Source organism: Rhipicephalus microplus, unplaced genomic scaffold (genome assembly GCF_043290135.1).
Source record: "Rhipicephalus microplus isolate Deutch F79 unplaced genomic scaffold, USDA_Rmic scaffold_12, whole genome shotgun sequence".
Taxonomy (NCBI): domain Eukaryota; kingdom Metazoa; phylum Arthropoda; class Arachnida; order Ixodida; family Ixodidae; genus Rhipicephalus; species Rhipicephalus microplus.
The window spans coordinates 36,739,850-37,893,282 of record NW_027464585.1 but is presented as its reverse complement, the minus strand read 5'-3'; the positions used below and the strand labels follow the sequence as shown (position 1 = coordinate 37,893,282).

Here is a 1,153,433-nt window from a genome sequence, read left to right as displayed (position 1 = left end):
TAAGAAATACGTTTGGATTGTGCCGTATTCCTTATTCAACGTTTGAAAACTACTGCCAATAAATTTTGATAGTGAGCAATAATAGTTAAACATTTTTCAACACGTTACAAGCGCTTTTCACTTTGCTATACGGTCCCCAAGCCGACGTCAAAATGATGACGCAAGCCTCCATTTTCCTCATTGGCTGTTCGATTTTCCTCGTCCTCGCGACTGGTGCGGACCGCCCACTTTTTGACGTCACCGAGAGAACGCCTCCGTCCGGATTCGAAACTTGTATCTATTTGCACCACTGCCACCGCAACTGTTGACCACTGTATATTTTGAAATGATAATAATGTCTGTAGGCTGCTGCTTACTACAAGTCAGCTGGAGCTAAGACTATTACAAAAATTGATAACGCAGCACATGTTTAAGAAAAACTGCTTGCTATAAGAACAAGTTGTTTTTATGTATAGTGGTACGCAAAGATGTATATGTTGATCATTATAGAATTGAAACTTGGCCTTGACGAGGATGCCCCTACAAGAAAGTGCAATAGCGCGAGTGGTGAGAGAGGTAATTGGATTCACTCTGGGTGTTGGAAGCAGAAACGCGCCGTCGTAGATTTTTTAACCCCCTACAGGTGATCACTTGAACTTGAGAGTTTCCGGGGCCTGCTATCGTCTTTAAAACCAAGGAGAGGGTATGACGTCATGCTCGTGAAGCCGCCACATCAAAAAACTCCTAGCGGAGAAGCCGATAAACACTTCGCGACTTCTGGTACTGTGTACTAGAAGGGAAAGTGTGCCGTGCGTGGCATGTTCCAATAGAGGCGAGGGAACCCCCACAACGACGAAGCAGGTTGAGTACAGCCTGGGGCGCTAAGGGACGCTGGGAGACAACACAAACGATTGGAGCATAGAAGGGTCCTGGTGGTGGGGGACTCTAATGTGGCCAGGGTTAGGGATGGCGTCTTCAAGACAGTGAAGGAAGTGGAAGAGTGAGGGTGGAGGCCCAGTCAGAGAAGAGCATGGTGGATGCACTGGCCAAAGCTCAGGAGGTTGTAGAGGACAGCAAGGAGGGTGAAAATCTCGTCATTATTCATGCTGGGGTCAATGATGTGTTGAAGGGCAAGGATCAGAACCTTCAAACACAGTTAAAAGATGGGATGCGTAAGCTCCGAGAAGCCTCTGGGAATGTGCATGTGACCATATGCACAGTGCCAGAGGTCTGGAGGCAGGCTAGTGGGTTTGAAAGGACTGTAGTGAAGACCAACTGTGTGATCAAGGGTATGAGCCGGCAACTCGGGTACAGCGTAATGGAGGTGAACCAAGACGTGTACGAGCCCGGCGCTCGCCTCTTTGCGCAGGATGGCATTCTATGCAGTGGTGCGATGGCCAGGAGGGTTGGTAATTATGGGTCGTCAAGCCACAGTTTTTTAGGGGGGGGGGGGGCAGAGCTCTGAGGCCAACAGTGTAGTCGAAGATGGCTCTAAAGGGGCAGAAATATTCGAGCCGCACGGAGTCCGTGGGAGAAGAAATTGACGTAAGCACGAGGGCCGAACTAAGTCAGACATAGGCTACATTAAATGCAGGGTGGCAGGAATGGGTTAAAGTGGGAAGAAATAGAAGAGCAGTTGAGGCAGGAGGAACTGATGGTATATGGGGTTGTGGAGACACATCTTTGGTACATGGAGCAACCACCTTGCAATCCGGACTATGTATGGGAATATTGTAATAGAACAGAAGGCAGCAGAAAGAGGGGTGGTATTGGGGCATTCATTCATAAAAGTACAGACTGGCAAAGGGTCAAGGAGGAGCGCAAGGAACATTTATGGCTAAAAGGGAAAGTGGCAGGGCAAATGAGATCCTTGGTTTGGTGTACTTGTGGACGGGAGCAAAGGCCAAAGAGGAAAACCAGGCAATGGTTGAGCGTATATCAAAGGACGTTGAGGAATTAAGAGAGTGCGAGATAAGTATACTAGGAGATATGAATGCGCACATAGAAGATATAGATAGGTATACTGACTTAACAGGCGAAATGATCATAGATATGTGTGAAAGGCATGATCCGATCATTTGCAACAGTACTGAGAAGTGTGAAGGGCAAATAGCATGGGAGGTAAGAAGGCTGCAGTCGACGATAGATTACGCACTGATATCACATAGGATGCATGATAAGCTCAGGGCAATGCACTTAGATGAAGGTGGCAACAGAAGTCCGGGTAGGGATCGCAAACGTATCAGGCTGAGTTTTGGGAGAGCAATGAACATGGGAAGGAGACAAGATGAGAAACTACAGGAAATTTTTCATTCAGAAAGGCAAATAGCAATTGCTACATTAAAAAAGGATTACTTTCTCAACAAATTGAGAAAGTAATCACTGAGGATTATAAAACAGTGTGGAAATACACAAAGCTAATTAGACTGTTTGAGCTAAAGTATGCTATGGCACGTGAAAAGTCACACCGAAAAAGAAGACACAAGCCCAAGAGCTGGTGGGATGAGGAAGTGGAGAGAGCCATAGCAAAACTTCAGGAAGCCTCTCGGGAAATCAGACATGTTAAGCAGCGGGGTGAACCGACAGACGATGTTGAAAGAATATGGGACATCTTTTTAAGCTCTAGAACGGACGCACCCCTTCTGATCAATGAAAAGATTAGAAGAAAGGGTCCTGAGTGGCTGGTACAAGTATATAAAAAGGACAGAAAGCCAGCTGCGAAATTTTCGAACCATCTAAATTCTCTAAGAAATAAAACAAGCCAACAGCAGAGGTTTATAACTACAGCTCAAGGTGCTAGTCTCGAAGGAGACGAAGATATTGAATATATAAGAACAAATTGGCAGAAAAATTACAACAAAGAAGTGCCTTACGCATGAGAATAGACAAGGATGGATCAAGTGGCGCAATGACTCCATTTTCAGAACGAGAGTGGGAAAGGCCTGAGAAGAGGGTTCTAAGTAGTAAATCAACAGGCCCACATGGCATTTCAATTATTCTGATAAAGGCATTGGGTCCGAAGTCTTAATAGACTCTGAGAGAGGCAGTAAGCAGAACAATAATTGATGCTGAAGTTCCCGATGAATGGAAGCTTAGAAGGATGAGCATGATCTGTAAAGGAAAGGGGGACAAAGCTGACATGACCATTTACCGTCCTATAACAGTGACATCAGTGGTCTACAGTTTGGCGATGTAGATTATAAAGGAAAGACTGCAGGCATGAATAGAGGAGGATGGGGTGCTGGGAGAACTGCAGAATGGGTTTCGAAAACACAGGGGGTTGGAAGACCATCTGTTCTCACTGACGCGGTGCATCGAAATAGCAGAAAAGGAACTAAGACCACTGTGGGTAGCATTATTGGAAATCAAGGGAGCGTATGATAGCGTGGTTCAAGAGGACTTAGGCGGAATACGGGACACATTAGGTGTGAAAGAAGGAGTCACTAATGTTTTAAAAGAAATCTATAAAAGTAACAAGGTAGTTGTAAAGTGGAAAAAACAAATATATAAGCCCACAGAGGTAAAACGGGGGCTTAGGCAAGGGTGTCCGTCACCCTAGTTATTCATGACTTACATACAAGGAGTAGAGGCCAAGATAGAGGCTAGTGGACTGGGCTTCAACCTCTCTTTCGTCACAAAATGAAAACTCATAGATCAGGCACTACCAGCATTAATGTACGCAGATGATATAGTGCTAATGGCCGACAACAAGGAAGATTTGCAGAGATTGGTGGACATTTGTGGTAATGAGGAAGATAGGTTTGATTTCAGGTTCAGTAAGGAAAAATCAGCAGTCATGATTTTTAATGACAATGAAGGTAGTGCTTAGGATACAGGAAGTCACGCTAGAGATAACAGATGAATACAAATATCTGGGCGTATGGATAAGCAATGGGAGCGAGTACTTAAGGGAACACAAAATATACGTGAACACTAAAGGTAACAGAAATGCAGCAGTGATGAAACATAGGGCACTGTGGAATTACAATAGGTATGATGTTGCGAAAGGAATATGGAAAGAGGTCATGGTTCCTGGTATAACGTTTGGCAATGGGGTCTTGTGCATGAGATCAGAAGTTCAAGCAAGAGGAGAAATGAAGGAACGTGGAATATGTAGGCTAGCTTTAGGAGCTCACGGGAATACACCAAATCAGGGAGTACAAGGTGATATGGGATGGACATCGTTTGAGGGCAGAGAAGATAGCAGCAAGATAAAATTTGAGAAGCGATTGAGACAAATGGGGGAGGAGCGTTGGGCTAGGAAGGTTTTCAGCTACTTGTAAATGAAAAATGTCGATACAAAATGGAGGAAGCGAACCAGAAAATTGATGGGTAAATACTATACTTAGAAAACAGGAGGGCACCAAACCAAAAAGACCTATCGGTTAAGAAGAAAGTGAGGGAAACGAAAACTGACATGTGGAGATAGGGCATAATTAAGAAGTCTGCACTATATCGAAACTTTAAGCAGGAAATTGCCAAGGAAAGAATCTACGATAATGATCGGGGTAGTTCTCTACTGTTTGAGGCCAGGACGGGAGTATTGCGAACCGAGACATATCGGGCCAAATACGAAGGTGTAGACACGGTATGCAGTGCATGTGGAGAGGAGGAGGAAACTGCCGAACACTTAATAATGTTATGTAAAGGGCTTCCTCCAATAGTTTAGGATGATGGCACAAAGCACTGGGGTGTAGGAACAGGGAGGGCAAAGTAGACTTTAAGCGGGTAGAATTAAGTAGAAGAAGGTTGTCTAATTTGTGGCTAAAGTCAATGCACGAGTGAAAATAAATCCTTACTTTCAAGTACCACTCCTCAGCTTCACTTTTTGAAGAAAAAAAAGGTAAATCTAGCGGTTAGTTAACTAAGTATTACGGCTAGGTGGCGTTAGCCGCCGCCTGATCTAAAGGGTGTAGCCACATCCATTCATCCATCCATTCATCTTGCGAGCCAACGCATCTTGTCAACACATCTTGCGCTGTCAGTTTGGCTGTTAACGCGTGACAAGTTCCTCGTCGCCGGTATTTCTTGCATTGAATAACTCTTCTCCTTACCAGATTGTGCTGTGCGTGAGCGAAGAAATAACGGTGGTGTTTGCGCTTGTCGACTGGAATGAGAAAAATGGCTGGAAGACGGGGGGAGAAAAGAGACGGCTTTTGCTTTGTGCCAGATTGTAACAGCGGCTACTGCTCAGGTAAGGAAATGCCCTCCTTATTTCGGGTGCCGTTAAAGCTGACCGCCGGGAAAAATGGTCGTGGTCGCGGAATATCAAGAGAGGTTATCAAGCCCTCGACAAGAGCAGCGCTGTTTTTGAGCGACACTTCGAAGCAAGGTTCATACAGCGAACTTTCAAGACGACTATCGATGCTAAGGTTATTGAGGTCCCCCAGCGACCTACCACTCTTATCAGAAAACGCCATTCCTACAATTTTTCCTGATGCTCCCACGTACTTTTCAAAATCGCTTCCGAAAAAAATGGAATGATCACAACCTTAATCAGATTCTCCCCAAACTGAAGCGAAGATGTGAAAGCAACACGTCGGCAGAAGTTCAGTCGAATGACGTTGATTGAGGCAGTTCAGTGGGTGATGTTTCTGAAATGCCGAAAATGTCGAATGATGTTGGCCAAGACGGTGCTGCTGATAAAGCTCGCGACCAAGAATTTCAAGGGCTGTCATTTTCATAGCTCCCCATTTCAAATGCGTGGTCCAAAATTTTTCTGCTATGTGTTGGGGACTGACCTCCAAACAATTGCACTATGCAACCTCGTGTAAAAAGGTGAGAAAACAGAAAACTTGCGGAGTCACGGTCCACTCGTTACCATGTATCGGCTTCCAACAACCCAGCCTTCTATCTATAAATGTTTACAAGAAAGTATGTGACCAGTGGACTGGTTGAACTTTGCACACTTATTGCCACCATATACTGAGAACGCTATTTGCATAGATGGCAAAGCTTTCACGTCCTTTGTTAATATTTGTTGTGCAAAGTCAGAGTACACAATCTACAGTTAAGCCACAAATCCAGAGTGTATGTGGGTGTAGTTGGCGTAAATTCACTGTGCTGCGTTGTCTTGCAGATGTGTGAGTCATACCTGCTGCTGCATGCCAAATTAACAATGAAATTCTCTACTACACACTTCTTTGAACACAACGTTCGCAGATGTATTCAGAAATTTAATTATCAGAAGTGCTGTAAGCCCACTCATGAAACGGTGTGCATGGCCCATGAACAGTTCTACTTGGCTCCTTCCTGCATGTCTGAAAAGGAAGTAAAAAAAAAGAACTATTGTAGCAGCCGCGATGCTCAGTGTTGAAACCACTGTGTTGCCTACTACGCACATCGCCTCGGTTCACACCACTATTTTATGAATAAAAAAAGCTGACAGTATTTCTGGACATGAACTGATAGCATGCAGAAAAAGCAGCAGGATGCTGCGAAGACCTATTGCTATAGTAGACATTAACTCAATGCTAAACACACTATATTCTAACTGCAAAATAATTTTGAGACTAGCATAACAAATTCTGTTTTTTTTATTTTCTAAGTGTGGCAGTTACACTTTCTGTAACTACTAACACCATGGAGAGTTATATAGAATGAACAAAGTAATTTGCGTTATAATATGAAATCTTACACAAGACAAGGCATAATGTAGATCACTGCAAAGGCCTACGTGCGGCAGGGAACATAGTGTAACGGCACCTTTGGAACGAGAAACAGTAGCTGTGAGATGAGAGGATCAGGACTTCGTTGTCGTTTCCCGAGCCTCATCTCATCCAGCACTCTGCCACTGCGCGTGACAGAGTGCTGGTTGGGTAAAGCCTGCCTTATTCATAACATCATGGTAGAGGCATTAGCCTGATGAAGACAATGAATAATGCGTCAACACAAAGGGTGAGCATTAAATTAAGAAGCAAGGCTTGATTCCATAGTTTTTGAAATTTAATAAGCACTACATGACAGTTATACATCTTATTATGGCAGGAGCCAACATGAAGATGGGGACTTGAATGAGTGTCATATCGCTAAATTAAGTGTATTGTTCTAACCAATGTTTGTATAAGACAATTTGTCTAGGTTGTGGCAGCAACCTTAATGCATTTGCTGCCTCGGTAAGGAAAAGTTCTGCTGCCAAAAAATAAGCTTTAAATTCATTCAATGATTTTTCATCAGGTATACATCTCAAGACATTCATTACAAATCCTCAACTTTAAAAAATGCTTCTATAGCAATGATACTCGGTGCTAAACTTAAGCTACAGAGGACTAGGCCTTTAGCAGGGGTTTGTGTACTCAACAGTTTTTAACACTGGGTCCATGATGCTAAAAATGAGTGATTCTACAAGAGGACATTCATTTACCCGAGCAGCAAACCGTATCAAGGTTACTGCCACAACTGAGACAAACTGTTTTTGTTCAAACATTCAAAACATCCTAATCTTAAAAAATCTTGATTGACTGCAGCAACAAACTTTCTTTAATGATTTAACCCTCCTTCAAGCTCCCCCCCCCCCTATCATCATCTTAACTTCTTTAATATAAAGACAACTGCCATGTAGTGTTTGATAGAATTTTAGGAAATGGACAGTAAGCCTTTCTTCTCAACTTAATGCTCACCCTTTACATTTATGCTTTAAAGGCTGTCTTATCAGCCAAAGAACCGAGGGTAAAATCTGTGAAGGTGTCTTCAATTTTAGAATCAGAAGTATTTTTATTTCTTAGTAAATGCACTTAAAACAAACAATGTAATTTTATTCTACATGAACAAATTACTCTTGTAAAAATATACTAAGAACACTGCAGTTTGCCATGTTTGATTTGATTGATATGTGGGGTTTAACGTCCGCAAACCACAATATGATCTTGAGAGACACCGTAGTGGAGGGTTCCGGAAATTTCGACCACCTGGGGTTCTTTAAAATGCACCCAAATTTGAGAAAATGGGCCTACAACACTTCCGCCTTCATCGGAAACGCAGCCGCCGCAGCCGGAATTGAATCCCGTGACCTGCGGGTCAGCTGCCGAGTACCATTTTGCCATGTTTTCTTGCGCCAAAAATTGGCATAAATTGAGAAAAAAACTTATTTCTATACCATAGCCTAAATTTTGCTGACAAAGAAACAAAGACTGGGGTAAAAGCATGAAGCAACAATTATGGGTCAGTTATTTTTCTCTCATAGGTCAATTTATGAGCACATGGTTTCAAAGGCCTTTGCTGCTATTAGAAAGTTTTCCCCCCCAAATAGCGCTCAAACAACTTCCTCCCACGTTGAGGCTTCAAAGCATCAGTTTTGGAAAATATTGCAAATGGTCAAAAAACCACTTCACCGACTAACATGAAAAAACCTCGAACTCGCAAATACTTATGGGTTAATGCTCAGTCACAATTTCTGAGGCAGCCCGATGGCTTCTGTGTGTTCATCTCTACTGCCTTCTAATCGCCTTTGGACCAGTTTTTGTAGAATGTCTGCTGATTAAACAAAGACATTACAAACAATTTCACTTTTTCTAGCATGGTCCGTGTAACACAACCTAACTTTCTCGGCCTCATGAGGTAGAAGACTCGCAAGCACGCTAACAGCTGCTGCTTTTTGTATGTATATCTGATACTCCATTAGCAGGCTCCAAAATAATGCCCAGTCATTGTTAAGCAAGAAGTCTGCAGAAGAAAACAGAAAGAAAATTTTACACCAGACATAAGTTTAACTTCTTAATACTCACTCAGTGATCTGTTTTTCTTACGCATTATACGCATACATGTTGAAAAACTGGGCATGCAAACATGGCTGCAGGTGAGTCAGGACACTTCAAATGCCAACTAACAATGAGAAGGCCGACTAACAGAACATATAAGACAGCTAACCAGAAGCCCATTATTAAACCTATCTTTATATCATGACGTAAATTCATGCCAAAATTTGAATAATGCAGTTTCATACAAGCACAGAAATGAAGAAATGCATCTAATGAGTGAGGCTTGGCATAGTGACATGTGGCAGTGCATGTTTGAGCCAATTATCAAATAGCTCAACAAAGAAATCAAATGCTGAGCAGTTACCTCTAACGTAGACCAACAGGCATGCCATCTTGATCGACATTTCCATTTGCCTTGCTTCGTTTCTTGCTTAATGTCAACTTTTCCAGCTGGTGTTTACGGTGTCTTGGCTACTCTCTCGAGTCCATGTTTGCATGCCCCACCTTTTAACAATGAATACCAACCTACTAAGCAGCTCACCTCTCCTATTGGAAATATGCGTACAATCTAGAATTAGCACAATGTTCCCTTGATGTAACAATAATAATGGGGTTCTGAATGTGAACGCCAACTCAAAAGCACTTAAGGCTCTAGCATTTGTGCCTCCTTCAAAAGTGCAACTGTTGCCCTAAAGATCAAATCCACTCAGTGCGGGGGTTGTTCACATTGTAGCATGGCTGTAAGCAACGTAAGGTAAATTTTACGACTATGAAAAGAGCTCTAAGTAAAAGCAAGACACGCAACTAGCTCTAAGTAAAAGCAAGACACGCAACTAGTAAGGAGCCACATATTATCCAGACTAGAGTCTATTTCTGGTTACCTAGAATGTTGTGGCGCAGTACCTGTTGTGGCGCAGCGCCATGCACCTCGAGAACTGTTCAGATTGTCTTTCCGAACCAAAGCTTAGTAGAGTCAATATTGATATCGACAGATTGCTCTGAAAACAGCAGTTAAGTTGCCAAAAAGTAAAAGCCAAAAGGCCGAAAAAATATCCCCGACTAATACAACAACAAACACTTAATGATACAAGTACACCCAAAACACTGTTTTAGATGCGCTGGTTGAATAGGTATTGAGTAAACAAAGCAGAAAAGCAATGAACTGCCAGCTATGTAGCTCAAAAAGGGGAAAAAAGGTGGCTCTAGTGCCATGAAAAATCCATGAAAGTACTATCAACAGGAAATGCTTCATAGATGTTGAATCCACAACAAATGCGAATATCTGCTACGTTGGTACCTAATGCTTGTGATTAGGCTGGTGACTGCATAGGTCGGAATGCCATAAAAATCCATGAAAGTACTTTCAACAGGGAATGCTTGGTAGATGTTGAATCCACAACAAATGCGAATATCTGCTACGTTGGTACCTAATGCTTGGGATTAGGCTGGTGACTGCATAGGTCGGAATGTGAAGTGCAGTATGGAATATTTAATTCAAAATTACATTCCCGGACAAAGTGAGAGTGTAGCTTCACCGAACGTTTCGTGTCCCGCAAACGTTTGCTGTTGGTGGTACATATTGAACATACTGAATGTTTCGTATAATAAACATATAAATATTGACAGAAGCTGCATGCTATTTCACAGATGAGCATTGCGAAATATAAATCAACAAAGCCATGCAGTGCATAAAGTGGCCATTCATAATTTAAATGTGGAAAGCTACTAAACAATCCCACCGTCCGAAATTTCCCGATAGCTGCAAAATTGTGAAATGTGAGCACGTTGCCACAAAATTTGTGTTCACATGATGAAATGATGAAGTCATAGCCAATAAAACACACACTGTAGCTGTTTTCAGTTTCTCACTCGGCTTCTCCATTGTTCTCATCGTGAACAGAGGTACGCATACGTTACCATCATGACTACAGTCACATGTAAACAAAGCATGACGTCAGTAAGTGTGCAATGAACATGCAGCCATCAACTAAGCAGGGCCTCATTGATGTACCGCTGTGCTAAATTGGCCTGGTGAGGAAGTACTTTGCAAGGCATAGGTGAGATAAACAAATATGCAGCACGCCTCACTACGACACAATCTATACGACGTAATTTTAGGGCCAAGACACTATTTAATATGGTAGAGAGACACAACCCGCAGTCAGAGCAACATTACATCACTTCGCTAGTAAAGAGTATACAGTGGTGAGGCAGTGAAGGGGGTCACCATAATTGTTTTTCGAAATGAAATTTCTGTGACACATGTGCACAATGCGATTGCTGGAACACTCTGTATGAATTAACAAGATGGTCTGGAAAGTGATAAAAAAGAAATAGCCAACGCTGCGTAATAACACTTTGAGAAAATGTAAAACACACTGTGCAGGGAATTACTTTTGCAGAAATATCCCTATAAGCTTTAAAACTGACAAAATTAGCATGCTCACTCCATGCAACATAGGAATGTCTCACACCTTTGCAAGAAATTTACTTTGGTGGCTGCATTCTGTGTAGGCCAGAAGCCGCCGACCCGTGGCTCTCGGGCATCTGATTCGTTTGTTGAAGAGAAATTGTGGCGAACATCCTTGTAGCACTGCTTTTGAGAGGTGCTTCCTGAGATAGCAAAAGTAGCACAACATAATTATGCTCTGTAAACATTCACATGACATCCTCATTGGTGCCTTTTAAAAAAGTTTTTAAGCTATAGACTGAACCCCAGCAATACTCTCTTCTGTTATAACGTTGCACCTTATTGCTTTCCCTGGCCTGGTTTTCTTGTTTTCACCCCTGAGACAATCCAGCAAAAGTTAAGCTTTGGTTGGAGAGGAAGCAGTTGAAAGCATGAATTTAATATACAATATAACGAATAATAGAATAACTTTGCATGATATAAGAAGTTATGATTAGCTTAATGTCCCACCACCAAAAATGAGTGAGGAAGATGGAACATTAAGCTGTCACAAAATAATGAAGTTTCCTGAAAATGCAATATACAGGTAGTTCTGCTATTGAAATGTGCGTTAACTACTGAATCTGTAGCTGCAAGTGCCTGCTGAAGCTACTCGAGTTCACTTAGCGAACCTGTGTGATGATACAGACAGACAAACAAAACCCAGTTCTCATTTAGCTGCCCCCATCACAGCATTTTGTTGCTTCACATAAGGGTTCCTGGTATGTAGGATGCAGATGCATGAACTTTGTGGCTATGTCATACCCCAGTGAACGAGATCGGCATCTGCTCGAATTACGTGAGCAGCTGAAAAATGTGACGACAGAAAATAGCGCAAAGAAACGGGGACACAAGACGAGGACACACGGCACATCGTCTTGTGTCCCCGTTTCTTTGCGCTATTTTCTGTCGTCACAATGCACCAACAAACCCTAATTTCGACAGTGTTGAGCTGAAAAATGCTCCATTGTGCAATTAGCTGCAACAATGCAGTACCACTAGCTACCATTCTCTTCACCGTACACCCACAACCAATTTTGGCACCAGCAAGATTTCGCAGTGTATGCAAGCTTTTGAACACAGTATTCATCGCTACCAGCTGCACTCTCTATTTTTATATCTAGATGCATAGAACGTGCACACAGAATCCAAAAATTCTGCCAAATAGAAGAGTCCATTTTAGGTAATATATAAAATTCATAGACAAGAATCAGGAACATCCTTCAAGCCTATTGTTTAACATCAGAGCTGAAAGGGGGCTTGCAAATGTACACCAAAAATTAGCAATTGACCTTGAAAAATGGTAAAAACTAGGTTCCTGTTTGGCAGAAATAAATTGCATACAGTAAAGACAGTTCAAGACACTGGGATGGTAAGGTTGTAAATACCAAAGTGGGTCACTATTCTTCACATGCATTTACAAAAAAGCTAACAATGCTTGCTGCAAGAAACATAAGAGTTTTACAGTTCTTGCGAAATTTCACGCGCCAGCACCCCATTCTACAGAAAGGCAACACTTTGGGAAACCAAGTCACGTTTCCAGACGAAGTGCACTCACCATAACAACAAATGGGTGAAACACTCTTCAACAACATGATTCACTGAACTAAAGACTATGATAGCAGTAATTTCTTCATAGAGCTAGCAAGAGTCTTTGTACTGTTGTTTATGTGAAGCAATTTTATCTCAGTGCCAGGTCACAAGAATAAGGGCCACATAATAATGAGTGCAAAACACAGTGACTGGTTGTGCAATCATTTTCAACTATGCTCATATATGGAAACCATCGCACTTTTCCCTCAAATAAAGGTTGGACGTAATTAACACTGTGGCGTGAATAATGTTAAGTTGGTAGGTAGCATACATCTCCATGTTACTCTGTATACCCTAACGTATTTTGCAGTAGTGTCACTTCGGCATGACTAGCTCAAAACAACACTCTTCTTCATTGAATGAAACTTTGTGCATTACCTTTAAGTTAGCCTCAGATGCTGAATAAGCACCTCTTATAGGATGCTTGGCTCACCGTGTAGTCTGCACTGCACAAATCGTCAGGGCACTTCTGTTCGCTACCTACAGTTTGCAGCAAAAAACTCAGGCATTGAAACAAAAACAAAGCAAGTGTGGCAGTGGCATTTCGTCCTTTATAGATAGAGAGGGGGAGGGGTAGTGCAGGGTTGTTCTTCATAAGCTGCACACACATGAATTACTGTTATATTTGGCGCATAAACAGTATAAAAGAGTGAAAATGGTTAGAGCAAACAAGCAGTCGCATATTTGAAATCCTCCAATCAAGGCACAAACAATCACTTGGGATTTTGCAGTATATAGTCTGAGCCATCTATAAAAGGTATGCAAAGTGCTGAATTTCCCTAACCCCCGTATTCTAGAACCTCCCTTCACTCAACGCTCCGCCTTCACTTGAGAAAACCGATGGGAGCGCCATCTCTAGGTATGGCAAGTCACTGAATATTAGTGATAGTCTGCTGCAATTTTTGAGTACCGCAGCGTTATTTTCCGCCGAGCGGTGGCGCAGTGCTCAACTCTGTCAAGTGAAGGGTGAAAGTCGAGTCGAGGAGCGTTAGTGAATACGGGGGTAAGACTTGCACACTATTAAGCCAATGCGAAACGACAACGTATTGCACTCGCTTGCGCTGTTCAGCTGGTGCTTTCGAAATTTTTTGAAGTTGCACAGACATAAAAGTGGCCTGGCCAAACTTAAGTATACCCATTCTAACAAGCATCACTGGCTTCAACTCCAAGTGACAGCACCAAATGAAGTAATTTATAGTGGCATGTGACTAATGATAAGTACCTAAGCGTTTCAATAAAAATGCAAGGATATATCAGTTTCATGCTCAATCTGTATTGTTAATTCTTCCGCGTGTCACCTTTTCTCTGATGCTGGGTAATGAGATAAAGGCAAAATGTTTTTAAAATATAGTATTACAATATGTTTACCAGCAACAGTCATACTACATTATACCAAGTAATGCTTGCGACATCACTGCAAATATTACGGGCAATGACAACGGCATATTTCACAGACCTTCACAGTCTTTCATTGAGCTGCAGTGAAAGGCCGCAGCCGCTAAATGAACTTTGAACCCCTTCATTCAGAAACCGTGTGAACTACTATTCTTAAAAAACTTGCGGGCGCCAGGGGCAGACATTGACGGAAGCGGATATAGCCCCGGCAACGGGAACTATACCGCTCGGAGTTGATGTGCCGGCACTCTTGCCAAACCGTAACAGCGAAGGCAGCTTCTTTGTCCCTTTTCGCCCTATGAGCTTGGGAAGCGCCCGTGCTAACGCGCTGCGCATTCCTTGGGGTTGCTCGAATCAGGCGATCTCTTCCGTATGGTGTTTCCGCTTTGTTCTTCTTTTAATACATTTTTTATGATAGCCAAATAGCGAGAGCCGCGATGCGCCACAGCATAGGTCTCTGGCGCTCAATTGAGACGAGAAAATCGCTAACGGACACTGCGAAAATAGCGAGAGCCAAAAGGACAACAAGCTGGACGCAACTTAAGCAACTACGGCCAGCACAAGACCTGAAAACGGTGAAATAAACGCTGCCGGCAGAACATGCCGCGCTAATATCCATAAGTGCGTTATTGCAATCAGATACAGCCTGCACAGTTCGTCAGGTTAGCACTGCATAGTGCTGTCACACCTCTGCTAATGAAAGTGGCTTGTTTACCTACACGGAACACGCCAACTGAACTTCGGTCATGTCGCCTGATAACGCAACTGCAACGAAAAGGATGGGATGCGCAGTTTTGTCGGTCACTCACCCGGGATGTAGAGGAATTTTTGTCAACTATAACGCAATGCCTACTCCAACACGAAACATGACAGCAGCTACCAAGCTCACACCATTAAACCCCTTGTAACCAACTTCAGGAGCGGCGATGGCGTAGTGGTTAGAGCATCCGCCTCGCATGCAAGAGGTCCGTGGTTCAAATCCCGGTACCGCGCAGTTCCCAACCGGATTAAAAAAAAATCCGCGTGTTGGTGGAACTGCAATAAGAGGCCTGGGGTGCGGCCTCACCGGCAAACACCGCCGAGAACGCATTCCCTCACCAGAGAAGGATTGACCACCCTGGTGCAGTATCTGGCCACTACTTCCCACATGCTTACGTCAAATAACTCACGGCCCTCAGTCCCCAGCAGCTGCGAAGAAACTGACCACGGCGGCGGTCAGATCTGCAACGCAGCAGAGGGTGCTAAGAATCTCTGGATCCGGACAGGCCACCATTGAACCTGAACTTGGCAACGTTTAACGCTAGAACCTTATCTAATGAGGCAAGTCTAGCTGTACTATTCGAGGAGCTAGAGGGTGTTAAATGGGATATAATAGGGCTCAGTGAGGTTAGGAGGACAGATGAGGCCTATACGGTGCTACAGAATGGGCACGTCCTTTGCTACAGGGGCTTGGCAGACAGAAGAGAACTGGGAGTGGGGTTCCTAATTCACAGAAACATAGCTGGCAACATAGAGGAATACTATAGCATTAATGAAAGGGTGGTAGGTATCGTAATTAAACTGAATAAGAGATACAAGATGAAGGTAGTACAGGCTTACGCGCCTACATCCAGCCATGATGACGCTTCAGTTGAAAGCTTCTATGAAGATGTGGAATCGGCAATGAGTAAGGTAAAAACACAGTATACTATAGTGATGGGCGACTTTAATGCAAAAGTAGGGAAGAAGCAGGCTGGAGACCAGGCAGTAGGAGATTATGGCATCGGTACTAGAAACGCCAGAGGAGAGCTACTAGTAGAATTCGCAGAACGCAATAATTTACGGATTCTGAATACCTTCTACCGAAAACGAGAAAACCGCAAGTGGACATGGAGGAGCCCTAATGGCGAAAATAAGAACGAAACAGACTTTATAATGAGTGCACACCCTGGAATCGTGCAGGATGTGGAAGTGATTGGCAAGGTACAATGCAGTGACCATAGACTGGTACGGTCTCGAATTCGCCTAGACTTGAAGAAGGAACGACAGAAACTGATACGCAACAAGCCAATCAATCAGCTAGCACTGAGAGGGAAAGTACAGGAATTCAGAGTGTCGCTGCAGAACAGGTACTCTGCTCTTAGTGAGGAAACCAACCTTAGCGTAGATACAATGAATGATAATCTGACGAGTATCATTACGGAGTGTGCAGTGGAAGTTGGAGGCAGGGTAGTTAGACAGGACGCTGGCAAACTTTCCCAGGAAACGAAGAACCTAATTAAGAAGCGTCAAATTATGAAAGTGTCAAGTACAACAGACAAAATAGAACTGGCAGAGCATTCGAAGTTGATTAATAGACGTAAGGTATGCGATGTAAGAAGGTATAACATGGAGAGAATTGAACACGCTCTGAAAAACGGAGGAAAAGTGAAAGCATTGAAGAGGAAACTTGGGATAGGCAAAAGTCGGATGTATGCACTAAGGAACAAAGAAGGCAAAATAACTACCAATATAGATAGGGTAGTTAAAATAGCAGAGGAGTTCTACAGAGATCTGTACAGTAGCCGAGACAACCACGACCTTAATACTATAAGAACTAGCAGTAACCCAGATTACACCCCACCAGTAATGATAGAAGAAGTCAGAAAAGCTTTAGAGAGCATGCAAAGGGGCAAAGTTGCTGGTGAGGATCAGGTAACATCAGATCTGCTGAAAGATGGAGGGCAGATTGTGTTAGAAAAACTAGCCACCCTGTTTACGAGGTGTCTCCTGACGGGAAGAGTACCAGAGTCTTGGAAGAACGCTAACATCATCTTAATACATAAGAAAGGAGATGACAAGGACTTGAAGAATTACAGGCCGATCAGCTTGCTCTCTGTAGTATACAAGCTATTTACAAAGGTAATTGCTAACAGAGTAAAGAAAACATTAGAATTCAATCAACCAAAGGAACAAGCAGGATTTCGAACAGGCTACTCAACAATTGACCACATTCATACTATCAATCAGGTAATAGAGAAATGCTCAGAGTATAACCAACCACTATACATAGCCTTCATAGATTACGAGAAGGCGTTTGATTCAGTATAAATATCAGCCGTCATGCAAACACTGCGGAATCAGGGCGTAGATGAAGTATATATAAACATTCTGGAAGAAATCTACAGGGGATCAACTGCTACCATAGTGCTTCATAAAGAAAGCAACAGAATACCAATCAAGAAGGGTGTAAGGCAGGGGGACACAATTTCCCCAATGCTATTTACCGCGTGCTTACAGGAGGTATTCAGGAGCCTAGAATGGGAACAGTTAGGGATAAGAGTCAATGGAGAATACCTTAGTAACCTGCGCTTCGCCGATGACATTGCATTGCTGAGTAACTCGGGGGACGAATTGCAACTCATGATTACGGAGTTAGACAAGGAGAGCAGAAAGGTGGGTCTTAAAATTAATCTGCAGAAAACGAAAGTAATGTACAACAACTTCGGCAAGAAGCAGCGCTTCGAGATAGGTAACAGTGCACTTGAAGTTGTAAAAGACTATGTCTACTTAGGGCAGGTAATAACCGCAGAGCCGAACCACGAGATTGACGTAACTAGAAGAATAAGAATGGGGTGGAGCACATTTGGCAAGCACTCTCAAATTATGACAGGTAGATTGCCACTATCCCTCAAGAGCAAGGTATATAACAGCTGTATGTTGCCGGTACTTAGCTACGGAGCAGAAACCTGGAGACTTACAAAGAGGGTTCAGCTTAAATTGAGGACGACGCAGCGAGCAATGGAAAGAAAAATGGTAGGTGTAACCTTAAGAGACAAGAAGAGAGCAGAGTGGATTAGGGAACAAATGGGGGTTAAGGATATCATAGCTGAAATCAAGAAGAAGAAATGGACATGGGCAGGGCATGTAGCGCGTAGACAGGATAACCGCTGGTCATTAAGGGTAACTGACTGGATTCCCAGAGAAGGGAAGCGGGTTAGGGGGAGACAGAAGGTTAGGTGGGCAGATGAGATTAAGAAGTTTGCGGGTATAAATTGGCAGCAGCAAGCACAGGACCGGGTTAACTGGCGGAAAATGGGAGAGGCCTTTGTCCTGCAGTGGACGTAGTCAGGCTGATGATGATGATGAACCAACTTCACGGTCAAGGGCACGCGACACCGTTGCACAGAATTCGCAAGTACGCCGAAACCGCGCGCGCAAAAAAAAAAAAAGCGCTGTCGAGTAAGCCTTTGTGCGACTTCGAAGCAGCGTAAAAATTGAAGGCATGAGCATTTTGTCGGCAGTAGAACAGGTCGATGGCGGGAAAAATTCACAAAAGCCGTATGATAGGACTTACCTGATAGCGAAATCCACAAATCTTGTTCGCTTGTCAGCTTGGAGGGAAAGCTGCGACAATTTGGTGACTCGAAGCAGTGAAATTAACGACACCTTGCGCAAACGTCTGGTGACATATTGTCCGACTTCACGCAACCACAGGTTAGCCGGTCAGAATAAGACAACGAATACACATCTCGGTGTCGCAAATCGCTGTTGAACATGGTCGTTTCCGACGAGTCCTCGACCACGTCGTTCCGCCTTGACAAGCGTGCACGTTGGCTGGTGAGCACCGCGAATGCGCGACGTTGCATGCCCCGCGTACATACATCACGTGACCATGTCGGAGAGATGCATGGATGAAAGAAAAAGCTACGTGGAGAGATGTGATCGCGAGCCAGCCCACCAGCACACGGGCACTCGCTTGCTGGATTCCGTGCCGACCGGTTGTGCCCGCACGATCTCCGGCGTCAGCGTAGCTCTGGCCGGCTGGGCTCGCCCTACGTCATCTCCTGACGCCGACGACCTTCGACGACAGTGTAGCTCTGACCGACTGGACTTGCTCTAAGCCATCTACTGACGCCGACAAGAGCTCTCGCAAGTGGTGCCCCATCCTCGGACTCCTGTGACCGCGTTTCCATCTTTCCTATCTCTCCTATCCCCTCGATATGCCGTCGCTCTCACGCTTACCACCTCAAGCCTCTTTCTCTATACCTTTATTCCTACTCTTTTAATCCCTCCTCACCCCCATCCTTTGTGAGCTACTGTTGAGGTGTCGCTCGCTGAAGTAGACAGTTACGGGGCTCACTTTTCTTTTCTTTTCTCACTTAGAACAACTTGGAGAGAGCCAGCGCACGGCTGCCTTGATCGGCGCGCGCGGCGGTGTTCTGCTGGTGTCGCGAAGGGGCCCACGGTCTGAAGAGTTTCTTGTTGAAACAATAGTGAAACCATGTTTTGCAGTCGCAGTTTAAGCTCGTTGCATTCGCAACACACTCCAATGCAGTACAGTTACAGTAGCCTGTGTACTTGAAAAAAAAGACAGTTCGTAGAAATTGTGAGGCTGTCGTTGTTAAATTTCGCATGCAAAAAACATTGAGTACACCATGATTTTATACGTAAGCACGGTTTGACTGACGATATGAACTCACGCATTCAGTTATGCAAAGCGCGTATACACAAATTTTTTTTGCCTTCAATTCCAACCACTTTTTTTATTGATAAGCGAATAAATTAGAAAAACATTTCTTTCCGAGAACGAAAAATTGTGCGCGAGCTCTGTTAATTTCAACGCACTTGGTTTTTTATTTGTTGTTGTACACACGATCTCACAACCCTGAAATTCTTGCTGAAAGGACATATGAATTTTCACATAAGAGGGATCACAATAATTAAAAAATGTCTGCAAATTTAAAGCAACGTGTAGAACCCATCATTTCATCAATACTGGTTTCAACGACATATCAGTGATGATAGTTAGATGGAACCAACAATCTTTGTATGCTATCTTTGGCGAAACAACCCGCTTACAACAATGCCGCTGTGCCGCATTATCAGTTATATAAAACAAGAGTGGCTGCTGTGTGTTCGTGCCAGAAAAAAAAGGGGGGGGGGGGGCTAATGCGCGTGGCATGTAATCCTCGAAAAAAAAGCGAGAAATGTTTGCGTCCCAAAACCCCCTTTTATTATTAGGGAATCCCTGTGGTAGTGGCCTCTAGAAATTTCGCTATCTGCAATTTAAAGAGATAATAAATAAAAATTATGAAAAATTGACAAAAACACGACAGTTCTGTCAGGCCGTTGTTCTGCCGTTAAACAAAATTCACATATTTTCGAGTAATTTGGTTGTATTTTTGGTAGATTTTCATCGCGCGGCGGCCGCACGTGACCCTTGCCTTCACATTCTCCGAGGCGCACGCAGCGGGCAGTTATTCAGACCCTTCTCTTCCCTTTTCTACTTCTCCTTTCATCCTACTCTTTCCTTACACAAAAGCGCTGATGCTTTAGCTCCAAGCCGAGAGCATTACTCGCTGCCAGGGCCGTTCATAGTCGGGTCATTCCACGCAAACATACCAGCCATTTTGGTGACCACCTTAAATCGATTCGAAGGAATATCCTGGTGATTTACTGCAAAGAAAAGTAGTGAATCAATAGAATATTTCAGGAAGAAAAAAAAATGTGGTCACGTGAGTGCTTTCTGAATTTATCCAAATGTAGTATGGCTGTTGTTTGCGAAAAAAATATTTTTTGAAGTGCCCCTCTCTCTTTCAATATCAAATTTAGTTTATATTATATGTAATGTTGACTGTGCAAGGTGTCGTAAGCTGGTCATTATTCGCGCAATTTTTGGGCCCCATACACCTACAAGAATCTAGCCGACAGAGGTTATGTTTGCTGTTTTTCTATTGTATTATTGCCTTTTATTGAATATCTGAGAAATGAATAATTACTCCATAGAAGGTGTGTTTTGCAAAAGAAATACCTTTGTACCCTTCAAGTCGCGATACTTTACGTAAAACAATCACAAATTTGCCGAAATCATCCACTTTGTGAAATTCGCGCCACGTGGTGGTTCGTTTGAAGATAATCTTCATATTCAAATAAAAAGCAAATAGCAGTTATTTTTATACGCCATGTTTTATGATTACAATTTTTGTTTCATGTAAAAAAATAATTTTTGAAGCTTCCAATTGGCGGCTATCTTCTCATTTGGTCATATGGCAGCTTCTCTCTAGTTCCCCGTGGCCCAACACTCCTCAAGATAGTCAGGGCGTTTTCTTACTCTGCCTGAGTATAAATTGACGACATGCCTCGCATGCGGGTGATGTTATCGCACGCGCCCGTCGTGCGACTGAGATGGGTCGGCTGGCTTCCTCTTTGCTTCAGGCGCGTTTGTAGTGCTCACTCGCTTTCATTTACCCGCGGCTAGAACATACGGTTTACGGGGGGGGGGGGCTGTTATATATTTGAACTCTATATGGCGATGCCGATATCGCAAACACGTCAAGAGTATTCATAGGACAGTAAAACGATTAAAGAGGAACTATGAATAAACGAATGCTAGTTACACACACCCAGGCTCTTCTTCAACACATCGTGTCATCCCAAAAAAGTGGCCTGGTTGTGGCATTTCGGCTAGAAAGTAACTAATCAGAGCAACCAACTTCTTAACTTTTCCATATGGTCCACTGCGGAAGGGCATTGTCTCCGCACCTACAATAACAGTACTACGTCCGTTGGCATCCACGGCGATTTTCTTCGTCTTCCCACAAATTGAGAGGCAGCCGAAAGCTTTACGTAGATCTTTGCCGTGTTTCCGATGGACAGTTTTACAGTGTATATATATTCAGTATAAAAAATTGGCAGATTGCACGCACAATCGGAATCGCCGATATGCGAAGCACGAATGAGGAAGGTTGATATGTCACTTTAAAATCTGCACAACAATACAAGGCGTAGGTAAATTATGACGTACATGACTTTTAAGTCATGATTATCACGTTTGGACGTGTCATTTACCGTCTAAATCTATTCACATCACCTGATACCAAATTTGGTATATGTGCAGCTAGCGAAACGGCCGTGAGAACGCTATCAGCGTAGCATGTAGTCATGTTTTACATGACACGAGTATCATGATTTTGATGTTTGGACTAGGCACATACCTTCGTCGTCCAAGACTTCGTAAATGTGAAGCTAGCGAAACGGCGGCAAGCACACGTAACGTGGACGCGCGCGCACGCCGGACGCATCAACGCTACGCTAGCAAAACGCGAGCACTTTACGTAGCGCTAAGCGCGACCAGCGTTTGTTGGCGAGGCCCGGCAGCGACCGTCGCGAAATGCGACATATTGCGTTTTGCACCAACGACGTTACCTAGACAGCACCGCGTCTGCTGAGCTTCGCGACGGAAGGACGCCGGGCGCACTCAAACGCGCATGCATCAAAGCAATGCAGCGCGGCTTGCGCCTGCAAGTACATGCCAGGCAGATCGTCGCCTGGTGTAGCATCGCTGGCGTGAGGCGACGAAAGGAACCCCTGCGCGCATGCGCGCCTAGTCAAGTCGAAGTGTATTGGCGCCTTGAGTGTGGTGTGTAGTCATATTCTTACATGACATGCATCTCATGATTATCATGTTTGCACCATTCACATACATCACCAGCCATTCACGTGACGTAATACCGAATTTGGCATATGGGAAGCTAGCGAAACGGCCGCGAGCGCATCATGAGTGTTGCATGTAGTCATGTTGTTACATGACACGCATGTGATGATTATCCTGTTTGGACGCGTTATTTACATTTGTCATCAGTTGGCGTCACGTAATATCGAATTTGGTAATGTGAAGCTTGCGAAACGGCCGCGAGCGCATCATGAGTGTGGCATGTAGTCATGTTGTTACATGACACGCGTCTCATGTTTATCATGTTGGCACTAGTCACACATCTTCGTCATCTATTCACGTCACGTAATACACAATGTGGTATGTGTGAAGCTATAGCGAGACGGCTGCGAGCGCATCAAGAGCGTGGCATGTGGTCATGCTATAACATGACACACACCTCATGATTATAATGTTTGCACCAGTCACATACCTTTGTCAACAATTCAGGTCCCGTAACACCAAATTTGGCATATGTGAAGCTAGCGAAACGACTGCGAGCATACCTTGAGCGTGGCGCGTTGTCATGACTCATGAGTCATGACTGACATGATATGCATGTCATGATTTTCACGTCGGGGTCTGTCACTTGTGTTCGTCATGCAGTCTTGTAATACCACGATAATTTTGCAACGCCTTATGTGAACGAAACCACCGCAAGAGCAGCATCACCATTTAATGTGAATGATTACATTCATGACATACATGTCTCTACAATCATGTTATCACTAGTCAGATATGCTTGTCATATACTCATGTTATGCCATACCAAATTCGGTATTGGTACTATTAACGAAATGACCAGGAAAACTAAAAGTCGTGGGCAGCTAGATAGATAGATAGATAAATATATAGATAGATAGTTAGATGGATAGATAAATAGATAGATAGATACAGTGAAAGTAGCCGAAATTTGCTAAAAAATGCTTCGCATTTAAAATACTGGAGATGTTAGAAACACTCGGAATGACCTCACCCAAGGATAGCTCTGTTTTTTAGGCCTCACCCCTAGATCAAGTGTCACAAAGGTGTACTTGTTGCTGACTAACGTGGCAATCCTTATGTCTTTGCGTTTAGCTGTATGTGCTTTGTACCCCGGGAGGGTTGTACTATCAGACAGCGTCTCCTGCAGTAGAATCACTTGCGGCTTCTCGCTGTGAGAGCAGAGAAGTTTCTTCAGGGTGCTCCTTTTGCTAAGGATCCCCCTGCAGTTACATTGCCATATGCGAAATTCCGCGTGCGAGGCCATATTGATCATTGGAGGGGTTCCCTGAGCCGGCCGTTAGGATCTGTACAAAAGCAGCTGTGCTATTTGAACTGGGGATACTCATGGGAATGGGCGCCGATAAAGCTTTCCCTCTGTAAAAAAATCCAGGTGAATTCTAGTTGCTCCCCTGATATTGGGGCTCTGCCCCATAAGGCCAGCGTTCTGTTATTGAGTCTCCACACATTGAATGCTGGCATGTTGAATATCTATTTTCTGATCCATAAGTGTTAGATGTTAATCTACCACCGAGAAACGCTCAATAAGGTTTAGAATTTCAATGCAAATCGAATTTAAAGTATCTGATTTCAGATTTAGCCTTAGCCTGTGCATTCTCGGCTGAAGTTGCAGCCTTACGCTTGGCTGGGTTGCCCGAGGGGCCCGCTTCCACGACAATAGGAACATCTGCGGGTTGACGAGAGGGAGTACCCACCAACTGAGAAGCAGATGCCCGAGTAGCTTGAGATGTACTGCCATGTCTAAGCTCAGCGATCTTGACTCTCAGCGACTCAATAATGCTGTGAAATTCGGCATTCTCTTTCCTAAGCTGATTTAGCTCCGATAGACCATGCTCTGGCGCAGAGCCCCCCGTTACTTTTCCACGTCCTCCGCGGCGCACCCGATCAGCCCAGGTGCCACCCTGCATCTCCGGTTCGGGTGGGCTTTAGAAACAGACTGTTCTATGGACTGGCTCCTCGAGTGCCATGGGCCTCTAGATTGGCACCGACGACGATCTCTCGACCCGGGCTTGTCTCGGCCTTTAGACGAGGTTCCACTTTGCTGGCCTCGGGAGCAACTTCTGGACCGAGATCTGGATCTAGACCGGCTTGCCCATTGTGATGAGTCACGGCTCTTTACCCCAGTTGCAGCAGAACGACTGTTTGAACGGGAGTTGTGGTGCGTAGACTGGCTCCCACTCTCGTCAGCGTCGGCAGGTAGTATTTTCTGACTACGAAGCTCAGATTCCGCGCGGCACTCTCTTTGCCACCTCCGCACAATAAAAAAAAATCCAAATACTTTGCTGGCAACTTTTATTAGTCGTGGCAAGTGGGCTACCACAGAATCCACAGGTCGGGGAACTTTTATGGTTCTAATCAGGGCTGCTGATTCCGCAACTCTTTTACAAGGCTTTGTCCGGTGGCGGACAGACGTCCACCCTGTGCCCCGGTCTGCCACAGGTGTAGCAGCAGTCATGCTGCCGATGTTAAAGCGAGCATCTCACCAGCGCCATGCCTAAATACATGAAGCTGGGAACTTTGTAGCCATGGAAGACAATAACCACCGTTTGAGTGCACTTATTACGTCTCAGTTCCTAAGCCGAGGGGTTTCTTTCAGTAAGGATGCTGCTCTGCAGCTCCGTCTGGCTCTCCGATGCGTCAATCTTATGAATGACCCCGTTGCATGACTCATGTGAAGCAGACTCGTAAGTGTTGATGCCATACTTCTTCATTCCCAATGTAAGGCAGCTCATCCCTAGGTAAGAGTGAGCGTTTGCGCGGGAAATCGTGCTAATAACTATAATATTTTGCGTAGCATTTGGGCAGACGATATCCTGACCGATAAGCATGTGTGCGATGCCGGCCACCTCTGCGATTGCCCGACCAAGTCTAGCTGAGCCCGCCTTCTCAACATCCAAGCCAACCCTTGGACGAACGATAATCTTCCAGTGCTCGCTTGGTAGCCGAAGCATTCTCGATGATTTGATAATTTTATTCTTCAGTTTGAGAGCTTTTCTTGTAGCAGTGAAATGGCCCCTGGCATTTCCGCCGCACGCCGTGGCACGCTCTGCAGCACTGGCGTTCGTGCGCCTCGAGCTTTTCTTCACCGTGGCGGAGCGCCAGCCGTGGTCTTCTCCAAACTGTCCTGGAGGGAGATCATCGCCGCCCATAATAACAGCCGCACTGTCCAGCGCATTGGCTCAGCCGGTGGAACGAAGGGCGCGTCCTGCCCGGCAGACTCCAACTCGGCGTTGTGGTTGTTCGCCCAAGCACGTGAGGCGTAGTCGGGGGAGAAAAAAGTCCAAAAAAATGCTCAAAAATGAATCTTGGCAGCTTATGCGTCGACTCATAGCAAGATACTGAGGCACAGCACATGAAAAACCACAAAATTAATTTGGTGAAGCGGGAGCCCAAAGACCCCCGGCTGCTCGGCTCTACTCCACCTGGCGTCCCAACAGTGTTGGTTTTTTTTTCATTTCAAAATAATGCGTAAGAAAGTATATATGTCATATATGAGGTGTCTTAGATTTAATGACGTCACTTTACATATGTAGCGGCAGAGAGGAAGACGGGACGGCGGCTAAGCATGGTCGTGCCGTTGTCTCGCCACTTTATTATGAAAGGCGATTGCCGAAGCGAAGCGGCGGAGGCACCACAACGTTGGCCGCCGTCTCGTTTTCCTTTTTGCCGCTATACATATGTAAATCATTGACATGCCGGTTGTTGCTTAATGGCTACTTCAGTGATTAAGAGTAGTTGGCCAAAAAGAATTACAGACTTTTCCTACACAACACAGTCAACTTGAAGTGCACGAACGTGTAGCTAGTTTTCAAAACCGTTACTGCTTAGATACGGTGACGTGTCGTTCGGACGCTAAAAGCGAAATTCGCTTTGAAACGAGTCTGGCGTATTGGTGGCGATAACGAAATGTAACGGGAATCTTCATCATGGCTTGTGACTAAATGCATGAGAATCCATCAGCTTCGAACAGCCCTTAACGGAGCATAGCTATGGTGGCTAGGCTCCATCATAGCCTAGCCATCAGAGCCTAGTGGACGGCTAAGGCTGCTGGAGCTTATGACGCACCTAAACAGACCAATCCCGGGAGAGCACAGTGGCGATTTTCACAATCAGTAAAGTTTTGCTGCTGATGTGCTAAACGCGAGCCCATAAAAGTATTAAAAAGGTACACCAGAGAAAGGACCTGTTGCGATTGTACGGAACCGAGCCGAGCGTATTTGCCATTACGAGAGATGCAATCGCGTAGAGCTGCTTGCGGCGCTCCAGCCATGTGGCGGTGAGCCAAGCCACGGGGCAATCGCGATGTAGGCGACCGCAGAGAGTTTGAAAACTGAACATAGTCTGGTAACTTTGCTCCATGGGGACTTGGGAGTGATGATAATGGATGAATGTATCAGGATGTGCCCTTTAGATCGGGTGGTGGCTCGTGCCACCTAGCCTTAAAGTAATACAGCTATGTGTTTAGGGATTGAATTTCATTCGCGCCTTGACTGTAGCCACCAATCAATTAGCCTTTTCCTGGTTATTTCTTTCCGTTTAGAGTCTATTTTGCCTTCACTGTCCCCAAATCCCGATGTTTGAAAAATTCTGCGCCATTATCCAGAGCCCTCTACACAACATTATCAAATGTTCCGGTGTTTTCTCCTCCTCTTCACACGCACTACATACCGTGTCTGTGTTTTCGTATTTGGCTCGGTACGTCTTGGTCCGCAACACTCCCGTTATGGCCTGGAACAGTAGAGAACTACCCCGAAAATTGCCGTAGATTTTTAAGGGCGAAGCTTCTTATAACAACACCCATTCGTCCCTCGTAACCGTTGTAGTGTGTAACAAGTATAACATTTGGACCTCCAAAAGGGTGCTGGTGAGAGATTTCTTCTGTGCGTTGTTGAACAATGAAAGATAGTACTAAATGTACATGCCAATGACTGCTAAGGGGGAAGAATAGACAGGAGCATTCGGCTTTTAGTTATCGCGCACGCTGCATTCCTCATTAGCAGCCATTGGCAGGTACATTGAGCTCTATCTGACACGGAAGGGTTGCTACGTTATACTCGCTGGGTGTAACCTCCTAAGTTTTAAAAAGGTTTAGCGAGCGTTGAGCCGCAGTTTCATGAATACAATGAACTAGTATATACCATGAACTCGAGGTGGTCAAAGGTGGGAAGCAGATACGAAGCGCAAGCCGTTAGAAAGTAAAAGCCGGATTCTAATGTCTCTCATTTCCCATTAGCAGCCATTAGCACGTACATTGAGCAGTATCTGACAGGACAAGGTTGCTACGGTATACTCGCTGAGCGTAACCTCTTTGGCGTTGGTACTAACACAGTGGAACAGCAGAAGTCTCAAGAACCACAAGAAGCGGGCTCATTTCCACCTCTATCTTGAGACCTTTGAGTTCCTCGTTGCCGTGGTTGCCCTTCAGGAGCCCGGCACGGACGTCAAACGGACAAATTACACTACATTTCAACACAACCCGGAGACATGTATACTTGTTCACAAGCAATATACCGCCCAGGAAGTCATACTCCCCACAACACCGCCTTTCCCATACACGATGGTGTCGGTGCTGCCTATAAGGCGATCTGACCCAACTGTTCATATTTTAAACATTTACTGTCCCCCAAAGCTTAAGAACGTCATGTTCAGCGCAACTTTCACACAAGCTATGCATGTGCCAGGACGGGACCCTCTCCTAATCGTCGGCGACTTCAATGCCCCAAGCAGGTTATGGGGTTACCCACGAGAGGACACGCGTGGAAGAAAGCTTGCGGAACTTCTTTCTACACTTTGACTCACCCTCCACACTGATCCCGCCAGCCCAACACGTGTAGGCAACTCTGTTCAACGAGATACTTGCCCGGACCCCACAAATACGCGCAACATACGCCATGCCGACTGGCTGAACACACAGGACACTCTCGGTAGTGATCATTGTGTATTAAACACAACCGTGTACATGCGTCCCTTAAAACGCCCACTTACACAAGCTCATATCCCAGACTGGACAACTTTCCGCACCACTCTATTTATTGTAGACCCTCTCCAGTCGGGATACGACACCTGGTCTAAATCACTGACATCTACACTGAAACAACACGAACAGCTGATACAGCTCACGGAAACTCAAACGGACGTGGACAACCACCTCCTCCATCTTTAGCAGGCCCGCCGCAGCCTCACCAAACGATGGAAAAAACAGAAACATAACAGACGCCTCAAAAAACGCATCCTAGAACTCACGGAGCAAGCTGCGGAATATGCTGCTCAGCTAGCCGACACTAACTGGGTGGACAGGTGCAACACAGCTGCACGCCAGATGTCTGGTCGCAACACGTGGCGCCTGTTTCGTGCTCTCATCGATCCAACACAAACACGCACAAAAACTCAACGTCACTTACATAAGGTCATGCACAACTTTACAGGAACGACAACACAGCTGGCAAACACGCTCAGGGACCGATACCTGTGCACCACCAAGGACCCCCGGACGGCCGCATACTCCTACGCAGGCAAAAAAAACACGCAGTTGGACACCCCGTTCCAGCTCCACGACCTCCAGGCGGCCTTACGCAAGATGAAGCGTGGCACTGCACCAGGGCGTGACCAGGTTACGGTCAAACTGTTGGCCAATCTTCCCGATGGAGCCTACGCCACGCTCCTCAAATACATCAATAGCATTTGGGACGGAGAAACTCCTCTCCCTTTTGAATGGAAATCAGCTCTCGTAACCTTCATCCCGAAGGCAGGTAAACCTATTGACGTGGAGAACCTTCGCCCCATCTCCCTCACGTCTTGTGTCGGCAAGCTGATGGAAAGGATGGTGCGCGACAGACTCTCCGAGTGTCCAGAAACACAGCACACTTTTGCGGACACCATGTTTGGATTCTGCCCTCAGAAGTAAGCCCAGGATATACTTCTACAGCTCCACCATGACATATTAGATCCTGTTGAATGCCCTCACAATGACAAGGTAGTCCTGGCCTTGGATCTTAAAGGGGCATTCGACAACGTGAAGCATGAGGTAATCCTTGACCACCTCAGTCAGACCAACTGTGGTTATAAAACATTCAATTATGTTAGACAGTTTCTTACAGATCGTCAAGTCTACATACCCATACAAGATGAGGAACATGGGCTTTACGTCATCGGCTCGAGGGGAACTCCTCAAGGCGCGGTCCTCTCTCCCCTCCTATTTAATATAGCCATGCTTCATCTTCCCACCAAATTGGCTTCTTTACCAGGGATACATCACGCTCTTTACGCGGATGATATCACGATCTGGGCCACACAAGGTAACCTGGGTCACATGGAGTCATGCCTGCAAGCAGCAGCGACTGTAGTCGGCGACTACGCAACCTACTGCGTACTCCAGTGTGCCCCGGCTAAGTCAGAATTTGTGCACGTACGTCCCTCCCTTCAGGACACAACTCAGCTCCATATCAGTCTTCCCTCGGGACCGATCCGTGAGGCCAAGGAGATCCGCGTCCTTGGCCTCTTCATACACCACCAACACAAGGCCGACACCACAATAGCCAAACTTCGCACGGTGGGAGACCAGCTGGGCCGTATGGTCCGCGGGGTCTCCAACAAGCGGGGCGGATTACGAAGCAGGGATGCAATGTGGCTTGCCCATGCTTTCGTAACGAGTAGAATACTCTACTCGACTCCCTACTTGCACCTACGCAAACACGAGGATGATCAACTCGAGGTCATCCACCGTAAAGTTATCAAGCGGGCTCTCGACCTCCCTATCACCACGTCCAACCAGAGACTTCTGGCCATAGGCGTGGTGAATACCTACCGGGAACTTCGAGAAGCCCACCTCGTTAACCAATACACGCGCCTTGCACAGACCCATTCCGGTCGCCGCCTCTTGTACCGAATACACATGAAACACGATTACTATATTGAGGAAAGGGTGAGAGTGCCAGAACCTTGGAGACACGCCCTCCGGGTCCTACCCCTTCCCCACAACATGTCCAAAGAAAACCACAGTGGTCGCCACCAGGCGCTTGGAAGCGTTGCAGTGACACTTTGGTCAAGAGGAACACGTGGGCTACGTGGACTTTGCCGGCCCGCAACATGGGGGGTGGTATACTCCCGCAGTCATACACAACGCAAACACCATAAACGGGCTCACTTTCAAAGCCTACAGCGCCACACACGCGGAGGAGATTGCCATCGCTCTGGCTCTCACCTATCCCTCTTCTAAACATATCATCACCGACTCACGAGGGGCCTGTCGGAACTATCAGCTAGGGTGGGCTTCACCACTTGCTCTGCGCATACTAGAACCTAGCTGCCGATACGTTAATTCAACTCCGCGAAATCTGGTTTGGGCACCCGGTCACCAAGGACTCAGGGGTAACGAACAGGCCGATCAGGCTGCCCGCACACTCTCTTCCCGGGCTATCTCCCCGTCTTTGGAAGCCTACTCGCAATCAGACAATTCGGCCCTCTCATTCAAAGATATTACCAATTACTACAAGGAGGAGCACCGGAGCTATCCAGACCCTTGTGAGGGACTGCATCGCGCTGACGAGCGCCTCCTTTTAAAACTGTTTACCAATACTGTACTGTGCCCGGCGGTGCTAAAACATTTCAATTCATCCTTTGATGGCACGTGCCAGTTCTGTGGTGAGGTGGCTGACACCTTTCACATCGTCTGGGCGTGCCAGTCTAATCCATCCATCCCCCCCCCCAACCCCAATCCCACGAGAGAGGACTGGGAGGTGGTCCTGCTCGGCTGTCAAGACCTGAAGGCCCAAGAGGCTCTGGTTCATCGGGCGCGGGCAGCGTTGCTTGCCAATGGAGCCCCGGAATAGGGGTTCCACCGAGTACTTTGAGGGTAGGAGGCCAATAAGGCCCCAACCCAATCACCTCTCTGTAACCATTTAATGGTTATTAAATGTTTTCCCCACCACCACCTCCTTGGTTTTAGAAAGGTTTTGCGAGCGTTTGGCCGCAGTGCCATGAATACAGTGAACTTGTATGTACCATGAACTCGAGGTGGTTAAAGGTGGGAAGTAGACCCGAAGTGAAAGCCGTAAGAAAGTGTGCGTGTGCCACCTCTCGTTTAGTCCTTGGAATGTCCGCTGGATGGCGGTGCTTCCATAAGGGGAATATATGATGAAAATATGCGAGATGGTGGTACTTGGCGTGTTGAATAGATGGACAAACGGACACACAGACAGATGCATGGATGGGCGCATAAACGAACGCAGGGACGGTCGCCCGAGCAGATGCACGCACGGGCGGGTGAATGGACGCATGGATGGTCACACAGACGGACGCATGGACGGACGGAAGCAAAAACGAATGGACGGACGAATGCTTCGCCCCACTCTCCATCATTCACTCCGTGGATATGCTGCCATTTTTTCTGTTGCAATTTCTTGCTTGAAAGTTCGGTAGGTCTGCAGTTATGTTTTTGTAAGCATTCTAATATTCCACATGTCCCTTTCAGTTTCCTTCACCTTCTTTTTAACCAATGTTTTCTTTTGGCTTGGAATTCTGCTGTTGTCTAAATACTTGCTTCACAATTTTCCAGGCCAATTCCTCGTTTTAGTATCAACATTCTTTTCGTGCAAGTAGCTGAAAAATTTCCTACCCCACCGCTTCTCTCCCATTATCATCAATCGCTCCACAAATTTTATCTTGCTGCTAGCTTCCCTGCCCTCAAACGATGTTCATACCATGTCACCCTTTACCCCTGAATTGGAGTGCTCCCGTGTGCTCCCAATGCAAGTCTACCTATGCCATGTTGTTTGATTTCCAATCCTGCTTGAGCCTTCGATTTCATACACAAGACCGCGTTGCCGAACGTCAAACTCGGAGCCATGACACCCTTCCGAATCCCTTTCACGACGTGATACCTATTATAGTTCCACAGTGCCTTATTTTTCATTACAGTTGCATTTATGTTATCCTTTGTCATTTTTCGTGCTCCCTTAGGTACTCAGTCAAATAATTTATCTATATAACCAAATTTTTATAGTTACCTACTATTTCTAGCGTGACTTCCCGTATGCTTATGCTCACTGCCTTCGTTATCATTAAAAATCAGGATTTACGATTCTGCCCTACTGAACTTCATATTTAACATATCTTCCTCATTACCGCAGATGTCTATCAATCCCTGCAGATATTCCTTGTTGTCGGCTACTAATAATGTATCATCTGCATCCATCAATGCTGGCAATGGCTGTTCAAGGTGTTTTTTTTTCTTAGCAAGAGAGGCTGAAGCTGAGTTGCTACCATCTAGTTTGGCTTGTAGGCTCTGTACATACAGCATAAAAAACAAAGCCGACAAACGACATCTTTGCCAGAGCCCACGTTGTATTTCTATAGATGCCAATACCTGTTTTTCCCATTAGATAACTGCTTTTTTACTTTTATAAATATCCTTTAGGAGATTGGTTATTACATGTTACACATATGGAGTATCCAGTATTCCCTACAAGTCCTCTGAAATTACACTATGGTAAGCTCCCTTGATATCTAGAAATGCTAGCAAACAGGGCCTGTGTTCTTTTTCCGTTATTTCAATACACTGAATCAATGAAAACAGATTGTCCTCCAACCTTCTTCGTTTACGAAAAACATTTTGTAGCTTTCCCAGCACCCTATCAGTCTCCACTGATGGCTGTAGCCTTTCCTTTCCTATCTGCATCACCAGCCTGCAAACTTCTGAAGTCCCTGTTATAGGACGGTAGTTGTGTACATCGGCTTCATTACTCCTTGTTTCTTTATTATCATGATTGGGATGCCGTCAGGGCCTCTTGATGTGCTATTAGGAGTCCTTTTCTCTGCCGTTTCCCATTCTCGTTGTCCCAGTAGAACCACTGCGCTAATTGGTCCATCATCATCTGGTAGAGTGCATGCAGCGCTTTCTTCGTGTTTAAACTTTTCTGCCATCATTGTCTTTATATTTTCTATCGCCTCAACCCGTTATATATAGTATGACCCCTTAAACTGCTGTTTTAAACTTCTGTTCCATGCTTGTATTATTACTCAGAGAATTCAAATGGTTCCAAAACTTTGCAGCTGACTCTCAATCCTTTTTGCTTACTTTCGCCATCCATTGGGCCCCCTTTCTTCTAGTATTTTCACTGATCAGATCGGACACTTTCCTTCCACAGCTCAAAAAGCTATAACCTTTTCTTTTGACATCATCCGCTTCACCCCTCTGTTTAGCGTACCTGTGTTCCCTGGAGTCTTCCTGACGTCTTATTACGGCTCTCCTCCTCATACCACCAGCTCTTGGGTTTGTGTCTTCTTTTCCCGGTTGATTTGATTCGTACAATAGCAATCTCTAAACCAAACAATCGAGCTACATTTGCGTACGTCCACTCCGTTTTAGTACCCTCGGTGATTACCTTCTCAATTTCTTTTGTTGCTCTTTCTATTTAACTTTTTGAGTAAATATTGCTGTGTGGTTACTCCTAATGCCTTCTTTGCCTTTTCATTTCTATTCGAAAGGTCAGCTTGATACGCCGAAGCTTCTGGAGCCATATTCATCTATGTCGATCACCCGCAGCCGATCGTACATCCTATGTGACATCATTGCCTAATCTATCGTCGACAGCAGCCTTCCCATCTCCCATGTTATCTGCCCTTCGCATTTCTCGGTGCTGTTGCAAATGAATAAATCATGCCTTCAACACATATCAATTAGCCTTCTGCCTGTTGGGTCAGTATATCCATCCGTATATCTTCTATGTGCGTATTCATGTCTCCTAATATAATTACGTCACACTCTTTTCCTAGTTCGTCTATGTAATTTTCTATGCACTGCACCATTTGTAGGTTTTAATTTCTGTTTTTTGCCCCTGTCCACAAGTATACAAAACCCAGGAGCGTCATCTGCCATGCCACTTTCCCTTTTAGCCACAGATGTTCCCTGCAGTCCTGCTTGACCCTTTGCGAGTTTGTACTTTTATGAATGAATGCCCCAATACCACCCCTGTTTCTGTTGCCTTCTGTTCTATTAGAATATTCCCATGCGTAGTCCAGATTGTTAGGTGGTTGTTCCATGTCCCAAAGATGTGTTTCTAGAAACCCATATCTCATCGGCTTCTCCTCCCTTTGCTGTTCTTTTATGTATTTCCACTTCAGCCTATTCGTGCCACCCTGCATGATAATATACCCTACGTCTTATTTGGCTTGGTCCTCAAGGCTACGTTGATTTCTGCCCCGGACTCTACGTGTCTTAGAAATTGGTGCCATTTTAGAATCATATCGGCCTATACCCCCTGTCCAAAAGCCCCTCTGGTTGTTTTCCTCGTTGCTAGCTATATTGGAGCTGGACGGGCCTGCGTTCCCCCCAAAAAAGATACTGCACGTCCAGCAAGTCACCAACCTACCTCATGACCTAGCCTCCCATAGAACTGAATTTTGTCTAGTTGAAAAGCATCTCACTTATGCACCTCTCTGTTTATTTCCACTACCTCAAAGCCTTTCTTTCGACTCATCCGCCATATCTCTTTGTGTTGACAACCGCTCTTTGCAGGCTGCCTTCACGCACCGGTACCTCCTGTATCGTGCCTATCACCTGTACCTGATGGGAGATGGCACGCATGTCATCGAGCCCTTTCACCAGTGTGGTTGCTAGTCCTGCCGAATCTTCATTTAAGGCATCGTTTAAACCACCCGCAATTATCGCGAGGCTTCGTCCATCAGCCTTAGTTGTGAGTTTTTCACTCGCTTGCCTCATGACTGCCTCCAGCTTAGGTCCTAGGAACGTCCCTACTAAAACACTCTTGTCACCTCTTACCCTCTCTGTGATTGCTTCTGCACATCGATTTAAATTCGAGTCCCCAACGATTATCACGTGCTTTGACTTTTCAGCTAGAGTATCGCGCACCAGGAGGTTACTTGCACCTGTGACGCCGGCTGCTTTGTCCCCCCCCCCCCCCCTACTTCGCTGAAGCTGGGCCATGCGACGACTGGACGAGCTGAACCCGTTTTTGCCGACCCTGTTTTCTCTTTCTTTTCCGCCGTCCTAGGTGTGGGTGCCCTACCATGCTCTTCATCGGTCGCTCCTTTCTTTACCTTTACTAGGGCCTCATCAGCTGACCTGAGCTATGGTGGCTAGAAGGGGAGGTCGGATGAACAGGCAGCAAAAGTTGGCCGCCATTGGCGTGAATGCCGTGGGGTGGCGCTGCAGTCAAGAGCGCCGTCAAGAGTGCAGGGGATCAGTTCGGGCTGTCAAGGTGGATGGACGTGTTTTTTGAGCGCTCCGGATCGACTGCGCAGATAAGTGTTTTTTGCATGTTTTGAGCTTGTCTTTATAATTATAAGGCAGCGGTTGAAATCTTCGTAGCACTAATTTTATGGTACGGTTTTTTCGGGGGCCAGTCACCAGGTATTTATTAGTTAGTGCGGGTGTGTGTTTGAAAATTTTTTGTTGTTTTTTTCTTTTGCCACCCCGTGTGGGAGGTGCGCGTACATCGAACACGCAAATTTTTGTAGTAGAGCTTAGACTTTCTTTTATTTTTCGTAGTGCACGGCTCGAGTTTAGTAATTATCGAGTATAGGGACAATTGGTGTCAGAAAGACATAATTAAAAAGACTGTAAAGTGTTCAGGATGTCGAGTGGGTTTGAAAGTGGACCCAAGTGTAGAAGCGGATGGAGGAGAGGCTGGCGTGATGTGTAGGCAATGTGAGGTCGAGGAGAAAATGGAGAAAATGATGGTTGCCCAGAGTGAACTGCTGATGACAATCGCTGAGCTCGAGTCTGCGTTGGCGACAGAGCAAGAGAAAACGAGGGCAATAGGAGAAAGACTGAAGTCCGCCGAGGAAGCGCTAGCGAAGCTGAACAAAGAAGTGACCTACCGAGAGAACAGTAGGGATCCGGCAACCAGAATGGTGGAGAAGGAAAAGCAAGCAAGTTTGGAAAAAACAGGTTTAGCCTGTTCAACTGTCGCAAGGCCAAGCTTCAGCGAGGTAGTGGTGGGGCAGGGAGGGAACAAAGCAGCCGGCCTCACAGGTGCAAGTAGCCCCCAGGTGCAGAACGCTCCAGCTGAAAAGTCACAGCATGTGATAATCGCCGGGAATTCGAATTTAAATCGATGCACAGAAGCCATCAAAGAGAGGGTAAGAGGTGACAAGAGGGTTGCAGTAGGGACGTTCCCAGGACGCAAGCTGGAAGCAGTCATGAGGCAAGCGAGCGCAAAGCTCAAAACAACAGCTGATAGACGAAACCTCGTGATAATTTCAGGCGGTTTAAACGATGTCCTAAATGAAGATGCAGCAGGACTAGCAGCCACACTGGCGAAAGGCGTCGATGACATGCGCGCCACTTCTCCTAAGGTACAGGTAGTGATATGCACGATACCGGAGGTACCGGTGCGTGATAGCAACCTGCAAAGAGCGGTGGTCAACGCAAACCAAGAGATATGGCGGATGAGTCGAGCGAAAGGCTTTGAGGTGGTGGAAATAAACAGAGAGGTGCATAGGTGGGGGGGTTTTCAACGAGACAGAATTCACTTCGATGGGCGGCTAGGTCATGAGGTGGGTTGGCGCCTTGCAGGACGCGCAGTAGCTTTTTTGGGGGGCAAGCGAGCCCTTCGGGGTGCAGGATAGCTAGTAACGGGGAAAATCACCAGGGAGACTCTTTGAGAGGTTGTATGGACATGTACGATTCCAAAGTGGCACCAATATCTAAGATAGGTAGAGTCCGGGGCATAAATAGACATAGCCACGAGCGCCGAGCCAATTCAGACATAGGGTATATTAACATACAGGGTGGTAGGAACAGGCTGAAGTGGGAAGAGATAGAAGAACAGCTAAGGGAAGAGAGGCCGATGGTATACGGGTTTGTATAAACACATCTCAGGGACATGGAACAACCTCCGAACAATCCGGACTACGCGTGGGAATATTGTAATAGAACAGAAGGCAGCGGAAAGGGGGGTGGTATTGGGGCATTCATTCATAAAAGTACTGACTGGCAAAGGGTCAAGCAGGAGTGCAAGGAACATTTATGGCTAAAAGGGAAAGTGGCAGGTCAAATGACACTCCTTGGTTTTGTGTACTTGTGGACGGGAGCAAAGGCCAGAGAGGAAAACCAGGCAATGGTAGAGTGTATATCAAAGGACATTCAGGAGTTAGGAAGAGAGTGCGAGATAATTATACTAGGAGACATGAATGCGCACATAGAAGATATAGATGGGTGACCCGACAGGTAAAATGATCATGGATATGTGTGAAAGGCTTGATTTGATCATTTGCAACAGTTCCAAGAAGGGTGAAGGGCAAATAACATGGGAGGTAGGAAGGCTTCAGTCGACGATAGATTATGCACTGATGTCACATAGGATGTATGATAAGCTCAGGGGAATGCACATAGATGAAGGTGGCTCCAGAAGTCTGGGTAGCGATCACAAACGTCTCAAGCTAAGTTTTGGAAGAGCAGTGAAAGTGGGAAGGAGACAAGATGAGCAACTACAGGAAAATTTTTATCCAGAAAGGCAAATTGAAATAGCCACTAAACAAATTGAGAAAGTAATCACGGAGGATAATAAGACAGTGTGGACATACACGTATCTAATTAGACTCTTTGAGCTAGAGCCTGCTAAGACGCGTTGAATGTCACCCCGGAAAAGAAGACACAAACCCAAAAGTTGGTGGGATGAGGAAGTTAAGAGAGCCATAGCAAAACGTCAGGAAGCCTCTAGGGAACACAGACATGCTAAGCAGCGGGGTGAACCGAGAGATGATGTTGAAAGAAGATGGGCAAACTTTCTAAGCCGTTGAAGGGAGGCATCCCTTCTGATCACTGAAAAGATTAGAAGGAAGAGAGCTCAGTGGCTGGCAGAAGTACATAAAAAAGATAGAAAGGCAGCTGCGAAATTTTGGAACCATCTAAACTCCCTAAGAAATGAGACGAGCCTAGAGCAGAGTTTTATAACTACAGCCCAAGGTGCTAGGCTAGAAGGGGGCGAAGCTATTGAATATATAAGGACAAGGGTGACAGAAAAATTTCAACAAAGAAGTACTTTAAGTACCACAATAGCCAAGGACGAATCAAGTGGTGCAATGACTCCATTTTCACAACAAGAGTGGGAAAGGGCTGAGAAAAGGGTTCCTAGTAGTACATCAACAGGCCCAGATGGCATTCCAATTAGGCTGATAAAGACATTAGGTCCGAAGTCTAAGCAGGCTTTGAGAGAAGCAGTGAGCACAATAATAATTGATGGTGAAGTTCCCGATGGATGGAAACTTAGCAGGATGAGCATGATCTATAAAGGAAAGGGGGACAAAGCTGACATAAACAACTACCGTCCTATAACAGTGACATCAGTGGTCTACAGGCTGGCGATGCAGATTATAAAGGAAATATTGCAGTCGTGGATAGAGGATGAGGGGGTGCTGGGAGAACTGCAGAATGGGTTTCGGAAACACAGGAGGTTGGAAGACAATCTGTTCTCACTGACGCAGTGCGTCGAAATAGCAGAAAAGGAACACAGGCCCCTGTGGCTAGCATTTTCGGATATCAAGGGAGCGTACGATAGCGTGGTTCAAGAGGAATTGCGGTGAATACTGGACACACTAGGCGTGGAACATGTAGTCACTAATCTTTTAAAGGGTATCTATAAAGGTAAGAAGGTAGTTATAAAGTGGGAAAAACAGATATCCAAGCCTGCAGAGGTAAACCGGGGGCTTAGGCAGGGGTGCCCCCTGTCACCCTTATTATTCATGATGTACCTACAAGGATTAGAGGCAAAATTAGAGGGAAGTGGACTGGGCTTCAACCTCTCTTTAGTCAAACATGGAAAACTTATTGATCAGGCACTGCCAGTATTAATGTACGCAGATGATATAGTGCTAATGGCCAACAACAAGGAAGATTTGCAGAGATTGATGGACATCTGTGGTAATGAGGGAGATAAGTTAGATTTCAGATTCAGTAAGAAAAAATCAGCAGTCATGATTTTCAATGACACCGAAGGAAGTGAGCTTAGAATACAGGAGGTCACGCTAGAGATAACAGATAAATACAAATATCTGGGCGTGTTGATAAGCAATGGGACTGAGTATCTGAGGGAACACGAAATATACGTGACGACTAAAGGTAACAGGAATGCAGCAGTCATGAAAAATAGGGCACTGTGGAATTACAATAGGTATGATGTTGTGAGAGGAATATGGAAAAGGGTCATGGTTCCTGGGCTGACGTTCGGCAATGCGGTCTTGTGCATGAGATCAGAAGTTCAAGCAAGATTAGAAATTAAGCAACGTGGAATAGGTAGGCTTGCTTTAGGAGCTCACGGGAATACACCAAATCAGGGAGTACAAGGTGATATGGGATAGACATAATTTGAGGGCAGGGAAGCTAGCAGCAAGATAAAATTTGAGAAGCGATTGAGAGAAATGGGGGAAGAGCGTTGGGCTAGGAAGGTTTTCAGCTACTTGTACATGAAGAATATCGATACAAAATGGAGGAAACAAACCAGGAAGTTGACTGGTAAATACTTAGAAAACAGCAGGTGGCCAAATCAAAAAGAACTATCCGTTAAGAAGAAAGTGAAGGAAACGGAGACTGACATGTGGAGAATGGGCATGATTAAGATGTCCGCACTACAGACCTATCGAACATTTAAGCAGGAAATTGCCAAGGAAAGGATCTATGATAATACTCGGGGTAGTTCTCTATTGTTTGAGGCTAGGACGGGAGTACTGCGAACCAAGACATATCGGGCCAAATACGAAGGGGTAGACACAGTATACTGTGCGTGCGGAGAGGAAGAAGAAACTGCCGAACACTTGATAATGTTCTGTAAAGGGCTTCACCCTATAGTTAAGGATGATGGCGCAGAGTTTTTCAAAGCACTGGGGTTTAGGGACCGGGAGGGCAAAATAGACTTTAAGCAACTAGACTTAACTAGAAGGAGGTTATCTGATTGGTGGCTAAAGTTAAGGCACGAGTGAAAATAAACTCTTCACTGCAAAGTACGAATCCTCAAACTCACATTTTAAGGAAAAAAAATAAATATAGTTTTGAGTTCATTAGGTATTACGGCTTGGTGGCGCTAGCCACCGCCCAATCTAAAGGGTACAGCCATATCCATCCATCCATCCATCCATCCATCCATCCATCCATCCATCCATCCATCCATCCATCCATCCATCCATCCATCCATCCATCCATCCATCCATCCATCCATCCATCCATCCATCCATCCATCCATCCATCCATCCATCCATCCATCCATCCATCCATCCATCCATCCATCCATCCATCCATCCGCGAGTGATCACGGTCATTTTGTGTGCTTGACCGGCGTGACGCTTCTTCAGCGGAAACGCGTTACCGAAATAATAATTTAGCTGATTTTAGCTGATTTCTTTAGCATCGCACATCTTGTAATGCACTACTGAAATCGTGGGATTTTTTAATAGGAGTTAGAAAGTCAAGTTATCTTCCAGCGGAAAGCTAACAGGCCTCTTTAGAAATGCCACGTCGACGCACTACTAGGGTGAAAGTGGAGTTAAAATGTGCGTCTGTGCGCTTTGCTCAATTTTATTCGTAGGCTTCCATACGCGTGGAAGAAGACAACTTGGTTCATATCAACCAAATTAGTATTAAACCATAGCATACGTGGTAATACAATGTTCAACAGTCATTTCATGCTCTATTCATAAACCAAATAAATAAATGCACTTGATTACTAGGTAAAAAACACGTTATGGCGTACAATTTCCACAGGTTCTTCTACATCACGCAAGGATTTACTGTTTTGCAATTCTTGTCGAACATTTCCTGATTCAGACTCTTCAAAAGAAAGTCGATTGTAGAGAAATAGAAAAACCTCGAAACAGAAAAGCTCAAGCAGCGGCAAGTGTCAAAATTTTCGGACACGTACCATTTTGTGAAATACCTTTACGGTGAAGTATATACCTGTATATGAATATATAAAAGTACCTGATGATAACGATGAATTGAGCAGGAGTCAGGTGATCATTTGTGCCGGTTGCCTGCCACACCGTGTGATCAATATACCCAGCACCTCACATACGTATATGAAGCCACATATCTATGATGCAGCAATTTCCTCTAAAATTGGCCTCATGTGGTTCAACCATCAAATCCTTTCAGAAGACATGTAGATTTCAAATAACGTACTGATAGTGATATTGTTCATCGTGTTTGATCCTCTAAATATACCACGCGGCATGAGGAACTCCAGACAGACATCTCCGCCTTTTCACCAGCCTTGAATTCTGTCAGCTTGCCTCAACAACCTACTCAGCGCGAGTTAATCAGACGAGCACAGTTCACACGTGAATTCTGTGATCCAACACCTGAACAAGGCACATTTTTCAGCATAAGCAGATGTGCATTTGATGTCCAAAAGCTCACCTTTCCTATCCCTGTCATCTCAGCATCCAGTATTCAGCCCTACGCAGGCAAATATATAGGGGTTGAGAGCTTCCCATCTCCGTATAAAGGATGCTGATAAGCCCTACAAGCTCCTTCGTCTTATTTTTGTGAAATACTATACTAACATTTTGTACAATGGTACCAGGTCATTATACACATTCCCTCCTCTTCGTGCTATCGATACACAAAATTGCTACTATAATGAGCACTGTTAGACCAAGAACTCCCATACAGATGTTTGGGGATCAAGAGATGCTTGCGCGAAAGTATATGCTACTCCCTGAACATAACATAAGGGTTCCACTATACATCATCGTACGACATCTTGAATGCAATTTGTGCTAGATCACCGACTCGTCAAAGGAGTACATATTGTCACAATGCAGAAACAACAGCAGTTTAATACCGGACAACCCGATTTAATTGTACCAGAACACTGGCAAATTGATTTTTTTGTTTTGTTTTGTTTCCCTGGGAGGTTGGCTCATACCCACTCAGGGGGATTGGCCAAGAATGTGTAGTGCAGTTTTTCTGTGATCATTTTAACTATGTGTAATGAATTGGTATTATAATAATACTAATGTAAAAATAAAAACAACATAAAAAGAGCAAACGAAAAAAAAATCAAGTTGAGCAATTTTGAGATTTGAGGTGTTATGATTACCACTCAGCTGCGTTTACTTCACTCTGCCCTGGGGAGTAATAAATAATTTTTTTGATTGAAGATCACAAAGGTATACGCTTGGTTGCCTGAATATAATCGCAAACGGCATTGAAAGCATCCCTGTGGCAATGTCCCAAAGCTGAGGCGCCAAAGCTTAGCGCCGTTTCCGCCGTCAATCTAAGGCCTATTTTCCGAAATGGCATAACTAGTAACCTTTTTTTAAGTATCTCGTAGTGGCGACAATACAAAAAATAATGATCTAGTGATTCCATTTCTCCGCAGAATGCGCAGAGGGGTGATGTTGTCTGACCAGCTCTGTGTAGATACAGGTTTAGGGGGGGGGGGGGACACGACATCGAAATTTACTAATTAAGACTTCAAGCTTTCTGGACTGACTCCAGTGGGGTTGCCATGGAAACATGAGGTGGTTATAGTCTGTCCATGTAGTTACTTTTTCTATCGTATCAGTGGAGATTGCTGATTTTCGATATCTTATAGCCGTGATATATTCAACATCTGGCAGTATGGACAAAACTGGCCCATCAAGTGCGGCTCGTGCTAAGGAATCGACCAATTCATTTAATCTTAATCTAGTGTCCCGCAAACTGATTTGTTTTGTTTTGTTTCCCTGGGAGGTTGGCTCATACCCACTCAGGGAGATTGGCCAAGAAAGTGTAGTGCAGTTTTTCTGTGATCATTTTAACTATGTGTAATGAATTGGTATTATAATATGACTAATGTAAAAATAAAAACAACATAAAAAGAGCAAACGAAAAAAAATCAAGTTGAGCAATTTTGAGATTTGAGGTGTTATGTTTACCACTCAGCTGCGTTTACTTCGCTCTGCCCTTGGGAGTAATAAATAATTTTTTTTTGACCGAAGATCGCAAAGGTATACGCTTGGTTGCCTGAATATAATCGCAAACGGCATTGAAAGCATCCCTGTGGCAATGTCCCAAAGCTGAGGCGCCAAAGCTTAGCGCCGTTTCCGCCGTCAATGTAAGGCCTATTTTCCGAAATGGCATAACTAGTAACCTTTTTCTAAGTATCTCGTAGTGGCGACAATACAAAAAATAATGATCTAGTGATTCCATTTCTCCGCAGAATGCGCAGAGGGGTGATGTTGTCTGACCAGCTCTGTGTAGATAAAGGTTTAGGGGGGGGGACACGACATCGATATTTAGTAATTAAGACTTCGAGCTTTCTGGACTGACTCCAGTGGGGTTGCCATGGAAACATGAGGTGGTTATAGTCTGTCCATGTAATTACTTTTTCTATCGTATCAGTGGAGATTGCTGATTTTCGATATCTTATAGCCGTGATATATTCTACATCTGGCAGTATGAACAAAACTGGCCCATCAAGTGCGGCTCGTGCTAAGGAATCGGCCAATTCATTTAATCTTAATCCACAGTGACCCAGAACCCATAGTAATCTCAGGAGTCTCAACTGCGGCGGTACTAATGTTTTGAATGTGCTTAGAATTCGAGAGTTCTCTGAAGCTGTCAGAGCTGCACAAACTGAAAGAGAATCCGTCATTATTACTGCATTGTTTTGATTTGATGGAAGTTTTAGAAGAGCTAAAATAATCGCCAAGAGCTCCGCTTCAAAAACTGGAGTAAAATTAGGCAGTCTCACTGAAAAGGACCAGTCAAGCAAATCAGAGGCAATGCCTACACCTGCCTTTTGATTATTTACGGAAGCATCTGTGGCTATTATATTTTTAGTTTTTGCATGCTCCAAGTAATCTAATAATATGTTATTTAAAAATTTGAGGGATTGTAATTTGGCGTTTTGGGGGAATATATCATCATACTCAATAATAACATGACAATTCGAGTCATTAGTCTCAATTACATTTCTAATGTTCACATTTATACTTTGTAGATTTTTTTGTACAAACATTATCTGAGGTGTGTGAAAGCGTGGCCAATGAGCAAGAAGGAAGGCGTCTGGGTTTGCGATAAAAGCATATTGAGATCTTCTTGCCGGTAAGCTATAAAATTTTAAAAATGCTTGTACGGTCAAAATTCGAAATCAACAAAGTAGTGTAGGCAGGCGCGCTTCCTGGTACAGTACGTTGATAGCCACAAATCTAGGGAGTCCCAGACACATTCGCAGTGCTTCTCGCTCCAAGACAACTAGAGGTTTCGTTTTATAAGCAGGGCCACCCGAGAATAATATGCAGCCGAATTCCATGATGGGGCGCATGTACATCTTGTACAACGTTATCAAGGTGTGCCTCCGTAACCCATATTTCCGGTTGCTTAGTTTGTGTAGTAAGCCTGAAGCCCGCTGTGCTTTGGTAGTTATATACTCTATGTGTGGACTCCAGTTAAGTTTGTCATTATAAATGATTCCCAAATATTTTATAGAGTCTACTTGCTGGATGGGTTCCTGTTTATATAGAATTGAAATTGAAATTGGTTCTGCAAGCGGAAACGCCATGAGCGCGCTTTTGTTGACATTTAACGATAACGAAATCGACTGCAACCAAATTTCTAACATGTTAATATATCTTTGTAATTTAAGTTGTAATGAGTAAATACCACAGTCAGCAGCAAAGAGTGCGATGTCATCAGCATAAATGTAGACAGTAACTTCTTGATCTGTTGGAATTGTGCTCATTAAAGCATTAAATAGTATTGGAGATAAGACTGCTCCTTGGGAACTCCACGCGTTTGTTTAAATCTAGATGAGGAACATCCATCCTTGACGTAGTAGAATTCTCTTGATTTTAAGAATTCTGCCACCCACTCAATAAAATAATGTGGGAAGTTCAATCTCTCTAGCGTATTTAACAATATGAAGTGCTCCACACTGTCATACGCCTTGGCTATGTCAAGCGTTACTAAAGCAGCGTATTGCCTTCTTTTACGCGCGAGCTGTATTCGGCTCTCTAAATCAGCATGGGCACACCATATTGAGAAATCACTACGAAAGCCGATTTGGTTCGGTTTTATTACTAAATTGTCTGCCATCCAGATACTTACTCGGCTATGTAGGACCCTCTCTACTAGTTTGACCATGTTAGATGTTAGAGAGATTGGTCTGATATTATCGAGTGTTAATCCTCCACCCGGATTTTTTAGTATAGGAATCACCTTTGCTATCCTCCAATCCTGCGGCACCCATGAGTTTTTAAGGAGTTGTTAATAACATTGGCGACGTCTCGAGGCGATAAATTTAACAGAATTTTAATCATGGGTACTGTGATTCCATCTGGGCCAGGAGATGCACAGGGTAAATGTTTAATCACGTTGGATACTTCCGTCTGTGTCACTTCTTCAAAGTCAGACTTCGTCGTTGACTTGTGCCAGTTGTTTGGCACTACTGAAGTGAACCTGCTTTCCAGACCTTTACCCATTGCCTCTAAGGTAGTGGTCATTTCTTGTGCCGACAGATTATCACAAGCTACATTAACTGGTGATGGCAAGATTTTCCGAGCTCTCATATATCGGAACATTGCTTTCATTTGTTTAGGCTTCGACAGGTATTCATAATGTCTTCTGTCATAATCTTGTTTAGCCTGAGCTACCGTTCTTTTAAAGCCCGCAGCAATGAATTTATAATCGGCCCAGTTTTGTGGGGATTGATTATGTAAGAGCTGCTTCCAAGCTGCCTGACGTCGTCGGTGCTCTCTTGTACATTCATCATTCCACCAACGGCTATATACTCTTTTTGTGGATTCAACAGTAAATTCGGCTCTTTTGTAGGATCGTTTATAGACTGCGTTTATTTTCAGTGCTTTTTTTATTATCGCTCTCTTCCGAGTGAAAAGCCAGCGCTGACTTCAGGTCATTCCTAAATTTAGTGTAATTTACAAATACTCTTACATTTGAACAAGATGGAATTATCGGACAAGAAATTTCAAAACTTATCGGTAAGTGGTCACTGTTGGTGCCACAGTCCAGCGCTTTCCAAGAAGAAGTCGTAATGACTGAACTGACAAAACTTAAATCTAAGGCCGACCTGGAGTGATTACGAATGAATGTGGGGGTTCTGACGTTGAGGCACGTCAGGTCATTGGCCATTGTCTACTACCACAAGCGTTTCCCACTAAGATCAGTTCTAAAACCCCAACTCGTGTGGTGGGAATTAAAGTCTCCAACTAAAACTTTGTCTTTGCACCACGATTTTGTAGCTAGATCCAAACTTCGTGTGTCTTGAACTCCATCCGAAAAATACTTATTAACTAAAGTGAAAGGAGTGCAGTTGGGCAGTGTAATGTCTACTGCCGAAATTTCGCATTCTAGAGACATATGTATGAGCATTTGACTTTCATACTAATTCTATTACTAATAAAGAGAGCTAGACCCCTACCTCTCGATGGACGGTCTATTCGAAAAGATTGGAAGTTATTTAAATGGAACAAATTATGTACAGATAGCCATGTCTCTTGTAATGCTATAATATCAGGAGCGAATTTAGAAGTCAAGTATACCAAATCCGTAGATGCAGAATGGATTGATCGGCAATTCCAATGGAGAATCTTAAGCAACCCTATGGTTTCGAAAGAGCTGCTTCCGCTATAGCTTTCTCTAGAATGCTTTCTTTCAAAAAATCCCTCTTTGAAAGGCTCTCCTTTTCTTTCAGATACTTTTTGTTCTTTGTTTGTTTCGGTGAGTTAGTTTTCCTTGACACAGGGGATCTAGATCTCTTCAGGGACCTAGGGTCCAAATCCATGTCATCGGAATCTATTGTATATGCAGCTTTGTCCTCACTTACACTCTGTATATCTACTGCAGAGGGTGCTGTAGACGGAGAATACGATGGTGCGGTTTCAAATTCCTCATTTTGGCTGTGGACGCCTATTGCAGAGGCTCCTGCGGGCTGATAATACGACGGCGCAGTTTCAGATTCACCGTCAGCTATTGGTCGTGAACTCTCAACATGTTGGGATACTAGGCCTGACTCTCCCGCTGTACCAAATATGCGAGTCATCTGGTTAGCCAAAATTTGAGATAGAGAATCGCAAAGGTTAGAAGTCAGTCGTTCCATGGCTTTTTCTAGAGCCTTTTCTATGGCCTCCGCTATATTCAGGGAAATCGACCCATTTATTTCGGAGAGATGTCGTGCTGCAACATTGGCATACCCCTGAGTTCTAGTCTGTATTTCCGCTAGGGCTTCTCGTCGAGAACAGCGCCTACGCCCTATAATTTCAAGAATTTGCATTTCTCGAGCCTTTGCAGAACAATCAGGATTATCTGCACAGTGTTGTTCGTTGCAGAGACAACATTTCTCTTCTTTAGCTTTGCAGTAATTTGTTTCGTGGTTGTCACCACACACTCGGCATCTGAGTTCTGACCTGCATCCTTTAATAGTGTCACCGTATCGCCAGCACTTCGTACACTGGAGTGGTCGCGGTGATAGCGGTTCCACTCTGTATATTAGTGGCCATGCCTTGATTTCGCTTGGGAGATTCGCTCCAGCAAAGGTTACAATTACCGACTCAGTCGGCGTCTTCTGCTTCTCTACTAGTCGTGCACACCTATAAACGGAAATAGCACCAGTCACGGCAAACATCTCTAATACCTCAGACGGGGTCAAGTTAACATCGACACCGCGAACAATATCTTTCACACATGCCAGATGCGGGGGAATAAAGGCGCTCACCGGATTTGTCGCGAAACTCGAGCACTTCAATAGGTCTTGGACACAGAGCTGATCAGATGAAAAACATAGAATACCACCTCTGCCGAACTGGCGGACCTCTGTGATGCTGAGAAAGTGAGACGTCACAGCTCTAAGCTCCGCCTGGATCACTTTCGGATTCTTCATCCGAATGAAGCCGTCATTGCTAGGGACGAGGGCCACAGGAACTGCGAGAATGCCGTTGCGTAGAAACTGATTGACTGGTATTTCCTGTGGCGGAAGTGAAGCAGACCAGGGGCAAGCCCCTGGTCCAGGTGAAGAAAACTGCATCTAAGTGAACTTTTTAGCGCTAAAAGCGCTTACTTAGCTGTAAAAGCACTATAGGAACACCTAATAAAGACAAAGAAACCACAGCCACTACACAAACTTAGGCCAAATCCCTAGAGCAAGCTCGACCAACTACTTGCGTGTTCGAGCGTTCAGGAGCGCGTTCGAGGTTCAAACTGATCGGATCAGAACCTCGTCTTTCTCTCTCGCTGCGCGTGCTCTTTGTCGTTCTCTTGGTGCTGCATACTCAATGCGGCATTTGCCCCCCCCCCCCCCCCCAAAAGGTAGCGTCCTGATGCTCTTTTTCGAAAGACGGTGCAGTAGATGTAGGGTGCAAATCAGTTCGAAAAATAGGGCTTCATTCGCACAACGTGCACAATTTCTGGTTTTTGCTAGTGATCTTTTGAGGGACTGTCAGAAAAGACCAGGTAAATAACGTCACAACGTCACTCAGGCGTTGTTAAACTATGTAGAGGCCAAAATACCTCTTCAGCAATTTTTCAGACAGTCCCCGGCGGTGGATAGGACTCCATACAAAGACGTTTTCACCGGGACGATAGACGACATGTCGGTGTCGCAGATTATAACGTTGGCCGTCGTAATTTTGCTGCTGGTTGATTCGGACGCGTGCAAGTTGTCTCGCTTCTTTTGCTCGTTTGGTAAAAGATGCAACATCTAAATCGATGTCATTGCAGTCGTGCAGTAACAGGGCGTCAAGCATCGTCGTTACTTCACAGCCAGGAAGGAGACTGAACGGCGTTCTTTGTGTAGTTTTTTACTGCGCTGTATTGTATGTGAACGTGATGTACAGCAGAATGTCATCCCAGTTCTTGTAATCCACGTCAACGTACATACTCAACATGTCGGCAATAGTCTTGTTGAGCCGTTCTGTTTAGCCGTTGGTTTGTGGATGATAGGAAGTGGTTTTCCGAGGGGCTGTTTCACTGAGCTCAAGTACTGTCTTCAGAAGCGCAGCCACGAAAGCGGTACCTCGATCTGTTATTATGACTGTTGAAGCACCCTGCCTCAGGACGATATTTTCTACGAAAAATCCTGCGGTTTCAACGGCGGTGCCACTTGACAAAGTCTTTGTTTCCGCGTGGCGCGTAAGATAATCAGTAGGGACTATTACCTACTTGTTGGGAAGTCGGATATGGTCCAGAAAAGATCCATTCTGATTTGGGCAAAATGTACCGTGGGCACTTGAATTGGTTGAAATTGTCCAGCTGGTTTTACCAGTGGTGATTTTCGTTGTTGGTAATAGAGGCACGTGCGCACGTAGTGTTTCACAATAGGTCGAAGTCTTGGCCAGTAGCATTTTTGTAGGATTCTGGCCAATGTGCTTGTGTATCCGAGATGACCGGACGTTGGCTCATCGTGGCAAGCACGAAGTATCTCCTCACGGATTGACGTCGGAACGACAAGTAGGTGGGTGCTTCCTCTGTGAGAAAAGTTCTTTTTATAGAGAACACCACTACGTAAGCAGAATGACGGCAGGCTCCTTCCTTGCAAATTTTCTAGGAACGGTTGTTGTCCGGCCATTTAAAAATTCAATAAGGGGAAGCAACTTGCTGTCTTCCTTCTGCTTGCATGAAATCGTAGTGGTGTTGACGACTCCTACAAACGCCATGTTGTCATCTTCTGTGTCATTGTCGCACTTTATCGGCGAGCTCGATAAGCAATCGGCGTCGGCGTGCTGCTGTCTGCATTTATACACGACCGTCATATCAAACTCTTGATTCAGAAGCTCCACCGTGCGAGCCGACCAGACGTGTCTTTCAAGTTGGTCAGCCAGCAGAGGGAATGATGGTCGCTGACTACGTGGAAGGAATGACCATAGAGGTACGGATGAAACTTCATAACCACGCCTACGACAGCAAGACACTCTTTTTCCGTTGTGGAGTAGTTGGACTCGGCGCGGGAAAGCGTCCTACTAGCATATGCGACCACATGCTCGGCTGAGTCTTGCCACTGGACTAGTACAGCGCCTAAACCCACGTTGCTGTAATCTGAGTGGACCGTAGGAGCATCCTCATCAAAGTAAGCAAGCACAGGTGGAGCCTGCAGGCGTTGTCGGAGATCGTCAAATGCTGCTTGTTGACCATCGCCCCATGTGAATGAAACATCTTCTCTTATGAGTCGTGTTAACGGCGAGGCAATGTGAGAGAAATTGGCAATAAACCTTTGTTAGTATGCGCATTAGCCACGGAAACGCCTGACTGCTTTGTTATCTGTCGGCACCGGAAATTTTCTGACGTCCGCAATCTTATCGGGATCAGGTCGAACACCTTCATGGCTCACCACATGGCCAAAAAATTGGAGCTCCTCGAAACCGAAATGACACTTCTCGGGTTTCAGTATCTGGCCGGCAGATCTTCTTGTCCTGAATACCGATAGCAGCCTGCTCAGTTGTTCCTCAAATGTTTTTGAAAAAACAATGACGTCGTCCAGATAGACCAGACATGTTCGCCACTTAAGGCCTGAGCGAACGGTATCCATTAGTCTCTGAAATGTTGCGGGGGCTGTGCACAATCTGAAGGACAAGACTTTAAATTCATAAAGCCTGTCAGGCGTTACAAAAGCCGTTTTTTTCTCTATCTCGCTCGTCGACCTCAACTTGCTAGTACCCATTTTTGAGTTCAATTGACGAGAAATAGCGTGCATACCTCAGCCTGTCCAGTGAATCATCGATGCGCGGTAATGGGTACACGTCTTTCTTTGTCACATGGTTCAGCTTGCGGTAGTCGACACAAAATCGCAAGCTTCCGTCTTTCGTTTTAACCAGCGCTACCGGCGATGGCCAAGGCTTTCTTGACGGCTGGATGACGTCAATATCTAGCATATTCTTCACTTGTTCCTGGATCGCTTCACGCTTTTTTGGTGCTACGCGGCATGGGTTCTGTCGTATAGGCCTGGCCGTCTCCTCCGTTATTATCCGGTGCTTCGTCAGTGACGTTTGACTGACCCTCGAGATCGATAAAAAACAGTCTTTGAACTGGTGAAGGAGATCTACTAGACGCTGTCTCTGCGCTGGTGATAAATCCGAGCTTATGTCAATTGGTGGTGGGGTTGATGTAGCTTGCGGCTCGTCCGGTTGCACTACACAGCACTCGCAGATTTCGGTGATCTCGTCGAAGTAGGCAAGTGTAGTGCCTTGTGTAATGTGTCGTCGCACCTCCGCTTCACCGTACACAACATCGACGATACCTCTGGCAATGGCAATACCGCGAAAGAGTAGAAGCGTTTATACTTGTTCGGCGATTCCTTCTCCAGTATGCTGCGCGCTGCACGTGACCGAAACAAGGCGGCACGATAACGGAGGTACGGTCACATCGTGAATGACTCGCAGGGATTTTCGGTGTAGCGCTGCGCTTTGATCCGCTGAAAAGGTCAGTAAACCATCCGGTATATTGATGATGGCACTATATTCACGCAAGAAAGACCATTTCTTTTTGACCTGCAGGCGGTTCAACACATTACGAAAAACCCTATTAGAAATACCTTTACGTGGTATTGGTATGGACTTATCTCTGCCTGTCATTTTGTCTTTTGGAGCTTTCATTTCTGGTTTCTCTAATGCGAGAGTATGCGCGGCCGTCCAGGACTATATTGATGAAACTAATAGGTCAACTAATTAACCAGTTTCATTTTTCTAACAGGTCCACATAATTATATACGTATAAAATCAGATTATTGCTCTATTCTAAGAATAAATTCGTTTATGTAAATATTTGTATGCATTACATTTAGCACTACACTTTCCTAGGCTATCGGCTATCTTTCTGTTAAACCTCCATCATTTCAAATCTGAACAGTAAATGTTGAAACCACTCCATTCTTGGCTAATCCCCCACAATGGGTATGCGCCACTAACAATAGGAGAACAACAACGACAACAACAAATCCATTTCAAGGATTGCCTGTTTGCGACACTCGGAAAGAATAACGAAATTCATAATGGAATAATTGGAAGCGCAAACCAACTGGACACAAGAGAAGAGACAAACAAGCGCAGTGTTTCTTCCATTATGAATTCGTACCAACTAGCCCACCTGTCAACACTACTGCAAGAATAATGAAAGTTGCGATGAAGGATGCATCCCCTAGCTCCATTCGTGGTGCACTTTCCGGTAGGTGTGAGTACCTGCCCTCCAGCTCCTCTAATCTGCAGTCCTGTTCATTCCCTCGTAACCTTCCTGAGCTTGTCTGCCAGACTCTCACTCATTATTAAGAAGTCCGCGCCAGTGTCGACCAATGCCATGACGTCATGTCCGTCAATCGTAATTGCAACATCGGCAGTAACAACCCCATCTTTCATCGATTCATTGAAAATGTGTCTCTCTTCGCTCGGCAGTATTGGGGGACTTTCAGCACTTCGGCGATTCGCAACCTTTCCTCCTTAGGTCGCTGCTTTTAGTTTCCCTGGCGTCGACTAGAAGATCTCCCTCTTGGCATGTCAGTGGTGCTCCGTATAGAGGATGGAAAATAACGCCCAGGAGAGGGTGAGCGTGACCGAAACCCAGGAGGAACATCCCACGGAGTCATGACACTCGTGTCGACTTCAGTTGTTTCGTAGAAATGGCACCGAGGTATAGTGGAAAGAAACCCTTGGTACCCTGCGACGTGATACGGGCAATACCGAGCGACGTGGCCTGCTTCCCCGCAATGAAACACAGGGGCCTGTGGTCAGGGGTACGCCAGATGTCTGTTTTGCGAAGTGGTGGCCACGTCGGCGTCGAAGTATCTCTGTAGTACCAAGGCGCTGTCGTCGGATGTTGCTGGTGGTACTGATGCGGTGTCGGCACGTTCGCTGGCTTTCGGCAGACTATGTCTGCATAGCTTGCCCTAGGAGTGCTCGTGCTCGGCTCGGGAAGCGAGAGCGCTTGCCTGCTTTTCTGGCGCACAACTTCTGTTCCTCAGGCAATCGCGCAGTCATTCGGTTTGGCGACGAGCTTCTTGACCTCTTCTTGTACGATTCCTCGTATCAGTTGGCGCAAAGAACCTTCGTCGGGTGTCGTTGCTGTGGTCGTGGCTGCCGCGCTTATTGTTGCACTGTGGGTTGGGCGGTCATACTGCCGGTAGCGTAGATGCAGTGTGCATTTGATGGATGTCGCCTCCTTGGAGAATTTGTACACACTTGTAGGCGGGTTTCGTACAAGACCAGCGAACAGCTGCTCCTTAACGCCCCGCATGAGGTGGCTAACCTTTTCGGCTTCGGGCATATCGGGGTCTGCTCGACGAAAGAGCCACGCCATGTCCTCAACAGACATCGTGATGGATTTATTTGGTTTCTGAATCCGTGACTCGAGGAGACGCTGTGCGATTTCTCGTCTTTCGGTGCTCGCGAACGTATCGAGGAACTTTTGCCGGAACTCGTCCCAAGATGACCACACGCAATTCGTAAACCATGTTCGGGCTCCGTCTTGAAGCGAAAAATACACGTATCCCAACTTCTGTGTGGTGTTCCACCCGTTAACATTCACTGTGTGCTCGAATTCCTCGATCCAGTCATGTGCGTCCTCATATGTGTTTCCGTGGAAGTCAACCGGAAGTCGAGGGTTCAAAAAAGTCACCAGTGCTTCCAGACGCAGTCATGCTTTTTGGTACGGTCACGCTTCACGCTTTCCGGCAATTGACTGAACTCCGGGCTGACGCCTAATAGCGGTGGCTGCTGCGGTGAACGGGGTGTCGATGCGTAGAAGTCTTTTTGGACTAGATGTGGGACTGTTGTCAGGCGTCCCGAACATGTACCCAGCGCCTCCACCAGTGTCACAATGCAGATACAGCAGCAGCTGAATACCCGACAACTCGCTTTAATTGTACCAGAACAGTGGCAAATTGATGATGATGATGATGGTGATGCCTCCACTATGGCTCTTGGCCTCTTAGGGGGATGGACCGAGAATTGAGGATATTAAGTTTAAAGCCTTTCTAATGATACCTAATCCTAACGAGAGGAGGATAAAGCACACGTATATACAGAAAGAGTGCAATATTTTTTTTGCAATTTCGACCAGACCGAATAATATATATCTCAAATTGCAATTGCAGTATTTTCGAACACATTTAAAACTGTTGTTTATAATTTGCGTAGTAATATTATAATAATAATTATGCAAATTGAAATTTTAGGCACATTCTTTTTGTTTCACGTAGATAGCTGCAAACGGCATTAACAGCATTGCTGTGGCTGTAGCCCAGAACCGAAGCACCAAAGGGGAGTATATTCTCAATGTGTAAAGGCAGGACAAGGTTAGCGAATGGGATGGCGAGGAGACGTTTTCTTAATAGCCTGTAACGGCGACATGACAAAATATAATGGTCTATTGGTTCCAGATCTGTACAAAAGCTGCATAGGGGAGATATTCCGAGACCAGCCCAGTGTGAATATAAATTCAAAGGGGGTACACGACATCGAAGTCTTGTTAGCATGACTTCCAGTTGTCTAGTATGACACCAGCCGGATTTCCATCGATATTTGAAATGTCTTAAATTCAGTGCATGGTGTTACTGACTCTATGGCATCAGCCCTCACTGCAAATTTTCGATATCTTATAGCCGTTATACTGAGCAGCACCGGAAGCACAGAAAGTATTGGGCCATTTAATGCCATTCGAGGTAATGAGTCCGCGATTTCACTTAATCGTATCAGAACCTCGTCTTTCTTTCTCGCTGTGCGTGCTCTTTGTCTTTCTCTTGGTGCTGCATATTCAATGCGGCAATATTGTCACCAGCAAAACAAGACCTACAGCCAGGAGTTCACCTGTACCAGAGCAACGAAAATGTTCTCTTCTTCTTCTCAGCCCAAAACGAGTATGAGCCACAGCGGCTCGTTTATCAATGGTGACATTACCCCCTCTCTTAAGAAGCATCGTCTCCATGCTGTACATGAAGGCAAAAAAAAGACGAAAACTACTATGCAAGCAAAAGGAATAGCGTGAGGCGGAATAACGTAGTCGGTTGTGGAATCAAGAGTCAAATGAGAAATAAGAAAAATAGGAAAGAATGCAAGGAAAAAAAGAAACAAAAAAAGACGCGAAGTTACCGGTAAAGTCAGTCACTCACTAATGATTCACCGCGCGAAAAGTATGGTTTGAGTGGTGAAACGTGAATGACTTCGTTTTGCGGGGTAAACGGGAACGTCTCGAAATGCCTTATGGGAGAACATCGTAAGTAACGTCGCCGAGACATCGTACGACCTTGTAAGAGCCGAAGTAACGATGAAGAAGCTTTTCTGAACAGCCACGCTGTGGGATGGGGGTTCACCCTAGACTTCATCACCAGGCTTGAAAATAACTTCACGGTGACGAAGATTGTGGCGGCGCGCGTCTGCGGTTTGGTGATATTGAATACGGTGACGAGCTAGTTGACGGGCCTCTTCTGCGCACTGCGCGAGTTTGGCGGCATCCATGTGGTATATTCCTAAGTAGTCAGGAAGGAGCATGGTGTCGAGCATCGTCGTGACCTCGCGACCGTAGACTAAGCAAAAAGGTGTGAAACCGATAGTTTCTTGAAGAGCAGTGTCATATGCAAAAGTTCTGTAAGGAAGGATGCCGTCCCAGTTCTTGCGATCGATGTCCACATACGTTGACAGCATGTCTGCAATTGTCTTACTGCGTCGTTCAGTCACCCGGTTTGCTTGTGGGTGGTAAGCCGTTGTTTTACGATGTTCCGTACCACTTAATCGCAAAACTTCCGGCAGCTTCTCTGCGGTGAAAGCTGTCCCACAGTCAGTTATGACGACCGCTGGCGCACCGTGACGTAAGACGATGCTGTTAACGAAAAATTGGGCGACGTTTGCTGCGTTGGCTTTAGGAAGTGCATTTGTTTCCCAGTAGCTTGTTAAGCAGTCAGTAGCGACCACGATCCACTGGTTTTTCGACGAAGACGTGGGGAATGACGCCAGAAAGTCCATGCCAATCTGGTGGAAGGGCGCCTTCGGTGGGCCTATTGGTCGCAGTAGTCTTACGTCGCTAACAGTCGCGACATGTGCGAACGTAGTGCTTCACAGTCTTTGCGAAACGTGGCCAGTAGTAGGAGCGTTGAATTCGTTGCAGCGTGCGCGTATAGCTGAGATGTCTAGACGATGGCTCATCATGACGCGCTCGTAAAATGTCCCTACGAAGATTAGTTGGCGCAACAAGCAGATACATAGCTGGTGTAGGATGAATGTTCTTTTTCAAAAAACTCCATCGCGGAAACAAAAGGAGGATAGCGAGCCGTGCAAAGCTTCGAGGAGGGTGGGAATTGCGCCCTCCCAGGTATTCAATGAGTGGGATGAGCTCCGTGTCATGACGCTGTTGCTCAGTCAAGCTGGTTGCTGATATGGCTGAAAGAAAATTGGCGTCGTCTTCAAGGTCAGTATTGGCATTTTCGACCAACCGAAGCCAAACGATCACTTTGGCGACAATACGTACGAAAATCACGGCCATAGCAGAAGCGGTAGCCATAGCACTAGCCATACGTGCAGCAGAGTGCTAGAGACAGTCTGCGCACGTTCTCACAGATTCCCAAGAGGCTTGCCGACTCAAAGGCGTCCTTACCAAGAGCGCCCTACGCATGCTAGTATCCAACCTCTAAGAAGACCACGGCATCACATGGTGCCCCGCCCACGAAGGTGTAGGAGGAAGCGAATGAGAAAACCGCATGGCTCGAGCATTAACTTTCCGAGCCGCGGACATACCGACCCGGGTGGATTATTTACACCGACGCTCCCGCGAGATGTCCTTGAAAGCCAAATACTGGCCTTGGAGACGGATACAGATCAGCACATATCGCAACATACACACCCTTAGCGAAATCCGGCCATCCCGATTTGCTGACGACTGCCCTTGGTGCGGTGACACACCGACATTCCAGCACATCACTTGGACTTGCCAACAAAGACCAGCAGAGGGTAACTCACCCCTCATTACACGAAACGATCTTAAAAGGTCGTGGGAGGTACGACTCACCCCGGCAGGACCTGGGAAGCCAAAAGGCAACCTTGGACGAGACCGAGCGAGCCGCTCGGGCCAGTGGGGCCCTGGTTTTCGTGGATGGAGTGGGCTTCATCCACGAAAACCTTTTTATGCCATTTCAATAAATGTTTATTCCTCCTCCTCCTTCTCGACCTCTTTTAGCCGAAGGCTCCATCGTGCTAGATGACCTGAGGGATCTTAGAGATTCGCAAGCCAACAAAGGGAATGGTGGTCCCTAACTACCTTGAATGGGCGGCCATACAAGTATTGGCGGAACTTTGTTATGGCCCAGACAACAGCTAGGCATTCCTTTTTGGTTGCAGAATAGTTTTTCTCCACTGGGGATAATGTTCTGCTCGCAGAAGCAATTACGCGTTCTACGCCATTATGCCACTGAACTAATACCGCTCCTAGTTCAACGTTGCTGGCGTCAGTGTGTAATTCTGTGTCGGCGCTTTCGTCAAAGTGACCCAGTACAGGCGGAGCATGGAGGATGTTTCGGAGGTTGTCGAGCGCATGTAACTGATTGGGACCCCAAGCAAACAAGACACCGTCTTTTGTGAGCTATTTCTGGGTTCAGCGATCTTCAAAAAGTTTCTAACAAAGCACCTGTAATACCCACAGAGCTCCAGAAGTCGGCGTAGGTCGCGCTTATTTGTGGGCACGGGAAAGGCGGCAATAGAAAAGTTTTCTCCAGATCTGGAAGGACGCTGGCATAGCTCACACCGTGACCGAATAAATTCAGTTCTTTGTATCTAAAATGACATTTCTCGGCTTTGAGAGAAAGTCCCGCTGTTCTGATTGCCTGAAGAACTGCCTGAAGACGTTGGACGTGTTGTTCAAACGTGTCTGCAAAGACCACGACTTCATCAAGGTAAACAAGACATGATTGCCATTTGAGCCCCTTTGGAACCGTATCCATCATTCTTGGGAAAGCAGCTGGCGCTGAGCATAGATCGAAAAGCAATTTTTTAAACTCGTACAGGCCATCGGAAGTAATAAAAGCCGTTTTTGCGCAGTCACGCGCATCCACTGTGATTTGCCAGTAGCCACTACGCAAATCCATGAAGGAAAAATATTTAGCGTGTCGTATACGGTCCAACGAGTCATCTATTCGGGGTAGAGGATAAACGTCCTTTTTGGTGACCCCTTTCAGTTTACGGTAATCAACGCAAAAACGCAACGTACCGTCCTTCTTCTTTACTAGCACAACTAGCGAAGCCCAGGGACTGGTAGATGGCCTGATGACGTCATCCTGAAGCATCTGCTAGACTTCGTCACGTATAGCGCCTTGCTCCTTTTGCGACACCCTATAGGGATGTGGTCGGATGAGTCTCTCGGTGGTTTCCTTGATGATACGATGCTGAGCAAGTGGTGTCTGTTTAACCTTTGACAAACTAGTCTTAAAATGAGCCGAGTATACGCAAAAGGCTTTCTCGTTGAGCCGAAGGTAATCTCTCGTTTACGTCGACAGTGCTCGCGAAGGCCTCGTCAGGGTGGCCATTCGATGAAAATGAAGCTAACGTGGACGAACCTTCGGCATCGGCAAGTTCTTCACAATATGCAATGGCAGTGTGTCTCGTTAGGTGGCGATATTGGTCGCTGAAGTTCGTGACTAGCAGGTGAACATGCCTGTCGCTAGGCTGAATGATTCCTCGGGCAACACAGATTAGTCGAGAAATAAGGAGAGACAAATTGGACTCTGCAATTACCGCGTCAGACAAGTCTTGTCGCAATTCTACTTTGTCAAAGAGGGTGCTTCAAGGTGGGAGAGTCACAGAATCGTCTGTAACACGGAGCGCTCTTTTCTGGAATTGCGTACTGTCAGTTGCAGCGCAAAAAGGATCCTCGAACGACACAAGTAATTCATGGAGGTCGATGACGGCGCCGTATTCACAAAGGAAGTCCCTTCCTAGAATGACTGGCCGAAAGCACAGGCGCAATACCAGGAAAGAACCCGCAAATGTCGACGTACGTATTGGAATGTGTGCCGTGCACATACGAGTAGGCATCACCAGATAGCCACCTGCCATGCGCAACTGGGTTCCTTACCATGGTGTGGTAACCTTCCTCAGTTCAGATGACGGGATGGCGTTTATTACGGAATAGTTGGCACCGGTGTCGACGAGGGCGTTCAGAGCATGATTGTCGACGAACACGTTGGTTTCGGCAGAAAGGATCTTTCTGCTGTCGGAGAACACTGCAAAACCGGAAGGGCCCTCGTCGGGTCGTTGCGTCGAAGGAAGGTCAGTTACATTTTGCCGGGCCGCGACTTCACCCCCAAAAGTAGCCGTTCCTAGTTTTCTCTGCGGTGACTTGGTAACCGGCTCATGAAAGGAGGGGAAGACGATGAGAGCAAACTGGAAGACATAGACCAGCGAGGCGATGGTGATCTCGACTGGTGGTGCTGAATAGTGAAGGGATATCGCTGGGCCGTGAGATAGGCTTCGATTCCGCGGGGGTGCTCACTGTAGCGCGGGCATCGCACATCAGTGTGGAAGCCGCGGAGACCTAGTTGCTGGTATTGACAGTTCCGGTATACGTGACCCGCTTCGCCACAGTGATAGCAGAGCGGACGGTTATCCAAGGTGTGCCTCGTGCTTGCCTTGCTGCCACTTTGTCTTGAGGCAGACGACAGATAGGAGGGTGTGCTCGAAAACCTTGAGCCAAGAGGTGGGCTCGAAGCACTGTCGTAGAATAGCCGCATAACAAGATCTGTAGCCGGTGGCGCAGGGGGCCGCCACGCCGTTGCGAATGACAGCACTGGGGCCTCGGGAATTGGTGATGCCATTTGGGCCAGGGGTGTGACAGCCTGCCAGACTTCTTGTCTGATTACATCCGTGAGGGCTGACACAGGTGGATGGGATCTCACTGCCTGAAGCTGTCGCAATCATCCCGAACGATACGTTTTAATGAAGTCTGCGAGGGCCTGTCTCGCACTGTCAGAGCCGATAGAGCATGCTGTGGCCGGGATATGGCGTTTGTATTGTGACGACCGCTGCAGCAGAGTACGTTCCATCGTGCTTGGCTCACTGATGAACTCGGTGACTGTCGTCGGTGTATTGCGCACAAGCCCAGCGAAAAGTTGTTCTTTTACTCCGCGCATCAACTGCCGCACATTTTTTTTCCTCCGGCATAGCACGGTTTAAGCGCCTAAAGAGCCGAAGCATGTCCTCGACAAACATAGATACTCGTTCGTTCGGCCGCTGTATTCTGCAGGATATGGCTTGTTCAGCTCTCTCCTTTCTCTCGGTGTTGCGATGGGCGTCACGGAGCAGTCGGCTAAACTCTGGCCAGGTTGCGAAGGAGCCGTGATGGTTCTCGTACCACGTCTTCGCAGAATCCTCCAAGTATAAAGACACTCGGCGCAGCTCATATACATCGTCCCATTCGTTGATACTAACAACCCGATCAAAGTGGTCGAGCCAGTCATCAACATACTCGAAGATGTCTTCATGGAACGGCTTTGGTGTCTGTGACGCATGAAAAAACATGCGCAAGAAGAGAACCATGGGTATCGCTGGTTTGGATCACCTGGCTTGTTATCGGAGTTGCCATCTTTTTGGGTGTCAATACCAAGAGACCGAATTCAGAGGGTAACCCACGCAGGCGGCTGCTGCTTCTCGCTCTGGGAGATGTAGCTGTCTTCAAGAGAACTGACACAGCCGAAGTAGACGTACCCAGCACCTTCACCAGTACTGTCACGAGCAAAACAAGACCGACAGCCAAGAGTTGACTTGCATTTGCTTGTTCCTTTCTTTTGCAGTTCTCACCCACTAAGGGGGATTGGCCAAGAAGCCAGTGATTAATGCAAGTCAATACCTTTAGGCTCTTTAGACTAGGAGAATATGATTACTGTGTTTTCACTGTGAAATTATTTGTCGCAATGTAAAAAAAGAAAAAAAGGGAGGAAGGAGAGAAATAATAGAATTTGTTGAATATCTGAGCTGTAATCGTTATATGAAATTCTTCTGAAAGTTGAATCATTGCAGTGTATCAGCTAAATAATAAATGGTAGTGTGGCTAGTAAAATTCGAGAGCTGATCACTGCCTCAGCAAGGTAATCTTCTTGTGTTATATAGAAATTCGCTGAGAGCCCCGCAGATGTTCCTGTCGCTGTGTCTCAATGAAGCGGCTCCAAAAGACAATATATTGGGAGTATTAAGTGATATTCCTAGTTTTTTAAATAAAATTTTGTAGTAGTTTTTTTTTGATTTTTCAAATGTTGACATGTGATAAGAAAATGGTCAATATGTTCAGGTTCGTTACAACTTGAGCACAGAGGGGATGGCACCAGACCAGACATGTTTACGTAGAAATTAGGAGGTGGTACACGGCAACGTAATTTTGTTATTAGGACTTGCAATTTACGCGTGGGATACCATTCATTGTTCCATGTGAAGTGCAGGTGCGAAAAATCTCAATTCAGTATCATGATTTTTGATGAGTCTTCAAGAAGGGAAAGTTTTGTAAACCTCGCTGCTGTTACATAAGCTGTAGGAGGCATGATTGGCACAATCGGAAAATCAAGAGATGTTCACGCAAGTCTATCAGCCATCTCAATTTTAAATATACTACGATGAGCTGGCACTGATATCATTCGCACTAGACGAATGTGTGCTGGAAATAATGGTGTAAAAGTTTTTAGTACTGCTGATGCAGACGACGATGATAAAAAAGAACACACGGAATACGAGTCAGTCACTATCATAGCTGACGAATGAGTCGCAGGAAGTTCACGATTAGCTAGTGTAACGGCCATATTCCGCTTTAAATATTGGTGTATAATCTGCGAGGCGTAATAAAAATGACCAGAATAATGAGAGAGAAAAATACCCACACCTGCTTTCTCGCCACTCATAGATGCATCCGTTGCAATTACTATATTAGTACCTATTTGAGACAGGTGTTGTTCTAATAAACCAGTCAAATATTTAGAGGGCAAGTGTTTAGCGTTCATGGGGAAGATATCGTCAAATTCTATTTGCACTTGGCCGATTGGTTTGACAAATGGTGTGATCTCGAATATATTAGCATTTAAAGCATCTCGAAGTGTTTGGACAAATAGCTCTTATGTTTTATATACACTGGACCAATGCTCATTGAAAAATACCCCTGGCTCGGCAAAGAATACAAACTGTCACCTTCTTAAAGTGGATTCAGAAAATTTTAAATAGGTATTGACTGCTAAAATACGGAATCTGCAAGCAAGGGTGGGTATCCGAGCTTCGTGATAGAAAACATCGTTGGTAGTGAATTTTGGCACACCTACACAACTACGAAGAGCTTGCTGCTCTAAGAGAATCAGGTGGTTTATTTTGTATGTTGGTCTACCATAGAATAATACACATCCGAATTCAAGGATCGGATGAACGTACATGCGATAAATCATGATCAGCGTATCTCTGCGAAGACCGGAAGGGAGGCGGCCAAGCATACGCATCATCCCAACAGCGCGTGTAGCCTTAATTTTAATATGTTCAATGTGGTCACGCCAGCTCAGTTTTTGATTGCACAGTACACCCAGATATTTAATACAGTGAACCTGGGGAATTATTTCTTGATGGTACTGAAGAAAAATAGTAACTGGTACGTCCAATGGAAAAACTATTATAGCACTTTTAGTTACGTTCAGGTTCATATAAATTTTCTGAAACCAGGTTTTCAATGTTGCCAAATAAAACTGTAAAGTCGAAATTAGTAAATAAATACCGCTGTCAGATGCAAAGAACGCGATATCATCTGCATATACATATACTTGTACCTTATCACTCAGTGGCATTGAAATTAACAAAATGTTAAATAGCACAGGCGATAGAACAGAGGAACACCTCTCATTTGTTTATACTTCGGTGTGGAAACACCTCGTTGGGAGCAATAAAATTTTCTGTCTTTTAAAAATTTGTATATCCAATTTGTTATGTACTGCGGGAACGTAAGCTCTTTTAGGGCATTGATAAGAATAGGATATTCAGTACTGTCATATGTCTTGGCTAAATCAAGGGTTACTAGGGCCGCATATTGTCGATTGTGGCGAGCAAGCTTTATACGAGCCTCTAAATCAACATGCGCCCACCACATAAAGTAACGTGGTGTAAATCCAATTCGGCACGCACTGAGTATCGCATTATCTGTTATGAAATTCGTAACTGTAATGTAAAGTATTCTTTATAATACCTTAACTACATGGGATGTTAAAGCGATTGGCCTAAAGTTATCTATCTGCATTCCTAGTCCCTGTTTTTTGAGAAGCGGTATTATTTTTGCAAGTCTCCAGTCAGGAGGTATTCGACTATTTTCAAGTGAATAGTTGACAACATTGACGAGGTCTTCAGGAGAGATGTCGAATAATATTTTTAACATTTCTGAAGTGACGCAATCTGGTCCAGGACCGGTGTTTGGCTGAATACAAACGACGTGCGCAGGTTCATTCCTACTTACTTCAATAAATTCAATTCCCAATGACGGTTTTGCACACTTCATTTTAATTTGTGATGTGATTTTCTCCAATCCAAATGAAAATTCAGTTAATGTATCTTCCAACTTAGTTGGAGAAAAAATAACTGAGTCAATATTTACGTGTGTTGTAATAGCTTTACGATTACGGAGAAATCTCAATGGAGCTTTCTTGTTGCCGCTCTTAGATAGATAGCTATACCGTTTTTCTTCATAATCGAGTTTAGCTAATGAAACTGTTCTCTTAAAGGTAGTTTTAGCAAAAAAAATTTCTCCAATTAGTCAGATATTGGTTGGTAAGGAGTTTTTTCCATGCAGCGTTGCGGCGTCTATTATCTCTGGCACAATTCACATTCCACCAGACAGATGTGAATTTTCCCTTTGTTGAAGATATAGTGAACTGTGATTTTTTAATTGTACCCTTTAGGATGGAACAAAGGCTCATAGCTTTCATATTTGCTTCCATATTGGGCAAGGAAGACAGCGTTGACTGTAAATTCTTTTTAAATTTAGAGTAGTTTACAAAACTTTGCACATGGCGATCTACCGTGACTAAAGAAATGCTGACTTCAAATGCCAGGGGGAAGTGATCACCACTTGTGGCGGTATCAAGAACAGTCCAAGACGATATTGTCACACTTGAGCTAGCAAATGTTAAATCTAAGACGGACCTCGAATTACATCGAACGAATGTCACAACTCTGAAATTCCAACAAATAAGGTTATTCTGATCAGTCCAGTCGCACAACCGTTTTCCAGATGAATCAGTGCGGGATCCCCACGACACGTGATTGGAATTGAAGTCTCCCGCAAATAGTTTACTGTTTCTGCAAAAACTCACAGTCACATCAAGGGCTCTTTCATCTTGTAATTCAGCCGGAAAGTAGTGGTTGACTATAGATAGTGGCGCGCATCCGGGAGAGTGAATTTCCAGAACCAATACTTCATAATCGTGTGATATTTGTTGGTAAACTAAGTGTGCTTTATGACAAATTTTGGATGAAATGAAAAACATAAATCCTCCACCACGTGAGTCTCTGTCCAGTCGAAAGCACTGATAGTTTTTTAGAAGTTTTGATCATCAGACAGCCAAGTTTCTTGTAACAATATGATGTCTGGAGCTTGTCGAGAAATTAGGTATAATAAGTCTGTATTTGCAGAGAGAATTGAACGGCAGTTCAACTGAAGTACTCCAAGATACCCTATGATGATAAGCAAGCAGTAGCGACTGCTTGATATAAGATACTGTCTTTTAAGAAGTGCGCTTTCGTCCTAGGTTCCTTCACACTCATTTTTGTTTTTGGGTGAGAAGAAATATTAGGTTGCTAGTAGGTGATCTGGTGCGTTTCAAAAGGTGAGCATCCATATCTACATCCTGACTACTTATTGATTCTGAATCAGATATACCTTCCTGCTCAGTTGTGTTAGTCTGGAAGGGATGACCTCATTATCGATAGAGGCATCTATTTATTTATTTATTAGAATACCCTCAGGGCCCGTAGGGCATTACAGAGGGGGTGGGTACAACATATATAACACACAAGAAAAAAAGACAAAATAAAGAAACAAGTAACAGATGCGCAAATCAGGAAGGCAACATAAGTCAACTAAAAATGTATAAGAATTCAAGCACATACAAGACAAAGATAGACAATGGAAACTGCGTATAGTTACAAGCATTGCTGAGAAATTGCAGTCTTGAATAACAAAGGGTCTGTTATTGATACAACGGAAGAGGGAAGGTGGTTCCAATCGGCGGCTGTTTTTGGTAAGAAGGCTGCTGAAAAGAATTTGGTGCGGCAAACGGAATGGCAACCTTATGCTGATAATCAATGCGCGATGAGTGGTATGACGGTTGTGAAATGAGGTCTCGCTTCATTGATGGATTGTGAAAAAATATCTTATGAAAAAAATGCAGTCGCGCCAGTTTCCTCCGGACAGTTAAATTGGGTAGGTCAAGGTTAGATTTCATTTCTGATATGCTAGCAGTACGGGAATAATTAGAACAAATGAACCGAACTGAGCGGTTCTGAACAGATTCTAACGCGTTAATTAAATTTTGCTGCACGGGATCCCATATAGCGGACGCGTACTCAAGCTTTGGGCGAATTAGTGATCGGTATAATAGAATTTTGAGGGACAGCGGAGCGCGAGAAAAGTTGCGGCGTAAGTATCCTAGCGTTCGGTTAGCGTTATTACAGATGTAGGTAACATGCGTGTGCCAAGATAGATTGTTGGTAATGTAAACGCCGAGGTACTTATATGAAGAGACATGCTGGAGGGGAAGGGCGTTAATTCTGTAGGTACAGGGGGGAGAAATAGATCGCCGGGTTATTGACATGCATTTAGATTTGTTAGAGTTGAGAGTCATAAGCCATTTATTGCACCAGGTTGAGACAGTGTCAAGGTCTGACTGTAGAAATTGGTTATCATATTCATTGTTTATTTCGCGGTAAATTACACAATCATCTGCAAATAACCTTATAGAGGAGTTAATGCTGTCTGGGAGATCATTAATATATATAAGAAAAAGTAAAGGGCCTAATACGGAACCTTGGGGTACGCCGGATGTTACTTTAGAAAGAGGTGAGTTATAGCCATTAGTTGTTACAAACTGAGTGCGATTAGTCAGAAAGCATTCAATCCATTTAAGATCTGACTGATGTTCGGCAGGTTTATTGATTTAGGCACTAGAAGGTTGGATACGCATAGTTATTTGATCAGATACGCCCGACATCTGTGGATCCACAATATTATTGACTGAGTCGGACAGATTGAGTAAAAAGTTTCCTAATACTTTTTCTACTGCCTTTTCTACCATTGCTGAAATGGACTGAGAAAGTGATGCATCCATTGAAAGAGGTGGACGAGCTGCTATGCTGGCAAAACCCTGATTCTTGCTTTGAATTTCTGCAATTGCTTCTCTACGAGAGCATCATCTCCTTTCAATGATTTCAATCACCTGAAGTTCCTTTGACCTTGCAGGGCAGTTGGGATCATCTGCAGCGTAATTTGCCTTGCACAAACAACATGTCTTATTGTCTGATTGGCGCCCCGCCGCGGTGGTCTAGTGGCTAAGGTACTCGGCTGCTGACCCGCAGGTCGCGGGTTCGATTCCCGGCTGCGGCGGCTGCATTTCCGATGGAGGCGGAAATGTTGTAGGCCCGTGTGCTCAGATTTGGGCGCACGTTAAAGAACCCCAGGTGGTCTAAATTTCCGGAGCCCTCCACTACGGCGTCTCTCATAATCATATGGTGGTTTTGGGACGTTAAACCCCACAAATCAATCAATCAATTGTCTGACTGGCACTCAGCAGTACTATGAACAGCCCCGTATATGGCCCCGCATATGCGGCATTGAGTCTCCGATCGACATCCTCTAGTAATGTGCCCAAAGCGCCAGAATTTAGCACATTGCAACGGACGGGGAGCTAAAGCTTCGACCTTATAGATAAGCGGCCATGCCTTGATCTCTGAAAGGCGATCTGTTCGAGCGAATATGGCAATCACAGTTTCAGTGGTAACTTTCTGTTTGTTTTCCTGTTTGGTACAGCGGCAAACAGAAATAACACCTGCTGGAGAAAAGATGTCCAAGACTTCTGCTGGGCTTAGACTTGTGTCTTCCCCCCGAACCAATCCCTTGCAGCAAGCTAGATGAGCTGGGATAAAAGAGCTCACCGGATGTGATGCAAAAGTAGAGCACTTCAGAAGGTCTTGGATGCAAGCCTTGTCTGGTGAGCAGCATAGTATCCCCCCGTGTCCAAACTGACGAACCTCTGTTATCAGTAGAGAGTGGGGAGTGATCGCACGAAGTTTTGTTTGAATTGTCTTGGGATGTTTCATGCGGATGAACCCACCGGTGGTCGGTATCAAAGCGACAGGAACGCTACGGGTTCCATTGTGGAGAAACAACTCCAGGGGCAGATCTTGAGGGGCAACAGAGGCTTACCAGAGGGCAGGCCTCATGAAATAGGATGAAGGTATACTTATCAATGCACAAAAACAGTTGCGGAACAAGAATGGACCTGTGAAGCAGAACAGCTTCCGACCGTAGACGCCGAACCAATCGCCTAATCGACCAAGCAGGCCCGAGCAGTGCGTCTGTTGGCTGTTCTCAACAGAACGCGCACGTATTCTTTCTTTCTTTCGCGTATCTTGACTTGCACCAGAAAAACGAGAATGTTCTCTTCTTCTCAGCCCAAAACGAGTATAAGCCACAGCGGCTTGTACATAAACCGTGGCAATATAGTGCCCAATCAGTTTCCTGACCTGTGCTGAAAACTTATGCGCACTATCTGAGCAGCATTACAGCACTTTTGGGTGGAGACTGAAGCAAATAGATTCTCAAAAATGATACTGAATTATGTGGTCGGGCCTGTAAACATATCCAGCAATGTCACAGTGCAACTGAATTTTGAAGTGCCACAAAGCAATCGACTTAGGTGGTACTACACCCACTTGATGCTATACTACACCTTATGTCAATTGCTTGTTAAGTCTTTGGATTTACCCTGTACTCAGGTGTACTAGAAAGACTCTCCAATTGTGATATACCTAATTGTGCTTACAAGTGCGCATAAATGGTTAGTGCTTATGTCAATTCATTATTACGTTGAGAAAATGATGTGATTTCTTTGTCATAGAATATTTGAGTACATCTCTTATCAGTAAATGTTACAATCCCTCAGTTACCATAGTGGCACCTATATGAACTGCAGCAGATGTGAAACATGACAGAAACGTATAATAGGAGCTGTCAACATTGTCATTGATGCCCTGTCACATAGCCCAATTCACATGTTCACCTTTCCCATAGAAATATAGACCTAAATAAATGGCAACTGGTTGACCTGTCAACAAATTTTGCCATCTGTAAGATTTATAAGCTTCGAGGCTGCTAGACTTTCAGTGGTGCAGAGTCGTTTGCCAGTAACAGGAGACATATTTGCTTCAAAATATGCTGTGACCCAAGAACTGATCATTTATGTCCACTTGCAAGCACAAGTAGGCATATTGGCACAACTAGACTGTCTTTTACGGGAAACCCAAAGGTTTCCCCACGCAAAAGGTTTATATTTCTTTCTCTTAGAAAAAATGTTATCGTTTGAAAACATAATGTTGCACGAACCTTGAAAAATGCTTGAACATGGGCGATGGACTTATAACCTGCGATATAGGCGGAACATTGTGTAGTGGAGGGATAGGGGGATAACGTCCTTGGTCTTCAGTGCAGGCAAGTCGAGTATGTGTTATTTGGTGCTCGGTCACCCATTGCTGGAAATTTTAGGGGTGGGCCATTTGCCCAATGTCCATTCCTTAGCTACATTACTGCATTAACTATGAAGCACCCATGTTGCACTTTTGTGCCTTCAGTGGCTCATCAATTAGACGGCCTCTATGGTGGATGTGACCATTTCAGCGATTAGTAATACAGATAGGCTTAATATCTTGATCTGCATGTCAAACTAAAAGTCAAAAAGGCCGTTTCAGTTGGAAAAGTCTTGAGGAAACATGTTTATATACCACATGAATATGAAAACCACTGACAACTTCATGTGTGTAGAGCAGTATAAGTCACAAAGACGATATGAAATACGGGAAGAGTGATATGCACCAGCTACTTTGCCCAACTGAGCCGTTAAAATATGCTTGCTTTTAGTTCTGTTTGACTCTCCCACTGAATCTAAGACGTCCTGAAGACAAATACACCACAAAGTTCTATGCAGAGTATGTGATAATTTAGACAAATTAATTAGTTATTTGCTGATTACAGCAATCCTGTTTGCTCTTCTGCACTGAGTCTGGAGAAAGGAAACCACAAAAAACATGACTAAGGTAAATTTAGAAACACTGTAATAAAAATTTAAAGATCTCACATGCCAAATAAAAAACAATGCACAGCTGCTCACAGCACAGGCAGCAGTCTTCAGTACTACGAATAGTCACTCACTCGTAGCTTAACATAGACATTGCCTTAATATAGACATAGACATTACCTCTCAGTTTTGAATACCAGTCCTGAGACCAGCTGTCAAATTATTCTTCTCATGTTCTGGAAATACCGCGATTTCTGACACATTTCCTGGTTTGTAACGTGTACGGCCAGCTGGTTTTAGCCGCGCCACTAAACGAAAAATTAATAAAGGACAGTGGGTGTGAAATAAAACTCTCTACTTTACATTTGGGTGATGTGCAGAAAATAAACTAGTTGGTACTGTGGTGCCCTATCCCGTCTTCTCTCGGTTTTTCTTCCTGTCTCGATTGCGCCACAAATATTTTGTTAAGCTATGCATCAACCCGCGTAACATTGCATTCTTTTAATGAATATTCGTTGCAGGTGTCAAAGTTAGCCATATGGTGTAGTAGCGCAATTTTCACGGGGACCTATATGGTTAAATGATGTCTCACCAACTAGCCCAGCTCTCAACCCTACTGTCAAAGTTAGGTTAAACCAATTCAAAACTTGGATTTAGCTGAATCTAGTAATCTTCCATCTATTTATTGAAGTCTTTTGGCCAGAATTTTTCATGCTGTGTTTGCAGTAGTTGTATGTCATGTGGCTGTGATGGTGAGGAATGTGGCATTTGGCCTAGTAGAGACGAAGCTCTTTATCAGCTGTGTCTGGACAACCTCAGAGTGCAAGCAATGCATTCTCTACGTTGATAGCAGTGATCACAGTCGTCACCTGTTGGTAATCTGGCTGCAACGCATTGTCTTTTATACACCAGTGGTCAAACCTTCAAGCTGTTGGTGACATTCCGAAACAATGCTGAAGCTTCTCAAACGTTACTATGTGTTCTATGCTTAGTGGAGCTAACAGTTTTAAATGTGAAGCATTTTTTGGTGAACTTCGGTGACTTTGAGCGTATCTATCTATGTAACTGCTTACGTTTGTGTGCTCTCGTGGTCACCCCCCTAACTTGGCGTGAACCAAAATTAGCGTAGGAGGGTAAGATGGTTTGACAAATATTACGTGCTGGTCAAGACATGAATAATGTCACAATCGCATTGTGTACGTCGTTAAACACTTCCCGTCAAACAGTGGCACATACACATGGGCAGGAAAGTGCCGCTAGTATGCGGGTATGTGCCACAGGTGACTGACACTTAGTATCTACCCAGGAACGACGAAAACCCTCATGGGCAATTCTAACGCGTCAGCGTTAAGCAATATCCGACATCGGTAGCGTCGACACAACTAAGGCATGGTATAAATGTCAGTGTAAGAAAAGTCTGACATTGGCAACGCTGACCCCCCAACGAATGCAAATAAAAAGCTTCGTCCCAGCAGAAATCCAACCCAAGACTTCTGCCAGGTAGTCAAACATTCTACCACAGAGCTACGCAAGGTCTTGGAACTACTTTTCAAATAGACGGTAATCTTCGTGAAACGTCAATAGTGGTTGCAGTACTGCTACCAAATTTTTTAAGCACAACATATGTTTGATACAGCCGTCATGTTTGGCTAACGTCAATTGTTGTAAGGTGTCATGCACTGAAGTCGATTTATATAGCAGTGTACAGGGGGCCAGCATCAGCGCTTTATATAAACTTCTGGTTTTGCTGATATGGATGTTCCAGTTGACATCGTTGCACATGTGCAAACAATTCGTATTATAAAGATCTGCAACTCTCCAACATATGTCTGTGCGTGCAATGTATATATATATATATATCTTGTAACGGGGTTTATTTGCAGCGCAGAACGCAGAAAGCGAAGCAGTCAGCAGCGTCCGGCCAAGCGCAGCAAGCACGAGCTTATGCTGATGGCGATGCCCCTGATGCGCCGAGAAATGCCGCTGAAGCTCTTCTTCTTCACTACAATCGCCCTCCGCACAAAAAGACGCCATCCTGGCGGATTAGAGAGAAGAAACGACTAATGGGTCGTAATATGGCTTGAGACGAGAGACGTGGACAGTGTCGCGGCCGCGGTAGCGTAGGTCTGTGGATGGGATGACGGGCTCCACGATATAGTTGACGAGTGACGTTCGCTCTACAACGCGGTATGGCCCGATGTATTTGGGAAGAAGTTTTGCGGAGCGGCCAGGCGCGGTAGCAGGTGCCCGAAGCCATACTAATGAACCAGGTGGAAAGTTTGGAGCCGAACGGTCCCCAGTCCGGCGGGATTGCTGCTGCCACTGGTCCTCGGTAGAAAAAGAGCGGGAAAGCTGGCGGCATTCTTCAGCATGTCGGGCGGCTTCGGACAGAGTTGTACTTTCGGACTCATAAGGTTTATATGGAAGAATAGTGTCTACTGTATTTGAAGGTTCTCGTCCGTACAAAAGAAAGTATGGCGAAAACCCAGTAGTAGCTTGTACGGCAGTATTATACGCGTAGGTGACAAACGGGATAACTTGGTCCCAATTTGAATGATCAGAGGCGACGTACATCGACAGCATACTGCCAAGAGTACGGTTGAAGCGCTCCGTCATGCCATTTGTTTGAGGGTGGTACGCTGTACTTGTGCGGTGCACGATTCGGCATTCGTTGAGTACTGCCTTCAAGGCGTCAGAAAGGAAGGCACGGCCTCTGTCACTTAGGAGCTCGCGAGGGGCACCATGACGCAGAATGAAACGTTGCAACAGAAACGTTCCAACGTCACGGGCTGTGGCAGTCGGCAGCGCGGCTGTTTCGGCATAGCGTGTCAGATGGTCTATCGCAACAATAATCCAGCGATTGCCAGCTAGAGTTGATGGTAGTGGTCCGTAAATGTCAATGCCGACGCGATCAAAAGGTCGACTAGGACAAGGAAGAGGTTGTGACGGGTAGACGTGCCCGGAAGGTAACTTTTGTCGTTGGCACTGAGCACACGAGCGAATGAACTTTCGCACGTAGTTATACATGCCACGCCAATAATATCTGAGTCGAAGCCTAGCGTATGTCTTGAAGAGGCCTGCGTGGGCGCACTGTGGGTCCGCGTGAAAAGCTTCGCAGATGGCAGCTCGAAGATGGCGGGGTATCACAAGGACACACTTGCGACCGTCAGAAAGGTAGTTGCGTCGATAAAGAAGATCATGCCTTAGGCAAAAGTTGCTAGCCTGGCGGCGGAGAGCGCGAGACGGCGAAGGAGTGAGAGGATCAGAAAGAATGCTTATGAGGCCACTGATCCAGGGATCCTTTCGTTGTTCCACCGTCATGTTGCGCAAGGCGGATGACGCAAGTGCAGGCTCGAGGGAAGAAAGGCAAACACCTTCATCCGATATGGGTGAGCGAGAAAGGGCGTCGGCGTCCGTGTGCTTACGACCAGATCTGTAAATAACGCGGATGTCGTATTCCTGAAGTTTGAGCGCCCAGCGAGCAAGTCGTCCGGAAGGGTCTTTAAGTGTGGATAGCCAACAAAGGGCGTGGTGGTCAGTGACGACGTCGAATGCGTGGCCATACAGGTAGGGGCAAAATTTTCCAAGGGCCCAAATAATAGCTAAACACTCTTTCTCGGTCACGGAGTAGTTAGCCTCGGCTTTCGTCAAAGTACGGCATAAGCACGAGCTTATGCTGATGGCGATGCTCCTGATGCGCCGAGAAATGCCGCTGAAGCTCTTCTTCTTCACTACAATATATATATATATATATATATATATATATATATATATATATATATATGTATATATATATATATATATATATATATATACATTCAGCATCATTTCATGACGTCTCGCTAAACAAAAAATTGCAACATGGTCACCTTCCTTCCGCATGCTTCGCATAATTTCGACTTTAAGGTACGTGGAATCGGCCGAATTTTTATGCAGGAAACCTTAATAGGTAAAGTTGAGTAAAGGGTGCGTGACAGTACCCCCCTTCAAAAGAAGAATGTTCACCTGATGCTGAAAGCACCCCATGCTGGTGAAAATGCATCTGAAGAGAATTGATAAAACAAGCTAAAAATGATGTTCCACAGTTTGTCTGCATACACAGTAAGGTTTAAGGTGCACTACATGAACGACTTTAGGTTGCATGCAACACCGCTGTGAATTAGTAATGCTGTCGGAGATAAGCTCGCATTATAGTGTTCCGGGTTGTCCAAATGCCTTGTATGGCATAAAGTATCGTCGGGAGAAGCTTTTCACAGAGCCCACATCACTGGATTGGTATCAACCCACATACACAGTTGCCGCTTTGGAATTTGATTAGGCAACATCAAAAATTACAACGATGCCTGTGAGTCCTCCGCTGGGTTTATGTATACGATGTTACGGAAGCTTGCGGGTTACATCATCATCATCATGGTGGCTGTCACAGATCTCGTAAGCAAGTGTTAGTGGAGATAGACTCCGAGGACGCTGGTCAGCACAGCAAACACAGTGTGTTAACAAACAAGAAGAAAAACTAGAAAAGAAAACTTGGCACTGAATAAACAAACAACAAACCGTGAAAACCTAGAATATTACTAGCAAAATCTCTAAAAGTAAATTCATCAGTTTTAACTACACCTAACTACAGTCTAAATGCTGTCTTGAACTTCAGTCTGGCCACCTAGTGTCTTGAATTTATCTCGGGAGAGCTTGGAAAAGATGGATTTGAGAGAAATGGGAGACAGGCTTGGCAAGACGAACACACTTTAAGCGTGAGACAGACGTGCAATTTTTCATGCGATGCGGCGTGTGGTGTCGCATGGTGTGGCGTGCATTGTGCAGCGGGGGCGAAGAAGCTCTGAGCGACTGGCTCCACCCCCACGGGGCGCCTCGACATGCGTGGTCGGACGACTTTGTATCCTCGTAATGAAGCTCGAAAGAAGCAACATTGCACAGCCGCGCTTCGTTCCATAAAAATAATGAAGAAAATGTCTTCGTGAACGACAAGCGCGTCACAACAGCGGTAACAGCTGATTAATGACGGCTCCGACAGGTAGGCCTAGCATGGCGAGTTCCGGCCGTCGCCTACGCCGTTATTACGCGAGCTCGTCATCGAGCGCTTGTTTTTGACAACGCTATTGAACTTCGCACTCGTACTTAATTCGTTTGCATACGCTATTACTTTCTCGATGCCATCAATGTGAAGAAGCAAAGCAAACCAGCGCAGAAACGCTGGTAGCCGTGTTTACCTGCCAAATGACCTTGCATCGCTGTTCACAATCGCTGATCTCGCTAACAGTTTCAAAACGGGCATTGTCGTGCAGAAATGGCACAATTTTAACATCACTTTATTCAATCAGGAAAGATATCACGTAACCAGGGAAATGTACTCGATGTTTGTCACGCCGCCGCAGTCGGCAATGTCAGCGAATCCACGCTCGCACCGCTCCATCAACTCGCTTGAACTGGCCTAGATCACGGATGATGGGAGCGGATACAGGGAGATGACGCCACTAGCAGCGTGACGTCACTCGGCTGCTCGCGTTCTGATTGGCTGCTGCAATGCGGCGGTGTGATGCGATGACGAAAATATCTGGCCGGTTTGATGCTCGCCGCACCGGCTATGCGGCGGTGCGATGCGGTGATATGTCACGAGACGTCACGAAACGTCACCACTCCGGCTGTCGCATCGTCGCACCGCACACCGCATTGCACGGAAAATTGCACGTCTGTCTCGCGCTTTACACCCTGTACAAAACAAAACCAATTCACAGAATTTGCATTAAAGCGCTCATTAACTCAATAACAATCAGTGACACAATAACAATCTGTATACATGTTGAAACTCTAACTGACTGAAGCGAAATCTAAATTTGTTGCTAGCCCTAAGCGAATATGGCATCAACACTGTTCTTACAGTTCATCGCATTAGCACCTTGCGCCACGCGAGGTGGATGGTTTAACCCCTACGCCATCGCCGCACTTTGTGAGGAAACCAACCTTAGCGTAGATACAATCAATGATAATCTGGCAAGTATCATACGGAGTGTGGAGTGGAAGTTGAAGGCAGGGTAGTTAGACAGGACACGGTGAAGTTTTCCCAGGAAACAAAGAATATCAGTAGGAAGCGTCAAATTATCAAAGTCTCAAGTACAACACACAAAATAGAACTGGCAGAGCTTTCGAAGTTGATTAATAGGCGTAAGGTATCCCATGTAAGAAGGTATGATATGGAGAGAATTGAACACGCTCTGAAAAACGGAGGAAGCGTTAAAGCAGTGAAGAGGAAACTTGGGATAGGCAAAAATCGGATGTATGCTTTAAGGGACAAAGAAGGCAAAATAACTACCAATATGAATAAGATAGTTAAAATAGCGGAGGAGTTCTACAGAGATCTGTACGGTAGCCGGGACAACCACGACTTTAATACTATAAGAACTAGCAGTAACCCAGATGACACCCCACCAGTAATGATAGAAGAAGTCAGAAAGCTTTGGAGAGCATGCAAAGAGGCAAAGCTGCTGGAGAGGATTAGGTAACATTAGATCTGCTGAAAGATGGAGGACAGATTGTGTTAGAAAAACTAGCCACCCTGTTTACGAGGTGTCTTATGACGGGAAGAGTACCAGAGTCTTCGAAGAACGCTAACATCATCTTAATTCATAGGAAAGGAGATGACAAGGACTTGAAGAATTACAGGCCAATTAGCTTGCTCTCTGTAGTATACAAGCTATTTACAAAGGTAATTGCTAACAGAGTAAAGAAAACATTAGAATTCAATCAACCAAAGGAACAAGGAGGATTTCGAACAGGCTACTCAACAACTGACCACATCCATGCTATCAACCAGGTAATAGAGAAATCCTCAGAGTATAACCAACCACTATACATAGCCTTCATAAATTACGGGAAGGCGTTTGATTCAGTAGAAATATCAGCCGTCCTGCAGACACTGCGGCATCAGGGCGTTGATGAAGTATGTATAAACATCCTGGAAGAAACCTACAGGGGATCAACTGCTACCATAGTGCTTCATAAAAAAAGCAACAGAATACCAATCAAGAAGGGTGTAAGGCAGGGGGACACAATCTCCCCAGTGCTATTTACCGCATGCTTACAAGTGGTTTCCAGAAGCCGAGAATGGGAACAGTTAGGGATGAGTTAATGGAGAGTACCTTAGTAACCTGTGCTTCGCCGATGACATTGCATTGCTGAGTAACTCAGGGTACGAATTGCAACTCATGATTACGGATTTAGACAAGGAGAGCAGAAAGGTTGGTCTTAGAATGTATCTGCCAGAAAACAAAAGTAATGTACAACAACCTCAGAAAAGAGCAGCGCGTCGACATAGGTAATAGTGCACTTGAAGTTGTTAAATGCTATGTCGGCTTAGGGCAGGTAATAACCGTGGAGCCCAACGACGAGATTGAAGTAACTAGAAGAATAAAAATGGGGTGGAGCACATTTGGCAAGCACTCTCAAATTAGGACCGGTAGATTGCCACTTTCCCTCAAGAGGAAGGTATATAACAGCTGTATCTTGCCGGTACTTAGCTACGGAGCGGAAATCTGGAGACTTACAAAGAGGGTTCAGCTTAAATTAAGGATGACGCAGCGAGCAATGGAAAGAAAACTGGTAGGTGTAACCTTAAGAGACAAGAAGAGAGCAGAGTGGATTTGGGAACAAACTGGGGTGATGGATATCGTAGCTGAAATAAGGAGGAAGAAAAGACGTGGGCCGGGCATGTAGCGCGTAGACAGGATAACCGCTGGTCGTTAAGGGTAACTAACTGGATTTCCAGAGAAGGCAAGCGGGTTAGGGGGAGACAGAAGGTTAGGTAGGCAGATGAGATTAAGAAGTTTGCGGGTATAAATTGGCAGCAGCAAGCACAGGACTGGGGTAACTGGCGGAACATAGGAGAGGCCTTTGTCCAGCAGTGGACGTAGTCAGGCTGATAATATATATATATATATATATATATATATATATATATATATATATATATAACTAGTTTTGAGACCTCATACTGTCAAAGAGGTGAAATCTGCCATGCGCATTTGTAGAGATACGCTGTAAACGATTGGCGCAGAACTACCCATGGCAGATTTTTTTTTTTGCGAGGGGGTGGGGTGTGCTGCAGAACGCCGAAATTTGGCATTTGGTGGTGGCTGTGAATGCGTGTAAATATTTCAGTGTACTCTGAAAAGTTAAATTACGAATACATTTCGTGGTGTAGGGGGTTCAGATTCCTTCCTCTGCCCTCTCTACTTATGTCTTTCTGGTTATGCGTGCGTGTGACACAGTATTCGCTTTTAATCTGACAGCTTTTTGAGCACAGCTAAATTCCAATCAATCGGCTCAGTTAATCTGAATATTGTAGACGCCCAAGCAATAGAGAAAGAGTTAAGAGAGAAGAAATCAGTATAAGGCACACCCTTTCTGAATTATTTTTGATCTGTTACAAGAGATTTTATGGAGCTCAAATTCAGTAGATTGGCGTGTCATACTTCAAGGCTATGGCATCATGTGCTAGACATGAATGATGGGCAGGTACGAAGAAATCTGCATCAAGGAAGCGCGACGGAGGAGCCGAAGCGCATAGCATTTCTGCACGCGGCACGCGGCTCTTCAGCACTATTCGACTGCAGCGCTGCCACTGCGAGCAACGCGGAAAGGATCGGGCGGCGAGGCGCGGTCTTGCCACTCAACGTTTCTATTGACAATTTACCCGGGGCAAACTGGCGCAATACAACCGTAGTGTTGACGACCGTCCAGTGTTTTCTTTTCCCTGGTGTGTGAGAATGGCTCCAAAAGAGCGACCGCCTCGTGCGCTGGTCAAAGTTGGCAGTTACGCTTCGTCAGTTGAGCGCCACCAACTGACAAGTTTTTGAGAAATAGTGCTCAAACGTTTTGACTTGTTTTTGAAGTTGCTCATAAGTTTTTTGAGTGTTTTATTTGTATGTGTTTTTGTCGGAGATCAGCCTCTATTTAAACCTATTGTCAGGCTTGTAGTTCCAGGAGCTTTTTTAGAAACTTAAGGTGATATACAATTGCAAATGGTAGACTTCTTTGAGAGACCCTTATTATGTTACCTCTATGTTCGAGGTCTATCACGGCATGCCTGCGTGCTGAACATGGCTAGATATTATTTTTTTAATGAAGCGCATTGGGGCGGGACTAGTGCTTGGTATGCGCACAAATTGCAACTAGACTAAGATTTCTTTTAATTTATTCTGTTTTAAGGCGTCTAAATGTTTGAAATTCGTTCACCGCTTATAGCATTTATTTCTGAATATGTGCCATCGAAGAATGCTTACGTGAATTACCTCTGAAGTGTGCAGTATTTTGGTCATTTTCTTATCGCATGTGTGGGGCCATGGCTTAGCGCGCAAAACATGACTTTCGTCATGGTGTGACAGTTGAGTACGGTGCGTCTTGAATTCTGCGCAATGTCGCCCACGGCAGCGAAATGGTGCGCAAAAAAAAAAAAAAAACGCATTGGTGGGTGACCGGAACACTGAAGCTCTTGAACAGCGCGTGTTGATGATTTCCTTGAATATTACGCATCAATATTCTTGAGAATTGGGCTTTGTTAAAAACGACTGCAATTTTCGTCTCGCCCGCGCGCCCCATAGTCCAAAGAAGGGTGCTTTTGTGTTGGGAGGATGACGTTCGGCTAATAACGACGCAGCAGTGGCGCTGCTGCGTCTTCCCTACACCTGTACCGAAGGGGATACACATGTGTTCGGGGAAAAGGAAATGGCCTCCAGGGGGTAAGGGAGCGCGCATATGCCCCGAGAAAGTTTTGACTTCTTCGGGATCGGCAGTTGACGTGGAGCCAGCAAGAAGCGTGGTCGTTGGTGTCGCAAGACTCGCGTAGGCGGGGAGTACGGAGTGACCCGCGCAACGTATTGAGACGGCTGCAATACCGGGCACGCTCGTCGTCTACTAAGCTGGTGAGATCTTCAGCGGCACCTGTCCACTTCCCTACGGGTACGGAGACCTGGTCTGGTCCATAAGAAACTTTTTATTGGACTTTTTTAAACTGTTATTTTATTATAACCAGCTTTTCAATAATTCCAGTTGTGTGCGCTGCATCGCACGTAGAAGCTCAGAGGCGCGAACACGATCTTTGGTCCGTAATTATTTCCTTGTATCCCTCTTTTCTTTCCATCATGTTGTTATTTTATTATCATTCCGCGTATTTGTGTTTTGCCTGTACCTGTTGTAGTGTTCTTTTAAAGCATACGTTTTTATAGCTGTTCTTCTCCATCGCGCAAACTTTTGTTGTTTTCCCCTGTTATTTTTTTTTTGTACTCTCGTTGCCATTGTCCTATTTTGATTAAATGTTCACCTGCGTTTATTCCAATGTCTGTGTTAGCTCTAAAAGTGCATCGGTCGGGCCCATACATCACCACACGTGCAACCCCGCATGTGTCGACCGACCTGCAAATAACTTTGCGATGTGCCACTTCGAGGCCTTTCGGGCGTCGCAGGCCGAAGCGTAAAGTGAAAGACTGCGTGTCTGCCGCACGTTGATGTTAGATCGGCGGGGTCTCCACCGAAGTGCGTGAAAACCTGCAACTGGGACCAGTTGATCTAAGTTAATTCCTGTTGAAATCATTTGTATTCCCAGTTACACATTTAAACCTGGGGTCAAATAGTTCATTTTGCAGGCGTAGTAGTATCGAACTCGTATTAACTGAACTGTTACTATGCGCGGTGCTTTAACCACTACATCGTTCAGAAAAGCTGCCGACCATTTCTGATTTCAAAGTACAATCATCACACGATACAGTTTCGATGGCTATCCAGTCCAAGTTTCTTGATTGCATTAGATGCGGAGATGAGTCAATCACGGTTGATAAATTCACTTCCGATAGAAAGTGCCCATGTGACACTCGCATGCTCAATCAATGCTCGTTATTCGCTTCCATGGCTGCACGAGCAATGAAAAAACATTCGACTCTGAGTGTGCGGCTAGTACCCCACGGTTTCTGCGCATGGAACAACATATGTGGCCGTGGACTAGTTTGTATTCTATACTTGAAACTGCTCAGCGCTAAACACAGCAGCACAAGTGAGATGAAAAGTAGTGCCAACATCAAATTCAAATTTATCAGCACACCCAAATGTGGTGCCTACACACGAGGTAATGCTAATGCAACATGCTAATGCTGAAAAAAAAACAACGACGTGAAGCATGAAATAACAGAGACCACACAAATCAAGGAAAACGAAAAGCGGCGACATAGTACATGTGAATGAATCAAGGTAAGCCAATTTTTTGCAGTCAAAAGTATTGAAGCTTCGGAGCACCATCACGAGGTTGAGTCAAGAGAACTTCTGTTTTCCTAAACAGGCGCTGGCAATCGTATTTCTAATTATGAGAACCCAAAAAAACGTCTCTATCCATGTATTTCACTTTTTCGAATTTTCCTGTAACCATATGCTTAGAAACTTTCCTGTTTGACCGATTCATTGAATAAGCAATTTCAGTTATGTGTTTGCACTGGTGTTGTTGAAAGAACTTTGAACCATAGCTAAGCTATGCACCACAATGCTTTGTTGAGTCTGCAGGAGGCATCAATTACAGCATATCTTGGTGCTGTGGACGCAATTATGTGGGTCAAAGGGACGGGTGTCTGTTGCGTTCTGCCACTCGTATATCAATTGTGCAGCATAGACAGGTGGCACTATACGTTATACAACTACTTTTTCGGCTCTCTTTCCGCGTGGTCTTTTGACGGTGCGCTTATCTATGGAGGGCGAAGGGCTTCACTTGAACGGCTCGGGTTGTTCCAGGGGCATCCAGCTGGCAGCTCTCCGTGGTTTTGGTTACATGACCCTGCCACTGCTTCCCCGAGGCAGGCTCGGGCGGAAGGTCATGGCGCGGTGACGCGCGGCTCGAATGCGAGAGACACGCTAACATCTCTTGCTTCCCGGCTGCAGAAATTAGGTGCATTTCTCCTCTCCTAACCTACCACCACCACAATCCGAGAGGACAATGGCGGCCGGTTCTCAATTATTTGTAACGAGCAGCCCACGGTTTCGTCTCGCTGAGTGCGGGAAGATGGCGCAAAGGCACAGGTCTACAACATCGATATCTAAGCAGTGGTATGTGAACGAGCTCTCGCTTCTGGCGTTCGGTGCAAGTGTGCCCACGGACACGTGGCGCAGAATGTGTCAACAATTTTGAAATAAATCTGCGCAGCGTAGAATCACTGACAGCTTGTAAAGAAGACGGAGAGAGCCATGATAAGAAAGAGAGCCAAGGCCTGCGGAAACTGTGAAAACACTGGTATCAAGATTAGGTCAGTCATAAAAGGAGTGGCCTAAGTTGGCGGTAAACTGATTGGCTAACAAAATGCTGAGGTGGACCAGCAGTGGTCACCTTCAATTTTATTTGTTTACCTCAAGGGTATAAACACTGGATGAAATTGGTTTTCTTTCAGTCTAGGCTGCAATCACTTGACTGATAGGTAAGTAAGACACCGTACGATGCAACTTTTGTCTGGGACGTAACCACTCAGTGGTTTATCAGTGAGACGAGGTGCTTTGTATGTAGTAACAGTGGTCTAGGCTCTAACTTAAAAGAGTGAAGTAGAAGAGTAAGACGCTGTTTACATTTCTGCTGTTGTCAGTGTGCTTCAACAAGCTGTAAATATCTGACTGTCAATATTCTGCTACAATATACCTTCAAATTTTCATTGTCTCACACGCAGCTGCCTCCTGCTTCATCAGCGCCGATAATTATATCATTGACAAGACTTTGATCCTCCTCAAGGAGAACACACAACACGCACAAACTTAACTGTGCATAAATGTACGGTTGCAGGAACACTATCAAAAAGTAAAAACCGTAGTTTTGATTGTTAATTGGTGATGTGGTGTCCAGCCTCTGTTCCAGACAACACAAGATCTTGCAGGTCATCTTGATACCAGCACCAGGCCTTTGACTTATTACTTTTTTCTACCATGAACGCGTAAATATTTTGAGTGGGGCTATATATTTTATGTTGATTAAAATTTCAGTTCGAAGCCTGTGCTTGTCCTCGTGTCACTTGTGTTGCTATATCTGCTGTTGGGCTGACTATTTTCAAATTTTAGGATGATGTATTTTATGCATGTTCAAATCAACACAGCGAAAAAACGAGGACGCAAGAAGAACAAATACACACCCCTGAGCCGCCTCGCTACTAACCTTCTAAGAAAGCTTACCATTAAAAGGAACCCAAAGGTATCAAAATCCCCTGAAGTTTAGTCCTGCAAAGGCTAGCACGGTGTAGAAGTTCGAAGTGGGAGAGGGGATGAAAAATTTGAATTAATGTTACCTACGAGTCTTTTTTACCACATCCTATATATAGGACTTTTCTGAGAAATTTGTCATCAAAATGAGAGAGAGATGACGATACCGACATTGAGAATCACTAAAATATGGATGCTGATTACGAAATAAGAATTTGGGTGCATGGTTAAGAACCCCAGGTGGGCGAAATTTCTGGAGCCCTCCACACGGCGTCTCTCATATTTATTTGGTGGGCTTGGGACGTTAAACACCACATATCATTCTCTTGTCAGAGAATAACGTTTCACTGCTAGCCCAACTGGCTTTATTCACCGAACCTGTCACAGAAGCACAGCATGACAAGGATGAGCAAGACGCCAAATAGAGCATGTGCCTGTTCATGATGATAATTATTTCTGTCCTCCCATGAAAATGAATGCTCTACCCAAACAACCCAACTTTTAAAATATGAAAACGGTTGTCACATGCACAATTTTTTACTATGTATCATAAGATTTTCGAATTTAATCTTGATAAGTGTGTGTACACCATCCGAGCATGAAAGCATTTTCAGCGAAATCAAGGTATTTTGACCGTTTCGATCTATCTATCTATCTAGCTGCCTACTTATGGGTGCTTGCTTGATCACCTCCTCTACTAGTACGTACCAAAACTGGCATATAGGGGTATGAGTGTATCACAAACACGATGAACGCGTCATCACTTGAATGACATGAAATACTTGCCACGTAAATCATAAAACCCTTTTCCATACACATATGGTGCACAACCAGGAACCATGAAATGTAGACATGTTCCGCAGGTTATAAGCCCAGAGTAAGGTTTTGCCTTCTTTAAAACAGACATTGGAAATCTTACCATGATAAGTTTTTATAAAGAAATCGCGTCAAGAAATCTAATGCTCGTTTCAGTCACAATACCAGTGAGTAAAATATTTGTAGACCACAAAGAATAAAAATCACAAAGCCAAAAGTGATCCCAGGCATTTTGTGAAGCAGCCAATTTTCTACCCCAGAGCCACACAACTGCTTTATGTTGCGTTCACTACGGTGGGTCAGGGGCTAAAGTGCTCGCCTGCTGACCCGACATTCAGGAGTTTCATCCCAGCTACACCAGTCTACAACTTTTTAGAATGCAACTAGCGTACGCCAACGAACAGTTGTTATTGTTATTGATGAAGCGTTAGTCACGACAAACTGGTTCCCGCAAAAACCCGGCAACGAGCCACACGATCGTCGTCTTCTTTCACGCTGGCACATTGTACTATTTGCTTTGCAAGAGGGTGCTCAATATATGAAATCAGTGCCTTACAACGTCTCAATTTTGAAAGCTTGATTACCACATGTATTCAGCTTTAAAGGAAACATGTGCCTTATATTTATCGCGCTTCACCTTGCTTCAGGGAGCAGGAAAAGGTGCATTATCATTTACACTGTATTCTATCGCAGATAGATTTACTGTCCTATTCTCCAGGAAGTAGTTTCCAATGCACCCCCCCCCCCCCCAAAAAAAACTGTCATACATTTAAAGCCTCTCATGTTGGGTACCTTGTCTAGAACTGCCTTATTGCTATGGCAGAGGGGCTAAGAAAGCACGTGTTCCTGGCAAACAACCACAAAGTGACTTGTAACGAACCTGTGTTCGGTTTGTCTTATTCCATATGATTACTATGTTGCAGGAATCACATGCTCTTGCCTTCTTGCTGAACGAGTTTGTAACAACGAAGAATTTTGTAATTTCTTCACAGTATGTATGAAGAAAGTTGGTTTCCCCGATCTCTTACCTGTCAGCATCAAAGTAGAGTGTGACAGTCTTGTGTGTCTTAAAATAAACTGATACTCATAACTCTGTTTCCTGTATGGGTTTGTTGATGCCACACATGCAAGCACAGTCCATGTACAGTTCTAGCCATGTTTCATGCAAAGCAGCAAATAAAAACAAACTTACTGCTGTACAGTAAACGTACGACGAAGCAAGCCCTGTGTGAATTACAACTCAGCTGATAAATCGCTAGCGAAGATTTTTCCGCCTTATACACAATTGCCTGAGTGCATCCAAAAAGAAAGAGATAAAAAGCAGTTACAAGGAAATATCCTGCATTGATTCCCAGCTGAGTACGAGCATTTTCTATTGGTATGACTAACTTCACTAGTCATTTTTATTATGTGTCCATGCTGCTGATCTTTTGATACTCAATGAGGCAAAAAATCCTGCGTCTTCAGCTTCAATCAAGCTCTTTTTTTCAGCAGCCTTGCCAGCTCTACACAAACTTAAAAATAGAACTGTGTTGAGGTTGCCCAAGACCGAATTATGTGATGCAGTTTCTTTATGGGAAAGAATTGAAACAGCGCCAAATTCAAAAGATAAGGTGAAAATGGCAGATCCATGTTGTGTCTGTTGCCTACTCTCTAATTTATCTACAGTGCTGCAGGATTCTCCCCTAAAATAGATGTATTCAGTAGTACACCTTCAGTGTGTGTTACTAAGCACATTGCAAAAATGTGTTTCACAAAAAAAAGTGAGGAAGTCATTAATTTGAGACTCTAGTATAGGAGCAGAAGCTTCACTTTGGTATGCATATGTGCTATAACAAAAAACCCATAAATTGAGTATATCACTCTTGCAAGAAGTTAAAGGCATATGCCAGCAACCATAAAGCTGAAGAAGAAAGGACAAAGGATTCCGAAGACCTAGCACTCATATCTAATAGGATATCACAATCTTGTGCATTGGAAATAAAGCGATAATAATACTCTGGTTTCCCCTATGGCTTTGTTAATGCCAGGGGTGTATGCATTGCCCCTGTGCGGCTGTAGCCATGTTTGAAACACAGCAAAGAAAAACACTTTCTTCTCTATGGTATAAGTACGTCCCAGGCACGAGTGACTAACGAGTAAACGAACTGGTGACTAATTGCTTCTGGGTTATTTTGAACAAAGAACAGAGTATATGTGGTTGCTCAAACAAGAAAAGAGATGAGTCCAGAGGCCAAGGTTACAAGCAATGTGGAACCTATGCAGTCCTCAATGTAGCCATTTCCTTTTGTTATCATCTATATGCCTGTCATTCTTTAGCGTGTGTCTATGTTAAGCAATCCTATGACTGATAAAAGAGCCAAAATACGATGCTTCAAGTTAGGGCAATGTTTGCTGAGTCACATTAATCGAGTGTTTCAATTGTGAGGCTGCATTTTCATACACTTGATTTAGCCACTAATTTATGAGGACGATATTGATCAACGATATATAAAGAAAAGGTGGGGTGAAAATTAGAGACAGAGCATGTGTGTCCATTGCCTTCTCTCTGTTTCATGGACAGCGCTAGCTGATACTCCCCCCTAAAAAAAGTTGTATTGAATACCACAGCTGCATGCATTGTACATGTGCCATCAAGTACATTCCAAACAAGTGCTTCATAAAAACCATGGAAGTCATTCCTTTCAATGCAGTTACATCTGGTATGTATAAGTATGCCACTTTTGTCAAAAGTTATAAAAGCATATGCCAGCAATTCTAAAACTGAACAGAAAAGAAACCTCTTTCAAAATCTATGTATTTCATTGGTAAAAAAAACTTTGAATATACCTTTCTGAAACAATCGGATTTGCAGAGAACTGCAGGGTTAGTGCTGTTTAGTTAGTACTGCACATGACTTCAAGTATGGTCCCATATACCTTAACGTGTACTGTGCACATATACATATGCATTGCCACTGCTCATGAAAAGTCATTGCAGTTCATGAATCAGGGAACCAAGTTTGTTGTATTAATTGCAGCTGCGTAAACTGCCTAGTGAATTATTGGGTTCTAAGATGCTTTAAGCACTTTGCACCTGGATATCAGCTGTTGCAAAATGTACTTGTGCTGTAAATGAAACAAGTTGTGCAAGGAATACGTACAGGCGATAATTGACAGCACGATCTTGCGAAACCAACGTGACTATCATAACTGTATATAAAACAACCGAGTTTATTGTATGACTTAAATTTATGGTTAATTTTTCTGGCGGATGTAGAAAAGTTGAAAAGTGAGTGAGTCGTTAAAAGAGGTTTGGTTGTATACAGTAGCAGTTTGCTCATTTCTTTTTTTTATATGATCGTGTTGGACCCATAAAAAATTGATCAGCGCCGGCCATGCCACAATGTTTGAGATACTTCCAGGCTGTTTTAGACTATTTGCGGGTTCGAGACGTACTAGAAGTCAGGTTACTAACAGCAGTTTTTATTACTGTGCTCCCAACGCGAGCCTCTACGATAACTCTCGTTCCACCGACGACCAGATAATTGGTGGCCGTGATGGCTGTAATCAATATTGTACTGCGAGTGTACACGTGTGATCGAGTGAACTTTGTTTTCTGGGCACAAGTTTACTCGATTTGAGTTTCTTCTTTACACAGCTGATATGGCCACCTTTCCCGTAAAACGGCATACCGTGATAAACAAACATGTCAATAGATACTGCATGACTTAGATCGTCAGATAAGAAGTGGTTCTGAAATCTTGACGAATGATGTACTACATTGAACTACGTACTGGACGCAAAGCGTGTGGAGCTAAATTGCGTTGGCGGGGTAGTTTTTTTTTATCATAATTGTATGCGCAATAGCTTGAGATAACCACGTCATGTCATCACGAATCTGTTCTCTACAAATATTGTTACTCTGATCTACTCGTTCGAGTCAAAATTGCACCACTTTGACCAGATTTGAAAATGGTGAAAACGAAAACATGTGCTTTACGTAGCACTGAATTGTCATGTTACAATACGTGAATTTGTGTGCGTATTGACGATTGTAAAGCGTACGGAGACATCAATTTGATGCGCAATAGGTGTATTTCCGATTTTTCTGCTGGCCATGAGCAACCCAAGAGATCCAATACGTTCCGTTATATATATAGTTAGTTTTTTCACAGGCACAATTTCTATCAATGATCGTGGACCAAGAATGTTTATTCTGTGTGGGTGTATGTGCGTGTTCACTTCTGTCCGCATTCAATAGCGCTGTTCAAACTCAGTGGGGCTTTGCGCAAAAAAACTCTTACAAGTTGTATACATGAGGGAGGGCCGCTCTCAGTATGCTCACAGCAACCAAGTTTTACTACGAAGCAAATATGCTTCGGAGTGTGACTTTTTCTCCTGCAATGAAGCCAAACAAATGATACGCTGTTTTTGGGCGCGTAATATACGACCAGCCCTTCCTCTTTTGTGGATATGTATATGTATAATGACCATGGCCATATTCTGTGATTGTGACAATATCTGTAGCTCCAGCCCCGCTTTTTATACCAATAACGAAAGTTTATTTTCAATTTGAAGAGATATTTTGCGTTGCGTGCACCAATTACACATCCAGCGCGCCTAAATGATGACTGCCGCTTTAATTTGTACACCTAAGCGAGCAGGGCTTATTGGTATACCTCAGAGTGAGTGGATAACGTTTTAAAAAATTAATTCGAGCATAACGGGTAACATATGCAGGGAAAAGAAGCGCGCACATATATGTAAAAAAACTTTATACAGTCTATGTGGAAATACGAGAATACTCTGATAAACCAAACTGGTACACGCATATATGCTAACATTATATATAGTTCATATATACCTAAACAATTAAAAATATAAGTACATACCACCACCGTGCTAGTAACAAAAATTATGCACAATTGCGAATAATCATGTCAATATGTGCCAGCACATGTGCATAAAAATGTGAAACATTGCAACACGTGAGTGTCCTAATAAATGCGAGGAAAAATGATTGATTTTCACGCGAATGCTGCACACAAATGACGTGTTGCTTGACAAGGTTACGTACTGATGAAATTGTGAATGAATGAATGAATGAATTAATTAATAAATGAGTGCATGCTAGCACTCAGTATAAAAAAACTAAGGCAAAAATCTTTTATTTGCGATCTTGGAAATTAAGCATGTTGTGGAAGAAAACCTAAAGAATCGCAGGTTAGATTGCGGCTGTGGCTGGCGCGAAATTTTAAACAAACTGCATCCATGAGCATTTGTGGAAAGTGTGCTAATTGTCAAAAGTTAACTATATATCACAATAATATTGTCGGACTTTTTGGATGTGGCTTTTGCCAAGCATGCCAAAAGTAGTTAAGAATTTGTGCGCATCAAAGTGATATTTCCATGCGCTTTTTCAGGTGTGAATCCACATACAGATGGTTGTACAGCACTCCGTCGGATTGAAACAGGACACTTTAGGGCTAGGTTACGCACATACTTTCGTTTTCACTGTTTTAACTTCGGGTCAAATCAGTGTAATTTTGACTCCAGCCCGTAAATCGGAGTCAGCGTTTTCTTTAGAGACCAACTTCGTAGTGGTGTTATGTGGTGGTTACCTCGAGCTATTGCGCACATAAATATTGTGAACGAACTATAGGCCGGTATAACTGTCGTTCAAGCGCACGAATAAGCACAAAAGAAGAGAGGACAAGTGCTTTCTAGCAACCAAATGATTTGTTTGAAAGAGAAGACTATATAAACAGGTAATAAAAAAAAACGCATGCAAGTGCAGGCAAAAAATACAACGCGGCAACTCGAGAACACAGAGCAAAAGCAGAAAGATTATCCAGAAACATAATCAAGAAAAACGCTCTTTATCATGCACCAAAGCCTGGCTAACGCATTGGCTAACGCATTGTCCTCCTCTTTTTCTCATATGAAAAGCTTCCGTCAACTCACTAAATAATTGATTGCTAGATCGAAAAACCACTTCAGTATCCTGAAAGAGAGGATAGCGGCCACACTATCTGCAATGAACCGTGAGATGTGATGCCCCTGGGTATTTCAAAAAAGAATTATGCTCTCTAAGACGAACATTAATGCACCTTCCCGACTGACCAGTGTACACTTTACGGTAGCTAAAAGGAGTCATATAAACAGTGCCCTTGCGCAGTCTACGAGCCTTTTGCTATGTTTCATACGACATTACGGAAACTCTACGCGCATGCGCAACCAAATGGACTGCAGTTTGCTTTTGACTGAGAAAAGCACATCGACTTTTTATCTATTAACGTTGCTTAAGTTCACGTGATGTCTTATGAAGATAAGAAATTACTACCATCCTACTACCTTTTCTACTCTCAACATGACACCCGAGTGGTTCCCATCGAATTTTAGTTTCTTTTTCTTACACGCGGATGGAATGACATCATTAGAATAACCTGCTTGTACTAGTTTTCTTACTTAATTGTCAAAGGTCAGTTTTATGCTGTGTTCGCAGGACATTTGTGTAGTTGATTTATTTATTTTCCAACACAAAAAGTTGGGGGTTCCCCAGGCAAAAATCTGTTGAAAAAGAGCTTGAAGGGACCTGGGGGACCGTACAGGCAGCAGCGAATAAAAAGTATAACTAACACGGCATGATACAACTTATACAACTTGACAAGATATAATAGCATCGGTACATAGCAAAGTAGGTATAAAGAGGTACAAAAAATGCACAGATACAGCGAAATGAATGTAACAGGGAGATGCATCAGAAATTAAAATGCACCCTAATAACTAGGATAAGTGCACATACCGAAAATGCAAACGTTTGAACGTATAAAAAATGCAGTGCAAGAACAGTGGTGCAGTGACAGTTAATGAAGTTATGCTGTAACGGCTGCACAGACATTTAATAGAAAAAGTATTATTTGGTTTTTAAATCTATGGAATGGAATATCAAAATTTATTTGTGAAGATACACGATTTATTAATGCAGGTATCTGATAAGTGAGGGCTGACCTTCCATAGTTCGTACGTGTTCTTGGTATTGGTGTCTGTGTATTACGTAGTGGATAACGTTTTGATGTTGCATGTGCCATGTCTACCAGATCATGTTTCTGCATGTGCAGGAGGAGATTATAATTGTATAATTTGGTTGCTTTAAGCAAAATATACTTAACAAATAAAGGATTTGTGGGTAAGTCTTTTGGCTCCCCAAAATAATTCTCGAAAAGTGTGAGCATTTTCTTTTGCATTGTTTCCAGTTTGTAGTAATTAGTAGTTGTGGTACCCAAAACAAGTGTGCAATAAGATAAGCGGGAGTATATAAGATGCGCGTAATATATCGCCTTTTTTAGATGTAAAGGAATTAAGTGGGATAGTTTAATTTTCATACCGACGGCTCTGCTTAGCTCTGAAGTGAGTTTATTGATGTGTGTATTCCACGACATGCATTCTTCAAACCATACGCCTAAAAATCTCTGACATTTTACGCGCTCTAAGACGGTGCCTTGATACGCTAGCGTAAGCTCTGTGTCACAGGGCTTATTAACGGGCTTAAAGAGGACGTAATTAGATTTATTTTTGTTTAGGGGTAGTTTATTAGCGTGAAGCCAACCATCCAACTGAAAAAGATATTCGTTTATCACTTTCTGAAGCTGAGTAAGTGTGTGCGCTGAAAAAAAGACGTTGGTGTCGTCAGCGTACATACTAACTTGGGAGAGTTAGGAATATCAAATAAGTCATTAACGTACAATATAAATAACAAGGGTCCCAGAATCAACCCCTGGGGCACTCCTTGTTTTATGGTGGTTGTAGGGGAGGTAACATCTCCAATTTTGACACACTGCTTTCTGCAAGAAAGATAATTCTTTAAAAGATCTAGGGCGATGCCGCGAATGGCATAGTCATTAAGTTTGAGTAGCAGAATGTTGTGATTAACAGAATCGAACGCTTTCCTTAGATCAATGAAAAGACCTACAATGTAGAGTTTGTTTTCAATGTCATGTAGTATTTTATCCTTTATATGTAACGAAGCTAGCTCAGTGCTTTTCTTTTTCTGGAAACCGTATTGTGCATCGTTTATGATGTGGTGCTTATTTATGAAACTAACAAGACGCGTGTTGATGACATTTTCAAATACTTTAGATATTACAGGTAGCACCGACATGGGTCTGTTATTACTTATATCACCAAAAGCACCTCCCTCATGTATCGGGCATATGCGAGCAAGCTTCAGATCTGAGGGGAAGATTCCAGTTTCAAGCATTCTGTTAATAATATGTGTTAGTGGTGAAGATATAGGAGCCGCAACGTATTTAATGGGTAAGGCACTTAGCTCGTCAATTCCTGCCGAAACATTGTTTCTAATGTTTCCCACTAATTTTTCTACTTCTTGTGGACTTGTAGGGAATAAATTAATTGAGTGTAGTAACCTTTTGCGTTTATGTGTAATATCATGACAACTTTCAGAAGTGAGATTTTGTTTGAAATTTACCCACAATCGTAAAGTATTCATTTCTGTGAGTGCTTCCAATTCCGTTTTGCCATGGGCAAAAGCTGCAATGTTAATACGACGTTTTACTTTCAAGTTGTTTGATAAATTATTTACTTCGTTCCACAGCTTTCTGGGTTCATTAAGTATAGTAGCAAAAAGCGTTTGATAGTAGCAGGCCTTAGCCTTTTTCAAATAGGCGTTTAACTTATGATGGTATCTTCTAAATTCGCTAAGAAGAGCAGCGTCACGTGTCTGCACAAATGCATGATACATTCTGTTTTTATGTTTTATTCTTTTGTACAAACATCGACTAACCCAAGGCTTGCGAATTTGTTTCTTCCTGCGGAATGGAACAAGTGGGAAGTGTCGGTCATAGATAACGTCAGGTGCCTCATTGAAAAGACTGTATGCTTTATCAGGATCTTTTTCTGCGTAAACGAAGTTCCACTGTGTGGTTTCCAGCGCATGATAAAATTCGTTAAGCTGATCCGAGTTCATTCTACGATAACACGGCTTTTCGCTTGAGTCGCGCCTGTCACTATCAAGCGGCAAAAATGTGAAGATAGGCAGGTGATCGCTTTCATCAAGTGATAATATACCACTGGTGCAAGTTTGACTGGGGGCGTTTGTGATACTTACATCGAGCAAAGTGGCCTTGTGGGTGGTAAGACGTGTAGGTTGTGTGATGACATTGGAACAGGCAAACGAGTCTAGAATACCTTTCAGCTGCTCACATGATGCATCCCCACTGAGCATGTCAACATTTACATCACCCATGATAAGAAATGGACTACGCATCAAATGGAGTTTGCGCAGAAGCTTTTCTATAAAAATAAAAAATTTAGACTTATACCCAGTGGGAGGTCGGTAAACAGCTGCAACTATTACATTTTGCACACACATTGTACGACACTCCATATGAGGCGTGATACAGGTCAAGTCGTCGATGACGTCATGAATGAGGGTATCTTTAACATACATACTGATCCCACCACCCCGATTGGAAGAATGAACAATGCCAATATGAACATAACTCGCGAACTGTGGTGGGCTATCTTTCGGAGTCAGCCAAGATTCCGTAAAACACAAAACATGAAATTTACTCTCAAAACGATTGAGGAACATGCTGATGTCATCCGTTTTGTTTCTAATGCTGCGAGCATTTAGATGAAATGCAGCAAACTGTTCAGACAACACTTTGAAGATGCACAAGGGATTATCTTGGTCATATTATTCACAATCTGAAACATTGGCCATCCTGGGGTATTTAAAAACAGCCCAAGTACTCGGAGTTTATTCACTAATGCATCTTATCTATATCTTCCCGACAACAGATTCCGAGTCTCTCCGATGTCTCCGATTTTCGCGCGAAGATTTTCCCTCCTTGCGTACAGACGAATCGCCAACCAACTTCCTGTTTCTTTGCCACTGCAGCACCAAGCAACTGTTTACCCTGACGGGTTAAGTTTTCATTTACAAAGGTTGGTGCTGAGCTCTTGAGACCATTTTCTCGAGCCGAGGGCCTCACTTTTCTAGCTTTCATGAGAACGGCATTCTGCTTGTCGCGTCGCACAAAACGTACAACAATGCTCCTAGTTCCTTCCTTAGATATGCCCATCCTACGACAGGTGTCAATATCAGATTCCGTGACTGGTTCCTGGACTGTGGCACACAACCTTTTCACAATCTCAAATGGCTTTTCTTCATTTGGCGCACCTTTAATTTCAAGGTTGTTAGCACGGGTATATTGTTCGAGCTCTTCCACTTTTATTTAGAGCTGTCCATCTTCGGTGACTAGTTTCTCGTTAGCTTTCCGTGTTATTACTAGTTCCTCGAGTAAAGCCTCAAGTTCTTGCGAGAGCAAATTGACATTGTCACAAGTCTCACTACAGTGATCAACGCTCTGTTTGAAACCACGGAGCTCGGCCCAAATTTCTCTCTAAAAATCCTCAAGCGCTTTGTTAATTTTCTTTGTCTTTTTAAGAAACACAAAGCATAATAGTTTGGCAGCAGTGCAAAAAGTTAAAACGCTTATAATTCTATCGCAAGTGGAACAACGCTCACCTGCATGGAAATATATACAGTATCAAGCGATGTGAAGTCGATGCGCACTGCTGCCAAACTGAAGATCACCCGGTGGATGTTCGGTTTATATGTGCAGGGTCAAGAAGCCACGTGACATGCGCAGGAGCAGTATGTCTTGCTTCCACCACCAACAGCTGATGTGGCCAGCAACCGACGGATCCGGGGCCGGATTCACAAAACTCACTTACGAAAACATTTTTGCGCAAGAGAAATTTTGTTGCGTAAGTCGATTCACGAAACGAAAAAACGTCGTAAGAGGCCATCGTTGTCACATCGGCCACTGCAAATAAAGCGCGCTGTGACTGCCCGGGAACAGGTCAGCGATGGTGATGAAGTTGCTATATTTGCTCACGTCACAGAAAAGTGCTCGTAAGTGGATTCACGAAGCGAAATTGTGCGTAAAAACAGCATGGCCGAAAGAAGATCCTAAGAGTGGTCCGAACCACTCTTAGGAACAATGTGGCTACTTAGAACCTGCTGCCGCGGCGGTATACTTTGGTGCCCTGGCTGGTTTTGAGTTAATTCACAATTTGAGTCATTTCACAACCGTCATACCACTCATCGCGCATTGATCATCAGCATAAGGTTGCCATTCCGTTTTGCCGCACCAAATTCTTTTCAGCAGCCTTCTTACCGAAAACAGCCGCCGATTGGAACCACCTTCCCTCTTCCGTTGTATCAATAACAGACCCTTTGTTATTCAAGACTGCAATTTCTCAGCAATGCTTGTAACTATACGCAGTTTCCATTATCTATCTTTGTCTTGTATGTGCTTGAATTCTTATACATTTTTAGTTGACTTATGTTGCCTTCCTGATTTGCGCATCTGATACTTGTTTCTTTATTTTGTCTTTTTTTCTTGTGTGTTATATATGTTGTACCCACCCCCTCTGTAATGCCCTACGGGCCCTGAGGGTATTCTAATAAATAAATAAATAAATTCACGCCCATTCAGGGCTGCCTGATGACTGCTAGTGCGTTTTTATTTCTTTCGGCGCTTTGAGCTTCGCGTGTTGTTTCCCTTGTACGCAGTGGATGGTGTTGACAACCACCATTGTCCAATAAGTTCGAAGTCGCAGTAATTGAAGAATTCTATTGGGCTTCAATGGCATAAAACTACACATGTAAAGATTTGTTGTTGGATGAAAACCAATGTGATACGTGAATGGTCGGTGCATTCGAACGCGGCATGGCATAGGATCAACCTTATTTGTTATGTTGTTGTGTTGCGCCCCATCTCATCCAATTAAAAGTGCGACTCGAGATCCTTGCCTCATTGGTGGAAATTACCACCAAAGAGGTTAATGGGAGCACATTCTTTGCACGCTATTGGAAATAAAAATGGGAGGAAGTTTTCAGTGAGTGGTTTCTAAAGCTTGTGCTCTAGTGTACTTTCATTGGCCCTAACTGTCCAATGGTTGCGATCTTTGAAATAAAGCTGTCAATACACTTTGGGACGATCTGGAAGAAAGCGTACTTTGTAAACCAAAGCGTATTAGGGGTGCGCATGATTACGCATGGAACTACAAACAAATCATGCATCTTCACCTTCACTGTTCAGACACCGATATGGACCGTGATAATATGGCAAGCAATCGGAATGAAATGACCCTAGTAACATTGTATGACACCGAAAATATGCAAACCCTCACGATTCTGGAGCAAACCTTGGCTGAATTCATCCCTGCGTCAATCACCAGCCATTTACCTTGGCGCACGAACATCATTCAAAGGTAGAGCGAGCCACTGACATGTGTTTTGTGCGACGCAGTGACCACTTGACCTGAGAATAATAGCGTTGCGAAGGCGAATCCCCTGTCGCATGCTCTGATCGAAGCAGACGACAAACGCGAGCAGACGACGGCTTGGCCGACAGGCACAGCTGGTGATTAGTTGTGAAGCAATACCCTCTACATCAGCTTACTCAGTGACGTTGCCAAAACACTTCTTTCATCTGGCACGCCTGTCCTGTTCGTCATATCACCCCCCTCCCACATAAGAGAAAATTTTATCACGCCGTGAAAATAGTGCGAGTACTTTCTAAGAGCTCTCTTATGTGCTGCGCAGTTGTCGAAAGCAACATGGCGTCGTAAACAGCATATCGGTCAGTGAGACTTTCAGCAAACACTTCTCGCACGAGTTACTTCAGCGTTTGACCGGATGTGTTGTGATTACACCAGCTCTTTCGGTGCGTGTAAGCAGTGCGGAAAGCTGTGGCAGTGAAATGGTGTACGGTGAAGCGCAGCGAAGCCTGTGCGTCGGTGTGGTTATCAAGCGGGGATTGGCGTCGATGTATCGACGGCAACTAGCACTCGAGAAGCCAGCAATGTGTGTTTGTGTGCCGGTAACAGTTCGTTCGCTTGACTTTCCAGTCTCTCAGTTTGGTGCTGTGCGACATTTCGGATTGACATAGTTTTGACACGTTACTTGAGTGACCCCAAGTACGTACGGAAACGTATGAACTACGCGCTCGGTTCTTGCTTCGCCACTAGTTAGCCCGTACGCTTCTATTTACTTGAGAACAATGTACTGTTCGGGAGTGAAACGATGCTCGTTGTGAACAGTGGTGCTGTGTTGACGTTCCAAGACTTGTGAACAAGCTGTGCTCGTGTGACTGAAAATTGAAAGACAGCGTTGATAACTGTTTTGCCCTGCGAAGTTGTGGTGGGGCAGCTTGGCGCTTTTGTTTGTTAAGCCGTCACTTCTGCTTTTTGTGATAACCATAGTCCTAGCGCTGTGATGTGATCAACCAAAACTGCGAGATGCTACATTTTGTTGTGGATCGTGTTACTTTGGAAGTGCGCCTAGACTGTTCTTTGGTAACAACTTGAGAGTTCTATGTGGCAGCGAGAGCCCATGAACGTCAAGCTTCCCTCTGGCCTCCAGACCTCGCGCTGTGATGTGATCAACCAAAGCTGCGAGATGCTACATTCTGTTGTGGATCTTGTTACTTTGGAAGCGCGCCTAGACAGTTCTTCGATAACAACTTGAGAGTTCTATGTGGCAGCGAGAGCCCGTGAACGTCAAGCTTCCCTCCGGCCTCCAGAAAAAGCAAAGATTTCACCGGTGCCTTGCTTTGGATGAAGTTGTAGGCCAATATCACCTAACTACAGGTTCCCGAGTTCGTCTGGCCATCGTTTTGCACGGCACTAGAGCCTTGACAACAGCCGGTCATGGCCAGTTTTTACACTTTAAAATGGACGTGCACGCCTGGCCAGCCCTTCATTGCTGTCATTGGCAGCTTCCAGTCTGCAGATGCCCTTTGCCTGTTGGCCGTGCTTGGTTCCTCATGACACCGATGGCTACTAAATGCTGCCATCGGTGAGTTCACCTTGCAGAACTAAATTTCTCCGGTACTATAACTCACGCAGTTGTATAACGTGTGCAAGTTTTTAAGCCCATCAGATGTAATGTTTCTCTATGGTAAGTTGAAGCATAAAAAATGTACTACTACTGTTATATACATACAAATATTATGGAGAAAATACATAAAAATGTTATGTGATTTGATACAAGCGAGCTCTTGTTTCATTATGTGGTTGGGCCTGTCGATTGACCACGTTTGATAGTATGAAACACAATATGAATTTATTTTTCAGGAGCCAGGTTGCACTTGAAACATTTGTTATTTTGGAAAATTAGTTCTATAGACGATTGCCACTGTGGTAGTACTATACTTCAGTAGGACATATATATTGCGGTACGTAAATTTTACATAAGGCTTCACTTTATTTCAAAGTGATTATAGCGGAGTTTGATCACTTTAACGAAGTGATAGCTTCCTCAAATAAGTATTAGAAGTGAGTGCTTTTAATGATTGTTTTAGGAGCGAAGCTCCTTAAGGCGTGGGCTGTGCGTCCCCTGTATGTAGCCACCTCTCGTTCAGTTCTAAGTATTACGCTAGCCACCGCCCGATCTAAAGGGTACAGCCATATCCATCCGTCCATCCATCCATCCATCCATCCATCCATCCATCCATCCATCCATCCATCCATCCATCCATCCATCCATCCCTCCGTCCATCCGTCCGTCCGTCCGTCCGTCCATCCGTCCATCCATCCATCCGTCCATTCGTCCGTCCGTCCATCCATCCGTCCGTCCGTCCGCCCGTCCGTCCGTCCGTCCGTCCGTCCATTCGTCCATCCGTCCGTCCGTCCGTCCGTCCATCCGTCCGTCCGTCCGTCCGTCCATCCGTCCGTCCGTCCGTCCGTCCGTCCATCCGTCCATCCATCCATCCATCCATCCATCCATCCATCCATCCATCCATCCATCCATCCATCCATCCGTCCGTCCGTCCATCCGTCCGTCCGTCCGTCCGTCCGTCCGTCCGTCCATCCATCCGTCCATCCGTCCGTCCATCCATCCGTCCATCCGTCCGTCCGTCCGTCCATCCGTCCGTCCGTCCATCCATCCGTCCATCCGTCCGTCCGTCCGTCCAAAAGATGCAAGATGTTATAAACTAGACGGTGGTACGTGTAGTTGATTATGAAAGATGCGAGGTGTTATAAAATAGGAATGATGCCACATATGGCGCGTGTCATCGTTCGATATAGTGCGGCGATGTATGCTAGGGGGAGCGTTGCAATAAAATCGAGTGCGCAAAATGTACGGAGGATTCATGGTTTACCAGGTTTACCTCCGGAGCTTCGCCCACTCATCATCATTCACTTCGTGGATATGGCGGCATTTTTAAATATCTCGTTTTTGGCTCTTCACAGATTGCAGAGATTCGTTTGTTAAGGTCCTGGTGATGCATCGGTTGCACATTATGGCCCATCAATCCTCATATTTACTTGGAGCACCTGTACAAAAATAGGAAGGACACGTTCTCCCTAACTGTGCAAGCATATGTCACTGCTGGGACTGTCATCATTCAGCGGATGTGGCGTGGAAGCATGCATGGCAGCCTCATCTGGAAGGACTGCAATCTGCTTGGGAGCTTCGTGGGCACAAAGCTGCCTAGCGGCTGGCTGCAAGGTTAGTTTTTCTTTAATACATACAATTACGTGAACACCACTTACTGTGCACAAATTGAAAACCCAAGCATGGTTGGTTTCAGTGGATACCTGTAATATTCTTACACATAATTCTTATTCAACATCTATAGAACTAAATTGCAAGATAATTGAGAATGTTGAAAGCTGAAAGCCTGCAGCTTATGAATGAAACTCCAATAATCTGAGACTCAAAAGCTTGTGCTTTGAAACGAGCACAAATACTTTGATTGCTTATTGAGCTCTCGAGCTTGTGACTCCCTCTGTGGATCAAGTGCTCTGGAAGAAAATAGCAAGTGGGTGAAAATTGCCTAGCTGTTCACAACTTTCAAGGAGAAAGACCTATTGAAGAAGCCTCAGATGACATAGGGCCAGTAACTGCATATTTTACCTAATGTAGCTTTTTCTCTTTCAGTGCTGTTGCTTGTCTTTCAGCCGAACATGTTCACCACGATTGCATAGTGATATATATTATGTAAGCTTTTTCTCTTTCAGTGCTGTTGCTTGTCTTTCAGCCGAACATGTTCACCACGATTGCATAGTGATATATATTTTTTTACAAATTGTACCTGACCTAAGTATGCATTGTTGATCTCTAAAGGTGAAGTTCAGTGTGTTTCAAAGCCATGGCTTCTCATTTCTCTGTCTGTGGCTAGCCTATTTCAGCTGCAGAGCGATGCAGCTAGCACACATGCAATCCAAGTCATGGAGCGCTCCTTTGCGTTCTGTGCAGGACGCAGCATATCCATCCGGCAAGACACTGGTATCAACAATAATGGTGAGTGTTGGTGGCACCTGTAGGAGCCCGTTGTATTTGTTGCGTATGATTATTTCCCCTGATGAAGTGCATTTTTGAAAGGTTTTCTTCATTTAGAATAATAGATGTCAGCAACAAGCACACTCATAATCCACAAGTTCTTTGTGTCTTCTAGACTGCCCATTTGCTACTATATGCGGTATGGTGAGCTGGCTATGTTAGACAGCCTTAAAGTTATGAACATTGACTGTTGTCTTATAATGCAGTCTAACTTGTGTTTCTTAGTGAACCTATATGTGGTCTACTTCTCGCACCTAGTGTAAAGCCGAAATAGAAGAAACTCTATCGGTTTTTTATGCCTGTCAGAAGTTTCATGCCTTCATCTATAACATTGTAGTTTTGCTCTTGTATCATATTAAATATATTTTCAGTCTTTACTGTTTGTGTGTGTGTGTATTGAGGCTTGTCATTGGCTTCTGAAAATACAATATCTGTAAATATGAGCACATAATTGACAACTATACACTCTTGCATGTAGCATGGTTGTAACAATGATCTGTATTTTTCTATGTTTCAGCAGTAACAAGGGATTCGGTGCTCCACGGTCATGTACAGTGTATCAAGAACAGAGCACAGAAGACCAACAAGTATACAGGGACTGCCAGTGGCTGTTCTCCTGCTCAAAGTTTACAAGAGCAGAAAGAACACATTGGGATGTCAGGAGCAGCTGCTGCTTAACTTCTTAGCAGTGCATTATTCAGCAGTTCCTTTGCTTGCATTCGAAATTATTTAAATTTTGCAAACTATGACACTAATTTAAAGGCTGCTGTAGTGTTAGTGGGCAAATATTTTAGAGCTGAAGTTTTTAACATGTGTGTTAAGTGCTTGCGTGCCTCTACATTTAAATGCCAGAAATCACAGCATCCATGGTCGCCAATGGTAAGTGTGTTTGCATTCTTTGTAGTACAAGAAGTAAAGCCATGGATGCAGTAATCATGCACTTAGTCGATGTAATCCTTCAGTGTACACTCATTTGTATAGCACGAATGATGCCATGAGTGTATAAGCTCTGGAAAGTGAATCTATGTGGATTATTTTATTTGGAAGGAAGAGGATCATCACTACTCCTAGTATATCTTAACAGTAAATTTTAGTGCTTGGGTATTATCCCACTGCCTGTCCGTCCTTCAACAGTCTACTTATCTACTGTGTAAGTGTGACTTTTTAAATATATACTTTGCTCGGATAGGTTTGCTCATAATGTAATGCAAGTGACTTATCATCAGTGCAGCTCTACTCAGACTAGAAATAAAAGTATTTATTTTTATATGTAGCTATAGCATGCATTCACTTGTGTTTTTCTAGGTGCCTGTACAATTATTTAGCCCTACAAAAGTGCTGGTATACTCTAATATTGAATCTGGCATCTTAAAGTAGTTTGTTAGTGGAAGTAAGAATGTGTTTACAAGCAATAATACTATCCTCCGATGAACTGTGAAAACTCTGTGGAAATCTATTTACATTTTTTGAACTTTGTGAAAGCAAATGTTGTTATGTTCTTTTATTGTGGTCCCTGTTTCATGCAAATGACACATAATTACTTTTTAGTGGCATAGTATTAGTTGTCATTTTACACATATGTGCTGAGCAACATCACAGTTGAGGCCAGCAGCAACCCATACATGCAGTGCACTGGAGCATCACCTCACATAGTGTACAGTCTTTGCCCACCAGTAAACTCAATATTTTTCAAGCAGACTAATAAACAGCTGTATGGGAACTGTGTTGATGTGCAAACTTTGAAGTCTTCTTGAGGAGTGTTCTTCATCAATTTGTCCAAGTGAAGTAGCTACCCAAGGCCACAACTGGTGGGAATGTGGTGGTTTCCTCTCTCCAAAAGCAGTCCTACCAGCTGCCTCAATGTTAGCATGGGGTGAATTTACGAACTGGAAAAATAATTGGTCTTTGTTTTCTTGGCCGAAAGAGTCAATTCCACCGTAGAGCCACCACGACGCGCCAGAATAGAAACTTTTAGCTAAATAAAGTTGATTCTACTTTTGAGAAGTGTTTTGGAGAAACGAAATGGCACCTATAGCTGTCAATATAAACACTGTTTGCACCAAGGAGCTTAGTAGCTTATAAATGTATTATTCATGTATCGTCTAGAATTTACTCGTGCTGTGCCAACTTTCAGCCCAAGTGTCCTAACATGCTTTGTTAGTGGGTTGTGAATGAGCCAAGCTATGTAAATAAACAGAGTGATATTGCAGACATGTACACAATAATGATGCACAGCCCTTTTCTTTAGCATGACATTGTTAAGGGCTTTATTCTTGTGTTGTTTATAAAAACTGCTTGTCACTGGGCAGCAGCGAAAAACTATGCATCAAGCTTTTGCGAGATGGTTCGAGAAACACCGTGTTCAGACATAACAGTGCCGGAGGATTTCTCCCGTAAGTTACTTTCTGTAGTATATTCAAAATGAGTGTATTAGAATTGTTGTTTTATAGCCATTCATTTTAATATTTACACCTGAGTGTATGTATGTATGTTGAGTGTATATATGTATATGTGTGCGTATATGTATGTATGTATGTATGTATGTATGTATGTATGTATGTATGTATGTATGTATGTATGTATGTATGTATGTATGTATGTATGTATGTATGTATGTATGTATGTATGTATGTATGTATGTATGTATGTATGTATGTATGTATGTATGTATGTATCTTTTAAATGAAAATTTGTTTATCATTGGTGAGTAAGTTTGGTAATGATTTGGCTGAATTTGTTTCTAGTTATTTCTCTTTTGAGCCATTATACATTTCAATTTGTTTTGTACTGCATAAAAATAAATGTAACCTTACACAGAATATGTGCGTTCGAAGAAGTTGTTTCATTTACCAACCTACAGTGATGGACAAGAAATTGGGTAAAATGGAACGAACCTGCGAAGATTAGTTTAGAGCATAGCTACTCTACATGGCATATCTTGTACACATTGCGTTGGTTGAATATGTTGATTTAAACCTTTCAATTTTAATCAGAATAAGCAAGCTATCACCCGTGGTTGTATATGTGTGTGATATTTATGCATACCTTGATACCGGTTGGCAATTACAATTAAGGACACAAACCTAGTCACGCTGAATACACGAATTTTGTCCATGCACCTTTCATCTGCACTGGAACTGTTGCTAATAAAAAATAAACTTCAGTTTAGAAATTTATTCTAGTAACCAAAAGCAGGGTATCTCTTTACCACACAAATCACATTGCCATTGTTTGGTTCCATTCTGGACAATAGGGGACCCTCTTAGCAGAACTCGATTAACTGCTATAGTTCATTTTAACCATTGACAGCGACATTACACTGAAGCGTGCAGCATGACAAATAGCGGGAGAGAAGACACAAACAAATCACTCTGTTTGCGTCAGCGCTAACTGTCCGTGCTCTTTGGTCTTGCTGCATGTGATGATGCCCACCAAATTAGCACGAAAGCGTGTCCCTACAAAGGCAGTCAACTTGGCTGCAAGCAGTTAGCTCACTGCATGTGTAGATTTTCTTCAAAAGACCGTGAAGACTGATTGCTGGTCGAATATCCAAACACGTGAAAAGTAATATACCAGGTATGATATTGGTATTTCAGCACTGGACACTTTTGCGATAAGAGAGGATGGAGAAGAAAATTATGAACCCTGAATTGTTTAATTTTTAAAGGAGCACAGTACAGCGCTTTTGAGTCAAAAGGGGAGTGAAAGAAGCAAGTGCGAAAGCCTACTTCTCAAAAAATTAGTACCCGCCCCCACGCATAATGTCAGGCCGGGCAACCTCTTGAAAAAAAGTGCTCAGTGATTCTGCGAATCGAACCAAGTACCTCCTAGATTGTAGTTGAGCGCTGTAACCGCTCGTGCACTGCAGCAGTGCTTGCATTGGCCCGATTGCTGATATATTGTCATTCCTTCGAATGAAGCCAAATGCAAAAACGTCCGGTGAAAATTTGTCAAAAATAGAAAAAATAGTTAGAATGCGTTTGCCCAAGGTTACTTGAAGATAGAAACCGCCACGTGTGACTGTATAACCATGCGCTATTTTTTCTTGTACAATACTGTCACGACGTTGGGATAGCCGGCTCTAACGTAGGCTACCTTCTCATAGTTTGCCAAATATAAATAAGAAAATAAAAATATATATCGGCCTGTGACAATGCTAATCAACTATTATGACATCACTGTCACTAGTGTCACTTTCACTAGATGAATGCTCAGTTTACTTTCATTATCGTTATTTAGGAAAGTTCTGGCTCATTAACTGAACTCTCCTATTTAGCATTGATTCTCACATCTAAGGACAGTCAAACTTCATCTCGCTTTCTGAGTGGCTGTAACTCCCATATAACGCGTACTCCACTTTTTTATGCTCTCCGAGCATCTGACGCTGCTTTGCGGAGACTTGCCTTGACGTCTGCAGGCCAGAAAATTGTCTTTATTATCTATCAATTTCAAGCTTTCGCGAAGCCGAAACGAGAGTTTCTCTCTCTTTCTTTTCATCCTTTTCGCACGTGTGATAACGTCTCTCGACCTCAAGACTCGTATACACGTCCCTTGCTTTGTTTGCGCACTCAAAAAACGCTGGACGAAATATTTACACCGTGTTTTGTGAAAAGCATTAGCACTGAGACACCTCCCGACGAGTCTCCCTCATTTTACGTAGACATATACCTAAGCGTAAGCGTATGCACGTTCTCGCGTTCCGGCTTTATAAAAATGCTGCGGTGCATGGAACCTGCGAAATTGCGCTCAAAATTTCACTTGATTACTGCTGTTATCTATTTTCGCACAATTCGTCTGCAGGCACCAAAGTCGCTCATGTGTCTTGTATTAAGAATATTGTAACAAAGGCTACCTTTGACTATAGGTACAAAACACCCTTACATTCACCACCATACCGTGCTAGATTGCACCGAATTAGTTAAGTAGCAGCGCAGCTTCAATGAGATGTAAGGTAACTGGTCACGTTAAATAGGGGAAGACATTAGAGCCTCATTTTCGAACGTTGCATGCATCGATTTATGTGTGGTTTCATTTATGTGGTGCACCTGGAGTGTTGTTTACTTGTACTTGGCGAGATAGTGCATGGATTGCTCGGTGGTTTAAGGCCATCGAGCAATTATTTTTTTTTAGCTACAGTCGTTGATAAAAGGCGAGTGCTTGGCTTTCCACAGCCCACCAAAACGTCTAATACAACGTACGCGGCATCCCGTAAGCGCTGTAGCAGACGCTCGCGGAACTGAAACTTAGATGCAGCAAATCATTGGCTATCATCGTATACTCTCGATGCTAGACGGTTTGCGTGGTACCTTGATATTATCGGCACACACTTCTTACTTTCCTTGTCGTTTCATCGGCTATCGTGTGTCCTCCTTGCTCTCTTAGGTGCCGAATAAGTTAATTCATACCTGCGCTATAGTAATCCCTCCGGATAAGAGAATGTTTGGCTAAGAAAATGCGTAGTCAAAGAGAAAGCTTTCTGAATTCGGCTCCCGATTCTTTTTCCGCTTCGAAGGGCAGTTTGGCTGTGCACACTTTAAACAGGCTGCATGGAAAAATATACAGTATCAAGCGATGTGAAGTCGATGCGCACTGCCGCCAAACTCCCATTTTTAGAGTAGAATCCAAACTGGTGGTAACGATACTTCTTTCCACCAGCTCAGAGTGGGTCAACATGTATTTCAGTATAGGTTTTACGAATATAGGACAATAATACCAGCAAAAATGCTGGGGTTTGCAGACCGAGGTAATACCTAGAAATCGCAGTTGCTTTAGACGCGGAAACTTAAAGCGATGTTTAGTTTTTTGTCTGTTTTTAAAAACCTTGAAAATATTGTTATATACGTCTATGATTTTCTTGTGATCACTACACTTTTAGATTTTACGCTTGATGTTGTGTAAGTATTCAAAAGTTTTTAAAAAAAACAGCCAGGAAAGGAAAATTTTCTTTTTAGTTGACCCGTCGAAAGCAACTGCAATTTCTAGATATTATCTTGGTCTTGGAACCCCAGCATGTTTGCTGGTAGAATTGTCCTAGATCCGTAAAACGTATACTTAATTACCGGTCGACCCACTCTTAGGTGGTGAAGAGAAGTTCGCTACAAGAAGCTTCACTTTAATTAAACTGAAAGAGTGAAGTGGCAAAGCAATATTAGGCAATATGGTAGAGCAGAACTTATAGCTTTAATCTTATTTTTTTTTCACGCTATAAAGGAAGGGCACGATTGGAAACAGCTAGACTTCATTGTGGTTCACCAAGCCCAGTGCTATTCAGGTGCGCTGGGAACTCTTCAAGAAGAGGACAACGATAATTATATTTGTGAAAAGATGCATCAGCCTTTCAGTGAATGCCAAGGCACCTTCTGCTGCTATTTGCAGGTATGTAAAGTACAATGAAATAAAGCACCTAACGTATATGCATTTTCCTTCAAGGCCCCTCCAGGGAGTAATAAATAAAGTGTGCGTTATAATATAAAACAGTTTTTATTGTCACAAGTTCTGATCTTGAAAAATGGGGAAATTAATGATAAAAAATTGATGATGGGCATCCAGTCACGACAAATTTATGAGGAAGGTCATTGCAGTCTTTTGCAGTCCGTACAAAGAATGACATAGAAAAGTTGTTTTTCCTTATTCGTGGCTAGGCAACTTGAAGTGCGGTGAAATATGCGGGCCGGTGGAACGATGTACGGATTACTAAGCACGCTGTGAAAAATCTTATGAAAAAGACTGCGACTGAAGATGCGGCGGTGGATGTCAAGGCTAGAAATAGATGATTCTTTTTTGGGTGATGATACACTGGTATTGTTTGAGTACGAAGAATGAATAAATCTGGTGGCGCGGCTTTGAACTGCCTCGAGTGAGTTAATCCGAGAGGCTTGGTGTGGGCTTCAGGCAACCTTCACTTGCAGGCCAATGGATGTGATAATACAGCTTCGAGAACTGAATTGGTTTCAGAAATCAATTTCATATATGAAGTTTTCCCAAGAAAGACAAATTGTGAGCAGTAGAAATGAACTGAGCATGCAGCACTAAGACTTGGTGGGCATTCTTCCGTAGTATGCTGGCATACCCATTAGGTTGTAAAACAGAAAACACAGTGGAGTGTGTGTCGTTTTCCTCAGAGCTGTTGTTGCACATGTGGAAAGCTGCTGCTGAAAAAAAACAGTCATCTGCCAGTTGTATGCCTGCTATCTAAAATGTGTAGGTGGGGTGGTGGGTGGGGAAAGATGAAATGGTACGCAACAGTGGACGCAGACAAGTAAAATATTCTCACAAGATGCTTTAGATGTTCCAAGATAAAAGAAGAAGACATGCAACTTGACCTACACATACAACGCTGAAAAAAATAACTTCGTTAAAATGAGACACCGAGTGCTTAAAATGAGACCCCGAGTGCTTAGTTACATCAAGCTCATAAAAAATTTCCACCATACAGCATTCAATTGACTAAGATGGAAAAATTGATTTAAATGGTTTGTCTGTCTGTCTGTCTGTCTTTCTGTCTGTTTGTCTGTCTGTCTGTCTGTCTGTCTGTCTGTCTGTCTGTCTGTCTGTCTGTCTGTCTGTCTGTCTGTCTGTCTGTCTGTCTGTCTGTCTGTCTGTCTGTCTGTCTGTCTGTCTGTCTGGCCACCCACATCCGGGTGCTCTCGTGATCACTCCCATAGCTTAGGGTAAACCAGATTAGTATGGGAGGGTAAGATGGTTTGACGAATATGATTTCCCGTCAGGTCATGAATACTGCTGCGATCTCGTCACGTATGTCGTCAAACCCTTGCTTCCAGATGTGTGGCACACATTTGGCAGCTGTGCTGTTACGTGCCACAGGTGATTGACAGTTCATGTACACAATAATGGAAAAAGTAGTATTGGTAATTTTAATTTTAACGCAACAACGTCCACAAAATGTCAGTGCTAAACCTATGAATGCAAGGAATAAATATTAGGGCACCAGCAGGAATGAAAACCAAACATTATGCGTGGCAATGAAGTATTCTACCACACAGCCACACCAGGTTTCCACACTGCTGTCGAAGTAGACAGCACTCGGGCACAATGTCAATTGCTGTTGCAGTGCTAACTACATGACTTTCCGAAAACTACAGACACACTCTTATGATGCAGCCGTTACGACCACTTCACGTCAATTGTAAATAAGCATCATACACTTTAGTAGATTTATGTAGCAGTGTCCGGGGCTACCATCCTTGAGAGCACAAGTGCTGCATATCAGCTCACTGCGTCTGATGTAGCTGCTGGCATCATCATGCAAATGAAAGGAACTGGTTGTATAAAATATGTGTGAGTGTTGAACTTTCGGCGTACAACATTCGTTCTTATCTTTATTGTCATTTAGTACGTTTTGATAAATACACCACAGTCACGTTCCTCCAATGATAATCGTAAGTCTTAAACGGTAAATTATGTCACCGTACAACATTTTTATACATTAAAAGAAGTCACCACTTTTTCAGTGCTTTTTTTCTGTCGTGGCTGAACTTTTTTCTCCCTAGAAGCTCGCTTTCTTTCTAGTTACAGAAAAAATGGCAGATCTCATGTACAGTGGGAATCTATGATATGCAAAGCACGAATAAGAAAATTTGATATGTCACTTAAATATGTGAAGCTAGCAAAACGGCTGCGAGAACGCTATGAGCGTGGTTTTTTGTCATGTTCTTACATGACACGCGTGTCAGGATTATCATGTTTGCACCAGTAATAAATTTCGTCATCCATTGACGTCACGTAACACCGAATTTCGTGTATGTGGAGCTAGCAAAACGGCCGCGAGAGCATCGTGAAGTGCCCAATATACTACAATGTAGCGCTGACGCGCGTGCACGCTGGGCACAGTGACTCTAAGTTAATAAAACGTGAGCACTCTATAGTCTGACGACAGGCGCAACTAGCATCCGTCAGCGCGGGCTGACGGCAAACCAACGCGAAACGCGAAATTTCGCGCCAATGCGTTACCCAGACAACATCGCGTCTCCCTCTTTCTGTGACGGAGGGACGATGGAGACGCTGGAACGCGCATGCGTCAAAGCAACGCAGCGCGGCGCATGCCTGCGAGTATATGGCAGGACCGGCGCCTAGCGTGGCAATGCCGGCGTGACGCGACGAAATGAACGCCGGCGCGCACGCACACCGCGTCACGTCGAAATGTGCTGGCACCTCGATTGTGGCATGTAGTCATGTTCTCACACGACACGCATCTCATGATTATCATGTGTGCACCAGTCACATAGCTTCTTCATCTATTTGTGTCACGTAATACCAGAATTTGGCATATGTGAAGCTAGTGAAACAGCCGCGAGCGCATCATCAGTGTGGCATGTAGTCATGTTATTACATGACACCCATGTCGTGATTATCATGTTTGGATGAGTAATTTACCTATGCCGTTTGTTCGCGTCGCGTAACACCGAGTTTGGTACATGTGAATCTAGCGAAACGGTGTCGAGCACATCATGAGCGTAGCATGTATTCATGTTGTTACATGACACGCATTTCATGTTTATCATGTTTGCACCAGTATCCTACCTTCGTCATCCATTCACGTCCCGTAATACCAAATTAAATATATCCAACGCTAGCGAAATGGCCACCAGCGCATCGTGAGCATGGCATGTAGTCATGCTGGTACATGACATGCATGTCATGATTTTCATGTTAGTGTCTGTCGCTTATGTTCGCCATGCAGTCATGCCATACCATATCAGTTTTGCAACATGCCATGTGAACGAAACTACCGCAAGAGCTGCACCACCATGAAATGTAAGTAATAAAATTCATGACATACATTTCAGGATTTTCATGTATGACTAGTCAATTATGTTCTTAATACAGTCATGTTATGCTACCAAGTTTGGTATCAATACCCTTATCGAAACGGCCAGGAGAGCTAAAAGTCGTGGGAGACTAGGTAGATAGACTGATAGATAGATAGGTAGATAGATAGATAGATAGATATATTCGCTCAAAATCGCCGAAGTTCGCTAAGAAATGCTTCGCATTTAAAAGACAAAACAGGTGCCTATCTGTGTTTTAATTTTTGAAAGAGATTTATATTAATTTGTTAATTGCTTACAAGGGTTTTATTTCATGCCGGGAAATGAGACATGAGTGAGCAGGAAAACTGGCGGGGTGCAAACAGCACTTACTACATACCTAAGCGTCGAACACTTCTTTATGTAGAACTATTGATCGTGCAGCTGTATGAGGCGCGAGTAGTGCCTTACAGGCTGTTTCAATTTGATTCGTGCTTCTCAACCGTTAACGACACGCTTTTGCATTAATGCGTTATCAGAATCTCAATCGAATTATAAATCACGGAACACTTGCACGACTTTACTGGCCAAGAGAGAATATCGGCCTCGTTGACCGATAAAATGGCTGTGATGCCACTTATTAATTAATTGATACAATTTATTAGCCCACGGCAATACAGTCAAAAGCAAGTTACTGAAGCATATGATCAAGCACAGTGAAAAACATACTTTCACGCTCAGTAAAATTTATACAACTAACAATACCACATCACACAAAAATTCAAATATTAGCAATCACAAAAATAACACTAAAGCACGTAGTGACAGTGCAAATATGGTCTCTAGTGCAAGGAACCTTAGTGCAAGTTGAAGCGCTGCAAACACCATCCGCGCTCATCAGCACATGGGCCACGATAGGCGCAATCGCATCGCTTGCGACCACCGCAAGGACCCCGCAATCATCACACGTCCAGCACAACACAAATATGTACAGCTCGCGACCACGTACAGCTCATCCCACAACTGCACGCATGCACACAAGCAAGCCACACGCCCAGAAAACCCGAGGTTGCCTGACCCACCATTCTCCAAAAGACATAGGAGCAACTTGCTGGATTCCGAACCGACCGGTTGTGCTCTCGCGATCTCCGGCGTCAGTGTAGCTCTGGCCGACTGGGCTCGCCCTACGTCACCTCCTGACGCCGACGACCTTCGACGACAGTGTAGCTCTGACCAACTGGACTTGCTCTACGCCATCTGCTGACGCCGACAAGAGCTCTCACAAGTGGTGCCCCGTGCTCGGATTCCTGCGACTGTGTTTCCATATTTTTTATCTCTCCTATCCCCTCGATTTGTAGTCGCTCTCTCTGGCTTATCACCTCACGTCTTTTCCTCGTTTGTACACCTTTACTCCTACCCTTTTGATCCCTCCTCACCCCCATCCCTTGTGAGCTACTGTTCAGGTGTCGCTCACTGAAGCAGACAGTTATGGGGCTCACTTTTCTCTTCCTTTCTCTTTTAAGAATCAACTCCAAAAGCCATAGCTTTGTACGGATCCAAGCCAAGTTGAGTTACAATAGCGTTTTCGCTATTTCGAGCATGACGCGGAAGCTATAAGTTCCGCCGCGGGACCCGCTTCAAAATTTTTGATATTGTGTACCTTTCATTAGCCACAAGTGCCGGATATCACGCTGTTTAACGTCTGATCAGGAATGAGGTCTGCTCAGCGAAAGCAATTGAATAACGAACTCTTGGAGTCCACTCAGTTTGAACGATGGCAACCCCTTCAAAGGGAATTCAACCAAGCAGGTCTACCAGAATCTTTGGTGATTGAAGATGACCTTTCTTCCTTCAATGATCCTTCAACTTCCCGTCCTCACTGTGATAATTCAAGTTCCATAGTTTAAGAGCCAGCAAAGGCAGCACCACCTGAGGCAACAACACAAAATGATAATACAATGCCTAATACTGTTTCTTTCACCTACACTAGCACAAATCCAAAGTCCAGTGATGGCTTGGAACTTGGCATCTTCTCTTTCGAAAAAAGCATAACCAATAACCCCATGAAAAACAACATGGCTAAGAAATCACATCAAGCTTCACAAGCTACAGGGCCATCTTATCCTTGTCCTGTATTTCCTAGTGTTTCTGACTTCTGGGTGGACATATCTCAAGCGATAGTTGCTAGTCAGTCAGATAAATACAGGTCAAATACCAATCCACAAAGTTTAGGTGCATACCAAGATGATAGCAAGCACTGTGTTCATCACTCTCAGCTTGTATCTGATGATTTTAATGAGTGTTATGGCTAAATGCTGAGTGCTAAAAAGGAGCAGTCTTTGCAAATGTATGAGCCCCCGCTCTGTAGCTCACAGGTAACGATGTAATGTCTCCGCAACCCAGGTACTTATCGAGCAGCTCAGTGCAGACATTACTGTGAAAAGCAAAGACCCTCCAGACTGTGGCTCGTGTGCATGGGAGAAACTTGCATCCTTTCGAAAAACTTGGATTTTACAATCATTTGGAGGTGGCTCTCCAGTGGTAGGCAGCAGTCTTGACCACAAAGATGCCAAGCATCCTACGGGCTTGCAAGATTGACAGGCAAATGCTGCTTCACCAGAAGCTCGTGTGTGGCAGTGTCCCGAGCCGCCTTCCTGAGTGCCCGTACCATGCTCCATTTCCACTCAGAACTCCAACAAGGGGCGTTCTGAACTGTGGTATTCAGCCCAACGTGCACAAAACTTTGAAAACAATGAAAAGCTTCAGAATGAGCGCACTGCTTTGTGTCACCCTGAGCCTTTGAGTCTGCCTGCTGGCCATGTACCAGATATTGCTGCACTCATGAACAGTCTTGCTATATATCCGCAGAGCAGTGCCCTCGTTCGAACTGGTTTGGAGCAGCCGAATGTGCCTAAGCAAGATGAGCTGAGCCTCTGTGCTCCTCAGCTCCCAAAAGTGCAGCTTGTCATATCACCGGAAAATGACTTGTCATCTGTAACTTCACAATGCAATAGAGTTGTCGTTGAGCCTTCAAAAAGTGATGAGGTCAGATTAAGTGCTCATTTCACTAAAAGTGGAGACCTTCTGGTCAAGCGACTTTCGGAGCTCCAGTTTCATAGCCTTGGGCGAAACGTCCAAGAAAATCAGACAGGCAACGAATTAGCTCGAGCAAAACATAGTGGGGTTAGACAGAAGTCATATCTTAGTTTAGACTGGATAGCTTATCTGGTTCCGTCCAGCTGCTTATCAAAGAACCAGTGATGGCAAGTGTGCGACATAAAAACTTATTATGTAACCATGGCAAACAATGACCTCAGTGCCTTGCTATACCTTGTCTTGGGAAACTCATTGTGGCTCTCCAAAACCTCGCGGTCTCTTGTCATCTTGGTGACTATTGGAGTGTCTCATGCATTCAGACATCCGCTGTCATTTGTCTTCAACGCGGTGCTCTTGGTCCCTTTTCTTGGGACACAAGGGTTCAGGAAACTTGCTCTCCCGGTGAAAATGGCGTTTGCGCTATTTTCACCGGGTCGTCGCAGTCATTGCCTGATGAGAAGTACTCAAGTATAGCCTCGGATGAGGTTGTGTTAGCTAACAAACTGTCTACAAAACTTTTTTACACTTTCAGTTTCTTTCTTCAAGAAGCGTGGGTTGCGGCGGGCAGTGAAAAGCACTCAAGAAGGGCCCTTGTTTTTCGAAAAGGCTGAAGACTGGTAGGTCTGAGATTTTTAGCGACGTTAATTTGAGCTTTACAAGTTTTATAACTTTTATTTGACAGTTTAAGCGAACCGTCGTTCACTCACCGCTGCGCATAGATGTAAAGTACCATGGCTGTGCACAATATTACTACATATTTGACTAATTTTACGTTTTTTCATTATCAGTTCTTGCAAAAACTGGCTTAAATTGACTGCAAAACGACGGCGAAGCTAAGTAGACGCACCGCGGTGCTCCTGTGACTCGTGTTCACAAAATTAAAGATCCAACATCTTGGTCTTTGAAAAACGTCTTGGTCTTTGAAAATATTTAACATAGATGTGTTTGAAAATATATTGGTTTGGCGTCCGGAATATTGTGTCTTCCAACTTTTGACTTGCATTGAAGTGACTATTCGTCACAGAGCCCATTATGGTGAGCAAGTTCATAACGTCTGCTTCAAGACGTTATATTTCAATATTTTGTCCAATACTATACTTGCACCTACGTCACACTGCTTATCTCGGGTATATAATCTCGGCATGCGTCGCCATAGCCGAGCACATAGCAAGAGGCAACACCAAGTGAAGCTGTGCTGCACTCGCATCTCTCGTAAACGCGGTTGGTCACAGTGGTGATTTGTGCGGGCTGGTGCGCGCGAAGAAAGTGCAAATCGCACCGGGATGAACCTGACGTGGGAATGTTTTGCTTGCCCAAGGTAGTCAAACACCAGTGCGACAACTCAAAAGAGCTGTCCGAGAGGTGAAGGAGGGCATATAGCTTGCGCGCATCATTTGGAAGGACCTCAAGACACTGAACAACGTTCGTGTGGGCGGGCGTCACTTCTTAACCTCCTCACATTTTCGCTCAGTGAATCGACGCGGATCGATTCGTCAAGTTTGAAGTAAAATTTTGTCGAAGGGCGATGCATCGCACCGAACACCGCAAATGCGCTTCGCTCTTCATGAAGACCCGCTAACCGCTTCGATGACACGAACCCTGACTGTGTGCCGGACACGTTGTTGGGCCATAGCTGTCTGGAACTGCTGTTGTCGAAATCTGCATGGTTTGAGCACCGTAAAATGAGGGCGATGACAAGCGCCGCTGTAGGTGTCTCATGCGAAGCTGCTTCACCTAATATTTGTGGTGCCATGCACACTGGCGACACGGAAGATCCGTGTTCCCCAGCCAGCACTGCTACTCCAGGTTTCATTGTTAGTGTGTGAAATGCGGAGCGCACTTAAACTCACCTGACTAAGTACGACGACACGCAAAGAAGGCGATTTCTTGGTTGAGATGTACTGGACTCATCCGCTCGTGAAAAAATTCTGATAGTCTACTGATTTGTACGCTTTCATCTGGTCAAGCGAAACATAATTTGCTGGCAGTGCTAAGTAATTTATATTGTCGACGTGGGTGATCATCAGAAGCAGACTTGTATCGAGGGCGGCTTGAGCACCAACGCGCAGCTTATACAAATTTACGCCATCACACAGGGCTATTTTTTCCTGTATCTGGCCTGCGTTGGCTCGAAAAGTTCATCAAAAGAAACAGGACAACGTCCTGCACTATTCTACATAGCCAAACAAGCAAAACGAACGATGGAAACACACGCACGATGCCAAACGACCCGCCGCGCGGACGTAAACACGGCCGTGGCGACAGAGACGCATGTGGTCGGCCATGGCGGACGCAAAACCGGAGGACAGGAACTGACGTCACGTGCAAGTTATGTATAGCAATCTGCTTCTGGTGGTTTAAAAAAAGCCATCGTTCCCCTTTTAACATGCATCGATGTACGTTTTGCTAATAATGCGCTAATGTAAGACGACACAACAACAACAACAAAAAAAAACGATGGCTGTAATAATCAACGAAAAAAATACCGGAAAAACAAACCTTTCATAGGAATTATTTTCAACTTATGACTGCAGTCAGCAATGTTTTTGATGTTTTACATCACGCATTGCTTATATCACTTAGAGAAATTGCAATCAACCGAAATTATCGATATTTTTATTGTTTCTTTTAGAATTTATAGCATGTATATGACGCCCCCTGTTACCATTGTGGTTGTTTGCCGGTGGTGCCGATGTGCCGATTTCATGTGTGAGCGTGCTCAGTGCGAAGTTGATGGAAATTAACTTTTCAACGTGACAACATCAGTCCTTTGCTGGAGCGAGCGGTGACAATCTTCTTTGTGTGAGTTTTGGAGCGTCCCACTTCCACGGACACCAAGGATTTCCATTGCTGACAATCTGCCTAAAGTAACAGCAAGAAACTGTACCTTCTTTAAATCATGCACACGAATTTCATTTTGGTGCGAAAGTCATACTGGTCACACACTCGTATTTACGTAGAATATTTTTCGGTCATGGATAAGGCTCATTTTTCAAAATTTTGGACTAACACTTAAAGAAACGCCAGTTGCGGTAATGTACAAAAAAGGCCACTACCTTATTTAGATGACAAAAGCAACGTAGACTCAATGCTGTTGTCGAGTCGTTTATGTGTGGCTTTCCGGCGCCCGGTAACCTCCAGCAAGGTTCAGCTTATACGGACAGAATGCACACACCGGTGTCGACTTCTTTTCCGCGTGTTGGTGTCGTATCAGACAATATCACTGTAGTTGCCTCTACAAGAGGTGTGTTACACTCACATGGGAGTACTGTGCTTGGCTCTACAAGTGATGTGTTGCAACACTTGCATGAGTGTGCCGCGCCTGGGCCTATTGCATTCGACAAACGTTTACAGTAAACTCTCACTTGTGCGAATGTCGGTTTAATGAATATTGCAGAAGAACAAACTATTAGAAAATCCCCGTCGATTTTTTAATGCAAAAATCTTTCAGGTAAATAAATTTCAGAATAATGAGTTTTTCAGTTCAGCGAATCTGATACATGGACCCAGGCTAATTCTTTTTAATCAATTCAACTAATTTTGTGCACTGCAGCACTGGCATGGCCGATGCTGACCACAACTGAATCGCTCATCCATCGGCGGCGGCGCGACATCGCTTAAGCATGCAGCACCGCCAAGGCTAAGCGGCCGTGCGGATCACAAGAACGAGTCACGTGCGCATCAGTCCACTGGCGCCGCTGCCTCTTCTTTTTTTTTGTAAGAAAACTGTGAATGGTATACTGGAGGCGCTGCTTAGAGTTTGTAGTCGAATAAGCGCATCAAATCACGTCACACATTATACATGAGCGCAAGGCAACGGGTAGAACGCAAGGCGACGGGTAGGTGCCACCACCGTGTCGTCTTAGCAAAGCGTTGGAAACGTTTGCCTTTTCGTAGAAGCGTCGCCTGGTCAGCGAAACGTGATAAACGCTACGGTCCTTATAATTACTAATTTATGCCTTTTCCAGTAAAAGAGACACATACCTAATATTAACGTGTGGTTATAGTGCCTCATATATGCGCAAAGATTGTTTTTTTAATTGAGAATCGCACAAGTATGAACACTGAACCTTGAGCAATATTGGTGGGTGCTGCGGATGGGGTTGGCGGTTTGGAGTATCGTTCGGTCACTTTGGTGCCGTGTAAAGTACCGTTAATAGCAAACACATTAATGTACAGACAGACAGACCAAAATTTTTGCGTCGAAGGATCCCAAGAGAGCCTATCGTCTTGAAAAAGACTATCGTCTTTAAAAGAGGGAGAACGTGGAGATGAAAGAGAGGACGTAGAAAGAGGCGGCGTTGCATCCAAGTGGTCAGGCGAAAAAATTCTGCTCTGGCTCTTCATTTTAGTGCTGACAGGCTCGTTTCTAAACTGAATGGCGTGTGTTTGATATGTTTATTCAATAGTGAAAACAGCCATCAGTGAAAGTCAGGGCCAAACCGCAGAGAAACATACTTACATAAACAGTGGACACTCCCGTAGAGCCCTGCAGCCCAGCTGCTGCACTGCTTTCATCGCCACGAGTGGTTGGTCAAAGCCGATATTGGCTTCAGCATATATAAAACAAAGAAATTTCTTTTCGAGGCGCTGGCATTTGAACCCATACACTCATGCTCCAAAAGCGAGTGTCTTCACAACTAGGTTACTCACCCATGCTTCCGCGTAGGTAATGCATGTACACCACATCTAAACCACATGACTATGCCTTTTTGTGCAAAACAAATGCAGAACGACTACAGTATACACTTTCCAGTCATACTTCACTGTTTTATGTTGCGGAGCATTATATTTTTCAGCGGGTCATGATGTAGAGCGGATATAGAAAATTGCACAAGTTGATAAAATATCTTCCTGCCGAAAAATTGATGCCAAAGTTGGGCAATGATTGTCCTTATAAAGAGGCTATTACATGACTTAAAAAGGGAGTAAATTCGAGGATGGGTACACACTAAAAATATCGAGAAAAAAGGGTATATTTTTGTTCCGCAACAATAATCGTCATCAGGCTTGCGTGTGCTTCCTTTCTTGAAAACTCGGCGCTGGCCACTTTCCTATCGAGAATGCAATGTATTCCTGGTAATGGGCATGTCGATCGTGACAGGAATGTACCGGGTGCGGATCAATAGCGCAAGGATTTAATGCAATATAAATGACAATTACTGTTGTGGGACAAAAATACGCCCTTTTTACTCGCTCTTTTTTTCAGAGTGTACGCCATCTATCAGTTGCTCAGACCCTTTCTTGCTGGGCGGCGAATAGGCTCTAATGGCCACTCCTAATATAGTATATTTCTCTATGGCCAAACAGTCGAATTCGAACGGCGGTTTGCGGGAAATAAAACGAGCGTTTTATGCAACATACGGAATTTGTAAACTATCTTTTTAGCTGCCCCACTGAGCATGTGTCATGCACTTCAAGACTAACAAGGTTTCCCTGCGTCCATCCATCTGACCGCCACCCCCAAACACTATCTGATGCCATCGCGTGAAGTGATTGATATGATAGGCAGGTAGTCTTTTTTTTTTGTAAACGGTAGCGTGTAAAGAAAAGCTGCCTTGTCCACAAGACTTGGTCGGGGCCATGTTCACTTATGCCTCTGAGGTGTTATAAAAGATGCCATTGCGGCGCACACACTGTTTAACTTCATTTGTGCAAAAGACAGGGTTCTTGTTACGAACAAAGCAGCGGACTACACAAAGCTTAGCTTTCTGGAGTCAGCCGATGCGGTAAGCGTTTTTCTCAGTGGCTGCCGTTGCTAAGTAACATCAGAATTTAGGCCTTGCTAGAAAAGCATCGAATGTCTTCGATTTTTTACTCGTTGTATAGTTCGGCTAACACACAGTTTCAGTTTTCCCGCATGCCTTTTTCGGCATGAAATGAAGGTGTCTGCTCCACATCGATAATTTCTAGGCTTTTATGGGCCAAAAGAGGTACGCTGTAGTGTGCGTATCGAGACTGTGACCACTCGGGTTTCTCCAATGCGCACAAATATTTTAATTGACGGGTGTTCTTTTTATATTTCATACTTTAGGGGTGCGAAAGTCGCGAAGCGAGCGCTTGGCGGCGAGGGACCAATTATGTTCTCGTTTGCGGCATTGCGATAGATGGCTCGCCGGACTGAGGACCATTAGAGTTACTCTATATGCTACCTTTAGGTAGCACAGTTGCGCCAAGGTACGCCATCTCGGGTTCAAATGTCCTGCGGGAAAGCCACTCACCACCCGCGTAGGAGCAGCACTCGCGCTTCTAAGTACCGGCATTGTTTTTTTTGCCTTTTCATTTTTTAGGAAGGTACGAGCAAAACTAGTTTGCTACATTTACACCAATAAGCCTTGATATTGTGCTTTCGCTCTTGACTTGGGCAGCAGCAGCGGCACAGGAAAGGCGCGTCCTAAAACTACATTTCTACGTTTACAGTGTTTCCTGCCTGGCGAGGTTTTGGGCAGCTGTCTCGACACGTGCGAAGGAGTAGCCGGTGACCGGCTGCGCAGGACGTTGCGTGGAACTCTCAGTCCGCGTCAACTGTATTAGGAATCTCGGATCGCGAACGTACACGTGTCTGTAAGGCTGTCATCAGCAAGCCGAGCGCAGAGGACACCACACGTGACGAAGACGCCCCCCTGCCTTCTAGCAGCTTTAAAAGGAAGTTCCACTGACGCCGTCTTCACTTGGGCAGCAGCAGCGGCACAGGAAAGGCGCGTCCTAAAACTACATTTCTACGTTTACAGGTTTGTGAATCGCATCACGTTCTTATTATTTCTTAAGACACTACACACTTAACTGTGCCCTATACTGTTGCCCAAGAATTTGTCACCATGAGCACTGTTGCTAATGTACCTTGCTTTGATTGTGGCTTGTGTGTTGGTTCTGATGATGATTGCATGGTGTGCAGCGAATGCCTCAGTTCTTATCACATAGGAACTTGCTCAGGCATAAGTGAAAGAACATTTAGAGCGAAATCCGATGCAACAAAAAAACAGTGGCGTTGTCCCACATGCAGAGGAGCACGGGCAAAGAAGGTTGTCGATCATCCCAGTGTTTTAGCCATTGCAGAGTTAACAGAGACAGTGAAAAACCTGAAGGATACTATTGCCCATATCGAGGCCAGTGTCCAAATGCTGTCTGACAAATATGATGGAGTACTTACAGCCATTAAGGAACAGGATAACAAGTTGTCAGATATGAAACGGAAAGTTGATTCCGCAGAATCAAGCTCGAACACTAAACAAATTCTAGACATAAAAGGTGAACTGAACGAACTAGAGCGGCATAACAGAAGGCTGAATCTCGAGTTTCATGGAATTCGTAAGACTGAGCACGAGAACTTATTGGATAAGGTCAACGCAATTGCTGCATCAATTGCGATGCCCGCTCTGACAGGAACTGATGTTACCGCGATACACCGCCTTCCCTCTAAGGCGGAAAGGACCCCGGGCATCATTGTACGTTTCTCACAACAGTCAGTTCGAGACAGCTGGCTACATAGTCGTAAGAAGCTCAGGGATACCAAATCCGAAGTGATGATTCAAGAAAACTTAACCAAACAAACGCGAACTCTACTTCGGGAGGCAAAACAATGGGCGCGAGAGAATGACGTCCGTTTTGTGTGGTGTGCGAACGGTAAAGTTCTAATGAGACGCAGAGATGGTTTTCCTGCCGTTCTGGTGAAGAGAAAGGAAGATTTCTCTAAATTGGCTTGAAAAATCAGAATCGTTCATAACTTTACTTTTTAGGAATCATGTTCATTTTACCATCAGATCTACATAAATACATTGGAGACAACTATATGCCTGGCATAAAAATTTTTCAGCTAAACTGTCAGTCCGCGAGAAACAAATATGCATCGCTAAATTCCTTGTTTTCAGAGCTTCATTTCCGCTTTGACATCATCATGCTGACTGAAACTTGGTACACAAATGATGATAACCCATTTTCTATGCCTGGTTATAATGTTTTCTGTGTTAATCGCACGCACAGTAGAGGGGGTGGTGTCTGCTTACTTGTAAAAGAAACCTTTGATTGTCAACTCTTAACAGAATTTTGTTATTCAGAGCCTGATTGTGAAATGCTGACAGCTGTCCTAAGCAATTACGTCATCTCAGTTATGTACCGTCCTCCATCTGGAAGTATTACAACTTTCACGGCTCGTTTGGAGAGCCTATTTCACCACGCTATGCTCAATAACCATGTAACTGTTTGCGGCGGCGATATTAATATTGACATGCTGTCTAATGGAACTTCACAGCATGAGATGACGTGTTTGTTTGATAGCTTTGGATTGGCTAACATGATTAATATGCCAACAAGAGTTAGTGCCTGTTCATCTACATTAATTGATGTCTTTCTCACGAGCATTAGTTCTGAGGATACTAAAGCTGGGACCATTTCATGCGACATTAGCGATCACCTTCCCATATTTTTAGCTATTAGGCAACGAATAAAAAAGAAACGACTTTCCATACCAGTGCGTTCTATAACATCCAAAAATCTTGAAAATTTTCGTCAGGAACTAATTAATACATCCTGGAACGATGTTCTCGCAAATGACAACCCGAACATTGCTGTCAATACATTCATAGAAAAATTCAAGGAGGTATATGACCATAACTTCCCTCGAATTACCCACCGCCCATCTAAAAAAATTAGGAAGCCATGGATCACACGGGACCTGTTGCATCAAATCAATGAAAAGAATGTAATGTATAATGCATTTCTCGTCTCTCGTGACCCACAGCTACTTAGTACCTTCAAAAAATTTCGTAATCGTCTAAATAAGGACATCCAAAAGGCTAGACAAAACTACTTTCATAACATTTTTATGCAATCAGCTGGAAATTCTGCTTCCACTTGGAAAAACATCAATAAAGTGTTAGGAACACCCACCTCAAATAGCGTAATTACGGAAATTACAAATTATGGTTGTGTTATTAATGGTAGTAACTTATCCAATACATTTAACGATTATCTAGTAAACTTAGCTTTTCCAGAAACATCTCTTGATGCGACATCATACGTTTCCAATAAATGCTCAAGTACTATGTTTGTAAGACCTACATGTGAAAGCGAGGTATATAAAACAATCATGCGGCTTAGAAATAGTAACTGCTGTGATTGTTTTGATTTTCAAATCAAACCAATTAAACACACCACCGAAATAATTGCCCAACCATTTTCTGAAATCATTAACCTTTGTTTGGGAAAAGGAATTTTTCCTGCAATACTTCAAACTGCTAAAGTGTGCATCTTGTACAAAAAGGGAGATAAGAATAATTTAGCAAACTATAGACCCATCTCAATTTTGCCAGTATTCTCTAAAATAATAGAAAAAATTCTTCACTCCCAGCTGGCAGAATTCATTAACAAACATATTATGTTATGTGACGCACAATACGGTTTCAGGAAACATAGATCGACTGAGCTTGCCCTCCTTGATCAGAAAGAGTTCATTCTAAATAGCATAGAATGTAAACAACTAGTACTCGGTGTCTTTATCGATTTCAGTAAGGCCTTCGACTCTCTGAATAGACTATTACTTTTACGTAAGCTGGATTTATACGGTGTACGAGTTGTTGCTTTAGACTTGCTCGACTCATATCTAAGCGAAAGGAAACAATACGTGTGCATAAACAATTTTTCTTCGGTGACTAAACCAAATTCTCTTGGAGTGCCTCAGGGCAGTATTTTAGGTCCATTCCTGTTTAATTTGTATATAAATGATATTGTAAACATAGACCCTTCAGCAAAATTCGTTATTTATGCGGACGATACAAGCGTATTTTTTGCACATAACGATACTGACCAGTTGATTCAAAAAGGAAATAATATATTAGAGAAGATATATAAGTGGGCATGTTCCAATGGACTATTAATAAATGCGGAAAAAACCAAAGCGGTTATATTTCGAGCAAAAGGCAAGCAGGTACAAGTAAGTTCTCCGCTCTATCTTAATAACAGTCTGATTGAAATAGTTGACAATGTCAAAACATTAGGTATCGTATTTTCAAACAACATGCTATGGGATGCACAAGTAGAGCAGGTGGCAACAAAAACGGCACGTGTACTTGGTATAATTTATCGCAACAAATATCTACTTCCATTAAAAACAATACTTATTATTTATCATTCCTTATTTATGTCCTATGTAAACTATTGCTTTATAGTATGGGGTGACACAACACAAACAAATATTGAGAAACTTACTAGACTTCAAACTAGATTTCTGAAAATTATTGCTAAGAAAGAACCATATCAATCAGTTATGTACATGCAACAAAAATATAAACTAATCAGTTTTCAAAATCTTTACAGTTACAACATTTGTAGGACTATAAAAAAGAGCTGAAGCAAAAAACTGTACTATCTGACTTAGCCAACCTGCAACCTTCGGAAAATAAATACGATACCCGTAAGCATAACCTCTGGTTAATACCACGATCACGCACAAAGTATGGTGACCAAATGGTACGCAGTGTTATTCCCAGAATGTTGAATTATTTAAGCAGCAATGACGTAAATATAGAAACCATGACCACAAAAAATATTGCATCTCTTTTCTTATAAATTGTATTATGATGAAATCTACCCTTTTGTATCCGTTTGACCTCTTATGTATTTTTCAACACATGTATACACAGCCTCTTCAAGCTACTGATGTTTTGTTCTTCTATTCGTAGGAACTGTTGTATCCTGTTTACGTTCAGATTATGTAATTATTTTATTCCCAATAGCATGGGAATTTCTGTACATTATGCTTTTGTTCTCATTTGTATGCCACTGCTTGTGACCCATTTATTTTTAGGTAGCGGGAGCTAGTCAAGCTGTTTTAATGCAGCTTTTACTCCCGCCATCCTTCATGTTGTACCAGACATGAAAATAAAGATTCAATTCAATTCAATTCAATTCAATATATAATAATGAGACATAGTGCATCGGCTCTTTGAAACAGCGAGATGTATATTTATAGTTGCCCGCACATTTGCTTCGTTTTCTATTCCGCTGTTTTAACCCATTTACAGATATCAGATTATTTTTGCACTCTTGATCGCGATTAAGCTAGTCAGTGACATAACTTTTTTTGTTGCGTTGGACTCATTCGTAAATTGTGTGAGAAAGCCAGCTGTATTTAATTTTTCAACTGAATTAAGCTGGATGGCGATCGAGATTAGCCGTGCAACGCCCGTGTTACCCAGGGCTCTTGTATTACAAAGGCGGCTCAACGACAGCTGATTTGAATCGTTCAACACCCCTATTGCGTCCAACATTCCTTTTGCTTAAGGTTTAAAAGCTGCATTAATCTAACGTGCTAACTAAAACACCTTGCCAATTTGAATATTATCACGTTAACTTTCCATTTTTTAGTGTTTCAACAGTCAGGCCAATTTGGATGTATACAGCCGACATACGCTGACGAACTCGGCACGTATAACCTATTCACTGCATCTGTGGGTAATGCAAATAGAGCAAGTTTTGCAGTGCCGTGCATAGATGAAAACAAGCTAAGCGTTTACTCATTCGTCACTGAACACTAATCTTTCTATAGCAACACCCACTGCACAACATTCAAATAAAGTAATTATACAAGCACGAATCATAGCTGGTGCCTTGTACTCAAGATTTTCATGCACATCAACTAGAAAATTGTTAGGTTCATAGGGCTTTTATTGCACTTGTCACTTTTAAATCAGTGGACACAAGTAAACATACAAATATTGCACTGCACATCTGTAGCACTATGAAAACATATCATGAGATTTTTATTGCACTTGTCGCCACCTGAATGAATGAACACAAGGAAACATGGAATCATTTATCACACTAGAACCTCTATAACACTGAAAAACATAGTCATAGGGAGGCTTTTATTGCACTCGTCACATCTTTCTACAACACTACAAAAACAAATAGAAGCTTTCAGTGCTCTCTTCACATACTCAAGGAATGAACACAAGCAAACATACAAATATTTATTGCACTGCGCTTCAATAGCACCACGAAAACTTATCATGAAGGTTTCATTGCACTAGTTCCATTTTGAAACAACACAAGCATGTATACAACCATTTTTTTGAACTAGCATCTCTATAACTCAATGAAAACATATCATGAGACTTTTATTGCTTTTGCCACAACCTAAAACAAAGCCCACAAGCAAACATAGAAACAATAATAACACAACAAAAAACATAGCGAGGCGTCAGTTGCACTTGTGAAATCTTTCTATACCACCACAAAGCATATCAAGGCTTTCAGTGCACTTTTCTCACCCTAAAACAATAAACACAAGCAAATACATATTGCACTGCCCTTCCATAACATTACAAAAATATATGCCAAGTGCTCATTTGTCTGAACAAACTTTAGTATTTGACACGCTAACAAAAACTTCTGTAAACATCTTGTATTTGCTATTCGAATCGACTAGGAGCAAGGAAATATTATTATCCGTGGTTGTACGTCCCAAGACAATGATATCATTATGAGAGATGTAGTATTGGACTCGAAAAGTTTGACCATCTGGTGTCTTACGTGCACTGACATCGCAAAGTACACCGGCATTTACAATAGGACAACAGAGCAAAATACAATAAGGTTTGGGCATATGTAACCTCCTGCATAATAGGTTTGTTTTATTTCAATTTAATTTCGCAGCTTACAATAGCATACGAAGACAGTACCATATTCGAGCAGTCGTGCGACGTTTCTTGACCTTTGTCGAAGGTAAAACTTATCTCTTCCTAGTGTCCGCAAAACCATAATCAAATTTCGAGTACGCTTCTTGCCGAAGATTTAATTTGACTGATACAATAACAAAGAATGAATGGCTTCAGAGTCAAGAAGTTTACTTAAAAATTGTTTACAATAAACCATAAATTACCATAATACACTAATTTTGTTAAAATACCAAGTGGCTTGAAAAAGAAACACAGATTTGCCGCTCTAAGAGAGAAAATATTCATCATCGGTGGTGCCTGAAATGGCGACAAAAAGTCCAAAGCTTGAACTCTAAATTAGTAATGGTGATCCATTAGGAAGCATACACACGCTGTTATGCTTGATGTTGCAGGCTCTAGTGGCATTGTCATCGGCTGAAACTGATAACAATTCAGCTGCATGTCTAGGAAACCCAGCTGGTCGAAACTTTTAGTCTACCCCCCCCCCCCCTCCTGCGGCATCTGTCGTAATCATAATGTGGTTGTGCGAAGTCAAACCCCAAGAACTATAATTGCTATACCTTTAAACGGAGTTGAATGGTAACGTAAACGTGGGGCTCTAATTGACACTTTGGCAAAAAATGCGCATTCCAACGCTTTTGGAGCCACAATTGGCAGGTTGCTGAAGCGGTATCAAAAGCTCAGCATTTTTTTTCTTCAATGCAAACCTCAGCCTGCAAAGAAAAAAATGGGCTGCAGCTCCCTGTTCTGCAATGTGGCATGATGGAAATTTTTTGAAAGTTTCAACCTTTTCCTCAGCAGCCTTCCATAAGCTCTTCAATGAGCAGCTTGAATTGAGTAGCCGAGATTCATTCACCCGTAAAAGTTCCTCGCGCTCATGCACCAATTTTACAAGCAAGTCAGATAGAACTTTCAGTGGATTTCGTCATTCCTTTATGTAGCCTTTCAAGGCCACAAGCTGAGGAATGACCTTATTGCTGTCAACCATGCTCTTCTTGCATGTACAGCAAAGTTTGTACTTGTGAATAACAGCATATGCGATGTATCCAGAAAAATAAAGAAAGCTATCTTCTTCCTCCTCACACAGCTCTGAAATGCTCTCAAAGCTGGTATCCACCTGTTCGCCTAATTGCTTCCCGTATCCACCTTTATTTTTCAGAAAAGCTAAAAGATCTTGCGCGTCATCGACTGCATAAGAGCCATGGCGGCTTGGTTGCGAGAATTATGCCAGCACGATTACCCTTAAAGTTGCCTTCAATTCTCTAGCACGTGGAATTGGTGTTTTCAAACGGATTGTGCTAAATAAATTTTCTAAGGCATCCTGGCTCAGCCCGCTCCACATCAAAAACCTAAACTGCCTTTCTGCAATTTACAGCTGGTGCAACTCCACAGCACAAAGTGTGGAGAGACACGCACCTGTTTGAAAAGGCTTCCAGGAACTTCTACTTGTTCTGTCCACAATCACCTGCTATGTCACCATACCTATGAAAGTAACGAGAAAGCACTCCGCTTCATCTCCTTTTTGAGGGCAGAGCTCACTCAGAGCAGTCTGCATGGTTCGTGACGTCATGATAGTGAGCCATCGGAAAACTTGTTCAAGGAAAAATGCTGTAGTGAGAGCTCTTTCTGGGAGATGATTTCTGTGAACAAGGTACTGAAGGCCAGCAGCTTTAGAATGGTGAAAAAGAGCATGTGCTGTAGCAACGTTCATCTTTTCGAAGTGCGAAGGGTCCAAGTCCCGCGGCTTCAAGTGTGGCAATAGCTTCAGCTGATGCTTGGAGTCGAGTTCACAGGCCTTGTTTATGTGCTCTAGGAAGACCTGAGAAATATGGGACATAAGTATGCACTTTGACTTGAATGGTTATCAAGTTGTCACAGCATAGCATATGCGTTACTAGTTAAACGACCCCTGACCGCTAATTATTTGTCTTTACTTGCACGATTTAATTTATGGCTTTCTGTCTAATAACCACATAACTGAATCTCAAATGGCCTGTAATATTTAGTGACAAAAATTCGTAAATGGGGTTATGTGGGAGCCAGCATTTTGAAAAGTGGACTGGCTGACAACTTATTTCGACAAGAAAACATGCCACTTGTGGAAACATCAGCTGCAATACAGCCCCTGTTTACGAATTTTTCTTCAAAATAATCTGTCCTCCCTTGGATGCAATCCTCATTGGATTTCTAGTGTATTGTGTATTTAATGTTGGTGGCACACAGAAAAGCAGTCGTACCGATTTCCTTTATGGTGGATGCTTCTGAAATAGCTGTTGGCACTGTTTTGCAACAGCTAGTTTACAATGCATGGCAGTCTATATTTTTATTTTCATGAATGCTTGAGTTACAATAAACTCGCACTGAGCACACTCGCAAGCGTAGTTTTGAACAAATGGGAGGCAATTGATTGGCAATATTTTTACAAGTCACGGCAACTTCACTATAGTTTATTGTCAAATGACGACAAAACTCATTATTCTATTGGCATCTAGAACGCGGAATAGTGTTCTTTTGTTGTGACTGACCGCAGGGCTCAGTTTCTGTGTGAACTGTCTTCACGGCTGCGCATTCAACATGCTCATGTCGGCTTCACAATGAATACGCGCAATGAACGCATGGTATGGTCGCTAGCATGGACAAGTTTGAGCAGGAGTGCCGGAGGCACTCTTGTTAGAATTAGGCTTAGATTTCCGATGGGCATACTGAAGAATGTTGCACAGCTCGATTCAGCGGTATTTAGTTCTTTTGCCAAATATTAAGCAAACTTGACTATGGTTGAGAATGGCGCATGCGACACAAAAATGACGAAAGCACGAGGACGGGCACCGGACTCTCAACTAATTTTTAGTAGTCGACTCACACATATATGAAAACACGTGGTCACAAAAAAACAGATAAGGTGCTCGTTCTTATGTTTTTTCCCTTTTGTCTCGCATTCTTGCGCCGTTCTTATCCACGAAACCGTACCAACTGTCAGCGCTACTAAACTACTAAAAAGACGCCGTTTACAGCACAGTGACAATAGCTGTTGCCGCTTGGCCGTAGTGGCAACATTAAGGTATGCGGAGTTACTTGCAAATGAAAAAACTCTTTTCAACGTGGTATCACTCGTTCCTTAACAAATAAAAAACTAGTGACAGCATCTGTAATTCAGTGAACAGCTTGTGTTCACAAACCAAGCCAATGCAGTGGAACTAGAAGGCAATACACTAAGCTTACCTTGTTGCTTGAAAGGTGCTCTTTTTTAACAGTGGTGTCATGTAGAATTATCTCCTGGCCTCGAATAAGGTGACCTCTGAGATTTTTCAAGAGATGAGGGGCCTCAGAAAGCAAGTACAGCTGCCTTCCTTTCCCGCAAGGGTGAGGGTATGAGATTTTTGGTTTCCCATACTTTGAAGCTTGTATACAACACAGTCACCAGATGGCCACGTTGCCAGGTCCCATGTCAGTCACAGCAGCGCTGACTGTTATGCCTACAGCTTCAGAATGCTTAATTACATCGAAGAGGCCGTTCTTTACTTCCCCTGCATCAAAATATGAAGCTACTAAAGGAGAAATTCAGAAAATACTCATCAGATAACTGTGTGAAAATGATTTTAGCAGAAGTGTGGCCTATATGCACAACTTTCTAGAAAAAAGGTGTTAGGGCAACATTCTAAATTGCATTTCCTATTATGTGAAGGTACTAGACATATAACCTCTAGGAAAAACAGCAACCAGCCTCAGAGCACAACGGGTGCGGTATAGAAAATATGTGGGGCCAGGAAATATAAATGTTCTAAAGTGGCACAGGCATGATAAAAGCTTCACAACTTATATGTCAGCTTACAGTCAAAGGCTTTTTTCCACCTGCTTGTCAACCTCGCCAGAATAAAAACAAGTGCATGGTTTGCAAGTGGGTCGTTTGTGGATATATTTGAAGGGAGCACGGTTGGTTGACCTGAAAGAACAAAAAATACAATCAATGAAGTTAAAGACCACTCAAATGCATGAACATAACCACCTAAAACATAGTCAGTCAATTGATAAACCTAATTATTTTACCTATAATGTTCGCTGATGACGCGTCATAATCAAGCCCAATTGTAGCCACCTTCTCTAACGTAAACACGGCCGTGGCGACAGAGACGCATGTGGTCGGCCATGGCGGACGCAAAACCGGAGGACAGGAACTGACGTCACGTGCAAGTTATGTATAGCAATCTGCTTCTGGTGGTTTTAAAAAAGCCATCGTTCCCCTTTTAACATGCATCGATGTACGTTTTGCTAATAATGCGCTAATGTAAGACGACACAACAACAACAACAAAAAAAAAAACGATGGCTGTAATAATCAACGAAAAAAATACCGGAAAAACAAACCTTTCATAGGAATTATTTTCAACTTATGACTGCAGTCAGCAATGTTTTTGATGTTTTACATCACGCATTGCTTATATCACTTAGAGAAATTGCAATCAACCGAAATTATCGATATTTTTATTGTTTCTTTTAGAATTTATAGCATGTATATGACGCCCCCTGTTACCATTGTGGTTGTTTGCCGGTGGTGCCGATGTGCCGATTTCATGTGTGAGCGTGCTCAGTGCGAAGTTGATGGAAATTAACTTTTCAACGTGACAACATCAGTCCTTTGCTGGAGCGAGCGGTGACAATCTTCTTTGTGTGAGTTTTGGAGCGTCCCACTTCCACGGACACCAAGGATTTCCATTGCTGACAATCTGCCTAAAGTAACAGCAAGAAACTGTACCTTCTTTAAATCATGCACACGAATTTCATTTTGGTGCGAAAGTCATACTGGTCACACACTCGTATTTACGTAGAATATTTTTCGGTCATGGATAAGGCTCATTTTTCAAAATTTTGGACTAACACTTAAAGAAACGCCAGTTGCGGTAATGTACAAAAAAGGCCACTACCTTATTTAGATGACAAAAGCAACGTAGACTCAATGCTGTTGTCGAGTCGTTTATGTGTGGCTTTCCGGCGCCCGGTAACCTCCAGCAAGGTTCAGCTTATACGGACAGAATGCACACACCGGTGTCGACTTCTTTTCCGCGTGTTGGTGTCGTATCAGACAATATCACTGTAGTTGCCTCTACAAGAGGTGTGTTACACTCACATGGGAGTACTGTGCTTGGCTCTACAAGTGATGTGTTGCAACACTTGCATGAGTGTGCCGCGCCTGGGCCTATTGCATTCGACAAACGTTTACAGTAAACTCTCACTTGTGCGAATGTCGGTTTAATGAATATTGCAGAAGAACAAACTATTAGAAAATCCCCGTCGATTTTTTAATGCAAAAATCTTTCAGGTAAATAAATTTCAGAATAATGAGTTTTTCAGTTCAGCGAATCTGATACATGGACCCAGGCTAATTCTTTTTAATCAATTCAACTAATTTTGTGCACTGCAGCACTGGCATGGCCGATGCTGACCACAACTGAATCGCTCATCCATCGGCGGCGGCGCGACATCGCTTAAGCATGCAGCACCGCCAAGGCTAAGCGGCCGTGCGGATCACAAGAACGAGTCACGTGCGCATCAGTCCACTGGCGCCGCTGCCTCTTCTTTTTTTTTGTAAGAAAACTGTGAATGGTACACTGGAGGCGCTGCTTAGAGTTTGTAGTCGAATAAGCGCATCAAATCACGTCACACATTATACATGAGCGCAAGGCAACGGGTAGAACGCAAGGCGACGGGTAGGTGCCACCACCGTGTCGTCTTAGCAAAGCGTTGGAAACGTTTGCCTTTTCGTAGAAGCGTCGCCTGGTCAGCGAAACGTGATAAACGCTACGGTCCTTATAATTACTAATTTATGCCTTTTCCAGTAAAAGAGACACATACCTAATATTAACGTGTGGTTATAGTGCCTCATATATGCGCAAAGATTGTTTTTTTAATTGAGAATCGCACAAGTATGAACACTGAACCTTGAGCAATATTGGTGGGTGCTGCGGATGGGGTTGGCGGTTTGGAGTATCGTTCGGTCACTTTGGTGCCGTGTAAAGTACCGTTAATAGCAAACACATTAATGTACAGACAGACAGACCAAAATTTTTGCGTCGAAGGATCCCAAGAGAGCCTATCGTCTTGAAAAAGACTATCGTCTTTAAAAGAGGGAGAACGTGGAGATGAAAGAGAGGACGTAGAAAGAGGCGGCGTTGCATCCAAGTGGTCAGGCGAAAAAATTCTGCTCTGGCTCTTCATTTTAGTGCTGACAGGCTCGTTTCTAAACTGAATGGCGTGTGTTTGATATGTTTATTCAATAGTGAAAACAGCCATCAGTGAAAGTCAGGGCCAAACCGCAGAGAAACATACTTACATAAACAGTGGACACTCCCGTAGAGCCCTGCAGCCCAGCTGCTGCACTGCTTTCATCGCCACGAGTGGTTGGTCAGAGCCGATATTGGCTTCAGCATATATAAAACAAAGAAATTTCTTTTCGAGGCGCTGGCATTTGAACCCATACACTCATGCTCCAAAAGCGAGTGTCTTCACAACTAGGTTACTCACCCATGCTTCCGCGTAGGTAATGCATGTACACCACATCTAAACCACATGACTATGCCTTTTTGTGCAAAACAAATGCAGAACGACTACAGTATACACTTTCCAGTCATACTTCACTGTTTTATGTTGCGGAGCATTATATTTTTCAGCGGGTCATGATGTAGAGCGGATATAGAAAATTGCACAAGTTGATAAAATATCTTCCTGCCGAAAAATTGATGCCAAAGTTGGGCAATGATTGTCCTTATAAAGAGGCTATTACATGACTTAAAAAGGGAGTAAATTCGAGGATGGGTACACACTAAAAATATCGAGAAAAAAGGGTATATTTTTGTTCCGCAACAATAATCGTCATCAGGCTTGCGTGTGCTTCCTTTCTTGAAAACTCGGCGCTGGCCACTTTCCTATCGAGAATGCAATGTATTCCTGGTAATGGGCATGTCGATCGTGACAGGAATGTACCGGGTGCGGATCAATAGCGCAAGGATTTAATGCAATATAAATGACAATTACTGTTGTGGGACAAAAATACGCCCTTTTTACTCGCTCTTTTTTTCAGAGTGTACGCCATCTATCAGTTGCTCAGACCCTTTCTTGCTGGGCGGCGAATAGGCTCTAATGGCCACTCCTAATATAGTATATTTCTCTATGGCCAAACAGTCGAATTCGAACGGCGGTTTGCGGGAAATAAAACGAGCGTTTTATGCAACATACGGAATTTGTAAACTATCTTTTTAGCTGCCCCACTGAGCATGTGTCATGCACTTCAAGACTAACAAAGTTTCCCTGCGTCCATCCATCTGACCGCCACCCCCAAACACTATCTGATGCCATCGCGTGAAGTGATTGATATGATAGGCAGGTAGTCTTTTTTTTTTGTAAACGGTAGCGTGTAAAGAAAAGCTGCCTTGTCCACAAGACTTGGTCGGGGCCATGTTCACTTATGCCTCTGAGGTGTTATAAAAGATGCCATTGCGGCGCACACACTGTTTAACTTCATTTGTGCAAAAGACAGGGTTCTTGTTACGAACAAAGCAGCGGACTACACAAAGCTTAGCTTTCTGGAGTCAGCCGATGCGGTAAGCGTTTTTCTCAGTGGCTGCCGTTGCTAAGTAACATCAGAATTTAGGCCTTGCTAGAAAAGCATCGAATGTCTTCGATTTTTTACTCGTTGTATAGTTCGGCTAACACACAGTTTCAGTTTTCCCGCATGCCTTTTTCGGCATGAAATGAAGGTGTCTGCTCCACATCGATAATTTCTAGGCTTTTATGGGCCAAAAGAGGTACGCTGTAGTGTGCGTATCGAGACTGTGACCACTCGGGTTTCTCCAATGCGCACAAATATTTTAATTGACGGGTGTTCTTTTTATATTTCATACTTTAGGGGTGCGAAAGTCGCGAAGCGAGCGCTTGGCGGCGAGGGACCAATTATGTTCTCGTTTGCGGCATTGCGATAGATGGCTCGCCGGACTGAGGACCATTAGAGTTACTCTATATGCTACCTTTAGGTAGCACAGTTGCGCCAAGGTACGCCATCTCGGGTTCAAATGTCCTGCGGGAAAGCCACTCACCACCCGCGTAGGAGCAGCACTCGCGCTTCTAAGTACCGGCATTGTTTTTTTTGCCTTTTCATTTTTTAGGAAGGTACGAGCAAAACTAGTTTGCTACATTTACACCAATAAGCCTTGATATTGTGCTTTCGCTCTTGACTTGGGCAGCAGCAGCGGCACAGGAAAGGCGCGTCCTAAAACTACATTTCTACGTTTACAGTGTTTCCTGCCTGGCGAGGTTTTGGGCAGCTGTCTCGACACGTGCGAAGGAGTAGCCGGTGACCGGCTGCGCAGGACGTTGCGTGGAACTCTCAGTCCGCGTCAACTGTATTAGGAATCTCGGATCGCGAACGTACACGTGTCTGTAAGGCTGTCATCAGCAAGCCGAGCGCAGAGGACACCACACGTGACGAAGACGCCCCCCTGCCTTCTAGCAGCTTTAAAAGGAAGTTCCACTGACGCCGTCTTCACTTGGGCAGCAGCAGCGGCACAGGAAAGGCGCGTCCTAAAACTACATTTCTACGTTTACAGGTTTGTGAATCGCATCACGTTCTTATTATTTCTTAAGACACTACACACTTAACTGTGCCCTATACTGTTGCCCAAGAATTTGTCACCATGAGCACTGTTGCTAATGTACCTTGCTTTGATTGTGGCTTGTGTGTTGGTTCTGATGATGATTGCATGGTGTGCAGCGAATGCCTCAGTTCTTATCACATAGGAACTTGCTCAGGCATAAGTGAAAGAACATTTAGAGCGAAATCCGATGCAACAAAAAAACAGTGGCGTTGTCCCACATGCAGAGGAGCACGGGCAAAGAAGGTTGTCGATCATCCCAGTGTTTTAGCCATTGCAGAGTTAACAGAGACAGTGAAAAACCTGAAGGATACTATTGCCCATATCGAGGCCAGTGTCCAAATGCTGTCTGACAAATATGATGGAGTACTTACAGCCATTAAGGAACAGGATAACAAGTTGTCAGATATGAAACGGAAAGTTGATTCCGCAGAATCAAGCTCGAACACTAAACAAATTCTAGACATAAAAGGTGAACTGAACGAACTAGAGCGGCATAACAGAAGGCTGAATCTCGAGTTTCATGGAATTCGTAAGACTGAGCACGAGAACTTATTGGATAAGGTCAACGCAATTGCTGCATCAATTGCGATGCCCGCTCTGACAGGAACTGATGTTACCGCGATACACCGCCTTCCCTCTAAGGCGGAAAGGACCCCGGGCATCATTGTACGTTTCTCACAACAGTCAGTTCGAGACAGCTGGCTACATAGTCGTAAGAAGCTCAGGGATACCAAATCCGAAGTGATGATTCAAGAAAACTTAACCAAACAAACGCGAACTCTACTTCGGGAGGCAAAACAATGGGCGCGAGAGAATGACGTCCGTTTTGTGTGGTGTGCGAACGGTAAAGTTCTAATGAGACGCAGAGATGGTTTTCCTGCCGTTCTGGTGAAGAGAAAGGAAGATTTCTCTAAATTGGCTTGAAAAATCAGAATCGTTCATAACTTTACTTTTTAGGAATCATGTTCATTTTACCATCAGATCTACATAAATACATTGGAGACAACTATATGCCTGGCATAAAAATTTTTCAGCTAAACTGTCAGTCCGCGAGAAACAAATATGCATCGCTAAATTCCTTGTTTTCAGAGCTTCATTTCCGCTTTGACATCATCATGCTGACTGAAACTTGGTACACAAATGATGATAACCCATTTTCTATGCCTGGTTATAATGTTTTCTGTGTTAATCGCACGCACAGTAGAGGGGGTGGTGTCTGCTTACTTGTAAAAGAAACCTTTGATTGTCAACTCTTAACAGAATTTTGTTATTCAGAGCCTGATTGTGAAATGCTGACAGCTGTCCTAAGCAATTACGTCATCTCAGTTATGTACCGTCCTCCATCTGGAAGTATTACAACTTTCACGGCTCGTTTGGAGAGCCTATTTCACCACGCTATGCTCAATAACCATGTAACTGTTTGCGGCGGCGATATTAATATTGACATGCTGTCTAATGGAACTTCACAGCATGAGATGACGTGTTTGTTTGATAGCTTTGGATTGGCTAACATGATTAATATGCCAACAAGAGTTAGTGCCTGTTCATCTACATTAATTGATGTCTTTCTCACGAGCATTAGTTCTGAGGATACTAAAGCTGGGACCATTTCATGCGACATTAGCGATCACCTTCCCATATTTTTAGCTATTAGGCAACGAATAAAAAAGAAACGACTTTCCATACCAGTGCATTCTATAACATCCAAAAATCTTGAAAATTTTCGTCAGGAACTAATTAATACATCCTGGAACGATGTTCTCGCAAATGACAACCCGAACATTGCTGTCAATACATTCATAGAAAAATTCAAGGAGGTATATGACCATAACTTCCCTCGAATTACCCACCGCCCATCTAAAAAAATTAGGAAGCCATGGATCACACGGGACCTGTTGCATCAAATCAATGAAAAGAATGTAATGTATAATGCATTTCTCGTCTCTCGTGACCCACAGCTACTTAGTACCTTCAAAAAATTTCGTAATCGTCTAAATAAGGACATCCAAAAGGCTAGACAAAACTACTTTCATAACATTTTTATGCAATCAGCTGGAAATTCTGCTTCCACTTGGAAAAACATCAATAAAGTGTTAGGAACACCCACCTCAAATAGCGTAATTACGGAAATTACAATTAATGGTTGTGTTATTAATGGTAGTAACTTATCCAATACATTTAACGATTATCTAGTAAACTTAGCTTTTCCAGAAACATCTCTTGATGCGACATCATACGTTTCCAATAAATGCTCAAGTACTATGTTTGTAAGACCTACATGTGAAAGCGAGGTATATAAAACAATCATGCGGCTTAGAAATAGTAACTGCTGTGATTGTTTTGATTTTCAAATCAAACCAATTAAACACACCACCGAAATAATTGCCCAACCATTTTCTGAAATCATTAACCTTTGTTTGGGAAAAGGAATTTTTCCTGCAATACTTCAAACTGCTAAAGTGTGCATCTTGTACAAAAAGGGAGATAAGAATAATTTAGCAAACTATAGACCCATCTCAATTTTGCCAGTATTCTCTAAAATAATAGAAAAAATTCTTCACTCCCAGCTGGCAGAATTCATTAACAAACATATTATGTTATGTGACGCACAATACGGTTTCAGGAAACATAGATCGACTGAGCTTGCCCTCCTTGATCAGAAAGAGTTCATTCTAAATAGCATAGAATGTAAACAACTAGTACTCGGTGTCTTTATCGATTTCAGTAAGGCCTTCGACTCTCTGAATAGACTATTACTTTTACGTAAGCTGGATTTATACGGTGTACGAGTTGTTGCTTTAGACTTGCTCGACTCATATCTAAGCGAAAGGAAACAATACGTGTGCATAAACAATTTTTCTTCGGTGACTAAACCAAATTCTCTTGGAGTGCCTCAGGGCAGTATTTTAGGTCCATTCCTGTTTAATTTGTATATAAATGATATTGTAAACATAGACCCTTCAGCAAAATTCGTTATTTATGCGGACGATACAAGCGTATTTTTTGCACATAACGATACTGACCAGTTGATTCAAAAAGGAAATAATATATTAGAGAAGATATATAAGTGGGCATGTTCCAATGGACTATTAATAAATGCGGAAAAAACCAAAGCGGTTATATTTCGAGCAAAAGGCAAGCAGGTACAAGTAAGTTCTCCGCTCTATCTTAATAACAGTCTGATTGAAATAGTTGACAATGTCAAAACATTAGGTATCGTATTTTCAAACAACATGCTATGGGATGCACAAGTAGAGCAGGTGGCAACAAAAACGGCACGTGTACTTGGTATAATTTATCGCAACAATTATCTACTTCCATTAAAAACAATACTTATTATTTATCATTCCTTATTTATGTCCTATGTAAACTATTGCTTTATAGTATGGGGTGACACAACACAAACAAATATTGAGAAACTTACTAGACTTCAAACTAGATTTCTGAAAATTATTGCTAAGAAAGAACCATATCAATCAGTTATGTACATGCAACAAAAATATAAACTAATCAGTTTTCAAAATCTTTACAGTTACAACATTTGTAGGACTATAAAAAAGAGCTGAAGCAAAAAACTGTACTATCTGACTTAGCCAACCTGCAACCTTCGGAAAATAAATACGATACCCGTAAGCATAACCTCTGGTTAATACCACGATCACGCACAAAGTATGGTGACCAAATGGTACGCAGTGTTATTCCCAGAATGTTGAATTATTTAAGCAGCAATGACGTAAATATAGAAACCATGACCACAAAAAATATTGCATCTCTTTTCTTATAAATTGTATTATGATGAAATCTACCCTTTTGTATCCGTTTGACCTCTTATGTATTTTTCAACACATGTATACACAGCCTCTTCAAGCTACTGATGTTTTGTTCTTCTATTCGTAGGAACTGTTGTATCCTGTTTACGTTCAGATTATGTAATTATTTTATTCCCAATAGCATGGGAATTTCTGTACATTATGCTTTTGTTCTCATTTGTATGCCACTGCTTGTGACCCATTTATTTTTAGGTAGCGGGAGCTAGTCAAGCTGTTTTAATGCAGCTTTTACTCCCGCCATCCTTCATGTTGTACCAGACATGAAAATAAAGATTCAATTCAATTCAATTCAATTCAATATATAATAATGAGACATAGTGCATCGGCTCTTTGAAACAGCGAGATGTATATTTATAGTTGCCCGCACATTTGCTTCGTTTTCTATTCCGCTGTTTTAACCCATTTACAGATATCAGATTATTTTTGCACTCTTGATCGCGATTAAGCTAGTCAGTGACATAACTTTTTTTGTTGCGTTGGACTCATTCGTAAATTGTGTGAGAAAGCCAGCTGTATTTAATTTTTCAACTGAATTAAGCTGGATGGCGATCGAGATTAGCCGTGCAACGCCCGTGTTACCCAGGGCTCTTGTATTACAAAGGCGGCTCAACGACAGCTGATTTGAATCGTTCAACACCCCTATTGCGTCCAACATTCCTTTTGCTTAAGGTTTAAAAGCTGCATTAATCTAACGTGCTAACTAAAACACCTTGCCAATTTGAATATTATCACGTTAACTTTCCATTTTTTAGTGTTTCAACAGTCAGGCCAATTTGGATGTATACAGCCGACATACGCTGACGAACTCGGCACGTATAACCTATTCACTGCATCTGTGGGTAATGCAAATAGAGCAAGTTTTGCAGTGCCGTGCATAGATGAAAACAAGCTAAGCGTTTACTCATTCGTCACTGAACACTAATCTTTCTATAGCAACACCCACTGCACAACATTCAAATAAAGTAATTATACAAGCACGAATCATAGCTGGTGCCTTGTACTCAAGATTTTCATGCACATCAACTAGAAAATCGTTAGGTTCATAGGGCTTTTATTGCACTTGTCACTTTTAAATCAGTGGACACAAGTAAACATACAAATATTGCACTGCACATCTGTAGCACTATGAAAACATATCATGAGATTTTTATTGCACTTGTCGCCACCTGAATGAATGAACACAAGGAAACATGGAATCATTTATCACACTAGAACCTCTATAACACTGAAAAACATAGTCATAGGGAGGCTTTTATTGCACTCGTCACATCTTTCTACAACACTACAAAAACAAATAGAAGCTTTCAGTGCTCTCTTCACATACTCAAGGAATGAACACAAGCAAACATACAAATATTTATTGCACTGCGCTTCAATAGCACCACGAAAACTTATCATGAAGGTTTCATTGCACTAGTTCCATTTTGAAACAACACAAGCATGTATACAACCATTTTTTTGAACTAGCATCTCTATAACTCAATGAAAACATATCATGAGACTTTTATTGCTTTTGCCACAACCTAAAACAAAGCCCACAAGCAAACATAGAAACAATAATAACACAACAAAAAACATAGCGAGGCGTCAGTTGCACTTGTGAAATCTTTCTATACCACCACAAAGCATATCAAGGCTTTCAGTGCACTTTTCTCACCCTAAAACAATAAACACAAGCAAATACATATTGCACTGCCCTTCCATAACATTACAAAAATATATGCCAAGTGCTCATTTGTCTGAACAAACTTTAGTATTTGACACGCTAACAAAAACTTCTGTAAACATCTTGTATTTGCTATTCGAATCGACTAGGAGCAAGGAAATATTATTATCCGTGGTTGTACGTCCCAAGACAATGATATCATTATGAGAGATGTAGTATTGGACTCGAAAAGTTTGACCATCTGGTGTCTTACGTGCACTGACATCGCAAAGTACACCGGCATTTACAATAGGACAACAGAGCAAAATACAATAAGGTTTGGGCATATGTAACCTCCTGCATAATAGGTTTGTTTTATTTCAATTTAATTTCGCAGCTTACAATAGCATACGAAGACAGTACCATATTCGAGCAGTCGTGCGACGTTTCTTGACCTTTGTCGAAGGTAAAACTTATCTCTTCCTAGTGTCCGCAAAACCATAATCAAATTTCGAGTACGCTTCTTGCCGAAGATTTAATTTGACTGATACAATAACAAAGAATGAATGGCTTCAGAGTCAAGAAGTTTACTTAAAAATTGTTTACAATAAACCATAAATTACCATAATACACTAATTTTGTTAAAATACCAAGTGGCTTGAAAAAGAAACACAGATTTGCCGCTCTAAGAGAGAAAATATTCATCATCGGTGGTGCCTGAAATGGTGACAAAAAGTCCAAAGCTTGAACTCTAAATTAGTAATGGTGATCCATTAGGAAGCATACACACGCTGTTATGCTTGATGTTGCAGGCTCTAGTGGCATTGTCATCGGCTGAAACTGATAACAATTCAGCTGCATGTCTAGGAAACCCAGCTGGTCGAAACTTTTAGTCTACCCCCCCCCCCCCCTCCTGCGGCATCTGTCGTAATCATAATGTGGTTGTGCGAAGTCAAACCCCAAGAACTATAATTGCTATACCTTTAAACGGAGTTGAATGGTAACGTAAACGTGGGGCTCTAATTGACACTTTGGCAAAAAATGCGCATTCCAACGCTTTTGGAGCCACAATTGGCAGGTTGCTGAAGCGGTATCAAAAGCTCAGCATTTTTTTTCTTCAATGCAAACCTCAGCCTGCAAAAAAAAAAAAATGGGCTGCAGCTCCCTGTTCTGCAATGTGGCATGATGGAAATTTTTTGAAAGTTTCAACCTTTTCCTCAGCAGCCTTCCATAAGCTCTTCAATGAGCAGCTTGAATTGAGTAGCCGAGATTCATTCACCCGTAAAAGTTCCTCGCGCTCATGCACCAATTTTACAAGCAAGTCAGATAGAACTTTCAGTGGATTTCGTCATTCCTTTATGTAGCCTTTCAAGGCCACAAGCTGAGGAATGACCTTATTGCTGTCAACCATGCTCTTCTTGCATGTACAGCAAAGTTTGTACTTGTGAATAACAGCATATGCGATGTATCCAGAAAAATAAAGAAAGCTATCTTCTTCCTCCTCACACAGCTCTGAAATGCTCTCAAAGCTGGTATCCACCTGTTCGCCTAATTGCTTCCCGTATCCACCTTTATTTTTCAGAAAAGCTAAAAGATCTTGCGCGTCATCGACTGCATAAGAGCCATGGCGGCTTGGTTGCGAGAATTATGCCAGCACGATTACCCTTAAAGTTGCCTTCAATTCTCTAGCACGTGGAATTGGTGTTTTCAAACGGATTGTGCTAAATAAATTTTCTAAGGCATCCTGGCTCAGCCCGCTCCACATCAAAAACCTAAACTGCCTTTCTGCAATTTACAGCTGGTGCAACTCCACAGCACAAAGTGTGGAGAGACACGCACCTGTTTGAAAAGGCTTCCAGGAACTTCTACTTGTTCTGTCCACAATCACCTGCTATGTCACCATACCTATGAAAGTAACGAGAAAGCACTCCGCTTCATCTCCTTTTTGAGGGCAGAGCTCACTCAGAGCAGTCTGCATGGTTCGTGACGTCATGATAGTGAGCCATCGGAAAACTTGTTCAAGGAAAAATGCTGTAGTGAGAGCTCTTTCTGGGAGATGATTTCTGTGAACAAGGTACTGAAGGCCAGCAGCTTTAGAATGGTGAAAAAGAGCATGTGCTGTAGCAACGTTCATCTTTTCGAAGTGCGAAGGGTCCAAGTCCCGCGGCTTCAAGTGTGGCAATAGCTTCAGCTGATGCTTGGAGTCGAGTTCACAGGCCTTGTTTATGTGCTCTAGGAAGACCTGAGAAATATGGGACATAAGTATGCACTTTGACTTGAATGGTTATCAAGTTGTCACAGCATAGCATATGCGTTACTAGTTAAACGACCCCTGACCGCTAATTATTTGTCTTTACTTGCACGATTTAATTTATGGCTTTCTGTCTAATAACCACATAACTGAATCTCAAATGGCCTGTAATATTTAGTGACAAAAATTCGTAAATGGGGTTATGTGGGAGCCAGCATTTTGAAAAGTGGACTGGCTGACAACTTATTTCGACAAGAAAACATGCCACTTGTGGAAACATCAGCTGCAATACAGCCCCTGTTTACGAATTTTTCTTCAAAATAATCTGTCCTCCCTTGGATGCAATCCTCATTGGATTTCTAGTGTATTGTGTATTTAATGTTGGTGGCACACAGAAAAGCAGTCGTACCGATTTCCTTTATGGTGGATGCTTCTGAAATAGCTGTTGGCACTGTTTTGCAACAGCTAGTTTACAATGCATGGCAGTCTATATTTTTATTTTCATGAATGCTTGAGTTACAATAAACTCGCACTGAGCACACTCGCAAGCGTAGTTTTGAACAAATGGGAGGCAATTGATTGGCAATATTTTTACAAGTCACGGCAACTTCACTATAGTTTATTGTCAAATGACGACAAAACTCATTATTCTATTGGCATCTAGAACGCGGAATAGTGTTCTTTTGTTGTGACTGACCGCAGGGCTCAGTTTCTGTGTGAACTGTCTTCACGGCTGCGCATTCAACATGCTCATGTCGGCTTCACAATGAATACGCGCAATGAACGCATGGTATGGTCGCTAGCATGGACAAGTTTGAGCAGGAGTGCCGGAGGCACTCTTGTTAGAATTAGGCTTAGATTTCCGATGGGCATACTGAAGAATGTTGCACAGCTCGATTCAGCGGTATTTAGTTCTTTTGCCAAATATTAAGCAAACTTGACTATGGTTGAGAATGGCGCATGCGACACAAAAATGACGAAAGCACGAGGACGGGCACCGGACTCTCAACTAATTTTTAGTAGTCGACTCACACATATATGAAAACACGTGGTCACAAAAAAAACAGATAAGGTGCTCGTTCTTATGTTTTTTCCCTTTTGTCTCGTATTCTTGCGCCGTTCTTATCCACGAAACCGTACCAACTGTCAGCGCTACTAAACTACTAAAAAGACGCCGTTTACAGCACAGTGACAATAGCTGTTGCCGCTTGGCCGTAGTGGCAACATTAAGGTATGCGGAGTTACTTGCAAATGAAAAAACTCTTTTCAACGTGGTATCACTCGTTCCTTAACAAATAAAAAACTAGTGACAGCATCTGTAATTCAGTGAACAGCTTGTGTTCACAAACCAAGCCAATGCAGTGGAACTAGAAGGCAATACACTAAGCTTACCTTGTTGCTTGAAAGGTGCTCTTTTTTAACAGTGGTGTCATGTAGAATTATCTCCTGGCCTCGAATAAGGTGACCTCTGAGATTTTTCAAGAGATGAGGGGCCTCAGAAAGCAAGTACAGCTGCCTTCCTTTCCCGCAAGGGTGAGTGTATGAGATTTTTGGTTTCCCATACTTTGAAGCTTGTATACAACACAGTCACCAGATGGCCACGTTGCCAGGTCCCATGTCAGTCACAGCAGCGCTGACTGTTATGCCTACAGCTTCAGAATGCTTAATTACATCGAAGAGGCCGTTCTTTACTTCCCCTGCATCAAAATATGAAGCTACTAAAGGAGAAATTCAGAAAATACTCATCAGATAACTGTGTGAAAATGATTTTAGCAGAAGTGTGGCCTATATGCACAACTTTCTAGAAAAAAGGTGTTAGGGCAACATTCTAAATTGCATTTCCTATTATGTGAAGGTACTAGACATATAACCTCTAGGAAAAACAGCAACCAGCCTCAGAGCACAACGGGTGCGGTATAGAAAATATGTGGGGCCAGGAAATATAAATGTTCTAAAGTGGCACAGGCATGATAAAAGCTTCACAACTTATATGTCAGCTTACAGTCAAAGGCTTTTTTCCACCTGCTTGTCAACCTCGCCAGCATAAAAACAAGTGCATGGTTTGCAAGTGGGTCGTTTGTGGATATATTTGAAGGGAGCACGGTTGGTTGACCTGAAAGAACAAAAAATACAATCAATGAAGTTAAAGACCACTCAAATGCATGAACATAACCACCTAAAACATAGTCAGTCAATTGATAAACCTAATTATTTTACCTATAATGTTCGCTGATGACGCGTCATAATCAAGCCCAATTGTAGCCACCTTCTCTTTCAGGGCTGCAAAAACGTCATGCAGGATACCTGCATATAAATGGTTGGTTAGCTTTATTTTATTTCAATTTTATGAACTCTACAAAAACAACCTGCTCGAAGTTTAGTGGTTCAAGGTTCTCAGGGGACGTCTTAAGTACGTCAGAAATGATAGTGTTGTGGTATTTACCAGGTTTGAACTTTATGTGCTGAATGTGTCTCTGCAGGGTTCTTGTGGCTGGCAAAGGGGCATGTTTTCTCTAACAAACTTGTATCCTTTGCTGCCACAGGAAACGTTTACGTGGCGTGCCTTTTGAAGCGATGCTGGCGATCAAGGCTTCCCTCGCATGGTTCCTTTTTCTAGTACATCGATTTGGTCACTAGAGAACACACGGCAAAATGACTCGCGAAGCTTGTCTCTCTCCCTTTCTGCTTTACGCCGCCACTTCTGCTCCAGGTCAAGCCTGCGCTCCAGATCAAACACTCTGTCGGACTTGGCAGGTATCGCAGTTGCTTAAAGAATGCATATAACGCAGAGTTAGTCCTAACAGTTCTACCACTGGACAAAATTTTCGTGTTCTGCATGTATTGAAGTATGTGGAAAGAGACGAGTATACACATGGGTCTATGTAAACCTGAGAGTATTTCTGGAGTTGAGTGGGTAGCACGACAAGATAGCACCACACAATAAATATGTTATTCAGTTAGATCTGACTTTCACTCATTAAAATTTTTCTCAAGCAGACTCAAGTTCACCAAAATATCACACACCCACACTTTGACTCAGACTCACAACTTCATTTGAGACTGAGCACGTCAGCTCTTGCAGAAGTTAGCCAGCTCATAGTTACTGCTGAATAAGAGCAACAAAATCATAAGTCATACGAAGTTCCATGCTTGGACATATATTTTTTATCCTGCATATATGCAGGCTTACTTTCCCGTGCTGAGTTTAAAAAAAGCAAGCTAACAGCAAGCAAAAAAATTATACCATTTACACATCCGAGCATATTATTTGGTGAGATATAAAGTTAAATTACAGCATTATTTAGCCTATTTCGTTTAAACTTTTGTCGATATAAGCATGCTTAGAGTAAAGGAGGTAACTGATTCATGCAGAAGGCAGAGCTTTAGGCTCTGATATCATTACTCTGTGAGAACGTTTAAAAAGCTAGTTTGAATGTTCTAGAACATTTATGAAAGTAAAAGAATAGGACAATAGTTCTGCCTTATTACAACTAGCTTAAATTCTTCCAATGAAAAGCTGGAGTAATGAGCAGACCTTGCGAGGCAGGCAGTGAGTGCTGAGAAGAATCAATGAACTGCTGTGCTCCGGTAACTCCTGCAAAACTAAACACAGAATGAAATTATCAAGAATATATGTGTCAAGAATGACCCAGAAAAGGCTGTCATACTAGGAAAGTGGCGCTTTGAGAGTGGCAAAATAGATATACTGAGAATATGTATTGTGGCTATCAGCGACCTGGCAGACTGGCAAAGTCTCGGTTTTAACAGATGGAAGGTAAACCCAACACAACCGCTGGGTTCAGAAGTATTTTATTGACTGCTACCGAACGCTAGCGCGCACTAGCAGCACATTCTTCATGCAAGCGTTCCAGTAGTCTGAATGCAATGCTGATGCTGTGGCCGTTACAGCATAAATAAAAATAGAAGCGAATATGCTTACGCAAGCATGACAGTGAAAATTATTTATAAAGCCATTTTTCATAATGTACCCTATTTACTCGCCTGTCGACAGTGGAATCAATGAATGTTCCAGGATCATCGCAGCACGGATATCAGGTGTGGCTGATAATTCTGGCATCTCACCTGCAACATAAGATCGCATAAAATACGCTAAACATTGCAGACATCTGTCATGCCATTTGAAGGTCAAAGTGGTCAAAGTGAACTCAGTGCGTAGCAAGCTAACGCACTCAGTTCACGTACGTGAGCATACCTGAGTGGCGCAGGTTCGAGTCCCGCCAAATCTATTTTTTTGTTTTTTTTTCAACGTTTTCATTGTACTGCTATCTTTTCTAATGCCTTAGGTTCTAAAACAAAATAAAAGCAATATTGCGTTCAAGTACGTATGTGGGACTGTGTTTTTTGCGCAATAGTTATTAGTATTTTTATTTTCATTAATAATTTTTTTATTTATTTCATATTATAACAAAATTAAGGACTAAGGAGAACATTGGGTCTTCTTGATTGTGAAGGGACTCGAGAAGTGAGAAAACTCAAACCAAAAAATTTATTTGAGAAAAAATTGAGCATTTCACAGCCAGATCAGTTTCTTCAAGGGTAGGCCCTAGGTATGCGCGAGACTTGCTATATGACTCATCTCAAGCTGTGGCAGTTGAGGGAAGGCAATATCACCGAGAAGCAGTTCCAAAATATATTTTGGTTGATGTTTTTTGATTCCTCCAAAATAAGGGCTGCACAATTGTGATCGAGCCAAACCAAGAATTGCGGGTACGGAGTCATGAGACAAAAAATAAATAATGTTGATTATTTGAAAAATTCCCCTTAATAAAAGGAAGAGTTATGGAGTGCTACCTAGCCCAACTCGCAGTAGAAATTTTATATATACATATAGATAGTTTAAATTGGACAATGTTGCACACACAGACATTGGTTAAATTTCTTTGCAGCACAGTTGAAGCATCTATGTAGAACTGAAGCATCAAGAAAAGTTCATGCGTCCTCACTCTATTGCGCTTTACATAGCTTGTATGCGTCCATGCAGCCATATGATATATTTTAAAGCATTTGTTTAACCTATCATCTTCTTATTCATGAAAGCTGGCCCATAAGTTGTGTCTTATGTAGCACTACAATTGAAGCTTAATCTGCATGGTGGTCTGAAACAGTGCTTTTGAAAATCTCAAAATGACCCAGCTCTATACACGACCATCCGAGCATCAATGATAAGCACCATTATGTGTCCGTACATATCAGTTGTGCTCTCATACTTAATTATTTTTCCGACCACTCCCTCTGCTCCTACCTCGTTTCTGTCGTGAAGCTGTGGCAAGTTGTGTATAGCTGTATTTATATTGTAGGACCGCATACTATCAATAAAAAATATTTTCAGGTTACATGCAATTAGTTTTCATAGATTTTCATTTCTTTTGTCGGTGCTCAGGAGAGCTAAGCTCATGGTCGATATTTTAAATTGACATTTCTCTTTGCCAATGTTAATGAGAACAGTTTCATTAATATTGACAAGTTCATTCACATTAAATTTAGTTCTCAATATTATTGTTTCTACCAAAAAACGAGCCCTTGAAGTTATGCTTTCTTTTGCTTGATTTGTTTTCGTGTGACAGCATGCAAGTAAAATGACAGTTATTGTCATTCCTTGTGAATGACACATTTTCCGTACGTGTGACAGACTTTAGCACCTGGTCATCTGCAGAAGTTGTATTCATTCTGGAAAAGGGCGAACAGCGGTGACTGACAACACAGACTAGCCTGCGTTATTCTTTTGTACTATATATGTCACTGTGCATTCATTTATAACTTTATAGAGCTCAGATTTCCTGCTAAAAATGTTACAACAACTGTAGAGTTTCCACATTTTTGCAACAATCCACATGCCTTTCATACACTATTGCACATTTTCGTAAGCACATTACAAAATCTGTATATTTCCGTAAGACCTTACATTCTGCATTTTTCATATTAACGCTTCTGTCAACTTCATACACTTTCCTTATCCTTCCATATCTTCCATAATGAACTCTCCGTAAGCTCCATAAGTTTCCTTATCTTTCCATATTTTCCATAAAACTCACTCCATCCACGCCATAAAACTTCCTTATCCTTCCATGTACTCCATAAAAAGCTTTCCGTATACGCCATACAATTTCCTTATCCTTCCATATACTCCATAAGAAGCCTTCCGTAAATGCCATACAACTTTCGTATATTTCCATAAAACTCCATATTTTTTCCGTATGTAGCATAAGCAAATGTTACGGAGTTCATGTATTTTCCGTAAGATTTCATACGGAACGTTTCAGTAGGGAAGCCTTTAGCACCAGTAGATATTGTAGGTGCAGTTCTTTTCTGCAGCATCTCCATGCTTGCCCTCAAGACGGAGACACGTAAAGAGAATATGAAGATCCAATGCAGGTATTCATTCATAAAGTAATCTTGATTAATTGTAAACTTCATTAGATACTTACCTAGCTTTGATGGTGATAACCCTGCTTCTTCACGCTTGTCAGGAGCCAATGATGTTCTCCCATTGTCAGATACTATGGGACACTGCTGAGCTATAAAAATTAGAATGTTAGCAAAATGCACTGAGAGTTGTTTCAGTTTACCCTCACCACAGAAAATGCTGGGAACTGCAGCTGGCTTTAGTCACTTCCTTCCTGCTAGACTATCTTCTTCAAACTGGTCAAGAGTGAAGGGGCCCTCCAGATATACAGAGTAATGATCAACAATTAGTGCAAGAGACAATGCATCAAAGAAATAAGCACTGTTGGGCTAATGGAGTAATATGAATGCAGCACTGTGCGCCCATCCCATGCGTACCACTGTAATTTAGCATTTTTTCACAACTCGATAGCTAGCTTGTCAGTGTTATCCTTGCTGTTCAATGTACTTCTTATCAGGGTAACAAAACCGTTTTGATATGGGCACGCGAAAAACAGATTCACAATAGCGAAGCTACAGTCATATGCCAAGGCTGAGGTATATGTGTCACTGCAGTTCGTTTTTAATAACTGTTATACACATGCTAAGATAGCAGCTCATTAGGTGATTTTAAATAACCACCAATTTTCGTCGATGCTGCGCCGCTATAGTAAACTACTTTCGAGGCAAAAAACTACATGCATTTCATTGCAATTTCTGATTCGAAACAGAGTAACGTCCACTAAAAACAAAACAAAAACAAAGAAGACGACGAAATTAAAATACACCAAAGCAAATAGCTCATATGCACAGAAACGAAAACCATGCTCATTACAAAGGCGGGCGAGCTCGATACAATGGCTACACGATCGTATGATGCTGCTAACTCTTACCATGGCCCTACAACAACTTTGATAAACTTGTATTGAGCGATAGTACAGAAGGAAAATGGAACACAGCTCGTAAATGTTCACAATACAACGCCTCTACCTAGACATGCACACAGAGTGAACGCTCATATGCGCGCTTAATGAATACAGTAACGACTTTCACAAAGACCGAATGCAACTTACCTCACATAGCCTGGCTCTTTTCGGAGGCAGCTTCTCACGGCCCATCCGCAGAAACCACTGGAGTCGGCGGCGTACTTGCGCAGCACATTTTTCTCGTAACACCGCGAAAAGCGCCTTGCCATTCCCGCTGCCATTGTGACAGTTTGGTGCACAACACCCTGTCATTGCGAAACACCTCTCGATGCGTCTAACCTCATGAGCTTTACGTAGTCCAATTCAACATACCCTTCCTACCCCATTTATCGCGACCAACAGGCAACATCGCTACAGTACCGATTTGTTGAGAAGCATGGCCACAGAACACCTACCAGTGACGTGGCAAAAACGCGAGAATGCGCGAGAATAACACCACCAACCGATGTTAACAGCGCTTGGGGTGCCCGGAATCTGCGGAGCATTGGCGTTGTTGGCGTCGTCTGCAGAGAGTTGGCTTCTTCGCAGTGCATTTGAACCACCTGGCGCGCGACCAATAGCGTTGCTGAAATCGTCAGGAGCCGGGTAAGCGGCGCCCAGAAAACAGTGGTGCTACTCTGCTACCTAAAGGTAGCATAAAGAGTAATTGTAAGGACCATGGCGGGCTGCTGGCACGTTTCGCAAAGCACATCCGGCGCGAAAGCGATGATTCCTAAATGCGATGAAACCGGGTTATCGCACGATGATCAACCACACGACGCGTATACAGCGGCACCGCAAAAAAGATGGTGATAAGGGAGGAGGTTGACTGTGCGGTGAGGGTGTTGTGGCGATGATAAATATAAGCCGCTAATTTCCTACGTCACGGAGCTTTCCTAAGGAAACCTACACCGAGGGGGGAGGGGGGTAAGCCGGGGCAAAGTTTGTAACGCCATCTCTTGGCTCCTCGCGAAGCAGAACATTATCGGACAGCAGATATTCCAGCAGTTGGCTCATCTAAAGTATTCTTGCACCGTGGTTTTATGTTGTCAATAGCTGTACAGAGTTCCAGCACAGGGGCGGAGCCAGAAAAAAATTGGGGGGGGGGGGTTGGTTCACGACAACCCAACGGAGGGGGGGGGGGGCACAGGCAACAGGCATCAGCTTTCCTTTGTGAGGTTACTATCAGCGGTAGTTTGAGGAGATTGTGTACATGTATGTCTATTCCCCCTCCCCCCCCTTCTCCGTGTGTATATGCTTGTAAAGAGACTATAAGACGCTGTCCGCAACGAGCGTTGGCTGCGCGGTAACGCCATTCCCTTAACATCTGCTATCACGCTAACGGTGAACACTGTCTAGTAACTAAAAGTAAAGCAATAGCAGTAAAGTACTGTAAACGACAGGTACAGTGGTAGTTTTGAGTAATGGCCTCTCGTCGCACTATTGAATGGACTGGTTTTCAAAAATGCGTCATTGCGATGACCCGCCCGATCGAAGTAGACATTGTTAATCGTTAATCTCTGTTAAGTGTAGATGGCGTACTCCTCGTTGGCGCGAAGTGCGTTTCACAGGCCAAGTGCGGTTCCGCTTACAACTTGAGAGTGACTGCAGGCCTATGGGAATGATTTTTATGTTCAGCTCTATATGTCAAGCAGCCTTGACGCAGTGATACCTTTTAGTCAAGATTCTTTAGTTTAGAGCGCACATCCACGCAAGCTTGCGATATGCAATAAGCAATTTTTTTGAAATTATGCTGCACATTGGTAACACGATTTCACACGCGTTATTTTGCCTGCAGAATTTCTCGCAACCATGGTTGACAATACAATTGCACTGTGACTTTTGTTAACAAAAAGTGCTCCAATCGCAGAGGTTTTATCACGCAGTGAGGGCAAAGGAATAGTTGTTGAGAAATGTTCACTTGGTTTCAGTAGAAAAGGCCCTGTAACCAGACTATACCAACTCACATAGCAATAGCTTGTTCGCTGCGTATATGCGCTGAAAGAATACAACACGCACAAAAACGGGTATTGTTTTCAGTTTATTTAGTAGCTTTTATCGCTTTGTTTCTTGAAACAATAGCGTTCCAGGAAGGTGTCTTCTGTCGCGAAACGTGCAGCCACCATTTTCTTTACGTCAACAGATTCGGAACCGTGCAGAATATTTCACCACGCAGCGTCAGTATCCCATGCGATATGCCATTATACACTGCTGTAATTATAAAGTGCGCACATTCATGTTTGCAGCACTTAGCCGGCGCGAACAGGAGTAGCCTTGTACCACAAAAATCTCGAGTGATCGGTTCACTAGGGAGGAAGGAATGAACTCCGGCGTTGTCCATAGCATAGTGTATCGGAATTGATTTCTCAGAGCGCATGAACTCTGGCGAGAGCTGCCTGGGCATGCAACAGGAATTTACTTACCCTATGCACCATCCATGCTTTGCAGTTGTCTGTTTCTGTTATCCCCATGCGAGTAACTAGAATTTCACTGCTGGCATCAACACCTTCGCGTTCATTCACATTTGTGGTGTGGGATCACGACGCAGCAAAAACTACCAGCCTTACGCAGGGGCACAATCGTGAACGCGGGACGTTTCGCACGCAGAATATACACATAAAAAATTGGGTGAGCCCAAATTTACCTGAAGTACCTGAAGGCAAGCGAAATAAATGCATACCCGCGAGTCTTTCCGCCAGGGGAGAAACGGGCGTCAGTGTTTAAGGTGGAACTTTATCTCCCCATATGTATCATCAGTACAGTTCTCGTTCCTCGCGTTCAACGTCACTGCAGGAACTTTGCTGAGTACGTTGCTTCCAATGAGAAGTCATTCCTTGAAATACGCTGCCTACACGTATTGCTGGGTAGTTTGTGTTCTGTGTCAATCAGAGCTTTTCTAGGAAACTCGATAGCCGTGCCGAAACACCGTAAAGTAATGCTTGATGATTATTTCTCGAAAGGCGACGCTGCTACTAGTGCCACTCGATAATGGCGAAAAAGCTACATAAGCCGAAGAAACGGTTCTATGCTGTAGTTCTGCACTGTCGGAATACGACTAGTGTGCCGAAAGAACTCCTGAAAACTCGTAGGAGCATGATGCATGCGGCGATGCCGCGATTCTTCACTACGACATTGGTTTTTTAGCGTTTAAACAGCCAAAACGCCAGGCGTTGCAGCATGACAAGACTAGACGACGTTTGCTAATGACGAAATGGAAACCAGTTGCTACCTACTGCTTTGTCTCAGGTAGGAAGCCCAAACTGTAGTTCGACCTCACTGGAAAAAATTCTTTTCTAGCTGCTGCTGTATTCCAAATATCAGGTGAAGGCAAATGTGCTTTTTGGAAAAAAAGGTTCATGCAAGGGGGCTCGGCAAGTTTTTAATGCAAGCTTGGTCCTCTCTCCGTTCACACGTTGGAAGAACGCGTTTGAAAATTAAAAGCCACAATGAATGTGACTACCAAAAGACCGCTGCTCTGTACGCGACAAATTTTCTAGAAGCACTAGAAGGCAAGTCAAATGCTGAAAAGATAGAGTCATTAGCGTAAGGAGAAAATAATGAAACATAAAACAAAACTGATCTCCATCATAGACACTGTGATGTCTGGGTGACAACGTGATTATGAGAACCACAATGTAGCCACGCCCCTTTCTCAAGTTTTCTTATCACCCTGCTATGCTGTACGTGATTCTACGCGGAAACAGCGCCTACAGTGTTCGAGATGCTTCAGGGCTGCCGTATATCATTTTCTTGAGATTACACCCACGTCATGAGCATTTGAGATTATTCTGGAATCTGCATCCCCGGTAGCGATAACGCTAGACTCGGGGACAATTTCCCGTGGCAATGCAGTCAAGGCTACAGAGCCGAACCACGCCGTTTCGTCAGTTTCGCTGCGCAGCTGAAAGTAGTTTTGCGAAAAAAGTTTCCGGTGCGTAACGTAATCATTTAAAATGGGCAGTTATAATTTTAGCTGCTAATCAATAATGTAAGGAAAGTATAAGTGATAATATGTGAAATAGCATTATATATTAGATTTTTCTGGTTTTTTTAGTTACCGCGTTCGCCATCGCCGACGCATTGGCTGTCTTCCTTCACCACCTCACTTCAGAAAAAAATGACCTCTACATCGCCAGTGCATTCTTCCTCCGGTTGTTCACCAATTTGTTGGTCACACAGGATATTAGGAAGCTTGAGTACCAAAAGCTGTCGAAACAAACCAAGCAATTGGTTGCCAACGTGTACGCCCAAGTGAGGCTGACGCAACCGGCACTCTCCGTCGCTTCCGCGTATCGTTTGATTAGGGCCGTTTCACGCGCTTCCCACACCGCCGCACCGCACGTGCCGGGACCCCTACCGCACGCAAGCCGGGGACAAATAAGCCAATTGGCGACGCTGCGGACGGTGAAAGAGCGTCGCCAATTGGCTTATTTGTCCCCCGCTAGCGTGTCGTAAGGGTCCCGACACGTGGGTTGCGGCTGTGCAGGAAGCGCATGAAACGGCCCTTAGCCAGCTCACTGGCGTAAGTGAGTGTACTGTCGCACGGCTCAAGGCAGATCTTTTGAAGGGTACCCTGAAGTCCCCAAAGCGTAAAAGGCTTCGTTTGGCGGCTGCATCACTAGCAAGAATTACTGGGAAGACAAGCGTGAAGCGGTACGATAGTTTTACCCTGTCCACTCTTCACCGGAAAGAACATTAGTACTACATTCGCGACGACGCACCAACGGCACAAAAGATCCTCAGCGAGGTAATCGGCGACACCGACATGGAGCTACCGGAGCAGCTGAGTGTCAGAACAATTCGCAGGCTTCTGAATGACATTGAAGTTTCATTTAGGAAGCGATAACGTAAGTTTGCACTGCTGGAAAGGGATGACATCATCGTGTGTTGGCGGAAGCATCTGCGGACCATTCGAGAAATGCGAAAGCAGAAACGGTAACCTACATGACGTTACTGCTTCAATTTGTCGGACAGAGGTATAAATGTCAACGATGTCGATTAAAACCCAAATGCCGCGTGTAAAAATTCACAGTAGGAAAAGAAAATAACGATGGAAGTTCTCGTACCGCTAAATAATAAATTTTGGTTCACCCGTCCTCATACATGTTGCCGTTCATCTTGATTTGTATTTTTTTTTATGGTTTGCTTCTGCATCTGTGGCTCTTATTTGTATTTTGCCTGTTCTTCTGGTTAACAAAGCGATGGTACAAGTATGTATCGACGTGTTCTTATGCAGTATGGACTGCTATGAATGAAGGTATTTTGTTATTCACGTGAGTAGGTACCTTCCGTGAAATGTGTTTATTTTGGCATTTTCCAGTACCTCCAAAAACTGAAAATATCTGCCTGCCCGGTAGAATGATTCTAGATGCGCATCATAAATTTTTTACTGTCTCAACTGACCGCCCCCTCCCCCCGTTTAAAAATAGAAACCTGATACACACTTCTCTTGATTTTGCAAGACTATATACTACTTCGACAAGACGCTGGACGCACCAACGAGAAGATGTGGGAGAGCAGCACTGTGTCATCGCGTGAGGACGCCTTTCGCAAGAGTCTCACAACTGGGCTTCACGCACCGAGCGGCAAAGATGGTCAGCTCATATTCCTCCATGCTGGAAGCGGAAACGGCTTCGTGGATGGGGCATTCCTCATTTTCCGAGCAAAAAAGAGTGTCGCCAGTGACTACCACAGTGAAATGAATGGCCCATGCTTTGGGAGATGGTTCAAGGAGCAACTGTTTCCAAACACTAAGCCACGCAGCGTAATTTTTAGTGTTCAACTCAAAAAGCAGCCCTCGACGTCGTCACGTGAGGCCGAGATTCAGTCTTGGTTGTCCCAAAAAAAATCACGTGGTCTAATGACGAGTTGAAGCCCGAGCTTATTCAGCTGGCTAACCAAAATAAGCACTGTTTTTCTGGATACCGGATTGATGACCTAGCCAAGGTTGCTGGTCATGACACTGTTTGGCTTCCTTCTTACCATTGTGAGTTCAACCCTTTTGAAATCGTATGGAGCAAGGTCAAGGGGTATATTGCAGCGAACAACAGGTTGTTCACTCTTGCTGGAGTCGAAGCACTTCTGGACGAAGCCATTGCCCTTGTGAATACAGAAAAGTGGGCGCGCAACTGCGCTCATGTGGTGCGTCTTGAAGAGGAGGCCTGGGAGCGGGATGGTGCAATAGGAAGCACGCTTGACAGCATCATAATTACTCTCGATTGTGACGGCAGCAGCTGCAAAGACAGTAGTGTAAGTAATTGAGTGGTATATAGGAACTTTGTGGAGCCCGGTGTGTGCTGGCTTATGTGATGCTGATTGTTTGTGAGATGCTATGTATTCCTTTTTGATTCCCAACAGCTTGGAAGTATCCTCTGTCAGTCTAAAAGCATGGCGTGCAAACAAGGACGCAAGAAGGAAGTCAAGACACCACAAACACCGAGTAACAAGTAACAATGTGCACTTTCCGTTTACGAAATTCTGGTTGCATGCAGCATTAAGCGATCATTAAGCGGCCGTGTTGGTTGTCAGCCTGTGAATTAGTCTTTTGATTGCCGATCGTTAGTGGCACTTGTATTTCACACATAAAACAGCAGCTGAGGAGAGCAAGAAGTTCTAAGTGGTGCATCACATATCTTGATTCTTCCAAAAGACATGGTAGCAAAATTTTGATTACAACCAAAGATACCGTAAACAGCCTTTTCAAATATCTGCTACGAGATGAACTCACAATACTAGAAGAATTGTAGCTCAAGAGCTGCGAAATGAAAGTAGCTACCAGAGATGCATTGTCTCCTCATTTGTAACTGTTTCACTCATCTGGCAAAGAATGCCATCCTAATTTACACTACGTACGTAGATAATATTTAGTACCCACTTGCTCATGTTTTCTTTGTATCTTTGACTGCACATGTTAATTGCATAGGCAAATAAAGTTGAGCACAAATACTTTTTCAAGTGCATTTTTACAGGGCCAAAGGACTAGGTCCTAAGAAAAATACGCGCAGTGATGTGCCTGGCTTCATGAAGTTTTTACTGTACATTGTAGACAGGTACTTCATATAGGTGCTCATGGAGTCATAAATGTTTTGTTGAAATACACGACTGTCTGGCTTTGAAGTTCGCTTGAAAGAAGGGGATACAGTATTAAAGGTTTATTCCTTTGACTGCTGTGTGTGTGTGTGTGTGTGTGTGTGTGTGTGTGTGTGTGCATTACTACTTGAGCGACTTTTAGATTTTAGCCAGTTGGCTATGCAGAAAAAATAGAACAGAACACCTTGTTTTAGCTGCTGCAATTTATCACGCAGCACAATTCATTCCTCCTGACAAATACTCGTCGCGTCCAGATTTAAAACTATCTGCAACAGGCCATGGTAGCCCTGTGTGTTCAAGGGGTCTCCTTGCTGGTTCAGTATTAGTGTGTGTGAATACCAGCCACTGCCACAAAAATCCAAATTGTAATGTGGAGGGAACAGGGATGGTGTAATTGCCAGGCTGGGTATGGCTTAGATTGTTGGCGTTGGACAAAGTAAGCTAATGAAATGTGCTTTACGATGTCAGAAACGAATTATTGCTGACAAAATGATCGGTTACCTTTTAGTTTTCAACTTTATAAACAGCGATAATGCTGTGGATGTTCAGAAAGCATATTTTACAGACGTGCAGGGTTTACACGCCTTCCTGTTCTATTGATATACCCTAACAAGTGCAACATAAGATTGTTATCCTGAGCTGCACATAACCAGTGCCATGCAGTATCGTGAGAAATGACCGCATGCCTTTTGTTTTTAATGAAGGAGACGGAAACGATCAGAGGTTGGGATGGAGCACAGGATTCGTGGGTTCTGCAGCGGCGGAGCGCGTTCAACACCACGGAGCGCGTGGGCAGTGGACTGCCAATGCCTTTTATGCCAGTGTAACTCAACGCAATCCAAAACTGAATTTCACTTCGCGCCGCAGCTTCTGCGAGCTGTTCTTCGGTATACCACGCCCGCGCTATGTAATTATTCTACACGCGTCAGTTTTCAGCTCTAGATGAGTTTACGTATCCGTGCATGCCCGAAGAAATGCAGCGCTGAAAATATCCCCGCCATTTATGGACGATACAGAATGACACAGCCAAATTAAGCGCAGGAAACAAAGCGCCAATATGCCTGCACGCTCAGTAATTGTGGTTTAACGCAACTAACCAAGGAACACGATCGTAGAAATGAACTGCAGGAAACACGTACCTCACGCCGAAACTGAAACCGAAAGAAGTTTACCGGGGACTACTTTGGCGCAGTAGTACAGAGCATCTAGCTCCGTTCGCGCAGCTTTCCCTTCATTGCCACAGAAAGTAGTTCCTGAGTATAGAATGCTCAACGGCGAGTGTAGAAAGGCCGACACACTTCATCGTTTGTCATTTGATCGACAACCGACGCCCAGTTCGCCGATATCAGTGCCAGTGTCTTGCTGTAATCGTAATTTTCTTTTTCGTGGTCATAAGTTCGGCTGAATAAACTGTTTATTCTTTGATCTACTGCCTTCTGCCTTCGTCGTTGGCACGACACCGTGACATCCGGTGGAGTTGCTTCCAGATTTAAGTACTGCACGCCTCATTCCAGCCGTGAACCAAGTTCACGTCGTAGATGTAGCAAGGCTCAATAAGCGCCACGTCACTGCTTGTACCTGACGGTGGCACTAGTTGCCTGACGGTGGCAATAGTTGTGTATATATACTCGTTCTTGTTCCGGCAATAAAGTTGTTCATTGCCTGAAGCCGACTCGCACACATGTTGGCAGTGGATTCCCGTCACTATGTCGGGTCCGTCAACCCTGCTTCCCCCACCCAAGCCGCTGGATCCGTCGACAGACGCATGGCTTGCATGGAAGACATGGAAAAGTGAGTTCACTTTGTTCTCCACCGCTACCCAGTTGAGAAAGCAGCCTAAAGAAGTACAAGCAGCAACGTTACTCGTAACAGTCGGCTAAGAAGGTAGGAAGGCTTACAACACCTTCAAATTCAAAGATGATGCAGACAAAAACAACGTCGAGACGTTGCTCGAAAAGTTGGAGGAATTCTACAAGCCAGTGACTAACCTGACGTTTAATGAATTCCGCTTCGGATCAAGGAACCAAAGGCCAGGGGAGTGTTTCAATGACTGGCTAACCGATCTCCGGCTTTTAGCGAAGAACTGCGAGTTCGGGGACCTAGAAGACCATTTGCTTCGCAGCCGGATTATTCTGGGATTGAGAGATAAACGCTTGCAAGAAAAGCTTATCGCCGAGAATCCGTCGTACAGCAGGACCATCAAAATGTGTCGCGCCCAAGAAATTGGGAAGGAGCAGTTTAAAGAAATTAGTGAAGGCACAGAAGCAGCAAGCGCCGCAGTTATTCAGGCCGTCAGCACCCAAAAGCATCACTGTAGTCGGTGCGGTTATAGCGCGCACGGTAACGCAAGGTGCCCGGCTACAGAAAAAACCTGCAAAAATTGCGGGGGGCGTAATCATTTCGCTCAAGCATGTAGATCGTCGGTGCGGCGACAAAACAGAGGCGTGAAAAAAGAGCTGCACGAACTACAAATGGATGAAGAAAATTTTTTCTTGGAAGCTTTGACCGTATGCGCAGTCGCAGCGGGAGATAACTGGACTGCAGCAGTTGGCTCGAAGGCTGCCAATTCACGTGCAAGCTAGACACGGGTGCTAACTGCTGCGTAATTTCAAGCAAAGACTCAAAAAGCTTAGCAATGGGCCCCTGCAAACCTGCCACGCAACCCTGACCGCCTTCTTTGGCCATAAGACCCCAGCGACAGGAAAAATTCGGCTGCGCCTACGTTTTAACAGCAAAGAGCACGAAGAAACTTTTTTTGTGGTCGAACAAAATGTGCCTGTGACTCTAAGTGGATTAGTGGCGGAACGCCTAGGATTTATTTGCCGCGTGCAAAATGTTCACGTCCAACAGTTGTACCCAGCGGCTCAACCTTTCGCAGAAGTCTTCAGTGGACTGGGACAGCTGAAAGGCGAAGAGTACGCAATGAAGTTAAAGCCCGGAGCCATTGAAATCGTCGTGCCAGCCAGGCGAGTTCCCGCGGCCCTTCAGGAAAGAGTCAAGGAAGAGCTCAAGCGTATGGAAGAACAAGGCGTGATAACTAAGGTAAGGGGTCCAACGGAATGGTCAAGTCACATGGTCACCGTCGTTAAGAAAGATAAAGTACGCATCTGCCTAGATCCCATCGAGCTCAACAAAGCACTTTTGCGGGAGAACTATCCTATGCCTACACTGGAAGACGTTGTGCCCAAGCTTGCTGGAGCCAAATTTTTTTCGACATTAGACGCAGCTTCAGGGTTTTGGCAGATAAAGCTGAATGACTATAGCTCCAAACTTTGCACAATGAGTACACCGTACGGACGCTACCGCTTTCTCCGCATGCCCCTCGGTATTGCCTCAGCACCAGAAATATTCCAAGCAGCGATGCATCGTGTCCTAGAAGGTCTCGTAAATGTAGCGGTAGTAACGAATGACATTCTAGTCTGGGGCAAACAAAGCAAGCACATGACTACAATTTGCAGCTCCTTCTAGCACGCTGCCGCAAACAAAATCTTCGACTAAACCTAAAGAAGTGTTTCTTTTTGCAGACAGAGGTTCGCTACCTTGGGCACGTGCTCACTGCCGAAGGCTTGCGTGTGGACCCACAACGTGTACAGGACATTTTGGAAATGCCGACACCAAAGAACTGTAAGGAGCTACAAGTCTTTTTGGGCACAATGAACTTTGTACAGCGTTTTATTCCAAACATGTCTGAGGTCACAGCACCACTTCGTACTTTGCTGCGGAAAGACACTGCATGGGTCTGGACGGAGGTGCAGCAAGAAAGTTTTCTTAGACTGCGTGAGGCTCTCATACAAGCGCCAGTACTCCGGTATTTTGATTCCAGTAAACCGGTGACCTTATCGGTGGATGCGAGCCAGCTGGGGGTGGGCGCTGTCCTAATGCAGGATGCGCAGCCCGTCGTATTTTCGTCACGGACACTTACGGAAGCGCAGACGAGATACGCACAGATAGAGAAGGAAACACTTGCTATTGTACATGGGTGCACTAAATTTCATGACTACATATTCGGACAACATGCAGTGACTGTAGAAAGTGACCACCGTCCCTTAGTAGCGATATTTAGTAAGCCGTTGTATCAGTTCCCACTACGGTTACAACGCATGCGCCTTACTCTACAACGTTACCCCATTCATGTGACTTACAATCCGGGAAAAGAACTATTCCTAGCTGATGCTTTGTCAAGGTTTCCGAGCAAAGCATGCATGCCAGAAGACGAGCAGTTTCAGGTCAATGTTCTTCAATGTATTTCAGCCTCTGCACGCGCGCTGCAAGACTTGCTTCAAGCCACCAATGAGGACTCAACCCTGGTCAAGCTCCGCGAATACGCAAGTACAGCATGGCCGCTTCACAAGCAAGACGTCCCCGAGCCACTTCGGACGTACTGGGAGTACCGGGACGAGATACACGAACAGGACAGCCTCGTATTCCGGAGTAACAAGGTAATCGTGCTACAATCGAAGACATCAGAAATGATGAGTACTCTTCACTCAGCGCATGTGGGAGTCGAAAAAATGAAGGCTAGGGCAAGGAACGTGATGTTTTGGCCGAATATGGCGGGCAACATCGAGCAGTTCTGCAAAGCTTGCAAAGTATGTCAAAAGCATAAACCTCAGAACCCTAAGATGCCACTTTTGAGTCACGAGGTACCCTCGCTACCATGGCAAGTTGTCGGCACAGATTTGTTCTGTTTCGAAGGCCGAGAGTTCGCCGTCATTGTCGACTTCTACTCGTTCTTCTTTGAACTACGAGAGTTTCGGACGACAACGCGAGCTCGCTTAAAATATGGTGTTCAGAAATTGTTTCCGTCCATGGCTTGCAACTAAAGTTGTGCAGTGATAATGGCCCGCCTTTTAGCAGTCATGAGTTCAAGGAGTTTCTGGACACTTTGGGCATTGCTCACGTAACCTCAAGCCCCTACCACTCGCGGTCAAACGGCATGACGGAAAGAGCAGTCCAGGAGGCAAAAAAGCTTTTAAAAAAGTGCTCATTGAAAATGCCCGTGTTTCAATTGGCTTTGCTTGAGTGGCGCAATACTCCACGTGATCATTTGCTCCAGTCCCCTGTGCAGAGGCTGATGGGACGCCAGACTAGAACTCTGCTACCGGTGCCTACCAGCCATTTGGAACCGAGGACCATCCTACCGAAAGTGGTACAGGGCTGCCTTCAAGAAATACGGCAACGACAGAGGACCTACTATAACCGCGGTAGCAGAACACTACCGCCTGTGAAGCCAGGCCAGCAGGTCACCGTATATGATACAAACCAGCGGACCTGGGCGCCTGCAGTCTTCATCAGACCGTTCGGGGAAACCCGCTCGGCCATCGGTAAAACAGAAGACGGCCGGGAACTTCGGCGCACAAGAGAGCCTCTCCGCTTGCTAGAACCGCAACCAGAATCAAACCAGCCAGAAGCGAGCCTTGTCCACCCAAACGGGGCGTCCTCAACGGCCCCTACAGAACTACGGCGAAGCACAAGGCAACGATACGAGCCCTGTCGGTACCCTCTACCGGAGAGGCGCTAACCAGGTGTTAACTGCCCCGTAAAAAGGGAAGATGTAGCAAGGCTCAATAAGCGCCGCGTCACTGTTTGTACCTTTAGTGCGCATGCCTGACAGCGGCACTAGTTGTGTATATATACTCATTCTTCTTCCGGCAATAAAGTTGTTCATTGCCTGAAGCCGACTCGCACACAGTAGAGAAGACACTGAGCCCAATCAAGACCAGCGAGTCAGCCATAGAACACAAGGTCAACCACTGGAGTATAGGTCTTTACCCAACAAGACTCACAAGTCCAACAGGAAGACCACTGCTGCAACGATGACTGCTGCTGCGCTCCTGCCGGCGGCTATTGTGACGCACCCACCCCGAGAGCCACCAAGGTTCTATAGAGCACCGAATAAAGACCCAGAAATCTGGCTCAAGACCTATGACCGAGTCTCCTCCTTGAACAGCTGGGACACCGAAGAAAATTACGCCGCGTATACTTCTACCTTGAAGGCGCTGCAAAAACTAGGCTCCAGAATCGGGAGTCCACACTGCGAAACTGGAATTGTTAAGGCTTTCATTAGCCGGTAACCAGCAAACATACACAATGGCGACAGTCACGGCCAAGCACGTACTCTCAGTGAGAGCGGTGCTCTTATTGGGTAGACCCACTAGAAGGCACTTGAGAGTTCGATCGATTTCAGTGTTCGGATGCTTCTCTACAATTACCCCGGGGTCGAAGAGGGAGCCGCCTGTCGACCTAACAGCTTGTCACTATGAGTGGATCATAGTAAGCCTTCAGGTGCTCCACGTTGACTATGTTGCGCCCACGACGGTGCATGTTCGAAGATTGTTAAATTGGTTTGATCAGATAGTTGACCGGAGATGTGCGCTCGATGACACCATAAGGGCCTTCATATTTTGGGAGTAGTTTTGAAGAAAGGCCAGCTACAGGTCGGGATTGAAAGCCATACAAGAGAACCAGGAAGAAACGTGGGCTCAGAAGTGGCGGAGCCATCACGGATACTCTTCTGGCGCTCTTGCTCATGCGTCGTAAAAGTCTTGGCAAGCTCGCGACACTCTTCAGCAAGCCTGGCTGTCTCAGAAATAGGTTTCACTCAGATGGAGTATCGTGTCGTTGGTGTGTGACGGGTGCCTTTCGTACAGCAAGAAGAAAGGTGAAAAACCAGTTGGGCTCTGAGAGGCAGTATCGTATCCCAATTCCTGTGGTTGGTGGCGACGTACATCGAAAGCATGTTGCCAAGGGTGTGGTTAAAGCGTTCGGTGAGACCATTCGTCTGCGGGTGGTAAGCAGTAGTTTTGCTGTAGACAGGAAGGCACTCTGAGAATGGCTTCGACGACTTCTGGCAAGCAGACACGGCCTCGATCATTGAGAAGCTCCTGGGGTGGACCGCGGTGCAGTATGAATCGATGCAGTAGGAAGGACGCAACATCACGCGCAGTAGCCGCAGGGAGAGCGGTGGTTTTGGCGTATCGCGTTTAATGATATACGGCGACGATGGCCCAATGGTTACCAGCCGACGCCAAAGAAAGTGGTTCATACAAATCAATACCTATGTGCCCAAACGGACGCTCAGGGCAAGGTAATGGTTGCAGACCGACTGGCGACATGTGTGCTGATGGTTTGCGGCGTTGGCAAGCGAGTCAGGAGCGAACGAACTGGTTCATGTAGCGGTACATCCCGTGCCAGAAGTAGCATTGTCGAATGCGATGGTAGGTTTTGAATACCCTAGAGTACGCGCATTGCAGTTCAGAACAGAAGGATTCACATATCTTGTACCGCAGACTGCGGGGTATCACGAATAGCCACTGCCCGCCATCGGCGTCGTAATGGCGTCGGTGTAGGAGGCCATCACGAATGGCGAAACGGTGAGCTCAACGACGCAAGGAACGCGTGGATGGCTTTGCAGACGGAGCAGATAGCAAGTCGATCAGCGGGGCGATGCAATTATCCTTTCGCTGTTTGGTCATGTCAACATCAATGGCAGAAACAGCAACCGAGGACACTGAGCAGAGCACGTCATTTTCAGGCAGAGGGGAGCGCGAGAGGGCGTCGGCGTCAGCATGCTCGCGTCCGTTGCGGTACAGTACGCGGATGTCGTAGTCTCGTAAGCGAAGAGCCCAACGGGTGAGATGGCCCGAGGGATCCTTTAATGATGAAAGCCAGCATAGTGCACGATGGTCGGTGACGACATCGAATGGGCGACCATACAAATAAGGTCGAAACTTTTTAAGGGCCCAGACGATCGCCAAGCACTCTTTCTCTGTAACGGTGTAGTTTGTTTCGGCTCTCGTGAGCGTACGGCTTGCATATGCTACGACATACTCAGGGAATCGGTGTTTGCGTTGCGCCATGACAACGCTGAGGCTTACACCGCTGGCGTCCGTGTGCACCTCTGTTGGGGCCGTTGGGTCGTAGTGGCGTAAAATGGGAGGAGACGTCAACAAATGACGGAGCTTCGCGAACGCGTCGTTGCACTTGGACGACCATGAATTGAGAATTCCATTACTTCCAAGAAGCTTCGTCAGTGGTGATATGATCGTTGCAAAGTTTCGTATGAAGCTTCGGAAGTATGAGCAAAGGCCCACAAAACTACGTAGTTCTTTGAAGGACCCAAGTTTAGGGAATTAGGCCCCGGCCCGAAGCTTGGCAGGGTCAGAAAGAACGCCATCCTTGGACACGACGTACCTCAGGATGGTGAGTTGCCGTACTGCAAAGCGGCAATTCTTCAGGTTTAGTTGCAAGCCGGCACCACCACACGTGTGAAAACTTCTTTCAGCTGTTTTAGATAGGAAGAAAAAGACGCAGCAAAGACAATGACATCGTCGAGGTAACACAAGGACGTGTACAATTTCAAGTTACCCAGAACGGGGACCATCATGCGCTAATTGTCGCAGGTGCATTGCATAGACCAAACGTCATGACATTGAATTCTTACAAGCTGTCGGGTAAGATTAACTCATTCTTCGGTCGAGCATCGCCAGCCATAAGTACTTGCCAGTACCCCGAGCGCAGATGAAGAAAAGAAAAAAATTCGGCTTCGTGAAGGCTGTCAATTTCACCATCGATGCACAGCAGTCGGTGAACATCCTTGCGAGTGATCTTATTGAGCCGTCTGTAGTCCACACAGAACCGCACAGAACTATCTTTCTTCGCAACAAGAACAACAGGAGACGCCCACGAACTGTCCGAGGGCCGAATAACGTCACGTCGGAGCATATTGTCGCGAGAGGAAACGATAGGCAGGAACTCGAAGTAGAGGACTGTTTACTCAGCCACAGCTGCCATTCACTTCTTCGCTCTCGTCTTCTGCTACCAACGCCGCGTGGCATTACCTTCTCCCTAATCAAAAAAAAGAAGAAGCATCGAATGAATGCCATGGCTCCGAAAAACAACGAAACGTAGTAAGAAATGTCTGTGTCCATTGAAAAGAAAAAGGACGAGATGAAAAATAAATTGCCGATATTGCCACAGAGTGGCAATATCGTCAACCTGCTCATTATTTTCCGGACGTTCAGCTGGCGACACGCAGTGAGTACGTTGCCGTAATGGTGGATGTGCACCAGTGTCGATACGATGTGTAACAGTGAACGCACAACCGAGAAAACTTCACCCGACATCGAAAGAAGAATTTTATTCTCGCAACAGGTCCAGAAGCTGGGAACGCTGTACCGACATAAAGTTGTCATGAATGTAGGAGCCAAATGCACCAGGAGATGATGGATCAGAAGTGGAAACAGCACTGATGATACTTGAATCGGGACATCGCGAGTCATCGGGCACGCCCAGGACTTGTGCGTCATCAAGTGGTTGCACTCTGCTGAGACATTCCCCTCGAACCAAGGTAACAATGTATGGAAACGGGTTGGTCACAAAAATAACGGCATTGCCATGGGTAATTTGCACGGTCGTGAAAGGTACTAGCAACCCTTTTCTTCTGCAAGCACGGTCGGATGGCGAAACGAGTGCAATTGTGTCGGAGAGACCATCGCAGTAGACCGAGCCCCGCCGCGGTGGTCTAGTGGCTAAGGTACTCGGCTGCTGACCCGCAGGGCGCGGGTTCGAATCCCGGCTGCGGCGGCTGCATTTCCGATGGAGGCGGAAATGTTGTAGGCCCGTGTGCTCAGATTTGGGTGCACGTTAAAGAACCCCAGGTGGTCTAAATTTCCGGAGCCCTCCACTACGGCGTCTCTCATAATCATATAGTGGTTTTGGGACGTTAAACCCCACATATCAATCAATCATCGCAGTAGACCGATGCACCCGTCGTCGAGATTGGAGGCACTATTGCATCGTCTTTCACGAGAATCTCTCTCAGTCTCGAGGGACTGTCTTCTGGTGTTGAATGCGAGAAGGGTGAGAGTTCAATTTTGGCGGCGGCAGAATGGATGACGGGGTCATTGCGGGAGAGGAAATCACATCCCAGGATGACGTCATAAGAACATGCAGGAATGATGAGGAATTGGGCGACATACAGAACGTCCTGAATGAGAAGGCGAGCTGTGCACCCTGCTGTAGGATGGATACGATGCGAAATAGCAATTGGAAGAGACAACCCAGAAATTGGCGTCGTCACTTTTCGAAGCAAGCGGCAAAGATTTTCGTTCATAACTGATACTGCAGCTCTAGCGTCAATAAGAGCAGGTGCAAGAACACCGTCCACAAGCATGTCAATGACATTAAATGGGCGGCTCTTAGGGCTTTCACATTGCGATAGCGTCGCAGCTCTTGCCTCATCGACGGCGACGACTTTTTTTCCCGCTCTTGAGCAGCTGAACTTACCCGCATGCGGGGCAGGGAACGACGTCGTGGAGACGGCGACCTTCGAGGAGACGGACCTGGGCGAGATGGCGGTGGCATAGACGATGGTTCGTCGTGTTAGGGACGGCTGAGCTGGCCAGCAACAGGCGAAGAAATTGGAGCCAGCTGTACGTGATAGCAATAGCGGGCTACGTGGCCGGCGTAGCCGCAGGCAAAGCAGATGGGCTGGTTGTTGGGTGTGCGCCATCTGTTCACCGAAATAGGTCTGTGAGGCGACAAGTTCCGTCCATCGGCTCTTGCGGATGGACGGAACGGTGGCTGCATGGTGGGCTGAAGCTGAGGCTGAGGGGTTACGTCAACATACGTAGCGGGCATACCCACTGCAAAGGACCGAGGTCTAGCGGCAGCTTCGGCGTAGGTCAGAGGGGCGGGTGCTGAAACGATTTGAGGCGGCATTGCGACCACTTGTGTGTAATTCAGGGGCGCAAGAGCCGGAGGCTGTTGGGGTGGTACGCAGGCTTTACCTCCGCTATTTTCTGCTCAATCGCTCGACGGATGGAAGAGAGAAGGGTAGTAGCCGATTGTTGAACAGTCTGTTGGTGGGCAAAAGGTAGAAGAAAGAACTGACGCGCTATTTCCTCGCGGATGAAGGACGTTAGGTCTGCCATCAACGCCACTTGGTCACAACTGGCCCCCAAGCCAGCAAGCGTTGCAGCTCGTTGTGAGGAGCGACGGGTCATCGAACGCTGCCGCCAGAGCTTCTCGTAGCTCTGGCACAGTGTGATGACCTCAGCCAATGTTCCGGGGTTTTTAGGAGGAGCATCGTGAAGGCATCATCGTCAATACTTGTCATAATGTTTAGGATCTTGTAAGACTCGGACATGGTGTGACTGGATTTGTCGCATAAGTCCAGGACATGTTAAATATAGCTGGGGAATGACTCACCAGTCTCCTGAGCACGTTCACGTAAGCGCTGCTCGGCTTGCAGCTTGCGAAAAGCAGGGTGGCCGAAAACGTTGACGATAGCGGTCTTAAAATTGCACCAGAATGCGAAAGCGCGCGCGTGGTTGTTGTACCACAAATTGGCCACACCAGCAAGGTAGAACATCAAGTTGGTGAGCTTGCCGTCCTCGTCCCGTTTGTTGGGGATGCTCACGCACTCGTACATGGTGAGCCAGTGCTTCACGTCAGAGCCATCAGCGGCAGTGAAGATGGGTGGATCGCAGATTCTGGGGACACCGGAACAAGGAGGTTGCATGGGAGGAGGCATTGGCTGAGAGGCGTCGTGGGACATGTTAGATGGTAGGGTACGTGATCGTAGCTCCGAGGGCATCGAAGGGGATTGCAGCATTTTCCACCAATTTCTTAAGACGTTTATTAGACGGCAACCAGAAAACATACACAATGATGACTGTCACGGCCAAGAACGGACTTACAGCGCGAGCAGCGTCCTTTTTGGGTAGACCCACTAGAAGGCACTTGAGAGTTCGACCAATTTCAGAGTTCGGAGGCTTCTCTACAGAATGTGTTTCGAACGACATTCATCCGCACATTCACGAGCGTCGTCCGCAAGGAACGTGCTGCGGCTATCTTAGAGACGCTTGTGCAACTCCTCAACGAGAACGTCAGAATCTTCGTCGAGGAGATGACCCAGTTGTTCCGCCACACTGACTCCGCCAAGGCCCTCAGTATTGACGACTTGCACCGGACAATCCGAGTGATTGTGCGGGAAGAGCTGCGCCCCATTGAGGCCCGTGTGCTCAGATTTGGGTGCACGTTAAAGAACCCCAGGTGGTCGAAATTTCCGGAGCCCTCCACTACGGCGTCTCTCATAATCATATGGTGGTTTTGGGACGTTAAAACCCCACAAATAAATCAGAGCTGTGCCACAGCCTCAACTTCATTCGATCACCAACATTGGGCGTGAAGACGTTCGGCAATTACTTGGAATGTACGAAGCTCCACAGCCTCAGCCGCAAGCGATGAGCTACGCTTCTGCGTCCCGACGCTACACTCCCTCTTCACGCCCACGTCAAGAGACCGCATCGTCGCAGTTTCGCCGCCAGCCACCACTGCTTCCGACGCCATACCATCCATCCACTGGTCAGCGCAACGCTCTGAGGAGAACCGACGTGGGGCGTGCCCTCGACCACCGACCTCTCTGCTACCACTGCGGAAAAGCTGGTCATACCGCCGCTGCCAGTACCGTCAGATGGGACTGCGTGGTTTTTACGTAGATGCGCCACGTCCACAGATGGGGAGGGGGGGGGGGAAGATCCCGTGACATCACCGAACACCTTGCAGCAGCGCAGTGGACACCCCAAAGATCTTGTCATTCGCCGTCACGTGGCCGCTACATGTCGCCTCACAGCTGGCCGTACACTGGCCACACCCGAGGCCAGTCTCCTAGTTATTATCCGAGAAACTAAGGGCAGCAACCACCGGAGGTGCGGTTGCCATACGACGAACTGCCGAAAATCCTCCGCCGACGACGCCTCGACGAAACCTCAAGAACCAGCCGCAACATGAACTATGCCCTGACACGAAAACTTCCGGGCCAGAAGTCACTTCACGACGCAACGTCGAAAAAGCGGTACAATTGGTCGTAACCGAGATCCGACGCCGCGATCTAATTCGACGCGAGGAGACGAACTAGCGACCTCGACGTCCTCAATGACAGCCAGAGCGTCACAGCTCTCGTCGACACCGGAGTCGACTATTCCGTCGTCAGTGGGACATTCGCCGTGAAAGTAAAGAAAGTTAGGACAATTTAGGAAGGCCCCGAAAGCCGTACAGCAAGAGGCCACCTAGTTACGCCGGCAGGAACTTGCACAGCCAGAGTCACCATTAAACGTGAGATCTATCCTGCAAGCTTCGTCGTACTACAGCATTGTTCGAGAGATATCATCCTTGGTATGTACTTGTTAAGCCTTCATGATGCCGTCATCGACCTGAGAATAAAGTCGATAACACTATCCACAGAAATAGCACTGCCTTCGCACACGTCATCAGGAAGGCACACCTTGATTGTACTGGAAGACCAAGTCACCACTCCTCCTCGCTCCAGCGTCAGCATTTCCGTCGACACTCAAGAATCAACAGACATGCAAGGCATTGTTGAAGGCGACCAGCCCGTGTTGATCAAGCGGGAAGTTTGCGTCACAAGAGGAATAGTCGAGCTGCGAGGAGGGAACGCAAAAGTGATGCTCACGAACTTCAGCTACGAGCACAAATACGTCAGCAAAGGCATGACAGTTGCCTAGATCGAAGAGATACTAGACGCCAGCAACGCTTTTACTCTCACCGATTCCACCAAATTTACACCGACAACTGAAGCCCTTCAACCAGCGTTCGACGTTAATCCGTGCCTTCCGGCACATAAACAACAGTAGCTCGATAGCCTGATCCTGAAATACAAGAATTGCTTTCCATTGTCATCGAGATTTCAACAGTCCCCTGTCGCGAAACATCGAATTGTAATGGAAGAAAATGCTGGGCCACTCTGTTAAAAATTGTACAGAGTTTTGACGCGAGAACACGAGGCCATAAAGAAACAAGTCCACGAAATGCCTCACGACGACATTATCCAGCCTTCAAAGAGTCCGTGGGCGTCACCGGTGGTGTTAGTGAAGAAAAAGGATGGAACACTATGCTTCTGTGTTGACTATCACGGGCTCAACAAGATAACGAACAAGTACGTATACCTTCTCCCCCGAACAGGCGACGCTCTTGATCGACTCTAAAGCGCCAAATACTTTTCATCGATTGACGTCAAGACAGGCTATTGGCAGAAGGGTGTAAACAAGAGTGACCGTAAAAAAATTGCGTTCGTAACACCAGACGGCATTTTTGAGTTCAAAGTCATGCCCTTCGTTCTTTGCTCGACAGCTGCGACTTTTCAACGCGACTCAGTGCTGGCAGGAATGAAGTGGCAGACTTGTCTCGTTTACTTGGACGACGTCGTCGTATTTTCGTCAAGCTTCGACGAGCAGCTCCGGTGCCTTGAAGCTGTACTTCAATCCATTAAGACTTCCACACTCACCCTGAAGCGAGAAAAGTGCTGCTTCAAGTACGAGGAACTTTTGTTCTTGAGCCACGCGATAAGCAAGTATGGAGTAAGGTCTGATTCGCGGAAGACAGCCGCCATCACTGCATTTCTGCTGCCTGCCGACAAGAAGGCCGTGCGTCGACTTCTCGGCCTGTGCGCCTATCACAGGCACTTTGTCAAAAACTTTGCTCATCGCCGAGCCACTCACTAACCCTACGAGAACTGAAGTCGAGTTCAAGTGGGAAACGCCACAGGAGAAAGCATTTGGGGAACTAAAACGACGCCTGCAGATGCCTTCGATAATCGTACATTTCGACGAAAATGCCGAAACAGAAAAGCCCACGTACACAAGCAGCGTAGGACACGGCACCTTCCTTGTGCAGAGAAGTGATGGACTGGAAAGGCCGGGTTATTATTCACGCTAGATGGTCGCTATCCAAGACAGAAAGCAATCATTGCACAACAAAAAAGGAGTGCCTTGTCATAATCTGGGCGACGTGAATGTTTCGTCCTTACCACTATGGTAGGCCATTCGAAGTTGTGAGCGACCACCATGCCTTGTGTTGGCCAGCTAGCTTGAAAGACCCTTCAGGTCCCCTTGCCCGATGGAGCCTGAGATTTCAAAATACGACACTACCGTCATTTACAAGTCCGGCACGAAACACTCCGACGCCGACTGCCTTTTGCGAGCCCCCGTCGACCCATCACTGCCCGAAGACCTGAATGACGACTTCTTCTTAGGAATAATTGTCGACAAATTCGCTGAACGCCAGCGGGCTGACCCGGAACTTAGAAGCCTAATCGAACACCTCGAGGACTGGACCTCCATTGTTCCGAATGTATTAAAATGTGCACTTACGTCGTTGTCCTTGCGAAACGGTCTTCTTCAAAAGAATAACTCCTTGCCGCTTCGAGACAAGTAATTTCACCTCTGCGACAGGAACTCCTTCAGGCCCTGCACGATGATCCAGCGGCAGGTCACCTTGGTGTTTCCCGCAGGCTCGCGAGGATACAAGTATAATGAAAGAATGATGGCAGCACTAGGGAACAACAAGCATCATCGCAGAGGAAGGCACCACGAGATCGGCGCTTGAGCTCCATCATCTTCCTCGTCTAGTGGCCTTCTCGGATCTTCCATCTGCCCGTTAGGTTCGCCCAATAAACCTCTTTACAATTGATGGAGGTGCTGGGTAACCGCATAACCTACACCCTGGAACTCCAATCCTGCAGCCTGTCGTCGACCATGCAAGTTGATGCTGCCCAACAAACAGTAGCTCACGCGGCCCCTACTTGCCCAGGCCCGGTTCACCAGCGAGACCCCCCGATCCTTACGGGTACCATCGACCAGGATGTCGAGAACTGGCTGTCTCGTACGAAAAAGTCAGTGGACCGAACAGGTGGGATGACGCTGCTGACTTGGGCACTGTCAGTTTTTATCTCGCCAACGTGGCCAAGCTGTGGTAGACGAGCCACGAAACTGAGTCCGCGAACTGGTCCGCCTTCAAGGAGGCGATATGTGCCGTTTTCGGTCACCCTGCCTTACGGAAGCTACGCGCCGAACAACGTCTGCGCACATGGGCACAGAAGCCAGGTGAAGCTTTAACCTCATATAGAGAAAATGTGATTGATCTCTGCCGGGGCGTCGATGCTTCCATAAGCGAGAGTGCAAAGATACAGCACATTATGAAGGGCGTCGACGATAACGCTGTCCAGATGCTTCTCGCGATGTCTCCTAGCACTGTGGCCGAAGTAGTGACTTTGTGTCAGAGCTATGATGAATAGCGGAGGCAACGAGCTCAGACGTCACACTCATTCCAGACAATTCAACCAGTGAACGCACTGGACGTCCTGACTGACCAGACAAACCTTCTCGCACAAATTAAAGACTTCGTGTGAGAGAACGTGGCTCGGTAGCTTTCTCTATGGCCTTTTGCTCAACGCAAAGAGCTCTCGCAGCAACAGCCACTGTGACATCCCCCACTATTGGCTCCCATGCTCCAACATGTTTCCGACACCGGTGCTGCCGTTTCCGTAATAGACGCTACACTGTGCTGCAAGCTCCGAAAAGTGACTACGCCTCTTGATATGATGTTCTTGCAAACAGCGAATGAGGACCCGGTTCAGCCTGTAGCCGCTTGTACTGTCCGACTGATTATTGCGAAGGACCACTACATTGTTGAGTTTATTGTCCTTTCGTAATGATCACAAAACATCATACTTGGATGGGATTTTTATTGCGTAACTACGCCGTTATTGATTCTGCAAGATCGGAACTTGAACATTTCCCGTTTTACGACCAACCAACCGACCGCAATCAGCCCGCCGTACACAACTTGTCGTCAAAGAATGCACTGAACTTTCTTCGACAGCAGCTGTGTTACTCCCCGTGCTCTGCGACAGCATTATGGACGAAGATGCACTCTTTGAACCGTCAAGCCTCTTCCTTAGCCGAAGATCACTTCTGGCTTATTCAACCCTCTCCACTTCAGAAGAAAACAGTATTCTTTGTCTCATCAATCCCCTTTCGTATTCCGTCGCCCTGTTTCAAGGTGAATCTCAAGGACACGTTTATTCCATGGATAAAGAAAAAATTTTTACCATGTCGCCAGATTGTTCCGGCGACTACGACGCCATGAGTGCCCGCAACCCTTCTAATGTACCACCTTCCGAGCTTTTCAATTCATTAATCGCTGACGGACTATCGCCAACTGAACGCTCTGAGCTTCTTCAGCTGCTTTATCAGTTTTGTGAATCTATTGAAGTTGCTCTACCTACCCTTGGCCGAACTCCCAGTTTTTTCACTGCATCGACACAGACTCGAACGCGCCCGTACGACAGCGACCATACCGTGTTTCCTCCGCGGAACGTCAGGTTATCACGGAATAAGTTGACGATATGCTCTAGCGCTACGTTATCCGACCTTCCCAAACTCCATGGGCATCACTTGTCGTTCTTGTAAAGAAGAAAGATGGTACAATTCGTTCTGGGTTGATTACAGCCGCCTAAATAAGATCACTCGTAAAAACTTATACCATTTGCCCAGGATTGATGACGCCCTTGATTGCTTACAAGGTGCCGAGTTTTTTTTTTCGTCGTTCGATTTGCGTTCGGGGTATGGGCCGGTGCCCTTATCAGATACCGATCGTCCAAAAACAGCCTTCATTATACCGGACGGGCTATATGAGTTCAATGTCATGCCCTTCGGCCTCTGCGATGCGCCGCACACATTCGAGTGCATGATGGACTCGGTTATGCGGGGTTAGAAATGCAACTTATGCCTCTGCTACCTCGACGATATCCTTGTCTTTGCATCCGATTTTGCAACTAATCTTGTACGCCTGAAACACGTCCTCATGTGTCTGAAGAATGCGCAGCTTAAACTGAATCTAAAGAAATGCCACTTCACTGCTCGGAAGCTCACCATTCTCGGTCAGGTCGTATCAAAAGATGGCGTTCTTCCCGACACGGCTAAACTACGTGCTGACACTGAATTCCCCAAACCGACGATCGTAAAACAGTTACGCAGCTTCATAGAATTATGCCCCTATATTCGTCAGTTTTTGCGCAACTTTGCCTCCATAATTGCCCTTTTGACCCAATTTTCAGCAGTGCCGTCATGGTCTTTCGACTGTGATCACGCATTTACCACTTTTCGCCGTCTCCTGACATTACCGCCTATATGGCGCCACTATGATCCCACGGCTCCAACTGAGATACATACAGATGCCAGCGGTGTCGGTCTTGGTGCTGTTCTCGCTCAACTCAAGCCTGGATCTCCTGAGTATGTCGTCGCCTATGCCAGAAGAACGCTCAACAAGGCTGAAGTAAACTGCAGTGTTACCAAAAAAGAGTGATTATCCATACTTTGGGTGATTGTCAAGTTTCACCCATACCTATATCACCATACCTTTAAGTAGTGGAACGCATGGTAGCTCGTCGCTTGCGGTGTCATCCGCCTGGCAAACAGCTGATGCTTCATGCGGCGGTGCAGGCAACCTTTTCTCATATATTTCAGTAGGTTTATATGGAATAGCGTGCTTCTGGTACCGAGGTCAATTACATAATCGACATGAGTTCTCCTATCACGGACATTAAAGGGTCCTTTCCACGTCAGAACCAATTGGTTGGTATCCGATGGAAGCAGTAGGAGAACCTTGTCTCCAGGGGATAATTGACGTGGTCTGGTCTTTCGGTCACAATGCTTCTTTTGTATCATTTTCGCTTTCTGAAGTTCCTCCTTGACTAATCGGCAAGTATCTTCAAGACGATTCCGCAGTTCGACTACGTACCCGTAGGATGTTTTTACATCATCATCAAGATGATCAGCGGCCCATAATTCTTTCAATATCGCCAGGGGACCTCTGACGTAACGGCTGTAGAGCAAGTCAAACGGGGAGAAGCCTAAGCTCGACTGGCGAACTTTGCGATGAGCGAAGAGTAAGGGCGCCAGGTACCTGTCCCATTTCTTTGGACACTCCTGACACATTCTTTTTATCATTTGTTTCAGGGTGCCGTTGAACCTCTCTACAAGCCCATTACCCATGGGGTGATACGGAGTTGTTGGCAGTTGTTTCAAGGAGAGAAGTCGGCTTAGCTCCCTCATTAGGCGTGACAAGAATGACGTGCCTCTGTCACTGATTATCTTGCGTAGAACTCCTACCTGAGAAAACATCTCGAGAAGCGCCTCAGCGACTTTCTCCGTCTCAATGCTCGGCAGTGCTACAGCATCGAGATAACGCGTTGCCATGTCCACCATTAACAGTACGTATTTCTTTCCGCCCTCTGACATCGTTGATAATGCACCCGCAGTATCAATGGCTACTCTCTTGAACGGCGTATCAATTATAGGAGTGTCGCCAAGTGGCAAACGACTCACCAAGTGCTTGGGCATAGTTCTTTGACATATATCACACAATTTAACAAACCGTGTGATGTCTGACTGAACCCCTGGCCAGTAGAACTCTTCGAGTAACCGGTCTGTGGTTCGCTTATTTCCCTGATGGCCCGAAAAATGCCTTCGTGGGCCATTTTCATCATAAAATGTCGTAGGCACCTTGGTACAACAAGCTGATACACCTGCTTTTAGAGTGAAGGGTGTACTTGTGATAGAGGATTCCGTCCATCACGAAAAACAATATTTTAGCAGAACTTGTCTTTACCTCTTTGTTAACAGCTTCGAAACATTTCCGCATGCTGCTGTCTTCCTGCTGTTTGATTTTGAAGTCCTGTGGGCTGATGTCCAAGGGGTTAATAACGGGAGCTGGGAGTAGATGTGGATTTCCTGCTTTTCGGTTTACGGCAGCAACTTTCGTCTTGAAACGTGTTTTCCTTGCAGCCGACATTGAAGTCTTTGCATAAAAGAGTGCGTGTGCAGAACCGAATTATTCTGCGCTGGAATACTCTTCTGTAGTGTTCCGGGTGTAAAGACGGGTCTTCCAGTCGTTATCAGGATCGTGAGCATCTCGAACGCCTTCCACATTTGCCAAGACAACATCATGTGAAGGAGTATCCATACAAGAGGCTTGAGTTTTTCCACTGAACAAAGGCGAAAAAATTTCCACGTGTGCTTCAGGCAGCTTCATCAACCGTCCATCCAAGCAGTAAATCGAGGAAATCTTTCCAGTCAACTTCTTATTCGCCACAAGAGACCTTTCGACAATGACTGAATTGCATCCGGTATCTCGCAGTACGGTTGCGGGATTTCTTTCGAGTACACCTTCGCTCTTTGGCATCGATTTTTCCTGCAGCTTGACTGGGTGCGTTTCCGCGCACTACGGACTATAAGGAACACAAAGAGAAGCCTGCAACTCTGAATTGATTACCTTGGCTCCATCTCTTTGTTGAAAAGAGCATGAGGCCTCCTTAACACTGTTGCCCTTTTTTGAGCAGTTATCTGTTTTATCCCCAGTGCGGCGACATTTTCCACAAAAGGGTGGCTTTGTACCTGGACCCTTTGCGTTGGTCTAGCAATCAGCAGCTCTTTGACCCTTTTTGTTACAAAGGATACACTGCGGTCTCTTTATGTCGTCTTGCCACTCAGGCGTTCGAGTTTGACCGGGGGGATTGCTCAAGATATCGCCTTTACATTTGCCAAGGTTAATCAACCCCTGGGCCTCCAAGTAGTGGTCTGTAGCCTCCGCAAGTTTTTAAGAGCTTTCACAGTTTCTTTCTTTAAGAAACACAGCGAGTTACTCGTAGCATTGCGCGAAAAACTGCTCCGAGACAATTTTGTCTAGCAGAGCATTGTAGGTCCGGTCTGTCTTGGCCATTTCTCGCCAATGGCCAAAATAACCTAATACACGCCCAACAAACTGCGTGCCCATTTCAGAATCATCTGGTTTGGCTGATTGAAATATTGTCCGATAGCCTTCTTCTCTGAACCTAAAGCGTTGTAGTAGCGTTTTCTTCAACGTTACGTTGTCCGTGGCATGTTCAAGTGCCATCCTACCAACTACACTCGAGGCTTCTCCGGTCAAGCAAAGGCTTAGTGATAGGGCCCATTTGTCTTGTGGCCAGTCTTGACTGGTAGCGCAGCTCATCGCATTCTTCGTTAAAGGCTGGAATGAGTTTATGTGGACTTCGGTAGCTCTGCGTGGTGCCTATGGGCGCACCCTCGGTAAGCTTCCCAGTAGTTGTGCTACCTGCATTCGCACCTAACTGATGCAACCTTAACTCGAGCTCAAGAACTTCCTTCTCTGCTTGTAATCTAGCGACTGCCTCTGCTTCGGCTTCTTTCGCGGCATTTCGTTCAGCCAGACGAGCGTCACGTGCCTCTTTTTCGCGAAGGCGTTCTTGGTCCATCCATTTTTTTAATGCTGACCCACTTAACCCCAATTCCTTTCCGATCGCCGTCAGCTTATCTGCCTCCATCATCTTCCGTCACACACAAATATGCGTTGTGATGCTCTTTTTAGATGTAACAAGAGTAGTCCTGCCTGGCGGACGCCAGATTTGTCGTGGTTAGGTTCGTCACGTAACAAGGCATGTGACGCGAGGAAGATGGAGATACTGAGGAAAACAAAAGAAAGTTATATTGGACGAAAAAGAACTATTGCACATACAGTACTAAAGACGCAGACGCACGCGGTTCACAAACATAAGAAAATAAACAATGTCACAGTCAAAGCCGTAGCCCGGTGCCTTGAAATGCGACCCATTATATACTCGGATGCAGTCGTCTCTTGGGTGACAGGTCAGCATACGACTGTAGAGGGAATCACCAGGTATAGGCGTAGCCGCACACTGTCAGCGACGTCGGCTCGCGGGACGTGGTCGGCAGCTCCGGTCTTTCGAGGTCACTTGCCGTACCGGAGATGTCCGCAGGACCACTCACCCAGAATTCGCGCCTGGCCTCGCCGACACGCCATGCCTCGAGGACGTCGAGGATAGGAACCCGGCCTTTCGAACCTCGCGCGTAGTTTCGGGTTCGCCCTAGGCTCCCTTGGGTCGTCTTGCCGTTGTCCGAACAGCTTCGTTCTCTACGAGCGCCTCCTTTTCTTTCTTCAAAAGGCGCGCTGCACTGCCCCTTCATTCTTCTCATCTTCCAGGTGATGTGGCGCAGTCGTCTGCTATGCTCACATTTTTTGAGCTACTACATCACACACGGTCATGTTGGTGTCAGCCTCACTCCCGGTTGCTGCACTGATCGAGTACAGCTTTCGTGCACGGTAGACATAGCCTTCATCCGCCCAGGGTTCGTTGATCGGTAGTCGACACGGTCGAAAATGAGGAGCTGCGAACATACCGCAGTCGTCGTGGTCCTGGTCTCCATCCTCGGCTCTGCCCAGTGTAGTTGCTGATGTAAGACAATCAGTGCCAGTGCTGCCATTGAAACGATCCGTTTTGTTAAACCTGGTCTGTCTAAGGCAGAGACACTAAATCAAATTTGGTATGGTCGTAAAGACATAGAGACCAAATTACAGGATAATGAGACGTCTTGGAATCAAAGTAACACAGCTATGCAAGAGCTAAAGTCACGGATAGCTTCAATGAAAATCACAATGGCACAGTTCAAGAACATAAAAGAAGCTGTGACAGAATTTAGAAAAAAGACTGAAGATACGCACAGTATCGTACATGGTTTCTCTTGTAAAGTGGATGACTTGGAAAACCGCAGCAGGCGATGTAACTAGATATTTTATGATGTCATTGAGATTGAAAGCTGTGAACTGCTCACAGCTTCTGAGAAAAAAGTACTAGAAATAGCATCTGATTCATTACTATTGTCAGTGAAGATAGAGCAGGCAGACAGGCTTCAACAGTTTCAGAATAAAAAGCCTTGACCACTTAAGGAAATGATTTCAACGTACAAAATAGGAAGACCATCCTAGCTAACGCTGAGAAGCTAAATATATCCAGTATTAGAATATCAAAAGATTTCTCAGAGGCAGTGGTGTGCAAGAGAAAAGGTTTCTCTGGGATTACGGCAAAAGAAATGCTTCTGATGACGCTCGAGTAAATAGGAAATATGATGTTTGAGTAGGTAAATATACATGTACAATGAAAGTAGCGGTAAGGTTTGCCGAACTAGACGACGCATGTGGAGCTCTATAGCAGATGTAGCTTTTCTGGTTGTCAATTGTCGTAGCCTAAAAAACGAAGTGGAATATTTCCATAAGCTGGTATGCATGGTAAAAGCAAGCGTTGTGCTTGGAAGCGAATTATGGCTAGGTGCTTACGTAAGAGACACCGAGGCTTTTCCAAGCTGTTACACCTGCTTTAGAAACAATAGAAATCATCATAGTGGTGGGGTCTTTATACTTAGTCTTGTTGACAGTATGCTTTATTGTTCGGCACTTGATCTTGGTGGTGGCACTTGCGAAGATGTGTGGTGCAAAATCAGATCGCCAAATGAAAGAAAACAGAACGTTATCAGTGTGCTCATTTTATAAGCCTCCTGCATGTTCTGCAACTGTCATGATCAATGTTTGAAGGACACTAGAGACCGTTCGTGCTGACCATGTTGTTATAGGTGTGGACTGTATTATTCCAGAACTTTCGTTGAATTGTCCAAACTTTCCTATATTATCAGGGCCACTCAACTAACACCTGCTAAGAAACACGGGTATCTCGGAATAATCATATGTAATGCCCTGAAATGGGAGGCACACGTAAACCATGTAACATCATCTGTAATAATGAATGAACGAATAAAGTTTATTTAAAGTCTGACAGTTTTACCGGGGAGGTGGAGGAAGAGGGGATTAAACCCAGTCCCTTCCCACTCACCGTAGATTATGATGGCGGTGGCTCATCTGACCACTCAAAGTCCTTGCACCTGGGCGGCATCTTCAGCTTGCCGGACGGCCCAAAGCTGGTCGGCCAGCTTGTCGCTGGTGAGTGCCGCCTCCCAGCGGCAGCGCAGCTGACGCCGCCGATCGGCAAAAGTTACTGCAGTCACGGCGGAGGCCGGTCCCTACCCTGGGTATAGGTGAGGATAACACAGGCGTAGGATCATCGGGCTGGTGTACGTATTTGTCTGTAATAACCTCAGAGTTATAACCTGTATTTTGTCCAATTTGTTTTGTGGTGGTGGGTATTTGCGTCTGTTTGGTCTTTAATGTTCTGTGATTTTGTTGAATGTGGTCAGGCGATCACCCCACGACCATTCCAGTTGTTGTTGTTGGGGGATAGTGCCATCACCCCGCTCTCGGAGGTGAAGGTTGCCACCGAATCGGCCACGGCTCGGTGAGTGATATCTAGAGCCACGGTTTGGGCCACCTGGTTACCTGCGAGTGGGACGCCGGTGTGAACCGGGGTCCACAGAAGGAAGACAGTCGATTTGCAGTTTCGACAATCGAGGATGATGACGGCAAGGCCATCGCTCCTGAAGCTCACCGCCTTCCTTGTTGCGATTACTTGATTGCAGTATTCGGGCCACCAGACATGAGATGCGACTACGAGCAAAGTCACGGATGGCAGCTTACGAGTCGCTGATCACGACCGAAGCCTCTGGTGCTGCGAACAGTGCAAGAGCAATTGCCGCCTCTTCCGCTGCCTCTGTGTGTTCCGTACGCACCGTGACGCTCGCGAGGCATTTGCCTGGGCGATTCACAACGGCGATAACGTGAGAACACCTTCCCTCTGAGTATCACGCGGCGTCCACGTACTCTGCTTCGTCACTGTTGCCATAGATTCTTTCGAAATCACTCACTCTTTTGTTGGGCACCCGACGTGGTGCGTCGAGTGCAGTTCCTGGGGAGCTGTGGAATGATGAGACGGTCGCTGACCGTGATAGGCACCATCGTCTTCATCCCGCATTGCGTGTCGTATGTTATGCTTAGAGATTCGAGGATGCGCCTGCCCGTCTTGGACTTGGACAATCGCTCGTATTGTGCAACGTTGTGCGCCTCGATCAGTTCGTCCAGGGCGTTGTGCAGGCCTAGCTCGAAGAGCATATCGGTACCAAAAAGAATTTTTTTTCTGAAACGGCCCCTTCATTCAGCACCGCACGCTACGAAGCCATTGCCTATTACACATTTTTCAGAATAGAGATGTTGAGTAGTCTAAAGTCGCTTTGTTCTACAAAAAACCTAGAAAAACTAGAAAACGTGCAAAGGAAAGCAGTAAGGTTTATTTTTAATAAATACGGTATATCTGAATCTCCATCCTCAATAATGCAAGAATCAGGAATACTGACGCTCAGTCATCGTGCCGAAATCGCCCGCCAGAAAATGCTGTTTCAGTTTTTTAACATTAAGCTTTGTATTGATAAGAGCAAATACCTATCTCACCAAGAAAATAGAACCTCTCGTCATAAGCACCCCCAATCTTTTGAAAAATATATTGAATAGCCTGCCTACATACATAACTATCTGTAAGAACGAAGATACTTTCCTGTCAATTCTTGAAAACCACTTATGCGCTTCTCAAACATAAAATCTTTGTATAGTACTAACCTTACCATTTTTGATTTATGTAATAATATCATTTTCTTATAGAAACGAGTGATTCGCACATTACCTATGTATTCCCTTCTTTTATCATTATGATTTATATTTCCAGCCGCGTGCTTAGTAAGCATGGTATGAATGCATGTTTCTTTCTTTTTTACTTTTCGAGAGTGTTTGTTAAACTTTACGTGCGACTTTCTTGTTATTACACCAAATTATTGGCTGCGAAGTGAACACTCTCATATATTGTTAATCTGTGTATGCCCTTTCTGCAAAATTCCCCGTTGGGATTGACAGTATGCCTGAAGTAAATGAAATAAATATCAGTCATATAGTGAAAGGGCTACATCTGCAGCAGCAAATGAAATGTTGATCATAGTTAACAACTTCGCTTAATTCGAAAGGCAAATCAAACGACGAGAGAAAATAATACCTTGGTCTTGTTTTTAAATATAATCAGCCAAACTGGATAAAAACAGTTTTGTTGGTACCCTATATTAGCGACCATAAAGCTGTTCTATGTGAAATAAAGCTAACATACAAACGACTTAAGCAGCAGCAACAAGACAGATGTATTTTTACAGCCAGAGAAACGTAAACCAATTTGGTCTTACATTGCATGGTTTTTTTCCAGATTTCAAACACTTTTCCGGTGCTTGCTGCAAACAGACAGACATACTGATGAAGTTTATTTGCGTCCTGGGAAAAGGTTCCTAAGAACACCTGCACCCGCGATGGGCTCGGGGACCAAAGGCTCCCGACCGCTTCACAGACTCCCTGAAACGCCTGGAGTTGTTTCGCAAGTTGTGGATTTGCAATACATTCTAAAAAGTCTTTCTCGCTTACGTGATGTGTTCTTGTTGAAACGCGCAAGCGGGAGCACCGCCACATTAAATGACGGAAGGTTGCGAGCTCATCGCATGCCGAGCAGTTAGGAGATGGATGAATGAATGAATGGATAGATGGATGTATCGGGCTGTGACCTTTAGCTGGGGCGGTGGCTCACGCCGCCTAGCCATAAAGTCAAGTATTATCACTGTGTGTTTCAGGATTGAAATTCACTCGCGTCTCGATTGTAGCGACCAATAAGTTAGCCTCCACATGGTTATTTCTACCCGCTCAAAGTCTATTTTGCCTTCCCTGTCCCTAAACCCCAATGCTTTGAAAAATTCGGCGCCAATACCTTCAACTATAGGGCGGAGCCCTTTACAGAACATTATCAAATGTTCAGCAGTGTCTTCCTGCTCTCCACACGCACTACATACCGTGTCTGTGCCTTCGCAGTTTGCTCGGTACGTCTTGGTCCGCAATACTCCCGTTCCAGCCTCGAAGAGCAGAGAACTACCCCAAGAATTATCGTAAATCTTTTTCTTTACAATTTTCTTTTTAAAAGTTTGGTAAGTCTTTAGTGATGATTTCATAGGCACTTCCATTTTCCACGTGTAGCTCTCTGTTTCCTTCACCGTTTTCTCAACTGACGCTTCATTTTGACTTGGTATTCTGCTGTTGTCTAATTACTTGCTTGACAATTTTTGAGTTCGTTTCCTCTTTTTAGTATTGACATTATTCATGTACAAGTAACTGAAAACTTCCCAACACAACGCTCTTCTCCCATTTTTCTCAATCACTCCTCAAATTCTATCTTGCTGCTAGCTTCCCTGCACTCACACGATGTCCATCCCATGTTTCCCTGTATGCCTGATTTGGGGTATTTTCGTGTACTCCTAAAGCAAGCCGACCTATGTCACGTTGTTTAAATTCGAATCTTGCATCAACTTCTAATTTTATGCACAAGACCACATTGCCTAACGCCAAACGCGGGACCTTGACACCTTTACAAATTCCTCTCATAATGTCACACCTATTGTAGTTCCACAGTGCCCTATATTTATTACAGATGTATTCCTGGTGCCCTTAGTCATTACGCATCTTCCTTGCTTCTTTAGATACTCAGCCCCGTTCTTCATCCATACGCCCAAGTATTTGTATTTATCCATTATTTCTAGCGTGACTTTTTCTGTCTTATGCTCACTGCCTTTGTTATCATTAAAAATCGCAATTGCCAAAATTTTCCTGCTGAACTTCAAATTTAACCTATCTGTCCAATTACTACAGAGGTCTATTAACCCCTGCAGATCTTCCTTATTGTCGGCTATTATTACTATATCATCTGCATACATCACTGCTGTTAATGATTGTTCAATGTGCTTTCCTTGCTTGGCAAAAGAGAGTCTGAATACGAGTCTACTCCCCTCTAGTTTGGCTTCTAGTCCGTGGAGATACAGCATAAATAACAAAAGTGACAAAGGACATCTCTGTCGAATCCTGCGTTGTATCTCTATAGGTTCAGATACCAGTACTTTTCAGTTGATAACTACCTTGTTACTTTGTAGATACTCTTTAGAAGAATAATTATTCCATCTTTCCCATTTAGTACGTCCAGTATTCCCAGAAGTCTTCTTAAATCACACTATCGTAAGCTTTTTTGAGATCTAGAAATGCTAGCGACTGGGCCTGTGTTTTTTTTTACGTTATTTCAATACACTGCATCAATGAAAACTGACTGTACTTTAACCTCCTTCGTTTGCGGAAAACGTTTTGTAGCTTTCCCAGCGCCCTATCATTCTCCACCGATGTCTGTAGTCTTTCCTTTACTATCTGCATCGCTAGGCTGTAAGGGGGGGGGGAGTGATTATTTCTTAAGAGAGAAAGGAAGAGAAAAGTGAGCCCCGTAACTGTCTGCTTCAATGAGCGACACCTCAACAGTAGCTCACAAGGGATGGGGGTTAGGAGGGATAAAAGGGTAGGAGTAAGGGTGTAAAAAAGAGAAAGAAGAAGAAGAGTAAGAGACGTGAGGTGGTAAGCCAGAGCGAGCGACAACAAACTGAGGGGATAGAAAAGATAGGAAAGATGGGAGCACGGTCACTGGAGTCCGAAGACGACAAAATCCTGCGAGAGCTCTTGTCGGCGTCGGTAGATGGCGTAGAGCAAGTCCAGTCGGTCAAAGTTACACTGTCGTCGAAGGTGGTCGGCGTCAGGAGGTGACGTAGGGCGAGCCCAGTAGGCCAGAGCTACGCTGACACCGGAGGTCGCAAGCGCGCGCGCGCACAACCGGTCGGCACGGAATACAGCAAGCGAGTCCGCTGTAAACTATGGATGTCACTGTTACAGGACGGTAGTTGTTTATGTCAGCTTTGCCCCCCTTTCTTTTATAGATCATGCTCAACGCTCTCAGTTTCCACCCATTGGGAGATTAGCCATCGATTATTGCTTTGCTCGCGGCCTCTCTCAATTTTTGCTTAGAGTCTAGTCCCAGTTTCTTTATTAGCATGATTGTGATGCCGTCAGGGGCTGTCGATGTGCAATAGGATCTCTTTTTTTGCCTTTCCCACTCTCAATGTCCGAGTGGAGCCACTGAGCTAATTGGTCCATCCTCATCTGGTATGGTGCATGCAGCGCTTTATGGTGTGTAAATTTTTCTTTCATCATTGTTTTTATATATTCCATTGCCTAATCCCCTTCTGGTCTAACCCCTTGAGCTGTAGTTAAAAACCTTTGTTTCAAGCTTGTCTTATTACTCAGAGAATTGAGATGGTTCCAAATCTCTGCAGCTGCAATTCTATTCTTTTTGTTCAGTTCGCCATCCTTTGGGCCACATTTACTCTAATCTTTTCATTCATCAAATGGGACAATTGCCTTTTGAAGCTGAAAAAGTTATCCCATTTTCTTTTGACATCATCTTCCGGTTGAATCTTCTGTTTAGCATACCTGTATTCCCTGGAGGTTTTCTGACGTCTTACTAGGGCTCCCTGAACTTCCTCATTCCACCAGCTCTTGGGTTTGTGTCTGCTTTTCCCGCTTGATTTGGCTCGTACCTTAGCAAGCTCTAACTCAAACAACTGAGTTAAATTCGCGTACGTCCACTCTGTTTCAGTATCTTCGGTGATTGTTTTCTCAAAGTCCTTAGTTATTATTGCATTTGCCTTTTTGAATAAATATTAGCATTTGGTTGCTTGTAATGCTGCCTTTCTAATTTCATTTTTATTTCAAAACTCAGCTTGATATGTTTGTGCTCACTACCTAAGCTTCTGGACCCATATTCATCTATGTTCTTCACCCTTAGCCGATCATACATCCTATGTAACATTACTGCGCAATCTATTGTTGACTGCAGCCTTCCACCTCCCATGTTATCTGCCCTTCGCATTTCTCGGTGCTGTAGCAAATCATTACACCATGCCTTTCGAACATATCCATTAGCATTCTGCCTGTTGGGTCACTATATCCATTTATATCTTCTACGTGCGCGTTCGTTTCTCCTAATATAATTACCTAGCACTCTTCTCCTGGTTCGTGAATATCATTTCCTATGCACTGCATCACTTGTTGATTTCCCTCACTGGCTTTTGCCCCTCTCCACAAGTATGTAAAACCCAGTAGCGTCATTGGCCCTGCCACTTTCCCTTTTAGCCGCAAATGTTCATTGCACTCCTGCTTGGCCCTTTGCCAGTCTGTACTTTGATGAATGAATGTCCTAATACCACCCTCCTTTCTGCTGCCTTCTATTCTATTGTAATATTCGCATGCGTGGACCGTATTGTTAAGTAGTTGTTCCATGTCCATAAGATGTGTTTCTACAAAAAGCTATACCATTGACCTCTCCACACTTAGCTGTTGTTCTATGTCTTTCCACTTCAGCCTATTTCTCTCATCCTGTTAATATACCATATGTCTTAATTGGATCGGCCCTCGTGGCAACGTCAATTTCTGTCCCGGACTCTACGTGTCTTAGATATTGGTTTCACTTTGGAATCTTATATGTCTATACCACCAGTCATAAAGTCCCCCTGGTTGTTTTACTCGTTACTAGCTATCCTAAACCCCAAATGGCCAGCGTGCCACCCCAAAAAGCTATTGCACGTCTTGCAAGCTGCCAACCCACCTCATGACCTAGCCTCCCGTCGAAGTGAATTCTGTCTTTTTGAAAACCACCCCACCTACGCACCTCTCTGTCTATTTTTACCATCGCAAAGCCTTTATCTCGACTCATCTGCCATATATCTTGGTTTGCTATACAACCGCTTTTTGCAGGTTGCCGTCACGCACCGGTACTTCCGGTACCGTGAATCTTACTACTTGCACATGAGGAGAAATGGCGCGCATGTCGTCGACTCCTTTTGCCAGTGTGGTCACTAGTCCTGCCGTATCTTCATTTAGGACATCGTTTAAACTGCTTGAAATTATCACGACGTTGCGTCCATCAGCTGTAGTTTTGAGTTTTGCGCTCGCTTGCCTCAACACTGCTGGTAGCTTGCGTCCTGGAAACGTCCCTATTGCAACCCTCTTATTAACTCTTACCCTCTCTTTGTTTGCTTCTGCGCATCGATTTACATTCGAGTCCCCGGCGAATTTCACGTGCTGTGACTTTTCAGCTGGAGCATCCTGCGCCTTGAGGTTTCTTGCAGCTGTGACGCCGGCTGCTTTGTCACTTCTCAGCCCCACCACTACTTCACTGAGGCTGGGTCTAGCAACCATTGAACCACCGGAACCTGTTTTTTCTAACTTGCGTGCTCTTCCTCCTCCACCGTTCTGGTGGTCAGTGGCCTAGCGTTCTCGTTGTCGGCCGCTACTTTGTTCATCTTCGCTTGTGCCTCCTCAGCGGACTTGAGCGTTTCTTTGTTAGCTTCGTTTTTTCTTGCCCTGTCGTCAGAGCAGTCTCCAGCTCGGTTATTCTCATCAGCACTTCACTCTGGGCGACCATCATTTTCTCCATTTTTTTCCTCGACCTCACATAGCCTACACTTCTTGTCAGCCTCCTCTCAATTCGCGTCTTGACTTGGGTCTATTTTCAAACCCAAACCACATTCTGAACATTTTACAGCTTCTTAACCATGTGTTTTTGACACCAAATATTCTAATGAATTGTCCCACTCGATAATTACAAAACACGGTGTACGACGATCCCCGCCCTACGAAATAAAGAAATTCTAGCTCTACTATAAAAAATTTTGTGTTCGGTGTACGTGCACCTCCTCCACGGGGTGGCAAGGGAAAAAACACACAAACCAACTCACACAGACACGCACACACACAAACTCGTATACCTGGTGACTGACTGCCGAAAAAGCCATACAATATAATAAGTGGTACAAAGGTTTTAAATTCTGCCTTATTATTTCTAAAACCAAGCTCAAAACATGCTAAACCACTTAACTGCGCATTCAATCGGGAGCGCTCAATAAATACGTCCATCCCATGTGCCATTCTGAACTGAACCGAAAAATGTTCGTATACAGCGCCATGGTGGTCGGTGACGGAAAGGAGCTAGTTTGGAGGAGTCGAAGGGCTATCTGCTGTCTGCTGTCTGGAAGGCTATCTGTGGGCTTTTGTTTACGTCGGTAAACAAAAGCCCGTCATGCGCAAAAAGAATTTTTCAACATCTGCCTTCTCGATTGAAAACAGCAAAAAAGTTTTTCTTCAATATTGTCAAATGTAATAAAGAAATACCAGGCCTGCGTGGAAGGTGCAGCACAGTCACAGCAAAAGCTTGAAGAGTGGGCTTTGAGAGCCTTTTCCAAGCACTCAATGGGTAACTGCTTGAAGAACACTTGCTGGGTACGCAGTACGTCAGTAATAATAATTTCTGGCCAGTATGCAGGCACTCGTCATGCTGTACTTCGTCATTCTTCTTACAAGCGTGGTATCCGCTAAACACTTGAAAGATGCAGTGACTGACGACAATGAGAAATTATGCCTGAAGTGGGTATGTGCCACAGATAATCGTACAACAAGAGCATGCTCTTTTAATGGGTTGGAATATTGAATGACCCACTCGCTACGCTATTCACATAGTGTGGCGGCTAATTGTTCTTTTGCTCTTATAAAACGCTTTATTACTCATATTAACGCAAATATTTTTCTGACATCAAGCCTGCCTAAGGCAAGTTTGCGAACAAGTCCCAAGCACCAGCTTGGCTCATCGGTAGAAAACTGGGCTGGTACGCAGTGGATCAGGGCTGTAGGCCCACTGTGTCTTTTGTTCTGTTTTTTTCTTATTTCTGTGACAGTGGTTACGAGCGGCAGCGGCGAACTACGGCGCCGCGCATGACCCGAAATTCGATCTTATAACTGATTTCGATGTAAAACGTTAGAGCGTGTATTTCCTCGTTTCCGCATGACGGTAAATAGAAAATAGCTTAGACAAGGCCAGCAGTTTTAACACAGTTCTTGCTTCCATATTCTGTCGTGTTCGTCAAACAGCGTTTTGCCATCGTCTACTAACAGATGTATGGCAGATATGTACGTAGCTGTTGAAGGAAACGGCATTCACTGTCTTCTATAACTCCTAAATCTCAGCAAAGCAGGAGGTTTCTCAAGATGTGGGCATCGTTCATTGCACCCTTTTTTAAGGTTCTGTACTCGACATCATTGAGAACGAGAAGCCTGCGACACGATTGGAAGGTGGCATGCGTTGTTCGGGTGTATAAATAAGGTCCTCTTGAAGTGGTCCGGAACTACAGACTGATATCCCTGAAAAGTATAGCCTGCAAAATATTAGAGCACGTCTTGTGCGGCAATATAATGTGACAGACATAACATATCAAAATCTTCTTAATTCAAGACAACATGGTTTTAGTTTCGGTATTTCCTGCATAATTCAATTAACAGTATTTGTTCACAAGTTTATAGTGCACTGGATGGATAATCCCTCTGTGTTGATTCGATATTTGTAGACTTCAGAAAAGCGTTCGACTTCTTACATCATGAGCTGCTTGTATGTAAGCTACGTTGGTTTAATATCAATGAACAGGTGATAACCTGGTTCGGGAATAATTGTCCTTGCGTTCCCAGTACGTAGTGGTAAATGGCGCAGAATCGTTTATGGCCAGCTTAACGTCTGGTGTTCCTCAAGGCTCAATCTTGGGCCCCTTGCTCTTTTTCTTATTCATAAATGATCTTTCCTACACCATCGCAGCTTCCATCACATTGTTTGCTGATATCTGATAATATATAGGGAAGTTACAAGCGTCGATGATATCGTTGATTTACAGAATGAATTAACAAAAATATAAAAATGGTGCCATGAATCACGCTTGTCAATAAACATGCAGAAAACTGTTGACATTCATTTCCCCAAAAGAAAAGAACGTATGGCACTGACACTTTATTATCTGCCTGGTTCTTCGTCACAAACTACTTGGACGTCAAAAAGCACTCGGGCGTATTCCTTACGTCATTCATGTGTTGGCACAGGCATGTTGATTTCATTACAGCAAAGGCCTGTACGGTGTTGGGAATGTCGTGGCGTAAAACGAAGCTGTTTCTTCAGCAGGCCCGCCATCTTCTCTACAAGAACTACGTCAGGCCAATTTTAGAGTGTGGGTGCGCTGTGTCTGTACGAGGAACAAACAGTCTTCTGTATTGAGTGACGCAAGTTTGCGGCACCTCAGGTATCTGTGGAACAGCTCTTGGTGCGCAGTACAAAACATTTGAAAATTGCGTTAACAAGATTGGGATGCAAACTACCATCAATAAATATTTACTTACACAGGTCCAGAGTCGTTCCTTTCCTCCTTTGTATCCTTTGTAATGAAGCAGAAACAATCGAGCACTTCTTTATGGAGTGTCGAAGACACAAGAGCCTAAGAGAAAGATTTCTCAAACCACATTTAAAAAAAGAGGGAGGGGCTCGAGTTTTCCACATCAGGTTTGCTCCCCCTAGAATTTTCGGCACTAAGGTACTGCAACATGGTCATTTACGATGCTATATTTAATTATTTAAAGAATCAAAAAGAGTACCATGATAAAACTATCCGTACACCTAAAACATTATCTTTCATCTATCATTTCACCTTATTTATATGAATAATTAGTTCATATGTTTACGCTTTAATTAGTTCCTAAGTGCAATTTTAAGTAACATTGCAATAAAGTTAAGACACCAAAGTTATCACAAATATTTTTGTTTCTTTTTATATTATCTATATTGCAAATTTCCGCCCTATTTCATCCTCTATCTTTCTTTTTTTAATATTTCATCATATTGTTTCACAAATTCTACTGCCGCACGCCTCATGGTAGATCCCCTGCGGTGAGTTGCCTGATGTTTCTGAGAATCATCATCACCATCATCGTCATCATCATCATCATTGGGACATAGATGCAAGTTGCGTTATCAGTAGCTGTGAGAGAAACCTTCGCAGTACTGCTACAAAGGAAACACTAAATGGTAGCTTATAAAAAAAAGAAGGCAAGTTTTGCGCTTGAGGCTTCTTCACAGTATATGTCATGGCCACATTCAAATTCTTGAGCCTCATTATTTATCAAGACGAGCAGGTCATGAAGTCAGCGTTAGAGAATATAGCTTTAGGACTAAACCATTTAAAAGCACTTTTTTACCCAAATCAGTTTCTGAATAGAATAGTCTGCCTGCTGACACGGTCGGCATATTATAGATGACGAAGCTTTTGCGGCCGCTTTTTGACATCTCATTCCGTGTTCGGCTGCAGACGAGTTTTATGTAATGTTTAGTTCTTATCACAGAGTTCGCTATTTTTTATATCTGTACAGTATGAGATAACGTTTGTACTTTCTGTCTTCGTCTAGGTCACAGGATCCTAATGTAATTAATGTACATTGACAGCAATGTACGCTGCTATTCCTACTAAGTGATCATGGTTGTAATTCTGTTTTTTTTCTACCAATTTTCTGGAAATGTATGATGTATAGATTCTCTGTGTAAGCCCCTCCCCCCACCGCTGGTAATGCGTGAATGGTGCTGTGGGTTTGAGTGTAAATAAACTAATAAATGAAATGAAAGAGTTTATTATTATATATTTGCAAGGCTCGGCATGAGCTCGCGTTAGAGTGACGACTGAGTAGAACAGTTTTCAAGAGCGTGATGACTTGAGCTGTAGAGGTAGCCCGGTTTCGCCAATGCTTAGGCAGCCGTGCGTTCTCTGGGGGTGAATTTTACGTGCAGGCCTTGAGTTGGACGTAATACGAGCTCCAGCGACATCTGAAGGTCTTCATTCGGGATCATCGAATGCACTGTGAATCGCCTCAAGATGTGGGCCAGGAGAATCTTGTCCTCTAGCTGGGCGAACTTTTGTCCTGTTCAATGAAAGAAACAAGGGAATGGAGATGTATTAGTGTTTGTCTGCCTGCCTGCACGGCAAAATTGTAAATCTAGGCCTCAAAGACCTCCGGTGCTGCCCAGGTGGCCACGCTAAAAAAAGAAAGTGACAACAGCACTACCAGGGCAACCTCATTAGAGTTTCGGCCGACAATCACACCGGCTGCAGTGGGTTACCAGGGGGCAAAAGTGTTTGCTTTTATATTTATGCTCCCGCAAGCGCGTGTTGATGCACCTACTAGTTGTGCATTGAAGGAATCAACATCTGACTTTTTTTCGACCCATGCAGTTTTTCTAACATGACAGACAGCTTACTCTTTGTAGTGTTTGTAGCTGCCGTAGTGAATCGCAAAAGCACGTAGTCATTTTGTGAGTAGTATTTTTGGGGCGAAGCTCCTAATGCCGTGGGTCGTGCGTCCGCGATGTATGTAGTAGTAGTAGTAGTAGTAGTAGTAGTAGTAGTAGTAGTAGTAGTAGTAGTAGTAGTCGTAGGTAGCCTTCTCTCGCTTAGCCCTTGGAAAGTCTGCTGGATGGTGGTACTTCTATAAGATGAATATATGATGAGAAGAAGTGAAATGGTGGTATTTGGAGTGTTCACTAGATGGAAGGACGGAAGAACTGAAATACAAACAGACGGATGGATGAATGAACACGCAGACGGATGGACAGAGAGATGCATGGATGGATGGATGCATGGACGGCCGCACGGATGGGTAACGGAAGGACGGACGCATGGATGGTAGCACGGACGGCCGCACGGATAGACGCATGGACGGACGGAAGCAAGAACGAACAGACGGACGCAAGCGTGGACGGAGTGAAGGGCCGTTTCGCCCCACTCATTATTATTCAGTCCGTGGATATGCTGATTTTTTTTCGAGTATAAAGACTGTGAACGCGAATTAGCCCTTTCATCCAGCAACGCTTAGAATTGATAGCCATGGCGGTAGCCTTTATGGTGACTTGTGTATGCTGTCACTGTTCCACTTTAGCAGAAGTTACTGTAACGATTTTTACCCATGTTCATTTTAAGCTTTACGACTATTTGCGGGCTCGGGAAAGCTTTACAACTTCTCTGTATTTATATGGCGTTGCATGCGCCTGCACCCAAGTTTGTTACGTCGGTATCGTGGATGCCTTGTCCCTTCGTCGTTACTTTCTCGACACATTAGTCAAGCCAGTCACCGAAAACATCACTGCACATATGTGCGGTTGTACCAAAGGGCAGCACACGTCATTTATGAGAGAAATCGTACATAGGAAAACCAAGTCACTTCAAAGTCTTAGCCACCCGGAAACTGCGTGCATGGTTTCGTGAGCACGCCGAAAAGTTGCTCGAGACGCTCTGACGAGCATGGCATGATTACGTTATGCGAAGGCAGCACCACTTTAATGCGTACAATTAACGCATGTCATTATTTACAGTTTTATGGAGTAATATCATTCATACTTTAAAAAACTAAATGACATTACAGTGCTAATAGGACAAATTTTTACCGCGTAGACTAGTTTATGGTCACATGATATGAAACATCGGATAATTAAAGTTTCGGCGGCCAGGTGGTGTCAAATGGTATTTTAGCAATTTTCAAAGGAGAAATAATAGCATATTCGGAAATTGTGCATGGAGCAATCGCGAAGCTGTCCGGAAGTTGCCCAAAACCAAAAAAAGGCAGCAAAATATTTCAGTTGCAACCGCATATGCAGCGGGAGTCATCGATCCTAGACCTTCTCTTAGGTGCAAGATTCATCGTCCACTTGGGCCGACGATACGCGAAAACTTTATAGTATTGTTCTTCCTTTGTTGAAAGTCCTCATAAAGTAGATCACATTTGTACAAATTATTCAAAAAACACAAACAGAAAAAGTGGGAATAGAATTTTCAACGAGCAAGCTTTCAGGTACAGTCACAATATACTCTATTTTCAGCTTAAAAACCTCCAAAATAGCGACACTAAGTTTGTGCTTCTATTAAAGGACCCCTGACAGCGAAAGTTTTGTTTGCGACTTTTTTGCAGGGATTTAAAGCTTTGCGTATGGTAATGCCCAAATTGAATCATAAGTGTGCCCACGCATCGTGTAATGTATGCTACCGTCATTCACTAAAAAACCATTTTGCATTAGTTCAGAACACCCGCCACAATACAATAATAAACTAGCACCCCACACAGGACTACGTGCGCTCGAGCTTCAGTGACGTGGAACGCGCGCTTTTAAAATATGGGGATCTGCGGGTGGCAAAGAGTGAGATAATAAAGGTGCTTTAAAATTGCCCCTTTTAAAAGAATCGGCCCGAATGTACATGTTGCACTGTAAGTGTCGTCGAAAGACGATAGTCTTGCGTCTAGAGCGAGTGAACAAAACGTTTATATGATGTTCTGCACAAGAATCTTAGTGAATGGTATTCTGAAGGCACTGCGTTAGAGTGCCTCGAGCGTGTAACGGAGGCAAACAAGCGCATCTAGGCACGTTAGACACGAGCGCCATCTGGCAGTTATCTTTGAAAACGGAGGCGTGCGCAACCGCGGAGAAAGATTCGCGCCAGTCTTGGAGGTGATAAGGTGTAGAATGCAAAGCGACGGGCAGGTGCTACCACCGTGCCGTCGTATAACAAAGCGTTAGAAACGCCTTCTTGAGCATCGCGTTGCAATGTCCGCGCAACGCGCTCAACGCTACAGTCCTTAGAGTTACTTGTGTGTGCCTTTTCTAGTGTAAAAACAGACACACTAAACATAAACATGTTGTTATGGCGCCTCAGATATGCGCAATATTTGCCTTTTTAACTGATAATCGCACAACTATCAACGCAATATTGGTGGGCGTTGCGGATAGGGTTGGCCGTTTAGTGCCGTTTGAGGTATCGTTAGGGCAGACAAACAGACATATGTACAGACAGACAGACAGACAGACAGACAGACAGACAGACAGACAGACAGACAGACAGACAGACAGACAGACAGACAGACAGACAGACAGACAGACAGACCAAGACTTTTCCGTTGAAGGTCCCTAAAAAGAATATCGTTTTTAAAAGGGGCAGAACGCCCAGGAGGAGCAAATGGAATACCAGCCATTGCGAGTCGTCTGCTGATCGTCTGCTACGTGCGGCACGCAACAAATGCTGGGATTTCACAGCGTTGCTCCGCCAATTTTTTCGGAGCACCTCAAAGCAGCAAAAAAATGTGCCCCGACAGGGTGCGCCCTCGTTACCGAAGACAATTGGTGCGCAAAGGTGCGCTACCTCAAAGGTGCCATAAATATATAACCCCACTTTTCACGGACAATCTGTCCATCTATGCGGTCATCCCATTTCATGTTCTGGGCAGTTGTCGATCCCTTAGACGAGCTGGTGTTTTTGTACGCGTCGATCGACCAGCCCATCGCCAGTTAGCGCATGCATTGGTAAGGCCTTACCGAAACTGCTCAGAAGCCCAGTTGCAATGTAGGCAATAGACGGTTTCGGTGTTCGTAAACAAACTGGTCTCTCACCAAACGGTCTACCCCAGCAGACTTCCGGAGCGGCACTTCTGGCAATACTTTTTCAAGGTACCGGTGGTGTTTTCGTGGTGTGTTGGAGTTTGCTGCTCTATCACTTCTCGTGCATTTCTTAAGGTGTGTTTAAAGCAACGTCTAGCGCATACAATAAGAGGCTCGACGTAGCGCATGGTTCGCGTGGCCGACAGGCGCCTTGCAAAATACACATCGTGGCGTTCCGATGAGCTCGGCCCCTGCTCCGCGCGGCCAGCTCTCATGGTGGTGGCACCTATACAAACAGAAAATGCCTAAATTGTAGAATACGTTTGTCAGCGAAATTGATTGAGCCAGTCGGTTCTGCATGCATGCCGACGATATGGATGCACTTTGAAGTCGCAGACCGGGGATCGACAGCGCACACCTGTCTTTTACCTGTCCGCGTCTTTATTTTTTATTTTATTTATTTACAACATACTACAGTCTTGAAAGAGACCAAGCAGGAGAGGCACAAAAATTAGGTGGAAAACACACGTAAGCGAGATAGATGAATGATGTGCACAAAATAAAGAAGATAAGTACATGATACAGAGATATATAGATGAGCTTTAACACAGGTTAATACGACCTTCAGAACAACGGTGATGGGTCTATCTCCCTATTATACATTCACATTTGCGATAAACAGTAAAGTAACTCGAGTACAGACTACAGTACAGACAATATGGCACGCTCAAAATGGCAAATACACTGAGATGTGAAAACCACTTCAGGCAGCGAATTCCATTTCGATACTGTACGTGGGAAAAACGAATTCTTGAACATGTTTGTGTGGGCTCGATACGGAAGCAATTTGTGCGTGTGCCTATGTCTCGTGGGGCGCGAGTGAAATGGTTGAATGTATACCGATGCATTTACCTTTGTAGAACCAGTATAAAGAGCAAACAGCAGTTTCAGCCTATCAATTTTTCGTCTAACTTCCAGGGTTGAAATGCTATTCGCCAGCATTAGAGAAGTTGGCGAGTCGGTGGTCCTATATTTATTTATTTATTTATTTATTTAGAGTACCTACAGCGCCCGCGAGGGGCATTAGTGTAGGGGGGAGATAACGATTTCGAAATGCAGAAAGGCGACAGTTCATTAAGACTGAATTGAACATAAAAGAAATACAGATACATAATAAAGCATCCAATGGTGACACGTAATAAACATTGACGTGTGTGAAGGTACAGCAGCAAGAAAAAAAAGAAATATATATATAAAATGCATACGCACACACACACACACACACACATATATATATATATATATATATATATATATATATATATATATATATATATATATATATATATATATATATATATATATATATATATATATACAGATAAAAGCAGGCGAAAAGAACTGAAGCCTAGATCGCTAGAGAGATGAAACGAAAGTGTAGACAACTTTAATGTGTGCTCAGGCTACGATAAAATATGATGTTCCAGCGCAGTGGTGAATGTTTCCCTGGACACGGCTACAATTTCATAAGGTAGTTTATTCCATTGCTTAATTGATCGCGGAAAGAATGAATATTTAAAAAGGTTAATTCTAGTAGCGAAGTCGCGCACTTTAAGGGGGTGATCAGTACGAGCAGATATATATACGTAGGCTCCGATATGTAGTTTTCTTTGTGAATACCCGTTAAACCATGTTGAAAATGGCATTTGTAGAAAATGATGCGTATAGCGCGCCGCTGCACCATTTCAAGCCGGTACTTATTTTTTTTTTAAGGAAGGGGTCCCATACGACCGAAGCGTATTGCAGTTTAGGAAGTATTATCATTTTGAAGGCCAGTAATTTGACAAGAGTTGGTGACACTTTCGAGTTTATGCCGTAAAAGGCCTAACTTGCGTGTGGCAGATTCGCAGATGTTTTCTATGTGCTTTGACCACGACAGAGTATTGGTGAACGTTATCCCGAGGTATTTGTACTGGCTTTTTTCTACCACTGGTGCACCATTTAATGAATAGGAAAACTGAAAGGGTTGTTTTTTCTTCGTTACACGAAGTAGAACTGTTTTGTCAGCGTTCAAGCTCATACCCCAGGTAGTGCACCACTGACCAATTTCCGTCAAACTGCTGTTTAACAAGACTTGGTCATCGGTGCCCGTGATTTCCTTGAATATAAGACAGTCGTCTGCAAACAATTTTATAGAAACTCTCGGGTCAATAGCTGATGTTATGTCATTGATGTAAATTAAAATAAGAACCGGTCCCAGAACACTGCCCTGTGGAATGCCAGATGTCACACCAAGTCTTTCAGATGCGCAACCGTCGACTTCCACAAACTGTGTTCTGTTTGTTAAATATGATTTGATCCAGTTAATTTTAAACGCAGGAAGGCCCAGAGAAGAAAGCTTAGTGAGTAGTTTATCATGGGGTACGCGATCAAAGGCTTTACTGAAGTCAAGAAAGACTAAATCTATTTGGCTGGATGAATCGAAAGCTTTTGCGATTTTATGAGCGGTTGTATCAAGTTGAGTAGTGGTAGAAAGGTCTTTGCGGAACCCATGTTGGAACTCGGAAAGGACGCTGTTTGTTTCCAGAAATTTATTAATAAAAGAGGCGATTATGTGTTCCAAAATTTTGCAGCAGGTTGATGTTAGTGAGATGGGTCGATAATTTTCCATGTTCAAGCTATTTTCTTTTTTAAAGACAGCCACAACGCGAGCTAGGCGCCAATCGTCAGGCAAGACTGAGTGGCGCAAGCATAAACGAAAGATGGCGGTCAAAATGTGCGATATCGGCTCGGCATAACGGCGCAAAAAAGCATTTGAAATTAAGTCTGGCCCTTCTGGCGACTTTTCATTTATATCCAGCAGAAATGCAAGAACGCCTTCGCAAGATATAAATTCAGGATCAATATCAGTCACATTGGTGAACAGCCTGTTTGTCTGGGGAGAGAAGACCGAATGGAAATACTCGTTCATTGTATTAGCAATGGTCTTTGGTTGAGTTATAAGGAGGTTGTTTTGTTCAATTTGTTCCAAGCGTTTTTTACTGCCACCCAGCTAGCGCCAGAACTTTTGTGGTTGTGTTCATATAAAATTTGGCAACGTGGTCAAAAAATATTTCTTTCTGGCTGTAGATAAACTTGCTGAAAGCTGTGTTTCAAGACTCTGAATGAGTTCAGCTCTAGGTAGTTTAATTTTCTTGCCCCATTTCAGTTTCCGCTATAAATGAACAATATTCCTGTATACCCAGGGACCAGCTCGGTTTGTTTTGATTTTTTTACGAGGGACACAGGTACGAATACAATCGAGGACCATCCTCTTAAATTCAAGCCATAGTGAGAGGGGATTTTCATTTGATACGTTGTCGGCAAACGCCCAAAGCTCGTCTAAGATTGCCTGGTCGTCAGCACGGGCAAAGTTACTAATAATTTCTGCCTTGGGCTTCGCGTTTTTAGCCCAGTTTTCAACGGAACAAGTAATAAAAACGAGCTTATGGTTCTATATACCTTCCTCTGTGTAAACATCATGCTGTAACGTAGCTTTGCTGATAAAAACAAGATCCAAAATTGTACCACCATCACCAGACGGACGAGTGACCTCCTTTACCACTTGGTCCAAGTCACATGCCATCATTATATCAAGAAGTGGGTTATCATCTGTATGGCAAAGGTGGTCACTCGTCCAGTTGATAGATGGCATGTTAAAATCACCCGCCATAATAATCTTGCCCAGATTTGTTGCTGTCATATAATCCAAAAGCATCGTTAGAAACTCGGGTGGGGAAGACGGTGGCCTGTATACTGCACAAACTGTAAATACATGACCCCGGAAAGTTACTTTCAAAAAGAGGCTTTCATGAGAATCAATCTGCGGAAGCAGAGTGACTGAGAAGAATTTTTTAATATGACAGCAACTCCTCCTCCCCGAGAAGAGCGGTCGCGACGGAACATTTGGTGCGAGTCAAGTACAATACAGTCGTCGCTGACACCATCGTGCAACCATGTTTCACTTATGACCGTCAGATGGGGATCATATTTGTACGAGAGACTTTCTAACTTAGCAGTTTTATTTGCTATGCTTCGGGCATTCATACTTAGGATCCTTTGTTGTTTTAGTACACCGCAAGCTTCCCGTCAAGGCTCGGCAGGTGTGACTTTGTTTGCAGAAGCCATGTGCGCAGTACCCGGGAAGGGTTTAACACGAGTTACACGAGCGCTCAAGGCAATGCGTTGTTGCCTAGTGTCATCCCAGGTATAACTTACACCATCGATCTTCAGCTTATCATAGATAATCGAGACGCTTTTGCCGTTTGCCTTGTTGGCTTTCGCGGATTGCCATAACAGTTTGCGCTTCCGTAGTGTGGATTTACTGAAATCGTTTTGGCGCACCCAAATTGTTCAAAGCGCACCCAAATCGTCGACATGCAGGAGAAGAGTTTCTCGATTTATAGTGAATTTGTTCTAGTCAGCTTTTCGACTAGAACTTTAAACCTTCCTCTTGGTGAACCTAAAACATAATTTTTTTTTCGTCTGATCACGCAACCTCAGGAGAAAATGCTTACTTCTGCGTTTGTGTCACACCGCACTTTTTAAGAAGATGAGCAGCGATCAGAATCGCTCGCAATCTAACGTGTTTGTGTGACTGAGGAATTATAAATTTTAATAATGTGATAAATAAACTACAGCTGCAGGGTCACCCGAATAATTATAGTTTACTCGCGAGGAAACTATTCACGAAACAAACTTTCTAGTCCAATCTACCTAATTATAAAATATATATTCATACCCAAAGTATAAGTTACCTTGAACGCGCCAATCTTCAATAGCGACAAAACGACAGGTGATGAGTCATAATTGCTCGCACAGATGAGAGCCAACGTGACGGTATCACTTAAAAATAACGAAATGCAACGACGACAAAACGTGGACACCACAGCGTACATGTTGTGCGGCGATTGATGTTAAGCCCGGCTACTTCGTGTCCCGTGTTGTGTAGAACAGTACACATCATCGCTATCGCTCAAACTACAAAATGAACAGCTCTGCAATGAATTTTCAGTAACAGCTTTCACGTTATGGTACCCATTTTAGCTTGTTTCCCACGGGTGGAAGAGGACAGCGACCAGTGTGTTCCCGGTAACCGGGGGCTTTCGACTAGTTTAACCTCTGAGTATCGCTCCTGTGCCATTAGTCTGCGCTGAGATTAACTTTGACTTTGATGAAGTGGTCAGAACAGACCTACGTGCTCTTAGCGCGAATCCTGTTTTTTCGAGTGATCGCTGCAATGCAGGTGCTCTTTCCATAGTCATCGGTCAGAAAACGTTTTGACTAGCATACAAAATTATTTCAGGCATGAACTGCATTCAAAGCTGTGCTCGAGTTGCCAGCGCTTCACCGGAATAATTTGATGTGCATAAAACCTCTGAATGCAAGCAGCCGCGGCCAGCAACAAACACTAAAACCACGCCAGAAGAAGCAAAAATGGAAGTTCTCAGGGGCGATTTTCCGGTGAACGCCAAATTTCTTTAGACACCGGCAGGCGAAACCGTCTATGTACCTAGTAGTTTTCTGGCCATGATTTTGCTAAAAAAGTAAAATGAGAGCAGGAGGCCTTTTTTTGTGCACGAAGCTGGTGACAAATGCCTTATTAGCAGGCTGCCTACCTCTTTCTCTAGTGATTGTTTTGGCTTAGTCATGTTGTGGCGATGTAAGGCCCGCGACCATTTCGTGGGCATTTCCGCTATACGGCTAGTATAGCCGCTCTCTTTCCTTCGTCCGCGTGCTGGTAACGACGCGTGGTGATAGATGGCGCCCGACGAGGAATTGGCGCGTGTTCTTGTGCGCTGCGAGAATCAGCGAGGCCCAGTTAGGGTGATTAGAATAGGAAAATGTGGTGACCGGCCTTCGAAGGCTGGCCCAAAAGCGCGTTCTTTCCGCGCGATAGTGCTGCCAGCGGGAAAGAAGACGCAAACCCAAAAGTTGGTGGGTTAAGGAAGTTAAGAGAGTGATAGCAAAACGTCAGGAAGCGTCTAGAGAACACAGACATACTTAGCTGTGGCGTGAACCAACAGATGATGTTGAAAGAAAATGGGAAATCTTTCTAAGCTGTAGAAGGGATGCATCCCTTCTGATCAATGAAAATATTTGAAGAAAGGGAGCTCAGTAGCTGGCAGAAGTATATGAAAAAGATAGAAAGGTAGCTATGAAATTTGGGAATCATATAAACTCCCTAAGAAATGAGACGAGCCTAGAGCAGATGTTTAACCCTACAGCTCAAGGTGCTAGGCTAGAAGGACACGAAGCTATTCAATATATAAGAACAAGGGTGCCAGAAGAATTTCAACAAATAAGCGCTTTATGCACCACAATACACAGGGATGAATCGAGTGGCGCAATGGCTCCATTTTCACAACGAGAGTGAGAAAGGGCTGAGAAAAGGGTTCCTAGAAGTACAATAACAGGCCCAGACGGCATTCCAATTATGGTGATAAAAACAATAGGTCCGAAGTTTAGGCAGGCTTTGAAAGAGGCAGTGAGCAAAATAATAATCGATGGTGAAGTTCCCGATGGATGGAAACTTAGCAGGATGAGCGTGATCTATAAAGGAAAGGGGGACAAAGCTGACATAAACAACTACCGTCCTATAACAGTGACCTAAGTGGTCTACAAGCTGGCGATGCAGATTATAAAGGAAAGATTGCTGGCATGGATAGATGATGAGGGGGTGCTGGAGGAACTGCGGAATGGGTTTCGGAAACACAGGAGGTTGGAAGACAATCAGTTCACTCGGACGCAGTGCATTGAAATAGCAGAAAAGGAACACAGGCCCCTGTGGCTAGCATTTTTGGATATCAAGAGAGCGTACGATGGCGTGGTTCAAGAATAATTGTGGAGAATACTGGACGCACTAGGCGTGGAAGATGTAGTCAGTAATCATTTAAAGGATATCTATAAAGATAACAAAGTAGTTATAAAGTGGCAAAAACAGGTTTCCAGGCCTGCAGAGGTAAAACGGTGGCTTAGGCAGAGGTGTCCCCTGCCACAGTCATTATTCATGATGTACCTACAAGGATTAGAGGCCAAATTAGAGGGAAGTGGACTGGGCTTCAACCTCTCCTTCGTTAAACAAGGAAAACTCATTGAACAGGCACTACCAGCATTGATGTACGCAGATAATATAGTGCTAAAGGACGACAACAAGGAAGATTTGCTGAGATTGGTGGACATCTGCGGTAATGAGGGAGATAGGTTAGAATTCAGATTCAATAAGGAAAAATCAGCAGTCATAATTTTTAATGACAATGAAGGTAGTGAGCACAGAATACCGAAAGTCACGCTAGAGATAACAGATAAATACAAATATCTGGGCGTATGAATAAGCAATGGGGCCGAGTACCTAAGGGAACACGAAATTTACGTGACGACTAAAGTTAACAGGAATGCAGCGGTAATTAAAAACTGGGTACTGTGGAATTACAATAGGTATGATGTCGTGAGAGTAATAAAGAAAGGGGTCATGGTTCCTGGTCTGACGTTCAGCAATGCGGTCTTGTGCATGAGATCAGAAGTTCCAGCAAGATTATAAATTTTGCAACGTGAAATAGGTAGGCTTGCCTTATGAGCTCACGCGAATACACCAAATTAGAGAGTACAAGGTAATATGGGATTGACATCATTTGAGGGCAGGGAAGCTAGCAGCAAGAGAAAATTTGAGAAGCGACTGAGAGAAATGGGGATGGGGGAGGAGCGTTGGATTAGGAAGGTATTCAGCTTCTTGTACATAAAGAATGTCGATACAAAATGGAGGAAGCCAACTAGAAAATTGACTGGTAATTACTTAGAAAACAGCGGGGGGCCAAACCATAAAGAATTATCGATTAAGAAAAAGGTGAAGGAAGCTGAGACCTGAAGTGAAGGAAGCTGAGTGAAAATTAACCCCTTCATTGCAAAGTACGAATCCTCAACCTCGTATTTTGAGCAAAAAGTAAATGTAGTTTTTGGTTCATTAAGTACTACGGCTTGGTGGCGCTAGCCATCACCCGATCTACAGAGTACCGCCATATCCATCCACCCACCCACCCACCCACTCACCTAACCACCCACCCACCCACCCACCCACACACCCACCCACCCACCCATCCATCCATCCATCCATCCATCCATCCATCCATCCATCCATCCATCCATCCATCCATCCATCCATCCATCCACCCATCCATCCGTCCATCCATCCATCCATCCATCCATCCATCCATCCATCCATCCATCCATCCATCCATCCATCTATCCATCCATCCATCCATCCATCCATCCATCCATTCATCCATCCATCCATCCATCCATCCATCCATCCATCCATCCATCCATCCATCCATCCATCCATCCATCCATCCATCCATCCATCCATCCATCCATCCATCCATCCATCCATCCATCCATCCATTGTGTAGAACGTCGTAGAGCGCGTAGTGTGGCTCAGTAATAAAGCAAGATTCAGTAAAGAAAAAAAACAACGTACGTGCTGTGGGGGAGTTAAGAAAAGGCGGGAACATGTCTTGATTGAATACGGTGATGTTCACCCAGGTATACGTGTGGGTACAAGCCTATATACAGGTATTCGTGTGGCTACAGTCATACATGAGGCTTTGTGTGTCAGGGACAAACATGGAAAGCTAAACACGTCTGCAATAGAAGCAAGAGACGGTTAGAGTATTCGTGGCAAAAAAGTAAAAATAAAACACCTAAATAGTGGGAAAATGAGGTCATTCTGCCTGAACAGACAGAGAGATGAAACACAAGCATATATTTTTTGTTATATGATCAATTTATTCAAACATAAAAGAAGATTTTGTATGTTTTTTTGCAAGCCTGGTGGCACCCTTGTCCCCGCCCCGTTATAAAGAGGACGCTTATGGCATCGAACCATTCATCCATGCTTTTCTCACGTCGTCTGCTTGCCTCTGGAGGGGAAAGTCCCGAAGCAAACTGCGCTCAGTTTTAACGCTGCGGCTTTTTTCATGCTGATTGGCCTATTTATTTAGTGCTGTACTCATTAGGTATATACAAAGAAGATTCAGCGGGTGAAAAATTTACCTAGTAAAAAAGCAAGAAATGCCGACCACGCTGCTGATACTGATACGGCTATTCGCGGCCACTTCTTGCGAGTTTGATGCATGTTCTGTAAAAAGCAGTTTAGAGAAATCGCTCGCGCAGACTGGCATGTTGGAAAAACCCTGCACGTGCCACACGCAGATAAGTTAGTGTTCGGATTGTTATAGTAAACCAAAGAGTGGAAGTCAATACAGTTTTTTTCTGAATGTGGTAAAAGCGTGTATGAAAATAGAATACTCCGGTGGCTTCATACAAGTTCATTAGAAACAGTTCATGAAAACATTACATGAAACAGGGCTTCACCTTCTTCGCTTTATTCTGTGTAGCCTGCTGGTTTAGCCCTCTCAAAGAAAATGAACACGCGTAACGCAGTATAACTTGACATCGGATCTTGTTAAATACGCTAAATGATCCCAGCAGCCAATTTGTGGCACGTTGGCTGCTAGGCTCAAAAATCCTTCACTACTTTGGTGTGCAGTCGTGTGGTGCTAATTGCATGGGTTAACCATTCCTCAAGGGTTTCGATTAGACTGTATACATGGACTGAGGAGTGAAAAAGGACCCCCCCCCCCCCCGCCCCCATGGTTCACTTTTTACACACTTCTGCTGGCAACTGGTTCAATACACTATCACGTGTTACGAGACAAGCATCCTTGCCAGCGTTGCAATAGGTTGAAAAGCCCGCTTCCTCGCAACATATCCTGCAATAGGCGGTCATCACTGTGTTCTTCGACATAGTCAGCATGACACTTCTGTTGCTGCTTCGACAGGTAGTGTGATTTCGTCAGAAGGTGGTGCTTCCTTTTCATACAACAGCTGGTTCTCGGACAGCAGGGTCTCCAAAAGTCCGGGAGACGTGTTTCTACCCTTCGGGCTTTTCGCCAAAATGTGAAAGGTAATGCACCTGCATACATACAAACAAATTAGATAAATACACTTTCAATTACATTCGTTGCATTTCAATGTACAGGACTGAAAATGCTCGAGAATACTTTATTATTAGGAGTAGCTGTGCTGGAGTGGGGTGATAATTAGCTCCACTGGCTTCTCTGTCGATAACAAGGGAACGCTGCAAGTAGTCTTGGCTTTGGCGGAAGGTCATCAAAAACCTGATGCGAACCATTTCAGTTAAGTACTTCGACAGGTCCTTTGCAGATTAGATCGTCACACGCAGGACTTCAGCTGCGCTCTTGCTTATGAAGCCGAGCCCTTCTGCATGAGCCTCTTACTGGTTGAGAAATTTCAGTATGTTTTCAAGTGCAGTTTCTTTAGTGCTGCCACGTCTGAAACAACCTGAAAAGTATTTATATCGGCACATGAAAAAGAACGCAACTGTGCACATACCTCAGAGATTCTGCTGGAAACCGCGTCGTCATGGCGTCAATTGTTTGAGCCATCATGTTGATAAAAACTTTTGTAGGCTCCAGACTTGGGTACTCTTACTCATTTTTTTTTCTCTGTGAAAATTCATCGCGTGCTCAACTGCCCTAATGAAAATAGCAAAAACAAGATTGACAATGATCTTAGCGAAACCACTATGGTATGTGTGAGAACGCGTTAACTTGGGTGCAACTTTCAATGTTAAGGGACTACAGCCAACCTTCCAAGTCGTTGCCCCATGTTCCCAAAGAACTTGTAAGAGATTGGTATAATTAGCAAATCTGCTTTACTAAGGACCCCAAAACTCAAACAATTGTGTGAATAAAGTAACTTTCTTGCTTGGCCCTTGTGTATGTTGAAGCCATTCTTAATCATGATGTTTCGCACCTATTTCACTAGATGAGGAAAGTCTGATATGAAACTGAGGAAGCGCTTGTTGTCGCATAGATGTGTAACCTTACATCGCACGTGTTTAGCTTTTCCATAAACACCCATGCTGCGCCACATTAAACGGTTCCATGATGCGCCGTCCATGCCGATTTAATCCACGTAAAAATTAGATTTCGCGCACGGCAGACTTGCTCCTATGAGTATCTTTTACCCAAGAACCCCAAGTGGTCATAATCTTCATACGCACACTACAGCGTATCTCAAAATGATATCTTGTTTGGCACATGAAAGCCTACAAATTATCAATATAGAACAGGCACGATCATTTTGGACCAAAAAAAGGCACTCAGCGGGAAAACAGAAACTGTGTGTTAGGAAAACTGAACAACAAGTAAAAATCAAAGACAATTGATGCTTCTCGCGCAAGGCGTGAATTCCGATGTTACTGAGCAACGGCAGCCAGTTAGCAAAACACAGTCCGCATCGGCTGACTCCAGGAAGCTAAGCTTCGAGTAGTACGCTGCTTTGCTCGTAACAAGAACTCCGTTTTTTGCATTAATGAAGTTGAACAGAGGCATCTTATCATCGAGTGCTTACTGCGAGAGTATCTTTTATGGCAGCTCAGCGGCGGAAGTGAACGTGGCCCCGCATAAGTCTTTTGGACAAGGAAACTTTCTTTTGCACGCAACTGTTCACAAAAATACTATGCCTGCCTATCGTATCATTCAGTTCACGTCGTGGCATCAGATGGAGTTAGGTGGTGGTGGCCAGACGAATAGACACATTGAAAATGTGTTAGTCTTGAAGTGCCCGACTGAACGCTCAGCGGGCCATATAAAAGAAAAATTTACATATGTCATATGTTTGTCGGGTTACCACCAAAATTGGCTGAGACAGAAGGCCTCCACCACAGCTTATACGCCGATGATATCACCCTCTGGGTTGCCGAGGGGAATGACGGACATATCGAGCAAACGTTGCCGGAGGCGGTCAGGGTCGTAGACCTTCGCGACATAGGCCTCGCATATTCCGCGACTAGATCGGAGCTACTTCTCTACAGACCGACATGCAGGGGCCGTAAACCCAAGAACGCCAATTTTTCCAGCCAGCGTGCAGACGGAGATATTAAAATATTAACATCGGACGGCACTATCATCTCACAAGTTAACAACATTCGAGGACTGGGCTTGCACCCGTTGGTCGATGACCACAACGGTGAAACTATAGGCAGGTAGATGGTACTGTCAATAGAACGTTCCGGCTACTGCAACAAATAACAAATTGCCATAGTTGAATGAAAGAAAACAACACCATCTGTCTGGTACATGCTTTCGTAATGAGCCACATAACGTACGTCACCTCCTACATTAAGTGGCATGCGACTGAACGAACCAAGCTACACCGTCTCAACTGCAAGTCATAGAAACGCACAATAGGCCTACCAATAAATACTAGCACAGAAAGTTTTCTCGAGCTGGGGCTGCACAATACCCTAGTTGAACTGATTGATGCACACAACATCGCCCAGTACGAACGTTTAGCGAGCACCAGAACTGGTCAACACTTCCTTGAGAGCCTGAGCATAAACTACCACACACAGAGTGGCAAAAAGGTCGGAATACCCAAAAATATTCGAGAGAGCATCGTCGTTCAGCCGTTGCCCAGGAATATGCATTCCACTCATCACATCAGTAGGTGCAACAAACATGTGACGCTTCACAAGTGAATGTGGGCAAGGAAGATGAGGAAGACGAAGGGTCAGAATAAACTGGTGTTCTGGCTGACGCCATGTCTCATCCGTTACACTAAGTCGACAGGATCTACCGCAGCAACATCATGAGCCCACCAAAGAAGATGATCAGCCTGCCGAAATACACCGGAGCTGAAGACGACGTCCCTGTTGACAAGTGGCACTGCTACTTACATGGACGACCATTCACTGTTGTCACCGATCATGCTGCTTTACAATGGCTCAGAAACATAAAAAACCCACATGGCCGGCTCTTTCGATGGTCTTTGAAGCTGTCGATGTATGACGTTAACATTCGACATCAAAAAGGCAGCGAAAACATCGAGGCGAACGCATTTTCGCGAAGCCCTATGGTTCAACTCCTTTCACTACCAGAACTTCAAACTTACCAGGATGACCACCCTCGCTGCAAGTACACAACGGAAAACGGGGTCACTATCGTGACACGTAAGGGAATTCGCAAAGTGTACGTTCCTCTCAAGCTTCGACAGGGCCTGCTGCAGAAAGCACACTGTCAGTTCGGACACGTCGGAGTAAAGAAAACTCTGGGCTTGTTGTCATCATCCTACTATTGGCCGGAAATCATCACAGACGTTTCATCCTACGTCCGCCACTGTGACATATGTCAGCGTTGCAAAAAGCCGAAAACCAAGAGATTCGGATCTCTCGAGTCACTACCACCTGCAGAACAACCCTTCGATCTTTTAGCAATGGACACTATAGGTGGCTTTTCAGGATATGGCTCGACAAAGAAGTTTATTCACTTGGCGATCGACCACGCTACGCGGTATGTCTGGGCGTTTCCCCACAAGAACGAAACTTGTGACGCATACATTTCGTGCATCACCGCCATCTTTGCAGCAGGAAAACCCAAGAAGTTCCTATCTGATCGTGGACCAGCTTTCACAGTTGGAAAATTCAAGCAGTTTCTAAAACGCAATGGTGTCCACCAATTGTTCACATCCTCCCAACACCCTCAATGTAATGGCATGAACGAACGTACAAATCAGACTATTGTAACCCGGCTAAAGTGCAAAATGAATGAGCAGCCACAGAAGTCTTGGGTCAAACATCTTTCGGATGTTGTCGATGAATACAACAGAACCCCACATGAAGTAACACGATATCCACCATCGTACCTAATGTATGGAATTCCTTCATACGACACAATTTTAGACGCACCAATGGAGAGTGTGCAAGAAGCAAGGAAAAGTGCAATCAAGAACACGCTTGCCTATCATGAGAAGAACAAGATAATCTACGACAAAAAATTCCTACCACAAGATCTCCAACCTGGTGAATTGGTCCTCTACGAAACACCTTGGCACCCGAACAAAGGAAAGCTCAGTTCAGTCATGGAAGGACCTTACACAATTCTTCGCAGAGTCTCTCCTGTGAACTATGAGATCGACCGATGTGTAGCTCCGTTAAGCAGAACTACTGATATTGTGCACGTCAACAAACTGCGTCGCTACTATTGTCCCAATAAGTTGACGCTCTCTCGGGGGGAGGGGGAAACGTGTGACGCTTCACAAGTGAATGTGGGCAAGGAAGATGAGGAAGACGAAGGGTCAGAATAAACTGGTGTTCTGGCTGACGCCATGTCTCATCCGTTACAAACATGCACGAGATCTGGGAAAAAAATTGGCAACTGTCAAGACACCGTTTACGTAGACGTGACCCGTTACGAGCTGCAACGCGGTTTTGCCGTATCGACCACGAATCACGCCGGCACTTGCTATACGAGTGCTACAATACGTACCAAAGAAACGCAGGTGGCCGAAGAAGCAGTAATGGCTATAGCTGTAGCTACTACAGACGTCGAAGTGATCATAGACGACTCCCAGGCGGCCATACACCATACGAAACTTCGCCGGCGGCCGGATCATCCGCGAAGCAGCACGCATTCTCAAAATTCGCGAAGTCAGTATTTGCCACAAAAACGACAGTTTCCTCGTGCGGACCCCCGCCCACACAGATCCTCCACTCGTGGCCAATGCGACTGCCCACGCCGAAGCTCGAGGCATTGCACTCCGAGCTGTGGCACCTGCTGGCAGCCCCGATGTCTCGCAGACATCGAGAACAATGCGGGAGTGGACGTGGAAGGATCGCATGACCCCTTTCAGAGATATCACCCAACACTACAGACTGAACAAATGCAAATATCCACCACCACACGAAAAACTGGGTGGGCTCGGTGACTGCACCACAATGCAGCCATCTAATCCACTTACCTTTGCAGGTGGGCTCGGTGACTGCACCACAATGCAGCCATCTAATCCACTTACCTTTGCAATGCAGACGACCATACTTGTGTTTGCCAGCCTGCAGCTGTCGAACATGATAGGCCTATCCTCGGGGGCGTCATCTATGTTGGTGCTGCCGGGCTCCGAAAGCGAGCCAGGCTCCTGCCGCCTACTACGCACCAACTGCTCGTCCCCACCGGATATTACGTCGGAGGAACTACTATCACCGGAAATCACCGTGCTATGGAAGGCCGCATCGTCATCAACCACAGCATCATCAAGTATAAAGGAACATCACCCGCTGACGCCACTTCGTGGGCTCGGTGACTGCACCACAATGCAGCCATCTAATCCACTTACCTTTGCAATGCAGACGACCATACTTGTGTTTGCCAGCCTGCAGCTGTCGAACATGATAGGCCTATCCTCGGGGGCGTCATCTATGTTGGTGCTGCCGGGCTCCGAAAGCGAGCCAGGCTCCTGCCGCCTACTACGCACCAACTGCTCGTCCCCACCGGATATTACGTCGGAGGAACTACTATCACCGGAAATCACCGTGCTATGGAAGGCCGCATCGTCATCAACCACAGCATCATCAAGTATAAAGGAACATCACCCGCTGACGCCACTTCGTGGGCTCGGTGACTGCACCACAATGCAGCCATCTAATCCACTTACCTTTGCAATGCAGACGACCATACTTGTGTTTGCCAGCCTGCAGCTGTCGAACATGATAGGCCTATCCTCGGGGGCGTCATCTATGTTGGTGCTGCCGGGCTCCGAAAGCGAGCCAGGCTCCTGCCGCCTACTACGCACCAACTGCTCGTCCCCACCGGATATTACGTCGGAGGAACTACTATCACCGGAAATCACCGTGCTATGGAAGGCCGCATCGTCATCAACCACAGCATCATCAAGTATAAAGGAACATCACCCGCTGACGCCACTTCGTGGGCTCGGTGACTGCACCACAATGCAGCCATCTAATCCACTTACCTTTGCAATGCAGGTTAGTAAATCGTATGTCCTCTTCGCTAAAAAGTCGAGTAATTACTTCCTGGTGCAGTTCCCGAGCCCCCACTGCTGTATTGCTATTGCTGTTGAGTGTGCTCATATGATTCACTCGTTGCTGATCTTATCGGGTGACGTCGAAACTAATCCTGGCCCTAACGGAAACGCTGCTATTCTTACTGAGCTACAAAAGCTAAGTGCCGGCCAGGCCCAGCTGATTGCCGAAGTTCAGAGTTTGAAATCTCAACTAAGCACAACGGATAAAAGAATAACAGACTTAAACAAACGAATGGGCGATCTCGAAACACATTACCAAACTCTTCTTCCCCTCAGAAATGATATCGAAAAAACACAGGCTAACGTAATCAACATGACTAAAAAAATTCAAGAGCTAGAAACTTCCCTGGATGACGCTGAAAACAGGTCGCGCCGGAATAACCTTCTATTCTACGGCATCCCTGACCCCACTAGGAATGAAACGTGGGCTGAATCTGAAAAAATGATAATCGATATCTGCAACAATAACCTTGGACTAACAGTGCAGCCTAACGACATAGAACGCGCACATCGTCTCGGTATTCATTCACTAAACCGAAATCGTCCCATAATTGTGAAATTTTTATCATACAAAACCAGAGATGCACTTTTATCAAACGGCAGGAAACTGAAGAACACTAACTACAGCATCGGGGAGGACTTTTCCCGCCCCGTTCAATATGCGCGCAAGCAATTACTTGCATTTGCAAAAGCACGTTCGGACAAGTTCTCCTTGCGGTTCAAAACACTGCACGTCGGGTCGAAGCGCTATATATTTGACGCATCATCACACATGGTTAAGGAAATTGCATAGCGGTTACCCCGCCAACAAAGAGCAATAAAACGCCAAACGGCTTCCCCATGTCATGTTCTCTCGTTTTCCGTAATATTCACTAACATACGTAGCCTTCTTCCAAAACGTGAACTCATATCCAACATTATCTCGTCATCAAAAAGCAACATACTCGTATTAACAGAAACGTGGCTTACCAGCGATATAACGGATGCGGAAATATTAACTGACTTACAGGACTTCCACGTGTACCGAAATGACCGAAACGGCTCACGGGGGGGCGGAGTACTTATCGCAGTTCATCGGGGCATATCTTGCTCCGTTGTTAACGTCGATTCCGATACCGAATCCCTGTGGCTAATTTGTCGTACTAACACCGTAACTGTCCTACTTGGCGTCTGCTACAGGCCCCCGCAAACGGATCCAAATTTTCCATGTCATCTGAACAATTCCATTCAAAAACTTACTTCCGCTTACCCAAAGGCTCGCATTCTTCTGTTCGGTGATTTTAACTACCCTAATATCGACTGGCAAAACATAGTTACTTCTACATTATCATGTCACGCAGAGGCGAAAAACTTCCTCGATGTATGTCTCAACTTTAACCTTACACAATTAGTCGCCCAACCAACCCGTGTCACACGAGGATCAGCAAATATTCTCGACCTGATATTAACCAATAGCCCCGAGAACCTATTATCTATTACTTACCTTCCTGAGATCAGCGACCACAAGGTCATACATGCTTTATTTTCATTTACCTCGACCAAAAAACAGACGACTAATAAAACAATTGTTCTTTATGATAAGGGTAACTATAGTGCAATATCTGAAGATCTCAGTAACTCTTTTAATCAGTATGAATCTACATTTCACACGCGCTCAGTTCATGACAACTGGTTGATCTTTAAGGACAAAGTAAATCACCTCTCTGATATGTTTATCCCGAAGATTACTTTTCAAACTAACCGCAATAAACCATGGTTTTCTCGGCATTTAAAAAAACTTGAAAACAAAAAGAAACGACTTTTTCGTACCGCCAAACGCAACGGCAAGCCTACTGCATGGCAAAAATACATCGAAGCTGAAAAATCATATTTGCTATCTGTTCGTAAAGCTAAATACTCGTTTTACCATATAGACTTACCTAATCTCTTAATCAGGAACCCCAAGCAATTCTGGCAAGTTCTAAACCCCACACATCCTTCCGATATTAAACTAACGAATGATTCACACGAGACAGTGACTGACCATGATTGCGCAGAAATATTCAACGAAGCATTTGCATCTGTCTTCACTACTGAACTTGACATGCCCTCACAGTCGCCATCATTTAGCGTAGAAACTTTCATGCCTGCTGTCACCTTCTTCGAAGAAGGCATTTCATCTATAATCCACAAATTAAAACTTTCTTCATCAGCTGGTATGGATTCCATCAACTCGAAACTCCTCAAGAATGTGAAATCGACTTGCGCAGCATACTTATGTCTTATCTTCTCACAGTCACTCACCTCAGGAATCATGCCGGATGATTGGAAAACGGGCAAGGTCGTTCCAGTCTACAAATCAGGTAACAGAAACTCACCCTTGAACTACCGCCCCATTTCATTAACCAGCGTGCCTTGTAAGATCATGGAACACGTCATCTACTCACAAATCTTCAATTTTTTGGACTCCAACGAATTTTTTCATCCTTCACAGCACGGATTTCGAAAGGGCCTTTCTTGCGAAACCCAATTAGCACAATTCGTTCATGACCTACAGACTAATCTCGACTGTAATATCCAAACCGACTCAATATTCCTTGATTTTGCAAAAGCTTTCGACAAGGTTCCTCACCAGCGTCTGTTACTGAAACTTTCAAAACTAAACTTGCATCCTAACATCTTCAGGTGGCTTGAGGAGTTTCTAACTAACCGCTCGCAATCTGTCTATCTTAACGGCCACCTGTCTAAACCACTCCCAGTCACCTCAGGCGTCCCACAAGGGTCTGTTCTCGGTCCTCTCCTATTCCTAATATATATTAATGACTTACCATTGCATGTTTCCTGTAACATTCGCATGTTCGCTGACGATTGCGTAATCTATCATACTATTACTAATTGTCATGACCATCACATCCTTCAAAGCAACCTTAACAATATAATAAACTGGTGTAATATTTGGCTAATGACTCTCAACCCCACTAAATGCAAACTCTTGTCCTTCTCTCGTCGTCACAATCCCTCTCGCTTTCAGTATTCTATTTCTAAATCATGTATCGAATTAGTAGAATCGTATAAATATCTAGGAGTCACCCTTTGTTCTAATTTATCATGGCGCGCCCATATTACAAACATCATTTCAGCATCGAACAAAACACTGGGTTTTCTTAAACGCCACCTTCGCCTTTCCCCACCACATGTTAGATTACTCGCGTATAAATCGCTTATAAGACCAAAATTAGAATACGCATCTGCCATCTGGAGCCCCCATCAAGCATACCTAATCACTGCCTTGGAAGGTGTTCAAAATCGGGCCACCCGTTTCATCCATTCCTCATATTCATATGACATCAGCATTTCACCATTGAAACATGAATCTGGCCTATCACTCCTTTCTTATCGTCGCCGCATTGCTAGCCTAACTCTTTATCATAAGTTTTTTTATTCTTCACTCAATCAAGCTCCTTATATAACAGCCGCCTCACGCATTTCCCACCGCACCAGTCATTCACTTCAAGTTGCCCGCCCGCCATCACGCACCACTACGTTTGCTGCATCGTTTTTCCTCAGAGCAGCTTCAGACTGGAACGGCCTGCCCTACGACATTGTCACAATTGCCTCATCATCTACCTTCCTGGAACGCCTCACCGATCATCTGCCATGTTAATTCAATTTTAACTGTTTGTTTGCAATGTTAATTGAATCTCCGCTGTTTTGAATTGTAATCCCACCCCTTATGTAACACCCCCTGAATGGGGGCCTTTAAGGAAATAAAACTGAACTGAACTGAACTGAACTGAACTATACATGAAACAGGAGATTGCCTGGTGACAATTACAGAGTGACGCCCACCCGAACCCAGTGATCGTACGCCTCTTTTATCCGGACATTGATATATCCAACAACTGTAAACAGTGTGGAGCAAGAGCGACGCTTCAGAACATGTGGCAGTGCACCGGTAGCGTGCACCAGTCCTCTATAAACCGGGTAGACATAGCAGTATCGAACCGGGAGGCACGATAGGAGGCGGCTCTGCTCAGCTACGACCTCGCCGATCAACTGTGGGCAGTCCGGCACGCCCAGGAAGCCGCCCGTGTCCAAGGACTCGAGGCCGTTATCTAGGCTGGGGTGTTTCAAGCCCCACTTCGCTAATACCACCGGACATTCTCAATAAAGCTTTCACTCACTCACTCATGCCGTATGTTGCCTACTGATACGCTCATTTTATTTCCCGAAAAAAAAAAACACCATTTAAACTCGACAGTTTGGCCCTGGATCCACAGTACTGTTTTTGCAATCCTCTAGTCATCTGGCAGCTGTGATGAGGTAAGCAACTTTCGAAATATTAGGCCAAGAAACTCGCTACACAATTTAGCGTACCTTTTAAGAAACTCATTAAGAATATCGTCTGGACAACTAGATTTTTTGGAATCTAAGTGAACAAGTAAGTTCAATATTGCAGTATCTGTTACTTCTAGGTGATCTATGCTTAGCGAATTGTGATATAATACTGGAGAAATGATACCACTATCAGTTGTGAACACGGAATGAAAAAAAATATTGTATTTGTTAGCCTTTTCCCTTCTTTCCCCTGGACCGATGTGCGACTCTATGTTATTGGTGGCGCGAAGATATCTCCAAAATTAGTTTGGATTAATTTTAATAAAGCTTGGAAGCGTAACACTAAAGTAGTTTTGTCTGGCACTTTTTGTTTTTTGCTTAAGCTCTCATTTTGCGCACTGCAGCTTCTTTCGAATGGGCGCTTTACACTTGTGGTTTTTCGCAGCCACATGCATCATTTTCATCTTCGCTTTGCCTCGATAACCTCACGTGTTATCTAAGGATTATTCCCCGGAGCTTTCTTGTGTTTTTTGGTATGAAGTTAGTGGCACAGTACGTAACAGTAGATTTGAAACTTAGCCGAAGTAGATTAGTATTACTGGTTGCGTTGAAAGCTGGCAGTAAAAAGTTATCAAATTCATGTGCGAGATGGGTTGATATGCTCTTATCGTCAGCTCTTTCGAAAGCTATTACGGTTGAGCCACGTATTCCCAAGCAATACTGGAGCCAAGCGGCAGCAAGGATATCACAATGTGATGGTCAGATATGCCGTTAACTACGTCAGTTAGTACAATTTTTTGTTGAAATAAAAAAATTAAACCTCACTCATACTGAGCACCTGGAGACGCGTCTGCTTGTGTGCAGACGAACATTGTGGCGAGATCAAATCTATCTGAGCATTTCCTACTATAGAAAGATGCCTGGGACATCACATGTTTTCCCAAGTGAACAGGAGGTTCCAATTAGTACAGTGCTTTCTCCGCAAAGAGCACTCGAAGCCAACACTAGTACTTCCACTGGATTCGGAAGTGACGCCATCACACAAACACGACCAAGTTGCCTCCGAGACAGCAGTAGGCATTGGTTTATTCTCAGAGGCCGCCAGGTTTAAAGTGGCCACCGCAACAAGAGCTCGCAGCTAAAATAAGAACAATGATGACAGAAAAAATTAAACACCAAGAAAGCGTTGAATGCACCATACGAGATGTAGATAGGTGAATTAGCCAGTGCCTCCAGTGGGACAACGAGAGTGGGAAAGGGCAGAAAAGAGAGTTCCTAATAGCATATCATCAGGCCCTGATGACATACCAGTTATGATAGTAAAGAGAGTAGGACAAAGCTCTAAGCAAACAATAATAGAGGCAGCGAGCAAAGCAGCAAAATTGATGGTGAAGCCCTCAATGTTTGAAAACTAAGCGGAATGAGTATGATCCATAAAAGAGAGGGGGACAGAGCTGACATAAATAACTGCCGTTCTATAACAGTGCCATCCGTAGCTTACAGGCTTGTGATGCAGATAGAAAACGAAAGGCTAAAAAAGAACTACAAATTGGGTTCCCTAAACGAATGAGGTTGAAGGACAATCTATTTTTATTGATGCAGTGTATTGAAATAGCGAAAAAAAAACACCCTGTGGCTGGCATTTCTAAATATCAAGGGATTACGGTAGAGTGATTCAAGAAGACAGTATGGATTACTGGACACACTAGAAGGGAAACATGAATAACTAATCATCTAAATGATATCGATAAAAGTAACAAGGTAGTTATAAAATGCAAAGGACAGGTTTCAAGTTTTATAGACATACAACGAGGGCTTCAAAAGAGATGTCCCTTATCATCTTTGTTTTTATGCTGTATCTACAGAGGCTGGAAGCTAAATTACAGGCGAGTCAACTCGACTGCAGCGTGTATTTTGCCAAGCAAGAGAAACACGTTGAACAGTCATTGCCAGAGTTGATGTATGCAGATGATATAGCAATAATAGCCGACAACAAGGAAGATCTTCAGGGATGCATAAGTTTGTATCAAAGGTTAAACAACGGAGCTGAGTATCTAAGGGAGCATGAAAGGTAAATAATGACTAAGGGTAACAGGAATGCAGCTGTAATGAAAATAGGCCACTGTGGAACTACAATAGGTATGAGGTTGTGACAGATATTTGGAAAGGTGTCGTAGTCTCGGGTGTGACGTTCGGCAATGCAGTCTAGTGCATGAAATCAGAGGTTCAAGCAAGATTGGAAATTAAATAACGCAGCATAGGTATACTTGCTTTGGGAGCACACTAGATTACCCCGAAATCAGAAAGTACAAGGTGAAATGAAATCAACATCGTTAGAAAGCAGAGTAGCTTGACAAAAAGCGAACTCAAAAATTGTCAAGCGAGTATTTAGACAACAGCAGAATACCAAGCCAAAGAAAAGATCAGTCAAGAAGAAGGTCGAAAAACGAAGAGGGACATGTGGTAGATTGAATTGCTTACGAAATCATTAGTGGAAATCTACCGAACTTTCAAGTAGTCAATTGCAAAAGAAAAGATCTACGAGAATTCTCGGGGTAGTTCTCTGCTGTTCGAAGCCAGAACGGGAATATTGTGGACCAAGACGTACCGGTCCGAATACCAAGGCACAGACACAGTATGTAGTGCGGGTGGAGAGTAGGAGAAAATGGCTGAACACTTGATAATGTTCTGCAAAGGATCCACCCAATATTCCAAGTTAGTGGCGCGAAAATTTTCAAAGTGTTGGGGTTTAGGGACAGGGAAAATAAAATTGACTTTAAACAGCTAGAGGTAATCAGGAGGAGGCTAAATGACTGGTGGCTAAAATCAAGGCGCGAGTGAAAGTCAATCCTTCAACCCATAGTGATAGCACTTAACTTTATGACTAGGTGGCATGAGTCACTAAGTACTTGAAGAATATCTGTAAAATAAAAAAGGTAAGTATAAAATAGCAAAAACAGGTATTCGAGCCCAGAGAGATAAAATATGGCCTTAGGCAGGGGTGTTCTGTGCCACTCCTGTTATTCATGATGTACCAACAAGGATTAGAGGCCAAATTAGAGAGGAGTGCACTTGGCTTTAATCTCTATTTCGTCAAACAAGAAAAAATAAGTGATCAGGCACTACCAGTATCGATGTGCGCGGATCATATAGTTCATATGGCCGACAACAAGGAAGATTTGCAGAGATTGATGAACATCTGCGGTAATGAGGTAGATAAATTAGATTTGTGATTCAGTAAGAAAAATGAGCAGTCATAATTTTTAATAATAATGAAGGTAGTGAGCTTACAATACAAGAGGTCACGCTAGAGATAACGAATAATACAAATATTTGGGCGTAAGGATAAGAAATAGGACCGAGTACCTTAGGGAATACGTAATATATATAACGACTAAAGGAAAAGGAAAACAGAGGTGGGGAAAAAGAGGGTACCGTGGAATAACAATATATATGATGTTTGAGAGGAATTAGAAAAGGTGTCATTGTTCTTTGTCTGACTTTTGGCAGTGCGATCCTGTGCATGAGATCAGAGGTTCAAGCAAAATTAAATATTAAGCAACGTGGAATTGGTAAGCTTGCCTTAGGAGCTCACAGAAATACACAAAATCAGGAAGTACAGGTGATATGAGACGGGCATCATTCGATGGCCGGGAAGCTAGCAGCAAGATAAAACTTCAAGATTGATCGAAAGAAATGGGGGGGAGGTGTGTGCTTGGAAGGTTTTCAGCTATTTTTACATGAGAATTGTCGATATAAAATTGAAGAAGCGACGGAGAAATTTAACAGGTAAATACTTAGAAAAGAGAAGGAGGCCAAGCTAAAAAGAACTATCGGTTAAGAAGAAAGTGAAGGAAACAGAAGTCAACATGTGGAGAATTTGCATGATTAAGAAGCCCGCACTATAGATCTATTGAAATTTTAAGCAGGAAGTTGCCAAGGAAAGGATCTATGATAATACTCTGGGTTGGAGGCCTGAACGGTGGTATTGCAAACCAAGACTTATCGGGCTGAATACGAAGGGGTAGACACGTGTGCAGAGGAGGAGAGAACCACCGAGCACGATAATGTTCCGTAAAGGGCTTCACGCCATAATTCAGGGTGATGGCGCAGAGTTTTTCTTAGCACTGTGGTTTAGGGACAGGGAGGGCAAAATGGACCTTAAACTGCCAAAATTAACTAGAAGGGGGTTATCTGATTGGTGGCTATAATTAAGGCATGAGTGAAAATTAAACTGTTCATTGGAAAAAGCTAGTGCTTAACTTTGCTATTTAAAAAAAGATAAATTTAGTTTTTGTTCCCTAAGTATTATGGTTAGGTGGCGTTAGCCACCAGCCCATCTAAGGGGTACAGCCACATCCATCCATCCATCCATCTATCCATTCATCCATCCATCCATCCATCCATCCATCCATCCATCCATCCATCCATCCATCCATCCATCCATCCATCCATCCATCCATCCATCCGTCCATCCGTCCGTCCATCCGTCCGTCCGTCCGTCCACCTACCCATCCATCCATCCATCCATCCATCCATCCATCCATCCATCCATCCATCCATCCATCCATCCATCCATCCATCCATCCCTCCATCCATCCATCCATCCATCCATCCATCCATCCATCCATCCATCCATCCATCCATCCATCCATCCATCCGTCCGTCCGTTCATTCGTTCGTTCGTTCGTTGATGGATCGATCGTTTGAGGGAGTGGAGAACGAGCGAGCAGGGTAGGGCCAGGAACTAGCTCTTCGGCTGAAGTCGCAGGCATCTTTCTAGAAGAGGTGCTGATCTGAGCGATTCGCTGAGCCGCCATTTTGTTTGTACGGCAAAGTAGCCTGCATCATATTTGTCTACAATGTGGTCTTCTCGAAGATGTCTATTTCTCCGGCAACGTGAGAGTTAGAATGAGACTTATGATCGTCGGTGTCCGTTTAGCTTCCTATTTAGTCGTCTACGGTAAGTATTGGAGCATATCCTATGTGTCTGCAAGGCTCGTATTGGCTGATTTTCGAGAATTCAGTGCAGAAGCGAATACGACTATATAAACGAATATTCGCTAAAACAAAACGTTCAATTATACGGCTAACAATATTTTTCTTTCTGAGGTAACAGAATATAACTACCTTGGCCTGTACATGACAAACACCCTAAAATGAAATCGACACACTAAACAGGTGACCGCCAATGCCTGCCATAAATTCTTTTTCTTAAGAGGGTACTGAAACGGCCAACAGGTTCCGCTCGCTTGTGTGCCTAGCTCCGCCATGGTGGTGCAGTGCCTAAAATACTAAGCTGCGGACCCACAGGTCGTGGGATCGAATCCCGGCTGTGGCAGTTAAAGGGTGCAGATTTGGGTGCAGGTTAAAGAACCCCAGGTGGTCATAATTTCCGGAGGCCTCCACTACGGCGTCTCTCATAGCCGTGCGGTTGTTTTAAGACGCTAAACCACACCGATCAATCAATCAATCAAACAATCGCTCGTTAGAGTGCAAACAGTTATACTTCCAGTACATAATTTTGCCACAATTATTTGAGACCCCTTTATTCAAACTAACATAAAAAGACATGAATGGGTCAATGGAAGGCAGTACACTTTATCTATAATAACTTTTCCCGTACTTTTGCAACAGAACTCCTAAAATACGCAAATTTACCTGCGCTTACGAAACGCAATGATGTTTCCCGAATAAAAGTCTTATTTCAGCTTATAAATAAACACTATATTATTAATACTTAAGACGTAATTACTTTTTATGCTTGGTATAGGACAAGACAAAGCCATCAATTAACAACTTCATTCCGCGTAAAAAATCATTGTTTAATATATTATTTATTTCCAAGAACTGTGGCTGAATCGAATAACCTAATTAACACTCAAGTTACTCAACCTTCACTGACTTCATTTGCTACAAATATCTGTTAATAGCTTTCCGTTGTGCAACAAGATCCTGTTCCCATACGTATTTGTTGCTAGTTTTGCTACTTGATGTTTCGTAAGTGTTTCGTACATGTATGCACAATAACACAAAGAATGTATTTTTCTTTACATAAGCAATATACTTGTATTGTAGTGTTTGGAAGCAATATTCGCTACCCTTGGTTGTTTTGCTGCCTGATGTTTTTTTTTATCATAACGATGTATTTCCAACCTGCTAAAATCCTCTATGTAAATTGCAGTATTTGTAAATAAAAAATAAAGAAAACTAAAATAAGTGGCTCTCATTCACGCATATTGAATTCTAAAAAGAAAGTCCACTTCCCTTGACGGCACAACCAAACGGGAAAAGAAAAAAAAAGCTGACGTTATATCATTTCCTGAGTGCTATGAGGTACAACTAGCCATGTTAATCTATAGAAAAACTAATAACTTTCAGAGTTTTTCCGATACATAACTAAGCAGACATCTTACATACAATCTACGTACTGCTGCAGTTGTGAGGCCAATGTGTCGGACTAACTATGGCACACAGTCAATTGATAACCATATTGTTTTGCTGTGCAACAAGATTCCTGAAGTAATAGAATACGCTAGGGAGATGAAAAATATTACAAAATTTAAGAAGCGAATCACGAATGCAATAATCCAAACACACTTATAGGGTCCGTGTGCTGAAGTTTGGTAATGTATGGAATATATATGTTGTAATCGTTTTCGTTATCCTTGTTTTCATATGAAACACAAATAATGTATTTCATTATATGTAATAGTGCTGATAAAGTCTTGCATCTGTCGCTAAGGAACATGTTTGTTTAAATATTTAACCAATATTTTTTTCGTTAGTTGTCGTATCCATCGCCTTTTATAATTTGTATGTATATTCCTCAATTTATCTAGGTACTGCTTTGCTGTACCTGCTTGAGGTGCCTCACGAAGAGTGAGCCAAGTCAGGAGACGCTCTCTACTTTTGCCCCCTTTATGGGCATTTGCGTGAAAAATGCCAAATAAATAAATGAAAAAATAAAAGTGGAGGAGGGAACGCTTGCCTTGTCATCTCTCTGCCAAGTTTAATGGCCGATGGTTACTTCTCACGCTTCGTAAAATTTTACATCGACGCAGAAGGTTTGCGTGTTAAATAAAACCCACTTCGGTGCAACGACAAAAGTAAGTAGCTTATTACGTGTTTTTTTTGTAAGAAATTCATTATTTCAGAGTGAAACCAGACACATCTTCGAGGTATACAGTTTTGAGTCTAGCTCGAAGACCACGTATTCCGTCACTCCCTTGCATCCAAAAGCTCGATCACTAGCACCAGATTTTCCTCGAGGTAAGTTTGTGAAAACCTTGGCCGGCACTCGGTAAGCACGTGTTTTCCACCCCAGAGTAGTGGGAGTCCCTCTTGCGTGCCCCCGAGCAATAAAACAAACGCTGGCTCATGCAGTGCGTGGTGGAAGCTGTGGTTTCTCACGGAATCCCCGCTGTTATGCCACAGGCATGGTACTCGTTCCGGAGTGCTCCTTTCCACGAGAACGAGCGCAGTTACGGTGAACTCTCCTCCCCTCCCAGTGCCGCCTTCCACGCAGTCAGCGGCGAGCCACCGCGCAGATCCGGGGAAGGCTTCGCCTCCTCCGCCAAGCACTGGGAACTAGTCTCAGTTATTTAACGGTGTGCTGGCCCCATATTTGGAGGGATTTTTGCCCCCGCCGACTTCGTCGTGCAGGTCGGCTTTTTTCAAACTATAACCTGCTGTATTAAACGCTCCTACCTGTTGCTGTTTTCACAACGATTGCCTTCCAACTCCGCCTCTGGGCGAAGGCTTCAGCGAAGTCCATTCGACTGCTCGCCACTCTCGGCTACCACTGCCATCGCAACACAGCGAATTCCTAACAGTGATGGTAGTGGTGGGATGCCATCAAAACCCGAATTTATAACAGTGGTTCGCAGCTTCAGGGCCCGCTACCCTACGTTTGGCAAACTGATCGGATCTTTGAGCATGAGGACTGCCGCCATGAAAGCGTTTAGATACACTTGCATACACTACCCTGTTCTCATCGTTCGGCAAGCTGGGACAAGCCACCCCGGGTCTCAACATTGGCAAGTTCGACCGGATTCCTGAAGGTCGGAGGACTGCTACGACACTGTTCTACGGCAGCCACGAGTTGAACCATCGTTGGCTACTTTGGTTGGGGGAGTGTCCAACATTTGCTGTTAATTTCGCCAAACTTCTCTAGCACAAACAGGTGTTAGGAGTGTTTCGTGTTTTTTCTAGGTTGTAATTTAATATTCACGTGCTTTAAACTATGAGGTTATTGAATACGGTGAAAATCAGTACAGCATCACGAGGGACGAGATCGCGATGAAGCAGTACCTTGTACAGGACATCCTAGAAATCAGTTGAGCCCTGGGGATTTCCGCCGGGTCCGCTAGAACAAGAGAAGTGATTCTCGAGGTTTACGGGCCGAGAATGTGACGGCCGATGAGGCTGACGAGTCTTTTTAGCTCATTTGTGAGCAAAAGCAGAAGGCCGAAGCACGAGAGGCCGGGAAAGGTCGCAAAGAGGGAGACGCTGGGAAACGCCTTGAAGAGTCTCGAAGCTCAAAAACACGAACAATGGAAGGTCGAAGAGAGTCGCAATGAGAGAGAGCATGCTTACTGAATGAAAGAGCTTGATCATAAAATTGAAGCGATTAAGTGGCAGTGAGCACAATACCGACTCGAACTCTTTCGACTGGACCAGAACATAGTGTCTTTTCTCGTTAATTTTGATCAGGTATGCGACGATGTTAATGTTGAGCGAAATGTATGGTAGAAGAAGCTTGCCACATTGCTTCCATGAAAAGTCGCAAGCATTTTGGAGCGCTTATCCGTCGAGGAAGCGCATGACTTTAACGACAGGGTTAAACCCACCATGTTCGGCCACTTTGCTGCCTCGAGTCCTGGTGACTGCGAAAGTCAAGAATACAAGTACAACACTGAAGCACGCAGCTAAGCGCTAAACATTGAGGCTGATCGCAATGGGCAGTACGTCGACGTACGTCATAGATATCGAGATGAGGCGTGGTGTAAGCCGATGGATGTGGAAGCGCGTCAAAACGAGGTTCACCGAAGTGCGCTAGAAGTAAACGCACATCGAGAAGTACGTAAAGATAAGGCATGCCGAAAATATATGAAAGATGGGGCCAATCGTGAAGCACAAGCCACTGAAGTGCATCCGAGAGAGCGGAACACCAACGGCCTGATATTTAGACCCTCGAGCCTGATATTGAGGCCCGACACGGGCCCGATATTGAGGCCCGTCACAAGGTACAAGACGCCAGAAGCGTCGGACAGAGCCAGACGCTGAGGTGCATCGCTAGGAGTTAGGGGTCGAGGCCTATCGCATTTGTAAGGACACCGAGGTGCATCATAAAGCGCTAGAGATGGAGCCGCTTCGCAGCGCACTTGATCAGGATGAATCGCGTAAAAAAAAGAGCTTGACGACGAGTCGCGTCGCAGGCCACTAGAAGTTGACGCCTGCCCACAAAAGTTTGAGGACGAGGCGCTTGAGCAGGATGCGCGACATGAAGCGGTAGGAAATAAAGCTTGTAAAATAGATCATGAGGCCGACTTTGAAGGCTATAGAACAAGAGCTCTCTACGACCGTGATAGAACCCTACTGATCGAGAGTACTCTAGGAGGGTGCGTTGGATTTAAAGGCATCGGCATTGCTGTTCTCTCACAGGTGGATACAGCTAGCAACGGGCCCGAAGAAAATCTGGCTAACTAGTCTAGAGTTTCGGCCGTACTTGTCAGAGGAAGCCCACTGTTATGACTCGCACAGCCGCTGACACTGTTGCATAGTGCGCCGAGCTCACGGGCCGCCGAGGTTGTTCTGTGGCGCGTTTCTCAGCTCGCGGTTGCTTCTGTGCAAAGCTGATAGAGGAGCGGACAAGACGATGGTGAGCTAAGGCAATGTTTATATACAGCATCGAAATAGAGGCGTTACATATTCGGCATTGGGGCTGACAGCTTAGAGACTCGAAGAGCCGAGATGTCTTCTCTCTGACGCATATGTCAGCTGCTTGTCTACATGACGCTTGACTCATTTATAGGCCCCGGGTGATGCCTTACATCACCAACGTCCAATCGCAAGCGCCACTGGATGTGATGTCAAAATCCTCCAGCCAGGAACCCCCGCTGGGTTCCACTTATGCACGAGTTATGTTGCCACGCATTGCGTGAGACTCGCCAGACTGGATAGCACTAATTACATCATCGTGATGCTATCGGGCCCGTGGGTTGAGGGAGTTTGCCGTGCGTTGCGTAAGAAACACCGGCGCTGCCGCGTTACATGACGTCGTTGAGATGATGGCGTCAAGCAGGCCCGCTTGCTGAAATTGACACAAATTGCCTTTGCAGAGGCAATGTCGTTCGGTCTAGACTCTCAAGTGTAACAGCACCCCAGCCACCACACGATGCGCAGAAAAGACGACCTACTTCTACGTAGCTCGAATGTCGGGCGCACTCGTTCGCGAGGTTCCTCCAGGATCGCCTCCAGGGCCATGAGGAGGTTGTAGCTCCAGGCTCAGTTTTGTGAACACATCCCAATCTTGAGGAAGGACCCTAGATCCAGTGGCTTGTCGCCAAAACTTATCGACTAAGTTCGCTAGTCTCTTCTGAAGATTTTTGGTGTGAGCACAAGTCGATATTCTGAAACTTGTCAAGGATGGTTCGACAACAGACAACACAAGAAAGTGTCCTCGGTCACCCTACAGAACACCAGACAAAATACATTACAACATATACCGAGCTACGTGTCTATCGGAAATTCGTTCCCTCTACGTCAAGAGGCACATGGGGGTCACAAGACTCTTGAAATGAGAACTCAAATTTTTACACTTACAACAACGTAATGAAATAAAATACAACATAAAACTGGCCCCTTGAGATCAATTCGGACGAGAGCACCCTAGCTAATGCAGTGATGAGGACAAAATCTTGGTCTGACTCGCCAGCGAAAGACCGAAAGGTGAAGGTACTAACTAAAAGGCATGGCGCAATAAGTCTGAATTAGTGTTTAGTTTTCCTTTTTGTTAGTGCACGCCTACGTTGTGCTGTCGGAGTATCATGCTCCACCTCAGTAACCGGCCACTTTTAGGCGACATGTGTTTTAACGAGGTTACAGGACAGTGGTCCATTTCGACCACAAACCTCGAACCGGAGACATAAAAACCTAGCTTTTGAACGGCTAACACGAGGCAAGCGCATTTTTTTTCAGGGGTACTGTATGCCTCCTCTCTGCTGCTGAGTTTTCGACTTAAATACAAAACTGGCCTTTCTTTACCAGCGTGGTCTCTCTGGCACAATTACCTCCCATGCAGCGATCGTTCGCGTCGCATGGAATGACAAATCTTTTAGAAAAGTCACGTGAAATGAGAACTGGCTTTTCGCTTAGGGCTTGTTCAGGTTGCAAAACGCATTTTGTTTTTATGAGTCCCATACCATTTTAACCAGCTCGGACTTTTGAAGTGCGTCAGCTAGAGGGCTGATTCAGCTAGAGTAGTTTTGCAAGCAATGCTGATAGTATCCAACTAGGCCCAAGAATGCCCTTATCTCAGATTTTGTGGTTGGTCGTAGTTAGATCACAATGGCGGCTACCTTAATTTCTGAAGGTCTTCGCCAGCCACGCACCACAACGCGTCCCAGGTAAATCACGTCGCTGCACCCTAGGTGTCATTTAGCTAGTTTCGCGCTAAGACCAGCTTCTTTCAGCCTGATCAGCACGACTCGTAAATGCCGGACGTGTTGTTCTCAGCTGTTCCAGAAGGTGGAAACATCGTCAAGATACGACAGAGTGAACTCAGAGAGGCTGTTAAGAACGCGGTCCATTAAGCCCAAAAAACAAGAGGGCGCATTTTAAAAATGGAGAATCGTTCAAAATGGACAATCGTTCGATTCTCCATGCGTTCAAATGGAGAATCGAATGCGGCATATAGCAGCTAGCACGCTCCGTAAAGAGGACTTGCCAATATTCTCGCATGAGGTCTAACGTAGAAATATAACTACACTCTGACACCATCTCTACCCTATTCTCTAGATTTGGTATCGGGAAAGCTTCGTTTTGCCGATAATCGATGCATGGCCTAGGATATTTTCACAGCACTTGAACCATTATGAGAGGTCATGTATTGTCACTCATGGCCTGTACGATGACTCCCAAATCCAGCATTTTATTGATTTCCTCTTTCATGGTCTGCTTTTGCACAGCGGAACATTGATATGGCTTGCTACGAACTGGCTCCTCACAAGTTAGCTGAATATATTGTTCAATCACCGTCGTGTTTCTGGGACGGTCCGAAAACGCGTATGTTGAACTCGAAAACAATCCTTCTCATGTCTTTCTTCTGGACATCACTTATCCTAGGCTCTAGGTTCAACTGTTCCAAGATTACCTCTGATCCCCTTTTGAATACATCACCAGAGGTCGAAATTTCTGCTCCCTCGTACTTTGAAGAATTAAAAATCAGGTTTATGAGTGCTTGACGTTGAGCGTATGGTTTCATCAAGTTAGTTTGTTAAATTTTGTTCGGCCACCTTCCTAATTTCCCTTCTTAATTGGTATCAGAAAGCTTCGATAATACTTCTTGCGGGCCTTTCCCAATGAACCTCAAGCTTGTTCTTTTTTGACGGCCACAGCAGCATTACCTGACTACCCATTTCAAAGGTGCATCTCCTCGCCGATTTATCGCAGCACTCCTTCGACAACACTTGTGCAGCCTTCATGTGGCTTGCAACGAGATATTTTGTTTTTCGAAACCTCTGAACTAGGCCGAGATCATACGCAACTACATTAGGTTCCTCATCAAATCTCTCCCAGAGCTCGCGTAGCATTCGAAATGGCGTTCTCAAGCCCCTGTCACACAAAAGCTCTGGAGGGATAAAATCAGTGCTCTCACGAGGAGCTGATCTCAAGAGAACATAGCGGGAGGAATACAGGCTGTCCAGCCGCATTTGTGCTCGTAGGAAAGAGCTCTCAGTATCCGTTTGAAAACGGAACGCATTCGATATACAGGGTTTGATTGCGGGGGAGGGATCGAGCTGTGTACTACTTATATTCTGCATTTATCCAAAAAGGCAGAGATAAGACAGCTGGTTAAGGCACTACCGTTGTCGCACTGGATATTTGTAAGCAATTCGACGTGTTCGAATATAAAGAGGAGAACACCCACGACATGAGAGGAATTGGGCTCTTTAGGTAGCATTGCTTGTGGAAATATTGTGGCTACACTAAGGGCCATCAGGATGTACCGACAACTTTGCCTTGACTCTGACAATGGTCTGAAAATATCAAATACTAGTCGCCAGAAAGGTTCTGTCATAACTGGCACAAGCTTCAGGGTGCCTTCCACTTGTTCGTGTGTTTCCCTGCTCTCTGAGAAGTGTCGTATGAGCGTACAAATTCTTCAATATTTTTCAAAAATTGCGGCCAATAAAACTCAAAGGAAATTATAGCCTTGGTCTTCTTTATGCCGAGATGTCCTGCCCATGCGTTTTCATGCGCCAGTATCAATAGTTGGCAACGATACTTTTGTGGCACCAAGAGCTGCTCATACTTGCGACCTTGCACGTTTGTGTAGCTCCGACACATGAGCCCTGCCTTCTCAATAAATAAGCATTCTTTTTCTTTGTTCCCAATTTTATGCTTTCCGTTAGCACCTCAATCGAAAGGTTCTCACACTGCTCTCGAATGAGCATTTCTCGATCAACCCTTGACAGCTCACTTCAACTTTCCGCTACTGGCGAGAGCGTTGCACTCGTGTCGCTCTCACTCAATAACGCCATGTCGTCTCCTCCGCTGACATAAACGGGGCCAGTCGCTGCGTCGACGGGCTGCTTGATTGACGGCTCGAGTGACTCACCCTTGAGAATTTACTGTCCGAGCTTTCGTCAACTCGCTGCCAAGGTCACACAGATCAGCAGCTTTTGCAGGTGGTGTTTCACCACACCAAACGAGATCAAGTTCGTGAGAAAGCTTCCGCGATTGCGATCGCGTGAGGGCCATGTACGCTAAGTTGAAGAACAGTTTACCCTGCTCTTTGAGGAGCTGCTCAGAGTTAGTAAAAAAAGTAAAGGGAAACGATCGGGAAGCGAGGCAGACCGAGCCACTTTGGTGCGAAGCTTACCGAACGGGCCTTAAATGTCAACTGTAGCGATTGGTAAGCAAGCACTCTGCTCCTCGACGACTAGCTAGATTCATGCGCATTCTCTTGTAATGCCGTACGGAGACACAAACAAAGGATGGATAACGTCCTTGGTTGCCGCTGAGTCTCGCAGTGCTCGGCACGTTTTCCCATTCACACTAATTTCCTGGAAATATGGCTCTAACAACAGCATGTTCTTTTCCGACTTTTGGATTGCTGCGAAAGGAAACTTTTGTTTACAGTTTACCGCGAGGCGCCCTTCCTTTTTGGAGTTATAGCAGATTAGTGGATTTCTAACGGCCGTGTAATATCAGTGCGCTGTTTGTGAACCTCACTAGAATTCTGCTCTTCCGTTTGCCCTTTCCTTACAATGTCCTTCATGAGAGACGGGTGCTTTCTAAAATTGCTGTGCTGAGTGGGGTTCCGTTCATCAGGTTTCTTTGAAAAGCTTTCGTTTCTTTCACTCTTTTCAACGCGCTGTGCCCTGCTGTGCAACTTTCGGTGAGTGTAATATTTCTCAGCTAACTCTGCTGCCTTGTTTAGCTTTACTTTGCCAAGCTTGTCTTCCTGCCAAAGCTTGACGTTATCCACAATGCAGTGGTAGATTCTTTCTAGTGCAGTGCTTTCTACCTCCTTATGGCAATCGTCATAAACTTCTTTGCCCTTGAGCCATTCAAATGAATCGGCTTTAGGACAAAACGCGAAGTCAAGGCATGACTGATTCTCCTTTTTTGCATACCAGAACCTTTGCCGGAATGCCTCGGATAACAACTTATAACGCCTCACAAGTATTTTTTTAACCTCGTCATAGCTTTCAAACACTTCCCTCGACAAGCACGTTATCACGTCGGACACTTCACCGGGAAGTAGAGCTAACAGGTTCTGCGCTCAAAGAGACCGCTCCAAGGCATTTCGCTGACAGACGTGGAGGGCACCTGGGAGCCAGAGAGTTCGGATGTCTCTCACATCTGCTCCGCGGAAAGTTGTGTCTGTTGGAACTTGCGTAGTTACAGCCAACAACCCCTATAAGCGCACGCCTGAAGTTCTAGAGATAATCTAGACCACAATTCGTGGACTGTGAGTACGTTTTCTGGCATTTTGTGGCTATTTTTGTGTCCACTGCGTCTCCGCCAAGCAAAGCCTAACACTAGTTGTGAACAAACGTGGCAGCTCGGCGGTGGCTGACACCCCTGGCGTTCACTAGCTAGTTGTGAAGACGTGACGGCAATGGAGGTGACCGTGGCGAGTACTGAAATTATCCCTGAATAATTTAGAACCACGAACTGGATCACGAGAGTGGTAAAGCATGTCAAAAAGCTGCGGGACTCCACTAGATGTGGCAGACAGGGACGCCAAGATGACAACACCGAGGCAGAAAGTTGAACCGATCCCTGCAAAGACAGGCAGAAGACGACGGCTTCGAACGCAACATACAAAAAACTGGGGCAAGATCGTGGAGATCTCCATTGCGTCGTACCTACCGCGGTTGGCGGCAAACGTCGACAAGATAATTATTCGTCCGAAGAGCGGGCTGGCACTTACAAAAAGATCGGAAGACCAGGCTCAGTGCGGGGGTGCGCATGACAGCGCAAATTTCGTGGGTTAAGGGAATGGGAAAGGCAGTGCTTCGTGTTTATACTGACAAGCAAGGCACGCTGATTTTCAGCACTCCAGACATAGACACTGTCTGGAAGGTGACCAGGATTAAGGCTCTTCATATTGAAGGCAACAACTACAACGTCACGGCGTACCTCATGCCATATGAGTATAGCGGGTGAGGTATGGTGCGTAGCATCGACCCAAGGTTGTCAGCAGAGGAACCGACAAAAGCTTTCGGTAACTCAAAGAACCTACCGATACTTGGCGTTAGGAAGCTAGGGATTTCAAGTTCAGCGGTCATCTTTGAAAATGAGGCAGCGCCTAGGTGGATGTACTGTTCCGGTGTACCTCTGAAGTGCGGGCTTTATAAGAAACGATACAAGGTGAGTTACAAAAGTGGTGAGCTAGGACACAGATCGGACGTGTGTATGGGCAACCATGTCCGCTGCCAGGGGTGCGGAATGACAGCTTTAGCCGAGGACCATGCATGTAAGCCCTGGTGCAAGTTGTGTGGCAAAGTTCATTTGAAAGCAGATCGGAAATGCTAGCAAGCTTTCAGGACCCCTTATACTACAAAGAAGAGGCAGTGCGAGGCTTGGCGGCACATGGAAGGAGAAGAGTAGAAGGCTAAATACACCAATTCACAAACGTACAGAATGTAAGAGATCAAAGAACGGTCCAGGAGCCGGTCAAAGCATCGGAGTGGGTCAAGAGGAAGAGCAGGTTCCTTCCCAAGACTACCAAAAAGACAAGAAGGAGAGCTGCCATCAGTGACTGGTGTAATGACTGAGGGGACTTCCGGCAGTGCTGTCCTCAAAAGTGGGAGACCGCAGTCGGCGAAGCGTGAGGTGGGTTGGGGAGAGAAGGCTTTCCAGGATAAACGCGATGAATAAACTTTAACAATTATGGAAGGGAATCGCATGCTCTAAGAGCAGCTACCGGCGATGAGTCGACAAACAGAGGAGCTTTTGTTTTGTTCTGTTCTAACTGTTTTGCTGTGGAGAGGTTGAGGTTTATATTGCCTGAGCTACTCCGTATCACAAAGTTCTGCAGCGAAAAAAATAATAATAAACAAAATAAACATCCGAAATAAAAACACAAATAGCACACTGAAACCAGTTCAAATATCATGCCAATATACAGTTTTCTTACCGCAGTTCACACTCATAAACTGTTTACACGCACAACTTTTCTACGGTCAGTATATGCACAAACACATTTCATATATATCCATTCCTGGCTGTCTATTACAGGCGCTTGTCCAGTACAGCCTCCGCTAAAAAGTCTGTCAGGAAGATGTTTGCCTTTTTCCGGAGATGCATCTCTGGCCATGGTCCAAATAGTTTTTTTAATGAGAGGGGCCGTCTGTGCAAACTTGCTATTTTGTTCTTTTTTTCACGTTCATGCGCGTACTTAACACAATCCAAATAAATATGGCGAACATTTTCTTCTGCATGACCACAATGGCATTCCGGTTAGTTGAATCGATGTATCTTGAGCAGGAAGCTGTTGGTGTATGCTACTTACAATTGAAGTCTGAGGATTAGTGTCTATAAGTTTCGCGAGAGATCTGTCGCTATGAAAAATTTTCTGTGTGGATCAACTTTAAAAAACACTGTTTCCTTTGATTTAGGGCTATCAAACCACTTATACATCGAAAAATGGTTAGCTCCTTGCGGTAATAAATGTCAATATCAACCCCAGACATAGGGATTGTGCAATCCCGTCCTTCATTCAATGCCTTCTTGGCGAGGCTGCCTGCCTCCTCATTTCCCTTTATTACATCGTATGTGAATACGATGTAATCGTATCGTAATCGTAATCGTCAGAACATCGTATGTGAATACGATGTTCTGACGCTGCGCTGAGGCATATTCTACAGTTTCTGCAATTTATTATTCTATTTCACCATTTTGTAAAATGATCTGGCATTTCTGATTAGCTGAAGAGCAGGTTTGCTATTCATGCATATCACCCATTTTCGTGGCTCAGAATTCTCGCAGATAAGCTTAACTGCTTCAAAGATGGTCACCAATTCTGCTATCGTCGATAAAGATTTGTGCGATAATTTGTATATTCTCTTTTTCTAAGTTTGGGTATAAATACCGCGCAGGCTGACGCTTCTTCAGTGCATGAACGCTCTGTATATATCTTCGTTTTTTCATTATGCATTATATGAAAATGATGAAGTACCATCTTTGCCGCTACTAGAGGCGCCATGTCTGCTTTCTTCTGAATGCCATCTACTTCACGGAAAACGTTGAGAAGCGGCAGCATCCAAGGTGGTTTTGAAGGTTTCCATCGTTTACCTTTTGATGCTGCTGCTTGAAATGATGATACACTATCTTAAAGTCTCTTTGTGGTCCTTTGTGTTAGTGCACCATGACTTTCATGTTGCATGAAAATTCTAAATAAATTTCGAGATGTTCCTTTAGCTCGGAGTACTGCTAAGGGTGGTTGTCGAGCCTCTGCATACACTAAAGCACTGGAAGTCGACCGTGGCTACCCCAGACATACCCTGAAGCTCCTTGCCAATGGCAAGTGGTCTCCTTTTGGTGTAGGCCGGAAGTCAGTGCAGCAGAGGCAGTGAGTAACTTACAATGGGGCGTATTTACGCAACATGTAGGACTAATAATGACTCTGTAGAACCACCCCATTTAGCCCCAAAGAGATGGCGGATGATTTGACTGGCCTGATTCACTTTTTTTTCAAGAGACTGGACTTGAGGTGACCATGTTTGTCTCCGGTCTAAAATCACTCCTAAAAATCTATGAGTTTTTACCACTCAAATAGGCTGGTTTTACAGAATAATAAGGAAATATCTAGGTTTTTTAAATGTAAACGGTAGTGCGGCTGTTTAGGGCAGACTCAGTGTCATACCCCTTTTTCTTAAAAAATGGTCTACATAATCCCATCTGTCTTGTAAAGCTTGTTGTTAATCCGAAAACGATGGACCAGAGGCCCATATACTTATATCTTCATCATACACTGAACCTCTGATGTTGGGTGGGAGATTATTCGGGAGCTGCGCCATGACTGCATTAAAGAGAGTAGGTCTTAGCACGCTGCCCTGTGGCACTCCTTGGTTGACTACATGTTCTGCTGTTAGGCCCTCCTGCGTAACTACAAAAATTTGCCGGTGCTTCAGGAAGTTTGCGATCCGACGCAGTATCTTGCCCTTGAATCCCTGTAACACCAGGCCTTCCAAAACGTGTACGTGACTCACTGTGTCGTATGCTAGTTGGACATCAAGGAATACAGCAACAGTGATGTTTCCTTGAGTACGTTGGCTTTACACATCTGTGACGAAATCGTGAATGCAGTCCGTTGTGCATCTACCTCTTCTGAAACTGCCTGTGCTTTCCGGTTGTAGTTTTTTCATGTCTTGCCACCATAAAATTTGTTTTTTGATAATTTTCTCCATCACTTTTGAAATACAACTTGTCAAACTAACTGGCCTAAACGACTCCAACTGCATAAGGCTCATCCCTTGCTTTAGAAACGGTACTATTTTTGATATCTTCCAACTTTCCGCAACTTTTTTGCCAACTTTCATTGTACAGGTCCAGCAGGTGTAATTTTCCTTTCTCGCACAAATTAGCAAGTGGAGCGTATGTAACTCTATCTGGTCCTGGTGAACTTGTTCGTTTAACGCATATTGGATCTTCTCTGGTGTGCAGCTGTCATCCAGATCTGATGAACTGACCACAAAGAACTTCGTTACAACCTCCAAAGCTGATTATGCTGAGAATTTATAATCACTAGTTTGGACGGCCTCTCCATTTCTCAGTATAAGACGACAAATATTCTTCGGCAGTCACACGTTGGCTAACTCCTCGAGACAGCGCTAGAACCTATAGTGGTCTCGAGTAGAGGGCGGCTGTCAGAGGGCGCGTACCGCGTTCCACAGTGGAGGCGCCGAGGTAGATGGCGAAAGTGAGACGCATAAATAATGCCACCGTTTGGTTGAAAGCTTCAGCTGTTGGTTCTCCATTGCAGAATGCACTTTTTGTGCAACCTTATAATCTTCTAAATTTCCCTACCTGCGATATCTTCTTTCAGATCGGCGTCGTAAGGCCCAAAGCCGCTCATATTTAGCACCAACACATGCATACCCATCTGGAATAAGCACTGTGCGAGTAGCTTTTGTTAGAAAATGTTTTATCTTTGATGCATACGTTTCTACGTAATAACAAGGCTCTGAATTTTGTCTCTGTAGTTCTCGGAAGACTGCTCAATTTGTGATTCTTGTTATGTGGTTATGTCTCGTTTTCTTCTACTTTGGGTGATATATGAATACAGGCAAGACTTCCTCTCGTATCAGCGCCTCTAGTCCAGCCTGGTCCAGCCGCAAATTCAGAGAAGCACACAGCGATGCCTAGTACGCTGCAGTAGTTAAGCCCCCGCAGGAACGTTGGAGAACCATCATTTAGTATAGCGCAACCATGGTCTTTGAATGTATTTACTATAGCAGATTTCCTTACATCACAACGCTCACTACTCCTTAATTCATGATGCTCGTTAAAATCACCTCATATAATTATGTGATCATAATCAGATATACACACTGCAGCCAACTCTGCGTATGAAACTTTTGCTTGAGGGTGCGCGTATACACTAACTACAGTTACAGTAACGTTACCAAACTTCACCTTACATCTAAAAAATTCCGGCGCATCTGTTTTTGATGTAGCTGCAAGTGTCGATGGAATACCTCACACACGACATCACTCTGCTTTTTGCAGCAGGGCGTTCTGCTTGGTGCACTACATAATTAGACAAGCGAAAGTTTGTGGATACTCTTGTTTTAGAAATACAGAAAATCGAAAACTCGTACAGAGTGACGAATTTCGGCAAATCTCCACTCTTATTCTGCAAACCATTGCAGTTCCACTGGAATATTGCACTTCTTTTGTACCAGTTAGATAGTCCGGTAGCCAAGATTACTACAAGATAATCTTCTCAAGATTTAACAGCAGTTTCACTTCTGGTAAAGAGCCTGCTTGTGGCAGGGATCGTTGAATTGCTTTAAGAGCTGCAAAGATTATTGGCAAAATGACTTGCTCGTTTCCGACTGTCTCCGCCGAAATCACATTTTTTGAATAATTTTCACTCAGCAGGTTGCTGTCACCCTTTCATTTGGTAGCCAGTGGCTCCTTGGCTGTGTCTGGCCCGGGAGAAGGGGCCAGTTCAGCATATTCTTGGGCCCGGACCTCTTTGCCAGCACAATGTTTCGGGGCTGAACGCTTCAATACTTCCGAGTAAGAGTCGTGGCGCCGCTGTTTTGCATTTTTATTGCCGCAGGAACATCTTCGACTATATCCGCATTGGGCGCTGGACCTCTTAGTATCTTATGGTACCCTTTTACAATTCTCACTCTGTGCAGCTGATGCCAAACTGTTTCGAGAGCAACCTGAAAATGACCCCGGATGTGGTCCAGCACAGTTGGCACACTTCGGTTGGCGCATCGAGGCGCATTTTTCGCAATCGTGTGCGCCCACACATACCTTGAATCTCTTGGTTCCTCTGCAAATCTTAGCTATATGTCCATATCTCTGGCAGTTGTAGCACCTTACAGCCGGCTCAATGTGTTCCTTGACAGTGTGAACTGTAAAGCTGAGAGCAACTCTTTTTTTGGCAATGGCATGTCATGCCTAAAATGGAGTATTACATTACGTATGGGCTACATTGTGGCACTGCCATCTTCATTTCTTGCCCATCTCTTTTGTCGTGTGACTGAGATTACTCCGACATCTTAAAATACTCCAGTAGGCCATATTCACTGTATTCAATTGGAACATCTCTTATCTTTGCTAGGCTCTTCATGTAAAGTTGGGGTACTATCACATGTACAGGCAATTCAACCAGACACTTGATGAGGAGCAACTTGCTTGCCGTGTACAAAGACAGTACTTCAACACAAAAGCATCCATCTCTGTTGATTCTTGATGTTGTCACTTTCCTTTGATAGCAGAGAATATTTCAGATGCCTTGCGATTTCAATTCACCTTCCAGAAAGCGTCTTCGGCAGTGGTTGGTCTGAACACCACCGGTATTCACGTTGCTCGGTTCGTGTGATGGGTGACCACCGTGTAAGCTGCCTCGTCTTCCTTGGGTGCTTCTGTATCCATCTATGTCATGTCATTAGGAGAGTATGCCGATGTGGCATCATCGTTGTCAATCTCTTCTCCCTCCTCTGTACACCTCTTCTTACACTGCGACGCCGCTTTGATCTCTGTATGAGACGGCGCTATCGTTGCTGAGCCTGCAGCAACTTGAAGTCGAGTGGGATGGATAAGGGGTGCTACACGTGTCACTAGCGGCATCTCGTTGTCCCCGATACCCGGGCTTTGCCAGGTATGTGGCACGGTCCCGCTAAGGGGCAATTTCGAACTCGATGTGTAGTAAAACTCCGACTCACCGATGTTCAGCTGCCACTCGGGAGACAGTCCACCCACCGCACACACCGTAAGAAGAGGAGCTTCAAAAAGCTAATAAGTCGTCTAACACGATACCTGTTTCCCAACTACGAATGTCACAGAATCCAAATGTAGAAGGGCCGGAGGAGCAGAGCACTGCTCCACCTCAAGCTAAAAAGAGGGCAAAAGAGGCGAAAAAGCCCGTGATTGAGAACGTGGAGACAGTAATAGACATGAAAAGAGCGCCAGTGGAGGCAAATATTGAAGCCAAATCTACCCAGGACGGTGAGTGGCGTAAGGCCTTCGAGAAGTGAATATTCGAGATGCTTCAGAAAATGACACAGCAGTTGCACCAGTGGGATAATAATCTTATCGAGGAACTTGAAACAGAATTCGCAAAGAGGGATCGCGCGTATCAACAGCTCGCTCAAGAAGTATTAGGCAGGCCGATGAATAACATTAGTGGCAATCATGACTCACAGATCCAGTAAAAACACCTTTTGGCAATGGAACTGTAGATGCTTCAGACGCAATCGTGTTGTTCTGCAGTGATTCTTGAGAAAAGGTGATAGACTGGAGGATATAGCTTTGCAGGAATGTGAGAGAAAGGCGACATTGCCGGGTCGTAAATCCTAGGTAAGCGAAGGCGCAAGTACGCAGGTGGCCACCCTGGTCAGGTTAAACATTACGGCGTTGCAGCATGACATTGGTAATGCACACATCATGCATGTTCTTATAAAACTAATACCCCGAAAAATGAAAGACGCTAGCTTGTTCGTATTAAACATATACGGCTCTCCCAGACAAAGGCGATGCCACTTTGGAGATCTCTTCGCCTGTACGCGATGTAAGAGTAGGAACAACTCATTGCTGATCGTCGAGGACTTTAACGCTCACCTCACGGCAAGGGAATATAAACAGGCTTCAATTAAGGGCAAGAAATTGTGGGACGACATGCAAACTTATATTCTTGATCTAATAACCGACCCGTTGAAGCCAATGAAGGAGCAAAATGGTGTCGCGGTTGACGCCGCACCCTACCTTACTGTGACGGGGAGCGGTGCTTGTGCCACATGGTGCAACACAAACGAGGACCTAGGCAGTAATCACATGATCATATAATGGGAGATAGACGGAGATCTGACAACACCTCTGAAATGGAGGGTAGATGCAGTAGATTGGGACTTTTTCAGGGACCTCAGGGGCAGCCCCACTTTCAGTTCTGACATTGATTGATTGATTTGTGGGGTTTAACGTCCCAAAACCACCATATGATTATGAGAGACACCGTAGTGGAGGGCTCCGGAAATTTCGACCACCTGGGGTTCTTTAACGTGCACCCAAATCTGAGCACACGGGCCTACAACATTTCCGCCTCCATCGGAAATGCAGCCGCCGCAGCCGGGAATCGAACCCGCGACCTTCGGGTCAGCAGCCGAGTACCTTAGCCACTAGACCACCGCGGCGGGGCGAGTTCTGACATTTTAGAGTGCTGCGATGGGGTGTCACGTACTGTTAACGAAGCCACTCACATGGTAGAAACCGAGGAGGGCAACGAAGTGGTATACGGGAGATTAGTAAATCTTTGGAAGAAAAATAAGGCATTCGAAAAACGACTCCAACAAAAGGGATGGAATCGGAGTATCAGAAAACAGACAGCGGCTTTAAACAAGCAAAGTGAAGAGCACGCCATCATGCTCACGAACCGAAGGTGGGGGAACGTCTCTCAGGATATGGATGGGCTTATAAGTACGGCCTACACGTGGCGACTTCTTCGTCACCTCTTAGATCCGGAGAGCATGAAAGCAGCGTCTAAACAGCAATCGCAATAGGTGGCGCACCAATTTGAGGGCACTAGGAAACAACTCTTAGATGAAGTTCGAAGCAGATACATTATTCCCGCTGGATCCGAATATTTTCCAGATTATGGAAGACTGGAAAACGCAGCCTTAGACGCACGTATCTCTCTGGCTGAGGTGCGAGAGGAGAATAATTGACGAAGGACTAGACCAGTGGCAGGACCGAACAGACTGGCCAACAAAATGCTCCGTAATTTACATGATAGGTCCATCGCTAACCTCGCAAAGTACACGCAGGAGTGTTGGGAAAAAGGGAGGATACCACAGGAGTGGAAACTCACAAATGTATTTTCATTCCCAAGCAAGGAAAAAAACTCGCTTTCGAGAATGTAGGGCCGATATTGTTTACGTCTTGCGCAGGTAGGCTCATTGAGCATGTCGTTCAGACGCGGGTCAATAGGCGCATGGAAGACAATTGTATGTATCCGGGCACCATGATCGATTTTCGACCCCAACGATCGGTGTGCGAGGTGATGCTCAAGCTCAAGAACTAAATTATAGACAACCCAACGTGAGACGCATAAGTTGTCGTGGGATTAGATGTGGCAAAAGCATTCGCCAACGTGAGGCACGTGTCAATCTTGGAGAATTTTAGCTCCCTGAGTGTCGGGAAGAGAGTTTACGACTACGTCAGGAACTTGCTTCCGAAAAGGACTGCAACTTTAAAAATCGAGGAAGAATCGATCGAGGACATCAAAGTAGGCAAGCGGGGTTGCCTCAGGGCTTGGTGTTATCACCCTCTCTTTTTAACATTGTGATGTCAAAACTGTCTGGACCGCTGAAAGATATCGAGAAATTTAATCACACCAGTTACGTGGATCACTTAACAATATGGCTGAACAAAGGTAGTGACGGCCAAATTAAAGGCCCTCTGCTGATCACAATGATAACATTGTGGAGTACGTGGAACCCAAAGGGCTTGAATGCTCGGCAAAAACGTCCGAAGCACTCTTCCTTATGCCCGCTGGAAAACAGTGGCTCCAATAAAAGCCTGAAGGGGACATCTACATGTATGCCAACGGCGCAGAGATCCCCGCAGACGACAGTATCCGTGTCCTTGGCCTGAAGATTCAGGCGAACCGTAAGAATTCTGAAACGCTTGCCAGGTTAGAAGCCAGTTCTAATCATATATGTCGTCTCATCAGCCGAATAGTGAACAGGCATGCTGGGATGAAGTAGGCGAAATTTCTTAGATTAGTGAAGTCCTTCATAATAAGTAGGATATTGTACGTGGTACCTTATCAAAAATTTAACCAATTAAACCACTATCAAAAAAGGTGTGAAAGTTGCGCTCGGGATTTCTCCGAACATGTCATTGACAGACTTATGAAGTTAAGGATATCTAATACACTCGGTGAGCTGATTGAGGCTACCTTGACTGCACAACATCATAGGCTACTTGGAACTAAAACGGAGAGAGCAATAATAAAGAGATTAGGCTATGAGCCCACGCGTGAAGAAGCGCGTTCAAAAGACATACCGGTACAGATCAGGGACAGAGTAAAGATACCACCGCTACGCAGAAACTTGAAGCCTACCTTTCATGAAGGCAGGCTTAAAGACAGGGCGAAGGCATTGCAATCCAGGTACATTGGTCGACAGGACGTCGCTTATACAGACGCTGCGGAATATGAAAGCCAAGCGGCACACATGGCAGTGGCGGTCAGGCAAGACGGTGGCCTAATGGCAGGCTGTACATTCTGTGGTCTCGAGACTGTAGAAGCCGAGGAAGTCACCATAGCTTTGGTCATCAGCCAAAAGAGGGCCAGGGTTGTCATCAGCGACTCCAAAAACACCGTGAGATATTATGAATCGGGAAGGGTGAGGGAGACTACCGTCCGTATATTACACATCCTTGCAGTACCCAAAGAGCTGGTTCTGCTCTTCTGGGCTCCAGCTCACCCGCGACTTAAAAGTAACGACGAGGCTGATTCGGTCACCCGAGGTCTCACCTACCGGTCGACCCCTCGAACCTCCCATGTTACCGAACAAAAAAGTGAGGATATGCGCACATACCACAAAATTGTTGCACACAACAGGTTGTATCGGCAAATATACGCGAAAGCAGACAATCTACTGCGTAAAAACAAGGTTTTGTGGCGAAAGTTACAGGCTGGGGTTTTTACAAACCTCGCACATTACAGCAAGTGGCGCCGCGCTGTTTTCCGGCCCCAGTGTAAACTTGTGATGAGGCAGCGAATTTGGTCCACATGGTGTGAACATGTAGAAGTCAAAACGACGGTTCCCAAACTGTAGATTCCTGGAAAGCCCTTCTCCGGAGCCCAGACCTCAACGCCCATTGCGATAGTATCAGTCAAGCTTCTCCTGCTGCCGTGTCCCAAGGGATTCCCGCCGGCAGCTAGGTGCGAAAGGCCATGCCCGAAGTAATTGGCTGACTTTTCAATAAAGTTTTCTCTCTCTTTCTGTCTCTTTTTCTGAAAGACGTGTGCGAACTTGATGAGATACTTCGCCATGTCCTCCCCTACAACGAACGGTGGCAGTTGGCACGAGTTCCCTGACCACTGACCTGAACCGTCCCAGAAGCTTCGCTAGGTGCCTGCGAACACTGTTGGATTGCCGATTCTATTCGTTTAAACTCAAGGCGCTCCTGTCTCTAGGCCTTCCCACGGTGTGCTTTGATATGCACCCAGGCCTCATCGACTTCCTTAGCCGTCACTTCTTCATCCTTCATGATCTCAAGGATCTCTTGCTTTCGTTTCGCACTGCCCAAAGTAAGGCAATCTTCGTCACAAATTTCTCTGAGTCCCTTCACTTTAATGTTCTCCATCATTCACACTAGCCTCTTGCTGTTTGCTCTTGCTAAGAATATTCTTGCTGTACCCTCTATTAGTCGACTAGCAAGACGCGCAAGCAATTCTGAGTACTACCGCGTTTACACCCTCCACATCAACTTTAATTTCAAAGCGCTCCGACTTGGCTCGAACCGATCAAAGATCACTCCAATGCTTCACACAGCCCTTCTCTAAACTATTATAACCTGTGCTAAAGCAGTCTTGTGAACTGAGGGGAAAACATCAGGCACTCACCGCATTGATGTCACTGATGCCAGCCGATCCCACCTCTGCCACCACTGTTACGACTCGCACCGCCGCCGACACTGTTGCGTGGTGCGCCGAGGTCACGGGCCACCAATGTTGTTCCCTTGTGAGCAGAGCTGATAGACCAGCGGACAAGACGATGGCGAGTTAAGACAATGTTTATGTACAGCATTTAAATACAGGAGTTACATATTCGGCACTGGGGCTGACAGCTTAGAGACTCGTTGAGCCGAGATGTCTTCTCCCTGACGACTGCGTCGGCTGCTTGTCGACGCGCCGCTTGACTTTCTTTATAGGCCCAGGACGATGCCTTACGTCACCAACGTCCAATCAGAAGCGCCACTGGCCATGATTTCAGAATCCTACAGTCAGGAACCACCACTGGGTTGCACCAATAAACGAGTGATGTTGCCACGCAGTGCGCAATGCTCGCCAGACTGCATGGCACCGATTGCATCATAGGGCGGCTATCGGGCCCGTGGGTTGAGGGAGCTCACTGTGCACTGCGTAAGACACACCGGCGCCGCCGGGTTAGGTGACGTCGTTAAGACGATGGCGTCAGGCGGACTTGCTCGCTTGCCTTGACACAGATTGCATTTGCAGAGGCAATGACGTTCGGTCCGGACTCTCAGGCGTAACAGCGCTTGGGAGTGTGTCGAGACGGCCAGTATTGCGAAAAGTCGCTAGAGGCTGGGGCTCAATTTTCAATATTATTCCTGCTTGGCTTGTCAACACCTGGCAGCGCAAACTACCCATCTTCTCCGGTATTTCACGCGATGACGTTGAGTTATGGCTGAAAGAATACATCAGGAATAGTGTTTATAACGAATGTAATTAGCCTCAAAAACTTCGTAACGTCGCCTTGTGTCTGTGCGATGTCGCGAAAACATTGTTTCTTAACCACGAAAGCAGCTTCCTGGATTGGCCTACTGTTCTCAGCACGTCCTTAGGACTTTCGCAAAACCGAACATAATTCAGAAGTGTCGAAACGAAAGGTCGACAGCAGTGCCCAATATCTGGGGGAGACGAACACTTCGCCCTTTAAAGACGCCCTTGCCCTTTGCCACCGCGTGAACTTGTCAATGACAGAAGCCGATCTTGTCCGCCATATTCTCAAAGGAATAGGTCGTGTCGCATTTAACGCTCTGGTTGTCGAAAACCCAAAACCGTTGACAACGTCATCGCATGTCAACATCCTGATGAACTCCAAAGCACTTGATTGCACTCATACTATCCAGACGCCAGTGACAGCCAGCCTCCTTCAGATGCGGATTTGTGCACGCTGATTCGCGAGGAACTTCAAGCGCGAAGTTGTCATGTGCACCCACCCCTCGGTCTCCATCCGTTGGTCTTCGCTACATCATCAAAAAGGAGCTCTCATCCATGGCTTCCACTATCTCATCCAACACTCCAATGCCACCATCGCCGCCCATGACGTATAAAAGCAAGTCGCTGCCATGTCTACATTCTTGGTTCAGCACGCGCATCCTGTTCCTGCACAGTCCAACGTAGCAACATTTCACCGCACTCAGCTGTCCCAGCGCCTGTCCAGCGCCTGTCGCCGCTCCAGCATTCTGCGCCCCCTGGCGCTCGGCTCGCCCAATATGTTACTATTGTGGCATCCGGGACCATATTTCACAATTTAGCCAGAATCTTCAGCAGGACGAACGCCAGGGCTACGACGTTTTTGAAAGGGCTTCGGCGCCCTCTCAGAACTAGTACCAGCACCGCTCCACGGCAAGTTCCTTCTCTCCGACTTCTCCACTCGCCGCACCTACCTCACACTATCCCGGACGCCGCCAGTCGCCTTCACCTCTGCGACGTTCAACATCTCCTCTGAGACAGGCGGCCCCTACTTCTACCACTCGAAAAAACTAGCTGGTGCAGTTCTTAGTGGCGAAGCTCGTGGGTCTGTTCATTGCTTGTATGTATGTATGTATGTATGTATGTATGTATGTATGTATGTATGTATGTATGTATGTATGTATGTATGTATGTATGTATGTATGTATGTATGTATGTATGTATGTATGTATGTATGTATGTATGTATGTATGTATGTATGTATGTATGTATGTATGTATGTATGTATGTATGTCATTGCATTGCTGAGTAACTCAGGGGACGAATTGCCACTCATGATTACGGAGTTAGACAACGAGAGCAGAAAGATGGGTTTTAAAATTATTCTGCAGAAAACGAAAGTAATTTACAACAACCTCCGAAAGGAGAAGGGCTTCGAGATAGGTAATAGTGCACTTGAAGTTGTAAAAGACTATGTCTACTTATGGCAGGTAATAACCGCAAAGCCTAACCAAGAGATTGCACTAACTAGAAGAATAAGAATGGGGTGGAGCACATTCGGCAAGCACTTTCAAATTATGACAGGTAGATTGCCAGTATCCCTCTAGAGGAAGGTATATAACAGCTGTATCTTGCCAGTACTTAGCTACGGAGCAGAAACCTGGAGACTTACAAAGAGGGTTCAGCTTAAATTGAGGACGACGCAGCGAGCAATGGAAAGAAAAATGGTAGGTGTAACCTTAAGAGACAAGAAGAGAGCAGAGTGGATTAGGGGACAAACGGGGGTTAAGGATATCATAGTTGAAATAAAGAAGAGAAAATGGACATGGGCCGGGCATGTAGCGCGTAGAAAGGATAACCGCTGGTCATTAGGGGAACTAACTGGATTCCCAGAGAAGGAAAGAGGGTTAGGGGGAGACAGAAGGTTAGGTGGGGAGATGAGATTAAGAAGTTTGCGGGTATAAATTGGCAGCAGCAAGCACAGGACCGGGTTAACTGGCCGAACATGGGAGAGGCTTTTGTCCTGCAGTGGACGTAGTCAGGCTGATGATGATGATGATGATGATGATGATGATGTATGTATGTATGTATGTATGTATGTATGTAACCGCTGGTGGCACATACCCGCTCTAGAGCGGGTATGTGCCACCAGCGGTTGCGAGATGGGAGATGGCAGTACTTTGAGTGTTCGCTAGATGAATGCACGGATGGGTGCATAAAAGGATGGACAGACACGCTGGCAGATGGACGGACGGATGGGTGGATGCACTGACTTTGAACGGATGGACGCACGAACAGACAGACAGATGGACAGATTCATGGACGGAGGCAAGGACAGACGGACGGACGCATGCATTGACGCACAGATGGCGCGCGGATGATTGGAAGCAAGAACAGGCTAACGGACGCTTCACCCGGCTCATCATCAACCGCTCGGTGCATATGCTGTGAATTTTCGGAAGAAAAGCTGCATCGTTCAAACAAACACCAAGACCTCCAGAGGGCCCAGGCAATTTGTTAGTATTGTATGCTAAAAGGGTGCCAGTTCAAGCATTGGTGGACATGGGGGCTGCTATTTCTGTTTTTCATGCGTATTTGTGTTCTCGTCTGGCACTCTCTTAGTAGCACAGATGACTCGCAGATATGGCCATCAGTACAGTAAACCGTTAGAGTTTTCATTGATGGCTTCTTGTGCTTTGATGCTAATTTTAGGATGGGACTTTCTTTCTGATGCTGCTACTTCTATCTCTTGTCGAGAACGACTCATACACATGCGAGAGATGGATGATATCTCCGCGAATTCAGAGCGTAACTGGTTACTAACAGTCTATGACTTCCTTGTGCCACCTGGCCACGACCACGTTATCCCCGTTATGTCCAACTTTGTTCACCACGGTGACGTCCCAGTCACTCCATGAGCCCGTTGTCTATCCAATGGATTTCACTGTCATCGAGTCTTATCCACTTCACCAATGGCAACGCCTTTCTCGCAGTACTGAATATCACCAATGAGCCGATTCTGCTTACCTAGGGCACTGTTGTAGTTTCCAGCGTGGAAACACAGTCTATCTCTGTAGTGGCTTCGGATACCAGTCTGGCGGAATCACGCTCAATGACAACAGATGCTGCACCTACTATTGTTTTCGTAAATGCCAGTAGCACGGATCTCACTCCGCCTCCTGCAGATGAACTACTTGCGTTGTTGTCCAAGCATTGTTGTCCAAGATCTTCTTTCGACATACATTCCACTGCTCTAAGCCAGGCTTCTGTGGTGGCTCACCGCATACACACCGAGGGAACTTCTATTGTCTGTCATCAACCGTACCATGTTTCTTCAAGCGAACTTGAGATCATCGACAAGCACGTTGCTGATATGCTCAGGCGAGATATCATCTGACCCTCTGCAAGTCAATGGGCGTCACCTGTCGTTCTCGTGCAACAAAAAAGATGGCTTGGTATGATTCTGCGTTGACTACCGTGCATTGTACAAGGTAACCAGAAAAGACGTATATCCCTTGCCGCGCATTGTTGATGCCAGAGAATCCTTAAAATGAGTAGAATATTTGCCAATAACCTGCGCTCCAGGTATTGGCGAATTTCAATGCACGACTCTGACACGGAAAAAACTGTCTTTGCCTCATCCGACAGATTTTACGAACTTAACGTCATTCCTTTCGGCCTCTGCAATGTGCCAGCAACGTTTGAACGAATAATGGACACTGTATTGCGGGGTCTTAAGGGAAAAACGTGCTCATGTTACCTTGACGACATCATCATATATTCTTCAACTTTCAAACAACACTTGCAGCACCCAGATGAAGCTCTGACTTGTCTCGCAGCTGCTGGTCTTCAGCTCAACACCAAAACGTGCCACTTTGCAAGCAAAAGTAATAAAGAACTCGGGCGTCTCGTCAACAAAGATGACATCCGTCTTGATCCCGACAATATTACCACCGTTCTTTGCTTTTTGTTGCCTCAACGCGCCAAAGAGCTCTAAAGATTTCTTCGCCTTGCATCGTACTTTCGGCGCTTTATACGAGACTTCGCCACCATTGCTGCAACACTTCACCAGCTCCTTTCTTCGGGAATGAAATAAGTATATTCGGATGAATGCCAAATGTCTTTTGACACCTTGAAACATGCCGTCTCGTTTAGCCAGTGCTTTGTCATTTTGATAGCGCTGCACCCACTCTCTTCCATGCTGATGCCAGCAGGCATGGACACGGCACTGTACTTTTGCAACGAACAGAGCGTTATGGCGAATGCGTCATTGCATACGCTAGTCACACCTTCACAGCAGCAGAGAAAAACTACACCATAACCGAGCAGGAGTGTCTCGCTGTTGTCTGGGCCATACAAAAGTTTCGACCTTATCTTCACGGCTGCCAGTTTACCGTCCTCACTGACCACCATGATTTGTGCTGGTTGCCGACGTTGAAGGATTTGTCTGGACGTCTTGGTCGCTGGATACTTCGTCTCCAAGAATACGGCTTTAACGTTACCTACACATGCAGCAAGAAACACAACGATGCCCATGCCCTTAGCCGTTGTCCTTTACCATCCTCATCAGACACTCCTCAACTCTTCAACGGTCGGCAACTGTGATTGAACCCATCAAAGCGTCTCCGTCAGTTCATTCACTCACCGCTGTCAATTTTCTTTCTGCTTTGGGCAACAAGGCGTTTGAACTCCACCAACGCGGCGACACTTACTGCCACTCCATAATGCAGCACCTTCAAGGTTTGTCTCGTCGTCCCAATGCCCACGCCTATCGACAGCTGCAGAACTTCAAGACTGAAAACAATCCTCTACCGCTTTGTCTTCCACCCCGAAGGACAGCGCTGGGTTCCCGTCGCTCCTCGTTCCCTGAGTGCGCAGATTTTGAAGACGTTTCATAATGACACCCAAGGCTGGTCATCTCGGTTTTCAGAAAACCTATGAATGCATCCGCAGTCGTTTTGCCTGGCCTGGGCTCTCCACCTGCGTAACGCGTTATTGTTATGGTATTAGCCGTGAGCACAAAAGAAGGAAGAAGCCAGCATCACGTGTGGCGGTATCTGGCGTTTTCGAGGAAGACGACGTTGCGCGTCTGCTCTTACGCTTTGCTTTTGTGTGCAAATAGAGCCTTGCTGTTAACGTCGAAAGGAAGCCTTGTGTCCTGTTCTTTGCACGTTGCGACACTTCTACGACTGATGCTTGGGACTCCTCCGCGGCCCGGCACTTCAAGTCCGACACCGCAACCCGTTTCTTCAGTGGATACCCCTGTACACCGCTACAGTCACCGATATTGAGGCATTAGTCCTGAGGCGATTCTCTTGCAACTTACCCAGTACCTCCACCAGTGTCGCAACGTGCAAACAACAGGACACAAGGATTCCTTTCGACGTTAACAGCAAGGCTCTATTTGCACACAAAAACAAAGCGCAAGAGCAGACGCGTGGCGTCGTCTTCCTCGAAAACGCCAGAGACCACCACACGTCATGCTTGCTTCTTCCTGCTTTTGTGCTGACGGCTGATAACCGTGACAATATGTTGCGTCATGCTCGCTCGGCGAACGCCGCAAGCGACCCGCATTTCTCCCCGGCGAGTCTCTTACAACCGTTCCCATGTCCCTACACTCCCTTTGATGTCATCAGGATTGACCTCTACGGACCACTACCAATATCAGCTAGCGGCAAGCCCTGGATTGTCACAGCAGTTTGACAAGGTATGCCGAAACAGCTGCACTTCTTTGAACATCGGCAGAGTACATTGGCGCATTTTTTCTGGAGGCCGTTTTTCTCAGACACGGTGCGCCCCGCATACTATTGAGCGATAGCGGCAAGGCCTTTCGAAAGTACTCGAATACAATCTACACGCATGTAATACAATTCATAAGACGACTTCCAGCTAGCATCCCCAGACTAACGGCCTCACAGAGCGCTTCCATAGAACTTTGACCGAAATGATATCTATGCATATCAACGCCGACCACACCAACTGAGATACCATCCTGCCATTTGTGACTTTTGTGTACAATACTGCTATGCGGCGCACCATGGGCTATTCTCCATTCTTTCTCGTCTATGGCCGTCAATGAAAATCTCCGCTCGACGTCGCTTTTTCGACGTCCCTGTGAACTGGTCGTCTTCATCGAGTGAGCACTTATCTATCGCCTGGCCGATTGTCGCGACGTGCCCACCTCACTACAGAGGCAAGACAAGAGATCAGAAGACTCACTACGATGACCTCCACCGTGTCGTTCACTTCAATACTGGAGACGAAGTACTGTTGTGGACCCAAACGCGGGTTTCTGGCCTTTGTGATTTTTCACTCACGTTTCATCGGCTCATACGCTATAGTCAAGCAGACGTCTTCTGTTACCTACCGAGTAACTACTGTTGTCATGCTTTCCGATGGCCGTTTTCGTGGTACGGAGGTTGTTCGCGTGTTGCGCCTAAAACCATATGTGCGACGTACACCACCATCATAAACAGCGACCACGTTGACCGCTTTCGCGCGAGGGGGCAACTACTGTAAGCACATTCAGAGCATTTGACCTTCATCTTCTTCATCGTCATATAATCATCATCACGAGGAACGTCTTCTTCGTTCGAAGCGTTGATCAGGCGATTCAGCCTAATAAACACGGTTGCGACCCTAACGCTGCTACTGTCTTGCAACATAGGTACTGGCAGCTTACATCACAATATGTGCAGAACAAGAGGTGCTCCAAGGTGGCGTTGTCCCACGTATGGCGATAATCAAGAGTGGCCTAAATAACTAAATATTTATTTGCATTGTGAGGGATGGTTCAATTATGCACACGCTACCCCTAATCTTTAATGATAGTTCTCAGCAAGAAATACAATTTCTCTTGTCAGTTGGTTGGGATGCTTGAAGATGATGGTGGATATCTCAAAAATGGGACAACCACCACATTACCTGCAATGTTGCAGTAGATGAAGTCGCGCGACCCCTTGAAGAGACAGCTCATGCTCCCTTAGATGAACATTCACACATCGTTTTGTTTGCCTCACGTGCTCCCTACCACATGATAATGGAGTCACACAGCTTTTTTCTCCCATGCGATGTATTTGTTCTTACGATTCACAGCGCATTTACCTTTGGCTTGTCCCTTCTTCAGCGCATTATCAACCGTCGGGAAAATGCGACCTACCTTATTTTGACGAAACACAGAACGTCAACGCCATACCTTGAACCGAACGTTTTTAGCCGATTCGCCAATTTGAGTACGTAAAATAAAACGCTCTTTTTTCTTTTTTCATCACATTTAATTTCTTTGAACTCCTCTGTATTTCACGGGCTTAAAGCTCCAATCATCGACTCAAACAGAGAAGAAAATACCTTGTCAGGATACCTACAATCTACTAAGAGTTTGACTTGGTTATGAAAACAAGATTCGAAACGTGCACACAGGATTTCCTGAGCGAAGCATTCGAGATTGTCTTTGCAATCACTTTCTCCGCAATCTTAGAGTGGCCAGACTTGTAGTTTAGAAGGGCTTCACTAATATTGGGTCATATATCCAACACACACAATTTTTACTGAAGGTTAGCTTTTGGTCCAGAAACCGGAGCTCGCAATTCTTACTGACTTCGTGACTAAAAGCGGGACGTATACCATGCTGACTGAACAACTTGAGAATTTCATCGATGTCCCTCTGATGAATGTAATTAGAGAAAAGAAAATCACAAAATAGTTGACCTAACGAAAAACGGCACTGCAGCACTTACAAGTTGACGATGGGTTCAAACCACTTGGCCCAACTTACCGTCTATGTGTTAACACCACCCGAAAATATTGATTCCGGAGATCCCCAGGCCCTTGCCCCGCCGCGGTGGTCTAGTGGCTAAGGTACTCGGCTGCTGACCCGCAGGTCGCGGGTTCAAACCCCGGCTGCGGCGGCTGCATTTCCGATGGAGGCGGAAATGTGGAGGCCCGTGTGCTCAGATTTGGGTGCACGCTAAAGAACCCCAGGTGGTCAAAATTTCCGGAGCCCTCCACTACGGCGTCTCTCATAATCATATGGTGGTTTTGGGACGTTAAACCCCACAAATCATCGATCCCCAGGCCCTTATACTTCTTTGTAATGCAAGCTACGTCTATGAAGAATGCGAACGGAGTACGCAGCTGCTAACGCCGGCAAGCGCTTGTCCTGGAATATAAACTTTAGCGCAAATCAGTTCGGCGCTATCCTTCGACTTCATAGAAAAACTTGTTTAGAAATAGAAACTGACGACATTAACTCTTCTCGGCAAGTAATTCGGCTTTTTTTCTAAAAAGTCTGTACACAAGTTTTTTCGCTTAGTGCTACAGACAGGTCGTTATCAACTTCTTTTTATCTATAGTGTGGCTTACTTTATCGTGAGATTTACCTACCATACCACGGCTGCATTTCATTTGGTGCTTTGTCAGTGTTCAGTCTACAGTGATTTATCGAGTCGAGAATGCAGTCACACAACCTTCAATACGTGCATTACGCACATGGATATCTATTAGCTGCATGAAGTTGTATTGTTGTGTTCCGTCGTGGCCGCTGGATCACCGTGGTTCCGTATTGCAAGCCTCGTTTGGGGAAAATACTTGATGTTTCTTCTAACCAATTCCCAAACTATACTGTGCTGTGCGCCAAGTGATGAAAGAATATTGTGAGAGACAGCCTCATCATCAACGACAAGTCCGCATCGACAGTCGTATGCAGCAGACACTTGCGCCATGAAGACTGTGTGCATGCGTTCCGCATCAGAAAACTTATTCCTGACTCCATGCTTACTCTTTTCGAGGACTATCCTTCCTACTTGATTTTAATAATAATAATAATAATAATAATAATAATAATAATAATAATAATAATAATAATAATAATAATAATAATAATAATAATAATAATAATAATAACAATAATAATAATAATAATAATAATAATAATAATAATAATAATAATAATAATAATAATAATAATGCTTATTTTTCATCAACAATTTGGTGAAGGACAGCTGCAGGTAAAAGCTGCTCTCCAAAAGAGGCAGCTTGACAAAGGCGCACAGACACCTTTTAGCACGACAGCAGTGGCAAACAATCAGCAATGTGTTGTCAACAACAATAATACAACACCAAACAGAGAAATAAATAGAAATAAATAAAGATATAAAAATCAAGTCTAAATTCTAAAAATAAAAATAGGAACCATGATAATACAGCTAGTGCAAAGAAATCTTCAAAACTAAACATGTGTATATCGCTCAATTGAATCGTGCACAGAGTAAAAATCTTTGCCAGCTTTCACATATTTTTTAAGTAACGTAGGAACAATGTAGGACAACTTATCTGGGGAGTAGTTTGTTCTCGAAGTTTTTATTTTTCGTGTTTCTTTATTTTGTGTTTCAAACAATGTAATATTTGGCTGAAATTTTGAGAGGTCATAAAAAATGTCGTCTTTCTTTCAATTCACGCCAGATTGCCAATGCTAGCTTGAAATTGTAGAGACGATGTACGGGTAGTATTTCAGCCTGTTGAAACGATTCGCTTGTGTGAGCATCCTACGGCAAGTTAAAATTTATTCTAATATGCTTTTTTGCATCAGGTACAGTTTTTGCAAGTTCGTGTAAGCTGTAGTTCCTCACACCAAGAAACAATAGGTAAGATGCGAATAGAAAAGTTATTTACAAAGTACGAGCTTTACCTTGCATGGTAGAGCAGTTTTGCTACAGTACACTATACCTACTACGCGAGATAACTGACCCAGAACACTGTTAATGTGTTCGCTCCAAAGCACATTGCTCGGAAATGTAACTCCAAGCTAGCTCAATATAAGTATCGCCATCTTGAGATGTATGTTTTCATTAACGGGTTTATTTGTAGGTCGGAATAGTACCGCCTTTGTTTCACTGGTGTTTAAAGTATTACAGCATGATTAGAGCTTTAGTTTCACAAGAAACTGGTTCATTTTTTTCCCAAGCGCGATACTATTTTCAGCTGAAACAAACATGCTGACATCATCGGCATATAAGACGTATTTAGCATCTGGATAAATACGAGGTAAATCATTTATATAGGCCATAAAAAAGGAGGGGTCCAAGGATGCTTCCCTGAGGTGCACCCTTAGTAATATGCTTCAGCTCTGAAAATTTTCTATGTATTTCAACCGCCTGTTTGCGATAATAAGGGTAACTTGTTATTAGGTCTAGTGCATGACCACGAATTCCATAGCACTGGAACTTTTCAAACAACGTGGAATGCTGAATGTTGTCGAATGCTTCACTAAAATCCACAGACATACTAGGAACAGCACGTTTGTTTTTAAATTCAGATAATATGAACTCTTTTTGTTCTAATATTGCCATTTCGGTAGATCGATGTTTCCTGAAATTAAACTGAGTTGGGGAAATCACGTTGTGTTTTTAAGGAATTGGCACAGTTGACGGTGCATAGGCTTTTCTAACCTTTTCGAAAACACCCGAAGAATAGAAATGCGTCTGTAGATTTGAATATCATTTTTCTAAACTTTTTCAAACAAATCACTGACTTTTGCTATCTCCAATCATTTGGGAAACGTTGCACTTGAAAAAAAAAAAAGACGGAATATGTGAGTGATATAAGTAACAAGATTGTCTAGCACATATTGAATGGGTCTTATCTGCATACCATCAACATCAAGAGATGAAGTATTTCCAAGTTTCGAGAAAACGAAATAAACATATTCGTTCACTAAGGGCTAAAAAAAAATGGAAGATGATTTTGGATGTGGTAGAAATGAAACAATATTATTGGACATTTCATTGTGTCTATTATTGACTAAGTGGTCATTGAATCATTGAATATATTTGCAAGTTCAGCTCCTGATACGCTGCGCGCATTCAGTCAGATTCTCCACACTTGCCCGTGTTGTATCACGGTTCAAAAATAGGTTCAGCTAAAATAAGTGCATAGAAGCCTCGCAATGATCCTGCTTCACGAGCTTCGCCTCTACGCCGAACATCAAGGAAGCGAAAAGCGGAGGCCAGCGAAACATATCTAAATACTGCAAATTTTCAAGGCGCTTTCAATGAACAAGAAGAAGTGTTTGCACGCTATCAATGAGCAGCGACGCTCATCGCATGGGTTGATACCAGACAATGATAAGACGGTTGCGTGCACATGTGTCGCACCATCATTTAAATGCGAGAAGATGCAGCAATTTCTGAAATTAGAGAAAGGCCGTCCAAATACAATCAAGAAAGCAAGCCCCACGCATGTGTTAAGAAAATCACAACAGATGCACAGAATGGAGAGAAAAAGGCCGTAATTTTTGCACCAAATGAAATGTGGTTGAAGAAAGCATTCAGCGTACCCAGACGAACTTGTAAAGGGTGTGTGATATGGCGCTTTCTGTCACGAAGAGGCTACAATCATGCGCGCCCTTTGGTGCTTGTGCCAGTGCCAGTAAAGTGCACTTTTTGGAGGTATATAGGTCCAAGCCGAGCATAAACAAGTATGAGCAGCGCCATAAGTTATTTGTGCGTCTTCAACGATTAAGCAACTTGTTTTTCAACGCGCAGAGAGTAGAGAAGCGTGCCTGAACTCATGTGCCAGTGTTGCGCGCTCTGCACGGAGCGGCGGAGGAAGGTCAGGGTCGCAACGCCCCCCTCAAAGCTGCGGTGAGAACCATGTACTCCACCCGATGCGAAGGCCGTAAGAAGCGAGCGCGAAGGTGCAGTATAGCCCGGCCATGGCTAAAGCTGCTGTTAAGTGCTGTGACGTCTTCATTCAAGACGCTAAGTTAAGGGCTAGGCGTAGGATCGTGAAAAAGCCCTCTAAGAAATGTTTAAAGCTCAGACTGTCAATGAGCTCAAGATTAGACAGGAAGTGCGTCGAGAAAACCCGAATTTCGCGAAAACTTGCACGCCAGATTAATCGCCTGGTTGCATTTTTTTCACTGCCGCGTAGATGCAAGCAAATGGGGAAATGTCGCGAGCGCTTGAACCGTAAAGGGCCAACTGATGGCACGTGCCAAACGCGTCTAGTTGCGCCTGTGGAAAAAAAAGGCGCGCAACCACTGGCACGCATCGACAGCGTTGACGCTCACGCGTCCAAGGCCGTTGCACAGTGTTGCTTGATGTTTAGGCTTAAAACTGTCCTAGTTCAGCACAAAACGGCGCGTTCTGAACTGAAGTGGGTTCGTATGATGCCGAAGACACGATAGCGCGTTAAACTGTTCATAAGCTTTACCCACTTACCCACCACAGTTTTGACTACTTTAGAAGTAATTGACATCGCAGTGAGCAAAGTAACTTGAGCGGTATGCACCGGGAATCAGCATCGGTGCGTGCGCCGCTCCCGCGAACGAAAATTCACGTCTAGGATACTGTACGTCAATCACAGCCGTGCGCAGGGTTCTCCTTAGGCGGATGATCGCCACAGTTCCCTCCTTCTTTTTATGTCGTTGTAGGGGCTGCCTTAGCACCCTTCTCCCTATTATAACAATCTATGGATGTGACATTGCACCCCCCTCTCTTTGGTGACTATTCGGCGGCCAACCCCGAATTATGTTTATAAATCAGGTGTAAAAAAACGAAGGTTTTTAAATCACCTGGTTGCTATACCTACATTACAAAATTAATTATTATAATTTTGTGAATATCTTGGTACATTCAGTAAATTTACACTTCATAACTTACAGCACTTATTACCTAGATGATCCCACCCAAAACTTTATGATGTGTCAGTCAGATTTAGGTCATAAGACTACAATAGAACGCTATGTGAAGCGTTTTCAGATGTTGTCTGCGTTAGAAATATCCTCTCTTACAACAAACCAAACCTGGCAACAATTATGCAACAGATATCGGTAATAAGAGTGGAACTGCAGAGAATGCTTCTGGGCAACTTATTTAGGTGAAATACGCTGTGACACAACTAATTTTGCTAGACACATCATGATGTGACAAATAATGGGCATAATACTGTAACTATATCCTGTATAGAACACTTCTGGATGTTGTCTGTAGTCAAAATATTCTCTAAAGCGTCAAACCGCACTTTTAGTGATGTCCCAGATATCGTTCATAATATTGCAACTAAACTTTGTAAGGAAGACTTGTGATGCTGTGCGTATTAGAAATATCCTCTTATGCAAGAAATCACACCTTGATCCTAATGATGAAAGAGATATTGGTCATAACATTGGAACTAAGTAATGCGTAGAACGCTTTTGGGCATAGTCTGTAGTCGAAACATGCTCTAACGCAACCAACTGTTCCTTAAATTTCGTCACGTGACAGATATTTCTCAAAAGACTGTGATTGATTCCTGTATGAAAGACTTCTGTACGTTCTCTGAAGTTAAAATATTCTCTAGTATTCTATAAACACGCAAATTGCACCCAACACCTTATGAAGTCACAGATATCGATCAAAAGATTTCAACTGAACCCTCGTATGAAAGGCTTTCCAAAATTGTCAGTAATAAAAATATTCTCTAAAGCCACAAATCCCACCCGACTGTTCTTCAAGTCCCAGATATCAATCCTAAGGTTGCAACTGAACCCCGTGCGAAAGGCTTTTGAACGCTGTCTGTGGCCAAAATGTTCTCCAATCCAATAAACCACACTCGACACTTCATTATGTCACTGATTTAGGTCATAAGGCGCGGATTGAGCCCAACTTAGAAGATTTTTGATGGTGTGCGTTTTAAAAATATCCTCTAATGCAAGAAAGCACACCTGGCTCCTAATGATGCAACAGATATTGGCATAAAATGGGAACGAAGCAATGTGTAGAATGCTTTTGAACATGACCTATAGTCCTAATACGCTCTAACGGAAATATTTGTGACTGACACTCCATGATGTGACACATATTGCTTATAAGACTGCAACTAAATCATGCATGAAAGACTTTCGGACAATGTCTGTAGTCAAAATATTCTCCGGAGGGACAAACCATACCCAAGACTTTGTGATGTCACTGATATCAATCATAAGATTGCAACTGAACCCTGCATGGAAGGCTTTTGACGATGTCTGTATTAGAAATTCTCTCTAATGCAAGAAAGCACACCTCGCTCCCAATGATGCTCAGATATTGACATAAGATAGGAACCAAGCACTGCGTAGAATGTCTTTGGGCATTGTCTGTAGCCAAAATATGTTCTAAGGCAACTAACTAACCCTGACACCTAATGATGTGGCAGATATTGCTCAAAAGGCTGCAACTGAATCTTGAATGGAAGATTTCTGGACGTGGTCTGTAGTCAAAATATTCTCTAAAACACAAATCGCACACGACACTTCATGAAGTCGCAGATATCAGCCATAATATTTTGACTGAACTCTGTGTGGGAGGCTTTTAAACGTTGTCTGCAGCGAAAATGTTATCTAGTGCAATAAACAACACCCGACACTTAATGATGCAACAGATAACAGTCATAAAATTGGAACCGAGCAATGCGTGGAATGCTTTCGGATGGTATATTTATTTGTTTTCGAATTCTACAGCTACTGCAGGAGTGATGTACATAAGCACCAAATGAAAAAATTTCAACAATATTATCACAATGAATGTGCCAAGGTAAATAAATATTACTACCTCGTAAGTGGAGCCCGGTAAAAATTAAGAAAAATAGAAACATGAGAGAAATAGAACAAGTACAACAAAAAGTCATACACACTGGTATCGGGAACCAAACCAAATAGATCATTCCAGTGTTTGATAACTTTATTTGAGCGTGTTAGAGAGCGCTACAAGTGGCTTCTATGCTGGATTGTGATTGCAGATCAGTGCTGTGTTGAAGGCTTTCGCACTTGGCTGGTAGCCCAAGTATCCTTTAGCATCTACAAAATGCATCTGACATTTCTTGATGAGACAGAGCTCTTTTGAAATTGCAGCCAAGCACTGCGTAGAGGGCTTTTACATGTGATCAATAGCCAAAATACCCTATACTACAATAATGCGTGCCCAAACTTTTCGATGCAACAGATACCAGTCATAGGATTGCACGAGATCACGCTGCAGCAGTTTTGGGAAGTTTTCTGACAAAGCTAAGCTAAATACCTTAATATATTTAATATGCTTGAGTTCATGCATCCATAGTCCAGGGTAATGCATATACTAATGAACAGAATTGAAGCAGTCTTTGGAAACACTTGCAAAGATTTGAACAAATGTTCGAAACCATATAATAATTTTTTCTACTCATTACAGTCTGGAGAAGTACATGCACAGCTCTGGCAGGTCTCATAAGTCACACGAGGCACTGTTTGCATTTCCTCTAAACAAATTACATTACAGTATAAGTGCACCTTCATTCATTCTGTGCATACATGTGGGGATCTTCTCTACCTACTATCGTGTCATCGTGCACCTGATTTCAAATCGGGTACTTCTCACTTACAAGGTTTTCAGTAAACGAAACGCGTGTCATTTTATAGTAACTTGTAAAACGTTGGAGAAGCGCCATTGTTTGCCTACATCTATCAGTATCAGAATGAACTAGAAAGAATGTGTGCGTTGGAATGCTGCCAAACAACGTGTGTGCTTGAGCGAGGCACAAAAACAGAACTTGAATCGAGAAGTGAAATAGCAGGCAACACTAGCAGCACTTAATCATGCAACTTGCTTTTTTGATTCCCATAGCAAGGCACGTTTGAGTTTCTGTCTTGTACATGCATGAAAATGAGACCGCTGACACCTGATTGCGTCAGCATCACTGGTACCCGACACGAAATCACATCACACTGCTACCTACCAGCGCACACTTATTATTAGCTTGGCAACACACGAAAACAATCTACACCAAAGCCAACAAATGTTTCAGTGTCGTACAACTTGCGAATATACTTATATAAGCATGTCTATTTTCCCATCACCGAAATGTGTTGGCTAGTGCGAGGTTCGCTTTGAGTGATGATGACTACCGAAGTTGAAAACAAAGTGCAGATAAAAACTCCTCCGCGCGCATTGCACGATGTTTCGGGCATCGTATATAGTGTCTATGTTGTGACGGAAACTACTGTCGATTTTTTTCAACCGATGTGCCTCGCCTGAGCTGGTTTTACGAACTCAACGGTAGAGGCCTATGTTGGATGCAGATGACATCGCTCTGAATTGTCTCCGCGGTAGGCGAGGGCTAATGCTCAAAGCTTAGAACTTCTGAAGTCTGTTTACACTCGTTTTCAGCACAGAAAATCACAGATCAAAGCACAGGACCACCAACATGCTTCAGTAGTCTGTACGTTGTTTTCGCTCGGCCGACGATCGCACTCAGAACTGGTGCAAACTCCTCCAACCGGAATTTGTTGTATTTGTCAGCGTCGCTAGAACTCGACGCAAAACAACGTCACGCTGGTAGCAGTCGCAGTCGTTCCTCGTGTCTTTGTCTAGATTACGAAGCGGTCATTCAGGAACGTTTAGAGTAGTTTCCGTGCTTGCTTCCAGCACTCGGCGGAGCCTTCCAAATGGCGGCCATTAGGCACAACCTTCGGAGACATCGCGGCCTCTCGTTGGTTGGCGCCTCGGTACGCGCGGCGACGTATTGTACGCTTCTTGTCCTTCTTGCCTCTCAGTCCAGCTGTCTCGCGCTATATCTATCGTCGTGGTGTACACGTGGCGAAAATATCAAGCCCGGCTGCGTGTTTCTGTACCATATCCCAGAATATGTGTGAAAAAAATGCGGCGCCACAATGGTTGAAGGCAATGCTATGACCTAAACGCACTTTCAGTCTTTTTTGTTTGTTTTTGTTTTTTTCTTGCAAGATGGCGGCGCACATAGACGGTAGCATAACGCTAGTTTTGCAATACGCTGATGAAGCTTGTTGAAGCCGTATGCCGTAGAAATTACGCTGAAACGTGTGTGCTTTTCGCTGACAGTGTCGCTGAAACAAGTTGTGTTCTTACACAGCTGGTGTGCTCCGATAATTTTATTTATTACGCGTTCGTTCGAGTTGCCGCTCGGCAAAGGAGACGCGCCCCTTCAACTACTCCGGATGTCAGCTGTGTCCCGACGCGGTGATCTAGTGGCTAAGGTAGTTGCCTGCTGACCTGCAGGTCGTGGGATTGAATCCCAGCTGAGGCCGCTGCATTTTCGTTGGAGGCAGAAATGTTGTCGGACAGACAGACAGACAGACAGACAGACAGACAGATAGATAGATAGATAGATAGATAGATAGATAGATAGTTAGATAGATAGATAGATAGATAGATAGATAGATAGATAGATAGATAGATAGATAGATAGATAGATAGATAGATAGATAGATAGATACGCTCAAAGTCATCGAAGTTCGCTTAGAAATGCTTCGCATTTAAAAGCGTTGAATTCGTGTATTGTGCATGATTGCAGAGACAGCAGCCAGCTCTAATTCTGGCAAGTCTTATCAGATTCTACTCGCCATCCAGCAAGCCTCCTGAAACCTACTGTTCTGCCTTGGTCGTGAGGAAAATGTCAATTTTAACTCGTGCTTGAAACTCAGTGTGAGGCTCATCGTTCCTCAACATTACAGAATTTAAGAATAGCCCAAAGGCACAATTCGGTTCCAGCAAATGACTACTTTATTCTAAGATTATGTGCTTTTGCTAGAAACTGCGCTTTAATCACGGTACAAGCATGCCATTTCTTTCATGATAAGTTCACAATCGTATCACACAGCTGTTCTTCATTGTTGGGGCCTTGTGATTTCTGTACACGAAAGGTAAGCTTTTTGTAGTCTAAGTTATGAGCTCACAATGGCCAGTTTTTGTGGCAATATTGTCTGCAGCTGTCATACTTACTAAGAAATAAATCTCAGTGTGTGAGCAATCCAAGCCAGAATCCTGATGGTGATCATTTATCGTGCCATAAAGTCGTGCAATAAACTCGTGGAAGGGCTTGATTATTCTTCGCGAAAGACCCTTTGCAGGTATCTTGTTAGATGATGAATCACAATAATTGCTTGAAAGAAGAGTAGATTTGCCCAAGACTACACTTCATGTGATCTGCTTAATGAGTGAATGGTCGAAAGCTTCCCACTGGTTATGAAGGCCAAAAGCATTATTCGCCATCCTCATCATCATCGGCCACAGCATCATCTCAGTGTGCAAGCTACGTAAACACCTTACAGTTGCATACTGGATACATTGTTAATATAAAAAAATGATCGTGATTAGTGTAGCCGATACCTAGCTAGTGTACCAGCAGTAGGCACCCCATGAGAGTGTACTGGGGGCTCTATGGAAGGCTAATCTTACAGCTTATGCAGTGATTTTGCTACGTCGTCAACAAGGCCGACATCTTCAGCCCACTTGTTCTTGTGCGAGTGATTTTCTTGCTGACTTTTTTCAACCACAATTTTGGACTTTGTCAGTTCAACAAAAAGTACCGATAGAATGAGACCTCTCAAGGGTGTATAAGTTGTGGATGTTAGCGTAGCTCACTGCCTGCTGTTATCTCTAAGCTCATTACGTAGTTGGTTCAAACCTGCTACTTCGGTTGAACCAACTTGAAGGGTCCTATGCTGTGTGGCTGTAGTGTACTAGTTACTATAAAAATTTTGCCCAGTCAAAGTGAACACATATTTATAAAATTAAAGTGTAGCTTTACAGCCTGCATTTACAGTTTGATAAAGTGATGGTTAGTCTGGTATTTATTATTAGCACTAGTATAATGCCTACTGTAGTTCTTACCTCATGAAATTTTCGAAAGTACAAGTTACGATGTGTGCCACTTTCAGCGGAGGGGTTTACTTGGTAATGAAAATAGCTAAGTAAACATATTTCTTTTGGCTTGGAAGGTGTGATAGTTACTCCCAGAAATAACATGAAAAAAAAATTGCTTTTGTGTAACGTTGCTCAAAGAGGAATACCTTACAAAGTTTTTGGTGCTGTGAAAGCTTAGAAAGGCTCTTGCACCTGTTTTCTTTGATTACCTTTGGCTTAATCCTGTTTTCACTTTCAGAAGAGAGCCAGGAGACTCCACTGGAAATTCTATTTATTATTAGATTGCAGAACATACCGTGATGTACTACCAAGCTCCTTCCCCCCAAGTGTATTTTGACGCTTTTTCTTCTATTGCAATAAACGATGACGTCATACTAAACAGTGTTTATTGTAATAGATTAAATGTATTTTCATCTTCTTACAGCAAATAAGCTTGTTCAAAATATAGTTCGTTCTGGGACTCATATACATTGTTTTGCCCAACACCCACCATTATTCACAACAAGGATACTACCAGATGAACTTATCATACCCATAAAATTGCCTCAGTTACTAGCAACCACACCAGATTCACTTTTGTAATTAGAACATCGGCTTTACTAAAAGAGAAAGTACACGACTTTGCACGTGTAGATACGCTAGCTGACCTTAGAGTCACTGAAAACTAATTTTCGTCTTTTGATACCAAGGAGAACTATTGAGACATAGGACATTTCAAAACAACATTTCTTCAGCAGATTTATGCACCTATGTGCATTTAGCAGTATAAATGAAACCTATGAAGCCTTTATTTCTTTATTAAAATACGCTCAGCTAAATTCCTAACATTTTTCTTGTAAGGGCTCCCAAGAAAGGTAGAATGTCTTGACTTACTTGCATTTATCTAAAAATGTTTTATAAAAATGCTTTCATAATCCACAGTTCTTAGGAAAATAGACATAAACAGCGTTTCAGCCCTGAAGCAATAGAGATATGACTAAGTGCTTGAACTTGACTGAAAACGTTTAGGTTAGGATCTTTATCACTGGTTTATAGTTATCACAAGCGCAAATTTAAAATATGCGACATGCAAACACGGACACATGAGGTATGCGCAGGCAAGTTCACATGCCCGGTTTCTTTTAAGCTGCTGTACATCTTTTCAGTTGTTAGTCGGCATTTGTTGGTACCTTTATGTCTCTCTGGTGTCCATGTTTACATGCCATGCCTCACATAAATACAAGAATTATGGATTGGATTCCTAATGCATACTGATTGTTCATGACGTTATGACAATTATGGAGCAATTATAGGTATTTGATCTGTGTAAGATGAAAATGCATTTTAAAAGGCATGACATGAGTTATACATATGTTGACCCCCCTTCTTCATATGCATAAGTCTCTTAAGTACACTGGTTAGAGTCAAGTAATGCCAAATGTATTATAGTGTATTCAGTGGCGACTTTACCTTACCTTTTAATCACCCTGGTTCATTTTGTTCGAAATTTGTCAACATTTTTCCGAGAAAAATTACTGTAGCATCTATACATCTTATTACCTATTTTGAAAACAGATGCTTAGCTTGTAATAACTGATGTTAGTATCTTACTGAAGCAACTTCAATGATCTTTTGACCTGTATCAAGAAGATGTTATACGTTGAACAGCACATTTTTGATGAAGTATTGAGCCTTTAGTAAACAATATTGTACTAGTTATCTATTTAGCGGTGTAACAAGATAGCCTGATGAAAAACAAGGAACAATATGCAATTTATTAAGAAATCTAATATGGAGGAAAATAGCAGAAAGTTTATATGCCAAAGAGGCTTTAGGTGGTGTTGGTTTCTCATCAAAAATGCATGTGCTGTCATTGGTTTCTAGTTATGAAATATGTCCTGTAGCGCAAGTAATAATTACGTCTGAATAAACACCTATTTCCCTGTCAGGCGAGTGTAAAGAAAAAACAAACGCTTTTTGAGGAGGGCTTGGAATTTTGCATTGTTATAATATTGTCATCAGTGAACCTTGCACATCGCATTAATTAGGAAGAGTCTGTGCTCAATTACCATGACATACGCCAATCTTTCAGCACTGCGAGTCCACGTGGTATGTGCATCATTAATCTGTGTAGTTCTTAGAGGTTTAGGGGGCAGTTGTAGAAATAGAAGCGATGTCGTAGTGGTTAGAACATCAGCTTCGCATGGAAGAGGTCCATGGCTTGAATACCGGTGCCACGCAGTTTCCAATAGGATTTTAAGAAAAGTCTGCATGGGGATGGAACTGCATTAAGAGGCCAGGGGTGTGGTCTCACCAGTGACCAACGCCGGTAACGCACGCCATCACCAGAGAAGAATTGGCCACCCTGGTGCAGCATCTGGCCACTAGCTCTCACATGCATACGTAAATTAACTCACGGCCCTCATCCCCCAGTGGCTGCGAAGCAACTGACCATGGCAGCGGTCAGATCTGCAACGCAGCAGAGGGTTCTAAGAACCTGTAGATGCGGACAGGCCGCCATTTGAACCTGAACTTGGCAACGTTTAACGCTAAAACCTTACCTAGTGAGACAAGTCTAGCTGTACTTTTCGAGGAACTAGAGGTCATTTGATGGGATGTAATACAACTCAGTGGGGTTAGGAGGACAGATGAGGCCTATACAGTGCTACAAAATGGGCACGTCCTTTGCTAACGGTGCTTGGCTGACAGAAGAGAACTTGGAGTGGGGTTCTTTATCCACAGAAACCTAGCTGGCAACATAGAGGAATACTATAGCATAATTTACGAATCTTGAATACCTTTTACCGAAAATGAGGGAACCTTAAGAGGACATGGAGGAGCCCTAATGGCAAAAGTAAGCGTGAAATAGACATTACACTGTGTGCACACCCAAACATCGTGCAGGATGTTAAAGTGTTTGGCAAGTTGATGCAGTGAGCATAGTGTGGTAGGTATCATATTTAAACTCAATAAGAGATACAAGATTAAGGTGGTACAGGCTTATGCGCCTGCGTCCAGCTATGATGACGCGTCAGTTGAAAGCTTCTTTGAAGACGTGGAATTGGCAATGAGTAAGGTAAAAACACAGTTAACTATACTGATGGGAGACTTTAATGCCAAGGTAGGCGAGAAGCAGGCTGGAGACCAGGCAGTGTAAAAGTACGACATCGGCACTCTAAATGCCACAGGGGAGCTATTATTAGAATTCGCCGAATGCAATAATTTACGAATCTTGAATACCTTTTACCGAAAACGAGGTAAACTTGAAAGGACATGGACGAGCCCTGATGGCAAAAGTAAGCATAAAATAGACATTACACTGAGTGCACACCCGAGCATCGTGCAGGATGTTAAAGTTTTTGGCAAGTTACGATGCAGTGAGTTTAGAATGTGTAGTACCATCATAACCATCATCATTTCTTGATCACTGCGCCGCGTTTCTGGCGCAGCTGATGCTAGCTCGAGCTGCGCGCAAGGATTAGAATGGGCTTCTGGCCTGGCGGTTTGAACACTGCAGCTGCCGCCGCTCCTCTTCGGCAAATCGCCTTGGATAATAAAGTGGCGAGAGAATGACACGACCACGTTGGCCGCCGTCCCGTCATCCTCTCTCGCTTCATTGGTGACCCGGAGGACACGCCCTTCGCCGGGCGGCCCGTGGCTATGCTTCCGCAAATGTGCTCTCCAGTTCCGCCGTTTCACATGGTCTACCCCCGAGCGTGGTTTGTGCGGCTCGATGCCATTCTCGCGGTCAATGGCATCAATTCACAGCCCGTGACGCACGCTGTCCTGCTGGACGCCCTCCCGGTTGAGCTGCGTCATCTAGCCGCCGAGTCGTCTTCGAGCCCGCGACCCTTCAACGACGTCTGCGCTGTGGTGCTCACCTGCTACGGTGAAACCTACCACCCGCTTACGGGGAGCGACGAGTTCCAGGTTCCCCTCCGCCCCAGCGAGTGGTACCAGACGACCAGCAGACCTAACTTGAAAAAAGGCCTTACTACTTCCGCTAACGACTCCTACCTCAGATCCGGTCACAGGAACGTTGATCCCGCACCCGACCAGGACGACGAGGTAGAAGACGCTCGCACTTCCCCTGACTCCACCATCGAGAGCTGCGTTCTATTGGTGCCCACGTACAAAGGTTCATCGCAGATGCCTGCCACATGCACGATTTCCGTGACATCAACAGCACACGACACCTCAGCGCCACCAGACTCCGCGACGGTTACCTTGCCGTACGCCTCGGAGTCTGGGCTCGAGATATTTTTGCCTATTATTCGACACCAATCCCGGAGCTTCCACAGTTCACATTATCCAATGAACATGATCTTACATCAACCTTGGCGATCTGCACATCCTGCAAGCAGCCACTACCATCTAACTTGACGTCTCCCGCAACTGAAGCTCCTGCCCGCGACATGCAAGGGCGGAACTTCCGAGATGCTGCTACAATGACCAAGGACCATATGACAGAATCGCCAAAGGCAGAACATGATGAAACAAGCGCTAAAACACACACACTGAGAGAGGACACAGACAAGAGCTTACTAGCAACTGAAAATTTCATTTCGAAGTGAACACTAATAAATACATCTCATGCATGTTCGCAGCACGGCCAGCACATTCCGTATCAACCATGAAGGCGGACATCCACCAGGCTTCCCCGACGAGCATGGGTGCGCCAGCCAACTCTCCGGTAGAGCCCACGCCTTCCGGATTTCATGACCAACCTCCGGAGCCTTGGAAGGGTGACACCACAACGCAACAACGTACCTTGAATTCAGACATGACCCTCATCACGACCCAAGCGTCTACCGCTTTTGCGCGGTACATCGGCAGACCGGTCACAGTGGACCTACCCGCCTGCCGTGACTTCCGTGCGCCATTTCAACCATGGTGTTTCCACGCCCGTCGACTCGGTCACCTGCGGCGGCCTGTCAGCCACACTGCAACGCTCAGGTCGGTGTTCCATCGACGGCTACGTCGGCGCCAGACCTGCCAGCCCACTGTTTCGTGTCAACAGCCATGTCGGTGCCATGTGCGGTGTTGGAGACGCCGCTGCGTCCTTTACATTTCAGTACTCGGTCATCCTGGTTCCGCCTAAATGCATAGCACCATCTCGCCACCATCACCGGCTTGGCCTTTTCGGCGCCTTCCCATGGCTCCACCTGTAGGTAGCTTTGTCAGCCGCACATGCTCAAAGCACCGGGTGCGCTCTTGAGTGATCCTACCCAGTCATCGTGGGACGCATGTGTGTATGCCCACAGTGTCCCGGCGCTTTCTTCTTCGTCCTTTGCGCTTCTCCCAGAGTTGCCCACCGGAGACCCGCTGCTTACCGATGGTCCATCAACGTTGACAACCTGGACTTCCGAAATGAACACTTTACGGATTGTCGCTCATATATATAGCATTTGTCGCTCTCTTTCTTTTTTCAATACGCCTTCAAATCGCGCAAAGTGCTAGGAGGGGAGTCCTGTAGTGCCATCATCACCATCACCATTTCATGATCACTGCGCCACGCCTCTCGCGCAGTGGATGCTAGCTCGAGCTGCGCGAGGATTAGAACGAGCTTCTGGCCTGGCGGTTTGGACGCTGTAGCTGCCGCCGCTCCGCTTCGGCAAATCGCCTTCGATAATAAAGTATAATAAAGTGGTTAGATAATGACACGACCACGTTGGCCGCCATCCCATCTTCCTCTCTCGCTACAAATGCATCTCTAATTCGCCTAGACTTGAAGAATGAACTACAAAAACTGATACGCAAGAAGCCAATCAATGAGCTAGCACATAGAGCGAAAGTACAGCAATTCAGAGTCTCGCTTCAGAACAGGTACTCAGCTCTTATTGAGAAAACCAGGCTTAGTGTTGACGCATTGAATGACAATCTGACGAGTGCCATTACGGAGTTTGCAGTGGAAGTTGCAGTTACGGTAGTTAGACAGGACACTCGCAAGCTGTTCCAGGAAACGAAGAACCTCGTTAGGAAGCGTCAAAGCGTGAAATACTCGAGTACAACAGATAAAAAAGAGTTGGCAGAGCTTTCGAAGTTTATTAATAAGCGTAAGGTATCCCGTGTAAGAAGGTATAACATGGAGAGCATTGAACACGCTCTGATGAACGGAGCGAGCGTAAAAGCAGTGAAGAGAAAACTTGGGATAGGCAAAAACCAGATGTATGCACTAAGGGGCAAGGAAAGCAAAGTAACTACGAATATAGATAAGATAGTAAAATAAGCGGAGTAGTTTTACAGAGATCTCTACAGTAGCCAGCACAACCACCCTAATACAAGAACTAGCAGTAACCCCGATGACACCCCACCAGTAATGATAGAAGAAGTCAGAAAAGCCTTTGAGAACATGCAAAGAGGAAACGCTGCTGGTTGGGATCGTGTAACATCAGATCTGCTGAAAGATAGAGGACAGATTGTATTAAAAAACTAGTGATCCTGTTATCAAGGTGTCTCCTGACGGGAAGAGTGCCAAAATCTTGACAAAATGCTAATATCAACCCAACACATAACAAAGGAGATGACAAGGACTTCAAGAATTACAGGTCAATCAGCTTGCTCTGTGTCGTATGCAAGCTACTGAAAAAGATAATTGCTAACAGAATTAAGACAACATCTGAATTTAACCTACCAAAGAAACAAGCAGAATTTTGAGCAGGCTACTCAACCATCGACCACATTCATACTATCAAACAGACAAAAGAGAAATGCTCAAAATATAGCCAACAAACATACATAGCTCTCATAGGTTACAAGAAGGCGTTTGATTCAGTAGAACTATCAGCAGTTATGGAGACACTGCGGAATCAGGGCGTCGACGAAGCATATATAAACATCCTGGAATAATTATACAGGGGATCAGATGCTATCATTGTGCTTCACAAAGCAAGCAACAGAATACCATTCAAGAAGAGTGTAAGGCAGCGGGATACAATCTCCCCAAGGATTTTTACCGCGTGCTTACAGGAGTTTTTCAGAGACCTAGAATGAAAGCATTTAGGCAAAAGTGTTAATTCAGAGTACCTTAGTAACCTGCGCTTCGCCAATGACATTGCATTGCTGAGTAACTCTGGGGATGAATTGCAACTATTGCAACTCGTGATTACAAAGTTAGACAAGGAGAGCCGAAAAGTAGATCTTTAAATTATACTGCAAAAACAAAAGTAATGAACAACAACCTCGAAAAAGAACAGTGCTTCAAGATAGGTAACAGTGCAATTAAAGTTGTAAAATCCTATGTCTACTTAGGAAAGGCAATAACCGCGGCGCCAAACCACGAGACCGAAGTAACTAGAAGAATAAGAATGGGGTGGAGCACATTTGGCAAGCACTCTCAAATCATGATGGGTAGAGTGGCACTATCCCTAGAGGAAGTTATATAACAGCTGCACCTCTCCGGTACTTAGCTATGAAGCTGAAACCTGGAGACTTACAAAGAGGGTTCAGCTTAAATTGAGGACGACGCAGCGAGCAACGAAAAAGTAAATGGTAGGTGTAGCGTTAAGAGACAAGAAAAGGGCAGAGTGGATTAGGAAACAAACCGGGGTAAAGATATGATAGTTGAAATCAAGAAGAGGAAATGGACTTGGCCCGGGCACGTAGCATGTAGACAGGATAACCGCTGGTCGTTAAGGGTATCTAACTCGAATTCTAGAGAAGGCAAGCAGGTTAAAGGGACATATAAGGTTAGATGTGCAGATGATATTAAAAAGTTTGCTGGTATAATTTGGCAGCAGCACGCACAGGGCCGAGTTGATTGGCGGAACACAGGAGGGCCTTTGTCCTGCAGTGGATTTAGTAAGGCTGATGAGGATGATGATGATGTAGGAAAAGTGCATATTCAGAAAGTTGTAACAGCAGCAGGTTCCCGCCACCGTGTATTACAATCGACATTACAGGACATTACAAAATACAGGAACATTCCCCAAGCACATTTCATGAATCAATGTCTGCCAATTGTTCCCAGGCACCCAGGTTCCTTTTTCATATATTTTCCTGTCCACATTGCTAAGCTAGTCAAAGGTCCTTCGTTTCACAATATGCCCTGTTTTGGTTTCGTAATGTAAGTGCGACAAAAGAAAATTGGACAAAAGATAACTATTCATGGGCAGAGACCAAATTTGCAACATTCGAATGACACGTCCGATACTCTACCAACTGAAATACCACTGCAACCATCTCCCCCGTCCACTTAATGAGGCATATGTAAATCAAGGGTGGGAGCATGGCCAGTAGCCATGACGTTGAGTGTGGAATGCCTTTTTGTGTCTGTTTGGTATCGCGTAGTCTGTGAGCCTATTATGAGTTAGCAGCTGAACAATATTTTATCGTATACTACCTGAAGACCTCCAGTATGTCAGAATGAGACCCTCGGTATGAATAAAGGAAAAAGGGGCCCCTAACAGCTTGTTCTTTGTTAGACGAAATAATATTGAGATCTAACAGACCATCATGTAATTTGGCATGATTATTCATTAGATCTCATTATTATTGTGAGTGACAAAGAAAAGGAGCCCTTAAGTGTACCTCTCTTGTTTGGCATGATTGTCTGTTTAACTTCATTATTATTGTGCTTAAGAAAGAAAACAAGCCCTTATGTGCACTTTTCCTTTATTGGTTTCGACAATGGGTCCTGATGGACAATCTATATATGTTTACTTGGTTATGCATGTCTCATTCACGCTAACAGATGCATTGCACGCGGACCCATGATGTGATCTATACCATGATCAAGTCATAGCACAGCTTAACATTAAATTAGTTCACTTAAAAGGCTGGGAGATTAGCGCTCCCCGCATTTTGCTTAATGAGGTGCACTTCGTAGAAGCAGCATAGATGTTTATAACATTTCTTTTTTTTACATTTCTATAGCATCAAATTTAATTGCAATAGCCTCGAGCCGACTTGTAACGAATGAACAAATATTTAGGAACCACCTACCATCTTTTTTTCCACTGTAGTTGAATGACATTGCACCCAAACGCGAGCAAAATCAAGTCCTAGGGTTTCTTGCGTCTTGGCAAACACATGATCTCATGATAAATATCACGCCAATGGGGTATGCACACGGTCCCGGATTTACGTTGTGCACCGCTTCGCCCATCGCAACACAATCCGCGCGTACATCACGTCGTCCATCGTAAAACGGTCCGCGTATACATTGATAGCAGCTGCAAAAACATTTCGCAGCAGAAAACCTGAACATTTCGGCATCCGTCATGCCTGCGGCACACAGGCGACTCAATCTGTAAGGAGCGGGACTTCAGCGTGGCAGCGCAAACGAAAGCTTCTTGCGTCGTGTCAAACACGTCATCGCACGCCAAAGGGGCATGCACTACACAATACCGCATTAGTGTTAAACACCGCTGCGTCCATCGTAAAACGGTGCGCGCATACATTGCTAGCAGCTGCGAAAACATTTGGCAGCAGAAAACCTGAACATTTCGGCATCCGTCATGTCTGCGGCACACAGGCGACTCAATCTGTACGGAACGGGACTTGAGCGCGGCAGCGCAAACGAAAGCTTCTTGCGTCGTGTCAAGCACGTGATCGCACGCCAAAGGGGCATGCACTACACACTACCGCATTAGTGTTAAACACCGATGTATCCATCGTAAAACGATCTACACAAACGCGCGTATCACATGTCAGTGAAAAACCTGAATTTCTACAACCTACGCTTCAACCAGCTTCAACAGGAAAAACCACTCTCTGGCCACCACCGTCTTGCATGAAAAGAAACAAAAATAAACGCAATAGACCAGAAGTGCCTTTATATTACGTTACCAACGTTACCTTTTTCAGCCAACATTGGCGCCGAATTTACCGCATACATCTTTCGGGATATGATACGGAAACAGGCAGCCCAGCTTGATCCCTCACGCTTCGTCGCGTATGTTTCTCCAACGCCGACGTCGAGAGGCGCATTTGACGCTTTTGACGCGTAGTCGCGAGCATACGCGTGCCAGTGGTTGGCCCTTAACAAAGGCTGTTGTTACTCACCGTGGCCAAACAGTGAATAGTTTACCGGGAGGGGTAAACGATGCAGTGCCGATGCCCCTTTTTTCGAGTTCAGCGGCAGAGGGTCAAAAGTTGCTGCTAATGTCTTCGGCGAACAGGTTGGTTCATCGTCCCTTTGTACAGACCACAACCCTCGAAAGCTGTGGAGTGCACTAATCTCCAGAGTTCGCCTGAGAGAGTGTTGCCTCGCCATTGCCGTGAGTGTATGTTGTGTTTAGTTTTGAGAATAACTTTTTTCTAATTGTGTCGCCCGCCGATGAGCAAGGAATGCGCCAAATTTTTGTTTTACTTTTTTTGTCATCGCAGAATCTCATATTGATATGCTTGTTTGATTATATTCGTTTTCATAATATTTCAAAAGGTAACAGTTAGTGTTTTTTACAGAGAAGCCTCAACAAAAGCCCCTGTTTGAAATGCCTTCTGTGTTTGGCACTTCGTGTTGGTAAGCGCGTCAGTGTAGGTTAACTTTTAACTTTGTTTTGTGCAACGCCCGCAAGTTAGATTTTCAGTCTTATTTTTTGTTTTTTCGAGCATTTTTTCTTGTCGTGATGATCATTGGCTGCACGCATTGAAGTGGGAGCTTGTAGGGGGACTAACTTTGTTATGTTTAACAGTATATGACGCTTGCAAGCGGCGCCAATGTGCGTAATTGAGTAGTGCTTGGTATTGTAAATTGTAGTTTCGGGACCAAATTGAGTAACCTCAGCAGCTTCGATCATCGACAATCTGCCAAAGTCACAGTTGAGAATCACTACGAAAATTTTGTTTCGTTTATAAGTGCCAAGAACTGACACTTAGTTACAGCTGTGTCCACATTGTGTATTCCTGCTGAAATACTCTGCTCAGGATGCTATTTAGTAGCTCAGCTCAATTTCGACGAAATATTTACGTTTCTGCTTGTCTGGCGATTTGATCAGCATTTGGAGGGTGCTTGCTTTGGCCAGAGTGATTTGGCTTTGTGCTTGACTTTGTTGTTCCCATGATCCTCTGCAGGGCGGTGAAAGTCACCACGGGCGGAGAGAGCGGAACGGCTACAGTTCTCAACAGTCATCGCACCTTCCGAGACGCGCTAGAGGGCTGAAAATTCCGGGTGCATTGTCTGGCGGCAAGGGTGCTGTTATGCTAAAGGCCCGGTCCTCGTTCAACAGTGCTTCTTTACACGAGAACGAGCACAGTTCTGCGAACTATCCCCCCCTCCGCTCCCAGCGCTACCTTTCACGCAGTTGGCGGTGAGCCACCGCGCAGTTCCGAGGAAAGCTTCGCCTCCTCTGCGAAGCACAGGAAACTAGGCTCATTGCAGGCCCGATGTTTTTAGAGTTTTTGCCCCAGCCGACTGCGCCATGCTCGCTGGCTTTGTACAAACTATAACCTGCTGTAATAAGCGCTCCTACCTGTGGCTGTTTTCACACCTATTGCCTCCCTATCCACCTCTGGGCGAAGGCATCAGCGAAGTCCATTCGACTGCTCGCCACTCTCGGCTACCGCTACAATCGCAACACAGCGAATTCGTAACAGTGGTGGCAGTGGTGGGATGCCGTCCAAACCCGAATTTATAACACCACCGACCTTCTCTGAAACTGCGGAACCAATCTCTGTACTGGTCCTCTCCATTTGAAACGCGACAACGTTAGAGAGTGCATGTCACAGCAATTCCACCATCGGCGCCGGCACCATTGGCTGCGAGCGAAAAGTCGAGAAAGAAGCAAATAAAATAAAGAATAGAACATTCGGTCCCATTGAGGATCCAACCCGAGCTGTTCGCGTGGCAAGCATGTCTCCAACCACAGAGCCACGTTGTTACTTGCAGCTGCTTCCGAAAAAGAACACCATATAAATGACATGTAGGGGAAGTAATCTGCTTAACGCTCTTTGTTCGACAGGTGCCAGGACGAAAAGAAGCCTATTCGGCGATTTGTTGTGCATTTGGAAGGCCATCAAACTACGTCGTAAGAGGCCGGGATAGTGCGGCCATCGCCGCTAAAACACACAGAAACTCAAACAGCTCTAAAAATGGACAACGATGTCCATGTAGCGAAAAACATATCATGCTTTTCCAGAGGCGTTAATCAACCAAACAGCAAATGCTAGATAATGGGCTGCCATCTGTGAGGCATTGTGAGAATCTGTGAACTCCTAGATGACAAGCGCGCGGCGTGTATCTTGCAAGCCATGCGACTCTTGCTTTAGATCAAAAACAAGTATGTACCATTCGCGCACGTGCCCATGTGTGTGTGTCTGTATGCCATCTGTGAGATATGGTGAAAAACGTGTTTCGAATACAGCAGAGCGCCGTTCTAGCCGAGAGAAGTGTCCACACTGCACAGCCTTGCTGATCAATGAGCAATGAGTATGCCTACGCGTGGTTTTGATTACAGGACCATGTGACTATAACACTGTACAATATTTTCATTAGGGTGTTATAGAAGTGTTGTTAAAAATTGGCCCCGTATCTACCTCCAATCTGCAAATGTCGTCGAAAGACGATAGTCTTGCGTGTGGAGAGAGTGAACAAAACATTTACTTGATTATCTGCGCAAGAAAATTGGTGTAAGGTATTCTGAAGGCCCTGCGTTAGAGTGCCTCGAGCGTGCAGCGGAGGCGAACAAGCGCATCAAGTCACGTCACATGTGAGACATGAGCACCATATGGGAGTTTTCTTTCGAAAACAAAGCGCGAGGCTCTGAGACTGGTGAGCGCGCCCGTCTCAGAGGTGATAAGGTGTAGAACGCAAGGCGACGAGTAGGTGCCACCACCATCTCGTTTCAGCAAAGCGTTAGAAACACTCTCCTTTTTATGCAAGCGTTGCACGGTCAGCGCAGCGTGATAGGCGCTAATGTCCTTAAAATTATTTCTGTATGTCTTTACTAGTATAAAGCGCCCATGCAGAATATATACGTGTTGTTATGGTCCCCTAGACGTGCACAAGAATTGCTTTTTAATTGACATTTGCACAAGCATGAACGCTCAATCTTGAGCAACATTGGTGGGCGCTGCGGATGGGGTCGGCCGTTTCGAATACCCCATACTATTTAGAGTGAAAAAACAGACAAATGTCCAGACAGACCAAAATTGTTGCGTCAGAGGTCCCCAAGAAAAACAATCGTCTTTAATGAATTGAAAACATGTACCATTACTATAGATACGTCGCGCTTGTGCCTGCGCGCGTTTGTGTATGTGTGTAACAAAACAATGCAATAGGATGGAAAGGTGGGCTAGTTGGTAATTCATAATTGTTTAGCGAACTGGTGCTGTGTGCCTCCTCTCTGCTTCGTGTTTGAAGTTTGAAGTTTATTTTATTTCTTTCTGATACAGAAAGAGGAGTAAGAGCTAAAGGCCGTATTTCCTGACAGAGGCTCCTACTACCATGCGCCTTCAGCATGCGAGTACATGTTTGCATGCTATGCGAGTATACAAACAATAGAGCAACCAGAAAAATCAAAACACACATGTACATAACTGTCACTGCAAATAAAGCATTACAGGTAAACATCATACATGGAAATTCTTCATGAAAACAAACATATCATACAGACACTCCAAGAATATATACCTATATGCATTAAATTGTGAACTTTCAAATTGTAGCACAAACTGTATATGCGGTACACGTATAAAATTAGACAGATATATTTTATTGATAAGTTATCGTGGAATGTAACAGAAAGTTTTTTATAAATTTTTTAAGGCGGGGTGCAGGAAAATCTGTATGATGTTCAACAATGTTCAATAGCCGGGGTACTTGATACTCAAGGTCCTGACGCCCGTAGTTACTTTGTTCTTCCGCACTCCCGTTCTTCCCGCAGTTCGCTGAATAACAAAACATAATAAGTATGCACGTAGTAGTTGAAAGGCGCACTAGAGGGCGGATTTCGCTATCGCGCTCAACTCTTAAAAGCGAAGCCTAAGGGTTCCCCAATTTTTAAATTTCGTTACGACAGCAATTACATGGACACTCTCGGCTGAATTTTGCCGCCTACGTCGGCGTCGATGTCATGCACTGGATATATATATATATATATATATATATATATATATATATATATATATATATATATATATATATATATATATATATATATATATATATGTATATATATATATATATATATATATGTATATGTATAAACGCAAGATAACAAAAAATTAAAAAAAAAGACTCAGGCGCACGGAATCGAACGCAGCACCTTCGCGTTGTGAATTCGAGGCGTTAACCACTGAGCCACCAAGACGGCAAGCTCTTCAGAACTCCCACTTACCGCTGTTGGGAGGCATCTCGGTAGGGGAAGAGAGAACTATTGTGTTCTAAGCATTACCAGCAAGATGGCGCAATGATCGCGCGGTGGTTCTCATCTCTCACGCGTACTTTGGAGCGCGGAGAGGAAGGGAGTGGACAATCTTTCAAGCGCCCTTACCTCCAGTGCTGGAGAGGATTATACGTCTTCGCTGGCGTTGGGCCTGACTGGAACGGTTCTGCTGTTGTTTCGGGGTGCACAAAGGTTGATGATGTTTGATGTTTTGGGGCGCAAGGACCATTTTAACGCCAAAGAGCGCCAGTTCATCTTACTAGAGATATGAACAATGATTTTGATAAGCAGCTGTATAAGGGCCATAAAATTCTTCGCGCAAGGGCGGATAAAAACGTTGACGTAATAAAACTATGACCATGCCGTGAAAGGTGTGTGGTGTTAATAGATGACAAAAGCTTGTGACAATTAAAAACGATGGTGGACATGTATTACATTAGCACAAGTGCCGCAATCATTCACACCCTTGAGTTCAAGAGCCGTGAGGCAAGTGCTTCGTTGAGTGTAGCCACCACAGCGGAGACCTCTCTAGAGAGGTTGTGCTACGGAATGCTTCGGTATATGATATGAAAAGTACGAACCTATCCCAAAAAGCTAACAATGATTTATGTGTAAAAAATGGTTCCCTAACGAGGAACATTGCAGGATGAAGTGGTATCTGCTGTTGGTAGGGTAAAGAAAAGTGTTGTCTTCTTAGCGTGTCTACCTCTTTACACTGGATGGGAATGTGAAGTACGGTGAGTGCTTCACCACATCTATCACACAAAGGCGGGTCGCTCTCAGACAAAAGAAATGAATGTGTAGTGTATGTATGTCCTGTTCTTAACCTTGTAAGTGCTAATTCTGTGTGGCGTGATTTTGATAATGGTGGCCAATGACCAAGTTGCGGCTTGATGACATGCAATTTATTACCGGTGTGTGTGTCTATGTACTCTGCCGATAACCCCTAAGCTTTCGTATTAGAAAAGCTTTCAAGTCGAGCGCAGGAATCGGTATCGATGTATTGCTAGCCGTTTTGTCGGCGGATCCAGCTAGCTAATCCACCAGAACGTTGCCTTGTATTTCGTGGTGTCCTGGCATCCAGCAGACTACAACATGCTGCTTGAATGAGTAGACTGTGCACAAGAGCGAATAAAGCCAGACAAGTTGCGGATTCGTGTGCTTTTTAAGAGTTTTCAGAGCTTTTACGATGCTGAGGGAATTTGTATATATTATTGCCTACTGTGGTTTTATTTGTTTAAGGTGTTTGGCGGCCCCAAGTATCGCATAAGCTTCGCAGGTGAAAATGCTGGAAACAGAGTGCAGAACGCCGGCTTCCGAAAAGGATGGGCCGACGGCTGCATACGAGACAGAAGTGGTATACCTTGAAGCATTCGTAAAGAACTCAGTACATGTGTATTTATATTGTAGTTCAAGGAAGTATGTCTAGATATGTGCAATTGGTTCATTCTTCGCAACCTCCAAGAAAGACACGTCGCAATTCATCGGCTGCCACTGCCACGGTGACAAGCGTACTGCGGGAGCCATCAAGCGCTGTTCGAGTGGCACACTGGTTTCTTCCGCTAGGCCCCTCAGATGGAGTGAGTAGGGCTGTCTCATAGAAGGCTGTTTCTCAAACACAGCAAGGCTTGACATGTCATTAATTTTGGATTGTGATGGTTGATCCTTGTCTGCATTTGGGAGATAACATGTAACATCACTGCAGGTGGAGCGACGATTCGTTTGATTCCACGTACATGCTTTTCACGGGGCTAGCGCGAAAAGCACCCGTAGAGAGACTGATGCCTAGATGATGAACGGGGTCAAGCATTTTAAGGGCAGTAGGTGTTGCAGACTGATATACTTATGTTTTATACACTCTAAGGCAAAAGTACCCGTCAATCTAAATCTGAAATAGAGAGCCTCATTGCATCAGCCTTAACAACGCATACGAAACTTGTGAATGTGTCGCTACCAAGATCACAACTTGACGCACAATATGAATACTTCCGTGCAATCCGTCGCCGGGCAGAGAGAAAATACAGGAGGACGAAATCATCATGTGACCTATCTACAGCACGCCAAGCACAACGAAATGTATTGCGACACCTCGATAAGCTCGATAGGCAACGGTAGAGGGTGTTTTGTGGCTCTCTTGATCCCAGAAAACCCCTGTCTCGAATATGGCAAACTGTCTGAAGCCTTCAGACACCCACTCAAAGCTGTTCCCTTTCCGAGCCTTGGCTCTAAAGCAAGGTCGACCTGAAGTAGAGGTTGCAGAAGATTTCTGCCACTTACTCGTAGGTATGTCCTCCTCACCAATGTCACCTTCGTGTTTAGCCTCACCGCCATTCAGCGACGATCACCTCGACTTACCATTCACAATGCACGAACTCGACGCTGCGATTTCTGCGTCCCGATGGTCGTCCGCACCAGGGCTTGAAGGAATTACTTATTCGGCTCTATATCACCTCAGCCAGTACGCAAGGCAGACTCTCTTGTCGTTCTACAATTCTACGTGGGAAACAGCGACACCAGAGAGTTGGAACTGCAACCGCATAGTGGCCTTACTGAAACCAGGCAAGTGTTCACATGAGTTGTCTTCTTATAGACCCATTGCCCTAGCCAGTTGCATCGGTAAGGTGATGGAACGCATGGTGCTGACGAGATTGGAATGGCTGCTGGAGAATAATGTCGGGTTGCCAGATTTTGTAGATGGCTTTCGTATATAGGTCGACCATCTATAGACGGTGTTGTGGATCTAGTTTCTTCTGTTGAAAAGGAAAGAGAACGTCGGAGATCGATATAGACCATTTTCTTAGATATAAAGGGCGCGTACGATAGCGTCTACCATGAGGCCATTCCGGACGCACTTGAAGACATGGGCGTAGGTGGCCGACTACAGGCATGGATAGTGAGCTATCTCATAGGACGTACTATTTTAATGTCGACATCTGACGGTGACACAGCCAGGCACCTCGTAAGCCGTGAAGTTCCGCAAGGCGCTGTCCTGAGCACCATGCTTTTTAACATAGAACTCATTGGCTTTGAAGCTGAGCTTCCCGACGTTGTCAGAATCCGTGCGTATGCGGACTACATATGCATATGGTCATCTGGAGCAACGCGACTCCAACTGCGAGCAAGGCTACAACAAGGCACTTCAATAACATCTAAGTACTTACGTTGTCAGGGCCTGGAACTTTCAATAGCAAAATGTGCTGCATTGGCATTTACCAAGAAATCAATGTCGCGGTACTCAATCTTTGCACACGGAGCAGTGATTCCTGCAGTCAAGCACCACCGCTATTCAGGGGTCGTCTTTGATTGCAACCTGTCCTGGTCAAAGCATGTGACTGTGCTGCGAAACAAATTAATCAGTGTTGTGTATGTTCTTCGTGTTATAGCAGGGCTGACATGGGGCCCTTCAGAGAAAAGTCTTCTCCAGTTATACAAGGCATTGTTTGTGGGCTATATACGGTACAGCTCACCTGTACTTTCCAGCATGCGGGCAACGTGACTTCGTACTTTATAGAGCCGTCAGGCACGAGTACTGAGAATATGGCTTGGCCTGCCACGGTGCCCGTCAACCTCTGGTACTATAGAGGAGTACCGCACATATCCTATACAGGTTTACACGTCCTGTGAGCCTTTTCGAGTGCACCTTCGTCTGCTGACCCTACATGCACAGCACCCGTTGTCTTCGCTACAAGTTGACCGACCAGGCTGTACCTATTCGCGATGCCTTGATACGCATAGGCACATGATCCCTTCAGGCTTTGCACCTGCCGTAATCTCTGCAATGCTTCCATGGACATTGACTAAACCGCTGGTGTGCCTTCACATGCGTGGAATTTCGTATAAGTCGCGTGTTTCTTATATTGCCCTCAAGCAACTCACCTTGGCACATTTGGATGACCGATACAGTGACTCTATGCACATTTACACCGATGCATCTGTAACTTCGTCCGCCTCAGCTGCAGCCTTCGTGGTCCCGCCACTCGGTATTTGCCGACAGTACAAATTAGATCACAGGTCATCTTCGAGAGCTGCAGAACTTGTTGCTATACAAGAAGCCATAAAATTTGTGTACGACCAAGCACCGCGTAAATGGACGATCCTGTCTGATGCAAAATCAGCGCTTCAAGCTATCCATTCTTGCTCAAGAACAGGCCAATTTCACGAGTTAGCGTTAGGAATCGTCCAAGCATTTCAGTTTCAGTTTTAATGAGCATTTTCTTTACAGAGTTGTGAAAAAGAAAACGCAAGGATAAGAGCAAAAAGCTGCTATGTTAGCAGCTTGTCGAGGCTGCTACCCATTTTCACTTGGTATTACAAAATCTGCAGAGCACAAATATGAAAAAACAATTTGACGTCGATTTTCAAAGCTTCAAGAAATTAGGAAATGAAAACAAAGTGCATCAAAATTACATCAGTTTAAGGTTTACATAAAATAAGCAAGACACCAAGAGAGAAAAACAACAAATAAAACAAGAAAACAGCGTACGGTCAATCATAAAACAATGCACACGTTGCTAAACGGCTACCAAAGTATTACAAAATTATTATACGACGTTTACAACACTGGGTATGCGAAAAGCACAAGTTTTGATGCACAAGAGAAACACTGACGAGTGAATTGTTGCATGTTTTACTCGTAAAAAAAGCAACAAAAAATGTAAAAGAAAGCAAACATCGTAGGATGCCATGTTACACACGAGCACTATTATAAGGTGTTTCTTTTACATATAGTATTTTAGCCGGACAATTAGAAGAAGCTAAACTACACCAAGCCACTCAGGATGAGAAGGTTCTTCAGTTGTTTTTATGTATATTAAAGATGTGGATGTTTTTATTTTCAAACATGTTAAAACAAGCAGGAATAGTGTTCAAGTCTTCTCAAACCATGCTTAGTTCGCGAATAAAGAACGAACCAGGAAGGCCTTTTCCGAATGTCATATTGGGATTGTGTATTTTTTCTGAGGTTACACAGTTTAAGAAAACAAGCATTGTTTGATAGCAAGCTTCGTTTTTATTTCATAATAAGGTTGAAGCTATGTATGTAATCGATCGGTAAAATGTTATATTCTCTGAATAAATGACTTGTATGTGCGTCGTATAGTACGTTTGCAATATGATCAATCGCTTTTTTCTGCAGTAAAAATATTTTGTTCCGACTTGCTTTATATGTATCTGCCCACACTAGACTACAATAGTGAGATGAAAACAACGTATTATAGAGTAAAAGTTTCATGTTTGCTGGAAGTATCTGTCGAAGTTTAGAGAGAGCACCACACGTCGTAGCTATATTTCTAGTTACTTTATTAACGTGTTCGTCTCAATAGAGATTTTCATTAAAAATTACTCCTAATGATGAAACTTCTTTGACAACCTCAATTTTCCAGGCCCTAGGTGTATATCCAAATTACGACAGACAGCCTTCTGAACCAGTGCGAATACCACAGCTTTGAATTTTTTTGGTGTTGATCATTAAATAATTTGCAGTACTCTATACGAAGGTGTTAAGAATGTTGTTGGCTGAGGCTGCAAGCTTACCTAAATCAATACCAGGAAAAAATATACTAGGGTCATCTGCATAAATTATTAAGTCCACATATTTGCTGACACTTGTTATGTCGTTTATATAAATATTATACAGTAGGGGCCCTAATATGCTGCCCTGAGGTACACCTAACGTTATGGTTAGTAGGGAGGATTGGCTGTCATTTATAGCTACAGATTGCTTTCTTTGTAATAAATAAGATTTCAGAAAGTCAAGTGGGGTTCCGCGAAAACCACAATGGCGAAAATTTGCATAGAGTACTTCGTGGTTGATTCTATCGTATGCTTTGGAATAGTCAATAAAAACACCCGGTGTTAACAGTTTCTGCTCAAATGAGTTAAGTATGAGTTCTTTTTGTGTGAGGAGAGCCAGTTCCGTAGACATGCCCCGTCGGAAGCCAAAGTGATGCGGTGATAATATAGAGTACTTTTCACAATAAGACATGACACGTTGATATGTGATTTTTTCTAGCCCTTTAGGTATAACAGGAAGTATTGGAGATCGGACGATAATTAGAAAAGATATTTCGGTCACTAGATTTGTATAAGACACTAACTCTCGCATGCTTCATTCTTTCTGGAAAAACTCCCATAGATAAGCAGATATTAAAAAGATGGGTAAGAACAGGTAACAAAAGATCAAGTGCTGCTTTAATAGGCTCAGTTTGTAGGTCATGTATGTCCCGAGCAGTAGTGTTTTTAGTGACATAAATACAGACAATACTTCTTCAGGAGTTGTGTTTAAAAAATATGCAGTGCTCATCTTTTAGCACACCTAGAAAGTCCCTAGAATTACTACTACAGGAACGAGAAGGGTTTGATAAATCGGAGGACACCAGCGTTGTGAAGTACACGTTAAATTTATTAGCAAGTTCTTCACCTTTTACTATCTTGTTATCTATGTTTAACTCAAGTGCGTTGTCTCTAGAGCCACTTCTATTTAAAAGCTTATTTAGTTCTCGCCAAAGCACGTCGCCACGAGTCCTAACCCTCTTGAAGAGAGCTTCATAGTACGCATCCTTAGTTTTTCTCAGGTGCTCAGTGACCTAACACACAGGAGCGGTCACTTGATTACACTCCAATGGATTCCTGGACACTGCAGCCTGGTTGGCAACGAAACACCCAATAGCGAAGCAAGAGCGGCAGTATACAACGCTCATATGTACGTCAAAGTACCGTATTCGCGAAGTGACGTCATCACATTGTTGAGATCGCGCATGCGCGAATGCGCTGCCACTTACTGGTCGCTACCAGATCACCGGAACAAGCACCTGCGGGAAACAGACCCCGGTATGACTTTTCGTCTTCTAGATAAAATCAGCCGAAGACATGCTACTATACTGCACCGAATTCACCTGGGCGTCGCCTTCACTCGCCACTACACCCACCTAATCGGCTGTGTGTGCAGCCCGAATAGTGAACGCTGACAAGTGCGCGAAACGATAGCTCACATATTTTGTGACTGTGCATGATACGTGGCGCAAAGAAAAATTCTAACTGCAACGTTGACAAGCATCGGACGAACGCCATTAAGTGAAAGGCACATATTGTCAGCAATGAACAACCGAACAGTATCAAAAACTGCTACAAAGGCTTCCTAGACTTTATAAAAAGCACTGAACTAGATACTAGACTGTAGGACTCTATGCTAAGTGGCTACTGTACATACGCACCACCTCTTCTTGTCCCCATCATCACCCTTCATCCCTCTTTCCTTCCCCTTTCCCTTATCCCCTGTGTAGAGTAGCAGGCTAGAGCGAACTAGCTCAGGCCGACCTCTCTACCTTCTAATAAATTCTCTCTTTCTCTCTCTACCCGAAAAAGCTGTAACGGAGCCCAATAGGCACGCGCGATGAACGGATAGACCGTTGAGGAGCAACCACAGAGGGAAGCGTGCCGCGCGAAACCACTTAATCTCCGAACACGCTCCAAATGGATGAACCGCCCGGGTATTGCAGGCAGCGCGAAAAATGTTGCCAAGGCGACCAGCCCTCGTTCTCCTCCTCTGCTGGCTAAGTCTTTCCTCGTATTTTGCCGGCAAGGGTTCGTGTTGCGTCACGCTCGGAGTGCTCGACCACGGCCGCCTGGATTCGAGGATCTAAAAACTACGACGAGGTGCTTGTGTGTACGTTTGGATGAGTGTGGGCTGCTGCTTTTGTGTTTCGCTGCACCCATGAAGTCTGGAGCAAGTCTCAACACGTCCCCACGCCACGCATTATATCTCTGTCTTCAAGATAGTCACGACCAAAGCACGAAAGTAACAGTTGGGAAGGCCAATATGGCGGGCGAGAAGACAACAGGCCTAACGCTATATACTTCAGTCGGTCTCAGGGAAGAAAACAGCGCTGGAGTTTGAGACAAGTAGGTTATCATTCTTTCTTCGACTCGTCGCGTGTGCAATACGGATCACGCTTACCGGCAACGGCCTCATTCGTGTTGTATATCGCACGCCCAAAATGCATCGTGAAGGTCAGCTTCGGCGTCTGCAGTACGCCTGTGCTTTGCGACCGCTTGGAAATTGGCCGCCATTGCCTTCGGCCTGTCGTACGCTCGCTCATCGAATGCTCACCTGTCTTCGCCGCCACGATGAGTTCCGGGCTGATGATACTGCGCTGAGACCACGTCGCTGTGTTGGGAGTCGTCGAAAACACGTCGCGGGTTCTCGTAAAAAGCTTGGTTGTAGTGTGTAGCACGCTGTAAGTGCACCAGCTCGGGCTGGCGGGGCTTTCACTAGCGTCGGAACACGCTGAAAATTTGTCGACATTACAGTTGGCTTTCCCGTCAGTCGGCCGCAAGCAGCTCGGCGCCGTCCGTTGGTCCCGGCGGCGGACTCGCGTATGCGCGCTGTACTTGCTCGAGTTTGCGAAAAAAAGGGCCGCATTACCGTAGATTTCTTTGGCGCTAGCTCCAAACCAGCTTGGCGCTGTTCGCGGTGGCGCCAAGCGTACGCTTACTCTCCTGTTCGAAGTTCGCTGGCGGCAGACACTCTGCCTGCAGCGCCGTGTTTGGTCTCGCGTTCGCTTGCTCGAGCTGATCGACGTCGCTCGCTTAGGACTGGCCGACTTGATAGCGGCACGGTGGTTCGCGGAGTCATGGCTGCAGCCACCGCTCCTAAGCTGTTGCGCTACGGGGATCGAATTGAGTTTTTGACGATACGTGACATCACGGTGAAATTATTAGCATGTCATATCTCACGGATGTATCCATTTCACCTTGCCCGTATTTCTCATATGCATTTGTATTCATCTTCTTTCACGTGTGACTCACTAATCGACATACTTATTGTGCAGCCGTGGTCACACACCATGCTGAAGACTGTATGCGCTGGCGTCTGTGATGCCTGTCATCCATCTCTTTCGTCAGAGCAGCTTCAGAAAGACTGTGCAAAATGTGAAGGTATAGTTGTTTGTGTATCATACTTTAACGCTTGCTTTCATATTAACGTGTACGTACTTGTCATATGCGTGCATCTTCATCTTCTGTCACGTGTGCCTAATCAATTTTACTATATTATTGCACGTGCAGCCGTGGGAACACAACAGGCAAAAGGCTGCGTGCGCTGGCGTCTGCAATGCCTATCATCTATCGCTTCCGTCGGAGGAGCTCCACAAGGAGCGAATAAGATGTGACAATGAGAGTGGACTTGTACAATTCACCATGAATTCACTTAGCATAATGAAGAAACTTCATGTGTATGTAGAAAAATAAAAGATTTCGATATCTCACTTTTTGTCTTTCGTTGTTGCCGTGACTGCGAAAGCAGTTCCACATAGGTGGCTAACTACTTTTTCGCGTGTTCTTTTCGGCGCAATTTGTTGCTCACTGCGCAGAAAAACAGGCGAAAAAAGTATTGGGCCTGGCGGAAAATAAACAAAAAAAACACTGTTTGAACTGGGAACAAAAAGTTCATCCGATGGGAGTATTTGAGTGGATCAACGGTTCGTCCGGCAAGGTGCAAACTGTGAGGACTAACGGTTGCCCGGTAAGGTGTAAATGGGGGGATTAACAGTTTCTCCATAAGGTGCAAAAGTGACGACTAAACGTTAGTTCTTTGAGGTGAATTGTGGGACTAACGGTTACTCACTAAGGTGTAAATGTGATAACTAAATGTTGGTACCTTGAGCTCGTCTGTGGGGATTATCGGTTAGACCCAGTGCCGTTAGTTCTACAAGAAATTCATGGTTGTGACAGGCCCATTAGTCCCCAAAAGGACGAACCACGCACCCTTTTACCACCCTTTTGTCTTAGAGTGTAGTCTATAGGTAGGTACGCATGAGGCTTTTATACAAATTCATTAAACACTTCTTGTCACTTCCCCACGTAGTGCGTGACAACACTTTTATAACGTTCATTGCTTTTGTGCACTTGTTTTTTAAATACTTCATGTTTGGTATGAAGGTTAGCTTGGCGTCCAATATTAGGCCTAGGAATTTGTGTTCAGTACTGACAGAAAGACGTTGCCATGGAGTTGAACATCGGGATTGGAATGGATGCCTCTCTTTCTGGAGAACAAAACACACTTGCTTTTCTCTGTATTCAGTTGGAACCCATTTTCCGCTGCACAATTGGAGACTGTTCAAACCAAGCTTAACCTACCGCACACACATTGCCAGGTTGCATTACTTGAAGCCAAGCTGAACGTCTTCAACATATGTACAATAAAACATATTTCGGAGGATGGACGGGTGCAAGGAATTCATTTGGATAATAAAAAGTGTACAACTATGTACACCACCTTGTGGCACTCCTTCTTCTTGAACAAATGTTTTCGAAAAGCGCTGCCCACTCGGTCACGGAATATCTCGTTTGACAAATAACTTTCGATCATAGTAAGCATTTTGCCACGCACGCCAAGGTGAGATAGGTCTCTTTATATTCCAAAGCGCCATGTTGTATCATAAGCCTTTTTGATATCAAGGAACACAGAAAGAAAGTATTGTTTGTGGACGAAAACATCTCTGATCTGTGCCTCAATAGGAACAAGGTGGTCGGTGGTGGTTATATACTCTCGAAATTCACAATGAAATGGGTCGGGCAATTCGTTTGTTTGAAGGAAATATACAAGTTGGAAGTTTATAATTTTTTTCGAAAGTTTGCTCAAGCAGCTTGTAAGTGCTATAGGCCTATAACTCGAAACTGAAGCAGGGTCTTTGCCCTCTTTCAAAATGGGAATAACAATAGCCCCTTTCCAGGAAGCAGGGATAGTGCCAGAAAACCAGATAGCACTGGAAAAACAAAGTAAAGTTCTTTGTGTTTCATTTGGGAGGCTTCTCAGCATTTCATACAGCACACGGTCGGAACCAGGGGCGGAATTACAGCAATAGTTTAGTGATGTTTGGAGCTCAGCTAATCTGAAAGCTTGGTTGTACGCCTCGTATCTTGTACATTTGTGTTCGAGTTTTTGCTTTTCTATTTTCGTTCTGTATTTTCGGAGAGCGTCAGTATAGTGTGACGAGCTTGACACCCGCTCGAAGTGTGCACCGAGGAAGTTCACCTGATCTTAAAAGGTGTCCCCCTGTGTGTTTACACGTGGGAGTGTGTGTGCTTGTCTTCCAGCTACTCTAACAGCCTGTGTATATGAATTGATCCCTAATAAAAACTTGTGCTAACTTTCTCGTCTAGCCTGCCGTCGCGTTCTCCTGGCCGGAGACTTCATTTTCTTAAAGATGTCAAGATTTTCGCCTGTCGTTGAGTTCTGAAGCAACCTCCTAGGTGTGTCTTGCTGCTTGCATGCATTTTGGCACTTAGAGTTCCCCCACGGTACACGCCGTTTTCCAGGGTGTCTATTTGTTTTTGAGATGCACTTTGTTGCAGCATTAATCAAAAATGCTGTGAAGTACTTAACAACAGCATCAATGCTCAAAGTACATATGTAACTCCTGCCTAAACAAGCATTGGTATAAAACTGTTCCCAGCCGGCTCTGTTTATGAGCCATTTGGGAACCCATGGTGGACACTCAGTTACTTTAGTTGTGCTCAAAACTACGGGAAAGTGGTCAATTCCGTACGGATTACTCATGAATTTCCACTGGAGTAGAGGCACAAGAGACGGAGGTACTATGCTTAGGTCTAAGGAGGAGTAAGCATTATTAGCGAGATTATAAAAGGTTGGTTCTATTCGATTCAGAAGACACGCGCTTGATGAGAGAAGGAACTGTTCAATTTGTCGACCTCGCGCGTCGCAACGAGAGTCCCCCCATAGCCTGCTATGCGTATCAAAGTCTCCAAGGAGAATATTAGGCTCCGGAAGTTCAATTAAAGATTGTAAATCATGTTTTTGTAGCTTATAGCTTGGAGGAATTTAAATAATGCAAAGTGTGATCAGTTTATCAAAAAGAACAGCTCAAACAGCCACTGCCTCAAAGGACATTTGGAGTTGTGTGTGCATGCAATCTCTTGATTCATGATAATGGCAACACTTCCGGATGATGTTATGGCATCATCACGTTCCTTTCGGAAACTAACGTATTTACGGAGGCAGTTGGTGTGTTTTGAATTTAGGTGTGTTTTTTGGGCACCCAGCACTTTTAGTGTGTGTTCGTGTAAACGTTATTGGACGTCGTCAAGGTCCCTGAGAAGGCCCCTGAAGTTGCATTGTATAATTTGAGTATTCATGGTGAAAGTATTGTAGTGCTGTGTGTACAAGAATGCAAGTGGCTGTTTAGGTGGGGAGTTTGAGATCACGTAACAGGGCCGCCCTGGCCCTGTTATCTGCTTTTTCGTTTTCTTGGCGCCCTTCAAGAAGCCACGCCACTCTTTCAGCACGAAGGATACTGATGTATCCGTTGCCTCCTCAGAAGCACTTGATGCCCACACGTGTGAGCTGGTAGTTCGCAATCTGAGCCTCGCCTGGTGAGGTGAGGCCCTTAGACCTGAGGACTCTAGAGACTCGGGTCTCTGTTCGGGAGTAGGCGGTGCAGTCTGGACTACAGCCGCATTGGGGGCAGGTGCCAAAACCACCGGCTTAATATGTGCGGGCCGACGGAGTGGTGAGGGCTGGTGCGGCGGTGCACCCTGACGCGCAGCATCAGCATATGTTGGGCCATAGACTGGCGAGACCCTTTTCCTTGCTGTAATTATCTACTTTTCTTTCTTCAAGTATGCACAGGAGCGTGAACACGTGGCATGGTTTCCTTCACATATATAGTGGGGCGGTTTTTTGCAGTTTTCAGACACGTGGCTTAGGATTCCACATTGTGCGCAGGACTGGCGAACACGACAGCGTTTAGAGCCATGTCCATACCTCTGGCATTGGAAGCAGCGACGAGGGTTTGGTATGTATGGCCTGAGAGAGGTCTTCGTGTACCCTGTTTTAATGGATTCCACTGGAAGCAAACGTGAGTATTAGGCGTTTTGTTGGTGTTTATTGTTGTCTCTTTTGATGATGATCCTTTGTACATTGGTCACAATCTGACTCCTCCACCCCTCCAGAAGTTCTGCTTCGGCCAGGCCAAGCAAATCGGCATCAGATACCACACCCCAAGCTGTGGTCATTGATTTTTGTTGTGGTACAGTGATCGGAGTGTCACCAAAACTTGAAAGATTGTGTAGTTTCTTAAACTGTTCTTTTTCTGGAACTTCCAGGAGGTCTCCGCTGGCCATTTTGGTAACTTTGTACCCGGCCCCAAGAGTTTCTGTAAGACACCTGGCTTCTACAAAGGGGGGATGTAGTTATGGCTTGCTTGCCACTTTTCTTACTACGTATGATATGAAAAGGGCAGAAATTTTCATTTGAACGTTGGAAAATTCAAAATCTTCGTTGCGTATGCGCTTTAAGGCGGGACGATCACTTAACAGAGGAAAATTTCCATGCATGCCGTTTTCAAATTCTTCAGAAGCATTGGTGGCCACCCACCACGGAGCCCAACGAGGAGACGCTACAAGTTTGCGGATGCTGAAACCTGCAGACACCAGCCACACAACGCAACTATAAATGTGCCTAGACCAAGGTAGGCTATTTGCACAGGGTTAACTTTAGCCGCCCGGAAGTTTGGAAGTAAACAGAAGGGACTAGAAGACAGGACAGATAAAGGATGAGAGATAAAGAGGAAGATGTAGGGAGAGAGAGATAATAAAAGGCGACTGCCGATTCCTCCTGGGTGGGTCAGCCCAGGGGTGCCATCTACGTGAAGCTGAAGCCAAAGGGGTGTGTTGCCTCTGCCTTGGGGGCTTAAAGGTCCAATCACCCGGCGTCGGCTCAACCCCCAGGATCGCCTTTTGCCCGGACATGGCTCAGCCACGCACGGCTAGTTGTGGGAGGAAATTGAACCCGCCCCCCCGTTAGCTCGACTCCATGGTGTCGCTACACACCAAGCGCCTGCTTTCACAGACGCCCCTGCGGGGGTGAACGAAGGTCACTACAATCGTCGTACAGCCTTTGTTTGCGAAAAGGGGGCGTTTTTTCAGACACGGCGAAGTAACAACTGAGACGCTTATTCGCAATCATCTGTGTCTCGTGGGTAGGTTTCGTTGCTGGACGTAATACCTCTGTTCTGTTTTACGTACTGGAATACTGCCAATATGACATAATTTTGTGACTCGCTTTTCTGTCGGAGCCTTCCGCTCTAATTGACTGTTCTTCTGGTGTTGTTCAGCTGGCTCTACAACATGCCGTTGGCCTTCCTGCTCTTGCGCCCACAGGCTATGCTCCGCCGACATCATTCGCCTATTCTGTCGAGCTTTGAATTGGCCTGTCGCCGACAGAGATTATGTCGTGTCACCGAACGATACCATCCTCTGTTCGCTCATTGTAACGTTCCCGCACACTGTTATCACTATGAAAAAAAAATGTTGCACGTCTCCCTATTGTGAACTTTGGACTTTGCTCACAGTACTGCCCCGAGGAATTTGCCTTGCAACCCTTGCCCTTGCCGGTAATTACCACATTTCTCCGTTAACAGATGATACGCCATCACCTGTCAGTCTAGAGTCGGGCACTCTACCGGACGGCTTAAAGAAAATGATCACTTCTGATCTCCCGACCGAGCATGTGAACGTGCTTTGGGGTCTTCTTGCGTAGTATCAAGACATCTTTGACCTCCACGACAAACCATTAGGCCAAATGACCGTCGTAAAGCATTGGGTTAATCGCCTGTAAACCCCGTCAAAAAAAGGTAACAGGTGGGGTTTTTGTGTGGACTAGCAGAACTTTAACAAGGTAACGCAAAAAAGATGTGTATCCCCTTTCACGAATAGATGACGACCTTGACTGTCTTAGTGGGGAAAATCATTTTCCTTTCATCGACCTCTGTCAGCTTAAAGTATTGCTGTTCGGGTTATGCAATGCATCAGCTACATTCATTCGGATGATTTACGCTTTCCTTCACGTTTTAAATTGTAAATCTGCTTGGGCTACCTCGATGGCGTCATTGTTTTCTGACCCACTTTCGAAACCCACCTCGAGTGCCTCTCGACCATTTTCTCTGCTTTTCTCAAGGCAGTGCTTCAGCGCTAAACTCGTCTAAGTATCACTTCGGCTGCTGCCGACTTACTGTCCTCGGTCGCCTTGTAGAATAGTCTTGTGTTCGTCCCGACCATTAGAAAAACCACGCAGTCAGTGATTTTCCTTTGCCGACCTCTGCGAACGACGTTAGAAGCTTTCTGGGCGTCTGCTCCTACTTTCGCAGATTTGTCGGAATTTCACTGACGTCGTGCGCCCACTCACAGAACTACTGAATAAAGATATGACTTTTGGGTGGGGACCTGAACAAGCTACATCATTTGTTGAAATAACCACCAGACTTACGACACCACCAATTATCGGCCACTTTGATATGTTCACTCCAACCGAAGTGCACACCGACGCAAGTGGCCACAAAATCAGTGCAGTTTTGGCACAAAGACAACATGGCTGCGAGTGCGTCGTCTTTTATCTCCAGAAAAGCAAAATTACTCACTCACTGAACGCGAAAGCCTCGCGCTCATCTGAGCAGTGGGTAAATTTCGGCCATATTTGTGTGGACGGCAATGCACAGTTGTCACTGACCATCACGCCTTATGATGGCTGCCATCCTTAAACGATACTAGTGGACGTCTCGGTCGGTGGGCTCTACGGCAACGAGAATATTCGTACGTAGTTGTTTACAAATCCAGTCGCCACCATGAAGGTTTCCACTGTTTGTCGCGTCGTCCAGTCGACCCACTTGACGTTCCTGAGAGCGGCGCGTCTGCTTGCCTGTTGGCACTTTTCACTTTCAACAACCTCAGAGATGAGCAATGCCGTGATCCTCACTTGAGAGATATCATCTTTCGGCTGACTGGTCCCAAAACTCCTCCGTCTCTCCGTATGTTCCTGCTCAAAAATGGTGTCAGCATGCATCCTGATGAGCCTGAGCTGCTGTTGGTCGTACGGCAATGTTTGTGTCAGACTGTCCTCGCACAGTTGCATGCCAATCCAAAGGCTGGTCTTCACTTGAAAGTCTCCAAAGCTTCTTCAAGTGGTGATAGAGGGCAAAAAAGACAAAAAATGCAATTTTTCATTTTATGGCAAATTGTGTAAGCATTACTGACAAATACTTCCACAAAGTGGCGAGTTTTTGCATGCAGCGAAAAGCATTTGAAAACGGCTCCAAACGCCCCTGATCCTGCGAGCGCTCGGCGGCAACTTGACCTTTACCGGCGTTTTTTCCGAACACTACCTTTCGTCAGAAAAGGAACATTTTCTCGGTAATCGCTCAAACTATCAAATTCAAACGTTTTTGACTTCTTTCAGAATAGCATGTGCCCATTTTGAAGAAAAAGATTGTTGTCAACACCGGAATTGTATTTTTTACAAAATTTTTTCTTTGAAGCAAAACGCTCCAATACTCTAGTCATAAAACATTCATATTTTTGACTAAAGAATGATCATGCCGACAGTCATGCTTTTGTTACAGGAGGATATCTTGCGCACATGTAATAACTAGAATATATTTCACTATTTTACATATAAAAACTTCTGTCATAAATATTCTTTCAAAAAAGAATTAGTCAAATAGTTTTTTTTATTGTTTTAGAACGGCTTTGTATTTCTTGGCCAAATTGAATAAACATATAGGGAAATACCTATGCAAGCAACTTGCAAAAGTTTGTAAATTTTGTCTGAAATTAACAGAGTGATGGGCAGTAGTAGTTGCACAGGTGGGTCTGCGTTCTCTATTCCCCTTGAAGGCGTAAGCACGCGCTGCCGCTACAGCGACCAAACCGAACTTCGCAATTTCAGTCAATTCAACGCAAACTTAGTGGTCAGAGTACAGCAAGTTCAAGTGTGTGAGCCGCCTTTTCATCAATCGAGCGTAAACACTCCGTTGATGAAAGCGTGAAGTTCTCGCCACGCAGCTGTGCCCCCCCCCCCTCCATAGCCACTTTGTGCGGTTTGTTTTCGGTACGACGAAAGAGGGCCTCTGAGCCAAATCCACGATCGTTGGCTGCCCTCGCACGCTCTCACTCCCAAGAAAATAGTATGTGCAGACAATGTAATCAGTTTGGAGCTTACACGGAACATCACGGTGGCCACGACACTGTTGCTGACGGCGACAATCAACAGCTGTACTCAGCGACAAATTTTGTTGATAGTTCTCTTGAAGGTATACACAAGCGAAACGAACGCCTGCTATATCATGTCGAGAAATAGTATTTAGGTTAAATGATTATTTTCCTACTTGTTTTTCTAAAGGAAATGCTGCTTTAATCGTTATGAGACTGAAAAGTGTGCGGGAAACCATAAGCGCTGATACTTGTTTCCTCTGTGGGGCGCTTAGGGGGAATCTAGGGGAAAAATTTTTTCTCGGAATAGTTGGTATTGCTTAGTCAATAGCATCTGGCCGCTATCAAAAACACACAAAAATATGGATAATTTTATGGGACCACCCATGTTGCCGTATTCGTGTCTCTTTTGTGTGTTTTTTATAGCGGCAGAGTCTCATTCAGTAAAACCTACGAGATATTGCTTAAAAAACTTGTGTAGCTGTGCTAACAGGAACTGCTGCGAGTTGGTGAAAATTCATCTCTGAAAAAAGCACAAAACACACACACACACACACACACACACACACACACACACACACACACACACAAGCGAAGGAGACAGGGAGACGAGCAACAGTATACTGAAACATAAATGTGCTATTTGCGATCTACTCACGGGAGTGGTAGGTATAGCATCGCCTTCATACTACATTAACACATGAAATCACGTCGGAATTTGTTGCTGCAGAAGAAAATCAAACTCATAAAACACAGATGCTATATTATTCAGATATACTGAAAGCCCAGAAGGCATTACATAGGGGGCGGGGTAACATTGGTTGGGGCAAATATTATACAGATCACTAAATGGAAGTACTTGAACGAGAATGTGTAAAAACAAACATTTCAAGGTTAAACAATGTCGAAAGAAAAGCAATCATAACAAGAAAACAACCACAATTCAAACACTTAACAATAATTAATACTTTCATCAGAGGGGGAACATAAGTCTTGATAACGATCAACCTAGAAACTTAGGAATGTCTTTACGTGATTAACAACGAATTTATGATTGACATTGTGTGCGACGTAACAAGGCAGAACGTTCCATTCACGAATTTTGATGAGAAGTGGCGAGTGATAGAACAGATTAGGTCGAGTGAAAATGAGTTATCTTATACTGTTAATCTAGTAATGAAGCTATATGTCTAACTTGTGTGATATTGAAAGTATCGTTGGACGACTGATTGTAGTGTATCTCATGAAAGACGGACAACAGTGTCAGCATTCTGCGCTTTTGTAATGGAGCTAACTTGAGAGAAATTTATGTCAGTTATGCTTGATGTGCGTAAGAAAGTTTTTTTTTTGATGAAACGAGCAACCTTATTTTGGACAAACTCCAGCTTCTGTATGAGGTAGGCCTCATGCGGATTCCAGATTAAGGAGGCGTATTCTATTTGTCAGCGTACTATATGGTTTCATAAGTGATAAGTTTAGTCTCGGAGATCACCGGATGCAAACTTCGCCTAATGAAGCTAGGAGATGTGGAGGCTTTACTAACCATTCTGTCTATATGATTGTTTTATGACAGGTCTGTTGATAAATGAACACCAAGGCATACTTCATTGTGGATACAGACTCTATGGGTATATTGTTCAACGTGTAGCCGTATAATACCGGGTTTACTACTGTTCCGAACCTAATAGCTCTTGTCTCATTTACGTTATTTTGGAAATCACGCAGTCATCTGCAAATTATTTTACTGTGGAATGCATATCATTACTAATATTGGTATTAAAAACTAAACACAAAATAAGCCCGAACACGGAAGCATGCGGTACACGAGATTGGACGTGCATTAACGGAGACGAATGGTCATTAACAAAAACGAATTGGCGCCGGTTAGTTAAAAAGCTTGTGATCCACTTAAGAATTTTGTATTTATGTCAAGGCCTGTGCGCTCATGAAAAGCCCCAAATGAGGGACCTTGTCAAAGGCCTTGGCGAAGTAGAAATTTGTAGCGCCACTTTGATGCAAGCGGACAACTGAGTGATGCAAATTATAATTTATTCTATCAGCTGGGTTTCACAAAAGAGACCAAAGAGAAAACCTTGTTGAATGATAAAGAATTATTTTGTTTTGTTAGAAACTTCATGACAGCGAGTGAAATTTTATGTTCTAGGAGTTTCTAACCCTTGCTGGTTAAGGAAATTGATCTCTAACTTCATAGCTTAGATGGCTCACCAGACCTAAACATGGAAATAAGCGAGCTTTCTTCCAATCGCCACTAGCGTGTTTCTGCTGATAAGTATCGCCGGAAAATATTAAAGCAGTTTACACTAAGAAGCGTTCTTTGTTTTTGCTCAGTTTTCTTTTTTCATACTTTCTTTGTGTTTTTTCTCGTTTTTATTGTTTGTCGTCTTAAAAGGGTGCCACTTGAAATCATAATTTTTTACTCTGTAGCTATGGGCAATGAAATTCGCGCTATTTATATGCTTTGTGTAATGCTGATTTTATTGTGTAATCAGTAGCTTCATATTTCTCGTTTTGTACCATGAAAATGTGCAAATACCGTTCTTTTTTGGACACTTTTTCGTTTTAACTTTTCTGGTTAGTTATAGGTTTACCAATAACTAACAAAAAGATTGTATAGGACAATTTATTGAACAAATGAACAGTATGTGAGATGCTTTAAATGCTGAACTCATACTATTTGCCTACTTTAAGCTCATGATTATTACAGAAATCTTTTGAGGTTTTTAGAAATGATAGTTGCACTCTTCACATACTAAAAAATCTGAGGCGAAATTTAATCACACTCTGCATTCAGAATTACGGAAACATATTATCTGAAATGAAGAACTTGGCCAAAATTCACATCTGCAGAAAAAGAAAAGCAGTGTATATTAAAATGCTGGTATTTTATTATTGGACACAGTAAAAATAAGAACACTAATATTGAAAACGAATTTTGAACGTAAAAAATCTCAGAATCACGGTTCATAAGTGGCGTTTTTGAACTGCTCATGCGAAATGCAATGGCAATCAGCCATGTGACAATTTTCAGGTGACCGTAAGCAATATGAGCTATCTCTGGTTTTTCGTAGCCACCTTGTGTTCTTTAATACCGATCTCAACCCATTTGCAGTTTAATGACGACCTTCACGCTGTCCTAAAAGTAGAGAAGATAACATGTGAAAGAAGGTAAAAATATATATTTTTAGAAAGAAAGACGCAATTTTTAAGTAGCTTCTCACAATAATGTTTATTTTTAATCATTTTCTTCTATGCCTATCCATTTTTTCTCATGTATTGATCTTTCTAATTTTCCCTAGTTTTCTCTTCCTGTTTTTTTTTATTGAGCGCTCGCCTCCTCTTGCGATTTTTTTTTTATGCGTGGTTTTGCATGTTGCAACATCCACGGCAAGCGCACTGGTTGCTTCTTTTTTCAGACGATGATAAATGATCATCATGAAGGCGCTGGAAGAATAAGGGAATTACGAGTTCCTGTTGCGCGAGCACGTGTCCCCTTATCACTGTCAAGGCATAGAGCATTACGCCAAGCGAAGAAGATAGTAGGTTTTTGATCACGGCCCCAAAAATTTTGAGCCCTAATGAAATAGCGCAGGAGCCCCTGCTCATGCGCGAAACTCAAACCGCGCTTGGTGTTTGCGTTTGGACGCTATTTCTTGAATTTAGCGACAGCCCCAAAGCCAACTCGAAAAGTTTTGCGTCAGACAAATGTAACAGGCCACACTCGGCCAGTGATTGGGTGCAAAGCACCTCTATTCGAAACCTCTGGTTTGACCCAAAGCTGTAGAACCACAAACATTTAGTGTCTCTATCCCAAAATCACAGCACGGCCCCGTAAAGTGCCCCGTACTTAAAATACAAACCCCATATTAGACCAGGAAGATAGTTCTAAATGTGAACTGTTCTCAATAGATAACATGAAAGCGTTCTGAAAAACATGTGGACGATGTGCACATACCTATGCAGTTGCGAGCGCCGCTGGCAAATGGGATGTAGAGAAACGGGTGTTGTCCCTCCTCCAGGAACCTCTCCGGCACGAATGCGTCTGGTTGGGCGAAAAAGCGAGGATGCCTGTGCATGAAGTAGATGAAGACGATGGATACGGCACCCTTCGGGATGGTCACGTCTCCTGAAACAGAGACCCACACAGTGAGCGTATACGAAATGTGTTTAATTGAAGGCTCCCTTAATCCAGTCTCTCCGGCAGTCTGACATCGTTTGCGCCAGTTGGGCGAGGCATCCAGCGCTGTTTTTAAGCGTATGCGCGTAAAGTTCGCTGAATTCGGTCGTTAAAATACTAGTTCATTGCCTCACGAAACTGCCACTAATACTTGGAACTCGTCAGGTGCGAGAAGAACCTGAATTAGGGTGAATCGAGAAAGTTTACACGTATTGATGGTTGAAAAAAAGCGTGATAAGACACGGTCAGGAACGCACACACGAACAGCGCTGCAGCTGCCGACTGCTTGGTTTATTGAAAGGGGCGCTCCCATTGAACTAGTGTGCGCTTCCAGCTAGCAACCAGGCATACGACAGCTTGGCGTTTGGTGGCGCTCCATCCAGCCGTTTTATTGGAAAAATATATGACGTGTTGCTGCCACAGGTACGGCGACGCTAGCATCACTCGCGGCTGATACCTCCTATATGGAGTCCGCTAGGGGGCCAGGCAAGGCTGACGTGCCTCGCATGGGCTCCGTATTCTACGAAGTTTTTGTCGAAACAAGACTGCTTTTTTGGTGACAAGAGTGGTCTCTCTTGAACTTCAGCAAGTGGCCGACGCTGCTGGTGAGTGCCTCAAACCTCTTTCTTCTTGAGGAGCTTTGCAATTATCAACTCTTGCTGAGCGGGGGAACGCCGCCTCGTTAGCCCTAATGCCACCGGCACCGGCGTCGGGCTCGCGCTTCGACGCGCGTGCACAAGTTTTTCGGCAACGCAATGGCATACATGGTGAGTGGCACGGATTTACCTGCCACAGAATTCAACCCAGAAGAATGGAGTGTAGTCCTGAATGCCCGACAACGCTCACCTCGACAACAGTCAAAAGAAACTGAAGAAACGCAGTCAAGTAAAGCGGCGTCAGCTGCCGAAACGCCAGCACGCAAAACGGAATCACCGCCCAGAGTTTCCTCAAAGCTCGACGACACAGCTGTGGCGCGTCCTCGCTTAAAATGACTGCGACGGTTGCCAGTCGATGACTTCAAGATTGTCTTTCGTCCGAGTGCGGGCGTAGATCTGGCCCAATACAACGACGTAGAGTTACGAGCGGCTGTAGTCGCCAAAAGCGGACTGCACTCTGTGGTTGCCGACGAAGATCTTGTGTGCACCAATCTGGCCAAAAATATTTTCACCGTGTCCACATCTTGCGCCGATCGAGTTGCCAACTATGCAAAAATACGAGAACTCACGCTACGTGGTAAAAAACTGGGATTTCACGCGTACATAGCTCCCCCGGACGGGGCACGGGCAGGGATCATCTACCGCGCTTGGAATGGTGAATCACCTCAGGACTTGCTTCAAGAATTACGTCGTGCGAATCCCCTTCTACCAATAGTGCAAGCAAGAGACGGCGTACCTCACGCTCAGTGCTCATTCACTTCATGGCTGAGGAGCTTCCTCCGTCAGTAAAAATGTTTGGCATCCTCTACGCCGTTTTCAACTTTCGACCGAAGGTGGAAGCATGCCTAAACTGCAGACAAGTCGGCCACCGACGAGATGTATGTCCTTTGCCAAATCGCCTCACGTGCTCAAGCTGCGGACAGAAACACCCGGAGGACTATCCCTGCACCCCGCAGTGCGTCATCTGTGGGGACGCTCACAAGACGGGTGACAGGGCATGCAAGCAACGCTTTCAGCATGGCTTCAGCCGTCTCTCTCGGCGACGACAAAGGCCGCAACAAGAGCACCAGCAGGAGCAGCCCGAGTTCCAGCTCGAGAAGGAGTCTTTTCCAAGCATCGACGATAGAAATCGTAGCAGCAGAAGCAAGAGTCCTGGACGAAGCCGTAGCAGCAGAAGCAGGAGTCCTGGACGAAACCGTGGCAGCAAAGGCAAAAGCCCTGGACGAAGTGCATCACAAAGCCGTGACTTCAGCACCAAACCCAAAAAGGTGAGCTGGGCAAAGCAAGCCTCCTGCTCCTGTTGTATGCTCTCTGACGCTAAAGAAAATTCTAAAACTCCGGAGACTATCGAACGTCTAATGCGAGAGAATCAAGAGTTAAAGCAACAGTTGGCTCTGGTGCTGGAACGTTTAAGTACACTTACAGCTGCCCCACCCGCGTCTTCTCCACCCCTATCTATCTCCCCCTCTGTCACAACGCCTGATATGGCAGCAAAATCAGGGACAGATATTATAGATTCCTCTCCACAGCCAGCAAAAAGAAAAGGACAGAGCAACCCGAGTCATCGGAGGACGATTTTAAAAGCACCAGTCAAAAAATTCGGAAAGAACACCGCGAACTCAAACAAAAGGTTGATTTAGGCTTTACGCAAATTGCTGAACGCTTCAATAAGATAGAGAGCATTCTAGACGTGTTAGTTGCTCGGCTCGAATATCCCCCACAATCTCAACCCTCTCCAGCGCCTTCGCAGCCATAACCCCCTCCTGCACTCTTGCCTCATCTTCACCCTCTTCACTCTGAATATGGCAATGGAATTGTCGTGGATTAAGAAACAAGAGAGACAACCTCTCACTTTATATACAGCGGTCTACACGGGCCCCTGATGTCATCTCCGTACAGGAGCCTTTAAAAGCTTGCAAACTCCTCGGCTATCAGGCTGTACATTCGCATCCTAGCTCCCCATGGGCTACCACATATATACAGAGAAATATCTTGTTTATAGCGCATGATCTTTCCAATTTATACAGTGACTGCCTTCTTGAACTTCTCCCACGTCGTACAGGACAAGGCACATATTTTATTTTGAATATTTATTCTCATCCTAGAGATGGCCTCACTGCTGTTTTTGAGGCAAATGATAGGGCCATTCAAATAGCAAACTCTGCTCCCATAGTTGTAACGGGTGACTTTAATGCCCCGCACGTAGATTGGGGTTACAGGAGAAACACTCGGAAGGGCACCAGCCTTCTTCAATACATTCATCGAAACAGGTGCACTCTAGTCACTGACTGCATGCTACCAACACGAATTGGCAACAGTGTGAGAAGAGATACCACCCCTGACCTTACTTTCACTAAAAATGTGCGACAAGCTAACTGGACACACAGTGGGGTCAACCTCGGCAGTGATCATTACATCCTAACAATTACACTGCCCCATGCCAATTTTCGTCCACAGTTTCATTTAAAACATATTGTTGACTGGGATAAATTTCGCGAAATCCGAGACCGAAACCCGAAAAAAGAAATTCAAGACTACAAAGACTGGGCGTCTCAGCTTAAACAGGATGTAGCTCTTAGCGAAAAAGTAGCCCCCGCAGCACATATCCGTGATCCAGTAGACAGCAGGCTACTCCACCTATGGGAGGCCTATCAGAGCTTGGAGAAACGATGGCTCAAGCAAAAATATAATCGTAAACTAAAACGCAAAATGTCACAAACACTCCAGCTTGTAACTGAACACGCGGCCGAACTTTCATCGCAGCAATGGAACCAGATATGTAACCGGCTCGACGGTACTCTACATATGAAGAACTCTTGGTCCCTGCTTCGCCATATGTTAGATTCATGCTCCTCGCGATGTGAAAGTAATAAGCGAATTACGAAACTCTTGTTTGAAGCAGAAAAACAAGGGCAAGACGTTGAAACTGCTCTTAAAACAACGTATTTCCCTGACCCAAGGCGAGAATAGTTACCTACCTACAATGGAGCTCCCAATGCAGACTTGGATACACCAATTGCAGATGCGGAAGTTTGGGCTGCCCTAAGCAAACTTCGCACCACATCTGCTCCAGGACTAGATGGAATTACTAATAAAACACTCCGAAATTTAGACTCCAAGTCAGTGGCAGCTCTTACCGATTACATGAATCAACAATGGGAGCAGGGCACGCTGCCCCAGGAATGGAAGTCAGCTAAGGTGACTTTCATACCCAAACATAATAGGCCGTTAGACCTTAATAATTTGAGACCGATCTCTCTTACCTCATGTACTGGAAAACTGATGGAGCGTGTAATTCTCAATCGTCTTAATCGCTACATGGAACAAGAAAAACTGTTTCCCTCCACCATGTACGGCTTCCGAGCGGCACTCTCCACTCAGGATGTCATGCTGCAGCTTAAGGAGGACGTGCCAAATCCTACTTTTCCACACATCACCAGAGCCATCCTTGCATTGGACCTGACTAAGGCTTTTGATAACGTTTCTCATTCCTCGATTTTACAATCTCTTAGTGAACTAAACGGAGGCTCTCGCACGCACAGGTATGTCTCTGCCTTTCTCAGCAATAGGTCCGTCTGCCTACAGTTGGGCACTTTCAAAACCGATCCCTTCATGCTAGGTAGCAAGGAAACGCCCCAGAGATCGGTTTTGTCCCCGTTTCTTTTTAACGTTACTCTCATACCGCTAGCGCGGGAACTTGCCAAACTTTCTTCTATCAATCACTCCTTGTACGCGGATGACATCACCATCTGGGTCAATACTGGCAACCATGGCAAAATCGAATCGAAGCTTCAGTTGGCCGCTGACATTGTTGTTAAACACGCCAACAATATTGGGCTCACCTGCTCGGCGGCTAAACCGGAACTCCTAGTAATTGACTTTAAAAAGCAAGATACATGTCACATTCAAGTCATGCTTGATGACACCCCTATTCACAGGGTCAATAAAATGAATATTTTAGGCCTTAATATTTCCGAAAATGGCTCGAACGCTGACACAATAAAGTTAATCCGCTCCTCAGTTCAAAATACAGCTTCCCTCATTAAGCGCATATCCAATCGTCATCGCGGCATGAGGGAAGCAGACACACGCCGCCTCATACAGGTCTTTTGCCTATGCAGAATTACCTATTCTATCCCCTACCTCCATCTCTCACTTACGGAGACCGAGCAACTTAACAGACTCATTCGTAATGCCTATAAAACTGCGCTCCATCTCCCTAAATCAACAGCCACGGATAAACTACTTCAACTTGGGGTGCACAACACTCTGGGAGAGCTTGTAGAGGCGCATCTTTTCAGCCAATATCAAAGACTATCACTCTCAGAAACAGGACAGGTACTCCTGCACCGACTTGGAATCAACGTTCCTGGTCACACCACGGCCACGCACGCAGTTCCCGTCACTGATAGCAGCAACCTATTAATTCCGCCACTCCCCAAAAATATTCACCCAGAACATAATCGGGCACGACGGGAAGCTGGAGTGAAGTCCCTTCAAAAGCGCTTCCCTCCTAATTCTCCCGCAGTCTATGTAGACGCGGCCGAATATGTAGATCATCGAGCTTTCGCGGTAGCCGTCGTAGATGGATTTCAAAAACTGGTCGCTAGTGCGTCCCTTCAAAATTCGACAGAATCCCTGGAAGCAGAGGAGGCGGCATCTGCTTTAGCCATTGTTCACTCCTCCGCTGAGTATATTTTTTCTGATTCAAAAACTGCAATTCGTAATTTCGCCACTTTCCGAATTCATTCTCCGGCTGCTAAAATTCTTGAATCATCTCTTCTGCCTGATCGCCTCATCACTCTCCTCTGGGTCTTTGCGCACTGTGGACACCCAGGCAACACGGCTGCTCACACCCAAGCCCGAGCACTCGCCAACCGGGCTCACAGCGACCTGCCTTCGCTTCGAAGTGCCAGGGATCGACTCCTCAGCTATCACGATATCACGCTATTTTACCGAAATTCCCGCCTAACGTATTCCCCGCCACATAAATCTCTCTCCAGAAGTGACCAGGCTTTGTAGCGCAGACTTCAAACGGCCACAGTAACGACTCCTTTTCTTCTCTCTCTTTTTACACATGGTGAAACCTCAGCTCATTGCAACTTATGTCCTAGCACCAGAGCCGACTTCCAGCACATATTTATGAATTGTCCAAACAAACCGAAGCCTCCGTGGCAAGGGTTAGAATACCAAGAGCGATGGGAGGCTGCTGTGCGCAGCTCGCAACCGGGTTTACAGCTCCGGACAGTGAGCTGGGCCAGAAGGGTCACCGAAGAACAGCAGTGTCCGGCCACCTAGAGCGGCCTGAGGGCTCGTCGTCATCCTGATTCCACTTCCGCAACCACACCCTCCCTCAAATGATTCCTTCGTGAATCAATAAAGTTGATTACCTACCTACCTTCCTACCTCCTATACATTGCAACGGAAGAAGCATATGAAATCTTTCATTGGTGCCTGCGTCCATCGGTACATTAGTGTTTAATCATGGAGATTATTTACATATACATGCTTTGTCTGCTGGACTAATGAAGGGCGCGCTGACACATGCTGCATCTTTACACTTCCTCGTGAGAGCCTCGTCAACTTCACGTGCAGTCTGCTCTTTTGTGTGTCCACAGAACACGGGTCTGCTGAAGTGTGGTAGGCAGTCGCACAGTAAATGGATAAATTGCTGCCACTTCTTGCCTTGAGGCGGTTGCCGCGTTCGCATAGACGGTCGTTGAGGCGATATAGGCGCTCCCAGAGCTCGGCTCGGGATGAACACTACACTTGCAGGGATGTCGCTATACATTCTGCAGCTGCTTGCAAAGGGAGCTCACTCTTTTGGGGGCCGGCAATACGACATCAAGTGTTAGGTTGCCCTCGATCAATCTAAAAGGCAAAGCGGATTTCTCCATAACTAATTTCTTATGACTCTTATGACTTCTTATGAAGATCGCAGGGGCCCACTTCGATTCGGCTGCCTCGTCTTTAGCGCAGTTATGTATTTTACAGCGAAAGCTGTTATGAGATCACAACTCGGGTAACGCACAGTTGTCCGCCGCCGCTGCCGCCGCTGGTGTTCTTAACGACGTCACGCGAAATTTGAAAAAAAAAAACCTAGCACCAATGACACAGTGGGGCTTGAGCCCGGGTCCATCAGGTTTCAGCCCAGTATTCTAAAACTGAGCTACGCCTGTGCCGTGTGAGGGGGCGAAACGTCCGTCAGTGCGTCTGTCCGTCCTTGCATCTGTCTGTCTGTCCGGCCGTGTGTCCCTGTGTGTGTGCGTGCATGCCCCTCCACCCATCTATCCGTCCGTCCGTATGTATGTATGTATGTATGTATGTATGTATGTATGTATGTATGTATGTATGTATGTATGTATGTATGTATGTATGTATGTATGTATGTATGTATGTATGTATGTATGTATGTATGTATGTATGTATGTATGTATGTATGTATGTATGTATGTATGTATGTATGTATGTATGTATGTATGTATGTATGTACATACATACATACATACATACATACATAGCCATACATACATACATATGTATGTATGCATGTATGTATGTATGTATGTATGTATGTATGTATGCGTGTATGTGTGTGTATGTATGTGTGTGTGTATGTATGTGTGTATGTATGTATGCATGTATGTATGTATTGTAACGGGGTTTATTTGCAGAGCAGAACGCAGAAGGCGAAGCAGTCAGCAGCGTCCGGTCAAGCGTAGCAAGCACGAGCCTATGCTGATGGCGATGCCCATGAGGTGCCGAGAAATGCCGCTGAGGCCCCTTTTGTTCACTACAATCGCCCTCCGCAGAAGAGGCGCCATCCTGGTGGATTACGGAGAAGAAACAACTAATGGGTCGTAGTATGGCTTGAGGCGAGAGACGTGGACAGTGTCGTGGCCGCGGTAGCGTAGGTCTGTGGATGGGATGATGGGCTCCACGATATAGTTGACGAATGAAGTTTGCTCTACAACGCGGTATGGCCCGAGTATTTGGGAAGAAGTTTTGCGGAGCGGCCAGGCGTGGTAGGAGGTGCCCGAAGTCATACCAATGAACCAGGTGGAAAGTTTGGAGCCGGACGGTCCCCAGGCTGGTGGGATTGCTACTGCTACTAGTCCTTGGTAGAGAAAAAAAAGCGGGCAAGCTGGCGCCATCTTTCAGCATGTCCGGCAGGGCCGGACAGTTGTACTTTCGGACTCATCAGGTTTATATGGAAGAATAGTGTCTATTGTATAGGAAGGTTCTCATCCATATATAGGTATGGCGAAAACCGAGTAGTAGCTTGTACGGCAGTATTATACGCGTAGGTGACGAACGGGAGAACTTGGTCCCAATTTGAATTATCAGAGGCGACATACATCGACAGCATATTGCCAAGAGTACGGTTGGAGCACTCCGTCATGCCATTCGTTTGAGCGTGGTATGCTATACTTGTGCGGTGCACGATTCGGCATTCTTTGAGTAATGCCTTCAAGGCGTCCGAAACGAAGGCACGGCCTCTGTCACTTAAGAGCTCGCGAGGGGCACCATGACGCAGAACGAAACGTTGCAACAGAAACGTTCCGGCATCACGGGCTATGGCACTCGGCAGCGTGGCTGTTTCGGCATAGCGTGTCGGATGGTCTATCGCAACAATATTCCAGCGATTACCAGCTAGAGTTGATGGTAGTGGTCCTAGAATGTCAATGCCGACGCGATCAAAAGGTCGACAAGGACATGGAAGAGGTTGTGACGGGTAGACTAGCCCGGGAGGTAACTTTCGTCGTTGGCACAAAGCACACGAGCGAATGAATTGCCGCACGTAGTTATACATGCCCCGCCAATAAAATCTGAGTTGAAGCCTAGCGTACGTCTTGAAGAGGCCTGCATGGGTGCACTGTGGGTCAGCGTGAAAAGCTTCGCAGATAACAGCTCGAAGATGGTGGGGTATCACAAGGAGATACTTGCGACCGTCGGAAAGGTATTTGCGTTGATAAAGATTATCATCCCATAGGCAAAAGTTGCTAGCCTGGCGGTAGAGAGCGCGATATGGCGAAGGAGTGAGAGGATCAGAAAGAATGGTTATGAGGCCTTTGATGCAAGAATCCTTTTGTTGTCCCACCGTCATATTGCGCAAGGCAGATGAAGCAAGTGCAGGCTCTAGGGAAGAGAGGCAAACACCTTCATCTGATATGGGTGAGCGAGAAAGGGCGTCGGCGTCCGTGTGCTTACGACCGGATCTGTAAATAACGCGGATGTCATACTCCAGAAGTTTGAGCACCCAGCGAGCAAGTCGTCCGGAAGGGTCTCTAAGTGTGGATAGCCAACAAAGGGCGTTGTGGTCAGTGACGACGTCGAATGCGTGATCATACAGGTAAGGTCGAAATTTTTCAAGGGCCCAAAAATAGCTAAACACTCTTTCTCGGTCACGGAGTAGTTAATCTCAGCTTTCATCAGAGTTCGGCTTGCGTAGACGGCGACATATTCATCAAACCCTGCCTTTTGTTGCGCGAGCAAAGCGCCAAGTCCAACACCGCTGGCATCAGTATGAACATCCGTGGGAGCGGCAGGATCGTAGTGGCGGAGGCTGGGTGGTGAAGTTAGCATTGATTGATTGAGTGATATGTGGGGTTTAACGTCCCAAAAACCACTATTAGATTATAAGAGACGCCGTAGTGGAGGGCTCCGAAAATTTCGACCACCTGGGGTTCTTTAACGTGCACCCAAATCTGAGCACACGGGCCTACGACAATTCCGCCTCCATCAGAAATGCAGCCGCCGCAGCCGGGATTTCAACCCACAACCTGCGGGTCAGCAGCCGAGTACCTTAGCCACTAGACCACCACGGCGGGGCTGGTGAAGTTAGCAGGTGGCGTAATTTGGTGAACGCATCGTCGCATACTGGTGATCAGGTGGAAAGGTCCTTGTCGCCGCTAAGAAGGTCCGTAAGGGGCGCACATATGGAAGCGAAATTTCGAATAAAGCGTTGGAAGTATGAAGACAAGCCGAGAAACCTTCTAAGTTACTTTAGGTTCTTTGGCTTCGAAAAATCGGCTACTGCTGGAAGCTTGACGTGGTCTAGAAGTATGCCATCCCGCGATACGACGTGGCCAAGAATGACGAGCTGCCGGACACTAAAACGACACTTCTTGAGGTTGAGTTGAAGGCCGGCGTCGGTGAGGCGTGTAAGGACGTACTCGAGACGATTTAAAAGGGTGTCAAAATCGGTGGAAAAGACAACTACCTCATAGAAGTAGCATAGACATGTGTTCCGCTTGAGGCCTCGTAAAATAATGTCCATCATTCTTTCAAAAGTGACTGGGACATTACAAAAGCCGAAAGGCTTAATGGTAAATTTGTGCAATTCATCAGTTGAGACAAATGCTGTTTTCGGTCGGTGAGATGCTTCCGTTGGTACTTGCCAGTATCCAGACCGTAAATCTAGCGAAGTATTCTGCTCCCTGCAAACAGTCAAGGGCGTCGTCTATTCGCGGTAAAGGGTAAACGTCCTTACGAGGATCTTGTTTAAGCGTCGGTAGTCGATACAAAACCGAATGGAGCCGTCCTTCTTCTTAACAAGAACTACCGGTGACGCCCAGGGACTGTTAGAAGGCTGTACAATACCCCGCTGGAGCATGTCAGCAACCTTGTCGTCAATAACACGGTGCTCCGACGCTGAGACACGGTAGGGACGCTGCCGTAGAGGCGTATGGCTTCCTGTCTCGGTCTTCTGAGTTATGTTCGATGTGCTACTGAGGCCAGATGCGTGGCTGTTAAAAGTAGTGTGAAACTTTTGCAGCAGGTTGGCCAACTGGCGTCGTTCTGAAGAAGACGGTGCGACATCGATGGAGTGGTAAAAAGCGTCAAGGAGTGAGTGGTACACAACAGATTCAGAAATGAGTGTGCTGAGCTCCGTAGAAAGTAAACTAGACGGAGCGTCAAAAATGTGACGAGCGTTTATAGGAAGCACGTGACCGAGACACTCACCAAGAAATAAAGGTAAAGGCCCTTTTAGGGTATTGTACACAAGCGTCTTCGTGACGCCATGGTGGAGAATAAGGAGAGCAAAGGGCAGTGGAGAACATTTGCATTCAATGAACAGGGCAGAGGGCGTAAATGGATCATCACCGTCGAAAATAGCGTCACACGACACAGTCACCAGCAGAAGAAGAGCACGGTGTCGTCGGAAACAGACAGTTTATTACGGCAGGGAGGCTTCGACAGCGTAAACATCAGGAAGTGCAGACAGCTCAAGTTCAGCGCGACAGCAGTCAATGACGGACTTGAACTGGTATAGCGCATTACGGGGAAGAAGAAACGGCCGAGCAGACCGACACAAGAGGACAGAGCGCTAACTTCCAACTGAGCTTTATTGTCAAATTGCATCAAATAAGTAGACCGGCGCAAGCATACAAAACCACCCTAACGCAACGACAAGATAACACACAACACCACACCGTCACATATCACATATTCATAGGCGGTTACCCTGATTAAGGAAGGCCACTTCATGTTCAGATAAACCCAAAGAAGGGGCGCTAATACACGTGCTGCCAGCTCTTGCTATACAATGCGCTTCTATAATTTTTTGAGTTAATTGTGACGGGTGCTTTTTTATCACTTCACACTGGACGGCATTATCATTCGCAAGGCCAGCCGAGTATCATGTCATGGGAATACGAGGGCACCACTTCGAATTCGACGATATACAAAACCCCTTCGATGACGACTCGTGTGGTACAGGCTGCGAGAGGTGTTACAATTTGTGCGGCGAGATAATGCGGATAAGAGAGAGGCCGGATAATGGCGTAAGAACTTTGCGGAGTTTGCGGCACAGGTGGACGGAAAGGACGGATAGAGCCGCTCCGGGGTCGACAAGCACCATGACGGCAGTACCATCGACTGAACCTTCAAAAACATTAGCTGGACCGAGGACTTGTGCATGGCGACGGGGACGCAGTTCATGCCTCGGGAACTGCGGCCCTTAGTTTTCCTGGTTCGTGGGTCCAGAACGGCGACGCATAGGGGAAGGCGAACGTTGACGTGGAGATGAGGAGTGGTGGGTGGGGCTGAGTGGACGATCAGAGGGAAAGAAAGATGAAGGAGGGCTTGAAGGCGTAGAAGAAAACTGAGGGTCGAAAGAGGGCATTCGTCGAATGTTCTAAGCAGCCTGGCGATGACGACAACAACGCGCCACGTGGCCAACACCGCCACAAGCAAAACATATCGGACGGTTACCGTAGATCCGCCATTGGTCGGAGAAGACGCCGAGTTGCGGCTGGGGGGGGGCAGAAAACTGCGGCCGAGGTGGTATCGGCATAGGTGGTGGTGAATAGGTCGGCGGCAAAAAGCGCGGCGGCGAATACATAGGCGCTGGCTGGAACGAAGGATGTCGAGGTCGAGCAACGGCTTCGGCGTACGTGAGAGGTGCGGCGACTGGTGGCGGTTCACGGACGGGAGAAGAACTTGTGTCACCGGGTCTTGAATGAAGTCGCGTAGTGTAGACGTCAATATGCGTGGTTGATCGGGTACACAGGACATCAAAGAAAGTTGAGCAGCGACCTCAGCGTGGATGAACTATTGGATCTTGGAGAGAAGAGGGGCACGATCTTCTCCTATGCCAAGGGTGGACAGGCTGGACAAAGAGTCGTCGAGCACCGAGGGACGTCGGGTGGAAAGACGTTTCCTGCGCAACTCGTCAAAACTCTGGCATAGCTCGGTCAGTTTTACGACAGTGCGAGGACTCTTAGAAAGCGACATTTGGAAAGCGTCGTCCTCAATGCCCTTCATGATGTGCTTGATCTTAAGCTCTTCGGACATCGACTCGTTGACTCGCTTGCAAAGGTCTAGAAGATCCTCAATATAGCTTGTGAAATTCTCACCAAGCTGCTGGGACCGAGTATGCAAGCGTTGCTCGGCACGTCGTTTGCGTACGTGAAGATGTCCGAAAACTTGTGTGATGCTCGTTTTGAAGACAGACCACGTGGGGAGTTCCGCTTCGTGGTTTATGTACCACAGCTTGGTCACGTACAACAGGTAGAAGGAGATGTAGGCCAACTTGGCGGCGTCATCCCATTTGTTGTGAGTACTCACTCGCTCGTACATAGAAATCCAGTCATCAACGCTCTTGTCTTCTGTGCCTGATAAAACAGGGGGATCTCGCAGACGCAGAGAACTGGCGCAAAGGTCAGTAGGCGGTGCTGGTTGAGGAGTTGGAGCGGCGCTTGCATCGGTAGGCATAATGGACCGTGAATTGCGATTCTGGAGCTCCAGGGTGATCGAAACCCGGCGGACTCCACCACTTGTATTAAGGTTTATTTGAAGAACAGAACGCACAAGGCGAAGCAGTCAGCAGCGTCCGGCCAAGCGCAGCAAGCACGAGCTTATGCTGATGGCGATGTCACAGCTAGACAGGCTTTCGCCGTGGTTCCGTATATGCACAAGCTAGCACACAATCTTAAGAAAGTGGCACAGCGAGTCAATATGAAGCTGTTCTTTACGGCCCCTCAAAAATTGAGTCGCATGTATGTATGTATGTATGTATGTATGTATGTATGTATGTATGTATGTATGTATGTATGTATGTATGTATGTATGTATGTATGTATGTATGTATGTATGTATGTATGTATGTATGTATGTATGTATGTATGTATGTATGTATGTGTGTGTGTGTGTATGTATGTATGAATGCATGAATGTATGTATGTATGTATGAATGTATGTATGTATGTATGTATGTATGTATGTATGTATGTATGTATGTATGTATGTATGTATGTATGTATGTATGTATGTATGTATGTGTGTGTGTATGTATGTATGTATGTATGTATGTATGTATGTATGTATGTATGTATGTATGTATGTATGTATGTATGTATGTATGTATGTATGTATGTATGTCCCGTCCATCCATCCATCCGTCCGTCCGTCCATCTAGTGAGCACTACAAGTAGTGCCACCTGGCATCTTTTCATCATATATTCATCATATACAAGTACCGCCATCCAGTGGACATTCTAAGGACTCAACGAGTGGTGGCTACTACGACTATAACAAGGGACACATGACCTACGGCGTAAAGAGCTTCGCCCCTAATAACTGTTAAGGACAACACATAAAACAAAATCTTTCGATGAGTGTTTAATGTAGATGATAAGGTTATTCCGCTAATTATGCAGCAACATGGTACACAAATCGACTAAATAGACATCGCTGATGCTGGTACTTTCGAGCTGCTGCTAAAACTAAACCCCGATTATGGTAGCGGCCTCGACGGTGTACCTAAAAGCTTTCTGAAGAGATATACAGAGTGGTGTAGTCAATATCTAGGTAACATTTTCCGAAAATAACTGAAGACTTCACAACTGTCTAACGATCGCAAAGCCACAAAAGTGACAATAATACACAAAGGAGGAGACGCATCCTTACCTTTAAATTTCAGACCTATCTCATTGAGCAGCACATCATGTAAACTCTGAACACATAACAATACAACAATAACAATATTAGAGCACATTACTTCTCCTCCCCAAACCAACATGGATTTAGAAGTGGCTTGTCAACAGTTACCCAGCTTAGAGAAACAGTTCACAACCTTGCTACTACAATTAAAAATTGTCGTCACACTGGCTTAATTTTACGTGACCTGTGTAAGCCATTTGACTGTATGTCACAGTAAACTAATAGCTAAAATCAAAAGGGTTTCTGGAATACAAGAAATTTCTGCCCGGGTAAAAGGTTTCTTATTCAACTGATCAGAATTTGTACTTTGCGAACAAACCTTTTCTATCACAGTTGCAGTGACATCCAGAGTTCCTTAGGGCTCTGTGCTTCCTAATTTACGATAATAATATTACTGATAACGTTGCTTCCGATATAAAATTATTCGCGGATGACAGTGTCATTTATTTATTTATTTATTGATAATGCAGGCTGATATGCTGGCCCATGCAGGAGGGGCAAATACAATAATACAATGACAAGGCATTCACAAAAAGACTTACAATGCAAGAAGAAAAACGTACAGTGCAAGACGCAACGGACTCACGACACAATTGCAAGAAATGTTTAAACACTAAATATTAGGAGAAGATACTTTCCGATTCTTTTGCAAAGGTTTCCGATTGTATGATGTGAACAGGTAAAGAGTTCCATTCTTTTATGGTGCACGAAAAAAAAAACTGTTCATGTGAGTTTGGTTTGGCGAATATAGGCGGGAGAGAAAAGCTGTGTCTGTGTCTAGTCGTGTCTATTTATAAAGAAAATAAGTTTTACAACGATCATATCAAGCCTAACGATTCCATAGCCATTTAAGCTAATTGGTGCTCTAAATGACGGATGAAAATAAACATACAAAAACATTGGGCCTACGTGGAAGGAGCAGCACAGTCACAGCGAACGCTAAAAGAGCGGCCTTTCAGAGCCTTTTTCTAAACACACATTGGGTAACTGCTGCAAGCACATTCGCTTTATACCCACTATACGGCATTATAATAAAAATTATTGCATAGTAGGCTGGCATTCTCTATGCTATATTTCATCAGCGCCGAAGCAATCCGATGCCGTTCGCCTGTGTTACATGCGTTCCTGTACACGAAAGAAACAAGGCGGCTGATACCGTGGCCCACGATCACGCCTACCGGGCTACCTCTTGCCGCTTACTAGACACCTGGACTGCGTCCGTGGAGGCAGAGTTTGTACCTAACACTTACTCTGTAACACTGCAACATCATAGGCTGGCGCGCAGAGAGTATCTACCACCACACTCAAAGCTCGACAAAGAGGACAGCACCATACTGAGAAGATTGCAGAGCAACACGTACACACATGGCATACTAATGGACCGATTGTACCCTACATTACATGAATATGTTTGCCCGATTTGCGCTGTACTTGACACGTTGGCCCACCTGATCCTCGAGTGTCCATGCAATACAAATACAGATCTATCGCCTCCATCAAACACATGCGACGCTGGTAAAGAAAACGAACACCTTCTCGAAACCTGGGAGGCCAAGATCGCCTTGGAGGACCTGGACCAACAATGACGTCTCGTCGCCAGGGCCAAGGAGGCAGCGAAGGCGAGAGGGCTCCTGGAATGAAGAAGCCTCCCACTTAAGGGGAACGCGGAAGCTACACCACTACACCGTTTCGAAAAATCAACGTTTATTCCTCCTTCCTTCTTCTGATTGATTTAATGATTGATAAGTGGGGTTTAACGTCCCAAAACCACCATATGATTATGAGAGACGCCGTAGTGGAGGGCTCCGGAAATTTAGACCACCTGGGGTTCTTTAACGTGCACCCAAATCTGAGCACACGGGCCTACGACATTTCCGCCTCCATCGGAAATGCAGCCGCCGCAGCCGGGATTCGAACCCGCGCCCTGCGGGTCAGCAGCCGAGTACCTTAGCCACTAGACTACCGCGGTGGGGCTTCCTTCTTCTGAGAAGCGTGGTATCCGCTAAACACTTGCAAAGAATTTCACGCCAATTTGTTTGTTTGTTTGTTTCCATGGGATGATGGCTCATACCCACTCAGGGGGATTGACCAAGAAGGTGTAGTGCCGTTTTTCTGTGATCATTTTAACTACGTGTAATGAATTGGTATTATAATAGGACTAATTTAAAAAACAACACAAAAAGAGCAAATGTACAAAAAAAGTCAAGTTGAGCAATTTTGAGATTTGAGGTGTTATGATTACCACTCAGCTGCGTTTACTTCATTCTGCCCTGGGGAGTAACAAATAATAAATTTTACATTGAAGATCACAAAGGTATACGCTTTGTTGCCTGAATATAGTCGCGAACGGCATTGAAAGCATGCCTGTGGCAATGTCCCAAAACTGAGGCACCAAAGCTTAGCGCCGTTTCCGCCGTCAATCTAACACCTAATTTCAGAAATGGCTTAACTAATAACCTTGTTCATGCAGTGGCTGACGACGATGAGGAATTATGGCTGAAGTGGGAATGCACCACAGTTAATGCGAAAATAATAACAAGCTTTTGCAATGGGTTGGAGCATTCGACGGCCCACTCGTTACGCTATTCGCTTTGTGCGACGACTGGCCGGTTGTTCTTTCGCTTTTTAAATGCTTTTTAAATCGTATTAACGTGATTGCTTTCCCGACATCAAGCCTGCCTAAGGAAAGTTTCCCAGCAGTCGCAAGCACCGGCGTGGTTCAGTGGTAGAATACTGGGCTGGTATCCAGAGGACCCGGGTTCGAGCCCCGCTGTGCCATTGGTATTAGGTTTTCTTTTTCTAATTTCGTGCAATGTGGTTACGGACACCAGCGGTCGCGGCAGACAACTTTTGTGGCACGTGCCTCGAGTTGTGATCTCATAACAGCTTTCCCAATCAAAATAAGGCGTATGGACTGTAAGCAGGAAAACAAAACCATCCACCTAAACGTGCGCAATTATGGTATCCCGCCTCATGTAGTTGAGAGACATAAATAGCTAGCACGTTAAAGAGCCCCAGGAGGTTGAAATTTCCGGAGTCTTCCGCTACGGCATCTATCATAATCACATGGTGGTTTTAGGATGTTAAGCCTCCACATATCAATCAATAGCTAGTAGTTACGCTCACTGCTGATCTAAATAGGACAAACACATAATATTACTTCGAAAGCACCATGAAAACTATATTTTTTTCTAAAATGATGAGCTCTCTCAAAAACATCTACGAAGCTTTTGGTTTTAGAATACGTTAACACAGAGTAGTTTCCGCATACGTCGACTAACATAGGAAAATTAGAGGCAATACGAAGGAAGACTGTTAGGTTCATCCCCAACAAATACCGACGCCTATATTTGCCAACCGATTTTTTTTTATTCAGTCCGGCTTACAAATACTGTCCGCAAGATCGAAACAAGCTCGCATAAAATTTCTGTTCCAGCTGATAAACAATCACTACAAAATAGATACTTCCAAATGCGTATGACGTTCTCAGACTCTACGACACAAAAAAAAATCTATGTACTCCCGAATGCAGTCGTAGTCACGAAAATATATGAGGAAAAGCGAGCGGTACGCCTACTTAAACATCGAAAGTCGTTCCTAGTGTCCCCTTCACATGATTCGTGCAGCCAAATGCTACCCAGGAGCCCACAATCCTCGTCGCGAAAGCTGATCACAGACCTGTTCAAAACCGTCTTGTTCAGTTAGATGCACCACACGCAACATTACTAGAACAAGAACAACGCGAAATCTAGGCCCGTGTGTTCAGATTTGGGTGCACGTTAAAGAACCCCAGGTGGTCTATATTTCCGGAGCCCTTCACTATGGTGTCTCTCATAATCATATGGTGGTTTTGGGACGTTAAACCCCAGATATCATCAACAACGCGAAATCCACGTATGCTACAATGCGCCCATTCGCTTTCTGCCCTGAGTAATATGGCGGCGCGTCGGCTTCAGCCACAGAGTCCCTCCGCCACTCCAGGAGACTTAGTATAACCTCTTTAGGTGTAACCATGGAGGAAGGAAAAAACTGAGGAGATGCCATGACGTCACATTTTGTTAAGCCGGAAGAAGGGAAGAGCAGGAGCGCTTTTTCTCGCACTTGTGGGCACGCTCATCTGGTTGCTAGGAGACGATATCACGTCGCGCTGGTGAGAGCGCAGGGACATCGCCAGCTGACCAAGCCGGAAAGCGATACATCTGATCGCATCGGCTAAGGAGCTGAGATGCCCTCGATAAAATGGGAACCAGGCGTCAGCTTCCAGAGGTAAGTGCATTGAATTTTCTTTATGTTCGACATACGGTATGATCGAGAGTATCCTCGCAGAAAATAATGCGCGATACTGCATGCGTCAACGTAGTGTTCCTGGGGTTTATTTATGGCTGTGGGTGACAGTTTTTGAAAGTAATAAAACGCAGCGCAATGTACCACGACGCTGACAACACGGCGCAGCTAACGCCGGAGTTTGTTTTTTCGTTCGCTTTGTCCGCGTCGTCATATCACTGTGTTTCAAGTTATTCATGACTATTTGTCCATGTGTAAAGGTCAGCGAATTTGCGTATATTTATAATTGCTTTCGTGCAGGTTTCTTAAAGACCCGCGTCGAAGGAGGCTATGAATCAAGGCCATTAAACCCAGCCAACGTGACTGGGAACCAACGAAATGGTATTTTGTGTGCTCAAAACACTTCCCACCAGAGCATTTCAATCGGGCAGTGCCAGTGACAGTTCGCTTTCACGAGGATGCCGTTCATACTACCGTTAGAAAGCACTACGACGCGCGCGCTGCAGATATAAATTTCCAACTTTTATTGGAGACATGTAAATTGACTGCATGCTTATACGTCGGTATATTGCCCAGGCGAGTGTACAGGTAATGGAACAAAGTTTTATTGAGTGCAAGCGTTGCTCTTGAGCATTTCAAATAAACTTCCAGTTACGTGCTTCAAGCCAGCTGAATGCAAGGAAGAAACTGTGCAACTCGGCAGGGTAATACCGTGGACGTTTTTTTTTTAGGTGAACCGGTAAGTTAAGGGTACGCGAAATATTTTAACAGGGCCGTCTGCATTGGCCTTCCTCCATAGAACCTTGTTGCACCTTCAGATCATCCCTTGCATCTGTGCGTCATAACATCCGCACCCTAGAGTTTCATACAACCGCACCGACGTGGCGGCACTTCAGTCAAGCTACAGAGGGGCGAGCTGGTCGTTCGGGTATGACCGCTTCGAAGAGAACTTTGGCCCATATAAAACTACCTCGCACAAAACGCAATGGAATCTGAACACGTCAAGCAGCTTCGCAAATCGCCTTCTTGTGTCAAACACGATTGGGTTAGGCAGGTCTTTTCTACTCTTGACGATGCAGCCTTCTGTGAGAGCGCTAGGCCAATGCATTCCAATCGTCACCGTCGCGCACGGAAACGGGCCACCACTGTCTCCAATATTAGGAGCCGCCGGAGGTGTCGTTCTGTTCTCGGAAATGTATCCTTTCATCGCGGAAGAGTGCAGCAGCACGGTGTTGAAGGCAAACAGCGAAGTTGCGGTACGAGGCCTTCTCGGAGAAGCTGTCGCGGGCTCCGAAAACCCCTCGCGATGGGGCGCTGAATGCTGCGCACGCAATCGGGACGACATGCACTCACTGTAGGATGAACTTCTAAAACCTTACGACATCTGCGAACACAACGATGTCATCAAAATGGAGATTCACAGACAACAAGCCGATCAAAGCTGTCATTTGCCGACGACGCGAGACAACGGGGCCATGACGGGACATCGACGGCGTGCCCACATTGCCATAACAATCTTTGCGAAAGAGCACGTGACTTCCGCCACACTTTTTTCTCCGCCGCTTGGATAGCGAGGGGCTATCCTCAGTTTTCTTTCTTCCATGGGTATAACTCAATCTTAAACCATGATGCCGACCATCATCCTCGTATCTGTCGTCGAGCGATCTCTGGAAAAACCCCGAAGAAAAGATCGTGGTGATTCCGAGTAGCGTGGCGTTACGAGAGAGGTCCCGCTCTTTCCACAGCCTTGACTGTGTGCCACGCCGACGAAAGGACTATGAGCCCTGCGAACGAACACTGGCGTCGCTGCGGTCACGGCAATGTGACGTCACGGTGCAAACTCGCCTGCTCCGCCAGCACCTGTTGCCTTTTTTTACGCCTGCCATGTACACGCTCTTTAGAGATAACTTGGTAATTACTCCTCAATTTCATGACGCAAATTTCTCAACGTACAAGATGCAAGGTTTCAGAGCAAGTGAAAGTTTTTGAAGCTGTAAGAAGTTTCATTGATTTAGCTTGGAATAGGCAGACTCTTGTTCTATAGGAAGATTTATTGTGAACATCGTGATGCATGAGAAGACGCTCCTTGTTTTTATCGCGCACACCACAGAAGAAAATATGCTAAGTGGTACTAACGTAATTACAACTAGGCATAGACTCCCGGATTAGAACATGTTTGTGCCGAAGAATCAAAAGAAAATTGGGACGTGTTCTATTCACTAAATACATTGCATGTTACCGTGCAAGTTACACCTGCATCTGTGAATAATTTATATGATTTGACAGAACTACGCTTTCTCCAGCAGCAGATATTACATGAATATGACAGTCATAAGCGCTCACGTAACATATTCGTCGAAGAAAAAAAGCATAGGACCACTCACAACGATTTCGAAAATAATGAGATATTTTCGTTCCCTAAGATCATATGTACAGGTTTCTTCCCAAAGTCACTAGGCATTATGCAGTCCTATACCCTGATTTGTGTGAAATGCTGGAGTGTTCTACCGCCTCTTCACAAACACTAATAAGGGCTTCCCGAAGGAGCACTGCTGATAGCAACAATTTAAACACAAACGTCAAAAAATGAAAATGAACTTTTTATATAGCACACTCATGGGCGTGGCCCAAGCATTGGCGTAACCAGGGGATGGCTCAGCGGACTTTGCCCTACCTTCAAAATGTTTTCCCATGCAGATAGAAAAATGACCATTCAAGGAGGTTCCCTCCCCGTCCCCCCCCCCCCCCCCCCCAATTTAAACCTATAGACTCTAAAGCCTATGTAATAACTAAAAAACCTTCGCCTCAATGAGGCGACGACTGGTCTCGCACGTCATATCCACCAACAGGTGATCAACTGCAAGAAAATGTAACAAATGAGGTGACTATCTAAACCGGTAGCTCGGAGCGCTACTGCAGCGTTGCTAAAATTCTGCACGAAGACAGAATCTGACCGCAATATAGAAACTTCCGCACCTAATCTCAACCACACTTGAATACTTTCGGTCAATAAGGTTTCAAACCTTTATATATTGTGAGTAAAACAAGAAACTAAAGAACGTGTTGAGTGAGAGAGTACATGAAAAAAAAAAACGCACAACAGTGGCGGCGGTATTCTAGTGTGAGTTCCTTCCGATAGGTGTTGCGATATTCGATGCAGCCCGCGAGCGCGGGGCCCGATACACCTGTGAAAGCGCGATACGTAGGTAAGTGAATTACTCCGCTACAAATTATTATAGGGGAAGATGAGCCCTGATATCCCTGAAAGGATTCATACATGCAAATCTAAACCTGATAAAGTAAATATGGTGTTTTAATTCCTCCTCAAAATCACATGATTATGCGTAAATGAGTTTGTTGTATCCAAACAGAAGCGTGTTTTTGATTTTCAAACCCATTGGAATGCGGCTGTCGTGGCCAGAATTTGAATTCATCATCGGAGTTAGCAACGCGACACAGACTTTTTCACTCAATGCTATACGACCAAGCGCGCGATTGTGCAGAGGGAAAAGTAAGATTTTTTTCTTTTACCTAAAACATTACGAAATCAGTTTTATTCATTCATCTGCCGCTTGAGACAAGCAAAAAGCGAACGCGAACATTGGAACAGTGCACGATGCGAGCGCATCATGTAGGCGTGCCGTGGCTCGCAACAAAGAGTCCGGGCCGTGACGTCATCTGGCAGGTGGCACCACACTTCTCAGGACACACCTTAAGGGGTCCTGAAACACTGTTTTGAGTTGATTGATTGATTGATTTGTGGGGTTTAACGTACCAAAACCACTATATGATTATGAGAGACACCGTAGTGGAGGGCTCCGGAAATGTCGACCACCTGGGGTTCTTTAACGTGCACCCAAATCTGAGCACACGCGCCTACAACATTTCCGCCTCCATCGGAAATGCAGCCGCCGCTGCCAAGATTTGTTCCCGCGACCGGCGGGTCAGCAGCCGAGTACCTTAGCCACTACACCACCGTGGCGGGGCCACTGTTTCGAGTAATCAATAAATTAATTCACTGGAAAAGCGTATTACTCAAAAAGTGAAATGCCTCAAAAATTTTAAGAATCCGTCCAGTACGAGAGGAGTTACAAAGATTTCTCACACGCTGCGATCACTTTCTTTTTTCTCTCGTCCCAAATAAAACGCTGGAAGCTGAGCAGATAGAATGAGAGAGGCAAAAAAAAAAAAAGAAACGTCACTCGCGTTTCGTGATCTTGAGCATTTCTTTTCTTTTTTCCTTCAAATTTCCGCCTATTCAGCGCGATCACGCGTGCACGCGTTAGAGTTATTGCATATGCTACCTTTAGGTGTACAGTAACTCTAGCACGCGTGTAAGAGATACGGCCTCTCGCGGCTACCTCTGTAACAACTGAGCGCGCCATTTTCAAATCAGTGGCTGACAGATGGGCTTACCGGGCTTAATTCTATGATTTGTCGAGAGAAGAGAAAGCTAGTTTTAGCTGAATTGGATAATTTATTGTGAATTCCAGGCCGCATGCTGCGCAGTAATATTGGGCTCGCGTATTGTCCGGAGCCTCTACTACCGATCGGCAGTGTTTTCTGGCCATGCTGAAAAAGTGTTGCAGAGCCCCTTTAAGAAGGCAAATGAGGTCCCGCCGCATGAACGAAGTGCAGCAGCCAATTCGCTCCGCAACTAAAGAAACAGTCCCGCTCTAAAAATTTGACTGCTTTTAAAACGCTTATTTGTCGGTGTCAATGGGCTTTGTGTATAATGGCGAGTGCTTTGGTAAAACTGTAATGACGGAAATGTTACAGCATATGTGAAATCACGAGAGAAAAATAACTCCGTGACTTTACAACGCTGTGCGTCGTCTGCTACGGAGCAAGATCGACAGCACCGGGCGTGTAACTGTAAAGAAGTCGCTGGTTTCATAGCATAAAATTCGTATGTATTTTTTGTCTGTTGTCTTTTGTCCTTTTGCCTTTCGTCTGCAAGCTTTTTTCATTAGTTATCAGGCTTTTTTTCGGTTGCGAACTTGCAATCTCGTGAGTTCGCACACGTTGGCGCACGGCAACGGTGACTTACGTTGGCGCACGGGAGCGGCAACACAAAACACAAGTAATGCGTTTAATAGGGGACGTGAAAATCAAGAGGTGGCATGACAATCTGCTCACTCCGGACAAAGAAGCCAATGACGTATCCAGATTTTGATGCATGGAGCCTATGGGGAGTTTTGCAACTCATATGATTGAATAACTCTGTTCCGTGCAAGTTTTCTGCCATGGAGCCCAGTGAGGTGACATTGGAACGTGACTCTGTGTTGCCATGAGAGCCTTGTGTCGCCTTGTTGGCCACACCACCAAGAAGCTTCAGCAAGAACAAGAGCGGCCACATCCTGAACAGCGATTCATGCAACATGACCTTCCACATGCCACATGTACCGGCGCAACAGGGAGCATCAACACAGCGTGGAGGACACGAGCAAGTTTGTCGCCGACATGCCCAGTGTCGGTGAAAGGACTGTGGTCAGGGTGCGGGAGAAAGTTAAAGCTTCGCCATTTTCGGGTGGCAAACTGACGACGCCCTCGCGAAAGCGCCCACGCAATGCGGTGGAGAGAAGACAAAGCACGAAGTTTGACAGCTTCACGTTGTGCGCGCTGAGCTCATGTGTGCACGATTTCTTTCACAGCAACGAGATCTGGCGGTCAAGGAGATAACTTCCATGTCCTCGGAACGTAGGCAACTCCCATCACTAAGGCGGTGTACTCTGCGTCACCTGCTTGTCGATATCGGCTTCAAGCATGGAAAGGGAAGAAGCCGCAACTCGCTGCTTATAGACCGGGATGACATCCCCGATTGGCGGAATCGCTACCTCCATGGCGTGGAGCGTTACCGGGCGGAAGGCCAAAAGATCTTCTACCTGGACGAGACATGGGCAAGGGCGGGACACACTCGGTCGATCGTGTGGACAGACATCGTGGTGCTGAAGCGCGGACGCCTATTTGCTCTAGCAAATAACACTGGTTCTCGATTGATTGATTAGTGGGGTTTAACTTCCCAAAACCACCATATGATTATGAGAGACGCCGTAGTGGAAGGCTCCGGAAATTTCGACCACTTGGGGTTCTTTAACGTGTACCCAAATCTGAGCACACGGGCCTACAACACTTCCGCCTCCATAGGAAATGCAGCCGCCACAGCCGGAATTCGATCCCGTGACCTGCGTGTCAGCAGCCGAGTACCTTTACCACTAGATCACCGTGGCGTGGTAGCACTCGTCCTCGTCTCTTGTGTTTGTTGCCGGAAGTTTTTCGCGCTCAGACGTTTAATAATGGATGACAAGCTATCCCAATTTTACACTTTACTTCTAGGAAAGGTCAGCGTCTGATCATGACGCACATAGGCAGCGAAAATGGCTTCATTGACGGCTGCTTGGATGTATTCCGAGGCCAAATGACAGGTGACTACCACGAAGAAATGGACGGCAATCACTTTAGGGCTGGTTAAATGACGGTGTGCAGAAGTTGCCACCTGGTAGCGTCGTTTTTTCGCCAATGCACCTTACCATAACCGCCAAGAAGAGAAATCGCTGACGACAGCCTGGAAGAAGAAAGAGATACAGGATTGGCTCACAAGCAAGAACACCACCTTCAGTAAAAGGATGATAAAGAAGCAGCAGCTTGAGGTGGCATCTGTAAAGTCACGCTTTATGAGCTACATTATAGACAACACAGCTATAAAGGCCGGTTCAATTCTATTCAGATTCCCGCCGTACCACTGCGAATTTAATCCCACTAAGCTTGTGTGGGCCGAGGTCAAAAATGGTGTCGCGGCAGACAACATAAACTTCAAGCTGACCACGGTTGATGCCACCTTTAGAGATAAAATCAAGCAGGTAACGGCGGAAGACTGGAGGAAGAGTATTCAGCGCAGGATGGACGTGGAGGCAAAGCTCAGACTTGACACGTCTGCGAGTGAGCGCATTCAACCCATCATCATCCAGCTGGAGGAAGATGACACTGATGAAAGCGACGACGGCGGCGAGCTCTGTGGCATTGAGCCACTTGACGATGCATAGCGGCGTCGTAATAAGAAAAACCAGCCCTTATTGTGGCTATCCAATTTCTTTTCCGGCTGCTTCGCATGAGCCAACCATCCATTCCATGACTTCTCAAATAAATAAGAAGTTCTATTTATGGCATATAACTTTCACAGAAACTCAACTCCGATAAGCAACGTCCCTCACACATCACGCTCGATTTGAGAAGTGGTTTAAAACACATTTCAATGAAGCCATATGCAAATCGAAACAGTGTTTTTAACCCTGATCATTGTTGGCGACCTCAAAATGCTCAATCAGGCAGACAGCATAGAGTTTTACACGCTTTAATTATCCGTTAACAGTCTGCGCTGAAAATTATTGTTATAATAGCCAGTGCTGGTGAAATAGCAGCAGTCAACACAAAACTGACAGCCACTGTTAGCAGCTTGCATGGCAAAGCATATTCTTGTGGCCGCCTTTCTTATTTTAGTTATCTAGCTCACACAAGCATTGCAAATAAGAGAACAAATCTAAAACATAATTAGCTTAGTGAGGCCCAAAATGCTCGTTCAGGCAGCCACCGTGAAATGTGACGCGTCGCATAGTGAAAATGGCAGCAGTCAGAGCACACTTGATGATTCTGTTGCCAGTCTGCACCGAGCAATAATGTGTTGTCATAGCCATTTTTTAAAATTTATTAATCTGACTTGGGCAAGTAACGCAAATGCAAGGACAAATATTAATGTGATTAACTTTGCAGGCATTGTCTTGTCGTATTTACATACCGGAAAAATGCTCAGTCAAGTTGAACGTGTTAATCAAATTGTGAAAAAGAATGTGGCTGCAGCCCACTTCGAAAAAACAAACGCAAAAATAAGGACGAAAATGGGTATCAACAATTACAGGCATGAAATCCTTCACATATTCACTTATACACCAGAGCAAAAACAGATCTAAAATTAAAAAGTGTAAAATAACAACTGGACACAAAAACGCGCACAAATTTAACGCAGACGCGAGTAGAACTATTAGGAGTCAGTTCACAAGCACCTGTGCCTACTTTATCGCACTTGTTAATGCACATAATAGCTCTGTTACCTTCTGTCATAGGAATTTTTTAGTATTTAGTAGTGCCATATCCCGATAACAAAAAGCAGCGATAAGTTCTGTTGTGGGAAAGAAAGTCGTGTGCTGGCAGCACAACTTATGCGGGATGGTGCCACACCTGGCATTCTACAGCTGGCGTGTGTGTGAGCAAAGAGTTCTGAGCCACGTGGTGGCGCAAATTCACGCCAAGCTACCTTGCAATGGCCCCAGTCCATCAGTGAAAACTTTATATTAGCACTGAGGCAATTATTAAAGAAACGAGCACTGCTCCCCAACGCCTGACCGTTAATAATCCAATGACATTCTCTGAAGCAGCGCGTGTTAGTCACTAAATGTTAGCATTGGTGGAAAGCAATTGACCGACAGTGCTACACAACACTTAAACGACGCTGTTTTATCAGACTATTGCCGCCAATCAGTCATTTGCGCGCTCACCTGGCAGCAACAAAGCTTTGTGTTTATTTATTTATTTATACTTATACCTACAGCGCCCTCTGGGGACATTGTTGTAGGGCGGTTTACAAATTCAAAGTACATTTAAATCAGTGGGGACAAGTTGAATTGCACGGCACACAATAAATAAAAAGCAAATAAAAATACCTAAATCACAGCATACAATATCATTGTGTGACAACATACTCCTTTAATAGAGAAGAAAACGCTGGGGAAGGGGCGGTCACAATGTTTTTTGAAAGACTGTTCCATTCGTGTATCGTTTTAGGAAAAAAAAGTATTTGCATACGTTGATGTTCGGCACATATATTCACACAGTTTCAAAGGATGGTCCCGTCGTGATGAGATGTATGTTGGTGGTCGGATGTATCTGTTTTTATCGACCCCAGTTTCGTTGTTTATTAGGTTGTATAAAAGACATAGCCTGATATATTTACGCCTTGAGAGTAATGGCCAACCAAGTGAAGTAACAATTTCGCTAGACCTTCTGGTGAAGTCGTAACCACCTGTCACAAACCGGGCGGCACGTTTCTCAATGCGCTCCAATGCATCAATATTTAACGTTGTGACAGGGTCCCAGGCAGTGCAAGCATATTCTAAAATCGGGCGTACATTTGAAGCGTAAAAAACTTGTTTAAGAACAGAGGGGGCTGTTCTGAAATTGCGGCGTAGGAAGTTCAACACGCGACTGGCTTGAACTGATACCATACGAACATGATCATTCCACGATAGTGTGCTGTTGATGACGACGCCAAGATACTTGTATTCAGTTACCATGAATAATGGTATCCTTTCCATGAAGTAATTTGTGATAAAAGTGTGCTTATTCTTAGTAAACATAACGACACAGCACTTTAACACGTTAAGCTGCATTTTCCATGTACTGCCCCATGCTATTACTGAGTCAAGGTCTTTCAGCAGTTGTTCGGAATCTTGAGTGCACTCATTTCACGATACATGCAGCAGTAATCTGCGTACAACTTCCCTTGGCTTTCCACGCAGTCATCAAGATCATTGATATAAATCAAAAAGAGAAGCGGCCCCAGGACAGAGCCTTGTGGCACTCCTGAAATGACGTCTACATGAGACGACACGCTATCGATGATGGTGCATTGTTATCTGCATGAGAGATAAGCTTGTAGCCATGCCAGTGTGTTAGCATATATATTGAGACACGATAATTTCAGTAAAAGAAGAAAGTGTGTAACAGTGTCAAAAGCCTTGCTAAAGTCTAAAAAAATGCAATCAATTTGGCTGCCGAAATTTACGTCGTGGCAATGTCACGTGTAAATTCTATGAATTGCGTATCGCAGGAAAACCCTTTCCGGAAACCGTGCTGTGTTGGACAAAAAAAAATGTTAGTCTTATGTCACAAAACGAGCGCTCAAAAACGGCGCGCCGCCAAATTCTCTTGACGAAGCGCGGGAGAGACGCCTCGAGGTCAACGATAAAAAATGAAAATATACATCCCAAGGATCCCCGGGTGCACCATCCCTCCCTTCTCGGAAGCGTAGGTTCGCTGACGAACCTCCTCACTTCGGCGGCCGAGCAAGCCCTGGAAAGTTCTTGATGGAAAGGGGCGTGGTGATGCAGGATTGCGTCATCTGCCGCGGATGGCCCTCGAACCGTCTCGCGCTTTCCCCAGCCCTCGCTGCGTATCGCGCTGACGAAAAGATGAGAATTTTCTGGAATCTCGTGCGGAAGGTATTTAACCGAGCAGCAGAGATGGCAGATCAGGAGAAGAAGAAACTATGCGCCAGAGTGCGTAGGCTGTTCCGCCATGTCGTCGGCGAAGGTTTTGTCCTCAGTGACAAAGCAGGAAAAAGAATTTCACGCCAGAGTGCGTAGGGTGTTCCGCCTTGTGGGCGAAGCTTTTTGTCTTCCGTAACAAAGGAGGAGAACAAGAGGATTTCCACCTGAGGGGTGAAGACTCGTGCTACAGACAAGAGTGTGTGTCTACCGCCAGCGAGAGAAGACGCGTGGCAACAGATGCGTGTGCGAAGCCGACCTGTTACAGGCGAAGAAGTTTGGTGCTTGTAGAGCGGCCGATTGAAGACGCGAAGTTTCCTGGAAGCTAAACTTCGGGGGCAGCGGAACGACAACAGCGCCGGACTTTGAGTGATTGATTCTCGAAAGAGTATCATTCAGACTTTTGTTGCAAGGACTTTTGACTGAATAAGTTTTCGAACTCTTTAGTCTTTAAGTGTCTTGGTTGTTCGGTGCATGCGACTGCATTGTAGCGCGTATTGTTGTTTGTGTCCGTTGTTTCGAGTGTGGCTGATTGTACTGTGTAGTACGTTGTTTAATTGGTGACATATTGTATTCAACTATTGCCGAGTGTGCATACTTGTGTATCGTTTTAATCTGCCATTATTGAGATTATAATTTGGTTTTGTTTATCAACTCTCGACTCTGACTTGTTCTTTGGGCCGCAGCCGGCGTCTGCTGGCGCGCCAAATAGGACCACTTCTAAATTGTCCACGCTTTCGTGGTGCGGTTCGGCGGGGCCGATACTTCGCCACTTGGAATGAGCCCCCGATCGCCCCCTTAATTAACGGGACCCGTGACATCTTAAGATGCTTTGCCAAGTTCGTGTATATAATATGCTCCAGTGTCTTACAGGACAAACACGTTAACAAAATGGGCCGATAGTCGCAAGTACTTGACTTATCACCACTCTTGAATATAGCAATTACATTTGCTCGTTTCCAGTCGGTACTTAATGCACCCTGCAATAAAGAATTTCTGAACACAAATGAAACAAATGGGTTTATTGAAAGGGCACAGTTCTTTAAAATGAAGTTTGAGATTTCATCTCGCGCTGATGCCGAGTTCGCACTATGGTTTTTTAAAAGAGATGCAACACCTTGTTCTGAAATATCAAACTCCGTCATTTCCGATAACGTTACTGTGTTGCACATTGCAGTTTGAACCACTGACGAAACCGAAAACACAGACTGAAAGTACCGGTTAAAGCATTCAGCTTTACTTGTACTGTCCGACAAGTATTTAGTACCATCATTTATATCAAAAATACTACCAGGAACCTTTGTCTTTCTTTTAATGTATTTCCAGCAAGTTCCGGGTTGGTTTTCACCTTAGTACTTAGATCACTCAAATATTCTCTCTCTGCTTTCCTCAGAGCTTTAGTTATCTTCTTATCAAGTAGTTTCATCTGTTTGTATGTTTCAAGATCTGACGTGTGACAATATTTGCGATAGAGACCATCTATTCTGTTAATGAGCACTCGAAGTTCCTTATTTAGCCATGGTTTATCATTTCGCTGTTTGGCTGATATGAATCGGGATTGAACAAAAGTTTGAGTTAGAAAGAACAGTTTTGTTTTTAGCTCATTCCACAAGTCAGTCCCTTTAGAACACCTTCTAAAGTAGGAACAAAGTCCTACAAAACTCCGGACGTCTTTAACTGACCAGGGTACAGAAAAACTGGTGACTGCACGAATTTTCTCTGGGTCCGGCTGCACACCAGATGCGTCGACAAGTTGACCCAACACTGTAATTGGCCGGCGTTCGAAGTGGCACTTCGACGAGTTCAATTGAAGGCTGCACTGCAGAATATGTCGAGATTAGCTGACAAACGCTCAAGGTGGGTCTAAAATGTTGGGAAATATACAACAACATCGTCAAATAACAGAGACATGTTGACTATTTGAACCCTTGTAGCAGAGAGTCCATCATGCGCTCGAACGTGGCTGGGGCGTTGCATAGCCCAAACGGCATAACCTTGAACTGATATAGGCCGTCTGTAGTTACCAATGCAGTCTTCTCTTGGTCTTCTTCGTCGACAGAAATCTGCTAGTAGCCGGAACGTAGGTCTATTGAAGAAAAGTATCGGGCGCCATGCAGACAATTGAGAGCGTCATCGATGCGGGGTAAAGGCTAAACATCCTTTTTTGTGATTCTATTCAGATGATGGTAATCCACGCAGAAGCGCCACATGCCATCCTTTTTTTTTAACGAGCACAACGGGGGACGCCCAAGGGCTGAAAGAGGGTTCAATGATTCCCTTGGCTAACATCTTGGCAACTTCTTGTCGAATTACTTTACGCTCGGTGGCAGACACCCGGTATGGTCGCCGATGAATGGGATGAGAATCACCTGTTATATTGCGGTGCTTGACGAGTGAAGTCTCGCTGAGTGGACGGCTTTCTATTTCGAATATGTCGCGGTATGAAGCCAGAAGGCGGCAGAGCGCGGCTGACTTCTCAGTTCGAGGTCAGGGGCGACTATGGAGCGTAATGTTGCATCCAGGCACATGGCGTCCTGCGAGTGACGTGGGTGATCGAGACATACGTCTGCCACAAAACAGGTGACGTGGTCATCAATTATAGTTCTTAGCGTGGCGACGGATATTCCTTCAGGTAGCACTTCTTCTATAAAACCGAAGTTGATAACAGGTAAATATGTTCGGTTAGAGGCCATGGTTACGACGGAGTGTGGGACAGTAAGGTCACGTGCCAGGAGAACATCAGGAATAGGCCTCACGATATAATCACTGTCGGGCGCGGGAGAGGCTGTTGCCAATTCAACGAATGTGAGAGCTTTAGGTTGTATCCGGAAGAAGTCAGTGGTGCACATGCTGTTCGAAAGTTCAGGGTGCGAATTCCGGAGAAGAGGAAGTTCTGAACAGAGAGTGCCGGCGGAACAGTCAATCAGGGCAGAATGTGTCGATAAGAAGTCCATCCCGAAGATGACGTCATGAGGGCAACTGTCGAGCGCGGTAAATAAAACAAGAACATGGCCGCCGGCAAGGCTAATGCGAGCGGTACACATTCAAATGACGGCTACATTTCAACCATTGGTGATACGGACGGCTTCGGTTGCGGCAGGTGTGAGTATTTTTTTGAGGCGGCGACACAGACGAGCACTCATTATAGACACCTGAGCTCCAGTGTCAACTAAAGCCGTCAAAGAAAGACCATTCACATGCACTTCCAGCAAGTTCTTATTGGTAGGTAGCGTCAATAGAGGATTTGGGTCAGTCGCACATAATGCAGCACTACATCCAGGAGCTGCATTATCTAGTTTTCCATCCGGGAAGATCCATAGTTAGTCGGCGATGGATAGCGGTGGGGTTGGGGCGACGAAGAACAGCGGCGTTGCGGTGACGGTGAACGCGCGGTGGAGCGGCTGTTAGGTGCGTCGGAAGCAGGATACCCACGGCTGGGCGAATACCGACGGGGATACGCGTATGGCCGAGGAGAAGAAGAAAATTGGCTCCAACGGGGGGGGGGGGGCGTCCAAGTGCAGCGGCAGCAGCATGAGACATGCCCAACTCGGTGACAGCGGAAGCAGAAGATTGGCTTGGGATCTGCTGTTCTTCACTCCGTCGAACTGCGGGATCTGGGCAGAGTGTACGGGTCGTGGCGTCGTGCATTTACTGGCATCGGTCTGTAGTGCGGTGGGGAGACGGACCAGGCGACAGGAAAACCAAGGTTAGCGATTTCTTCCGGCACGACTGCCTGAATAACTGACACCACCGGAGGTGTTTGCATGGTGCCCTGGTCGAGTGGAAGTGCATAAAACGGCGCTGGACGGGCCGCCTCAAGCTCGCGACGAAGGATGCGTGTGAAATTTTTGTGCAAGGGTGGTACGGCACCGAAGTCAGTGCAGGTTGACGTGACAGTCGTGTTAGGAAGCCGTGAAAATTGAGGCCTAATTCAGCAGTTTTTGGCTACTTCGAAGCGGTGGCGTTCCTTAATTATGATATCGACGGTCGTGGCGTTGTTGTACACGAGCAAGTTCAAAGCGTCATCCGCGATGCCCTTCAGTATGTGGCCCACCTTGTCGCTCTCGGTCATTTGCTCATCCACTTTGGGGCTCAATGCGAGCACGTCCTGTATGTACGAGACATACGACTCGGTTGATAGCTGTACTCGGGTGGCGAGTTCTTGTCGTGTGGCCGTTTGTCGACCAGACGGGTTCCCAAAGATGTCGCGTAGTCGGTCCTTGAAGGTGTCCCATCTGGTGAGCTCGGCCTCATGAGCGTCGAACCATACACGCGGGGTGCCGTCCAAGTAAAGATTACGTTGGCGAGCATGATGGTTGGGTCCCATCGGTGAGACAGGCTAACGCCCTCGCACATGCGGAGCCAGTAGTCGACGTCAAGGCCAGGCTGGGCGGAGAACGTACCGGGATCACGGGGATGGGACATCACAAGGTACGTAGTAGCTGATGCTCCAGGTGATGACGGTGAGGGGGGTATCATTAGAAGCCATGGCTGGAGGCTGGGTGGACCACTGCAAAGCTTCATGGTGAGGACGGGGAACGTCCCACCTCCACCAAATATGTTACGGAAGAGAGACGCCGTATCGACGAGGCTGTGGGTGAAATATATTTTAAACCAGCAGCAGCAGCGGCGTGACCGGTAGACCAGACACCGAGCGGAGACCACCTTACGTCTTCGTCGTCAGGCACACACGCGCGTCGCCCCCTAGAATATCAGTATGCATGCATGTAGCAATATGACAACTCGAAAGATTGATATGGGGGGTTTAACGTCCCAAAACCACTATATGATTATGAGAGACGCCGTAGTGGAGGGCTCCGGAAATTTAGACCACCTGGGGTTCTGTAACGTGCACCCAAATCTGAGCACACGGGCCTACAACATTTCCGCCTCCATTGGAAATGCAGCCGCCGCAGCCGGGATTCGAACCCGCACCCTGCGGGTCAGCAGCCGAGTACCTTAGCCACTAGACCACCGCGGCGGGGCAATATGATCACTCGCGACAGCATTCGTGGTCAAGGCCGACAGGTAGCAAAGCACCGAACAAAGAACAGCGGTGGGATCTGGCGCCGATTTCTTAAATTGCCTACCGTATACAGAGAGGTAAACGTAACTAACCCGAAGAAATACTTCACGTAGGTTTCCGGCAGCCATGTCGGCGCCAGATTCCAAAGTAGTTGAATGGTTTGTGTGCTTTTGTAGTGCTTCGCTGTCACGGCGCTTTCATCGTTGCCAGCTACATATCCGCTCGCAACCGAACGTTGATACCGCTGGCAGCGCCGTCATTGTCGAGTGGCATTCGGACCACAGGAAAGCAAATAAGTTCAATGAAGAAGTCTTGCGTCACAGAAATGTCCAACAGAGCCTGACACACCACTGATGCTGTGGCGTCCCGGGCAATCGCTGTCATCTGCATCAACTGAAGAAATACTCCACGTAAGTTTCCGGTAGCCACGTCGGTGCCTGATCCCCTTGCTTGCTGTCGCAAATCTTTTCTGTAGGGAACTCGGAAGGTTGGTTTCACTTGCGCACGTTTTTCTAATTCAACCTGATAATGGTTTTGCTCCATCACTTCACCACGTCCAACGAGAAACGCAGGGGCACAGTACACAAACAGACCCGCGGCTCACAGTAGATACCAGGCTTTGACAAACTCTCCTCGTCGTAACTTCACTTAGGTGCAAATAAAACAGCAAGAAACAAACGCGCACGATGTTTGTTTGCATCGGTTTTTCGCCGCGGGATCCCTTTTCCAGACAAAGAGCAGCGCAGCGTCACCGATGTTCTCTGCAATCTCTCTTCGCTGGATCACGGCTCAGAACAAGCACACATGGCACAAATGATCTATCGTAAGCTCACAGTAATATTTACGGCATGACAGACCCCCGCACACAATTTGAATTCACTCGCACGAAGGGAGACGCACACAGCCAACCGTACACGGCCCAGTTTGAAGTGAGGGCGGCCTTGTTAGGCATGTCCTCCATAGGCTGGGTCAGCGGTTATTGTGAAGTCCAGCGCATGACGTCACCCGAAGTGCGCGTGTATTGGTGAAAGCTCGTGTACTTCCGCCTTGAGGGCAAAATGCCGCTGCCTTCCTAAGTTGTACCCGACTATAGAAACTTCGAGAACCCAGGCCGAGTGCATTAGAGCCAGCAGCGGAGGGAGCCGCAGCAGGAGAGCAGAGTTTTTCACCCGTCAGGAGAAAACTTGTGTCCTCAGTGACAAATCAGGAGATAAAGAGGTTTCCCACCTGCGGGTGAAGGCTTGTGTTACCAGCACGAGAAAGTGTGTGCTTACCGCCCGTGGGCAAAGACGTGGTCTGCAGTCGGAGCGCGTGAGTGGATGACGTGATACCTGGCGAAGAAGTTTGGTTATTGAAGTGTCGATATTTGACGATGCTAGAGCTCTTGGAAGAGAAACCTCAGGTGCAATAGGTCGACAACCGGTGTTGGACTTTGAGTGAGTGTTTCCTTGAATTGAAGCATGCAAGCTTTGTTCCAAGAACTTCGGACTGAATTCATTTGACGAACATTTTAGTATATAAGTGTTTAGTATAGAAGGCTAGTTAATGCATGAGATTCCATTGTAGTGCAATCTCATGCATTGTTTGTGTCCGTTGATTTCAGTCATTCTGGTTGTGTTGTGTAGCCCGTTGTTTTAAGTATCTTGTGGTTAGTGAAGTATTGTACTGAATTATTGCCAAGTGTTTATGTTTGTTTCTTTGTTGTTTGTTCTGCCATATTCGAGAATATATTTTGGTTTGTTATCATCTCCTGGCTGTGCGTCGTTGTTTGGACCACAGCCGTCATTCGCTGGCGCACCAAGGACCAACACGAATTTCTGCATGCTTTCGTGGTGTGATTCAAGGAATTTACACAGCAGCGATTGGAACTAGACCGGTGATTCCCTCCCTAATTTACGCGACCAGTGACAACTAGTTCAAAATTTGTTCAATACTGTTGGCATGTTGAATTTTAGAAGACAATCTTAGTAACGTGTGCGGGAAAAGGGAGCTGGTCTCGATTAAATTCGGTGAGTGTATCGGCACTGGCTGTCAAATTAATGCTGATAAAATTTGTTTTTCCGAGTATAAAGTATTAGTTTGTATGTGTAAAGATAGCTTGGTTTAGTAGGGTTATGAATTATGAAGATCTGGTGAGAACCTAGCTTGCTAGGAAGCCTACAAAACTATCAAATTATATTATAATAACTTTTGTTTCTGTAACGCCTTTAATTTGTTCCGGCTCTGCACAGACGTTTCTTCCCATACTAGTGTGCAATAGGATAACCGGGAATTAAAATAGGCGTATTATATAGCCTTCTTGAGCCATAATGGTACAAGGCACGAAAGCCTATATATGCAGCTTACAGTTTTGACTAATTCAAGGACAAGTTTTCATGTATGTGCATTCCATGGCCTGTTTTCCTCGAACGATATTTCAAAACTGTCTCTGTTTCAACACACCCAAGCATGGTGACCTGGAAGGGGAATCGCAGGGTTATGCATGGCTTATTAGTCGGCCTAAGTATATCTTTTGTTTTATTGCGTTCAAGGCTAGCTTGTTTTCATGGAGCCATTGCTTCAAATGTCTTGAATAATCATTTACAGTAACTTGGAGATCGGTCATTATTTCAGCACAGAAAAATGCATTCGTGTCATTTGCGTACCCGACTAAACTTTGTACACCATTTTATAATAAGGGTATTAAAATATATCCTTGAGGATTGCCTTGGTTATGTTCTGTTTCTGCCGATGTTAAGCCTAAAATTTTAGCATATTGTTTTCTTGAGATAAGTAAGTGATAATAAGTTTAAGAGCAGCGCCACGCAATGTGTAATCATGCAATTTTCCTTCAAGAATTTGATGTTTTATGCTACCGAAAGCCTTCCCCAGGTCAAGAAACAGTCCAACTGTATGTAGTATATTTAGGGGCGAAGCTACTTATAGCGGCCCCCGTTCGTCCCTCGTAGCCGTTGTAGTAGTTTGTGACAAGTATAACATTTTGACCTCCAAGGTGGTGCTGGAGAGCAATTTTCCTTCAAGAATTTGATGTTTTACGCTGTCGAAAGCCTTCTCAGGGTCAACAAACAGTCCAACTGTATATAATATTTTTAGGGGCGAAGCTACTTATAGCGGCACCCGTTCGTCCTTCGTAGCCATTGTAGTAGTCTATAACAAGTATAACATTTTGACCTCCAAGGTGGTGCTGGAAAGAGATTTCTTCTGTGCGTTGTTGAACAATAAAAGATAGCTCATTGTACATGCCAATGGCTGCTCATGAGGAATGAGAGACAGGAGAATTCAGCTTTTAGTTAACGCGAACGCTGCGTATTTTTTATTCAACAACGCACATAAGACAAGAAAGGGTTGCTACGTTATGCTCGCTGGATGTAACCTCCTAGGTTTTAGAAAGGTTTAGCGAGCGTTGGGCCACAGTGCCATGAATACAGTGAACTAGTATATACCATAAACTCGAGCTGGTTAAAGGTGGGAAATAGACACGAAGCGCAAGCCGTAAGAAAGTGTGCGTGTGCCTCCTCTCATTCTGTACTTGAAATGTCCACTGCATGGCGGTGCTTCTATATGAGGAATATATGATGAAAAGATGTGAGATGTTGGTACTTGGAGTGTTGAATAGGTGGACGAACTGACACACAGACAGATGCATGGACGGACGCACGAATGGCTGCATGGACGGATGAACGCATGGACGGACGCAGGAGCGGATGCATGGACGAAAGCAGGGACGGACGGACAGATGAACGTGCGAATGCACGAACAGACGCACGCACGGAAGGGCGGATGGACGCATGGGCGGCCACACAGACGCACGCATGGATGGACGTAAGCATGAACGAATGAACGGGCGGATGATTCGCCCCACTATCTATCATTCACTCCGTGGATATGCTGCCATTTTTTTCGAAATTGTTTAGTGTCTCTTCTTTCACGTTTTATAGGGCTAATTCAGTGGACTTGCCTTTCTGGACACCATACGGAGCAGAGTTCGATCATGATTTGATTCTTTGAAAGAAAGGTTTTTAGTCTACAATTTATGGCACTCTCAAATACCTTCGATAGCAATTTCAAAACAGAAATAGATCTACAATTAGAAATGTCATTTAATGCACCGCCCTTGTGCAAAGGACATATGCGTCCAAGCTTAAACTGAGAGGAAAAAATACCAAAGAGAAACATAAAATTTTTATTATGAGCTAATGATTCTCATGTAAGGCTCGCAGCGGGCTTCAAGGGCCCAGCCCTTAATTCATCGGCACCTTTTGTGACATTGTTACGTAGATTAATTATTGAGCTGTGTAGTTTTATTCTACGGGTAATATTTTCTTGTGTACGACGCCCTGAAGGGGACATAAAAATTCGAATGATCAAAATGTCCGTTCATAGCCGTAATAGCTGCTTCTTCGCTTATGTGTTGGGGGAAAGCTTTTGCATTAGCACACATTTAGTTTCGGTAAATTGTCCCAGATGATTCACTTCATTCCAAAGTTTAGGAGGATCTCCGTAAATCTTTGCAAAAGGGCATTCATAATAACTCTTTTTAGCTTTGCGTACGTCGGAATTTAGCTCATTGCGATTCTTTCTAAATTTTCTTCAGTACATCAAGGTACGTGTTTGAACAAACTTTGTTTTGATTCTTTGGTGAAGGTTCTTTTCGATCAAGGGTTCGCAAATTCTCTTTTTCTGATTTGCGCGTATCATTGTGAGAAAACAGTTATTAAAACAAGCTTTGAAATAGGGCGAGAAAGCGCTATATGTGCAATCTTAACTTTGCTCTGCGCGCACGAAAGACCTGTCCGTAAGGGTTATTTCTGAATGAAGATTTTCTAGGATGAGGAGACAACGACAAACTGCCTCTCTGCCAAACGCTGCTCATTTAGTTAAGTGTTTTATTTGTGAATATACACATCTTCTGCGGATCATCGCTCTCCAGGGCGCAGCGATGGATTCAGACCACACAGTACGTAGTTTGGACTTGGCGCCGCCTTCGATGTCAACCTCAAAGAAGCGCAACAGCCGAGACAACGAGAGCGCCAATGACAACACTGTACTGTACATGGCGAGAAGTAAAGACGACGACAATTCCCCCCCTGCAGTGAAGCGTAAAGCTAGACGGAGAATGATCGGCACGTCTTCTCCAGCTAGCATGTCTACCGTGAAGGCTGCATGCAGTTCTAAATGATATATACCATACGTTTTGTTCATGTTGACTCTACGATCAACTTGAAGAGCATAAACAGGCCAGTGATATTGGTGCGTCTTGAAGCTATTGTGCCTAATGAGGTACAACATATTAGACTCAACCCAAGAAAGAAAATCTGGGCTATAGCTGTTGAGAACCTGGCTTCGCTACATACCTTGCGAACTGTCACGAAGCATGGAGGCATCAGTCTCAGGGCTTACATCCCACAGGATAGTGACGTACGCGAAGACGGGTGTCATTTATGGCGTTGATGTTTCCATACCGAATGCAGACGATCCTATGCTGATAAAGCCAACTATTCTGAGGCTACTGACATATTACAAGTATGCTGGCTTGACAGATCGCGTTGCATCAAGTTGACCCTCAGAGGCGATTGCATCCCAACGCATTTAAAGGTTGATCACTCTCATCACGTTGTCCGACCATACATCCCAAGCGCCCTAGAGCGCCACAACTCTCTAAAACTAGGTCATGTTAGAGGTGTGCGTAACAACAAACAAACATGCCCACGTTGCGCCGATCCCCACAAAGCAGAGGCTTGCAAAGCTACTCTCCTAAAATGCAGAAACTGCGGCGGAAACCACAAGGCCTCATTCCAAAAATGCCCGTCAGCAGTACTTAGGAATGAGAGGAGAATGCTGAGGTAAATGGTGGAAGACAGACCTCACGAAAGGAAGCGGTAACGGTTGGTCAACGACGGCGTTCCCGTCGACAGCAGTGCTCGAAAAAAAAGCAGTCCTGTGCCGAACGTGCCTTCACTTACGCCGCTGCCACGACCACAGCGACCTCCCCCGCAACTAGGTGTGATACGTCCAGTGGTGTAGAAAGACACTGTGGCACGAAAGAGAGCATCTGACTCTGACTGACCTGCTTTACTGCGGGTACACGTGCCTACGGAACCACAGCTTGGACAGTCGACAATGGCTACATCTACAGCAGGCAGTTTATCCGCTCAAGAGGCACAAGTTTTTTTTCTCTTTTGAGGTGTTGATGAGTGTTATCTGTACTATTTTAGCTAGTCTGCACAATCATGCAGCTAAACGCCCGCTGCAAGTCTCGGAAACACTAGAACCAGTTCTTGCCGGCCTTCAGTAACAAGATGGCGCACCATACACCACATTAGCCTTTCCAAGAAAAAGTCAAGCGGGCTTCGATAGGACAGTGGAACACCGAGATTTACAGTTAAGAATGCCTGAATTTAAACAGTTCATTTTTGAGAACAAGTTTCCCATCATCGTCATTTGCGAACCGCAATTTTCAAAATTACCGCGACTGTTGGTCTATGAATCAATCATTTCTTCATCGTGCATTGAGCGAAGTCAAGCTGCTGCGTTCATCTGTAAAGAACTGACATATGTGCACCAAACTGTAGAGCCTCACGATGGAAATCACTGCGTGTGTCCTTATGTCAGAAGAAGTTGTCACTTACCTTGATGGGTGCATATATACCAGCGTCACGTTGACTTGATCAACAGATTATAAATTATATACTTGCAATGGCTCCAGCCCCTTGGATATTTATGGGTGACTTCAACGCCCATGATTCATTGTGGGAAAGCATCAGGATAAACTGAAGAGGCACGAACCTTGTTGATCTCGCATCAGATCACGGGCTTCAGGTGCGGAACGACGGCAGCCTGACTTATCTCCGAAGAGTAACATATAGTACTTGTCTGGGCTTGACATTAGTGTCCCATAGTATTATCATGAAAGTCGAGTGGTCCAGAGATATTGAAACTCATGACAGTGACCATATTCCCATGTACATCACAATAAGAGTTCTAGACTGTTTTGCTTTCCAAGACACTAGAGACGTATTGACGGAGAAGAGTATCAGATATCAGTGGAGGACTAGTGCATGCATGAACCACCGGAAACGATTGAAGGAGTGATTCGGTGTGCAATAGATACTTCTACGAAGATATGCTCGAAAGAATCGAGACGTACAGCACTCGATCAAAAGTTGAAGCAACTTCTAGGTGCCTGTGGGCGTGCGGAAAGACGATACAGACGTACGAAATCAATCAATGACCGCGGAGAGTCTAGACGCTTTCAACAAAAATAAAAAACCAGCGTTGAATGCGCACACTCCACAAAACACGATGAAAGAGTTTTTGTGACTTGCTAGACCCTCACAAGCGTTTTTCTCCCGTATGGAGGACTCTTCGTGGCATTCGCTTGCATCCGCAACAGCGATATCGCTTCGCTGCTATGGCGCTACATCAACAAACCGCTTGATGTTCCTGGTGAATTTTGTGCAACGATCACCGGCTACATATGTATACCAGTTGACCTATTGCCACAGGACTTTCCGGTCATACGGGATCAGCAAATGTAGGTTACATTATTATGGAATAACTTGATGCATAACTGAACATGTCCAGGCGCTCATCGTCCACAGGGCTGAATGGAGTAACCTATGCTGCCTTACGTCACCTGGGTCCGAAGGCACAACGCTTTCTATGGGATATTTTTCAACGATTCACGGCATGATAGTGTAGGGCCGGGTAAGTGAAAATGCAGTCGCATGGCGCCTTTGTTGAAGCGCAGGAAGCCTCTTTAGGATCTGGCATCATACTAGCCCATAGCACTAGCAAGCTGCGTCGGCAAGGTCATGAAGAGAATGCTGCATACACGCATAGAATGTTACCTATAACTATGTAACATCTTTCCTGTTAATATGGCCGGCTTTCGATGTGGTCGGTATTTAGTCGATAGAGTCAATGACTTAGTGACCCTGGCTCAGCAGCAAAAAGCTAAGAAGCGGCAGCCGGTAGTTCTTTTCTTAGATGTAAAAAATGCATATGATAACGCGACCAATGAAGCCGTTCCCAATGCTCACGAATCAGCTCACCTTGGAGGTCGTATCTTTCGATAGGTAGGAAGCTGCTTTACGAAGGCATTGATGTTTGTCCTAGCTGAGGGCCTGTGAATAACCCTTGCACGAGTCGTGGGCTGCCACGAGGTGGCGTTTTGAGTCCGACTGTTTTCAACATGGTTCTGGTGGGGTTCACTGAAATGCTGCCACAGACGGCTTGTATATCTGTCGACGCTGGTGATATCTACATCTGGGCATGCGTGACAAAGCCTCTAGTGGGTGCACGAATACAGAAGGTGGCAACAAGGACATCGGCACATCTTCGCGAGCAAAGTTGGCCTATCCCCCAAGAAAAATGCACAGTGGTGGTGTTTAACCGTAAACCGGTGTCTCTCTACTCATTGTGCATTGATGGCCAATCAGTTGCATATAGAAGTAGTCATATTTTCCTAAGTGTCATTGTAGATCGTGACTTAGCCTGCAGTCTACATGTCGCATACCTGAAGAAAAAGCTCATCGGGATTGAGATTGTATTCAAGTTCGTGGCCGGAAAATCATGGGGCGCCTCCATGCACTCAATGTTGCAGCTTTATACAACACTCTTTCTCAGACTTCTCTGGTACAGCTTTCCTGCCTTGTCTAACAAGTGCAAGCCTAAACCAGTGCACTACAGAGCGTACAAGCCCAAGCACTTCAGACGTGTGTCAGCTTTCCAAGATGCTCATCGACAATGGCAACCATTGTTATCGCAATATAGCAGCCGGTCACAACGAATATTTCCACGTTCCATTTTCCAAGTTTTGTTATCGTACCAAAACACTACACGATTCTCAGCGCAAACCACGCCTGCAGTTTTCGAGAAGCTTCCGGACTGTAGTAGATCATTTCGATAAGATCACGCCCAGCCTGCGAACGGTACAAATCATTCTGGAACCTACGCATCCGCCAGCGATAACGCTAGAACAATCGACGGCCAGAGTATAAATGCCGACGCGCTTCGCCGCTTGTCAGTATAGTTGATCCACGGCCGACGCTCCGTTCGCCGCTATCAGTTCAAGATTGCTACTGTAATCGGACTTTCCGTTTACCGGGCACAGGTTCGCCCAAATAAACAGATAAATTCCAACGCAAAGACTCCTGTGCGGGGTATCAATCCCAGTACCTCTCGTACGCGGGGCCGGTCTCCTAGCCCGTATCCGGGAAACGAAGGGCAGCAACCGATGGAGGTGCGGTTGCTGTGTGACGAACTACCGAAGATCCTCCTCCAACGACGACGCCGCGACGAAGCTTTCCGAACACAACGCCAACCAGGCAAAGTCCTGACGTCGAAAGCTCACTTACCGAAGGTGGCCTGACGACGCAACATGGAAGCAGCGGAACAAGCCGACGCAGCTGTGACCCGACACCACGCCCTAACTGCAATGCGAGACGGGGAACTAGCGACCTCGACGTTCTTATCGACGGCCACAGTGTGACTGCTCTCGTCGGTACTGGAGCCGACTACTCCGTCATCAGTGGGCCGTTCGCCGCGAAGTTTAAGAAAGTTAGAACAGCTTGAGAAGGCCCTGAAATCCGCACAGCCGGAGGTCATCTCGTTACGCCTGCAGGAATGTGCACAGCGAGAGTCACCATTAACGGCCGTATTTATCCTACAGACTTTGCAGTCCTACAGCATTGCTCGAGAGATGTCATCCTTGGCATGGACTTCTTATGCCTCCATGGTGCTGTCGTCAACCTAAAAACAAAGTCGATAGCGTTATCCACAGAAGAAGCACTACCGCCGCGCACGCCGTCATGAAACCAAGCCTTGAATGTGCTGGAAGAACAAGTCGCCATTCCGCCTCGATCAAGCGTCATTATTTCAGTCGGCGCTCCTAAATCACCTGATTTGGAAGGCGTCATTGAAGGCAGTCAGCATCTGTAGGTCACCCGAAATATTTGCGTCGCAAGAGGAATTGCAGAGCTGCGGGGAGGCAGAGCAACGGTTATGCTCACGAATTTCAGCAATGAGTACAAACATGTGAACAAAGGAACATCGAATACATCGAAGAATTTGACGAAGCCACCAATGCCTTCGACCTCGCCCATTCTGAGGAACCTGCTCAAAGGAACCAAGCCCCTCCCATAGCTTTCGATGCCAATCCCAGACTTCTGAACCATAAGCAAGAACAGCTCAAGGCCCTGCTCCTGCAATACGAAGATTGCTTTTTGTCGTCATCCAAAATTCGGCAGACCCCAATCACGAAACATCGCATCATAACCGAAGAAAATGCCAGACCACTCCGTCAGAGTCCGTACAGGGTTTCGACGCGAGAACGTGAGGCCATGAAGAGACAAGTTGATGAAATGCTGCGGGACGATATTATCCAGCCGTCCAAGATTCCATGGGCATCCCCCGTGGTGTTAAAAAAGGATGGGACCCAAGGTTTCTGCGTCGATTATCGCCGCTTGAACAAAATCACAAGAAAGGACGTGTATCCTCTCCCACGAATAGACGACGCACTTGATCGGCTCTATAACGCGAAGTACTTTTCGTCAATTGACCTCAAGACTGGCTATTGGCAAATCGAAGTCGACAAAAGAGACCGAGAGAAGATGGTGTCTATAATACCGGACGGCCTCTTCGAGTTTAAGGTGATGCCCTTTGGCCTTTGCTCAGCGCTTGCAACTTTTCAACGCATTATGCATACAGTACTGGCAGGATGAAAGTGGCAGACTTGCCTTGTGTACTTGGACGACGTCGTCGTGCTTTCCTCGAGTTTCGACGAGCATCATCGGCGCCTTGAAGCTGTACTTCAAGCCATTAGGAAGTCCGAACTCACACTCAAGCCAGAAAAGTGCAGATTTGCGTATGTGGAGCTCTTGTTTCTGGGGCACGTTATTAGCAAGTCTGGGATTCGTCCCGATCCACGGAAAAAGCCGCCATTGCCGCCTTCCCGCCGCCCACTGACAAGAAGGCGGTGCGCCGATTTCTGGGCCTGTGCGCCTATTATAGGTGGTTCGTGAAAAACTTCGCCCGCATTGCCGATCCTCTCACTAACCTTACCAAGGCCGACGTGGAGTTCAAGTGGGATACGCCACAGAAACACGCTTTCCAGGAGCTTAAACATCGCCTCCAGACGCCTCCGTTACTTGCCTATTTCGACGAATTCGCCGAGACAGAAATACACACTGACGCAAGCAGCGTAGGTCTTGGCGCCGTTCTTGTGCAGAGGGCTGACGGACTTGAAAGGGTTATTAGTTACGCCAGCCCGTCGCTATCCAAAGCAGAAGCCAATTATTTCACAACAGAAAAGAAGTGCCTCGCCATCATCTGGGATACGTAGAAATTTCGCCTCTATCTCCACGGCAGGCCCTTCAAAGTTGTGAGCGACCACCACGCCTTGTGTTGGCTAGCCACCTTGAAGGACCCTTCAGGTCGCCTCACACGATGAAGCCTGAGACTTCAAGAATACGACATTACTGTCATTTACAAGTCCGGCAAGGAACACTCCGACGCCCACTGTCTCTCTCGTACGCCTGTCCACCAACCAATACCAGACGACCCGGATGACGACTACTTCTTGGGAACGATAACTACCGATGACTTCGCTAAACAACAGTGGGCTGACCCAGAACTTAAGGCCCTAATAGAATACCTCAAAGGCAGGACCGCCGAAGCCCCGAAGGTATTCAAGCGCGCGCTTGCGTCGTTCTTCCTGCGAAACGGTCTTCTACAAAAGAAAACCTTTTCACCGCTTCGAGCTAAGCACCTCCTTGTGGTGCCTTAAGCTCTGTGACCAGATCTCATGCCGGCCCTGCACGACGATCCAACGACAGGGCACCTCGCTGTTTCTCGCACGCTCGCGAGGATACAAGAAAGGTACTACTGGCCACGTCTTACCACCAACGTCACTCGTTATGTGAGGACATGCTGGGACAGTCAGCGACGCCGACAAGGCCAGCGACCAGGCCAGCGGGACTTCTGCAGCCAATTGAACCACCTTGCCGACCTTCCCAGCAGATTGGTATGGACCTACTGGGGCCGTTCCCGACGTCGGCTTTCAGAAACAAGTGGATCGTGGTAGCTACCGACTACCTCACTCGCTACGCCGAGACAAAAGCACTGCTAAAAGGCAGTGCGTCCAAGGTAGCTAAGTTCTTCGTCGAAAATATCGTCCTACGTCACGGCGCATCGGAGGTCCTTATCACCGACAGAGGAACGGCATTTACTGCCGACTTAACTCAAGCAATCTTGAAATACAGCCAAACAAACCACCGCCGCACGACAGCGTACCACCCACAAACCGAAGGCCACACCAAGCGGCTTAAGAAGACGATCGCCGACATGCTGTCAATGTGCGTCGATGTCGAACACAAGACGTGGGACGCAATTCTTCCGTACGTGACCTTCGCATACAACACGCGGTGCAGGAGACGACGCAGATATCTCCATACAAATCGGTCTACGGAAGGAGCCCGGCAAAGACGTTCGATGCCATGTTACCCAACGCCACCGACGAAGAAAACCTCGATGTGAGTGAGTACCTTCAACGCGCCGAAGACGCCCGACAACTCGCGCGTCTCCGTATCAAGATTCAACAGACGACCGACAGCCGCCGTTACAATCTTCGAAGATGCTTCGTAGAATACCGGCCCGGTGAACGTGTTTGGGTGTAAACGCCGATACGCCGACGTGGACTAAGTGAAATGCTTCTGCGACGGTACTTCGCACCATACAGGGTGGTTCGACATCTCGACCCGCTTGATTACGCGGTTGTCCCCGACGGCATCACGAACGCTCAACGAGGTCGATCACGACCTGAAGTCGTCCATGTCGCGCGCCTCAAGCTGTTGCATCCGCGTTAACAAACTGCAAGTGTTTTTTGTAATATTATTGTATCGTAATTTATTCATTGTACTTTCTTGCATTAGAGTTGCACCTTCATCTTTAGTTAAAGCACCGAGACGATGCTTTTTTCAGAGGGGGGCAATGCCACGATCTATTTTCCAAGTTTTGTTATCGTCGCAAAACACTACACGATTTTAAGCGCAAACCGCGCCTGCAGTTTTCGAGAAGCTTCCGGTCTATAGTAGATCATTTTGATAACATCACGAAACCCCTGCGAACGGTACAGATTATTCCGGAACCTACGCCACCTCCAGCGATAACGCTAGAACATTCGACGGCAAGAGTATAAATTCCGACGCGCTTCGCCCCTTGTCAGTATAGTTGATCGACGGCCGACGCTCCGTTCGCCTCTATCAGTTCAAGACTGCTACTGTAATCGGAATTTCCGTTTACCGGGCACAGGTTCGCCCAAATAAACAGATAAATTCCAACACAAAGTCTCCTGTTGTCGGCCACGTCACGACCCCGTGACAATATCATTGTCAAAACGCTGAGAGCGCACATGCGTCATCTATCACGGCTTCTGTCAAATTACTTAGCGTGATTGACAGCGTGGAGGCCCATGCTTCATTCTGAGGAGTTCTTGATTGATTGATTGATTTGTGGGGTTTAACGTCCCAAAACTACCATAATAATATGAGAGACGCCGTAGTGGAGGGCTCCGGAAATTTTGACCACTTGGTGTTCTTTAACGTGCACTCAAATCCGAGCACACGGGCCTACAACATTTCCGCCTCCATCAGAAATGCAACCGCCGCAGCCGGGATTTGATCGCGCGACCTGCTGGTCAGTAGCCGAGTACTTTAGCCACTAGACCGACACGGCAGGGCTGTGAGGATTTGTGACGAAATACCAGGGCATATTGTCACGACGTCAAAACAGAGGTCTTGCCGCAGAGATTGAGACACCAGAAGCAAGTCGGTCCTTTTAATAGAACGGGCAAGAGAGTTGTTCTTTTTCATCCATTTCATTGTACTTCATGAGACATGCATAACTGCAATTGTCTTTCTTTTTGACAAGCACGTGACATTTGCCTCCTTTCGAAAGAAGCATCGTTCCGATGCGTAACATAAGCGCTCTACAAGGCGTATGACTTGGTCGCGTCAACATAGTAACCGGGAGCTAATTAACTCGATAAATAAGGTTTCGTACGCACGACGTGCACGACTTCGGGTAAATGCTTTTGGCGCTTAAAACTAAAGTCAGTGTCGGGAACAACTTCGTTGTTCACGTCGTTCAAGCGTCGCGTGACTCTGTATAAGCCAAAGTACCGTCTTAGCAGTTTTTCCGACAGTCCACATTGACGTATCGGAATCCACACCCAGACCTTGTCGCCTGGTGGCTAATGAACTTGTGTCGGGGGTCGTACTGTTGTGCATCTTGATGCTGTTGATGACAGATGCACACAGGCGCGAGCTGTCTGGCTTCTTCGGCGCGCTGCGTGAATTCTTCGGTGTCTACATGGATGTTGCCACACTCATGCGGCAACATGGCGGCCAACGTTGTCTTGACCTCGCAACCATAGATCAGACTCAACAGTGTCATTCCAGCGATTTCATGTCAAGCGCTATTAAAGGGGAAGGTCAGGTATGGCAATATATGATCCCAGTTTTTATGTTCCGTGCCAACGTATATGTTGATCGTATCTGTGAGGGTCCTATTGAGGCGCTCCGTCAGTCCGTTTGTCTGCGGATGATATACAGTTTTTCTCCGGTGAGCTGTACCGCTGAGTCTGAGAACCGACTTTAAAAGCTCTGCGGTGAAGGCAGGTCCTCTGTCTGTGATCACTGATGTCGGAGCGCCATGCCTAAGGACGATGTTTCCGATGAAGGACTGAGCAACTTCTGCTGCTGTGCAGCGCTACATGGCTCTAGTCTCCGCATACCGGGACAGCTAATCGGTGGCCACAATAATCCATCTGTTCCCTGTTTAGGAAGTTGTTAAGGACCCAGGAAATCTATTCCAATCTGGGCGAACGGCTTCGCTGGTGCTCCGACCGGATGTAAAAGACCAGCTGGCTTGATGAGAGGTGCTTTGCGTCTTCGGCAGTCGGTGCAAGTTCGCACGTGATGATCAACAGGAACAGGTAACTTTGGCCAGCACTGCTTGAATCGTAGTCGGCACAATGTTCGAGTATTGCCTAGATGACCAGAAGTTTCTTCATCATGGTACGCTTCCATAATTTCTTTTTGAAGAGACGCAGGCACGACGAGCAAGTATGGGTTGCCGGTGAGAAGTTTTTTTTATAAAGAAAATCGTTACGCAAGCAAAAAGATGGCAGTCTTCTGGCAACTAACCACGGCCTGTCTTTACGTCCTCCTTCTAAATATTCAGTGAGTGGTAACAGCTCGGGGTCACTGCACTGCTCTCGTGCAATAGTGGCCGTGTTGATGACTCTCAAGAATGCCGCGTCGATAATTTCGTCATCACCAGCGACAGTCTCCACTGGCGACCGTGATAGACAGCTGGCGTCGGTGTGCCGCTTCTCAGATTTATAGACGATGGTCATGTCGAACTCTTTAAGCCTTAGACTCCAGCCCACCAAACGGCCAGATGGATCTTTAAGGTTGGTAAGCCAGCACAAAGAGGGATGGTCGCTAACAACCTTGAAGGAGCGGCCGTATAAATATGGACGAAATTTTAAGACCACCCACACCACGGCGAGACACTCCTTCTCGGTAGTTGAGTAGTTTTTCTCCATGCGAGAGAGAATTCTGCTCGCGTAGGCTATTATTCTTTCACAGCCGTCTTGCCACTGCCCCAGAACAGCATCCGGACCTACATTGCTGGCGTCAGTGTGAAGTGCTGTAGGGGCTTCCTGGTCGAAGTGCACAAAGACTCGAGGTGTTTGCAGGCGTTGTCGTAGTTCATTGAATGCCATTTGCTCTTGTTCACCCCAAAAGAAGGGGACGTCCCCACGTGTGAGTCGTGTCCATGGCGCCGCAATAGACAAAAAGTCCTCGATAAATTTCCGGTAATAGGCGCACAACCCTAAGAAGCGTTTCACAGCCTTATTGTCACGTTGTCCAGAGAATAGCGCTACGGCGTCTGTTTTGGCCGGATCAGTTCGAACGCCCTCGTGACTGGCGACGTGGCCTAGGAAGCTGAGTTTATTGAAACCATAATCACATTTTTCCGGTTTTAAAGTAAGGCCGGCTGAACGTATGGCTTGGAGGACGGTGAATAAACGGCTGAGATGCTCCCTCGAATGCTGCTGAGAATACAATAACATCGTCCAGATAGACTAAGCATGTTTTCCACTTCAGGCCTGATAGTACGGTGTCCATGAGCCGCTGAAAAGTGGCTGGCGCAGAGTACGACCCAAAAAGATGCACCTTAAATTCGTATAGGCCATCGGGCGTCACAAAGGCAGTTTTTTCAAGATCTCCTTCGTCGACTTCCATCTGCCAGTAGCTGCTTCGGAGGTCCATTGAAGAGAAATAGCGCGCATGACGCAGCCGATCGAGTGAATTTTCTATGCGGGGCAGTAGATAGACGTCTTTCTTCGTGACTTGGTTCAACTTGCGATAATCCATACAGAAGTGCAAGCTGTCGTCTTTTTTCACGCCCAAGGACTTTTCAAAGGTTGTATGACGTCATCCGCGAGCACATTGTGTGCTTGCTTCTGAATCTGCTCGCGCTGTCTCGGAGCCACACGGTAGGGGTTCTGCCGAATCGGTCACGTGTTGTCTTCAGTAATGATGCGGCGCTTGGTCAATGGTGTTTGCTGGACCTTTGACGCACGCGAAAACCAGTCTTCGAATTTGTGGATAGGTTCAAGAAGGCGCTTCCAATCAGAGGGTGGTAGTGTGGAGCAGATGTCCACCGACAAAGTTGTCGAGGTGGGGACAGTCGCGTCATCTGGTTGCAAAGCAAAACAATCCCCGGTTCGGTCTACATCGTCCTAGTAGGCAAATGCGGTACCCTTATAGATTCTGCCGGTCCACCAGTAAGCACCAGGACGCCCCTCGCGATGGAAATGCCTTGCGTGAACAAAAGAGCGACTATGTGCTTCGCTATCACATCTTTATAGCAAGGCCACGCACTGGGCACCGACACAAGGCTGCAGGATCTCGGTGGGAGTGTCACATTGTCGGCTATTCGCGAACGGCTGCGTGGTTCGTCGCTGCTGTTGTCGGCATACGGATGTGCGCAAAACGTCACCATACGTTGACGGATGTTGATAACAGCGCCACGATCTTGAAGAAAATCCATGCCCGAAATCAACTCTTTACAGCAGTCTGGCCCCAAGACGAAGGTGGCCACGAAGCTAGAATCCCCGATGCAAAGCGGAGTGGTGCACGTACCCGTGGGAGTCATCAGCTGACCACCAGCACTCCTTACGTGCGGCCCTGTCCACGGTGTCTTGACCTTTATAAGGCGCTCGGCAAGCTCTTGTCGCATGATAGAGAAGTCGGCGCCGGTGTCGACCAGTGCTGTAACGTGATGTCCGTCAATGAAAACGCTAAGATCGGCACGTACAACTTCATCAGCATTAGTATTGGTCGTCGTTGTTGTTGTCGTCGCACCTTCTTGTGATGATAGGAGGAACTTTTCAGTGTCTTGACGATTGGCAATCTGGATTACCACCTGGCTTCAAACCTGCGATTTGATTGATTTGTGGGGTTTAACGTCCCAAAACCACCATATGATTATGAGAGACGCCGTAGTGGAGGGCTCCGGAAATTTCGACCACCTGGGGTTCTTTAACGTGCACCCAAATCTGAGCACACGGGCCTACGACATTTCCGCCTCCATCGGAAATGCAGCCACCGCAGCTCAAACCTGCGATGCGTCCGGCATCTGCGTTATGAAGTCTCCGTCAACATGACGTTCGCTTATCGGTTCCTGAACTTGTCAAGAGGGCACCTATGTCACCGTTAGCTTTGAAGAAGTTCACTTTGTCACTGTTGGATGAAACGTGCTTTACCGCACACATGTTTACACCGATGGTTCCACTTATTCCAACAGCTTGTGTGGTGACCACTGCGCACAGACCTGTGCAGCCTTCGTCTCGTCACTGATTAGCCCGGCGTGACGCAGCTACTTGCTGCAACACGCTTCTGATAAAATAGAACGCCACGCAGTTTCACCGGAGGTTTACGTCACATTTGCTTGCTATATAACCGAAGCTACCAAGCTTGGTATCATGATTGTTTTCTCTAACCATCCGAAGAGCAGAATCGGCATGCTTGCCCTGCTGTTGCTACTACGTTTATACGTTTATAAACAGAGGCTACCGCTCGACGAACTTGCGGAAATTGCTGATCACGTCGTTGAGGCCTCCTTACCACAGTTTTCACCCACCACCCAGGCTGTCGCCGCACTGTCGAACGCCACGGAGCACGCGTGTAGTATCGACGACATCATTCGACGGCTCACCCCTAACAAACAACGCCTGGGTGAACGTCTTTCAATACGACAGCGCTGCCATTCACCAAGCCGCGACCGAAACCCCACCTCATGCCGCAACCTCACATCAACTATCCGTGCTACTATGACCGACGCTTTGGTGACAAACCCCGGCAATGTCGATCACCTTGTTCAATAGGACATGCGGAAAACGACAGCAGCACCTCGTAGAGACGGCCGCCAGCTGCCAACCCAGAAGCCGTCACATTTTCGTCACCAGCCAGATCACCAAGCAGCGTTACCTGTACGAAAGCGGTTCCCACATTTGCTGCTACTCACGATCTCACGTTCAAGGCCCTCACCCACCGTCATCTTTCGAGCTGAACAGACCTGTACTATTCCCTCCCCCACCCACAAATGCTAAAATGTGTTGGAAGTAGCACTCTGTCTTCTCAGTCTATTCTTTCCTGTGTTGGTTTTCGCTTCCCGCTACATAAATTTCTTTCAAATGTTTCACCAACAAGCCCACATCGACAATCTTGTCGACTACATTTCTCGTACAACGGGCCACTTTCTATTTGTTCCTCAAGACCCAAGCTGTATTGTAGGCTTCATCGTCAACGCGACGTGCCGGGCGCGTACGCTCAGTCTCTGCATCCACAAAGGTATTATTCCGGATGAAGTCCTCTCACTTTGCGGGGGCTTTTCGCCTTCCTTTGGCCATACAAAGAGGATTCTCAAGATTTCACGCGCTGAATTGTATCGCCGCGTTCGCTTGCATAGAATTCGTCTTCGCGCACATCTTCATACATCCTTTGATTCATCTGTCACTGCATCTCTGCTGAAAAGGTACCTGCAATTGGCTTGGCAAGCTACCGAAGCTCTTTGGATGCCTCAGCTGCACTAGCTTCGTGAGCGGGTCACCAGTTTTCGACGGATGGCCAAGGGAAAGGTTCATGTTTATGAAGACCTCCAGCTTCCTGATGACGCCATTCAAGTCCTAGAATTAGGGCCGAAGTTCGTGCTTCAAAGTGAGAGGACAAATTCTGAACTCCTGACTGTCGTTCGCCAGGTGGCACGTCGTGCGACTGAAGGTGAGGAGGAAAGGATTACCTCTGAAGGAGTAGACGCCATTTCGCGTTGTAAACTTGTGTGTTCTCACATTCCTGTTAAGCGTGTTTTGTCGTACCTGGACAATAATTTGCTGTGTGTTTTGCAAAGAGATAAGTAAGGTGGCTTCGCAGTTTTTTCGCGTTCATGCTTCTTGGAAAAATCCAATGATGCTATTTCTAGGGTGTTGCAAGTAAAATATGGCGTATCGTTGAACAAAGTAAAAGCAAAGGCTATCCTATTGTGCAAAAACATGAACGTAGTTGGAACTCTAAAAAGTAATTAAAAAGTAAGAAGAATAGCCTCGATGTATTTTTTGGGCAAAACTCACAAAAGTAACACTGCTTTTCGAGTAATAGTCTCGGCAATAGGTACTTGCCAGAAAGAACTGGCTGCTTTTTTTTGTTAGACAAACTAAATCTTCTCGAAGTCCGAGGTCCGTTTTTAGTCAAGAGATCTGATAGTATGGTAAGGTTCATGGAAGCTCATGAAAATGAAGGGCTAAGAGCCTTCTCAATTGACGTGACAGACCTGTACTATTCCCTCCCCCATCCACAAATGCTAAAATGTGTTGGAAGTAGTGCCCTGTCTGCTCAGTCTATTCTTTCCTGTGTTCGTTTTTCGCCTCGCGCTACATAAATTTCTTTTTAATGTTTCACCAACAAGCCCACATCGCCTCTCTTGTAGCCAAGATGCAGAAACTTCTCAAGGGCGCTTCTTCCACTCAGCTAAAAGCAGTCTCCATTGCAGGGTTGGCAAGAACTATCTGCTGCGACATGTCGACAGGACGAAGCAGGCCCTATGTGCCCCGGCGCCATCGCCGTGGTCTTTTCAACCAGCTCCACCACCTCAGCCATCCCGGCATACGTGCCTCTACATGCCTCATGGTTGACCGCTATGTCTGGCTTTCCATGTAGTGAGATTGTCGCACATGGGTGCGCTCCTCCATTTATTGCCAACATGCAAAAATTACCAGGCACGTCAGGTCCCCACTCGGGATATTCGCTCAGCCCTCAGGTCGGTGGAAGCACGTCCACCTCGACATCATAGGACCATTTCCCGCGGAAGGATCCTACCGCTAGTGCCTCACCGCCATCGACCACTACACTCGATGGCCCGAAGCATGGTCTCTCGAGGGAATCACTGCCGAAGACGTCGCCTCGGCCTTGTTCTGCGGCTGGATTGCCCGTTTCAGCGCTCCCCACCGCTTGGCCACCGACCAGGGGCGACAGTTTTAGTCTCACTTATTCATGCTCCTGGAATTGACCATCGGGTTTGAACGCTTGAGGACCACAAGCTACCATCCCTGTGCCAACGAAATGATCGAGTGTTTTCGCCGACAGTTCAGAGCCGCCATAATGTGCCACACAGACTCAACCTGGCTCGAGGCCATCCCAGTCATCGTGGCCATTCTCGGTCATCGCGCCACCTTCAAGCCGGACATCCATGCTACACCTGCAGAGCTCGTCTACGGGGAACCACTCCGTCTGCCAGGTGAAATTCTTGCAGCTCTGCCATCCACCACTGCGACGTCAGATCCCACAGATTTTGTTGTTCGGCTCCGACGCATCATCGCTGCCTAACGCTTGCTCGTGCAGCCCATCATAGCAAGCCCACATCTTTTGTGTTCAAAGAGCTAGCATCGTGCATGCATGCTTTCCTCCATGACGACACTGTCTGCCGGCCTTTCCAGCCACCCTACAGCGGCCCCTATCTATTTGTCCATCACGATGACAAGAACTTCCCCTTGCGCTTGAACGGCAACGACGTGCGCGTCTCGATTGGCCCACTCAAGCCCGCACACAACGCGGCGAACTAACCTGGCAGCGCCACTCGTTCAACTGGCGTCCTTCCACAGTCACCGACGTCGCAGCCCGCTCCTTTCGCGACACGCTCAGGAAAGCTGGTCCTGAGCGTGTCGTGGGGGGGAGGGGAGGCGTGATGTGGCGAGCACTGCACACACATCTACGTAGCCTCCGTCTCGTCACTGCTTAGCCCGGTGCGACACAGCCACAGGCTGCAACACGCTTACGATAAAAGACAGCGCCACGTAGTTTCTCCGGAGGCTTGCGTCACCACTGCTGGCAGTATAACACAAGCTCCCCACCTCGGTTTTATGATTGTTTCTCTGACCGTTCGAGCGCAGCATTGGCACGCTTGTCCTGCTGTTGCTACCACGTTGATAAACATCCTTACGTTTCATGTTGGAATGCGTCTTTCACCAACTCCGCATCCCATTAGCTTTACAGAAGCAGTGGTTGTTTCGTGTGGTGATGTATTGCTACCAGTAAAGTTCTCTCAGGCCACGACGTCAACAAGAGCAGAGCTCGCAGCGCTTCAGGATGTGGTAAAGTATATTCTTCAGCAGCAACCTAATCAATGAGCCATGTTTTGCAACTTGAGGTCATCCTTACAGGCACTACAGTTCACTCTGCTTCACGAATTACATGAACAATAAGTGTATCAGATAAGGCACAACTACCATGAAGCGCTCGAGGAAGGCCACGCTATCGTTTTTCAATAGTTGCTGCGTCACTGCGGAATTTTCGGCAATGACCACACGAATGGAACTGCTCGATCGGCTCATGAATAAGACCTACGGGCAGCCTTACCACTCTTGAGAACGGACACTGCAAGGCGACTACAGTCCCTTGCTAGCCGTATAATTCTCCTACAATGGAATGCGCAGGGTTTCTTCAACGCACACCTGTACTCGAATGACCCGAGCGTTCAACTTCGTTTGCCATTCGAACTCCAACGATGCCCTGAAACTTGGCTGTGTCGCATGAGGTTGGGCGTGGCCTTAACGAATGCGTATTATTGTCTCTTTGACACGGCGAGAAGTTCGGCATTCAACATTTGCGCTTTCTAGGAGACGCTTGAGCGCATTATTAATAATAATGTTGTTTATTTGCAACGTGTTGCATCACAAAATGTTACATGTCAAGGTATAATATGGCTAAGAACAGAATAACTGCCTGACAATGGCCCTACCACCCGAACACTGTTCAACAAAGTTTCGACGATAGATAAATTATACAATTCAAGTAATCAGGAACATTAGGGGAAAGGAAAAACATGACACAATGATATCAAGAACAGCTCGTGATCCACATAAAATAATTGAAACAAGTGCACTTTTTATAAATTAACCAAACAACCTGGCTCTTGTGACTTGATCAAATATGTTGATATATATTTTTACAGCGAAATTTCTAGTACAAACTGAGGCTATGGTAAACGAGTACATAGGTAACCTGCAATCATGGCTAAAATCCAACACATTTTCTTTAAATTTATCGAAAACTATATATATTATATTTAAATCGAATAATACGGCAAATTTTCATAAGGTCAGCATCCCGTTTGAACACGTAAAAATACATTAGACTGATTCAGTGAAATTTCTCGGTGTCTGGTTCCGCAAGACCCTTTCCTGCAACACATATGTCTCAAAATTAGCGTCTTGAATAGGCAAAAGTGTTGGCTGTCTCTACAAAGTGAATAAACTTGTACCTGTATGGTTGAAACTGCAGATGCATTATGCGCTTGTGTATCAAAAACTAACCCATTGTATTCTGGTCTGAGGAAGAACTACGACTCCTAACAATCAGAAACTAAAGTACTTCAAAAGAGAGCTTTGCGTGCATTCATGGTTACTGTGACAGTCCCCAGGATCTTCCAACTTTACCATTGTTTCGTCCCTATGCTTTGCTTATTGTGAACCAAGTCTAGTTTTTTCGTCTGTGGCAGCATATTGTTACGGAAAAGAAGAGACGCCGTTTCAACGAGGCTGCAGATTAGATGTATTCAAAACCAGTGGTAATGGCGTGACCGGTTCACCAGCGATCGAGCGGAGACAATCCCTTGTCTTCCTCATCAGGCACACACGCGCGTTGCCCCCTAGAATATGAATATGCATGCATGTAGCATAGCCCCCAGTGGAACAAGCATCGTCTCGACGCATCTAAATGTCATTATCACTGGGAGAGCTGTAGGGCTTCAAGCGCGCATGTACAATATTGGTACCCTGTTGGGCACATGAAGGCGACGGGGTGGCAGGACCAATTTCATGTTACAGGAGTAATCACAAGAAGGACTCGGTATGGACCTGTGTAGCGAGTAAGCAGTTTTTCTGACAAGCCAACTTGACGGGTCGGAGACCCGAGCAGGACCAAAGAACCGGGCGAAAAGTGTACGTCGTGGTGCCGTTGGTCATACAAACGCCGTTGCTTTTCTTGAGAGGTCAGAAGGCGTGTACGGGTGATTTGGCGTGCGTGAGTGGCCCGAGTGATAGCGTCCGTGGCATATTCATTGGTAGGTACTGCAGGGGACGATATGACGGTGTCTGAAGGTAATGTTGGTTCTCGGCCAACAAATATTGGAGAGCGACCGGCAGGCAGTATCATGGCGCAAAGAATTGTAGGCAAATATGACGTACGGCAACGCGAGATCCCAGTCGGTGTGGTTGATAGAAACATACTTAGCGAGCATGTCTCTAAGAGTTCGGTTTATACGCTCCATGAGTCCATTGGTTTGCGGATGGTATGACGCGGTCGGCTTGTGTCTCGCTTTACAGGACTGCAAGACGTCGGCTATGAGCTTTGACAAAAAGGTGCGGCCATGGTCTGTAAGCAGTTGCCGTGGGGCTGAGCTGTGCAAAATTACGTCCTTGAGGAGGAAGTTGGCGACATCTGTGGCGCAGCTTGTTGGAAGAGCTCGTGTATGCGCATAAGGTGTGGCGTAGTCGGTGGCCACGGCTATCCACTTGTTACCCGAGGAAGACAAGTGGAAAGGGCCAAGTAGGTCAATGCTAACGCGGAAGAACGGCTCTGATGCAATGTCAAGTGGTTGAAGGCGTCCGATGGGAAGTGTCGATGGTGTTTTGCGGCGCTGACATATCTCACAAGCCGCAACGTATTTTCTGACTGAGCGTGCAAGCCCTGGTCAAAAGAAGCGTCGGCGTATTCGGTCGTAAGTGCGTGACACACCAATGTGGCCAGCAGTCGGAAGGTCATGAAGTTCATGTAGAACTTCCAAGCGAGGGTGTTTCGGAATGACAAGCAGCAGGGCCGATCCATCCGCTGAAAACTTTGGCGGTAAAATACACCATCGTGGAGCACGAATGAGCGATGGGACTAATTGGAAGATACGGATTCTGGGCGCTCAATGATAGCACGCAAGGACGCATCATGGCGCTGCTCGTCTCCAATGCATGTCACTTGCGAAAGGGAAAAGACGCAAGGCTCGGTGTTGGCGTCTGGCATAGTGCTCGACTCAGCAACCGGGTAGCGGGACAGGCAGTCTGCATCCTGATGTAGGCGTCCGGACTTGTACGTCACCGTGTACGTATACTCTTTCAGCTGCAGAGCCCAGCGCCCAAGCCGGCCAGCAGGATCTTTCAGTGACCTAAGCCAACATAGCGCATGATGGTCAGTTATCACCGAGAAACTTGTCTCATCTAAATATACGTGGAACTTTGAGACTACCCAAACAAGAGCAAGACATTCACGCTCTACAATAGAATTGCGCTCAGCAGCTGTGAGGAGGCTACTAGCATAGGCGATCACTCGGTCGTGTCCCCGCTGGCATTGGGCTAAGATGGCTCCAATTCCGTGACCACTAGCATCGGTTCGGACTTCTTACGGAGCGGATAAGTTAAAGTGAGCCAACATAGTTGGAATCAACAGTAGCGTGATTAGATAAAAAAAAAGCGGCAGCTTAGTTGGTAGCCTACGTAAATGTGACGTCTTTCTTCAGAAGCTCTGTGAGGGGTTGAGCGATAGTTGCGAAATCTTTCACAAACCTTCTAAAATAGAAACAAAGTCCTACAAAACTCCGGACGTCTTTGACTGACAGCGGTACAGGAAAACTTAGGACTGCACGACTTTTCTCGGCGTGCGGTTGCACACCAGAGGCGTCGACAATGTGGCCCAGCACTGTAACTTGCCGGCGTCCGAAGTGGCACTTCGACGAGTTTAATTGAAAGGCCTGTAGTGCGGAATATGTCGAAAATAGTTGACAAACGCTGAAGATGAGTCTCAAATGTTGGGAAATATACAATAATGTCAAAATAACAAAGACATGTTGGCCATTTGAACCCTTGTAGCAGAAAGTTCATCATGCGCTCCAACGTAGATGAGGCGTTGCATAAGTCAAACGGCATAACCTTGAACTGATATAGGCCGTCTGGAGTTACAAACACAGTGTACTCTTGGTCTTTTTTGTCGACAGCAATCTGCCAGTAGCCGGAACGTAGGTCTATTGAGGTAAAGTATCGGGCGCCATGGAGACAATCGAGAACGTCATCGATGCGTGGCAAAGGGTAAACGTCCGTTGTTGTGATTCTAATCAGATGGCGGTAATGCGCGCAGAAGCGCCACGTGCCATTTTTCTTTTTAACGAACACTACGGCGGACGCCCAAGGGCTCGAAGAGTGTTCAGTAATTCCTTTGGCCAGCATCTTGGTGGCTTCTTGTTGAATTACTTTACGCTCGGTGGCAGACACCTGGTATGGTCGCCGATGAATAGGATGAGAATCACCTGTGTTAATGCGGTGCTTGACGAGTGAAGTCTGGCCGAGTGGCTGTTGATGTGGAAGATGTGGTATAAAGCCAGAAGGCGAAATAGCACGGCTGACTTCTTAGATTTGAGGTCTGGGGCGATCATGGAGCGTAAGGTCGCATCGAGGCACGTGGCATCTTGCGAGTGATATGGGTGATCAGGACATACGTCTACCGTAAAACAGGTGACGTGGTCGTCAATTAGGGTCTTAGCGTAGCGACCGATATTTTTGGGTTAACATTAGTTTTATGAAACCGAAATTGATGGCAGGTAAATATGTTTGATTAGAGGCCATGGTTACGACGGAGTTTGGCACAGTATTGTCTCGCGCCAGGAGAACATCAGTAATCGGTCTCACGATATAATCACCGTCGGGTACGGTAGAGGGTGTTGCCAATTCAACGAATCTGAGAGCTTTAGGCGGTATTCAGAAGAATTCAGTGGTACACAGGCTGTTCAGGACTTCAGGGTGAGAATCCTGTTGAAGAGGAAGTTCTATGCAGAGAGTACCAGCGGCACAATCGAACAGGGCAGAATGCGTCGAATGGAAGTCCATGCTGAAGATTAGGTCGTTAGGGATATTTTCAAGCATCGTAAATAAAACGGGAACATGGCGGCCAGCAACGCTAACACGAGCGGTACACATTCAAGTGATGGCCAAAGTTTCATCATCAGCTACACGGAGGGCTTTAGTCGCTGCAGGCGTGAGGACTTTTTGAGTAGGCGGCACAGGTGAGCACTCATTAAAAACACTTGAGCTCCGGTATCAACTACCACCGTCAAAGAAATACCGTTCACATACACCTCATTCAAGATAGTATTAGTGGGGAGCGTCAACGGAGGATTTGAATCAGCCGTAATTGATGCTGCACTACCTCCCGGAGCTGCAAGGCCTAGTTTTCCGTCTGAGAGGGTCCGTAGTTGACCGGCAACGGATACCGGCGTGGTTGAAGCGAGGGGGAACGGCGGCGTTAAGGTGACGGTGAACGAGCAGTGGAGCGGCTGTTATAGACGTCGGAAGAAGTGAACACACGACAGGGCTAATACTGACGGGAGTCCTCGTGTCAACGAGAAGAGAAAAATGGGCTCCAATTTGAGGGCGTCCAAGTGCTGCGGCAGTAGCGGGAGATATGGCCAACTCGGTGGCAGCGGAAGCAGATCGGCTTGTCGTCTGCAGTTCTCCATTCTGTTAGATTGCGGGATCATGGAAGAAAATGTGAGCCATGGCCTGGTGCATTTATTGTCATTGGTTTGTAGGTGGGTCGGGAGACAGCGCAGGTCATAGGAAAACAGGGCTTCGCAATTTCCTGCCTCACAACGGCTTGAATAACGGAGACCACTGGAGGCGTTTGTGCGGTGCCATGGTCAAAGGGATGTGAACGAATTGGTGCCGGGCTTGACACCTCAAGCTCCCGTTGAGCTATTCGTGTCACGCTGTCCTGCATGGGTGGTGCGGCACCAAGATTGGTGCTGATTGATGTAAAGGCGTGTTTGGTAGCCACGTAAATTGTAGCAAAACACGGCGGCTTTTCGCCATTTAGAAGTGGTGGCATTCCTTGATAATCGTGTATGCGTTAGTGACGTTGGTGTACACGGGAAAGTTGAAGGCGTCATCCGCGATGCCCTTGAGTATGTGGCCCATCTTGTCAGTCTCTGTCATTTGCGCATTCACTTTTCGGCACAACGCGAGCACGTCCTGTATGTACGAGATATACGACTCAGTTGAGGACTGCACGCGAGTGGCGAGTTCTTTTCGCGCTTCCATTCAGCGACCCGACGGGTCTTCAAATATTTCGCGTAGTCTCTCCTTGAAGGTATCGCAGCTGGTGAGCTCGGTCTCATGGGCGTCTAACCAGACACGTGGGGCGCCTTCCAAGTAAAATATTACGTTGGCTAGCATCATTGTAGGGTCCCATCGGTGAGTCTGGCTAACACGCTCGGGCATACGGAGCCAGTAGTCAACGTGAAGCCCAGATTGTGCGGAGAATGTACCGGGATCACGGGGGGTTGGCATCATAAGGTATGTAGTGGCTGGAGCTGCAGATGAAGACGCTGACGCGTTGTTGTAATCGATAGCCATGGCCGGAAACTGAACGGTGCAGCCACTGTGAAGCTTCATGGTGAAGACGGGGAAAGTTCCACCTCCATCAAATATGTTACGGAAAAGAAGAGACGCTGTATTGATGAGGCTGGATGCTAGATGCATTCGAAACGAGCAGTAATGGCGTGACTGGTTCACCAGAAATCGAGCGGAGACAACCCTTCGTCTTCCTCGTCAGGCGCACACGCGCGTCACCCCCTAGAATATCAATATACATGCATGGAGCAATATTAAAGTTAATCATTTACATACGCAAAACAATACTTTGACAAATGATGCATACGATTTTCGAAAACGAAGCCTGCGAGTCCCTAAGACGCATACCAACTATGGTAAACAAAAAGTAACTTATCAGGTGACCGTGGCTATGAATAAATTATCTAAAAATGTTAATTTTGATGTTTGAATGAATATGTTTGAAAAGGAAACGAATAAATATTTACTCGACTCTGGTCTCTGTCAGCTATAAAACTTTCACTGCTATATGCTTAAGAACAGTTTAATTTTTCGTACTTGCAAGCGTAGCTGATGTATCAATTTATTATGTCTCGTGTGTAGTAAAATTGTTTTGTTAACTGCCGCCGGATTGAACAATAGAGCAGAGGCCTTTGTTAGGCACCCCCGCCTTTAGCCCCGGCTTCCTTCTTTGTATGAAAGGAAAATAAACTTCACATCAAATGTCGTATGCATCTTAATGCTTGAGGCCGTGCTCATGAAGGCACACAGGACAAGAAATAAGATTTACTGACACGCTTGAACACAGATTTTGACATAGCTTCATTTACATAATTTAGAACTTGCGGACGTTAATTTAGAAAAGAAGGTATCAGGTATTTAAGATGATTAGTTTGGTCTTTTGTTCTACAAATTAGAAGTGTGAAGTGGATGTATCCTAAACGTTGTTGGTCACTTGTGGTCCAATACATGTGTGAAAATGTTCATTGATCTTTTCTTATTTCTCTGTATATGTATGTAGCAAGTCTTAGGTGATATAGCTGATCAATTTTTAGGATATCATTTTAAAGAATAATGATGCTGTGTGGTCAAGCCATCTAAGGTTTTCTGTGTGCTGGACAGCTTGCTTTTAAAGGACTCTCAGCCTACCTGAGTTGGTTTTCCTTGTGGTGCCCCAAATCAGCAAGCAGTAATATAGCTGAGAATGTATCATTGAATACCACAGCTGATGTTTTAGACAAGTCGGAACGAGATGCGAAATTTCAGAAAACATTCAGTTACATCTAAAATGCTAATATGTAATTTCTTTACATAATGAGTCCAGTTTGAACGTTGTTCGAATAAGGCTCCTAAAAATTTGAATATCAATACCCGGTCAAGAACACAAGCATCAAAACAAAGACCTTTCTTTATGCAGAACGCTAGTGGTGGAAGCAGACACGGTCTGTGGGATCTCGTCTTAAGCCGCGACACTTCGTTGCCATGTCTCTGGCCTGCCTTCGCTCGTTGGGTTTCAGCACGTGGCTCCGCAAGCAATCAGTGCTACTAGGAATCAAGTGGGCGGAAATGAAAACAATGCTTCCTGAAATATTGTGACGTCACAGCTTTGCTATAAAACCACCGCTTCAGCGAGGATCAGCCGTCAATTCACTAGCAGTCCAGGCAGCAAAGAGGTTGAACGACAGCCAATAATTTACCTTGCTTTATGCAGGTACGTAAACGATTCCTACTTTACCTTATTAGTTTCTGGACTGCTAAGTAAATGACGGCTGTTATAAGTAATAAGCCGCCCACTATTGTAAAGGAACTAGTTAAGGCCTTGTCAGGTTTTTCTGCTAGTATTGATGCCAAACATGCTTAGCTAAAGAAAGACATCACAAAGGTTATTGAAGGCGAACTACAAACTTTTGGACAGTCAATCGACTTCATGAATGAGCATTTTGAGCAATTCAAGGTGGAAATTGGCGAAACAAAGAAAAAGCTAGCTGTGGTGTGAGCGGAAAACCACGCGATTAAAAGCAAAAACAGCGATAACACCTCACTTAGGATATTAAGGAAATAAAACAGAAACTCGCTGCTCAGCAACAATACTGTAGAGAGAATAACCTAGAAATAAAGGGAGTTCCTGTGATGGAGGGAAAAAACTTGGTTCGGACAATGCAACAGCTTGCCAGCTGCCCGAAAGTTTAAGTCAAAGGACAGATATAGACGTTGTGCACCAAGTGCCAGCAAGAAACGTGTCAGCACCTAACATCATAGTTAGGTTTCTTTCGAGAGCTGTGAAAGATAACGTTCTGAGTATTGCTAAGAAGCAACAACTTAATAGGACTTTTTTAGGTTCTCAGGACATCGCATTTTTAGTGTACATAAATGAGCACTTGTGCCCGGCAAACAAAGAATTGCCTACAGCCACTCTGAAGACAAAGCGGGAAAAAAACTGGAAGTACACCTGGGTAAGTGAAGGAAAGATTTTGATGCGGAAGGTGGATAATTGATGTGTGCTTCAGGTCACATGTGCTGAGGATCTTTGCAAAGTAGTTTGAGGATATCCTGCTTGTTTCTGTAAACCTGGACTCTCATATATTTTAAATGGCGTTTTCTTTTTCTGATGTTGAAAACATATGGCTCCAACAGGAGCATTTCGCAGTATTACATTGTAATATTGGCAGCATAAAGAACTTCGATCATCTGCTTTCTTACTTATCACAGCACTCGTTTAAATCTGATGTCAATGCTATAGCTAAAACTTGGTTTCGAGAAAGCAAATCAGTTCATCTACTCGGCTGCGTCATGCTTTCGCAACCTAGAAACAGTAATACACGAGGAGACGGCGTGGCGCTATTTATCAAAGACTGTTCTAGTTTCGTTCACCTTAGCAATAACTCATGCTGCAAGTCATCGGTAGAGACTCTTTCTATTCCTCTTCAAAATGGTGTTATTATCGGTGTAATATATCGTCCAGCGAATTCCAGTGTGGCTGATTTCATTAATGGGATGGAAAGTACCGTGATTCCCATAGTCGCCTCTAAAGCACCTCTTATTGTCCGCGGTGATATTAACACTGACTTGTATGGAGATAAATGTGATGATTACGTCTTTTTGCTAGAATCAGTTATCTGAGAAATGTTATTTCATAACCTACTCGCATAACAAATCACTCTGAGTTGATTATTGATCACGTGTTGTGTAACGCTGACCTAGATGTATTGGTAGGCGTATACGCTGTTGCCATTGCTGATCGCAATCCTACCTTTCTATTTTTACCCCATAAACACATTTGTGCTCCCGAAATACCTACCGTTAAACGAACAACACGTATCGACTATAATTCCGTGCAAAAACTACTACAAGGTACGAATTTTGATATCCTCTATGATGAAGACGGGGACGTCGGATGTGATAACATTGTACAATTCATTGTGAATGCCATTGAACGATCAACGCGTAGCTGCTCGCGCCGAAATTACGACCGTGCCATATGTCCATAGATGAATAGAAATATACTTGAGGTTTTAGGCTGAAAGATTTTTACTACGACAATGAAAAAATAACAGGGACGATGAATACTACCATCAAAATTTTAAGCTTTAAAGAAATAAGTCAGTAGCATTGATAAGAAAATTCAAGAAGTTCTACGATACCAACCTAGTGAAACAAACTGATGGTAACATGAAGGTGATATGGCAGATTGTTAAAGACTTCACTGGCATGGGTAGCGAAGAACGCATTATACCTGATAATCCGACTCGCGAATAGGCCGACAACTTTAAAGACTACTTCACTAACTTGGTCTCAGCCTTGCGAGAAAGCTCCCAGCTCATATGCCGAATATAAATGCACACTGTACTGTTACCAGTAATTTCGATCTATGTGATGGGACTCAGGATGACATCGGACAAGTTATTAATAAGTTAACAAGTTACCATTGAACAAGGCAACTGGCCATGACGCCATATTATCACAGATTTTAAAGGAGAATATTGATGTTTTGTGTGATCCCTTGTGCCATATATTTAATCATGCATTTTCCTCTAAAACTTATTCTAGTATACTTAAGACCGCCAATGTAATACCAGCGTACAAGTCTGGGGATTGGAATCTTCCGGACAGCTACAGACCAATATCTGTCCTGAGTAGTAATAACACTACGCTTGAAAAACTAATTTTGACGCATTTGAGGTGCTTCCTGGTGTCACAGAACGAGCGCAAAAAAGAGAGCGCGCCGCCAAATCCTTGCGACAACGGGCGGTAGAAACGCCGCGAGGTAAAAAGAAAAAAAAAAGAAAGCAAACATCCAAGGCTCCCGGGCGCGCGCTCTCCCCGCAGAAGCACGGCTTCGCAGACGAACCTCCTCACCCCACAGCGGCGGCCGGGCAAGCGCTAGAAATTTCCAGAACGAAGGAGGCGTGGCTACGCCGAGCTGAGTCACCCGACGCGGAGGGCTGACAAACCGTCTCGCCTCTCTCCAGCCTTCGCTGCGTATCGCGCCGACGAAAGGACGAGAAAATTCTGGAAAGTGGCGCGGAAGGTATTTAATCGAGCGGCCGAGACGAGAAAGCAGGAGGTGACGGAAGTTGACGCCAGAGCGCGTAGGAATTCCGCCGTGTAGTCGGCGAAGGTTCTGCCCGTAGTGACAGAACAGGAGGAGACGGAAGTGAGCGCCAGAGTGCGTAGAGAGTCCGCCGTGTAGTCGGCGAAGTTTTTGGTCCGTAGGGACGGCTCGAGCTACAGGCAAGAGCGTGGGTTTACCGCTATCGAGCGAAGACGCGGGCAACAGCTGCGTGTGTGAAGCCGACGGATTTCCGGCGAAGAAGTTTGAAGCTTGGAGAGTGGCCTATTGAAGACGGGAGTTTTCCTGGAAGAGAAACTCCGGCGAGGTTTCCTGGAAGAGAAACTTCAGAGAGCTGCGGAACGACAACAACGCTGGACTTTGAGTGAGTGATTCTCGGACGAGTATCATTCAGACTTTTGTTCCAAGGACTTTGGACTGAATAGGTTTTCTATCGCTTTAGTCCTTAAGTGTCTTGGTTGTTCAATGCATGTGACTGCATTGTAGTGCGTATTGTTGTCCGTGTCCGTTGTTTCAAGTGTGGCTGATTGTATTGTGTAGTACGTTGATTGATTGGTTTGATTGGTGACATATTGTATGTAACTAGTGTGGAGTGTGCATTTTTGTGTATTATTTTCGATCTGCCATTATCGAGAATATAAATTGTTTGTTTATCAACTCTCGGCTCTGACTTGTTCTTTGGGCCACAGCCGGCGTCCGCTGGCGCACCAATAAGGACCACTTCTAAATTGTCCACGCTTTCGTGGTGCGGTTCGGGGGGCCGATACTTCGGCTCTTGGAATTAGCCCGGCGATCGCCTCCCTAATTAACGGGACAGGTGTGACAATTAATCTGGCGTCTGCGACAGGACCTTTTGGTGCACAGTGTGTCCAAAGTAGTGAGAAAGAGCCTCGAGTTGTTGATAGTGCTATCGGAACGATTTTGTGTGTTGTTCAGTGTTCTCGTTAACGAGTGCAGGGGAGTGCTCCGATAGACTGATCTAGGCAGATACTTTTTGCACGCGGCAAGGTTTTATTTGCGAGACACCATGGATCTCGAAAAGTTAGTTGCTCTTGGTGAAAAGATGGGTCTTTCTGGCGCCGAACTACGGAAGTGGGTCACCCAGAGGGAAAAAGAAGAAAAAGCAGCCGAGCTGGAAAAAGAGAGGTTGGCGGTCGAAAGAGCCAAAGCGGAAAAAGAAGCGGAGCTGGAGAAAGAAAGACTAGCAGCTGAGAGGGCGAAAGAAGAAAGAGAGGAAAGGGAACGGCAGCGACAGCACGAGATAGAACTCGAGCGGCTCCGTTTGCAACAGCGAAGTGAAACTCCGGTCCAAGCTAGAGTTGGAAGCAGCGAACGAGAGGATCACGGCTTCCGCTTGAACCCAAGTAAGCTGCTCGTAGCGTTTGATGAAAGGAAGGACGACCTAGACGCGTACCTCCACCGATTTGAGACGATTGCGAAGAGCCAGAATTGGCCGGAACATCAATGGGCAACTGCTTTAAGTACCTGCTTGAGTGGTGAAGCGCTCAGTGTGTACGGTAGGCTGACGCCGACCGATGCAGCCAACTATGCAAAGGTGAAAGCTGCTTTGCTGAAGCGATTTAGATTTACTGTGGAAGGATTCCGGGACAGATTTCGGACAGGAAAGCCAGCTGATGGGGAGACGGCTACGCAGTATGCCGCCCGACTTTGTCATTATTTCGACAGATGGATTGAACTTTCAGGGACAGCGCAGGAGTACGATGAGCTTAGAGAGCTACTAATTAGAGAACAATTTCTTACTAGTTGCCACCCAAGCCTGTCGCTGTACTTGAAAGAGAGGAGAGCTAAGTCACTTGAAGACATGCTTGAATTAGCTGATCAATTCTTGGAAGCGCAAGGTGGCACTAATTTGGCCAAGGTCAAGAAAGATTGTCCCGATGATTCGAAGAAATTGGCTCCTGAAGAAAAGAAGCGAGCACCAGAGAGCATGCAGCGATGTTTTCTGTGTAACCGAGTGGGTCATCGCGCGAAAAACTGTCGAACAATCTTTACGAGCCCTACGGTAGTGAAATGTTTTAAGTGTGGTCAGACTGGGCACAAAGCAGATGCTTGTCGGAACGGAGTGAGTCAAACTCACCAGGTATCCTGTGTTCAAGCGGCACCGAGATCTGATAATAATGCCGTCACTGATGGATTCGTAGAGTTGAAAAATGGGGAGAAAATTCCTATTGTTGGTGCTGTAATGTCAACACAGTCGACCGGTGTTACGAAGGGAATGCCAACGCTTCCTGGAAAGATTTCAGGCAAGAAGATTACGGTCCTAAGAGACACCGGTAGCTCCACGGTTATCGTGAGGAGAAATTTGGTACGGGAAAGAGAGTTGACAGGCAGAACGAGACCGGTTTGCCTAATTGACCGTACGGTCCGGATGCTTCCCGAAGCAGAAATTGAGGTTGAAACCCCGTACTTCAGCGGGAAGGTTACTGCGTTATGCATGACGACCCCCCTGTATGACCTTGTCATCGGAAACATCGACGGGGCGCGAGGGCCAAGTGATCCAGAATGTTTGGGAGAAGACCCGAAAATAGAGCCCTCGCCAACACAGCGGCCGCGAGATACAGTGGAGGAACATCCCGTGACGGGTCTCACTAGAGCCCAAGGTGAAGCTGCGGCGCAAGAGACAGCGAAGGAGAAGACGATCGTGTCGAATCAGTTCACGGGCCGAGCAACCGGACTTACGTCGGCACGCCCTCAACCGACCGACAGTGTAAAGGAGACGGAGTTGGCCAGTCGGGAAAAATGTAGAAGTATGATCAAGCGGGTAAATAAACAGACAGGACCCGTCGAATGGAATGACGCGTTAACGGTGTCGGAAGAGACAACGATGGCTGAGACGACGCCTCAGATATCGTCGTTGGAAAGGGCTCGCCGAAAGGGAACGTGGAAAAACAAGAAGTCGAGCGAGCACCGCAAGAAAGGGCGCAAGCGCTGTTCGAAGTACTCAAGATAGGTGCTGAGGTGGAATCAGATTGTGTTTGGCAGGGTTGAGTGCCATATGTTGTGTTATTGTTCTTGTTATCCTGTGTCTCAAGTGTATGTCGAGCGAGTCAGTGTTCTGTGCGATGATGTGATGTAAAGTGTTGTATAATTGTTGTATCGACAGAACTTTGTACGTTTGTATTGTTTGTAATGTGTGATGAAGTGTTGTAGGCATGTACCTGTGGCTATATTTCATGTGTTGTGGAATTGAACTACAATGTAAGATTGTATTGCGTGATCTATTGTGAATGTGAAGTGTTATGAGCGACTGATGGTGTTACAGTCTGTGAGAGTGTGTGGTGACTTTCCGCGCTCGTTTGTGTGGTTTTGAATATTATGAGATAATATTCTTAAAGTGGGGGGCAGTGTCACAGAACGAGCGCTAAAAAGAGAGCGCGCCGCCAAATCCTTGCGACAACGGGCGGTAGAAACGCCGCGAGGTAAAAAGAAAAAAAAAAAGAAAGCAAACATCCAAGGCTCCCGGGCGCGCGCTCTCCCCGCAGAAGCACGGCTTCGCAGACGAACCTCCTCACCCCACAGCGGCGGCCGGGCAAGCGCTAGAAATTTCCAGAACGAAGGAGGCGTGGCTACGCCGAGCTGAGTCACCCGACGCGGAGGGCTGACAAACCGTCTCGCCTCTCTCCAGCCTTCGCTGCGTATCGCGCCGACGAAAGGACGAGAAAATTCTGGAAAGTGGCGCGGAAGGTATTTAATCGAGCGGCCGAGACGAGAAAGCAGGAGGTGACGGAAGTTAACGCCAGAGCGCGTAGGAATTCCGCCGTGTAGTCGGCGAAGGTTCTGCCCGTAGTGACAGAACAGGAGGAGACGGAAGTGAGCGCCAGAGTGCGTAGAGAGTCCGCCGTGTAGTCGGCGAAGTTTTTGGTCCGTAGGGACGGCTCGAGCTACAGGCAAGAGCGTGGGTTTACCGCTATCGAGCGAAGACGCGGGCAACAGCTGCGTGTGTGAAGCCGACGGATTTCCGGCGAAGAAGTTTGAAGCTTGGAGAGTGGCCTATTGAAGACGGGAGTTTTCCTGGAAGAGAAACTCCGGCGAGGTTTCCTGGAAGAGAAACTTCAGAGAGCTGCGGAACGACAACAACGCTGGACTTTGAGTGAGTGATTCTCGGACGAGTATCATTCAGACTTTTGTTCCAAGGACTTTGGACTGAATAGGTTTTCTATCGCTTTAGTCCTTAAGTGTCTTGGTTGTTCAATGCATGTGACTGCATTGTAGTGCGTATTGTTGTCCGTGTCCGTTGTTTCAAGTGTGGCTGATTGTATTGTGTAGTACGTTGATTGATTGGTTTGATTGGTGACATATTGTATGTAACTAGTGTGGAGTGTGCATTTTTGTGTATTATTTTCGATCTGCCATTATCGAGAATATAAATTGTTTGTTTATCAACTCTCGGCTCTGACTTGTTCTTTGGGCCACAGCCGGCGTCCGCTGGCGCACCAATAAGGACCACTTCTAAATTGTCCACGCTTTCGTGGTGCGGTTCGGGGGGCCGATACTTCGGCTCTTGGAATTAGCCCGGCGATCGCCTCCCTAATTAACGGGACAGGTGTGACACCTGGGTGAACAGAATGTACTTTGTCCCCTGCAACACGGCTCTGTTGCTAACAAGTCCACTTCAACTGCTGTTTCGATGCTTACGCTATATATTTTATCGCGCTATATGAAAACAACATAGAAATAGTAGTACTTTTAGACACACGAAAGGCATTTGATGCTATTAGTCCTTCTATTTTACTGGAAAAAATGGACTCCTAAGAGAAAAAAGGTAACTCGCCTGATTATTTTTCTAGTTATTTATCGGCACGCAAACAAAAAGGTAGTCATTAGTGACATCAAGTCATCTTACGGTTATATTAAATGCGGGGTGCCATAGGGTTCAATTTTGTGCCCTATATGGTTGTCTCTTTATATCAATGATGTCCCGATAATTCTAGAGAGGTCAAGGGCACTGATGTACGCGGACGACACTGTTTTAGTTATCACAGGACACTCCTCAGCAGATCTACAAAATGACGAGATGGCCGACTTATCAAACATTTCGGAATGGTTTGCCAGGAATCAGCTGACTCTGAACTGTATAAATATTACAAAGTACATGGTGTTTCACTCTCGTAGGGAATATATATTGACGCTGAATCTTTTAACCTAACAATAAACAATGCTCCTGCTCAACAAGTTTCTTGTTTTAAATATTTAGGCGTCACTTTTGATAAGCATTCACACTGGCATGATCTAGTACAGAGTGTGCGCGCAAAGGTAGCCTATGGCTGTTATTCTCCAATAAAAGCTCGGGAATATTTTCCACAAGCTATACTTCGCACACTCTACTTTTCACTGTGTCATTGTCCCATAGGTTACTGCCTGGAATGGTGGGTGTGACGTAAACACAGTTAGCTAAAAGCTCTTGAACGCATTCAAAAGCGTACACTGAAAACCATAAGCCAAGGTGAATCAGTATGTAATATTTACCAATCAGAACGCATTCTCTCGGTTCTGATGTTGCGCGACTACAAAATTGACGTTTCAGTATATAACATACCTGATAGAAATTCACCTTTACCTGCTAATCGTTTTTCAATTCCTAAACGCTATATGCGACATGCTTCGAATGGTAATTTCAATCTCCCGAAATGTTTTAATGTTTACGGAGAAAGACGGATACAGTTTATTGAAACAAAAATATCAAACACGATCCCCCTAGCGATTATGACGGCACGTAATTTCAGCATGGCATGTAAATAATTTTTTTCTGTGGAGTCAAGACATGTAAGCATGTGTGTGTTTAATTCGATTTTCATTGTATATTTTAATAAGTCCCTATGTATAGAAAGCTAACTGCAAGCTAATAAGTATGCATCTCTGCAGGGAAAACTGTATTACTGTGTTATCTGCATTTATTTGATAGCTTTTGTTGGTTACCTCAAAGCGTATCTGTACACATTTTTACATTGCACATTGTATTGGACAGTCCACCAGCCACTTAGGCTATCGATCTAAATAATCCATGTAATGGCATGTACTTATATTCATGAAAATAAAGTTTGTTGATTGATTGACTGATTGCCTGTACCACATACATGGCACACACTCATCTGCCGTAAGAAGCAGCCCTAGCTAAGCTTTTCCGACTGCGATAATTAACCCAAGTCTGTGTAGCGACGTGTTTCGTCATGCGCACAAGCCTTCAGTCGGCACCGACTGCTCACGCCACATTTTTTGTGTAGTACCACGCTAAGGATGAGCTATATGAACGCACGGCCTTGTGCACCTCAAGATTTTACAGTGACGCCAATCATGACGTACCTTCAAGTTATCGGGAGAAAGTTTTGCTGTTCCTATGAGTGCGCATTTCTCCCAACTGCTTGCTTTCAGCCTCGCGCTTCTTTGTTTGAAGGAACCAGGTTGGGATCTATTTAGCCTCATTCGAAAAAAATCCAAAATTTCGGCGCCTATAACGGAGGCAGTTATCAATTTCGAAGATTATATGACGACGGCACGGTTATCTATAGGGTAGCTATGCTCCCCAGAATATAGTGTCGCATGACTCTGTTGCCCGACTTGGGGACCAGTGTGGCAAAACAGTCACCAAATCTGGCTGCATAATTTGCCTCTACAGTTCCTGATTTTCCGTAAGGTTTCTGTGTAATCCATTGTGCATCTTGCGAGTGCCTGTGCAGAGTGTTCACAACGGCCGTTTTGGTATTGTGGAGTGTTGTGACCGGGGTTTGCGGCACCGGAGATGTAGGATAGATGTCAAGGCAGAAGGAGGTTAAACTTCGTAGAGAGGGTTCATTTACAATATTTACATGGCACGGGCTCTCTGACCCGAAGTTTCACATAGAAAAAGGCTGTATACTGAACAAGCTCCGTGAACCACACTAAGCAGCCCACGAGGGCTGAATAAATGCAGTCTCATTTAAATGCAGGCCCCTCTGTGGTAAGCCCACCGAGGGGCCTTACCTGGACATGTGCTACTGATTTGAGCGGCAGCGGCTCATCAGTCAGAGACGCACAGCGTGGTCGTTCGACGTCCGTAATCGGCGGAAGCTAGGCATGATGGCTTATACCGAGGCGCGAAGACGCCATTGGTCGCATCTCTGCGCGGACCCGAAGGACAGCGGTGATCCGTAGATTAATTTAAGCCACGCAGCACCCGGTACAGCAGGACGTCTTGGCGCTGCTCCTTATATCCACAAAATGAGGCGGCTGCCTTAATTCCCATTTGGCGGCCGCGGCGAAAGGGCGGCCTGCCAAACGCAACAGCAAGCAATCACTACACGCATTCAGGTGAGAATGCCACCAGTTTACTGTTTTCAGACCGGCAGCAGTTTAAAGTTACGTCCAGCGTGTTTCCTATCGGCTCAAACTGTTTGTGTGCCCATGGCTCCAGTAACTTACGTGGCGCTTCACCGTTTTCAGCATTTTGACAGCGTCAGTGGTGTGTCGGAATAACCGGGCCGCCCAATCGGGGGCGTTTTGTTCAAAGAAGCGCCACGCTTTCCGCGACAGAGTTTTCCCGGTAAGCGCGTCGCTATGCGTAGTCGAGACGTCACGCAGAGCTACGGAGATATGGCATACTTGAGAGACGAACCCTACGCTTTGAAATGCTGCTCACTCTGTGCCCGGACTTCTGTGACGCCATTCAGCTCCCCCGCAAGCCCGTCATTACGCGTGGGTTTTATACTTTCAAGACACTATGGATCCCGGACACATGAATTCCCTACTCCTAAAGCCCAACTGAGTCCAATATGTTAATTGTAGAGTTACATGAAGCGAAAAAGGAGGTTGCAACTTTTGCAATACAAGCACAACTTGGCAGGGCAAAACGAGGACGAGCGTTCAAGTTCGTGGAAGCAATGTGCGATTACAGGAACAGGCTACCCTGAAAACATGATGTCCAAATCGGTGCCACTTAAAGTGTCCTTGGCCACGTGCTCCCGCAGTGTAGCTCATACCAGAGTCCTTCAATGAATGTGCTCACGCTGAGCGCTTGAGTACCCTTTATGAATTAGGCCGCACCTGAGAATAAAGATTGTTTTGTTACAACGGTCACACTCGATAATGCCTATAAAATTACGTTAAACGATTACAAGTACTTCATGGGAGAACGGGAAGCACTCTGTTCAGTGAAAAATACGCATATTTATGTGTCACTGCCTCGCAAGGGGCAGAATCGATGGTGCTAGCTAAGCCAGAACGTGATGAAATATTTATTATACAGCTGCTATGATATGATCCGCATAAGCTCATGAGGGCTCACAAAATATTTTAGAACTGCTGTCAGTGCCGCGTACATTTGAGTATGAAAAATTTATGCTTGAAATGTCGTAAGGAAGGTGTGTAATAACATGCAAGGAGAACAATTCAATGAGCTCACCGAACGATAGATCTTCTCCGATCTCTCTCGCAATCAAAGGAATTGGAGGATAAAGTCGAAGGGCCTCCTGCAACAGAAAAGATATGACCATTGCTTTGTTAGTTTATATTTGACCTGCATGTTGTTTAGGTTATAATTGAATCCCTAAAAAAGGACGCAAAAAATTCGTGCTCTTCTGCTGTGCTGAAAACAAAATTCTGTAATTTTACATTTTGCATAGCCTCGTGCATCAAGTCGTACAACTTACGCATGCTTGTCGTGTCAACCTCAGCCCGTCTTTAGGTGCAAACACAGAACGAATTATACCGCGTGGTACATTTCTTGCAGCGAAAAGGAGTGTCTTTGCCGCAAGCAGGCGTTATTACTGATTTTATGCTTTATTTCGACACGAAATGAGTCGTTACCAATCAAAAAAGCAGCGCACTCGGCCACCATGGTTTCCACATTTAGGTGGCTATAGCAGACGATGCCGGCAGTCAGACGTTATGACGAACATTAAACTTTTCCGAAGCAGTTATTTGGCACTTCGCACATTAGGTGAAGAAGGTGAAGCAGTATGTTACTGTTCTCATTGTGTAAAATACAACAAGAATAATAGGTTCATGCGTTTCACCTGCACTTCGTGAACCGGTTCACGGAGGCGCTGCACTTTGGCATTCGTTTCAGGCGTTCAACATGGCGGCAGTGGCACTGCAGCATTCGTTTCAAGAAAGTGCAGTTATCGTGCAAGCCTACTTCACAGAATCCCTGCACCTACTTGTGAGGTGGTGTCCAGTCCGTGCAGCACAAGATTTCTGGAGCTCCAGCAGACGACACAGCCTATCGCATTCACGTCTGTTTTGGCGACGTGCAACAAGTACGACAGCGAACATTTTCCGGCAGACCAATGCCAAACAACGTAAGCGGCGCCATCTTTTACGAAGCACAGCCTTCACAACTCTCGACACTGCTGACGATTAGCTTAGGGCTTGCACGAAATCTGCACTCTCCTACTCGTTTCGGCGTTTGGTTGCTGCTGCACTCGCTGAAACGTCACCTGCTCGAAGACAGCACCCAGACGGCACAACCGTGAAATAGTTCTGGAAGTGCAGGGCAAATTGAAAGCACCTAATAATTAAAATTGGCCCGAATCTGCATGATACACTGCAAATGTCGTCGATTGACGATAGTCTTGCGTCTGGAGAGAGTGAACAAAACGTTTATTTGATGATATGCGGAAGAAAATTGGTGAATGGTATTCTGAAGGCGCTGCGTTAGAGCGCCTCGAGCGTGTAGCGGAGGCGAACGAGCGCATCGAGGCACGTTAGACAGGAGCGCCATCTGGCAGTTATCATCAAATACGAAGGCGTACGCGCCCGCGGAGAAATATGCGCGCAGTCTCGGAGGTGATAAGGTGTAGAACGCAAAGCGACGGGCAGGTGCCACCACCGTGACCTCGTAGCAAAGCGTTGAGAACACCTTTTGAGCATCGCGTTGCACTGTCAGCGCAACGCTAATAAACGCTACATTCCTTAGAGTTACTTGTGCGCGCCTCTTATAGTATAAAGGCAGACAAACAAAACATTAAAACGTTGTTGTGCTGCCTCAGGTATGCGAAATAATTGTTTTTTAATTGACAATCGCGCAACTATGAATGCTAAACCGTGAGCAATATTGTTGGGTGCTGCGGATGGGGTTGGCCATTTGGTATCGTTCGAGGTATCGTTAGAGCAGACAGACAAACGTACAGACATACAAACAGACAGACACACAGAGGGACCGAAATTTTTCCATCGAAGGTCCCCAGAAAGACTATCGTCTTTAAAATACGCTTGGTCACCCGCCTGTGACGATGCTTTCAAAACGTTACGCCGCCCGTTACCCTCGTCGCCAATCTTGCGTCACTTCAACCCGACTGCTCTGACGGAGCTACACAAATATGCTGCCATCGGTGTTGAACTCGGCGCCATGCTCGTGCAGCACAAATCGGAATTCCAGGGGTACGTAGTCGCATACGCAAGCCGTACCCTTACCAAAGCGGAGAAGAACTATTCTGTGACGGAGAAGGAGTGTCTGGCAGTTATATGGGCTCTAGGCAAATTTAGACCATATACCTTTTCTGGTCATCCCTTCGACGTAGTCACCGATCACCGTGCGCTTTGTTGGTCATCCAGATTGAAAGACCCCTCCGGCCGTTTAGCTCGCTGTGTTTTGCGGCTGCAAGAGTTTGACATGCGTGTTGTCTACAGGCCTGGCCGACGCCACACTGATGCCGATGCCCTATCATGTTCATCTGTGTCCTTCGAAAGCTCTGCATGTCTCTGTGCCGTGGACGAAATAGTTGCGTTCCCAGAAAACTGCGACATGGCGTCTGAACAACGTAAGTTACTGGGTTTCAGGCTTATGGTCCTGAATCCCAGTGAATGTAAATAATGTCCGTTACCCACTCGCGAAGCCCTCTCCTCTATCCGTTTAAAACAGCTAGCACTCCAATTGAATCTGTTAGTATCTTCAAATATCTCGGTGTAACTATCTCCAAAGATCTCAATTGGTTTGCGCATGTGTGCAACGTCGTCTCATCCAGTAACAAAACCCTAGGCTTTCTCACACATCATTTACGCAGCTCTCCTCCTCACGTTGAACTCATCGCATACAAAGCTTTAATTCGACCAAAACTTGAGTACGCGTCCGCAATCTTGAATCCTCATCAATCGTATCTCATAGACGCATTAGAAAAGGTGCAGAACCGCGCCATCAGGTTCACTCACTCATCATATTCGTATAATGTTAATGTATCCTCATTAAAGACGTCAACTGGCCTGCCCGCCCTTTCTTGTCGCCGTCGCACTGCAAGTCTATCCCTGTTTCACAAAATGTATTACTTTTCACTCAATCAGCCACCTTACCTCTCACCGCCTGCTCGCATATCCCTTCGTACAGGTCATTGCTTAAGTGTTGCTCGTCCTCAAACCCGTACTCTCATATTCTCGTCTTCTTTTTTCCCACGCACCATGGTAGACTGGAACGGCCTTCCCTACGCCATCGTCGCCACCACCAACCCAGATGCTTTCATTGATGCTGTTAAAGTGCACCTGCCATCCTGAATGGTCATATATTAAGTATCCTTACTGGACACCCACCCCTTATTTACTGCCCCCACTCGGGGCCTTTAAGAAAATAAAGTGAAAGTGAAAGTTAAAATATGAACGACTGAATCAGCGCTCTTCTGCGATTCCTTTCAAGCCCATAGACTTCTCCAACTCCTCGAACGTTGCGCCGTCCAACGGCTCACTTTGAGGCCTGCGATGGCCTTCTTTTTCACAGGAATTACAATTCCTACGGCCGAAAGTGGTTACTCGTCATGCCTCACCACCTTCATGCTGCAATATGTTCAGCTTTCCACGCTGACCCTCAGGGTGCACATGAGGGCTTCTTTAAAACATACGCTCGGCTTTTTTCCCGGGTTAATTGGCGAAGCATGTACACCTTTGTGCGCAAATACATTCAGTCATGGCCGCAGTGCCAACGACCCAAAGCTCTCCCTCATCACTCCTCTGGTCCAATTCCGCCAATCTCTTGCCCAGCCAGGCCTTTCGACCACGTTGGAATCGATCTGTATGGGCCTCTTCTATTCATGGCTTCCGGACACCATTGGATCCTTGTCGCTGTCGACCACTTGACGCGATACGCAAAAACACCCACTTTGCCTGATCCCACAGCACGCGACGTATCATCTTTTTTCTTCGGCGGACGTTTATTCTCCATCACGGCACGTCACATGAACTTCTCAGCGACAGGGGACGTGTATTCGTCTCTGAAGTCATCAACGCACTTCTTGCCGAATGCCGTATCATTCACCGAACTACCACCGCCTACCATTCGCAGACGAATAGATTGAAGGAAAGACTCAACCGTACCCTAGGGAAAAGGATATCAAAAGTATGTTGCCTCAGAAAACCCCGATTGAGACCTCATTTTGCCTTTTGTGACGTAGGCATATAACACTACTTTACAAGCGACTACGGGCTTTTCGCTATTTTTTCTGTTATGTGGCCGAGACCCTTCCACCACACTTGATACCATTCTACCCTACCACCCCGATTGGTCATGGTACGCCCATATCCGAAGCTGCCCGCCATGCCGAGGAATGCCGTAAGGTCGCCTAGTCGTTTACAACCATCAACCAATGTAGACAAAAATTTTGACGTGAAGATAACCAGCCATAGCCTAACTTTTTCCGGATGCTCTTGTGTGGCTTTGGGTTCCAGCTGTCCCTACAGGCCTTTCCTTGAAACTTGTTTCAAACTACCAGAAACCCTACCACGTTGTCTCGCAGACTTCACCTGTTAACTACATCGCCGAACCTGTTACGCCATCCACAGACCAGTGCTGTCAAGGTCGTGAAACCGTTCACATACAGCGGTTTAAACCTTATTGCGATCCGCTCATACTCTGTTCTCCGTGAGTCACCAGGATGGGTTTTTTCCCGACGGGGGACGAAATGTAGTGAAGAGAAATGCCCACTACTCCAGCGGCATTGACACGTTGGCGCGAGGTGCGAGCTGCCTAGTTGCTGCTGCGACGCTGCCCGCATACCCGGCCAGCTCTTGGTGCTTCTGTACTGTTACGAAGGGGAGGTGCCAACATGGCCCCGAAGGCAACACTGCACCAAATTCAGCCGGCATGGTCACCAGCAGTTTTAGCGTCTGTAACTCTGCTCCCTACTGGTTCTGCGCAGAGCAGATAGACGAGCAGACGAGACGACGGTTAGTTAACGCAAGGTTTATGTACAGAATAGAAATAGATGCGTTACAAATTGGGCATTAGGGCCGACAGCTTACGGACCAGAAGAGCCAAGATGTTTTCTCTCGCTCGCATCCGTCGGCTTCTCTCTTTGTGACGAAGCCCACCACCGGCGAGGTTACGAAGGGCGCCACAAAACTCGTCGCTGCCAAGGACACCGGGCGCGCCTACAGCGAAAGAGGCTCGACGCAACGAGAGGCTTCTATAACACATAGATCTACTGCTGGCAACGCGCCACAGCGTTTTTTTTAATAGGCACCTGGTGGATCCTTTGAGTAACCAAATGTCCAACCAGAAGCGCCGCTGGCCGTGATGTCAGAATCCTCCATTGGGGCCCACTGCGGCGCGTGGTTGCACCAAGGACGAGGGATATTGCCACGCATTTCGTAAGACTCGCCAGACTGGAAGGTGCCGATTGATTCTACGGGCTTGCGGGCTGATGGAGCTCGCGGTTCGTTGCGTGACGGACCGGCGCCGCCGCTTGATGGCGTCATTGAGTTGATCGCGTCAGGCGGGCTTGATTACTGGCCTTGACATAGATTGGCTTCTGCAAAGGCATTGACGTTCGGTGTGGACTCGCAGGCGTAACAATACCGACGTTGGTACCGCTTTTGACATTGCATTGAAATGATAGTATGTATAGAGATAACGCTAGAATGTTCGATGGCAAGTCTTCGCAGCTTGTCAGTTGATCGACGGCCAACGCTCTGTTCGCACGCTATCAGTGCCAGTGTCTCGTTGTAATCTTACTTTCTTTTTACGTTGCCACAGGGTCGGCCAAATAAATAGATTATTCTTTAAAGTACCGCCTGCTCCCCTTTGTCGACGTCGCAATCATGTGACATCTGGTGCAGGCAGCAGGGTTTGCCTCCGGCGTACTGGCCTCTAAAAGACTAGGCCTGGACGACCAAGGTTATGTACTCGACCGCAGCAATGATGACGACTGCTGCGCCACAGCCCGCAATCAGGATGCAGCAGCCAAGAGAACCACCAATTTTTCATGGGTCATCGTTTGAAGTCCCGGAGACTTGGCGAGAGACCTACAACCGAGTGGCTGCCCTCAACTACGGAGACGCTTAAAAGAAGCTCCATCGTAACTACTTTTATCTGAAAGACGCGGCAAGGACGCTGTTCGAGAATTGGGAGTCTGCGCTTCAAACGTGGGATCTTTTATTCGGCATATTATTCCAAACATTCACGAGTGTCGCTCGCAAAGAGAAGGCCTTTGCGTTGCTGGAGACACGGGTGCAGCTGTTTAAATATCACCATTTTCACGGAAGAAATGAACCGCCTCTTCTGCCACGGTAACCGCACGACTGTTGCGAATATTTTACAGAGAGGACTGGAGTCTTTCTTCTTCCGAAACAGAGTTCTCTTAGAGAGGTTGTGAAACGGTCGCTCTAAAGTGACAATGCGAAGCCACCGGCGTCCACACGCGTTAACTTGGTGACGTAATCATAAGTAATGCTTTGCCTAATGAGGAACGCAGAAGTCTTCGGTACTTGCGAGTGCGTGAAACCGGGACGCCCATCAGCGTCTTTGCCGTACAAAATCAGCACTACCTTGAACTCTGACGTCCTTTGAAGCAGCGTTCTTGTGGGACGCGGATCGCGTATGGCAGACGCCGATGAGTGCCTCTTTCGCACGCTCAATATGTCATATATAGCTCCGCGTTCCTCCATAGGAAAAACGTCTTTGCAGGTCCACTCGGGCTGATGATATAGTTAGCACATGTGGATGCCAATGGTGTCGCATTGTTGTTCCAAAGCAATCGTTTCACGACCCTTTTAACGAAGAACTCCTCCGTTCTTCGAGCCGACCACCTCCTCTTAGGTCCTTCAGCAGCGAGACAGGAAGTACCTGAGGCCATACACGGCGACACCACGGCAGCACACCTAGGTGTTTCTCGTACACTCACGAAGATACAAGACAGGTACTACTGGCCACGCCTTACCACTGACGTCGCTCGTTACTTGAGGACACGCCGAGGCTGTCAGCGACGCAAGGCACTACCGACAAGGCCAGCAGGCTTTCTACAGCCGATCGAATCACCTGACCGACCGTTCCCACAAATCGGGATTGACCTATTGGTACGTTTGCGTCGTCGCATACGGAAAACAAAAAGATCGTCATGCCTTACCCACTACGCCGAAACAAAAGCCCTGCCCAAAGGTAGTGCATTTATGGTAGCCAAATTCTTCGTCGAAAACATAGTCCTGCGTCCCGGTGCTCCAGAGGTCTTCATCACCGCCAGACGTACGGCATTTACTGCTCAGCTAACCCAAGCAATTTTGGCATACAGCCAGACAAGCCACCATCGTACGACAGCGTACTATTCACAGACCAATAACCTCACCGAGCGTCTAAACAACACCATCACGGAGATGCTGATCATGTACGTTGACGTCGAACACAAAACATGGGATTCCATCCTTCGGTACGTGGCGTTGGCATACAACATCGCCGTGTAAGAAACGACGCAGATGACGCCGTACAAGTTGGTCTACGGAAGGACCCCGGCAACGACGCTTGACGCCATATTACCCAACGTCACCGACGAAGAAAACCTCGATGTGAGCGAGTTTTTTCAGCGCGCTGAAGAAGCCTGACAACTAGCCCGCCTCCGTGTCAAGAACCAACTGACGAAGGACTGCCGCCGTTAAAATATTCTGAGGCGCTTCGCGGAATACCAGCCCGGTGAATGTCTTTGGATATCGATACGCCGACGTAAACTCAGTGAAAAATTTCTGCGAAGGTATTTTGGACACTACAGAATATTTCGACGTCTCGGCTCACTCGAATACGAGGTTGTCCGCGACGGCATCACTAGCTAGTGGGCTCGGTGGCACGCCGGCGATGGGTCATCCTAACGCGCTTGACTTCTTTGCTACGCGGTTCTTCGTGCTGCCCTGAAAACTGATGCTATTGCAGAACGTCGACCAGTTTACCGGGTCTCCACTATCATGCGGCGCTGGCCACCTGCCTGTGAACGCGTCACCTCGCCATGACGGGGTGCGCCAGCCCGGCCTCTACTGGGCTCTGGAATGCGCATCACCGCCAACGCTATCACTACGGTGGCCTCGTGGTCATCAGCTGGCATCTTGGATTTATGGCACGCTATCTTCTGACAGCGCCAGCGTTCCATGGAGCACCAATATAAACCCAGGGCTGACGCTCACCGCGCCTAGTGGGCTCGGTGGCACGCCAGCGATGGGTCATCCTAACCCGCTTGACTTCTTCGCCATGCAGGCAACGAATTACCACTGCCTTTACGCTAAGCCAACTTGATGCCGATCATTACTTGTTCTGCCGAGCCCACGGCGCTCCATCTCTGTAGTTTTTGATTGTGCCAAAATATATTGAAATTGTTGTTATTAGCAGGTGATATTGAGAATAATCCTGGGCCTAGGAATGAACACTGTGCGGTGCCTACTGACATGCCTGATGTACTGAAGACATTGCAGGCTAGGCAGTCGGCCTTGCTTGAGCAGTTAGGTTCAATCAGATCAACCCTTGCTGAATATGAAAAAAACGCTCAATGACCTGAGCTGGCGGTTGACCAAAATAGAATGGGACTGACTACCACTTTCAAACGTTCACTCTCAAATTGGCTTCATTAAAAGTGTTGCCACTAACAGCGCTGCTGAGTTAACTAGGCTTTCTGACCGGATTAGCCACATGGAAAGCAGATCCAGAAGGTGCAACCTGATCTTTTACGGGTTTAGTGATGTGCGAAATGAGGCGTGGCGTGTTAGTGAAGAACTGGTTATTGATCTCTGTCACAAAAGCCTGGGCATGACTATTCAAAGTCGTGACATAGAACGTGCCCATAGACTCGGAGCTTATCGCGAGGGGAAACGGCGACCGATAATAGTGAAATTTGCCCACTTCAAGGATGAAGAAGCACACCTTTCGTATAGCAGTAAACTGAATGGCACAGATCACGGCATCAGTGAAGACTTCGCCCCGGAAATTCGTTTAGCCAGAAGACGCCTTATTGAATTTGGAAAAGCGCAGCACCCCCCGTATAAGCTCCGTTATGACAAGCTCATCTGTGGCAGTAAAACATACGTTTTTGATCAGGCTAAGCAGTTGGTTGTCGAACATCAGGCCTAACAACGAGCGCGAAAGCTACGAAGGCTGAATCAGAGTGTTAAGGATGATCTCTCGCTGCTTTACACTAATATTTGCAGCTTGATGCCAAAACGTGTTCCGTTATGCACCTTGATTTTTTCTTCTTCTAGCAACGTGGTTCTGTGGACGGAAACGTGGCTAACCTCTAACGTACTTGATTCTGAGATTCTCCCAGATCTACCAAATTTTGGCATCTTTCGCAAGGACCGCTTTGATGATAACCGTGGGGGTGGTGTGGTGATTGCCACACATTGTTTGCTTAAGTGCTCTGCCGTAAATGTAAAAACTTCTCTGGAAATGGTTTGGACGTGCTACCACGCCACTTCACCGCGCATGTTCATCGGCTGTTGCTACCGTTTACCAAGCGCCGATAGCTCTTTTCCTTCGTCTTTTCACGAAGCGTCGTTAGAACTAACAACGATGAATCCCCACACTCCCGTATTATTATTCGGAGATTTCGATTTTCCTTCAATAGCTTGGAGTAATGTTGCGTCATGTCTTGCACAAAATAGCATGGCTACAGAATATGTAAACATATATTTGCTTTTTGGCCTCTCACAGCTGGTCAATAAACCTACCCGAGTAAATCAACACTCGTCAACAGTCTTGGACCTCCTTTTCATGTCACACCCCGGTAATGTGCCCCCCTTACGTATATCCGTGGTTTTAGCGACCATAACGTCATTCATGCAACATTTCCTTGCAACATCTTACAAAGCAAGAAATCTAAAAAAGTACTCACGCTATACGACAAAGGCAATTATTCCAGCATCAACCGTGAACTTTCTCTTTTTCACGAGAAACTTGCCCTTACATATCGGCAGCATTGAACAGAGATTTTTTGGATTCTATTCAAAGCCAAAATGCTGCGTTTAATTAATATTTACATCCCAACTATTAGTTTAAATGAAAAAGCCCCTTCCCCTGCTTTAACAAGTCTTTAAATGGCCTTATACAGAAAAAGCGAACATTTCGAGTTGCTAAACAAACTGGTTCATCCTCGGCATGGCAAAAGCATAATGAGGTCGTTAAAGAGTACAACACATTAAAAGCACACGCCAAGCATGACTAGTATTCCATTAGTATACAAAATATGCTGCAGTCTAACCCGCGGAGTTTTCGGAAAGCGATTAAGCCTGATAATAAAAGTGCCATTCACTATATAATAACACGAGGACACCCATTGCTGATTCCGAAGTTCCCGACGCACTGAATCTGTCGTTTTGTTCAGTGTTCACAAAAGAAAATACAAAAGCGTTACCACACTTTCCATATTTCAATTTTTCTCCATTGAAGGGTATTGAATTCAGGGCAGAGGGCATTGTCAAGGTCATTGACTCCCTGAAGTGCTTTTTATCCTGCGGTATTGATGGAATCAACGGGAAAGTACTAAAAAGTACAAAATATGCGTGCAGATCAATTATTTGTATCATTTTTCAGCACACGCTTGACACAGGTACAGTGCCAGATGACTGGAGGACAAGGAAGGTCATTCCAGTCTTCGAAAAAGGTGACCGGTCTTCCTCTGCAAACTACCGTCCTATTTACCTCACCAGCATTTGCTCTAAGACCATGGAAAACGTCATCTACTATCAAGTTGCTCATTTCCTAAGCTTGGTGAACTTCTTTCATCCAAATCAACACGGTTTCAAGAAGGGTCACTCATGCGAATCTCAACTTACTCTATTCACTCATGAAGTTCATTTAAAGTTAGACAGTAACATTCCAACCAATGCTATATTCCTAGATTTTGAACAGGCATTTGATAAGGTTCCTCATTCTCGTCTTTTGTTGAAGTTGTCGCGCCTAAACATTCATCCGCTTGTTCGCAATTGGATTTAGTGTTTCTTAACGAACCAGAAACAGTTCGTATGCGCTAACAACTACACATAATCCACTTCACCCGTTCTGTCTGGCGTGCCCCAAGGCACTGTTCTAGAGTCGCTCCTCTTTCTAATCTACATCAACGACCTGCCATCTACTGTAACCTCTGAAATACGTCTTTTTGCAGATGATTGCGTCGTGTACCGCGCTATCAATAACGCATCCGACGTTTGTACTTTTCAGGATGACCTCCTTCGCATTCAAGACTGGTCTACCACATGGCTCGATCATGTCACTGAACACCAGTAAGACCGTGAACATTTCATTCCATCGTAGACCCAATCATACACCCTCCGTGTATAAGATTAATAACAGCATTATAGCTAATGTGCATTCTTTCAAGTACCTAGGACTTCACCTGTTTCAAGACTTATCTTGGACGGATCATATAACCCACATCATCAATTCAGCGAACAAAATGCTTGGTTACCTTCGCCGAAACCTTTCCATGGCTCAGTCACATGAAAGATTGCTTGCATACATAACACTCGTGTGACCTAAACTTGAATATGCCTCTGCTATTTTTGAGCACCACCAATATAACCTCACAAAGCTCTCCAATCAATCCAGAACCACTCCGCCAGATTTATCCTTTCTGAGTACTCGTATCCCGCAAGCGTTTCGTCTCTAGCGTCTAAGCTGGAGCTGGTGCCCTCTGCCTCTCGTCGCCACATCTCACGCCTTTGCCTCTACCACAGATTCTTTCACAAAATGCCTCATGAGAGTCGGTTGATTCAACTGACTCATCGTAAATCTCGAACAAGCCACCTGAACGCAGTTATTTCACCCCGTACCCGCACCACTACATTCCATCAGTCGTTCTTCGTCAGAACTGCCCGAGGCTCGAATGGCCTTCCAAAAAATGTGTCCGTGATGCAGCACGCTTCCGATATACTATTGAACATACATGAATTGATGCATTTGGACTTGCTTTTGTGAAATCGGTTGTCTTATTTTTATTGCCACCATTTGTATCTACATTTTGTATTTTAGTCTTATTGGTGTTTATTGTTATATTGTTTATTGTTTTATCTTTACTTATGATGCCCACCCCTTATGTAATGTCGCTCGGGACCCTTGAGGTACCAGTAAATAAATGAAATAAATATGCTAACTCTCAACGACAACAATCACGACCTGAAGTCGTCCATGTCAAGCGCCTGAAGCCGTTTCATGCGCTTTAACGAACAGAAACAGTGTCTGTTGTTTTTCTTGTTATTATTGCTCTATCGCATTTTATTGCTTGTTCTTTCGTGCATTATTTTTTGTACATTTAACATTTGTTCAACGATCAGAACGATGCCTTTTTCAGAGGGGGCAATGCCACGTTCCTTCCCTCAATTTTTGTTATCGCCCCGTTACACATGTTCAGCTCAAACCCCACCTAAGTTGTTCGAGAAGCTTCGAGGCTGTAGTGGATCGTTTTGTAAAGGTTACGCCCACTTCGCGAACTTTTTAGATTGTTCTAGAACCTACGTCACCGTTAGTGATAATGCTCAAAAATTCGATGGCAGGTGTATTGATTGATATGTGGAGTTTAACGTCCCAAACCACCATTTGATTATGAGAGACGCAGTAGTGGAGGGCTTCGGAAAGTTCGACCACCTGGGGTACTTTAACGTGCATCCAAATCTGAGCACACGGGCCTACAACATTTCCGTCTCCATCGGGAATAGAGTCGCCACAGCCGGGATTCGAACCCGCGCCCTGCGGCTCAGGAGCCGAGTACCTTAGCCACTAGGCCACCACGGCGGGGCGATGGCAGGTGTATAAACGCCGACGCTATTCGCCTCTTGTCAGTTTCTTAACGGCACTATCAGTGCCCATGCCTGGCTGTAATCTTATTTTCCTTTTACGTGGCCACAGGTTCGGCCGAATAAATATATTATTCTTCAAAGGTACTCTCTGGTCTCCATCGTTGACGCCACGACCCCATGGCAATATATATGCGCAGGCATGGTGGTGAAACTGGCTTAATCGTTGCAAACAATGAAGTAGATCCTTCTTGAAAACAGTAGCAATGGAACCTTTTCTTTCTACAGTTTTGACCAGAGTCTGGCCCTCATCAGGAATAACAGTGCAGGTTCTTCGCTTTTGCATTTATAATATTCTGTGCCAAAAAAGTAGAGAGGAATAATGGCAAAAAATGAATCTGGGCATATCAACGGAGTAGTTGATGATGATTGGGCGCGTTGCGTCTGTCCATGCGTCCGTGTGCATATCCAACTGGATGGACGGAGGCACACGCATGGATGGATGCACCGACGAACAGAAAAGCAGACGAATGAACACATACAAGAACTCACGCATCGATGGACGGACATATGGAAGCACGTACAGGCAGATACACGCATGAACGGACTCACGGACAGACGAACTTATGGACCGACGGGGAGAAGCATGGATGCACAGGTGAACGGACGGAAGCATAAACAGAAAAATGGGCGCTTCGCCCAACTCTGATCATCATTCACTGCGTCGATACGCAGTGAAAACCACTAGCGCCATCTTGTTATATTATTCCTAACGGCATACACACGCAATGCCACCTATTGAGCAACTCATTATATAGTGGTGACTACATCAGCTACCACAGCAGAGAAGGGAATGACCCATGGCGCACGGATTTTCGCCCATCAAAAAAGGGGAATGGCGAGGGGAGAGAGAGGATAGAGCGCACTATTTTCTTTAGGTCACTGCGCTATGAGAGTGACTTGGTGAGTGCTTAATTTCTTAGAAGCATTGCGCTCAGAGTGTTTGGGAGGCGGTCCCTTCATGTATAGGGTGGTAGGCTGGGGTAAGGACTTGCGTGTGGCAGAAGCCCTCTTATAATTTTCTTTAACAAAACGTCACTAATCAAGTGTCGGTCGCGTCTTTTTTTTATTCTTCCTTAAGCGTTAGAAGACGTCCCGTGACTCCAGTGAGGCAGCGCGGTCAGAAAAAAACAACCTCACTAGAACATACCAGAACGTCGCATGAAAAGAGGGTTTATGCGACAGGTGAGCCCTCCTTACGTTAGCCGGCCACCATCTACACTAGATGCACCACCACTCGAACACTCTGAACTCAATGCTTTTAGGAAAATAAGCTCTCATACCGCCAATCGCATAGTGCAGTGACCCAGAAATTTCTCCGCTCTGTTCCCGCTCCCCTCGCCCCTCCCCCTTTTGACTGCAAAGCAGCTCTTTGACTAGCTGTGTCATAGTGCTTCTCCGTACAACGCACCGCGTGTCGCACACGTGGCGTGGTGGCAAGTATGTCACGCTTAGGTCACCCAGCTGCCGCGCGCTAACGTCACTCTCTATGTCGGCGGCGACGCGCTCGCTCCACTACCGTGTCCATATGCCACGATCGCCACTCGCTACACCGCTGAATCGTCGATTCACGCGCAGTAAACCCGATGCGCACCTATCGTACGCGTTGAAACATGTCTGTGCGTTTCACCTACAAGGTCTACGCCAGCCATTGCTTCAAATGAATCTTTCATCTCTCACCACTACACCCACGTTGGCGTCGTTCAACCGGTTATGTCACCTTTACGCAATGCTGCTAATTCGCATCCCACCTGGGTTCTATTCGGGGAGGTTGTCCAAGTTTTTTTTAGATGTGGAGCAGCTCTTTGACTAGCCTCTGTAACGCCGTCCCTCCGTACGAGTAACGTCACCCTCTTCTTGCTGCGCAGTGGCGTGTCTCTCTCCTTCGCTTGCTACGCGCTCGCTCAACTACCAGGATGGCCATTCGCTACCCCGCTGAATCGTTGGTTCACGCACGATAAACCTGACACGCGCCTAACGTTCACGCTGAAACGTGTCAGTACGTGTAACCTCTCCCTCAGAGTGTACTAGAAGTGTTGAGTCGCGTGACCACGCCTCACCGCTTGATCCCTTTCACGCTGCCTGCAGCGGTGGCGCTGCAGTCGAATAGTACTGAAAGAGCCGTGCACCACGTGCAAGAACTGCTGTGCGCTTCGGCTCCTCCGTCGCACTTTCTTGATGTAGATTTCTTCGCACCTACACATCATTCATGTCTAGCACATGATGCCATAGTCCTTGAAGTATGACACGCCAATCTACTGAATTTGAGCTCCATAAAAGCCCTTGTGAAACATCAAAAATAATTCAGAAAGGGTGTGTATTATCAGATATTTTTTCTCTTAACTCTTTCTTCGTTGGTCAGGCGTCTACAATATTTAGAATAACTGAGCCGATTTATTGGAAGCTAGCTGTGCTCAGAAAGCTGAGAATAAAAAAACAAATATTGTGTCACACCCATGCAGAAGCAGAAAGACATACGTAAAGAAGGAAGAGGAAAGAAATCTGAACCCCCTACAACACGAAATGTTTTCGTAACCTAACTTTTCAGGGTAAAATAAATATTTACAGGCATTCACATCGACCACCAAGTGCCAAAGTTAGGCATTCTGCTGCACACCGCAGCCCCTCAAAAAAATCTGCCATGGGTAGCCCTGCGCCAATAGTTTACAAATTGCGAAGCTGAATATAGCGTGTCTCTACAAATGCGCAATGTTGATGTCACCTTTTCCACAGTATTAGGTCTCATAATTCGCTCAAGTCTAACGCAGTCGGACGAGAAATGCACCGCCTAAATACAGTAGCTGTACTAATGGGCATTCAAGGAATATATATATATATATATATATATATATATATATATATATATATATATATATATATATATATATATATATATATATATATATATATATATATATATATATGTGTGTGTGTGTGTGTGTGTGTGTGTGTGTACATATACAAGCAAGGTAAGTTTCTCAAAACAAGATGCACCACTACTTCACTTTTGACACTAAACTATAGAACTACGGTTATTATAAAAAAATATCGTCGTAAATTTGCTCGCTTTCAATGGTGTTACACCAATAAATTTTTTGAAATATGCAAAATTTAAGCTGTCAATACAAAATGAGAATTAGTTACAATAAATTTACGCAGAATAACAGGCGGACTATATATACAAATGACACATCCTAATATGTTTGTGTGTTGTTTTAATGAGTAATGTAATAGGCCTTTCAGAAAGCAATAATTATTATCTTCCGCAAAACTTGCATTATAAAACAGTGTTGTCACCGAATATTGTTGTGAAAACGTTTCTTATGCTCGGGTTTCTCGTAAAACAATCGAGTGCAAGTAGGCTCAAATGGAGAACACTGTGCTCTGGATATCGTAGAGACTGCTGACAAAAGGAGCGCATGATTTAATCATCGTTTTGATACTTCTCCTCTCTTTGTAGTTTGCCAGTAGCCACCTATTTATTTATTTATATTTATACAAATACCCTAAGGGCCCAAAGAGGGCATTACATAGGGGGGGGATGCAAGTGAGTTTACAAAAACGAGGTGTGTACATATAATGGTAAAAAATGCACACAAAAACCATGAAATACTTTAGGTGACATTATAAAAATAGAGCACAATGCGAAGCAGTAACGAGAAAGTTTGGGACAAAAATACACCAGTAGTGGCAATACAAGGCAAATACAACAGTAGTGTCAAGTTTAACGACAATACAAGGCAAATACAACAGTAGTGACAAGTTTCACAAGATAAGCGAATATATTAGGCTAAGGAGGGTTACCATCGAAAAACACTGTTAGGGCAGCTTGAAATAGAGTTGAATCTGTAAGCGACACTAGAGATGAGGGCAAGGAATTCCATTCTGTAATTGATAACACTAGCGGCGAATTTTGATACAAGTTCGTTCGTGCAAATATTGGTTTTATTTTATGAACATGGTCTCGCCGAGTAAATACATTGGGAGCAGGCAGAAGGTTAGCTCGAGCAAATGTGGAGTTTCCATGATGAAGATTATGAAAAAACACCAGACGAGCAAATTTTCTGCGTGAGCCAAGACTGACAAGATTTAGCCTTTTCTTCAAGGCAGATACACTTACGTAGTGAGAATATGAAGACATGATAAATCGGGCTGCTTTATTTTGAACTGATTCGAGTAGATTGGACAAGTAAGCGTGATGAGGGTGCCAAATTATAGAGGCATATTCCAAAGAAGGCCTTATGAGTGAGATATACGCACGAAGCCTCGTATCAGTGTTTGCGACATGTAGGCGTCGTTTAAGGTATCCTAGTTTTTTGCATGCTTTGGAGGTGACGTGTTCAATGTGCGCATTCCAGTTTAAGTTTGACGTAAAAAGTACACCAAGGTATTTAATCGAGGATACTGAGCCAATGTTAGCACCACGTATTTTATATTGATTAGCGTTCTGGCGAATAGTTGAAGCGAATTGCACGTGTTTAGTCTTTGAAATATTGATTTCCATTTGCCATGTGTTGCACCATTCTGTTAGCCTATTTAGGTCTAATTGTAAAGAAATGACGTCACTGTTGCTGGTTATGGGTTTGTAAATGACGCAATCGTCTGCGAAAAGGCGTATTTGAGATGTGAGATTAACGGCTATGTCATTTATGTATATCAAAAATAGTAATGGGCCAAGGACGGAGCCTTGGGGAACTCCCGAGATGACGTCAGCACGGGTAGAAAAGCAATCTTGCAAACTGATTACCTGAAATCTATTACTAAGGAATTCTTCAATCCATCGCGTACAGTTGTAATCAAGTTGTAGATTTCTGATTTTAAGTTTGAGGCGATTGTGAGGCACGCGATCAAATGCTTTAGAAAAGTCAATGAAGATGGCGTCTATGTAAAGTTGATTGTGTATTGAAGTGTGAATATCTGTGACGAGTTCGAACAGTTGAGTTTGACATGAGCGATGTTGGCGGAATCCATGTTGGTTGTCAAGAAGCAAGTTGTTTTGGTTGAGGTAAGTTATAATGTGGGTATACAAAACATGCTCAAGCAGTTTGCAGGAGATGCATGTTAGAGAAATTGGTCTGTAGTTGGTGGGATCTGTGGAGTCACCTGATTTAAAAACTGGAATCACTAAGGCAGATTTCCAATCTTCTGGTACGCATCCTGTATCCAGCGATTGTTGAAATATTAAAGATAGCAATAAAGACGAGTAATGGGACGTAAATTTTAGAAGTTTGGCGCTTATACCATCCGGACCGGGGCTGGTTTTATTAGGGAGCCTGTCAATGGCACGAGATATGCCATTTTGTGATATTACGATGGGCAAGAAAGGGTACTGGATGAGCGGTTGATGAGATATATGAGCATCATGAAGTGCGTGTTCCCTAGTAAAAACGTCGGAAAAACATTTACGAAACTTGTTTGCGCTATCTATAATGCTCAAAGTCACGCCATTTTCAGTAAGTAAGGGAGCTGCATGATTATGTTTGGGGTTTACAACTTGCCAAAACTTTTTTGGGTCAGTTTTCAGCATATTTGGAAGGATAGAGTTGAAGAATTCGTTTTTGGCGTTAGCAATAGCTGTTTCTGTAAGACGTGATATGTTCTTGTAGTTTTCCCAGTCTGCTTGAGTCTTTGTCCGAGAAAACTTTCTGAAAGCTCTTTTTTTCTTGTTTATGCATTTTTTTACATCGTGGTTAAACCAGGGGTCGTTCGGCCTTGAGGTGAAGGTTATCTTAGGTATACAGTTAGCTTCAACTTCCTTCAGTCTGTCTCGAAACAAACACCAATTGTCATTTGCAGATCTATTTTGGAATTCATTTGAAAAGTCTGCGGCAAATGGTGCTAAAATGGCCATCATTTTTTCAGTATTAGCGCGAGCGTAACTGAGAATACACTTCTTCATTTTCCTTTGTACGGTGGATTTCAGTGCAAACGAGCAGTGCACGACATTATGGTCACTTATTGGATCAAGCACTCGGACTTCACTGAATTCTGGATGATTTGTCAAGATTAAGTCTAAGATATGATTGCCTCGTGTTGGTTTTTGTACAACTTGAGATAAATGATGAAAATGCAGAGTATGCAAGAAATTAACACATTCAGATCTATTGCTGTTTTCTTTCAGAGAAGAGTTTGACCAGTCGATATAAGGGTAGTTAAAGTCTCCCCCTGCTATCAAAATGCATTTCGGATATTGAGAAAAAATATGTTCAATGGCGGTGTTAAATAAGTGTACAAAGTCTGACCGATTGTCAGGCGGGCGATAGCATGCAACAATCACACACTGCGCATGACCAATACGCGCGGTAATCGCAACTAGTTCTAGGGGAGTATCGACAATCAAAAGTGATGGATTATAATCTCCTCTGATAGCAATGATAACTCCGCCTCCTCGAGAATTTTCCCTGTCTTTGCGAAATATCTTAAAAGACGGGTGCAGAGCTAGTTCATTGTCTGCGACGTCGCTGGATAGCCAGGTTTCAGTACCGATTATAACATCAGCAGAGCAAGTATGCATCAGTGCCTTTAAACTGTCTAGTTTGTGATACAGGCTGCGGAAGTTGGCCAAAAGTAACGAGACAGTATTTGAAGATACAGCTTTGGATTTTTCTGCAAGTTTTTGTCAAGTACGCGATGACTGGTTGCGTGTAGGAACTTCTACGATGTTATCTTTGACAGGGTCATATCGGTAGATGGAGCCTTTCAAGTGCAGAGAGTTATAACGTATAGAAAATGGTTCTGTTCCTTCACGATTACTCCTGGCATATTCACGCAATTTTCTGCGAGCCAACTGAACTTTGGGAGAAAAATCTTCTTCTATCCATACCTTCGGGAAATCGAGATTTTTCAGTTTGGGGGCGTTCCGTAAAACTTCTGTTTTGGTTTTGAAATTGAGGAACTTAATGATGATAGGCCTATGAAAGCCAGGACGGCGCTGACCAATACGATGAGCGCGTTCGATGTCGCCAACGTTAATCTTCAAGTGGGTAGAACAGAAATCTTTCACGATGGTTTCGGACTCGGCATATCCCTCCTGACCATTTTCAGGTATGCCTTTAATTATTAGGTTGTTACGCCTCATTCTGTTACTGATATCGTCTACGACATCAATGAGCTCATCATTAGTTTTTCTTATGTTAGCCTTAACTTCATGAACGGATGTCCTGACTGCGTCAAAGTGATCCTGTATTTCTTGTACACTACTAATTTTGCTTTCAATAGCGGTGATCCGGGTGTTTAGATTAGCAACTTGTTCTTTCACATCGTTTATGTCTGTCGCGACTTCTTCACGAAACTCCCTAAGGAAGACTAGGACGTCGTCAATCTTGGGACCTGGATTGGTTTCAACGTCTCCCGCTTGGAGCAGAAGCAAGGCGAAGCATACTGATAGTAATCCTAGCGAAGGTCTAGGGCAAAGAGCGAGGATGAAGTGCGAACTGTCACTGAAGGGAACGACACTGCTGTACCGGGGCTTATGGCGCACAGAAAACAGACCAATGCGTGCCCGGTGAGTGCACAGATCAACACCCATTTGAACAACAATCAAAGTACAGGAAGGGGGATAAGCAGCCACAAACAGTTGCACTTAGCTAAGTCTCAATAACAAGCACAAAATTCCTACCTATGATAGAAAAGTGCACAACTTAGCACATGCTGCGTGTGGCCGCAAATCCCGATGAATTCCTGTTGAGGCGATGCTTTTATAGGCGTAGGTGGCACTGTTTCTGATGGCGCAGGCGCAGGCTCCGTGAGGTTATCTCCGCAGTCAGCAGGTTCTTTACGTCATGCAGATGCGCGGAAGAAGTTGATGACGGACGGCCAGGCAGCGTACAGCGGCAAGCACGAGTCAACCTATGATAGAAAAGTGCACAACTTAGCACATGCTGCGTGTGGCCGCAAATCCCGATGAATTCCTGTTGAGGCGATGCTTTTATAGGCGTAGGTGGCACTGTTTCTGATGGCGCAGGCGCAGGCTCCGTGAGGTTATCTCCGCAGTCAGCAGGTTCTTTACGTCATGCAGATGCGCGGAAGAAGTTGATGACGGACGGCCAGGCAGCGTACAGCGGCAAGCACGAGTCAACCTATGATAGAAAAGTGCACAACTTAGCACATGCTGCGTGTGGCCGCAAATCTATGATGTAACGCAACTCAAAGCGCTGACTCAGTAAGGATCTAGGCGGGTCCATGCAAATATCGATTGACAATTTTTTTTTCTGGGTCGGCAGGCCTTTGAAACAGTGAATGTATTGATGCAATTTTGGCGTGTCTGCATAATTACTCCTGCACCATGGCACGTAGCGGGTGAGCCCACTGATAAAGGCTCAGAAACGCATTAAACACGCTGGAAACGAGCAATTAAACGCTTTCGCAGGCTCGGCCGTGCGTGCTCCTAATGCAGACGTTCCTGAGATCTTCAGTACAATGGGACTACAGCGCCGCGGCTATTGTCACCTACCGGGAAATCAGCCGAGACATGGCGTGGCCACTTCGTTCACTGCACTGCCCCTTCTAGTACAATCTACCTCAGTTAACCCGCTCCTCCGCTCGCATTGCTCGAGCGCACATCGAGTGGTAACACTCTTTCGGCTCATTTATCTGCAATGGAGAGGACGGCGAAAGATGACGCTCCTATGGCCACTGAAACTTCTCCCGATGCGATTACGCATAACACCGCCCTAGCCAGCTATGCGAGGGTTACGGAAGCCGAGCACGTTTGCGAATGACAACGTCGTTTGCTGGAGTGAATGCTGCACTGCTATTCGCTTCAAACCGTTCTTCCAGCAACTGCGTGGACGCCCGCTTCAACCAGGTTAACGCCTTTGTGATGTAGTAGCCTAATAAAATGCGAGCATAGCAGACGACAGCGCCACATCATCTGGAAGATGAGAAGAATGAAGGGGCATTGCATCGCGCCCATTGGAAAAAGAAGAGAAGACGCTCACGGAGAACGAAGCTGTTCGGACGCTGGAAAGACGACGCAAGGGAGCCTAGGGCGAACCCGCAACTACGCGCGAGGTTAGAAAGGCCGGGTTCCTGTCCTCGAGCCATTGACGTCCTCGGGGCACGGCATGTCGGCATGGCCAGGCGCGAGTTCTGGGTGAGTGGTTCATCTCCGGTACGGCGAGCGCCCTCGATACACCGGAGCTGCTGACCACGTCCAGCGAGCCAACGTCGCTGACAGTGTGCGGCTACGCCTAGACCTGGTGATACCTTCTACAGTGGTATGCTGACCTGGCACCCAAGCGACGACAGCATCCAAGCCCGCAACGGGTCCCACTTTAAGGCACAGACTGTGAGACTGTGTACTCTTTTCTTTTGTGTGTGAACTGCGTGCATGTACGACTTATAGTACTGTATGTGCAATAGTTTTTTTTGTTCGTACAATATAACTTCCTTTTGTTTTCCTCACTGTCTCCATCTTCCTCGCGTCACACGCCTTGCTATATGACGAACCTAACCACGACATATCTGGCGTCCGCGAGACAGGACTACTCTTGTTACATCTAAGAAGAGCATCACATCGCATATGTGTGTGTGACGGTCGATAATGGAGGCAGATAAGCTGACGGGGATCAGAAAGGAATAGGGGTTAAGTGGGTCAGCAATAAAAGAATGGATGAACCTAGAACACCCTCGCGAAAAAGAGGCACGTGAAGCTCATATGGCTGAACGAAGTGCCGCGAAAGAGGCCGAGGCAGAGGCAGTCGCTAGATAACAAGCAGAAAAGGAAGTTCTTGAGCTCAAGTTAAGGTGGCATCAGTTAGGTGCAACAGCAGGTAGCACAACTACGGGGCAGCTTACCGAGGGTGCGCCCATAGGCACTACGCAGAGCTACCGAAGTCCACATAAACTCATCCCAGTCTTTAACGAGGAACGCGATGACCTGGACGCATATATACAGCGATTTGAGCGCGTCGCTACTAGTCAAGACTGGCCGGAAGACAAATTGGCCCTATCACGAAGCCTTTGCTTGACCGGAGAGGCCTTGAATGTAGTTCGTAGCATGGCACCTAAACATGCCACGAACTACGTAACGTTGAAGAAAACGCTACTACAACGCTTTAGGTTCACAGAAGAAGGCTATCAGACAAACTTTCGATCAGCTAAACCAGATAAATCTGAAACGGGCACGCAGTTTGCCGGGCGTCTATTAGCTTATTTTGACCGTTGGCAAGAAATGGCCAAGACAGACCGAACCTACAATGCTCTGCGAAACAAAATTGTCTTGGAGCAGTTTCTCGCACAATGCCATGAGAAACTCGCTGTGTTTCTTAAAGAAAGCAACTGTGAAAACCTTGAAAAACTTGCGGAGGCTACAGACCACTACTTGGAGGCCCAGGGGACGATTAACCTTGGCAAATGTAAAGGCGATATCCTGAGCAAGCCTCCAGGTCAAACTCGAACGTCTGAGCGGCAAGATGACAAAGAGAGACCGCAGTGTTTCCTTTGCAACAAAAAGGGTCACAGAGCTGCTGATTGCTGGACAAACACAAAGGGTCCAGCTACAAAGCCACCCTTTTGTGAAAAATGCCACCACACTGGGCATAAAACAGGTGACTGCTCCACAAGGGCCAACAGCGTTGAGAAGGCCTAATGCTCTTTTCAACAAAGAGATGGAGTCAAGATAATTAATCCAGCGTCGTAGGCTTCCCTTTGTGTTCTTTATAGTCCGGAGTGCAGAGAAACGCACCCATCCAAGCTGAAGGAAAAATCGATGCCCACGGGCGGAGGTGTACTCGAAGGATATCCCGCAACAGTACTGCAAGATACCGGATGCGATTCAATAATTGTCCAATGGTCTCTTGTGGCAGATAGCAAGCTGACTGGAAAGCTTTCCTCGATTTACCTCTTGGATGGACGGTTGATGAAGCTGCCTGAAGCACACGTGGAAATTTTTTCACCTTTCATTACTGGCAAAACTCGAGCCCTTTGTATGGATACTCCTTTATATGATGTTGTCTTGGGAAATGTGGAAGGCGTTTGAGATGCTCACAATCCTGATAACGATTGGAAGAGCCGTCTTTACACCCAGATCACTGAAAAGAGTATTCTGGCGCAGAAAAATTCGGTTCTGCACAAGGACCCTTGCATGCAAAGACATCGATGCCGGCTGCAAGAAAAACACGTTTCAAGAGACAAGTCTGCAGTAAGCCGACAGGCAGGAAATTCACATCTACTTCCGGTTCCAGTTATTAACCCCTTGGACATCAGGCCACAGGACTTTAGAACCAAACAGGAGAAAGACAACAGCCTGCGGAAATGCTTCGAAGCCGTTAACAAAGAGGTCAAGACAAGGTATTCTAAAATATTGTTCTTCACGAAGGACGGAATTCTTTATCGCAAGTACACCCTTCACTCTAAGAGGCAGGTGAATCAGCTGGTGGTACCAAGGTGCCTCCAATATTTTATTATGAAAATGGCCCACGAAGGCATCCTTTCTGGCCATCAGGGAATTAAACGAACTACAGACCAGGCACTCGAAGAGTTCTACTGGCCAGGGGTTCAGTCAGTCATCACACGATTTGTTCAATCGTGTGACATATGTCAAAGATCTATTTCCAAGCACTTGGTGGGTCGTGTACCTCTCGGCAACACTCCTATAATTGACAACCCGTTCAGGAGAGTAGCCATTGATATTGTGGGACCATTATCACCGATGTCAAAGGGCGGAAACAAGTACGTACTGACAATGGTGGACATGGCAACGCGTTATCTCGAAGCTGTAGCACTGCCGAGCATCGAGACGGAGAAAGTCGCTGAGGCACTTCTGGAGATGTTTTCTCGTGTAGGTGTCCCACGGGAGATAATCAGTGACAGAGGCACGTCATTCTCGTCACGCCTAATGAAGGAGCTAAGCTGACTTCCCTCCTTCAAAAAATTGCCAACAACCCCGTGTCATCCCATGGCTAATGACCTTGTAGAGAGGTTCAACGGCACCCTGAAACAAATAATAAGAAGAATGTGTCAGGAGTGTCCGAAGAAATGGGACCGATACCTGGCGCCCTTACTCTTCGCTTATGGCGAAGTTCCCCAATCGAGCTTAGGCTTCTCCCCGTTCGACTTGCTCTACGGCCGTTACGTCAGAGGTCCTCTTGCGATATTGAAAGAATTATGGGCCGCTGATCATCTTGATGATGATGTGAAAACATCCTACGGGTACGTAGTCGAACTGCGGAATCGTCTTCAAGACACCTGCCGTCTAGCCAAGGAGGAGCTTCAGAAAGCGAAGATAGTACAAAAAAAGCATTATGACCAAAAGGCCAGACCACGTCAATTATCCCCTGGAGACAAGCTTCTACTTCTGCTTCCATCGGATACCAACAAATTGATTCTGACGTGGAAAGGACCATTTAATGTCCTTGAGAAGAGAAACGATGTCGACTATTTAATTGACCTCGGTACCAGAAGCACGCTATTCCATATATACCTACTAAAAAGTGTGAGGAATGGTTGCGTGCACCACCGCATGAAGCAGCAGCTGTTTGCCAGGCGGATAACACTGCAAGCGATGAGCTACCATGCGTTCCACTCCAACGAAACGAATACTACACCCAGTGTCATACGCAAGCCGTGGACTGTAACCACGCAAAACTGCTTTCTCTACAGTGGAGCGAGCGGCCCTGGCTATTACGTGGGTGGTCCGGAAATTTCACATCTACCTATTTGGACGCACATTCATTCTACAGAGTGACCACAAACCACTAGTGTACATAAAGTCGGCCAAGCATGTGAACAGCCGCGTGTTACGGTGAAGCCTCATTCCTATGGAGTACGACATTTCAGTCAAGTATATCAAACGCACAGACAACAGAGACGCAGATTACACGAGCTGTTTGCCAACTCCGTGAGCAACGTCTGTATGAAGAATCGATGCTCAGTGGTATTATTAGCTTGTGATGTGAACCTTACAGTGCGATACAAGTATTATGATGCTTTAGTTCTGTGACTTGTTTCTTTTTTTCCTCCTGTGTACTTTTGTGACCGAATGTGCCGAGTGTGCGGGGCTCAGAACTGCTATATTGTGCAGTGGTGCTTACGTGTGTGTTTCCGACTGCGAACCAATGTGATGCCAGTGCCCTCAAGTTCTTCTACCAGAAGAACTTTCTTAAGTGAGGGGTGATGTAATGTAGTAGCTCAATAAAATGCGAGCATAGCAGACGACAGCGCCACATCACCTTGAAGATAAGAAGAATGAAGGGGCATTGCAGAGCGCCCATCGGAAAAAGAAGAGAAGACGCTCGCAGAGAACGACGCTGTTCGGACGCCGGCAAGACGGCGAAAAGGAGCCTAGGGTGAACTCGCAACTACGCGTGAGGTTCGAAAGGCCGGATTCTTGTCCTCGAGCCATTGACGTCCTCGGGGCACAGCTTGTCGGCGTGGCCAGGCGCGAGTTCTGGGTGAGTGGTCCATCTCCGGTACGGCGAGCGCCCTCGAAAGACCGGAGCTGCTGACCACGTCCAGCGAGCCAACGTCGCTGACAGTGTGCGGCTACGCCTAGACCTGGTGATACCTTCTACAGTGGTATTCTGACCTGGCACCCAAGCGACGACATCATCCAAGCACGCAACGGGTCCCACTTCAAGGCACCGAGCTACGGCACAGACTGTGAGACCGTTTACTCTTTTCTATTGTGTGTGAACTGCGTGCGTGTAAGACCTATAGTACTGTATGCGCAATAGTTTTTTGTTCGTCCAATATAACTCCCTTTTGTTTTCCTCACTGCGTCCGTCTTCCTCGCGTCACACGCCTTCCTATGTGACGAACCTAACCACGACAGCCTTGCACATCACTGCTGCTTCGCAGCCCATCAGAGTTCCTCCCGGAGAGATGTTCCAAGTTTCTGTCTCTCTTTCTTTTTCATATTTTTGCCGTTCTCTTCTTGTCTGATATTTCTCACGAAGTAATATAAATGTGAAAGCGATCGACAATACCCTAATTCCTGGTGTTGGCCAAACTCTGGCTGCTGCTGTCGAGTTCGCACACACACAGATGTTCTTCCCAATATATATATATATATATATATATATATATATATATATATATATATATATATATATATATTTAGAGCGGCCATTATCATCATCATTCGCCACTTTTTTATTATGGTGCGCTCAGGTGCAAGTAGAAGTTCACGCGCTTTGTTCCTTGTCTGGCATGCTCCAGGCTACGCAGTTGAAATAGAATAAAGCTGAGTTCTGCTGCTGCTCTCGATCTTAACGAGTTCTTTCTTTTTTCGCTTGCTGCCACACGCATGCTTATAGAGAACCTAACCTCGGTCCCTATAACGTTGTTACCCGGACATTAGTACCGCACGGCGAGCATTGCGTCATGAACGAGACCAAGCACGACAGGCCGAAGAGAGGCACGGAAGGCATCGCCACAGTGCAGATTCAGCTGCTTTCGTTTTGGCCACAAAATACTGCAGCATGGTTTACACACATCAAGGCCATGTTTGCCTTTTGGCACATTATTTCGCAGCAAGTGAAGTATCACCACGCTGTCTCCACACCCTCATCTGACGCGGTTGCAGAGTTCCATCACCTTGTGGGCGCACCCCACGAATTTCAAGGCAACGGTGCTTCAACATAAGTCTGTGCCTTTTAGCAGGCGTGCTGGAAAACGTGGTTGTTGCCTTGGCTACCGCACCAGATGACCTGCCCCTCAACAAGCTGGTGGAGTTGACTGATCGCGTCTCTGACTATTCCTACCATTCCGCCGTCACACCTCGAAGACCGGAAGTCTCGCCTCGAGCAATTAATCGATCTCCTCGCATTGACGGTTAATGCACTATGACCACCGTTCCACTAACTGTCGACGGGACCGCAATTGCCGTCCTAGATCTTCTCCGAGATCTCGCTTCCGTTCAGGTTCTCGTTGACCCGTATACTGCTGGTATCACAGCACCTTCGGTGCCAGCGCATCTGAATTCTCACCTCCTTGTAGCTGGCAGAGAAACATACCACGGAACCACTGATGGCGGCCAGTGACTCTTGCTGAATGATAAGCCCCCTGTTATAAGTCACTGACAGGATTGCCGAGAATCGAGTTTTTGTGGACATAGGCCCAGAGGTCAGTGTCGTTGCTGTGGCAGGACTACTCTGGCAACGCTTTCCGAAAACCGCGCCCTTTCAAGCAACCTACAGCTCTCTCATCAACACATATGGTCAGCGCTCTCTTACGATTGGTTTGGGTCTCCTACACACCTTTCGGTTGGTATTCCTTGTTGCAGATATATCCATGGCCATATTGGGTGCCGATTTTCAGACCCATTTTGCCCTCAGTGTTGACCTCCACACGCGTCGACTTGTCGAGATGACTAGTATTCCCATACAAGACATTATCGCACCTCCAGCTACTACCACTGGAAAAATGCCACAGAGACCATCATCTATATTCGCCTCGATTCCGGCAGACTTTCCAGCCATCACTAAACCTTCCAGCCTTAAGCTGCCACTCCACCACAACGTCACGCATTACTACTGGCCCTCCAATGTTTTGCCGGCCGAGATTCATCGCGGGGAAGCGCCTTGCCATCGTCAAAAAAGAATTCGACGACAACTGTCACCATCCGTCCTTCATCGAGCAGTTCGTCGTCAGCTCTGCCCATGGTACCAAAGCGTGACCCAGAGAATTGGCGCTCATGCGGTGACTACCGTGCTTTCAACGCGCGCACCATCCCTGAACGCTATTCCCTCCCTCATATTGACGACTTCTGTGGCAACCTCGCGGGAGTGGACATATTTAAAAAAATAGACTTGTTAATTGCCTACCACCAGATTCCGGTTGAGCCAGTGGACGCTCCTAAGACTGCAATTGTGACACCATTCGGGCTTTTTGAGTACGTTCGCATGCCGTTCGGGTTTAGAAACGCTGCCCATACGTTCCAGCGGTTTAAACACAAAGTGTACTGCGGCTTTACTTTCGCATTTGCATATCTTGACGAGCACCTGGTGGCTAGGGCTTCTGCCGAACAGCATTGAAATTATTTGGGCCTCCTACTTTCTGAGCTCCAGAACACGAACCCGCATCAACCCCACAAAATGTGTCTTTGGTGTCTAAGACATCGATTTCCTCGGACATCGCGTGAATGCCGAGGGCATCAAGCCGTTGCACAAAAAATATAAAGCCATACGCGACTTACCTCACCCAAAATCTATCCGGAAGCCCCGCGAGTTCCTTGGGCTGCTCATGCGTCCACTGCCATTTTCTTCGGAACATCGCCCGCACATTCATACTACTCACCGGTCTACTCAAGACTATCAAAGCTCCACTCCCCCCCTGACGTGAACGCCTAACACCGGATCGTCCTTCCATGCTACCAATAACGCATTGGCAGATGCCACAATATTGTTGCATCCTCTGCATGTTGCACCAATACGTCTCAACACCGATGCATCTGGTATTGCCATTGGCGTGGTGTTACAACAGTTGCAACGCAACTCCTGGTACCCACTTGAGTTTGTCCCGCAGAAACTAAACTTAGAAAAAGAGTACAATCCAACCACCCGCGTAAAATCGGATTCAATAGCCATTGGTTCAACAAGCAACTGAAAAGCCTCCTAAATAGAAGAAAAGAACATCTCTACAGGACCGCCAGTCAGTCCATTAACCCTTTAGCTTGAGAAAAACACCACCACTGTGCCAAAAATATATCGAGGAACTACAACAAGCTAAAGATAAATATTTTTCTTGTGATCTACTATCTATGCTCTGTTTAAATCTTATTAAATTTTTGCGCATGCTCTCACAAAAATCTGAATGCTAACATAGCTATTCTAGGCCCAGACGGCGAACCAATAGACACAAAAAACGTTGCCACGACCCTAAATGACTACTTCTCATCTGTATTTTCTACCCCTAACACTGGCCAGCCCACACGTTTATCTATCCGTTCCCCCGGCGCTGTGTTCCGCGAAATAGCATTTAACCCTGAAGAAATCGTTAAACTAATAACTGATCTTAAGATATCTTCAGCCCCAGGATGTGACCAAATAACCCTCCCAACATTTAGTTTACACCACCGCAGTGGTTAGTCAGATTCTTTGCCTCATCTTCATGCAGTCCATTGAAACAAGCGAAGTTCAACACGATTGAAAGATAGGCCGAATAGTCGCGATCTTCATTACCGAAGAACGAACTAATGCAGCAAACTGCCGCCCCATTCGCCTCACCAGCATTCCCTCTAAATTACTGGAACACATTAAAACTTCTCACATCAGGACTCACCTTGAATCAATAAATTTCTTCTATAACCACCAGCATGGTTTCCGAAAGCACTTCTCATGCGAGACCCAATTGGCGGAGTTTACCCACGATCTACTAAAAAGCATGGATGACAACCTTCAGATCGATGCCGTATTCCTTGATTTTTCTAAAGCTTTTGATCATGTACCACATAATCTATTACTTAGCAAAATTCATTCACTTGGCATTGTACCGAATATTGTCTCCTAGGTTGAACACTTTCTCTAACCGTAAACAATTCACCTGTGCTAATAATCATAACTCCTCTTCACCTAGCGTATCATCAGGCGTACCTCTGGGCGCGGGCTTATCACCTCTTCTACTTTTAACATTCATATACGACCTACCCACAAACATTCAAACAAACCTACGACTGTTTGTGGACGACTGTGTCATATACTCCCCCGTTCACAACATTGAAACCAGCACTAAATTACAACAAGACCTCAACACAGTTGCGCTATGGTGCCAAAACTCATGAATGCCATTAAACCTAACCAAATGCAAATCGATGTCATTTTCCCATAAGGGCACCGCTGTTCATCATACCTACTTTATCAATTCGTTTCCTCTCGAGTCAGCTTTGTCGCATAGGTGTCTCGGTGTTGCGAAGCGCGCCTCCGACGACGTTACGAAGGGCGCCACGAATCTCACCGCTGCAACCACTGTTTACGAAAGACGGCGGCGCCAACATGGTGCCGAAGGCGCCGCTGCTCCGATCTCCGCCGACACGGTCACCAGCGGTTTGGTAGCGTAGGTTTATCAGCTCGCGACTGCTTCTGCGCAGAGCTGATAGATGAGCGGACGAGACGACGGTGAGTTAAACAAGGTTTATGTACAGCATATATACAGAGGCGTTACAAATTTGGCACTGGGGCCGACAGCTTAGAGACCCGAGAGCCGAGCTCTCCTCTCTAACACATAGGTCTACTGCTCGCGACACGCCGCAGGGCTTCTTTTATATGCACCGGGTGGATTCTTTGAGTAACCAAATGTCCAACCAGAAGCGCCGCTGGTCGTGAGGTCAGAATCCTCGATTGGGGTCGCCGCTGGGCCGTGTCATTGTCATCAAATCTGGAGCTGCTGCGCTGCACGTGGCTGCACCCAAGGACGAGTGACGTCGGCACGCATTGCGTCAGACTCGCCCGACCGGAAGGTGCTGATTGCTTCGACGGGCTCTCTGGCTGAGGTGACTCACTGTGCGTGCGCGGCAGAAAGGCATCGCCGCGTGATGACGCCGTTGAGTTCGCGTCAGGTGGGCTCGCGGGCTGGCCTTGACACAGATTGCCTTTTTTCAGAGGCATGGATGTTCGCTGTGGACTCGCAGGCATAACAGTGTGCACCTGTGCCCGACTCTTTCATTTGTGCTCCACGTGCAGTCCATCCACTGAGACGCTCTTCGCACGCTTGGATTTCTGCGCCGTAATCTAAAATCAGCATCTCGTGCCGTTAAAAAAAGTAGCATAGTAAACATATGTACGCCCAAAGCTCGAATATGCATTTTCCGTTTGGAAACCATCCCAGGCATATCTCGCTAACGAATTAGAATAAGTTTAAAACCGCGCTGCCCGCTTTATAAACTCCCAATTCTCCAGAGAAATCAGCGTCACCGCCCTAAAACAATCAATCCAACTACCTTTCTCACGTCCCGCCGCCTGATCTCACGCCTATGCCTCCTGCACAGTTTCTTTTTCCGCCTGAAATGAATACATGAACTTTTACAGCCGCCTAACAGAACTTTTTCTCGCACTAACAATTCTATTTTTATTGCACTAATCAATGGCGATACATCAGCAATGAACGACTCCTTTTCCCCCCAAGCAATAACACTTTGGTATCGCCTCCCCGACTCCACAGTGTCCACACCTGACCGCACATCATCCCGCGCAAAGTCAGAATTCCACTTTGATTCTACCCAATAACCCATGGCTGTAGATATATCCCACCAGCGTACTGTATGTATAAGTTTTGCCATGCTGTTTGCACTCTTATTACCATTCAAAAGTTTCTTTTGTTTATTGTTTGAATAGTTTTTGGGTAATTCTTGGCCGAACTACCATATGCGTATTTAGAACTGTATTGTTTATTATAGGTTGTTCACATTGAATTGTACACCCTCACAGTGTATTTGTTGCCCCACCCTTATGTAATGCCCTCGGGCCTTTGAGGATGCAATAAACGAAATGAAATGAAATTGTTCCAGCAGAAACGTGCTTCAACACGTTCGGTCGTGTGCTGCTGGCGGTATACTTAGGCACTCGACATTTCCAACACCTGCTGTAAGGCTCAAGCTTTCACGCGCTCACGGACCACAAGCCTTTGACTTTCGCTTTTCGCGGTCACCATGATATTTAAACCACACACGAAATATGGCACCTCAAGTTTCTCTCAGATTTCTCCTTGAACGTTCGATACCGTGAAGGCCCAATTGACGCAGCTGCAGATAACCTCTCCCGTATCAACTCCATATGAGCGCCCACACTTGCCCTTGAAGAAATTGCCGTGCGCAACTTGCGCTTGTCGAAATAGCGGACATGCACTAAAACACCTTATCGCTGGCGCTGACCGACGTTCCCCTCCCATTCTCTTCGGACACCATAACTTGCGCCCTGTCACGGAATCAAACTCTGCCATTTGTCCCTCTCCAACTTCACCCTGACAAATAGAATTAGCTCCATGGCACCAGTCACTCAAGAGTTCGTGCAAACCAGCGTCTCATTACGACCTGATTTGTGTGGCCGAGTGTGAACTCTGATGTATGGCGCTGGGCGCGTGAATGTCTCCACTGTCAGCACTGCAAGATGACTTGACGCACAAAATCCCAAATTAAGTCATTTCACCCACACGGTGCTCGGTTTGATCACGATGAAATTGACATCGTTGACCCGCTACAACCATCTGGAGGTGCTCACTACATCCTCATTTTTGTGGGCCGTCAGACCTGCTGGCCTGAAACGTTTCCTCTCGCCAACATAACGGCATTTACCGTAACTTCCACTTTCATCAATGGCTGCATCTCGCTCTCTTTGCATGCCCCAGCGTTGTTACTGGTGATCGTGGCCACCAACAGTTTGAATGCGATCTCTTCCACGAACTGACGTGCTTACTCGTAGCCTACCATATCCAAATTACACAGTGAATTTTTTACACTCTTATGGGTGTAAAAATGGTGTTTTACAGATATACACTCTTTTTGAATGAATGTAACACCTTTTTCTTTGCTGGTACACCCTCAGAGAAGAGTGTCAGTGGCATAAGGGTGTTATCAAGCCGTTCGTGAGGGTGTTGAAGAACAGAAGGGTGTACACCTATAATTGTTCCAATAAAAATTGTTCCGTTTAACGTCCCAAAGTTTTCATATAATCATTAGAGACGCCATACCGAAGGGCTCCGAAAATTTTAAACACCTGAGGTGTCTTAGGTGCACCTAATTCTAACTACACAAGTATCGCACTATTTCTCGTCCACCAAAAATGTGGCCGCCGTGAACTGCTGGGATTCCATCCTGCGACTTGCGGGTCAACAGTTCAGCACCATAAGCAACAGACTGCCGGCGCGGGTGTGCACGTGCAAGAATCGAGCTGCATCTATGCTTGCAAATAAAATACCACGCATAGCGCAAAAAATGCTTTTCCTAAGATAACAATGTCGTAGGGATGAAAAAAATGAAGGAAATGGTTGAGGCATTGGCAAATTTTACAGAACACCCTAAGAATAATTGAGAAAATGTAAAAGAGACTAACTTCTTTTCGCACTGTATGATTCGACATGCTTTGCCGCTTTATATTGTCCACATTATATGTGAATAAATGATTGGGCTACTGTCACGATCTACGGACAGCACATATTCATGTGTAGAACCAATTGAGAAAAAAAGCTTGAATTTATTACAAACAGTCTTGCTTGGTCAAAAGCCGTTCGAGTGCAAGCCGTTTTCACAAAATTATCGAAGACGAGACGTGCTTGGTCGAAAAAGAAAACAATGCACTGCCTTTTGCAACAATCCGGGAGCACGGGAAGTGATTCTTTAGGTCAAGAAATAAAGGTCAGAGAATGGCACGGTCAGAGCACGCAGCGCCTTTGCGAAGCGAAGGGGAGAAGGGTACGAGAGGAGGGAGATAGACACGCCTCTCTCCCCCGCACACGCACACACACACACACACACACACACACACACACACACACACACACACACACACACACACACACACACACACACACACACGCTGCGACCCACGCCGTAAAATTTGTATTTGCTAACTATTCAGTTTGACATCCCTTGGGGGGGGGGGTCGGGGGGTGTATGAGGTGATCAGCAGGGGCACTGCAACCCCCTTCGAGTTACAGTGCCCCCTCTCTATTTCTCTATGTAACTATAAGGAGTTACATTGCCCCCTAATTGACTTATGGCCGCCCCTGCCCCCTCTCCTTCCCCGTGGTGGGGACGCCTATGCATAGGCACCATCAATCGTTGCAATAAAACTTTGTGTGTGAATGTGTGCGTCAACAATAGTATATTTCGAATTCCAGAACATGAGAGTTTTAGGTGATTAATAACCGCTCTTGTTCATTTGTTAAAAATGCAATGTTTATGTTATATATATTTCCGTTAACTTTTTATACCTAAATGCATCACTAAAGCATTTTTGTGCGCCATTGTACGTCTGCGGAGCTGTAACCACTATACTTGTTTGGGCGTGCTTGCTCGCTGGTCGGGCCCCTCGCAGCTGGTCGGTTCTGCATCGACTTTTCTCGTTTTTTGAGGTGTGCTTGCGCGCTGCGTTCGTGTTTTGTTTTCTGCTGGTGCTGCCTATTACGAAGATGAACTCTACTTAGGCGAGGACGTGTGGCGTCGCATTTTGGAAAAATCGCCAGGTACAGTGGTGAGCACTGTTAGGGTGAACACGGCTCAGCGTGGCAGCGCACTGCGGAGCGTCAGTGCAGCTGGCGCGGCCACGCATCGACTCCATATGGCGCAGGCGCACATGAGCGTGCCACTCTTGCTGTACTACACAAACACGCGAGACCGGCGCTTTGCTAACAAGGAATGACGCGTTCAAGCGTTGTAGCCGACGACGCAAAACAGCTCCAGTGTGTGCGTGTGCGCATGCGTCACTACGTTTGAATGTGCGCCCGCACCAGCAAACTGGCGCTGCGCGGAGCGCGGCCACGCGCTCGCGTGTTCACACTAACGGTACTCACCGGTGTACGTACCACATTCCTGCTGTCGGCGCTTTGTCAACACCGACAGCGTGATAACGACGCCGTGCTACATTTTTCGTTACGTGTGGGCGATAAGTGAGGTTTTTTAACGTAGCAAACCTGCTTGTGTGTGTCATTTCATCAGGATGAAGACGTTTTTGTGGGACGTCAAGCGTGGGCGAGCTTTTTCTTTCGATTCAAGCATGCTTCGGTGTGTGAAGCACATGGCGCGTGCGTGCGCATTGGGAATTCGGAGGCGGATTTGTGCCAGTTGTGACGGCGCCCGCCTCTGTCAGCAGTGGTGTTGGCAAGGAGCCCTGCTCACGATGGACCAACATTTTGGTTAAATAATTGTTGGGCGAAGACGGCGTTTGTTAGCTGTAAGCGTTGATTACGCCTAGGGTGCGTATGTTTGGATCTCTTAGCTTGAAGATTTTTTTTTGCATGCCTGTTCATATTGTGTGCTACAGGAGTCAATGGGTTTATATGTTGTACGTTTCATATGTTGTACGTCCAAAATAGTTTGAAACAGTTTCATATGCTGTACGTCCTTTTTTGAAACTGCTATCAGAAATTGCTGCGGGTAACCGAACGCATGCCGGTGTATGCCTTGACGCCGGCACGCATCTATGAACTACCTTGTTACTCTAGTTCGCGTGCAGCATGCTGCCTCGTCTTAGGTACGGCTCGCAAGGCTTGGACGTATGTACGCTTAGGTGTTTATGCAGCCCGTTTAGTCAAAGCTGAGCTTACGATATACACCCGCAACATAGGTTACCTGATGCGTTCGGAACCCATGAATTTTGAGCCATTCGTTAAACTTGAACTGTATTTCCGAGCAAAATTTTCATGGCTTATTGGGGCTGAATAACTTTAGCTTAACTGTGCGAGCCCTAATTCGATCAGTAGTTTATGCAGTAGAGCACGTTTTACTTTATCCAGCTTGTTTTCACTATGCTTAGGTTTCATTATTTTGTGGTGGTTAACTAAATATTGTAGGTGCCTCGCCGAAACTTTGTGTTCAAACTTTGCTAAGCACTTTTACTTGCAACGAGCAGTAAAAAGAGTTTATACCACTACCTCCAATGGCAATTAATGACAGATTACAAGGTTATGCCCGTCTGGTCAGAAACGCACATGAAAACATTGAAAAACCACACACTGGCCATGAATAAAAGCACAGTCTTTGTCACTTGTGAATTGGGCTCCTGTGTGGGTGCCAAAACGTCATGCCTTCAATAGGGGTCAGCATGTTGTTTTAATTGTGTTCACATCAGATGAGAAGCTTAAGTGAATTCTATAGGCATGCGCTACAGTTATAGAAGAGATCTGTGGTGTTTGGAGAAACGAATAAATTATTTAACTGCATCTTTCCAAGCTGTTGGCATTGACACAATTACACAACTTCAGAAATCGGTCTGATCAAATGTTTATTGTGTATTGCTAAATTGTGACCAATGCCTTCCAGTATTCTTGTTACTGGAGACTGTTGCAGAAGCTTGCATGCTTTATTGAGATGGTATTTAGCTCAAGATGGGTGCGTTGTATTAGCATTTCCACATTTTTTCCTATTATTTATTAGACAGCCTGTAATGAGGGGTATGTAAGGGATGAGTGAGGAGAACTGCCTTTTTAGCCACCTGGAATCATTGAATTAATAGCCATAATTCAGAAGTTGACAATAGTAATGTAGTGAAACCAATTCTCTATGTTATCGGCACAATCAACCTAACGTAGGCAGCTAGAAGAAGGTTTCATTAGCAGTGTTCAAACTAAAATTTGTAATTTAATTTTATGAGTTAGCTCCAATGGATACTTGATCAAAGCGCATACCATCATGTACGCACTGCCCTAATAATGAAGTGGAATGTATACGCACTATGCCAGAGCGCTATTCAAGTATATTTTGTGACACAACTGTTATGTGGAAAATGCATATTCTTTCGTAAGGTTTCAGCTATGTTCGCCAAAAACATTGAGGATGTTTTTGTTGTAACATGTCTGGTTTTCGCACATCCTACTCTTTTAAAACACAACGTTCTAGATCATTCTAAATAGAGTTCCGAATTCTGCTTCACTAACAGACACATCAGTAAATAGTTTTTTTTGTTTCTCTTGCAGCCTATAAACGCTCGCCGTAGGAAGAGAGCGTGGGACACGTCCGGACCAGCCTATCATCAAGGCTGGCTCATGGAAAATTTGACTGCTGGTGCACATCAACGGCGCATAGCTTCTGTTTTTTATGAAAAGCGAGCTGCACTGAGCCACCTGGTAGCTGTATTCAATGAGCACAAAGGTTCAGTGTGTTCAAAGTAAACCCTTTTGTTTTTCCTTAAAAGAAAAGTCAGCACTGTAAGTTATGTACGTAAAAGCGACCTCTGCTGATAGCTATCTATCCAGGAGGATGCAATGTGGGGCAATAATTATCACTGTCAGCGGTGCCATTCGGTTTTATTAATCCACTTGATAGTGACCGCAGCAGGAGATCATGTATGTGTTAAATGTTTGAGCCAGTCACATTTATACATATAATCAATTGTAAGAATTCTAGCATGCCTGTGCTCAGATATCCTGCTGGAAATTTAGCTGCGGCTTGCATTATTATGTGTGCAGGACAGTGAGCGCTTTCACAGACTCTCTCATTTCATGCATTTAATCTGACCGTGCGTGAAAGGTTTGGGCAAACATTAAAATGGTTACTCTTGCTATTCGTTGGCGATAGCAAGTACCAGCTGCTCGTTCTGCTAGGAAGTGATATTTTGCTGAACCTTACTGCCTTGCACGCGTAATCACGAAAAGCAAAATTAAACTTTCAAACGGGATATCTAGGAGAATAAACATAATCGAAAAAGTTTTCCAAGTGGGACTCTGTAGAAATACGACTGCCTCCAACTTTTAAATGTAAACATACCTGCTAATTTGCGTTACTAAAATTTCAATATTTTTGCTTGATTGAACAGATGACAGCATTATTTTCTTGCTTTGTGTCCCCCTGGACACAATCGGCCAAAGTGTTTTTTTCCTTTCTTAAACCTAAAATTAAATGTAACTAGGCAGCGCATTTACGAATGTGTCAGTGCTACTTACTGAGCTCTTTATTGGATATTTTGTTTTTTCCAAGATATGCTGAGTAATTTGCCCGCTAGACTCGCATGTCATGTTAATTGACGCCTTATATGCGATTGGCCGTTTAAAAACGCTTTCTGTGTTGTGATAAAAAGTAGCACATTAATGATTTTATATTCAGTGTAACCTTCACCGAATATTCTATTTTATTATATTTTTGATACCTTAGTTATTTCATTGCCTTCGGGAAGTTCAATTCATCAGTTCAATCAAGTGTTTTCCTACTGTCGTACTTCATAATACGTAACTTTGCCAATACCAAACCATGTCGGTTATTTTACAGTGATACATACTGATGTTTCACATTGTTAAGGATAACTGATAGAAGGCATACCAGAATATTGTAACGTGAGTCCTTGGATTGAGGGGGTGTTAAATGATAAATTTTTTTCACTACATAGTAATGTCTGCTTGCTTTATTTCATGTCAAGTGTAATGAGAATGAGATTTACTGAGGTTAACGTGTTAAAACCATGATATAATTATCAGGGACACTGGAGTGCAGGGTTTTAGATATTTTGACCACCTGGGGTTCTTTAAAATACATCCACGTCTAAGCAGGCAGGTGTCAAGCATTTCCTCCTTAATCGAAATTGCAGCCACCACAGCCATGGTTTGATTTTGCGGCCTTCAGTTCAGCAGTCGAGGGTTACTTGAAGTGTATATTAGTTTTGGGCTGTGGTCTTGCTTTCATGATGCATCGTAAGTACATACTTTTGGTGCTAACCAGGCAGCTCTACTAGTGCACTGGTGTTGTGTTTTTGCGTTCATAAATTACTGCAATATTTAGGTATTTTATAAAGATGCATTTCTGAGCAGCTCTGCGTAGTGTGTGCTGGTGTTGTTTACTACATTCCTAATTTTTTTGCAAGAGGTAATGATTTTTGCGTGTATTCTGAGTTAGATATGAAGTGACGAATTTTCCTTCTTTTATACTCTGTAAGAGTGTAAAGCCCAACGAGTCACTCTGATATACATTGCATATTGTACATCATATGGCTAATTTGTGTGTGCAGAGCCTATATAAACAGCCCATAGTGCTTCTAATGCCTTGAAAACTGCCTTAGGATCAGAAAAAACTGTTGTGAAGGGTGGGATAGTCTGGGTGAAAAGTGGAAGTTCCTCAGATAGGCTGGCTGACGTTTCGATAGGAGGACTTATGTTCGTCAAAAGTGCCTTGCCTTCTCATCCTTGGCATGTTAGTTTTAAGGGGCTTAGTACAGACGTCATCTCCTGGTGGTGGTGCGTGTCCTTCTTGGCAAGTGCCGTCGGAAAAAAAAACTAGAAAGTAAACAAGTGCAGTCCTCACTTTATTTCAAGTTGGTTGGTAGCAATTCACTATTTCCTCGGAGGGTAGAGAAAAAAAAAAAGGGAAGAAAAAAAGGAAACACGCAAAGTAGGAGCGGTGTGCTGTCAAGGGGTGGCCGTTACAGAAACGAAAAAATCAAAGAGCTTGAAAGTTCGATGCCAGCAGGCGGTCCCCGCGTTTGGCCATCACAAAAGGTTCCGACGATAAAGGCCTATGTTGTCTCGAACAACTATGAATGGGACTCATAAGAAAGCGGTTACAAAAAGGCTCGAGAGAAAAGCAGGCGGCTACTTTTAAATGCCAAGATGTCAAAGGGAAGCGACACCAGATGTGTTCGGAAGAGCATGTGTTTAATTGCGTAAGTCCATGGTTAAAATATGCTTTTACTATCCCCGTAGGTGGCCAGCTTAACAGAATTGCCTCAAGAATTTGGCGGCATGTTGGCAGAGAAGTTCAGAATGCAAAGGAAATAAGCATCAACGAGAGAAACACAACAAGAAAGGAAAAATGAAAAAAGGCGGGTTGGAGGTAGGTGACATGCTAGCGATAATAGACGAGGAAAGGAAAAAAACAGACACAGAGAAATTTGTGGGTTGGCAATGACTTAATGGTGCACGGTAGGAGTGTTTTTTGAACCGACAAAAGAGGAAAGAGAGCTGTGGTTGAAAGGTTCTGGAAAATAAATCTTCGTAGTTGTGTGTATATAGACACATGTATATCTATATTTTTAATTCAAAAACTTTTGAGGGAACATCAATAGTACAACTTGTAGTCTAGGAGCGATTCCATGTAATACCGGTTATGTCTATTATAAGGTTGAACCTTTTTCGTTTCAAAATGCTGTCGTAATTATGCTATGGCTTTCAGCGATTCCAAATTGCGACGTGCTACAATGATTCGTGATCGGTGTAGGAGCTTACATTTGTGTATGAATATCATTCCATGTGTTTCCTCTCTGATGGTGAGCAGAAACTTTCAGAACATAAAGCTTTGCTTGGTCGAAATTGTGGCCCTGTTCGTTGAAGTGACTGGCTACTGCTTTTGGTAAATTGTGATTTGTGTCTGCACAGTGGCCATTCAGTCTTACGTAAAGTTTGTGGCTGCCCAGTTTTGCCTATATATCGTTGTCTGCAGGTGGCACACTTAAGACAGTATATTAGGTCGTTTGAATTGCTGATGAAGATCGATGGGACCTTGTGAATGTAGTCAGATTCTGTGCTTTTTAAGTTGTTAGCCGGCTATATATTTTTACAGGTGGAGCATCTGGGCCGGTCACAGTGACCAAACGTTTAGAAGCAAGGAAAGTAAGGCTTCATACGAAGCACGTTGACAATTTCTGGGGAATGTCTGCGCCGCTTTGGACACTGCACGCCGTCCGGAACAACCTCGTAGTTGACGTCACTAATGCGTCGCAGAACCTTTTAGGGTCCGAAGTATCTTCGCAACAGCTTTTCGGAAAGCCCACGCTGACGAACAGGTGTCCAGACCCATACTTTGTCGCCCACGTTGTATATGACGGGTCTGTGCCGGAGGTTGTAATACTTGGCATCGTCGTCTTGCTGTTTGGTGTTTCGCAACCTGTCAAGTTGTCTGGCTTCTTCTGCTAGCTGGGGTAAACTCTTCAGCGTCTGTCTCATTGCCATCATTTACATGAGGGAGCATTGCGTCTAACGTTGTTGTAACCTCGCGTCCGTAAAGGAGACTAAAGGGTGTCTTCCGAGTGGTCTCTTGACGAGCCGTGTTGTACGCGAACGTGACGTAGGGCAAAATGATGTCCCAGTTCTTGTGCTCTACATCTACGTACATGCTTATCATGTCAGCCAGGGTCTTGTTGAGGCGTTCTGTGAGCCCGTTGGTCTGGGGATGATACTCCGTTGTCTTCCTGTGAGCTGTACACTTAGTTGGAAAATGGTGTCCAAAAGCTCGGCCATGAACGCAGTACTTCTGTCGGTGATGACTATTGCGGGGGCACCTTGTCTTAAGACGATGGCTTCGATGAAAAATTGCGCCGCTTCAGCTGCCGTTGCCCGTGGCAGAGCACCTGTCTCCGCGTATCGGGTCAGGTAATCCGTGGTGACGATTATGCACCTGTTTCCAGTGGCAGACTTTGGAAAGGGGCCGAGAACATCCATGCCAATTTGTGCAAACAGTGTGGCCGGCACTCGAACAGGCTGCAGCAGGCCAGCTGGTTTGATGGATGGTGGCTTGCGGCGCTGGCAATCTAGACATGCCTGCACGTAAGTTTTGACAACTTGGGCAAGTCTTGGCCAGTAATAGTTCTGCCTTATCCTTGCCAATGTTCTTGCGTAACCCAAGTGACCAGCGGTAGGTTCGTCGTGACAGGCTTGCAGTACCTCACGGCGAAGCGAAGAAGGAACTGCGAGCAAGTAGCTGCTGCCGGTGGGTGAAAAGTTCCTCTTATAAAGAACGTCATTTCGCAAGCAGTACGACGGCAGCCCTCTGGCAAATAACTTCAGAACGCTAATGATGATATATGGCGTTTTTTGGCGCAAGGGCCATTTGATGGCCAAAGAGCGCCAGTTCATAGGACAAGGAATGTGGACGATGATTGTGATTAGCGGCTGTATAAGGGCCATAAAATTCCTCGCGGTAAGGCGGGTAAAAACGTACAAGTAGTAAAATCATGACCATGCCGTGAAAGGTGTGTGGTGCGAATAGGTGATGAAAGTTGGTGATAATAAAAGACGATGATGGATATGTATGGCATTAGCACAAGTGCCTCACTCGTTCATACCCTTGCGTCCAAGGGCCGTGAGGCAAGTGCTTTCTTGTGTAGCCACCGCAGCGAAAACCTCCCAGGAGAGGTCGTGCTACGGAATGCCGGGGAATATGATATGAAAACTATGAATTTCTCTTAAAAACGCGAATAATGACTTATGACTAAAAAGCGGTTCCCTACCGACGAACATTGCAGGGTGTAAAGGTATATGTTGTCGGTAGGGTAATGGAAAGTGTTGTTTTCTTAGAGCGTCCAATTGTTTGCACTGAATTAAAATGTGAAGGACTGTTAATCCTTCACCACATCTGTCACACAATGGTGGATCCCCACCCGACTGAAGATGTGTGTGTGTCGTGTATGTGTGTCCTATCCTGAGTCTTGTAAGTATTACCTCTGTATGACGCGATTTCGATACAGGCAGCCAATGACCAAGGTGTGGCTTAACAATGTGTAGTTTGTTTTGTGTGTGTGTATTCCACTTGCTCTGCCAGTAGTCCCTGAGGTTTCGTTTGAAAGACGGTTTAAAATCGATGGCCGGGATTGATATGGGTGTAGGGGCAGTGGTTTTGTGGGCGGATGCAGCGAGCTGATCCGCCCTCACGTTGCCTTGAATCTCACGGTGCCCTGGCACCCAGCACACTACAACATGTTGTTTGAGTGTGTAGAGTGTGCACAAAATGGAGTAAAGTGAGACGAGGACAGGATTTTTTTGTTTTTTAAGACTTTGCAGAGCCGTTACCACACTGAGGGAGTCTGTATAAATTACTGCTTTTTGTATTTGTGATTGTTTTATGTGTTTAGCTGCCACGAGTATCGCGTAAGCTTCCGCTGTGAAGATACTTGTGCCTGGATGTAGCGGGCCAGCATCCGAAAAGGAAGGGCCAACAGCAGCGTAGGACACAGAAGAGTTAGACTTAGAGGCATCTGTAAAAAACTCAGGACGTGTGTATTTGTGTTGAAGTTCCAAGAAGTATGTTCGAATATGGGCAATAGGCGCATGTTTAGTAACTTCTAGGAAGGACACATCGCAATCTATAGTTTGCCACTGCCACGGTGGCGGGTATGCTACAGGAGCCATTAAACTGTGTTCGAGTGACACTCCAGTGTCCTCAGCTAGACCCTTCAGGCGAACTGAGAAGGGCTGCCTCATTGAAGGCCTGTTTTGGAAAAGAATGGAGCTCGACGAGTCATTAATAGTAGAGTATGAGGGGTGCCTCTTGTCTGCCTTCACCTTAAGGAAATATACAAAGGACATGTAGGTTCTTTGCAGATGAAGCGACCACTCATTTGACTCAACGTAAAGGCTTTCTACGGGGCTGGTGCGAAAAGCACCCGTAGAAAGGCGGATGCCGGAATGGTGCACGGGATCCAGCATCTTCAAAGCACTTTGAGTCGCAGACTGATAAACAATGACCCCATAATCTAAGTGGGTGCGAATTAGGCTTCTATACAGGTTCATGAGGCATTTCCTGTCACTACCCCACGTAGTATGCGACAACACTTTTATAACATTCATGGCTTTTAAACATTTTGTTTTTAAATACTTTATGTGGGGTACGAAGGTCAACTTGTTGTCCACGATTAAGCCTAAGAATTTATGCTCGGCTTTGACGGACAGACGTTGCCCGTTCAGTCGAATGTCAGGTTCCGAGTGCATGCCTCTCTTTCGAGAGAACAAGACACACGTGCTTTTTTGTGGGTTAAGCCGAAATCCGTTTTCATCTGCCCATTTGGAGACCTTATTTAAACCCAGCTGAACCTCCCGCTCACACATGGCCAAGTTGCATGACTTGAAGCCAAGCTGAGCGTCGTCGACATATGTACAATATAACATATTGCGGGGAATGGACAAGTGCAAAGAATTCATTTAATTAATAAAAAGTGTGCAACTAAGCACACCACCTTGTGGCACTCCTGTTTCCTGGATAAATGTTTGAGAGAGCACACTGCCCAGACGGACACGGAATGTCCGGTTTGACAGGTAACTTTCGATTATATGAAACATTCTTTCGCGCACGCCAAGGTGTGACAGGTCTCTTAGAATTCCGAAACGCCATGTTGTATCATAAGCCTTTTCAATATCGAGGAACACAGAGAGAAAATATTGTTTATGAACGAAGGCGTCTCTGATCTGTGCCTCGATAGGAACAAGGTGGTCTGTGGTGGATCTACTTTCTCGAAACCCGCACTGAAATGGGTCGAGCAAATTATTTGTTTCAAGAAAATGTACAAGTCGGCAGTTTATCATTTTTTCGAAGACTTTGCACAAGCAGCTTGTAAGTGCTATAGGCCTATAACTCGCGGGTAAAGAAGGGTCCTTGCCCTCTTTCAAAATGGGAATAACAATAGCCTCTTTCCAGGCGGTAGGAATAGTGCCAGAAGACCAAATAGCATTGTACAAACAAAGTAGGGTTTTTCGGGTTTCGTTTGGTAGGTTTTTTAACATTTCAGACATCACACGGTCAGAGCCTGGGGCAGAAGTACTGCAGGAGTTTAGAGATGTTCGGAGCTCAGCTAGACTGAAAGCTTGGTTATATGCCTCGTATCTAGTGGATTTGTGTTCGAGTTTCTGCTTTTCTATTCTTGTTCTGTATTTTTGGAAAGTGTCAGTATAGTGGGACGAGCTGGATACCTGTTCGAAGTTTGCACCGAGGAAGTTTGCCTGATCTTCCAAGGTATCACCCTGAGTGTTTACGAGTGGAAGTGCGTGTACTTGTTTTCCTGCTATCCTACTGACCATGTTCCATACTTTAGCCTCCTGTGTGTATGAATTAACCCCTGATAAAAACTTCTGCCAGCTTTCTCTTCTGGCCTGCCGACGCGTTCTCCTGCCTTGAGACTTTATTTTCTTGAAGGTTTCAAGATTTTCGGCTGTCGGTGAGTTACGAAGCAGCCTCCAAGCTCTGTTTTGCTGTTTGCGCGCGTTTCGGCATTCATCGTTCCACCATGGCACACATCGTTTTCCAGGGTGTCCATTTGTTTGTGGGATGCATTTTGTTGCAGCATCAATCAAAAACGCTGTGAAGTAGTTCACAGCAACATCAATGTTCAAAGTACAGATGTCATTCCAACCTAGACAAGCGATAGTATAAAACTGTTCCCAGTCGGCTCTGTTTATGAGCCACTTGGGAACGCGTGGTGGACACTCAGTTACTGTCGTTGTGCTCAAAACTACGGGGAAGTGGTCACTTCCGTACAGATTACTGACGACTTTCCACTGTAGTAGAGGCACAAGAGATGCAGATACTATGGTCAGGTCTATAGAGGAGTAGGTGTTATTAGCGAGGTTATAATAGGTTGGTACTTTTTGATTTAGGAGACATGCACTCGATGAGATAAGGAACTGTTCGATCAGCCGACCTCGCGCGTCATACCGAGAGTCACCCCATAGCCTGCTATGCGCATTAAAGTCTCCAAGGAAAACATAAGGTTCCGGAAGTTGATTAATTAGAGAGTGTAAATCACGTTTTTGCAGCTGATAGCTAGGAGGGATGTAGATAGTGCAGATTGTGATCAGTTTATCAAAAAGAACCGCTCGAACAGCCACTGCCTCAAGGGATGTTTGTAGTTGTAGGTGTGTGCATGCAGTTCCTTGTTTTACTATGATGGCAACACCTCCGGATGATGTCATGGCATTATCACGGTCCTTTCTAAAAATAACGTGTTTGCGAAGAAAATTTGTTTGTTTTGAATTCAGGTGTGTTTCTTGTACACACAGCACTTTTCGTGTGTGTTCGTGTAAGAGTTCTTGGATGTCGTCAAGGTTTCTGAGAAGGCCCCTGACGTTCCATTGTATAATTTGAGTGTTCATGGTGAATGTAAAATAATGCTGTGTGTACGAAGACCGAGTGGCTGTTTAGACGGGGAGTTTGAGTTCACTTAACAGGGCCATCACCAGGCCCTGTTATTTGCTTTTTTGTTTTCTTGGCGCGCTCCAAGGAGCCACGCCGCTCTTTCGGCACCAAGGGTGCCGACGTATCTATTGCCTCCTCGGAGGCACTGGATGCCCGCACGTGCGGGCTGTTAGTTCGAATTTTAGGCCTCACCTGGTGAGGGGAGGCCTTGAGACCCGAAGACTCTGGAGTCTCCGGCCTCTGTTTGGGAGCAGGCGGTGTAGCCTGGGCTACAGCCGCCTTGGGGGCAGGTGCCACAACCGCCGGCTCGGTATGCGCGGGCCGAAGGTGTGGCGAGGGCTGGTGCGGCGGTGCCCCCTGACGCGCCGCATCAGCGTATGTAGGTCCATAGAATGGAGCGACTCTTCGCCGTGCTTCCTTAAACGTAATGTTCTCCTTCACCTTCAATGTAATTATTTCTTTTTCTTTTTTCCAGTAGGTGCAGGAGCGTGAATATGCGGCATGGTTTCCTTCGCAGTTTACACAGTGTGGCGGTTGTTTGCAGTTCTCAGACACGTGGCCTAGGACTCCACATTGTGCACAAGTCTGGCGACCACGACAGGTTTTAGAGCCATGGCCATACCTCTGGCATTGGAAGCAACGACGAGGGTTTGGTATATACGGTCTGATAGATGTCTTTGTGTACCCTGTTTGTATGGAATCTGGTAGTTTACTGGATGCAAACGTGAGTATCAAGTGTTTCGTTGGTATTTCCTTATTATCTCTTCTGATTATAATTCTCTGTACATTATTGACATTTTGGCTCTTCCACCCTTCCAAAAGTTCAGTTTTGGTGAGTTCAAGTAAGTCTGCATCAGATACTACTCCGCGAGTGATGTCCTTGGATCTGTGTGGTGTTACGGTGATCGGTACGTCACCAAACGTTGAGAGGCTGTCTAGCTTTACAAATTGTGCTTTGTCCCGAATTTCGAGAAGAAGGTCTCCGCTAGCCATTTTGGTTACTTTGTATCCAGCCCCGAGAGTTTCATTAAGACACCTGGCAACTACGAAAGGAGATACGGTCCTGGCTTGCTTTCCGGTTTTTTCGCAGTGAATGACGTGGAAGCGGGGAAAAGTTTCTACTGGTTGGTTGAAGAAGTTTATGTCGTCGGTGCGTACCCGCTTTAGGCCGGTACGATCAGACAGTTGAGGAAATGCTCCATGCATGCCGGTCTTATTTTTGTTCGGCAGCGTTGGCGGCCACCCACCACGGAGCCCAACGAGGGGACGCTACAAGTTTACAGATGCTGAAAACTGCAGACGCCAGCCGTACAACGCCACTATAACCCAATGCGCCTAGACCAAGGTAGGCTATTTGCACAGGGTTAACCCTTGCCGCCAGAAAAATTGGAAGTAAGCAGAAGAGAGAAGTAGACAGGAAAGCTAAAAAAGTAAGAAAGACGAAGATGTAGGGAGAGAGAGATAGGAAAAGGCGACTGCCGATTTCCCCTGGGTGGGTCAGCCCAGGGGTGCCATCTACGTGAAGCCGGGGCCAAAGAGGTGTGTTGCCTCTGCTGGGGGGCCTTAAAGGTCCAATCACCCAGCGTCAGCTCAACCCCCAGGATCCCCTTTTCCCCGGGCACGGCAAAGCCACGCACGGCTAGGCGTGGGAGGGAGTAGAAACTCCCCCGTTAGCTCGGGTTCGTGGTGTCGCTACACACCAAACGCCTACTTGCGCAGGCGCCCCTGCGGGGTCAGAACGCTAATCGCTCAGCCTTGTAGGTAATCTATAAGTGGTAGCAGCTCAGCATCGCCACGCTGCTGTTGAGAAAAGGTGGCAGTGTCCACAATTCCGAGAAAGGCCGTGTCGTCATCATCGTTGTCCGGGGATGCCGTCTCAACAGGAGACCGAGAAAGACAGTCGGCATCGGTGTGTCGTTTTCCCGACTTGTAGGCAAGAGTGAAGTCAAATTCTTGGAGCCAAAGACTCCATCGTGCAAGGTGGCCAGACGGATCTTTCAAGTTGACTAACCAACAGAGAGAGTGGTGATCGCTGATAAAGGTGAATGGGCGGCCGTACAAATAAGGACGAAACTTCAGGACTGCCCATACCACTGCAAGGCATTCTTTTTCCGTCGTAGTGTAATTAGCTTCAGCTCGGGACAGCGTCCTGCTGGCATAGGCGATCACGTTTTCATTGTTGTCCTTCGACTGTACAAGCACTGCTCCAAGACCCACGTTACTAGCGTCTGTATGAAGCATTGTCGGCGCGTCTTCATCGAAGTGGGCCAGCACGGGGGGTGTTTGCATTCGCTAACGAAGCTCGTGAAATGCCTGCTGTTGATCTTTGCCCCATCTGAAGGGGGTATCTTCCTGAATAAGCTGTGTCAATGGCCATACGATGCGCGAAAAATTAGCAATAAACCACCGGTAATAGGCACATAGGCCTAAAAAACGTCGCACTGATTTTTTGTCTGATGGCGTCGGGAAGTTGGCCACGGCGACAATTTTATCCGGGTCAGGTCGGATCCCTTGGCTGCTCACGACGTGACCGAGGAATTGAAGTTCGTGGAAGCCGAAGTGGCACTTCTCTGGTTTTAGAGTAACACCGGCCAAGCGTATTGCTTCAAAAACTGCTTCGAGCCTTCGTAAGTTTTCCTCGAAAGTCGCCGAAAAGACAATCACGTCATCGAGGTACACCAAGCAGGTTTTCCACTTAAGTCCCGACAGAACCGTGTCCATGAGACGCTCGAATGTTGCTGGCGCCGAACACAAACCGAAAGGAAGACCGTGGGAAGTCATCCCACGTAGCCATGCTTCTTTCCCTGTTGATGTACCACGTCTGGGCGTTGTCTTTTAGGTAGAAGTACACATTCGCGAGCTTGTCTTCTGGGGTGGCCCACTGGTTGTACTTCGCGCAGCGTTCGAACTGGCCCAGCCAGTCTTGTGCATCTTCATAGAGCTCACCATGAAAGCAGTCAGGAATCATGGGATTCTGAAGTGTCATGTACGATGTAGCTGCAGTGGCCATGTTGGTTGAAGGAGGCAAGCGATTGCTGGCAGTTTCTGGAAAGGGATTGAGCTCGGGAGCTAGGCCTTGCAGACGGCGGCTGGAAAGGTGAACTGGTGTGTCGACGGGGGGTAGTGATTCCGGGCTTGAATGTCGGGTCCGCGAAGGGGTGCCAAGCATGAAGACGTACCCAGCACCTCCACCAGTGTGACGACGCGAGATTGACGAGCACACAAAGCGCCTCAAACAAATACGATTTATCGATCGCAGGAAACAGACTTCCACGACTTCTTCGTCTTTTGCCCTCTGCCAAAGACACTCGCGCTTCTTCATTGTCCTCACCACAGGCACATACGCGCGTCAATATAAATAATGAGATAAAACAGACAATATTGCCAAGGAAAGTATAGGGGAAGTTATTACACCGAATTGTAATGTAAATGTGAAGAAAGAAATGTGGGTGAAAAAATAACTTGCCATTGACAGGAACCGAACCTGCAACCTTTGAATAACGCGTTACTCGAAGGTCGCACACCATTTCAACACCCTCTTAGAAGGGTGTTAAAGTATAAGAACACCCTAACATTTTGCTGAACACCCTTTGTGTAGGCTGTTCAGCTAACACCCTTTCAGTAGGGTGTATCTAAAAACACCCGTAGGGTGTCCTTCTGGCAACAAGCCCGTTTACACCCTTAAGGGTGCAAAAAGTTTACTGTGTACCCCGTAACACCCATTGGTAAATTGAAGGGGGGTATGCCTTCACCATTAACTTAAAAGCGCCTTGATGTCTCGCCAGGCTCGTTTATCTTGGGCTCAAGACCATTTCTCGTACTGCTTGGCGTGTGCTCGTTTTTTGAGAAAGATCTCAGCTGCACATCTGCGGAGTCGGTCTATCGTACGACGCTGCATATGCCTGGGGAATCGTTACGACTGGGCAGTGTCATCACATCCCTTCTAGAGAGTTACGTAGAACAGCTCCGTTCCCTCTTTTCCCGCCTGCGTCCTTGCCCCAGTCGCGATGCATAGTAAAGTGGCGTTTTCATCAGCAAGCACTTGGCCACAGCGAGCCACGTTTTTGCCCAGCCTGAAAGCATTCTTTACGCCCAATCCTTTACGCCCAATTAAGACATACCATTCAAGGTGCTTAGCCGGACAAAAGAAAGTCGCCATCGAGTTGAATGGTCGTAAAGAGGTCATTATTTAACGATACTGTCAATCCCGTCAGGGATTTTTACAGGAGTGGGTTGGAAAGTGTCAACAAACATCTATATTCACATACTTATACAAATGTATGGGTACAAAAAAATCATGGTATAAAAGGATAACAATTATGGACCTACAATATTAACGGGGTACATGTCTCAGTCACATGTGTACACACTGAAAAAAAACACGAAAAAGAAAAAAAAGGTAAGCACGCAACATACAAAGTTGGTACCGACTTCCACCTTTTTAAACCACAAATATACTGGCAGGGAGGACAAAGATCAGTACAACCCTGATAGCATCGCTATCATGTAGCTGATATACCGTCTTGGCCAGCAAGTTCGTAAAATTTGTCGACAGTGGGCTGCACAACTACCGTCTCGGTTAAATCATTCCACTCTCGCACTGCCCGCGGGAAAAACGAAGAAGTAAAAGTATTGTTGGTGCATAAATATTTTTGCAGTGTAAGGTGATGCTTATGACGGGTTTCTCTAGAAGTGTTGAAAGAAATGTAGCTGTTCGAATCTAGCCCCGCCACGGTGTTCTAGTGGCTAAGGTACTCGGCTGCTGACCCGCAGGTCGCGGGATGAAATCCCGGCAGTGGCGGCTGCATTTCCAATGGAGGCGGAAATGTTGTAGCCCCGTGTACTCCGATTTGGGTGCACGTTAAAGAACCCCAGATGGTCGAAATTTCCGGAGCCCTCCATTACGGCGTCTCTCATAATCATATGGTGGTTCTGGGACGTTAAACCCCACAAATCAATCAATTATTCAATGTGTTCGAATCTACTTTGAGTTTGTTCTGTAGGATTAGGTACATAAATTTGAGTCGGGATCACATCGCACGACTGGCCAGCGTGTGAAGGCCAATGTCTGTCAGCATTTGTGTAGGCGAGTCGGCGCGCCTATATCCGTTACAGATAAAACGCGCGGCGTTGCGCTGGATGGCCTCAATAGTGGCTATGTGTTTTTGGGTAGACGGGAACCATGCCACGCTCGCATATTCCAAGATAGGGCGTATAATCATCGCATAGGCCGAGAGCTTGTCCTCTCTTGTCGAGTATCGCAAGGCCGGCTTTAAAAACGTTAGCTTCCGCATTGCTTTGCCAGTCACGTGATCTACATGTGCCGACGATCCGAGATCTGACGATATGACGACGCCCAAGTACTTGTACTGAGTGACTGTTTCAGGGATGATGCAAGAAATGCAAGCTTACTTTGCCGTATCATAGCGATACGGGAAAGTAAGCTTGCATTTCTTTTTTGTTACTGTCATTGCAACTGTTTTATCGAAGTTGATGACCACTTGCCAACTCTCGCACCATTGTGCTAACAAGGCGAAAGCATTGTTCAAACTTATTTGATCTTGCTGGCTTTGTATTTTTTTATACAGGATGCAGTCATCTGCAAATAACCTAATTTTAGATTGAAACCTACAAATTATGTCGTTTATAAAGAAAAGAAACAGGATAGAAGCCAAAACTGAACGCTGAGGTACTCCAGAAAGCACCGGCATAACTTCGGAAGTGCTGGCGCCTAACTGGACAAATTGGCGGTGGTCAGTTAAATAGCACTTATCCCAGTGGAAGATTGGTCCATCCCCTAGAATATGTTCGAGTTTTTGGAGAAGCTTGGCATGGCAGACACGGTCAAATGTCTTTGAAAAGTCTAGTAGAATTAAGTCTGTTTGTGTCTGATCGTTTATTCCTTTAGCGATATCATGCAGGATTTCTACAAGTTGGGTAACAGTAGAGAGACCAGCCCCGAAGCCATGTTGATGGGGATGGAGAACATTGTTTTCCTCGACAAACTGGGAAACAGATTTTAGTATAATATGCTCTAAAATTTTGCAGCAAGTACATGTGAGAGAAATAGGCCTATAATTAGACGGAGAAGGATTACCAGATTTGTAGACAGGCACTATTTTTGCCCTTTTCCATTCGGCATTGTTCTGAAACTGACTTGTTGTAAAGAAGACACAAGTATTTGCTTACGGGTTCGGCTTAGCGTTTCAGGAAGCAGTTCGGGATTACGTCTAGGCCGGTGGACTCCTTATCGTCTAACTTCAATGAGAGTGAAAGCACGCCTGCTTCGGTTATGACTGGTGCACTTAGCGTCTCGTTTTTCTCTATATTTTCGGGCCTGTAGGCATGCGCAATGGCATTGTCAGGAGCATACACGGAATGGAAAAAACGTTAAACGTTTCTGCCTGTTGCTTTTCTTCCTTGGGTGACAGTGGTTTTGCACTGTTTTCTTTACATCTACTATATCGCCAGAATTTTGGGGATGAATGTCGGATAAAGTTGCTAAGCGTTGTACTGCAGTAGTGCTGCCTTGCTAACTTTGTTTCTTCTTTTAGCAGCCTGTTTAGTGAATTTATTTTTCGGTGGACGTCCGGGTCCGGGAGGACCCTATCAGATTCCTCAGTCTTTTCATTCTTCCTTTTATGTGAATTACATTGCGCGTGATTCATGGGTTGTGCTTGTTAGTGTTCTTTTGAATTTGTGAGATATATTGCCTCAAGCAGTGCATAACATGTGCTTTAAACAAGAGCCAAATCTCGTCTAAGCCAGCCGAACCATCTGAGACCAGTTCATGGAAGTTGTAGTACTGACAGGATAGGTAGGTCTTAATGGCATCGTCATCTGCTCTGTTAAAGGTGTACACGGACTGTCTAGTACCACGCTGAGCAACTTTTTCTGGAAGTGTTAGCGTACACAAAACCATATCATGGTCAGACATTCCTTCAAGGACTTCGACGTTGTATTTCCCTTTCAAAAAGAAATCACTCAAAAAAACAAGGTCTAAGATGGAGCTTGAAGTGCCCTGCACACGAGTAGGCTGAGAGACAACTAGGGTAAGGTTGAAAGTAAACAGAAGACTTAGCAATATATTGTTTCTTACACTTGATGGGCATAGAGAGTTTCAATTATTATTGGGAAGATTGTAATCTCCTGCCATTATTATGCCGCTCCCCGCCATGTGATCTTGCATATAATCTAGAAGCTGACCAAGATATGACGCTTCGGCTTGGGGGGGGGGGTGGTCTATATACCACATCAACACAGACTATATATATATATATATAGTTAATGTACTAGACAGAGAACAAGAAACAACAACCGATCCTGGGCCAGCTGTTCTTATTCTGCTGCTTCTCCCTCACTCGCCCCTTGCATGAACGTCTTTGCCAGAGTGCCAGTTTCGGTCTCTGTCATCACACTCGGCCATGACTGCAAGCATTGTCGATGGGCCACACGGCATTGTTCATGTGGGTGAGGCTAGCTCCAGCAGTTGACACTGCTTTAGATGGGCGGGGTTGGCTGCATCGTCGTGGTCGGCCCCGACCACGCTGGATGTTTGTCAAAATTGGCTCCGGCGGCTGACACTGGCTATATCACCCGGGTCGTTCGCCATGTCGTGGTGGGGACTGGGTCCTGGTTGGTCCCTTTCTTGATGATGACATCGCAGGATAACATTGACTGTCGCGTGGCAGTCTACAGCCTCGGACACGCTGCGACTTTTCAGAGAAAGTAGTTCGACTCCGGTTTTCCTTTGGTGGACCGAGCAGGAATTCTCGTGGTAGAAGTTTCCTGCGGTGGTGTGGTTTTCTTGGAGATGGTTCTGGCGGGTGGCCCGACTGGATCGACATGGTCGTAGGTTGATCACAGAACGCTTTCCTTTGTCCCACCACATTTTAGAAAATGGAAGGAAATGGTGGGTCCGGCAACGAAACGAGTAGCATCTTATGCAGCCATATGCGCAATTTTTTGCGGATCGAGAGATGTTTTTCGGTGCGATTAGACATCTGCACGAACTTGGGTTGAAGTCCTCGTGCTGACCTGTAGCGTGGCTCCTGCGCCGTGACTTGCGTAGTCCGTGACTTGCGCAGCGTTGTCGCAATTGGGCTCCCGGGCGCTGTAAAGTCAGCGATTCTTGAAGCCACACTGCGTACTGGCGGGAGATCCTCGACGGAAGCCGTTCCGAAAATCGGAAACTCTACCGATTCAGGCAGTGCATGCGTCACACGCGTATCCTCTTCCGTCTGGTCAGATGGGATGTTATTAGACTCAGCAGAAAGACCTGTCTCCTTAGTTGATAGAATGTCCAGTAGGATGGGGGCCGGTGCCCCGAAGTCGACCGGACGACCTGCGTTGGGGCCTCTTGTGGAGCGTTGCGCAAAGCTTGCCATCAGAGAGCCGCAGGACACAGCTGAACCGTCCGGCCGTTGCTCCTCAGGAGCTCTAAATACGACAGCAGAAATGTCTGTGCAAGGCAGAGTTACATGATCGTGATTGTTCCCTACATCTTGGTCACCGAGAGATGACAGGATGGTAGGGGCTCGAATCGCATTCTTTAGGTCGGGCTTTTCCCGAGTTCTGTCCTGAGAGAAGGTCGAATTACATGGGCAGGTGGCACAGGGAATCGCACCGAAAGCAGCTATGAGCCTGACACCCCACTCCGACCACGACTGCTGCTTCCAACCTTCATGCCGGTGCCACGCCGCTGCACCTTCCTGAAGACGGTCTATGGCCACATACCATTTCTGATTCTCTGACCAAGCCACGCGCATTGCTAGCGCGTTGACTGTTGCCACCCAGCTGTCGGCGTCATTCCGGACCCCGTCGAATTCCGGCAGTTCGTAGGTAGACGGTGATGGTGGGGTGGCGCGTGAGAATAAGGATATCACTGAGGCAACGCCGTCGAGCTGGTCTGAGAGCTGCAGAATGGTGCCCCAAAGCTGCCGGCGTTGCTCCAATGGGCTTGTCTCAAGGTCACGCGAGGCAGCTACATCCAACACGGCGTTAGTGGCACGCAATTCTGGCAACATTGTAGGAGCTCGCTCAGAGATTGATGCTGTCAGTTCGTTAGTCTTGACGCGGAGTAGCGCGATGGTACGCCGCAGGTTCGCGGCACTGTCGTGTGTGAAGTCCGAAGCGTTGGTGATCGCGGTCTTCGAATGAGCAGCAGTTGCAGCACTCACGCCGGTGAGGTTGACGAGCAGAGAAGCCTGGACGGCGTTCCGTGGCAGCTCGTATGTTGAAAGAGCGCGGCAACGGATTCCGAATGTAGGCCATGGGAAGCGTGAGTGGCATACCCAAAGGACCAGAGCCGGTGCCGATCCCTGCCGCGAAACGGTGGCAGGGTGTCAATAAGGTCATGCCCTACAACCACAGGGGAGGCCTGGACGCCGTCCACTGGTGGTTTCAAGGGTAGCTAAAGCGGCGGGTGGGACCCCATTGCCAAGGAAGCGTGAACGGCGTTCCTCGATGGAGAAGCCCGCACTGCCGACGAACCACGAAGACACGTACCGGTGGCTTCCCGCAAAGGGTTCACTTGTCGGCTTGCGCTGACGGCAGAATCCATAGCCAAGGACGCGTGGACGGCGTCCTTGTAAAATGGTACCGGTAACGTGCACTGCGGCCGCCGAGGAGGCCTTGACGCCGTCCCAGAGCGGTGGTGGCAGTGTCGGCAGGTGAATGCTGCCGAGGAGGCCTTGACGCCGTCGTCAAGCGGCGCTTATTGCGGCTGTCCTGGGTGACGAAGACGGGACGTAAGACTTCTTCTTCATCGGCTGCGCCATTTTAATGTACTAGACAGTGAACAACAAATAACATCCGATACTGGGCCAGCTGTTCTATTCTGCTTCTTCTTCCTCGCTCGCCTAGCATGCGCGTCTGTGCCAGAGTGCCAGTTTAGGTCTTCGTCGTCAATATATATATATATATATGTATATATATATATATATATATATATATATATATATATATATATATATATATAAATTGTGGGCATTTGTTACTTACATTGTTCCTATCCATGCATGATATAATCACCTTCATCCACTTGTCTCTTTGTCCTCATTGCCACTCTGGGTCATCATCATCGTCAACGTCTCTGTACTGGCTCTGCCCGTTCGTTTTGCGAGGTCCTTCCTCAAATAAATGCTGACGCAGCCAACACTACCAAGACCTCATACGTAGTGGAGGTGAATTTTCGGTCCTCTGACCTCCCGCAGCCCGCTCTACCCCCTGGAGCTTCGTTCAGGCTGCCGCTTGCGCCCCCAGTCAGGCAGCACGTCCCAGGCCGAGCCTGCCGGCGCTGATGTCATCAACCACGCACCGCCGCAAGCTGACCCTTCTATTTACATACGCGGAAATCATCGGAAACCCCCGCACTTCGCTGGTCTTCGGGGAGAAGACGTAGAAGACTGGCTCGATGACTACGACCACCTAAGTGCCGCTAATAGGTGGGACAAAGCCGCCAAACTGCGTTACGTGCCTTTTTATCTGACCGGAGTCGCGAAGACATGGTATTGTAACCACATCGTTGACTTACCCGACTGGGCTACCTTCCAGCAGCAGCTGCGACACGTCTTTGGGACATCAGACATTCGATCCGCCGTTGCGAAGAGGACACTCGATACTCGCCGACAACATTCCGGTGAATCGTACACTTCATAGATCGAGGATGTCCTCGCACTGTACCGACGTGTCAATTATTCCTTGCCGGAATTGGACACAGTGCGCCATAAATTGAAAGACATTGGGCCTGTTGCTTTTAATGCCCTCGCTGTTCAAAACCCAGCTACCATCGCTGATGTCGTGATGACATGCCAGCGCCTTGATGCGCTGGACTCCGTTCGCCTTTAACCGGACATTGGCGACCACCACTCATGGCCATCAGCGTGACCTCATCCGGGACATAATACGCAAAGAATCGTGGTTAATGGGCTTCACACCTCCTTCACTGCGTTCAACACAGTCTTCGGAAGTTACTTTGCGTGAACTCATTAGGGCTGAACTTATATCCTTGACCAGCCCTCATCTCGTACAGCCACCTGTTTCTCGCCCCATATCAACCCATGCTCAAGTCGCTGCCGCGCCTCCAAACAATGTACACGTGACATTGCTGCGTCCATCCTACGCGTCAGTTGCTGCCGCTCTCCTGGTGAACTACCATTCCGTGCCCTCTGACCCTTCGGCCCACCTGACCGCGCTATCTCCAGGTGCCCAAAATGTCTTCTATTCCCCACCGTGGCGCTTGTCTCGCCCTGTATGCTACTACTGTGGCTATCGCGGCCACATATCTCGTTTCTGCCGAAAGCACCAGCAAGATGAGCGTCGGAACGACGTACGCGAACGCGATTTGTACATTCGGGCGTCTTATCAAGGTCAGCGTTATTCGTCTCCCCCACACTGGTCTCAATCTCCTCCGGCATCGACTTCACCACGAAACAGCCGAAACACGAGACGCCCTTCCGCCCTTCCACTTCTCCACTGTGGCTCGCCTCATTCTCCTCTGATATTCATTCGGAAAACTAAGTGATGCAGTTTGTGGAGGAAAACTGCATTCAGAATTAGAACTGAAATTCCTCCATCAGGTCCATAGAAGATACACCGGAGAAGATCTTACTGCCACTGGGCACTACTGTGGCCCGTGTTGCCGACTTCGAGCCTGTATTTTTCACGCCACTTCAGGCCATCGCATCCAAAGAACCTTCCCTCAGTGAGCATGTTTTTTCCTCCGCCTTTACCACCGCTATCAGCAGCGAATTAACATATTCAGAGGGGCAGCAGCTGCTCGCATTGCTACAGAAACTTGCAAATTCTTTCGATATTTGCTCGTCTAAGCTGGGATCCACTAATAACAGCACATCGAATCCAAACTGTCGGGACATCTATCGTACACCGCCGACCCTACCGCGTGTCTTTAGCTGAAAGAAAAATTATAGATGAAAACGTTGCGGACATGCTTAAATGCGAAATCATCCGTCTCTCATCTAGTTCTTGGTCGTCTCCTATTGTTTCAGTCTGTAAAAAGAATGGCTCTGTGCGTTTTGGCGTGTACTACCAGGCGCTCAATAAGATCACACGCAAGGACGTGTACCCGATGCCACGCATTGCCGGCACCTTTGATTCCCTACAAGGCGCCAATTCTTTTCAAGCATTGACTTGCTGTCTGGGTACTGGCAGATCCCCATGCATGTAGACGATAAGGAGAAAACGGCGTTCGCAACCCCCGACGGGCTATATGAATTCAACGTGATGCCTTCCGGGCTCTGCAACGCACCCGCGACTTTTGAGCACATGGTAGATACCGTGCTGCGTGGCCTGAAATATAACAGTTACCTTGGCTACCTGGACGACATTATCATCTTTTCGTCGACGTTTCCTGAGCACCTAGAACAATTGGATACTGTTCTGACGTGCCTCACCGGCACCGGGCTTCAAATAAACACTCAGAAATGCTCTTTCGCTAGCAAATCTATCAAGGTCCTAGGGCACGTCGTTAGCAAAGATGGCATCCGGCCTGACCCTGACAAGATTCGTGCAGTCATTCACTTTCCGCGTCCCGAAAAACAAAAGGAGCTTCGCAGTTTCCTTGGCCTCGCCTCCTATTTTTGCGGGTTTATTCAAAACTTCGCTTTTATTGCTGCTCCATTACACCAACTACTTGCTTCCAACGTCCCCTTCGGTGGTCGCAAGAATGTCAAAGGGCATTCGACCTGTTGAAGTGGGCACTCACGTCTGAACCTCTGCTCTGCCACTTTGACGAAGCCGCACCGACTATCCTCCGTACCGAAGCTAGTGGCCTTGGTATAGGAGCTGTTCTTCTACAACACGACAAGTCTTCCCTAGAGAAAGTTGTTGCATATGCCAGTCGCGTACTCGCCCCTGCCGGAAAGAACTACACAATAACTGAGCAAGAGTGTTTGGCTGTGGTTTGGTCGGTCCAGAAGTTCCGTCCCTATCTCCACGGCCGTCACTTCACAATCGTTACGGACCACCATGCCTTATGCTGGCTTTCTACACTGAAGAACTTGTCCAGACGCTTGGGTCTGTGGATACTACGGTTGCAGGAGTACGACTTTGACACAACTTACAAGTCAGGCAGAAAACATCAATACGCCGATGCTTTATCTCGTTGCCTGCTTCCAACTACCCATATCAGCGTTGGTGAGAACCCAACCGCCACATCTACCAAAGTTCATACGCTCGCATCAATGCGGCAACGCTTTTCGGACGACGAGCCAACATTTATATACCGCCAGCGGTCCGATACATACTGCAGACGCATGATGGACCACCTTTTGGGAGTTTCTCATCCACCCAACGCGCGACTCCATCGTCAACTCCTGCACTTTAAGCTGGACAATAGGGTTCTCTACCGCTACGTCTATCACCCTGACGGTCAGCGCTGGGTTCCTGTACTGCAACGCTCTCTTCGTCTTCAGGTGCTCGAAGCCTTCCACGATGTTGGTCATCTTGGTTTTAAAAAAAAACTCATGACCACATTCGATGTCGTTATTACTGGCCTGGCCTTTCTTCTAGTGTAGCGTGGTACGTCGGTTCATGCTACCCATGCCAGCGTCGTAAACTCCCTATGTCTGCACCTACTAGACTTCTACAGCCACTTCCGTGCCCTTCAATGGCGTTCGACGTTGTAGGTGTTGACCCTTACGGGCCTCTCCCCGTCACATCTGCTGGCAAACGATGAATAGTGACCGCCGTGAACCACCTGACACGCTACGCTGAGACTTCCTCTGTTATTACAGGCTCAGCTGCGGAAGTAGCAGACTTTATTCTTCACGCCATAATACTGCGTCATGGGGCTCCTCGTGTACTGCTTAGTGACCGCGGCAAAGTGTTCCTGTCACAAATGGTAAATGAAGTACTGCGCGCTTCTGGAACTACTCACATGGCTGCTTCAAGCTACCACCTTGAGACAAATGGTCTCACAGAAAGATTTCACCGAATCCTTGCTGACATAATAGCCGTTTACGTCCAACCCTACCACAAAAACTAGGATACTCTTTTACCATTCCTGACATTCGCTTACAACACCGCCGTTCAGCGAACAACTTGCTACTCACCGTTTTACCTCGTGTACGGACGCACCCCGACTACCTTTCTCAACGTCTCCTTCTTCAACAGCCATAGGAATGCATGTCAGTCTTCTAGCGAAGAATACATTTCCCGCCTGGCCCAGTCTCGCCATCAGGCTCGCATCAATACTGAAGCGAGACAGCACGAGCGGAAGATCATCTATGACGAATCCCACCGCATCGTGTCTTTCCAACCTGGTGACGAGGTGCTGCTTTTGACACCTATTCGCACTCCTGGTCTCTGTGACAAATTCCAACCACGTTTCATCGGGCCATACATTGTTTTAGAACAGACTTCGCCGGTTAAATATCGTGTGACACCACTCGACGCCGCAACAGACCGCCGCTACCACAGCACAGGAGATTGTCCACGTTTGTTGCATGAAACATTTCAAGCGACGTTCCCTGTCACTTTGACTTACGGTGGGCAGGGCGTCCGCTTCCAAGTGGGCGGAATTGTGTGGACATTTGTTATATCGTCCTCATCCCTGCATGATCCCAATCACAATCATCCGCTTGTCTCTTTGTCCTCATTGCCACTCTGGGTCATCATAATCGTCAGCGTACGGGCTCTGCCGGTTCGTTTTGCGAGGTCCTTCCTCAAATTAACGCTGACGCAGCCAACGCTACCAAGGATTCATATATATATATATATATATATATATATATATATATATATATATATTTATATATATATATACGTTGTCACGGGGTCGCGACGTGGCCAAAGACAGGAAACTTCGTGTTGGGATTTAACTGTTTATTTGGGCGAACCTGTGCCCGGTAAAGGGAAAGTCTAATTACAGCAGCAGTCTTGCACAAATAGCAGTCTCGGACAGATAGCGGCGAACGCAGCGTCGGCCTTCGATCAACAACAGACAAGCGGCGAAGCGCGTTGGCATTTATACCCTTGCCGTCGAATAGCGTTATTGCTGGCGGTGGCATAGGTTCCAGAACAATCTGTACCGTTCGCACAGTGGGCGTGATCTTATCGAAATGATCTACTACAGCCCGGAACCTTCTCGAAACCTGCAGGCACGGTTTGCGCCGAGAATCGTGCGGTGTTTCGGAACGATAACAAAAACTTGTGAAATTGAACGTGGCATTGCCCCCCTCTGAAAAAGGCATCGTCCCGATGCTTTAACTAAAGATGAGGGTACAATATTAATGCAAGAAAGTACAATGAATAAATTACAATACAACAATAATACAAAAAACACTGTTTCAGTTTGTTAACGTACATGAAACGGCTTGAGGCGCGCGACATGGACGACTTCAGGTCGCGATCGGCGTTGAGAGTTCGTGATGCCGTCGGGGACAACCTCGTAATCAAGTGGGCCGAGACGTCGAACCACCTTGTACGGTCCGAAGTACCGTCGCAGAAGCTTTTCACTTATTCCACGTCGGCGTATCGGCGTCCACACCCAAACACGTTCACCGGGCTGGTATTTTACGAAGCGTCATCGAAGGTTGTAACGGTGGCTGTCGGTCGTCTGTTGATTCTTGATACGGAGACGCGCAAGTTGTCGGGCTTCTTCGGCGCGTTGAAGGTACTCGCTCACATCGAGGTTTTCTTCGTCGGTGACGTTGGGTAACATGGCATCGAGGGTCGTTGCCGGGCTCCTTCCGTAGACCAATTTGTATGGAGATATCTGCGTCGTCTCCTGCACCGCCATGTTGTATGCGAAGGTCACATACGAAAGAATGGCATCCCACGTCTTGTGTTCGACATCGACCTACATTGACAGCATGTCAGCGATCGTCTTGTTAAGCCGCTCGGTGAGGCCGTTGGTCTGTGGGTGGTACGCTGTCGTCCGGCGGTGGTTTGTTTGGCTGTATGCCAAGATCGCTTGAGTTAAGTCGGCAGTGAATGCCGTTCCTCTGTCGGTGATAAGGACCTCCGGGGCGCCATGGCGTAGGACGATATTTTCGACGAAGAACTTAGCTACCTCGGATGCACTGCCTTTTGGCAGGGCTTTTGTCTCGGCGTAGCGGGTGAGGTAGTCGGTAGCTACCACGATCCACTTGTTTCCGAAAGCCGACGTCGGGAACGGCCCCAATAGGTCCATACCAATCTGCTGGAAAAGTCGGCAAGGTGGATCCATTGGCTGCAGATGTCCCGCTGGCCTTGTCGGCGGTGTCTTGCGTCGCTGACAGTCCCGGCATGTCCTCACATAACGAATGACGTCGGTGGTAATACATGGCCAGTAGTACCTTTCTTGTATCCTTGCGAGCGTGCGGGAAACACCGAGGTGCCCTGCCGTCGGATCGTCATGCAGGGCCTGCAGGAGTTCTGGTCGCAGAGCTGAAGGCACCACAAGGAGGTACTTAGCTCGAAGCGGTGAAAAGTTTTTCTTTTGTAGAAGACCGTTTGGTAGAAAGAACGACGCAAGTGCGCACTTGAATACCTTCGGGACTTCGGCGGTCCTGCCTTCGAGGTGTTCTAATAGGGCTTTGAGTTCCGGGTCGGCCCGCTGTCGTTCAGCGAAGTCGTCGGTACTTATCGTTCCCAAGAAGTAGTCGTCATCCGAGTCGTCGGGTAGCCGTTGGTCGACAGGCGCACGAGAGAGACAGGCAGCGTCGGAGTGTTTTTTGCCGGACTTGTAAATGACAGTAATGTCATATTCTTGAAGTCTCAGGCTCCATCGTGCGAGACGACCTGAAGGGTCCTTCAAGGTGGCTAGCCAACACAAGGCGTGGTGGTCGCTCACAACTTTGAAGGGCCTGCCGTAGAGGTAGGGGCAAAATTTCGACGTAGCCCAGATGATGGCGAGGCACTCCTTTGCTGTTGTGAAATAATTTGCTTCTGCTTTGGATAGCGATCGGCTGGCGTAACTAATAACCCGTTCAAGTCCGTCAGCCCTCTGCACAAGAACGGCGCCAAGACCTACGCTGCTTGCGTCAGTATGTATTTATGTCTCGGCGAATTCGTCGAAATGGGCAAGTAACGGAGGCGTCTGGAGGCGATGTTTAAGCTCCTGGAAAGCGTGTTCCTGTGGCGTTTCCCACTTGAACTCCGAGTCGGCCTTGGTAAGGTTAGTGAGAGGATCGGCGATGCGGGCGAAGTTTTTCACGAACCGCCTATAATAGGCGCACAGGCTCAGAAATCTGCGCACGGCCTTCTTGTTAGTGGGCGGCGGGAAGTCGGCGATGGCGGCTGTTTTCCGTGGATCGGGACGAACTCCAGACTTGCTGATAACGTGCCCCAGAAACAAGAGCTCCTCATACGCAAATCTGCACTTTTCTGGCTTCAGTGCGAGTCCGGACGTCTTGATGGCTTGAAGTACAGCTTCAAGGCACCGAAGATGCTCGTCGAAACTCGAGAAAAACACGACGACGTCGTCCAAGTACACAAGGCAAGTCTGCCACTTCAATCCTGCCAGTACTGTATCCATAACGCGTTGAAAAGTTGCAGGCGCTGAGCAAAGGCCGAAGGGCATCACCTTAAACTCGAAGAGGCCGTCCAGTGTTATAAACGCCGTCTTCTCTCGGTCTCTTTCGTCGACCTCGATTTGCCAATAGGCAGTCTTGAGGTCCATTGACGAGAAGTACTTGGCGTGATGGAGCCGATCAAGTGCGTCGTCTATTCGTGGGAGAGGATACACGTCCTTTCTTGTGATTTTGTTCAGGCGGTGATAATCGACGCAGAAACGTAGGGTCCCATCCTTTTTCTTCACTAACACCACGGGAGATGCCCACGGACTCTTGGACGGCTGGATAATGTCTCCTCGAAGCATTTCATCAACTTGTCTCTTCATTGCCTCACGTTCTCGCGTCGAAACCCTGTACGGACTCTGACGGAGTGGTCTGGCATTTTCTTCGGTTTTGATTAGATGTTTCGTGATTGGGGCCTGCCGAATTTTCGATGACGACGAAAAGCAATATTCGTATTGCAGGAGCAGGGCCTTAAGCTGTTCTTGCTTATCGTTCGGAAGTCTAGGATTGACGTCAAAAGCTATGGGAGGGGCTTGGTTCCTCTGAGCAGGTTCCACAGAATCGGCGAGGGAGAAAGCACTAGTGGCTTCGACAATTTCTTCGATGTATGCGACCGTTGTTCCGTTGTTCACATGTTTTTACTCATTGCTGAAATTCATGAGCATAACCGTTGCTTTGCCTCCCCGCAGCTCTGCATTTCCTCTTGCGACGCAAATATTTCGAGTGACCAACAGATGCTGACTGCCTTCAACGACGCCTTCCAAGTCAGGTGATTTAGGAGCGCCGACTGAAATAATGACGCTTGAGCGAGGCGGAATGGTGACTTGTTCTTCCAGCACATTCAAGGCATGGTGTCCTGACGGCGTGCGCGGCGGTAGTGATTCTTCTGTGGATAACGTAATCAACCTTGTTTTTAGGTTGATGACAGCACCATGGAGGCATAAGAAGTCCATGCCAAGGATGACATCTCTCGAGCAACGCTGTAGGACTACGAAGTCTGTAGGATAAATACGGCCGTTAATGGTGACTCTCGCTGTGCAGATTCTTGCAGGCGTTACGAGATGACCTCCGGCTGTGCGGATTTCAGGGCCTTTCCAAGCTGTCCTAACTTTAACTTCGCGGCGAACGACCCACTGATGTCAGAATAGTCGGCTCCAGTATCGACAGATGGGACTGCGTGGCTTCGCCGTCAATGCACCGCGTCGGCAGCCAGGAGATCGGCCACGTGACATCGCCGACTACCTGGCAGGAACTCAATGGACACCACGAAGTCCCTCCCGTTCGCCGTCGCCCAGCCGCCGCCTGTCACCGCACCCCCGGCAGTACTCTGTCCCAACGCGGGGCCGGTCTCCTAGCCCGTATCCGGGAAACTAAGGGCAACAACCGATGGAGGTGCGGTTGCTGTGCGACGAACTACCGAAGATCCTCCGACGACGACGCCGACGCGACTGAGCTTTTTGAACACAACACCAACCAGGCAAAGCCCTGAAGGCAAAAGCTTACTTACCGAAGGTGGCCGGACGACGCAACATGGAAGCAGCGGAACAAGCCGACGCAGCCGTGACCCGACGCCACGCCCTAACTGTAATGCGAGACGGCGAACTAGCGACCTCGACGTTCTTATCGACGACCACAGTGTGACTGCTCTCACAGTGTGACCCGGCACCTCCACCAGATGTCACGGGGTCGCGACGTGGCCAAAGACAGGAAACTTCGTGTTGGGATTTAACTGTTTATTTGGGCGAACCTGTGCCCGGTAAAGGGAAAGTCTAATTACAGCAGCGATCTTGCACAGATAGCAGTCTCGGACTAATAGCGGCGAACGCAGCGTCGGCCTTCGATCAACAACTGACAAGCGGCGAAGCGCGTCGGCATTTATACCCTTGCCGTCGAATGTTCTAGTGTTATTGCTAGCGGTGGCGTAGGTTTCAGAACAATCTGTACCGTTCGCACAGTGGGCGTGATCTTATCGAAATGATCTACTACAGTCCGGAACCTTCTCGAAACCTGCAGGCGCGGTTTGCGCCGAGAATAGTGTGGTGTTTCGGAACGATAACAAAAACTTGTGAAATGGAACGTGGCAATATATATATATATATATATATATATATATATATATATATATATATATATATATATATATATATATATATATATATATATATATATATATATATATATATATATATATATATATATATATATATTGGGAAGAGTTGTGTACCTGAGGACTCGTTTTTCCGTGTTTTGACAGAATAATAATGAGATCTAAGAGACAATAATGCCAAGGAATGTATGGGGGAAGTTATTAGAACAAATGGAATGTAAATAAAAAGAAAGAAAAGAGGGTGAAGAAATAACCAGCCGTGAGCAGAAATATATATATATATATATATATATATATATATATATATATAGATATATATCTATATATATATATGTATGTCATTGATGAGAGACAGAACAAAAACTTTATGTTTCCGACATTTCTGCGACCAGCCTTAATCAGAGAAAATACGATACAAAAATGCGCTTTTCCTAAGTAGGCATGGCATATACGGGGCCCCTAACACGTGACCCATCACTATTATACACCATCTACTCCAATGTGGCAAGTAATCAACTACAGGTTTTGCCGTTCAATTTAATCCAAGCGCCAGTCGAATTAATCTAGGTGCAAGTCAATTTAATCTAGACGCCAGTGAAATTCATCTAGGTTTCCTTCATTATATTCCAAGTGCCACTCAAATGAATCCAACCGTCAGCCGATTCAATTCAGACGCCAGCGAATTTAATTCTGACAACATCGTGACTTCCAAGCGACCCTGAATTTTCGGGAACACGTGGAGTAAATAGCTTCGGAGTGAATTTAAGAGGAAATATTATCAAGATGCGTAGAGTAAACAATGAATGAGTCACCAGTGACACAATGTGATTCGCGCGACTTCATCACGCCTATCAACACCGTAAATACTATTCACACAATCGACAGGCATATCAAAAGAAACGTGGTACACACAGTAATAACTTGATACCTATTGCCTAGGTCAATGATTTGATCACTTGTGATTCAGGTGACGTCATCACGCCTAATACTAACGCAAGCACTCTCTAACGTGCCTTCATGCATATCAAACGAAGCGTCTTTGAGAGAATAATTACCTGAATCCTGTCACTCTGCCTCGTGATGTGATTTCTAGTGACACGCGTGACGTAATCACCCCCAGCACCCACGCTAGCATTCTCTAACCGGCCTTCATGCATATCAAATGAAACGTCTTTGAGAAGGTAATAACTTGAACGCTGTTACACAGCCTAGTGACTTGAGTTTGAGTTTGAGTTTAGTTTTTTTACCACGTACAGTTTTAGGGTAAGTGGCTGGGACAGAGGAAAAAAGCTGTATAAAACAGCTTGACAAAGCCCCATAACGCCATGGCAACTGTGGCAACAAAAACGGCAAAATCAAATTAAACACAGGACAGTTTAAACCAGCAATGCATATGCTTTGCATCAGAACAAAAAAATTAAACAAACTATACTAACCAAAAACGCATTGCTATACATTAAAAAAAAGAGTATTCAAACAGAAAATAACACTACACACAAATTAATAAAGCATATTTTAAATAAAAATACTAGAGAGCATATAAAAAAATTTTCATAATTAATTCCTAATCTATTTAGTACACTCGGAAAGCAATAACTCAAAGTCTGAAAGCCATAATTTGTGCGCGGTCTCGGGACATGCCCATATTCAGAGTGTCGGTTTAGGCGCATTGAAGGATTTGATTGCAGTTAGCTAAACTACGTATATAGCCGCGACCTTTTATGGCATATGATCTACAGGCCGCTGTGATAGCTCAGTGGTTAGAGCATCAGACGCGTTATTCAGATCTTAAAGAGACTGCTGAAGAATATTCGGAGAGCAGGTTTAATTTGATTATTTTGTATTAAGCAAATAATTGTGAAGTATGGGCATTAAAAGGGAGGTTAGCAACACATTGTAGCGCCTTTTTTGTAAGATAAGATTACTAATTTTGAGGAACTGGCAAATGACTTGGTCACTAGTGACTCACGTTATGCAATCTATCCTAACACCGACACAAGCACGCCCCGCCGCGGTGATTTAGTGGCTAAGGTACTCGGCTGCTGACCCGCAGGTTGCGGGTTCGAATCCCGGCTGCGGCGGGTGCATTTCTGATGGAGGCGGAAATGGTGTAGGCCCATGTGCTCAGATTTGGGCGCACGTTAAAGAACCCCAGGTGGTCGAAATTTCTGGAGCCCTCCACTACGGCGTCTCTCATAATCATATGGTGGTTTTGGGACGTTGAACCCCACATATCAATTATCACCGACACAAACACTCTTTAACCCGCCTTATTACGCATCAAACAAAACGACTTTCATAGGGTAAAAGCTCGAACGCTGTCACTCGGCCTAGTGACCTGATCACTAGTATCTCACGTGAAACCCACGCAAGCACTCTGTAACCTGCATTCATGCATATCAAACAAAACGTCTTCGAGAGGGTAACACTTTAGACGCGGCCACTTGGCCTAGTGACATAATCACCAGTGACTCATTTGTCGTTCTCACGCATTTGAGCCATGCACGTGCAGTACAAACCTGTCTACATAGATATCAAAGAAACGCCTTTGAGACAGTAAAAATTTGAACGCTGTCACATCGCCTAGTGGCGTGATCACTAGTGACTCACGTGACGTCATCACGCGCAACACTCACGCAAGCACTCTCTAACGTGCCTTCATGCTTAAAAATTGAAACATATCTGAGAGGGTAATAACTTGAACGCTGTCACTCGGCCTAGTGACGTGAGCACTAGTGACTCACGTGATGTCATCGCTATCATCACTCGTGATGTCATCACTATTCTTTCTTAAGTTCGGTTGGGTGTTTTAACCGGGCATTGTCATCGCTTCGGCGTGGCGATAACATGCCACGTAAGTGATAAAACTGTATATACATAATCAAGCATAAGACGCACGGTCTGCCTTTTTCAGAACTTTCAACAAAAAGATTTGTCAACCACTTCTTTGGCTCAAATAATATTTCATCTCATTATCATGCGAAACAAATCTGTTGGCAGTCCCCGTACTTGAGATACACACTATTGCTATTTGCAAGTGTCCAGTTGCTGATGCGCCGTTGAACGATGTGCCTGACTCATGCCTTTTTTTCTACGTTCTACGCCACGCCCTTTATTATAGGTTAGTGTCCTTGGAATAAGCATGCCTGTTTGGTGGTGAACACCTGTCTGTTCGCTGTAGTGCGGCCTGGCTGCCCGCGTTTCCAAGGCATACTTCGAAACATGATCTATCTTGTTGGATTTGAAAATAAAGTGGAATGAAATGAAAATTAGAAATAAATCACGAGAAGCAACAAAAAGCCTCTTGCATCTACCCAGATCACGAGCTGGAGCAAATGCGTCACGAAGTGGTGAAGATATTGGACGAATGTCGCTGTTTGAGTATGGTTTGGAAAGACTTAATTGTTTTTTTTACCTTTATTATTCCTTTTCATTGAATGAAGGAGAAGCGTTGCCTTCGACGAGTGTTGGGACGCTGATGCTGGGCTGTACCCACTATTTGTGGAAGGTACTCTTGCTTCCATTGCATCTACTCGAGTTAAGAAAAGCGTCAAGTCCTGCGAAAGCCACGTAAAGACGCGATTGACTGATTTTGAAACGCGCAATCTGTTACCTACATATACGGGCTGGCCGGTGAACGGCTGTGTAGTCCGAGCAGTGAGCGTTTTACTTGCAGAAGCTGCTTCGACAGCCTTACATAAGTTACTACTCTCTCAATGACGATTCGTTTGACATGCATGAAGGCAGGTTAGACTGTGCTTGCGTGGGCGTCAGGCGTGATTACGTCACGCGAGTCACTAGTCATCCCGTCACTAGGCCGAGTGACAGCGTTCTAGTTATTACCCTCTCGAATACGTTCTTATATGCATGAAGCAGGTTACACATTGCGTGCGTCGATGATAGGCGTGATTACGCCTCCTGAGTCATTAGTGATCAAGTCGCTTGGCCAAATTTTAGGTATCAGGCTACTGGCCTTTCAAAGATGTTTCGTTTGATATGCATGACAGATGGTTAAGACAATGCGTGCGTGGGTGATATGCGTGATGACGTCACCTGCGTCACTAGTGATCAGATCATTGGCCCTGCATTATGCATGAAGTTGTTACTGTGAGGAGGGCGTTTCGTTTGATATGCATGTCGAAGGTGGGAATAGTGCTTACGCGGGTGATAGGCGTGATGAAGCGGCGCGAGTCACATTGTGTCACTAGTGATTCATTCATTGTTTTTTTTCTTAAATTCACTCCAAAGCTATTCACTCCGCGCGGTTCCGAAAATTATGGGTCGCTTTGAAGTCAACATGTCATCAGAAATAAGTTTGCTGGCGTCAGAGTTAAATCGGCTGGCGGTTGGATTAATTTAAGTGGCACTTAGACTAAAAGAAATGGCACCTGGGATAATTTTAGTGGCGGCTCGATTAAATTGGCTCGCACCTATGATAATTTGGCTGGCGCTTGTATTGATTTGAGCGGGAAAACCTATAGTAATCAGCCTTATCACAGCCTAACGAGAATCAGTGAGACGTAAACATTTATTGTAATGTTTCTAATCGCTATCACCACCATGAAGTAATGATTTCCAGATGGCCCGTAGATTTGGCATCGATTATTCAGTTGAATAAATGACTCTTGCCTTCTGCCCATTCGAGGTGGACAAAACTCTGACACAAGGTGTGTATCCTCTCCCCGTTTTGTACGTTCGTTTTGGGTGACGTACTTCTGCTCTACCGACCCTATTGGACATGCAAGTTCACATCTAAATTCTACCGCACCGCCATGTTGGTGCTGTATGTTGCCTTAAAGAAAAAAATATTGCCGGATGAGCTGTCACTCGTCGCTGAATTCCTTTGCGCTATCAAGGCATTTTGTAAGTTGAGTTGCGTGCACGTTGTCCCACACCTCATCTGAGCAGCGTTAGCCCTAGTTCACACTGGAGCATCCACTCGGCCGAAATTTCCCTGCCGTAGAAACACAGCGTTGTTCGCACTGCACACGCCCCACACCACCGAATATGTCATCTACCAAGGCGCCAACGCGCTGTCACCCGGTTATTATTGTGCCTCGCAAACGCCACTACACTATACGGTGGTCTAGACTTCGATGATTCTCGTACGCCGGAAGCAAAAAGAAGCAGTACCGCTTACTTTGATGGCAAGTAGCTGCCTTGTAATGCATGAAGAGCAGAAAAAAACCACTGACGCCAGCGGCATCGGTGGGTTTGTTTTGCTCTGCAAGACCGCGACAAGCTCGACCACGCCAACGACAAGCTCGGTCACCTCTTCCACGAAGTAAGAACGTGAAGTAGGCACAAAGTGGGTTAAACTCCCGTTAGTTACAGCATTCAGTTATGTGCACACTGACATCTCAAGTAGGGCTTTGCCGCCACTTTTCAAAATTCCGAAACTTACGATCCTATTGGTCCGCGGGGACCGATTTGGCGGCAGACGCCGCAAAAATCGGTCCAAGAGTGATCGGCTCGAAGAGGGCCCTTTAGGTGGATCTAGCCACCGCCCAATCAGATTCGGTGCACTTTTGGCGGCCGGAATGCTCAGTGTGAACGCGCCATTAGAAGTAACGCCAATTCCAAGTGCGCTCGACGTACCTTTATGACGCATCCGAGATACTTGAGTTGTTTGATGTCCTCCGCGGTCACAGGTCTTTTCTCGTCAGACCCGAATACGGTGTCGAGCTCCTCGTGGACTTTCGCCTGCACTTCAGGATGGTTGCCCAGCAGGTGAATGGCATAGGATGCCGCCATAGCTGTAGTGTCAAAGCCCTGCGTTAACACTCAACAGATCAAGCAATGCAGTACCTTATTATGCGAAAAGTACAAAGTAATCACCGGTTCACTGAACACGCATCCGCCACATCATTTTCAACCGCAGCACGTCGCTCTCGAGGCACGCTTTACAAATACCGTTTGTCGGAATGAGCGCGTATTCAAAATTGTCAGAGCACTCAGGCGGCTGTTTCAGCTGCCGTTCGTTGCAGAAATATGCCAATAGCGACGCCTTACTGATACCTTACAAAGCCATACTGCACGCTATGTCATTCTGCTATCATTAAATAATGAATGAAAGCTTGCAGCTAACGTAGGGTAGCAGCTTTGGTAAACAATTGCGTCCTCAGCCTTATGATCCACCGCTTAAGACAAGTGGCAGTGCATGTGTAAAATCACATTTGTCAGCAGAGCTCAGCCTGCTCACAGCACTCGAAAATGAAACTGAAGCGACCACGGTCACCATGTTCATCACTTAAGCAACCTAAAAGAATTAGTTGCAGAAAGAACCTGCTCCATGATCTAAGCAAAAGCTACATCAAAGCCTGTAAATTATACAGGAATGCGCGACCTCGCAGTGCCACCATAATCTGTCGACCACAAATTTCGCTGTCGGCCTCGCATCCTGCCTTACAGCCGACGACGGGGTAAGACGTTGCCTTTTGCGCCATTTCGATGCTCTGGAGACTAGCTGTTCGCACCATAGTTTTCTAAAATTTACTATAAAGGACTCTGATGCTGCGATAGCTCAGCGACCACGAAAATTATGTGTAAAATGGATTTGCCTGGTCGTCGTATTTGCGGATGATGAATCACACTGGTGGTTTCATTTATTGCTGTAATTAGGTTTTGCTTCGAAGGAAAGAACAAACCATGTTGCACTTCGAGACCCAATTTCAATTGATAAATCTAAAATATTAAGGTGGTGAAGCGCAACTGGTGAACATTTGCTGATACTCGTTTCGTGACAAGACAACATCAAGCCACGAGAACCCAAACGGAGCCAGGAGTACGAAAATTAGACAAACCCGCATACTGCCCAACATTCCCATGCTCCTTAAAGCGCCATGCGGCTACCATAAATACCAGAGCCAGGGTTCCCTTCATTGTATTTAGGAAACTTTATAATGGGCATCGCTTCGCCACGTTTTTCTCGTCCATAAGGACAAGACACCACGTCGTTAAGATATGAGTTCGAGTACACCGGAATCAACCCGCCGAATTTACTACAAGTACTACAAAATACTCATCTCCGTTTAGTATCTTTGTCTTCATCAATCGTGCTCTGGAGGTACGATGGAAAGCACGGCGCAAGCTGATGAAACTAAATAACGCGCAGACTGCGTGAGCTCGTTTTTATACGAGAAATATTTCTTGGCAAAATAAACACATCTTGACCATTTTATACGCATAATAACAGCACTTATCTATGACGATAGAGTACCGTGAGGCTGGCCTACGATTGCTTGCATGTACAACAATTTTTCTTTGAGGAATGTTTGCTTAGTATCCTGGCGTATACTTTCAATGCAGTTCTTAACAAACTTCTACCACTATAGGCAAGCCTGTCTGTCTATCTATCTATCTATCTATCTATCTATCTATCTATCTATCTATCTATCTATCTATCTATCTATCTATCTATCTATCTATCTATCTATCTATCTATCTATCTATCTATCTATCTATCTATCTATCTATCTATCTATCTATCTATCTATCTATCTATCTATCTATCTATCTATCTATCTGTCTATCTATCTATCTATCTATCTATCTATCTATCTATCTATCTATCTATCTATCTATCTATCTATCTATCTATCTATCTATCTATCTATCTATCTTTCTATCTATCTATCTATCTATCTATCTATCTATCTATCTATCTATCTATCTATCTATCTCTGTCTGTCTGTCTGTCTGTCTGTCTGTCTGTCGGTCGGTCTGCGTCTGTCTGTATGTCCATTCGTCCGTATGTCAGTGTGGTCTGTTCATCCGTCCGTAGACGCCGAAATATGCGCAAGCCTTTGCACCTTCACTATCCTCTGTTTCTTTGTTAAACGCACCAGCTGTTTCTACTAAGCGTCTAAGCGTCGGAGGTTTGTTTACTCTGTGAATATATATATAGTCTAGTAGATCCTCCGTGAGCGGTCACAATGTGGTTTATTTCGACGTTTTGGCTGAGAGTCTGGCCTTCATCAGGATTAAAGATACAGTTTGTTGGTGCTCAGCTTTATACAATCTCAAATCAGAGGCCAAGAAAAGAGAAAAAAAGACAGAAAAAAAGAAAAAAGGAAAACAGAAAAACAAAAGAAAAGAAGAAAAAAGAGAAGAAGAAAAAAATAATATACGGTGGACTCCCCTCGGGCGCCCCCCTTCCACTCTTCTTCCACTTCCCCCCTCCACTCTTCCTTCCACTTTCCCCTTCATCTCTCTCCCCTTCTCCCCTTCACCTTTATGATGTCAGCGGTCTGTGTATGTTTCCTTTCACTAACACATTCCTCCTGGCCAGACGGCGCTTCCTGGCACTGGCGGTTCGGTGTGGGGCAAAAAAGAGCTTTTTTAGGAAGTTCTAAGCAATTAACTACTCGGAGTCCCGTAAACAATTCGTCGTAGAAGGAGGGGTGCCGCGTATTGTGGCAGAGGCTGGTAAGCGGGCATTTTAGTAAGTTCTAAGCCTTTAACTACTCGGCGCCCTGTCAACATTTGGTCGTAAAAATAGGGGTGCCCCGTATTGCGGTAGAGGCTGGTAAGCGGGCGCAATGCGAATTCCTTGCCCGCTTCTGGATTACGTGTGTAGTGGGGCCTCCCGACTGTGCACAGGGTTGCTGTTGGGCATGCCATGCATGGCACAATTGATTGGGTAGTAAAATAAAACAGAAAACAGACGACAGCTGCACTTAGGAAGAGTAGTTACACTTGGAATTGTTTTGGGTTGTCCAGTGCCCTTCGCAGCTGCAGTGCCGTGAACTCAGTTACTAGTTTATTGTTGCCGTTATTGTTTTCTAATGCTTCAATTGCTGCAAGTGTACCAGGATTCCCATTTATTCTTCTATCGAGGGTGTTAAATCGGTGGATAAGGTATGACTCTTGTTGTTCACGTTCTCGATTTGATTTGAGTCCCGTCTCTAAGAGCGTTACTGATAGTTTGTCGAATGCATGGTCGGGAAGATTGAGATGTTTTGATAGAGGTAGACATGGGGCTGATTTCGCATGGGCTCTGTGATTATAGAAGCGAATACTAAATGGTCTGTCTGTTTGTCCGATGTACTGCATACCACACACGTTGTATTCGAGTACGTATACCACAATAGAGGAATTGCATGTTGATGATTAGTGAAGTTTATTGGCGCAAGGGCCAGATGTGGCCAAAGAGCGCCAGAGCGATGATAATGAACTGTGCGATGTGCAGTGTAGATAAAACAGATGTGACGTGGCTGTAAATTGGCCTAAAAACAGTCGCTGTAGGTGCGTAAAAATATATATACATAGTAACATTATGACAATGACAAATGATGGGTGCTATGGAAACATAAAATGGTTTAAAAGTGATATGTGTGTGAAATAAAAACTTGGCATGGAGCACCAGTGCCTCGACAGAGCCCTTAAAACAAGAGCATGGAGGTCTGGGCTCATTAAAAGCTGCTATCACAGCGGCATCCTCTGAACAGAGGATGCGCTATGAACCTGTTGGGCTAAAAACATTCAATGTTGGGCTAAAAACATCCAATACTACATCCTTTAAAAAGCTTTAAACTAATTTTGCATCAAAAAGCGGCTCTTCACCGAGAAACATAATCGGATGTAGAGGAAGATTATAGCGGTATGCTAAAGCAAAATATTTCTTTCTCTCACTTTCTGCTTCAGGACACTCCAGGAGAACGTGGAGGACGGTTAGTCTCTCACCACATCTACCACAAGTAGGAGGTTCATCGCCAGTCAGCAGAAAGCTATGGGTACCATAAGTGTGTCCTATTCTGAGGCGACAGAATAAGTCATCAGTTCGCCGTGTTCTTGTAGCGGAGGGCCAGTAACCCAACCACGGCTTAATCAAGTGAAGCTTATTATTTATTTCTGTGTCCCACAAGCGTTGCCAGTGGTTTCGCAGTTTCTTACGTAGGAAGGGTTTTAGGTCTGTTGCAGGGACAGTAGCGGTGGGGTTAATAGCGTGCAATATAATTGAGGTGGCCATTTGGTCAGCTAACACATTGCCCTCGATGCTTCTATGGCCAGGAACCGAGCAACTAGTAACATGCTGGTTGGACATATACGCTGTACACAGAACGGAATACAGCTCAATTATTACTGGATTTCTGAATCTGAAAAGAGATCTTAATGCATTTACGACGCTTAACGAGTCTGTGAATATAATAGACTTTCGTATGTTTTATTTCCTTATATGCTTCACAGCCGACAATAGTGCATATTCCTCAGCCGTAAATATACTTGTTTCCGGGTGCAGCACACCGGATTCCGAGAAGGATGGTCCAACGGCTGCATAAGCCACCCCTGCATGCGACTTAGAAGCATCAGTATAAAACTCTACGCATGAGTAGTTGGATTGAAGTTATCTGAAACGCATTTTATTATGTGCTTCTGGTGCATGTTTAGTGATCTCGGCAAAGGAAGTGTCACAATGTATGAGCTGCCACTGCAACGGTGGTAAATGTTTTATTGTGGGCATAGGACAACGTTCTAGCAGCGGAACACCTATTTCCTCACTTAAGCTTCTCACACGCAAAGAGAACGGCTTTCTAGCTGCGGGTCGATTATGGTAGAGGGTGGCAGCGATCATATCGTTTATAGCTGAATAAGAAGGATGCTTTATGTTTGCGCGTACCTTTATAAAATAAGTGAAACTGCTATAGGATCGCTGTAGGTGAAGTGACCACTGATTCGACTCTACATAGAGACTCTGGATCGGACTTGTTCTGAAAGCACCGTTTGCCAGTCGGATACCCAGATGGTGAACGGGGTCTAGGATTTTCAAAGCACTTGGCGTTGCGGAATGATAAATTATAGAGGCATAATCAAGGCGCGACCAAACAAGGCTTTTGTACAAGTTCAAGAGACACTTCCGATCACTACCCCATGTACGTGATAGGAGCTTTAGGAGGTTCATCGCTTTCAGACATTTCTATTTTACATGTTTAATATGGGGAATACACGTGAGCTTAGTATCCAAAGTGGTTCCTAGGAATTTATGCTCGCTGCTCACAGAGAGTTGGTCTCCCTTGATCGTAATATTTGGAAGTGGCATTACCCCTCGTTTGTTGGAGAAGAGTACGCAAGTACTTTTCTGGGTGTTTATTTTAAAACCGTTCTCATCAGCCCATTTAGAGAAATTATTCATTCCAAGCTGCACTTGTCGTTCGCAGATAGACATATTGCATGATTTGAAACTCATCTGCACATCATCAACATACATAGAATAAAACATCGCGCTTGAAATTACTGACTGCAGGGAGTTCATTTTTACAAGAAACAGTGTGCAACTAAGCACGCCCCCTTGCGGAACACCAGTTTCTTGGGTAAATGATGTAGAGAGAGCATTTCCCACTTTTACGCGAAAGGTTCGGTTAGACAGATAACTTTTAATTGTGTTTAGCATGTTCCCATGGATGCCCATGGCGGCAAGATTGCGTAGAATCCCGAATCGCCATGTGGTATCGTACGCCTTCTCCAGGTCCAAGAACACCGAAAGTACTAACTGCCTATGAATAAATCCATCTCTGATGTATGTCTCTATGCGAACAAGGTGGTCTATTGTCGACCTACCCTCTCTGAAACCACACTGAAGGGGGTCTAGTATACTGTTACTTTCTTTACTTTCTAGGAAGTGGGTTAAGTGCCGGTTTAACATTTTCTCATATAGTTTGCACAAACAGCTTGTTAGCGCTATTGGCCTGTAGCTGGCGGCCAAGGATGGGTCTTTGCCTTGTTTAAGTACCGGGATGACTATCGCTTCTTTCCATGACAATGGAATATATCCAGCTTCCCACATGGTATTGAAGAGGGTTAGGAGCGTTTTTAGTGTTTCTGGGTGAAGATACTTGATCATTTCGTACGTTATACGATCGCCACCTGGTGCCGAGTTGTTACAGTACGCAAGAGATGCCTTAAGTTCAGCTAATGAAAATGGGCAGTTGTAAGCCTCTCTCTGGAGGGACGTTTAGATTTAAGGGGTTGCCACTCTTCGCGTTCTTTGAATCTTAAGAACGTTTCTGTGTAGTTCGCTGCACTCGAGACGTATTCAAAGTGTTCGCCTAGGCAGTCCGCCTGCTCCTCCAGGCTCTCCCCTCGGCTATTTACCAAAGGTAGGGGGTGTGACTCCCGACCCATTAACTTCTTTACCCTATTCCAAACCTTCGTTTCGTCGGTGCAAGAATTTATACCGGAGATGTACCTATCCCAACCTTCTTTCTTTGCAAGGCGACGCGTTCTTCTGGCTTGGGACTTGACCTGTTTGAAATTGTTGAGGTTTTCAGCCGTTGGGTAATTTCGGAGTAGTCTCCAAGCCTTATTTTGTCTATTGCGCGCTTTCCGACAATCGTCGTTCCACCATGGAATGCGACGTTTATTGGTCATTCCGTTGGTCTGCTTGATACATTTCACTGCAGCGTCAATAATAAAACCTGTTAGGTATGCTACAGCATCGTCTATATTAAAATCAGCAATCTCATCTCCGTCTAAAAATGTAAGTTCTTGAAATAATTCCCAGTTGGCTGACTTGGTGTTCCAGCGAGGAAAGTCAGGCGAGCATGTATATTCTTTTGTTAACTTTAACATAATCGGGAAGTGGTCACTGCCAAAAGGGTTCTTGAGAACGAACCACTCCAGATATGGAATTATAGCACTCGAAACAATACTCAGGTCTATAGAAGAGTATGTGTTATGTGTAGTGCTATATTACGTTGGTTCTTTTTGTTTAGTAGACATGCACCTGACGAAAACAGAAAGTGTTCTATTAGGCGTCCTCGCGCATCTAAACGGGAGTCGCCCCGTAGGGGATTATGTGCGTTTAGATCACCAACGACTATATATGGCGGAGGAAGTTCATCAATGAAGCTTTGAAATTGTGTCTTTGAAAGTTGATAGCACGGGGGAATGTAAATAGAGGTAATTGTTAGTAGCTTCCCGAACAGCACTGCTCGAACAGCAACTGCCTCAAGAGAAGTTCGGAGGTTTAATTGCTTACAGACAACACATTTATCAACTATTATAGCGACACCGCCCGACGAAGTGGCCACATCGTCACGGTCTTTGCGGAAGATGGCATAATGCTTTAGAAAGTTTGTTTTTGTGGACTTGAGATGTGTCTCCTGAACACACAGCACCTTTGGAGTATGTTTATTAAGAATTTCTTTAATATCATCGAGGTTATGGAGAAGTCCTCTCACATTCCACTGTAAGATCTGTGTATCCATTTTAGATGTGTTTTGTGCTATGTGCTCAAGGATGTAAAGTTAGCTCACGGACCCTTTCCAGGGGCCATGACACGAGATTTTTCTTTTTTAGATCGGTCGAAGGAGTCGCGCCGATCCTTAGGCGCTGGCTGCGCCCTCACGCTTGGTGTTGTGTCCATTGCCTCTTGCGAGGCGCTGGACAGGCGCTCTTGCGAGCGCTGCATTTGTTTCAAGGGCCTAGCCTCAAAAGACGAGACCTTCGCGGCCCCCAGCCCGGAGGTTGGTGGGTCTTTCTTGGATGGCGGAGCAGCATGCACTGGCTGCAACCGCCGAGGGGGCGAAAGGCGTCACCGCTGGCTCACTACGCGTGTGCCAGACAGGCGCCAGGGGCCGTCGTGGCGCTGCCCCCTGACGCGCCGCTTCGACAAAGCTAGTTTCTGGTAGGCAGGACACCTGCCTTCGTGCCTTCTTAAATGAAATGTTTTGTTTTACCTTAATTGTGACACTTTCCTTTTCCTTTTTCCAGCACGGGCATGAACGCGAGTATGCGGCATGTTCCCCATTACAGTTCGCACAGTGAAGAGAGTTTTCACAGGCATCTGATGTGTGCTCTTCAGCACTGTATTTTGCGCAAGTTAGGCGACCTCGGCAGTTCTGTGAACTGTGGCCAAACCGCTGGCATTTGAAACATCGGAGGAGGTTTGGTATATATGGCCTCACTCGAAGCTTGATATACCCAGGCTCAACGGAGTCGGGCAGTACACTTGAATTGAAGGTAAGTATCATGTGTTTAGTCTGGACTTCTTTGCCATCACGCCTCATGCTAATTCGTTTTACGTTTATGACATTCTGTTCGCTGAAACCCTCCAGGAGTTCAGCCTCCGTCAGCCCTAACAGGTCATCATCTGAGACAACTCCACGGGTGGTATTTGTGACGTCCCCGCAAACACGGACTGAACCCCGCTCCTTTCGAGATGTGTGCGCTCGTTTCTCAAACCCACGCATAAAGGGCATTCCGGAGTTAAGTACCACAAGGATTATGTCTACTGTTCTTACGGGCTCCCCCACGCAAAGTCGTGGACCAGGCGGCGCCTTGTCGTCTACAGACGATGTGACAGAGTACAATAATCGGCGCGCCCATCACTCTCCCTGAAGCTTGAGTTTATACATTTTACTTGCTCGGCTTTGCTCGGAAGAGGGTTTTCTACTGGTGCGGGCCACGGGAACGGCCATCGAAAACGACAATAGGAAGGAGAAGAAAAGATATGCCGCGTGGAGTGGCGACTGGTTTGGTGCCCCAGTAGGGCGGAGTCGGGTCTTACAAAAAGGGACTAGGAGACGATACAAAGGTGGAGTCGGAGAGATACGATGTGAAGAGTCGAAGGGAGTCAGAGAGATGATGCGATGAGCTCGAAATGGTAGAGAAGCTAAGATGGAAACCACTAAGAGGGACGACGTAGACGACGATGACGAAGACGATGAAGACGGCGACGGAAGGAGACAGATCAGACCGCGATGTGAAGAACCAACCTTCGGCCCCGACTCGAGCAGCCAACTCCGAGACTCCGACTACATGGACATTCTGTGAGACGAACTTCACCTCCTTTACTTAAATGAGCTTTGCGGGTAGGGATGCGGCAAATTGGGACATTGCGCGGTTTTGTTAATTAATGACTTTATCATCTGTGCCATCGCGTGTTTGCATTATATATGCATAACCTTGTGTTGTTACAGCTACTTCCGTTATGTGCCTGCCCTGTGTCAAATGTCGCGAGTGTTTAAATCATGTGTTATAATTTTGTGTAGTGGTTGATGTGCGCGGTTCTACGATGCTTGCAGTTAGTATTAAATTAAGTGAACCAGTAAACAGAAACAGGTCGTAGCGTCTCTTACTTCCCGGCCCCAGCACGAATCCCTGTATGTGGAAAATGATTGAGACACGTAGCCAAGAGGGAACCGGATAGAAAAGGGGGTGAGTGTTCTTCCCTCTCTTTGGCGATCGGTGGCGTAGCGGGGACGTCTCAAGGTGAGTGTTCTTCCCTCTCTTTGGCGATCGGTGGCGTAGCGGGGACGTCTCAAGTGGTGGCAGCGGTGGGATTACTGCTGGGGCAACGGTGCGAGATTTCACCCTCGTACTAGGGAAGAAGAGGCGGCAAATTGGACGAGCAGGCTGATAAGATGACCGACAGAGACGACCCACTAGAAATGAGCACGTTAATGTTAGCGGATATGGTTCCATCGTTTACGGGAGGTGATACGGGTCCGGATATTGGGGTTTTCTTGAAAATTTTGGAGCAGGTTGGTTGCTTGGGTGGATGGCGGGATAATGAGCTGATCTGCATAGCACGATGCAAGATGGTAGGCGCGGCGCACGATTTTGCGTGGTGGGATGATGGCGTTGCTGCGACTTCAAAATTTTCTGAGTTCAAATATTTGGCCCTCAAGAGGTTCGATACGGAACCACTTATCTTTAAAACGGAACGGTTTTTAAACGCGAGGCAGAAGGCAGATGAGGAGGTGAGGTCATTTGCGAGTCGCTTGCGCATCCTTGGGACCGCCACCCTGGCAAGCTCCGATGGTCAGGATCCGGTGAAAGCTTCACTGCGCCGCGAAATTCTAGACGAACAATTGCTCTCACAATTTCTATTAGGCCTGAGGGATCCGGTCCGCAGATTTGTTCTCTCTCGAGACCCCAAAACGTTTGACGAGGCCATTGCCATAGCGGTGAAGGAGGAGCAGAATGAGAAAGTGTCGAATGGCCATTCGTTACCCATTCGATACGTAGAAGAGGACACGGATGGTCATGAGATGCATAACCGCCTTGACCGCCTCGAAAAACTTGTGGAGAGCTTGGCAGTACGCAAAAAGGCGACACAAAATTGGCAGGAATTCCCGAAGCAGCTCCCTTATCCCGGCGGGTGCTATAACTGTGGCAGGTTTGGTCACATTCGGCGAGAATGCCACCGGTACCGGCGACGAAATTGGAATCCGATGGGCGACAGCCGCATTCACAAAGACAAGGAGATGGTGACAAAATTCGAATCTGGAAACCTAGACGCGACCCCTCCTCATGACGTTGAGGCGCAGAGGTCAATCGCAGTCGTAAATATCCGCGGGGAAACAAACTCCTTAAAAATGAGTCACGGTTCAGCGTGTGCGGAGGTGGTTAATGTAATTTCCGTGATCGAGGAGGATGTTCCGCCATCGAGCGAGTGTGTGTGTGAGAGGAACGCTGGCACGGCGGCGCCACTGGGTGAAACAAATGCTGTCGATGTCGAGGTTGCTGGAGCGGATACGGACGGTTTAGCTGTGGTTTCTACCTTGAAGGTCCCACGAGACGATGAGGCATTACCATTAGGAGTGACAGATATGGAGTTGGATGAGAATGGTTTTTCTGGGGATACAGTTGTCGGAGTCTTGGTTGACACGGTAGTAGACCGAACGTTGGAGAGAGTGGATGAGATTGAAGAATGCCTAGATCGCAACGGGGTAGTTTTTGTGGGGCCAGAGATGAACTGCAGCACACTCGATGTACGCCGCAGCAAACCCGGGCATGAGCAGCGGTCGTCTTGTCAGATAGCTTCGCACATGCCCCAGTCCGCGACTGAGTTGAGTAGGTGGAAGTACGGACCATCCAACGAGGGTCCGGGACTCAGAGTCAGGGAAGAAGTCTGCCTACGGGTAGACGCTGAGCGCTCGGGGATCGGTTAGGGTCATAAGGGTCCACAATATTCCATGTCATTTTATGTTCTATGATTTCTGCTCAGTCATTGTGCATGTTACTTTAGTGGAGACCTTATGTCGAAGTTTAAGTTTTCTTTTATTTTGTTTTGATTTGGTCTGTAGACTTGTTTTATTTTGTTGATTGTGTTTTGAAATGAGGCAGGTAGTTCGCTCGGTTATTGTGGTTTTGTGTTGTTTGCGGCATCTGATGTTGATCACTGAGGGAGTGGTACCACTTGGGATCGATTAACACCTAATGTCACAGTTGCATAGGACAGCAGATACGCTACGTTCTCAGCCATTCCGAACACGCAAATCGCGTTGAAGGCTCCTCTCCCTCACCGACAGGTTCGTGCAGCAGAGGCCGGGCAGTAGATGGTATGCGAAGGTAATTTAGTACATATTCAGAATTCAGATTCAGAACATAGATTATACTGCCTGTGTGACCTGTGTTCTCCCGCCTTCCCGCTTTTCGTCTGGTTTGAAATGTTCGAGATCTTCAGATTTTGTGCATGTGTGAAATGAAAGTGTACTTAAATGTGTGTATCCTATGTTCGGTTGTGCCGAGAGTGGACAGTGCCGGCGAAGTGTGTGATGTGCTCGCATGGTAGTGAACCTTCCGCATTCATGACTGAACGCTGCGTGCCAAACCATCCGAACAGCTGTGACCAGTGTGCCTTTTGTCCATGCGTCATCCACGAGTTTCTGCAGTGATTCTGAAAGTTTCAAGTGTGTTGTGCGCGGTAGAAATACAGAATCAAACTGCTTCGTGGTGGGTGATGATTCAGTGACAACCACAAATTGGTTCCTCTCAGCGACGCGCCACCACCACGGCTGACTCTCAAGTGTACTGTGTTCGCGTATAGTATTCCTAAGACTGCCGCAATGTCTCAATTTCGCTGCGCAACCCGAAGGCGTTATGCGCCCGCATTTCTCGTGTTTGAATTTCCCCACTGGGAAAATTCTTCTGCAAGAAGAAGGGATTGTGACGTCCCCGCAAACACGGACTGAACCCCGCTCCTTTCGAGATGTGTGCGCTCGTTTCTCAAACCCACGCATAAGGGGCATTCCGGAGTTAAGTACCACAAGGATTATGTCTACTATTCTTACGGGCTCCCCCACGCAAAGTCGTGGACCAGGCGGCGCCTTGTCGTCTACAGACGATGTGACAGAGTACAATAATCGGCGCGCCCATCACTCTCCCTGAAGCTTGAGTTTATACATTTTACTTGCTCGGCTTTGCTCGGAAGAGGGTTTTCTACTGGTGCGGGCCACGGGAACGGCCATCGAAAACGACAATAGGAAGGAGAAGAAAAGATATGCCGCGTGGAGTGGCGACTCGTTTGGTGCCCCAGTAGGGCGGAGTCGGGTCTTACAAAAAGGGACTAGGAGACGATACAAAGGTGGAGTCGGAGAGATACGATGTGAAGAGTCGAAGGGAGTCAGAGAGATGATGCGATGAGCTCGAAATGGTAGAGAAGCTAAGATGGAAACCACTAAGAGGGACGACGTAGACGACGATGACGAAGACGATGAAGACGGCGACGGAAGGAGACAGATCAGACCGCGATGTGAAGAACCAACCTTCGGCCCCGACTCGAGCAGCCAACTCCGAGACTCCGACTACATGGACATTCTGTGAGACGAACTTCACCTCCTTTACTTAAATGAGCTTTGCGGGTAGGGATGCGGCAAATTGGGACATTGCGCGGTTTTGTTAATTAATGACTTTATCATCTGTGCCATCGCGTGTTTGCATTATATATGCATAACCTTGTGTTGTTACAGCTACTTCCTTTATGTGCCTGCCCTGTGTCAAATGTCGCGAGTGTTTAAATCATGTGTTATAATTTTGTGTAGTGGTTGATGTGCGCGGTTCTACGATGCTTGCAGTTAGTATTAAATTAAATGAACCAGTAAACAGAAACAGGTCGTAGCGTCTCTTACTTCCCGGCCCCAGCACGAATCCCTGTATGTGGAAAATGATTGAGACACGTAGCCAAGAGGAAACCGGATAGAAAAGGGGGTGAGTGTTCTTCCCTCTCTTTGGCGATCGGTGGCGTAGCGGGGACGTCTCATATTCATAGTTTGGTGTGGGGTTACTATTATTTGGTATCTCCAAATTTCACTAGGTTAGGCAATTTTTCATATTGTTTCTGGTCGCGGAGCTCCAACAGGAGGTCACCACTTGCCATTCTCGAAGCTTTATATCCTGGGCCAAAGATTTCCGTCAAAGACTTTGATACTAGAAAAGGTGAAAGTGTTCGCACTGATTTGCCGGGTGTGTCAGCGTGGATAACATGAAATCGGGGAAAAATACTTTCTGGTTACGAAAAAAACTGGAAAACCTCATCGGTGCGCCCTCTTTTCCGAGGGCGATCAGGGAGTGGGGGGAAGGAACAAGCCATATGTAAATGCTTACTTTCGGCAGTGGCGCCAGCCACCCATTATGGAGTCCTACAAGGAGACGCTGCAGGGTCTGTGGGTACAGGCCCCGCAGACGCCAGCTGTACGCCACCACTATAACCGAATATGGTGTATCCAAGGTAGGATAGCCACACAGGGTTAACCCTTGCCGCCAGAAAACACGGAAGTCAATGGAGGTGAGTAGAGGACAGGAAGGATTTAAAGTGAGAGAAAAGACGAAGATGTGAGGTGGAGACAGGAAAAGGCAACTGCCGATTCCCCCCGGGCGGGTCAATCCGGGGGCGCCGTCTACGTGAAGTCAGGGCCAAAGGGGTGTGTTGCCTCTGCTGGGCGGCCTTTAAGGTCCAATCACCCGGCGACGGCTCAACCCCCAGGATCCCCTTTTCCCCGGACACGGCAAAGCCACGCACAGTGAGGCGTGGGAGGGAGTAGAAACTCCCCCGTTAGCTCGGGACCGTGGTGCCGCTACACACCAAACACTTACTTGCGCAGGCGCCCCTGCGGGGAGGGAATTGCATGTTAGGTTTCCTCATATGTTAATTGAAAACATGGATTGCGTGCTGATTGCTTTGCCTGTTTCTCGCATCGCCTTACATACAAGACATCGTGGCTTTAAACAAGGGCGGCATGAATTTTTGGGGGGGTGATGTGTTAATTTGGGATTGGACAAGGGTGTCTTTGAGGTTACGTGGTCTTCGGTAAACGACGCCTGGAGCGGATGCGAATGCGCGTTTCAGACGTTCACTTTGTTCCAGAATGTTTTAATGTCGTTTAAGGATTTCGTTTACATTGGGGAAGTTTGTGCTGTAAGTCAAGCAGAGGTTTGTTTGTTGTGGGTCTTCTCGTGGTGGTCGCTTCATGAGTAAGTCTTCACGCTTTAGTTTTCTCGCTTTTTGAACAGCGTCATTAATTACATGTGGGGGGTATTTTTGTTTCACGGGCATAAGTTTTAGCCTCTGTGAGCTCGGGTCAAAGTCAGCGTCTCTAGAGCAGATTGGCTCAAAGCGGTGAGCCTGGCTGTATGGAATACTGTTTTTACAGTGGCGTGGGTGATCGCTTTGGTAATGAAGGTATTGTTGTCGATTCGTTGGTTCGCGATATAGGGTTGTAGAGAGCTTCTCTTCTTCTATCGTTATGGTAACATCAAAAAAATTCACGGTAACTTGTGAGTATGTGTGTGTGAAGTGTATGTTTGGATGTACAGCATTGTAAGTGTCGATAAAGCTGAGAAGTTCGTCCTCACTGTGGGTCCAAATAAGAAAGATGTCGTCTATGTATATTCTGTAAAACATTGGCTTCAAGGAACTTTGTGCAAAAAATTCAGATTCTAGCTTTCCCATAAATATGTTGGCATAATTAGGTGCCATTTTTCTGCCGATAGCGGTCTTGCTGATGTGTCGAAAATACTTCGAGGACCATCCTCGTCAAAGTTGCAATGGCAGAGAAATCTGGGGTGTTAGATTGTCTATGGTTTGTGTACATGTTTTGTAATGCAGCTTTGTAATACACCAGGAGCCCCACACCCACCCTACATCACAGATGAGTTCCCGACGATCAGCGAAACTGTGACTCCCGCGAGCCACAAGCACCCCCTCACCATCATCAACAGCGCACCACTACTAGGGGGAAGTCTGCTGAACAGCCAACACGCGTCCCTCCATTGCGGATGTCGAGACCAAAAGCACTACACGACAGCACCACTACACCACTCCTCAAAGGCAAGCCAGCCGAACTACGAAACCACGTCCCCCTATAGCAGACGCCGGAACTGCCAACGAACACGTTCGCCGGGAGCCCAACGCCGAAATCCTCTCTACAACGACGAAGGCCTGCCGGACATAACTACAACCTACGCACCTCATCAGTGTCATCCCCGCACCCAAAAGAAGATTAACTACAGAAATGTAAGTCCAGCTCATCGCTTCCCAGCTGCAGTGCCACTTTCCTTAGAGTACGAAAACTTGCTGACAAACGAATTAGACATGAAACGCATAAATCAACATTGCAAGTGTACCTTCGTGCTAGAATGGCCTCCAAGGGTATGACACTCTCCCTCACACCAGCCGCTACAAATCTAGATGAACACTACCAAATAACATGAAAAAACGTCCTCCTGGAGGCATCTCTTAAATTAACAAAAATCGCTCTTAATCACAGTGATAAGCAGGTAAAGAAACTGGTCACTGTGACCAACACCATTCTCCGCCACAACACTTTATCGAACGAAGAAATCACGCGATTAACAGAATTTGAAGAGAATAAATACCAAGCCATCAAGACCACAAAAAATAATAAACTCAAAAGAGACCATGTGCCGAAATCCGCGTTCCCTGATATAGTTCCTTACCACTACAACACGACCACCCAGGAAATCACTAATGGTACAAACGAGCACCCATCTAGGAACACACCCTATGACACTGTGGTTGTAAACTTATCGGACACGAGCTTGTCACCTGACGACGAAAAACTGCTATTTAAGGGACTAAGCTTCTGCCCGACCACACAATTTTTCGATGAATTCCACTTGCTCCGAGACCTCGACAACTTCGCTCGAAGCTTAAGGTTGCGCGAATATTTCTTGAACATGCCTTCTAACCACGAAACAATTCACCGTCGTAAATCAAATGAATGGACACAGAACAGTAATCGAGACAAGTGCTTGGACCTTTATATCACCGCAGTACAGAAAGACATAGTACATGAATACCACAGACAGAAAGGAAACCGAGAACATTTGACAAAATCTGAAAAATAGGTATCAAAAATTTGGCATCTAGGACAGACATAACAATAAAACCCGCTGACAGAGGAGGAGCAATTGTAGTCCTTAATACAACCAACTACTTACAAGAAGCATACCGCCAACTTGACGACTCAAGATTTCACGAACGCCACCCAAGTGATCCGACAGACGAATACAAACGTATCGTATCAACAGAACTTAAGAAACTGTAGGATGCAGAAAAGATAACCAACACTGACCACAAACGGATGCGAGCAGCATACCCTCGTCCAGGTCGCTTCTACATCCTTCCAAAAATTCATAAACACGGTAACCCAGGTCGACCAATCATATCGGGCATCGGTACAATAACTGAACACATATCAGGGTACGTGGACAAACTAATAAGCCACATTTCATGCACCCTCGCGTCGTACATAAAGACACCCCATATTTTCTTCGAGACATTGCAGGTATCTGTGTGCCGAAAAACTCGCACTTGGTTACTCTTGATGTCTCTTCATTATATACAAATATTCCTAACGATGACGGCATAGCTGCATTACAAAACATGTACACAAACCATAAACAATCTAACACCCCAGATTTTTCTGCCATTGCAACTTTGACGAGGATGGTCCTCGAATTAAATTCATTCGAGTTTAACCAAGAGTAATTTTGACAAATCAGTGGGACTGCTATGGGCACCAAAATGGCACCTAATTATGCCAACATATTTATGGGAAAGCTAGAATCTGAATTTCTTGCACAAATTTCCTTCAAACCAATGTTATACAGAAGATACATAGACGACATCTTTCTTTTTTGGACCCACAGTGAGGACGAACTTCTCAGCTTTATCGACACTTACAATGCTGTACATCCAAACATACACTTCACACACACATACTCGCAAGTTACCGTAATTTTTCTTGATGTTACCATAACGATAGAAGAAGAGAAGCTCTCTACAACCTATATCGCAAACCAACGGATCGGCAACAATACCCCATTAGCAAAGCGATCACCCACGCCACTGTAAAAACAGTATTCCATACAGCCAGGCTCACCGGTTTAAGCGATTCTGCTCTAGTGACGCTGACTTTGGCACGAGCTCACAGAGGCTAAAACTTATGCTCGAGAAACAAAAATACCCCCCACATGTAATTAATGACGCTGTTCAAAAAGCGAGAAAACTAAAGCGTGAAGACTTACTTATGAAGCGACCACCACGAGAAGACCCACAACGAACAAACCTCTGCTTGACTTACAGTACAAACTTCCCCAATGTAAACAAAATTTTTAAACGACATTCTGGAACAAACTGAACGTCTGAAACGCGCATTCCCATCCGCTCCAGGCGTCGTTTACCGACGACCACGTAACCTCAAAGACACGCTTGTCCACTCCCAAATTAACACATCACCCCCCAATATTTCATGCCGCCCTTGTTTAAAGCCGTGACCTCTTGTATGTAAGGCGATGCGAGAAACAGACAAAGCAACTAGCACGCAATCCAAGTTTTCGAATAACATACGAGGAAACTTAACATGCGATTCCTCTAATGTGGTATTTCACTCGAATGCAACGTGTGTGGTATGCAGTACATCGGACAAACAGAAACACCATTTAGAATTCGCTTCAATAATCACAGAGCCCATGCGAAATCAGCCCCAAGTCTACCTCTATCAAAACATCTCAATCTTCCCGACCATGCCTTCGACAAACTATCAGTAACGCTCTTAGAGACGGGATTTAAATCAAATCGAGAACGTGAACAACGAGAGTCATACCTTATCCACCGATTTAACACCCTCGATAGAGGAATAAATGAGAATCTTTGTACACTTGCAGCAATTAAAGCATTAGAAAACAATAACGGCAACAATGAAAATAGTAACTGAGTACACGGCACTGCAGCTGCGAAAGGCACTGGACAACCCAAAACAATTCCAAGTGTAACCACTCTTCCTAAGTGCAGTTGTCGTCTGTTTTCTGTTTTATTTTACTACCCAATCAATTGTGCCATGCCTGACATGCCCAACAGCAACCCTGTGCACAGCCGGGAGGCCCCCACTACACGCGTAATCCAGAAGCGGGCAAGAAATTCGCATTGTGCCCGCTTACCAGCCTCTACCGCAATACGGGGCACCCCTCTTTTTACGATGAAATGTTGACAGGGAGCGGAGTAGTTAAAAGCTTAGAACTTCCCAAAATGCCCGCTTACCAGCCTCTGCCACAATACGCGGCACCCCTCCTTCTACGACGAATTGTTTACGGGACTCCGATTAGTTAAAGGCTTCGAACTTCCTAAAAAAGCTCTTTTTTGCCCCTCCCTGAACCGCCAGTGCCAGGAAGCGCCGTCTGGCCGGGAGGAATGCGTTAGTGAAAGGAAACGTACACAGACCGCTGACATCGAAAAGGTGAAGGGGAGAAGGGGGAGAGAGATGAAAGGGGAAGTGGAGGGAAGAGTGGTAGGGGGGCGCCCGAGGGGAGTCCGCCGTATATTATTTTTCTCTTTTCTTCTTCTCTTCTTTCTTGTTTTTTTTCTTTTTTTCTTTTTTTCTGTCTTTTTTTCCTCTTTCCTTGCCCTCTGATTTGAGATTGTATAAAGCTGAGCACCAACAAACTGTATCTTTAATCCTGATGAAGGCCAGACTCTAGGCCGAAACGTCGAAATAAACCACGTTGTGACCACTCACGGAGGATCTACTGGACTATATGCAACGCTACGGCCACTCAACCACCATGCCTTCCTATATATATATATATATATATATATATATATATATATATATATATATATATATATATATATATATGGATCAAAAAGAGTCTAGCTTCAGTTGCCGTAGAATTAAGGAAAAATAAGTATACAAAATTTAGTAGGCTCTGACGCGCTTTTATGCCACCGTCAAGCCGAGAGAGAGAGAGAAAAAGAGAGAGAAAAAGAAAAATATATATATACCAGTTGCCCAACTACACATCATGCACTGATAAGCAGCCAAACGGCCACGTGTGCGTACTACGCATAGCACGTGCATTTAAAAAAAAAACACCTGGGTCAGTGGCAATACCACCCATCACACACTGATAAGTAGTCAAACGACCACGTGTGCGTACTACCAATGGTAGGTGCATTTTGTAAAAAAACCAGTGGTCAAACAACAATCACGGAAAGTTTTTTGGGCCAGGTGGCTAAATTGGACAAATTCCAGTGATAAAAATTTCTACTCCTCAGATTCGCTTCTCATCAGCTTTCCCCTTATCTTGTAAAGAATACCAAAGTACATTCCTTGCGATGATTGTTGCTGTCGCGTTCAACCCGTTCTCCCCCTCCATAGTTGCTTATGAAGCCTGGTGAGGAAGGCTACGTCTTTATATCTATCTATCTATCTATCTATCTATCTATCTATCTATCTATCTATCTATCTATCTATCTATCTATCTATCTATCTATCTATCTATCTATCTATCTATCTATCTATCTATCTATCTATCTATCTAGATAGAAAGAAAGATTCTGGACGTCCACGTAACAGTAAAAGATGGGTCATTGGCTACTAACGTTTACAAAAACCTATAGAGCAAGACATCCATCCCGTACTCCCGGGTTCACCGATTCAAAAGAATTTGTGCCGTTCCGAAGACTTTGAGGCCAACGCAGGGAACTTGCGCAAGGTACTTTCAAATCAACATTATCCTTCTTCCATAGGTAACGACGCCATACACAAAGCGGCAAACTCGCCAGCAGCTACTTGACCAGCAGAAAGAATTGAAACAAGAGAGAGGGAAAAACTTAGTTATAACATTTGGTAGCAACCCCCTTAACGTAAACAAAATTACCCTACCTGCTTTTCTTCTCTATTTATCTCTCTCTAAAGAAACACTTTAACAACTTACAACAGAGTGAACGGCTATCAAATGTTTTACCTTCCCCTCCACGAGTGGTATATACACGCCCAAACAACATTAAAGATTATCTTGTGCGGTCAAAAACCGATAAGACGTCTATAACTGGATGTCAGCCAAGTGGCAAAGCCTGCTGCAAGGTGTGCAAACACATATAGGTAACCAACGTTGCTGAAAGCACACAATCCGACTTCAAGTACTTCATTAATTGAAACCTTAACTGTGACAGCTCCAATCTAATATATCTTCTAGAGTGCGGAAGATGCGGTATCCAATACATAGGACAGACTGACACAGCCTTTCGCATCCGCTTCAATAACCACCATTCACATGTTCATTCACTTCCGGATCTGCTTCTATCTCGGCATAATAACTGCGGAAACTACCTATTTGATTCCATAAAGGTCACACTTTTACAAAGCGGTTTCTCTAGAACAAGGAACGTTGACAGCACGAATCATACATGATTTATAAATTTAATACATAAAAGCTGGTCTGAATAACACTCCAGGCACACTTTCTTCATTTCGCGCTCTGGAAAATTCAGGATAATATTTATTCTTACCAAACGTTTTAGTTTTCTTTTTTCTACTTCTTTTTCTTTTTTCTTCTTCTTCTCTTTTACTTTAATCATCATTTTTTTTCTTCTGATTTCGCCCGGAGCACGTGTCCTCACCCCCCCCCCCCCCGTCAAAGAAATCACTCACCAGACAACCAAGTAAAATGACACATTCAACCCCCGAGAAAAAAAAAGTTGGAGAACAACCTCCAGTATATATTTAATATGCTTGAGCCACAGACCGGAGATCGTAGCGGCCTGGCATGTGCCTATCCTGCACGTGCGAAGCTTTGACATGCGTAGCCCTTTTTTGTTGTTCTCTCTTTCTCTCTTTTTTAAATTCATCACATCGTTCTGACGTAGCGCTCCTCACCAGGCTTAAAGAGCAACTATGGAGGGGGAGAACGGGTGATTGATTGATTTGTGGGGTTTAACGTCCCAAAGCCACCATATGATTATGATAGACGCCGTAGTGGAGGACTCCGGAAGCTTTGACCACCTGGGGTTTTAACGTGCACCCAAATCTGAGCACACGGGCCTGCGAAATTTCCGCCTCCATCGGAAATGCAGCCGCGGCTGCCGGGGTTTGAACCCACGACCTGCGGGTCAGCAGCCGAGTAGGGGAGAACGGGTGGAACGCGACAGAGACAATGATCGCAAGCAATGTACTTTGGTATTCTTTACAAGCTACGGGGAAAGCTGATGAGAAGTGAATCTGAGGAGTCAAGCCTTTTATCACTGGAATTTGCCTAATTTAGCCAGCTTGACCAAAAAAACTTGCCGTGATTGTATGTTGTTTGACCACTCGTTTTTTTCACAAAATGCACCTGCCATTGGTAGTACGCACAGGCGGTTGTTTGACTACTTATCAGTGTATAATGGGTGGTATTGCCACTGGCCCAAGTGCGTTTTTTTAATGCACGTGCTATGCGTAGTACGCACACGTGGCCGTTTGGCTGGTTATCAGTGCATGATGGGTAGTTGGGCCACTAGTATATGTATATTTTTCTTTTTATTTTTCCCTCCCTCTTTTTTCGCTCTCTTTCTCTCGGCTGGACGATGTTGAAGAGCGCGTCGGAGCCTACTAAATTTTCTCTGATGAAGATCGGTCTCGGATCGAAACGTCACCAATAAACAGTTTTTTAGAGGCGTATACTAATTTTCTCTCTCTCTCTCATTATATATATATATATTCATATATGTATATATAAATATATATGTAAATGAGAAGAAAGAAAAGTGGTGAAAAGATAACTTGCCGTGGGCAGAATCCAAACCTGCGACCTTCGAATAACGCGCTGGATGCTCTACCACTTGAGCTCCCACATCAGCTATCTCCCCAGCCACTTTATTTGGTATCTATGTCAATTTTTAAACGTGGGAGTGTCATTCAGTGTCATTAGTAGCCATGGCAGCGAGTGTAGGAAGACTCTCTATGAGCCTGTTTGGCGTCACGTAGCACGTGAACTTATTACTAACTGGCAGCTGACCAATAGTGCCTCGTATACAACCTAAAGGCACCAAGTCTGCCAGTACGAGACCTTGGTTAATGAATAGGGGAAACAAGTGTATACTTAAGTGCTTGTTTTTTGTGTTTTTACACAATATTAATGAGATCTGACAGACAATAATGCGAAGGAAGGTATAGGGGAAGTTATTAGGCCAATTTAATGTAATTGAGAAGAAAGAAAAGTAGCTGAAAAGATAACTTGCCGTGGGCAAGATCCGAACCTGCGACCTTCAAATAACGCGTTCGATGCTCTACCACTTGAGCTACCACGACAGCTATCCCCCCAGCCACTTTATTGGGTATCTATGTCAATTTAAACGTGGGAGTGTAATCCAGCGCCCCTAGTAGCCATGGCGGCGAGTGTAGGAACACTCTTTATGAGCCTGTTTGGCGTCACGTAGCACGTGAACTCATGACTTACTGGCAGCTGACCAATAGTCCCTCGTATACAACCTAAAGGCACCAAGTTTGCCAGTACGAGACCCTTGTTAATGAATAAGAGAAACAAGTGTATATTTAAGGGCTCGTTTTTCGTGTTTTTACACAATAATAATGAGATCACACAGACAAAAATGCCAAGGAAGGTATAGGGGAAGTTATTAGGCCAATTGTAATGTTAATGAGAAGAAAGAAAACTGGGTGAAAAGATAACTTGCCATGGGCAGTATCCAAACGTGCGACCTTCGAATAACGCGTTAGATGCTCTACCACTTGAGCTACCACGGTGGCTATTCCTCAGACGCCAAACAGGCTCATAAAGAGTGTGCCACACTCTCTTCCATGGCTACAGGTAGCGCTGACTGACACTCCCACATTTAAATTCACATATAAACCCGATAACGTTGGCGCCGTGGTAGCTCAGTTTTAGAGCATCGAACGCGTTATTCGAAGGTCGCAGGTTCGGTTCCTGCTCACTGCAAGTTATCTTTTCACCCACTTTAATTTCTTCACACTTACATTTCACTTGGTTTATTAACTTCTATACATTTTTTGGCACTATTCCCTGTTAGATCTCATTATTATTTTGTCAAAACACAGGAAAACAAGCCCTTAGGTGTACACTTCTTTCCATATATATATATATATATATATATATATATATATATATATATATATATATATATATATATATATATATATATATACCTTTTTATGATATAAAGCCATATAGGTCGCAATATAATCTAGCGTGGACATGTCTGCATCAACAATTATATATATTTTTTTCACAATGTGAATCCTTTGTGCTGGTTATTACCACTGTTGTTCATTTGTTTGTGTTCAGTTGCGTTTACAGTGTACCTTCAATAGAAGTTTCAAATTTCGCGCGTTAGTACTTTTACATTTCTTTTTTATAAATCAAATTATTATACGCTTCACGTATTTATATAGTTTTTATGTACACACTTATAACATCTTTGACTATCATAACATTGCTTTTTAATGAGCAATAGGAAATTATGATGCGCTAATGCGGTGTGCTTCTTCGCGGCTATAACCATTTGACTTGATTAGATGTGCTAAACGCTGCTCTACCGATGATCGCCTCTTGAAGGGTTGTGTTTCAGTCGATTTCTCCCGTGTGTGAAGTGTGCTTGCACTCTGTGCTTGTATTTTGTGTTCTGCAAATGCTGCTGATTACGAAGATGCGCTACACTGAAGCGAGGACATGAGGTTTGGTATCGGGGAGCACTCGCCAGGCATGTACCACATTGCTGCTGTCAGCGCTCTGTTACCGCCGCGTCCACCACGTTTTCCGTTCCATGTGCACGAGAAGTGAACTTTTGTGTGCGTGGCGAGCCCGTTTGTCTGTAGCATTTCATCAGGGTAAAGGCAAGGTTGCGTGAACGTAAGCATGGATGGGTTTGTTTAAGGATTGTGAAGCATGAACGCGCAGTGGGTATTCGGCGGCAGATTAGAGCTGAGTTAGGGCGACGCCCGCCTTTGTCGGCAGTGATATTGTAGAGGGGCCCTGCTGGCGAGTGAGCACTACTTTTGTTTAATAATTATGGGACGTTTGTTAGCTGTAGGCGTTGATCAGGGCTAGGTCGCGTAAGCCCGTCATATTTATTGTGCGCTATTGAAATGAACGTGTCTACGGCAGTTTGATACGCTGTACTTTCTATTTTAAACAGCTATTCGTTATGAATACTATCATAGACGTTTTTCCTTTGCGAGTGGCCGAATTTATGCCGGTGTATGCACCCGCCCCGGCACGCGTCTTCCTAAACAACCGTGATAATTGACACGTGTTCATGTGCAGCGTGTTGCATTGTCTTAGGAAGCGCACGAAAAGGTTGCCTTACGCTTAGGTGTTGATACAGCTCGTTTAGCAAAATTCGATCTTGCGGTATACACCTGCAACTTAGTTTACCTGATGCGGTCACAACCCGTGCATTCCAAGCCATTCGCTATACGTGAACTGCATTTGCGAACGAATATTTTATGACTAAATGCGACTGAATCGCTATACCTTACTGTGCGAGCACCAATTTGGTCATTATTTCAAGCGTTCGGGCACCATCTACTTTACTTTGCTTGTTTCCATTATGTTTGAATTTCGTTATTTTGTTTTGGTTTATTAAATATCGTATGTGCCTCGCCCAAACTTGGTGTGAAAATCTTGCACAACGTATTTACACTTTTTTGTTAGGCAGCCTGTGATTCTTATGTGAGGGTTACTGCCCTTTTAGCCAACCAGAGTCATTGAAAAATATTGGGATAGTTTAGCAACACACAATAGAAATTTAGTGAAATTATATTTGTTATTGTAGATATAAACATTCCAATGTGAGCAGCCTGAAGAAAGGTATATCAGTTTTTATTTGAAATCCAAATAATACTTCAATTTTATATGTTACCTGCAATGGTTATTTGATAAAAGTGCTGTGGGGTCTCGAAGAGGCGAGCGCACGCTACGCCACGCTCTTGGAGTGAACGGCCACAGCAGACGCGGTCGGTACAAACCCAACATGCACATATAATTATTTAACTAATTTAAACGACGATATCGTCCACCGTATCATTACATCAATCGTAAGTAATACGCTTGGACATCCTTGTATAATAACACGACAAACAAAAACAATAACATGATAAACAAACGAACACACTCAAGGTGGCGTCGCCAACGCTTGACTTACCACGAGGGCCCCCGACGCGCAGGCCCGCGGCACCCCGCGCCGAGGACCCACGCTAAAAACAGCCGTTCGCGGCAGCCGCCCCGCGTAGAAGAGACTCGCTCAACTCTCGCCCGCCACCAAGGCCTGCCTTCCACCAGGGGTCACCGCCGGCGCTACCACTCTACCAATAATGGTACTCAACGCCAACACAACGCCATCTAGCGTCCGTCGGTTGTCACCCCCGAAGTGCGGCTTTTAGGTGAGACACGTGCGCAACACGGCACAAAGTACTTTACAGGGGGTGTCAGCACCCTCACAGTGCATATCATCATGTGTGTGTTGTAACATTGTTACGTATTGTTACGGTCTTCAGTAGGCAGGTGGTAAGGTTTTAGCCTGCTGACGTGCAAAACATCACTGGGTGTGGTTGTAGGCAGGCTTGTGGTCTCAGATGCAGGAATGATCTCATAGGTGACGTCGGTTACCTGACGGATGATACGGTAAGGACCCATGTAGCGAGACAACAACTTCTCTGATAAGCCAACTCGACAAACTGGGCACCACAGGAGAACAAGAGAACCGGGTGAAAAGTGAACGTCAGCATGCCGGCTGTCGTAGATGGCTTTCTGGGTGGCTTGCAAGCCGAAAGTCTGGAGCGGGCGATCTGACGTGCGTGGTCGGCACGAGCAGTAGCGTCGCGTGCATATTGGGTTGACGGCGTTGTAGTGGTTGGAAGTAGGGTGTCGAGTGGTAACTTCGGATCCCGGCCATAAAGCAAATAAAAGGGGGAATAACCAGTAGTGTCGTGGCGCGAAGAATTGTACGCAAAGGTCACGTGAGGTAACGCCAGGTCCCAGTCAAGGTGGTCGGAGGACACATACATCGCGAGCATGTCCGTTAGGGTCCAATTTAGCCGTTCGGTAAGGCCATTTGTTTGGCAATTGTAGGAAGTGGTCAGCTTGTGGTGCGTTGAGGAAGAGCGCAAAAGATCGTCGATCACACGGGACAAATATGCGCGCCGCGATCCGTGAGTAATTGGCGAGGAGCGCCATGGTGTAGGATGACGTCGTGGAGCAAAAAGTCCGCAACGTCAGTAGCGGTGCTGGTTGGGAGCGCTCGAGTGATGACATACTTGAGTCGCGTAGTCTATAGCAATGGCAACCCACTTGTTGCCCGATTTCGACTCGGGAAAAGGACCGAGAAGATCTATACCAACACGGAAGAAAGGTTCGGTTGGGATGGAGATCGGTTGAAGAAGTCCAGCCGGGGGCGCAGTAGGTCGCTTCCTACGTTGGCATTTATCGCAGGAGGACACGTAACGGCGAACGGACCGGGCGAGACCGCGCCAAAAGAAGCGGCGACGCACTCGGTCGTACGTCCGAGATACACCCAGATGACCAGCAGTTGGTTCATCGTGAAGATCGTGCAGCACGGTTGAACGCAAATTTTTCGGCACGACAAGAAGGAGCTCAGGATCATCTGGCTGGAGGCTACGACGGTACAGCGTGCCATTCAGGAGGACGTACATGCGAAGTGATGTGTCGTCCGGAGCAGATTCGAGACGGTCAAGAAGTTGACGCAGAGAAGCATCACGACGTTGTTCATCACCAATCTGAAGAAACTGGGACATTGACATGACGCTGAGGCTAGGCTCGATGTCTGGTTCGTCGGGCTGATCAACAGGGTAGCGGGATAAGCAATCGGCGTCCAGATCGAGACGTCCAGACTTATAAGCAACCGAGTAGGAGAACTCCTGTAGGCGTAATGCCCAACGACCAAGTCGTCCAATGGGGTCCTTCAGAGAAGAAAGCCAACACAGCGCGTGATGATCTGTGATGACACGGAAAGGGCGGCCATACAAGTAAGGACGGAATTTAGAAACCGCCCAAACAAGAGCGAGACATTGCCGTTCTGTTATAGAATATTTGCGTTCAGACTTAGAAAGCAGACGGCTTGCGTACGCGCTTACACGGTCGTTGCCCCGCTGAATTTGCGCCAAAACTGCACCAATTCTGTGGCCACTCGCGTCTGTTCGCACTTCTGTAGGAGCATCGAGGCCGAACTGCGCAAGAATAGGAGGTGTCCTTAGAGCGGTGATTAGCTGAGAGAAGGCGTCAGCTTGAGGAGGGCCCCAAGAAAATGGGACGTCTTGTTTGAGAAGGTCGGTGAGTGGCCGCGCGAGTGACGCAAAGTTTTTCACAAACCGGCGAAAGTAGGAGCAGAAGCCCACAAAACTGCGAACATCATGGGCAGAGCGTGGTACTGGGAAGTTTGTTACAGCGCTTACTTTCGCCGGGTCTGGCCATACGCCGGCAGCGTCAACAAGGTGACCCAATACGGTAATCTGACGAAGACCGAAATGGCACTTGGAGGAATTGAGCTGCAGGCCGGCCCATCAAAATATGGATAGAATAGTCGAAAGGCATTCAAGGTGGGTTGCAAAGGTAGGTGAGAAAATGATCACGTCGTCCAGGTAACACAAACATGTCGACCATTTAAATCCTTGTAGGAGCGTGTCCATCATTCTCTCGAAGGTCGCTGGAGCGTTGCAGAGCCCGAATGGCATGACTTTGAATCGGTAAAGACCATCAGGGGTAACGAAGGCGGTCTTTTCTCCGTCCATGTCATCTACAGTAATTTGCGAGTAGCCAGATCGGAGGTCGAGAGATGAAAAGAAGGTGGCACCATGGAGGCAATCAAGGGCATCGTCAATGCGTAGTAGAGGGTATACGTCTTTTTTGGTAATTTTGTTGAGGTGGCGATAATCAACGCAGAAACGCCATGAGCCGTCTTTCTTTTTTACTAATACCACGGGAGATGCCCAAGGCCTCGTTGATGGTTCGATTACGTTTTTCGTAAGCATTTTGGCCACTTCTTTCTGAATCACTTCTCGCTCGGACGCGGACACGCGGTACGGCCGACGGTGAATGGGCGCAGAGTCACCAGTGTTGATTCGGTGAGTGACAATTTTAGTCTGGCCCAAGGAACGATCGTGGGTGCCGAAAATGTCACTGTATGAGGCCAAAACTTGGCAGAGAGCGTCGGCCTGGTTAGACGACAGCTCCGGTCCAATCATGTTTCGAAAGATACCATCGTCTGAGCTGGGTGACCGTGAGACTGCGCTTCGATCAATAGCAGATACAGCGACAACACTGACATCGTCCTCTGTTATGGCAGTTAGCTGGGCTAGACACATCTGGCAGGGCAACCCTTGAGGGGTGAAGCCAAAGTTAAGGAGCGGAAGTAACACATAGTTATCCGCTATGGTCGCGATGGTATAGGGCACAGTAACAATGCGCGTCAGCCGAACCTTAGTAATTGGCGTAACGATATAATCACCGTCATGAACGGGAGGGGTCGATGACAAAGACACGTACGTGACGGCTCGAGGTGGCAGGCAAACGAAAGTGGTTGGGCTCAAGCGGCTGGTGGGCTTTGCAGAGTAGTCGGCAAAGATTGGTAGATCAAGGCTGAGGGTACCAGACGAACAATCAATTAAGGCCGAGTGTGCCGAAAGGAAATCAAGGCCAAGTATGAGGTCATGAGGGCAGCAGGCCAGCACGGCAAAAAGGACCACGGCGTGACGACCGGCAATGCTGACACGAGCAGTACACATTCCGATTACTGGTACAGTACCGCCATCGGCAACACGTATTTCCTGCGTCGTAGATGGCGTCATAATCTTTTGTAAGCGGCAGCGTAGAGAAGCGCTTATAATAGACAGGTGCGCACCTGTGTCAATGAGGGCGGTCACAGGAACATGGCCGACTTGTACTTCAAGCAGGCTATTGTCCGTAGGAAGCGTCAGTAGAGGATTTTCGGCCGTCATTGGTATTGCAGCGTCACCTCTACAAGCTGCAATATTTAGTTTTCCTGCTGCGGTCGTCCAAATCAGCTCGGCGAGGAAAAGCGCCGAGGTGGCGGAGAGTGGGATTGGTGACGTAGCGGCGACGGGAAGCGAGAGCTGCGGCGACCGGACGAAGGGGCGTCAGGGTAGTGGCAACCGGGCAAAGAGGCGTCAGTGGAAGGCTCTTAAGACGACGACGAATAGAAATTGAAGGGTGCGGCGACTGAACGTCGAGGGGTCGTCGGATGCATGAGCACCGAGGTAGAGAAAGTCTGACGTGGTTGGTTTGACTAACGGCGGTGGCAATAGCGAGAAACGTGCCCAAGCTGGTGGCAGGAAAAACAAATAGGCCGGTCGTCGGGTCTTCGCCATTCCGAAGGGTTACGGAAGGGCATTGTTGGAGGTGAACGGCGAACGTGTCGTCGGGAGTAGGACGGGACTTCAGGGCGAGTCAAGGGACATGCTGATTGAAGGCTGAGGTTCGCAAACTCCTGCCTCACCACAGCTTGTATTAACGCCACTAACGGCTGTTGCTGGTCAGAGGCGAGCGTTGCGAAAACAGGTGGCTGAAGAGGAGCCGGGCAGGCGTCTTCGATTTCCCGACCAACAATGCGTGTGACGTTTGTCATACGTGGGGGACTGGCGGGCGGCTTCACATGATGAGGTTGCGCCCGTGTTGGGCAGCCGGGCGAATCACTGAGTAATACGGCGGCTCTTGGATTCTTTGAACCGCCAGCAGTCTTTAATGATGGCGTCGATGGTGGCAACGTTGTTGTAAACTAGAAGATTAAATACGTCGCCTGCTATGCCTTTCGGCACATGGCCCACTTTCTCAGACTCACTCATGTGCACGTCAATCTGGCGGCATAGGGCGATGACGTGGTGAATGTACGCGACGTAAGACTCCGTCGACGTCTGTGCACGAGCCGCCAGTTGATTACGCGCTGCGATCTGCCGCCCAACGGTGTCGCCAAAAAGGTCGCGGATCTTCTCTTTAAAGGAGTCTCAGCTCGTAATCTCCGCTTCATGCGTCTCGAACCATACTCGCGGTGGGCCATCGAGGTTTTTACCTCGATGGCCCACTGCGAGATAGCACAATGGCAAGCATAAGAGTCGGGTCCCACCTATAGCTTGCGCTGACCCGTTCGTACCGGTTGATCCATTTGTCGACGTCAACGCCATCCTGACCGGAAAATACACCGAGATCACGAGCAGGAGGTGGAACGACGTATGTAGAAGTCATGGTAGGGGCAGGTGGCGAAGATGATGGTTGTTCAATCTGTGACATGGTTGGACCTATGATGATGCGGCCGTTGCGGAGCTTCGTGACGAAGACGGGAAAGTACTCAGCACCTCCACCACAAAGATGTTACGTAAAAATGACACGAGGCGTGTCTATTTAAAATCTATAATCAAACGGATGCGTATGGCGTCGACCAAGAGGAAAGACACCACGCCCAACCGACAGACCACTTCCTCGTTGTCGTCTTCTGACCGCTGATACGTCAGCTACGTAGCAATATCATTGAATTTGTATGTCGACGCACTATGCACGAGGGCAACTCAAGCATGGTTTTGACAAATCTGCAATGTGGAAATTGCATAATGTTTCATAAGGTTGCAACTGTGTTCGCCAAGAACACCAAGAAAGTTTTTCTGATAAAATCTTCAGAGAGTGTACACCCTGCTAGTTTAAGACACATTGTTGCAAATTGTTTTACATAGACTGAAAAATTCAGTTTTGCCAGGAGACTCATGCCTTTAATTGTTTTTTTTGCGTTTACATCGCAGCCTATGCATAGTCCTTGTGCAAAGTGAGTGTGAAATAATTCCAGGCAAGCCTATCATCAATGATAGCTCTTGGAAAAGTTGGCTGCAGAAGTACAGCAGTTGCGCATGGCTTCTCTTTTCTATGAAAAAGGAACTTCACAGGAACTTCACCTGGTTGCTGCAATCAAGTAGCTGGTATAGTCAGAATGCTCAAAATAAGCCCTTTGTTTTTCTTTTAAAAAGTCAGCGCTATGTGTTGTGTATGTAAGGACCACTTTTGCAGATAGCTATGTCTTTAGGCGGACACAATGTGCAAAAGTAATTATCAGTGTCAGCCGTGCCATTGAATAGGATTTGATATTGAACCTAATAACAACTGCAGCAGTCCCCCCTTCATGTAATAAAATATTAGGCCAGTCCCATTTCTACATATGTACAAAGAATTCTTGCATGCCTGTGCTTAGATGTCCTGCAAGAAAATTTAATTGCGGCTTGCATCATTATGCATGCAGGACAGTGAGCACTAGCACAAGCTACTGCTCCTTGATGGGCCGCTTATATTCTGACCATGGGTTGAACCTATTGGCAAACATTATAATGGTTACCCTTTTACTACCGCCTGGATAGCTTGAAGTCACTGCTCGTCCCAGCAGGGAGTGATATTTTGCTGATCCTCACTGCCTTGCCTATGTAATCATAGAAAGCACAATTAGACTTCGGAGCGGGATTTCTCAGAGCGTAGGCACGCTTGAAAAATTTTCCAAAAGGAATTGGGTAGAAACAAGACTGCCACAAACTTTTCTTGGCAAAAATACTCCCTATTTTAGCCCCCAAAATTTAGTTATTCTCAGTTTATTAGCACCTGACAGCATCATTGTCTCTTCGTGTCTCCTAGACACATAACTTATCTACAAAGACGTTTTTCTATTGTTAGGACTGAATTTTAATGCAAGCACAAACCACATATGTGAAAGTGTCACCGCTGTTTTTTAAGTTTTTTACAACACATATTTTTTTTAAAATCAACTTGGTTAGGTGCCCTCATAACTTGTATGTCATGTTCTCATTTTTCGGTCACGTGCAATTAGTCACTTTTGAATTATAAATTTTCGCATTGTGATAAGGCTATAGTAGATCGATGATCTTTTCATTCTAATATCGACGAAATATTTCATTTTAATATGTTTTCGTAACCTCAGTTCATTTCCTCCTGAAGTTTATTGCGATAGTGCAATAAAACGATTTCCTACAGTCATACCTAGTTATACCAAACATTGCCAATACCTAATCACGCGTGATATATCACAGTGATACTTATGTTTGACATTGTTAATAATAAGTTACAGAAGGCATTCTGGAATATTGTTATTTAAGTCCGTGGATTATAGGGAGAATGGTGACATTTTTAAACTACATAGTGATGCTTGCTTCGTTTTGTGTGATTTGTAATAAGAATAATATATGCTGGGTTTCACGTGTTCAAACCACAATACATGATTCTCAGGGATGCCATAGTGAAAGGCTTCAGAAATTTTTACTGCCCCACCGCGGTGGTCTAGTGGCTAAGGTACTCGGCTGCTGACCCGCAGGTCGCGGGTTCAAATCCCGGCAGCGGCGGCTGCATTTCCGATGAAGGCTGAAATGTCGTAGGCCCGTGTGCTCAGATTTGGGTGCACGTTAAAGAACCCCAGGTAGTCAAAATTTTCGGAGCCCTCCACTACGGCGTCTCTCATAATCATATGGTGGTTTTGGGACGTTAAACCCCACAAATCAATCAATCAATCAAATTTTGACAGCTTGGGAAGTGTACCTATGTCTAAGCAGACGGGTCTGAAGCCTTTCTTTTTCGATGAACATTGCGGCCACCACAGCCGGGGTTTGATTCTGCTGCCTTCAGTTAAGCAGTCAAAGGTCACATTAAGTGGACTGCCGGTTGTGAGCTGTAGTGTTGCTTTCGATGATATATGCTAAGCACTGCAGTTTGGTGTCAACCAGGTATCTGTGCTAGTGCACTGAAGGCGTTTGTCATATTTTCAATTTACTATCATATCACATTCCTAATTTATTGTAATATTTAATGACTGCCACGTAATTTAGTTCTGACGTTATGATTGTTTCGTCTTTTACTCTGTAAGGCTACGTACGCTTGCTACTAGCACATAAAGGCCAAAACGTCAGTGTGATATACTTTACGTATTAATCAACAGATGGTTAATTTTGGTTTGCAAAGCTAACTATACTCTTCATAGTGTTTTGAATGCCCTGAAAAGAGTCTGCTGCTCAGAATTACTGTTGCGGTGAGTTTACTACGTGAAACATTTGTACTTGTGTTTTTGAGAAATGAATGTATTCTCAACTATTTAGAAAAATGCCGTAAAAGTAAAAAGTTTTATAGTGATATTGACAAGTTCAAGCATCTCGGATTAGGGCTGATCTGTTAATTTATTTTTCTTGAACCACCAGCTGAAGTACATTACCTCTTCACATATTGTCTGTAAAATGCTCTAAATTGTACAGTTTAAATGAAAATAAATCAAATATTTTGCAGTTTTTCGTGCTTGTTGAAAAACATTTTACTTATAACAGCCTTCATGACGCAGCATCATACAGGCTATCATTGGGCTTAATTTCTGGCCTGCATAAAGGTAGGCTGCTTATAAGACACAAACACTACACACACTTGAATAGATGTAAACATCGTGGCAAAATTATGGCAGTTGAAAGACATATCGAACGGTTACATATCAAATACATATAGGACGTTAAAAGATGGGACACACACATGACGGACGCCATAAGGAGACAAAAAGTCGGCGGCAAAATCGTTGCATTTTGGAGACATACAGCTAGGGTGCATCCACATGCTGCCTCGGGGAACCGTACACTTGCAAGGCATCACCAGTTTCATAAGAATGACAATTTTCTGGTTTTCAGTTCTTATGAATGAAGCAAGTGTTTGAGGACTATTACGCGTACACACAAAAGCTTGACTTTTAAACAAAAAAAGAAAGTGTGATGGCATAAGTCATGACACATTTCAAATAATGGCAGTCGCAATATAGCAATTTGCAATGCATAGAGACATATTCTTTTGTATGAATAAATATTTGGGACAAAGAGTGGAATGATGCCAGTCTTACTATAGTTAGTAAGTTCTCATGGGAAGTGGTGTGCAAACTCCACCAGATATTCATTGAGTAAATCACCGACTATTAATGGACACAAAGTTGGACGTTCGTTTTTCTTTACAATGCTGGATTGGTGCAGCTGGTCATATAGATAGAAGAGGTGCGGTGCAAACACAAATACGGAAACAAATAAAACACAAATGGTGTTTGTGATTTATCGTTTCTGCGTAGAAGTGAACGAGACAACAAAAACGCCATTTTCGTTACGCTTGTTTGTGTGTTTGCACCGAACCACCTCTATCATTATGACCAGCTGCACCAATCAAGCTTCGTGAATAAGAATGAATGGTGCACTAGTTGTCAACTAATGGTCTCTGATTTACCCATTGTCTATTTAGTGGAGATTGGGTAATGAAAACAATAATACAATAAAACGGCCTATATGTCCGTTGTCACTTCATACTATCTATCAGGTAATAGAGAAATGCTCAGAATATAACCAACCACTATACATAGCCTTCATAGATTACGAGAAGGCGTTTAATTCAGTAGAAATATCAGGCGTCATGCAGACACTGCGGAATCAGGGCATCGATGAAGTATATATAAACATCTTTGAATAAGTCTGAAGGGGATCAACCGCTGCCATGGTGCTTCATAAAGAAAGCAACAGAATACCAATCAAGAAGGGTGTAAGGCAGGGGGACACAATCTCCCCAACGCTATTTACCGCATGCTTACAGAAGGTTTTCTGAAGCCTAGAATGGGAACAGTTAGGGATAAGAGTTAATGGAGAGTACCAAAGTAACCTGCGCGTCGCCGAGGACACTGCATTGCTGAGTAACTCAGGGGTAGAATTGCAACTCATGATTACGAAATTAGACAAAGAGAGCAGAAAGGTGAGTCATAAAATAATCTGCAGAAAACAAAAAGAATGTAAAATAACCTCGGAAAAAGCAGCACTTCGAGATAGGTAATAGTGCACTTCAAGTTGTAAAAGATTAGGTCTACATAGGGCAGGTAATAACCACGGAGCGAAACCACGAGATTGAAATGACTAGAAGAATAAGAATGGGGTGGAGCACATTTGGCAAGCACTCTCAAATTATGACAATTAGATTGCCACTATCCCTCAAGAGGAAGGTATATAACAGCTGTATTTTGCCGGTACTTTGCCGCGGAGCAGAAACCTGAAGACTTACAAAGAGGGTTAAGATTAAATTGAGGGCAACGCAACGAGCAATGGAAAGAAAAATGATAGGTGTAACCTCAACAGATAGGAAGAGAGCAGAGTGGATCAGGAAACAAACGGGGGTTAAGGACATCATAGTTGAAATCGAGAAGAGGAAATGGACATGGGCCGGGCATGTAGTGCGTAGACAGGATAACCGCTGGTCAATAAGGGTAACTAACCTGATTCCCAGAGAAGGCAAGCGGGTCAGGGGGAGACAGAAGATTAGGTGGGTCGATGAGATTAAGAAGTTTGCGAGTATAAATTGGCAGCAGCTAGCACAGGACCGGGTTAACTGGCGGAACATGGCAGAGGCCTTTATCCTGCTGTGGACGTAGTCAGGCTAATGATGATGATAATGATAATAATAATAATAATGATGATATGTCCGTTGAACATCCGCATATCGGCCCTGGTCACCTGCAGGACTCCCGCTGGATTGCCAAATAGTATGCGCCTTATAGTCCTGCGGATGTCCGCTGGAAGCTGATCGGTGATTTGCAGATGGCCGGCGGACGAACGACACATCCAGAAGTGTTTGTCCAGTGGATGTTCATCGGTGTTTATATGCCAATTAGGCATCGGCTCGCTACCACCACCACCATCTGGCACCATTTTCCTAGCTCTCGCTGTCATCAGCAGGCATTTGCCACTGTCACCAGCATTGACTCGCCACCACCACCGTCATCTGCCAACATTTTTTTACTCTCGCCGTCATCAGCCAGTATGACCACAACAGCCTCCACCGTATCAACCATTGTTTACACCATATGCTGTATTCTTTCCACCATATCCACCAACGATATCAGCATCCATCAACCCAGAATTTTCAATATCGAGAAAAATATATCGGGGACTCGATCTCTCATAAAGTTTGCCTGCCATGATTTCGATGCTTACTAAATATGACAGCAGGTCCAGACTTTTCAATATCGAGAAAAAAGTATCGGGGACTCGATCTCTCATAAAGTTTGCCATGATTTCGATGCTTACTAAATATGACAGCAGATCCAGCATTTTCAATATCGAGAAAAAAGTATCGGGGACTCGATCTCTCATAAAGTTTGCCATGATTTCGATGCTTACTAAATATGACAGCCGATCCAGAATTTTCAATATCGAGAAAAAAGTATCGGGGACTCGATCTCTCATAAAGTTTGCCATGATTTCGATGCTTACTAAATATGACAGCCGATCCAGAATTTTCAATATCGAGAAAAAAGTATCGGTGACTCGATCTCTCATAAAGTTTGCCATGATTTCGATTATTACTAAATATGACAGCAGATCCAGAATTTTCAATATCGAGAAAAAAGTATCGGGGACTCGATCTCTCATAAAGTTTGCCATGATTTTGATGCTTACTAAAAATGACAGCAGATCCACGGGGGAATAATGGAGAGAGGAACGAAGCTGGGTCCGCATGCCGCTGCCGCACCGTTTCGGCCTCCTGTTTTCGCTTGTCAGGATCTTGTCGGCGCCGCCGCGCAGCTTCAGGCCACGCTTCTGCCTCGCGCGCTCGCACATCGGGGTTCCGTCTTTGAGCGCGAGTCGCCACCGCCTTGCGCGCACGCCACTCTGCCACGTATTCTATCCGCCATTCTTTTGAACGCGCGAGCACGCCAAAATGGCTTTTATTTTACTACACCGCGCCCCTAGCGTATGGTGCCACCAATGAACACGCAATCGCCAATGTCATCGTGTTACGTCATTCCTATTTCCTCTTGTGCTCGCACATCAGGGTTCCGTTTTTGAGTGTTAGCCACCGCTGCCTTGCGCGTATCATGCTCTTTATCGGAAAAACTTGAATCATCCGCTGGCCGCGTCCATCCATCGTCTGTTTGCCTGTTTGACGCACGGATGCACGTACGGACGCACAGATGTGCGCAAGAGAGGACGGACACACGGCCAGACGGACGTATGGAAGGATGGACGCATGGATGAACGAATGAACGCACGGATGCACGGTTGGGCGTATGAATGGATGGAACCAAGAAAAAACAGACGGCTGGAAGTGCGGGCGCATTGATGGATGCTTCACCCCTCTCATCATCATTCACTTCATGATTATGGTGTGATTTTTATTATTTATCATACTAGAAGTAGCGTCTTCTCGTGTCGTACCCTTTGCATTTTTCATCATATTTGCATTTTGTTATATGTACAAGTACCACCCTCTGGAGCCGGTTGAAGAACAATTGATAGCTAACTACATGCGCTTATGACGGGACGCTCAGCCCACGCCTTGAAGGGACACTAAAGGCAACCATTAAGTCGACTTTGATTGTTGAAATAGCAGTCCAGAAACCTAGTAGTGTTACTTTTGTGCCAAGAAAGGACCCATTTCGATATAAAATCATGTTCTCGTTTTCAGCATTGGGTTTTTGCGCACTTCAAATTACTTCTCAAGCGCTCGTCTGTGTTCTGTGCGCCTCCATTTGTCTTCATCTAAATTGCGCTGAGGCCTATCCAATTATGTACCAACTCGCCCAAGTCAAAGTGCTTTTCAATCAACGTACCCTCCTAAAGAAGCGGACCAACCGGACCGACTCACGTCACTGTTGCCGTGCACAACGTTCCCCGGCATTACTGCGCTAGTAGCAGCAGACCCAAAGTAGCAGAAGCCGCAGCAACAACCACGGCCATTGATCAGTTTTTTGCCATTGGCTTCAAGATTGTAGACGTTGTTTGGTTTAACTGCGCCCCGCTAGTTGGCACCGCATGTCCCGTGTAACCACACGAAAATTGAACTTTTGAACAACTCGTGCCATTCGCCATACTGTACAGCGTTTTTTTTCTTGAATGAAACAAAAACGAACAAACAGAATTTTATTGGTTCTCTTGATGCACAGAAGGCTCTTTATTTAGTGCAGCTAGATCGATTACTAGTGATCATTTGTATGTGGTCCGTCTGATAATATTGGGATCATTTTGAAAATGTCCTTTTGTGGCGCAAGTATATGTTGTTGTGGCTATACCTTAATTTCTCGGTAAGCAGGGCTCTATCGGTGATAATATTGTCGTTTTAGGTGTTGGCATACATTCAGCTTTAACTCTGATGTGAATTATTATTTCACTTTAGTGTCCAAAAAAAAATTTGGCTCCTAAAAAAACTAGTAACAGAAATATGCACTTCGAGCACTATCTAACCAGAGAATGTGGCCATGTTGAACTCGCTGGGCGTGACCTTCTTGGTTTTAGCATGGTTTACCGCAGGTTGGGCCACAGTGCCATGAAATAGCGGCGGTGAAAGAGGGACACTAGGTACGAAGCGCGGGCCGTAAGAGTGTGCGTGCGTGCAGCTCCTCTAGTCCGGCCGTGCCACTTCTCGTTTATTCCTTGAAATGTCCGCTGGATGGCGGCACTTATGTATGATGAATATGTGATGAAAAGATGGGAGATAACGGTGCTTGCAGTATATATCTTATTTATTTATTTATTTAATTTACCTACAGGATTTTCATAATACAGAAAAGAGGGGCATGTTACATGTCGAAAATGGGAAACAACACTTGATAAGTATATACAAATACTAAACTTCAATAATTGGCAGAATAATACAAAAACACTATATATATCGATTACGTCAACAAATCTAACTTAGCAGCAGCCATAATGCAGATAGTAAATGTTCAAGAACCAAGTGAAGAACGGCAAGCAATCAGAAATTGAAAAAATATAAAAAAAACATGACACACCCACCCACATGTTTCATATATATATATATATATATATATATATATATATATATATATATATATATACTTATATATATATATATATATATATATATATATGTGAAGAAGAAAGTGTCTTTGAATCCAGTGGAAAAGTACCAACAAGTAACGGCCAAAACGAAAACGTTATATTTTTTCTACGTTTCTCCCGGCGAGCAGCCATCATCAGGAAAAACACCATACAAAAATGCTTTTTTTTTCAAGTAGGCTTGTTATATTGGGGTCACTGACCCGTGAACCATAACTAACATACACTATTTACTGCACTATTCACTGCACAAATGATTTTTACATCAACAGATCACATGAATTGCAGTGTGAAAACTACGGTAATATCTATAAACAAAAAAACAAGCTATAAAACCTTTCAGCAAACCACACGCCATCGCAAAATCAGTCCGTCATTCTTACTGCTTCACATCCATGCAAATTTAGAAGTGCCAATTGTACACTCTAAGGCGAAATTATCCGAAAAAGAGTAACGGAGCCCAATAGGCGCGCGCGATGAACGGATAGACCATTGAGGAGCAACCACAGAGGGAAGCGTGCGGCGCGAAACAACTTAGTCTCCACTGGAATGAAGCGCCCGGGCATTGCAGGCAGCGCAAAAAGTGTACCAGCTCTCCTTCTCCACAGAACACATGTCCTCCTCCTATTCTGGCTCAGTCTTTCCCCGTATTTTGCCGGTGACGGTTCGCGGTGCGTCGCGCTCGGACTGCTCGACCACGGCCGCCTGGATTCGAAGATTAAGAATTATGACGTAGTGCTTCTGTGGACGCTTGGATGAGCGTGGGTGCTGCTTTTGCGTTTCCCTGCACTCATGAAGAGTGGAGCAAGCCTGGACACGTCACCACGCCACGCTGTATATGTTTTGCTTCAAGATAGTCACGACCAACACACGATAGCAACAGTTGGGGAGGCCAATATGGCGGCCGAGTAGTCAACAGACCTATCGGAAATATACTTCGGTCCGACTCCGGGCAGAAAACAGCGCTTGATTCAAAAGCAAGTAGGTTATCATTCTGTATTCTACTCTAGTTGTCGCGTGTGCGATACTGATCGCACTTGCCGGCAACAGGCTCAGTCGTGTTGTATATCGCACGCACGAAATGCATCGCAAAGGTCAGCTTCGGCGTCTGCAGTTCGCCTGTGCTTTGCGACCGCCTCGAAATTGGCCGCCATTGCCGTCGGCCTCCCTTACGCTCGCTCATCGAGTGCTCGCCGCGATGAGCTCCGGGCTGACGATATTGAGCTGAGACCTCGTCGCTGTGTTGGCAGTCGTCGAAAACAGGTTACGGGTTCTCGTAAAGAGCTTGGTTGTAGTATGACGCGCGCTTTAAGGGAACCAGCACGGGCTGGCAGGGCTTTCGCTAGCGTCGGAACTCACTGAAAATCGGTCGCCATTACAGTCGGTCCCAAGCAGCTGGGCACCGTGCGCTGGCCGCTGTGGAGGACTCGCGTCTGTGCGCTGCACTCCCTCTAGTTTGTGAAAAAGGGCCGCATTACCGTCGACTTCTTTGGTGCTAGCCCCAAACCAGCTCGGCGCTGGTCATGGAGGCGGCGAAGCGTATGCTCGCTTTCCTGTTCGAAGTTCGCTGGCGGCAGACACTCCGCGTGCAACGCCGTGTTTGGTCTCGCGTTCGCTTGCTCAAGCTGAACGACGTCACTAGCTTAGGACTCGCCGACTTGTTAGCGGCACGGAGGTTCGTGGAGTTGTGGCTGCAGCCGCCGCTCCTAAGCCTTTGCGCTACGGGGATCGTAATGAGTCTTCCACTATGTGTGACATCACGGAGAAATTATTAGCATGTCATTGGTCACGTATGTTTTCATTTCAGTTTGCACGTATTTCTCACATGCATTTGTATTCACCCCCTGTCATGTGTGACTCACTATTTTACATACTTATTGTGCAGCCGTGGGCATACAGCGTGCTGAAGACGTGCGCTGGCGTCTGCGATGCCTGTCATCCATCTCTTTCGTAAGAGCAGCTTCAGAAGGACTGTGCGAGATGTGAAGGTAAAGTTATTTGTGTGCCATATTTCAATGCTTGGTTTTATATTAACGTGCAAATACTTGCCACATGCGTTGATCTTCATCTTCTGTCACGTGTGTCTAACTATGTTTACTATATTATTGTACTTGCAGCCGTGGGAACACAACAGGCAGAAGGCTGCGTGCGCTGGCATCTGCAATGCCTGTCATCTATCGCTTCCGTCAGAGGAGCTCCCTAAGCAGTGAACAAGATTAGACAACGAGATTGGCCTTATACACTTCACATGGAGTTCACTTAAAATAATGAAGAAAGTTCTTGTGTATGTAGAAAAATAGAAGATTTCGATGTCTCACTTTTGTTGTCCGTTATTGCCGTGACTGTGAAAGCAGTTACACATAGGTAGCTAACTACTTTTTACGAACAAGGTAAACACGTAGAAGTACACTCAGAAAAGGCTAAGAAGTAGCTCTGCGACCAAATACTTCCTGAGACAGCTGTTACAAAATAGTGGCTTCTGATACTACAGAATTACACAAGTCCACTAATATTGTCAATCTTTTCTGTCCTGCCCTGCCGCGGTGGTCTAGTGGCTAAGGTACTCGGCTGCTGACCCGCAGGGCGCGGGTTTGAATCCCGGCTGCGGTGGCTGCATTTCCGATGGAGGCGGAAATGTTGTAGGCCCGTGTGCTCAGATTTGGGTGCACGTTAAAGAACCCCAGGTGGTCTAAATTTCCGGAGCCCTCCACTACGGCGTCTCTCATAATCATGTAGTGGTTTTGGGACGTTAAACCCCACATATCAATCAATCTTTTCTGTCTTGCCACTGCTGACTTTAACAAGTTGCAGCTGGTAAAGGAGTTAAATAATGTTGCACGAAAGCTAGGCTTAAGCGAATTCTTTCATGAACGGCCATCTTCTTCGCACATGCAATCCCGCGAGCACTGGACGCCTCCAACACAACGCGACAAGTTTCTTGATCTCTACTTCTCGGCAGTACAAGGTGACATTCTGGAGGCTTGTAGAAAACCTACGTGCTTTAAACCTAATCTGTACATTTCTGAAGAAAAAAAGACCCCATAACCTGTAAGATCGCAAAAACTGAATAATCAAACCAGCTGATAAAGGTGGCGCTGTAGTATTATTCAATAAGTTGGATTATACTACTCAGATTCAAACACAGCTGAATGGTATCCATTTGTAGAAGCGCCTTGATGATGATAAGAGGGAGTGGTTCAAGCAAATGGTTTTCAATACCATAAAGACCTTGTCAAAATGACAAAATCAGCGAGAGAGCTATACGGTAAATAATTCCCCTTAGCCTCTTTCCGGGGTTATTTTATATTCTGCCAAAAATACAGAAAACGAAATAATTCTGGTCGACCTATTCTGTACGCTATTGGTACCGTCACTGAACCAATGTCTAGCTTCGTCGATAAGCTCATCAGGGATATCCCACCTACTTTCAATTTATACCTGAAAGATGCAAACCACTTCTTGCTCGACATCATTGACTTCGTCGTACCAATCTAGTTCATTCCTTGTGAAACTACATGTAGCCTCGCTCTATACGAACATCCCGCATAATGATGGCATTCAAGCAGTATTGGAGGCTTATGAACAAAAAGCTTTTAACAAAACGGTGGACAGCAACACACTAGCGCGGTTCCTATACCTAATCCTGACATTGAACAATTTAGAACGATGGTGCGATGGTACAGGCTAGTTGCACTTCTATGGGCACAAAAATAGGACCAAGCTATGCAAGCATCCTGATGGGCCAACTCAAAAATATATTCTTAGACACATGCAGTCTCAAACCGTTTTAATATAGGCGTTATATTGACGATGCCCTACTGATCTGGCAGCAAGGAGAGACAGAATTTCTGTCGTTCATTGCAGTCTTCAACAATGCTCAACCTACCATATCTTTTTTCACAATCATACTCAAGCACATCAATAAATTTTTTGACGTCACGGTTACTATACGTGCTAATTAAATGACGACTAAACACTTTAGGAAACCCATGGATAGGCAGTCATACCTACATTTTGAAAGTTCACATCAAAAGCACTGCAAAATGGCAACTCCATACGCTCAAGCACTACATTTCAAGAAAACATGTTCAACAAATTCAGATTTTACAGACAACTGCACTAAACTTTGGGAGGCCCTATAGAAACAAAAATATCCACCAGAAATTATTAACGATGCAATTAAACGCGCAGAAGACATAGAACGTAAGGAACGTTTTATTTGGAGGAAGAGCGCCGCACCCTTGAGAACGAACCTGGTGCTAACACACTCCGCATGATCACTAAACATCAACAGCATTCTTCAGAAGCATCACAACATACTACTACAGAGTGATCACCATGAAAACATCTTTCCTGGTCTCCCACGTGTGGTATATCGCAGATTGAAGAACTTGCGCGACATACCAACATCTTCAAAGATTACCCCGTCACGTTTTCTGGTTGTCATCCATGCAACGAACCCCGTTGCAAAGTTTGCAACCACATGACGAAGACATCTTTGGTTAAGAGCACAGCATCAAACTTTCATAAAAAAATAAAAGAGGATTTCGACTGCAACACAAGCAACATCGTGTATATGCTTAAATGTTCTGTGTGCAAACTCCTATACATCAGACATACTGAAACGACGTTTAGGCTGCCTTTTAATAAGCATAAGTCACATGCCAGAAGCCTGTAGAATCTACCTTTGGCTAGGTACGTTAACACTTGTGGTCACTCCTTCGACAAAATAACAGCTACTATACTAGAATGACGTTTCCCTTCACACTATGATAGGGAACTGCGTGAGTGATTTCTTATAGACAAGTTCAATGCAATGTTATGTGGTACAAAATTGAAATCCAGGCAAATTGACATTTATTTTGGCACAGTACTAAGTTCTAGCTTTATCACAGTCTTATCGTAATCAATGTACCCACAGATTGTCACTACACGTTTTTGGTGCAGTAAATTTCTTGACTTTGTTTGAATGATTTTGTTTGTGCCCTATGAAATTGTTAGTAACCCATCTTCGTTTCATTCGAGCGTTTTCCGCTACACGTTTTTGTGTTTTTTGTGCGAATAATTTGCTGTATAGGTTTGATAGTTTGATTTTTTGCTTGTAGCTATTACCGTAGTCTGCCCCGCCGCGGTAGTCTAGTGGCTAAGGTACTCGGCTGCTGACCTGCAGGTCATGGAATCGAATCCCGGCTGTGGCAGCTGCATTTTTGATGGAGGCAGAAAGGTTGTAGGTCCATGTGCTGAGATTTCGGTGCACGTTGAAAAATCTCAGGTGGTCAAAACTTCCGGAGTCCTCCCCTACGGCGTCTCTCATCATCATAAAGGGCTTTTGGGAAGTTAAAACCCGCATATCATATTACCACTGTCTTCAAATTGCTATTCATTTGACCTACTTGATCATTCATGCATTTTAATAACTTTACTTTGACATGGCTTTGACATTCTCGGCTCACCGTTCATTATTCGCCACATCTCTGTAGATAGCGTATGATAGTGATAGTTCGCGTGTCAGCAGCCCGTTCTATACCATGCCTACTTAAGAAAAACGCATTTTTGTACCGTGTTTTCCCTGGTGAAGGCCGGTTGCAGGCTGAAACGTAGGAAAAAAAGTTTTCGTTTTGTCTGTCTTTTATTTCTTGATATATATATATATATATATATATATATATATATATATATATATAATGAGATATAACAGACAGTATTGCCAAGGAATGTACAGGGGAAGTTATTAACATTAATGGAATGTAAATAAGAAGAAAGAAAAGTGGATGAAAAAATTACCAACTGTAAGCAGGAATCAAACCTACGACCTTCGAATTACGCGTTCGATATATATATATATTTTTTTTAAGGCAACGTTTTTGCTGCAAGACACTTCTTTTACTTGCTGAGCTTCTGCCCCACAACACAGGTCAGACTCATGATGATGAGTATGTACCTATGACAAGACGACGAGCATGAATAATGCTCACACTTATTTCTCCCCCACGCTTGAGCGGCCTGCCCGCACGCGTCTTAGACGGAAACGGAACGTCGAACGAATGGCTTCAGACGCGATACGTGGAGAATCTCCGAACCACGACAGCGACGATCCGAAGAAAGGTCGCTGGGAGTGACATGGTAGTTCACTGGTGACGTTTGTTCGTTGATTGTATATGGTCCAATGAAGCGTGACTGAAATTTATCGCACAATCCTGGAGTACGAATGGGCGTACGAAGCAACACTTCATCCCCTGGACTGAAGGAGACGCCGCGATGAGAGCTGTCGTAGCGTTGCTTGCCATCTTACTGATTGGCCTCTCTAATAAGGCGAGCCCGTTGCCGACATTCCTCGAGCCTTGTGATGAAGTGCTCTGATACTGTTGCCGAGGGGTCAGTTGTAACATTTAGAAAAGAGACGTCGATGATGAATGACGGTGTACGGCCGTTTACGAGGTAGAAAGGCGGTTAGCCAGTAGTTCTTTGAACAGCGGTGTTATGGGCAAACGTCACAAAAGGCGAAATCGTATCCCAGTTGTCGTGGCTTGGTGCGATGTACATCGATAGCATGTCTGTTAGTGTCCGATGAAATCTCTCTGTCAGCCCATTAGTTTGGGGGTGGTAGGCTGACGTCGTCTTATTGTACTGTACCACAGGTTGTGAGCAGGGTTTCGATTATGGTGGACAGGGACGTCTTGCCGCGATCACTCAGGAGGACACGAGGTGCACCGTGACACAATACAATGGCGTTGAGAAAGAAGTCTGCGACGTCTGAAGCAGAACTTGTGCGTAGTGCAGCAGTCTCTGCGTACCATGTCAGGTGATCGACAGCAGTCACAATCCAACGATTACCTGCTGGCGTGATGGGGAGAGGTCCTAGTAGGTCTATGCCAACTATGGTGAAAGTGGCTTGGGACACGAAATGGGTTGCAGAAGGCCAGCAGGAGAAGAAGTTGGTCGCTTCCACCGCTGACACAGATGGCAAGATGTAACGTACTTGGCCACAAAAGTAGTGACGCCAGACCAGGAGAAACGTTTCCTGATGCGGCTTTGTGTTTTGTGAAATTCCAAGTGGCCTGCACATGGGTCGGCGTGAAAGGCTTCGAGGACTTGGTGACGTAGAGAACGCGGAAGTACTGGAATCCAGCGGTATCCGTCAGTAGTGTAATGGTAACGATGGAGCACGTTGTTATCGAGCTTAAATTGCCGTAGTTGTCGGCGCAATCTAGCATTAGGAGTAGGTGATATACCATTTGGGCGTTGAATAATGCGATTGCAATATGGATCATCACGCTGGCGTGTGGCAAACACGATGTAGCGATTTGAAGCTGGCGTGTCGATAACCGCAAGTTGTGATAATGAGAGGGGTGACGCAGTGTTTTGCCCACCAGTCGAGCAATCACCTGACGTACTCGATGATGACAGTGGAAGGGGGCAGCGAGAGAGAGCATCTGCATCTTGGTGTCTTTTTTCAGACTTATTGATGACGTCAAAATCGTACTTTTGTAGGCGGAGCACCCAACGACCGAGGCGACCAGACAAGTTTCCCAGTGACGTTAGCCAGCACATGGTGTGATGGTCTGTAATAACTGTGAAGTGGCGTCCGTAAAGATATGGTCGAAATTTTGTATGGCCCAGACGACAGCAAAGCACTCCTGCTCAGTTATGGAGTAGTTTTGTTCAGCAGCCGGAAGAGCACGACTAGCATACGCAATAACTCTTTCCCGTGAAGTGGCATCCCGCTGTAGAAGAACTGCACCAATGCCTTGGCCACTCGCGTTGGTGTGGAAACATGGAGGTGCGTTCTTGTCGAAATAACTCAGAACAGGCTCGGATGTTAAAGCATGCTTGAGGGCATGAAAGGCACGCTCGCAGTCGTCGTTCCAAGCGAAAGTTGATCCGGATGTCAGCCGCTTATGCAGAGGCGACGCGATGGCAGCAAAATCGCTAATGAAGCGGTGGAAGTAGGACGCCAGGCCCAGGAAACTTCGTAGGTGTTTCTGATTTTCTGGCCGAAGGAAGCGTATCACGGCAGCGAGCTTGTCATGATCCAAGCGAACGCCATCTTTGCTGACAAGGTGGCCCAACACCTTGATGTTCTTGTTGGCGAAGTGGCATTTCTTTGTGTTTAGCTGAAGTCCAACATTAGAAATACATGTGCAAACTTCGTCTAAACGATCAAGATGCTGACGAAGCGAAGAGGAGAAAATGACGATGTCATCTAAATAACAGAGACATGTTTTCCATTTTAGGCCACGTAGAACTGTGTCAATCATGCGTTCAAACGTGGCAGGAGCATTACTTAAACCGAATGGCATCACGTTGAATTCATACAGCCCGTCTGGTGTTGCAAAGGCATTTTTTTTCTTTGCCCACTTCGTGCATAGGTATTTGCCGATAACCAGACCATAGATCGAGGCTGGAGAAAAATTCAGCGCCTTGCAGAGAGTCAAGCGCGTCGTCGACTCGTGGGATTGGGTACACGTCTTTGCGCGTGATCTTATTATGTGCTCGATAATCTACGCAGAATCGCACCGAACCATCTTTCTTTCGGACTAGCACTACAGGTGATGACCACGGGATGGACGAAGGCCGGATTACATCTCGTTTGAGCATATAAGCAACGTTGTTCTTGTATATCTTATGCTCTGCGGATGACACTCGATATGGGCAGCGGCATCCAATTGTATTGCCTTCCGTTTCTATTCGATGTACGGTGACGGAAGTGCGACCCAAAAGCTTGGAATTGACATCAAATGAAGCACTGTGTTTTTGAAGGATACCCAAAAGTTCTTGCTTTTGCGCTGACGAGAGGTCGGGATTTATTGTGGTTTGTTAAAGCAGCCGTTGTAGCATCATTATCATTACTCGTAGAGAAAGATGGTGCGTCTGCGCGAAGGGGCACCAAAGCAAGTGGTTCGGTATCTGTGAAGCAAACCACACTGGTGCCCTGGCGCAGTGCAACAGGCAAAGAAGTAGGGTTACCTGCCGTAACTAATGCTCTGCCATCATGAAATCACACCAGGCTAGGAGCAATGGTAAGCCCACCAGAGATGTAGCGTCCACACGGTGCCAGGAACACATCACCAGTACTGATCTTATCTGATGTCAGGGTCAGAATATGCTCATTACCTGGAGGAATAAAACAGTCTTCAGCGGTGACGAAGCGCTGGCTATGAGCATCTTTATCGGATGAAAGCGCAGTATCTGACATGTGAATGACCCTCTGACGGCAAGATATCACGGCTGAAGCTGATGAGAGAAAGTCCCACCCTAAAATGAGCGCATTAGTACACGACGACAGAATGAGGAACTGTATATGGTGAAGGATGCCCTAAATAAAAACTCGTGCTGTGCAAACACCAGTAGGCTGAACGAACACCGCATTAGCACAGCGAAGGGGAGGGCCATAATACGGTGTCGTCACTTTGCGCAAACGGGAACACAAGTCCACACTATTAACTGAGAGTGATGCACTTGTGTCCACCAAGGCTTCAGTCCATATACCCTCAACACACACTGAAAGTACATTTGAAGGGCGTTCCGGAGGAGTTCGATGCACCCACCAAATGCAGCTTTTCCTCCTGAAGTTGCACTGTCTAGTTTTATGGGCGATGATCAGACGCCGTGATAGCCGGACGAAGTGGTGACGAGGAACGGCGCATAGGTGACGGGGAACGACGGCGCGAGGAGCGGAAGGTATTGGCTGCATCAAAGGGCTGTGGAGATGGTGAGCGGCTCGCTACAGTTGGTAAGGGTGGCGACGTTGTGGAGCAGGGGCAAACTCATCTCTCTAGTAGTCACCATAACCCCGCCTTTCGTCTTCTTGACGTCGACGACAGAACCGTGAGATGTGGCCACGTATTTCACAATAATAGCAAATCGGTCGAGATGGACGCCAGGCATGGAAAGATGGAGGCGGTGCCCTTGGGGTGAGGACATTTAGGGAGAGCTGCGTAGTCGACACATACTGCGGTGATTGCTGAGAAGGTGACGCTGCAACCACCTGAGCGTATGTCGGCTTTGGAGTGGTATGCGAGCTCAGGACTTGCTCACACGTCATTGTTGCCAGTTCCTCCCTGACGATTTTGCGGAGACTGCCTGCAGAAGGTGTTATGCGGAGCTCACAAGACGACGAGGTGCCTTGGAGTTGCAGCTCCTCGCGAATCATGGACCGTATCAACGCACGGAGCTCATTGTCATGCGTTCGCTTGAGATCTCCTGTGTCAGGTTGTAAACGTATAGGTTGAAGGTCGTCGAGTCGCTGACACGTACTGATAATATCCGCGACCGTGGGGGGGTTCTTTGTCGCCAAAGCGTTAAATGCGACGGTGCCTATGCCCTTGAGCAGGTGGCGAACGCGGTCAGGTTCCACCATCGAGCTGTCGACGTGACGGCATAGGGCGAAGACATCTTCAATGTACGCAGTATAGACTCGCCGGAGTGCTGGACACGTTCAGCAAGCTTCTGTTTGGCGATGTTTGCACGTACAGAAGGGTTGGAAAATATCTGACGGAGCTGCTGCTTAAAGGTAGGCCAGTCTCGGAAATCTAGCTGATGGTTGAGAAACCATGTCTTAGCGACCCCCGTCAGATAGAACGGCACGTGGGACAGCTTCACAGAATCATGGAAATAGTTAAGCGCACTCACACGGTCGTACTCATTCAACAAGTCTTCAACGTCTTCACCGCGAAGGCCAGCGAATATCGGGGGATCTTTTTGAGGGGCGGGGACAGTCCATGAAGGCATGCCCAGGGGTGTAGGCGGGGTGGATGGAGCCGTGTTGTTGTGGTCGTCTTGCGACATGACCGTGGGCTGACTGCACAAACGGCGACCCGATCGCAGCTCCAGAGATGGTTGGTAGTCCAAGATAACGAAAAAGCGCTACAGGGAGAGGACCAGGGTACCGGAAAGCACTCTCCACCACTTGTAAGAAAACGTTTTTGCTGCAAGACACTTCTTTTAGTTGCCGAGCTTCTGCCCCACAAAACAGGTCACACTGATGATGATGAGTATGTACGTATGACAAGATGACGTGCATAAATAATGCTCACAATACACACACACACACACATATATATATATATATATATATATATATATATATATATATATATATATATATATATATATATATATATATATATACAAGAATGACTTGCTGCTCACGTCCAGTTATTTTTTCACCCACTTTTCTTTCTTCTTATTTACAGTACATTGGTTCTACGGTTCTACGGTTCTCTACATTGGTTCTGTGCGGCAATGGCGTAGTGGTTAGAGCATCCGCCTCGCATGCAAGAGGTCCGTGGTTCACAACCCGGTGCCGCGCCATTCCCAACCGGATATAAAAAAATCCGCATGTTGATAGAACTGCATTAAGAGGTCTGGGTTGCGGCCTCACCGGTAACCACCGCCGGGAACGCACTCCCTCACCAGTGAAGGATTAACCACCCTGGTGCAGTATCTGGGCACTACCCCCACATGCATACGTCAAAACACTCACGGCCCTCAGTCCCCAGCAGCTCCGAAGCAACTGACCACGGCGGCGGTCAGATCTGCAACGCAGCAGAGGGCGCTAAGAATCTCTGGATCCGGACAGGCCGCCATTGGAACCTGAACTTGGCAACATTTAACGCTAGAACCTTATCTAGTGAGGGAAGTCTAGCTGTACTATTCGAGGGGCTAGAGGGTGTTAAATGGGATATAATAGGACTCAGTGAGGTTAGGAGGACTGATGAGGCCTATACTGTGCTACAGAATGGGCACGTCCTTTGCTATCGGGGCTTGGCAGACAGAAGAAAACTGGGAGTGGGGCTCCTAATTCACAGGAACATAGCTGGCAACATAGAGAAATACTATAGCTATAATGAAAGGGTGGTAGGTATTGTAATTAAACTGAATAAAAGATAGAAAATGAAGGTAGTACATGCTTACGCGCCTACGTCCAGCCATGATGACGCTTCAGTTGAAAGCTTCTATGAAGACGTGGAATCGGCAATGAGTAAGGTAAAAACACAGTATACTATAGTGATGGGCGACTTTAATGCAAAGGTAGGGAAGAAGCAGGCTGGATACCAGGCAGTAGGAGATTATGGCATCGGCACTAGAAACGCCAGAGGAGAGCTACTTGTAGAATTCACAGAACGCAATAGTTTGCAGATTTTGAATACCTTCTACCGAAAACTAGAAAACCGCAAGTGGACCTTGAGCAGCCCTAATGACGAAAATAAGAACGTAATAGACTTTATAATGACTGCACACCCAGGAATCGTGCAGGATGTGGAAGTGGTTCGCAAGCTACGATGCAGTGACCATGGAATCGTACGGTCTCGAATTCGCCTAGACTTGAAGAAGGATCGACAGAAACTGATGCGCAAGAAGCCAATCAATGAGCTAGCACTGAGAGGGAAAGTACAGGAATTCAGAGTGTCACTGCAGAACAGGTACTCGGCTCTTAGTGAGGAAACAAACCTTAGCGTAGATACAATGAATGATAATCTGACGAGTATCATCACGGAGTGTGCAGTGGAAGTTGGAGGCAGGGCAGTTAGACAGGACACTGGCAAGCTTTCCCAGGAAACAAAGAACCTAATTAAGAAGCGTCAAATCATGAAAGTGTCAAGTACAGCAGACAAAATAGAACTGGCAGGGCTTTCGAAGTTCATTAATAGACGTAAAGTATGCGATGTAAGAAGGTATAACAGGGAGAGAATTGAACAGGCTCTGAAAAACGGAGGAAGCGTCAAAGCAGTGAAGAGGAAACTTGGGATAGGCAAAAGTCGGATGTATGCACTAAGGAACAAAGAAGGCAAAATAACTACCAATATGGATAGGATAAATAAAATAGCGGAGGAGTTTCACCGAGATCTGTACAGTAGCCGAGACAACCACGACCTTAATACTATAAGAACTAGCAGTAACTGAGATGACACCCCACCAGTAATGATAGAAGTCAGAAAACCTTTGGAGAGCATGCAAAGAGGCAAAGCTGCTGGTGAGGATCAGGTAACATCAGACCTGCTGAAAGATGGAGGACAGATTGTGTTAGAAAAACTAGCCATCCTGTTTACGAGGTGTCTCCTGACGGGAAGGGTACCAGAGTCTTGGAAGAACGATAACATCATCTTAATACATAAGAAAGGAGATGACAAGGATTTGAAGAATTACAGGCCGATCAGCTTGCTCTCTGTAGTATACAAGCTATTTACAAAGGTAATTGCTAACAGAGTAAAGAAAACATTTGAATTCAATCAACCAAAGGAACAAGCAGAATTTCGAACAGGCTAATCAACAATTGACCACATTCATACTATCAATCAGGTAATAGAGAAATGCTCAGAGTATAACCAACCACTATACATAGCTTTCAGAGATTACGAGAAGGCGTTTGATTCAGTAGAAATATCAGCCGTCATGCAGACACTGCAGAGTCAGGGCGTAGATGAAGTATATATAAACATTCTGGAAGAAATGTACAGGGAATCAACTGCTATCATAGTGCTTCATAAAGAAAGCAACAGAATACCAATCAAGAAGGGTGTAAGGCAGGGGGACACAATCTTTCCAATGCTATTTACCGCGTGCTTACAGGAGGTTTTCAGAAGCCTGGAATGGAAACAGTTAGGAATAAGAGTTAATGGAGAATACCTTAGTAACCTGCGCTTCGCCGATGACATTGCATTGCTGAGTAACTCACGGGACGAATTGCAACTCATGATTACGGAGTTAGACAATGAGAGCAGAAAGGTGGGTCTTAAAATTATTCTGCAGAAAACAAAAGTTATGTACAACAACCTCGGAAAGGAGCAGCGCTTCGAGATAGGTAATAGTGAACTTGAAGTTGTAAAAGACTGTCTACTTAGGGCAGGTAATAACCGCAGAGCCTAACCACGAGATTGAAGTAACTAGAAGAATAAGAACGGGGTGAAGCACATTCGGCAAGCACTCTCAAATTATGCCAGGTAGATTGCCACTATCCCTCAAGAGGAAGGTATATAACAGCTGTATCTTGCCGGTACTTAGCTACGGAGCAGAAACCTGGAGACTTACAAAGAGGGTTCAGCTTAAATTGAGGACGACGCAGCGAGCAATGGAAAGAAAAATGGTAGGTGTAACCTAAAGAGACAAGAAGAGAGCAGAGTGGATTAGGCGACAAACGGGGGTTAAGGATATCATAGTTGAAATAAAGAAGAGGAAATGGACATGGGCCGGGCATGTAGTGCGTAGACAGGATAACCGCTGGTCATTAAGGGTAACTAACTGGATTCCCAGAGAAGGGAAGCGGGTTAGGGGGAGACAGAAGGTTAGGTGGGCCGATGAGATTAAGAAGTTTGCGGGTATAAGTTGGCAGCAGCAAGCACAGGACCGATTAACGGGCGGAACATGGGAGAGGCCTTTGTCCTGCAGTGGACGTAGTCAGGCTGATGATGATGATGATGATGGTTCTAATAACTTTCCCTTTACATTCCTTCGCAGTATTGTTTGTTATATCTCATTAATACTGTGTCAAAACACGAAAAAACGAGCCCATAGGTATACACTTCTTTCCCGTGATTATTAAAGAGGGTCTCGTACTGGCAGACTTGGTGCCATGAGGTTGTATACGAGGGACTATTGGTCAGCTTCCCGCTCGTGATAAATTTACGTGCGATGTGACGCAACACAGGCTCATAAAAGCGTGTTCCACACTCGCCGCTATGGCTACAGATGGCGCTCACTGACACTCCTACGTATAAATTCACATATAAACCCCAAAAAAATGACTCGGGGCATAGCAGCCATGATAGCTCATTGGTTAGAGCATCGAACGTGTTATTCAAAGGTCGTAGGCTCGTTTCCTTCTCACGGCAAGTCATTTTCTCACCCACTTTTCTTTCTTTCTATTAACATAACATGTGGTTATAATAACATCCTGAATACATTCTTTGGCCTTATTACCTGTTAGATCTCATTATTTTTGTGAGAAAACTCGAGAAAACGAGCCCTTGTGTATACACTTCTTTCGCTTTACATGTATATATATATATTATATATACATATATAAATATATATATATATATATCTCAGAAAACATAAATTAAGTAATGCCAACGTGTTTTGTAAAAAAAACCTTTATAACCAGATGTGTCGGAGATATGGGTAACTCCTCATGGGAGTAGATTCAATGGAGATATAGTTCTTGGAATGAAAGCGTGCGAATGGGTTGTGGTTCTGCATTGAAGAACATTAAGGTTTTATAGACGTTTGATTCTGGGTGATATGAATGAGATGGTTTAACAAAATGTTCGAGAAGGATATGGTTATAATTATAAGCCTTATGAAAAACACTGCGCCGGGATATGTTATGCCGAATGGCGAGTTCAGGAAGGTTGAGCTGAGATTTTATGAGTTTACCACTGGTTGTGCGGGTATAATGGGACAAGATAAAGCGTACCTAACGATTCTGGACTGCTTTCAGTTCATGTGTTAGTGTAGTGCCACCAGGATCCCAGATGAACGATACGTATTGAAGCGATGGACGAATGTAGGTATTGTATAAAAAAGCTTTTTAAAGGATGAAGGTGCCATGTAACAGTTTCTGCGAAAATACCCGTGTTGACGGTTAGTATTCACTAGATGGACGGATGGATAGAGAAACGCACGCACAGACGGATGGACAGACCGACATTTGCAGGACGAACTTATAGACGAATGCACGGGTGGATGGACGCTTGGCAGGACGGAGGGATGTCAGGACGAATTCACTGACAGATGGACGCATGAACCGACACTTAAAAGCACAGATGGACGCACAGAAGGACAGAAGTAGGAACGAACAGACGGACGCTTCCGCCACTTATCATGATACAACGCGAGAATGTTGCGTAGTTTATTTTTCCATTGAAGAAACTCGCTAGCAGTACTCTGCATACGCGCAGGACGTGGGATCGAACCCCGGCTGCAGCGGCTGCATTTTTGATGGAGGCGTAAATGCTGTAGGCTCGTGTGGTCAGATTTGGGGGCACGTTAAGGAATCCCTGGTGGTAGAAATGTGCGGAGACCACCGCTACGGCATCTCTCATAATAATGTGGTGGTTTTGGGATGATAAACTCTATATATCAATCAATCATTCAATCGCTAGCAGCACTGACTGCATCGGTGTTGCGAGGCGAGATAATGAGCAGCATAGAAGAAAAAGATGGGGGAGGGGACGCGTGTGCGCAGTGGGGCGCAGACGCCACCAGATCAATCAAGCTCATAAGATGCTTCCTATCTAATATCTGCAGTTTAGTCGATAGTGTCAGTGTGCGGAAATGTTGTAGGCCCGTGTGCTCAGATTTGGGTGCACGTTAAAGAACCCTAGGTGGTCGAAATTTCCGGAGCCCTCTACTACGGCGTCTCTCATAATCATGAAGTGGTTTTGGGACGTTAAACCCCACATATAAATCAATCGATAGTGTCAGTGTCGCGATGCCGACGGAGGCAGAGATTACTTGTCCAAAATGAAACTGTTTATTCGGTTGAATTTGCGGGTGCTAAATGGAAAGACAGCTTACAGCGTTGCGCACTTCCAATAACAGTGGCGAACAGAGCATTGGCCGTCGGTCACCTGACAAGCGATGACGCACATCCTCATTTATACACGTACCATCATATAAATCAGGGTATCGCTAGCGGTAACGTCGCAGAAAAATCTGTAATGTTCCTATTGTGCGCGTAGCTGCATTGCAAGGTTGTAGAAGTATCTCCATGGTACTTTAGTGAATTGGCGTGGTTGTGCAAGAGAGCACTCACGCGTGTAAAGGAGCAAAAACAAAACTGGAGAAAGGAGTGTGGCGTTTTATCACCTATGAAAAATGCATCTTCCAGATTGACGCTTTACCAGAAGGTGAATGTACAATATTGCTAGAAAGTAAAAGCATGTATTTACAACATTGCCACAACAGTCTTTTCTGTTAATACTGTTACCAATAAACATAACATCTGGGAATATATATAAACTATTGATTTAGGGCGAACCTGTGCCTGTAAACTCAAAACTAAAAATAAATTGGTCAGCCAAAATGTCCCTTGCTCGCTTGCTTGCTTGTTCTTTTCTTTTGTGGCTCTCACCCACTAAGAGGGATTGGCCAAGAAGCCGGTGGTTAATGCAAGTAAATACCTGTAGATTTTCTAGATTAGGGGAAAATGATTACTGTGTTTCGACTGTGAAAATATTTTGGCGCAATGTCAGAATGCCTTGCTCGCTAACTCCAACTTCGTCGGTCTCTTCTTCTGCCCCTCGAGTCTCATGCCGGTTCCTTGGCGTAGCATCGTGGCGCGTGCAGGATGGCGCTCCATGGCGCGGCTTTCTTGCTATTTGCGTGGTGGCATTAATGAACGCTAATTGTTGCACGCGTCTTTTGCGATGGTCAAACTGTGGCATTAGTCCCCCTCCTTGCACGCATCGCCCCGATGCGTAGAGCCGCCTGACAGTTTCTAAACAATAGGACTTGTCCTCGTGTTAGGCACACGTGAGTCAGTTCCCTTGGTCAGTACCTGTCGTAGTACGGTTTAATCCGTATTTATGAACTTCCGGGAGATTCCTGCGTCGTGTTGTGCATACTTGACGATCACTTCGTAGTTTAATGGGCCTAGCTGACGAAGAACCCTGTAAGGGCCAAAATAGCGCCACATAAGCTTTTCTGACAGGCCACGTGCACGTACAGGCGTCCAGACCCACACTTGATCTCCGGGGGAGTACTGAACGTCCCTTGGTCTTAGATTGTAATGGTGCGCGTCGACGTCCTGCTGTTGAATTATGTGGTTTCTTGCTAGTTGTCACGCCTCTTCTGCCCTTTCTACATATTCTATGATGGCAGGGTCCTCTTCATATGTGCTGTTGACAGGCAGCATCGCGTCTAATGTCGTTATTACTGTGCGATCATAAAGAAGTTGAAATGACGGGAAGAGGGTTGTCTTTTGTATTGTGGTATTGTACGCAAATGTAGCATACGATGACATGATGTCCCAAGTCCGATGCTCGAAGTACACATACATCGCGATCATGTCAGGAAGCATCCTGTTCAGCCTTTTGGATAACCCGTCAGTTTGTGGATGGTACGCTTTAGTTCTTCTTAGGTCGGTGTGCGTTAGTTTCATGACAAACTCTACTAGCCTGTCAGTGAACGCAGTTCCTTTGTCAGTTATGAGGACTTTAGGTGCGCCATTTCGCTGCACTATCTGGGTCACAAAAACTTAGCCACTTCGTTTGCCGTTCCTTTTGTGAGAGATGACGTCTCGGCATACCGGGTCATGTAGTCGGTTGCTGCAACTATCTAGCGCTTCTCGAACAATGACATAGAAAATGGCCCTAGCAAATCCATTCTGACCTGCACGAATAAGACTTTTGGTGGCTCTATCTATTTCAAAAGACCTGCTGGCTTTAGGTGCGGTACTTTGCGTCTTTGGCATTCTCGGCATGACCTTACATAGTGCTCTACGGAACCCAAAAATTTTGGCCAGTAATATCTCTGGCGGATTCTTGCCAAAGTCCTACTATTTCCCAAGTGACCTGCCGATGGGTCACCCTGACACGCTTTTAAAATTTTCGCTCGCAGTGGTGATGGTATCAGCAGTCGGAATGTTTCACTGGTGTGTTCAAAGTTTCTCTTGTGGAGAACATTGTTGCGGAGGACGCAGGATCGCAGTCCGCAGACGAAAACTCGCGGTACTTCGACTTGCTGCCCCTCTAAGTATTGAATGAGCAGAAGTGATTCTGAGTCCATTCGCTGATCATGCGCCATCTCCGACACATTGACAGCTCCAAGAAATGCGGAATATTGTTCATGCTCAGAAGACGAGGTCTGGACTGGATTGCTCGTGACAAGCAATCCGCGTCACTGTGGTTGTGGCCAGACTTGTAGACTACGGTGATGTCATATTATTGTAGACGCAGGCTCCATCTAGCAAGTCTTCCGGAAGGATTCTTGAGGTTTGTAAGCCAACGCGATAAATGATGGGTACTATATACTATTTATTTAAGGCAAACCTGTGTCAGTAAACTCAAAACTAAAAAATATGGTCAGCCAAAATGTCCCTTGCTCGATTACTCCAACTTCTTCAGTCTCTTCCTGTGCCTCTCGAGTCTCGTGCCGATTCCCTGGCGTAGCGTCGTGGCGCGTGCAGGACGGCGTTCCATGGCGCGGCTTTCTTGCTATTTGTGGGGCGGCTTTTATGAACGCAAATTGTTACACGCGTCTTCTGCGATGGTCGAACTGTGGCCATACGCATGAAACGGCTTCAGGCGCATGACATAGATGACGTCAGGTCAGGATCGGGGGAACCATAGTTCATGATGCCGTCGGAATTTACCTCGTAGTCGAGTGGTCCAAGGTGCCGAACTACGTTGTACTACGTTGCGAAGTGCTATAGCAGGAGCTTTTCACTGAGTGCACGCCAGTGTATTGGCATAGAAACTCAAACGCGGTTACTGCGCTGGTATTTCACGAAGCGCCATCGCGGACTTTGACGGTGGCTCTCGGTTATCTGTCGGCAATCGATGAGCAGGCGGGCGACTTGTAGGGCTTCTGCAGCGTGCTAAAGGTACGCACTTCCATTGTCGTTTTCCTCATCGGTAACGTTGTGTTACATGGCGTCGGGCGTTCTAGCTGAGGTCCTTCCGTAGATCAACCTGTACGGCGTCTTCTGCGTCAATTCTTTTGCGGCGGTGTTGTATGCGAAGGTCTCATGTACGAAAGGATAGCATTTGTGTTCGGCGTCGACGTATATGACCTGCATGTCAGTGATAGTCTTGTATAGGCGCTCAGTGAGGCCATAGGTCTGTTGCTGATACGCTGTCATCCGTCGGTGGTTTTTATGGGCGTATGCCAGAATCGTCTGAGTTAGGTCAGCAGTAAATGTCCTATCTCTGTCTGTGATAAGGATCGCCGGGGCGCCGTAACGCAGAACGGTGTTCCCGACAAAGGATTCAGCTACCTCGGATGCACTACTTTTGCGCTGGGCTTTTGTCTCGGCGTAGTGGGTTGTGTATCTACCAAGATCCCCTTGTTTCCGACAGGAGACGCCGGAACGGACTCAGTAAGTTCATACCGATTTGTTTGGATGGTGGGTGAGGTGGTTCGATGGGATGCAAAAGTCCTGCTGGCCCTATCGATGGTGTCTATAGAAATGCCATCCATATAGTTCCGTATAGTTTTTCTTCTAGTATAAACCCAGTCGATAGTTGTGCCACTACTGGTTGACTTTTCCGAGTCTGTTTTGCTCAGCACCTTCTTGGATGATGCACAGTGTCAATTGTTTTGAAACAGAACATGGGAGCGCGGGGCCTGTGCGCTCCAGCGGTTGCTGGCAGCACGTTCAAGCGGGAGTGAGAGCAACTACATTCTCTTTTTGCGTGATCTCGCGGCGAGCGAAACAACTATTCGTTGCTGATGTATGAAACCAGCGGAAAGATCGCAACTTCCTCTCCTTCAAGGCAATTGCCAGTTGTTGTGTTATCGCCTTGAAAAGGGAGGGGGTTGAAATCTTGCTATTGGTTTCATATTAGCAACTAATGGTTGTTTTTCTCGCCGAGAGATGGCGCGAAAAGAAACTGTGGTTGCTCTCGCTCCCATTTGAAGGCGCGGCCAGCAGTCGCCGGAGCGCGTGGACCAAGCGCTCCTGTGTTCCATTTAAAAAAAAAAGTGACGCTGTACAACCTACTTGCTCAGCTCCGTCACGGTGGTCTAGTGGTTAAGGTTCTCGGCTGCTAACCCGCAGGTCCCGGTATGGAATCCCGGCTGAGGCGACAGCATTTTCAATGGAGGCGAAAATGCCGTAGGCCCGTGTGCTCAGATTTGGGTGGACGTTAAAGAACCCCTGGTGGTCGAAATTTCCGAAGCTCTCTATTGCGGCATCTCTAATTATCATATGGTGGTTTTGGGACGCTGAACACTACTTATCAATCAATCAATCAATCAATCAATCAATCAATCAATCAATCAATCAATCAATCAATCACTGAATCATTCAGTCAATCAATGAAACAATCAATCAGCCTACTCACTCAGAAAAATGGATTATCCTGTATTGGCGCTTAACTAATAGAGTAACCACCCAACTCATAGTACAAAATAATTCTACTAACTCACGTGCTGTCGAATGCATTGGTGGCTATTGTAGTAGCGATATGTCAATACAGCTGCAGATTAGATTGTCTTATAGAGTAGGCAGAGTTGTTAGCTATTCGGCACATATTTGGGTTACATGTGTTTATATATGGACGGCTGAAATGAATCAGTTGCAAGTTCCGCCCATGTCGTCGTGTTCCTGTCTATGTTGTGTCTGGTTTTTACTAATGGCAGAATTACATGCAGTAGGCAATACCACTAAAGAAAACGGCTATTTGGGCTACTTGCTTAAATCCCATTGTAATAAGCGTTGAAGCGCAAGCACGAAAGTGCCGTAAGAAAGGCAAAGAGAAGGCGAGGAAAGCAAGGCAAAAAGGACCACACCAGCGCTGACTACAACTGACTCTATTAAATGCGAAGCATTTCTTAGTGAGTTCCAGTGACTTCGAGCGTATCTATCTATCTATCTATCTATCTATCTATCTATCTATCTATCTATCTATCTATCTATCTATCTATCTATCTATCTATCTATCTATCTATCTATCTATCTATCTATCTATCTATCTATCTATCTATCTATCTATCTATCTATCTATCTATCTATCTATCTAGCCGCCTACTACTTTTAGCTCCCCTGTCCATTTGGATAATGGTATCGATACCAAACTTGTCATGGCTTAACATGACTCTATGGCGAGCATATATGACTAGTCATAACATGAAAATCATGACATTATTGTCATGAATGTCATGATTGATATTTTATGGTCTTGCTGCTCTTGCGGTGGTCCCGTTCACATGACATGTTGCAAAACTGGTATGGTATGACATGATTGCATGGCGAACACAAGCGACAGACTGTAACACAAAAACTATGACCGGCGTGTCATGTAACAACATGACTATATGTCAAGCTCATGATGCGCTCGCGGCCATTTTGCTAACGTCACGTATACAAAGTTTAGTATTACGGTACGTGAATGGATGACGAAGGTATGTGACTGGTGCAAACATGATAATCATGAGATGCGTGTCATGTTACAACATGACTACATGCCATGCTTATGATGTGCTGGCGGCCGTATCACTAGCTTCAATTATACCAAATTTGGTATTACGGGACATGAATAAATGACAAAGTTATGAGACTGGTGCGAACAGGACAAACACGAGATGCGTGTCATGTAACAACATGACTACATGCCACACTCATGATGCACTTACAGCGGTTTCGCTAGCTTCACAGCCATCATATTTGGTATTACGTGACGTTAATGGACAAAGAAAGTATGTGACTGGTGCAAACAATTAATCTTGAGATGCGTGTCTTGTGACAACACGTCTACATGCCACAGTAAACGCGCCAATACACATTGACGTGACAAGGCACGCGTGCACACCGGCGTTCGTTTCGTCACATCACAACGGCATTTCCTCGCCAGATGCTGGTCCTGCCGTACAGTTTCAAACGCGTGCCGCACCACATAGCTTTGATGCATGCGCGTTTCAGCGCGTGCGGCGTCCCTCCGTCACGAAAAGAGGCAGACGCAGTGCTGTCTGGGTAACGCGTCGGCGCGAAATGCAGCATGTTGCATTTCACGCCGGTTGCCGTCGGGCCGTGTTTACAGACACTGGTCGCACCTGGCATGAGACTAGAGAGTTCTCGCGTTTCGCTAACGTATGGGCGTCGCTGATCCCAGTGTGCACGCCTGTCAACGTCACGTCGGAGTATATTGGGCCCTTCATGATGCACTCGCGGCCGTTTCGCTAACTCTACTACCAATTTTGGTGTTAAGTGACGTCAATAAATGATGAAAGTATCTGACTGGTGCAAACGTGATAATGCTGACATGCATGTCACGCAAGAACATCACAACATACCAGGTTCATAGCGTGCTCGTGGCCGTTTTGCTAGCTTCAAATATATAAAATTTGGCATAATGTAACGATAACAAACGACCAAGGTAAACGACACATCCAAACATGATATTCATGACACGGAAGTCGTGTATGGCTTAATATACTGCCACCTTGTAACGTTGTGGTGATTTTAAAGTGACATATTAACCTTCCTCACGTGCTTCGCATATCATCGATCCCGACTGTACGTGGTATCTGCCAATTTTTTTTTGGCAGTACACATGTTATTATACACAAACAGGCAAAATCTTTTAAAAGCAAACGTGAGCAACCTGACATAGCTCTGGGGGAGTGTCCGATAAAAACCAAGACGCAATGAAAAAGTTGCCGAACCCCTATCTAAAAGCGCGATCTCTTTCATACAAAGCCACCAAAGGCTGGCTCATGCATTCGTCACCTAGTCCCCTAATATGATACGCCTCAGCAATTTCACGTTTTAATTTCTCCATATGGCGCACCAGCACACTCACTGCCTAAAATTGAGGCTGCAACCCGCAACTTTTGGAGTGCAATAAAAGATTTGATCTTATCCCTTCACACAAATCAATCATGTGCTCTCCCAACCTTTCCATTAAGCACCATTCAGTTTGACCTACGTAACAATCGCTACTCGTTAATGGAAGAATGTGGACCACACCAACTGAGCATTGTATAAATAATTTATGTGTGTTACGCTGCATGTTCAACTCTCTAAGGTAATCCCACTGAGGCGTTCATTTTTTGGCGAAATTTACCACATTTGCAGGATGACAGGTGAAAGACTCAGTGGAATTACCATAAGGAATAGGGCGTGTGCCGTGAAACACGCAAATAAATTTATATAGGGCGCAGTTGGTGTTTTCTACTGTAGGACATGTAGATGCCTCCCACTTCCCCGATTTGAGAATGTGGCAGTCATGGCTAAGGCACGTGAAAAACGAAAACAGAGATTATCAAAGCGTTTTTAACAAGCAATTGAATGACAAATGCGCAAAAGCATGCCTTGAATTCAACTTTCGGACAAGAAAACAGTCTTCCTACACAGTCATGTTTAGTTTTGTGGGTATTACTTTGCAAAGTATTGTTTTCCATTTTTTCTTTTTTCTTTGTTTGTTGACCTTTTTGAGAGTGCGCAGTCTTTTACCCTGTTTTGTTTCCCTTGCGAATGTTTCATAAAGTGTTGTTTCTTGATTATCCTGGCATACTGCTTCATCATTTTTGCTGATATGGTGCTGCATAGGATGATTAAAAATGTTGTTTAATTGTTTCAGTCGAGGCTAGGCACTACTTAACCACGCATGCACTAATATACCACGCACAGAAGAGGCACCACCGAGTCACAAGTTTAGCACTGCAGTAAAAGTTTTTAACAAGGGTTTAAACTACGTTTTCATATGTTCACGCTTTTTTTGATGCTTGGTGCAACGAAAAGATGAAAAAAGAAAAAAAAAGATAACAGGATGAACAAAATTTGAGTGTACACCTTGGAAATACGCAGTTTAGACTGAGGAGGTTGTCACATTTCAAGTGTATTGTGATGGCTACCTTTAGGCTCCTTGGGTTTTGTGCGCAGCATGGAAGTGCAGTGTAGCAAGCCTATATATTGGCTTCGTGAAACGACAATGAACATTTGGTAGACTGCGCTCTTTCATGCCTTCCTTCTGGTTTTCCTTCAAGTTTGCGCGGCAAGTCGCTTTTTCAAGCATTTACCAAGACTGCTTTTTACTATGAAATATGCGGGTGCAATGCATTATCTGAAAGCTGTTCGATGCAAAGTGGCATAGTGAGCTGAAGGTCATAGATTTAGCTCTTTTAATTGTAGCTTCAAGGCTATTTATAAAATCATAAAACCATGCTTTAAAATAAAAATGTTAAAATGAGCATGGGTTTCCATTTGGCGTAAGCGCATTGTTTGAATAAGTCTTCCCTGAAACAGGTCGAGTGATGAGTATGAATTAAAAAACTTGAGTTTGCGTTTATTGTGTTTCCAACTATCTTTTTTATTCTATTGTATGCACCTGTGCTCATTCACTCTAACCTAAACAGTGAAGTTAATGAACACGAACACGCATGCATACTGCAAGACAAACTGCCATTATTAAAGTCGATTGTGCTATATTGAACTTTCAAGTACTTCAAATACTTGAAGCATAAATTTCAAGTGAGACACTTCCTTATGGGCATTTAAGCACAGATGGACGTCCACTAGACAACGGCTTCCGGATGCCTCGGTCGTCCACTGGTCGTCCGCAAATCACCGATTGACGTCCATCGGACATCCGCAGGACTCTAAGGCACATACTAATTGCCGATCCAGCGAGAGTCCGGCGGGTGTCCAGGGCGAATATGCGGATGTTCAACGGACATATAGGCCGTTTTATTTTATTATTGTTTTCGTAACCTAATCTCTGCTATATAATCATTGGGTAAATCCCAGACCAATAGTACACCTAGTCCACCATTCAAATTTATTCATAATGCATAATTGGTGCAGCTAGTCATATATGATAGAGGAGGATTGGTGCAAATAAAAGAACAAAGAAAACACAAATGTTGGTCGTTTTGACTCGTTCACTTTCATGCCGCAACGAGACATCACAAACACCATTTGTATTTACTTTGTTCTCGTGCTTGTGTTTGCACCGCACCCCTTCTAACTATATGACAAGCTGCACCAATCGAGCAGTGAAAATAGTGAAAATAGAAATGAACGTCCAACTATGTGTTCAATAATGGTCGGTGATTCAACCAATGTATATCTAGTGAAGTTTTCACACCGCTTCCCATGAGAACTTACTTACTATAGTGAGACTTGCATCGTTCCGCACTTTTTCACATTTATTTATTCATACAAAAGAACATGTTTCAATACATTGCAAACTGATATATTGGAACTGCATTTATTGAAAAGCTTCGCTACTTATGCCATCACATTTTCCCGAGGCAGCATGACGACGCCAACTGTATGTCTCCAAGATGTAACGATTTGGCCGCCGACTTTCTGTCTCCTCATAGCATCCGTGATTTATGTGTCCAATCTGTAACCGTCCTGTGTGTATTTGATATGCAACCATCTGGTAAGTCTTCCAACTGTCATAATTTTGCTACCATGTTTATGTCTACTCAAGTGTGTGTATTGTATGTGTCCAATAAGTAGCCTTGCCACCTTTATGTAGACGAGAAATTAGGCCAGTTGATAGCCCCTATGGAGCTACATAATGAAGCCTTGTATAAGTGGGATGTTTATAAACAAGCACGTGAAACTGCAAAATTATATATACACTGTACAGTTTAGTTCCTTATACACTGTTTAGTTCCATATACACTGTACAAAGTTCTATATACACTGTACAGTTTAGAGTATTTTACAGACAATATTTGAACAGGTAACGTACATCAGCTGGCGGTTGGAGACAAATAAGGTTAACACATCAGCCTTAATCCATGAAGCTTGAACATATCATTGTCACTGTGAAAGTTTTTAATTTTTGACCATTTTCTAGGTAATTGAGAGTACATTTATTTTTCATAAACACAAAGAAATGTTTTACGTAAGAATTTCATCACAACCGCAACTTCTGACCAGAAGGCTTTTTTCAAGGCACTCGAAACACTATGAATAGTACACTTCGATAAGTTTTCACACCCAAATCAGCCATCTGTTGTATAATAATACGTAAATTATGTCACGGAGACTTTTCTGGCATTATAGGCTAATAACAAATGTATGCAGCCTCACAGAGTATAGAAGACAGAACAATCATAATGCCAGAACCAACTCACGTGGTAATCGATAAATATTGCAGTAAATTAGGAATGTGATATAGTAAGTTACGAATGTGAGAAACGCCATCAGCGCCCTAGCAGAGATACCTGGTTGGCATCAAACTGCAGTACTTATCATTCATCATTGAAAGCAGCACTACAGCTCGCAACCAGCAGCACACCTAATGTAACTCTTGACTGCTGAACTGAAGGCTGTGGTGGCCGTAATTTTATTATACTTTTGGAAGTACCTAAAACAGTGTGGCTCAGATTCCTTTGGAATACAGGAGTTAAATTATAACGGCACGGTAATTACGAATGACGAGGATAAGGCTCCATGCCTAAACAACTTTTTCCACTCGGTATTCTTACCTAAACACAGCTGTAATTATCATCAAACTATTATGAGCATTTCGCCTATGCTTCCTGTCGAGCTTAGTGTTAATGGAATTGAAAAACTATTGAAGGACGTTGATGAGAGTAAATCTAGTGGTCCAGATGGAATTTCTCCGCGTGTACTCAGGCGTTGTGCAGGGCCAATTTCTATGTATCTTTATACAATTTTTGAAAGATCTTTAGCGACAGGCACCTTACCACATGACTGGAAAATCGCACACGTGGTACCGATACATAAAGGTGGGTCCAAAAAAGACGTTGGTAATTATAGACCAATATTGCTTACGTCTATCCCGTGTAAAATCCTCGAACATATTTTATACAAAGAAATATTAACTCATTTAAACAAGCATAAGGTACTAATCAACGAGCAGCATGGATTTCGCAGAGGGCTGTCTTGCACAACACAATTAGTCGAATTTTATCATGACGTAATATGGGGCGTAGATACTGTGGGACAGGTTGACGGTGTGTTCTTGGATTTTCGGAAAGCGTTTGACACGGTGTCACATTCACTCTTACTGTTTAAACTTACCACCCTGAACATTGATAAGACTGTCTTTAAATGGATCGAATGTTACCTTTCCCAAAGAACACAAACCGTAGTACTGAATGGAAAATGCTCCGAGTACACCGATGTTACCTCAGGGGTCCCACAGGGCTCCGTCCTGGGTCCGCTATTGTTTTTAATTTATGTTAATGATATCTCTGCAGGAATTTCATCTCCTATACGGTTGTTTGCGGATGACTGTGTTGTGTACAGAAAAATTTTTGATCACAATGATGTATTAGAACTTCAGAAAGACTTATCGCTCATTTATAGCTGGTGTACCAAATGGAAAATGAATTTGAATATAACAAAGTGTGTACATAATTCATTTACCAAAAAGATGAAACCATCTCAGTCACAGTACCATCTGAACAATGTACAGTTGAAACAAGAGAGTACATATAAGTACCTAGGTATAATACTATCATCTGAATGTTCATGGAGGCCTCAGGTTGGCACTCTCACAGCCAAAGCTGGTAAGGCTTTAAATTTCATTCAAAGAAACCTGCGATGTTGGCATGTGAATTTAAAACGTATGGCATACACTACTTGTATCAGGCCTATCTTAGAATACGGTTGTGTCGTGTGGGACCCCGCCGAGGTAACCTTCATTGCTGCTCTGGAACAATTACAAAATCGTGCTGCCAGGTTCGTCTTGGGACGGTACGGAAGGGGGGAGAGCTGCACTGCAATGAAGGCTGAGCTAGGATGGGAGTGTCTTTCTGACCGCCACCAGAAGCAGAGATTAAAATTTCTTTACTGCATTTACTACAATAAAACTGGAATTAATAGAGAAATATACCTACACAACCCTCATTACACTTCAAAACGTTTTGATCATAGTTGCGAAATTCGGGAATACCCAGCTAAAACGAACATGTATGCCAATTCATTTTTTCCTAGAACGATTAAACAGTGGAACAGGCTAACTGAAATGCAAGTACATAGTAGGAACGAAGATATATTTTATTCACTGCTGTAAACCCATGCTGTAACCTAACGAAGATATATTATGTGTGAACAAAATTCTGCTATGTGTGTGAACTAAAATGTATTTCAGTTATTTATGTGTGAACAAAGTTGTATTGTGTCGGTGAACGGAGATGTACGTCATTTATTGATGTAACCCCCCTGCTATAACGCCTTCGGGTGCTGCGGGGTATCTGATGAATAAAGAATAAAGAATAAAGAAAAGAATAGGCTTAAGTTAAACATAGGCGCACTTCCCAGGTGGTCAAAATTTCTGAAGTCTTTCACTATGGCATCCCTGATAATCAAATATTGTGGTTTTGAACACGTCAAACCCAGCAATTATAATTCCTTTTAAATATTACGCAAAATGAGGCAAGCATATATCTTTATGTAGTTTGAAAAATGTCACCATTCTCTGTTTATCTATAGACTTAAGTTATAATATTCCAGAATGCCTTCTGTCAGTTATCATTAACAATTTCAAACTTGGTTAAGTATCACTAACATAGCACACATGGTTAGCTATAGCAATTAGGTGAGATTAGGTATGACTGTAGGAAATCACTTGATTGCACCTATGACATTAACTTCATCAAGACAATGAACTAATGTTACAAAAACATATCAAAATAAAGTATTTAGCAAACCCTAAATGGAAATAAAATCATTGACCTACCACAGACTTATCACAACGCAAAAAATTAATTTTAAAAGTGTATGATTGCACATGGCACAAAAATAAAACATGACACACACGTCTTGAGGGCACCCAACTAAGTAGATTTTGAAAAAAATATATATGCTGTCAAAAACTTAGGATCCATTCAGGTTACTCATTCAGAGATGTGCTTTGTACTTGCATTAAAATTCAGCCCTAAGAATAAAAAAACCACCTTTTTAGAACAGCTATGTGTCCAGGGAGACACTAAGTAAGACAATAATGCTGTCAGCTGCCTAATAAACTAAGAATAACAAAATTTTAATGGCTACAATAAGTGGATATGTTTGCACGAAAAAGTTTGTGGCAGTTGTGTTTCTACACAACCCCACTTGATAAAATTCTTCGAGAATGTCTGTACTCCGAGATATCCTGCTCCAAAGTTAAATTGTGCTGTTCATGATTACACATTCAAGACAGTGAGGATCAGCAAAGTATTACTCCCTGGTGGGACAAGCAATCACTGCTAGCTATCACCAGCTGGTAGTAAAAGGGTAACCATTATAATTTTTGTCTATAGCTTCTACCCATGGCTATAATATATGCAGTCCATCAAGGAGTAGTAGCTGTGGGCTAGTGCTCACTGTCCTGTATGCGTGATGATTCAAGCCGCAACTAAACTTACTTGCAGCATATCTAAGCACAGGCATACAAAAAGTTTTTGGATCTACGCAGAAATGTGACAGGCTCAAATTTTCATTACATGCTTAGGGGCCTCCAGTCTTTAATAAGTTCAATATTGCGTCTTATTCATCGGCACAGCAGACAGTAGGAAATATTGTTGCACATTGTGTACCCCTGAACCTACAGCTATCTGCAAAGGTGGCTTTTACACACATGACTTGCAGCACTGACTTTTTAGACGAAAAACAAAGCGCTTAATTTGGAGCATCTTGAATATGCGAGCTGCTTGAATAAAGTAACCACGTGGGTCAGTGAAGTTCCCTTTTCATAGGAAACAGAAGCCATGCACACGTGTTCTACATCTGCAGCCAACGTTTCCATGAGCTACCACTGATGACAGGCTTGTCCGGAATTCTTTCACACTGAGTTTGCACAAGGAGCATGCATAGACTGCGATGGAAACACAGAAAGAACAATTTAGTGCCATGAGTTCCCTGGCAAAACTGAGTTCTTCAGTCTTTTAAAATGATTTGGAATAATGTGTCTTAAACTAGCAGGATCTACACAAACCAGAGATGTTACAACACCATTGGCAAGCACAGTTGCGACCTTATGAAATAATATTCAATTTCCCCGTCACAGATGTGTCAAAATCATACTTATTTTGCCCGTGCATAGTGCGTTCACGTGCAAATTCAATGATACCACAATACACACATGATAGTATGCACTTTCATCAAGTAACCATTGCAGGTAACATATAAAAGTGAAGTATTAATTTGATTTCAAATACAACTAATATAGCTTTCTTCAGGCTGCTCACATCAGAACAATTATATCTGCAATTTCAAAAATTAATTTCATCAAAGTTCTATTGTGTGTTCCTCAACTATCGCAATTTCTTCAATGACTCTTGTTGGCTAAAAAAGCAGTACGCCTCACATAAGTATCACAGGCTGCCTAGTGAAAAAAAAAAAAAAAACGTGAAAATACGTTTAGCAAGGTTTCAACAGCAAGGTTGGGCGAGGCACATAAAATATTTATTAAACCAAAAAAAAAACAACGAAATCCAAACATAGTGGAAACAAGCAGTGTAAAATCTGTGGTGCTTGAACGCTTGGACCGAATTTGTGCTCGCACAGAAAGGTATAGCAGTTCGGCCGCATTTAGCCACGAAATATTCGTTCGAAGATGCAGTTCACGTTTAACGATTAGCTTAAAATGCACGGGTTGCCACCGCATCAGGTAATCTATGTTGCAGATGTATACCGGAACTTGAAATTTTACTAAACGAGCTGCATGAACACCTAATTGTAAGTGAACCTTTGCGAGCCCTACCTAAGACGATGCAACATGCTGCACACGAACACGCATCAACTCAAATATCGTGGTAGTTTATAAAAACGCGTGCCGGTGAGAATGCACACACCGGCATGCATTGGGCCACTCACAAGGAAAAAAAAAACTTCTCTGATAGTAGTCATAACAGATAACAAAACTGTAGCTGCTTAAAATAAAACGTACAGCGTATTAAACTGCCGTAGACACGTTCACTTCAATGGCGCACAATAAATATGATGAGTGTACGTGCTGTAGCCATGATCAACGCCTACAGCTAACGCCCCAGAATTATTAAACAAATATAGTGGTCGCTCGCGAGCAGGGCCCACCTCCAACACCACTGCCCAACTCAGCTCAAATCTGCCGCCGAATTCCCGCTGCGTGTGCGTGCACTCTCTGCTTCACACTTCATACAAAAGAAAAACTCTTCCACTTAAGTTCGCACAACCTTGCCTTTACCCTGAATAAATCCTACAAAGAGGATCGCCACGTACACGATATCTCACTTATCATGCACATGGTACGAAATACGTGGCGAACGTGGTGGTAACAGAGCGCCGACTGCAAAAATGTGGTACATACCTGGCCAGTGCTCCACAATACGAGGCCATGCGTCCTCGCTTGAATATAGCGCATCTTTGTAATCAGCAGCACTTGCAGAACACAAAACACGAATACAGAACGCAAGCACACTTCATACACGAGGGAAATCGACTCAAACACAACCATTCAAGAGGCGGTCGTAGGTCGAGCAGCAGATAACACGCCCAAACAAGCAAAGTAGTTACAGCCGCACAGACGCACACCACATTTGCGCATCTTAACTTTTAATGCTGATTAAGAAGCTTTGTTATGAGAATGAAATATGTAACTTTTATGTACATACAAACTACTTAAGTAAGTAAAGCATCTAATAATTTGATTTAAAAAAGAAAGAAACGTGTAATTTTAAACGCACGAAATTTGAAACTTCTGTTGAAGGTACACAATAAACACAATTTGGAACAAACAATGATCAACAGCGGTTGTAACCATCACAAAAGATTCATATACTTTAAAATAAAAATATACAACAGTTAACTTAGTATACACGCGAGAATATATTGCGACTGATATGGGTTTATATCAAACAGATACCAAGTAGAATGTATACGATGCGGGACGCGTTGTGTATATATATATATATATATATATATATATATATATATATATATATATATATATATATATATTATATATATATATATATATATATATATATATATTTATATATATATATATATATACATATATATATATTTTATTTATTTATTTTTTATACTTGCAATACGTCCTTCTCGCTATGTCTCGAAGGCATCCGCTAGAGAAAGCGAATTAGTGCCCTTCGGATGTCCCATGGACATCTACTATTGACTTGGACGTTCGGACTTTATATGGATGTCCGATAGAGTTTCAAGGTCCGTTGGGATGGATCCCAGCCTGGACAACAGGTTGGTCAGCATCCCCACTGGACCCCATTATTTATGCCACCGACTCCAAGAGAGTTGCTTCTTGGCAAAGTATGTACATTGTTACACTAGAAGGAAGTCACAAAATTGGTGAAGAAAGGAAACACTGAGTGAAACGTCTTCACTCACCCCTATCATGAAGGTGTTCACCTCTTCCCTGATTTCGTCCAAGGTGAAAACGCCCTCTTCCATGTGCATACGCAGAAGGATGTCCATGAAGCTCTGCTTTTTAGCTCCATGCTGCGATTCTTCGATCTTGTACGCTTTCTTGCGGCTCCTGAGAATCTGAAGTAACGTTTTGACACAATGGGGCCAATTATTGGGAGCATAAGCACACAAGAAGAAGGGCTAATTATATGCTTTGACAGGGTATTACGTGACGCGAATGGACGACGACGGTAAATGGCATGTTCAAACATTATAATCACTACATGCTTTGACTACACGCCTACATGCTATGAAACATGACTACAACCTATGCTCGTAATGCGTTCGCAGTCGTTTCGCTAGCTTCAAATACATAAACTTTGGTATTACGTAGCGTGAAAGGACGAGAAAGGTAGATAACATGTCAAAACATAATAATCATCACATGGGTGTCGTGCAAAACATCACTACATGCTACGATCATGCCGCGCTCGAGGCCGTTTCGGTAGCTCCACATATATCAATTTTAGTATGAAGTGATGTGTATAGACGACGAAGGTAAATGACACGTCAAAACATGACAAAAAATTGGCCCTGAATGTGCTTGTTGCACGGCAAATGTTGTCGAAAGACGTGAGAGCGAACAAAACGTTTATTTGATGAGTCGCTGCTCGGGCTACTTGGTATGACATGACGTTAGTTATAGCGTGAGAACAGCACGACGACAAAGAAACAAGACGGACACAAACGACACAGACGCTCGTGTCCTTCGTGTGCTTCTTGTCTCTGTCGTCATTCTGTTCTCGTGCTATACCAATCGTCATGTTTATTTGATGTTCTGCGCAAGAAACTCGGTGAATAGTATTCTGGTGGTGCTGTATTGGAGTGCCTCAAGCGTGCAGCGAAAGCGAACGAGCACATCGAGGCACGTTAGGCACGAGTGCCATCTGGCAGTTATCTTTAAAAATGAAGGAAGGCATGCGCGCCAATCTCGGAGGCGATAAAGTGTAGAACGCAATGCAACAGGCCGGTGCCATCACCATGCCGTCTTAGCAAAGCGTTGGTAACAATTGCCTGTTTGACCATCGCGTTGAACTGTCAGCGCTGTGTGATTAAATGCTACGGTCCTTAGAATCACTTGTGTGCGCCTACTCTAGTATAAAGGCACGCATACAAAGCATCTACGTGATGTTATGGCACCTCAGGTATGCGCAATATTTGCTTTTAGGTTGACAATCACAGAAGTATGAACGCTGACGCTTGAACAATATTGGTGTGCACTGCGAATGGAGTTGGGCGTTTGAGGTATAGTTAAAGGCGGACAAACATACAAATGTGCAGACAGATAGACAGACCAAGATTTTTTGTCGAAAGTTCCAAAGAAACACTATCGTCTTTCATATTACATGGAAGTCATCTACGGCTCAATTTACGTCCACCTCGTAACGTTTTGCTGATTTTAGTGTGAAATATCTACCTTCGTCATTCGTGCTTCGCATATCATCGATTGTCACTGTACGTGGTATCTGCCAATTTTTACAGACGATTGTCTTTCTAGGTGACCTAAAACGCGAAAATTTTGGATTGTCTGTCTGTTTGTTTGCCCTTAACGGTGCCCTAAATGGCACCAAAAGATGAAATATTATTCCAAATGGCTGTCCTCAAGGCAGTGCCAACCGATACTGTTCACGGTTCAGCGTTCATACTTGTGCGTTTGTCAAATTCAAAGCAGTTATTGCACGTATATGAGGCGTCACAACAACACGCCAATAATATGTGTGTGTATTTTTTACTAAAAAAGGCATATATGAGTAATTCTAAGGACCATAGCGTTTATCACGCTGCGCTGACCATGTAACGCTTGAACGAAAAGGCAAGTGTTTCTAACGCTTTGCTAAGACGGAATGGTGGTGGCACCTACCCGTCGCCTTGCGTTCTACATCTTATTACCTCAGAGACGGGCGCACACGCCACGTGATTTGATTTCTAGGATAACTGCCACATAACACTCATGCCTCACATGTGAAGTGACTTTGAGGCGCTCGCTCACCTCCACTGCACGCTCGAGGCACACTAACGCAGCACCTCCAGAATACCATTCACCAATTTTCTTGTGCAGAACTTCAAAAATCATTTGATTCACTCTCTCCAGACGAAAAACTATTGTCTTTCGATGACGATGGCAGTGTAACATGCAGATACGGGGCCATTTTTTTGTTTGACTGCAAAGACGAAGCACGTAGGCGGGGTGGACATTACAAAAAGGACACAAAGGACCATCAATTTTTCCTGCGATGGCAATTATATGGAGATGCTCGGCTACTTTGTGCCATCACCATTGTTATGCTGCGTATATAAATATATATATATATTTACACACACACACACACACACACACACACACACACACACACACACACACACACACACACACACACACACACACACACACACACACACACACATATATATATATATATATATATATATATATATATATATATTGACACGTGTGTACAAGAAAAAGAACGACAATAAGAATGTTTTGTAGATTCCAGCTAGTGGGCAAGTAGTTTTTGGGACGACAACGAAGCAGACATCTTGCTGTACAGCTGATCCTGAACATGCTCGTTTCGCTGCCGTAAGCTGCGGTCATCTTTTGTTCACATTGCACTGCGACACTGGTGGAGAAGCTCGGCTGCGACGCTGCCCGATGCTTCACACCCTTTGTAGGAGCCGTTCATTCAGCCCGGACGTGCCGATTGAAACCCCTGTCCATCGATTCAGTCGTTGGCTACGAGGTCTTCCTCCAGAGTTCGACCCCTCACAGAAGCCCTCTACAAGACGTCTAGAATGGCTAACACCAGCCCCCAGCCTGTACTTCTCGGCACCAGTCCTCCCACTCTATCCCAGGTAACGTTTTTTCAATCGCTGGAGCCTAAACGCTTTGATGGTGGCGCACACGAAGATGTAGAAGACTAGTTAGATCCCTATGAACGTGTTGCGAAGATCAACCAGTGGTCTGCTCAGGAAAAGCTCGGCCGAGCCTACTTCTATCTTGATGACAGCGCTCGTACTTGGTACGAGAACAGAGAAGGCAGCCTGTCCGCATGGACCGACTTTCATCATCAGATTGTTGAATTTTTTTGCGATGTCCACAGACGTAAACGCGCCCCCCAACTACAAGAGCTAGGGGTCCAAATACCCAGTGAAACAGTTGCCATGTGCGCCGAAGACATGACACATTTATTTCGGAGGGCTGACCCGCAGATTACCGAAGATAGGAAGTTCCGCTACCTCATGCGCGGCGTGAAAGAGCTGCTGTTCACTGGACTTCTGCGTAACCCACCAAGCACTATAGAGATATTCATGAAAGAAGCGTCGGCTATCGAGTGGGCACTTCACCAGCTCTGCCGACGATATGACCGCTTGTGCAGCAGCCCCCAAATTCAGACCGCCACTGTGAAGTTTGACAGTCATTGCTCCTTGCGTGACATGATTAGAGAGATCGTTCGTGAAGAACTGCAAAGGTTGCGGACTCCGGTAGTGGATACACCCACAGCAACTGTCGCTCAAGTCGTCCATGATGAAATCCGCCAAGCATTCTCATCAGCTGATCCTGCCCCCGAGCAACGTCCCATCACATACGGCGTCGCCCTTCGAAGCTCCCCACCCGCTCCGCCTTCATACTACCCACCACCTGCAACCATTCCTTGGTCACCACCACAAGGGGAAACATCGTGGCGCCCACCCATCCAGCCCTCATACGACCAGTCGTCTTCTGGGCTGCCATGGCCTTCGTCACGTGAGGAGTCGTCACGGCATCCATAGCTTCGCTGAACAGACACCTGGCACACTGTCGACAGGCGTTCACTCTGTTTCAACTGCGGAGGTGTGGGCTACATAGCCCGCTATTGCTGGCACCGCACCGATCCGTTTCGCTCTTTCAGGCCATGGTTTGACAGTCAACATGCCAACGACTGCGTATGCCGCCATAACGATGTCGCTTCTCAAGGACCTCTGGTGACTCCACCCCCCTTCGACGGCCGCTGTAACAATGATGACGAGATTATAACTTATTACCAGCCGGGCTTCCGACATCAACTACGCTCTCCTTCTCCTGCCTAGTCACTTTCGTTGCAATGCCGCACTTTTGTCGACACCAGAAGAGCGAGGTCATCCAGCCCACACCGGGGAAACTGAACACGGTGACTTCAAGGGGTAAGGTTGCAGGCTGTCAAGACGAAGAAAAAAAGCCCCCGTTACTCTCACCTCTGGACGCTGTAAAGCCGACAAGACGTAATACCGACGAAACTGTGACCCCATGTCTTACCGTTCTTATGGACGGACATCAAGTCAGAGCTTTAGTCGACACCGGGGCCGTCTTCTCTCTATTATTCGTGATGACGTTGCCGTACGCCTCAAGAAAGTAAAGACCGCGTGAATGGGACCTTACCTAAAGACGGCATGCGGCCTATTCCTGATGCCTGTCGGAATGTGCACAGCAAGGCTCGACATCGGTGGCTCTACGTTTGTGGCGACCTTCGTCGTTCTCGCTTCATGCTGTAAAGACCTGACTATCAGAATGGATTCCTTAAGAGAACATGTCATTGTCATCAATGTCACCCACAGTGTCATTACGTTCGCAACAACAGCCCTGCTTTAGTAGATTGTTCAGAGCCGAGACCTAACCCTTTACGTCTGACGGATGACGTTGTGGTCGTCCCGCGACGATCGTGTACACTTTTTTTGGTGGCAGGGGATGAGCCGTTTGACAGCGACGGTATTGCCGACCATATAACCTCGCTGATTTTTAGCCATAATATTTCGGTTGCTCGAGGTCTTGCCACTGTCACTGCGGGACGCAAAACCTTGCTGTCACTAACTTCAGTGCTGAACGCCGACACCTCCCTAAGGGTACAGCTGTCGCTTACTTTCACAATACTGCAGAAATCCAAGGCAGTTTATCGGCACTAGACGAAGCACCTCAAGAACAATCAGTACCTAATCTTGACGTTGGTACTATGTTGTCAAGAGACGAGCGAACGAGACTTTTTGAGCTGCTAGCTGAACTCCAGGACTGCTTTTTATCGACATCACAGGTCGGTCGTACGCCACTAGAAAAGCATTGAATAATTACCCACGACGCAGCAAAGCTTATGCACCTTAATCCTTATCGTGTGGCTCCGAAGGAACGGGAAGTGATACAGCAACAAGTCTCTAAAATGCTTGAAGACGATGTGATTCAGCCATCACAGAGCCTGTGGGCATTGCCTGTAGTACTAGTTAAGAAAAAGGACGGTACCCTGCGTTTTAGCGTGGACTACACTAAGCTGAATCGAGTGACTAAGAAAGATGTGTATCTGCTTCTACGTATTGATGACTTCCTCGACAGGCTTCAAAACGCTCGCTACTATTCATTCATTGACCTCAGAAGCGGATATTGGCAGATCGAGGAAGACCCAAAAGCTCGGGAAAAACCGCTTTTGTGACGCCAGATGGCTTATATGAATTTAAATTCTGCCCTTTGCTTTGTGCTATGCACCCGGTATTTTTCAAAGGCTCATGGACACTGTACTTTCAGGGTTAAAATGGAAGACCTGTTTAGTTTATCTAGACGATGTCATAGTGTTTTCCCCTACTTTTAACGAGCATCTCAAAAGGCTAGAAGTTGTTTTACGAGCCATACGCTCCGCGGGCCTCACATTGAAACCAGAGAAATTCCACTTCTGTTTTGAAGAACTGCTGTTTCTTGGTCATATCGCCAGCTGCACCGGCGCGCTGCCTGATCCCGAAAAACTTGCAGCCGTGGCGCAGTTCCCAGTAACGTCTGATAAGAAAGCTGTCAGGTGCTTTCTGGGCCTATGCGCCTACTATCACCGGTTTATCGCCGACTTCGCACGGATTGCGTCGCCGTTAACTCGCCTCACTAGAGATGACGCCACCTTTGAGTGGAAGATCGAACAGAAATCAGCGTTTAATGATCTCCGCCAACGTATTCAAACACCTCCAGTGCTTGCTCACTTCGGCGAGCAAGCACCAACAACGCTTCACACTGACGAAAGCAGTGTAGGCCTCGGAGCTGTGGTTGTGCAGTGGCAAGAAGACACGAAACAAATAATCGCCTACGCAAGCAGGACGCTAACACGCGCTGAGGCCAATTATATAACAACTGAGAAAGAATGCCTTGCCGTAGTCTGGGCAGTTATGAAATTTCGTCCGTATTTGTATGGCCACCCCTTCAAAGTTATTAGTCACCATCATTCACTCTATTGCTGGAATAATTTAAGTGATCCAACCGGCCGATTAGCGCAGTGGAGTCTGAAGTTACAAGAGTTTGGTGTGACGGTCATTCACAAATCTGGGAAGCGACATACGGACGCCGACTGCCTGTCGCGATCACCAATACAGTCAGCCTCTCTTTCTGAAAACAACGATATGGCCTTCCTTGGTGTTGTCGACGCGTTCACGATTGCCGAACAACAACTAGGCGACCCTGAATTGCTTGATTTAATTAATTATGTGGACGGACATTCTTCGAGGGCACCCAGAGTCTTTTCAAGGGCGTTTTCTTCGTTTTGTTTACTCAATGGCGTCCTCTACAAAACAAACTTTTCATCCATCAGAGCTCCCTGTTTGCTCGTTATTCCGGCACCCCTTCGTACTGAAGTGCGTCCGAACGCGACGACATCTGCCCATTTAGGCTACAACCGCACATTGGCAAGAGCACAGCAGGGATACTATTGGCCACGACTCACAACAGTCATCAAGCACCACATTCACACTGGCCTGAATTGCCAGCGACGCAAGTCACCTCCAAAGAAACCCGCCGGTCAGCTGCAATCAGTCCAGGTTCCACGTATACCGTTCAACCAGATAGGAATATATATTTTGGGACCCCTTCCTACTTTGACTGCAGAGAATAACTCGGTTATAGCCACGACAGACTGTTTAACCAGGTATGCCGAAACAAAAGCTATTCAAAAGAGCACCACAGCAGAGGTGGCGAGATTTTTCATAGAAAATATTGTGCTACGCCATGGCGGCCCTACTATCGTGATAACAAACCGCGGAACAGCATTTACGACAGCTCTTTTAGACCACGTCCTGATGATAAGTGAAACGACTTACCGTAAGACCAGTGCGCACCACCCACAAACGAATGGACAAACGGAGCGCCCTAACAAGATGACTGAAGACATGCTGTCGGTGTACGTGCATGTCCAACATAAGAATTGGGACGAAAATTTACCCTATATCACGTTCACATGCAATACAGCTAAACAAGAAACGACTCGCAATACTCCATTCAGCTTGGTTCACGGACGGTAGGTACAGACAATGCTGGATGCGATGTTGCCACATGAATGGGACGCTACCGACATAGGCGCGGACGTGTACAGTGAACGTGCGGAAGAAGCTAGGCAGCTCGCCCGCTTGCGGATCCACCAGCGACAAGACTATGACGCAGGATGCTACGATGCTCGCCATAGAACAGTAACGTACAAAATCGGTTACAGAGTGTAGGTTTGGACACCCGTACGAGAACGTAGACTGTCCGAGAAGCAGCTAAGGCGATATTTCGGGCAACATCGAGTATCGCGCCAGCTGAGTGACGTCACCTACGAGGTCGTCTCCGACAGTCCCCACTTGCCTTGGCATCACCAACACCCGCCTGAACTTGTGCATGTAGTGCCTATGAAGCCGTATGTGAGTGACTGATTGCACGTTAAAAAATACGGTGGGTTTAAATCAGCATCAGGGCGATGCTCCTATAAGGAGGGGCAAGTGACACGTGTGTATATGAAAAAGAGCGACGATAGGAATGTTTGCAGATTCCAGCTAGAGAGAAAGGCGGTTTTCGGGACAACAATTAAACAGGCGTCTTGCTGTAGAGCTGATCCTGAACACGCTCTTTTTGCTGCCGTAAGCTGCTGACAAATGAAAAGTAAGAATACAGCGAGGCACTGGCACTGATAGCGGCGAGCAGAGCGTCGGCCATCGAATCATCTAGCGTCGACGAAGGTTCCAGAATTCTCGGTACTGTTCACAATGTGAGCGTAATCTACGCACAACGATCTACTACAGACTCGAAGTTTTTCGAGCATCGTAGATACGGTTTGCGCTAAACATATTGTAATGGGGTCCTACAAAACTTGAGGAGAGGAAAGTGGCATAGCCCCCCTCTGAAAAAGGCATCGTCCCGATGCTTTAAAGGCCAACTACGGCAATTTTTGACCATGTCAAGGTATTGGTGTTTTTTATGTTAATTAGACACTAATGTCACGAGCTCATGAAATTTGGAAATAATTTTTATAGGCAAAATGTGCTAAATCGAAACCGAAACCTGACCGGGCGCCTTGTCTGTATATGACGTACTTTTTGGCAAGAACGGGAGGTGGTATGCTGGTCCCGAGAGCACGTAGTATGAAAGCTGGGAAATTCAGACTAGCGAAGCGCCGGCCACACACCACAAAGGAAGCAAGAAAGATTTTCCGTGCTATATACGGGTAAAAGACCAACGCCGTATCTTTGTGGACTGCAAAAGAAACGCTGTAGTGGCCGAAGTAGCGATGCGATCAGCTGCGTCACTTTGGTTGACATGCCCAACATGACGTCACACAGACAGTGCTGCCAGTAATTGTGGCATGGAAGGTAAATGTTTTGAGGCAATTTTTAAAATTTATTGTCAAACAATCAACGCAACTCTGATGCCTGTAATTTGGCATAAATGGCGGAAATGTTCAAAAATTGTACCCAACGAATTTCATTGAGATTCATTAACCTCAAAAAATCGCCGGAGTTGGCCATTAACAAAAGACGAAGATACAATAATAAATACAATAAACAAAAAGTACAAGCAATAAAGCACAGTAGAAACAACAAATGACAGTCCTCAGGTTCGCCCATGAAATGGCTTGAGGCGCACTACATGGACAACTTCAGGCCGAGCACGGCGCCGTTGGGAGTTAGTAATGCCGTTTGAACAACCTTGTAGTCCAGTAGTCCCAAACGTTGAAATACTCTGTACGGTCCAAAGTACCGTCGTAGGACCTTTTCATTGAGTCCACGTCGGCGTATCGGCGTCCATACGCCGACACAGTCACCGGGCTGGTACTCCACGAAGCTTCATCGAAGAATTGTAACGGCGGCTGTCGGCTACCTGCCGATTCTATATGCGCAGGCGTGCGAGTAAACGAACTTCATCCGCGCGCTGGAGGCAGGTGGTGACGTCGAGGTTTTCTTCATTAGCGACGTTTGACAGCATGGTGTTGAGCGTCGTTGTCGGGTTCCTTCCTTAGACAAACTTGTATGGCGTCATCTGCGTCGTTTCTTGTACGGTGGTGTTGTATGCTAAGGTTACGCAAGAAAGGATGGCATCCCACGTCTTGTGTTCGACGTCGACATACATGGCTAGCATGTCGGCTATTGTCTTGTTTAGCCACTTGGCGAGGCCATTTGTCTTTAAGTGGTGGGCGGGGGAGCGGCGATGGCTTGTCTGGCTATGTCTCAAGATCGCTTGAGTGAAATAAGCAGTAATGGCCGTATTGGCGATGACAACCTTTAGGGCGTCATGACGAGGTATGATATTCTCAAGGAAGAACTTGGTTACCTTTCCAGCGCTACTATTCGGTAGGGCCCTTGTTTCGGCGTAGGGGGTCAGATAGTCCGTAGCTATGACGATCCATTTGTTTCCCGAATTCGACGTTGCAAACGGCCCCAGTAGGTCCATTCAGATTTGTCGGAATGGTCGGCGAGGTGGTTCAATCGGCTGAAGAAAGCCTATTGGCCTTGTCGGCGGTGTCTTTCGTCGCTGAGTCTCGGCACGTCCTCACGTAACGAGTGACTTCGGCGGTAAGGCGCGGCAAGTAGTACCTTTCATGTATCCTCTCGAGCGTGCGCGAAATACCAAGATGCCCTGCCGTAGGATCATTGCGCAGGGCCTGGAGTAGTTCTGGTCGCACAGCTGAAGGCACCACAATAATGTACTTGGCTCGAAGCGGTGAGAAGTTCTTTTTTTGAAGAACGCCATTTCAAACTAAACACGACGTAAGTGCCTGTTCGAATATCTTCAGAACAACAAAAGTCCTGCCCTGAATGCATTCGATTGAGTCCCTAAGTTCGGGGTTAGCCCACTGGCGTTCAGCGATGTCGTCGGCAGTTATCGTTTCCAAGAAACGGTCATCATTCAGGTCTTCAAGCCGCGGTGGGTCGACGGAGGCTCGCGACAATCAGTTGGCGTCGAAGTGTTTTCTGTGGGACTTGTAAACGATGGTAACGTATTCTTGAAGTCTCAGGCTCCATCGCGCAAGGCGAACTGAAGAGTCCTTCAAGTTAGCTAGCCAACACAAGGCGTGGTGGTCACTCACAACATTGAAGAGCCAACCAAAGAGGTAAGGACGAAACTTTGATGTCACCTAGATGATGTCAAGACACTTCTCTTCTGTTGTGGCATAATTGCTCTCTGCCTTGGATAGTGACCAGCAAGCGTATCTAATGACCCTTTCCTGTTCATCGGTCCTGTGCACAAGGATGGCGCTGAGTCCTACGCTGCCTGCGTCAGCGTGCATTTCTGCTTCGGCGTGTTCACCGAAATGCGCGAGTATCAAAAGCATCTTCAGTGATCGTTTTAGTTCCCCAAATGCTTCCTCCTGTGGGGTTTTCTACGGGAACACGACGTCAGTCCTCGTAAGGTTATTGAGAGGCCCGGCGATGTGGACATAGTTTCTGACGATACACCTGACGAAGCGCCTAAACTCCGAGACACCTGCGCACGGCCTTCTTGACTACGCGCGGCGGAAATGCTGATATAGCGGCTGTCTTCTTCGGATCGGGTCTTACTCCGGATTCGCTTATCACGTGGCTCACAAACTAAAGTTCCTCGTACGTGAAGCGGCATTTTCTGGTTTTAGGGTGAGTTCAGAAGTCTTGATGGCTTGAAGTACAGTTTAAAGACGCCGAAGATGCTCGTCGAAGCTTAAGGAAAAACACGACGGCATTTTTCAAGTAAACGAGACAAGCCTGCTACTTCAATCCGGCCAGCACTGTGTTCATAACGCGTTGAAAAGTCGCTGGTGCCGAGCAAAGACTGAAGGGCATAACTTTGAACTCGAAGAGGCCACCTGGTGTTATAAACGCCGTTTTTTCTCGATATCTGTTGTCGACGTTGATTTGCCGGTAGCCAGTATTAAAGTTCATCGGCGAAAAGCACTTCGTGTTTTAGAGTCGATTCAGGGCGTCATCTACACGTGGGAAAGCCTAAACAATTTTTGTGATTTTGTTGAGGCACCAATAAGCAACGTAGAAACGTAGGGTTCCGTTCTTCCTCACTAACACCACGGGTGACGCGCACGGACTCTCAGACGGTTGGATGATGTCATAACGTAGCATTTCATCGACTTGTCTTTTAACGGCCTCACGTTCTCGCATCGAAACTCTGTAGGGACTCTGCCGTAGTGGTCTGGCGTTTTCCTGTGTTATTATGCGATATTTCGCGACAGCGGTCTGGCGTATTTTTGACGACAACGAAAAGCAGTCCTTGTATTGCGGGAGCAGGGCCTTGAGGTGTTCTTGCATATGCTTCAAAAAGCTCAGATTGACGTAGAAAGTTGGGCGAGGAGCTTCGTTCCACGGAGTAGGTTCTGTAGAATCGGCGAGGGTGAAAGCATTGATGGCTTTCATAATTTCGTCGATGTAGCTGACCGTTGTAGCTTTCTTCACGAGTTTGTACTAGTTGCTGAAATTCGTAAGCATAACTGTTGCTTTTCCTCCTCGTAGCTCAGTGATTTCTCTTGGAACACAAATATTGCGGTTGAGAAATTGGGGCTAATTGCTTTCAACGACGCCTTCGTATTCTTCTAGTTTTGGGGTGCCGGCGGAAATGCAGTCGCTTGAGCGAAGAGGAACGGTGACTTCTTTTTCCAGCACAATCAGGACACGGCTACTTGAGGGCGTGCGTGGCGGTAGTGCTTTTTCTGTGGATAGTGTTATCCACTTTGTCTTCAAGTCAATTCCAGTCGAAGCATGACATCTCTCGAGCAATTCTGCAATACAACGAAGCTTGCGGGACAAATACGGCTGGGAATGGTCACTCTGGCTGCGCAGATTCCCGCTGATGTTACTTGGTGACCTCCGTCTGTACGGATTTCAGGGCCTTCCCAAGTGGTCCTAACTTCCTTTAACTTCGCGGCGTAGTCCCACTGATGACGTAATAGTCAGCTGCGGTGTCGACGAGAGCTGTGACTCTGTGGCCGTTGATGAGAATGTCGAGGTCGCTAGTTCATCACCTGTCCGTTGGGTTGCGGCGTCGGATCACGGCTACGACGATTCCCACCACTGTTTCGAAGTTGCGTATTCAAGGCTTTTTATGCTCGCGAAGTTTAGACGTGAGGACTACGTTGAGGTGACGGCGGGTTCTTGAAGTTTTGTTGTGGGGTCATCGTCATCTGCGGAGTACCTTCGGCAGTTTGTTGTGCAGCAACCACATCTCCATCGGTCGCTGCCCTTAGTTTTCCTAATAAGGGCTAGGCGACCATCCCCGGCTTGGGCCAGTAAATTTCGACGGTGCGATAACATGTAGCAGCTGGTGAAGGTGAACGAGAAGATCCTTGAAATGTCCTTTGCCTTCCGGCGAGGTAGCCGGCGTAGTTATGTGGTCTTTCGCCCGCTGTGGACGCGGCACGTCGATGGCAAAGCCACGTACACCCATTTGGCTGTACCGGCAGTGGGAGTACCTGTGGCCGGCCTCACCGCAGTGGTAGCACAGCGGGCGGTGGTCAGTGGCGTGCCAGACGTCAGTCCTCTTAGTACCGCAGCGCTGGCCTACGGGAGGCCGATAGGACGTCGATGATGGTGGTGGTGGTGGTGTCTGACGGTGGAAATGCGGTTGGGCAGCGTCCTGACGTAGGCGAGGGAAGCGTAGCGGTGCACTGCAGCAACGCAGCTCGTAGCTTCCGGCTCTGGCAGTGGTGCTTGGGGAATTAGAAGCGATTGTCGAACTTCTCGCAGAAAGTCGAAGATAGAATTACCTTGAGGCTGTGGTGAAAATAATAGCTTGCGCAGCTCTTCTTTCACAATCGCTCGGATTGCCTCGTGCAAGTCATCGTTGCTGAGGGCACGAGCCTCGGTGTAGTGTACTGCTGAAGAGCGGTGATTGTACTGGCTTGTGCACATTTCTAATATCTTCTAGATTGTTATGGCCTAGGTGAGGAATTCTTCGTCCGTCTTCGACGGGTTGCGCAAAAGCTCTACAAAGAACTCTTCTTTAACACTTCGCATAACGGAACGGCCCTTCTCGTCCTCGGCCTTGGCGGAGTCAGCGTGGTGGAACAACTGGGTCATCTCCTTGACGAAGACTGTGATGTTCTTGTTGGGGAGTTGCACACGCGTCTCCAAGATAGTCGCAGCACGTTCCTTGTGGACGAAGCTCGTGAACGTGCGGAGGAACGTCGTCCTAAAAACATCCCAGCTTTGCAGCGTGGACTCCCGGTTCTCGAACCACGTCTTTGCGGCGTCTACTAGGTAGCAGTTTACGCGGCGCATTTTTCTTCGGTGTCCCAGCTGTTCAAGGTGGTGACTAAGTCGTATGTCTCGAGCTAGGTTTCTGGGTCTTTATTAGGTGCTCCATGAAAGCTCGGTGGCTCTCAAGGTGGGTGCATCACAATAGCCGCAGGCAGTGGCGCAGCGGCAGTCATCATTGCCGCAGTGGTTGTCATGGTGGACGTGTGAGTCGTATTGGGTAAAGGCCCGTACTCCGGTGGTAGACCTTGTCGCCTATGGCTCACTCGCTGGTATTGTTGGTCGTGGTTGGTGTCGATTTTTCTCTACTACGTGGACTTGGTCACGGCTGGAAGAGGGCGTGCGGCTCATGGATCGGGAAGCACCTCCACCAGATGTCACGGGGTCGTGACAACGACGAAGGCAGCAGACAGTAGGTCGAAGATCAAACTGTTTATTCGGGCCGACCTTGTGGCCAACAATTGATAAGTAGGATTACAGTGAGGCAATGGCACTGATAGCGGCGGGCAGAGCGTCGGCCGTCAATCAAAAGCGGCGAAGCGCGTCGGCATGTATAGTCTTGCCTTTAAATGTTCTGGTGTTATCGCTAGCAGGGTCGTAGGTAACGCGCCCAATAGGTGAAATGCTCAACAATTTTGAAAATAATTTTTGATCCCGAAAAACCGTAATACCTAAACCAAAAGCCAACCAAGTGCCCTTCTACGTGTGATATAATTATTTTCCAGAACCTGCCTAATGACGCATAATGCCTAACAGATTGCATTACCTATTTACGCCGTATGCCGTAATCAGCTAAAACGCTTACGCTGGTATATTGAATATAATTCGAATCTAGTGTGGCTCCCAACGCAACACCACTTGCCACCTATCGAATGCCCACCACCACGCAAAAGAAAATGACACCTTTAACTAAGGAAGCGCCAGCCAAACCCACACAATCTGTAGCACGCAAGCAGATGCTCTAGTGGCACATCAGCTTCGTCACTTACGCCAGGCATAACTCAACGTCCCACGCTCAGTGTTGCCATTATTCTGGCGAGTGAGGTGGGTGCTTCGAGGCAAGGTATAAAATTCATTTGAAAATTATCTACGGTATTCTCAAGCTTGCCATTTGGCACGAACGATACAAACGTGCATATAAACGTAGCCAATTGATTTATTGACCTTGAAATATCGCCCGAGCTGGCGTTTAACGTACACAATAACAGTGACCTACGAACGCTGACTCGTTCTATTACACGCGAGGAACTACAAGCGCAAGCTACTTCCACCCATTTGAGCTCCGTATGGCGTTTCCTGGCACCAGCGTCTGCAACATTGTTAGAAAAGAACTTGTTGGTATGACGTGTGCGGGAACTCCCGGACGAGACCCAGTACCGACGCCAACCTATGCAGAGGTGGCAGCGCTCGTGTCACCTTGCCAGCAACCACTTCACGCGCTTCACGATGTGACCACGCGAATCTCGCGTCCGCCTTCCAACCTTCCAACGCCTGGCGCCCACCTAGTGCAGTCTGCTACTGTTTTCAGGTGTTCATGACGAAAATATTTTCAGGTTTTCTCGACGTCGTCAACAGCTTGAGAGACGCGCTTACGATTACTATAAACGAGAATAGATTCGTGCAGTAGTTTCACAACATGGTCCATTCTAGCAATGCTACGAACACTGCTCGCTGTCTCCGTATAGCGTTGATGAATCCGGTGGTTGTCAATTCCCGCTTCGCCGCTCTCCATCACTAATGCGCCACTCCTCTTCTCCCCTTCTGTCAGCTACGGTGACCTCAGGCCATTGCCCGGATCACTAAATGGTGCAGCTTCCGGAGGGAAAGCTGTATCTTTCAGGCAACGTCCAACTCCTCCACAACGGTTCTCAAATGTTCTGTTTGCGGTGATAAAATATGGACCCGAGCATTGATAGACGAGGATACAGCGTTTCGCGTTATTAATATTGAACTTTGGGCTTGCTTGCGAAAAGTAAAAATGCCGTATACTGAATTTCCCCTTTGCTGTGCCAATACCGTACGTGTTGAGCCCATTGGTGTATGTACTGCGCGAGAACATCGATGGCATACTTATTACATTCAGGCTCTCGTTCTGTCGTCATGTACCCACGAACTTACTAGGATGGGTCTTTAGGTTTTGAGCATCGGCCGTGATATCTTGCCATCAGCGAGTTGTTCAAATGATGGACACAGAACTTTCATCTTATGACGACACTCGCAAACTGCATTTCGTCATGGTGGCTGACTGTTCCATTCCACCTGGCAACGAGCATGTTCTGACGTTTACGTCCAATACTATCCTTTACGGTGATGTGTCTCTCGCATCCTGCAATTGATGGCTCTCTGGTGGCATTGTTATTGCGCCTAGTTTGGCCTAATTTCATGACAACACAGCGTTGGTCACTGCTCGTAACCCTACATTGCATCCACTTGTTCTCTCCCAGGGTACCGCTGTGCCCTGTTTTGCTGACATCAAATCTCTTGCCCTGATGTCCTTTAACACAAGTGCACCTTTGCCTCCAACTACTAATGATGACCATGCGACGACCACAGCATTAACTGCCACCATCAATAATCAATCTCCCTGCAGAGCAAAAGGACGCTGCCTTAGCTCTACTTGAAACCCAGTGATTCCTTTGACGTCTACTCCAAGCTTCTTGGGCGCCCTTCTGTCACAGTGAACCGCATCGAAGCAGAGCACAATTTGACTGTACGCCACCCCGCTTACCGCATGTGGTCTTCAAAGTGCCAGATCAACGAGGACAACGTCACTGACAAGCTGAAACACGATATCATTCGGCCATCGTCCAGTTATTGGTCTTCACCCATGGTGCTGATCCGAAATAAAGGACGCCTCCGTACGATTTTGTTTCAATTATCGAGCACTTACTTCTATCACGCGCGAAGACGTATATCTGATGCCATGAACCAATGATGTGCTGGACTCACTTAAGGATGCTGAATATTTCTCAAGCCTTGATCTCCGCTCAGAGTATTTGCAAATACCTCTGCACGAAGCGGACATGGACAAGACGGCCTTTTCAACACGCGAAAGTTAAATTTAACGCCAATAAATGTGACTATCAAGCAATGTTTGAGCGTATCATAGATACCGATCTTAGTGGCCTTAAGTGGAAAACTGCTTACGTTATTTATTTATTTATTTATTTATTACAGTACTGCCGGTCTGATCTTCACACCTTAAGCAGGAGTGAGTACAAATGAGTACAAAAAAGGGTTCCAATAAACACATATGAGGCAATGTGGCGATAATAACAGCAAAAGAAGAGTACAACAAGTTCATACAAGCACAGCAGCACTATATTTAAATAACTAGCAAAAACATGAATACGTGATTATATGGAAGAAAAAAAGCGTCAGGGTTTATGTAAAACTATGTCAGAGCTATGTACCATGGACTTAAGAGCCTGTAGATAGGATGATTGCGACATAAATGGCATCGTAATATCTTCTTCAACTTTTCGTCTATGCCTTTTTTATTTTTATTTATTTACACAATACGGCACACCTTAATTGGGTCCACGGAGGAGGGGAGCACAAAATACATAAATTCACAGAAACGACATTAAAATAAAAAAATTTTAAAGACCTAAAAATAATAACAATAACTTCAGAAAAAAACAAAGATAATACTAGAGAGCATAATGCACACGCATGAACAATAGATTATTTTATTTATTTATTTATTTATTTATTAAACCTTCAAGGCCATGGGCATTGAAGACGGGAGTGGGAGTAACAAGATGTACAAAACATAGAAAAAACAGAGCACGCGTTTAAATAGAAAAACATAGATTATCCTGATTATACAATATTAGCTAATGCTTGAAGAAACAGGTGATTAACGCGTATGGAAACAACATCGGCGGGAAGGTGGTTCCACTCTCGGGATGTTTTTGGAATGAAAGACTCCGCAAAATGTTTAGTGTTAGGTGAAACAACTCCAGCTTTATGATTATGGTCAATTCGACATGATATGTACTGAGGTTGTGAAAGCAGTTCAGCATGGAGAGAAGCATGGTAATAAACCTTATGAAATAAAGTTAGGCGAAAAATGCGACGTCGTGATGCTAAAGATGGTGGTCAATACTACTTTTCATTGCCGTTACACTTGCCGTTCTATTGTAATTTGATAGAATGAAACGGGCTGAATTATTCTGAACAAGTTCAAGTGCGGTGAGTAAGTTGTCGTGGCAAGGATCCTATACTGGTGTTGTGTACTCTAGTTTTGATCTGATTAGTGTTTTGTATAGAAAAAGTTTTAAAGAAGACGGAGCTGAAAAAAAGTTTCGACGTAAATAACCCAGCATGCGGTTTGCCTTGTTAATAATGTATTCGATGTGTTTCGTCCAAGTTAAATTGTTGGTAATATGAACACCTAAGTACTTGTAAGAGGAAACGATTTCAAGTGGTGTATTGTTCAGGTAATATATAGGCATACAACTAGTAGTTCTCGATACACGCATTACTTTACATTTAGTGACATTAAGTTCCATTAACCATTCTTTGCACCAGTTGCTTACACTAGTTAGATCTGATTGGAGAGAGTAGAAGTCGTTGTCAGCAGTTATTTCCCGAAAAATTACGCAGTCGTCGGCAAAGAAATGAACATTAGAGGATTTAAGAGAAGGCAGATTGTTAATGTAAATAACAAACAAAAGAGGTCCAAGAACAGATCCCTGGGGGACACCAGAGGAAACCTGGCTGAGTGAAGAGTTATGATTATTAGCTGAAGCAAATCGCGAGCGATTTTTAAGGAAACATACAATCCACTTCATTATGGTGTCATCAAGTTGGAGTTTGCTTAGTTTGAGTAGTAGCAGCTTGTGGCATACCTTGTCAAAGGCTTTGGAAAAGTCTAAATAAACACAGTCAGCTTTTGATGATTGGTCTAAAATGCGATGTAGCTTGTGAGTAAAAGATATTAACTGTGTTTCGCATGAGAGCGATTTGCGAAAACCGTGCTGTGCAGATGTAAAAAACGAATTTGATTCAAGGAAATTGACTAGATGTAAGAATATGATATGTTCCAGTAATATACAGCAGGTACTAGTTAGAGATATAGGGTGGTAATTTACGGGGGATGTTTTTTGGCCAGATTTGAAGAGTGGTACCACCTTACCTATTTTCCATTGTATGGGTAGCGTAGATGTGTCAAGTGATTGCTGGAATATTTTTGTTAAAATAATAGAACTAAATGAACTTGTATTCTTCAAAAACTTCGAGTCTATTAAATCGTAACCTGGTGAAGAATGGTATTTAAGTCCAGCAATCAACTTAGCCACACCTGGCGCTTCGATACAGATGGAGGACATTACACATACAAATACAAGGTCGAAGACAGCTATAACGCTTTTTAAATACTCAAGAACAATAACAGTAAAACTAAGGAACGAAGGGCTAATCAATGTGACATTGTTGATATTAATAATAAGATATACGTTGAATTGAATCTGCGTTTATTTGTCATATTTTCAGGTTATCGCAATCATTTACAGTTTATTGGAACAATGAAAACCTAAATAGGTTATTTCTGGTGCTGCATGGCGTTAGAGAAAGATCATGACGATGTTTTGATCGACGTGCTGTAAGTGAGGACACATAGGCCTTTGGTTTAAGGAAGAAGCAATTGTTTTCAAGCTGGAAAAAAGTTTTTACCGCTGTATTTTTCTTCGAAGTGTACAGTCCGAATATTGTGTTGTATTAATAGGGCGGAGGGACAGTCGTTTATTCTATATTTAGAAAAAGTAAATCAAACTGCTTTGTGTTGTACCATCTTTAATGCATCAATGTTAGTTTTTGTGTAGGGGTCCCATACGAATCAAGTATATTCGAGTTTTGGTCGGATTTGTGATTTGTAAGCCAAAAATCTAGTGTCATGAGGAGCATGTTTTAGTTTGCGCCTGAGGATTCAGCGTTTCTTGGAAGAAGAGTTACAGATGTTGGAAATGTGGTTATTCCAGCTTAGGTCACTGGGTATTGTGATTCCAAGGTATTTATATAGGTTTACTTGGGTGAGCAGTGTGGATACTAGGTTGTAAATGAACGAAGATTTGTTAACTTTTTTTGTACAGACATGTAAACGGTTTTTTTCTGTCTGCAATGCCATGCCCCACCACTTGAGCCACGACAAAATGTATTGAAGGTTAGAGTTAACTATTAAATGATCATTAAGAGAACAAACTTTGTTTAACAAAACACAATCGTCTGAAATAGCCTATTTGTATTGGGAGACAAACTTCATTACCAATATTATATATATATATATATATATATATATATATATATATATATATATATATATATATATATATATATATATATATATATATATATATATAGTATAAAAAGAGGTCGACAAACATGCGAAAAAACACTAGTTTTACTAACGTTTCGGCAGGTGGGCCTGCCTTCGTCGGAGTGCCTTCGTCGGAGTGGGCCTGCCTTCACTCCGACGAAGGCAGGCCCACCTGCCGAAACGTTAGTAAAACTAGTGTTTTTTCGCACGTTTGTCGACCTCTTTTTATACTGCATTTTCCACCGGATCCATTGAATATCACCCCACCATATATATATATATATATATATGGTGGGGTGATATATAAAAAAAAACCGTCAATAACCTTGCAGCATACATTATTAACTGAGTAGCGGCTTATTTGCCTAATCGCAAGCAGTTTAGGCAAATAAGCCGCTACTCAGTTAATAATGTATGCTGCAAGGTTATTGACGGTTTTTTTTTCTTACGAGTTTACTACGAGGAATAAGCTTGAATGCTTTTTTAAAATCTGACAAGATAACGTCAATTTGGCTTGACTTGTCAAGAATACTATCAAGGTATTTAATGATTGTCGTAAGCTGTGTTACAGTGGATAACCCTTTGCGAAAGCCTTGCTGGTGAGGATACAGTACACTGTTACCATTTAGAAACTTCATTCCTTTATTAGCAATAATATGTTCGTATAACTTGCAGCTTGCAGATGTCATTGAAATAGGGTGTTGATTGGTTATTTGGGCTAAGTCGCCTTTTTCGGAATAGGAACGACCCGTGTAGTTAGCCAGTCTGCAGGAACAGCAGCTGAGGACAATGAGGGACAATATATGATTACCAGAAAGGGAGCTACTGCTTCAGCATACCTGCGTAGAAATGCATTCAGTATGTTGTGTGGTTATGGAGAGCACTTAGCGTTAAGAATAGAAAAATTGATTTGCTGCGCAAACTTGAAGGAAAACAAGAGAGACAGGAAAGAGCGTGGGAAGGTTTGCAAGGCTGGTGCCTAGGGGCAGCATAGTTCAAAGTTCACAATAAGGAGACATGCCGCGTTGTTCGTCGTAGTGGTGATCGTGTGTGGGAACGCAACAGTGAGCGAAAAGAGGATGACATTATTAGGTGGCACGACATAATCGCCGTCAGCCACCATTGGGTCAGAAGAGGCATCGATATACGGCGCAGCTCAACAAGATAGACGAACAAAATTGGTGGAGCAAACCTTTGGCGGTGCAGGATCGCGAGGCTCAACGACATGTAGTAGGACGAGCTGAACAACACCAGCAGAACAGCCAACTATGACGGAAGGCTGCGACAGAAAATTGAGTCCCAAAATCATGTCATGTTGGCAGCGGTCCAGTACGTAAAAAAGAAGAGAGGTATTATGTACAGCAACAGTGACGCGGATGGCAAGACATCCCAGTGACCACTGGTGTTGCACCATCGGCTACTCAGACTACAGTGATCGGAGTAGGAGTGAGCACTTTCTTCAGTCGAGCACGAAGGCTGGAGTTCATGACTGATTAGCGAGCGCCGGTGTCAATGAGTGCTGCTACAGAAATACCGTCAATATTGCAATATTTGCTTTGATCAAGTTGTGTGGGTATCATGTGTAGAGGAATTTCGGGTCGGGTCGTTAAGGCAGGGTCAATTCTTGGAGCTGTGCCCGTCAGTTTTCTGAGGCCTGATTGATTGATTTGTGGGGTTTAACGTCCCAAAACCACGATATGATTATGAGAGACGCCGTAGTGGAGAGCTCCGGAAATTTCGACCACCTGGGGTTCTTTAACGTGCACACAAATCGGAGCACACGGGCCTAAAACATTTCCGCCTCCATCGGAAATGCAGCCGCCGCAGCCGGGAATTGAACCGGTGCCCTGCGGGTCAGCAGCCGAGTACCTTAGCCACTAGACCACCGCGGCGGGGCAGTTTTCTGAGGCCTGGGGGTGGTAGGAGAATGAGGGAGCGCGACGACGCTTAGTTGGGCGGGACAGGCGTCCGAATGGCGACGGGGAGCAGTTTTTTTTTGGGTGGTCCTGGATGGCGAAGCGTCGTCTTGTTCAACGTAGATCGGTGTTCGGGAACTAGTATATGGGCGCCGAGTGTTGAAATAATGCATCCATGGCTGCCAATTTCAGGAAGAGCGGCCATGACGTGAGATCGGCTGACGCGTTCAAAGCTGAAGCAGATCAGCCTGTAATCAGAGGTTCGCCATTCCAGCCAAAGTCCGGTAACATGGGTGGCTATTTGGTCCGCGGGAAATATCAGGTGCACTGAGTAGACGACAGTCAGGTCTGTTCATCGTGAACATGTTTACAGCACAACACCATAAGAGCAGAGCAGGGAAGGAGCAAAAGACTCTTTGTCCTTTGCTCCTTCAGCAAAAGGCGGCACTTTACAATCTCTTTTGTTACTTTCCTGTCCTGTTATTCTGGTGTTGCACTGTGGACTAGTTCACAATGAATTCTAACGAACTGGCCCAACTTACGGTTTTTCAGCAATGTATGTCGGCCCTTTTGGTGGGGCCTAGCTTCTGAAGTCCGGCATGGGCCAGTTACTAGCACAACACTGTGGATCAAAGAAATCGCTGCGCGAGGGCCATCGGGGGCCCGGACTTGATCAGAAAGTGGAGATGCTGCCTCGATTTAACGGCTCACGAAGAGCACAATATTATCGGAAGCAGCAGGGGCTGGTGGTACATGGACGCCCTCGCAGGTAGAAGCTGTTAAGGTGCTTATAAGTAGCGAAAATCGTAGAATAATACGATGACTTTTCGCTTCTTCGAAGCGCTTGCGTTAATTAACGAAGTCTTTCAGGGTCGATGAGTTTCGAAACACGAGGAGAGAGAGAGAGACTGTGTGTGCGTGCGTGCATCTGTGTGTGTGTGCGTGTGTGTGTGTGTGTATGTGTGTGTGTGTGTGTGTGTGTGTGTGTGTGTGTGTGTGTGTGTAAAGTGTTCGTGCAGGTAGTATGACTGCATTGCTTTTTTTGTCTGGCCTCGCCTTCGTTCTCGCCTGATATTGCTGGCGCGAGTAATGTGAATCGCTACACACTCCCGGCCGGCTGTCATTCCCCCCCCCCCACGCTTCTAATATGGCACCACATTTCCGATACACGCCTCCTCTGTTTTTTCACTTCGCCCAGTATAATACAACACCTTGAGAAGTCATCGGTGCTTCATAGTTTCGCACCGGTGAACCGGGCTTTTGAGACCAATCCTTTTCTAACTAGTGTCACGGAACCAGGGTTGATCTCTGGCATCTTGGTGCCGTGGCGACGATCAAAATGCATCATCGTACTTCTGTATTTTTGGTGTTGGAGTTAAGTGTGGGGGTTGCATCAGTGTGATCCTTCTAACTAAGCCCGAATCTTGGTCCACCGACAGCCAAGGAACAGTACCGAACGCAGCGAATGGTGGGCTGCACCTGATGCTGGCGGTGTTAGACCTGTTATCATGATGTACAGCTGCCTCCAAAGCACCCTCACAGCCTCCCTTGGATTCCAGGTATAACTTGATATACATTTTGAGGTCTCTAATTATGTATTCAACAAAGTATTTAGCCTCTGGATGATAAGGCACTGGGTATCGAAGCACGGTGTTCCTTTCGTGGGCCCAGTTGCATAGCTTTTTGGTGGGCTCCTAAACTCTGGCCCATTGTCGGCAACGATGACCTTGATTGATATGTGGGGTTTAACGTCCCAAAACCTCCATATGATTATGAGAGACGCCACAGTGGAAAACTCCGCAAATTTCGACTACCTGGGGTTCTTTAAGATCCATCCAAATCTGAGCACACGAGCCTAAAATATTTCCGCTTCATCGAAGAAGCAGCCGCCGCCACCGGGATTCAATCCCGCGACCTGTGGGTCAGCAGCCGAATTCCTTAGCCACTAGACCACTACGGCGGGGCAACGATGACCTTGATGTGTTTAAAAAATTGCTGTCTTCAACAATGCTGTTACGCAATTCGCGTATTCTCTTTCGGCTTTTGCAACCGCGAAGCGCATGCACTCCTCCACCGCTACCAGCAAAGCTTGGTTTCTCTTGACGCCTTCACTCTTTTTTTTAGCTTCAGAGAAATCAAGGTGAACTACTTTGAAAGGTACAGTAGATTATTCTGGTGATACCATTGTATTTCCCCAAGCCTTGTATCTTGACTTCACCATTTGGCACTCATGGTACGTCTTCACACAATGGGCAACATTTGCTTTGATCATTTGCCATGTAAATCTGTGAGTAGGTTTGTGGTATGTCCTCCAAAATTCGTCGTTCCCTGTGGCATGGGGACTGTTGTGATATAATTTCAGCATATGGGGAACGTTTGTTTCAGACACATAAATCTTCCCATTGCGCAGCTCTATGTCTTGAGTGCCCTTCTATGATTACAACAGGTTGATGCTTGTATGCAGAATTTCCTGTGGCACGTGAAGGCGGGACAAAGAATCAACGTCCTTGTGCTTCTGGCCTGGTCTATGCATTATTTCGAAACCGAATTGCTGGATCTCGATGACCCATCGAGCTATTCTGCTCTTCTGCTGTGCAAGTTTCGATAAATAGGTGAAAGCCTGGTCATCAGTAAACAGGTTGAAATGCTTGCCTTCTAGATAACTTCTCGAGTATCTGAGAGCCATTATGACCGCTAAAACTTCTTTCTCTGTTGTCGTGTAATTCTCCTGACTCTTTGTGAACATGTAGAAATAGTATCCGATGACCTTAAGCTCTCTTCTGGGCTGCTAATTTTCATCGCGCTGATACAGGATGGTGCCTGCAGCGTAGTGAGATGCATCTGTATATAATTAAACGGAAGATCAAAGTCAGGCAGTGCTAGTACAAGACCAGATTGAATTGCTCGGAGAAGCTTCAGATAGCTCTTACGACATTCGTCGGACCAGACGAAGGAAACGCCTTTCTGAGTCAATGCGGTCACAAATTTCAATTTTATTGCATAATCCTTTATAGATGCAGGAAAACGGCCTGTCAGTCCAAGAAAAAACTCCTAATGAGTGTGTCATAAGGCTTTGTAAGCTTCCTAATGCGATATTTAGTGTCCTTGGTTCGCCCATCGAAAACTCTCCCCAGAAACACTACTTTTCTGCAGAAAAACTCACTCTTCTTTATGTTGACCTGAAGTCTAATAGTGCTAAGTGCTTCAAGAACCCTTGCTAGGTGCTGTTATGACCGGCGCCAGATCCGACGGAGGAGTGGCGCTCTTTTAATTCTCAAACAAGTAGCCAACCGGCCGGCGGCCTATTCAGGTATTGTCCCTGCTAGCCGGAGGGAGAGACGTCGTGTCGCCACGACGCCGTAAGCCGTTTGAGAAAGGACAGGAAATACAGCAACTTCCTGTGAAGAGACCGCGGCAGCCGCCGCAAATCGCCCCGCTAATTGAGCGAACAGATCGGTGGACCCTTTGATGTATTGGGACCCATCGACCAGCGGCACACACACGACAAGGAAGAGCCCCGCTGGCGCCACCTTGCAGTGCTGTGATCACGACTCAATATTCGGCGTTCACGTGGGCCGTGCATGCTCTTACCCCTCGCCTGTTGTGTGTGTGAGATTGGTGTTCCACTCAAGGAGGAGAAGCCCGACAAGGCTTGAAACGACGCCGCAGAGTGCTGGACGTCGCTCTGAACCATATAACGGTTCAAGCACCACGCTACTGGTTTATGAAACTCTCAACCTTTCTATGTTGTAAATAGGTGTAAATAGTGCAATAAAACTGTTTGTTTTTCGTATCCCCATTTTGTCAGCGTTCGTTTCCTCCACCCGAAGTTGCGCCACGCTACCACAAGAGACCGAGTAGACCCCCGATTCGCAACAACTGGTGATCAGCGCTGGGATCCGAAGCGACTACTGGTGAACAGCGCTGAGAGCCGCAACAACTGGTGGGCAGTGGTCGGATACGAAGCTACAAGTGACAACAACAGTCGGCTAAGGGAAGCAACTGTTTCGAGACATGGATCACGTATGAATGAGTGCTTGGCTTTTCCTTTGAGTGAACTCGGTTTTAAAAGAGGGTAAATTTTCGAACTGGTAGTTAACTTTGCCGAAAGACTCAGTTTCGCTGTTTCGGAAAGTTAATAAGAAAGTAGCGAGCACTCAGCACGATCATCGACTTACGGGAGCTGCAGAAGTCAGACTTGTTGCTATTGTGTGAGGAATCGGAGATCGATACAAAGGGTTTGGCAAAAAAACTCATAATCAAGCTATTATTGATTTGGGGGCTGATGATGAGGAACTAAGCGACGAATGGGACCTCATCATTAAAAGAAAGTTAAGAGCAGCTCAGATAGAAGGAAATGGAGAAGACGAAAAACTAGAACGCGAGATAAAGTTTATCGAACAAGATAACAAGTTGAGTAAGAGGTAGGGACTGCAATGAGGAGCACTTCTTCTCGACAATGAGGCAGAGTTCGAGATGTCGAGACACATGCAGCCATATGAGGTATCATCGGATATGGGCCTGTATCTTAGGCTTTTTGAACGAAAGTGTAGGCAACTGAAGTGTGAGCGAGACACCTGGTCTCAGAAGCTGTTCCCTGTTATGCCCTGCGAGGCAGCGAATGTTGTTGCGTGACTCAGTGAGCAGCACGCGAACAACTACGAAGTTGTTTAAACAGAGCTAATCAGAAGATTTGGAACTTCTGTTAGCAAAAAGTAACAAAGAATCAGACTGAATTCTGAAAGCAAGGTGCGTCACAAAGCGCCTGAAGTTGAGGCGCGTCATAAAGCGCTACAAACAGAGATCGCGCCAGAGAAGGGCCTGCGTATTCTAGAATACATTGAGGTAGAGTATGCTGAGAACGAGGCCTTGGCTGGCCTAGAGGTAGGGACGGTGTCAAAAGACGCTCCTTGCGTGAATGACGAGAGTGCCAGTAGTCCTAATGGGCCCAGTAAGATGCTAGAAACCTCCTTCGTGCCTCAAGAATACATTTCGACATCGTCAAATGTAGGCATGGTCAGCGCAGTGGCTGATGAGAGCAAGAACGTTACGCTTCAGCAGTGCAGCGATAATACCGAGTTGGTTTGCAAACATCGCAGAGAAAGGAAGAAGCGGAGGCGTTCGTCACTGCGTTGGACATGCCCTGGACAAGCCTTGGACATGCCCCACTCAGTCTTAAGAAAGACGAGAGGGTAGGCCGTTAATACGTTTTAATAAACGTCAATGGTGGCGTTCATGGAGGCACTAGCGGCGAGCCAGGTGTAGAGGTGGGAAACAAGGTGCGTTACCCCAACGAAACACGCAGGTTGAGTTCGACGACTTCGGGAAAGCGGCCTTGTCCGATGGGTCAAATTTAGGTCAAGTCAGTTCTGTGGCGACAGTGCACGACCAAACACCACAGCATGACCTTGTTGTTCTTCCCCTGTTACCTCACGAAGGAACACTGCTAGGCGATGACTTCTTGCGGGCTTCAAGAACCATCATAGACTGGGTCTTGGAGGGCTTCGTGGTATCGGTCCCCCAAAAGCTACGCAAGGTTTACCTGGTTTGGGAGCAACCACTGCCATCTTTATCGCGGAAGTTAGTTCCTGTGGCCTGGCATCGGGTGTCGGAAGATGAAAATCATTTATTTGTCCTCACCGAGGCAAAGCTCTTGTACGACCGCTATTCAGTCATAGTGAAGCCCATGGTAACAGCTGCACCGAAAGATACAACGAAGGTTTTGATCATGAACTGCTCTTCTCAAGCCGTTTTGCTTCCTTATCAGATGACAATCGGCCTCAATGAAGAAGCAAGCAGAATCGAGGATATTGAACTTTCTGGAAAGGACTGCCAACAGATACTCCGAATTTCATGCCTTTCTTCTGCTTTGGACCTTGATGCGCCACCAGTTAATACGGTCATCAATCCGCAGCACCGTTAAATCGCAATATGAGATGGCAGCTTTAACATTGGAACAATGTTATCTTCCAATGAGCTGGAGGTTGTGAAGGATTTGGTGCAACATTTGGTTTGCTTTGCACAGTCAAGTACAGATGTAGGCACCTGCACAGTTGAGTGACATTGCATTCGAACTGGAAACGCAAAGCCAATATCGCAACGTCCCCGTAGATTGTCACCAGCATTGCGTGATCTCGACAAAGGTCTCATCAAGAACCTCAGCGATACCAATATAGTGCGACGTTTTCGGAGTCCTTGGGCGTGACTCCTTGCCCTTGTAGCAAAAAAAGACGGGACGACGTGCATGTGCTTTGATTACTGACGTCTCAACGACGTTACTGAGGACTTTGTGTTCCCTTTCCAAAGAATTGAAGATGCGCTGCAGGCACCTACCGCAAGCAAGTAGTTTTCGGTTATGGACTTGGTGTCTCAATTTTATCAGATCACCATGCGTCCTGACGACACACAGAAGACTGCCTTCGTCACGCCAAGGGGTTTTTACAAATTCCTCCGTATGCTATTTGGCCTAAAGGTGCCCTATTCACATGTCAGCGAGCAGTGGATACGGTCGTTGACGGTATTAAATATGACAATGCCTCTGTGTATATGGGTGACCGAGTAGTCTTCAACCGGACATTTAAAGAACACGTTTCTCACCTGCAGGGTCTATTTACAAGGTTCGAAATAGCAGCCTCGAAGTTCAAGTCACAAAAATGTTTCTTTTCTTTGTACTGCCATCAATTACCCTAAGCGCGTTGTCTCAAAAGACGGTGTATCTCTTTACCCATCGAAACTGGCAGTGGTTCCGGTTTTCCGGCCTCCTCGAAATGTACAGGAACTAGAATCATTCATCGGGCTCACATCGTACTTCAGGAAGTTTATCCCGAACTACAGCGCTATCACAGCCGCTCTTCGATCACTCTTAAAAGAAAAGCTACTTTTTTTCTTGGAAAGAAGATCAGAAAGTGGCATTTTAGACATTAAAGCGCGATTTGCACCAGCCGCCTGTCCTTAAGCGATTCTCCGAGAACCAGAATTTGGAGTCCAAGTACACACAGATGCATCTCGGCTTGGGTTGGGAGGTCTCTTGCGGCAAGAAAATTAAAAGCGACGATATTGTTCAGTGCTTTACTTGAGTCGATTTCTCAAAGGCGCAGAGTTTAATTATTCTTCGATAGAACTGGAAGCTCATGCAGCAAAATGGGCCTTAGAACAGCAAGGCCTATACCTGATTGGCCGAAAGTTTCAAGTTGTCAGTGACCGCCATGCATTGTGCTTGGTCTTGCACTACAAGGAAGGAAACCAACGCCGTCTTCGTTGGTCACTGATTCTGCGGGAATTCAACTTTGATGTCATCTATGAATCAGGAATTGTGCACAGCGCACCAGCTTGTCTTTTCAGAAATCCCCCATTGTTGATGATGCTGAATTAATTCTTGCAGTGTCATATCCATCACTGCAATTCTGTGACAACGTGGGCGGGGAGCAGCATCAGGATTCATTTTGCGCTGAAGTCCTGGATATCCTTAGGCGTGCGCTGGGCACGAAAAAGCAACAGAAACGCATGCAAAAGAAGTTCATCGAGCATAACGACGTGTTGCGCCAAAGAGACCAATGTCCAGTCTGCAGTCAATTTCTCCTCCGCCTTCCTGCACAACGACAAGCTGACACACTACAATAAATGTATGAAGGGCGATACGTTGGCCACATCAGCATCAGGAGAACATTCGAGGCCCCTAGGTCTAAGTATTACTGGCCGAAGCTTTATGCAGATGTCAGACGGTACATGCGTCGCTGTGACCTTTGTCAGAGGATTAAGATATCGACATCGGTGCCTCACGGTCTGTTATAGCCAATAGATGTCAACAGCACATTTCACACAGTCGGGGTAAACTTAATAGGGCCATTCAAAACTTCAAGAGGTTACAGGTACATCATTGTAGCCATTGATTACCTCACAAAGTTTGTGGAGTCAAAACCATTCCGTAACATAGAAGCCACATTCGTCCAGAAGCTTGTCGAACGACGGATCATCTTAAAACACGGATGCCCATCCACAATTATCACAGACCGCGGTACGCAAATTATGGCGCGCTCTACTGAGGCATACCACAGACATCGGGGCATCAAACATGCTGCCACTACAGCATATCACCCAGCAGCAAACGGCTTGTGCGAAAAAGCCAATAAGACAATCACACATATGATTGTCATGACTACCACCGGGGGAGAAAATTGGCCAAGGTCATCCCTTATATTTTATTTGGTTACAACATCGGGTACCAAGACACAGTTCGCTAAACTACCTTCTTCCTGGTCTGCGGTATGGATTCGGGGCTACATTCAGACGTTCTATACAACTGGCGAGAGCTTGAAGAGCTCAGAAAAGAATCAAACTATTTCACGGTGCTGCGTGAACGACTGCGAAAATCATGGAGCTCGCAGCCACGCACAAACGACTGGCTTAAGAAAAACAAAAGGGGCACTTTGACTAGCACCACAAGTACGTTGTGTTCGAAAGAAGACAACTGGTGTTCCTCAAGGTTCTAATGTCCGGAGTGAGAACAAATATACCGTACACCGGTCCTCAAAAGATAGTGAGCAGACTGTCTCCCGTGAACTACGAGATCAAACTCGCGGAGAACATGGGAAATGACATGGTGAATGTTGAAAAATGAGGACCATATCTGAGCCCCATGTCCACATGAAGCAACACAGTGCTTCGGGCATGAGTTGCATGCATTGTAAATAGTTGTTAGCGCTTGTATATAGTTTTGTGTGCCTGAAAGTGGATAGACGATGTTTCGTTGGCTTTTGTAAATAGTTACAGATTGGCCTGTTTAACTTATTTTAGTTATGTATGTCTTAGTGTTTTGTGTATGAAGTCGGGACGACTAGTTTCCAAACCCGGGCATGTGACGAGTGATAGAAGATGACGCTCACTGCGTGTCTCGCGTCCTTGCGTGAAGGAAACGAAGTAGATCGGCGCCGAGCTCGTGGGCGCTCGAAGAATGTGAAAAAAAGAAGGGTCTGGTAGTCTCTTCTTGATCTTGAAAGAGTGTGGACGTCCTTCTTAGGCCGCCTTGGAACCCACTATATCCGATGGCCACAACGGCACGTCACAGTATGTATGTATGTATGTATGTATGTATGTATGTATGTATGTATGTATGTATGTATGTATGTATGTATGTATGTATGTATGTATGTATGTATGTATGTATGTATGTATGTATGTATGTATGTATGTATGTATGTATGTATGTATGTATGTATGTATGTTTTAAATGAGAATCCGTTTATCATTGATGAGTAAGTTTGAAAATGATTTGGCTGAATTTCTAGTTCTTTTTCTTCTGAGCCATAATACTGTTCAATTTGTTTTTTACTGCAGAAAAATAAATGTAACATTACACAAGATATGTGCATTCGAAGAAGTTGTTTTGCTTGCCAGCGTACAGACGTGAGCGAGAAATTGGGTGAAATGAGACCAACCAGCAAATAATAGTTTAGAGCATAGATCTTCTACATGTCATATGTTGCACACATTGGTTTGGTCGAATACGTCAAATTCAACGTATCAAACTCAATCAAAATAAACAGGCTATCACCCGTGGTTGTATATGTGTGCGATATTACGTATGTTGTAATACCTGTTGGCATTTACTTTTAAGGGCACAAACCTAGTCAAGCTGAATACACGGAATTTGTCCATGCACTTTTCTTCTGTTTTGGAACTGTTATTAGAAATAGAATTTGGCTGAAAATATATTGTATTAACCAAAAGCAGAGTATCTCATTAAGACGTTAATCAATTTGCCCTTGTTGTGTTTCACTCTGCACAATCAGGGACTCTCTCAGCAGAGCTCGATTAGCTACATTAGTTCTTTTCAGCCATTTGCAGCGACATTACACTGAAGTGAGCAACATAAGAGGTAGTGAGAGAGAAGACACGAACTAATCACTCTGTATCTTCTCTATCTGTCCATGCTTTTTCGTCTTGTTGTATGTTGTGATTCCCACCAAACTAACACAAAAACGTGTCCCGAAAAAGGTGATGAACTTGGCCGCAAGCAATTAGCTCGCTGGATGCCTAGATTTTCTTGAAAACTTCGTGATGACTGCCCGCTCGCCGAATATTCAGACACGAGAAAAGTAATATACCAGGAATGTTATTGTTATTGTGGAACTGGGCATTCCTGCGATATTAAAGGATAGAGGAGGAAAATATGAACTCGGAATTATATATATGGGATTTATGAAGGAGCACAGCGCAGCGCCTTTGGGTCAAAAGGGAAGTGAAAGAAGAGAGGGCGAAAGCCATCTTCCCGAGAAGTGAGTACCCCCCGCTACGCATTTTCTCAGGCCGGGCAACCTCTTGAAAAAAAGAAAAAGTGCTCGGGGACACTGCAAATCAAACCCAGTACCTCCTAGATTGTAGTTGAATGCTTGAACCCCTCGTCCACTGCTGCAGTGCTTGAGATGAGAGTTTACCACTGCAGTATCTACCCTATTGCTAATATATCCTCAATGCTATATATATATATACATATATATATATATATATATATATATATATATATATATATATATATATATATATATATATATATATATATGTGTGTGTGTGTGTGTGTGTGTGTGTGCGTGTGTGTGTGTGTGTGTTTGTGTGTGTGTGTGTGTATGTGTGTGAGTGTTACGAAGGCGGTGGTTTTTTTATATGGTCTATCTCACCAACGCTGATCGGCCATTATTAACCTGAACAAAGATCGATGGAAAAAAAATAGTTCGATCCATTGGCAGTCAAGGGCCTCAACTATGCAGGGCAGTGGATACACATCTTTTTTGGTTATCCGGTTCAGGTGACAGTATTCAAGGCAGAAATGCCACGAGTGGTCTTTTTTCTTTAAAAAGACCACTGGGGCTGCCCACAGTTCAACAATGTGCTTGTCGAACTTCTTGTCGACCTCTGTTTGTATGATAGTGCTTTCTGCAGCGCAGACGCGATATGGTAACCTAAGAATGTGGCTAGTGTCACCGATGTTGATTCGATAGGTGACAACAGAAGTATGTCCTAGAGACCGCTCGTTCAATTCAAAGATATCCGGATAAGATTACAGCAGGGGACGAAAGGCTGTTGTGTGTTCCTCAGGAAGGTCAGGAGCAATCATCCTAAGAATGATGTGCGCAGTCAGCGAGAACGAAGCAATCGGCGACAAGGGTGTGCTGCTAACGAAGAGAGATGCAGTGGTCAAGGGGAAAATGTTGCATTCTTCCAGAGGAGACAGATTCGCCATGGCGATGCCTTGGGGAAGCATGCCCGTAAAAAATCCAAAATTGTCGACTGGTATGCAAGCCCGATTATATTGTATGTGGACTATGGTGCTTGGCATGGCAATATTTCTCTCAGAACCACGTCAGCGAGCGGCGACACGACATAGTCACCGTCTGCAACGGGAAGAGAGGGCGTCGGGATAACAGCTCTCGCAAGCTATTGGAACAGACAAGTGAACTCCGCGGAACACAACCGGGATGAAGAATCAAATACGGCGTCAGCAGGAAAGGGAAGATCAAGCTGTACAACTCTATCAGATCATTCAATATGGGCTGCGCAATGCGCAAGAAAATCTGTGCCCAGGATGAGATCGTGTGGGCACTGTTCGAGTACAATAAACAAAACTATAGCATAGCGGTCGCCGACGGCGACACGGGCTGTACACCTTCCGACAATAGGTGCAGTGCTACCATTGGCAGCTCATACTGCACTCGTTTCGGCGGGTGGGAGAACATTTCGGAGCCTTGGGCGGAGAGCAGAACTCACAACCAATAGCTGCGCCCCGGTGGTCACAAGAGATATGACATGAACATTACCAAGTTTGATGTCCAGGAAGTTTATACATGTAGGCAGAGTCAACAGAAAGTTTGAAGGCCTTGTGGGATTCGCGCGTCACCTGCGGATGCTGCGCCGCCTAGATTCTTGAAGGGAAGCGGCCGGTTGTGGATGGGGACGAAAAGCGATGCGTGAGTGGCGAACACGTCCGACGACCTTGCGAAGACATGGAGCGGCTAGATCTAGGCAGAAAATTGTCGGCTATGGTTCTCCGGTTCGGTGTGTAGGGCGATAAAAACAGACTATCCGGCAGCTACTGGTTGTTGCTAGGAGGTTTTTAGTGCCAACCGCTCGCACGCGTATGCTCGCGCCTCGGCGTCACAGAGGCATACGCGACGATGCGCGAGGAATCAAGCCAGACTTGATATTTTTCCTTCGCGTACACTATGTCACAACGCGTGCAGAGGCGCTAACTAACCAGAGGCCGTGATGCCTTCGAATGCAGTGCCTAATAGCCGCCACTTCGAAGGCATGGCAGAGTGCTAAAAGCAATCGCGGAAACTACTCTGAACGTTCCTGAATGACCGATTCGTAATCTAGAACGACAAGACGAACGACTGTGAGTGCTACCAGCGTGACGCGGTTTCGTGCCGAGTTCGAGCGACGCTGACAAATCCAGCGAATGCCGGCTGGCTGCCCTTACGCTGGTCCTGAGTGTGGTCGTCGGCCGAGCGAAAACATTGTACAGATTTCTGGAGCACGTCGGTGTTCCTGTGCTTTTATCTGTGATTTTCTGTGCTAAAACAAGTGAGAGAAATTTGAAACTTTTGGCGTGAGCCGTCGCCTACCACGGAGGCAATTCAGAGCGGTGTCATTTGCATCCAGCGTAGACTTCTACCGTCGAGTTCGTATGAAGCAGCTCATGCGAGGAACATCCCCTGAAAAAAAATTGATGGTAGTTTCTGGCGCAACGTGTACGCTATATACAACGCCAGAAACATCGCGTAGTGCCTAAGATGAGTTTTTATCTGCACTGTGATAGTTTTAAACATTCGTATTCGTCATCGGTGAAAGCTAAACTCACATTAGCCAACACATTTCGGTGGTGTCAAAACGCACGTACTGATTATTATAGGTGTATTCGCGGATTGTGCGGCGCCTAAACATTCGTTGGCTTCGGTGCAAATCGTTTTTGTGTGTTGCCAAGCTAACAACAAGCGTGCCCTTGTTGGTAGCAGAGTTATCTGGTTTCGCGTCAGGTACCAGTGACGCTGACCCATTCAGCTGTCAGCGGTCTCACTTCCATTCATGAACAAGATACAAAGTCGAACGTGCGTTTTTGTGATTGTTGTGGTGATCGAAAAAGAAAGTTGCATGATTAGGTGCGGCTGGTGTTGCCTGCTATTTCAATTCTGGATTCATGTTCGGCTTCTACGCCTCGCTCAGTAGCACATACGTTGTTTGGAAGCATTCTAACGCACACATTATTTCTAGTTCATCCCGATACTGATAGCTATAGGCATACAATGGCGCTTGTCCATCGTTTTACAGTTCACTATGATTCAACATGCCTTTTCTTTACAACCGGTGAGATAATTGACTTAAAATCTTGCAAGTAAGAAGCGCCTAATTTGATGCCAGCTATACAATGACACAATAGTAGGAAGAGAAGGTCACCACATGTATATGTATACACAATATGAATGAAAGTGCACAAGTACAGTAGCACAATTTGTTTAGAATAAATGCAAACAGTGCCTCATCTGCCATATGAGACCATTCAGAACTGCTCATGTGTTTATCTGTTTCTTCAGATTGTAACGAGATAAATAAGGTAATAGATGGTATCAAAAATTTACTCTTCGTGAGTGTTCACAAGGACTGCTTCATTTTTGTTCAGTTTTTTAGGATACACCACAACTTCAACTACACATGCATGCACTTATGTGTATTCGAAATATCACGATATTTAGTTTAGCTATGTTAGAAAACCTGCCAAAGACGTCTATACAGTGCTCTGGTGCGATTCTATTACCGTTACGTCATATCGAAAATTTAGAGCATGCTCTATTGCACAACAGGGTCTTTTGAATACTGATGACGTGTGAAAGCCTTCTACCCAGTGCTTGGCTGCAATCTCGAAACAAATATTTGCCTCATAATGAAGTTTCAGATGCATTTTGTAAATGTAAAAGAATATTTAAACTACCAACAATGTGCAAACGCTTTCAAAACTGCACTGATCTGTAATCGCAATCCATCCTAGAGCCATTTTAGTGCTCTTAACATGTTCGAATAAAGTTATCAAACACTGGAATAATCTACTTGGTTTGGTTCGGGATACCAGTGTGTCTCAATTTTTTAAGGCACTTGTGTCATATTATTGTTCTATATCACTCATTTTTTTACCGTGCTGCACTCAGGAGGTGGTGATATTTGTTAACGCTGGCACACTTATCGTGAAATAACTGTTTAAATGCTTTCTTTTTGTATATATGTACACCAATCCTGCAGTAGCCCCGCACTTGGCTGCAGTATTTGAAAATGAATAAATATACCATTTTAAAGCGTTCCACGCACTGCTCGGTTCCAATTTAATGATTGATATTTGTTGCATCATGAAGTGTCAAGTGTGGTTTATTGCATTAAAGAACAGTTTGGCTGCAGACAACGTTCAAAGGCCTTTCGCACAGGGTTCAATTGCAATCTTATGACTAATATCTGTGATTTTATGAAGCGTTAGGTGTGATTTCTGTTTTTAAAGAATTATTTGACTACAGACAAAGTCCAGAAGTTTTTCATACAAGATTCAGTTTCACTATTCTGAGCTATATCTGTCACATCATGCAGTGACAGGCACAGTTAGTTGCATTGGGGCATATTTTGACAACACAAAATACCCAGAAGCCTTCTACGCAGTGCCTGGTTCTTATCTTATGACCAATATCTGTTGCATCATAGGAGCCAGGTGTGCTTTCTTGCATTAGAGGAAACTGCTAATATATAGTTAAAGCCTTCTATTCAGTGTTCAGTTGCAATCCTATGATTCATATCTGTGACACCACTATGTGTCAGTGTGGTTTGTCACTTTATATAATATTTAGACTACTGACAATGTTCGAAGGTCTTCCATACAGGGTTTAGTTGCAGCCTTATGAGCAATATCTTTGACATCATGAAGCATCAGGCACAGTTGTGTTAGAGCGTACTTGGACTACAAACAATGTCCAAAAGCATTCTACGCAGTTCTTAGTTTCTATCCTAAGTCAATATCTGAGGCATCATTAGAAGCCAGGTGTGCTTTCTTGCATTAAAGGGTTTTTCTAAAGCGCACAATATCAAAAACCTTTTAAGTAGGGCTCTATTACAGTCTTATGACCTAAATGTGTGATATCGTGAACTTTCGGGTGTGGTTTATAGCATTGGAAAGCATTATTCCTGCAGACAACGTTCAAAAGCCTTCCGCAGAGGATTAAGCTGCAATCTTATAACCGATATTTGTGACTTCACAAAGTGTTGGGTGCGAATTGTGTTCTTAAAGAATATTTTAACTACTGACAACGTCCAGAAGACTTTCTTACAATATTGAGCTGCAGTCTTTTGGGCAATATTATTTACATCATGAAGCGCCAGGCACAGGTAGTTGTGTCAAAGTCTTTTTTAACTACGAAAAAAATGCCCAGAAGCATTCTACGCAGCGCTTGGTTCCTACCTTATGACCAATACCTGTGGAATCATTAGGAGTGAGGTGCGGTTTGTTGCATTGCAGGATATTTATTTTGCAGACATTATCCGAGAGCCCTCTACATATGGCTTTATTGCAGTCTGACCACCTAAATCTGACACATCATGAAGTTCTGGGTAAGATTATTAGGTTGATGAGTGTTCCAAAATATGAAAAGTGAATGTAACAGGATATCCACAATATTAAAAATGAGTTTGGTAATGTAGGTATTGCAACCTGGTATTTTATACACCTTTGTCCTTCCTTTTCATAAAATTGATTTATAAACCTAATTAGAGGGCAGCTGCCTTCCTTAGTCACCGAAGAGAGGGGGGGGGCGCAACGTCAGCTCCATTGGTTATTATAATGAGAAGGGGCCGCTAAGGCATCCCCAACGTTGACATAAAAGGAAGGGGGGCCCTGCAAACACCCTTTGCCCCCCCCCCCCCTAAGGAGAACCCTGCGTGCGCCTGTGATAGCCATAGAGGTGAATTTTCGTTCGTAGGAGTGCCTCACGCACTGATGCTGATTTCTGCTTCATACCGCTGTAATTACTTTTCTCACTGTGATGTCAATTACTTCTAAAATAGTCAAAACAGTGGCGAGTAAAAAACAATACATATTTTAACATTTTCGCAACGTACAAACACGCTGAAGTGGATAACGTACCATTCTGTGCTGAACTTGGACAGTTATAGGCCAGGAAATCAAAGAACACTGTGCATCAGCCTTGGACGCATGAGCGTCAACGCGGTCGACGCGTGTCCGTGGTTAGGCACCATTTTCCTCCACAGGCGCGACTAGACGCTTTTGAATGACGCGTAGGCACGTGCATACGCGTGCCAGTGTTTGACATTTGGTGCCGCTGGGAAGGTGGCGTAAAGCGACAGCGTAGTGACGGGCAATGTCTCCAGTACGAGAATAATTGAAACAGGTTGCACAATCGTCTATGGCGCACCACTCAGCTAAATAGTGCACTACTCAGGCGATTCTGCGTCTGGCTACGAGGGGCTGAGGGGCCCGGTAATTGTTCGTTTGCTGGACCGAGCAGGGTGATGGCATGCCCAAGCTTGCGATTTATTCCCGAACGACCGCTTGAATGAGGGAGATGGATGGCATGTTATTGCTGAATCGAAATGAATAGATGGAGCTGAAGATATCATCTCAAGCTCACGGCAGATTTGACGCGTGATGTCTTCAGTTGACGTAGGTTGGGTAGACCGTGGTGGACCTTCACATGATGAGGTTGCGCCAGTATTTGGCAACCTGTCGTAAGCTTGAGCAACTACACAACCTTTTGCTTGTTCGAAGCGCCGACACTCTTTGATGATTTCATCCACCGTAGCACAATCTCTGCTTACAAGTAGGTTGAACGCTTCATCGTCAATATCTTACAAATGTTCCCAATCATGTGAGCCTCGGTAATACTGTCGTCAGCTTTATGGCAGGTAGTACAACTTGATGCAGATAGTAAACGACTCTGTTGACGTCTGAGCGCGGCCCTCCAGTGTTTTCTTTGTGGCAAGCTGGCGACCTACCTGTCGGTTAAACAGATCTCGCAGCTCGTGAGGTCAGCTACCATTGCCAAGCAGTTCCTTTAAGAGAGAAAAGCAGGTTCATTAGCATGAGGGTGGGGTCTTACGCGTAACTGTCACTCGCTTTCTCGTACATCTCGTACAGTTTGAGCCACTCCTCGACTTCAGTCTTATTCGTGCCACAAAAGGGCCCAGGGTCCCGCGGCTGAGTCAGGAAGACAACTGGTATGGCCGTTGACGCTTGGTTTCACCATCGCTGCTGGCTCAGACATAGGCTGTTGCATTGCCATTGTAGCGGCAGGCAGATGAAGTCTGCTGCGAACTTCCGTCCTGGTACCCCAGCACTTCCACCAATTTTCGCGTAAAGAAAGCCAACCCAAGATTGCATAGTTCGTGTATTGACAGTAATAGCAGTGATTGCCTCCCCAGGCGGTGATAAGTCCCGTCATCTTCCTTCAATTTTGGCAAGCTTCCTCATTCTCTTTACAGTGTTACGTCTTCAGAGCCGACTTAACGGTCGACTGAACGGTATACAGCACTGAACGCGCACCAGCGATGATGATGATGATGATGATGATGATCCTTGATACTCTGGCGCACACGCACAAAGGGGGATCGGCCAAGAACCAGGCGGCAGGATCTTAACTAAAAGGTTTGTGGTTTTAGCGATGCAGGCTGTCAGATGTGATTTGAGACAGAGGTAATGGTGGGTCTAAATTGCTATATATATATATATATATATATATATATATATATATATATATATATATATATATATATATATATATATATATATATATATATGTGACGCTATGATGAATGAGCGACGTGGCGTGGCTCATACGCCATGTTTATTCTGTTGCACTTCTTCCTTCTCGGCTTCTACCAACCATCGCTACCTTCATACGTCACATGATTCCCCCTCCCCCCGAAAGAATGCGCGAGCTACAAACTATCAAGCATGAACATGTGGTGTCTCATCATAGGAAAAAATATCACAAAATAGAGTAGTTCCATGTAACCCGGCAGTTCCATGTTTTTGCACAAAAACATTCACAGGGAAGGCAGCCCAGTGACATCTAGGAGACCTCAGGTGGGCGAGGTTGGCTGTTGCGTTCTGGAGAGCATAACCATGCATTCGACGTGAAAAATGATGATGACACAGCCTGGATAGTAGCGAAAAACGAACAAAGTTGGGAGTCATTGTAGCGTTGGAAGGTTGGGTGTATCATGCGTCGGATTTCGAGTCGTGGCTGCGACAGACGCATTGTATCTAGAATGCGTGCTTCTTGAGAGATGGTGACGGCTAGATGCCTGTGTGCTGGCGCCGTGCGAGAAGTGCTTCCACGTATTTCTGGGCGTTTTCTGTGGTGTTGTCGTCTGCGTAACCGCAGGCGCAGAGAGCGTCTGTGGCGATGTTCCTTCATCCAGAAACGTCCTACTTCTTGAAAGGGCCCTTGTATCAAAGTCCTTAATTTTTTAACTTGTTCAAGTTGTGAGTGTGCTTCCGTTGAAGTTTTCGTTCGTCGTCGTATTTTCTTGGTTTGGTGATGGCTCGGAGAAAACTGCGGGTGGTCATCGTCGTTGAATAAGGAGACGCTGTCGGTAGTTCCAGCATTATTTACGTGTGGGATGCAAGCATTATTTCTGCCAAAGAAAGCAGTAGATACATTTTCGTTTTTATCGGCGAGACTTGCATTGAATGGTGACTCCGTAACGTTTCGACTTTCGGTTCGTCCGGTTCCTGAGAATGACATCGCCGCAAACATAGCTTGACGTGGTTCTGGTTCCGTAGATTTGTTTCTTTGCGGGAGAATTGAGCCAAGCGTTCCTGAAGTACAATCGCTTTCGGAATAGCAGTGGCTTGACAAGTTATTTGGCCGATATTTCAGGTGGTCAGTTGCGTATGTGGTGATAACTTGAGGGGTGCGATGAGAGTGACGAGCAACAGGCGAGCTACTTGGGACAAAACCAGGTGGTGGCTTACGTAAGCAAGACGACCAGTCAAGTACATTGGGTGCATGAATATTGTCTTGATTTGTGTATTGTCTTGATTTGTGTGTGGAAGAGGTTAGCGTTGGTGACATTTGTGAAGATGGGAAACCAGGTGGAAGGTTCGCCTTTGTAGAAAAACGGCTGGGATGTATTTCTATGAGCAGATGACAGACTTCGCCTGACGGGCATTGTAAACTTCTGCTCTGTGCTCTAACGCGTGAAGGCTGCGTATGAATGTGATTACTGAATTTGAATGCATCGATATGGCTGGTTGTAACTGACTCTTCATTATAGTCTTGAAACCAGATGATCATTTCTTCTTTTATCTTTTGCCAAGACTCGTCGTTGTCGAATATGTGGGTGAGGTAAAACTTAAATGCCTCACGGGTGACGTAGTCGCTGAAGTTCGTGACCATCTCCTGTTCCGACCAAGATGCAGCGGTAGCGTGGAACTCGAACAGGTCGAACCAATCCTGTACAGGTCCATCGTCCGCTGCTCCAGTGTACTTGGGGATGGGAAGGTCGGTCGATGATTCTGTCATGGTGCTGGTCGATGTGTGCAGCTAGGAGATGATTCCGTAGCCGATGTATGGTCAGGGCGTCTTGTGCAGAACTGCGTTGATGATGAGACACTGATGAAGTGGCGGGGAGGTCTTCATCCTGTCGACTTGTGTGACGCTATGATGAATGAGCGACGTGGCGTGGCTCATACGCCATGTTTATTCTGTTGCACTTCTTCCTTCTCGGCTTCTACCAACCATCGCTACCTTCATACGTCACATATATATATATATATAGGCAGATTATCATGGCAGTCGCTTTCTTTCAATTAGGTATTCAAATACCGCAGAGCAGACGTCCCTGTGGCTATAACCGATTTTAATGCTGCCAAACGACAAAATTACTGCCACATTTATTTCTAAGCCCAATTTTTCAAATGGAGCTACCAGGCATCTTTTCCGCTGATGAGAATATCGGCGACAGAACAAAAAGAAGGGATCTATCGTTTCCATTTCTTCGCAAGTCTGACATAAAGGCGACGTCTTGAGACCAACTTTTTGCAAATAATAATTCAGTTGCGGAAATCTGCAACGCAATCTTGTAAAAGTAACTTCCAAGTGCCGTGTTTCGCACCACTGTCTATTCCAGCGGCATCTTAGATGTGCGAAATCTCGATATTTATCTAATGAGTTGCAGTCGTATTCATGCAAACAGATGTTTCTAAACCTTATTGCTGTCGCGTAAGCCGCTTCAGGCAAAATCGGGATAAGGGGACCGCTAAGAGATGCTGTGGCTAGTGCATCCGCCATCTGATTGAGATATATGCTACGATGGCCTGGTACCCATAAGAGCTGCAGTTTTTTCAAGTTTGTCGGTATGAGTTGTCGAAACATGTGCATAAGTGTTAAGTTGGCTCCTAAAGACAGAGCAGCACATACTGAAAAAGAATCCGCAATTACGACTGCTTTCGATTCGCCCAAAGGAAGTTTCTGTAGTGCCAGTACAATAGCAAATAATTCTGCTATGAATATTGGTGTGTAATCTGGGAGTCTAACCGAAAATGACCAGTCAAGGGAACGTGAGAAGATACCTGCCCAGCCTTTTCATTTGATACGGATGCATCAGTCGCAATTATATTGTTCATGTTCACGTGTGCCAAGTAATCCTGCAGCCGATCATTGAAATATTGAAATAGCATTTGCTTTGCGTTAGAGAAATAAATATTCTCGAATTCTATCTTGAGATATAAATTAACGTTTCTTGTTGAGAAAATATGTTTGATTTTGACGTTCAGTGGTTCTAGCAGCGTTTGAACGAACAAGATCTGTGGGCAGTGGAATCGCGACCAGCAAGTTTCAAAAAATGAGCTTGGTTCTTTATTAAAAGCCTAAAACTATACTCACTGAGGCGCAGTGTATAGTTTTAATAATGTTTGGATAGTAAACAATTTGAATCTATTCAACAATGACGGTAGACGTGCTTCCATGTATAGCACATTGTTAGCAACAAACTTGGGCAGTCCAAGGCACAGTCGTAAAGCCTCCCTTTCTAATAGTATTAGCGGTCTTATTTTATATGTCGCAGTGCTAGAAAATAAGACACAGCCGAATTCCATGATAGGACGAATGCACATTTTAGAGACCATTACCAATGTATTTCTTCGCAACCTCCTTTTTATGTTGCTGAGCTTGCGTAACCACCCTATGGCTCGTGTTGCTTTGGACGCAATGTGATCGATGTGGCTTTTCCAATCTAACGAGCTGTTATATATGACGCCTAAGTATTTGAGTGAATCCACCTGGGGAATCTGCTCTGTGCCATACATCAAGGAGATGTTGACAGGACCCCTGAACGAGAACGCTAGAAGCGCGCTTTTGTTTACGTTCAGAGACATTCCAATTTTTTTCAAGCCATTCCTCTATCATGTTTAGGTAATTCTGTAATGTCTGATAAAGTAATTGCAGATCACTGTTTGTCGCAAAGAGAGAGAGAACACAACTTTATTGTTGTCGCAAAGAAAACAACGTCATCTGCATACACATGTAAATGAATATCGCTATGTGTTGGAATCGAACTGAGGAAGATGTTAAACAACACCGGTGAGAGCACTGCCCCCTGTAGTACGCCACGGTATTGTCGATATCTGTTAGAAAAACAACCCCTTTGAAAGCAATAAAACTCTCCCTTCCTTAAAAAGTCTGCTACCCATGCTGTCATGTAGTTTGGTAAGTGTGACATTTCCATCTGCTCTATTAGTATTTTATGCTCCAATTTGTCAAACGCCTTGGCCAAATCCAGAGTAACTAATGCACAATACTATCTTCTACGCCTAGCCAACTGTATACGACTCTCCAAACCCGCGTGCGCACACTATATGGAGCATCCCGATTTAAAGCCAATTTGATTGAGGTTCAGTATTGATTTCTCCTCAATGTATTTTATTACACGTGCATTCAAAACTCTTTCAGTTAGTTTAACCAAATTACATGTAAGAGAAATCTGCCTCACATTGTCAAGTGTATACCCAAGTCCTTGTTTTGTAAGTATCGGAATTATTTTGGAAAGTTTCCAATCCGCCGGTGTTCAAGAATTTTTCAAAAAGTAATTAACCATATTACAGAGTTCATGCGGGGAAATGTCATATAGTACTTTTATTATTGCTGAGGTTACTCCATCTGGTCCAGGTGCTGTAGGAAGTAAGTGCCTCACTACACCCGCTAGTTCCGCTAATGTCACCTCAATTAACTCCTCCCCTGCAATTGGCTTTACTATGTGTCTTGGCATTGTTGATCAGAATCTTTCTTCTAATCCTTTAGCAACGTTTTCTAATACTTCAGTGAGTTCGCTAGGCGATAGAATTGAAGAATCAATATTGTTTGATGGTGGTATCATTTTTCTGGAACGCAAAAATCTCAAAAGCGCTTTTCTGTTGTATGGTTTTGAAAGATAGCTGAATTAGCAAGCTCTTGCCATCAACCGAACGTCCTCTTCTTCTGCCACCACCCTGTTCCCCTCTACACAGGTGCACATACCTAAATTACATATGTGGTAACATTTCCCTCCGCGCACACAAAGCCCACTGGGCGAGTCAAACAGTCTCTCGAGGAATAAAGCGCTTCAAACGTGCAGCATAAGCAAGTTCAGTTTTTGCAGACCATCGGCCGTTCGAATGGAGACGCGCTATGCAGTAAGCAAAATCACTGATACAGTCTAGAACAAGACAAGGCCCCGTATAGTGCGCTAGCAGTTTCTCGCTCAAACCGCGTTTTCTAGTTGGTGTCCACAGCAACACTAGGTCACCGTGATTGTACGTCACGTGTCGGCGTTGGTGGTCAAAATGTGCCTTCGAGCGGTCTTGCGAAGCAAGAGTGCGCAGATAAGCAAGGCGTCTAGCTTCTTCTGCCCGACAGATGATCTCAGATATGCAGGGATCATGGTGGTCCAAAACACGGGAAGATGTAATTCAGGGTATGACGAGGTGGTCGAGCATATAGAAGAAAGAAAGGACTGTACCTTGTAGTTTCATGCTGTGCGGTGTTGAATAAATATGAGATAAAAGGTAGAAGACTGTCCCAGTCCTTGTGATCTGATGCGACATACATAGACAGCATGTTCGAGAGAATTCTGTTCGTTCGTTCAGTTAGACAGTTTGTTTGGGGATGATATGGTGTAGAGTGCCGAAACCTTGAGGCACAGACACAAAGCATCTCTTCCACTACGTCTGCTGTGAGTTGTCGGCCACGGTCACTGATTACAATTTTGGGAGGTCCATGTCGAAGAATTACAAAACGTAGCATGAAGAGAGACACATCGGCTGCAGTTGCTGATGGTATGGCAGCTGTCTCGCTGTATTGTGTTAAATAGTCGGTTCAGACGACTATTCAGCGATTTCTATCAAAAAACTGGTGAAAGGGCCCAAGATGGTCAATCCCGACTTGCTCGAATGGAGTTCTAGGGGGCGGCACTGGCTGTAATCACCCTGGAGGAGCACTTGTTAGGCGCTTATGACATTCACACTAGTTACAGCTAGACATGTATTGTCCGTCGTCTGGCGCAATTTGGGCCAGAAGAATCTTTCTTGGAGACGGCAAAGAGTTTGCGCTGTGCGTAGATGACTGGATGTTGGGTCATCATGCATAGCCAGTAAGACATAAACGCGAAGACTCTTCGGAAGCAACAGAAGATACCGTGAGCCGTTGCTGGTGTAGTTCATTTTGTAAACTAGCCCGTCTCGGATGCAGAAGCGTGTAGGCGATGATTTTGGTTTGGTAGCAAGAAGTTGCTGTATGGTGCTGTCCCTTTGTTGCTCATCCTTGTTGCTCATCCTTAAAGGTCTTGGCATTGGGAAATGGGTGGTCAAGTGATGCGATATAGGTGTCGAAGTTGTCGGCGTCACATTTCGTCGTTGGAAGCGGTAGTCACGAAAAACAATGTGCGTCAGGTCCGGGTCACAAAACGCTGCGGTTTTGCGACCCGTTTTTGGTTTCTGACTCCATGGAAGTAGTAGACTACCTAAAGGGGGATGATGTGTCTCTGATGCCTTCAGTATTGATGTCATTGATCTGTACTACTCTGTTATGCATGGTCCATTACTACAAAGCGTAAAAGAGTGCAACACAGACAAAAATGATGAAGTGGCTCTTTGTAACGCTTGTGTTGTGTCTGTAGAAGGTTTTATGGAGATTTTGGCCACGTATCTGAGTTCCACGCTAGTGGGGTGGAATGAAAAAATGTACGTCCAGAAGGATGGGACTTGCATTGTGTGTAGTGTCGCCCTGATCTTATACATTGTTTTTTAGCAAACTTGATACAGCAGTAGGTAAGGAGCTATATGGTATGGATCTGAAGCTGTGGAGATTTGTAGATGAGAACCTTGTTTCAGCAAAAATTGATTCGGGTATGAGCACATTAGTTACTGTTTTCAAAACTTTTTAGGAAAAACGGCCGCGCTTACAGTTTACCTTTAAGGTACCAAAGGAACAACACATTCAGTTTCTGGACCAAACAATAATTTGTCTCCTTTTCATACGTGTTATATATATCACCCCAGATCGGTAAAACCATTGCTGAGCTATCATTTGGCACATTCGAAGATAGTAAAGAATGGAATCACAACTTCTTGGATCAAAGCTGCTCTCATGAAATCGTGCGTCCACTCAATTGAATGAGAGGGTTTCCGCGGAGATCAAGCACTTGAGGGGAGCTGGTTACCAAGATGAATGTATCCTTTTGGCCTGTGAGAAGAATCGTCGGGAAGTGAGAAATGCAATGATTGGCACACGCGAAAAGAAGAGACAAGTGGAGGGTAAAAAAGAGCGGGCAGTGGTCATCCCGTATTTGCACAATATTTCACAACGGCTGGAAAACAATTGCATTAGGTATGGCATGCGGGTTGTTTTTTCAGCTCAAACCAAGTTATCAAAGTTTTGCCCAGCAGTAGAAAGGCTAGTCAGCAAGAAAGGAACTGGAAATTGAACAGATGTAGCATAAAACATGGCAGGAGGTACGCTGAGTGCGAAAAAGATGTTGTACACGGAACTCCATTCATTTGTGGAAAATAATACGTTAGTCAGACGGGTCGGTGCATAAATGTGTGCCTTCGTGAACATGAGAGTTCACTAAAAGGGCCCCTTACTCACACTATGCGATGAACCGCAAGGAGTGAACCTGCCAACCGAAATTTCCAGACACTATAATAATTGACAGACACAACAAGCGGACGACGAGGGAAATAATCAAAGCGTATAGTATAAGGAAAGGAGGGACAGTTGCGTCTGTCAAGCGTCAGTTCTACTAACAGATGCGGAATTCGCTTTCTTGGACGTCACATAACCTAGTGCTTTTTTCTGTTGTATTTTTTTCTGCTTTACGTTTTCTTTTCTTAGTTATTGACACGTGTTGGCTTCCGGTTATGTGCCATCGATTATGGGAGTGCATACATATTTTATCATATCGCGTTGTTGATGATGACAGGGGAAGTTGGGAATGACGTACATGCGTGTGACGTATTTATTAGAGATCGCTTCGAAATAAAATATTCAGTTGCTAGTAATCACTTGTCTGTGTCCTGTCTTAGTGTGTTTATTTGTTTATTTTTAGCGCTTGTTTCCCAATGTTATAATGTCTTTTAAGGATTTTGTTTACATTGGGGAAATTTGTGCTCTAACTTAAGCAGAAGCTTGTTCGTTGTGGGTCTTCTTGCGGTGATTGCTTTATGAGTAAGTCATCACGCTTCAGGTTTCTCGCTTTTTGAACGGCGTCATCAAGTACATGTGGGGGGTATTTTTGTTTATTGAGCGTAAGTTTTAACCTCTCTGAGCTCGTAGCAAAATCAGCGTCTCTTGAGCAGATTCGCTTAAACTGGTGAGCCTGGCTGTATGGAATACTGTTTTTACAGTGGCGCGGGTGATCGCTTTGGTAATGGAGATATTGTTGTCGGTCTGTTGGTTTGTGATATAGGGTTTTAGAAAGCTTGTCTTCTTCTATCGTTATGCTATCATCAAGAAAATTTACGTTTGCTTGCGGGTAGGTGTGTGTGAAGTGTATGATAGGATGTACAGCATAGTAAGTGTCGATAAAGCTGAGAAGTTCATCCTCGCTGTGCGTTCAAATAAGAAAGATGTCGTCTATGTATCTTCTGTATAACAGTGGTTTCAAGGAACATTGTGGAAAAATTGCGATTCTAGCTTTTCCGTAAATATGATGGCATAATTGGGTGCCACTTTGGTGCCCACAGCGGTCCTGCTGATTTGTCGAAAATACTCTTGGTTAAATTTGAATGAAATTGATTCAAGGACCACCCTCGTCAATGTTGCCATGGCTGAGAAATCAGGGGTGTTAGATTGTCTAAGGTCTGTGTACATGTTTTGTAATGCAGCTATGCTGTCATCGTGAGGAATATTTGTATACAATGAAGAGATATCAAGAGTAACCATGTACGAGTTTTTCAGTGCACACAGACCTGCAATGTCTCGAAGAAAATGTGTGGTGTCTCTCATGTACGACGTGAGGGTGCATGGAATGAAGCTTATTCATTTGTCCACGTACCCTGATATGGGTTCAGTTATTGAACCGATGCCTGATATGATTGGTCGACCTGGGTTCCCGGGTTTATAAATTTTTGGGAGGATGTAGAGGCGACCTGGACAAGAGTATGCTGCTTGCATCGGTTTGTGGTCAGTGTTTATAACCTTTTCTGCATCCAACAGTTTCTTCAGTTCTGTTGATACAATACGTTTTTATTCGTCTCTCGGATCACCTGGGAGGCGTTCGTAAAATTTTGAGTCGTCTAGTTGGCGATATGCTTCTTGTAAGTAGATGGTTGTATTAAGAACTACAATTGTTCCTCCTTTGTCAGCGGGTTTTATTGTTATGTCCGTCCTAGATGTTAGATTTCTCATACTGATTTTTTCAGATTTTGTCAAGTTTTCGCGTTTTCTTTTCTGTCTGTGGTACTCGTGTACTATATCTTTCTGTACTGCGGTGATATAAAGGTCGAGGCACTTGTCTCGATTACTGTTGCGGTCCAATCATTTGTTTTACGACAGTGAATTGTTTCGTGGTTAGAAGGCCTGCCCAAGAAATATTCACGCAACCTTAAGCTTCTAGTGAAGTTGTCGAGGTCTCGGAGCAAGTTGAATTCATCGAAAAAATTGGTGGTCGGGCAGAAACTTAGTCCTTCAGATAGTAATTTTTCTTCGTCAGGTGACAAACTCGCATCCAATAGGTTTACAATCACAGTGTCACTGGGTGTGTTCATAGATGGGTGCTCGTTTGTACCGTTTGTTGTTTTCTGGGTGGTGGTGTTGTAGTGATAAGGAACTATATCAAGAAACGCGGGGTCGGGCACATGGTCTCTTTTGAGTTTATGAATTTTTGTGGTCATGATCACTAAGTATTTCTTCTGTTCAAATTCTGTTAACCAGGTGATTTCTTTGTTCGATAAAGGGTTGTGGCGCAGAATGGTGTTGGTCGTAGTGACCAGTTTCTTTGCATGCTTATCACTGTGATTGAGAGAGATTTCTGGTAATTTAAGAGATGCCTGAAGGAGGGTATTTTTCCATGTTATTTGGCCGTGTTTGATTAGGTGTGTAGCTGCTAGTGTGAGGGAAAGTGTCATCTTCTTGGGGGCTATTCTAGCCCGAAGGTACACTTGCAATGTTGATATAAGCATTTCATGTCTATTTTCTTTGTCAGCAAGTTTTCGAACTTTAAGGAAGGTGGCACTGCAACTGGGAAGCGATGAGCTGGACTTACATTTCAGAGGTCAATCTTCTTTTGGGTGCGGGGATGGCACTGACGAAGTCCGCAGATTGTAGTTATGCCCGGCAGGCCTTCGTCGTTGTAGGGAGGATTCCCGCGTAGGGCTCCCGGCGAACGTGTTCGTAGCGAGTTCCGGTCCCGGGGTCCGCAATAGAGGGACGCGGTTTCGTAGTTCGGCAGGCTTCCCTTTGGGGACTGGTGTAGTGGTGCTGTCGTGTAGTGCCTTTGGTCCTCACATCCATCATGGAGGGACGCGTGTTGACTGTCCAGCAGACTTCCCTCCTAGTATTGATGCGCTGTTGACGATGGTGAGGGGGTCCTTGTGGATCGCGGGAGTCATAGTTTCGCCAATCGTCGGTAACTCGTCTGTGTTGTTGGGTGGGTGCGGGGCTACTGGAGTATGTTGATATACAGAGTTCTTGTGGGCTCCTGGAATATGTTGATATGCAGAGTTCTTGACGTGGGTGTCTACGGGAGCTACTGGTTGAGTCGACCACCCCGTGGTAGCTTTGAGGTGTCTGCGACCGAGTGCACTCTTGAGGGTTTCGGCAGTCAACGCGACACCGATAAGATTCGGATGAAGCCCATCCGCAGCAAGAAAGCGTCTTGGTGGCAACTACTCGAATTCATAGTCGATGTATTACACCTTGCTGGGTCTTCGGTAGTAGGCCTTGACTGTCACGTTGAATTGACGAGCGTCCCAGTTGAAGCCAAGCACTGCTTGCTCGTTCTATTTTTCCAGGTGTTGGTTGAGATAACGGGGCAGCACGCATGAAACAACAAGCTTTTCGAGTTCCTGGCCTGTCCGAAGCATGGTGTTTACTAGGCGATGAAGGCGGCGTAGCAATTCCTCAAGTCCGTACGACGCCAGCTCGATCGTACCGACGTGAAAAACTAGCGTGGTCACAGATCGTGGTATGCCAGCCAGTTCTTTCTCGATGTCGAATGTGAAGGCTCCGTAGATGGAAATGATCGCAGGTGTCGCTTCTCATGCGGGTTGAAATGCCGGTACAAATACACTGTTTGCAGGTTTCTGATAATGGCTGATGTTGGTGTATATTTAGGAAGCCTGCGTGAAATCTGCTCCGTTTGAGGTGCGCTTGTGGCCGGTCTTGTGTTGGCAGGCATGGTGGTTGAGTTGACATGGCATTGTTACCCTACTGAAAAATTCCGTATGAAATTTTACGGAAAACATATGGACTCCGTGCGATTTCCTTATGAGCTATACAAAAAAGATACAGATTTTAATGGAAACATACGGAAGTTGTATGGCGTATACGGTAGACTTTTTAAGGAAAATATGGAAGGATAGGGAAATTATATGGAACATACAGAAAATTTCTTAAGGAAGATATGGAAACATACAGAAATCATGTGGAATATACGGAAAATTATTTACGGAAAATATGAAAACATGTGAAAATATGGAACGCTTTATGGAGTATACGGAAACTGCCTTAAGGAAGTTCTACAGAGCATACGGAAATTTTCATACGCAAATATGAAAAAATAAGGAGTGCGAGCAGACTAATAAGAGCGGAGACGTTCATGCCACTAGATTCAAATGGCAGTCTAAAATACGAATACCATTCGATCCGTGGTGGTACTACACCGCATTCATAAAAAATAATGTCATTGTGATTGTACGTGATGTCAATGTCGACAATGCAGAAATAAATGACCGCAAAAATTGAAGAAGAAAAATGTAGAGTGATAAAAAAGTGAATATATACAAAAATAATTAGTCCCGTGCCAAAATGACGAGCACATAAACGAAAAAAAACGTCTACAGGACGAGCGCTCACTTGCAAAGTTTATTCCTTGAGTTATCCCTCTTAAAAACATGCTAATTCGCTAAATAAATACGCATAGGAATTTTATACTGCAGAATAAATGGTGACCATGAGCCAAGATGACCTGCTGAACCAGTATACACACAGCCGATCAAATAACCACAAGCAACACGGCGTGCACGGCGTGACAAAAAAAAACTAAACGGCAAAATGAACGTATCGAGTCTATTCAGGTTTTCTAGAACGCCAAGTAACAGATGAACACCTGGTTTCTTGTAGTGCGACCGCACACATGTCGAACTACTTGGTTATTAGCTTTCATGCAAGTTATCAAGAGAGCAAATTTAAAATACAGATGCATGAAGCAAACTTGCCTCTCTGCTTTACTTTACGATAGGCAGTAAGTCTTCGTGCACATGAATAATGCCTCTGTGAAGTACACAGGAAAATGAAGTAGAACAGAAAATAAATAGAGGAAGAAGACAGAAGAAAGACAGGTAGCTAAATCAGCTAAGTTGATGATTTGCTGCCCTACAGAGTAGGTAGGGGTAGACGGAGTGGTCAGAAAAAGAACTAAGTATGAGAGCCCAACTGATATGTACGGACACATATTGGTGCTTATCATTGATGCTCGGATGGTCGTGTATAGAGCTGGGTCGTTTTGAGATTTTCAAAAGCATTGTTTCAGACCACCATGCAGATTACGCTTCAATTGTAGTGCTACATAAGACACAGCTTATGGGCCAGCTTTAATGAATAAGAAGATTATAGGTAAAACGAATGCTTTAAAATATATCATGGCTGCATAGACGCATACAAGCAATGTAAAGGGCAATAAAGTGAGGACGCATGAGCTTCTCTTGAAGCTTCAGTTCTACATGGATGCTTCAAATGTGCTGCAAAGAAATTGAACCAATGTCTGTGTGTGCAACATTGTCCATTTTAAACTACCTATATGTATATCTAAAATTTCTATTGCGAGTTAGGCTACGTAGCGCTCCATAACTCTTCCTTTTAATAAGGGCTATTTTTCAAACAGTCAACATTATTCATTTTCTGTCTCATGACTTCGTGCCCGCTATTCTTGGTTTGGCTCGATCACAATTGTGCAGCCCTTATTTTGCAGTAATCAAAAAACATCAACCAAAATATATTTTAGAACTGCTTCTCGGTGATATTGCCTTCCCTCAACTGGCACAGCTTGAAATGGGTCATAGCTAGTCTCACGCATACCTAGGGCCTACCCTTGAAGTAGCTGGTCCGGCTGTGAAGTGCTCAGTTTTTTCTCAAATAAATTTTTTGGTTTGAGTTTTCTCACTTCTCGAGTCCCTTCGCAATCAAGCAGACCCAATGTTCTCCTTAGTCCTTAATTTCGTTATAATATGAGATAAATAAAAAATGTACTAATGAAAATAAAAATACTAATAACTGTTGCGCAAAAAACACAGTCCCACATACGTACCTAAACGCAATATTGCTTTTATTTTGTTTTAGTACCTAACGCATTAGAAAAGTTAGTACTACAGAAAAAACATTGAAAAAAAACTAAAATAATTGAGACTTGGCGGGATTTCAACCTGCGCCACTCAGTTGTGCTCGCGAACGTGAACTGAGTGCATTAGCTTGCTAAACTATTCACGCTTTCTTTTCTTTAATATTGGACAGTGTGCGCGCGTTTAAGTTATATATATAAATTTGCTGTTTACACGCTATGTGTTGGCATATTTATGTACGATATGCGATCGCATCTATTGTTGTGTGCATATGTTTTGTGATTGTATATACGTCACATGCTTTTCGCATGTCATTCAACTATAGATTGCCGCCCCGTCGCGGATGAAAACAAGTATTTTTACACCCACACAAAAGCTTGAGCAGTTGAAGGTTGTTTCCCGGGGCTCTCTTGCGATTGAGTCGGCCACCACAGGAAATTAGAGTGATATGCCAATAATCCCTGTACCTAGCTGTATTCCACTTAGTAGCTCTCTCGCTCGATGACAAAACGAGCGCGGGGCGCGACGCTATTGCGCGCGACCATGCCTCGCGTAGCGGCGACATCAACTGATTGCGCCGGCCGGCTTGCTTCAATTTGCTTCAGAGCAAAGAAATGTCATGCCTTGAAAGATTGCGTACTGCACTATATCAAAATGTTACTGCTTTGTAGCCATTCTAGGATTCATTGAGAATTAATAACTCTGATACGACTACTATAGAGCTTTGCGTTGGCGACACGCACCGAACGTAAAACCTCACTACGTCTTTCGTAGAAGCAGTAGGAGGCTGTCGTCTGCTAGAACAAAAAACAAAACAAAGAGCTGCGGAAATATTCATAATTTGTAACTTGTTCCTTGAATAACCGTTTATCACTTTTAAAGTTATTTTGCCAGATAACATACATTTTTTTCAGTTTATAGCAGCGACAGATGTTTTTTTTTATTTTCCTCACACAGATATCCAAGTCAAATCCATCCACAGCTAAAGCCACATGTTGTTTGTCTTCTTTGTTTCCATGGGCATGCCGTTTCGGTGCGTCTCTCATGTGTTCGCGCTGCTACACACGAGAGCACGAATTGTTAAATTTACGCAAGGAAGCGCCGTTCCTCGTTCGTGTGATGTGCAAAGATTGCACCCTATTCCCGCGGTTGTTCGAGTGCGGATCAAGTGCGAGTCGTCCAAGGAATCGGCTGGTTGTGCGGGCGCTCGAAGGACTCCGAGGTGACGGCTGACGCCTGTGGTCGCTTTTCTCAGGACAGTGTGAAAGAAACTAAAGATAAGGGTGACACTTTTTATGTAGACTAAGTATGCCACTCAGTGCAAGTGTGTGTTGCCGCACTCGAACGAGGCATCGTGAAACGGCCGCCTTACGTGCCTTTGCGAGTGCGGTTGCCGATTCGCTTTGACAATGCTTACGCCAGCAGAGCCATGGCGCATCGGCGCGGCCTTACTGGAGCTAATTCGTGACAACTGCGGCAACATGCATGTGTATGGTGATCGATTTTTTCATATGTGCAATGTAGTGAGGAGGACGCACACGGCGCTTATTACGTTGTTGATTAAACGAAGCCTGCAGCGCCATTTGATGCAAAGCAGCATTTTGTTTACGTCGCGGCCGATACAATTTGTATTTTGGCTCGATTCACCTAGCCAACCGCCTAAGTAGGCTGATTAGCATACGTTCACGGTAGAGCGTTATTATGCCCCTAAACAGTGGCGTATGCTTGTAAAAAAGATATAATGTGTGTGCCTAGTGTAGAGAGAGAGAGGTGTTCATGCAATCTGTATGAGTACCTGCAAGACGCCTTTGCTTGTAACTAGTAATGTACCTGCTAGCACCTACATTGTACGCCTGACTGAAGAAAACTTGCATGCACAATGTGAGAGTTGGTAATCTGCCAGAGTTGCTTTTTATAAAATAATACATTGCCAGCATGTTTAAAATATGTTTCACTGCTGTGTGGCTGGGGTGCGCTTATCACGCTGTTGTGTAGTTGCTGATGCGAGCACTTATAGTTTTGATGCGTTAATATTTCTCATCTGACTCATCAGGTGTTTGGCTGTTTCAGCACAAACAAGGCAAAGAGAGAAGGAAGACGGGTAATGACAGGACCAGTGCCGACTTTTGTTTGCAGGAGAATACCCATGTTGGTGTATTTATTGTGACAGCCTTTCTGTGTTGCTTTTTAGTCCAAGTTATGCGACGACACAGTTTTCAGAAATATGAGAGAGAACACTGAAATTAGCTTTTAAATGACCCGCAGGTCGCGGGTTCGATTCCCGGCTGCGGCGGCTGCATTTCCGATGGAGGCGGAAATGTTGTAGGCCCGTGTACTCAGATTTGGGTGCACGTTAAAGAACCCCAGGTGGTCAAAATTCCCGTAGCCCTCCACTACGGCGTCTCTCATAATCAAATGGTGGTTTTGGGACGTTAAACCCAACAAATCAATTAGCTTTTAAAGATCATGATGACTAAATGCCTAGTAATTCACAGCGCAAAGTAAGAACAAAAGACTTCAGTATGATCAATGTGGGACGAGTACAGTCTGTCATCTAAAAAATGTATTGTGCAAAATGGTGCCTAAGTAAGAAACCTCCCTATGTTTGCAAACCATGTGGCGTCACTTCGAGCACCGTGCCAGCCATTCCCTTCTTCGGTGCAAGGACTGGTTGGAAAGGAAGTTGTTGGTGACGTTCCTGATAGCCCGCTGATATGTATGCGATTCCAAACCTGTAGCCTAATATGTACGTAATCTTTTGTGCAGTTACATCGCTGCATCTGACACTTACAGCGTATTTGCATATTTACATTGCTCCCTTAGGGCCTAACACACAAACTTGTAGTGTGCATTGTCAATTCATGAATATCGAGCGGTAAAGGTTCTGAGTATATGTGAAACAAGAATCTCTGCTTGTTACATGAAGACATATGAGGCCTTCGATAAAACGAGTTATACCTTTATTGGGCTTGCGTACTCGTCGGGGCGATGCATACATGCAGCTTCAGCAAATGGTATCTTCCAGCCCGGTGACCATGCAATTTTTTTTCTGCACACAGCGCAAACACCGAGATGTACCCACTCGCAGATAATCGCGTCAAGTGCATATTTACCTTGACTAAAATGTCGAATCAAGTTTTTTCAACAACCGGTCACTAATGTCGACAGCTAATGTCGACATCGTAACGTGAAGTGTAAGCTTTGAAAAATTAAAACTAGCCCCAAACAACGCACGACTGTACCGGGCTGAGCCACTAGCAGGAGTGTTTTTCCAGCCGCACCTTTTACGTGTGTCAGTGACACTATGCTGTGACGTACCTTGGTAGGGGCCTATCGCTGCATACTTTATGTGAATGAGGTTGTTGATAGAGAAAGCGGCCATTGTTGATTTCGTAACTTGTTCATATCCAACTGGACCTTCATTTACACGAGTTGTCTGACTGGTATTCAGGCGAACTTTTGTGCATCAAATTATACAGTTGGCAGTCTGTGCTTGCCCATACTGTTGTACTGGTGTTTCTCGTTGTTACTTTGCACTCTTCATTACTGCTCACCTACAGAAACTAGCCTAGCTTGCCGCTGTTTTGGACAAGATGCAGCTGGCAAGTGCGATAGTGTTCATAACACTAAATGCTCAAGCAAAAATTATTGTTTCATATTCAGTTAGTTGCATTCGTATCAGTACATTGTAAGTTATCATTGATTAAACATGAATCCGTGTTCTTTCGCAAAATGCTCACAACTTCAAATATGAAATTGAATAGTGTTCATAAAAAACATGGGTTCTAGCTAAACTTCATGCTGTTTACTTGAACAGCTGACAAAACACTATTGCATGCTTACTTGCCATGAATTGGATTGTGTTTGAAGTACATTGCAATTCTTCACCGGACTGCCGGTAACACCTCACGTTGAAGGAACATTTATTAACCATGGATTGATTAATTTTTGAGAACGGAAAGAAAGGAGCGGCAGGCCGGGATACTTAATTGATATTGGCATTCGTTTTGCTACCCAGCACATTATCATGCAAACTTCCTATAGAGTGGTTATGCGTCTTGCATATGTGTCTGTAAACGAAGAACTTCGGGTAAAACTATATTTGTCTTACAAATGGTTGCAGGACTGTGGAGGCTGCAGGGCTGCTTAGCTAATATGAATGGTGGAATCCCTGGACATACGTTTAACCATGTTGCATCAGCTGCTTGGTGTTTTCACGGCATCTTCACAGATGTGTGCGGTGAGTAAAGCAGGCAGGTTTCAACACAGAGAAAAATATAATATGGCAGCACCTCTTGTGCATGCCTTACATCCCAAGTATATCAAATATTTATCTCGCACCTTGTGGCCTGTAATTTTTAAAAAGACACTTCTTTTTGCTTTATATTTGAGTCTTGATGCTTCAACAGCAATGTATTTGTGTTTGACAGCAAGTGTTCTTCAACAAATAACTGATCTCCATATTGACAAAACACACTTCATACTTGGTCCTTAGCATAAGCTTGCACATATCTATAGCAAATTCAATTGTTCATTTTTCTCTGTGTTGATTATAGGAAAGTAGCAAAGGCAAGTTCAGATTGGAGTAGTTGGTGACGGTTGTTTAGGCTGTGCCATATTGCTTTGCAACCAGAGTTACTTGTGGTCACATATACAATAAAGCCTTATGACGTGCATTCTAAATGAGATAACCTTATCACATTTCACTGCATCTTAATATGCGTCGAAGAAATGCAGATATATTTAGCTTGCCCCTATAAAGGGATCCTAAACAACAAAAAGTTGAAATTTAGTCGTGGTGTTGCAGCTGTGTGTGACTCTACAATGAATGCATAGCCGTGATAATTTTTCTATATGTTGTCGCAATAGTAATGTTACACACATTGGATGATACAAAAGGGGTCGTCGCTTATTTCGCTTTTTTTCGCTATGCTTCTTTCTTGTCTCTTCTTGCCATGTGCTCCTCCTCACTGTGCAAGGAACGAGAGCAGCGGGCACACAAACACGTATTTAAAACAAATGTTGTGTTAAGGTGAGCACTGAGGGGTTGAACACTTCCAAAAGGCTCAAAGAGGAAAGGTATTGTTCCTAGCTACTTTTTGGGCCCCCGTAGCTAGTTGTGCTGCTGCAGTTATCATTGTTGATCAGGACACTATTCTGAAGTCGTTGCACATATTTGCTTTAAATGTTAAAAAATAAATGGAGGTGGTATAGCACCCTTTTTTGCAATTACATACAGAACTAGGTTTCAATGTGTAATCAAAACTTGTTCACAATAATTCAATCCTAATGATATCTGAAATTCAAGAAATATTCACCGAAAGCTCAGGAAAAGGCTAAAAGGTTGCCCCTTGAACGTGAAGAAGCTATCCTTCTTCTAAAAGGTCAATAGACAGTCTAGTAGTCTCAATATTACATGCACTCTAAGATATTCTGGTGTGGTGCTTTTCATGCATGTTATAATGAGAGGGATTTTTAATAGAACTGTTGTCACTGTGCCCTGTGTTGCTGAAATTCTTCACATAGTTATAATACATGAATCACTTTATGACTTTTGATTTTATGCAAATGGTTTGCTTGCTCAGTCGGTATAACTTGATTTGGATAAAATCATAAATGCTCTGAATTTTTTTACTATACAGCAGGTTTATTTTTAAAATACGCGACCATGGATGTGAATGCAGTTGGTGGCGTGCTTGAATAATGCTTCACTATCACCACTCTAACTACACCAGCTGCAGTGCATAGTGTGACAAAAATAATGGTACTTAACATTACTGGCAGCATACACTTTCATGTCTCAAATGTGTTAGAAAGCCTGGTAAAATAGTGTGTACTTTTTTTTTGCTCCAACTAAATATTGTTGTCTACTCAAAGCAGCTTCCGCTCTTTTAGGGTCCTCAAACTATTTGGTGTTCAAAAGAAGTATCAATGCCATATCCTTCTTTTGTCGGCCTACTCACCACTCTAATAATGAGAATTTCCTGACAACATTACCCAGAAATATATATAGGGATGCTATAAAAAGTAATGTCAATTCAGTTGTCATAAAACGTGAACCCATTAGTAAGTTGTCGCCAAGTTACATTTTTGTTCATTTTTGTTTTCACAATTTTGTTAAAGTTATTTTTGATAACATCCCCTACAGTTTGTTTGACATCATTGTCTGTTAATTCTCATAATGTGTTCTGCAAGGACAACGAACCCTTAAATTTATAGTTCTTTCCTTCACCCATGAATCTGAAACAGTGAATCTCAGTAATCTTAGCAGTGTGTGACTTGTTTTTTTTATCAGTTGTGCGTGTGTTCGTGTACGTGCATTTAGGTGGGAGGGCGAACCATTGCCACCTCCTATGACTACCAGATTTTTGAGAACTAACAGATGCATAATGCTGCCAAAGAATTATAAGGATAATGGAAGTAATCGTAATGTAATTGTCACGAAAGAAAAGTGGAAGAAACGATAACTTGCCATGGTGAGGGACAGAACCTGCCACCTACGAATAAAGCGTGCGGTGCTCTACCAACTGTGTTACGTACCACAGCAGCTATTGCCCCTTTCGCTTGGCAAGGTATATTTGTGTACCTAATCGTCGGAGAGACGGTCAGCCCCGCTTGTTGCCATCATGGCTAGTTTGGGACACTTTTTCTTTTCTATCGGCATCACGTAGCATGTGATGTTATTACAAGCTGGCAGCCTGACTAACGCCCCTGTGCCTAATGCACATATACACCCCATAAGTGGACGGGTAGATAACTGTCATAGTTAGTAGTAGGGCATCAGATGCATTATTCAAAGGTTTGCAGATTCGGCACACGACAAGCTACCTTTTCTTCCACGTTACTTTCTACTCAATTACATTATAAATACTTCTATTATTATCCCTAGTACTTTGTCTGGCAGCATTGTCAGTTCTCAATAATATCGTTTCTAACGAAGAAAAATGAGCCCTTCTTCGTTAATTCGTAGTGAGGAATGTGTTATTGCAGGCTTGGTGTCATGAGGTTGTATATGAGGTATAATTGGTTAGCTGTTAGCTCATGTAATAATAGCGCGTGCTGCGTGCCGCCAGTAGGCAAAAAAAAGATGTCCCACACTTGCCATAATGTTAACAGGCAGCGCTGACTGACTCCTTCATGATAAAATGCACATATATACCGTAAAAAGTGGAAAGGGGATAGCCGCCTTCGTAGCTCAGTTGATAGAGCATCGGACACGTTATTCGAAGGTCGCAGGCTCCGTCTCTGTCCAGGGCACGTTATCTTTTTCCTTCTACTTTTCTTTCTTCACAATTACAACACTTCTATTCTTCTTGCAGATTTTCTGGTGTTTGCTAAAAAATGTACCTTATAACTTGAAGAGGCAAACAGAATGTGACAGTGTAAGAGTTAGCTCTTGTAGGGATTACAAGTAAGATATGTTTTAAAGAATAAATCATTCTGCCACTTGCCTAAAGAATGCGTTTAGGACATGGTGCTGGATGCAATTTGTTATTTTTGAATCGAGCTATCTTGAATTCTATTTTTATAAATTACATTGTCTACACATGACGGTATCACACACTTTAATGCCACAAAGAATATGCAATGAGCAATGTTATAAATGCGAAATTGCATAAGGATAAGGTGAAAACTGCACTCTCAACGAAAATGTACAGGGAGCACAGGGTGCATGCGTCATTCCTTTTGCCCGTCCTTTTTAAAAGCGAGCTGTTTTCACCTCGTTCTGATCAACTAACTAGATTGAGATGTGTTGTTATAGTGCATAAGGATGCTCCACGGGAAACTAGGTTTGTCTCAAACTCTATGTGTGTCTTTCAACCTATATGGTGCCCGGTTCACGAGTTCTTGCAGACCAGATCGTGTAAAACAGGACACCCGTTTAACATAATAACATGGCTTAATACATAAAGCAGGTAATTAGACCGAATATCAATTTTTATAGTAGTTGTTTTTTTCTGCAATAGAAAGCTTACTGGTCTGAGCGTATAATCATGCAGTGAAAGAACAGAATTTTCGGGGCTTGTTTCTTTTTGTTTGACATGGCTTTCATGAGTACATTTAATGGTAACACAGAAAGTGCTGGAAACATTATAAGAATTTCTGGGTCTCTGACTGCTATGAAGTGTCACACAATACAGGCTGCAAACAGTGGGAGGTCAGCATAACAGCTTTATATGTTTGTGCATTGCAGCATGCAGCGAAAGATTGCATTTCACATGCGTGTGAAATGCACATATTTCTCACTGTTTGCCTCGATGGCAGTGCTGCTTTTGAGGGTTGACTCCTTTTCGTAGGCAGCACAGAATAATGTTGGCACAGGTAATATAGATATATGCTGTAACTTTGACCACTAATCTTTTTGCATGTTAAACCATGAACCTATTTGCAGTAAACATACAGGCTGCATGACATACTGATTTTTAGGCTTTTTAAGTGCAATTTTAAAAGGAAATGCCACTCAAGTTTCAAAAAGAATGCAGTTCAATTCACAGCTTTGATTTTCACCTCCAATCACACATTCTGGCGACTTCTCAGTCTTTTTAATGAAGAAATCCTAATCAAAAGTTTAGCTGAATGGGTTGGTACTGATGTTGAATTTTGTGCATTGCTCATGAGTAGAACGATGGATTCGTGCCCTACCCATCAGTACTGCCTGAAATCGATCAGGTTATCTTTTCATAGTTTTCTTATCGTTGCACGATCAGTGTCAGCTTAAGCTATGCCTTGAAAGCGGCCCACAGCGTCCAGCTAATGTTGTTTCCATGTGCAACTGTAGTTGTGGTTATGCTGAACGAACTTTCTTTATACACACTACATAACAAAGTTGCTCCTTTAGAGTCAAGTGCATCTTCGGGTCGATTGTAAATGTTTGCATATGCGAGGCCTTATGTTTTAAACGAAATTCTTCAATATGCCACGAGGAAGTGTGTGTTCTGTAAAAATTTGTATATCATTATAAACAACTCCTGAAGCCTCGTCTACAACTTAGTGCAGGTTGACCTTAAGCAGAAAACGAGGATTGGCCGCAGCCCCCAGAAAAGTGCAAGCACCCTTTAAGCTCCCCAAGTTCTCTTCGACAGGAACAGCAAAGTCACTGTGTGGCATTGAAAACCATTGCAAGGAGTGCCTTATCAGTACACTGTGCTGCTCTTTCATCGCGGAAGACGAAGTTAACCACTCCAGAGGAACATCATGCTGTGTATTATGAGTGCTTCAGTGGTTTTAGTTTTGTCCAGCCAGCAGTCAAGAAATCATGTCAGATTCAGTCGCGATGGCTAAAAGGAGTCGGGCAGGCATGTTTGGAGATTTGTCTAGCCAAGTAGTGCCAATTTTTGCACTGGTTCTGTTGGAGGTACTACCACAAATGACAAAAGCTTCGTCACCTCTGTAAATATACAGATGTGTCAGGGAAGATTAGCTGCATTAGTTGTTCCTATAAGTGATAGCTGCCAACATTCTTCATTGTACAGGAGTTTTGTTCCTCACTTATGGGTGTAAAGCCCTTCACAGAAAAAATGCTACACGCCTACTTACAGAAGGCCCCAAGGCCTTACTTGTAGGTTTTTTCGGCTTGTTATCATAAGCACCTCGTTTGGGTGAACATGAACATTTTGAACATGTACAGCGAAAAATTTGGGTGGCTAGTCATTTTGTCGTTATCATGTTTCTCGTAATATTCCTAAGCATGTTGTGCATTATGTTGTCAATGTGATTCATGTGCATAGAAGATGTTACGCAGTTTCAGGCTACTTCAAGCACCGTATTGTAGTATAAAAAGCCTGGAAGCAACCTATCAATAATTTTTTAACACAGTTGCTTAATCTGATGCGTGATATATCACTAAACTTTCGTGCGTATTCATCAATGTAAGCTCGTCTTAGTGTTATCCAAAATGAAGATGCGAGTCGATAGATGGAAGCATCTAGTGGGCTAATCAGGGTGAACAGTGGAAGTGCCTCAGACAGGCGGGCCGATGTTGCTATAGAAGAACCTATTTTTTTGAAGTCCCCTTGACATCCTTGGCGTGTTGATTTAAATGGGGTTAGTAATGACATCGTCTTTTGGTGTAGGTGTGTGTGCCTGTTGGAAATGTTTGTCTGAAAAAAAAAACCTATAGCGAAGAAGAGCGCAGTCCTCACTTCCTTTCAAGTTATAATGCGATGATACAAAGTATTTTCCTGTCGGAGGTTGGGAGTAAGGGAAGCAAAAAAAAGGTAAAAGAAAGAAAAGAGAAAAGAAGAAAAAAAGGGGGATGCAAAGTAAAAGTAGTGCTCCTACTGCTCCTACTTTGCATCCCCCTTTTCTTCTCTTGTTTCCTTCTTTCCTTTTTTTTCACTTTTTTTACATTTGCATTGTCCCATCTAGTGCATATGAATCAATGACACATGGCTTTGCTATAGCAAACATGCCTATGTGGTGTTAGATTGAACAGTGAATTGTACTTCATTCAGTTCAATTACACGCTGATCAGTCTCGTAATAAGTGCTTTCTCTCTATCACCACACATGATCAAATGAAAAGTTTGCACTTAGCTTTTAGTATACTGGTATATAGCTTGTGTCTTGGACTACTCAAAATGAATGTTATTTGCTGCTGTTTATGGTAATGAATTTATCAAACATGAAAATATCTCGCCTTGTGAACTTTGTCAGACCTGCCTTTCTTTTTCTTTCCTATGCAGGCGTTGTATGTAAGGCAGTAACAGAGAGGTGATAGCTTGAGCTTTTGAAGAATGAATACTGGCAGCGAGGCAATTCCACATCAAAGATCCCAGCCATTTTGCCAACCATCCTAAATGTGGTTTGGAAAAAAAAATATTGTGCTCGTGTACTGCACTGAAAAAAGCAAAAGGCTAAAATATATCACAGAGAACAAAATATTCGGCCACTTTGGTGCCTTCTGGACTTCCCAGGAGACTGTCTGGGTGTTGTTTGTAAAAAAAAGTATTTCAAAATACTGCTTCTTCTATACCAAATTTGGTCTAGGTATAAGTAAAGGTGATTGTGTGTAGTGCATAAAGCTCAGTAACATTAGTGCAATTTTCCGCCACATCGGAAGCAAGAAAGCAGTTCTCTCTATATGGCAAGTTATCTGATTACACTTCTGTTTTGAAGAAGAAAATAATTTTTGAAGTTTCCCAACGATGGCTGTTTTCGCATTTGATATACGACAGCTGCCGTTACAAAGTTTCCCATGGCCCTCAATAGGAGACTTCAAAAATTATTTTCTTCATTGAAACGAAAATTGTAATGATAACACTTGCCATATAACAAGAACTGTTTATTTGCTTTCAACTTACACATAAAAGTAGCTTTCAATTATACACTCAGTGCAAATTGCATCTCAATGTGGAAAAGACAATTATATAGTGATATTTGTAATCTGGACCAAACATCATTTTTTTTCGTGAAATATACCTTCTGTGGAGAAAGTATTTATGGCTCAAATATTCATACAAAGTGCAGTATTGCCATAGAAGAAATGCAAACGATAAAGAGTTTTGCTGAGTTCTTCAAAGCCTATGCAGTAAAAAAATTGCACATTAGTTACTCGGCTTCAAATACTTTAAAGCAGCACCTTTCCTTAATATGTAGATCAAATTCGTTATGGCAAGAAAAAGCGGCACTTTAAAATTTTTCTCACAAACAACACCCCCATGACACTCTGCGAAATTCTGAAGGTACCCACGTGACCACTACTTCTTTCTCTTCAAAATATTTCAGCAAATAACTGTTTTCAAAAGAGTAAATTACCACCATTTTTTAGACTATATATCTGTGATGGTCGTCAGGCAGTATGGTATGAATATCTGGTGTAGAATGGCCCAGTGGGAAAAACAACGAATGTCTGAGCATCCTTCGACGCTCGGGCAATTTCGAAAGCATTTTTTGTTAGCAACAATTCAATTAAGCCCTTGTCTTCATGCTTAGGCCCCGAAACAAAACACAAGTAACCAAAGTAGTCCTAAGAGTCAAGCAGTCTCGCTGTTCCAAGGCTTGTGGAGCCTTCTTTAGTGCAAGCTTCACCATTTTTAAATGTTCAGAATCAGCCAACAGGTTTTTGAGGTACAGTGCGTTTTCAGCTAAATTGTTTCGCACCAGTTACTTGGATAAAAAGCGGCAAGTAGAGGTAAAAATACCAATTCAAAGGCATTGTAGGTAATAACAAAAAGGTCTGCTTTCTTTTTTTGTGTGGTGCATTGCCTGAACGCTGTGCTTTTTGTAGTATAAGTCATTGTCTAGTGAACATCGGCCTTAAAAACTAACATTAGCCTTGTTGAGCTCAATTTTTTGGTTATAGTCATAGTAGCCATATAAAAATTATGACTTCAAACTTGATTGTTCTTTCAAAGATTTTTTCTTGCATATTGATATTTCAGTCTTAGTCAATTTTGTTATAACAAAACGTGATGTCATAATAGGGTCACTTTTTAGAGAGTCGTTCAGTTCTACCTCACCTTTTACATTCCCAATAGAGCACTTATTTTCAATATCGGTATTTTAAATGGAATGAGCAAGCTCTATGTAGTAAGGTGTAAGCACTTACAGATAGCACATGCACCCAACTTTTCTGTTGGCAGTTTATTTCTGTTATTCTTGATTGATATGTGGGGTTTCACGTCCAAAAACCACTATATGATTATTGGAAACCCCGTAGTGGAGGGCTCTGGAAATTTTGACCACTTGGGGTTCTTTAACGTGCACCCAAATCTGAGCACTCTTGCCTACAGCATTTCTGCCTCCATCAAAAATGCAGCCGCTGAGGCCGGGATTTCATACCGTGAACTGCGGGTCAGCAGCCGAATTTTTGTTACTCTTGCTCCCCTATTTCTGTGCAGTTCGGTTGTAGTAGTCTGGCTTGCACAGATTTTTAACGGCACCTGCCTGAGCCTGCTTGCTTTTATGGTGATTTTAACCGTCATAAGTGGCATAGTTTTACGTCTCAAAATTGTTCAAGATGCCAATTTTGTGCACAAACTGTATAGTTTAAATGCAGCAAACGTACATAAACGCACTACTAAATGTACATTGAGAGCTTTCACTGGCAGTTCCTAAAGTTTTAGTGTGCAGGAAGTATTTAAATCATAATTTTATAAGGACATATCAATAGATTATCTCTACCATTGAAAATCGTGGCAACAACCTAGTTATTTTCACTGTGATAAGCATGCTGTTTTCTTTCATGTGGCAGAACAAATTTATAAATTTCTTTCTTCTATTATTCACATATGCATAACATGAAAGATTGTCTGCCTTATATTTTCAGTTTCATTCTGTGTGTTATATTTCTTGTGCATGTGAACTAAGGTGCTAACTTGTGTGTCTCAGATTATTTGTGCCAATTATTTACATTTTCAGGTGCCTATGAAGGACACATAAGTTGTATGGCAGTTACCTCCCAAATCTAAAGTGGTGCCAGAGCCTCAAGCAGCATTTTGTCGATCTCCACAAAGCGTTCATGTGATAAACACAGCGCCACACTTTCGCAGTGCTATAATTATTATTTATATTTAAAATTTTGTTCCGAAATTGCTGTTACATTGTGTTTTGTGCCACTATCCCATAGCTTAGGTGGAGCTCGTGAAATTACGGTGCAGTCACCTCATTTGCGTACCATCAACACTGCAATGTCGCTATTCACAGCTGGAGCATACATACAAATAAAAAATATATTGACTGTAGCAGGGCTGATGCGTATATTATTGCTTCTCAATTGCAAATAATAACTTTTTATATGTTTTTTAAGTATTGCATAGAACACTGCATTATTGTGTTGCAATGTAACCACCATTTATGATTACTAGCATGTTAATTTAGCAGCTTTGTAACGTATTTATTTAAAAGCTAATTTTGCTTCCGCAGCATGACAATTGAAAAGCTGCCGATGATTCAATCCCTCATCATGCATCTTTAAGAAATATTGTGATTTGTACACAGTATTGCATGTACTCAAGATGTGGACGTCTATTCAATTTACACATTATTTTGCTTTGCACTAGATTCGTACGGTCATTTCATTTCTGCATAATTAATACAGCTTTCCTTATCTGCGGAGTTTTTTGCATCATGCGGCTTTCCTTACCTGCGGACCTTTCCGCATCATGCGGCGTTCCTTATGTGTGGACCTTTCCGCATCCTGGGCTTTCCTTATCTGCGGAACTTTCCGTATCATACGGCTTTCCGTAGTCCAATAATGGCGTATGTGCGGAGCCGCACATACAGAAATTTTCAGTAGAGAAGTAGTCAAGTAGATCCTCCGTGAGCGGTCACAACGTGCTTTATTTCGACGTTTCGGCCTAGAGTCAGGACTTCATAAGGATTGAGGGTACAGTTTGTTGGTGCTCAGCTTTATACAAACCTAAATCAGAGTGGGAGAGAGAAAAAGAGGAAAAAAAAGAAAAAAAAACAAAAAAAAGAAAGAAAAAGAAAAAAAAATAAAAAAAGAAGAAAAAGTAAGATTATAAGATGTACTCTCCCGGGTGCCCTCTTTCAGTCTTCCTTCCCCTTCCCCTTTATCTCTCTCTCTTTTCTCCTTTTCACCTTTACGATGTCTGCGGTCTGTGTATACTTTTTTTATTTATTACATACTGCAGTCCGTAGACCAAGCAGGAGGGGCACAAAAAGAGAGCATAGCGAAAAAGCAGGGCTACTTCCTTTCACTAACGCATTGTTCCAGACCAGACGACGCCTCTTGGCTCTGATGGTTCGGTATGGGGGAAAAAGAGCTTTTTTAAGACGTTGAAGCCTTCAACTACTCAGCGCCCCGTCGACATTTTGTCGTAGAAAGAGGGGCGCCGCCGATTGTCACAGAGGTTGGCAAGCAGGTGCAATGGCAATTCTTGCCCTCTTCCTGACTACGCGTCCAGTAGGGGCCTCCCGACTGTGCACAAGGTTGCTGTTGAGCATGTCATGTTTGGAACAATTGATTTTATAGTGAGGTATAAACAGAAGCAGACGGCAGCTGTACTTAGGAACAGTCGTTACACTTGGAATTATTTTGAGTCGTCCAGTGCCCTTCGCAGCTGCAGTGCCGTGCACTCATATATATATATATATATATATATATATATATATATATATATATATATATATATATATATATATATATATATATGTATATATATATATATATATATATGTGTGTGTGTGTGTGTGTGTGTGTATGTGTGTGAGGGAAATAAGCGTATACTTAAGGGCTCGTTTTTTCGTGTTTTCACACAATATTACTGATATCTCACAAACAATGACAATAATGCCTAGGAAAGTAAGTAGAGGGGAATTTATTAGACCGAATCCTATAATAAATGTGGAGGAAGAACAGTGAGTAAAAAGTTGACTTGCCATGAGCTGGAACACACACACACATATATATACATATGCGGGAGATTGCGATATATATATTGTTAAAAATAACTTTAGCAACTCGTACTATAAAATTATTTTTTAGGGTGAACCTCTGTCCGTAAACTCAAAACTAAATGGTCAGCTAAAATGACCCTAGCGCGCTCTCTCGAAGTTCGTTGGTCTCTTCTTCTTCGCCCCTAGAGTATAGTGCCGGTCTTGTGGCAAAGCATTCTGGCGTGTGCAGGACGGCGTTCCATGGCGCGGCTTCCTTGACACTTGTGTTCGTTGGTCTCTTCTTCGAAGTTTGTTGGTCTCTTCTTCTTCTACCCTGGAATATCGTGCCGGTGCTGTGGCAAAGCATCATGGCGTGTGCAGCACGGCGTTCCATGGCGCGGCTTTCTTGCCACTTGTGTGGCGGCTTTTACGAGCGAAAATCGCGCTTCTTCTGCGATTGTCGAACTGTGGCACTGGTCCCCCGTCTAGCACGCATCATCCCGATGCGTACAGCCGGCCGACAGTTTCTAAACCATAGTACTTGTCTTGGTGTTAGAGGACGTGTTTCAGCTCACTTGCTCTGTTCCTTTTGTAGTACGGTTTTATCTGTACTACAGATGTACTACATGTACAACGTCTGGGAGATTCCTGCGTCGTGTTGTGCATACTTGACCTTCAATGACTTCGTAGTTTAATAGGTTCAGCTGACGAATAACCCTGTAAGCGCGGCATAACTTTTTCTGATAGCACCGCATAAAGTTTTCCTATAGGCCATGTGCACGCACGAGCGTCAAGACCGAAACTTGGTCTCCAGGGGAGTACTCAACGTTTCTTTGTCTCAGATTGTAACAGTGCGCGTCGACGCCCCGATTTTGAATGATGCAATGCCATGCGAGTTTTCGCGCCTTTTTTACCCTTTCTATATATTCCCTGATGTCAGGGTCCTCTTCATTCATGTTGCTGACAGACAGCATCGCGTCTGATGTCGTTATTACTGTCTGATCATAAAAAAGTTGAAAGGCTTGAAGTGGGTTGTCTCTTGTACTGCGGTACATTATGCAAATACAGCATACAGTAATATGATGTCCCACGTCCGATGCTTGACGCCCACGTACATCACGATCATGTCAGCAAGAGTCCTGTGCAGCCTTTCAGATAAACCATTAGTTTGCGGATAGTACGCTGTAGTTCTTCTGTAGTTGGTGTGCGTTAGTTTCATGACAGACTGTACTAGCCTCGTAGTAAACGCAGTTCCTTTGTCAATTCCAAGGGCTTTAGGTGCAACATGTCGCAGCACTGTATAGGCGACAAAAAACTGAACCTCTCATTCGCCAATCTTTTTGCGAGAGATGACGTCTCGGCATACCAGGATATGTAATCGGTTGCTACAACTATCCAGTGCTTGCCAAACGATTACATATCAAATAGTCCTAGCAAATCCATTCTGACCTCTTCTGATGAGACTTTCGGTAGCTCTATCGGTTCTAATTGACCTGCTGACTTTAGGGGCGGAAACTTGCGCCCTTGGCATTCTGGGCATGATCTGACATAGTGCTGTACTGAATCAATCATTTTCGGCCAGTAATACCTCTGGCGGATTCTTGCCAAAGTCCTCCTAATGCCCAAGTGACGTGCCGATGGGTCATCATGACACGCTTTTAAAATTTCCGATTGCAGTAACGATGGTATCAGCAGCAGGAATGTCTCACCGGTGTGTTCGAAGATCTCTTGTAGAGAACGTTGTTACGGAGGACGTAGCAACGTAATCAACGGACAAAAACGTGCGGCACTTTGACTTGCTGCCCCTCTAAATATTGAATGACCTGGTGTAGTTCTGGGTTCATTGTCTTATCATGAGCCATCTCTGACACGTTCACAGCTCCATGAAATGCGGAATCTTGTTCTTTAGCAGAAGATGAGGTCTGGACTGGTGCTCGTGACAAGGAATGTGTCAGCGTGATTGTGGCCGGACTTGTAGACCGCGTTGACTTGCTAGATGGAGCCTGCATCTACATGTATATGACAAGTCTTCCAAAAGGTTCCTTGAAGTTCACAAGCCGACACAATGAATTATAGTTACTGATTGATAGTTACGATAGCCGCCATTCGCAATGTCCACAATGATACCGGTTTTGAGGAGAAAGTCCCGACTGAGAATCACAGGAACATTGAGCCCTGGAAGATGAACAAGACGGCAACATCTCATTTGATCTCCCCATCTGACAGTCAGCGCCTGCTGACTAGGCCACGCCTTTCGCAAGGGTGAATGTCGTTCGGCTGTCCCGCAAGCGCACTGACTGCCTCTGCAAGTTGGACAACACCTGTTCGCTGAAAAACGAGATGCTAGTGCCTATGTCCAGCAAAGCCGAAAATTCGCGACCGGCAATGTTGACCGGAATGAACCGCGCGTGCGTTTCAGCGAAAAAAAAGTGCTTGCCCGGCACGCAGAGGAAAGAAGCAAGGGTAGGGTCGCTTGGGCATTCACGAACAAACCGGAAAACCCGTTTCCCTGCATCGCAGGAGGCCTGAATCCGGTGCATTCCCTTGCTATGTGCCCTCGTTCACAGCAGCGGTAACAGCGCACTCCATCGCGGTCTGTTTTCCTAGATGGAGCAGCCTCTAGCTGTCGTGATCGGCTCGCTACGTTATCGCAGGATACGTTTCTGTGAGCAGCCCCTCCCACACTACGTTTGGTCGAAAAGCGTCCCCGTGTGGAGGTTTCATGTGGAGCAGCGCAGGCTGCCCGTCTTTCATGCGTAAAGGGGTCAAGAGCGCGATCGCTCAACTCCTACGCGCAGCCAGTTGCAGTCGCAAAGGTGGCGCCGAGAGGCTGTTGCCGTTGGGGAAGGGTCAAGGCCCCTCTCCAAGCCCAGCGTGACTCAAGGGAATCGCTGGTTGGCGGCGGTGGGCGATAGGCAGGCGTGGCGAGAATGTTGCTTTGAATGCGCTTCGCTTCGGCGGCCAACTCCTGCAAGTCACGGAAGCGGCTGCCGCGTAAGTCTGCCAAAAAAGTCAGATGTGCCTGCCCTATCACCATTTCGACGCGTTCCTCATTCGAGGCTCGGGGCTCAGCGATAGAAATAGGTTCGTTCATCGCACGTACATACTCCTGTAAAGACTCGTGAGGAGCTTGTGTATGGAGCTCGAGCACTCGCCGCATCCTATTTTCGCAGTCAGCGGATAGGAATTCGCGCAAAAAGCCCGCATAAAACTCCTCGAGGGTTGCAGCGCAGTAACCGGTAAGCCGATACCATCTCGCCGCCGTGTCAGTCAGTGCAGCTGCAACACATTCAAGCACCACCTGATCATCCAAACCAATTGCTCTCTGATAACCTGACAGAGAGTCGAGGTAATGTCGGGCGGTGAGCTGATCACCGTATCTACTGTAGGTTGGCAAAGGCAACATAACCGCGGGGTGACCGCATTTTGGACCAGCCGAAAGCGTTTGCACAGCTCCCGAAAGTGCTTGGATCATCTCCAGGGCGTTCTGCAGCAACGTCTGCGTCGTCGCACCAGCTTCGAAGAAAGCCGTTCGTGCCTTAGCGGAGTGGTCGAGCGAAGTACAGCAGTCGCCTAGCTCGATCATGGGGCGGTTTCATACAGACCACCACCCTGCGCGCCACTCCTAGAGAAAAAGAGGCTTCTTGTGGGATAAGCCTGTTGTCAAACAAATTCCGCACTTGGTGCGGCTACCGTCAACAATTCAGGCGCCTGCTCAGCGTGCTTTCGAAGTGTCGGTTGCACAGCTGATGGCGAGCAAAAGTCGGCGAGGGCCAAAGCCTGCGCCCTGTCAATTCCGCAGAAGACCGACTGCGAGCGTGGTACCTACGAACTGCCATGCATGCCGAAGGGCGCATTAGCAGTCAGAGGGGCTTGTGCGTACCGTTCGGGTAGGGCAAGATGCCCGTTCCGAAACGACGCGCCATCTCCTAAGGGAGCGGCTAGGCGCCTCGTGTCGTCACCGCAATAGGGGTTGCCGACACGGACGGGTGCCGAAGGGTTCCCGTCAATCGAGGCAATGGCCTCCTTGTGCAACGTGGCATCCGCTAACAAGGACAGCGGACAAAAATCCTGCGAAGCAGCCACGTTGCGACGAGCCGGAATCACGCAGGCGAACTGACTCGCTCAGAGCAGTCAAAAGCTAGAGCTTTTGATACCGCGTTGGGTGCCAGTGTAGTGACACGTATTCTGAAGGAGCACGGCCACTAGTCCGGTCTTAGCGAGCCGCAGGGCACGCGTTAACCGTCGCCGGGGCGAGAACACGATACTGCTCAAAGTCGCAAAACTTTATTGACTGTGGCAACACCAAACGCAGCACAGCCCGTTGCAAAGGCGCGGCGGGAAAGCAAATAGGCTTATCCACACCACGGGCATTAGGTACTACACAGTGTGCCGCGAGCGCGTCTCGGTGGTAAAGGTAATTCACGGAGACACAGGGACCAAGGTCCGGTTTCTCAAGCGAAAGGAAAGGCGCTCGCGTTGGCAACAGAGGGTGACGGGTTGGCGTAGCTTGGCCACGCACTAAGACACCGTACCACCCTTTGGCCGAGCGTACACAGAGGAGCAACAAAAATTGAAGCGCGCGTCGGGTGCGAGGCGCCATCAGCGAAATACGACGAGCCCCGAGCGACGTGAGTCAACAGACGGAAAATATCACGTGCTCACCGTCAGCTGTCCCGGAAAGTATCTGGCGCGCATCCGACGCACGTGCGCAAAACCTCTCAGGAGACTCCACGCGCGGTGCCAAGTCAACATCCGCTACCGGGTGAGGGGGTTAAACGTCACTCCACTCTCTCAGCACAGTCAACAGCGAAAGAGGGGAGACATATTGGGACTTGAGAATGGCAGTAAAGGCGGCGAAGCCCGCGCAATGGCGGCGGGTAGCCTCAATTCCCACAATCCTCATTGATATCATCTGGTAAACCACTACGCATGACTGCTAGGTATGATTCCTGGAGTTCCTGATCATTATTTGAGTGGAAACCAGATTGAATCAGTATAGACACACACACACACACACACACACATATATATATATATATATATATATATATATATATATATATATATATATATATATATATATATATATATATATATATATATATATATATATATATATATATATGTATATATATATATATATATATATATATTTATAATGTGAGCATTATTCATACGCGTCATCTTATATGAAATACTCATCATCATGAGTCTGACCTGAGTTGTGGGGCAGAAGCTCGGCAAGTAGAAGGAGTGTATTGCAGCCCAAACGCTGCCTTACGAGTGGTGGAGAGTGCTTTCCGGTCCCCTGGTCCTCTCCCTGCAGCGCTTTTTCGTTATCTTCGACTACGAACCTTGCCTGGAGCTGCGGTCGGGTCGCCGTCCACGCAGTCAGCCTACGGTCATGTCACAAGAGGAGCACAACAACACGGCTCCATTCATTGCGCCTGCACCCCTGGGCATGCCTTCATGAACTGTCACCGCACCTCAAAAAGATCCACCGATGTTCGTCAGCCTTCGCGGTGAAGACGTTGAAGACTGGTTGTATGAGAACGACTGTGTGAGTGCGCTTACCTATTGGCATGATTCTGTAAAGCTGTCCCGCGTACCATTCTATACGACGGGTATCGCTAAGACAAGATTTCTCAACCATCCGCTGGATTACACAGACTGGCCTACCTTTAGGCAGCAGCTCTGTCAGATATTTCCAACCCTTCTGCACGTGAAGACATCACCAAACGTAAGCTTGCTGAACGTGTCCCGCACTCCAGAGAGTCCTATACTTCGTACGTTGAAGATGTCCTTGCCCTATGCCGTCGCGTCGACAGCTCGATGGCATGAATGACCGCGTTTGCCACTTGCTCAAGGGCATAGGCGCCGTCGCATTTAACGCTCTGGTGGCAAAGAACCCAACCACGGTCACCGATATCATCAGTACATGTCAGCGACTCGATGACGTTCAACTGATACGTTTACAACCTGAAACAACAGACATCAGGCCAACGTATGACGGCGAGCTCCGTGCGCTGATACGGTCCATGATCAGTGAGGAGCGGCAACTCCAGGCCACCTCGTCATCTTGTGAGCTCCGCATGACACCTTCTGCAGGCGGCTTCCGCAACATTGTGAGGGAGGAACTAGCGTCCATGACGTGTGAGCAAGTCCTGAGCTCGCATACCACTCCAAAACCGACGTATGCTCAGGTGGATGCTGCGTCAACTCCTCAGCAATCAACGCACTATGGGTCAACTATGCAGCCTTCACTGAATGTCCTGGCCCCAAGAGCAACGCCTCCTTCTTTTCAAGCCTGGAGTCCATCGAGGCCCATTTGCTATTATTGCGGAATGCGCGGCCGCATCTCACGGTTCTGTCGTCGACGCCAACAAGACGAAAGGTGTGGCTATGGTGACTTCGAGAGGAATGAGTTTGCCCCTGCTCCACACCATCACCACCCATACCAACTGTACCAACGCCGATCACCTCTTCACAACACTTCGATGCAGCCAGTACCTTCCGCTCCTCGTGCCGTCACTCCCCGTCATCTATGCGCCGTTCCTCGTCACCACTTCGTCCGGCTACCACGGCGTCTGATCATCGCCTAGAAAACTAAACAGTGCAGCTTCAGGAAGGAAAGCTGCATTTTGTGGACTGCATCGAACTCCTCCGGAACGCCTCTCATATGTACTTTCAGTGTGTGTTGAGGGTATATGGACTGAAGCATTGGTGGACACAGGTGCATCGCTCTCAGTTATTAGTGTGGACTTGTGTTCCCGTTTGCGCAAAGTGAAGACACCATATGATGGCCTTCCCCTTCGCTGTGCTAATGCGGTTTTTGTTCAGCCTTCTGGTGTTTGCACAGCATGAGTTTTTATTGACGGCATCCTTCACCATATAAGGTTCCTCGTTCTGTCATCATGTACCAATGCGCTCATTTTAGGATGGGACTTTCTCTTCTCAGCTTCAGCCGTAATATCTTGCCGTCAGAGGGCCAATCGCATGTCAGATACTGCGTTTTCTTCTGATAACTATGCCCTTAGCCAGCATTTCGTCACCGCTGATGACTGTTTTATTCCTCCAGGTAGTGAGCATATTCTGACCCTGACATCAGATAACATCGGTACTGGTGATGTGTTCCTAGCACCGTGTGGACGCTACATCTCTGGTGGACTTACCTTCACTTATAGCCTGGTGGATGGACGGATACGTGGGGTTCAACCTCCCAAAACCACTTATGAATATGAGAGACGCCGTAGCGGAGGGCTCCGGAAATTTCGACCACCTGGGGTTTTTCAACGTACACCCAAATATGAGCACACGGGCTTACAACAATTACGCCTCCATCAAAATTGCAGCCGCTGCAGCCAGGATTCGATCCCGCGACCTGTGGGTCAGCAGCCGAGTACCTTAGCCACTAGACCACCACGGTGCGGTGCTCCTAGCCTGGTGCGCTTTCGTGATGGCAGAGCATTAGTTATGGCAGTTAACCCCACTTCATTGCCTGTTGCACTGCGCCAGGGCGCCAGCGTGATTTGCTTCACAGATTTCGATCCACTTTCTCTGGTGCCCCTTCACGCAGACTCGCCATCGTTCTCTACGAGTACTGATGACCATGCTAGAAGGACTGCTTTAACAGCCACAATAAATCCCGATCTCACGTGAGCGCAAAAGCAAGAACTTTTGGGTACGCTTCAAAAACACAGCGCTTCATTTTATGTATCTTCCAAGCTTCTGGGTCGCACTTCTGTCGCCATGCATTGAATTGAAACGGAAGGCAATACAATTGTACGCCACCGCGCTTATCGAGTGTCGTCCGCAGAGAGGAAATTCAACGAGGACCACGTTGCTGATATGCTCAAACGAGATGTTATCTGGCCTTCGTCCAGCTCGTGGTCATCACCGGTAGTGCTAGTCCAAAAGAAGGATGGTTCGATGCGATTCTGCGTCGATTATCGAGCACCCAATAAGATCACGTGCAAAGACGTGTACCCGATGCCAAGAGTCGACGACGCACTTGATTCTCTGCAAGGTGCTGAATTCTTCTCAAGCCTCGATTTACGGCTGGTTATTGGCAAATACTTATGCACGAAGCGGAAAAAAAAACTGCCTTTGCGAATCCAGACGGGCTGTACGAATTCAACGTCATGCAATTTGGTTTATGTAACGCTCTTGCCACGTTTGAACGCATGATGGACACAGTTCTACACGGCCTAAAATGAAAAACATGTCTCTGTTATCTAGATGACATCGTCATTTTCTCCTCTTCTTTTCGTCGGCATCTTCATCGTTTGGAGAAAGTTTTGACGTGTATTTCTAGTGCTGGACTTCAGCTAAACAAAAAAATTTTCATTTCGCCAACAAGAACATCAAGGTGTTGGGCCACTTTGTCAGCAAAGATGGCATTCGTCCGGATCCTGACAAGCTTGCTGCCATGATACGCTTCTCTCGGCCAGAAAATCAGAAACACCTACGAAGTTTTCTGGGACTGGCGTCCTACTTCCGCCGCTTCATTGGTCATTTTGCTGCCATCGCGTTGCCACTGCACAAGCTGCTGACATCCGGATCAACTTTCGCTTGTAGCGACGGCTGCAAGCGTGCCTTTCAAGCCCTCGGGAATGCTTTAACATCTGAACCTGTTCCGCGCCGTTTCGACGAGAACGCCCGTACATGTCTGCACACCGACACGAGCGGCCATGGCATTGGTGCAGTTCTTCTAGAGCGGGATGCCACTTCACGGGAAAGAGTTATAGCGTATGCTAGTCGTGCTCTTACGGCTGCTGAACAGAACTGGGCCCGGATTTACAAAACTCACTTACGAAAACATTTTTGCGCAAGAGAAATTTTCTTGCCTAAGTCGATTCACGAAACGAAAAAACGTCGTAAGAGGCCATAGTTGTCACATCGGCCGCTGCAAATAAAGCGCGCTGTGACTGCCTGGGAACATGTCAGCGATGGTGATGCAGTTGCTATATTTGCTTACGTCACCGAAAAGTGCTCGTAAGTGGATTCACGAAGCAAAATTGTGCGTAAAAACAGCATGGCTGAGAGAAAATCCTAAGAGTGGTCCGGACCACTCTTAGGAACAATGTGGCTACTTAGAACCTGCTGCCGCAGCGGTATACTTTGGTGTTCTGGCTGGTTTTGAGTTAATTCACGCCCATCAAGGGCTGCCTGATGACTGCTGGTGCATTTTTATTTCTTTCGGCGCTTTGAGCTTCGCGTGTTGTTTCCCTTGTACGCAGTGGATGGTGTTGACAACCACCATCGTCCAATAGGTTCGAAGTCGCAGTAATTGAAGAATTCTATTGGGCCTCAATGGCATAAAACTACGCATGTAAAGATTTGTGGTTGGATGAAAACCAGTGTGATACGTGAATGGTCGGTGCATTCGAACGCGACATGGCATAGGATCAACCTTATTTGTTGTTATGTTGTTGTGTTGCGCCCCATCTCATCCAATTAAAAGTGCGACTCGAGATCCTTGCCTCATTGGTGGAAATTACCACCAAAGTGGTTAATGGGAGCACATTCTTTGCACGCTATTGGAAATAAAAATGAGAGGAAGTTTTCAGTGAGTGGTTCCTAAAGTTTGTGCTCTAGTGTACTTTCATTGGCTCTAACTGTCCAATGGTTGCGATCTCTGAAATACAGCTGTCGATACACTTTGGGACGATCTGGAACAAAGCGTACTTCGTAAACCAAAGCGTATTAGGGGTGCGCGTGATTACGCATGGAACTACAAACAAATCATGCATCTTCACCTTCACTGTTCACACACCGATATGGAGCGTGATATTATGGCAAGCAATCGGAATGAAATGACCCTAGTAACTTTGTATGACACCGAAAATATGCAAACCCTCACGATTCTGGAGCAAACCTTGGCTGAATTCATCCCTGCGTCAATCACCAGCCATTTAACTTGGCGCACGAACATCATTCAAAGGTAGAGCGAGCCACTGACATGTATTTTGTGCGACGTAGCGACTACTTGACCTGAGAATAATAGCGTTGCGAAAACGAATCCCCTGTCGCATGCTCTGATCGAAGCAGACGACAAACGCGAGCAGTCGACGGCTTGGCCGACAGGCACAGCTTGTGATTGGTTGTGAAGCAATACCCTCTACATCAGCTCACTCCGTGACGTTGCCAAAACACTTCTTTCATCTGGCACGCCTGCCCTGTTCGTCATATCACCCCCCTCGCACATAAGGGAAATTTTTTTGACGCCGTGAAAATAAGGCAAGTACTTTCTAAGAGCTCTCTTATGTGTTGCGCAGTTGTCGAAAACAGCATGGCGTCGTAAACAGCATATCGGTCGGTGCGACTTTCAGCAAACGCTTCTCGCACGAGTTACTTCAGCATTTGACCGGATGTGTTGTGATTACACCAGCTCTTTCGGTGCGTGTAAGCAGTGCGGAAAGCTGTGGCAGTGCAATGGTGTACGGTGAAGCGCAGCGAAGCCTGAGCGTCGGTGTGGTTATCAAGCGGGGATCGGCGTCGATGTATCGACGGCAACTAGCACTCGAGAAGCCTGCAATGTGTGTTTGTGTGCCGGTAACAGTTCGTTCGCTTTACTTTCCAGTCTCTCAGTTTAGTGCTGTGCGACATTTCGGATTGACAGCGTTTGGACACATTACTTGAGTGACCCCAAGTACGTACGGAAACGTATGAACTACGCGCTCGGTTCTTGCTACGCCACTAGTTAGCCCGTACGCTTCTATTTACTTGAGAGCAATGTACCGTTCGGGAGTGAAACGATGTTCGTTGTGAACAGTGGTGCTGTGTTGACGTTCCAAGACTTGTGAACAAGCTGTGCTCGTGTGACCGAAAATTGAAAGACAGCGTTGATAACTGTTTTGCCCTGCGAAGTCGTGGTGGGGCAGCTTGGCGCTTTTGTTTGTTAAGTCGTCACTTCTCCTTTTTGTGATAACCATAGTCCTAGCGCTGTGATGTGATCAACCAAAACTGCGAGATGCTACATTCTGTTGTGGAACGTGTTACTTTGGAAGCGCGCCTAGACTGTTCTTCGGTAACAAATTGAGAGTTCTATGTGGAAGAGAGAGCCCGTGAACGTCAAGCTTCCCTCCAGCCCCCCAAAAAAGCAAAGATTTCACCGGTGCCTTGCTTTGAATGAAGTTGTAGGCCAATATTGCCTAACTACAGGTTTCCGAGTTCGTCTGGCCTTCATTTTGCACGGCACTAGAGCCTTGACAACAGCCGGTCATGGCCAGTTCTTACACTTTATCAATGGACGTGCACGCCTGGCCAGCCCTTCATTGCTGTCATTGGCAGCATCCAGTCTGCAGATGCCCTTTGCCTGGTGGCCGTACTTGGTTCCTTATGACACCGACGGCTACTAAATGCTGCCATCGGTGAGTTCACCTTGCAGAACTAAATTTCACCGGTACTATAATTCAGGCAGTTCTATAATGTGTGCAAGTTTTTAAGCCCATCAGATGTAATGTTTCTCTATGATAAGTTGAAGCATGAAAAATTTACTACTACTGTTATATACATACATATATTATGGAGCAAATACATAAAAAGTTTTTTGTGATTTGATACAAGTGAGCTCTTGTTTGATTATGAGGTTGGGCCTGTCGATTGACCACGTTTGATAGTTGGAAAGTTAATGTGAATTTATTTTTCAGGAGCCAGGTTGCGCTTAAAAAATTTATGTTATTTTGAAAAATTAGTTCTATAGACGATTACCACTGTGGTAGTACTATACTTCAGTAGGACATATAGAGCGCGGTACGTAAATTTTACATGAGGCTTCAGTTTATTTCAAAGTGATTATAGCAGATTTTGGTCACTCTAATGAAGTGATAGCTTCCTCAAATAAGTATTAGAAGTGAGTGCTTTTAATGATTGTTTTTAAATATCTCGTTTTTGGCTCTTCACAGATCGCAGAGATTGGTTTGTTAAGGTCCTGTGATGCATCGGTTGCACATTCTGGCACATCAATCCTCATCATTACTTGGAGCACCTGTACAAAAATAGGAAGGACACGTACTCCCTAACTGTGCAAGCCTATGTCACTGCTCGGGCTGTTACCATTCAGCGGATGTGGCGTGGAAGCATGCATGGCAGCCTCATCTGGAAGGACTGCAATCTGCTTGGGAGCTTCGAGGGCACAAAACTGCCTAACGGCTGGCTGCAAGGTTAGTTTTTCTTTAATACATACGATTACGTGAACACCACTTACTGTGCACAAATTGAAAACCCAAGCATGGTTGCTTTCGGTACATACCTGTAATATTCTTACACATAATTCTTATTCAACATTTGTAGAACTAAATTGCAAGATAATTGAGAATGTTGAAAGCTGAAAGCCTGCAGCTTATGAATGAAACTCCAATAATCTGAGACTCAAAAGCTTGTGCTTTGAAACGAGCACAAATATTTTGATTCCTTCTTGAGCTCTCGAGCTTGTGACTCCCTCTGTGGATCAAGGGCTCTGGAAGGAAATAGCAAGCGGGTGAAAATTGCCTGGCTGTTCACAACTTGCAAGGAGAAAGACCTATTGAAGAAGCCTCAGATGACATAGGGCCAGTAACTGCATCTTTTACCTAATGTAGCTTTTTCTCTCTCAGTGCTGTTGCTTGTGTTTCAGCCGAACATGTTCACCACGATTGCATAGTGATATATATTTTTCTACAAATTGTACCTGACCTAAGTATGCATTGTTGATCTCTAAAGGTGACGTTCAGTGTGTTTCAAAGCCATGGCTCCTCATTTCTCTGTCTGTGGCTAGCCTATTTCAGCAGCAGAGCGATGCAGCTAGCACACATGCAATCCAAGTCATGGAGCGCTCTTTTGGTGTTCTGTGCAGGACACAGCATAACCATCTGGCAAGACACTGGTATCAACAATAATGGTGAGTGTTGGTGGCACCTGTAGGAGCCCGTTGTGTTTGTTGCGTATGATTATTTTCCCTGATGAAGTGCAGTTTTGAAAGGTTTTCTTCATTTAGAATAATAGATGTCAGTAACAAGCACACTCATAATCCACAAGTTCTTTGTGTCTTCTAGACTGCCCATTTGCTCCTATATGCGGTATGGTGAGCTGGCTATGTTAGACAGCCTTAAAGTTATCAACATTGGCTGTTGTGTTGTAATGCAGTCTAACTTGTGTTTCTTAGTGAACTTATTTGTGGTCTACTTCTCGCACCTAGTGTAAAGTCGGAATAAAAGAAACTCTATTGGCTTTTTATGCCTGTCAGAATTTTCATGCCTTCATCTATAACGTTGTGGTTTTGCTCTTGTATCATATTAAATATATTTTCAGCCTTCACTGTTTGTGTGTGTGTTGAGGCTTGTCATTGGCTTCTGAAAATACAATATCTGTAAATATCAGCACATAATTGACAACTATACACTCTTGCATGTAGCATGGTTGTAACAATGATCTGTATTTTTCTAAGTTCCAGCAGTAAAAAGGGGTTCAGTGCTCCACGGTCATGTGCAGTGTATCAAGAACAGAGCACAGAAGACCAACAAGTATGAAAGGACTGCCAGTGACTGTTCTCCTGCTCAAAGTTTACAACAGCAGAAAGAGCACTATGTGATGTCAGGAGCAGCTGCTGCTTAACTTCTTAGCAGTGCATTATTCAGCAGTTCCTTTGCTTGCATTCGAAATTATTTAAATTTTGCATGGAAGATACCAAACTATGACACTAATATAAAGGCTGCTGTAGTGTTAGTGGGCAAATATTTTTGAGCTGAAGTTTTTAACATGTGTGTTAAGTGCCTGCGTGCCTCTAAATTTGCATGCCAGAAATCACAGCATCCATGGTCGCCAATGGTAACTGTGTTTGCATTCTTTGTAGTACAAGAAGTAAAGCCATGGATGCAGTAATCATGTACTTAGTCGATGTAATCCTTCAGTGTACACTCATTTGTATAGCACCAATGATGCCATGAGTGTATAAGCTCTGGGAAGTGAATCTATGTGGATTATTTTTTTTTTGGAAGAAAGAGGATCATCACTACTTCTAGTATATCTTAACAGTAGATTTTCGTGCTTGGGTATTATCCCACTGCCTGTCCGTCCTTCAACAGTCTATTTATCTACTGTGTAAGTGCAACTTCTTAAATGTATACTTTGCTCGGATAGGTTTGTTCATAATGTAATGCAAGTGACTTATCATCTATGCAGCTCTACACAGACTAGAAATAAAAGTATTTATTTTTATATGTAGCTATATCATGCATTCACTTGTGTTTTTTAGGTGCCTGTACAATTGTTTAGCCCTACAAAAGTGCTGGTATACTCTAATATTGAATCTGGCATCTTAAAATAGTTTGTTAGTGGAAGTAAGAATGTGTTTACAACCAATATTACTATCCTCAGATGAACTGTGAAAACTCTGTGGAAATTTATTTACAGTTTTTGAACGTTGTGAAGGCAAATGTTATGTTCTTTTATTGTGGTCCCTGTTTTATGCAAATGACACATAGTTACTTTGCAGTGGCATAGTATTAGTTGTTAATTTACACATATGTGCTGAGCAACATCGCAGTTGAGGCCAGCTGCAAGACATACATGCAGTGCACTGGAGCATCACCTCACATAGTGTACAGTCTTTGCCCACCAGTAAACTCAATATTTTTCAAGCATACTAATAGACAGCTGTATGGGAACTGTGTTGGTGTGCAAACTTTGAAATCTTCTTGAGGAGTGTTTTTCATCATTTTTGTCCAAGTGAAGTAGCTACCCAAGGCCACAACTGGTGGGAATGTGGTGGTTTCCTCTCTCCAAAAGAACTCCTACCAGCTGCCTCAATGTTAGCATGGTGTGAATTCACGAACTGGAAAAATAATTGGTCTTTGTTTTCTTGGCCGAAAAAGTCACTTCCACCGTTGAGCCACCACGACGCGCCAGAATAGAAACTTTTAGCTAAATAAAGTTGATTCTACTTTTGAGAAGTGTTTTGGGGAAACGAAATGGCACCTATAGCTGTCAATGTAAACACTGTTTGCACCAAGGAGCTTAGTAGATTATAATTGTATTATTCATGTATTATCTAGAATTCACTCGCGCTGTGCCAACTTTCAGCCCAAGTGTCCTAACATGCTTTGTTAGTGGGTTGTGAATGAGCCAAGCTATGTAAATAAACAGAGTGATATTGCAGACATGTACAAAATATTGATGCACAGCCCTTTTCTTTAGCATGACATTGTCAGGGCTTTATTCTTGTGTTTTTTATAAAGAGTGCTTGTCACTGGGCATCAGCGGAAAGCTATGCATCAAGCTTTTGCGAGATGGTTCGAGAAACACCATGTTCAGACATAACAATGCCGGTGGATTTCTCTCGTAAGTTACTTTCTGTAGTATATTCAAAATGAGTTTATTAGAATTGTTGTTTTATAGCCATTCATTTTAATATTTACACCTGAGTGTGTGTATGTATGTATGTATGTATGGGTGTACATATGTATATGTGTGTGTGCGTATATGTATGTATGTATGTATGTATGTATGTATGTATGTATGTATGTATGTATGTATGTATGTATGTATGTATGTATGTATGTATGTATGTATGTATGTATGTATGTATGTATGTATGTATGTATGTATGTATGTATGTATGTATCTTTTAAATGAGAATTCGTTTATCATTGGTGAGTAAGTTTGGTAATGATATGTCTGGATTTGTTTCTAGTTAATACTCTTTTGAGCCATTACATATTTCAATTTCAAAAATACATTTCATTTTTAAAAATAAATGTAACCTTACACAGAATATGTGTGTTCGAAGAAGTTGTTTCATTTACCAACCTACAGTCATGAATAAGAAATTGGGTAAAATGGAACGAACCTGCGAAGATTAGTTTAGAGCATAGCTACTCTACATGGCATATCTCGTACACATTGCGTTGGTTGAATATGTCGATTTCAACCTTTCAACTTTAATCAGAATAAGCAAGCTATCACCCGTAGTTGTATATGTGTGTGATATTTATGCATACTGTGATACCGGTTCGCAATTACAATTAAGGTCACAAACCTAGTCAAGCTGAATACACGAATTTTGTTCACGCACCTTTCATCTGCACTGGAGCTGTTGTTAATAAAAAATAAACTTCAGTTTAAAAATTTATTCTAGTAACCAAAAAGCAGGGTATCTCTTTATCACACAAATCAAATTGCCATTGTTCTGTTCCATTCTGGACAATAGGGGACCCTCTCAGCAGAACTCGATTAACTGCTATAGTTCATTTTAACCGTTGACAGCGACATTACACTGAAGCGTGCAGCATGACAAATAGCGTTAGAGAAGACACAAACTAATCACTCTGTTCGCGTCAGCTCTAACTGTCCGTGCTCTTTGGTCTTTCTGCATGTGATGATGCCCACCAAATTAGCACGAAAGCGTGTCCCTACAAAGGCAGTCAACTTGGCTGCAAGCAGTTAGCTGACTGCATGTGTAGATTTTCTTCAAAACACCGTGAAGACTGATTGCTGGTCAAATATCCAAACACGTGAAAAGTAATATACCAGGTATAATATTGGTATTTCAGCACTGGACACTTTTTGCGATAAGAGAGAATGGAGGAAAAAATTATGAACCCTGAATTGTTTATATTTTTGAAGGAGCACAGTACAGCGCTTTTGGGTCAAAAGGGGAGTGAAAGAAGCAAGTGCGAAAGCCTACTTCTCAAAAAATTAGTACCCGCCACCACGCATAATGTCAGGCCGGGCAACCTCTTGAAAAAAAAAAGTGCTCAGTGATTCTGCGAGTCGAACCAAACACTTCGTAGATTGTAGTTGAACGCTGTAACCGCTCGTCCACTGCAGCAGTACTTGCATTCGCCCTATTGCTGATATATCGTCATTCCTTCGAATGAAGCCAAATGCAAAAACGTCCGGTGAAACTTTGTCAAAAATAAAAAAAATAGTTAGAATGCGTTTGCCCAAGGTTACTAGAAGATAGAAACCGCCACGTGTGACTGTAGAACCGTGCGCTATTTATTCTTGTACATTACTGTCACGACGTTGGGATAGCCGGCTCTAACGTAGGCTACCTTCTCATAGTTTGCCAAATATAAATAAGAAAATAAAAATATATAACAGCCTGTGACAACGCTAATCAACTATTATGAGTTCACTGTCACTAGTGTCACTTTCACTAGACGAATGCTCAGTTTGTTTCCATTATCGTTATTTAGGAAAGTTTTGGCTCATTAACTCAACTCTCCTAATTATCATTGATTCTCACATCTAAGGACAGTCACACTTCATCTCGCTTTCTGAGTGGCTGTCACTCCCATATAACGCGTACTCATCTTTTTTGCGCTGTCCGAGCATCTGACGCTGCTCTGCGGAGACTTTCCCTGACGTCTGCTGGGCCAGAAAATTGTCTTTATTATCTATCAATTTCATGCTTTCGCGAAGCCGAAACGAGAGTCTCTCTCTCTCTCTTCATCCTTTTCGCACGTGTGATAACGTCTCTCGACCTCAAGACTCGTATACACGTCCCTTGCTTTGTTTGCGCACTCAAACAACGCTGGACGAAATATTTGCACCGTGTTTTGTGAAAAGCATTAGCACTGAGACACCTCCCGACGAGTCTCCCTCATTTTACGTAGACATATACCTAAGCGTAAGCGTATGCACGTTCTCGCATTCCGGCTTTATAAAAATGCTGCGGTGCATGGAACCAGCGAAATTGCGCTCACAATTTCATTTGATTACTGCTGTTATTATTTTAGCACAATTCGTCTTCAGGCACCAAAGTCGCTCATGTGTTTTGTAATAAGAATATTGTAACAAAGGCTACCTTTGACTATAGGTACAAAACACCCTTACGTTCACCACTATACCGTGCTAGATTGCACCGAATCAGATAAGTAGCAGCGCAGCTTCAATCGATTGTAAGGTAAGTGGTCGCTTTAAATAAGGGAAGACATTCAAGGCACATTTTCAAACATTGCATGCATCGATTTATGTGTGGTTTCATTTATGTGGTGCACCTGGAGTGTTGTTTACGTGTACTTGGCGAGATAGTGCATGGATTGCTCGGTGGCTTAAGGCCATCAAGCAATTATTTTTTTAGCTACAGTCTTTGATTAAAGGCGAGTGCTTGGCTGCACCGAGTTCGCCACATGCCACCATGATGATGATCCATATTGCAATCGCATTATACAACGCCTAAATGGCATATCACCTACTCCTAATGCTAGATTGCGCCGACAGCTACGCAATTTAAGCTCGATAACAATGTGCACCACTGTTACGTCTACGCTACTGAAGGACACCGCTGGGTTCCAGTACTTTCGCGTTCTCTACGTCATCAAGTCCTCGAAGCCTTTCATGACGAACCATGTGCAGGACACTTGGGATTTCAGAAAACAAAGCCGCATCAGAAACCGTTTCTTCTGGCCGGGCATCTCTACCTTTGTGGCCAAGTACGTTGCATTTTGCCATCTGTGTAAACGGCGGAAGCGAGCGTCTTCGACTTCTGCTGGCTTTTTGCAACGTGCCCCGTGTCCCGAGACTGCATTTACCATCGTTGGCATAGACCTACTCGGACCGCTCCCCATCAAGCCAGCAGGTAATCGTTGGATAGTGACTGCTGTCGACCACCTCATACGGTACGCAGAGACTGCTGCACTACGCACAAGTTCTGCTTCAGACGTCGCAGACTTCTTTCTCAACGCTATTCTATTGCGTCACGGTGCACCTCGAGTCCTCCTAAGTGATCGCGGCAAGACGTTCCTGTCTACCATATTCGAAACCCTGCTCACAACCTATGGCACAGTATCAAAACGAAGTAAGCCTACTATTCCCAAACTAATGGGCTGACAGAGAGATTTCATCGGACACTAACAGACATGCTGTCGATGTACATCGCACAAAAACCATGAAAACTGGGATACAATTTTCCCTTTCGTGACGTTTGCCCATAACACCGCTGTTCAAAGAACTGCTGGCTACTGGCATTTTACCTCGTTTACGGCCGTTCACCGACATTCACCATCGACGTTCTCTTTCTTAAATGTGCCAACCGACGCCTCGGAAACCGTATCAGAGCAGTTCATCACAAGGCTCGAAGAATGTCGGCAACGGGCTCGCCTTAACACAGAAGCCAATCGGCGAGATCGCAAGCAACACTACGACAGCTCTCATCGCGACGTCTCCTTCAATTCGGGGAATGAAGTGTTGCTTTGGACGCCAATTCGCACTCCAGGATTGTGTGACAAATTTCAGTCACGCTTCATTGGACCATATACAATCAATAAACAAACGTCCCCAGTGATCTATCGTATCACTCCCACCGACCTTTCTTCCGATCGTCCCTGTTGTGGTTTGGAGATTGTCCACGTATCGCGTCTGAAGCCATTCGTTCGACATTCCGTTTTCGTATAAGACGCGTCCGGGCTGGCCGCTTACGCGTGGGGGGAAAATAAGTGTGAGCATTATTCGTACGCGTCATCTTATATGTACATACTCATCATCATCAGTCTGACCTGTGTTGTGTGGCAGAGGCTCGGCAAGTAAAAAGAGTGTCTTGCAGCCAAAACGTTGCCCTACAATAAATGTATATATATTGTCATGACCAAGAAAGACACTGGGGCTCCGGCGCGCGGATAGCTAGAGCAAGGAAGAGAAGAACGAAGTCAGAATAAGAACAGCTGGCCCAGGATCGGGTGTTGTCTCTTCTTCTCCGTCTCGCTCATCACAATGGCGCTGTCGACGAAGAAAAAGTCTTACGTCCCGGCTTCGTCATCCAGGACAGCCGTGATAAGCGCTGCATGAGGACGGCATCAAGGCCTTCTCCGTAGCTTTTCACCTGCCGCCACTGCCACCACTGCCGTTCGGGGACGGTGGTGGCTCTGGATTCTGCCGTCAGCGCAAGCCGAAAGTGAGCCGTCTGTGGGAAGCCACCGGTACGTGTCTTCGTGGTTCGTTGGCAGTGCGGGCTTCTCCATCCAGGAACGCCATTCACGCTTCTTTGGCGATGGAGTCAACAACCCCGCCACCGCTTCAGCTGCCCATCGGACCATCAGTGGACGGTGCCCATGCCTCCTCTGTGGTACCAGGGCATCACCCAATGAACACGATGCTACCACTTCGCGGCCGTAATACGCACAGGCTCCTGTCCTTGGGAATGCAGTTCAAGCTTCTCACGGCCTGCATTCCCTGTCCGGTACTCTTCCGGCACATAAGCCGCCAAGAAACGCTGTTCATGCTTCCTTGGACTGTCGTGTCACCACCGTGAGTACTACTAGAACCACGTACTTCACAAACGCGAACCAAAGCGGTTCAGAAGCCTCGTGCGACAGTGCCGTGGAACTGCGGCATACCATCGCACTGCTCCGTGCCGAGACTAACAAACTGACAGCGTTCGTTGCCGAGCAAGCTCCTACAATGTTGCCAGTATTGTGTGACATTAACGCAGTGCTGGGTGTAGCTGCCTCATATGACCTTGAGGCAAGCACACCGGAGCAACGCAGGGAGCTTCGGTCTTCTCTGATAGAGCTCTCACACCAGCTCGACTGCTTCGCGTCGGTGATTTCTGCGTTGCCACCTGCCACCTCACAATCACCAGCCATCTGCGAACTACCGGAATTTGACGGGGTCCGGAACGACGCCGACAGAAGGGTGGCAACCGTCAACGCGATACAATGAGCGAGGCCTGGACGTAATCTCAGAAATAGACCGTGGCTGTAGACCGTCTTCGGGAAGGTGCAGCGGCGTGGCACCGGTATGAAGGCTTCAAGCAGTAGTCCTGGGTGGAGTGGAGCTCCAAGATCATAGCTGCCTTCGGCTGGACACTCACCGATTTCCCTTCCACAACCCACTCTAACCTGACTAGTACCGAGGATAGAGGAGTTCAAGAAGGGTTCCATCTCGAGGCTCCAGCTCAGCGCTCCAGTTCTCCACATGAGCTTCCAGACTCGTCGCTGGTTCCGGACCCAAATTTGTGTCAGCCATCCGCCACCCCTTCCTCTTTCGTGGGGTGAGATACAGAGGGGCACAGGGTAGCTGGACCCTTCGTCAACGCGCCCACTACCATATATTGAGCTCAAGTGGGGCGGCAGCTCGATGTCTCATCGGAGTCCTCCAGTCTGACAACAGGCAACAAGACCACCCTCGAGCCTCAGCAATTGGCATCGCAGCCTGTCCAGAACGCCGACAGCAATGAAGACCAGTGCCCATAACTGTACCAACGGAATTGCCTGCTACGCGTGCTGGGACCGCTACGAGATAGCCGTGGTCACAACCAAAGTGTTCGACAGCCCCACAAGGCGAGTCATCGCATCCACGAGAGGGACCCCACAGACGCAGCCAATACGATGACAGCTTCACAGAATGTCCTGCCGCAGATGCCAAGACCGGCCGTGAATTATTTTTTTCTGCCACACATCACAGAAATTGCGTACCCACTCTCGACACCAGCCAAGGCACCTAGCGCGTCTTTTGGGATACGCTTTCAGCAACCCTCGTCCGGCGTTTTACGTGAGCCGCTGATTTTGCGGCCCGTCCGAAGCACGCTGTCAGGTGCATGTTTAGCTGCTTCCCACAGAGAGTTTCTGCGTGGCCGAGACCAACCACAACGATGCAGCCAGTCTTGACCACCCGACAGACTTGTGGCAGACTCCGGCACCCAGTTCCAGCGTGGTTGAGGCTGACTTCAAAAATGCAGCCAGTATGGGCCACCAGATCTACTTCTGGCCGATACCCGGACCAAATCGCAGCCTGGCCGAGAGCGTCGGCCGCAATGGGGCTGCCAGTGCCGGGCGCCTGAGTCCACAGCACTTTTTCAAGAGGCACCGTGGCGTACAAAAGAGCAAACGGCTCGAGGCAGCCAGTGCCGTCCACCAGAGGCGCTTTCCCCAGACCGTCGCTTCATCTTGCATGGTGGTCTGGGCTGACCACCACGATGCAGCCAAGCCTGCCCACCAGAAACTTCGCCGCCAGCTCCGCGCGCGCGCAGTGAAGGCCGAGTGTCATGACCAAGAAAGACACTGGGGCTCCGGCGCGCGGATAGCTAGAGCAAGTAAGAGAAGAACGAAGTCAGAATAAGAACAGCTGGCCCAGGATCGGATGTTATCTGTTGTTCTCTGTCTCGCTCATCACAATAAATATATATACATGTATATATATATATATATATATATATATATATATATATATATATATATATATATATATATATATATATATATATATATTCATATATATATATATATATAAGGGAAAGAAGTGTATACCTAAGGACTCGTTTTTTCGTGTTTTAACACAATATTAATGAGATCTAGCAGACAGTAATGCCAAGGAATGTACAGGGGAAGTTATTAGAACCAATATAATGTAAATAAGAAGAAAGAAAAGTGGATGAAAAAATAACCAGCCTGAGCAGGAATCGAACCTACAACGAATATATATATATATATATATATATATATATATATATATATATATATATATATATATATATATATATATATATATATATGAAAAAAGTGTATCCTCAAGAGCTCGTTTTTTGTGTTTTCACATATTATTAATGTAATGAAAATAATGCTAAGGATTGTATAGGTAAGTTATTAGCACGCGAACTTATTACGAGCTGGCAGCTGACCAATAGTCTCTCGTATACAACCTAATGGCACCAAGTCTGCCAATACGAGTTCCTCGTTAATGAATAAGGATAGAGGCGTATACCTAATGGCTTGCTTTTTTTGTGTTCTAACAAAAATAATCTGATCTAACAGACAATACTGCGAGAGATTGTATAGTGGAAGGTATAGGACCTAATTGTAATGTAAATGCGCAGAAATAAAAGTGGGTGAAAAGATAACTTGCCATAAGCAGGAACCGAACCGGTGACCTTCGAATAATGCGTTCGATGCTCCACCACTGCGCTACCATGGCGGATATATATATATATATATATATATATATATATGGATATATATATATATATATAAATATATATATATATATATATATATATATATATATATATATATATATAAGTGTGTGTGTGTGTGTGTGTGTGTGTGTTGCGCCGGCTACTTACGTCTCCGCCAGTTCTCCGCCACTTCGATTCCAATGCACCCACTGAAATTCACACGGATGCAATCGGTGTCGGCCTCGGTGCCATTTTCGCTTAACGCAATGATGGCTGCGACGAGTACGTTGTCGCCTATGCCAGCCGTACCCTAATGAAGGCAGTCCAACTATTCCGTCACGGAAAAGGAGTGCTTGGCTATCATTTGAACTATAGGAAAATTTCGCACTTACCCTTACGGACGCCAGTTTGATGTTGTCACAGATCACCATGTCTTATGTTGGCTAGCGTCCATGAAAGATCCTACTGGCCGCTCGCTTGTTGGCTTTACGCCTTCAGGAAAACGACATTCGTGTTATTTATCGCTCAGAACGCAGTCATTGAGACGCCGATGCACTACCCTGTTCTCCACTGCTTCCTGACCTTGCCTACTTACCAACTGTCATCTGCGATTCATCATCGTTCAGCATCACCGACATGCCATCCGAGCAGCACAAGAATCCGTGGATCAATTCTTTGCTCGACGTCCTCTCTCACTGTTCGTCAGAAACAACTTCCCGCTTCCTCTCTCGTCAAGCAAGACACTTTGCTGTCTGTACGCTTGTTGTATCGCCGAAATTACGTGACGGACGGCCGTAGGTGCTCCTGCTCATCCCTCGTCATTTGCGCTCGGACGTCTGCGCTGCCTTTCACGACGACCACAGTGGGGCCACACTGCATTATTCAAGACTTACTCTCGCCTTCGTCTAAGATACTACTGGCACGGCATGTATCGGCACGTTCGGTACGTTCGGTCATGCACCACGTGTCAACGCCTCAAGACGCCTTCTCACAGCACTACTGGGCCGTTGCAACCCTTAACCTGCCCAGCGAGACCATTCGACCACGTCGAAACTGATAAATATGGTCCTCTGCCCAGCATCTCCACCAAATGCAACGAGCGAGGTCACGTAAAAACACAGGTTATTATTCAAGAAGCGTTAGCCTCAACAAGCTGGTACAGGCAGGAAGCTGGCAAGCACGAGCCACACACGGACGTAAACGTCTTGTTTCACGCTGGCACAGAGCTGGTGCCACAATGCTCCGGTACAGTTTGAACAAGAGAATCTATCCGCTTTACGCGGCAGTAACCACTGGGCCATAAAAGCGCACATCTTCCAACATTCCAATGGCGAGCAATTTACATACACCTCCTACCCCTGGCGTTGTCAATTTCTCAAGAAATATTAGCACGTTCTCCGCATTACCAGTGAGATGGCGCGAAGGATCGCTTGGCACCCTGCTCGCCGCGATGCACTCAAGCGCTCATCTCTCACCTGTACTTTTCCCCGCGGGATTACACGCCCATGCTCGCACGCGATTATCTCGCGATGGGGGGTGATTGTATGCCTTGGGCTTTCACTGGAACAATAGTTTTGTAAATACAAGGCGCACAAAATGGACTTCGCTCGCTGTGCTTTCCTCGTTTGCGAAAAGAGCGTGTTTTTGAGGCACAGCGAAATAACAACCGTGACACGTGTTCACGTTGTCTGTACATGCGAGTAGTTTTCGTGCTTCGTCTTTGTGTACAGCGCGGGAACTACCGAGCTGCGAATGTTGTTAGTTGGCTGTCGTCCCGTGTGTGTTGTTTTCTTGCATCGTTTGTGCGCGAGCAGAGCCCGGCACATTTTACATTACAATGTTGCTATTGAATTGACAATTTGTTGCTATTGCATTAAATGCTTCACCTTCGCGACGATACTATGCGTTTTGTAACAACTTTTCATCACAATCGTTTTTGTGCTAAACCTGATGTGAAAATTACAATTTTTGCCGCTGACTGCGTCACTTACACCACGTTCGAACAATTAACTACCAGTTGTGACCTTGTACCTCCCTAAATAACATTTCAAGATGGTGCAAAATAACTAAGGCGTTAATCACTTATTTTAAGCTGAGAACTATAAAGAGCGTATCATCAAACTTCATTGATTTAAACCTCAATGATTCCAGTGGCCAATAGCTGGGCACCACGACACTTCAGCATTACTAATCACTTGTTGACGCGGCAACCCAGAAATTCCCCATAAGAAGCCGCGAAATCCACCCGAGGAGCGCCACGCACGGTGACAAAGTGGTGTTCGTTGGGCGTGGAGTCAGCGGAGGCAGTTCGCTAGCTTCACAATCGTGGTTTTCCCCGAGTGCCTGGTAGTGGTCAAGTGTCAAAGCAGCCTGCTTCGCTTGACCTCAAGTTTTGATGGTCCACGGATCTAGCGAGAAGATACCGCAATTTTATGTCCACTGTCGGGCGTAAGCCCGAGTGCTTGGCTTTGGGCCCTTGACCGCGCCTCCGAGAAGAAGACTGCCCAATTTCGTCAGCCCTGTCTTCGGTACCTACCTGCTCTGTCGTGCCTACATAAGAGCGTCGGCATGCTCTTAGTTGGCTTTCTCGGTGAAGAGCATGCCCCGACGCCTCTCTAGTCGTACTCCCCGGTGAGACTGTTTCGCTTACGGCAGGACTAGACTGTTTTTCCGCTGCCCAGAGCTTTGTAATTAGAAGGTAAGATGTTTTGTGATGATCAATGCGTGTTGCGTGTTCCATGTTCTGGTGTTGTTTTCATAAAGTGAGAAGAGCAGAAAACAGCCTCACCGTCTTTACTACAGACGTGGTTAGTGACGTCATGAAGTCTGTCTAATTAGAAAAAAAACCAAAGAACTTCATCTTAAGGTCATCATTCGAAGGTCTGAAAGTTGTGCCTAATGTATATTTTGTCGAAAGTGGAAATTTTTACAACTATAACATCGTCTACTTTGTGTGGCCACACAGATCAAATAAATGAAATTTTTTACTTACGTCTTGCGTGTACTTTTTTATGAGTTCCACTTTCTCGTAAAATTCTCTTCCCTTTTGTGTTCGCTTGTAGATGAAATCGGACCAATGATGCATCGTTATCATTCTTGTCATGATTGAAGCGGCCATTCTGGAAAATTAAAAAAGTCAAACTGTTCCAAAAGCTCAGTCAATAAAGGGCTTCTAACACAAAATTCTGAAACTCGAGATGCTTGTGTTGTTTGGTAGTCCTACATGCGGGGCCAACCCCGATCGATATTTAGTAGCGAGCATAGCCTAGGAGATCTTTTGATTTGGTTTCAAAGTAGGCGTGCGTGCTCTTCAGAGTATTCAGGTGCAATCGACATATTCTGTGCTTTCACGTAGGCCAAAATTGAGTGTATTAAAGAGCTGAGTGGCATGACCACGCCTCGGTGCCTGATACCGACCGCGTTGCACGTATACCAGCGGCGCTGCAGTCGAATAGTACCAGAAGTGCCACGCGCTGCGTGCAGAAACTGCTAGGCGCTTCGGCTCCCCCGGCACGCTTTTAAAGACAATAGTCTTTCTTGGGGACCTTCGACGAAAACATTTTGGTCTGTCTGTCTGTCCGTACTTTTGTCTGTTTGTCTGTACTAATGATACCTCAAACGGCACCAAATGGCCAACCACATCCACAGCACCCACCAATATTTCTCAACGCTTAGCGTACATAGTTGTGCGATTGTCAATTGAAAAAGCAAATATTGCGCGTATCTGAGGCGCCATAGCAACACGTAAATGTTTTGTATTACTGCCTTTACACTAGAAGAGGCACACAAAGGTAACTAACTCTAAGGAATGTAGCGCTTATTGCTCTGCGCTGACAGTGTAACGCCATGCTCAAAAAGGTGTTTCCAACACTTTGCTACCACGACACGGTGGTGGAACCTGCCTGTCGCTTTGAATTCTACGCCTTATTGCCTCCGAGACGGGCGCACATCTTTCTCCGCGGTCACGCACGCCTTCGTTTTCGAAGACAACTGCCTGATGGCACTCGTGTCTAACGTGCCTAGATGCGCTTGTTCGCCACCGCTACACGCTCGAGGCGCTCTAGCGCAGCGCCTTCAGAATACCATTCACCGGTTTTCTTGCGCCGAACATAAATAAACATTTTGTTCACTCTCTCCAGACGCAAGACTATCTTCTTTTGACGGCATTTACAGTGTAACATGTAGATTCAGGTCAATTTTTCGGATGCATGTTTCTTCGTACCTACCCATCATTCATTTCTAACACATAGTGTCATAACCCTTGAAGTATGGCATGCCATTCTACTTAGTCTGAGCTCCATAAAAGCCCTTGTGAGAGATCGAAAGATATTTTGAAAGGGTGTGTCTTATTCTCATCTCTTCTGTCTTAACTCTTTCTTGGTTGGTTAGAAGGCTACCATTTTCATAACTGAACTGATTTATTGGAAGTTAGCTGTGCTCATAAAACTGTGAAAAGAAAAAAAAGAGAGTGTCAAACGCACGCGAAATCAGAAGGCCGTAAGTAGAGAGGAGAGAGAAAGGAAATATGAACCCCCTACACCACAAAGTTTCATCGTAACATAGGTAACTAAAATATTTGCACACATTCGTAGCGACCACTATTTGCCAAAGCTAATCTTTCTGCTACACTCCTTTCCCCCTAAATAAAAAAATACAGGGTAGCCCTGCGCCAAACGTTTACAGTTGGCGAAGCTGAATATAGGGTGTCTCTGTACAAATGCGCACTGTAAATTTGACTTTGTCGGCAGTATGAGGTGTCGAAACTAGTTCAAGTCTAACGTAGTTCGGCGAGAAATGCCCGGCGTAAGATAGCAGCTGTTCTAAAGGAATTTTATAGCAGCTGTTCTAAAGGAATTTTTTTAATCAGGTGGGGACATGTGACCTAAATGCATCATATATATATATATATATATATATATATATATATTCGTATAGGAAAGAAGACGCACGTACGAAGTTATTTTATTTGACGTTTCGGCCGTGGGTCCGGCCTTCATCAGAATTCTGATGAAGGCCGGACCCACGGCCGAAACGTCAAATAAAATAACTTCGTACGTGCGTCTTCTTTCCTATGCGAATAATATTTCCCGGACCCAGCATCACTTTTGTTTTTGGTATATATATATATATATATATATATATATATATATATATATATATATATATATATATATATATATATATACATATATATGACACTAGAGGCTTTTTGGAATAAACATGGGGTAGGAGCCATGCCATGCCTTCTGTCCGCCTCTAGTGTCATATATATATATTAATATATATATATATATATAGTCTAGTAGATCCTCCGTGAGCGGTCACAACGTGGTTTATTTCGACGTTTCGGCCTAGAGTCTGGCCTTCATCGGGATTCCTGATGAAGGCCAGACTCTAGGCCGAAACGTCGAAATAAACCACGTTGTGACCGCTCACGGAGGATCTACTAGACTATATGCAACGCTACGGCCACTCAACCACCATGCCTGCCTATATATATATATATATATATATATATATATATATATATATATATATATATATATATATATATATATATATATATATATATATATATATATATATATATATATATATATATTGCAACGAGCAAGGTTGCGTAAAAACACAGGTTATTATTCCAGAAACGTTAGCCGCAACAAGCTGGTACAGGCAGGAACCCGGCAAGCACGAGCCACACACGGACGTCAACGTCTTCTTTCACGCTGGCACAGAGCTGGCGCCACTATGCTTCGGTACAATTACTCCCCGCGCAGAAAGGAGCCAACCTGGCGACCTAGGGAAAGGACACGACAAGGGGGTCATAGCACGGTTTGAGGCGTGATACGTGTACTGTTTCACGCCCACGGCAGCGTTGGTCCGAGGGTGGATCAATGGGCTCAACTTCATAGTTGACAGGAGATGTTTGCCGCACCACACGGTAGGGGCCATGGTATTTCGACGAAAGCTTCGGGGAAAGACCGGGAGGGGTAGACGGGACCCAGAGCCAAACCAGCATTCCTGGGTTATAGTGTACAGTAGACGCAGAGGAATCGTGGTCAGTTTTCTGGCGCCATTGGTCTTGTGCGGTAAATAAGCGAGCGAGTTGACGACACTCTTCGGCATAAGTAGCTGCTTCGGAAACAGGCGTCGCTTCGGAAACATCAGGCCTGTAAGGGAGAATGGTGTCCATGGAGCATGATGGCTCACGTCCGTACAGAAGGAAGAAAGGAGAAAAGCCAGTGGTTGTTTGTGGTGCAGAGTTGTACGCGTCCGTGACAAAAGGGAGCACTTGGTCCCAATTAGTGTGGTCGTCAGAGGCGTACATGGCAAGCATATCTCCAAGGGTACGGTTAAAGCGTTCTGTCATGCCATTGGTTTGGGGATGGTATGCCGAGGATTTCCTATGGACAGTGCGACATGCCTTGAGTAGCTCGTTGACGGCGTTCGAGAGAAACACGCGTCCACGGTCACTGAGTAATTCACGAGGTGCACCGTGTCGCAAAATGAGATGGTGAAGAAGAAAGGACGCAACGTCTTTCGCAGTGGTAGCAGGCAGCGCAGATGTTTCAGTGTAGCGTGTTAAATGATCCACGGCGACGATAATCCACCGGTTGCCTCGAAGAGAGTTGGGTAGAGGACCATAAATATCAATTCCGACGCGGTCGAATGGTCTCGCTGGGCAGGTTAAGGGTTGCAAAGGGCCAGCAGTGCTGTGAGAAGGCGTCTTGCGTCGTTGACACGTGGTGCATGACCGAACGTACTGGCGAACGTGCCGATACATGCCGCGCCAGTAGTATCTTAGACGAAGGCGAGAGTAAGTCTTAAATACTCCAGCGTGGCCACACTGGGGGTCATCGTGAAAGGCAGCGCAGATGTCCGAACGCAAATGACGAGGGATGACAAGGAGCCACCTACGGCCATCCGTCACGTAATTGCGGCAATACAACAAGCCTTCACGGACAGCAAAGTGTCTTGCTTGACGAGAGAGGGAGCGTGAAGTCGTTTCTGACGAACTGTGAGAGAGGACGTCGAGCAAAGAATTGATCCAGGGATCCTTGCGCTGTTCGGATGGCATGTCAGTGATGCTCAACGATGACGAATCGCAAATGGCAGTTGATAAGCAGGCAAGGTCAGGAGGCAGTGGAGAACGGGATAGTGCATCGGCGTCTGAATGTCTGCGTCCTGAGCGATAAACAACACGGATATCGTATTCCTGAAGGCGTAAAACCCAACGAGCGAGGCGGCCAGTAGGATCTTTCATGGACGCTAACCAGCATAAGGCATGGTGATCTGTGACAACATCAAACTGGCGTCCGTAAAGGTAGGTGCGAAATTTTCCTATAGCCCAAATGATAGCCAAGCACTCCTTTTCCGTGATGGAATAGTTGGACTCTGTCTTCGTTAGTGTACGGCTGGCATAGGCGACAACGTACTCGTCGCAGCCATCCTTGCGTTGAGCGAGAATGGCACCGAGGCCGACACCGCTTGCATCCGTGTGAATTTCAGTGGGTGCATTGGGATCGAAGTGGCGGAGAACTGGCGGAGAGATGAGTAGCCGGCGTAGCGCCGTGAATGCCTCATCGCAGTGGGAATTCCAGCCAGAGAGGTCCGTGCTACGGGAGAGAAGCTGAGTCAGAGGGGCAATTATAGAGGCAAAATTGCGAATGAAACGCCGAAAATAGGAACACAAGCCTATGAAACTACGAAGTTCCTTTAGGGTAGTAGGCTTGGGGTACTCGGCAACGGCACGCAGTTTGGCAGGATCTGGCGATATTCCTTCTTTTGAAACGACGTGGCCGAGAATTGTGAGTTTGCGGGCGCCAAAACGACATTTCTTGAAGTTAAGTTGCAACCCGGCTGCCGTAAGGCACTGGAGAACTTGTTCCAGACGGGAAAGATGAGTTTCTAAATTCGCCGAGAATACAACTATGTCGTCTAAATAGCAAAGACAGATGTGCCATTCAAGTCCCCTGAGGACACTGTCCATCATTCTTTCAAAAGTCGCTGGCGCATTGCAAAGACCGAAGGGCATTACATTAAATTCATATAGGCCGTCAGGGGTCACAAACGCCGTTTTTGGACGGTCTGGTTCAGCCATTGGTACTTGCCAATATCCAGAGCGCAGATCCAGTGAAGAGAAAAACTCCGCACCTTGAAGGCAATCCAAGGCGTCATCAATGCGTGGCAGGGGATAAACATCCTTGCGTGTGATGTTGTTTAGTCGACGATAATCCACGCAAAACCTGATGGAGCCATCCTTTTTTCGCACGAGGACCACTGGCGAAGCCCAAGGACTGTGTGAGTGCTGAATAACACCACGTTGCAGCATCTCGTCGACGTGTTGAGTGATGACGTCACGCTCGGCCTGCGAGACGCGGTAGGGGCGCTGACGAAGTGGAGTATGATGACCGGTGTCGATATGGTGAGCGACAACTGACGTGCGTCCCAAGGGAGGTTGTCCGTGGTCGAAGGAGGCGCGGAAACGGTCAAGTAGTTGAATGAGCTGATTGCGCTGGTCTTGCGTAAGGCCGGTGTCTACGCTGCGCAACAGAACGTCTTCGTCAGGTAGTGAGGGCGCGGTGCCAGCTGTGACAGCATCCACGGACATCGGTGTCGTATCAGAACGGGCATCGAAAGGAAAGATGTCATCATAAGTGTCAAGACTCCCAATGCATTCGCCATGCAATAAGGTAGCGGGACAAGGGAACGGATTGCACACGTACACGGCACTGGAGCCATCGGCAAGTGTTATGACGGCAAACGGGACGACAAGGTTCCGGCGACGAGCGCATTCTTGTGACGGCATAAATAGGGCAGTTGAATCGGAAACGGAGTTGCACAAAAGAGATACCGCGGTGACCGAAAAAGCAGAAATGACGATGTCAGCGGCGACGATCACCTTTTTGGGTGAGCGAGGGAGATCTATGAATGTCGTGCTGAATGGAAACAAAACGAGTTGAGCACGAGCGCAGTCAACAACCGCATGATTAGCGGAAAGAAAGTTCCATCCCAGGATGATTTCTTGAGACGCATACGGAAGGACGACAAATTCTACGATGTAAAGCACTCCTTGAATCACAACACGAGCAGTGCATGTGGCAGAAGGTTGGACGTGTTGCGAACTCGCCGTGCGTAAAGAAATTTCAACCAGTGGAGTCGTCACTTTGTTCAGTTTGCGGCATAACACTTCACTGATTATACAAATAGCGGCACCTGTGTCGACAAGAGCAGTTGTGGCGAAACCGTCCACAAACACGGCAATCTCGTTAGGGGGCGATAGATGAGGCCTTGGAAATTTCGTCGGTGGCGCAGCTCTTGCCTCAGGAACTGCGACTGTTAGTTTTCCTCCTGGGCGTGGTTGGAACGGCGAAGCATGGGGGAAGGAGACCGAAGACGGGGTGAAGGAGATCGACGTCGGCTGAAGTCTGGTCGACGTGAGCGGGGGTCATGCGAATCAGGTGTCACATGCGATTCTGATGGCCGAGGTATGTTGCCGGAATGCTGCACATCATTAAAATAGAATCCACGGCGACGACAGTAGCGCGCGACATGTCCTGGATTACCACAGTTGTAGCAGATGGGCCAGTTATCCGGAGTACGCCAAGAGTTGACAGGTGCTCGAGGTGGTGGAATGGGCCGATTTACCGGATAAACTGAAACTGGTGACCTGTAGTAGTTGGTGGCTGGACTGTATGAAGGGAGCGGCGGTTGGGCAGAAGGTCGGCGGACGGCTTCTGCATAAGTCAGCGGTGCAGCCACTGATATTGGGGATGTGGGCGAAGGGAGAGCCTCGGCAACTTGCGTCTGAATAGCACGGCGAAGTGAGTGGTCCAGTGTTGTGGGGGTCTCGTTGATGGTGGCGACAAGAGAGAGCTGTCGAGCAACTTCCTCCCGGATGTACTGTTGAATTTGAGGCATTAACACGCTGTAGTCGGGGCCACTGCTTTTGCACTCCAAGGCCGAAATATCAGCTGTCTGCGTATTAGCGCGACGTGTAGAAACTCGTTGCTTGCGCAGCTCATCGAAACTTTGACATAACTGAATCAAGGCCGTGACGGTCTGTGGGTCTTTGGCCACAAGCATATGAAAAGCGTCGTCATCAATGCCTTTCATTATGTTCTTTATTCTGTCAGCCTCCGTCATCCTGGCATCAACTCGCCTACAGAGGCTGATCACATCCTCAATGTAGCTTGTGAAGCTCTCACCATTTCGCTGAAATCGTCCCCGCAGTCCCAGTTCAGCGCGAAGCTTACGCATGGCTGGACGACCGAAAAACGAGGTGACGGCCTCTTTGAAAACCGACCAGGTGGGGATGTCGGCTTGGTGGTTGGTGAACCATAGGTTGGCCAAATCCGTCAAGTAGAAGATGACGTGAATCAGCTTCGCAGGGTCATCCCACTTGTTAATCGCGCTGGCATGCTCGTACTCTGCCAGCCAGTCCTCGACATCTTGATCTTCAGTGCCGTTGTATACTGGTGGGTCACGCAGACGAAGTACACCAGAACACATGACGGGTGGCAGCGTGGAAGAGCCTTGTGGGGGATCGACGCGCTCGGTCATCGTGGACTGAGATGGTAGCTTACGGCTGCGGAGCTCCAGGACGTTACCCAGCACGTTTCCACCAAATGCAACGAGCAAGGTTGCGTAAAAACACAGGTTATTATTCCAGAAACGTTAGCCGCAACAAGCTGGTACAGGCAGGAACCCGGCAAGCACGAGCCACACACGGACGTCAACGTCTTCTTTCACGCTGGCACAGAGCTGGCGCCACTATGCTTCGGTACAATATATATATATATATATATATATATATATATATATATATATATATATATATATATATATATATATATATATATATGACACTAGAGGCGGACAGAAGGCATGGCATGGCTCCTACCCCATGTTTATTCCAAAAAGCACTTCCTCTTCCTTGGCTTCTCCTATCATGCCTTCATACGTCACATGATTCCCCCTTCCCCCAAAAGATGGCACTCGTTACAAACCACAACAATCGGACGGGACTGGCACGGTGCATGGACGGGTTTTTGGAGCGCTCCCAATCGACTGCGCAGATAAGTAGTTTTGCTTGTTTTGAGTTTGCCTTTATTATTTTTAAGGCAGCAAATAAAATCTTTGTAGCACTTATTAGATTGTACGGCTTTCCCGGATGTCAGTCACAAGGTATTTACTAGTTTGGGCATGTGTTTGTGTTTGTTTCTTTGTGTTTTTTTCTTGACACCCTGTGGGGGAGGTGCATGTATATTTAACATGCAAACTTTTGTAGTAATATTTAGGCTTTCTCATTTTCGTAGGGCAGAAATTGCGCTTTGTAATTATCTAGTGAGAAAAGTCATAAGGACAATTGGAGTCATAAGGACATGGTTAAAAAGGCTGTAGAGTGTTAAGGATGCGGGGCGAGTGTCAAAATGAACCGAAGTAGAGAAACAAATAGAGAGGAGGCTGACGCGACGTTTAGGCAAGGTGAGGTCGAGCGAAAAATGGAGAAAACGATGGCTGCCCATAGTGAACTGCTGTTGAGAATCGCCAAGCTGGAGACTGAGTTGGCGACAGAGCAAGAAAAAACGAGGGCGATGGGAGAAAGGCTGAAGTCTGCCAAGAAAGCACTAGCAAAGGTGAACAAAGGAACGGCCGATGGAGAGAACAGCAGGGCACTGGCAACCAGAATGGCTGAGAAGAGCAATCAAGTTGGAAAAAAAAGGTTCAGTTGGTTAAATTGTCCCGAGGCCCCTCTTCAGTGATGTACTGGTGGAGCTTGGAGGGGACAAAGTGGCCAGCGTCAAAGGTGCAAGTAACCCCCAGGTGCAGGACGCTCCAGATGAAAAGTCACAGCATGTGATAATCGCCGGGGACTCGAATTTAAATCAATGCGCAGAAGTCATCAAAGAGAGGGTAAGAGGTGACGAGAGGGTTGCAGTAGGGGCGTTCCCAGAACGCAAGCTGGGAGCAGTCATGAGGCATGCGAGCGCGAAACTTAAAATTACAGCTCATAGACGAAACCTCTTGATAATTTCAGGCGGTTTAAACGATGTCTTAAATGAAGATACAGCAGGACTAGCAACCACACTGGCGAAAGGGGTCGATGACACGCGCGCCACTTCTCCTCAGGTACAAGTAGAGATATGCACGATACCAGAGGTACCGGTGCGTGACAGCAACCTGCAAAGAGCAGTTGTCAACGCATACCAAGAGATATGGCAGATGAGTCGAGAGAAAGGCTTTGAGGTGGTGGAAGTAAACAGAGAGGTGCATACGTGGGGTGGTTTTCAACGAGACGGAATTCACTTCGATAGGCACCTAGGTCATGAGGTGGGTTGGCGACTTGCAGGACGCGCAGAAGCTTTTTCGGGGGGCACGTGGGCCCTTCGGGGTTGTTGCGAACGACGGACCGATCCCACCGCTGCCACCACTGTTGCGAAAGACGGCGACGCCAACACGGCCCCGAAGGCGCCACTGCTTCCAACTCCGCCGGGAAGGTCACCAGCCGTTTGGTAGCGTATGTTTATCAGCTCGCGACTGCTTCTGCGCAGAGCTGATAAGACGAGCGGACGAGACGACGGTGAGTTAAACAAGGTTTATGTACAGCATATATACAGAGGCGTTACAATTTCGGCACTGGGGCCGACAGAGACTCGAAGAGCCGAGCTCTCCTCTCTAACACATAGGTCAGCTTTTCGCCTAAGACCGCTGACTCACACACATGTCGGCTCTCCGACATGGGGACTCCTCTATCATAGGACCTCCGATCGCGACGCGCCGCCGGGCTTCTTTTATTTACACCGGGTCCAACCAAAATGTCCAATCAGAAGCGCCGCTGGTCGTCAGGGCAGATTCCTCCAATGGGGTAGCCGCGCCATGCGTCAGACCACCAGACACGAGGACGCCGGCTCGCTGTCACGTGCGCCGCTGACTCAATGCACGTGGGCCAGAGAGACGCCGCGCGTGTTCACGCCATTGAGATGTTCGCGTCAGGCGGACTGCGGGCTGGCCTTGACCCAGATTGCCTTTTTCAGAGGCACGGACGTTTGACGAGGACTCGCTGGCATAACAGGGTGCAGGATAGCTGGTAACCAGGAAAACAACCAGGGAGACTCTTTGACAGGTGGTATGGAGAAATACGATTCCAAAGTGGCACCAGAATCTAGGATAGGTAGAGTACGAGGCAGAAATAGACGTAGCCAGGAGCGTCAACCATTTCAGACGTAGGATATAATAACATGCAGGGTAGCAGGAACATGCTTAAGTGGGAAGAGATAGAAGAACAGTTAAGGGAGGAGAGGCGGATCGTATACGGTTTTGTAGAAACACATCTTAGGGACATGAAACAACCTCGTAACAATCAGGACTACGCTTGGGAATATTCTAATAAACAAAAGGCCGCAGAAAGAAGGGTGGTACTGGGGCATTCATTCATAAAAGTACAGACTGGCAAAGGGTCAAGCAGGAATGCAAGGAACATTTATGGTTAAAAGAGAAAGTGGCAGGGCAAATGAAACTCCTTGGCTTGGTGTATATGTGGACGGGAGCAAAGGCCAGAGAGGAAAACCAGGGAATGTTGGAGTGTATATCTAATGACATTGAAGAGTGAAGATGAATATACCGACCAAACAGGCAAAATGATCATGGATATGGGTGATAGGCATGATTTCATGATTTGCAACAGTACCAAGAAGTGTGAATGGTAAATGACATGGGAGGTAGGAAGGCTCCAGTCGACGATAGATTGCGCACTGATGTCACTTAGGATGTATGATAAGCTTAGGGAAATGCAAATAGATGAAGCTGGCTCCAGAAGTCAGGGTAGTGATCACAAACGTATCTAGCTAAGTTTTGGAAGAGCAGTGAAAGTGCGAAGGAGGCAAGATGAGCAACTACAGGGCAATTTTTTTATTCAGGAAAGCAGCTACTAAAGTAATATAGAAAGTAATCACTGAGGCCAACAAAACAATGTGAACATACCCGAATTTAATTAGACTGTTTGAGCTAGAGCTTGGTAAAGCACGTGACAAGTCACCCCGGCAAAAAAAGGCACAAACTCAAGAGTCAGCGGGATCAGGAAGTTAAGAGAGCCATAAAAAAACGCCAAGAAGCGTCTAGGGAACACAGACATGCTAAGCAGCGGGGTCCACCGACAGATGATGTTGAAAGAAATTGGGAAATCTTTTTAAGCTCTAGAAGGGGTGTATTTCTTCTAGTCAATGAAACGGTTAGAAGAAAGGGAGCTCAGTGGTTAGCAGAAGTACATAAAAAAGATAGAAAGACAGCTGCAAAATTTTTAAACACCTAAACTCCCTAAGAAATGAGATGAGCCTATTGCTGAGATAGATAACTACCACTCAAGGTGTTACGCTAGAAGGGGACGAAGCTATTGAATGTATAAGAACCAGGGGGGCAGAAAATTTTTGAACAAAAAAGTGCTTTATGCACCACAATAAATAAGGATGAATCAAGTTGTGGAATGACCCTATTTTCACAACGACAGTGGGAAAGGGCTGTGAAGAGTGTTCGTAGTAGTACATCCACAGGCCCAGATGGCATTCAAGATATGCTGAAAAAGACATAAGGTCCGACGTCTAAGCAGGCTTTGAGAGAGGCCGTGAGCAAAATAATAATCGATGGTGAAGTCTCTGATGGATGGAAACTTAGCAGGATGAGCGTGATCTATAAAAAAAAGGGGGACGAAGCTGATATAAACAACTACCGTCCTATAACAATGACATCAGTGGTCTACAGGCTGGTGATGCAGTATATAAAGGAAAGCCTGCAGGCATGAATAGCGAATGAGGGGCTGCTGGGGGAACTGCAGAATGGGTTTCAGAAACCCAGGATGTTGGAAGACAATCTCTTCTCACTGACGCAGTGCATTGAAATAGCAGAAAAAAGAACACAGGCCCCTGTGGCTAGCATTTTTGTATATCAAGGGAGCGTACGATAGCATAGTTCAAGAGGACTTGTGGGGAATACTGGACACACTAGGTGTGGATGACGGAGCCACTAATCTCCTAAAGGATATCTATAGAGGTAACAAGGCAGCTATCAAGAAGGAAAAACAGGTATCCAAGCCTGTAGAGGTGTAACGGAGGCTTAGGCAGGGGTGTCTTTTGTCACCCTTGTTATTTGTGATGTACCTACAAGGATTAGAGCCCAAATTAGAGGGAATTGGACTTGGTTTCAGCCTCTCTTTCGTCAATTCAGGAAACGTCATTGAAAAGACACTACCACCATTGATGTACGCAGATGATATAATGCTAATGGCCGACAACAAGGAACATTTGCAGAGACTGATGGACACCTGTGGCAATGAGGGAGATAGGTTAGATTTCAGATTCAGTAAGAAAAAAATCAGCAGTGAAGATTTTTAACGATAATGAAGGTAGTGAGTTTAGAATACATGAGGTCACGCTAGAGATAACGAATAAATACAAGTATCTTGGCGTAAAGATAAGCAATGGTGCGAGTATCTAAGAAAAAACGAAATATACGTGACGACTAAAGGTGATAGGAGTGCAGCAGTGATGAAAAACAGGACACTGTGGAATTACAATAGGTATGATGTTGTGAGAGGAATACGGAAAGGAGTTATGGTTCCTGGTTTGACGTTCGGCAATGTGGTTTTGTGCATGAGATCAGAAGTTCAAGCAAAATTAGAAATTAAGCAACGTGGAATAGGTAGGCTTGCCTCAAGAGCTCACAGGAATACACCAAATCAGGGAGTACAAGGTGATATGGGATGGACATCATTTCAGGGCAGGGAAGCTAGCAGCAAGATAAAATTGGAGAAGCGACTGAAAGAAATGGGAGCGGAGCGTTTGGCTAGGAAGGTATTCAGCTACTTGTACATGAATAATGTTGATACAACATGGAGGAAGCGAACCAGAAAACTGACTTGTAAATACATAAAAAAGAGCAGGGGGGAAAACCAAAAAGAATTTTCAGTTAAGAAGAAGGTGAAGGAAGCTGAGACCGATATGTGGAGAATCGGCATGATTAAGAAGTCTGCACTAGAAATCTATCGAACTTTAAAGCAGGAAATTTCCAAGGAAAATATTCATCATAATACTCAGGGTGGTTCTCTACTGTTTGAGACCTGGACGGGTGTATCGCGAACCAAGACTTATCGGCCCAATTACGAAGGGGTAGACACGGTATGCAGTGCATGTGGAAAGGAAGAGAAAACTGCCGGACACTTGATAATGTTTTCTATGGGCTTCCCCTTATAGTTCAGAATGATGGCGTAGAGTTTTTCAAAGCACTGCGGTTTAGGAACGGGGAGGGCAAAATAGACTTTAAGCGGGTAGAATTAACTAGAAGCAGGTTATCTGATTGGTGGCAAATGTCAAGACACGAGTGAAACTGAAACCCTTCACTGCAAAGAACGATTGCTCAACCTCATTGTTTAAAAAAAGAAATAAATCTAGTTTGTGCTTCACTAAGTATACGGCTTGGTGGCGTTAACCACCACCCCATCTAAAGGGTACAGCCTTATCAATCCACCCATTTATCCCACAAGTTCAAGAAACGATTAAGCAAAATAATGCCCAAATTCACAGTATTGCCAGTTTCACGTCCCGACGGAGTTTCGAAATCTCCCTAAATCTTCAAGGCTGAGGGAGGAGTGCGCTGAATTCTATAACAACTCTGGTAGGCGAGGTTGACTTTTGCGTTCCGGACAGAGTGGGTCAAGGAGTGGGCTACAAGCGAATACTTACAATACTGCTTGAACTCTTTTGGGGACTGAGCAAGGTTGGAACGCCTTGTTGCATCAGCAGCTCAGATGTCATCGCGGCGTTATTTTTTTTGTGAGTGGTGGAATCCCGGTGCTGCTTGACTGCGTGTTTCTTGACAAACTGTGACGGAGAGCTCGAGTGTTTGCGGTGTGCAAGCAATGCTTCCGCGTCTTTCGCAGCGATTTCTGTGGTGTTGCATTCGATGTATTAGCAGGCGCAGGGAGCGTCTCTGGCGACTTTTCTTTGTTCCAAAGTGCTTGGCGTGTTGAAATGGTCTTTGTTTGGAGATCTTATTTTCCAATGTGCTTCAATTGGTGAGTGCGCCTCCATTGAGTTTCGTTTTTGTCGATGTCTTCGTAGTAGACTCTCTCATTGTCGCATAAGTTTGTGGACTTGGCTTTGCTTGATTGGCTGATGTTTCTCAGCAGATGGCTGTAACAGAGCCTCGTCTGGAATCGGGCATTCATTTCCTTCGCAAGTTGACGTGTCCTGTAGACAGCTGATGGATGATGATCTGGTCTCTTGCTTGTTGGGCATGGTGTGTGTGATGCGCCATCATTGCTAGAATGATCTTTTGTGCCTTCGGTAAGGCGATCCAGTATGAACGCTTCTGACAGGCAGCTGCGTGCGAGATCTGATATATGTATTACTTCTGCATTGTTTCGGTTCTTGGAGCTGTGAGCACTGAATTAGGATACCAGAAATGACGTGGCGTTATTAAGTTCGAAGTGCACAGTCTGGTGAGCCATAAAAATAGTCCTGTGATGAAAAACACCTTTTTGAGTCGTCATGGCGCGGTTGGGTATTTTCCCGATGCGTCGATGGTTCATCTATTGTGACATGGCGTCTTTATGTTGCAGACGGGGAGCGTTAAGAGCACGTGAGGAGCCGCGTGATGTAAAACCGGGTGGCGGGCCATGTATGCGAGACTAAGAAAGGAGAGTATCAAGCGGTTGAGGAACGTCTCGTGTCACATGCTGAAGCGATGACTTTGGAGGGGCCGCCTTGTGTGCAGAAGGGAGGCCAGCTCGATAGTTATTTTTTTCCCGAAATACGCTTGGTCACCTGTCAGTGTACCCATGTTCCACTTTGCGTTGTGACAGTGGTCAAATCATGCTGGGCATTCATAAGCTTGAAGACAGCTTGTGAAATAGACCAGTGTGTGCGATTGCCTGTGAATGGTTGGTTCTAAGCGAGTCTTCGTCATAGTCGTTAGTGTACTCTTGAAATCGAGTGGTCATTTCTTCTTTATTCTTTTTTCATGACTCGTCAATTTGAAATATGTGGGTGAGGTAGAATTTAAAAGCCTCACCGGAGACATAGATGGTAATGTTGATGACCATCTCCCGTGGCGACCAGGATACAGCGGTGGCGTGGAGCTCGAATAGGTTGAAGCAGTCCTGCGCAGGTTTGTCATCCGCTGATCAGATCTATTTGAGGATGTCAAAGTCAGCTGATGGTGCTGTCATGATGCTGGTCATGGTGTAGAGTTGAGATGCACTTGTTTGTCCACGCTCTGTCATTGCATCTTGCTGAGGTGTCCAATGATGATGCCGGTTGGTGAAGTGGCTGCCAGGTCTTCATCTTCTCGATTTGTGTGACGCTATGATGACCGGGAGACGCGGCCTGGCTCATACCATATGTTTGGTCAGTGTACCCAAAAAGAACTTCCTCGGCTTCTCCTAGCATGTCTTCAAACGTCATAAATATATATATATATATATATATATATATATATATATATTATATATTATATATATATATATATATATACACATAAGGGAAAGAAGTGTATACCTAAGGGCTCGTTTTTCCGTGTTTTTAACACAAAAATAATGAGATATAACAGACAGTAATGCCAAGGAATGTACAGGGGAAGTTATTAACATTAATGGAATGTAAATAAGAAGAAAGAAAAGTGGATGAAAAAATTACCAACTGTAAGCAGGAATCGAACCTACGACCTTCGAATTACGCGTTCGATGCTCGAACGCGATGCTCGAACGCGAAAAGAGCCATCCTGGCGACTCATGGGCAGGAGACAATAGAGGGATCGTAATACGGTTTTAGGCGGTCTATGTGGACGGTCTCACGTCCACGGCGTCGTTGATCATGGGGCTGCTCCAGCGGCTCCACGATGTAATCGACGGGTGAAGTTTGTTTAACCACACGGTAAGGTCCGTCATACTTGTACATCAGTTTCGTTGAGAGACCAGGGCTGGCTGAAGAGATTCGAAGCCAGACAAGGTCATCTGATGCATAAGAAGCCGGAGGCGTCGGGCTATCGCGGTGGTGTTTCTGGCGTTGCTGTTCAGTACTTGTGAAGGAACAGGCAAGCTGGCGACACTCTTCCGCGTATTTAGCAGCCTGTGATATCGTCGTCGACTCAGCAACATCCGGGTGGTAAGGAAGGATGGTGTCTAGCGTGCAAGAGGGCTCGCGACCATAAAGGAGGAAATATGGAAAGAAACCAGTGGTTGTCTGGACAGCAGTATTATGCGCGTATGTTACAAAAGGGAGAATACTGTCCCAATTGGTGTGATCGGTTGCGACGTACATTGACAGCATATCTCCTAATGTAAGGTTGAATCGTTCTGTAATGCCATTAGTTTGAGGATGGTACGCGGTGGTGGTGCGATGAATGACTTGGCATTCTTTGAGAAGCGATTCGACAGCGTCCGACAAAAACACACGCCCTCGGTCACTCAAGAGTTCACGTGGTGCACCGTGACGTAAAATGATCTGATGCAGTATGAAATGACCGACGTCACTGGCTGACGCAGAAAACAGTGGTGAAGTTTCTGCGTAGCGCGTAAGGTGATCGATAGTGACGATTACCCAGCGATTTCCAGCCGATGTAATCGGAAGAGGTCCATACAGATCAATACCAACACGGTCAAACGGTCGAGCAGGACAAGGTAAGGGTTGTAGTGGAGCTGGAGAACTTGGAGTGGGATTCTTCCGGCGTTGACAAGCGAGACAGGAACGTACGTAGCGACGAACGAAGCGATACATTCCACGCCAGTAGTAGCGGCGGGACAGGCGGGTGTAGGTTTTTAACACTCCCGCATGGGCGCATTGTGGGTCGGCGTGAAAGGAGGCGCATATGTCTGAGCGGAGACGTCTGGGAATGACTAGGAGCCATTGGCGTCCTTCGGAGAGATAATTCCGTCTGTATAGCAAACCATCTCTGATAACGAAGTGTTGTATTTGACGGCGCATACCTCTAGGGATATTTTGCGAGGGAGTTCGACTCAACAAGTTGCTTGTGTTGGCAATGAGTTGCTTGTGCAGCTCCCGAGAATCTGTGCTGGTTCAATCTGGAACCACGACCGTTCCTGCAGTAGCTGGTGCCGCGCTCAACCTACTGGGGTGTTCTTGGCTGAGGATTGAGTGGTTTTAAATTTCTGTCTTAGAGTCCGACTCTAGTTTGTTCTGAGTCTAACCATATCTCTAGTGCTCATGTCGACTACTTCTCCTGGCCAGGCGCGATCCGCCTGGTCAGCGTCCTTGCCGTCTAATGAATTACCACTAGACTCCTTTTTCCGCAGTGGTATCGACAGCATTCCCGTAGCACTGGTACCTACAAATGGAGGCTTCATCAGACTTTCAAACCCTCAGGTGGTTCAAAAGGAACTCAAGACAACTTCAAATCATTTCCAGACCATCACAGATGTGCGCCCATTTGGGCGAGGAGGTATCGTGTGTAGGTCGCCTGATCAGACCTGCGTGCAGGATCTTCTCAAATGCACCTCCTTTGCTGCTACCCCGGTGAGTGCTTTCATTCCGCCTCACCTTGCATGTACCAAAGGCCTTGTACGGGGAGTCGACTCCAAGCTGAGTCCAGCTGAGACCCTAGACAGGCTCTCTGGAGCAGGCGTAATTTCAATTTACCGGTGTAATCGCCTAGTCGACAACCAGAGGGTACCAACCGAATCTGTTATCGCGACATTTGTGGGCACAAAATGCCCATCAGAAATAAAATTATGGCCACTGATCTTCCGAGTAGAACCCCTCGCTTCTCGTCCGATTCAGTGCAAGAACTGCTGGAGATTCGGCCACAGTGCGGGAGGATGTAAATCTAACGTTCGTTGTCGCACCTGTGGAGAGAGTCATCCTTCAAGCAATTGTACTGCAACAGTGGAAAAGTGTTGTCTCTGTGGGGGCAGTCACTGCGCCGACAACTCTGACTGTTCCGCTCGTTCCCGGGAGGTTCAAATCCTGGAAGTTATTGACCGCCGCCGCTGTTCACGAAGGGAAGCCATTGACATAGTTAGAGACAGGGCTTTTGGATACTCTGGTATAACAGCGCGCTGCACTTCCAGTGTGGACTCAAACCTATCGCAGGCTATTGAAACTGCTGTGGAAAAGGCAGTGAGTAAGGCAATGGATAAACTAATATCTAACCTTTCCGACTGTTTAGTGCAAATTCTTTCAAGCCAGATTGGACAAACAGTACAGACTGGTACAGAACCTGCAGTATTACACATTACTAGTGACGCCACACAGCTACGCAATGTAGTGATGGACGAACTTTCTGCATCTGCAGGCAAGGCTAAGCAGCCAGGAACACAGGCGCACTTGGACCGACATTCGCCTCGGCCGAGTACAAGTACTGATACAGATATGGAACTCGATATAAGAACTAATAAACGTACCAGATCCCCTATCTTCACCGATCTCAAGTCCAAATCTAAACGGAATGAATCAGCTATTTCGCGTGAAGATGCTAACAAGGGTGCGACATGCGCCTCTGCGGTGCGCTCAACACCATAGGTCAGTTGAGGGTACTGCAGTGGAACTGCCGTTCTATATTCTCAGCCTCAACCGACTTACATTACTTTTGCAATAATTTTAATCTTGATATTATAATTCTCCAAGAAACTTGGCTTACACCAGATAAAAATTTCCATCTTGCAGGTTTTCGTTCTTTTCGATTAGATCGCCCATCACGTGGTGGTGGTTTAATGATCCTTGTATCAAGTAAATTATGCCATAAAGCGAAAATTTCTTTCAGAATGTTAGACTTCGATTGCGAATTATTAGCATTAGACTTGTGTCTCCCCGGATACCACCCTTTTTCAATCGTAAATTGCTACTTCCCCTCCGGTGTGCAAAGCACGCGTTATCTTGACAGCGTTTTGGTAGCATGTAGAAAGGAAATTGTACTCACAGGAGACTTTAATTCACACCATTTGTCTTGGGGTATAAGGACAGATTCTTGTGGTAGGCGACTGTGGGAATGGACTATTGATCACAACCTCTCCTGTCTGAATAAAGGTCATGTAACATTTGTCCGAGGACAAACTAGCTCAGTATTGGATTTAACGTTTTGCTCCAATGCAATCAAGATTTTGTCATGGGCTGTTCTGGATTCGGCAACTAACAGTGACCATCTTCCTGTAGTTTTTGACATTACTTGTCCAACAATAACTTTAGATCAGCCAAAACGCACATACATCAACCAAAGCAAATTTCAAGCCTGCCTCCGTTCTGCCATTTCCAAGCTTGGAAATGCCAGTACTAAGGAGATTGCATCTACGATAGGTTCAATGCTGGAGGGATCTAGAAAAAATTCTGAATTTTCTATTCCATCCAATAAACGATCCTCCTCTCGTTGGTGGAACGATGAGTGTACGCGCGATTATAGAAGACGAAAAGCCGCTTGGAAAAAACTTCTTCTTAATCAGAGCCCAACAAACTGGAAAGACTATCAATTCCTTGCTGGCGTATTTAAGCGTACAGTGAACCGCGCGAAAGAAGAATACGAGAGTAGACATTTTGATTATCTTTCTAAATCAAAGAATAAGCGTGCTTTGTTCGCTTATCTTCGGACAAGAAAAGTACTACCAGCACCTTTAACGTTGCAGTCATGTGTCTTGACGCCGGTAGAAATGAACACTTCTCTAGAAGACATAGCGCAAGGTTTAGAACGCCGCTTCACTGCGAATTTTTCGGCTATTCAGTCCGTTCTGGTAAACTTGCATGAATTTCCAGAAGTTTCTTTAGCTGAATTGAATCAGACAGTATTATGCTTACCGAGGACGGCTCCCGGACCAGATGGGATTACGAACTCTATGTTGAAATGTTTACTCCAGGAATCGCCTAATCTTTTGCTAGAACTAGTGAATTACTCTTTGGGGAATGCATGGATACCTCCAGAATGGAAACTTGCCAAAATTGTATTGTTGCTAAACAATGAAAATGATGCATACACGTTGGATAACATAAGGCCGATCGCACTGACATCAAACTTAGTGAAATTGGTTGAGAGAATCATCAATATACGAAATAATGAACTTATTACCATGAGGTCTATTCTAAGTCCCTGTCAAATTGGGTTCAGGGCTGGTTGTTCAATTTGGGATGCCCACGTTGACTTAGAAAGTAGGCTTCAATTAGCTCGGCTACATAAAAAATATGCTGCTTTAGTTACCTTAGACATCGCTAAAGCATATGATACCGTGGAGCACTGTATTTTGATAGATCGATTAGAATACCTTGATTTTCCATCATACATAGTAGCGTGGGTTCACAATTTTCTCGCAGACAGGAAATTTTATTGTTTTAAAGATGGGTTTTCATCATCTACTCATACCCAAACGAGGGGAGTACCGCAAGGCTCGGTGCTTTCCCCGGTGCTATTTAATTTACTAATGAGCACCATCCCACGTAAACAGGATATAACAACTTATGTTTATGCAGACGATATCGCATTTTTTGCAATGGCAGATAACATTCAGACCTTATATGAACGGCTGCAGACTTACCTTAATATATTGGAGAGCTGGCTCGATGGCAACAGCTTTTTACTTAATCCAAGTAAATGTGCCCTCCTTGTTTTCCCGCTGCAATACCATGTGAACATCTCTCTGTCTTACCATCATGAGGATATACCACAGGTGGAATCTGTTAAATACCTTGGAGTAATTTATCACACATCGCTCAACTGGCGATCTCATATTGAATATATCGCCGGAAAAGGTGTGCGGGCCATTGGCATATTACGTAGGCTAAGTAACTACCGCATAGGTATGAGAAGAGACACATTATTAATGATATATCGCATGTATGTTCGTCCCATTTTGGAATTTGGTTGTGTGCTTTTCTCTGGAGTTCCAGCTTACAAGTTGCGGCCTCTAATTCTTCTGGAAAGAGAAGCTTTACGCTTATGCCTTGGCCTTCCCAAAACAGTCGCCAACAATGTGTTATATCTCGAATCGAGGGTCCCTCCGCTTTCTTGTCGAATTCGCCTTCTGACTGTTCAGACATTCTTAAGAATTTATGAATCACCATTACGACATTCAGAAACAGCCTTTATTTCCACCCCGGAATCATTTTTTGCTGCCAAATGGCCGCGATTTCACACGCCACAAATTATATTTGTGCAAAATTTACTGGAGCCTCTAAACGTACGTATATGCGACATCATGCCGAGTCGTTATAATTCAGCCCCGGTAGAAATTCAATTCGACGACATTTTTCCTAATAATGCCAAATTACTTCCCCATAATATTTTGGATGGTTTACTCCAAGATCACCTGCGCCGTATTACAACGAACGTTATTATTGCTACAGACGCATCGCAATACGACGAAAAGTCAGGGGTTGGTATTTTCAGCCCTATTTTAAATTGGATTTATTCTCTTCGACTACCCGATTTCATACCCGTTTTTGTGGCTGAGTTTCTGGCAGTAGTGCTCGCCTTACGCAAGTTAGATACAGCAATTACATCAGCTGTCATAATAACAGATTCCCTATCTCTTTGTGCGGCACTTTCTGTTGGTGCTGATAATCACGTAACAAAGGCGTTCCGTGCATTAGTACCTGCGCATTTAAGAAAAGTGCGATTAGTTTGGGTGCCTGGACATAAAGGTTTGTTTCTTAATGAAATAGCAGATTCCTTAGCTAAGTCGTCAATCAGCGAACCAATTCTACCGCTCTGTCCATCATCCGCTTATGTGACTGCTGCTCGATTCCGCAGACGTACGCTTATGCAAGTCTTTAAAGGTTCAGCACTAACAAACTCTACAGAATATCGCCATTTATTATATCCCTGGCGAAGAGACTTTTGCCGCACTCGAAAACAAGAAGTAGCTATCACAAGGCTGCGCTGCCGGGTACCAAATCTAAATTTCTATAAACACAGGTCTGCTCAGGCACCTTCGCCACTGTGTGCATTCTGTGATGAACTGGAAACAATAGACCATTTCTTTTTGACCTGCAGGCGGTTTAACACATTACGAAAAACCCTATTAGAAATACCTTTGCGTGGCATTGGTATGGACTTATCTCTGCCTGTCATTTTGTCTTTTGGAGCTTCCATTTCTGGTTTCTGTAATGGCACAGTATGCGCGGCCGTCCGGGACTATATTGATGAAACTAATAGGTTGACTAATTAACCAGTTTCATTATCTTAACATGTTCACCTAATTATATACGTATAAAATCAGACTATTGCTCTATTCTAAGAATAAATTTGTTTATGTAAATATTTCTATGCATTACAATAAGCACCACACTTGCCTATAGGCTATCGGTAATCTTTCTGTTATACCTCCATCATTCTAAATCTGAACAGTAAATTTTAAAGCCACTCGATTCTTGGCCAATCCCCCACAGTGGGTATGCGCCACTAACGATAGGAGAACAACAACAACAACAAGTTAATAAGTGAAGCGATCCAAGGATCTTTTCGTTGCTCCTGTAGCATGTCGCTGACACTAAGTGCAGACACGTCGGGGGCAGGCGAAGACAGCGACTTGTCACTACATCGTAGAGGTGATCGGGACAAAGCGTCTGCGTCGGAATGTTTTCGTCCAGATCGGTAAACTACGTGGATGTCGTACTCTTGTAGCCGAAGCGCCCAACGGGCGAGCCGGCTTGTGGGATCTTTTAACGATGAGAGCCAACATAATGCATGATGATCAGTAATGACGCTGAATGGGCGCCCGTAAAGATAGGGTCGAAACTTGCCTATGGCCCATATGATGGCTAGACACTCTTTTTCGGTGACTGAATAGTTGGCTTCTGCTTTTGTGAGTGCACGGCTGGCGTAAGAGACGACGTACTCATCAAATCCAGGTTTACGCTGGGCGAGCACAGCACCGAGGCCAACTCCGCTAGCATCCGTATGTATTTCCGTCGGGGCATGGGATCAAAATGTCGCAGTATAGGAGGTGACGTAAGGAGGTGGCGTAGTGTGGCAAACGCATCATCAGAAGCTGACGACCAACTAGAAAGGTCGTTGTTGCCGGCAAGAAGGTCTGTCAAGGGCGATATGATGGAGGCGAAGTTGCGAATAAAACGACGAAAATAAGAACATAAACCGAGGAAGTTGCGAAGTTCTTTTAAGGTCTTTGGCTTAGGAAATTCGGCAACGGCACGGAGTTTCGTCGGATCCGGAAGAATGCCATCTCTAGATACAACATGGCCCAAAATTAGGAGTTTTCGAGCGCCGAAGCAGCACTTCTTCAAGTTGAGCTGTAGACCGGCGGCGGCGAGGCACGTAAGCACGGTCTCGAGCCGCTGAAGATGCGTTGAAAGTCGCTTGAAAATATCACGACATCGTATAAGTAACACAGACATGTCTGCCATTTCAGGCCACGGAGGATGTTGTCGATCATGCTGTCGAAAGTGGCAGGCGCATTGCAGAGCCCGAATGGCATGACGTTAAATTCGTATAAGCCATCAGGTGTAACAAAAACCGTCTTGGGGCGATCAGCCTTAGCCATGGGAACCTGCCAATAACCTGAACGCAGATCTAGTGACGAGAAGAACTCCGCGCCTTGTAAGCAGTCAAGGGCATCGTCTATGCGAGGTAGCGGGTAAACATCTTTGCGCGTGATCTTATTCAACCGGCGGCAGTCGACGCAGAATCTTATTGAGCCATCCTTCTTCTTGACTAGAACAACTGGGGAGGCCCACGGGCTGTTAGAGGGCTCAATAACACCTCGCTTCAACATGTCGTCAACTTGTTCCGCGATTATGCGACGCTCAGATGCGGATACCCGATACGGACGCTGACGTAAAGGAGCGTGAAGCCCAGTGTCGATTTCGTGAGATACAGTGGAAGCACGGCCCAAAGTCAGTTGCTGGTGGTCGAAGCTGGCGCGGAAGCGCTCGAGGAGGGCGATGATGTCGGTGCGCTGCTGAGCCGTGAGGTTGGTGTCGATGGAGCGCGAAATTGCGTCGGTGAATGATGGCGAAGAGGATGACGTGCAACAATCAACAGCGTCAATAGGTAGCGTAGTCGAGTGGTCAGGAACTACACGTGCACTCGAGGGATCAATATCATCGGCAAAGCCCAGGCACTCTCCGCACAGTAACTTGGAAGGCGAGGGAAACGGATTTGAAACATAAATTGCACTCGACCCATCGTTAACATTCAGAACGGCGAAAGGAATCAGGAAGCACTTGCGGCGAACAGCGGTTTCAGAAGGCGTAAAAAGAACAGTTGAGCTACTAGAGACGTCACAGTAAAACGGAACTAGGGTGGACGAGAACGGGGGTACTGAAGTGTCGGCGGCAACGAAAACGTTTGCAGGTGAAAGGAACGAGTCGAGTGAAGCAGCGTCGCATACCGGCGCGAATTCCACTTCGGCGCGAGCACAGTCGATGACGGCATGATGAGTGCAGAGAAAGTCCCAGCCCAATATAGTGTCATGGGAACACTGCGGGAGCACTACAAACTCGACGACATAAATATTGTCAGCAATAGCGACACGTGCTGTGCATGCAGCAAAAGGGCGAATTCGTTTCTCACTCGCAGTGCTCAAAACAAAGTTGCGAAGAGGCATTGTGACTTTTTTTAGTCGACGGCAAAGTTTTTCAGTCATTACACACACTGCGGCGCCAGTATCGACCAATGCGAAAACAGGTATACCTTCAACGGGGACAGCAACAATGTTGGACGGCGAAAACAGGGTCTTGTGGAGTTCAAAAGATCCGCAGTTCTTGCCCCCGGAACTGCGGCTCCTAGTTTTCCTCAGGGACAGGGCGAGGTCGACGTAGCATAAGGGAAAGGGGACGGCGTCGGGGTGAAGGCAACCGGTGTCTGTTGAAGTTCCGGCGAGGTGAAAATGTGTCCATGGTGGCAGTGTCGCCATATACAGCAGGCTCCAATCGTGCTGGGAAATCGTAATTGTTGGGCCTGACATCACCACGCAGGAAAAACTCGCGCCGTCGACAAAATCGTGCCACGTGACCCGCAATTCCACAGTCGAAGCATATGGGGCGGTTGTCTTGAGTGCGCCAAGGGTTCTGAAAGCGTGGAGGAGGTTGTCGGGAGAAAGGACGGGCAGTCTGGTACATAGGCTCAGTCGGTACAACAAAGGGGTGCGTAGACGTAGGCGTTCGCGACAAAGAAACGTGGCCGTTCGTGACAGGCGGACGGCGGGTTCCGTTCAGTGCTTCGGCATAGGTCAATGGAGCAGCCACCGGTGGTGCGTGAGCTGTGGGTAGCGCCTCGGACACTTGCTCCTGGACTACTCACTGTATTGATGGCGCTAAAGTAGATGGGGCACCTTCGGAGGTATAAGACACGAGGGACAACTGGCGTGCGACCTCCTCTCGTACAAATTGCTTGATCTCGAGAAGCAAAATGGTGTGGTCTATAGCAGTGCCAGCCGACGGTAAAGCGGAGATTGTTGCACATGGCGTGCTGGCAAGACGAGTGGTGTCACGCTGTTTCCAGAGCTCATCATAGCTCTGACAAAGTTGGACCACTTCCGCTACCGTTCGCGGGCTATTGGCGACAAGCATCTGAAATTCGTCGTCAGTCACGCCTTTCAAGATGTGTTTGATTTTCTCGGCTTCTGTCATTGCCGAGTTGACACGCCGGCAAAGGTCAACCACATCTTCGATATAACTGGTGTAATTCTCACCATTCTGCTGAGCCCTAGTACGCAAGCGCTGTTCGGCCCGTAGTTTGCGAAGCGCCGGACGACCAAACAAGTCCGCAAACGCCGTTCGGAAGGCCGACCAGGTGGGGAGGTCTCTCTCGTGATTACGGTACCACAGACTGGCGACGTCGGTCAAATAAAATTGTAAGACAGTAAGCTTGTGCGCATCGTCCCACTCTTTGCGCTTGCTCACCCGGTCGTATTCGTCGAGCCAGTCTTCCACGTCTTTGTCATCGGTTACACTGAAGGTAGGCGGATCGCGTTGCCGAAAGGAGCCGAGACAGACAGGAGCTGCAGTAGTTGGAGCCGAGGCGGCCGCCTGCTGATCATCGTTCATGGACATCGTAGCAACTGGAGGCAACGTACGGTTTCGCAATTCCAGGAGTAGGCGTTACCCAGCACTCTCCACCAATTTTAATGAGGCGTTTTAGAGTGGCACTCTTTTATAAAACAGGAGAGCGGTCACGACACGTCAAGCGGTAATGGCGGATCTAGCCTGAGTCCCCAGCCAACCAAACGTCGTCTTCGTTACCGACTGAGTCATACCCCCTGCCTTCCTGAGTAGCCTCATCTTCTTCACTACAATATATATATATATTGCGACGTCATCCTGCTGCATTCCGTGACCGCCTGCTCCAGGGACAAGCACCAAGACACGCGCTATCTTGGTTTCCTTTATCCGGTTATCACGGTTGTCATCTGATCATTCTGACTGTATATATTTCACGACGAAACATTAAAGAGGGCTTTTTTTCTTGGTCACGATGTAACGAGCGTCTGTCGATCACTCTGACGAGCTTGACATGGTGTTAGAAGTGGTTCCGATGTAGCCAACTAGCGCTTCAATGGCCCCGTAAACAAGCGAGCGACTGGCAGCTGCGTCTACGAGAACATATCGTGTCGGCGACAACGCTTCAGAATGGCGGGAGTCAAGCCTCCTAAGCCCTTCGACTTCCAGAACGCAGCGGACTGGCCCACCTAGATGGACAAATTTGAGGACTACAGATTCACATCTGGGCTACATGAGAAAAAGACGATGGTCAAGTAAGGACTCTTCTCTATACTATGGGCAGAATGTCGAAGGAGATTCTTTGGTCGCTAAACGTAAAAGACGAAGAAGAAACGGAGGACTTCAAGCTTGTAAAGTCTAAATTTAACGACTACTTTGTCCACACTAAGAACATAGTCTACGAAAGTGCTCGCTTGAATCTACGCTGCCAACAACTGGGAGAAACAGTAGACCAGTTCGCAACCGAGCTTAGCAAGTTAGCCGACAGATGCGAGTTTGCAGGCATGAAGGAACCCCTAATAAGAGACCGCTTCGTAGTAGGACTACGGGACCAGGTTCTTTCAGAAGAACTGCAGATGGACTCAAGCTAACGATGACCACTGCTTTGGCAAGAGCGCGTAAGAGCGAAACCGTAAAGCAACAGCAAGCAGAACTAAAAGAGCATGAGGGCACAGTCTCAGAAGCTTGCGTCACCACAGTAAAGCCCAAGAAAGCCACTGCAAAGAGCACGTTTACTCGCTGTCAGAAACCCGCTTATCATCAAAATAACTGCAGTTATTGTGCCGGACCATTTCACCCACGAAACAAGTGTCCAGCGCAAAAAGAAACGTGCAGATTTTGCCGAAAGTTGTGCCACTATGAAAAGGCATGCCGAAAACAGAAGCAAAGAGACACAAATTTCGATAGCATCGCCGAAGCTGAGGGCAAGTTTGTAGGCACGGTCGAGCAGTGTGCGAACACACAATCTGAGCATTTCGTGACGGTAAAGATAAACGACCAGACGCTCCGCATGAAAATAGATACGGGAGCCGACGGGACAGTCGTCGGTGAAAATTATCCTTTTCTTCCGCCTTCTCTGGAAAACGCAGCTGGTCTTAACGGACCTAGCAATACTAGCATCCGTACGATCGGAAAGTTTGACGCTAAAATATCTTGGAAAGACAGCTGTTCACAACAAACCATTTACGTCGTGCAGAACTTGCGCATGCCCTTGTTGGGACTACCAGCCATAAAAGCCCTGTGAATTGTTCGCTTCCTAGATGAATTAGACACTGCAGCAATATCGGAAGCAAGTATCCCAAGATATTCCAAGGCATGGGTACCATATCGGGAGAACACACCATACGCCTTGTGCCACACGCAATCCCGTACAGTCTGTCTACACCGCGACGGGTTCCTATTCCCATGAAAGAAAAAGTCAAACAAGAACTGGACAGGCTATAACGAGAAGGAATGATACAGAGGGTCGAAGAACCGATAGAATGCTGCGCGCCTATCGTTCTTGTAGTGAAGCCGTCTGGAGCAGTAAGAATCTGCGTTGACTTAACTCAATTGTACCATTTCGTCAGACGAGAGCGTCATCAACTGCCAACAATTGAGCAAGTTATGGGAAGCTTCCAGGAATCCAAAGTCTTCTCTAAACTAGACGCGCATTCTGGTTTCTACCAGATTAGCCTTTCCGAGGAATGTCAAAAGCTCACGACGTTCATTACGCCGTACGGGCGGTACTGCTACCGCAGGTTGCCGTTCGGGATGACATCCGCACCTGAAATGTTTCAAAGAAAGTTCTCGCAAGTCCTAGAAGGCCTAGACGGCGTACTGAACTACATGGATGACACTCTTGTGTACGGCAAGAACCAAGTGGAACACGACAAGCGGCTTTGTAACGTCCTCGAACGACTTCAACAAGCAGGCGTAACTCTCAACAGGGAAAAGTGTTGTTTCTCAGTTAAACAGGTCGCATTCTTTGGGATGATCTTCAATGCCAATGGCGTGCGTCCAGATCCCGAGAAAGTTAGAGCAATCAAGCAATTGCCCAGACCCCAAAACGTTGCTGAGGTTCGATCCTTGTTAGGTATGATGAACCATCTCGCAAGGTTTTTACCTGATGCAGCTTCAATGTCTGCTCCTTTACACAGCCTCCTCAACAAGGACAGCGGCTGCATTTGGGGACCTCAACAAGAGACAGCTTTTGAGAATATCAAGACCACTCGCAGCTCAGACAGATGCCTGGCGAGGTACAACCCCCGGTACTCGACAATTGTATCGGCGGACGCATCTTCACTAGGGGTTGGCGCAGTACTCCTCCAGGACCAGCCATCTGGTGAGAGACGTCCTGTTGCGTATGCCTCTAGATAGCTCACAAAAACAGAGCAGAGGCATTCACTGATCGAAAAAGAAGCATTAGCTTTAACTTGGGCTGCAGAACGCTTCGACGAATTCCTAAAAGGTCTCACGTTCCTATTTGAGACGGATCTTAAGCCCCTCCTCCCGCTACTGGGTCGAGATCCTCTTCATTCTCTACCGCCAAGAATTCAAAGGTTCCGAATGCGTCTTATGCGGTACTCGTTCACGCTAACACACGTCCCGCGGAAAAGTATCGCTATGGCGGACACACTTTCTCGCGCGAGAGTGATGAACACTGCGCTTTCGGTCGGAGAGTTGTCTGAAGCAGACGTTTCGCCTCACGTGGAGGGAGTCGTTCAGTATGCGTTCTCTGACGACATGCTCGAACGCATACGCTCAGAGCAAGCAAACGACCCCGAATGTGCGTCGTTGCTCGAAGCTTGTATGCAAGGTTGGCCCGCTAAGCACTACACACGACAACTTCTCAAGCCATTCTGGGCGCATCGTGGTAACATCACGGTATGCAAGCAGCTGCTCTTGAAGGACTCAAGGCTGGTGATTCCACGAGCGCTGCGGAAAGAAATGCTTCTCAGGGTTCACGAGGGACACCAGGGAATTGCACGCTGCCGTGCGAGCGCTAAAGAATCTCTCTGATGGCCAGAAATTACCAAATACATTGCACAAACTGTGGCCAACTGCCAAGCAAGCGCCACAGAGCAAACCCAATTTTCCGAACCAATGATTTCATCGGAAACAACCAAGCTGTCATGGCAGAAAATCGGAATTGATTTATTTGAGATGAAAGGAGCTGTCTATCTTGCCGTTGTTGATTATCACTCCAGGTATCCTGAGCTGGCCCTGCTGGATCGAGGAACGTCGTCTAAGGCGGTCATCCAGCACCTGAAAAGCTGCTTTGCCAGGCATGTAATACCGCAAACGGTAATATCAGACAACGGACCACAATTCATCTCATTCACGTTTGCTGATTTTGCAGGAAACTACGGCTTTAGGCGTGTCACAACAAGTCCTCGTTACCCTCAAGCTAACGGGGAAGCTGAGCGCATGGTAGGGACTCTTACAAAACTTTTGAAGAAGGCAGAGGACCCCTACATCACATTGCTGAACTATAGAAACACGCCGGGTCCAACCGGCTATAGTCCAGCGCAGCTGCTAATGAGCCGCCTTTTACGCTCAAAAGTACTCTGCATGCCATCCACGCTAAAGTCAGAAGTAGTAAAGGCTTCTTGGAAAGAGCAAGACGAAAAATACAGACAAAAACAAAAGATGTATTTTGACAAACGCCATGCTGCGAGACCTCTTCCCTGTCTATCCGCAGGCACTCAAGTATGGTTCAAACACAGAGGCACCGAGGGCGCGGTCCTTCGTCCTTCTAAAACATCGAGATCCTACTGGGTCCAAACTGAAGGAAAAACCATACGCAGAAACAGGCGTCATCTCTTCCTTCTCCCACATGGAGGAGAAACGAGCCTCGTAAGGATGGAGCAGCATCCACGAAACAGCGAGCCAAAGGACGCGGCGGACAAAGACATCGTAGCTACCAAGTCGTCTGACATCCAAGAGCCTCATTCATCGAGCAAAACTTCAAGTCGTGAGCAACGAACGACGCGATATGGGTGCGTCATACGAGCTCCGAACAGACTTGGTATTGATGATTAATTTCTGAAACGCTTTCCTTTTTTTGGCAGGCCCACGATGCTCATAAAACGGGGAAGATGGGACGTCATCCTGCTGCATTACGTGGCCGCCTGCTCCAGAGACAAGCGCCAAGACACGCGCTATCTTGGTTTCCTTTATCACGGGAGTCATGTGATCATTCTGATAGATATTTCACGACGAAACATTACAGAGGGCATTTTTTCTTGGTCACGATGTAACGAGCGTCTGTCGATCACTGTGACGAGCTTGACATATATATATATATATATATATATATATATATATATATATATATATATATATATATATATATATATATAGAAATTGGCTTGAGCGGACAAATGTGCGAAAGCTTTTATTGTTCCTACGTTTCGGCCGGGGTCCGGCCTTCGTCAGGAAAGCGCGATACCTATTAGCGCGATTCCCTGACGAAGGCCGGACCCCTGCCGAAACGTAGGAACAATAAAAGTTTTCGCACGTTTGTCCGCTCAAGCCAATTTCTATTCATCACTGGATTCACAGGAGACACTCGCTGGATATATATATACATATATATATATATATATATATATATATATATATATATATATATATATATATATATATATATATATATATATATATATATATATATATATATATATATATATATATATATATATATATATATACGGCAAGCGTGGAGTGACTCACGCAACGTATTGAGATGGCTTCAATACCAGGTACCCTCGTCGTCTACTAAGCTGGTTACATCTTCAGCGACACCCCGTCAACACCCCTACATGTACCAAGAGCTGGCCTGGTTCGTATGGAACTTTTTATTGTGACTTTTTTAAAGTGTTATTTTATTATACCCAGCCTTTATTTATTCGAAGTTGTGTGCACTGTGTCGCACTTAACTGTTATACCGGTACCTGTTATTGTGTTCTTATAGAGCATAGTTTGCTTTTTCGTTCTTTTTCATCCCGTACTACTGTTTCCTCCTTTGTTAATTTCGTCATCTCCTTGCCATTGCTCTTGTTTTAATTAAATGTTTGATGTTTGTTACTTTTTATGAAATCTCCGTGTCTGCTCTACCAGTGTGTCGGTAAGGTTCACACATCACCACACGTGCAACCTCGCACGGGTCGACCGACCAGAAAATAAATTTGTGATGAACCACTTCAAGGCCTTTCATGCGTCGCAGGCCGAAGCGCCAAGTGGAAGCCTGCGAGTCTGCCGCACGTCCATATTAGATCATCGAGGCCTCACCCGAATTGCGTGAAATTATCTGGCGTCTACGACAGAACTGATCGACTGCGTGGTGATGTCTGGGAGACTGACGTACCTCCAATTGTTCAATATTCAGTCGTCCTGTTATTGCTTTGTGGTTTAACAAGTGTTTATAGCAATGGACGACAGGAGTTTGATAAGCTAATTGAATGGTTGATTTAATCCATATGTGGGGTTCAACGTCCCTAAACTACCCTACGAATATGAGAGACACCGTAGTGGAGGGCCCCGGAAATTTTGACCACCTGGTGTTCTTTAACGTGCACCCAAATCTGGGAACACGGGCCTGTAACATTTTTGCCTCCATCGGAAATGCAGCCGCTGAAGGCGGGATTTGATCCCGCGACCTACGGGTGAGCTAATTGAATGGCGTAAAGCCTTTTGTTTTGTAGGCAATGAGTTGTTTGATTTTGTTGAAATAGAATGAAATAAACGGAAAGAGGAGCGTGATGCCGAACGAAAGTGGTACATGCAAAATATGCAACTAGAGATGGAACGAGAAAAAGAGTGGTCTAGACTCAAAATACAGGAAGCGAAAGAGGACTTGAAATTAGGACCACTCAAGACGCAGTAGGACTCCTGCTCAAGCTCTTGAATTTCTATTAGCGCGACCGTCCGTGCCCCGAACAAGTTGTTACAGTCGTACCATGAGTACGTTGAAAAATTGCGCCTGAAGATTCAAAGCATGTGGCGCGAGTTTGGGGCAGTAGATGCTATTCACGAATGATGCGAAGAGCCTGTAAGCTCCAAACCATCGAGAACGGGACAAAATGATAGAACGTGAGGAGCGAACAGCCAGTCCATGTCAGAACTAGGCGTGTTAGCTGCCGAAAGCGCCGGAACGAGGTGCTGTTCCGACAGGGACCTGTTCACACAGAAAAGCAATCTGTAATTGACTTGTCACAGCCACCCTGTATGTGCGTCATCATGGCATCTGACTGTGAAGCTCGCAGTACGTCAGGCCCGGTAGACTATAACCCCTGTAAAGCGAAGGGGACAGAATCGTGCGCTGACACCCACTGTGAGCTGTACAACGCAGTTGCAAGTAGTTCTTTCAGGGATTAGTGGCGCACCCCTGAAACAGACACTTGCAATGTTCAGCCGTTGGTTAAGCTGTCCGCTCGTCGAGGTATCAGTAATTTTAGCACAACTCATACTGACTGTGCGGACAATATGGCCATTGAGCCAGCATATGGCCATTGAGCTAGCGTGCGAATAGAAAGCTTTTCTTTCTTAGACGAGCGCTGAAACTTTCAGCTCCTAATGTTTGTTTACTTGCGTACAAATCAGTAGTTCGACAAGCATTAGAATATTGCGTCGTTAACTTGAATCCATACACAAAGACAAACATCAGCAGGCTGGAAAACGTACAAAAGAAGGCTGCGCGCTACATATCTAACAAATTTGGGCGCACTTCAGTTACCGAACTTCTACGACGAGCCGACTTACCGTCGTTAGCACACAGGAATATTTTATCGCGACTGAAGTGTTTCTATCAAATATTCAAGGGGCATTATAAAATAGATTTTTCAGATGTGATTTAATTTTCAGCTGGGTACGCGACCAGACAAAGACACCAACTAACAGTCACCCCCCATCGCACACGTACTAACTGTTATAAGTATTCCTTCTTTCCCAGAACTGTTTCCGATGGGAATAAACTTCAGAATGCACAAGTTCTACAGCCTTCTCTAAATTTGTTTGAGTCCCACCTTAATTAGCATTGTATACTAATCCTATGTTGTTGTTGTTTTTTAATTTTTTTGTGTGTATTATTTGTAACAACTTTTTGTACCCGAGAAGAAGAGCCATTTCATCTGTGTTGAATTGTACAGTTGTTGTAAACCATGTATTCTTTTTATGCACTCTAACCCACCTGCTGAAATCCATATCAGGGATTGCAGTATTTAAAAATAAATAAATAAATAAATAAATAAATATCCTAGTTCTGCTCAGACACTGATGCTTGCAGATATTGCACAGAGCGCATGACAAAGCGTTCAAAGAGAAAAAGACGCCGCAAAAGCAGAAGGGAGACGAAGGGTGCAAAGTCACTCGGAAAAACAAGAATCGCGAAACGCCTAACAACGCCACGAAAACTTCGTTTGCGTATCGTGTCACACGCGAGGCCAGCGCGTCCCCATGCTCCAAACCACCCGACGGATAGAGAGGTGAAACAGGCAATTGTTTCTGCAGCTGGGAGGAGCCAATTTCCACCCAGCTGCAGAAACAATTGTTCTTGTGTTCGAGGGGCAAAATGCACGGAGAAGGAGCGCTGTATGGCTGGATGACGCGACGTGGTCGCGAGACCCGTTTCCGTAGAACGCGGTGTCAATAATGGCGTGCTACCACGGGGCAAACTGGCGGGACACAGCCAAAGTTGTAGCGACCGTGCTGTGTATTGCTTTCCCTGGTTTGTGAAAAGAGCACTGAAAGGTCGTCCACCTCGAGCGCGGGTCAAAGTTAGGTGGTGCACTTGTCAGGCGAGCGCCACCAAATGACAAGCTTTTAAAAAGCAGCGCTCAAAAATGTGTTTTGCGTTGTTTTTGAAGTTTCTTAATAGTTTAGTGGTCCCCCTTATATTCAGCACTTTGAAGCGTTTTCTTTGCATTTGTTTTTGTCTGAGATGGCCGACGGTTTAATTTTATTGTCGCACTTGTAGTTCTAAGAGCTTTGTTTTAAAAAGTTTAGGTGATTTACGTTTTCAAATGATAGACTCCTTTGGGAGACTCTTGTCAAGTTACCTCTTTGTTTGAGGTCTATCCCGGTACGCCTGCGTGCTGAACATGGCGGGATATTTTTCAAAGTTTTTCGCTATATATTTTTAAATGGAGCGCATTCGTGTGGGACAAGTGCTAGGCATGGAAACAAATTGCATCTAGACTTGAGATTTTTTTTCATTTATGTTGTTTTAAGGCACCTTATTATTTGAATTTTGTATTCAGCTTATAGTGTGTATTTTTGAATATGTAGCATAAAAGAATGCTTACGTGCCTTACATCGGAAGTGTGCAGAATTTCGGTTATTTTCTGCTCGTATGTGTGTGGTCATGGCCTTGCGCGCGAGGTATAACTTTCGTCATAGTGTAACAGAGGAGTGCTATGCGTCTTTGATTTTGTGTAGTGTCGCCCACACCAGTGAAATGGTGCGTGAAAAAGAAACGCAATGGTGGACGACCGGAACACTGAAAGCCCTCGAAAAGTGCGCGTTTGTGATTTCTTTGAATTTTACGCAGCAATATTTTAGAGAACAGAGCTATGTCACAAAGAACTGCAATTTTTGTCTCGCCCGTGCGCCCCATCGTCCAAGGAAGGGCGCTTTTGTGTTGGGAAGGCGACATCCAGAGACTAACGACACAGCAGCGACGCCGCCGCGTCTTCCCTGCACCTGTACCGAAGGGGACACACATGTGTTCCAGAACTAAAAAATGACCTCCAGAGGGGATGGGAGCGTGCGTGCGCCCCGAAAAACTTTCAACTGCTTGGAAATCGGCAGTCGACAGCAGGCAACAAGAAGTGCGGTCGTTGGTGTCGCGACTCTCGCGTAGGCGGCGAGTATGGAGTGACCCGCGCAACGTATTGAGAGGCTGCAATACCGGGCACCCTTTTCGTCTACTAAGCTGGTGAGATCTTCAGCGACACTCCGTCAACTCCCCTACGTGTGCCAAGAGCTGGACTGGTCCGTATGGAACTTTTTATTGCGACTTTTTCTAACTATTTTATTATAATCAGGTTTCGAATAGTTGTTGTGTGCGCTGCGTCGCACTTAAAAATTCAGAAGCGTCACCATGCATGATCGTTTTATCGTATCTTTTTCTTCGTATCTCCTTTAGTTTCGAAGCGTGAGAACTTGAGCAAGTTGGTAGGACATAACTGAATGTACAGTCAGTGCACTTTTTCGTCCTTTTCTCGCTTCCGTGACTACGAAGCATCTACTTATAGGTTGCGCTGCTCCTACATTCAGTTATGTCGTTTAGTTCCATCATGTTGTTATTTTAGTAATATTCCGCATATTTGTCTTTTGTCTGTACCTGTTGTAGTGGTTTTTCAGAGCATCGTTGCTTTGTTCTGCTTTTTAATCGCGTATTACTGTTTCTTCCTCTGTTATTTTCGTAATCTACTGGCCATTGCTCTTGTTTTAATTAAATACTTGTTCGTTTTCTATGAAATCTTCGCGTCTGCTTTACAAGTCCGTCGGTCAGGTTCACACATCACCACACGTGCAACGCCGCACGGGTTGACCAACCTGCAAATAAATTTGAGTTGTACCACTTCGGGGCCTTTCAGGCGTCGCAGGCATAAGCGTAAAGTGGAAGCCTGCGAGTCTGCCGCACGTGGATGCTAGATTGACAGGGCCTCACCCGAAGTGTGTGACACCAGACCACCGCCAAGCACTCCTGCTCAGTTATGGTATGGTTCTTCTCGGTCGCGGTTACAAGTCTACTAGCATATGCAACAACTCTTCATTGTGAATAGGTGTCGCGTTGCAGCCGAATGGCACCTATACCGCCGCCGCTAGTGTCCGTATGTGAGATGGTCGGTGCGGCTTCTTCAATGTAGCGGAATGCAAGTTCGGACGTGAGGCACACTTTAACAGGTGGAATGCCATTAGACGTTCTTCCTAACACAGAAAGGGGACGTCGGAAGCAAGAATCTGGTACAGTGTAGCCACTATTGATGCTAAGTTCCGAATAAAACGGCGAAAACAGGAGGCGATACCAAAAAAACTCCGCAACTCTTCGGTTTTTCGGGGCGCGGAAAGCAAAACACCGCAGCAGTTTTGTCCGGATCCGGTCGAACTTCGTGTTTGGTCACGAGGTGGCCCAAAACCTTGATACCTTTTGTGCAGAAACGGCATTTTTTAGTGTTGAGTTGAATACCAGCGGCGGCAAGGCACGTCAGAATGTCATCCAAATGTGGCAGGTGCCAGGAAACTTTGGTGAAAAAAAACCGATGTTGTCCATGTAGAAGAGGCAGGTCTTTCATTTGAGGCCGCGCAGCACAGTATCAATCATGCGCTCAAAAGTAGTGGGCGCGTTGCACAGCCCGAAAGGCAGAACGTTGAATTTGTAGAGCCCGTCGGGGGTTGCGAATGTCATTTTCTCTTTATCTACTCCGTGCATAAAAATGTTTCAGTGTCCGGAATGCATGTCGAGGCTGGAAAAGGATACTAGGCCTTGTAAAGAATAAGGGCGTCGTCACTGCGTGTCATTGAGTACAGGTCCTTGTGATTGATCTTGTTGAGCGCCCTGTATTCGACGCATAAGCGCACGGAGCTATCTTTCTTCCGATCAAGAACCACAGGTGACGACCAAGAGATAGATGAGGGGCGAACTACCTCTCGTTTGAGCATGTCAGTTACGTTTTCTTCGATAATTTTTCTCTCAGCAGGAGACATGTGGTAGGGCTGGCGGCGTACAACAAATGTTCCGACTGCGTGGATTCGATGCGTTTTAGTAGTAGTGCGGCCCAACGTCATGAAGTAAACATTGAAAGAACTTGCGTTTTCTTTAACAAAGCAAGCAGATGTTGCGTTTGTAAAGGTGTCAGGTCGTCACTAATGGCTGCAACAAATGCGGAAGAAGATGCAGGCTCAGCACTAGGGTGGTTGTTGGAGAAGACGGCATGAAGTCGCACGACGCACGCAGGCTGTGGATCGGTCACGCAGGCCACCGTGGTGTTTTGAGAAACTAAATTTTTTCAGATGTTGTATTGACGGCAGTGACAAGTGCGGTAACATTGAGAAAACGAACTACACCGGAAGCGAGAATGATGCCTTTGCCGACGCAACTAAAGATAGTGAGACCAAGACGTCACCATGGTATGTCGTTGGAGGTAATACTTACAATTCGATCTTAACCTGGCGGTAATTCGGCATCTTCCGCAGCTGTCAAACGAAGTGGCCTCTGGGTGTCGTCGTTGAGTGTGCAGTTCGTGTCGGTGAAGTGGATGATGCGTTGGCCAAAGCAAATTGCCGCAGAGGCAGATGAAAGAAAATCCCATAATAAAATTAATTGGAGAGAGAAGTCAGTCAGGACAGCGAGCTTAATGTGATGGCGCAAACCGTCAATAAAACCACGGGCTGTACAGAAAGCGAAAGGGCGAAGGGTACACCCCTATGCGGCAACCAACCTGGGTCCATCGTAAGGCTCATCACTTTCTTCAAACGTTGGCCTAAATCAACCCGTATAACAGAAAATGCCGCACCTGTGTCCACCAAAGCATCGACACGCACTCCTTCCACTTTCACAGCAACCATGTTACACGGGCCTGATGGAGGAATTGCAGTTCTATATTTCAATGAAGTTTCCCCTCCACACCCTGCATCCTTTACTTTTCTGAATGACTATTAGAGGAGAATGAGGCAAGCCGAAGTGGAGAAGAGGAACGGTGGAAGCGCAAAGGCGAGTGGCGTCTCGTGTTTCGGTTGTTCCGGGGTGCATTCGATGCCGGTTGAGATGGAGACCCATGCGGAGGAAACGAATAACCCTGACCTTGATAAGAGGCTCCGGTAGACCAATCCCGTTCACGCACGTCGTAACCCCGACGCTCATCTTGCTGGCACTTTCACCAGAAACGAGATATCTGGCCGTGATTGCCACAGTAATAGACAGGGCGGGACGAGCGCCAGGGTGGGGAGTAGAAGGCGTTAGCGGCACCCGTATATAGCCTGGTCAGGTGGGCCAAAAAAGGGTCAGGTGGCATCAAAGAGTAGTTGACCGTGAAAGCGGCAGCAACGAACGCGTAGGAAGGTTGCGGCAATGTCACGTGTACGTTGTTCGGAGGCACGGCAGCGACTTGAGCATAGGTTGATATGGGGCGAGAAACAGGTGGCCGTACGAGACCAGGGCCGGTCAGGGATATAAGATCAGCCCTAATGAGTTCACGCAAAGTAACTTCCGAAGACTGTGTTGAACGCAGTGAAGGAGGTGTGAAGCCCATAGACCGCGATTCTTCGCGTATTATGTCCCGGATGAGGTCACCCAGATGGCCATAAGACGTGTAGTGGTGGTCGCCAATATCAGGTTGGAGACGAAAGGAGTCCAGCGAATCAAGGCACTGGCACGTCACCACGACGTCAGCATTGATAGCTGGATTTTGCGCAGCGAGGGCATTAAAAGCAACAGGTCCAATGCCTTTCAAGATGTGACGTACTTCGTGTGATTCCTGCATTGATGAATTGACACGCCGGCACAGTGAAAGGACATCATCAATGCAGAAAGTGTAAGATTCGCCGGGATGTTGTCGGAGAGTATCGAGGGTACTCTTCGTGACGGCGGAACGAATGGCTGGTGTCTCAAAAACATGTCGCAGCTGGTGCTGGAAAGTTGCCCAGTCGGGGAAGTCATGGACGTCGTTGAAATACCATGTCTTCGCCACACCCGTGTAGTACGAAGAGACGTAAAGAAGCTCGGCGCTGTCGTCCCAGCGATTAGCAACACTCACGCGGCTGTACTCATCGAGCCAGCCCTCCAAGTCTTAACCGCGAAGACCAGCGAAGAAAGGCAGATCACGCTGGTGGCAGTGTACGTAAACAGGAGTGGCAGATGAAGACGGTGGGGCAGAGATTGCAGCAGAACCAGCAGGCTGGTTCTGTGACGTGCTGCCGCACAGTGGGGGCAAACGACAGCCTGAACGAAGCTCCAGGGAGTCGAGAGAGGTGGTAGACGACTGATGATTGAAAATCCACCCCCACCACGTATGACGTCTGGGTTGAGACAGCGTTTATTCAGCCCAAGATCTCAGCAGCAAAAGGGCAGTCTGAGATTGAGTGCGCACACATGCGATTTCAATTCATTTTTCATTTCATTTATTTACTCTCAAGGCACTTGGCAATACATTGACGAGTGGGACAACACATATCAATAAGAAGTAAAATAAAACAGCAATATTAGAATAAACTCTAATGCACTTTCACAAATGATTGATTTGAACGCATTGGCGTCTGTGATTGAAGCGATCGATGCGGGAAGGTGGTTCCAGTCAGTACATGTTCTAGAGATGAAAGAGTTGAAGTGCTCGTTCGTATGGCAGAAGGGAACCCCAACCTTGTATTGATGGTCATTGCGTGTTGACATGTAGGCTGGTGGAAAAAACAGTGAATCAGAGAGGGTTCTGTTAGTGTGATAGATCTTATGAAAAAGACAGAGACATGAATTCTTACGTCGTATTGAAAGGTTATACGAATTTCGTTGAGCCTTCAATAATGTGACACTTGCAGTTCGAGAGTAATTGAACAATATGAAACGTGCTGAGCGATTCTGAATGGATTCAAAGTTGTCTATGAGCATGTTATTATAAGGGTCCCAGATAGACGAGGCATATTCGAGTTTTGGCCACACTAATTATTTATACAGGAGAAGCTTTAGGTTAATTGGAGCAAGAGAAAAATTTCGACGTAAATAACCAAGAGTTCGATTAGCGTTGCATGTTAGGTAGTCAAAGTGAGCCTGTTATGACAGGTTGTTAGAAATGTTAACACCGAGATACTTGTAAGAAGAAACGTTGTTTAGGGGAGTGTTGTTAAGTAGGTACGAGCGGAACGCAACTTTTTAAGGGTTACGAGCTATCCTCATTGGTTTGCACTTATTTTGTTAAGTTTCATTATCCAATTATTACACCACGAAGAAATGTTGTCTAGGTCAGATTGCAGGGTGTCAATGTCGTTAGAGGTCAAAATTTCATGGTAAATAACACAATCGTCAGCAAATAACCTAATGGAGGAGGAAATGGTATGAAGCAAATCAATAATATATAATAAAAAAGTAAGGGACCCAAAACAGAGCCTTGAGGCACACCTAAGGTTATGGCAGTAGGAAGAGAGTTATATTCATTAGCAGTCACAAATTGCTCGTGGCTACGTAAGATGCACTCAATCTATTTTAAGATGTGTAGGTCAAGAATTAGTTTACTTAATTTTAAAAGTGAAAACTAGTGACAAACTCTGTCAAATGCTTTAGAAAAGTCAATGAAAACACAAACTGTGTCAAATGCTTTAGAAAAGTCGATAAAACACAATCAATAAAAGTACCATAATGAATAGCAGAGAACAAATCATAAGAGCTCCGTTTCACACGAGTAACTTTTTCTAAAACCATGTTGAAAGTTAGTGAAAAAGGAAATATTCTCAAGAAAGATGACTAAGTTGTAGAAAATGACATGTTCTAATAGCTTACATGGCACACTAGTTAGTGAGATGGGTCTATAATTGTGGGGATCGTTGGTGCTACCTGACTTGTAAAGAGGAACCACCTTGCCCACTTTCCAGTCGTTTGGCAGGGTACTCGATTCCAAATACTGTGAAAAAATCTGCACAGTATCAAGAACGAAAACAATGCGGTGTTTTTGAGAAACTTGGCGTTAATTCCGACATCTCCGGGGAAAAAAGAAGGCTTAAGATTTTCAAATAATTTCCTTATGCCCTCCCAATCAAAGTGTACTGGCTACATTAGATCGTAGTTGTGGGTAGACAAGTTAGAAACAGTGGTAGGCGCCACGCTTACAAATGTTGATGCGAATACACTGTTAGGAGCTGGGCAACAATTTTCTCTTGAAATTCGCTCTCTGAAACTAGGTCAATTTGTTTTTTGTTATTTTCACCAATTACCTGCCAAAATCTACGAGGATTGGTTAATAACAAAGAAGGCAACGTTTGTTCAAAATATGAGTGCTTGGCAAGTGAGAGTGCGCGTTTGTACTCGTCGGCTACACTACGATAATCATCCCGTCTTTTGATGTTGCCCGAAAGCTTTGCACTTCGAAAGATGCGCTTCTTTTTATTAAGTAGCCACCTTAAAGTAGGCGTGAACCAAGCAGGACGATTGTTATCGGTTATTTTACGGCGAGGTCTGAAGCGGTCGACAAGTTCTTCGATTTTAGCTCTAAAACGTAGCCAGTTTTCGTTTACCGAGTGTTCAAAAAAGCTAGAAAAAAATTCGTGTGAATATGTCTCCAGTTCAGCATTAATTACCGTGTAGTCAGCTCTCGCATAATCTCTGATTATTTTTGTAGTTTTGCTAATTTTTGACGGCGTGTTCGGTACGAGAAAGTGAATGACCGAGTGATCGCTGAGACCTGGCACGGCTGACAGAATCTGGATGAGATCAGAGCTATTTGTGAACACCAAGTCCAATATGGTAGAACTAGAAGACGTGATACGGTTTGGTGAGTTAACCAACTGGCTAAGGTTAAATTCTAAGCATGTATTAATAAAAGAGGTGGATTCGAAATTACTGGAGCCAGGTAAGGTACAAGGCAAATTCCAATGGATGTCGGGGTAATTAAAATCACCTGAAAGAATAATATGCGAGGTGAGAAACCGAACATGAAGCATGTTAAGGGCATCGTACAAATCTGATGAAAATGAGCAGGTACATTAGGAGGCCGATAGCACGCACAAACGAGAGCGTCTTTATTGTGTAAGCGAACACTAACGCTCACTAATTCTAAACGGCAAGCGCGAGCTACGTGCGATGAAAACAGATCGTCTGCAACAGCTAGGAGGACACCGCCTCCGGAACGCGATCCACGATAGCATCGATAAAACTTGCATTTTTTTCGCAATTTAGAATTTCGGAGCTGTCTACTTCCACGGAAAGCCATGTCTCTGTCAACACGACGACGTCTGCAAGACAGGTGTCAATCAGAGATGACAGGGGGTCTCGCTTTGCCATTACACTTGTCACACCACTAAGCAGAAAGTAACAATTGTGTTTGAAGTACCACGTCGTGGATTTGTTTTGTTGCTACGAAGACGCTTGGACCGACGAGCTAGGAGGACTTAGGTTAGTGTCACTTTCAATGTTATCGTCAACTGAAACAACAGACAAGACACGATCAGTGACTGGGCAGTACACGTAACTTTTCTTGTTAATAACAACCTTGTTGTATATTACTGAATACATTTGACCGCTGGCTTTACCGAAATCAGTTTTTTCCTGGCTGTCCGTGTGGCTTTACAGAAATCTTCGTTAATGTTAATGTTCGTACCACGCAACTTTGCTTTTTGGGAGAAGATGTTATCTCTAACTTTGAATGACGCAAACCGTATGACAACAAGGCGGCACTTGTTTGTTACAAATGCTCCTAGGCTGTGGGCTCGAGATATCGCGTCATCTAAAAGCTGCATTTCGAAAGAACTTGAAAGAATTGCCCTAACCTTTGCTTCTGTGTCTGACCATGTTTCGGCTGCAGCATCAGTCATCTGTGGAAGATTAAGTTGTCTCGTTGCGATCGGTCTTCGTAGTCGTCAAATAGTGCGCGAAGTGTAGCATTCTCACTACGAACCGCTGACGCAATCCAAACAGAACAATCCGAACGCGATCCCTCGGATACGCTTTCTAAAGCGTTCATCTTTTCTTGAAGGTTTGCTAAACGTGTTGTAAGGTCGGGCACTTTGTTATGAAGAGCCTTTTGATTACTTTTGACTACTTCAATGGATGCTAGAAGATTGTCGTGCCGCTCATTGAGGTGCTCCGTTAGGCGACCAATAGCTAATAGGACTGCATCATTCTGTACTTCGGGGTCTGGCTTTGGGGGACCAGGATTCAGTTCAACGTCACCTCCTAACAGAAGTAATTTCACAACATGAGCACATTCACCAGCAGAAACCATTAAAACGTGTGGGCATGAAAATAGCAGCAAAAATACCTTATTACATCTTCTACAGTGAACAGAATACAACCAACCTGGGTGAAAAGACAGATATGGTTTTTAGTGACCAATGTCGCTGCTGCCGTCCCATGCCCACTGAACGGGTGATGCTTCGAAGACGAGCTTATGTAGTCCACCGTTGTCGCTGTCGATGTCGTTGCGGCCTTCCTCAAATGCTCCGGTGTCGCATCACACAGTCGGTGAGGGGGTCCCAAGAAATCAGCGCCGATATCGCGGCAGGCCTCCAGAAGAGGGCACGTGCCAGACTTGGGTACGTGCGCTGCACAATCCAGGCAGACAGGGATGCACGTTCCGATGACGAAGGCCAACTGGGTGAAAATACAAAAGTGGTTTTTAACAACCATTGTCGCTGCTGCCATCCCATGCCCACTGAACGGGTGATGCTTCGAGGACGAGTTTATGCAGTCCGCCGTTGTCGCTGTCGATGTCGTTGCGGCCTTCCTCAAACACTCCGGTGTCGCATCACACAGTGGGTGAGGGGGTCCCAGGTAATCAGCGCCGATATCGCTGCAAGCCTCCGGAAGAGGGCACGTGCCAGACTTAGGTACGTGCGCGGCACAATCCACGCAGACAGGGATGCACGTTCCGATGACGAAGGCCAACTGGCTGAAAAGAGAGAAGTGGTTTTTAGCGACCATTGTCGCTGCTGCCATCCCATGCCCACTGAACGGGTGATGCTTCGAGGACGAGTTTATGCAGTCCGCCGTTGTCGCTGTCGATGTCGTTGCGGCCTTCCTCAAACACTCCGGTGTCGCATCACACAGTGGGTGAGGGGGTCCCAGGTAATCAGCGCCGATATCGCTGCAAGCCTCCGGAAGAGGGCACGTGCCAGACTTAGGTACGTGCGCGGCACAATCCACGCAGACAGGGATGCACGTTCCGATGACGAAGGCCAACTGGGTGAAAAGAGAGAAGTGGTTTTTAGCGACCATTGTCGCTGCTGCCATCCTATGCCCACTCACGATGTAGATTATAACAAAGCATACTTAAGAAGAAGCACAAAACAAATCCCTGACACACACACTCACACACTCACACACACACACACTGACACACACACACACACACACACTGACACACACACACACACACACACATACATATATATATATATATATATATATATATATATATATATTCATTTATTTATTTATTTATTTATTTATTTATTTAAGAGAAAGAAGTGTGTACCCGAGGGCTCGTTTTTCCGTGTTTTGACACAATAATATTGAGATCTAACAGACGATAACGCCAAGCAAAGTATAGGGAAAATTATTAGAACAAATGAAATGTAAATAGGAAGAAAAAAAAGAGGGTGAAAAAATAACCAGCCGTGAGCAGGAATCAAACCTACGCCCTTCGAATAACGCGTTCGATGCTCTAACCACTGAGCTATCACAACGGCCGTCCCTCAACCCACTTTTTTGGGTTTATACGTGAATTTAGAAGTGGGAGTGTCAGTCAGCGCCCTCTGTAGCCAAGCGGTGAGTGTGAATCACACCCTTTTAGGCGCATGTCTGGCGTCACGTAGCACGTGAACTTATTACGAGCGGGCAGCAGACCGATAGTCCCTCGTATACAACCTAATGACACCAAGTCTGCCAGTACGAGACCCTCGTTAATGAATCACAGAAAGAAGATTATACCTAAGGGCTCGTTTTTCCGTGTTTTGACACAATAATAATGAGATCTAAGAGACAATATTGCCAAGGAATGTATAAGACAGTTATTAGAACAAATGGAATGTAAACAAAAAGAAAGAAAAGAGTGTGAAAAAATAACAAGCCGTGAGCAGGCATCAAGCCTATGACCTTCGAATAACGCGTTCGATGCTCTAACCCCTGTGCTATCACAGCGGCCGTCCCTCCACCCACTTTTTTGGGTTTATATGTGAATTTAAAGTGGGAGTGTCAGTCAGCGCCCTCTGTAGCTTAGCGGCGAGTGTGAAACACACCCTTTTATGCGCATGTGTGGCGTCACGTAGCACGTGAACTTATTACGAGCGGGCAGCTGACCAATAGTCCCTCGTATACAACCTGGTGACACCGGTCTGCCTGTACGAGACCCCGTTAATGAATAGGAGAAAGAAGTGTGTACCTAAGGGCTCTTTTTTTCGTGTTTAGACACAATATTAATGATATTTAACAGACAATAATGCGAAAGATGCGGTAGAGAAAGTTATTAGAACAAATGGAATGTAAACAAGAAGAAAAGAGGGTGAAAGAATAACCAACCGTGAGCAGGAATCGAACCTACGACCTTCGAATAACGCGTACGATGCTCTAACCACTGAGCTATCACAGCGACCGTCCGTCCACCCACTTTTTTCGGTTTAAATGTGAATTTAGAAGTGGGAGTATCAGTCAGCACCCTCTGTAGCCAAGCGGCGAGTGTGAAACACACCTTTTTATGCGCATGTGTGGCGTCACGTAGCACGTGAACTTATTACGAGCGGGCAGCTGACCAATAGTCCCTCGTATACAACCTAATGACACCAAGTCTGCCAGTACGACACCCTCGTTAATGAATAAGAGAAAGAAGTGTGTACCTAAGGGCTCGTTTTTCCGTGTTTTGACACAATATAATGAGATCTAACAGACAATAATGCCAAGAAATGTATTGGGGACGTTATTAAAACAAATAGAATGTAAATAAGAAAAAAAGAAAAGAGGGTGAAAAAATAACCATCCGTGAGCAGGAATCGAACCTACGACCTTCGAATAACGCGTTCGATGCTCTAACCACTGAGCTATCACAGCGGCCGTCCCTCCACCCACTTTTTGGGGTTTATATGTGAATTTAGAAGTTTTAAAAGAAAATGAGTTATTTTAGGCACCTTTGAGTTTTTCATGAACATTTCGTAAGCTGCGCGAAGGCATTCTGCACACATAGCATCTGACCAATTAATCATAACTAGTTTGCTACAAAACGTAGCTAAAGTACATGAATTTAAATTCCTGATAGTTTTAACAAGTTGTGTACTGGCTATAAGAACAAAAAAAACCTGCTTGTGACAAAAATACTAGCAAATGATCACTAATTGGCACAGTAATTACACCAGACACAAGATGTATTTCTTCAAAGTTAGTAATGAACACATCAAGTAAAGTGGATGAGTCCCTATGAGTATGTGTAGGAAGAGTTATAGTATTTTAAATCCCCTTCATTTTCAACAGCCTGGAGAATTCTTGTTGTTGCGCTGAAAGATTGCTTAAATCTATATTCGAGTCATATGCTAAAATGAGTTTCCACTGACTGCCAATAATGCATCCCAGAAAGTTGCCAAGGAATAGGAAGAAATCAGGCACATTTCGCCTTGTTGGTGAGTATAAGTCAGACATCACATATTGAAGAAACGGGCGTTCACAATTTCATAATCACGCGTCACAAAAGAGTAAGGAGCAGCTAGACGACAGTCAATCTCATTTTCAACCATCAGCATGACACCTACTCCTCTTTTCAATAGTTGGTTCATAAAGAAGCTTGCGTAGTCAGGTCACTTAAGAACATCACTGCTGTCTTTGTACCACGTTTCTGCGACCATGAATATCTCTGACTCAAAACTAAGCGTGGCAAAAAAAAGCGAAGATCTGATCTTCTTTATTTCTTTGAGCATTGACATGAATAAATGTCAACTCTTCTCATACTTCCTGTGCAGAAAATGGTACATAGCAAGAAGCGAAGTTATCAGCACACATCTTAATCAAACAAGCATAGCTATCGAATTCATCAGGAAGTGTTTAGTTCATTTTAACAAGCTTATGCGCATGGCTAATGTGCAGTGCTGGCGACGATGTACATTTTCTTGCACATATTTTACCACTCTTGTCGAAGCAAAACGTCATCCATTCTTGTTTCTTCATGAAATAGTCAGGCCCGAAATTTTTTTCAGGTCGAAGCACAAGTGCTCATTTACAAACTCGGGGATCTACTGTGTAAAACTGATGTCTGTCAAAAAAATAGCGTTTTTCTAGCTTTTTTAAGCACAGTTCTTGCTTGAACCTCATGTTAAACTGAACAAATATATTCTGTAGCTCAGCATGCCTAGTCGGCGCCCTGTGGCAGACTTCGATGTCTGTCTTGGAAATTGGTTCATTGATTACTTTGCCAATGTTTTTTTTCAGAATGCTAGATAAGTCATCGTTTTGTAAAACGCACATCTTTGGTTTTGAGATTTTAGTTACGAGAATAATGTTCCAGATCAATGAGTTTCTACACATTTTATAGCATAACTTTTCTCAGCTGTTGGGATTCAAAATAGCAGAGCGTTTTCTTTCCGTATTTCAGAATTTTGCTTCTTGATCTTGCTCAGTTAAGACATAATGTGATCAAAACGTTTTCCTTGATAATTAGTGTAACTTTACACATCTCAATCTTTTTTTCGAATTTCTCTTTCAAGTGCATTTCGCATTTCTTTTCGTTCGCTCCGGACATCCTTCCGTTATTTAACACTGTCAGGGGTAATTATTATCGCAAGTGACACTTACAAAAGCATTTTCAAGGACAGTGGCAGCAGCTTCGATTATATTAATACAGTAATTGTATTATAAGTAGGCGTTTCCAACCTGCAAAGGCGAAATGCTGAAAACTTGAATCATTGTGCTTTGTTGCCGCTGCCCCTGCCAAGTGAAGATTCCAAGATATGCGAACAGTACTTATCCCTCGTTGCTCCCGGTGGTCAGCTCCCGGATTCCGGGGACGTCAATCGTGTCAGGAAGAAAAATGCCTCCATGAAATTTGGTAATAATGCTGTGTAGGCGTTGGTCTCAAGATGTGCGAACGGCATTTATCCCTCGTTGTTCTTGGCGGCCAGCTGCCGCAGTTCAGTGACGTCAATCGTGTCAAGAAACATTTCCTCCACGAAATCCGGCAATAATACTTTTTGGGCGTTAATCAGGTCATCACCTGTCAGCTTGCAAAGGCGAAATGCCGAAACCTAGAAGCCTTGTGCTTTGTTGCCGCCGCCGCTGCCAAGTAAAGATTCCAAGATGTGCAAGTACCATTTATTACTCGTTTCTTCTGGCAGTAAACAAAAGGATAGTAAACAAAAAGTAAACAAAAAGAATGGAAAGACAGCTGCCAAGTTTTGGAACCATCTTCCTTTCTGAGTGATAAGACAAGCATGACACAGAGGTTTATAACTACAGTAAAGGGGTCAGAATAGGAGGGGACGAGGAAATGGAGTATATAAAAACAGTGATAACAGGAAAATTTAAACACCAGGAAAGCGCTGCATGCACCATACCAGATGATCATAGACCAATCAGGCCAGTGGCTCCACTGGGACAACGAGGGTGGGAAAGAGCAGAAAAAAAAGCTCCTAATAGCACACTAACAGGCCCTGATGGCGTTCCAGTCATCCTAATAAAAACAAGACCAAACTTTAAGCAAACAATAGGAGAGGACGCATGCATAGCAATAACGAATGGTGAATGAGGCTGACCTCTAAAGGAAAGGGGGACGAAGCCGATATCAACAACTACCGTCCTATGAGAGTGACATCAGTACTTTACAGGCTGAAGACGCAGATAGTAAAGGAAATACTACAGCCATAAGTAGAAAATGAGGGGGTGCTGGGAGAACTACAAAATGGGTTCCGTACACGAAAGAGGTTGGAGGACAATCTGTATTCATTGATTCAGTGTATTGAAAAGGTGGAAAAAGAACACACGCCCCTGTGGCTCTCATTTCTAGACATCAAGGCAGCTTACAATAATGTGATTCAAGAAGAGTTGTGGAGAATACGGGACACACTAGATTTGTAATATGGAATAACTAGTCTTCTAAAGGATATCTATAAAGTAACATCAAATGGGAAGAACAGGTATCTGAACTTATAGAGATACAACACGGGCTGCGACAGGGATGTTCCTTGTGACCTTTGTTAGTTATGCTGTATCTCCAGGGACTAGAAGCCAAACCAGAGGGAAGTCGACTCGGATTCAGCCTCTTTCTCGACAACAAGCAAGGAAAACACAATGAACTGTCATTACCAGCATTGATGTATGCAGATGATATAGTAATAATAGCCGGCGACAAGGAAGATCCGCAAGGATTGATGGACATCGGTGGTAATGAGGGACATCTGTGGTAATGAGGGAAATGAAGTTCAGCAGAGAAAAATTGGCCATCATTGAGGGAGATAGGTTAAAATGAAGATCAGCGGGAAAAATCGGCCATCACGATTATTATAGATAGCAAAGGCAGTGAGACATAACACAGGAAGTTACGCTAGAAATGGTGGATAAATACAAATACTAGGGCGTATGGATAAGTAACGGGGCTGAGTATCTAAGGGTGCACAAAAGATACGTAATGACTAAGGGCGCCAGATATGCAGCTGTAAAGAAAAACACGGCAATGTGGAACTACAATAGCTATGTCTTTGTGAGATGGATTTGGAAGGGTGTCATGTTCCCGGGTTTCACGTTCGACAATGCGGTCTTGTGGATCAGAAGTTCAAGCAAGATTGGAAATTAAACAACGTGGCATAGGTAGACGTACTTTGGGAGCACACAGGAATGCCCTAAACCAATGAGTGCACGGAGACATGAGATGAACATCGTTTGAGTGCAATGAAGCTAGCAGCAAGATAAAATTTGAGGAGCCATTGAGAAAACAGGGAGAGGAGCATTGGGCTAGGGATGTTTTCAGTAACTTGCACATGAAGAATATTGATACGAAATGTAGCAAACGAACTCAAACATTGTCGACCAAGTATTTAGACAACAGCTGAATACAAAGCCTAAAGGAAACATCGGTTAAACAAAAGGTCAAGCATACAGAGCGGGACATGTGGAAGATGGAAATGCTTATGAAATCTTCACCGCAGGCCTACCGAACTTCTAACCAGAAAATCCAAGAAAAAAAGTTCTACGATAATTATCGGGGCAGTTCTCTGCTTTTCGACGCTAGAACGGCAGTATTGCGGATAATACGTACCGAGCAAATACGAAGGCACAGAGAGGGTATGTAGAGTGTGTGGAGAAAAGGAGGAAATGGGTGAAAATTTGATATTGTTCTGTAAAAGGCTCGACCCTACTGTCGAAAACACTGGCGCCGAATTTTTCAAAGCATTGGGGTTCAGGGACAGTGAAGGTAAAATAGACTTTGAACGAGTGTAAATAACCAGGTGGAGGCTAACTGATCGCTGGTTACAGTCAAGGCGCGAGTAAAATTTGATCCTAAAATATACAGCGTTAGTACCTAACTTTATGGTTAGTAGACGTGAGCCACCGCCCGATCTAAAGGGCACAGCCGGATACATCTATCCATCATCCATTCTTTCGACTAGCATGGTAGATGTACGTGTTTTTCGAGAGCTTTTTATCGATTGCACAGCTAAGAGTTTTTACATGTTTCGATCTTGCTTATAAATAATAATGCAGCAGTGTTTCAAGTTTCAAGTTTCAAGTTTATTCAACAACGATGTCAGTTTACAGAAAAGTGCGTACAGGATTGGTAATACACACAAGGAGCCCCAAAGTTGGAAACTGTCAGGGGGGCTCCCATACATGATGTTAACGGGAGAAGAAACAAAATATACAACATTCAGTTGTTACGGTATCTTCAGTAAGAAAAAAAAAGCACAGTGCGAAAAAACGAGAGTAGAAAATACATATATGTTTAGCAAGGCAAAAAAGAAAACTCTGAAGAACAAACAAGCGCAAGTTATAATACAAAACGTAAGGACAATATAACATGTAGCAATTGTTATCGCTACATTAAAAAGCAGTTGCTAAGATGAAGACAACTGTTGCAAAAAATATTTCTTTACTTGGTTTTGAAGGTAAACCTTTAGAGCGCTTATTACATTCCACGGCTATTGGGGTGGGGGGGGGGTTGATGATGATGATGAGTAGTTTTTTTGGCGCAAGGGCCAATTGATGGCCAAAGAGCGCCATTTCAATTGACTAGAGATATGAGCATTAATATGATGCATGGCTGTAAAAGGGCCTTAAAATTCCTCGCGGTAACGCGGGTTAAAATATGGAAGTAATAAAATAATGACAGTAGCATGAGATATGTGTAGTGAAAGTGGATGGCAAAATGTCATGATAATAAAACCATAATGAAGATGTAGTCACCACAGCCACGAGCACGGCACAAAGGTCGTACTACGGATGACCTTGGAATATCGGGTGAAAGCTATGCAAATCTTTTAAAAACGTGAAAAGTGTTTGCAGTTTAAAAAACGGGTTCCTACCGATGAGCATCCAAGGATGTAGTGGGAGCTGCTGTCCGTCGGGCAGTAAAAAATGCTTTTTCTTAGAGCATCTAGCTCATTGCACTGGACGAGAATGTGGATAACCGTAAGGGTTTCTCAACATCTCTCACAATGCGGTGGATTGCAGGTAGATAGAAGATATGAGTGTGTAGAGTGTGTATGTCCTGTTCTAAGCCTTGTTAGTGTTACTTTTGTGTGTGGTGATTTTGATAGTGGCGGCCAATAACCCAGTGGCAGCTTAATGCCATAGAGTTGAATATATGTGTGTTTATCCCACGTGCTCTGCCAATACCCCCTGAGCTTTCGTTTTAGAAAAGGTTTCAAGTCAAGTGCGGGGATTGGTATTGATGCATTGGGAGTAGTGGCATTGGCAGAAGCAGCCAGATTGTCAGCCAAAACGTTCCCTTGTATCTCACGGTGCCCTGCAACCCAGCAAACATCGATATGCTGGTTTGATGTGTACAGTGTGCACAGAAGTGAGTAAACTGGCACCAGCACGGGGTTCTTGTGTTTTTAGGAGTTTTCATGGCTTTGACCATGCTTAGGGAATCTCTGTATATTACCACCTTTTGTAATTTTAACTGTTCGAGGTGTTTTACGACTGCGAGTATTTCGTAAGCTTCTCCAGTGAAAATGCTTGCATCAGGATGAAAAACGCCGGCCTCGGAAAAGGATTGGCCTACCGCTGCATATGACACAGAAGCGTTTGATTTTGACGCATCGGGAAAGAACTCAGGGCATGTGTATTTATAATGTAGTTCTAGGAAGTATGTATGTATGTGTACAAGTGGTGCGTGCTTTGTGACAACAAAAGAGACATCACAATCTATAAGCTGCCACTGCCACGGTGGCAGATATGTTGCAGAAGCCATCAAACTGTGTTCAAGAAGCGGCGCACCTGTTCCTTCGGCCAGGCCCCTTACACAGAGTGCGTAGGGCTGCCTAAACGAAGCACGGTTCTTGAACAAGCCAGAACAAGACAAATAATTATTATGAAGTGAGAAGGGTGTTTTTTGTCAGCCTTCACTTTCAAAAAGTAAAAAAAAGGACAGGAAACATCTTTGAAGGCGGAGCGACCATTTATTCAAATCACGTACAAGCTCTCCACACGGCTAGTTTGAAAAGCACCCACAGAGAGGCGAATGCCTAGATGGTGGAGAGAGTCGAGAATCTTCAAGGCTGATGGTGTTGCCGACTGATAGATTATAGGAACGTAATCTAGGCGTGTGCGTACGAGGATTTTATATAAATTCATTACACATTTCGTGTCACTACCTCATGTAGTGCGTGACAACGCTTTCAAAATGTTCATTGTTTTAAGCACCTGACCTATAAATACTTTTTGTGTGGAATGAACGTTAGTTTAGTGTCTTATATGAGACCAAGAAATTTGTGCTTGGTATTCACTGACAGAGGTTGATTATGCAGGTAAATGTCGGGATCAGGATGGAGGCCTCTTTTTTTATTGAACAAGACATAAGTGCTCTTTCGCGCGTGGAGTATGAAACCGTTCGCGTCTGCCTATTGAGAAACCTTGTTCAACCCTAGTTGAACTTGATGTTGGCCCATTTAGATGTTGCACGATTTGTAATCAATCTGTACATCATCGACAAACATGCAGTAAATAATATTTCGTGGGAAAGACAGGTGCAAGAAATTCATTTTAACTATTAAAAGTGTGCAGCTGAATACACCTCCTCCTGGCACTCCTGTTTCTTGGAAAAATACTTGAGATAAGACAGTGCCAACTCGGAAACGGAATGTATGATTGGACAGGTAGCTTTCGATAATTGTCAACATTCTACCCCACACACCTAAATGTGACAGGTCTCGCAATATGCTAAAGCGTCATGTAGTGCCATAAGCCTTTTCCATATCGAGACACACAGAAAGAAAAAAAATGCTTATGACCAAAAGCGTCGCGAATTTGTGCCTAGATAGAGACAAGGTGGTCAGTGGTGGACCGAGCCTCTCGAAACCCACACTGATATAGGTCAGGTAAGCAAATAATTTCAAGGAAGTGCATCAGGTACCTGTTAATCGTTTTTTCAAAGACCTTGCAAAGACAGCTGGTTAGCGCTATTGGCCTGTAGCTGGAAACTGAGGCCGGGTCCTTGCCTTGTTTTAGAAATGGGATGACGATAGCTTCCTTTCAGGCTGAGGGTAGGTCGCCGGAAGACCATATCGCATTATACAGGGAGAGAAGAGCTTGCTGAGTTTCAGTAGGCAGGTGTTTTAACATTTCATATGCCACATTGTCCGGGCCTGGGGTATATTTATTGCAGCAGGTAAGTGAAGCTTGTAGTTCAGCCAAACAGAAAGGTTCAGTGTATGCCTCATGTGTTGTGAGCTAGCGCTCTAATCTCTGTTTTCCTATTTTGGTTTTGTATCGCCAGAACGCTGCACTATAGTGTGATGAGCTGGAAACCTGTTCGAAGTGCACTCCGAGAGTGTTAGCCTGGTCTTCCAAACTCTCCCCTTGTGTGTTCACTAGAGGAAGTGAATGTGCTTTTCGTGCTGCCAACTGACCAATCATGCTCCATACTCTCACCTCATCTGTGTATGAAATTATTTCTGATGAAAATTTGTCCCAACTTTCCATTTCCACCTTTCGGCACGTCTTCCTTCCATGCGACTTGACGTTCTTAAAGTTTATAAGATTCTCGGCAGTCGGCGAGTCTCTAAGCAACTTCCATTCCTTATTTTGTTTTCTTCGCGCATCACGGTCCTCATTATTTTACCATGGGAATTTTCGTTTTTCTAACGGACTACATGTTTGGGGAATCCAATTCGTTGCTGCAGCATCGAAAAATGCTGTAAAGTAGCACAAAGCCTACTCTATGCATAACGCCAGCTTGTCAGTCCAAGGTAATGCAGTCATTTTTGGAAACTTTTCCCAATCGGCTTTGTGGGTGAGCCATTTGGGAACTTGAGCAAGACATAGATTTGTTACTGATGTGCTAATAATGATAGGGAAATGGTCACTTCTATATGGATCATTATTAACTTCCCATTTAAGTAGAAGCAGAAGTGATGGAGATGTTATGCTGAGGTCTATTGCTGAGTACGTACTGTTAGCAATGTTGTAATATAATCCTCTTTCCGATGCAGGAAGCACGCACCAGAAAAAAAAGGAACTGTTCAATCAGGCGACCTCGCGCATCGGAGCGAGAGTCACTCCAGAGGCCATCGTGTGCATTAAAATTCCCTAGGACAAAATAGGGTTCTGGAAGTTCGTCTCTGAGGGGCAGGAATTCGTGCTTTTCAAGACGTTGTTGTGGAGGTATGTAGAGAGAGCAGATGGTGACGAGCTTATTCAAAAGAACTGCTCGAACAGCCACCGCCTCAAGGGATGTTTGTAGTGGTAGGTGTGTGCATGCAATCCCTTCATTGTCTATAATGGCAACACCCCCGGATGGCAAAATGGAATCATTCCGGTCCTTCCGCAAAATAACGTCATGATGTAAAAAGTTGGTGTGTTTAGGTTACAGGTGTGCCTCTTGTACACACGGCACCTTAAGTGCTTGTTGTGTAAAAGTTTCTGGGTATTGTCGAGGTTTCTCAGTAGTCCTCTGACGTTCCACTGTAGTATTTGTGTCATTTTAATGTTGTGTGGTGGTGTGTGCACAAGTGTTGCGTTACGTTACAGGGCCTTTTGGGGGCTCTGTAATTCGGGTTTTTTCTTTCCTGGCGCGCTCCAGAGAGTTGAGCCTATCCTTCGGCGTCTGAGGCGCCAAAGGAGTCGCACTTGTATCCATCGCCTCTTGTGAGGCGGTGGACGGTGCCTGCTCGGCAGGCACGTTCGCAGATCTTTCGGACCTACCTGCGGTTGCAGTGGCCCGAGGTTCAGCAGACACGGTGGTCTGCCGGCCCTGTTTGTCAAGTGGCAGAGCAGTACAAGCTGCTCCAGCCGGGGGCGCTAATGGCATGACCGCGGCCACACTGTGTGGCATTCGCTGGTGCAGAATCATGTGGCGCGGCGCCCCGGCACGTCACATCTGCAAAGGAGGGATAAGAAGGGTTGTGCAGTGAAAAGCGTTTACGTGCCTTTTGGAATGACAGATTGAACTTGACCTTGAGTTCTACTATTTGTTTCTCTTTTTTTCATGTCGGGCATGAACTTGAGTAGGCTTGGTGGTTTCTTTAACAGTTTCGACAATGAGTTGCTTCTGAGGTGCAGTCGTCCAATATATGTTGAGTTGATGCACACTTTGCGCAAGTGGATCGCCCTCCACAACTCGGCGATCCGTGCCCAAAATGTTTGCACTTGAAACATCGACGAGGATTGGGGATATATAGTCTGAAAGAGAGCTTACAGTAGCCGGTTTCAATTCATTCTGGCAAGTCACTAGTACCAAAGGTGACAATGATGTGTTTGGTGGGTGGTTCTTGTCTGGTCGTATAATAATTCTCTGTACCTTGACTACATTCTGGTCTTTCCAGCCTTCTAATAGTTCACTTTCTGACAGTTGTAGAAGGTCATTACCAGAAATGACGCCGCGTACTGTGTTCATGGACCTTTGTGGGCCCAAGGAAACAGGGGTTTCTCCAAATGCGACAGGTTTAGACAGCTTCTCATATGGAGCTTTGTGACGAACCTCCAAAGAGAGATCGCCCCTTCCCATCTTTGTGACTTTAGAGCCTGGACCTATTGCTTCGGTGAGATTTTTGACAACAAAAAAGGGTGAAACAGTACGTACTGTCTTCTTTTCGGTCTGGCTATGAATAACACGGTACTTTGGGAAGGTTGTTATTGGTGTGTTGAGCATGAAAGTGCCTTCTGTGCGCCATCTTTTCAGGGAGCAATCAGAGAAGGGGGTAGAAGCATTTGCCATAAATTGACTATAAAAATCGGCAGCGGTGCCAGCCGCCCACCACCGAGCCAAACCAGGGGACGTGGCAGGAGATGCTGGAGACTATGCATGAGGATATTTTAAAAAACAGAAAGCAGCAGAGATGGGGATGATATTGGCGCATTCATTCATTAAAGTACAGAGTGGCAAAGGGTCATCAGGAGAACAGGGAACATTTGGGGCTGAAAAAAAATTTACAGGGCAAATGGCGCTCCTGGGTTTTGTATACTGGTGTACAAGGGCAAAAGCAAGAGAGATAACTAATAAATGGTGAAGTGCATATAAAATGACATTGACAAACTAGGAGAAGTGTTCGAGGAAAATTTACTGAGAGATATAAAAGTAGACAGAGAAGATATTGACGGATATACTGAACATCAGGCAGAATGCTAGAGGATTTGTGTGAAAGGAATGATTTATTTATTTGCAACACCACCAATATTTGTGAAAAACAGATAACGTGGAATATGGGAAGGCTGCAGTCGACGATAGATCACGCAATAATGTCATATATGGTGTATTATCGGCTAATATTGATGAACATAGATGAATATGGGTCTAGAGGCTTAGCTAGTGATAAAAAACGTATCAGGCTGAGTTTAAAAAAAGAGGTAAAAATGGAAAGGAGGCAATATGACCAAACACACGGTAATATTCATTCAAAAAGCAAATAGAAGTAGCAACTAGGGAGATTGAGAAAATAATCACCGAGGATACCTAAACAGTGTGGACGTACACTAATCTAACTCATTTGCTTGAGTTAGAGCTTGCTATGGTGCGAGACGAATCAACCGGAAAAAGGAATGGAATCAGGAAATCAAGAAAGTCATACTAAGACGCAAGAAAGCCTCCAGAGAACACAGGTATCTTAAACAGAGGGGTGAATCAGAAGATGGTGTCAAAAGAAAATGGGATAACTTTTCGAGCTGCAGAAGGGAAGTGGTCGCTCTGATGAGTGAAAACACTAGAAGAAAGGGGAACCACTGCAGCTGCAAATGGTTTAGAACCATCTCGATTCTCTGAGTAATTAGACAAGCATAAAACAGGGGTTTATCACTACAGTTCAAGGAGTTAGGCTAGAAAGGGATGAGGCAATAAGATATATAAAAACAATAATCACAGAAAAATTGACACATCAAGAAGACGCTGCATTAACCATACAATATGATCAATTAGCTCAGGGACAACGAGAGTGGGAAAGGGCAGACAATAGGGTTCCTCATAGCGCATCACCATGTGTTAGTTACAGCGCGAGAACAGAACAACAACACAGAGACATGAAGGACACGAAGGACATGAGCGCTCGTGTCCTTCGTGTCCTTCTTGTCTCTGTGTTGTCGTTCTGTTCTCGCGCTTTAACTATCGTCATCCCATACCAACTAGTCAAGCTGCCACAGATCAACAGGTCCTGACGGCATCGCAATTATGCAAATAAAGAAACTAGAAGGAAACTCTAAACAAACATTTAAAGCGACAGCGATCAAAGCAGTAATGGGTGGCGAAGTCACCAATGGATGGAAACTAAGCAGCATAAGCATGATCTATAAAGGAAAGGGGGACAAAGTCGACATAAACAACTACCGTTCTATAACAGTGGCATCAGTAGTTTAGAGGCTGGTGATTTAAATGGTAAAGGAAAGACTACAGACGTGGGTGGAGATTGAGGGGGTGCTGCGAGAACTACAAAATGGCTTCTGTAAACGAAGGAGTTTCGACCACAATCTGTTTTCCTTGATGCAGTGTACTGAAATAGTGAAAAAGAACACAGGCACCTATGGCTGGCATTTCTAGACATCAAGATAGCGTCGATAGTGTGAATCAAGAATACTTGTTGGGAATACTGAACACACTAGATCTGGAAGATGGACAAACTAATCTCTCAAGGATATATTTAAAACTAACCAGGTAGTTATCAAATCGTAAGGACAGGTATCTGAGCCTATCAAAATTTAACGCGTGCTTCGACAGGGGTGTGCCTTGTCACTTTTTTCATTTGCACTGTATCTACAGGAACTAGAAGGCAGGTTAGAGGGGAGTCGACTCGGCTTCAGCTTCTGTATTGCAAAACAAAGAAAACACAATGAACAGTCATTACCTTCATTGATGTGTGCAAATGATGTAGTAATTATAGGCACCAACAAGGAAGATCTGCAGGGATTAATAGGAATATGTGGTGATTAGGGAGAGAAGTTAAATTTGAAGTTCAGAAGGGAAAAATCGGCAACCATGACTTTCAATGATAAGAGAGGCAGTGAGCATAAAATACAGGAAGTCAGCCTAGAAATAGTGGATAAATACAAATATTTGTCGTATGGATAAATAACGGGGCCGTGTACCTAAGGGAGCGCGACAGATACGTAATGTCTAACGGTAACGGGGAGACAGCTGTAATGATAAATAGGACACTGTGTAACTACAATAGGTATTACGTTGTGAGAGGGATCTGGAAAGGTGTCACGGCCCGGGTTTGACGCTCGGCAAAGCGGTCTTGTGCATGAAAGTAATGGTTCATGAGAAATTCGAAAATAAACAACGTGGCGTGGGTACACTTGCTTAAGGAGTACGTCGGAATACCCAAAATCAGGGGTGACATGAGATGGACATCGTTTGAGTGCAGGGAAGCTAGCAGCAAGGTAGAATTTGAGGAGCGATTGAGAAGAATAGGAGAGGAGCGTTTGGCCAGGAAAGTTATCAGCTACTTTTACATGAAGAATGATGACACTAAATGGAGGAAGTGAACTCGAAAATTGTCGAGCAAGTATTCACACAGCAGCAGAATACCAAGCCAAAAGGAAACATCGGTTAGGAAGAATAGTAAGGAAACAGAGAGGGACATGTGGATGATGAGAGTGCTTACGAAATCTTTACTGGACACCTACCAAACTTTCAAGCAGGAAATTGCAAAAGAAAAGATCTACGATGATTCTTGCTGTATTTCTCTGCTGTTAGAGGCCAGAACTAGAGTATTACAGACCAAGACGTACCTAGCCATGTAGGAAGGCACAGACACAGGTGTGTAGTGCGTGTGGAGAGGAGGCAAAAATGGCTGAAAGTTTTATATTGTTTCCTAAAGGGATCTGTCCTATAGTCCAAGGTAATGGCGCGGAATTTTTCAAAGCATTGGGATTTAGGGATAGTAAAGGCAAAATAGACTTGTAACGGATAGAGATAATTAGGAGGAGGCGAACTGATTGGTGGCTACAATGAAGACGCCAGTGAAATTCCATCATTGAACACATAGTCATAGTACTTAACTTTATGGCTAGGCGGCGTGAGCCACCGCCCGATCTAAAGGGCACCACAGGATACATCCATATAAAATTCATTTGTCACCACTATCATCATCATGATTAGTGCGTACCGCTGGCAGTGACGCCTGGCGGAGGGCCTTGGTGGCTGCACCCAAGATATGAGCGCTTCTTATTGGCGGGTGCAGTTGCCGCGAACGGTTGTCTCTAGCGTGGGTTCCGTTGCGCGGCCTCTGAGGTCGTGGCGGGGGCCCTCCTGGTAGTCAAGCGTTGGCGAGGCCACCTTGAGTTTGTCGTTGTGTTTGGTTTGTGATGTTGAATGTGGTGTATTATCGCGTAAGGTTGTTCAGCGGTTTCATCACAATTGATGTTACAATAATTTGGCCGAAGATATCATCGTTTTACTTTTAGTTAAATGGATGTGTGTTATTTTGGTTCGTTCCAACCGCGTCTTCTGTGTCCGTTACCTCCAAGAGCGTGGCGCTTTCTATAACCAGACCCCACAACCTTCAGCACCCAGAAAAAGCTCATCAACTCGCCGACCTGCTCATAAAAATCAGCAGGCGACCAATTGCCGTCGTTTAAATCTTCTACGAAGTTTTGTGGAACAAATACCAGCCTGCTGACCATCTTTGGTTGTGGATCCCGATACTCCGACGCGAACTGAGTGAAAAACCTCTGCAACGCTAATTCGGACCGTGCAAGGTGGTTAGACGCCCTCGTACACTTGACTAGAAGTTCGCGATGGCATTAGCAACTCTCAAAGGCGACGCGCTCGACCTGAAGTCGTCCATGTCAAGCGCCTCATTTCATTTCGTGCGTGAACCTGGGGACTCCATTTTTTTGTTGTTGCTGTAGTTTATTGCTTGTGTCTATTGTTTATTTTATTTTACTTTGTGCTTACTTATTTTTATTAAAGCATCGGAACGATACCTTTTTCAGACAGGAGAAGTGCCACATTCTCTTGTCAAGTTTTGGTATGACCCCGCTTCACTGTCAGTAATTCTCAGCGCAAGCCAGGCCTGCAGTGTTTGAGAAGCTTAGGGACTGCGGTAGTTTACTTTGTTAAGAATACGCTCACCTAGCAAACGTTATAGATAATTCTGAAACCTACGTGGCCACTAGTGATAACGCTCAAATTTCGGGTTGGACGTGTATAATGCCGACACGCTTCATTGCTTGCCACTCGATCGACGGCCGACGCACTGCTCGTCGTTATCGGTATCAGTGTGTATCGCTCTAATCTGACTTGTCGTTGCATGGCCACGAGTTTGGCCCAAGTGAACTGTTTCACCCCGACTTACAGTCTCTGTCTTCGCCGACGTCACGACCCCATGACGATACATTTATCCACACTAAACTACAATTTGAATCGGCACCTTGTAATTCGAATCAAAACTCTTTGTTGCCGTATGTGAAGCCATCTAAGACTAAACAGCCGGGTTTGTTACATCCCAGTATGGCTATAGACTGAGTATCGCCAACATCGAATCAACCTTGGATATTAAATCGCTACCACTTCGCAGAAAATATCTTGCCTAATTATGCCTACTTCATAAGCAGTGTTACGAATTTCACACTTGCGTGAGCTGGTTCTTTTCCTGCGAAACTGCACTTCACACCACCTATAAAACTTTCTCAGTATTCGAAAAGTTCACGGCTCTACTTATTCATGCAACAACTTGAATGCAGACTGAAATAGTTAACTATTGAACAATTTCATTGCAGACTGGGATAGTTGACCTGATTCATACCTGACTAAACCTGACCCCGTCAAATTTGAAAACCTACTGATAAACCTTTGTGGTGCTGATGTGTAAGGCATTCTGCACTTTTTTTTCATTTGCTTTGTAGCACAGTGTCTTTCCTGTGTATTTCGACTGTCTTGGAATATCACCTCATTCCTTTCTAGGAGTTACTGTTAGGGTAGTTCCAATTCGTGATCGTTCAAACGTTCCGTATCACTTATATGTGCTCTCACCTCATGTATTATCCCAAGAGGGACCTTGAATTGTTAACATTGATAATGATGATGATGAAGAAAGCTGACAGTGAACATTCACATCATACACTTTTTCTTCCACCGTCGCGTCTGGGTTATGTGTTCTGGCCAAATCTTTGGAAAACTTTCGTGCAAAGCACTTAGTGGACCAATATCTCTGAAGAGGAAGGTATGTAACAGCTGCATCTTACTTGTACTTACCTAAGAAGAAGAAACACTAACACACACTTCGTTGTACACTCTTCGTTGAACACACGCACACTTCGTTGAACAGGTACACTAACACTTCGTTGACACACACTTCGTTGTACACTTCGTTAACACACACTTCGTTGAACAGGTACACTAACACACACTTCGTTGTAATCTCCACTTCGTTATATTTGTCTAACAAAATCATACTTGACATGGTATACGTACTTTTATGTATTTGATGTATTGTATACATACAATCTGTTGTTTGCATGAAACAATGCTGCAAGATACTGCAAATGACTTATCACAAATATGTTTCCTTCTTATATTTTGTTTGGATTTTGTTTCTTTTTTTTTCTTGTATGATTGAAGTGTACTTATAAAATAACTGCTTTGAAGTGTACTTATAAAATATCTGCTTTGTTAATGCAATCTGTTCCTTTAAATGCATATTTATTTTGACCCCCTACTAGCCAGTGGTTATGGGTCTAACCAGTGTTGTGTATTTTCATGTAATAAGAGAACTTGAAATAAAATAAATAATAATAAAAACCTGGAGGCTCACGAACAGGGTTCAACTTTAATTGAGGGTGATGGAGTGAGCGATGGAAAAGAAGTGGCAGGAGTGACCATAAAAACAAGAAAACAGAAGAGTGGGTCAGTGTTCAAACAGGCGTGTTTGATACAAGTTAAATCAAGAAGACGAAAATCATGGCATATTCACAAAGTGATTGATGATGAGTGGCTGAAGCATTATGATTTTTCGGTGTTACCATAAATCGCACGAGACATTGCACATCCAAGCATGTACGTGAGAGATAAAGTGGTGTACAGCTTAATACATTGTTTATCGCCTGTAAATGGTGTGTTGTGTTGAGTTGTGAATTTCGCTTTGCCTTTATTATCAGTGCTTGGTGGTGATACATCTAGCCTGAAGCTGGCAAAGACGAAGTCTGGGCACATTCTTATGGTGTTTATTGGTTGTTTCCAGTGATGAAATGCATATTAGAGCATCACGCAACGTCATATACTGCAGAAGCCAGTCGTTCTCTCTTATCATCATCGTCATCGTCTTGATCATCGCCCCGCTGCGGTGATCTAGTGGCTAAAGTACTCGGCTACTGGCCCACAGTTCGCGAGATAAAATCCCGGCTCTGGCGGCTGCATTTCTGATGAAGGTACAAATGCTGTAAGCCCGTGTGATCAAACTTGGGTGCGCAATAAATAAAACACGTTTTACGAGTAGTGGTTTCTAGCTTTCTCGAAAAATTCACATGCCGCTTTACATTTCTTGAGTAAAAGTTCGCTCAAGCTGTTCGAACCTCAGTGCTACCTGCCTTCGACTGCCTTCAGCCACCTTTTATTAGACAACGCGGAGGAGAAAACTTTCGCCCGACGGCGAGAACATGCGCGTAGGCTGCAGCGCGCCGAGATTTCACGGTAGATATCGCCTCGTCTTTAGGCGCAGCGGCGTACTGGCAGCGTAAACAGAACGCCACCAGTATAAAGGGAGGCGCACACATTAGACGACTGCACTACGGCGTTGACAGGCTCGCACACTCTTGGCATAGAGTCATGCAACTGCTTTGGACAAGTATTCAGAGCGCAATGAAAATGTCACGCTTGAAATGTAAACACTACTAACACAATCAATCGGCGATTTACGTAAATGCTCTATTTTCTGCTCCCGGTACGCACTCCGTCTCAGAAAAAGCATGCACGATACAAGCCGCGCGAAACCGAAATTGACGAAAGAGCACTGCGTCTATAGCCTAGACTTTAATCGAAGCGGCCTAATCAGGGATATTGCGTTGGTACTACACGACCCAGAATATTAGTGGCGCGAGTTGTAATCCAAATGGCGTATAAATGCGAAGTTAGGCACTCAACTCTAAGATGCAGCCCGGATAAAAAAAATGGCTTCATATTCACGGGGTGAATGATGGACAGTGGGGCGAAGCATCCGTCCGTTCATTCGTTCTTGCTTCCGTCCGTCCATGCATCTGTCTGTGTGACCGCCCATGCATCCATCCGTCCGTCCGTGCGTGCGTCTGTTCGTGCATCCGCGCGTCGATCCGTGCGGGCGTCCCTGCGTTCCTTCATTCATCCGCCCCTGCGTCTTTCCATGCGTCCATCCGTCCGTGCAGCCATTCATGCGTCCGTCCGTGCATCTGTCTGTGTGTTCATCCGTCCATCTAGTAAACACTCCAAGTACCACCATCTTGCATCTTTTCATCATATTTATGCCCGTCTGTGTGACCGTCTGTGCGTCCATTCACTCGTCCGTGCGTGCGTCTGTTCGCGCGTCCGTCCCTGGGTTCTTTCATGCATCCGCCCCTGCGCCCTTCCATGCGTCTATCCATCCATGGAGCCATCCGTTCGTCCGTCCATGCATCTGCCTGTGTGTCCGTTCATCCATCTAGTCAACACTCCAAGTACTACCATCTCGCATGTTTTCATCATATATTCCGCATATATAAGCACCGCCGTCCAGCGGACATACCCAGGACTAAACAAGAAGTGGCACACGCACACTTTCTGGCGGCTTGCGCTTCTTGTCCACTTTCCACTTTTAACAGCTTATCGTATGTATTAGTTCCCTGTCTTCATGCCACTGCGGCCCAACGCTCGCTATACCTTTCTAAAACCAAGGAGATTACGCCCAGCGAGTATAACCTAGCAACCCTTTCTTGTCAGATAGTGCTCAATGTGCATGCCGATGGCTGCTAATTGGGAATGAAAGACAGGATGATTCGGCTTTCCGGTAACGCGCACGCTGCGAATTTTTTATCGTTCAACAACGCACAGGAGAAATCTCCCACCGGAACCACCTTGCAGGTCAAAGCATACGACTGGTTACGCACTACGACTACGACGAGGGAGGAATGGGAGCCGCTTTAACGAGCTTCGCCCCTAAAAACCCATTGTGGTCGAAATTTCCGGAGCCCTCTTCTACGGCGTTTCTCACAATCATATTGTAGTTATGGGACGTTAAACCCCACATATCAATCAATCAAATCATCTTCATCGTCGTAGCATATATGGTCACGATGAATCAACATAGGGTACCTTGCATGTGCCGTGCCATGGTGGCTGAAAGAGAATGTGGGGTCTGGAACGCGATTGTTTTTCATCATCATTGAACTCGGCTATGGCGAACACTAAAGCCACCAACGATCAAGCCAGAACGGGAACATGGGCCGGGAGGTAGTGCATAGGCAGCATAACTGCTTATTATAGGGTGACAGAAGAGGAAGGTAGAAAACAAGTGTGGACAGGTGAGATCAAGAAGCTTACTGGTGGCAGCAGCAAGCACATGACCAGAAAAGTTTGCGGAACAGGGAGAGGCATTCGTCCTGTACTGAGCGTAGTATGGCTGATAATGGTGACAGCAATAAGTCGACTTTAGGAACTCAAATTCTTGTCAAGCTTCTAGTTCTAAGTATGCGCACGCCTTTTTTTGCCCTAAGGGGGGTGGTGCTTAAAAACACGCTGTTGAAATAGAGTATGAGAGAGAAGCGCCATTGCCGTATGGAGACGTCGTATTCATCAAGCAGATCACCGTGTCCGTTTCTTCGGCGCTTAAAATAAGATGCGTTTGATATAGAAAAGGGAAGCTTCTCGTTTACTGTTCTTTTGTCATAGAGGTCTTTTGAGGGGCAGGTTGCATGAAGTGGACACGCCAGGAACCACAAGTCCAGTCAAAGCAGGTCATTTCTGGTGTAGTTGAAAATTTCTGTGAATTATAACTGGCGTAAAAAAACAGCAATAGACATCGTGTTTGTTTTTAACATGCATTTAACAAGGTTGCAATTTACAAACATAGGTCTCACGTTAAGGCTCATTTGAGTTCCACACAGCCCTGTCCATCTGCAGAGTGGGTTCGTATGGCATGCCAGAGATGCTTATAACTGCTGCCACGCTGGTTGATTTGAGAAGGCTTTTTTATTCTTTCTGCTTGGTCAATTGTGCTCCTCTATTCACGACCTTCGAGATATTGTACTTCGGTTGCTGACCCGAAACTTCAGGATTCCATCACAACCACGGCGGTCGCCTTACAATGAACGCGTAATGCTAGAGGCTTGAGTACTGTGTGATTTCAATTCACGCTGAACCCATCCCTCCAGCGTTCATTATTTATACCACTGTTTTGGCACGTTAAATCCCAGTAATGATTAGGTTGGCTATACTGCGCGATGAATGCAGCAAAGTTGAGCTTCTTTTTACTAGTGTAAGTAGACTCAGCCCACAAATCACTTACTCGTCATTCACTTTCAGAAATTCGCTGTTTTCGGCTTCTTCTTCGTCCAGCTTCACGCCCATTGCAGTCTCTGTAAATTCAAAGGCAACACAATCATCAACTGAACACCTAAATCTTTATTTATTTCTTATTTGCCAAGTTATTTGTTCGAAACACTCATAGCACCAGGTTCAATACATGAGGGAGGGGGTGTGCACATTTAACACAAACACCAATCCAGGGTACAAGAAATGTTTCAGCATGGCGTACTTCAGTCGTACCTTTCAATGCAACAAGCGAGCACAGACACTCAAAGCACCTTAGCGAAACCTGCGTTACCAGCAATATGCACAACAGCTGACAGTGGGCAACAGCTTGGTGATTGCTACAAAGTTTCTGTTCAGAACACTTTTCTGCATCCTAAACAAGGTCGACGTTTACTGTTGTGTCAGCCGCACTGATTGCTGCAATGAACCTTACATTTATTTCGCTTGCTGCTTAAAATATACAGAACAATCAATTCAAACAACTTTTAATTTCGTGTTTCTTCGCGTTTAACTTGATTTCGTCAAAAGTCCTATTTTGGGAAACTCTCAGACTTTAATTTGTATGCAAAATTCCTCAATACCTATGTTTCCAGAATTTTATTTTTCTTCTTTTTGTGCAAGTAGACTTACTTTTTATATTACAAACTTTCATTTGGTGCAATATGCTTTGCATAATCCGCTGCAGTGCAGCGGTTGTTAAGGTGCTCGGCGGCTGACCCCAAGATCGCGGTTTCGATCGCAACGGACACATTCTGACGCAGGAGAAATGGTAGTGGATTTTGTGTTTGGCAATTGCAGTGCACGTAAAGGAACGCCAAATGGTGAAAATATGCAGGGGGCTCCATCTGTGTGTCTCTCGTAGTCGTATCGTTGTTGCGAGAAGTGATAAATGTTTACCGAGAGCGCTTCTCTAAATCTTGATATGAAATATGTTGCTTCCGGCGTAATGGCTACTGAAACTCCTACAGTATCCGTCTCGTATGTTTTAAGTATAACACCATATGCTTTATCGTAATGTTAATTCGTATGCTGCAAAGGCTCTGGTCTTCATTTATTTGTTTAATAAAAAATACCTGCAGCATCCGAAGGCATCATTGCAGGAGGGAAATACACAGCATAACATATGCCTACATAAAAGGAACAACAATTCAGAAACTACATGAAAACCAAAAACAGATCATAACAAAAATGTAGCTATGAGTGTAGCAGTATGTCTCTGAAGGATGCTTCAGAGCAGCAATCTGCAAGCTGCCGTTAAAGCCAACTTCACTGGGAGATTGTGTACAGACCTAAAAACTATTGGTAAACGTTTTTTTTTTCTTCAAAAACTGTCTCCTAATTTTCGATGATGGTCAGTTCTCTTAAATGAGAAATCGGGGGTTGAAAAGTAGGAACCTTTATTTACGGACTCAGTCAAGCTTCCAAGAGCAGTTTAAAGTGCTAAAGACTACCCAGAACTTTTTGGTGTGATAAACTTTTGAAGCATTGAAGTTTTCAAAGCATACGCTCCTATATTTGAGCTGGTGGTCCTTTGTTTTATGTCTTGAGGCAATATGTTTGAACTTCGAACTGCCTTTTGTTCGACTGAGCTGCATGTTGAAAACCCCAGGTGCTGGTAAGTTTCGGTGTTCCTCAAACAGCGTGGTTCTAGAAGTATAACACCGTAACTGTTATAATATTGCCACGTTCCATTTCCCAAGTTTTTGTTATCGTCCCAAAACACCACACGATTCTTAGCGCAAACCGCGCCTGCAGTTTTCTAGAAGGTTCCGGACTGTAGTGGATCATTTCGATAAGATCACGCCCACTGTGCGAACGGTACAGATTGTTCTGGAAGCTACGCCACCGCCAGCGATAACGCTAGAACATTCGACGGCAAGAGTATAAATGCCGACGCGCTTCGCCGCTTGTCAGTTGTTGATCGAAGGCCGACGCTCCGTTCGCCGCTATCAGTCCGAGACTGCTATCTGTGCGAGACTGCTGCTGTAATTGGACTTTCCGTTTACCGGGCACAGGTTCGCCCAAATAAACAGTTAAACCCCAACACGAAGTCTCCTGTCTTCGGCCACGTCACGACCCCGTGACATCTGGTGGAGGTGCTGCTTCGTTCATGTACCGGACGCCCCCGTCAAGCCGTGAACCCAGCCCACGTCGCGGAGAAGACACCGACGCCAACCAGGAGCAGCGAACAAGCCGCCGACAGCAAGGGCTACCACCGGAGTACGGGCTTCTAGAAGACAAAGCGCGGAAGACCAAGGCCATGACTGCGACTGCAGCGACAATGACAACCGCCGCATCCCAGCCCACGATGGTCATGCATCAACCCAGGGAACCACCAATTTTCCATGGGTCATCGTTCGAAGACCCGGAGACCTGGCTGGAAACATACGACCGTGTGGCCGCCCTCAACCACTGGGACAACGAAGAAAAGCTCCGTCGTGTGTACTTCTACCTGGAAGACACCGCAAGGACCTGGCTAGAGAATCATGAGTCCATGCTCCGAACGTGGGATGTCTTCTGCGGCGCATTTCTGCAAACGTTCGCGAGCGTCGCTCGCAAAGAGAGGGCCGCTGCTCAACTAGAGACCCGGGTTCAGCTTCCAAATGAGAAGGTTGGAATTTTCACAGAGGAGATGACCCGCCTATTTCGTCACGCTGACCCAGACATGCCTGAGGAGAAGAAAGTTCGTTTCCTCATGCGAGGGGTCAAACAGGAGCTCTTCGCGGGACTAATGAGAAATCCACCAAACACCGTCCAAGAATTTGTATCCGAGGCGACCACCATCGAAAAAACCCTTGACATGCGCACCAGACAGTATAATCGTCGCCTGATTCCAGAATGCGCTGCTGCTCAAACCAGTGACTCTGAAAACCTGCGTGAAACGATCCGAGCGATCGTGCGGGAAGAGCTGCGCAAACTGTTGCCTTCGGCGCACCCTCAAGTGGATTCGATCGCCGACATTGTGCGAGAAGAAGTTCGGCAATCGCTTCAAGTTCCCCACGCACCGCTGCCCGAGCCGGAAGCTATGAGCTACGCCGCTGTACTGCGCCACAACGCTCCTCCCCGTCCACGCCAAAACGCCGCCCCATCGCACTTCCGTCGACAGACGCCACCGCCGCCACCACCCCCACCGACGTCATACCGTTCGCCAGCGGCCCAGCGCAGTGCACCGAGGAAGACTGACGTCTGGCGCACCCCTGACCATCGCCCGCTCTGCTACCACTGCGGCGAGGCCGGACACACATACCGCCGTTGCCAGTACCGACAGATGGGACTGCGTGGCTTCGCCGTCAATGCACCGCGTCCACAGCCAGGAGAACGACCACGTGACATCGCCGACTACCTGACAGGAACTCGGTGGACACCACGAAGCCCTTCGCGTTCCCCGTCGCCCAGCCGCCGCACGTCACCGCACCACCGGCAGTACTCTGGCCCAACGCGGAGCCGGTCTCCTAGCCCGTATCCGGGAAACTAAGGGCAGCAACCGGTGGAGGTGCGGTTGCTGTGCGACGAACTACCGAAGATCCTCCGACGACGACGACGCCGCGACGGAGCTTTCCGAACACAACGCCAAACAGGCAAAGCCCTGACGGTGAAAGCTCACTTACCGAAGGTGGCCTGACGACGCAACATGGAAGCAGCGGAACAAGCCGACGCAGCCGTGACCCGACGCCACGCCCTAACTGTAATGCGAGACGGCGAACTAGCGACCTCGACGTTCTTATCGACGGCCACAGTGTGACCGCTCTCGTGGATACTGGAGCCGACTATTCTGTCATCAGTGGGTCGTTCGCCGCGAAGTTAAAGAAAGTTAGGACAGCTTGGAAAGGCCCTGAAATCCGCACAGCCGGAGGTCATCTCGTAACGCCTGCAGGAATCTGCACAGCGAGAGTCACCATTAACGGCCGTATTTATCCTACAGACTTCGTAGTCCTACAGCGTTGCTCGAGAGATGTCATCCTTGGCATGGATTTCTTATGCCTCCATGGTGCTGTCATCAACCTAAAAACAAAGTCGATAACGTTATCCACAGAAGAAGCACTACCGCCGCGCACGCCGTCAGGACACCATGCCTTGAATGTGCTGGAAGAACAAGTCACCATTCCGCCTCGCTCAAGCGTCATTATTTCAGTCGGCGCTCCTAAATCACCTGACTTGGAAGGCGTCGTTGAAGGCAGTCAGCATCTGTTGGTCACCCGAAATATTTGCGTCGCAAGAGGAATTGCAGAGCTGCGGGGAGGCAAAGCAACGGTTATGCTCACGAATTTCAGCAATGAGTACAAACATGTAAACAAAGGAACAACGGTCGCATACATCGAAGAAATTGTCGAAGCCACCAGTGCTTTCGCCCTCGCCGATTCTGCGGAACCTGCTCAGAGGAACCAAGCCCCTCCTATAGCTTTCGACGTCAATCCCAGACTTCCGAACGATAAGCAAGAACAGCTCAAGGCCCTGCTCCTGCAATACGAAGATTGCTTTTCGTCGTCATCAAAAATTCGGCAGACCCCAATCACGAAACATCGCATCATAACCGAAGAAAATGCCAGACCACTCCGTCAGAGTCCGTACAGGGTTTCGACGCGAGAACGTGAGGCCATGAAGAGACAAGTTGATGAAATGCTGCGGGATGACATTATCCAGCCGTCCAAGAGTCCATGGGCATCCCCCGTGGTGTTAGTGAAGAAAAAGGATGGGACCCTACGTTTCTGCGTCGATTATCGCCGCCTGAACAAAATCACAAGAAAGGACGTGTATCCTCTCCCACGAATAGACGACGCACTTGATCGGCTGCATAACGCCAAGTACTTTTCGTCAATGGACCTCAAGACTGGCTATTGGCAAATCGAAGTCGACGAAAGAGACCGAGAGAAGACGGCGTTTATAACACCGGACGGCCTCTTCGAGTTTAAGGTGATGCCCTTCGGCCTTTGCTCAGCGCCTGCAACTTTTCAACGCGTTATGGATACAGTACTGGCAGGATTGAAGTGGCAGACTTGCCTTGTGTACTTGGACGACGTCGTCGTGTTTTCCTCGAGTTTCGACGAGCATCTTCGGCGCCTTGAAGCTGTACTTCAAGCCATCAAGACTTCCGGACTCACACTGAAGCCAGAAAAGTGCAGATTTGCGTATGAGGAGCTCTTGTTCCTGGGGCACGTTATCAGCAAGTCTGGAGTTCGTCCCGATCCACGGAAAACAGCCGCCATCGCCGACTTCCCGCCGCCCACTGACAAGAAAGGAGTGCGCCGATTTCTGGGCCTGTGTGCCTATTATAGGCGGTTCGTGAAAAACTTCGCCTGCATCGCCGATCCTCTCACTAACCTTACCAAGGCCGACGTGGAGTTTAAGTGGGAAACGCCGCAGGAACACGCTTTCCAGGAGCTAAAACATCGCCTCCAGACGCCTCCGTTACTTGCCCATTTCGACGAATTCGCCGAGACAGAAATACATACTGACGCAAGCAGCGTAGGTCTTGGCGCCGTTCTTGTGCAGAGGGCTGACGGACTTGAAAGGGTTATTAGTTACGCCAGCCGATCGCTATCCAAAGCAGAAGCAAATTATTCCACAACAGAAAAGGAGTGCCTCGCCATCATCTGGGCTACGTCGAAATTTCGCCCCTACCTCTACGGCAGGCCCTTCAAAGTTGTGAGCGACCACCACGCATTGTGTTGGCTAGCCACCTTGAAGGACCCTTCAGGTCGCCTCGCACGATGGAGCCTGAGACTTCAAGAATATGACATTACTGTCATTTACAAGTCTGGCAAAAAACACTCCGACGCCGACTGTCTCTCTCGTGCGCCTGTCGACCAACCGCTACCCGACGACCCGGATGACGACTACTTCTTAGGAACGATAACTACCGACGACTTCGCTGAACGACAGAGGGCCGACCCGGAACTTAAGGCCCTAATAGAATACCTCGAAGGAAGGACCGCCGAAGTCCCGAAGGTATTCAAGCGCGCACTTGCGTCGTTCTTTCTACGGAACGGTCTTCTACAAAAGAAAAACTTTTCACCGCTTCGAGCTAAGTACCTCCTTGTGGTGCCTTCAGCTCTGCGACCAGAACTCCTGCAGGCCCTGCACGACGATCCGACGGCAGGGCACCTCGGTGTTTCTCGCACGCTCGCGAGGATACAAGAAAGGTACTACTGGCCACGTCTTACCACCGACGTCACCCGTTATGTGAGAACATGCCGGGACTGTCAGCGACGCAAGACACCGCCGACAAGGACAGCGGGACTTCTGCAGCCAATTGATCCACCTTGCCGACCTTTCCAGCAGATTGGTATGGACCTACTGGGGCCGTTCCCGACGTCGGCTTTCGGAAACAAGTGGATCGTGGTAGCTACCGACTACCTCACCCGCTACGCCGAAACAAAAGCCCTGCCAAAAGGCAGTGCATCCGAGGTAGCTAAGTTCTTCGTCGAAAATATCGTCCTACGTCACGGCGCCCCGGAGGTCCTTATCACCGACAGAGGAACGGCATTCACTGCCGACTTAACTCAAGCGATCTTGGCATACAGCCAAACAAACCACCGCCGGACGACAGCGTACCACCCACAGACCAACGGCCTCACCGAGCGGCTTAACAAGACGATCGCCGACATGCTGTCAATGTACGTCGATGTCGAACACAAGACGTGGGACGCCATTCTTCCGTATGTGACCTTCGCATACAACACGGCGGTGCAGGAGACGACGCAGATATCTCCATACAAATTGGTCTACGGAAGGAGCCCGGCAACGACGCTCGATGCCATGTTACCCAACGTCACCGACGAAGAAAACCTCGATGTGAGCGAGTACCTTCAACGAGCCGAAGAAGCCCGACAACTTGCGCGTCTCCGTATCAAGAATCAACAGACGACCGACAGCCACCGTTACAACCTTCGACGACGCTTCGTGGAATACCAGCCCGGTGAACGTGTTTGGGTGTGGACGCCGATACGCCGACGTGGACTAAGTGAAAAGCTTCTGCGACGGTACTTCGGACCATACAAGGTGGTTCGACGTCTCGGCCCACTTGATTACGAGGTTGTCCCCGACGGCATCACGAACTCTCAACGACGCCGATCGCCACCTGAAGTCGTCCATGTCGCGCGCCTCAAGCCGTTTCATGCGCGTTAACAAACTGAACCAGTGTTTTTTTTTTGTATTATTGTTGTATCGAAATTTATTCATTGTACTTTCTTGCATTATTATTGTACTTTCATCTTTAGTTAAAGCATCGGGACGATGCCTTTTTCAGAGGGGGGCAATGCCACGTTCCATTTCCCAAGTTTTTGTTATCGTCCCAAAACACCACACGATTCTTAGCGCAAACCGCGCCTGCAGTTTTCTAGAAGGTTCCGGACTGTAGTGGATCATTTCGATAAGATCACGCCCACTGTGCGAACGGTACAGATTGTTCTGGAAGCTACGCCACCGCCAGCGATAACGCTAGAACATTCGACGGCAAGAGTATAAATGCCGACGCGCTTCGCCGCTTGTCAGTTGTTGATCGAAGGCCGACGCTCCGTTCGCCGCTATCAGTCCGAGACTGCTATCTGTGCGAGACTGCTGCTGTAATTGGACTTTCCGTTTACCGGGCACAGGTTCGCCCAAATAAACAGTTAAACCCCAACACGAAGTCTCCTGTCTTCGGCCACGTCACGACCCCGTGACAATATTGATACTGCTACTAACAATATTATTATTATTATTAAACCGTAAATGACCAAACGTCTTTCGACATATATGGTCAGCACATCGGTGATGGTCTTACTAGGGCACTCTGTTAGGCCACTGGTTGGGGCTCTGGCTCACTGGATTTTGTGCCGACCGGCTGTTCCCTCGCGATCTCCGACGACAGTGCACCTCTGGCCGACTGGGCTCACCCTAGGCCATCTCCTGACGCCGATCTCCGACGATAGCGCAGGTCTGGCCGACTGGACTTGCCATACGCCATCTCCTGACGCCGACAAGAGCTCTCGCCAGGTGTTGCCTCGTCCTCGGACTCTTGCGATCGTGTCCATCTTTCCTATCTCCTATTTACTTGCGTCGCTCACTGTCCCTGCGCCTCGCGCTCTCATTCCTTTTTTTATATACAACTTTTATTCCTATCCTTTTAATTCTATCCTTTTAATTCCTGCTTACCCTTGCGAGCTACTGTTGAGGTGTCACATTTTGATGCAGATGGGGCTCACTTCTCTCTTCTTTTTCCTTTAGGAATCACATAAGAAAAAAAAGCCATTGGTGTTTGAATAGTAGGGCGTGTTCCGGTGGTGATTTGTTTGGCTGCACATCAGAATCACCTGAGTTAGGTCTGCCGTGAAAACCATAGCACTGTTAGTAATGAGCACCTGGGCAGCTCCGTGATGCAAGATGATGTTCTCCACAAAGAACTTTGCTACCTCGAAGCCAGCACCGCCGCGGTAGTCTAGTGGCTAAAGTACTCGGCTGCTGACCCGCATGTTGATAGATTTAATCCCGGCTGCGGCGGCAGCATTTACGATGGAGGCGAAAATGCTGTAGGCCCGTGTACTCAGATATGAGTGCACGTTAAAAAAACCCCAAGTGGTGTAAATTTCCGGAGCCCTCTACTACGGCGTCTCTCATAAGTATGTGGTGGTTTTGGGACGTTAAACTCCACATATCACTCAATCAACCTCGAAGGCACTGTCTTTGGGCAGGGCCTTTGTCTGGGCGTAGCACGTGAGGCCGTCAGTAGCTATGACGATCTATTCGTTCCCGGAACTGGACGCCGAGAACGGCCGCAGTCAGGGCCGAATTGCCGCTTTGTCATCTGGCCATCGTTGAGACTTCACGCTTTTTAGATTTAGCAGCAAATAGCACGAGTCACATTTATTCTAAGCCTTTCCAGAGGGCATATTGTTACCTGAGCGTTTGCTTTCATGCAGAGCACCTGGAGCGATTGTCGTCGTAGTAATTAACCATATCAGGAGACAAAGACACATGGATGGCACAACAATTATATTTGTCTGGTTCGTTCGATCATACTGAAAGAAGACTAAACTGTACGAGAAGTTAAGAGAAACAGACGGAATGCATACGACACTTCGACATGCAATCCAAGCACCATGTGCGTTTCTTCCATTCATCTAAACTCTAAACCTTTAGCGTTGTTTACACTTATTGCAAGAGGGGACATGCTTCCTAAAAATTACGGGAGCGCCTTTGTGAAAAATAGCTTCTTTTATCTTTTTAAGCTTCACTGATTTGGTAGCATGCGAGCACTGGCAATGTTAGCAGATGGGCCTTTTTCAGAAACTGTTCGCACGGACCTAAAGTAATTATACCAATCATCTAGCTACTTTGGATTTCTTTTTTGAAATACCACACATTTCGATATAGTGCTATTATGCACACACTATATGCCTACTGGTCACAAGTGATACACATTGTTTAAAATTAAAATATTTTCAATATAGGAAGGGGGTGAGCCAGAGCTTTTGAAAAAGATTGCGCCTATAAAAATGAGGTCCCTGTAGAAATTTTACGAAAACATTTTTAATGCTACCTCAAAAAAGGCAATACATATTTTCATTTATGCACAAATAGTTCGCTTTGAAACATGTATTCTATAGGGTTACACTTTTTTTGCGTGCAACAATTACTTTCACAGGGCTAGAGGAGAAGGAAACACAATCAGTGCATACGTCTTTTCTGCAGTTACGCGGCGGAGTGTTTTGACATTTTTACAAAATATTTATTCCTAAACACAGTGTAAAAATTGGTGAACTCTTTCGCAGAAATCAAACCTTCAAATGGGGCCTTTATACCTAATAACATATCTGTTTTCATTATTTTTTTAGGTAGAGCAAGAAGGTATGTACAGGCCATTTCATATTTCAGGGAAATCTCGGAGCGCCTGGCATCGCGATGCGACTAGCGCTGCAAACGCGCGCCGGTAGCAGCTCACACGTGCGCAGACGCTTCAAAGGGGTATTAGGCGTGAGGACATACTGTGGCGCTGCCATGCGGAGACATCCCGGTGAGGTACGTGGTTGGATTGCTCCACCGCCCGCTCACGCACAGGGCGCAGCCGCTTTCGCGGCTCCTTTTTAAAGACGATTGTCTTTCTGGGGCACTTTGACGCAAAAATTTTTGTCTGTCTGTCCGTCTGTCTGCCTGTTCGGCCACAAAAATCATAGCCCAAACGGGCGAAATCTAACCCCAATCGCAGCACCCAGCGAAATTGTTCGAATTTCAGCGTTCATACTTGTGCGATTGTCAATTAAAAAGCAATTATTGCGCATATCTGTGATACCATAACAACGCATCATTATTCTGTATGTGTGTCTTTTCATTAGAGAAGGCATACATAAGTAATTCTAAGGACCATATTGCTTATCACGTTGCGCTGATGACGCAACGCTATGGACAAAAAGAAAGTGTTTCCAACGCTTTACTAAGGTGACAAGGTGGTGGCACCTGCCCGTCGCTTTGCGCTCTACACCTTATCGCCTCCGAGAAAGGTGCGCACGGCTTCTTTCGTTTTTTGAAGATAAATGCCAGATGGTGTCCCTGTCTCACGTTCCTTGATGCGCTCGTTCGCGTTCGCTGCACGGATCGAGGCACTTAAACGCAGCCCCTCCAGAATAAAACTCACCAGCTTTCTCACGCACATTATCAAATAAATGTATTATTCACTCTTTCCAGGCGCAATGCTACTATCTTTAGATGACATTTGGTGTGAAAAATGCAGATACGGGGCCAATTTTTAATTATTTTTGTTTTTTCACTCAACAAAACGGGTAAAATACTGCTGCAAGATCTTCTCTCACTTACGAAGTGCTAAATAACTGCCCCCGTAAAGTGTTACGCCTTTCACAATGTCTGACTGCGAGCGTCGTCTGCTATGACCTCCTAAATGAAAAAAAAAAACACGGTGGACGATCGCGCCACCTCTGTAAAAGGTGACCACAATTCTGTGTCGAACTGAAGCATCAAATGGGCATTGACGAGAAAGAAACTTATCTTTACTGCAAGAAATGCGCGCTACCATGCTACATGATTGATTGTAGGTTTGCATCTACAGATGGGCTGCAATTGACATGACAAGCATGCGCAAATTACAATTTTGTTTTAGCCCACATAAGCATATGAAGCACAGCGCAAGCGCTTTCGCCGCTTTGTGGGAAGCACCACATTATTCTTACAGCCGCAACCTTTTGTTATGATTGCTGGGAAACGTGAGAATCACGCATGCGCGTGCCTCATTCAAAGTTATAACTTTTCTCTCTGGAACGCTCGTAATGTTTATTGCACAATATTTTCGACGGTGGCCACACGTCGCACATTCTATCGCCATCTAGATACACATAGGTGAAAATTATGAACGATTGCTTAAGTTCCCGAGCTTTTACGAAAGGGTAAATTCTTATTTAAAAACGTGATCAGCCAGCTGTATTATTTTACGCTCTTGAGCCAGCTGCGAGGCTTTGCGTATCGTGATCTAAACGGCAGTTTTATGTTTCAGTGAAATTGCCTGCGTCAAGGTTTCTTTTTTCAGTTTCATTCATAAGCTGTGTGATATTCCACGGCCACTCTTCGAAGACGAATCATTTTTTGAAGCTGACCATGTTTTCGCCTAAACATCAAAACAACATTAAGAGGAAGTTAGAGTGGCCATAGGCCCATTCTACAGACGTAATCTATAAGCAAGGAACCTTGTGAGCCATGAAAATTTGGGAGGGGTAGGCACGGGCTTAACGTGCCACCCTCTCGCTACGCCACTGGTTGATGGAAACCCGCGTGGTCGGGTACACATAGAGATGAGCACCTAGGGAGGAAGATGGTAGTGGCACAGACTGCGGTAAAAGTTACCGTGGTGAGAGAAGTAAGCGTTAGCATAAACTGGAGTGCATATGTATTATCCAAAAATTAAGGATTCGTCAAACGGGCATGCCGAACACGCAGAAGCAACTCGCCACAAAATAGACAGAAATAAAGAAAAAATAACAATAACAACGAGAAAGAAACTGGACTTCTAGGCTATATCGCCTGATCTTGACTCTCTGACAATTCGGAATCCCATTTTGAAATATACATAATTAAACTAATTGTGCTTTAAACTTTTATTGTGAACGAGGCTCCTGTGCGGAAACAGACACGTTCTGCTATAACAGGAACAATCTTGGTCTTGGCTGTATTTAACCCCATGGGCTCGAAATCACAACCAAAACAACAAAGAAAGAGGTGACCGTGGCAGTTCTAGTGGTCGCGAGAGCAGCATCACTAAATAGCGCACTGTGCCTCGCCGCCGTTAACGTTTACTGCAACTTTCCACGTTGTGTAGTCTGCATATGTCGACACGGATGAAGCCAGAGCAATACAACGCTGTTGAAAACTGAAAACACAGAGAAGTCGCCGTTGAAAACAATGCAGTCAGCCGCCAACTTTCCTTCGCTAGAGTGAGGCGACATCACATGATCCAACCCGGAACGTCACAGTGATTGCAGCGCTCGCGCCTCCAGTGGTGGGCCTCGAGCCCAATAGTTTAACTGCGTCGTGTGCTACGGCAGGGCGCGTGCCGTGTTATCGGCCTGCGCACAAATATAACCGCTTCTGCGAGAAATGGCCGATATTTTGCATTATTAATTTCCAGAAAAACTTGCGCCGCCAGAAGAGGTACGAAGAAAAAAAGAGCGACAAAGTCGAGCATACTTCTTCGTGTCACGTCTTGCTGCGCAGTTTTTTATTTTGTTTCAGAAGTTCCCGTAGGGGGAGGGCGGTGAGGGTGCATTCGCCCGTGCGCGATCATACGCAGCGGCAGCGCCACTTTTACCACTGGCGGCTGCCGGGCATCTTCCAAAAAATAGGTCACGAGCAGAATTTTTCTTTCATGACGTAACTGCTGAGCTCATTAAATACAGTAAAAGGAGGAGGGTTGAACTGAAAGCCCTCGTTACCCACTTCATTTGCAAGCGGAATGCGCCCGTGCCTTCTTTCAGGTCCGCTGGCGTTTTGGGCGATGGTGTCGTTCATAAAATTTTGTTAACCATCTTTTTTAAATACTTATTCGTGTGTTCAGAAGTGGTGAAAGTGAAGCTGGCTGGTTTCTCAATACGACTAAATGTGATCGACACATATAAGGTGAGCTTTTTCTTGCTCGTTTTCTACCAAACAAAAAAAAACAGACACACGTAGTGTGAAAGTGTCAATTTATAAAAGTGCTTTAATTTACAACTGACGTATGAACATAATGAACTAACATTGAATTCAGACTTTCCGAACCATGGCGAAGATTGCCAACGATCACGAATAGGACACGTCCAATTTGACCCAGTTGCTATGACCGCGCATATAGCTTGTTTACAAAACTTCAGTACCAAACGAGACCGAAGTTCAGAGCCACAGAGAGACTTGAATGGTCCATAAGCGTTTCTAGAGAGAACGTCGCTGAAAACAGCGTTTGGGCAGTTTGACTTCTCCTCGTCAGGGCAATGGCGTTGAGTTGACGAAGAAAAGTTTCCTTGTCAAAACGTTGGCTTTAGCCACATTCACTGTAATGATTTTTGGAAACATTTAGTCCATCACATGCTTTTACCGACAGTATTGGAAGTATAAACTCAAACCCAAGCTACACAGAATTCATGAACAGGAACCCAAGTAATGGAGGATGTTATCCCAACGTTGAAGGGAAGCGCCCAGTTGTCAGTCAACAACGTTGCCTAAAAGCGCTTAAGGTCCTCTTTTTTGATCACACGATAACGTTGCTTGTAACATTCAGGACAATATGGCAATGTCCGTGATCACATTTTCAACATCATGGCAATGTTTTCGCAACATACCAGCAACGTGGTGTCAGCATTGTTGTGTGACGTGTTAACTTTCATGCAACGTGCGGAGAAAATATTAACTACTGTGTGTACATTATTGCCCCGCCGCGGTGGTCTACTGGCTAAGGTACTCAGCTGCTGACCCGCAGGTCGCGGGTTTGAATCCCGGCTGTTGCGGCTGCAATTCCGATGGAGGCGGAAATGTTGAAGGCCCGTGTGCTCAGATTTGGGTGCACTTTAATGAACCGCAGGTGGTCGAAATTTCCGGAGCCTTCCACTACGGCGTCTCTTATAATTATATGGTGATTTTGGGACGTTAAACCCCACATATCAATCAATTACATTAATAATAAAAAGCAATTTGACTTCCACTGTAATAAGTGTTGCAGTTCAAGCACGAAAGTGCTGTAAGAAAGACAAACAGAAAGTGAGGAATGGAAGGTAAAGAAGACAACATCTGTTGTCCTCGTTGCCTTTTATTTTTCGCCTTCTGTTTGCCTTTCTTTCAGCACTTTCGTGCTTGCGCTGCCGCGCCTATTACAGTAGAATTTAACCAACTAGCCCGAATAGCCGTTCTTCTGCAGCTTGACGTATTACGGGAACCGTTCCGAAGGTTTTGGCTAGGAAAAAAAGCTCTGGTATGGTGCGAAAAATTGCATAGACATTGTTCATGCACAAAATCTGCTTACTAACAACTCCATATCTACGCATTCGTACATTCATAAACAAGTGGTGTTAGCACAGCCAAGGTATAAATATGTCAGAACACATTTGTGCATGTCCGTAAGGCTCAGAACGGATTTCCCGAAGCTTCTAATGGCTGTGATATATATACTGCATTTTCGTTAGAACATTAAAAAATGTGGTTTTACTTTTTGTAAGCAATGACTACAATAAGCGAACATGTGTTGAGGATGCATTATTTTTATGTACAGAATTGCAGCAACCATAAAAACATGTAGTCTCACACCTTAGGCAGGAAAGAACATGCCGAAGTGCCTGAAATGCCATATGAACGAAAAAAAAGGGTATTTATGAACATTACTTACTCTTTAGTAATTTTTCATTGTTACAGAGGAATATTTGGATGGGAGTGTTACAAAACACAATTTAAAGATTCAGTAATAAATATGAACAAGAAATGTTGCAAATTTCCTTCTGATATGTCTTTTCCTGAGTGGTCAAAAAACAAATACAGGTGCAACATGGAAACACAACTTGTTTATACAACATTAGCAAAATGTCACGAAAAAAGTTTTTATCTATAGTATTTACAATATCAGTGGGAAAGTCAATAGGCGACGAAGAAGTACCTGGAGAAACTTTGTGTGAAATGCATTGGAGTACACGAATACCATAGACAGCCACTGTCTTGTCGACAATTTTTGAACAGTGATGCATGCGTTGGATACGATGACGGCCGCCACTGCTGTTGACTGTCTATGTCACGGTTTCTTGAACAGAGACAATATAGCAGCGTTGAAAAACTGGCCCACCCCACTCAGGTACAGCTTCTTTTGGCAGAACTTGAAAGGTTCGCAAGAACTTGTTTTTACCAAAACACCTGCGGATATCTGTGTAACAAAACATGTTGCACATCAACCGAAGCTTCTTATCAGTTTTAAATCAACTGAACTTTAGGATTACTGGCTAACATGCATTCAGTGAAAATCGGCTTATTAAGCATGGCCCCTTGATTACATAAAAATAAGCCTTTGAAATTTAAGGTAGCCAACGCACAGTTAGAAAAAGCGAAACGCGATGAGTGGAGCAACTGCTCAGTGCAATTCGCGCAGTGCAGTGACCTCCCAGCCATAACCAAGCTAGAAATATTGATCACGAAACAAATACGCAAGGCAGAGAACTATTTTCTTTTCCGTTCATTACCAAGCTGCTGTCCTTTCGTTCAATAAACCATAAATGTTTAAACTGCCTTGACACAATTATTCTTGTTTGTTCCGTCAACATATTAATTAATTGTATCTAGAGGTGAGCTCGAACTTATCTCTAGATTGTTATGAGCTGCTCTGTGTAACTGTGTAGTATTTTTCATTTAGGCATTTTTAGTATTATGTGTGCCACCGATTGCAGCATTTCAACTTTTTTGTATCTGCAGCGAATGCAGCTTCCAACATGATACTTTGTAGCAAGTGGTTATGCGCATTTTTGGAAAAGTAGCAAAATACTCTCACTGGTTCACGGAAGTCGTTAGTGAGGAAGTTGGTCTTTCGAAAGCGTTCAGAACAAGCATTATGAGCGGGTAGCCTCTTTCTCGCAAGAATATGACACTACAAATGTCAACAAAGTACATAAATACAATCATACTTGTGGGCACAGGAACAGCAGCAGGCACAGGAAATACAATCGTTTAGAGTAGTGGGATAATCATAAGATGAACAGGTGAATTGCCTACGACTCGCTGGTCGACGTTTCGATAGGATGACCTATCTTCAAAACGTCGGCCAGCCAGTCCGAGACACTTCACCTGTTCATCCTATGATTATCCCACAACGCTGTTTCCATCTGTAGGCTCCCATCAAGATTTTGAATCTTTTAGAGTAGAATGACAAATGGACACCAAAACTGCATCGCCATCACAGGCAGAGAACTATTTTCTTTTCCGTTCATTACCAAGCTGCTGTCCTTTCGTTCAATAAACCATAAATGTTTAAACTGCCTTGACACAATTATTCTTGTTTGTTCCGTCAACATATTAATTAATTGTTGACACTTGACTGCTGCCAAGTCAGTTCTCTGACTTGGCAGCAGGGACAGCCTACGACAGAGACGCTTATTGCTGTTGTTTTCCCAGGTGTTCGAGGCGTACAGTGGCTGACTATCGGCGTTGATAGCGGAGCGTGCTGCATCCAGCGCCTTGCGGGAGTGCCGCGCCGACCGACCGGCTACTTTTTTGCGCCCGGCACCATACCACGTGGCATCGGCCACCCCTGGCCCTTCAAAAAGACAGCTGCAACGCCTCCCTCGATCACTTGGCAGCAGGGACAGCCTACGACAGAGACGCTTATTGCTGTTGTTTTCCCAGGTGTTCGAGGCGTACAGTGGCTGACTATCGGCGTTGATAGCGGAGCGTGCTGCATCCAGCGCCTTGCGGGAGTGCCGCGCCGACCGACCGGCTACTTTTTTGCGCCCGGCACCATACCACGTGGCATCGGCCACCCCTGGCCCTTCAAAAAGACAGCTGCAACGCCTCCCTCGATCACTTGGCAGCAGGGACAGCCTACGACAGAGATGCTTATTGCTGTTGTTTTCCCAGGTGTTCGAGGCGTACAGTGGCTGACTATCGGCGTTGATAGCGGAGCGTGCTGCATCCAGCGCCTTGCGGGAGGGCCGCGCCGACCGACCGGCTACTTTTTTGCGCCCGGCACCATACCACGTGGCATCGGCCACCCCTGGCCCTTCAAAAAGACAGCTGCAACGCCTCCCTCGATCACTTGGCAGCAGGGACAGCCTACGACAGAGACGCTTATTGCTGTAGTTTTCCCAGGTTAGGCATTTGCCCTCCTGTTTTGTATAGTTCATTCGCTATCCTAGCGCTGTCTCTGTTGCCTATTTTTCAAAGTTCGTACTTGTTTTGCCCACTGTTGAATCTGTAACTTGCCCTTTAATCATAGGTACTGAGTTCGCGGACTTCAAACGCGACATTCGGAAAGAAATCAGAGAGTTAAACAAAAGCCTTGAATACATGAACAAAGACTACGAAAACATAAAACAAGAGTGCGCTGAAATTAGAAAGGAAAACGCTGCTCTCAGGGCGTCCCAAGAGGCAATGCAATGTGAGATAGACCGTTTGAGAAAGTTGGTGCACGAAAATTCCACGCGCCTAACTACTCAGGATCAATACTCTCGAAACAAAAATATAGAAATTAAAGGGATCCCACGTACCCCTAATGAAAACCTTGTGCAATTGCTTGCCAAAGTTGGTGACGCCTTGGGGGAGCCAATAAGTGAACAAGACATAGAAATATGCCACCGTTTGCCAGCGAGGAGTGCCACTTCGCAAAGTAACACGGCACCAGACCCAGGTGTTGCAAAGAACAACGAGGTACGCCCTCATGCAAGCGCTGTTCCCGATCGGGGTAGCAAAGCAGGCAGTGATGCCCCCCTGAACGAAAACATCGTGGTTGTTTTCAATCGCCGAGCTAAGAGGGATGCCATCGTTAAGAAAGCAAGGAGAACTCGATTCACAGCTGAGGAACTGGGTTTCACAACTAAACAGTCTGTTTTCGTAAATGAGCACCTTTGTCCCCAACTGAAAAAATTGCTGGGTATGACGATTGCTCGGAAACGGGAAATGAACTGGCGCTTCGCGTGGGCAGGTGGTGGCAAAATATTTGCGCGTGAAACGGAAACATCTCGTGCAGTTCAAATCACATGTGAAGCTGACTTGCACAAAATGCACGCGGCCACTTCAAGCAGCCGCGGGGCATCTAGCATGCCGTAGGCTTATCTGATTAGCACTTTTTGTTTTTTCGGCGCGACCTTTTTTTTCTTTTTCTTTTTTTCCTTTTGTTAAAATGGCGATATTACCACGTGATGTCAATATACCTTACACTAGTGGATATTGCAGTATCATGCACTTAAATGCTTGCTCAGCTCGCAACAAGCACGATGATATAACTACGTTTCTCGACGAATTCTCGTTTAAATTCGACATCATCATGATTTCTGAAACTTGGTACACGTGCAATGAAGAGGTACTATGCTTGCCAACGTATAAATCGTTCTTTTTAAACAGGCCCTCTCGTCGAGGGGGAGGTGTTCTGCAACTAATTGCTGACCACTTAGTTTGCAGCCTTCTCTCAGAATTTTCAGCGATTACACCAGACTATGAGGCATTATCACTAGCATGTCACAAGTATGTATATGTGGTAGTTTATCGTCCACCTGACGGAAAAACAGAAGCGTTTTTTCAATTTCTTGAAAATCTGCTTACGTATGCGTGCACTAACAAGTTGCACATTATCATAGGGGGCGACTGCAATATAAACCTTTTACAGCAAACTGAAACCACTCGTAACTTCCAACTACTACTTGATTCCTTTGCGTGTGCTTATATTATTACTGAACCTACACGTGTCACTTTAGATACTGAAAGCCTTATCGACTTACTTATTACAAATGACATAAGTGATTCAACCGTATCTGGAACTGTTATTGCCGATATTAGTGATCACTACCCTATATACATGTTTCAAAATCGCAACGAGTATCTTAATCGTGCAAAAGTATCAACTCCAGAATCATACAAAATACAGGAAATTAGTGACAAAACATTAGACACTTTTAGGCGTGAAATTGCGCAGATTTGTTGGGATCCTGTCTATAAATCAGTTAACGCTAACGAGGCGTATGAAATATTCATGTGCCTGTTAAGAAAAACTTACCATAAGTGTTTTAAATATAAAACTATCGAAACCCTGAAGAAAGGTCGGAAACAATGGATGACGCGAGAATGTCTGGAAATGATTAAGAAGAAAAATCTTCTGTACGCGAAATTCGTGAAAACAAGACACCACAACGATCTTTCGGAATTCAAGCGGTATAGAAATTTTGTAACGAAGCAACTGAGAAAAACTAAGGATGCGTACTATGAAGCTCTCTTCAAGAGGGTTAGCACTCGTGGCGACGTGCTTTGGCGAGAAATAAATAAGCTTCTAAATAGAAGTTGCTCTCGAGACAACGCACTTGAGTTAAACATAGATAACAAGATAGTAAAGGGTCAAGAACTTGCTAATAAATTTAACGTGTACTTCACAACGCTGGTGTCCTCTGATTTATCAAACCCTTCTCGTGCCTGTAATAGTGATTACAGGGACTTTCTAGGTGTGCCAAACATGAGCACTGCATATTTTTTAAACACAACTCCTGAAGAAGTACTGTATGTATTTATGTCACTAAAGAACACTACTGCTCGGGACATAGATGACCTACAAATTAGACCTATTAAAGCAGCACTTGATCTTTTGTTACCTGTTCTTACCCATCTGTTTAATATCTGCTTATCCACGGGAGTTTTCCCAGAAAAAATCAAGCATGCGAGAGTTAGTGTCTTATACAAATCTGGTGACCGAAATATTTTTTCTAATTATCGTCCGATCTCGATACTTCCTGTTATATCTAAAGGGCTAGAGAAAATAATATATCAACGTGTCATGTCTTTTTGTGAAAAGTACTCTATATTATCACCGCATCAATTTGGCTTCCGACGGGGCATGTCCACGGAACTGGCTCTCCTCACACAAAAAGAACTCATACTTAACTCATTTGAAAAGAAACTGTTAACATTGGGTGTTTTTATTGACTATTCCAAAGCGTTCGATAGAATCAACCACGAAGTACTCTATGCAAAATTGCGTCATTATGGTTTTCGGGGAACCCCACTTGACTTTCTGAAATCTTATTTATCACAAAGAAAGCAATCTGTAGTTATAAATGACAGCCAATCCTCCCTACTAACCATAACGTCAGGTGTACCTCAGGGCAGCATATTAGGGCCCCTACTGTTTAATATTTATATAAATGACATAACAAGTGTCAGCAAATATGTGGACTTTATAATTTATGCAGATGACACTAGTATATTTTTTCATGGTAATGATTTAGGTAAGCTTGCAGACTCAGCCAACAACATTCTTAACGACATCTTCATTTGGAGTACTGCAAATTATTTAACGATCAACACAAAAAAATCCAAAGCTGTGGTATTCGCACCGGTTCAGAAGGCTGTCTGTCGTGGTTTGGATATATATCTCGGGCCCGAAAAAATTGAGGTTGTCAAAGAAGTTTCATCCTTAGGAGTAATTTTTAATGAAAATCTTAATTGGGATGAACACGTTAATAAAGTAACTAGAAATATAGCTAGGACGTGTGGTGCTCTTTCTAAACTTCGACAGATACTTCCAGCAAACATTAAACTTTTACTCTATAATACGTTGTTTTCATCTCACATAAACTATTGTAGTTTAGTGTGGGCAGATACATCTAAAGCAAATCGGAACAAAATATTTTTACTGCAGAAAAAAGCGATTCGTCATATTGCAAACGTACCTTACGACGCACATACAAGTCATTTATTCAGAGAATATAAGATTTTACCGATCGATTACATACACAGTTTCAACCTTATTATGAAATACAAACAAAGCTTGCTATCAAACAATGCTTGTTTTCTTAAACTGTGTAACCTCAGGAAAAATACACAATCCTATTATGACATTCGGAAAAGGCCTTCCTGGTTTGTTCCTTATTTGCGAACTAATCACGGTTTGAGAAGACTTGAACACTGTATTCCAGCTTGTTTTAAATTGTTTGAAAATAACAACATCGACATCTTTAATATACATAAAAAACAACTTAAGAACCTTCTCATCCAAAATGGCGCCGTGTAGTTTAGCATCTTCTAGTTGTCCGGCTACAGTACTATATGTAAAAGAAACACCCTATAATAGTGCTTGTGTAACATGGCATCGTATAATGTTTGCTTTCTTTGACATTTTTTTCGTTGCTTTTTTTTACGAGTAAAACATACAACATTTCACTCGTCAGTGTTTCCCTTGTGCACTAAAACTCGTGCTTTTCGCATACCCAGTGTTGTAAACGTTGTATAATCATGTTGTAATACTTTGGTAGCCGTTTAGCAACGTGTGCATTGTTTCATGATTGGCCGCACGCTGTTTTCTTTTGTTTTTTGTTGTTTTTCTCTCTATGTGGTTTGCTTATTTTATGTAAACCTGAAACTGATGTAATTTTGATGCATTTTCTTTTTATTTATTGAAGTTTTGAAAATCGACGTCAAATTGTTTTTTCATGTTTTGTGCTCTGCTGATTCTGTAATGCCAAGTGAAAAGGGGTAGGAGCCTCGTCAAGCTGCTAATATAGCAGCTTTTTGCTCCTATCCTTGCGTTTTCTTTTTCGCAACTCTGTGAAGAAAATGCTCAATAAAACTGAAACTGAAAAAAGAAGCAACTAACAGCCATACTACCACAACAGTTGACATGCCCAGTGAACTTCACATAAAAAAATTGAGCAGCATATTGAAGTTGCCAGTCTTTACTCAAAACTTTGCCAATGTGGTTCAACTTGAGTGAACAAGCTCGCGAGGTCAAGGTACATTCAAGAGGGGTACACTATTGACGATGTCAGCAAACAGCAATTGCAGGGTGATGGCTGTGACGACCATGGAACAATGCCAGCTTGCACTATGAAAAGGAAGTGAGTAGACCCTTACTAGAAACTTATAAAGTGAAAAAGTTACTTAAATGGGAACACCTCTGAAAAATGCCAAGAATTGGCTGACAAAATGTGTCTCCTTCAAGAGGTATTCAAATGAAAAGGTATGAAGGTTAAAAACATGACTATTGACATAGGTGCCTATGCTGCTATGGGAGAATGTAGCAAGACACCGAAGATGAAGGATGGGATTGAAGTCTCTGCCAAGGATCGGAGCATGAGGGGGTGCTCGTATGCACAAGAAATAGCAAAGGCTCTTATAAAGAGCGCCGTCCAACTGATGCAGCAGTGCGCGAGAGGGCAGGATGGTGTTCATATCGCAAAGTTTGAATATTATAGAGTAGCGTTGCTTTGTCGGATTTCCGACAGCATCAGATGTTACATTGGCCACAATTCAGCCCCTACGATTTCCATCAGCACATAGAATAAACTGAGACTAAACGTCTCATTCAGACCCGCAGTCCCTGCTTCCATCGTCACTGACTTCTTAGTCCCTGTCTTCAAACAATGCGCAATCCTTTGTGCCATCAAAAACACTGAATATGCCACACTTCCTTAAAGAGCGCACAGAGTTCCAGCGACGCACATTTTAACGTGATAGCGTTAGAGAGCTCGTGTCGCAGAAATCCTGTAGGCGTCGGCCCCGTTGGTTGTGAGCGAACAATTGTCTGTGCGTCTGTGAGCGGAAAAGCAAGTTACAGAGATCGCCGCGGGAGGCCGTTACTTGTCCATGCGCGCGCGCGATCACACTGAGAAGCCGCGCATTCGAAGCAAAAAGCAAAAAGTGCTCAAGGTCATGAGGTGCGGGTGTTAAAGTTTTTTCGCCCCTACCGCTCCTCCCTGCTTAGCTTCCAGAGCTTTCGTTGGGTGATAGAAGAGATAGTGCAATTGTAGCATGCGACAAATCTTTATAACTCCACTCGCACTGGACGGATTCTTAAAATTCTTGCAGCGTTGAATTCATGAGGCAATAAGCTCTTTTAGTGAATGCATTCCATGGTTACTTTAAAAAGTGTTTCAGGGCCACTTTCACGCGTTTTAATCGAAAGGTGTCACAAAAAAACGAGCCTATTCGGCGACTTGTAGGCGCATTCGGAGAGCCTCAAACTACGTCAAAAAAGGCCAGGATAGTGCAGCCATCGCCGTTAAAAACAGACAAAAACTTTCAAACAGCTCGGAAAATGGACAACTACGCCCATCTAGCGATAAACATATCATGCATTTCCAGAGGCGTGGATCAAGCAAACAGCAAATGCTAGATAATGTGCTGCTATCTGCGAGGCATTGTGAGACTCTTTATGACCTCGGAGATGGCGAGCGCGTGGCGTGTATCTTGGAGGCCATGCGACTCTTGTTTTATATCAAACACCTGTATGTACCACTTGCGCGCGTGCACTGGTACGATCTACTGTGTGTGCGTGTGTGTGTGTGGAACAAAACATATTCATAAGTATTGCTTTAGCGGTCGAAGGGCGCACTAGGGGCCGGATTTCGCTATGGCGTTCGACTGTTTCAGGCGAAGCTTAAGGGCCCCTGAACTTTTTTTTCATCCACTCCAAAGCCTCGCCCGGCTTGAACGTTGAATGACGACTGCGCAGATAGGACAACTTTTCATTTATAAGCGGCTCTAAAATGACACCGCCTGTTTTGGCATCACTTGGCTAAGCCACATACAGACCACTTGAAGCGTGACTCGAGATGACAAACGGTTCGCCTCAAAGCTCGCCTAAAAGATCAAAATAGAGGCCCCATGTGTGTACTTAAGCCATGCGATGGCTCGGCTACTAAACGCTACAATGCCGTCTAGGTGGTGCTTGTTGCACAGCACTATTCTCAATAGAAAATGTCACGTTTTTCAATATCCTCGAGCCTAAGCCGACCCTGTAGTTTGATACAAAATGTTAGAAAAAAACTATCAGGCTGGATTCAAAGTAACATGGTATATAAATTTTTCATTCTGCTTTTAAACGATCAATCCTATGAAAGCTGTGCCAGGACTGGCAAAGCTATAACAATCCAGCCGTGAAAAAACACAGCAGTGAGAAAAGTTAAATAGTGCAGACATAATATTTGTGAAGTTCTGTTTGGAGTTCAATCATTGGCTCCTTACTCATAATAGATGGCAAAAGAATCAACATTTCAAGGTTATTTGCGGTCTTATAACAGTTATTCAGCTCCAACATACTAAGTCTGCTTAGCTATTTCAAGGGTGACAATATTCGTAGAGTTAATATAAATGATGCACAAAGAATTGTTAGTAGTTTAAAATTGCCATATATTATGGTGCTTACCAAGCAGATTGCAAACGCAATGAAGTACTTCTCTCTGTCACTCTTCGTCAGCTGCATTTGTGGCAAAAATTAAATGCTGCTTCTCGTTTTCTTCTTCCGGAATGTGTATATGTATCTAAAACAAATTAAAAAAATTTAATCCAAAACATCAAAAGAAAATTATCACCATGTTATTTGCTACACCAGGGTATGAAGCAGGGTTATAACTAACGAGCGGATGCGAAAACGTTCCAAAAAACAGATGAGTTCATGTATTAAATATGGACTCGAACTTAACATAGCAAAATAAAACAAAAACTACATAGACGTTTTGCCAACCAGGCGGCTGGCACCCTCAGTGTGCCCTGGCACCAAATGAGCGGACATCACGCAGTTTACTGCTTGTCTCGTACGTGTCTACACATGAAGTACGTGGCCGCAGTTGTTGCACGCCAACTTATCTCAATGGATCAATCACGGCTCGAGAACCTTTCTCTCCTCCCCTTTTGTTCTCAAGCCAGCACCGTCTGATTACTGAAGTCAAAGGCATGCCCCGTTGTCCAGCAGTGTTCGATTAGTTCTGTCTTAGAGTGCGTGGCATGTGTGGCATGCGTGGCTTTTGTAACGTTCCCTTTTTGCTCCTTTAGCTTGATTGGTCGCTTCCTGCCTCTTCCACTGATGCATGTGCAGTCATGATGCATTGGCAGTCATGTGAGATCCAAAATTTGGCTGGTGCATTGGAACAAAGTCATTATTCAAGAATATTTATCAACAACAACTAGAAACACATGCAAAAGGAAACAAGGAGTGTGGCACAAAAAAACCAAGATCCATTGTTTCTATGCTTTACGTTCAGGGTTTATCAGACTCTGTTCGAAAATCCCTTAGTCCGCTGAGCATTAAAACTATTTTCAAGCCTCATTGTACCTTGAGAAACGGGTTCATTAAGCCCAAAGATCACACCCCTGCGAACGATCAAAGCAGGGTTGTTTACAAGGTACCGTGCGGTGACTGCGACACCACTTATATCTGCAAAACACGCAGAAAGCGGTGAACAATGCTTAAAAAGCCCAAAAAGTAGATGACAAAAACCACGCATTTTAAGACAGAGCTTGTCAAACACTGCCTCACAATGGGGCAAGCCTTCGACTTTTATATTGCGACAACGCTGACTCGGCAACAAAGGTGACAAAAGAGATAGCTTCTCGAATCGTTGTTCAACCATCGTGACCAGTCAGCGTGCAACAACCACGGCCCTCTACCGGATGTTTAAAAAGATACAAGACAAGCAGTGAATTCTGTGACCTCTCCTCACTTGGTGCCAATGCATACTCCGGATGCCACTCACATAGGAGTCAAAATATATGTGCAGTTTTTGTTACTATTTTGTTGTGCAAAATACGAGTACATGTTATCATCACTAAGGTGCAGAGTTTTATTTTCATGTTAATTTGGCATATTTTCACTTATATCCAGAAGGTATTTTTTTAAAACAAAAAAAAACAAATATTTAAAGACATACTTTCTATCTTTGCGCACATATTTCACTCCTGAGGCAAAATAAACATTTGTACTCAGCATTCATGCCATGTGTTGACTACTGATAATCTACTATCCCATAATTATGCTATTGTCAGTGAACTGTTTTCTTGGCTAAGTGTTACTTATGCGTCTCTTGTATTGGGCTACACCACCTGTGTTAATTCAAGAAGTGCAACAGTTGAACACCAAGTTTTTGGTTGGTAGTTAGCTCAACGAGTGCTGCTCACTATTTAAGATTCGACATTCTAAATTAAAATCATCAAAACAAACTTAACTTAATTTCATGCATTTGCCCTAGGTGAAATTTCTCAATTTTTTTCTAATTCGACAAGCTTAGTTTTTTGCTCTACAGTTTGCCATAGAACATTAAAAATATATGTACTTCCTCTTCATGAAGACACAGTATCAGCGGCTTTGCAGAGGTATTACTTTAAATATCATGCTAAGCTGCGAGAAAGAGAGATAAAGATGCAAGGAAAGGCAGGGAGGTTAACCAGACGCACATCCGGTTTGCTACCCTGCACTGGGGATGGGATAAAGGGGAGAAAAGAGGTTGCAGAAAGATGAGAAGGTACACACATTCACGAGCACACTCTTGGAGCACACACAGTCTACAGGCGGTCGCTCAGGTTTGTTGACTTAAGGTAAAGTAGCAGTGCTTTAGTTGCTTTCTGCGCAACTGAGGCAGATGCCCAAGGTCCTAGTATCTTCACACAAAATGGTCTGGGGTCAAGTCGATTCAAAACCATCCGGAGCTGGCATCGCTGTGTGTCGTAGCAAGCGCAGCTGCACAGGACGTGTTCGATGGTCTCTTCAGCTCCGCAGTAGTCGCATGTAGGAGTGTCTGCCATACCAATGCGAAAGGAGTACACCTTTGTAAATGCAACACCCAACCAAAGGCGGCATAACAGTGTCGCATCGGAGCGGGAAAGTTGTGATGGTAGCTTTAGCTTGAGCGAAGGATCCAGTTCATAAAATTGACACCTTTGGAAGCTGGTAGACGACCAGAACGTGCGTGTGAGATCTCGAGCCAGCAGGTAAAGTTGTCTTGCTGCATCATTCCTTGATAGAGGAATCGGGACTACATGGGTTTCTTCATGGGCTGAGCGGGCTGCATCATCGGCTAATTGATTTCCGGTAATACCGATATGTCCAGGCAGCCATTGATATATAATATCAAGCCCTCGTGCTGGAGGTTCATGATGGCAATGTCTTATTTCTTGTACCAGTTGGTCATGACTCCTCCTACGCATGGCAGACTGCAAACTCTGAAGCGCTGCCTTCGAATCACAGATCATGACCCATTTTCCTGGGCGTTCTTGAACGAGATATTGTAAAGCAGCCCTTATAGCAGCAAGCTCTGATGCCGTAGATGTAGTCATATGCGACAACTTAAACTTGATTGTCATTTTTGCAGCCGGAATTACGGCGGCACCTGATGAGCTGCTGGATGAGACGGACCCATCAGTGTATATCTGCGTTCGGTCTATGTACAACTCATGTAGTAATAGCAGTGTTGCCTGCTTCAATGCTACTCTGGAGTGACTGCTTTTCTTTTTGATTCCCGGAATTTCTAGACGTACTTGCGGCTGGTCAAGGCACCACAAAGGACATGCCGTTCTTGCAGCTGGCGTATATCCTGATGGAATGCTGTTTAGGTGCTTGGCTATGACGTCTGAAAACGTAGCACGTGGCCTTCCGAAAGGTAGAAGGGCCAAGTGGCGGTCGCGGACGCGGCTAGCATGTCGAATGTGCGCTCTGAGGCAATCCACAACTATATATGTCCTGACCGGATGGTCTTTGGCAAGCATGATTGTGTAATAAGTAGAAGCGCATCGGGGCAGTCCTAGGCAGATACGCAGTGCCTAACCCTGCAAACTCTCCAATGAATGAGTATTCAATTTGCAAGTGTTAGTCAGTACCGGCAAGCTGTAGCGCAATAGACCCAGAAATAGGGCCCTGTACAGCTGTAGCATGGAGGCCACAGAAGTTCCCCATGCTTTACCGCACAAGAATTTCATGATATGCACAATAGATAGCAGTCTCTTCTTCAAGTACGCACAATGTGGGCTCCCCGAAAGACTTCTGTCGATTATTATGCCCTGGAAACAATGCGTCCGTGCATATTTGACACTCTGCCCATTGATGTAAACAGGGTATGGCGTCATTGGTTTGCGTGTAAACGCCATCAACGCGCACTTCACAGTTGATATATTTAGGCCTTGTTTCTGAAGGTAGGCTGTTGTGAGGGTTGCTGCCCGCTGTATTCGTGCACGCACCTGAGGGCGAGTAACTGCAGCAATCCAGAGGCAAATATCATCGGCGTATATGGATAGGCAAACCGACTTTGGCAGAACCTTCACCAGACCAATGAGGGCCACATTGAACAATGTGGGGCTTAAAACACCTCCTTGAGGTACTCCGAAGTAGGTGTAATGTTGGGCAGTTGTACCCTCATATGTTTGTACAAAGAAACACCTGCCAGTTATATAATCTTTTATCCATTGAAACATTCGTCCACCAATGCCCATTGCTGCGAGAGAAGTGAGGATGGCATCGTGAGCTACATTATCATATGCACCCTTCACGTCAAGAAAGAGTGCCACTGATATGCGCTTGTGACTTTTTTCTTGTTGAACGAATGTCGATAAGTCAAGGACACAGTCAATAGAGGAGCGGCCCCGACGAAAGCCTGCCATGCAAGAAGGGTATTTGGTGTATCGTTCCAAGTACCACTCGAGACGAAATAGAACCATTCTTTCCATCACTTTTCCGAGGCAGCTTGCGAGGGCAATAGGGGGATACGCTGTCAAGTCTAATGGTGATTTTCCCGATTTCAAAAGTGGTATTAATCGACTTATTTTCCATTCTCGGGGAACACTGCCGCTGAGCCAGGAGTTGTTGAAGCATGTTAAAAGTTCTTTTCTGGCTTTTTGTCCAAGGTGTCCCAACGCACTATAAGTAATACCATCTAGACCTGGCGATGACATGCGCTTAGAAGCGACTATCGCACCTCCTAAGCACCTGCTAAGCTGCGAATTCACAACAAAACATAGCTGATTCAGGTACCATGCCTAGCTTTCATTATATTGGTATAACTTTTGTTAGTATAAAATATTGTCCTCAAACCCTGAAAGAAGAAAGAAGACTGCTGCCTGGAGCGAGCGCGTGCTACTTCACTTCTTCTAATAAACCGTATTCGTACGAAGCAGTCCCTGGTCTCGATCATCTTAATAATGGTGCCGTGAACCAGGATACTACCTCCTCGCCGGCAAAATAGGTCAACCTGCCACGGAGAAGCAGAGAAGAAAACGGCGGAGGAGCAGAGGATTGACCTGGATCGAGCGACGAGACCACGGTGGACAGTACGAGCATCAGAACGAACGATTGACAAGTAAGGAGTCATTGTTAACCGCCTCAATATGAGCAAAGAAGTGATAACGAAGAAAAGGAAAGCGCTTCGCCCCCAGATCACGCGACTGATTAACGCAGCCGAGCAGCAAATTAATGATGGAGCTAACCGGGAGCAGCTGCTTACAACGTAGGCGCAGATTAAAGCAATGAGTGACAGTCTCAAGAGCGCGAACGAGCAAATGAAAAACTTTCTAACAGAAGACAATGCCGAAGCTGAATTCGAAAGCGTCATAGAGTACGACAAGAAATTAACGACGATCTTATCTGCAATAGAAATCAGACTTGGACAGCCTGAACAATCTGATTCAAGCGATAGGACAAGGCAGCTGACGCCCTCAAGTACAGGACAAGAAGCAACGGAACTAGTTAAGCTACCAAAGCTTGAAATGATAAAGTTTGAGGGAAAACTTTGGAGTGGAACCGCTTTTGGTCTCAGTACGAGTCGGCAGTTCACCTGAGACCGAACATGAGCAAGGGACAGAAGTTCAATTACTTGTTAGCATCACTAACCGGAAAATCTGCGGCTGCTACTGAAGGACTTCAGTACTCGGCAGAGGAAAATTATGATAACGAAATCAAAGTACTGCAAAAAACGTTTGGCAATCGAGAACATTCCATTAAAATGCACATGAATGAGCTATTGAGTTTGGAGAAAGTGAGGTCTGTTCAAGATACCGATGACTTAAATGGGCTAGTACAGAGAGTGCCAGTTAACATATTGGCACTCAAGTAACTAAAAGTGGAAACCGAGAGCTATGCGCCGATGTTGTTACCGGTATTGAAAAAAGCAATTCCAACACAATTATCAGTGCAGTTCAAGTCAAAATAGGCTATGAGAAACAGCTCAGCTTCAGAAAACGGCGAGCAAAACAACGCAACGGGAAAAGCGTGCGAGGAAAAGCTGGACAGGCTTATGTTATTCTTAAGAGAGCAAGTGGCTTTTCGTGAAGCAACACAACGTGAACAAGAGAGGATAACTGCAAAACCAAGAGAGAACCGCGGACAGATGCGCACAACTTCAAGCTTCTATAGCTCAGCGGACAGAACAGTCTTATTCTGCAAGCAGAAAACCCACGCAACCGAAAACTGTCGTAGAAGCGTTCCAATGGATGAAAAGAAAGCTATGCTTGCCGAAAATAGAGCATGCTTTCGATGCACGCGACCAAACCACACTGCACGCATTTGCAAGGCCCAATTAAAATGCAAGCAATGCAAGGGACGACATGCCACGTCAGTATGTAGAACGGTGATGCAGAAAAACAAGGGCAGAGCTGGTCTCAACAGCGCAAGCCGAAGCGACGACGTCTACGCTACAAGCAACCGAAAATATCAAGCATAAGTTTGTGCTTTTGCAGACGGCTGTAGCGTGCGTAAAAGGAGAAACATGTGGCCGACATTGCCGTTTGTTATTAGACAGCGGAAGTCAACATTCATTTATTGAAGCGGGATTAGCGAAAGAAATAGATGCGAAGGTGTTGCGACAGGAAAGGCTGACGATTGGTTTATTTGGAGGAGACAAAAAGGTCAAACTAATGAACGTGGTGCAAGTGACTGTAGGATCACGAGAAACAAGCACGACAACAGTGATTGAAGCGGTACAAGTCGACGTTATCTCGCACAGTTGTATACCCACTCCAACTAAGAAACTCAGCGAGAAAATGAAACAGCTAAATATGCAAGTGGCAGATCACAGGACCAAGACGACTGCAACAAATTCTGTAGAACTACTGATCAGCTAAGACTATTATTGGGAATTCTTTACTGGTAGAACTCAAAGAATCGAGGGCAGACTGATGGCTGTAGAAACTATACTGGGATGGGTACTGCAAGGGCCGTCAGAGCGAAGCAAGACAAAACTAACACATAGTCAAGCAGTCATGGTTCTGAAGGTCGAAGCTGTGGAGACAGAACTCCAGCAAGAGCTACAGAAGTTCTGGAGCCTGGAGTCTATTGGGATCACAAGAAATAGTTTGGATAACACCTAAAATGAAGTGGTCGAAGAATTCGAGCGCAAGATTGTACAACAAAACGGTCGCTATCAAGTCAACTTGCCATGTAAAGAGGACGTACACTTGGGAAGCAACAAGGAAAATCGATAAATAGACTACAGCAACTGACTAAAAAGCTGCAAAAAAATGAAGACATGCTGTATCGCTACGACAAAGCTATATCCGAGTATATGGCATTAGGAGTCGCAGAGGAAGTCCATGAGCCATGAGAACAGCCAAATGCACTTTGCTACTACATGCCACATCATGCGATCTTTAGAGAGGACCGAGCCACAACAAAGGTTCGAGTAGTGTTTGACTCCTCATCACATTCTCGAAACGGCATGTCTTTAAACGAGAACCTAGAGGAAGGACCCAATTTGAATGAGGACATGCTATCGCTGCTCATTAATTTCCGAAAAAAAAGGTGGCGTTAGTTGGAGATGTTGGAAAGGCGTTTCTACAAATCTCTATGCATGGAGAGGATAGAGATGCAATGAGATTTCTGTGGTGGAAGCATGACGCTGAAGGAAGGTAATTGAATGAAGTGAAAACATGGCGCATGACAAGAGTAACGTTCCGAACAACAACAAGCACGTTTATACCGGCAGTTACAATTAAACACCATTTGAAACAAGTGGAAGACCAGTTTCCTGATACGACAAGGACACTGCAGAAAGCGATCTACGTGAATGATGTCATTTTGGGAGCAGCAACGCTTGATGAAGCAGTTAAGTTGTACAAAGAGGCAGAGAAAGTGTTCAGAGAGGCAGCGATGAATTTGAAAAAATGGACATCCAATGAAGAGCGAATAAACAAAGTAATTGATGAAAACAAAAGAGACGATTCTCACATAGATATTTGAGCTAGAGGATTTACAATGCTTCTGGGCTTGATATGGAAACACTCAAAGGACATGATTTGCTTCCCTATGGAAAAGTGGAATTTATTAACAGATACAACGCACTTGACGAAAAGGGCTGTGTTACAAACCAAAGCGAAGATATTCGACCCCCTCGGTTTGTTGTCCCCATTCACAGTACGCGCGAAAATAGGACTGCAGAGACTGTGGAAAATGAACATCACGTGGGACGACCAGCTCCCTAAAGATGAATGCGACAAATGGAAGAACCTTATGTCTGAAGCGGAGGACTTTCGAGTTCTAGAAATTCCACGATGCTACGCAAGCAAGAATCAACCAGTACAAGCATACAAGCTGCATGTATTTGCTGACGTGACCCCATTAGCATACGGAGCGGCAGCATACTTGATAGCAGTATACCACGATGGAAGCAAAGAATCAAGACTGGTAACAGCAAAAAGCCGTGTAGCTCCTATTAAAGAGCTGACATTGGCGCGACTTGAACTGATGGCAGCGGTGGTAGCATCAAGATTATGCGACTACATCAAAGGTCACTTCAACGAAAGTTTTCAGGAAATACACTGCTGGACGGACTCGATGATTGTGCTGCACTGGATCAAGGGAACAAGCAAAAGAGATCCGTTTGTTGCCAACAGAATCGCAGAAATTAGAGAAAAAACACTTCAAGCAAGCTGGTCATTCGTTCAAAGTAACGACAACCCTGCTGACCTACTTACACGAGGAATAAGCGCTAAGGCATTGATAAAGTCATAGTGGAACGGTCCCGAATGGATAACATCGCTGGAAAAGAACTTAGTAAGCATAATTGGCACAAATACAGACTTGGAAGACCAGCATAAAACACAAGGCCACCAATGCATGGGAAGAGCCGAAATTGCACCAATCTTGGAAATCGAAAGGTATTCATCATACGTACGGCTTATAAAAGTGACAGCATGGGTGTTCAGATTCATAAACAACACAAGAAAGGAAAATCACAAAGGGCAGTTTACAGGAAAAGAGGTAACAAATGCAGAGAAATACTGGATAAGACAGACCCAAATATCACTGAGACAAACAAAGGGTGAGGCCTATTCAAGCAATCGATCATTTGAAATTAATGGACACGAAGTATACCTTGATGACGATGGAATAGTCAGACAAAAAGGACGATTGCAGTGCAGCCAAGAATTCAACAAGCACGTAATAGTGATTCCAAAGGATGAGTATTTCACGGAACTGCTAATACGTCACGTGCATAAAATGGTATAACACGGAGGAGTTCAAGTGATGCTAGCGCAACTTCAAACTAAGTTCTTGATATTGCAGGGTAGACAAGCAGTGAAAAGAGTTCTAAACAAATGTGTCGTCTGCAAGAGGCATAACTCCAGACCAGCGACTCAAGACATACCTCCACTTCCGGCAGACAGAGTCACTGAAGCAGAGCCATTCAAAGTTACGGGAGTTGACTTCACAGGACCTCTTTACGCAAAGGACATGTACCAGATTGTCAAGCAATATGTACTGATATTAACCTGCGCGGTAACAAGAGGAGTACACTTGGAAGTTACCAATGATTTGTCATCGTCAAGTTTTCTACAAGCATTCCGATGATTTACAGCTCGACGGGGAATGCCAGCAGTAATATACTCGGACAACGCCAAAACATTTATAAAAGCTGGAAAGGAAATCAACAGAATGCTCGAAACAGTTAAAAACGAGGTCTTAAAGAATTACTGCAGTGGCCAACAAATTCAATGGAAAACTACAGCCGAGTGCGCGCCTTGGTGGGGAGGATTTTACGAGTGCCTCATAAGAAGCTTGAAGACGTCGATGCGAAAAATAATATCAAAAAGCACAGCTTCGGTAGAGGAGCTACGCACTATTGTTGCAGAAGTTGAAGGAACACTCAACAATCGACCATTGACTTACGTATATGGAGAACCTGATGAGCCAATGCCACTAACGCCGGCAGACATCATAGGTGGACGGTGACAGCTTCAAGACGGACAAACAAGATTGTACAACGGTGACATTGAAGACGCATGGCAACGCAGATGCAAACTCGTGCGCGCTTGGTGGAAAAGATGGCATCAAGAATATATCGAGGAAATAGGAGCTACGGTCAAAGCCAAGACACGGCAAGCAAAACCACTCTCACAGGGTGACATCGTGTTGGTTGAGGACAAGGCTCCAAGAACATTTTGCAAAATGTGCCGGATCGAAAAACTCTACCCTGGGCGAGACGGAATAGCAAAAGCTTGTCTCCTTCGCACAGGCAAAAAAGAGCTTCAAAGAAGATCAGTGAACCACATATACCCAATGAAAGGTTGTTTCAAATAGCCCGCGAGAGCTTATCACATTTCAGCTTGGGCGGGCGGGAGCCTATACAATATCATCATCAAACGCCAAAAGAAGAAGAAAGAAGATGATGATGATGATGAACCTTCAGATTTGCTGGCACTCGCCCACAAAGGGGGATCGGCCAAGAACTGGGCGGCAGGATCTAGAAGTGTGCTAATTCAGGCATTCAGGTAGTCTCGTAGCCGTAAATAATAACCATAGGCTAAGAGGGTAATCTCTTTGTTGCCCTTATGTACTCGCACACAGCAGAGAAAACCTCCCTGTGGCTATAACCTAATGTAATCCCTCCGAAGGATAAAATTAGTTCCACGCTTATTTTTAAACCTAGCTTCTCAATTGGGTCGACCAGGTATCTTTTCCTTTGATAAGCATAACGTTGACAGGATAAAAAGAAATGATCTATTCATTCCGATTCCTTGCAAAAGAGACACAACGGAGATGCTTTTAGTCCAGCTTAATGTAGGTAATAATTCAGATGCGGAATTCTGCATCGTAATATGGTGATTGTAATTTCTAACTGCCGAGATATTACAACTGCTGCCTGGAGCGAGCGCGCGCTACTTCACTTCTAATAAACCATATTCGTTCGAAGCAGTCCCTGGTCTCGATCGTCTTAATAGTTAGCAATATTTTACCTCGTGCAAAGCAACCTAATACCTGCATTTTCCGATATTTCATTTAAAACTTCACGTCTCTCCAAGACTTAAATTACTCCAATATGCAACACTCCGTAATGCCTCCGTTGGAGCTTAAAGCAGCATACTGAAGAAAAATAGTAAAAAAAGACAAAAGCATCAAAATTTCACTTTAGGGCAGCTTCTGTTCCGATAAATAATTTACTTTCAGTGTTTCTGATTATCTGAGTGCACTTTTGAAACATTGCTAACACGCCACAGTTGCTCATCACTCTTTGTGAAGCAGTACATCGATGGGCACGATGTCACACGTCCCTGCGGCATATGTAAGCTGCACGCTTTCCTGTCCTGCTACTTCCTTTCCTACCCCTCTGTTTTACATTGTGAACTCCCCCTTCCACAAAGGTGCTAAGATTCCCCCCCCCCTTTCAGGGCTTAACTCTCCAGCCAGTAGCATTGTTCACTGCCGGTGCTATTTATACTCGTTCTAAGAACCCTACAGTGGGGTTGTAGTTGATTGAGAGACACAAGCGATGGCTGGCGAGGTTCACAAGCCCATATCCAGGGACGTAAATGCCACTCCCTGTACATGATCATGTAACCACTAGAAGTGGCAGCTTGTAAAAAGTACCAGAGCAGACGACACGCACTCCGGTGTTCCCTTTAACAGTGAACCCTCTGTACAAATACTGCGGGTGTTCCGCATGGTCCACTTAATATTTATGTCGCTACATACAGAAGGTACCCGAAAAGCTATCTTTCACTACTTCCTGGATATCAATACACAAAGCCCCTTTTTTATGCCTTGAAGTGAGCCAAACACTCAGTGATTTGATGGGTATGAAGGACTCAAGGAATTCGCAAGCCAAAACATTACAAGCTTCATGCATCGCTAAACCGATATACGGGTTGGCACCTTCTTTTTCTCTGTTACATAGCTAGTTTAAACCTTCGAGAATATGGTTGGGGATTGGGGGGACATCGGTCTCGATGTGGTGCAAGTGTGGTGAGCTGGAAGAGGGAAAGATGAGGTCAAGCAGCGCGGCATTCATACTTAGAGGGCGGTCTCACACTTACATACACGAATGAAGAGCTCAGATTTAGTGAAACATATGAGAGTCGATTCTTTCAGCTATACAACGAGTTCCTCTCTCACCGCAACTAATTTGTTAAACAGATGTAAATTGTACCCGTTGAACTTTGAACAATGAATCTAATGATATCATATTCACTTAGATTTCTAATCCATAAAGTAGGCTTTTATTTGATATGCTTTTCGCAGTATTCAAGTCAGTGTGAAAAGGTAACATGTTGCGTGCTCCTACAAAATAAACAGCACAGAACACATAGTCAAGAAAGTTGAAAGGCCTTATTAAGCACGAAAGTGCCTGTCGCTGTCTACACGAGCGCTAAGCAAAATCATTGGTTGACATCATATATCACCAAAATTTTTGAAATCATGACGTCATCACAAGACATCGCCACTTGGTCTAAATTCGGCAGATTCCTGAGAAACTGACAAACAGCATGAGGTGCAGAAAGGTTTCGGCGTGCGAATACAGTCTGCGAAGAAGCAGAAAAAGATGGATGCTTCAACGTTCAAATCTTTTATGACAAATGCGTAAGGGATCTTGGGAGTCCTATTGGGAGAGCGATTTCGTACACCACCACCGCACTTACCGGGCTTTCATGAATACGATGGCGCACCTGCCAGAATCTGATCAGTTTGTGCACAAGGTACTACATACCTTTTCATTCCAGTTTCAGAATAAAAGCACAGTTGTATGGTATACGAAGTGATCACACAAAACGTTTGCTTCGTGAGTGTTCCCCGATGCGACTACTCTTAGCACTAACATGTGAGATGGCTATCGCAAACACTTGCGCACTGCCTTTTTTTTTCAAAAATTTGATTCTGTTGTTTCAAGCTTGAAATTGCCCCTCCCCCTCCCACCACCTTCGTGCTTCTACAATCTTCAGTGTCTGTACAGCATGCTAGCTGATTGGGACCCTTGGCTTAGTGAAATGAAGCTGTAAAATCAGTCCGGGTGTCGCATTTGTCACTTGAGGGGCGCAGGGGAACAGGCCGCTCACACATTTGTGGCTGCACCCAGTGAGCACTAGAAAAGGTTCATCGGAGGAATATGTTTAAGTTTGTGTACGTTTTCTGTGAACATCTCATTTTCTATGTATCTATGGCTGCCGATGCTGCGAGTAAATAACTTATGTCCTGCTTTGGTCAGTAAATGCCGGGTGCGTAGAAACGAAGATATAACATTACCTACAAGAGCGAACAGATTATTTGCCAAAGCATAGCTTTGCTAAAGGTAAATGGTGAACGTCTTGTATATTAGGTTCAAGCTTTACTCCTGCTACCTCTCTACTAGACCAGTCACTGCTGACTACAACAAGCAAATGGTATCACATCAATGATTTTCGAGGACACAATGGTCATTCGCAATACGTGCGTTACCGTTATGTGAGTGTAAGTATTACGCTAGCGAAAATACTTTTATCGAAAAATTGGCATACTGAAAATGATGTTTCCAAGCTTCAGAAGGCATGGAGACACTTGTGTTTTGCTGAACGTAGCTGCGAATGCTATAGACCTCACGCAGCCATCTGCACTTTTTGCTGCAGTCAGGGAAATATATCTCTTTAGCTCACAGTTTACAATATATTTACTGCGCACATGCAAGTTTGTTTCCCACAAACTTGCCCACAAGCTATCCACAAACATGTCAATGGGCCCTTTTCACGTCTGAAAAGCACCTTCATTGAAATCACTGAAATCGAAACTGGGGGTCCGGGGCCTCTGAAGTTCTTTGCCTCTCACTGGTAAAGAAATCTCAGGGGCTTGGTATTTTTCAGAAATGATTTGCACATGATTCATGGTACCTCTCAGTTAGCACCTGTCACCACACTGTGCAACGTTTATAGAAGCTGCTCGGCCTTGTGACCCCCCTCCCCTCCCAAGAAAAAAAAAACGTGATGCGCATCATGTCACCACTCCTTTGCATACGCTGGCTAGTCTCTCGAAAAAGGTCCCATGTTATACCACCCTTCAACCAGTTTCATGTCGAACACACTCTGTCAAACATTCCTCAATCCCTCCCCCCCCCCCCCCCCCCACAAAAGAAAGACCACCAGGTCTCAGAAGGGTCGAGCTCTTTGTGTACTTCAGAAACCATTCTGCAGTCCCCTGACTACAGCTCACTGTGCTAGAAGCTGAAGTATTAAATCTGTAAAAACAACGCATACACGTTTCAGTAGCGTAGTCATGTTTAGCAGCCTCACTTTTAACAGACATCGAAACTGAGACGAGCTACTTCATGAATCTTTTACAGATGACGCCACCACCAAAAAATGTTTGCAACATTTCTTATTTTTCGAAAATATTTTCATTCAAGCACTGCCACGCAGTTAGTGAGAACTGGTAATTACAAGACATGAGGTGGTCTGGCTATTGTGCGCTAATTGTTGTGAATTAGCAATAAAAGAAAAAAAAGTAGATTCGCACTGACCTGGCAAGAAGAAGAATCAGCTGAATTATCTGCCGTCTTACATTCTTCCAACTGAATTACAACAATTTTCTTTTCATAGAACCCCAGAGAAAGACTTGCTGCTTCAATATTGAAAATTTGGTTATTTCATCTTGGACAGTTTTATCGCCTCGTCGGTAATGCCTGAACAAGTGGATCCATTGGTTTGTTAAATGAAGTAGTTAAAATTCAAGAACTATTCGTCAGGACCCAAAACAACTTCGCGTAGATGTTTGGTACATTGTTCCGTGGAAACCCACGCAATATTGTTCTCTACACAGACAAAAGAAAAAGCCATTCATCGTAAACTTACATTGCTCTGTCCATTCTGAATGAAGCCTGCGTGACTTTCCGATTGCTTTGCTGGCTATATCTTTTCATAGAAACCTTGCATAACGCTTCATAAAGAGGCTCAGAAAATTTCATTTTCTTGTTATGTTGAACAGTTTTGCCACATTACCAGTGAAACAGAGGCTTGTACAGCAAAAGCACTGGTCTTTTTTCACACTGCTTTGATTGCTATGCAATACCACTTCACACTAAGCGAAAATACTGGCTGTCATTAGAAAGTGAAGAATGTAGGCTTTCTAATGCAATACAATACACATAAATAGCTGAGTGTAGAATATCAGCAAACAACGACTAAAATGCAGAGCGGGTGCTGACGTAGTAGGACCACCACCTGAATAAATCCTTTTGTTGGGCTAGTTGGTACATGCTCACTGAATTCTAAAACAGACACATACCATTGAGGAAGAAAATTGAGGACAGAACAGTAAGGGCGTCACTCGCAACTAACTTTATTCTCAGAAAATCAGTGAATTATATAGGCGTGCCAAACATGCGCGCGCACTTTGCCTCACTTGCTAGTCAAAAAATACGCGATAATATTCACAACAAACAAATGACGACGAAAAAGCCACCACACAAAAGAGATTCTAAAAAAATTGAGTTCTCAACACGCAGAGCAACAGCTGTATCACTAATATGCGTAGCTCCCTCCTTTATAATGTAGTATGCTTCCATATATTACATGCTAAGGTATCCTTACATTTTCCAAGGACAGATACACTGGAAAACCTAGCCTCACACTTTACGAAAACCATATTGTGCAGGTGGATGCGCATGTACATAATTGACAGAATTAGGAAGCAAGAACTATCTCTGAAAATTAGACTTTCGACACATGTGCCGGCGCATTGTGGTTCCTGCAAGTGTGAGGCCACGTTTTCCAGTGTATCTGTTCTTGGAAAGAGTATAGTGATACCTTGGCACGTGAAATTGTGGAAGCATACTACATTAAAAAGAAGGTATTACATCTGTTGCTTTGCGTGAGGGGGAATGAGAATTTTTAGAATCTTTTTTTGTTTAGTAGCTATTTGTCATCATTCTTTTGTTGTCATTCTTATTGCGTGTTTTTTTACTAGCATGTGAGGCAATGTGCCTGCGCTTGGTTGCTACACTTATATATTTCGCTGGTTTTCCAAGAATAAAGTCAGTTGCGAGTGACGCCCTTTTTTGTTCTGTCCTCAATTCTCTTCCCCGATGGTGTGCATCTTTGTGTAGTTCAGTAATTACTCTGTTATTTTCCAATAACGACACCCTTGCAACACCTACAATTTTCTGTTCACCTGTCCATCAAATTGCAGCAAGCATCAGCTGTACAAAGAAAAAAAATGAAAGAATCAAGCCATGCACTAGAATAAAAATATCAAGATAAGCGAAATGAAAAAGATGCAATCTCACTGCTGACATCCCGAAATCACGCCAAAAAAGAATACTTCTTAAATCGAAGGTGCAACGACAGTGTGCTTACACATGTATCAGTTTACCTTGCAATCTCCTCCACCTCTACCATCCCCCTTACCCTTTGAGCTTGAGTGAATGCAAAGAAGAAATAGTCTTTAAAAATAGGCCTAACCCATCGACCTACGCAAGGATTCCGAGAAACCCTAAATGTGTTGTTTATACGCTGTAATGTTGCTCACAGAGTGTATCATTGCGCAAGGTTCCTGTCTGAGCCACTCCTGGATATCACAGAACGAAAGGAGCATTCAAGGGCTCAATCTTCTTTCATAGACACAGCCTTAGCACTCACACAAAAAATTTGCATAGTGTTTTCTGTTGCAATAAGTAGTAAAGACGCACTCATTATAGATAGAATGGTTAGTTACCTAAAAAAAAGATTTTCAGTGCTCCCTCACAAGTTCGGTTTTCAGAGAGCACCAAGTGAGGTGGGACCTACCGTGGTTTCATGCGAACATAGCTGCTCCGAGCTGCTCCGAGCGAACGCAAGAAAAACGACAAAAGATGAAAAGATGCAGCACCGTCTCCCTACTGAACCTTATTGCAAAGCAGTGCATATGTATATATAGTCTTTCAATATGAACAGGCAATCAGCCTATGAAAACTATGGGCGATATTATTACTAGCTTTTTGACTATAGTACAGCAATTACGATAAAAATGTCCAGAAATAAGGGTGGGCGCACAATTTTCTACCACCTAAGAAAATGCATTTGATGCTCTTCTCAGTTTACCTAAAGTGGTGGCTGTCCTCTCGTCGATATTATCGGGTGTTTCCGTGCATGTAAACCCGAGAAAGTTAGCTGGCACTGTCCATAGCACGTGGCATTTTACGTGTGTGTACCTCACGATAAGCCCTCCCATACTACCTGAAGGCTTTAGGACTTAAAGAACGAGAACCTCATTATGAATTAACAAAAGAAGATTTTAGGGGCTAATTTTCATTTTTTAGAGGGATTGCGCCAACCATGCGTTTAAAATATGTTACACACTTCTGCTTGTGATCATAGCTGCAGCCTGTTTAGTTTATTCAGAGGTTCTACACAGGCAAGAAAGAACATCGCCTGTATTGAAACACTTTCCCCCTACCTCCTTGAATCTATGATAGACACTGTACATGTGATGTTCTACACTTGCCTTATTTCGTTCTTGAGCCTTCGATATGGCCCTCCACTCCTCTTCACGCCTAGGATCCATCGCAAAGCTAAGCGAACACGCAGCTACCAACAACAGCACATCTTGAACAAAACCCGCAATCTTAAAATGGGATGCTTACTCGGAAAATGCATCATCTACTTTGTTTGTGATGAGGCGGTTGCCACAGAACATTCTGGAAAGGCAAGTGCCCGTTCCGTCTTTTGAACACTTTTGAACACCGCGACACAAAAGCAGCAATGGCTTCAAGGCACAAGGTTCATACTACTAATAAGAATGTTCATCTCTGAGAAACCACCTTAAGCTCAGGAATTTAGTTGTCCCCATTCATTAAGCAGCTACGCTATTTCAAGAAGTTGGAGCACATCATAAGAAAGCTTCAATAAGGGCACGATATTCTACTCACAGCCTACTGATTCTGCTAGTGAAACGCCCAAAAATCTTCCACAAACAGGAGTATGTTGCAGCACTAGAAGTCACGAACTTTTCATAATATTTTTTGTTTCAGCACAGGCCTACACAAGTCATTAAAATCTACACAATGATTGACCAAATATAAACAGTCTGCCAGCGCAAAGGATCTGCTGCGCTTCATCAAGAATGCTATCGAACTTTTTTCACCAGTATCCTTCTCTGGAATGTGGCGAATGTCACTGGCATGTGTTTGGAAGTGATTCTCACACTGTTACTTGAGTCTGCCTTTTCTGGCTAGGTCATAAATGTGTATTTGAAATGGCAAGTAATAAGTATTAAATCGAGCACAGTATTCATTTTCAGAGACATGCATTAAACCTGTATTTGAAGGAAGAATAACAGATTGCTAAGTTTGAGTGCTGTACAATCTCCTGCTATGTGGATAATTTTTCGCTGTTTAAATTGGCAGAATATCTAGACTCCAAGCAGCTTGTCATGCCCAGTATGAAGGTTTTGCAGCACAAGCTCCAGCATCTTGAGGCAATACATAAGATTTCCGAAAGTTTCACTATCAAATCTCTGCGCTTAACACAACTTTTTACAAAATGGTGCACAAGTTGGCAGTAGAACTCCCGTATTCTAGAACGTCTCTTCACTCAACGCTCCACCTTCAATTCAGAAAGCCGATGGGAGTGCCATCTCTAGGCAGAACAAGTCACTGCATATCGTTGATAATTTTCTCCCATTTTTGAGCAGCACAGCGTTATTTTCAGCAGAGAAGTGGCGCAGTGCTCAAATCTGTTAAGTGAAGGGTGAATGTCGAGTCGAGGAGCGTTTGTGAATACGGAGGGAAGTCTCGTTCATGACAGCCACTGCTGCCTTTCTCGTTAGGGCACACAAATATGGCAATTACGGCGGCCATGCACATGGCCTTGCAGAATGCTCTGTGTGGATGACTTTATCACAAGGTGCTTGAAGCAATTTCTAAGTGTCTAGACTTCATACTGCAGGTTCAACTCAAGACGAGTTCCCTGTAGCCGAAGATTTATTAGGCATGCAAGGTATCCTAGGCGTAAAAAGGAGCTACAGAGCATCTGAAGGGCTGCAAGAAAAGAAGACAGCGGTCGTCCTCAGCATTCACAGTGTTTCTCAAAAACTCTACTAAAAATGGGAAGAAAGAGCTGGAGTCGAAGTGGTGTTTATTTCCGCTGAAACTTTCTGACCTATGCAGATTTATCGATGAGATGAAAAGAAGGAAATGCCGCCACGCTCATCACAGGCAGTTGTATGTAACCTGTGTTGAAGGCATGATGTACACATTCACTGATATGCAGCAGGAGGTACGTGAGTCAGATGGGACGCTGCCTTAGTGACAAAACCCATGAAAACTTTACAGTACACAAACAACAGTCATAAGGCATTACCGAATCTATAGGCGGGATCGTAGGTTTATTTGAAGTCTTTGTGGTACTTTCAAGTAGTCTGTATCAGGGAGTTATTCCACTCTGCTAATTTTTAAACGTTATGTCATTCAGGCTATAGTCAACATTTGAGTGGTTAGCATTAAAGTGTCGTGATTGGTTACTCGTAGACATAGTTTACTTTTTAAAGATAAATACAGAATTATGAACAAAGTTGAATTTATTTATTCCCTTTTCAATCATTCGCAGGTGGTTAAAGCGAATGAATAGTTGTGCCACCCGTCACCACGTCGATAGGGACACGTTTACAGGTGGCGTTTGTTTTGACTGCCATAATAGAATCATACTCGTTCTCCTCACAGGCTAATGAGAGTAAAGTTCTATTCATGTTATAAAACGAAGAAACGTGTGCAAATATACTAACGCTGACTTGAGCGAAACGCTGAAGGTCATAATGACAGATACAACTGAAGAGGTTACGGCGAAACTGGTGGCCCGGGGAAACATGGTGAAACCATTGCTTAAAAAAAAAACAAGAGGCTGACAATCACTTAAAGTGTCAATTTTTATAGACATAATCACACAGAGCAACCTAACAATGGTTCTAAGAGAATAGTTGTAATATTTTTAACTTCATAGTGCATACATTGTATACACAACATAAATCAAAATATTGAAAGTGAATGAACGCAAAAATGACACATTTATGGTTTTTGGTTGCACACAGTAGATTGCATCGGCGCCACACGAGCACTTTTGCTCGTCAGAGGGGTTGACTTGGAAGTGTGGCAGTTTGGGCTAGTTGGTGTGAGATGATGATAGTTATAGCGCGAGAACAGAACGACGGCGGGCCTGATTTCTTGATCGCGATCAACAATGATCGTTGCTAAGAGGTGCAAATAATCTGTACCGAGTTTATCCGAAACGAAAGTCAAATCGCAATTCGGGAGCCAGATCACGATCAAAAGTGCCTGTGTGACACCAGCAGTGAACGTGACTTACGTAACAATCAGTGCGACGAAACAAGCGATGGCAAAAAGGGCTAGAAAAGAGAAGACTGCAAACGGTCTTCGTGACAGAACCCGCTGCTTACCCGATCAAGCAGCGTGGGGAATGGTCAAGTGGAAGCCATTGCTGCCGAACGCCTTGCTTAGTTGTACACGGACAGGAGGGCCACCGCAGCACACAAAGCTGATAAACGCAACCGCCCAGACTCTATAAAAACTAAATTTCACAGTGTTAGCTGCTGACAAAGGAACCGCGACGGAACCCTCCATTATTCGAGCGCAAAACGCGATTATGTGACTAAAAAGCCGATGATGCAATGAGGGACCCGATGTTGACAATGTATAGCTTCCGAGACAAACAAAGCCAGTGCCAATCCTAAAGGCTATTAGTTGTGTTAAAAATAGGTAGTTTTGAATATTTTACGTACAAATTATATTACTATTTTTTAATCCTGTATGCATTTTAGCTCTGGTGACATCTGATGAGTGAGGGCGCATCATGAGGGTGCAAAAAAAAAAAAACATGTGACGAGTGCACAAGTGAAACTTTCATTGCGCTGTACAATGCTGAATTACAATTTCTTTCTGGTCTGGTTTACATTTTCGTGGTAGTTGTGGCAGTGCCCCTGCGCAGGGTGTTCAAAATAAAGATGTGGGTGTTCCTCAAATAAATCAGTTAGTAGTTTGCGCCTGTCTCCATATGTCTCTTTTTGTGTGTTGTGTGTAGTTGCGCACTCACGGTGGTTTCTATGTCAAAGAACCAACTCGCTCGACAGCCAACTCTTTTGATGAGCGCAAATTTAGCAGAAGAAGGCTCATTGTGTCACTTTAAACTCCGCTACATGCCCTGTGAACAGAGTCTGCTGTGAAATATTCACGCATAGCCACAATGTCACCATATGCTTAAGAACATAACTATTTTTGGTGCAATTTGAAACAGGCTTTGTCGCTGTGAGCTTCCTTTTGTGCGCTTTTCGGGGTGTTCGGCACATGACCCTCTCCACAGCCAGCAGGTACAAATTTAGGCAATGAATGAGGTCAGTGAGGGACGTACACATGTCGGCGAACTCATTTAAGAATCCACGAGATTCAGATCGAACCTTGAGTGTGAGTCCGGGTGAAAGGTATTCTTACGAGTTTGAGTCCGAGGCAGTCCGGTTAAAGAAAGTTTTTGCGAGTGTGAGTTCAAAGTCCACAACGCATTCTTTCAGTCAGCCTCAGTGACTTTCATTCCTTTTTTTGCCCACCACTAGTTATCTACTGATCCTCAGCATTACTACCAGCCTTGCCTATAGATCAACGTTTACACTCACGTCTAATAAAGAGCATGGTTCACTTAAACTCGTACTCGACGGTACAGTAACAAAAGGCGTGCAGAAAAGCACCAATGACGTGAGATATTCGTGTTAAAGAGCGCCGACGCCATGGTGCACAAATGAGTAGATTGATTCCCCCTGATTCAGATCGCGCAGTGAGTGTGCGTCTGAATAAGTCCGGGTAAGTCCGGTTGAAGAAAATTTTCGTGAGTGTGAGCCCGGCTAACAGAAATTTTGTGAGACTAAGTCAGAATAAGAACTAGGTGCAGTGTGAGCGCGCTTCACAATTTTTATCAGGCTATGATGAGGTAGATGACTTATCACAGAAGACGACACCAAAGGCGCACAATCTAGCTGCAGTTCGATCAGCCGAGTTCAACACAATGCATTACAGACTTGCATAATCAACCACTTACCTGCTAAACAAGCCCCACTAAGCCATAGCATTAGCCTGTGGATATTTTAGTGCGTACACGTAATTCAGTCCTTTGGAAATAGCTTTTGTCTCTCTTTTTTGATGCTGCCTTACCTTCATTTTTTTCAGTGTAGACTCCGTCTTATTACGCTAAAAACCCACCTTAAAAATGACGTCAAGGTTTTGTACCCACTATCATCATCATCATCATTGTAACACAGTAACATGGAAGATATTATTTTTCTGTGTTACCGCTCTGCATTCGCGGTCAAAGGCGTCAAGTTAGGGTGACCTAGTCAACTGTGAGGAGTCGTTCAAGTGTGACCGATGACGACAACTTCTAGTGAAAAAAGCAGAGTACCTCTGCGCAACACCTAAGCATCATCAGTGAACTCACTTGATGCGGATCTTCCTACACCAAATAACGTCCACAGCAGAGACGTCTGAGCGCACAAGTGCATGATCGGTGATTTGTGGGCGAACTGGATGCTGTTCATACAGCGATTGCAGCATCATTTCACCGTTAAAAGCCAAGAAACTGCATCTATAAAACGGACGGTGATCCTCCGACTTTCCGTACTCGGCGCGCCTGTTGCTCTTATCTACAACAGTTTAGACTTTGGTCCTCCAACTGAGGTGACTTCCGCAACCAGAAATATACCTTTCTATTGTGCAGAAGGCTATTGTGCACACTCTACGCTGACACGTAATAAAGTGTATACCTGCTACACCCTTCGCTGCTTAAAGCGGCAAACTAAATAACATCTCGGCTGTTCCCCCACGGCCTCAATCTTAGAAGGGCATCAAATTAACAATGAGCAGCAGCGCGACAACAGACCTCCCCAGGTATGACACACCATTTGTGCGAACAAGCGACAATAGTCCACAGTTGTCATGTACAGAGCTCGCCAAATTAACCAAGCAGTGGCAGCTCGCACACGACTTCTAGCTCAAATCACCCTCAGTCTAATTTATAGTTGACAGTTTGGTAAATGCAGCTAAACCTTCAGTCAAGGAAGCATTGAAAAATGTTCATGAGCTGCACCTATGCATTTTGGACCACAGATATACACCACGCTGTAACAGAAAGAGAAGCCCGCGTACTTTCTGACAGGCTACCATACTTACTCTGTCGACAACAAACATTCTGCCTTAAAAAACCTACCCTGCACTAGCACACATAATAGAAAAAAAATAAAATGAATAAGGAAATACTACGGAGAAGAAGCATAGAACCGCTTTTGCAAAAGAAAGAAGACTCCGTTAAGACTGCAACTGTTCACGCCTCGAGTGTCATAGGAAAAAAAAACATCGTTGTGGGACCAGTAGTGGCCAGATTTTACAGCATTGAAGTGCACGGTGGCATGCTAAGAAGAAAGGAGCACACCTGTGACATGTGCCTCACCCACTTGTGTTGTGACCAATGAGTGACCAACCAATGACTGCAGTTGACCAAATGAATCAGTCGTCCAGACAGCTGCATAAACGTGGTGCTACTGCTACATCCACTACAAAGGAAGCTGCGTGAAGTCATGTGAAGAAAGAATGACATCCCATTAGCAGCTTCACTTCATTCGTGCGTCTTCTCGCTCGAACTACTCGAGCAAGAGAATCACAATCGGTAGGTGCATTTTACAGTCAAAGTGAAGCTGAAGCCAGGCCTTGGACAAATGGCAAGAGGACCCTACTAGCAGGGGGCGATCAGCGATGATTGGAAACAGGTTGGATTCCCATTGGCTTCCATTATCTTTGGCCAGTGCTCGGGCAGCGTGACAGAAAAGGGCATGGCCTACAAGCAAAATATGGGCGAGATGGTAGCGAAAGCCTCAAACATATTCTTAAAAGTGTGCGTTTCTCTTAGTTGTTTGCCCTTCTCAATAATTAGAACGAAACAAAAGTTTTGGAAATTGCGTTTCATATTTAACACGGAGGCCAAGGGCTTTCCTGACACATACCCTGGTTGCTGGCCAGTGCTCTTAGAATTAGCCTGTTCATCAAGCCTACTTACTTTGTGTATTATATACTATCCGACAGAAATTCGTGGCATGCGAGCACGTACAAGCGGTAAAAAACTAAAGCGTTAGAGCAGATGTGTCCATTTCTTTGGTCACATTGTCGTGAAGTCAGAAGAACAACTACCGAATAGCCAAGGACGTTCATTTGTTCCGGTCATTAATACAATTCGCACCGGCTTCGCTACGGAATACCTACTTCTTTTTCTTTTCATCCAAAGGACCGAAGTTTACCAGCAAGTGCACAGTGTGGCGTTTAAACTGCACACTTTTTACCGCACGGGCGCCGTTCGGCTCATGTCCAGCCTTACTGCGCTCAAGAAAAATAGTTCACCAAAGCATCCAGACAGGCAATTTTCAGAAGGCCACAAACTGAAACAGCTGTAAAGCACTTACGTAATAGTACAAAAGTCATCCAAAATATCGCAATTCATTTAGCTTTGAGCTAGTGTACACGCATGCACCGTTTACGCTCGCTTCCACATTCCACCGCGTGTTACGTGTATGACTGCGCGCCTTGTCCACTTCATTCGCACGTCAGATGGATGTCACGGCTGTCACAGCCCCGCAGCGACGAGCTGTTTATTAAAGTTGAAATAGGAGGTGAATGAATATCAGCAGTACTTGTATTTGCCCTTGTTTTCTTTGTGCCATATGCGAATTGGCGGTCAGGTTTACGGGGCGAAAAAAGCTCATGTCTTAAGACGCAGCGTAGTCCTAGCTGTAGTCTTAGGTCGTCCCGGCAAGATCGCACATGGCGTAGTCTCCTGTTACAAGTATTAACCGGACATATTCGAAATGTTCTTTGTTACAGTGTTCGAGCACCGATTCAATTCGGCGTATTTTTTAAAATTCGCCATACACTGTTTTCGGGGCCAACTTGAAATTAACTGAAACGACCCGGTCCCAAGGACAGGCGCCCAGCCGCCGGTTGTGTATGTTGACGCGTGGTGCGCGGCCATTTCGTGTTCGCTTTTTGCGGGACTCACTGTTAGTGACGACGAGTGCATCTCGCTAGTGCGCCATGCGAATTAGAACTGGTGCCAGTGCTTTATTAATCAATTCGAAATTATAAATATTTCGTGCGGTCATAATTAAAAGGCAAAATAGATATGAAGGCAGGTGCAGAATGCGAGAAGTCATGGGTCATCTACCATCCAAATTCAGCCGCGCCTGTATCATTTTTGTTTCTTTTACGTAATGCTTTGACGCAATAAGGTTCCTCGGTATTGTTGGCTCTACTTTAATGAAATTATACTTTTGAAAAAAATGGTATGATAAAATTTTAGCTTCAGCGACTTCGGGATTTATTTTATTGATATTGAGAAAGTTGGCATTTCAAATGTTGGCACAGTTTAAAAGTTGTGGTTAGTCAATAAGTACGCAACATTGGTGAGCAATACTACTCTGAAGATAATGTTTTTTTCAAATTTTTCATTGTATCATCTGTCGTAAATGATCTATAATCAGCTTAATGTATTGTTAGTTACGCATATTTGTTCTGTTTTCTTGCATGGAGTGAGTGACGCTCGTCAGACTATTTATAAATGACAAAACAGACAATATTTCCAGTTGTCGAACAAAATCTTTATGAAATTTACGCCAAAAAGTGCTGTTTACTAGAAATAATTGGGCCCAAATACTTACTGGTTTTTGTGAATTTTAATCACAATTTTCTACAACAAAGGCATACTTTTGGCAGTCCTAAAAGTGCTTCATAGAATGTGCAATGAATATTTTCACGAATTGATGCTGTTTTGTTAAGGATAGATTATCCTTCTGTTGGCACCACACCCATTGTATGTAGTAGAGGCTTTTTCAAATCTGCTAAACATGTGTTACATTTATCAACTTTTTAATTTATGTATCGCTTTTTCTAAAGGTCAGCTATTTGTTCCTAGAAAATTTCAGCAGTACTGAATACGCTGTGCACATAAAGCTTCATCATATTGTACTAATGTGGTTACAAAGAAGTACTGCTGGGCCGCTGAGAACAATTTTCCATTTGATGCCTGCAAATGCGATGCTGGTTCTGCTTAATGAGCATCAACAGAAAACAAATAAATTGGTTTTGCTTTGCATTTTATTGGCGACATCTTTATGACTTTTCGTTATGTAGACTTCTCGATGTTGTGATATTTTGGTTGCTGTTCTTTAGAAAATGTTTCACTAGGACCAGAATATTGCAAATACTGCATAACTAATGTTTGTTTGACAACTTGACCTACTAATACAATTTTTTTTTCTCAGTTGATTTATGCTGCCCTTCTGAAAAAAGCCAACATGTGCCATCTGGAGCAAGATTGAGCTTTGAAAAAGTTTAACTGCCACCATATTCACCACTTAAATGTTGTATAATCTTATTTTATGTTGTATCAGCTTACCGATTTGTGGGAGCCAGAGCACATGACTAATTTCATCGTTCAAACAATCACCTGCACGACTAAGCGGCAGGACTGCTCAATAATGAACATTGAAATAAAATAAAGCATTGACAACAGAAGCTACACGACAAAAATAACGTTCGTAAATAAATGTCCATTGACTATCTCAGTAATGTTTATAAATATGAAGGTACGTACATACAAGAAAAGACGTGGACACTAAACACTGCTTCTGCGCCAATGCTGTTTCCAGAGAGTGTTATCAGTAAAAAAATTACCTTTTATTCCAATTGAAAGAATGTATGTTCTAAAATGTGTGAGAACAAAGAAATTTTTTTCAATTGTTTGTCTTCATGGGGATCTCTCATGACTGCACGCTACTTTGTAATGAAAATCCATCACGCAGTTCAAGTATTTTCCTCCCGTTTGTGCAGGTGCTGTCATCCTCATAATCATGCATATTCAATTATTTCGCAACTAATGTTCCTACTGTGTATTGTTGAACATTTGTGAAAGTGGTTGCCAAAGAAATAGCTTAATAAAGAAAAGAACCTAAAGATGTTTTTTTCTCCCATTTTCCAGATGACATATACCCTGTTCATCAAAACTGACACAGCTGTTTTGGACGTAACACAAAGATGGCTCGTGTTCGCTTAAGGTCAAGAAGGTGCACCTATGCGAGAAGGCATGACGCTACGATAGGTGACTTCAAGAGAAGACTAAGCAACACTTCAGAATAACAAGACCTCACAAAATGAAAAAAATAGCATATTGGCTTTTATATATTTCGTGTAAAATAAACCGGAAGCACAAAAATTATTTGTCTTGTTAGTTCTCGTGGGAAGAGGGAGGTGGCATGAAAAATCTAGAAAAAACTAGCCGGGGCATCAAATCATAGCCATGGGAAAAAACAAATATATGAGCCAGAAATCGCATTGGCCAAAATGCTTGGCTGCCATGCCAAGAACATGCTTGAATATTGCATGGCATTCGAACGCAGTGCCAACAATGGAAAGGGGTGTTTTCAATGATTTTCCAAGCACGGCCTTCCGTTGCTTGGCCAATAGTAGGCTTGTCACACTTCCCAAGCACATACTTCCCTTGGCCTCCAATAACTTTCGAAGCATGAGCAGCTTGGCCACTGATGATTTACCATGCTGGTAGGAGACTGCAGGGGTCTGGTGTGATTTGTGTTCTTTATAGTGCGTTGTGCAGGCTTGGCATCTCCTTTTGGCGTCTCCCAGATTTGCTGTGGGTGATATTGCGTGCAGATTACTGTGCCCTTTTACGATACTGCAATGTGTGGTTTAGGTTTTCTTACCAACAACACAGTGTGTTCAGCAGGCATGCTTTCTCCACGTTAGTGTCTCCTGTGTGTATTGTGAGGGATCGTCCTTGTGTATTAGTGAGGCTTATCATCGCGGTGCAATTTGATGTATAACAAGGTGCTTGATTGGGCTGGTTGGTACTGCATGGTAGACGAAAAAAGTGCTTAACTGCGCAAACGACAGGACGAGATAAAAGAGAGAAGAACAGAGTGCTGAGCTAACAAAGTTTATTGCAAGACAACTGCAATATATAGGAAAACAGAATCTGCGCAGAACCACGCAGCATCAGCTAAATCGAACATACAAGTGCCGAACGGCCTACCTTATCAAGAGCCAGTCATATCCGGGGACCCTAGATAACGAAATTCAAAACCGCGAAGAAAAAGCGAAGGTACGCTAACACAGGAAGCACCAAATTGTTTAATGTGGAAGGCTCATTGCAGTTGGATTGCAATAAACTTTGGTTGTTGGTTTAGTGCTCTGTTCTCGTCTCTTCTATCCCCTCCTGTCGTTTGCGCTGTTAAGCACTTTCTTCATCTACCAATTTGATGTTTATATTTGCTTGCAGACAGTGTGTTCTGCAGGCCAGGTGTTTGCTCTGTGTGCCGTGAATGATAGCTCTGGCAGTAACAGAATAACACGCTTTTTTACCGTTGTTCATTTTTGGCTGATGTTCACTTACACGCAGTTCTAAAGAAGACAAGAAATACTTTCTTGACGGTTCGAGTTCCCAACAAAGGTGTAAGTGCAGAGTACCTGAAATCGCTGCTGTATTGCATTTTCATCAGTCACAGATGCTATCGGATACTTGAGTATTGCAAACAGTTGTGAATGCCCTTTTGAACCAGAATGGGCACTTTTTTTTGTCGCAAAGCTCAGCATGTCTATATATTTATTGTGATATGGACCATTCATTTGAAGTTTCCCGAATCAACCCGCCCCGTCGAACGTTTATGGCATTCTAGTGCGTGTATGTTCTCGCTTCCTCCCACTCTCTTTTTCTCTCTCATTTCGTTTTCTTTACTTTTCTCTCTCTCTTCCCCCTTGCCCAGTCCAGCGTAGCAAATGAGATTCTTGCTTTCCGGTTGACCTCCCTGCCTTTCTTCATACCATATCTCTCTCGACCATGATTGTGCTTTATTGCTCTATCCAGTTACAGATTGTTCTGTTTGTATCTTTTGCTCAAATCATTGCATTGCCTGTTATGTTCCCAAAGAGTAAGGGCTCTGTGAGACAGCAGTTTTTCTAGCCTCATGGTTCTTATTGGTTGAACCTACAGAAGTCTTGCCAATCGTAAGGTTTGTTGTTGCTATTGCTTTGCTTCATGGAAGCGTGTAGGCACCGTTTTAGAAGATTCGCTTCTTGTGTGTTTAATCTCAAACCACTTTTTATAATACAATTGTGGTGATGTCTCATAGTTCAGGCGCAGTTTGAAATGAAATGACATGAAGAGATATTATTTCTGGAGAGATACAGAAAAACGAAGCGAAGCTAAAGGCCATTCGGCCTGACGTAGCTTCGCTACGCGAGAAACGTTTGGCAAACAGTGCTACATTGAATAATAATTATCACAATACAAGGAGCAGCATAATAACAGAACAAAGAAATAGATAAAAAGCAAAAATAGGTGACATATAAGTACAAAAAGTAGGCTGCATAGATACACAGAATCAGACATCGAGGCTCTTTTTATTACATATTCAAAAAAATACATACATATTGATATATTCATATAATACACTGATATATTGATACATACATCTGCCAATATGTACGTACATGCTACTGTATGTACCCGCGTTTTGTACCTAAAAGTGAGAGTACATTTGGAACCTAGCCAGAGGTTTACTGGAAACATGATGTTTAATATACTCAATTATTGAGATGTTTTATGTGATATTTGAATTGCGTTAATGATAGGTTAAAATTTAATTGTTCACCTAAATGATTTATAAGCTGTGGGGCGCGGTATGCAATTAGGACTCTACCATATCCAGTCATAGAAGAAGGAACACGAATTTGTTGCCTACGAAGCGAGTATTTGAGTGCGCCTTCTGGTGCCGTGATAGCGTGGAGTTTATTTTTATAAATGTAAAGTAATAGCTTATATTCATACAACTGTCGTGCTTTGAGTATACCATGTTTTATAAATAATGGACCACTAAGCATCTCCCTTGGGTTGCCATAATAACCATCGAATAGGCGGAGAACTTTTTTGTGTACGATTTCTAGTTTATTTAAATTCTTCTCACTTGTAGTGCCCCATACTAGCAGACTATAATTTAGACGCGAATGAAAAAGAGCGTAGTATATCTTTTTTTAGCCAAATTGGTGTAAGTGGATTTATTTTATGTATACACCCAACAGTCTTACTTAGTTCGGATGCGAGACTATCAACATGAGTATTCCAAGAAAATTATTTCTTGGAACCACACTCCGAGGAATTTTTGCGATTTTACCTGCTCCAGCCTTACCTTTTTGAAAAAGATGTTAACGTCGTCCTCGTGGGGCTTGCTAATAGGCTGCAATACTATGTACTTACTTTTAGATATATTAAGCATGAACTTATTTTGATGAAGCCGTTTTTCTAATTTGAGTAAGTAATCATTTACTTCTGCTTCAAGGTGCATGAGTATTCTACCTGTAAAAAATATGTTCCTGTCGTCAGCGTAAATAATTACTTTTGGGGATCGCGGAATGTCACACAGATCATTAATATATGTTATAAATAGTAACGGTCTAAGAATTGAACCCTGCGGTACACCATTTTTTACAGTTTTCATTGGAGAAACAAGGTTACCCACTTTAACACAATGTTTTCTTTCGGTAAGATAACTTTGTATTAATTTAGCTGCAACGCCCCTTACACCATAATCATGAAACCCAGATATCAGAATTACATGTTAGACTGTGTCAAAGCCCTTTTTCAAGTCAATGAAAATACCTATGGTGTGGTTCTGTTTTCCATGTTTTTAATATCTTGTCTTTCGTATCTAATAGCGCCGACTCCGTAGACTTACCAATTTGAAACCCATACTGTCCTTTATTCATTATCAGGTGCTTAGTAAAAAAGCATTCCAGTCTGCAGTGCATCATTCCGTCAAAAACTTTGGAGAGTACCGGTAGAATCAACATCGGTAATGATTTCACAGCTTCTAGCTCACTTCATAATGTAATGGTTCCTATGTTATTTTTACAACCATGCAGTAATAATTAAAATATACAAGTAATTTGTATTCTTCAAGTCTGCATGCGTACTTGTGGAAATGAAACCTGCCTACAGCAGGCTTTTTGTAGCCTGGGAATTTGGGATCTGAACCCCTTTAACAAGGTGCTAAAAGGCTTGCCCTTGCACATCTCTTTCTCACATACGAATTCACTGAGTTTAGTGTATCTAGCTAGAGAAATAACAAGACAACGCAATGTTCTCCGCCGTGTGATTGTGTTCTGGTGTTCCCCTTTTTTGCCAATGCAGTCACTCTTTGCGAAGAATGTATAGTGTGGAGCTATAGAGGCGTAGTCACGTGACTCATGATGTTGTTTTTCGTGCCCTGCGCTACGCCAATAATGTATTGTCAAACAAACAAATAAATAAAAACACAGGGTGCAGCTATATAAAGAAGTCAGATTCATAGAATGATTAGTGTGTAAAGAACATATGCTGAATTGTCCGTATTCGTGCTTCTTCTATTGCTTACTCAACCACACTAACTAGCCACTGTCAGTCATTATTCAAATGAGTACTTGAAGTTGAAAAGTGCCCTTGTGTGGTATTGGATGTTTCATTGATTATGTTCTCCCTGTTGTCCCTACGTTCGCTGTTAAACATGGGCTGGATGTCTATATGTAATGTTGATGCAATGTGAATATTTGATTGTTGTTGGCACATTAAAACCATCCCGTTATGGCAACGTGATAATTTGAATGCTGTTGCCTCAGTAAAAACATCACGATAGGAGAACGTGATTATTTGAATGTTGCTACAACATCAAAAACACTGTGTAATGGCAACGTAATAATATAAACGTTGGTGCAATGTTATAATTTATTGTCTAACATTGCCTCACATTCGTTGCATTCAAACCACGTGGACTCAGCGTTCTGCGTTACTTGGGGAAAAGCCTATAATTACTTGATATCGATTGAACTACATGCCAAAAGCAAAAGAAGCAGAATATATTCATCCGAGTCAACACGCTTTCAAGCATTTATTCAAACGCATTTTGCCGGCAGCAACTTGGCCTACGTCTTGACCGATTAGTCTAATGACACTGAACTTCTGTCAGTGCAGTCAGCGCTTGCAGAGAACTGGGTTTACTCGTCTACTCATCCAAATTATTACCTCCTCAAATAACGGTCCAAATACTTGTGCTCACGCGTTGCACCAGGAAACCTCGAAAACCTTCCCTGATCTGAAAATCCAGCGGTTAACACATGGTAGAGCCACGCAAAACATGTGATGTCTTGGTTTAGCTATCTTCATCTATATAATGCATGCATGGTTGACCTGATTCACCAGACTACTGTGGAGTTCGTTCGCTGCACGCTACATCAAGTGTATTATCTTTGCCGACATTGATTCAAAATTTTCATGGTTAAAAACAGGCGAAAGACAACAAATGCCAACATCCACGGTAACCTTACTTCGTTCAACTAGAAATCAGAAAGCCCGGCAACAACTATGAGCGCAAACGTTCCCTGAAACTGAGTTTAGATGAATGGCGGTTCAACCACCATGACATCTAGCGCTGAGTTTTCGGGGCCTGGTTTCCTTACCACTTTGCTCAACTTTCAACGATGGTCTACACTAACTCTTGCGCAATGCGAACCTCTCCGCTTTCGTTCGTGATTACGGGGCACTAGAAAGAATATTTGACAACATACCTTGTTTGCTCTATCCAAACATCGTGACACTGTGTGCGCTCACGAATGTTTCTTGATGTATGCGCGTCGCACGATGCCGGGATTACGAAGACACAATAGTGAGCATTTAATGTGTGTGGTCTTTATTTGACTTTAAGTAAAAAAAAGCACTCTGGTTACTGCTGAGCAGCTGGATGGGTTGAACACAAGAAATAAAGTGGGAATGAATTCAGGAATTATGTAATGCATATTAACCACCTGAACGTGCCTATTCTAGAAGACATTTGATCACAACAGAAAGGACTCGCTCCCGGCACCGAAACGCACTCGTGATGCTTTCAACTTCATGTCAAGAGCGGTAGTGATGATGGCGCTCATTTTAGACGGCCGTGAATGGTGAGAATGCTGCATGGTGTCAGTGATACGTTTCGCCACAGTATGTCTCATTTGTTTACGATGGGGGCTTTGCATCACAACTTCCACATTGACATGTTGAGCTGAATAAAACGGGCTCATCCGCCATACGTTTTTTTTTCTTTTTTTTTGTTTGAAAAGAGCAGTACTGAGCTGTTTCTCTGGTTTACCATGTGCCTAATATCAGAAAAGAGCAACTTATAGTTATCGAACTCTGTTGTACAAGCTACACCACATTTTGGAGCTGGATAGAGAGTCTTGCGGTAAGCGAATGTCGTCGTACAGAGACAGACTTAAGCTCGGTCCCCACCTAAAACATTCCTGAATTTGTTCCCATTTGTTTTGTGGTGTTAAGCCAGCAAAGCAGTGCGACTCTTACTGCTGATTGTCTTTTTATTCAAAATCAAATCAAGACAGTGTATTCCTGTCGTCAGCTAACTGATGAAGCTTATCAGCAAAATGCTTAGCAAAAGGCACGAAAACGCTTGAAAAACGTACAGGCTACTTTAAGGAAAATCTCGAAGCGCTTCCACCAGTGTCATGGGTTATTAAAAAAAGGGGGTCTATTAAGGCACATGGAGAGTAGACCTCGTAGAGACGCTCTCAAAACAGGGCCGCTAAGATTGTCGTCTTCTTCCCTCGCCTGCGCTGCACCTTTCGAGAAAATCCATGATCTTCATTATCGTCGCTATCTCGCAGCAAGATGCAGCTATAGACGCGTCAATATAGAGTGACTCTAGGGTTTTGGCGGCGGCAGAGAGTATTGCGTACAGCAGAGATCAAGCAATTCTAGCGTGCGCATGGTTTTTTTTTCGCCTACGAGCAAAATTAATCGTCAGAATTTTCTGGCCGAACTGAAGAAAAATATCTTTTTCTGTCACTGCGATCATTATGGTAAAATTTGCGAAAAAAACAAAAACATGGCAACTGCTGTATTTTTCTGATAGGTAATTGTAAGGAGGTGTCATTATGCCTGTGGCAGGATTACTTTTTTCATTATTGACCATTTTGTCTGTGTGCTTAATATATCTAGTGAAGATATATAGAGGCACTCTAGCATTCCTTCTTTCTGCAGACTTGTAGAGGTGAAAATTATCATCGTTGAATCGCATTTTTCTCCTATCCTAACTTGCAACTGTACTATTATATTGCGGCCGATATTTATGAGGTAGTTCACTGAAGCACAGTAACGCTCCAGGCAACTGATTGCCCTAGTCATGTCATAAAAATAACGTACGTGACAAGCAATTTTGCCGGAATTTCGTAGAAAGCTTTGATTAACCAACGTACATCCACTCCCAATGTCTTTCACAGTTGAAGTACCCGAGTTGTCGCGGTCTCCCTCTCTGTCACTCGAATTTTGGTTATTTTGGTGGCACAATGGCAACATCAGTGCTGTGTTCATTTACTGTACACTCGAATGAATCCTAATCAAAGGGTCAGACACGTAGCTTACCGGCGCATTTTTTTTAAAGGAACACTGACATCAAATTTACTCATGCCAAGATTTCTGCGTGAGTGAGTAGCTACAGACCATGTAGCAGTGATTCCTAACCTAAAAGCAACTGAAGGATAAAAAGCTATTACTTTTATTAATTTATATCACTGGTATCTAGTACTATTCAAAACTGACGGCAAACTCACCATTTTTAGCGCTAACAGCACCAGCAGTGGCGCTACCTTGCGGTCACCACCAGATCACGCCACAGCTGACCACTTTTCCGCAAAAAAGAGTGACATCGGGCTCAGCTGCTCCGCAATTATTTCGTCTGCTAGGGGGACACATTCAGTCATGCCTTGCCACGTGCATTGCTGTCGTCACCATACAAAGTGTCGACTCGGGTTGAATATGATAGTCTGGAGCTTGGAATGCCCAATATTCACGACATGGTGAATCATTTTTGCTTCGATCGACCTTTTGCAGAGGAGTGATTGCAAAATGGACGGCGTTGCAAGCAGCGCTGCAAAGGTGCACAAGGATGCACACTTCGGCCATGTTCGCTCGTGTGTCTCAGTCAGGTATATTAGTGTGTTTTGGCATGCAAAGCATTCAGGTACATCCAAAGCGGTCATTGCAATATAGTTATTGCTTATGAGCATCAGCGGAGAAATAGAATAAGTTTTCTGCTTACCAGGTTCTTTTCTGCGCCTCCAGAAGGCCCCGCCTATCTAGCCTCTCGCAGTTGACACGGTATTACCGCTTTTACGGGGCAGCAAAGTCTACAGATGAACTAAAATTAAATGATACCTGCGTGTTACTTGTTAGCGCTGATATCTAACTATACGCTGTTCCACTTTTGATACCTTGTGGTCGTGTTGATGTGTTACACATACGTGACATGAAAAGACACCCTCATTGCGCTTTTTCCATGCTTCGAACTAGACGACTCCAACTCACCTGCAAACCACAACAATGCCCCCACATGCTGACCGACAAGTACCGGTTTTCTCAAGCTCTTTTTTTTCGCCATTCTTTGAAAGATGGTTTTTACCTTGATAATTTAACGAAATCGTTCAAATTGGTGCGACAAAGATCAGACGCGACGAGCGAGTGCGTTTCTGCGCTTTGGCGCCAGGCAGCGCCACGATAAGAACACCCGGATCGTACACGTCATCGCTACTAGAAAATTGTCACTCAGGATGGTGTTTGTGGAATGTATCACACCGAACGCGTAGCACTAGTGTCGACGTCACAGGGCAGTCTATTTTCTATTTTTTCTCCTTAGCTTTTCTACGCTATTCGGCATTGAACTAAAATAACTTCCACGTGACGGATGCCGTTCAAAGTTGGCCAAGAAGAGCTATGCATACCAAGCGACTGAATTATGGGTACATCACGATCTTAAAATTTGACGTCAGTGCTCGTTCAAAGAAAACTTAGTATTCACCGAGGCAGGCTACTAAAGAAAGCAAAACACAAGTTGTCACTCCTATGTAACACCTAAGTGTTTCATACAAGGTACGTAAACTTTGAAGGCGTCTTGCATACTTCTTGAAGAAGCAAAACATGTGGATGTTTGTTTTTACATTGCCCAACGTCCCCACTCAACACCGTTAAATTCGCAATACGAATTGCGGACCACAAGTGACCAAAACGTGCCTGTAACCAGCCCATTGTTGTTGCTGAAGTGGCGACGTTCAGTCTATACAGACTCTAGAAGCATGGCAACCGCTTGCACCCTTCTCCCTGTAACCTGCTTCTGCGGCTCACCCAAAGGTCGCTTGAAGCGGCGTTACAATAAAAAGTAGTGCTAGTTTTATGAAAGGAAAGCAAAAAAGCTACTCTTCTAATCGAGTTTAACCCGTGAGCGTTGAATGCGGCACTCTTCTAACTTCGCTTGTTGATCTAGCTGTCATTTTTTTCCTTCGCCAGTGCCCTCCATACTATACAACCTCAATATGCTCTGAAGTAGAGTACGTTTCTAGCGCATGCGGATCTCTTTCAGAGGCATCGCATTTATAAGTGTTCTCATATGAACGGTGCAAATCTAAAGCAAAAAAGCCCATTTGAGAATATATACGCTGAAGCATTCACTTTGCCTCTCTTACACCTTGGCCCGATATTCCAAAATGGTTGCGAACTTTTGTAAAAGCGCAAAACTATTTTTTCTCGCCACATACAAGCTTCGCCACCTGCGCGGCAGCTTTTTCGACCATACGAAGGTGTGCCGCAGTGCGGAGAAAAGAGCGGCCCACGCCCACCTCTGGAAACACACTTTCTCTGTGCGAATGGGACGGTCGGGGAGAAACCCACCTCGTGCCATTCATCTCGGAGGCCATGCCCCCACATTCTAGTGCTCTGCTCAGCCGCTGCGCGTTGTCTTTGTTGCCATATCTCGCTAGCACCGAAGCACATGCTGCTGGTTTATTAGCTATTAGGGGCGAAACTCCTAAGGCCGTGGGTCAGTCCCTCCTTGCTCGTGGGACGTGACCGCCTAGTTAATAAATCACTCAGCAGGTGTGAACGAGGGACAGACAGACAGACAGACGATTCACCGATAAACCCTCTGAAGCTTTGCCCCACTCATCATCATTTACTCCATAGATATGCTGTGATTTTTCTGGCTGGACGGTAAACCTGGCCAGTTAGGTCAGCACATGCTATGACTAAGCTAATTACGCCAAGTCATGGTAAGACTGAGGTAATTCAGCCACAACTTAGAAGACTGTGCTAATGAAGCCATGTAGAGCTAGAAACGTGCTAACTAAAGCATGCTAGTTGATGAAATATGATAATTAATGTAATGCTATTCATGAGCAGGCAACCGCTCATTAGCCCTTACTAATATGATGGAATTTAGTATCCTGCTTATCATTGTGACGTTTAATAGTTTGACACTGATCATGGCCTTGGTAATTGGGCCTGAGATAATTGTCTTCTAATTAAAGACTTATCAATAAAGACAAGACAGCTCATTGTAATGGTCGTTAGGTCTCCGCCAATTAGTCCAATCGAAGTTAAGACACAACTGAAGTGGTCTTCACTTCGAAGCCGACCACGCACATGAGTAGACAACCAACTAAAGAGCCGCAAGGAGCTAGGTTATCACAAACTCCTCTATGGCTTCAGCTTTGCACAAGTAGCTTCAGTTTTGCTCACCAAATATTTTGTATATGCAAAGAAGCTGCCTCTTAACTTCACTGATCTGAACTCTGTCGCTCATAAGTCAACAGGCAGCGCACAAAAAACGTGTTTGAAATTTTTGATGGTTTTGTCACACCCGTTTCAGTGCCCCGGCATTGGTTTCACTGCGTTGCGGCAGAAGAACCATTCTTTGAAGAACGTATGGTCAAGCCACCATCTTTGTACGTCGGGAGGAGCCCGTGTGTGTACAAAGAGCCTCCCCAGAGGTGATGCGTCGTTTGCGACTTCGGGGAGATAACAGGGACGGGAGCCACAGCTGGCGCGGCACGGAAAGCAGAGCTTGCTTTGTATTGGGAGCAACCCTCGGAGGCAGCTTGTGGTTTTGTGAGAAATCTGGCCGTGGCAGCCCAACTTCATTTAAAGTGGTGAACAAGAGAAGAATGCTCGATTCGCCGGGGGTTGGCAGGCGTTGAAGAGGCAGGTGGCATCGTTCAATGAGGGGAAGCTCGAATTCCGACAAGGGGGACCCCTCGGTGGTGCGCATCTATGACTTCAAAAAGACAACACTGACGAGGTATCTCGCTTTTATTTGCGTGGGGCGAAGGGCACGCTAACTTGCTCGGGGTTGGTGACATCCTAGCCAGCTGAGGGACTGATGACTAATGTCGACCCATCAGGCTGACCACACGAAAACAGAAGGAAGTTGTAAACAAAAAGGATATGGGACACTGCTGTAGTGGTCGCACGGTGTTGCTCCGAAGATGTATTGTAGAAGGCGGGCTCTAAAGGGGGCGGCTACGATGTAGACAGGATTAGGTCCTCTTCTTTTGGGGTATTATTACGTGATGCACTCGTTCGTTGGAATAGAGTGAGATATTCGAGGCGTGGTTGCACCTCATATCATGACTGCTTATAAACGGCGTGCCTGTGTGAATGCGGGGAGCGTGAGGCGGCAATCGGCTGCAGCTGAGCAATATTCTTTGTTTACGTGATCTGGTTTTGCTTGGACTTTTGCTGTTATAAACAGCTTTGTTTTAGAAGTTTACTTTCTTGTCGCAAGGTGTCAGCAGATGATCAAAAAGTGCTAGGCCTGCGTGCTAGGCGCAGCATGTCACAGCGAAAACTAAAAGAGTGGCCTTTCAGAGTCTTTTCAAAAGACCCATTGAGTAACAACTGTAAGCACACTTGCTTAGTACCCATTAGGGCATAATTAATAAACTACTGGTTAGTAGGCCTGCATTCGGTATGCTATTTTTCGTCATTATTCTGAGAAGCGGGGTATCCGCTAAACACTTCCTAAGAATTTTGTGCCAATTGTCTATGCAGTGGCTGACGACGATGAAGAATTATGGCTCACAAGAGTATGCTTCGCAGATATAGGGAAATAAGAACAAGCTTTTGTAATGGGTCGGAGCATTGGATGGTGCTGTCGTTACGCTGAACGCATTGTGCGATGACAGGCTGTTTTTTTTTCGCTGTTGTAAAACTCTCCATAAGTCGTATTAGCGTGATTGCTTTCCCGAAATCAAGCCTGCCTAAGGCAAATTTGACAAAAAGTCACAAGCACTGGAGTAGCTCCGAGGTAAAATACTTGGCTGGCACCCAGTGAACCTGGGTTCGAGGCCCACTGCGCCATTGATGCTAGGTCGTGCCTGCCTAAGGCAAGTTTGACAACAAGTCATAAGCACCGGCACTCAGTAAGAAAATATCAAGCTGAAACCCAGCAGACCCCAGCTCAAGCCTCAGTGTGTCATTTGTGCAAAGTTCTTCTAAATTCGCACAATGTGGTTACGGACACTGGCGGCGGTGGCAACGGTGGCAACTGCAGACAACATGCAAATGCACGTAACCCATGGTGTGAGCTCATCACAGCTTTCGCTGTATAAGAGGCATCCCAAGTAGCGGTAAACTCTGAGCTTCCTATCAGCCTGGCTTTGATCTCTAACTCTGCCGGTTATAGCGTTCACGGCATCAAACGCTTGACAGTCACACCGGCACCATCATAGTCACGAGTTGAACTCGGGCCTTCTCAGCATCAACGAGTTTGTATCCGAGTTCAAGTTCACTTGTCCATCAGTTTGAGCCCCGCCACGGTGGTCTAGTGGCTAAGGTACTTGGCCGCTGAGCCGCAGGTCGCGGGATCGAATCCTGGCTGTGGCGGCTGCATTTCCGATAGAGGCGGAAATGTTGTAGGCCAGTGTGCTCAGATTTGGATGCACGTTAAAGAACCCCAGGTGGTCGAAATTTCCGGAGCCCTCCACTACGGCGTCTCTCATAATCATATTGTGGTTTTGGGACGTTAAACCCCAAAAATCAATCAATCAATGTCCACCAGTTTGATCGACTGACACCCGCGGCGAAGGTCGCGTATGCTCACCACGTTTATAAACTCTTACCGAGAAGCAGTACTCACGTCGAGCGGCATGATTAGTCTGTCAGCGTTATCGCGCATACTATCACACACACAGACGCAGAAGTATAAGTGAGACCAACGCGCGCCTACGATGTCTCGCATTCAACTTCACAGCGCTCACGACATATCCAATCACAGCCGCGTTGCTGACTACTTACTCTACATGCTGTCTTAAAGGTAGCATCTACAGTACCTCTATTGCCGACAAGATTCGAGCGCCCCTTATGACCCCCTGTCCTTAGAGCTATCTGCAATACTTCATAGAAGCGAAACAAGCAGCACAAAAGTCCTGCGTGTGCGCCCTTGCTACCTTCGAGAGTGGAAATTTTCTTGCTGCAGGTGGAAGGAAAGAACCTATATGCGTATAGGCCTCCCAACCTTGGCCAGGGGCGCTGCACCACACGGGCTTTGCCACCTTTTTAGCAAAAGCCGGTCACTCGGTACCCCGCTCCCGCCTTCTGCCTGCGCTATCGCAGCACGTTCACGCGCTCTGCACGCGCTCTTTTCTGGTCGCCGTCCACGTGCAGTGTCACCTAGGCTTTAAGGTGGCGGTACTACTCCCACCTTCTCGCAATAGTTCGAAAGAAGAAACCAGACGACGCCACTCATCCACGCGTGCAAAAAGCGAGATAATTGCTCACGCAAGTACGGTCAGCGTCGCCTCACGCGTGTCTTGTATGTCACGCGAGGCGGCAGAAATCGGTCAATGAAAACTGAGGAGCACAAACGCAGATGGTGTCTATCACCTACAATCCACCAACTGTGTCCGTCGTTTCATAGACACGACGAAAGGTGCTCCAGTGAGAGCTGGTAGACTGAAACCGGCATCGTGTCACTCAAGTGTAAACACACGCGCGTACGCACGCAAATGCACGAACACACTCTTCTGACTTATTCACGTCCATTGAATAACGATTGAACATGTCATCAACCAAACGCTTTGAAGCGTTTGAGTGCACTGGCATCACCACAAACTTTTTTTATGCGAAGCATTTGTTTGCGAACAACGGCAAATTTGAGCGTATCTATTTATCAATAAGCTGCTTACGTTTGGGTGCTCTCGTGGTCAACCCCTTAACTTGGCGTGAACCAAAATTAGTATGGGAGAATAAGATGGTTTGACGAGTATGACGCGCTGGTCAAGACATGAATAATGTCACAATCCCGTCGTGTACGTCGTCAAACACTTCCCGCCATGCAGTGGCACACACCTATGGGAGATTATGTGCCGCTAGTATGCGGGTATGTGCCACAGATGATTGACAGTATCTACCGAGGAACGACGAGAACACACATGGGTAATGTTTGAGCGCGAGCTATAAGAAATACCTCACATCAGTAGCATAGACCCGACGAATGCAAAGAATAAATGTCAGGGTCCCAGCTGGAGTCGAAGCTAATCATTCTGCGTGGCAATGAAGCATTTTACCACAGAGCTACGCCAGGTCTCAGAACTAGCTTTAAAATAGACACTAATCTTCGTGAAACGTCAATAGTGGTTCCAGTGCTGCCTACTGAATTTTAAAAACATTACTTATGTACTTCTTTGCCACAGCCTTCACGTCAGGGTAACGTCAATTGTAATTAGTTTTCATGCGCTGTAGTTGATTTATGTAGCAATGCCCAGGACCAGCATCCTCACGAGCTTCATATCAGCTTCTGGTGTTGCTAATACGCATGTTCCAGTTGGCATCGTTGCTAAAGTGCAAACAACTCGTTATACAAGCATCTGAGACCCTTCAACATGTCTGTGCACGCAACATGTGTACATATATTTAGCGTCATTTTATGACGTTTTGCTCAATAAAAAAATACAACACGATCACCTTCCCTGTGCATGATTCGCATAACGTCAATTCCCATGTACATGGGATCTGCCGATTTTTTTTAAATAGCGACCTTGGCACTTGCTTGATGTAGCATTGCTTTTTTCGGTCACATCAAACTGCTCGACCTCAGCCAATACTTTTTGCAGACTAGTTAGTTCATACTTGCTGCACAAGCTTGAAGTAAAAAAAGGAAGTCAGGAAAGAGCGCAGACTACCAACTGTTTATTGTCATTTCTTGAAGCCAATGTGTACGCATGCAACGCTGCGCTTCCACGATGCGCACAAAATCAAAGATGCCGCAAACAAAGCCGTCCCAAAACAAATCAGTGCAAAAGTGACTGCCACCACACTGACAAATGCGGAAAATCGCAAAATACAAAAGTGATACCCACCACAATCTAAACTGCGTATTTCCAAGGTGTGCGCTCTGATTTAATCTAAAACGTATCTTTTATTATTTATTGCACAAAGCATCAATTGATTGATTTGTGGGGTTTAACGTCCCAAAACCACCATATGATTATGAGAGACGCCGTAGTGGAGGGCTCCGGAAATTTTGACCACCTGGGGTTCTTTAACGTGCACCCAAATCTGAGCACACGGGCCTCGACATTTCCGCCTCCATCGGAAATGCAGCCGCCGCAGCCGGGATTTGAACCCGCGACCTGCGGGTCAGCAGCCGAGGCACAAAGCATCAACAAAGGCATGAAAATACAAAAACGTATTCTAGAAACTTTTGTTTAAGAACCCTTTAAATAGGGCTTAGCACCAAATAAAATAACAAATAAAAATAACAGGTTTATAGTCACTCCAAGCAGCCCCAGTAAGCAAACCCGAAGAAGCAGTAGGCCGAGAGAGTGAAAAAGTAATAGTAACAAACATAAAACCTTAAAAAACATTACGTAGCGTCACATGGAAAATAAAACAGGAACACTCATAAACAAAACAAAAGAAGAGAAATGAAAGAGAACACAATGCAAAGCGTCACCCACAACATTACACATGACCATGAAGGAAGACCATTTTTCTGTCCGAAAGTGAAATTAAAGGCATGCTTATGCACTTGTCATTAAATCGCCTGATAAAGTACGCTTCGATAATCTCTCTTTCGGTCTTTTCACGTGCCCTAGCCATGACTGACGCATTCTCAAACCGGGGGGTGCAACCGAATGTCCTACAGCGAAAATCTAAATGACCACCATTTTTTCCTTTTACGGCCAGACTGCTCACGCAAGCGTTCGTTGAGGCAACGCCCCGTCTGCCATATGTGCACCCTCCCACGCGACAACGGGATCAGATATACAACAGCAAATACACACCTAATGAACACGTTCGCATGCTTTTTTGTGCATTTCGCCTCATTTTGTTTAGCCATTAACGAACAGATCTGACCTAATTTTGTAGGCGCTGAAAACAGTACATGAGCACCGTACCTATTAGCCACCATTTTTCATTGTGGGAAACACTATGTAAGTACAGCATAACATAAATAGGCCTCCTCTCCCTTTCTTCGATGCTTGGACCCCCGCCCTTGTATATTTAAAAAGGTTTTCGCAAGCACTAGCTAAAATCTGTCCCGGGTATCCAGTCGCGCCCAGACGAGCTACCTGATTCTCGAAGCTTTCAAACATCAGATGAGGGCAAGACTTGTCGAGGGCTTCCGCACAAGCTGACAGTACAATGCCCCTCTTAATCAACTTCGAGTGCGCGCTATCAAAAGGCAACAAGCCTTTCTTCGATCGCGGATTGTATTTGAAGCAGATGTGATCCTTGGCAAATCACAGCTATAGGTCCAGAAACTGGATCTCATTTTCGACTGGCATTTCGTGGGTGATCTTCAGGCCACTGGAGTGTCTGTTGAAAACCTCAAGGACACTTTTCACAACACCCTGTACACGTTCACATGGGACCTTCCCAGGCATAAGGTAGTCGTCCACATACCTGAAGGTGCGAACGACATCCAAATAGGACAGCTCATCCTTCAGGCGTTGGTCGAAGGCTGCCAAGACTATGTCACTGAGGACAGGCAGAACAGCAGATCCGATACAAATTCCAGCTTTTTGGACGTAGGTACCCTCCTGGTGGCTGATTGCAGTGGACTCAAGGTAGTTTATCATCATCATCAGCCTGACTACGTCCACTGCAGGACAAAGGCCTCTCCCATGTTCCGCCAGTTAACCCGGTCCTGTGCTTGCTGCTGCCAATTTATACCCCAAAACTTCTTAATCTCATCTGCCCACCTAACTTTCTGTCTCCCCCTGACCCGCTTCCCTTCTCTGGGAATCCAGTCAGTTACCCTTAATGACCAGCGGTTATTCTGTCTACGCGCTACATGCCCTGCCCATGTCCATTTCTTCTACTTGATTTCAGCTATGATATCCTTAACCCCCGTTTGTTCCCTAATCCACTTTGCTCTCTTCTTGTCTCTTAAGGTTACACCTACCATTTTTCTTTCCATTGCTCGCTGCGTCGTCTTCAATTTAAGCTGAACCCTCTTTGTAAGTCTCCAGATTTCTGCTCCGTAGCTAAGTACCGGCAAGATACAGCTGTTATATACCTTCCTCTTGAGGGATAGTGGCCATCTACCTGTCATAATTTGAGAGTGCATGCTGAATGTGCTCCAGCCCAATCTTCTTCTTCTAATTACTTCAATCTCGTGGTTCGGCTCTGCGGTTATTACCTGCCCTAAGTAGGCATAGTCTTTTACAACTTCAAGTGCACGATCACCTATCTCGAAGCGCTGCTCCTTTCCGAGGTTGTTAAACATTACTTTCGTTTTCTGCAGAATAATTTTAAGACCCACCTTTCTGCTCTCCTTGTCTAACTCCGTAATCATGAGTTGCAATTCGTTCCGCGAGTTACTCAGCAATACAATGTCATCGGCGAAGCGCAGGTTACTAAGGTATTCTCCATTGACTCTTATCCCTAACTGTTCCCATTCTAGGCTTCTGAAAACCTCCTGTAAGCACGCAGTATATAGCATTGGGGAAATTGTGTCCCCCTGCCTTACACCCTTCTTGATTGGTATTCTGTAGCTTTCTTTTTGAAGCACTATGGTAGCAGTTGATCCCCTGTAGATTTCTTCCAGAATGTTTATATATACTTCATCTACGCCCTGATTTCGCAGTGCTTGCATGACGGCTGATATTTCTACTGAATCAAACGCCTTCTCGTAATCTATGAAGGCTATGTATAGTGGTTGGTTATACTCTGAGCTTTTCTCTATTACCTGATTGATAGTATGAATGTGGTCAATTGTTGAGTAGCCTGTTCTAAATCCTGCTTGTTCCTTTGGTTGATTGAATTCTAATGTTTTCTTTACTCTGTTAGCAATTACCTTTGTAAATAGCTTGTATACTACAGAGAGCAAGCTGATCGGCCTGTACTTCTTCAAGTCCTTGTCATCTCCTTTATTATGTATTAAGATGGTGTTAGCGTTCTTCCAAGACTCTGGTACTCTTTCCGTCAGGAGACACTTCGTAAACAGGGTGGCTAGTTTTTTTAACACAATCTGTCCTCAATCTTTCAGCAGATCTGATGTTACCTGATCCTCACCAGCACCTTTGCCCCTTTGCATGCTCTCCAAAGCTTTTCTGACTTCTTCTATCATTACTGGGGGGGTGTCATCTGGGTTACTGCTAGTTCTTATAGTATTAAGGTCGTGGTTGTTTCGGCTACTGTACAGATCTCTGTAAAACGCCTCCGCTATTTTAACTATCCTATCCATATTGGTAGTTATTTTGCCTTCTTTGTCCCTTAGTGCATACATCCGACTTTTGCCTATCCCAAGTTTCCTCTTCAATGATTTGACACTTCCTCCGTTTTTCAGAGCGTGTTCAGTTCTCTCCATGTTATACCTTCTTACATCGCATACCTTACGTCTATTAATAAACTTCGAAAGCTCTGCCAGTTCTATTTTGTCTGTTGTACTTGACACTTTCGTGATTTGACGCTTCTTAATTAGGTTCTTCGTTTCCTGGGAAAGCTTGCCAGTGTCCCGTCTAACTACCCTGCCTCCAACTTCCACTGCACACTCCGTAATGATACTCGTCAGATTATCATTCATTGTATCTATGCTAAGGTTGGTTTCCTCACTAAGAGCCGAGTACCTGTTCTACAGCGACACTCTGAATTCCTGTACTTTTCCTCTCAGTTATAGCTCATTGATTGGCTTCTTGCGTATCAGTTTCAGTCGTTCCTTCTTCAAGTCTAGGTGAATTCGAGACCGTACTATTTTATGGTCACTGCATCGTACCTTGCCAATCACTTCCACATCCTGCACCATTCCAGGGTGTGCACTCATTATAAAGTCTATTTCGTTCTTATTTTCGCCATTAGGGCTCCTCCATGTCCACTTGCGGCTTTCTCGTTTTCGGTAAAAAGTATTCAAAATCCGCAAATTATTGCGTTCTGCGAATTCTACTAGTAGCTCTCCTCTGGCGTTTCTAGTGCCGATGCCATAATCTTCTACTGCCTGGTCTCCAGCCTGCTTCTTCCCTACCTTTGCATTAAAGTCGCCCATCACTATAGTATACTGTGTTTTTACCTTACTCATTGCCGATTCCACGTCTTCATAAAAGCTTTCAACTGAAGCGTCATCATGGCTGGATGTAGGCGCGTAAGCCTGTACTACCTTCATCTTGTATTTTTTATTCAGTTTAATTACGATACCTACCACGCTTTCATTAGTGCTATAGTATTCCTCTATGTTGCCAGCTATGTTTCTGTGAATTAGGAACCCCACTCCCAGTTCTCTTCTGTCTGCCAAGCCCCTGTAGCAAAGGACGTGCCCATTCTGTAGCACCATATAGGCCTCATCTGTCCTCCTAACCTCACTGAGCCCTATTATATCCCATTTAACACCCTCTAGCTCCTCGAATAGTACAGCTAGACTTCCCTCATTAGATAAGGTTCTAGCGTTAAACGTTGCCAAGTTCAGGTTCCAATGGCGGCCTGTCCGGATCCAGAGATTCTTAGCACCCTCTGCTACGTTGCAGATCTGACCGCCGCCGTGGTCAGTTGGTTCGCAGCTGCTGGGGACTGAGGGCCGTGAGTTATTTGACGTAAGCATGTGGGAAGTAGTGGCCAGATACTGCACCAGGGTGGCCAATCCTTCTCTGGTGAGGGAGTGCGTTCTCGGCGGTGTTTGCCGGTGAGGCCGCACCCCAGGCCTCTTAAGCAGTTCCATCAACACGCGGATTTTTTTATATTTTTTTAATCCGGTTGGGAACTGCGCGGTACCGGGATTTGAACCACGGACCTCTTGCATGCGAGGCGGAAGCTCTAACCACTACGCCATCGCCGCTTATCCCGCGAATCACTCCTTTACAAGTATCGTGGGGTGCCGTGGCGTACGCGCTAACCTCTAAAACTTTGCCTCCAATATCAATTTGCTTGACCTTGAGGTATCTTGAAGCTCTGTCTTGGTCCGGAGTGCTTGCCACCATAATGTTCTGCTGCAAGTTGGAACAGATGATGTCCTGCATGGCCTCCTTCTCTTTGATGCCGGCCACCAGTACTATCGCTCCTGCCACGGCTCCAGTGCCAATTCTCGAGATATTTAATCCTCCACGTGGTCGTAGCAAATTTTTGCTGAAGTCCTTGGGTAGTGGCGGCATGCATCCAGCTGGCACAATTGTATGCTTGGTATTATACCTACTACGACTGGCTCGAGCGTCTCCTGCAACGCCAGCTTTGGTCGAACCCTTGGCAGCAGGAACGCTAACCACGGCTTGCTTATTCCTTGAGCGTCTTGCTTCGGCTTCCTTCTAACCCATGTCTTCCGTGCAATCCTCTGGAGAGATGTCTTCTCCATCTACTTGAGGGACGCGGCTGGAGTGAGAAGCTGTGCGGACGTGTTTTGCATGAGCTCCAGCCCGACTATCGGCGGACGCGCTTTTTTCTCGACTTGCTGTCAGTGGGCTCGTCTGCAGGAGTTGGCCCTGTACCTACAGACACCACTCGTTTGGGCAAGTTTGTCCCCTTTCTTGGAGTTTCCGAGATTTTCCTATCAACCCCGCAGTGGCAAGGCTAGGCCTATCTCCTAGGCCAAGCCTGGGCCGCGTCACCGGGCGTCTGACCTGCGCCCGGTGACCGTGGGCCTTGTTGGGCTGAAGGTGGAATACTACGTCGAAGGGGAGACTATAACACCCGAAGATTTTGAAGCAGGAGAGTGGGCTCGAGTGCTCAAGGCACAGGACCGATTTAAGAAGACTCAGCATGGCGACAACGCCAAGAGTAAGCCTTGCGAGACGTAGGCCGGCAGCGATGGGCGCAAGAGGCACGGAGCGCAGCAAGTCAAGCGGGAGAAAGCGCCGGTATGGAAGAAACGCGGACCGTTTCTCAAGTTGCAGCCACGGATTTCAAGATTGTGTACAGGCCCCAGAACTGGGACTTGAGTGTTGTGACAGCGAGAGAACTCGGATGTGCACTGAGAGCAGCAGCGCGTCTAACGAGTGCGATTGCCGCGGAAGAAGACATTGTGTGGGTGGATGGCCCAAACAACACGTTGACGGTGAGCACACCGTGCATAAATCGCAGTGGGGCATATGCGACTGTGAAGACGCTCAAGCTGGGTGATCATGACCTGCCGGTTTCGGCGTTCGTGGCGCCGTTGGAGAACTCCGTGCGGAGAGTGATTTACAATGCTTATGATAGATGACCAGTGGAAGAAGTTCGGGCGGGATTCCCGAAGAAGAATGAAGGCATAGACATTCTGGACGCGAGAACTCTGGGAAAGTCAAAGGCGATTGAGATTACGTTCGGGGGAAAACGCATACCCCGGCAGATTACTTACTGGAACTGTCATTATGCTGTGATCCCGTACAAAAATTTAGTCGAGACCTGCTACAACTGCAGACGAGTTGGACATCGAGTGGACGTTTGCTATCGTCCGAAGAGCAACCTATGTCACCGTTGCGGGAAGGGCCATCCTGCCCCGCCAGAAGGAGAGCCACCTACGTGCACGCCGGACTGCATGGTGTGCCATGGTGCGCATCACACAGGGAGCCAGAACTGCAAGTTTCGCCTGGCTCGCAAGCCACCGACAGCCCGGCAGCAGAGCATCGAAAGAGGGAGCGTAGCTGGCAACGATAAGCGGTCCTCGAGGGCCACGGAGCGGTCACCGATGGGTAAAGAAGGCACAAGCAAAAGCAGGGACCGGTCGAGTTCCTTCCCGCCATTGCCAGGGCGCGGGGGTGGCCAAGATGGTGGACGAGCATCCAGTACCAACAGCTGCGCACGCGACACCAACAAAAAAGTGAGCTTGTTAAGCACGGCCTTCCAGAACGAAACCGCTCGAGAGAGGGAGTTAGCAGCGCTGGTTCAGCGACAGGGAGACTTGATTAGAAGAATGGAAAACAGAATTGCAGAGATGGAACGCGCACTTAGAAACGACCGACGGCAGGGGACACAGGCATCAGAAGTGCAAGGCCTACAGAAAGCGACGCAAGAGGCGTCTGCTCGCGTACAGGAGAGTGCAGCTATGGAAGTGGAGAATCGGGGGACAGTGAAGAGACCACTGCCGTGGGATGAGGTAGCTAACGCAAAACGATTAGCCGAAACGTCACCAGTAGACATGTCACAGCCTGTTTTTAAGGTCATTAGTCTTAAGTCGGATGTAACTACACTTGCGGATAAAGTAGGCAAACAAGGGAAAAGACAGGATAGGTTGGAGGCTCGAATCGAAAAGATTGAAGCCAGATTAGACACAATAGAGGAGCGTCTCGGCATGCTCTCCACTGAATTGAGGGATTCCCAAACCCAGGTCATGGGCATGTTTCAGCAGCTTCATACTCTGTTGGAGGCAAGACTGCCTCCCGTACGTGGCCAAGTGCCATTAGTCAACCTGGTGCCTCATCATGGCGCCTCGCCAGCGAATCGAGGTTTGGCAGTTGAACTGCAGGGGCTTATTCAAGGGGCGTATCACGCGTCTTCACAGCCGTGCTAGTCAATCGCAACATCACTGCCATTCAGCAATCCGTAGATAGCAGCAGGGAAGACTATGTCCTGCTAGATATTTTGCCCAAACCAAAGTATGAGAACAGTGTGTTTTTATTATTGTGTATAGTTCTCCAAAAGATAATGGATTGGGCTTGCCACAACTCCTGATTCAAACTCAACGGTTAGCAGCTCGCGCTCCGCCTATAGTGGTGGGAGATTTCAATGCGCCTAACCCGGAGTGGGGTTATATTCGAGCCAGCCCAAAGGGCAATCGGCATTGGCAACTTGCCCGGGATCTGCGATGGACGCTGTTAAACAATACACAAGATGATACGAGGATAGGCAACAGTATAAGCATGGATACCTCCTCAGACCTTACGTTTCTTAGAGGCATCAGTAATGCAAAGTGGATTAACACGGGACAAGCCCTAGGAAGTGATCACTATATCCTTTCCACGACGTTTAGTGCTGCGAAGCATAAAGACAAAGTGAGGGAGCATAAAATTACAGATTGGGACATATTTAGGAAAAACAGAGCAGACATGGTGAACAGGAAAATTAATGACCTAGATGCATGGATACAGGCGCTCAAGGAGGATGTAAATAATACCACGGTAGAAGTGCCAGTCGAGCAGGAGAAGTTTACCGCTGACTCGAGACTATTACACATGTGGGAAGCGCACGCGAGTCTCTCGAGAAGGTGGAAGAAGCGAAAACATAATGGCATCCTTCGCAGAAGGACTGCCAAGTTAGAACGTAAAATTGAAAATTATACAATTCAGTTGCAAGCTAAGCAGTGGGGCCAGAATTGTGATCGCATGAATGGACAGTTTGGATTCAAAAAGACATGGCAGCTGTTAAGGCATCTTTTGGATCTGGCAGCAACAAAATCAGCGCAACGGGGACAAAGGACTCGGTTAATGCATCAATATGAAGGCACAATTGAAGAGTTTATACAGGAACTCCGGAATCGGTACATAACTGATGGAGTAGACGGTTGCTTACCACACTACTCGGGGGTGGAAAACTCAGACCTAGATGAAGAGTTAACAGTTGCGGAGGTGGAGTTTGCCATGGGGCAGCTGCGTACTACGTCTGCCGCAGGTCCGGATGGAGTTACTAATAAAATGCTGAGAAACCTAGATTTCAAATCGGTCGGGGCGATCACTGACTTGATAAATGAGTATTGGGTGGCCGGGGAGATCCCAGCGCATTAGAAGCATGCTAGGATTATATTTATTCCGAAGCCAGGCAAGAAACTCTGCTTGGAAAACCTGCGCCCCATATCGCTGACATCATGCGTGGGTAAATTGATGGAGCACGTGGTCCTCAACAGGCTTCAGCATTATGCAGAGGACAAGGCCATCTTTCCCCAACCATGATAGGTTTCAGGCCCAATTTTTCCACACAGGATGTCATGATACAGTCAAAACATGATGTAGTCGATCCCGGGCATGGCACGGGCACCAAAGCTATATTGGGGCTTGACCTGAATAAAGCTTTCGACAATGTTTTGCATGAGGCAATCTTGAATAACCTATCGAAAATCGGCCCAGGGGTCAGGACATTTCGCTACATCAGATCATTCTTGGAGGGCCGAACCGCAGAAATTTCAATAGGAGATATCAAATCAGACTCATTCGCGTTGGGAAGCAAAGGGACGCCGCTGGGTTGTTTTGTCACCGTTCCTGTTTAACATCGCCTCAATAAAATACCGCCAAGGCTGGAGGAGATACCGGGACTCAAACACACATTTTATGCAGATGATATTACTCTATGGGTAACCAGGGGTAGTGACGCGCATCTGGAAGAAACACTACAACAGGCAGTTAATATTGTCGAAGAGTTGGCAGGGGAGGCGGGACTTTCATGCTCTCAGCCCAAGTCCGAGCTCTTTGTGGTTCGGGACAAACCCAGAGGGCTACAGCAAGACACTATATTCCGCCACCGCCGTTAGAGGTAAAGGTAGGGGGTAGGCCGGTAGCTGAAGCTCAAACAATTAGAATTCTTGGCCTATATATAGGTAGTTTATATATAGGTAGTTTATAAGTTCCAAAAAGTAATTCACGAAGATACCATGCTTCTTTTGGAAATTAACTTCCCCGAGTTCATTGATTGCACTCCTGACAGCATCGAAAAGCGCGGCGTGTGAAATTAGGTAAAAAAGCTCTTCCACATTTATTTATTTATTCTATTTGTGGAATACTGCAGGCCAAAAAAGGCCCAAGCAGGAGGGGCACAAACACAACCACAAGATCAGTACATGAGTGAGACAGCTTCACTAAAATACATCTGTGTAAGAGGAGAGCGAGTATAAGAGAAACATCAAAACAAAGAAAGCACGTGATCAGTAAATGAGTAACACAGCTTGACTAAAATACATCTGTGTAAGAGAAGAACAAGTAGGAGAGAAACATCAAAATAAAAAAACGAAGATATATTGGGAGGGGGATGGGTCAAGATTCACAGAATTAAACATTGGGTTCATCAATATCTAAGGTTTGGAGGAAATCAGAAGGCAAGTTATTCCATTCTGTTACAGTTCTCGGAGAAAAGGAAAACTTAAATAAATCTGTCCGCGCAAAATACGGAGTTAAAGATCGGAAATGAGAATGACGAGTTTGCCTGGTCGAAACGGGGGTAACGTTATGTGATGGGTCTAGTCCAAGTTTATTGTTAATTAGTGAGTCCAATAATTTTAGATGGAGAAGCTGGCGCCGCGATTGTAGCGTCAGGAATTCGTTATCTCGCATTAGTTCAGTAACCGATGTACCACGACCATACTTCGAGTAAATAAAACGCACTGCTCGTCTTTGAATCTTTTCGAGGGAATATATGTTAGAATTAGTATGCGGATCCCATACAATACAAGCGTATTCAAGTTTTGGACGTATTAAAGTGTTATAAGCTAATAGTTTCACTTGCGACGGGGCGTCTCTGAGTTTGTGCCTTAAAAGACACAGTTTACGGAAAGCCGATGACGAAACATCGGCAATGTGTGCATTCCAGGACAACTTATTCGTTATCGTTATACCTAGGTATTTGTATTGACTGACTGCTTTTAAGGGTTGGCTTTTGGAGGAATAGGAAGACTGAAGAGGATTTTTCTTGTTAGAAATTCGAAGGCAAACAGATTTATTGAAATTGAGCACAATGCCCTATTTCTTACACCTCGAAAGAATATTTTTAAGGGCAGTGTCGAGAGCGACCTGGTCATCTGGTGAGTGTACATCTGTGAAAATAATGCAGTCGTCTGCAAAAAGTCTTATTTTAACCGGATCAGTAATAGCATTAACAATATCATTGCAATAAATTATAAACAGCAGCGGACCTAGAACACTACCCTGCGGTACGCCGGAATCTACTGGGAGATGAGGTGATGTCTGTCCACAGACGTCGACATACTGTTTCCGGCCGTTCAGGTAAGCAGACACCCAGGATACTAGGTAGTTTGGAAGCCCTATAGTCTGAAATTTCTCGATGAGCTTGTTATGGGGAACACGGTCGAAGGCTTTACTGAAATTTAAAAACAGTACATCGACCTGACAAGCTTTGTCTAAAATAGAAGCAATGTGATGAATAACTGAGACCAACTGGGTGACTGTAGAAAACCGTTTTCTAAATCCATGCTGAAAGGGAGATAAAATGTGGTTATCATCTAAGAAGCTGTTTATACGAGTGGTAATTATATGTTCTAGCACTTTGCAACATGCGGAAGTCATAGAAATTGGACGGTAGTTTGGTATGCACTCTGGGTCCCCCTTTTTCACAAAGGCCAGAACGCGTGCCGATTTCCAATCGATGGGTAATGTTGCTGAACTTATTGAGGCTCGGAAGATCACAACAATGTACTTTGCCAATATTCCGGCATATCGCCGGAGAAATGCATTGGGTATGTTGTCTGGTCCAGGGATTTACCTTTTAATCGCAGCAGTTTCTTTTAGGACACCATCGAATGAAATGAGGTTAGGATCTGAATCAGAAGCGTCAATGCTAATTGATTTATATGTGGGGTTTAACGTCCCAAAACCACTATATGATTATGAGAGACGCCGTAGTGGAGGGCTCCGGAAATTTACACCACCTGGGGTTCTTTAACGTGCACCCAAATTGTCAATGCTAATTGAGGCAGACAGGGTAGAAGTTGAAAAAACGCTATGAAAATAGTCGTTGAAATTTTTCGCGATCGTTTCAGGATTGTCAATTATAGTGCCGTTAAACTTGATTCGGTTTACAGGGCTTTTACGGTCCTTATTAAAATACCAGAATTTTTTAGGGTCCTCTTTAATAAAGTTTTGTAACTTGACAGTAAAATAAAAATTCTTGTCACTTTTAATAGCTTCGGAGAGGGAAGAAGCCAATGGAAGAAGCCGTGAACACCACTGGCAAGCCTTCCTTCAAAGTAGAAACGATTTCCAAAGAACTTCGCACTAAGAAAGTGTCACCGCTGTTAAGAGAACTAAGTAAGGCTTGTAGGTACCGCGACACTATCCTTTGCCAGCTGCCCTTCTCGGACACAAAGAGGCGTGGCGGGTAGTCAGATTTCCAAGGTCAAGGTGTTTCAGCGCGCGAACAAAGGAAAAAAGGACAGGGTAGACAGAAAGAGCGCTGACTTCCAACTAACTTTATTTCGCAGAGTGGCAAGAATTTATACGTCTAAAAAGGAAGATTACAGAGCATAAATGTAAAAAACAAGCCCAATCTACACACCAGTAACAGCACGTGTGACAGGTCCTCTAATGCCTCAAAGCCCAGCCAGGTAATCGCGTTCAGCCTGGGATAAAGCAACCGATGAAGTGCTTACGCATTTATTTCCTAGCACGTGTATTCTTTCTGCTTCAATAATTTCTCGGGTAAGTTGCTCCCTGTGCCTTGCCAATATAGAGCACTGATCAAAGAGGTGGGTGCACCCACAATCTCGGCAATGAATGCCAAGATGCCCTTGTACCACATTGTGCACATTGTTTCTGTGTTCTCGCAGGCGGTCGTTTATGCACCTGCCGGTTTGGCCGACATAGACGCACCCACATGTCAGTGGAATTAAGTATACGACTCCCACTGCGCATGGAACGTAGCATGTCCTGTGCGCGACAGAGCACGCGGCAGAAGTTGCGCGAGGTGTATTTACACGTTTGCAAAGCTTCTGCAATTTTTCAGGTGCTGAAAAAACAACAAGAACGTTGGCGTCTCGAGCAATCTTTTCAGCCTGTGTGAGATGTCGTGCACGTACGGTAGTACGACAGGCCGGCTCTTACTGACGCTGTTGCGCTTATCTGGTTTGTTGCCTCGCTTCACGACAGTGACAAGCTTTTCCGCCACTGAAACTAGAACGTGTGCGGGGTAACCGGCTTTGCTGAGGCGCTCCACTTGTAGAGCAAAGCTGCGGTGTACCATGTGGGGGCAAGACTTCTTTAAGGCGTTGGCAAGGCAGAGGTTAGCAATGCCCCGCTTGACCAATTTTGAGTGAGCTGAGCCGAAAGGCAGAAGTGGCTTGCCGCTTCTTGGTTCATACATCCAGCAAACATGTCGGGGTTCTAGCAAAAGCTTCAAATCTAGAAATTTCAGGTTGTTATCAGTGGGTGATTCATACGTTAAAACTAATGGTTTCAGGCACTCTCGGAAAACAGTCAACACGTCAGAGGAAATGGTCTGAAAATTTTGACTGTCACATTTAAACAACACTAAATAATCATCAACAAAACGGCAGACTTTAAAAACCACAGAGTCATCAAGTTTGTTTGATAAGACACGATCCTGATGTGCTAGAAATATGTCACTGAGAATGGGTGCCAAGCATGAACCAATACATACTCAACTTTTTTGTAAGTAGTTTTTTTTCATCCCAAGATACAAAAGTGGCCTTCAAGTAGAAGCTGAGTAACTCTAATAGGCTGCTATTATGAATTCCAGTGCGCGTTTGGAGCGCTGATGATCTGAAGTTGTCTATGGATTCCTCTACACATTTTAGTAGTTGATCGTGCGGCAAAGAGTAATACAAGTCCTTAATATCCACAGACATTGCCTCGAGTCCTGTGTTAGTTCACCTTATAATGTAAATAACAGCGTCAATAACAGCGTTCGCCTAATAATGTCAATAACAATGTCAATAACAATTTTGTGCGTTTTCTGCGAAAACGCACAAAATTGACTGCCCCTTTCGGGTCATTGTAACAGAAAGGGGGACCTGGCAAAAGTCGGTAGCACTTTTCTTGCAAGAAAAGCTAAAAAACTTAACAATAGACGACCCTTTTTTGGTAAAAAACTCTGACGCTGTTATTGACATTATTAGGCGAACTAACACAGGACTCCAGGCAATGTCTGTGGATATTAAGGACTTGTATTACTCTTTGCCGCACGATCAACTACTAAAATGTGTAGAGGAATCCATAGACAACTTCGAATCATCAGCGTTCCAAACGCGCACTGGAATTCATAATAACAGCCTATTAGAGTTACTCAGCTTCTACTTGAACGCCACTTTTGTATTTTGGGATGAAAAAAACTACTTACAAAAAAGTGGAGTATGTATTGGTTCATGCTTGGCACCCATTCTCAGTGACATATTTCTAGCACATCAGGATCGTGTCTTGTCAAACAAACTTGATGACTCTGTGGTTTTTAAAGTCTGCCGTTTTGTTGATGATTATTTAGTGTTGTTTAAATGTGACAGTCAAAATTTTCAGACCATTTCCTCTGACGTGTTGACTGTTTTCCGAGAGTGCCTGAAACCATTAGTTTTAACGTATGAATCACCCAATGATAACAACCTGAAATTTCTAGATTTGAAGCTTTTGGTAGAACCCCGACATGTTTGCTGGATGTATGAACCAAGAAGCGGCAAGCCACTTCTGCCTTTCGGCTCAGCTCACTCAAAATTGGTCAAGCGGGGCATTGCTAACCTCTGCCTTGCCAACGCCTTAAAGAAGTCTTGCCCCCACATGGTACACCGCAGCTTTGCTCTACAAGTGGAGCGCCTCAGCAAAGCCGGTTACCCCGCACACGTTCTAGTTTCAGTGGCGGAAAAGCTTGTCACTGTCGTGAAGCGAGGCAACAAACCAGATAAGCGCAACAGCGTCAGTAAGAGCCGGCCTGTCGTACTACCGTACGTGCACGACATCTCACACAGGCTGAAAAGATTGCTCGAGACGCCAACGTTCTTGTTGTTTTTTCAGCACCTGAAAAATTGCAGAAGCTTTGCAAACGTGTAAATACACCTCGCGCAACTTCTGCCGCGTGCTCTGTCGCGCACAGGACATGCTACGTCCCATGCGCAGTGGGAGTCGTATACTTAATTCCACTGACATGTGGGTGCGTCTATGTCGGCCAAAGCGGCAGGTGCATAAACGACCGCCTGCGAGAACACAGAAACAATGTGCACAATGTGGTACAAGGGCATCTTGGCATTCATTGCCGAGATTGTGGGTGCACCCCCCTCTTTGATCAGGGCTCTATATTGGCAAGGCACAGGGAGCAACTTACCCGAGAAATTATCGAAGCAGAAAGAATACACGTGCTAGGAAATAAATGCGTAAGCACTTCATCGGTTGCTTTATCCCAGGCTGAACGCGATTACCTGGCTGGGCTTTGAGGCATTAGAGGACCTATCACACGTGCTGTTACTGGTGTGTAGATTGGGCTTGTTTTTTACATTTATGCTCTGTAATCTTCCTTTTTAGACGTATAAATTCTTGCCACTCTGCGAAATAAAGTTAGTTGGAAGTCAGCGCTCTTTCTGTCTACCCTGTCCTTTTTTCCTTTGTTCGCGCGCTGAAACACCTTACAAATATGAATACGCACCAACTAGCCCAAGCTTCCACTCTTGTGGGTAGTCAGACTTGTGCGTCTTGCAGGTGAAAAGTGGCTGTAGCGTCACATTGCTTGCTTTCACCACTTCTCTGCAGAGCGCATCAAGGTTCATTTCTTTCAACAGTTTTTGTACCTTGGTCTTCCAATTATTTGGACAGAAATGCACCACTTTGAAGTTTTTGCACGCTGCATCTAGTGTCTTGTCCTCGTACATCCGTTCAGGAAGAACCACGAATCCTCTCTCTTCGTGTGAGGTTATAAACATCAAATTCCTTTGTTTGAGTGCCTCGACGACGAATTTTAGAGGAGGCCTAGGAACCCACTGATCCCTCGGGGTTTTCACCAGGCAGTCTATTTCATCCCCGATGGCCCTCTGCAAGTCCTGCTCTTGTACACGTTGGCCAAATCGATGCACATGGGACAACATTTAAGGACGCGTTGAACGGGGTTGGAAACTGCATTTGGGCCCTTTTTGAGGACTTGCTCCACTGTTGCAGGAATCCCTACGTCTCCCAAATAAGTGACACTACTGCTTGTTGCAACCAGTCGTGGTTTTGAAGTAAAGGTTTACCTGACGTTCTGCCACAAGAACTTTGCCAACGGATCCGCCTTTCTTTTGTGCTTTGCGAACTGTTGCTGGCCTTTATCACCACCACAGTCCTCTTGGAGTACTACCCTGAGCCAGTCAAGATAGAATCGCAGTTGTCTCCCCGATCCATACTTCATCAGCTTACAAACTCTCTTGACGTGGCCCCAGGATCGCACCAGAGCACCAAAAAGTACTCTCACTTCAATCGAAACGTATTTCTTCTTTAAGCAGTAGGACAGATATCGAGGCATGCAGATAGACTGTGCGACAAGTCTTGCCCTCATCTGATGTTTGAAAACTTCGAGAATCAGGTAGCTCGTCTGGGCGTGGCTGAATACCCGGCACAGATTCTAGCTAGTGCTTGCGAAAGCCTTCTTAAAAAATACAAAGGCGCGGGTCCAAGCGTCGAAGGAAGGGAGAGGAGGCCTATTTATGTTATGCTGTACTTACATAGTGTTTCCCACAATGTAGAAAAGGTGGCTAATAGGTACGGTGTCGATGTACTGTTTTCAGCACCTACAAAGGTATGTCAGATCTGTTCGTTAAGGACAAAACAAAAGAAGGCAAAATGCACAAAAAAGCATGCGAACGTGTTCATTAGGTGTGTGTTTGCTGTTGTATATCTGATCCTTTTGTCGTGTGGATGGATGTACAAAGGGCAGACGGGGCGTTGCCTCAACGAACGCTTGCGTGAGCACAGTCTGGCCGTACAAGGAAAAAATGGTGGTGATTTAGATTTCCACTGTGGGACATGCGGTTGCACCCCCCCCCCCCTCGGTTTGAGAATGCGTCAGTCATGGCAAGGGCCCGTGAAAAGACCTAAAGGGAGATTATCGAAGCGTACTTCATGAGGCAATTTAATGACAAGTGCATAAGCATGCCTTCAATTTCGCTTTCGGACAAGGAAATGGTCTTCCTACATGGTCACGTGTAATGTTGTGGGTAACGCCTTGCATTGTGTTCTCTTCCATTTCTCTTCTTTTGTTTTGTTCATGAGTGTTCCTGTTTAATTTCCCATGTGAAGCTACGTAATGTTTTGTAAGGTTTTATGTTTGTTATTATTATTTTTTTCACTCTCTCGGCCTACTGCTTCTTCGGGTTTGATCACCTGGGGCTGCTTGGAGTGACTATAAAATTGTTATTTTATTATTTTATTCGGTGCTGAGCGCTATTTTAAGGGTTTTTATAAAAGTCTCTAGAGTACATTTTCGTATTTTCACGCCTTTGTTGATGCTTGGTGCAATAAATAATTAAAGATAAGTTTTAGATTAAATACAAGCGCACACCTTGGGAATACGCAGCCTATAGATTGTGGTGGGTATAACTTTTGTGTTTTGCCAATTTTCGCATTTGTCATTGTGTTGGCTGTTACTTTTGAATTGATTTGTTTCGAGACGGCTTTGTTTGCGGCATCTTTGGTTTTGTGCGCAACGTGGAAGCGCAGCGTCATATTGGCTTCAAGAAGCGACAATAAACAGTTGGTAGTCTGTGCTCTTTCCTGTCTCCCTTGTTTTCCTTCAAGCTTGTGCAGCAAATCAATTTTTCAATCGCAGTCAATGTAGTTTACGCTATAAAAACGGCCAGGCAGATTTCATCAGAAGATGACCTGAGGAGCCTGCAGGTATTCGGTAAATTTCACCCTCTACAATAAAATGGTTATTTAAATATAGTACCTCTGGTTGTTGATTAGTTGAAAAGATGATTTACGCTAATATAGAGGAGTTAGAAGCTATATATGGAACGTTTTTGAGAAGAGGTTCCATGCGAAATGGTTGTTTTATTTTTTATTTTCAATTTTTTTTAGCAAGCACGAGCATGCCGGCATTTCTAAAGAAATTGGAACGCATAACTTTTCTGGGAGCGACAGAGTTACAGTACCCAGTTTTGTTTTATGCTTCTGCTATATCAGCAGCAATACACTTATTTGTTCTGGAAAGTTGTGGGTTTTCTTTATATTGACTTAGAGGCACTGTCAACAAGTTTGCTGTATAGGTTGCCGCAACAGTTCATCAAAAATAAATCGGTTATCTTACGTATCCTAATAATCGACGCTACGCCAACTATGCGTTGGGAAGGGGACTATGTAGCAATTTTTATATCTCGATACTTCATAAAATGACGCTCAATATATGTCCAATCTTGCACGCATAGACACACGCTGCGGATGATTGTATAATCAGTTTTCTTTCACTTGGGCGATGATGTCAACGAGAAACATGAGTATTAGCAACACCAGAAGTGGTAAGCTGATATGAAGTGCTGGTGCTCGCGAGGATGGTTTTCCTGAACGCTCTTACATGAATCGACTTCAGCGCATGGCTGCTAACTACATTTGAAGTTAACCCGACCTCACGACTGTATCGTAGGAGTACATATGCAATCTTGATATAATTGCATAGCCAGCATGGCAACCACAATTAACGTTTCAAAACATTAGGGTCTCTTTGAAAAGTAGTTTCGAGACATGGCATGCGTTTGTGGTAGAATGCTCGATTGCCATCTATAATGCTTGAGTTCGATACCTGCTGAGACCTTGACATTTATTCTTTGCATTTGTCAGGTCAGCGTTGCCAATGCCAAGCTTTTCTTAACGCTCACGTGTTAAAACCGCTCCTAAAACTGCTCCTCGTCGTTTCTGAGTAGATTCCAAGTGTCGATAACCTGTTGCTCATACCCGCATAGGGGTTCATACAACCCGCAAGTTTGTTCTACACTCTAATGGAAGGTGTTTGACGGCATACTTGATGGGATTATGAAAGTATTCAAGTCTTGACTATCGCGTCATATATATGAAATAATCTTATCCTCCTATACTAATTTTGGTTCACGCAATCACCCGAACACTCAGACGTAATCGGCTAGATAGATAGGTAGATTGATAGATAGATAGATAGATAGATAGATAGATTAGATAGATAGATAGATAGATAGATAGACAGATAGATAGATAGATAGATAGATAGATAGATAGATAGATAGATAGATAGATACGCTGATAGACGCCAAAAGTGCTTGCTGCACGCAAAGAAATGGTTCGCATCAAAAGTGTTCGTCAGTGCTACAGTATATGTATCAGCACTATTTTTTTCATGCGGCCATTCTCATGGGCGTCAAAGTCAGATTATTCTTCGTGTACCGTGCAGGCTTACTTTAATATTCTCGGCAATTACAAGATTTGAGAACGTCCACCAAAAATGCGGATGTAAAAGTGCGATCTGTTTGACAATATTTCTGCGAACCAACGTGCCATTTTCTTGAAGAAGCGAAGGGACAAGAGGACGTGCCAGAGTTGACTGTGAGCATCGAACCATTGGTACGATTGCCTCTGAGCTGACCAACAGCCATCTCAGAGGCAACGCTTCTTCATTTTCTTTATTGTAGTTTGTGGTACTTTTGTAGTTTGTCGAGCATGCGAAATCTGAATAGTCTTCATATGCAAGGCAAGATGGACGAATGACGGATGAAAAAGTTTCATTAGGGCCCTGAAGGATTCCACCCCCATTTTATAGGAGTAGGATCGCGGGCCACTTCCACTTTGGGACGGGGAGGCCCAGCTTCACCGCCGCATCGTGGGCTTTCTTGATGGTCTTGAGTTGTCTTTTGAGAACCGGACTCATGAGCTATAAATGAAAGGACTTTTCGAAAAATTCTTCATTTTTTTTCTTTGTATAGAGGGGAACCTTCAGAGCATGTGGTTAAAATCACTGTGATTTTGGCAGTCCGGACAAAGCTCATAAATATCGGAGTAATGGCTATAATTCACGAAGCTAGGGTATGTTTTCGTATGAAGCATGTGAAGAGAGATTGTATCTGGCCTAGACAACTTTTCGTGTGGCAATGGAAAGGACCTATGGCCTAATTTATAGTGCTTCGAGATCTCGTTGAAGGTAGCCAAAATGTTCCTAAAATGAAGGCTTGGGGCTTATTTGTCAGTCTGAGAAGCACAAGTCCCGGCGTGGTAAGTGAGGCCTCACGCCTTGGAGTAAGCTAGCTCGTTGACATTGGGAAGGCCTCCGACCCTGAACCCAAAGTGAGCAGGGAACCAAACCATAGTGTGGTGGGTGAGTTCCTTGTGAGCGAGAGTTCTAAAAACTTTCTTGCACATGGAACCAGAAGCGAATGTCCTAGCAGCGGATTTAGAGTACATATAAATATCAGTCTTTTGTGGATCAAGGAAAGCTAGTGCAATGGCCATCTGTTCTGCTTTGTAAGAAGTGGTTCAAAATGACGCCGATTATAAAATCTTACCCTTTGTATCTCCGGATACTACTGCAAAGTGAGCGGAAACGCCGTTGTGGGTGGCATCAACAAACCATGAAACAGATGAGTGGGTGTGATCTTGAGCTAAACGAGAGAATTCTCAAATGGCACGCCTGCCCACGTTGTACTGTGGATGCATATTTTGTGGAAGGAGGCACACTTTTATGCGAGAGCGTATATAAGCATCAAGTGGCGTATTTTGCACTTCGAGCGTCAGGGGTTGACTCCAGTGTTAACGAAAATCTTTCTCCCGGCTGGTGTGATCGAAAGCCTGGCAACCTGTGCCGTTTGTTAAGCCTCTATAACTTCTTCAAGCGTGTTGTAGACTGCATAGGATAGCCAAGAACTTTCTTGATGCGTTTCCTTATTAGGATGTTCAATTTATTTCTCTCATCGAGTTGTCACCTGTGCATAGATGCGACACCGCTTATGTGGTTCTTCGAAAATGCATGGAACAGTCTGCGGAGGTTGTGCTCTCGAAGACCACCCCGACTGTTGGAAACGCGTGAAATAAGTCGGATGACCCCTTCCGCCTTGGAAGTCAGACAGTGTATGATGCGGCCGTTCTGTCCATTAGCCTCGATAATCAATGCCAGAACGCGTATGAAGTCCATTCTTGGTATACGCTGCCCTGATGCTGTGTGCAGCCTAATGTCGATGTCGACCAGTGGTTGCCAATTTTTGGGTTTGGGTCCCCGTCTCGTGGGTCGATATAAGAAAAGTTAGCACTTTGTCGGCGAGAAATTGAGACTCATTTCCTTTACGTAGACTTCAACACAGTCGACGGCCTCTTGAAAAGAGCTCTCTACAGAGCCCTCCAGGCCACAGACACTCCATATAGTGAATTCATCCGCGTAGATGGCGAACTCGATGCATTCTTGGTTTGAGAGCTTGGAAGCAAGGCCACACATTGCAATGTTAAACAGCAGTGGCGAGACGACTGAGTCCTGCGGGGTGCCGAAGAAACCGAGATCGTAGGGCTCAGACTTGAGATCCCCAAGCTGTATAGTGGCTTTTCTCTTCCTGATGAGCTAGCTGGTGAACTTGTGAAACTTGGCTCTTAAGTTGAGAGAGGAGATGCAGGCAAGTATGTGGGAGTGCGAGAGATTGTGAAAGGCCTTTTCAAGATTGAGACCGAGAATAGCTCTAATTGCTTTCGTCTCCTGATACAGGATGTGATGCTTCAGCATTTTCGTGACGTCTTGAGTAGATATATGTGGTGTCAAAGATACCATGCTGTACGGGAACAAGTTAGCCTTCTCGGTGTGCTTTGATATCCGATCGTTGATGACACACTCGAAAACCTTGCCTATACAGGACGTCAGTAAAATGGGTCGAAAGTTGCTTAGACTGGAGCTCCGGCCAGGTTTAGGTATGAGAATAACCGACGTCATTTTCCAATGCTCAGAGAAAGTCCCCGTCTCCCAAATACGATTGATTTCTTTGGTGAGGTAGGTGACAGAGTCATCGTCTGAATTGCGTAGTGTCCTGTTTGTAATGCCATCCAGGCCTGGGCTAGATTTGCCATTAGGAGTGTTTAATATGGTCCAGACCTCTGCTTCCTGGAAGAGCTTGTCCAATGTGAAGTCTGGTGATCTCGTGTATTGCGCGTAGTCAGAACGAGGCCGGCTTCTTTCTAAAGGGAGGTGTCTCTGTGCCAGACAGTCCGTTATTTCCGTGTCCGATTTAACCTTCTTTTCTGAGTGAAGTATTCGGTCTACCAAGTGCGTCTGGTTGGATATAGATTTGGTCTCCTGTAGCAGGTGTTTGAGGAGATTCCATTTTCCCTCAACTCTCATTTGGCCATCCACCGTCTTGCAAATCTCGTCCCAATGCTGTTTTTCCAGCGTCTGAGAGTGAGTGGTTATTTCCTGATTACGACTTGTGATGCGTTTCCGCAGTCTTCGAGTCATACGGTGTGCTTTCCACCTGGCAAAGAGGGCGCTTTTAGCCTCAAGAAGATGAGCAAGCCTGCTATCTATTTTATTGGCCGGAAGATCAGTTTCTATCGTTTTGATGGCTGACTTGACGTCTTCGACCAGCTTAGACAGCCACTTGCAGAAATTCGGTGAGTCATTAATCTCCTGTGCGCTCTCCGCTCTGATCTTAAGGAAGAGGTTCCAATCTGTGAATTTGAAACCTTTAGGGGGCTTTGCCTGAATTTGTAATTTCGTAATCAGAATACAATGGTTGCTTTCCAAGTCCTCTCCTAAGTTTAACTATGATACGTCCCCCGTGGTTGCCACAAAGGTGATGTCTGGGTTAGTATACCTAGAGCAAGAATTTTCAGTGCGGGTAGGAAACGTGGGTTCAGTGACGAAAGTCAGATTCAGATCCTATACCGTTTGCCAGAGCTCGGCTTCCTTGGCAGTCGTGCGAGGGTAGCCCCAAGCATGATGGTGTGCATTGAAATTTTCTGCTATAACACTGAGTGCCTCCACTTTCTTAGCGATCGAAATGGCTTTCGATAACAATGAGGTGAAGCGATGGTGCCTGCCTCTTAGATAGCTATATATGTGTGAAGCATGAAAATGCTATTTCTATGGTTGCTGCTTGGTATAATTTCTGAAAGAGAGTGTTCAATCTCGCTATTTGCCATGTGCAAAATGTGCTTAATGTAAGTGTTCTTCTTGGACGCAAACGTGCAGATAACTCGGTCATCTAGAAGTTTCGTGATTTGGTGGGTGTAGCCTGACAGGCTCACTGTTTCATTAAGCGTCTCGTGTAGCATTTTGGAAGTAACTGGACTAAATGCGCGGCTGTAAAATTTGTCTCAGCTAGAAAGAATACGACATACTAACCTGTCTATCTCACCATCATTATCTGTTATAGTTTCTTTTCCCTTTCCCCTCCCCAAGTGTACAGTAGCAGGCTAGAGCAAGCCATTGCTCAGGCTGACCTCTCTGCCTTTCTGTAAATAAACCTATCTCTCTGTGTCTTCCTGCTGTAGCATAACAACATCTGGTCGAATTGGCTGGGATTTATCATACTGCTGGAGAGCTGTTTTTTTTATTGAAAGCTCCAGTAGTTCCACTGCCAAATTACAAAATTGTTAAGGTGTCCCGTCATTGTTGGGCCCCTCAAAAGCTTCCCTCTGAGAGACGCTATGGGTTGCCACCATCTGCACGATCCTGACCTTAGGCATTATTTGGGCCGGAGAAGCCTTTCGAGATTGTGAACCTTTGACTAGGTCAGCCTTGATCTTTGTGGCTGTGCTGTGCAATCCTGCAAAACGACTCGACCACCGCACTGACAAAATTTTCGATCTCATTCAAGGTATCCTTGACCTGTCTTTAGAATTCAGTGTCCTCGTTATTGGCCGGTTGTTCTAGCGCTCTCGTTTTTGTTGGTTTTGGCCCTGGCTGGACGTTCATGGGCACTTCACGAATGAGAAATGTTGATATGTCACTTTAAAATCACCACAATGTTACGACGTGGAGGTAAATGATGCCGTACCAGACTTCAGTGTCATGATTATCATGTTTGGATGAGTCGTTTACCTTCGTCATTCATTCACGTCACGTGATACCGAATTTAGTATATGTGGAGCTAGCAAAACGGCCGCGAGAACGCTGTGAGAACGGTATCTTGTCGTGTTTTTACATGACAAGCGTCTCAGGATTATCATGTTTGCAGCACTCATATATTTCGTCATGAATTAACGTCACGTACCACCAAATTTTTATATATGAAGCTTGCAAAACGGCTGCGAGCGCATCATGAAGGGCCCAATATACCTCAACGTAGCACTGACGCGTGCGCATGGTGGGCAAAGCGACACTACGTTGGCAAAACGTGAGCAGTCTATAGTCTCACGCCAGGTGCGACCAGCTTCCTTTGGCCCGGCCTGACGGCAACCGGCGCAAAATGTGGCATGCTGCATTTCGCGCAGATGCGTTACCCAGACAACACTGCGTCTCCCTCTTTTCGTGACGGATTTGATTGATATGTGGGGTTTAACGTCCCAAAACCACCATATGAGTATGAAAGACACCGTAGTGGAGGGCTCCGGAAATTTTGACCACCTGGGGTTTTTTAACGTGCACCCAAATTTGAGTACACGGGCCTACAACATTTCCGTCTCCATCGGAAATGCAGCCGCCACAGCCTTGATTCGATCACCTCGCGACTTGCGGGTCAGCAGCCGAGTACCTTAGCCACTAGACCACCGCGTCGGGGCCCTTTTCGTGACGGAGGGACGCCAGACGCGCTGAAACACGCATGCGTCATAGCAACGCAGTGCGGCGCGCACCTGCGAGTATATGGAAGGACCGGCGCCTGGCGTGGCAACGCCGGCATGACGCAACGAAATGAACGCCAGCGAGCACGGGAACTCCGTCACGTCTAAATATAATGGGGCCTTGAGTGAACCATGTAGTCATGTTCTCACATGACACGTATCTCATGATTATCATGTTTTCAGCAATCACATACCTTCGTCATTAATTGACGTCACGCAATACCAAATTTGGCATATGTCCTGCTAGCGAAACGGCGGCGAACGCATCGTCAGTGTGGCGTGTAGTCATGTTGTTACATCACACGCATGTCGTGAATATCATGTTTTGATGTGTCATTCACCTATATCCTCCATTCACGTCGCGTAATACCGAGTTTGGAACATGGAAAGCTAGAGAAACGGCCGCGAGCGCACCACGAGCGTAGCATGTAGTCATGTTGTTACATGACACGCATCTCATAGTTATCATGTTTGCATTAGTCAGTTACCTTCGTCATCTATTCACCTACTGTAATAACAAATTTGGTGTGTGCGACGCTAGCGAAACGGCCGCGAGCGCATCATGGGCGTGGCATGTAGTCTTGTTGTTACATGAGACGCATGTTATGATTTTTATGCTAGGGTCTTTGGTTGTGTTTGCCGTGCAATCATACCATACCATACCAGTTTTGCAACTTGCAATGTGAACGAAGCCACCGCAAGAGCGGCAGGACCGTGAATTGTAGAACATGACAATAATGACATGCATGTATTGATTTTCATCTTATTACTAGTTAAATATGCTGGCAATACAGTCATGTTATGCCACACCAAGTTTGGTATCGATACACTACCCAAATGGCCAGGAGAGCTAAAAGTCCTAGGCCGCTAGATAGATAGATAGATAGATAGATAGATAGATAGATAGATAGATAGATAGATAGATAGATAGATAGATAGATAGATAGATAGATAGATAGGTAGATAGATAGATAGATAGATAGATAGAGAGATAGAAAAAAAGATAGATAGATAGATAGATAGATAGATAGATAGATAGATAGATAGATAGATAGATAGATAGATAGATAGATAGATAGATAGATAGATAGATAGATAGATAGATAGATAGATAGATAGATATGCTCAAAATCGCTAAGACATGCTTCACAGAAAAATCTGGTCCCCTTTGAAGTGGCACTACATTCATATCATTCACATGGCATGTCAGCGACCTTCCTTTCACAGTTTTGACCTCACCGGCATAAAAAACTCAAAGGAACGCGCAAAACACGAGCAGCTGAACCACGAAGAGTTGCACAGTACTAAACAAGTGGCGGGGAACGCTGGTTCGGGTAACGCCTGACGAACGCGCAATGTTTTGGCGTACCTGGCCACTTGATGACACCGCCCCACCTGCTAACCTGGCGCGAGTGGAAGGGATTTATTACTCAGCCTTCCTCCTTTTACGGCTGGTGTTTGTTACGCGCAGCAACTAGAGTTACCTTGTTAGCCAAACTATGAAGGCTGGAGATATAATCCATACCTGTTTTGCCCGTTTTGTTATGTTTGTTGCGCAACATTGGGCGGACATTTCAACTCACATGAAACAACTTGATTTTAAGGGCGAAGCTCCTTGTAGCGGCACCCGTTCGTCCCTAGTAGTCGTTGTCGTAGTATGCAACCAGTCCTACATTTTGACCTCCATGATGGTGGCGGTGGAAGATTTCTCCTGTGCGATGTTGAACAATCAAAAAAAATTGCAGAGTGCGGGTTAACTGCAAGGAGAATTCTGCTGTCTCCCATTCCCGATTAGCAGCCATTGGCATGTTCCAGTAGAAAACATTAGTAGAAGTAGAAGTGTTAAAAGGTGACTTCTGCTGTCTCTCATTCTCCGTAGCAGCCATTATTTACCTCCAAGATTGTGCCTGGTGAGATTTCTCCTGTGCGTGAATAAACAATAAAAATTTTTTGTTGAATATGTCGTTGATTGATGAAATAAACCAATGAAAGACGCCAGATGTTTCTAAAGCAAAACAAAAAAGAAGACACCGGCTGCTTAACGAAAGACGCCAGGTGTTTTCTTAAGCTATGATTTTATAATCAAAACCATATCGATAGAGGTTTGTAGCGGCCGATGCTCGTTGCCGTCGGTGTGTGCTCGTATGAATAAGGATGCCGAAAGGCGGGCGCGCAGGGCAGCGGCGGTGCGCGCTCGCAGACAGGACTCTTAAGTGAGAGCACGCGAGGCAGAAGCGCGCCGGGAAGCTGCACGACGTCGCCGCCAAGATCCTGCTGTACCGGAACAAGAAGCCCCATCAGCAAGGCAGCGTCGGCAAGATCCCGCCGTACGTGAACAAGAAGCTGCAGCGGCACGTCAGCGTCGGCACCATCTTTATGTACGGGAACGAGAGGCCGAGGCAGCACGTCAACGTCGCGAAGCAGATCTTGTAAACGTTCGACAATGGGAAGCGGTGAGGAAGCGCGCATATCGCCAGGCGAATTAACGGAAGAAAATTTCACGGTACTATTTCCAGGAGCTGCGCCCAATCTCATCATCATTCACCTCGTGGATCTGTCGTCAATTTTTTTCCTTTAATAGATGATGGCACCACCAAAAAACGCCTGTGAGATTGAACATTAATTGAAAATATTTAGTTTGAAGCAATGAGTGGTCAGGTTAGTGAGCACAAATAGATACAAGACACAATATGCATCTACTTATGTGCAATGCTCGTTGAAAGTTAGCGTCTAGATGGCAAAGAAAGTGATTCTCTACGGAACTGGACCGACGAAAATCTAGCTATATCCAATGCTTTCTTGTAGGTCCTATAATAAAGTTAAAATAATTTTCTCTTCATAAAATCACAGAAAGGAGTCTGCTGCTTTATTATATTGAAACTCAGAGTATCAGCTTGTATGATTATGTCGCTTCATGGGTAATTCACGAACAAGTAGAACCACAAACTGCCCTATCGACACAATAATATTTCATCAAGTTTTTGTCAGAGCATTAAGCGACTTCGCGTGGAAAATAAGTCTAATGTAGTCTACATAGCCACTAAATATTATAATTCTGCTATGTAAAGAAACAAATATTCCTAGACAAACCTTCATTATTTTGCCTATTCGTATTGGAACGTAACTAAAATACAAAGTAATGTCCAATATATGTTAATAGGAACCTTGAATGGCACTTCGTCTAAAGGTAAAACAAATTCCGCTTTGTTATGTTGAATAGTTTCGCCGTACTCGCAGTACAGCAGAGGCTTGTACAGCGAAATTGCGTTGGTTGCTCACGCTACTTTCATTACTACTAGGTAACACTTCCAACCAGGCAATAAAATCAGATGTCATTGAAAAGAGGGAATAATAAGCTTTCTGAAGTAGCCCAACTTAGCTTTCTCTGTAAAGCACAGCGAGCCCGCCCCGCCACGGTTTCCAGTGGCTAAGCTACTAGGCTGCCGACCCGCAGGTCGCGGGATCGAATTCCAGTGGCGGCTGCTGCATTTCCGTTGGAGGTGGAAATGTTTTAGGCCCGTGTGGTCAGATTGGGGTGCACGTTAAAGAACACCAGGTGATCGAAAATTCACCCTACCAACGTTTACTGTGCCTTCGAGTGATTACTTACCTCCCATCACATCTGCTACTGTCTAAAAATGCTAGCTTCTTATTGGACAGAGCTATCGATGGTTTCCTGATGCAAGTCAGGTGTGCACGCGCTATGTATGCTGCCTCAATTATAAGCCTCGTGCGCTCATCTCTATGTTTGTAAAGTTCGACTGTGTTATCAAACTGTACTTCACAGCCTCATCTAGTGATATGCTGGACCAAAAAATCATCGTTGCCGCTGCGAACATTTCACGCATGCTCACGCAATCTGTCGTTGAGACATCTTTCAGTTTTCCCAATATAACAGGCACCGCACGAAACTTTGATCATGTAAACAACGTTGTCAATGCAATTGACAAAACGGCTTCTGTGCTTTGTTTTGCACAGCTGCTTTTGTGTCTAACTTCACATGTCAGCCTAGCCAGCTGAGAAAGCTTGTGTGGAACACAGGAAACTACACGCACTCCCATGCGTTGTTTTACCATTTCCAGGCGGTGGGTAACCTGTTGAATGTAAGGAACAACAGCTATTTTTGAAGATGATAGTCTTTCTTGGGGACCTTCGACGCAAAAATCTTGGTCTGTCTGTCTGTCTGTCTGTCTGTCTGTCTGTCTGTCTGTCTGTCTGTCTGTCTGTCTGTCTGTCTGTACATTTGTTTTTTTTCCCACACTCACCAGCATCGAGTACTCGAAACGGCCGACCTCATCCGCAGCGCCCACCAATATTGCTCAAGATTCAGTGTTCATGCTTGTGCAATTGTCAATTGAAAAGCAAGTATTGCTCATGTCTCGGGCACCATAACATTGCCAATATATTCTACACGTGCGTCCTTTATTAGAAAAGGCACACATAAGTAATTTTAAGTACCGTAGCGCTTATCACGCCGCACTGACCATGCAACGCTTACGAATAGACTGTTTCTAAAGCTTTGCTGAGACTGACGGTGGTGGCACCTACCCATCGCCTTGCGTTCTACACGTTATCACCTCTGAGAAGGGCACACACACTCGTCTCAGAGCCACGCGCTTTGTTTTTAAAAAAAAACTGCCAAATGGCGCTTATGTCTCACGTGTGACGTAGTTTGATGCTTTCGTTCACCTCCGCTGCACGCTCGAGGCACTCTAACGCAGCGCCTCCAGAGTATCACTCACCGATTTTTTTTTTTTTGCGCAGCACATCAAAGAAATGTTTTGTTCACTCTCTCCACACGCAAGACTGTCGTCTTTTGAGACGTTTGCAGGTTAATGTGGCGATACGGGGTCAATTTTTTCTCTTTCTTTTTCTCGGCTGCTGTTGTCACGTCCTGCTGCACCATTCATTTGGCCATCTTTAGCTCTCCGTTTTCTGCGGATACTTTCGGCCACGGATACCAAGAACGCTTCGGGATACCCAGCTGACCTGAGCCTAGCAACCTGATTGTGGAAGCTGGTTTCCATTGAATCAACACAAGAACAGTCAATTGCATTAGTGAAACACGTACTCACTATGCCTCTTTTGACTAGTTGGCTCGAAGAAAACTAGCAAGCACATGGAAGAGTTTAAGCTGGAACACCGAGAGATGCCTCAAGGCGAGCACGTGTACGTGTGACTGATAAAGAATGGGTCGTGCGGTAAGATATGTGCGATGTTGGGACGATGTAAGCAGCTTGACTGAGAGAACTGTGAATGAATTTGTGAGACAAACAAAGACTGGCGATGCGTCGACACACGCGAAGATTAGCAACATGAATGAAACCTTTTAGAGATGATATATTTACATCATATAAGTATGAAGAATGAGTGAACCTGGTGGCAAAATTTTCTACATGTTCTAGCTCTTTAATTAAGTATGCCTGGTGCAGGTTCTAGATGTGCTCTACGTAAACGAGTTTGGATCGCATGAGGAATTTGTATGCGAAAAGTTTTATGTATAGGGGTGCGTGACGCAAATACCGCTTTACATAACCGAGATATCGGTTCAAGGTTGTGATATCATTGATGTGAGTGTCCTAGGAAAGATTAGATAATAAAGTGACCCTAGGTGTTAATATTTTCACGGGGTCGTGACGCGGTGGAAAGCAGGACACAGAATGATCAGATCGAACTGTTTATTTGGGAGAGCCTGTAACTGATAAACGGAAAGTCTGGTTACGGTAGCACACTTACACTGACAGCGGTGCATGCAGCGTCGGCCGTCAATCAACTGACAAACGGCGAAGCGCGTCGGCATTTATACACTTCCCATGGAATGTTCTAGCGTCGTGTGTTCGACATCGGCGTACATTGCCAGCACGTCGGCGATCGTCTTGTTTAGTCGCTCGGTGAGGACGTTGGTCTGTAGGTGGTACACTGTCGTCCGGTGGTGGTTTGTCTGACTGTACGCCAAGATCGCTTGAGTTAGATCAGCAGTAAATGCCGTACCTCTGTCGGTTATGAGGACCTCCAGGGAGTCGTGACGTAGGAAAATATTTTCGACGAAGAACTTAGCTGCCTCAGATGCACTGCCTTTGGGCAGAGCTTTTGTCTCGGCGGGTGAGGTAGCTACCACGATCCACTTGTTTCCGAAAGCCAACGTCGAGATTGGCCCCAGTATGTCCACATAAATCTGCTGGAATGGTCAGCGAGGTAGTCCAATAGGCTGCAGAAATCCCGCTGGCCTTGTCGGCGGTGTCTTGCATCGCTTGCATTCCCGACATGTCCTCACATAACGAGTGACGTCGGTGGTAAGACGTGGCCAGTAGTACCTTTCTTGAATCTTCGTGAGCGTTCGGGAAACATCAAGGTGCCCTGCCATCGAATCATCGTGCAGGGCGTGCCGGAGTTTTGGTCGCAGAGCTAAACGCACAACAAAGATGCACTTGGCTCGATGCGGTGAGAAGTTTTTCTTTTGGAGAAGACTGTTTCGCAGAAATAACTATGCAAGTGCGCGCTTGAATACCTTCGGAACTTCGGTCGTTCTGCCTTCGAGGTATTTTATTAAGGCCCTTAGTTCCAGGTCGGCCCGCTGTCGTTCAGGGAAGTCATCAACAGTTATCGTTTCCACAAAGTAGTCGTCATCTGGGTCGTCGGGCGGTGGTTGGTCAAGAGGTGCATGTGACAGTCGGAGTCGGAGTATTTTTTCGCCGCACTTGTAAACGACGGTAATATATTTTTGACCTTTCAGACTACAATTATCAGGCGCCCTGAAGGGTCCTTCAAGGTTGCTAGCTGATACAAGGCGTGGTGGTCGCTCACAAGTTTGATGTACCTGCCGTAGAGTTAGGGACGAAATTTCGATGTAGCCTAGATTATGGCGAGGCCCTTCTTTTCTGTTGTTGAATAATTGGTGTCTACTTTGCATAGTGATAGGCTGGCGTAACTAATAACCCTTTCAAGTCCGTCAGCCCATTGCACAACAACGGCGGCGAGACCTATACACTGCTTCCGTCAGTGTGTATTTTTGTCTCGGTGAATTTGTCGAAATGGGCAAGTAAACGACGCGTCCGGAGGCGAAGTTTTAGCTCCTGGAAAGCGTATTTCTGCCGCGTTTCGCACTTGAAGTCTACGTTGGCCCTGGTAAGATTATTGACTGGATTGGAAGATGCGGGTGAACCTTTTCATGAACCGCCTATAAGCGCATAGACCCAGAAAATGGCGAACTGCCTTCTTGTCAGTGGGCGGCAGAAAGTCGGTGATGGCGGCTATTTTTTGTGAATCGGAATGAACTCCAGACTTGCTAATCACATGTCCGAGGAACAAGAGGTCTTCGTACGCAAATTTTCACTTTTTTGTATTCAGGGTGAGCCCGAAATTCTTGATCACTTGAAGTACAGCTTCAAGGCGCCGAAGATGATCGTTGAAACTCGAGGAAAACACAACGATGTCATCCAAGTACACAAAGCAATTCTGCCACTTCAACCTTCCCAGTACTGTATTTATAACACGTTGAAAACTGGCAGGCGCTGAGCAAAGACCGAAGGGCATCACCTTAAATTCGAAGAGGACATCCGGTTGTATAAACGGTGTCTTCTCTCGGTCTCTTTTCTCGTCTTCAATTTGGCAATCGCAAGTCTTGAGGTTCATTGACGGCCCCGCCGCGGTGGTCTAGTGGCTAAGGTACTCGGCTGCTGACCCGCAGGGCGCGGGTTCGAATCCCGGCTGCGGCGGCTGCATTTCTGATGGAGGCAGAAACGTTGTAGGCCCGTGTGCTCAGATTTGGGTGCACGTTAAAGAACCCCAGGTGGTCTAAATTTTCGTAGCCCTCCACTACGGCGTCCCTCATAATCATAGAGTTGTTTTGGGACGTTAAACCCCACATATCAATCGATGTTCATTGACGAAAAGTACTAGGCGTTCTAGAGCCGATCCAGTGCGTCGTCTATTCGCGGGAGAGGATACACATTCTTTTTCGTGATTTTGATTAGGCGGCGATAATCGACGCAGAAACGTAGGGTTCCGTCCTTTTTTTTCACTAACACGAAGGGGGATGCCTATCCGTGAGCATAACCGTTGCTTTGCCTCCCCACAGCTCTGCAATTCCTCTTGCGACGCAAATATTGTGGGTGACCAACAGATGCTGACTGCCTTAAATGACGCCTTCCAAGTCAGGCGATTTAGAAGCACCGACTGTATAAATGACGCTCGAGCGAGGCGGAATGGTGACTTGTTGTTCCAGCACACTCAAGGCGTGGCTTGTTGACGGCGTGCTCGGCGGTATTGCTACTTTTGTGGATAACGTTATCGACTGTTTTTTTCGGTTGATGACTGCACCATAGAGACATAAAAAGTCTATGCCAAGGATGACATCTCTCGAGCAACGCCGTGGGACTACGATGTCTGCAGGATAAATACGGCTGTTAATCCTGGCTCTTGCTTTGCAGATTCCTGCCGGAGTTATGAGATGACCTCCGGCTGTGCGGATTTCAGGGCTTTCCCAAGCACTCCGTTCTTCAACTTCGCGGTGAACGACCCACTAATGACGGAATGGTCGGCCTCAGTATCGAGAAGAGTGGTCATACTGTGGCCGTCAACAAGAACGTCCAGGTCGCTAGTTCACTGTCTCATGTTGCAGTTAAGCCGTGGTGCCAGGTCACGGCTGCGTCGGCTTGTTCCGCTGCTTCCAAGTTGCGTGGTCAGATCACCAACGGTAAGTGAGGTTTCATCGTCAGGACTTTGCCTGGTTGGCATCGTGTTCAGAAAGCTCCGTCGTGGCGTCGTCGGAGGAGGAGAATCTTCGGTAGTTTGTCGCACACCAATCACACCTCCATTGGTTGCTGCCCTAGTTTCCCGTATACGGGATAGGAGACCGGCCCCGCGTTGGGCCAGAGTACTGCTGGTGGTGCGGTGACATGCGGTGGCTGGGCGACGGCGAACGGCAAGGACTTAAAGGTGTCCATTGAGATCCTGTCTTGTAGTCGGTGATGTCATGTGGCCGTTCCCCTGAGTGCGGACGTGGTGCATTGACGTCGAAGCCACGAAGTCCTATCTGTCGGTACTGGCAACGGCGGTAGGTGTGTCCGGCCTCGTAGCATTGATAGCAGAGCGGGAGTAGGTCAGGTGCACGTCCAACATCGGTTTTTCTTGGCGAACTGCGCTGGCCCGCTGGCGAAAAAAAGGACGTCGGAAAGTATGGTGGCGGCGGTGGCGTCTGGCGGCACAAGTACCAGGGGGCCGCGTTTCGACGTAGATTAGGAGGAGCGTTATGGCGCACTGCAGTGGCGTAGCTCATAGCTTCCGGCACGGGCAGCAGTCCTTGGGGAATTCGAAGCGATTGCCGATCATCTTCTCGCACATTGTATGCAATCGAATCCACTTGAGGCTGTGCCGAAGGCTACAGCTTGCGCAGTTCTTCCCACCCGATCGCTCAGGTCGTTTCACGCAGGTCTTCGGATTCAATGGCTTGAGCAGCAGCACAGTCGGAACTCAGGCGACGATTATACTGTCTGGTGCGCATGTCCATGGTCTTCTCGATAGTGGTCGCCTTTGATACGAATTCTTTGACGGTGTACGGTGGATTCCTCATCACTCCCGCGAAGAGCTCCAGTGTAATCCCTCGCATGAGAAAACGAACTTTCTTCTCCTTAGGCATGTCCGGGTCATCGTGACAGAGTAGGCGGGCCATTTCTTCTGTGAGAATGGCAACATTTTCATTTGGTAGCTGAACCCGAATTTCCAGTAAAGAAGCAACCCTCTCCTTGCGAGCGACGCTCGCGAACGTTTGCAGGAATGCGCCGCAGAAGACATCCTGCGTTTTCAATTACAGAATTCCAATTTTCGAACTAGGTCCTTGCGGTGTTTTGCAGGTAGAAGTACACACGACAGAGCTTTTTTTCAGTGTTCCAGTAGTTGAGGGCGGCCATGCGGTCGTATGTCTCTAGTGTTGAGGCGTTTATTAGCCGGCAAACAACGAGCATACACAAAGGCGACAGTAATGGCCAAGCACCAACTCTCAGCACGAGCGGCGTCCTTTTTGGGTAGACCCACTAGAAAGCTCTTGGGAGTTGACCCATTTCAGTGTTCGGAGGCTTCTCTACAATTACCTCGGGGTCGAAAAGGGAGCCACCTGGTGACCTAACAGCTTCTTACTATGAGTGGGTCATAGTAAGCCTTCTGGGGCTCCACGTTAACTATGTCGTACCCACGAAAGCGCATGTCCGAAGATTCTTCAATTGGTTCAATCAGATAGTTGACCGGAGATGTGCGCTCGATCACATGGTAGGGACCTTCGTATTTCGGGAGTAGTTTGGAAGAAAAGCCAGCTACAGAGGTTGGAATTGAGAGTCATACAAGGGAACCAGGAAGGAACGTGGGCACAGAAGTGGCGGAGCCATCACAAATACTCTTCTGCCGCTATTTTTCATGCATCGTAAAGGTGTTGGCAAAATCGCGACACTGTTCAGCAAGCTTGGCTGTCTCGGAAATAGGTGCACACTCAGATGGATCCGGCGTATATGGTAGTATCTTGTCGATGGTGTATGACGCGGGCCTCACGTAAAGCAAGAAGAAACGTGAAAAACCGGTTGTGCTCTGAGGGGCGGTGTTATAGGCGTAGGAGATGAAGGGCAGTATAGTATCCCAATTCATGTGCTGGGCGGTGACGTACATCAAAAGTATCTCGCCGAGGGTGCGGTTGAAGCGTTTTGTGAGACCATTCGTCTGCGGTGGTAAAAAGTAGTTTTGCGGTGGACAGAATGGCACTGAGCGAGAATGGCTTAGACGACTTCTGACAAGAAGACAGGGCCTTGATCGCTGTGAAGCTCTTGGCGTTGACCGTGGCACAGTATGAATCAATGCAGTAGGAAGACGCAACATCGCGTGCAGTAGCCGCAGGGAGAGCGGTGGTTTCGGCATATCGCGTTAAAGGATCTACGGCGACGATGGCCTAGCGGTTACCAGCCAATGTCAGGAGAAGTGGTACATAGAAATCAATACTTATGTGCCGAAACGGATGGTCAGGGCAAGATAACGGTTGCAGACCGGCTGGCGACATGTGTGCTGACAGTTTGCCGCGTTGGCAAGCGAGGCAGGAGCGAACGAACAGCTGCACATAGTGGTACATTCCGAGCAAGAAGTAGCGTTGTCGAATGTGATGGTAGGTTTTGAATACCCCAGAGTATACGCACTGCGGATCAGAATGAAAGGATTCACTTATCTCCGACCGCAGACTGCGGTGAATCATGAGTAACCGCTGGCGGTCATTGGCGTCATAATTGCGTCGGTGTAGCAGGCCGTCAAGACTGGCGAAATGGTCAGATCGACGACGCAAGGCACGCATGGATGGCGTTGCGGACGGATCAGAGAGCAATTCGATCAGCGGCGCGATTCAATCATCCTTTCGCTGTTCGGTAGCCATGATATCAACATCAATGGCAGAAACAGCAACCTAGGATACTGAGCAAAACATGTCATCTTCAGGCAGAGGGGAGCGCGAGAGAGCGTCGGCGTCAGCAAGCTATCGTTCATTGCGGCACAGCACGCGGATGTCGTAGTCTTGTAAGCGAAGAGCCTGATGGGCGAGACGGCCTGAGGGATCCTTCAAAGATGACAGACAGCATAGTGCATGATGGTCGGTGACGGCATCGAATGGAAGACCACACAAATAAGGTCGAAACATTGTAAGGGCCCAGGCGAGTGCCAGACGAGTGACGGTGTAGTTTGTCTCGGCTCTCTGAGCGTACGGCTTGCGCATGCCATGACATATTGAGGGAATTCGTTTCACGCAGCGCCAGGACTACGCCGAGGCCTACACCACTGGTATCCGTGTGCACCTCCGTTGGGGCCGTAGGATTGTAGTGGCATAGAATGGCAGGAGATGTCAACAAATGGCAGAGATTCGTGAAGACGTCATCGCACTCGGATGACCGAGAATTGAGGGGCCCGTTACTTTCAAGGAGCTTCATCAATGGTGATATGATCGTGGCAACGTTTCGTAAGAAGCGTCGAAAGTATGAGCACAGGCCCACGAAACTACGTAGTTGTTTGACGTACCCGGGTTTAGGGAATTTAGCCACGGCCTGAAGCATGGCTGGGTCAGGAAGAATGCCATTCTTAGACACGACGTACTCTAAGGTGGTGAGTTGCCGTGCTGCAAAGCGGCACTTCTTCAGATTCATTTGCAAGCCAGCATCGTTCAAACGTGCGAAATCTTCTTTCAGACATTAGAGGTGCGTGGAGAAATCTGGAGCGAAAACAACGTCATCGAGGTAACACAAGCACATTTGCCATTTCAACCTGCGCAGAACGGTGTCCATCATACGCTCAAAGCTCACAGGTGCAATACACAGACCTAATGGAATGGCGTTGAATTCTTACAAGCCATCGGGTGTGATGAAGGCAGTCTTCGGTCGAGTTTCATCAGCCATGGGTACTTGCCAGTACCTCGAGTGCAGATCGAGAGAAGAAAAAAATGCGGCTTCATGAAGGCTGCAATTGCGTCATCGATACGTGGCAGGGAGTAAACATCCTTGCGAGTAATCTTATTTAGCCGCCTGTAGTTCACACAGAACCGCACAGTACCATATTTCTTCGCCACAAAAAAAAACAGAGGACACCCAGGGACTTACCTTGGGACAAATAACGTCGCGTCGGAGCATATTGTCAACCTGCTCGTTGATTTCCCGACGTTCAGCAGGCGACATGCCGTATGGACGTTGCCATATTGGTGGATGGGCACCCGTGTCGATACGATGCGTAACAGTTCACGCGCAACCGAAAGAACTTCACCCGACATCGAAAGTAGAACGGTATTTTTGCAACAGGTCCAGAAGCTGGGAACGCTGTACCGACGTAAGTTTGTCATCAATGTAGGGGCCAAATACATCAGGACGTTTTCATAAGAGACGTAAAATACCTCTATATGCTCCCCACGGGAGCAGAGTAACGCATCCGTCACCATCTTGCCCGGTTAGAAACCTTAATTACGCGATGAAGCTATGATATGTTTTTGCGGTAGACTTGTGTAAGAGTGTCACTGATCGCCAGTCGACGTGCCTGAAGCTTCGATGACCGGCGAAGAAAAAAGAAACACCTGCTTTCGGGACTGTGCCACGAGAGTTAGAAAGGATTTTAGTCTGTCCAGTAACGCAAAGCGCAAAGGCACAGCACGGTGCCAAATAACGAGAGCCGCCACTGCTGCATGGTCTAGTGGCGCCAGCTATTTAAGATAAGCAACAACTCAGCAGCACAAAATATAGACCATCCAAGATTTAAGAAGCGCCCCCGTTAAGCAGGCTCCACTGATTATGCCAGCATGTTTTTGGATAGTGGTTCTGAATCCACGCAAATACTTTGCTGTCCTAGCTTAAGGATATAAAACTAAAGCAAATAAAAGCACCAGTTTCTCGCTAACGAGCTACAGAGTGCACGATACACTCGATAGACTCCAGGTGGACGGCGACTGCTTTCAGTGGTGTGGCCTGTGCGCCAGCTTTTGCGCAGTGCATGGTTGCTAGCGGTTTTAGAAGAGAAAGGTACGGTAAAAGGGCGGAAACTCTCCTGTCACCTTGTGGGTTTCCAGGAAACTCGCTTGCAATCCTATGCCCATGTGCTTAAAGTTGTCAATGAATTCTCCCTCACGCTATATTGCTAGCTTACCTCTTCGTGCGTTTTAGACGCCAGGCCTGGGTCCGCGGAGTCTGAGTTTGTACCAAACACTCCGCAACACTGCAACATCATAGGCTTGCGCGCAGAGAATATCCACCACCACACTCGAAGCTCAGCAAAGAGGACAGTATCATACTGAGAAGACTGCAGAGCAATACATACACACACAGCATACTAATGCACCGATTGTATTTACCATTACATGAATATGTTTGCCCAGTTTGCACCATACCGGACACGTTGGCCCACCTGATCCTTAAGCGGTCATGTAATAAAAGTACAGATCTATCGCCCACGCCGAACACATGGGACGCTGCCAGAGAAAACGAACCCCTTTTCTAAACGTCGGAGACCAAGGTCGCTTTGGAGGACTTGGACCAACAATGATGTCTCGTTGCCAGGGTCAATGAGGCAGCAAAGGCAAGAGAGTTCATGGAATAAAGAGACCTCCCACCCAAGGTGGATGCGGAACCTACACCATTTAAAAAAATAAACGTTTAATTTCCTCCTCCTCCTTCTGGTTAGCTCTATCAGCAGCCCGTAAAGGCATTTGTTGAGTGTTAATACCCCCGGTCAGGATGATTTTTTAGACAACTAAATCGCTTTTCTTTTGTAGAAATTCGTATGGATTTCTTTGTGGCTTAGTGCTACGAATGGGTGTTTGTCGTCTTTACCTTCCTTATTCCTTCCGCCACTTGCGAGTTTCCGCAGCAGTCCTTTGCAATTTTACTAAGGTACTTTCTACTGGTAACTAGAGAACAAATAAAAGCCAACTCGTGATTTATCCAGGAAAAGAAATATTGGACTGCGATATGACACGTCGTCGAGCGAAGATGGTCTTTGCAGAGCCACGCTTTCGTCCGGAGAGCTAGCTTCGTCAGGGCGACCACAGTCTGTGCCTTCAGTGACACTACGTTTTACTGACTGACCAGCTTAGGTCGCACAGTCACAGGTGATAACATTCAGCTTCAAACCCTTAGGTTCCTGAATGCCGAACGTTTCTTGCGCAAGCTTAACAATAAAGAAAGCTGGAGGGACGGCGGTGAAAAATGTACAGAACACAACGTTGTTTTCGTTTCTCTCTTTCATTTTTTGTAAATTTCGCGCAGAAACAGTGGTCATATTTAACCCAGTAGCCCATTATCCTGAAAGACATATTCTTAGCCGAGCTGTGACACGTCTACATTTAGAGGCATTTGACTTGGCGATGTCAATGAAAGTAAGTTTTGAAGTGGGAAAATTTTATGGTAGTTATAAGATGTACAAACACGCATTCTAACAACTCTAACTTGGTCACAAAAGTAGTAAAACGTAACAGACATTATTTGAACTTCTCTTTTACAGCTTTTCATTCGACCACAACAAATTCAGCAAAGTCATGTTGAATCCCAAGCCTAGATCACGATCCGGCACCTCTCATGCCGGAATCATTGAAATTCCGAAGTGAATTTCTGTATGATAAAAAAGTCAAATAATAGGCTTTCTGTTCAAAATTTTGTATAAGATATATTTTACACATAGGTGCTCTTTTAAATGTCTTATGTAGAGTATATTGAGTAAGCTCTGGAGTCCATAGTACCCATTTTTCAATCAAATGAGTTCTAGCGAAGGCGTTACATGAGGAATAACTTAAGGGGCATCACATTAGCATGCAGTTTCATTCCCCAGCTTGGCACCGTGCAAATGAGATTAAGCCTTACGGATCTAAGAAGCTAACGTCATCTTTTGCGTGGAATTATGTCCGGTTGCATGGACATCAACATGCGCACAGGAAATGAAAAAAAATATGTCGAAACTAAATAGTACACGACCAAAACCATTTTTAGGGAAGAGAAGGGAAACAAAAATATATGAGAATGAAAAAGACAGCGGCCAAGACTTCGAAATGTCCTTCACGACAAACTGGCTCGATAACAAGTCATGTGTGTAGAACAGGCTCTTACCGAAGAGGATGGCAAAGGCAGCCAGCCTGATGATGGGCAGGATATCGAAGTGCTCTTTGCCCAGGTGTGCAAGCTTGTCCGTGAGCATCACCGCCCGTCGGTTCATGATGGGAACGTACTCGTCCAGGATTCGGAAGTGGAACGCCGGAGTCAGGGCTTTCCTTCTTTTCCTCCAGATCACTTTATCGCTGGCGAGATAAGAGAGATCTTAGTCAACATGTGCTATATTGTCTCCGGAAAATGTCACAACCTGTTTAGTACTTCCCCCGGTGGTGATGATTCGTGGTTTCCCCCAGCCTGCTCACACCATCTCACTGAAACACTTGAACGGGTCAGATGTTTCCATGTCTCTAGCTAAGCCCTTTTTTTACCACAGTAATTCTTATGTATGCTTCTTTCGTAGGCACAAAACGTAATGATGTTTTAACGTACGCATATTAAGCTTATGGTGGATGTGAGAGGCGTATGCTGAAAGCACACACAAAGTGGACCACTACAGAGCGCTCCCTCAAAACTAATTTACTTTCAAAAGACACCAATAATACAGACACATAAAACAATTGACGACAAACCACAAAAAATAAACGTGTAACCATACACAAGTAGTTTTTCGTTTACTGTGCATTGATAGGTTAGCTTGCGCAATGTCTATTGGTGTGTTGAGGAAGAAGAGGCGGCGACGAGCCCGTGCCGAGGTCACAGATTTTATTCAGGATGCAGGCATAGGTGGAGTCGCCGCTGCAGCGTCCAGCCAGGCCAGGAGCTCAGCTGTTCCATATTTTGTGGCTCGCGTTTCACGAGCCACGTGACTCGTCTCTTTTTCTGGCGGCCAGCTGACCAAAACTCGTGCGGCGTTACATAATCTTCCCCTCTAGCACTTTGTGCGATTTCAAAAGCGTGTACAAAAGCTAAAGCAAAAGTCACAGATACTATGTACATGAGCAACAGTCCGTGGATTGTCTGTGCGGAAGTCAGAGTCGTTAACTACAGAGCCATCGAGAGGTACATGGAAGTCAGAGTCATCATCGGGGAAAAAAAACGTTAGGTCTTTCACAGTTCCGGTGGGCTGCCCTGGGAGCAGCGGAATGGGCGAGGGTTCCAGGGGACTGAGACTGCTGCACGCAAGGGTGGTCGTTAGTAGGGGCGGGTGATGCAAGTAACGTGCCTACGACGCAGGCATGACTACGATGACCTGACGCCAAATAACACGTTGCGTGGCATTTATGCTGAAGGCATGCGGACACAGGCCGACATTAGCTGCAACGTGGCGTAGTAATGTTTCCACGACGCCTACCGTAAAGATGGGCTGCACCTGAAATGACGAGGTGGCCCTGGAAATGCGGCGTTCATGTTGATGGTTATGCGCACGACATCGTCGGCACAATGCCGACTGCTGATATGGTGAGCACTGGTACCAGCCTGTATTCCGCGTTTCACGATGTGTCATAAGGTGCCTTTACCGTACTTCCGCCTTCTTGCAGTGAATGCCTGCACCCTGGGGTGCCTTGGAAGGGAGGGTGGGAAGCTTTCCGTGCGTTTGGCTCTAGATACAATGAGGTCGCTATGTTTGAGTCACAACTCAGTGACGTGCGATGTCGTGGCCAGGTGTTGACGCATTAGGAGCTGGGGCGCTTGCATTTCCGGGGCCTGGTCACTGGCATGTCCGGGTCTCGTCCAGGAGGATATCACGCAGAGGAGAGGCAGACCCTGCGGTAAGACTGCACTTCGAACCAGTGGTCGTGGCTCTTTGAGAGTCCGGGGAATAGCAGCACGTGGGCAGGGAAGCATGCTCATTGACGGCTTGCGTGTCTGTTGGAGCATGCACGGGTGGTTCCAAGCCTGGCCGGCCCGGTCCTTTGTCCGCTTTCCTCACCTTCTTTGTGGGAGACTCTGCATTTGTGCCTGAGGACTCATCAGGCGGATCAGCTGGCTCATCTCTCATGGGCAGTTCGGGAGTAGGTGCAGCAGGACAGGATTGTGCTAGGAATCCGACAGAGTGCGAAGCTGTAACCAGCGTCCAATCTCCCAAGGAGAGAGGTGGAAGTGCCTTCGGTGGCAGAACCAACACTTCGGAGACAGGAAGTGCGATATGGAGGCACCAGGGTGGTGGGCCTTTTGGTCTATGGGCCACTTAAAGTGGCAGGGAGATTTCCGTCATATGTGTAGCCGGTGGTTGTTGGCAGGACGATAGAATGGACTGGCCATAATGCGGGAATCGTAGTCGACGCCGTGGTGTTGCTTTTTGAAACTGCGAACTACGAAAAAGGCTGGATTGCGTTTGATGGAGAAGCGCCTTTTATTCGGTCGATACATTGTCGGAGGCAATGGCTAGCACCGCGAAACTGCAGGACAGCGTCCCGTAGTCTGTCATATGGGCGGGAGCTCTAAGAGAAATAGGTGAGGCGTCGTTTGAGGTCAGGTGGAAGAACATACTCCAGGATCTCTAACATGAATTTGTCGAGCCAGATCCTGTTTAGCTCCAAGGCAGCCTCGAATTGCCGGATTCATGACTCGATATCGGAGGTGTGGAACGGGGGTAGAGGTGGGTCAAAGTGCGGCTGCAACGCTTGATCTGGATGGAACATGGTCGCGAAGGTCAGTGGCCGCGGTGCAGGGCCAGTCGCTTGTCCGTTGGTCCGTGGTCACCACTTGTTGACGAAAAAGAAGTGGTGACTAGCTCGTGCCGAGGTCACAGCTTTTATTGGGACGCAGGCGTAGGCGGTGTCGCAGTTGCAGCGTCCAGCCAGGCCAATAGCTCAGCCGTACTGTATATCGTGGCTCGCGCTGCATGAGCCACGTGGCTCACTTTTTTTTCTGCGCGACCAGTTGGCCAAAACTGGCGTGGCACTACAGGTGTTTGCAGCTATAGCACCACATAACATGGATAAATTCCCCTTGACGCCCCTGTCACTTGGCAAAACTTATGTCATATACAACAAATTACATTAATGCCACTTAACCTGCGTGCTGTCACATGAAGAAAAAAATGTCATTCTTTAAAATGATAAGCATGAGCTCAGCCGCCCTGAGCTGTGGTTTTGGGAAAAATAAATATTTATTAAAACTTCTATGTCACCAACGTGTATTCAGAAAGCTAAATTTATATGACAAAAAATGTGCACCTAAAACATAAACACTCGCCACAGCGGCACGACACAAACGAAGTCAGGTAAAAACCAAACAGCCACCGCAAAACAAACACGGTGGACAATAAGAAAGGGCGGCTTGAGTACATACTGTACTGAAGCGTGGGTCTGACTGCCTGGCCGCAGAAATGAGACGGCGACAGCAATGTCATGTAAACACCGCCTTTGTGACCACAACAAGTGCACTGGAACGACCAAAACCCACGGTACAGGCAACAATTGCAACATCGCATGAATAAGCCATGGCCGAAGTGCGGCTCCTGCAGTTAAGAGTAGCTTTTTTTATAAACGTTTGCCCTTTCCCGTGCGCAATTGCGCCATGAAACTGGTGATAAGGTAATCTAGATAATGGTAATATATACGCAAATTACAAAAGTCTTGTAATGATAAGGTAAAAGCCATCTTCCTGTCACCGAGGCTGGCGTCGTGAATAAAGAAACCCTCGGGGTCGTAGACGCTTGTGGTAGCTGTAGTAGCTATCGGTGAGAGCAGAACCCAGATGATGTGACACCCAAAAAAGCGTGACTGAACAGACGCTGAACTTGGGCGTGTGAACAGACGCCCTTAGTCGCGGCATGTTATCCAACACCAATGCCCGAATAGAGGTAAATGAAACGCGCCTCGTTGGGTCTTTTTCGTCGGCCGCAATCGTTCGCGGGGAAGTATAAAGGCCGTTTCAGATGACAAAAATTGTGATTTTCTGGCTGCATGTTTGCTCGAAGCCAAAAAGAAAACGAAAGGCCGTTCGCTCTCGTCGGCGCGGTCTGCGGCGAGCTACCAACATGTTGGGAATGTTTCGCTCTGATCGCAGCGGTGGAGAATTTCGGACGGAATTTGTTGAAATACGGTCGGGCTGGCCAAGCCTTGAAATTTCTCGACGTGTTTGTTTGGCTAAGTTCTCTCTTGTGCATTGTAAAACTAAATTAGATTGGAGACTCTTCTTAAAGGACGCAGCACACGTCCTCTTCGTCATGGTAACCTACTAATACCACAACGCACCGATCGTTACATTAGGTCTGAAAAATTCTGAAGTTTCTACCACAAACAACGGTGACAAAAAAACGTTGCTTGCCACTCCAGTCGCAGAGCGAAAATCGCAAAGCATTTGCTGCCAAGTGAAATGAAAGCGGCCATTAGCGCGCGGTTGCGAACAGAACGATTTCGTTCGCTCAAACCACGACATGTAGAACAGCCTTAAGTGGGAAGTGTGAAGTTAAAGCTGGGCGAAGCAAGATGGTGTGGAAGAGCTATTTTTCATAAGAATGCATTATTTGAATGTACCGATGCTTGGGGTAAGGTCGCCCTCTTCTGTTGTTAAGCCGTCGATGAAATAACACTGCTATTGTAGAAACGCGCTGACTTCAGCGGACATCTGAAAACGACGCATTGCAGGAACTAATCAAAGATTCCATATTCACGATTCCTGATACATTATCTCACTTCACCGAGAACGTTAGGATGGTGAATATAGAGACCACATTTTAAAAACCAACGAAGTATGTGACCGTGGCACAGTAACATTCTTCATACGTGGCGTAGCCAATAAAACGACTGCGGCTCGTCAAGCAGATATTCGATATTCCGTGAAAACGGGAACAAAAGAAGCGTTCCTCACGAAGGCCAGACTCTGGCCAAACTGTCGAAATAAACGTTTTCGTTGTTACCGTTCTCACGGAGGGTCTACATGACTATATATATATATATATATATATATATATATATATATATATATATATATATATATATATATATATATATATATATTGTGAGCGCTGATTGTGTTGCTTATCATTTTCACTTTCACCTGCGCATACAAAGCACCGTGATCATCATCATCGTAGCGGCTCGCTGCTTGTTCGGTTGCTGGCTCGCGCGTCTGGGTTGACAATAAAACGGTCGCTCCTTCGTACCTGACGTCGTCTCACAAGTGGTGGAGCCTGCTGTGATTCCCAAGTCCTCGTGCACTACCGGTCACCCCTGGAGCTCCGATCAGGTCGACGGCTGTGCTTGCCAACAGTGATGGCGCAAAACGACCCACCCCCTACCGCCTTCTTCGCACCACCCGCTCAGCCTGCTGGGCCTCACCACACCGTGAGTACCTCGCAACGAGACCCTCCAGTGTTTTCTGGCCTTCGCGGTGAGGACGTAGAAGAATGGCTGGACAGTTACGACCGTACCAGTGCTTGCAATTACTGGGATGAGGCACATAAGCTGCGCTATGTACCCTTTTATCTGAAGGAGGTTGCTAAGACGTGGTATCATAACCACGAACGCGACTTTCCTGATTGGTCAGCATTCACGGTGCAGCTGCGTCAAATATTCGGCACTTCTACAGGACGCTCTGAGGTAGCTAAACAGAAGCTCGCTACCCGCATCCAGGGGCCTGACGAATCGTACACATCGTACATTGAAGACGTTCTGGCCCTCTGCCGCCGCGCCCAAAAGGACATGCCGGAGGCCGATCGTATTCGGCAAGTAATGAAAGGCATCAACTCCGTCGCCTTTAATGCTCTTGTCATGCAGAGCCCGACAACAGTTCAGGACATTATTACCACCTGCCAGCGCCTGGACGCACTTTACTCAATGCGCCTTCCACACGCCTCCTATGACACTCGTCTTACTGGCGAGCATGAGCTGCGAGCTCTAATTCGCACCATAGTGAGAGAGGAACTTCACAGCCTTGTTCCTGCCAGCGCACCGACTTCACCTGCCCGCTCACCCCCTCCTAACCTGCGGGAAATTATAAAGGACGAATTGGCGTCGATGACGAGCGTCGCACGTGCCCCGCCGCCTGTGCCCTTACATGTGCCTACGTATGCCGAAGTCGTGTCACGGCCTCCTCCACCTACTCCACCTGTAACTACGGACGTCGTATACGACCATTTGGCTGCGATGGCAGCCAAGGCACCACCACAACCACACTTCCCTGCCTGGCGCCCTACGCGCCCCGTCTGTTACTACTGTGGCATAAGAGGACATATCTCCCGCTTTTGCCGTCGGCGCCAGCAAGATGAACGACGAGGTTATTCTTCGTACGAGAGTGACCGGGCTGCGCGGTCTGACCCCTACGTTCCAGGAACCTACATTCCCTCGTCACGACGTTCGCCTTCGCCTCCTTTGTCCCACGGTGAACCTCGTTCTTCCCGCTCACCCCGCCGTCGTTCACCATCGCCCTTCCGCCGTACTACTTCGCCTTTACGTTCTGCCCTGATGCCCCTCGACAGCCACTCGGAAAACTAGCAGCTGCAGTTTTTGGAGGAGAAACTGCCTGTCGTCGAATTGTCCCAATTCCTCCTGCGCGCCCTGCAAATTTACTAACTGTTTGTGTAGAAGGCATTTCGGTTGACGCACTCGTGGACACTGGAGCAGCCATTTCGGTCATTGATCGCGAACTATGTCATCGTCTACGAAAAGTGCAAACTCCATATGTTGGTCCGGTGTTATGTGGTGCTAATGAAAATAGAATTTACCCTATTGGACAATGCACTGTTCGTGTTCTGATCGACGGAATTCGTCACCATATACAATTGGCTGTGCTTTCTTCATGTGCTCATCCGATTATATTGGGCTGGGACTTCCTGTCAGCCGCTTCCGCTGTCATTTCGTGTGGTCCGCCCGTTATTCGCATTACGGACACTGAAAATTCTAGTGCTTACGATTTTTCGTCGCCTCACCTTGTTGCAGCTGCAGACTTTGTACTGCCCCCGGCCCAAGAACGTATCCTCACCATTAGATCCAGCGATACCATTGACGGTGACGCAGTGGTTGTCCCCGATCAGCGCTGCATTTTCCGAGGAATCGCCATCGCATGTTGTCTAGTGCGGTTTTCGCGTGGTCATGCCAGTCTCACCGCCTACAACACGACAACAGAGCCACAACTACTGCCAGAGGGGTCCACTGTTGCCAGCCTTATCGACATAGCACCGGTATGTGTCGTCACTGTATCGTCTCCGCCGTCAGTCGCTAAGTGTACGCCACCAGGAGGCTCATCTAATGCGCTTAAAGCCACTTTGAGTCCATATCTCACTCCAACGCAAACTAATGACTTAATGGCCCTTTTAACAAAACACAAGACTTGTTTTGACGTTTGTTCGGATGGCTTAGGTCAAACTACGGTGACCTCTCAGCACATCGCCACAGACGGTTCTCGTATTATCCGCCGTCGCCCTTACCGCGTGTCGTCTTCAGAACGCAAGGTCATCGAGGAACAAGTCAATGACATGCTCGCACGCAACGTTATCAGACCTTCCACAAGCCCTTGGTCTTCTCCTGTTGTCCTAGTTAAGAAAAGGGACGGATCAGTGCGATTTTGCGTTGATTACAGGGCACTAAACAAAATTACGCGCAAGGATGTATATCCTATGCCTCGAATTGACGATGCACTTGACACCTTACAGGGTGCAGAATATTTCTCAAGTCTCGACCTACGATCTGGGTATTGGCAGATCCCGATGCATGAGTCTGATAAAGAGAAGACAGCGTTTGCTACTCCTGATGGTCTCTTCGAATTCAATGTGATGCCTTTTGGGCTCTGCAATGCCCCAGCCACATTTGAGCGGATGATCGATACGGTGCTGCGTGGCCTAAAATGGAAGACCTGTCTTTGTTACCTGGATGACATCGTCATCTTTTCATCCAGCTTCTCGCAACACCTAGAACGTCTAGACGAGGTGCTCACATGTCTAGCCAAAGCCGGTCTCCAGCTAAATACCAAGAAGTGTCGGTTTGCGAGCCGCAGCATCAAAGTGTTAGGCCACGTTGTCAGCAAGCTTGGCATCGAACCTGATCCCGACAAAGTGGCCGCTGTGCTGCACTTTCCTAAGCCCACCACGCTCAAAGACCTTCGCAGCTTCCTCGGCTTAGCCTCTTACTTCCGCCGTTTTGTCCGTGATTTTGCCACTATCGCGGCTCCTCTTCACAAACTCCTGACCACAAGTGCATCATTTCTTTGGACAGATGACTGTGAAGCTGCTTTCCAGACCCTGAAGCGATGCCTCACGTCAGGGCCAGTTCTTCGCCATTTTGATCCCACAGCCCCTACTATATTACACACTGACGCAAGTGGGCACGGAATCGGCGCTGTTCTGCTGCAGCGTGACCAGGCTTCACAAGAGCAAGTCGTGGCTTACGCGAGCCGTACTCTCTCCCCAGCGGAACGCAATTACAGCATCACTGAACAGGAATGTCTCGCTATCGTATGGTCCGTGCAAAAATTTCGCCCCTATTTGTATGGCCGCCGCTTCACGATCGTCACGGATCATCATGCGCTCTGTTGGTTGTCATCATTAAAAAACTTGTCAGGACGCCTCGGTCGTTGGGTGCTCCGACTGCAGGAGTATGACTACAGTGTCACATACCGGTCGGGCCGCAAACACCAAGATGCCGACGCTTTGTCACGCTGTCCGCTGTTGCAAAATCATGACGCATCTACCTGCTGCGCAGCACCTCCCAGCCAAGAGACCACGCAGATGACCAGTCTTAGTCCCATCGAGCCCACTGCACCGGATGACTTCCTTCAATCCGCAGACCTCACCTCGCTCCAACGTGCAGACACATACTGCCGTACAATCATCGATCGGCTCACCGGCTCATCTCGTGCTCCCAACAGCCGCTTGCGACGACAACTCACGCGTTTCAAACTTCATGACGGAACGCTACTTCGACAAACTTACCATCCTCTCGGTAGCCGATGGGTCCCGGTCATACCTCGCTCACTTCGACTCCAAGTCTTAGAAGCCTTTCATGACGACCCGACGGCTGGCCACTTGGGTTTTCATAAAACCTACGATCGCATTAAGACTCGCTGCTTCTGGCCTGGCCTCTCCACTAGTGTTTCCAGGTACGTCACTTCCTGTTCATCATGTCAGCACCGAAAACGTTCGACATCTCTTCCCGCCGGCCCTCTACAGCCTCTCCCGTGCCCATCCGCTCCCTTCGAGTTCGTCGGCATAGACTTATACGGACCCCTTCCGCTTACCGCCGCCGGTCACCGCTGGATTGTTACTGCCGTAGACCATCTTACTCGCTACGCTGAGACGGCAGCTCTTCCTACTGGAGCTGCCAGCGAAGTAGCCGACTTTGTTCTGCGTGCCATTATCCTGCGCCACGGCGCCCCTCGTGTTCTCCTGAGTGACCGTGGCAAGACATTTCTTTCTCGTGTGCTCGCTGAAGTTTTACAGGCCTCTGACACAATCCATAAGACCACCTCGGCATATCATCCGCAAACCAATGGTCTTACTGAGCGTTTTCATAGAACCTTGTCAGACATGATCTCTATGTATGTCCAACCCGATCACAAGAACTGGGACACAATACTACCTTTCGTCACGTTTGCCTATAACACTGCCATACAACGCACTACAAGTTACAGCCCGTTTTTTCTTGTGTATGGCCGTGCACCATCTTTTGTTCTAGACACCAGCTTTTTGTCCACGCCTTCTGTCCCATCTGCGTCCCTTCCGGAAGAATTCGCTGCCCGTGTCAACCACTGCCGCACAATCGCCCGCGCCAACACCTCTACCATTCAGGCCCAGCGAAAAGTTCGTTGTGATGCGACACGTCGAGTTGTGTCATTCTACCCAGGCGACGAAGTGCTCCTCTGGACACCTGTTCGCACACCCGGCCTCTGTGAAAAATTCATTCACAGATACCTGGGTCCTTACACCGTGCTTGAACGAACATCGGCCGTAAATTATCGCGTCGCGCCGGTTACTTCGGCTTCTGATCGCCGTCGTCGCGGGACCGAGATCGTCCATGTGTCTCGCCTGAAACCTTATATCCAGCGCTCATACACTTACTAAATGAACGTCTTGCAGACCGCTTTCGTGTAGGGGGGAAATAGTGTGAGCGCTGATTGTGTTGCTTATCATTTTCACTTTCACCTGCGCATACAAAGCACCGTGATCATCATCATCGTAGCGGCTCGCTGCTTGTTCGGTTGCTGGCTCGCGCGTCTGGGTTGACAATAAAACGGTCGCTCCTTCGTACCTGACGTCGTCTCACAATATATATATATATATATATATATATATATATATATATATATATATATATATATATATACGTATATATATATATATATATGTGAAAGTAGATGCGCTTTCACATAACAACTGTTTATTGTGCCGACGTTTCGACGAGAACCCCGTCTTTTTCGGGGTTCTCGTCGAAACGTCGGCACAATAAACAGTTGTTATGTGAAAGCGCATCTACTTTCATCTTTATAACCTTGCGGCAACCGAAGTTATTCTTCTGCATATAAGCCTTATATATATATATATATATATATTGTAAGAATTCATTGGACGTCATCTGCCTCATCTGTCAGTAACCATTATCAGTCTTTGCCGCGTTCCTCTTCATCATCGGCGCCATCTTGCTGTTGCTTGAATAAAGCGTCAGTTGAACCATTGTATTTAAAGTGGTGGAAGGTGCTTCCCGATCTGTTTGACCTCTCTCCATTCAAAGCCAGCTCCTGGAGCTCGATTCGGGACGTCGCTTACGCCAGCAGAGCACCATGGCACAAGAGCAAGCCCAACCGAACCACCCGCCGGCGCAACCACCAGCCGCCAACCCTAGCCCGGTCAACAACCCCCCTCTGAAGCCTCCAATCTTCTCCGGTCTGCCTGGCGAAGATGTCGAAGACTAACTCGACAACTATGACCGCGTAGGTGTCTACAACAACTGGAACGAGGCATCGAAATTAGCACGCGTCCAGTTTTACGTCTCTCAGGTTGCCAAGACGTGTTTCCTGAATCTTGAGAGCGACTTCCGCGATTGGTCTTCCTTCAAAGACCAGCTCCGATGCATTTTCGGCACACCGACCGTTCGTTCAGAAGTTGCTCCTCAAGAAACCGGCAGAACGCGTTCAACATTGCGGTGAGTCCTACACTTCTTATATTGAGGATGTGCGTGCACTTTGCCGCCGTAGCGATGACACCATGCCAGAAGGTGATTGAGTCCAGCACCTTCTGAAGGGTATCAGACCTACCGCTTTCAACGCCCTCGTCGCGCACAAGCCTTCGACGGTTTTCGACGTCGTCTCTGGATGACAGCGTCTTGATACCCTGCAGTCAATTCGCCTGCGACCCTACTTCTCTGAGAACCACCTGGCAAACAGTATGGAGCTCCGATCCATAATTCGAGCCATAATTCGTCAGGAATCGCAAGCCTACAGTTTACCTCCTGCTAACAACGTTCCCGCTCAACCCGCCTCTAGCGACCTGCGTGACATTATTAGGGAAGAAATGTCAGCGTTTCAAAGCACCCACCGTGCTCCTCCATGCCCCCAACCCGTTTCGTATACACAGATTGCTTCAATGCAACCCTCGCTGTTTCAAGTACCACCACCTGTGCCTGATCATGAACATCTCGCACCTCTAGTCGCCCGTCCACCGAACCCAACCTACCATTCTTCCTGGCAGGCCCCGCGGCCTATTTGCTACTACTGTGGAATTCGAGGACACATTTCCCGGGTCTGTCGACGTCGGCAGCAAGATGAACGTCATGGTTATGCCGCTTTTGAACGAGACGATACATATGCTCGAGGTTACTACCGTTATGCCGACAGTCGTTCCAACCACCGATCACCGTCTCCTGTGCGCGTTTCCAACACGACCAACAATACACGTGCATCCCGACCGCGCTCCCCTTCGCCTCTCCGACGCTCTGTTTCACCACTTCGGCCTGTCTCTCAACTGGCTGCCCAGCGATCGTAAAACTAAACAGTGCAGTTTTTGGAGGGAAAACTGCATCGCGGCGAAATGACCCAAGTCCTCCTAAACGACCGTCAAACATGTTATTGGTAACTGTGCAAGGTGTGTGCGTGTTGTCTTTGGTGGACATGAGAGCAACTATTTCAGTTATGCGTGCCGACTTGTGTTCTCGATTGCGAAAAGTGAAGACACCCTACCTTGGATCATCTTTGATTGGGGCCAATGGAGCAATAATTAGGCCATCGGCCCCATGTACAGCGCGTGTATTCATTGGTCACAATAGTACCGAGAAATTATCTCGAGACCTGTACGGTACTTCTTTTTTGCAAATAATTGTTTGTACTTCCACCCTGTAACGGCCCACTTCTGGGCTAACAGTATAAATAAATGAAATGAAATGAATGATGGTATTCGTCTTCACATCACCTTCGCTGTCTTAATTTCATGTGCTCATGAACTGATTTTAGGTTGGGACTTTCTCTCATCAGCATCGCATTAATTTCTTGCGTCAACGTGTAGTCGAAATGACCAAGACCAATCACTGCAGCGAACGCGTCGACGAAAAACCATTGCGTTTCTTCACAGCTTCCGAATCCATACTGCTCCCGGGTCAGCAGTAACTCATCACCATCACTTCTCCGAATATTGCCAATGTTGACGTCCTTATCACCCTTTCCAGCGGCTGTCTAGCTCGCGGCGTTGTAGTTCCCTCCATTCTGGTGTGGTTCAAAGACAGTGCTGCTATAACCCTTGGCCTGAACCCTACCCCAGAGCCTGTCCTCCTACCCCAAGGTTCTGCTGTGTCATGTTATGTGGATACCCAACCGGTATCTTTGGTCTCTCTTGACGCCTTGACAGCTCAGCCACAACAGGCCCAGTCTGTTACTTCCTCCTCCTTTGCTCCCGGGATAAATCTTGACCTTTCTGCTTCTCAGCGTGAGGCGTTGGTAAATTTGCTAACAAAACACCAGGCCTTCTTCAACGCCAATGCTTCGGCACTAGGACAGACCACCGTTGCGCATCATCGCATCGACACTGAAGGTCAGACTGTTGTACGCCGTCGTCCCTACCGAGTCTCCTTGGCCGAGCGCAAAATCATCGAGGAGAACGTGACCAATATGTTAAAAAGAAACATCACACGACCCTCTACCAGTTCTTGGTCATCACCCATTGTGTTGGTACAAAAGAAGGATGAATCGGTACGATTTTGTTTTAATTACCGCGCGCTCAACAAGATTACCCGAAAGCATGTATATCTGATGCCCCGTATAGATGATGCACTTGACTCATTGCAAGGCGCCCAATACTTCTCCACCTTTGACCTTCGTTTCGGGTATTGGCAAATACCAATGGACGAAGCAGACAAAGAAAAGACCGCCTTTTCTACTCCGGACGGTCTTTACGAGTTTAACGTAATGCCATTTCGGCCTATGTAATGCTCCCGCCACATTTGAAAGGATGATCGACACTGTTCTTCGTGGCCTCAAGTGGAAAACTTGTCTATGCTACCTCGATGATATCGTCATGTTTTCTTACACTTTTGCTGATCACCTGCAACGCCTAGATCAAGTGCTCACATGTCTCTCCAATGCTGGACTTCAACTAAACACAAATAAGTGCCATTTTGGCAACACAGCTATAAAAGTTCTAGGACATCTTGTTAGTAAAGATGGCATCCAGCCCGATCCTGACAAAATTTTGCAGTCCTCAACTTTCCGCGACCTTTTCGCTCCAAAGAACTACGCAGTTTCCTTGGACTCGCATCGTACTTTCGCCGCTTCAATCGCAACTTTGCCACTATTGCCGCTCCTCTCGACAAGCTTCTTTCCAGCACCGGTTCCTTCGAATGGAATGATCAATGCGAAGCCTCATTTCAAGAACTCAAGCAGGCACTGACATCCCCACCGGTGCTTGGTTATTTCGATGACAGGGCAGCTACGATATTACACACTGACACGAGTGGACAAGGAATCGTCGCCGTACTCCTCTAGCGCGACCATGCCTTTCACGAGAAAGTTGTCGCGTATGCAAGCCGCACTCTGACCTCTGCAGAGAAGAGGTACTCGATAACCGAACAAGAGTGCTTGGCTGTTGTCTGGTCCATCCAAAAATTTTGTCCGTACCTACATGGTCGACATTTTACTGTTGTGACAGACCACCATGTTCTTTGCTGGTTCTCCACAATCAAAAACTGGTCGGGACGACTTGGCCGCTGAACTCTCCGATTACAATCTTATGACTTTGACGTCATCTACAAGACTAGAAGACAACATCAAAATGCCGACGCTTTGTCACGATGCCCTTTGTTGCAGTTTTCGGCACACGTCACATCCCCTTGTCAAATTAGCTATACGGAGGACGTCTCGTCGATATCAGCCATTTCTTCCCTACCTACATCCACCCGTCCGTCAGTATTTACTACTCACCAGCGAGCCGATTCTTACTGCACCGACATCATTGGTCGGCTTACCGGCGCTTCATCTTGCCCTAATGCCAGGCTCCGGAAACACATCCGACTAATAAAGTTGGAGGACAATGTGCTATATCGATACATTTTCCACCCGAAAGGCCACCGATGGGTTTCCATCGTACCACGTGCACTACGCACTGAAGTTCTGTGCGCTTCGCACGACGACCCTACGTCTGGACACTTGGGTTACAACAAAACATGTGAGCGCATCCGCAGTCGATTCTTCTGGCTAGGTTGTTCCGCGACGGTAGCTAAATATATTGCCTCGTACGCACTTTGCCAACACCGCAAGCGGCCCACAACTGCTCCAGTTGGGACCCTACAACCACTTCCTTGTCCATCAGAGCCGTTCTCTGTCGTCGGAATTGACCTCTTCGGGCCCCTCCCAACTACATCAGACGGCGAGAGATGGATCCTCACCGCGGTTGATCACTTGACCTGGTACGCTGAGACGGCTTCGATCACTTCAAGAACTGCTTCGGAAGTAGCAACTTTATTCTTGAATGCTATTTACTTACGTCACGGAGCCCCTCGTGTTCTTTTGAGCGACCGGGGCAAGGCATTTCTTTTAAGCACGCTCAGTGAAGTTCTTCAAGCATAAAAAACAGTTCATAAAACAACATATAGCTATCACCCGCAAACCAATGGCTTAACGGAAAGATTTCATCGCATGCTGTGTGATATGCTGTCCATGTATATCCGACCGGACATTCGCCATTGGGATGCCATACTTCCCTTTGTAACGTATGCATATAATACGTCAGTTCAACGACCCACAGGCTATTCGCCATTTTTCCTAGTAGGCGGACGCCAACTGACATCACCACTCGACGTTTCATTCTTTTCTGGCCCCGTCAACTCTTCACCATTCGTTTGCGACCAGTTTCTGTCCCGTGTGGCTCGATGCCGTCGTCTTGCTCGTGTAAACACCGAAGCGAGCCAAGAAGATCGCAAACATCGTTACGATGCCACTCACCGCGTCGTTCTCTACCGCCCTGGCGACGACGTATTTCTATGGACTCCAGCGTGAACGCCTGGCTTATGCGAGAAGCTTGAGTCACGCTATCTTGGCCCCTACAAACTTCTCAAACAGACCTCACCGGTGAACTACCTTGTCACACCTGTTCATGTCCCCACTGACCAACGCTGCCGCGGGACAGAGATTGTGCACGTTTCGCGTCTAAAGCCCTATTGTATGCGTTCCCCAGTGTAATTCGCGGCTGGCTGGCCACTTCCGTCAACGGGGGAAATTAGTATAAGAATTCATTGGACGTCATCTTCCTCATCTGTCAATAACTATCATCAGTCTTCGCCTCGTTCCTCTCCATTATCGGTGCCATCTTGCTGTTGCTTGAATAAAGCGTCAGCTGAACCGTTTTATTTCAATAATATATATATATATATATATATATATATATATATATATATATATATATATATATATATATATATATATCTTAAAGAAAGAACTGTATACCTAAGGGCTCGTTTTTTTCGTGTTTTACACAATATTACTCAGATCTAACAGACAATAATGCCAAGGAAAGTATAGGGGAAGATATTAAACCGAATTGTAATGTAAGAAAGAAGAAAAGTGGGTGAAAAGATAACTTGCCGTGGGCAGGATCCGAACCTGCAACCTTCGAACGACGCGTTCGATGCTCTACCACTTGAGCTACCACGACAGCCATCCCCCCAGCCACTTTATTGGGTTTATATGTGAATTTAACGTGGCAGTATCAGTCAGTGCCACCAGTAGCCTTGGCGGCGAGTGTGGCACACTCTTTATATATATATATATATATATATATATATATATATATATATATATATATATATATATATATATATATATATATATATATATATATATATATATATATATATATATATATATATTGTTACGGATGTGATGGGTTTATTTAAACTGAAAAATGTCAGCGCTCTACCGTCACTGCCGAATCACCATCCCTCGAGAGCGTCTGATCTCTCCTTCCTCGCTCTTTCAGTCCGCGTTACATTTCCCTCCGGGCCAGACGAAGCTCATCGAGCGAGTAGAAGTGATCGGTTGTTGTAGGGCTTCAATCGGGCAATGTGCACAAGTTGCGTCTTGCGCGAACGACGGTTCTGAGCTGTCACTTTCGCATCAGCGTAAGTGACTTAGGCACTGAGTAATGACGAATGGTCCTGAATACTTAGAAAGAAACTTCTGGCAAAATCCCTTCTTTCGAACGGGCGTCCACAGCCAGACCAAATCACCTGTAGCGAAAGTCACGGGCGGGTGTTTTGCGTCGTAACTGTCTTTCGCGCGAGCACGGGTTCGGAGCCGAGCGATGCCTTTTAACAAATGACCGAATTTGTCTTCGCCAGACATATTTGCGTTGACAATCCCGCAAAGCTTCAATACTTCTTCAATGTAGGTTGTTCACGTCTCGCCGGGCAACTGAGCCCTACGCGACAGCGTTTGCTCAGCTTTCTTTTTCATGGAACTCGTGTCCCCAAAGCAGGCCTTCAGTTCTTTAACAAATATATCCCAAGTGGGGAGGACATATTCATGGTTGTCAAACCAAAGCAAGGCTGTCCCGGCAAGGAAGAATACTACGTTCACGAGCTTCGCCGATGCACCCCATTCGTAGTAGCGGCTCAATCTGTCGAAGTGTCTTAGCCAAGCGTCCACGTCTTTGTCAGTTTTACCTAAGAATATTCGTGGCTCAGGTGCCCAGTAGTCTGGTTGTCGAGGTCTACGGCCACCTTGTGCCGTGTCGATGGCACTGGTGGATGCAGCAGCGTGGTATGTCAATGGGATTGTTGTGTCGTCGTTCATGCTGATGTTGTCCGGGGGTAGGTCAGCTAAGCGTCTGCTTCTTCGAAGAACTTCTGCTGCGGGGTCCAGGATGGCAAGTCAACCAGCACCGCTCCACCAAAGCTGTTGCGGATGTGATGGGTTTATTTAAACTGAAAAATGTCAGCACTCTACCATCACTGCCGAATTACCTTCCCCAAGAGTGTCCGATCTCTCTTTCTTTCTCGCTCTTTCAGTCCGCGTTGCAATATATATATATATATATATATATATATATATATATATATATATATATATATATATATATATATATATATATATATATAGAAATAAGTGTATACCTAAGGGCTAATTTTTGTGTGTTTTACTCAATAATAATGAGATCTAACAGACAATAATGCCAAGGAAAGTACAAGGGAAGACATAACCGAATTGTAATGTAAATGTGAAGAAAAGTGGGTGAAAGTGGGTCACCCATGCCACTGTAAAAACGGTATTCTACACAGCCAGGCTCACCGGTTTAAGCCTATCTGCTCAAGAGACACTGATGCTGCCACGAGCTCACAGAGGCTAAAACTTACGCTCGATAAACAAAAATACCCCCCACATGTAATTGATGACGCTGTTCAAAAAGCGAGAAAACTGAAGCGTGACGATTTAATTATGAAGCGCCCAAAGCAAGAAGACCCACAACGAAGAAACCTCTGCTTAACTTACAGCACTAATTTCCCCAACGTAAACAAAATCATTAAACGACATTAAAACATTCTGGAACAAAGTGAACGTCCGAAACGCGCATTCCCATCCGCTCCTGGCGTCGTTTACCGACAACCACGCAACCTCAAAGACACAGTTGTCCACTCTCCGATCAATACGTGACCCCCTAATAATTCATGCCGACCTTATTTAAAGTCACGATGTCTTGTATATAAAGCAATGCGAGAAACACACAAAGCAACCAACACACAATCCAAGTTTTCGATTAACCAACGAGGAAACCTAACCTGCGATTCCACCATTGTGGTATACCTACTCGAATGCAACGTGTGCAGTATGCATTACATCGGACAAACAGAAACACCATTTAAAATTCGCTTCAATAATCACAGATCCCATACAAAATCAGCCCCAAATCTACCCTTATCAAAATATCTCAATATTCCAGTTCATGCATTCGACAAGCTATCAGTAACGTTCTCCAAGACGGGATGGAAATCAAACCGAGAACGTGAACAACGAGAGTCATACCTTATCCACCGATTTAACACCCTCGATAGATGAATAATTGAGAATCCGGGTACACTTGCATCAATTAAAGCATTAAAAACAATAACGGCAATAATGAGAAAAATAACTGAGTGCACGGCACTGAAGCTGCGAAGGGCACAGGACAACTCAAAATAATTCCAAGTGTAACTACTCTTCCTAAGTAAAGCTGTCATCTGTTTCTGTTTTTACCTCACTATTCAATTCATTGTGCCAAACATGCCATGCCCAACAGCAGCCCTGTGCACAGTTGGTAGGTTCTACTGCACGCGTAATCCAGAAGCGGGAAGAATTGCCATTGCACCCGCTTGCCAGCCTTTGCGGCAATACGCGGCGCCCCTCTTTCTACGACGAGATGTCGACGGAGCGCTGATTAGTTAAAGGCTTAAAATTCTTGAAAAAGCTCTTTTTCCCCCACACAAAACTGCAAGAGCCAGGAGGCGCCGTCTGGGCGGGAACGATGCTCTAGTGAAAGGAAGGATACACAGATCACAGACATCCTAAGGTGAAAATGAGATGAGGGAGAGTGATGGAGGGGAAGGGAAAGGAAAAGTGAAAGGGGACGCCCGGGGGAGTCCACCTTAAGTTCTCCTTTTTTTCTTCCTTTTTAAATGCGAAGCATTTCTTGGCGAACTTCACCGACTTTGAGCCTCCTATCTATCTATCTATCTATCTATCTATCTATCTATCTATCTATCTATCTATCTATCTATCTATCTATCTATCTATCTATCTATCTATCTATGTCTAGCAGCCTACGACGTTTAGCTCTCCTGGCCGTTTGGGTAGTGGTATCGATACCAAACTTGGTGTGGCATAACATGACTGTATTGCGAGAATATTTGACTAGTAAAAAGATGAAAATCAATAATGTATGTCCTGAAAGTCATGATTTGCATTTCATGGTCCTTCAGCTCTTGCGGTGGTTCCGTTCACAAGGCAAGTTGCAAAACTGGTATGGTATGACATGATTGCATGACGAACACAAGCGACAGACACTAACATGAAAATCACGACATGCGTGTTATGTAACAACATGAGTGCATGCCACGTTGATGATGCGGTCGCTGCTATTTCGCTAGTGTCACATATACCAAATTGGGTATTGCAGCACGTGAGTGGATGACGAAGGTATGTGACTGGTGCAACCATGATAATCATGAGAGGCGTGTCATGTAACATGACTACATGCCACGCTCATGATGCACTGGTGGCCATTTCGCTAGCTTCACTGATACCAAATTTGGTATTACGGTAAGTGAATAGATTACGAAGGCATGATACTGGTACAAACATGATTAACATGAAATGTGTGTCATGTAACAACATGACTACATGCTACGCTCATAATGTGCTTGCAGCCATTACGCTAGCTGGACATATGCCAAATTTGGTATTGCGTGATGCCAAAGGACGACGAAGGTATGTGAATGCTGGAAACATGATAATAATGAGATACCTGTCATGTGAGAACATGACTACTAGGCACACTCAAGGCCCCAATACATTTCGACGTGACGCGCTGCGCGTGCTCACCAGCGTTCATTTGGTCGCGTCATGCCGGTATTGCCACGCCAGGCACTGGTCCTGCCATTTACTCGCAGGCGCGCGCCGTGCTGCGTTGCTTTGACGCATGCGCGTTTCAGTGCGTCTAGTGTCCCTCCATCACAAAAAGAGGGAGACGCTGTGTTGTCTGGGTTACGCATCGGCACGAAATGCCACAAGCTGCATTTCGCGCCGGTGGTCGTCGGGCCGCGCCGATGGACACTGGTCGCACCTGGCGTGAGGCTACAGAGAGCTGGCGTTTTGCTAACTTAGCGTCACTGTGCCAAGCGTGTGCGCACGTCAACGCTACATTGGAGTATAATGAGCCCTTTATGATGCACTCGCGGCCATTCCGCTAGTTCCACATATAACAAATATGGTGTTACGTGACGTCAATAGATGACGGAATATATGACTGATGCAAACATGATAATCCTGACACGCGTGTCATGTAAGAACATAACAACATGCCACGCTCATAGCATGCTCGCGGCCATTCGGCTAGCTCCACATATACTAAATTTGGTATCTCGTGGCGTGAATAGATGACGAAGATATACGACACATCCGAACATGATAACCATGGCACGGAAGTCACGTACGGCATCATTTACCTCCACCTCGTTGTATTGTGCTGATTTTAAAGTGGCATATCAAGATTTCTCATTCGTGCTTCTCATATCATAGATTCCTAATGTAAGTGGGATCTGCCATTTTTTTCTCTCGTTTTTTTCTCTTTCTTTCTCTCCCCCTCTGATTCAAGATTGTATAAAGCTGAGCACCAGCAAACTGTACCTTCGATCCTGATGAAGGTCAGACTCTAGGCCGAAACGTCAAAATAAACCACGTTGTGACCACTCACGGAAGATTTATCTGACTACTTGCAACGCTACGGCCACTCAACCACCATTCACACACACATATATATATATATATATATATATATATATATATATATATATATATATATATATATATATATATATATATATATATATATATATATATATATATATATCCTATAGAGTGGCTGGGGGATAGCTGTCGTGGTAGCTCAGTGGTGGAGCACCTAACGCGTCATTCGAAGGTCGCAGGTTCAGATCCTGCCCACGGCAAGTTACCTTTTCACCCACTTTTCTTCATATATACATTACAATTCGGTCTAATATCTTCTCCTATACTTTTCTTGGCATTATCGTCTGTTAGATCTCTATAATATTGTGTAAAAACACGGAAAAACGAGCCCTTAGGTATACACTTCTTTCCCTATATATATATATATATATATATATATATATATATATATATATATATATATATATATATATATATATACGTGGAAGGATGCGTTACCTTTCTGCGGAGCGAACATCACCTTTCCGGTCGCGGTGGTCTGCGCGTGCGCTTCACTTGAAAGCGAAAAATAATGTGCTGCGGGGCACTTATGGTTGCTGCGCTCTCACGGCAACAATCAACGCGCGCCTTGTGCCCCCACAGGAGGCGGAAGCTTCTACGGGCTGCGGTCTTGACACGAAAAGGTGGTGCCGCGAGTGTATAAGGAGCAGCCGTGTTCTCTTACACCAGCGTCTTGTAGAGTTACGTAAGATCGGATCTCAATAAGTAGACATCTAGCCTCACTTCGTATAAGATTGCAATTTGTCGCTATCACATTCATTGCTCCACCTTTTCAGTGAAACTGATTTTTAGGGGCGAAGCATCTTATAACGGCACCCGTTCGTTCCTCGTTGTAGTATGTAACAAGTATAACATTTTGACTTCCATTGTGGTGCCGGTGAGAGATTTTTTTTGTGCATTGTTGAACAATAAAAAATATTGCTCAATGTACATGCCAGTGGCTGCTAATAGGGAATGAGAGACAGGAGGATTCGACTTTTGGTTAACGCGCACGCTGCGATCCCCGATAGCAGCCATTGGCATGTACATTGAGCCCTATCTGACAAGAAAGGGTTCCTACGTTATACTTTGTAGGTGTAACCTCCTTAGTTTTAGAAATGTTTAGCGAGCGTTGAGCCGCAGTGCCATGAATACAATGAACTAGTATATACCATGAATGAACTCGAGGTGGTTAAAGGTGGAAAGTAGATACTAAGCGCAAGCCGTAAGAAAGTAAAAGCCGAACTCTCCTGTCTCTCAATTTCCATTAGCAGCCATTGGCATGTACATATAACGCTATCTGACAGGAAAAGGTGGCTACCTTACACTCGTGGGGCGTAACCTCCTTGGTTTTATACACCATGAACACGAGGTGGTTAAAGGTTGGAACTAGATACGAAGCGCAAGACGTAAGAAAGTGAAAGCCGAATTCTCCTGTCTCTTATTTCCCATTAGCAGCCATTGGCATATACATTGACCACTATCTGTCAGGAAAATGTTGCTACGTTATACCCGCTGGGCGTAACTTCCTTGATTTTAAAAAGATTTAGCGAGCGTTGGGCCACAGTGCCATGAATACAGTGAACTAGTATATACCATGAACTCGTGGTGGTTAAAGGTGGGAAGTAGACCCGAAGCGCAAGTCTTAAGAAAGTGTGCGTGTGCCACCTCTCATTTAATCCTTGGAATGTTTTCTGGATGGCGGTGCTTCCATATGGGGAATATATGATGAAAAGATGCGAGGTGGTGGTACTTGGAGGGTTGAATAGATGGACGAATGGACACACAGATGGATGGACGCATGAACGGACGCAGCGGCGGATGCATGGATGAAAGCAGGGACGGACGCACGAACACACGCACGCACGCGCGGACGGTCAACACAGACGGACGCATGGACGGACAGAAGCAAGAATGAATGGATGGACGAATGCTTCGCCCCACTCTCCATCATTCACTCCTTAGATATGCTACCAATTTTTTGTGCAATCTACCTGCCACAGTCACGAACTGCACTTGAGAACGTGCGCACCAGTAAGCATAGCCACCGAGAAAAGACACAGCTAGGTGTCCTAGAGAAAAGACACGGCTAGAGAAAAGCTAGGTGTTCTAGAGACACAGCTAGAGAAAAGACGCAGCTAGGTGAGACACAGCTAGGTGTCCAGCAGCTATGAACGTTTTGCAGCATTTCTCATGAGTTCTTTCGCTTACCTGTACCTGTGATTACCTTTCGTGCGTCATTTGTGCGTGAGACACGCACGCCGGGCGTGTTTCGATCTGCTTGCCATTCTTTGCGTTACTTTACAATCTGTTGCCACCGCCTCGCCTTTGTGACAAGGTTGTTAATTTTTTGTTTCACTGTGAACGTTGTTATGAGATAAAAACTCGGGTCACGCTCGGCACAGTAGTTGCTTGCCGCCGCCACTGACGGTGTCTATAACGACTATCGCGAAATGAAAAAAAAAAAGACCTAGCATCAAGGACATAGTGGTGCTTGAACCCGGGTTCGCTGCGTGCCAGCCGAGTATTATACCACTCAGTAACGCCAGTGCTTCTGTTAATGGATAGAAAACAAACAACGCATGCAATCAAATGATGTGACATATAGCCACAAAATCAATCGTTTCGAAATTTTTCTCCCGTGCACACATGCACAAGACACGATTTCATACTGTCCAACGAACTTTCAAAGGTGTGGTAAAGAAACAGCTATGTTCAGAAGTTCAATTGACTCCGCAAAAGGGTCAGAAGTCTTTACAACACTACACACAATCGCTGCCTCTTATCTGAACTTTGTCGGCCGAAGGTGGCTCAGCATGTCTGTCAATCATGCGGCCCCTCCATAATAAAAAACGCTAAAAAAGTTAAATAAATCCTATGGCGAATTATTGTTAAAAGTTTCTTTAACGATAGAAGCCTAACGCCATGAGCTCTAACAGGAATTGATTGATATGTGGGCTTTAAATTCCCAAAACCACCATATGTTTATTTGAGACGTCGTAGTGTAGGGCTCCAAAAATTTTGATTACCTGGGTTTTTTAACGTTTGCCCAAATCTGAGCAGCTGTAACAGGAAATTATTTTCTGATGGTTCCCTTAAGAATGTCTCAAAAACGACAAGCGTCACCGCATATAATAAAACCATGCTTGATTCTTTCAGGCTCGTTTCACAGTTTGCAATCTAGACACCAGGGCATGTATGTACTTTTTCTTGAAGCCACGTCTCTACATGTAATGTGGAGGTGTGCAGCCCAAAGAAAGATGTTTTCGGTGTTGGCGATAAAAATATGCAAATGGTAGAACACATCTATAACAGTTTCATATAAATATTGCTATCGGTAAACAGGTTCAGGGAAAGGGGTGCTGACATGTGCAGCTGTGAGTATCGTTCTGTGTACACTTTATAGATATCCTAAACTGAATCTGGCTTTCAGACAATGTATGACCCCAACAATCTCTTTTAAGAAACCCTACAATTGCGAGTTTGCAGCGACTGTAGTCGCGACAAAAAAGAAAAGCGAAGTGGTATGCAAGTCGATTCCAGATAACAGCCAAAAGAAACGGGTGACACGCATTCTTAAGGTAAAAATAACGCATCAATAGTTTTGCCCCGCCACGGTGGTCTAGTGGCTAAGGTACTCGGATGCTGACCCGCAGGTCGCGGGATCAAATCCTGGCTGTGGTGGCTGCATTTCAGATGGAGGCGGAAATATTGTAGGCCCATGTACTTAGATTTGGGTGCATGTTAAAGAACCCCAGGTGTTCAAAATTTCCAAAGCCCTCCACTACGGCGTCTCTCATAATCAAATAGTGGTTTTGGGACGTTAAACCCCACGAATCAGTCAATCAATCGCATCAACAGTTGTACAGACAAATGCACAAGACCAAGCCCACTTTTGTCAAGTGAAAGAAAAAGGTCTCGTCGCCTGGCTCTCGTGAAGAATTCCTAATGAAGCAGGCAAATATCCTGCGAAATTCCTGGATATGTACGCGAGAGTAATGCAGTGTAGACAAGTACTATGTAGACAAGCTGTGATACAAGAAATACGTTGCATGCTTTAGCTCTCGAAAGATCCCGTGCTTGTCAAGTGAACACCTTTGGAATGATGGTGGTTATGGCGGACGTCCAATGAGGGCCACTTTTACGGTGGTTATCATAGACACACCGAGATAGCGTACTGGAGCTCCGTTCCAGTGTATATTTTCGAAAACCGGGGGAGTTGTTATGCAAGCGCTTAGCCAGAATCCGTTAGTTTTATCAAAATTTATATTAGCTTCAAAAATTTCACAGAAACGCATTGCGGTGTTCACTGCTTTTTGAACACTCGGTTTATTCATGCAGAAGAAGGCAATGTCATCTGCGTAGGCTGGAAATTTGATTTCCTCGGCTCCAATTTACATTATGTAGTACATGAATTAAGCAGTACACCTAAACAAAGTGGTTCCAAGTATACTGAAAAAAGTAAAGGCTCAAGTGGGCAGCGCTGCCGCACTGAAGAATTTATATCTGTAATAGGTCAAAGGCATGGGATTCACAAATAATCTTGCTGTGCACTTTTTATACCATGGTCATATACCATTGTACGTGTGAGATGATATAGACTCCAACCAAAAGTTTTCAAGAAACGTGATGTTTCAGAACCGACTTGGTTCTTTCCTCAGGGGTGATTGTACGTACATCGCCTAACTCGAGTTGTCTGAGTAGTTGAAACAAAAAGTCAAGTCAGACCTTATTAAAAACCTTAGCAAGGTCAATCTGAAGGAGAGCTACCTGATTGATGCTATTGTCAATGCTCTCAAGGGCTGGTAGCAAATAGATATTCATCTGTATAGAGTGGCCTCTGTCTGATAGGCGCCTACACGTTTATTAATCACTGTTTGCAACTTATTCATGAGGATTTTCGGAAATATCTTATAATCAACATTACATGAAGAAATAGGCCTATATCCAGATACTCCTTTTAAAACTGCACCTTCGGTACTTTTCGGGACCAAAATAATGTGGCTCTGATAAAAAGAACGAGGAAATTCCCCGAGTTCATAGGCTTCAGTAAAAAGTGCCTCAAGGAAAGATATTATAAGTTCTTGTTATGTTATGTAAAACTTCGCGCTAAAGCCATCCGGGACTGGAGTTTTGTTTCTTTGCAAACATCTGATTGCAACATTAATTTCTTCTTCATTTATGGGTCCATCCATAGTGAGCCGATCATTTTCATGTAAACGTGGCGATAAAGCAACGAATCGTTTAGCTTGTTTTTCATACTCATCCGTAACCTCCGCTGTGGTTTACAGTCCTCTGTATTGATCTCCAAATGCGGCTGTTATTTGCTGTGTGCCTTTGCATATGGAGTCATTTGACTCAATTTGCAATATCTACTTGAAGAGTGTGTATCGCTTTTCATCATCAAGAGCTCTTTTTGTGGGCCTTTCGCAAACTTGCCCTGGTCAAACTTGATGTCGGGAGAGGAATCACGTGAGTTTGAGTAATTAAGCATTTTAGAACAGAAAAAGAACAACGAGGCGTCACACAATACGAATAGCATAACGAGTGGGTTGTGCAATGTTCCAACCCATTACAAAAGCTCGTTCTTGATCAACTATGAACTGTGGCGCATACTCACTTAAGAATTATTCCCCATCGTCATTACCCGCTGCATGAACAATTGGCACGGAATTCGTTGCAAGTGTTTAGCGGATACCACGCTTCACAGAAGAATGACGAAAAATAGCATAGCGAATTCCGGCCTACTACCCAAAAGTTTATTAATAATACCCTAGTGGGTATCAAGCAAGTGTTCTTGCAGCAGTTGCCTTATGAGTGTTTAGAAATGTTCTGAAAGGCCGCTCTTCTAGCTTTCGTTGTGACTGTGCTGCGCCTTCTGCACAGGCCCTGGGTTTTGTCTCCTGAACAGGCGTATTTTTTTACGTCATTCCCGTGAGAGTAATACGTCACATAAGTCTTGATGAACCCCGGCCGAAAACACTCTCACGCAAAAAAATCTCAGGCTTTTGCGTAAGACGACTCGAAATCGAAAGCTATCATTTATACTCAGTTGATGCACTCTTCGTGCCCTGCCCCTCTCCGAAAGCTTTGTGCCCCGTAGTTATTTCTGCTTCATCTCTATGGTCGGCCCACATTCGATATAGAAAGGATGTGAGATGATGACGTCGTAAATATTAGCGGCCTAGGACGTCACGGTGTTGTCGTATGGTCATGCATGTCGTCACGTGAGGATGTTTTTCACATTAGGCATGTTGACGCTGTCGCCGCGGGACGACTTTCGACGGTTAAAATTAGCTTTGATGAGGCATCTAATGGCATATTCGGTTGGGCGTTTGCCAGTTCTCTGAAGGGCTCTGAAATGTGGCCAGGCATTTCTTTGGTTGAATTAAAGCACTCGGGCTACCTTCGGAGGCTTCTTTGGGAGAATTAAGCTTCCACTGGGACCGCTTTTGACCTATATGACTTCGAAGTGAGAGCATTGTTGCGTTTACGCGCCACCCGCAACTTATCAACCAGCACCAATATTTGGCTCATCTGCTCCGAACGATAATCTGTTATCATGCATGTGCCCTGATGTGCGTTCCCGCCCTCTTCGTTCACGCCATGCCTTTATATTCGACTAAGCACCACGCCGTGGGTCATTGTTTTGTAGACCTTCTTACGGCAAGTACACCGCATCAAAACTTACATGCTTCCTTCTCTCAGCGTCTTCCTCTCCCGGCTTGGAGCCCGTTTCGGCCAAACGTAACAGCGTGGTGTGATTAGGCCGGGAGGACGGTTTATGCGACACAAACCAGCAAACATGTGGTTGCTGGCAGGTGACAGCGTGAGCGCGGGTTTCGGATGCAGATAACGCTGACCGCATATTGATTCGTGCGCCTGTGTTGTTCGAGGAAGTTCAGAGCGTGTGTCTCGTGATTTCATGTCTCCGAAGCCATGAATGCACCACGTCAAAAAGACGGCGGCTAGTGAAGGTGACCGAAACGTCTGTACTGTCGTTGGAGCAGCTCGTAGACGAATGCATTGTAGCTAGCAGCTTGGACGACGACGACGACGACCACCTGATTTATGTGCTGAGTCACTGGGATGTTACCCGAGCAGTGCAACCTAAAATACAATCATTCCAATTCAACGTTATTATAAAAATTCATCTCAAAATTACTTTCATCATTATCATCATCATCAGCCGGACTACGTCCACTGCAGTACAAAGGCCTCTCCCATGTCCCGCCAGTTAACCCGGTCCTGTGCTTGCTGCTGCCAATTTATATCCGCTAACTTCTTATTCACATCTGCCCACCTAACCTTCCGTCTCCCCCTAACCCGCTTCCCTTCTCTGGGAATCCAGTTTGTTACCCTCGATAAATGCAAATATTCCATTGAACGAAAGTAGACGTAAGGTACAGCAAAACCAGGTCAAGAAAAACTCGCGCACTGATGTTCTTGACCTGGTTTTGATGTACCTTACCTCTACTTTCGTTCAATAGAATGTTTGCATTTATCTGCAGAAAAAAGGGTGTTTCAATTGGCTAATGCTAGCACCTCTATTCAGTGATTTACTATTGGCAAAAATGGGCAATAAACTGCAGAAAAAGATAAAGGGCTCGCATGTCGTTAAATTATTCAGATACGTGGATGAATTTTTGGTTATTCTAAATTGTAATCGTTCAGTAGTCAGTCTAATTCTCCTTATTGTGCTTTGTTCATGCTGTGACACAATCAAAGCGCTTCTTGCTGGCTCCTGTCAGTGACCACAAAGTATGACGTTGTGACGAGTGATTACAGTGAGCTTGTGCACGATCAAGAAAAAAAAACTGCGGGCAGACTAGAATTAACATGATTAAACAAGCGCTAAAATATTACACTCAATCAGAGAGGACACAGTCGAGCGCTTACTAGCAACTTAGTTTTATTTCGAAGTGAACAATAAATATAGCACACGAGTGTACGTACCTCTCAACCTCCCGCTTTCATCATCAACAACGTGATATACCAAAATAATCACACCCATAACCGATGGCACTCAACCGGAAACAAACACGTGTGAAGAACTAGAAATAGAAAACGTAAAAAGACAAAGAAAATGCACTGCGTTATGTAGCTTCCAAAAAAAGCGAATTCTGCATCTGTTAGAAGAACACCGCTTGACTGACGCAACTATCCCCTCCTTTTCTAATTCTATACGCTTCCATTATTTCCCTCGTCGTTCACTTCTTGTGCCTGTCAATTATTCGTGTGCCTAAAAATTTAGGTTGGCAGTTGCACTCCTTCCAGTGCATCGCTAAGTGTGAGTAAGGGGCCCAATTTAGTGAACTCTCATGTTCACGAAGACGCATATACAGGCACCGACCCGTCTCACCGACGTATTCCTTTCCACATGTAAAATGAGTTCCGTATACATCTTTTTTGCACTCAACGTACCTCCTGCCTTGTTTTATGCTACTTCTGTCCAATTCTGCCGCTCATTCCTTGTTGGCTAGCCTTTCTACTGCTCGGCAAATGTTCGGTGATTTGTTTTTATCTGAAAAGATCAGTCGATCTTTTTTTAACCGATGTTAAATATTGTACAGATATGGGGTGACCACTGTCCGCTCTTTTTCTTGCTCAGCTCGTCTCCCCTCGTCGCGTGTGCTGATCATTGTATTTTCACTTCCTGACAACTCTTATCACAATCCGATGGCATACCATAATCTCGGTTTAATTTTTAGCACTTGTTTCATCATGAACCTTTACCAACACGCCAAACTGGCAGTCATCCTAAATCGTATGAACACTTGACTAACAGCACTATGATGACGGCTTTTTAATGTGTCCATTTTATGGTAAGAAACGCCACTAAAATAGCCCTGGGCATTCCACCAATGGCCTCTACTACACGTCTCCTAAAGATGGGCGTCCACAACGCGTGGAAAGAGCTCATCGAAGCGCATAGGAACAGTCAGCTGGAGAGGCTCAAGCTGACGCCCACGGGGAGGTCGGTGCTCCGGTACCTCAACTACAGCGACACGTTCATCGCCGAAGCAGACCGGAAAAAGCGCATCCCGCTGTACGGTAGAGAGTCACTGTTCATCGCACCTATTCCACGCAACATACGTCCTACTTTTTACATAAATAGATGCAAGGCTAGAGCTAACGCTATTCAATGAAAGTTTAAGCAACACCCGGACGCGCGCTACACTGACGCGGCCAAGTATCCGCATAGAAACACGTATGCTGTCAGTGTCGTAGATTCTCAAGGCCGAGAATTAGCGTCAGCCATGGTCAACGCACTCAATTCAGACGCCGCAGAAGAATTGGCAATCGCTCTAGCAACCACAACATGTACAGACGCCGCGGTGATTTTCACCGACTCGCAAGCCGCCTGTAAGAATTTTGATAAGGGCCGTATCTCAGCCAATGCCATCAATATTTTGACACTCCACTCCCATACACTTGTATATTATGGGCGTCAGGACACGAGGGTCTGCAGGGAAATGAAGCGGCCCACGCCCCTGCCCGTGAGCACGTCAGTCGGGCTGCCAACCCGTCGTTGAAGAGACGGAAGTTTTGCAAACACCTACTCGTCGTTACTCCAGCATTGCAGGCCGGAGCGACGAGTATACCCTCCACCACACTCCAAACTGACAAAAAAGGAAAGAGTGATACTGAGACGCCTGCAAAGCAGCATATACGCACATGGGGCCCTAATGCACCGTTTCTACCCTACGAGATATAGCTCTATGTGCCTGCTTTGCAACGTACCGGACACCCTGGCACACTTGTTTTTTGCATATCAGTGTATCACCAAATTTAACCTGCAACAACACACGACTGATAACGAAGCAGGACGGACGAACGAAGACCTAACCGAAACATAGAGGCGAAGCTCGCCCTCGAGGACCTAAAAGACCAACAACAACTCGTCGCCAGGGCCAAGAGGGCAGTAGAAGCCAGAGGGTTCCTCGACTAAGGAGCCCTTCCGCCTCAGGCTGACACCGGGCATTGCTCAGGGCACTGTTTTGAAATAATCGTTTACTTCTCTCTCTCTCTCTTTCCATTTTGAAAATCGTGATGCCAGGTAATTCCGGTGTGATGCGTGGAACTTTCTGAAAAGTGAGAGTTCTACTGGTGAGGCGTCCCGAAGCAGCGCGTCGAGGCTCATTTATGCCGCCTTCGAGAGAAAGTGGCTTGAACTGGTGAAGCGTGAATTGTTACTGAAAGTGCGTTGATTACGCTCTCCAGCTGCTCTGTATACGTGCATACGCACAACTATTTGAAAGAACTGGCATGTACTATAATCTGTTTCAGAAGTTCCGTTCAACACTGTGGAGGCTACAGGGCCCCTCAACCAATAAAAAAGGTGATTAGCCCTTCCACATCCACGTCTTGTTGTCTGCTCACCGTCTTCACGGCATCTGCTCACCGAATCATCTATACACGCTCATTGCAGATAAGGCTGGTTTATTAACCTAAATTCTAGTAAAACATTGAAACAAGCAGTCACGCCAGGAACTTGAAGCGTGGATTTGTTACTCTGCTGAAGATCGGTAGACACTTATAAGCACCACTAAGACGAGTTTTCAAGTGTGACTGCAGCACCAGAATACATAGCCAAGCGGATAAACGAAGCAACCTTGAGACGGCAGCACTGAAAATGCAAACGTGACCCTCGTGCCTCGCGCTCTGCATCTGTCGGCGGATCTTAGCGCAGCTTCAAATTCGACGTCCAAGAGGCCATCATCGGTTGGGCAGAGAAGGTTGCGGAGAATTACTGAGTGTAGCGATCCCTCCTCATCTCTGTACCTGTGCCCCTTTCCTTTACAAAGAAAAAATAAAGTTTTAGGGGCGATGCTTTTTATAGCGACACCCGTTCGTCCCTCGTAGTCGTAGTGTGTAACAATCGTTACATTTTGACCTCCAAGGTGGTGTCGGTGGGAGATTTTTTCTGTGCGTTGTTGAACAAAAAAAAATAGTGCTCAATGTACATGCCAGTGGCTGCTAATGAGGAATGAGAGACAGGAGCTTTCAGCTTTTAGTTAACGCGCATGCTGCGATCCCCAATAGCAGCCAGAGGCATGTACATTGAGCACTATGTGACAGGAAAAGGTTGCTACGTTATACTCGCTGGGCGTAACGTCTTCGGTTTTAGAGAGGTTTAGCGAGCGTTGGGCCGCAGTGCCATAAATACAGTGAACTAGTATATACTATGATGTCGAGGTGGTTAAAGGTGGGAAGTAGACCCGAAGCGCAAGCCGTAAGAAAGTGTGCGTGTGCTACCTTTCGTTTAGTCCATGGAATGTCCGCTGGATGGCAGTGTTTCTATATGGGGAATGTACACCTTTGCACAGGAAGAAAAAAAAAACACCACCATGATGGGCTGTGCGCGGGAGTACAAAGGCTAAGAGCGCAGCGTTGCCAGAGCATTTTCGAGGGGACGCGCCAATTTGCACAGCCAAAGGAGGGCTATGGTGGCGCCCAGGGAGGCGTTTATGGCGAATATGATGAAAAGATCCTAGATGGTGGTACTTGAAGTGTTGAGTAAACAGAGGAACGGACACACAGAGAGATACATGGATGGACGCATGAACGGACGCATGGGCGGATGCATGGACGAACGCAGGGACGGGCACACGAACAGACGCACGCACGGACGGGCGGATGGATGCATGGACGGTCACACAGACGGACGCTTGGACGGACGGAAGCAAGAACAAATGGACGGTCGAATGCTTCGTCCCACTCTCTATCATTCACTCCGTGGATATGCTGCCAATTTTTTTACCTACCTACACTGACCGGGATACATGGGAGACACGCGCACGCGTCTACTTTCTACGTGCCTCAAATGGCGAATGTCAAAAACTTTGAGACGGGGTAGTGCAAGCGACGCAGCTCCCTCTGGTCAGCATGCGGCGCCTATGTCGACGGATAACTTCACTTTGTGCCAATTTCTCTCCGACGCTTATTTGGTTCACGTATAACTGCTTCTACATCGACGCATTCCTTCGCGTCTTCTGTTGCAATGCTTCTTTTCTCTATTTTTAGGGGCGAAGCTCCTTATAGCGGCACCCGTTCATCCCTCGTAGCCGTTGTAGTGTGTAACAAGTATAACATATTGTCCTTCAAGGTGGTGCCGGTGAGAGATTTCTTCTGTGCGTTGTTTAAGAACAAAAGATAGTGATCAATTTACATGCCAATGGCTGCTAATGGGGAATGAGAGACAAGAGGATTCGGCTTTTAGTTAACACGCACGCTGCGATCCCCATCAGCAGCCATTGGCATGTACATTGAGCACTATCTGAGAAGAAAGGGTTGCTACGTTATACTTCCTGGGTGTAACCTCTTTAGTTTTAGAAAGGTTTAGCGAGCGTTGAGTCGCAGTGCCATGAATACAATGAACTAGTCTATACCATGAACTCGAGGTGGTTTAAGGTGGGAAGTAGATACGGAGCGCAACCCGTAGGAAAGTAAAAGCCGAATTCTGTCTTTCATTTCCCATCAGCAGCCATTGTCATGTACATTGAACACTACCTGACAGAAAAAGGTTGCTACGTTCTACTCGCTAGGTGTAACCTCCTTGGTTTTAGAAAGGTTTAGCGAGTGTTGGGCCACAGTGCCATGAATACAGTGAACTATTATATACCATGAACTCGAGGTGGTTAAAGGTGGGAAGTAGACCCGAAGTGCAAGCCGTAAGAAAGTGTGCGTGTGCCACTTCTCGTTTAGTCCTTGCAATGTCCGCTGGATGGCGGTGCTTCTATATGGGGAATATATGATGAAAAGATGCGAGATGGTGGTACTTGGAGTGTTGAATATATGGACTAACGGACACACAGACATATGCATGGATGGACGCAAGGGAGGATGCATGGACGAACGCAGGGACGGACGCACGAACAGACGCACGCATGGACGGGCGGATGGACGCATGAATGGTCACACAGACGGACACATGCACGGACGGAAGCAAGAACGAATGGATGGACGAATGCTTCGACCCACTCTTCATCATTCACTCCATGGATATGCTGTCATTTTTTTTTTTGCATAGAAGGAGAATCCGACGCGTGCGAGACGTTGTGCCATGATGCATGTCCGTATAGGAGAAGCTGCGTTCTTGGTCTGATGACGAAGCGCAAACCCTGCCTCAGCGCGTTAGTCTTAGCAGGTGCGGCTAAGCAAGCAGCATATCTCGCTAATAACGACAAGACGTACCTGAATTTTTATCCTCAGAATAAGACAATACAAATCGATGGCGGATTTATACATTCATTTGTTGCTGTCAGCGAAGTGGGTGTATGGGACGGACTAATTCGGGTAAAAGCAGGTGATCGCTTCTACATGGGTGCTGCCATGTAGTTTTGTAAACACAGTCACCGTCGGTGACAAAAATAATTTCGTGCGTATGAACGAAATACGAAGAATAAACGTATGAAATATCGATATGGCGTAACACACTCTAAACAAACGCGAATTTTAGTCAAACCGTTAATCTTTATGTTCTTGGTATGTCTGGTACTATGTTACGCTGCGTAAGTGTGTGGCTTTGTTACACCCGGTAGCTTTAGTAGTGCTGAACGAAACGAGTGAAACAGAGTATAGACGCACATTAGACGCGCCGCTGGCGTTTTAAAGAAAACGTACAAATAAACTCGCTTCGCAGATCTGCGTAAACGTACTTCGACGGATCTGCACGAAAGCATTCGTGTAGAATGTTCACGGTGTGCTTCATTTCGGATAGCATGAGGTAAGTTGACGAGACCGAAACCGCTTTCTGTTTTTTTTTTCGGCAACCCAGTATTGTTAAAAGACTTGGATGTCGCATTGAATGAGCACGGCGAAACAATATTGGCCGATGTGGCGCCAACTGAAATGTTTCTCCTCTCCAGTTTATGTCCTGGCTACAATTCAGTCTTTCATCACGGCGAGAATCCAGCTAAAATCATATGTGCATGCGTACTCGTTTGAACCTTTTGCATACTAATAAACAACATTACCCGACATTTACAAGATCACGTCCAAAGAATTCACTAATTACAGATACGAATTGCAAAGAAACTGAGAGGTAAGTAAGAGAGTGAGAAAGACGGCATCGAGAACCTTGAGTGACGCTACCTTAGAAATTTATTTCATATTGGAACCTTAAAATAGATATGAAGAAAGTGCTCTGAGCAAGGGCAGCTGTTCGGTCTAACAAGCACAACGTCCAACGTTGTCACCCGTGCATAGCAGGCCTGTGTATGTAAGGCCGCGCATGCTTTTGTGCACGCGACGTCACAACGCGCAACGGCTGCCAAGTGTCGCGCTGCAGTGCAAGGCCGGCTGCTCGCTCGCTATAAACAGACGTGGCCGCGCCTGTACATGCCATTGCCGATGTAATGCTTTTGTTAGGGCACCGAGTCACAGTTAGTTTCTTATTGAGCAGATCATTCCATAAACATAATTATGAATAATGATTTAACATACACACAAGCGTGAGAAAAAAATAGGCAACCGAACGTACCTCGTCAGGAGTCCATTGCCGATCCAGCTCTTCATCATTGCGTACAAGAAAGACTTGTTTACGTTTTCTGTGCCGGACAGCACCTTCTGCATGAAAAAATAAAAATAACAAATTAGTGAATATATATGGGAGTGATAATAATGAATTTTTCTATTGACAGCAGTGTGGGTTTCTATCTATCTATCTATCTATCTATATATCTATCTATCTATCTATCTATCTATCTATCTATCTATCTATCTATCTATCTATCTATCTATCTATCTATCTATCTATCTATCTATCTATCTATCTATCTATCTATTCATCTATCTATCCATCTATATATCTATCTATCTATCTACCTATCTATCTATCTATCTATCTATCTACCTATCTATTTATCTATCTATCTATCTATCTATCTAACTATCTATCTATCTATCTATCTATCTATCTATCTATCTATCTATCTATCTATCTATCTATCTATCTATCTATCTATCTATCTATCTATCTATCTATCTAGCCGCCCTCCAATTCTAGCTCTCCTGGCTGTTTCAATATTATTATCGATACCAAAGTTGGTATTGCGTAACATGAGTGAATGACGAGCATAAGTGACTAGTCAACATAAAAATCATTACATGTATGTCATGAATCTCAAAATTTACATTTCATGGTCCTGCTTTTTTTCGGCGGTTTTGTTCACACGGCATATTTCAAAACACGTATGGTATGACATGACTGCATGGCGAACATGATTGACAGATCCTCGTGGAAGTCATGACAAGCATGTTATTTAGGTCATGACTACACGCCAGGCTCATTGTGCGCTCGTGGTGGTTTCGCTAGCTTCACATATACTAAATATGGTATTACGGGACGTGAATAGTTGACAAAGGTATGTGACTGCTACAAACATAATAACCCTGAGATACGCCAGATGAAAATCCCACCAGGATGCGTCTGGTGTGTTCTGGCATGTTGTGGAGGATAAAGCAGAACACACTGGTGTGTTGTGGTGTATACACGAGCCTGGTGTGCGGGGTTCTGGTGGGAAGACTGACCCGCTTTGGTGGGTCCTGGTGGGATGTGTACTGGTGTGAAAGTTGACACAGCGTGATGTGTCTTGGCGGGAATGCCGACCCAGACAAGTGTGTTCTGGTGAAACATGTTCTAGTAGGATGTGTTCTGGTGGAAAGACCAAAGCGGTGTGGTGTGTTCTGGTTGAATGTGTTGTCATAAACTCAAGAAATATAATTTTTTCTTGGGGCTTGCACAAACACTTTGTTCAACCGAGTGCACTCGAACTCACATTCCATAATATTTTCCTCGACCAGACTCACTTGTACTAAAACGCATCAAAATATTATTCAGCCAGTCACTCGCCGAGTCATGACTCAATCAATTTCATTGAGTTGACTCAGGAGTACGTTAACTTATAGTTAGCTCTTCTAACCATGGTACTAATGCTCGTCTGTTTCTTTGGCATTTATTGTTAGCACTCACAAATAATGATGAAGCTAGGCAACACTTATAACAAAATGTGGTTTCATTTCAAAGTTTCTGTTACACTAGTAGTACGCTAGGCCCTTGACAAACAAGTACCAAAGTCATCTTGGCCCATGGAGCTTATTGAAGCACCACCGCATTATGAAAGCATAATGTCATGCTTCTTGCACTATTATTTTATTGTATTGTGGGATACGGGCATTGTTTCCCAAGCTTTGTCAAATCGCCCACATTCGTAAGACAACCCCCGTAATGGAGCTTATCGCATCGAGATAGAACAGCTCATTTTATTTGCAAACTATGTGTCTGTGTGCAACCAAAATTGCTTTTAGAGCACCTGCATGTCTATTCACCCTTCACTGTTTACATGCAACGCGTACAATTAACCTCCAGCAATCTACTCAGTGCTTGTTACAATCCCCTTGTGACCTAGACATTTACCACGCCGTTTACGTATAGCTAAAATACAACTACCTCGATATCGAAACCAAACAATTCCTTCAAGTAGCGGCATAAAAATATATTCACTGCACTCCAAACAAGTATAAATTTTTCGCACCTCAATTTTTTTAGAAGCAACAATTTTTATAAAACAGCTAAAATTAGTATTACTCCGTCATTGCTAATATTTACCATAATTGGTGACATCCTTAGTCAATTTTGACCTTGTAGCTTTTAATATGAGTTATCAGTAGCAATTTAGTAAAAACATTCTTATTGAAAGGCAACTCACACGCAATATTTTTATCAAAATAGCGTCCTGTGAAACAGATTGTCGGCTAAGGGCAAAGACCCACTACTGTGGCTTACGCCTCTCATATCAAGTATTCAGATGCAGTATAAACTGTCATGTACTGAAGCATGTGGTGTAAAGCATGAACATAAGCTGACATAAGATTGAAACTAATGACGTTGAGTAGATAGGACCATAAGTCGACAGAAAAGTGGAGCTGCTCACTCAGGAAAAAAATTTTGTGCTTGTGGCTGACTTGAACTAATCATGATGATAAGGGGCGCGAAAAAAACGACACACAACAGAGAAGAAGTACACGGGACGACACGGGATAGCGCGTCGTCCCGTGTACTTCTTCTCTGTTGTGTGTCGTTTTTTTCGCGCCCCTTATCATCATGAACCAGCACCAACTCGCCCAACTTTTTACTTTATTGAACTAATCCCCCAAATATTTCTGAAATGGACCCTTCGGCTAAAACTTCCCAAAATGTTACTAACCCACACTTACTCCGACTCAAACTTGCTGCTTGATCTTAATATGAGTTAGTTGATTTATGAGTAAGTTTACTGACTTATGTGTATCCGTCTCTGGTATGCCATATTCTTTTGCAAAAACTACATTTTCATGTGGCGCAACACAGCTAGCCTGGGCCAGGTGATTCCCAGATCATCAAAGAACACAAGACAGTCTTACTATTTACAGGGAACATGAAGTCTGTATACATTGTGGAACTGATGACCAACAAAAGGCACAGAAACCGAAGCCATGCAGTAGTGTGTATACTTTACTTCGGAATACATAGTTTTTACACTACACAAAACTTTCTATAGCAGTTGATATGTACGAGAGACTACATAATGTCGTATTATACTTGCCTAACCGATACTAACAGTGATAAAGTAATTCAAAAGTTCAGCAAAACACTGTGCGAATTCTGTAATTCAATAGGGGAGCACCTATATTCTGCATTGTAATATTTTGTAGCCTTCACATAGCAATAAATAGAAAACTATATTTGGAGTGGTCATTAGTTCTAAGCTCGTGTGTATGTCTGGTGCACAGCACACACATATCTGTATATATGCGTGAGGGACATTTCACATGGCATCTTAGGTCCAATGACAGTTTTTTATATAGTGTTCACCAGTGCAGCACATTCCACAATGCGAAGAGCCATACAATCACTCTAAAAAATGTATTAGTTCAATTCTGTACGTGAACACTTGACTTCCATGCGCTCAAGCTTCTGCTAACTGCAATGTTGACAGGTGATGCAGATTACAAATAGTTTCATAAATTTTATTCACTTGTACAGGGCTTCAAAGCTTGTCAAAACTTTAAAAGTAGCACAAAATATGGCTTAGGCTTTGGCTTAGGTTTTGAGAAATAGTATTCAATGGTAATAACGCAAGAACTACCAGTTGCTTTGTTTAGCTTCAAATGCAAGGCGAAGCCTTCAAGAGCCCTAGATAGTGCACTAGCAAGTATCAGTGCACCTTGAAAAGCTAAGTACACATTAGTATCAGTTCCTACTGTACCCTGATACCCTTGATACAGTAGTGGTGCAGGCTCTTCTCTTCTCACAATATGTACCCTGACACCACGACGTGATACAAGCTTTTTATCACAAATTCACCCAAGCTCAAGATATGTACATATTTTTACGATTGGCTCTGTTAGTGACGTACAAGCAGCCATTTTGTTGGTTTTATCCCTGACATCATCAACACTGGCCATACTGGGGCACTGGGCCACTAGAACCACACTATCGGGTCAACATCACAACGTGAACCAATATAAGTTAATATTCTCTATCTTTCTCTTGTTTCACTCTAGCTCAGAGTCATGTCCATATAAAGGATGTTTGTCTGGCTGAGTTTTTTCAGCTCTTAAAATTGGTGTTTGTACCCCTTTCATTAGATGCAAATTTTTTTTTTCAAAATATTGCATGATGCAGCTTCAGCAAGCCATCCACCTGTGTCCATTGCAGTCTAGTTGTTATAACAAAATCAACAACTAGCACAAAGCTTCCAATCTGCTTACAGAGAGGCCAGAAGGCGCTACTGCTGAATTTTCTAATATAAAATCCAAGATCACCATCCTCATCGTTGACTTGAGCATTCTCAAGACCTTTTTGACTACTTTCCGATCCGCGAACTTCGCTGACTGTTAAAAAGTAAAATCATCCAATAGAGTTGGTTCATCTTTGAGCCCAACAATATTCTCAGCAAGCCCATTTAAACGTGCCTGCATAGAAAAAAAGAGAAACAATAGAACAGTAAGATAATATTAGGGATTTATTCATTCAAATGTTAGATCATGACGTGTAAGCACATAAGAGAATTTGTAGACAGAGCAACAAACCACATGACAGCGACATGACGAAGTTAGCCGTCACCTATAGAAGCTGAAGTCCACGACAACAGCAGCTGTCGGATGTTGTCGGTATGAAGGTAGCACTACACACTGAAGCTAGCATGACACATGCTCTAACAAGTTAACCATGTTTGTTTGTTTTTTCACTCCTTCCATGTGACCATCAGTATACCTTGTTAATAAAACGTACATACTATTCAAACTTCATGCTAGTGACTGGTCTCTTATAACAATTCTTGGCAACAAACAATATATTCTTAATTTCTGCACCTAAGCGATCTTGCAAGGGGAACGAGCTAGGAATCAGGTCATGTAATAGCCCATTTTGTTGCAAGCCACTTTTGCGTTCAAAAAAGCTTTCATAATGGGCTTCAATTGCACTCCCAGCCTGACAGCTTGCAGATAAGAAACTGAAAATGAGGACAGAAAATTGATGTGATCATAAAGATATCACAGAAGCTGTAATACCGGACAAGTCATGACAACATACAATTCATGGTTTTGGTAAAAAAGAGTATTAGTCTTATTCATACAATTTACTCTATCACTGTCTTTACAGAGGCTGAGCATTTTGAATAACTAGCAACACCGAATAAAAAGACATCACAGCCCAGCTCATTTATATATTTTTAAAGGATTTCTTAATAGGTTAGCTTTTTTATGCAAAGTACACAGTAGCTTAAACAGAAACATTCCACACGAGAAATGCTTCCTATCTCAGCATTCACTCAGCATTAATTACTTCATTCATATCATTAAAACAAATTTCATTAAAAGCTCCGTATATAGGCTGCAGAATTCCCATTATTAGACTAGAATTCTTATTATTACAATACTACAGCCCCCCTCCCTCCTCATCCTCGCGCTGGGCACCCAGCTGATGCATAGATGAGAAACAGCTTACTGCATCGTCCCGCAGAGCAAAGCTGCCAGCTACGGCAAAAAAAGCGGTGTCCTCACATCAGCGCAAACGTAACGGCCCCATGTGAGAATCGACATTGCCAGATGACAATAGTTACTTCAAAATAGAACTTACCTAATCGGCATCCAGGGTAGCAGACGACCCTTTTTCTGGTTCGACACATTCTGCAGAGGAATTTCGATGAGTCGCTACGCGCCGACAATTCTGACTGGCCAACACTGCCAGTACCACCATGGGCCCATCATTTCAACAGGTGCACGGTACTTACGCAACAACAAATAATACATGCGCACGCACGTATAACCACACATTCGTTTACACACATGCAACATTCTATATCAGTGAAATAGCAGTATTTCGTCGTACAATAACTACATGTGCTGTTATTGCACATCCCTCTTCGCTTTGCTTCGATCGCTCAGTTTGTTAGCGCCGCCTCCAAGTACGCAACTCCGCATGTCGCAAGTTCAAATCCCAGATGCTAGTACATTTTTTTCAAGTTTTATAATGTCGAATTGAAGGAGAGTTAACCTGACTGCTTTAAACAATACGTTGTTTTTTTTTAGAAGAAAATCAGGCGAAAGGCTGAAGTTTTATTTAAAAGGCCTGACACGTACGTCATTATTGCTTTTGCTGTTGGTGCGTCATTTGAATGACGCACCAGCATGATTTTGCCAGCGTAATCTCTTCCCAGGAGAAATAGTCTTGAGCCCAGAAAAAAAGAAATGGTGTAAATCTTTAGCGAACTAATAAAAATGTCTCTAGCTTTGGTGTCGTTTGAAACCAAAACTGAATATACAAAAATTATGACAATATAATAAAATATTGACAGTGGTTTTACGCTTAATTGTTACTGCTATTATGACGGTTTGAAGCTCTGTTTCTTTTAATTGAAACAGCAAAGTGGATAGACTGAAATTATTTAGTGCTAATATACCTTTTCTTAGCAGTAAAACCATCACTTTTACGGCTTTGTAGGCAACACTGACGTGTTTTCTTTGTCATGGTTTCCACAAAAATTTTGTGTTCGTGAACAATCGCTCGCATGTCAACTGTTACTGAGACGCACTTCTTTTACATAATATACTAGTTTGACAAGATCAATAAAGCTGTAAATGCGAAGAGCGTGTGGTTGTAGTAGCCACCTTATTGCGGCGATGATTGAGCCACAAGGACGTTGACGACTTCACCCCAGGGGATGCCAACAGTGCTTAAAAGGAGTACTGATGAGAAGACCAAAGGCTGCCATTATGACACCGTACTTTTGCATATAACAGGTAAAGTAAAATTCGTGATTCCTCATTACATGGTCCGCGTTTTGTGTGCGTATGTTTATTGTCTTTTCTCGCTAGCCTCGTACAAGAAGAAAAAACCCCCGTACTTGCGATGTACTCAACTACGCCGTGTTTAACCAAATAGGTCATGTTCAAGAGCGCTTGCTGGCCGCTCGCTACATGTGACCTGCGTATAGAATACCGTGCGCAAAGCTTGCAGGTGCAGGTCTGCAAGTGTTATGTTGAGGGAGCCCGCGAGAGGTAGGCTCAGAACGCACGCGCATCACAAACGCGAAGCTTTCCGTGTGCTGTTCTAAAACTGCATATAAAACAGTATGTGCTCATGCCAAGCTGCCGTCGACGCAAAAGAGGCATGCCATCAGATGCTATGATAAGCGCAGTGTGAAAACCTATGGAACCATGGTTTGCGAAGATTTTTTAATCGGAGTTACCCTAAGATAGTACTCAGGTGACTTGTCGAATACCGCAGTTCTTGGTCACAACAAGAAATGCGGCGTGCGCGGCGTGACAAAAAAAAATTCCAAAATGAACGTCTCCCGTCTGTTCAGGTTTTTAGAACGCGAAATAACAGATGCACACGTGGTATCTTGTGGCGCGACAACACACATAACCAAAACCCAGAGCGTTTCGCATTTGTTCGCTTTAAAACACGGTCTCGCACGTGCCCGTGTGGGCGAACAGCTTGTGACGGAACTGCCCTAGCTTTGCAAGCGTTTCTGCCTGGGTTTATTCATAGCCTCCTATATTTTTTTGTGCCCGCGCATTAGCGCTAAATACATACGCGCCATCCGTCCCTTATAGTTTTGGCGCTCGCCGCCAGATGCCGCACCGATCCCATAATAACAGCAGACGACGCGGCCTATGCACGCTTGCGTTTATGACGGTCTAGAAACCGTCTACATTGCATTGGATTATGCGTATACGTTAAGAAGTGCGCACACACCAAATTTTTAACACAAGCACTGTATGCAGAATGCAATGTGAGCTTTGTTATTTGATTTCGCGCTCAAAGCTTGAGCACTTTTCGAGACAATGGTTTGACATGAAAATCTTTTGCCAAGTCGTGTTTGTCAGTCACACTCGTCGCGAAGTTCAGAAAAAGTGGGCGGAGAAACTTCACGAGCACAACCTCCAAAAGTTTTTTATGATGTCCCGGGGTCGAGCACTTGAGTTTGTCACGTTTCTGTAGTATTTGCGCGGCGTTGTCAACGGCAGCCTTCAGTGGCTGATTCATCTTTCTCGCTCTTGCGAGGAAAACTTCCGCGTAATTCTTTTGAGAATTTAGAACCATTACGAGCTCAGTTGACGGATACAGGAGTACACCTGGGTGGATATCTCCACATTCAATCAGAACATGCTCCGCCGTTTCCTTATCTTTCCCGCAGCATGTGCATTGTTCTTCTTCTTTACTGAATCTTGCTTTATAACTACGCGTTCTAAGGCAACCCGATCTCGCTTCAAACAGTAAAGCGCTTCCCCTTGAATTATCGTAAAATGCCTCCCTCCTTATTTCATTTTTGCCCTTTCGGTAGTTACTCAAAGCCGGTTTTTTCTCCATAGCTGCCATCCATTCTCTCGTTTTGCGCCTCGGCGCTCCGCCAGGAGCGCTCGCATCCCATAATAGCTCGGGGGACGGCGCTGAGGGACCGACCGCTCGGGCACAAAGTTATAGAGGAGGCTATGGTTTATTGCACTCGTGCAGCTGATGCCATCACTGCAGATACACGCATGCGCGTGCCCAGAGGTGTCTGCTGGTTTTTTACACCATGGCCGACATTGCCGGCAGCCAAGCGCCACCGAGATAGAGAGTAAAGACAATTGTGACAGCATTCTTGTTAAATGAAAGATGCCCTAAAAAGAAAGCTGCATTATTAGCGTGTTTTCATGCACGCAGGTCTAATTGATAATGATGAATGCCTCTTTTTATGTCAATGGGGTAGAAGGTATACATTTGGTTTAACTGCGTCGGCGAATATTCTCGAACTCTTTCGATCACCTAATTCATTCCAAACTAATGCGATAATATATCTCTGTGTAGCATTCACATAATCTTATTAGATGAAAGTCTCATTCCATTCGAATGACATTGAAATGTATAGAGTGACAGTATTACACACACTGTTTGGAAATGACCGGATGTCGTAAGCCGCACACGATAAATGACCTTAAGTGCACGGAACGCGCATGAACATACAGTCACAGGTTTTGCCTAAGAGGTGAAACAGGTTTCAGCTATTAGCTAAAACACAAGATCCATCTAAGAGAAAAATGTGCAGAATCTGCCTCATATTTTTACTTTCTAGAAGAAAGGAAGTTGCGATGAACCTCAATATGCACCTTCCTGATAGAGAACTGTTGGTACACCAAGATATCTATCTAGAATATATATTTCATTCTTCCTCAGTACTGCAGTCTTAGGGAATTTTAATAATTTGGGGTATGTGCAGTTTACGAGAAAGACAGGCTTGAGTAAACAAACAGGTTATGGTATCGGAAGAATACCAGTGTTGCATACACAAAAATATAAATCACATATAAAATTTTTAGCACAAATATGTAACATATAAGCGTGAGTACCAACATTGCTTCATAGTTGCATATGCAATATATCTGTCATACTACACCTCCTCACACCCCTTGACATTCACCTATAGTCAGATTAGAACCTAGCGTAAAAGGCCAAGCTAGCACCCCCCCCCCCCCCCCCCAAGCAACTTCCCCCCTCCCTTTGCGGCAGGTTTTAAAATAAGCGTCAGTGACTAGTCGGGGCCGAGCAAGAGCCCCCCTTCTCAAATTGGGTAAGGTTATCATTCCCCATAAGGGGGGGGGGGGCGCACTTTTTTTTTGAACTGATTAGTGTTCATCTGACTCATACCCGCACTTTACTCACATCCACGCATATTCCCTCTACTTACCCTTCAGTACTCACCCATTCGCCCCCTCATGCCAACTCACATCAATCAGTGCTCAAACAAGTTCATGCTCAAATGTACTCACATCACTCGTCACTCACTCATACTCACACTCTCTCACTGAAGTCATGAGTAGTCTCTCGCATTCAAACTTACACTGACTCACACTCATCGACACTCACGTTCATGCTGCGTGTGATCTCGCGCACTTCTGTAAGTAATCAATCATGTTCCCACTCGGGTTCCCTCATGCCACTTGTCGCTCACTCATATTCATGCTTATGCCTTTCAAGGATTGAGTGAGTGCGCTTATGAGTGAGTATGCCAAGCTAGTTCCCATATTTTCTCCAGGTGCGTAGTAATGGCTGCAAATTATTCAAATCAAGATGAACGATGTTTGTGTACAAAGAAATATCTATGTGGATAGATATTTGCGGGTATCCGATTTATATGCATTTATTGCTAATCCTTAAACCTTACAAGGTGGTTTGTAGGGGACATGTCAGGGTGGGAATTGTATGTTTCTAAGCACTGGTTGAGCAGGAACATAAAATTACTAGTTTAACTCTTCTAGCAGAGAGCGCTACATCATATTGAGCGTCTGAACCGAGCCTCACTTGGCAAGACACTTCTTAACAGGATGTTACAACGCCCACTTTCTCGGATGGGTGAAATGGCGGCTTTGTTCAATGACATTACTGGCAATTCCGGTGAAACAATTGGGTTAGCAACATCGACAGAGCACAGGCCATGTGCCTTCTTTACCCATCTGTACATTCTAGGAATTTGCAAAATGTGTGACCAGCCTGCTTCTGAACTATACCAATTATCTCATTCACAATTATTTGAAAACTTCGAAGACTATGCAAGAGTATTTACGAACGCTTCTGTACGCAGCCATGGCCTGAGCACTTCTGCAGCTTTTTTCTCTGCTCGTCAACCGATATCAGGCAGTGCTTTAAAATACCGCACCCCTCATCATCGATGATGGCCGAGCTAGTGGTGATTGACGTCGCACTTAAGTACGTACAAGAAGGGTTACCACCATCGAAGGTTGCCAACCTCACCGACTTTCATGGTGCTCTTAGCAAGACTCACCAGCAAAGAAACCGACAGCCCTATTATGAGCAGCATCATGGATTCTATTAGCAATATTCTATCACTTTGTGTATGCCTAGCTTCACAGTGGGTACCTTCGCACGTTAGTATTGCGGGCAATGAAGAAGTGGATCGCCTTGCTTCGTCATGCAACCATGATGACTGCGACCGTCCGGGAATCCTATGTACGATCGACAACGCTCGTCTGCTTATACGCCGATACCTCCTAAAGCAGCAACTAGACAAGCGTGTGGCGAATGGATCGTTCCTTCCCCATGTTCGTGGCCATGGCTTGCCTCGTAGTTCCCGAGCGCTGTCGTACAAATTAAGAGTGGGCTCCGTGCTGGTGCGTGAACGATTACACCGTCAAGGACGGGTGGACAGCCTGTTGTGCGCTGCTTGTGGCTCCTGAGAAACACTTGAGCATCTCGTAGTGCACTGTACCACATTTGCTTCGCAGTGGTCTTTGCTGTTTAAGGAATAAAAATGCTTAGGACTTGAGTGCGCGACCCTAGACGACTACTTTTTTTCGAGTGGTAGTGCTTCCCGACGTGACCAGGCCCACCAAGCTCTCCTTACATTCATGAACCAAATGAACCTGGCCACACGTTTATAGAAGGTCTTTGCTCTATTAATTTTTATTTAAGTTTATTATACTTATACTCATTCAAGTTTTCATCTATTTTTGTTCTTCATCTTCTTTCCTTTTTCTCCCTTTTATTGTTTTTCTTCTGTTTCTTCCCTCTTCCCGAAAGAAACAGCAGGCGTTGTGCTCCTCCAGGTGGCAGTTGCCAGCTTGCTCTCTCCCCTTTTTCTCTGTGTGCTTGTGTATCTGGTATGCAAATCAAATATTAATAATAATTTGAAATTGACAAAATGAATTATTAATGTGTGAGAGTAGCTTCGATAAGTCTGTTAGCTCAAAAAGTATCTAGAATTTTCATTTTGACGTTGGCGAGGGTAGATTGTCGCAATCGATGGTGACGTGTGCATGAGGTGTGCTCTATCTTCACATGATATGTTGCAGGTTTTATTGGTCTACTGTTACTGTACAAATAGCATGTGTGACCTCAAATAAAACAATAGTTGCAAGTTAGTGCTCTCTGTGTGCGTCTCTTTTTTTCGGTCCTTGTCGTGGTGCGCTATATCCTTATAAATGATGAACCCTCAATCTACTAGCCTGGCAGTGTTTCTTAGCAAATATTACTATGTAGGCTTTGCTAACTGCAAAACATCACAATGAAATATCAGTTTTCCCTAAGAATTATTAGGCATGTCACGTAGTTAATTTACGTACAGACCTACTGGAAGGCCGAGGAACGCCAGTAGAGCGATGAACGTCAACAGGCCGAAAACACAAACAAGCGCAAGCTCAGGTCACGCATATGCACCAATGCTGTGGCTTGCCGTTTCTCGCTGCTTCGTCTTCGTTCGCATAGTTCCTTATATTGGCCCCTGGTGAATAGCGTAGCCAACCTGGCGACTTAAGGCGTAGTCACTATAGCGGGGTCATAATGCAGCTTCTGGCGACTCACATGCACAATTTCTTGGCCATGATGGCGTAAGTAACCACACTGTGTCAAAAGCTCAATCTCATAATTGGCTGGTGACGAACGGGCGAGAATGCGGTAGGGCCTGTGGTATCGTGCCAGTTTTTTCGACGAAAGGCCAAAAGTACTCGGTGGAATCCAGAGCCAAACAAGAGCACCAGTTGTGAAAGTAGAGAGATGTCGGTCGGTGTCTTGCTGTAGCTTCTGGTGGCCTTGGTCCTCGGTTGTCAGTGAACAGGCCAATCGTCTGCAATCTTCTGCGTACCTGGTACTATCAAAAACTGCAGTGTACTCAGAGGAGTCGGGCGTGTACGGGAGGATAGTGTCCAGCGTGCACGATTGTTCGCGTCCGTACAACAGAAAGAAAGGGGTAAACCCTGTTGTCGCGTGCGTAGCGGTGTTATACGCATACGTGACAAATGGAAGGACAGTGTCCCAATCGGTCAGGTCTGAAGCTGTGTACGTCGTCAAGATATCACCGAGAGTGCGATTATATTGTTCTGTGAGGCCATTCGTCTGTGGGTGATATCGTCATGCGATGAACCATGTTGCACGAGGTGAGCAAGGCTTGAATGGCGTCCGACATGAAAACATGCCCCCGGTCGCTCAAAAGCTCGTTATGTGCACCATGGCGAATAACAAATTTGCGCAAGATGAAAAACGCAACTTCCCTCATGGTTGCTGCGGGTAGTTCTGCCGTCTCCGCGTATCGCGTGAGGTAGTCCACGCTGACAGTCATCCATCTATTTCAAGAAGACGACGGGAGAAGTGGTCCGTATAAGTCAATACCGGCGTGGTCAAATGGACGCACTGGGCACGGCAGGGGGTGAAGTGTGCCGGGAGGGCGTTGAGGTGGGGCTTTACGTCGCTGGCATGCAGTACAAGCACGTACGTACTTGCGAATAAATATGTACATACCGCGCCAGTGGTACCACAGACGTAGATGGTTGTACGTTTTGAGAGTGTCGGCGTGAGCGCTTTGCGGGTCGTTGTGAAAAGCAGTACAGATTTCCGAGCGGATGTGGTTGGGTAGCACTAACAGCCACCTCCGACCTTCAGACGTGTGATTCCGCCAATAGAGAAGGTCGTCTCGAATAGCGAAATGTGTGGCTTGACGGCGGATAGTTTTTGAAACCAAATTAGCTAACGGATCAGTTAGAAAGGCGAGGAGATGGGAAATCCACACATCTTTGCATTGTTCCGATGTCATGTCTGCGAAGTCGATTGGGGTTAAGACAGCTGAAGAAGGTGACGAGGAAGTTGGGTCAGCCGGTAGCGGCGAGCGGGATAGCGCATCAGCGTCGGAGTGCTTGCGGCCGGATCGGTATACAACACGAATGTCGTATTCCTGTGGGCGAAGCGCCCAACGACCAAGGCTCCCCGACGGGTCTTTAAGCGATGATAGCCAGCATAGAGCGTGGTGGTCCGTGACGACTTCGAAAGGGCGGCCATAAAGGTATTTGCGGAACTTCGTCAAAGCCCAGAAAATTGCGAGGCACTCTTTCTCAGTGACGGAATAATTACACTCGGCTTTCTTGAGGGTTCGACTCGCGTAAGCGACCACGTATTCTCGGTATCCTGGTTTTCGTTGAGCCAATACAGCACCAAGAATGACACCACTGGCGTCGGTGTGGACCTGCGTAGGCGCGTCGGGGTCGAAATGACGTAGTATTGGAGGTTAAAATAATAACCGCCGAAGCACGGTGAAGGATTCGTCGCACTGTTTTGACCAAGCAGAAATGCCTTTGGAAGTTGTCAACAGGTTGGTAACAGGCACATTGATGGAAGAGAAGTTGCACACAAATCGACGAAAGTATGAGCCCAGAATGATAAAACTTCGAAGCGTCTTGATGAAATTGGGCTTCGGATAGTCGGCCACAGCGCAGAGTTTCACCGGATCCGGGAGAACACTCTCTTTGCAGACGACATGACCCAGCATGAACTGACGTGCGGCAAAATGGCAATTCTTGATGTTAAGTTGAAGGTCATCAGAGGTGAAACACGTGAAATTAGCACGAATACGAACAAGGTGAGTCGAAAATTCACGAGAAGAACGACGATGTCGTCTAGGTAGCAGAGGCATGTGTTCCACTTGTAGCCGCGAAGGATGGTGTCCATCATTCGTTAGAAGGTAGCTGGGGCGTAGCAGAGTCTAAACGGCATGACGTTAAACTCATACAGTCCATGACGTGTTACAAACTCAGTCTTCGACCGGTCAGGATCAGCCATTGGAAATTGCCAATAGCCTGAGCGTAAATCTAAAGAGGAGAATTATTCTGCACCTTACAAGCAATCGAGAGCCATGTCGATGCGTGCCAACGGGTACACGTCCTTCCGAGTTATCTCATTGAGCTGGCGGTAGTCGACACAGAATCGGATAGACCCATCCTTTTTGCGCACAAGTACAACAGGGGACGACCAAGGGCTCTGCGATGGCTGGATGACTTCACGCTTGAGCATATCGTCGACTTTTTCGTTGTTATTACGGCGCTCTTCCGCTGAAACTCGATATGGTAAAGGGGAATGAGTAAGGGGGAATGATTACCGGTGTCAATGTGTTGCGTGATGTTCGCTGTGCGACTCAAAGATGGTTGAGCACAATCGAAGGCAGAACGGATCTCTCGAAGGGACAAGAGTTCACGTCTTTGTGTCGGTGGTAGCTCAGCGGCCACAGAGGGCAGAGTGAGTGTTGCGCGGGCAGTGTGGCCACAGGTGGCGTCATAGCAATTAGCTGGAGGAGAGGTTGGTGTTCGGCAAACTCCAGAGGGCGCAAGAGGTCAACGTCTTTTATGTTACCCAAACATTCTCCGCGAAGTAAGGTAACTGCAACGATAGCGAGTTCGGAACGAGCATGGCGGTAGCACCGGATTCTATGGTGAGTATGGCAAACGGCAGGTGTAGGCTACGGCAGCGCGTAAATACGTCAGACGGAGTGAACAAAACAGTTCCGGCAGGAGCGGCCGTACAGGTTAGGGCTACAAGGTTGGATGTTCTTGGTGCCATTTCCGTGTCTGCAACAAGTTTGTAAGCTTCAGAAAGAGAATCTACCAAAAAAGAGGTTCGCAGCGGTGTAAGGGCAAGTTCTGCACGTGAGCAATCTATGATGGCCCGATGACGCGAAAGAAAGTCCCATCCAAGACTGACTTCGTGTGAGCATGATGCCAGCACAAAAAATTCAATGGCATAAAGTTCACCTTGGATTAGACACGTGCAGTGCACACAGCTGTAGGTTCTATGCACTGCGAGTTGGCCGTGCGGAGCACCAGGCTCGAGAGAGGCGTCGTCGCCTTTTTCAAATTGCGGCATAAGGTCTCACAGATTATGGAAACGGCGGCCCTTGTGTCGATAAGCGCTTGCGCGGTGGTCCCCTCAACATTGACGTCAATAACATTTTGCGGCGGAAAGATGGGGGCCTTAAGCAGTTCTAATTGTATGCAGCTGTTGCCTCCGGAGCTGCAGCGATCAGTTTTACTCTTTCGTAGCAGGTCAGCGACGCATAGGTGACAGGGAGCGTCGTCGGAGCGATGGTGACCGATGGTTTGCGTCGGCACAATGACCGTCAGTGGTGTACCTTGATGGCGTCCTAGACGACGATGCAATTAGCCTGCCCATGATGTCAACTGGAGGGGAATCTCGGCGACAGTAGCGAGCGACGTGTCCAGCGATACCACAGGAGAAACAGATGGGCCTATTATCCGGCGTCCTCCAAGCGTCTGAGCGACTGTAAAATGGAGCTGAAGATCTTGCGAAGGGATACGGCGCAGCAATTAGAGTTGTAGGCACGACATAGGGCGGCATGGCAGGTTGAGCATACGGCATACGCTGTTGCGTAGGCCTAGCAGCGAAGGCGGCGTACGTGGGAGGGGTAGTGACAGGTTTTTGATAATGCATTGGTGGAAGAGCATCAGCGACTTGGGTCCGATTAGCGTGATGGAGGTCCGGTGCCAAAGCTTGCGCGGGCTCATGTGTAAGAGGCAGCAGTGACGCCACTGGCGCGCTACCTCTTCGCGGACAAAGTCCTCGATTGTCGAAAGCAGCGGCTGTTGATCGGTAGGATGGGCAGCTAGGTGCAAGCTTGCGAGCGTGTCGGGCGCTGTGAGGGCTTGACGAGCAAGTGCGCGCTGCCTACGCAACTAATCGAAGGTCTGACAGAGGGAAACGAGCACAGCAATTGTGGGGGATTTCTTGTGAGCAACATCTGAAAGGCGCCGTCGTCAATGCCTTTCAAATTTTGCCTGATTTTTTCTTCCTCAGGCATGGTAGAGTTGACGTGGTTGCATAGATGCAACACATCTTCAATGTAGCCCGTGTAGGTCTCGCCTGGTTGCAGCACACGGTAACGTTAACGCTGCTCCACATGAAGCTTGCGTGCCGCAGGTCGTCCAAAGACGTCCGTAATAGAAGTCTTCAATGCAGACCACTTAGGAATGTCAGCTGCGTGGTTAATAAACCATATTTGCGCGGTGTCCGCAAGGTAGAACGTGACGTAGCTCAGCTTACTTGGGTCCTCCTATTTGTTACTTACACCGACTTTGTCGTACCTTGCCAACCAATCTTCGACGTCCGACTCAGTGAAGCCCGTAAAGATAGGAGGATCTAATTCAGGATACACGGCGCCATAAGTGACGTGGACGGTCGAAGGTCCAACCTGGAGAGGCGTTTCGGTGGAAATGTTCGTGTCACGTAGAGGGGGAAGCTTACGGGAGCGAAGTTCCAGGTTTGTAAGGGAATCCACACACCTCCTACAGATGCAACGTAGTTCATTTACTTACAGAGCTACTGGAAGGTCGAGGAACGCCAGTAGAGCGAGGAACGTCAGCAGGCCGAAAATACAAACAAGCGCAAGCTCGGGTCGCGCGTGTGCACGAACGCTGTGGCTTGCCGTTTCTTGCTGCTTCGTCGTCGTTCGCATAGTTCCCTACAGGCAGTATTTTCTCTAATAATACATGTTTGTTATGAGACCATACTCAGTCGCCTAACGTTACTTGGTCGCACAAATATTCTGCCTAAAGGAACTTACGAAATATATCTCAGAGCTAGTTTGAGCTTAACAAGTGTGAGTGTTCATAATATAGTGACACTGTACGTGCTTGGCCTGCATAAATAGCAGTTTTATTTTTTCTGAGACACTGGGCTTGATAACATACGTTTTTAACATAACGTATGTGCATATGCACCATGTCGTACTTTTGAAAGCTTCAAGAAGCAAGCACATGCAGCAGGAATTGTTCTTGGGCTAGCTGGTGCTTGCTAATACCATATTGTACTGTGAAAAGACGCAATGAACACACAGAACCACACGCTACAAATGTTTGTGGTGTGTGGTTCTGTGCCCATTGTCTGTTTTCACACTACAATTTATTTGCAAACACAAAATCAGTTTTTTTTGCAAGAGCTTCACTTTCTCCATTAGGTTGAAGAACAAGGATTTAAGAACGCACGTGCATCTGTTTACACAATCACGTCACAAAGGAAGTGCTAATTTACTCAAATCTGTGAAAGAGAAAGCCCTGTGCTCTAAATTGCGGTGGCATATCATGGTAAACAGCTGAATAAGTTCCTCGATTTCTTCACGTGTTGTGGCATGTGTCTCTGGTGATTAATACTGAATACATATTGTCATACAGAAGTTCACTATTGATGAATAGCTCCTTAGTTATCTGTGTTCATGCAAGTTATCACGTAGGCAATTCGAAGATATATACATATGAAGCAATCTTCCCTCTCATCTTTTACTTTCCTATAGACTAAGAAGCTTGATGAATGCAATAATACCCATTTAAGCTTCAAAAGTATACAATATGGGGACAGAAAAGAAAAGAAAGGTGAATGTAAGACAGGCAGATTAACCACTATTAGCTGACTAGTGGAGGTGGTCAGAAAAAGAATTACACACCAGTGCACAGCTGACCTTTATGGACAACTAACAGTATTAATTATTGATGGCACTAATAAGTACTCATACTTTCTCCGACTCATGAATGCTCACTCGCATTAATACTCACACCAAGTGACTCTTATATGTGCTCACTCACTTTATACTCGGGTTTACTCATGCCCCTTATTTTACTTGCGTCTTTGAATTGAGTATATTTACTCCTGACTTATGAGTGAGTGTACGCCAAACCGTAACTGTCGCATCTTCTGTATGTGATGGAGCTGTGTACACAAGAATGGTTGCAAATGATGCAGTTGAATCAAACAAGTTTTTTATTGAAGAAAATGTTTGTCTGTGTTCATGAACATGTCCTACAGAAACTAAATTATTTACATACAGTTAGGCATAGCCCTAGTTGCTGATGTAGTTCTTGTAGCAGCCTGTTGGCACTGAAAAAAGACGCATTCTGTTTGCCTTGAAATGAATACTGGCAAAATTATTTTCTTTTGTTTTAAGTATTTGTTATTCAACTTCTGGTATTTTCTGTACTTCTAAACCAAAACAACAAAGGCTTCAACCAAAAAGCCCCCTGGCCTCTGGGCTCAGAAAATTGAGAAGATTCGCAATAAAGGAACACTTTTTTAAGAAGTATTAGGCATCTACCTAATAATTCATTATAATCCATTATACGTGCATCATGAAAGCTCTCAGTCACCTTTATAGGTCACTGGCATGCAATATAAACTTCTGCTGAAAGGACCAAATGAAATCCTCACAAATAAAAATTTGAAGTTGAATGTGTATTTATTTGATAAACTAGTAGTGGTATCATGATGTGCTATGCATGTGCCGAGTGCCTTGTGTATCAAAACGTGGAGACACATATTCACTTTTGGGTGAAGATCTTCATTTTGTCTTAATTAGTTGAGTAAAAATTGTCAAAGTGCACACATATGTGTAGAAGTTAGGCCATAGAGGCAATATTCGTATATTGACATTTGTTCGAGTGAAAGCTATCGCCAAGAGTGACCATGTTGCCCTTGTGATCCTACTGCTGTTATGCCTCTACCACCACACTATATGGCTGAACGAGTGCCTCACTTATTTACGTCTACTTGTATGTGTAAACTCATTGAGTTTCGTGTGTAAACTCATTGAGCTTACACACGACATAGCTTCTGCACTCAATTGTCACGATAAACTAGACACCATTTTCATTGATTATTCGAAAGCTTTTGACAAGGTCTGCCACAGAAAGCTTCTATGTAAACTGCGAGCAAACTTAAAAAGGTCTAAATAATAGACTGGATCACGGACTATATACACTTAAGATCTCAGTTAATTACTTTTAATTGCACGCATTCTTCATCGGTAACAGTCACATCTGGAGTGCCTCAGGGTTCAGTGCTCAGACCTATATTGTTTGTCATTTTTATTAATGATGTAGTAAGTGTTATTAATAACACCAACTTCAAGTTGCGCCTATATGCAGACGACTGTGTCCTATACCGCACTGTTACTAACGCTAGTGATCAACAAGAACTGAACAAGGTATTTTCAATGTTCTGCGAGTGGAGTAATAGGTGGCAAATGAAAATAAATTTTACCAAAAGAGTTGTCATGACTTTCGGTAAGAAAATGAAACCGCTGAAATACTCTTATAATGTTAATGGTAGTTACTTGTCCAAAGTTAGTGATTTCAAATATCTGGGTGTCATTTTTTCACATAACCTAAAATGGCATGCCTGTATCAACCATATTTCTGCAAAAGCGCTTCGAAAACTCGGTTCCATAAAGCGAACTTTAAAAAGTGCAACGTTGGAATGTAAGCTGACTGCCTACAAATGACTAGTTCCCCCGATACTAGATTACGCTTCAACTGTATGGTCTCCTCACCTCACGTGCGACATAATGCAACTAGAATCAATCCAGAAAAAAGCTATCAGATTCATCTTCGGTCGTTATGATCGCAGCTTCTCACCTTCATCACATGCTCACATCCTATCATTGCAGACTTTGGAGTATAGGCGGAAACTGGAACGCGTAATTCTGCTGCACAAGATCATCCACACCCCATCCGGTATTCAGGCACCCTTCTTTTTTGTACCCACCAATACACATGTCACTAGAAAAACCCACAGACTGGACATTATTCCTTTCAGCACACATCTTGACTGTTGTACATTTTTTGTTTTTTTCAGTTCACTATAGAAACCTGGAACAACTTCGATAGTTCGCTTCGTGCATTGTCTCATGATGAGTTCATTGAGAAACTACTAATACCCATCTTGTTTTAATCTGTCGGCATTTTCTTAGCGGTTGTCTTTTTTCTGTATTTCCATCAACATCTGTACTCGCACCTAATGAAAGATTTTGTTGTTCAGCAATGTAACCACACCACATCTTCATCTGTTTGTATAATTTTAGGGTTTATTTCTTTTGTTGTTTGTGCTAAAATATGTACCCACTCCTGCTATGTCTCGAAATTGAGACAGCAGTATGTGTAAATGAATAAATAACCTTGCTGGGCTTTGCTCAAACAACAGGTGACAAATAACACATGTGCATCACCACACAGAAGCTCCCCATTAAAAATCATAAAACACGTGTCGAGCTGCTGAGTTATAAGCTTTCATCCAAGTTATCAAGTAATCGAATTGAAAATATAGATGTATGAAGCAAAGTTGCCTCTTTGCTCTACTTTACGATAGGCAGTGAGTCTTTATGCACCTGATTATTGCCTCTGTGAAATACACAGGATAACAAATTGGAAAAGAAAAAAAAAGAGAAGAAAAATACAAAATAAAGGCAGGGAATGAACCAGGTTGAACTTATTTGTTGCCGTACACCATAGAAGTTGGAAAGAGTGGTCAGAAAAAAGAATCAATAAGCATGAGAGCACACCTGATGTGTGCGGACACATCATTGTGCTTATCGTTGGTGCACGGATGGTCGTGTTGTTTTGAGGTTTTCAAAAGCACTGTTTTAGCCCACAGTGCAGAGTATTCTTCAATTGTAGTGCTTTATATCACACAACTTAGGAACCTGATTTAATGATTGAGAAGATTAGAGGTGAAACAGATGCTTTAATCTGATAAATAAGTTTAAATAATCATGAACCAACTCGCCCAAGCAACCGTTTGAGGGATGCTTTAAACTGTACGTCATGGCTACGTGGACACACACAAGCAATGTGAAGCACAATAAAGTGAGGGCGCTTGAGTTTTTCTAGACGCTTTAGTTCTCCGTGGATGATTCAACGGTGCTGCAAAAAAATTTAACAATGTCTATGCGTTGGTTAAATTAGCCATTTTAAACTGTCTATCTATAATGCCTACTGCAAGTGAGCTGTATAATGTGCCATAACTCTTTCTTTCACGAAGCGTTATTTTTTTAAGCAAAGAACATTGTTAATTTTCCGTCTCTTGACTTCGTGCCACCCAGTTCTTCGTTTGGCTCGGTCAAAATTGTGCAGTACTTATTTTGCAAAAAGAAAAAAATTCAAAAAATTGATCTGAGAACCGCTTCATGGTGACATTTTCCTTTCTCTACTGCAAGCTGGTCCGGCTGTGAAGTGCTTAGTTTTTTCGCAAATAAGCTTTTGGTTGTATTTTTCTCACTTCTCAGGTCCCATTACAATCAAGTACACCAAATTTTCACCTTAGTCATTATTTTTGTAATATTGTGAAGAGAATAAAAGTTTAATAATTAAAAAACCATTGTCCAAGAAACACAGTCCCACATGCATACTCGAACGTAATATTGCTTTTTTCTTTTAGTACCTAACACAGAAGAAATAGCAGTACATGAAAAAAGTAAAAAAACAAAAGACAAATTTAGATCCAACTGGATCCGAACCCGCGACAACGATCTGCGCACGCGTGCATGAAATGGTGGCGTTCGCCGGCTAAGCTAAACAGACACTTTCTTTTATTGCCTGTGTACATACAACATTCACAAACAATTGTAAATCAAACAAAGCACAAACATGGACAAAAGAAAACGGGTAAAAAGCGTCACAGTTAACAGCTTTTTAAAATTCCTACATCTGTAGAAGGCTTTCTACTTGATGAAACCATTCGGACACCTCTTGTTGAACATTTCGTGATTCCATGAATGAGCAGATAGATTGAAAAAAGTATTGCCGATCCGGACGTGCATTAACACCAGCATGGCGCACCGCCATTCTGGATTGCCATACACCGTGCAGGCCCAGCAACACAACTAGGTCGAAGGGCATTTCTTCTTCATTTGATACTGGTAGAAATGTGATGCCGTAGGGATCAAGAGGCAGATCTTTTTTCAAAGTTCTTTGGAGAACATTTCATAAACATACTCCATGCCAGCAGTCCAGGAAAACATGTTCGATTGTTTCCGGCTTTTTGCAGAGGAGGCACTTAATACTACAAGGGATGAATAAGCCTTTTTCTTGCATTCACGTTTTCATGGGCAAGGTCCCAGTGTGCAATTTGAAGAAAAAGGATTTGACTCCAGGTGATACCTATATTTTTTTACGTGGCTTAAGACAATCTGGCCTTGGCCTACACAGTATAATGTTCTATATAGGGAACAGGAACAACTGTTTCTACAAGATTTTTGTACACCTTTTTGCACGAAACTGTAGTGAGTTATTCCAATAAAAACGTGTGTTTAGAAAGAGACATGAAGGAACAACTTCTTTTAGGTAACCTCTAATGCTTCCTTTCATGTGACCAGGTGCTACCACAAATTCTGGCAACCATCTTCTAAGCATAAGCTGTGTAACAGTACGTATGAATGGGTCTCGATTATTTCAGAAAAAAACATGAACCGATTAACTAACTAACGAAGGTATGAGCGACACAGATCAAGCCCACCAGAGTGAACCCGTCTGAATAAGTTCGTTCTACTTGTTCGCGCCCAAGAAAAACCCCACAAAAAACAGCAAATATTCGATGAAGCTTCTGTACATTCACACGTGACCAATGCAATACTTGAAGGACATACCAGAGCTTACAGACTAAAAATGTTACAAAAGGTTGCTCTGGCAAAAACTGATAGCTGAAAACCTTTGAGTTGTTCAGCTTTTTTTTCGTAGCTCCATGGCGTGACGCCGCCAGTGCGATTCACTGTCACAATGATATTTTAATCGCACATCTAGGTATCGTAACGAAATAGTAGTTTATGAAATACCAGCCACTAATTGTGAAGTCACAGGCCATTCGGCAAGCCACTAACCGGCGCACTTTCTTCAATTTACCAAACTACCACTTGTTTAACAATAAAGTTTGACAATTTTTATGGTTTCAGCGATACTGTCAAAATGTTTACAAAACACAGCTATATCATCTGCATATGCCAGTACCCGCACCTCAGCTTCTTGTAGTTTGTACCCTCCTATGTTACTGCCTTTCATGACTTTTCGGCAAAATGGCTCTATATAAATTTAAAATAGCCGAGAAGACGAAGGACAGCCTTGTTGTACAGAACGTCTGACATTAATTCGTTTCCCAAGAACTTTGTTGATGATTAGCCGAGTTTTACATCCAGTATATGCCATTCAAGCTGTATCTCAAATGGCTTTACCAACATTGACATAGGCTAACAAACGAAAAAGAATCTTGTGAGGCACTCGATCAAATGCTTTTACTAAATCTATCTGGATCATCGCGATGTGATCGTTCGTGGCATGGGAGCACTCTAGTACACTTTGTGTTTTGTGATTGTTTTTTAGTATAGTGCGTCATTTATTTCCACATGCCTGGTGACCGCCTACAATGTTATTAACAACTGTCAGGAATCTCCTAACACTTTCATCAAAATATTGTAGTCGATATTTGATAGACTGATTGGTCTGTACGACTTCAGTACACGTAATTTAACTTCGTCTTCAGTTTTTCGAAATAATATAGCATGAGATAGTAGAAAAGAAAGAGGCCGAAACTTTATGTCTAAAGATTCGTTAAAACCAGTGCTAGCATCGGTGCTAGTTCGTGTTTTAATTCCTTATAGAATGCGGCCGTTAACCCATCAGGCCCTGAGGACTTCCCCAAATGGAGGGCAATGATTGCTTTTGTCACTTCTTGTTCAGAAATAGAACAATCTAAGCTGTCTTTTCTGCAGTCTTCAACCTGTGAAAAATTTTAAAAATTCATTCTTGAATCGATCTACATTTACTTCACATTTATCAAATAATGTGGTGTAGTACTCATTGAAAGCATCTTTTATAGATCTCTGCTCACTTGTAACATTACCTATGTATTCAATCTGATGTATAGCATTCCGCTGAGCGTTTTGTTTTTCGAGACCGAGCATTCATTTGATCCGTTTCTCTCCTGCGGTCATTTTCTCTGCCCATGCCCTTATCTCCGCACCACGATACTTCTCTTCGTGAATTTGTTCCAATTCGGACTTTACTGACCTCCTATCATTTATGAATAAGCCTGGCGTTTTGCTTTCCTCTGCTAGCAGTTATTTTTTATAACATATAGCTGACCAGAATTTGGTCCTTCCCGGAAGGGCGCTCATAGTTCACTAAAAAAAATACAATACCAAAATATCAATACAGTGAGTACACAGAATGCGCACATTTCCGCACTCAACTTAGTAAAGACATTAAGATAGCGTATGATAAAAAAAGAAAAAATGCAGTACTGTAATTACAACAGAAGTAAGTAAAATGAAGTAAAACATAAGAAATGGAAACACAACACCTCATGCGTGTATCGTGGTAACTAAAAAGGGTTTTCATTATATGCCCAGAATTCCACTCCGACATACAAAATCATACAAGATCATAACGCAACATACAAAAAACATACAAAATCAAACCAAAACACCTAACGCGGGTATTGTGGTAACTTAAAAAAAGGTAATTATTTCATGCCTGGAATTCCACTCCGACACTGTCCTGGGAAGAAATTTGTATTTGTAAATATCTGTCCTAGCGAAACGAAAGGTTAAAGCATGTGTGTGATTGTGACATGTACGCCTTGTGGACAGAGGTGCTACATATAATGCGGGGTCGATGAATAATTCGCGTTTAATGAGTGATTGTAGGAAATTGAGGTGGAGAATCTGCCTACGTGTTTCGAGGAGGGGGATGTCATTTTCCGTCATCAGCTGTGTGGGGAAGTCGGTGTGCTTGAACTTAAAGTAAATGAAGCGAACAAATTTTCTCTGGACTTTCTCTATTATTTTAATGTTGTGTTTAGTGTAGGGATCCCATGTTATGTGTTGTGTCGGCGGGCGGCGTCCGAACGACGGCAAGGAGCCCGACGACTGGATGCGGAACTCGGCGCGCGCCGGCAATCGGCCCACCGACCAGAGTGAGTCAAACGAACTCCACGAAAGCTCAACAATGACGCGGCTGACCAGCAGCTGTTTATTAAAACCACACCACGAAGTGACGCGTACACACGTAATTGGCTACTGAATGTCACGTGTGCCGGTCTGAAATGACATCTATAAATAAAGCAGACAACAACACGACAAACAGTGCGCGTCCTTGTCAAGGATGGCGCCAAAACACCACATCATCCCCCCCCCCCCCCGGTTGATGAAAACAGTCATCACAGTCCCTTGAGTGTCCACACATCCAACTAAATTCACACCAACCGCGAGATGTATGATCTGTCCGCACATCCATGGGTGGCACCACGACACACAAGATCATTCCGCGATCATGCAAGAGAACACACACTACAATGCCACAGTCAATCTCCATGATGTCCGCACTTAGGTCACAAAGTTTTTAAACCACTCTGGGCGCTTTGTCTTACGGTGCGGACGCGAAGAAGCCGCAGAAGATCTTGGTGGATTACGACCATTTCTGGTCGACTTCGAAAACCCCATCGCCCCTTCATGTTCCCCCTCGCCGGGATTGATATGATTTTGAACAGTTATTCAGCGTTGCCCAACAGGGTCCCCTTGACATTCCAACGTTCCCTGAGAAACCACTGATTCAGACCTTTGATTAATCGAGAGCTTTGACAATTGAAAGTCTGTTTGAGGATTTGGGAGGGGGGGGGAGCCAACTAGAGCAGGTGAACTAGGGGGCTAGCTATCAGAACTGTCTATGTTAGAATAAGAGTAAATCCTTCAGGTGGCGTAGGACGAGTCGCATTCTCATAGGAACCCTCAGGAATTACTCTCAGTTTGGAAGAGTTTCACTACTTGCCATCACTTAGCAGAAAAGTGGAAGGCAATACCCGAGCGTGCAGCCTATGAGGCTTGCTATACCTTTAATTTCATTCCCTATAGAACCTTATTTTAACCAAGTCTCCTACCTTCAGGTGGTGTCTCTGCGCACCTTTCCTTCTATGAAAATATTCTTTACTCTTTCGCTGTTTTGCCTAGACTCTAATAAGCACCTGAGGCAAATCAGCTTGTAACCCTGATACCCGAGGACGGATCCTAATGTCGCTAATGTCTATTTTAGAGCGAGGTTGATGGCCATGCAACAATAAAAAAGCTGGCAAAAGACATGTCACTGCCTGTGGAGTGACTCTGTATGAACTCAAAAATTCTGTGATGCTTTTTGCTGGATCTTTCTCTTCCAGTCTAGCTACCTGTATATGCTCCTCTAATACACTATTCAGGTGTTCTATTTGACCGTTGGACTGGGAATAATAATTTGACGAGAACACGTGGCGAATGCCTTTTTTCTTAAGATAGTTCTCAAACTGCTGTGACACAAACCGTGGACCATTATCAGTAAATAATACCTCTGGTAGCCTTTTACTGGTAAATGACCAGTCCAACAGCTTAAGGACGTCCTCTGCTGATATTGTATTCGTTCCAAGAGCCTCGGGCACTTAGAATAGTAATCCACCAATGTTACGAGATACCTTGGGAAAGACACATCAAATGGGCCGACAATATCCTTACCCAATTTTTTCGATGGCCCGTCTGACCATTCGGCTAGCTGCAATGGCGCCGCACGAGGTTTGGCAGACGCGTATGCAAGCTGACAGACATGACAATGTTTTACATATTCCTCTACAGAATGATCCATTTGTGGCCACCAGTATCTCCCACGGAGGAGCTGTTTTTTGTGTACTATTCCTTGATGATTTTCATGTAGGTATAAGGATATTCGGAATGACTACACGGTCACCACGCACAAGTAACCCGTCTACAAAGAAGAGATCATTTTTAACATGAAAATGTGTCATTAGGTCATTATTTGGTTTTTTTGGTGGCCAACTCTTGGATACATGCTCACACAATTTCTGTAATGTCTCATCCGTACTCGTTGCAAGCTGCAGTTTCTTTATCGACTACTGATGTCATTAACAAAACTATTTCTTCCTCCTGGCTAAGTTCTGGACTGTTCTGTAATAGAAGTCTAGACAACGCATCGGCCATCACATTTTCCGTGCTCTTATAATACTCTACATCCAAATTGTAGTTTAACAGTCTAGCTGACTACCTTGAAATTCTTAAGGGTCGACGACCGGCATCGCCTGCTGCTAACAAAGCAACTACAGCTTGATGGTCAGTCCTAAGAGTCAAACGCCTACCCCAAAGATAAATGTGCCACTTTTCACATGCGAACAGGCATTCAAGCGCTTCGCGTTCACCCACACAGCATTTCCTCTTAGTTTCTGACAGGGTTCTCGACGCGAATGCTACGGTTTCAAGCTTAGGACCATACCGCTGCTGTAACACTGCTCCGATGCCAACGTCAGATACTAGATACCAACGTCAGATACCAACGTCAGATACTAGATACCAACTAGATACTAGATACCAACGTCTGAGCATGAGACGAAGTGGTTTGACTTGATCTGCATAGCGATCTATAAACTTGGCATAATAGCCTGTCAGCCCCAAAATAGAGTGCAATGGCCTAATGTCTGTAGGAGTCAGAGCGTTCACGATAGCATTCACTTTACTGTCTAAAGGTCAAAGGCCCTCAACTGAAATCTTGTGTCCCAAGAAATTGAGCTCTTTGACAGAAAAAAAGACATTTATCGTTTAACCTCATGCCACTGTTTGCTATACAAGTCAAAACTGCAATGATGCTCGCGTCACGCTCAGACTGAGTCTTCCGCAGCACAAGAATATCATCAAGATAGCAAACTACATTTTTGCAATTTATAAGATCTGTGGAATCATTTTTTGAAAAACTGCAGGCGCGGTCGCCAGACCAAAACACACACACTTAAACCTGAGCAAACTATCAAGTGTTATGAACGTCGTTAAATCTCTACGGCTCTCTTCCAACAACAACTGATGATACTCATACGCTAAGTCTAACTTGGAAAATTAAGTATCTCTATGAAACAGTTCTAATAACTCTTCAACGTGCGCTAAAGGATACCCATCTATGACAATTGCCTTATTGGGTTCTCAGAGATAGCCGGATGTTCCCATTCTTCTTGCGGACGACAACGAGCGGCAAAACCCACTCCAAGGCGTCAACGCGTTCGATTACATCACAGTCCTCGAGTCGTCGTGGCTTCGTAGACACCTGGTCCCGAAGAGTTAGAGGCAACCTTCGCAACTTGCATGCAAGCAGAGTTGCATCTGGCCGCCATTGAAATCGATGAATGAAGCCTTGGACGAGACCCAACTCGTTGCCGAAGAGATGCTCGAAGCGGGAAGGCGCGTTGGAGGGACGCTGCACTGCACATGATGCTAGATGAGACGTTAACGTCGCGCCGTCGATCTGGATGCCCAGTCGCTAGATGGCATCATGCCCCAAGGGCTTTGTGCATTTGTGGGTGACGTAGAAAACAATGATGCCGGACCGGTGTAACACCATCACGGAAACTTGAAAAGAGCTGATGACTCCGATGCTCTGTTTCGAGAAATTCTGCAGGTCTACGGCAGCCTTGGACAGGACATGTTTGCTGAAGTGGCGCGCGAAGTCTTCGACAGTCATCAAAGATACAGACGCGCCAGTATCCACTAACAGTTGCAGATTGACACACACGACCACGGCGTGAACGAATAAGTCTCTTCTGGATGCAACGCCAACTGTAAGCACGCCAACTGTAAACTTGACGCTTGTTTACGAGCTTGACGTTCCGGTACGACGCCGATAACTTCCCCGGAAGATTTGTTCTGTACCTGGCTCGTCTTGCGACACATATTCTTGAAATGTCTGAGAGTGTTACACCTGCGACAACGCTGATTCTTTCCTGAACTTTTTCGGAAAAACGAACGACGATATCTGCTTCCGCCACGGCCACACGCTTGATGCAGTTACTCGAAACTTTTCATTCTGAACCGCAGACCGGGATTCCAACGATCACTGTGGGGGAAAGTATTCATATGTTCTTTCCAAAAATTTGTGACGTCACGTCTTTCCGGATACTTTCCGGTAACACCGCATCTTCCCCAGTTGCTTCAGCCATTATTGCCATTTTTGTTTTTTGTGCCCTCATCTTGCACGCCATGTCCTATCACTTGAACACTTTCAGGTTGACCCGAAACAAATGCTCGATTAGCCATGGACAACGCTTCTGAGGTCCGCCCAATTTCTTCGGCCTTCTCTAATAACAACTCTTCCCCATGCGCAAGCAATTTTTTTCTCACCCGTGGGTTGGAGGTACCGTGAATGATTTGGGTGCGGACGCATTCCGCGTACGTTACGCCGAATTTACATCTCATGGCCCTTTCTTTTAGAACTGTCACAAATTCCAAGAAATTTTCTCCGGGCAGTTGCCGCCGACTTGTGAATTCGTGACGTTCTACCAATGGGTTGAGAGACGCAGCAAAAAATTGCCCGCAGCTTCCCTCGGGGGAACACTGAGGAGGATGCAGAGTATATAATTGGTTAACGGGGTGTTAAAGCGCGACTTACTTGGGTCGATGGCTAAATTGGTTAACGTGGTTGTGAAATGGGGTGTTAAATTGCGACTTACTTGGATCGCTGGCTAAATTGGTTAACGTGGTTGTAGGAGGGGTGTTAAATGATTGAGCACGTACGACACGTATGCGAAAGGGCGGTGTTTATTTATTGCGACGAACTTTGAGCACGATGGCTTTTAGATGCCACTTTGGCCGGCGCTGGTCGAAGGGACGTTGATCATTGCGACCTCGGACGTCGACGCGCCGTACAAACCAACCGACGAGCGGCAACTGAGCGAGCGAGCACCGACCTTGAGTATATATACAGCGCGACGGCGCATGCTCTGTCAGATGTCGAATGTTCGAGAAGGGGGAGAAGCGCAACGGCGCATGCGCGCGCGTCAGCTGCCGATGTTCTCGAAGCGCGACGGCGCATGCGCGCGCGTCAGCTGCCGATGTTCTCGAAGCGTGACGGCGCATGCGCGCTACATTATACAGCTAGCAAATGTTCGTGAAGAGGAGAAGCGCACGCGGTGTGTAGAGGAGGAAGGGTGCACAGATGGTGGAGGAGTGAAGCGCGCGCGGTGTGTAGAGGAGGAAGGGATGCACAGATGGTGGAAGAAGGAGGGGGAAGCTTGCGGACGGTGCCGCACTACAAGCCTCGAGTATTAGATGCTCCGCATCTAAAAGCCGATCGAGTTGTTCCACGAGCGTTTTGAATTTAAACCAGGCCGTAAACGATGAATCACTTTTAGACGCCGACACGGACGCCTCGTAACTTGGCGTAATCGACGCCGCATTTCCTTGAGTGTTTTGGGCTTCCTCTTGTTCTACTGCCGCAAATTACCTTCTCTGTCCCTCCCTTCCTAGTAGGCTAACCAGTGCCAGCGCGCGTCGCGCGTCGTGCCAGCGGCTGCCACCAGCCACCTCAAAATGGCCTGAAACATTTTTTCCAATTAGGCCAGGGAATCGGGGGTGGCCCCGGCAGTTCAAGGAATATAGGAAGGTGTTCGAAAAGAGCCATGCTGATAGGAGAGGCAAGGGAGTCACAGAACACAACGAGGGCAAAGGCCTTAATCAAAAGGTCTGCCCACAAAGAGTGCACAAGGCTTAGCGCTCCTCGCGGACGCTAGAGGCGTCAGTCCAAGCAGAACACAAAACGGGCAGTACGAAAACTCACTCACGGTTCTTGATAGTTGCGGAAAACAAATCCCACATCCTAGTCGTCATGTTGTTGTGTCGGTGGGCAACGTCCAAACGACAGCAAGGGCACCGACGACGGGACGTGGAACTCGGTGCGCGCCGGCAATCAGCTCACCGACAGGAGTGAGTCAAACGAACTCCACGGAAGCCCAACAACGGCTTGGCTGACCAGCGGCCGTTTGTTAAAACCACACTACAAAATAACGCGTACACACATAATTGGCTGCTGATTATCACGTGTGCCGGTTTGCAATGGCATCTATATATAAAGAACACAACAATACTACAGAGTGCACATCCTTCTAAAGGATGGTGCCACAACACCACATCAGCAAACATGCTCGAATTTCGGTCAAATGGAAGTAAAGTAACTCAGTATTTTAATGTGAGCGGGTGAATTTTGAAGCTTGCGTTTCATGAAACAAAGTTTCCGGAAAGCTGAGGAACATAAATTACTGATATGTAAATTCTACAAAAGGTTGCTTGAGAATGTTACCCCCAGATATGTACAGTTTTCAACTTCTTTCAGCAGTGAGGCGGCTACTGTGTAGGTGTATTTTAACGGGCTTTTTTTCCTTTTGATACGAAAACAAACAGTTTTTTTTGTTTAAAGATGTGCCTGATCTGTCACACCACACCCGTATGCTGTGCAAAGTAATCTCGAGGTCGGTTTGCTTATGCACTGTAGATATTTCCTGATATAAAACGCAATCGTCTGCAAACAATCTGATTTGCGTGCCAGGTGCAACAACGTTGACAATGTCATTTATGTTGACCAAAAACAACAATGGCCCCAAAACGCTACCGTGGGGTACTCCGGATGTCACTGGAAGATAGCTCGAGTCGTTGCCCTCAACAGTGACAAACTTCACGTGGTCCGAATTATAAGCTCCTATCTCAGATACTATAATGCTAGGAAGATTGTAATCTGTGAGTTTTTGTATAAGTTTACAGTGAGCTACTGTGTCGAACGCTTTGCTAAAGTATAAAAAGAGAGCGTCAATTTGACAATAATTATCCAATGTTCTTGCAAAACTATGAATTACAGTTACGAGTTCTGTCGTAGTGAAGTAGCCTTTTCTGAAGTCATGCTGGCAGTTCGTTAACACTGAATCTGTGCCTAAAAAATTTGTCATGTGGTTGGCGATGATATGCTGGACTAGTTTACAGCAGGATGAAGCTAAAGATACTGGTCGATAATTTTCTACAGATAAATGGTTGCCCTTTTTAAAAACTGGCACTGTCCGAGCTGTCCTCCAGTCTTTGGACACCTGAGCAGGCAACAAAGAAGCTCTGAACAGCATAAAAAGAAATCTGCCAATACATTGCACTTAGAGCTTAAGAAATATATTTGCGATGCCATCTAGGCCACGTGGTTTCGTTGTCTTCAAGTACAAAAGCATTGACACTATAACAAAATACCATTGAGTGAAATAAAGTCTACCTCGTGGGCCTCAAAAACAGTAAAAAGAAACAAGTTACCTATACCTGCCTGGAAAAAAACGCTGTGTGAAGCAATTGTTAAAATGTTCGGCGATTTTATTCACGTCTTTTGTAGTGGTTTCATCGACCACTATCTCACAGACAGGTCTCTTAGCTTCACCTAAATATCCCTAAAGTTTTCGAGTGCACTTTTTTTTAAACCAGGTAGCCGCATGTTGAAATAGTAATCATTTGAACTTCAAAGCGCTGATGACAATTTGCTTTTTATAACACTGATAAGTTGGGATGGGACGCCCTTTTTTTATTCTTTTTAGTTGGCGCTTCAGTTGCAATATGTTACGCATCATCCACGGCGTTTGTTTATTGACCGCCTTTGTTTTGTTAGGCACAAATGTATTTATGCAGTGACGACACATTTTGAGGAACGATGCCCAGAGCGTGAATACGTTGTTCTCAGCATCAGCGAAGTCACTGAGGCACGTTTCCATGTAATCTATTATGCCTGCATTATCGGCTTTAGCAAAGTTTTTGAAGCAACATTTCTTAGTACGTTTAGAGACAACAGGCGTAAGTATGGTCAAGAAAACATTTGCAAGCATGTAATCGGACAGGACTTTCATCAACCGAAACGACGCATTCCAAAAAGTCACGATCCACAAATAGCCGGGCAATTATATTGCTAGAAAAACCGTGTACACGGGTAGGTTCATTAACTGTTTGAATTAAACCGTGTTCTAGCACGGTCGACGGTAATGTTCTCATTTCTGTCCTTCTTTAGGTCTGCCTGAAGACGTTCCCAGTTTCAAATCGCCTACCAGAAAAAATTATATCCCGAAAAGGAGACATGTATTCTTTTAGTTTTGTCATGTAATCAGGTGTAGCGTCTGGTGGTCTGTAACATGCGAACAATACGAAAGAATGCCCCCAGCATGACGATTGAATGCATAGGCACTCAATGTAAGGATTTTCATCAATAAGTGTTGCATCAATTGGTTCTTTAGTAAGGACAGCCACACCTCCACCCCTATGTGCTCTGTCCCTACGAAAAACTTTACAACATGGTAGGAATACAAGATCATCTGTTACCTGACTATGCAACCATGTCTCCGTAATGATAGTGACATGAGGGTCGTGTATGAGCAACTGAATTTCTAACGGATCTGCCTTATTGATAACACCACGGGCGTTTGAATTGGTGATACGCTACTGCTTTGTTTGTGGTGAACACGTGTGAGCAATAATATTGTCGTTACCTGTGAAGGAGAACTTCTCGCTCTGCTTGAAGCCTTGCTACCTTCTCCAACTAAGACAACACCTTCGTGTGACTTCTTGTCATTGGGCGAATTCGGCTTCCGGCCTCATTTTTTCAACCGTTACGTTTATCATTTTTTTCTTCATCCCAGACACGCGCCACCCCGCCAATGTACAACTTGTCAAATGACACCGTAACCTTCTCATGCTTTTCCTGGTTTGGCTTCGCACTTGCCCACAGTTTTTGTCTGATGTCCTGAATGTTCCGAGAAATATCTTCACCGATTGAAACATTCCAGTTCTCCAATTTATATACCTGTTTTAGAATATTGGACGTGTCTCTCGAGTTCAAAAGCCTTACGATAACTGCGTTGTTTTTGTTACTTGCCGGCTTGCCTAATCTATGTATTCGTTCTATAGGTACATTTTCTAGTTCAAGAAGACTGAAAAATATCTTTATCAACGGTCATTTAGAATTTTTCAGAATTTTCAACTTTTCTTTCAGTTAGTTTATAAATGATTAGGTTATTTCGGCAGCTGTAGTTTTCTACTTCATCTACTTTCTTTTCGAGTGACTGAACTACACTGCGAATGCTATGCAGTTCTTCCTGGTAAGTGTTTATCTCGTCGTCCAGATTAGAAAGTGCGCCTAGATGCTTTTCAATTTCAACCACCTGCTTCTCTTTATTATCCTTAATGTCACTGGAGCTTTCCTTCAGCTCCTTTGAAATCTGAGTAAGATCAGGGCCAGGGTTCGATTCAATGTCCCCCCCCCCCCCCCCCAGAAGTAGCAACCTTGTCAGTGAGAAACGAACAGCATGCAGCAAACAACTCAGCCGTGGGCACGGCAGCACCAATAAAAAGGGATCTCTTGAACGAACACATATGCCATAGTGTTTTCTCACCTGCACGGAAGAAAAAAAGGGGTTGTGAGTGATCCACATTGTTGTGGTGCCACCGTGCCTTGTGACCGAGTCGTTGAACGGGTGTCTCTTTATATGCTCCCTGAAAGGTGTCGCTCTCTCGGCTGCTGACCCGCAGGTCGCGGGTTCCCGGTTCGATTCCCGGCTGCGGCGGCTGCATTTCCGATGGAGGCGGAAATGTTGTAGGCGCGTGTACTCAGATTTGGGTGCACGTTAAAGAACCCCAGGTGGTCGAAATTTCCGGAGCCCTCAACTACGGCGTCTCTCATAATGAAATAGTGGTTTTGGGACGTTAAACCTCACAAATCAAAGGTGTCGCTCCGCGCTGTTCATGCGCGTAGTCCTTTGCGCCCGATGACGTAGAATGACGTGGCAGTCTGCTGAACGGTTGCGAGAGCAGATTTCCGGTGCCGCGATTGCAGATGTCAGAGGGAAACAGCGGTGTCACAAACGTAGAAGCGTTCAGCGTGACAAGGTTTAAGCAGCCCTCAGCACGCAGGACACCAAGTAACTACACGGCAAGAAGAAAATGTTTGTCAACGATCCACATTGCTGCGGTGCCACCATGCCCTCTTTCAGATTTAAGCGTAGAATTCTTTCTTCGTCACTCTTTGCGTGTTTCATTACATTTGAGCGCTCTATACCTTTCAATTTTATAGCTTGTTTAAGTTGTTCCCACTTCACTCCATACTTTGGTTTCAACTGTCTATGCCTCTCGAACACTATCCATAAATATTTCATCTCCCAAGAGATTAGAATGAGGCTTCCACGTGTCCCAGTTAAATACTCGTCTACGTCTGTTTCTTTTACCTATTACGAATGATAGTAAGCAGTGATCAATTAATGAAATAGGGAGAACATTGTACTCACTGATAAGGGAAACTAATTCCAGTGAAACGTGGGCTCTATCTGGGCGCGCATGACTGGAGCCTTGAAATTGCGTATGCAGTGTTGGTTCTTTACCAATACACTCTGCAAAATCTTCAAGGTCTAAGTAAAACATTAAATTCATTAACGCAACTGTGCTTGACTCGTTGAAATTCGATGTACTTCTTTTATCTTCGGCACTGATCACACAAATAAACTCTCTCATTACGATAACTGCGATCGCATTCACAATAAGCACGAATTTCTTCAAATGTTTCACACCGTTCATCAACTTTAAAAGGTGCATGTAAACAAATCACTCGCCAATCAAGAGAAAAGAAGTCAGAATCACAAACAACAAACCTCCGGATGAATCATACTTGACACTTTAACTGTGGCACCTAAGCTATCCCGCACAAGGTTCACACACCCTGCCGACATACCTGATGGGGGGCTATAGCGTCCGGTGAAATGTTGCAGTAGACTCTTGGTGGCGTCCACGATCTCACGTTTGGTTTCCTGAGCTGCAATACTGTTCAGGTCTTGGTTCATGGCTAGTCTGTAGAGCTGAGTGTGTTTATTTCTGGAACCCAGTCCTCGTACGTTGAGCGTCACTGCTTTCACGAACCCACTCAGCGACGAGATCGGTGAGTGAGTCCAGGCTGAGAGCCCTGCACTTTCACTTGTTCGGCTCTCGTCCTATAGGATGAATGCATGTAGTACACCTCTAGTTTGCGTTGCCATCATCGTATTTGACCGACGACGATCATTGTCGCGCAGCGTTTCGTTTCTTGCCTCCACTGACCACCTTTCACTGCACTTCCGACTTCACTTGTGTTTTTGTCTACTTGAGCGCCGTCATCTGAGTCGCGACAACGTTTTGCAGACGCCGATTGTAATTCCATCCTTGGGCTATCCAGGTCACTAAGCAAACCTTCATTTTCGTGTGTTCCGTTTGCTAAAGAATACTGTGAAGCCGAGTTTAGAGAAGTCGATGTGGCGTTGGCCTGGGACACCGGCATTTTAGTGCGCGTTGTTGCAGCTGCGACGCGGCGTGCTTTGCAGGCACAGGACGCCTCTGTTCGCTCGTCGCACAGAACACCTACCAGTTTAGAGAACAGAAACTGTACCTTTGGACTGTTGTATCAAAATAGCATGCAAATACGTAGTGGCGGCGTACTAAACAGCAATACCGCGAGGCGAGGTGGAGCTGATAGAACTATCGTCATCAATAAACAGACGCATTTTTGCTGCAGGTGGGCGGAGGGTGGCTGGTTCGCGCTAATCGCTTCCTCTGTTTTTTTTTTTTGTTGCTAAATTGCGCTTCGCGTCTGTAATTATCGCCAGGTTACCTAGCTGGCTTCGACTGGCAAAAAGAACGTCAATCAAGTAAGGTTTCTATCGTTTATTGCGAGTGCCCAAGCCAGTAAAATCAATGTATACGGTCGGGTCCGAACAAAGGAAGTCGCTCAGACATATCGAAAGCTTTCAACCAATGTGTGCAGACTCTTGAAAGCTAACAAGCATATGCATATAACTGAACATCGAGATCGCTGAATGAACATCACTCTGATTGTGTTGCGGCACTCGAGTTAAATAGCGTGGCTTCAGGAAAAGGGTCCGATTCTGTCTTCAGATCCGACGCTTGCTCTGTAGTGTTGATTTTGAAGTGGAGTGAATGCATGATGTGGAATCGGGAAGTAAACTTGCACATTGCCGATAGATAGCTCGCGCAGCGAGAGCAATGTAGTTTTGTTTAATTTGTTAAATTAGCAATTGCGGATGCGTGCACTTCTGATTTTTTTTTCGCTCTGCAGTGCTAAATTGAGTCCTTCACAATTGTGCAATGTCACGTCGTGTCAACAGGGTAGGCACTTGTTTTAATTCTCAGCCGTGAGCCGATATCAAAGGTAATATGTATTTAGGTGATGGGCCTAAAAAATATTTCAGGCTTGCTGCATTTATTGTTGGAGTTAAGTTACACAGTTACTACATATAGATTTATCGTCGCAGGTAATGACCGGTCTGCTGCGTGTGCAGCGAACATTCATGCTATAGAAACAGAGTTATGAGGTGTGTTATTACAGATCGAAAATGCCCAATTCTAAGAAAATGAGCTTTCGGCATGCATTGTACATTTTGTTGTTTGTACATCTTTATTGGTGCTCTCACTGTACACTGTCTGCTCAGCTCTGAGCACAAACTCTTTTGCAGAGACAGATCGACAGAACTTGAGCACTTTTTTGCAAGCAATCACTCCTTAAATCAAATGGTGGTACATGATGTGAATCTATCCGGATACTGGATCCATAAAGGTGACATTTATTACACACTTGTTATTGTGTTTGCTTTTTCAGTATACTTGTGCTTGAAAGCTGAAGTTGTTTTCTCCGTGCTACTTTTAGAAGTTAGGACTTGAAATACGTACTATCTTGCAGTGTGGCTGTGAATTAGTCGAGATCATTTATACTTCAACTACCTGTGCAATTTCCTAGATTATTTCATGACCGTAATGCACAGAACTTCACTCCGTAGTGGTAGACACTATAGTTATGAAAACTTAGTTTAAACAAAAGCAGATGTGCTCGAAAATATCTGCGACGTTTCTCTGCTATACGAAAAAGAAAGTACCCCATGCATTGAACACAATCTTGCTCTTCACGACAGCATTCACGTTTTTGAGGAAGCTGTGCTGCAAATGCTGATTACCTTTATGATTTAATTTTTTAGAAGCCCATTGAACATATGTGCAAAGCGAAAGCAATTGAGTGCAGCCTTATGAGCTTTGGCGCTTCTTTTTGTAACCTTGTATGAGCTAAACACAGTTAATTAGGACAAAACAGTTCTGGGTGTTGTTCGTAAACTGTCACAAGGCACAACTAAAATGCCATAAAGCCTGCTAATGCCCCTCACTGCCGGGTTGTTCATTTTGCAATGATAATTTCGGACGATTCACATGCCGAATATGAAGTGATCATGAGTCGTACTGTTGTGGGCAAATTTATAACGATTTTGGCTTCCAGGGGTTCAAACAAATGACATTGTAGCCTCACAGGAGACAATACTACTTGTCGAAACATTTGCTTTGGCACCTTGTGTTAAGAGATTTTTTCATATTTCAAGCTTCCATCTTTTAAGCGTTAGTTTAGTTCACCTGCACCTATGAGACATGGTTCACAATTGTGCACGAGATGTTCATCACTTGTGCAGCATGAGTTTAGCAGTGTAGCATAACAAGTGAATGACAAGGTACCGACAAGGTGAATCCTTAGATTTGTTCGCCTAATTGAATCAGGTGCAAATATCTTGGCAATACGTGCCGCATTTGTAGAGGTCGGTACGGTACCTACGTCGAATGTGATGTTCTTTGTTAAGCAGTGCGTGCGACTGCACCAAACCAGTATCGTCAGAGCAGAAGGTACATAAAAATCATGAACTAGTTTTGGTGATGTACCTCTCCTGTGCTTTTGAAATGAATGACACGATTTCGAAGATGCCATTGCCATCAAAATGTGGCCACTTGGGCTGGGATCAAACAGTGTGCTGTTGAACTCAGCAGTGCCACACAATCTAATAGTGCTACAGTTTCAACACTATTGAAGTGTAGATTCCATGCCTCGGTAGACAGCCAGTGCTTATGGCCCATCTAAAGCACCCCTTCACTATATGCGCGGTGGAATATTCACAAGTACAGCATTAAATGTGTGAGGTTTGAAATGACCTGTTCTAATAGACATTCAGATGTGTCAACGTGCTTGCAGAGTGGATATTCGGGGGTAGTCATCCTGTCGTTGCATGGCAGTCTGGAAGAACAAGTAACATCACCAGATATCAATGCATAAAATCAATGCATGAAATTTTCCAAAGAACACAAATAAACTCAGTTAACTAGTAAAGAGCAGTATTTTATACATATATGAGTGGTAGGTACCTCATAACACGTGTATCACTCAGGTCTGCTTCTTTACAAGGCATTTCATGTAGCAGGTGCCTTGCCCGATGTACACAGCTGCTTCCATGTCAGGTGAGCCAGGAGGCTGTGGCAGTAAATGAAGTATTTCTCATTTATGTGACACTTTCTTGGTCCCACAATAGCAAAACCAGACCCATATTTATGTGACGTTTCTCAAACGCTACTGCAGTAAAATATAAACTAGAAGGTTTTTTTGCAACAATATATTGGCTAACTACGAAGACACATGCGAGGCGACAGCGATTTAGTTTATTTGTCTTCTTTCATCGCAACGGCCTGATTAGTGTTACCTGGTAATAGAATAATTTTGAGAATTAACTATCGAGTCAGCGACTCGTTCCCACGTGAAGCCACGCCGCAAGTAACGCACGTTTTTTATGTTACAGATTAAGACGTTAAACAGTTTTAAAATTAATATTGCGATGCGCTGCCACCGTGTGACGCCTACGCAGTCATTGGCAAAAAAACTACATATGTTGAAATGAACCCAACTAGCGTTACAAGCAAACGTCCTTTAAAAAACTGAAGTTGTTTCTACTCACCGGCCCGGGCTTGGAACAGGTGTGCATCCGATGAAAGCTTCAACGGTCGCTTCGTTATCCGGAAGTCACTTGAATTCCCTTCGCGAAAGCATTAGAACGAGTCAAAATAAACTGAACATGAAAGAGTGTGTTGGTCGACAGAGGCTCGAAATATTTACAGCGAAACGAAACAGTCCGAAACACATCCGAACGCACCGCGAGCCGTTACCCTGCCCTCGCAACCATTGGCCACCGCAACCTTTGAAATGAGAATAATGATGTCAATAGGCTGCTGCTGACCTCGAGACAGCTGGAGCCAAAACTATTACTAAAAATAAATGACGCAGCACATGTTCAAGAAAAACTACTTGCTAAGTTTTTTTTTTATGTGTAGTGGTACTCAAAGATGTAGTACTTGATCATTTTAAAATTAAAACTTCGCCCCGACGAGGGTGCCTCTACAAGAAAGTGCAATAGCGCGAGTGGCGAGAGAGGTCAGTAAATCCACTCTAGGTGTTTGAAGCAGAAACGCACCACGGTTGCTTTTTCACCCCCGACAGGTGAGCACTTGAACTTGAGAGTTTCCGCGGTCTGCTCGTCGTTGGGGTACAGTCCGCGGCCGCTAAACTTCCCATCCTCTGCTCGGCGTTTGTGTCAAGGGATGAAAAAAAAATTGGCAGCATATCCACGGAGTGAATGATGGAGAGTGGGGCGAAGCATTCGTTCGTCTTTTCGTTCTTGCTTGTCTGTCCATGCGTTCGTCTGTGTGACCATCCATGCGTCCATCCGCCCGTCTGTGCGTGCGTCTGTTCGTGCGTCCGTACCTGCATTCATCCATGTAACCGCCCATGCGACCGTTCATGCGTCCATCCATGCATCTGTCTGTGTGTCCGTTCGTCTATCTATTCTACACTCCAAGTACCACCATCTCGCATCTTTTCATCATATATTTACCATATAGAAGCAGCACCATCCAGTGGACATTTCAAGGACTAAACGAGAGGTAGCACACGCACACTTTCTTACGGCTTGCGCTTCGGGTCTACTTCCCACCTTTAACCACTTCGAGTTCATGGTATATACTAGTTCACTGTATTCATGGCACTGCGGCCCAGCGTTCGCTAAACCTTTCTAAAACCAAGGAGGTTACGCCCAACGAGTATAACGTAGCAACATTTTCCTGTCAGATAGTGCTCAATGTACATGCCAACGACTGCTAATGGGAAATGAGAGAGTGTAGAACTCGGCTTTTACTTTCTTACGGCTTGCGCTTCGTATCTACTTCACACCTTTAACCACCTCGAGTTCATGGTATATAGTAGTTCATTGTATTCATGGCACTGTGGCTCAACGCTCGCTAAATCTTTCAAAACTAAGGAGGTCAAAACCAAGTGAGTATAACGTAGCAACCCTTTCTTGTCAGATAGTCCTCCATGTACATGCCAATGGCTGCTAATAGGTATTGCAGCGTGAGCGTTAACTAAAACCCGAATGATCCTGTCTCTAGTTCCGCATTAGCAGCTATTGACATGTACATTGAGCACTGTTTCTTATTGTTCAACAACGCACAGAAGAAATCTCTGACCGGCACCACCTTGGAGGTCAAAATGTTATACTTGTTACATACTACAACGGCTACGAGGGATGAACGGGTGCCGCTATAAAGAGCTCGCCCCTAAAAGTTGCTTGCTTTTGTTCACCACCGGCCGCAGTGCAATGTCGTTTGCTACTGTAGTGTTGCGGACAAAGATGGTTGTTCAGATTCCACTTCATCCATGAGAAGTTCAATCTGTTCAGCCTCTGATTGTCGCACTGCAGCTCGGGCGTACGAGCGGTTACACTCATCTTGCTCATGACCGAAAGAGTGGCATTCACTGCACCATGGGACTTTGCAATCGCGTCGCATGTACCCCGTGCTTCGGCACCGCAAGCACAAAGGAAGTCTTGCTGGCACTACGACCAGTGCCATACTACTGCCAATACGCATTTGATAGGGCAGTTGATCTATAGAAATGCCGTCTCGTAGTTGCATGCGTATTGCTTGTGTTGTCGTTTTAACACCTTCAAAGCTATATATCGACTCTCCCGCGGTTACCTTTTTGACGTCGCCTTATTCATAGAAGGCACGTCGAATAGCGTCTTTTGTAACATCAAACGCTAGCCAGTGCAATTTCATCTGAACCTTTTGCCGCGTAAGGTCAATGACGAGACAGGCGTAATCTTGAACTTTGAGAACGCCGGCATCTGTCAGCGCTTTCTTCACTCGCTCGGTCTTCATGTTCAAAACCCACACTTGCGACATCTGATATGCCCTGATGCGATTTGCTTGCTGTATGATGCTTAAGTCTTTGAGAGGTTTCCTGAAGTCGTCAATGCGAAACGGTCTGCCGCTGACGTCGCAGCTTAGAGCTATTGCTGGACGCATCGCTTCACCTGATGGTAACGAAGGCAGAATAAGGCAATAGTTCTTCGGAACGAGGGGAAATGCTATACCACGGCCGGCGTCGCCGCTGTGGCTGCTTGGGATGAGCTTTTTCTTCTGCGTCTGATTCAACCGGCTTCCAGAAAGAGAATGAAGCTTAGAAGACACCCGAATAGGCTGCGTGTTATTTGATATTGTTTCGTTTGGTGGGCCACCCTTCTGCCGCGGCTGCCAGAACGGAAGAAAAGCAGTAGCCTCATTTTGTGGAGGCGCACGACACCGCTGCCACGATGATTAACTTACTGGTACTGCTAACGCAGGTTGCATTCTTTCTCGGATCTGGATCATGGCTTTCGGTGTGCCATTCCTGCACTAAGCTGTACGGTTCGACACTGTCTACCTCGGCGGGCATCATCTCGCTTGGCGCTGCTTGTCGTTTTGACCAGGCTTGGTCACGTGGGTCGACAATGGCTATCATCCAAAATAACGGCGTATGATATAACCACCTACCTCTGACTCTCGCGGTTCGGCTCGACACCACTGCTACGATGGTTCGCTTTCTGGTACTGCTAACGCACGTTGGTTATTTGAAACCTGCCTATTGTGTTAGGACTTCTGACCGTTGTTTGATTGCGGTGTCGTGCCCAACTTATGTTTTTGACGTCACTGAGAAATTGTTAATCGTTCCTTCCTTGGCGTACTTTAGAATAGTTGATCTGCTATTTTTATTCGCTGAAGACGTAGAACTATACCCAGGTCCCGCTATTGCCAATCTGGGGCGCCCCTGGCTTCGGTTTTGGAGTCAGTTCGCAGAATCGAGGAAGGTCAGAACGCTATACTGCGGGAACTTCAGGGCGTAAAAAAACAGGTCGTGACTCACCTTGAAATCAAGAATTTAAATGAAAGGATCGGGACACGGGAGGCAGCCTACTCTCCGGTCGCTCCAAGTGAAATAAACGCCTCAAATGTTTCTGATACTGCCAATAAACTAAATAGCATAACGTCATCGTGCGAAGAAACTGAAAACAGAATGCGACGTTCCAATATATTTTTTAGCATGAAGATGATGAGAGGAAAAATTGGATGGCGACTCAATTAAAGATCACAACTTCCTCTTCCCAAAATCTTGACACCACAATGACTGGTTCACAATTTGATAGGGTACATAGAATAAGTCGCTTTGCTCCAAACAAGTGTAAGTTTATATTAGCAAAGACGACCGCCTTCAAGGAACAACAAAGCATTCTGGCTTCTGCCCGCAAACTAAAAGGGTGAAAATTTATAATAAGCGAAAACTTTTCACGCTCAACACATCAAGCAAGAAGGAAATTGCAGAATTTTGCCAGGGGAAAGGCTAAACCTTATAGATTATCGGTTGATAAGCTCCGAATAGATATAAAGACATACTTTTGTGACTCCTCACGAACTCTGTTGTTTTATCTTCACGATAGCCAGAGAGAAAGAGGAATAAGTGTGGTCGTAGTAAACCTTCGAAACCTAGAAACCTACCTTCACTTTTCTGCTATCAGTTTTATTCACCAACATCAGAAGTCTTCTACCCAAATGCGAGCTAGTTTCATCCTTTCTTGATGACAGCTTCCCAAAGATCGTAGCACTTACAGAGACTTAGTTGTGCCCTAATATCAGTGACAAAGAATTCCTGTTCGATAAGCACTACACCATTCATAGGCGTGACCGCACATTAAAGAGAAGTGGAGGGGTACTGCTGGTAAATAAGAACGACATCGCATCATTCGTAATTGATACGTTCTCTGATCTGGAAATAATATGGGCAGTATGTAGGGCTCACACCAAGAAAATACTAAAAAGCGTGTGCTATTGTCCACCCGGTGCTAGTTCGCTATTCCAATATGATTTGAAGAAGAGCATCTCGGCCGCAATCAAGGAATGTCCTACGAATCACGTGTACCTTTTCGGTGACTTTAACTTACCCAATATTGGCTGGACCACTTTATCATCGCCTTGCCAGATTTCAACAGATTTTATCAACCTTTCGTTGGATTTTAGCTTCTCACAAGTGGTAAATAAATCCACACTTGGTCCAAATATTCTAGACTTGGTGCTACCTACCGCCCCTAATACAATAGGCACATTCTAATACTGTGATGGATTTAGTGACCATAATCTCCTACAACTCGCCATCCACAAATCGGTACCAAGTATAGGTTCCATGGCTACGTAGTTCATTCGCACCTACAATAAAGCGGACTACAGAGGAATGAACAACAATTTAGCAGTCTTCTTCCATTAGTATTTTAAACAATCTTTCTCTCAGCAGTCTGTGGCTAAAAATTGGCTTGCATTTAAGAACGAAATGTCAGATGTAGTGGAGAGGTATGTGCCTCTTATCTATATTGCTCACGATAATGAAAATCCCTGGTTCAGTTCATCACTACGCAAACTGCGAAATAAAAATAGCGGTTCTACACTGCAGCCAAACATTCACCCAGCGCGTTTTCCTGGCAAAGGTGCAAGACATGCTTGAAAGAATATTCATCAGCTAAAGGTTCCGCCTAAAACAAGCACTATCTACATCACCTACCCTCCTTCTTGCACTCTAACTGCCGGAAGTTCTGGCATACCATATCCCTTGGAAATGAATCGCGACAAATCTGTCTTTTTAATGACGACAACACACCACTAACAGATTAGCAATGCACACACGAGTTCAACAAATTTCTTGTTGGTATTTACTAAAAAATATCACCTAAACATGCCTCAGTTTCCAGATTTGGGTTACCTTATATGACACCAATAACGGTCACTGAGGATGGAGTTTCATGTCTCATAAATAACCTTATTCTATCAACATCGGTGGGTGTTGATAATTTAAACGCTAAGATATTGAACGATACCCTACCGTTTTCAAGTGAAATACCGTGCAGAATATTTATTCAATCATTGTCGACAGGACGACTACCTAAAACTGGAAGGTTGCCAGCGTTATTCCGGTTTTCAAAGCTGGGAAAAAATCAGCCAGACAACTGCCCCCCCATTTCCCTAACTTGCGTTTCCTGTAAAATGCTGAAGCACATAATTGCGTCGCACTTCTACTGCCACCTGGTGACTAATGATTGCTTTTTTATAAATCAACATGGATTTCATCAAAAATATGTCGTGTGATACGCAATTGCTTGAACTTCCTACTTACTTGCAATTCACCATAGACAACAATCTTCACTTTACTTCACTTTATTTTCCTTAAAGACCTCGCACTGGAGGTATTACATAAGGGGTGGGGTTAACACACATTTTTTTTTTTACAAAATAGTGGCTACATACATTTATTGAAAAACAGCAGATTTTAGTTTTACCGAAAATGATGATGAGCAGGTGGTTTCGACGATATGGCGGGGCAGGCCGTTCCAGTCAACTGATGATCGACAAAAGAAAGATGCAGAAAATGTTGTAGTGCGGCTGCGTGGACGAGAAACTTGCAAGTGGTGCCCTGTGCGCAGCGATGTGCGCGGTGGCGGGGCCAAAATATATGGGGCATGATGAAGCGAGCTGTAGAAAAACTTGTGAAAAAGGATTAATGAATCAATGCGGCGCCGGTATGATAGCGTGTTTAAACCAGACTGTGTTTTTAGTAATGATATGCTGATGTTATAGGAATATGACGATTGAATAAACCTTACTGCGCGATTCTGAATGGCTTCTAAGGTATTGATAAGACATGCTTGATGAGGTGACCATATGGGAGAAGCGTATTCTAGTTTCGGGAGTACGAGTGACTTATATGCTAGAAGTTTTACGTGGCGTGGTGCATCACGCAGGTGGCGTTTTAGAAATCCCAGGGTTTGGTTGGCCGAGGCGGTAATGCATGCTATATGAGGCGACCAGTTTAAGTCATGTGAGAGTGTGACACCAAGGTACTTGAATGTATCCACTGTTTCTAATGAAGTGTTAGCAATAGTGTAAGGTCTGTATAATGGCTGAAGACGGCGAGTGAAACATACTACCTTGCATTTGTTGGGGTTGAGGGTCATCAGCCATTCGTTGCACCAATCCTGAATATTGTTGAGATCTTCTTGCAGAATAGCGTGGTCAGCGTTGTTAGTGATTGTACGGTAGATGACACAATCATCTGCGAACATTCGGATTTGAGAGGAAACATGTAGAGGGAGGTCATTTATATAAATAAGAAACAGCAGAGGGCCTAAGACGCTGCCCTGTGGAACGCCAGATGTTACAGGGAGGGGGGCGGAAATGGAATTATTGATATGTACTGACTGTGATCGGCTAGCAAGAAATTCCTTAATCCAATGGAAAATATCGGGATGTAGATTCAACTGAGAGAGCTTAAGTAACAGCCGTTGGTGGGGTAACTTATCAAAAGCCTTTGCGTAATCAAGAAAAATGGCATCTACCTGTTTGTTAGTATCGAGGTTGATGTGCAAGTCGTAGATGAACATGGCAAGTTGCGTTTCGCATGAGAGGCCCTTCCGGAATCCATGTTGAGATGCGTGAAAAAAGTTGTGCCTGTCAAGAAACTGCATGATTTGCGTGTAGATGACGTGCTCCATTATCTTGCAAGGTACACTAGTCAGGGAAATCGGTCGATAGTTGAGAGGAGAGCTTTTGTTGCCTGATTTGAAGATTGGAACGACCTGCCCTTCCTTCCAGGAGAGGGGGATGCTACCGGATGATAAGGACTGCTCAAAAATAATTCTGAAATAGGCTGCGCAGATGTTCTTGGTGTTTTTTAACAGTTTTGTATTGATATCATCTGCCCCTGAAGTTGATGAAAGTTTAAGATTTTCAATTATGGCAATTATTCCTTGTTCGCTGAATTGGATTGCTGGCATGACACCTTGGACAGGGGGTGGGGGCACTGGTAGAGGAGCATCAGGTTCAGTGGTAAATACAGATGAAAAAGCAAGGTTAAATACATCAGCACATTCTTGCTCAGGAATCGCAATGTCGTTATGGTCGGTAATGACAACAGCAGTAGGTGGCTTGGGGTTTAAAATTTGCCAGAATTTTTGGGGGTTGCTCTTGAGTACACAGGGTAAGGTGTCATAAAAGAAGGAGTGCTTGTCATGACGTATAGCTGATAAGTAAACTTTCTCAGCTACGTAATATTTTTCCCAGGCCGTGGTACAATTTTGTTGCCTTGCGAATCGGTAAAGTCGTTTTTTCTTATTTTCTAGAGATTTTAATTTCCTATTGAACCAAGGTTTATTGCGGTTAGCTTGTACTGAAGTAACTGGAATGTGGTTGGTGGCGAGCTCAGTAAACTTTTGTTGGAAGATCGACCAGTTTGCATGAAGTGTGCGGCTGTAAAAATCGGTGCAAAAAGTCGAGTAAAAAGCGATAAGTTCGTTGTTTATGGCATCGTAGTTGCCTTTGCCGTATAAGCGTATTGTTTTTCTCCACGATTCTCGTTTCAGCAAGGTAAAGCTAAAGACTGCGTGGATTATTTTATGGTCGCTAATTTCGCGGAGGTAAGACATCGAAGATAGGCTATTTGGACTATTGGTTAGTATAAGATCTAAAACGCTGGCTGAGCCATGCGCAACGCGTGTTGGTTGTAACACAAGCTGACTTAAATTGAAGTTAAAACAGAGATCGAGGAAATCATTATCGGCTTTACTCATTGATGAAGGCGGATTACTATTCCAATTTATGTGAGGGAAGTTAAAATCCCCAAAGAACAATATCTGAGCGTTAATGTATTTTGTCGTGAGTGTGTTCAAGACGCAGCTAAGCTTTTCAATGAAGTCCGTATCTGTTCGCGGCGGGCGGTAGCATACACCAAGTAAAATAGTATGAGGAGAGGAACGGAAAAGTAGCCATAGTATTTCAAGATCACTGGGTGTATGAACAATGGTGCAAGGCAAGGTATCACTGACGGCAATGAGCACACCACCACCTCTGGAGTTCTGACGATCTTTGCGGAAAACATGAAAGCCCGGTAGGTCATCCATAACCTCTGCGTCAGATACGTCGGCAGTAAGCCATGTTTCGGTAAGTATTAACAAATTACACCCAGACGATAGGGCAATATTACATACGACGTCGCGTTTAGGAAGAAAACTCCGTATGTTAGTAAAAATTGCTGAAATAGCAGTGCTTGGGCGTATTGTTATCGAGCGCTGTGATGGCTGTCGATGATGTGGCAATTGCTATCTGATTTCTTTAACACGCTTCGCTGCGTCATCGTACATATACTTCGCGGATCCTATGTACAGGGTTTTATAACGTAGAGAAAAGGCGACAGCTTTCGCCTTTGCAAAAGCAAGAAGGTGTTTCCGGGCATTTTGTACTGCGCGGGAGTAGTCCTGACCAATTCTGCAGTTACTGCCTTTGAGCTTGGGTCCATTAGACAGGATTTTTTCTTTGGTTTTAAAGCGAGCAAATTTCGCAATTATGGGGCGGTTACGGCTAGTATTGTGGCGGCCGAGACGATGCGCACGCTCAATCTCGTCGGGATTCACAGTTAAGCCCAACTGATCTGAGCAAAGGCGAATGATTTTTTCTTCTATCTGAGAGGCAGATTCCGATGCGCCAGGGTCGGGAATACCGAAAAAGATTAGATTGTTGCGGCGGGCTCGATTTTCGGCGTCATCAATTCGTGCTTCTATGTCTGAGATTGCCTGGGTTGTCTCGGCAGTAGTAGACGTGATGGTTTTGACCTGTTGTTGCAGGGATTGGATGCGTTGACAGTGGCTCTCAACGATATTGATTCTTCTGCTAAGTTCACCTATTATGCTGCTATTTTCGGCGAGTTCGGTTTTTAAACCCTTCAGTTCGATTATTAGCTGTGATTGCCCTGCTGACAGTTTTTGCAATTCGGTTAGTATAGCGTTAGATTCCGGGCCGGGGTTAGTTTCAATGTCGCCTGACAGCAATAGCAAGGCACACAAGACATCAATACACTCTACAATAATGGATAACAAACACTGGGGGCTCGGCAGCAGTACCAGAAACAAGTCGCTCGATTTCTTAGCGTAAAGACTCAAAGGTCGACTAACCTGCATATTGAAAAGTAGCAGCTTAGGCAACTGTCCCGTGGCACAGCCGCCGAGCCCACAGTTGGGCGCGCGAGGGTGTCGCTCCTTTATAGCCGAAGAGGCGATTGATGTTGCTGACATAGGCGTATCCCAGGTGGCAATGGTGACGAAATCCGTGTCAGGGGCGGTTAGCTTATCATATAAGAAAGCAACCGATATACGGCCAATGCATGGTTCCACACAGGTTGAGGGTGCGTGCGGGATGGCCAGTATGGTAGCGGGCAGAGCTGCGCAGATCACTGCGATGGCGACGACCTGCATATTGAAAAGTAGCAGCTTAGGCAACTGTCCCGTGGCACAGCCGCCGAGCCCACAGTTGGGCGCGCGAGGGTGTCGCTCCTTTATAGCCGAAGAGGCGATTGATGTTGCTGACATAGGCGTATCCCAGGTGGCAATGGTGACGAAATCCGTGTCAGGGGCGGTTAGCTTATCATATGAGAAAGCAACCGATATACGGCCAATGCATGGTTCCACACAGGTTGAGGGTGCGTGCGGGATGGCCAGTATGGTAGCGGGCAGAGCTGCGCAGATCACTGCGATGGCGACGACCTGCATATTGAAAAGTAGCAGCTTAGGCAACTGTCCCGTGGCACAGCCGCCGAGCCCACAGTTGGGCGCGCGAGGGTGTCGCTCCTTTATAGCCGAAGAGGCGATTGATGTTGCTGACATAGGCGTATCCCAGGTGGCAATGGTGACGAAATCCGTGTCAGGGGCGGTTAGCTTATCATATGAGAAAGCAACCGATATACGGCCAATGCATGGTTCCACACAGGTTGAGGGTGCGTGCGGGATGGCCAGTATGGTAGCGGGCAGAGCTGCGCAGATCAGTGCGATGGCGACGACCTGCATATTGAAAAGTAGCAGCTTAGGCAACTGTCCCGTGGCACAGCCGCCGAGCCCACCAGACCGATAGCGTTTTTTTTTTACTTTTCCAATTTTTTTCACCGCGTGGCTTATTGTCGATTGCTTTCCGAATTAAATTTCGTTGGGCTGGACACTGCTAGCTTATCTTCGATTAGAAATTTCCGATCATCTCGCCAACAATTCACCGTAAATAATAACTGTGTTTCTCCCCTAGCTGATGTAACATCCGGAGTCCCCCAAGGTAGCATTGTAGGCCGTTTACTCTTCCTTATTTAAATTAATGACATGCCCAATAATATTTCCTCAATCATCAAATTATTCGCCGATGACTACATCATTTATAGAAACATAACATCTCCCGATGATCACCACATCCTGCAAAATGACATTAACCTTATGAATGTGTGGGGTCCAAAATGGCTTATGGTATTGAACTGTGGAAAATGTAATTTCATTTGTTTCACCATAAAAAAATAGAACTCTGACTTTTCCTACGTCAATAACAACTCTGTCATAACTCGTGTTCAGTAATTCAAGTATCTACGGACAAACTTGCTCAGAATATTTCATGGCGCCCCCACATTACCGCTCTCTGTGCTAAAGAATCACAAACGCTTAGATACACTCGTCGTAACCTCCGTAAATCGCCACCTAACATTCGCAACTTAGCGTACCTAATCTTCATTCGCAACTTAGCGTACCTAATCTTCATTCGCCTGCAGTTGGAATTCGCGTCACCTATTTGGTCTCTTTATCAAGAATACGGAATTACTAACTTAGAGCTTATTCGAAACTGTGCCACTGGTTTTATCACTGAAAATTACGAACGAAAATTCAGTATTACTAAAGTAAAACTCGAACTTTTGCTGCACCCTCTTCAGGTTCGCCAGTGTGTTTCGCTTTTATGCCTGTTTCATGGATATGTTCAAAACACCAGGCCTCATTCTTTTCCTTTAAAAACCCCACTGTACATGTCTAGGCGGCTTCATAATCAGGGCAGTTTCGAGCGCATCTTCAGCAGTACAAGGGCATTTAATTGTTCTGCTCTGTCACACGTCATCCAGCTTTGGAACGATCTCCTTGGCGATATCACTTCGATCCCGAATCGCAAAGCGTTTTACTACCGCCTACTTGAGCACTTTATGCTTACGTAGGTATTTCTCATTTATTCTCTCTGCTTGTGCTATTGTATGTTTAAATTTTTTTAACGCTGTATTATGCCACATTGTAGTATTGTAAACGCTGCCAAAATGTTCTTCATTTTTCAACCGCTGACTGTTTAAGTTGATTAGGTTCTTGTTTCTTAAGCGCTTTCCCTCTGTTCAGTTTATCTACTGGGGTGTTACTCTCGCTTTTCCGGCACTCGTTTACATCACAGTGCACTTTTTGATTGCACCGTTTTCGTTTCATCTTTTTGTATATTTATCAGATGTCATATTTTACCTTGTATCGCCCCCTTTACACGATGCTCCGATAAAGACCGTGTAAGGTATTGTGAATAAATAAATAAATGAATAAATAACTAATTAAATAAGGAGCAGCGCCAAGACGCCTTGCTGTTTCCATATGCTGGGCGCTGCGTGGCTGAAATTACTCTACGGAGCGCCGCTGTCCTTCCGGTCCGCGCGGAGATGCGACACGAGGCGTCTTCGCGCCGCGGTAAAAGCCAGAATGCTGAGCTTCCACCGATTACAGACGTCGAATCATCACACTGTGCGTCTCTCTGACTGATGAGCCGCCGACGCTCAAATCAGCACCAGATGTCCAGGCATGGCCCCGCGGAGGCCCATAGACCGCGACGGCCGGTCATCAAAGCATGGGTGGGCAGCCCGAGCGGCAAGATGACAGACTCGTTTCACCCGCTCAAGCAAGATTCGACGAACGAAGCAGCATCACCGGAACCATGCAAATGTTTGTTTTGTGTATGTGTCTTTGTTGGGGGCAGTGCTGCCATAATGAAACTCTTGTGTGCTTCTGGACATGTTATTCGACAATGCCATACGGACCTATTCCCCGATCTAGAGACCTGCGGAGATGAAACTGTATTAATTCAGCTCTCGTTGGCTGCTTATTGTGGTTTACGGAGCTTTTTTATTAGACAGCCATTTTGAATATAGACCTTTCAATGTAGAGCTTCGGGCCAGTAAGCCCGTGCCATGTAAATATTGTAAATGAACCCTCTCTACAAAGTTCGAGCTCGTCCTGCCTCGACATCTTGTTCCCGAGTCACCAGTGCCGCAAACCTCGGTCGCAGCAACTGGATAGCAGCAGTGGGATGAGACTCGGCGACGGAGAGTGACATGGACCGGAGGTCAGCTGAAAGCCCTAGCCCTGGAATTCGGCGGGATAGACGCAGCGTACCACAACCACGCATATTCGAGTGAGTGCCTGGCTTTGTGCTTGACATGTATCGAGTCTTTCAGCCTAGACCCACTAAAAGATATATTTAACAAACAACTTCTTAGCCCCGTGGTTGTTATTTGAGCACAGCGTAGCACCTGATGATTATGTGAGCAAGTATCTTGAGTAGGAAAGCCAAGGTAATTCAGTAGGTTTGAACGTTTTGCGGAAATCGTAAGGGTACGTTGCGGGGCCATTTTTGGTATGTTGAAGAGCATAGGAGTGAACAAGAAATGAAAAAAGTTAGAGAGGGCGGTTGGCCACATAGGGCTACTTGTGTGCTTACGCTTTTGGTCTCCGCTGTGGGAATTATCAGGCTTCAACTTCTCCAGACCCTCAATTGAAACGCTGGTGGGTTTGTGTTTTATCACAGCTGAGCCAAAGCAAAGTAGTCGCCGTGGACCTGATGAGATTGGCCAGAGATAACCTGCTAAAGATTTGTTGTGATGTCTACCTTAAATTCGAGGATGATATGCCTGCATCTAAACTCCGTGAAGAAAGCATTTCGAAAGAAGAATTGGAGGATAATACCGGATGGCGGCCGGAAGGACAGCAAAAAATTACAAGAACAAATGTTAGACCAACCAAGCGAGCAGCAATCGACCGGGCAGAAGGACAAGAAGCTGACAAAACTGAGAGAACAACGGCTTTGCCAAATTGCCGCAGGTAGCAAAATGCCACCCCTTCGAAGGGAAGACTACAAGATAATTGTTCAACCTCGTGGAGACTTTGTGTCAGTGACCACGGTGTTGCCCTGTGGCAAAACGGGTCGACGCCGCTTCTGCGCCTGCGCGTCGCGGGGATGCCTCCAAACACGGGCGCTAGCGATAAGAACACTCTCGCCCGAAATAAGCAAGAAAACTGTGTGTGTGCCCCGATTCAGGGGCAGTCGTTGTAGAACCGTCGGTGCGGAAACATTAAAGGTATGGTATTCCACATCTGGTGACCCGGAAAACGAACGTACCGCACCGCCATGGCTCACGAGGAAACCCTTGTTGACCTTAAACAACAAGTAGAACAACTGCAACAACAACTACAGGCCCCGCAGCAAGTGATCCAGAACCGAGAGCAGCAGCTCCGGGAACAGAAGCAGCACAATGAAAATGAAGCACTCTCGTCCGACGACCGTGCACCACCCCACTTGGGTGACGCCCCCCTAAACTTCGCTCCAGCGGTCCCTGCCACCTCGGGCGCCGCCATTGCTGCGGCCGCCACCAACACGGACGTTTGTCGCGTCGCCGTCAAACTTCCGCCGTTTTGGGCAGAGGCGCCTGACGTGTGGTTCGCTCAAGTCGAGGCGCAGTTTTTCACGGCACGCATCACCTAGGACCGGACGCGCTATGACAACCTCGTCGCCCATTTAGACTCTCACTATGCGGCTGAGGTTCGCGATATACTTGCAAATCCCCCGGCTGATGACCATTACCTACACCTGAAGAGGGAACTTATCCGCCGACTTTCACCTTCACAAGACGAGAAGGTGCGTCACCTACATCAGCACAATGAACTCGGTGACCGCAAGCCATCGCAGCTCCTGCGTTTCATGCGTGACCTCTTGGGCAGCACACCGGTCGACGACTCGCTCCTCCGTATCATCTGGCTTCAGCATCTACCCTCACATGCGCAGGCCATCCTCCAGGTGCAGCTGAATCTGCCACTGGACCAGCTCTCTCACATCGCTGATCAAGTCGTCGAGATTTCGTTGCCAGCATCGCCTCTCACCGTCAACTCCATTGACACCCGACAGTCCATCAGCGAGCTCGCGCGCCTTGTGGACAAAATCACCCGTCAGCTGGACTCAATTCAAAGGCGCCTGGATCAAAGCTTGAAGCTGCGTCCACAAAAACGCTCCCAAAGCCAAGACAACAACGCCGCTTCATCACACGGAAATAACGGCCCCTGCTACTACCATCGCCGCTTCGGGGACAAAGCCTGGAAATGTCAACAACCTTGCTCAGCTGAACGTCAGGGAAACTTCAAAGGCATCTCGTAGAGACGGCCGGGAGCTGCCAAATTAAAGGTCGTCGCATATTCGTCACCGACCAAGTCACAAAGCGGTGGTTCCTCGTCGACTGTGGCTCCGACATCTGTTGCTTTCCCCGAACCTTCCTGCGGGAGAAGCATCCTTGCAGTCCTTTGAGCTCAGCGCGGCGAACCATTCGACCATCAAGACCTACGGCTCGCTCCACCTTAACATCAACTTCAAAAACCTGTGTCGAGATTTTCCATAAAATGTCGTCATCGTCGACGTCGCAGAGCCAATCATCAGGTCCGACTTCTTGGCGTACTACAATCTTCTACCTGACTTCCGATATGAGCGACTTATCGACGCTACAACAGGCCTCTTTACGCCGGGCCAACGCGCGACCACCCAACAGCCTAACGTAAGACACTCACCATTCGGAACCAGTCGCCATATCATGACGTTCTTGCAGAATTTCCCGACCTGACTCGACCTAGCGGGCGTCCGCGAGAGGTGCGCCACTCAACCGTGCACTACATTCGTACGACTTCCGGCCCCCCGGTCTCATGCCGCGCCTGTTGGTTAGCCCCGGACCGCCTACGAATCGCACAGGCCGAATTCGAAGCCATGCTTTGCGAAGGTACTGCCCGCCGCTTGGAGAGACCTTACGCCTCACCGCTTCGTCCGGTAGCAAAGAAGACCAATCGCTGACGCTTCTGCGGAGATTATCGCGCCCTCAACACCCGCACCGTCCCCGACAGGTACCCCGTCCGTCATATACAGGACTTAGCACACCGCTTAGACGGCAGCACTATCTTTTCAGTGGTGTACTTCGTAAACGTCTGCACACAAATTCCTGTAAACCCGGATGACGCTCCAAAGACCGCAATGATCACGCTTTTTGGTGTATTCGAATTCTCTTTCATGTGTTTTGGTCTCCGCAACGCGGGGCAAACCTTTCAACGCTTCATCAATGACATCGTCCGCGGCCTGGACTTCTGTTTTGTCTACCTAGACGCCATCTTGATCTTATCCAGCAACGAAACGGAACATCGCCAACACCTTCGCCAACTGTTCCAGCGTCTCAATGAACATGGCTTACTCATAAACGTTCAGAAAAGCATACTCGGCGCCCCCGTCGTCACGTTTCTTGGTCATGAAATCTCTTCAGAAGGAACTAGACTCTTGCCTGACCGCATCCTGGCCCTGCAAAATTACGCGCTGCATGCAACAGCGAAGGACCTCCACCGTTTCCTGGGCATGTTAAACTTTCACAGGTGCTTCGTGCCTAAATCGGCCACATATCAGGCCCCTCTCCATGATGCGTTGGCCGGCCAACGTGGCAACCATCCTGTCACTTGAACCCCAGCCTTAATGCAAGCGTTCGAAGACTGCCAAAGTGCCGTCCGCAACGCTACGCTGCTCTTCCATCCCGAGCCAGAGGCCCCCCTGAGTCTTTTCACAGATGCTTCTAGCACCGCTTTCGCAGCCTCTCTCATGCAGCGTGTGGAAAACAACTGGCACCCCTTGGCGTTCTTCTCGAAGAAACTCCCTTCGCCGAACCCGCCCACGCCTTCCGGCAGCATCGGCGATGCAACCTCGCCCCCTGCAGAGACAACCTGGCCAGCCTACTACCGAGAGCTCCTTGCCATCTACGAAGCAGTCCAACACTTTCGCCACATCCTCGAGGCACAGCAATGCACCATATATACCGACCATTAACCAATCACTTACGCCTTCTCCCAACACCGCGAAAAACTTTAACCGGTCCAGCAGAACCACCTGTCCTTCATCGCTCAATTCACCACAGATATCCGCCACATCAGCGTAAAGGAAAACGTGGTCGCCGACACACTCTCTCGCGTCTCGGCTGTCGAACTGCCAACCGTTACAACAGACGCCATCGCCGAAGCTCAGAAAACAGACACCGAAATCCAGCAGCTCCTCGACAACGGCTCTTTCCTTCAACTTCAAGAAGTTACCATCCCTGGGTTAACGGAAGCTCTCTACTGTGACACATCAACAGGACGAGTGAGACCATACGTCCCTTCTTTGCATCGCCAAAGCCTCTTCAACCAGTTACACAATTTCAGTCATCCCGGCTTCCGAGCTTCTACACGCCTCGTGACTGACCGGTACGCGTGGTTTTCAATGCAACAGGACTGCCGTACCTGGGCACGCACATGCATTCTATGCCAGCGCGCTAAGATCACCCGGCATGTCACGTCGCCACTCAGAGAATTCCCCCTCGCGACGGAACGGTTCCAGCACGTCCACATCGACATCACTGACCCCCTCCCACCAGCCGGACCTTACCGCTATTGCCATACCGCCATCGATCGTTACACTCGTTGGCCCGAGGTGTGGCCGCTCGAAAGGATCACCGCAGAAGACGTCGCATCAGCCTTCTTCCCTGGCTGGGTTTCACGCTTCGGCACTCTTCGTCGAGTCACCACCGATCAAGGAAGGCAATTCGAATCTCAACTCTTCAGGCTTTACGGGCTCTCCACTGGGTTTGAGCGTTCACGGACAACTAGCTACCACCCTTGAGCCAACGGGATGATTGAACGGTTTCACCGGCAGTTCAAGGCAGCCATCATGTGCCACTCTCACTCAACCTGGCTCGAAGGTCTCCCCGCCGTCACTCTTGGTCTGCACGCAACTTTCAAGCCAGACATTCAAGCCACGACCGCAAAACTCATCTACGGGGAGCCGCTTCGCATACCTGGAGAACTCCTCTCCGCTCCGACCTCTTATGTAACCAGCTCGGACCCTGCAGACTTCGTCGCTCGACTGCGTCGCACAATGGGCACGCTGCGCTCCTCACCAGCGGCTCGCCACACCAAGCCGACCCCGTTCGTGTTCAAGTACCTGGCAACATGCTCGCATGCCTTCCTCCGCGACAACACCGTACGCGCACCTTTCCAGCCGCCTTACTCCGGACCTTACAAAGTCATCTGTCGCGACGAGAAAACATTCAACCTGCAAATCAGTGGAAAGCATGGTAGTGTTTCCATCGACCGCCTAAAGTCATCATACATCCTTTCCCAGGAGCCTACCAACACGCGCACGCCTCCCGTCATTCGCCAACAGCCCGCAACGCCTAGGATAGCACCCTACACCACCCGCCTTGAACGCCAGGTACGGGTCTTCAAACCTCTTCAACCCTTACAGCTCCTATTTGCGTGGGGGAGGGGGTGGTGTGGCGAAACGGGTCGGTGCCGTTTCTGCACCTGCGCGTTGCGGCGTTGCCTCCAAACACGGGCGGCAGCAATAAGAACACTCTCACCCGCAATAAGCAAGAAAATTGTGTGTGTGCACCAATTCAGGGGCAAACATTGTAGAACATTCAGTGCGGAAGCAATAAACTAATGATATCCCACACCCCCATTGCCAACAGCGTCTAGGCAGTGGCCAATATACCAAGGGAAGTTCGAGAGCAAGACACAATCTGACTCAACTACCAACAAAACATTGTTGTGCTCAGCACTCCTGTCGAAGAACATACCAACAGATACCAGAGAATTGCCTGTATCAAAATAGGCACGCAAGCATTTGAAGGCAGTGCTTATGAAGAAGCACCACAAAGCACCTCCAAGGGAGTGATCTGGGGATACCGCTAGAAGACACTGCCCGAGATATAACTGAAAACGTCGCAATCCTCAGGAACTCATCTGCGCTCGTGACCAAGTGAATGGGCAATACCACCATGGTGATTGTACTATTTAACGACTACCGTGTGTCAAGCTACGTGAAATATGGCGGGGCATGGCTACGATGTTCGTTTTACAGAAAACAACTGGACGTGTGCTGCCACTGTGGAAGCTTGGGGCATAGGACGGATGTTTGCCCCAACCCTAAAGACAAGATTTGCCGAGGCTGCAGGATACCAAATCCTCCCGAAAGCCACGAATGCAATGCCAAATGCGAGCTGTGCGACGAAGACAACCCAGCAGCAGACCGAACCTGCAAATCAAGATACAAGACACCAATCCTTGTGCGAAAACGCCGCTGGGAAAGAGCCAGGCAAGAACAAGAGAACGCGTCCTTCGCCCCACAAGACAGACCATCTCACGCCAGCGCAGCAAGGGACAACATATCGCTGTCTCCTGCCAGTTTGCCGCACGAGAGGAAAAGCCATTCATAGTCTAGGAACCGCTCCAGATCGAAGTCACGCTCCCAGTCAAGGGCCAAGGAACCAGAAAACCCCGGCGTCGATACATCGTTCAAGGTGAGCTGGGCAGACAGGGTCAAGGGGACGCGCGTTGAGGTGGAGGCTGCTTATGACTAAGAAGTCACCAAACTCGAGGCAGTGTTAGCACAACAGAAACAATTGATTCTGCAAAACAATCAGATAATTACCTCTATGTGGAAGGAGAATAAAAATTTAAGACAACTTTATGACTAGAGAACATACTTGGTACAGTGCAATGACGCAATTATTATAACACAGGATAGTGTAACCAGTATGGAGGAGAGCACTGATTCCTGTCTCTCAAAACGCAAGGATTTAGAGAACAAGGACGATGGTACTAGCAAGCACAAGAAAACCAAGACTGCGAACATGTTGCGCAAAGGTCAAGAGGAATCTGAAGAATGCGTAAATTTACGAATAAGCGAAGTCGAAAAAGCTGCGACAGTTCATAATCAGGCAATAAACGACTATAGGGAAACCATGGAAACGCAAATAAAAAAGTGGGGAACGGCCATGATGCAGCAAGTAACACAGTTATACAACAACAGCAGGTTTTCCAGCAGCAACTAAGCTTATCTACTAGGGTAACAGAACTTGAAAATTACCCATCTGCTACAGGCCTACAATCCAATGAAGTAGCGCCACTTAAAACAATCAAACCTCCACCACTAAAGCTGGCTATTATGAACCGGGCGCCTCCTCAGCAATAATTGCCGCTATGGAGAGACGCAACGAATACGTTTTGTGGCAATGGAATTGTAGAAGTTACAAAAACAAGAAAGCCATCCTACACCATTATCTCAAAGATAAAGAAAAACTATATACCATTATCTTACAAGAGACGCATGGCCTCGCTAAGTTGTCTGGCTACCGCTCTATCGGCAGTGCCGATGGTGTTACGACCGTCATCATTATTGAAGTTTTTCGACCTTTGTGAACAGTACGAAAATATTTCGACGCATTCCAAGCAAGGGTGTGTCGTTAATATGGGTTGATTTCCTCTCGGCAAAACCTGAACGAGGTATTCGGGACTGGTTCGCGCAAAGAAAACGCACGAGCCAAGAGAGGCCATTGCGAGCTCGACTCAAGAAAAGCCATTGTGTTTGTTGCGATCAAGGCTTTCGAGGCAGACAAGAAGGCAGCTGGGCCATTTTCGAGGTCACCGAAGATATGGAAATCTCGGAACTAGCATGGTATTTGCAGTTCAGACTGAAAGCTAAAGCCAAACTAGTTGCGGCTTCATCTTGCAAGGAGAAGCGGAGCCCCGGATATGCGCAGCTAAGCCGCAGCTTCTAGCAAATGAGGAATGAAATGAGGGGTTGAAGAAAAAGATAATTCACTATCTGCTGCAGCCCTTGCCGGAGCCCGCCTCGGCGACGAGGGATTAGTTGACTACTCCTCCTTTCCTCCTTTCTCCATAGGATCGGCGGAATGGGGTGGCATATTTTGACGATATGCTGGCCCACCACTACATTGCCCTACCCAAACAGTCAGGCAAGTTTGACACGTGTACTGGCAGCCGGGTTTTTGAACCTCACCCAGCTGCCAGAAGAATCTTGGAAACCAAGAACATCAGACGTGCGTGAAACTTGGTTACTTGTGCGAAAACGTCGGTGCAGTGCGTTTGTGACCATATTTGGGCATCGTGTAGGCTGTGCCCTCTCCACATGCATTGTGTGGTGTCTTTCCCCTCCTTCGTGGGTGGAGCACTTAGACCATGGAGCGCCCTATTGGCGGTAGCCACGGACGATGCGCCCAGGGTTGGTAACGTAACGCTACATAAGCGGAAGACTTTTGTGTATTTGAAGTTCTACAGTTCAACAGCTCTCCTGTACAGTTCTGATCACTTGATCACCCCTTTTGTAATTCTGAGTTACTAACTATGTAAATAAATTGTTATCGTTATTACGAGCGCCTCATCTGACTTGTTCGACGATTGGTCCTTGGACGGAGGCCCGCTACCAAACTGAGACCCACGGGACCTGGAGTCGCAACAACTGGATGGCAGTAGTGGAATAGCGTGAACCCAGGTCCAACCACTGGATGGCAGTGGTGGAATTGCGTCAACCCAGGTCGCAACCACTAGATTCAGCGGAGAGATGGCGTCAACCCAGGTAGCAACGACTCGACGACGGCAGTCAGATGCTACGACCCCATCAACTTCAAGAGGCAATTGGACGACAACGGTCGGATGCTCCGAGCTCATCGACTTGAAAGGCAGCCGAACAGCGCTTCTGGGATGACACGAGGTCATCAACTGTGAGAAGCAACCGGAAGGCGCTGCTGAGATGCACGACGCTAGAGGCATAACTGCGAGCCGGGTGAGTTCCGACTTTCTCGGTTAACCTTTACCAGGCATTTACTAATGTGTAAGTAAAAGTTGGTAGGCAGAATAGCTTTTTTGGTCATTGTGTAACTGGCGTCAGGTAGATTGTGAGATAGCTTGATTAAGCTAAACTCTGTGGGTGACGGCAAGGTTAATAGCGACAGAGCTATTTTAGTCATTGGGTTAACAAATAACTTGTGTCAGGCAGACAATTGTAAGATAGCTTGGTTACTATAGTCTGTGGGTGACGGCAAGGTTAACAGTGACAGAACAGGATTCCGTGGAAGAGCTTAAGGAAGCTTTTGCAGACTAAGTTAACAGGTAACTTGAGTCAAGGCAAAAATCTAGGGTTGTCGTTGTTGTCTGGGTTAATTAGCTGCAAGACAGGAATCATTTATCAAACAGAGAACGGTACCGTAAGCAGTGATGATCTGAAAGGCCTGCGAAAACCCGTATTGCTAGCGATCGCAGAGGAGTTGAAGCTGGATGTCTTGGACTCCCCAAACAGAACAGAACTGATCGAGCGAATCGTCGGGACAGGGACAAGCGATGGGGACCTCTCAGAGCATGTCGAGAGCATTCAACAGGCAGAAGTCCGGAGAAAAGAGCCAGAAGCCCAGAGAGAAGGGCAGAAACCCAGAGAAAAGAGGCAGAAGGCGAAAGGATACGTATACACGAGGCTACGATGCAGGCCTTGTCTGAGAGGATAGAAACGTCAAATAAACGCATTCGGGAACTGCATCAGGATCGTCGCCCGTTCTGTATATGTGAAGTATGTGTAGAGTCCAAAAGGTGCGATGTAGTGGCAAGTATGGTGCAGTGTGAAGTCACCGAGAAAGCCACTGTTTGCGAGGTACCAACCAAAAAAGATACGCGTTTCTAGGAGTGCGACATGCAAAGTGACCCTTCAGCGGAGAGGACAGAGCGACAGGTCGTTGTTAAGGAAATTGCGCCTTGGGAAAGTACGCGACTCTCCGATGGTGCGAAGGTAGTGCATGTAGAGAGCGGGACGGTGGCTGGTATTCAAACTGTAGCAAGTTCGAAAGGTGTTCCATGTGAGACCGAGGCTGGTTCCAGTCGCTCTGGTGGGGTATTTGAACAGATTTATGAGCTAGAGACCACGCTCGAGCCTCGGCAAGGAAATGACCTTTCGGATGTTGAAAGAGAGGACGACGAAGGTAGTCCTAAATATAGCGAAGACATAACGCTACTGAAACCCGACAGTACTGGCAGCGAGGGTGAGCTACTGTTGAAAGTATTTCCTGCAGTTAGAGTGAGAAATGTCTAAGAGGGTGAGAAGATGCATTGCGAGGTTGTCGTAGGTGTACAAACAGGCACAAGTTCGGTGGAGGATCGTTTCGAGGAAACGTCTATTCCCAGCTGCATGGACGGAGCTTGTGAGGTGTTAGAGACATGCCTCATGCAGTGGCACGCAAGCGATCGACCGGGTTATAAAAACTACCCCGAAATTGAGAAGGACGTGAACTTCCAAGAGTACAGATCTGTGGAGTGCCAAGCGTCAGGTTTTGCGAGGGGTAGCACAGATAAATTAGCCCGACAGAGCAACGGAGCGGAGATATCGAAGGGAAGAGATTGCAGAAAGGGTGGTGCACAGGCACATCTGAACTGTATGTTTGCCGATGACGCAACCAGGGAAGTTTTTAACAACCAAAGAAAGGTTGTACGTAAGCGTCACCGCAATAGAATGAAGCGGGGACGTGCGGCACCACAAAAGGTGGAGGCAGAAGGCACGCCGCAGCGGAAACAGAAAGTTTGGCCATCGGCCAAGTCAATAAAAGGTCCTTTGACGCGTAGGGTCAGGCAAAATTGGCGAGAGAGCAGTAGCGGATAGGGACACGCGTCCCCAAAAAGGAAGGCGTGGCTGAAAGAAACAGGTTTGCACAGACAACAAGGTCGAGAGGCTCTTAAAAGAAAGGCTTCTGGTCCTAAGTTCAGGGGCGAACCAATTGCCAAAGGACAATGGCGAGTCTTTCACCCGCACTCCGGGAATCTTCGGTGTTACGAAGAAAGCCGCTCAATATCACGAATGAGGCGAGATAGCAAAGTTGGGCTAGCAGCTCGCGCTCATTGTGGCCTCGTGCGATCGCGAAAGCGGCAGATAACACGACCGCCACGTGCAAGACTAAATGCATGAAGGCCAGCTGCAAGCTTTTCGCAGAATGCTACCCAGAGTTTCTGGAAGAAAATCATTTGAATATTCTTCCAGTTTTGAACTTTTGAAGTAAAGTTTTCTTATGTATGTAAGGTTTGATGAGAAAACAGAATGGTTTCAAAAGGTTCGTGCTAAACGCGGTGTAATGTTTTTGTAAACATATACAAACAAACGCGTAGTTAGAAGATTTTTAGATGGTACGGAAGCGTAAGTTTGGTCTGGAGACGTTAGAACACTCTATAGGTGCGAATAGAGCTAAAGCACCCAAAGGAACCCAGCGCACTCTTTATCCAAGTGACTGGCATGATAATGTAACATTTACCAAACAAGACCATTACGCAAGGTTTAGTTCCAATCCTTAGGTTTTGATAGAATGCTCAGGTATTGTGCGATAGTTTAAGCGAAGGGTTACGCGTTACCGAAAGTCGAGGTTAGAGCAACATTTCGGGCAGTTATAAGATGCATAATAATCTAATCTGAAAGATTTGAGTCAATCAAGGTGTCTCCTACTAGAGATGTGAATAACGGTAACGTTTGAGCTTGGATTATAACGTCCGCAGAGAGCTTGCGCGAAGAATCAAAGTTTTTTGTTGTGCGTAAAAGGAACTCATTCGAGAAATCTCCGTTTGGAGCTTTTTGTTGTTTTGCAAGTGTCCTGTTTAGGTGGTGAAAAAGCCTATTGAGGGCAGCTCGAAAACTAGCTTACTAGATTACCAAGTAAGTTTTTTAGAGGTGAAGCATTGTCCTCTCTCGGGGCTGGTGTTTTTGTTCTCTAGGAATGGCCGCCTTCTGCGTTGAAGCCTCGTTTTGACACAGTATACGTTTGACATACGTTTCAAAAAGAGGGATACCCCATGGCAACGCTGAGTGTTTAGTTCGCTGTGTCTGACGCGAACGGCATTCTCGAGAGTTCTGAAATATTTTTTCCTGACCTAGACGAGGACCATTGATTAAGTTTTGTTGTTGTTTTGTTGCGTTTTAGAATTCGCTGAACTCATGGTGAGTACATTGAAGACGCCACTATTCAAGGTTTTAGGTTGGGTGTGCTTCCAGTACTGTTATTCTGTTTCACTCAAACGTAAAAGAGGAATTCAGAATAACTAGTGTACTTACTTTAATTAGTTGTAAAAGGGTAAATATGCCTGGTGGGGTTTGACGGAATTGTCTGGCGCTCACTAGGTGAGTGGTTGTGTTTTATATGTGTATGTGATGTCTGTTGAGCCAAAATAAAGCAGATGGTCACTACTTCATCAAGGACAGTCTTCACCAGGCCAGACGTCAGCGCTGATCTCTCCGAACTGTGGCTGCAAGCCTCAGTCCATGAGATCTTCACCCCACCACGCGAGAGACAGTTACGACCGTCATTATTATTGAAGTTTTTCGGCCTTTGTGAACGGGACAAAAATATTTCGACGCATTTCAAACAAGGGTGTGCTGTCAAGACAGGTTGATTTCCTCTCGGCGAAGCCTGAACGAGGTGTTCGGGACTGGTTCGCGCAAAGGAAACCCACGAGCCAAGAAAGGCCATTGTGAGTTCGACTCAAGAAAGGCCTTGTGTTTGCTGCGTGCAATGCTTTCGTGGCAGACAAGGAGACAGCTGGGCCATTTTCGACGCCACCGAGCATCTGGAAATCTCGGAACCAGCATGGTATTTGAAGTTCAGGCTGAAAGCTAAAGCCAAACTGATTGTTGCTGCATCTTGCGTGGAGAAGCGGAGCCCCGGATATGCGCAGCTAAGCCGCAACTTCTAGCAAACAACGAGAAATGGAATGTGGCGTTGAAGAAAAGGATAATGCACTATCTGCTGCAGCCCTTGCTGGAGCCCACCTCGGCGACGAGGGATTAGCTAACTACTCCTCCTTCCCCTCCCCCTTTTTCCATAGGATTGGCTGAATGGGTTGACATGTTTTGGCGATATGCTGGCCCACCACTACATTGCCCTACCCAAACAGTCAGGCAAGTTTGACACGTGTACTGGCAGCCGGTTTTCCGAACCTTACCCAGCTACCAGAAGAATCTTGGAAACCAAGATCATCGGACGTGTGCGAAAACTTCGGTGCAGAGCGTTTGTGACTTTATTTGGGCATCGTGTAGACTGTGCCCTCTCCACATACATTGTGTGGTGTCTTTTCTCTCCTTCGTGGGTGGAGCACTTACACCATAGAGCGCATTATTGGCGGAAGCCGCGGAAAATGCGCCCAAAGTTGGCAACGTGGTGCTATATAAGCGGAAGACTTTTGTGTATTTGAATTTCTACAGTTCAACAGCTCTCCTCTACACTTCTGATCACTTGATCACCTCCTTTCTAGTTCTCAGTTACTAACCATGTCAATAAATTGGTGTCGTTATTACGAGCGCCTCATGTGACTTGTAAGACGATGGGTCCTCGGACGGGGGCCCGCTACCAAAGTGAGGCCCGCGGGACCCGGCGTCGCAACAAGGGGGAGACTAAATCCCTTAGACCTTTAGTGCGGTGGGATCACATGGCAGTGCAACACAGAACACAGGTTACCAATATAAAAATATGCTAATTGAAATCATACCCACAAAAAAACAGGGGAGAATGTGTTCATCCTAAACGTGTACTTCAACCCAAAACTCACGCAGCCCATGTTTTTTTTGTTTCTCTCTTTAGGCGCACGCTTACCATAGCGGGTGACCGAGTTGTAATAATTGGAGGGGACTTTAATGCCCTTCCTTTAACTACCAATATGGATAGGATAGTTAAAATAGCGGAGGAGTTTTACAGAGATCTGTACAGTAGCCGAGACAACCACGACCTTAATACTATAAGAACTAGCAGTAACCCAGATTACACCCCACCAGTAATGATAGAAGAAGTCAGAAAAGCTTTGGAGAGCATGCAAAGGGGCAAAGCTGCTGGTGAGGATCAGGTAACATCAGATTTGCTGAAAGATGGAGGACAGATTGTGTTAGAAAAACTAGCCACCCTGTTTACGAGGTGTCTCCTGACGGGAAGAGTACCAGAGTCTTGGAAGAACGCTAACATCATCTTAATACATAAGAAAGGAGATGACAAGGACTTGAAGAATTACAGGCCGATCAGCTTGCTCTCTGTAGTATACAAGCTATTTACAAAGGTAATTGCTAACAGAGTAAAGAAAACATTAGAATTCAATCAACCAAAGGAACAAGCAGGATTTCGAACAGGCTACTCAACAATTGACCACATTCATACTATCAATCAGGTAATAGAGAAATGCTCAGAGTATAACCAACCACTATACATAGCCTTCATAGATTACGAGAAGGCGTTTGATTCAGTATAAATATCAGCCGTCATGCAAACACTGCGGAATCAGGGCGTAGATGAAGTATATATAAACATTCTGGAAGAAATCTACAGGGGATAATCTGCTACCATAGTGCTTCATAAAGAAAGCAACAGAATACCAATCAAGAAGGGTGTAAGGCAGGGGGACACAATTTCCCCAATGCTATTTACCGCGTGCTTACACGAGGTTTTCAGAAGCCTAGAATGGGAGCAGTTAGGGATAAGAGTCAATGGAGAATACCTTAGTAACCTGCGCTTCGCCGATGACATTGCATTGCTGAGTAACTCGGGGGACGAATTGCAACTCATGATTACGGAGTTAGACAAGGAGAGCAGAAAGGTGGGTCTTAAAATTAATCTGCAGAAAACGAAAGTAATGTACAACAACCTCGGCAAGGAGCAGCGCTTCGAGATAGGTAATAGTGCACTTGAAGTTGTAAAAGACTATGTCTACTTAGGGCAGGTAATAACCGCAGAGCCGAACCACGAGATTGAAGTAACTAGAAGAATAAGAATGGGGTGGAGCACATTCGGCAAGCACTCTCAAATTATGACAGGTAGATTGCCACTATCCCTCAAGAGGAAGGTATATAACAGCTGTATCTTGCCGGTACTTAGCTACGGAGCAGAAACCTGGAGACTTACAAAGAGGGTTCAGCTTAAATTGAGGACGACGCAGCGAGCAATGGAAAGAAAAATGGTAGGTGTAACCTTAAGAGACAAGAAGAGAGCAGAGTGGATTAGGGAACAAACGGGGGTTAAGGATATCATAGCTGAAATCAAGATGAAGAAATGGACATGGGCAGGGCATGTAGCGCGTAGACAGGATAACCGCTGGTCATTAAGGGTAACTGACTGGATTCCCAGAGAAGGGAAGCGGCTTAGGGGGAGACAGAAGGTTAGGTGGGCAGATGAGATTAAGAAGTTTGCGGGTATAAATTGGCAGCAGCAAGCACAGGACCGGGTTAACTGGCGGAACATGGGAGAGGCCTTTGTCCTGCAGTGGACGTAGTCAGGCTAATGATGATGATGATGCCCTTCATTGTACATGGGGCTATGAACACGTCCACCATAAGGGCAGGAATCTTTGGCTGACTCGCAACAGGGAGGTCTAACACTAATCACTAACCCCACAATACCCACTTGGCAAGAAAATAGTGTCTTTGGTGATACGACGCCCGACCTTAATTTTATAAAGAACACGCAATCTGCGTGATGGAACACACAGCAAGACTTTGGAAGTGATCATTCTATCATTGAAATCCAGCTTAATTGGGGTGGGGGGCACCAAACACAATAGCAAATAGCTTATGCTAGTTGACTGGGTTAAGTTCACAAAAATACGAGAGGGCATCACAGAAAGCATTACAAACATGGACCGATTAACAGCTAATATAAAGAAGGATATTTCAGAGGCGACAGAAATAGTTACAACAGAAGCTAAGCTTGAAATTCCAGACATTAGGCCATTACGTAAGTGAGAAGCCAAACAGGGGATGCAAAAACGCTGGAATATGCATAAAGATAACAGAACACTAAGAAAGAAAGATAGCCGCACTTAACAAGAAAATCGAACAATACGCACAACAGCTTTGTTGCCAACAATGGGAAGAAACTTGTACCACCATGGAAAACCAACTTAGCTTAGCAAAACGTGGAATATACTTCGACACCTCCAAAACCCAGAAGACACTAAACGGTACACAAACAAAATATGAACAAAAAGCACAGAAAAAGACTTTCTCAAAAAGGTCGCCCTCAAATACATATTCCTGAGACCACCATGTGCTCACGCCAATTACGTGAGAGTGCCGAATCCTGACCTTGATGGAGAATTCAAGGAAGCTGAGATACGAGCAGTTCTACACAAACTAAATACTAAGTCGGTGCCTCTTCCTGACGCAATTACAAGCAAACTGCGAAACTTAGACGATACACCCATTGGCAAATTAACAGACTTTATTAATGAATGCTGGAGACAAGGCCAATACCTCAGCAATGAAAAACGGCGCACGTCGTCCTTATACCCAAGCCTGGCAAAACGCTTACAGCTTGAAAACATAAGACTTATTTCTTTAACTTCCTGCCTAGGTAAGGTAATAGAATACGCCCTACTGACCCAACTGACTAACTACCTAGAACACAACAACGTACTCCCTTGTACAATGATAGGATTTTCGAAAAGCCTCTGTACACAAGACGCCATGCTTCAATAAAACACGAGATCATAGGTGACCCTAGCAGATAAACTCGTGCCATCCTCTGGCTTGATGTAAAAACGGCATTTGATAATGTCACCCACCAAGCCATACTGAATCATGTCAGTAACTCAGGCTTAGGGGAGTGGACGTATAATTACATACGGAACTTCCTAAAGGATACACAAGCCAAAATCGTTGTAGGAGGCCTCACATCCGAGGAAATATCTATGAGTGGTGCAGGTACACCCCAAGGATCAGTTTTAACTTGGTCCCAACTGGCCTCCCAAGCAGATTAGAAAAGGTAGAAGGTTTGCACCTCACAATATATGTAGATGGTATTACTTTGTGAGTAAGCAACGGCAGCGATGGGTCAATTGAACAACGTTTGCAAGAAGCGATCGACACCGTAGAGCAATACCTAGAAGAAACTGGTCTCACGTGCTCAGAAGAAAAATCTGAGCAGCTACTATATTGACCAACATTAAATGGCCGACCTCCCAAGAACCACAACACACATACCTACACAGACATACCACTTAAAACACGAGATTGGCACACCATACCCATTGTCAACAAGATAACAGTACTGGGGTTAGTAATAAAAGTCAAAGGCATCAACGGGGACACGGCACGCAATATCGAAGCGAAGGTTTCTCAAACGATGCGCCTAATCAAAAGAATTACGAATAAGCATAGCGGCATGAAGGAGACAAATGCCATAAGGCTCATTCACGCGTTTGTAATCAGCCACATTACATATGTTTCTGTGTACCATAGATGGTTCACAGCAGAAAAAATAAAATCAAACAGTCTCATAAGAAAAATATACACACAAACGCTGGAGCTTACGCAAAGCACAAGTACACAGACGCTGTTAGAGCTAGGTTTACATAATACACTTGAGGAATTAATAGAGGCGCAACGTATTGCACAGTACGAGCGCCTCTCTAAAACCAAGACTGGTAGATACATCCTGAAAAACTTAGGCATCACTTACCCCACAGAATTTGGCACATAATTCGACCATCCTCGTGACGTGCGGGCTAAGCTCACAGTGCCTCCGTTACTTAAAAACATGCATCTCGAGCACAACGCAGGTAGAAGACTGAGAAGAGCCAAGACGATGACAAAGAGCTACGGAAACAACAAAAAAGCGGTCTTCGTAGATGCCGCTTGTTACAACCACAAAAGCTGTTTCATCGCGGCTGTAGTTAACCACAAATATTAATAATAACAGAGGCGTGTTTAGCCCCCTCGTCACCATAAACTCGACAGGGCACAGTCTGTCCAATGGCGACAATTACAAACCAGATCCTATAGGAATTCAGCGCTACTACATGCTATATATCCAGTGACCCTCACGACCGCTCAATGCATAGATTGTCAGGCACGAGCTTCCTTAAAACATACTGTAGAGCACTCTTCAATGAACTTTTTTAGTAGGCTAACCTAGGCAGGGCGAACTTGTGCCCGAGAATAATAACACAGCTAGATTGTCTCGAGGATTCACTTCTGCCTCTTCTTATACGTTCTTCTTTTCTTCCAACGCGGTTCGCGCGCAGCTGGGTCCCGCAGGCTCGTGCATCGCAAACCATCTAGAGGGCACAAATATCGGCTAGCGCGCGTAATTTGAAGTCACATTGTGTCATTGCCCCTCTTTCCAGAGTGCATCGTCCCGATGCTTGTGTCGAGCTGGTTCCATGGCAGTCATTCACAAACACTCGTCGGGGATGTCGTTAACGTTAAAGAACGTTGTATCTTCGGCGTTTTATTGCCTGTCGTGATATGGTTTCATCCTGATGACATGCACAGTTTTCGTGCGATTCCACCGTCGGGATGAAATATCCTGTCCCTCTGGCATAACTTCGTAGTTAAGCGAGCCGACGCGGCGGAGCACTCTGTACGGACCAAAATAGCGGCGAAGCCGTTTTTCTGACAGGCCACGTATTCGTACAGGAATCCACACCCATATTCTGTCTTCTGGTGCGTACTAGACGTCTCTTTTTTGCAGATTGTATCGATGCGTGTCGATTTTCTGCTGTTGGAGATAGCGATACCGTGCCAGCTGTATGGATTCTTCTGCTCTTTGTATGTAGTTGTGAACGTCATAGTAATTCTCGGGCGTCTCGTCAATAGGTAACATTGCATCTAAGGGTGTCGTTACCGTACGGCCAAAAACAAGTTGGAATGGCGTCATCCGTGTTGTCTCTTGCATCGCAGTGTAACATGCGAATGTTGCGTAGGGTAATATTTTATCCCAAGTACGGTGTTCTATATCAACGTACATTGACAACATATCAGCCAGCGTTCTTTTGAGTCGTTCCGTAAGACCATTTGCTTGAGGATGATATTCCGCTGTTTTCCTATGACTGGTGTGCGTCAATTTCATAATACATTTCATCAGGTCGGCCGTAAATGCAGTCCCTCGGTCCGTTATCAACGCTTTTGGAGCTCCGTGCCACAGTACGATGTTGGAGACGAAGAATTCAGCTCCTTCAACGGCTGATCCTTTAACAAGAGTCGCTGTCTCGGCATATCTGGTTAAATAGTCGGTCGCAACTATTATCCACCATTTTCCCGATGACGACGTAGGAAATGGGCCCAGTAAGTCCATTCCCACTTGCGTGAATGGGGCTTCTGGTGGTTCTATCGGTTGAAGGAGACCTGCTGGTTTTCGTGGTGGCGTTTTACGTCTTTGGCAGTCCCAGTAGGTTCTGACATAGTGTCGTACAGAGCTAGGCCCCTACTGAAACGTTCCTTATGAAATCTTACGGAAAATATATGGACTCCGTAACATTTCCTTATGCTACATACGAAAAAAATATGAAGTTTTATGGAAATATACGGAAGTTGTATGGCATTTACGGAAAGCTTCATATGGAGTATAAGGAAGGATAAGGAAATTGTATGGCGTATACGGAAAGCTTTTTATGGAGTATACGGAAAGATAAGGAAAATGTATGGCATATATGGAAGGCTTTTTATGGAGTATATGGAAGGATGAGGAAATATAAGGAAACTTATGGAGCATACGGAGAGTTCGTGATGGAAGATATGGAAGGATAAGGAAAGTGTATGGAGTGTACAGAAGCTTTCATAAGGAAAATGCAGAATGTAAGGTCTTACGGAAATATACAGTTTTTGTAAGGTGCTTACGAAAATGTGCAATAGTGTATGAAAGGCATGTGGATTGTTGCAAAAATGTGGAAACTCTACAGTTGTTGTCACATTTTCAGCAGGAAATCCGAGCTCAATAAAGTTATAAATGAATGCACAGTGACATATATAGTACAAAAGAATAACGCAGGCTAGTCTGTGTTGTCTGTCACCGCTGTTCGCCCTTTTCCAGAATGAATACAACTTCTACAGCTGACCAGGTGCTAAAGTCTGTCACACGAAAAATGTGTCGTTCACAAGGAATGACAATAACTGTCATTTTACATGCATGCTGTCACACGAAAACAAATCAAGCAAAAAAGCATAACTTCAAGGGCTCGTTTTTTGGTAGAAACAATAATAATGAGAACTAAATTCAATGTGAATGAACTTGTCAATATTAATGAAATTGTTCTCATTAACATTGGGAAAGAGAAATGTCATTTTAAAATATCGACCATGAGCTTAGCTCTCCTGAGCACCGACAAAAGAAATGAAAATCTATGAAAACTAATTGCATGTAGCCTAAAGATAATTTTAATTGATAGTATGTGCTCCAACAATATAAATACAGCTATACACAACTTGCCACAGCTTCACGACAGAAACGAGGTAGGGGCAGAGGGAGTGTCAGAAAAATAATTAAGTATGAGAGCACAACTGATATGTACAAACACATAATGGTGCTTATCATTGATGCACGGATGGTCGTGTATAGAGCTGGGTCGTTTTGAGATTTTCAAAAGCATTGTTTCAGATCACCATGCAGATTACGCTTCAATTGTAGTGCTACATAAGACACAACTTATGGGCGAGCTTTAATGAATAAGAAGATTATAGGTTAAACAAATGCTTTAAAATATATCATATCATGGCTGCATGGACGCATACAAGCTATGTAAAGCGCAATAAAGTGAGGACGCATGAGCTTCTCTTGATGCTTCAGTTCTACATAGATGCTTCAACTGTGCTGCAAAGAAATTTAGCCAATGTCTGTGTGTGCAACATTGTCCATTTTTTGCCCCGCCGCGGGGGTCTAGTGGCTAAGGTACTCGGCTGCTGACCCGCAGGGCGCGGGTTCGTATCCCGGCTGTGGCGGCTGCATTTCCGATAGAGGCGGAAATGTTGTAGGCCCGTGTGCTCAGATTTGGGTGCACGTTAAAGAACCCCAGGTGGTCTAAATTTCCGGAGCCCTCCACTACGGCGTCTCTCATAATCATATAGTGGTTTTGGGACGTTAAACCCCACATATCAATCAATCAACATTGTCCATTTCAAACTATATATATATATATATATATATATATATATATATATATATATATATATATATATATATATATATATATATATATATATATATATAAAATTCATACTGCGAGTTAAGCTACGTAGCACTCCATAACTCTTCCTTTTATTAAGGGCAATTTTCCAAACAATCAACATTATTAATTTTCTGTCTCATGACTTCGTGCCCCAATTCTTGGTTTGGCTTGATCAGAATTGTGCAGCCCTTATTTTGGAGGAATCAAAAAACATCAACCAACATATATTTTGGAACTGCTTCTCGGTGATATTAACTTCCCTCAACTGCCACAGCTTGAGATGAGTCATATAGCAAGTCTCGCGCATACCTAGGGCCTACCCTTGAAGAAACTGGTCCGGCTGTGAAATGCTCAGTTTTTTCTCAAATAAATTCTTTGGTTTGAGTTTTCTCACTTCTCGAGTCCCTTCACAATCAAGCAGACCCAATGTTCCCCTTATTCCTTAGTTTTGTTATATTATGAAATAAATAAAAAAATTAATAATGAAAATAAAAATACTAATAACTGTCGCGCAAAAAACACAGTCTAACATACGTACTTGAATGCAATATTGCTTTTATTTTGTTTTAGAACCGAAGGCATTAGAAATGATAGCAGTACAATAAAAACGTTGAAAAAAAAACGAAAAAAAATTATTCTTGGCGGGACTCGAACCTGCGCCGCTCAGTTGTGCTCGCGTACGTGAACAGAGTGCGTTAGCTTGCTAAGCTATTCGCGCTGAAGGTAGCTGTGTTTAAGTTGTGTATATAAATTTGCTTTTTACACGCTATGTGTTTGCATATTTATGTAGGATATGCGATCGTATCTATTGTTGTGTGCATATGTTTTGGGATTGTATATACGTCACATGCTTTTCGCATGTCTTTCAACTATAGATTGCTGCCCCGCCGCGGATGAAAACAAGTATTTTTACACCCACACACAAGCTTGAGCAGTTGAAGGTTGTTTCCCGGGGCTCTCTTGCGAACGAGTCTGCCACCACAAGGAATTAGAGTGATACGCCAATAATCCCTGCATCTAGCTGTATTCCACTTAGTAGCTCTATCGCTTGATGACAAATCGAGCACGGGGCGCGACGCTATTGCGCACGACCATGCCTCGCGTAGTGGCGACATCAGCTAATTGCGCCGGCCGGCTTGCTTCGATTTGCTTCAGATCAAAGAAATGTCATACCTTGAAAGATTGCGTACTGCACTATGTCAAAATGTTACTGCTTTGTAGCCATCCTGTGATTCATTGAGAATTGATAACTCTGATATCACTACTGTAGAGCTTTGCGTCGGCGACACGCACCGAACGTGAAACCGCACTACGTCTGTCGTAGAAGCAGTAGGAGGCTGTCGTCTGCTAGAACAAAAACAAAACAAAGACCTGCGAAAATATTCATAAGTTGTAACTTGTTTTTTGAATAACCGTTTATCACTTTTAAAGTTATTTTGCCAGATAACATACATTTTTTTTAAGTTTATAGCAGCGACAGATGTTTTTTTTTATTTTCCTCACACAGATATCCAAGTCAAATTCATTCACAGCTAAAGCCACATGTTGTTTGTCTTCTTTGTTTCTGTGGGCATGCCGTTTGGGTGTGTCGCTCATGTGTTCGCGCTGCTACACACGAGAGCACGAAATGTTAAATTTACGCAAGGAAGCGCCGTTCCTCGTTCGTGTGATGTGCTAAGATTGCGCCCTATTCCCGCGGTTGTTCGAGTGCGGATCAAGTGCGAGTCGTCCAAGGAATCGGCGGGTTGGGCGGGCGCTCGAAGGACTCCGAGGTGACGGCTGACGCCTGTGGTCGCTTCCCTCAGGACAGTGTGAAAGAAACTAAAGGTAAGGGGGACACTTTTTTATGTAGACCAAGTATGCCACTCAGTGCAAGTGTGTGTTGCTGCACTCGAACGAGGCGTCGTGAAACGGCAACCTTACGCGCCTTTGCGAGTGCGGTTGCCGATTCGCTTTGACAACGCTAACGCCAGCAGAGCCATGGCGCATCGGCGCGGCCTTACTGGAGCTAATTCGAGACAACTGCGCCAACATGCATGTGTATGGTGATCGATTTTTTCATATGTGCATTGTAGTGAGGAAGACGCACACGGCGCTTGCTACGTTGTTGATTAAACGAAGCCTGCAGTGCCAGTTGATGCAAAGCAGCATTTTGTTTACGTTCGCGGGCGATACAATTTGTAACTTCGCTCGATTCACCTAGCCAACCGCCTAAGTGGGTTGATTAGCATACGTTCACGGTAGAGCGTTATTATGCCCCTAAACGGTGGCGTGTGCTAGTTCAAAGGTATAATGTGTGTGCCTAGTGTAGAGAGAGAGAGAGGTGTTCGTGCAATCTGCATGTGTACCTTCAAGACGTCTTTGCTTGTAACTAATAATGGACCGGCCAGCACCTACATTGTACGCCTGACTTCGAAGAAAACTTGCATGCACATTGTGAGATTTTGTAATCTGCCAGAGTTGCTTTTTATAAAATAATACACTGCCAGCATGTTCAAAATATGTTTCGCTGCTGTGTGGCAGGGGTGCGGTTATCACGCTGTTGTGTAGTTGCTGATGAAAGCAAACCGGGCATGTGCCTGGTTAACCTCCCTGCCTTTCCTTCTTGTTGTTTACCCCCCCCTCCCAAGCACTTATAGTTTTGATGCGTTAATATTTCTCATCTAACTCATCAGGCGTTTGGCTGTTTCAGCACAAACAAGGCAAAGCGAGAAGAAAGACGGGTAATGACAGGACCAGTGCCGACTTTTGTTTGCAGGAGAATACCCATGTTGGTGTATTTATTGTGACAGCCTTCCTGTGTTGCTTTTTTGCCCAATTTATGCAACAACACAGTTGTCAGCAATATGAGAGAGAACACTGAAATTAGCTTTTAAAGATCATGGTGACTAAATGCCTAGTAACTCACAGCACAAAGTAACAACAAAAGACATCAGTATGATCAATGTGGATGAGTACAGTCTTGCATTTAAAAATTATATTGTGCAAAATGTTGCCTAAGTAAGAAACCTCTCTATGTTTGCAAATAGTGTGACGTTCCTGATAGACCACTGAGATGTATGCGATTCTAAACCTGTAGCCTAATATATACGTAATCTTTTGTGCAGTTACATCGCTGCATCTGACACCCACAACTTATTTGCATATTTACATTGCTCCCTTGGGACCTAACACACAAACTTGTTGTTTGCATTGTCACTTCATGAATATCGAGCGGTAAAGGTACTGAGTATATGTGAAACAAGAATCTCTGCTTATTACATGAAGAAATATGAGGCCTTCGATAAAACGAGTTATACCTTTATTGAGCTTGCGTACTCGTCGGGGCGATTCATACATGCAGCTTCAGCAAATGGTATCTTCCTGCCCGGTGACCTTACAATTTTTTTCTGCACACAGCGCAAACACCGAGATGTACCCACTCGCAGATAGTCACGTCAAGTGCATATTTACCTTGACTAAAATGTAGAATCAAGTTTTTTCATCGACCGATCCCTGCCATGAGTGCTAACGTCTTCGCAAACAAGACACATCGTTATTGACACTGCACACACCACACACAGTATTCTCAGTTGAACCGATATTCTCAATACCTTTCAATGCACACTACATGCCGCAATCAACAGTGCACATTTTTGAAGGCTATGCCGCTGTTGCTCGCACAGGCCACCACGTGTGCTCACTTCTTCAAGATAAACAGACAGCGTGGCAAATATTTTACCACACAGTGTACCACACAGCTGGATGTTTGCTGACACATACTACAGCTAATGTCGACATTGTAACGTGAAGTGTAAGCTTTGAAAAATTAAAACTTGCCCCAAACACCGTACGACTGTACCGGGCTGAGCCACCAGCGGGAGTTTTTCCAGCCACACCTTTTACATGTGCCAGTGACATCATGCTGTGACGTACCTCGGTAGGGGCCTATCGCTGCATACTTTATGTGAATGAGGCTCCTGTTAGTGAAAGCAGGCATTGTTGATTTCGTAACTTGTTCATGCCCAACTGGACATTCATTTGCACAAGTTGTCTTACTGATATTCAGGCGAACTTTTGTGTAATAAATTATACAGTTGGCAGTCTGTGCTTGCCCCATACTGTTGTTACTGGTGTTTCCTGTTGTTACTTTGCACTGCTCATTACTACTCACCTACAGAAACTAGCCTATCTTGCCGCTGTTTTGGACAAGATGCAGCTGGCAAGTGCGATAGTGTTCATAACTCTAAATTCTCGAGCAAAAATTATCGTTTCATATTCAGTTAGTTGCATTCATATCAGTACATTATAAGAAATCATTGATGAAACATGAATTCGTGTTCCTTTACATAATGCTCACAACTTTTATATCAAATTGAATGGTGTTTATAAAAAACATGGGTTTTAGCTAAACTTCATGCTCTTTTCTCGAAGAGCTGACAAAACGCTATTGCATGCTTACTTGCCATGAATTGGACTGTGTTCGAAATACATTGCAATTCTTCACCGCACTGCCAGTACACTTCACATTGGGGGAACATTTATTAACTATGGATTGATTAATTAAGAACGGAAAGAAAGAAGCGGCAGGCCGGGATACTTGATATTGGCATCCGTTTTGCTACCCAGCGCATTATCATGCGAACTTCCTATAGAGTGGTTATGCGTCTTGCACGTGTGTCTGTAAACCAAGAACTTTGGGTAGAACTATATTTATCTTACAAATGGTTGCAGGACTGTGGAGGCTGTAGGGCTGCTTAGGAATGGTGGAATCCCTGGACATGTGTTCAACCTTGCTGCATCAGCTCCTTGGTGTTTTCACGGCATCTTTACAGATGTGTTGGGTGAGTAAAGCAAGCAGGTTACAATACAAGGAAAAGTATAATATGGCAGCACCTCTTGTGCTTGCCTTACATCCCAAGTATATCAAATATTTATCTTGCCTTGTGGCCTGTAATTATTAAAGAGACACTCCTTTTTGCTTTATATTTGAGTCTTAATGCTTCGACAGCAATGTATTTGTGTTTGACAGCAAGTGTTCTTGAACAAATAACTGATCTCAATAATGACAAAACACCCTTTATACTTGCTCCTTAGCATAAGCTAGCACTTATCTGAAGCAGATTCAATTATTCATTTTTTGCTGGGATGATAATGGGCAAGTAGCAAAGGCAAGTTCAGATTGGAGTGGTCGGTGACGTCTGTTTAGGGTCTGCCATATTGCTTTGCAACCAGAGCTACTTGTGGCCACATATACAATGAAGCCACATGACGTGCATTCTAAATGAGATTACCCTATGACATTTCACAGCATCTTAGTATGTGCCAAACAAATGCAGATATCATTAGCTTGCCACTATAAAGGGATCCTAAACCAACACAAGGTTGAAATTTAGTCGTGGTGTTGCAGCTGTGTATGACTCTACAATGGATGCATAGCCGGGATAATTTGTCTATATGTTGTCGCAATAGTAATGTTACACACATTGTACGATACAAAAGAGGTCCTCGCTTTTTTTCGCTATGCTTCTTTCTTGTCTCTTCTTGCCATGTGCTCCTCCTCACTGTACAAGGAGCAAGAGCAGTGGGCACACAAACACGTATTTAAAAAAAATGTTGTAAGGTGAGCACTGAGAAGCTGAACACTTCCAAAAGGCTCAAAGAGGTAAAGGTATTGTTTCTAGCTCCTTTTTGGGCACACATAGCTAGTTGTGCTGCTGCAGTTAAAAAATAAGTTAAATGTTAAAAATTATTTTGAGATGGTTTGGCACCCATAATTGCAGTTACATTCAGAACTAGGTTTCAATGCGTAAGCAAAATCTGTTCACTCTAAATCAATCCTAATGATATCTGAAATTCAGGAAATATTCACAGAAAAGCTCAGGAAAAGGCTAAGTGGTTGCCCCTTGAATGTGAAGGAGATACCCTTCTTCTAAAAGGTCAATAGACAGTCCAGTAGTCTCGATATTACATGCACTATAAAATATTCTGGTGTGGTGCTTTTCCTGCATGTTATATTGAGAGGGGTTTTTAATAGAACTGTTGTCACTTTGCCCTGCATTGCTGAAATTGTTCACATAGTTATAATACATGAATCACTTTATGCCTTTTGATTTTATGCAAGTGGTTTGCTTACCCAGTCGGTTTAACTTGATTTGGATAAAATCATAAATGCTCTAAAATTTTTTTACTATACAGCTGGTTTATTTTTAAAATACGTGACCATTGATGTGAACGCAGTTGGTGGCGTGCTTGATTAATCCTTCACTATCACTCCTCTAACTACACTTGCTACAGTGCATAGTGTGACAAAAGTAATGGCACCTAATATTACTGACAGCATACACTTTTATGTCTCAAAATAGGTGAAAAAGCCTGGTAAAAATGTGTGTACGTTTTTTTTCCACTCCAACTAAATATTCTGGTCTACTCAAAGTAGCTTTCGCTCTTTTAAGTTCCTCAAACGTTGAGGTGTTCAAAAGAAGTATCAATGCTATATACTTTCTTTGTCAGCCTACTCACCACTCTAATAATGAGAATTACCCGACAACATTACCAGTAAAATAAAGGGATGTTATCAAAAGTAATATCAATTTAATTGTCAAAAAAGGTTGCCAAGTTACGTTTTTGTTCACTTTTCTTTTCACAATTTTGTTAAAGTTACTTTTCATAACATCCCCTATAGTTTGTTTGGCATCATTGTCTGCTAGTTCTCATTATAATGTGTTCAACAAAGACAACAAACCCTTAAACTTATAGTTCTTTCCTTTACTCATGAATCTGAAACAGTGAATCTCAGTAATCTTAGCGGTGTGTGACTTGTTTTTTTTATCAGTTGTGCATGTGTTCAAGTACATGCATTTGGGTGGGAGGGCGAACTATTGCCTCCTCCTGTGACTAGCAGATTTTCTGAGAACTGACAGATGCATAATGCTGCCAAAGAAGTATAGGGATATTGGAAGTAATCGTAACGTAATTGCAATCGTAATGTAATTGCCAGTAGGCAAAAAAAGGTGTCCCACACTCGCCATAATGGTAACAGGCAGCGCTGACTGACTCTTCCATGTATAAATGCGCATATATACCGTACAAAATGGAAGAGGGATAGCCGCCATGGTAGCTCAGTTGATAGAGCATCGGACATGTTATTCGAAGTTCGCAGGCTCGGTCCCTGTACAGGGCAGGTTATATTTTTTTTCTTCTACTTTTCTTTCTTCACAATTACAACACTTCTATTCCTCTTGAAGATTTTCTGGTGTAAAAAAGGTACCTTATATTCTGAAGAAGCAAACAGAATGTGCCAGTGTACAAGTTAGCTCTTGTAGTGGTTACAAGTAATATATGTTTTGAAGAATAAGTCATTCTGCCACTTGCCTAAAGAATGGCTACAGGACATAGCGCTGGATGCACTTTGTTATTTTTGAATCAAGCTATCTTGTATTCTATTTTTATAAATTACATGGGATACACATGACGGTATCACACACTTGAACGCCACAAAGATTATGCAGCGAACAATGTTATAAATGCGAAATTGCATAAGGATAAGGTGAAAACTGCACCTTCAACGAGAATGTACAGAAAGCACAGGGTGCAGGCGTCATTCCTTCTGCCCGTGCTTTTCAAGTGCGAGCTGTTTTCAACTCGTTCTGACCAACTAACTAGATTGAGATGTGTTGTTATAGTACAAGAGGATGCTCCACGGGAAACTGGGTTTGTCTCAAACTCTGTGTGTGTCTTTCAACCTATATGGTGCCCGGTTCAAGAGTTCATGCAGACCAGGTCGTGTAAAACAGGACTGTTTAAACTGGACCATGTAAATAAAATAAAATGGACCATGTAAATAAACAGGATTGCGTAAAATGTCGTTTTCGTGTGCAACTGTAGTTGTGGTTGTGCTGAATGACCTTTCTTTATATACACTACATAACAAACTTGCTCCTTTAGAGTCGAGTGCATCTTCGGATCGATTGTAAATTTTTGCATATGCGAGGCCTTAAGTTTTATAAGAAATTCCTCAGTGTGCCACGAGGAAATGTGTGTTCAGTGAAAATTTGTATATCATTATATACAACTCTTAAAGCCTCGTCTACAACTTTATGCAGGTTGACCTTGAGCAGAAAACGAGGAGTGGCAGCAGCCCCCAGAAAAGAGCAAGCACCCTCCAAGCTCCCGAAGCTCTCTTTGACAGGAACAGCAAGGTCACTGTGTGGCATTGAAAACCATTGCAAGGAGTGCCTTATCAGTACACTGTGCTGCTCTTTCATCGCACAAGACGAAGTTGACCACTCCAGAGGAACTTCACGCTGTGTATTGTGAGTGCTTCAGTGGTTTTGTTTTTGTCCAGCCAGCAGTTAAGAAATCATGTGTCAGATTCTGCCAGGATGGCTAGAGGGAGTCGGGCAGGCATGTTTGGACATTTGTCTAGCCAAGTAGTGCCAATTTTCGCACTGGTCCTGTTGGAGTTATTGCCACTATCAAAGAAGCTACGTCACCTCTCTAAATGTACAGATGTGTCGGGGAAGATTAGCTGCATTAGGTTTTTCTATAGCTGATAGCTGCCAACATTCTTCATTATACAGGAGTTTTGTTCCTCACTTATGGGTGTAAAGCCCTCTACAAAAAAATGCAACACGTCTACTTCCAGAAGACTCCAAGGCCCTACTTGTAGGTTTTTTCAGCTTGTATCATAAGCACCTCGTTTGGGGTACATGAACATTTTATAAACATGTACAGCGAAAATTTTGGGTGGCTGGTCGTTTTGTCGTTATCTTGTTCCTCGCAGTATTCTTAAGCATGTTGTGCATTGCGTTGTCAATCTGGTTCATGTGCATAGAAGACATTACGTAGTTTCAGGCTACAGTGTAAAAAGCCTGGAAGCAAGCTATCAATAATTTTTTAACAGAGTGGCTTAATCTGATACATGATACATCACTAAACTTTCGTGGGTATTCATCAATGTAAGCTCGTGTTAGGGTTATCCAAAATGAAGATGTGAGTCGACAGATGGAAACATCTAGTGGGGTAATCAGGGTGAACAGTAGAAGTGCTTCAGACAGGCTGGCCGATGTTGCGATAGGAGGACCTATTTTTTAGAAGTCACCTTGTCATCCTTGACGTGTTAGTTTAAATGAGGTCAGTAATGACATCATCTTTTGGTGTAGGCGTGTGTGCCTTGTGGAAATGTTTGTCTGAAAAAAAAACCTATAACGCAGAAGAGTGCAGCCCTTGCTTCTTTTCAAGTTAGGTTGCGCTGATACAAAGTGTTCTCCTGTCGGAGGTTGGGGGTAAGGGAAGCAAAAAAAAAAAAAAGATGAATAATAGAAAAGAAGAAAAAGAAGAAAGAAAAGGGGAATGCAAAGTAAAAGTAGTGCTACACTGCTCCTACTTTGCATCCCCCCTTTTCTTCTTTTTTTTCTTTGTTTTCTTTTTTCACCTTTTTTGTTACATTTGCATTGTCCCATCTAGTGCATGAATTAATGACACATGGCTTCGCTATAGCAAAGATGCCTATGTGGTGTTGGATTGAACAGTGCATTGTACTTCATTTAGTTAATTACAGACTGATCAGTCTTGCAATAAGTGCTTCCTGTCTATCACCACACATGTTCAAATGAAAAGTTTGTGCTTGGCTCTTAGTATGCTGGTATGTAGCTTGTGTTTTGGACTACTCAAAATGAATGTTATTTTGCTGCTGTTTATGGTAATTAATTTATCCAACATGAAAATATCTTGCCTTGTGAACTTTGTCGGACCTGCCTTTCTTTTTCTTTCCTATGCAGGCATTGCATGTGAGGGAGGCAGTAACAGAGAGGTGATAGCTTGAGCTTCGGAAGAATAAATGCTGGCAGTGAGGCAATTAGGCATCAAACATCCCAGCCATTTCGCCAACCGTCTTGAATGTGTTTTGAAAAAAAATTATTGTGCTCGTTTGCTGTATTTTTCTGAAAACAGCAAAATGCTAAAGTATATCGCAGAGAACAAAATATCAGGCCACGTTGGTGCCTTCTGGACTTCCCGGGATGTCGTCTGGGTGTTGTTTGTAAAAAGTAAAAAGTGTTTCAAAAATACTGCCTCTTCTACACCAAATTCGGTCTAGGTATTAGGTAAAGGTGTTTGTGTGTAGTGCATGAAGCTCAGTAATATTAGTGCAATTTTTTCGCCACATCAAAACCAAGGAAGCAGTTCTTTTTATATGGCAAGTTATATGATTACACTTTGTCCTAATGTAGAAATGAATTTTTGAAGTTTTCTTATGATGGCTGCCTGCTGCATTTGATATACGACAGCTTCCGTTCCGAAGTTCCCCATGGCCCTCAATAGGAGAATTCAAAAATCATTTTCCTCATTTAAACAAAAATTGTAATGATAACACTTGCCATGTAACAAGAACTGTTTATTTGCTTTCAACTTACACATAAAGGTAATTTTCAATTAGACAAACACAGAGCTCAAATTGCATCTCAATGTGGACAAACACGATTATTTTTATCTGGACCTAACATTATTTTTTTTTCGTGAAATATAACTTCTGTGCAGTGAGTATTTGTGGCTCAAATATTCATACAAAATGCAGTATTGCCATGCAAGAAATGCAAAAGATAAACAGTTTGGCTGAATGCTTCAAAGCCTATGTAGCGGAAAAATTGCACTAATGTTACTTGGCTTCAAATACTTTAGGAAGCATCTTTACTTAATATGTAGATCAAATTTGATATGGCAAGAAAAAGCGGTACTTTGAAATTTTTCTCACAAATAACACCCACACGACATTCTGCGAAATTCTGAAGGTACCCACTTGACTACTACGTTTTTTTTCAAAACATTTCTGCAAATAACTATTTTCAGAAGAGTAAATTACCATCATTTTTTAAACTATACATCTGTGATGGTCGCCAGGCAGTATGGTTTGTATGTTTGGTGTAGAATAGCCAGTGCGAAAAACAACAAGTGGCTGAGCATCCTTTGAGGCTCGGGCAATTTCGAAAGCATTTGTTTGTTAGCAGCAATTCAGTTAAGCCCTTGTCTTTATGCAGAGGCCCAGAAACAAAACACAAGTAACCAAAGCAGTCCTAAGAGTCATGTAGTCTCGCTGTTCCAAGGCTTGTGGAGCCTAATTTAGTGCAAGTTCACCATTTTTTAAAAATTCAGATTCAACCAACAGGTTCTGGAGGCACAGTGCATTTTCAGCTAACTTGTTTCACACCAGTTACTTAGATAAAAAGCGGAAAGTAGAGGTATAAATACCATTTTAAAGGCATTGTAGGTAATAACAAAAAGGACTGCTTTCTTTTTTTGTGTGGTGCTTTGCCTGAACGCTGTGCTTTTTGTCGTATAGTTCATTGTCTAGTGAACATAGGCCTTAAAAACTAACATTATCCATGTTGAGGTCGATTTCTTGGTTATAGTTATAGTAGCCATATTAAAAATAATGACTTCAAACTTGATTGTTCTTTTGAAGATTTTTTCCTTGCATAATGATATTTGAGAGTCTTAGTCAATTTTGTTATAAGAAAACGTGATGTCATAATAGGGTCACTTTTTGTAGAGTCATTCAGTTCTACCTTACCTTTTACATGCCTAGTAGAGCAGTTATTTTCAATATCGGTATTTAAAATGGAATGAGCATGCTGTATGTAGTAAGGTGTAAGCACTTACAGATAGCACATGCACCCAAGTTTTCTGTTGGCAGTTTATTTCTGTTATTCTTGATTTATATGTGGGGTTTCACGTCCGAAAACCACTATATGATTATGAGAGACGCCGTAGTGGAGGGCACTGGAAACTTCGACCACTTGGGGTTCTTTAACGTACACCCAAATCTGAGCACACGTGCCTACAGCATTTCTGCCTCCATCGGAAATGGAGCCGGGGTTTGATGCCGCGACATGCGGGTCAGCAGCCGAATTTCTGTTACTTTTGCTCCCCTATATGTGTGCAGTTCGGTTATAGTTATCTGGCTTTCACAGATTTCTAATGGCACCTGCCTGGTCCTGCTTACTTTCGTGGTGATTTTAACCTTCATAAGTTGCATAGGTTTAACTCTCAAAATTGTTCAAGATGCCAATTTTGTGCACAAACTGTATAGTATAAAGGCAGCTGATGTACATGCACACACTATTAAATGTACATTGAGAGCTTTCACTTGCAGTTCCTAAAGTTTTACTTTGCAGGAAGCATTTAAATCATAATTTCATAAGGACATATTATTCGATTATCTCTACCATTTAAAATCGTGACAACCTAGTTATTTTCACTGTGATAAGCGTGCTGTTTTTTTGATGTGGCAGAACTAATTTATACACTCATTCCTTCTATTATTCACATATGCATAACATGAAGGATTGTGTGCCTTACATTTTCAGTTTTATTCTGTGTGTTATATTTCTTGTGCATGTAAACTATTGTGCTAACATGTGTCTCTGACATTATTTGTGCTAATTATTTTCATTTCCAGGTGCCTATGAAGGACACATAAGTTCTATGACAGTGACCTTCGAAATTTACAGTGGTGCCGGAGCCTCAAGCAGCATTTCGCCGATCACCACAAGGCATTCATGAGACAAACACAGCGCCACACTTTCACAGTGCTATGATTATTATTTATGTTTAAACATTTTGTTCTAAAATTGCTGTTACATTGTTCCACCATCCTGTGGCTTAGGTGGAGCTCGTGAAATTACGGTGCAGTCACCTAATTTGTGTACGATCAACACTGCAATGTCACTATTCACAGCTGGAGCATACAGACAAATAAAAAAATATATTGATTGTAGCAGGGCTGATGTGTATGGTAATGCTTCTCTATTGATAATAATAACTTTATAAGTTCTTTAAGTCTTGCATAGAACACTGCATTATTGTGTTGCAATGTAACCACCATATATGATCGCTAGCATGTTAATTTAGTAGTGTTGTAATGTATTTTATTTAAAAGGTAATTTTGCTTCCGCATCACAACAATTAGAAAGATGCCGATGATTCAATCCCTCATCATGCACATTTATGAAATATTGTGATTTGTACACAGTATTGCATGTACTCAAGATGTGGACGTCTATTCTATTTACACATTATATTGCTTTGCATTAGATTGAGACGTAACATGCACACACTTCAGTAATTTCCGCATGATACCTCTTTCCATAAGATGCGGAGTCCGCATCATACGTCTTATGCGGAGTCTGCATCATACGTCTTATGCGGAGTCTGCATCATACGTCATCCATATTCCAATAATCCCGCACTTGAGGTCTCCGCATCTTACGGAACGTTTCAGTAGGGGCAATTTCGGCCAGTAGTGTTTAGTGCAGATGCGTGCTAACGTTCTGCTTACACCTAAGTGTCCGGCTGATGGATCGTCGTGGCAAGCCTCCAAAATCTCTGGTCGCAGAGGTGGAGGGACTACAAGCAGGAATTTCGCTGTATTGTTGTCAAAGCTCCCTTTATACAGGATGTTGTTTCGTAGGACGAACGCTGACAAGCCGCCGACAAAAGTTCATGGAACATCGACAGACTGTCCTTGTAGGTACTTGATCAAGAGGAGTATCTCAGGATCGGATCCCTGCTGACGTGCCATCTCTGATGGTGTCACAGCTCCCAAGAAAATAAAATCTTCGCCATCCTCGGTGGAAGCAGAAGCAGCAGGTTGAATCGGAGCACAGGACAAGCAGTCCGCATCACTGTGCTTGCAACCTGACTTGTACACAAGCGTGATATCATACTCCTGTAATCGCAAGCTCCATCGTGCAAGCCGTCCACGTGGGTCCTTGAGATTAGCCAGCCAGCATAGCGCATGATGGTCGCTTGTAGCTAAAAAAGCCTACCATATAACTATGGTCGAAACTTGCTGATAGCCCATACCACGGCAAGGCATTCTTTCTCGGTCGCTGAGTAGTTCCCCTCAGCTTCCGAAAGAGTGCGACTGGCATACGCAATGACTCGTGCTTGTCCATTTGGCCATTGGATGAGCACGGCCCCAAGACCTAAATTGCTTGCATCCGTGTGGATATCGGTTTCCGCTTCCTTGTCAAAATGCGCCAGAACAGGATGGCTTTGAAGGCACTTTCGTAGTTCATTGAAAGCATCCTCTTGTTCGGCAAGCCATACGAAAGACATTTCCTGTTTTGTCAGCCGCGTCAGTGGTTCAGCAGTTCGTGAACAATTTTAACGAACCATCGGTAATAGGCACAGAGACCTAAAAATCGCCTAACAGCCTTTTTGTCTGTTGGCTTCGGAAATCTTGCTATGGCCTCAGTTTTTGCAGTGTTTGGGCGGACGCCTTTTGCACTGATGACATGACCGAGAAAAGAGAGCTCACGGAAGTCGAAATGACATTTATGCAGTTTTATCGTCAAGTCCGCTGATTTGATCGCTGTGAGCACGGCCCGGAGCCTTTCCAAATGTTGCTCAAAAGTAGCAGAGAAGACTACAACATCGTAGAGGTAAACCAGGCATAACTGCCAGCTAAGACCACAAATCACTGTGTCCATCATCTGGTGGAATGTTGCGGGTGCAGAACAAAGGCCACAAGGGAGTACTTTGAACTCGTATAAACCGTCCGGTGTCACAAACGCTGTTTTTTCGTGATCTATTTCGTCAACTTCTATCTGCCAATACCCACTTTCAAGATCCAGTGAGGAAAAATACCTGGCATTTCGCAGCCTATCCAGAGTGTCATCAATTCTCGGCAGAGGATAAACATGTCGTTTGGTGACGGCATTCAGCTTCCAATAATCAACGCAGAAACGTAAGGTTTGGTCTTCTTTCTTCACAAGAACAACAGGCGACGCCAATGGACTTGATGAAGGCTGGATTACATCGTCTTTAAGCATTTCTTTAACCTGATTACGAATGCTTCTCTATTTTTGGTGACACTCGGTAGGAATGCTGGTGTATTGGCCTCACTGACTCGTCGACAATGATGCGATGTTTGGCGATAGGAGTGCATCGAACCTTGGATGACAACGAGAAACATTCGGCGAATTCCCTTAAAATATCCTCTATTTGCTCTTTTTCGCTTGGTAGTAGGCCTGGCTCAATGTTCATGGCTGCAAGGACAGACTCCACGTCTTCTAAATCAAACTCATTGGTTTCGAAAGTGCGCAGCTCCGTAACCTGGACGAAATCATTCAGACTGGCGATGACGGTTCCTTTTGCAACGTGCTGCACCTCATTTTCAAAGCTTGTGAGTAAAACACTTGCACATCCGTCACGTAACTTAACAAGGCCTCGTGCAATACAGATCCCTTTTTGGAGTAGTAAGGCAGTGTGGTTGTCAGCAAATCCTTCGAATTTACTGAATGCTTTGTAGGTTACTGTGACAAATATGCTCTATGTTGGCGGCACCATGACGCCATCATCTGCAATACAAAGGTCATATACGTTTTCTTCCGTTTCAAAGGTAACAATCGCGTGCCTAGTCGAGAATGAGACGGGAGATTCTCGCAAGTTAATTACAGCGCCATTGGCTCGTAAGCAATCCATGCCGATAATCAAGTCTGTTGAGCATTCCGGCAGCACAAAAAAACTGGCGACGTCCGTGACACCCCGTATTCCGATTCTCGCTGTGCATATTCCAGTAGGGTCGATAAGGTGCCCTCCTGCTGTGCGAACTTGTGGTCCCTTCCAAGGAGTCAGCACTTTCTTCAATATTTTAGAAAGTACGCTACTCATCACTGAAGATTCTGCGCCGGTATCTACCAGTCCGATCACTTCGTAGCCATCAACGAACACACGTAAATCGGAAGCAACGTCACTATCGAAGCACCGGTTTCTGAATCGGTCATCTTTCAGAGTCAGCCATGGAGGTTTTTCTGCATTAGCGTCGACAGCGGACTCGCCTCCACAGATCGCTGACTTTAGTTTTCCCGACGCGGGCTTGGGGAACGAAACCTTGGGGAGCTTGCTGAAGGTCGGGGGCAAGGCAATCTATACCTTCCCGTTGTCGTTGCTTGAGGTTGGTGTCGTTAGAAGTCACTTGAGGTTTGACGACCTGACAGGTATTCTTCAATTTCGAAGGGACGTTCATCATTTCGTGATCGAGGTGCATTAACAGGAAAACCACGTAGTCCTGCCTGGCGGTAGTGGTACGTTCGGTAGAGATGACCAGGCTCCCCACAGTGGTAACACAGCGGTATCCTGTCGGGAGGGCGCCAAACATCGCTCTTCCTTAGTCTCCTCTCTGGCGTTGGCTGCAGGGTGCTCGGCGACATCGGATACTGCATAGGTGTAGCTGCCGCGACGTCTGCACGTCCTGGAGGTCCTCGTAGTAGCACATCAGCATACGTCATTCTCGTCTTCTGTTGTAGTGGTGGCCCTGGCTGTGCGTTGCTCGAAGGTTCGCGTACCACCTGCCTGACCTCCTCACGCATCATATCGGTCAGAGACGAAAGCATTGGAGCGTTCTGGTCAAGACGCTGCTTCTGCGGCTCTTCTCGCACAACAGACCGCACCAGCTCGCGTAGTGCTTTCATGCCGTTACCGAAGACTGGTGGCAACATGTCCAATGAAGTGACGATCACATCCCGGTTCTATAACCTTGCTCGCTGTTGTAGCGTCCTTTCCATTGTAGTCTCCTCAGAACGACATTCGGCGATGGTGCGCGGTGGGCTTCGAATTAGTCCGGCATAGAGTTCTTGCTTCATGCCTCGTATCAGATGGCGTAGCTTCCTGTTTGCGCTCATATCTGAATCCACTCGGCGAAATAGGCGAGACATATCTTCCAGATACATGGCGACAGTTTCGTTATTTCGCAGATTTCTTGTCTGGAGCACAGCTTCAGCTCTCTCTTGTGGTCTGTGTTCGGGAAAGCAGCGAGCAGCTCCCGTCAAAAATCATTCCACGACCAGAAGGTAGCTTCGTGGTTTTCATGCCACGTTTGTGCGCTATCTTCCAGTGCGAATTAAACATTTCCAAGTTCGCGCTCTTCCCAATATCCGTAAGCCTATGCGACGCGTTCAAGGTCTTCAAGCCAGTCCTCTGCGTCCTCGTAGCTTTCGCCGTGGAAAGACATTGGTTGCATTGGCTGGTTCACTACAATGCTGGCTGGAGTGACCTGAGCTGTCATGTTGGTTGCGTACCCGTTCGCAGCTGTTGATGTTCGAAGGGAAGTCGATAAAAGTGAAAATTTAGGACCCTCACCACGTAGGCGTCGACTGCAGCGCTGATGAACAGGCGTCAGCTCGTTGGGTTGAAAATCGCTGTGGTTCTGGACTGTGCTCCGTCACTCGAGAGGGGCTTGGCATCACACCCAACACCTCCACCAGATTTGTAACGCACTTCTCAATGAACTCTTTTAATAGTCTAACCTAGGCAGGGTGAACTTGTGCCCGAGAATAATAACACAGCTAGATTGTCTCGAGGATTCACTTCTGCCTCTTCTTCTACTTTCTTCGTTTCTTCCAACACGGTTCGCGCGCAGCTGGGTCCCGCAGGCTCGTGCGTTGCAAACCATCTAGAGGGCACAAGTATCGTCTAGCGCACGTAATTTAAAGTCACATTGTGTCAATATACTATGGGAATGCCAGTGGTTAAAACACAGTAATGAAAACGCAGCCTCCACCGACAGCCTCCGCGCGCGTTGGCTGGCCGTGTTGCTCAGTTCAGCCCAGGACTCTCAGCTATGGGCAATCCAGCGGGCCGAGGAAGCCGCTAAGAGCCAAGAACTTCTAGCCGACACCTACGCGGGAGCCCAGCCCACTAAGGTGCCAGATACAAAATAAAGTTTATTCCTTCCTTTCCCATTCTCGAAAGTAAATGTAGCAAGGCTGATATTGAGGACTTGGGGAATACTTATTTATTGGAAAAGGAATACATAGAGAATCGGTGTGAATCGGTGTGAATCGGAGCCACAGAAAAATTTAGCACCTACGAGAGTAGCAGTAGGTTCACGAATGAACCGAGGCTGACAGCAGCGAAAGAAGCTGTGCTAAGAGGAGAGGCTGACGAAGGTCAGAGTAAATGCGGCAAGGTGCTGTCCTAGGGGAATTCAAGCGAAGCAGCTAAGATAGTTATAGACTACCTGGCACAGACGCAAAGTGAGGGTGTCCCAATGTCGAATCTCGGCTGCGGAGTCCAGAGAGATTTCGACCCGCTAGAAAAAAAACATCGGCATTAGGCCTGCAGAGTGTGAGAAGGTAGCGCACGGTGGAGTGGTTGTGGACAGCTCCCAAGCATGTCAGCTTGGTCCACGTAAAAGCATCGCTACGGTGGATTCTGAATACACTGTCCAAAAGGATTTTGACCCGCTAGGCAGGAACACAGGAGGGATTTCAGGAAAGGAAGCAAAGGCAGAGATTCGGAAGTGCAATGCAGTTGTGGACAGCTCCCTGGAATGTGAACTAGCTTTGTTGGAAGAAAACAGCTGCAACGTTTCGAGATGCGTTAAGCTGTCCGCCAGTCGGGTAAATGAGGGAGAAGATGATTTGTGCGCAAATCATTTAGTCTGTGGGGGCAAGACAGTTAACGAAATCAGCCCGAGTACTGGCGAACAAGAGCGGCGAGTGGAAGTGTCAGAAATTGGCCTTAAGAAGCATGGACGGTAGAAGCGTCGAAAAAGCAGAAAAGTGACACAGAGCAAGCACTTGAAGAAAAGCAGTAAATGTCCAACCATAGAAATCCAAATTAGGCGTTTGTAGTCGGCACCAGAGTTGCTTTGCATGTGCCCAAGCCACCGGACAAAAGGGAAAAGAACAGTGCGCTGGGCCATCATGCAAACAGAAAGAAGGCGCAAGGTAAGCAGAATGAGGCCTCTGTCATCCACGCCAAAGTTGGCTTGCACGCGTCTGAGCTGCCAGATGAAGTGAAAAAGATAAGTGCGTTGGGCCAAAATGCAGAAAGAAGGAATGGGGCAGTCGACTTCCCGTAATTCTATTCACGGCAGGTTTGATGGGGCACGGGAGTACAAAGTCAGTGGTCTTGAAAACGCAGCCTATCAAGGGGAGCTATGCAGGTCACCAGCGATGAGCTTAGCGGGGTTCGGAGACGAAGGGAATGGGTTTTGCCGTTGTTCTGTTCCCCGTTCGCCAAGATAGGCCCCGAGGGCTCGACCACCAAGCATTCGTCTCAAAATTGAGTAAAAGCCATAAGCATTGAAAAATGGCAACCAGCGGACTTGTTTATTTTGCTTTTAGGTTTCGTTTGACTGTTTAAGTTGGTTGTGCTTTTTGGAAAGTGTTTTAAGCATTTCGGCTATGGGAGCTAGCGTTTAAGTAAGAAGTGCTAGGTTGTATTTATTTTCCAAGTTTTGCATGTTTTGTTTTAAAGGCAAGCGCTGCGCGGTTGCATAACAACACGCCTAGGAGCGTTTGTCGAGTAAGAGCAACGTTAGAAACAAATTTTGAGTGAGCGAGGAGACGCAAAGATATTCCTTGTCAGTTTTTTTTTTCAGGGTTCCTCTGAAAGATTTTTATGTTATACTTTGTTTCGTTCGCATGTGTCCGGTGTGGACGTCAGTAATGAAAGCTAGTTCGCGAGTTTACGTGTATGATTTAGGAGAATGGTAACCGCAAGGCAGAGTCAGTAGTTCATCCGTGCAGTAGCACTATAGCGTGCGATTTCGGGTTTTGATGCGGATGTCCTGATTCTGGTGCAGCCCGACAATTATTTTTTTTCGTCTGCTCAAAGGAAATGGATGACTAACTTTGGCGGCACAAAATTTGGGTTACCAAAAGACAGCGTGAAGCAAGAGGCTTTACTTTAGGAGTATGAGGCCTGGTAGGTTACAACGGATTACTAACGCTGGCACACAAGTATGTCTCGGAGAGCGCATCAATTTGGAGTTATTTTCTTGAGAGCAGTTGAATGAGACAATTATTTCGAATACAGATTGGTAGCTTAGGCGAAATCTCACAAAAACGCTTCGATTGCTGCTTTGTCTTTGATTATAATATTTAAGGAAGGTTTGTTTTAGAATATTTTCAGACTCGATGTGTCTCAAGTGTGGGCAATGTACTCTCCCGTGTTTGTGGTTTTGTGTATGTTTGTGTAATCCCAGGGAAAAAAGCCCATGGATGATTGAAGATTGCCGTATTGCGTCATCGGCAGTGGCCTGGATGAGGCCAACAAACAAAGACACTTCGGGCAACCTATACGGCTGATCACCCTCAGGTTGCTAGTTTTCCGCCGGTGGACGAGCTGTTGCGTTTGGGGGGCCACCCTTTTGCCGCCACCGCACAACGGAAGAAAGAGAGCCACCTAATTTTGTGGAGATAAGGAGCAGCCCCAAAACACTTTGCTGTTTCCATGTGCTGGGTGCTGCATGGCTGCAGTTATTGTGCGGATCACCGCTGTCCTTCGGGTCTGCGCAGAGATGCAACACGAGGTGTCTTCGTGCCGCGGTAGAAGCCACAATGCCGAGCTTCGGCCGATTACGGACGTCGAACAATAATGCTGTGCGTCTCTGACTGTTGAGCCGCCGTCGCTCAAATCAGCACCAGATGTCCAGGCATGGCCACTCGGAGGCCCCTAGACCGCAACTGCTAGTCGTCAAAGCATGGGTGGTCAGCCCGAGTGGCGAGATGACAGACTCATTTCACCCCGCTCAAACAAGCTTCTCCGAAGGAGGCAGCATCGCCGGGACCATACACGTGTTTGCTTTGTGTATATGTGTTTGTTGTGGGTGGTGCCAGCATAATGACACTCGTGTGTGCTGCGGGATATGTTCTTGGACAGTGCCGTATGGACCGATTCTCCGATCTAGGTGTCTGGGGAGATGAGACTGTATTTATTCAGCTCTCGCGGGCTGCTTAGTGTAGTTTATGGAGTTTGTTTGCTTGACAGCCCTTTTCACTGTAGAGCTTCGGGTCAGAGAGCCCGTGCCATGTAAATATTGTAAACAAACCCTCTCTACGATGTTCGACCTACTCCTGTCTCGACATCTTGATCTCGAATCTCCGGTACCCGAAACTCCGGTCGCAACAATATGTTAAATTTCTCATGCACTATCAACAAAATAAGTGTTCGCATAATCATTTACGATATGCGACCGTACTTATTAGTGCGTCCATATGTTTTGTGATTTTGTGTATGCCGCACGCTTTTCGCGTATATATTGCCGGTCACTCGCGGAAAAAAACACGTATTTTTACACTTACACAAAAGCTTGAGCAGTTAAAGCTGGTTTCTCGGGGCTCTCTTGCGATTGAGCCAGCCACCGCATGAAATCAGAGTGATACGTCAATGAACCCTTATTCTAGCTGTGTTTCACTTAGTAGCTCCCTCGCTCGATCATAAATTGAGCGTGGGGCGCCACGCTAATGAGCATGGCCGTGCCACGCGTAGTGGGGACATCACCTGATCGTGCAGGATGGTTTGTTTGCTTTGCTTCAGAGAAAAGAAATATCATGCCATGAAGATAACGTACTGCACTGTCGAAACTTTACTGCTTTGTAGTCATCCTCTGATACATTGAGAACGCAAATACAACTACTTTAGAGCATCGAACGTAAAACCGCACTACGCCTGTCGTAAGCAGTAGAAACCTGTCGTCTGCTATAAAAAAAAAAAAACGAAATAAAAAAATTTGCGGAAAACAACGTAAGTTTTGTAAATTGTTCTTTTGCATAAGCTTTTATACTTTTTAGAATAATTTTTCCAGATAACATACCTATGTTTAATAGAATTACAAGGGTTTTTTGTTTGCAAACAGATATTTACGTCAAAGTCATCCACTGCTAAAGCCAAATGTTGCTTGTCTTGTCTGTTTCTGTTGGCACGCCCGGCCATTTCCGTGCGTCTCTAATGTGTGCGCGCTACGTCCAAAATAAGATTGAACGTAGAAGCATTAAATTTACGCAATGAAACATCGTTCCTCGTTCGTGCGATGTGCATAGATTGCGCGCTACTCCCGTCGTGTTTCGAGTGCGGATCAAGTGTGAGTCGTTCAACGAATCTGCGGAATGTGTGGGTGCATTAAGGACTCCATGGTGATGGCTGACGCTTGTGGTCGCATGCCTCAGGACAGTGTGAAAGAAACTAAGGTAAGTGAGACACGTTATCACGCAGTCTAAGTGTGCCAATCAGTGTAATTGGGTGTTGCCGCACTCGAACGAGGCGTAGTGAAACGGCAGCCTTAAGCGCCTTCACGAGTGTAGTTACCAACTCGCTTTACAACGCTGACATTATTTCTCATGGCACATGGGCATGTCATACTGGAGCTATATCGCGGAAACTGCGGCAACGTGCATGTCTGTGGTGATCAAGTTTTTTATATGTGCATTGTAGTGAGCAGAATGCACATGGTGGTTGCTACGTTGTTGATTAAACAAAGCCTACAATGCCATTTGATTCAAGGCAGCATTTCGTTCACGTTCGCTGGTGATACAATATTTAGTTTGGTTATATTCACCAAGTCAACCGCCAAGTTGGTATGATAAGCATACGTACATGGTGGAGCGTTATTAGGCCACTGAACAGTGGCCTTTGCTTGTTAAACGTTATAATGTGTGCCTATTGTAGGCAGAGAGAGGTGTTCGCGCAATCTATATATGCCTGCATAGCGCCTTCGCTTGTAACTAATATTACACCAGCCAGCATCTATATTGTACGTCTGACTGTCAAGAAATCTTGCACACACAAGGTGAGATTTTGTAATCTGTCAAAGCTGCGTTTTATACAACAATGTACTGCCAGCATGTTTAAAATATGTTTCGATGCTGTGAGGAGTAGTGTGATTATCACGTTGTGTAGTTGCTGGTGCAAATATTTAGAGTTTTGATGCAATAATATTTTTCATCTGACTAATTCATCGGGCGTTTGGCTGTTTCAGCACAAAAAAGGCAAATATAGGACTGGAAGATGGGTAAAGGCAGGACCAGTGCCGACTCTTGTTTGCACTAGAATACTGCCTTTCTTTGGAGCTTTTTTACCCAATTTATGCTATTGCACCACAGTTGTCAGCAATACAAGAGGTAACACTGACATTAGCTTTTAAAGATCATAGTGATGCCTAGTAATGCGCAGCACAAAGCCATCAAATGCTATCTGAAAAAGGTATTGCTCAAAATGTTGCCTAATAGGCTTCTCCCTGTTTGCAAATGCTGTGATGTCACCACAAGCGCATCACCCACCATTCCCTCCCTCGGTGCAGGGGATGGTTGTCAAGAAAGTTCCGCCAGCGGGATTTTTCTTCATAGCAGGGCCGCGTGTGTCTGCATTCTTCAAACAAAAAAATTTGCTATTTTTTAAGAGCCACTAAGAGCAAGGGTCCCTGCCTATATTGCACGATTCTGTTGGGATGACATGCAGTGAATTGCTCGTCATAGATGACAGCCATTTAAAATTTCTTTTCCTCTCAGAAAGCGAACATTCTGCACATTGACTGTGCGAATGTTTTGAGAAATGTTGGCATGGTATGGACGTAAACGTACCTAATTATTGTTGCGACATGTGTGCTGCGCCTTTAAACGAGGCACCGCATTGGTTGAAGAAAGGTTTTCAGCTACCGTGCGATAGGTTACGGACAAGATTCTCACTCACGTTGCAATGTTCTCATCGAAGCTGAATGAAAAAGAGAAACAAGAGACTTTTTTGTCGTGCGTGAGGCTGATGTTAAAAAATTCTCGTGAATATTCAAGCGAAGTTGTCGGAGACGTTTCTCATAGCCCACTGAGAATTCGCGCGATCCTAAACACTATAACTAAATTGTTAGGAAATGTTTTGTGCAGTTACATCGCTGCATTTGACCTCTACAACGCATTTGCATAGTTACAATGTTCCCTTAAGATCCAACACACAAACTCGTAGTTTGCATTGTCACTTAATAATTATCAAGCAGTAGAGGTACTAAGTATATGTGGAACTAAAATTTCTGCTCTTCATATTGCCACGTTCCATTTCCCAAGTTTTTGTTATCGTCCCAAAACACCACACGATTCTCAACGCAAACCGCGCCTGCAGTTTTCGAGAGGGTTCCGGACTGTAGTAGATCATTTCGATAAGATCACGCCCACTGTGCGAATGGTACAGATTGTTCTGGAACGTACGCCACCGCCAGCGATAGCGCTAGAACATTCGACGGCGGGAGTATAAATAACGACGCGCTTCGCCGCTTGTCAGTTGTTGATCGAAGGCCGACGCTCCGTTCGCCGCTATCAGTCTGAGACTGCTATCTCTGCGAGACTGCTGCTGTAATTGGACTTTCTGTTTACCGGGCACAGGTTCGCCCAAATAAACAGTTAAATCCCAACAAGAAGTCTCCTGTCTTCGGCCACGTCACGACCCCGTGACATTTGGTGGAGGTGCTGCTTCGTTCATGTACCGGACGCCCCCGTCAAGCCGTGAACCCAGCCCACGTCGCGGAGAAGACACCGACGCCAACCAGGAGCAGCGAACAAGCCGCCGACAGCAAGGGCTACCACCGGAGTACGGGCTTCTACACGACAAGCCGCGGAAGACTAAGGCCATGACCGCGACTGCAGCGACATTGACAACCGCAGCGTCCCAGCCCACGATGGTCATGCATCAACCTAGGGAACCACCAATTTTCCATGGGTCATCGTTCGAAGACCCGGAGTCCTGGCTAGAGACGTACGACCGTGTGGCCGCCCTCAACCACTGGGACCATGACGAAAAGCTGCGTCGTGTGTTCTTCTATTTAGAAGACACCGCAAGGACCTGGCTCGAAAATCGGGAGTCCACGCTCCGAACGTGGGATGTTTTCTGCGGCGCATTCCTGCAAACGTTCGCGAGCGTCGCTCGAAAAGAGAGGGCCGCTGCTTTATTAGAGACCCGGGTTCAGCTACCAAATGAAAATGTCGCCATTTTCACAGAAGAAATGACCCGACTATTCCGTCACGCTGACCCAGACATGCCTGAGGAGAAAAAAGTTCGTTTCCTCATGCGAGGGGTCAAACAGGAGCTCTTCGCAGGGCTGATGAGAAACCCACCGAAAACCGTCCAAGAATTTGTAGCCGAAGCGACCACTATTGAAAAGACCCTGGACATGCGCACCAGACAGTATAATCGTCGCCTGACTGAAGACTGCGCTGATGCTCAAGCCAGTAACTCCGGAGACCTGCGTGAAACGATCCGAGCGATCGTGCGGGAAGAGCTGCGCAAGCTGTTGCCTTCGGCGCAGCCTCAAGTGGATTCGATCGCCGACATTGTGCGAGAAGAAGTTCGGCAATCGCTTCAAATTCCCCACGCACCGCTGCCCGAACCGGAAGCTATGAGCTACGCCGCTGCACTGCGCCACAACGCTCCTCCCCGTCCACGCCAAAACGCCGCCCCATCGCACTTCCGTCGACAGACGCCACCGCCGCCACCACCCCCACCGACGTCATACCGTTCGCCAGCGGCCCAGCGCAGTGCACCGAGGAAGACTGACGTCTGGCGCACCCCTGACCATCGCCCGCTCTGCTACCACTGCAGCGAGGCCGGACACACATACCGCCGTTGCCAGTACCGACAGATGGGATTGCGTGGCTTCGCCGTCAATGCACCACGCCCACAGCCAGGAGAACGACCACGTGACATCGCCGACTACCTGACAGGAACTCGGTGGACACCACGAAGCCCTTCGCGTTCGCCGTCGCCCAGCCGCCGCACGTCACCGCACCACCGACAGTACTCTGGCCCTACGCGGGGCCGGTCTCCTAGCCCGTATCCGGGAAACTAAGGGCAGCAACCGATGGAGGTGCGGTTGCTGTGCGACGAACTACCGAAGATCCTCCTCCGACGACGACGCCACGACGGAGATTTCCCAACATAACGCCAACCAGGCAAAGCCCTGACGGCGAAAGCTCACTTACCGAAGGTGGCCTGACGACGCAACATGGAAGCAGTGAAACAAGCTGACGCAGCCGTGACTGGACGCCACGCCCTAACTGTAATGCGAGACGGCGAACTAGCGACCTCGACGTTCTTATCGACGGCCACAGTGTGAGCGCTCTCGTCGATACAGGAGCCGACTATTCTGTCATCAGTGGGTCGTTCGCCGCGAAGTTAAAGAAAGTTAAGACAACTTGGAAAGGCCCTGAAATCCGCACAGCCGGAGGTCATCTCGTAACGCCTGGAGGAGTCTGCACAGCGAGAGTCACCATTAACGGCCGTATTTATCCTACAGACTTCGTAGTCCTACAGCGTTGCTCGAGAGATGTCATCCTTGGCATGGACTTCTTATGGCTCCATGGTGTTGTCATCAACCTAAAAACAAAGTCGATAACGTTATCCACAGAACAAGCACTACCGCCGCGCACGCCGTCTGGACACCATGCCTTGAATGTGCTGGAAGAACAAGTCACCATTCCGCCTCGCTCAAGCGTCATTATTTCAGTCGGCGCTCCTGAATCACCTGACTTCGAAGGCGTCGTTGAAGGCAGTCAGCATCTGTTGGTCACCTGAAATATTTGCGTCGCAAGAGGAATTGCAGAGTTGCGGGGAGGCAAAGCAACGGTTATGCTCACAAATTTCAGCAATGAGTACAAACATGTGAACAAAGGAACAACGGTCGCATACATCGAAGAAATTGTCGAAGCCATGAGTGCTTTCGCCCTCGCCGATTCTGCGGAACCTGCTCAGAGGAACCAAGCCCCTCCCATAGCTTTCGACGTCAATCCGAGACTTCCGAACGATAAGCAAGAACAGCTCAAGGCCCTGCTCCTGCAATACGAAGATTGCTTTTCATCGTCATCGAAAATTCGGCAGACCCCAATCACGAAACATCGCATCATAACCGAAGAAAATGCCAGACCACACCGTCAGAGTCCGTACAGGGTTTCGACGCGAGAACGTGAGGCCATCAAGAGACAAGTTGATGAAATGCTGCGGGATGACATTATCCAGCCGTCCAAGAGCCCATGGGCATCCCCCGTGGTGTTAGTGAAGAAAAAGGATGGGACCCTACGTTTCTGCGTCGATTATCGCCGCCTGAACAAAATCACAAGAAAGGACGTATATCCTCTCCCACGAATAGACGACGCACTTGATCAGCTCCATAACGCCAAGTACTTTTCGTCAATGAACCTCAAGACTGGCTATTGGCAAATCGAAGTCGACAAAAGAGACCGAGAGAAGACGGCGTTTATAACACCGGACGGCCTCTTCGAGTTTAAGGTGATGCCCTTCGGCCTTTGCTCAGCGCCTGCCACTTTTCAACGCGTTATGGATACAGTACTGGCAGGTTTGAAGTGGAAACTTGCCTTGTGTACTTGGACGACGTCGTCGTGTTTTTCTCGAGTTTCGACGAGCATCTTCGGCGCCTTGAAGCTGTACTTCAAGCCTTCAAGACTTCCGGACTCACACTGAAGCCAGAAAAGTGCAGATTTGCGTATGAAGAGCTCTTGTTTCTGGGGCACGTTATCAGCAAGTCTGGAGTTCGTCCTGATCCACGGAAAACAGCCGCCATCGCCGAATTCCCGCCGCCCACTGACAAGAAAGCCGTGCGCCGATTTCTGGGCCTGTGCGCCTATTATAGGCGGTTCGTGAAAAACTTCGCCCGCATCGCCGATCCTCTCACTAACCTTACCGAGGCCGACGTCGAGTTCAAGTGGGAAACGCCACAGGAACACGCTTTCCAGGAGCTTAAACATCGCCTCCAGACGCCTCCGTTACTTGCCCATTTCGACGAATTCGCCGAGACATAAATACATACTGACGCAAGCAGCATAGGTCTTGGCGCCGTTCTTGTGCAGAGGGCTGGCGGACTTGAACGGGTTATTAGTTACGCCAGCCGATCGCTATCCAAAGCAGAAGCAAATTATTCCACAACAGAAAAGGAGTGCCTCGCCATCATCTGGGCTACGTCGAAATTTCGTCCATACCTCTACGGCAGGCCCTTCAAAGTTGTGAGCGACCACCACGCCTTGTGTTGGCTAGCCACTTTGAAGGACCCTTCAGGTCGCCTCGCACGATGGAGCCTGAGACTTCAAGAATATGACATTACTGTCATTTACAAGTCCGGCAAAAAACACTCCGACGCCGACTGTCTCTCTCGTGCGCCTGTCGACCAACCGCTACCCGACGACCCGGATGACGACTACTTCTTGGGAACGATAACTACCGACGACTTCGCTGAACAACAGCGGGCCGACCCGGAACTTAAGGCCCTAATAGAATACCTCGAAGGTAGGACCGCCCAAATCCCGAAGTTATTCAAGCGCGCACTTGCGTTGTTTTTTCTACGAAACGGTCTTCTACGAAAGAAAAACTATTCACCGCTTCGGGCTAAGTATCTCCTTGTGGTGCCTTCAGCTCTGCGACCAGAACTCCTGCAGGCCCTGCACGACGATCCGACGGCAGGGCACCTCGGTGTTTCTCGCACGCTCGCGAGGATACAAGAAAGGTACTACTGGCCGCGTCTTACCACCGACGTCACTCGTTATGTGAGGACATGCCGGGACTGTCAGCGACGCAAGACCCCACCGACAAGGCCAGCGGGACTTCTGCAGCCAATTGATCCACCTTGCCGACCTTTCCAGCAGATTGGTATGGACCTACTGGGGCCGTTCCCGACGTCGGCTTTCGGAAACAAGTGGATCGTGGTAGCTACCGACTACCTCACCCGCTACGCCGAGACAAAAGCCCTGCCAAAAGGCAGTGCATCCGAGGTAGCTAAGTTCTTCGTCAAAAATATCGTCCCACGTCACGGCGCCCCGGAGGTCCTTATCACCGACAGAGGAACGGCATTCACTGCCGACTTAACTCAAGCGATCTTGGCATACAGCCAAACAAACCACCGCTGGACGACAACGTACCACCCACAGACCAACGGCCTCACCGAGCGGCTTAACAAGACGATCGCCGACATGCTGTCAATGTACGTCGATGTCGAACACAGGACGTGGGATGCCATTCTTCCGTATGTGACCTTCGCATACAACACGGCGGTGCAGGAGACGACGCAGATATCTCCATACAAATTGGTCTACAGAAGGAACCCGGCAACGACGCTCGATGCCATGTTACCCAACGTCACCGACGAAGGAAACCTCGATGTGAGCGAGTACCTTCATCGCACCGAAGAAGCCCGACAACTTGCGCGGCTCCGTATCAAGAATCAACAGATGACCGACAGCCACCGTTACAACCTTCGACGACGCTTCGTGGAATACCAGCCCGGTGAACGTGTTTGGGTGTGGACGCCGATACGCCGACGTGGACTAAGTGAAAAGCTTCTGCTTGATTGATTGATTGATTTGTGGGGTTTAACGTCCCAAAACCACCATATGATTATGAGAGACGCCGTAGTGGAGGGCTCCAGAAATTTTGACCACCTAGGGTTCTTTAACGTGCACCCAAATCTGAGCACACGGGCCTACGACATTTCCGCCTCCATCGGAAATGCAGCCGCCGCAGCCGGGATTCGAACCCGCGACATGCGGGTCAGCAGCCGAGTACCTTAGCCACTAGACCACCGCGGTGGGGCATGTGTGAAAAGCTTCTGCGACGGTACTTCGGACCGTACTGGGTGGTTCGACGTCTCGGCCCACTTGATTACGAGGTTGTCCCCGACGGCATCACGAACTCTCAACGACGCCGATCGCGACCTGAGGTCGTCCATGTCGCACGCCTCAAGCCGTTTCATGCGCGTTAACAAACTGAAACAGTGTTTTTTTATATTATTGTTGTATCGTAATTTATTCATTGTACTTTTTTGCATTATTATTCTACCTTCATCTTTAGTTAAAGCATCGAGACGATACCTTTTTCAGAGGGGGGCAATGCCACGTTCCATTTCCCAAGTTTTTGTTATCGTCCCAAAACACCACACGATTCTCAGCGCAAACCGCGCCTGCAGTTTTCGAGAGGGTTCCGGACTGTAGTAGATCATTTCGATAAGATCACGCCCACTGTGCGAATGGTACAGATTGTTCTGGAACGTACGCCGCCGCCAGCGATAGTCTTAGAACATTCGACGGCGGGAGTATAAATGCCGACGCGCTTCGCCGCTTGTCAGTTGTTGATCGAAGGCCGACGCTCTGTTCGCCGCTATCAGTCTGAGACTGCTATCTCTGCGAGACTGCTGCTGTAATTGGACTTTCTGTTTACCGGGCACAGGTTCGCCCAAATAAACAGTTAAATCCCAACAAGAAGTCTCCTGTCTTCGGTCGCGTCACGACTCCGTGACAATATAGACACGAGGCCTTCGATAAAACGAGTTATATTTTATTTGGTCTGTGTAGTGGTCCGAGGCGTACGTGCAGCTTCATCAATGGTGTGTTTTAGCCCGGTGATCATGAATTTTTTTTTCTGCACGCAGCGCAAACGCTCAGACCCACCCACTCGCTAATGATCTCGTCAAATGCATATTTACGTTGACTAAAATGTCAAATCAAGTTTTGTCGACAGCCGATCGCTGCCACAGCAACAGCTAGTGCCTTCGCAAGTAAGACATATTGTTATTCACACTGCACACAACACGCGCACTACATGCCACAATAAACTGTGCACATTTTCCAAGACGATGCCAGTGTTCATCGCACAGGCTGCCACGTGTGTTCACTTCAAGATAAATAGCCATTTCATAAAGCAGTTTACCACCTTGCTAGAAGTTTGCTGAGACATACTACGGCTGGTGACACCAATGTAACTTGTAGTTTAGGCTTTGAGAAACGAAAGAAAATCTGTCCCATGCTGAGCTGCCAGCAGGAGTATTTTGCCAGCCACACTTTGCACGTGCGCCAGTGAGGTCACGCTGTGACGTACCCCGGTAGAGGCCTATTGCTGCACACATCATTAAAATGAGGGGCAGGTTATAAAAAGCAGGCATTGTTGATTTCGTGACTTGTTCAATCTCAACTGGACCTTCCTTTGCGTGAAGTGTGTGGCTGATACTATTCAAGCAAACTATTGTGCAATGAGTTGGATGTCTGTGCTTCTCCCACATTGTTCTTACTGATGTCCCTAGTTCTTACTTTGCACTGTTCATTACTGCTCATCTATTCAAACTAGCCTAGATTGTCATTGTTTTGTGCAAAACGCGGTTGGCAAGTGCAATAGTGTTTATAGCACTAAATTCTCAAGGAGAAAATTATCGTTTGATTTCATAGGTTGCATTCCTGTCAATATATATTACAAGTAACTATTGATTAACCATGAATCCGTGTTCTTTTCCATAATGCTCGCAACTGTAATTATTGAAATAAATGGTACATATAAAAACATAGGTTTTAGCAATACAACCACCATGCTGTTTTCTTGAACACCTCAATTACTTGCCACTCATTGGAATGTGTTTGCAACGCATTCAAACTCCTCACCACACTGCCAGTTCAGGTTGGTGGCAACATTAACTATGAATTGGTTATATTTTAAGAACGGCGAAAAAAAGTGGCAGGCTGGGAGGCTTAATTGATATTGGCATCTGTTTTGCTTATTAGTAATTTATCATGCAAGCTTTCTATAGAGTGGTTCTGCGTCTTGCATGTATATAAGGTAAACCAAATTGGTGGGTAAAACCATAATTGTCTTACAAATTTGTTGCTGTACTATGGATGCTGCAGGCCTGCTGAACCAATATGAATGGTTGAAATCTCTGCACGTGTTTATCCATGCTGCATCAGCTGCTTGGTGTTTTCATGGCATCTTTGCATATGTTTGGTGAGTAAAGCAAGCAGGTTGCAACGCAGGAAAAACATTAATATGGCAGCATCTATTGCGCATGCCTTACATCCCAAGTATATCAAATATTTGTTTTTTACTGTGTGGCCTGTTTTTTTTAAAGCGACACTTCTTTTTGTCTTTTATTTAGGTCTTGATTCTTTGACAGCAAGTGTTCCTGAACAAATAACTGATCTCAATAAGGAAAAAAACGCCCTTTATACTTTGTTCTTAGCATAAGCTGGCAGATGGCTATAGTTAATTTGACTGTTTATTTGTAGCGATAATGGTAATGGGCAAGTAGCAAACGCATGCTCTGATTGAAGCTGTCGGTGACGTCTGTTTAGGCTGTGCCATGTTGCTTTGCAGCCAGAGTTATTCATGGCCATTTTTACAATAAAGCCATAATACGTGCATTATAAATGAGATCACCATACCACTATAGCTATGTCCTGTTATGTGTCCATTAAATGCAGATATCTTTAGTTTTCCACTACAAAGAGATTCCAAACTAACACAAAGTTGAAATTAAGTCATGGTGTTGCAGCTGTGTATGAGTGTACAATGGATGCATAGCCGTGCAATGCATCCATTTCACGGCGTTAGGCAATTCTTCATAACGTAGCATTGAGTATCAATAACAATATTATAACGCCTGTCAACTCTTGCCGCTTATTGGAAGTCGTTTTTAGGTTTGACCTCAGCTGGTCTGAGCACATAAATTATGTTCGTGCTAAGCTATCTAGATCTTTTACTATGTTATACAAGCTAAAATATTTATTGCCGCTGCGTGTTAGAAAACAATTGTACTTCGCTTTTATTAATTCCCACTTAACATATTGTCACCTGGTCTGGGGTACGTGCAACAAGACGGATGCTGAACGTGTTTCCTCTATACAAAAAAGGAACCTAAAAATCATTTCTTCTCATCCTCCCCCATCAACTGACTCTCTGTATAAATATCTGAACGTACCACCATTCTCAGAGTTATATCAGCTTTCTTTGGCAGCAATGATTTTCCGCGAATTGTGTCGGCATACTGGGTGAAATAATTCGTTGCCTCTCCTATCCATCGTTTCCCCAATCACAGTCTAGGAAATGAACCAAGTACATCCGTTGCTACTTGTTCAAACGAAAATTCTGTTGGTTCAAGAAAGTCGGCAGGTTTTAATGGAGGCTTGATCAGGCAGATGCTTGGGCTAGTTGGTGATTGGGAATCAAAATATTTGCACAGTGCTAGAAACGAGTAGTTACGACGTAAGTACAGAAGAGACAAGGTCAAAATGAGCACTGTCTTCATCTAAAATTTTTTTTAGCGAAAACGCTGGAACTCGTGACAGATCATCTCCGCGCAATCGCGCAACCTATTGCATCACAGCAAGACATTCATCATCTCAATATATGGATACAACACCACACCTCAGCGCAAATTCACAATCTGTTGTGTCAAAGCCAGAAACTCGATTTCTTTTTTACTCAGAGCAAGCGAAGGCATGCCGATGCATCGATTACTCAAAATTCGCATTTGATTGGCCTCAATAATCTCTCGTGTTAGCTGCTGACATTGTTTGTCTACAACAGTGCACTTTTCAAATTCCGGTATGTAACAACAATCTCTACAATGGATACCCAAATGACCTTGCACAGCCGAGTATAGATAGTAAAGATGCTTCCTTAAACGCTCATTCAGGCACTGGCCCGCTTGCCCAACATACATTTTGCAGCATGACAACGGGAGCAAATAAATGACGGCTATCACACATGCTGCGAATATCCTTTTATGTTTGATTGTGCAGCAGCTCCTTCGTGCGGACTGCACATTCAACCGTTTTCAGAGCGCTGAAAGCTTTTATGGGGCGGAGAAAACCACTTTCACATCTACCTGATCTTTTTCGAATTGTGCGAATTCCTAGGTGGATATAGATTCACAGATACGTGCCTTGAGCTACTAGCCAGCTAGTAATTCATTCCAGCTCTCGAAATAGTGCGGATAGCATGAGCGACCACTCGTTCTTCTCCGTTTTGCATCTGAACGAGGACGGCGCCTAGTTCCTAATTGGTTGCGTCCACATGAATCTCTGTTTCGGCTTTTTCATCCCCAGGAGAGACAGAATGAGCAAATATTTGCGACCAAGGAGGGAATATCGGTGAGAGGGATCCTTAGTCCGGGATCGCAATGGCACTGGCACCTGTCCTCGCTTGTCTCACGAGGGCCTCATGGGTCTTCAGATCCGAGCTGGACAGAGCTGCCTCTCACCCCACAGTGTTGTGTTGTGCTCTCGGTTGCAGAGGTTGATTGTGTGGGCATTCGCATGCCACGTGGTACAGGGTGGCTGTTTCATTGACGCAGAACCTGCACTGTGGTGCTTATGTGTCGGGATGAATCTTGGACAGTATGTATGCATTGGAGAACAGAAGGTCTGCAGGCGATGTCGCAATACCTGAGATTTCAGAGTGAGCTTTGGCCCCAGGGGTGGAAGTTTCTGTTTTTCGAGTCTTCGGTGTCCTAGAATATCTGTCTATGTTAGGAGCGGGTCCATACGCATAGCTGAGGGTGGTTGCGACATGCCAGTGTGTAGGTCCGGAAGTGTAATTCTTAGGCCGATGCATGGACGTGCTCATTGCCTCTGACTCCACAGTGGCCGGGTATTCATATCAGCTGTTTCCATTCTCCCTCTGAGCGCGAGGACGAGAGTTGTGTAAGAAGTCATGCGCAAAGGGGCCTTTACAAAAACTGTGGTAGGCTGCCTTGGAATCTGTTAGAACTAAGGTGGACTTCGGGTTTCGTAGGGTGAGAGCAGTTTCTTTTTCTTCCATAGTGGTTGTGTCATATCTTGGGCTGATATACAATCGACCTGTTTTCCACAATGAGTGACGCTTGCTGTATATTTGCCGTTCACTGGTCCAGCTGCATCGACAAAGAAAGTGCCACCAATATCTGAGTAGTTGTCGTGAACTTTTGCCCATGCCCAACGCCGATGTTCATGAAACTGAGGATGCACGTTGCGTAGTAGTGGTTTTATAATGAGGTTCTGCCTCCATTTATGTGGTATACGTTGTTTTCCTCTTCTCTCAATGGAGGCTTCGATGCCAAGCCCTTGTAGTGTTTTCCGTCCTGCTTTAGTGATGGCTAGGTGCATGACTTGATTCGTATGGTTTGCATGGAATTGTTCTGATACGGTATTGTGGAGCCCCATTTGAAGCAGACGTTTCGTGAGTGTCACCGGCGGAAGGTTCAGAGCCCTCTTGAGAGTCACACCTATGACTCTGGTAGGGATGCCACTTCCATCCCGAAAGCCGACAAAGCGCTGAATATTGATAACCTCCGTCCCATATCCCTCACGTTATGCGCCGGTAAGGTAATGGAGAAGGCTATACAAATAAGGCTAACAGAATATCTAGAAGAACAGAACATCTTGCCTGACACTATGTACGGCTTTCGTTTCCATTTGTCAGCGCAGGACAACCTCCTCCGACTAAAACACGAGATTGTTAACCTACTCTGAGGTGCCACTCAAGTTGAAAGGGCCAATCTTGCAATTGATTTCAAGGATGCGTTTTACAATGTTCGGCACTTTACTATCTTGGAAAACTTACGGGAACTCAAGTACCGTCCAAAATAAAATTGTCACGTGCTACAAAAGGCCTTCAAGTTCGAAGAACTGAGCCGGTGGGAAGACGCACTGAAAACTGGCAAGATGGCTGCTTCAATAATTACCAACCACCAGCCAGAGCACGTGCTGCCCAAGAACATTATCTTCCATTCTCGCGGGCAGCCATAGATTGCACTCGCCGTCTCTAGCGGCCGAGTGGCATTATTTCCCCTCGGGGAAAGGGCATCGCTCTGATGCTTGGAAATTGCAAAAGCCAAGTCGGGGCAAACCAATAGAAAATACGCGCATACACAAAAACAGCGATAAGGTTCATGCGCAGTCACACTATCGCGTGTAGTACGGCTTCAGTCGTACTACGTACACAATCTCCGAGGAGTGCCTTCACCGCCGTGGCGAGCAGGCGCCGTCAGGGACTACCTGATAGTTTACATCGCTCACGCGTCGCAACTTTTGTATCGTCCGAAGTAGCGACTGAGCAGTTTTTCTGATAATCACTTTGCGTCGAACTGGAGTCCACACCAAAACTTGATCGCCTGGATGGTATTCACCTTGTCGATGGCGAGCGTTGTAGCGACATGCGTCGGTACTCTGCTGGTGCGTAATGTGTAGGCGTGCTAACTGGCGTGCTTCTTCGGCGTACTGGGCAAGCTCCACAGCATCAGGAGTGATGACAGCGTCACAATAGTGTGGAAGCATTGCATCCAGCATCGTCTGGATCTCACGTCCATCTAGAAGACGGAAAGGCGTGAATTGCGTAGTTTTCTGGGCGGCAGTATTGTACGCGAATGTGACGTACGGTAGCACCTGGTTCCAGGTCTCGTGCTGGACATTCACGTACATGGATAACATGTCAGCGATGATCTTGTTGAGTCGTTCTGTCAAGCCGTTGCTCTGCGGATAATATGCCGTGGTCTTGCGATGGCTCGTGTAGCTGTGCTTGAATACGACATAAGTGAGCAGGGCCGTGAATGCTGTTCCTCTGTTTTTGATTACGCAAGGCGGGGCGCAACGTCGAAGAACAATATGTTTCTATAAAGAATTGGGCAACGTCGGAAGCCGTAGCGCGTTGTAGGGCCTTTGTTTTGGCGTACTTCGTCAAATAATCGGTGGCTACTACGATCCACTTGTTGCCGGCAGATGATAGCAGAAAGGGCACCAGAAAATTCATTCCTATTTGATGTAATTGCGCTCTGGGTGGTTCTGTTGGGTGAAGAAGCCCCGCCGGCTTTAGTGGCGGGAATTTGTGGCGTTGACATTTTCGGCAGCTTTTCACGTATCGCTTAACTGATGCAGAAAGCTAAGGCTAGCAGTATGCTTGTCGAACTCGAGCGAGAGTTCGAGAAGAATCTAAGTGACCACATCTGGGCTCATCATGGCAGGCAAGCAGAACGTCGTAACGCATGTCAGTTAGCACAACTAGACAGTAGGTTCTCTCATTGCCTTCAGAGTTTTTCTTATAAAGGATGCCATCTCGCAGACTGAGTGATGAAAGACTTCGAAAAATACATTGCGGTATGGAAGAGTTGCGTCCTTCAAGGCTTTCGATAACTGTGCGAATTTCATTGTCCACCCGCTGTCGCGCAACCACATCTGTTGTAATAAGGGCCCCAGGGAAACCACCGTCATCCTCGTTGTCGTGGCCACAAACTTCGACAGGTGCACGGGATAATGAATCAGTATCTGCGTGCTTGCGGCTCGATTTGTAAGGGATCGTGAAGTCGTATTCCTGCAGACGAAGGCTCCATCTTGCCAGTCGCCCACGCGGGTGCCGTAGCTAGGCTAACAAGCACAACAAATGATGGTCGGTCTCCACCTCGAAGTGGCGTTAGTAAAAGTAAGGCCTAAATTTCATCGTGGTTCATACAGTAGCAAGGTACTTTTTCTCTGACGTGGAGTAGTTAATCTCGGTATGGGAAAGAGTGCGGCTAGCGTACACTATCACTCGCTCTGTGCCCTCTTGTTATACGAGGACAGCACCAAAACCCACGTTGATGGGGTCAGTATGAATTTCAGTATCAGCGGCTTGGTCAAAGTGAGCGAGGACTGGTGACGTCTGTAAATGCTCCCGTAGTTCAGGTAAAGCTGCGTCCTGTTCTTTCTCCCCGACGAATTAAACATCTTCACGAGTGAGTCGAGTGAGTGGTTCAGCGATCCTAGAAAAATTGGCGATAAAGCGGCGATAGTACGCGCAGAGCCCTAGCAAGCGACGTACTGCCTTCTTATCACGTGGAACAGGAAACGAGGCCATGTCGGTACTTTTTTCAGGGTCTGGTCGGATGCCATTCGCACTGACAACATGGCGAGAAACTTAAGGGCCTTGTGACAGAAGTGGCATTTTTCTGGCTTCAGTGTGAGAATAGCAGAGCGAAGTGCTTCCAGCACACTCTGCAGACGCTTCATATGCTCCTCAAAGGTGACAGAAAACACGACAACACCATCCAGATAAGCTGGGCGCGTGGGCCACTTTAGACCGGTAAGAACAGTGTCCATCATTCTCTGAAATGTCGAAGGTGCACAACAGATGCTGAAGGCACTTTGAATTCATATGGACATCTGGTGTAAAGAAGGTGGTTTTTTCACAATCTCGTTCATCAACTTCGATCTGCCAGTAGTCACTTTTCAAGTCTATTGATGAAAAATACTTGGCCCGCCGCAGTTTGTCGAGGGAATCGTTGATGCAGGGCAGTGGATAGACGTCCTATTTATCACGCTGTTAAGTTTCCTGTAGTCCACGCAGAAGCACAGTGATCCATCTTTTTTCTTTACGAGCATTACCTGAGATGACCAGGCACTCTTCGAAAGTTGGATAATGTCATGTTGCAACATCTCTTCGAATTGAGTATTTATCACGTCACGCTCCTATGCCGACACGCGATGAGGGTGTTTTTTATGAGTGAGGCGTCGTTATACGTAGTTATTCGGTGTTTTGTGATCGGTGTCTGACGAACATTCGCGGTGCACGCGAAGCACTCTTTAAATTGATATAGCAGTTCACGTAGCTCGGTCTGTTGTTATTCCGGAGGGTAGAGTTGACATCAACTTTGCAAGTAGTGAAGTTACGTCGCTTGGCGGCGGTGAAGCCCGTCGTCGGCTGATTTGGATGAGAAGCATTCAGAACCGTCTGCGGTAGGGTAGTCAAAAGCGATGGCGGTGTCACGAAACACGTGCCGGTACTCGTTCCTGAAATTAGTCACAAGAAGGGCAGTGTGTGCGTCATAGTGTCGTGTCGTGCCCATGCGTGAGCATGGGCACGACACTTTTCTCGGCCCATGCTCACCCTTATACATGTACCAGGTGCTTCTAGGATTCCTAGCTGTCGCAGCAGACATCGCCGGGGCGGTGGAACACGGCATCACCGAATCTTGGCCAGGACCTATCGCAACTGATCTGCAGTCATCGAATTGTGCTTTCCATGGACCACGGGATAATTTGCTGCAACCTGCGTGTGATCTCCGGCACACCGAGACCAATTCTGCCCATCGTGAAACGTTTCCGTTTCCGCTGCGTAGTGGCCATAAAAAAGGTCAACCTGGCCTACAACAACTGGGGCACGACATTTTTCTCGGCCCATGCTCACCCTTTACATGTATTAGGTGCTGCTTGGATTCCTCACTGTCACGGCGAACATCGGCGGGGTGGTGGAACACGGCATCACCTAATCTTGGCCAGGACCCATCGCAACTGATCTGCAGTCATCGAATCGTGCTTTCCATGGACCGCGGGATGATTTACTGCAACCTGCGTGTGATCTCCGGCACACCGAGACCAATTCTGCCCATCGTTAAACGTTTCCGTTTCCCCTGCGTAGTGGTCATAAAAAAGGTCAACCTGGCCTACAACAACTGGGGCACGACATTTTTCTCGGCCCATGCTCACCCTTATACATGTATTAGGTGCTGCTTGGATTCCTCACTGTCACGGCGAACATCGGCGGGGTGGTGGAACACGGCATCACCGAATCTTGGCCAGGACCCATCGCAACGGATCTGCAGTCATCGAATCGTGCTTTCCATGGACCGCGGGATGATTTACTGCAACCTGCGTGTGATCTCCAGCACACCGAGACCAATTCTGCCCATCGTTAAACGTTTCCGTTTCCGATGCGTAGTGGCCATAAAAAAGGTCAACCTGGCCTACAACAACTGGGGCACGACATTTTTCTCGGCCCACGCTCACCCTTATACATGTATTAGGTGCTGCTTGGATTCCTCACTGTCACGGCGAACATCGGCGGGGTGGTGGAACACGGCATCACCGAATCTTGGCCAGGACCCATCGCAACTGATCTGCAGTCATCGAATCGTGCTTTCCATGGACCGCGGGATGATTTACTGCAACCTGCGTGTGATCTCCGGCACACCGAGACCAATTCTGCCCATCGTGAAACGTTTCCGTTTCCGCTGTGTAGTGGCCATAAAAAGGGTCAACCTGGGCTACAACAACTGGGGCACGACAATTTTCTCGGCCCATGCTCACCCTTATACATGTACCAGGTGCTGCTCGAATCCCTCACTGTCGCGGCGAACATCGCCGGGGTGTTGGAACACGGCATCACCGAATCTTGGCCAGGACCTATCGCAACTGATCTGCAGTCATCGAATCGTGCTTTCCATGGACCACGGGATGATTTACTGCAACCTGCGTGTGATCTCCGGCACACCGAGACCAATTCTGCCCATCGTGAAACGTTTCCGTTTCCGCTGCATAGTGGCCATAAAAAGGGTCAACCTGGCCTACAACAACTGGGCCACGACACTTTTCTCGGCCCATGCTCACCCTTATACATGTACCAGTTGCTGCTCGGATTCTTCACTGTCGCGGCGAACATCGCCGGGGTGGTGGAACACGGCATCACCGAAACTTGGCCAGGACCTATCGCAACTGATCTGCAGTCATCGAATCGTGCTTTCCATGGACCACGGGATAATTTGCTGCAACCTGCGTGTGATCTCCGGCACACCGAGACCAATTCTGCCCATCGTGAAACGTTTCCGTTTCCGCTGCGTAGTGGCCATAAAAAAGGTCAACCTGGCCTACAACAACTGGGGCACGACATTTTTCTCGGCCCATGCTCACCCTTTACATGTATTAGGTGCTGCTTGGATTCCTCACTGTCACGGCGAACATCGGCGGGGTGGTGGAACACGGCATCACCTAATCTTGGCCAGGACCCATCGCAACTGATCTGCAGTCATCGAATCGTGCTTTCCATGGACCGCGGGATGATTTACTGCAACCTGCGTGTGATCTCCGGCACACCGAGACCAATTCTGCCCATCGTTAAACGTTTCCGTTTCCCCTGCGTAGTGGTCATAAAAAAGGTCAACCTGGCCTACAACAACTGGGGCACGACATTTTTCTCGGCCCATGCTCACCCTTATACATGTATTAGGTGCTGCTTGGATTCCTCACTGTCACGGCGAACATCGGCGGGGTGGTGGAACACGGCATCACCGAATCTTGGCCAGGACCCATCGCAACGGATCTGCAGTCATCGAATCGTGCTTTCCATGGACCGCGGGATGATTTACTGCAACCTGCGTGTGATCTCCAGCACACCGAGACCAATTCTGCCCATCGTTAAACGTTTCCGTTTCCGATGCGTAGTGGCCATAAAAAAGGTCAACCTGGCCTACAACAACTGGGGCACGACATTTTTCTCGGCCCACGCTCACCCTTATACATGTATTAGGTGCTGCTTGGATTCCTCACTGTCACGGCGAACATCGGCGGGGTGGTGGAACACGGCATCACCGAATCTTGGCCAGGACCCATCGCAACTGATCTGCAGTCATCGAATCGTGCTTTCCATGGACCGCGGGATGATTTACTGCAACCTGCGTGTGATCTCCGGCACACCGAGACCAATTCTGCCCATCGTGAAACGTTTCCGTTTCCGCTGTGTAGTGGCCATAAAAAGGGTCAACCTGGGCTACAACAACTGGGGCACGACAATTTTCTCGGCCCATGCTCACCCTTATACATGTACCAGGTGCTGCTCGAATCCCTCACTGTCGCGGCGAACATCGCCGGGGTGTTGGAACACGGCATCACCGAATCTTGGCCAGGACCTATCGCAACTGATCTGCAGTCATCGAATCGTGCTTTCCATGGACCACGGGATGATTTACTGCAACCTGCGTGTGATCTCCGGCACACCGAGACCAATTCTGCCCATCGTGAAACGTTTCCGTTTCCGCTGCATAGTGGCCATAAAAAGGGTCAACCTGGCCTACAACAACTGGGCCACGACACTTTTCTCGGCCCATGCTCACCCTTATACATGTACCAGTTGCTGCTCGGATTCTTCACTGTCGCGGCGAACATCGCCGGGGTGGTGGAACACGGCATCACCGAAACTTGGCCAGGACCTATCGCAACTGATCTGCAGTCATCGAATCGTGCTTTCCATGGACCACGGGATGATTTGCTGCAACCTGCGTGTGAGCTCCGGCACACCGAGACCAATTCTGCGCATCGTGGAACGTTTCCATTTTCGCTGCGTAGTGGCCATAAAAAGGGTCAACCTCGCCTGCAACAACTGGGGCATGAAACTTTTCTCGGCCCTTGCTCACCCTTATACATGTACCAGTTGCTGCTCGGATTCCTCACTGTCGCGGTGAACATCGCCGGGGTGGTGTAACACGGCATCACCGAATCTTGGCCAGGACCTATCGCAACTTATCTGCAGTCATCGAATCGTGCTTTCCATGGACCACGGGATGATTTGCTGCAACCTGCGTGTGATCTCCGGCACACCGAGACCAATTCTGCGCATCGTGGAACGTTTCTGTTTTCGCTGCGTAGTGGCCATAAAAAGGGTCAACCTCGCCTGCAACAACTGGGGCACGAAACTTTTCTCGGCCCATGCTCACCCTTACACATGTACCAGTTCCTGCTCGGATTCCTCACTGTCGCGGCGAACATCGCTTGGGTGGTGAAACACGGTATCACCGAATCTTGACCAGGACCTATTGCAACTGATCTGCAGTCATGGAATCGTGCTTTCCATGGACCACGGAATGATTTGCTGCAACCTGCGTGTGATCTCCGGCACACCGAGACCATTTCTGCCCATCGTGAAAGGTTTCCGTTTCCGCTGCGTAGTGGCCATAAAAAGGGTCAACCTCGCCTGCAACAACTGGGGCACGACCCTTTTCTTGGCCCATGCTCACCCTTATACATGTACCAGGTTAGTTACCTAGGTGGAACTAAATGTTATCGCTCCAACAATCCTATGTTTTTAAGAGTGTCGTGCCCCATCAACAAGCGACAACTTTTATGTTGTCTTAATTATGTGAGCGTGTGTTTTATTGATGCTGGGCTCTTTTTGCTTTGCGATGGATGCTTGAAGCTTTCTCAATTTTCGATAGTTTTATCTGAAGATGTAGAGTTAAATACAGGACCCATGAGTGCGGCAGAGCGTGAGCAAATAAAGAACATCGAAAGGATTCTTCGAGAAATGCAAACGGGCCAGGAAACTGCGCTTGCAAAGTTAACAGAAATTACAACTAAACAAAGTGAACTGGAATCTAAAATAATGAATTTAATACAGAAAACAAACCTTGTGAAATGTCGCATCACTCGTGTGGAAAAAATTGAAGAAAATTATGGGCGAAAATGGACGAATCAGAGAATAGAACCCATAGACAGAACTTGGTTTTTTTTTTTTGGAGTGCCTGATACGGAAAGAAATCAGACTTGGGAAACGTCAGAAAACTTAATTAAAGGAATATGCAAGGATGCGAAGAAACTCGATGCCATATCAATTGAGCGGGCTCGACGCACAGGGGCTTTTAAGGAAACCAAGAACCGGCCATTGTAGCGTGCTTTTCGTAGTGAAAGGCTAGAGAAACTCTCTTTAAAAATGCTTTCACGCAAAAGGGTACTTCGTACAGTATTTTCGAGGATTTTAACCAGGCCGTGCAAGAAAAAAGGCGAAAGCTGTGGAACTATGCGAAAGATAAAAGAGAATGCAAAGAAAACCGTGTTCGTCTGAGTTACGATAAATTGATTATCAATGGGCAAGCTTTTGTCTGGGATAGCGACACGCAGATGGCGGTTCCAGTGAGGGCGCATGCGGAAATGGATAGAGGCAAATGACCTACACTAAATTCTGTTTCCCTCAACGAAAATACAGAGGGTTTCTCACTGCCTGAACGGCTTTCTGTTCTGCTAGTAAATTGTCGCAGCATAAAAAATAAAGTCGATAGCTTCATGTCCTTGATAGCTACCATTAAGCCCCAAATTGTAATGGGCACTGAATCATGGTTGAACGACTCTTTGTGTAATGTGGAAATCTTTCCGCCAGGTTTTACTGTATATCGGAAAGATAGACATGAGAATGGCGGGGGAGTGTTTCTTTTATTATCAAATACATGGCCAAGCACTGATTTTTTTTTTGAAAACGACTCTGAATCTGTCTGGTGCCTCGTGAATTTACTCAAGGGAAACAATGTCGCGTTCGGGACATTGTATCCGGTGTGCAGAAGCCAGTCGTTCAGTTTGCTGTCTGATGTGCTATCTGTTATGCCTAACAGCGTGTTTCTTGGGGGAGATTTTAACTTGCCGAATTTTAGATGGAGTGCTGGATGTTGTATTGGTGACGGTTCTCGTATCTACTTAGAGTTTGAAGAACTGCTCGGATTGTATTACCTACAACAGGACGCGCTGGAACCTACACGAGAAAACTCAATCTTAGACTTGGTGCTTTGCAATGAACAAAACTTAGTTGTCAGAGATTACCGTGTGCCCAGGTATTAGCGACCACAGGGCTGTTTTCGCATGTTGCTATTAGAACTGAACTAGAAAATTTCTTTCCTACTTTCCAGCATTTGTCAAAAGCACGCTGTCCGTTGGTCTTGCGGTCAACATTTCGTGACAAAATGCTTGGATTGGCTGAAAGTCATGTTCCATGTAGGTTCTTGCGTAAAAAGAAAACGCATTAACGTTGGTTTAACGCAGAAATACGCAAACTTGTCAGGAAAGCTAGGCGCGCTTATAAAATATTTTCTGCTAATTCTAGTTTGGTAAACCATAATCACTTAGATGAAATAAATAATTTATTAAAAGTGACAAATAAATCTGCGAAAGATTTTTTCTTTGTTAAATTAGGCAAAGACCTTAAAGAAAACCCGAAGGCATTCTGGAAGTATGTAAATCAGAACCAAAAAGAAGATATATTTATAGCAGCCTTAACTGTCGATGGAGAAGCCGTGACGTCAGACTACCGGAGGGCAGAATGTATTAATCAATATTTTCAATCAGTTTTTTTTTGCATGAAACTGCCGATCAGGCATCGCTTCTAAACAATGCCGCCCAGAGCAATATTATGCCAGACATTCAAATTGATGTTAGTGGCGTCGATTCATTATCACGCCGCTTGGATGCAACAAAAGCCATTGGACCTGATGGACTGTCCCCAGTAGTTCTCAAAGAGCGTCAGGACGTTATTGCTCCATATTTAGGTATCATCTATGAACTCTCCCTCGAAGCTGGTCTTATTCCCCAAGATTGGAAGACAGCAAATGTTACACCCGTTTTCAAATCTGTAGACAAAAAACTCAGAGAAAATTACAGACCGATCTCATTAACGTCGGTATGTTGCAAAATATTTGAACACATTTTACATACCAATATATTTCAATTACTTGATTCAGACGCTTTCTTTACTCCCTCCCAGCACGGTTTTCATAAAGGTTTATTCCTGTAACACACAACTAATAGAATTTCAGCATTTCGCAACCGAAGCTATTGATAACAATAGTCGCGTAGACGCGGTTTTTACAGATTTCCAAAAAGCATTTGACACTGTGTACTATAAGCTCTTGGATGTAAGGCTTGCTGAATTGGGCATAAATAAAAAAGATCAAAAGTGGATACCTAATTATTTGAATGGTAGAACCCAGTCCGTTGTCTTAAATAATGTCAGATCTTAGTCCATAGCAGTAACTTCGGGCGTTCCCCAAGGGAGTGTTTCAGGACCCTTACTGTTCCTAATTTACATAAACAACATAGTTGAAAACATTACATCACCCATAAAATATTTGCTGACGACTGCGTCATATACAGAGAAATCACGACTGAATCTGATGCTTGCGTTTTGCAAACCGACCTAGATCACATAGCGGACTAGTATAAAGAATGGAAAAAGAATTTAAACATTAAAGTGTTGCAGTGTAAGCTTCTCAAGGACAATATCCAAATCATTTCATCAATATAACATCTATGGCCTACTTATTAACACACACTGCGATTATAAGTATCTCGGTGTTCATTTTACTGAATCGTTTACATGGAACAAACACATTGACACGGCCATAGCAAAAGCTAGTAGGATGTTATACTTTATTCGAAGGAATTTGAACAGGCGATGCGCGAAATCAAGGAAACTTTATATTTTTTGCAGGTCAGGTCCATACTTGATTATGCATGCGTAGTATAGGATCCCCACCAAGACTATCTTATAAATAAAATAGAAAAACTTCAGAATCAAGCGGCAAGGTTTGTTTTAAATAAATATAGCCCCTACGCCAGCGTTTCACAAATGAAGGCCACTTTGGGATGAGATCTGCTACGTGTACGTTGACAGAAACTATGGCTTAAACTGTTGCACCAGATATAATACTCTAACACAGGAATTAATCACCATAGCTACCTTGTTCAACCCCCCTCCACATCCACTCGCTGTGGCAAAAGCAAAAAGATATCTACTTTCAAATGCAGATCAAACACTTTTTTCCACTCATTCTTTCCTAAAACAATAAGAGAGTGGAACAGCTTAAGTGACGACTTGTTTATTATAACAAATATTGATTTATTTTTTCTATGCTATGAAACTCTTCTTGCATTATGTATGTTCTGTGTGTGTGAAAATGTATTTTGTGATGCATTATTACGTTCTGATAAATATGGCGGTGGTTCTTTTTTTATTTTTATCATGTATTTTGCTACAAATACCTTTGTACTGACTGTTTCCCCCCTACGTAATGCCTTAATACTGATGTAGGTACTCTGTAAATAAATAAATAAATAAATAAATAAATAAATAAAACTGTGACGAGGCTGCGTGCTGCGAAGACACCTAGTGCGAACAGAAGCGTCAAGCTGCCTTCGGCGACAACCTCACCATCCCGAAACTTGTCAGACACCACATAAACTAGGACGCTCGAACGTAGAGGCAACGTGATGCTGTCGGCAGAAATGCGAAGCGTGCTGTCACGGATGTCGTCAGGTATGTCGGAGGATCCACCTGTCGAAAATGTCACGGTACGCTCTCGAAGATTGATAATAGCGCCGTGCTCCCGCAAAACGTCGACTCCCAGGATCAAGTCTCGTTAACAGTCACGAAGTATGAGGCAGCTCGCGAGAAACGTACGTCCCCGAATGCTCACTATGATAGTGCACATGTCGATTAGGGTGACTACGTGCTCGCCGGCAGTACAAATTTGTGCTTCGTACCAAAGCGTAACAACTTCCCTTATGTGCGCTGCTAGTTTCCCGCTTATGACCGAGTAGTCCGCACCTGCGTCCAATAATGCACCAACGTCGTGGTGACCGTCAACTACCACATTCAGCAGCAGTGGCGGCGTTTTAGGCACGAGCTGAACAATTTCTTCTGCGTTTTGCAGTTTCGCCGTGCAGCAGGGAGCAACTGAAATCACTGTGCATCATCACACACGTGCCAATATTATCGACTGCCCCACAGAAGCATGCACAATCTGCAGAACACCAGGAGGTGACTGATTCCGGGACCGTGTGATCTCCGGGATCACGTGGCCATCTGCATATATAAAGACTGTCCCTTCACCGAGGATTGCATTCGGAAGCAGTGGCGGCGTTTTAGGCACAAGCTGAACAATTTCTTCTGTGTTTTGCAGTTTCGCCGTGCAGCTGGGAGCAACTGGAACCACTGCGAATCATCACACACCTGCCATTATTATCGACTGCCCCACAGAAGCAAGCACAATTTGCAGAACACCAGGAGGCGACTGATTCCGGGACCGTGTGATCTCCGGGATCACGTGGCCATCTGCATATATAAAGACTGTCCCTTCACCGAGGATTGCATTCGGCATCAGTGGCGGCGTTTTAGGCACTAGCTGAACAATTTCTTCTGTGTTATGCAGTTTCGCCGTGCAGCTGGGAGCAACTGGAACCACTGCGCATCATCACACACGTGCCAATATTATCGACTGCCCCACAGAAGCAAGCACAATCTGCAAAACACCAGGAGGCGACTGATTGCGGGACCGTGAGATCGCCGGGATCACGTGGCCATCTGCATATATAAAGACTGTCCCTTCACCGAGGATTGCATTCGGCAGCAGTGGCGGCGTTTTAGGCACAAGCTGAACAATTTCTTCTGTGTTATGCAGTTTCGCCGTGCAGCTGGGAGCAACTGGAACCACTGCGCATCATCACACACGTGCCAATATTATCGACTGCCCCACAGAAGCAAGCACAATCTGCAGAACACCAGGAGGCGACTGATTCCGGGACCGCGTGATCTCCGGGACAACGTGTGGCCATCTGCATATATAAAGACTGCCCCTTCACCGAGGATTGCATTCGGCAGCAGTACCGGCGTTCTAGGCACAAGCTGAACAATTTCTTCTCCGTTTTGCAGGTTAGTGGCGCTCTTCTCAGAGCATAAAATTGGTTCTAGTCTTGAATAGCTGCCACTACTGCCCGGTGTTTAATATATGTGATTTTTATGTGATTTTGTTTTGTTGTCGGTAGTAACTAACTGGAACAAGGAAGTTTCAAGACTGATCCATGATTTCAAAGATGAAATCAGAAATGAGTGGAAGCAAATGAAAGAAGCGCTAGACTGAGGCTTCCGATCAGAAAAAAGAAATCTGCGCACTGAAATTGATGAAATGAAGAAGAGCGTATTTCTTTAGCAAGACCCTAGATGACAACAATGAAAAACTAGTGGCAACATTAAAGGAAAATAATGCGCTCAAGAAATAAAACGGTGTGCTACAGCACAAAGTTTCTTCCTTGGAAAAGAAACTGGCGGACTGCCAAGTAGGCCTCTTGCAGTCTGAGCAGTACTCGCGAAGTCGAAATTTGGAAATAAAAGGAATAACCGGAAAACCGAATGAGAACCTTGTTGAAGTACTCCAAAAAATTGGAGAGGTAGTTGGCGAGACTATAACCTTTGAGGACATTGACGTTTGCCACAAGGTTCTAACAATGCAGGTTGGTCAAACCAATATATTTGTTCAATTTCAGCGGAGGGACAAACGTGATCAACTGCTTCAGATGTCGCGCAACAAAAGGCTAGCAAATGCCTCCCTCGACCAACCTGCTGAATCTCCTGTGTTCGTAAATGAACACCTTTGCCCTGAAGTGAAGAAAATGCTCGCAACGGCAGTAGCGCACAAACGGGAACACAGCTGGAAATTTGTGTGGACGAAAAATGGCACTGTTCATGCACGCCGCACGGAGACTTCGCCTGTTGTTCGCATAATGCGTGAAAGCGAGTTGAACAAGATAACGAACACATAATTAAGAGACACTACAATATATATTCATGCCCAGAATAGAGATGGAGCCTTCAGGCTATGTAAGTCCAGGCGACATTATTACGAAGCACAACATTACTAACAAAGACAAACTGCTAAAAATAATGCATCTAAATGCAGGGTCGCTGTTGAACAAAACGGATAAGGTCACTGTGCTAATCGAATCATGTAACCTCAATTTCGATGTTTTGATGTTTACGGAAACCTGGTATAAAGATGATTCAGAGTACTATGCACTTCAAAGATACGAACATTTCAATGTATATCGCAAGGAGGGCAGAGATGGCGGCGTTGCGATTTCAACTTCTTTAAATGGTTATGATATTCTTCAAGAATATAGCGTCGCTACCGAAGATTACAAAGTTCTATGCATTAAAAAAGAAAATACAGTATTTGCGGTCTTATATCGACCCCGTAATGCCAGCCCCTCTGCCCTCTGCAGTTTTTAGACAATCTGCTGTTATTTGTAGATGAAAACGGCTACCTACTTACACTTGGTGGGGACTTTATTCTCGACATGACGACCAGTACAGCAGATACTACACAGTTTTTGTCAATCCTGGAGTGCAATGACTTTTACAGTGTAATCAAAGCACCAATACGTGTAACCGCTACGACGTCATCATTACTAGACACTTTCATAATAAACTCGACTACCGATAATTCAAAATCTGGAATCATAAGCCATGACATCAGTGATCACATGCCCATATATCTTTTCCTCGAACGAAAGACGTCAACTAAAAGCACGTTTACTAGTAATGCAACATACCGCAAGATATCGGCTAAGTCACTTGATAAATTCCGAGAAGCTGTGCGCGAAACAGACTGGAATGGAATACTTTCCATTAGGTATGCCAATGAGTCATATGACAAGTTTAAGAACAAACTGAAAATGCTTTACTGTAAATCATCTCCACTTCAGCGCTACCGAAATCAAAAGTCATCGCGCAAGCCTTGGATTTCGAAAGAATTCATAAGACAAATCAACAAAAAAATAAACTTTACCAGTGTTTTGTCGAGTGGAAGGACTTGTCAAAGTGGAAAGAATATAAACAACTTAGAAATAAATTGAACAAAGAAAAAGAAAAGGCGAAAAATAACTACTACACGCGTATATTCAATAATGATTGTATCGCGGAACTAACAAGGTATGGGAAAAAATAAACGATACACTAAATTGCAGGCCAGCCACTACACGAATAGATACACTGAATATCGATGGTATTTCTATAGGCGGCAGAGAATTTGCGGACCTATTCAATGATTTCTTTGTGAAAGTGGGATGCGTAGATCACGGCATTCAGCCCACTCTGCATCAAACCTCGTCAAGGGAGTCTATATTTCTAAAGCCTACTAACACTTCTGAGGTCATTGCAACATTTTCATGTCTGAAAAATAGCCGCAGTAGGGATATGGACGATTTAGAAATCAGACCAAATAAGTATGCCATAGACCTTATTGATCCTGTTATAACGCACATTTTTAACGCATCCTAGTCTACTGGAGTTTTCCCTTTCAATATGCAAGTAGCCCGTGTAATAGTTTTACATAAAGGGGGTGATAAAAACAATATTGACAACTATAGAGCAGTTTCTATTCTTCCTATATTATTGAAGGGCCTCGAAAAAATTATCAACGTTCGTATTGATGATTTTTCGCAGAAACATAACTTGCTAACCGAGTTTCAGCACGGTTTTCGAAAAAGACGGTCTACGGAAAGTGCATTAAATATACAAAAGGATCTTCTTCTTCAGAACATTGAAAAAAAGCTTCTAACGTTAGGGTTATACTTGGACTTCAGCAAAGCGTTTGATAAAGTCAACCACCAACTGTTGCTTACGATACTCTAAAGATGTGGCTTCCGAGGAATAACACTTGAACTTATTCGATCTTATTTAAAAAGTTGACATCAATTTGTTGAAATTAATGAGAATAGGTCACAAACAAAACCTCTAACAGCGGGTGTGCCTCAAGGTAGCATCCTTGGCCCTATATTTTTTTCTTTATTACATTAATGACATCGTACAAATTAGTAATATGTGTAAGGTTGTCGCTTATGCAGATGATTCTCAATTTTCTTTACGGGAAAAGACTTTGAAGAAATCATGCTTATAGCTAGCACTCTGTGTAACAAAATTCAACGCTGGTAAAAGGCAAACTGCTTGATTCTTAATGAAGCCAAAACAAAATGTGTCATTTTTCGTGCCCAAGGAAGTTCTACTACATTACCAGATAACATTGTTCTGGGTCCATATAAGATTACCATTACGTCCTCCATGAGAACACTCGGAGTTATATTCACCAAGCATATGTCCTGGAGTGCTCATGTTGACAATGTGTGTGCGAAAGTGCGAAAAGTTATTGGTATTTTAAATCGCTATCGAAATACATTGCCCTATACAAGTAAGCGTCTCATTTATCATGCTCTCTTTCACTCACACCTCACTTATTGCTCACTCATATGGGAAAACACCACCGCACAAAATATTGAGATGATGGAAACACTTCAAAAGAAGGCAGTTTGAGCTATCGCGAATGTTTCTTTCTTCAAACATACGGAAGAGATTTTCGGCAAATTAAACTAATATAAGCTGGTGATATTTGGAAACTTAAAACTGTACAATGCTACAAGAGTGCTATACTTGAAAAGCTAGATTCATTTTTAACCCTCGCTGATCTACAAGAAAACAAAAGTACATATTCATTTCGCCGTCAGGACCCATGACAAATTTCTTTTTCTCGTACAAATTATGGACAACGGCGCCTTTGTCATACACTGCCTTCCCTACTTATCCATTTCAGCAGACAAAGTTATGATGTGTTACCGCTAAACAAAACTAAAATGTTGGACCTGTTCCTGTAACGGCTCATTAACATAGGATTAGAAAAAAAAATCCCAACTGTTGTTCATGGCATGCTCCTGTATAGTAATTTTCTATGTTATAAAAAAAGTGTTTCTCGGTTGTACTTTGTAGTTGCTTTATAGTTGTTTTTATACTTAACATTTCTCTTCCTTCATTGCAATGTTTATTTTATATTCAGTTGAAAAGTTATTATCGCTTTAATGCTTTATACTTGGTAACATGCTTTCTTCTATTGTCTTGAAACAAACTTCACCACTGTCTGTCTGGGGGACCAAAGCTTTGTCAGGCCAAAAAACTATCGGCTTTTTCTCCAGTTCTCCCTTTTTCACCTTTGTATAAAATGATGAAAACAAAAAACTTTTGATTGATTGATTGTATATCCAAAGAAAATCTGCTTCTGGTTTTCGTTGCTGTCGTCGGGGGATCACTCCATGTCCGTACTTACGTCGATGGGAGGCCTTGCTTGCGTCGAGTGTCAGCGGCCTCGCTCCAGAAGGTCGCTGTCCTTAGGTTTCCCGCCTAGGGCTGGGCGAGCGCGCTGGCGCCACCCCTGGGAAGCTCCAAAACTTGGAGAAGATCGCCTTGGGGATGGAGACCGCGACTGCCGCCGCATTGGGATGCGCTGCTGTGAGAGGTAATCTTCAACAGCTCTCGGTCTTTCGCCGAATCCCGGCCGTGGTGCGTCGACGGCAAACCTTGTAGTCCGAGGCGACGATGGAGACATTCCCGGTACACATGTCCAGCTTCATCACAGTGATAACACTGTGGTCGTCTGTCAGGTGTTCACCATACGTCGAATTTTCTGGGAAGCGGCTGTCGATTTTCAGTGCTGAATTGGCTGCAGCGAAAGAAGTACATCCTGAGGCATAGGATTAATGAAGCGTGGCAAAGCAGGAATATATCGGCTGACAGTTTCTGCGTATGAGGCGCGATGTGGCTCCGTCGGGACAGGCGGGACATAGCTGGAAGGCGGCACTTAGCCTGTCGTACTTTGTTTCTGACAAGGCTGCAAATAGACCCTGCGGTAGGTTGGGAATGGCATTAGATATTTTGTAGTTCGTCACACATCACCGATCGAATGAGGTCGCAGAAAGACTCGATGTTGATGTTGCTTGCCGCACCTCCGATCTAACCTATTGACGAAGCGGCACTCACTTGCCGGTCGTACACAGTAGAGCGCTGCTCCAGCACTTGCTCTATGTTTGTGGCTTTGGTCAAAAAATTCCGCCACGGTCTTTGGGGGACAGCCAACGAGGCCAGTGAAAAGCTGCTCCTTCACTTCTCGCATTAAATGGCGGACCTTCCTCTGCCATGTCGGGGTCGTCTCAACGAAAGATGCTCGTCATGTCCTCGACGTACATCATGACACTTTCATTCGGCATATGGAGGCGCGACTGAATTGCTCGCTGGTCCAACTTGCCAGAAAGTATCGACGAAAAATGCTGCACGAAGGAAAAGGCTAACGGTTTTCGTACAAAGTACGAGCGCCGTCCTCCAAGCTGAAATACACGTTCCTCGTCTTGTCGAAGTCAGGGCAACTATTGTAATCTGAGACTCGTTCGAACTGAGCCTGTCAGTCTTCGACATCCTTCAAGACGGAACCGTGGAACACCTTCGGCAGACGTGGCTTCCACAGCGTATGAGGCGTAGCTGCAGCCCCTTCCCTTGCATTCGGGGGTGTGCCAGACGTCATCTCGGAAAGAGGTTCATGCGCAGGAGGTAGTCCTCGAAGTCTCAGGCTTGAGCGGTGAACAGGTGTTGTCCCTGCAGGTAAAGGGATGCCTGGAGGTGTTTTGAACATCAGCTGGGGGTTACCCAGCAGTTCCACCAGTTGTCACGTGCTGCAAAAGGTCTTCAACTTGGAAGAACTGAGCCGACGGGGAGACGCACCAAAAACTGGCAAGATGGCTGCTTCATTAATCAACAACTAGCATTCTATTCTCGCGATGTCGTTCATTCTCGAGAATGAAAGATATCGTCTTCCATTTTCGCTGGCAGCCATGGCTTTCGCCCGCCGTAACTAGCAGCCAAGTGGCAATATGCATATGTGTGGGAATTCTTTACATACAGACAAGTCACTATCCGCGTAGGGGACCTTAAATTCTCAATCCATCACCATGGGTGAATTCGGTACTCAAGCTGCTGTCCTTTCCCCGCTCCTCGTCAATATCTCCCTCATGCACTTCTCGGAGGCCCTACATGAAATTTTGCAAGTACGCCACGCCATATATGCTGATGACGTCATGATCTGGAGCTGTTCTAGCAACTTGGGTCAAATAGAAGAAGCCTTCCAACAGTCCACTCCAAAATAGGAAGCAAGAGTGGTATGAAGTGCTTCCCCACGAAATCAGACATTCTAGTATATAGAAATAAGCCATCTGACAATACATTTCGGCGTCGAAGTGTGTAAGGACTTGGTGGTTTAGGAGTCACCCGTAGCTCATTGGACGCGTCGTCTTGCTCGCTTGTCCAGGTGAAAGGCGTGTCTTCTTTGTCAGTCAGGAAAGGGGTTCCGCAATATTCGAAACATCTTTGACGAATCGTCCGTAATAGGCAAAAAGTCCTAAAAGTTGTTTCACGCAGCCCTTTTATCTGTCGGTGAAGGAAATGTTTTTACAGTTGCCGTTTTTTCGAGGTAAGGTCTAATGCTTTCAGAGCTAACCACAGGGCTGAGGAAAAGCAGTTCATAAAAACCAAAGTGACACTTTTTGGATTTTAACGTCAGCCCTTCTGAACTAATAGCTTCGAGCACAGTCCGTAGTCGTTCCACTTGTTGATCTAAGATGGTCGAAAAGGTTAAGATGTCATTGAGATAAACAAAGCAGGACTGTCGTTTTTCACCCAGACAGCACAATGTCCGTCGTCCGCTGAAATGTGGTGGTTGCGGAACACAGGCCAAATGGGAGTGCCTTGAACTCGTATAGCCTATTTGGGCTGACAAAAACAGTGATCTCGCGATCTCGTTAATCCTATCTGCCAGTATGCGCTCTTGAGGTCTAAAAAGCAAAATAATTTCGTGTCTCGTAGTCTGTCAAGGGTGTCATTGATCATTAAAAAAGGATAGACATCCTGTTTTGTGGCGACGTTCGATTTTCGGTAGTCCACACTGAAGCCCAAAGTCTGGTCGTTTTTTCTTTAGTAGCACCACAGATGAAGCCCATCGGCTGGGTGATGGTTGAAATACATCGTCTCGAAGCATTTCTTAAACTTGGCCTCTGATGACTTCTCTCTTTTTTATTGACACTTGGTATGGGTGCTGCCAAATAGATATACAGATTATGATGTGGTGTTTGGCAACAGATATTCTTTGGACTTTCGATGACGCAGAAAAACACGAGGCGTACTTCCATACAAGGCTCTCGATTCTCTTTTTCAGATTCAGTGATGAGAGTGCTTCGTTGTGTATAGATGCTAGTATGGAATCTATGCTGCCAGAGTGTAGTGGTGCCGTCTCGGAATAGTTCAAATCTGTAATTGAAGCGTAATCGTGCAGGCAACCAACAAGATGCAGTTGCCTTCGCAAAACGTTTCAGCTAATTTTCGAAATTTGTTAGAAACACATTCGCGCACCCCTCACGCAGCCGTACAATACATCTTTTTTTAAAATCAAACGTATATAAGGAGAGGTTGCTGCACAAGTTCCTTTCTCAAGTAATAGCCTAGTAATGCCTTTTGGCATTCTTTTATAGAAATTGAATACAGTGCTTCTTACGGCGACAACGGTATTGGATCTTGAAGATACACAGTTACATCGTCACCTGCAATTAGGGGCGCATCAAACTGTTTTTCACTCACAAACGTCACGATGGCGTGATTTGTCAAGAATGAAACGCGCGTTCCCGGCAAGTTTATCACTGCACCATTGGCCCGAATAATGTCTATTCTATCTTTTGAACTCTCTGATAGGACAATGAAATTGGCAACGTAGGTGAAGCCGCGTATTCTGACTGTGGGTGTACACGTGCCTGCCAGGTCAATAAGGTGTCCTCTTGTCGTTCGCACTTTCGGTTCTATCAAGGGTCAGCACTTCTTTCAGCGTTCTGGCACGTTCCCTGTTCATGACGGAATAGCCTGCACTAGTGTGTATCAAAGAATTAGTTTCCTAGCGGTCTATGAGCACAAGGAAATCACAAGTGCCTTTATCATTTCCACGTGTAGTCTCGTATCCATCATCACGTTTTGAATCGGCGCTGGAGGTTTTTACCTCCACAGGTCGCTGATTCAAGTTTTCCTGAATTGGGCCTTGGGGAAGTCGCCTTGGAGAATTTGAAGATGGGCGCGGACTCGGTGAGCGATACCTCAGTTGAGCTGTCGACCGATATTGATGCTGTTGCGAAGAGCGAGTACGTTGAAGCGTTGGCAAATACTTGTCGTTGATTTCAAAAAGTCGTACACCATTATTTGCACAAGCAGCATTTACGGGAAGACCCTGAACTCCCACTCGGCGATATCCACGCAACCGATGTTTACCAGCTTCGCCGTAGTGATAAAAAAGCAGAGCTTCATCAGGAGTGCTCCATGCGTCAGCTTTTCGGACTCTCGTCTTCGGTGGGGACGGCGTAAATTGAGGTTTCAGTAGATAAATGGGTGCTGTGGCAAAGTAGCGTACAGGGGCGACGTAAGAAGGTCCAGAGGGGCCTCTCAGCACCTCAGCGTACGAGACTGCGGGCTGCATCGGCTGCACTAGGAAAAGAAATCAATCTTAGAGAAGTCCTGGAGTGGTGCCCCACTTCTTTTTCCTCAAAATTTCGTGCTGAGGAGAACGCGCGCCGTCACGGCATTTTCTAGTTTAATCATCAGGCCGCTGGCCTCTTGGGAAGCGCCCGAAGTTGCACGCGTAGTTTGAATTTAGCGTATTTTTTGTGTCATTATGTTGACCATCTGGTAAAAATGGGGTATTCAGCTTTTTATAGTTTCTTAAACTTTTCATTGGTCTGCGAGGAATGCTGTAGTGGCTCATCTGGGGAGCCACAGAGCACGAAAAGCACAGTACACAGTGTGCACTGAATGCTGCTTAGTGACAAGAAATTATTCATTGTGCTGAAGAAGGAGACGGTGTGTAATTGTACTCTAGAGTTTTAATGAATTCTGGTAGAAATTCGGGACAAAAGACCGAGGTGGTGGTGCAAACACGGACAAAAGGGAGCCACTAGGACTACACAAGCGGGGCTTTTTTGTTGCCCTTACTTCTAGCATCCTTGCTCACCCTCCTAGTGTCTCTGTCTTGCAGCTAAAGTTTACAGATACTTGTTCAGTTCTGGAACTCCCCGCTTCTCCTTCGGGGAGCAGGTGGCCAGCTGCAGTTTTCACCACTGTGGCACTGTAGTTCAACTTGGCGCGAAGCAAACGAGGTTCGTGTGCTACAGCTAGACGCGGTGTATCCGCTGTTCAGCGTTTACCCAACAATTTCATGTTAAGAGCGCCGCACCTCAACTTCTTGGTGTAGGCACGAAGAGTGTAATGTCAAACCTAGATGCATGTGCGGCGTCTTTCCCGGCCCTTGGTAAAAATAATAGCTCGTGTAAGCGTGGTGGTCTGCAAGAGTTTTTTGATTAAATATAGGTTTCATCTCCCTGTAACTTTTTCCAGGTAATCGATGCAAAATTTGGAGCTCAGTTTTATTAGCCATGTCTCGACCAATCCTCGGTAAAAGCTGTGCCTCATCTTGTTACGGTTTTTTTGTTTAGAAGCTATTTTGGGTAGTATTAGCATTGGCATCTTCGACGCTGTGCACATCTGTTTTGCGCAGGGATAAGCACCTCGGCAGGCCATACCCTAAAGAAAGTTGAGACAGAGTCATTGCTGTAAGGTATCAGTCACGTTTAAAATACCACTGAATCAGTGCTATTTTTTTGTTCAGATGAGGTAAAGGAAGGCGCTTTCTTCTTCTGAAGTAATCAGATTTATAGGTGTCTATCAGTGGGTTATACTTGGGATCATTCTAACAAAAAATGCAATTTCTCTGAAAACAAAAACATCAGTGCATTGACACAAGGACTCTTGCCAAAGTCACACGCTAGCCACAAGCATTCGAATTTCAAACGAGTGCAAGCTGAATTCTCGTAACAATTCAGGATTCAGAGCAGCAAACAAAGCGTAAGACACTCTGTTGTGTGAGTCGGTGATTTTGCTTCTTGTTGCATGATGGCTTTTTCAATGAATAGACACTTTCTCCACTTCAGGTAAATCTTCAACTAAATCATTGAGAGTCGTTGGAGATGAAATTTAAATTTTCTTTCACTCATCCGGCGTATCTCAAGTTTTCTCTGGCCTCCAGCGGCAGTGGCACAGATCAAGCGTTTCCCTAATTCGCTTGTTGCAATCTGCAGATTGTTGTTGGTTGTTTTTGCCGTTGTGTTTTTTTTTTTCAAGTGCTCTCTCTATAATGACACAAGACAGACATACCTCTGCTAGCACCAGCCTATAAAAAAAAAAACAGCGTTTCCAGTATCCCCCAGTGCGTTTCAGCGCGCTGGGTGGCACTGTAAACACTGTTCAAAGTGTCCCAGTGTACTACAGCGCGCTGCGAGTCACTGGAACACACTGTACAGCGTGGCCAGTTTCACCCAGTGCGCTGAAACGCACTGGGCTACATTGTACAGCGTAGCCCACTGCTCAGTAAAGTGCACTGGGAGACATTGGTGACGCTGTACAGTCTCTACTGCACACTGATATCGTTAGTGGCACACTGGAAAGAACTAGGCGCGATCGGCGCACTTTTTGTTAGACTTCATTTGAATCGCGAAATGTCGATCGTAAAATTTAACGAATATGATGGTATTCTCACGTATGTGCTACACATATATAGCTTCAGTTTACTTCGCCAATGAATGCGATTATGATATGTGTGGGTCAGGGGCGCTGCCAGGATTTCGCTGAGGGGGAAAAACTACAACTTTGTTCCTTCAGGGGGGCAAGGAGCGCAGAACTTATACGTTTTGTTTTACCTATGCTTGCTTCTGGGGGTGGTGCGCAAAGGGGGGCATGCAAGAAATTCGGGGGAAAAGGTTCCAGCCCACCCATGGATGCCCCTCTTGGCACGGTTGCGCTTTCCTTGAAGTTTGATAGAGCTTCGTCAATGTATGTTATAAATGGCATCGGTAGAACTAAGAATTCGCCACACAATATCACAGCAGTATCAGTCTGATATTGAATATCAACGTACTCTAGCAGTGAGGCGTTGCGGCTCGTACCGTAGAAAGCCGCAAGTCCCCGGCAGCAGTTATCCACTCCAATGCTGAATCTTCGTGTTTTTAGCTTCCGATTTGTGTAATCAAAGGCGAAACTATGACCATTCATGCGTCAGTTATGATCAAAACAACACTATAACGATTATTGGAAGCAGTCTAGAATCGTTCAATTCGCTTCATCTTGTGCAATTTTACCCACACGGCCAGTGTTACACTAATGAAATCTCAGCTCAACCTTCCTGAACTCGCCATTCGGCGTAAAAAAACCTGGCTAAGTCTCTTTCGTAAGCTTTATTATCATAACAATAGCCTTCGCGAACATTTTGTTAAATCACCCTCATTCATATCACCCAGAATCGACCATCCACAAAAATTTCATGTTCCTAATGCTTTGATTTGTGGGGTTTAACGTCCCAAAACCACCATATGATTATGAGAGACGCCGTAGTGGGGGGCTCCGGAAATTTCGACCACCTGGGGTTCTTTAACGTGCACCCAACTCTGAGCACACGGGCCTACAACATTTCCCCCTCCATCGGAATTGCAGCCGTCGCAGCCGGGAATCGAACCCGCGACCCGCGGGTCAGCAGCCGCATACCTTAGCCACTAGACCACCGCGGCGGGGCTGTTCCTTAATGCAGAACCACAACTCATTTGCCCGCTTTCATTCCAAAAAAAATACATCTCAATGGAATCTACTCCCACGATGAGCTATCGCAATCAGCGATACGTCACATTTTAAGGTTTTTTTTTAAGGGGCGAAGCTCCTTCTAGCGGCCCCTGTTCGTCCCTCGTAGCCGTTGTAGTATGTAGCAAGTATAAAATTTTGATCTTCAAGGTGGTGCCGGTGAGAGGTTTCTTCTGTGCGTTGTTGAACAATAAAAGATAGTGCTTAATGTACATGCCAATAGCTGCTAAGGGGGAATGAGAGTTAAGAGAATTCGGCTTTTAGTTAACGCGCACGCTGCGATTCCCATTAGCAGCCATTGGCTTGTACATTGAGCACTATGTGAAAAGAAAAGGTTGCTACGTTATACTCGCTGGTTGTAACCTCCTTAGTTTTAGGAAGGTTTTGCGAGCGTTGAGACGCAGTGCCATGAATACAACGAACTAGTATATACCATGAACTCGAGGTGGTGAAAGGTGGAAAGTAGATACGAAGCGCAAGCCGTAGGAAAGTAAAAGCCGAATTCTCCTGTCTCTCATTTCCCATTAGCAGTCATTGACATGACAATTAGGCACTATATGAAAGGAAAAGGTTGCTACATTATACTCGCTTGGCGTAACCTCCTTGGTATTAGAAAGGTTTAGCGAGCGTTGGGCCGTAGTGCCATGAATACAGTGAACTAGCATATATCATGAACTCGAGGTGGTTAAACGTGGGAAGTAGACCCGAAGCGCGAGCGGTAAGAAAGTGTGCATGTGCCACCTCTCGTTGAGCTCTTGGAATGTCCGCTGTATGGCGGTGCTTCTATATGGGGAATATGTGATGAAAACATGCGAGATGGTGGTACTTGGAGTGTTGAATAGATGGACGAACGGACACACAGACAAATTCATGGATAGACGCATGATATATATTTATTAAGTGTTGTTTACCATTTTTGACATGTAAATGACCTCCCTTCTGTAATGTGAAAACCCTGAGGGTATAATAAATAAATAAATAAATTAGACTCTTTCTAACTGATTATCTACGATCTTCTCAGCAACCGTGGCACAAGAAGTACGGCCCTAAGCCTAGTGGTCGTTTCGGCTAGAGTGAACTGCTGCGGCTGTCGTTCGCGGAACGTAAACGAGGAAGACAGAAAGTACTTCCAAACTATCGAGGGACGAAATCTACGGTGTTCAGTGAGCAGTTAAGATGAACGCCATTTTATACATAGGTATGAGTAACTGCATAGCGAGTCATTACGTTTGCCGTAGCACATCTGCCGCTATACGCTAACAAGCTTTGCGGCAAAACGTGCCAGATGGATGTGATCCAAGGCAACCCGCAAAAAAATGAGCTAACAATCCCAAGCACGAAGAGACGAAGCACTGCGTATGCAAACGACAAATTCAAAATATTAGATACCTGAATTACTTTTAGGATGAAGAAAAATAAGCACATAGTCATGTTTCAGTTGTGGAGCTGTGGGCAGCGTGTCTGGCTCAGAATATGTGATGTGTAAAGGTAATAAGTTCGGCTCTAGCTAACTCGTTTTTTTTTCATTTTTTTTTTTCACTGCGTGCGTGTTTCAGCCCTAATTACAATGTGCGCATGACCACAAATTTTAAACACAATTCAAAAACCACATTTCGGCCGATAATGAGTGTCCCAGTGTACAGCGCCCGCGTGCCTCATACAGCGTGGTGCTGTCCCAGTGTCAACGCCACACTGGACACTGGTCCAGTAATCAGGTATGGCGCTGGGCCAGAGCCACTGGTTTTTGCGATAAGGTATGCCCACAATGACCTTGTAATGAATATTTCTTCGCGACGTACTTACTCCTTTCACTGTGCCAGTAGATGTATTCTTTGAGTTCTGCAATATAGAAGACTATTAGCGGAAGTTTTTCTGCCTCCTCAGGGACCACCGAACTCTAGTCGCAGGTGTGTTGAAGCACATTTTTTTCCAGTCGCTGAGAAAAACTGGAGTCCTCCGAAGGAGCGGATACTTCTTGCCGGGATTCTTCTGGTTGGTCGCAAGGCAGCAGCAGATGTTTGCTGTGCAGGTAATGTGCAGGTAATCTATCTTATGCGGATTCATGACAAGTACACAGGGGGGTTCGGAAATAAACAAGGAGCTGCGTCACTTCTCAATCTGCACGCATCATGACATACTTCAAGTTTTTGATATGCTCATACGTCTTCAGGATGTTACTTCCTTGAAAGTGATTGATATGTGGAGTTTAACGTCCCAAAACCACCATATGCTTATGAGAGACGCCGTAGAGGAGGGCTCCAGAAATTTGGACCCCCTGGGGTTCTTTAACGTGCACCCAAGGCCTACAACATTTCCGCCTCCATCGGAAATGCAGCCGCTGCCACCGGGATTCGAACCCGCGACCTGCGGGGCAGACCCCGAGTACCTTAGCCACTAGACCACCGCGGCAGGGCTCCTTGAAAGTGAGCATCGTCTACCTCACATGTCTTTCACAAACATTCCCGCAAATCTTTTCCACTTCTGCAGCGGGTCAGATAGCAGAGTGACGGCCTCTTTCTCGGAGCTTTTTCTATACCTGCTAGTGCACCCGGTCAGAAAACACATCGTCATGGTTTCCGGAACGTCTCAGCTATGGCGCACGGGAAAGCAGCAACACTAGAACTGACCTAGGGAGACCTACATACGTGCTCGGTGCGTGAACACGTGGTCATTGCTTAGATCATGCCCGCGGTGTCAAAATTCGGTGAGTTTCTTACGTAGTAGATGTTTGAGTATCTTCGTGAACATAGGCATTTAGTTGTCTTCAGAAGACCATGGAAACATGCCACGTGTACAAAAAGCGATGAGATCTACATACTAAAAAAAAAGTCAATTTCAGCGCAAGGATGAAGAAATGAATGCGATAGCAATAACTGGGAATGTGACGCTGAGAACGGCCAGCCGATCAAAACGTGCAGCGCGCTGCTCACTCACAAATGACGCACGAAAACAACACACACAGGACGAGAGCTAACCAACAACGTTGACAACTAGACGCTCTACGCGCTTTTTAAGCAAATTGTCGCACCAAACATAATCAGTGGTACAGATTTGAGTACGAACTAGTGAGCGTTCCAGTTATTACTTCGCTGTGTTTAAAAAGCGCGCTGTTTTCGCAATTGGGGCCTGCCCATCGAGCGTAGTTTACCTTTGTGGCCCAGGTAACGAATGCGATCATTCCGGTGAAAGGTAAGGGATGAGCGTGAGCGCACAAGTACTTATCCCCATTCCACCCCTCATCCTTCCCAATGCGCGTGGCAAAGTAAGCGTGAAGGATATGCGTGCGTTGGCGCATCACGACGAGCTGACTGCCAAGCGCGGGCGCCTTTTCTTCTTGAGTTTTTCTATATATAGATGCATATACGTATACGGTTGATGACGACCGCGTTGGTAACGCTAAAATCCAGCCGAGAGTGTCCATATAATTGCTATAGCAATAAAAAGTGCCACTCAACAATGGCACGGAACATACGAAACTGCAGCGGCAGTGAAGTCAGCTAGGAGCAGCCGGTTTTTTGGCGCGAAGTTGGACTGCAGTGACCCACACTCCCTAGGAGCAAATCGCGCTAGCCTCGTGAAAAGTCGTTCGGAAACTAAAAAAGTATCTATAAACGTTTTCTAACAATCACTGAGTGAGCTGAGAGAGCCAGCAGCAATAGACTGAAAACTTATGGCAGCATCGCACTAGGGCTTATGAAACTGAAATGGAGGCGTATCACCTTTTTTGTTTCTCTTCGGGTTTTTTTCCTTCTCCCTGGTCTCTTTTTCTTTCTTCTCCTCTTCAATTTTATTTTCTTTTTTTATCTCTTCATTTTTAACGCCAGAGCGTTAAGGAGCTCGCTTTGCAGAAAGTTTAGTGTTGGCGTCAATGTCGACGTCATTTTTTTGTGACCGAAAAGTGATCAACGTCTCCTAAAAATTGAGAAAGATGCTAATGAAATGAATCATAAACATTTTGCGGTCGGAGTGAGGATCAAACTGGGGTAGTTTGGGTGGCAATAAGGTCTCCTGCAATATAGTCACGCGTCTCCTTGTAGATATTTTGATGATAACTTTGTCACATGCTAGTCAAGTGAAAGTATATTCCTCGCTTTACCAACACACGCGTACTGTATACATGCATCCAATGCGACACGTAATATCGCAGTAATAATGTATGCTACAAGCGCACACTCTTATCACGCGTCAGAACATGCGAATATAATAAAGTCAAGGTTTAAAGTGGGCCCACCACTACAAAAGGCACACACATTACCTCGCCTTTTCCCTTAAGGCCACGTAGAGGGTGTATAGCAAACTAAAATATATTTCACGCGCACAAATGCCCATTACACAGAATGCAGCCGTATCCGAAAGTTTCACAGACACAAGCCACTTTGAACTCAGTAGGCACTAGGGACGCTATTGCGTTGAACTCTTAAAGGCGAAGCATAAGGATCCCCTTATTTCGCTGTTCGCTTTCTGCTTTTCTAAAACACGATAGTATTTCTTGGGGACCTTAACGCAAAAGTTTTCGTCTGTCTGTCTGTACAATTGTCTGTTGGTCCACTCTTAACCGCATCGGCTACTTGAGATGGCCCACCCCGTCCGCAGCGCCCACCAATCTTGCGCAAGGTATAGCATTCATACTTCTGGAATAGTCATTTGAAAAGCGATTATTGCGCATGTTTGGAGCACCATAACAACACGTATATATTCTTCATGTGCGTGTTTTACTAGAAAAGGCATACCTAAGTACCTTTGAGGACCATAGCACTTATGACGCTGCGCTGACCATGCAACGCTTGCACAAAAAGGCGAGTGTTTCAAACGCTTTTCAAAGACGAGACGGTGGTGTAACCTACCCGTCACCTTGCGTTCTACACCTTATCACTTCTGAGACGGGCGCGCACACCCATCTCAGAGCGACGCACTTTATTTTCTAAGAAAACTGCCAGATGGCGCTGATGCCTCACGTGTGACGTGACTTGCACTCGTTCGCCTGCGCTGTACGCTCGAGGCACTCTAACGCAGCGCCTCAAGAATACCATTCACCTGTTTTCTTGCGCAGAACATCAAATAAACGTTTTGGTCACACTCTCCACACCCAAGACTATCGTCTTCGACGACATTTGCAAATTAACATGCAGATACAGGGCCAATATTTTCTACTTATTTTTTTTTCTTTCTATTTCGCGCATGCATGCTCTTTGTTTTTTACGAATGTTGCACGAGGTTTTGCAGGCGTTGCGTGAAGCCTATTAGTAGAGTTTAATTATCGAGGCACTGGAAAAACAAGATGAAGCAGACTTCCCCATAACAAGAGCGCGCGCTCGATATGTCCCACACGAAGCGTTTTGTCAAGGTACGATGACAGCACACAACAGGCCAGCTCCATTATGTGCAGCACACTTAATTTATTGCAAGCTTCATATAGCGCCAAAATGTGCCATTGAGCAGCATTTGTTAAGCCAAATTATTAAACGAAAAGCATTTCTTAGCGAATTTCGGCGACTTTGAACGTATCTATCTATCTATCTATCTATTTATCTATCTATCTATCTATCTATCTATCTATCTATCTATCTATATCTTAGAATCTAGCCGCTTACGTTTGGGTGCTTTTGTGGTCACCCCCTTAACTTGGCGTGGACCCAAAATTAGCATAGTAGGGTAAGATGTTTTGACAAATGTGACGCACTGGTCAAGACATAAATAATGTCACAATTCCGTCGCGTAAGTCGTCAAACACTTCCCGTGAGACAGTGAGACATACCCGCGAGCGGGCATGTGTTGCTGGTATGCGAATATGTGCCACATGTGACTGACACTGCACAGGAATGACAAGAACACTTATGGGCAATTTTATTGTGCAATCGTTAAGAAATAACTGACATCAGTAGCGTCGACCCAACGAATGCAAAAAATAAAAGTAAGGGTCCCAGTTGCAATCAAACCCAAGCATTCTGCGTGGCAACGACGCATTTTGCCACAGAGCTACGCCAGGTCTCAGAACTACTTTTCAAATAGACGCTAATCTTCAATAAACGTCAATAGTGGCAGCAGTGCTGCCTACCAAATTTTATAAATAATACATATGTACTCCTTTAATACACCCATCACGTCGGGTTAACGTCAATTGTGGTTAGTTGCCATGCGCTGAAATTTATTTATGTAGCAGTGTCAAGGGCCAGCATCCTCGCGAGCATCCGCGCTTTATATCAGCTTCTGGTGTTGCTAATACGGATGCCCCAGTTGGTTATATAAACGTCATCAACTCTTCAACAGGTGTCTGTGCGCACAACCTTTGTACCTATATTCAGCATCATTTCATGACGTGTTATGTTTTCTTTTTGCCCACCTTTCATATACTGTCCCTAGGAACCCTTGAGGTACTAATAAAAAAATAAACAAATGTCGCCCAATAAAAAATTGCAACACGGCCACCTTCCTTCCACACGCTTCACACAAAGTCGATGTCCAGGTACGTGGAATCAGCCGATTGTTTTGGTCAGGGAAGCTTCACCCCTTCAAACCAGAAGACTTACCTCGGCAACTGAGGGCGTAACAGTGATGAGAATGGGCATTAAGCCACGTCATCAACTCTTCAACAGGGGTCTGTGCGCACAACCTTTGTACCTATATTCAGCATCATTTCATGACGTGTTATGTTTTCTTTTTGCCCACCTTTCATATAATGTCCCTAGGAACCCTTGAGGTACTAATAAAAAAATAAACAAATGTCGCCCAATCAAAAATTGCAACACGGCCACCTTCCTTCCACACGCTTCACACAAAGTCGATGTCCAGGTACGTGGAATCAGCCGATTGTTTTGGTCAGGGAAGCTTCACCCCTTCAAACCAGAACACTTACCTCGGCAACTGAGGGCGTAACAGTGATGAGAATGGGCATTAAGCCACGTCATCAACTCTTCAACAGGTGTCTGTGCGCACAACCTTTGTACCTATATTCAGCATCATTTCATGACGTGTTATGTTTTCTTTTTGCCCACCTTTCATATAATGTCCCTAGGAACCCTTGAGGTACTAATAAAAAAATAAACAAATGTCGCCCAATCAAAAATTGCAACACGGCCACCTTCCTTCCACACGCTTCACACAAAGTCGATGTCCAGGTACGTGGAATCAGCCGATTGTTTTGGTCAGGGAAGCTTCACCCCTTCAAACCAGAACACTTACCTCGGCAACTGAGGGCGTAACAGTGATGAGAATGGGCATTAAGCCACGTCATCAACTCTTCAACAGGGGTCTGTGCGCACAACCTTTGTACCTATATACAGCATCATTTCATGACGTGTTATGTTTTCTTTTTGCCCACTTTTCATATAATGTCCCTCAGGACCCTTGAGGTACTAATAAAGAAATAAACAAATGTTGCCCAATCAAAAATTGCAACACGGCCTCCTTCCTTCCACACGCTTCACACAAAGTCGATATCCAGGTACGTGGAATCAGCCGAATCTTTTGGTCAAGGAAGCTTCACCCCTTCAAACCAGAACACTTACCTCGGCAACTGAAGGCGTAACAGTGATGAGAATGGGCATTGGGCCATGAAAAGAGAGCGTCAAGTCCTGGTCTATAATGTCGTGGAACATGGACTTCAAGCAAAGAAATATTCCTGCAAGGAGAACGACGGGGCAAACCTCGTGAACAACAAGCAAACCAGCTGGAACTCCAAACTTCAAACACGTTCAGCGTATACTATGCACCCTATGTTTTCATTCAAGCGCCTTTCACTATTAAGAGAGAGCTTTGCTAGTTCTTAGGTAGTCATGCAAATACCGACAAAATAGAGGAGCCGAGGCACAACAGATAACTTACCACCCAAGAACTGATCTGCTCAGGCAGTATGCCACGCCTCAACACGCGCGCTTCTTCATTCCTGTGCTTGCAAAAGCTTTCATGCAAGCCCGTTATGGCTAGGCGGGCTTAACTAGCCCGCCTAGTCATATCACGATGAGTGATTTATATTACTTCAGTTAGGTAATAACTTCGTGACCGCGGTTGTGATCTGAAACAGCATACCCCGTACGCTCGCACCATCGTTGACAAGAACTATACACAGTTCAGCGTGCTTGCATGAAGCACTAATAACGTTGAGCGCAGAAAAGTAAAGGCTTTTTTATAGCAGTGTACAGAATGGTGAATACAGGCATAAACAAATGAAACGCGAACCACCAATGTCGAAACAAAATCAGTTTAAATAGTGATAACTGGGGAACATGACAAGGGACAACTTTTTACTCTCTTTTCTAAGATGGTATACGAACTCCAAACGTCGAAAATGGTGTATAGGAAGGGGAATACTGAAGCTTGCGATGACAAAATCTGAAAGCAGGGGTTGTGCCCAGCTGATGCTCCGACAAGCGGTCTTGTCTTCCACAGGGCTGGAACAGAACTGATTGCTTTAGCGCTTGCGTGTTTACGCTACGCACCATCTCCTGCATCAAAACAAAGGAGCGGGAGGAGCCACACTGGAGTATGAGAAAGCAGGGAAGGGGAGCAGTGACATAGAGTTTCCCAATATAACTAGTGGGCACTCTGGCACTGCGATCGTTCAGCGACCATGGGAATGATGGGTAGTACACACATTTGCCTAGTCTTCGTACTTGCGGGCGGTGAATCGTACTTGCGGCTTCGTTTATTGCTGTGTTTCTATTTTGTTTTGAAAGAAAGATTAAACTCTTTTGAACTTCGTGACCCCATTTGGAAAGGCAATTTGAAAAAAATACGTTTGTGAAGCGCAATCGCTGAACATTCGCTGATTTTTGTTTCGTGATAAAACATCTTCAAGCCACACGAACACACACGGAGCCAAAAGGACACCATAAGTACTAATTTTAGACAAATTTGCGTACTACCCATCGTTCCCATGCTCGCTGATGCGCCGTGCATTGCATCTCCCTTAGACACTAGCGCCAGAGTTACCTCTAGTGTATATTGGGAAACTCTATGGGCAGCGACGTGCAAGATCAAATAAAATACTTGAATGAATGTTAGTAAGCTGTCTTAAAAAGCAAGGGAGAAGTGTATCATCCCATATTGTAGCGATGCTGAAGCTTAGAGTCTATTAGAATGAACGTATTTGTTAAGGAGTGAACCTGTGCCCACAACTCAGTATGACCGTGGTCCCAGTCAGTTGACCATTAAAGATGTCTTGCTCTCCCCGAGAAGTGCCGAGCGCGTGGCCCATACGAGTCGGGTCAGGCCAGGTACGATGGTCTGCGTGTGGCCCGGCAATACTGCGCATCCATCATGAACTCATTTACAGCGCAACACCACAAAAGACAGACAGGGAAGGAGCAAAAGAGAACGTCTCACAACTGTTGTTCATTGGAAAAAACGGGGCGAAATGTACATATATATATATATATATATATATATATATATATATATATATATATATATATATATATATATATATATATATATATATATATATATATATATATATATATATATATATATATGTATATATATATATATATATATATATATGTATGTATATAGCTACTGCTAGCTTACATCACGACATGCGCAGACCAAGAGGTGCACCGAAGTAGCGTTGTCACACTTATGGGGGTAATCAAGATTGGCGTAAATACCCTGATTCTTTTTTATACAGTGTGACAGATGGTTCACTAATGCACTTGCTACCCCTGATCTTAATATGATATGCCACAGCGATTTCTCTTGTTAGTCAATTAGGAGGCTTGAAGATGATGGTGGTTCTCTAAAAAATGGGACGGTAGCTCAGTTGTTGTCATCTTATTTTTGAAAGAACCATTATCATCTTCAAGCGTCCTAACCAACTAACACGACAAATCGCTGAGGCATATCATATTAGGATTAGGGCTAGCAAGTGCATTAGTGAACCATCCGACACACTGCATGAAAAATAATTAGGGTATTTAGGTCAATCTTTATTATCGCCATAAGTGTGACAACGCTACGTCGGTGCACATCTTGTTCTGCGCATGTCGTGATGTAAGCTGCCAATACCTAGAAATATACATTTCGCCCGTTTTTTTTGCAAAAAACAACTGTTTTGAGTCAGTGCCGTCATTCCTTTTTCTTTTGCTCCTTCCCAGCCTGTGTTTTCTGGTGCTGCGCTGTAAATAAGTTCACGATGAGTCCTAACCAACTGGCCATCTTCCTGCAATACTGCGCATGCGCTCGGGATTGGTGTGTTATTGCAATGCAGGCTGCAGGATGTGTGGCGGCTATGTGAAAGAGTTGGTAAGCATTTGTTCTTGAAGCAGGAATTTTTTTTTCATCCCGTGGCTACTCTTGAAGCTGGTTGTCTTAACGTGGTCTTCTTGACTGACGCATTCCTTCGCGAAGGAGACAGGCTCTCGCAGAGCGTGCAAGAACGTGCCAAGCTGATGGCTCGTGATGGAGTGCCCACCTCGCGTCGCTCGGCTCGTGCGGACTGTCTCCGTTGGCTACTGAGAGCCAGGGCTTATTAGTTTGAATATATGGCGATCTACAATAAAAGACATCGATGAAAAAACAAAAAAATGGCGAAACACGAGCTTGTCCCATTTTTACTGTTATGAGATAACAACATGGATCACGACACACGCAGTTGTCCGCCGCCGTCGCCACTACCGTTGCCCGTAACCACATCATGCGAAATTAGAATAAAAACCTTGCACCAGTGACACAGTGGGGCTCGAACTCGAGTCCACTGGTTCCCGCACAACCCAGTATTCTACCAATGAGCTACGCCAGTGCTTGTGACCTGTGTCACTGGTCTCGCAAATTGAGGAGGGAACGCCTGGCTAATTCCAAGGGCTGAAATATCGGCCCCTAGAGCTGCACCACGAAAGCACGAACAATTTAGAAATTGTCCAAATCGGCGGGCCAGTGGACGCCCGCTGTGGTCGAAAGAACGAGTCAGAACGAGAGATAAACAAAACAGAAATATATTCTCAAACATGGCAGATCAAACAATACACCAATATGAACTCACGGCAATAGTCCAATACAATGTGCCACCACACAAACAACGGGATACACAATGCAATTCGATACACTCAAAGCAACGCACAAAAACAACAATATGCGCTAAATTGCCATCACACGCATCAAACAACCAAGACACCTAAAGACTAAATAGTTCGCGAACTTTTATAGTACAAAGTTCTTAGAACAAAGCTTGAATGATACTCTTCCAGGAATCACTCACTCAAAGTCCAGCGCTGTTGTCGATCCGCTGCCCGCGAATTTTCTCTTCCAGGAAACTTCGCGTGTTCAAATGTCCGCTCTCCAAGCGCTAAACTTCTTCGCCGGTAATTCGTCGACTTCTCACGTGCTGCTGCAAACGCGTCTGCGCTCACTGGCGGAAGACACACTATCTTCTTCCGCTTGTAGCACAAGCCTTTACCCTTCAGGTGGAAATCCTCTTCATCGCCTGCTTTCTCACTGACGACAAAAGCCTTCGCCCAACGGCGGAATGACCCCACGCACACTTGCGCAAAACGTACTTCATCTCCAGCCTACGCACACTGGCGTAAACTGTCTTCATCTCCTCTCTGCTGCTCGCTTAAATACCTCCGCGCGAGGTTCTAAGCGTTTCTAATCGTTTGGTCGGCGTGCTGCACAGCCAAAGCTGGGGAAAGAGTGAGACGTTGCGAGAACAATCCGCGACACGTGACGCAACTCTGCTTCGTCACGCCCCTTTCCTTCGAGATTTTTCCAGCGGCCTCTGGCTGACCGATGCGAGGAGGTTGATTGGCGTAGCGGCGCGTCCGATGAGGAGAGCGGGCGCTCCCGAGGATTCCTTTGTTGTTTATTTTCTTCCTTAACGCTGGCTTCGGAAAGCGATCGTGTAGTGCCCGGTATTGTCACCAACAGCGAAATTCAGAGGCACGCGCTTTCTTGAGTGCTCGCTTTGACACCACCCCTAACTTTTAAAAATTTTATCTTCTAATATTCAAAACCACATAAACGAGCGCTAAACAAACATAGTGTTAAAGAAGGAGAGATGGGACAGTGGCGATCAGGCCTTGCTGTGGTGGCGGGCTTCATTTTGGGACGCGGGCGTAGACGAGGTCACAGCTGCAGTGTCCTGCCGGGCCAGGAGCTAGGCCGATCGCAATTCCTTGTGGTTCGCGCATCACGAGCCACGCGGCTCTCTTCTTCTTTAGTGTGGCAGCTGGCAAAGACTGGCGCTACGCTACATCAGCTCCCCTCCCCCCTATCACTTTGCGTGGTTTCAAACATGCACAAAAAAATCAAGAGGAACGAACAGTATGTACATGAGCGGTAGTTCATAGTTTGCCTGTGGAGAAGTCCGAGTTGTTACCGTGAAAAACGTTGGGTATCTGAGAGTTTCGGCGGGCTCTGGTAGCCGCGAAGTGGGTGAGGTGTGCGCCGAACAGGTGGGGTAGGCAGCACTGGCAAGAACTGCCGAGGCCCTTGTGACCGTGGGCATAGGCAGCACCACCGGTCGCTTTTTAGATAATTCTTTTGGAAGGATAGTGCGGAGTGTGAGGATGCCTCGTGAGGGCAGTTGTCGCAAGTGTTGCATGGTCGCTGTAAGCACGAGCGTCCTTAATAAATCGATGCTGTCTACATCAGGTGCGGGCAAGAGCATGCTGGTCGATGGTCCATGGAACGGCATGCTGGAAGAAAGGCTCTGCAATGCACACTGTGATTTCCGACGGGCTGTAGAGGAAGTGGCAGGCAGACACGTTGAACAGAGTTGACTCGGTGGCAGAAGCTCATGATACACATGGATGGAACCGACGCTGGCACATCTCTGTCACCTGGCATTGCAGCACTCGTCATAAAGACTGCGTAGTTGAAGTTTGTGTGAAAATTGCTGAACTGACTTAAGCTCCTCTACGCTGTCTTCGGAAGTGTTCGGCAGCAAGTCGCGCATCGCAGAAGGCTCAGGCTGTTCTCAGGCATGGTGCGGCATATATGTTGATACAGAACCACCTCATGCAGCCGGCACAGGAAAACTTGGTTCTGGGACGGCATGCTGACCGTATGCTTGCATAGCCGGTGAGTCACAATCGGGTAACGTCACTATAGGCATGATTGGAGCGTCATCCACAGTGGTTGCCACGCTGGCGGTAGCTTTGCTGCTTGCGTGGCAGACGGCAGCTGGTTCGGTTATGGTGCCGCACGTGGTGTCAGCGAACAGGTGACAGGTAGTGCCAGTTTGGGTGTCGCACGCTGCGTCTGTAGGCGCTGAAGCCGTCGTTTTCACCGACGTGTGTGTCCACAGGTGCCGACCGGCCAACCAAAGGCCGATTTTCGGGTGGCGTGCGCTGCGATACGTCAGTGGAGTCAGCTGTGGTAGGAAGGCGCCTACCGTGTTGTGATATAGCACTAGACGAGATGTTTTAGATGGTAACCACGAAGACGTTTTGATCATCGTAGACGAAGAAGCACTTTCCGTGTGGTTAGTTCCTTGTCGGAGGCGGTGTTGAGCGCCTCAAAACCGCAGGACGGCGTCCCGTAGTCCCTCATATCGGCGGAGACTCCAAGAGAAATAGGTGAAGCGTCGCTTGAGGTCAAGGATAAGAACGTATTCCAAGACCTCGAACGTAAATTTTTGGAGCCAGATGCTGTTGAACTCCAAGGCAGCCTCAAACTTTTGGAACCTTGGCTCGATGCAGGAGAGCCGAAATGGAGGTAGAGGATCAAAGTGTGGCTGCAAGGTTTGAGCTGGCTGGAACAAGGCCGTGAAGCTCAGTGGCAGCGGTGCAGCGCCGATCGCTTGTTCGTTGGTTCATGGTAACCAAATGTTGAGGAAGGAGAGGCGAGATGGCGGCAACGAGCCCGTGCTGAAGTCACAGCTTTTATTTGGGACGCAGGCGTTGACAGAGTCGCTGCTGCAGCGCTCAGCCCGCCGAGGAGCTCAGCCGTTCTGAATTCTTTCTTGCTTGTTTGATCCCTATTTTTGTGACTCTCACCCACTAAGGGGGATCAGCCAAGAATCCGGTGGGTAATGCAAGTCAATACCTTTAGGTTATCCAGGCTAAGCAAATAGGACTACTTTGTTATGACTTGGTGGGACTAATCTGGTACACTGGGAAAAAAAGGAATGAAGAAAAATAATAGAATTTGTTGAATATTTTAGGAGTAATTGTTCCTCTGAAGAATAAATGATTACAGTGTAATAGTTAAAATTATAAATGTTAGAATTGCTAGTGAAAATCGAGAGCTGATCAATGGCTCAGCCAGGTAATCTTCTTGTGTTACATAGGAATTCGCAGAGAGCCCCACAGATGCTTCTGCCGCTGTGAGCAAATGAAGCAGCCCAAAAAGACAAAATATTAAGAGTAGTTAGTGATATTCCTAGTTTTTGGAATAAAATTTCGCAACAGTTCTTTGTGGCTGGCGCATCACGAGCCACGCGCTCTCCTCTTCTTTAGTGTGCCAGCTGGCAAGACTGCCGCGACGCTACAGTCTAATACAAAAGTACGTAACATAGACCATCGCCCATGGGCGTCACATTCACAATAGCACACTCTTTACAGATTCACATCGCAATTCAATTTCTCATCACATGAAATCTAACGACAGGTACAGGAGTACAACACTCCATCACACATTTCAAGCAATTCAGACGTACAATGGTCTGTGTATTTACCACAATTGTACAATTACATCAATACACCACGTCAACGCAACGAACACTTTGACTCACTCGACACACACTTGTGACACAGGATAACAACAATATCAACAGAACACATTGCACACAACACTGCAACACGCATGCAGATCCAACCCAGACTCCTATCTCGTGCACTTTGTGCTGCCCTTACGCTCTTGCTTGGAGTGCTCATTCAATCTCCTTCTCTCTTTCTATTTTTCTTCGTTCTGTTTTGACCAGCCCTTATACACACACCGGCGCGAACTTCCTTTATCTCCTGATTTGTCACTGTGGACAAAACCCTCCAGCGTCACGACAGAATGACCCTACGCACACTGGCATGAACTGTCTTCATCTCTTCTCTACTGCTCTGCTGGTCAAATAAAAGGACACTAAAGTCAGATAGCAAATTAGGTGAGAGGAAAATCTGAATATATCACAGCTAAAACCACTACATTATCAACAACAGTGTCCCACTTACCGAGAAATTAAGGCAAATGCACAAGAACACAAGCACCGCAGTAGGACATTTTGAAAATGATCTTATGACATCAGACGGACCACCTACAATTATTCACTAGTCATCGATTTAACTGCACCAAACAAAGAACCTTCCGTGCATTAAGAGACGCAATGAAGTGCTGCTTGTTCGTTTTTGTTTCATTCGTGGAAAAGAGAACCGCTGGACGTTACTATGAGGAATGGCGTCAGTGATTCAAATATTTATTTCTCGCGTTTTAAAACGGACAGGTGGTGCCATCTAGCGGGGCGCAGTTCAAACGCAAAACGTCTGCAGTTTCGAAGCCTAGGGTCGCAAATTGATCAGAGAGAGAAGTGGTTGTAAGAGGGAAAAGAAGCGAAAAGTGAGCCCCGTAACTGTTTGCATTAGGGTGCGACACCTCAACAGTGGCTCACAAGGTATGGGGTTGAGGAGGGATTAAAATGATAGGATTAAAGGTAGAGAGATAGAGAGATGAGCTAGGACAGCGAGCGAGGACATATGAGAGATAGGAGAGATAGGAAAGATGGAAACACGTTCACAGGCGTCCGAGGACAGGGCACCACTTGCGAGGGCTCTTGTCGGCGTCAAGAGATGGCGTAGGGGAAGTTCAGCAGTTCAGAGCTACGCTGTCGTCGGAGATCGGCGTCAGGAGATGACGTAGAGCCAGCCCATGCAGCCGGCCAGAGCTACGCTGACTTCAGAGATCGCGAGGGCACAATTAACCTGTCGGCACGGAATCCAGCGAGCGACCAAATTGATCAATAGCCATTGTTGCTACTGTATTTACCTCTGCTTCCGAACTGCTATGACTAGCGTAGTAAAGCCGGGACTTTGTGCACGGCAACAGTGACGTGAGTCGGTCTGGTCGGTCCGCTTCTTGAGGCGGTTCATTTGTAGTGCACTAACTAGATGCGAACCACTTAAACGTGATTTTATTTCAAAAGAGTTACATCCTTGGCACAGCAGTAACACTACGAGGTATTTGGGCCGCTATTTCAACAATCAACGTCGACTTAATAGCGGCCTTTGTGTCACTTCATAAATATCTTCACGCGAGGTTCAAGACGTTTCTAATGGTTTCGTTGGTGCGGTGCACAGCCAAGGCTTGAGAAAGCGCGAGACGTTTCGAGAAAAGTCCACGACAAGGGATGCAACTCTGCATCACGACGTCTGTTTCCTTCGAGAGTTTCCCGGCGATCTCTCGCCGACCAATGCGAGGAGGTTGGTCGCCGTAGCGGCGCGTCCAAGGGGTAGAGTCGGTGCACCCGAGGAGTCCTTTGATGTTTGTTTTCTTCCTTAACGCTGGCTTTGGAGGGCGACATTGTGGCGCCCGGTATCGTCGCCGTCACCGAAATCCCGAGGCGCGCGCCTTCTTGAGCGCTCGTTTGTGACAACTGTCGGCAGACTTCGTTAAGAAGACGTGATTTCGGGAAAGCGATCACGGTAATGTGACTTATGAAGTGTTTTAGAAAAGCGAAAGAACAACCCATCGTCGCACAATGTGAATAGCACAACGAGTGGGCCGTCCGATGCTCCAACTCAGTACAAAAGCTTCTTTTTGTTCCCCTAATAACTGTGCCGCTTACCCACCAGTCAAACGTTCTCAACATCGTCAGCCACTGCATGAACGATTGGCACACAATTTCTTGCAAGTCTGTCGCAGATACCCTGTTCTCAGAAAAACGACGAGAAATAGCATAAAAACTGCGAGCCTACTATTCACAAATTTATTACTAACGCCCAAGTGGGTATCAAGCAAGTGTACTTGCAGTATTTACCCAATAAGTGTTATGAAAAGGTTCTGAAAGGCCGCTCCTCTGGCTTTCAGAGTGACTTTGATGCGCCTTCCGCGCAGGCTCTACGTTTTTATTCTTTCTTAATGAGTTTGCATTCATTGTTGCGCGCAAAAAGTTTACACTGTGCCTGATAAGCAATGACGTGGAGGATTTTACAGCGCTAGCGTTAAAAAGCTCAGTATACCGTGTGGTTTATTATCGCAAATTTTACAGGTACAAGAAAGACATAACAATAGTTACAATCGCAACTGAATTTATTTTTTAAAAATTCTTCATGCATACGTTCCCTCGCATGTAAGTTTTACTTGAACGTCTTCCAATTCTGCATATTTTTTGGTTTATGTTAGTATTTTTAAGTGAATAATCTGTATACATGCTTCTTTTTTTGTCACCTAAGTATGCGCCGAAATTATTTCGTGGTTAATATTGCATTAATTACAAGTCTCATTTCTACACGTGAAGCGAATATTTTCTCTACATGTGCAGCGAAGGGTCCAAATAAAGATGTCGGATAAGTTTTTGTTGACTGTTATTTCATCTCTGTAGCATTCGGGGGAGCATGGTGCCCATATATGAAGTATTTTTTTGAAAATAAATTTAGTTGCGATTGTTGCGAGTAACTTCAGCATATGTTCCACAAAAAAAGTGATGAGGCACGTCACCAAGATGAATACTCACTCTCTCGCCTTATTTTTTCAAATTTCTCCACGAGCTCGTTTTTGTGTGCATTTATAGAGGGAGCCTATTTTGCTGTTCGGCTTCTTAAAACCCGCTTTTCAATGAAAATTTTTTATAAAGCTTCACGCAATACTCATACTGTATGTTCTCTTCTCTTCTCCGCTGTACCGCTCAATATACTTGGATCTTCGAAGCCACGATGGGTTGGTACGGGTGTACAAAATGTATACATTTCCCAATTGAAAAACAATCTGTTATAAACTTCATGCTGAAACACTGTTCGTGAAAACTTTGCACAAAGAAAACGTATATTTTGCTCGATGGTTAGTATACACGTCTGCCTCTGTGGTGAACCTGTGTCACAAACAAGCGCTCAAAAAAGGGTGTGCCGCCGAAATCGGGCGACCAAGCGCCAGAGAGGCGCCTCAAGGTCAACGATAAAGCAGAAAACAAGCATCCAAAGACTCCCCGGGCGCGCCGTCTCTCCCCCCTCAGAAGCGTAGTTTCGCCGAGCAACCTCCTCACATCGGTGGCCGAGCAAGCCCTGGAAGGTTCTCGGTGGGAAGGGGCGTGGTGATGCAGGGTTGCGTTACGTGTCGTGGACGGCCCTCAAAACGCCTCGCTCTTTTCCCAGCCTTGGTTGTGCATCGCGCCGACGAAACGTTAATTTTCTGGAATCTATCCCGAAAGCTATTTAGGCGAGCAGCGAAGAAGGGAAAACAGGAGAAGAAGAAATTCGCACCAGGGTGCGTAGGGTGTTCCGCCTTGTCGAAGGCTACTGTTCTCAGTGACAGAGCAGGTAATGAAGAGGCTTTCCACCTGAGGGGTGAAGACTCGTGCTACAAGCAGAAGAGTGTGTCTACCGCCAGCGAGCGAAGACGCGTTGCAACAGGTGCGCGTGAGAAGCTGACGTGTGAGCGGCAAAGAAGTTGGTGCTTGGAGAGCGGCCAATTGAAGACGCGAGGTTTTTTGGAAGAGAAACTTCGGGGGCAGCGGAACGAAAACAGTGCTGAACTTTGCGTAAGTGATTCTTGGAAGAGCATCATTCAGACTTTGTTCCAAGGAGTTTGGTTTGAATAAGTTTTCGAACACTTTAGTCTTTATATGTCTTGGTTGTTCTATGCATGTGATTGCATTGTAGCGCGTATTGTGGTTTGTGTCCATTGTTTCGAGTGTAGGTGATTGTACTGTGTAGTACGTTGTTTGATTGGTGACATAACGTATTCAACTATTGTCGAGTGTGCATATGTGTGTATCGTTTGATCTGCCCTATTTGAGAATATAATTTTGTTTTGTTTATCAACTCTCGGGTCTGACTCGTTCTGCGGACCACAGCCCGCGTCCGCTGGTGAGCCAAATAGGACCCCTTCTAAAGTGCCCGCGCTCTCGTGGAGCAGTTCGGGGGGCCGATACGTCGGCCCATGTAATTAGCCTGGCGATGGCCTCCTTTAGTAACGGACCCGTGACAATTATACTGGCGTCTGCCACAAGGACCTTTTGGTGCCCAGTGGGTCTAAAGTATTGTTAAAGAGCCTCAAGTCGTTGATAGTGCTATCGGAATAATTTTGGTGTGTTTCTCAGTGTTCTCGTTAACTAGTGTTCAGAGAGTGTTTCGATAGACTGAGTTAGGCAGATATTTTGTGCACGCGGGGAAGTTTTATTTGTGAGAAACCATGGATCTCGAGAAGTTAGTAGCTCTTTGTGAGAAGATGTGTCTTTTTGGCGCCGAACTGCGGAATTGAGTCACCCAGAAGGAAAAAGATGAAAAAGAGAGAACCAAAGAAGAAAAGGCAGCTGAGCTGGAAAAAGAAAGGTTGGCGGTTTAAGAGCCAAAGCTGAAAAAGCACCTGAATTGGAGAGAGAGAGAGAGAGAGAGCTTGGCAGCCGAGAGGTTGAAAGAAGAAAGAGAGCGGCAATTGAAGTTGGAGCTAGAGAGAGAACGGTTGGCAGCTGAAAGGGTGAAAGAAGAAAGAGAGGCGGAGATGGCTGAAAGGCAACGGCAGCGCCAGCACGAGATGGAACTCGAACGGCTGGCTCCGTTTTCAACAGTGAAGTGAAACACCCGTCCAAACTATAGTTGAAAGCAGCGAATGGGAAGATCATGGCTTCCGTTTGAACCCAAGCAAGCTGCTCGTAGCGTTTGATAAAAGAAAGAACGACCTTGACGCCTACCTTTACAGATTTGAGACAATAGCAAGGAGCCAGAATTGGCCAGAATATCAATGGGCAACTGCTTTGAGTACCTGTTTGAGTGGTGAAGCGCTCAGTGTGTACAGTAGGCTGACGTCGACCGATGCAGCCAACTATGCAAAGGGTAAAGCGGCTTTACTGAAGTGATTTAGATTTACTGCGGAAGGTTTCCGGTGCAGTTTCAGACAGGAAAGCCAGCTGATGGTGAGACGACTACGCAGTACGCCGCTCGACTTAGCCATTATTTTGACAGATGGATCGAACTTTTAGGCACAAAGCAGGACTATGGTGAGCTTAGAGAGCTCCTTATTAGAGAGCAATTCCTTACCAGTTGCCACCCAAGCATGACGCTGTACTTGAAAGAGAGGAAACTTGAGTGACTTGAAGAAATGCTTGAATTGGCTGACCAATACTTGGAAGTGCAATGTGGCACGAATTTGGCCAAAGTCAAGAAGGAGTGTCCCAAAGATTCGAAGAAATCGGCACCCGAACAAAATAAGCATGCCCCGGAGAGTTTCCCGCGATGTTTTTTGCGTAACCGAGTGGGTCATCGCGCTAATAGCTGTCGAATTCACTTGACGAGCCCTACGGTTGTAAAATGTTTCAAATGTGCTCAGACCGGGCACAAGACAGACGCATGTCATAACAGAGTGAGTCAAACTCAACAAGTAGCCTGTGCGCAGGTGGCACCGAAAGCCGATGATGATGACGTCACCGACGAATTGGTGGAGTTGAAAAATGGGAAGAAGCTTCTTTTTGTGGGTGATGTAATGATCAAACGGCCAACTAGTGTTACGAAGGGAATGCCAACGCTGCCTGGAAAAGTTGCGGTTAAGGAGGTTGCAGTGTTAAGAGTCACCGGTAGCTTTACTGTTATCGTGCGGAGAATCTTGGTTCGGGAAAGTGGGCTAACAGGCAAAACAAAACCGGTTTGCTTAATTGACAGTACGATTCGGGTGCTTCCTTAAGCAGAGATTGATGTTGAAACCCCTTACTTCAGCGGGAAGGTTACTGCCCTGTGTATGATGACCCCCTGTACGACCTAATCATCGGAAACATCGAGGGTGCGCGAGGGCCAAGCGATTCCGAACGTTTGGGGGAAGACCCGAAGATGGAGTCCTTGCCGACCCAGAGACCGCGAGATACAGGAGAGGAGCATCCCGTGCAGGATTTAACCCAACCTCAAGGTGAAGCCCGGGTTCAAGAGACAGTGAACCAGGAGATGATTGTGTTGAACAAGAGAACGTGCCATGCAGCTGGTCTTGCGGCGGAACGACCTCAACCGACCAACAGTGAAAAGTTGACGGAGTCGGCCAGCCAGACACAATGTCGTGACGGTAACGAGCTGGTGAATAACCCGCCAATATCGGTTGAACGTTATGACCCGGTAATGGTGTCGAAAGTGTCAACGATGGCTGAGACGCCACCTCAGATACCGGTAATTGGAAGGGCTCGCCAGAACAGAACGAGAAAAAATAAGAAGACATCGAGCGAACACCGCAAAAAAGAGCGCAAGCGCAGCTTGAAGTACACAAGATAGGCGCTGAGGTCGAATCAAAATGTGTTTGGCAGTGTTGAGCCTAAATGTGTTGTTTTTATCCTGTGTCTAAAGCGTATGTCAAGCGAGTCAAAATGTTTGTTGCGGGTACGTGACGTGGTCCGCAAGATTGTACAGTGTTGTAAAGGCAGACCCTTGTACGTTTGTATTGTTTGAAGTGTGTGAGAGAGTTTTGTACTGATGTACCTTTGGTTGTATTCCATGTGTTGTGAGATTGAATTGCAATGTGAAATTGTATTGAGGGTTTTATTGTGAATGTGACGTGCCATGAGCGACGGATTATGTTATAGACTTTAGGTGTGTAGTGACTGTTCGCACTCGTTTGTGTGGTTTTGAATATTATGCAATGATAATCTTAAAGTGCGGTGCGGTTTCACAAACGAGCGCTCAAAAAAAGGTGCGCCTCCGAACTCTGGCGGCCAGGCGCCAGAGAGGTGCCTCAAGGTCAACGATAAAGAAGAAAACAAGCATTCAAAAACTCCCCGGGCGCGCCATCTCGCCCCCCCCCCCCCCATAAGCGTAGTTTCGCCGACTAAACTCCTCATATCGGCGGCTGAGCAAGCCGCCGATTTGAGGAGCAAGAGTTGGGTCACGTGTCACGGACGGCCCTCGAAGCGTATCGCTATTTCCTTTGGTTTTGCATCGCGCTGACGAAACAATGAGAATTTTCAGGAATCTAGCGCGAAAGGTATTTAAGCGAGCAGCGAAGAAGGGAAAACAGGAGAAGAAGAAAGTTTGCGCCAGGGTGCGTAGGGTGTACCGCCTTGACGGCGAAGGCTTCTGTCTTCAGTGACAAAGCAAGTAATCAAAAGGATTTCCACCAGAAGGGTGAAGACTCGTGCTACAAGCAGAAGAGTGTGTCTACCGCCAGCGAGCGAAGACGCATTGCAACATCTGCGCGTGGGCAGCCGTCATGTTACCAGCGAAGGAGTTGGTGCTTGGAGAGCGGCCAATCGAAGACGCGAGGTTTTCTGGAAGAGAAACTTCGTGGGCAGCGGAACGACAACAGCGCTGGACTATGAGTGAGTGATTCTTGGAAGAGTATCATTCACACGATGTTCCAAAGACTTTGGACTGAATAAGTTTTCGAACTCTTTAGTATTCAAGTTTCTTGGTTGTTCGATGCATGTGATTGCATTGTAGCGCGTATTCTTGTTTGTGTCCGTTGTTTCTAGTGTAGCTGATTGTACTGTGTAGTGCGTTGTTTTATTGGTGACCTATCGTATTGAACTATAGTCGAATGTGCATATTTCTGTATCGTTTGATTTGCCCTATTTGAGAATATAATTTTGTTGTTTATCAACTCTCGGCTCTGACTCGTTCTTTGGACCACAGCTGACGTCCGCTGGCGCGCCAAATAGGACCACATCTAAATTGTCCGCGCTTTCATGGAGCAGTTCAGGGGGCCGATACTTCGGCCCTTAGAATTATCCCGGCGTTCGCCTCCCTAATTAAAGGGACCCGTGAAAACCTGAAAAAAACAAACCTTGCTTCATGAGCTGCAATGACGTCATTTAATTGTAGGATGTCCTTAAACAAACTCCACCAAGAAGTATTTAAATTAAATTGTACACTGTTTGCTATCTTATGCCAACATAACAATTGCTGCGACTGTACATCTTAAACAAACGGTATGTATGCCTATTTTACTGGCACAATTGTGCGTTTGCTTTGTTCTGTTTTTTTTTGTCCATATACATTAGGTTGTTTTATGCGAAAAGAATGTTACAATACCGGACGTTGTGGGTGAAAAACTGAATGCTTGAATAAATGAGCGAATTGGTGGAAGTCGGCGCTGTGCGCGTCCCCTTTCTCTGTCTGCTGCTTTTGTTTCACGCTCTTTTCTTACACTGAATACAGTGTTTTTGTTGTTTTTGCAGCTTTATTTAAATAACCTCTAAATGTGCCCCTCCCGAAGAGAGAATTTGTTTCTATAGTGGTCAGGTGGCAACTCTAGATCGACTTCAAATACATTCCTTTCACTGGCCGTGTGCGGTACCACAACGTCAATTCAGCGAAGAAATAAAACAATATAGCCGTGTCTAAATAGAAAACCAGGACTTGTTTAAGTCAATCCGGCATCAATTTTTTCCATAGTAATGTTACGTAAATTCGAGCCCTTAGTGGTCGTTTGTATGTAAGATTTCCTATGTCTGGGTTGATATATCGGGCGTGTGTCCAAGTACCACGGGTCGTAATTCAATGCACGTGCGTGATGAAAATGACGTCATGACGTACGCAACAGGCAGGTTACGTTATTCATGTCGTGGCCTGCAAATATTGTTCATCTCACACTTACTTTTTTTTTCTGAACATATTTGCGGCACAAGGCTTAGAAAATGATGGCGAGAAAGAAAGAAGGACAAGTGAACGCCAAATTCCAACTGTTTTTATTTTTTTATTTAAAACAAACCCCCGCTGTGGTCTAGTGGCTAAGGTACTCGGCTGCTGACCCGCAGGTCGTGGGCTCGAATCTTGGCTGCGGCGGCTGCATTTTTGATGGAGGCGGAAAGAAAGTTAAAGAACTTTAGTTGATCGAAATTACCGGAACCTTCCACTACGGTGTCTCTCATAATCATATGGTGTTTTTGGGACGGTTATAAGCCCCACATATCAATCAGTTATTTAATCCAAAGGCTGCAGCTTGAATAACGTTGAAAATTGGGCGAGATGTCGATAGTTCACGCTCACTTGTGAAGGAGCGCATGGGGACAAGGCCCAAAAGGAATGAAAAGGACAAGGCAACTTGCTGACAGGGAAGTTCGTGGGGCCTCTTATTCTTACTAAAAAAACATGGTTGCATCATCCAAGCATCCGTTATTCTAAGCGATCATTCAAATATCACCGACAAATGTCGTAACTTGAACGTATTGCCACACGAGGTACGCCATCATGTATATAAAACATATTTTCTGTGAAATAACCGAGTTGTGAGAGCAACAGGGTCTTTTCTTTTCATTTTGTGCCTTGTCTACGTGCGATGATTCCCTAGTAAACTTTGCTGCAAGTCCAGAAGACTTCCGAGAATGCCATATGCATAAGACAAGTGACGTCGCATATGTTACGAAGGTTTGTATTATTAACCACTTGAGGAAGCATTTCGACAGCATAGGAAAAAAAGTTAATCATCTCCCGCTGAAGGAAAACATGTGAAGCACCTCCGAAACCCCATAACCACGAATATGCTCGCGAGAGCGACGAGCGATGCTACGTAGATCGCCTTCGCGCGAACAGTCGCTTGTGCAGGCAAGTGACTCATTCAGGCGACAGCTTCACTAGAGTGCCTGGCTTCGGCGCATGAACTCCACTGTTGTAGGCACGATTACTTCTCCTCGTACTACACACTAAACGAAAATGACCTGACATAACCTCAAAAACTGGGTAAACCATTTGTTCTCTAGCGCACTACCTTTCCTGTTTTTTTTTTTACTACCTACTATCGAGGTAAACATTTACTCTCGTGCTAACTGAGTTTTTGAACGTAGGGAGACTAATAATTATTTCCCAGTGAAGTTTTGAGCGAGTATAGAGAGAGTAACTTTTTACTGACTTCACAATGTTTTTGAGGTGATTTCTGGGAGATATTTTGGTGGCAAAAAATAAAAAAATGGCGGGTGCATTCGCCCACAGTCGACAAATTGATTAATTAGCAGAATTGATTGAATTTATTACACGGCCAAATTGGTGACACATAGATTCACATACAGACAAACACGCACACACAACAAATGTAGAATAATACACCACTCGAACAGACTGCACGCGTTGCTCGACTACACTTCGACAATCCGGTATATACAGGCACGACTTTTGGACCAGCCGTGCAGTACCGGTAGGAGAGCTCCTTTTTCGCATCGATTAACAACAATGGTTGAAGGTGCAAGCGTAAACTTAAGGTGGGCTGCAGTGCACTTAATGTCTCACCGACCTTTCATTATAAATTTACCCGATCTCACCTTTTTGATTATCCAATAATTACTTGACACACCGAGCTGATGGCCCCACGCGTGTTAGCACTGCTGATGCACAAGTCCATAAAATATACCTAAGTACGCACAGTCTATGGCAGCTCAATGATTTTCATTGAGCGACGGTGCACAAACACGGTACCAGCACGTATTCATCACAACGGGCGTAGAAGAGCGGTCCACGCCTGCATACAAGCTGCTTACCGACGGTGTGCTAGGCCTTTTTGAGGAGCACGGCTATCCGATGAAACACATCTGGCGATCATAGAACACATATCCTGTGCGAATTTCGTCGTCATTTCAGACGCAAATGAACACGTGACCGCTATCTTACGGGGACGGGGCGGTGTATGCATACTTCCGACGAAAGACTACCATCCGGGTTTTCGATCGCGCTCACCGGCAGGCGCTTGTTAGTTCCGTCTGCCTCTTATCGGCTTCGTGCTACAAGTTTGAGAACAGTTGGTGCATGAGGCGGGCAATGCGGGCAGTACTTTACTCATGCCGACATCGCCTACTGTGGAATAAAATATATGTGTTGCTTCTTTCACCTGCCCCGGCGACACACTCCCACTGGTCACTAGCGGCCGCGGCTCGGTGCCGACGAAAGAGTGAAGCATTTTGCTTATTGCTTATCCAATAGGCAAACACGGACGACGACATCAGATTGGTTTTGTTACCACTGGCAGATCTTCGCGATTTGGCTCGGAAGCGAGATATCCGCGACGTGCAGGTTCGGAGGCGCTCGGAAGCGCACAGTTGCTCGATGATGTAGAAAACACGTGGAATCCATTATCCTAACCAGACACACAGATACCGAGCTTCTTGCACGGTCTGTCTCCGAGGCCACCGCCGAGCAAAAGCCAATTTGCGAAAATATGCAGGACAACTTTCCACAGCCGGTTTTCTTTCTCGTTTTTTTCTTTTTTGAGAGCCCCCCCCCCCCCCCCTTCTATTTTTTTCGTTCACAGAATGCTGTTCTCGCTTGTTGTGCTTATGCTGCCCCCACTCTCAGTAAAAGTGCGTTGACTCGAGGTCAGTCCTGAGGCACGGCGATGCCAAAAACAAACAAACAAAAAACATCTGTGGTGCTCGCGTACCTTCCGGATTCACTGAGAGCGTCACAAGGGGGGTATGGGGCAAAAGCCGCCGGAGCAGCTGCACCTTGAAATCACGTGGTAATAAACTCTGAAACGCAGGTTAAAAATCACGTGATAGAAAACTCCCTACGTGGTAAAACTGGATTTTGACATTCTTTTACTACTTGCCTGAGAGGTGGTGGTAAAACTATGTCATGTACCATCTTTTACTCCTACACGAGGTAGTAATTTTAAACGCAAAAGAGTTTTCAGAGGTCATGAGCCGCGAAAACCCCAAACTCGGATAGTTTTTGCTTACAGTGTAAAAATGCCGCTCGTTGGCAATATGCCATGTAAAAACAAAATGTGTTTTTGGATATTGGAACGGAAGGTAATTATTGTTGCAGCACTTCTTTATATGCACATGCATAAACATTACGTTATGTCTTCGTCGTGTGCCCGTTACTCGGGTGAAGAGGAGCATGAGAGGAGGTGGTGGTTTCTCGCGGCACATGAAGAGAACTGGCAATACGTCGCTCATGTACATCCTGTTCCGCCTATTTGAGCACAGCACTTCAAGGCGAAGGGCGATGGTTTCCAAATGTGGAAAACCGAGTGATCGCGCGAAAAATATACGTCGCGCGAAAGTTCTGTTTCGCAGCTCATACCACGGCTCGTCGCTGTCGCGTGCTTTTTCGCACTTATGGCCTTTACGCGTGAGAGAAACCTTGGAGCTGCAAAGAATGCAGTGATGGACCGGTGTTTTCTACTGAAGCATGCCAATCACCGCTAAGGCAGGTCTCGGAAACTCAGTGCTAGTTTTGGTTTCAAGGAACATGCACGCTCGTAGTGGTTGCCGGGCATCTTAAGATCCCGCATAAAAGACAGAGGTTGATAGGAATGTTCGCATTTACTAACTTCTACAAAATAAATTCGATACTCCTTTCAAAAAACGTCTCTTTTGCTTCCATGTTGTTTTTCTTATTCCTAATTTTGTGAATTTTAAATAAAGCGAAGCGCGGGAAGTGATTTAATCGCGTTAATAGCATTTGCCTTTGCACCTTCTCACCCCACGCTCAGCAATATCAAAAGTAAGATCACGTTCAGTTATCTCAGCCGGTTGGCGTGTAAACTTCGGGAAAAATGAATACAGCAAGTTGTGGCGGGCGGAGAATGTAGATCGGATCGCCATCGACAACGCCCGAAGCCTATAAAAAGCATCCCCGGACCTGCGCCCATTTCAGTGGGCTCGACGGCACGCGAGCCATGGCTTGGGCTCACCGGAATACCATCTTTCTCATGCAGGTACCCAACAATTGTTCTTTGTTCGCGCGACGCACGCGTTATCCTGCCTTGCTTGTGCTACCAAGCCCACAGTGTTGTTGTTCTATCGCTTCTGATTGCGGTCTTGTTTTGTTAGATTTATTGATGTTATGCGGAGATGTAGAACAGAACCCCGGTCCTCCAAAAAAAGGTGCCCCTTCCGCTGATGAACCATGTGATATAGCCGCAATTCTTAATGAACTCAAAAACGGCCAGTCAACACTGTTAAGCGAAATGAGATTCATGAAAGCCAAACTCGACGAAACCGATACCATGTTCGCGGGCATTAAGGTACGTCTAACTAAAATCGAAGGAGACTGCGCGTCCCTTGTGAGCATTAAAACCCAGGTAGAGGAAATCGAGCATCTAGCCGAGATGAACGCAAAACAAATTTCCCATTTGTCGTCCCGCCTCGACGATTCCGAAGACAAGGCTCATCGCCAAAACCTGCTGTTTTTTGGGCTAGTCGACCGTGCAGGCGAAACGTGGGCGCAGTCTGAAAAAAAAGGTTATTAGTCACTGTTCAGCCGTACTAAAGTTAAACATCCAACCACGGGACATCGAGCGTGCGCACAGGCTGGGCACATTTCACCCGGCTAAAATAAGTCCGATAATTGTGAAATTCGCCTATTTCAAGGGTAAGGATAAGGTTCTTAGTGCCAGCTGGAAGTTTAAGGAGTCGGATGTTGCTATCTCTGAAGATTTTTCGCCTAATACACGCGTGGCCCGCAAGAAGTTGGTTGAATTTGGCAAAGCACAAGGGACCTCCTACAAGCTACGACATGATAAATTAAAGATAGGTGACGTCACCTACTTCTATGACCACAGTAGCGAAAAGGTTGTGCAGCGCGATGCGTAGCGGTTAGCAAACACAACTCCCACTTTCAATAACAGTATCATATCATTCATTTTTACTAACATCCGTAGCCTGATTCCCAAAAGGGACCAACTAAGCAACGTCGTTACCTCAACCGACTCCAATTTTGTAATTCTTATGGAAACATGGCTAAACTCTTCTACAAGTAATGCAGACGTACAGCTCTATTTCCCAGATTTCGACGTCTTCCGATGTGATCGGGTAAACAGGCGAGGCGGTGGTGTCCTGTTGGGTGCCCATCGTAGTTTGCAGTGCTGTCGTGTTGTCATTAGTTCCCCACTCGAAATAGTGTTTATTCGATGCACAGCTGCGTATCCTCCTGTCATAATTGGCGTATGCTATCGCCCCCCAGATGCCGACACCTCCTTCGTACCCAATTTCCACGACGCGTTGCAGTTGGTCTCAACCCTACACCCCAACACGCGTATTGCAATTTTTGGTGATTTTAACCTTCCGGCTATTGACTGGTGCAGCCCCGCTATCACGCCGGCGCACAAAAGCGTCGAAAGCGATTTCATAAACACGTGTCTTTTGTTCGGGCTTTCGCAGTTGGTCACATCACCCACAAGAACTACAAACCACTCGAACAATCTACTTGACCTGGTTCTTGCTTCTCACCCCAATAGTTCCTCCCCACTCACCTATCTGGATGGTATCAGTGACCATGCTATCATTCATGGTACGTTTCATTGCCTACACAAACGCCCACCGGAATTATCGAAAACAATAACACTTTACGATAAAGGTAAATATCTCGATATGAACGCTGAACTGAGCCACTTTTGCGATTCGTTCTTGTTGGATTTCGAAACCCGCTCGGTTGAAACAAATTGGTCAATCTTTAAGTATGAAACGCAACGTTCGATTGCAAAATACATACCTACAAAAACGATAACAGAGCGGATCGCATCCCCATGGTTCAGCGTTACTTTAAAACGGCTCAAAAGAAAAAGAAATAGGCAATTTAGAGCGGCAAAAACATCCACCGACCCACGCACGTGGGATAAATATCGAGCAACATCGAAAAAGTTCGATTCACTCCTGTCTAAATCCAAATGCACCTTTTTCTCGTCGACACTGCCAGCTCTGATTCGCACTAACCCTAAGCAGTTCTGGAGGACCATTAACCCCAAACACGTAAACCCTACAGTTTCCTTGCTTAACTCCTCAGGAACTGCTATTCCTGACTGCAAGGTTGCCGAGTCCCTTAACTCCACATTCTGCTCAGTATTCACCCGCGAGCCAGACGACGGCCCTGCGTCTCTTTCCACTAAATTGCACTCCATCATGCCCAGCATTACATTCCAACCACACGGCATCTCAAACGTAATCGACTCCCTGAAGCTATCTTCGGCCTCAGGCGTCGACGGCATAAATGCGAAAATTCTTAAAAACACCACCTCTCTAGCATCATTCTCAGCCATATCTTCCAGCAGTCCCTCTCAACAGGTTCTGTTCCCCAAGATTGGAAAACAGGAAAAGTGGTACCTGTCCCCAAGAAAGCCTCAGATAACGCGTTTCGTCCAATCTCTCTTACATGTGTTTGCTCTAAAATAATGGAACATGTCATTTACACGCACATAGCTAGCTTTCTGAAATCCGCAAAGTTCTTTCATCCCAATCAACATGGCTTCGAAAAAGGTCTCTCCTGCGACACTCAATTGGCACTCTTCCTAAGTGACATTAATTCTAAATTAGACATTAACGTCCCCGTCGATGCTATTTTCATATATTTCGAGAAGGCCTTCGACAAAGTTCCCCACAAGCGTTTGCTATCTAAACTTTCACATTTGAACCTTGACGAACATGTATTTGCATGGCTTTCAAACTTTTTAACTAACCGACAGCAGTTTGTCTACGCTAACAACAGTTCTTCATCCTTATCTCCTGTCCTATCAGGTGTTCCTCAAGGGACGGTCCTCGGGCTCTTACTTTTTCTCATATACATTAACGACCTACCAGACAATATTTCTTCAAGCATTCGGTTGTTCGCGGACGACTGCGTCATTTATCGCCCCATTATCGATCACAGTGATAACGCAGCACTCCAGCAAGACCTAAGGAAGATAGACGAATGGTGCAACAAATGGCTCATGGTGCTAAACGTTCACAAAACATCCATCATGTCATTCCACAGGCGTCACTCCTATTCCACGTACAAATAATTTTTAGGTGGCTCCGCTATATTTCCTGTCTCGTCCACTAAATATCTAGGTCTTCTTATTTCTCATGACCTTACATGGTCATCCCACATAAATCGCATTACCAGTGACGCGAATCGCGCGCTGGGCTTCCTCCGACGTAACATTAAAACCTGGCTCCGTCCACAGTTAAATTATTGGCCTACGAAACGCTTGTTCGCCCAAAGCTGGAATTCGCGTGTGCAGTCTGGGACTTACCACAAGCTAACTCAAGTACCATCCTTGAATCCGTTCAGAACCGTGCGGCCAGATTCATCTTTTCCGATAATTCATACCGCACAAGCGTAACACTTCTTAAACGTAAAGCTAAATTGCCAAGTCTCAAAACATGACGTACAGTATCACGATTTTGCCTCTTCCACAAATTCTACAACTCGTTATCATGCGAAAGCCTCCACATAAAACTGCTCACCACCCATCGAATCGCCTCAACCACTCAAAAGCAGTATACCCACCTCGTGCACGCACGACCGCCTATCTAAATTCATTTCCTGTTCTGACAGCCACCGAATGGAACAGCCTTCCTGAAAGTTTCGTCACCAAAACAAACCCGACTCTGTTCAAAGCTGCCGTTGAAAAACTTCTGTACTGATTATTTTTGTGTCATGTATGCGATTATCCTTAGTGGTGTTATCTGCTTCGCTGGTTGGCTTTGTATGCTTTTTATGCTTCGTTGGTATGCTTCGTTGGTTGGCATTGTAAGCTTTTTATTAACAGAGCGTGCTTGATACCCTTTCGTGATACGCTCGTGCAGTTTTTGTTTCCTTTTTTTGTTTTCTTTTTTTGTGTTTGTTGATCAGTTGTGTAATTTTCGTGTTTCAACACCCCTCATGTAAAACCCCACTCATTGGGGTCTTTGAGGTACCTGTAAATAAATAAATAAATGTAAGCTGCAGTGAGCTACGCCAAACAAGTCAACCATGCATTCATCAAAGATGACTTATTCGGGCAACACACGTTTTCGGCGTCTCTGGTGTGTGCTAATCCGGGGACTTCTAGTTTGACGAAAGTTTGTCAGCGTTTCCTAAAGGCAACGGGTAAGCAGAAGAACTTGCATCTATTATTTGAGGAGGTATTGACCTTGCATGAGTATATACGAGTAAACCCAGTTCCCTGCAAGCCTGACTGGACCCATAGAAGTGCAGTGTCGCTTGACTTATCGGGGAAGGTGCCAGCCAAGCTCTTTTCGGGATATTACGTTTATTGGAAAGCTTGAATTGGAGTTGGCTTGGTTACATCGTTCAAGTTTCTTTCACTTTTGGCTTGTAGTTGAAATGATGTCAAGTAATCATAGGTATGCTTTCTGCTCATGAAGTTCTTGTAGGCAGAGTTTGAAATTTTGCAAATATTTACTTCTAATAAAGTCACTGAAATACACGTGATGCACTTGTGCTTTCAAAAAATAATGCAGAAAATATTGATGGAACCAACGTTTTGAAAAGTGAATTTTTCGTCCAACGCAATGCTGTTGCCCTGACGAAGATAAGTTAACTTACCGAAACACTGTAAAAGCGGCGTTTTTCCCGAAAAATTCTGATTGCTTCAAGCCTCTCCGTGTCTCCGTCGTTTGGTACTGAAGTTCTGTAAAAAAACTAAGCGTGCCGCAATAACAAACGTGATTGAGTGAAATACGACGTGTCCTACTTGCGATTTTTATAGTTTCTGCATCAGTTTCAGTATTCTGCGTTAAACGTTTACTCAATATGTTCTTATGTTGCTTTTAAGGTAAAGCTGATTTTATACATGTACTCTTCTTGTATTGCCACTATATTGCCTTGCTTGTATAATGTTTGTATCCTTTCCACTCCTGTAATAACCCTCAAGGAGGGTTGACAGTATTTTGTAAATAAATAAATAAATAAATAATACATTAACAATTTCACACCACGTCTATGTCTGTTTTTTATACAAAACGGTAAAAAAGGGTTCTTCTATTGCTGATCGAGTTTCATTTTTCTGGAATTCAGGCATCTTAACCTTCGCCTCTTCAGAAAACAAGAACAATAATAAAAAAAAGTTAACAAAATTTTCTGAATGGCCGCATCACCCAAGCAGCCAGCGTACTTGAAAGAAGGCATAAGCACATTCCACTTGCATGCAAACTGGAAAACAGGGGCTCCCGCAGCGACCCTCCTCCTCTATATTTTTTGTCCTTTCCCTCTATTTTCGGACCTCACTAGTGACTTCATGAAAGAGATTTTCTGTTCGTGATTTATTTCTCGTAGGATGCAAGGCAACTGACATTGATAAAAGCGGTGCTGTCACGGCCGTGATTTGATTTGTGAGGTTTAACGTCCCAAAACCCCCGTGTGATTGAGAGACACCGTCGTCGAGGACTCCGGAAATATCAACCACCTGGGGTTCTTTTACGTGCACCCAATCTGAGCACACGGTCCTACAGCATTTCCACCTCCGCCGAAAATACAGGCACCGAGGTCACGGCCGAGAACGAATAAATGGAAAGTATACGGAGTGTTATGTTTTGCCGCTCATAAGTTGATCGTGCGGATGGGACAGCACCGGAGCTACGTTATTCAAAGCTTCTTTCTCGGATCTCTCTCGGCAAGATCGCGAATTGCTTCCTTTGAGCATGGGACGACAGCGCGGGAAGCTACGTTATACAAAGCTTCTTTCTCGGCTCTCTCTCGGTATGCCCGTGTGACTGTAAACCACTTATCCTCTGGAATGCAAACTACGTCCGTCTCCTCCGCTGCCGGGGGCAAACATACAATGTGAAACGAACCCGCTCTGCCAACCGGCTTGGAATGTTTGTGGTTTAGAGACAAGTCGCCGCTGCCGGGGGAAACGCACAATGGAATTAAGCGACCCCGTCCTGCCTCCGCTGCCGGGCGCGAGCTCAGTGGGAGTAGGCGACACGCTCTGCCCTGGCGATCGGCTCGAAGTCGCAGCGATGCACGACCCGAGCACAAGAAAAGCGGAGAAAGTCAAAGGCCGCTTGCTACCTGCGGGGAAATAACGTTCCGCGCGCGATCATTCAATTTCCGACTTTGGAGGTTCGTCTCGGCTCGCTGGGTGTGGGAAAGGGCATGAATGTACCAGGTCTACAATACCGATATCTCCCGAGCGAGAGAATTCCTGAGCGCGTGGGAGGTGGAGAGAGAGAGACATGATGGGAAAGAGTACCAAAACGCCTGTTTAAACTGTAGAAGCGCTGCTGTCCAGAATAAGGTCAGCCCAGTAGAGAGTGACTTAATCTGAGTGGAAACAGATTGGATGAAAGAATGTTGAGGCGGACCAGCAGTGGCCACCTTCCCTTTTTCTTTGTTACCGCAAGATACTTAAGACTGGATGGAATCCGTTTCTCTTCAGTCGAGACCGCAATCACTTAACTGATAGGTCAGTACGACTCCGTACGATGCAACTTTTGTCTGGGCCGTAACCACTTGGTGGTCGAACAGTGAGACTAAGTACGTTGTATGTAGTAACTGTGTTCTAGGCTCTAACTTTAGAAAAGTTAAGTAGAAGAGTAAGACGCTGTTGATGTCTGTGTTATCATGAGTGTGCTTCGGCAAGATGTACATATGACTGTAAATATTTCGCTGTAATATACCTTCAAGTTTTCATTACTTCCAACCTGCCTCCTGCTTCATCGACGCCGATCATCTCCTTGACGGGGATTCGATCCACATCAAGGAGATCAACGAACAAGAAAGAAAACTTAACTGGCGCAGTCGACAGGATCGGCGAGCTCTGTAGCACCATACACTGTACCAGCGCTGAGAGGACTGAGGGGCAAGGCATCCAACAGCCACCAGCGGCAAAGTCGAGACGCTCCCACAGCAGCCAACTCCGGCACCGTGGAGGAGATCCGGGAACGACAGTGCATACAGCAGAGGGTGAGCAGGATTTCTTGCGTGCTTCTCTAGTTGGCATGGCAGTTTATGTGTAGAGCACATGGTGAGAACACGCGGGGGTGCTAAAACAATCGAGTCTAATGAAGATGAGGGTACGAGTACGGCAGATGTGAATCGCAGTCGAGAACCATCCAATGACTGTATTCGAAATTCTGATCAGTCAAATGAGGCGACAGTGTCTACTCAGAGGCAAGAATCGATGCAGCAGGCATCTCAGGTTTTGTCGAAATCAAGTGAAGCGAGAACGCTCGAGCTTGAAATTCAAAAGCTCAATCTTCAGATTCAGTATGAAAGGCTATTGCAGGCTAGAATGAACGCGGAACGTCTCAATGGCACGTTGTCCAACTCTGGGTCGGTGACGGGTGATCAGAAGCGCCGGGGTTTCGATTCTGTTCAGCAATGTGCAAAAGTGCTAAAAGGGTTCCACCTGCCGAGTGACGCGGATGTCCCGTTATGGTTTGAGGAAGTAGAAAAACTTTTTGCTACTTACCAGGTACCGAACGAGAGCCGCGTGCATTTCGTTATGCCAGCGCTAACTGAGCGAGTCCGTTACCTACTGCGTAACCTCAACCCTGAAGCGAGTGCAGATTATGAGTCAGTTAAAGCAGCAGTGCTGACGGAACTGAAGCTTTCTCCGGCAGAGTATCTGCAGAGGTTCGAAAGAGCAGTAAAGCGTAAGGAAGAGACGTGGGCGCAGTTCGCGTCCCGCGTGAAAACCTATTTCTCATACTACCTCCAAGTGAGAGAAGCCGACACGGTAGAAGTGATGGCAGAACGGATGGTTGCTGACCGCATAAAATCGGGCGTTAGTACGGAGGGTCTTGAGTATGTGAGATTAAGGGAAGGCAAGGGATGGCTTAGGCCAAGTGAGATCGCGAAAGTGCTCCAAACTTTCGAACAAGCGAAGGAGAAAGGGCGTGCTTCAAAGCAACCAACTGTAGAAATGGGGCAGAAGCCGGCGACACGAGTTGAGAAAGGGGCTCTTAAATGCCACTTATGTCACGGCTCAGTCTATTTCGCTAAAGAGTGCCCGAAGGCTAGTGATAAGGAGAACAACCCCAAGAAGGCTACCGAGCCAAAGCGGAAGGTTCAAAAGGTAACGTTATCCCACAAGACGGATACTGAAATACCTACTGGAGTACTTAGCGCAAAGGTGAAGTCTCTGAAACACGAGGATGAAGGCACAGATAAACTGCAGTTAATTCCTGTATCATGTGCAGGCATATCAGCAGATGCGATTTTGTGTACGGGGAGTGAGATAACCGTCATCCGGGAGAGTCTGCTTCCGCGAAGTGTTGTAGAGCCATCTGGCACGGTAAGATTGGTGTCCGCTTTCGGTAAAACTATCGAGGCAAGTCTAGCTACGTTACCGGTCAAATTAAATAGCCCGCGAGAGGTTACGGAGCCTCAAGAACGTCGACCTACTCTGCGCGTTAACTGATGAGCTCGTCGAGGGCACAGATTGTTTGTTGACCAAGGACGATTGGAAACTTTTGTTGAAGGACAGCAGCCCTCTGGCATCCTGTCTAGTGCCGGCCGAGCCTGCTCACGAGGCGGAACAAGCAGAAAGAAACAAAAGGTAGTTGCCTGCAATCTTACCTTGAAGGAGAAAGATGATTCCGGGGAAGAGGCGCAAACTAATGAAGAAAGGGAGGCGTCATTAGGCCAAAGAGTAGAGTTCCGCAATGTGCAGTTGGGCGACACTACGCTAAAGAAATGTTGGGAAGATGCGCGTAGTGGGAAATCCGGCATGTTCATTTCAGACGGACTATTATACCACTGCGACTCAATAGCAGGCACTCGAGTGAGTCAGCTAGTTGTCCCCAAAGATAAGCGCACTGAGGTGATGCACTTAGCACACGAGTCACTATGCGGGGGGCACCTAGGGTCAAAGAGAACAAGAGCTCGCATTAGGTATAATTTTTTTTGGCCGGGTATGGCGAAGGAGATATTAGAGCATTGTCGTTCGTGCCATGAATGTCAAATTCGTTCAGACAAGCATCACACAGATAAAGTGCCTATAACTCCGCTCACTAGACCCGAGCACCCTTTCCAAGTTGTCAATGTAGATGTGATTGGACCCCTAGACACACAGTTAGCGAGAGGGCATAAGTACGCGCTGTGCTTAGTGGACCTTTGCACGAGGTGGCCAGAGGTGATCCCACTGCGCTCTTTGACAGCTAAGGCGACTTGTGATGCACTGATTGAGATATTCAGTCGCACAGGCGTTCCGGAGATGATCTGCTCCGGTCAGGGCACTAATTTCAAATCGCAGCTCACGCAAACGATGCTGGAGAAATTAGGTTGCATGCCAAGATTTTCAACCCCAGAACACCCAGAGAGTAATGGAGTTGTAGAAAAGTGGAACCGAGTACTCAAAAACATGTTGTAGTATGTCATTCAAAGAGACTCCAAGAATTGGGACAATATGATCCCAATGGTTTTATGGGCTTATCGGGAAGTCCCCCATGAGGTAACCGGAGTAGCTCCGGTTCGTCCATTGTATGGAAGGAATCCCACGGGACCGCTTCTAGTACTGCAGAAGACTTGAACGGGAGAAATGCCGGTGCCCGCAACATTGAGAGAAAACCCCGCTAAGTGTTTACAGCAACTTAAGGAGCAGCTCAAGGCGGCCGCTAATATAGCTGAGCTAACTATTGCAACTCATCAGAAGAGTTACGCCAGCGCTTATAATCGCAGCAGCAGGCTCAAAGCTTTCAACGTTGGCGACCAAGTTGTGGTTTTTGACATTGATCTGAGTGGTAAAATGTCACCTAAATGGCTAGGCCCATTCACAGTGGTTGGACGTGAGCGCGAACATTCTTACCGCGTCGAAACATCTGAGGGAAAGGTGAAAATTGTCCACGCCAACAACATTCGACCTTACTATGCAAGAGTCAGTCATATTGGGGTCGTCTTCAATGAGCACCATGATTTTGGGGAGGTGGAATATGCCCCACGGCCAGCCACTGTAAGCGGGAAGTGGTAACGAGCGAAAAGGTTGCTCACCTTGATGCTGACGCGCAGGCGGAAATACAGGCGGTGTTTCAAAGACATTACACCCTCTTTGACGGCACTCCAGGTATAGCAAAGGTAGATAAACATAAGATAGAAATAGAACCGGGTCACCGGCCAAAAAAGGCGTTTCCATGTATCGGGTGCCGGAACTATTAAAGAAAGAAGTCAGCCGGCAAGTTGACAAACTTTTGACTTGGAAGTTGATCTACCCCACGGAGAGTGAGTTTGCACACCCGGTAGTATGCGTCGGAAAAAAAGATGGGACTATCCGCATGTGTGTGGACTACAGAGCGCTAAATGCCGTCACCAAAGCGGATGCGTTCCCTATGATGAATCCTCAGGAATGGATTTTCCGAGTAGGCAGAGCGCAGTTCATTACGGTAGTGAACCTTAGGCGCGGGTACTGGCAGGTACCGATGGAAGAAAAGTCAGAAATTCACCGCATTTGTAACGCATGAAGGTCAGTACGCATGGAAAGTGATGCCTTTCGGGCTGAAAAATTCCGCGGCAACTTTTCTGAGAATGGTGAACAAACTCTTGTCGCAACATCAAGTGTATGCCACGGCATACCTAGATGATATTGCTAGTTTTTCTAGCACTTGGGAGGAGCACCTAAGGCATCTCGACATTATTCTTAAGGTCTTAGAGAAGGCGGGACTGAAAGCCAGCCCGGAGAAGTGTCAGATTGCGCAATCCCACATACATTACCTGGGGCATATTGTCGGTTCAGGGACACACGCACCAGACCCAGAAAAGATAGCAGCAGTTAAGAACTTGGTACCACCGCGCACCAAGAAGGAACTACGCAGCCTGTTAGGACTTTGCGGCTATTATCGAGAGTACGTCCGAGGATAGGCAGAGGTGACGAGCCCGCTCACGCTGTTAACTAAGAAAGCGGTACCTAATAAGATACCCTGGCCGGAGGAAGCTCAGGCGGCATTTGAGACTCTCAAACGATCTTTGTGCGAGGCCGTGGCGCTAAACACCCGTGAGCCATCTCAGCCCTACTGGCTTTTCACAGACGCATCAGCTACGGCGGCGGGAGCATGTTTGGCACAAATGTCAGCTGAGGGAGAAGAGAAATGTATCGCCTTTGCAAGCCACTGCTTCTCACCGACCCAGATGCGTTGGTCGACAATTGAGAGGGAAGCGTTCGCAATAATATGGGCCTTAAAGAAGTTTGACTATTGGCTTTTCGGTGCCATAGTAAACATAATTTCCGACCACAATCCGCTGTCGTACCTTACAACTTCGACTCCGCACGGGGCGAAATTAACAAGATGGGCGCTGGCTTTACCACGATATCATGTGTCGGAACAACATCGGAAGGGAGTATGTAACGGTAATGCGGATGCGTTATCTAGGCTTCAGAATAGTTCATGGAAGCCATCAGAATAACAGTGCCATGCCAACTGGGGGGGACGTGAATGTTCCTGCCCACGTGCTGCTGTATATTGTGGACTGTGTGATTGACAATTCAAGAAACAGACACTAGTGATCTCACTGCTTGAAGCAGCAATGCCGTACTTGATTGTTTAGCATGTATTTGTTTTCGTTTAGTGTATTCCCCTGTAGTGTTGACTTGCAATTGTGTTTGATGCTTGTGTAAAACTGTTGTGTGGTTAGAAAGTCCAGTGACTTAATCGCGGCAGTGCTTTATCGTATCACTGAGCGTAAGACAGCCCAGTAAACTCTTTAGGGGGGACGTGTTATGTTTTGCCGCTCATAAGTTGATCGTGCGGATGGGACAGCACCAGAAGCTACGTTATTCAAAGCTTCTTTCTCGGATCTCTCTCGGCAAGGTCGCAAATTGCTTCCTTTGAGCATGGGGCGACAGCGCGGGAAGCTACGTTATACAAAGCTTCTTTCTCCGCTCTCTCTCGGTATCACCGTGTGACTGTACACAACTTATCCTCTGGAATGCAAACTACGTCCGTCTCCTCCGCTGCCGGGGGCAAACATACAATGTTAAACGAACCCGCTCTGCCAACCAGCTTGGAATGTTTGTGGTTTAGAGACAAGTCGCCACTGCCGGGGGCAAACGCACAATGGGATTAAGCGACCCCGTCCTGCCTCCGCTGCCGGGCGCGAGCTCAGTGGGAGTAGGCGACACGCTCTGCCCTGGCGACCGGCTCGAAGTCGCAGCGATGCACGACCCGAGCACAAGGAAAGCGGAGGAAATCAAAGGCCGCTTGCTACCTGCGGGGGCAATAATGTTCCACGCGCGATCATTCAATTTCCGGCTTTGGAGGTTCGTCTCGGCTCGCTGGATGTGGGAAAGGGCATGAATGTACCAGGTCTACAATACCGATATTTCCCGAGCGAGAGAATTCCTGAGCGCGTGGGAGGTGGAGAGAGAGACACATGATGGGAAAGAGTACCAAAACGCCTGTTTGAATTGTTGAAGCGCTGCTGTCGAGAATAAGGTCAGCCCAGTAGGGATTGACTTAATCTGAGTGGAAACGGATTGGATGAAAGAATGTTGAAGCGGACCAGCAGTGGCCACCTCCCCTTTTTCTTTGTTACCGCAAGATACTTAAGACTGGATGGAATCCGTTTCTCTTGAGTCGAGGCTGCAATCACTTAACTGATAGGTCAGTACGACTCCGTACGATGCAACTTTTGTCTGGGCCGTAACCACTTGGTGGTCGAACAGTGAGACTAAGTACGTTGTATGTAGTAACAGTGTTGTAGTCTCTAACTTAAGAAAAGTTAAGCAGAAGAGTAAGACGCTGTAATGTATGTGTTATCATGAGTGTGCTTCGGCAAGATGTATATATGACTGTAAATATTTCGCTGTAATATACCTTCAAGTTTTCATTACCTCTAACCTGCCTCCTGCTTCATAGACGCCGATCATCTCCTTGACGGGGCCTCAATCCACATCAAGGAGATCAACGAACAAGAAGGAAAACTTAACTGGGAGTTTCCGCTCCCTGGCTACAGTGTACCAGAATATATTGGGCAGTGGGTTCAGGAGAAGGCATGCCCCGTGTGGTCGCTTGAAGCTTCGACTGTCGACAGTTTTCGCAGGTGTGTGATGCCGCTGTGTTGGCGCGGGCTGCAAGCAAACTTGGTATGCCCGGTACTGGGCGGCAGCAGTAGAAATGGGCAATTAGAAGCCACATATGTGGCTGTTTGTTTTAATGAAATGACGAGGGAAAGGCTCAAAGTCGTGTGAAACCCAGTTACCACAAATTTGTAGTCGTTTTAGCCGCCATGGACTAGCTGTTCTGGTGGCGCAGGGGCTTGGCGTGCACATAAGAATGCGGTTGTGCCACATGTGTAGAGTTTGAATACTGTTTCGTTATTCTTCATTTTTTGTAGAAGTGCGTCAATATTGACATTACTCCTCTGAAGAAGTCAAAAATTTTTCCCAATAAAATTGTGCCGCTGCTTGTGCCAGTTGGTAGCCCGACCACGTTGATTGTTCACGGCACAGTGGGTACGTTGTTGGTGTGCGACATGATGCGTTGTTTTCGTGCGACTTCAATACGTGTCATGCTGACCAACTGAACTTCTCTCTTTCTTTTCTGCTCATAACTGCTTCAAGTATAGTTGCTTAACTTATAGGGAGTGTCTTACAGTAGAGCGATTGTAGGAGCCGCTAGCGAGCGAAAACCTGGACAATCGGCTGAGTCGAGGTTCTCGCTGACGCACCCGGCTCGTTGTATGGCAGCTGCCACAGAGCCATGCTCTCAGCTCCCCTCACCGCAAGCGAAATGCACAGCAGTACAGTAAGTGTAGCAGTTTTTCACCACCACCAATAAAAGCGCGTGCACAGACACTCCCGCGTCGAGGCAACTAATAGAGCGCCGTAATGATGTAACTATATGGTGGTTCATTTTAACAACGCTGTTTATAGTGACAGGGCTCGACATAGTGCTGCTGTTGGTGCTTTTACTGATTGATTGATATGTGGGGTTTAACGTCCCAAAACCACCATATGATTATGAGAGACGCCGTAGTGGAGGGCTCCGGAAATTTCGACCACCTGGGGTTCTTTAACGTGCACCCAAATCTGAGCACACGGGCCTACAACATTTCCGCCTCCATCGGAAATGCAGCCGCCGCAGCCGGGATTCGAACCCGCGACATGCGGGTCAGCAGCCGGGGTGCTTTTACTGAAGTGATTAGAGAAGCTCCTATTTGTTTTTGTTTTCTTTACTGCTGTGTGAGGGGACTGCGTTCAAGCTTCCTGTGGCTACCGTCATCCCTTACAAATACGGCTGGTAACATCGATTAAACCCCCTAGTAACCATTTAGTAAGATTGGTAATCATCTATTAAGATTCGCGCTCTAATAGCAATAGTTATTAGACAATCTAAAGGCTTCGATCTTACTCATTTTTAAAGAATATATTATGTAGACAGTCTACAGACCTCCTTCTTACTATTTTATGCATACTGTAATAACTTGACAGCCTAAAAGACTCCTTCTAACTACTGTATAAAGACTATACTGCCGCGACATCTTCCTTCCATTCAAACAGTTCGCGTTGCGTCGCGCTTGGAGTGCTCGACCACGGCCGCCTGAATTCGAAGATCTGGGAATCTCGACGTGGTGCTTGTGTGTACGCTTGGGTGAGAGTGGGCTGCTGCTTTTACGTTTCGCTGCACCCATGAAGTCTGGAGCAAATCTCGACACGTTACCACGCCGCGCTGTATATTTCTGGCTTCAAGATAGTCACGACCAACACACGGCAGCAACAGTTGGGAAGGCCAACATAGCGGCCGAGAAGAGAGCAGGTCTATCGGATATACACTTCAGTCCAACTCAGGGCAGAAATCAGGGCTGGATTCTTTTGCAAGTAGGTTATCATTCTTTATTCTACTCTCCTTGTCACGTGTGCGATACAGATCACGCTTGCCGGCACGGGCTCGGTCATGTTGTATATCTCACGCACGAAATGCACCGTGAAGGTCAGCTTGGGCGTCTACAGTTCGCCTGTGCTTTGCGACCACCTGGAAATGCCCGCCATTGCCGTCAGCCTCCCGTACGCTCGCTCATCGAGGGCTCACCTGTCTTCGCCACCACGATGAACTCCGGGCTGGCGATATTAGGCTGAGACCTCGTCGCTGTGTTGGGAGACGTCAAAAACACATTGCGGGTTCTCGTAACGAGCTTGATTGTAGTATATCACGGGCTGTAAGTGCACCAGTACCGGCTAGCGGAGCTTTCACTAGCGTCGAAACTCAGTGAAAATTGGTCGTCATTAAAGTTGGCTTTCTCGTCAGTCGGTCGCAAGCAGCTCGGCGCCGTCCGTTGGCCGTGACGGCAGACTCGCGTTTGCGCACTGCACTCGCTCGAGTTTGTGGAAAAGGGCCGCATTGCCGTCGATTTCTTCAGCGCTATCTCCAAACCAGCTCGGCGCTGTTCGTGGCGGTTGCCAAGCGTACGCTCGCTCTCCTGTTCAAAGTTCACTGGCGGCAGACACTCCGCGCGCAGCGCCGTGTTTGGTCTCGCGTTCGCTTGCTCGAGGTGAACGACGTTGCTCGCTTAGGGCTCTCCGACTTGTTGGCGGCACCGTGGTTCGCAGAGTTGTGGCTATGGCCGCCTCTTCTAAGCTGTTGCGCTACGGGGATCGAAATGAGACTTTGACGATGAGTGACATCACGGTGAAAATATCAGCATGTCATATCTCACGTATGTTTTTATTTCACCTTGTACATATTTCTCATATGCATTCGTATTCATCCTCTGTCACGTGTGACTACCAATTTACATACTTATTGTGCAGCCATGGGCACACGCCGTGCTTAAGGCTGTGTGCGCTGGCGTCTGTGATACCTGTCATCCATCTCTTTCTTCTCAGCAGCTTCATAAGGACTGCGCGAAATGTGAAGGTAAAGTTATTTGTGTGTCTTATTTTACATGCATGTTTTTGATTAACTTGCACGTACTTCTCAAATGCGTGCATCTTAATGTTCTGACACCTGTGTCTAACAATTTTTACTATCTTATTGTACGTACAGCCGTGGGAACACAACAGGTAGAAGGCTACGTGGGCTGGCGGCTGCAATGCCTGTCATCTATTGCTTCCGTCGGAGGAGCTCCACAAGGAGTGAACAAGATGTGACAATGAGACTGGTCCTGTACGCTTCACCATGAATTCAAGTAAAATAATGGATAAATTTCCTGTGTAAGTAGAAAAATGACAGATTTCAATGTCTCACTTTTGTCTTTCGTTTCGGCCGTGACTGCTAAAGCAGTTACACATTGGGGGCTAACTACTTTTTCGCGTGTTCTTTTCTGCGCTATTTGGTGCTCACTGCGCAGAAAAACAGGCGAAAAAAGTATTAGGCCTGGCGGAAAATAAACAAAAACCAATGTTTGAACTGAGGACAAATAGTTCATCCCATTGGAATATTTGAGTGGATCGACCGTTCGTTCGTCAAGGTGTAACTGTGAGGACTAACGGTTGCCCAGTAAGGTGTAAATATGGCGATTAACAGTTGCCCTATAAGGTGAAAATGTGAAGACTAAACGTTAGTCCTTCGAGGTGAATTGTAGGACTAACGATTACTCACTAAGGTGTAACTGTGAGGACTAAATGTTAGTCCCTTGAGCTCGTTTGTGGCGACTAACTGTGGGACCCGGTGCCGTTAGTCCTTGAAGGGAATAATGGTTGTGGCAGCCCCATTAGTCCCCAAAAGGGCGAACCACACACCCTTTTAACACCCCTTCACCATAGAGTGTAGTAAGGACAGCCTCTCTGAAAAGAAATCGGTGACACCAACGTCTCGGCCACGGGACCAAGACACCAGAAAGCGTCCCGCACTGCGCCGCCGCCAAACACCGAGGAAGAAAGGCGCTGCGCTGAAAACCACGCTATAGCCGCCATACCCAAATGAGTCACCGTGGCGGCAATTATCAAGCGGACCTCCATCTCGACCAACGTTTCTAGAACGAGGTAAGTTGCAAAACTGAGCGATGTAGCGTGGCGCCGCCACTGTCAACGACAAATGTGTCGCTGCTGTCGCATCCGGATTCACTCACTGCATGCTCGCTAGTTCCACTCCCGTAACCTCCATCGGCTGTGCGTGTTGAAGTGGGTCGCTATCCGTGGAGGCTTCATTCTGCGTGAACGCTTTTGTGCTTCAGCTTGCCCTGCTCTGCTTTGTTTGTGTTGCCTGTTTTCATCATGCCCGCATGTTGCGTTCCCTGCTGTACGAGTGACTACAGGAAATGAGAGACATCACGACATTCCTTTTGTACCCGCGTGTACCTGAGCTGCGATAGATAGATAGATATGTGGAGTTTAACGTCCCAAAACCACTATATGATTATGAGAGACGCTGTAGTGGAGGGCTCCGGAAATTTAGACCACCTGGGGTTCTTTAACATGCACCCAAATCTGAGCACACAGGCCTACAACATTTCCGCCTCCATCGGAAATGCAGCCGCCGCAGCCGAGATTCGAAGCCGCGCCCTGAGGGTCAGCAGCCGAGTACCTTAGCCACTAGACCACCGCGGCGGGTGCCCTGAGCTGCGAGAGGCATGTGACCAAGCTATTGCTTGTGCTGATAAAAAACTGCCCAACACGTGGCATGTCTATTGGTTGTGCTGATAAGAAACTGCCCAACACATGGCATGTGTGTGATATGCTCTTTTCATGAAGAAGACATTTAGAAGAATTTCACTCACGTCATCAATGGTAAGAAGGTAAAAATGGCCAGAGAAGTGTGGGACCTTGTCGAAAAATGCGTTCCACGGTGGTTCCCGAATTCGCCCACTTACATTTCAAAACCCGTGACAAAAAGTGAAAGCTGCCTGATAGGAGAGCGGTACTTACCAGAGTATTATCGGCGAAAAAGAATAGAACTGACCTCCAAACAGCGAAAAAAGTCCCTACATGCCATGAACGAGTGGCGTAATTTCGCTTCAAGACTTAGAAAACTTTTGTTTTTCTGCAGAATGCTGGTGAAAAGTTCTTGAGAATGACGAGATAGGGCGTCTTGTGGTGTTTCTAGGGCTGAAACAAGAAACAAAGAGCGCTATTTGTGGAGAAATGCGTAGTCATCGCCGAAGACATTACAGTCACTATTAAAAACCGGCACCATCACTTAGCCAAGTCACCGGGCAATGCAGATACCATCAGCCAATCGACCGAACTTATAGAGGACATAGGAAAGCTGGTAGTGTGTTCATCCGAATGCCTCGGCCGGCACCCTCGTGAGTAATGGGTGACTACGAAGTGCACACCGATACCTCAAAGTGCGGTCTCATGCTCGACGTTTTGGCTTCAGCTGCGTTAACAGATTTCATTAGAAGAACTCGAGAAGAAGCAGAGGAAAGACATGCACGAGAAAAGGGCCGCACTCACAGCTTTTTGGCTGTGTATGTTGCTAAAAAATGTGACTGACATGAAAAAAAAGCTGCATGACTACACAACCAGAAGGAAGCCACGAGATCGCGCCACATAGTTTTAGAAGGTTCAAAAATCAGGTTCAAAACCACAGTCGCAAGAGAAGGTACAAGACATTGTGATTAGGTTATTGGTGCCTAAAAATAATTGCGAACGTACACCAACTAGCAACTAATGGGCAGTATTTATACTGCCTTATACTGTATTTTCCTTACACCGCTAAATATTACGAAGTAGTAAGTTTCTGCGGTAGCACAACAACAGATTCTGATAATATACTTTGGCAAAGCTCTTTCAGAACGACCCGCCCCGGCGTCTTGCCACGACAGCTATGCGTTTTCGTCTGCTTGCGGAAGCTTGTTGCGCCGCCAGTGCCACCAAACCTAAAGCTGACCCGGCGCCTTGTGAGGGGTCGTCTGACGCGAGGAGTTTTGCCACTTACCTAGTTCTAGAAACGTTGGTCTCGACGACCACACTGACAGACGAATTCGAGATTAAACAGCAGTCGCCACAAAAGAGCGAGGAATGCGAAAGTACTTCCGCCTCTCCTACAACATCGTCCTCCTGGGAGCACGAGATGCCTCCCTCCTCCTCACCTAGCTCGGTAAACGAAAGTGAGGGCGAGAAAACCGGTCACGAACAACCCGAGCAGGGGAAGGAATCGTCAGCAGCAAAGGCCAGCAACGAGCCGGCGCGCATGTTTTCCATGGAGCCGGAAACCGGTGGTGCTCTTCGCTTTTCGGATTCCTGGTTTGGTTCTGGTGAACCGCGGGCTGCCCGCGGGCTCCCCGAAAGCTACCGCTGCATCCAGTTCTGATAAAAAAAGGCGTAAGCTGTCTACGCGCCCGCCCGACGAAAGCCCGAAGGTCGCAAAATTGGTGCGGGAGAGCCAGCGTAAACGTAAACAAACCCTACCGTCATGGCAGCAAACAAAACAATGCACCGCGTGTAAGTTGTTTTTTTTTCTGCATTGTCCGCTTGGAAATACGTATCTAAGCTCGCCAAAAAGCTGAAATAATATCCTCGAGCGCACGCATTTGGGGAACTACTTCGTACGCTCGCACAATCTCTCGCCACGTCCGCGAACGAAACAGCCAGCTGGCGCACGCTTTCTTGAGAATGATGCAAGGTGAGCTGCCGTGATGGGGACGGCTTGACAAGCTCACGTCTTTTTAATTACATGCATCAATCACTGCACAGCAAGACGAGAAGTCACACGAAAGTGATCGTGTCCCCAAAAGAGCCTGAAGATGTATACCTGCTGTTACAACCAGCCCTAGGGAACCAAGCAAGAAGAGTTTGGGGGAGAACCGGTCTTGACTGACGGTGTCGTCCACCCCCACCTCCCCATTCAGGTTCCTCCTCTCGCCGGGAGAACTGCGGAATCTGCTGTGCGTTCGTGACCATGTTTGGCAACATTTTACAGCGCCGTGACCATATATGGACATCGTGTTAGGTTGTGTCACTCCATGTGTTGTGAGAGGTGTTTCCCCCTCCCTCGTGGCCGAGGTGCCGGGGACACCGTATTGGCTGACGATGCGGACAAGGCGCCCAGTGTCAACAACGCGGCGCTATAAAATGCCGAAGACGTTTTGTATCACGCTCACTCTTCTCTCTTTGGATCAGTTGATCACTTCTCCACATGTAAATAAATCTCTGTTGTTCGTTCGGGCGCTTCTTCTCGCTGAAGTGTCGGACGATGGATCCTGCGACGGGGCCAGCTACCGAAAACGAGACCGGCAGGACCCGGAGTCCCAACAGCTGGATGGCAGCGGTGGGATGCCGATAACCCCGAAAGCGACCACTGGACGGAGTGAGCCCGAAGTTCAACAACGGGACGACAGGAGAAGGATGACACGAGCTCATCGACTTCCAAAGGGAATCGAACGGCACTTCTGAGAGGCACGACGCCGGAGACATGACTGCGAACTGGGTGAGTGCCGGCTTTCTCTGTTAAATTTTACCAGGCATTTACTCTATGTGTTAAGTAAAAGCTGGTAGAGAGGGGCTGTCTTGGTCATTGGGTTAACAGGTAACTTGCGTCAGGCAGAAATTGTGTGATAGCTTGGTTAAGCTCTTTCTGTCAGTGGCGTCAAGGTTAACAGTGGCAGGGCAGGATTCCGTATAAAAGCTTTTTGAAGCTTTATTTGTAGACTAAGTTAACGGAAAACTTGAGGCAAGGCAGGAACCTAGAGCTGTCGTTGCCGTCAAGGTTAATTAGTTGCAGGGCAGGAATCTTTGTGGAACAGAGACAGCGGTACTGGAGGCAGCCATGAATCTGAAATCTCTGCGAAAGTCCATGTTGTTGCATTTGCAAGGGAGTTGAATCTGGAGGTGTCGGACTCTCAAAGAAAGCCATAGCTGATTGAGGCGATTCTCGCATTGGGGGCGGAGGATGACGAGCTGTCAGAATGTGTCGAGGAGATTCAGGAGAGGCAAGCGGCAGAGGCCGAAAGAAAGGCAGCCGAGGCCGCAGAAGCCGAGGCAGATAAGATGTGAAAGCATGAACTTGAAATGAAGCGCCTCGAGCTAGAGATTAGCCATAATAGTAGAGCAGGAGGCAGCGAGGCATCCGGTACAGCAGAGCGGGTCAGGTTCAAAATGACGGACCTAATGAGATCGTACAAGCTAGGGGAGGACATTGGGCTGTTCCTCGTCAACTTTGAGAGAACTTGTGAAAGGCAAGGTTTCAGCCAGGATACATGGCCTCAACGCTTGTTGTCCCTACTTCCGGGGGAGGCCTCAGAAGTAATCGCGCGCCTCACGAAAGAGGAGGCTGACGAGTACAGTGAGGTAAAGTCGAGCCTTCTCAAGAAATACAGGTTGTCAGCGGAAGGTTTTAGACAAAAATTTCGCAACGCCGTAAAAGAGAACAATGATTCATACCCGGAGTTTGCTTACAAGTTAATGGCCAACATGGGGGAGTGGCTCAAAGAGGCAAAGGCGTATGGGAATCACGACAAGGTGCTCGAGTGTATCGGTCTGGAACAATTCTATCAAAGGTTACCAGAAAAGGTGAGGTTCTGGGTGCAGGATAGACCGGACGTGAACACCGTAACGAAAGCCGCAGAGCTCGCTGAAGAATTCGTTACGCGCCGCGCCCTCGGGGCAAGCAGCGAGCCTAAAAGGTAAAAATTCCTACTACCGAATAAGGCGCCGTTTAGAAAACAACCGACAAGTCTCGCACAAAAGGGTGAGGAAAACAAGGCATCTAACCATGAGGCATCGGCAGAGGCAAGCAAAAGAAAATTTGAGGCAAAAAAACCGGCGGCTTGTTTCAATTGCCACGAAACAGGGCACTTCGCGAAACATTGCCCGAAAGAAAAGGTGGCCTTTTTATCTATAAATGAAGCCGACGCGAACATGAAGTTGTTAGAGCCCTATATGTACGACCTTACCGTGAACAGCAAGCAGTGTCGGGTTCTTAGAGACTCCGCAGCCACTATGAACGTAGTTCATCCGTCCTTTGCTCAGTCCGGACAGTATTCAGGAGACTGTGCCTGGATTAGACAAGCCGTAGAAGCAAACAGTCAGTGCCTTCCCGTAGCTAAAGTTGTCCTTAAAGGCGCATTTGGAACGTTGGAAACGAAAGCCGCGGTATCGCCATATCTACCCCCTCAGTATCCTTACTTATTTTCAAATAAGTCAGATCAAATGCTGAAGGAGAAAGGTCTAACGTTGGGAGAAGGCATAGGGCAGGCACTGACTAGATCAAAGGCATGTGCGCTGGCTGCGAGAGCAACATTCACTGAGGCAAACAAGCCTCAAATCGACAACGGGCCTGGTTGCGAGCTGGACACCACGGTAACAAATCGACTTGTGCGAGAACAGGCTGCAGAAGCCGTAGTCGCGGAGGCAACCATTCCTAAAAGCGACGATGAACCTCCTCCCGAATTGGAAGGGGTAAATTACGCCTCGTTGACCGAGCAAAAAGAAAATGCCGTTGCTCCCCAGCCGCTTCCTGGTAGTACAGAGGATAGCCCAGAGGGTGACACATTCCAGGTACTAGGAACTACAAAAGAGTTGTGTGTCATGCCTACTTCGGATAATTTCAGTCGGCTGCTGCAGGTGAGCCCCGCTTCATTAATAACCGAACAAAAGGGGGACCCGACGCTTAAGCAATTCTAAGACAGTTCGAAAGAGGGAATCGCCAAACGAAATGTGAAATTCCAAGAGAGAAGCGGCATACTCTATCGAAAATATCTAGATAGGCGAGGAGTAGAGTTTGACCAGGTAGTCGTACCTCAGGCGTATCGTGAGGATTTGTTTAGTTTGGTGCATGGAGAATCATGGTCAGGCCACTTAGGCGTAAAGAAGACGAAAAATCGTCTTTTACAGGAATACTACTGGCCTGGATGCTTTAAAGATGTAGAGAGGTTTGTAAAATCTTGCGATGTGTGTCAGCGAGTGGGTAAGCTGGGAGATAAGGCGAAATTTCCAATGAAGCTGGTACCCGTAATCACGGAGCCCTTTCGTCGGTTGGTAATTGACACAGTAGGTCTTTTGCCCAAGACAACTTCAGGCTACCGTCACATCCTGACCTTAATCTGCCCAGCTACTAAATTTCCAGAGGCGGTCCCGCTAAAAGAGCTAAGTTCCGTGGAAGTAGTGAACGCACTTCTGTCCGTGTTTGCCCGGGTAGGCTTTCCTGCCGAGATACAATCAGACCAGGGCACCATTTTCACGAGTGCCTCAATGACAACCTTTCTTGAGCGGTGTGGCGTGAAATTATTGCATAGTTCAGTCTACCATCCGCAGTCGAACTCGATAGAAAAGCTTCACTCCGTGATGAAGCGAGTGTTAAGAGCCTTATGTTTTGAACGAAAAACTGACTGCGAAATGTGCTTACCTGCAACGATGTTTGCACTAAGAACTGCACCACATGAGACAACAGGGTTTACGCCAGCGGAACTTGTTTACGGCTGCAGACTGCGGTCTCCTCTTCGTGTGCTGAGAGAGTCGTGGGAAGGTCAGGGTGATGATCCTGTAGTAGTGGTATATGTCCTCACATTATTGGATCGTCTAACAAAAGCCCAAGAACTGACCGAGAGTGCGATGACCAAAGCACAGCAAAAGGCTAAGCTTTACTACGATCGGACAGCTAAAGCACGACACTTTGCTGTAGGACACAGGGTCATGTTGTTGAGGCCCTCCTAAAAGAATAAGCTTGAAGTGCAATGGGTCGGCCCGGCCGAAATTACTCGAAAATTGTCTGACACCAACTATGTGGTAAAATTACCAGGAAGTCGTAAGGCACACCAGGTGTATCATAGCAACTTACTCAAACCCTACAAAGAAAGGGAAGCCATCGTGAACATGACTTTAAATGTTCCGGAAGAGGTTCCGGCAGAAATCCCTGAATTAGCTCCCGAATCGGACGAAGTCCCGATCGAGAAAAGAGTTGAGGATTTAGTATGAAAGTCACAACTGACAACGAAGCAGAAGCAGGAATTGCGTGGTCTTTTGACCGAGTTTCAGGACAGATTTGTAAGCGAGCCAGGCCGGACATCCGTCCTCACTCATGACATAGAGCTTACCTCGTCGGAACCGGTAAGATCTAAGACGTATCGGGTGTCACCTCGCCGGCTTGAGCTAATAAAAGCAGAGGTTAACAGGATGCTGGAATTGGGCGTGATTGAACCGTGTGAAAGTGATTACACTTCCCCGTTAATTCTTGTGGAGGTACCCGGCAAAGATCCACGTCCTTGCGTAGACTATCGTAAGTTAAACCTCATCACCAAGGATCAGACATACCCAATTCCCCACATTGAGGAACGCGTCGAGAGGGTAAGCAGCGCGCAATTTATCTCAATGCTAGACCTAGTGAGAGGTTACTGGCAGGTGCCGCTCACCGAGAGGGCGAGCCGGTATGCTGCATTTATTTCACCATTGGGGACATTCCGCCCTAAAGTGTTGAGTTTCGGCCTAAAGAACGCGCCTTACTGTTTTTCAAACTTAATGGATAAGGTTTTGCGGGGTCAAGAGGACTTCGCATTGCCTTACTTGGACGACGTCGCCGTGTTTTCCTCGTCCTGGCCAGAACACTTGGCGCATTTGAGAGCAGTACTGACACGCCTACGCGAAGCAGGTTTAACGGTAAAGGCGCCCAAGTGTCAGCTAGCACAAGCAGAGGTACTCTATCTCGGGCATGTTATCGGTCGAGTGCATCGCCGTCCCTCTGAAATGAAAGTGGCAGCTATCCGAGACTTTCCCCGGCCCCGAACGAAAACCGATATTCGGTCTTTTCTTGGAATAGCTGGTTACTATCGTAAGTACATCCCTAGATATTCCGACATTGCCAGCAATCTTAGTGACGCGTTGCGCAAGACCGAGCCCCAAATGGTCGACTGGGATGAGGAGAAAGAAAAGGCTTTCCGCGTTTTGAAAGCGGCCTTGTCGAGCCAACCTTTGCTTAGTTCACCGGACTACTTGAGGCCTTTCATAGTCCAATGCGACGCTAGTGATAAAGGCATGGGGGCAGTTCTTAGTCAAAGGGATGAGGGGGATCAAGAGCATCCCGTCCTCTATGTTAGCCGGAAACTCACCCTTCGCGAGCAGGTTTACAGCGCTAGCGAAAAGGAATGTGCGTGCTTGGTTTGGGCATCCAGAAACTGGTTTGTTATATTGCCGGAAGCAAGTTCATTGTGGAAGTGGACCACTGTCCTCTCACCTGGCTACAGACCATGTCCTCTAAGAACGGCCGCCTGCTGCGTTGGAGGCTCGTTTTGCAACAATATACGTTTGAAATACGCTACAAAAAGGGTGTACTCCATGGCAACGCTGATGGCTTAAGTCGATGTCCCTGACGCGAGAGGATGTCTCGAGAACTCTGGCATTTTTTTTCCGGACCGAGATAAGAGCTAGTGATTGTTTTTTTACTCTTTTAGGTGTACTTGTTTGAAAACGTTGAAGACACGGCTATCCAGGGTTTCAGGTTCGGTGTGCTTCCAGTGTTGTTGTTTTGTGTCACCTTAAAGTGTGAGTAACATTTTGAATAAATTGTGTATTTCCTTTAATATCAGTTAAAGGGGAAAATTGCCTGGTGGAGTTTGGCGGAATTGTCCGGCGCTCACCGGCTGAGTAGTTGTGTTTTCATGTGCGTATGTGATGTCTGTTGAGCCCACAATGAAGCAGGTGTTGCCCTCTACTTCATCAAAGACGGTCGTCACCAAACCAACTGCCGGCGCTGATCTCTCCGGACAGTGGCTGCAAACCTCAGCCCATCGAGATCTTCACCCCCTCGCGCGAAAGACTGTTACAACTGGCCCTAGGGAACCAAGCAAGAAGAGTTTGGGGGAGAACCGGTTCTTGACAGACGGTGTCGTCCACCCCCACCTCCCCATTCAGGTTCCTCCTCTCGCCGGGAGAACTCCGGAATCTGCTGTGCGTTCGTGACCATGTTTGGCAACATTTTAGGGCGCCGTGACTATATATGGACATCGTGTTAGGTTGTGCCACTCCATGTGTTGTGAGAGGTGTTTCCTCCTTCCTCGTGGCCGAGGTGCCGGGGACACCGTATTGGCTGACGATGCGGACAAGGCGCCTAGTGTCAACAACGCGGCGCTATAAAATGCCGAAGACGTTTTGTATCACGCCCACTCTTCTCTCTTTTGATCAGATGATCACTTCTCCACATGTAAATAAATCTCTGTTGTTCGTTCGGGCGCTTCTTTTCGCTGAATCGTCAGACGATGGATCCTGCGACGGGGCCAGCTACCGAAAACGAGACCGGCGGGACCCGGAGTCCCAACACTGCTCAGCTATCGCGTATCATACGTCGCAAACACGCGTTGACCAACTTGCGTTTTTGTCTAAAGTTTATGATATGCGCAGGTAGCGGTACCACGAGTGCGCGTCGTATATAAAATACACATTTGCATGAGACGTTCTCGACCCAATTTTAGAACTTGCTTTGGCCTGTTTTTCAGTCCTTAGTGGCACCTAGCCAATGTCATGTATATCAGCTTTGATGCGACCACTAGGTCATAGTACGTACTGCGCGGCATTATTACGAAGAGGTGAAAAAAGACAAAGACAATAATGAACTGGTACACGAAAGGATGTATACATTTCCGATTTCATTCTTCGTTTTTTTTTTCTCGTACCGTATCGTATAATATCATACCACATATGCTGACTCATAGATGGAAATGGGTTCGCACACCATTCGCACCCTACGAGCATCACGAATAGTCACGATCTAGGGCCTTCTATCCCCATCGAAGATCGATCGTGTAGTTACGACAGAGGTTCTAAGTGGTTCACGCACGCAAACACACGACGGATCGAGCTAGTTTGATCACAATCGTCTTCGCTGAGTGCACAGAAAGCAGGTACAGCTTCACAAACTATTACTATGAAAAAAAATTAACTCCGAAGTTGTCTCCATGCGTGCGTACGAACGTGTACTACGTACACAACTTTTAAGGCATGTGCACGGCGCAGTCAACAGGCAACAGTTCACCCCGTTGTTCTCAGGAGGAAGCTTCACGGGAAACATAACAAATGCAATGAACAGTAGCTTCAAACACTCGCCACCCCTCATAATCACATCATCTCGCAATGTGGAACAGACTTTAGAAGATTACGTAAAAGCAAAGGCGCAGTCCTCAAGCGCCCATAAGACAATCCATCGAGTCATCACTTAGATGGCACCGAGCGTGCATCGTACCTTTTCGGCGTCTGCTAGCCCGAAACACTCCCAAAACCTTTCAGAAAGCTTCCACGGCTAAATTGTCCTGTAAGCGTCTGGCCACCCTCGGGCTCTGGCGCCAGAACTTTCAACCCGAGAAAAACGAACGCCTACCGGAAGTGCACCACGGGGGGGACGAAGCAGCCCGAGAAAAACGAGCGCGCTCTGGCTGGCTCTGGCAGCCCGCGGGTAGTCAGAAGTTGAAAATCGAAGAGCTCCAGTTTCTTCGCCTTCCTGGTCGTCCCAGACGAGCGCGATCCTGACGCCACTGGACAGGAAGGAGAACGCCGGTAACCTTTTGGGGAGCCGGCGTATGTGGAATTGCTGGTCCCGCATCGCACGAAAGAGGGAAAGAAAGAGTGCGAGGAGGACGCCAGAGCCAGCGTCGGCATTGCTCGCGCGCTATTGGTTCCTCACTTTAGGTAACCTGCAAGCCTGTAGGTGACGTGCAGGTGACGCACGCACGCGCCCGCAATGAAACATGTCGAGTTTTTCCGGCTGTTTCATCGTAGGGAAGCACCGACAACCTGCCGGAACACTTTCTCTACCTTTTCTTTCTGCTTTTCGGCGTCCCTCTTTCCCTCTCCCTGTAAGAGCTGTGCTGACATGTGCTACCCGCAAGAGTTGCAGAAGAGTGACTGTTTTTAAAGACGATAGTCTTTCGTGGGGACCAAAAATCTTGGTCTGTCTATCTGTTCATTTGCCTGTTTATGCACTCGTATTGGTACCGGGAATTTAGACGTCATCAGCGGATACCCCAAACGGCCGACCCCAAACGGCCGACCCCAAACGGCCGACCCCATTTGCAGCGCCCACCAATGTTCCTCAAAATTCTGCTTTCATACTTGTGCGATTGTCAATTAAAAAGCAATTATCGCGCATATCTGAGGCACCATTACAACACGTATATATTCTGTATGTGCGTCGTTTACTAGAAAAGGCATACATGAGTTATTCTAAGGACCATACCGTTTATACCGCGGCGCTGACCATGCAACGCTTGCACGAAAAGGGAAGTGTTTCCAACTCTTTGCTTTGCTAAGACGACACGGTGGTGGCACCAACCTGTCGCCTTGCGTTCTGCACCTTATCACCTCTGAGACGGGCGCACACGCCTTTCTTGGAGCCGCCCGTTTTATTTTCCAAGAAAAGTACCAGATAGCGCTCATGTCTCACGTGTGACGTGACTTGGAGCGTGCGCTCGTTGGCCTCGGCTGCACGCTCGAGGCACACTAACTCAGCGCTTCCAGAATACTATTAACCATTGTTTCTGCGCAGAACATCAAATAAACGTTTTGTTCAATCTCTTCAAAAGCAAGACTAACGTCTTTCGACGACATTTACATATAAAACGCAGATACGGGCCGTTTTTTTATTTTAATCAATCAACCACTACTACGTATGCGACACTGCTGGCGTGGTTGACATAAGGTCCTTAGTGGCCTTAAGTCGACGCTCATATGCGAATTAAAGTTCGAAATTACCATCTAACGTTTGGTCACGTGCATCGCACTTCTGTCACAATGTACCAGTTGCAACTGCCCTGGCAGAAGCGCGATTCCGAAGGCAACGGCAGATGCCCAGACGTTTACGTCTGAATTAGACGCCAGCACATCAAACGTGAAGCGTGTTTCAGTCAACGACGCGCTTTCGAATGACATGGCAGCCGCGCGCACATTTACGCGCGGAATAGACAATAGTTCAGCCAGCCCATCTTACGTGAAGTGCCTCCTCCTCGACCTCTGCACGGACGGATGCGCACGAGTAACTCAGCAGCTACAGCAAAGAAACTAATAGGACAATCCACGTCGTATTAGTTTCTTGCTACTGTCTGTGCTCAAGGTGTCGCGGAGACACTTCATGTTGACAGTCAGAACCTTTTCGCTCATTGAAACCATCACCGTGCTATTGCCATCTTATCAAAATCCATTCGCTCGCGCCGTCGCCGCATGGTAGCGATCCATCCAAGGCACTGAAAAGGCGAGGGTGCTTCCACACGATGAAACAGACGTACACATTTCTCTGTGTTTCAGTGATTCAGCGACGATGACAGTAACTGTTGGCGTGTCTTCGGGAGATTGGTGACTGAGTGAAAATTCGCTTCATGTCTTTGCTTCAAACGACCATGAAGCAGGCCATCTTGCGGGAGTTAACATTGCCCTCTCTGAGGCTTCCGATGCGTCTGAATAGGCAGCTCGAGCGCCCAACGGAAGTCTTTACTTCGCTGCCATATTCTGTATTCCTTACCCCGTCTCTGATTAATTACCATGGATCATGGCGTGAGCTGCGCTGTTTAGCTGAAGAGGGACAATGGCAGAGCTAGGAGCATGGCTGAAAATGGGGTGCAGGTGTGCAAGTTTCGTCGGCGTCACTGCGTCACCAGTGCACGCGTCCCCAGCGCGTCACCTCAACAGGCGAACCAATAGCGCGCGAGCAATCCTGATGCTGGCATCCTCCTCTAACTCTTTATTTTCTCTGGTTCATGCGATGCAGGACCAGCGGTTTCAAATACGCCAGCCGGACTGCCCTTCTGACTGCGCCGTGCTTCTTAACGGGCTGCAGAATTTAGGCGTCTTTTCTTTCCTTTAATCTCAACCACCACCACTCGCTCACTGGATTCCGTGCCGACCGGTTGTGCCCTCGCGATCTCTGACGATAGCGCAGCTCTGGCCTACTGCGCTGGCGCTACGCCATCTCCTGATGCCGATCTTCGACGACAGCGTAGCTCTAAACTACTAGACGTGCCCTAAACCATCTACTGACGCCGGCAAGAGCTTTCTCCAGTGGTGCCCGTCCTCGGACTCCTGCAACCATGTCCATCTTTCCTGTCGTCTTCTTACATCCATAGTTTGCTGTCCCTGCGCCTGGATGTCTCCTTCCTCTCTCTCTATCTCTTTACATTTTAATCCCATCCTTTTACTCCCTTCTCTACCCCATCCTTCGTGAGCTACTGTTGAGGTGTCCTCATCCTGAGAGACAGTTGTGTGGCTCACTTTCTCTTATTTTCATTTAAAATCACTTCCCCCACTTCTGACTGAACCTTCTCTCTTCCCGCCGTGGTTGCGCAAACTCACACGCGCGGGCCACAGAGCGAGGAGTCCCTGCTCAGCACCAGTGCAGTGACCTCTCCTCGGCCGAGAAACCCTCCAGCAGTTTCACTCCTCTCCCTGCCATGGAAGTATCCGCCCAGGCCTTCTGACTGACACTCTCCGCGTCGATCAACCCCTCCGTTCAGAAATCGGGTGGAAAGAGAAAGGGGAAGGCGCCCCAAAAGCAAGCCCAAAAATAGCAGCACGCCCAAGCTCCTCACAGGCGGTGGTCGCGGTCCGCCCCTCTAAACCAAGCTTCCAAGAGCTCCCCAGCTAACCCAATTGGCCAGACACTCATCTTCCGACCGAGTGGCCGCAGGTCTCACTTCCTCGCCGCGTCGAGGGAACCTATTGCAGCATTTCTCACCGGATTTCCAGCCACCCAGTGGGTCCGGGTAAATCACCGCCGCACCCTTGTGGTGGTCGGCACCACGCCCAACTAGTACGTCGATGCCCTGCTCCACATCAGCACAATCGTTGATTTCTGGGTCAAAGCTAAGGTCCTGGACCTCAACTCGTGCGTGGGGGAACATTTAAATTTTGACCCGCACATCTCGCTGGACAACATTGCTTCGAACATTGCCTCCCTGGTGCGGATCCTCTCTTGTGCACGGCGCGGCTCAACGATGGCGATCACCTTCGAGGGAACGGTGATCCCAGTGGAGTTCTCGCTTTTGAAACAGCGGAGGCCGGTTCGGGTGCGCCTCCCACGTCCACTACAGCGTGCGCGCTGAGGATTATTTGGGCACGCCACAGAGAAATGCTCCCGTGACAGGCGCTGCCTCCGTTGGTGGGAAGAGCCACTCCGAGGGCCCCTGTACCTCTGACAGAACCCGCTGCCAATGAACCGCGGTGGTCATCTTGGCAGCTCCAACTCCAGGCCGCCTTTCTCCTCGCCTCCTCAAGCAGAAAACTGACACGCGGGACGACGACTAAGTGATTCTGGCGTAGAACACTGCTGTCACTATCTGTAATTTTTCAGTTTTTCTGCGACTCTCTGGAAGACACCATTCCAGTGACTGCGGCGATGGACGTCGATTGGCCTGGGCTTCCGACGCAGCCATCGACGTTGTCTGCAGCTACCACGAGAAAGCGTACGGGCCACCCGAGTGATGCCGACAGTGAGGACACGCTGATTTACTCAATGGCCAGCGACGAAAACTCTGATGAAGGCGACTTCGAGCCTGTGACAAGGCGGCAGCGAAAAAGAAGACTAGTGATGCCGTCTCCAACAACAAGTAAGAACGCGACGACGACGTGAGAGCCCACGATATACACAATTCTGTTTGTGCCGGTCGATGCGGCTCATAGTCTCAACCGGCTCAATCGTCAAATCACGTCTAGGTCTCTTGAGGAACTCGCCAAGGGAGAGATCGCGGACGTGAGGATCAATGGCCGTAAGAATATCATCGCCGTAGACGTCACTCAACGAAGCACATTAGAAGTGCTGAGCAACGTCAAGATGTTGGATAACATCAATGTTCGCTCATATATAGCTGATGGCCGCGACTCTACGACAGGCGTCATTTACGACGTCGACCTTTCCATCAGTGAAAGTGACTTTGCTTCTGTCATCAAACCGGTGTCTGCAGAACTTACTATACTGCAAGCTCGTCGCCTTGGAAAATCACGCTGCGTGAAGCTCGTGTTCAAGGGTGACAGCCTTTCATCGCAAGTCAAGGTCGGCCATTTTCGACACACAGTGCGACCATTTGTACCGAAGCCCCTTCAATTCCGGAAATGTTATAGACTGGGACATGCCAGTGCTGTTTGTACAAACCTGGCTGTGTGCTCGTTATGCTACGAATCACATAGCGCAGACGCTTGCCAGGCAGAACTTCGAAAATGTCGAAACTGTCATGGCCCTCACGAAACATCGTCAAAAGATTGCCCAATCATGAAAAAGGAAATGCAAGTGCAGAGGCAAATGGTCCGGGATGGCTCAACTCACAGGGAGGCCACTGCCCAAGTACGACGGCGGTGGTCTCGTCGCCACAGGCCCCTGAGGAGACCCAGTGCTGAAGCAAGGATTGAACCTCACCAAATGACCGCCGGCATACCACCTCAAGCGTCCAGACACGCCGACAACAAATTTTCCAAGCAAGACAAGAGCATCACCGGCTCGCTTAAGCAAGACCAGCGCTGCCAACGATAGACCAGCCGTTTGAGCCGCCGCATTGCTCGTTTACAATCACTTCGGAACGAGACTGTGGTGATAGTCGCGACAAAAAAATCGTAGCCAGGTTAAAGGCCCTTATGAATACCATTCGTATGCTCCTCACTAGCATTGACAGTCCGGCTGCTAAGAGTGCACTTCAGTTAGTGGATGCGCTGAAGCCGGTGCTATCAAGTCTGGAAAGGCACCATGGCTCCACCTCTGCAAGCCTTTCGTAAAGAGGTCAAAGGAGCTTCGATATTTCAGTGGAATGCCCGAGGCCTCAAGCCCCGCATTTCTGATATCCGACAATTTGTGTTTAAAAACCAGTTTCCAATTATTGTTATCTGTGAGCCAAGGCTACACAATGCAATACGACTATCCAGGTACGAAGCCTTCAAGTCCGCTACCTGCAACAAACAGAGTGAAGTCATTGTATTGCCGTGAGGCGCATTGCGGATAGTGCTGCGCATGCCGATACCGGCGGCACGCGGCCTTATCGTGGTCCAGGATGCACCACGACTCATCAGCAAAGATCATGGCCCGCACGTCGACCATTCGTTGATAACGAGATAGCGCCAGACGCTACGGCGACTGTATTTCGGATGGTGAACGCGCCTTGCGTTCCACTGGGACATTTCTGTTACTCGATGGCGGCCGTCGAACGCGCTGTTCGCCTCCCGCTAAGCTGGTGTGTCTGTTTTCCTTTTTAGTGGGCGCAAGTGCGCCAAATAAACGGATCTCTATCTATTTCTACTAACCTCCCGGTCTCCTGTCTTTGGGCTACCCTCACTCTTACGTGACATCTGGTGGAGGTGCGGGGTATGCACAAAAACGACCTTAAAACAGCCACTGCAGAGAACGAGGACGCTGAAGACACAGATACTCGAAGCAGTCGCCACCTCCGAAACCTGCCACCTGAGCTGAGACCGCTACCAGACCCCACGCGACCACGAAAGGACGCTTCCACAGCCACCATGTGCACTCCGCAATCACCTACCCCTGTCATGCTGCAGCAGCCGCGGGTGCCCCCAACTTTCCATGGTTATGCCGCTGAAGACCCAGAAGAATGGCTCGACCAATTCGAGCACGTGGCTACCATAAATAGGTGGGATGAAGAAATGAAGCTGCGATACGTTTACTTTTCTCTGAATGGCCCCGCCCAAACGTGGTATGAAAACCATGAGACCACACTGACCACCTGGGAATTTCTGAAGAATGAGTTGCTCAGGACTTTCAGCAGCATCATGCGAAAAGAAAGGGCCCAGCTGCTGCTAGAATCGAGGACCCATCAGCCCAATGAGACCCTAAACGTGTACGTCGAAGAAATGAAACGGGTTTTTAGGCGAGCGGACCAAGACATGACCGAAGACAAAAAGGTCGAATACCTAATGCGAGGGGTGAAGGAGTCGCTTTTCGCTGGTCTCATAAGGAACCCTCCTAAAACAGTCGCCGAATTTACTGAAGAAGCGCACGCCATAGAAAGAACCCTGGACGCGCGGACTCGGCAATACAACCGCCCGTTTCAGCTCAGCTCGCTCTACTCGGAACCGATTCGAGGTGAGCTAACCACCAACGATCTTCGGGAAGCTATTCGAGAAGTGGTTAAGGAAGAACTACGCCGATCGCTACCTCCTACCCACCAGCCCCCCCCCCCATGGAGCATCTCTCTTGGACATAGTTCGTGATGAAGTCCAGCAGGCGCTTGGCTCTTGATCAGCGACGACTCGAACAGAGGCCGAAGCAATGACTTACGCCGCTGCAGTGAACACTAGGCCACCCCGACAAAATGAGCCCAGTCCACGACGGTACGCTGCAGCCCCAAGTAGCCGTCCGCCCTTACCCGCCCACCCTACATACGAGAGACGCCCGAGCCAAAGAAAATGCGACACCTGGAGAACTCCCAACGACCGTCCCCTAGCTTTCACTGCGGTGAGGCCGGCCACATTCTTCGACACTGCCCCTACAGGCGGATTGGACTGCATGGCTTCTCATCTCAGGCATCACGGCCACGCCCAGGACAACGACCTCCGGCAATCGAAGACTACTTGTGCCATACAGAGTACTTGTGCAGCCGTTCTACATCACCGCCATCCCCACGCTTCACGTCACCGAACCGCAGCAACAACGAACGAAGAAGGTCCCCAAGCCCCCGTAGGGGAAACTAAAGCCAGCAACCTTTGGAGGTGAGGTTGCTTCAAGAGGAAAAGCTGAAGACCCTCCACCGACGACCATATATGACGACAGCACATCATCTGCGACGACGACTACGCACAACAACCCAAGCTGCGAGACGAAGCAAAACGAAGCGACAAGACGAAGCCGTGATCCGAACCCAAAACCAACGCTCAACTCCAGCCCACGTGCCACCGATTTTGAAGTTTCTATTGACGGCCACCCGGTAACTGCCTTGATTGACACAGGAGCTGACTACTCGGTCATCAGCGGGCCATTGACAGCACAACTGAAGAAGGTTAAGACGGCTTGGGACGGCCCGCAGATCCGCTCAGCGGGAGGCCACCTCCTCACCCCATCGAGGCGATGTACTGCAAGGATGACATTCGTTGGTAACACATACCTTTCCACTTTCTTGGTGCTCCCACAGTGCTCCCGTGACGTCATTCTCGGCATGGACTTCTTGACTCAACATCATGCGGTTATTGACCTGGCGTCCAGATCCATCAAACTTTCCTCGGATGAAGCCATAAATTCATACTCGGCACCACATAATCGCGCAGCCCTCCATGTGCTCGAGAATGACGTGAGCGTCCCACCCCGATCAATGACCCTAATCCCCGTAACCACTGGTACTGCCGAAAATGCTCATGGCGTCGTCGAAGGTAACATACAGCTTTTGCTTGGCCGTGATATCGCAATCGCAAGAGGCATTGCGGACTTCCGGAATGGACAGGGCCCAGTGCTGCTAACGAATTTCAGCCAAGAACACCGTCACCTGGCCAAAGGCACGACCATTGCCTTTCTCGATGAAATCGCGGAAGTCAGTGACACCCTCGCCCTCTCGAATCCAGTGACTATCACCCCGCAGACCCACAACTCACAGCTGTCATTCGACATTAACCCTTCCTTGCCTCAATGCAAGCAGCAACTACTGCAGAACCTCCTTCGACGTTATGACGACTGTTTCCCCACTTCTTCACAGGTCCGACACACTTCTCTGGCAAAGCATCGAATCATACCACAAGAAAACATCCGCCCTCTCCATCAAAGCCCTTATCGTGTGTCGGCACGTGAACGTCAAGCCATCCGAGAGCAATTTGAGGAAAAGTTACACGACGATGTAATTCAGCCATCGAAAAGCCCATGGGCGGCACCAGTCGTCCTTGTCAAAAAGAAAGACGGAAGTCTTTGGTTTTGCGTCGATTACCGACGGTTGAATAGTGTAACCAAGAAGGACGTGTACCCTTTACCAAGGATCGACGATACCCTAGATCGTCTTAGTGATGCAAGGTACTTCTCGTCCATTGATCTGAAGACAGGGTATTGGCAAATTCAGGTTGATGAAAGAGACCGAGAAAAGACCGCCTTCATCACGCCGGATGGATTGTATGAGTTCAAAATGATGCCATTTGGACTTTGTTCCGCTCCAGCAACCTTCCAGCGTCTAATGGACACAGTACTGGCAGGTCTCATGTGGCAAAAATGGCTCGTATACCTGGACGATGTGGTCGTCTTCGCCTCCAACTTTAGTGACCACCTGAAAAGGCTCCGGACGGTACTAGACGCAATTAAATCATCAGGGCTGACACTGAAGCAAAAAAAATGCCATTTTGCCTATGAAGAACTACAGTTCTTTGGCCATGGTATAAGCAAAGATGGCGTAAGACCAGATCCCGTGAAGACAGCCGCTATCGCACAGTTTCCTCAACCGCAAGATAAGGGAGCAGTGCGCCGATTTTTAGGACTGTGCGCCAATCAGTGACGGTTCGTCAAGAACTTCTCACACATTGCTGCCCCTTTAACGCAGCTCACCAAGTCGGACGCCCCTTTCGAATGGAAAGCTGAGCAACGTGAGGCATTCAAAGAACTTCAACAACGTTTACAGTCGCCGCCTCTGCTGGGTCACTTTGATGAAAATGCCGAAACTGAGATACATACAGACGCCAGCAGCATCGGCTTAGGTGCCGTTCTCGTTCAGAAGCACAAGGGCTGCGAGCGCGTCATCGCGTATGCAAGCCGCTCACTGTCGAAAGTGGAAGTGAACTATTCCACGTCTGAGAAGGAGTGTCTTGCGATAGTATGGGCCACCTTGAAATTCCGCCCATACTTATATGGCAGACCCTTCAAGGTCGTAACGGACCATCATGCGTTGTGCTGGTTGGCCAGTTTGAAAGACCCTTCTGGCCACCTCGCTCGATGGAGCCTACGGCTTCAAGAGTTTGACGTGAAGGTAGTCTACACATCTGGTCGTAAGCACTCCGACGCAGACTGCCTCTCAAGAGCCCCTGTCGGCGCACCACCAAGCCATGAAGACGACGATGCCTTTATTGGGCCTATCAGCAGCAGCACCTTTGCATTACAGCAGCGCTCAGACCCGATCCTACAACAGTTGATCAACTACATCGAAGGAAAGGCCTCCATACCGCCTGCACTGTTCAAGGGTGGGATATCCTCCTTCTGTTTGCAAAACGGGGTGGTAGTTAAAAAGAACTTCGCACCAAATAAGGCAGCTTACCTTCTTGTCGTCCCAAGCAGCCTCAGAGAAGAAATTTTACAAGCGTTACATGACGAAACCACTGCAGGCCACCTCGGTTTTACACGCACACTCCACAGAAATCAAGAACGATAATACTGGCCCCGCCTCTCCTCAGATGTTGCGCGGTACGTCAAGAGTTGCCACGAATGTCAGCGCCGGAAGAGACCTCCAACAAAACTAGCTGGATTTCTCAAGCCAATTGAACCCCCGTCGAGACCATTCTATCAGATTGGTATGGACCTGCTTGGACCTTCCCCCACGTCAACATCCGGTAACAAGTGGATCATAGTGGCCACTGATTACCTTACCCGATACGCTGAAGCTAAGGCTCTCCCGAACGGCACAGCCGTAGAAGTTGCCAAATTTTTGTCGAATCAATTCTCCTCCGTCATGGCGCACCTGAGGTACTAATAACAGACAGGGGAACAGCGTTTACGGCTGATCTTACCCAGGTAATCTTACATTACAGTCATACAGATCACCGAAGAACAACTGCGTACCATCCGCAGACAAATGGTCTCACGGAACGCTTGAGCAAGACCATTGCCGATATGCTCGCTATGTACGTGGACACCGAACACAAGACCTGGGACTTAATTCTGCCTTACGTGGTCTTCGCCTACAACACCGCGGTGCAGGAGACCACTAAAATGACACCATTTAATCTCGTCCATGGGAGGGATGCCGTTACTACCCTGGACGCCATGCTGCCTAATGTCACCGATGAAAACAACCTAGACGTGGCCGCCTACCTTCAGCGCGGAGAAGAAGCCTGGCAGCTTGCTCGTCTGCGCATAAAAGACCAACAGCGAAACAACGCAAGACGCTACAATCTGTGGAGACGCGATTCAACATACAGGCCAGGTGACCAAGTCTGGGTTTGGACGCCCGTTCGTCGCCAAGGATTAAGCGAAAAACTCATGCGCCGTTATTTCGGCCCATACAAAGTCATCGGTCAAGTGGGTGAAGTGGACTATGAAGTGGTCCCTGATGAGGCTACCTCATCCCAACGACGCCGCGCACGACAAGAAGTGGTACACGTCGCCCGTTTGAAGCCCTATCATGCGCGCTAAAGGAGGCTCCCTGTTTGCATCTCTTGTTTTGTTTATGTGTGCGTGATTCGTGCTTATTTGCCATTTACTTTCGCACAGGCTGTCCTTTTGTTTTGGTTTTATTTTAAACAAAGCATCGGGTCGATGCTTACGTTGAGGAGGGGAGCAATGCCGCGAGGCGTATTGCGGATAGTGTTGCGCATGCCGATACCGCCGGCACGCGGCCTTATCATGGTCCAGGATGCACCGCGACTCATCTGCGAAGATCATGGCCGGCACGTCGACCATTCGTTGATAACTAGATAGCGCCAGACGCTACGGCGACTGTATCTCGGATGGTGAACGCGCCTTGCGTTCCAGTGGGACATTTCTGTTACCCAACGGCCGTCGAACGCGCTATTCGCCTCCCGCTAAGCCGGTGTGTCTGTTTTCCTTTTTAGTGGGCGCAAGTCCGCCAAATAAACGGATGTCCTTCTATTTCTACTGACCTCCCGGTCTCCTGTCTTCGGGCTACCCTCACTCTTACGTGACAGTATATATCAGATGCGACCTTACTTATATAGAGAACCGCGTAGCACCTCACGAAGACAACCAGTATGTCTGCTTGACAGTTAAACGTAGAGACCTCCATTTCACGCTTGTAGGCACATATATATCTCTTTCAAACCGTTTTGAACATGAAAGACTACGTGCACTGTTAACAGCTACACCTGGACCATGTATCATCACCGGAGATTTCAACGCTCACCACCCACTATGGGGAGGTCAGAAGACAGACAGTCGCGGAAGGCAAGTATTCTCCTTAGCTCTCGAGCAGCAGCTGGTTTGTGTAAACGACAGAAGCCCAACGTTTCTACGGGGCACGACATACAGCAGCTGCCTTGACTTGACAGTTGTGTCACGAAGCCTAAATGAAATGGTCAAGTGGTTCGCAGACTATGAAACTCATGAAAGCGACCACATACCAACTTATTTGAAGATCAAGGGCCTGGAAATATTGCCAAACTGCCACACTTCGACTCGCATCGACTGGAAAAGTTTAGGTCACTGACGGAAAAGAGGTGTCAAGAAAATAAAGTGCCTCCTCTTGACACCCTCGAGGATATGATTACAGGCGCTACTCAAGAAGCGACCCATGATATTCAACATACTTCAAAATATTGTCAACATCAAGCGGAATTGGAAGGGCTCAGAGCAATCCGTCGTTGCACAGAAAGAAGATATAGGCGCACTAAGTCCATTCACGACTTGAGGAAGGCAAGCGCCTAGAGAAAAAAAAATTCAGCGGCGAATCATTTCACTTCAGTTCTTTCGCTGGAAATATCTGTGCGAATCTTTGAATCACACAAGCCTTTGACGCAGACATGAAGGATTGTTCGTGACCTACGAACATCGCCACATCAACATCGCCCCTTCAAGTGTCTTTCTCTCCACCAAGGCCGCACCGAAATTGAAGTAGCAGAAGATTTCTGCATGAAAGTTTCCGGTCAGGCGTCCGCGTGCCCCACGCGCCACCTAGAAAACGCCCCAGTTTCCAGAGATTCAAGAATGGACACCTTTTTCTCTCTAGAGGAACTTCAAGCGGCCTTGACGGCGTGCAAACGATCTTCATCGCCTGGTCCGGATAGGATCACGAACATGGCTCTTTGCAACCTAGGAGAAGCAGCTCGGCGGGCCCTTCTATCCATGTACAACGAGCCGTGGAGCAGCGAATTTATCTCTCATTCATGGAAATCCAGCCGCCTCATCCGTGTGCTTAAACCAGGTAAATCTCCTCTGCACTTGACCCCTTATCGCCCCATCGCGCTTACCAGCTGCTTCGGGAAAGTGATGGAGAGGATGATTTTGACTCGCCTAGAGTGGTACCTGGAGCACCACGAGGTATACCCTCATGCTATGACGGGCTTTCGGCGTGGGCGGTCCGCAATTGATAACGTTATAGACATGCTCTCATCTGTTCAGCATCAAAAAAGACTGAAACGTTTATCTGCGGCGTTGTTCTTGGATGTGAAAGGTGCATACGAAAACGTATCACAAGAAGCCATTCTGGATGTCATGGAAAATGTTCGATTAGGGGGTCGGGTTTACCAATGGATCCACAGCTATCTGAAAGGCAGATTTTTCTTTGTACAGACAGAAAATGGCACAACAACGCACCATTGCAACCGTCATGATGATGTGCCTCAAGGCGGTGTTCTTAGCCCCACACTTTTCAATCTAGCGCTACTAGGCCTGGTTGACGCACTTCCAGAATCTGTCCATCTATCAATATATGCAGATGACATCTGCATCTGGGCGCCAGGCGTAACACGCCTTCATTTGCATGCCCGGCTTCAGAGAGCAGCTACAATAGCGACAAAGTACCTGGAAGAACGAGGACTAGAGATGTCATCAGAGAAATGCTCGCTTATAGCATTCACGCATAAGACGATGAGCCCATATGTTATTAAAATCAACGGACACACGATCAACTACGTGAAAACCCACCGATTCCTTGGAGTCATAGTTGATCGCGACCTCTCCTGGAGCCCTCACATCGCCCACATGAAAACTAAACTCACCATGAACACTCACGTACTAAGGTTTCTTGCTGGAAAAACGTGGGGTGCATCGGTACGAGCAATGCTCCAACTCTACACTGTTCTGTTCCTCGGTTATATGCGATACAGCTTACCCGTGCTTTGCGGGATCTGAAGAACAAACTTGCACGTCCTCCAGTCGATCCAAGCTCAAGCACTCAGAATATGCCTTGGTCTCCCGAGATGCGCGTCTACAGCAGCGACAGTCATCATTGCGCGTGATTATCAAGTCAACGCATACATCCGCGTAGACGCTTTGAGAATGCACATAAAACATTTCGCTCGGCTTCCATCTCATCACCTCGCCTCACTTCGAACTTCCAGGCCCGCTCAGCGTTCAGCGCAATTGTAGCTCAGCATTGCGCAGTGCTTCCATTGCACTTCACGCATGCAGCACAGCCGCCGATACCGATATGGTGCCTACACCCACTCAAAGTCCTTCTTACAATTCCTGGCTTCCAAAATAAGAAAGAGTCGTCGCATCTAGCCCTGAAACAGGTCACATTACCCTTCGTGCAAGAGAAGGAAAACGGACGCTTTCACATTTACACGGATGGCTCGGTGTCTTCAGTAAGCTCTGCAGGGGCGGTGGTTATTCCCGCGAGGCACATCACAATTTCATTCATGACATCGCATTTGACGTCGTCGACAGCTGCAAAACTCGCCGCCATACGTGAAGCTCTGGAGTTTATAGTGAAAGAACCTTCGGGAATTTGGTCTATCTTCTCGGACTCGAAGGCATCTCTTCAATGTCTTATGTAACCCTTTTGTCATGGATCTAATGACCTGTTAGTTGCTGAAATAAGGCTTCTTCATCACCAAGCAATCGAAAAACATCACCGCATAGTGTATCTGTGGATACCAGGTCATTGCGGTATATATGGCAATGACCACGCAGATGAGGGCGCTAGATCTGCACACGATGGTACCCAATACACAGCCATCCCGTTCTCAAGAACCGACGCTGCTACAATACTTCGTTCGCTTGCACGTGACCTCACACTGGTAAAGTGGAACTCAACAGACTTCACAAACGCGCGCCTGCATAACTTGGATCCATATCTGCAGCTTCGTCTTCCCCCAAAGATATCTCGAGCTGAGGAGACTCCTCTAAGCCGCCTGTGGCTTGGAGTGGCCTTCACGAACGCTCACTCTTATCTCATTGGGATGGCCAGCTCTCCTAGATGCAGTTGCGAAGAAACCATCGCGCACCTTCTGTGTGAGCGCACCCATTTCAACGTGCAAAGACAAGAACTCACTGCAGCTCTGGATAGACTAGACGATCGGCCTTTGTCGGAACAAAAGATTCTGGGTCAGTGGCCGAGCTCATCCTCAGCCCAGAAGGCTTTGAAAGCTTTGCTGTGTTTTTTGCGGACAACTGTCCTCAGAGACAGACTTTAGTGTCTTATATTCTTTGACGTTGCCTTCCTTCTGTCATAATTTTTTTGTAATTTCTCTCTCTCTTCGCAACATTTCTTTTTAACATCTTTCATTCGCCTCACCCCTTTCACCAGCAAAGTGTAGCCAGCCGTTCTAAGAACTGGCTAACCTCCCTGTCTCACCGCTTAAACTTTCTTCCTGACGCGCCGCGAAGAAATGCAGCAAGTGAAGGCTGCATCTAAATGGGAAGCTCCAGCGCCAGCTACCACACGCTCTGGCTGCCCCTTTCGCGATGCCCTCAAAGGCAACGCTAACGCAGCACCAGCACAGACAGCCACGCAGTCAAATCGTCCCCCCTCCCCCTCCTCAAAAGATTCAATGGATCAGGTGATGGCGCACTGGTTGCGACTCTTCGCGCGCTTTTCGAGACCGCGGTGTGCTGCCCGATGATCCGCGAGCTTTACGTCGTGACCCTAACTGTCCATCAAGATTGATAACACCATAGATAGTGCGTCGAAGAAGCCACGGCCACGTATTCGCCAGTGGAAAACACGTTCCCTCCGCTGCCGTCGCAATGAGTTTGCTGACTTCCCCAGCGTGAACTCGATGTCCTGGCTATTCAGGAAACGCACGTTCGTGCTGGGGAGCTCAATCTGCCTGGCTACGTGGCTTACCACTGTGCAACTGAGTGTTAACGCACCGACTGTGTGAGCCCCTACTGCACGCAACTTTTTCATTCGCCGGGATTCTCCCGTGCTTCTATGTGTGCGCGCCATTACTTCAGTCACCAGTTTATATCAGCGATCTCCTCTGTCTGGAGATCTTGTCCATGAGAGTGCGTGTTGGTGCGACAGACACGGTAATAGCCAGTGTTTATGTGCGCTTCCCTCGACTCAGAGACCCCCAGTTTATCGTGCGACTGGTGGACAATCTGGGTGCCTCGAAAGTTGTCTGCGGTCATTTCAACTGTCACCACGCGGCGTGGAGAAGTGCGGGGGTGAACAATCCTGGCCGGAAAGTGTTGGACGCGTGTCTTGCCGTTGGCCTCCATTTTCTGAACGATGGCACGCATACCTTTCTGAGGCGCGGATCGGCTCCTAGTGCGATTGACCTCTTCTTCGTCACGAAAGACTGCCGCTACCGGTGGTCCCGAAACACTGACATGGAGGGGTCGCATCACTACCCCATCTGCCTCAAGCCCTTCTGTGCCCGGCCTGATCAGACGCACCCCTACTCGGTGGTGAACTTCTCACGGCTTCGCGAACTGTGTGCTTCAGAGCCAGTCGCGCGAGACGTGTTTACACACATTGCCGAGTGTGCGCGCGAGGCTACAGTGAGGTGTCGTGTTCCTGCCAACACACCAGCTCCGGATGTCAAACAACTCAACCTCTGGGCCGCCCGTCGTCAGATTCAACGCTGAGCTGAACGCTTTGAGAGGGTCGAGGATTGGACGGTTCGTCGACGTGGTGTGTAGGAGCCAGGCCCACCATCCCTGCGCCGAAAGCTGATCCAGCCTCTGCCGCTTCTTCGATCAGCAGCGCTACAACCAGTGCGCCTGGCGGGTGTTTGGGGTGACGTTGTGACCATAGATTCCGCAGGCTGCGGTCCTCTTCATCGCTATCACCCTGCGTTTAACTATGGCCCAGCTTACGGAGGTACTCGCGGACAATCTCCGTGCCCTTGTGCTCGTCCCTGACACAGTGCCGGCACCCCCTGTGTCAGCGCATTACCGGCCCGAACTGTTTGCTCCGGAGTGGTTTTTCCTCACGTGGGAGATTTCGCGGCAGATCGAGGCGCTGTGTACTGAATATTTCACCCTCGGCGAGCTTCGTCACGTCGTAGTGACGCGGAGGAACTCTGCAGCGCCTGGCAGTGATGGCATCACGTACCAGATGCTGCGAAACCTCGACGATAACCAACTTCTTGGCCTGCTAGAGGGATACAACAGCGCCTGGCGCTCTGGCGCGTTTCCTGCGACGCGGAAGGACGCGATTGTCGTTCCCGTTCGCAAGAAGAGCAAGCCCTCGGCGGAACCTAGCTCCTACAGGCCAGTCTCGCTTACGTCAGCTGCTTGGATGGTGATGAAGACCATGGCTCTCAAGCATCTCGTATGGATAGCTGCTGCCCTAAACTTCCTGGCGGACGAGCAGAGCGGCTTCAGCAGCCACCGCTCCACCGCGGATCTCCGACGTTGTCACCACCCTAGAGGATGCAAAGCTCCAGGGTGACACCGGATACTTGGTTCTTCTCGACATCAAGAGTGCCTTCAATTGCCTGCCTCATGCGGCTGTTTTGCGAGGAGTTCCTTGGTGGCAGAACCTTCCGCGTCCGCATTGGTGGTGACCTCAGCTGGCATCGCCCGTCCACTGCTGGAGTTCTGCAGGGCAGTATTTTGGGCACCATGCTCTTCAATCTCGCCCTCGCATGCATCGTGGACTACCTCCCTCGTGACCCGACGTACGTGGTGCGCGTGGAGATCTATGCGGGCGACGTCGCCCTCTTCGCGAGTGGACCCACTTCGTGCGGGAAGCAGGTGCAACAGAGCATCAAGCGCACTCTCGAGGCCGTGGATGCTTTGATATCGAGCATCGGGCTTCAGCAATCCACTGCTAAGACGGAAGCGCTTCTCATCCACCCCACCGTCAGGGGGCGATACGAAGTTGGCTGTCTCACGTTCCGGGGTCGCGTTCTACCGTGGCGACGATCAGTGCGCTGTTGTGATCGTCTTACCTGACATGGTGCAGCTTGGACTTGAGACGGTTGTGGGACAGCGCTCCCAGAGGCGAACCACGAGCGACGACACGCAAGCCGTACTTGGAATTTCGTAGCGCAGCCATCTCCCACCGTAGAGCCATTTGATCTTGTCCGACAGACTGGCGGCCTATGAAGGGTCGCCAGTCTGTCGCACCCTCAGGGGGCGATACGAAGTTGGCCGCCTCACGTTCCGGGGTCGCGTTCTACCGTGGCGACGATCAGTGCGCTGTTGTGATCGTCTTACCTGACACGGTGCAGCTTGGACTTGAGACAGTTGTGGGACAGCGCTCCCGGAGGCGAACCACGAGTGACAACAACACGCAAGCCGTACTTGGAATTTTGTAGCGCAGCCACCTCCCGCCGTAGAGCCATTTGAACTTGTCCGACAGACTGGCGACCCTTCAGTCAAAACGACTTAATGAGGGTGGTTCTCTCTGTACGTCTATGTTCGTCAGCGTGCCGCGGACAATAAGCCAAGCGACTGAGAATCGCATGTGGATGCATTTCCCACGTTCTTTGTGGTGCCTAATACAGCTGTTACCACAAGTTGTGGTCTGCCTGGCAACACGTACTCAACACTGCGATGGTCTACAGGGTTCAGTTCCTCGTGGGACTGAATGTCTTCGTGCTGTGCTGTGTCAAGCACCACGTGCAGTGTTTTCTTCGTCGCCATGGGCTAAACTGGGCGTGGCTCTTCCCCTTTTCATGGGTTGGGAATGAGGCGGCATTTCATCTTCCCCTTTCGGGGGTGGGGGTGAAGATGCCAAAGTTTATTGGACTGTCCTTGCCTGCATTATTTTTGTTTTTCTGCAGGAAATCTTGGGAAGGCCAGGTCCCGACATAAAATGCGAGCGTCGAGGTGCTCCCGACAAGCTCTCACAAACTCGCAGAAGCTCTCATCATGCTTCCGTCGAGAACTTCCATGATACTGCCCTCATCATATTGTCACGGGCGTCCCGCGAGAAAGACAAAGGCGACAGTGCATACGCACCTCTGCACGCTTTTATGCAGAACGCAACATCGAGATAGACGAGGAACTCTCTGGCGCGCGGTAAATGAAAAGACCGACCGGCTGCTGCTTATCCAGCGTCTTCGAATACGACCTCTGTCTTCACAACGTGACACTGGTGGAGGTGCTGGGGCCTGCAGCCTGATGCAGGAAAGCGTTGTTCGGGACCGCACATTCGGTCCGGAGCCTCGGCTACTTGTCACGACTCCAGTACACCGGTTCAGCCGGCGCCTACTAGGCCTAAGTTTAGAAATCTTGACTGCATCTCCTCTTACCAACATGTTGGCTCTTAAACGTCTGCGAATCTTCGTCCGGCCCAGACGACTCATCCTTACCAGGAAAAATTTGAGACTCCTCGTTTTCCCGAAGTCTTCCGTGGGGAATCGTATGAAGATGTCGAGGACTGGCTAGACCAGTTCGAACGGACCGCTGTGGTGAATCGTTGGAGCGTGCAAGAGAAACTTGGCCGTGCCTATTTCGCAATGAAAAATAGCGCGCGAACATGGTACAAGAACAGGGAGCCTACTTTCCAAACCAGAGACAATTTCCGCCAAAAGCTTCTTGAGACGTTTCTGAGTGCGGATCGATGGGATCTTGCACAACAGGTGATTGAAAGCCATGTGAAAAAGCCGAATGAAAGCGTCGCTGTGTTCGCGGAGTATATGGCCCGTCTATTTCGCCGCACTGACCCTGACAAGCCCGAGGCGAGGAAAGTTTGTCCCCTTATGCGGGGAGTTAAGGCATCGTTTTTCGCCAGCCTTGTACGAAATCTGCCAACAGTGGATGAATTTATCGAAGAGGCGGCTGTCAGTGAGCGGGTGCTCCGGCAACGATGCCGCAACTTTGACCGCCTGTCCGACCGAACGCCTGTTGGTGCCGCCGCTGAAAACGCTGCCGTTTCCGAAAGCTGTTTACGGCAAATGATAAGGCGAATCTTTCGGTAAGAGCTGCGGGCCGTTGGCCTTCCGTCTACTGAGTCTCCAGTTGCTTCTGTTGCGAAAATCGTGCGCCACAAACTACGGCAAGCCTTTCCATCACCGGCGCCACCACCTGAACCATGTCCACTGATATATGCTGATGCCGTCCGCCATCTTCCGCCTGCCCCACAAGAAGCACTCTTTCAGCAATGGCCCTTTAGCTTGCCTTGGTGGCAGCGGGAACCTGTGCGGCGACCACCAGTACGCCGAACCGACTTGTGGCGCACTGCCAACCGTCGACTCCTTTGTTTCAACAGCGGCGAACCAGGCCACATCTCGCGCTACTGCCGTCATCGAGAAGCCCGGTTTGGAAACTTTTCTCGTCCCGCTTCATTTCATTTTCAAGACCCTCGTGGCCATGGTGACTAACCAAGCGTCTTCACCAAGTTGTCGCTGGCGGTCTCCCTTACCTGCACGAGGTCACACTTTCCAAAATCACCAAAGCTACGCTGACGCCGTCAGAAACCACTCTCAAAGCCCGTGCCAGGGAAACTATCTGCCGCGATCTCCGAGGGCAAGGTTGCCGATTGCCGAGACGCCGAAACGACTCCCTTGCCTCTACTCAAAGACGACGTGACGACGGTGATGACAAAGGTGACGACAACCGCGAGTACTAATGCCGATGAATTTGTACGGGCCGACCTTAGCGTTATTATAGATGGACACTACGTAAGAGCACTGGTTCACACTGGTGAAGAATTCTCTATTATGAGACAAGAGCTCGCCGACCGCCTTAAGAAAGTCAAGACGCCGTCGAGTGGGCCGAGCATAAAAAGTGCTAGTGGACAGCTATTGACGCCACCCAGTAAATGCAAATGCACCACTCGGCTCGTACTCGGTGATTCGAGCTTCGTCGCCACTTTTTCATTTTACCGGACTGTTGTAAAGAGGTGATTTTCGGTATGGATTTTCTGCGAGAGTACGGTGCTGTCATCAACATTCCAGAACGTATCGTCCCCTTTTCCGCCCAGCCTTACGTCGACGCCACCACTGAAGAACAAGCGCAACGTTTACGTGTAGCCGATGATGTGATGCTCCTGTCGAGATCTTGCTGCCTTGCGTCGGTGTTATGTGAACGGCCGTGCCGTAATGAGGTGATAGAGGAGCGAATAGACATGCTCTTGCTTATGCAAGGTGTTTCAATAGCGAGAGGCGTTCTAGCACTAACTGATGGGTGGGCAGAAGCGCTTCTCACCAACTTCAGCAACGAGCGTCGTCACACCCAGAAGGGCACCGAGATTTCCTACTACGACGAGGTGGACCAAGCCAGAGATTGCTTCACTTTGCAACCGGACGACGCCACCATCCCAGCCTCGACACCTTTGTGTGTCAATATTTGCTCAACCCTGTCACCACCAGATAAACAGCGCCTACTAGAGCTGATACACCAGTTCAAAAATTGTTTTTCGTGCACGTCGAAAGTCAAGCAAACACCACTGACCCAGCACCGAATCATCGTTGAAGAATATATGAGACCAATCCGACAAAACCCATACCGCGTGGCTCCGAAAGAACGCGAGGAGATCAAAAAGCAAGTTCAGAAGATGCTCCAAGAAGACGTAATACAGCCTTCCAAAAGTCCCTGGGCATCCAAGACCGCAGCTTGCGTTTCTGTATAGATTACCGCAAGTTAAACCAAGTTACGCAGAAAGACGTTTACCCACTGCCATGCATAGAAGACTCTCTTGATCGGCTGTGGCATGCACGCTATTTCTCATCGATGGACCTGCGAAGTGGCTATTGGCAAATAGAGGTCGACGAGAGAGACCGTGAGAAAACTCTCTTCGTGACGCCCGGCGGTCTTTATGAATTCAAAGTGCTTTCATTCGGGCTATGCTCAGCGCCAGCCACTTTTCAGCGTTTAATGGACACTGTACTATCAGTACTAAAGTGGCAGACATGCTTGGTCTTTCTAGACGACGTTATTGTCTTCTCGGCTACATTCGAGGAACACCTAAGTCGATTATTCACAGTTCTACAAGCTATACGTTCGGCTGGCCTAATTTTAAAACCAGAGAAATGTCATTTCGGTTTCAGCGAACTTTGATTCTTAGGTCACGTGGTCAGCCACGAAGGTGTTCGACCTGACCCGGGCAAAATCGACGCTGTCGCAATCTTTCCCGAACCGCATGACAAAATAGCAGTGAGACGCTTCTTAGGCCTCTGCGCTTATTATCGACGATTCATCGCCAACTTTTCGTCTATTGCGGCGCCTTTGACGTGGTTCACCAAGAGGATGTCCCCTTTCTTTGAGGAAAAAAGGAACAAACTTCATTCAACAACTTAAGCCAACGCCTCCAAACACCTCCGGTTCTTGCGCACTTTGACCACGGAGCGCCTACAGCACTTCACACCGACGAAAGCAATGTAGGCCTGGGCGCCGTACTGATACAATGGCAAGATAACTTCGAGAAATTGATAGCCTACGCCAGCAGAGCTCTCTCTCGCATGAAAGAGAACTACTCGACTACCAAGAAAGAGTGCCTCGCCGTGGTTTGGGCGGTTCTGAAATTTAGACCGTATCTGTACGGCCGCTCATTGAATGTCGTGAACAACCACCACTCGTTTTGCTGGCTCACTAACTTGAAATACCCATCCGGCCGCTTAGCACGCTGGAGACTTCGGCTTCAAGAGTTTGATATGACCATAATTTTTAAATCAGGGAAGAAGCACACCGACACAGACTGTCTCTCACGGTCACCCGTCGAGCCTGCCGCTATGACGAGTCTATGGACGCCGCATTCTAGAGAGTCATCAACGGGCCACAATTTCAAAAGAGCATTGCAGTGACCCTGACCTGCTTCCGTTTATCGACTTCTTAGAAGGATGACGTGAAGACGTTCCGCCAGTTTTTGCGAGAAGACTGCCATCTTGTTTAAGAAACGACGTCATATACAAGAAAAACTTTTCTCCCACCGGCAGCTTATACTTGCTCGTCGTCCCTGCATCACTGCGAAAAGAAATTCTGGATGCCTGCCATGATGAAGTCACCTCTGGTCATCTCGGCGACACTTGAAGATTGTCCTGTCTGCAAAACAGTTACTACTGGCCGAACCTACCTGCTGCTGTAAAACATCACGTCCAAACCTGTGGTCACTGTCAAAGACACAAAGCACCCCCCGGCAGGCTAGCAGGCTTATTACATTCCGTCCAAGTACCAGCAAAGCCATTCGCCCAATTAGGAATGTATTTCCTGGCCCATTCTCAACTTCTACTACAGGGAACAGATGGATCATTGTCGCCGCCGATTACTTGTCTCGCTACGCAGAAACTAAAGCAATGCCGAGGGCCACAGCAGCAGAAGCGGGTCATTTTTTTATAGAAAACGTCGTCCTTCGGCACGGTGCTCCAACAGTTCTAATCAGGGATAGAGAAACTGCGTTCATGGCAGAACCTTTGGAGACGGTTCTCAGGCTCAGCGGTAAAGCTCACCAGAGAATAACGGGGTACCATTCAAAAACGAACGGACTAACAGAGCGGCCTATTAAGACTCTCGCAGACATGCTCTGCATGTATGTCGATACAAAACACAAGAACTGGGATAAAATCCTGCTTTATGTGACCTTAGCCGATGATAGCGCGCGGCAGGAAACTACCGCATTGGCGCCGTTTAGTTTAATACACGGGCATGACGTCACTACAACGTTGGACGCTATACTGCCGCACGAGTGTGACGACACTCATGCTGACGCCAAAGAATTTGGTCAGGGTGCTGAAGAAGACCGACAGCTAGCCCGCGTGCGTATTTGTCACCAGCAACACATTGATGCGAAACGGTAGGACCTACGACATAAATTGGTAAACTACATAACAGGCGACAAGCTATGGGTCTGGATCTCAATACGTCGACGCCGAGTTTCGGAGAAGCTATTACGACGATTGTCACGGACGGCCACTTTTGCGGCCCCGCGTCACGGCAATTAATGGGCGCCGTACTTCCCCACTGACCATGGGAACGGCGGGCGCATGAAAGGGAGCCGAGAAGTGCAGAATGGGGTGCTCTTCTTGGAACGTCGCCGTCAACTATTGATCCTTTTGTAACTGTGGGGGCGTCTGCAAAGTCGTGGAAGGCCGCGATGTACCCCGAACAAGGATTAGGCTACGAGACGCACCAGCTGAGAGCCAAACAGTCTGACCGTTTCCCACGGGCAAAAGCGTGGGAAACCCTCTGGTGGCCAAGCCGTATGACAACAACCCAACAGGTTGTCACTCTCGCTAGTTGAGGGCCCTCTCCCAATTAAAAAGGGGTGGGGTCACAATATTTTTGGGGCGGAGTTTCCATCAATCAAACGCGCATGATTGGACCCATGTCGAGGTCTCTTGTCCCCAAGGAAGAGAGCGAGGAGACACGAGGGGGATTTAAGCGCAGGATTTTGCCCTGCTAGGCAGAGGCAGACTAGTCGCTGACCAACATGGTGTAGAAACAGATCAACAAGCATCTCTTCTAGAAGTTTTTAGTGTGGCTCTGTATCGGCTGGCCACCTAAACTTAGCCGTTCGTGTAGTTGTGACGTGATATTAACGTCTGCAACGTAGACATCGGGACTTCGCCTCGAGTTAGCTCAACCTGCTCGAAGTCACCTGCAAGCACAAGCTTCCCTGAGCCACCAGCGTTGCAACACCACCGACATCGTAGTCGTGCGAGAACTCTCTTCGACTTCTCGCATCCGATCGTCGGGGACGCAACGCTGCCGGTCATCACACGTATGCATTCACCTGTTTATATCTTCGAACTTTCTCCCCCGTAGTTCTATTGTGGTAGTTTGCGTAGTTTGTAATAGTTTTCTCGCGTAAGCTGATTTATTGTTTTTATACGTTTTTTGTTGTATCAAGTGTTGAAGTATTTTGTTAGTTGTATTGAAGTGTTGTACTAGATCCCGTGTGCAGCAACACACTAGGGTAAAGTTTGTTTTGTTTTCTCACGTCTCTGATCTCTTCACTGTCTCTGCTTGCGTACGGAACGAACCAACCTGCTGTCATTCCCGTCGCCGACTTCGCGCTGGAGACGCTAGAGTGGCAGCTTGTAACAACGAGGCTTCCGCCGATCTCGAGTCACACGACAATTGAACGACATCAACTACGAAGTTATTCCCGACGGCGATTGCAGTTCCAGTCGCTGAAACCGCTCACCCGAGATCGTGCATTTCATACGGATGAAGCCCTACTTGTCCAGCTAACTCCCGTTTGTCCTGTGGATTCCGGTGCTTATGTGCCTTTTTTTAGAGCGCCTTGGATGCGCATCGGGACGGTGCCATTTTTGGAGGGAGGCAAATGTCACGTGCCTCCTGCGAGAAAGACAAAGGCGACGGTGCATACGCGCATCTGCACGCTTTTATGCAGAACGCAACAACGAGAAAGACGAAGAACACTCTCGCGCACGGTAAATAAAAAGACCGACCCGCTGCTGCTTTCTCAGCGTCTTCAAATACGACCTGTATCTTCACGTCGCGACAATATAATAATAACGCTTCTTGTATATGATGTAAATAAAGTTACTGTTAACAGCTCCGGGCTCCTATCCTCGACAACTCCCCGAGACTCTGGCTGGCTCTGGTCCTAAAGGCAGACCCTCGGCCACATCAACGGTATACCTCGGAATCACACTGGATCACCGCTTGAGCTGGAAGCCAGCAGTTGCCAGCCACCGGAGTTGCAGGAGTGGCTTCCTTTCTCCTCTCGCGGGGCAAAGGCTGTTCGCCTGACATCGCTTTCAGGACGTATAACGTTGTCGCCAGAGCCAGGGCCCTCTATGCGTTCTCCTTGGTCGCATTGCGAGCGTCTCAATGGGAGATTCTCGAGAGGACCATCGCGGCGTCATATGCCACCTCTTTGGAATGCCTCGAACTTAACCTGTGGGCATGACTTACGCCAAAACCAACCAGTTTCCCCTCTCGCTCAGATCCAAGGCCTGTGCTCTGCGCCTTGCGAAGCGCATGCACATGATGCGAGGGGGCAAGGCGTTGGTTAATCGGCTCCTGTCGCTGTCGCACCTTGGCATGGGCCGCAGCGCGCTGGAGTATGTCGGCCCTATTACCGCAGCTCCTGTCGCCGCACTCGTGCCCATTCCACCTCACTGGGACTCACGGCTTGCCATATCGACCAGAGTTCCGGGAATACGCCGCGAGGGGCACACCCCTCGGGATGCCCTACTACAGGAAACCTGCGCTCTGATCGAGGAGTGGTACTCCGACCACATCCATCTGTACACCAACGGCTCGATGAACAGAGATGGCTCGGCTGCTGCTGCCAGCATCATTCCGGCGCTCCGAGACGAGAGGAAGTGCCGCCTTCCCTTTCCAGCGTCATCGAAGATCACTGAGTTCGCGGCATGAAACTTAGCGGCTTATCAGCTGGCCGAGCTACTGCCGCAATCGGCAGTGCTCTTCTCCGACTTTCGGGTGGCGCTCCTCACCTTCGCGAAAGGGGAAAATGGTCCTTCGATCACGCAGCGCCTCACGCACAAGTTTACAGTGTTTGTGTGAAGTGGGTGTGCTGTGTCGTTCCAGTGGGTGCCCTGACACGTTGGAGTGCGCGGCAATTAAGCAGCCAACGCGCTTTCAAAGGACACCCACGACCTGTCTACACCAACCACGAACTTCGTGCGCAGTTTTGATGTGGTGCGGCAGATTATCGCCCGCCACGTCCGGGCTCTTCACCCGGACCCCCGCAACGCATCCGGCAATCCAGTTGCATGCCTGCCGTCAACAAGAATCGGTCGGCATGCTCGTGCATTCTTGCTCCGTCATCGCTCTGGATGCAGCCGAACCACTACCCGGCTCTTCAGACAGCGTGGCAGTGGCAGTCCTTCATGTGTGCAGTGTCCGGCAGACGAGACGGACGAACTTATTTTGTGTCAGTGCGCTTGATACGCGGATATTCGTCGCCGTCTCTCAATGTCTACGCACAACTGGGACTCCCACATGTTAGTTCAGAACTCTTGTCCCCCAAGGCTAACGTTGCGACACTCCGGCGCACGTTCCATGCGCTCCTGGAATTTTTTTCGCGAGGCTGACCTAATTAGCGCCTCTAAAGGGACCCGTTACACAAGAGTTGTATACATCGCATCGCGCCGCGCGCCTCCTCGGAGTCCCACTTGACATTGTTTACGTTCGCCGCTCCGAGCTACCAATCGGCTTTTTTTTTCATTCCCTCTCCTTCGCGGGCGTGTTGCGCCGTCGGAGCAGATACTCTTTCTCCTACTCTGTTAGTCGGGGAGCGCCCTAACTTCTTTCCACTTGTCGAGTGGGTTTTTTTCTAGTTTTTTTTCTTACCCTTCACGGGCGCAGCGCTTCACACCCGTCTTCACGGCGATCTTTCGGTAAATTGCGTGTACCGCGTCAGGTTTCTTACGCGCGTGCGTGTCGCGGCTGATGGAATGCTTTTCACTACCCTTCTCTTACACCTTTCTTCTGGCTCTTTATTTCCCAGCCCGCGTTCCCTGCGCAGAACTGTGGAGGTTCCCTCTCTTGAGAAAGACAGTAACGGAACTGCGCTTTTTTTTTTCTTTTCCTCTTTAAAAAAAGTCACTTCATGCCAAACATTCGCGCGTGTTTTGTTTAACCATTTGTTTACACTTGCCCAACAATTCCAACAGGAAACGAGTATTATAGCAATACGAGAATATGTAAGCTCAAATGCAACGCTTGCGTTCCAGAGAATGGTTGCCCTCGACACAGCAGCATGAATTCTATGGATGGTACTTAATATAGAACTGGCTTAATATAGATGGCACCTAATATAGAACTGACGTTAAACTGACGAGACCACTGTATTATAGGAGTAAATACGCTGTGACAAAAAATAAGACGAGATGAGAGTAAATGACTTGTATTCTAGCGCATGCCCCGATGGCGTTTTTATAAACATCGTCTGGAGGGAGTAAAAAATTTACTTCCCAACCGGAGGGCTTTTTTGGATGGAGTTAGAATAGTTTTCATTACACATTTATCCGAGATCTTTTTCAGATTCGTGTGGGAGTAAATTTTCACCTCCGCTGAGAAAAAAACACGTCCGCTGCATTACTATTCGCAAGCGTGACTTTAATTTAAATATCTTCGCCCAACATTGATCACAGCAGACAAGTTCGAACACAAAGTTCACGTAATACTAACACACTTACACTGACCACAGCTTGCCGCTCCCGCCAAACGCCCATTCTTCAGTCGCCGGGTTATAGAGGCACCAAATTCTGACCTCCCATGTAGCTCTGGAGGGATCCTTATTTTACCAATAATAAAGCAACAAACATGCACGGCGTAGGTATAACTTCGCGATAGGCTAATGTAAGCACTTCAGCACACATGCCTTTTATCCTAAGACTGCCAAATATTTATTATGTTTTCAACTACAGCCAATGAATTTTATGAGTTGGTGCTTTGTTGCATGGGCTGCATTTGCATTATCAGTACTGCGTGTGAATCCGTAAAATGCATGAATCGTACACAAAGCCAGAGCGGTCGCGCATGAACAGTTCAATGACGCACACTCAGCAGCTCCAGCGATGACCCGAGATGCACCATCGCTACCAACGCTTATAGATAATACTGAAGTGTCTATAAACGTTGGTCTCTACCACATTCGTCTACTAGGCCTCACTCAGAAGTACGGCACGGTTATACGATGAATGACAGCTGGTGATCTCAAAATGCTTGCTGCTGGGCAGTTTTGGTCTCGTTATTTTTACCATGCACACACATAGGTGTCCGCTATCCACGCATTTAAAGCTACGAAGCGATGGACTTAAACGAACGAGACGGTTCGCAGTCGCGGTTCTTGTTGCTGACATGCATTGCAGGGGCATGCATGCCCTACGCCGTTTCCGTGTGTTTCCGCCTCGTTCGGCACTCGCCTTCATGTTAGTCATTTGACAGCTGTGGTGGTAAAGCGCAGAAGACTATTAGTCATGCCAGTAGCCTTTATTTTTTGTGAAACACATGTTTTTTTGCCTCGCCGGTGGTCGAGGCTAGCTCGTAGAGCTCGCCATGGCGACCGGCGCGCAGTGCGAGCTTGCTACGACGCCGGCTTGATACTGATGGCATAGCGAGGCCTTCTTACCGCTTAGAAGTTGCAGCCGGTTAAATACTGGTGGCACTCCGAGAAGCCACCGTCGGCGAAGTCGAAGCGAGCGTGTCGCCGGCGAAACTATCAAACCGGTTACCGGTCAGCCTGCCGTTGTCGAGCGAATCCTACTTCGGACCACTCCGAAGGTTTTGAGCGTGAAACTTCAGAAGCAATCGCTGATGATCGCAGTAGCTTACTTTTGTCACCTATAAATTATCCTACAAAGTTTTGTAACTCGGCACTTTGAAGAGAGATAATCACGGTTGTGGAATCGGACTGATGTCCAGCGTTGTTCAACGGTGCGAAACATAATGAAATTTTCACACTAAACACCAACTGGTGGCGGCAAATCTTCGCTGAACTGATTTCCTTGCCTGTCAACAGATGCTGACATGGTCAGCCACACAAAACATCGCGGTTTCACACCGACGGGCAAACAGATCCCTTACATACACACACACACGCGCGTCCCGACCAAAGAGGGTTTTTAAAACTCCCATAGGAAGTTTGTAACCACGTGACGTGAAACAATGTCATGTCACTCATAAACTAAGTCAATAATCAGGGGGTGTTTTACGACGGCATTTGCTGAGTTCACTCCATACCAGGGAGTAAATAACAGAAGCAGGAGAGTTTTGAGGATTAATATGATAGAGAACTCTCATCTCGGCTAATTTTTGCTTACAGTGTATGCAATGTTTATAAAATTTGATAGCTCCAGCAGTGCGACCACGATGGACGTTTCACCAACATTGCACCTGGTAAGAGTATTTTTTCCAAAGCAGTGCCGACACGTGGCGTATAGCTCTGCGGTAAAATGCTTGCATGCCACAGAGTATGGTTGGGTTCGATTCCCTCTGGGACCATGCTGTTCGACGGGTCAACGCTGCCGATGTCAGCTTTTCTTGGTGCCCTCGAATTTAATTTTACTGATCTATGCTGTCGCCATTCCTGGGCACATATAAACTGTCCATCACCTGTGGTGGGTGCCTGTATTCCAGTAGCACGTACCCACCCACGGGTGTGTACCATTGTTTAGTGGAAAGTGTTTGACAACGTTTTGGACGGCTTTGTGACACTCATGCCCCGACCAGCGCGTCACTTTCGTCCAACCATTTTGACCTTTCATACTAGTTTTGGTTCCCTGCAAGATAAGGGTGTAACTGAGAGCACCCAGACGTAGGCGGATAGATAAATAGATAGATATATAGATAGATTACTATTTCAAAAATGAGCGCCACTGGGTACCAGCGTCCAGCGCCAAGCTTGAGCATGAGCCCAGTGTATGGTGCTGGTACGAGCGCCCCCAAGCGCAGGCACTGGGACGCTGTAGCGCCAGCGTCCCAGTACTCTGCGCAAAATGCCTTCACAGGGTTAAAATGGGGGTGCCCATTCACCCTAAATAAATAAATATATAAGTAAAGTAACGCGCATTCACATTGAAATTAAAAGAATAAATGAAATAAAATGCCTTCCGACGGTAATCAAACTCGCTACTTCCTGATTTTGAGCTGAGTATACCCACTACACCACGCCAAAACTTGCGAATGTGGTTGTAAAACGGCTATCTATCTGAAGAACGCACCGTTCAACTTCATATTTACAAGTCGCACAGTTAAGATTGACACAATAATTCTTTTCAAGTAACAATTGCGTCTTGATTTGACAGTGGCGAACAGCTTACGGGCACCGAATGAAGTGCGGATATCAGCAAGAGCGCAAAGTTTTTGATGCATCCACATCTTAACTCTGAAAAATCTCAAATTGGCTAGAGGAGCAGCTACAGATTGTCAGCTATTGCTGCCGATAGCTTCTTTCTTTGATCGTCCATTCTCGCACTTGCTACTGGTTAACATGTACAGATGATTTAAATTTCTTGTTCGGTAGATATCCGCGCACATGAGTGAATATTGAGTTTTTTTTTTTGCGCAAGCGGCAATGTAGCAGTACACATCCGGCGTGCCAGATTACATATTTGAAGTTATATCGATACCTGCAACTAAGAAACCGCCGAAGAAATTACTAATGCAATCCGCTGAAAAAGTATGCCAGTATGCTTGTTCACTAACGCATACCAAATTAACAACTCAAAATTGCGTGCTCTTGCATACGAGTCAAAGAACCAGCTCCTGTGCTAAGAAGGCAGCTTTCGATGACAGCCTACGTTGCTGAAAGCACGACACATCGATCATCACCGCTCCTTGTGCAGGCACCACACACGTGAATAAATCGTTGATTTAGGCTCAGGGATGTCTACACTGTACATTACAGTCATTCTTACACTTTGGAATTGTGCCTTTTTAAGTAAAAAGCACCGGCAGGATGTACACCGACGCGGCAGGCATGATAGGCTTCGCTTGGACGGGGCACTGTGTAAGGCTGTTCTCGAAGCAGCTGAGTTGCGATGCTTTAAGTTTCCGCATTTGAGCTTTGCAACATTTTCAACTGTTACTTAAACTGTACCTGAAGTAAGTATGAGGTCACTCAACGCCAAAAATGCACTCACGGAGTGGCGATGCCGAGCGACAGCCGTTTTTCTGGCCTCCGCTGGCAGTATACAGCGGGCGTGCCAGTGTACAGAAGCATGGAATTATATCAATAGCAACAATTAAAAAAAACACCCATAGAACTACCAATGCGATCCGCTGATGGCGTATGGCCGGGACTCAGTTCACGAAGGCGTACCAAATTACCAAATGAAATTACCAACTTAGCCGGTACTTCTCTGACTGATATGTAACAACACGCAAAGTGCGGCCGGCAGCTTTCGGTGACAGCCTGCGTAGCGGAAAGCGCGACGTTCGAACGTAAACGCTCCTTGTGCGAACTTCGACACAAGACAAAATAGTTGATTTAGGTTCATGGATGTCTAAACTATACTTTACAGTAATTCTCACACTTGAAAGTTGTGTGTACATGAAGCAAGAAGCACCGGTAACATATATACTAACGCGGCCGGCACGATAGGTTTAATGCTCGCTGGGCCGGGCACTGGGTAAGACCGCTATCGACGCGGTAAGTTAGGATGGTTGAAGATTCTGCATTTCAGCTTTGGAACATTTCTAACTTTTACCTGAAGTAAGTAGAAGGATAAGCATGTCCAGACATACCTTTACGTGGTGTGGCGGAATCGAACAACAGCTTTTTTCTCGCCTCCACTGGGAATTCTTGCGAAGTGATCGAGAGAACTTATTTACGTTTCGTCAACTTTGCGGCAAAAACAATTTCTTGTTTCTGTTGAGAGTGGCGAGAAGCTCCAGGCTTACAAACACTGCAACTTGGAATCGTTACAGCAATACACGGATGATGCGAATTTGGCCGGTATACGCTGGGGCATGTGCGAAAAAGGTGCATTGTAATTGCTGCGATACGCACTGCGTAGCAAAAATTACGCATGCTCGGTATCTGTTAGGGTAGCATCTCTCCGTGCCGTCAAATTAAGCGTTTTATATCCAAGAACACCGAAACATACCACGGCACACGCTACAGTAACGTGCACGCTGGGCTGGTAGAAACAGTGCGTGCTCCAGTGTTCCCTCGCGCTTTCCAGTGAAAATTCCAGCGCTTCCAGCGCTTCGCAGTGCACACCAGCATCACAGCAGTTGAGCCAGCGTCCCTACCATTGCGAAACAGCTTTTTCCCAGTCCGCCCAGCGAAGTTTCTGTGATTACAAGCATGTACCATGTCTCCAGCGCGTACCAGTGCCGAAAGACGTACTGGCATCACGCTGTTTTTGCAATAGGGTAAATAGATAAATGGAAAGGCAGATGCGCAGATACGCAGACAGACACCAAGAGTGCCTGCAGTACGAAAAGTAATGCCTCGCGTTTGGTATGTATGCCGGACTCACCAAAGTATTCTTTTCGCTTTTAGCGTAAGAGGTTGTTCTGAATACAAACTCCGTGAGGCATAAAACGAATCCGACATATTTACAGCAGTACGTCTCATACGTGTTTTTAGGACAGAATATGTAATGCACGTGCTCATAAACCAAACACGCCAGCGAACTGTAATATGCGCATTAGCTGACATGATGTCAAAATATTTTGCCTTCTGAAAGCAGTAAACACCTATTTCATTCAGCATTTCTCGGCTGCTTTTAGAAGCAGTGTGCTTATTATTATTACTAATTTTATATTATTAGTATTTTATTATTATAATATTATAACTAATATTATTACTGTTATTTTATTTAGAGTGAATCACAATACGCAGAGAGAAAGAGTTTATTGACGAAAAATGTACAGAAGTTGGCCCACAATACAAAAATGTGGTTCCAACAGACGTCTACCTGCTGCTTTTCTCAACGCCTGGAGCATCGAGCTTTTTTTTTTCACTCATTTTCGTGTTTTTTTCTCTTCTTTTTTTGAAAGAGAGGCTATGGTGAGGTTCACAAGACGCCTAAAATGATTTTCTGCGCAGTGGCCGTGCTGTTGGAAAACACACGCTCATTGTCCCGAAACTGACCATACAGTGTATTCTCAGCCCTCTCTCTGTCAGCGAGGTGCCGAGTCCAACAACCTGCTCCGACATGTCCATCTTTTTCCTTTACGCCTAGTCGTCGCGCAGGTTGGGGAGGGGGTCATTTTAAGTGAAAAAAAAAAACAGAAAAAAGAGCCCCGTAACTGTCTCTCAGGGGGAAGACACCTCAACAGTAGCTCACGAGGGATGGGGGTAGAGAAGGGATTAAATGATAGAATTAAAAGGTAAAGAGATAGAGAGAGAAGAAGGAGAAAGCGAGGCGCATGGAGAGCGAACGGCGGAAGTAAGGAGAAGACAGGAAAGATGAATGCGTTTGCAGGAGTCCGAGGACGGGGCGCCACTGTCAGTGATTTTCTTGGCATCAAGAGATGGCGTATGGCAAGTCCAGTAGGCCAGAACTACGCTGTCAACGAAGACCAGCGTCAGGAGTTGGCCTAGGGCCAGCCCAGTCAGCCAGAGCTACGCTGACGCCGGAGATCGCGAGGACACAACCAGTCAGCACGGAAAGTTACACGGGGCTCGCCCATTTCTCGGTCTCTCCAGTGCTCTTTTAGAACAGTTAATTTTGTTTGCGGATTGATTTGATTGAACGTCATTCTACGTAATTGTGGGTTTGTGATACCAATTTCATCGAGTGTTGTGAAAGGAAGCGCCCAGAAAGTTTCCTCGTGCAAGCCACGCAAGGTTGTGCACTCCCTGCGATCTGGGTTGCGGCAAGTGCCAGTATGACCATTTCATTCCTAACGGCAAAAGTCTTCAAATGTGACCGCTTTCGAACGTGAGCAGCCGCAAGGTGAAGTAAAACTACCAAGGAAATGCTCCCTTGCAAGAACATAGACATGTGGCTAGAGACCACCATCAGCCCTCTGCTTCGAAGTAGACACACCAATCGCACGCAACTGATAAGCTCACCTGTCGACTGCTCTTACGTCTCACCTGACTTTTTTTACCTCATCCAATGTTTTGTGGAAAATAAGTATTGATCACCCTTTTGCGTTAATTCTGCTAATATTGTGTGCTTACACTTTTATTTGCTCTCATCTTTTCAATATCTTACTGATCGAACAGTCACACGTGGTGAATTTTCATCCACAATTTGTGGGATTGTTTATGCTCGTTAGAATAATACCTCGAACTTAGAAGTGCGTGTTTCTGCCTCGGTTATATCGAGAGAGTAGTTTTTTTTTATTTCACCTACAGTAACAATTTGTAGTTTGGGCTACTGAGGGATGACATCTCATCAACTGTATACCTGGCTACACGCTTTATTTTAGACGGTGTTTTACAACAATGTATTTCTAAAGTTTACCTTCATATTCTTTAATGCAGATGTAGCGAGTTCATTTGGATAAGCTAATTTTGCTATAGTATCTTGATTTATTATTGGTTATTCAATTTTTTTCAGAGGTTTATATATCAGTTTACAGTAATATCGACAGTGTCGGACTTGTAATGCTGGTTTACTATGTTCTGTAAAACATAAGTGCATTTGAAATGTGCTCGCTCCATGTTCTTTCGCGTGTTCCGCGGGTAAATTATGTGACTATTATTAGACAATAATGTTCTTCAAAGCACTGTAGTGAAAAGTACTTTCAATAAAAACCTTTAGTGCAACCTTCCGCCCATTTTCTACCCGCTCATGCATTTTCCAGATTGCGTTGGCCTCTACTAGAAACTCGTTCACATGCATTCACTTATATAAACATACGCATATTGCCGAAAAGCATGGGCTGGTAGGCAGTGTTCGTACCCGTCGGGGAGACTCGGCGTTTACCGTGCGATCGGAAAAGGGTTCGACCTTGGGCGCGGTGGTCGTATTTCGGCGGAGAAGAGATGCTGGAGTCGCATAAATTGGGCATGCGGCGTCCTGAGACGCTGTTAGACACTAAACAACAGAGACGTACCAACAAACCGTTTACAAAGTGTCTACGAGCATGATTATTATGGTTGTAACCAACTGTCAACAGACTGAATTAAAACACAGGTTTCGAGATGGTTAACAGACTGCTCACGTACAGTTTTTCTAATTATAGAATGTTACTAGGGCGTCCAATTAACATTGTTGATAGGGCATTACTACTTGGACACCAGACAGCCTATCAACACGATTCTTTTCAAAGTTGGTGTCTAATTGTAGCCAAAACGTTGACAGATTGTTAGTAAAGCATTCTTAAAAAAGTTGGTAGACACTTTTTTGAGCTTTCGTAGGTTCTAGCAACAATCGTCTTTAGACAGTCAACATAGTGTTACTAAACATTTTTGTAAGCGCACCGTATGATACATTGACACTGCTAGATGCACGTTTATTTTGCCGTATTTGTTTCATAGACTAGGTCACACCTTGTGGTTTATACAAGCCCGCCGCCGCACCAGCCAGCGCTTGCAAATTAAAACATCCAGACAACTTATCACGGCCACGACTTTGGCGCGCTCGCATTTTAATCGCCGAGAATGATACCGAACATCTTTTGCTCCCGCAGGACAAGCGTCATCTCAGGATGGGAAGACAGCTACAGAGAGCACTCCACCGAGCGAGTATCTACCGCACCGTAGAGAGCTCGACTGTCTACCTACGTAGCAAGGACACACATTCATGGGACGAAAGCGATGTGCAAATCCCCTTGTTTGAATGAGCCGATTCAACCACATTCAAAAATCTGTGTATGTGATTTCAGGCGAAGAAGGCCTCAAGTTGGAGCTGCATGTATTGTAGTCGTATGTATTATGGTTTTGGAACTACACTGACCTCAGGGTTAGAACACATTCTATGTTGACCAGCACAAAGTTGGGCATCAGTCCACATGTCGCCTTTATACAGTGACACGAAAAATACGCGGAGCGGATGCATTTGGGAACATCACAATATGTATAGCAAATTATTAGTCAGTGATATTATTATCACCCATACGGTATCAATGCAAACGAAAGGAAACGCCACCGAGGGTGGTTCTTCAATGTGATAATGAAATTATTTCACACACTTACAACGAAATCTGCTTGCCCAGTGCTGTATTAATCGGAAATCATTAAAAAATGTCTTCAATCTTTTTTGGGCGTAACAGAAGATTGATAGTTATATGCCCGATGAATGAACACGATCATCATGAAAAGACAAGTGAGAATACTTTTTATAAGAAAAGTAAGTAAGAAAACAATATATTGACAGAAGAAAATAAAAAAGAGCACGATTCGTGCTGAAGTCGGGCACCAACGACACTGCGTCACAAAATCTAACAACCGCCACACAGCAATATAATTTTCTTGCTTCATTACATTGAAAAAAAAGGGAAAACAACTAAAGCATTCGAAAACGGGATTTCGAAATTACGACCTGCGTCACGGCACGACCGCTGCTCCAACTGCACGTCAAGTCACAACGCCACCAGAACAGCAAGGCGGTGGCGTCTAAACGACTACAAGTTCACGGCAATGGGCCCCCTCATTTTTATCATTACCGCACGGGGACGGACCCTCTCACTGTATTTATTGCTATACCGTGACGGGCCCCGTCACTATATCGCTACGATGACTAGCCCCCTCACTCTTGCAATAGTACTGCGGCTGGCGGGCCCCGTAACTGTAGTAATGACTACACTGCACTGACGTGTCCCCTCAATCAAACGATAGTACTGAGGTGACGGGCCCCGTCACCATAGTCACTGTATAGATAATTAATGGAGGCACCCCCCTTTGTATGCGCTGATGCTGCAAGAAATCTCAGTAACGTTCGCTGCGTAACGTATTGATCATTTGACACAGGTCACGCTAAACTTGGGCATACCAGCATTGTGATCGATGCACCTGAAGTGTATACAGTCCCATTCTCAAGACGCGTTGTTGCATGCGGGACGACTTCTCAAGCCACTATGTACTCGCGGACAACTTTTCTTGGCAATGCAGCAAAAGCCACAGAACCATAACGCGCGTATCTTACCGCTACTGAATGTAGTCCTTTATTTGTGTCCTTATTTTCTAGGTGACATATGGAAAATAAATTCTTCATTTTTTGCCTTTAGCTTCTTGCCACAGGACGCAGCTCACATCAGGAAGATCTGTTTAAACCTAGTTGTGGTCACTTTGCGGTATTTGAACCCATTAGAAAGCCGCGTCTTTTACGTGTATCTCCAATGCCAAGTGGCATCTTCGCCAAAAAAAAACGCTGATCACGCACAGCCAGCACTTTCTACAGCGACATGGAGCGCATAAGACTAGAGCTGTGTGCCGCCGCAGCCCGTTTTTGCTCACGCCGTTCGCACCGCCGCCGAAGTTCCCGGAGAGACCACGCCGCCGTTGCCGCCGCACAATAATTTTCAGCGCACCGCCTTTGGTCTTGTTTTTGCTCGAATGGGAATCTAGGCATAAAATACATCACTTCACAATCCTTTCTGCAGCTTTGAAAATTCTGAGAGTGACAATTTCGGTGTCTTGACTGCTCTCTAGTTTCTGTGTAAGCATTGTTGTGACTCGCGTCCATAGGCGCCATGCTGCAGCTGACAAACATAGCCGAGCAGCGCTCCCACGCCCGGAACCCTAGTTCTTCGGAACCCGCGTCAAGCGGCGGGGAGTGACAAAACGATTAAAATATAGTCCGTGAGCAAACGTCTCTGCAAGCAATTCCCCCGGGAAGGCTTCATTAGCGAAACGGCGAAGCAGACCGACCGCACAGGTCGTGTCTACGCGATTGAAGTATTCGCTACTTGGCTGCCCTTCCTGGGAAAGGTGGAAGAAGCAATTCACTGCCGAATTGTTCCAGGAAAGAACTTCGTTTCCCTTCTCCTCAGAGCATTGCGTGAAGAGGTGCAATAACGGACCGCGTGTTACTGACTGATGCCCTGTGGGTGGTGTCTTGTGAGTGTGATTGGTGTTCCAATCAAGGAGGAGGAGCCCGACAGGGTTTATAACGACGCTGCCAAGTGCTGGACGTCCCTCTGAACCACGTAACTGATCAACCACCACGCTCGTGGTTCGTGAAACTTCTAACCTTTCTATGCTATAAATAAGTGTAAAAAGTGCCTAAAACTGTTTGTTTTTTGCATCATCTTGTCAGCGTTCGTTTCCCCTACTCGAAGTTGCGCCACGCTACCACGAAAGGCCGGGTAGACCCCGGTCCACAACAACTGGTGATCAGCGCTGGGATTTGAAGCGACTACTGGTGAACAGCGCTGGGATTCGCAGCAACTGGTGGCAGCGGCGGGATACGAAGCTACAAGTGACAACAGCTGTCGATCCACGGGAAGCAGCTGTCTCGAGACATGGATCATGTATGGGTGAGTTCTTGGCTTTTCCTATGAGTGAACCACGTTCTAAAAGAGGGTAAATTTTAGAACCACTGGTTAACTTTGCGAAAGACTTCGTTTCGCCGTTTCGGGAAGTTATTTTTTGGAATTAGCGAGCACTCAGTAAGATCATGGACTTACGAGAGCTGCAGAAGTCAGACTTGTTGCTATTGTGTGAGGAATTGGGGATCAATACAAAGGGTTCGGAACGAAAACCCATAAACATTTCAAGCAAGTAATAATTTAGGGGCTGATGATGAGGAACTAAGCGAAGAATGGGAGCTCATCATTGAAAGAAAGTTAAGAGCAGCTCAGATGAAAGGAAAGGGAGGAAACGAAAGAAAAGAGCTCATGATGAAGTTTTACGAACAAGATATGGAGTTGAGTAAGAGGTTTGGACTCCGGCAAGGAGTACTTCTCGACAAGGAGGCAGAGTTCGAGATGTCTAGGTACATGCAGCCATATGAGGTATCATGGGATATGGGCCTGTATCTTAGACTGCTTCCCTTTTCTGCGATGTTTGGGGAGCACCTCGATGATATCACTGCAATGCTGAAGCGTGACGTTCTGGCTCTCATCAGCCACTGCGCTAACCTTGCCTACATTTGTTGATGTCGAAACGCTCTCTTGAGGCACGAAGAAGGTTTCCAGGTCCTTACTGTGCCCATCAGGGCTGCAGGCTCTTTCCTCATCCACGCAAGGAGCGTCTTTCGACATCGTTCCTACCTCCAGACAAGCCAAGGACTTGTTCTCAGCATACTCCACCTTGATGGATTCTAGAATACTACTCCTCCCCCACTTCACCTTGGACAGCCCCATCGAAGTCAACATCATCACTCCAATCACCTATATATCGCGAACGGTCACTGGTATCAGCTTGCGTGCTTGGCAACTGTGACACAATGCATTTCGCTTACCCGTTCCTCCCAACAATGCAGGTTAGTAAGCACAGCAGTCTTTACGCGAAAAATAAAGTGATTACTTCCTAGTGCCCCTGCCGGGCCCACAGTGTCTTGTCGCTATCATTGCCTAGTGTTTATATGCTGTTTACTCTGTACTCTTGTTGTGATCTGGTGACATTGAAACCAACCCTGGTCCGGAAATGAACGAAATTCTCGCAGAACTCGGAAAGATTAGCGCTGGACAAAACAAACTAATATCCGATTTTGAAGAAGTAAAACAGCAACTCCTCCCAACCGACAAAACACTGTCGGATCTGGGAAAGCGTATGACCGAACTAGAACGCCATTACCAAAATATTTTGCCAATACGAGCTGACAGTGCCGCAATTCAAGCCGACACTACCGCAACCACACACTTAGTTTCCGAACTTGAAAAACGGATGGATGACGCAGAAAACCGGTCACGCCGCAACAACCTAATCTCCTATAACCTTCCAGATATTAACGCCAAAGAAGCAAATATTGATACAGAAGAACTTATGATTAACCACTGTCTTGAAAGAAATAAAAATTGACTTGAAAGAACTAGACCAAGCGCATCGCCTCGGCCGCCGCACCAATGATTGTTGCCGCCCAATAATTGTCAGGTTCACATTCTACAAAACCAAAGAAAACACCCTCTCAATTGCCAAAAAGTTGAAAGGAACATATTTCAGCATTGGCGAAGATTATTCCCTCTCAGTTCATACTGCCCGCCGTCATCTCGTTGCTTTCGCCAAGCAAAAATCAGGTCAATTTCAGATCCGCTTCAAAACTTTGTATATGAGTTCCAAACAATGCATTTTAGACCACGGATCACAATCAGTCATAGAAGTCGCATAGCGATCACCACGCCCGTAGACTAAACCGCACCACTGCCAAATCCCAACGCGAAATGAACTTTCTTTTTCTGTTATTTTTACTAATGTTCGTAGTCTCATGCCGAAGTGCCAACTCGTGTCGAACGCTGTGGCGTCTTCCAACAGTAACATTTTGGTACTAGCAGAAACTTGGCTAACCGATGAAGTTACTAACGCCGAAGTGCTCTCGGACTTGGCCGACTATCAGTTATTCCGCACCGACCGCAAATGCGGCCGGGGCAGGGTTGTGCTAATCGCTGTTGGCCCCGAATACCCTGTTTTGCTGTGAACATGAATTCGGCCTTTGAAATTCTGTGGCTGGTTTGCCACGTTTCCCCTAAAACATTTCTACTCGGGGTGTGCTACAGGCCACCGAGCACCAATACAGGTTTTTCACGTGATTTAAACAATATAACCAGAACACTCGCGACCACCTACCCTGACGCTCACATTTTACTTTTTGGGGACTTTTTCCCAAAAATTGATTAGATTAACCCTGCACCCTCATAGGCATGCGATGTCGAAGCGAAAGATTTTATAGACGTTTGTTTGAACTTTAACTTATCTCAACTTGTGTCAGAGCCCACGCGCATATCAGGCGGCTGTGCTAACATCGTAGATTTAATACTAACCGACCACCCGGCTTCTTTATCATTCATTTCATACCTACCCGAAATTAGTGACCACAAATAATACATGCAGGTTTTTTCTTTCCTTTTGAGCGGCGTGAAAAATTCAAGAAAACAATTACCTTATACGATAAAGGTAACTATGAGGCCACAAACAAAGAACTCGACAACTTCTTTCCAGTCTTCGAACATAACTTTCACTGCCGATCTGTGAACAATAATTGGAAGATTTTTAAAATAAGATGAATGAATTAATTAGCAAATTTATCCCCACAGAACATCATTCCGTAGCACGCCGCAGAAACCCTGGCTTACAAACAAACCAAAGAGACTGTCGAATAGAAAAATCGTCTTTTTGCGCAGCAAAAGCAAAATAGACGCCGGAAGCTTGGGCAAAATACAACGCAGCCAAAAAAGAATATACTACCACTATTAGTAACGCAAATTACAAGTTTTTGAACCAGGATTTACCAAGCATGCTAACCGATAACACACGTAAATTCTGGCAGATCGTGAACCCTCGATCTATCAGCACCATCCACCTTACTAATGATTCCGGTGCTGTTGACATCCTCTATGTGCTCAATTGTTTTTTGCGCAGGTGATATTTCAAGTGTTATTGAAAACATGAAAGTGTCCTCATCAGGTGGCGTCGACGATAATAACTCAGAAGTGTTAAAAAATATCCATGACACCATCGCCCCATTCCAGTGCTTGATGTATGCGCAGTCACTTTCCACAGGCATTCCTCCAGATGACTGGAACATGGGCAAGGTCGTTGCCATCTACAAATCAGGTGATAAGAACTGTTCATTGAACTACCATCCCACTTCTTTGACAGGCGTGTCGTGCGAAATCTTGAAACAGGTCATCTACTCTCAGATTGTAAGCTTTCTAGATTTTAGCAACTTATTTCACACCAGCCAGCTTGGTTTTAGAGAAGGACTCTCCTGCGAAACAAAACTAGCAATATTCCTAATGATCTGCATGCTAACTTGCACAACAGCTTACAATCTGACGCAATTTTTCTAGATTACGCAAAGGCATTCGACACAGTACCCCACCAAAGACTAATGCTAAAACTATCCCAGTTAAACTTAGATCCCAGTGTACAAAATCTATTCAAAGCATTTCCAACTAACCGTTCTCAGTTTGTGCATGTCAATAACAAATCTTCTGCGCACCTCAAAGTAACATCAGCCGTACCTCAAGGTTCAGTTCTTGGCCCCCTCCTGTTTCTGATATATATTAGTGACTTACCCCTTAGTGTATCATCCGAAATCCGCATGTTTGCAGATGACTGTGTAATCTATCGGACAGTAACTAACACTCACGACCAAAATCTTCTACAGAACGATGGTCACCACATTCAAGAATGGTGTGATAATTGGCTTCTGCCTTTTAAGCCTAACAATTGCAAACTTGTAACGTGTTCCCGCCGTAAGAATCTTTTCATTTTTACATATCATATCGCCAACGTCCCTGTACAATCACAACCATCCTACAAGTATCTAGGTGTCACATTGTATCGTGATCTCACTTGGAATGCGCATATTACTAACGTCATTTCATCGGCAAATAAAACTCTGGGCTTCTTGAAGCGTCACCTACGTCATGCGCCAAAACATGTGAAGTTGCTGGCATATCAGTCCCTCATCAGATCTAAACTCGAATATGCTTCCCCCATATGGAACCCACCCCAAACATACCTGATTAACGACCTCGAGTCTGCCCAAAATCGGGCTGCCTGATTCCTTCACTCCCAGTACTCATACGACATCAGCATTTACATCCTTGAAAGCACAATCCGGTTTATCACCCCTCTTTGTTCGCCGCCGTATCGCCATCCTTTCTCCCTTTTATATATTTTTTTTCATTCTTGCCTCAATGCAGCTCCTTACATCCTTCCCCCAATATACAATTCCCACCGCACAAGCCACCCACTTCAAGTGTCCCGTTATCGCAACAGAACTCCCACTTTTCCGCTTCTTTTTTTCCGCGCGCCGTCAAGGATTGGAATGAACTTTTCTGCTCCATTGTTTCAACCACCTGCCCATCATCCTTCATGACAAATATTACAAATCACCTGTGCTGCAAAAACTAACGTGTTTAAAAGTTCTCTTTTCCTTTGTATGCACCCCTCATGCAACACCCCCCAGTGGGGTCCTTAAGAGAATAAAAATGAATGAATGAATGAAAAAAAGCAGCAGCGTTCGGCACTGCGTAAGCCTATGACAGGTCCTACCTTGTCACGAGAAAGGCGGAGGGGTAGTCATCAATCCGTTTTCAGCAAACGTCAATGGTGGTGTTCAAAGAGGCGCAAGCGGCGAGACAGGTGTGGAGGGGGAAAACGTGATGCGTCATCCCAACGAAATGCACAATTCCGTTAGACAACTTTAGGAAAGCGACCTTGTCCGAAAGGTGAAGTTCAAAAAAGCACAGTGGCTAAGAATCGCGTCGGCGTGAGCACAAAGAGACAATGGCCCTATAATATAGAACGGAGACAGTCAAAACTGTTATCCGAGACCAGGTAGGAGCGTAGGCCTAGCTATCAAAATCAGCGACAGTCCGGGCCGAGCGTCTCGTGCTTAGCACTGACAATGTGTGTGCCGAGATTTGCATGACCCACTACAATCATCATTACATATTTCCCCCTCGCTGAAGATAATGCCAAGTAAGTGTTCTAAGGTGTCGTGAGGATAAGTGGTTCGTGATATGGTTTGAGGCGATTCACATGTACGATTTCGCGGCCTCGGCGACGCATGTCCACAGTGGCCGTGAGGGGTTCGATGAGGTAGTTAACAGCGGAAGTTTGTTCTATGACGCGATAAGGTCCATGGTACCTGCTGACAAACTTTGTAGAGGTACCAGGAGCAGCACTGGGGGGCACCCACAGCCAAACAAGAGAGTTGGGTGAAAATTGGTAGTTGGACCGTCCATCGTCGTGACGAAATTTCTGTAGCCCTTGTTCTTGGGTTGTAAGGGTGCGAGCTAATTGCCGACATTCTTCCGCATACCGCGCGGCTTCGGAAAGTGGTGTGCCTTCGGAGGAGTCGGGTCGGTAGGGGAGAATGGTGTCAATTGGAGACGATGGTTCTCGACCATAAAGTAAAAAGAATGGAGAAAAGCCTGTCGTCGCTTGAGGTGCCGTGTTGTAAGCGTACGTTACGTAAGGAAGGATGAGATCCCAGTTGGTGTGGTCGGAGGCGACATACATAGAAAGCATGTCGCCAAGAGTACGGTTGAACCGCTCGGTCAAGCCATTTGTTTGTGGGCGATATGCGGTAGTACAGCGGTGAATTACATGGCATTCTGCAAGAAGTTCTTGAATAACATCCGCGAGAAAGACGCGGCCTCGGTCGCTCAAAAGTTCACGTGGAGCGCCATGACGCAGAACAAAACGTTGCAGCAGGAAAGACGCAACGTCACGTGCCGTCGCGGCTGGTAGAGCGGCCGTTTCTGCATATCTCGTGAGATGGTCGATCGCTCCAATAATCCAGCGATTCCCAGCTGATGTATATGGTAGAGGACCATAAAGGTCTATTCCAACCCGGTCGAATGGTCGCAGTGGGCACGGTAACGGCTGCATTGGTGCAGTAGGACGGCTAGGATCGTGCTTGCGGCGTTGGCACTCTGTGCAAGATCGAATGTACTTTTAAACGAATGTGTACATGCCGCGCCAATAAAACCGAAAACGTAGCCTGGCGTAGGTTTTAAACAAACCGGCGTGCGCACACTGCGGATCGGCATGGAAAGCAGCACATATGCTGGCGCGGAGATGCCTGGGTATTACGAGTAGCCATTTGCGACCGTCAGGGTGGTAGTTGCGGCGATAAAGTATTCCATCACGGATGGCGAAGTGAGAGGCTTGTCGGTGTAGCGCTCGAGATGGCGGGTGGGCGAGTGTTTCAGATAGGTAATCCATCAGAGACGCAATCCACGAATCTTTGCGCTGCTCCGCAGCCATGTTGATGGGTCCTGATAGTGGAAGGAAGTTGTCTTGGATGGAGACACTCGCAATATCAGTAGAAACAGGCGAACGCGAAAGAGCGTCGGCATCGGTGTGCTTCTGGCCTGAGCGATAAATGACGCGGATGTCGTACTCTTGGAGCCGTAAAGCCCATCGTGCCAAGCGTCCTGAGGGATCTTTGAGGGAGGATAACCAGCAGAGCGCGTGGTGGTCGGCAACAACATCGAAAGGGCGGCCGTACAGATAAGGCCGAAATTTTGTAATGGCCCAGATAATCGCTAGGCATTCTTTCTCAGTTACCGAATAATTTGCTTCTGTTCTTGTAAGAGTGCGGCTCGCGTACGCAACAACATACTCTTGGTAACCAGGCTTTCGTTGGGCGAGTACAGCGCCAAGACCGACACCGCTAGCATCTGTGTGGATTTCTGTGGGAGCGCTTGAATCGAAATGACGCAGTATGGGTGGTGTTGTAAGCAGTTCACGGAGCTTCGCAAAGGCACTGTCGCAAGCTGGAGACCACGCAGATAAATTGCGGTCTCCCTGAAGTAGGTCTGTCAGAGGCGCCATGATCGAGGCGAAATCTCGGACGAAGCAGCGGAAGTATGAGCAAAGGCCAATGAAACTACGCAGCTGCTTGAGAGACGCGGGCCTCGGGAAATCGCGAACAGCACGTAGCTTAGCGGGGTCAGGAAGAACGCCATCCTTCGACAGGACGTGTCCGAGAATGGTCAGCTTGCGCGCTCCAAAGTGACACTTCTTCAAGTTGAGTTGGAGGCCGGCTGCCGAGAGGCAGCGTAGAACCTGTTCCAAGCGACGAAGGTGCGTGGGAAAATCGGGTGAGAATACCACTACATCGTCTAAGTAGCACAAACACGTGTTCCATTTGAGGCCTCGTAGGATAGTGTCCATCATGCGCTCAAATGTTGCCGGCGCATTGCATAGCCCGAATGGCATCACGTTAAATTCGTATAAGCCGTCTGGTGTAACAAATGCAGTTTTTGGCCTATCATCCGGATTCATGGGCACTTGCCAGTACCCAGAGCGTAGATCAAGGGAGGAAAAGAACTCTGCGCCTTGTAAAGAGTCGAGGGCGTCATCAATTCGAGGCAAAGGATAAACATCCTTTCGTGTTATTTTGTTTAGGCGACGATAATCTACGCAAAAGCGTATCTTGCCATCCTTCTTTTTAACTAAAACAACCGGCGACGCCCAAGGACTGTTTGACAGTTGAACGACGCCTCGCTTTAGCATGTCACCTACTTGTTCATCGATGATACGGCGTTCAGTTGGCGAAACACGGTATGGTCGCTGCCGTAGTGGTGGGTGATTACCTGTGTCGATCTGGTGGCATACGGTAGATGTGCGACCTAAAGTAGCGCTGTGACTGTCAAAAGATTGTCGAAACTCGTCAAGGAGGCTCAAAAGCTCACACCTCTGTTGTGGGTTTAGGCCTTCGTCGATGACACGGTTGAAAATGTCGGTAGTGGGAGGGTCATTCACGGAACTACAGGAGAGGGCACTGACTTCCGATGATTCATCAGGAACGTCAAGTGTAGCGATGGTTTCGAATGATTCTATCGAACCAATACATTCGCCTCGAAGTAGCGTAATCGTGAATGGCAACGGATTCTTCACAGGCACGTTGGTCGCACCACCTTGAAGAGTAACGAGAGCGGTTGGGAGCGGTGATAGGTGGCGATGAACGAAAGCAGCGGAAGGCGTGAAGAATGCGGTAGCGTCGACGACGGTGGAACACGACACAGGTGCGAAGACAGTAGCGCGTGGAGGGATTTGGGTGTCGTCACTAATGACCAACTTCGCGTCGGAAGGGCGATCGTGCACTGGTAGCGCATCACCAAGGGGACAAAAGGCGACTTCGGCACGGGCGCAATCAATGACGGCTTGGTGATGGGAGAGAAAATCCCAACCTAAAATGATGTCATGAGAACAGTGCGGGAGTACTACGAACTGGACTGTGTAGGGCACTCCTTGAATTACAAGTCTGGCAGTACACGCGGCCACAGGCTGCACAGGCTGTGCAGTGGCAGTATGAAGACATGAACCCAAGTAAGGCGTTGTCACTTTTCGAATTGAACGGCAAACTTTTTCGGCGATGACAGAAATTGCGGCACCAGTATCAATAAGGGCAAGTACGGGTACACCTTCAAGAACGGCATTAATTACATTCGGCGGCGAACGAAGAGGGCTTGTGCTTTGCGACGAGGACGCAGTTCTTGCCTCGGGAACTGCGTCATTTAGTTTTCCGCGTCGATTGTATGGGGGCGTCGGCGCATGGGGGAGGGCGAGCGTCGACGTGGAGAAGGAGATCGGCGATCAGGAGCTGGTCGGTGGCTTGGACGAGGAGCGTACAATTCGGGGTCTGGGGTGTATTGAGTGTACGTGTAATCGTTTTCGTATGGACGTAGGTTTTCACGTGAGTGGAGTGGACGGCGGCGGCACAGACGTGCGACGTGCCCAGGTAGACCACACGAAAAGCCGATCGGTCGGTTGTCGGCAGTGCGCCATGGATTAGGGACTCGGCGAAGTGGAGGTCGTGGCGGCAGGGCGGCATAAACAGGAGCAGGCTGTGGAGGCGGCGCTTGGAACGTCTGTGGTCGTGGTCGTGCTGCTGCTTCGGCGTACGTCAATGGTGCATTGACTGGTGGCACCAGCTGTGGAGGAAGGACCTCAGACACTTGATCTCGTATAATAGTCCGTAGAGTAGGGCTAAGCGGTGCACTGCGCTCCGGTAGGCCAGAGATGAGCGAGAGTTGGCGGGCAACTTCTTCGCGCACGAAATCTTTGATCTGCGAGAGGAGGACGGGGTCTTGCGAGGGAGTTAAGCCGGACATCGATTCCTGATGTGGGACAGCACGCCGGGTGACGAGACGTTGCCGGCGGAGCTCATCATAGCTTTGGCAGAGCTCGGTAACTTGGGCGACAGTAGCAGGGCTTTTCGAAATGAGCATCTGGAAAGCGTCCTCGTCAATACCCTTAAAAATATGCTTGATGCGGTCCACCTCTGTCATGTTCACATCGACGCGCTTGCACAAGTCAATGACGTCTTCTATATAACTTGTAAAGTTCTCACCAGGCAGTTGAGATCTCGACTGAAGGCGCTGCTCCGCACGAAGTTTGCGGACAGAAGGACGACCAAAGACTTCGCTGAACTTTGCTTTGAATGCTGTCCAGGTGCGAACGTCGGTCTCATGGTTCCGAAGCCATAAGTGGGCAATGCCACTGAAGTAAATACCGACAGTGGCCCGTCTCGTGGCTTCGTCCCATTTGTTCAAGACACTCACGAGTTCAGAAGTAGCCAGCCAGTCGTCGACGTCGTGGTCGTCAGTGCCGCTGAATATGGGAGGATCCCGCTGACGGACCGCGCCGGAGCACACGATGGCCTGGGAAGCCATAGGAGGAGGGCTTGTGGCAGATGCAGTGGTCATGACAGCAGGTAGAGTCCGGCTTCGCAACTCCAGGATTGCAAGGAGACCCAGTAAACTCCACCAATTATAATATAGAACGGAGACAGTCAAAACTGTTATCCGAGACCAGGTAGGAGCGTAGGCCTAGCTATCAAAATCAGCGACAGTCCGGGCCGAGTGTCTCGTGCTTAGCACTGACAATGTGTGTGCCGAGATTTGCATGACCCACTACAATCATCATTACAGCCCCAACTTCCTCCCTGTTGCTGGCGACCCTTTTACATTCCCGAGAAAAGCTGGCCGAAGTGCGGAATGAGGCGTGACAGCTGGACACAGCCTAGCGTTCGCGCGTTTTGTAGCCTCTGGCGTCTTCAAAAACCACCAGGACCGCGACACCATTGGGTGTGATTGAAGTGAATCTAGTTGAGAAAAGGAGGCGGTCAGTTTGAACAATTGTTGCACAATTGTTCTTGGGTATGTTTCCTCAGTATCACTTGGTAGATGCAGATCTTCGTCATTTCAATTTTGTGTAAGTTACGAAAGACGGTGTAAGGTTTTCAGAAGGAAAACTATAGAACCAAACGCTGAAAGTTAGCATTGAAGTGATTTATTCATTAGTACGAAAATTTGCATAAGGTGAAAACCGAGAGAAATGTGTTATTTTTCTACTGTTTCCAAGGTTTGTAATGTCTTATGCCTTCACTGCCATGGAAATGTGACATGAATGAGCCTTTGAGGAAGATGTTGGCATAGACACAATTATTTAGTGTACAGATTAGGTTTTGCGCGACATGGTAGAGTTGTCATTACGCACTATGAGTATTGAGAACCTTCTAGTGCACGGTTTTCGCATAAAACCTATGCGATTGTTGTGCAGTGTTTTACGTGAGTATTGCACCTGGGATTATTTTTCTGTTGTACGCGGTGTGTTACAACGTAAGGTATGAATGAGCATTTAGAGAAACTGTCAGGGAGGAGAAACTGTCAGGGAGGCGTTTGGGTAATAGTGTCGTGTAATTCGCCGCGCTGTAGAAATGAAAGTAATTGAAACGCTCAGGAGAGCCCAGCGGTTTTTATTGAGAGGTGTTAGCATAGGCAAGTAACTTTAACGGAATGAAGCTGCAGAAGGCAGTGGTTGCTCCCTCGATTTCATTGTTTTTTTTTGAAGAATGATCGATCATCATATGAGCGGAATGTAAAGCTTTCCTTTAACGTTGAGGTAGACCATGGGCTATAGGTCAAAGTGTAGGTTAGGGTTTTGGGAGGCTGGTCACCTTATTGTTTAGTAGACGGTTATTAGCGGCCGTGAACAAAGAATGATGTTAAGACGACTGTAGCGCTCGCTGAACTCAAGTTTACTCAGCGTTCGCGTACACGACCGAGGCTCTCAGCGGTACAGAGCCGATAAAAGTGGTCAGTGATCAAAAGGAGCAGGCAGCACTCTTAAAAGCAAAGTGCACTACTGATCGTCGCACGGTATTGAGAGTTCCCTGTTGCGACCGAGAATTGACGGTTCAGTGTTATGCGAGAGATCGAGGCCTAGGGGCCGTTCTATGTCAGGACGACAGTGCTAACAAGCAAAGCTGCGCTCTACTTAAGCCAGAAATTAGGCTCTCGAGAGATGACGTACTGCGCTTCGGGAAAGGAGTGCGCTTGCATTGTGTAGGCCATTCATCAGTTGCAGTGTTATCTCAGGAGTGCTAAATTTAAAGTAGAGACAGACCATCGCCCCCTTACGTGGTTGCAAACCGTGACATCAAAGAACAGTCGCCTCGTGAGGTGAAGCTTCATTCTTTAAAAATATCATTTTGAGATTAGATATAAGGGCGAATTGAATAGCTTAGAAAGAGCGGCTGACGCGCTCAGCCGCTCTTTCTAAGCTATTCAGAGGCACTCTTGATAATGTGTCAAAATTATTATTTCAGTTTTCTTTTTTCGTGCAACGTACTATATGAATGTGTGAGGTAGCACGCCTAGTTTCTTAGCAGAAGGGAGTACTGAGAGTTTTGAGTGTGAGCTTTTTGTTTAAAGCTAGTAAAGAAAATTGGTTTGCCATCCCTCTTTTGGCTTGGTTTGTTGGAAGGGGGTCGAGTGCTTGCTTGTGCATGTGGTCAAGTTTCAGAGACGCTGTCAGAGTTTTCGCCAATTACCCAGAACATGCGACAAGCGAAGGCGAGTTCCTGGCATTCAACTACGGACCTTTCTGTGGCCACTTCAAGGCAGCAGCGGCGACTGCTACCCTCCGTCACTTATCTGGCGAGGGGGAAGCTGATATGACTCGCGTCCGTAGGCGCCATGCTGTCGCTGAGAAACATAGCCGGGCAGCGCTCCCGCGCCCGAAACTCCAGTTCTCTCGGAACCAGCGTCCAGCGGTGGGGAGCGACAAAAGAATTAGAAGACAGTCCGTAAGCCTATCTCCCTGCAAGCGATTCGTCCGGGCCGGCTTATTTAGCCGGCTTATTTAGCGAAGCAGACCGACCACAAAGGTCGTGTCTATGCGATTGAAGTATCCACTTCTTGGCTGCACTTCCTGTGAAAGGCAGAAGAAGCTACCCACCGCCAAATTGTTCCGGGAAGGAACCCCGTTTCTCTTCTCCTCAGAGCATTGCGTCAAGAGGTGCCATAACTATTCGGCGGACCGCGTGTTACTGACTGATGCCCTGTGAACGGTGTCTTGTGTGTGTGATTGGTGTTCCAATCAAGGAAGAAGAGCCCGACAGGGTTTATAACGACGCTGCAAAGTGCTGGATTCACAGAACCATGTAACGGTTCAACCACCACGCTCGTGGTTTGTGAAAGTCCTAATGTTTCTATGCTGTAAATAAGTGTAAATAATTTCATAAACCTAGTTTTTTCGTATCCTCATCTTGTAAGCGTTCGTTACCTTCACCCGAAGTTGTGCCGTGCTACCACAAAAGACCGGGTAGACCCCGGTCCGCTACAACTGGTGATCAGCGCTGGGATTAGAAGCGACTAGTGGTGAAGAGCGCTGGGATCCGCAACAGTATGCCCTGCCGATATAAGGGCCCTGAAACAGCTTGTGAAAATGCACAGTCGAGTGTATTGTTCTCTCTAGGTGTTTGCCGGTCTTTTGGCGCCATTCGGGACGCTCGAACATTGATTATTGTGACATCACTAGTGCACATACTCTGAAATGATCCATAAACGAGAAATATCAGTTGTAAATTGTTTTCTACGCTACTTTGACATGCATTTTCTACCAACCGCCACTATTTTTCCTCGTGTCTCGCAGAATTATAGCGTGTGAGATGAACTTGTGATTTTGCTCCATTTTATGTTTTCGATTGCACAAGTGGGAATAAGAAGAGGGTAGCCGAGATGTTTGAAATAGTGATAGGCTTAACGCTTATCGCTACATTGCACACATGCTTTATGAAGACATAAATGTCGAAGAGCCTCTAAGAATCGTAGTAACAGAGCGTAGTGCAGTGTAATTGAAAACAAAAGCAAAGCAAAGGGCACTGACTTATTCATTCTCACAATGGACGCATTTTTTACAGTGAAGAGAACAAAGTTCTCTATAACAAAGCACAGCCTGCTTCGACGGTTCTTCTATATATTTTTTTTCATTGCGAGAAGAATTTTATGGACACTCTTCACAGGCTTTCATCATCCCTGTCAAGTTGCGTATATGAAGTCCAAACAAATTACTTCTGGACTCACACTGTATGCTGTTACCATGGATAAAATTTCGCAAGTGCTTTAGCTAGGAACACTGCTGAAGCATAGATGAAACAAGCTGCCCATCTCTATCGCACAGAGGGCGCACGCAATAACATCACTGCGTGCGAAATGGTTACGTCGATTGCTTCTCAACCGTAAAGGAAGCGCTGTCTGTCTCTTGCTGGACAAAGGAGTATGAACCGATACGAGGTAGGAGGCTGCATGGCTCGATCCGCAACTGTGAACTTTGAAAATAAGGGCGTGGTCGCGAGTGCAAGCACGCGCTAGCGCGTTCGCTATTTCAGCAGGCATCAATCAACGTATCGATTATCTTTTCACATGCCGTGATATCACTGTACAAACAGCGCTTTCTTTTTCTGAAACAGGCGTATTCCCATACACTAGCGTTTTTATAGTTACGCGAGATCACTGAAAAAGAGTTATCTGCAGCCTAACTTTGTTATGGGGCTACGAGCTCTTATAGGAAGGTGCAAAATGTTGAGTCGTTGAAGGGTTTTCTGACCTCTTTATTGTTGAACTCGCCTCAAACTTAGCGTGTTCTACACAAGGACCTCAGATCAAAAACTTCTTTGAACTTCCTAAAATTTGATGACACTTCGGTACTGCACACTTCAGCCTCACCTTTCTAGGAATCATGTAGCAAACTTAACAATTTAGATTCGCTCCTTCATAAGTTTTATGGTAATGCCTATCACAGTATGTGCCACAAGAATATATTACAGAGAACCCAATGCGCCCATGCTACCATAAAGATGTAATCCGTTTGACTTGTCGCATAAAGCACTTACGTAAAAACCGTCATTCCAAGTGTGATTACAATGTTTTTTTTTAAGATGAGGCAGTGAGAAGTAAACAGAAGCTAAAACAAGGAGACTAAGAACCAGGGTTACCACTGACTTTTCAGTAGAAGTCGCCTAATGACGAGCAGAAGGTAACTAAATGTCGCCATTTTTTTCAAATTTCGCCACAAAACGTTGCCATTCAACATACTGTCACGGTGTCGTGACGTGGCCAAAGACAGGAAACTTCGTGTTGGGATTTAACTGTTTATTTGGGCGAACCTGTGCCCGGTAAAGGGAAAGTCTAATTACAGCAGCAGTCTTGCACAGATAGCAGTCTCGGACTGATAGCGGCGAACGCAGCGTGGGCCTTCGATCAACAACTGACAAGCGGCGAAGCGCGTCGGCATTTATACCCTTGCCGTCGAATGTTCTAGCGTTATCGCTGGCGGTGGCGTAGGTTCCAGAACAATCTGTACCGTTCGCACGGTGGGCGTGATCTTATCGAAATGATCTACTACAGTCAGGAACCTTCTCGAAACCTGCAGGCGCGGTTTGCGGCGAGAATCGTGTGGTGTTTCGGAACGATAACAAAAACTTGTGAAATGGAACGTGGCATTGCCCCCCTCTGAAAAAAGGCATCGTCCCGATGTTTTAACTAAAGATGAAGGTACAAGAATAATGCAAGAAAGTACAATGAATAAATTACAATACAACAATAATACAAAAAACACTGTTTCAGTTTGTTAACGTGCATGAAACGGCTTGAGGCGCGCGACATGGACGACTTCAGGTCGCGATCGGCGTCGTTGAGAGTTCGTGATGCCGTCGGGGACAACCTCGTAATCAAGTGGGCCGAGACGTCGAACCACCCAGTACGGTCCGAAGTACCGTCGCAGAAGCTTTTGACTTAGTCCACGTCGGCGTATCGGCGTGTACACCCAAACACGTTCACCGGGCTGGTATTCCACGAAGCGTCGTCGAAGGATGTAACGGTGGCTGTTGGTCGTCTGTTGATTCTTGATACGGAGACGCGCAAGTTGTCGGGATTCTTCGGCGCGTTGAAGGTACTCGCTCACATCGAGGTTTTCTTCTTCGGTGACGTTCAGTAACATGGCATCGAGCGTCGTTGCCGGGCTCCTTCCGTAGACCAACTTGTATGGAGATATCTGCGTCGTCTCCTGCACCGCCGTGTTGTATGCGAAGGTCACATACGGAAGAATGGCGTCCCACGTCTTGTGTTCGACATCGACGTACATTGACAGCATGTGGGCGATCGTCTTGTTAAGCCGCTCGGTGAGGCCGTTGGTCTGTGGGTGGTACGCTGTCGTCGGGCGGTGGTTTGTTTGGCTTTATGCCAAGATCACTTGAGTTAAGTCGGCAGTGCATGCCGTTCCTCTGTCGGTGATAAGGACCTCCGGGGCGCCGTGACGTTCGACGAAGAACTTAGCTACCTCGGATGCACTGCCTTTTGGCAGGGCTTTTGTCTCGGCGTAGCGGGTGAGGTAGTCGGTAGCTACCACGATCCACTTGTTTCCGAAAGCCGACGTCGGGAACGGCCCCAGTAGGTCCATACCAATTTGCTGGAATGGTCGGCAAGGTGGATCAATTGGCTGCAGAAGTCCCGCTGGCCTTGTCGGCGGTGTCTTGCGTCGCTGACAGTCCCGGCATGTCCTCACATAACGAGTGACGTCGGTGGTAAGACGTGGCCAGTAGTACCTTTCTTGTATCCTCGCGAGCGTGCGGGAAACACCGAGGTGCCCTGCCGTCGGATCGTCGTGCAGGGCCTGCAGGAGTTCTGGTCGCAGAGCTGAAGGCACCACAAGGAGGTACTTAGCTCGAAGCGGTGAAAAGTTTTTCTTTTGTAGAAGACCGTTTCGTAGAAATAATGACGCAAGTGCGCGCTTGAATACCTTCGGGACTTCGGCGGTCCTGCCTTCGAGGTATTCTATTAGGGCTTTAAGTTCCGGGTCGGCCCGCTGTCGTTCAGCGAAGTCGTCGGTAGTTATCGTTCCCAAGAAGTAGTCGTCATCCGAGTCGTCGGGTAGCGGTTGGTCGACAGGCGCACGAGAGAGACAGTCAGCGTCGGAGTGTTTTTTGCCGGACTTGTAAATGACAGTAATGTCATATTCTTGAAGTCTCAGGCTCCATCGTGCGAGGCGACCTGAAGGGTCCTTCAGGGTGGCTAGCCAACACAAGGCGTGGTGGTCGCTCACAACTTTGAAGGGCCTGCCGTAGAGGTAGGGGCGAAATTTCAACGTAGCCCAGATGATGGCGAGGCACTCCTTTTCTGTTGTGAAATAATTTGCTTCTGCTTTGGATAGCGATCGGCTAGTGTAACTAATAACCCTTTCAAGTCCGTCAGCCCTCTGCACAAGAACGGCGCCAAGACCTACGCTGCTTGCGTCAGTATGTATTTCTGTCTCGGCGAATTCGTCGAAATGGGCAAGTAACGGGGGCATCTGGAGGCGATGTTTAAGCTCCTGGAAAGCGTGTTCCTGTGGCGTTTCCCACTTGAACTCTGAGTCGGCCTTGGTAAGGTTAGTGAGAGGATCGGCGATGCGGGCGAAATTTTTCACGAACCGCCTATAATAGGCGCACAGGCCCAGAAATCGGCGCCAGGCCTTCTTGTCAGTGGGCGGCGGGAAGTCGGCGATGGCGGCTGTTTTCCGTGGACCGGGACGAACTCCAGATTGCTGATAACGTGTTCCAGAAACCAGAGCTCCTCATACGCAAATCTGCACTTTTCTGGCTTCAGTGTGAGTCCGGACGTCTTGATGGCTTGAAGTACAGCTTCAAGGCGCCGAAGATGCTCGTCGAAACTCGAGGAAAACACGACGACGTCGTCCAAGTACACAAGGCAAGTCTGCCACTTCAATCCTGCCAGTACTGCATCCATAACGCGTTGAAAAGTTGCAGGCGCTGAGCAAAGGCCGAAGGGCATCACCTTAAACTCGAAGAGGCCGTCCGGTGTTATAAACGCCGTCTTCTCTCGGTCTCTTTCGTCGACTTCGATTTGCCAATAGCCAGTCTTGAGGTCCATTGACGAGAAGTACTTGGCGTTATGGAGCCGATCAAGTGCGTCGTCTATTCGTGGGAGAGGATACACGTCCTTTCTTGTGATTTTGTTCAGGCGGCGATAATCGACGCAAAAACGTAGGGTCCCATCCTTTTTCTTCACTAACACCACGGGGGATGCCCACGGACTCTTGGACGGCTGGATAATCTCATCTCGCAGCATTTCATCAACTTGTCTCTTGATGGCCTCACGTTCTCGCGTCGAAACCCTTTACGGACTCTGACGGAGTGGTCTGGCATTTTCTTCGGTTATGATTCGATGTTTCGTGATTGGGGTCTGCCGAATTTTCGATGACGACGAAACGCAATCTTCGTATTGCAGGAGCAGGGCCTTGAGCTGTTCTTGCTTATCGTTCGGAAGTCTGAGATTGACGTCGAAAGCTATGGGAGGGGCTTGGTTCCTCTGAGCAGGTTCCGCAGAATCGGCGAGGGCGAAAGCACTGGTGGCTTCGACAATTTCTTCGATGTATGCGACCGTTGTTCCTTTGTTCACATGTTTGTACTCATTGCTGAAATTTGTGAGCATAACCGTTGCTTTGCCTCCCCGCAGCTCTGCAATTCCTCTTGCGACGCAAATATTTCGGGTGACCAACAGATGCTGACTGCCTTCAACGACGCCTTCCAAGTCAGGTGATTAAGGAGCGCCGACTGAAATAATGGCGCTTGAGCGAGGCGGAATGGTGACTTGTTCTTCCAGCACATTCAAGGCATGGTGTCCTGACGGTGTGCGCGGCGGTAGTGCTTCTTCTGTGGATAACGTTATCGACCTTGTTTTTAGGTTGATGACAGCACCATGGAGGCATAAGAAGTCCATGCCAAGGATGACATCTCTCGAGCAACGCTGCAGGACTACGAAGTCTGTAGGATAAATACGGCCGTTAATGGTGACTCTCACTGTGCAGATTCCTGCAGGCGTTACGAGATGACCTCTGGCTGTGCGGATTTCAGGGCCTTTCCAAGCTGTCCTAATTTTCTTTAACTTCGCGGCGAACGACCCACTGATGACAGAATAGTCGGCTCCAATATTGACGAGAGCAGTCACACTGTGGCCGTCGATAAGAACGTCGAGGTCACTAGTTCGCCGTCTCGCATTACAGTTAGGGCGTGGCGTCGGGCCACGGCTGCGTCGGCTTGTTCCGCTGCTTCCATGTTGCGTCGTCCGGCCACCTTTGGTAAGGGAGCTTTTGCCTTCAGGGCTTTGCCTGGTTGGTGTTGCGTTCAAAAAGCTCCGTCGCGTCGGCGTCGTCGTCGGAGGATCTTCGGTAGTTCGTCGCACAGCAACCGCACCTCCATCGGTTGCTGCCCTCAGTTTCCCGGATACGGGCTAGGAGACCGGCCCCGCGTTGGGCCAGAGTACTGCCGGGGGTGCGGTGACATGCGGTGGCTGGGCGACGGCGAACGGGAAGGACTTCGTGGTGTCCATTGAGTTCCTGTCAGGTAGTCGGCGATGTCACGTGGCCGATCTCCTGGCTGCGGACGCGGTGCATTGACGGCGAAGCCACGTAGTCCCATCTGTCGGTACTGGCAACGGCGGTATGTGTGCCCGGCCTCGTCGCAGTGGTAGCAGAGCGGGCGGTTGTCAGGTGCACGCCAAACGTCCGTTTTCCTCGGTGCACTGCGCTGGCCGGCTGGGGAACGGTAGGACGTCGGTTGGGGTGGTGGCGGCGGTGGCGTCTGGCGACGGAAGTGTGACGGGGCGGCGTTTTGGCGTGGACGGGGAGGAGCGTTGTGGCGCACTGCAGCGGCGTAGCTCATAGTTTCTGGCTCGGCGGCGGTGTATGGGGAATTCGAAATGATTGCCGAACTTCTTCTCGCACAATGTCGGCGATCGAATCCACTTGAGGTTGCGCCGAAGGCAACAGTTTGCGCAGCTCTTCCCGCACGATCGCTCGGATCGTTTCACGCAGGTCGTCGGAGTCACTGGCTTGAGCAGCAGCGCATTCTGGAGTCAGGCGACGAATATACTGTCTGGTGCGCATGTCCAGCGTTTTCCATGGTGGTCGCCTCGGATACAAATTCTTGGACGGTGTTCGGTGGATTCCTCATTAGTCCCGCGAAGAGCTCCTGTTTGACCCCTCACATGAGGAAACGAACTTTCTTTTCCTCAGGCATGTCTGGGTCAGCGTGACGGAATTGGTGGGTCATCTCCTCTGTGAAAATTCCAACCTTTTCATTTGGTAGCTGAAGCCGGGTCTCGAGTAGAGCAGCGGCCCTCTCTTTGTGAGCGACGCTTGCGAACGTTTGCAGAAATGCGCCGCAGAAGACATCCCACGTTCGGAGCGTGGACTCCCGATTCTCTAGCCAGGTCCTTGCGGTGTCTTCCAGGTAGAAGTACACACGACGGAGCTTTTCTTCGTTGTCTCGGTGGTTGAGGGCGGCCACACGGTCGTTTGTTTCTAGCCAGGTTTCCGGGTCTTCAAACGATGAGCCATGGAACATTGGTGGTTCCCTGGGTTGATGAATTACGATCGCGGGCTGGGACGCTCCGGTTGTCATTGTCGCTGCAGTCAAGGTCATGGTCTTGGTCTTCCGCGCCTTGTCTTGTAGAAGGCCGTACTCCGGTGGGAAACCTTGCTGTCGGCGGCTCGTTCTCTGTTCTTGGTTGGCGTCGGTGTCTTCTCCGCGACGGGGGCTGGGTTCACGGCTTGACGGGGGCGTCCGGTACATGAACGAAGCGGCACCTACACCAGATGTCACGGGGTCGTGACGTGGCCAAACACAGGAAACTTCTTGTTGGGATTTAACTGTTTATTTGGGCGAACCTGTGCCCGGTAAAGGGAAAGTCTAATTACAGCAGCAGTCTTGCACAGATAGCAGTCTCGGACTGATATCGGCGAACGCAGCGTCGGCCTTCGATCAACAACTGACAAGCGGCGAAGCGCGTCGGCATTTCTACCCTTGCCGTCGAATGTTCTAGCGTTATCGCTGGCGGTGGCATAGGTTCCAGAACAATCTGTACCGTTCGCACAGTGGGCGTGATCTTATCGAAATGATCTACTACAGTCCGGAACCTTCTCGAAACCTGCAGGCGCGGTTTGCGGCGAGAATCGTGTGGTGTTTCGGAACGATAACAAAAACTTGTGAAATGGAACGTGGCAATATGTTGTGGGCATGCAGCAATAAATATTGCTAATTAGGTACAGCTACTGGTAGTTCAGCCACATTTATAACCCTTAAATTATACGGACGTTTTTTAATCAAAGTTGAATCGCCCCATGGGAGGGCTCAGGGGGTTGGATGTAGCCTTAGAGTCTCATCATCCGCTTCACTGTGGGGTTAGTTAGATAGGGCATGGATAAGAGAGTTTCCTAAAATTAAATAGGGCGGACTCTGGCGCTGCGATCGTTCAGTGATTATGCGAATTGTGGGTGTAACATAAATTTCCCTAGTCTTCGTTCTTGTGGGCGGTGAATCGCACGTGCAGCTTCGTTTATTGCTGTGTATTGGTTTTGTTTCGAAAAAAAGAACAAGCCTATTTTCACTTCGTGACCCGATCCGAAGTGGTGAGCCTAAAAGATTGGTGAGATAAAGCATAACTGCCAAGTATTTGCGGATTGTTGTTTCTTGACAAAGCAGCTTCAAGCCACGCGAAGCCAGATAGATTGTGAAGTACGAAGTCTAGGCAAATGCTTGTACTGCTCATGATTCCAATGCTCACTGAAGCAGCATGCGTTGCATCTCCAATAGACACTAGCGCCAGAATTCCCATTACTGTATCTTTAGGAAAGTCTATGGCATGGTTGTAGCAGCAGCGTCCTTGATGGTTCGCTCTTAACCAAAGTTTGTGATAGCTTCAGTTGTACGGAATACAGGCTGAAATAGTCACTACAACAAGAGAGAGACCACGTGCGTAGCCTTCCTGCAGTTTCAGGCAATCTCATTGCAGTGGCATTATGTGTCCGATAATCGAACAAATTAATTACAAAGCAACAGAAATAAAATCGAAAGGACTGCATAACTGCAGCAATGCCCTTCTCCCGCTTTCTGTGCAGTCATACTTACGCTACCCATTTGCCTGAAAGCAGTTTCTGAAAGCTGCTCAACTAAATCAACTTCTTGGCCTGTCCGAAATGCATGTTAAGTATACACTCTGCATACCAAATGGCTCCTTAGTGAAGTAGTCGGCAAGCTATTGAGCACAGTTGGAACTGTGGTTGGAACACGTGGTCTAACCGCGAACAGCCACTTGAGAAGAGAAACCTTAAAGAAGCTTAGAACTCTTGAAGCACCTAAAAAACTTGTACCACCGCTTTGCGGCACGGAAGCAATCCGTTGACGCGAATTTCACTGGGAGGTTGCTGGCGGCTAGTTAAAACGTTACTTGCGGCCTCACCGCGACAGTTCATCAAAGATATAGGTGAATGGAGAAACAGAACATACGTACTAAATCGCGCGTAAAGTGCGTGTTCTACTGGAGGGTCTAAAACTATCAAAAATTCCAAAAGTTGTTTTGTTCATTTTATTTAGAAGACATTGAATATAGAATGCATAACTCAGTCGAGACCTGAGCCAAAAAGTGCCGAAAATTTGCCATGTCGCCATTCATAATTTCAGGTCACCACGAGCCTCTGGAAGTGGACGATTTGAAAAAAAGTAGCCACCAGTGGCAACCATGCTAAGAACTACTACTTTAGCAATGCCTTCACTCCACTAATGATAAAAAATCTATCCAGGTTCAAGAGGCCTATTAGTATGGGTCGTCTATGCCCTAATCCTCCTAAAATCCTGAAGCTATAGCAAATGTCTTTAATAATTACTTCGAATCTTCTATTCCTACCGATAATGGCATCGCTCCTTCATTTTACACGCGCACCAAACTACGGTCTCTTCGTAATCTTAAATTAAGCTCCTCTGAAGTCCAATAGTGTTTCTGAAGTTACGAAACCCTTTGACACAGACGGCATGCCAAATATATTTCTTCAGTAGTATTCTCGTGTGCTAATTAACTTACCATAATATTTAACAAGTAAATTTTTGCAACGGTTTCTCAACTATGGCTAGTATTATACACCAATATCTACGCTTTCCATACGATCGTGCTCCACACTTTTGGAACATATAATCAGCAAACACTATGTAGAATACCAGAACGCACACAACATTATTTTCCAATCACTGCTCGGCTTTTGTGCTGGCTACAGAGTTGCTTGAGTTTACGAACCTCACTGTCGCTCTCCTTAACGACCAAAGACAGATTTATACCATATTTATTGGCCATTCTAAAGATACTGACATGATTTGCCATGCGAAACTTTTACCGTCTTCACAAATGTTTCACGACAAAAAGCTGGTTGGTTGCATAGCTGATGACTTGCGATGACATTCAAAATTTTGTAAGTTCAAGCGTGCGAAGACATCTCACATACAAATCACATCAGGGGGCCTCTAGGCTCAGTGCTTGGGCCGCTTTCGTTTATGTAAATGACCTAGACAAGATTATCAGTCACATTCAAATTAAACTGGAAATGTATGCAGACGACTGTGTTACCTGTAAAATCATCTCTAATACTGAAGATCAAGATGCGCTGATTACTGTTTTGTTCTTCGTTTTCTAATAGGAGCAAAACATGGCGATTGTCTGGTAACTTCAAAATTACTCTAGTCACGACCTTTTCAGTTAAGATATTGCCTCTTCGTTTTACATATACCCGTGACGGTGCTGAACAATTGTATTTACACCAGCTCTATCTCGAAAACAGAAACAGCAGTATTTGTAAATAAATAACATTAACACATGCTGCTGCCACTTCAACTGCTTCGCCCTTTCGGGGAAACATGTTCTAATTTTTAATGCAAAGATCAAGTTGCTCTTCCCAACAGCCCTTGAATTGTGATCCCCCCCCCCCATTTCCGCGCAGTTGACACGCCACCGCCGGCAATTTTGGTACCGGCGCACGTATGACATACCGGACTACCTCGCACAATCGTACATGTGCAGAAGCTCCGCTCATCTAGCTTTCCTTTCATTGTCAAGAAAAATTGTCCGTGAGTATACACATATACGTATGCCAAATGAGCCATGAAACTGCGGTGACCAGTGGTAACTACTTACAGGACATGCATCGCAACACAGAACGACGATTCCATGCTTTTGTCAGCGCGTGTCGCCAATTTCATACAGCCCACGCTCCGGTGGCGCCATCCCATGTCGTCAACTGGACTCGCTTACGATCGTTCCCTTAACCTACTGTCCAATGTAATCTAGTACACTGTACCCTGGCTAAAGGGCGATGAGTGGCAGGAGACTCTGATTCAGGAGAACCACAGTTCGTTTTTGGTTAGCGCGCACGCTGCGAGTTTATATTGTTTAAATTGACACTCACCAGGTCTGTCAATTTTGAGCTGACAAGTGAGATACGTGCTTGACGCGTTCTTGATCACGGCTGCCGAAATTAGCAACGCTACGCCCCGCGGAAATGGGTCAAATTTCAAGACGAACGCTGCTCCCCCTTCTTCTTGCGGCCGCGCACCTAGATATTGAGGGCATGAGGTGCACGTATGAATGGCCCTACGTACACGGCAGTGCAGTGACGTTGGTCCTCTACGTAGACGACTATGCTCTGACGCTGTAAACAGTGGCAAGTGACATGGCGAAAATAATTTAGCACGACATGCGTAGTTTATGTATTTGTTGCCTGACGAGATTAATATATATCTAGATGAATCATGAGACGCAATAGTTGAGCGTTTTTTTCTGTTTTTCATCTCGTAGATTACATAGAGATGCGGGGCTAATGTGCCGGCGTTTCGCATGCTTTCGTGTCTTCACTGTTCCGTGGTCAGCGTAACGAGCAGACGAAGCCCGTAGAACGCTCCTATGCGTTCGCGCACCCATTGTGTTCATCTATTCTACCGCGTCTAAGCCAGCGTTTCCAAACAACCCTCAGAAACAGGCAGAACACCACAAAGTAACACTGATCAACAAAGCAATGCCGCTCGCGTGCTCGGGGGTCGTACTTGTTTGGGCACGTCATGCGCACGTCCCCTCTTCGTCGGATGCTGGAGAGGGTGTGAAAGAGAATTGGCTTGTGAAGGCTGCGCAGGGGAGCGGCAAGGGTTTCGAGCTCGCCTCCTCTCAGTCTCGTTTCGTGCCAATTAAAAAAAATGTTTTCTCAGCTCGCAATGAACCGATTAAGAAAATATTTTTGGCAAAATGTTCCTCATCAAACACCCAACACTTTCCACGGTTAACGAAAATTCGCCATGCGGCCTGGTGCGTGGCTCGTTGAAGGGACACTGAAGTTATCTATTGAGTCAAAGTTGATTGTTAAAATGGCGTTTCAGAAACCTCGTAGTGTTACTTTTGTGCCAAGGAAGAGACTATTTTGAAATAAATCACGTTTAGTGCTCCACATCGGGCTAGCGCACTTCAAACTGCTAACCTCAAGAAGCGGACTAACTGGACCGACTCACGTCACTGTTGCGATGCACAGCGTTTTCCGGCTTTACTGCGCTAGTAGCAGCAAACCGAAAGCACTGGGAGCCTTAGCAGCAACAACGGCCATTGATCGATTTCCCGCCATTGGCTTCGAGATTGCATACGCTTTTGTTTCAACTTTGCCCCGCTAGATGGCATTACCTGTCCCGTGTAACGACCAGGGCCAAATACGAAGGGGTAGACACAGTATGCAGTGCGTGTGGAGAGGAAGAAGAAACTGTTGAACACTTGATAATGTTCTGCAAAGGGCTTCACCCTATAGTTCAGGATGATGGCGCAGAGTTTTTCAAAGCACTGGGGTTTAGGGACCGGGAGGGCAAAATAGACTTTAAGCAAGTAGACTTAACTAGAAAGAGGTTATCTGATTGGTGGCTAAAGTCAAGGCACGAGTGAAAATTAAACTCTTCACTGCAAAGTACGAATCCTCAAACTCACTTTTTAAGGAAAAAATAAATAACTATAGTTTTGAGTTCATTAAGTATTACGGCTTGGTGGCGCTAGCCACCGCCCGATCTAAAAGGTACAGCCATATCCATCCATCCAACGACACAAAAATTGAATTATAGGGGCGAAGCTCGATAAAGCGGCACCCGTTCGTCCCTCGTAGTCGTAGTCGTAGTGTGTAACAAGTGTTACATTTTGACCTGCAAGGTGGTGTCGGTGGGAGATTTCTCCTGTGCTTTGTTGAACAATAAAAAGTTCGTGGCGTGCGCGTTAAATGAAAGCCGAATGCTCCTGTCTCTCATTCCTCATCTGAATAAAGTTCTTTCCTCCTCCTCCTCCTCCTCCTCCTCATTCCTCATTAGCAGCCATTGTGATGTACATTGAGCACTATCTGACAAGAAAGGGTTGCTACGTTATACTCGCTGGGTGTGACGTCAGGTTTAGCGAGCGATGAGCCGCAGTGCCTTGAATACAATGAACTGGATTGCTATTGACTGGATTACTAACTTCCGAACAGACAGGTCGCAGTTAATGGATTTAAACCATGTCCAATCTTCAATCGTACCAGCGACCTCTGGAGTACCGCAAGGCAGTGTTTTGGGGCCGGTATTATTCTTAATTTTTGTGAACGATCTTGCTTCATCTGTTATTGTTGGATACAAATTAATTGCAGATGATTTATTTATTATTTTATTTAGAAAATACTGCGGTCACTGAAGACCAAGCAGGTGGGGAACATTACAATAAACAAATATGCAAACATCGAGAAAAAATTAAAGGAATAATCAAATTTGCAAGAATACAAAATGGATGATACAATAAATTTAAGAAAAAATATAACAGACCATATAAAAATAAATAATAAATAATGGCGAAAATGGAGTGATGTCTTAAAGCACACAAAAAAAAGAATATACACATACGTACAGACAAATTTATACACATGGAAACGCGTCAACTATTACAAGTACTGAGCACCCAACAATCCGAAAAAGTGATATCGCATGAATACAGAGTATAAACATTATATTAAGCACTAGCAGTACAGAGAAGATGCGCTTATGTCACGGTTGAGATGCTCCGAGCAACGCTTTCTCGAAGTCATCAGATGAAATGACATCAGGTGGTAAGCTATTCCACTGAATAATTGTTCGGGGAAAGAAAGAATTTTTAAAGGTGTTAGTCCGCGTGGTGTATGGGAGCAGGTTATGCATATGACGATGCCTAGATGCGCGAGGAGAGAATGGTTGTATGTATTTATGGGCAGGAATATTCAGCTTACTATTATAAATAGAATGCAAGAATTTCAGGCGTGCGATTCTGCGGCGATCTTCAAGCACAGGAATATCGTTGTCTTTCATTAATTTTTTCGGAAAATCAGATGATTTAAACTTAGAAAAAATAAAACGTACAGCGCGTCTTTGAACCATTTCAAGTTTTTGAATGTCTTTTTTGTAGAAAGGGTCCCAAACCTTTGATGCATATTCAAGTTTAGGCAAAATATACGCTTTGTACGCGAGCATTTTTAATTTCGGAGGGGCTTTTTTCAGTTTGTGCCTCAGAAAACCAAGCTTACGAGAAGCTGATGCGGAGACATTTGTTATATGTGCGGACCAAGAAAGTGTGTTTGTAATGGTTACTCCTAGGTATTTATATTCATTGACTTCACGTACTGGTGTTCCTTGGACGTTGTAGGTAAACGTGAATGGCTGTTTTTTTTCTTGTCACACGTAGGAGTACCGTTTTGTCAGAGTTTAATGTCATTGACGACCGAGTACACCACTCACTAACTTGTGTTAATGCAAGACTTAGATCAACCTGATCTTGTTGGCATGTCACTTTTTTATATACTACGCAGTCGTCAGCGAACAATCGGATACTAATGTTAGACTCAACCTTGTCAGCTATATCATTTATGTATATAAGAAAAAGAATCGGCCCTAAAACACTTCCCTGTGGGACACCTGATAATAGCGGTAACGTGTTAGAAATATGTCCCCCCACGTCAACGTACTGAGCGCGGTTTGAAAGATAAGCCTCTATCCAACTTATGATGAAAGATGGAACATTCAGGTTTCGGTGCTTTATGAGAAGTTTGCCATGGGTAACGCGGTCAAATGCCTTGCTAAAGTCTAAAAAAATTAAATCAACCTGGCCTGAAAAATCAAGTATTTGTGCGATATCATGAACTGTTGCAACTAGCTGCGTGCACGTTGATAATTTTTTCTGAAAGCCATGCTGGGCTGGAGACAACAGGTTATTATTTTCAAGAAAATCGGTAATAAAGTGAGCAATAATGTGTTCAAGTACCTTGCAGCATGTAGACGTTAGGGAAATTGGGCGGTAGTTTTCCTTCAGCAGGCGATCCCCTTTCTTATGCACAGCTACAACCCTGGCGAGACGCCAGTCATCTGTTAATGTTGCCGTTTTGAGTGATTCAGAGAAAACAGTGGTTAAAATATGCGATATTGGTTCAGCGTATCGACGCAACAAAGAATTCGGTATGCCGTCAGGGCCACCAGAGGATTTTTCTTTTACGCCAAGTAACAGTGACAACACGCCCTCAAAGCTGATAAAATCCGAATCAGGCAAGGATGGAACAAGTTCGAGAGTTGTAGTATCTTTTGAAGAAAACACGGAATGAAGATAATCATTCATAATGTTGAAAATTTCTGTTAAGTCAGTAACTACTAAGTCATTCTCCCTTAATTTTTCTAAAGTTGGAGCCTTATTTCCCAAGTATTGCCAAAATTTTTCCGGATTATTCTTTAAGAAACTCGGTAAGGTCGATGAAAAATATTTATCTCGGGATGCTGTTAGTGCGCAAGAAAGTTCAGCTTGAATTTTTTGAATACCATTGGGATTTCTGTTTGATTTCTTTTTGGCGCGCTTTAGTTTTCGCTTAATGTGTACAATGTCGCGGGTTACCCAGGGATTAGCCCTCCTTGTTTTAACTTGGCGGTCAGGAACAAAAGATTCTAAACAGTGCAGTACAGCATGCTTAAAGGATAGCCACAAAGAAATGACATCACTGCGGGGTTCCTGGTCTACAATCTGCCATAATACATCAAGAATAGACTGATCATCAGCCTTTGCCATATCTTTTACGGTTTTTGTAACTGTTTTGGGGTGTTGCCTACTCTCAGCAAGTTTACAAGTCACCAGTACTAGCTTGTGGTCTGATATACCCTCTTCAATGGCTACGTAGTACGACGGAATATCTCTGTTAAGAAATACAAGATCTAATATCGAACCATGATTACCAATTACGCGCGTGTTTTCAAGTACCACTTGTTGCAAGTCGCAAGAAAGCACAATGTCATACAGAGGGCTATCAATTACATTGGCAGTCAGCTTTTGCGACCACTTAATGGAGGGCAAGTTGAAATCCCCAGCCATTAAAATACGAGGACACTTTAACGACGACATGTGATCGCGTAGCAGTGATAAGAATTCGGGAGGAGAAGACGGGGGCCGATAGACAGCACATAAAACAAACACGTGGCCCCAGCAGTTTACATTTAGAAAAAGGCTTTCGTGGTCATCTATTTGCGCAAGTGCGCTGGCGGCAAAACTGTTTTTCAATATTATCGCCACGCCTCCACCCCTACTTGTGCGATCGCGTCGAAAGATCTGATAAGACGGAGGAATTACATCCACATCACTGATATCACTATGTAACCATGTTTCAGACACCATCGTTATATGCGGATCATATCTGAAAATAAGTTGTTCAAGCTGTTCAGTCTTATTCACTGAACTTCGAGCATTGAAACTAAGCAGTCTAAGTTCCTTTGAACGAGTGTGCGTGTGAGGTCATTGATTATCGCGTGGCCTACGAGCTTCTCGGAAAAGGACACGCTGGTTTCTAGTCTCGTCCCATACGTAAGGGCTACCATCAATGCTTAGCTTCTCGTTAGCAAGGAAAACACGTTTTCCTCGAGATTTTTCATCCTGGGCGGTTTCCCAGAGAAGGCGCCTTTTGCGCAGGGTGTATTGACTGTAGTCGTTCTGCAAATAAATTTTAGTGCCTTTGAGCATTTTAGCTTTCCGCATGACTGCTTCTTTTTCTAGGAAGTCCTGGAAGTAAACGATATATTACAGGCCTTTTGCCAGATTTTTGCCCAAGACGGTGAATTCTGGCAACAGAACGGACGGTTTCCCTTAGCTTCTGTGAGAAGAGCTCGTCGACCACTTCACGTCGCAGCGATTTTTCATTTTCGCCTTCCTGTTCACTAATTCCATGAATAATGATGTTGCAACGCCGACTGCGATCCTCAAGATCCGCCAGCTTAGTGTTTTGTTGTTGAATTACTTCTTTTAAGCTTTGAACTTCAGTCTGAAGTGATTCAATTTCTGAAGTTTTTTCACGAATTTCTATTAACCGTTCATTAACTTCTACCCATTTTGCATTTAGGGATGACACGGTTTTTTCTGTTGTTAAAAGACGTTCTCGAATGTCGGCTAGTTCAGACAAGATTGTGGCCTGGCCAGGTTGAAGTGACGCGAACATTTCATCGACAGGCGGACCGGGGTTAAGTTCAATGTCACCACAAACAAGCAGTTCACAGACACGAATATAGTCGTACGCTATTAACAAGCATGTCCGCTATTAACAAGCATGACTGCATCCTGTACAAATAAATTCACTCACACGATGACCATATCGCATTAAACCTAACGCTAGACGCCGTTTCAGCCTGGTGCATGTATTGGTAAATGAACATCAACGAAAAAAAGTCCGCGCTCTTATCTATATCTAAAAAAAAAGAATCCATCCAATTTCAATTACGTCATCGATTCGGCTACCCTTTCTAAAATCACAAAACATAAGTATCTAGGGGTCATTCTGTCACATGACCTACGGTGGGACGCTCATAATCATTACATCACATCATCTGCACTGAAGAGACTGTTATTTATAAAAAGGCAATAAAAGCAAGCCCCACCACAAACAAAGTTACTGGCCTACAATACACTTATACGACCCATCCTGGAGTACGCAAACACTGCCTGGCTCCCGTACACAAAAAACAACTATCCAGCAAGCTCGAAGATGTCCAACGAAAAGCGCTTAGGGTCATCTTTAACAAATTTAACCGAACAGATTCACCTACGGAGCTGTGTAAAAAGGCTGGATTACTAATCATAAAAAACCGGGCGATATTGGCACACTTAAAGCTGATGTACCCACTGTTACATGGTCAACTAAACATAGACAAGTCCCGCTACATAAAGCTATCCGCAGCTAGAACTACCCACCAAAAATACTCTCATACCCATTCTCCTTACAGATTTCATACAAATGCCTTCAAGTTCTCGTTCCTCCCGCTTGCGATCAGAGAATGGAATAACCTGTCCCCCTGCATTACCGGTGGCATATCCTTAGCCACCTTCACAAAACTAGTAGAAAGTGACTTGATAGCCTCGCAAATATAATATGGTGCTATGTGATCTTTCTTGTTATTTAAGTAAAGTGCCAATATGATTGTACTTTGACAAAAGTATTTATATGTTTTTTTGTTGTTGTTTTGTTATTTTTTGTATTATTTTTTCCTTTTTATTGACTCTACTTAATCACTGCCTTAGATCGTCCACCTGTTATAATCCCTCTGGAATTGACAGTATGTATATATAAAATAAAATGAAAATAAATAAGTATACACCATGAACTCGAGGTGGTTAAAGGTGGGAAGTAGATACGAAGCGCAAGCCGTAAGAAAGTGAAAGCCGAATTCTCCTGTCTCTCATTTCCCATTAGCAGCCATTGGCATATACTTTGACCACTATCTGTCAGGAAAAGGTTGCTACGTTATACTCGTTTGGTGTAACTTCCTTGGTTTTTGAAAGGTTTAGCGAGCGTTGAGCCGCAGTGCCATGAATACAGTGAACTAGTATATACCATGAACTCGAGGTGGTTAAAGGTGGGAAGTAGACCCGAAGCGCAAGCCGTAAGAAAGTGTGCGTGTGCCACCTCTCGTTTAGTCCTTGGAATGTCCGCTGGATGGCGGTGTTTCTATATGGAAAATATATGAAGAAAAGATGCGAGATGGTGGTACTTGAAGTGTTGAATAGATGGACGAACGGACACACAGACAGATGCATGGATAGGCGCATTAACGGACGATGGGGCGGATGCATGGATGAACGCAGGGACGGACGCACAAACAGATGCACGCACGGACGGGTGGATGGACGCATGGATGGTCACACAGACGGACGCATGGACGCATGGAAGCAAGAACGAATGGACGGACGAATGCTTTGCCCCTCACTCCATCATTCACTCCGTGGATATGCTGTTAATTTTGTTGAACTGCTCGCGCCTTTCCGCGTAGTAACATGCGGCTGTTCTTTTCTCCATGAATCAAACAGTAACGAACAAGCAGCATTTTATTGCGTCGCCTGATCCACGGAAGGTTCTTTATTTAGTGCAGTTAGATCGATTACTAGTGAATAAATGTAGGCGGTCCATCTGATGTCAACAGGATATTCTTCAAAATGTCCTACTGCGGCGCGTGTGTTTTTGTGAGTTTACCCTAATTTCTCGGTAAGTAGGGCACTGTGGTTGATGATATTGTCGTTTTACACGTTGTCATCATCATCATCATCATCATCATCATGATCATCATAATCAGCCTGACAACGTACACTGCAGGACAAATGCTTCTCCCATGTTCCGCCAGTTAACCCTGTCTTGTGCTTGCTGCTGCCAATTTATACCCGCAAACTTCTTAATCTCATCTGCCCACCTAAACTTCTGTGTCCCCCTAACTCGCTTGCCTTCTCTGGGAATCTAGTTAGTTACCCTTAATGACTAGCGGTTATCATGTCTACGCGCCACATGTCCGGCCCATGTTCATTTTCTATTCTTGATTTCAACTATGAAATCCTTATTCCCCGTTTGTTTCCTTATCTACTCTGCTCTCTTCTTGTCTCCTAAGGTTACACGTATCATTTTTCTTTTCATTGCTCGCTACGTCGTCCTCAATTTAAGCTGAACTTTCTTTGTAAGTCTCCATGTTTCTGCTCCGTAGCTAAGTACCGGCAAGATACAGCTGTTATACACCTTCCTCTTGAGGGATAGTGGTAATCTACCTGTCGTAATTTGAGAGTGCTTGCCAAATGTGCTCCACCCCATTCTTATTCTTCTAGTTATTTCAATCTCGTGGTTCGGCTTCGCGGTTATTACCTGCCCTAAGTAGACATAGTCTTTTTCAAATTGAAGTAAACTATTACATATCTCGAAGCACTGCTCTTTTCCAAGGTTGTTGTACATTATTTTCGTTTTCACCACATTAATTTTAAGGCCAACCTTTCTGCTTTTCTTGTCTAACTCCGTAATCATGAGTGGAAATTCGTCCCCTGAGTTACTCAGCAATGGATTGGCGAAGCGCAGGTTACTAAACTACTCTCCATTAACTCTTATCCCTAACTGTGCCGATTCTCAGGCTTCTGAAAAACTTCTGTAAGCACGCGGTAAATAGCATTGGGGAGATTGTGTCCTCCTGCTTTACACCCTTCGTGATTGGTATTCTGTTGCTTTCTTTATGAAGCACTATGATAGCAGTTGATCCCCTGAAGATTTATTCCAAGATGTTTATATATACTTCATCGACGCCCTGATTCCACAGTGTCTGCATGACGGCTGATATTTCTACTGAATCAAACGCCTTCTCGTAATCTATGAAGGCTATATATAGTGGTTGGTTATACTCTGAGCATTTTTCTATTACCTGATTGATAGTATGAATGTGGTCAATTGTTGAGTAGCCTGTTCGAAACCCTGCTTGTTCCTTTGGTTGATTGAATTCTAATGTTTTCTTTACTCTGTTAGCAATTACCTTTGTAAATAGCTTGTATACTACAGAGAGCAAGCTGATCGGCCTGTAATTCTTCAAGTCCTTCCCTATCGGAAAAAAAAACGAATGGTGGGCATGGTGTAAACCACCACCCACCATTATAGTGGATTAATGTAGTGGGTGAATGGTGGGAAACGCCCACCATGGCGCATGGTGGGTATGGTGGGTGCTGCAGTGCCGGCAACACTTGAGCGCGAAATGACGTCAGCATCACCGTGACGAGCTGCCACAAAAGTAAAAAAGAATTGTATAAAAACGATATAAGAAACACCCGTCCCGTAAAAAAAAAAACAAGGCGCCACGGAGGATCGAACGTGCAACCTGTGGACTTCCAATCGAAAACGCTAACCACTGCGCCATACCAACATGACGTTGATTGTGTGTTAAATACTCAGTTAGCATACAAACTTACGGTTCAACTTAAGTTATGTTTGTCGTGTACGCAACATAGACAATATCTACACCTGCTACTAAAAATTGCACATTTATTAAAGACAAGCAACTGCGGCCTGTAACGATTGCCACTATGTTAACGACACTAGTGCTATTTTTTTACAATTTACAAGTTCAAGAAAAAAAAACCAAGTGGACTGGGGAGCAGCAACAGTTTACCGGCGAGGTCTGCCAAGTTTAATATCCGTTTCGCGCTCGTTCTAAAGGGCGACATCTGCTCACGCTTTATGACGCTTCTAGGCTCACTCCATAGATACGCCCGCCTAATTTATTTGATTGAGTATTGGGATGCTTTTCGCGCAATGTAGAGGGCGGTCGCGCCAGCGCAATGCTGTAGCTCTTTCGCTAAAGCAACAACTACATAACGGCTTGGCCAAAACGAATGCAGTGTGCCGGAAAAATTACGCTATCATACTGGTTCACCAAGCATACGAATTGCCACGTCTGAGTTCTCGTACATCAGCTAGAGAAGTGCCGGCGAGTGAGACCGGCGGCTGTCGGTGAGAAGACACTTAATTACGTTCTCTGGGAGTGCTTTAATCGCGTTGCATCGATGTTTGTTGCTTCTTGAGCGGACACCATACACAATGAAAAATGCTTCATTTAGGTTAATTGATGCCATGGCTGCGCTGTATTGTCATACTTAATCGTCAAAATCGTGTATTCTGAAACCCGGAAGCACGGATAACACAATTGTACGGGCTCAGTTGGTAGGCCTAACCTTTGGTGGAAATCATGGTGGTAGAACATGTAGTGTACAGATCCCAGCTTGGTATACTATATAAATTGCCCGCAATTGTAAGCCCACCCATCATCTGCTTACTGCTTCCCAGCATTATCGCGATGGTGGGCAGAGCTTCTCAGCTTGGTACACCATGTGGCCCACCATAACAACCAGCACCCATCATCTGCTTAGTGCTTCCCAGCATTATCGCAATGGTGGGAAGAGTTTCTCAGCTTGGTACACCATTTAGCCCACCATAATAAGCACACCCACCATATGCTTAGGGCTTCCCAGCATTATCGCAATGGTGGGCAGAGTGTCCCATTATTGCCCACTATCTAGCCTCTGCTTTCCACCATCGTTTCCACTTTACCCATCATCTCTACACCATACCACCCAGTATGTCCCGGCATAACCACCATATTTTCCACTACGTCCCACCATAGCCATCATAATTTCCACCATGCCCACTATTATTTCCACCATGCCCACTATTATTTCCACCATGCCCACCATGTTTTCCAGTATCCACCATGGCAATTTTTCCGATAGGGTTGTCATCTCCTTTCTGTTGTATTAAGATGATGTTAGCATTCTTCCAAGGCTCTGGTACTCTTCCCGTCAGGAGACACCTCGTAAACAGGGTAGCTATTTTTTCTAACACAATCTGTCCTCCATCTTTCAGCAGATCTGATGTTACCTGATCCACAGCAGCAGCTTTGCCTTTTTGCATGCTCTCTAAAGCTTTTGTGACTTCTTCTATCATTACTTGTGGGGTGCCATCCTGGTTACTGCTAGTTCTCATAGTACTAAGGTCGGGGTTGTCCCGGCTAGTGTACAGATCTCTGTAAAACTTTTCCGCTATTTTAACTATCCTATCCATATTGGTAGTTATTTTACCTTCTTGGTTCCTTATGCATATATCCGATTTTCGCTTATCCCAAGTTTCCTCTTCACTGCTTTGACGCTTCCTCCGTTTCTCAGAGCGTGTTCAATTCTCTCCATGTTATACCTTCATACATCGCATACCGTACGCCTATTAATCAACTTCGAAAGCTCTGCCAGTTCTTATTTGTCTGTTGTACTTGACACTTTCATCATTCGACGCTTCTTAGTGAGATTCTTCGTTTCCTGGGAAAGCTTGCCAATGTCCTGTCTCACTACCTTTCCTCAAACTTCCACTGCACACTCCGTAATAATACTCGTCAGATTATCGTTCATTCTATCTACGCTAAGGTTGTTTTCTTCACTAAGAGCTTAGTACCTGTTCTGAAGCGAGACTGAATTCCTGTACTTTCCCACTCAGTGCTGGCTCATTGATTAGTTTTTGCGTATCAATTTCTGTCGTTCTTTCTTCAAGTCTAGGTGAATTCGAGACCGTACCATTCTAAGGTCACTGCATCGTACCTTGCTAACCGCTTTCACATCCTGCACGATGCCTGGGTGTGCACTCATTTTAAAGTCTACTTCGTTCTTATTTTCGCCATTAGGGCTCCTCAGTGTCCACTTGCAGTTTCCTCGTTTTCGGTAGAAGGTATTCAAAATCCGTAAATTATTGCGATCTGCGAATTCTACCAGTAGCTCTCCTCTAGCGTTTCTAGTGCCGATGCCATAATCTCCTACTGCCTTGTCTCCAGCCTACTTCTTTCATACTTTTGCATTGAAGTCTCAGATCACTATAGTTTACTGTGTTTTTACTTTACTCATTGCCGATTCTACGTCTTCATAAAAGCTTTCAACTGAAGCGTCATCATGGCTGGATGCAGGCGTGTAAGCCTGTACCACCTTCAACTTGTATCCCTTATTCAGAATATTACCATACCTACCACCCTTTAATGAATGCTATAGTATTCCTCTATGTTACTAGCTATCATCGAAGCACAAAGAATGTCCCAACTCATACGCCTGTCTTCGACAGCTGCGGGTCAGGAACTCCTCTCACACATAAGTATTCCTATCCCAACTCAGGTCAACGAACCAGAACCATTACCGCAACACCTTCACGCTAAAATCACAGTGCTACCCTTCCCCAGGAACATGCACCCGGTGCACAATCAGGCTCGAAGAAGGGTACGAGCTCAATCCTTACTAAAAGCGGCAAACCTACACGCGAGGGACGTCGTATTCGTAGACGCTGCTAAATACGTGGACAAACCCTACTTTGCAGCTGTGGCGGTCGCCCCGGACGGAAAAGCTCTTAATGCTCTTAACGTAAAAACACAGAAAGCTGCGAGGCTGAACAAGTGGCCATTGCTCTTGCTCTAGCACTCCCTCAGCGTGACACAATATCTACCGACTCTAAACCCGCTGCACTGGCATACAGCCGCGGTACACTTTGCCAGGCGGCATTAAGAGTTCTAGTATCTGTTCATAACTGTAGACAAGCATATCCACTGGTTCCCTGGTCATGAAGGGATTAACGTTCAACGAGGGTCCACCACGGTAATGAGCTGGCCCATAACCTCGCGCGTGATCTTACGTGCCGCGGGGGGTCGCGGTCCGGCTCACTGGCACGGGACACCAACACGCACCGGGAGCCACTCCTATCATACAATGAAATTTGCTCGCACTATAAGTTATTTAGAAAGGAATTCCCCTCACCTCACTCAACACTGAATAAAGCACAACAATTAACGCTTCGACAGCTGCAAACGCACAGTTACTCCAGCCCCTATATCTGCAACAAATACCTACCAGATATAAGGCCAGAATGCCCAAATGCCAAAATATAAGGTGCGATTTAAGTCACAAGCTGTGGCAGTGTCCCGTGCTAAACGCTAGCTTCGGGTCCCCTGCCACCGAGGACGACTGGTTCAACCACCTCAGGAGCCCCGACAGGGCCCTTCAACACCAGGCCGTCAAAAAGGCCCAAAAGGTGGCTGGCGAGCTCCTACTCCCAGTCCCCACATGCGCGAAGCCACCGGGCTGGCCCCCGTAAGGAGTGCCCAGTCCCCTTCAGGACCTTTATTAAAGTTAATTCTCTCTCTCTCTCTCTCCATAGCCTTCATGTATCGAAATCCAGACCCGTCATTGGCCCCTTTCTCGGGAGTGAGCAGATTGTCGCGCCACCTGTTCATTTTCACGCCCACTACTAAACGTATTAGTTGTGTTTTTGTGTTACCGCTCCTAAGTAGCGTGAACGGCAGCTAACTGCCAAAAAAATTGAACCAACTGCGTGTCCGGATTTCGGAATGCAGTTTCGCAACTCGTGTAATTGAATAACTCTGGCACAGAACGCCTTGCACCGACGTACGCGAACTCACGAGATTGCAGGTTTGCAACCGAAAAAAAAAGACTGACATAAAAAAAAAGATTGCAAACACACAAAAAGTACACATGAATCTTGTGCTACGAAACCAGCGACTGCTTTATAATTACAATCTCGGTACCATCGATCTTGCTCCATAACAGACGACGTGCAGCGTTGTAGAAAGCACGCAGTTATTTTTATCTGGCAATGGGGCATGCGCTGTAACGTTTCAATCTTACAGTCTTACCAAAGCACTAGTCAGAATACACAAATCTTTTTCATACCAACAAATACTTGTTTTAGAAGCAGTCACAATTTTTCAAGCGGGAATATTTTTTTAGTCGCGGAGCGAATTGGCTGCTGTACTTTGGTCATCTGGGCGGGACCTCTCCTGCCTTCTTAAGTAGTACCCGACTATAGACGGCGTAAGTGGTTTTTGTATAGTAGACGATTTCGTATAGTTGGCGGAGAAACGGACAGATGGGTGGAAGAAAAAGCAGACAGACAGATGGACGAATGGATGGACGAATGGACAGACAGACAGACAGACAGACAGACAGACAGACAGACAGACAGACAGACAGACAGACAGACAGACAGACAGACAGACACTGATTCGTCCCACTCATCATCATTCACTCCGTGGAAATCACACAAATTTTAAGAGGCTGGCTAGGAGACGCTGCCTGCGCCGTCGTCGTGAGGTGACAGAGAGGCAAGCGAAGGAGAGAAAGACAAAAGAAAGGCATACGCAAGCGCAGTAAGCGTTACCACGTGGCACACTACATTAGAATGCGTTCTACGATGCTTCGAATTTAAAAGATATGGAGCACATCTTTCGATGCATGTTAAATCGGGCTTATATGGGTCACATTTCACGCGAGATTAAACGGCGAGGCAGAGAGTAGAAGCAATTAACATTGGAGGAAAAGGGTTCACTTGTGTCAGTAAAATGTAAGTCAAACTACATGGGTCCGAATTATTTTTTTGAAGGACCTACAACTGCTAAGATTATAAAATATCACTTTAGCTATCAAAACATTGTGCGTCACTTTTACCTAGACTAACACCATTTTATTTTCTCGTAATAAGTAGCTTTACGTTTTTAGATCCGTAGCAGCTCTTCAAGTAGGCTGTGTAACGCTGTTCGTTCACCCGCATCGCTCCTCTCGCCACAGGTGTTGGAGTGGTGCCACGTAGCCCACGCCCTTCTAGCAGTGCGTGGTGACGTCTCGCTCCCTCACTTTCAGTCCGCTCACCGCATTTCAGCTCTCTCTCGTTTCACCCTCTACACTGCTCATAACCTTTGAGCCCACTCCTCCCGTAGGCATCATCCCTTCCTTCACCTATATTCAAACAAACAACAAAGATTGTCTACGTTGCAGGGACTAAAGATACCCTTTAATACAATATAACCTAGAGGAGAATCTGGCACTAGTGTATATGCGCGCTTTTTCAGCGGCGCTTGCACGCCCAGGGGAAATATTAGAAGTACAGGCTTTGGATTCATTTATAATTGACTACGCTCTTGAGATTATTTGTTTATTGCGACAAAGACTTGCCTTTAGGGCATAATATTTTTTGTTAAATGTGTGCTGTAAGGCCGGTGTTGTGTATGAAGTGATGTAGTGTCTTGTGGAATCTGCTTTCATGTATCCAGTGGTTGTAACTGTCTGTGTCGCTGTAGAGTAGGCCGGATTGAAGGAGGGGACGGGAGTGTTCTGGCTGCAACTATTTACATGTCTATAAAAGGTGGCACGTGGCTGCTTGCATCGCTGGAGTGGGGTAAAACGGACACTTATCACCAACTCGTTAATGTGACGAGGTCCATGACAATATAACGGCCGGTAAAACAGCCACCACTGCCTGAAGCCTCCTAAGCGCAACTTCTACCACCCTGTAAAGGGGGGGGGGGGGGAGAGAACAGACACAGTAAAATTAGAGCACGTTTATCCTGCCGGAAAAAATTTTTACGGTTGTGGAGTAAGTTTAGGGGCAGAGGAGGAAGGGGAATGACTAGAAAATCTATGTCTGGAAGGCAGTGCACCTTTTAGTCAGCAGCAATGTTGTGTGGGTTCGAAGCATGGCCTTGAATCTAATGTACTTTTACGGAAGTAGCCGTAATAAGGTTCAGCTTATGATTCGCCTCGTAGATCTCCATCGCCTTGTGTACTTTCTTGAGCTCCTTATTAGCTCCCAATAAATCAATGTATACGCCGATCTGCTTGATTGACGGCAGCTTAGAGGTAGCATCCTGGTTAGCGTCATGGATGGCTTGAAGTTTCATCACAAGAAGAGTAGCCACTCACAAAATCAAGCGTAGTATTCAGGAACGATGTCCTTCCACTGTCTTCTAGAATAGCAGCATCTGTATATATTTCGCAGGTATTCATGCATAAGGCCTCGATGATGAAGCGTTAGAAAATTGTAGATGATGTATCAGAGTGCCGTAACTTTGTTGTTTTGTTATATTCCCAGGGAAGCATTGACTCAGGCTGGTTGTGAATGCGAGAGCCACCTTGAAAGTGAGCAGGCAACACAGCAAAAACTGGCACATGATGCCTTTTGATTTCACGAGCTTTTTCTCTTTGCGAATTGAGCTCTGCAATTGTGTTAAGCCGGGCGTGCTCCTGTAAAGTTGGTAGGAAGTGATGCGAGGTAACGCTGTTATTGTGCACATGGCATCACGGTTAATAGTCTCCAACTGTGCCAACTGGGCCAAAGCTCACCATTGAAATCGCGCCTGGTATATAAATCTTGGCTGCAGAACTGTGCGGACAAGCTGTCGAGCTAATGTGTACGAGCACCAGCTGCTTTCGATGCAATGCGGCAAATCAGATGAAGTGTTTTTGTAGAACTTTGTCTGACTGTGCGAGGCCAGTGCACTTCACTGCTGGACTGGTGAATATCAAGACCTAGTATGTGGACCTCCGATACCTCAGGAATGGTCACTGCCCCTAGTGTAAATGTAAAAGGGCACTGCTTGATTTTTCTGCATCCTGACTTGTTAGCCACCTGAACATAGCTTGATTTTTGGGCGGACGTGTCTCAACCTGCATTCCGAGTGCGGCTCGGAAGAACACCAAGGGCTTTCTGAGGATGTTGTGCTTGTCTTGAGACGTCTTTATGCACAGATCATAAAGTCACATCATCAGCGTATTTGAGACATCTCAAGTTTGAATCTTGGTGTAGTTGCCATGCTAGAGGTACTAGAGCAATGCTGATCGAGAGAGGAGCCAAAACGGGTCCTTGCGGGAAACCTCTGTTGGACATAAAGCAGCCTTCCGGCTTTCCATCTACTCTTATCGTAAATGTGTGGTTGTGAAAAAAAGAGTAAATAAATCTTACTACCCGCAGTGGAAATCCGAGCTCGATTAGGTTGGATAAAATGACGTCATGGTTCATGTTGTCGTAAGCTTTCGTTACGTCCGTTGCTACTACAGTGCGCAATGCGTGGCTGAGTGAAGAAACTTGTAAAATGTCATCCGACAAGATGAACAGTCTTCAGTCCCTACATGAAAACGGAACCCGATTTGAGCCGGAAGGTACTCGTTGTGTTGTTCATGCCACCAGAAAACACGTGTGGCCAGCAACGTATCAGCAAGCTCACAGACAGAAGCATTCAATAAAATTGGGCGCAAGAATTGCAGGGTATTTGGAGACTTTCCAGGTTACGGAATTGGGACGACAACTGAGTGTTTCCAATCAGATGGGATCTCCCTAGTCTCCCATATTTTATTATTAGACTGCGGAAGTGCATCGAGAGCTTCATCTTCCATGTTCTTGCAACTTTGTAAGAAATACTGTCGAGACCAGGTGTCATTTTTTGGCGAGAAGGTTCAATAGCCGCTATTAGTTCGGCGATGCCGAAAGAACTGGATATATCGGATTTGGCACTTGGCTCAGGCTTGTGACAAAGGCACGGCTTCAGCCTTTTTCACTACACCCCACTACACGAGCTGCGTGAAGAGCGAAACTGAAACTTTAGAAAAAAGTCCGTAGACAGTTCGCTAGCTAACCCGATTCCATCCGAAGCCTGTACTTTCCATAGTTCCCAAGAAGGTACACGATCGCAGCGCCAGATTACTCTCTAGGTATTACTGTATGAAACTGTATGGGACTAAATACCTCTTCGTGGCTGAGATACTTCCGCCCATACATTCGCTCAGTTAAAGGCATTATCTCTCCCGCGCCGCGTCTTTCCACCTGTCGGCTAGAAGGAGCCGCGAGCCGGTGGGTGCACGCCCCGCGGGCTTCGCACCCGTGCGCGATCGCGCCGATGGGCGGGACGCTGCAACACGGCATGCTTCCCGCTGGTGTGTGCGAACCTTTCGCAGCGGTCACCGGCGTTGCGAGGGTTAGCGAAGCCAATCGCGTTCGCAAATGGTGTCGTCAACACCGATGAGGCGCGACCGAGGGAAGCCAGACGCACGCGTTTGGCTTCCCTTGGCTTTTCTTATATACCAGCGACAGCGATGGGGCGCGAGTTAAGAACCACGGCCGCTGGTTGAAAAAGCGCACGGGTACGGCCCATCGCGGGCTGCAAAACTGGCGTGACAGGTGTAGTAAACCACCGCTGTGGTGCCACCGGTGGGCGCATATTGAGATTCTCCTCAGATAGAGGTAGGGATATGCGCGATACTGGAGGTACCAGTGCGTGACGGCAACCTGCAAAGAGCGATTATAAACCTAAGCCAAAAAATACGGCAGATGAGTTGAGCGAATGGCTTTGAGGTGGTGGAAATAAACAGGCAGGCGCATAGGTGGGGTGGTTTTCAACGAGGCATAGTTCACTTTGTGGGAGGCTAGGCCATCAGGTAGGTTGACAACTTGCAGGGCGCGTAGTAGCTTTTTTTTTTGGGGGGGGGGGGGGGGGGGCAAGTGGGCACTTCGGGGTCCAGGATAGCTAGTAACAAGGAAACAACCAGGGGCACTGTTGGTCGGCCAAACACGTCCGCGAAGGTGATATTGAAATTGGCCCAGTCGGCAAGCTCAGCTTCATGGTAGTTGAACGTGAGCTCCGCTACTCCTCTCAGGTAAAGTGGACGCGGCCAAGTTTGTCGTTTTCGTCCCACCTATTATTGACGCTTACTTTCTCGTACGAAGACAGCCAGTCCTGGAAATCCTGCTCATCGGTGCCGCTGAAGATGACTGGGTCTCGCTCTCTCGGGACACCGGGACAGCGGGCAGGTGTGGGCGTAGGAGTGGTCTGCTGTGCAATGTCGGTGGACATTGTTAGGTAGAGTTCGGTCGCGGAGTTACAGGATGGGAAATTGATCCAGCACTCTCCACCACTTGTTAGTACGCCTTTAGCAGTGAGCCGAATCCACTTTTATTGGGGGAAACGCAGAGGTAAAGCCGACCAGCTGTTGTTGTTGTTGTTTTCCTGAGCAAATGGCTCGTACTCAAAGGATGGTATTGGCTGATTATAAGGTGAATTTGCCTTATACTTTCAGCATTGCGTTATTTAAAAAAATCTTTTGTTCTTTAACTGTGATATATGAAATGTTCATTGCAAGTTAGCAAAAAAATAAAAAAATATTGAGACCATAATTTAGACAGAAAATTGTTTAGTCGCAGTGATGTTTTCCTGAACGGCAAACAAAACATCCCTGTGGCTGAAACCCAGTATAGAGACTCCAAATAAAAGATCACGCTGTGATAATTGCAAGCCCAGTTTTTGAAGAGGTGGTGCTAGTATGCTTTGCCTGAGTAAATTGAAACGGCGACAATGTAATAAAAATGACTGATCGTTTTCACTTGATTACAGTAAATGCACATAGGGTAATTAAATATACCTGATCTATGCAAGTAAAAATTGAGGGAGGTAACGTGGCAACGAAATTTGTGATGACTACTTCCATCATCCTTGAATTAGACAGTTCACTGCGCCAGGAAAATAACAAGTGGTTGTACTTCGGAGAAGCCGTCAGTGCAGGGTCTGATAAATTTTGCCTTAGTTTAGTTGTGCGAAATCACGCCACCGTGATATGTACTGTATAGGGGAAAATAGGAGTGATGGACGGCGAAAGCGATGCCTTAGCAAGAGAATCAGCTATTTCGTTTAACAACAAACCTTTGTGCCCTAGTGCCCAGAATACATGAATACTTTGGAGATGACAGGGAGCCAATGATTTAAAAAGTTTCAGTATGGGTGAGCGACCGGATGTGGAGAGAGAAGAGCACACTGATAATGAATCAGTTATGACTGCTACGTCTGGAATGGAAGTATTTACCTTTCGCAAAGCTAACACTATTGCCATAAAGTCAGCTATAAAGACAAGAAGAAAATCTGGTAATCGAAGTGAAAATGACCAATCAAGTACAGGGCAACGTATTATAACGCCTGATTTTTCTTCTAATTGCGATGTGTCCTTTGCAATAATGACATTTGTTGCAGAGTACTTAAATGGTCCTGCAGTAAACTCTTCAAAATGCCTGTAGGTAATAGCTTAGCGTGAGTTGGGAAGTTATCATGGTAAACACTTTCTCGAGTCTTTCTTGGGGACCTTCGACGTAAAAATTTTGGTGTGTCTGTCTGTACGTACATTTGTCTGTTTGTCCGCGCCTAATTGTACCGGGTACTCTGAACGGCCCAGCCAATACTCCAAACAGCCGACGCCATCCGCAGCACCTACCGATATTGCTCAAGATTTCGCGTTCATACTTGTGCGTTTGTCAATTAAAAAGAAATTATTGCGCATATCTGAGGCACCTCAACAACACGTATATATTCTGTATGGGCGGCTTTTACTAGAAAAGGCATATATAACTAACTCTAAGGACCGTAGCGATTAAAACGCTGCGCTGGCCATGTAATGCTTGAACGAAAAGGAGAGTGTTTCCAACGCTTTGCTAAGACGACACGGTGTTGGCACTTATCCGTCGCCTTGCGTTCTACACCTTATCACCTCTGAGACGGGCGCGCACGTCCATCTCAGAGCGATGCGCTTCGGTTTCCAGAAAAACTGCCACATAGCGCTAATGTCGCACGTATGACGTGAGTTAATGCACTCGCTCACCTCCGCTGCATGCTCGAGGCACTCTAACGCAGCACTTCCAGAATACCATTCTCCAATTTCTTGCGCAGAATAACAGATAAATGTTTTGTTCACTCTCTCCACACGCAAAGCTATCGTTTTTCGATGGCATTTGTGGATTATTATGCAGATACGGTGCCAATGGTGTCATCCAGCAGCCATGCAAGAACACCGATCGCGTTCGAATAGGCACCATTGAGTAAGGTTTTCCCGCGTGACTGCAGCGCCAGAATACATGGCCTAGCATACAAAAAAGCAACCTTGAGACGGCGTTGGTGGAAATTGAAAGCGACGAGCGCTTCACGCGCCCTGGATCTGTCGGCAGATTGTGGCTGGGATACAAGGGGGTCACGCGCACTCGTCTGATTTCTGCGCGCCCCTAAGATGAATGTCCAAGACTTTGAGACGGGGCAATGTGTAAGGTCCCCAGATGAAACAAGTTTCCAAGGTAGCGACACCTTTTCCTTACCACCTCGCCTTTGTTCCTGGAGCACCGCCTAGAAGGTTCAAAACTTGAAAGAAACAGCGAATGTTTGGGTCCAGTTACTGCGGTGAGTAGATGTAAATGAAACAAAATAGAACGAAATGAGTCGTAAAATAATCGGTTACCTTTATGAACACAAACGGTACAACACAAGAGCAAGCGGGATGTGCGTTACTCAAACGGCAACGTTGTGCAGTTCTATATTTTACACCACTAGCCATGGCGTCTCACGTCGTACATCGTAGTTTGTGCGGTTTTAACTAGTCCACTACTCCGAATGTGTTTTATTCGTGCTGTGACACAGTGAACGCGCTTCTTGCTGGATCCTCTCAGTGACCACGAGGGGTGGTGTTGTGACGAGTGATTGATTACAGCCGGCTTGTGCACACACAAGGAAGAACTACGGACAGACTGGCACGAACGACTGACTAGCCGCACTGCGCTGACATTTTAAATGCGAAGCATTCGTTAGCGAACTTCAGCAACTTTGAGTGTATCTATCTATCTATCTATCTATCTATCTATCTATCTATCTATCTATCTATCTATCTATCTATCTATCTATCTATCTATCTATCTATCTATCTATCTATCTATCTCGCCGCCTATGACTTTTAGCTCTCCAGGCCGTTTTGATAATGGTATCAATACTAAACTTGATATGGCATAACATGACTGTATGAAGAGCATATATGACTAGTCATAACATGAAACTTATGATATGCATGTCATCAATGTCTTAATATACATTTCATCGTCCTGAAGTTCTTGCGGTGGTTTCGTTCACATGGCACATTTTTTTTATGTGGCCATTCGAACAATCGTGATGCCTCGTGATTCTGATGGGGTGCTCGGAACTTCTTGAAAACTGAGAGTTCTACTGGTAAGGTGTCTCGAAGTAGCGTGTTTTGGCTCAAGCGTGAACTGGTCAAGGTGAAATGTTTCTAAAGGTGCGTTGATAACAGCATTAAGCTGCTCTCTACACGTGCACAAGTACTTGTGCCAACTAGCAAGCACTAGGCGCGCATTAGACGCGGGCCTGGCGTTCAAATAAAACCAAGAAATAAACTCGCTTCGCAGATCTGCGTGAAAGTTCGTCAATGGAGTTGCACGAAAGAATTCGCGTGGAATATTTGATAGCCACAATTCACGGTATGTTTCATTTTGGAAAGCACGAGGTAAGTTGAAGAGAGTAAAACCGTTTTCTGTTGTTTTACGGCAACGCAGCATTGCTGAAAAACGCAGATGTTGCATTGAATGAGCACCGTGAAACAATCTAGGTCAACTTGGCGCTCACTGAAACGCTCCTCCTATTCAGTTTATGTCATGGCTACTACTTCGTCTTTGTCATGGCGAGAATTAGGCTGGAGCCATGTGTGCATGCATACTCGTTTTGAACCTTTTGCATAATAATAAATAATACAACCATCTATTTGCAAGATCACATGCAAGGAATGAACCATATACAGACGCGGATGGCAGATAAAAAGAGGGGTACTTGAAAGAGTGAGGAGGATAGCTGGAGAACAATGAGTGACGCTACCTTGGAAACTTGTTTCATTTAGGAACCTTAGCTGTATGGATGGATGGATGGTTGGATGGATGGATGGATGGATGAATGGGTGGATGGATGGATGGATATGGCTGTACCATTTAAATCGGCTGCTGGCTAGCGCCACCAACTCTTATTACTTAATGAACCAAAAACACATTTATTTTTCCCTTTAAATTGTCAGGCTGAGGATTCATACTTTGCAGTGAAGGGTTTAATTTTCACTTGAGCCTTGACTTTAGCCACCGATCAGATAACCTTCTTCGAGTTATTTCTACCCACTTAAAGTTTATTTTGCCCTCTCTGTCCCTAAACTTCAGTGCTTTGAAAAACTCTGCGCCATCATCCTCAACAATAGGGTGCATCCCTTTACTGAATATTACCAATTGTTCGGCACTTTCCTCTTCTCCACACGCACAGCATACCGTGTCTGCCCATTCGTATTTGGCCCGATATGTCTTGGTTCACAATATTCCCGTCCTGGCCTCAAACAGTAGAGAACTACCCCGAGTATTATCATAGATCCTTTCCTTGGCAATTTCCTGCTTAAAAGTTCGGTAGATCTCTAGTGCGGACTTCTTCATCATACGAATTCTCCACATATCGGTCTCTGCTTCCTTCACCTTCTCCTTAATCGATAATTCTTTTTAGTTTGGCGCCCTGCTGTTTTCTAAGCATTTACCAGTCAATTTTCTGGTTCACTTCCTCTATTTAGTATCGACATTCTTCATGTACAAGCAGCTGAATACCTTCCTAGCTTAACGCTCCCCCCCCCCCTTTCTCTCCATCGCTTCTCAAATTTTATCTTCCTGCTAGCTTCCCTGCCCTAAAATGATGTCCATCACATATCACTTTATACTCTCTCATTTGGTGTATTCCCTTGAGCTCCAAAGGCAAGCCTACCTATTCCACGTTGCTTAATTTATATTCTTGCTTGAGCTTCTGATCTCTAGCAAGAGACCGCATTGCGAAACGTCAGACTATGAACCATGACTCATTTCCATATTACTCTCACAACATTATACCTATTGTAATTACACAGTTCTTTGTTTTTCATTACCGCTGCATTCCTGTTACCTTTAGTCGTCATGTATGTTAGGTGTTCCTTTAGGTACTCGGCCCAATGCTCATCCGCACGCAAAGATATTTGTATTTATCTGCTACTTCTAGCATGACCTCCTGTATTCTAAGCTCACTACCTCGATTGTCAATAAAAATTATGACTGCTGATTTTTCCTTACTGAATCTGAAATCTTACCTATCTCCCTCATTACCGCAGATGTCCACCAATCTCTGCAAATCTTCCTCGTTATCGGCCATTAGCACTACATCATCAGCATACATCAATGCTCGTAGTGCCTGTTCAATGAGATTTCCTTGTTTGACGAAAGAGAGGTTGAAGCCCAGTCCACTTCCCTCTAATTTGGCCTCTAATCTTTGTAGATACATCATGAATAATAAGGGTGCCAGAGGACACCCCTCCCTAAGCCCCCGTTTTACCTCTGCAGGCTTGGATATATGTTATTTTCACTTTATAACTACCTTGTAACCTTTATATATATTCTTTAAAGGTTAGTGACTCCATCTTCCACGCCTAGTGTGTCCCGTATTCCCCACAATTCCTCTTGAAGCACGCTGTCATACGCTTCCTTGATAGTTAAAAACTGCTAGCCACAGGGGCCTGTGTTCCTTTTCTGCTATTTCGATGCACTGCGTCAGTGAGAACAGATTATCTTGCAACCTCCTGTGTGTCCGAAACCCATTCTGCAAATCTCCTAACACCCCTCATCCTCTATCTATGCCTGCAGTATTTCCTTTATAATCTGCATCGCCAGCCTGTAGACCACTGATGTCACTGTTATAGGACGGTAGTTATTTATGTCAGCTTTGCCCACCTTTTTTCCATTAATCATGCTCATCCTGCTAAGTTTCCATCCATTGGGAACCTCATCATCGATTAATATTTTGCCCACTGCCTCTCTCAAAGCCTGCTTAGACTTCGGACCTAATGTCTTTATCAGCTTAATCGGATTGCCATCTGGGCCTGTTGATGTACCACTAGGAACCCTCTTCGCAGCCATTTCCCACTCTCGTCGTGAAAATGAAGCCATCGTGCCACTTGACTCATCATTGTCTATTGTGGTGCATAAAGCACTTCCTTGTTGAAATTTTTCTGACACCCTTGTTCTCATATATTCAATAGCTTCGTCCACTTCTAGCCTAGCACCTTGAGCTGTAGGTATAAACCTCTGCTCTAGGCTCGTCTCATTTCTTAGGGAGTTTTGATGGTTCCGAAATTTCATAGCCGTCTTTCTATCTTTTTTATAACTTCTGCCAGCCACTGAGCTCCCTTTCTTCGAATCTTATCATTAATCATAAGGTATGCATCCCTTCTACAGCTTAGAAAGATTTCCCATTTTCTTTCAACATCATCTGTCGGTTCACCCCGCTGCTTTGCATGGCTGTGTTCCCTTGAGGCTTCCTGACGTTTTGCTATGACTCTCCTAACTTCCTCATCCCACCAACTTTTGGGTTTGTATATTCTTTTACGGGGTGACTTGTCACGTGTCTTTGCAAGCTCTAGGTCAAACAGTCTAATTAGATTCGTGTATGTCGACACTGTTTTATTATCCTCATTGATTACTTTCTCAATTTGTTTAGTAGCTATGTCAATTTGCCTTTATCAATAAAAATTTTCTTGTAGTTGCTCATCTTGTCTCCTTCCCACTTTCACTGCTCTTCCAAAACTTAGCTCTGTACGTTTGTGACCATTAGCCAGACTTCTGGAGCCACGTTCATCTATGTGCATTTTCCTGACCTTATCATACATCCTATGTGACATCAGTGCGTAATCTATCGTCGACTGCAGCCTTACTACCTCCCGTGTTATTTGCCCTGCACACTTCTCGGTACTGTTGCAAATGACCAAATCATCCCTTTCACACATATACATGATGAGTTTGCCTGTCGGGTCGATATATTCATCTATATCTTCTATGTGCGCATTATTATCTCCTAGTATAATTATCTCGCACTCTCCTCCTAACTCCTCAATGTCCTTTGATATACACTCTACCATTGCCTGATTTTTCTCTCTGGCTTTGCTCCCGTCCGCAAGTACACGAAACCAAGGAGTGTCATTTGCCCTGCCACTTTCCCTTTTAGCCATAAATGTTCCTTGCACTCCAGCTTGACCCTTTGTCAGTCTGTACTTTTATGAAAGAATGCCCTAATACCATTCCCCTTTCTGCTGCCTTCTGTTCTATTACAATATTTCCACGTGTAGTCCGGATGGTTAGAAGGTTGTTCCATGTCCCTAAGATGTGTTTCTACAAAACTGTATACCATCGGCCTCTCCTCCCTTAGCTGTTCTTCTATATCTTCCCACTTCAAGCTGTTCCTGCCACCCTGCATGTTATTATACCCTATGTCTGAATTGGCTCGGCGCTCATGGCTACGTCTATTTCTGCCCCAGACTCTACCTATCTTAAATACTCGTGACACTTGGGTATCACATCTCTCCATGCCACCCATCAAAAAGTCTCTCTGGTTGTTTCCTCGTTACTAGCAGTCCTGCACCCCGAAGGGCCCCCGTGCCCGTCAGAAAAGCTACTGCGCGTCCTGCAGGTCACCAACCCACCTCATAACCCAGCCGCCCATCGAAGTGAATTATGTCTCGTTTAAAAACACCCCACTCATGCACCTCTCTGTTTATTTCCACCACCTGAAAGTACTGAAATACAGTTTATTTCTTTATGTTGTGGTATTACTTAAAAAAAATCACAGCATATTCACGGAGTGATTGAATGTGAGTGGGGCGAAGCATCCATCTGACAGAGCTTCGGTCCCTCCGTACATCCTTCTATCTGTCTTTCTGTCCATACATTCGTCCACCAACTATAGGAAGTCATAACTATGCTAAGACAACTAGCGCCATCTAGTGATATTTGCAAGCATATGTACACACAATACCTTCTGTTGTGTAATAAAGGAGACGCTACTGGGTATGCCAAGGGAGACGAGGCATTGCCCTAGACTAAAGGAACTTCGCCCCTAGAAATGTGCATATAGGCATGCGTAAGTAGTAAGCTTTAAAGTGGCTCTTCCTTCACATGACGTCGTGATCGCGTGCTCGGCAGTCGCCACGGTGGTCTAGTTTAAGGCAGTCTGCGGTTCACCCGCCATGGTGCGGGTCTAAGGAACCCTGCTACTGACCGGCACGTCGCAAAATGAAATCGCGGCCGTTGCGGTGACAATTTCGATGGAGGTGAAAATGTTTGAGACCCGTGTGCTTATATTTAAGTGCACGTTAAAAAATGCTGGGTTGTTGAAACTAGCGGAGCCCTCTACTGCAGCGTTTCTCATGATCATATGGCACTTTTGAGACGATAACACCAACAATAATTGTTAATAATGATATGTGCATGCATTATGCATAATACTATTCTGGGTGGCGACGCGTGCGTGTTCCTTACGAGGAAGACGAAGGGTCGTCTCCACTTTATCGCTTGTGAACATTCTGTGTTAATATATTAGTCGTTTAAGGTGCAATGAACTTCCTTACAGTATCACAGCATAGGTGACAGAATTTTTTAAGGAAATGGAGTTTTACTGCGTTAAAGATGGCTTTTCTTCCTGCAATCCCAAGCAGACCCGAGGCATGCCACAGGGATCAGTACTTTCACCCGCATTATTAAACATCTTGATGAGTATTATTCCTATTTGATCAAGGGTGCAGACTTATGTGTATGCGGACGACATTGCTTTTTTTAGGTATAGCTGCTGGCATACATCTCCATTTACTTCCGATTTTTCCTGGCGGCAAGGGTTAACCTTGTGTAATTACTCAAGCTTGAGTAGTTATACTTGGTTATAGTGGCAATGTACGGCTGGCGTCTGCAGCCTTATGCTATTAAGTGCTTCAGCGTCCCCTGGTCGGACTCCATGGTGGGTGGTCGCCATTGCTGCCAAAAAAAAACGTACACTACTATGGGAACACCTGCATTTCCCCATCTCCTAGATCGTCTTCCACTTAAGAGGGGACGCACCGATGAAATATCAATTTTCAGCCAACCCAGACAATGCTTTCCAAAATTCCATGTAGTGCACAGCGAAAAGCCAGCAAAACAAGCCAGAGCCATATCTCCATTTCTTGTTGCTAAATCTCTGACTGAGCTCTTTGGCCGAGGATACAAGGTTACAAAGATGGCTAGCGGAGACCTTCTCCTTGAGCTGCCTGAAAAACACCACCATGAAAAACTTGGCAGTCTCGTAGCATTTGGTAATATCCCAGTATCTGTTTCACCTCATAGATCAATGAACACCTCACGCGGAGTTGTTTCAGAAGCAGACCTTCTTGAAATGTCTGAACAGGAACTGCTTGAAGGGTGGAAAGAGCAAAATGTCACGGATGTGAAACGAATCGTCATCAGACGCGACAACAAAGAAATACCTACCAAACATTTAATACTCACTTTTGCATCTAGCACACTGCCTTTATCTATAGACACAGGCTACATCAAACTCTCTGTCCGTCCCTACATTCCCAATCCAAGACGGTGTTATAAATGTCAACGATTTGGTCATGGCTCGCAGAACTGCCGGGGTCAGGAAACTTGTGCGAGATGTTGTAGCCACGGCCACCCATCTGATAACTGTGTTACTACGCCTCACTGCGTGAATTGTGATGGGGAACACGCCGCGTATTCGCGTTCGTGTCCTAACTGGAAGAAAGAAAAAGAAATAATCACTATTAAAGTCAAAGAAAACATCACATTCAAAGAAGAAAGACGAAGAGTGTCGCCATTTTACGGCCCAACATATGCTGATGCGGCGCGTCAGGGGGCACCGTCGCACCAGCCCTCGCCACCCCTTCGGCCCCCGCATACCGAGCCGGCGGTTGTGGCACCTGCCCCCAAGGCGGCTGTAGCCCAGGCTACACCGCCTACTCCCAAACAGAGACCGGAGACTTCAGAGTCTTCGGGTCTCAAGGCCTCCCTTCACCAGGCGAGTCCCAAGATCCGAACTAACAGCCCGCACATGCGGGCATCCAGTGCGTCCGAGGAGGCAATGGATACGTCGGCACCCTTGGTGCCGAAAGAGCGACGTGGCTCCTTGGAGTGCGCCAAGAAAACAAAAAAGCAAATAACAGGGCCTGGTGATGGCCCTGTTAAGTGAACTCAAACTCCCCGTCTAAACAGCCACTCGCTTTTCGTACACACAGCATTATTCTACATTCACCATGAACACTCAAATTATACAATGGAACGTCAGGGGCCTTCTCAGAAACCTTGACGACATCCAAGAACTCTTACACGAACACTCGCCAAAAGTGCTGTGTGTACAAGAAACACACCTTAATTCAAAACACACAAAATTTCTTCGTAAATACGTTATTTTTCGAAAGGACCGTGATGATGCCATGACATCATCCGGAGGTGTTGCCATCATAGTGAATCAAGGAATTGCATGCACACACTTACAACTCCAAACATTCCTTGAGGCAGTGGCTGTTCAAGCGGTTCTTTTTGATAAACTGATCACAATCTGCACTATTTACATTCCTCCTAGCTATCAGCTGCAAAAACGTGATTTACACTCTTTAATTGATGAACTTCCGGAACCTTATGTTCTCCTTGGAGACTTTAATGCGCATAGCAGGCTATGGGGTGACTCTCGGTATGACGCGCGAGGTCGACTGATCGAACAGTTCCTTCTCTCGTCGAGCGCGTGTCTCCTAAATCGAAAAGAACCAACCTATTATAATCTCGCCAATAACACCTACTCCTCCATAGACCTAAGCATAGTATCTCCATCCCTTGTGTCTCTACTCCAGTGGAAAGTCGTCAGTAATCTGTACGGAAGTGACCACTTTCCCGTAGTTTTGAGCACAAATACAGTAACTGAGTGTCCACCACGTGTTCCCAAGTGGCTCATAAACAGAGCCGGCTGGGAACAGTTTTGTACCATCGCTCGTCTAGGTTGGAATGACATATGTACTTTGAACATTGATGTTGCTGTCAACTTCTTCACAGCGTTTTTGATTGATGCTGCAACAAAATTCATCCCACAAACAAATGAACACCCTGGAAAACGGCGTGTGCCATGGTGGAACTCTGAATGCCGAAACGCGCGCAAACAGCAAAATAGAGCTTGGGGGCTGCTTCGGAACTCACCGACAGCCGAAAATCTTGACACCTTCAAGAAAATAAAGTCTCAAGCTAGGAGAACGCGTCGGCAGGCCAGAAGAGAAAGCTGGCAGAAGTTTTTGTCAGGGATCAATTCATACACACAAGAGGCCAAAGTCTGGAACATGGTTGGTAGGATAGCAGGGAAACAAGTACACACACTTTCACTCGTAAACACTCAAGGTTATACCTTGGAAGATCAGGCAAACTTCCTCGGGGCACATTTTGAACGGGTATCCCGCTCGTCCCACTATACTAGCACTTTCCAAAAATACAAAACAAGAATAGAAAAGCAGAAACTCCAAAACAAATCCACTAGATACGAGGCATATAACCAAGCTTTCAGTCTAGCGGAGCTCCGAACATCCCTAAACTCCTGCAGTACTTCTGCCCCAGGTTCTGACCGTGTGGTATAAGAAATGTTAAAAAACCTACCAGCCGAAACACGAAAAACTCTACTTTGCTTGTACAATGCTATCTGGTTTTCCGGCTTTATCCCTACCTCCTGGAAAGAGGCTATTATTATTCCCATTTTGAAAGAGGGCAAGGACCCTTCTTTAGCTTCAAGTTATAGGCCTATTGCACTTACAAGCTGCTTGTGCAAAGTATTCGAAAAAATAATGAACTGCCGACTTGTACATTTCCTTGAAACAAACAATTTGCTCGACCCATTTCAGTGCGGGTTTCGAGAAAGTAGATCCACCACAGACCACCTTGTTCGTATCGAGGCACAGATCAGAGACGCCTTTGTCCATAAACAATATTTTCTCTCTGTGTTCCTCGATATCGAAAAGGCGTATGATACAACATGGCGTTTCAGAATTCTAAGAGACCTGTCCCACCTTGGTGTGCGCGGAAGAATGTTTCATATATTCGAAAGTTACCTGTCAAACCGGACATTCCATGTCCGTCTAGGCAGTGTGCTCTCCCAAACATTTGTCCAGGAAACAGGCGTGCCACAAGGTGACGTGCTTAGTTGCACACTTTTTATTATCAAAATGAATTCTTTGCACTTGTCCATTCCTCGCTATATGTTCTATTGTACATATGTCGACGACGTTCAGCTTGGCTTCAAGTCATGCAACTTGGCCATGTGTGAGCGGCAGGTTCAGCTTGGTTTAAATAAGGTCTCCAAATGGGCAGATGAAAACGGATTTTGACTTAGCCCACAAAAAAGCACGTGTGTTTTGTTCGCTCGAAACAGAGGAATGCACTCGGAACCCGACATTCAACTGAACGGGCAACAACTGTCCGTCAAAGCCGAGCATAAATTCTTAGGCTTAATCTTGGACAACAAGTTGACCTTCGTACCGTAGATCAAGTATTTAAAAACAAAATGTTTAAAAGCTATGAATGTTATAAAAGTGTTGTCACTTACCACGTGGGGTAGTGATAGGCAATGCCTCATGAACGTCTATAGAAGCCTCATTCTCACTCGCTTAGATTATGGGGCCGTTGTCTATCAGTCTGCTACTCAAAGTGCCTTGAAGATGCTGGACCCCGTGCACCATTTGGGCATCCGCCTTTTTACGGGTGCTTTTCGCACCAGCCCCGTAGAAAGCCTTTATGTTGAGTCAAATGAGTGGTCGCTTCATCTGCAGAGAACCTACATGTCCTTTGTTTATTTCCTTAAGATGAAAGCAGACAAGAAGCGCCCCTCATACTCTACAATAATAATTTGTCGAGCTCAACTCTGTTTCAAAACAGGCCTTCGATGAGTCAACCCTTCTCAGTTCGCCTGAAGTGTCTAGCTGAAGAAACTGAAGTGTCCCTTGAACACAGTATAATGGCTCCTGTAGCATACCCGCCACCGTGGCAGTGGCAGACTATAGACTGCGATGTGTCTTTCCTAGAAGTTACAAAACATGCCCCTATTGCCCATATCCGAACATACTTTCTGGAACTTCAACACAAATACACACGTCCTGAGTTCTTCACAGATGCCTCCAAGACTAACTCCTCTGCGTCCTACGCTGCTGTCGGCCCATGCTTTTCGGATGCTGGCCCTCTACATCCACGCACAAGTATCTTCACAGCGGAAGCTTACGCGATACGTTTGGCAGCTAAACACATCAAACAATTACAAATACAAAAAGCAGTAATATATACAGACTCCCTAAGTGTGGTAAGGGCTCTGCACAGTCTTAAAAAACAAAAAAACCTGGTCCTTGTCTCACTTTACTCCATTTTGTGCACACTCTACACACTCAAACAACATGTTGTAGTGTGCTGGGTGCCAGGGCACCGTGAGATCCAAGGCAACGTGAGGGCGGATCAGCTCGCTGCATCCGTCCATGAGAGCACCGCCATTACATCCATATCAATCCCGGCCCTTGATCTTAAGCCGTCTCTCAAACGAAAGCTGAGGGACTACTGGCAGAGCAAGTGGGATACACACACACAAAACAAGCTACACGCTATCAAGCCACACCTTGGCCATTGGCCACCAGTATCAAAATCACGTCTAACAGAGGTAACACTAACAACACTTAGGATAGGACACACATACACGACACACATACACGACACACACACATCTTTTGTCCGGTGGTGATCCACCATTGTGTGATAAATGTGGTGAGGCGTTAACAGATCTTCACGTTTTAATTCAATGTAAACAGTTAGACACTCTATGAATACAACACTTTCCATTATCCTACCGACAACATATGCCTCTACACCCTGCAATGTTCGTTGGTAGGGAACATCTTTTTAGTAATAAATCATTGTTAGCGTTTTTAAAAGAAATTCATAAGTTTCATATCATATACCCGGGCATTCCGTAGCACAACCTCTTCATAGAGGTTTTTGCTGCGGTGGCTACACAGGAAAGCACTTGCCTCACGGCCCTTGGACGCAAGGGTATGAACGAGTGAGGTACTTGTGCTAATGCCATACATGTCCACCATCGTTTTTCATTATCACCAACTTTTGTCACCTATTCACACCACCCACACCTTTCACGGCATGGTCATGATTTTATTACTTGTATGTTTTTCCCGCCTTACTGCGAGGAATTTTATGGCCCTTAAACAGCCGCTAATCACAATCATTGTCCACATTCGTTGTCCCATGAACTGGCGCTCTTTGGCCATCAAATGGCCCTTGCGCCAAAAAACACCATATATCATCATCATCATCATGCTGGCATACATCACCTTTACAAAACTTTATAGTCGCCCTTGAGTGAACTCGAGAAGTGGCTAGATGGAATGCAGTTAAGTCCTAATACCAATAAGTGTGCTCCTCTGGCTTTCCCGGTTAACGATCCGGTGAGAATATCTCTGACACACAAGCTGCGGGATATTCCACAAGTGGAATCATTAAAATACCTCGGGGTCATATACAACGAACAACTAAACTGGCAAGCTCATATTAAATATATCACAACAAAAGGAGCATGGACAATGGGTGTATTGCGCAGGCTGAGCAGTCGCAGATCGGGTAGGAGAAGAGAAGCACTTTTGATGGTCTACAAGATGCACGTGCGGCCTGTATTTAAATTCGGCTGTGTTCTTTTTTCCGGTGTGCCAGCATACAAGCTTCGGCCACTAGTCGTATTGGAGCGAGAGCCTTTACGGCTGTGCTTAGTCCTTCCAAAATATGTGGCGAGTGCAGTATTATACCTGGAAGTGAGAACACTACTCCTGTTGAACTGATTTAACCTACTTTTGGTGCACACTTTCTTACGGTTGTACGAAAGGCTTTCTAACCATAATACAATAATTTTCATTCACAATCCAATATATTTTTTCTTCGAGCACTGGCCAAGATTCCGCGAGCCACAAATCATATTTGCTAAATATTACTCGATTTTTTGAATGTACAAATTCGTGATGTGTGTTCTTTGATTATGGAACCTAAATTCACAGACATTGTCTTTTTTCGAACTGCGCGGAATTATTGCCTAACGGAATTTCAAATGGACTACTACAAGAGCATCTAAATAATCTGGCAACGAATGTGGTTATTGAAACAGATACATCGCAAACTGAGTAAAACGTTGACTTAGGAATATTCTGCCCTCAATTTCATTGGTCTTTTTCGTTACGACTACTGGATTTTATTCCAAATTTTATAAATGAATTTATGGCCATAATATTAGCTCTGCAAAGGTTACCCAGTTTGAATACGGTAGTAACAATCATCACTCACTCATTATCTGTGTGTTCTTCTCTCTCTGCATCTGGTGAAACGCCTCTTATAAAGCTTTTCAGAATATTAGTTCCCGTCCACCTACAGTGTCTCCACTTAATTTGGGTACCAGGACACAAGGGTTCGTTTTTATACGAAAGCGCTGATTCCTTAGCAAAGGCGGCACTTTTGGTGCCAATCATTCAGGTTTTCCCACTGACAACATGCATTACAATTGCACAATTCCGCACCTTAACTTTCGAAAAATGTTTATCAGACCCTGCCTTGACAGCTTCTCCAGAATATAAGCACCTATTATTTCCCTGCAACAGTGAGTTGTCGCGGTCGAGAATAATGGAAGTGGCCATAACCAAACTTCGATACCTCCCTCAACTTTTACCTGCATAGAGCAAGTCAAGCGTTGTCTCCTCTGTGCATCTTCTGTAGGAAGAGGAAACAATCAGTCATTACTTGCTATCCTGTCACTGGTATACGTCATTGAGAAGAAGATTCATAAAACCATCTCTTCGAAACTTGGGTCTGGAAATATCTGAATCAGCTGTTCTATCATTCGGCTCCTCTACCGTGGGCGGTAGTCACAGTGATATTTACTACGCCATACAGGAATTCATCAGCCAGACTGAAAGAATCTCAAGCTAAATTTTTCAGTTTTTTAAACAATTATATATTATTGTTCAGTAATTATTTATTGTGTAACTTATCCCTAGAGTATACGAGTAGTATTGCGAAGAAAAAATTTCACCTAACACACGGCCTGCATAGGGTAAGAGCCATGAGATGAGAAGAAGAAGAAGAAGAAGAAGAAGAAGAAGAAGAAGAAGAAGAAGAAGAAGAAGAAGAAGAAGAAGAAGAAGAAGAAGAAGAAGAAGAAGAAGAAGAAGAAACAGTCATGCCATTACTGCTGGTTTTAAAAGCATCTCATTCACAGCCTCGTCGATACGGTGTCGCGTCTTATCCGTAACATATTTGGTGAAAGTGGAACGTTCCTTGTCCTCACCACGAAGCTTCGCAGTGGCGCACCGCTCAGTCTTTGATCATGGCTACCAATGACGACAACCCGTGAGCGTCTTCATCTGTACCTCCAGCCTCTACATACCTGACGATGCCCTACACTCGTGAACCCGGTACATTCTCCGCACAACCTGGGTTTGACGTTGACTAATATCCGTATGTACGAGCGTGTTAGCCAGACACACTGATAGGACCCTACCATAACGCTCACCAACGTAATCTTTTACTTGGACTACACCCCTAATGTTTGTTTCGACGCCCATGAGACCGAGATCACCAGCTAGGATATCTCCAAGAAGTGACTACGTGACATCTTTGGGGACCCGTCTTGTCCCCAAATGGAAGCGAGAAAAGAACACGACACTCGTGTGCGGTCCTCAACCAAACTTTATGTCTCGTAGATACAGGACATGCTCACGTTGTGCCGGAAAGTGGACGAGCAAATGACAAAGACTGACAAGGTGAGTCACATACTCAAGGGCATCTCGGACGATGCCATGAACTTGCTCGTGTACACTAACATCATGACCATCGATATGATTATTACAGAATTCCGCCGTTTCGAAATGGTCAATAGTCACCGTGTCCTGCCTCAATTTACGCGGCTACCAAACACAGCTCTTACATCTACCTCCACCAATATCAGTGCCGCACCATTCATGCAGGAGAACGTCACACGTATAGTTCGACGGGAGCTTGAAACGTCAAGTCAAGTGCCACTTCTTTCACTTCCACTCAACCATTGTGCCGCACAAATGCCTCCGGTAGTCTCCGTTATTCAAGCCATCGTGAGGCAAGAAATTGCAAAGCTTGGTTTTTCTGTGGACTGCTCTGTCTCCCGACCCGCCTCCAGGCGGATGACAATAAAGTCACAGCGTCAAGACTCATATTTTCTTCCGCGATCCCGCCATCCGACGGAATGGAAAACTGCAGACGATAAACCGATCTTCTTCCGCTGCCACCGAGTTGGCCATGTCTCCCGCTACCGTCACAGCACTTGGACGCCCCAAACCTGGAGACCATTTTCCTCTTCTCGCCCATAAGACGCCTCCCATCGGTATTCGCCCAGTCGTGTGTTTCCAACTTCCGAGGTCCCTAGCAGCCGTTCCACCACTCGTTCGCTCTCACCTCAACGCCGCTGTTCCCCATCGCTCTAACTACACCACTATCCATCGTCGCTCAACTATGGACCCTCTCGGATGGAAAACTAAATCATGCAGCTCCGGAAAGTAGTGTTTCATCAATTGCGACTGATCCAAATCCTGCGTTTGCACTTCCCACTAATTCGAACTTGATTGAGGTGTATGTGGATGGTATTCCTTTGACGGCGGTAGCCGATACCAGAGCTCAAGCGTTCATAATGAGTGCTCATCTGTGTCGCCTACTCAAAAAAGTCACCACGCCTACAGTGACTAAAGCCCTCTGTCGCTGAAGGTGAAACTGTGGCCATCACTGGAATGTGTACCACTCGTGTTAGGATTGCCAGCCGCCATGTTCCCGTTTTATTTACGGTGTTCAAGAATTGCCCCCACGACCTCTTCGTGATGGACTTATGATCGACGCATTCTGCCCTGATCGATTGTGCCGCCGGTACTCTCTGTCTAGAACTTCCTCGCCTTCCAGATTTTCACCCTGAAATCCCGAACAGCTTATGCACCACTGACTTATTTCGGCTACCAACTAAAACTCTCACATTCGCTGAATTGGCAACGCCCTCTCCAGTGCTCCACGTTGAGTATATCGTGACGCTGATTCCCGATGTTCTTCTGGCGCGTGACATTACTGTCCCACACTCCGTCGTAACCTTGGCCTTCATGCGAACATATTTACCTGTTATCAATTTCGGTTTCATAAAGAAAGTACTACCTCGAGGAATTTTGGTCGCCACGCTAAGACCCTTAACCAATGACCACTTCACCAGTTTTGCGGCAGACGTATGTCTCGAGCACCGGTGTAACCCGCAGAATGTAACGTGCCTCGATGCAACCATACGCTTGATGATCGCCCTGCTCCTCAAGCCTGAAAAGTAAGCCGCGCTATGCCACCTTCTGGCTTCATACCGCGACATATTTAACATCGACAACCGTCCACTCAGCCAGACTTCACTCGTCAAACACCGCATTAACACAGGCGATTGATCGCCGACCATTCCGGGTGTCTGCCCCCGAGCGTAAAGTAATTCAACATGCAGTCAGCTAGATGATATTAAAAGGATAATTGTACCCTATTCGAGCCCTTCGGCGTGGCCCGTGGTGCTCGTTAAAAAGAAAGGTGACACATGGCACTTCTGCGTTGATTACCGCCATCTGAATAGAATCGCAAAAAGGATCTTTACCCTTTGCCCCACATCAATGACGCTCTCGATTGTCTCCACGGCGCCCTACCCTTCTCGTCAATAGACCTACGTTGTGGCTATTGGCAGATTGTTGTCGACGAAAAAGACGAAGAGAAGACTGCGTTTGTAACTCCAGACGGCCTATACCAGTTCACGGTTATGTCATTTGGACTATGTAATGCCCCAGCCACTTTAGAGCGCATGATGGACTCTCGGCTACAAGGATTCAAATAGTCAACATCTCTTTGTTACCTTGACGATGTCCTTGTATATTTACCAACATTTGAGACATACCTTCAGCGGTTGTGAGCTTTTCTCGACATCTTCCACACTGCAGGCCTTCAATTCAACTAGTCGAAGTGCCACTTTGGGCACCGGAAAATTACAGTGTTGGGTCGCTTTGTCGACAAATCAGGTGTGCAGTCGGACCCGGAGAAAATTGGTGCAGTCACCAGTTTTCCCGTACCCAAGTCAGTCAAAGGTGTCCGGAGTTTTGTAGGACTTTGTTTCTATTTTAGAAGGTTTGTGAAAGACATCGCAACCATCGCTCGACCCCTCACTAAGCTTCTGAAGAAAGACGTCACTTTTACTCGAGGCACCGACCAAGCTGCTGCTTTTTATTACCTAATCAGGCTACTGACGACTCCGCGTATATTGGCTCACTTTGACCCATCCGCTCCGACAAAAGTCCGAACCGATGCTAGTGGCCACGGGATCGGAGCCGTCCTGGCTCACCGCCTACAGGGACACGACCGAGTCATCGCCTACGCTAGCAGCCTTCTCATAGCTGCTGAGGGCAATCATTTCATTACCGAGCGTGAACGTCTTGCTATTGTTTGGGCAGTCTCTTCCGCCCATATTTATATGGCACAACAATCTCTGTAATAACTGACCATCATGCGCTATGTTGGCTTACGTCACTGAAGGACTCTACTGGCTGGCTACGGCGCTGAACTCTGCGAGTGCAAGAGTATACCTACATCGTGACATGCAAGTCCGGACGCCTACACCACGACGCAGACTACCTGTCCCACTACCCGGCACTGAATTGATCTTTATGCCTGACACTAACATTGACCCTTGCGTATTTTTCCTTTCGCAAACAACATGCATCGGTGACGAGCAGCACCATGATGCATCCTTACGTGCTATTGTCAAGAGCCTCGAATCATCATCTTTCGATCAGTCCCATCGCTCATTCGTGCTCCGTGATGGTGTATTGTGCCACAATTATTTTAAGCAGGATGGACCGGACCTGCTGCTTATCATTCTGAAGGATCTTTGCCCGAAACTTCTACACGAACTTCATGACTTTCCGACTGCGGGTCACCTTGGTGTGTCACGCACATACGACCGAATACTTCAACGCTTACTTTGACCAGGGCTTGCACACAAGGTCAGAAGATACGTTGTGGCATGTGAGAAACGTCTGCGCTGCAAAAAACTACCGTCACCTTCTTCCGGGTGCCTTCAACCACTCGACATTCCATCAGAACTGTTCTTCCGCGTCGGCTTAAACCTACTTGGCCCTTTCCCTTGTCTTCCTCAGGCAACAGGTGGATGACCATGGCCACCGATGACGCCACGTGTTATGCCATAACACGAGTTCTTCCAACAAGCTGCACCACCGATGTCACCGACTTCGTCCTCAAAGACCTGATTTTGCAACATGGCGCTCCACAGCAGCTGCTTAGATACCGCGGCCGCACCTTTTTGGTGAAGGTAATAGCCGACATCTTTCAGTCCTGTAAACCGAGGCACAAGCTGACTACGTCGTACCATCCGCAGAAAAATAGACTCACTTAGCGTCTAAATTAAACTCTTAGAGACAAGCTCGCTAAGTATTTTTCGACCACATTCACGGACTGGGATCTTGCGTTGCCATACGTCACATTCGCCTACAACTTTTCGCGCCATGATGCTGCCGGTTACTCTCCATTCTTTCGGCAGTTCGGACGAGAACCAACATTTCCTCTAGACACCGTCATTCCGTCCCCTGCAGTACCGACCAGTGAATATGTCATGGACGCTATCACTCGGGAACCTCGCGCACGCGAATTCACCCGTACTCGCGTTCTGACCTCTCAAGAGAAGCAACAGCGTTTGTATGATCAACGACACCGTGACGTACACTTTTGGCCCGGTTCATTGGTCCTGCTCTGGTCTCCGACCCGTCGAGTTGGTTTATCAAAAAAAAACTGCTTACTCAGTACACAGGTTCATACCGAGTCTTTCGTGTGGTTGCTCCTGTGACACATGAAATTTGTCCTGCCGCCCCGTAGTCTTCATGTGCCCCACAGGCTACCGGTATTGTAGATGTGCGCTTAAAGCCCTACGACTCTCCTAGTGAAGTTGTCATTTAAATGCCCCGAGATGGCGCTTTTGCCGCCGGGTGTTAGGCAAGTGCATGCATTATGCATATTGATATTCTCGGTGGTGACGTGTGTGTGTGCCTTACGAGGAAGACGAAGGGTTCTCTCCACTCGATCACTGGTGAACCGGTCACGCCATTACTGCTGGTTTAAAACACATCTCATCCACAGCCTCGTCGACACGGCGTCGCGTCTTATCCGTAACATATTATCCCATGCTCGTTAGCACGTCTTGAGCGACATTTAAAATGCTCATGACACCGTGCACGATGTTTCAAGGTCACTAAGATTCTGGAGCGAAATAGGTTTCTACCTGCACACTTCGTCTTAGAGATAATGCGCTCTGCTACTCGGTGTGCCCGTGTATATGCGTTGTGACGTTTTGAATGGCTTGGCGTGGCTGTGTATCCAAAGAATAAGGACGCCGGGACATGGACATAGTTCCTAATTATACATTAGAGGGAACTATGACACTGGTGTCTATGGGAGCTCCTGTATGCATGGTGCTTCAGCAACGATGGAAATTATGGGTGTTACAAGGACTTGCCTAGTCTTCATACTTTACGCTCTCCCTGGCTTCGCGTGTCTTGAAGCAGCTTTGTCACGAAGCACTAATCGACAAATTTTCAGCAGTTGAACACCACTGCCTTCACCTTTTACGATCACCGTTACAAATCAACTCACAAAGTTAAAAACGGTTTGTTTTTCATTCGACATAAAACCGAAACACGGCAATGAACGAAGCCACATGTGCGATTCACCGCCCGCAAGCACAAAGACTAGGCTTAATAATGCCATAGCCATAATTATCATGGTCGCTTAGCGATCGCAGCCCCATAGTCCCCTTTAGTTATTTTTAGGAAATTCAATGAGGACAAGCTACGCATGACACAAGCGCGGGAAACTTTAGATGCAAGCTCACACAAAGAGATACAAAAACAGAGAAGTGTGAAGTGCCACATCCTTTCAATTTAAAACCTTGTTGGTTTTATCTAAAGTGCACTCAAAGGCAAAATGACCTGAAACAGGAGTAATGGAGCCCCGTATACGCGCGATGAACGGATAGACTGTTGAGGAGTAACCACAGAGGGATGTGTGTCGCGTGCAAACTACTTTGTCCCCGAACGGATGAACCGCACGGGACATGCACAAATCGTTGTCAAAGACAGTAACCGTCCTCCTCTCTTCAGCTCAGTCTTCCTCCGTATTTTATCGTGACAATTGACGTTGCATCGCACTCGGAGAGCTCGACGATCTAGGAAGTACGCCGCTGTGCTTCGTGTGTGCGCTTGAATGAGCATGCGCTGCTCCTTTTACGTTTCGCCGCACCCATACGCCGGGCTGTATAACTCTGGCTTACTCAAGATGGTCACGACCAACTCACGACACCACGGTTTGGGAATGACGGCCAACATGGCGGCTGAGAAGACAGCAGGCCTCTTGTATACATTTTTTCAGCCTGACTCAGGGCAGAAATCAGCGCTGGATTCTGTCACATGTCGGTGATCATTCTCTATTCTGCCGTGCTTGTCATGTGTGCGATGTGAATCGCTCTTGCCTGTTACAGGCTCGGTCGTTTTTATCGCACGCAGGAAATGCACCGCGAATGTCGGCTTCGGTGTCTGTAGTTCACCTGTGCTTTTTAACCCCCCGAAAACTTGCCGCCATTGCCCTCAGCCGCCCGGAAGCTTGCTCATCGAGTGCTCGCCTGTCTTTGCCGCCTTCATGAGCTCTGGGCTGGCGATGATGAGTGGAGACATCGTCGCTGTTTCCCGAGTCGTCCCGAACACGTTGCGATTGCTCGTAACGAGCGTGGTTTTAGTATTTCGCGCGCTGTAAGTGCACCGGTATGGCCTGGTGGGGCTTTCGCTAGCACCGGAACCGGGTTTGTGAAAATTGGTCGCCATTACAGTTGGCTCCCCCGTCAATCGGTCGCAAGCAGCTCGGCACTGGCGGTTCGCGGCTGCCACGGCGGCGGACTCGCGTTTGCACGCTGCACTCGCAATCGCTCGAGTTTGTGGGAAAGGGCCGCATTAATCGCGAGACAGACGTGTGATTGTCCGTGCGATGCAGCGTCGCTGGTGCGGCATGCCGCATGCGACGTTTCGGGGCACACGAGGGAAAAGGAGCTAGCAGCGGCAGGCTCCGCCCCCCTGCGGCGCCTCGGCATGCAGGATCGAACGACTTGGTATCCTCGTAATGAGGCTCAAAACAAACAACATTTCACCGGCACGCTTCGTTCTATAAAAATAATTAATTAATCGCATTCGTGAACGACAAGCACGTAGTAACCACGGCAACAGCTGATTATTCATGACTCCGACAGGGAGGCCTGGCATCGCGGGCGCCGGCCATCGCCTACGCCGTTCACACGCGAGCTCGTCATCGAGAGCTTGTTTTTGACAACACTATCAAGCATTGGGCTCGTATGTAGTGCGCTGGCATACATTATTACCTTATCAATACCATCGACGTGAAGAGCAAAGGTGAAAGCGAAGCAAGCCAGCGCAGAGATGCCGGTGGCTGTGTTTACCTGCGAAAGGACCTTCCTTCGCTGCCGACGATCTCCGATCTCGCTAGCGGTTTCAAAACGGGCGTTGTCGTGCAGAAAAGGCGCACTTCAAGCACCACTTTATTCAATCCAGAGTATCATCACGTCACCAGGGAAATGTACTCGTTCTTTGTCACACCACCGCAGTCGGCGATGTCAGCAAACCGACGCTCGCACCGCTCCATCGACTCACCTGGAGCCTTGGACCACGGGTGATGGGAGCGGCGACAGTGAGATGGCGCCACTAGAGTCGTGACGCCACTCGTATTCTCGCGCTGTGATTGGCTGCTGCCATGTGGCGGTGCGATGCTGGGACGAAAATATATGGCCCGTTTGATGCTCACCACACCGGCTATGGGGCGGTGCGACGCGATCATGCGTCACGAAACGTCACGAAACGTCACCACTCCGGCATTCGCATCGTCGCACCGCACGCCGAATCGCAGAGAAAATCGCACGTCTGTCTTGCGCTTCACCATCGGTTTTTCAGGCGTTCGCTTGAAACCAATTTGGCGCTAGCCAAGCGTACGGTCGCTCTCCTGTTCGGCGTTCACTGGAAGCAGACGCTTCGCGTGCAATGCCGTGTTTGGTCTCGCGTTCGCTTGCTGAAGGTGAACGGTGGCGCTCGCTTAGAAATCACCGCCTTGCTGGCGACACGGTGGTTCGCGGCGCGCCGGAATCTTTTGCGGCTACCGCACATAAGCTGTTGTGCTACGGGGATTGAAATGAGTCTTTGACGATGTGGGATATCACGGGAAAATTATTTGCATGTCCTGTTTTACACGTATCTTTTCATTTTACCTTGCGCATATTTGTGATATTCATGCATGTTCATTCTCTGTCACGTGTGAATAACTATTTTTACAATCGTATTGTGCAGACGTGGCCTGTGTGCGCTAGCGTCTCCAATACTTGTCAAATATCATTTTCATCGGAGCAGTTTGAGAAGGACTGTAAGAGATGTGAAGGTAAAGTTATTTGCGTGTCGTATTTTACATAATCATTTTTAAATCAACTTGCACGTACTTGTCATACACGTACATCTCCATCATCTGTCTCGTGTGACTATTTCTACAATCTTATTGTACAGCCATGGGCACACAACATGCAGAAGGCAGTGTGCGCTGGCGTCGGCAATGCCTGTCTTCTGTCGCTTCTGTCGGGGGAGCTTCACGAGTACTGCAAAAGATGTGACAACGAGGCTCTGCCGTGGTGGTCTAGTGGCTAAGGTACTCCACTGCTGCCCCGCAGGTCATGGCATCGAATCTCGGCTGTGGCGGCTGCATCTCCGATGGAGGCGGAAATGTGGTGGACCCGTTTGCTCAGATTTGGGTGCAGGTTAAAGAACCCCAGGTGGTAGAAATTTCTGGAGCCCTCCACTACGGCGTCTCTCACAATCATATCGTAGTTTCGGAAACTGAACTCCACATATCAATCGATGTGAAAAAGACGCTGGACATGTACGTTTTACACAAATTTTCTTTAAAAAATTAAGAAACTTCATGTGTATTAAAAATAAAAGATTTGAATGTCTCACTTCTGTCGTTTGTTGTTGCAGTGACTGCAAATGCAGGGACCCACAGGTGGGTAAAGAATTTTTCGCGTTTTTTTTCGCGCCATTTGTTTTTCACTGCGCAGAAAAACAGACGAAGAAAGTATAAGGCCTGGCGAAAAGTAAATAGAAAACAAAATTTGAACTGGGGATAAAGAATTTATCTGATTGGACTATTTGAGTCGACCAACCGGTCGTCGGGCGAGAAACAACTGTGAGGACTAACGGTTGCTCAGTAAGTTTTAAATGTGGGAACTAACGGTTGCCCGAGGGTGTGTATATGTGAGAAGTAAATGTTAGTTTTTTGAGGTTATTTGTGGGAGTAACCGTTACCTGCTAAGGAGTAAATGTAAGGATATATGTTAGTCCCTTGGGCGGGTCTGTGGGGACTATTTGTTAGAGTTGGTGCTGTTATTTCCTAAATAGATTATTGATTGTGGCTTGAGGAGTCTTTCAGGAAAATAAAGTTATGTTATGTTATGTTAAAATCAGCAAGACATAATGAGGTGGAGGTAAATGGTGCGGTACATGAATTCCGTATCATGATTATCATGTTTCTATGTGTCATTTACCTTCGTCATCTATTCACGTCCCGTGAGGCGAAATTTAGTATATGTGGAGCTAGCAAAACAGCCACAAGCACGATATGAGCATGGTATGTTGTCACGTTCTTACATGACACGCGTCTCAGGATTATAATGTTTGCACTACTCATATACTTTCGTCCTTCATCAATGTCACGTACAGCGAATTCGGTATATGTGGAGCTTGCAAAACGGCCGCGAGTGCATCAGGAAAGGCCCAATATACTTCAATGTAGCGTCGACGCGCGAGCATGCCGATCACAGCGACGCTACGTTCGCAGAACGCAAGCACTCTGTAGTCTGACGCCAGGCGCGACCAGCGTCCGTCGGCGCGCCATGATGGCAACCGGCGAGAAATGCGATATGCTGCGGAATCATATGAGCGCACAAGGTAGAAGGCAAAGCACTTGACAGGAAATACGCTCTTCCGGTCAAGTGCTTTTCCTTCAACCTTGTCCGATAATATATTTGCACAACATGTTTTACCGAACGGCCCAGCATTCCACTTTATTGTGCGACATGCTACATTTCGCGCCGATGACGTTACTTAGACAGCACCGCGCCTGCCTCTCTCCATGACAGAAGGACACTGTGCGCTCAAACGCGCATGTGTCACAGCAACGCCACGCGGGGAGTGCTTGCGGGTATATGGCAGAACCGGCGCCTGGCGTGGCAACGCCGGCATGACACAGCGAAATGAACGCCAGCGATAACGCGCGCCATGCCACGTCGAAGTTTATTGGCACCTTGACTGTGGTGCGTAGTCATGCTCTCAGATGACACGTATCTTATGGTTATCATGTGTGCACCAGTCACATACCTTGGTCAACCATTGGCGTCACGTAATACCAAATTTGGCATATGTGAAGCTAGCGAAGCGGTCGTAAGCACATTATCAGTGTGGCATGTAGTCGCGTTGTTACACAACACTGATGTCGTCCTTATCATGTTTGGATTTGTCATATACCTATGTCGTCCGTTCGTGCCACGTAATACCGAGTTTAGTACTTTTGAAGCTAGCGAAACGGCCGTGAGCGCATCATGAGCGTAGAATGTAGTTAAGTTGTTACATGACACGCATCTCATGTTTATCATGTCTGCACCAGGATCATACTTTCGTCATGAATTCGCGTCGCGTAATACCAAATTTGGTATAAGTGAAGCTAGCAAAACGGCCGCCAGCGCATCATGAGCATGGCATGTAGCCATGTTGGTACATGACACGCATGTCATGATTTTGATGTTAAGGTCTGTCGCTTGTGCTCGCGATGCAATCAAGCCATATCTATCTATCTATCTATCTATCTATCTATCTATCTATCTATCTATCTATCTATCTATCTATCTATCTATCTATCTATCTATCTATCTATCTATCTATCTATCTATCTATCTATCTAGCCGCCTACGACTTCTGGCTCTCCTAGTTGTTTCGATAATGGTATCAATACCAAACTTGGTAAATCATAACAAAACACTATTAAGATCATATTTGACTACACATACATGAAAATCATGACATGTATGCAATGATTGTCATGATTTATGTTTCGTGGTCCTGCAGGTCTTGTGGTGGTTTCGTTCACATGGCATGTTGCAAAACTGGTATGGTATGACATGATTCTATGGCGAACACAAGCGACAGACCATAACAATGAAGTGATGACATGCGTGTCATGTAACATGATTACTTGCCATGCTCTAGATGCTCTCGCGGCCGTTTCGCTAGCGTCACATGTACCAAATTTTGTTTTATGGTGCGTGAATGGATGGTGAGGGTATGTGATTGGTGCAAAAAGATAATCATGAGATGCGTGTCATGTGACAACGTGACTACATGCTACACTCATGATGCGGCTGTTTCGCTAGCTCCACTTATACCAAATATTGTATTACGGGACGTGAATGGAAGACGAAGGTGTGATGCTGGTGCAAACATGTTAAACACGAGATGCGTGTCATGTAACAACATGACTACGTGCCGCAGTCAGGATGCGCTCGCGGCCGTTGCGCTAGCTTCACTTATGCCAAATTTGGTATTACGTGACGTCAAGGGTTGACGAAGGTATGTGACTGGTGCAAACATAATAATCATGGGATGCGTGTCATGCGAGAACATGACTACATGCCACAGTCAAGGTGGCAATGCATTTCGACCTGACGTGATGCGCGTGCTCGCCGGCGTTCATTTCTTCGTGTCACGACGGCGTTGCCACGCCAGGTGCCGGTCCTGCCGTATGCTGACAGGGGTGCTGCGCTGCGTTGCATTGACGCATGCGCATTTCAGCGCTTCCGGCATCCCTTCGTCGCGAAGAAAGGAAGACGCAGTGTAGTCTGATTGATTGATATGTGAAGTTTAGCGTCCCAGGGAGTGTGCATGGCTATGAAACTCTCTCGTTTCATGGCCTTGCACTTTCCGAAACGAGTCATTCCCTCATTCACTTCAATGCACGTAGCCTTCGCAAGAATATAGATGCAAATACTAACTTCATTTTCTCAGTTCAGCATGCCTTCACGTTTATCTGCATATCAGAGACTTGGCTTTGTGACACAGATAACTGCATGACCGGTTTCCCGTCTTATCAAGCTGAATATTGCTAACGCCAAAATGATAATCATGGGGGTGCCGCAATTTTTCTTACCCAAGATAGCGCTTCCACGCGCAGACGTGACCTTGAAATAAATGTGAATCCTTGCGAGTCAGTGTGGGTAGAAATTGTCCACTCATTCCAAAATAATGAATAAACCTAATTCTGGGTTGCATTTATCGCTCCCCGTTGTCATCCCTTTGCGATTTTTTGCGCCGTCTCAGCAGCGAAGTTTTATCTAAGCTAACTTTTGAAAATAAGAACATAGTAATTGTAGGTGATGTGAATATTACCTTGCTTGACACGGACAGTACTTTTTATGCAAACTACACCGATTGCTACACTGTATTTGGCTTTGAATCACTATTTGAGTGTCCAACTAGAGCTGCATCTCACGGTACCGGTAAACTCATTGATCACGTGTTACCCAACTTGGCGTCACCACCCTGCGTGGGGGTTGTCAACACCGATATAACCAATCATTATCCTATCTTCCTCGCATTCGAAAACATAACCCACACACGCAATATTACCTATTCCCCATCTGTATCTAGTTCTGATTCCTTGTTGAGGCTATCAGTACAACTGACTGGGTGCCTGTTATGTCTATGTCAGACCCAGATGCAGCCTTGCGAGCATTTTGCTCGTCAGGTGAATGGCACATCAAAACATGATAATCATGACACGGAAGTTATGTACGGCACTATTTATCTCAACCTCGTTACTTTGGGCTGATTTTAAAGTGACATAGCAAAGTTTCTCATTCCTGCTTCGTGTGTCATCGATTCCCACTGTACGTGGCATCTGCCATTTTTTTTCTCCTTTTTTTGCTGTGCTGAAGACGGGAAAAAGTCTTGCGCCATTGTTGCTCCCGTGCCGATGTTGCTGTAGTTATAAATCTTGCGCAAAATGGAAGTGCACTGCCGGGAAACCCGAAGAAGTGCGTTCATCTTTTGTATAGCTTAGCGATTTACTTAGCAATCGCGTGTTTGTCGAAGCGACAGTACTTTTTCTGGCGTGGTGAGTGTCTCAGTCGGGTGTGTAAGAGACGTTTATTGCGATTATAGTGAGGCTATTGGGAATTATTCTTGTTTATATTTGTAGTTTATGTTATTGTAACGGAAATGCGCGAGTGTACGAGACGCAGAAGAGCACTGTAGCCGGCACTTGTGGTTGGGTGAGCCCGACTTGTTTTTCCCGCAAGTACGGCTTTGTGGCTGAGCGCTGTTAGCTAGAGGATATCATCATCAAGTACGCTGCATATGTATCCACGCCATTTATTTTCATATGTAAATAAACGCTTGTTAATAAAATCCTTGTTTACACCTTGCTGGCTTATTTCGTACCAGTTTTTAGCATTCATATTTTTGTTTTAGTACTCTGTTCACTATTGTGGGAGCATACGACATGAGATAGAGGTCGAGTCAGGTTCTCGAAGCCCACTAAAGAGTGTGGCACTAGGTGTAGAGGAACAGCGGCCAGCCATGCTTCTTCTTTGCCCCTTTTTACTATAGCGATTATATGGACAGTCTCGGCTGGGTTTCGCAGCCGGCGTCGACGCCGCCGTCATTCACTGTATGTTCGTACTTATCAATTTAAATGAACACACAAGAAAGAGAACTAATGCAAAACAATACTCCGGCGTGTGGAATCGAACGTGGGACCTCTGAGGTGTGAGTGCGAGGCGTTAACCACTGAGCTCCTTCAACGTTTAAACGGCAAGCTGTTTATATCTACCACTTACAGCTGTTGACGGTTATTTCGTTGGAACTATTGTGTTTTCAGCATTACCAGCAAAATGGCATAATGAGTGCGTCGCTACATCGTCACTACGTGGCAGCGCGCGCTCGCAACTCCCATGCGTACTTTACCGAGCGGAGAGGAGCGGGGTGGATGCTCATTCGCAAGCCCTTATCTCGTGGTGGGCTTTCACGGGAACGATTACGTTGTAGTTACGGGCGCAAAACGTCACTGGAAAGATTGCACAGTCTCCGTTTGCAAAAAGGGCGTGCTTTTCAGACAAAGCAAAAAAATTGATGCACTTATTTGCTTTTATCTGTACTTGTGAGTACGCTTAGTCCATCATTTGTGCGTGAGAAACGCGGTGAACGTTTCGATCTGCTTGCCATTCCGCGCGCGACGTTGATTGCTTCGACTTTGCGACATAGCTTAATTTTCTACTTCTCCTTTTTCCGCAATTTTTTTCCTCTCTCGTTATCTATTTCTTGCTCTCTCTTGCTGTTTTTATACCTGCCTTGTACTCTCTTTCTGGTTTGCACTTGCTGCTTTTTTTATTTTTATGCATGTTTTCACCTGCGTAGCGCTAAGTTAGTGCTGTAGGGAAAGGTGCTCCAATAAAGGGCGTTCGCGGAACTAGTTCCTTTTAGCAAGAAACATGATGATTGATTGATATGTGGGGTTTAACGTCCCAAAACCACTATATGATTATGAGAGACGCCGTAGTGGAGGGCTCGGGAAATTTAGACCACCTGGGGTTCTTTAACGTGCACCCAAATCTGAGTACACGGGTAGCAAGAAACATAGGAACGCCATCATTCCATTCAGGATCGGTGGAACTGTACGGTAAATTGTTACGTTTACGAGAGAACAGGCAGAGGGAATGGCACTACTTTTGTGAATGTTCCACGGCGTTGAACAGGCGCACGTACGCAACACAAACGGAGTGAAAGGGCGACCGCGTGGGGCGCGAAAATCTACTGCTGGCTTGGCATGGTTTTAACTTCAAGCCGTGCGCTGGAAATCTAACCACAAAGATGCTGACCACATGAGGGTGGAACAGTCAATTTTTGAAACGGCAGAGAAGTTGTACTCAAGGTTTGTCATGTGTCGTAAAAAAAGAACTATCGTCATCACAAACCGGCCCAAGCTATCTTCGTCCTCCCCCTCAGTTCCTGTTTTGCTCTCAGAGCTCGTGCGCAGGTTTGCCCGGCGGGGGATGTAGTAACTCTGAGGAGCAGGTTAACGAGTACAGTGAGGGTGAATGAAACAGAAAGAGGAAGAATGAAAGAAATTCTTGACGAAAGCTATAGTCTTTTCGGACTGAGTTTTCAAACCGCTTGTGTACTATTCGAAGGTTAGCGTCGTAATCATTTAGGTATCCGATTGTTCTTTCCTCAGGGTCATGGTTCAACATAAGCGTGGCATCTTGAATCAATTTTAGAGAGACTGAAAACTAACATGTTGTCACAGGTCCCGTTAATTAGGGAGGCGATTGCCGGGCCGATTCCAAGGACCGAAATATCAGCCCCTGAACTGCACCACGAAAGCGCCGACAATTTAGAAGTGGTCCTATTTGGCGCGCCAGCAAACGCCGGCTGTGGCCCAAAGAACACGTAAGAGCCGAGAGTTGATAAACAAAACAAAATTATATACTCAATTATGGCAGATCAAATCGATACAAAAATATGCACTCTCGACAATAGTTGAATACGATATGTCACCAATCAAACAACGTACTACACAGTACAATCAGCCACACTCGAAACAACGGACACAAACAACAATACGCACTACAATGCAGTCACATGCATGGAACAACCAAGACACTTAAAGACTAAAAAGTTCGAAAACTTATACAGTCCAAAGTCCTTGGAACAAAAGTCTAAATGATACTCTTGCAAGAATCACTCACTCAAAGTCCAGTGCTGTGGTCGTTCCGCCACCCCCGGAGTTTTTCTTCCAGGAAACCTCGCGTCTTCAAACATGCCGCTCTCCAAGCACCAAACTTCTTCGCTGGTAACACGTCGGCTTCCCACGCGCAGCTGTTGCCACGCGTCTTCACTCGCTGGCGGTAGACATACACTCCTGCGTGTAGCACGAGTCTTCACCCCTCAAGTGGAAATCCTCTTTTCTCCTCCTGTGTCACTGAGGACAAAAGGCTTCACCCACACGGCGGAAAGTCCCTACGCACACTTGCGCAAAACTTTCATCTTCGGCCTACACACACGGGCGCGAACTTTTTTCTTCTCCTCCTTGGTCACTGAGAACCAAAAGCTTCGCCGACGACACCGCGGAAACACCCTACCCACACTGGCGTGAAATTCCTTCTTCGCCTGCTCTCCCATTTCTGCTGCTCGGTTAAATACCTTCCGCGCTAGATTCCAGAAAACTCTCATCGTTTTGTCGGCACGGTACGCAGCGAAGGCTGGGGAAAGCGCGAGACGGTTCGAGGGCCGTCCGCGACAGATGACGCAACTCTGCATCACCACGTATTGTTCCTTGAGAACCTTCCAGGTCTTGCTCGGCCGCCGATATGAGGAGGTTAGTCGGCCAAGACTACGCTTCCTAGAGAGGAAGGACGGCACACCCGGGGAGCCTTTGGATGTTTATTTTCTTTTTCATCGTTGACCTTGAGGCACCTCTCTGCGTTTGGTATCGTTACTGTCGCTAGAATTCGGCGGCGCGCGCTATTTTGGAGCTCTCGTTTGTGACACATGTTCATTCCACGTGTGTAGCCACCCAACCACGAACACACATAGCTGAAGTATTGCATTCATCTCTACAGTGCATACACCAGCTAAAGCACTTCACCGCACAGAGTTTCCTAAAACTAACTAGAGGAGACTCTGGCGTTGTGATCGTTACGCGACCGTGGGATTGATGGCTTGTACATGAGTTCGCCTGCTTTTCGTACTTGCCGGTGGTGAATAGCAGGTGTGGCTTCATTTATTGCTGTGTTTCAGTTTTGTTTCGAAGAACAAACCATTTCGAACTTAATGACTTGATCTGAACTGATATGCCTACAATATAAAGCGGTCAAGAGCAATTGCTAAGCATTGCCTAATGTTCGTTTCGTGATAAAACAGCTCCAAGCCACATGAATACACCCGGAGCCAGAAGTACAAAGATTAGACAAATCTGTGTACTACCCACCATTCCCATGCTAGCTGAAGTGCTGTGCGTTGCAGCTCTCACAGACACTAGTGCAAAGCGCCCACTACTGTATATTTGAGAATACCTACCTTTTTTGATTATGCAAGTGATCGGTGGTAAGGATAAACCCATTACCAGAGCAGCATATGCAATTCTCGTATGCACCTCATAGTTCAGTGACCATCATAATGAAGTGGGATGCTTTGGGCAATAATAGGGACAAAGCTCTCTCAATCTAACCTTGACCTAAGTCAGGCGTAACACGGCAGATGGAAAGACAGGTGGTTAAACAGACATACGTATAGACGGACAAACGAACAGACGCACAAACAGATGGAATACGGAGATGCACGGGCCGAAGTACAGACAGACACACGGACAGACGAACATACAGGCAGACAGACAGACAGACAGACAGACAGACAGACAGACAGACAGACAGACAGACAGACAGACAGAGACAGAGACAGAGACAGACAGACAGACAGAAAGACAGACAGACAGACAGACAGACAGACAGACAGACAGACAGACAGACAGACAGACAGATGAACTGACAAACAGACGAATGGACAGATAGGCACACGCACTGACGGACAGATACACAGACATACGGACAGACTGACATAGAGACGGACAGACGACACACGACAGACAGGCGCATGACAAACACACATGCAGACAGAAAGACGAACAGACAAGCGCACAGTCCGACGGGCACACACAAGGACAGACAGACAGACAGACAGACAGACAGACAGACAGACAGAGTAAACACTGTAAATAATCTTTATGGTTGGAGCATACACCTGATAAGGAGTGTTGGTACGGGCTTTCCATTTATTCGCCTATTGCACGCTGACGAAACGCCATAGCTGGCGAACTTGCTTATCACTCTCGTGAAAGTAAGCAGACGACCACCGTTGTTGTTTACGTCGTTGTACGTGTGGTACCGCGTTTGCGTTTCCGTTAAAAAATAGCGATGTTCTTCGTATGTGTGATCACTGAAACTTCTAGGGAAGTCTAGTAATTGCTCTGGGGTGGCGTGATCCACCCCTACAAAAACTCGCCCGCCACACGGTTTTACTCATTTACCTCAAGGGCTTATGAGGAAGAGGAACGGAAGTAATCAATCGCTGCCGAGCGTTGTTACACACGAGCCATTCCCACATTGTGCGAGTTTATGCGTGCCATCTTTTCCTCAAGCCTTCGTTCTTCTGTATCGGCGCTCGTTAGTACACTCGATCATGTTGACACTGGTAAACGACGAAAGCTATCGTAGCCTAAGCATGTGTTAGTTCTGTTTGACCAGGCACCCCGTTCGAACGTTCGGTATTTATTAAATGCGAAGCATATCTTGGCCAACTTCGTCGACCTTGAGCGTATCTATCTATCTATCTATCTATCTATCTATCTATCTATCTATCTATCTATCTATCTATCTATCTATCTATCTATCTATCTATCTATCTATCTATCTATCTATCTATCTATCTATCTATCTATCTATCTATCTATCTATCTTGCTGCCTACGACGTTTGGCTCTCCTGGCCGTTTATATAATGGTATCGACAGCAAACTTGGTATGACATAACATGACTGCATGAAGAACATGTCTGACGTGTCATAACATGAAAATCATGAATTATGGCGTGTTTGACATGAATGTCGTGATTTACATTTCATGGTCCCGCAGATCTTGCGGTGATATTGTTCATATGACATGTTGCAAAACTTATATGGTATGACATGATTACATGGCAAACACAAGCGACAGACCCTAACATGAAAATAATGACATGCGTGTCATGTAACAACATGACTACATGCCACACTCATAATGTACCCCTGCTCTTTTACTAGCGACAAATATACGAAATTTGGTATTACGGTACTTGAATGGATGACGAAGGTATGCGACTGGTGGAAACATGATAATCTTGAGATGCGTGTCACGTAAGAACATTACTACAAGCCACGCTCTATATGCCCTGGCGGCCGTTTCGCTAGTTTCACCTATACCAAACTTGGTATAGGTAAACTTGGTCCCGCAGTACCAAACTTGGTACTGCGGGACCTGAGTGGATGACAAGGTATGATGCTGGTGCAAACATGATAAACATTAGATGCGTGTCATGTTACAACATGACTACATGCTATGCTCTTGATGCACACGCGGCCATTTAGGTAGCTTCACATGCACCAAACTCGGTATTACGCGACGCGAATCAACGAAATAAATAAGTGACACATCCAAACTTGATAATCACGACATGCATGTCTTGTAACAACATGACTACATGCCACACTGATGATGCGCTCGCGGCCGCTTCGCTAGATTCATATATCCCTAATTTGGTATTGCTTGACACCAATGGATTGGTCAAAATTTCCGGAGCCCTCCACTACGGCGTCTCTCATAATCAAATGGTGGTTTTGGAACGTTAAACCCCACAAATCAATCAATGACACCAATGGATGACAAAAGTATGTGACTGGTGCAAACATGATAATCATGAGATGCGCGTCATGTGAGAACATGTATACATGCCGCAGTCAAGGCGCAAATATATTTCGACATGACGCGGTGTGCGTGCTCGCCGGCATTTGTTTTGTCGCGTCACGCCGGCGTTGCCACGCCAGCGCGGCACTCGCAGGCATGTGCCGCGGTGCGTTGCTCTGACGCATGCGTGTTTCAGCGCTTCAGGCGTCCCTTCATCACGCAAAGAGGGGAACGCAGTGTAGTCTTAGAAACGCATCGGCGCGGAAATGCAGCATGACACATTTCGCGCCGGTTGCCGTCGGGCCGCGCTGACGGACGCTTGTCGCGCCTGGCGGTAGACTATAGAGTGCTCGCGTTTTGCTAACGTAACGTCGCTGTGCCCAGCGTGTGCGCGCGTCAAAGATATATTGGGGTATATTGGGCCCTCATGATAGGCTCGCGGTATTTTGCTAGCTCCAAATGTACCAAATTTCTTGTTACGTGACGCCAATGAATGACGAATTATATAAGGGGTGCAAACATTAAAATCCGAACACACGTGTCATGTAAGAACAATACAACATACCGCACTCGTAGCGTGCTCGCGACCGTTTCGCTAGCTCCAATTATACTAAATATGGTATCGCATAAAGTGAATAGATGACGAAGGTAAACGACACATTCGTACATGATAATCGTGACACGGAAGTCTTGCACGGCGTCACTTACCTTCGCCTCGTAACGTTGTGCTGATTTTAAAGTGAGATACCCACATTTATCGTTCGTGCTTCGCATATCATTGATTCCCACTGTACGTGGGATCTGCCGATTTTTATTCGCAGAAACAGAAATGTCGTAACTGTTGGCCTCAAAAAGACCAAGGAGTAATTTAGACGGTGCATTGGAAATTGGATGTTCACCACGAGCTCCACCTCGTATCTGGGCCTTGTTACGCTGCTCTGCGCAAAGCTCATTTCATATTCACCAGCTTCATGATTCACTCCACATAGACAGCAGCGCTTATGGTTCTTTCCCGTCGCAGGAGGAGGTGATCACACGCCTCCTTCGCCACCATCTTGTCACTGCTCCCACTGCGTCCTCTATTTATGCTTTCTAACAGTCTGACTGAATGGACTACATCTTGAAACACGTTTCTTCTGCTTGAGGCAACCAAGTTATCCTTTGATCAACAGACTTCACTAACTGATTCCTCACTGGTTCACCCTCCATGCCTCTATCACCACGTGCTTGAGCCCGGGCCGGGAAGCCAGGGAAGCTTCTGTATGATTCGCGTATGCGTAGCACAGCGAAAGCTGTTGGGAAAGGTCTAAATATTTCTTACAGATTTGTCTGTGGAACCAGAAGGTGCCACTTCAAGTGTCAAGTTCTTCCTGTCTAGCGCGGAGTTGGGGCTCGGTGTTAGTATCATCCTACCACTTCCTCCAGGTTGTTGGGACTGGGTCCGGCCGGTCTCGACTGATAGCTGGCCCTCGTCACCGGGCATGTCCTTTGTAGCGAAGAGATATACTCGTGCAGGACAGCCGGATGTTTATTTACCTCTTGTGAGGATAGAGAGAAGAAACGAGGAAGAGTGTAATCTAAAACAGTCTTCGGCCGATATAGCCAGCCGTTGGAAAACCCTGAGGCACCCGGTGTTCCCAGCTCCCACCAATAGAATGGCTCGATGACCTGACGGTGAGGATGAAAGCCCGACAGGTGAGAGGTGAGGAGAGAGTGTCGCTGACCTACAAGGGTACAGGTGCTCATCCGGAACGACTTCCCAATGACATTGTACACGCAGTGCCCATCGCATTCCCTGAACCCTTTAAATGTGAAGCATTTCTTATCAAACTTCGGCGGATCTAACTATCTATCTATCTATCTATCTATCTATCTATCTATCTATCTATCTATCTATCTACCTATATATCTATCTATCTATCTATCTATCTACGACGTTTAGCTCTCCTGGCCGTTTCGATAATGGCATCGATACCGAAATTGGTGTGGCATAACATAGCGGTAAGAAACACATAATTGAATAGTCATAATTTGGAAATCAAAACTTTTATGTCATGAATGTTATGACTTCTATTGCGTAATGTTGCGCTGTTGTGGTGGTTTTGTCCACATGACATTCTGCAAAACTAATATATGCTTTGACATGACTGCATGGCGAACATAAATGACAAACCCTAACGCAGAGATCAAGACATGCATGCAATGATTTTCATGATAAGACTAGTCTTGACTACACGCCACACTCATGGTTCGCTAGCGGTCGTTTCGCTAGCTTCACATATACCAAATTGGGTATAACGGGACGTCAGTGGATGATGAAGGTACATGACTGGTGCTAACATGACAATCATCAGATGCGTGTCATGTAAGAACATGACTATATGCCATGCTTATGATGCGCTTGCGGCCGTTTGGCTAGCTTCACACATACCAAACTTAATGTTACGTAACGTCGATAGATGCAGAAGATATATGACCAGTGAAAACATGGTAATTGTGACATGAGTGGCATGTAAGAACATTGCAACATACTGCGCTCATGATGCAACGTGGCCCTTTCGCTTGGTTCACGTGATACTAAATTTGGTATCAAGAGACGTGAATAGACGGGGAAGGTAAATCACACATTCAAACATGTCACTCCTGCCATGGAAGTCTTTACGGCATAATTTATGTTCGCCTCGTAACGGTATGCTGATATTAAATTGACATATCAACTTTCTTCACTGGTGCTTTGCATACTATTGATTCCCTTAGGACGTGGGATCTGCCAATTTTTAAAGTGACGCGTTAGCGGTCCTCCAAAAAATATGACGGGCCTCTGGCACACTTAGTTAAGCGTGTGCTTTTGAATGTCTCCTAAAAGGAGAGCAGCCTTCAAAAAAAAAACATTCAAAAGCGTGTACAATTTCGTTTGGCTGGTAGCACCGATATTGTGAAAGAAGGTGAGTGGAACGGAACGATTAGGTTGCATTGTTCAGAAAAACGCATTGTTTGGGGAAGCGCCCACCGCTTATTGCCTCCATCAGCCAATCTGCTCTTTCGACATTCTCATGTGCCTTGCTGTTAGTGAGAGAATTCCAAGCATCAATCCCCACTTGTCTGTGTATCTGCAGAGCCTATATATTGATATGAGAGTAGCCTTGGATCACGTTGAATTGGGGCTGACCAAGCTGAAATTGATGGGGACTAACGCGGAGGCAGCCCCGCCACGGTGGTCTAGTGGCTAAGGTATTCGGCTGCTGACCCGTAGGTCATGGGATCGAATCCCGGTTGTGGCGGCTGCATTTTCAGTGGAAGTGGAAATATTGTAGGCCCGTGAACTTAGATTTGGGCGCACGTCAAAAAACCGCCGGTGGTCTAAATTTCCGGAGCCTTCCTCTACGGCGTCTGTCATAATCATAAGGTGGTTTGGAAACGTTAAATCCCACATATCAGTCAATCACAAACGCGGAGGCGGAATTGCCCAAAATATTTTTTTCTGAACCGAAACAGTGCGGCGGAGTTCGGAGTGAGGTGCGAGATCCCAAGGTTGGTAGGAATACGGAGATACCGGGCAAACTACCATCCTAGTTCTGCAGAATAGTACTACAGGCGAGCCTTGTCCGTGACCTGAAAGCTTCTCCCAAGCAATGCTTTGCAATCCATCGCAAAACACAACAAAGTTTGCTGTTTGTGTTGCTAAAGGACACCTTCAAAAGTGAATTTAAATCTGTACAGCCGGCCTTTGGTTTTACCACATAGATAAGACAAAAGCTCATATTTTTACACAACAAAGTGATTGAGAAACTAAATGGCAAACCTTTTTAGAGAACGAATTTCCTGCTTTTGCACGGACGTTTTAGTTGAATGCAACAAAGCCTTCTTCCCGTACATTCACACATGTTTCAAGATATTGGCACCACTCCTAGTGAGCACAACTAACACAACTACCAATAACAAAGTGAAGCTCTCTCTTCACATGTTCACTTTTTCTTTTTGCATTTTTGCATAGACATTTACTAGAGGTAAGACCATTGCTAATGTCAACCTTTAAAACTGCTTGCTAAAATGAAAGTTAAAGTTCTGGCTCTTTCCTCTCAGAGAGTCATCCATGTTTTTGTTCTTTGTTTTACAATGAAGTTGGTTTCCCAAATGTGTGTGTTTTAAATTCAAAAATTTCCTGCTATAAAATGGCTGCTGTCTTTCTCTCACACCTTTTGTTAACACAAATTGTGAAATGTGCGGCCGAGAAAGCAACCGATATATTTTTTGTCCCACAGGCGTAAGTGCAGGACTGGTTTTGTTTAATTCCCCCCCCCCCATTTTTTTGTCACTCGTTTTCCTAATGATAACTTTGTATGGGCTGTCTTGGTGTAGAATATTTGGCAGGGAAAAACTTCTTTTTGGTGCATAGACAGTAGCTTCCCTGCAGCGTACAATTGTGCTTTTCATCGCTGACTAACTCGCCTTTTTTACTGTATTCCAATTTGTTCTTATTTTCTGTTAATAATTATTCACTAATATGTTGTCATATTCCCGGGTACCTTTCTTTCTATTTGCCATGAAAAGAATTTCTTTCGAAAAATCAACAATGCCCCCCCCCCCACACACCACCGGGAAAAAATCCTGGCTACGTCTGGCTACGTGCCTGAAATCCACCACGCGATTTCATTGCATTATAAGCTTGATTCTCATAGTGCGTCGTAGTAAATATATATATATAGGTATATATATATATAAATATATATATATATATATATATATATATATATATATATATTTATATATATATATAATGCCACAGCTCGAACATCACAGAAGACGCTGCCACAATTCGCGTTCGTAAAAGCCGCCAAGCAAGTAGTAAGAAAGCCGCGCCATGGAACGCCGTCCTGCACGCGCCACGATGCTACGCGACGGGACCGGCACGAGACTCGAGGGGCAGAGGAAGAGACCAACGAAGTTGGAGTCAGCGAGCAAGATGCAATCTTGGCTGACCATTTTTAGCTTTAAGTTTACGGGCACCAGTTCGCTCTAAATAAAGAGTATATATAGTACCAGGTGCCATATTTATTCGTAACAATCTGGTGGATGTGCTGGGTATGATTCCAAGCCCACCACAGGCAAGGGAGAGAAGCCCAGATCCCAGAAGATTGGAGCCAGCAGAATTGACACCTGTGCACCCACGCATAAGTCGCCGATTACGTGGTGAGCAGCCCGAGTTTGGCCCCCTAATTGACCCATCAAGACCTGTCTAGACCTCAAGCACAAGCGTCACTGTGATGGCCACCCAGTCGATGCCATCTCCATCTCACCTCATTGTGGATTCGCCACGTACACCAGAGGTCTTCCACGTTGAAACCTTTGAAGATGCCGAGGACTGGTTGAAGGCTTCGAGCGCGTTGCACGATTGAATGGTTAGGACGAAGCCCGAAAATTTCGTTACGTTTACGTCCCCCTGCGAGATTCGGCACGTACGTGGTTTGAGAACCACTAAGCGTCCTTGCTATCGCGGGACGACTTCCGACGAGAGCTAATCGCAACCTATCCGAACATGGACCGCAAAGAGAAGACAGAGGCTGCTCTTCAGGCAAAGAACCAACGGAATAACGAGAGCGTGGCCATGTACATAGAAGACATGTACATAGAAGACATAGAAAACATGGCCGAGGAGAAGAAGTTGCGGCACCTAATGCGCGGAGTAAAAGAAGAGATTTTTGCAGGCCTGGTGCGTAATCCACCGCGAACTGTGGCGGAGTTCCGGTCCGAGGCAACGACCATAGAGAGGACACTACAACAACGTGCGGGACTGTACAACAGACTTCTGTGTCTCTTCAGTCAGGGCGGAGTCAACAACCCTCCCCACCAACGTTGACGTCCTCTGGGAAATGGTGAGGGCTATTGTTAAGGAGGAGCTCCAGAAACTGCAACTCCCCCAAAGTCCTCCAGCGATGCCCTCAATCGCGGACATTGTACGTGAAGAAGTGCGGCAAGCAATTATTCAACCGCAGCCTCACGTTCCACACCACACGCAACCGGAACCTCAGCCACAGCTGTCATACGCGCAAGCCGTACGGCAAGACATGAGACACCCGAGCTTTGCACAAGCTCCCGTTATGCCACCGACCTTTCCTCGCAGTACGCCACCGCCGATGCCAGAAGCGAGACCCCGCAAAAGTGATGTATGGCGCACGGCAGACCGGCGGCCCCTCTGCTACCACTGTGGGAAGGCAGGTCATCTTTATCGGACATGCCACTACCAAGGGGTCGGGCTACGGGGCTTCCCAGTGAATGCATCCTGCCCTCGTAAAGGTGAGTGCCCTTACGAAATTGAAGAATATTTATCTTCGCGCTATGCATAACCAAACACTCAGCGACATGAATCGCGGTCGATTGCACCAATGCGCAATAGGTCACTGAGTCCACACCCATCATTTACTTGCCCAAGGCGTCGTTCACCAAGCCCTCGACGGGAAAACTAGAACCAGTGACCTGTGGAGGCAGGGCCGCTGATTTTCGGAAAACTGAAAACCCTACATCGCTAACCGGGTCAGACGACGACACTGACACAATGACGGACAAGCGCAGTAATGCTGACGTGACATTCGAGCTACAAGTCAGAATCGACGACGTCGAAACCATAGCGTTAATAGACACAGGTGCAGACTACTTAGTAATAAGTAGCATGCTCGCAAAGAAGCTGAAGAAAGTGCTCACTCATTGGACCGGACCGCAGATACGCACCGCCGGAGGGCATTTAGTCAGCCCCATAGGAATGTGCACAGCGAGAGTGGGAATAAGAGGCCATGTGTACGTCTGCAGTTTTATTGTTCTCCCCGAATGTTCCCGCGAGGCAATTCTGGGCATGGACTTCCTGCAAGTGAACAGTGTCATCATCGACTTGCAGGAATCCCAAGTTTCTTTCTCTACAGAGAACACTGGTGCCGTGTGTCATGCGGAGCAACCAATTGTTTCGTCTCTTTGTTTTGTGGATGAAGGTGTGATGGTGCCGCCACGTAGCAGCGTGACAGTTTCTGTGAAAAGCGACGTTTTTCGTGAGTATGCCGGACTAGCTGATGGAAATATCGAACTGCTACTCACAAAGGGGATACGCGTGGCGAGAGGTCTAGTGAACCTGCGGAACGGATATACTGATGTGCTATTGACTAACTTTACTAACGAGGTACAGCATTTGGCGAAGGGAGCAGCCATAGCATCACTTCATGACTACTTACAAGTCTCAGATGTTTGCACTATAGGAAAAGTACCCAAAACGCCCTCAACAGTTGACAGTGTCCTCGAGAAAATAGATATTGACCGAGAGCTTTCATCTCTGCAGAAAGACCAGATTGTGGAGTTGATCAAGGAATTCGCAGAGTGTTTTTCCTCTTCATCGAAAGTCGGACGTACACCATTACACTTCTATTAGAATGCAAAGCACCGCATTGTGATCAAAGGGCATTTTAGACCAGTATGTCAACATTCATATCGAGTAGCCCCAAAAGAAAGGGAGGCGATAAAGAAGCAAGTACAGGAGATGCTCGAAGACGATGTCATACGGCCCTCCAAAAGCCCATGGGCATCGCGGGTAGTACTGGGGAAGAAGAAGGACAAAACCATGCGGTTCTGTGTTGATTACAGAAAACTGAACCTCGTCACGAAGCGATACCTGTACCCACTCCCACGAGTCGACGATACGTTGGATCAACTGCGAAATGCTCTTTTTTTCATCGTTGGATCTAAAGAGCGGGTACCGGCAAATAGAAATCGACGAACGAGATCGGGAAAAGACGGCGTTTGTGACACCCGACGGACTCTACGAGTTCACAGTACTCCCATTTGGTTTGTGTTCTCCCGCTACCTTCCAGAGGATGATGGACACTGTGCTCTCCAGCCTCAAATGGCAGTCATGTCTTGTCTATCTTGATGACGTAGTAATTATTTCCACTACGTTCTAGCAGCACGTACAGAGGTTGAGAACGGTACTGGACGCTATTCGTATGGCTGCACTTACGATCAAACCCGAAAAGTGCCACTTTGGATTCCGGGAGCTTCGGTTCCTCGGGCACATTGTCTGTTCTCATGATGTCCGCCAAGATCCGGATAAAATCACTGCGGTTGAAAATTTCCCAAAGCCAAGAGACAAAAAAGCTATGCGACGTTTCCTGGGGTTTTGTGCCTACTACAGGCGCTTCGTAGAAAACTTCTCCAAGAATGCGGAATCACTGACACGGCTTACGAAGGAAGGTGTACCAGTTATCGGGCACCAAGAGCAAGAAGACGCCTTCTCTGAGTTACGACGGCGCTTGCAGTCACCTCCCATACTCGCTCATTTTGACGAAGATGACAAAACAGACATTCATACGGACGCTAGCAACGTTGTCTTCGGTGCTATTCTTGTTCAATGGCAGAACGGGGAAGAAAAAGTTTTTGCTTATGCAAGCCGCACTCTGTCGAAAGCTGAGTATAAATATTCAGCTACGGAAAAAGAATGTCTCGCAGTTATATGGGCCATGAGTAAGTTCCGTCCATAATTATATGGTAGACCATTCCGAGCCATCAGTGACCATCATTCATTGTGCTGGCTTGTGAACCTCAAGGATCCTTCCGGAAGACTTGCTAGATGGAGCCTGCGTCTACAAGAATATGACATCACCGTAGTCTAGAAGTCTGGCCACAAGCACAATGACGTGCACTGCTTGTCACGAGCACCAGTCCAGACCTCGTTTCCTGAGCATGAACAAGACTTCACGTTTCTTGGAGCTGTGAATGTGTCGGAGATGGCTCATGATCAGCAAATGGACCCAGGATTACTTCTACTCAATCAATACTTAGAGGGGCAGCAAGTCGAAGTACCGCGAGTTTTCGTCCGTGGACTACGTTCCTACGTCCTCCGCAACAACGTTCTCTACAAGAGAAACTTTCAACTCACCGGTGAAACGTTCCTACTGCTGTGACCGTCATCACTGCGAGCGGAAATTTTAGAAGCGTGTCATGATGACCCATCGGCAGGTCACTTGGGCATTAGTAGGACTTTGGCAAGAATCCGCCAGAGATATTACTGGCCAAAATTGATGGATTCAGTACAGCATTACGTAAGATCACTTCGAGAATGCCAAAGACGCAAAGTACCACCCCTAAAACCAGCAGGTCTTTTGAAACCAATAGAGCCACCGAAAATCCCGTTTGAGCAGGTCGGAATGGATTTGCTAAGACCATTTCCTATGTCATCGTTTGGGAAGCGCTGGATAGTTCTAGCAAACGACAACATGACACGGTATGCCGAGACCCCATCTCTCACAAAAAGAACGGCAAATGAAGTGGCTCCGTTTCTTGTGACCCAGATAGAGTTTCGACATGGCGCACCTTAAGTCCTTACAACTGACAAAGGAACTGCGTTCCCTATCAGGCTAGTACAGTCTGTCATGAAACTAACGCACACCGACCACAGAAGAACTACCGCGTACCATCCACAAACTAACGGGTTAACAGAAAGGCTGAACAGGACGCTTGCTGACATGATCGCGATGTATGTGGACGTCGAGCATCGGACTTGTGACACCATATTACCGTATGCTACATTTGCATACAATACCGCTGTACAAGAGACAACCCACTTCACGCCATTTCAACTTGTTTATGGTCGGACAGTAATAATGACATTAGACGCGATGCTGCCTGTTAACAGCATGAATGAAGAGGTCCCTGACATAAGCGAATATGTAGAAAGGGCAGAAGAGCCGCGACAACTAGCACGGAACCGAATCATTCAACAGCCTGACGTCGACGCGCACCGTTACAATCTAAGACGAAGGGATGTTCAGTACTCCCCTAGAGACCAAGTGTGGGTCTGGACGCCTGTACGTGCACGTGGCCTATCAGAAAAGCTTATGTGGCACTATTTTGGCCCTTACAGGGTTCATTGTCAGCTAGGCCCATCAAACTACGAAGTGATCCCTGAAGGTCAAGTATGCACAACACGACGCCGGAATCTCCCGGAAGTTGTACATGTAGTACGGATGAAACCGTACAACGACAGGAACTCAACCACTGAACTGACTCACGTCGTCTAACACAAGAACAAGTTCTATTGTTTAGAAACTGTCAGCCGGCTCTACGCATCGGGGCGAAGCGTGCTAGCAGGGGGACTAATGCCACAGCTCGAACATCGCAGAAGACGCTGCCACGATTCGCGTTCGTAAAAGCCGCCAAGCAAGTAGCAAGAAAGCCGCGCCATGGAACGCCGTCCTGCACGCCCCACGATGCTACGCGACGGAACCGGCACGAGACTCGAGGGGCAGAGGAAGAGACCGACGAAGTTGGAGTCAGCGAGCAAGAGGCATTCTTGGCGGACCATTTTTAGCTTTGAGTTTACGGGCACAAGTTCGCCCTAAATAAAGAGTTTATATAGTACCAGGTGCTATATTTATTCGTAACAATATATATAGAAAATAAAGAAGCACACTCACGAAAATTTCATCGTTGTTTACTCTACGTTTTGGCCGTGGCACGGCCTTCATCAGGATTAACCGTTGAGATTAATTGTCAGAATTATTTGTTAAGCCTGACGAAGGCCGTGCCACGGCCGAAACGTAGAGTAAACAACTCTCAAATTTTCGTAAGTGTGCTCCTTTATTTTTTTATTATATTTGCACCGGACCCACAGAACTTTTTTTCAATCATATATATATATATATATATATATATATATATATATATATATATATATATATATAGGTTTACCGACGGTCAAAAAACCTTCACGACATGTTAACGTCATCTAAAATTGGTACCCGTAAAGAGAGTGGCTGTGCACCTTGTAACAAACCACGGTGCAAAGTGTGTGTGCACATGCAAACCACGCAAAACGCCGCGAGCACGTCTTCGGACTTTAAATTAAAGATTCGTGGTAGCTTCGACTGCGACACTTATAATGCCGTATACATGTTGGAATGTAGTGCCTGTTTGAAACAATATATTGGTCATACTGAAACTCCATTCAGAATACGCTTTAATAACCACAAATCCCATGTAAATATATTCCCTCATCTACCGCTATCACGACACGTTCGCATGCCGGGCCACTCTTTTGATCAAATGAAAGCGACCATTCTTGAATCTGGTTTCCGCTCAAACCATGATCGTGAACTCCGGGAATCATACCTGATATTCAAGTTCAATACTGTAGCAGATGGTATCAATGAGGATGCAGGCACATTGACGTGTCTTCCTTCCACGTAAGCTTATTGGTCAACAATATAACAAGTGTACGCTAGTCTGCTTCTTTATCAGAGAGTGCGCTGTGCTGATAATGTATACAGAAACAGCGATTCTTACATATATATAATAGAATTATTTATCATCGGCAACGCGTATATCTTACGCGCGAACCATTATTGTAAGAAAAGAGCTTTGACATCCGTAATGTCGCGATGCACACGTGTATCCCGCAAAGCCGTATCAGCTGCCAATGACTTACAAATGGTGACATCACACAGTGCTGTATAGATATATATTTTTGATCACTGAAAACCGTTTTTGTGCTGATACAGATGAGCCTTGTTCATTACACAAGAGCATGTGTGTTTTTTTGGGGGGGTCTCGAATATTGACATATATAAGCGCGCGAATTTTATGCCCTGTATTCCCAGACGAAGACCGGTCCCACGGTCGAAACGTCGGACTAAACTGTGCTGAAACGTTCGTTGTGTGTGAATTACTCCTTTTTCTATACTATCAGAGCCTGCGTGATACTTCCTATAATCCCTTATATATATATATATATATATATATATATATATATATATGTGCAAGAAACAGATGACGAAACTTTCGTGGAAGCGTCTTTACTTAATGTTTTCAGCTGGTGGACCAGCCCTCTGACGAAGGCTGGTCCACCAGCTGAAAACGTTAAGTAAAGACGCCTCCACGAAAGTTTCGTCGTCTCTTTCTTGCATACAATACGTCGGGTCCAGCGTGAAAGACGTTCAACAAATCTGGTATATATATATAAGAGAGAGAAGTGTATACCTAAGGGGGGCTCGTATTTCCGCGTTTGAACACAATATTAATGAGATATAACAGACAGTAATGCCAAGGAATGTACAGGGGAAGTTATTAGAACCAATTGAATGTAAATAAGAAGAAAGAAGAAAGAAAAGTGGATGAAAAAATTACCAGCTGTGAGCAGGAATCGAACCTACGACCTTCGAATAACGCGTTCGATGCTCGAGCATCGAACGCGTTATTCGAAGGTCGTAGGTTCAATTCCAGCTCACAGCTGGTAATTTTTTCATCCACTTTTCTTTCTTCTTATTTACATTCAATTGGTTCTAATAACTTCCCCTGTACATTCCTTGGCATTACTGTCTGTTATATTTCATATATATATATATATATATATATATATATATATATATATATATATATATATATATATATGTATATATATATATATATATATATATTTATATATATATTTATTGCAACGAGCAAGGTTACATAAAAACACGGGTTATTAAACGTTAGCCACAGCAAGCTGGTACAGTCAGGAACCCGGCAAGCACGAGCCACACACGGACGTCAACGTCTTCTTTCACGCTGGCACAGAGCTGGCGCCACTATGCTTCGGTACATTTACTCCCCGCGCAGAAAGGAGCCAACCTGGTGGCCTAGGGAAATGACACGAAAAGGGGGTCGTGGCACGGTTTGAGGCCACGACCCCCTACGTGTACGTGTACTGTTTCACGCCCATGGCAGCGTTGGTCTGAAGGTGGATCAATGGGCTCAACCTCATAGTTGACAGATGTTTGTTGCACCACACGGTAGGGGCCATGGTGTTTCGACGAAAGCTTCGGCGAAAGACCGGGAGGGGTGAACAGGACCCAGAGCCAAACCAGCATTCCTTGGTTATAGTGAATACTAGACGCAGAGGCACCGTGGTCAGTTTTCTGGCACCATTAGTCTTGTGCGGTAAATGAGCGAGCGAGTTGACGACACTCTTCGGCATAAGCAGCTGCTTCGGAAACAGGCGTCGCTTCCGACACATCAGACCTGTAAGGAAGAATGGTGTCCATGGAGCATGATGGCTCATGTTCGTATAGGAGGTAGAAAGGAGAAAAGCCTGTGGTTGTTTGGGGCGCAGAGTTGTACGCGTACGTGACAAAAGGGAGCACTTGGTTCCAATTAGTGTGGTAGTCAGAGGCTACAAGGCAAGCATATCTCCAAAGGTACGATTAAAGCGTTCTGTCAGGCCATCGGTTTGAGGATGGTATGCCGAGGTTTTCCGATGAACAGTGCGACATGCCTTGAGCAGTTCGTCGACGGCGTTCGAGAGAAACACGCGTCTATGGTCACTCAGTAATTCACGAGGTGCTCCGTGTCGCGAAATGAGATGGTGAAGAAGAAAGGACGCAACGTCTTTCGCAGTGGTAGCAGGAGGCGCAGATGTTTCAGCGTAGCGTGTCAAATGATCGACGACGACAATAATCCACCGGTTGCCTCGAAGATTGTTGGGTAAAGGACCATAAATATCTATTCCGACGCGGTCGAATGGTCTCGCTGGGCAGGTTAAGGGTTGCAAAGGGCCATCAGTGCTGTGAGAAGGTGTCTTACGTCGTTGACAGTGGTGCATGACCGAACGTACTGGCGAACGTGCCGATACTTGCCGCGCCAGTCGTATCTTAGACGAAAGCGAGAGTAAGTATTAAATACTTCAGCGTGGCCACACTGGGGGTCATCGTGAAGGGAAGCGCAGATGTCCGAGCGCAAATGACGAGGGATGACAAGGAGCCACCTACGACCGTCCGTCACGTAATTATGGCGATACAACAAGCCTTCACGGACAGCAAAGTGTTTTGCTTAACGAGAGAGGGAGCGTGAAGTCCTTTTTGACGAACTGTGAGAGAGGACGTCGAGCAAAGAATTGATCCAAAGATCCTTGCGCTGCTCGGATGGCATGTCGTAGATGCTCAACGATGACGCCTCGCAAATGGCAGTTGGCTTTGCAGGCAAGGTCAGGAGGCAATGGAGAACGCAATAGTGCATCAGCGTCTGAATGCCTGCGTCCTGAGCGATAAACAACGCGGATGCCGTATTCCTGAAGGCGTAAAGCCCAACAAGCGAGGTGGCCAGTAGGATCTTTCATGGACGCTAGCCAGCATAAGACATGGTGATCAGTGACAACATCAAGCTGGCGTCCGTAAAGGTAAGTGCGAAATTTTCCTATAGTTCAAATGATAGCCAAGCACTCCTTTTCCGTGACGGAATAGCTGGACACTACCTTCGTTAGGGTACGGCTGCCATAGGCGACAACGTACTCGTTGCAGCCATCCTTGCGTTGAGCGAGAATGGCACCGAGGCGGACACCGATTGCATCCGTGGGAATTTCAGTGGGTGCATTGGGATAGAAGTGGCGGAGAACTGGCGGAGACGTGAGTAGCCGGCGCAGCACCGTGAATGCGTCATCGCAGTGGGAATTCCAGGCAGAGAGGTCCGCGCTGCGGGAGAGAAGCTGAGTCAGGGGGGCAATCATAGAGGCAAAATTGAGAATGAAACGCCGAAAATACGAACACAAGCCTCAAAACTACGAAGCTCCTTTAGGGTAGTAGGCTTGGGGTACTCGGCAACGACACGCAGTTCGGCAGAGTCTGGCGATATTCCTTCTTTTGAAACGACGTGGCCAAGAATTGCAAGTTTGCGGGCGCTAAAACGACATTTCTTAAAGTTTAGTTTCAACCCGGCTGCCGTAAGGCAATGGAGAACTTGTTCGAGACGAGAAAGATGAGTTTCAAAATTCGCTGAGAATACAACTATGTTGTCTAAATAGCAAAGACAGATGTGCCATTTAAGTCCCCTGTCGACACTGTCCAGCATTCTTTCAAAAGTCACAGGTGCATTGCAAAAACCGAAGGGCATTACATTAAATTCATATCGGCTGTCAGGGGTCACAAACGCTGTTTTTGAATTGTCTGGTTCAGCCATTGACATTTGCCAATATCCAGAGCGGAGATCCAGTGAAGAGAAAAAGTCCGCACCTTGAAGGCAATCCAAGGCGTCATCAATGCGGGGCAGGGGATAAACATCCTTGCCTGTGATCTTGTTTAGTCCACGCCAAACCTGATGGAGCCATCTTTTTTTCGCACGAAGACCACTGACGAAGCCCAAGGACTGTGTGAGTGTTGAATAACACTACGTTGCAGCATTTCGTCGACGTGTTGAGTGATGACATCAAGCTCAGCCTGCAAGACGCGGTAAGGGTGCAAGTGGATTATGATGACCAGTGTCGATATGGTGGGCGACAACTGACGTGCGTCCCAAGGGAGGTTGTCCGTGGTCGAAGGAGGCGCGGAAACGGTCAAGTAGTTGAATGAGCTGATTGCGCTGGTCTTGCGTAAGGCCGGTGTCTACACTGCGCAACAGAACGTCTTCGTCAGGTAGTGAGGGCGCGGTGGCAGCTGTGACAGCATCCACAGACATCGGCGTCGTATCAGAACGGGCATCGAAAGGAAAGAGGTCATCATAAGTGTCAGAACTCTCAATACATTCGCCATGCAATAAGGTAGCGGGACAAGGGAACAGATTGCACACGTACACAGCACTGGAGCCATCGGCAAGTGTTATGATGGCAAACGGGACGACAAGGTTCCGGTGACGAGTGCATTCTTGTGAAGGCATAAAGAGGGCAGTTGAATCGAAAACGGAGTTGCACAAAAGAGATACCGCGGCAACCGAAAAAGCCGAGGTGACGACATCAGCGGCGACGATCACCTTTTTAGGTGAGTGAGGGAGATCTATGAATGTCCTGCTGAATGGAAACAAAACGAGTTGAGCACGAGCGCTGTCGACCACCGCATGATTAGCGGAAAGAAAGTTTCATCCCAGGATGATTTGATGAGACGCATGCGGAAGGACGACAATTTCAACGATGTAAAGCACTCCTTGAATCACAACAATAGCAGTGCATGTGACAGAAGGTTGGACGTGTTGCGAACTCGCTGTGCGTAAAGAACTTTCAACCACTGGAGTCGTCACTTTGTTCAGTTCGCGGCATGACACTTCACTGATTATACAAATAGCGGCACCAGTGTCGACAAGAGCTGTTGTGGCGAAACCATGCACAAACACGGCAATTTCGTTAGGGGGGGAAAGATGAGGCCTTGGAAATTTCGTCGGTGGCGTAGCTTTTGCCTCAGGAACTGCGATTGTTAGTTTTTCTCCTGGGCGTTGTTGAAATGGTGAAGCATGGGGGAAGGAGACCAATGACGGGGTGAACAAGATCGACGTCGGCTGAAGTCTGGTCGACGTGAGTGGGGGTCATGTGCATCAGGTGTCACATGCAATTCTGATTGCAGAGGTATGTTGCCGGAATTCTGAGCATCATTAAAATAGAATCCACGGCGACGACAGTAGCGCGCGATATGTCCTGGAATACCGCAGTTGTTGCAGACGGGCCGGTTATCCGGAGTACGCCAAGAGTTTACAGGTGCTCGAGGTGGTGTACAGAACCGATTTACTGGATAAACCGAAACTGGGGACCTGTAGTACTTGGGGGCTGGACTGTATGAAGGGAGCGGCGGTTGGGCAGGAGGCCGGTGGACGTCTTCTGCATTAGTTAGTGGTGCAGCAATTGATATTGGGGACGCGGGCGAAGAGAAAGCCTCGGCAACTTGCGTCTGAATAGCACGGTGAAGTGAGTGGTCCAGTGCTGTGGGCGTCTCGTTGATGGTGGCGACAAGAGAGAGCTGTCGAGCAACTTTCTCCCGGGTGTACTGTAGTATTTGAGGCATTAACACGTTGTAGTCGGGACCACTGCTTTCGCACTCCAAAGTGGAATTGTCAGCTGTTTGCGTATTAGCACTACGTGCAGAAATTCGTTCCTTCCGCAGCTCAACGAAACTTTGACATAGCTGAATCACGGCCATGATGGTCTGTGGGTCTTCGGCCACAAGCATATGAAAAGCGTCGTCATCAATGCCTTTCAATGTATTCTTCATTTTGTCACCCTCCGTCATCCTCGCATCAACTCGCCTACAGAGGCTGATCACATCCTCAATGTAGCTCGTGAAGCTCTCACCATTTCGCTGAAATAATCCCCGCAGGCCCATTTCAGCACGAAGCTAGCGCATGGCTGGACGACCGAAAAACGAGGTCACGGCCTCTGTGAAAACCGACCAGGTGGGGATGTCGGCTTGGTGCTTGGTGAGCCATAGGTTGGCCAAATACGTCAAGTAGAAGATGACGTGAGTCAGCTTCGCAGGGTCATCCCACTTGTTGATCGCGCTGGCACGCTCGTACTCTGCCAGCCAGTCCTCGACATATTGATCTTCAGTGCCGTTGTATACTAATGGGTCACGCAGACGAAGTAAACTAGGGCACATGACAGGCGGCAGCGTGGAAGAGGCTTGGGGGGGGGGGAATTGACGCGCTCGGTCATTGTGGACTGAGATGGTAGCTTACGGCTGCGGAGCTCCAGGACGTTACCCAGCACGTTTCCACCAAATGCAACGAGCAAGGTTGCGTAAAAACACAGGTTATTATTCGAGAAACGTTAGCCGCAACAAGCTGGTACAGGCAGGAACCCGGCAAGCACGAGCCACACACAGACGTCAACGTCATCTTGCACGCTGGCACAGAGCTGGCGCCACAATGCTTATACATATATACTACGACACACTACGAGAATCAAGCTTATACTGCAATGAATTCGCGTGGTGTATTTCAGGCACGTAGCCAGGATATATATATATATATATGGTAGAAAAAGAAGTCGACAAACGTGTGAAAACCCAAGTTTTACCAGCGTTTCGGCAGGTGGGCCTGCTTTCGTCGTAGTGAATGGTTACAGATGGCACACAGGGCACATATATAAGCCGCTTTTTTGCGTATTACACGGCTAAGTCATTATCAGCAGTTTAAGAAACAAGCTTATATATCAACAAAGGTACGCGGCTCTAGTGCATATACAACTGAAAGCGCGTATCATTGTACAATAGTGAATTGGCACGTATTAGATACCGTACAACTTGTGTGGAATGAAACAGGTCAGCAAAATAACAAACTGCGCACGCAGTAGCTCACTTGGTCATACGTTCTGCGGGATAATCACAGCCTAAGGACATTCAGTAAGCCTTTAAAAATAAAGAGAAGTTTAGAGAGATAAACAAAATCAAAAAGCAGGCAGAGCAAAATGAATGCGAGTAAAATGGTGAAGCGACAAAGGCCACCTACAATATGTAGGTAATATTAGAGAATTAGCCAACATCGTGCAAAGAATATACACAAATAAAAAAAAAACAAAAAGGCGATTTACTAAGGCAATATGAAAGTAAGCGTACCCGGGCTCTCGTTCATGCCGGCAGATAGTGTTTTGAATATATGAATTAGAAATGACTCTTTTACTTCGCGTTCATGGTGTGACTTAAAACCCGATTCCAGTACTGCAGTTATCATGTTACTGTATGAATGTCCTACCTCGGTGACATGCCTTGAAATCGGTAAGTTAGGAAGGGCATGCACATCAGCTTTATGATTATTGAAACGGTATCGAAAAGCAGTTTCAGTATGACCCATGGATTGTAAATGGCAGATTGAGAATTCTAGCAAATATACGACATTCGCAGTATCACAAGTGAAATTGCCCTTGATTTTGAACTTGAAGTTCATCGCAATACTGGCTGCCAGTGTTGTGGTCATGTGTGCACACACTTTACAGCGGGGCTTTTTACAAGGATGGCAACCACGCGTCTGGACGGTATTGCTCTGTCTGGTTTTAGAGTAAGTTAATAAATCTCGCAAATTTTTGCCTCGTCTGTACACAACACGTAGTGGTTCTGGAAACGCTTTTGCAAGGCGTTCGCTCTGCATAAGTATGTTGTGGTGTTTACGGAAAATAGATGCGACGTTAGGTGCAGATGTGTTATGGGTTAAAACCAGGTTAACCTGTGAATGACTTTTAGAATTTTTCTTGGGGATGCAGATTGCTGTACGGTCTTGTGCGTCGGCACGTCATACTGCGTCATCAACTAACTTGGGCAGATATTTCTGTTTAAGAAGTGCAGTGCGTAGCTGGTTACAGTTATTATCAAAGTCCGATTGCTCAAAGCAAAGTCGCTTAAAGCGTGAGACCTCGCTGTAAGGTATGCTGAATTTGCAGTGCCTTTTGTGGCTGCTTATAAAGTGTAAATACCTCGGTCTGTCAGTCGGCTTGCGGTTCAGTTTAGTGCTTAAATTTACATCATCAAGACATACTGTGACATCGAGAAAGTTAATGGTCTCTGGTGAATATGTGTGCGAAAAGGATATGGAAGGGTGAGAATTATTAAAGTCTGAAATAAAAGACAAAAGTTCCTCCTCTCCATGTGGCCAAACCATGAATATGTCGTCAATAAATCTTTTATAATAGAAAGGTTTTAGCGAACGACCCGACAAGAATTTGTCCTCAAGGGATCCCATAAATATATTCGCTTAGCTTGGCCTGATCTTAGTACCTATAGACGTACCACTTACTTGAACGTAATGCACTCTATTGAAGTCAAAGTTGTTCTACCGACTAATCATTTCAAGCAGTATAGCTTCTCCTCCAATATATATATATATATAAATATATATATATATATATATATATATATATATATATATATATATATATATATATATATATATATATATATATATATATATATATATTGGCTGGCACATGATCCTTAGGTTGAACTGTTCAGCTTTAACAGATGGAAAGCCGTCACATGTGGCGAAATTGCGCGGGTTTAAACATGTATTGCATTTTGTGATTTTAACATGATAATACCAAAGGCTAAGTTTTCAACTGTAAGGCATAACTGATTATGTTTGTTTATGAACATGTTCAAGCACAATGAGTGCGGCAGTTGTTTTTTTTTCACTAGAAGATTGCTCATGATCTATGCAAGCTGAGTATTGCGGACAGTCGGATTTCGCCACTCATTTGGCAGCATCGTCACCCAACAACAGTACAAGTTTGCACAGCGGTATTTATTAAACTATCTGAAGCAATACTGTGGATTGTACTCTTTACTGCATTGTCAACAGCATTGATTGTGTGCCGAAAGTAGTACTATCTACTATTTATTTACACTTAGTTAAAGAAACTGTCAGTACTATCAATAGTCCTTTTATCAATAGTCTTGCATAACCATACAATACGCTCGAAGTTACGTGTGTCCTCTTCTCTCGCTGTTCACGCAATGTGAAATACCACCCTTAGCCGCTTTCTCTCAAGCACGTGATGTTCTTTGAGAAGCCAGAGCACCGATCCTTCTCAGGAACTTACCACGGTGCTCGACTGCCCACCCGCAGGTGGCTGGTTGGAATCTCTTACGTGGCGGCCGCGTTTTTGATGAAGGCGCTCGAGGCCCTTGCACGGTGATTTATGTGCACATTAAGAAATCGCAGGTTACCAAGATTTCCCAAGCCGTCTGTCATATACATATCGTGGTTTTCGGATAGCACACTAGGACAACCTATAAAGGGGTCGTAAAACGCTACCTCTAAAGCGACAATGCGAAGCCACCGGCGTCCACACGCACTAACTACGTGACGTCATCATAAGTAATGCTTTGCCTATCGAGGAACGCGGAACTCTTCGGTACTTGCGAGTACACGAAACCGGGACACCCATTAGCGTATTTGCCGTACGAAATCGGCCCTACCATGAATTTTGACGTCATATTAGGAATCGTTCTTTTGGGACGCGGATCGCGTATGGCAGCCGCCGATGAGCGCCTTTTCCGCGTGCTCGATAAGCCATATAGGGTCCCGCGTTCCTCGATAGGCAAAGCGTCTAGGCAGGTCCACTCGGGCTGATGATATAGTTAGTGCGTGTGGTGCCGACGGCGTCGCATTGTCGTTGTAAAGCGACCGTTTCACTACCGCTTCAACATAGCCTTACACGCAGCACCACTTAGCTTACCACCACTGAGCAGTTGACGCCGCTTTGACAAAACATCTCGGGAAAACCACCGTTCATCTAAAGAAAGAAGCGTGAACTCACTGGCTGGCATCTCCAGCGACGGATCCATAGAAATGGCTTTGTGCCACACATCCAAAAAGAAGGAGCACCGAAAGTGCTGCTTTGGTCGAGGAACGTTGCGCAGGTGCACGTACACACGAATCGCCTTGAACAGCAGTTGCGCGCAGTAGAAGAGTACCAGAAAGGCCGCAGCCAAAAAGCAGCTCAAGATCACTCTACTGGGCAGCAGGGACGCCTGCAAGGAAGCCTCCATCACGTTCGGGTTGTGTGAGTGATCTGCGGGATGCGCGCTTTTCCGCTCATCCGCTTTTTTTTTTCTCTCGACCCGTTTATTACGTGTTTCACCTACGCAATCGTTTCCTCCTTCTGGAGGCAGCTTTGGGTGAGGGTGTTGAACGAAAATCAATGCTCGATGAAGAGAAGCCCTGCTCAAGAAAAAGATCGAGCTAAAGAGGGCCCTGTAGTCGTTTAACGAGTGGTCGTGCGGTAAATACAGCTGAAGTTTAGGCTGGCATTTTCCTAGTTAAAAAAGGGGTGATTGTTATGTTCGGCTGTTCTGCGTTACGTGCTTGAAAGATACGTCGCTAAAGGGGAGCAGAAATGGTGCCTTCCGAAAGATAAGGGTGTTCAGAAAATGGCATTCCGGAAAGTGACAAAGGTAAGGCAGGGATGTTAACCAGTCTGGAACGACCCGTACACTACCCTACACTGAAGGCAAGGATTAGGGAGCTTGAAGAATGCAGAGAGAGCAGAGCACGCGCACTCAAAATCTCACCTCACAGTCGTCCCAACACAAGCCTTTAACTGTCGGATCTAACAGGAAGGTATTGCGTGTGTTTTCTTTCTTTTTTATTAGTTTATTAAGAGCAATTACAAAAGTCTATTAAGCACAATCACAAAATTGCCCAAGAAGACACGGCTAAAAGCAAGCATTGCCTGACTGGGTCATGTCACCCACGCAGCTGAAGCAGCGGCAGGAAAAACATTTACAAATATAAAAGTGAACAATAAAATCAAACACAATACCTCAGATCAATACTACGCAGTCATATAGCACATAAAAAAGAAAGCTTAAGCACAATTATAATGAAAAATATGTGCGTGAAACTCTCGAGCACACATAAATCGCAATATAGTAATACACAAAAAGCTGGAAAAGAAGAAAAAGAAAATCAACAGAAAACATAACATTGATACAGAACCACAATTTTTATTTGCTTTAGTCCTGTAAAAATAATGGTTCTTTTATTCTTTTTATATGCTTGATTCCTAATGCCGGATTCGAGAAGATTTATGGTTAAGGTAGGAAGTCGGGAATTTGAACAGCAAGTTTTTGTTCCCCGTAACTTGTTCTACTATGAGGTACAGACACAAAACTATTTCTGAAATATTAGCCCGTCGTTTTGACAGTGTATTTACTCATACTGTATTTGCATCAGAGTGACTGACGAAACTTGGAGGCGTGTCGGATCATTCTGGCTGTGGCGGCAGCGGTACGGACAGCAATTTCTAAGCTCTGCTTCTGTGTTTTACAGGAGGGTGTGTTCTACCGGATATTTCTCTTATGAACCTGCCGCTTCTACGAAACCTTCTAGAGTTGCGAATATATCTTATTTAAATGTCGCAGTGTTGTCTGTGCCGGTCAGCCTTACCTCATAATGCCTTGTACATGCCTTGTTGAGAGTGTAAATTCAAGTGGCATTCAGGTACTTGCTCCGGTACAGCTGAAGAAGCTTTCGCGGAAAAATGTGATAGTTCTAAGAAATCATGAAAAATCGAGTCATGCCGGGAGCGGGGCAGGGGGCGGATGCTGAAACCACCCGTCAAAAGACGCCCATTGAATTGGCTACTCAACTTATGTCAATTGAAGGGAAAGTTGATGCTCTTTTGGTCTTGCCAACAAGACCGGTGGAGCTAGAATAGTCTGTTCAATATTGTTCCAACCCATTTGATGAATTTCAAATGAGACTGCATGTACAAAAAAAGCTACCTCGCAGGTATCAAATAGAGTCGATAAACTTTAACGCGCTGATTAGAGCAACGAACTGGCTCATATCAAACTGGATCTCGACAACCTCGAATGCCGTAGTCGCAGAATAAATATTAACGTAATAGCGTTAAAGAGCTGGTTTTGCCGAATTTTTTTGTTCTTTTCTTGATAGGCAACGACGAGCGGGAGGTCCAGGGCATAACTCATCGCTTAAAGACAGTTGCGTGGCTGATGCTAACGATGTAAAGGTGAAGCCGCTGAAAGCCGTTAGTAGATATGTAAGCACACCTCTAGCACATACCTGTAATATAATCCTTTCGTATGACAAGTTCCCGGATAAAAGTAAGCTAGCTCGAGTGACTGTTGATCATAAGAGTTGACCAGTTAGTGTTATGAAAACTGCAGACCAATATCTGTACTCTCAGTTCACGTGAAAATGGCCGAACATGTTATAAGCGAAAAACTGAGTGACATTTCAAATGCGAAAAACATATTTGCACAAGAGCAATATGGTTTCTGTAAAAATAATTCTTCAGAAACAGCTTTACTCAAATGAAGAGAACAAACTCTTGACAACATTTAGAAACCGAAGGCTAAACTTGGTTTATTTCTTGGCATTAAAAAAGCCTTTGATTGCGTGCAACACAACAATCCTTTCAAAAAACTACGTCACGATGGTATTTGTGGCATCGTTTTATTTTCAATAAAATGCTACTTATGGCAAAAACACAGTACACTATGATACATGGCGCTACCTCCGAAATTCAGACTATTAAATCCAGCGTACCCCAAGGCTTTGTTTTAGGACCTGTTCTCTTTTAACGACGATAGCCTTTCTTGGGGACCATCGCCGCTAAAACTTTTGTCTGTCTGTCTGTACTTTTGTCTGTTTGTCCACAATTAACAGTATTTTAAACGGCACCAAAGTTGAACGATACTCCAAACGGCCGACCCCATCCGCAGCGCCCACTAATATTGCTCAAGGTTCAGCATTCATACTTGTGCGATTGTCAATTAAAATCAATTTTTGCGCATTTCTCAGGCACCATAACAACACGTCAAAATATCTATGGGTGTCTCTTACCAGAAAAGGCATACATAAGTAATTCTAAGGACCACAGCATTTATCACGTTGCTCTCACCATGCATCCCTTGCACGAAACGGCAATTGTTTTCAATGCTTTTCTAAGACGACACGATGTTGGCACCTACCCGTCCCAATACGTTCTACAACTATCACCCCAGAGATGGGTGCGCACGGCGTGCGCCCCATTTTCCAGGATAACTGCCAGATAGCGCTCGTGTCTCATGTATGACGTGACTCGGTACACTCGTTCGCCTGCACTGCACGCTCAAGACACCCTAACGCAGTGCCTCCAGAATACCATTCACAAATTTTCTTGCGCAGAACAGGAAATGAACGTTTTGTTCACTCTTTCCAGACGTAAGACTATCGTCTTTTGACGACATTTGCAGTGTAACATGCTGATATTGGGCCTATTTTGTTGTATATAAATGATATTGTACACCTACAGTGCTACTCTAACATTGTACTATAAGCCGATGACACTAATGTACTCTTCTCAAGAAGGGAAGTGCACAACGTTTCTTAACAAGGCAACACCTTGTTACAAAGATCAAATATGTGACCTAATGCGAATAAATTTTAAGTAAACGTAAGGGAAACAACCACTGGCTCTTTCAATCAAAAGAAATGAAGAGGGCTTGTCGTCTTCACCTGCACTTTCTTAAAGCAAATGTTCAGCATTCAAGCACGGCAGATTTCCTGGGAGTTATATTTCATGAGAATATGTCCTGGTCACCACAAATAGACTATCTCAAAAGTAGGCCCGCGCTGTACGCGCATTAAACAGGCTTCGATAGTAATTACCAAAAAGCGTGAAGCACCATACCTATAACGCACGAAAAAACGAAGCAGGCATAAAAGAGCGTAAGATATGAAGAATTTTATTTATTCTTGAAACAGCCGAAAATAGGCTTCTTCGAACTGATTAATGAAGTACGTACAGCGCGAACCCAAGAAGGGGATACTAAAGAAAAGACGCAGACAGCGCTTGTCTGTGTCTCTTCTTTAGTATCCCCTTCTTGGGTTCGCGCTGTACGTACTTCATTATGCAAAACCCACCATCCCGAAGTTTGACTCTTCTTCGAGCGTCACTGAAGAAAATGGGGTAAGAAGAGAATGCAAACGTATTATGGCCATCTCATGAGAAGAAAAGACAATGTGACCAAAATATGTTTGCATTCTCTCCTTTTCCCACTACCCTCACTGACGTTCGAAGAAACCTATTTTAGGATGTTTCAAAAATGAATAAACCAGTTAATAGCTTGAGCTTTTTTATGCCTGCATCGTTTTTTCGGTGTTCATTCGATCTTTGCACACACTTCCTTCAAGGAGGCATGCACGAACTCAACCGGAAAAAAGTTATTATAAGGTTTGATTTCTTCTTTTTATTTTGCAACAGTACTCGCCAGATACCACGTGCCTTGTTGATCAATGTTGCGCCACAGCGGTGGTGTAGTGGCTAAGGTACTCGGCTGCTGAACTGTAGGTCGCGGGATCAGATCTCGGCTGTGGCGACTGCATTTTCGATCGGGGCGATAATGATGTAGGCTGTGTGCTCAAATTTGGGTACACGTTAAGAAACCCCAGGTGATCGAAATTTTCGGAGCCCTCCACTATGGCGTCTTTCAAAAGCATATGGTGGTTTTGGGACGTTAAACCCCCCATATCATCATCATCATGGAAAGCCATGCTATGGGAAGCATGCGGAGGGAAGGTGACTGTATTGTTATTTTTTTATTGAGCGATACGCTATGAAATGACACTAAAATATGTAAAATCGTTGTACGCACAGACACATGTAAAACAGCCGCATGTTTACTGTCGCATCACCATTCCAATCGCAACATGAATATTAGCAGCACGAGAAGTGGTAAATAGGTTGCCTTGTGCCAGCGAGGGTGGCGGCCCTGGGCACTTTTAGACAAATGAGCTTCAGTGGATGGTGCTTCTCTACCGTTTCCGTCAACCCGACGACACGCCTGTTTGATAGGAGCACGTGTGTAGTGTTTTTAAAGTAGGATAGCCAGCATTGCAATTGAAGTGGACATTTCACAAACATTACGGTGTACTTGTAAAACAGTTTCCACACCTGTCGTGCCACTGTGGTGAAATACTTGATTGCCACATGGAATGCTGAGGTGCGATTCCTGTTGGGACAAGGAGATTCAACCTACGTGTTTGTTGGGTCACCGCTGCCTATGACTTTGATTTTAAGGTTGAAGCTTCTTACGACCAACCTTGTTGGCGCCCTTCACGCCCCACACTACCCAAACTGAAATGAAACACCTGCACTCTAAAAAAATGAAAAAAAAGTCACCAAGCGACTTTTTGTGTAATCTTTTATACGACAGCACAATACATGATCAGGTGCGCCGTATGTTCGTTCATCCATTCATCTGTCCGCGTAACCATCTATTCATTCGTGCGTCCATTCGTCCGTCCGTTCATGTGCCCTACTGTCTTAGCGTCCATCGGTGCATACACCGAACTTTCGTCAGTTCAGGCATCGTTCCCTCCATCTGTTCGTCCTAAATACTGGTCGATTAGATATTATGAACCTTAAGACTTCGCCCAGTTATCGCTTAAGCTTCGCCAACTGGTCATCATGCAGAGATTTATTTTTCTTGATGCTCTCGAATGAAAATTATCAATGTCTGTTCATGCCATCCTTTGGCGGCAGTAAACTGCCAATCACCTTCAGTGCATTGTTCATAACTACACTTTATTTCGAGCCAAAATTAGGGCTGTATTGTGCGAGTACAAATGTAATTTTCATAAAGTAGGACAGCCCACACTACGTCCCCAATTTACGCTTCACGAACACAAGTTACGGTCTATTTCAGGAGCTGTTGCCTGACCTGGCGTGGCTCTGTGGTAGAAGAGTTGGTTGCCACGCAGAATGCTGGGGTTCTATCCTGCTGGGATCCTCACATTTTTTTCTTTACATTCATCGGGTAACCACAGCCGATTTCAACTTTTTCTCAACGCTCACGCGTTAAAACTACCGAGGTGTGTTCTCCCCGTTCCATATTACATACAATAATAAAGAGAACTGACACATAGGTATGCCAAGGAAAGTGTAGGGGATGCTAGTAGAAGTAGTGGTAATTGGAATATGAAGAAAAAAAAAGTTGACTAAAATAAGTTGCCGCGGGCAAGCACTGAACCTGCGGCCTTCGAATAACGTGTCCGATGCTCTACTAAGTGACCTACCACTGGGGCTATGAAGTGTCAATCACCTGTGACACATGTCCGCATACCAGTGGCCACTCGCCCACTGTCTGGTCCGCAGTCTGGCAGAAAGTGTTTACGACGTACATGGCGGAATCGGGACATCATTGAGCTCACGACCAGCCAGTCGTCTTCACCAAACTATCTTACCCTCACATGGTGATTTTAGGTTACCGAAATTATACGGGGCGAAAACGCAAGCGCCAATTCCTTTAGATACGTAGATGGACGCTATACGTGTGGTAGCAGTACGCGAAGAAAAGCTTCAAATTCAATATTTATGACCCCAAAACTCGCCTGTCATTCTCACTCACATGAAGTTGAGTGGCACAGCTCGTGCTTCTCACGGCATTGTTTCACCTCGGTGGCACCGCAGGCTATGGTACGAGCACCTAGCCGTGGCAAATTATTTCCACCATGCTTTATACATCAGTGTAGTTTTCTTTTCGAAAAGTGCATTCTTGGAACGGCAAACGTCCTAGGCAAAACCCTTCCATAAAACTTGGTTCCAAGCCTCCATGTTTTCCCGCAAATGTAGTCGAAAGACGATAGTCTTGCATCTGCAGAGAGAATGAACAAAACGTTTATTTGATGTTTTTCGCAAGAAAATTGGTGAATGGTATTCTGGAGTCGCTGCGTTAGAGTGCCTCGAGCGTATAGCGGAGGCGAACGAGCGCATCGAGGCACGTTAGACACAAGTGCGAACGTGCGCATCAAGGCACGTTGGACAGAAGTGCCATCTGGCAGTTAGCTTCGAAAACGAAGGCGTGCAGCCCGTGGAGAAAGATGCGCGCCAGTCTCGGAGGTGATGAGGTGTAGAACACAAAGTGATGGGCAGGTGCGACCTCCGTGACGTCGTACCAAAGCGTTGGAAACAACTTTTTGAGCATCGAGTTGCACTGTCAGCACAGCGCGCTAAAACACTACATTCCTTAGAGTTACTTGTGTGTGCCTTTTCTAGTATGAAGACAGACATACAAAACTTCGAAGTGTTGTTATGACACCTCAGATATGCGCAATAATTGCTTTTAATTGACAATCGCACAACTATGAACGCTAAACCTTGAGCAATATTGGTGGGCGCTGCGACTGGGGTTGGCCGTTCGGTGCCGTTTGAGGTATCGTTAGGGCACCCAAAAAGACAAATGTGCAGACAGACATACAGACCAAAATTTTTTTGTCGAAGGTCCCCAAGAAAGACTATCGTCTTTAAAAGAACACAGTATATATATCACCACCCCGGCATTACGTGGGGCCCCACGTTCAGAGTTCCTATGAACCGGCCGGCCACCAAGCTCGGCTTCGCGGTCCGTACGTGGTACTAGCCGGGTAATGTGGGGTCACCCCTGAGTCTTCGCTGGGCACAAACAAACATTAAATTATCATCAACATCATTATACTTACCTTCAAAACAACAAGTTCATTCAACATGAGCTGCACTTTTGCGCACATAAGCGACCAAAATATATGTAATTTACGTAACTCCTCCTTCGGCAGTTGTTCTTTAAGGAAATAATATAGCAAGAAAACAGAATCCCGTGAACTGCGATAATGGTTGTTATGAGAAGCAATCCGCGTAGATCCGGCTTTGGCGCATTGCTTATCCTTCAGTCTATAGTTTTACGAGAACATGTGCGTCTTTGTGTAAATAAGTCGTTGTGGCAAGTCACGGGCTCACCAGGCACATCCAAGGGGCATTTCATAGCCGCACGTCACACTGGTGCTTGCCTTCGAAGGCAACCATCAGTTATTTAATTTTTTAATTTGTTTATTTATTTATTTGTTCATTTAGTTATCTATTTATTTATTTAGTTATCTATTTTTTATTTTTTTATTTTATCTATATTAGGGTGCGTAGCTCAAGAAGGGAGGGTGATAAAAGGTGCATACAGTGAACACGTTTGAAAACAAAGAATGAAAAAAAAAGAAAGAAAAAATTAAACTGAAATTATGTAAGAGGAGTGGACTTGCTCGGCATGATACTACAAAACAACGCGATATTATTGAATATTTATCTGGTGACACAATTATACAATTACATTAGGTAAATGTACGAGACAATAAAGAATTATCAAGTTTGTTTATTCTCGCGAAGTAATGCATCTTGTGTATATACTCTGCAGTGGGAGAGTTATATGGTGAAGAGATAGAAAGAGGTGTACGTTTAAGACTCGTTTTTTTTGTTAAACCCAATATAATGACATCTAACAGGGAAACGGCCAATCCTATTTTAGTTGAAAAAACAATTTAAGGCAAAGAAAAAAAAAAGGCGCATGAAAGAATGAGTTGCGACCTTCGAATAACGCGTTCTATGCAGTACTGGCGCAGCTATATACTTGGATTAAACCACATTGTTGAAAGTTAGCGCCATGTATACGTGTTCTGTGTCTTGTTCTCTGTCCCGTCCTGGATGCGCTATACCTCGAACAATATAAGTAACCAACAAGCCCACCATGCAACCTTAGTCGATTAAATACTACACACTCCCACAGTTCATGGAAGTGGCGCAACTGTGATTCTTGCTCATATACATCACTGGCTAGCTGTTTCTGTAGTATCTACATCGATTCAAAAAAGAAGCTCAGTTTGCCTAGCAGTGGTTCTCCCACTTGCGTATTGCGGAGTTTTCGTAGCTGATGTTGTGCTACGGGCCATTACGGACCTATGAGGCCGATGTCCTCGGTGCGCGGCATGCGATCTTTCAGCATTCTTTCTGGTCCATGAATTATGAATTCAAGCACTAAAAAACTAAAATGCAAACGCACAGATGCGTGCCCATTTGCAAGCAATACTGATTTGCGGACAAGTTCGGATGAAAGATACGCAACCGTGCACACGCCTCTGTGTTTTTGAGTTCGTGCGTGGTTTTCGCATATAGATTAGGTGTATTACTCTGAATCATAGCGGTCTTCGGTGTTTAATTTGCTCGTGCACTCTGTTGTTCTTTGCTAAACACTTCATCAACGGGGATTAGCCAGTGTCGTGTGCGCGTGGCGTATTCAGCGCTGATAGGCAAAACTTGCATGATTTCTTCAAGTTTCATGCGCTTTCGCATGGCATAGCTTGTTCATTTTGTGTGATCATGAATTTAAAATTGAGCGCCGCTTTGCAGAGGAGCATCGGACATAAGTGTTATTCCGTAGGAAACGCTTTTCCTGAACGAGTTTTGCATGTGAGCCACTGCCGTGCTCAGTTCAAGATTTGGTTGTAGTACCACGACATAGGTTTAAGTCATTATTACATGGACGTCCCACGGGTCAACATTCTTATGCAGATGTTTTGTTGATCGGGCACTGGCCTTGCATAAATTTATGCAGATAGATCATAACAACAACTCCCATTTTCGGGGGCCCTATCACATCTTCCCAGCGACTAGGAATTGAAAAGAAAAATTGGATCGCTGCCATAAAAAGACACGAACAACCGTTGTGTAAAATATCTAAAATTACTATAGTATGCTCCCTGTGTTTTCTGACGGCAGACTATTGGGAACACGCGGCTAGTTGTCCCTTTTTGCCTTTGTTTCACGGCTTTTGTATGTTTT

At 45.7% G+C, this 1,153,433-nt stretch overlaps 3 protein-coding genes and 2 long non-coding RNA genes across 5 annotated transcripts; 1 reads left to right on the top strand and 4 right to left on the bottom strand.

Annotated features, from left to right (window-relative positions):
- Positions 1-124,884: 124,884 nt before the first annotated feature.
- LOC142783753 (uncharacterized) lies at positions 124,885-129,711 on the bottom strand. Its single transcript, XR_012888440.1, has 3 exons — positions 129,549-129,711; positions 128,939-129,243; positions 124,885-127,538 (listed from the first exon to the last, which is right to left on the bottom strand). It is a non-coding gene; the product is annotated as an uncharacterized LOC142783753 (long non-coding RNA).
- Positions 129,712-139,420: 9,709 nt separating this feature from the next.
- LOC142783781 (uncharacterized) lies at positions 139,421-146,034 on the bottom strand. The gene is made up of 6 exons (XM_075882350.1): positions 146,027-146,034; positions 145,622-145,689; positions 144,304-144,390; positions 144,089-144,199; positions 143,479-143,783; positions 139,421-142,077 (listed from the first exon to the last, which is right to left on the bottom strand). The coding sequence occupies exons 1-5, from the start codon at positions 146,032-146,034 to the stop codon at positions 143,674-143,676; spliced, it is 384 nt and encodes a 127-aa protein (XP_075738465.1). The 3' UTR covers positions 139,421-142,077; positions 143,479-143,673.
- Positions 146,035-146,088: 54 nt separating this feature from the next.
- Positions 146,089-148,770, bottom strand: LOC142783763 (uncharacterized). The gene is made up of 3 exons (XR_012888449.1): positions 148,680-148,770; positions 148,533-148,622; positions 146,089-146,169 (listed from the first exon to the last, which is right to left on the bottom strand). It is a non-coding gene; the product is annotated as an uncharacterized LOC142783763 (long non-coding RNA).
- A 42,787-nt stretch (positions 148,771-191,557) lies between these two features.
- Positions 191,558-1,143,827, bottom strand: LOC119168164 (cytochrome P450 4V2-like). The gene is made up of 11 exons (XM_075882483.1): positions 1,143,603-1,143,827; positions 958,464-958,576; positions 817,972-818,057; positions 782,649-782,836; positions 676,185-676,254; positions 609,980-610,106; positions 515,931-516,086; positions 443,649-443,822; positions 372,339-372,405; positions 297,433-297,603; positions 191,558-191,861 (listed from the first exon to the last, which is right to left on the bottom strand). The coding sequence occupies exons 1-11, from the start codon at positions 1,143,628-1,143,630 to the stop codon at positions 191,689-191,691; spliced, it is 1,353 nt and encodes a 450-aa protein (XP_075738598.1). The 5' UTR covers positions 1,143,631-1,143,827; the 3' UTR covers positions 191,558-191,688.
- LOC142783827 (uncharacterized) lies at positions 210,233-215,031 on the top strand. Its single transcript, XM_075882482.1, has one exon. The coding sequence runs from the start codon at positions 210,251-210,253 to the stop codon at positions 212,090-212,092; it is 1,842 nt and encodes a 613-aa protein (XP_075738597.1). The 5' UTR covers positions 210,233-210,250; the 3' UTR covers positions 212,093-215,031.
- Positions 1,143,828-1,153,433: the final 9,606 nt, after the last annotated feature.

Bases quoted from the DNA above. Each gene is read 5' to 3' on its own strand.
- LOC142783781 (XM_075882350.1), bottom strand. The intron at 144,200-144,303 runs GTAAAATAATTA...TTGTTCTTTCAG, and splicing joins GTCATCAGCGAACATTATAG to GTCAACCAACCGTGCTCCCT. The intron at 143,784-144,088 runs GTAAGCTGACAT...ATTTTGATGCAG, and splicing joins GTGGAAAAAAGCCTTTGACT to GGGAAGTAAAGAACGGCCTC.
- LOC142783827 (XM_075882482.1), top strand. From the start codon at position 210,251: ATGCAGCCATCTAATCCACTTACCTTTGCAATGCAGACGACCATACTT.
- LOC119168164 (XM_075882483.1), bottom strand. From the start codon at position 1,143,630: ATGGATCCGTCGCTGGAGATGCCAGCCA. The intron at 818,058-958,463 runs GTAAGTGTTCTG...TTTTTCATGCAG, and splicing joins TTACGCCTTCAGTTGCCGAG to AAGGTGCTGTCCGGCACAGA. The intron at 372,406-443,648 runs GTACGTCGAGCG...TTTCTGTTGCAG, and splicing joins ATCTCGGATGCGTCATAAAG to GAGGCCCTTCGACTTTATCC.